Raw genomic sequence first — 1148257 nt, 5'->3', positions numbered from 1 at the left:
ACACCACACTACTATAATCAATAACAGGCAATATCACACTTTTATACAACATCTTCAGCACTGTAGTATCAGCCCCCCCACCTTGTACCAGATAAAACGCGCAGTAGATTTAATGATTTCCGACAACGCGAAATAATGTACTGAATATGGCTCTGCCATCGTAACTTGGCATCGAATATCATCCCTAAGAATTTAATTTCAGGAACAACACCAATACGGATACTTTGTAAATACAAAGAGGGATTTTCTTGATGCCGATATCGTCTAGAGAATAGAACACACTTTGTTTTTTGCACAGATACCTTATAACCAATCGATATAGTGTTCTCTAATATAGTGTTGATGGCAGGCTGAAGTGAATTATTAAGTTGATCCTTTCAAATATATACAAAGGTCATCCATGTATAAAGATCTTCCTATTTCTGGGTTAAGATTGGATATTACACCATTCATAGCAATGAGAAAAAGGGCCACGCTTAAAGTAGAACCCTGAGGAACGCCATTTTCCAACAAATGCTCCGATGAGATCCCATTCCTCACTCTGACACAAAAGGAACGGTCCGAAAGAAATGATTGAATAAACATAGGCAAAATGCCACGTAAACCGCAGCTGTGCAATTGAACCATTATTCCATGGCGCCATGTCAGGTGTCAAAAAACACCGCTACCAAAACCTGTTTTTGTAGAAAGGCTTCCTGAATAGCATTCTCAAGCAAAACAATACGATAGATGCTATAATCCCTCAGGAAAAATCAAGCAGAATTCAGCAAGCATGAAAATTCGCAAAGTACGTAGCCCTAGCTGTCTCATATCCAGCTATTGTTCTAACGCGTCTGATAGTAAAAATCGTAACAGATAGAGATCTTTGAAGATACTCAACATGACAGTTCTAGTTCAGATTTGACATCACGGAAATCCCTAGGAAATTTATTAGTTCTTTCTCCCGTCCCTCAGGTTTTGCCGTTATTATTATTATTATTGCTGCCGGGCTGAGGAGGGCGGCCCCTCTCGTTACCGCAACCTATAAGATCTATTGTAACTTTAGCCCTCCAACGGTTTAGGGCAAATGTAGGTCCTTAATGAACCTTAGTATTGTCCTGAGGTCTTGAACCTTTATGTCGGTAGGTAACAGGGGAGTTTTACCGAAGACGTTGTGCCTTAGACGGCCTCTGGCGACGCAATTGCACAGTATATGTTCAGCAGTTTCTGACTCGTCGTTGCATAGTCGATAAGTTTGATCCTCAGCTTGTCCAATGTGGAAGAGGTGGTATTTTAGGAGCACATGGCCGGTTAGGTAGCCTGAGAGCGTTCTTAGATTCCCTTTATTGAGGCATAAAACCTCTTTGGTTTTGTTTTGCGACGGAGTTATCATACTCTTCGCTTGTCTGTGACCTGGAAGTTCTTTCCAGCGTAAGGCTATCTTTGAAGCCTCCCAGTTGTTGATTATTTGTTTTAGGTGGCTTTTTTGTAGTCCACATCCAGGTTGGGGTCCAATGAAGGGCGTGTTTGCTGCCTCTTTGGCCAGCTTGTCGGCCTTCTCATTGCCCTCAATGTTGCTGTGACCTGGAACCCACCATAGGGTAACATCATTGCCCCTAGCGAGTTCTCTCAGGTTGTTGGTGCACTCTCTGATCAGTGCGGAGCCACACGTGTAGGCCTGAATTGCCTTTAAGGCGGCCCGACTGTCTGTGAAAATGTTTATGGATGCACCTTTTTGTCCCTTCTGTAGGTTCAAAGCGGTGCAGAAGTTTATAGCAAGAACTTCTGCTTGGAAAATTGTTAAGTCCGAGCTGAGGGGCAATTTGATGTGGCTATTTGGTCCACTGATGCTCATGCCTACTCCAGATCTTACTGTCTTTGAAGCATCGGGGTACCAGGCTAGGGCTCCTCTTTTTAGTTGAGGCCCTCCTTTCGCCCAATCATCCCTGCTACTAAATATGACCTTATAGGTTGGTTGAAATTGTATTCCGTCGGTATAAGGTCCGTTTTAATTTCAATCAGGTGATTTAGACATGGGTCTTTGCGGATCTCGAGGTGTCCTCTGAGGTTACCCTGCATCAACTTGAGTGAAGAATTTTTTTGTATATATATGTGAAGCGGTGTGAGACCGAGTAGGGCTTCCAAAGCAGCCGTAGGACAGGATCTCATTGCACCCGTTATGTTAAGACATGCTAACCGCTGGATTTGTGCCAGCTGTTGTTGGGCTGTCTTATGTTTTGTTTTTGGCCACCAAACCAAGATTTTGCTGTTAGGAGAAGTTTTTGCGTTTTGTCACCATTTAGCTTTAGGCTATTAGCTCCAAGCCATTCCACAGCTTCAACCATAATAAGTGAACCTCTGATAAGAATAATTGAAAAAAAAGATATTATTGTTATTAAAACTTAAAGTTAATATGGATTTAAATAAATAAACTATTTAATTAAACATCTAATTGAGAAGTGGTATGGAGGCGTGGTATGTAGTTCGGAAACGGATTCGTAAACTATTCAAATTCCCCCACAAAACGAAACGTTTGCATATGGGCCACTTCAGGGGAAAGCAACGACGGCAAATTCGCTTAAAATACGGATTAGAGCGTAAATTTAGCGGGGCCTGGCTTAGTGGATCGCCGCAGCCGCAGTTTCACCCGTTCCAGACACGGAATTATTCACATTTTCCGGCGTAAATACACTCGCTCAAAAGTTAGCCAATTCCTCGTTAATGTACGCAGGGGCGACTCAACACCCACCGTGCCGAAAGCAAAGCAAATGTTTGCCATGATCTTTAAGTTGAACCTTTCAAACTTTTTAATTACAACAATAAAATTAAATTAAAAAAATCGATTATTTATTTTAATAATATATAGGCAATAAATTTTCTATTTTAGGTCAACATTCCTATTTTATGAATGGATCGCTCGGCTTATATAATAAAAATTCCTCGGCGAATAATGAGTTCTGGCACCTAATCAAAAGTATTAAAGTGAAATATAGCTGATATTCGAGTTCAACTTTGCGGTAGAGGCGCCTAAAAAAGACAGACGCTCTCTTTTTTATAGTAGTTTGTTACCTTCAATTCCTTCGATGCGCTAAAAAGTTTTAGCGAGGGTAAGAAACAAAGTTTCAAAGTTAAAATTGCGCCAACGACGGAGCTTTATAATAAAATTTTCCATATTCTGATCGTTAACTTATATACAATATTCGACAAAATGTCAGCAACACCCTGTTTTGAATACTTTGATAAGGATTGTAAACTTTAAGCTATAATTTAACATACATGTCATATCATGATCCTTAAAAATACAGTCAGTATGATTTTTTGAAAACTTGAATTAATATAAAACACTAGCCTACATATAGGCTAGTTTTTTTCTATCTCTTTTAGTAGGTGCAATAGAATCAAACAGAACAGTTGTCTGTTCTGTCTTGTTCAGAATACTTCCAAACATTTTCTGCCAATTTAAAATGTTGGATGGACCTTGATAATACCAAAACTTTGTGAATCCTAATACATAGCATATTGTGTGTAAATAAAACAACCTCGGCCGACTTCGAAGATGTCGGCCGCCCCAAATATCACGATCATCAAGACCACGAGGAACCGGGTGTACTTACAAAAGTCAAAAAGGACTTTTAAAGGACTTTCTTGTGGTCTTCTTGTAGTCTTGATGATGGTGATACTCAACCAGTGCAATAATCTACTTGGCAAGTGTAATTTCAGACTACTTCTTGGAGTTTTGAGGTTGGTCAGTATACTTCCAAACATTTTCTGCCAATTTAGAATGTTGGACAGACCTCGATAATACCAAAACTTTGTGAATCCTAATACATAGCATATTGTGTGTAAATAAAACAACCTCGGCCGACTTCGAAGACGTCGGCCGCCCCAAATATCACGATCATCAAGACCACGAGGAACCGGGTGTACTTACAAAAGTCAAAAAGGACTTTTAAAGGACTTTATTGTGGTCTTCTTGTAGTCTTGATGATGGTGATACTCAACCAGTGCAATAATCTACTTGGCAAGTGTAATTTCAGACTACTTCTTGGAGTTTTGAGGTTGGTCAGTATACTTCCAAACATTTTCTGCCAATTTAGAATGTTGGACAGACCTCGATAATACCAAAACTTTGTGAATCCTAATACATAGCATATTGTGTGTAAATAAAACAACCTCGGCCGACTTCGAAGACGTCGGCCGCCCCAAATATCACGATCATCAAGACCACGAGGAACCGGGTGTACTTACAAAAGTCAAAAAGGACTTTTAAAGGACTTTATTGTGGTCTTCTTGTAGTCTTGATGATGGTGATACTCAACCAGTGCAATAATCTACTTGGCAAGTGTAATTTCAGACTACTTCTTGGAGTTTTGAGGTTGGTCAGTATACTTCCAAACATTTTCTGCCAATTTAGAATGTTGGACAGACCTCGATAATACCAAAACTTTGTGAATCCTAATACATAGCATATTGTGTGTAAATAAAACAACCTCGGCCGACTTCGAAGACGTCGGCCGCCCCAAATATCACGATCATCAAGACCACGAGGAACCGGGTGTACTTACAAAAGTCAAAAAGGACTTTTAAAGGACTTTCTTGTGGTCTTCTTGTAGTCTTGATGATGGTGATACTTGGAGGCGGCCGACGTCTTCGAAGTCGGCCGAGGTCGTATGTGAAAATGAAACGAGAGATTAGCTATCACAAACAACCAGTGCAATAATATACTTGGCCAATGTAATTTCAGACTACTTCTTGGAGTTTTGAGGTTGGCCAGAATACTTCCAAACATTTTCTGCCAATTTAGAATGTTGGATAGACCTCGATAATACCAAAACTTTTGGCAGATACTGTATATATTGTAGTTGGTGACGAGCAAAAGAGAAACAGAGAGAAATTGATCCCAAAAACATATCAGGGAAGCTTAAAAGCTTCATAATAAGGCGCTACCTGAGCTTAGGGAATTAAGAAGAAGGGTTCGGTATAATACTGTATTTAAAATAAGGATCCCGGCTACTTAAGGGATGTTGAAATGAGAAATACATCAGGAAATAAAAGAGAGATAACTACATATTTTAAATTAAAATTTGAATATCATTGTTTACTAAAGAATTAAAACTGTTAAATACTTCAGTAGATATGGAGTGAAGGAAGAAATTCTGGGAGGATTCCATAAAATTATTTAATATATTACTGGGATTAATGAAATATTATTAAAAAAATATTTTAAAATCGAGATTTACTTAAAAATCGGATAATATATTAAAATCGTGTCAACACAACTGCCATTTTCAATTAATTCCTTAAGAAAAATCGTTTAAGACTCGCGTGGTTCTTGCGCGGTTTTCTAATGGCAAAGGAAAAAAAACCTTTAAGAGTAAATTGAGTAGGGAACCGCGGGTTCGGAATAAAATCAAATATCGCTTAATCAAACCTTCAAGTCCCGGAAAATTATATTCAATGGGCCGGCTCCTTTCCGATCCGTTCCTAGCAAAAGATTTATGGGGGCTTAAATCTGAGCGGAACCTGTTTTTTTCCTGCATCTGTCAGCGGCCGCGGTCCATTTCGCCTTATTAGGGTTAAATCTTAAAATTCACAGGGTGTCAGGCCGTGAAATATGTAATCTCCCTATAACCGGAATTAACTTCTCCCTGACTAAATAACTTTTTTACCTAAAGCAAAAAAGCGGAACCAGAAAAAACGTAGAAGGAAAAGAAACACTGAAAAATCACGTAACGTACAGAGGTAGATAATTTAACAGTAAGGCACCCCTGAGTATAGAATGAGGAGAAATTCGTGTCGAGACAGACGCTACTGGGGCCACCAACCGAGCGCGTTATTACATCTGTAGTCTCCGGTGGAAAGGGTAAGAATTATATCAACTTGGAGATTAAGTATTTCCTTTGTCTCTGACGATGATTACGACACCGACCTGTTTACTGAAAGAAAGACGAGATCCAAATATCTAAGAACCCCGAATTGTACTTTGTGCAAAATTTTCGACTTTTTAAAAAGAAAATTACTCTCCGTGATTTCATCATCTTGTTCTCCTCGAAGGAGAAGATTAAAACCCTTCAAATATGAGGTAAATTTGTTGAGAAATGAGAAACTTGCATCTTACCTTATGATTACAACTTTCTAATAAACCAATTTAATCATAACTGCACATTAAAGGCTTTCAATCATTCATCTCGTTAAAATTAATAACGCACCATCAAAGTAATAAGCTGCTAATGGAATGTCTATCGGTAATCGTAAAGCTGTTGCTTTTAAATCGACTCGCCTTGGGGGGTGCATTCTTTTCCGTTAGCGCCAAGTAGCGTTCCCCGGTTGCTTGTATTACCCAGTGTTGCATAACAAATTCAAAGCACGAGTCAAGACAGGCGCTTCGGGATCTCGGACATTTCTCCCGTACATATTGAGAGAGTTTACACGTTCAAGTTGCCATCTATGGTGTAGGTGAAGCCCCCACATCCCGACAAATGTTGCCCTGCCCCTTCGAAAAGCATCTTCGTCTACACCTGAAAGGGGTACTACACGAGAACCTAACAATTACAACTACAGACTCGACATGCTCTGAGGGGTGTTTAGTTACAAAACGAGACGAGGAGAGCAAGCGTATCTTACTTGCGTAGTCTCGAGTACTAGAAGTCGAGATGCACTTATTCTTTTGAGTAACTCTAGGAACAATGGAAATTGTTAATTTTATTCAAGTGAGAATTAAATGTATATTTATTTTCCTGGTTGTTAGTTATTCTGTTATATGTGATAACATAATAACATCTTTTGCAGTTTCCGGAAGGAAATTTATTATTGAACCGTATACCGGTGTTTGCTCAACTTGTTGGACGATTCCGACGAAGAATACAAAATGAAATGGAGTGTCGGGTAAGCGGTACGTGTGAAAAGGGCGAATCGCAAGTTCAGTTTTCACCTACGCTGGGTGGCGGCGTATGCAAATTTCGAGATGATTGTACATTAGAAATGTATGGCGAGATTTGCATACAGACGTGGATCCGACCGGGCGCTCACTGAATCATTTTATTCGCGATTTACATTTTTATTTTTGGTAGCCCTGCGACGCCGGCTCCGGCTAAAGTGGTCGAGACGTCACCGCTATTTACGCAGTCTTGTTTGCCAACTGAAAATTTGTGTCGTGTAAGATTGCGATTCAATTCTTTCCAAACGATTTCATCATTTAGAAAATGATTCTTGAAACTTCTTGACAATACTTATGTATACTATACAGATAAGAATGTTGATGTAAAGTTTAGGACAATTTCTTTTATTTAATGACTTGTATCTTATTTATTATTTATTACATACCTCTACTATATCTACTATGCGGGGTTTCCCAAAAGTAACGGATACATTCGTTAAAACAATTAAGAACAATTTATGGAAAAATCGCAAAGATTTGAATTTTTTACAATTGTTTGGTATAGATTTTAAATTTTTTTCGCCATTTTTAAACGAGGACTTTTTTCTGAATCTAATACAGTCAATATTAATATTAGTTACATAAGAAAATTTTCGAGAAAAATTATTTTAAAGTTTCGTGATTTTCCATTCATTTGAGATGGAAAAATAGCAGTAGCTATGCGTAACCATGGCAACCAACTGTATCAGATATCAAAAATTAATCATTGTCTTAATAAAACATCTAAAACAACTGGTTGCCATGGTTATGCTAATACAGTCAATATTAATATTGGTGACATAAGAAAACTTTCGAGAAAAATTATCTTAAAGTTTTATGATTTTCCATTCATTTAAAATAGAAAAATAGCAGTAGCCATGCGTAACCATGGCAACCAACTGTATGAGGTAAAAAATTAATCATTGTCTTAATAAAATATCTAAAACAACTGGTTGCCATGGTTATGCTAATACAGTCAATATTAATATTGGTGACATAAGAAAACTTTTGAGAAAAGTTATCTTAAAGTTTTATGATTTTCCAATCATTTCAAATAGAAAAATAGTATTAGCTATGCGTAACCATGGCAACCAACTGTATGAGATATCAAAAATTAATCATTGTCTTAATAAAATATCTAAAACAACTGGTTGCCATGGTTATGCTAATACAGTCAATATTAATATTGGTGACATAAGAAAACTTTCGAAAAAAATTATCTTAAAGTTTTATGATTTTCCATTCATTTCAGATAGAAAAATAGCAGTAGCTATGCGTAACCATGGCAACCAACTGTATCAGATATCAAAAATTAATCATTGTCTTAATGAAATATCTAAAACAACTGGTTGCCATGGTTATGCTAATACAGTCAATATTAATATTGGTGACATAAGAAAACTTTCGAAAAAAATTATCTTAAAGTTTTATGATTTTCCATTCATTTCAGATAGAAAAATAGCAGTAGCTATGCGTAACCATGGCAACCAACTGTATCAGATATCAAAAATTAATCATTGTCTTAATGAAATATCTAAAACAACTGGTTGCCATGGTTATGCTAATACAGTCAATATTAATATTGGTGACATAAGAAAACTTTTGAGAAAAGTTATCTTAAAGTTTTGTGATTTTCCAATCATTTCAAATAGAAAAATAGTATTAGCTATGCGTAACCATGGCAACCAACTGTATGAGATATCAAAAATTAATCATTGTCTTAATAAAATATCTAAAACAACTGGTTGCCATGGTTATGCTAATACAGTCAATATTAATATTGGTGACATAAGAAAACTTTCGAGAAAAATTATCTTAAAGTTTTATGATTTTCCATTCATTTAAGATAGAAAAATAGCAGTAGCCATGCGTAACCATGGCAACCAATTGTATCAGATATCAAAGATTAATCATTGTCTTAATGAAATATCTAAAACAACTGGTTGCCATGGTTATGCTAATACAGTCAATATTAATATTGGTGACATAAGAAAACTTTCGAGAAAAATTATCTTAAAGTTTTATGATTTTCCATTCATTTAAAATAGAAAAATAGCAGTAGCCATGCGTAACCATGGCAACCAACTGTATGAGGTAAAAAATTAATCATTGTCTTAATAAAATATCTAAAACAACTGGTTGCCATGGTTATGCTAATACAGTCAATATTAATATTGGTGACATAAGAAAACTTTTGAGAAAAGTTATCTTAAAGTTTTATGATTTTCCAATCATTTCAAATAGAAAAATAGTATTAGCTATGCGTAACCATGGCAACCAACTGTATGAGATATCAAAAATTAATCATTGTCTTAATAAAATATCTAAAACAACTGGTTGCCATGGTTATGCTAATACAGTCAATATTAATATTGGTGACATAAGAAAACTTTCGAGAAAAATTATCTTAAAGTTTTATGATTTTCCATTCATTTAAAATAGAAAAATAGCAGTAGCCATGCGTAACCATGGCAACCAACTGTATGAGGTAAAAAATTAATCATTGTCTTAATAAAATATCTAAAACAACTGGTTGCCATGGTTATGCTAATACAGTCAATATTAATATTGGTGACATAAGAAAACTTTTGAGAAAAGTTATCTTAAAGTTTTATGATTTTCCAATCATTTCAAATAGAAAAATAGTATTAGCTATGCGTAACCATGGCAACCAACTGTATGAGATATCAAAAATTAATCATTGTCTTAATAAAATATCTAAAACAACTGGTTGCCATGGTTATGCTAATACAGTCAATATTAATATTGGTGACATAAGAAAACTTTCGAAAAAAATTATCTTAAAGTTTTATGATTTTCCATTCATTTCAGATAGAAAAATAGCAGTAGCTATGCGTAACCATGGCAACCAACTGTATCAGATATCAAAAATTAATCATTGTCTTAATGAAATATCTAAAACAACTGGTTGCCATGGTTATGCTAATACAGTCAATATTAATATTGGTGACATAAGAAAACTTTCGAAAAAAATTATCTTAAAGTTTTATGATTTTCCATTCATTTCAGATAGAAAAATAGCAGTAGCTATGCGTAACCATGGCAACCAACTGTATCAGATATCAAAAATTAATCATTGTCTTAATGAAATATCTAAAACAACTGGTTGCCATGGTTATGCTAATACAGTCAATATTAATATTGGTGACATAAGAAAACTTTTGAGAAAAGTTATCTTAAAGTTTTGTGATTTTCCAATCATTTCAAATAGAAAAATAGTATTAGCTATGCGTAACCATGGCAACCAACTGTATGAGATATCAAAAATTAATCATTGTCTTAATAAAATATCTAAAACAACTGGTTGCCATGGTTATGCTAATACAGTCAATATTAATATTGGTGACATAAGAAAATTTTTGAGAAAAATTATTTTAAAGTTTTGTGATTTTCCATTAATTTCAGATAGAAAAATAGCAGTAGCTATGCGTAACCATGGCAACCAACTGTATCAGATATCAAAGATTAATCATTGTCTTAATAAAACATCTAAAACAACTGGTTGCCATGGTTATGCTAATACAGTCAATATTAATATTGGTGACATAAGAAAACTTTCGAGAAAAATTATCTTAAAGTTTTATGATTTTCCATTCATTTAAGATAGAAGAATAGCAGTAGCTATGCGTAACCATGGCAACCAACTGTATCAGATATCAAAAATTAATCATTGTCTTAATAAAATATCTAAAACAACTGGTTGCCATGGTTATGTTAATACAGTCAATATTAATATTGGTGACATAAAAAAACTTTCGAGAAAAATTACCTTAAAGCTTTATGATTTTCCATTCATTTTAGATAGAAAAATAGCAGTAGCCATGCGTAACCATGGCAACCAACTGTATGAGATATCAAAAATTAATCATTGTCTTAATAAAATATCTAAAACAACTGGTTGCCATGGTTACGCATGGCTACTGCTATTTTTCTACTTCATAGAATGGATAATCATGAAACTTTAAGGCAATTTTTCTCCAAAATTTTCTTATGTAACTAATGTTAATTTTACCAAATTCAGAAAATGGGGGATTGCTATTTGAAAAAAATAGCGATGATGTCATAACTAGTTTAAAAATGGCGGAAAAAATTTTAAATCTATACCAAAAAATTTAAATCCTTAGACCCATCTCAGCGATTTTTCTATAAACCGTTTTTAATTGTTTTAACGAATTTATCCCTTACTTTTGGGAAGCACTGTATACTATATCTACAGTACCGATATAACTTATATAAATCTTTTAAGACAGAATTTTTTTTCACCCTTTGTGAAGCGAAAATTTTATTTATTTAGCCGAGGTCGCTTGCGGCCAAGGGGCTACATTGTTGTGTTTATTTGATATTAACTGTAGCGCCTCGGCCGCAAGCGACCTTGGTTTGATTGAATCGCCTTGATCGCTTGTAGCTGTTTCTTCGACACATACTGCTCTTTATTGTTGAAGGAAAACAAATAAGAGTTTAAAAGTTTAATTTTTGTTATAATATTACCTTTCTTTCTGTTTTGGATAATTGTTTAATTTGTTAGTTTTGCTAGTTGTTTGATTCCGTACGCAATTTATCGTATCCGGTTTTAGTTTTTTCTTTTTTGATTTTTTTAATAGCTCGGACACAATTCGATTAAGCTACTTCGGTCGGTGCGCGGTTAATTTTTGTTTTTTGTTGTTTTGTGCTGTTTTTTTTTTGTATTGGCAGTGGGGGAGGGGTCATTTGGTTTCATTGTTGCGATATAGTTAATTGAATTTTTTTTTGTATGTGAATTTCTAATTAATTCTCTTTCAACACATCTTAAATTTAGTTATTGTTTTTTTACGTTGCTTGCTATTGTAGCAAGCGGCCTCAACCATATATAATTCATTCTTCATTATTAACTTATTGTAAGTCGAGGTCGACCGAGGCAAACACTGTAGTATGTATATGTTAAACACTTTTAGATGGATATGGATTAATTGTAATACTTTAGCCGCAAGCGACCTCTGATTAATTCAACAATGTTGTAGATTCTCCGCCCTAAGTTAGACACGGTCGCTTGTGCCTCAAGCACAATATGTGTTGAACCAACCATGTTGAAAATTTATAAAATTATTATCCCCATAATTTATCAGAATATTTATCTTAATAAATTTCGAGTGTTTTGTCACGATGTGTTAGGTGTTGGCTGATTTATTCCAATTGCAATTTTGTAAACTATGGTTACAACTTACAATGAGGAAGTAAATCAATACTAATAATAAAAGCCTTTCTAGATTTCATTTCAAATTTTGTTAGGAAATATGACACTGAAAGTTGGTGAAATATATCAAAGATGAACGCAACAAATTTAATGCATCCTCTCCAGGCGCTGATGTCGTGAGTACTTTGTAGAAGTTTCCGTACTTGCGGCAAGTTTGTTGATGTATAATCATCCTATCTCTTCCGAACCGAGTCCCAGTAAAACAGTTCGTCTAGTTTGAATCTTTCTTTTTCGATTTGATGGATTTTAAGTGACATCCTTAGGTTTTCAAATAAACTTCTCCATCTATTAATAAAAGTAGAGATAACATAATTTATTTGATTTATTATATTAAGTATTTTACTTAAATATTTTTAGAGATAAAGATCAATGCGTCCTCCCCTATTTTGCACTTTTCCTAGTCAGCATTCAACGCGATAAGTAACTAGGCGCAGGACGCAACTCGTTGAAAGCTCGACTCCAAAGCTGCTGTGACCAGACCAGTACACCCCCGGTTCTTGTACGCGTTGGATCGGTTCGAACACGATTCATGTCTCGCAGTTCTCGTCTCGCATCGTCTTGATACGCGCAGCTTTTAAAAGATAAAAAAATAGTTACGAACTTTTACAACCTTCGTGTTCGTTTAGTGTTCGTGTGTTTTATCGTGAGTTAAAAGATTACAAACGCGTTAACGTTAATGTTGTGTAATAGAGAATAAGGAAACTGTTTTAATTTTATTCGTTTGAATATAATTGGGTTTTTATTTATTTGGTAAGTAATTAATTAATAGTTAATAGTCTTTTTGGCAGATGCGCCGGCATAATTTACATACGGTTTCGAAATGGAAGCTAATTAGTGAACAAGTATGGACGAGAACTTTGACTAAGCTACGTCGGCATTATCAATAGTTAATTACACTATTAGCGTAATCATCCGGTTATAACTTCGTTGACGGTGAATGTTGATTATCACAAAACCGGATCAGTTTGTTTATGCCGCAGTCAGTCCTCTAATACTCCTTTCGCTGTTGAATTCGTTATCTATGGGTTCACATGCAGGTACAACTCTCGAAACTCGTTGGTATGTTTGGTACAGATTACGAGCTAATTTACTACATACAAATTCTAGGCAATACAGGTGGATATTAGCACGCTGCTGATATTGCTTTGTGTATTATGGTAACAATTTATTTTATAACGTTAATGAGAAATTTCACCTCGATGGTAATCCATCTTAATGACGCTGCAATAGCTTTTCAGCTAAATTCAATTTATCGGCGACGTAATTTGTTAGATATCTATGGGGACCCCAACTATGAGTGGCATTAATCTACAGATTGTCATTTCTTGTTGTGATTAATGTTCTCGTTAAAATTAAAATAATTAGCGGTGTAAGTTAGCAAAGGTGATGTCAATAGGCGAAAGTATTCGAAGATATTACGATTTTGAATTATGAACCTTGTTGGAACATGAACCCAAATTAATATATCGCTTATGAAATTGAATACGGATGCATTTAGACGATAAAAACATTAAAATTGTATACCAAAAAAAAAATCTATCTATGTATAAAGATAGAATTATTAAATTTATTAAATATAATACAAGTTGTTAGCTTTATTAACTTTAAAATCTATCAAATTAGGATTTTTGGAAAAATTACGTATTGGTGAAATGTTGAAACAAAGGATTTAAAAGGTAAAAAGGATTACATACATAGTGATGTCAAAAAAACGAACTAGAATTGGAGATTTTAAAATTTTCGGTTGGATACTACAGAGATTTGAAAAATTTTGTTCCAATAAATGCGCTTGTAATTTCACGATGCAAAAAATTTTATTTTTTATAAACAACCTATTTGCACTGTTTTATCCGAAAATAATATTTATAACTGTTACGAAGTGTTTAACCCTTTATGTCCCAAGAAGTCAAACATTTTGAAACTTTGTAATGCACTCAGTAAAGGCCTTTGGAATAAAATTTTAGCAAAATATGCAATCCCCCTATTTTCGCATAATCTAAGTGTCAAAAAAGAAACTTTATTGAAATTAAGAAATAAAACTTATTTTAAATTAAAGCTTAAAGCTTTCTGTTTAAATCGATGTATAACAATCGATGGGTTGAATTAGAAAAATATTGAGAAAAAGAGTATTGAGTTAAAACTAACATTTTCGTATAACCTAAAAGTGTCAAAAAAGATGCTAATTTAAAAATTCCTGGAAGCCGTATTTATTGAAATTAAAAAAGGAGACTTATTCTAAATTAAAGCTCAAAGCTTTCTTTTTAAAATGATGTATAATAATTGTTGGGTTGGACTGGAAAAATATTGACAAAAAACATGTTGAAACAAAACTTACATTTTCGTATAACCTAAGAGTGCCAAAAAAGATGCTAATTTAAAAATTCCTGTAAGCCGTATTTATTAAAATTAAGGAATGAAACTTATTTTAAATTTAAGCTCAAAGCTTTCTCTTTAAAATGATGTATAATAATTGTTGGGTTGGATTGGAAAAATATAGAGAAAAAAAAGTTGAAATAAAATTAACATTTTCGTATAACCTAAAAGTGTCAAAAAGATGCTAATTTAAAAATTCCTGGAAGCCGTATTTATTGAAATTAAGGAATGAAACTTATTTTAAATTAAAGCTCAAAGCTTTCTTTTTAAAATGATGTATAATAATTGTTGGGTTGATTGGAAAAATATTGACAAAAAACATGTTGAAACAAAACTTACATTTTCGTATAACCTAAGAGTGCCAAAAAAGATGCTAATTTAAAAATTCCTGGAAGCCGTATTTATTGAAATTAAGGAATGAGACTTATTCCATATTAAAGCTCAAAGCTTTCTCTTTAAAATGATTTATAATAATTGTTGGGCTGGAAAAATATTAAAAAAAAACACTTGGAAACAAAACTAACATTTTCGTATAACCTAAAAGTGTCAAAAAGATGCTAATTTAAAAATTCCTGTAAGCCGTATTTATTAAAATTAAGGAATGAAACTTATTTTAAATTTAAGCTCAAAGCTTTCTCTTTAAAATGATGTATAATAATTGTTGGGTTGGATTGGAAAAATATAGAGAAAAAAAAGTTGAAATAAAATTTACATTTTCGTATAACCTAAAAGTGTCAAAAAGATGCTAATTTAAAAATTCCTGGAAGCCGTATTTATTGAAATTAAGGAATGAAACTTATTTTAAATTAAAGCTCAAAGCTTTCTTTTTAAAATGATGTATAATAATTGTTGGGTTGATTGGAAAAATATTGACAAAAAACATGTTGAAACAAAACTTACATTTTCGTATAACCTAAGAGTGCCAAAAAAGATGCTAATTTAAAAATTCCTGGAAGCCGTATTTATTGAAATTAAGGAATGAGACTTATTCCATATTAAAGCTCAAAGCTTTCTCTTTAAAATGATGTATAATAATTGTTGGGCTGAAAAAATATTAAAAAAAAACACGTGGAAACAAAACTAACATTTTCGTATAACCTAAAAGTGTCAAAAAGATGCTAATTTAAAAATTCCTGTAAGCCGTATTTATTGAAATTAAGGAATGAAACTTATTTTAAATTTAAGCTCAAAGCTTTCTCTTTAAAATGATGTATAATAATTGTTGGGTTGGATTGGAAAAATATAGAGAAAAAAAAAGTTGAAATAAAATTTACATTTTCGTATAACCTAAAAGTGTCAAAAAGATGCTAATTTAAAAATTCCTGGAAGCCGTATTTATTGAAATTAAGGAATGAAACTTATTTTAAATTAAAGCTCAAAGCTTTCTCTTTAAAATGATGTATAATAATTGTTGGTTTGGATTGGAAAAAAATTAAGAAAAAAAATGTTGAAATAAAACTTACATTTTCGTATAACCTAAAAATATCAAAAAATATGTTAATTTAAAAATTCCTAGAAGTTGTATTTATTGAAATTAAGGAATGAAACTTATTTTAAATTAAAGCTCAAAGCTTTCTCTTTAAAATGATGTATAATAATTGTTGGGTTGGATTGGAAAAATATAGAGAAAAAAAAAGTTGAAATAAAATTTACATTTTCGTATAACCTAAAAGTGTCAAAAAGATGCTAATTTAAAAATTCCTGGAAGCCGTATTTATTGAAATTAAGGAATGAAACTTATTTTAAATTAAAGCTCAAAGCTTTCTTTTTAAAATGATGTATAATAATTGTTGGGTTGATTGGAAAAATATTGACAAAAAACATGTTGAAACAAAACTTACATTTTCGTATAACCTAAGAGTGCCAAAAAAGATGCTAATTTAAAAATTCCTGGAAGCCGTATTTATTGAAATTAAGGAATGAGACTTATTCCATATTAAAGCTCAAAGCTTTCTCTTTAAAATGATTTATAATAATTGTTGGGCTGGAAAAATATTAAAAAAAAACACTTGGAAACAAAACTAACATTTTCGTATAACCTAAAAGTGTCAAAAAGATGCTAATTTAAAAATTCCTGTAAGCCGTATTTATTAAAATTAAGGAATGAAACTTATTTTAAATTTAAGCTCAAAGCTTTCTCTTTAAAATGATGTATAATAATTGTTGGGTTGGATTGGAAAAATATAGAGAAAAAAAAGTTGAAATAAAATTTACATTTTCGTATAACCTAAAAGTGTCAAAAAGATGCTAATTTAAAAATTCCTGGAAGCCGTATTTATTGAAATTAAGGAATGAAACTTATTTTAAATTAAAGCTCAAAGCTTTCTTTTTAAAATGATGTATAATAATTGTTGGGTTGATTGGAAAAATATTGACAAAAAACATGTTGAAACAAAACTTACATTTTCGTATAACCTAAGAGTGCCAAAAAAGATGCTAATTTAAAAATTCCTGGAAGCCGTATTTATTGAAATTAAGGAATGAGACTTATTCCATATTAAAGCTCAAAGCTTTCTCTTTAAAATGATGTATAATAATTGTTGGGCTGAAAAAATATTAAAAAAAAACACGTGGAAACAAAACTAACATTTTCGTATAACCTAAAAGTGTCAAAAAGATGCTAATTTAAAAATTCCTGTAAGCCGTATTTATTGAAATTAAGGAATGAAACTTATTTTAAATTTAAGCTCAAAGCTTTCTCTTTAAAATGATGTATAATAATTGTTGGGTTGGATTGGAAAAATATAGAGAAAAAAAAAGTTGAAATAAAATTTACATTTTCGTATAACCTAAAAGTGTCAAAAAGATGCTAATTTAAAAATTCCTGGAAGCCGTATTTATTGAAATTAAGGAATGAAACTTATTTTAAATTAAAGCTCAAAGCTTTCTTTTTAAAATGATGTATAATAATTGTTGGGTTGATTGGAAAAATATTGACAAAAAACATGTTGAAACAAAACTTACATTTTCGTATAACCTAAGAGTGCCAAAAAAGATGCTAATTTAAAAATTCCTGGAAGCCGTATTTATTGAAATTAAGGAATGAGACTTATTCCATATTAAAGCTCAAAGCTTTCTCTTTAAAATGATGTATAATAATTGTTGGGCTGGAAAAATATTAAAAAAAAACACGTGGAAACAAAACTAACATTTTCGTATAACCTAAAAGTGTCAAAAAGATGCTAATTTAAAAATTCCTGTAAGCCGTATTTATTGAAATTAAGGAATGAAACTTATTTTAAATTTAAGCTCAAAGCTTTCTCTTTAAAATGATGTATAATAATTGTTGGGTTGGATTGGAAAAATACAGAGAAAAAAAAAGTTGAAATAAAATTTACATTTTCGTATAACCTAAAAGTGTCAAAAAGATGCTAATTTAAAAATTCCTGGAAGCCGTATTTATTAAAATTAAGGAATGAAACTTATTTTAAATTAAAGCTCAAAGCTTTCTTTTTAAAATGATGTATAATAATTGTTGGGTTGATTGGAAAAATATTGACAAAAAACATGTTGAAACAAAACTTACATTTTCGTATAACCTAAGAGTGCCAAAAAAGATGCTAATTTAAAAATTCCTGGAAGTCGTATTTATTAAAATTAAGGAATGAGACTTATTCTATATTAAAGCTCAAAGCTTTCTCTTTAAAATGACCTAAAAATCTTACAGTGCGGATTGCGACGTTTTTTATACAGATTCTTTCTTGTATGCACTTGTATAGTAGAAAGTACCGACAGCTGTAAATGCGCCGAATAGATAACTACAGTTTAAAATGAGTGTTTAAAATTACCGGTACTTTAAAGTACCGTCGGGACACAAAGGGTTAAGGAATACTCTTAGTGTTAAGGAATGTTACAAATTTGTATTTTTGTAATTTCGTTTATATTTTTTAAAGAAATTCTCGTGGTCAATTATAAAGTGGTCTTTTTATTATTGGAACGTTCGAGATACACCATTGCATAAGTGGAGTTTAATATCGTATCTCCTGAAATCTCATTGAAACCTCGTCCGAAAGTTTTCGCTATTCGCAGAATACCTGCAAGGAAACAGAAGAAATTCGTCAGGACACAGCGAGAGTACTTAAAACAGCAAAACCACTAAAATCACCCAAAAAGTTGGTTATGGACAGAAATGAATACGACGACAAGATTACGAGCCTTTTGGACCCAACCATCTATAAGAAGATATTAAGGAAGATGAAAGAACTGGTTAAATCCACAGGAATCCTAGCAGAACAACAGTATTGCGTATTCGTACAGGTCCCAGTTGCCCTAAGGATATATGGATTAACTAAAATCCATAAACCAAAGGTTCCACTATTGGTCGTGACATAAATTCTCCCACCTATCAGCTAGCAAAGCACCTTGCCAAGATTCTGTCTCCTCTTACAGGTAAAACAGAGCCATGGGGGGCGAACCATACCGGCGTCCTGGGTTCGATTCCCAGTGAATACACGCCGAGTCGCCTCCTCGTCCTTCGGAGGGGACGTTAAGCCGTCGGTCCTGGCAACCAGTCTAACATCTCTGGTTGTCGTCAGATACATGTGTAGTTGGAGGTTGTGAACGTAAAAACGGGTTGAAAGCGCGTCTGCGCTCTTTGAGCGGTACTCAGCCATGCACCCAAGTTTTCTGGGCGTTGGAGTACCAGCCCGGCTGAAGGCGAGGCGAGAAGCGGTATCAGCCTGATCGGATGCCATCTTCGAACATCTTTCACTCCTCCAAATAGACCTACACATGGCCGAAGTAAACCGTGAGGATGTACAAAGGGACCGTTGAGGCCTAACCACAGGTGGTATAACCAACCTCACATGAAACCTACATACATACAAACAGAGCCATATGTTAGAGATTCCAGATATTGTATAGAATCAATTAGGAGTATTTTTATAATCGTGGTAAGTTTCGACGTGGAATCTCTGTTCACCACAGTACCAGTCAAAGATGCCGTGGATGGTCTTCGGCAGCAACGCATCCTGGAGAATTTTTCAAAGTATATCCCAGGACTAGTGAACTGCCTATCGTCGACATATTCTAGCTAGAATAACCTCTGTCACCTGTGATCGCCAAATTTTACATGGAGATGATTGAAGAGGAAACGTCGATGACACTTTCGTGATCTGGCAACTTAGAAAAGACCAACTCCAAGAATTCTTAGACCACCTCAATTTACAGCACCCCATGATAAAATTTACCATGGAAACAGAAACTGCAAAATAATTGCCATTCCTGGATGTGTTGGTCACTAGGACGACAGATGGGCGCATGGAACTGGGAGCATATCGAAAGAAGACGCATACGAATAGGTACCTGCAGGCTTCATCCCACCACCACCCACAACAGAAGAAGAGGTCTGTGATTGAAGCCTTATTTTAGCGAGCAGAGAGGATATGTTATAAAGAGAATCTGAGAAAAGCTGAAAGATCTAATGATATCGTGGTACGATACGGTACGGTCAGCAAAATACAAAACACTCTTTCGATAGCCAAAGACAAACCAACCCCATTAAAGGAAGCAGAAGTCTATAAAGTTGTCCAAACTGGACGTAACATCGAATGTCGCATCAAAGAACACGAGAGGAATGTCCGACTGAGTAAAATCCAACAATAAGCAGAGCATTGTCACAAAGTGCTAGCAAGAAACGGACCTTACTTGCAAAAATTGACGAGAGAGGCGATAAAGATTCATCGACATGGGAATAACATGAATAAGGAAGACGGTTGGGAACTCATCCGCACATGGAAGAGGCTACTGAAGTGCAAACAACTTAGACACTAATTAGTGATTAATTATCTTTTCATGTATTTATTATCAATATTGATTTTTGAAAAAGGTTGCAACAGGGTATCGGAAATATCAAACATTTTTTTAAAATACGCACGACTTAACCCGGATTTAAATTAATGATTAAAATTAAATTAATTTGAATAACTTTAAAATATATTTTGACAACAAACTTTCACATTAAACCTAACTACGGCTCTTTATTTTGCCTACAAAATCGATATAGCTCCTCTCGGACAACGCCCCCAGCTCGCTAATGCAAGAATTAAAAGTTTCGTAAGTAGGACGAGTTCGAAAAAGAAATTCTATCTTACCCGAAAAACTCTAGATGAGAAATAAAGTCTTCAACGAAGCGTTGATTAATAATAAATGATAAATAGTCTGTTTATCAGGAAAACTTTTAAACGGTCATTAAACGGTAATGTACTTAAATGTATTTGAAATGTAATAGACGCTAAATAGTCAATCGATAGTTACCGGATTTTCGAATATGACTTTTCGTGTATAGCGTGTTACGTGGTCCACCCATTGCTTTGAACCGCCCTCACAAAATCTGCACATAATCCTATTCAATTCCCTAAACAAATGGGCGAGTATTTCCAGCGATGGTTATAAATGCGTTCTCTTAATAAAATCGGGTAAAAAGGCCGTATGATGTAACAAATGGACGAGTTTTAAATTTGACGCAGCCGCTAGGTGAAGTACGTTGGCAACGTCTGTCCGCTTTGCTTTGGGTACTTTACTATCGCTTCAGAAATTGAATGAAAACTTTCCGGTGAATTGCGGTGAACCTAAAATATGAAATAGCTACGATTCGGCCCCGACTTTGGTTTATTTTAACTTGTTTTCATAGCGTCGTATCTGAAATTAAATCGGTGAGCCGGTATTTTATGTCTTCGTCGCAAAGAATGAACTTAACACACCGGTGCACACCCATTTTCAAAGTTTTATAATATTTGTGGTTATAACGAACTAAATTTTTGATATTAAATCGATTCGGTTTATTCAAACCACAATGCTTTTTGTTATAATAGAAGTTACATTTATCTTTTTATCCTGATACATTTAAGATTAAACGTAAAGAAGGAAAAATTGCGGTTCGTTGTATTACGAACCAGTATTGGCCTGAAATTTTTATCATTACTCGAAACTCCTGCAGCTTGTATTTTCAAGTCTTCGGCCAAGTCCCCGGAAACGTTTGCGCTAGTTTCGTTAAATGAGATTTACCTCGAGCGGGAACTGACAGCGAATGCCTTCTCAGGTGATGTCAAAAGTTGTGTATTGCTTTTCCAATTTATTTTTTAGTCAACATAACGAAAATATCATCACACACTTTAAAATATTAGTATAGTTTTATTTTTGAGTTGGAATCTTTGATTATATATAATATGGATTGAGCTAACTGAATATATCTACTAACAAAAATGTTGCTCAAGGTGAATAGACGCAGATGGAAAGCGATAATGTGAAAGTGTAACAAAGATAGATATATTATATGTCAGTACGCTTCTATATCTATCTCACTTCTATCAGTACACCCATTATATGGCAGTACGCTTCTATGTCTATCTCGGTTCGATCACCTTGCGCAAGCTATCTCTCTCGTTGGCTCAATCCATATTATATATAATCAAAGGTTGGAATCAATTTTTAATAAAGTTTTATTTTTTGGTTACTTTAAGTTGATTAGGTTGGTAGTATTACTAATTAGAATAAAAAATGATTAATTAAGGGCCGGTTTATCAATGTCGAGTTAAATCTGTCAGATACGCAACTCATGGATAAACTTGTCTAACAGATAACCTCAGTGACGCGTTTATCCAGCAACTTTCTACCCGACAGGCAGCAAACAACAAGATAGAAAACAGTTGGTACCCCTGAGTGTTAAGATTAAAAACGGAAATAAAACATGATTGGTCAAATTTGAATAATTGACTTTAGTTTGTGAAGTTGGTTTGTGAGTTGTCATTCCTCCAATAAATACTCATGTAATTCTTACATGAGTATTTATTAGAAAGCGATGAAGATGAGGATATTGTCCAACTACGTATGCCTACTGGTGATCAAATAGAGAAATCACAAGAACAATTTTATGGAAAAGCTAGATTTCCACGGGTGATAGGCAGTATCGATTGTAATCATATTAGCATTATTTCGCCAGGTAAGCAATCTCTTTTAATCGAAACATATGAATTAATATTAATGAGTGGATAATAATTATAGGTGGACCACGTGCAGAGACATTCCGGAATCGAAAGGGCTTTTTTTCATTGAATGTTGCTTGTTGGCCAGGATCGGCCCATGATTAACACATTTTTGATAATTCATTATTAAAGCAAAGGTTTGAAAATAATGAGTATGGTAATGCTTTGCTAGTGGGTGACAGCGGATATCGTAATACCAAATATTTGGTAACACCTTTGCTGAATACCCGAAATAGAGTAGAAGAACTATATAATGAATTAAAGTAATTTATTGGGATACACGACCAACACGACAAAGGCTAGATAATTGAAAAGAGGCTTCCTTTTATCTTTACCGAGCTTTCGGAAATTTTATTTTTCCTTCTTCAGAGGTAACTACAATATTGAGAAAACAAAAGTTACAATAGTTAACAAGCAAGTAATTGAACAACTTACAAAAATGGATTGCATAAAGGAACTGAACCAAAGCTAAACATGAGGTCGCAAACTTTGAGCACTAGACATATCTTATAAAAACTATACTTCTAATAATTCACCAAAGGTGAGTAATCAAAAATCAAACGATACTAAAAATCATTACAAAGTTAATTTTGAAACTATTAAAATAAGTATTACTTACAATGAGAACCCGTTAAAATTTTTCGTTAAAAGTTAAGACGCAATACGTCACGTAAGTTTTTTATACCACAAAAACTGGAATGAAACAAGGCTGGCCAACCGTCGTCACGGCAAAACACCAAAAACACTAAAAGTAACCACTAGGTGGCGTTGAGAAGGGGAATAAAATTGAAAATATGAAAAAGGAAACAAAAACAGAAAAAGAACTAGAAAACCAAAGAATCACCCTCAATCGATGTTTGATCCCTTCTACCCCAGTCCTTCATAACAAGGTAACTGTAAATAGAACTAAGGTTCTGGGTGTCAGTTCTGAAGTTTAAGGAATTAACCTCTTTATTGATGTAAAACATCTCTAGGAACAATCTCTTTGAATAAATTGATTCCTTATCAACAATCTGAGAATTCTCAAAATTAAAATGGTGACCACTGAGAACATGGTGATGAACCAACGCACTCTTGTTTTCATCTCTAGATTGACAATCACGTTTATGTTGTTTCATCCTAGCATCAAAATACTGACTGGTAGTGCCATGTAGGTTTTTTCGCAATTATTGCAAGGAACCCTATAAATAACATTAGATTGTAAACCTTTAGGAACCAGATCCTTAGTCCTTGAAAAACAGGTGGATAGAGGCAAAGAATTGCATTTAGCAAACTTAACCGAGTCAAACCTCAGAACTGAAACAAGTTTATCAGTCAGCCTGGGGACGAAGGGAATCTTAACAAAGTGGGTCTGGGGGCCAGGGAGGCTAGATATGTCGTGTTGGTCGTCACCCTCAGAAGGTTGACTAATATTACGATGGTAAGTACCATTATGATAAAGAATTCTATTAACTAGACCTATCGGATACCCGTTGTTGACGAATATATCCCGGAGCTTTTTTAGGTCAAGAAAGCGGACATCAGAGATGGATCTGACACGGTTAACCATAGCAACCACCGTGTTCAGTTTCTGATTGAGAGGATGGTTTGAATGAAAATTGATATATCTCCCCGAATATGTTGGCTTAGTATACCAATTTAAACTAATAGTTTGATCTAAATTTCTTATAACAATAGTATCGAGAAAAGGAACACTAGAGTTGGATTCAGTTTCAACCGTGAACTGTAAATGACTATCAAAGTTGTTGAACACATCCATAACATCGTCCTATTTCCTAACAGTAACGACCGTTACTACTCCTAAATTATATAATGAATCTTTAATAAGAACTAGAAATCCAGTGGAACGGCAATATGGCGTGTGGAAGAGAAGATTTCCTGTACTTGCACTCAAGCTCCGATTGAAACTAGAAACTGCAATGACAGTAATTGTTGCTACAGCAGTGCTACATAACATAGCAATAAATGCAAAGGAAGAAATACCTCCATATGATCCTGGAATAAATGTAAATACTGTCGAGGTAGATAACCTTGATATAGAAGATGGTGAATTACTAGGAAATGCTAGAAATCAACTTTTGGCGAATTTATAACATAATAATCAATTTTATTTAGATATTATTTCAATTCGTATATTCGTATAATTTAAAGAATTCGTATAAATGTGGATTGTTGTTTATTAACAAATACGTTGTCTATAAATAGTTGAATTTAAATAAAAAATACTATACTCAAATATCACTTATAAGTTATAACAATATAACAAATTATAAAAAAAATCCAATGGCGATCTAATCCCCAGATTGATATTGTGGAAATTTCAATTTTGCTATTTCCAATTTCATTTGAAGTGTACGTAATTTTACGGCTTCTTGTTCTTTTTGTATGTTAAGTATTGCCAGCTTTATTTTATGCTCTTCTTCTGCCCAAATATTTTGCGTACTGAACTGTTCTGTGAGTGCTCCTTTCGTTCTACCAACTTTTCAAATTGCGTTGATATAGATTTGTTACAACTTTTTTTAATAACAGGTCTCCTACGGCTCGACCATTCTATAAAAGTAAGTATAATAAGCATCAAGTAACACCGTAGTGCATAACTCTGCATAATCAGACTTACTTCTCAACTCATTTTCATTTTGACATTGTTTTTGCGTAATAACTTCCGAAGGAATTACTTCTATGATTGGGGTAATCTCTACTTCTGATATAGTGTTTGGAGGAATATTTTGTGTTTCCAAAGAAGAAGAAGTATTATCCTGGAAATTACTTTGAAGTTGTAATGCCGGATGTTTTTCGGTTTGTAGCATTGCAACTTCAAATTCATTCCAGTGGCACATAACGTCTTCTTCTGTGACGTCCTTTGTTACATTTGTCTGTAAGTTCTTTTTCACTTTCGGTGGATGGAACTGGTTCTTTCATTGGCTTTCCACCACCCGTGCCTTTTAAGTAATTTTTGTGCGCAGAATAATTTTTATTTTCTTTTTTATCCCATCATATTTCATTCGCAGTTGTTTTGTAGTTCTTGGCTAAAGCCATGAATTCAGATTATTTTATATTTGTTTTATTTCAACGTTTTTACTTACTATTCCAATACTACAACAATTAAATTTTGCAGTAATTTTACCCCAACATTCATCTTTTTGTTTCCATGTTACAGCGTCCGTTCTCTTATTTTCTATTATATTTTTATATTTGTTTGCCAAATCAATTAGCAAGTTTTTTTCTGCTTTAGTAAATCCTCCTGCTTATCCATCACCACAATAGCTTAATTTATTTTTGACATTGACCTGTGAATTATGTTATATTTTGATTTTGATGTCATTTCCTTTCACCAAGCAACTAAACTTGCGCGCATATCTTTTTGACAATATCTAATAGGTAAACCCTTAACCAGCACTTCAATCTGGTGGGTATCCAAATGTCATATTTATTTAAAAGATAACCCTAAACTACGGGTGGATAAACGATTCGTCGACGTTATCTATTAGATACAATTTTAACCGACAGATAAATCGACTTAAGTAGATATTGATAAACCGGCCCTAAATTTATTATTTGGATCAATAATAAACTTTTTCTCTATAAAAAGACTTTTCTACATCTTATTATTTTTGAGTTGGAATCAATTTCAATATTACAATATGAAAATGTCACATTTTTGTTTTTTTGAGATGGTTGAGTTGGTAACATTGATAGTTGGAACCTTTTTTTGTAATAAAATATTTGTAATTCGCTACGGTAATGAAAGCTATAACAGTACTCAAAGGGGTGCTGTAATGAGACTCATTACAGCATCCGATGCTGTAATGAGATTTTAGTAACATTTTATAGAACCAGTTCAAGTTGGTGACATTGGGTCATTAATTTTTCTAGTTGTCAATGTGACAATTTTTGTCTATGGATGTTTAAACACGTTCTTAGCATCGAATACAAGGTCCACAATGATGAGGACATTGACTCTGAGAAATTTTTCGTATTTTGGGAGGTGTACATCAAACGTTTTCTTTCAGATGAATATATTTTGTGTTTTGACAGTTTCTAATTGTCAATTCAAAGTTTCTATTTTCAAGTGTTCCTGTGTTACATACCTATTTCCCTACATTGCCAAAATTTACGTTTTCACTATTAATTTACTCGTTTTTCAACTTGAATTCGTGCATTTCAAGTGTGTCTTACGAAACTTATTTTTTAATATACTATTATATGCTATATTACTAGTCATTCAATATTCATTACAACGATGGAATTACGCCAAAATTGTCAGCCATCTACGCTTCGAAAGTCAATATGTTCTGTTCGAGATGTAACAAAGGTAATATAGGATCTCTATTTGAAGTTGTCCGCTATACATCAAAGGATATTCAGAAATTATTTCCCGTTAATTGACTTCAGTCCTTTTTGAAAATAATTAAACATTCGTTTAACATGATTGACACATGAAGCTATTATATGGCTAGTTAGGCTCGTTTCATATCGCATCGGTATAAATTTAGAGTGTATACTACACACAAATTAATTGATAGTCGTTTAGGAATTTACACATCAGCAATTGGCACATTTTTAGAGCTAAGAACAAAAACGGTGATGAATGAAATTAATTAACGATCGCAATTAACACGGAAATACAATTAGCATAAAAATTTATGCGAGGATTTTAGTTGTCGGTTAAAATCTTGAAACTTGAGGAAAATTAAGGCGTCAAAGAAGTTTCTTTCGAGAATGCACTTCGAGGAGCCAAGTTAGCGTTGCACTTAATTAATTAATTACTGGCCGGGTAGCGCGCTGTGGCTTGTTTAATCACGCGGACTAGCCTTTGCACGTTTACTAATTAACTATTTGAGATAGACCAACCATCGTTTGAAGAGATTTAATCAATTTTTGCCAAAAAAAAGTTTACGGTCGAGATATATCAGATAACCGTCCTCGCATACACGTCACGTTTGATCGCAATTTCCATATATTTCCTCCTAATTAGTGCGTGATATTGTCAAACCAATTTTATGTATAATTAGTCGGGCAGATATCGAGTGTCACTTCGTTAAAATATGCACCAAATTTGCTCCGAAACGAATTTATGGACGTACTTAAACACTTTCTATGTCATCCATGAGCTAAATCTCGCATAAAAATCGTCGCCTTTTTTATAACCCATCCACCGCGTTAGAGTTAGCGGGAATAAAAGCGTTGAGCATGGGGACTCCGGAAAGCACAAAGGCCACAGACGTTCCAAGATAAGGGTACGGATGACGATGGGGAGGATTATTACTACGAAAGAAGGTCATTGCCTGAGAAGGTTTCCGTGACAGCTCGACGTGATTCCCAAAGGATTCCCTTTCGAGGATTGGAATTAATTCTGGTTGTTTCAGATGGTGGCCGAACAAAAGCACCGTTTGCTTATTATACCGAATTTCTGCACGGATCAGAATCAAATGACGCTGACGTCTATTTTACCGTCGACTTGGAGGGCCAAATTGAAAATCTATGCGGTTATACAGCAGTAGTTGAACTGCGCTTTGTTATTTGCATGCTTTCAGTGTTTGTTTCATCTGACGCTGAATTGTAGTGACATATAGCATGTTCATTTTTAAAAATCAAATTGAACTGTTATTCCATTATTTGAGACTTTAATTTTATTACTCGCTTTATATACAGCCTGATTCAGAGTAAGCGCCTTATTTTTTTTTAGCCACACTGTGGGTACTACTTTCAAAATATTTGGCAGTAATATGTTTTAGGACACTCTCTACACGATGGTGATATCATATTTTCAATTGGACGAAGAGATCTTAAAAGCATTCTCTTTATGACAGTATTTTGTTTTTCTTAAAAATTCATTTCTTTCCCCATCCAAAAGGAACCTAATATTTTAATCTATACTCTGTTTTTAAACCACGAGGAGTATTTTAAATTTGTCACCAGATTGACCTTGCACGTGATTGGTTGAATGCGAGGAAGGTTCACACACAGGCAATTTTGAAGTTTGATTTTGAATTTGAAGGTTAGGTTATTGATAATTCGACAGATTCGTGTCATTATTGTATATTTTGTGTTCTTAAACCCTTTTTTTATTATATTTTGAAATAAATATACTCATAACTTCAATGTTAATTTGTATGTATAGCGTTGACGATAACAAACGAAAATAAATACAATAATAAGTAAATAAATAAATAATAATTATTAATTTAAATTTACCGCCAAAATATCTAGTGATTTTTTCCAGTGTAAATCTGACTTTCGCGTGTACTCCTCCTGGTTTGAAAACAGAGTATAGTTCTAGTGCAAGTGTTAGTTCTAGTTTTAATTGTTATTCAGCGCTAAGTTGTATATTTTTAAGTTTCGGGTTTAGCCCTGTGTCTTCAGACGCTGAATGTTAGGTAAGGTTAGTTTTGTTTACAAACATTAATTATACCATGAAGTATTCTTTGGCAATTTGTAATGGCAATTATTACATTACATAGAATACATATCGGGTAGGCAGACCAACCAACCTTGCACCGTGACCCTAAGGATCTATTGTACCCCGATAGATATCGTTATCAAATTTCACCGTGCAGTCCAATGTTCTTAACGAACATTAATACCTTGCTCGGCGAAAGGTCATCAAAAATCGAGAATCTGATACGGTTAACGGCAGGGCAGTGGCATAAAACATGCTCAACCGTCTCTGCTTCCTCCGCACATAGTCGGCATTCAACATCGTCGGCTAAACCCAACAAGTTGAGGTGCGCTTTTAATCGGCAGTGCCCAGTAAAACACCCATTAGCACTTTTATGCTACTACGGGCAAGTCCTAAAATATTCCCGGGTTTGACAGTGGCGATGTTAATAAACACCTTAGCATGTCTCATTCCAGGAGAACTGGTCCACAGTAGGCGAAGTCTCTCTTCAGCCCACAGTCCAATCCTATATTTGGCCATCGCAAATGATACACCAATTGCTGGTTCCGGTCCCACAAACGCTTCAGCGCTGCCATCTCGTGCTAGCTTATCTGCCGCTTCATTGCCAGCAACCCCAGAGTGACCCGGGACCCAGATCAGAGAGACTCTGTTATCACAACTCAGTGTGTTTAATGTTCTCTTACAATCATTAACCAGAGCCGACACCGTTTTCACGGCTTGCAGCGCCTGGAGAGCGGCTTGACTGTCTGAGAAAATTCGTACTGTCATGTTCTTCACCCCTCTTTCAAGAAGGATTTTAGCACCCATGTCAATAGCAAGTACTTCCGCCTGGAATACAGTACAGTACGTACCCAGGCTGTAGGCTTGCTTAAGTCGAGGTGTCTGGCAGTATACTCCTGCTCCTACCCCTTCAGGCGTTTTTGATCTATCTGTGTACAAGCAACTGTCTGCCCGAACCAGACAATTTTCATTTTCGATCCAGGACTGCCGCTCAGGCAGTACAATCTGGTATCGAGCATTAATCACTGATAGTGATACCGCCAAATCTGACGTCATTGATAGCACAGTATCAGTGCTTATAATGTCTTCCGCAGCCCATAGGTAGGACATGTCGGAACAGTTTTGAGCATATTGCTTAAATCTGTAAATGGTTGTTCTAGCCACTTTCTCTATATGCAAATGCAGAGGAGATAGGCCAAGCAGAACCTCCATTGCTAGAGTTGGCGTTGTGCCTATCGCACCAGAGATTGCCAATCTAGCTACTCGTTGAATTCGTGAAAGTTTACTGATAACTGAAGTCTGTCGGACTTTCCTATACCAGGCTGCTGCTCCGTATGTGATCATAGGTCTAACCACAGTCACATAGGTGAATATTAATAAAACTCTGGGTTAACGATGAAAATGGTTTATTTTATTTTAATTCGGTGCTACATGTTTCGGAATTATCTTATTCCTTCATCGGGCACGACGTCAATGTTGAGGAGTTAAAATTAATTGTTTCGTTAAATGAATCAAGGACATATCAACAGCATAAAGTTTCAAGAAAACTTTTCTTTAAAGAATATCTCTCTCCAAAAAAGTATCGATCTACACGTGTTTTATAGTTAAGAAAATACTTTTCTAACAAAATTAACATAACACACTATTCCATTTAAAAAAAAAAAAAAAAAATTATTAAAATTAAACTCAGTCAGAGTCCATGTGTTGAGCACAAGTGGAAAAATTGAACTCTCAGTCACATAGACCCAGTACAGTCTTTCAGGGGTAAGACCCCAATTTTTTCCACACAGACTGCGACAAGTCCACAATGATAGTCTAGCTTTGTGCAAAACTCCCTGCAAATGTCCATTCCGTGACAGGGTTTTGTCTAGGATTACTCCTAGATATTTGACTTCCTTTGAGAAAGGAATTTCTTCACCTTGGATAGTTGGGCGGATTAGTCCATCCAACTTTCGCTTCCTGGTGAAGGGCACAACAATTGTCTTTTGCGGGTTTATTGAGAGGTTAATGGCAATTATAGCGTGAAGTTTTCTTTTGTAATGTCAATTATAGCGTGAAGGAATGTGAGGTAAGGTTAGTTTTGTTTACAAACATTAATTATACCATGAAGTTTTCTTTGGCAATTAGTAATGGCAATTATAGCGTGAAGTTTTCTTTTGTAATGTCAATTATAGCTTGAAGGAATGTTAGGTAAGGTTAGTTTTGTTTACAAACATTAATTATACCATGAAGTTTTCTTTGGCAATTAGTAATGGCAATTATAGTGTGAAGTTTTCTTTTGTAATGTCAATTATAGCGTGAAGGAATGTTCGGTAAGGTTAGTTTTGTTTACAAACATTAATTATACCATGAAGTTTTCTTTGGCAATTAGTAATGGCAATTAGAGCGTGAAGTTTTCTTTTGTAATGTCAATTATAGCGTGAAGGAATGTTAGGTAAGGTTAGTTTTGTTTACAAACATTAATTATACCATGAAGTTTTCTTTGGCAATTAGTAATGGCAATTATAGCGTGAAGTTTTCTTTTGTAATGTCAATTATAGCGTGAAGGAATGTGAGGTAAGGTTAGTTTTGTTTACAAACATTAATTATACCTTGAAGTTTTCTTTGGCAATTATACTCTGTTTTTAAACCAGGAGGAGTATTTTAAATTTGTCACCAGATTGACCTTGCACGTGATTGGTTGAATGCGAGGAAGGTTCACACACAGGCAATTTTGAATTTGAAGGTTAGGTTATTGACAATTCGACAGTTTCGTGTCATTATTCTTTATTATATTTTGAAATAAATACACTCATAACTTCAATGTTAATTTGTATGTTTAGTGTTGACGATAACAAACGAAAATAAATACAATAATAACAATTATTAATTTAAATTTACCGCCAAAATATCTAGTGATATTTTCTGGTGATTTTTCCTAGTGTAAATCTGACTTTCGCGTTTACTCCTCCTGGTTTAAAAACAGAGTATAGTAGCGCATGAATGTTTTACACTCGATGTTATTTTTGTCAAAATAAATAAATAAGTAGATGTTTATTACAAAATAAAGTTTAATTGTTTCTTTTGTGTCTAGCGCTACTTGATATTTGGACAAAAATAACATCGAGTGTAAAACATTCATGCGCTACTAGATTAAAATGTGTGCTTTTTGATGGGGAAAGAAATGAATTTTTAAGAAAAACAAAATACTATCGTATAAAGAATGTTTTTAAGACCTCAATAATAAAAAAAAAATTTTGGCATTCCATTTAAAAAAAAAAAGTTGACTGTCCCCATTTTGAAATAATTCTTCCAATTGAAAATGTGGCATCACCATCGTGTAGAGAATGACCCAAAACATATTACTGCCAAATATTTTGAAAGTAGTACCCCATAGTGTGGCTAAAAAAAAATAAGGCGCTTACCCTGAATCAGGCTGTATATCAATATAGTTTTTAAAAAGTTCATTTATAATTCACCAATTAATTTGTCCAATGTTATGACCCAGGTTTCTTGAATCGATTTTGTTTGTAATTTATATGGAAATATCAATGTGTATTATTAATCATCAAAGTTTCAGTATTTAATCAAAAAACATGCATCACTCGACACTACCAACATTTACATAAGAATGGCTTGTTCGTTCTTACAAAGGCGAGGTGGTTATATTTTATTTTTTAATTTTGCTTTTCATATAAAATACGCAAATTTTCGTTCTAAATTCGAAATGAGCTAAAAACGCCCATGAAATTGCATCTTCTTTGTGAATGATGGTTGTTGTATTGCGTACGTTATTCCGTACTGTTAGTTAGGTTTTGTGAAATTGCACTTTGACGGCTCTTCTTACCAGTCTCTTCGCCCCCTTTTTATATCGAATGGCAAGGCAATACTTTGATCAAAACCAATTTCGGGCGCAAACGTAAAAAGGAAGGTTGGAAAATTGGTCCGTTACCGAAGCCCTGGAAGTTATTGGTACCCTTGATTTGCATCTATTATCCCTATGGCCATCGTTCATCGATGGACTAGGAGGCGCATACATAAATCGTTGCTTTACAATTCAAGGATTACATTAGAACGAATGGGGCCGGCCGCATTTGCCTAACAAATAGAGTAATTAATGGAGCAACCTCTTGATCCGTCAGGATCGGTGGACGGACAATGGTTACGCAGTTTCCCATCTCGCTCGAGACAATGAACGGTGTCCCGGTCGGGCGTGTTGCAACAAGCTCCCATCTCTCAATCAAGTCACGTCTGTTTGCACCTATGCTAGACTTATCGCGTGCTAATATACGGCCTTGCATCAAACAGGAAGGGTATTCGGTTACGTGCTTTGAGAACGAAGACACTAAATTTATGTACGAGTAACTCAATAAATTAAAGCTCACATCCGATTACTCATATAAAAAACATTTTACACTAAACGCTTTTTTTATTTTTATTTTTTTTAGTAGATATTGCTAAAAAAAAATGGAACACATTAACGTGTTGCAAAACCAAATGATCAGTAGAGCACGTCAGCAATTTGTGCAAATAAACATTTTATAATGGACCATCCTTTCATAGCGTTTACATCCGCGCAGCGAAATTGAAATAAATTCAGAGTTAAAATGCCATTGCACAACAATCGACGAGAATTAATTAAAATTCGCAAAGGATCGCACCGAAATATTTAAATCGTTGTGTGTTACGAATAAATGCCTTTTTACCGTATCCCATCGCGTGTCCATTCGGGTCATGCCTTTGAATCTCCATAAACTGAGCCGTTAGTAATTCCTGTTAGCTAATTGAAAATGAGAAAATACTTCGCGTATTAAACCATTATTATAGAGTCAATATTGTCCATTTACCTAATTGAGAGTGTAAAACAAGCGTTATTCGAATGTATGGAAAATTTGAATAAAATATGAACGTATTACTAATAAATTTTAATTAAAGAGACTTTCAGACAGAGCTCAACGAAGTTCACTAGATTTAATACTTTTTGGGGAATGCGCAAACTCGAATATAATAATAATAAGCGTTATTGAGAAAGAAAAGAGACAAAAATAACAAAAGATCTCATTACTACTCACCTAGCGTCAAAAAAGAAAATGAAATTCAATGGGTATTGTAAAATTCGTCGAGCGAATAAGGTGCTAAATTACAAAGTAAATATCGCATATTTGTTTTAAATAAGTTTAACCTAGTTATTAATTTGATTTTTACAGGGATGTTATTCCAGATTTTCACACATGAATACAAGGGACCTTTTTTATATAAATTTAACCCATGTTTAGGCAGCATGAAGATATGATTATGTCTAGTAACATATTGGTTTGTCTTAACAAATTGTTGAAAATAGTTTTTATGTTTGAAAATTGTTGTCTACACGATTCATTATATTTAAGATTACATAACACTCTTATCGCTTTTTTCTGAAGTTTAAAGTTGAACATTGCCGAACTATACACGGTGGGCAAATTTGGGTGTTATTATAGGCTATCTCAGAAACTATAAGAGATACGAAAAAAGTAGGTGCCATGTCCCGGTCTCTTTTTTCGAGACTAACCCAATCCCGCAAACACCAAACCTCTATCTTCTTTTGTTTTTTAGTTATAGCCAAAAAGTCAAATTTTCGTGATTTCAAAACTACTACCGAAGATTACATTCATTGATACCCAACTGTTCTAACCTTACAACCAGTAAGTTTAGTTAGTAAATTTAGATGACACAGTCTGTGACTGTTTAGTTCCTGGAGTTGTTGTTCATATTTAATCCATTTATTAATACGTTTCTTGTATTTTTAATAAACAAACATTATCTACTAAATCATTTTTATTGGTGAACAAAGTCAGGGATAAGACACTGAGAAATTTAAATCAACTATTCAAAGTTTTTATTCGTTGGTACAAAACCAACTTTATCCTGCATAAAGCTAGGTGTCCACTTGAGAGAAACTTCTGAGAGTAACTCTCGATATCTACTCTCAACTCTGTGTCCACTTGAGACTGTTTTAGCTTTCCGAGAGCTTCTATAAAACTTCTGAAAGCTTTCTCTCAGACAGTTCTCTCAGGACCGTGTCCACTAGTGAAATGTGTCCGTGCTATGGAAAGTAAAATTTATTTTCTTTCATTGGTGTTTGTAAACTTATAACGTATAAAATTTCAAAAAAAAAAACAAACTGAAAAAAATAAAAAGAAGCTGTTGGGTGCCAAATCATGGATTTGGCGTAGATTAGAGCTGGGTGTCAACAAATATCAACATTCGTTGTCAAATTGTTAGTTATTTGGCATACTGGATTCACAAAAAAGTGAACTCGATTGCTTTAATGGCACTTATAAATGCAAACTATAAGTTTATTGTCGTACACGTGATAGCTTAATAGTGGCTTGGCAGTATTTTGGAAAATTATTAGAAAATATAAACTTAAACGCCTCAATTGCTGAAAGAGACTAGATATTGCTGGCAGAAGACTAAGTACTACTAATGAAAGACTAGATGTTGCAAATGAAGCAGATTCTTCTTACAGAAGACTGCACCCTACTACCAGAAGACGAAATACTGTTGGTAGAAGACTAGATATTGCTGCAAAAGACTAGATATTGCTGGCAAAAGACTAAGTATTGCTAGTGAAAAACTAGATATTGCAAATGAAGCACATCTACACTACTACTAAAAATCAAATACTTTTAGCAAAAGACTTAATTTTACTGTCAGAAGACGAAATTATGTTGTCAGAAGTTACTATTACTAATGGTACAAATCCCGTTTAAATTTCTGTCCAATACTTGTTAAAATTGCATCCTTTGCTTCCCCGATTTCTATGTTCATTAGAGGTGATATTCCAAAGAATTGAATTTTCTTCATACACTTCAATTAATTCAAATATTTCTTCTTGGTACTATTTTCTTTTGGTTGTTATCTTTAAACGTGTTATATTGAAAAAACTAGCAGCTACTCGCAGCAAAATTCGAACCGTGTTCGGTTTTTGACAGTTACTCTCACGATAGATAAATTGTGCGTGTCCATTTGAGTACAAATCTCAACGTGTTTACTCTCCGAAAGTTTGTGCGGACTCTATGATAGTTACTCTCAGATGCGTGTACCAGAAAATATACTCTCGATAGCTTCTCTCGAGAGCATTTCTCGCAAGTGGACACTTAGCTTAATGGTACAAGACCAACTTTCTGTCATATTCGTGCAAAACCATACAGCAATTAGGTAGTAATTACTGTCCGAACCCGCCTACTATAATCAAAATTTTGAACATTACCGCTTACTATTTTGGAATTTAAAATTAACGCTTATTTTACATCATTGGAAAGCTAAAAATATGCTCTTTTCATTAACATCATAATCAAGTATAGTTTGTATTTAAAAAAATACAACTTTGTGTTTTATCTCAAAAATCATCAAATATTTTTAAAATTTTTCAACGGCAGTATATTCTACTTAAAAAAGTGTCTTAAGAACGTATCAACCTCATTTCTCTAATTTCAAAAATAAACGAAATATGAGCATTTTTCGAAATCACGAAAATTTGACTTTTTGGCTATAACTTAAAAACAAAAGAAGATAGAGGTTTGGTGTTTGCGGGATTGGGTTAGTCTCGAAAAAAGAGACCGAGACATGGCACCTACTTTTTTCGTATCTCTTATAGTTTCTGAGATAGCCTATAATAACACCCAAATTTGCCCACCCTGTACAGGATGTCCAAATTTCGATGGGTATCTCAGTTATTATGAAAGATAGGAAGTTGCGGCTTTCACGAACCTGAGCTACTTTTTTGTGAAATTTACAATGGCACAAACCAAATTTTCATAACCCTCTTCGTTTTTGATATACAGGCAGTCTTTCAAAATTTACGATTTTCAGACACCCCTGTATCTCGGTTATCCGGAAACGTAAAAACGGGTTCTAATAGATTTTTTCACGTAGAATCCAATGGTGCACGTAGAATTTTTCTAGTCATCACGGTTTTTGAGTTATAAAGAGTTAAGTATTTTAGAAGTTGAGTATTCAGTGTTTGAGTTGTGTTTATAACTCAAAAACCGTGATGACTAGAAAAATTCTACGTGCACCATTGGATTCCACGTGAAAAAATCTATTAGAACCCGTTTTTACTTTTTTATTAAGTTTCCGGATAGCCGAGATACAGGAGGTGTCTGAAAATCGTAAATTTCAAACACTTCCTGTATATCAAAAACGAAGAGGGTTATGAAAATTTGGTTTGGCCATTGTAAGTTTCCCAAAAATGTAGTTCAGGTTCGCGAATGCCGTAACTTTCTATCTTTCATAATAACTGAGATACCCTGCAAACTCATCTAAATTTGGACACCCTGTACAGATGCTCCTCACGTAATTATTAAATATCTTAAATGTGATTCGATGTTACTAGAATAAAAAATCTTGGCAATCTTTTTGTTAGTTTTATTTTTAATCACTCTAAGACTAAATACAGGGTTTCCCAAAACTCCCGGGACGGAGCTATAAGTTTTGAACGAGTGAAGAAAAATATTTGAAAATTTGGGGACCACTAAAGAGTCATAAAAACATTCTACATTCTTAGATAGTTTAGAACTTCCGTGCAATGTGGAGTTTTTTAGGCGATGACCACTCCTACATTTTTAAATAGCAACCCCTATCGAGTTTTATCTTATTTTAAAGGTAATGGAAAAAGAAACACAACCCCATAAACCAAAACCCTATATCTTAATTCTTTCAAGAATTATGAGGGGTTAGTAGTGTAAAGGTGCATTTAAACCAAACGAACAAAGAGCTAGAGCTAGAACAAGAGCATTCTTTCTTGATCTTTTAGTGTAAACGAAAGCGCGCTTTTGCGTTTACACCAAAATATCAACGAGCAAAAATAAGATTCAAGAATTAGAATTCTTGCACATAGATGTTTAGATCAGCCGAACGAATACTCATTCGGCTAGAACACAAGAACGCTTTGAAGAGACCGCTCCGATGAGCGAGCACGTCCGAACACGCAAGAAGGCTCTAAGCAATTGTTCGCACGCTCTAGTGTCGTTTACATTAAGCGATCGAACATTCTTAGAATATTCCCTAGAATCTTTGAGAACACAGACAGAACAACGAAAGAATGCTCTACATCTGTTTACACTAAAAGAATATGATAGAGTGGGGATAGAATGAGCATTCGCTCGTCTGATGTAAATCGGCCCTAAGAATGCCGGTTCTAGAGCGGAAGTTGCTCCTGCGGTGACGTCACGTCTCTATGTATTAAGTATAGGGAGGGCTACCAACCAAAGTTTGGGGGAAAAAAAATTAGGTTGGTATTAAAAGTAACTAGAGACGTAGGGATTTTTAGAAAATTAATCTGAAAAATATATATATATGTTTCAAATCTATGATTTTATTGTCTCTAAAAATATACACTTATACATAAAAAGAAATTCAAGTAGTAAAAATAACCTGCCATAGAAAACATAGTCATATACATAGTCAAATACATAGTTTTCACTCAAGTTATTAATTTCTAGAACTGGGTACGTAAGGAGTTGTGCACTAGCGTATAAAACATCTTTAAACTTGAAAATGTTAAGCTGTCAAGCTCAATATTATCGCATTTGTAAGATGAGTACTGAGAGTCAAAAGTTCAACCTTCCAATTGAGACTCTGAACTGATGAAAGAAGACTAAATATTTTCTTATGATTTTTTAAAATCCAACTTTATTTTTGATAAACTAATGAAAAGAAAACAAACAAAGACTAAAAACAGTACGAAATTTGAGTATCACAAATTTTATAAACAACGGCGTCAGACTAGATAATTTCAAACTACGACCTAAAACACCATTGTAGTAGCTAATTCAACACCCTCTCGCTAATTGGAACAAAGGGTTTTACCGTTTTCATGGGACAAAACCTTCCGCTGCGATGCTTTTGTTCCATTTTACCCTGAAAACTATTTCAATCAATTAAAATCTCGATCAAACATCCCGTTCTTTTCGAGGGGGTATACTTCTCCCGTTTAATTGACGGTTTGCAGGACCTTTCTGGCGGATCGACCAGATGGGTTTGAATCGAATGCATTTTTAAACGGCTAATATCAAGCTTGGAGCGGATTTCGAATTCCCTTCTCCGATCCGTTACAATAACGGGGAGCATAACGGGGGCAAACGGAACGATAAGAATTCCCAGTTCCTGTTTGACCTCCACCTCCGTTCTCTCTCCGTTTTAGGAAAGCAATTTCAGGTATTGAAATAACAAGGATGCGATTGAGGTGGTTAACATTGTAAGGGATTCTTCAGCACCGTTCTTGTTAAACCGGTCTAAAGAATACATAGGCGACCGCACCGCAAATTAAAAAGTTTCTTTTACAACTCTTCGTATTTTCGATGGTACAGGTAAAAAGCGTGGTATCCCAACACAAAGCCGTGAGGGAAAATCGCCCTACGCTATAGAATTACATTGTTATTGGAGACTTTTCGTTGAAACGTTAGGGAGGAAGCGAGAAACAAATCGATTCGCAACGATGTGGGGCTTAACAAAAACCATGCTCTCACCACGTAATCGCTTCCGTGAAAGCCGCGTTTTAGCTTCTAAAGTGATTTAAATTGAGTTTCTTTTTAAGGGATTCCGTAGATGTTTTTGGCAATTTATTTCTACTGATGAAAAATAGGGGTGTCGTATTTCAATCCTTAAAATCAACCCTTTGTTTACAAAGACAGTTTTCTGGCTTTTTGCAAGCTATTAATTACTCTTTAAGGAGATGGCGTTAAAAGATTTTTGGGGTCTTTGAATTAATTAATAGTAAGTAAAAAATACAAATTTGTAATTATTCGTTTAGATTTAGATTTTGGTTTAACTTTCTGTGTCTCTTCAGCGCACAAGAACCGGGCTTTATGGCTTTATAAATCACTTGCTACTTTATGAAGGAGGAACTTTATGACCGCACTATCTAATTTTGGGTGCACTAAAATGCAACAGAGGGTGATTTCTTATAAATTTCGCCATACCGGAAACTGCGCTTTTAGGAGAACGCGAACTCCTGACGAAATTAGATAATTTTTTTTCGGGGGTGAATTCTTTACTTCCGGAATCCAAGCGAAGCGCAACCCATCTAAAAGCTATTAGTAAAAATTGCGTTTGGAGAAAATGCACTACCCGCTTAAATCGCCATTTTTTTCTCTCAACACGTGTAAATCGTCTACGCCCCAGCAATTAGGAGTTCATTAAGATAAAACGAACTAAAAGAATGCACCGTGTAATTAAATCAAACACCGAGTAAAGGGAGAGAGAATTAAATGGAAATTTAGTGGGAAGTTTATTGCTTAAAAAGTTTTTTTATCAGATCTCAAGTCCATTTCTATTTTATAAACAAACTTCAAAATCATTAGCCTTACGTAATTTGAAAATTCATAACCAAATTGCCTCGGTCACAAGCAGTGTTGTTAAATACCCGGGTATTTATGTTCAAGGAAAAATTCCCTGGATATACAGGGTGATTCATTAGCTCTATGACAAACTTTGGCAGATGAAAGGTGATGCGATTCTAAGGAAAAAATGTTATATGATTATGGGTCCGATTCATTTTGGTTAAAGAGTAACAAGCCTTTGAAAATTTTACACAGTTTAATAGGCAAATGAAAATGTAACATAAAAAATAAGTTTAAAAATTACAAAAATTGTTCGAAATGTCCGCCTTCAGCTTGAATGCACGCCTCACATCGACGAAGTAAAGATTTGCAACAATCGCAACAATAATTATGAAACACAAATACAGAGTTGGCTGTGATAACAAAACTGAGTTCTTTATGTTACCTTTCATCTGCCAAAGTTTGTCATAGAGCTAAGGAATCACCCTGTATACCCGGGGATATTTACCCAAGATGGGTATTTAGAGGTATTTATAAAATTTGATTTAAATTGAGTTGGTGGCAGTTTTGCAAGTAGTTCAAGAATGCAGAGTCCGTCTTATTTATAACATTTACAAGAATGCTACAATGACGGTAAAATTGTATGAAAGTACAGACCAAATACCGATTAGGCGTGGGGTAAGACAAGGCGATATAATGTTCAACCCAAATTGTTCATCACAGACCAAGAGAGTGCATTTAAACAACTGGATTGGACCCAAAAAGATATAAACATTGATGGCAATACCTAAGTAATTTGCGCTACGCGGACGATATAAAGGCTGTCCCAATAAGAGCGCCGGATTTAAATTTGCCGCCATTTTATTAATACGAGTTGTACGGCGTTTTTTGTTTGACAGTTGTCACGTATAGACCGCGCGATTTATGAATATGATGAACTATTCAAACCTTTGATTATATATAATATGGATTGAGCCAACGAGAGAGATAGCTTGCGCAAGGTGATCGAACCGAGATAGACATAGAAGCGTACTGCCATATAATGGGTGTACTGATAGAAGTGAGATAGATATAGAAGCGTACTGACATATAATATATCTATCTTTGTTACACTTTCACATTATCGCTTTCCATCTGCGTCTATTCACCTTGAGTAACATTTTTGTTAGTAGATATATTCAGTTAGCTCAATCCATATTATATATAATCAAAGATTCAAACAAACAATGTCTAACTATTGTAAAAACACATTACAAAAATGGTGAAAGTTTTGCGCAAACTGTTCGCCAATTACGTCAAGTTTTCGGTCGCAATAATGCGTCAAATGAATCAACAGTGAGGCGTTTAATTAGAAAATTTGAGACCAAATTTATGCTGGTGGATCAGAAGATCAATGTTCGTCGTCGTCCTTGTCGGTCACTTGAAAACATAGCTACAGTAAGGGAATCTGTGGTCGATAATCCAGGAACTTCCATTCGGCATCGTGGTCAAGAATTAAACATTTCCAGAACCACTATGCAACGCATTTTGGTAAAAGATCTGCATTTGCACGCGTACAAGGTTCAATTGGTGCAAGATATCAAGCCAAGGGACCATGCGCAGCGCCGTGGATTTGCTGATTGGGTGTTGGAACATCATCAAATTAATGCGGATTTTTCGAAGACAATCATTTTTTCAGATGAGGCACATTTTCAACTCGACGGATACGTAAATAAACAAAACTGTCGAATTTGGGGTGCTGAAAATCCTCGTGTGGTACTCAATCAACCAATACATCCACGAGTAACTGTTTGGTGTGCATTTTGGACTGGCGGAGTGATTGGACCTTATTTCTTTGAAATGCGCAAACTGCTAATGATGTGCGGTATGGGGAAATGTTAACGGAATTTTTGTGGCCCGAATTGGATGTCATTGATGTGGAGGACATGTTTTTCCAACAAGACGGTGCGACCTGCCACACAGCACGTGAAACAATGGCGTTATTACAGACCAAGTTTCCGGGTCGTGTCATTTCTCGATTTGGCGATCAACATTGGCCACCAAGATCGTGCGATCTAACACCGACGGACTTTTTTCTTTGGGGCTATGTAAAGGAAAAGGTGTATGCGAATAAGCCTGAAACAGTTGAAAATATTAAAGAGGAAATACGGCGCGGTATTGGTGAAATACAGCCACACTTATGCGAAAACGTTATTGAAAATTTCAACAAAAGAATAACCCCGTTCCAGAGGTTTCGTGGTGACCATTTGCCTGATGTTGTATTTCATATTTAATCGGAACTATTTTTCTTTATGTTGAAATCAAAATATTTGCTTAATTCAAAAAATAAATGTGTTTTTCTTTAAAATTAAATCCGGCGCCCTTGTTGGGACACTCTTTGTTTTTTAGTTCTTATTTCGGATAGTCTTGGAGAGATGAAACTGATGCTGAACGTATACAGGAGACGTGTGCAAGAGTCGGGCTAAATATCAACAAAATTTAGGGGAAATCTTGTTCCAAACTCATTCAGTTTTTGTGCTTCATTAATTCTTGTTGTTTGATTTTTCATTAGAGCTGGAAATCCAACTTCCTGGTCTCCCGGTATCTCTTTCTAGCTAATCTTTGATCTCTTGCTGTCTTAATCAGCCAGGTTTCTTCCATTCTTTGGAAGTATTCATTAAATTTTTTTATTTTTCCCCTAGCAAATCTCATGATATCTCCGAATCCACGAAATTCTCTCAATTTTGTTCCTAACTCTATCTTTTCTTGTCTTTTCCATTATTGTTCTTAAAGTACTCATCTCAGTTGGTTCGCATCGCAGCCATATATCTTGGCCATGAGGTTCGTGTATCGAGAGATAATAATCAAACAAACGAACTAAACAGAAGGATGATACTTGCATGGGCAGCCTACAAGAAACTTAGAGACATCTTTATATTCCTGTATATTTGAAAAGAAAATCTTTCAATCAATGCGTGCTTCCTTCTTTGGTTATGACATACGGTTCCGAAACTTTAACACTAACGATGGCCATTACCAGGAGGCTCACATACGTGGTGGTCACTCAGGACCACATACGAAATGAAGACCTACGAAGAAAAACTGGCGTAAATGATACGGTCAACATTGTAACAAAGCTCAAGTGGAACTGGTCGGATCATCGTCGCAAGAATGAAGACTGAGCAGTGGTTACCTGATATATATTAAGAGTTTATTGTATACAGTAATTGTTTACAATTCTTTACATTATTCAAATATTACTTTCACTCTCTACCCTCTTCCTCCATTTCCACGCCCTCGGCTCCTCGGCCCAATCATCCCCTCACCCATCCCTTTGTCTCCTCACCCCCATCACCATTCTCATCCATCGTTTCCCCTCTCCCCCCTCTCCTAAGATCTGCCTTCGGTCCAACTCCTCCTCCCTCAACTCACTGCACCCATTCAGCATGTGTTCTAACGTTTCCCATTCCTCCCTGCATAGCCTACACCACCTCTCCTCATCGGCCATCCAGTATCTGTTAGCTCTCTCCTTGTTTCCACAACGGAACCTAGCCACCAACTTTTTCCCTTCCTCATCTCTTTCCAATAACAAGTATCTAGGCAGCCCCTCCGTAATTATGTCCCTGTATCTTTCGTTATACCTTCCCTCTTTTATTTGTGTCCTTCTTTCCTGTCTCTGCACATCTCGGTCCCTGTCTCTCAACTCCCTCCACATCTCCCTACCCACCCTTCGTCTACTATTTATCTCCGTTGCCAAGTAGCCCGGTCGTCTATAATAGTTGACTCTGTGTCCTTTCCAATATCTGACCTTTCCTTCTCTAATTTCCCTCCAACACTCCCCCAGGATCCCGCAGCTTGGCCTCCCTACTATTCTTTCTTCATATTTCACTGCCCTCCTGCCCGCCTCCACCCTGACCTTATCCACCTTTACCTCTTCCCTCACTATATACCCCGGTGTTACTCTCGCCACCCCAAGCACCCATCTCCAGTATCTAGCTTGCACGTCCTCCAGCATTGCCTGCTCTCTCCATCCCCATACATCATCACACTGCTAACCAGACCTTCAAACATAATCTTCCTCGCTGCCACATTCCTTCCAAAGACTCTCTTCCCCCAACCCCATACTTGTCCCATCACCTTATTCGCCTTTTTTGCCATAGCTATCACATGCGACCCCTCCCTGTTGTTCTCCCTGAACACATACCCCAAGTAAGTATACTCCCTAACCTCCTCGATCTCTTTTCCCTCCCATCTCCAGTTCTCTGTTCTTTTTCTCCCCCCCTTACAAAACTTCATCATCCTTGTCTTCCCCACATTCACTTCCAGCCCCTTTCCCCTAAAATATCTTTCCAGTGTCTTTATCATATCTTTCATCTCCGCCGCTTCTCTCGCCATGACCACGATGTCATCCGCGTATGCTAACATATGCACCTTTCTACCTCCCACCACCAATCCTCCCATTTGCCCCTTCCCCAATCTTTCCTCCAGGTCCGCCGTATACAGTGCAAACAGACTTGGGCTCAGCGGACATCCCTGCCTCAGTCCCTTCGTCGTCCAGAACACGTCGCTCAGCTTATCTCCCACTTTTATCCTAGCCATCGTCTCCATGTATATTTCCTTCACTCTCGCAAGTGGTTACCTGATTGTAATACGTTTTTGATAGTTGACAATTCCTCGTCTTCAACGCCCATTTCATCATGTTCCTCTATATTTTTGTCCGAATCTGTTATAGTTTTACTTGTATCATTTTTATATGTACTGTTTAGGTATTTACCCCGGCCCAGGGTAAATACCCATTTTATAAATACCTACCCGCCGGGTATTTACAAGCAACCTCGGCTTAATTGGTCAAAAAATCTACAAGAGTCGTAACAATATTGCCTCGGCCGTAACTTATTTTCCCCTACTTTTTCCACACTTGGCGAAATGCGACAACGTTTATCGAACCGAACGTGTTAAATTTCAACTCACACTCTCTCGTCTTCCCTCGAAGTCAATTTTTTGGCCTCGATACGACGAGACTTCGTGTTACGACTTCTTACACGGAATTAGGATACTCTGAGATGTTTCGACGATATCGAAACGAGTCCTGTTTCAAGTTAAAAAAATTGCACGGGAGAAATAAAAAGCAACCTAAAAACTGTTTTATCAATATGGAGGTAATTTTTTTGTTAAAAATCGAAAGACTTTTATATTGCAAAAGTGATTAAGTTCGAAACCGCATAGAATACACTCCAGAAGATATTTTTAGATAACTTTCTGTATACTCAATAGCAGCGGAGAACTTTTTTGCTTCTGGAGCAAAAAATTCGATTTCCCACGATCGTAATCTATCAAATCCTGTCGACTCGGAACGTCATCGCATGGAAATTGGGTTTATTGTGTGGGCTTTTTTTTCTATTAATCGGATGCCCACCAATTATGCGTCGGTTGCGCGACTTTCGTTGTTTAATTTGAGCCTCGTATATTGTTTTAATCGGCTATTCTATTAGTGAAAAACAATTGGGTCTAAGCCTCGATGGAAAATTGCAATTTCGAACGTGCTTCATGTTCCATATCAAATCGGTTTTTAAATCAATGAATATTCGCTATTTGCGGTGACCCTCTAAAATAAAGTCATTTTCGATCAAATGTTTTAAAGCTTAAGATGTAAGATTTTTTTTAGTTCGCTTTTCATCAATTTCCCGAGTGTTTCTTTATTGACTGAAAATGCTCGTAAATCAGGAATCAAGTCCAAAGCTTAGTAACTACCCTCTCGAAGATGCCGAGAGGTTTTAATGGGCCAAAAGCATCGAAGTCCGAGGACCCATCAACGCATTTCAAAGACGAAAAACGGTTAGACCCTTGAAATGATAAATCGTGCTAAAAGATCTTTTGCATTGCTAATGCGAGATTTTCTCTCGCATCGACTACAGATCGGATACATCCTCAAATATTTAATCGGGGTTTTCGTTTCGCGGTTCGTTCGCATGGTTGAGTTTGCTTATCAACAGAGAGTGGCCGGAAGATCATTTTGGCCTATTTTCTATGTGTATTTACAGAGTGCAGAAGGTCTCGCCGACGGGCATTTCGTAATGACCGAGAATTTATCTGAATGGGGGCGCTTCTCGTTGGTGGTTGCCCGTTTCAAAACCCTTTACACATAGTCATTCTAGAGATAACATACCATGTTATAACCGATACCGCAAAGTAAATATTATTCCATAATCCACATATTGAAACCGAGCCAAGTTATATGTACTTATACGTTTCGATGCAAAGCCATTTCGATTTCAAATAAACACTACTTAACTTAATATATATCAGGGGGGAAATAAAAAATAAAATTCAGAGTAGAATTTATAGAAGTTTTGTATTAATATTAATTAGAAAGTAAATGAACCTCAAATTCGAGCACTGCGTGACAAATGATGTGGGACAATTCAAAAAGGAAGTACTGCTAAAGTACATAACACCTCAGGGAACTAAATGGTGTAAATCCAGTGGAAGTTAATTTGCACAACAGCACTCAGTTGGTGAGAGGCTTTTTCGAAGTCCATCAACATTCATTACCTTTAATGTCGTTTAACACACAAGTCGATTAAACAGGGAAAAAAAGATTTGAAATATTTTGAAGAGCAATAATTTAGTTACAAACTGAATAGTATACATATAAAGTTTTGTATTTATTCTAATATAATGTCAATTTCAGTACGAATTTCCTGAAACTAGTTTTCCGTATACGTACCCAACTTCGTAAAAGAGACAATTCTGGAATTGATTCTTCACATTCTATTCGTTCCGTTCCAACCGAAAATTGAAATAGCTCCACTAAACCTACCTTTTCCACCACATTCTGCAGCCATAAGGATTCTCTAAAGACATTCCTTTAAAAAAAGAGGCCATATCTTGGTATTTGCAGAAAATTGAAAATAGTAGAAATTGAGAGTTGTCATCCCGTGAACTGATGTGACCATTACGCGAATTTCCATAACGAGAAAATGCCACTAGGAGGGTTTCACGAACTGACTTACGACGCCATCATCGCGCCTGCTTTGAAAGCAGAAAGGAGCCGCCGCTGGTTGATGCTGGAAGAAGTAAATGCGGCGTGCGGTTTCGTGGTCGTTACTTTAACAATTGGGACACGTACGGATGCCTCGCATGCAAAATGGCGTTAAGACGTGCCGGTTACGTGAGTCCTTCCTTTAAAAGCCGCTTGTTAGGGCTTTTAAAGGGCCGTCTATTCCCTGTATGTCGTCTCTTACAACCTCTTTCGAAACGAGAATATAAAACGCACCCCATGTGTTATCCATCAGATTACAATTTTTCTACTAAAGATAAACTAATTTAACTAGTTGATTATTATAATTTAAACGTGGAATGCCAATGTTAATATAATAAGTGGTTAAATTATGTTGCATCGAAACCATGATTAAATAGCAATTAAGCATACACAGAAAGAATATCCAAGCGGTTAGGAAAGTACCGGTAACCAGATTTCGATTATGTTAGATTAAATTATTAATATATTAATCGAATTGGATAAACTAAACGGTTCGCGTATTACACCTGGACGTGGCGATCAAAACGCGCCGAATAAGGCTAATTGCATTGAAACGCATATTTAAATATTTATTCGACAAAACTAGTTAATTAAACATTCGCAATTATTCGCTGTTTGTCGTTGTAGTGTGCTTTCTGGGTTGCCTTGCGTTGGACTTTGTGTTGATAATCATCCAGCTCCTGTTATTGAGTTTCGTAACAACAATTCACCGAATATATATAATATATACACTACTCTCCAAAATTATCGCATCACCTAAATTATGCATTAAGTTTAAAGGTATTTTTTTTTTAATGAAAAAGAAAAACCAAAATAAATGGTCAAACTACTCCAATATATTTTCTTTATTAATTAACTCTACCGGTTTCGGTACATGACCATCATCAGGAGTCTACAAATCAACTACATGTAAAACAAAACTATTAAAAACAATACTTATATTACCTTGTCAAGTTAAAGGTGGGGAAACTCGTCTTGAAACATTGTTCATTCAACAAAGAGATTAACAAAATTGTTCGGTATGCCAATACACATGATAGATGATTCAAAATGATATCAAAAAATCAAATTAATTAAAATGAAGTACATATAAAACAAATTTAGGATTAACCTAAAAGATCTACGTCGTAATCGTGATAATTTATAGATCTATATGTCAATATATTCTTGGTTAACGGAATTAAAGAGTCATTAATATCTAAGTTTATGTATTTGTGAGTATATTTGTTAATAAGGTTATTCACAAATTTAGGGGGGTATTTATTATTGTGGGCGATGGTTTCTATTATTTTAATTTCATTTTCCATCTGTTCGTGTGTAAGTGGGGTGTCATATAGCCGGTGTATATAAGCATTAAACGCAGCACATTTATGGGAATAGTGGTGAAAGGAATCAAAAGGAATGACCACACCTGTCTGAGTTGGTTTTCTGTAGATGTCGAATTTTATTTCTCCATTATGTCTCTTTAAGGTGAGGTCTAAATAATTTATTTCTCCATTGTGTTCATTCTCCATAGTAAACTCTATCTTTTCATGAAGAGTATTGACATGTTGTAATAGTTCTGTTAGAGACCTAGGTGAAGATTCATCCCAGATTATGAGAATGTCATCTACATATCTTTTCCAGAACAGAATGTATTTATTGTATTCATTGTCAGGTTGTAGGAACGATGTCTCTAGTTTATCAATGAAAAAGTCTGCTAGGAGACCGCTAAGTGGTGAACCCATAGGGAGGCCATCATTATATTTATAGAGTCCATCTTCAAATTGGCAGAAATATAGTTCAGTATATTTCTAGCTTGAGATTAGGAGTTTCTCATACAACAATATCACGTGCCGTTCAACGATTTCAAGAGACAAATGATCATACAAGACGACCTGGACAAGGAAGAAGGAGAGTCACAACACTACGCCAAGATCGTTTTATTAGACTTCGTGCTTTAAAGGAATGTTTTGTTACAATGAGAAACTTGTGAGAAACGAATTAGTACTAACACTGTACAAAGGCGTCTCGCCGAAGGTGATTTGCATGCAAGGATTCCTGCCAAAGCACCAAATTTAAACGCAAATCATCGTAGAAGGAGATTGCAATTTGCCAGAGAACATCTTGACTGGAATGCTGATGACTGGGAACAAGTACTGCAAGTATGTTGTATAAGTAGTGCAACATACGACCGACAACTTTATTTAATGGAGGATCTGTAATGGTTTGGGGTGGAATTTCGCTTACAGCACGAACAGACCTTGTTTCTTTGCGAAGAGGTTCATTAACAGGTGAAAGGTATATTACAGACATTTTATCGGAACACGTTTTTATTTAATGCATGACAATGCAAGACCTCATGTTGAATATACGGTGCGTGACTATTTGGATGAAGTTGGTATACAAACCATGGACTGGCCACCCTGTAGCCCTAATCTCAATCCAATAGAGAATTTATGGGATAATATTGATCGTCAGTTAAGGGGCCGACATCCACCACCTATCGTTTTGGACGACGTTGAGAGGATGGTAAGAGAGGTTTGGGATGCAATTGATCAAGATCAAATTCGACGCTTGATTTTAAGTATGGCTCGTCGCTGTGAAGAAGTGATACGTAAGAGTATCTCCTTGATAAAAGAGATATCGAGATGATTCTTGAACGGAAATGTAGAGAAGGGTTGCCATTCTAACGTAATGTAAATGCAATGTAGCGGTTCTTTCTGATAAATTCCACAGGGTGTTGCAAAATTAGAAGAAAAAACATAAATTTCTTTTTACACCCCGTATATGGGTAAAACGTTGACAATTGTCAGAAACCATCAACACATTTCTTCCTTAAAAATCAACCTATATCGTGAAGAAAGAATCATCAAAATCCATCCGTTGATTCAAAAAAAAAATACCTTAAACTTAATGCATAATTTAGGTGGTGCGATAATTTTGGAGAGTAGTGTATTTTACCACAATGTATGTTTAGTCAAATTTATTAACTGTTTCTATAGTTATTAGAACGACCTTTAAGAAATAAATGAATATTATGTTTAACCTCTTTGTTGTTGAAAATGCCTACTAATGAAACCGTCAGCTCATAAATTTCCTTTCGTTAACTTGGTGGTGATGAATTGAGTTACAAAATTAACTAAATTTGAAAAACTGGTAATTTTTTAAAGTTATATCAAAAATTATCACATTATATATTCCAACCATTGAGGTCTTATACAGGGTGTATCTGAATGACATGCTCAAACTTCAGGGGGTGATTCTTTAGGCAATTTTAAGGGTACTTTGATGTATAAACCATGGGCGACTTGGGCTCCAAAAATGGCGGAAAATTTTGGTTTAATTTTTTTTTCTCAAAAACCATAAACCTTAGGACAACGAAATTTGGGGAATATGTTTAACTGGTAGTAGGGCACGTTTTCACCCTATTTGTACTTTCAACCTATCCTTCTAAACTACTAAACGTAACCACCCCCTTTACATTTTTGCTAAAATTTTTTTATGCAGAGGGTAAATACATTAAAAAAAATTACATAGGTAGATGAAAGTATCCTAAAACTTTTTTGTCTCTCTAAAATTTTTTCAAAAACGACTAATTTTTGAGAAAAAAAATAATAAAGCAAACACTGCCCGTTCAACAACGGGGTTGTCGATCAAAAGTTGGAATGAATTTTGAATGAAAAAATCTTAGTAGGCTTTGCAATCTGTCAGAAATATTTTTGACGTTTAAATGTCAGTGGTTTTCTAGCTTTTACCATAGAAAAAATTTATATTATTATGTATATAGAAGGTCATCTCCCCACTATTTTTTGGTACAAACGCTCCCAAGGGGATTGTGAGGGAACTAATTAGGTTAAAGCGCGAAATTTAAATATAGGTCTATACCGGTTTATACCATTACTTTATTTTGAAGAGGTCAAGTGCATTTTCCAAATAAATAGGAAAAAATATGCATTTAAAGTTTTTCCAAGATAATATTCAAAATTTTTAACGTATATTGCTGTCATTGGCTAAAAGCGCCAATTTATCTATTAGATAAACTTATCAAGAGGTGGTAAAAGTGGCCCTAACTTATTTAAATACTTAACTAAAGGATATAAAACACTAAGTCAAAAGAACGTAAGGAAGAAAATTTGCTTATACAACAGGGTTATCACCAATTATCACACTAAACGACAAAACAAAAATATGACATTTACTTTCACCTCTGAGTTTGACACAGTTTGACGTTATACATAAATTTTTCTATGGTTACAAGCGCTTTGTTTGTGTAGATAATGCAGATTGCTGCAAATTCAGTTTACAACGTCATCCATTGGATTGTGAGGGTACTAAATCTTGGTCTACATTTTTATAGTAGTAAGATTGCACACCATGGCTTTTACACCGGGCTCATACAAGAGTCTTGGAACGAGCGCTGAGGTTGGTAAAATAATAGGAAGAGAGATAAAATCATACATCGTGGAAAAATGGCCGGATTTCCAATACATACACACAGACGGATCACTGGTGCATACTCCTAACAAAAGCGTATCATGTGGAATATATGCCCCTATCCTGGAGATAGAGGAGTACTATTATCTACCTGAAGAATTAACAATATTTTCTGCTGAGGTATACGCAATACTTACAGCACTAACAATTGTAAAGGAGAAATCTATCAACAAGGCCCTCATTATCACCGATTCTCGTAGCACATTGGAACAAATAAAAAACTGTAATTTCAGAACCAAATTACATCCATACATAACCGAGACTATCAAACTGATGTATGAAATACACCAGTTGGATATGGAGATAACCCTGGTATGGGTTCCGGGACATACCGGTATCAAAGGAAACGAGAAGGCGGATGAATTGGCAAACAAGGGACACCACAAAGAAACCCTCAAAATAAGAATCCACGCAGAAGAGTTATACCATCAAATCAAAACGGAGCTGAACCTCGAATGGGGACAGGAATGGAGCAGATCAACTAGAACCAAACGTATTATATACGCTAGATGTCAGCCGACAGTGCAGAGGGTTCCTTGGTACAGAACGATGCCTTTTGTATCACGATTCTTCTCGACGCTTATTGTCAGGCTGAGACTGGGTCACGCACTTACTCCCTCTTATCTATACAAAATTAAAGTAAAAGAATCCAAATTGTGAATGCGGAGAAGAAGGCGACTTAAATCACATATTCTTTACATGCCACACATTAGATGCACATCGACAAAAGCTGATGTTGGGACTACTGGAAAAACGAGTCAGCCTACCAGTTGACCTAGCCTCTCTATTGGCAACTGGTTCATTCGAAATATATATATTATTGTACAAATACGTTATTTCCTCAGGAATAAGACTGTGATAATAATACCCAAAGCAGGAAAAATGTAATATGAGATGCAAGAAAGCAATAAATAGGATAATTAGATACTTAGAAATATAAAACTGACTGTGATATTAGACCTAGAACCTAGACCTTAAGCAACTCTCATACTTATAATCCCTTTCCAGATCTGGTCCGAGGGTCCTCCCAAGGGTCCTGGAAAAGTCGGGTCACCGGACCCCTGGCCCGCTGAAGAATCATCCTTTCATCAACCTGTTTTAAACTGTTGTCCTGTATATGTAACCATTTGTTATTGTGTGTGTTTCTTATATTCATAAATTGTCTAAACCACGGGACAGTTCGATGGAGCTGAAGAAGAAAGATATCGTGTAATGGGAAGTGAAGCTAATGGAAACCTTGTAACTGGAGAATGATATGAACGGAAGTTCGAACTCCAAAACCCCACCAGTAGAAGAATAATAATAATAATCTCACAATTCTCATAAACATATTGTTATTTTTATTAAAATTAGATTTTTGTTGAAAGTTTTCGAATTCTTTTCGTTTCACACATGGTTTTTATAATTTGGTAGGTTGGACGATTATTTACAGCAGTCCATAAAATGTTTCTGGTTACTTGACTTAGAATTAACAATTAAAGACCTCGGTGTAAGAAGGGGACAACTCCTTGTCTTGATAAATGGAGCTACTCCCTTCTTACACCGAGGTCTTCAATTGACGTTCAAGTAAAGTTTATTAGTAAGGACTGTTCAGTTTTTTTTTAATAATCTAACAATTATTTATAAGCAAAGGTTAACGTGATCAATCAAAATTGCTTTAAATATTTTCTTCTTAGTTTATGTTAATTATAAGGGTTATGGCTAAAAACTATTAAGTTCTTTTAAAATATCATATAATTAATAATTATTTTCTTATCGGTTATTATTTTCTGTCTTTCCAGTTTATAATAATGTAAATTCTTGTATAAGTATATACAGCGTGATTCATTAGCTCTATGACAAACTTTGGTAGATGAAAGGTGATGCGATTCTAAGGAAAAAATGTTATATGAATATGGGTCCCATTCATTTTGGTTAAAGAGTTACAAGCCTTTGAAAATTTTACACAGTTTAATAGGCAAATGAAAATGTAACATAAAAAATAAGTTTAAAAATTACAAAAATTGTTCGAAATATCCGCCTTCAGCTTGAATGCACATAATAAAGTTTGTCATAGAGCTAATGAATCACCCTGTATAACAATTTCGAATTTCCCGCTAAGTTGGTACATCTAACATGGCGACCTTTCTGGCTTCATTTTAGGCGTGGTGGGGACAACAGCATACGCACTCTAGATTATATATAAGACCTCAATGATTCCAACATACTAAAATATCGATTCATATTTTATTACAAATAGACACGTTTGTGGGCTTTACACGTTTTATACCCAATACAGTATTTTCGGTTTGACGACTTTTGTAACTCGGGTGACTCCATAACTTTAAGTAAAGACGAAAACCATACATGAAATTTTACCATACACACTGGGAATCGAGCGAGAGTTTCCTTTCCACTCGGGGAAACGCAATCTTTCCCTCCACTTCACGTCCAATTAATTTACGTTCTTTATAGGGTACATTCGACTTTGAACGGAAACGGAAACGGCGGCGTTATATAGGCGAAATGTGGAGGGGGTTCTAACAACGTTCACATCGAATATCCTCGATGGCCATAATAGCCAGAAAGGGGAGCTCGGATGAAATTTAGGAACGTATGAATAGGGCAGGAAATTGGTTATGTAAAAACAAAAGGGGGTGTAAAGTTATGATTGAATTAAAGTGAGGAAAACGAACGTAAACTCACACAAGTTAAAAGTTGCTCTTTTAATATTTTATGTTCAAATATTTGTGTAACTATTTATGTAATGTATTAGCAACTCACAACAAAAAGGATGAATATTTTTATTTGATGATATAAAAAAAGCTTTGTTATCAAAATAGAGTGGACATTTATATTTATATTTGTGGTTTTCCTTGTTCTAGGTTATTAAACCGTGAATATTATGACAGATTTTATTAAATACGCTTTTTATGATGTGTATTTTATAAGTTCGCAGATACGAGTTATTTGAACATCCATCCACAAACGACTAAATGTAATTTACGTTGTATTGATCGGACAATGTTGACATGACTCCGATTTATTTAGAAAAAATGTAATAATAATGTTTTGTAAAAATGTATAGGTTTTATTCGATTTTTATGTAAAAAGTTTTATTTTCATAAAAACAATAACAATCCGATAAAATTTTATTTCATTTTCCTGTTAATATAAAAAAGTTAAAAGAAAAGTTATTTTGCTACTAAAAAACGTAAAATAACGTTGGTGAAAGGACAGCACGTGCGTCGATAATGTTGGTCCTGTGAGATGCCGTCAGCCAAAGCTCGCTTGTACCGGGAGCTTTGGCAGCAAGCTCGAGCTTAAGGCGTGCAAACGAGTCGAGGATAGTTCTACTATCGCGAGCACGCGAGAATAAAATATCCCAGTTTTGCAAAGTTCTCGAGCACTGCTGCGTATGCCGTCTCCGGAAACATGTGGGAGATCCAGGAAAGTTTTCCAAGACGGGAGGACCAAAGTAAATGGACGAAGGATCCACGGGGACGACGACGGTGGTCCTATTTTTACTTTCGTATCGCGTCGCGGTTCCACCGGATTGAAAATTCTCATCCCGCTATCTAAGGGGAAGGAAGTTTGCGCGAATTCGAATAGTTTACTTAATCTTTGGTTCCGGTAATCGGAACGTTAAAAGTAATGGCGTTTGCAAATCTTTCGCACGCCTGTGGGAATTGCATTCTGGGACAGCTTGTTCGATCCTCGGATCCTGCTGAATTAACTTGACTACTTTAAAGTAAGCTATACCAATCGATTTACTTGGTTGAATTGCCAAAGCATAGCATCAAAAGATATGTTACGTGTTGAAAATTTTCTGATTGTACACCAAAATTATATATTTAACATCGAAATTTCAATTAAATTCGACATTTTCCACTAATTAATCCGCGAGGCTTCAGTAAAATACTATTTTATTTTTGAAATGAATGCACCTCGACCGGATTTAATAATTCTCTTATTATGTTAAGGATTATTGGGTTTCAAAGAATTATATTACCTTTTTGTTTTTAAATTTAATAAATCACATTATTACTCGAATCGTCATTACCATATATTCATATATGTTTTATTGAATTTCAAAGCGTTGCTATAATTCAAACATTACTCCATAATTGTTGTACTTTATCAAATATTAAAAATTTCGATGCTGGAAAAAATGTTAATAAATAGTGCCAGTCATCAAACTTTAGACTCAAAATTACAGTAACATTTTTAGCAATAAATGTATGAGTATGAGGTGTTCTAGGAACAATTCCTTGTAGCTGTAACAACAATAAATACAAAAATAATGAGTATTTGAAATAGTTTAAACGTACGATTCCAAAAGAATCCAATTCTTGAAGCTCATCAACTAAAATTTCTTCGGTTTCATTAACTTTATACACCAAAACTATTCCTTGGTGCAAAAAATACATTGTATCGTTAACATCTCCTTGATGACAAACGTAATTTCCATCAAATAATGTTGTTACTTTTAACAAACTGATTAACATTCGTAAAAAATCTGGGTGGCATTTCATAAATATTTCATTCTAAATTAATTAAAATTAACACAAATATTTTTATTGTATGTGAAGGTTGAATTATTTTGTACTTCATCGATGTTATATGTTTATTTCATTCTCTACATGTTTCGAGGATACGAGTCCTCATCATCAGGAAGAATTTGTTAATCTTATAAATATAAATTTCACCATGTTTTATTTCTGCTTACTTTAACCAAGATAAGCACGCTACAACAACAAGAAAACATCAAGAATTGCAGAAGTAATCAGAAACCATCAGTAAGTACAAATAGCAGAAATAAAACATGGTGAAATTTATATTTATGAGATTAACGAATTCTTCCTGATGATGAGAACTCGTATCCTCGAAACATGTAGAGAATGATTATGTCACACAATCCTCCATTACCAAGATAAGCACGCTACAACAACAAGAAAACATCAAGAACTGCAGAAATAATCAGAAACCATCAGTAATTACAAATAGCAGAAATAAAACATGGTGAAATTTATATTTATGAGATTAACGAATTCTTCCTGATGATGAGGACTCGTATCCTAGAAACATGTAGAGAATGATTGTGTCACACAATCCTCCATTACCAAGATAAGCACGCTACAACAACAAGAAAACATCAAGAATTGCAGAAATAATCAGAAACCATCAGTAATTACAAATAGCATAAATAAAACATGGTGAAATTTATATTTATAAGATTAACGAATTCCTCCTGATGATGAGGACTCGTATCCTCGAAACATGTAGAGAATGAAATAAACATATAACATCGATGAAGTACAAAATAATTCAACCTTCACATACAATATATATACACGATGTTAAGAAAAGAAAACAACAATTACAAATATTTTTGTTTAGAAATTTTTTACCTCATAAATGTGATGTCCGAACGCATCAATTTTGATACTTTCCATTAAGAAACTCGGACAAGCCGTTAAATATTGCGGTATTTGCATCCCTTCACTTTTCTCCCATAATTGAGAAGAATAAGTAAGCACTTTTTGTACTAAAGGAAACGAGGTCCTGCTATGCTTCAAAAATTCTTTCAATTTTTCCATCCCATGATCAAATTCAACTAAAGTTGCGTTCAAATTGTGAACAATAGCAGTCATATATCCAATAAATACGGCTAATGTAAATTTATTAAAAATCATCGCTATAGTGGCATACATAATTTCAATTAATGTTGAAGCACGAGGTGGTGAAAATCCAGTGTAAGTTGCAATCGATGTTGCGGTATACACAGAGCATAAATAAGCGTTTCGACAAAAATTTTTATCATCCTGAACAACCCATGATCCTTTTATGCAACCCGTAGTAAAAGGGCAAGCCAACATGTACCAAATACAACCTTGTACATGAATGAGTAAAGTGAAAGAAATGAATATTGAGGATAATTTGATGACGAGAACGTTTATGTTTAATTGGTCATGTTTTATGTTAAAGTAATTGTAAACATCCACCTACAAAAAATAAGTTTAATTTTGATTACTTAACGTTATTTAAAAGTTACCAGTCTAAGAATCCTGTTCAAACGCAATAAAGTTATTCCATATAATCCAAATTGAGGCATCGCAAAATAAAGGAAATCGGTTGGAAGAGAACCAGCCAAGTCCATAACAAACTTATTGAATCTCAAGTAGCTAAAAATAAAAGCTAGTATTTAAATAAATTCAAAAAAAATTCTTTAACATACTCTTTAATTATTTTTTTCTTAGCAACAATAATTTCTCCCCAATGTTGATCTCTATACGGCGTTATAAACCCCAAATAAATTTTCACAATGTGTACGATATCGAAAAAATAAGCAATCGTAAAAAATGGAATTGAAAAATTTTTAAAAGCCGCTTGATACGTTGTTATTAAAAATGATATAAACGAACACATCATAAATGTTACAGCTAAATAACTCGATGAGAGAATTTTAAGCTTTTTAGGTAAGTTCTTTCTCCCCGCTAAATAATAAATATCAAGTGCTTCGTCATCGTCCCCATCGTAATTACTTTCTATGTAGGACTACAATAAAAAATGTATCATAAAAAGCACAATTAATTAAAATATTTACCAAATTCTCTAATAAGATATGTTTTTTTAATCTATTTACAACAACTTGGTATGTTTTTATCAGTGGATATAAAGCTTGTGTGTCAATAACTAATAAATCAACGATTGTTGCAGCTTTTGCGACTATCATACTTCTTGTTTGCGATACTTCATCAATATTTCCAAAAACTCTAAAAAGAAAAGTTTTTAGTTAATAATTATTTACATTAAAGCCATTGATTATGGTCATCAATCACTTTGATCATAATCAAAGTGATTGATTATGTACTGGTGGATCAGGAAATGTGGGAGAGGATGGAAAGGTTTAAAGTGTGAGAAGCGGTAGAGTCGGATCACCAACCGTTGGAGGTGGAGGTAAAGGGGGTGGACGGCAGAAGGCGAGCGGAAATGGGGAGCACGTTCATCAGGACAGACTGGTTGGAAGAAGGGGTAGGGGAAACCTAGACACTTAGCAACAGAAGATACAAGAGATCAATGGTTTGGAAGAACTTATCCAGGTAGTGCGGGAGGCAACACTGAAAAGGGAGTGTGTACGTAGGGGGGGCAGAGTAGGGAGGAACGACTGGTGTGATGGCGAGTGCAAGAAGGCGAAGAAGGAGGCGAGAAGGAGGTTGAGGCAGTGGAGACGGGGGAAGATAGGGGTAGATAGATATAGGGAGGCCAGGAGAGGATACAGAGAATTATGCAGTAGAAAGAAAACAGAACTGAGGGAGAAGGAAGCTGCAGAGATTAGAGGGATAACAAGGGAAGGGGAGGTCTGGAGGTACCTGAAAAAGAGAAAGAAGGGAAGGGAGAGGATAACCAGCGAAATACACAGGACAGAATGGAAGAGTTACTTTATGGGATTATTGGGAGGGGTTGAAACGAGGCTAACGGGTTTGGGAGGCTATGAGGGAGATGGGGGAGAGGAGATAGCAGAAGAGGAGATGGAAGCAGTGCTTAGGGGATTGAAGAAGGGAAAGGCGCCAGGGGAAGATGGCATCCAGAACGAGGCATGGTTGGAAGCATCAAGGGTGGTGAGAGTGAAGTTGTTGGAGGGGATGAATAGCGTATGGAGAGGGGGGGGATTCCGGAGGGATGGAAAGTGGGGGTAATTTGCCCAGTATATAAAAAGGGTAATAAGGGAAGGGTAGAAAGCTACAGAGGAATTAACCTACTAGACTCGGCATACAAGGTATACACGAAGATACTGCTGGGAAGACTGGAGGAGGAGATGGAGTTGGGGGGAATTTTGCCGGATGGGCAGGCAGACTTTCGGAAGGGAAGGGGAGCAATCGACAACGTATACGTGTTGAAGCATCTGGCAGATAGAGAGCTGGATAAGAAGGGAGGGAAATTGTACGCCCTGTTTATAGATTTGAAGGCGGCTTTTGATAAGGTGGATAGGGGAAAGTTGTGGGAGGAGGGGGATCACGGAACACCTAATTGCGAGAGTGAAGGAAATATACATGGAGACTATGGCTAGGATAAAAGTGGGAGATAAGCTGAGCGACGTGTTTTGGACGACGAAGGGACTGAGGCAGGGATGTCCGCTGAGCTCAAGTCTGTTTGCACTGTATACGGCGGACCTGGAGGATAGATGGGGGAAGGGGCAAATGGGAGGGTTGGTGGTGGGAGGTAGAAAGGTGCATATGTTAGCATACGCGGATGACATCGTGGTCATGGCGAGAGAAGCGGCGGAGATGAAAGATGTGATAAAGAGGAAAGGGGCTGGAAGTGAATGTGGGGAAGACAAGGATGATGAAGTTTTGTAAGGGGGGGAGAAAAAGAACAGAGAACTGGAGATGGGAGGGAAAAGAGATCGAGGAGGTTAGGGAGTATACTTACTTGGGGTATGTGTTCAGGAAGGACAACAGGGAGGGGTCGCATGTGATAGCTATGGCAAAAAAGGCGAATAAGGTGATGGGACAAGTATGGGGTTGGGGGAAGAGAGTCTTTGGAAGGAATGTGGCAGCGAGGAAGATTATGTTTGAAGGTCTGGTTAGCAGTGTGATGATGTATGGAGCAGAGGTATGGGGATGGAGAGAGCAGGCAATGCTGGAGGATGTGCAAGCTAGATACTGGAGATGGGTGCTTGGGGTGGCGAGAGAAACACCGGGGTATATAGTGAGGGAAGAGGTAAAGGTGGATAAAGTCAGAGTGGAGGGGGGCAGGAGAGCAGTGAAATATGAAGAAAGAATAGAAGGGAGGCCAAACTGCGGGATCTTGGGGGAGTTTTGGAGGGAAATTAGAGAGGGAAAGATCAGATATGGGAAAGGAGACAGAGACAAGTATTATAGAGAAGCGGGCTACTCGGTAACTGAGATAAATAGTAGACGAAGGGTGGGTAGGGAGATGGGGACGGAGTTGAGAGATAGGGACCGAGAGGTGCAGAGACAGGAAAGAAGGACACAAATAAAAGAGGGGAGGTATAACGAAAGGTACAGGGACATAATTACGGAGGGGCTGCCTAGATACTTGTTATTGGAAGGAGATGAGGAAGGGAAGAAGTTGGTGGCTAGGTTCCGTTGTGGAAACGAGGAGAGAGCTAACAGATACTGGATGGCCGATGAGGAGAGGTGGTGTAGGCTATGCAGGGAGGAATGGGAAACGTTGGAACATATGTTGAATGGGTGCAGTGAGTTGAGGGAGGAGGAGTTGGACCGAGGGCAGATCTTAGGAGAGGGGGGAGAGGGGAAACGATGGATGACAATGGTTGTGGGGGTGAGGAGACAAAGGGATGGATGAGGGGAGGATTGGGCCGAGGAGCCGAGGGTATGGAAATGGAGGAAGAAGTTCGTGGTAAATTCCTGAAATTGCAGTATTAGGGTATCATAAACGAAAATGAAAAAAATTATGAATATTATATTTACCCTCCTTTTCTTAACATAGCATATCGTGTTCCATCCGGTCCATAAATCATAATTATACCCCTATGAACAATATAAATCTTACTGACGATATCATTCAATCTTATTATTGGATATTCAGCTAAGTAATATTGTTCTTCCAAATTCGTACCGATAACTCGATAAAAAGACGTTACCATATCTCGAAATATTAATACCTCCTTTAAAGTATCTTCGTAAAGGTGTAAAGCACAATCTTTACTTAACGCCAAATGGCATTGTTTAAGAATGCTGCTAGCGTTTAAACCGTGAGTCCGTTGCCAAACGTATTCAAAATGATTAATAGCCTTCTTTTGTAAACTTTTCGCAATCTTCTCGCGTTTCATAAACTTAATAAGTTGTTTCATGTGATTCTGATATAAAGTAAGTGTTATGTTTACTATCGATTTATTATTCGATATAATAACTAACACGTAGGTGAACCATAAGTAACCACATATTATCAGAATTATATTTAATATCACTTCTGATCTAACTCTAACGAACATATCGGCATATCCCATTCCAATAGCTTGCGAGCATACAAAATAGAATGATATTAAGTACATTACGAAGGGGGAAGTCATATCAATAGTAGCTGTTTAATAAAAAATAAGTTAGTTAATTCGTTATGTATACTTTTTGTTATTTACAGTATGTAACGTTTGTAAACCAACCAAATTCTTCCGGAACAATAGCTTCTGTGTATGTAGTCAAGGTAAATGTACTCACCATAAATATTCCACAAAGGAAATTTATTAATGCGCAACTTAAAGTTACTAATTCGAATGAAAGGCTAAAAAAATGTTAAATACTATATTACTACGGATACTGTATATTATTAACTTACGTTAAAGTTCCAATTGATTTCATAATATCCTTTGAGACAAACGAAAATGCATCGGGAACTCTATAAATTTGAAGACTTCTATTAAGTCTTAAAATTGCGCACATTTTCTCGTAAGCAGCTGAACTTGCAAAATTTTTCTTCCAAAAAAACGTTAAGAAATAATCAACAGGCAAACAAGCTACTAAATCAACTATAAAGCTTCCTCCTAAGTAATGCATAGCGGTAGCTCTTGGATGCGTCACCAAAACTCCTTTATCGTTGTAGAAACATACATGTAATCTCAGATATCTAATCCAAATAGTTATCAAAATTTAATGATTTTGTGTTAACATCACTTACATATCAAGATATGCTGTTAGATCCAATATAGCTTGAATGATCCAAAATTCTTTTATATAATAAGCATAAATAAAGCTTGTAGGTAATAATGCAGCAGAAATAGAAGCACAAACGGCTCTAAATATCTCGTAATACATTAAAAACCGTCCACAAGGCATAATGGTATAAGGGATCATAAAATATCTGAAAATATAAAATTTATCACAATCTAAAAAAATAATGTCCGAAGATAAGGTCACAAATACATCTTTTATGGTTTGATTCCAATACAAGCCACGATTATGGATATAAAAAAAAATTGGTGATTTTACGAAATATAAATCGTAGTTATAAGTTTTTGAAGCGACCCAGTTCGAGCGCATTTTCGACGTTAGGAAGCGTTTAACGAGCGAAATATGCTCCGCTTTCTGTTCGATGGAAGTTCGCAAACGTTTTAGAACCTAGTGTAATGTTTGTTAAACTTTTAACTAAAGCGAAAATACTAAGTGGAGAACTAAAGTTCTCGGCGGAAATAATTAATTTAAATCCAGTAACTATTTCCGACTGTTACCGGAGAAGTTAATGATTGAAGTCAAGTAAATAGAAACTAGAGTACTTTACGTGTTGAAGTGAAGTTTTCGTTCGGTATTATTACAAGTTTTGTACCAACATTGTTGTTCTACTATTATTGTTTGTACATTAGATATTAATAAGTCTCAAAGCACACGATATCGCGGAATTATCTAAAACGAAATTCGGTAGATTGAATGGCAGTTTACGAACTCGGTAAATTTGCTCAGATTAGTAGGATTTCGGGTCGCTATTATGTGGACACAAGCGATAATCTGTTTGGCAAATTACAGAGGACTTTGTTTAGGATGTTATTGTATCTATATACGTATGATTAGTACATAATTATAAACAAAAAATTATGTCTCTAATGTAACTAATATGTTTAAGTGTAAGGTAATTAAGTTTAAGGTAATTATAAAAGTTGATGTCTGCTGCAACGCTACAAATATTTTCTTTCTAAAGCTATTATAAATAGAATAAGAAACTAGTAGTTTGTTAGTATTAATTTATAGTTCGTTTTGAAACACTTAGGCCCACTTTTACCACCTCTTGATAAATTTATCCGATAGATAAATCCAGCTCTTAGGCTCGTTACTACCATCTTCTGGTTAAGCTATCTATGGGATTATTACTATGGATACAGCTATTTCACGCGCTCTGATTGTCTAGTAGATGGGTTTATCTATAAGATAAATTTAACTAAAAGATGGTAGTAATGGACCTTAGGCTCGTTACTACCATCTTCTGGTTAAGCTATCTAAGGGATTATTACCGTGGTTACGGCTATTTTATGCGCTCTGATTGGCTAGTAGATGGGTTTATCTATAAGGTAAATTTATCTAAAAGATGGTAGTAATGGACCTTAGCCAATGAGAGCGCTTAAACCGCCGTAACCATGGCAACTATCTTCTAGATAGTTTATCAGGAGGATGGTAAAAGTGGGCCTTAGGTCCATTACTACCATCTTTTAGTTAAATTTATCTTATAGATAAACCCATCTATTAGCCAATCAGAACGCATAAAATAGCCGTAGCCGTAGTAATAATCCCTTAGATAGCTTAGCTAGAAGATGGTAGTAACGAGCCTTAGGGCCGGTTTATCAATGTCGAGTTAAATCTGTTAGATACGCAACTCATGAATAAACTTGCCTAACAGATAACCTCAGTGAACCGTTTATCCAGCAACTTTCTACCCGACAGGCAGCAACCTACGAGATAGAACATATCAGGGGTACCATCTAACCCCTGAGTGTTAACATTAGAAACGGAAATGAAACGTAATTGGTGAAATTTGAATAATTGACTTTAGTTTATGAAGTTGATATAAACAGCTGATCGTGTTTTGGAGGTTATCATTCCTGTGTGCTTTCGGTATTGTGCTTTGTTTTCGAAAACTTCTTTTATAATCGAATTCCTACATGAATATTTATTAGACAGCGATAAAGATGAGGATATTGTCCAACTCTTAAATTATAAACAACGACCATATATTATAAAAGAAAGTCAAAACCACTTTGAGGAGGTGGACGACCACGTCATTTTGTTAGATTTCGGTTAAAAAACGACACAGTTTTGTCAATCTTAGTTAAAATTAAGACGAGATTATACTGTATTAGATTATATTATTATTTTTTTTTTTAAATTACTAGATTATTATTTATTTTGTATAACATTTTTATATTCGTTTGCCAAATCCATCAGCAAGTTCTTTTCTGCTGTACTAACATTTCATGATCTTTTCTTTCTCTTGCGTATCACTCACCACAATTATAAGCTTAATTTATTTTTGACGTTATATTTTGATTTTATTGTCATTTCCTTTCACCAAGCAACCAAACTTGTGCTCACATTTTTTTGACAATATCTAATAGGTAAACCCTTAACCAGCACATCAATCTGGTGGGTAACCAAATGTCATATTTATCTATAAGATTACCCTAAACTACGGGTGGATAAACGACTCGTCGACGTTATCTATCAGCTACAATTTTAATTGACAGATAAATCGTCTTAACTAGATATTGATAAACCGGCCCTAAGTGTAAGATAATTAAATAGAATAAGAAACTAGTAGTTTGTTAGTACTAATTTATAGTTCGTTTTGAAACACTTAGGCCCACTTTTACCACCTCTTGATAAATTTATCCGATAGATAAATCCAGCTCTTAGGTCCATTACTACCATCTTTTAGTTAAATTTATCTTATAGATAAACCGATTCAGTGCCAACCAGAGCGCGTAAAATAGCCGTAACCACGGTAATAATCCCTTAGATAGCTTAACCAGAAGATGGTAGTAACGAACCTTAGGCTCGTTAGTGGTTACGGCTATTTTACGCGCTCTGATTGGCTAGTATATGGGTTTATCTATAAGATAAATTTAACTAAAACATGGTAGTAATGGACCTTAGCCAATGAGAGCGCTTAAAACCGCCGTAACCATGGCAACTATCTTCTAGATAGTTTATCAGGAAGATAGTAAAAGTGGGCCTTAGGCCCGTTACTACCAAACCAATGCTATCTGTTAGTTAAGCTATCTATAAGATACAATTAATCTCGTAGATAATAGGGTCGTGCGTACTACCACCTCCATTTATCTCATAGTTAAGAAATTCTTGAGATAACCAAGGAATCTAGAGATTTTTTGGTCTATTATGTTAAATTGATAGCTCTATGTGATTAAAAGATCTACTATTAAGTATTTTGACCTGTTCTAACCTTAACATTAAAATTTGGAAATGGAGACTGAGAAAAGGCGACGAACCACCAATTTCACCAAAGAAGAATACGAACATCTTCTTGAATTTGTTATCAACTATAAAAACGTAATAGAAAACAAAAAAAGTGATGCAGTTACATGGCAAGGAAAGCAACAAGTATGTGTATCTCGTATTATTGTATGTTAAAATGTGATGGTAAACAATAATGGCACAACTAACATGATAAACGACTGAAAATGCCAATTGTACACTCATTCCTGCAAAATCTGCTATGGATAGCAATATGTTACCTATTGCATAAAACCGAAGAGTCAGCAACAAACGGTTTGAAGGAGGTACAGTCATGTTCACTGGAAATGCGCACTCAAGGTCAAGCGCTGTTGTGAGATCCGACATGCCGCTGCCTAAACGGGCTGAACCGAGCACACGAAGCTCGTGGAGAAGGGACTTGTGGTGGTCCAGGTTAGCCAGCGGCATATCGGATCTCACAACAGCGCTTGACCTTGAGTGCGCATTTCCCGTGAACACGACTGTACAGCATTATTACTAAAATTTTGATGAATTTTACATTAAATAATAGGAATCAACAAATTGCTTACGTCATGGATGGAGGTTTTATTACATCTTCTCTTTGATTCAAAAGGTGATGAAAACTTTTTTTCGAGACACGAAATCTCAACTCTATTTCTTATTATCCTTTCGCTTCTTACAGGAAATAATTCATTGATTTCTTCAAAAATTTGTTCGTCATCATCAATGTCGAAGAAATTATCCATGATGATTTTATCTAATGTTAATTATTAATAGTTTTTTATTCAAGTTTATATTACTTTTCTTATTTTAACTGAAATAGTAAAACGCTCGAATTTTATACGTCAGTATAAATCCTATTTGAGGTTAGGTATCCGCAGTTATCCCTTAGATAGCAACTTATCCGACACCCAATCCACGGGTTATAGATATTTCAAAAGTTATCCCTTGGATAGCGGTATCTATAAGATAAATACAGTGGTAGTAACCAATTTTTAAGCTATCCGATAGATAACGCTATCAGAGACTTTAACTATGAGTGGTAGTAGTGGGCCTTAGGCTCGTTACTACCATCTTCTGGTGAAGCTATCTAAGAAATTATTACCACGGTTACGGCTATTTTACGCACTCTGATTGGCTAGTAGATGGGTTTATCTATAAGATAAATTTAACTAAAAGATGGTAGTAATGGACCTTAAAGAAACATAAATTTAACTCCTAGAAACGATTTCATTTAAGTTTTAAGTTGTTACTTGAATAAAAATGTAACTTTAAAGTTAATTAATTCAGAACAAACCATTTTCACGTCGTCGTGTTCTTATGTTAAATAATATCTACCTGTGCCAGTACACATATTAAGTGTTGCATTAAAATTTTTACTTCGACGAACATTAACGATCGTAAATTAATGCAAGCCACCGAAACTAGTACAGTACTATGTGCCTCATTATTTCGCGTAATAATAAATTTCGAAATACAGCTGAGGAAGGGAGTAACAAAGAGAACACGAGCGTTATAATTACAACCGGCAATAACCCCTTGTACTAAAAAGGTATGGTGGTTCACGTACAGTACCTGCAACAGCGAAATACTTTCCATGAGTTCATGTATTCGACTCGCCTTGGGTCTGCCCGTTTAGGCGGAGCAACCCAAGACCTATCGTCGACCTCGACATCCTTGTGGATCATCCTGGAAGTACTCTCGGTGAATAATCGTTGAACCGTCTAAAAACAATATTTTCTTTTAATTCACAGCGAATATTAATTTAAAACTAAATCTCGTACGAAAGATGTTTTAGTTTCATCAACAAGCGTCTGAAGTATGATCTTTCCTTCGGGGGTGAGAGCATTTTTAATACACGCTAAAGTAATCTTTATTACACTAACGTGAGTTACGGTGCGTACATGGAATACACCTGGTAGTTCTATGGGAGTAATTCAAAAAAATTATTGAAAGAAATTTAAGTATTTATTAATGAAAAGCAGATATAGTAGAAACCACGAGAGCTGGCAGTGACAGATCGCTTAAAAATGGTATGAATCAAGATATGGACGTACGACTTAGATTATTTCACCACATACATTTAAATGTAGGTTATGTTAGTAATGGAGGTTATATGTCAAACATTGTCAAAGATATTATTTAATGATTTTCCTTTCAAAGAAAACATTTTCGGCTTGTGAAAACACTAACAGATTCATGACAACGCTCACAAGACGTTTCGATTTGAGGTTATAATTATAGAGTGACATCCCTTAGAGGAACAGACGTACTTTTTCGACGTGGACATTTGAATTGTACAGGGTGTCCCAATTTCGATGTCCGCATAGGCTATCTCCGAAACTAAAAGAGATACAAAAAAAGTAGCTTACATGTCATGATCTCGTTTTTCGAAAAAATGCTAATGCCGAAAACTCCGAACAGCTATCGTCTTTTGTTTTCGCCCTATCGGCTAAAAGTGAAAATTTTGCGAAAACGACAATTGCGAATATCTCACTTATTATCAACGATGGAGTATTATAAATAAAACATTATATGGGCAACTTTTTACGAAGAATTCAGTGGCGTAGGAAGAATTTTTTTCCTATCTTTTATTTTCGAGATTTTAGACGTAACTTTATTTTTTTAAATAGAAACCATAGTTGGCTATGACCTAAAATAATTTGTTATTTTCTTCTGATAACAAATATATATAGTTTGTGGGGTATATTTCTTATAGTTATTGAATAATTAACAAAAATTCATTTTGTTCTGTCTAAAACTAATGTATGTATTTAAAAGTTAATGTTGCTATGGTGATAACCATTCATACTATGATGGAACATAATGTATCAAATAATTGCCAAAGTTTTTATTTAAAAATTCAATAACAGCTCTATCATTATGAGCTGGTACGATGCACCAGCATGTTAGGTGTCAAAGTATAACAAAACTGAATAAAACATTACAATGAATTTCGAAAATTGTGAAAATGTAACATGATGGAATGTGGAATGCTATATATTATCAGATAAGAATGCGACGTTAGCCGCGGAATTATATTTCACAAGGTATCCGGAAGAAAGGCAACCGCACGTAAGAACCTTCAGCCGGTTAGCAGAAAATTTAATAGATTTTTGGTCCTTCCCCAAACCACGTGCTAAAACACACCAAAATGGCCTGCAAGAGGATGAAGTCAATGTGTTGGCTTCACTTGCGATAAATCCATCAACATCTTGCAGAGAAATTGAACAAGACATCTGACCCAAAAGCTGCTGCTCCCGAATATGAAAGAAAAATATGTATAAACCATACAAAGCGGGGCTAATTCATTATTTACGCACCGGAGATGTCAATCTAAGATTAGAATTTTGTAGATGATATTTAGAAAAATTAAATAATCTGCTGTTTGTTCAAAATGTCATCTGGACCAATGAAGTCTCTGACTGTTCAAAGAAGGTTGGGGTTCAATGTATGGTGTGCCCTTTTAGATAATAAAATGTTGGCATATAGTATCTACCATAAAAACTTAAACTCAGGTAATACCCCAATATGTCAAGGCAGCACATCGTGCCTTTGGTCGACAATTTGCCATTAAATAAGTCTCAAATGATATATTTTCAATATGACGGAGCACCAGCACATAATGCCAGAGTTGTTAGTGAATTTTTAAATACTACTAGGTACAACCTTTGGCAATAATTGGAAACAACGGGCACGTTCAGCCGGTGTCAACTGTTGAGTTGCTATATTAGCAGGCGCGGCTGAACGATATGCTAAGTCAGCGCTGTTACGCAGCAGTTTAGTAAATATCTCAACGTAAGTAATCTGCGCTTAGTTTGTCAGCGGTTGTGAAATTCTAGGTTAGGATTAATATTTTTTGTTTCTCCCCTTTAATTTTGAAAACTGGCAGAACTGTATAAAATGAAATGAGCCTTAAAATCAACATCATCATCCATTATCTCTTGTAATAACACAATATTTTCAAAAATATTATTGTTGGCCATAGTTTTAGGTTATGCTGAACTGCTAATTCTCAATTGCTTGTTCAGCCGATTTCGTTCCGCTGTATTAAAGCTCATACAACTAGCTGACTGATTTAATTCAACTGTTGACACCTGCTGAACGTACCCAATGTTTTCCATCATGGTATGGTTATCACCATAACAACATTAAGTTTTAAATACATACAATAGTTTTAGAAAGAACAAAAAAAATTGATACATTATATTCCATCATAGTATGTATGGTTATCACCATAGCAACATTAACTTTTAAATACATACATTAGTTTTAGATAGAATAAAATGAATTTTTGTTAATTATTCAATAACTATAAGAAATATACCCCACAAACTATATATATTTGTTATCAGAAGAAAATAACAAATTATTTTAGGTCATAGCCAACTATGGTTTCCATTTAAAAAAATAAAGTTACTTCTAAAATCTCGAAAAAAAAATTCTACCTACGCCACTGAATTCTTCGTAAAAAGTTGCCCATATAATGTTTAATTTATAATACTCCATCTTTGATAATAAGTGAGATATTCGCGATTGTCGTTTTCGCAAAATTTTCAGTTTTTGCCGATTCGGAGTTTTCGGCATTAGCGTTTTCTCGAAAAACGAGATCATGACATGTAAGCTACTTTTTTTCTATCTCTTTTAGTTTCGGAGATAGCCTATGCGGACATCGAAATTGGGACACCCTGTACAGCAGACATATTAAACTAGTGCTATCTCTTTCTAACACACATTACTCTCTAGCGGTTTGTGAGCTACGTATGGCATTTGTAAGAGGGGAACACGATGATTTACTGCCAGCTCTCCTGGCGTCTACTATACCAGTATTTTATATATTATGTGATAACATTAATATTATAATGTTATCATTATTTTAATGATCATCTCAAGAACAAAGTTTGTAGGACCGATCAGAAGCTGGAAAGGGAAGAAGAGATTCTGCAAAAATACGTACGTCTGAAAAAATGGTATTATCAGAAAAAAAAAATAGTAGGCAAGGATGTGTAAGGCTGCAATATGGCTGGTAATAGCAAAGGAGACTGGAGAGAGGCTGAAAAGAGAATACAGGAATTCGTAAAAGAAAAAAGATACTGAACAGAAGCTGAAAGGAGAAAAATATACTCGGCTAAAAGGATGGGACTGCAAAGAGACCGGTAAAAGATGAAAGAGGCTCTGTGAAACAGTGAAAGTCTGGAACGAGACTGGAAATAGACAAAAGAGACTGGGCAGAATTTCTCTGTGGGTCTCGGCCTGTTCCTGCATCTTCCGCAATTTCTATCTGTAACAAGATATCCTTCTCTAATTGATGATGCCAAGGGTTTTGGTGTCGTATTCCACCTGGTCCAGGTATCCCTCTATATTTTGTTTTCTGCGTCACTCTCCATTTTCCAACATTCCACTGTATATATAGCGTAGTAATTTCCTCTCCAAAGTACCGAGTAGCATCTCATCCCTCTATGACTGCTACAGTTGGCGCTTTGTAGCTGTTAATATGCAGTCCAATATTAAGTGCTTAATCAGAAAATGATACGTACTATTTGCTAAGTGTATCATTCTTTTAACCTTTGAACTGGTATCATTCTCGGAGGTCATAAAAGATAACAAACAACGGATTGGAAGATTTATAATGTTTCAATTTATTACGTTTTTAAAAACGTATCTGCTTTTCATTTGTGATAATTTCTTAATACAATTTATTAAGCGACTTACCTAAGACCATATCTATAGCTGAAAAAACGGCACCTTCCCCTATTACTTTTTCAATCCTACCTGAAGCTGGGGAAATAACCTAAATAAAACAAATAAAATTTATATAAATAACGAGAAACGAAAATAAATATTTTTTAAAATGATATTTGTGGTTGTATAAATTAGTAAGCTTATGAATTTATTAAAATATAGTCCTAATGGATGGGAATTATTTTTAAAAATAGTTTTTGAAATAATGCAATACCGTTATAATATAGTAGTAAAAATATTTCGGTTAAAATAAAAGTTGTGTTGATGGTATTTTCAGTTATATTGGGCATTAAATTGAAATTCTAGCATACCAATTAAACATTCAATCGCTTTCCTGGAAATCGCACGCTATAATTACTATCTATTTTAAATTAATAGATAAATTGACTACAACGTTTTCAAAATTATATAGTTGCTTTATATTTTTAATTTTCCCATTTCAACGTTTTAATTTATATATATTGATTAAATTGTTTTGATTGATACAACGTTTACCGATTAAAAACCGGAGAGTGTAAACTAAAAGAGAGAAATTCTGACACAGCACCTAAATGGCACGGACAAGTTAAACAGATTAAAAGTTTGCGAAGTATTAATAGCTACACCGCAACCTGCCACCGTGTTTCTGACAAACTTGAAAATGAATTGATTAACATCGAAGCTTTCAACGAAAATTTCTCACCTCACAAAATCCTTTTTCAATTATATACATTTCCTTGATGATTTCTCTTGAATATGTAACAAATTCATTTGGGGGGAAAAATAATGTTTTGGAAGTTGCTGTTAATTTGTTCATTACATCGTCATCCAATTCCTTAAAAAAAATGCATTAAACATTATATCTACGATAGAAACAATCTTACTTGAAACAATGGAACTTTGGCAAATAATGCCGAATATTTAGCCGTTTGATATTCCTCATATAAATACCGAGGAGCGTCCTTCAATAACTCATGAATGGGGATTCCTTTATTGTGTAACCATTGAACTTCCAAGTAATGATCCATTCGTTTCCGAATTCCGTCGGGCATTGATTTCTCGTTCATAAAGTTTCTGATCACTTCCACCATTTGAATGTACACCGATTGCGACATTCCAGCTAAAGTTAATGTTGCCGAATAATCAGAAACTAAGTAGCTGAAGACTAACGTTCCGATTACGCAAAACATCGTGATCAGAAACACTTCGATTAATCTTCTGTACATTATTTTTCCTCCTGTTCCCGATGTTAGTAACATTGCGGTTATAATAGCCGTTTCAAAAATATCGGTTCTTGTTGTTTCGTTGTCTAACCCTAAACCGTAAAGTACAGGCCAAGAATCTGGAGAACATCTAAAAAGACAAAAGATTAATAGTTGAATTAAAACCTAACCTGTTATAGCTTACTGGTTTTGGCAAGCACTTAAATAATAAACAACACCAACGGCGTAAGAGACACATAAAAGATAAACAACGTACTTAATCATTCTGATTAAAGCGACGTTTACTTTAAAACTATTTTCAGTTTTCTTGATGAAAACAACTACGCGATAAATTTGAAATAACCTGTTCAGCATTAAAAAGGTATGCTGCGTGGTAAATTCAAAAGGAATCGCTGAAACGGCAGCAAAAATAAAAGAGTATCTTGAAAAATGTCTTGGTAATAATTCTTGTAAATCCGTGTAAATAGTTCTTTCATCTTCGATAGCGGTAAAGTGTCTTATAATAAAATCAAGTGTATAAATTAAACAGACCAAGCATCTAAACACAAAGTCAGCTTGGGTGATTTCAGATTTGTTCATCAAAGTCCACGGGTAATAAATAATCACCGTTGATACTACGATGGCGAAAAACGATTCCCAGATTAAAATAAATTGAGAGTTGGGTCTTAAAATCCAAGGGAATGTAGTTTTTATAAAGATACCGTCGTGATCGGAAAGCTTTAAACCTTCTTTACTGATTATGTATAAGTTTGGAATGGTATTTTCGTGGAGTGTCGCTTGATTATTGAAAATCGATCTGTCTTCAAACGCTTCCTTTTGCGCAATCAATCTACTTGCTAAACCTAAATTCTGAGCGTATACTGTCAGGATCTCAGAACTTTAATTAAAAATGAATTATTAAAAAAATTAGTTTTCAATTACATCAAGATATTTACCTTTCTTGTGCTTCTAACGTTTTATACGAATGTCGTAGTTTTGCATTTCGCATTTTTCTCTGTAAATATCAAATAGGATTATATACTTTTAAATTTTAAATTGATTTTATCACACTTTAGCAACTATGTGAACGCTATCAGATGGATCAAGTAATTTTAATCGATCAGCTGTTCTCCATAAATCAGCTTTTCTTAAACAAAACATTACTGAATATGATGTAGATACAACCTGTAATAAAACAGAGAGATCCATAGAAGAATTTTTATATCATATCATAAACTAGAATCTCTAAAATACCCTGTATTTGTAATTTAATATAAATGTTTAACCTGAACTTGACTATCCAGCGAATAAATAAGGCTTATATCCCCTAAACATGAACCCATTCGAAGCGTTAATAGTGAACTTTCGGTATCATCGCCGGAAAGAACTTGAACTGATCCCCTGGCGACGAACATGAGAACATTTTTCACCCTGTCCTGGGTGTATATAATATCACCGGTGGTGTATATCTCAGAAAAAAATTGTAAAGCCAAAGCCCTTTTAAACGGCATACTCGTGTTTCGAAGTAAGTTGGACTAGAATTTCAAAAATATAACGTGAGGTATGAAATAAACTCTTTTTATCTTTACTGTTACATACTGCGTTTATAGCGTCCCAGTACTTATCCACAAGTACTCGACTTCGCAAAGCCATTGGTAACATTTCTTCGAAAAGTTGCGATTTATTAATAGCGGCCCTTTTCTTCCAAAAGGTTATATAAAAATCTTTCACCTTTTTCTTTAATTTTTTCGTTATAATCGTGTCGTTCGCTAACGAATTGTAAATTAAGTTCAATTTATATGAAAATATCGAATGCCTTCGATAACTTTCTTGTTGAACCGACGTAAAATCTCCTATAAATAATCCATTTGCTATGTATAAACCTAACAACATTAACGTTATCGTTAATAATTGTTCTAAATCGTTCGCTCTTGATGCACCAAATAAACTAAAAAGTTTTAATTAATTTTTGTTAATTTAATTTTTAATTAAAAAATATATTTACCCAACAGTTGTATATGTGTTAATTGCGAATAACATACTAGAGATGTAATTGAGTAATTTTTGATCCGAACTGTTGTATTCATTGATGTTTTTAAGAGACATGGTCCAAGATGTGGTTGGATTACAATTCTTGTGCCATTCAAAACAGCTAAGGGACATCCAAAAACAAGCGTAGACGTGCCATATTAAAAATGACATCAAACAGTATTTAAACGATAAAAATAATAAAGTGTTGTGCCCAGAACTCCGACTTAAAACGGCTATAATAAAACAAAGAATAAAAAAAGTTGAAAATGTATCAAAAGAATTCTGACCGATTAAATTCAGAACACGATAATTTCTAAAACTCAATATAACGATCTCCAAAATAAACACAACCTGACTCTTGGTACCAATCAGTGTCATGGGTACAGCTACGACCGAAACCAAATCCAGAATCATTATCGCCTTATTTCGATGGGTTACATATTTTTTCTTCGCAGTTTGATTATAATACATAAAACCTAACACCGATATAAACTCCATGAGTATTATAATATCGCAAAAGATTATAACTGTATAAAATAAAGGGTTATCGTGTTCCATAAAAACATACTGTAGAAAAACAATTTAATTAAAAAAATAATTTATAAAAGCATTAATTACCTTGTATAAAACTATCGAAAATAGAATAACACTACTAGAAGTAGACAGGCATAACCACGCGGTAGTATAAGTTAAAAATGTTACGAAATCTTTAACATCTTCATATGAACATAATGGTTCATACGACGCCTAAAAATTCAATTTAGTATTACTTAATTAAATGAATTAAAATAAAAAACGCACTTCGCTTTCATCGGACCGCAAATCATCGCCGAATCCAGCGTCCACTCTATTTATGTGGAAATTAGCATGATCGCTTTTACCAATTTCTAAAGACATGACGTTGATGTATGTATATTGTCACCCAAATATGGTAAAACTTATTTCAAAGGTAACAAGACTTCATTGATGCATTAATTGTGACGACAAAATTAACAGCATTTTAAAGCAAATTTAGCGCAGAATCAAAGTGCCATAAATAATTTTTTTATTTCCATAAACATCGTTGTTACGATTTTTTAAATCCAACCATGCAAGTTTGATTGTTATAAATATCAAATATCTCAAAAACAAATGGAAATAAAAATGCTGTACAAAATGGACACACTTGTTCTATCTTTCTACACTCGGATACGCACGGTACAGAAATACGATATACGCGTTTTTAAAAACATCACTTTTACTGTGATTTACTCACGTATGAAAAATTAATGTTTCGTTATCAATGTTTTACGCTTTATTTCCAGATGGTAATAAGGTTATAACAACCGGGAATTTATTATGTTTTATGAAACTGCTATACATTTGCACTGTTAAGCATAAAATGCAACATAGCTTAGAAGTATAGGCATTGGGTAGCTTTGTAAAGGAAAAGTTTTGCTTGGAAAAGGTGATGTCCTTATGATAACTCTGAGTTTCTGTCTTAAGAAACGACAAAACGCGAATTATTCTAGTTGTTGGTCTAGTCTTAGATCTACTTTTAGTTCAATAAAAATATACAACAATCTAGCGCTGCATAACAATTAAAACTAGAACTAACACTAGACCTAGAACTAGAATCATTCGGATTTAGCCGTCTTTAGAGACGTGCGGCTAAATCCAAATGATTCTAGTTCTAGGTATAGTGTTAATTCTAGTTTTACACTTGCACTGTCACTAGAACTAACATTAGACCTAAAACTAAAAACATTCTGGTTTAGCCGTGCGTCTCATAAGACGGCTAAAGCCGAATGATTCTAGTTGTTTGTCTAGTGTTAGTTCTACTTTTAGTTCAGTAAAAATATACAACAATCTAGCGCTGCACAATAATTAAAACTAGAACTAACACTAGACCTAGAACTAGAAACATTTGGGTTTAGCCGTGCGTCTTCAGACAACCCGAAACTTTCTAGTTTTAGGTCTAGTGTTAGTTCTAGTTTTACACTAGCACTGTTACTGTGTGGAACTAACACTATACCTAGAACTAGCATCATTTGGGTTTAGCCACACGTCTCTAAAGATGGCTAAACCCGAATGATTCTAGTTCTAGGTATAGTGTTAGTTCCATACAGTAACAGTGCTAGTGTAATACTAGAACTAGCATCATTTGGGTTTAGCCACACGTCTCTAAAGATGGCTAATCCCGAATGTTTCTAGTTCTAAGTATAGTGTTAGTTCTAGTATTACACCAGCACTGTTACTGTGTGGAACTAACACTATACCTAGAACTAGCATCATTTGGGTTTAGCCACACGTCTCTAAAGATGGCTAAACCCGAATGATTCTAGTTCTAGGTATAGTGTTAGTTCCATACAGTAACAGTGCTAGTGTAATACTAGAACTAGCATCATTTTGGTTTAGCCACACGTCTCTAAAGATGGCTAATCCCGAATGTTTCTAGTTCTAAGTATAGTGTTAGTTCTAGTATTACACTAGCACTGTTACTGTGTGGAACTAACACTATACCTAGAACTAGCATCATTTGGGTTTAGCCACACGTCTCTAAAGATGGCTAAACCCGAATGATTCTAGTTCTAGGTATAGTGTTAGTTCCATACAGTAACAGTGCTAGTGTAATACTAGAACTAGCATCATTTGGGTTTAGCCACACGTCTCTAAAGATGGCTAATCCCGAATGTTTCTAGTTCTAAGTATAGTGTTAGTTCTAGTATTACACTAGCACTGTTACTGTGTGGAACTAACACTATACCTAGAACTAGCATCATTTGGGTTTAGCCACACGTCTCTAAAGATGGCTAAACCCGAATGATTCTAGTTCTAGGTATAGTGTTAGTTCTAGTATTACACTAGCACTGTTACTGTATGGAACTAACACTATACCTAGAACTAGCATCATTTGGGTTTAGCCACACGTCTCTAAAGATGCCTAATCCCGAATGTTTCTAGTTCTAAGTATAGTGTTAGTTCTAGTATTACACTAGCACTGTTACTGTGTGGAACTAACACTATACCTAGAACTAGCATCATTTGGGTTTAGCCAAACGTCTCTAAAGATGGCTAAACCCGAATGATTCTAGTTCTAGGTATAGTGTTACTTCTAGTATTACACAAACTAGAACATAGATTTCGATTTTACTAGAACATACATAGAGAAACATAAAATTCCCGCTAGATCAGAAAGTTAGACGATGAGCTATATCTTTGACAACATCTATTACTGAAAATATCTTTTAAAAGAGCATAAAATGCTCTTTCAAACAAAACCAAAAATATTCAAATCGGTTGAATGGTCCATGAGATATTAAAATGTAAACATTTGAAAATGCATTGGCGTCCCCCTCCCTTATTATGACAGATATGAGAAATATTGCAAAACAAAAGCGATGCAGTATTATCCAAGCTACTAAATGATGTTGCTAAAGTTATAGCTCATCGTCTAACTTTCTGAGATAGCGGGAATTTTATGTTTCTTTATGGCAGTTACGCCCCCTAGCGGTGGAATTACGAACTTCAAAATAAGCGTCTGAAGACGCACGGATGAACCCGAAATTTTCAAGTACTAGGTATACTGACAATGTGTAATTGTAAACGTATTGTAGGGAGAATATATTAGGACAAAAGTTATATCGCATATTCTAGCATATTCTAATGAAATATACGTCAAAATATATCACAACACCATCACCAATTGATGAAACAAAGTGTTCAAAGGGCGTTAATAAGCCAGTTATCGGTGCGACCCACATTTGGCTTATACGGGACTGTGGAAATTTATAGTCGGTTGAACATTTTCGGCTGTCCTCCGTGTATTTATGTTGCGCACTTGGTAATTCCGCGCGTCGAAAAAAATATAATACCCAACGTGTACGCTCGGATTTCGTACTTGTTAACAGCACCTACACACAAGTTTTGGGCGTGACTGTCCTCTATGGCGGAAGTTGAATTAAATTTAGTCAGCAGATTAAATGTATTAGGAATAATCGATTCATTTTTAATAATATTTCTCAACCGAAGTACCTACTAGCACAATTAATTTCATTTTTTTGACTTTTATTAATGAACTTTTGGATAATACACAAAGCAAAATTGGATTTGCGACATATTGTTTCGTTCTTTTGTGATTCATATTCAACGTTGCTTGTTAAAAGAGAATTGAAATACGAATTTTTTAGAATTATCCAGATCTGTACCAATATCAAGTTAATATAAGGTTAATTATTGAGATGATTAAAATTAAGTACGTAATCCATTTTACCAGTATTATCGTTAAGAAGGTTTGAAATTAAATGTGATACTTCTGTACTTTTAACTGGTCATTTATTAAATTTTATATATCTGACTAGTTTCGGTTTAAAAAAACCATCTTCAGAGATAAACTACAAGAAATGATATAATAATAAAATTCTGAACAATTTACAAAATGTTATAAGTTAATATTAAAATTGAAAACACAAAAAATTTATGAAAAGTACTTACAGTCAAAATTTAAGAAACCAACATTGTAATCAACCTCAACTTCATAATTATTACTTATTAAAATTAATATTAAAGTCGCTATATATACGCTAAACACATTTAACAAGTTAGACAAACGTTCTGTAGGATTAAAAGTCGTGTAATGGCGACATGTAAAACAAGTTTCGAGGCAAGATTTCAACGACGACGTGGAGGAGAATAAAACAAAAAAAAAACCGGTTAAACTCTTGTTAAATTTAGATTCAAATGTTCAAAATTTATTAAGCTAAGATAAAAATAAAAATAATAAAATAGCAATATAAGGGATTTATAGAAATTGGGAATTAAAATGGGATTTGAAATTATTTAAAAAAGGGAAGAAGGTGTTAGGATGGGAAAGGAGTGTGGCCGCAGGGACTCCAAAAAATTATATTTTCTGAAAGTTTGTATAAAATCATTGTTAAAAAAATTTTTTAAATTTATATACCCATTTGCGCTTTTAAAATTCCCGCGTTGATGACGTACAGTATCACCTTTGCGTCCCCTGCTCCCCGCTCAAATGCGAGAAAGAGATGAACGTCATTTAGGTTGTATTGAAAAGAGATAGGGCCGGTTGTACAATATACCGATAAACTTCCCGACAGCGTTATCTGGCAGGTAAGTTAGTTTATACTGTATTACAATGTACGGATTTTTTTGTCGGTGAGATTATCGGCAGGATAACTTATCGGGTACTCAGCGGTGCCGATAAGACACTTATCCGCCAGATATTTATGGTTACCAAGGTTTTTATATAAAAACTTTGTATGATTACTGCATAGGTTAACCTCTAACATTAAACGTTAACCCTATATGTACGATGTGTCAGTTGTCTGTCGTGAAAATTTTTTTAAACAATTTATATTGTCAAAATCATAATTCAAACTTCAAAGAAAGACGTTGGCGTTACCATTCTACGGCATAAATCACTAGATATGGGGAAAAACTACTACCAACAGACTCTTATTTCGTCGATAGCAATCCTACCGACAAAAACAGTTTGCACAACAGCGAATATCTTTATCCTCCTGATAAGTTTATCGGGCGGATAGATATCAGGTAGATTTATCGGTATATTGTACAACCGGCCCATAGAGTGTTTGTAGTATTCTTTGTATCGAAATCGTGATTGTAAATTATCATGTGTCTACCAAAATTAGAGTTTTCATTATGTTTATGCTCATTTATCCTATCTTTTAAAGATTCCGCATTCTAGTTTATAAACACCATTTTAGGCCCACTTTTACCATCCTCCTGATAAACTATCTAGAGGATAGTTGCCATGGTTACGGCGGCTTAATCGAGTAAATTAATTTTATCTTTGGCATTGAAAAGTCTTTTTTGGAGAGTAGTTACATTTTTGAAGGACATATTGATATTATATTTACGGAAGATAGATTGAATATTATAAGATATATTACCTGGGTATTTAATTGATCTATATATTAAATTTTGATTATTACTAGAGTTTTGTATACTTGTTGATAAATTAAATTGTTGTTTGTTGAGGAATTTATTAATTAAGGTATCTATGTAAGTTATGGAAAAACCATTATTGATACCAATAGTTTTTATTAAATTAATTTCGTTTATTCTTTCCTGATTTGATAGACGTGTATTGTAACATTGATATATGTAAGCTCTAAAAGCTGCAGCTTTATGATTATTATGGTGAAATGAATTAAACGGGCTAATAGTATCGGTTTGTGTTGGTTTTCTGTAGATTTGAAACTCTATGAAATTTTGTTTTTTTATTAATGTTAAATCTAAGAAATTTAAAATGTGATCTTTTTCTAGTACAAGTGTGGATTTTATGTTATTGTGTAGATTATTGATGTAATTATAAAAGTTATTTATCTACGACTGCTTGGATAAGTCATCATTACCGCACTCATTTGAGGTGATTTGAGTTACGTAATGAAGTTCATTACCGCACTGGTTTCATTACGTAACGCATTTTTAGCCCAATCAGAACAGACTGAATTTATTGAAACGAGCAACAATACAAAAGGAAAAGTGCTATCTATTAAAAGAGAAACAGTACTATTTATTATAAACATTAATTGTTATGTTTTTACATTTCGCAACACTTATTCCAGATGAGTAAACATGTTATTGAAACTGACATTCATTCAAAATTGTCAACAATCAATTCAAAATATTTTTATAAATGTCAAAATAGACCTTCTTAAAGAAATTGATTTTTAAGTAATTTTTAGCAGTCGTAGATAAAATGTTGTATATCACACGTGGGCTAGAGCATAATTACAGTACTCGTGAGCCCGCTTGTAATATAAATAACTATTATCTACAACTATTGAATTATCTATTCGTTATACATTTGATTTTTGACGGGTAATGACACGCATTACCCATGACTGACAAAGTGTTGAATAATGAAGCCATTATTCCACAGTTCTGACATGGCCTACTAATCAAAAAACAAAATATTTACAGAAATGACAGCTTTCTTATATTGAGGTTATGTCTGAAATGTCTATCAAGTTTATTTTTTTTCCTCTTTTTTTGATTTTTTTTTCAAAATTAAATAGTTGTAGATAAAGTATAGTATTCAACTTGCGTATAATGGATGTTACCCAATCAGATTACAACACTCGCTCGCTTCGCTTGCTCGTGTTGCAACTTCATCTTCGTGGGTAATAGCCGCCATTATACGCTTGTTGAATAATATACTATTATATCATTATGTCCCTCATTATTCCATATAATTAGAATATCATCTACATATCTGCGCCATAATAAAATATTTTTGTTTATGGGATTATTTAATTTTAAAATTCTAATTTCTCTAATTCTAATTTGTTAATGAAAATCTCAAAGAGGAGACCGCTTAAGGGTGAACCCATCGGTAAACCCTTGTTAAACTTATAAAATTTGTTATCGAATTGACAAAAATGTTGTTCAGTGCAAAGTTTTAATAAATCGTATATATATTCTGTATATTCATTAACGTGCTGTACTTTTGTTCATAACAACAAACACAACTGTGGTTGTTGTTCGCTTTAAAATTTGAAAATTTGTTTTTTGCGATAGCTGCGTAGAACGCAACCTTTTACAACTGTCACTTTGGTATGTTTTCCCGGAGTTCGACCTACAGTAGTATATTGTGGCGTATACGAATTACCGTTCAGCCAGTAGTTAGCTGTAATTCAGGCCGAGCTGTCCCATATTTCAAGAGAAGCAATTTATGCCCCGGATCTCCCCCGGGTTCGCATTGATCGGCATTGGGGGAAGTGGAGGACGAACGTCGCGTCGCCACTTAAACTACAATTTAAAAGTGACCCGAACTAATTCAAACTCGCAATTAGACGGCGCATATTTTAATTCTATCTTCCGAATTTAACGGTCCTTGTACTGAAGAACTTGGGGAGGTCGTCACACGTTCACTCCGACTCGCTAGCAGTCCGCCGCGACGCGACGAGACGCTAATAGGATTATTATTCAGATATTTTAATTAAGTTTGAAGAACTTTAGAGATGAAAGCCTGCCCCCGTGTATATTCTTCGGGCACCGTCTCTCCGTTCCTTCTCCCGAAAATAGATTTCGGCTGGAACCGTAATTAATTCCCATTTATGTGGGTTATTATGGCGGCGAAATGCTCTTTAGAACCATTTAGAAGGCGTCATTTCGAAAACTCCTGCTTAATATCTCAAATTGAAATATGTTAATTCGTAAAAAACAAGATAATGACTAAAAAAATATCCAATTTAATCTATTTTCGTCAAGATTGTCTTAGAGATCTCTTTATATCTTCTAGAACACGAGCCGGTGTGACATCCATTTGCGTTAACGCTCAAAAATAAATCAAATTATGCAATTTAATGCCATCATGTCGCCCTCTTTGAAGCGACGAGATATGCCCGCCCCCATTAGGCAAACAAACCCCTTTGCACGGCCTGGCATCCACTTAAAATATACTTTATGCAAATAGGTACGCGGGCATCACGTCGCCTACATGATAAATTAGCAAGGGGACTAGTAGTAGTAGCGTCCGCGCATTCCAAAAGACCTTGTAATACCTTCGCACGTGCCTAATATCAATTTAAATTCGAGCTGACGAGGTCGAGTAAGTAGTTTTATTTTAGACGGTACTCATTAGCTTTGCAAAGTTTTGGAAAGTGTCGCTACACAACCATCGTCGTTATTCTAGTGGTCGCATCTGATATCCTCCTACTAATTACACAGACCTTATGGATTTTGAACAATAAATTCATGCAAATTCTTTTTCTTCAAAACTTAAGAAGTAACTTAACTTGCCTCTTCTTACAACTACCTGCATTTTTATTTGGTCTAATTTTAGCTGAAAGTCACACTTTCCTTTTCTTTATCCAATGTAGTAATATATTCCCAAGAAACGTGATGGAGTCAGTAACAGAAGTGTTCGTTGACAAATAGACGCAAGAATCGAGTAAGTTAACCCTCGTCAGGCGTTCAACGTTTCGGTACAAACGTGATTCTGTCACCAAAATGAATTCTCGCGCTCAATTTCTTGAAATAAGGGTCAAATAGCCTGTCCGTCCCAACGTAGAGTCAAACCCGCGCGTCGGTGTTCTCCGGGATAGGACGATTGTAATATGGTGAAGTACAATAATGGAATATCACTCCTGCTGTCTTCGTAGTCTCTGAACTCTAATAACCGAGCGTTTTCGAACAATTAGTCACAGCTCGAATTGAACGTCTTCGTGGACATAACTCATGCATTCTGTTACGAACGTGGATTCGAACTTTACTGAATTGTTGTAGTTAATTTACCAAGTATCGGTTTACGTAAATACGAAAACGTTCGTGACACAATGAAAGGAAATTGAATGGTTTTTATCTCACTCGAACTCACAATTAGGTGAGCTGAAACGTTTTTCAGAGAAAATTAAACTGGAAACCGGAAGGTAATTGAAAAAGGGACGTTTTTGATTTTCTCGTCCGATTTCAGCCGTATTTTTATCGAGTAAAGTCTTCATTACCTGACGAGCAACTACCTACGTTGCCCAATTGAATAGATTTCCCTTCAGCCGATCAGTCCACAAAGAATGCGTTCCTTTTTTAATTGACCGCAACGTAGAGACCCATCTAATCTAATTTCGGATGCAGAGCTGATGCAAATTACATTGACTCTGCGGGCGTGTGGCCACACTACGAAGTCAGTAGAAAATTACACAGATTGCATATGTATGTAATTCCGGAAAACATTTACTACGATTATTATTGCTCTCGGGTAACGGCTAATAAATCCCGAGCTACGCATTCTCTTAAGTGTTATGAGAGATTTCTGTTTATTTTTCGCGCTATATCGTGCTCACTTGGTCAAAGGGACTATCATTTCCGCCATAAGATATTTTCCCTAGCTTCGGGGTTGTTTGTTCAAGATGAACTTTCATGCCATCCAACCTCGGTATTTCTACGATCTCGCTGCAGTTTCTAAAACGAGAATTTTAATACTACATTACATTACATAGAATACACATCGGGTAGGCGGACCAACCAACCTTGCACCGCGACCCTAAGGATCTATTGTACCCCGATAGATATCGTTATCAAATTTCACCGTGCAGTCCAATGCTCTTAACGAACATTAGTACCTTGCTCGGCGAAAGGTCATTCAGATCTTTTGAGGAGATAAACTGCGACCCAAAAATCGAGAATCTGATACGGTTAACGGCAGGGCAGTGGCATAAAACATGCTCAACCGTCTCTGCTTCCTCCGCACATAGTCGGCTAAACCCAACAAGTTGAGGTGTGCTTTTAATCGGCAGTGCCCATTAGAACTTTTATGCTACTACGGGCAAGTCCTAAAATATTCCCGGGTTTGACAGTGGCGATGTTAATAAACACCTTAGCATGTCTCATTCCAGGAGAACTGGTCCACAGTAGGCGAAGTCTCTCTTCAGCCCACAGTCCAATCCTATATTTGGCCATCGCAAATGATACACCAACTGCTGGTTCCGGTCCCACAAACGCTTCAGCGCTGCCATCTCGTGCTAGCTTATCTGCCGCTTCATTGCCAGCAACCCCAGAGTGACCCGGGACCCAGATCAGAGAGACTCTGTTATCACAACTCAGTGTATTTAATGTTCTCTTACAATCATTAACCAGAGCCGACACCGTTTTCACGGCTTACAGCGCCTGGAGAGCGGCTTGACTGTCTGAGAAAATTCGTACTGTCATGTTCTTCACCCCTCTTTCAAGAAGGATTTTAGCACCCATGTCAATAGCAAATACTTCCGCCTGAAATACAGTACAGTACGTACCCAGGCTGTAGGCTTGCTTAATTCGAGGTGTCTGGCAGTATACTCCTGCTCCTACCCCTTCAGGCGTTTTTGATCCATCTGTGTACAAGCAAATGTCTGCCCGAACCAGAGAATTTTCATTTTCGATCCAGGACTGCCGCTCAGGCAGTACAATCTGGTATCGAGCATTAATCACTGATAGTGATACCGCCAAATCTGACGGCATTGATAGCACAGTATCAGTGCTTATAATGTCTTTCGCAGCCCATTGGTAGGACACGTCGGAACAGTTTTGAGCATATTGCTTAAATCTGTAAATGGTTGTTCTAGCCACTTTCTCTATATGCAAATGCAGAGGAGATAGGCCAAGCAGAACCTCCATTGCTAGAGTTGGCGTTGGGCCTATCGCACCAGAGATTGCCAATCCAGCTACTCGTTGAATTCGTGAAAGTTTACTGATAACTGAAGTCTATCGGACTTTCCTATACCAGGCTGCTGCTCCGTATGTGATCATAGGTCTAACTACAGTCACATAGAGCCAGTACAGTCTTTCAGGGGTAAGACCCCAATTTTTTCCACAAAGACTGCGACAAGTCCACAATGATAGTCTAGCTTTGTGCAAAACTCCCTGCAAATGTCCATTCCATGACAGGGTTTTGTCCAGGATTACTCCTAGATATTTGACTCTTCACCTTGGATAGTTGGGCAGATTAGTCCATCCAACTTTCGCTTCCTGGTAAAGGGCACAATAATTGTCTTTTGCGGGTTTACTGAGAGGTTCTCTCCCTTACACCAAGCGCAAATGGTATCTAGGGTCACCTGGAGGACTTTAGATATCCTCGGCAAACAGATTCCTTTGACCATAACGACAATGTCATCAGCATAAGCTTGTATTTCCACACCAACGGCTTCGACTATCGCAATCAGATCGTCAACTAGGAGGGACCAAAGCAGGGGAGATAACACTCCTCCCTGCGGGCAGCCACCTCCCGGCCTGAAGCGTATCGTATCACCGTGGAGTGAAGTAGAAACTATTCTACTATCTAGCATATTGCGGACCCAACCCGCTATAGTTGCTTCCACTCCCCTGTCAAGAGCAGCTCTTTCAAGATATTGTGGTATTGCGTTGTTGAACGCTCCCTCTATATCCAGAAACGCACAAACCAAGATTTCTTTATCCTGCAGCGTCCTGGAATAATCCTTTTAATACTAATTAACAACGGCTTTATTAATCTTTATTTCCTTAGCTCTTCAGGGTGACACAACTTCAATCTCAATGCATGATATTAACTTTGTTGTATTCAAATTAGTTGATAGATTAATATCACCCTGTAAATTAAAAAAAAAGATAACTTAATATGTGTTAGAAATGGTATTTTTATACAGAGTGTTGATGCAAAAACGGATTTAAAACCGTTGTTACATCCTTTGTTGATTAAAGTTCTATTACTTGCAACGAAAGCATGGGTATTCGAAATATGTGGAACCAAACCAATTAACAACAACAAACATCGACGCTAACTAGCGACACCAATTGAGGCGTACGACTGTTATCATTCGCTCAACCCTTTGTATGAAGTGTGTACGCGACCTAGTTATCGCTATGTGCAAGTGGACAATTCATTTTTGTTTGAGGCACCCCACAAATTATCAGTCGTCAATAAATACTAACGCTCGGGTGTTGTATGTTACACAGACCGTTACAGAGACCACACTCTTGTTTTGGTGTTCTACAAACAACGCTTTGAACTTTGATATAAATTAGGAGTGAATGGACACGCTTCAATGTACACCTACCTAAATTGTGTTACACGTAAATCAGCCGTTGTTTGTAGTTGCTCACGATATGTGTAGCTGTGTTCGGGTGTTAGAAATATCACAATGGAAAATATTTAAATTTTAGATTTACGTTTGTACATGTAAATAAAAAAATATTGATGTCAATGTATAATCCTGTTACCACGTTTCAAATTTATCCCGAGTATATATGCAAACTTCCTCTTGTATCCTCTAGCTGGTTTGATACATGGAGGAAAGTGGGTTAAAACCGGGTTTTGTGTGGAACAAGCCTCACACAACACAATTACGAGACTACTTCGTTGTCTATGAGGTCAGGGGGAGATCTTGAACGTGGGCGAATCTATTCGCGATCTGGGAGCAACCGAATCGATCTGGTTTGATGTAATTCGCGATTTATGCGCAGCAAACGCCTGCGACAACTCTGCGAGTGGAATAATCTGGAACGAGGACTGATTTATTATTATATCGACCGGGACGACGTACGATACTGGTGGAAGAATGCATCACGTTCAATGCCAGTACTATATTTTTGCACTGCCGATGCCGGTACTAAACACGAAAAATTCAACCTCGCTCCTTTACGAACGCGGCATCGATCAAATCGGTATTACAGGCTTTCAACTAGACGATAAAAAGAATTTGAAGTATAGGCTTTCAGCTAATCGAGGATACCACGTGAACTGAAATCAGTATCGAGATGGTAAAAGTTGCCAAAAAATAGGTATAGATCAAAGAATTTAAAAGGACTGGTAAGTCCTTATCCAAAAAATTACGCCAGAACACTATGTTATACCACGTGCAGTATTTGGTAATTTAAAATGTGAAGGCCTATGCTTGGGTACAGATATAGATATGTGTAGAAAGAAATTTTTGATATGAAATATCTTGAGTAATATCAATCTTGGAAACAACACAAGACGAAGAGTTCAATTTAAAATTCTTTTAGGATTTTCTATCGGGATCGACTTCATTTCCCCGAATAACGTAGAGTTGTTTCGTAAAAAATGGCACGCCCCACTGACGTTTCACCTTTTCCACATCCCTTTCGTTGAAAATTCGGCGCCTCTCGCATACCCATTATTTCCTGTTCTTTTCAAGCCGTGACAAAACACGTTTCAAAGAGTCTCCCCCCTCGAAATGCACGGTACGAAGGCCTATTTTTGTAGATATAAAATTGAAAGGGGACCATTTTGGTGATGAATAATTTATTGTCTGTTTTTGGGCTCCGACAAGTATCAACGTAAAAGGGTTATTCAGTAATAATTCTTAGCGTGTAAATATATCTTGGCGAATCTTTCAAAATAAAAGATACTTTAGATTAGATTAGATTTGCAAAGGAAAAGAACCCCTTTACGGAAAAATTCCAACTGCTAAAATTAAATTTTTACCCACAGAGGTCCTTTATTGGTTAGGGTTTTGGCTATAGAATTTAATTTGCTCAAATTGATTCACGAAGAAAGGTAAAAAAAGGAGGTTTACAAAAAAGTATAAAAGGCCTTCCGAAGTTATTTATGTAGTTAGGAGATATAGATAGAGACAACTAGGTTGGGCAAAATACAAGAAACACGATGTTTTGGTCGCTGTGTTGTAATATCGTTAGTGGCTGGAAATGACGGAGCTCTAATTAAATTGCCGTAAATCAAATTATGTAATTTGCGGTGCCTCTACTAATAAAATTGCAACGTTACTTAGGAAACCCTATTTCAGTCCTACATTTATCAGAGTATTTTCAGATCCCAACAAAAAAATGTGCACTAAAATTTCATATTTCTTAGAAAATCCTTCTACTTTACGCTTTTCGACTGAAAATTCAGTATAAATTTGTCCTTAAATCTGTTAGGAATGTAACGGACCGCGTTGGACGTTGTCCAAATCGTTTTCGCACACATATTAAAAAACCTGGTAAATTCAAAGTTCTTGATACCAAGAGCGATGATCCCAATACATTTCGTTTTATTACCGAAATGTGCAGAAACTTTATTTCATCTCAAATCCCCGTTATCTATTGCTACACAAATTACGCGGTCGCCATAAAATAAACTCCAAAACATCATAAATATCAATTATATTACACACACATTACACACGAAATGCCTTAATTTTCAACTGAACCGTTAATCTAGGATACTTAACTGCAACTGTTGTTGAGTAATAATATTCGCGTGTAATTTGGAAGGCAAATTTAATCTCGACGAACACAATATTTTACTCTATTAATACATTTTCATGTTTGTGATTAGTGGTTTATTATAAATTCATAGATAATTGAAATTGATATTGGCGACTATCAAACTCAGCTTAATATTTGATTATTACATTATATTGTGAGTTAATTTAATATATTCTCTATGTATACATATACAGTGAGTTAATTAATTATCGTAGCCGACATCATCATTGCAAGTATGTATTGGTATTGCAATATACGATTTGCGTATTGTAATGAATTTGTTACGATGAAGTATGCAACCAATATTACAGTATATACGATTTGCGTATTGCAATACCAATACTGTGATATTGGTTGCATATTTGCAATGATGACGTCGGGTACGATAATTAATTAACACACTGTATGTTGTACTTTATGTATTGTATTTTACGCTTCTCAACTTTGTATCTTTAGATATATCATGATAAATGGATATATGTATGTCGTCAAATCCAGAATTAAATTCTCATTTGTCATCACATAGTTGTTAAGTTCAAAGGTCAGTATAATACAAAACGTGAATGTAAACCGGGGCGGAGTTGTTGCAAATAAATCGAAATTTAAGAGAGAGACCGTGACAGATAATAAGTCACCGACGCGCCCAACCGTATATCATCGGGAAGCAGATGCCGTCGCGACGCCACCGTCAACAAAAACCGCACTTGGGCCGTTTTCGGAATTTGCATCCGCGATCCCCGAAAATAATCCGTCCCCGGTCGTAAATCAGCGGCCCGAAATTAATTAAAACTATAATTGGCGCCGTTTCGCGTTGCTCCGCGGCGCGGTCTTCCATGACCGACGCCGGTCCTAAATAAACGCGCCGTACCTTCACTCTGTTTACGAACCATAATTGAACGCGAAACAACCCCCCGGGGATAGTTCCGTGTTTTTGTATCGAACCGTTGCCGACGTTGGAAAAAAATTTACCCTTTAAACCGCCGCGGCTATACAATGCGGTACGCCACTGAGTTGATTAACACGTAAGGAAAGTGAGAAACAGAATCGCAGACGGAGATGGATACATGTAAATAATGCATCACCATCTCACATCGTGCCCTTATTTACTACCCTGCGTCCTTTGCCTTTGATAGAAACGGTATGCCTCATTACTGTAATGAGCTCGCTATGACTTATGAATAAATCTTAGTATCATTTCTTGAATTTTTCGTGAACAATTCTTATATAAATACTATATTCATGTAATGATAAAGTATTAATGAGATTTTCCTACTTTGCAGGTATCCAAGTTTCAAATGAACTACAACATAATGGAGGAAATCCTCTAATCCACAATGCACCGCTACCTACTACTTTTGGTCGTGTTACTTCCAATCCAATGGACTTTGGGTAGACCTCGATGTGGGGGAACGTTCACAGCAAACAGGGGAATATTGCAAACCCCAAACTTTCCGAACAAGTTTCCAGTACCAATACACTGCGAATGGGTGATTGAAGCCCAACACGCATCCCCGAATTCTTCAATCGTCGTCTACCTAACGCAATTATTCGTTTTCGAGGGTGTGGTGTTTAAAGAATATCAGATCTACGATAAAACATACCAATTAAACGGCAAAAACATTTATACGGTCACGGAGAACAATGTTTCCAAAGTTAGTTATGTGCAGACGTTTCAGGACTATTTAGTTATCACTTTGAAGCTGGATATTATTGAAAGTACCCATTTAAGGGTACTCGATCATTTACTAGACGTATATGGATTTAATATAACTTACGAGGTAACCGATAAAGGCCCAAGAAAGGATTGGTGTACAATGACGATGTGTGGATTTACCGGAATTTGTTACGATCATTATACGTAAGTAATGAAACGAAAGATTTCATTTCATCAATGTGTTCATCAATATGCGGGTGTCACAAATCCAATTTGCACTGTATAATAGGATCACACGTTCGTCAGTCCGTTATTAGTCTTCATGAAATGTCATTTGAAATTTCTAACTAATCCAAAAATGTTTATTCAAAATATGTATTTTCACTGTATATGAATGTGGTGTTACATATTAATGTGGCTGCGAAATATTAATAGAATCACAGATTGTTAACCGCACTGTTGTTTACAGTTGGTAATAACTAATAACATAAAACAAAACCGCGTTGAATAAACTAATAACGTTGTCTAGAATTACAATTGAATTTAGCGATGAAAATTTTCCTTATTTAGATAGAACTGCAGGTATACTTTTTTTTTAATTCGTTTGTGCATAACGTGTAGTTTGTGCACAACAGTTTATTTACGTATTAAAAATACCACCGAGCCATATCACCAAATTGATATTAATGGATGTTATTATGTATTCATTAGTTTCACTGTTGCGCATTAAATTTTGATTAAACTGGACATAATTATTAATGTAACTAAACATTACCTGTATAGTTTTAAAATTACAGTTTAAAAATTAAATTGATTGAATTGCATTTTATTTAATCGTTAGAATTATTACAACGATAAATTTTTGATTGGCGTCAAACGGTGTGTAAAATCTTTAAGTTACAATTTCATGATCATGATCTTTAAAAATACGTCGATATGATTTTTTGTATTGATTTTGATTTATAAGTTTAATAATTTCTTTTTAAGTTTATATAAAGTATTGGGTTAAAGTACTCGATACTTTCTAGTTCCAGGTCTAGTGTTAGTTATAGTTTTATACTAGCACTATCACTAGAACTAACCCAAGACCTAGAACTAGAATCATTCGGGTTTAGCCGTCTTGAGAGACGTGCGGCTAAATCCGAATGTTTCTAGTTCTAGGTCTAGTGTTAGCTCTAATTTTGCAATAGCACTATTACTGGAATTAGCCAATTAATTAAATGGTAGAAATTAATGAAATCCTACTTTACGGTGATATAAATTTATTCGCTCAACCGGTTTCGATATTTTACAATATCATCATCAGGAGTTCCAAATAAAATTACATTGACATAACCTAAAAAACTTACGTCGGGCATGGTGTTTTAAAACAGATTAAGAATGTTGGTATCATTACAACACCAGCTGTAAACGATCAATTATTCACGTATAATCACACAAGTATGTTGTTAAACCAATCAACAAACCAATGAAAAATTGAAAAATGAAAAACAACTTGTGACCGGTAAATTATAAAAGTAAGCATGTACAAGGTGAAGTGTCACATGAAGTTAGCCAATAATAAAAGGGGAGCGGCAAATTCAAAAAACTAAAACATTACTTTCTGTTATACTCCAAGAATTCTAACAAGCTAAAGAGATTATTCATTCAAAGATAGGTATCATATAATCAAATATCCAGCACAAAACGCCATCACATAAACCCAAGAAAGATAAGCGATGTGGGAAGATCATTTATAAATTTTCTTGGGTTCAACAACAGCCGAATATCTAAAAATTCGTCTTGTAGGTAGATGAAGGGAGACAAGGGATAACATATAATGAGTAGGAGAAAAGTAGGAAAAAAATTAATTAAATAGCTAATTATTTCATCAGTAAATTGTAGCACTTACAGAATTAACAAATTTCTCATAAATTTTTTCAGAAATAAGATACAATTTGTTCCGGAACATACCATAAAAAATAGAAACGAACTAATCCAGACATTACAAACAATTTCACAATTACACTCTTATATCCTTTGATATTACCAACCTTTACGCCAACATTCCTATAGAAGAGACTTTATTAATAACCAAAAACCTACTTATGACGAAAATCGACCAAACTGACACAAACAATATATACCAACTATTGAAGCTGAGCACAGAAATGAATTTTTGCCAATTTAACCAAAAGTTTTACAAATACAAAGACGGGCTCCCGATGGGTTCTCCACTTAGTAGTTTACTATCTAATATCTTCCTCAATTCCCTGGAAAAGAATAGTCTTTTACATTCTTAATGTCTATTAGTACCATGAGACTAAGTCCTCTATGGGTGAGTGATATCTTGCGTCGTTCTTTCACTGCATTCATTATTGACATTATTGCATCCACCGTGCTTTTCCCCTTTCTGTACGCGAACTGTCTATCATTTATCACTCCTTCCCTTTCGAGTTGGTCAATCAGTCTGCCATTTATTAATCTTTCTAATAGCTTTCCCACTGCACTCAACAAACACAATGGGCGGTATGACTGTTGTCTTCCTGGTTTTACAGGCTTCTCTACCAGTACCAACCTCGCTTCTCTCCATATTTTTGGGAAGTATCCGCTTTTAAGACTCTCATTAAACACTCTCAAAAACACTCCCGGCACAGCCTCCACGCATGTTTTGAGGATCTCATTTGTGATATTGTCAATGCCAGGGGCCTTTCTTGGCTTAAGCTGTTTTAGTGCAACCATCAACTCCTCCTCCGTAAACGGACTATCTTCCTCCACCGCTCTCAATGGTACTTCTCTTCTACCAATTTCCTTCTCAACCACCGGAAATAACTTATGAAACTGCTCCTTGATCGTCTTCTCATCTAGCTTCCCTACTGTTCTAGTGCCTAGCACTTCTACATAAAAACAATAACAAAAATAAAAACATCTTATTTTGGAAAAGATACGTAGACGATATAATAGTTGTTTGGAATGGCAATGATACACATGAAATAATGAATTTTCTCAATTACTTGAACGAACTTCATCATAACATCAAATTTACGATGGAAATGGAAAAAGACAATCAATTAAATTATTTAGATTTGACTATCTACAGAAAACCCACACAGACAGATGTTATCATACCATACGATTCCTTTCACCATCCCAACCATAAAGCTTCGGCGATTAGAGCATATTTACAGCGCATGAATACAACCCCAATGCAATCGTTAAATAGAACTAATGAAATTAACATAATTAAAACAATAGCCATAAACAATAAATTCCCAAACAACTTCATACACAAAATTATACACAAAATTAACAACAAGAATCAATTACAACAAACCACTACTTTACAAAATATCCATAACAGGAATGAGAAAATATATAGATCTATAAAATTTTGCGGCCCTGTTTCATACAACATTAAAGAATCTTTAATAAATATAATAAATGCCTTTATTAGAAAATAAGCTTAATTGTACAAAAAAAAACATACAAAAGAAAATAGGCGAGTTCCAGCTTGTACTAGTTAGTACAGCTGCTCTAACTAACCTAAGAAACAAAAAAAGAAAAACATGACTCGGCCAAAAATTACAAAGCAACAGCTAGATACAACAACAAGATTGCAAAACATGCAAAACATATAACATACAGATTTCCTTCAGAAATAGCAATACCACAAAACATATGCTATTTAACGCAAAAAATAAGACAAACAAATTACAAAAAAGTGAAGTATATAAATTAAAATGTAATGACTGTAATGCTTCCTACATAGGTCAAACAGGGAGAACACTAGAAAGGATATTTAAATCGAATTTTGGTAGACATTTGAAAGAAAATAACCATGCTTTTAACCAACAAGAGGATGCAGAACTAATAATTCAATTAAACAAGGGAACAAAGTTGGAACTTCATGAACAGTATGAAATAGATAGATTAAGAAAGACAAAGCAAGACATAATATGTTTGAATGATCAGACACTTTACACCTTCCTCAAATACCCTTTTAAAAAACGCCCATGATGCCGAGGGTTTCTTCATCTAGTCCGTGTGGAGTCTTCGTGGTGTCCCAACGGCTACTCTCCCCCTATCCTACCTAACCCCCCCCTTTCCCCTCCCCCCACCTTTATTTCTCCTTTTCCCCCTTTTTTCCTATATATGTTTTAGTTCCATAAAATAGAATGTTCATTTCCTCTATAGTTCATTTGTTTATAGAATGATAATGACAACTTCTTCAAAATTCATATTTAAACTTAAGAGTTTGACCATCCTCAACACGCATGCGTACCATATAGTTAATACTGCGCAAGACCACTAACGTGTTCCCAAATTTGTTCGCTCTCGAGTAAGACTAAATAATTATTGATAAAATTATTAATCCAAACCATCATTTGTTGATATTTAAAACGATTACTACAGTAAGCCTATTGATTGTACCGCACATGGAGAAAGTTATATTTTATGTTGACATAACCAAAAAGGACGAAGTAAGTTAGACACATGTTTTATAATAATATTTAAGTTTGTTACACTTTGTTTCATTTAATTTATGTTCAGTTTATTAATCTTAATGTTAATTTCAAAAATTCTACTCACATTAGTAATATTTACAATTGTAACAGCACAAAATGATTTCTGTACCTTTATGTTTAATTTTGTAGAGCCTCCGAAGATGGCGTAGATCGCCGAAACGCGTCAGGCAGAGTTTTAAATTATTTATCAATAAAAGCATAAAAACATACATGACTTTTTCATATTTATACATATTGATAACAAGGATCCACAAAATGAATAGAAACATTCCGTTTAGCTGTGAGTCTCTTAAGACGTGTAAATCTGAATGTTTCTACTTGTATCGCTAGGTAGCATAAGATATCACTATGTTGCATATTTTTATTGCACTAGAACTAACACTAAAGTATAGGATTTAGCCGTGTGGAATGGTCTAGTGTTAGTTCTAGTTTTATACTAGCACTATCACTAGAATTAACACAAGGCCTAGAACTAGAATCATTCTGGTTTAGCCGTCTTGAGAGACGTGCGGCTAAATCCAAATGTTTCTAATTTTCGGTCTAGTATTAGTTGTAGTTTTAATCGTTATTTAGCGTTAGATTGTAGTATCTTTTTATTGAACGAAAAGTACTATACCTAGAACCAGAAACATTCGGGTTTAGCCATGCATCTCTCAAGACGGCTGAAAACTCAGGGTTGTCATAAAGACGTTATGCTATGTTGCATTTTATGTGGGACAGTGCAAGTGCATAACTATGGTTACTGCATTAATATATTGCTAGTTACATGTAATTCCCGGAATATAAATTCTTACACTCTGTTCAAAAAGAAATGTAGATATAAATGTTTTTCAGAACTAAAGTTTCAAATGTTCCTAAGAAAGTCTCACGATAGGGGGAAATCAACTGTTTAAACTGCAACAATGAATAACTCTCGAGTCCGGTCGAAGTAGGTCGACGAGATTCGCAGTTTCGGGTGCCCTTTCAGCCACAAGCTGCACTCTGCAATTTATCACTGTCATTTTGAAGGAGACTGACCGCTTCGCATCCCATTATTATCGGGAATACTGTTCGTCAATCAATACTTTTAACAGACTCATCTGGAGAATTGAATAGGAATGATATTAGTTTCCGTGTTGGCTTTTAAATGCTGATGAACTGACGTTGTAGTAAAAAACGAACACGAAAGCGAAAAAGTTATACTTGTTTAAAAGAAACGAACTGGAACTAGTCCAACCGACTGCCAAGATACAGGAAAATATGCAGAAAACTTCCGGTGAAATATCCCGGTACTTTTCAAATGGTTCCAATCCGCCAAATCCAATTTATCTCTCACCAGCGGTACCATTTATGTGGATCGAAAGAATAGTTAGAGAAAAATTGAAACTGCAATAGTCGTTTGTTTGCGCGTTGCAAACGTCATATCTCTCGGGTACTCTATTAGGCAAACGAGAGATTTACGTGTACCCAATATGTATCGACCGATAGAGCGAAATGGATCTGCAATCGGCTCAGATCATGCGAAATAATGTGCACTGATATATGGAGCGCTTTAACGTTATTACATGCGGCTTACTTGCCTTTCTACTATATATTTCACGTTTTCATCTTTGAGAAAACGGATATTTAAACAAGGTTCACATGACCAAAATGATGTGTCAATAATAGATGATTGAATAACGCCAAGTTTTCACGTAAAGAAAAGTTAATACAATACCCGAGGTGATGTATCACGTTGCAGACTAGAAAAGACAATCCACATGATATATGAACACAGACATCACGCTCCTTTTCAGATAAAGCACGGAATAGTTATAGTATACGGAACATTAGGCGCTAAATCGGCAGAAACAGGAAGCCAACTGTGTGTTTCTACAGACGCTTCAGTTTCGAGATGGCTTCTAACTAAGGAAATTTCACAAAGAAACTTGTTTATATCTCAATTTCTATTTGTATCATATTATTTTCTTTTATAAATCGTCACGTCAAGTAGAAAAGTAATTGATGGATGATGATGGATTTCGATGGTCAAAAAATCTACCGAAAAAAAGGAAAAATACAGAGCGCGAAACCTTAAAGTCGGTGAACTTTTCAATTGAATTTGGGTTAGGTCGAGGTCAGGGAGGAGTCCAAAGGGGAGAACGTTGTACGACAGGGACAGGACTAAGATGAATAGGGATAAATTGGTCCTCCAGACCGCGGATATATTTTTCCCGCATGGTCCAAAGCCCTCTTGAAATATACCCGTCGCAGACGATTTATTTAATAATGGCCCGACCACGACTCGATCGCAACGCAGTAGTAACACACTCGAGAGCCCGAGCCCGACTATAAATTTCAGTTTTTTTAGTTCACTCTTGAGCAAAGGTAGGTCCCACTTGAAAATCTCAAGGATCGTTTGGTTACTGAAGACACTGCCAGGTTTTATCCTTGGATTACTAAGGCGTCAAATGGAAATATAGATAGTAATAATTTTTATCAACATATAAAATGGGTTTTTAGTAATCTTATTTCTGATTCTTTTTTTTATGATTTCGTTTATGTTGAAGATATTTGTTATCGCGGATTTTCTGCACTTGTTGCTTCGTTACTTTCGACATCAAGAATTTTCCTTTCTATGAGAAAAGGTTTTCCAAGGGACCGAGCATCTCGTTCGCGGTCAAACAAGTTACTGTAGAGGGCGGTCGAATTTCCTGTATATTACTATTACATCTCAAAGAAACCATTTTGTCGAATGGATGGAGCGTGTGATAAGAAAGGGATTATGAATATACATATAAGCAAAAAAGGGGATTTTATCTTTTGTATATATTTTCCTTCTTGAAAAGATAAACTTGCCAAGTTAAATGGCAAAACTTGCATTGGGAATTTATAAAGATCTATCTGAAAACAACATACTATTCAGATGTTTTAGGGCCATACCCGGAATGCTTAATAAAAACTTCAACTCGACGGTTTGCCGTTGGACTCCAAAGAAGCGGATTTTCAAAATATCTTTTAGTTTTTGAGATATTTTTAAATATACAGGGTGTCTCAGCGAGACTGGTCATTAGACAGAAAATAAACTCGAAAGAACGATGAATAATTAAATTTATTAATGTAAATTCGGTGCTATTGACAATTTCGAACGCCTGGCGTTCCTCATCAGGCACGACTACGAGAAACAACAAATAAAGATTAAATTAAATTCGTACATATGTGGAATTTAAAATTAATTGATCAAAGAATCCTTACAAATCTTAAAATAGTTACAAGCGAAAAATAAAAAATATTTACCGTCAAACGAGGAGCATCAAGTTGAGGGTTTTCAGGAATACATTGAGTCTTTGTAAAATCATTTATGAGATTTTCTCCAATGAAATATGAAAATATTGTTGAAAAATACCAAAAACTTTTTCGTGTATAAATTTATAAACTGATGGGTATGAGTAAGTACAAGAAGTTGTAAAAATTATTTGTGTATAATCGTTAAAACATTAAAGATGTGAATGAATTTAAAAAATATAATAAAGGATGTCAAAACTTATCCCGAACGTTAATAGGAAATGAAATATATTTGATTGAGTCCGTTCAGGCTGGCGTATTGAGGTGGACTGAAGGTCAAGAGTGCAACATGGAAAGGTGAAAGTTGGAGGAGTTGGTGGGAGTAAAGTAAATGTAAATTGTGATGTTAAACATATTTTAAAAAATTTCTGTAATTGTAATTGTTGAAGTCTGTTAAATCATTAAGAAGTATGTCATCTTCATTATATTGATGAATAAACAATTCTTCATAAAGGTCGAGTTCTTTTGACTTCTTAATGTTTTTTAAGAGTTCCAAGTTTTTTAATGTAGTTTTGTGTTTTTGATTGTGTATGTGTTTGTAGACGGCGGATGATTCTTTAGTAAGATGTTCCCTAAATCTGGTGGTGACATTTCTGCCTGTCTGTCCTATATATAATTTATTACAATCACCACATTCTATCTTATATACACCACTTAGTTCACCCTTTTCAAAGTTGTGTTTATTATTTATCAGGATTTGACCAAGCTTATTGTTAGTGGTAAAGGCAGGAATAATGTCAAAATTATCTAGATTTTGTTTAAATTTGTATTGGAGGGAAGGGTTGTAGAGAAGGGAAATAAATCTATATTTTTTCTTAAAGTGAGGATAGATAAGGTTGTTTAAACGTGAAGCGTGTACTTTATTGTATATTCGTTGTAGGTCCCTTATATTAAAATCGTTATTTAGGCCAATTTTTAATATCTTCTTAAGTTCGTTTAAATAATTATCTTCATTGAGAGGTATGGAGCTGAGACGGTTAAAGAAAAATCTGAAACTCGCCTCTTTGTGTTGGTTACAGTTATATGAAGTTATTGAAGAAAATTATTATTTATTCATCGTTCTTTCGAGTTTATTTTCTTCAATACCTTATGATGAACCCGGAATCTACAATTTCTAAATGTGAAGTTATGGTGCTTCCAAATTTCGAAAAGTTAACGTGCCATAGTAAAGTGACCAAACGATCTAGACAGCCGTTCTTGGCACCAAAACATACTCCATCATGTTGTTTAAGCATGTTCTGAATCCTAAATTGATATCTCAAAAATCGAGTGTTCTCTGATTTTTTGAACAAATGTCCGCTGGAACAGATTTTTCTAGAAAAAATCGAATAACTCGAGAACGGCCGAATCAAATTGCAAAAAGTAAAGTTATTTATAAACCTTCAAAACAGACAAATCCAAATATGTAAAAATATACAGGTATTCCATTTAAAAACATAAAGTAAGTGGCGACTTCCGGTATAACCGGAAGTGCTAGAAATCTGAAAATATTTTAGACGAAGAGAACGTAATTGATAATACTTAAGTCTGAATTCTCAATTTTTTATTTTGGCCAGAACCACAGAAACGTCTAATGACCGGTCTCGCTGAGACACCTGTATAACATTTTTTCATTTTTCGAAATAAACAATTATCTTCAATCATTTTCAAAAAATCATAATAAAGCGGGATTTCACTTAATCATTATGAAATTCTCAACATTTGTTGTAAGCTTTTCAATGAGCTTACAACTGGATTTTCAAAATATCTCTTGGTTCTTGAGATATTAATTTTTAAACATAATAGTGCACTTTCTCATTTTCCGATGTAAACAATTATTTTCAATAATTTTCAAAAAATCATAATAAATCGTAATTCTTATGAAATTATGTGCAGTGTAGGCACAGGAAAAAATATAGAGTAAAAATCAACTCTAAAACATGGTTCAGATCGGTCCAATATATTTAGAGTTATTTTTTTGCACTATATAGTGTAGGTGAATAGATTAAAATTTTACACTAAATAGTGAGAAGATGGTGTTTATTTAATAGTGTAAAATCGTTACTCTATAACAGTGTATTATATGTAATCTAACTAGATGTTGTCGTTACTCTAATTAGATACATTTCTAATCTAATCAGTGTAAAATTAGCACTGTAAATTATTAAAGATTCGTTCTAATTTTACTCTATTAATTGACAAAATATCACTAAATAGTGTGTATCTTTCATTTATTAGTGTTAATTTTTAATAGGACGTATAGAGTATTTTTAGGGAAGTTTTAGGTTTGTAATAAAAATCAAAATTATAAAATATTTGTTTTTATTTTTACTTGTAATATATTGTTATAACATAAATTTAAAAAAATTAAATTCTTTTTATATAACCATACTTAATCCATTTTAAAGCTTCCACCGAGTCACCATGAAAACTGCATCTAATAAGTCTTCTATAAATTTTGTGTTGTACATACTTACCAATCTTTGCAAGGAACTCGTACGTAAAATTTTCCGGAAGTTCCATTAATTTCACAACACGAATGCTTGGCAAACATAATTAAAATAAAAATAATCGTTCTTTCTTTTTATATTGCGTAAATTAGGTCTCCAGACGCTGTCGAGTTCTGACTTGTTCAGAAGATGACCGTTAAATTTTAGCTGTATCACACCACATGTTGATCACGTGGTACTGACGAGTAATTCCGAGCAAAATAGTGCGGTGCCTAGGAAGTACTTCACTGACATGAGTAAAAAAGAACTCTCCTTTAGATAACTGTAAAAACTACTCTATTAAGTGAATAATATATGAACTCTATATTAATATTAAATATAGTGTACAGGGTGTCCCAATTTCGATGTCCGCATAGGCTATCTCCGAATCTAAAAGAGATAGAAGAAAAGTAGCTTACATGTTATGATCTCGTTTTTCGAGAAAATGCTAATGCCGAAAACTCCGAACAGCTATCGTCTTTTGTTTTCGCCCTATCGGCAAAAACTGAAAATTTTGCGAAAACGACATTCGCAAATATCTCACTTATTTTCAAAGATGGAGTATTATAAATAAAACATTATATGGGCTACTTTTTACGAAGAATTCAGTGGCGTACGTAGAATTCTTTTCCCATCTTTTATTTTCGAGATTTTAGACGTAACTTTATTTTTTAAATAGAAACCATAGTTGGCTATGACTTAAAATAATTTGTTATTTTCTTCTGATAACAAATATATATAGTTTGTAGGGTATATTTCTTATGGTTATTGAATAATTAACAAAAATTCATTTTGTTCTGTCTAAAACTAATGTATGTATTTAAAAGTTAATGTTGCTATGGTGATAACCATACATACTATGATGGAACATAATGTATCAAATAATTGCCAAAGTTTGTATTTAAAAATTCGATAACAACTCTGGCATTATGTGCTGGTACGATGCACCAGCATGTTAAGTGTCAAAGTATAACAAAACTGAATAAAACTTTACAATGAATTTCGAAAATTATGAAAAATGTAACATGATGGAATGCTATATGTTATCAGATAAGAATGCGACGTTAGCCGCGGAATTTTATTTCACAAGATATCCAGAAAGAAGACAACCGCACGTAAGAACCTTCAGCCGGTTAGCAGAAAATTTAATGGATATTTGGTCCTTCCCCAAACCACATACAAAAACATACCAAAATGACCTGCAAGAGAAATTGCAACAAGACGTCTCACCCAAAAGCCGCTGCTCCCGAATATGAAAGAAAAATAAGTATAAACCATACAAAGCGGGGCTAACTCATTATTTACGTGCCGGAGATGTCAATCTAAGATTAAAATTTTGTAGATGATATTTAGAAAAATTAAATAATCTGCTGTTTGTTCAAAATGTCATCTGGACCGATGAAGTCTCTGAGTGTTCAAAGAAGATTGGGGTTCAATGTATGGTGTGCCCTTTTAGATAATAGAGTTTTGGCATATAGTATCTACCATAAAAACTTAAACTCAGGGAAATACCTCAATATATTAAGGCAGCACATTGAGCCTTTGGTCGACAATTTGCCACTAAATATGTCTCAAATGATATATTTTCAATATGACGGAGCACCAGCGCATAATGCCAGAGTTGTTAGTGAATTTTTAAATACTACTACAAACTCAAGGACAGTAGAATCTAACAGGACTGCTACATCCATTATTGTGACAGCCTACCCACAAACTACGTCACACCATTTTCCACGCCCAGCTGTTGTTATGGTCTATGCGTTTGCTGTGTGTTTTTAGAGATTATATCCTAGACGTATTCATATTAGTTTTGAAGTTTTATGTTTTTAGATGTATTAATGTCTATCATATAACCTCTAAAAACATAGACAGTTACCAGGCGTGGCAAATAGTGTGACGTAGAGTGCGGGCAACCAACCCGTAGTCGACTACAAAAATACAATGGATGTAGCAGTCCTGTTAGATTCTACTGTCCTTGCTACAAACTTTGGCAATAATTGGAAACAATGCTTTCCCTCATGGTATGGTTATCACCATAACAAGATTAAGTTTTAAATACATACAATAGTTTTAGAAAGAACCAAAAAAATTGATACATTATATTCCATCATAGTATGTATGGTTATCACCATAGCAACATTAACTTTTAAATACATACATTAGATTTAGATGGAACAAAATGATTTTTTGTTAATTATTCAATAACTATAAGAAATATACCCCACGAACTATATATATTTGTTATCAGAAGAAAATAACAAATTATTTTAGGTCATAGCCAACTATGGTTTCCATTTAAAAAAATAAAGTTATGTCTCAAATCTCGAAAATAAAAGATTTGAAAAAAATTCTACCTACGCCACTGAATTCTTCGTAAAAAGTTGCCCATAAAATGTTTTATTTATAATACTCCATCGTTGATAATAAGTGAGATATTCGCGATTGTCGTTTTCGCAAAATTTTCAGTTTTTGTCGATAGGGCGAAAACAAAAGACGATAGCTATTCGGAGTTTTCGGCATTAGCATTTTCTCGAAAAACGAGATCATGACATGTAAGCTACTTTTTTTCTATCTCTTTTAGTTTCGGAGATAGCCTATGCGGACATCGAAATTGGGACACCCTGTACATTAGAGTTGTTTTTACATGTGGTATTACAATTTTTACTCTAATTCTTTTTACCAACTACTCTAAAATTGTTACACGACACCATTTTTTCCTGTGTGTAAATTATTAGTTTTTGAATGGTAGAAACGAGTTTTGAAAATATCCTTTAGTTCATCTATAGATGAATAGATCAATCTAATGTTAGATTTTATTGTTTAAAAGTATTTAACAATTATGAAAAGAATCGAAAATAATCAAAATAGTAGTGAGCGCGATGATTGCAGCATTGAAACTCTCATAATCGGTTTCCAGTTGAGCGAGCGTAAAAATTGCGCTTCAAAAAGTCCGTTTCGAGTTAAAAACGTTGGCCAACTTTTCCTAATTACTCAAGACAGTCGGTCGGAAAGGCGATTCGGGCCACTAACTCAAAAATTAATTAAAAGGGTTAATCAATTTTAAGTTAAGGACTGACGCCCCTCCTTCCTCGCAAACGTTCTCGACATTATCCCTCATTATGGTTAGCCCAACTGTGACTTCATTCCCTACAGGAATTTATTCATACCAAAATCCTTTTATATAATTTAAGAATAATGAACAAATTGTTATTTTAATTCATTTCATTTATGTTTCAGAAAATTTGAATGCGCCTGTTTTCCCGGATACACAGGTACAAGTTGTTCGGAAGGAAAAAACTCTTTGTGCACTGTCAGCGGTAAACCACAATGCAAAAATAACGGCTCTTGTCTGTAAGTTAATAAAAATATTTTAGTCGCTTTAGTTAAAAGCTTTTTTTATGATTTTCGAATTGAAAAAACGAATATGTGTCCGACATGTAATCACATCGCGATCACTCAAAAATAATAAACGTAAAATCTAAAAAAAAAACTTCACGTATTATTAATTCCGATGTACCATAAAATGTCAGTAAAACAACAAATGCAATTTTAGAGTTCTCTTGCATGTAAATTCACTTTATTTCATTACACTTGTTTCTTAGTAGATATACATGCATTATTACATACAACCCACAGACACAGCAGCAAGATCTTTTTTAACAACGTCGTAAAACATTTTAACGATAACCTTTCGGAAAAGTGATTAGCTTAAAAACTTTTCGTCCAACCTACAAGAAAACGCATGACACTACCGTGAAATTACGGCCTATAAATCCACAAGTCCCTTATAATGCATGCCGACCGTAAAATATTTTATAGTATACGAAAAACCACTTCCGTATGTCCAAAGAAAGTTTACATCTAAGAAATGCTTGTTTACGCAACGAACCTAGATGGGAAAACAGAAAAGTTCTGACCGGGCAATGTTTAAAACGTTTACCGGAATCGATGAAATATTCATAAAACTACTTTCAGTAAAGCTCTTTACGAATAAATAAATAATAACGATATCGATTATGATAATAAACAGTGGGAATTTATTTTTCAGTTACCGAATATAATTATTTTTTATTATTTTCCATTTGGGGATGGAAAGTAATTATTTTCATTTATTTCAATTAATGAAACATTCTAAAGATTAAATTCAGTGTAGTCGCAAGCAACCTCAGCTTAATTAGAACAATTTATGCCATATTGATACAATATTGGAGGGCCTAATATTGATGCCGTTTCAATGATTCTCTTTGGTGTGTATATTGAATTAAAAAGTACTTCTACAATTTAATTTAATTGATTTTATGATATATTTGGTGGAGCTGCTGTTGTTACAAATTTCCAAAAAATAAAATAATTCGAAAGTCTGTTTTATTTTCATTAAATATCATTGACACGTACATGATGCAATATCAAACGGCCATAAAACAGTTTCATGACATTCTTCCAAACCATTACTTGGTTATATGGAAATGTAGAGGTGGCGCATAAAGGGTCATAGGTCGAATTTAACGACAACTCATAAAATTTCCGGGTTAAACACGCGCATATTATACCTCACGATTCTCCAGTAAAATAATTGAATAAATCCCTTGTTACATACAATTGTATTCGTAATACAAAAATAACGAAGGATTCTTATACCGGGAATTTCATATAACTCGCAATAACCAATGCAGTAACCATAGTTACGAAACTAATATGTATGTACTACTTGTCTAGTGTTAGTTCTACTTTTCGTTCAATAACCTAGAACTAGAAATGTTGAACACAGTGTCGTGGGTTAGCTGCTGACGTCACAGGCAAGCGTGGTGCTCACGCCTCGAATCAAACTGGTTTGATTTTTGTCGTGAGCTTGCTTGCGTATACCCGTTCAAGATGGCAACAAGTAGTGGAATCAAAAGTCGTGTAGTGAAATTACAAGACAATGAGACTCTGCGATTTCTCGAATTATATAGTGTTGAAAAAGTGTTGTATGATGCAACTAGCGAACAATATAGAAACCGCGATATGAGAATGGCAGCAGCTAAAAGAATTTCGGACGAGCTTAATATTCCAGGATTTGAATCAAAAGACGTAATATCAAAATTTAAAAACTTAAGGAGTTCCTATTATCAAGAATTGAAAAAAATAGCCGACAGTGAGCGGTCTGGAGCCGGAACTGACGACATTTACAGGCCAAAAATTATCTGGTTTGAGCTGATGAACTCTTTCATTCGCCTATTCGTTCAGCAACGACCCACACAATCAAATCTGGTAAGTGTAATAAAAAATCATATTCTAGTTCAAAAAACCGCATTTATTTTCCCATTGGTACTTTGATTACATAATAATATATACAGGTGTTTCAAAAGTAGAACACCAAACTTAAACCCCATGTAGAACTTTTGATTTCAAGTCAAAATGAAAGAATAAATTTTTTTACGACCGGCTTGTGTTTTCGGGATAATAAATTGTTTACTCTGAGCTAAAGACAAAAGCCGATTGGAAAAAATGTTATCCTTTATTTCGATTTAAAATCTATTGTCGAAACCTACCAGAAAAGTTAGCTACTTTTTGTTTTTATAAAACTTTATAAAGTTTCAGTTTATGTTGAAAACAACAGCCGACCGAAAAAAAAAGTATTCTCTCATTTTGACTTGAAATCTTGAAGTTCTACATGGGATTTCAGTTTGGTGCTCTACTTTTGAATGATCCTGTATAATACTGATTATACAAAATAGTGTATTGTTTATTGACAAGATCATTTGAATGCAACAATGTTTGGCACACTGTTGATCACATTGACATTGTACTATTAAATGTAATTTGCTATGTATGAACTACCTTATAATTAAGTCAAGGCAATTTAACACAATCAATGTTGAGACTGACGTACTCTACAGTTCTGCATTTGGCATATCATTCAGTAGTTGCCAGTAGTCACAATCACCATCTCAACATCAAAGTTCTGTTGACCATCTCAACGAGAAAGTGTCATCCACACCACAAATCACAGCAGGAACTGAGGCACCCAGAAGAACAGTTAAACGACAAATGCCTTCGACTGTGTCCCAGCCATCATCATCAAACAAAAAAGCTTTGCTCGACCCCCAAATAACTTTCAAGTCTGGTGCCATTGAAAAATTAGAAAATATTTCAAATCGTGCTGCACTAATTACGAAAGAAGATACCTATGATCATTTCGGTAAATATGTTACGTAGTATTGGACCTCCAACCGCCATGAGACTTCAAGAAACAATTACTTCTTTCATAATTAATGCAATGTGCCCACCACCAACTCCATCCAATCAGTCAGCAGACCTAACAAGTGGAACAGAGTCAAACATGAGTGGTTTTTCTGAAGAATTTTTTTTTACAAAGTTATAAGTCGAGCTAAGTAGTCCTAATAAAAATACAAAAAATACTTTATTTGTTAGTTACCTTTACCTACTATAATAAAATACGTAAAATAAGAAAAAATGTGCTTTAATTTACTTACTTGTATAAATTCTCTAAGTGTCTTGTGGATAGCTTCGCAGGTCTCGGGTATGAATTTACTAATTGTGTTTTTTGGAACACGAAATAAAAATTCCAAACTTTTGAAAGAGTCTCCTGTGGCTAAATATCGCAAAGTCACCGTAAGTTTTGTTTTAGCATTTACTGCTTGTCTCATATTTGTATCTGATTTTGAAATCAGTAGTGAAACGTGTTCCAGAAGGTAATCAAAGTCGGCTTCAGACATTCGTAACAAGTTTTTAAAATCCTCAGTGTAATTACTTCTTAGGCTCTCTGTCAACCAAATTATGTGTCCCCGATTTCCTTTGAAGTATCCACTTTCTAACCCACCATCGTCTTTTCTTCCGTTTTTCTTTCGATTTTGCCAACCGATTTATTCTTTGTACTAAGATAGCACCAAAAACCGAACTGACCACAGCACAAGTCTCGATAAGCAGCTCGTTCATAGTCGACTTTCCGCGATCAAGCGAATCACGTTTTCGTTAATACGAAAGTCAGTGTGAACGGTCCACGCTCCACGACTGGTAGGGTCCTTCCAGCACATACACGAAAGCAAGTACGAAAGCGTGATACCAGAATGATTCTGGATTTATTGCTAGTTCTACTTTTCGTTCAATAAAACTAGAATTAATACTAGACCTAGAAACAGAAATGTTAGTTCTAGTTTTACACTAGCACTATTACTAGAACTAATACGAGACCTAGAACTAGAATCATTCGGGTTTATTATTATTCGGTGTATATGGCTCTATTTTTATCGATGTAATTATATTTCTTGACGTTTGATATTTACTTTAACGAGAGGTTGCCCTTTAAGTTATAATTGAAAATGTAAAGGACTTTTCCGAGAGAACAGAGTGCTTAAAATTCAAAGTTGTCGGGCGAACACGTTTGCAACATCTGGTTCCAGGTTTCTGCATTTGTTTATTATGTCCGAAAAGTTTTCATTTTAGGGGATGAGGAATTTATACATTCCACTTGAAAGAATTCCGAATGTAATGATGCTTGAAATTTAATTAATTGACTTGAAAACAATTTTGTTTTTGATTAATAAAACGGACAAAATTTACTTTTACGCTTATCGATTACTCGGATTATGATTCGTTTTTGGAAAAATTTTTATTAACACTCATAAAGAGATCGTATTTACCCGATAATTTTAGCTAAAAATGTGAAACGTAATAATTATATGGTATGGGAATAATTGTGTTTCGCGTTTCGACGGTTTCATCTGTCGTTATAGATCATATTTCGTCTGGGTTATAAACGAGATTAATGAGGGTAATATGTATAGGAGCCTCCACGCCATGAATAGTTATTGTTTCAGTAAATATTTCCGTTAAGTTGAAACACCGTGATGAATGCGAACCGTTATTTTACGTGGAAGAGTTTACATAAAGCATGTGGTTCATTAATAATAGCCATAAAATACATAATTCAAAGAAGCGAAATGCAATAATACTTAATTCGAATCGTGGTAATTCCAATACGAACGACGATGGCAAAAAAATTGACTTTTTCCGGACTATCGCCCCGCGCGCCGCTCTCGGTTCACATTATAATTTCAGTAAGTGTTTCATCGCTGAAAGCTCTCCTGAAAAAAGCTCTCGTGCGCAGCGAAATTGCCCCAGGTGATATATTGCAATTGAACGTGTACCACATACCGAGGCCGCGAATGCATTTTTCAACAACCGACTGAAACTCTGAAATATCTCCAGTTTATTCCCAGATAATTCTAATTAATCTGAGTAATCTAACGCAAGGTTCCATATAAAGGCTAAATTACGTGCGCCCTCGAGCAATGGACTTAATCGAAATCTTAAATCAATCTGACCGAACACAATTTCGAGTGCGATTTAACTCGAATTGAACAAAATTAAAACTTGGATATTATCAATATAATATATAGAGGGGATAATCAATACTCTTCATGCAACTTCATAAGACATTAGAGAAGCACGATCGACAGGAAACGGTGCAAGCTAAATTAATGAATGTAGCGATCCGTCACTGTCATACAATCTTCTATTTGGATAGCGAACAGGTCACATTGTTGCCTGAACTAATAGGGCACAGTTCGAGCTGACATATATTGAGTTGCGAGCAATAGAGATTTAATAAACAGTGAGAAACCCCTGATGGCGACGTCAATCAACAGAAATTCCAAAATAAATTTACATTATGTACATTCCATTTACATTTAAACCAAGTTCGCATAAAGGTATAAAAAACGTATAAAAATCAAATTAGATTTGGTTCTATTAAATTTCCAATACTATGAATTGCATTGTTTGCGTTCTTCCAAAGAGGAGCGTTTACCAGTAAATCGTTCAGTTATCACAGAATGCACCTTGCGGAAATATTATGGCGGTCTCCGTCTAGGAACAGCCGAGTTAGTGTTGAGGTTAATATAAACGACCCCACTTTGCTCGGCATAATTGTGCTGGTACTATAAATGAGGCTGCAAGCCGGGAAATATAAAAACCGTGCCTCTGGCCGAAATAAAACTGCCCAGTTCCTCATTCTCCCAACTAGCTCGGGGAACTTTTTCCCTTTTATTATGCTGCTTTTATCAAGCTGCCTCTGGATAAAAAAGGAAGACGATTGTTTACATAAGTACCTATTTTCATTTCGTCTACGTGTTCTTTCATCTTATTAACCTAATTGAATTGATTCGACTTAAATGTCGTATATAAAATGAAAATAAAATTTTTCGTTCTCATTTCTAAAAAAAAATACCGATGAGGTATTAAGAAGTTTAATGTATCTCCAACAAAAGAAGATTGAATTTTCAAGTAATACTGCTTCGGATTATGTAAAGCTTCCGTTACGCTCTGAATGGTTTCAATGTATCAGACGACGAGAGAATGCTACTTTTATTTTTGTTTATTCGCATTCGTATTTGATAACAAGAAAAAGATTTAAATACGAAAGCTTTCATGACCGGTGTTAATTGAAATAAAAGTAGAACTAATATTAGCAATATCACTAGAACTAACACTAGACCCAGTATTATAATCTATTTTTTAATTCGGAGGAGTGTTTTCAAATTGAAGCTCCCAAAAGTTACACTTCGAAATGTAGCCGTCTAAAAACATTCAGGTTCAGCCGCCCGTCTTTCAAAATGGCTAAACCCGAATGCTTTTAGTTTTAGGTCTAGTGTTAGTTCTAGTTTTACGCTAGCAGTATTACTAGAACTAACAGAAGACTAGTTTTACACTAACACTATCACTAGAATCATTCGGGTTTAGCCGCACGTCTCTCAAGACGGCTGTCTTGTCTATTCAGCAACATAGTACTTGTCATGCAACATAGTCATATCTTATTCTAACTAGCGCTACCTACCACTGCCACTAGAACTAACACTAGACGGAGAACTAGAAACATTCGGGTTTAGCCGCACTTCTCTCAAGACGGTAAAACTTGAATGATTCTAGTTGTAGGTCTTGAGTTAGTTCTAGTGATAGTGCTAGTGTAAAACTAGAACTAACACAAGACCGAGAACTAGAAACATTCGGGTTTAGCCGCACGTTTCTCAATATGGCTAAACCCGAATGCTTTTAGTTTTAGGTCTAGTGTTAGTTCTAGTTTTACGCTAGCAGTATCACTAGAACTACTAACAGAAGACTAGTTTTACACTAACACTATCACTAGAATCATTCGGGTTTAGCCGCACGTCTCTCAAGACGGCTGTCTTGTCTATTCAGCAACATAGTACTTGTCATGCAACATAGTCATATCTTATTCTAACTAGCGCTACCTACCACTGCCACTAGAACTAACACTAAACCGAGAACTAGAAACATTCGGGTTTAGCCGCACGTTTCTCAATATGGCTAAACCCGAATGCTTTTAGTTTTAGGTCTAGTGTTAGTTCTAGTTTTACGCTAGCAGTATCACTAGAACTAACAGAAGACTAGTTTTACACTAACACTATCACTAGAATCATTCGGGTTTAGCCGTCTTGAGAGACGTGCGGCTAAACCCGAATGATTCTAGTTCTATGTCTTGTCTATTCAGCAACATAGTACTTGTCATGCAACATAGTCATATCTTATTCTAACTAGCGCTACCTATCACTGCCACTAGAACTAACACTAGACAGAGAACTAGAAACATTCGGGTTTAGCCGCACTTCTCTCAAGACGGTTAAACTTGAATGATTCTTGTTGTAGGTCTTGAGTTAGTTCTAGTGATAGTGCTAGTGTAAAACTAGAACTAACACTAGACCGAGAACTAGAAACATTCGGGTTTAGCCGCACGTTTCTCAATATGGCTAAACCCGAATGCTTTTAGTTTTAGGTCTAGTGTTAGTTCTAGTTTTACGCTAACAGTATCACTATAACTAACAGAAGACTAGTTTTACACTAACACTATCACTAGAATCATTCGGGTTTAGCCGTCTTGAGAGACGTGCGGCTAAACCCGAATGATTCTAGTTCTATGTCTTGTCTATTCAGCAACACAGTACTTGTCAAGCAACATAGTCATATCTTATTCTAACTAGCGCTACCTACCACTGCCACTAGAACTAACACTAGACCGAGAACTAGAAACATTCGGGTTTAGCCGCACGTTTCTCAATATGGCTAAACCCGAATGCTTTTAGTTTTAGGTCTAGTGTTAGTTCTATTTTTACGCTAGCAGTATTACTAGAACTAACAGAAGACTAGTTTTACACTAACACTATCACTAGAATCATTCGGGTTTAGCCGTCTTGAGAGACGTGCGGCTAAACCCGAATGATTCTAGTTCTATGTCTTGTCTATTCAGCAACATAGTACTTGTCATGCAACATAGTCATATCTTATTCTAACTAGCGCTACCTATCACTGCCACTAGAACTAACACTAGACAGAGAACTAGAAACATTCGGGTTTAGCCGCACTTCTCTCAAGACGGTTAAACTTGAATGATTCTTGTTGTAGGTCTTGAGTTAGTTCTAGTGATAGTGCTAGTGTAAAACTAGAACTAACACTAGACCGAGAACTAGAAACATTCGGGTTTAGCCGCACGTTTCTCAATATGGCTAAACCCGAATGCTTTTAGTTTTAGGTCTAGTGTTAGTTCTAGTTTTACGCTAACAGTATCACTATAACTAACAGAAGACTAGTTTTACACTAACACTATCACTAGAATCATTCGGGTTTAGCCGTCTTGAGAGACGTGCGGCTAAACCCGAATGATTCTAGTTCTATGTCTTGTCTATTCAGCAACACAGTACTTGTCAAGCAACATAGTCATATCTTATTCTAACTAGCGCTACCTACCACTGCCACTAGAACTAACACTAGACCGAGAACTAGAAACATTCGGGTTTAGCCGCACGTTTCTCAATATGGCTAAACCCGAATGCTTTTAGTTTTAGGTCTAGTGTTAGTTCTATTTTTACGCTAGCAGTATTACTAGAACTAACAGAAGACTAGTTTTACACTAACACTATCACTAGAATCATTCGGGTTTAGCCGTCTTGAGAGACGTGCGGCTAAACCCGAATGATTCTAGTTCTATGTCTTGTCTATTCAGCAACATAGTACTTGTCATGCAACATAGTCACATCTTATTCAAACTAGCGCTACCTACCACTGCCACTAGAACTAACACTAGACAGAGAACTAGAAACAATCGGGTTTAGCCGCACTTCTCTCAAGACAGTTAAACTTGAATGATTCTAGTTGTAGGTCTTGAGTTAGTTCTAGTGATAGTGCTAGTGTAAAACTAGAACTAACACTAGACCGAGAACTAGAAACATTCGGGTTTAGCCGCACGTTTCTCAATATGGCTAAACCCGAATGCTTTTAGTTTTAGGTCTAGTGTTAGTTCTAGTTTTACGCTAACAGTATTACTAGAACTAACAGAAGACTAGTTTTACACTAACACTATCACTAGAATCATTCGGGTTTAGCCGTCTTGAGAGACGTGCGGCTAAACCCGAATGATTCTAGTGCTATGTCTTGTCTATTCAGCAACATAGTACTTGTCATGCAACATAGTCATACTTATTCTAACTAGCGCTACCTACCACTGCCACTAGAACTAACACTAGACAGAGAACTAGAAACATTCGGGTTTAGCCGCACTTCTCTCAAGACGGTTAAACTTGAATGATTCTAGTTATAGGTCTTGAGTTAGTTCTAGTGATAGTGCTAGTGTAAAACTAGAACTAGAACGAAATGTTTCTAGTTCTAGGTCTAGTGTTAGTTCTAGTGCTAATATTAGTCTAATTTTAGTGTAATATCGAATTATATTGACATGTTGCATTTTATGTGGGACAAAGTAGGTACGCCCTGGTTTTTATTATGTTTAAACGGATATGTAATTAAATTCGTAACTACAGTTTACTTAAAATCCTCTCTGGTTTTAAAACCACCGCCAAAAAATAGCTTTGAAAAATTACACTGTGTAAACGTGACTATTCATTTTACTCTTCCGAATTAAAAAATAGAGTATAGAAACATTTGGGTTTAGCCGAGCGTTTCTCATAACGGTTAAATCCGAATGTTTTTAGTTCTAGATTTAGTGTTAGTTCTAATTTTAGTTCAACAAAAAGATTTTATTACAATCTTATAATTAAATAAAGTATTTAGGTACAATTCTAGGTTCCGCGTAGTTTTACATTTTACTCACCCTCAAATTGAGAATTAATACGAGTTTATAGCATATTCGAGTTTCTCTCGAGATTGTCAGCTGGGAAATTACCAGCTGACGTGCTACCAACTTTGGTCATATATTACACTTGAAATCTTACGGTAAAAATTTGAGCGTAAAAAATAGCAGCAACTTTTAACACCTTGTATTTGGGTCGGGAGTTTTGATCATCAGCAGATTACCAATACCCTTTATCGAAAGCTGCGGGCGTAACCCTGCCGTATATCAAGCTTGAAACGTTCGATTTCAGACTCGGATTCGCGGACCGTAGGACGGTGTCAGTACGGAAACCGAAACTCCGTAACTTTCCAATTTAAGGTCGGAGGTAAGCCATTGATAGTTGACACTTTAAACCCTCGCCTCTGAGCTCTGTGTTCTGGAATTTATACCGATCCGGAAACCACAAGCTTAAACACCGCCCTCTCAGGCCAATGCCCCCTCTATTTCAACTAGATTGCTTTATGGCTAACCAATAAATTGAGTAACATGTAATATATCAATAGGTTTTAAGTAACTCTCGTTTATTTCTTTCAGACATGTTGGTGACTCTTCCGTGAAATGCATTTGCTCGAAAGGATTTTCAGGAGATTTTTGTACCGAAATGGAAAAATCGTCTCCAATTAAAACAGGTATGGCATTAATAATAAATAAAATTTTTTTTTATTTAATTCATGTCAAACGGAAGTCAGAAATAAAGACACGTTTAAAGACAATTTAAACAAAAACGTTTCTTTCTAATAGTATTAATGTAAATAATTTACATTTATCCTAAAAGGGATTTTGTAATGAATTGTCTTAGTATCGAAGCAAGGGCAATCTTATTAGAGTATCTCTAAGTCGACTACCTTCCCTACAATGACTTCATAATCCAGACGAAGATTTACAAGATAGGGATTTCGCGTAACAGGATTTTCCAATATCGTTTCCCACCTCTAGGGACTATTAAGAAAGAATAATTGCGTTTCTAGGTCGTAGAGGAAATAAAAAGTTATCAAGGGACGAATCTTACGTTGAAAACCCGAGTTGGACAACGAAAGTTACAAAACCTTCTAAAGACTGATGTAATCTCTTTGACAGTTCATTGACGTAACTGTTCATCTTACGATAAACGAAGGAACGGCTTATTTAATAGAGGCAAAAGGGGCTTAGTTACAAATTCCTTAATCCCGTTCACGAATCATTTTGACTTCCGCATTGGCCTTAAACTTTATCTGCCCCACGAGGACGATGAAAACGGCTTTAGACGCCACGGCAAGAAACACTTTAATTAGTTGAGGGGACGCCAAACTTTTCAACGGCCCAACTCGCGAATTTGTCGAGGGGTTAATAGAATTTTCGAACTTTATTAAGTCCGCCAATACTAAGAAAATAACTGCACCCTAATGTAATAACGAAAACAATAGTGAATCGTGAACCAGAGTGCCGTAAGCTTGGTGTTTTCATTTCTAATTGGACGTCTCCGTCAAGTATTAGGAGTCGTTCTCTGTTATCTATCGGGGATAATGTATTCACAGAGAGCGAACAGTTGCTGCTGCAAGGGATACTCAAGCAACTTCTGCACATGTTTAATTAAGTTCTCAGAAGGAAGCTCGGCTACAGCGTTGCCGTCTCGCATTGTTATCGCGCCGTTGCATTAGCGCTCGCCTACGCAGGTACTATCCTGTAACTACATTAAAGTTAATGGCAACCGTCCTGAAATTTTCAACTACATCAGTACCTCTTCTCCCACGTAGACTCCTTTACGTATTAATGTTCTTGAGGAAAACATTAAATCTCCTACTTTGTCTCTTAGTATTTCCAACATAAATCAACGTCATTTCATTTAACACTAATAAAGTTTTGTTGTACGAAGCTTTTATATGTTTATCTAATTGTTTGTCTAATTGTGTTATGTATCTTTCCGGATTTGTATTTAGAGCCACACAGTTTTTAGTACAATAAGGCATTTCGTGAGCTCTCAGGTCATTAGAGGTCATTAGAGTCCTTAAAATTTAAAACGCATATTCGCGTTTTAAATTTTGTTACCTTGTATGTATGTATGTATGTATGTATGTAGGAAAGTGGAGGGTATGCTACGCACACAGCACCTAGGCCCCAACGGGCCCCTTGTACATCCTCCTACACTGTCTCCGGCTACATCAACCAGCCTAAGGAATTTCCGAAGGCTAGGATACAGCTCAGAGGTGTGTTCCTGATGCCATCTGTGGTCGGCCATTCCTCTCCGAAGTCTCTCATTCTGAGGTCTTGCAGAGTGGGGCATTCACACAAGATGTGTCGGACCGTCTCCTCGCTCTCTTTACAGAGGCGACAGAGAGGACTAACAGCAAGCTTAAGGTTATAAAGATGCTTGTTTACCTTACAGTGACCCGTGACGAGTCCCGTTACAGTTCGTAGAGCGTTTCTACCAAGCCTTACGAAAGACAAGGCTGCCTCTGCTGAAGGATAATGTAATACTTCCTTAGACAGATGGCAACCCTTAACCCTATCCCACCAGTTCATGAACTTTTTGTGGGTAAAATCTTTAATTATCTCAATCTGAGTTGATAAGGACGGAGCGATTATCGGTTCAGGCGAACATGGCGCTCGCTTGGCAGCCCTATTGGCAAGCCTATCAGCGTGCTTGTTACCTGAACAAGTCGAGTGTCCTTTTATCCATTGAAGTATGACACAGTTATGCACTGCAGCCTTCTCCAATGTCAGATGACAACCCATAACAAGTCCTGAGGTAATTGTTATTCTACTCAGGGCTAAAATAGCTTGTCTACTGTCAGTATAAATTGTAAAACTCTTACCTACCAAGTTGGATCTGACAATAACGTCAGCGGCAAGTTGTATGGCGATTAACTCCGCCTGTATGACGGTGGTACTTATACCTAAAGGTTCAGATACGTGGAGTCGGAGATCATACGAGAAGACTCCGGCTCCAGCTCCTTCCCGTCTCTTTGAACCATCAGTGTAGATTTTAAGGCTGTTTTTTACCTCTACTTCTGTGGAGCTTGGGTGGGTGAGATATTTCTTCGTAAAAATGTGTTCCATTTCATTCCAGAGATTGGCATTTTTACTATTTCTCTCACCCATTAGAATTCCTGCTGCTCGCAGTCGAGTCATGGTCACCAATGCCACCTCTTGGATGATAACATGATTTCCATGGCTGCAGTGGGGGTAGTCCGCAGCGCACCTGTAACGTACAAACACGCAAGTCTCTGTACTTTATTAAGTGCAGTAGTGGATGTAGACTGTAGGGTCTTGGACCACCATACTACTGCACCATAAGTAAGCATAGGTCGGATTACAGCCGTGTAAATCCAGAGGGCATTTCTGGGTGACAAACCCCATGTCTTACCTATAGCCCTCCGGCATTGACCGAATGCAACGTACGCTTTTTTTACTCTATTATCTAGGTGGGCTCTCCATGTCATTTTATTGTCAAGTGTTGTTACCTTTTTCAATATAATACTGTATTATTTTGTTTTGTTCGATTATTAATTTTTTTATGCAAACCAATTTTTACAAATTAATTAAACAAAACGATAATTCACACAAAAATATGTTATTTGATTCGCAACGAACAAAAATACATTTTTAAATCAAATAGAACATGAATCTCAGGGAATAAAAATAAATCGCAAGTTCATGGAGACATCTATTAACAAAATTTTTAAATTTTCGAACTAAACATAAAAAACTAACCTAAATAAATACGTCTGTGCAAGAAAGAGGTAACTCGTTTAGAAGAGTGTTGTCGCAGACAAAGTTTATACGCGTTAATTTTATGAGTGTCTTTTAAGTTTGATATTTAATCGCGATGGTTATAAAAATTAAAGAGTTCTGAAGAAACGGAATGGTTTAAACGACGAACAAGTATAACGTTTGATTACCGATAAAAGGAAATATGTTCACTTATCTTGTTTCTTTCCGGAGGTGTGACATGTCGGTTAAAAATGGCTGGCTGACCTTGATCTTGAGGGATGCGTATTCTTCGGTATTAGATGTTTAAGAATCTCGGAAAATTTAGTTCTCGGGTCCTTCGGGAACAGGATGGGAAATTGGACTCGAACTCAGGTATGGTTTAGATTTCTTCGAAGATAATTCAGAAACACTTGTTTACTTTTACTTGATAAAGAAAATTGAGTTGTCAAAAAAAAATTCTAGGTTAGGAAATTTAAGGTTAATTTGACGTAGATTCGACAACGCTTGGCTCTAACCAAATTTGAACTATCTTCGGTGTCAATTTGCGCGGCCTTATATACCCTTTCTGGACAAAGGTATCTTGGATATCCAAATTTGACCCTCTCAGTTTGAATCTGAGCTCTCTGATTGGTTGATTAAGTGGCGGGAATTATAAATTACACAGGTTGGCCAAAATAATTAATTTTTTTAAAGAAAATAACTATCAATTTTAAAAATATTCAAAATTATTAATAAACATTAAATTTGATTAAGATTCTGTAATTTTGTAGCTAATTTTACGTTTTTTTAGATAAACGCGCTTCGGGTGTCAATTTCCTTCGAAAAAAGTCGTAATTTTGTAATTGATGTTTGGAAATGAAAAATTGGAATTTAGATATAAAAAATGATACCGAAATGGATGAAATTGCGGCCTATGGGTTAAATCGATACAATCTATCGATCTCGCATGTTTTTAGAATCTAAAATCGTGTGAAAAGTCGCCAAAATCAATAGCTGTCAAAAATGTAAATGACAAGGTCAAATTTGAAGGTCATGGACTTCAATGAATTACCTTTTTCTTGCACATCGCCCTAATTTTTCTTAAATCTAAAGGAAAACATAACAAAACGTAACTACTTAGCCTAATCCATAATACTGTTTCTTCAGAAACAGGGATTTTATTACAATATCATTTATCCCTCATTTATGATCGATTTTAATGTTTGTATTAGGTTAGGTGCTTATTTTTGTGTTCTGTATTTCATTCAGGTTAGTATTTCTCCTGATTTTTTTACACCATAATTTTATAAGCAATTAATCTTACAACAGTACTAAAAATAGCTACAAAAAGACGGAAATAAATTTAATTGCCAAACGTGCAAAGTCAGTAATGACTCTAGAAAAAAAATTCAAGTTCTTGATATGCTCTGGGAAGGGAAAATAGCTACCGAAGTAGGTCGGATCTTTGGTGTCAATGAATCTATGATAAGATCTATAAAGAAACAAGAAGATGGAATCAGAAATAGCATAAAAAGTGGCATACCTTCATCATTAAAGGTATCACAATGTAAATATTGAAAAAATGGAGAAGTCGTTTTAGCTTTGGATTGAAAACCAAGGTCGCAGAAATATATCATTAACTAGGGCTAGATTAATGGATAAAGCCAAAGCACTTTATCAACATTTTTCGGGTGATATGAATTGTGCTGAAGATGACTGTAAATTTAAAGCAAGCAGGGGATGGTTCGAAAGATTCAAATCTCGTTTTAATCTCCATAACATAAAGTTGTGTCGAGAATCAGTTTTAGCTGATCATCAGCAAGCTGCAAAATTTCCTGGTGAAATAATAAAATTAGTAGAAGAAGGTTGTCTTATTAACTGGGCGAAGCACAAAATTTAAAAATGACCTCAATTTTCTTCTTGCTCCTTACAAAGAGCTTCAGAAGGATATGCAACATAAACCGTTGCAACCTACTATCCTTCCATTTTTTAAACCATCATGTTCTAAAGCAGTTATTCTTGATGAGGATATTCTTGAAGCTATCTTAATGACATAAATACCTTTATTTCTGTTAAATTCTTTGGTGTTAGGTATTATGGGCTTAAGTCAAAAATTGTAGTTTTCCACAAAATGAGTTTGAAAGTTCTATAATTATTCGTAAATCGCATTATTTTTTTATAGAAGTAACAACAGCACCAATTCATTACCGAAATGGTAGTTGATAGCTAGGTTACAACATTTAAGAAAAAAAATGAATATTTACCTGAATTTGGCTGACTTAAGTCTTCAAGACCCTCTGATTAATAACTACCTGTATTTATTTTGTTTGACGTAAGGTACATTTTTATTCAATAACAAAATGTTGGAATAATTAAAATAAAGTATATTCACGAAACAAAAAGAATAACGACGCCAACGTCCTTAAGAGCAATCCTTAAATGTCTTCTTCTTCTACTTGTTCTATCAAATCGGGATCATTATCAATGGCAGTCTCAGAAGTTGGTAAATTTTTATAGAATTCGTGGATTACAGGTGGTACAAATCGTAATAATGCACACAAATCGTTTTTCTTATCAACAGAAATTGGAAGTGAACTTCTGTATCTTTGCTGGAGTGAATAATTCTTCAAGTTGTGGAGTTTTCCCCTTCTTAGGAAACTTAGCACTTTAAAATCCTCAGTGTCGCTTAAAGAGTTTTTGTAGTGTACGACACCTGTTTCTTTATATTGAAGCCATTGTACAAGCGGCCACAAGAATGGTTCACCAGATACATTTTTTTTTCGGCATACCAATACAGTTTTTAGTAAATGAGCAAAGTCAAAAAATTCGTTCTGTTCCATCTCATGAACCTTGAACTGGTTCTTTCTCCCTGTTCCCCTGACCAATTGGAACCAATCGTGTGGGTGGAAAATAGGTGTTTCAATTCTTTTTTTCTGTTTCTCTATCATGGAGTGATCGATGTCACATTCCATGTGAGTATGGCCTGGTACTAGGAACTTGTGATTGATTATAAGATAGGGAAATTCACTTTGCACTTTTAAGAACATGGCAGCAACATGACTATTTTTGTTCTGCCCTCCACATTTGTTTGAGTACAATGTGACTTCAGTCACGGAATCAGGTAATTTTTTTAAATAGCTATATAAGCAGGAAGCAATTTGATTGCCTCCCCTGGCAGCTAAAGCCTCGTGCCACATGTAATGCGTTGATTCACCAGTCATGAACGGTCAAATTATATGTCCACAATTGCCTTTTCTAAAACGCTACCGAGGAACCAATAAACGGTGTTGGCAAACATTGATGGAGATCAAAACTATAGCATTTTTTTGCAGAATTGACTTTAGCTTCTTCTTTGTCTGCTTTTTTTGCCTCGTATGCTGCATTCGCTTGTTCTTGGTGTAACTGTAGATCTCGTTGTACACGGAGCTTCTCTTCCACATTGTTCGAGTTAGTAGCAACCTGTACTTGCATATGAAAGGTGTCTCATTTAGAACAAGTATCCACGTTCGGTTTTTTAAATGAGAGTTTCAACTTATGAAATTCTCTCTCATATATTGTCCTACCAACAGGATTGTTTCTTTCTTCCTTATATAAATCGTACATAATTCGCAAGTTTAAATGAGATGGAAGGTACTTTTTGTCATTCGTGCGTCTGGTATAATGACTTTCATATGAAGGAAACGATGTAATGTGTGTTACTACTGCATTTATTTCTTCCTCCGTTTTTTTGTTTGCGGAAGATGTTTTGCCTCTTCCATCATTTGTAGTAATACCAGAAGTATTCTTCGTTTTATTTCTGATAGCTATTCTAATAAATTTCTCTTTTTCATCCAAAGTCCTGCAAAAACAGTCCTTGCATACAGATAACCTCTTGCCATTTCTTGCCACTATAACGTCTGAAAAATACGTTGTATTTTAGAAGAGTAATAATTACCTGAACGTCCTAGAGCTAATTGCACTATATATTTCACTCATTTCTGTACAATAACACTAAATTAATAATAGACTGAATTGCCAAAGCATGTTTGATATGAAAGACCTAAGTCAATTTAAGTCTTTAGGAACGTCTGCATAGTTTTAAATTGGTTGCTCAAAAGGGCTTATGTCAACTTACGATTATACGCGTTCTAACTTATAGCCTATAGACCGGTTTAAAATAGTAGCAGCAGTTGGTGTTAGACTTAAGCCCACAATACCAATCGAAAGGGAAAAACAAACTGACTTAACTCTGTTACTATATTGAAAAGTGCCATTTTGTGACTTAAGCCCTTTATACCTGACACTAGAGAATTGTTAACGTCAATATTTACTTTAAAATAATCCCTCTCCAATTAGTCTGCATTACATTTGTTACCCGTCGTCTATAATAAATCAGAAATTATTTCGCTACTAATATAATTACACCTTTCTGCAAGAACGAAAAGGAACGGATTTAATTAATGAACTTTTTACTCGAAAAGCTTAAAAGTGCTATTAAAATCGCCGTTAATTAATGCAGCGTTGGAAAAAGCAGTATGGAAATACATTGAAAAAAAAGTGATTCTCATGATTATGCACACGCCGACACCGCGACCAAATAGAATGGAAATTGTTCAATGTATAAACGTTTAACAGGTAATAACGTTTTTTCCATGAAATTTAATCTAAATTACAATCGACTAAAAATGCGGGTGTATCGCAATAAACCCTTGCTTTTATCGCATTAAACGTGTATAAAAGCCATCATTTAAATAACGTGTTCAAAGTTAACCGATAGGTACAATATATACAATAGGTTGGTACAATATAAATTTGTGTGAACGAATAATTACAATTTTGTAATCTTAATATTCGGTCAAAATTTGTCTTCAATACAGAGCTTATTCCATAAAGAAGAAGTAAACAGCACGTTAGGGAGCAAAAGCCCTTATCATCACCAAGTTTTCTCTACTGGTAGCGTAGAGGTTGAAGTGTATCAAAAATTTACTGCCACTCGACTCTGTAGGCTGCAGTAGAGAATCCGCCAGGACGAGGGGAACTTTTTAACACATTATAAATTATGTATCTTTGCAGTGAAACTACACCGTACCGCATTAACCGGCTTATCCCGCATGGTCACGAAGTTTCATCCAAACTTTGGTATTTAGATGCCATAAGTTGGCGGTGGAAGGTGAAAGAGTAACGAAACCGCCGCGTAACCACCACCTAAAATAAATCAGTTTCCGTTTTAAACCCGTCCCATTGTTGGTATGCAAAAAGGCTGTCCGGAGGATTACTCCCTTCGTTTGATGTAAAAGGACTTTTTGTTCGCATCGTTTCTCGAAATCTCCTAATGATATTGCTTTGTGAAGTGAATCCATAAAACAAAGAGTTTTGCGTTATTTACGGAACGTTTTTTTGCTCTGATCCTTTTGTTTTAAACAATAGAAATAAAGACGATTCGAATTCAAATGAAAATTGACAACCTCCTTTGTTCAATTTAACATTATAACTTTTCAAACGAATTTCGTTCTGATTACTAACGGTTTCGCTAACTTCCGTTGCATACTAATGCCTTAAAGTTGAAGTAAGGAACGCGGCGGTAACAGCTTAAGAAATACCGTTCTAGACGGAGCGCAAAACAATCCACCAAAAACACCTAATTGTTTTCCATCCAACCCGTCATATATCATGACGATTAACGCTTTGTTATACGCCACCACGCCGGCAACTTGCTCGAGCCGTGGAAACTTAGGAAATTAGGCAGTAACTGGAACAAATAGAAATCGCATTCGGAGTTCCGAAATAAATAAGTGTTTAATTGAAATACTTTGGCGCCCCGTTCCGCTGGGAATTGCTCATCGAGAATCTTAATTAGTTCTCCCGGTTTGGAGAGAGGAGGAAAAACCTCGAGTTGCAGGCAAGCAGCAACCGGTAGGCCTAGATTAATCTTACACCCGGATTGCACGGTCCAATTATCTCTAACAAGTCAAATTAATCGCCCACTTGGAGAATTACGCCAGAAGTTAATCCAATATCTTTTTGTTTCAGATTGCGAGGAATGCGTACAAACATGTGCAGTTGATAATTCGGACACTCCTTGCAAATGCAGTGGAAAATCAAAATTAAATAATGGTAAGTCAATAAAAAATAATTATAAATAAACATAAATAAGTATCTATTACACAGTAACGAATGGTTATGTTGAAAGATAGAAAATAGATATAATTGCTCAATAAGGGTTGGTTTAGTTCTAAATTGATCCAAAACGCGTTATGTTGAGATGACAACGTTGTTAATAAATTCGGTTGGGATAATGAGCGGTGCTTTTGACAGTTGTGAAGTTAGTACCAGTGTCACAAGCTTTGGGGCTTCAAAGTCTTAACACTTAACTGGTTGGGTACACACGAAGGGTAAGTATCTTCATGAATTTAGTGTAGTCACAGTATAGTGAGATATTCTCCACTTATATTCCAAAACTGGTTGAGCCTCTTCAAAGTATTTACACCATACTCGATGTATTCTTATGATTATATACAGGCATAACATGTCTCTCATTTCTTCGTTTGAAAAGTGATTATGTCTCGGCATTTTGATTTATGTTAGGACAAGAATGAATCAGTTTACTTAACAATAAAATGTTTTAAACTATTCATTAAACGTAAAAGCTCATTGACGTTTCATAATTCATATGGCGCATGTGGCGACATCTACGAGTTAACTCAAATCCTCTCACACATTATTGTTTACCCTTACAAAAACTATAAGTCAACTATGAGTCATTATGTAGAAAAGTAGCTGATCTATTAACAAAAATCTATTTTATTTTTTTCGCTTTAACATCCTGTATCTCAGTAAGGAGCAGACTAAGACCCATTATTGTTAATGAAAATATTATTATTTCCTCCTGAACGTACATTTACAATTTGGCCCATTACTTATGAATCACCCTGTATATACAGGGTGCCCATTATGTTTGGAATATAGCATATATCTTGGTAAGTATCAACTTTATAAAAAAACATTTTATACAAAAGTTGTTTAATATTTTATTTGGCATAATAAGACTGCATTCAATTGTTTTTAATTCAGAAAACAAATGAGTAACGAATAATACTTACACTTTTTTAAATGGCAATGTTTTCTTTCGTTAGGCTCATTTGATAAAGATTACTTTTCTCTTTACGATGGCGTAAAATTTTTGTACCCTTACGTCAGAAAATTTTTGAAAAAAATGTTAAAATTGTTTATTAATAAAAATAAATCAATAACATTAATCTAGATACCCGAGATCTCAAATTATTACCGTAAATTAAATTTACGTGCAAAATAAAACAAATAAACGAAAAATTAGTGTACATCTCCAATAATTCGAGGTACTTCGAGGTATTTGACGATCTCGGATATCTAGATTACTGTTATTAGTTAAATTTTCTTAATAAGCAATTTTTACATGTTTTCAAAAATTTTCTGATACAAGGGTACTAAAATTTTACGTCATCGTAAAGAGAAAAGAGCCTAACGAAAGGGTACATTGCCATTTAAAAAACTTCAAGTGTTATTCGTTGCTCATTTGTTTTCTGAAATAAAAACAATTGAATGCTGTCTTATTATGGCAAATAAAATATTAAACAACTTTTGTATAAAATGTTTTTTTATAAAGTTGATACCTATCAAGATATATACTATATTCCATACATAATGGGCACCCTGTATATATATACAGGGTGTCTCAGCGAGACCGTTCATTAGACTTTTCTGGGGTTCTGGCCAAAATAAAAAATTGAGAATTCAGACTTAAGTATTATCAATTACGTTCTCTTCGTCTAAAATATTTTCAGATTTCTAGCACTTCCGGTTATACCGGAAGTCACCATCTACTTTATTTTTTTAAATGGAACACCCTGTATATTTTTACATATTTGAGTTTGTCTGTTTTGAAGGTTTATAAATAACTTTACTTTTTGCAATTTGATTCGGCCGTTCTCGAGTTATTCGAATTTTTCTTGAAAAATCTGCTCCAGCGGACATTTGTTCAAAAAATCATAGAACACTGGTTTTTTGAGATATCAATTTAGGATTCAGAACATGCTTAAACAACATTATGGAGTATGTTTTGGTGCCGAGAACGGCTGTCTAGATCGTTTGTTCACTTTACTATGACACGTTAACTTTTAGAAATGTCGAAGCACCATAACTTCATTTTTTTAAATGGCACCCCCCATATTTTATTACTTAGTCGTCTTCGGCGTCTCATTTTACATCTTTTTTATTCCATATGTCCTATGCCTAACATTAATAGTTTGAGAAATAATTAGGGTTTTTTGAAAAATGCTCACATATATCGATATTAACCTAGTGTGCCATGGAAAACAAATGTTTAATGACTTATTGACAAACGTCAAAGTCTGATTTACGTTGTTTGATGCTTGTGAATCTAAAACCAGTTAAAATGGATATTAATAACCTAAATAATGTTTATACAAATGAAGAAAACCATAATTTATTTTTTGTGCACGAAAAGTGCGACAACGTTCTTAGCAGAACTTGCAGAATGTTTAATGAAAATTATCCACATTTACCTCCGATGACAAAAGGTAAATTTAGAAGAATAGAAGCAAATTTTTTGCATTTTGGACGAATTAACCACGTGTTAAACCGACCAAAAAATGTAGTAGATAATGCAACGGAAGAGGTGAATACCTTGGCTTATTTCGAGCCCAGTCCCAACACCTCAATTCGAGCTGCCAAAGAAGATCTGGGAATCATACTACGTACTTTGTCGCGCTTTTCATGCATAAAGAATAAATTAAGAATTTCTTGATTTGTGTAAATATTACTTTCGTTATTATTATCGGTTTTAACTCTTTTCAGTACTAATATTAAGGGACCTAACAGATAATTATTAGCTCACATGCATCAAGTGACGTAAACAAGTGAGGCTTTGACAAGAACTCATTGAGAAGGCTTGTTTTTCATGGCACACTAGGCTAAATATCCATATATGTGTGCATTTTTCAAAAAACCCTAATTATCTCCCAAACTATTAATGTTAGGTATGGGACATCCGGGATATAAAAGATGTAGAATGAGACACCGAAGACGACTAAGTAATAAAATATGGGGGGTGCCATTTAAAAAAATGAAGTTATGGTACTTCCAAATTTTGAAAAGTTAACGTGCCATAGTAAAGTGACCAAACGTTCTAGACAGCCGTTCTCGGCACCAAAACATACTCCATCATGTTGTTTAAGCATGTTCTGAATCCTAAGTTGATATCCCAAAAATCGAGTGTTCTCTGATTTTTTGAACAAATGTCTGCTGGGGCAGATTTTTCTAGAAAAATTCGAATAACTCGAGAACGGCCGAATCAAATTGCAAAAAGAAAAGTTATTTATAAAACTTGAAAACAGACAAATCCAAATATGTAAAAATATACAAGGTGTTCCATTTAAAAAATAAAGTAGGTGGCGACTTCCGGTATAACCGGAAGTGCAAGAAATCTGAAAATATTTTAGTCGAAGAGATCGTAATTGATAATACTTGAGTCTGAATTCTCAAATTTTTATTTTGGCTAGAACCCCAGAAACGTTTAATGACCGGTCTCGCTGAGACACCTGTATATATGATTATCATAAGGATTAAGTTGATATAAAAATTGAAATAGCGTCTTGAATCTATTTTATGGGCCAATTTAAGAAAGTATAATACATCCAGTCGTTTCAATTACCAGATGAGAAGACCTTCAAAATTTACGATAACCGCCACCGCTACATTTAAGAGATTGAATAAGATTACGTTGGACGCATAGCTTGTTGGAGACTCGGCGGAGTCGTTCAATTTAGTAATTAGTTTACGAAAGGGGGCGGTGGCTTTACAACAAGACGATGGCGCGATAATTCGCCCCCGAACCATCGGCCGAAAAAGAATTCTTTTCGGTCACCGCAGAAACGCAATTAGTCGCCTCCCCTCCGGGTCTCTTCTTTTAAGATAATCTCGTTCCTTCCGTTCTACATCGTTGAACACTGGCGCATTGAAACCTTAAAGACAACACCTTTCAAACAACTTGCTCTAATGTATTATCCATAGAATGTAGACCGGCTAAAAGATGGCCTTTCGTGTATTATTTACGTGACGTTCAACGAAGTACATCACCGTCGGATCAAAAGAGAACGTTTGCGAAGGATGTATTGTAGTGGATGGTGTGGATCGCTCTTTTCCTTCTTCGACTGAGGGATATAAATTTTTAGTACTACCAATACAAACCCTGCCATACACGGAATAGGGATCGAACAATAAAATATTTGAAAGAGGACATTTATGTATTATACATAAGTTTGGTAATGCAATATTTTATGGATTCATCCCAATATTACGTTAAATGGTAGTAAAATTTATGTTAGTTTATGATGAAAATGTAATCGCGAGTATCATGGTATTATTACTTTGTAAGAGAAAAAAACGCAAAATGGGTTCGCAACGAAAAAAGTATAGAAAAAAGCACGACGTCCAATTTCCTACAGTGTGCGCAATTATTCTTTGACGCCACGTTACAATCAACGCGACCACTCTGCCGTGACTAAGCTGAAATTCGCACGTTCTCGAAAGGGAGGATATTTCGAGCACCGTCCATAAAAGTATAATGAATACTGGTATGCCCGGAAGCAACGAATAGTTGTCCTGTCCGTACCATGGGTATTTGCTTTCAATTTGCGCGCATTATTAATCTCCTATTGTCCCTGGCGAAATACAACGACATCCAAAGATAATTGCTTATTTCGAGGGTGAGTTTTCATGGCAACGAGATTTAAAAACAAGACTTTGTCGGTCGATGTCGAAACTGGTAACGTTTTTGTAACGATGTAATTGCATTGACGGTACGCGTCGGTCACAAAGCAATTTGGGTTAAGCGCATTCCGTGACAGGCACCAGCGATCACTTTCGGTTTAGTTGAATTTCCATCGCCCCAAAATGGCTTTCGCCTTCAATTTTCGAAACCGTAGCGTTTTATATCGTGGCTCGTTCATTATGCCTCAATAGCCCTCAATAAATTTACCACTGAACACCAGATCATTGCCGTAACACGCACACTTAAACTATCGCATAAATCAAACGTCCCGTCAATTCCTGTTGTCAACATTATTGTCTAATTATAATTTATGATCTTAACTTTACCGATGACTTAACTTAAGGAACAATATTTCATAGATAATTACCACACAAAATCATTATTATTAAGGATTATTTTATTAGTGTTAAAATTTCGAATATTTAAATACGATTATATAGCCGCTTTTCGCTTTTTCACCGCCTGTTTGTGGTTTTAATTCGTAAGCGACGTTAATGACCAACTGCATTCGACGTCGCTGGTAAATGCACAAAAGAGCGAGACGGCCCTCGAACCAACTCCGAACAGGTATTACTAGGAAAGGTTTCGAGAGCTAATTGAAGAGTTCCGAACGGGGTCCAAAACGTTTTGATGCCCGTAATTACGAACAGGAATTATCAAACAAACGGGACCACATGAGAGGCAGGTGACGCTGAGGGGCGGTTACTTCAGTTTAAATACTGGATGCGGGTGTTAATTTTATTTCCTCTTTCAAACCACAACCCAGTTTCGCAAATTTACTCGAGATTTTAACTCGCAGAATGATTTTCAGTTTGAAAATAATGTTAATAATCAAAGAAAATTTATTAAAGTTTAGTTAGAGGCGGTTACGGTGGTGTAGTCATATTATCAAAAAACGTAATAAAGACAAAATCTAGAGACGATATTGCAATGTTGTCAGTCGAATTAATTTGTGAAATCGCTGCGGTTGAACTTATTGATTATAATATAGTTGTTGTAAGTATATGGGTGATTATACAGAAACTATCATTTTTCACATGGTAATTTGAAAATAGTTTTTTTGTTCCAAATTTTATTTTTTAATACACAAACACGAACTTTTGTTCAAAATGAACCTTGCAAAGTTCAAGATCAAACAGTTCAATTATTTTCTAGCCAGAATTGACTTGTTTTTGTAAAAACGATATGCAGAGGAATGACGAGATAAGCAGAGGAATGATTTTTTTATTTGATACGGCAAAATAATACAATATTAGGCATAATATGCATGTTAAAACCAAAACAGTGAATAGGGAAAACTAAAATACAAACTTGCTTAAAACAAAAGAATATTCAATGCAATAACGAAAAAACGTTAACGTTTTACACTTGAACAAGCAGCTTCTTGATCTTCGTCAGAATAAACGTCTTCAAACTGTAGCTTGTTTTGAACTTTTATGGAACTGATAATCTGCTTAAAGGAGTGTCCTCATCATCACTAGACGTGTCACTAAAGATAGTTCATCATTAAGCCCAATTTTGTTGAATTCAAGGGAACCAATGAAGTATTTTTTATTGCCGTTTATGAAAGTGCTAAGTTCATAAAAGTTTAATCTGATGCTACTTTCATAATCTTCTTTTTTTATTTGATATACTTTCATTGTTCCTCTAATAGTTTGTAGCAAAACATTCTTAAGTTTTTGGGACATTTCATCAATTTTGTCTGCATCAATCTGATAGTAAGTAATGTTCTGAATGTTTTGGCACAGGTTATTCAACATAGCTTTTATTTCGATCATATCTGCTCCTTGACCAACCAATCTATCTAACGTCCTTTTAGTAACTCCTCCTATCCCGCCAGGTGCCCCCTTTCCGTGACCAGCTTCTAAATAGTTCCAAGTAAAATTTTTTACTTTTGGGTGCAATTTTGGCAACTCGATTGCTAGGAAATAAAACATGGTTTTATTACGGTATTGAGTCGACGGTGAGTCACTAATAAAGTGAAGCGTATCAACTGTTGGGTAAGAGTTTGTTATGCACTTTATTATTGGGTCTAAATGCGCCCAAATGGCCGGGACATTATGTAGAAGCGATTCTGATAAAGTGCAAAAGCATTGTTGCTGTACCTTATCTTGTTTGGTATATAAAACAACAGTATGTAGAGATATCTGTTTTCTTGATCCTCCGAAGTGGAATGCTTGTATCTCTTCTGCATAATTTCATAATATTTCGAATAACCGCCTCGGTAATTCGAAGATTCTCTTTAAGTTCTTTGAGTTGTTTGTACTGATGTAAGGATCTGCCTTTGTGCTTCAGAAATGGTATAATACTTTGTTTAAAATCAGCTATAATATCAGAAACTTGGCATTCAACTTTCTTCTTTGATGTCTTTCTAACCTGCTTTTCTTTTTGTGATGTCTTGTCAACATACGTGCATTTTTCTGCCATCCATTTGAAGTAGTAACTGCGTTCCCTGGGGTTGTATTCACGGAATGATATTTGCATAGAAATACATTTATCGCATCTCTAGAACTGGTCATTCCTCTGTGCCTGTCATCAGTCTTCTGGATCTCAGTAATCCAGAGGAATGACGACTTCTTCGTTTATTAGTTTTTAGTTTAGGAAATTGGATGAATCCTAACCTACAAATTGGTCCACGGAAAGGAAACTCATTATTTCGTATTTAAATGAGGGAATGGATGCAACAAAAATATAAATAAAGTAAATACATTTACCAGAGGAATGGTCAATCTGTGTGTGACATTAACAATTTAGGAACAAAATGTTAAAAAGAACACGTATTGTTTTAGTTCGACAACATTTGCTTACTGACACTCTGCAAGAACTAGGTTAGGAAAAGCATATCTGGTTGCGTGCGAAGACATATCGCCATCTACCATCATATTATTTACGTACTTCTTGCGAGCCAGAGGAATGACCGCTAAAGGTGGTAACATAGTTTCTATCATCTTTTTGAGGGGAGTTTTAAAGTGAAACATATTTTTAGATTAGTTTTACTGAAAGTTCAGGTTTGCTTAATCAAAATGTAAAATTACAAATGAAGAAAGTTAATAGATTTTTGTCTAACATAATGTTAGACGTCTCCAGGTATAACATGCCAGAGGAATGATATTTTGACATGATTTCATTAACTCTTTAAGAACTCAATATAGCTGGTCTATGCTTTTCTAGAAATAATACGATATTTGTAGAAAGTAATTTTTTAGTCGAAATTGTTACCGGTAACAGCAAAAATCATAGTTTCTATAGAATTACCGATATGTAGACCCCCACGAGGTGACTTTAATACATTTATTAACAATTTAAACGCGGTTTTGATCCGATTGTGTATGAATGATCGAATAGTTGTTATAAATGACGACTTTAATGTAAAATTCAATATTATTTCTGATAAAGAAAGAATAGAATTGCTAGATCTCCTGTCTAGTTGCGGCCTGGACGGTAAAATTACAGTACCGACTAGAAACCAGAATTGCCTAGATAATATCTTCACAAATGCACAGATCCCTTCCAATGCTTATGCAATTGATTGTCATATGTCTGATCATAAAGCGGTAGTTATTGAGCTTGGGGTAAAATTTTCTGCAACAAAAAAGGATGACCAAAATGCAGTCTATAGACCGGTAACTCGACAGGGATTGGCAACTTTTTACAAGCATGTAGAGGGTCTAGATTGGAACTTTGTATCAGACCCGACGCTTGATGTTGAAACAAAATTTAATAATTTTAGCAAAATTCTGTATGCATTAATAAACTACAATTTCCCCTTAAAACAAAAACCAAAAACACAAAAATGTAAAATAGTACCTGACGTTAATTTAGAATGATGAAATGATGAAAGGATCTTGTTGGCCGATAACAAGTCAAAAGTGTCTTGGGAGATTATAGATGAATATACAAAAAAAGCAGAAGTTGATACGTCTTGTTCTATTTCAGCAAATGATTTTAATAATTATTTTTCAAGTACCGCGCGTGACATCATCAACGCTATACCACATACAAATAAATCCCCCACGGACTATATAAGATACAAAACCTTTACTTTTAGAGATGTAACCTTTATAGAGGTTCGAGATGCAATAGAGGGATTGAACAATAGAAACAGCAAAGACGCGTACAACCTAAACACAAAAATTTTAAAATCAATAATTAATTTAATATATATCCCGCTTACAAAATTATTTAATCTATGTTCATCCTTAAAGGTGTCGCGGGTTGTACCCGTATTCAAAAAAGGAGATAGAAGGGATGTTGGTAATTATAGACCTATTTCTCTCATACCCGTGCTTTCAAAAGTGTTTGAGTCTCTGTTGGCGAAAATGATATATCAACATTTTGAGGACAACAGGATGTTTACAGACAGCCAATTTGATATAGAGCAGGATTATCTACGTCGGCTGCTATACTTGAGTTGTCCAATGCTGCTGCAGACGCCTTTCACTACGGAGCATATGCGGGAGCTTTATTTTGTGATTTTAGTAAAGCGTTTGACTCGGTTTCGTTCGATATCCTAATTGAAAAATTAAAATGTTATCAATTTTCTAGTAAAGCGATAGATTTGATTCATGGCTATCTGAACAATAGAATGCAATATGTTACATGCAACGGGGAGGACTCGAGTGTGGCAAGTCTGAGTTGTGGTGTCCCTCAGGGGTCCTCTTTTGTTTTTGATTTTGAGAATTTAAAGAATTAATTTTAAAGCTTGAATCTTCTCAAACGCTTTTATCTGAATGGTTTTGCACAAATAAATTAAAATTAAATGCAGAAAAGACAGAGAAACTCATATTTACATTGAAACATCTACCAGTATCTGAAAGCATTTATAAAACTGAAGTGAGTTTATCTTGATTCCACATTAGTTTGGGACAAACATATAGAACATATTTCGGGACAATTGTGCAAGACCACTTATCTCCTAAGAAATCTATTTAGTAAAATCAGTACAAAACTGATGTTGCTGATTTATTTTTCTTTATTTCACTCTGTTGCATCGTATGCTATAATATCATGGGGTCATTCTTACCACATGCACAAAATCTTTAAATTGCAACGACGGGCTATACGTATTATCATGGGATTGCAGTATAGAGATGATTCCATGTCTATATATATATAGAACTTTAATATATTTAAAAACTAATCTCTCAAGATACCAAACAGTTCAGAGTGTGCATAATCACACCGTACGATCGCACCAAAATATCAGAACCCCTTTTACAAGAGTGGCTAGAGATCGAAATGCTGTCAACCATTTTGGGCCGTCACTTTATAATAAATTGCCACAAGACGTAAGGGATCTTCCAGTGAAACATTTTAACACTAAAATAAAAGACTACTTGCTTAGACGTGCCTTTTATTCCGTAGAAGACTTTGACTTTACATAACATATTTTAATATACATATCTTACTACATATTTGAATTATTTTATTTATATATTTAATTATTTTAATTTTATTATACATATGTGTATGCTATTATTATATATTTTGTTTGTATTTTATGTGACTTGTGTAATGAATGTAATGTTCTGTGACACCAATAAATCTGAATCTGAAGAAAATTTATTTGAAATTTAGTAAAGGTTTCATCAAGTTTCGCCGATTTAAAACGCCTACAGAAAGTGTAAGCGGCTTGAAATGACTTTGAACGCCTTTAGACGCATTTAAGCTACTTAAAACAAATTTTATTTATGTTTGAATTCAGATTTCGACTCCGATTTTGTTACAGAATTAAACTGAATACTAGAGTTTAGAAGGAATCTCTTTGAGATTTTGGACGTTTGGGGAATACCCGAAATTTCATCTATCTCGCAATACATGAATGTAATAACCATAGATATGAAACTACTATGCACTTACACTGTCCCATATAAAATGCAACATGTTAGTTCTAATTCAGATTTAACAAAAATATACAAGAACCTAACACTGCACTAAAACTAGAACTTAAATAAAGAAACTTAGATAACAAAAAATTGCTTATCTTTTTTTTTAAATAAATTTATTCGATGTGTGCACATACGTCTTGATTATTTTTATTACAATCCATAAAATTTATACGGTAAGGATATAGCCCGTCTTAAAAATCTACAATTTACAACTCGCACTTCCGTATCGGTGCTTTAACTCAGCCAGAAACGACGGAATCGAATCGTTTGAGTTGACATCGACTGCTGCTGTATACGACGTCGACAGAAATTTTTCAGCATGAGAAATATTAAATTTTAAACCCGGGCTGTAACGTTCCGGTAGTGCACGAAATACCGAACAACCCTGGCGACGCTCTGAATAGATAATACCAACCTGGTGGGCGAAACTGTTAAAATGCCGAAGGTGTTAATTAAAAAAATCTTTAATGAGCGAGGTGTTTTTCGAAGGTTTTACGAAGTAGAGATGAAAACAAAAAAGGGCCCCTTTTTTTAGAATCGAAAATTACTTTTCTGCGTCTTAAGTATTTTAAAACGTTAAATTAGGTATATTTTTGTAATCGATTAGGTAATGTTTTTCTGAGTAGCTAATTACTTTTTATTTTTTTTGCAGAATTGATTACTTACTTCGTTTCGATGCAAGTAGATAAACCAACAAACCTTCGCGATGATCAACTGAAAAAATTCAGTGACAATCAGGTAAGTCAAAAGTGATAAAAGCACACCGGTTTTTTATTCAATTTGGCCGGGTTTAATCGGGTATAACCATCGGAAATCCGGCGTTGATATGCGTTACTCATAAAACTTTATAATTTTCCGGGTTCGCGTTGCAGGTTCGGATTTATAACAACCCGGTTAAAACTTTGTACCACGACCGTATCTCTCGGCCGTACGCCGAACCTGATCATCAGTGTTACCAACCGCAAACAAAACGAGCGCTGAAAGCTTTACCCTATGCTGTATGTTGAAGGTAATAAATTTACTCTCACAGGTGTGATTTAAAATGCATATGCGGTCATTTCTGTGAAATTTAAAATAGGTATTTGAAGTTGTTCTAAAAGTAGAAATTGAAATATGCTGAGCTGCCAACAGTTAATGGTTCAATATTTAATTTTCTATTTTTTATTCTTTGTTTAAATTTTGAATACAAATTAGCATTTTTCTAACAAAAATTGAATGAAAACACTATTATTATTTTATATAAAGTAAATATACAAAGTAACACCAATAAGGTTATATTACAATAAGCGCCGTCATTTTGCAATGTGCTCGGCAAATTGGAAAATTATCTCATATTTTGTAAACAGCCTGAAATTTTTTAGGCTTATTACAATAAGCCCACGAACCATCAGTCCAATTGGAAAGTGGACAACTGTTTCTTTAAAAAGCCTGGTTTTATTGAGGCTTTTTGCAATTAGCCTTACAGTCGACGGCGTATTAAGAATAAGCTAGGGTGGGGTTGGGTTGGGTTGTTAATTTTCAAGTTCTTGTTAATTTAATTTTCTTTATATTATTATTGTATTATATGTTCTATTTTAACATTGATCTGAATGATCTGTTTAGTTAATATGTGATAAATGTTTATCAATAAAAACTTGTTCATCAAAAATTGTCGTTTTTCAACTTTCTTGCATAAAATAACCTATAATTAGTTCAAATACTTCAAGAATACTTTAAGGTCAGGTAATTTTCTCGGTATAATTTTAGTGAACTTATATTAGCCTAGGTTTATTGCAATAAGACTAGAAACCACCAGGCTTTTTGATGAAACTGGTGCTCACTTTCTAATTAGCCTAACTGTATGTGCGCTTATTATAATAAGCCTAAGAAATTTTAGGCCGATTAAAAAATGTGAGATAATTTTCCAATTTGCCAGGCACATTGCAAAATGACGGCGCTTATTGTAATAAGCCGGATTTTGTAATTTGCCTACGACATATACATTGATAAAATTAGCAGGGTGCAGGTATTAAAAGTTCAAAAAGGCTATAATCTCTTCACTGAGATACCAGAAACTTTAACATCTACATTTGCAGATGGCACAGCGATCTTGGCTGTTGCAGAAAATGAAGTAGTTGCAGCAAATAAGTTACAATTGACCTTAAATTCAATAGAAAACTGGACCAAACGATGGCTAATAAAATTAAATACAAATAAATCGACATACATAAACATTACTTATAAGAAAGTAAACTATGTCCCAGTACACATAAATGACAATGCAGTCCCTTATGCCGATACTGCAAAATATCTTGGTATGACGCTGGATACCAAACTCAAAGGAAAAGCTCACGTCAAAAAAAAACGTGAGGAACTTGATATCAATGTTAGACACCTATATTGGCTTATTGGCAGAAAATCTACGTTATCAATGAAGGTGGCTACACACGTAACTGCAAACTTGACAAGCATGATCAATCTTTTTGTACAAGCATGTAAAATTTCCCTTCGACACCACACGATATAAGTATGCTTGAAAAAGCGCTGATTAAAATTCAATCCATCATCAAGCGGATTGCACAACGAAAATGTTTGTGCAAAATTATCCTACAAACGCTAAAGCATACTTGTACAAAAAGATTGATCATGCATACTTGTCAAGTACCTTTAGAGACAAGTTGCTAATATACAAGTCTTAAAGTACAAGTACATACAAGTATTAAAACCAAAATTGACATACGGAATCCAACTGTGAGGTTGTACCTACAAGACAAATACAAGTCTGATTCAAAGATTCCAAAATAAAGTACTAAGGTGCATAGTGAATGCACCTTGGAAAAATAGTAATAATGAAAAATGAACCTTACCAAACATTCTTTTCCGGGGTGATTGACAGCCGTAAACAATACTGACCTATCCTAACATTCCTTCATGCTATAATTAGGGTTTCTTCACGCTTTAATTGGTGTTTCAAAATAAAACTGATCTATCCTAACATTCCTTCACGCTATAATTAGAGTTTCTTCACGCTTTAATTGGGGTTTCAAAACAAAGCTACCTGTCTTAACATTCCTTCACGCTATAATTAGAGTTTCTTCACGCTTTAATTGGGGTTTCAAAACAAAGCTACCTGTCTTAACATTCCTTCACGCTATAATTAGAGTTTCTTCACGCTTTAATTAGGATTCAAAAGAAAACTACTTGTCTTAACATTCCTTCACGCTTTAATTGGGGGTTTCAAAAGAAAACTGACCTATTCTAACATTGCCCAATATTTTTGTCAGAGTTGATTGACATTTGTAAACAAAACTAACCTAACTCAACTTTTCTTTTCTGGGAGTCATTGCTCATTTTTCGTTAATCTTACTATGTTAAAACATATTCTTTAATGTGATAGAAAAAATTTCGAATTTTGTTTTACTTTTACTGGTTTATTTACATTTTTGTTGTCTAACTAGTTTCGGCAAAAGCCATCATCAGAGACAAAAGTCATTGTATCTTACAGGAAATTAACATCGAAAATATAAAGCGGGGAACAAATTAAAATTATTACTGTCACAAAATTTACTTAAAATACATGTAAAAATTCTTTTACAAAACTTTAAAGATTTAACTCCGCATGGACATCTTTTGTGGTAGATGTTACAAGATGGTTTGACCATCTTTCAGACCATCTTCTTCTTTTTACTTTTCTTCTTCTTTACTTAAAATACATGTAAAAATTCTTTTACAAAAGTAGTATAGAAACGCCGATTCTAGACCGGAAATTGCACCTCCGCACCTCCGTGACGTCATCAATCCAATGTAAAAGGATAGGGAAGGGTACCAACCTAAGGCGGAGGTGAAAAAAAAAATAGGTTGGTATTGGAAAAGTAACTAGATCTGGTGACTTTTTTGATTTTTTAGTGGTTGGTAGTGGAACTAAACCACTACCAACCAGGAAGACTGTTAATTTTTTTAAAAAATCACCAGGTCTAGTTACCAACCTATTTTTTCCCCCAAGCCTTTGGTTGACACCCCTCCCTATCCTTTTACATTGGGCGGATGACGTCACGGAGGTGCGACAACTTCCTGTCTAGAAACTTTAAAGATTTAACTCCGCATGAACATCTTTTGTGGTAGATGTTACAAGATGGTCTGACCATCTTTTTAATTTTTACATGTATTTTAAGTAAATTTTGTGACAGTAATAATTTTAATTTGTTCACCGGTTTATATTTTCGATGTTAATTTCCTGTAAGATACAATGACTTTTGTCTCTGATGATGGCTTTTGCCGAAACTAGTTAGACAACAAAAATATAAATAAACCAGTAAAAGTATAACAAAATCGAAATTTTTTCTATCACGTTAAACAAACTGGTATAATGGATATTAACTTCAATTTCAACCTAATATTCTTTAATATTTTGCTGGAACTACGTAGGACAGACAATAGTTATACTCGAGGTTATACTCCAATTTTGGTGATAAATGAGATATTCGCGTTTGTCGTTTTCGCAAATTTTTCAGTTTTTGCTGATAGAATAAAAACAATAGACGATAGCTGTTTGGAGTTTTCGGCATTAGCAGTTTCTCGGAAAACGAGATCATAACATGTAAGCTACTTTTTTAATATCTCTTTTAGTTTCGGAGATAGCTTATGCGGATAACGAATTTGGGACACTCTATACGCAAGATTATTTGGTATTATCGTACTGAAAAGAGGAAATTCTGAAAAATATTGAAATGATTCCTAAAAAAAACTCTCTTTTTAATTAATTCTAATTGCAATAGATTTCACAACTGTTTCAGTTTAATAACAAATACAACTAAAATTTTTGTTCGGATTTCCCAATACAAATAGGTCAATGTTTGCAACTACTGCTAGCCATCTTGCACCCGTATAAAGTCGCTAAAAACACACAACAACGAGCGAGTTTGTCGGCGAAAATGAAAAATTGAATAGGCCATAAAAAACATCTGTTCCAACTTCCAACTACGTTTTCTCCAGAGTTCCCGGTTTGTTCCGCAATTTACTCTTTCTTTCCATTCTATTGTTCAATGTAGCAAAAAAAGTACACGGTAAACGGTACCTAACTCCCAAGATATCGTTTAAATATTTTTTTGTACCTATTCGAAAACAGGAAATCCCATTTTTAAGATATAGGGTAATACTTTACTTTCTGACAAAGTCTATTAAACGAAATTGTGTTGACTTGTATTTCCATATTCAACGGGAACCCATTAAATGCTAATCAGTCATTTTCTTAGTATCGTATTTCATTCTCTGTTAATGTCGACGTCGAGGAGTCGATTTATGTCACCGTAGGAGCTCGGTATTAAATGTATTAAATTCGTGTCAGTATCGGTATTCGACCTTCACTTATTCCGATACCAAACCTAAGCAAATATTGATTTAGTGTATTATTAATGGTGAAACCACTTAACTCGTTGGATGCTGGTGGCGTTTGCTAATTAGCAAAGCGATGAGTTAGTCTGTTTCATGTTCACCGGACCTCCGGTTTACGACGGGAATATCTAACGAACGTTAAATATTCAAATTTTCGAGTATTCCTGTAATAAAACATGTTCGAAGCAAACTTAATTTATCGAGTTTTCAATTTACGCGCTGCTAATGTGGTTATAGTTTCTATCTCAAATAATTATCTAGCTATTAAAATGATATGTGTTTATAATAACTTTTCGTTCTTTAATATTTCACTTATAAGAATTTACTTAAGGAATTTTTAATATCGAAAAGGCGGTTTTTATCATTCACCTATTGAATTTTTATACGAAAAATCTTACAAAAATACGACGAAGGAATTAATATCTTCCGTCAAGAAAAGTAAAACGACCGTTTTCTGCCTCTTCGAAAGAGAGAGATTCATCCCGAGTACGTAGCAGATGTCCCGAACCGATAAGGGAACAAACTAAATTCACCGGTATTTGTCATTTTAATACGTCCCATTTTGCGAAATCCGTTCGATCGCAAACAAAAGCCAAGAGCCGCCCGTGGAGTCTCCTCTATTACAGGTTCTTGATTGATTCGAGTCCGTCGGTTTTATCTCAAGCTAATTTCAAATTCCGTACACCCTCTATTCGAATCATTACCGGAAACGGCAACAAACCGATTTATCGCGATTTCCTAATATTTCGTCAAGTGAAAGGGATATGAATGGCATCTAAATGATTAATGATTCATTCAAAACGAAATTGGCCTCTAATACGATGAGCTAAGGCCTACGGGATCTTCGAATGTCGTTAACCAGATAATCTGTTGGGCTATCGACGTCTCATATTTTCATATTCAGAGGGTGGCGTAAATTTTTCGACGACTTTTACGATGTAATAGAAGCCCCTTCTCATATTTATTACCAGATTACGTTCTTCGCACACGCTTCTTATTGCGTTTGAGGTGGAAAAGTGTTAGCAAGCTTCTTACGAGATTAGGTTTTAGTATCTACGTAACTTTTAATCGGTACAAGTTATATCTTATCTCAAATAAGCTTTTCATCGAATAAAATTCTCTGCTTTAGTACATAAAACCGAAAATATGTTATATAGTAGAAACCACGAGAGCTGGCAGTGACTTGACGTTTTAAAATGGTATGAATCAAGATATGGACGTACGACTTAGATTATTTAAGCAGCGAAAAATCGTTGATATTAATTTATAATAAAATTTATGTATTTATTTATTTATCAAATACTTTAAAAGGTTATTTACAGGTCACCCTTTGTGTCCCGACGGTACTTTAAAGTACCGGTAATTTTAAACACTCATTTTAAACTGTAGTCATCTATTCGGCGCATTTAGATCTATCAGTACTTTCTACTATACAAGAAAGAACCTGTATAAAAAATGACGCAATCCACACTGTAGGATTTTTAGGTACACTTTAAACTTATTCATCCAGATGTGAGGTTAGAAGTTTAGTGAAAAGTGGTGCTGTTGAATTTTGTTGTTCAAGAAGGTATTTCTTTGATAAATTTAATGGTTATTAGGTGTGATTATTACAGATCATTTTAAAAAGAAAACATTGAGCTTAAATTTAAAATAAGTCTCATTCCTTAATTTCAATAAACATGGTTTCTAAGAATTTTTAAATTAGCATCTTTTTTGACTCTTTTAAATGTAAGTGTTGTTTCAACATTCTTTTTCTTAATATTTTTCCAATTCAACCCAACAATTATTATACATCATTTTAAAGAGAAAACTTTGAGCTTTAATTTAAAATAAGTTTCATTCCTTAACTTCAATAAATACAGCTTCTAGGAAATTTTAAAATAGCATCTTTTTTGATACTCTTAGGTTATACGAAAATGTAAGTTTTATTTCAACTTTTTTTTTCTCTATATTTTTCCAATCCAACCCAACACTTATTATACATCATTTTAAAGAGAAAGCTTTGAGCTTTAATTTAAAATAAGTTTCATTCCTTAATTTCAATAAATACGGCTTACAGGAATTTTTAAATTAGCATCTTTTTAACATTTTTAGGTTATTCGAAAATGTAAGTTTTGTTTCAAAATTTTTTTTCTCTATATTTTTCCAATCCAATCCAACAATTATTATACATTAAAGAGAAAGCTTTGAGCTTTAATATAGAATAAGTCTCATTCCTAAATTTCAATAAATACGGCTTCCAGAAATTTTTAAATTTGCATCTTTTTTGGCACTCTTAGGTTATACGAAAATGTAAGTTTTGTTTCAACATTTTTTTTCTTAATTTTTTTCCAATCCAACCCAACAATTATTATACATCATTTTAAAGAGAAAGCTTTGAGCTTTAATTTAAAATAAGTTTCATTCCTTAATTTCAATAAATACGGCTTCCAGGAATTTTTAAATTAGCATCTTTTTTGATATTTTTAGGTTATACGAAAATGTAAGTTTTATTTCAACATTTTTTTTCTTAATTTTTTTCCAATCCAACCCATCAATTATTATACATCATTTTAAAGAGAAAGCTTTGAGCTTTAATTTAAAATAAGTTTCATTCCTTAACTTCAATAAATACGGCTTCCAGGAATTTTTAAATTAACATATTTTTTGATATTTTTAGGTTATACGAAAATGTAAGTTTTATTTCAACATTTTTTTCTCTATATTTTTCCAATCCAACCCATCAATTATTATACATCATTTTAAAGAGAAAGCTTTGAGCTTTAATTTAAAATAAGTTTCATTCCTTAATTTCAATAAATACAGCTTCCAGGAATTTTTAAATTAGCATCTTTTTGATACTCTTAGGTTATACGAAAATGTAAGTTTTATTTCAACTTTTTTTTTCTCTATATTTTTCCAATCCAACCCATCAATTATTATACATCATTTTAAAGAGAAAGCTTTGAGCTTTAATTTAAAATAAGTTTCATTCCTTAATTTCAATAAATACGGCTTCCAGGAATTTTTAAATTAACATATTTTTTGATATTTTTAGGTTATACGAAAATGTAAGTTTTATTTCAACATTTTTTTTCTTAATTTTTTTCCAATCCAACCCATTAATTATTATACATCATTTTAAAGAGAAAGCTTTGAGCTTTAATTTAAAATAAGTTTCATTCCTTAATTTCAATAAATACAGCTTCCAGGAATTTTTAAAATAGCATCTTTTTTGATACTCTTAGGTTATACGAAAATGTAAGTTTTATTTCAACATTTTTTTTCTCTATATTTTTCCAATCCAACCCAACAATTATTATACATCATTTTAAAAAGAAAGCTTTGAGCTTTAATTTAAAATAAGTTTCATTCCTTAACTTCAATAAATACAGCTTCCAGGAATTTTTAAAATAGCATCTTTTTTGATACTCTTAGGTTATACGAAAATGTAAGTTTTATTTCAACTTTTTTTTTCTCTATATTTTTCCAATCCAACCCAACAATTATTATACATCATTTTAAAGAGAAAGCTTTGAGCTTTAATTTAAAATAAGTTTCATTCCTTAACTTCAATAAATACAGCTTCCAGGAATTTTTAAAATAGCATCTTTTTTGATACTCTTAGGTTATACGAAAATGTAAGTTTTATTTCAACTTTTTTTTTTCTCTATATTTTTCCAATCCAACCCAACACTTATTATACATCATTTTAAAGAGAAAGCTTTGAGCTTTAATTTAAAATAAGTTTCATTCCTTAATTTCAATAAATACGGCTTACAGGAATTTTTAAATTAGCATCTTTTTAACATTTTTAGGTTATACGAAAATGTAAGTTTCATTTCAACTTTTTTTTCTCTATATTTTTCCAATCCAACCCAACAATTATTATACATCATTTCAAAGAGAAAGCTTTGAGCTTTAATTTAAAATAAGTTTCATTCCTTAATTTCAATAAATACAGCTTCCAGGAATTTTTAAATTACCATCTTTTTTGAAATTTTCAGGTTATACGAAAATGCAAGTTTTATTTCAACATTTTTTTTCTTAATATTTTTCCAACCCAACCCATCAATTATTATACATCATTTTAAAGAGAAAGCTTTGAGCTTTAATTTAAAATAAGTTTCATTCCTTAATTTCAATAAATACGGCTTCCAGGAATTTTTAAATTAACATATTTTTTGATATTTTTAGGTTATACGAAAATGTAAGTTTTATTTCAACATTTTTTTTCTTAATATTTTTCCAACCCAACCCATCAATTATTATACATCATTTTAAAGAGAAAGCTTTGAGCTTTAATTTAAAATAAGTTTCATTCCTTAATTTCAATAAATACGGCTTCCAGGAATTTTTAATTTAACATATTTTTTGATATTTTTAGGTTATACGAAAATGTAAGTTTTATTTCAACATTTTTTTTCTTAATTTTTTTCCAATCCAACCCAACAATTATTATACATCATTTTAAAGAGAAAGCTTTGAGCTTTAATTTAAAATAAGTTTCATTCCTTAATTTCAATAAATACAGCTTCCAGGAATTTTTAAATTAGCATCTTTTTTGAAATTTTTAGGTTATACGATAATGCAAGTTTTATTTCAACATTTTTTTTCTTAATATTTTTCCAACCCAACCCATCAATTATTATACATCATTTTAAAGAGAAAGCTTTGAGCTTTAATTTAAAATAAGTTTCATTCCTTAACTTCAATAAATACAGCGTCCAGGAATTTTTAAAATAGCATCTTTTTTGATACTCTTAGGTTATACGAAAATGTAAGTTTTATTTCAACTTTTTTTTTCTCTACATTTTTCCAATCCAACCCAACAATTATTATACATCATTTTAAAGAGAAAACTTTGAGCTTTAATTTAAAATAAGTTTCATTCCTTAACTTCAATAAATACAGCTTCCAGGAATTTTTAAAATAGCATCTTTTTTGATACTCTTAGGTTATACGAAAATGTAAGTTTTATTTCAACTTTTTTTTTCTCTATATTTTTCCAATCCAACCCAACAATTATTATACATCATTTTAAAGAGAAAGCTTTGAGCTTTAATTTAAAATAAGTTTCATTCCTTAATTTTAATAAATACGGCTTACAGGAATTTTTAAATTAGCATCTTTTTAACATTTTTAGGTTGTTCGAAAATGTAAGTTTTGTTTCAAAATTTTTTTTCTCTATATTTTTCCAATCCAACCCAACAATTATTATACATTAAAGAGAAAGCTTTGAGCTTTAATATAGAATAAGTCTCATTCCTAAATTTCAATAAATACAGCTTCCAGAAATTTTTAAATTTGCATCTTTTTTGGCACTCTTAGGTTATACGAAAATGTAAGTTTTGTTTCAACATGTTTTTTGTCAATATTTCTTCAATCCAACCCAACAATTATTATACATCATTTTAAAAAGAAAGCTTTGAGTTTTAATTTAAAATAAGTTTCATTCCTTAACTTCAATAAATACAGCTTCCAGGAATTTTTAAAATAGCATCTTTTTTGATACTCTTAGGTTATACAAAAATGTAAGTTTTATTTCAACTTTTTTTTTCTCTATATTTTTCCAATCCAACCCAACAATTATTATACATCATTTTAAAGAGAAAGCTTTGAGCTTTAATTTAAAATAAGTTTCATTCCTTAATTTCAATAAATACGGCTTCCAGGAATTTTTATATTAGCATCTTTTTTGATATTTTTAGGTTATACGAAAATGTAAGTTTTATTTCAACATTTTTTTTCTTAATTTTTTTCCAATCCAACCCAACAATTATTATACATCATTTTAAAGAGAAAACTTTGAGCTTTAATTTAAAATAAGTTTCATTCCTTAACTTCAATAAATACAGCTTCCAGGAATTTTTGAATTAGCATCTTTTTTGACACTTAGACTATGCGAAAATAGGGGGATTGCATATTTTGCTAAAATTTTATTCTAAACTCCTTTACTGAGTGTATTTTGATAGCGTTTTAATTCTGTCTGATTCTGTCACAAAGTTTCAAAATGTTTGACTTCTTGGGACTTATTAATTTATTTCATTTTCGGCTTGTGAAAACACCAACAGATTCACAAGACGTTTCGATTTGAGGTTATAATTATGGAGTTACATTCCTTAGAAGAACAGACGTACTTTTTCGACGTAGTTATTTGAATTGTACAGCAGACATATTAAACTAATGCTATCTCTTTCTAACACACATTACTCTCTAGCGGTTTGTGAATTTTAATTTACTACGTATGGCATTTGTAACAGCCGAAAACGATGATCTCTCGTGGCGTCTACTATAGCTAAAACTAATCAATGGTAAATATTCGATAAAAATAAATAAAGTATGGATGATTATCCTTTATGATTTTCTCGTCGACAAATTTTCCCTATTATCCAAAATGTTTAAAACAACCTCAAATTATAATTAATAATGTGGAAATAATGGCTAAACGGGAAAACCCGAAAACCTAAACAACCCATAAACCCCTGATAATAAAACTTTGGTTTTTGCCTTTCGCTCCATAAATACGGATCGTAAATCTGGAAGGCTTATTAAAGATTTTCGCTGCCAACTCTAACTCCAAACAGTAGCAGTAAAATCTGTCGAAACCTTCCCATCCAATAAGTGTTTCCATTCAAGATTATCTTCGGGGGTCGACCACTTAAGGCCAGTTCTCGTTAGTACAAACATTAAATTACCGGAAAGTTTCGTTTCCTCGACATTGTCGATCGCGAGCACGAGCCGAGTTTGAGTAAACAGATTCGAACCCTCGTAAACACGATAATTAGATCCTCTTTCAGACGGCCATAGGCGTCCGGTTTCGGTCCTTAAATTGAATTTTCCGTTTAAGTACAACTCGAAACTGTAAACCAGACGTTGTAATCTTCTTGTTGCGCGGTCTATTTTTTTACTATCACGAAAACCAAGGACAAAGACGTTCTATTATCATGAAGAAACTTTTATAATTACAATTCTGAGACACCCGGTTATGTTCTTTGCGCGAAATTACATCTCTAGTAATATAATAATAAAATTTTACTGTGAGAAGTTTTAATGGGTTGTTTTAAAACTAGATAACTAAGGGTTATTAAATTGTTAACGAGAAAGGTTTTATTCTACATATATACGAATTCATTTTTAATTTGTTATGTTTCGTATTAAAAATTAATGTTAAAGTTGTAGTGAATTTAATTTATACACTCGGACTCTTTCATTATTTACATTTCTTTCCACATAAAGAATTTAACAACGAATTTTACGTCGAAACATTTATTTACTTTTAACTAAAAAGACAGCATTTCGCTTTGAATTAAAATTGATAAAAGATGCGTAAACGAAATGAAAGCAAAGTATGAAAGAAAAATCAAAAGATAACTAATAAAGCAACGCTTTAATAAAGAAAAACAAATCAAAGAATGAAAAGGAAACACGTTTAACCGTGTCATCTTATTCGACGACACTATACGCGAAATCTAGTGGCAATATTTTCACACGAACCTCGACACCTTACGTCTATAGAAGCAGCATAGGGTCAAAGGTCGCCTCTACCGTATAAAATTGTCATCGTAATTCCAATTTCCCGAAGTAGAAAACGCCAAAGGCCTTTGTGGGAGTTAAGGGTTGATAGTATCGAAACGAATTCGCTTTTCCATTGACTACTGCAACCTCATTTTTCTAACTTTGTAGATCACTACATTTTAAACGTTAATATGTTTATAGTATTTTAGACTGCAAAGGACTTATTTATAATAAAATACCTGTTATACAACTAAAATGGTTTCGTCTCTAAAGACGGCTAAACCCGAATGATTCTAGTTCTAAGTCTAGTGTTAGTTCTAGTTTTACACTAGCACTATCACTGGAACTAACACAAGACCTAGAACTAGAAACATTCGGGTTTAGCCGCACGTCTCTAAAGACGGCTAAACCCGAATGATTCTAGTTCTAAGTCTAGTGTTAGTTCTAGTTTTACACTAGCACTATCACTGGAACTAACACAAGACCTAGAACTAGAATCATTTGGGTTTAGCCGCACGTCTCTAAAGACGGCTAAACCCGAATGATTCTAGTTCTAAGTCTAGCGTTAGTTTTAGTATTACACTAGCACTATCACTGGAACTAACACAAGACCTAGAACTAGAAACATTCGGGTTTAGCCGCACGTCTCTAAAGACGGCTAAACCCGAATGATTCTAGTTCTAAGTCTAGTGTTAGTTCTAGTTTTACACTAGCACTATCACTGGAACTAACACAAGACCTAGAACTAGAATCATTTGGGTTTAGCCGCACGTCTCTAAAGACGGCTAAACCCGAATGATTCTAGTTCTAAGTCTAGTGTTAGTTCTAGTTTTACACTAGCACTATCACTGGAACTAACACAGACCTAGAAAATTCCAATTTCCGGAAGTAGAAAACGCCAAAGGCCTTTGTGGGACTTAAGGGTTGGTAGTATCGAAACGAATTCGCTTTTCCATTGACTACTGCAACCTCATTTTTCTAACTTTGTAGGTCACTACATTTTAAACGTTAATATGTTTATAGTATTTTAGACTGCAAAGGACTTATTTATAATAAAATACCTGTTATACAACTAAAATGGTTTCGTCTCTAAAGACGGCTAAACCCGAATGATTCTAGTTCTAAGTCTAGTGTTAGTTCTAGTTTTACACTAGCACTATCACTGGAACTAACACAAGACCTAGAACTAGAATCATTTGGGTTTAGCCGCACGTCTCTAAAGACGGCTAAACCCGAATGATTCTAGTTCTAAGTCTAGTGTTAGTTCTAGTTTTACACTAGCATTATCACTTGAACTAACACAAGACCTAGAACTAGAATCATTTGGGTTTAGCCGCACGTCTCTAAAGACGGCTAAACCCGAATGATTCTAGTTCTAAGTCTAGCGTTAGTTTTAGTATTACACTAGCACTATCACTGGAACTAACACAAGACCTAGAACTAGAAACATTCGGGTTTAGCCGCACGTCTCTAAAGACGGCTAAACCCGAATGATTCTAGTTCTAAGTCTAGTGTTAGTTCTAGTTTTACACTAGCACTATCACTGGAACTAACACAAGACCTAGAAAATTCCAATTTCCGGAAGTAGAAAACGCCAAAGGCCTTTGTGGGACTTAAGGGTTGGTAGTATCGAAACGAATTCGCTTTTCCATTGACTACTGCAACCTCATTTTTCTAACTTTGTAGATCACTACATTTTAAACGTTAATATGTTTATAGTATTTTAGACTGCAAAGGACTTATTTATAATAAAATACCTGTTATACAACTAAAATGGTTTCTGAAAAATTTAAACCTCTTGAATTCGAGGTTTACAAAAATTAAAATTCAAATTACAAATCCGAATAAAACCTGAATTGCACCTCGGGAATTTATTGGAGTGGATTTTTGCCCGGGGACGGTGAACGGCTCGGAAAATTGCCAAACAGGGTTTCCGCCAGATGTCGTCGGGACAAATTCGTCCCTCGCTGCCTAATTAAATATATAAAGCGCTAAGGGGTAACGGGAAATGCCCGAGGACTACTACGGGTGGAGGTGAATATGCAAATGTGGATTTCGACGTCCGCGGACCTCGTCCTTTTTTATCAGTGCCTCAGTCTGTTTGTTTTCCATTTTCGACCCATCGCACGTACCCCCGGGTACACAATGTTTTAGTCAATATTCCACTGTGTGTCGTCAGCTTGTATTCACAACAAATTTTACTCTGGTTTGCCCAACTAACACCGACTATTTTATGAAATAACCCAGATTTATTAAATAATTTTCATTAAACGAATGAACCCGGAGTAAATTTCTAAACAAATTAACCCAAAAGAAATAATCAACCGCGATACACTAAATACCGTGAGACCACTAACAATGTGTCGTCATCAAGCAGAGTAGGGTAAACCTCACACAACCTTTAACCAACAATAAAACGGACGGTCTGGGGAGCTGGTTTAGAGTGTACCGTCGGGGCAGTAGTAATCGGCTCATCGCTTCGTCGCGACCGCCAACTCTCTTTGCCGCACAGGAAAGGCCAAATTATAACTAACCCTCTCAAAGAGGGCTCCTTGTCGCAAAGGGGCCAGAAGCGGCCCGATATTAATGCCATTTTCATGTTTCAGCTATCCCGCGCCCTCAGGGAGTACGTGACGCCATTGCAAGATGCCAAGATAATCCATTACGAGTGAGTCGGGCCGTATAAATACATTATATGCCCTCTAGCTGTATGAATAAGAATTGTTATATGAATACTTGATGATGGTGGCGGCGGCAGCGATAGAACGCGCTGCGTCGCCGCTGCCCCCGTTACGCATCAAAAGCTAGGTTGCTGACAGATGTAGATTAGGCTGTTTCCGATTTGTAGGTATCCAGGGAAATGTACTGGTTATAGTAACCTAGACACATACATTAAAAGTAATGTGTGTGTTTGACACCGATAGCAAATTCAGCTTATTCTCGATTTAATTTAATATAACGATACCTATCAATAGAAAGAAAAATTCGAGTTTAATCGCCTTGAGAGTTCTAGGTCTAGTGTTAGTTCTAGTTTTACACTAACACTATCACTAGAACTAACACAAGACCTAGAACTAGAATCATTCGGGTTTACCCGTCTCTAAAGACGGGTAAACCCGAATGATTCTACTTCTAAGTCTAGTGTTAGTTCTAGTTTTACACTAGCACTATCACTGGAACTAACACAAGACCTAGAACTAGAATCATTTGGGTTTAGCCGCACGTCTCTAAAGACGGCTAAACCCGAATGATTCTAGTTCTAAATCTAGTGTTAGTTCTAGTTTTACACTAGCACTATCACTGGAAGTAACACAAGACCTAGAACTAGAATCATTTGGGTTTAGCCGCACGTCTCTAAAGACGGCTAAACCCGAATGATTCTAGTTCTAAGTCTAGTGTTAGTTCTAGTTTTACACTAGCACTATCACTGGAACTAACACAAGACCTAGAACTAGAATCATTTGGGTTTAGCCGCACGTCTCTAAAGACGGCTAAACCCGAATGATTCTAGTTCTAAGTCTAGTGTTAGTTCTAGTTTTACACTAGCACTATCACTGGAACTAACACAAGACCTAGAACTAGAATCATTTGGGTTTAGCCGCACGTCTCTAAAGACGGCTAAACCCGAATAATTCTAGTTCTAAGTCTAGTGTTAGTTCTAGTTTTACACTAGCACTATCACTGGAACTAACACAAGATCTAGAACTAGAATCATTTGGGTTTAGCCGCACGTCTCTAAAGACGGCTAAACCCGAATGATTCTAGTTCTAAGTCTAGTGTTAGTTCTAGTTTTACGCTAGCACTATCACTAGAACTAACACAAGACCTAGAACTAGAATCATTTGGGTTTAGCCGCACGTCTCTAAAGACGACTAAACCCGAATGAGTTTAGTTTTAGGTATAGTGTTAGTTCTAGTTTTACACTTGCACTGTCACTAGAACTAACATTAGACCAAGAACTAGTATCTTACGAACGTTACCTTTTCCAAGCACAACTTTTCCTTTGCAAAACTACCAAATGCCTGTATAATGCAACATATTAAGCTATGTTGTATTTTATATGGGGCAGTGAAAGTACATAGTAGTTTCGTAACTATGATTACTGCATTCATATATTACGAGTTATGCCCGGTTCACATTATTCCAGTAGCATTCCAGTCCAGCGCTGAAAACCTACTCTGGAATCTATCTATTCTAGTAAGCAATCCACTCCAGTGACTGGATCGACGGTCTACTTTTTTATTCCAGCTCGCCCATTCCAGCGCTACTGGAATAGTGTAGACCGCCAATCCAGTGCTGGATTGCGAATTTTTAACGAATCGATTAAGAATCCACTGGACTGGATTGACTAGCTGGATTACTAGACTGGAATAATGTGAACGATATGATCCAGTCCAGCACTGGATTTGATTGACTCTCTGGAATACTGGACTGGGCATTATATGAAATTCCCGGTATATTTATTTTTATTAATTTTAATTTCACAATTATAATTTGCTAATTACAATCAATAAAATGTTAAAGAAAAGAAAAATATTTTCAATCATTCGTGATTATAATCTTCATCACGTTTTCGCCTGGAGATCTCTATATATTTTTTTTATATTACAGGTCTCTCCAATCAGGCGCAGAGCTAACGTACCGTTTTTCAAGCAGTAGGAGAGACGAGAAAAAGATCAGGGCTAGTGTCGGAAAGTGGAAAGAACACGGTCACGTCGGAGGCATGAATCTAACTCACAAGGATACTGTGTCCTTCTCCACCGATCCCCTCATATCCTTGCAGGTGGGTCACCTTTCATATTTTATTCATAACGTTTTATAGATATTATACGATTTTTACATTTTCCGTTCGTATTTCCAGTATTAATTAATTCGAAACGAGAGAGCTACTTTTTTTCCTTGAATTTTATTTGTGACTGACCGTACCCATCGAGTCGGAGAATTTATCGTAAAAGTGCAGAATCGTATAAACATGCACGTAGCGCGCTCTTGTCCCGATTTATGTTTCATCGATTAGTTTACAATGCAAATTTATGCTTAGCTTCGAATTTCGGCGCTTCGCCCGAAATTCCACTGAAAATGAGCGCCCGCCCGCCCGGCAAAAACAAACTGTTACATCGCGTAATTCGACCTGTTTGACATGACCCTGTCACGTCTAGGGGAATATTTATAGGGCCCATGTAGCGCGTTCGTCCGTTTATCCGGCGATCATCCGGCATGGCCGAGTTATGAATTTAATCAGTGGTCCCGCAAAGGGCAGCTATCGTAAATTTAACTTTTTCACGATGATGCTAAAAGCTTCGGATTACGATCATATCGCCCTAATAAAATTCAATATTTGTCAATGGTTCAAAACAAATACCTAATTTAGTAATGTAATCGAATTAAATTGTAATTTTATGACAATAAGCACGATTCTTTTATTAATTAATGTAAATGACATGGATATTTATTACGAATTGAATTATTAAATGTTAATTGAGTTGTTGACGTGATATACCAACATTAATCAAAATCACAATTTCCTAAAAATGAACTAATTAATTTATGATTTCTCTTTGATTTCTATTACTTTTGATATGTTTACATCCATTTTTATTTTTGGTTTATATTATAGGGTATTAATATCAACCAAGTTGGTCCAATCCGAGAAAACAACGACTTCATCTTATCCTGCGTAGCAAAAGGATCGCCGAATGTAGTTTTCAGATGGTTCAAAGACGGCGTTTTTGTTAACGTCAGCACCTCTTCTAGGCAAGTATAAAAGGATGTCCGCCTTATCCTCAAGGACCTTTTCAGGTCGTCCCTATTTTCCTCTACAATCCCATATTTCGCAACGAGGGAAAACATGTTAACCACATTCCCGTTTCTTTATCTCGCCTCCTTTTAACGGCATAAAAACACCCACGGTTGTCGAGGCGACACGATTACGCTTATATGGTTAGTGTAACAAAGAATACAAAAAAAAAGAGTAAAATCACATCTCTTCGGAGTCGGAGTGCTAAATGATGCATGAGAAAAAGGATATTTTCCATTAACTTATTTTGAAGTTTTAACCCCTTTGAGTCTCAAAGGCTATTGAAAAATCACTGTTGAAAAACCTGAAGCTGCGCCACCGCGCTATCATAAATGAGTACGAAAAGATCCATTCTGCACGATAGTAATCAGACGTAGTACTCGATAGTGATTTAATGTAAATTTAACGGGTAACTTTGGAAACAACGAAAATCAAGAAAAACTCAAGAACTAATACATGAACAGCAACAACATCTACACTACAACACCACAATACCGTATTTTCTTGAATTTAATCCGCACCTTTTTTACAAATTTTACATGCTCTAAAATCAAATGCGGATTACAATCGGGTGCGGATTAGATTCGTCGTATAGTTGCAATTTGGAAAATAGTAAAATAAAATCACATTCCAAAGTATTGGTTATACAAAATTTCTTAAATGATGTTATAATATTGTTTTTGTAATTCGCGACGGTAATGAAAGCTATTACAGTACTCAAACGGGTGCTGTAATGACACTCTTTACAGCATCCGATGCTGTAATGAGATTTTAGTAACATTTTATGGAATCAGTTCAAGTTGGTGACATTGGGTCATTAATTTTTCTAGTTGTCAATGTTACAATTTTTGTCTATGGGTGTTTAAACTCGTTCTTAGCATCGAATACAAAGTCCACAATGATGAGGACATTGAACTCTGAGCAATTTCTCTTATTTTGGAAGGTGTACATGAAACATTTTTATCAGGTGAATACGTTCTGTGTTTTGACAGTTTCTAATTGTCAATTCAAATTTCTATTTTCAAGTGTTACGGTGTTACCAACTGCTGCATACCTATTTCCCTACATTGTCAAAATTTATTTTATTTTTGAGAAAAAAAAGAGGATAAAAACGCGAATTACAAAAAATAGCATAAAAAACACGTTTCATAAGACTTAAAGCACTCATTCATTAAAAAACTCGTGGCTTCGCCACTCGTTTTTCAACTTGAATTCGTGCATTTCAAACGTGTCTTACGAAACTTGTTTTTTAATATACTATTTCAGGGATCGTTTTCCATGTCGCCTACACTCACTGAGCAAGTTCAGAAGCTCGTTTAATTGCTCCCGATTTTGTCAATTCTCGAGTTTGTTAATACAGTAAAGACCGGTTATAACGAGCACCTGCTCTATAACGAGCAAGCTTCCAACTCCCTTGAAAAATCCTATCCTTACAATGTAAAAAATCTCGGTTATAACGCGTGCTCGGTTATAACGAGAGTTCGGTTATAACGAGAGCTCGGTTGTAGTTTTGCGTGTTTTGTACCGTCTATAACGAGCGAATGACGTAAAAATCTGGCGACGTCGTGACGCGCCATTTAGGTACCATGGGTAGTTCAGTTTATCGCTAGATTTACATGAACTTGTATCTATATGTCGTTACAAAAATCCTCATATTAACAACTTAGAATGTATTGAACTTGCGTACTTTCCGCGAAATTCAACTTCCGTCTTACAACCAATGGACCGAGGCATAATTAAATCAATGAAAACGTTTTACCGACAAAAGTTATTGTTCAAGTTAGTAGAAGCTATGGATCTGAACGAAAAATTAAAAATCGATATTTTAGATGCCATAATAATGCTAAACAGCGCATGGATAAATGTTAAAAAAGAAACAATAATGAATTGCTTTCGTCATGCATTCGGCAATCTTGCAGAGAGTTTTAGCGAGGAATATGAAATTCCCTTAGCTCAATTAATTACGTGTATCTCTGTGGAAGAAAATCTTTCTAGTTGGGCAGAGAAAAACGGTTTGGAAATAGACGGTATCGATTTAAATTTATTTGCCACTATCGATGACGATGTTACTGGTTCCATTCTATCTGACACTGAAATAATGTCTAACGTGTTGAATGAAGATAATGAATCTGACGGTGAATCAGATGAAGAGGTAGAACGAAACATATCAAAAAATGAATTTTTAGAAGCATTTTCTAGGGTGACTCGTTACATTGCAACCAACTATGCAGACAATACTGAATGTATGTTCGCATGCGATACAATAAACAAAAATATTTGCCAGGAATTATTACATAAAAGCATAAAACAGAAAAACATGCGAGAATATACTATAGAAGTATTAAAATTTATGTTACATATTACGACAACCTTGGTTATAACGAGGTACCGTCTATAGCGAGCAATTTTTTCGGTCCCTTGACTGCTCGTTATAACCGGTCTTCACTGTATATACATACACAGGTTGTAGTATGGATGTCATTCCACCAGGTATTATTGTTATAACAAGAAGTCTAAACCAAGGACAATCAGTCTATGATTAATTAATATCCTTATTTAATAATCTTCCTGGTCTACGACTCCATACTTATCTTAACCATTCCATCATCAGCTTTTCCATTATCCATCCTTTTTGTTGTGCCCTAACTAAGACGTCATTCGGGAAGTCTTTCGGATATCAGAATGGTTTTTTTCTCAATATTAATAATGACAGCAATTTTTCCCTATCACTTGTTACTACATCAATGTTATGCGCAATTTTTCGCAACCACTCGTTTATAAAGAAATTTCCCACACCTCTTCTTTCCAGTGTGTAATTGGGAGGCATATCCAGATATACTGCCATTTCGTCCGCATTCACAGTTTGAGACAAATTGAAATTTTCTTAAAAATCATTAGGAGCTTTTGGGAAATTGTAGTTCTGCGCCTCAACGATAAATCCACAGTCCAACCTTTGCTGGTATTACAAATTTGTTAGTCCCTCCTTTCGTTTTTCTTGAGAGAACCAGAAAACTGCATCATCAATTTCATGAAATCATCTCTTGTTTGGCTCGGTAAATTTCTTGCACGATGCCTCACAGTCTGCAATAGCTGCTCTGTCTTTCCCCAACAGCCGCAACGTTACTTTCAATAACGGTAAAAATTGTACCAGATTTTAGATTTCCTTCTTTTAACGCTAACTTAATAACATCTCTTTAAACTTCGCTGTACAGGGTGGTCCGTTACTAATGGGACACAGAGCAACAGTGAATTCCTTACATATAATTATTACGATTTAACCCAATTTATCTTAGTCCAATTGTTAATAATAACGAAGATACAGATGGTTAAAGTTAATACTTTATTTTCGTTTTTCTTTAATAATTTCGTTGTCTCTTACATTATGAACATGAAAATTGGTACATTAGTATTTTTTTAGACGATAAATAATAAATTGGTATTAGTTTTGATTTCTTTTTCAGATGGCTCTGTCTACCTTAAAAAACCACCCTTAAAGCAGTCATATCTTTTTCATCGTTAAAATTTTTACAACTCACATAACATAAAACAGTTTCTCAGACATTTTTACATAAATTTGGTATACCTATCAATATTCTCTAAAGTTCTCCGTTCCCGAGATAATCACTGTTTAAGCGCACATTGCAAAATTTCACTATGCTCAATAAACATTAGTTGGCGGTGAAAAAGTCTTTATTTACAATTGGACTAAGATAAATTGGGTTAAATCGTAAAATTATTACGATTTAATTCAATTTATCTTAGTCCAATTGTTAATAATAACGAAGATAGAGTTGGTTAAAGTTAATACTTTAATTTCGTTGTTTTTTTAATAATTTCGCTTTTTCTTAAATTATGAACATTAAAATTTTTATATTATTACTTTTTAAGATGATAAATGATAAATTAGTATAGTTCTGATCTATCTTTCAGATATAATTTAACTATCCACAAACATAAGTTGATGTTACAAAAATATTAACATAATTACTATATTAAAAATCGATTTTAATAACGACTATAATTTATTTAAACATTTTAATAATAATAACATCGAACAATAAGAGGAAACAATAATAACAATTAAAATGAACTGCATTAGAGTAAGTGTTCAAAGTGACCACCGTTAGCTTCAATGCATTTTCCAATCCGTTTAGAAAATGATCTTCTTATGTTAAATAATATTTGTTCATTCCTAATGATATCCACTGCCTTTACAATTTTTTGCCACAGTTCCTCACGAGTTTCAGGATTGTCTTTGTAAACAAGGGATTTTACAAATCCCCATACGCAAAAATCCATAGGATTACAATCGGGACTTCGTGGTGGCCAAGTGTAATGACTACCTCGGCCAATCCATCTTCGTGGAAAATTCATATCGAGATAATCTCGCACTTGCCTGGAAAAATGGGGTGGTGCTCCATCTTGCATAAACCACATGACAGTCCAAATATTTAATGGTAACTCAGCCAACATATCGTCTACTTGGTTTTGCAAAAACTGTAAATAATTGTGGACCCAACACATAATTTCCAATTATTCCACACCAAACATTTATTTTAAATTCATGTTGAAAATGCCGTTGCCGTGTCATGTGTGGGTTTTCAGTTTCCCAAACATGATAATTTTTAAAATTAAAAACCCCACTACGAGTGAATGTCGCCTCGTCAGTAAATAAAATGTTGGCAATAAACGATGGGTCAGAATTTTGCCGATTTTTGATAAAATTAGCAAATTCTAACCGAACTCTTAAATCAGTAGGCAGTAAGGCGTGTACAGGTACAAAATGGTATGGATACAGTCTTTCTTTTTTTAATATTCGTAGAATTGACGACTTGCTTAACCCGGTTGCAGCTGACAAACGTCTAGAGCTAACTTTTGGGTTGTTACTAACTCGTACTAAAACTTCATCTTCTTCATCAACGGAAATCTTTTTTGGACGACCTGTATTTCGTTTAGGACGAAATGAACCGGTCTCACCTAAGCGGTCATACAAATTTTATAGATAACTTGTGATTTGGTTGTCTTCTGTTGGGGTATTTTAATAAATATCTTCTGCACGCTTCCCTTCCATTAAACTTTTCTTGAGCGTATATGCACACCATATCACGCATTTCCGTGTTAGAAAAAAAATTATGCCGGGGCATTATTTCAAAGTAACAAATACATTGATTACAATAATACTGAGCGTAAAATGAAACTGAATGTCAAACTGATTGTCTAGTGTTTGACTAAATAAAAACTTTGTCAACGCCAACTGATGTTACTGAGATATTAAATTTTGCAAAGTGCCCTTAAACAGTGATTATCTCGGGAACGGAGAATTTTAGAGAATATTGATAGGTATACCAAATTTATGTAAAAATGTCTGAGAAACTGTTTTATGTTATGTGAGTTGTAAAAATTTTAACGATGAAAAAGATATGACTACTTTAAGGGTGGTTTTTTAAGGTAGACAGCGCCATCTGAAAGATAAATCAAAACTAACACCAAATTATTATTTATTGTATTAAAAAATGATAATGTACCAATTTTCATGTTCATACTATAAGAGACAACGAAATTATTAAAGAAAAACGAAAATAAAGTATTAACTTTAACCATCTGTATCTTCGTTGTTATTAACAATTGGACTAACATAGATTGGGTTAAATCGTAATAATTTAATGTAAGGAATTCACTGTTGCTCTGTGTCCCATTAGTAACAGACCAGCCTGTATAGAAGAACTTCTTCGATTTTTGCTACTTTTTTCCATAATAATACTATTATATGTATAATTAAGCACACACCACGTTCGAGCTGCTACGAGGGCAGTATATGAACTGAATTCGTGCTAGGCAATACTATTTATTTTTAAAATCATATTTATATTCCAATTTTTTCTGGCTTGATAAATTTAAAGTCTAGTCTAATAAAAACTCGTCATAAACAAGGTTTATTTAGGTGCATTAGCGTCAGTCAACGGAAAAAATATATATTTATGGTTAAGAACAAGCATCACATCGCTTTGGTGTTGTCGAATTCCTCAAAGAAAGATGCGGATTACATTCGCAAACTAAATTTTTTTACCACTATGAATTTTTAAAATCGGAGTGCGGATAAGATTCGAGAAAATACGGTAGTTATAAAAGGCAAAGAGAAGAGGAAAAAGGAAGCAACGTGGTTTGATAAAGAATGCAGAAAGACGATAGAAGAACTAAATACACCGTACAAGAGTAGTATAACAGTACTATATAGGAAGAAGAACAAAAAAAAAGCAGAAGCAAGAATAAGAAAGAGAAAGACCTCATTGCAAAAATGGAAGAGGACTTCAAAAATGTTCGTCGATCCAGGTGTTTGTTCTTTTGGCTAATAGAGTTCAAGTTTCTAACCTTGATGTTATGATTCTAGTGAATAGTTTGTAAAGGTTGCAATCTATTTAAGCTAGACAAATCTTTTATAAATTCATTTTAAACTATCTATATCTGATAATATAGCATAGATTTATCAGTATATTTTCAAATAACATGATATTACATATATTAAACCACAAAGTTGATACGTATTTATTTATGATATTATTATCTTGTCGCTATTATTTATTTTTGATTGGAAAATAAAACTATACCGATATTGTAAAGTAAATATCGATTTTACAGCAGATATCGCAAGGTTCGGATTTCATACCACTCTTGGGGATTGTATTTCATCGAACACGTTCGATACGAAAGACCCCACATTGTAGTAAATATAAAATAGGAATTACATAGGCTCAGAAGCCGATATCAATAATTCAACAACTAAATTTTTAACCAAACTTTTCATAAAATTCGATAATTTTTAATTTACCAAACTTATTAAAGCACAAAAACAATTATTTAGTATGTACCCCAAAACCCATTTATTTGCGTTCATTGAAAGATTTACAGTTTATCGAACTTTTGTGCTTACTCAGAAACAATGGCTATTGCCAACTTTAAGATTTATTGCTCGAATGGACGGTAACTGATGTAGAACTACTACATTATATCGAGATGACACAGTAAATATAAATGATTTTGAACAGGAATTTATTAAAACATAAATCTCGTGTATCCCAAACCAAAAAAAAATTTTTTTCACACGTAAATAACAAATCTTTTATAGGCGCACATGTTGACATCAACCTTTTACACCCTAAAAAGGGGAGACTTCCCTAAAACAAAAGAAAGGAAATATTATCGCAGAAATACACGATGACTTGATGCAAAAGGGTTGTACATTTTTTACACCCCTCTGTAAACAGGGTGCTACACCGAGTGGCAAAAAGCAACACACTGTGATTGATATTCGCAGTAAACGTCGGCTGAAGGATCATTTTTTCAGCTTCTGGGCCAAAGAGTTGTTCGAAATATAACCTGAAAATGCGCCGCATGAAAAATGGTTGCGATATTTCACCGCTAACGTAATAAAAACAATAACCGGATGTACCATAAATCTCTTTCCGTCCTGCGGAAGGTCAATTAAGGACCACCGCATTAGGTGCATCGAGATAAACGGTCCGCCTCTACGGTCGAGCTTTAAATCGCTGTTCAACGCCAAAGTTAAACTTTAACCTTTAACTTTAACATTTACGGTAGTTCTTTTTAAAAACTTTCTTTATCCACAAATAAGTTTATTATTAAGTAAGTTAAGGAAATTATTGGAACAATCTGTAATATCCCTATGTAAATAAGGTTACAACACACGGCAAATAGTTTCAGAGGGATCCGAAATCAAACTGTCGTACAACTACTAACTACTATTGAACAGCAATCCAAATCTGTCGTGTACTAATGCGTTTATGTTATCGAGATTACAACCCAATTAATTCTACATTTCGTTTAATATTTTTTTCCCCAATAACAACTACAATTGATTCGCTTTGATTTGGTACCAAGCGATTTCCAATACCTGTGTAATCTCTTGCAGCGGTTACAAATGGTCTCGACTAATAGAGGACCCGAACGTAAAGGACCAATATACCGAGCTGCTCGGGGTCGACAAAGCTTCGGCACTCGATCAAGGCCTATTCACGTGTCAAATAGTGGACCACGGCGTACAACAATGCCTCTCGAAGAGGGTAGAGGTGAGGTCGCCACCTCTCGTTTGGGTTGAGCCGATGAGTCTCACCGTGAGAAAGGTAAAAGCCTCCTTATTACGACGCGATATTGACTTTGTCGGGAACTCCACTTCTGCGAAATCGACTTGGTCACGTCTTCCTATATTCTGTCTGTGTGTTTTCAGGGAGAGAATTTCACGGTGAAATGTTTCAGTGCCTCTAGCGGCAAGCAGAAAATTAAATACACGTACAGCTGGACTAAAAACAGAATTCTCCTACCCATCCAGACGGACAACGAGCATTACGAGGTTCTGTATCCGATGGGTAGCATCTTGCAAGTGAGCAGTATCAATGTGAGTGCAATTTGTTTCTTATTTTGCCTTTATAAAAGGCGATTTGTTACTTTCTATCCCATGGAAAGCAACTTTAAATCAATCTGAACACCCTTCCTGAAAAATCCTACAGATTACACTCTTTAAACTAGTGATTTCTTAAATCATGTTACGTAATCGTAAAATATTAGTAATATAATAATTAATTAAGCAAGGTACCAGTAAAGCAGTTCAATGATGTATTAGGAGGTTCTTAGCATAAATTTAAATGCATATCATTTTGGAAATATTTACGATAAACGATTTTGCGAACAATGACGTTTTTTAACGAATGCGATAATCAAAATGGTGGTATCGTCCAATTTTTTAAAAACGTTTGAATCTACCAAAAAAAGAGAAAAAAAACGCGGTACGAACGTAACGGTCAGGTGGGCCAAAACAGTCGCCACATTTTGGTGAATGCAAATATGTAAATTGTAAAATTGGGGCAGTGTCCAGTCTATCATGTACCCAATCCATCGCATCCTTTACCACGCAAATGGACTTTTATTTAAATACGCCTCTGCGTAACTACAAAATAACTGATTTTATCTCAATTCATTTTTTTTTAAACATACAGGTTTTTTGCAGGATTAATAATTTGATAACAATAATTTATTTCATATAGAAATCGACAACTTTTTCATGTTTGGTACAAGACGAACTGGTGTCCTCGGAGATGAGCATATCAGTGACGGTCGTCTACGGAGAAGATCCAATTCTCACTTGCCCGGGGGAAAGCCACTTGGACGTGCTGTGGCCGGAAACGGCACCGGGAACTGAAAGTTTGCAGGAATGCCCCAGAGAACATTCGGGTGTGGCGAGAAGGTTCTGCGGGATTCGCGACACCGGAAGGCCCATTTGGCAAATGCCCGACTACAGCGACTGCACTCCGATTGCTCTGCGAGAGGTCATCACTCAGGTAAGGTTGTCACTTATTTTTCCAACAGATTGATAAATCTTTTCCGTTCCACTGTTGTATTAAGATATATTACGTACAATTAATTAACACTTTTTATTTTTTATTACCCTTTAATGAACAGTTTAGCTTCAAGCACTAATTACTCACCAAACCACTAATACCTTTACCACACTCCAAATACCTAACGGACTCCTTTCCATAAAATATTGCACCGTTTTACGTATTTATCTCTTAAAGTAATTACTTTTCGGGTTTAATGTTAGTTATGGTAATATGCTCTAAATGAAATTAGTATATTATTATATGAGCATATAATGAGGGCTATTATTCACGAAGGTTAAGTTTATGTCACGAGCGTAGCGAGAATACTATACTTTGTCCACGACTATTGAAATTGATTCCATAAATTTATTTGCTAAATAAATTTTTGAATAAAGCTTAAACGTCAATGTGACACAAATTCAATGTTGCTAACTGTAACCAACTTCACAACAATTTGTCAAAATTAAGTGTCAGTTTTATAAAACGTCGCACAGTGGTCCGAAAACACTCAAAACCCGATCGAAAATCAATTGAAAAAAAAATTTTATAGTGTTGTTTTTTTAAATGTTACATATATTTTAACTATTAATAGACTCTTAGTGAAGCTTATGAAGTCTTTGGTGTTTTATAATAGCTACTGCGCGAAATAAATTGCTATTACAATTACCTTATTTTGAATAAGGAAATTTTTTAGAAAACGACACAACTTTAGAAAACAAAAAAGATTGTATATCACTACTTGAAAATATTGTGTCGTTGGTTTCTTATAAAGTACAGAAAGGTCTTCATTTTACGCCTTTCCAAATTTCAAAAGATGTTTGTTGAAAAAAATTACAACCATTTCTATTGACGTCAATAAATACATATATTTTTTGACCATTCAATCTTTTAAATTAAATATCTTGCGAGCGAACAAAATCGAACAATTGTAGCTAACATTTTTTTATTGCTGAAGGTATGGTGTACATAGCATAAGAAAGAAATCTTGCGCCAACGTGCGCCTTAACCAAAAAATTGGCAGTCAAAGATTACTTAACACATAATTGTGGATCTTATTTATCAAGAAGCAAAAAACAAACAAGTACGCAGATTTAGAGAGTGTCACACAAGAAAATGTGGTAGACTTCAAACAAATGAAGATTTATTTAAAAGACTATTACTGAGCTCCGATCCTTTTATTAGTAACTTTTATAAAAAATGTTCAGAAAGATATAAAAATATGAATGAAGACATGAAAAATTTACTTATACTGGACAAATCTCTAGAAGAAAAGGAAGGTAAAGAAGAAGATGATGATGATGAAGAATGTGAAGAAGAAGATAATAATGATGAAGAAGTAAATATAGAGGAACAAGATTTAGAAAATGAAGAAGACTCACACAAATTGAGATAAATTTTGTTATGTTGGTGAATATAACAAAATATTTTATATTATCTCGAATAATTTGAAATGTATGTGGACTATCTCAGTATCATGGGAAAATTCTACTATAAGTAGGCTGCAAACTTACGTATTATGGTCTCCAATATCACTTCAAATTAAGAGCGATGAGTTTATTCTCGAATAGTTCTTAAAACATTTTTAGTAAAAGCTAAGTAAAATTGAGCTATCTAACCAATTAATTTTGCCACATTTTTATCAAATTCCATTTCTGATAGGGTAAAAAAATATGGGGCGTTCCATTTAAAATTTTCGACTTTCTTACCATTAAAGATGGAGAAACGATAATTCAATTTTTGACCACCCTGTATAAGATACTTTAATACAACAAATGACAATTTGTTTGACAACATCTCAAGAGTAATCGTGCCAATTTAGAGCTTTTTTGAATGAACGTTGGCTGAGATATAAGGTTTTAAAGAGCATAAAGTAATTTGCCAAAGAAAAACTTAAAAACAAAATAACTCGAAAACGAAAAATGGTAGGTACCAATAACTTTTATCAAAGTCAACTTATTTTGTCGAATATAATTAAAAGGTGCATTAAAAACTATAGCATTCCATTTAAAATAACGAAGTTGTGGTCTACATCCGGTAGACCGGAAGTGGCGGCCATCTTGAAAGTATTTTAGATCGAAAGCTTCGAATGAACAATCCATGTTGTCAAAATTTCAAACCGCTACGAATAGTGGTACCTAAAAAAGTTCTAACGAACCAGTTGCGTGAGACATCCGGTATAGGTCCTCTATAAAACAATTTAGATAGGGATTTGCGATCACGTAATTACACAAAAAAATGTGAAGTAATATACGTCTAATGTTTTGCACAAAATTTTATAGTAATATTCTTCTTTAAAGTCCTAATTTATATGAAAAGAAAATGAGTATGAATTTAAATAAAGTACTGCTTGCGTAGTATTACTTCCGGTTGACGAATTTAATTCAAATTTTGACACAACATTACCGTTTTGGTCTTATAATCATATGCCAAGTTTCATAAAGCTAGCTAATTGCTAACACCAAAATAATATTTTCGATCGGGTTTTCTTACCGCTCGGACCACTGTGCGTCGTTTTCTTTACGAAAATTAATTAATTTATGCTTAAATCGAAAAAAGGAATTTGTTTAGGTTTTTTTAATGTCAAACATTTAGAAACTCCTAAAAAATTGAATTAAATTGACGTTTTTTGAACTTTTAACGTTTCAAATATTATTAGTCTGGTCAAGATGGCTACCCGTGAATAATGATCATTATTCACCGCTATTATTCACTCCGTGAAAAATGACTATCATTTTGTTTTAGAAAACTCATTCATAAGGTATATATTATAAGGTAGTCGTGGACAATAGTATATTATTATATGAGCATATAATGAGGGCCATTATTCACGAAGGTTAAGTTTATGTCACGAGCGTAGCGAGTGGTATAATTAACCTGAGTGAATAATAGTATATTATTATATGAGCATATAATGAGGGCTATTATTCACGAAGGTTAAGTTTATGTCACGAGCGTAGCGAGTGGTATAATTAACCTGAGTGAATAATAGCTCATTATATGCGAGTAGAATACTATACTTTGTCCACGACTATTGAAATTGATTCCATAAATTTATTTTGTAAATAAATTTTTGAATAAAGGTTAAACGTCAATGTGACACAAATTCAATGTTGCTAACTGTAACCAACTTCACAACAATTAGTCAAAATTAAGTGTCAGTTTTATAAAACGTCGTTTTCTTTACGAAAATTAATTAATTTATGCTTAAATCGAAAAAAGGAATTTGTTTAGGTTTTTTTAATGTCAAACATTTAGAAACTCCTAAAAAATTGAATTAAATTGACGTTTTTTGAACTTTTAACGTTTCAAATATTATTAGTCTGGTCAAGATGGCTACCCGTGAATAATGATCATTATTCACCGCTATTATTCACTCCGTGAAAAATGACTATCATTTTGTTTTAGAAAACTCATTCATAAGGTATATATTATAAGGTAGTCGTGGACAATAGTATATTATTATATGAGCATATAATGAGGGCCATTATTCACGAAGGTTAAGTTTATGTCACGAGCGTAGCGAGTGGTATAATTAACCTGAGTGAATAATAGTATATTATTATATGAGCATATAATGAGGGCTATTATTCACGAAGGTTAAGTTTATGTCACGAGCGTAGCGAGTGGTATAATTAACCTGAGTGAATAATAGCTCATTATATGCGAGTAGAATACTATACTTTGTCCACGACTATTGAAATTGATTCCATAAATTTATTTTGTAAATAAATTTTTGAATAAAGGTTAAACGTCAATGTGACACAAATTCAATGTTGCTAACTGTAACCAACTTCACAACAATTAGTCAAAATTAAGTGTCAGTTTTATAAAACGTCGTTTTCTTTACGAAAATTAATTAATTTATGCTTAAATCGAAAAAAGGAATTTGTTTAGGTTTTTTTAATGTCAAACATTTAGAAACTCCTAAAAAATTGAATTAAATTGACGTTTTTTGAACTTTTAACGTTTCAAATAATTATTATTAGTCTGGTCAAGATGGCTACCCGTGAATAATGATTATTATTCACTGCTATTATTCACTCCGTGAAAAATGACTACCATTTTGTTTTAGAAAACTCATTCATAAGGTATATATTATAAGGTAGTCGTAGACAATAGTATATTATTATATGAGCATATAATGAGGGCTATTATTCACTGAGTGAGTGGCATAATTAACCTGAGTGAATAATAGCTCATTATATGCGAGTAGAATACTATACTTTGTCCACGACTATTGAAATTGATTCCATAAATTTATTTTCTAAATAAATTTTTGAATAAAGCTTAAACGTCAATGTGACACAAATTCAATGTTACTAACTGTAACCAACTTCACAACAATTTATCAAAATTAAATGTCAGTTTTATAAAACGTCGTTTTCTTTACGAAAATTAATTAATTTATGCTTAAATCGAAAAAAGGAATTTGTTTAGGTTTTTTTAATGTCAAACATTTAGAAACTCCTAAAAAATTGAATTAAATTGACGTTTCTTGAACTTTTAACGTTTCAAAATAATTATTATTAGTCTGGTCAAGATGGCTACCTGTGAATAATGATTATTATTCACTCCGTAAAAAATGACTACCATTTTGTTTTAGAAAACTCATTCATAAGGTATATATTATAAGGTAGTTGTGGACAAAATAAATTATATACTCACAAGATTGTTGTAATCTCTTAACAATTAAATTTGAAAATCTTCTTTTCTGCAACCGAAATCTTAGTGGAACAATGCGGAAATGCTCATAATCCTTAGGCGAGCACGCGGGCACGATAATTAATCCCTTTGTAAGTGTTAATTACCCGCCGACAACTGGGGCGGATGCAAAATGAGAACGGGTTGACGCCCTTCCAGAATCTGACGGACGCCATCGTCACCGCGAAGGTTTCCGCGCCCGTACGGGATTAGAGTTTTGCGGGATTATTGTCAGAGCAGCACGTCTGAGGAACGCAGAGCGTCTGCAGATAGTTTTCCGACAGTTGTTAATCTATTAAGCCTCGGGCTTTACATTGTAGGGTTGGATGTTTTACAATTGCATTACGTTACGGTTCGACTGCAATGAATTAATTGCAGTCGAACACTGCTTGTTAATCAAGGAAGCGGCACCTTCACCAAATGTAACTGCTAAATTATTGAGCTATTGAATAATCCAATTATCGGCTACTAAATTAATTGTATTGTATAGTTAAAAGAGAAACGTGACATTTCAAATTAATTGTAACTGATTCAAAAATTTTATTTTTCAAATTGATCAATAATTTCTATGAATTTCTACTAGTTTTAGTTGTTATTCGGCTAATTTCGATTTCTGTTCCAGTTTCAAAAATTGAAACACGGTTACTCGTCATCCACGCCGTCAGAAATTTTGATAGGATACTTGCAGTACCTCGAAGGCTTGTCGGACATCCTACCGGGAGTAGGAGCGCGAGTGTTGAGTTTAGTCGACGATGTTATTACATTTATCTCGGACACAACGAACGTCAGCGGTTCGGATGCTACCAACGAGACCACGAAGCAATCGAAAGACCTTTCCACAACCATCCTACGTATTGTAGACAAAATTTTACAATGCAAATATTCCCTCACAAACGAATCGGTAAGTAAAGTATTACAATCGTTTTGTTTCGGTATTATCTATCTCAAAATGCTGAAAATGGTTATTTAATATCACACCCTGCTATTCCCGGTATTTTCTTCGGATGGCAGAAAATTGATTGTTTAAAAATTCCACGCCAGATGCAGTGTCTCGAGACGGAAAATATCCCTTCGCAATGCATCAACGCCGAACCCGTGCATCTGACAAGCTTTATATGCGAACCGAATGCGAATCCCGTTGCTACGCCACCGCTTGGAGAGGAACTAAGAGCGTGGAAGGTCCGGTTATGCCCCACATTAATGGTCCTAGAAAATTCTACCATATGTTTCAACATGTGGGGAAACTCACTCATAAATATGTTAATGCAAAATTTCTTAAATGTTTAGTTTCGCAGAAAAATACAATAATATATGTAAAGTAGAATATACCAAAGAAACTAAAATGATATCATAACCTCTTAATTAATTAATAAGCATTTATTGTTTTTAATAATTACAATTTTCCCCTTAATACATCCTAATATAATATATGTCATTAGTATATTATTTTCACCCTCCACCCTCTTCCTCCATTTCCATACCCTCGGCTCCTCGGCCCAATCCTCCCCTCATCCATCCCTTTGTCTCCTCACCCCCACAACCATTCTCATCCATCGTTTCCCCCTCTCCCCCCTCTCCTAAGATCTGCCCTCGGTCCAACTCCTCCTCCCTCAACTCACTGCACCCATTCAACATATGTTCCAACGTTTCCCATTCCTCCCTGCATAGCCTACACCACCTCTCCTCATCGGCCATCCAGTATCTGTTAGCTCTCTCCTCGTTTCCACAACGGAACCTAGCCACCAACTTCTTCCCTTCCTCATCTCCTTCCAATAACAAGTATCTAGGCAGCCCCTCCGTAATTATGTCCCTGTACCTTTCGTTATACCTCCCCTCTTTTATTTGTGTCCTTCTTTCCTGTCTCTGCACATCTCGGTCCCTATCTCTCAACTCTCTCCACATCTCCCTACCCACCCTTCGTCTACTATTTATCTCAGTTACCGAGTAGCCCGCTCGTCTATAATAGTTGTCTCTGTCTCCTTTCCCATATTTGATCTTTCCCTCTCTAATTTCCCTCCAACACTCCCCCAAGATCCCGCAGTTTGGCCTCCCTTCTATTCTTTCTTCATATTTCACTGCTCTCCTGCCCCCCTCCACTCTGACTTTATCCACCTTTACCTCTTCCCTCACTATATACCCCGGTGTTTCTCTCGCCACCCCAAGCACCCATCTCTAGTATCTAGCTTGCACGTCCTCCAGCATTGCCTGCTCTCTCCATCCCCATACCTCTGCTCCATACATCATCACACTGCTAACCAGACCTTCAAACATAATCTTCCTCGCTGCCACATTTCTTCCAAAGACTCTCTTCCCCCAACCCCATACTTGTCCCATCACCTTATTCGCCTTTTTTGCCATAGCTATCACATGCGACCCCTCCCTGTTGTCCTCCCTGAACACATACCCCAAGTAAGTATACTCCCTAACCTCCTCGATCTCTTTTCCCTCCCATCTCCAGTTTTCTGTTCTTTTTCTCCCCCCCTTACAAAACTTCATCATCCTTGTCTTCCCCACATTCACTTCCAGCCCCTTCCCCCTAAAATATCTTTCCAATGTCTTTATCATATCTTTCATCTCCGCCGCTTCTCTCGCCATGACCACGATGTCATCCGCGTATGCTAACATATGCACCTTTCTACCTCCCACCACCAACCCTCCCATTTGCCCCTTCCCCAATCTATCCTCCAGGTCCGCCGTATACAGTGCAAACAGACTTGGGCTCAGCGGACATCCCTGCCTCAGTCCCTTCGTCGTCCAAAACACGTCGCTCAGCTTATCTCCCACTTTTATCTTAGCCATAGTCTCTATGTATATTTCCTTCACTCTCGCAATTAGGTGTTCCGTGATCCCCCTCCTCCCCATCTCCTCCCACAACTTTCCCCTATCCACCTTATCAAAAGCCGCCTTCAAATCTATAAACAGGGCGTACAATTTCCCTCCCTTCTTATCCAGCTCTCTATCTGCCAGATGCTTCAACACGTACACGTTGTCGATTGCTCCCCTTCCCTTCCGAAAGCCTGTCTGCCCATCCGGCAAAATTCCCCCCAACTCCATCTCCTCCTCCAGTCTTCCCAGCAGTATCTTCGTGTATACCTTGTATGCCGAGTCTAGTAGGTTAATTCCTCTGTAGCTTTCTACCCTTCCCTTATTACCCTTTTTATATACTGGGCAAATTACCCCCACTTTCCATCCCTCCGGAATCCCCCCCCCTCTCCATACGCTATTCATCCCCTCCAACAACTTCACTCTCACCACCCTTGATGCTTCCAACCATGCCTCGTTCTGGATGCCATCTTCCCCTGGCGCCTTTCCCTTCTTCAATCCCCTAAGCACTGCTTCCATCTCCTCTTCTGCTATTTCCTCTCCCCTATCTCCCTCATAGTCTCCCAAACCCGTTAGCCTCGTTTCAACCCCTCCCAATAATCCCATAAAGTAACTCTTCCATTCTGTCATGTGTATTTCGCTGGTTATCCTCTCCCTTCCCTTCTTTCTCTTTTTCAGATACCTCCAGACCTCCCCTTCCCTTGTTATCTCTCTAATCTCTGCCGCTTCCTTCTCCCTCAGTTCTGTTTTCTTTCTACTGCATAACTCTCTGTATCCTCTCCTGGCCTCCCTATATCTATCCACCCCTATATCATAACCTCTTAATACTTCTTTTAAAATTCAGAAACTTGCTAACTCACCTATTGCTTTTAACGTATAATTAAATAGTTAAATTTGACTTGTCGAATTTATTCGAAAACTTATACATCTACTTACAAGATAAAGGTTTTACTGGATATGAAAAATGAAACGTGTGAATAAAGCGCACTAAAAGCATTTTCCGTCATTAAAATAAATTTTTAGGGCCAATGCGGCATAACTTCAATTACCATTTTTCACGAAGTCCTCGACGCCAGAACAAAAAAGAGTGCCGGAAAGGTTTATGGTTCGGCTTCGAAAGCGTCGTACAATAACTACTAAATTTATTAACCTCTGATATACAGTTAGTATTTTTCCGTAGCCGGTTGCGTTAACACTTGCACTATGGCATTATTCTGGTGTGGTCCGTATGCGTTGGCCATAAAGTTGATTTAGAGAGACCTAGATGGTGTTATGGGTCGTGCACGTTCAACGGGTTGGCAATTAAAAACTCGAGTTTAACTCGGTCTCGATTGCTTTCCGTCATTAACGCAAGGACAGAGGCGTGAGTTGCACATTAATGCCCAATTTGGTTTTTTAATTGTTTTTGTAACACAAGAAGATAAAATCAAAATGCTTAGGTAAACAATTCGCTTAAAAGGATGTTCAAACCGCTCCCTTTAGTAATTTTCTAATCTCTTTTTCGAGTCCGGCCAACAATAGCGCCTTAAAACTCAAATTTAAGTTTATAAATGCACAACGCCCCGGGAAAGACTTTTCGTGGTCTTTTTGTGCTCTTCCGCATGAAACGGCGTCTCGCGAGGGTTTGAATGTGGGTCAGTGTCCTATCCAAGAGGGGATTTCCATCTCGTTCTTTACGTCGCGTCTTACATTTGAAATATTTTATTCAACTCTTATCCCCAATTAATTTTTTTTGCAGCAAATTGTGTTGATGCAGCAAGTGGTACGTAATCAGGCGTTATTGGCAAAGATCGGACAACATCCGGCGCGTCGATCGTTTGTCACATTAGACGTCACATTGGCACCACCTGATAACGATAACGTTGCGACAACGTTTAGAGTACCTTCACATGAAAATAGGTGAGTAACGTGCCTTCGTTTCTCAATTACTATGCCACTTCACGTTCTCGCTATTTCGGTTTTAGTACCCAACTCGGCCATGTCCCATCGTTAGATTTTATACGATGGCGAGGAGCATTGATTTAAGTAAACACTTTGCTATGTTTTATGTGGATAAGTACCGAAAATAATGCGAGGAAATTGAATGAATTTATTGTGTTTTAATTACAATTGACAATGTTTTAAAATTGTTTTGTTGTGCACGGTCGAGTGTGTTTGAGTCGAGACTAATTAAAATCAACAAACCGAATATTTGAGATCAAAGAAACAAGAACTGGTTCGGTTTGTCGCTGGTGCGCGTTCAATTTTGTAATAGTTTAGTTTCATAAATAAACACTGCAAGCTTTAAAGTCTAAGCGTAAATAGTTTGTTTACTGTTTCCCGCTCGGACCGGCCGCTATCTGAAAATTCCTTAATTGCTTTTCTTTTCAAAGATTAAGCATCGGGTCTGCTCGTCCATTCATCGTTATCTTAAAGAAGCTTTTCTTCTTCCTTTTTCGAAGCACCAACAAAAAAAAAAAGTTCCGACAAGAAATATTGTTCCCTAAAACGTCGTCTCCCGATACCCGTATATATGTGTCTTATACTTGAGCGATGTCGTTCACTAAAAAGAACTAAAAAAGGTACACATTTATTTATGGCGTCGATAAAAGTATTATCGCGTAAAAAAGTTTAAGTTTAATTAACGGATCGATAAAAACTTAAATTAAAAATTCATCAGGATCGGGGACCGTTATCACATCCAAATTGGACGATCATCCGGGCGGAAATAGCGTTACGTTGAAAAATTGGCGGCAATTTGAGCGACGTGACGCCCCGCGTCGTCTTAATAAAGCTCAACAAATTAGATAGCGTCTGCATCGAGCGACCAAGAAAACGTTCGAACCCCGACGGCGTTGCGACGCCATGCGGCGCGATATGGCGCAGCGATGTCGTGACGTTTCATCCTTCATCTTCTGCAACGATTATCAGCTTTTTATATCAGAAAAAGAAGCTAAAAGAAAAAATTCGTTGATAGTACCATTTTTTTTCGTAATATCTAAGATTGTAAGTCATCTTTGTCGTCCAAATATTATTATGCTACAAGAATATTTCATTGATGTCAAATTTGTTTCGAATTCATGATTACTTATTTAACACCTTTACCTCTCATCGCCTTTCCTAATCCCAGATCTTACAGCTGGTCTTACAGCTTTAATCCACATAGTGCTTTGCTAATTGGCACACTTTAGATGTTTCCTGCTTAACGACATCACTTTTACATGTATATTCTCTCACCTAGTTCTAAATTACTGAGAAACGTTGTCGACATTTAGTTATGTCTTAAAATTAAAAAAAGTTTGAAAAAGCTTTCATACAAAGTGATTTATACTGAACCATTGGGTGAAATTTTCATCATTTCATATATTATACAACCAGACGATCGAAAATACTCGATAATACGAGACGTATTGCCTGAAATCTCACGAGACTGAAAGTTGAGTGGTGTTTTTTAAGCCAATACGTCGAGATTTGAGTATTTTCGATTGTCGTGTTGTATATGGCTAGAGTATTTCTTGAATAAAAAATATACATATTTTTTAGTTATTTATTAATAAATTACATTGATTGTTATGGAAGCATTCATGGATGTAAATTAAATAAATGTCAACCTATGCGAAGCGATCCAATTAGATAGGATTTTACATGTATAGCATTTTGATTATAACAAGAGAACCAGTCAACCGATTTCGATAAATAATGTCTCATTCGAAAGCTTAATCTTTGGACAATAAGTCCCGATTCGAAATATTTTAGGTTTAAATTTTTTTTTTATATTGGGGGCTAGACTTTCGGGCGTTCATACGTGTATAAACAACGAGCCGAACACGGTGACATTCTGAGGGCTGTACAAGGTTAACGGGAGATAATTGAATTTGTGATTTCGATAGAAGAAACTGTGACGAATCGAATGACGTACAGATCTTGATCATAGGGTACATCGTTTACGAGTTATCACCACTTAAAAAAGGTAATTTTTGTGATATTTTCGTGTACCTTCGCATTAATTTGGCGTTTTCGCGGAATTCGAAAGAGATTTTAAATCGGGCAATTCCACTTTCATATTGACCAAAGATTAAGCTTTCGAATGAGACATTGTTTATCGAAATCGGTTAACTGGTTCTCTTGTTATAATCAAAATACTATACATGTAAAATCCTATCTAATTGGGGGCTAACTTCGCATAGGTCAAAGATTATATATACAGGGTGATTCATAAGTAATGGGCCAAATTGTAAATGTACGTTCAGGAGGCCAAAATAATAATATTTTCATTAACAATAGTGGGTCTTAGTCTGCTCCTTACTGAGATACAGGATGTTAAAGCGAAAAAAATAAAATAGATTTTTGTTAATAGATCAGCTACTTTTCTACATAATGACTCATAGTTGACTTATAGTTTTTGTAAGGGTAAACAATAATGTGTGAGAGGATTTGAGTTAACTCGTAGATGTCGCCACATGCGCCATATGAATTATGAAACGTCAATGAGCTTTTACGTTTAATGAATAGTTTAAAACATTTTATTGTTAAGTAAACTGATTCATTCTTGTCCTAACATAAATCAAAATGCCGAGACATAATCACTTTTCAAACGAAGAAATGAGAGACATGTTATGCGTTTACGCACAAGAACGTTTTTCTGGGCAAGCAGCATCCAGAAAATATCGTGAAATGTACCCTTACAGAAGGCAGCCAAACCGGAAGATATTTCAAAATATTTATAATCGATTGGGTGAAACAGGTTCATTTCGTCCAAAAAGCAAGAAGATGAAATTTTGGTAAGAATTGCGCAAAATTCTGAAATAAGCACTCGTCGATTGTCTGCAGCAACTGGAATAAGCCAACCATCCGTGACTAGAATTTTACACAAGGAAAATTTATATCCCTATCATTTTATACCTGTGCAAAATTTACTTCCAACAGATTATCGAATCAGAGTTCAATTTTGTCAGTGGCTAAAAGGAAAATTGAATAATAATCCAACATTCTTAAATAACATTCTTTTCACGGATGAAGCAACCTTTACCAGACGCGGAGTTTTTAATTGGCGAAATAGTCATGCCTGGGAAACCGAAAACCCTCGTTTAAAAAAAGATAGACATTTCCAGCACGAGTTTAAAATAAATGTGTGGTGCGGTGTAATAGGCAATACATTACTGGGCCCAGTTGAATTACCTCCTAATTTAAATGGAGAGTCATATTTAATTTTTTTAAATAATGACTTAGTCGACCTCTTGGGAGATCTTCCATTACAACTAAGAAGAAATATGTGGTTCATGCAAGACGGTGCTCCTCCACATTTTTCACGTGCTGTGCGCGAACATCTGAATGAATCATTCCCTCACCGTTGGATTGGACGTGGTAGTGAATTTCAGTGGCCACCTTGCAGTCCCGATTTTAATCCACTTGATTTTTATGTGTGGGGTTACATGAAATCAATGGTCTATGCTGAACCTACTATAAATACACGAGACGAGTTATGGAATAGAATTCAAGATGCAGCCAATTCAATACGAAATAATCCTGCTAGATTTTTTAAAGTCAGACAATCCTTAACCAAACGGTTAAATGCGTGTATAAATGCTGGTGGTGGTCATGTTGAAAACCTTTTGCAGTAGCTCATAATTAAGCTTAAATTTAATTTAACTTCGCACAACATTAACATGTAGGTTTTGATAACAGTTGTCGTAAGTGGTCTTAGTTCAAGTCTGTTCTAATGTTGTATTTCGTTTTATTAACTGGCGTACAATAAATTGTTTTATTACGTAATTTTTTTATGGTTTCAGTTTAATATTGTTATCAATTATAAATTACGGTTAGGTAAATGTCAACATTCCATGCCATGCTTGTGTCTTAACAGATTAATGCTACGTCGACCACCGTGAAATGTAGTGTAGTGAATTAGTAAAATTCAAATATCTCGAAAATCGTTAATATTTTCAAGATCAAAGAAGTATAGCTTTTTTCTACAGAAATGATGGGGCTATCCAAATTAAACAAGTATGTTGTAAAATAATGAGCGATAAAAAATTTGTAGCTGATTTCATCTAATTCATATGGCGCATGTGTCGACATCTACGAGTTAACTCAAATCCTCTCACACATTATTGTTTACCCTTACAAAAACTATAAGTCAACTATGAGTCATTATGTAGAAAAGTAGCTGATCTATTAACAAAAATCTATTTTATTTTTTTCGCTTTAACATCCTGTATCTCAGTAAGGAGCAGACTAATTGTAAGACCCATTATTGTTAATGAAAATATTATTATTTTGGCCTCCTGAACGTACATTTACAATTTGGCCCATTACTTATGAATCACCCTGTATACAGGGTGGTTCAGTTTTTATTCGGGAAACTTTACTAGGATGTAGTACTTGCCAAAATAACACAAATTTTTTATATAAACATAGGGTCGCAATTCTTTTGTTTTCGAGCTATGAGCGATCAAAGTTGAGAAAAAAATTTACATTTTGTTTTGTATTTCGGCTGGAAGTAAACCGTAGAATTTGAAACTTTGTACGTATGTACTACTGGTTAAGAACTTATTTTCAACCATACCTTAAACTTCCCCAGCGCCCTCTTAGGGGATGAAATTCACTACCCCCTTGTTTTTTTTATAACAACTTTTTAACGCTATGGAATATGAACATAAAAAAATATGGGTTGTAAAGCTCACTCTTTAGTGGCACTCTTTTGTCTCTTTAGTATTTTCCTTAAAGTTAATAGTTTCCGTGTAAAAAAATAAAATATCGTGCCATGCACTGCTATGTGCCGCCATGTTTAGCTAAAATTATTCTAAAAGTTGGCTCTGAGAACATGTAAGTTTTATTTACAGTGAATCCTCATAATTATTGCTGGTTATTAATATTTGACGGTTATTAAGCAAGAGCATCAATTTTTTAATATTGTTTAAAACAACGTAATTTGTTCAGACAGGCATTAATCTTATTTATGGTTTTTCTTTTGAAAATCACAATTAATTGGTGTTATTTAGTTAGTACTAGATCCTAGTAAGTGCACAACTTCCATAGCTACCTATAAAGAAAAATTTTTTTTTAATAATAGCAGCGCTTTACAGTCCAATGTAGCATATTTTCTTTTTTTACGCTAAAACTATTATCTTTAAGGAAAAAACTAAAGAGACAAAAACGTACCAATAATGAATAAGCTTTACATCCCATATTTTTTTATGTTAATATTCCATGGCGTTAAGAAGTTGTTATAAAAAAATCAAACACGTTGTGAATTTCATCCCCTTAGAGGGCGCTAGGGAAGTTTAAGGTATGGTTGAAAATAAGATATGAACCAGTAGTACATACATACAAAATTTCAAATTCTGTGGTTTACTCATACCCGAAATAAAAGATAAAATGTAAATTTTTGGCTCAACTTTAACAGCTCATAGCTCGGAAACAAAAGAGTTGTGACCCTATGTGTATATAAAAAACTTGTGTTTTTTGGCAAGTACTACGTCCTAGTAAAGTTTCCCGATTAAAAACTGAACCACCCTGTATATATATATACAGGGTGTCTCACGTAACTGGTTCGTTAGAACTTTTTCAAGTTCCACTATTCGTAGAGATTTGAAATTTGGTAGCATGGGTTGTTCATTCGGAACTTTCGATCTAAAATATTTTCAAGATGGCCGCCACTTTCGGTCTACCGGAAGTAGACCATAACTTCGCTATTTTAAATGGAATGTTTTAGTTTTTATTACACAATTTAATTGTACGTAAAAAAAATAGGTTGACTTTGATAAATATTATTGGTACCTAGCGTTTTTCGTTTTCGAGTTATTTTGGTTTTAAACTTTTTTTGGTAAATTTCAACATAAATAATACACCATATCCGCCATCTCTTCCTTAGAGTAATTAATAGGAGCCATACTTAATAGTTTTATTAAATTAAATAGTAAAATAATAATTTCGTGAAGTATTATTATTTTTTTTTTTGATTAAACAACTTATCGTAATCATAGTAACGACTTAATTATTATAAAAACAAATTTAAATTCATGATGTTAACAATAGGTCAACTTATGAAACTAAAACTTTGAATATCTCGAAATGGTCCATTTTCAGACCTGTGTTTATTAGACTTTTTTTGTCTATTTTCGATCAGAGAATACGCTGATGCAGTCTTGTACAATCGTTGCGGGAAGTATACGTGTGTGTGTATATTCGGTGTCGTTAAGTGGGGGATAAACAAGCGTAGGGGTAATGCACAAATTGAATCGTTCATAGATTGTTGAGAGGCAAAGTTGGCCGCATCGCTTTGCAGTTAACCCTAGCAAAAAAAACTAAGATGTTGTTTACTGTAGCGGAAAAGGTACAGATTATAAAATGGTTTTATGGTGGCAATTCTGTAGCCCAAATAATTAATTTGTTTCCTGTGGCCTATGAAAACAGATCAATTCCTAATCGCCGAACAATTTCAAATATTATTAAAAACTTTGAGCGACATGGATGTGTGTCTCCACAGAAACACAAATTACGAAGGTATGTGCTGATGTTGTCACCAGATCTAGTTACTTTTCCAATACCAACCTATTTTTTTTTTCTCCCCCGCCTTAGGTTGGTACCCTTCCCTATCCTTTTACATTGGGCTGATGACGTCACGGAGGAGCAATTTCCGGTCTAGAATCGGCGTTTCTATACTACTAACGCAATAAAAATCAGTCAAGCAGACAAGTTGCGGAGACGTTTGCTATCAGCCATGTTGCCGTCCTAAAAACATTAAAGAAACACGGGTACAGGTTGTACAAGGTACAAAAAAGTCAGGACGATAATATTACAAGGGCGGAATTTTGCTTTACTATGATGGAAATGGCCAACGGATGAATCTACATTTCCTTTGGATGGTCGGCATAATCCCGGCGTTGCTCGATATTGGAGTCGTGACAATGAACACAAAGTTTATGCGGCTCGTACACAATATCCCCAAAAATTAAATGTTTGGGCTGGCTTAGTAGGTGACCATATTATCGGTCCTTTTTTCATAGAAGGAAATTTAAATGGTCATAACAATTAGACAATGTTCAATTTGGAAGTATCTGGTTCCAAGAAGATGGTTGCCCGGCTCACAACAGCCGGCAAGTTAAAGAGTATCTTAACGCACAATTTCCAAATCGTGTAATATCTATTTGCGGAACGTTAACTTGGCCGCCTAGATCACCAGATTTAGCCCCCAATGATTTTTTTCTATGGGGATATTTAAAATCGAAAATTTATGGTTTTGATGAAGAAAGGACAACCAATCTGGATGACTTACAAACAAAAATTCTCAATTGTATACAGGATATTAGTCCCGATATACTAGCGAATGTAAGGCGAACTTTTTACGATAGATTGGGCTATTGTTTAGCACAGAATGGTGGTTTATTTGAACAGCTAATATAAAAAATATTTTATTTTTATAGTGTTTTACAAAGTTTATTTCAGTTACTTACGAATTGTTTTTATTTTTAGAATTAAGAATTTGCTTTGTCTTATTTGAATTTCATTTATTATATTAGTTATTATTTTTATAATATTTCTTATCATTGAACGATGTCAAACGACTGACTGCTCTCCGATCCACTACTCTTGCGATTCCCCTCCCACAAACATACTCCGCGCGCATATGCACACACACAAGTATACTTATCCGTACGTCCGTGTTGGGTGTATCTCATTGAGGTCTTATGTATAATCTAGAGAGCGTATGTGGTGGTGGTGGGGGTAATCAGAAAGTCAGACATGTTGGATGTACCGACCTGAACTTAGCTATAGTTTCAAGTCTCTATTGTCAAGGTCTATAGAACATAAGGTTACCCAATACCGATTCTCCTCCTCTGAGAGGCAAGGTGGGTCAGTGACGTAGCTGGTTCTATGAACAACACAACACGATGCGAGGTTTAAATATTTTATATAGACTGTACCACAGTATAGGCACGTATAAGCTATCATTTATTCTGACTGTATCGAACCAGTGACGTCAATCTGCGGGGTAATAATCGATACTACAGAGGCATAGGGAATGAGGTAACCTTATGTTCTATAAACCTTGCTCTATTGTACCTACAATTATAACCTCACAATTCTCATAAACATATTGTTATTTTTATTAAAATTTGATTTTTGTTGAAAGTTTTCGAATTCTTTTCGTTTTGATATATGTTTTTTATAATTTGCTAAGTTGCACGATTATTTACAACAGTCCATAAAATGTTTCTGGTTAGTTGACTTGGAATTAACAATTGAAGACCTCAGTATAAGAAGGGGACAACTCCTTCTGCTCCTTCTCTTGATAAATGAAGCTACTCCCTTCTTGCACCGAGGTATTCAATTAAAGTTCAAGTAAAGTTTATTATTAAGGACTGTTCCTTAAATATTTTCTTCTTAGTTTGTTAATTATAAGAGTCATGGCTAAAAATTATTAAGTTCTTTTAAAATATTATATAATTGATAATTATTTATCAATACATATTAATGTTTTGTTTTGGTTATTATTCTGCCTTTCCAGTTTATAATAATGTAAATTCTTGCATAAGTATATATAAGAATTTCGAATTTCCCGCTAAGTTGGTACATCTAACATGGCGACCTTTCTGGCTTCATTTTAGGCGTGGTGGGGACAACAGCATACGCACTCTAGATTATATATAAGACCTCAATGGTGTATCTCCTAAAATTAAAGTTACCAATCGGTATATATAGGTTAAATAACAGTTGAATTACTCGCAATTGTGAAAAACCGCGAATTCTTATTGGTTGTTAACGTTATGAATGAAATAGTCCTATTAATTTCGCTTTATACCAGGTAATGTTTTCATCAGTATATAGTTAATCGCTATTTAACCGATTTAGTACTCAGGTATTAACAGCTTTAGCCCAAATACCTTAATTGCAGGATCATTAGCATATTACCTATATTAAGCGTAGCTACTCAGTTTTCCTAAAATCGAATCAAATTTGAGTAAAGTACATTTCTTTTAATTAATTGTAGTTTAAATTTTTTGATACTCCATAAATTATACAACATTTGACATTATCACTTTGACTTGCATACTTAGCAAAGGCATTCCGTATATGTTTATTTTCAACAATATCATGTGTGCTTTTAATCATTTCGAATTCAGTTTCTGGATGGTTGTGGATGTAATTTAAGCGAACTCGGTGGCAATATACGACCACATTAAGGTACATTCCGTATATGGTAACGGTTACCGAGACGTTGGGGAGGTCGGCGGTGTTGAGAGGGCGTTTGCGCACGTGTTTTCGTCACTTCTTCTCTCGTAATTTAGAAGGGAAACTTGAACGGCGGTTTGCCTTACAGTTTACGGTCCTGTAGCCGGAATTCTAATCCGTGACGGTAAATTATCTAATTTTGCGAAACGTAGTCGGAGTCCGCTCCCTTCTTATTTTCAACCGCTTCCGTATCCGCAGTTGCGATCTAGATTTATGTCACCCCTTGGGTCCGCTTAAGGTTCTGAGCTTTATGTACATATCGACCGAAAGTTTATACGCGCCAGCTTTTTGTTACTTACTCATCAGTATTCCGTCGTTTGCATACGCGGTCGGCTTTTTGGATAGGATTAATAAAAATTGTAACCAAGTTAATGTAATGAAAGTTGTGTTATAATCTTAAATCTTAGTTGAATCTTGTAAAATATCCACAAACAATAACTCCGTTGTACCAGTTTATTGCGTGTATAAATTCCAGGGTAGGTGAAATATATATAGTCTAATTTCTTGTATTGCTTGTGTAGCGGCAACAATCCGCAGTAAGAATGCGAGTGATTTTAAAATTCTAACGAGACCCATATACATTTCGAAACACAATAAAAATTTTAATCGCGCAAACTCGTTCTTCTGCAGCATTCCTATAGTACCTGCACTTAAATTGCCTCTTGAATAATTCCGGATTTCAACCAAAGCTAAACGGATTTGCCAAGGATAATAAACTAAAATTTAATTGGATGCGCTAGATAACTAAATGCGGGTCGATTCCAATTATACATACCAAACAAATATCCACCAAACCACTATTTACTATCCTATTACACTTGCTTAACTTTATAATTTATTTAAATCGAAAATCATTGATTTCATATTTATATAAAAAAATAGTGTACTTAAATTATAAGCTTTCTAACGAAACAAACGGATTTTGATAATATCTTTTAGGTTTTGAGATATCAATTTTGAAATTTTATGAATGAAGCAAGATTTTGATATTAATTGCATCTTATTAAAAAAAATCCTGAAAATGCATTTATTTTTATTCATCTAAATGTGTGTAATTTGAATCAATTTATCTCTCTCGGTTTGCAGCAGTAGTTATCCTCGTTGGTTTTCGTACAAATTGCACCTGAGTCTCGGAGTGTTCTCCGGGAATAAATCCACTGCCAGATTCGCTTTGGCGGTCTACAGAAACTTGTCCGCGCTGTTGCCCCAGCGATCCGTTATCAGGCTCAAGTAAGTATGTTTAAATTAATATCTTAACTTAATACCTTATTATACAGGGTGTTCCGGTGACTCGGGGCATAAAATTAACCTCATATAGTAGAGCAAAAATGATGACGATTCGTGAAAAAAAATTATTATAAAAGTCTTCAAATGGCCAAGATATAAGTTTTCGAAAAAGTCAAGGTTGGCCATGGCAATTAAAAAAAACAACTTGCTGTCAACTTGCTCATGTTGTTTAAACACAAACGATAGTTCTGTACCCCAAGGCGTACAGACCAATTAGCCTAACTTCATTTCTCCTCAAAGGGATGGAAAAGGTAATCGATCAATACCTAAGGAATGGAGTGCTTCTCACAAATCCACTCCACCCTACATGCTTACCAGAAAGCAAAATCAACAATTACCGCTCTCCATGCTTTGACTAGCACCTTAGAGGAGGCAATTGCAACCAAAGAGATAGCCCTTTGTGCTTTCATAGATATAGAGGGTGCGTTTGATAACACCTCATATGAATCCATAGAGAAGGCTTTAAACGTAAAAGACATACATCCGTCGACAATCAAGTGGTGTATAGCCATGTTGAAAAGTCGGCAGATCACAGCCAGTCTGGGAGGCGAGTCGCTGACTATAAAGGCGCTAAGAGGGTGTCCCCAAGGGGGAGTGCTATCACCTCTATTATGGTGCCTGGTAGTTGATGACTTGATGAACACCCTAACTAAAAACGGATTTAAGATACAAGGGTATGCTGATGACCTGGTAATCACAATCCGAGGTAAATATGATTCAATCATAACTCAGCTAATGCAGAAAGCCCTACTACTCACCAGTACTTGGTGCAGAAGCAATGGGCTCAGCATCAATCCCAATAAAATCGAAATAGTCCCTTTCACTCGGAGAAGGAAGCTACAAATAAAAGCACCCTCCATTGAAAGCAGAACTATTAACCTCAAAACAGAAACTAAATACCTAGGGGTAATACTTGACAGTAAACTAAACTGGAACTCACACTTAGATAAGGTGAGGAAAAAGGCCATCATGGCAAACCAGATCTGCCGCAGGCTCCTAGGAAGGAACTGGGGTCTCAAACCACGAATGGCTCATTGGGCCTACGTAGCAATAATCAGACCCATGGTCGCCTACGCCTCATTGGTTTGGTGGCCAAAAACAAAACATAAGACAGCTCAAAACAAAAGCTGGCACAAATCCAGCGGTTAGTATGTCTTAACATAACGGGTGCAATGAGATCCTGTCCGACGGCTGCTTTGGAAGCCCTACTCGGTCTCACACCGCTCCACATATATATATACAAAAGGAGGCAGCCTTAAGTGCCTTATCACTGAAAACAGTTTCTTCACTCAAGTTGATGCAGGGTAATCTCAGAGGACACCTCGAGATCCTCAAAGACCCATGTCTAAATCACCTGATTGAAATTAAAACGGACCTTATACCGACGGAATCCAATTTCAACCAACCGTATAAGGTCATATTTAGTAGCAGGGATGATTGGGCGAAAGGAGAGCCTCAACTAAAAAGAGGAGCCCTAGCCTGGTACACCGATGCTTCAAAGACAGTAAGATCTGGAGTAGGCATGGGCATCAGTGGACCAAATAGCCACATCAAATTGCCCCTCAGCTCGGACTTAACAATTTTCCAAGCAGAAGTTCTTGCTATAAACTTCTGCACCGCTTTGAACCTACAGAAGGGACAAAAAGGTGCATCCATAAACATTTTCACAGACAGTCGGGCCGCCTTAAAGGCAATTCAGGCCTACACGTGTGGCTCCGCACTGATCAGAGAGTGCACCAACAACCTGAGAGAACTCGCTAGGGGCAATGATGTTACCCTATGGTGGGTTCCAGGTCACAGCAACATTGAGGGCAATGAGAAGGCCGACAAGCTGGCCAAAGAGGCAGCAAACACGCCCTTCATTGGACCCCAACCTGGATGTGGACTACAAAAAAGCCACCTAAAACAAATAATCAACAACTGGGAGGCTTCAAAGATAGCCTTACGCTGGAAAGAACTTCCAGGTCACAGACAAGCGAAGAGTATGATAACTCCGTCGCAAAACAAAACCAAAGAGGTTTTATGCCTCAGCAAAGGGGATCTAAGAACGCTCTCAGGCTACCTAACCGGCCATGTGCCCCTAAAATACCACCTCTTCCACATTGGACAAGCTGAGGATCAAACTTGTCGACTATGCAACGACGAGTCAGAAACTGCTGAACATATACTGTGCAATTGCGTCGCTAGAGGACGTCTAAGGCACAACGTCTTCGGTAAAACTCCCCTGTTACCTACCGACATAAAGGTTCAAGACCTCAGGACAATACTAAGGTTCATTAAGGACCTACATTTGCCCTAAACCTTTGGAGGGCTAAAGTTACAATAGATCTTATAGGTCGCGGTAACGAGAGGGGCCGCCCTCCTCAGCCCGGCAGCAATAATAATAATAATAATAACAACGGTAACGTAAGATCAGCCCGAACACCCGAACTAGAAGAAGATATTCTAGACTACGTAGAAGAAAATACTACAGTTAGTACTTTAGATATGGCGAGGCATTTTTTAACTTCAAAAACAACTGTCTGGCGTGTTCTTCACGAGCAACAGCTTTATCCATTTCATTGTTACAAAGTTCAGGAAGTTCGACAGGAATATGCAGTCGCAGTGGGTAATCAGCCAGTCTGCGCATTCGGCATATTGCTAAATAATACAGCACAAAATCCAAATTGATGATCAGTTTTTAGAAAAAGTACTTTTTACAGATGCATTCTAAAGATGGAATCATCAATTTGAGAAATTTACATAGTTGGGCGGACGAAAATCCAAGATTTAAGAAAACTTGGAAATCACAATGGAGATTTTCTCATGACGTTTGGGCTGGCATTGTGGGCAATGTAATTGTTGGACCCGTTTTCTTGCCATCAAGGCTGGATGGACATACATACAGGCGACATTTAGATGAATTAGATGATTTTTTAGATGACGTTCCTTTAAACACAAGGCAAGCAATGTGGTATATGCATGATGGTGCTCCTGCGCATAGCACACAGGCTGAGTAGGTGAACCCATAAGTTGGCCCCCCGATCGCCGGATCTTACACCTGTAGATTTTTATTTATGGGAACGCGTTAAACCACTAGTTTACTGCGTTGAAATAACTTCAGTTGATCAACTGAGGTTGCAAATTGTTGATTCATTTGATCAACTTCGAACTGAGATCAATGTTCTCCGCAGAGTGCGCTTTAATTTAAGACGGCGACATCAGGCAGTGTTTTTGAACATCTGCTTTAGTATTTTTTTCTTCTTTTTTATTTATTAGTATTTGTTTATAATTTTATTGTTCTTGTTAAAATTTTTGTTATGTTCTTGTTTGTTGTTACCGTGAAAATTAAATTTATCGTTTTGGAGATTACATTCTTTTATTCAAGTAAAATAAATTAACACTGGATTTAACTAAATCTGCACTTAGAAATTTATACAATTAATGGTTATTAGCTCAGTTCGTTTTTCAATTGTCATCGCCAACTCGGATCTTGCGGAATATGTTTCTTTTTTTGTTTGTTACGATTGAAATCAAAGCTTAACATTTTCGCGTATAACTCGAAAACCGTCAATATTATCAAAATTTTCAAAGAGTGATAAAAGTTTCTAAAATAGATTTTCTATTAAATAGTACAAAAATAAATGTAGGGTTACGAGCGAACAAAAAAGTTCTGAGCAAACAAATTTTAGGGACAGCCTGTATAGCATGGTTGCCGCAGCCCGATCAAAGTCAAAATTGATTCAATGATTTTGCTTGATATTTGTTTACCCTCTACCAAATTTCAACGCTCTACCATAAATGGTATTGAAAATATTTAGAAAAATGTGTGTTTTTTTTCACGAATCGTCATCATTTTTGCTCTAGTATATGAGGTTAATTTTATGCCCCGAGTCACCGGAACACCCTGTATAGGGTGATTTATTAGCTCACCACCAAACTTTGCCATATGATAGCTAATCCAATAACCAAAAAAATGTTAATGAACATGTGTCCTATTTTAATTATTTACGAAAATGTAACACTTTAAAGTTTTCTGCAACGAATTTATTAATAGTCAGCTAATCTGAGGCTATTTTGAACAATATTTGTAATATATAGTGTTTAAAAAAAAATGTAGCAGTGAATTATGATATAATAATTAAAACTTTAAAGTGTTATAATTTCGTAAATAATTGAAATAGGAGTTCATTAACATTTTTTTTTTGTAATTGGATTAGCTTTCGTATTATGTCAAAGTTTGATGGTGAGCTAATAAATCACCCTGTATATAACTTGTTTTCTCGAGAGAAAATCAAAACAAAAAAAATAATAATAATAAGGGTCGACAAATAAACCTCTAAGGTAAAAAAGGGGACAAAAGCGGAATGAAAATAAAGTACGAGTGGAAACGTAGGCCTTATTTATCACGAGGGAGGGAAACCAGACAGTTATATTAAAAGAGGATGGACGTTGATGGTCCCTTTCTGGTTATAAGTAATATCCAGTTGTTGTAGTTGATGGGAAAACTCTGAGTGATTGTAGTGTCTTATTTGGGTTTCCTTTGTAAGAAATACTCTCGTAAAAATGAAATATTTTTAACCAAATTTGCGTTTATTAGGGATGGTATTGAAATGGAATACGAAATTTTATCAAACATCGCAAGCGTATGGATCCTACCTAATCCCCCACTAACAGAAACAACAGTCACCATGGAATTCCTTCATCTCAAAAACACCACATCCGACGATTGGAACATCAATTGCGCAGTTTCCGATTTCGCCAGTTACGGATATACATGGGATCTTCAGAATTGTCGTACAAGGATTTTGGATGCCTCCGCTTCGCGATGTACGTGCACAAGAACCGGCACGTTTGCCGTTTTGATGACGAAGAGACCTACTATAGTGAGTATTCCATCGGTACTCGTCGTTCGCATCTGTCCTTGATTAAGACCTTATCGGACAATAATTAGTAATTAATTATCGCAGATTAATCAATATTCGAAGCACACAGAAAACCAATTACCACACGGTACCATAATGGGGAACTCATGTTCAGCTCGTCGAGTCACGGACAGAGGACGTCGCTTGTATTCAATATAATTTTCGGATACCCAAAATTGATAACGGCCCAATCGATGTTGTTTGTGCATAAATCACCTTAGTACATATGATTGACACACATTTTATATCTCTATAAATGACATACATAAAGTTAAAAATAATCTTGAGAGGTAATAAGTTGTGGTTAAGTATAGCAGTTAACGCTGTGTCAGTACATAGGTAGTTGGCTTACCCCTTGACTGCAACGATTATTTACCAACCCCTCCAGTTTCCTTGCGGACAATAAGGTACAGACAAGCGTATTAATACCAGTAAACCTGGAACGTAATCGCTCGTAATCCCCGAACCCTTCCCGAACTTTGTATCGAATTATTAATGTTTGCAATTTCCGTTTGTGTTCCAAGCAGAATTAATTCTAAACAAAACTAGGTAACAATTCAAAAAATTAAAAACGATAAAAGTTAATACACATCATATAAATAGTTGATGATGCACTTAATCGAAATTTGTAACTATTCCGGAGTGATTTCATAAAGCTCGGAACCGCAGCGCGTCGAAACTACCAACTTGATAAACACCCATTCGAAATAACGACGGCCCTGCCATAACCGAAGTTTTATGTTCAGGCAAGTCCCGCAGACGACCCCGTCCGTCAACACGTTATCGTCCTGGCCGGGTGTTGTACGTGTTTGATCCTATCCACCGCATCGGCAGCTCTCCTGACTACGCACTGGGCGCTGAGCCGGTCCTGTATCGGCTTCATCAAGCTGCAGTGCTGCTCAACCATAATTGGCGCTATGGTAGTTTTCGTGTACGCCATCTGGAGGGAATTGACCGACGTAAGTTCGCCTGCATGAATATTCTATTCCGGTATAGGTCGAACCCGGTGAGCGCGATGGCTCTCCCTGCAAAACTGTGTATTGAACCTGAGCTGGCGCATCGCCCACGCGATAAGTTTATCGAGATGCGGCGAAGCGCGCTCTGATCGTAAATTTACCATTAGATGTTTCAGGTTTAACCCATCCACTCTCTTTTCTACCAGCTGAGGCTCTGGTTGCGGTTGCAAAATTGCATTTACGCCATAATATACTTTTATATACACCGAAGCAATATTTTAAAAATTTTATACTTGAGACAGATAGATAATTTATTTATTTCAAACAAGTTCAGGGGAGAGCTTTTTAATGTCGACTTGAATATTACTTCATTTTAAGTATAGTAAGTTTGGTTTTAACCGTGATTTTGATTTAACCTCAGTCAACCCAACTGTATAATGTCTCTGAAAAGGAGAGGACTTTAAGCCAAGTGCGTTCATCTCTATAACCTTCTGATCTTGATCAAGCTGAATACTAAATTCGGCCTTCTTCGAAGAAGTCAGGATCAGGGTTAATGTATACAATGGAACTCTTCATGGATCCTCAAGATCGAAGTTATGCAGTGTAATTTTGATCTTGAAATTTGACAAGGTTTGGTTTTGCAAATAAATTCAAATGTAACATGACTTGGGAGATATCACCACTGCTTATTCAACGCCCTTTAAAAGAATTGAAATTTTTATCTGCTTTTTTTAAAAAAAAAGTAACTAAGTTTTCGCACACACTCAGTCAACGTCAATATTGAATGTGTCATTTTAAGGCACCAAGAAACCTTCAAAAATGCTAGAAACCTAAGCTTTGTTCGTTGGGACTGCACTACTTGCACTAAGCAGTTTAGTGCAGATGTTGTGTGTTCGTTGGGGATAGTGCAGTTTAGTGCAGATGTTGTGTGTTCGTTGGGCCATGTGCAGTGCAATTTAGTGCAGCCGGTGCAAGTTAGTGCAGATTTTGTTGCACCTGCTTTCGATAATAGCTTTGTTCGTTGGGACTGCACTACTTGCACTCTGTTGCACTAAGCAGTTTACTGCAGATGTTGTGTGTTCGTTGGGGATAGTGCAGTTTAGTGCAGTTGCACTCATACTGTTCGTTGGGCCATGTGCAGTGCAATTTAGTGCAGCCGGTGCAAGTTAGTGCAGATTTTGTTGCACTTGCTTTCGATAATAACTTTGTTCGTTGGGACTGCACTACTTGCACTCACTTGCACTAAACAGTTTAGTGCAGATGTTGTGTGTTCGTTGGGGATAGTGCAGTTTAGTGCAGTTGCACTTATACTGTTCGTTGGGCCATGTGTAGTGCAATTTAGTGCAGCCGGTGCAAGTTAGTGCAGATTTTGTTGCACCTGCTTTCGATAATAACTTTGTTCGTTGGGACTGCACTACTTGCACTCACTTGCACTAAGCAGTTTAGTGCAGATGTTGTGTGTTCGTTGGGGATAGTGCAGTTTAGTGCAGTTGCACTTATACTATTCGTTGGGCCATGTGCAGTGCAATTTAGTGCAGCCGGTGCAAGTTAGTGCAGATTTTGTTGCACCTGCTTTCGATTAAGTTCAATAAGTGCAGTTTAATGCAGTGTAACTAAAATGGCGGAATATTTGAAAGCGTGTTTTGTAATAATTAATATTTGTTGTATTAGAGAACAGAGTATATGTTCGTCCATTTAAAATATTATACACTTTTTTTTATAAAAATCTGTTCGTTGCGACCTCGGTTTATACATACACTTTTCTGACCTGCACTAAGTTGACATGACATTGCACTGACTTACACTTCATTGCACTATGACGTCATACATGGTGTGTAATCTTACTACTATAAAAATGTAGACCGAGATTTAGTACCCTCACAATCCACTGGATGACGTTGTAGACTGAATTTGCAGCAATCTGCATTATCTACACAAACAAAGTGCTTGTAACCATAGAAAACTTCTTTGTGTAACGTCAAACTCATTGTCAGAGGTGAAAGCAAACGTAACATTTTTGTTTTGTCGTTTAGTGTGATAATTGGTGATAACGCCGTTGTATAAGCAAATTTTCTTCCTTACGTTCTTTTGGCTTAGTGTTTTATATCCTTTAGTTAAGTATTTAAATAAGTTAGAGCCACTTGATAAGTTTATCCGATAGATAAATTGGCGCTCTTAGCCAATGAGCAATATACATTAAAAATTATGAATATTATCTTGGAAAAACTTTAAATTCATATTTTTTCCTATTTATTTGGAAAATGTACTTGACCTCTTCAAAATAAAGGTAAAACCGGTATAGAAATACCTATATTTAAATTTCGCGCTTTAACCTAATTAGTTCCCTCACAATCCTCTTGGGAGCGCTTGTACCAAAAAATAGTGGGGAGATGACCTTCTATACACATAATATATATAAATTTTTCTATGACGTCATACGATACGAGTGCCATGTCGTGCAGAGTAGTGCAGTCCCAACGAACAACGCTCTAATTACAGCAAAACAAGTCACCAACTTTTCAATTCACTTGAAAGACATCGTGAGAGACTTTTTAGAAACCATTTAAGTACCGTTAAATTTATAAACGTCATAATTTGACGTTAATTTATTATTAGTTATCTGACCGAACGAAATTTATTTGTAACCTCGAATGGGTTCAAAAAATCATCGAGAAGGAGTCGATGTTTTAATGAAACATCTCGTTTCAAGAAAGGACGTGATAACACTCAACGTTTATAATGAAGTACAACAGCCAAAACGGCATAAGCGAACATCAAAAATAGCTGCTTCGATAATAAATTGTGGGCCGAATACTAGCTTCGCTCAAGTTTACAAACAACAAAAGGCAATTGCTAAACGGGAAACGTACAAGATGCTGCAACATTACACGGATTTTAAAGAGAAATTTTTAAAGAAAGATAAAAAATCCGAAAGTGAAGATATACCGTTAATTATCGTGGATGAAAGTAAAAGAAATTATTTGTGATTGTTAAGATTTTAATTATTATTTTTTGTAGTTTATTCTGCAAAAGATGTGCCTAAAAAACCTTCAATCGAAACGATTCTTGAAGAAAAATCAACGGTGAACGTTCCCGAAAAATCTGATATAAAAATATCTACCGGAAAAGATCTATTAACGAAACTTCGCCTACTTCAAGGCGAATTTAAATGTGTGGATCTAAAAAAAAAACTTTCCGGTTTTATTCACGAATACGTCGCCGCAAATATGAATGAAAACATGGAACCAAGCGGTACTAACAAAGCTTCACGATCGAAATAAACTAAATATAACAAACAAATAAATTTCTCCGGCCAGAAAAAGTTGCCTTGTTTTATTAATGCTGTTCATTTATTTTAAGGCAGAGTAAAACCTCATAAAAAGAACGATACAAAAACCACCCCTCCGGCAAAACTCTAAATTACCCGCGATTTCTTTCACGTCGGTTTTTTTCACGCCGCTACTCATAAAAATTTCAATTCGACTCTCTCCTTTGTAATTTTTAATTAAAGACGGTCTGAACCGGTACTCTCGGTACATTTAGTTGCCGTTCCTAATATTCATTCTTTCTTTTTTTAGCCATCGTCGTTTCTCTACCTGATGAGCTTTCTGGAAAGTTTCTTACTAACAGCTATGTCGTCACAACTCAGCAAGCTCCTTGTTGTTTATACGGAAATCGTTCAATTACAACGAATGGGTAGTATTAAACAAACCGTTGTTTTGATCATTACAGGTAAGTGCTTCTCTTTTCTATATCTATATACATTGCTTATAAAAATCTACGTTCCGACAAATTTCTAGAGGTATTTTCTTTTTTTTCCTTATTAAATCTTTACACCATTAACACTCTTAGATGATATCGGTTTAATTACAGAACAGTTTCCAAATACATGGTGAATTCGAGCACAAACCTAAGCGCACTGGGCGATTAAGGTCGTATTACACACACATTAAAGTGCAACCGCCGTAGTAATTGTTGTACCATCCGTACCCGCTGTTTAGGCTGTATTGTCCTTACTAAATCCTTGGTTTTGAGACCAGACCAGAACCCCACGTTTTGCACGCCCTTTGCATCGGATTTATCGCGAATATTGTCGCGCTTATACACCACGCGAATTCACCCTTTGTTATAACGATGTTTTCAACACTGTCTCATTGCCTGGTTATTTTCGCCTTTAGTTTCGCCTCTTTGTATCCAAACGCCGTGTTCAAATAATTAATTGAGAGATTATATAGCGACTCATTATTCGCTATTCACTCATTTAAACTGGTCTTCAATACAATCTTTATTTCGTTATTATTTTTGTTTGTAGAAATATTTGGGTCATAATCACGTCTTAACACTCTGCTTCTGCAATCAACTTTTACGGTTACCCTTAGCACATTTTCTGCCCATAAGCGGACAGGAAGCCATAAAATTTAATAACCATTGTTTCGTCTAGCGCTCGCTTCCTCCTTATTCCCGAGATTATCTGAGCCTGGTTGGCACTGATTTCCTTGGAGGTAACTTTCGGGAACCGCCTAGAAAAGTTCCACCTTCGAGGGGGTTAGTCGCTTTTTACGATAACGATTATAGATTTCGTTATAGAAACTTTGTATCGGGAACGGGATAGAATACCGCGTTAGGGACTATTTTGTAACGGGCAAACTCTGTATAAAAATCCTCTTCGAAAAGTAAACACTTTTAAAAACCAATTTAATTCTTTAAGATAATCTTCAATCATTTAAGTTATGAGAATCTATTCTGAATTAACGTAAATAGTTTATGTAAGCTATAAAAATTTATAGGCTTACATCCATTTCCATTCAAATGTACAGGGTGTCCCGTTAAGCGTACGGAGCGGCTGTATCTCTAGAACCGTAAGGCCTAGAGGTTTGGGAAAAAAATCCTTATAAGCAAAGTGACCAAGAGAAATAGCTGGAAATTATTTTGAAGTTCGTAATTCGATCGCTAGGGGGCGTAACTGCCATTGAGAAATATAAAGTTCCCGCTATCTCATGCCCGGTTGCACCGTTTACATAGTTGAGCATAACTTAGTTAAGCAGTTCTTATAGTTAAGAAGAACTTAAATTTTATGTCTATTGCACCGACACAACATATACAATGCTCAACTAAGTAACGTTTAAGTATCGGTTATTTGGCAACAACGCCATAAAATTTACTTATTTTTATAAATTTTAGTAATTTTTTAGGGTTTTTCGTGTTGTCAAGTTATGATATTATTCATCTCCACACGGCCAGCCTCAATTTGAACATTTAAATCTGCTTCATTAATGTCATCTGGAAAAACAGCAACATTTTCTTCGGCCATAACTGTTCTGGTAATATTTTGTAGAACTACCGTTGCTACAATAACCTCCATCACAGTGGAAATTTTCAAACGTAGGCCATATGCAAGGACAGGAAATCGACGTTTCCAATTTCCAAAGAACCGTTCCACTGTATTTCGGGTTCTTATATGAGCTTCATTATACAGTTCTTCTGGTCTTGTTCTACACTCTGCCAATGGAGTTAGAAAATACTCTCGCAGAGGATATCCGCTGTCGCCTAAAAGAACCTTTTCATTAATCATTTGTAATCAAATAGTAATATGTACTATTTTACGTTAAGTATCAGTAACATCATACCTAATAATATGCCATTTTGGAAATCTCCGTTTTCTAACCGTGCTCTAATCCGACTATTATTAAATATAGTTGAATCGTGAACAGATCCTTGCCACAATATCCATGGCTTCCAAATTTGAATTTGCAATAACTTGTACATTAAAAGAAAAGTAGCCTTTTCGGTTCCTGTACACTTCTGCATCTTCGCCACCAGGAGACTGAATTTTTATGTGCGTGCAATCAATGGCACCTATAATCCTGGGAAATGCAGCTATTCCATAAAACTGGTTTTGTACTGCTAGAATTTCTTCGGTATTACTTGGCATTTTTATGTATTGCGGTCTCAGCATAGCAATTGCACGCGATACCCGCGATATAATTCTACTAGCTGTTGAAGTATGCATCCCAGTAAAATCAGCTACAATAGTTAAATGGCTAGCAGAAGCGTAAAATCTAAGGGTTGTTAGCAACTGGTTCATTGGAGACACACAGTTGTTTCTGTACAAAACAAGTAGTATTAAAATAATCTAAATTCAGCCTATAAAAGTATAATTTAAAATAATGTATACTACTTACTTATTAGACGGAAATTCTATAATTTCTTGTATTTGTCGTAGAACATACAAACAACTTTGTTTTGTTAGATGAAATCTTTTAAAAAAATTATATTCGTCCATTTCGTGGAAATAATTGGATCTTGTGTATATTAATTTTGGAAAACCAAAATCAATTATTTCCAAAATGAGCTATAACTTTGACAACATCATTTAATAGTATCTGTGGTTGGCCATTCCTCCCCGAAGGTCCTCATTCTGAGATCGGTCAGAGAGGGGCAATCACACAAGATGTGTTTAACCGTCTCGTCATCCTGTTCACAGGCTCGACAGAGAGGAGAGTCAGCAAGCTTCATGTTTTGAAGGTGTTTATTTACTTTACAGTGTCCCGTGAGGAGATCTGTGGCAGTGCGAAGGGCACTTTTACCGAGCCCTACGAAAAACTGGGCTGTTGCGGCTGAAGGATATTTTAACAATTCCTTAGCGAGATGACAGCCCGGGATACGGTCCCACCCGTTTAAAAATTTTTTGTGGGTAATGTGCTTTATTAACTCGATATGAGTGGCTAAGGAGGGGGTAATTATCGGCTCGGTTCACAGGGCGCTCTACCGGCAGCACGTTTGGCTAGCCTGTCCGCGTGGTTGTTACCCTTGGAGTCGGAATGCCCTTTAATCCACTGGATTCTGACAGAATTGTATTTCGCGGCCTCCTCCAGTGCTTTGTGACAATCCATAACTACTGCAGACGTTATAATAACTCTGCTTAAAGCTAAAAGAGATTGTTTACTGTCTGTAAAAATAGTAAAACACTTACCCCGCTTGTTGGATTCAACAATGCAGTCAGCAGCAAGTTTAATAGCAGTTAGTTCCGCTTGTATGACGGTGGTGCTGGACCCTAAAGGTTCTGAGAGGCGAATCAGGGGATCGTGAGAGAATACCCCCGCGCCTGCACCATTTCGTCCTTTTGAACCATCAGTGTAGATCTTTAAAGTTCTATGTACATCTACAACTGTGGGACTGACGTGGGTGAGGTACTTCCTTGAGAAAACATATTTTGCTGGTCTGTGATCAGTCTTACACTCGAGTAGGGGTGTGTCTAGCACTGCTTCCCTCCAGAGTGTTGAACTGCTGCCAGTGTCCTCATCCTTCATAGTTCCTACTGATTGTAGTCGTTTCATGGTTACCAACGCCACTTCCTGATATGTAGGTTGAGTGGTGGTAAATTTAACATGATTTCCATGGCCGCTGTGGGGGTTGATCGCAGCGCACCTGTAACATACAGACACGCGAGTCTCTGTATTCTATTAAGCGCAGTGGTGGCGGTAGACTTAGAAGTTCAAGTCCACCATACCACCGCACCGTAAGTTAGCATTGGTCGAACAACGGCGGTGTAGATCCACAGGACTATCTTGGGAGACAGACCCCAAGTCCTCCCGACAGCCCTCCGGCACTGGTCGAAGGCGACACAAGCTTTATTAACTCTATTGTCTAGGTGGGATTTCCACGTTAGCTTACTGTCTATTATTAAGCCCAAGTACTTGACTTCTGTAGACAGTTTAAGTGGAATTTTAGCGAGCGTTGGCAGTCTAGGATTGCCAATGTTGCGCTTGCGTGTAAAAAGAACCATCTCTGTCTTTTTGGGATTGACGAAAAGGCATTGTTTATTACACCAGTTCTCAATTAGATTGAGTGCTTCCTGCATCCTGTCGAGGAGTACATTAGCGTACTTGCCTCTAATGAGGATTGTCAGGTCATCTGCGTAGCCAACGGTTTTAAAAGTACTCCCCCTTGCGGACAGCCCCTAGTAACAGCCCCTTGAAGAGTGGCCTGGCCAGCTCTTAATTTAACGACCCTATGTCTTAGAGTGCTCTCAATGCAGCCGCACAGGGCCAGAGGAACGTTATGCTCTAGTAAGGTGTCGTTAATTCCGGAGAAGGTAGTTTCATCAAAAGCTCCTTCCACGTCAATAGAAACCCCGAGGGCGGACTCCTTGTGGTCCAGCGCACCACCGACGAAACTGATCACTGAGTGAAGATCCGTCAGCGTGGACTTTCCCTGGGTGTAAGCATGTTGATTAGAGTCTAGTGGCCTGCTGCGCAGACAAGAGTCTCTAATGTAACGGTCGCAAGGCCTCTCCAACGTTTTCAATAGAAAGGAGGAGAGGCTAATTGGTCTATAGGACTTCGGAAGGAAGTAATCTTGCTTACCCGGTTTAGGTATAAAGTTGACTTCACGCCAACTTCCCGGTACATAGCGAAATGCCAGACATCCCTGGAAAATACTCTTCAGGTGCGGTAGCAGGTCATCCAGTCCCCATTGTAAGAGGGCCGGTGTAATCCCATCCGGTCCTGGAGTTTTGAACGGCGAGAACGTATTCACAGCCCACCGTATTTTCTCCTCGTCGCAGCTGACTTTGGCTAAGAGCCATTCATTTGGTCCAGGAGATATTAAAATGTAAACATTTGAAAACGCATTGGCCTCCCCTCCTGTATTATCCAAGCTACTAAATGATGTTGTCAACGTTATAGCTCATCGTCTAACTTTCTGAGAAAGCGGGAATTTTATGTTTCTCTATGGCAGTTACCCCTAGCGGTCGAATTACAAACTTGAAAATAATTTCCAGCTATTTCTCTTGCCCACTTTGCTTATAAGGATTTTTTCCCAAACATCTAGGCCTTACCGTTGTTGAGATATAGCCGCTCCGTACGCTTAACGGGTAGTATAATTCAATGTTGAGCAACGTGGGATATGATGCTTAAAAACGTATCAAAAAATGCATGATGCAGATGGAGCTTTTTATCATGATGAGAAAGATCCGCCTCGGAACATGGAATGTACGAGGGTTTCTGTAACCGAAAAAACTGCACACAAAAAAGTAGAATATTAGTAACAATTTCATGTTTAATATTAGCAACCCAGTAATAATTCAAGTCGCGTTGGTCCTCACGTACAACATAAATATACAAAGTTTCTCTTCGAGGGTCGAGTTAATTCAGTATAAATTAACCGGTAAACGACCTTTGCGCGACGTAAACTCCGAAAAGCATTTCGTCCTCTTTATAGCGCAAAATATTCAACGTGCCCCCAGCTTTATTACGAAAATTGCGTACGTGACAGTGCATCGGCAATGTTATAACGTGTCCTTGTTTAGCCAGGTGCACAGCTATTAGCATTGCGACGCCGACACAACATAGCTCCGAGTTCCTTTTACTAACAAATTTCGAATTGATTTGTTAAACACAGAGCAGTTACTAGCAGCTACTAGTAATTACTCACTTTGTAATATGTGCAATGTGTTGAATTTGAAATCGTATTAGAATTTGATTTATTTATTTTTGTTTTAATAGGTGCTCCGTTAATAGCAGTATTTGGGAATCATTTGGCTCATAGATCTATGAATACGAAGTTAACGTCGTGGTGGCTACAAATTGGGAGTTTATCTTTTAACATCTTCATTGCGTGCTTTGTTATCCTCATAGGACTTTTTTGTTTGGTTTATAACGTCACTATGAAAAAAATGGGTGCTATTAAAAAGAAGTACGATAAACAATCGCATATTTTGGATTTAAGGATAAAAGTGGTTCATAGATCAGCTTGCGTGTTTTATTCCACCACGTTTATGATCTTTAGCAGTATCGCTTATGTTAATTTCCCCAACATGATGGTTTGCCATTATTTGTTTGCGCTGTTTTCAATGATTTTGGTAAGAATTGTATTTCTAATTTGATAGGTAACTATGTTAATTTTAATTTTTTAGGGTGTGTCGTTGTTGTTGTGTTATGTTTTGTATTCAGAAGTTTCATTAAGAGATATGCTCCGCAGTGGTTTCAGGAATATAAAAGGAAGGAAATCGCTAGAGGGAAGCTCGGATCCACTGAAACGTAAGTAATGAACTCCCCTTATTTACCTCTGCGCAGCCAATCCCCATTCAGTCATCGTATATCAGAATCGCTAGTAGATTGTTCGAAAAAGATCAGAAAAACCCGCATTAATGAAATCACAATATCCCCGCTAGTGGAGAACACCCGGCCACCAGAGAGGCGGGCGAAAGCCTCAACAAGGTTTTGGGACGTGAAGAGATCCAGGAGAAAAAAGGACGGAGCTAATAAAAGCATTGCGCGAACAATATGTGAAGTAATTTAAAAACTTTTCAGCACTGTAGCGCAATCTGGCTTCTAGAACTTCCGTTGGCAAATTTAATATTTGCCCTTCGTTTTTCATTTTTTCCCATTTGCCCCAAACCTCATATTTTCTCCAAAAAATTTCAATTGAACCGAAATTCAATTGAGAAATCATAGCTTCACTCATTTGGGGCCCAATCTACGATATTGGGATAACTGCAAAATGAAATTTTATTGAATTTCTTACTTTTTGTTTCAGTCTACACAAAACAAAAACCAGAAACGGAAAACGACTCCCCAAATTATTACTTTGGTAAAAATGGTAAAGCAGAAACGCACTTCACAGAAGCAATGTGCAAACACAGAGTTTCCGAGATTTCCTCACCTACTTTCAAAACTTATTCAAGCGCAACTTTTCCGGAACATTCGGGAATCGACTGTATTGATTACGCCAACAATCCTCAACAATACATGGCAATCTCATCAATGCAAGCCGAGGTTAAATGCTTCCATTCCCCCGATATTCTTGGTAGTGAAAAATTCGTTGAGTTAGACCTCGTGGCTTCCTCATTCCAAAAAAACCCACCCACCTCGGAAATTAAAGCAGAAATCATTTGCATCCCCACAAAAGTCAAATTACCTCAAAATCCTCCCATCATCACGATTACAACTGAGGACTCGTCCAAAGAAGAAGACGACCAACGCCTCCAACCCGAAGGCCAAGAAAAAGCACAAAACGCAGTCAATGAAACCGTTTCGGGCGATAATAAAATTAGATTTGGTGATAATCTCGATGAGATGATGGACAAAATATCTCACGACTTAGATTATTTGTTAAACGATAACGAATTAGCCGTGCAGAAAACTTTACCATCAATCCAATCGATGAAGAGAGTGTCGAAATCTCAAGTGTGCATATTTGAGCAAATCAAAGAAGAACCTGAGGAGGAAGTTAAAGTTCCCGAATCAATAACCAACGTTTCACGAACTGATTGCTGATAATTCATCAATTAATTACTTTTTTATGTATAAAAATAAAATATTTGTGGGTCAATAAACGAATAAAGAAAATTTTTTAATAACTCATTTGCTTACTTGATACGAAATCATATCATAACTGTATTAAAACTTCACTGCGCCCGCTTTGAAACTGTAAATCAAGCCGGAAAATGAGTGCAACATTGAAAAACACTAACGATTATAAATAATGTCCTGTGATATAAACTCGCGTTGTATATTTGTGCAACTGCCGAACTGTATCGAATTTATTTTGATTAACCGAGGCCCCTTATTTCTACCGAAAAACGTTCGCCCAACGCAACGGCCGACATTAATTTGATGTTCTCGGTGTGTGAATGGATTTTCAATAAATCGATTGCGTATACATAGTCACACGAGTATTATTTATCCTTCCATCGAGAGTACAATTTGTCCCGACGCGATTAAAGCCGATATGTTTAATAGAGTGTCGTTTACACTTATCATTAACACACACAGTGAATTTAACACTTTACAAATACTCAAATACTAGGCCTATAATTAATTTTATTTAATCTTTAACTTAACTCATTTAGATAATTCAAAAGAAATTACAAAGTGGCCCATATCACCAAATGACAACAATGATGTATATATATATATATAAACTGACCGGCAAAAAAAACCGGCCACTACCAAGGACAGTAGAATCTAAGAGGACTGCTACATCCATTGTATTTTTGTAGTCCACTAGGGATTGGTTGCCCGCACTCTACGTCACACTATTTGCCACGCCTGGTAACTGTCTGCGTTTTTAGAGGTTATATGATAGACATTAATACGTCTAAAAACATAAAACTTCAAAAATAATATGAATACGTCTAGAATATAACCTCTAAGAATACACAGCAAACGCATAGACCATAGCAACAGCTGGGCGTGGAAAATGGTGTGACGTAGTTTGCGGGCAGGTTGTCACAACAATGGATGTAGCAGTCCTGTTAGATTCTACTGTCCTTGGGCCACTACAAATTTTCCACAACTTCAAAGCTGGCTTTCTCGCGAACCGCGCATTCGATTTTGATGATTCTTTTTTTGATGGAAAGGTTGATTCTGCTGTAATAATCCTGCGATAGAAATTTTCGTTCAGATTTTAATTTGAGCATATACGGGGTGAGAAAAATGAGAAAAACTTTTATTCTCGAAATTTGTAACACCCTGTGGGATGCAGCTGCCACAGCAGAGGGTATTACCTGGAATCAAACAGTAGCCCAATCTTTTCTGAGCATTTTGTTTTTTTATTCACTCTATTATCTCTGTTACTAACGAAGATGCAGTATTTTAAAGCGATCGCCTGTGAAATCAAGATCAGTGACAATAGTAGCTGATGAGAGAACCATTTGCTGAAAACTTGCTAGAACTGGTCTGGCTGCAAGAAGGCTGCCAAAGGGCCGAGGTTGCTTCCTAGATATCGACGTGCGCGTCTTCAATCTGCGCGCTTACATGTGAATTGGGAGATCGAGCAATGGAGGAATGAGTAGTGCAATGGAGATCCTTTTGACGGATGAGTAGTGGTTTTGTCTACTATCACCCGATAGTCAGGAGCGAATATGAGGACGTTGAAATGAAAGATTTGTGGACTATACAATTATGAAACGCGAAAGTTTCGATGGTGGTTCTGTGATGGTGTGGCCGGGAATTTCCAAAGAAGGCCTATACAGATTTTTAATCATTGTTAAAAGTGGCGCCTTAAATCACTGACCTTGAAAACTAAAACTGGGCACCCGAAACAGTTTTGCAGAAGCACTTACATTTTCTTAGAATTACAGAATTGCGTACGTCCTTCATTATTGTAAACATCTGTTCTCAGTTCTAATATGCGGTAAAAACAAAGACAAATAAACAAGAAAACAAATTTAATTTAATGTAATAATTAATAATAACACGAAAATTAATAGCGTGTGTACGCCCACGAGTCAAAATAACGTCATGTAGTCGACGCGGCATCGAACTGATTAGGTTCGTGTAGTACGTTAGTCAGTTAACTTTAAGATAGATGTCGTGGTGTGTCGATAGAGGGCTCTCGGTCCTTTTTAGAAGATGTGAGAGACAACATGTATAAGATGGAGTGTAAGATATTTTTATAATAATAAAACAACTAAGTACTTTTAAAACAAGTCGTTTAATTCAAGTTGTTACATGGTGTCAGGTGAAACACCTGAGAACTGAAAAAGAAGAAAGAAAAGGAAAAGGAGAAAAAAAAAAAAAAAAAAAAAAAAAAAAAAAAAAAGTTAATAAGAAAATGGCGTGCTTCAAGCCTCCGAATTCTGCTGAAATTCGATGAAAATATTGAAAGAAATTTCAATCAATTCCTTGAAAGCTTATCGTACTTTATGAAAGCATCAGGATATGACAAAAAGGATGACGAAACGAAAGTATCGATTTTTCTGAATATAGCTGGAGAAGAAGCGCAAGTTGTGTTTCGACAGTTGGGATTATCCGAAGAAGAGAAGAAGAAATACACTACAGTAGTAGAAGCTTTTAAACAACACTGTGCTCCAGTAAGAAATGAAACATATGACCGATTTAAGTTTTTTAATCGATTTCAAGGTGAGAGTGAAGACTTCGAACACTTTTTAACTGATATTAGAACATTAGCTCAAGCATGTAACTTTGAACAATTAGAAGAAGGGCTATTGAAGGACAAAATCGTTATAGGAATAAATGACAGAGATTTACAAGAAAGGTTGCTCCGAACACCTAAACTTACCTTGAAAACTGCCATAGAGTATTGCAGAGCTTCGGAAGTGACTAAAAGACAACTAAAAGTATTAACTAAAGAAGAAGGAGAAGGAAATATGGTTAGTTACATCAAGCAAGGAGGAAAGAAAATGGATGGAAAAAACAAGAACAAGAAAGAAAAGGAGTTTAAGTGCAAATACTGCAATCGAAATCACAAGCCAAGACAGTGTCTAGCGTACGGAAAGACTTGTATGGTATGCAAAAAAGAAAATCATTTTGCCGAGGTGTGCAAGTTTAATATGAAACAAACAAATAAGAAGAATGTCCGAGATGTCAAAGAAAGCCATAATGCAGAAGAAGAAAGCACCGAGGAGGATGATAAGTATATTAGATTAGATTCCATAATCAATAATGATAAAAATGTTAAACAATGGACACAGAAAATAGATGTAAATGGAAAAAATATTGTTTTCAAACTAGATACGGGTAGCGAATGTTCAATTCTGCCATTTGATCTGTTACAAAATAATTTAAAAAACAATCTAGTTTTAGAAAAAACAAACACTGTATTAGTAGTTTATAACGGAAATAAAATAAAACCATTAGGGACAGTTAATCTAAAATGTAATATAAATGAAAAAGAAAGTAAGGTTAGGTTTGTAATTATAAAAGAAAGTAGAGCAATACCGATCCTAGGTTTAGAAGATTGTTTAAAATTAGGTTTAATAAAAAGAGTTGATAAAATAAATGTCCAAGTTAGTAAGGATAAAACCCAATTTATAAAAGAAAATTCAAGTGTGTTTGAGGGTTTAGGGAATATAGGCATGTGTAAAATTAAATTAAAAGATGATGCTGAACCAATAATAAAACCGCTAAGGAGAATTCCAGAATCGATTAAACCACAGCTGAAAATAGCTCTAAATAAACTAGAAAGTAATAAAATTATAGAAAAAGTTGAAGGACCAACAGAATGGTGCCATAATCTAGTAGTAGTTCAAAAACCAGATGGAAGTTTACGACTTTGTCTGGATCCAAGATATTTAAATCAGTACATAATAAGAGAAAAATGTCAAATTCCATCTCTGGAAGAAATTTGTAGTAGATTAGCAGGAAAAAAGTTTTTCTCAGTCTTGGATATGAAAGATGGGTTTTTCCAAGTGAAACTAGATAAACAAAGTAGCAAATTATGTTCTTTCGGAACACCGTTTGGAGTATATCGGTTCTTACGAATGCCATTTGGTATATCATCTGCTCCAGAAATAATGCAAAATTTAATGTTTTCAATTTTTAATAACATAGAAGGAGTAGAGACCTATTTTGATGATATAATTATTTCAGGAACTACTTTGGAAAAACATGATAGAGTTTTACAAACAGTTATAGATCGTGCAAAAAGATTTAATGTTAAGTTTAATAAAAATAAGGTCCAATACAGAATAAATCAAGTTAAATTCTTAGGATTAATTTTGTCTGAAAAAGGCATAAGTTGCGACCCTGATAATGTAAACACAATTCTTAAATTAGAACCACCAAAAAACGTGAAAGGGGTACAGAAATTTCTTGGAATGTGTAACTACATAAGCAAATTTATTCCACGGTTTGCTGAAATCACAGCCCCTCTAAGAGAGTTAACTAAAAAAGATAATTCTTGGAATTGGGGGGAAAATGAAAACAAAGCATTTACAATTTTAAAAGAAAAAATAACTCAATCACCTACATTGAGAGTTTTTGATAAAGAAATGCCTATCACTTTACAAACAGACAGCTCAAAAAATGGGGTTGGCGCGTGTTTATTACAAAATGGACAACCCGTTTCTTTTTACTCAAAAAGCTTAACAGAAGCTCAAGTCAGATGGGCACCAATCGAAAAAGAATTATTCGCCATTTGTTGTGGTGTAGAAAAGTATCACCAGTTTGTCTATGGTTACAAGGTAAAGGTTGAAACAGACCACAAACCATTAGTGTCGATAGTTAAAAAAGATATCAATAAGGTCAGTGCCAGATTACAACGTATGCTTTTAAAGTTACTAAAGTATAAGTTGGAGGTAACGTATGTTCCTGGATCAAAGATGTATATAGCAGACTTCCTGTCAAGAAATTACTTAAAAAATACTGGACAAGAAGATAAGAGCTTATTAGATGTAGTACATTGCATGAGTGCTGAATTACCTATATCTGATAGTCGTTTGTTACAACTACAAAAAGAAGGTCGAAAGGACGAAAATCTAAAAACATATATTGAGTGGTACAATGAAGGGTTTCCTAAAAACAATAAGAATGTTGAAGGTAAGGAACTGAAAATACTGTATAAATTGAGAAATGACATTACGGTACAGAATGGAATTTTGTACTGGGGTAAAAAAGTTATAATTCCGAAAACACTTAGGAAAGAAATGCTTAATATAATACACACAGGTCATCTAGGAATTGATAAATGTAAGGCTAGAGCTAGATCGTTATTATACTGGCCTGGAATTACACTGGATATAGAAAATCTTATAAGACAATGCAAAGTATGTGAGAAATACAACTTATCGAATCCAAAAGAAACGTTTATTGGTCATGAGATTCCGGAATTACCCTTTAATAAAGTTGGCATGGACTTGTTTCAGTTCAAAAATCATGACTATTTGCTTGTAATTGACTACTACAGTAAGTGGATTGAGGTTAAAGAGTTGGAAAATAAAACAGCTGGTAACGTAATAAATAGATTAAAACAAATATTCTCTGTTCATGGAATTCCAGAAATTATTATTTCTGATAATATGCCATTTTCTAGTTACAACTTTAAAAAATTTACTGACAGTTGGGGAATAAAAGTAATAACATCTAGTCCAAGATATCCTAAGTCGAATGGTTTAGCGGAAAGGGGAGTAGGTGTAGTAAAAAGATTGTTGAAGAAGTGTTTAGAAAGTGATCAAGATATATATTTGGCATTGTTAACGTATAGGAACACGCCCATTACGGGTATGTCCTATTCACCTGCGCAAATGTTATTTTCTAGAACATTAAGGGATAAATTACCTTGCACTAAAAATAGTTTAAAACCGCAAATGAGTAATAACGTATATGAACAATTGTTGAATAATCAGAAAAAATCAGAAACATGTTATAATAAAACATCAGTTGAACCTAAAAGTTTTAATAAAGATGATAATGTGTTAATTCAAAATTTAGATAATAAAACATGGGCTCCAGGTAAAATAGTGGATGTTTATGATACACCTAGATCATACATTGTACAAAAAGATACAGGTAGGCATATTAGACGCAATAGTGTGCATCTCCGAAAATCGTATAATGATGTAGTAATTAGACCTAAATTAACTGAAATTGACAACATTCCCGATAGTGACATATATGTAAAAAATCGTACTAAGCCTAGTTTAAGTAAGGTTGTTGTTAATAAAGATTGTGAACCGATAGCAAGACCGTCAGATTCATCTGTGCAAACGAGGTCGGGTAGAGTAATAAAGGAACCGTCACATTTGAGGGACTTTGTTGGGTATAGACTTGGGAGGGGGGATGTAGTACGTTAGTCAGTTAACTTTAAGATAGATGTCGTGGTGTGTCGATAGAGGGCTCTCGGTCCTTTTTAGAAGATGTGAGAGACAACATGTATAAGATGGAGTGTAAGATATTTTTATAATAATAAAACAACTAAGTACTTTTAAAACAAGTCGTTTAATTCAAGTTGTTACAGTTCGTAATTGTTTCCTGAGGAATTGCGGTAAACTCTTCTTCAAGAGCAATTCGTAACTCCTGAAGGTTGTCTGGTAGGACAGGACGACGACGAATGCGTCTCTGAAGTTGGTCCCAAAGATGTTCGATAGGTTTAAGGTCCGGGCTGCACGCTGGCCACTCCATCCGTTCAATACCCACCTCATCTCTGGTTGTCGTCAGATACATGTGTAGTTGGAGCACAGAATAACCAGAAAAGACAGCGACGGCGGTCTCTTTGATGTTGAAGGGTTCAAATTTGTGGCCTACTGACCTACTTACGATGCGTCCGCCATCTTACTGGTTGGAATATTAAATGTGCGAATTTTAAAGCACGTTTATTTTTCGTGAAATAATAGGCAAATTGTATATATATTTTCTTTTGGAGTTTTAATAAAGTAGGAAAATTTATTTTGAGCACAATCGGATTCATCGAACATAAGTGAGGTTAAGTTAAAGGGAATTGTAAACAATAACACCAACCTATAAGATGGCGACGCCAGAAAAATCAGTTTAGGCGGGATACCCCCAGTGTCCTTTCTGGTTATTCTGTGGTTGGAGGTTGTGAACGTAAAAACGGGTTGAAAGCGCGTCTGCGCTCTTTGAGCGGTACTCAGCCATGCACCCAAGTTTCTGGGCGTTGGAGTACCAGCCCGGCTTTGGGGTCGTCTTCAAATTGCTGGGCGTTGGAGTATCAGCCCGGCTGAAGGCGAGGCGAGAAGCGGTATCAGCCTGATCTTCGAACATCTTTCACTCCTCCAAATAGACCTACACATGGCCGAAGTAAACCGTGAGGATGTACAAAGGGACCGTTGGGGCCCAAGTGCACATGAAACTACATACATACATACCCACCTCATCAAGATATTCGCAAACCACACGTGCTACGTGCGGTCGCGCATTGTCATGCATTACCATGAATCCGTCACCAATAAAATGGGAATAGGGCACGACAGCTTCTTGCAGAATATCTTGGATATAACGGTGGGCATTTAGCGTGCCATTTTCAACAAAGATGAGCGCTGTATGCGCTTCCGTCGAAATATCCGCCCATATCATGACCTCCATGGAAAGGTACTCTTTCCGAAATTGTGCAGGTCGCAAACCTTTCATTACGACGTCTCCACACTCGTTCTCGACCATCAGGTGACCGGAGACAAAATCGGGGCTCGTCAGTGAAGAGCACCTTACCCCATTCTTCCATTCAAATTGAAGACGTGCTCGCCGATGTATCTGGAGCAGCCGCTGTCTTTTGGCAGGTCTTCTTGCAGATCACTTTCAGCAAGTTTTCGACGAATGGTTCTTTCACTTACGTCAACCCCACGCACCATTTCAAGACGATGCCGAGTTTCTACAGCAGTCGTTCTACGATTCCTCAAAGTGTTTAGCACAATAAATCGATCATCAACTGCTGTTGTCACTCGTCTTCTACCGGAACCTTGCCGCCTAGTAAAATTTCCTGTTTCCATATCGGTTCCAGGCATCCTGAACTGTTGTTCGGGGTATACCCAACGTATGGGCAACATACCGCTGACTTTTGCCATCTTCAATTAAACTAATAATACGCGCAACATCAGTTATTGACAACGGCATCTTTGACAACTGTCAATTTACTGTTCGAAACAAACTGACATACGCTACCTAGCGCGCTACCTTAGATTTTGTATGCTTGTTTGTCTTGTTTTCACAGGCGTTCGCTTTAAAACACTGCATCTTCGTTAGTAACAGAGATAATAGAGTGAATAAAAAAACAAAATGTTCAGAAAAGATTGGGTTACCGTTTGATTCCAGTTAACACCCTCTGCTGTAGCATCTGCCCTCCCCCCAGGGTATTGCAAATTTCGAGAAAAAATGCTTTTCTCATTCTTGCACCCCGTATATGCTCAAATTAATATCCGAATAAAAATTTCTCTCGCAGGATTATTACAGAAGAATCAACCTTTCGATCAAAAAAGGAATCATCAAAATCGAATGAATGGTTCGCGAGAAACCTAGCTTTGAAATTGTGGCAAAATTTTAAAAATAAAAAATAAAAATACATTTTTCTTGTTAAATTAAAGAACATGAATCTCAGGGACAAAAAAAAAGAATAAAACGCAAGTTCATGGAGACAACAATAACAAAATTTTTAAATTTACGAACTAAATATAAAATAGAGCATAAAGAAGTCTGTGCAAGAAAGAGGTAACTCCTTTATAAGAGTGTTGAAATTGACAAAGCTTATACGCGTTAATTTATAAGGGTCTTTTAAGATTGATTTTTTTTTTATTTTAATCGCGAGGGTTATAAAAATTAAAGAGTTCGATAAAAGGAAATTATATTCACTTAACTTGTTTCCGGAGGTGTGACATGTCAGTTAAAAATGGTTGGTTGACCTTGGTCTTGCGGGATGGATGTTCTTCGGTGTTAGAAGTTTAGGATTCTCGGGTCCTTCGGGGACAGGATAGAACATTGGACTCGATCTCAGGTATGGTTTCAATTTCTTCGCAGATAATTTAGAAACACTTGTTTACTTTTACTTGATAAAAAATTCTAAGTTCAAACTTAGGTTAGAAATTTTTAGGTTAAATTGACGTAGGTTCGACAACGCTTCGCTCTAACCAAAATTGAACTCTCCCGCTGTCAAATTTGCGCGGCCTTATATACCCTTTTTGGACAAAGGCTTCTTGGATATCCGAATTTGATCGCCTCAGTTTGAATCTGGGCTCTCTGATTGGTTGATAAAATGGCGGGAATTATAAATTACACAGGTTAGCCAAAATGATTGAATTTTTTAAAGAAAATAACTATCAACTTTGAAAATATTCGAAATTATTTATAAACTTTAAATTTGATTAAGATTTTGTAGCTAATTTTTCGTTCTTTTAGATAATCGCGCTTTCGGGTGTCAAATTCCTTCGAGAAATTCGTAATTTGATGTTAAAGTTTGAAAAGAAAAAAAATGGAATTTAAATATGTAAAATGATTCAGAAACGGGTGAAATTGCGGCCTAAGGGCTAAATCGACACGATCTATCGATCTCGCATGGTTTTAGAATCGAAAATCGCCAAAATCAATACCCGTCAAAATGTAAATGTCAAGGTCAAAATTTGAAGGTTGTTATATATGCAACCAAACATACAAGCGACACAAGCGCCGCTCAGCGAACACCAGAAGAGGAGCATCATTTGACAGTCAGAAGAGTTCAGAAGAACCACGTTTACGTTAACCCATTGCTTACAAAATAACCTTTAGAGTGCTAATTGTTATATTCAATTATTCTAATAAAACTAATAAAAGTTTCTACAAACAAGTTGTTTACATATACAACAAATTGGCGACGAGACGGAGAAGAGGAGAAGAAAAGTACACGAGGAAAAATTACAGGTACAATTACAAATTTCTATACATTTACGCGAATACAAGCGGATAAGGAGTCAAAAATTTATACGTTTACAATAGAAAAATACGCAAAAGAAAATAAAAGAAAAAGAAAAATAAATAATAAAGAAATGTGTGTTTCAAGGGCATCCTAAAACCTGCCTCGATAGCCCTCTAGGCACAATCATTTTCCTATAAATACAAATCCTTTACATTATTTCTTGAAATGGCCGAATTGACGAACGTTTTAGCTCAAATCGCAGACATTTAGAAAAATGTTCAAGCTACGCAAAACCAAATCATTGAAAACAAACAAACAAATTATACGGGAAGAGATAATTTACAACCCTATGATGAAAACAACGAGAATTTCGATTCGTACTTACAGCGTTTAGATAACCACTTACAACTACGCGGCGTAGATAAAAATTCACAAACAAAACTTTGTGTTCAAATTTTAATAGGATGTCTTAGTCCTAAAATTTACCAAATTTTAACTAAACTTACGGCCCCAGATCTTCCTAATACACGATCATACGATGAATTAATCAAGCTTTTACGTGAATATCTAGCACCTCAGGCTAGTGTAACTGCAGAGCAACATAAATTTTACACCCGATTACAAGGAGAAGGAGAATCAATTGTGTGTTCAATTGTACAAAATGTCAAACATCTACCATAGAAACGCATTTACGCGCACAATTTATTAGAGGAGTCCGTGATGCAGAAGTACGAGAACGGCTATTACAACAAAAGAATCCAACTTTCGATGATGTGGTACAAATAGCAAAATTAATGGAAGTATCCAAAAAAGAATCTTCATTAATGCAAGCTCCGGGACAAATAAATGCGATCCAGAAGAAATCAAATCATTTTAATGGCAACAAAAAGAACTATACAAAGAATACAGAAAACATGGTTGGTAAATGCTTTAGATGCGGCAAAACAGGCCATAAAGCTAATAATTGCCAAGCGAAAAACTTAAAATGTTACAAATGCAAGAAAGAAGGACACGTACAATCGGTTTGTATGCAACGAAGTACAAATACAAAAGCAAAAACGCAAAAACAAATCGATACTACAAGTGAAAACGAACAAGAAGAAGAAGTTCATCCAGTCAACGAAATTGTTGCAATTAATTCATTACATACATCTAAAATTCTATTGCCAATTCGAATAAACGAAGGAAAATGTAACATGGAATTGGATACAGGTGCAGCTGTTTCCACGATTTCGATACAACAGTTTAAGAAAATATGCCCCAATACAACCATACATCCTACTAACGTGAAGTTACGAACCTACACAGGAGAAATCATACATCCTACCGGTTCAATGATGGTCAAGATACGCTACAACGATCAAACAGCCGAAGGGAAACTGTATGTTTTACCTTTACAAGTTGATGCCATATTCGGAAGAGATTGATTACAGAAAATAAAAATAAATTGGCCAGAAATCAATAATTTACACATGGATATAGAATTGGAAACGTTTTTAAATTCATACAGAAACGTGTTGTCCAACGAATTGGGAGAAATTCCAAATTACAAGTACAGCCATAAATTCATCGACCCGAATACTAGACCAGTTTTTTGCAAACCAAGACCTGTACCATACGCTTTACAGCCAACGGTGGAGGAAGAATTGGACAGATTGGAAGGGCAAGGAATCATAGAGAAGACAATCCATTCTTCGTGGGGTACACCCATCGTACCAGTTTCAAGAAAAGACGGGAGAATAAGAATATGTGCAGCATACAACATTACCATAAATAAATATTTGCAAGATGACCGTTACCCGATTCCAAGAATAGAAGATATTTTCAATAAAATGAAGGGTGGCAAGTATTTTTGTACACTCGATGTAGGAAACGCTTACCTACATATGAAGATGGACGAAGAATGCTCTATGATCCAGGCGATTTCTACGCACAAAGGGGTCTACAAGGTGAAGAGACTAATGTTCGGAGTTAAAACTGCTCCATCTGCATGGCAACGATTCATGGACAAATTGATGCAAGATTTGGACGGTGTCGTTTGTTTGTTTGGTTGCATATATAACAAAGGTCATAGACTTCAATGAATTACCTTTTTCTTGCACATCGTCCTAATTTTTCTTAAAACTAAACGAAAATCATAACAAAACTAACTACTTATTGTCTAATCCAATATAGTAAATTTCTTAAATTTAATTAGTCTTTTTTCTGTTTCTTCGGAAACAGGGATTTTATTACAATATGTATGCTACAAATGGGTTAATAATTTAAGTAATTAGTTTCTATTCCCACTTAGACCACAACTTCATGATTGTCTACGCAAGGAGAATAAATTTTTCTGGCTCTTTCTTTCATTATCCCGCATAGATAACTTTCTTGGAAAAGTTACAGATTTGTTACAATCTCGTTTTGAATTACTTCCAGTTTATCTACTTTTCAGAAGTTTGTTAACGACATTACACGTCCAAGAAAAAAATATACACCACGGAAATAACCGTTCGTTTTTAACCAACCCCAACCTGCGAAAAAAAACTTATTCTCTCAGAACTAAACACGGAAAGATAACGCTTTAATCTCGTAGAATAGACCAATTCTGGCGAAAAACTGTCCGAAGGATTTTTAGGAAGAGAATGGGGGTGCGCCGAGTGCACACCACAATCTCCATTTAGGGGGTCGCCGCCGAGCGGATATTAGCTAATCCCGGGTAGATAGAGATTTTCCAAGAAGCCGCTGATAGAGAGCCCGGTTCCTTCCTTCGTGGTCGGCGGGAGCCGGAAGCCGTTTTCCCATCCGGCGCCATAGCGTACCATCAATTATGGAGCATAGTAATTAAATAGTGGAAGGAGCTGCCTCCGCACTGTGTCCCAGTCCGGGGTCCAACGCCTCCGAACGTTACATTATTCACACTGTTTTCCGGCGAAGAATGGAGATTATCTAAACTCCGCAGTTTCTTATCTCCATTCTTACGACTACGAAAAGTTCTTACTGTGATGATGTAAGCATTAGTCATTCAAAAATAATTGCTTTTTTTCTGAAATCGATCTCAAAACAGAAGGAACCAAAGTAATTTTTTATCCAGTCTTTTTGTTGTAAGAGAAAAATAACGTTATTGATATTTGAAATGGCTAAATGCACGACTAAATCGAAGACACAAATTTCAAAAACCATGATATTACATGGTTTTAAATATAACATAAATACTAAATACACACACGAAAGCAATACCTATGTTTGAGTGTCTAAACTAACAAGTTTAAAATTGTAGAAATCTACTATTCCAGAAAAATCTGAAAGTGTAATTATTGTTGATTAAATTGACATTTAAATATTGATAAAATATTTATTTTCAGAAAATTCGAAAAATGTTTTCAATAAAACGTTTATTGCAATCTCAGCATAGATCGAAAATGATTTATACACCACGAGCTAACATAATTTCTGGACCACCTTCGTATCGGATGTCTTTCACCAAGAAATTGATGAATTTTGCTGTGATGATGTTATCGTGGAACGCCATACCGGTATTATTCTTTTTAAATTTACGGAAAATTCGAGGAGTTAATTACGACGATTTGCTCGCCGAGACCGAAGCGCCATTCGAAGGTGAAGGCGGAAGCGAATAATAATGTTATTCATTATAATTGTTATTTTTTTTTGTTTTATTCGAAGTTGAAAGAAAGGTTTTTAAAGTGATTCTAATAAATAAGTTGAGATTCCTAAAAAAAGTTCTAAATTTTTGTGAGTTGGCAACATTGCGTACTCACATGTTTTGATGTTGAACTATATAAATAATGAATGAACACAATCAGTCGTCGATCAGTAGTCATACAACAACTATGTTTTGTGGTTTTAGTGCCTTATATTGTGTCTTGTAAGTGATTTTCTTAAATCAATTTATTCGTAATATGATCTAAATCCTGCTCCTACATACACAATATATTTATATACGAAAAAGATAAGGATTATCTTTATTTGCGTATTAAAATCTATATTTCTAACGATAGACATACACGTTATGAGGTGAGTGATTCAAATATTAATTAAATGTGATGTTCCACTTCGTTATTTACATGTGCGTGAAATACCCGGATACATGAATAAACCAGGGGAAGCACACAGATTTCATATTAATAACCGTTACGTAATTCAGTAAAATACTCGGTTCGGCGTCGATTGAATTGGAGTGTTTTGGGAATCCCCTAAATTCAAGCTATTTATAGATTGTAGCATTTTCTCCCCTTATCTCTATACGCTTTAAAGTGTGTCCAAATATAGCATGGCAGCAACATGTTAGTACAAATATAGCGGCTTTAGTTCTTTTAAAGTTTCATATTAAAAATTACTACTTACAACAATTAAAACAATTCAGAACAGCTGTAAGGTTTTTCACTAGAAAAACCTTAAATTTTATTAGTTGTTGTTATATCGGATAGGTTTTGTTGAATCAGTGTACCCAACCTTTAATATAATAATAGTTTTAAATAATTAACAAATATGGAATAATCTGACCATCTAATATAATAAAAATCACCTTTCTCTTTAAAGTTATAATAATAAAACATAAGTTGCGATGTAAAGTGTATTTTATTTTGCAAAACTAAGTAATAAATTAATAAATAAACTAAACTAACAAAAGTAGGTTGGGTTGCCAAAATGTCTAGTTGATTGCTGTGACCATAGTTTTTCTATTTTCAGTTCCATGTCACAAATATATACTTATTATACCTAAGCAATCTGGAACAGCTAATATTTTCACTAGAACAACTCTATAAAGAACACTTTAGTCTTTGAAAATTAAAATTTTTGGAAGTTTCAGTTAGTAATTCTTTCATAAGTAAGTTTCATTAATATCTATTTCAATAAAAAATATATTGTTCAAAATACTTGCGAATTCGACAGTATATTTCATAGTTTACCATTTGCACACAATTCATTTAGAAATCATGTTGAGAATGTTTGCACAGATTGCTTTAGTTTTCTAAAATTATACAGGAATAAGTTATTTTGGAAGTCAGAATATTGCTGGCGTGATAATAGTGAATGCTATTTCAAATATTGCGTTTCTTTGCACACAACTATTTAAAGAAGAATTTAGTTATTGTAGGACTAAAAACTGCAATAATTGTTTAAACGTTACTTTTCATAAAAACATAAGTTTACCAATCGACATTGACATCGTAACAATATTTGGCTATGCACAGCTAAAGCAAGTAATAGAAAACTACATGCAAACTCTAAGCAACAATTGCAAAAAAAATGTGGTCTGTTTATAGAAACAACAAATAGAGAGAACAATAAAATAAAATTGAGTGATTACGCACGCAATTTGTTACTCCACAACAAATTCTATATCCCCGCAGGTATCATCAGTTACGAAGGTACTCAATCTTTGAATGATGTAGGACAGTACCCAGCATTTGTGCCCAACAATGCCAATTGGATATTATTTAATGACTTACGAAAAAAATCCGTACAAGTTGAAGAAGCTACTGAAATAAATGCACAAATGTGCATATATGTTTATAAATGAGGAAAGTGATGTAATCGTATTATTCCATGATATTAATTTATTTATCTACGACTGCTTGAATAAGTCATCATTACCGCACTCATTTGAGGTGATTTGAGTTACGTAATGAAGTTCATTACCGCACTGGTTTCATTACGTAACGCATTTTTAGTCTAATCAGAACAGACTTAATTTATTGAAATCTATCGAAAGTGCTATCTACTTACAGAGAAACAATACTGTTTACTTCACTCGTGTGATTACACGACTCGGTCTACGACCTCGTCGTGCAATTCTCCACACTCGTACAGTAATTATGTTTCTAGCCCACTTGTAATATAAATAACTATTACATAATTTAGTTTATTTAGTTATAGTTTACCTTAGAATAAGTTATTGTACTGATATAGTAATTCTGATCGAATAGTTATTGTCTTATTTGTTAGTTTAGTTTATTTATTAATTTATTACTTAGTTTATACAAAATAAAATACACTTTAAATCGCAACTTATGTTTTACTATTATAAGTTTAAAGAGAAAGGTGAAACTTGTGATTTTTAGAAAATTAGGATGGTCAGATTATTCCATATTTTTTTAGTTTTTTAAAACTATTATTATATTAAAGGTTGGGTTCACTGATTCAACAAAACCTGTCCGATATCACAACAACTCAAATTTAAGGTTTTTCTAGTGAAAATAACAGCTGTTCTGAATTATTTTAATTGTTGTAAGTATTAATTTTTAATATGAAACTTTAAAAGAACTAAAGCCGCAGTGATTAAATAAACATTTTAAGTACCTAGAACAACAAGAACAATTTAGAGCAACAAAAAATATGTGATTTTGCAAAATTAATGTCCATGTTAAACGTAAAACACATCTAGAACAATTTGAATCGGCAAAGTTTCAGTTATTTTAGATTGTTCTATGTTTTTTAATTCTTATTGTGTAATATAAAACCACTGACACAAGAATTACTGACTGAAACTTCCAAAAACTTTAATTTTCAAAGAGTAAAGTGCCCTTTAGAGAGTTGTTCTAGTGAAAATAATAGCTGTTCCAGATTGCGTTAGCTATAATAAGTATATATTTGTAATATGGAATTGATATTAGAAAAACTATGGTCACAGCAATCACCCAGACATTTCGGCGGCCAAACCTATTTTTAGTTATAACTTCGTAATGCTGAATCCCATAATTTTCATTTTCTAGAACAATAACTAGAACAACAAAGAAAATTAGATATTTCCAAAAATGGGGGGCTAGTCACAAAACCTGTTTTTTCGGTTTTCTCGCGGAGTTTTTATTTTTTCGATTTGCCGCTTTGGAACAATGTAGAACAACTCTAGAATAATCTAGAACAACAATAAAAAATTTAAAAATCAAAAAATGGGGGGCTAACTTCCCGTACTCACATCTTTTGCGTTTTGCTGGTGGTCCTGGTTGATCAAGGTTTTGTGCTTGTCTAGGGGGAACTTCAAATCCACAGCGCGCAAGACTTAACTTTAGCAAAGGTTGCAAATTTGGTATACCGGACCTTATCTGAAGTTGCGCTCTCACCAAACCTGCACCTATTTCACGTATAAATAATCGTCTAGAATGTGAAGTATCTCTGAAATAGTCAGGTTTAACATCTCTGAAGATTACTTGACCATTTATTGTGCAAGCATTCAACATAAAATAGAAAATTACCATAGGCCAGCGTCGTGACCCTCTTTGAGTCGTGTACGTGGCACACAATTTATCTAATGTATCTATGCCTCCCTTTGATTTATTATAGAATTCGATTTCTTCAGGCTTGTTTTTAGTTTCAGCTTCCAGTTTGCTTTTATCATCATGCATTGTACTAAAAATGATCACACACTTGCCTTTCTTGGCTTCTGAAAAACCTTCTAACGTAGAATAAACAGCTCGTTGTTTGTTTGCTTGGAACTCTTTGGGAATTTCGACCTTATTTTTTTTCAAAGTACCAACCAGTGTTAATTTTTTTTGCAACAAACTTTTTCCTAAGGGTATAGATGTATACCAGTTATCCGTTGTGATATTTCTTGCAGTATTGTGAATTGGAACGGTGAGATTCATGACTACATCATGCGCTAGGTTTTTTGCGCGTTTTTTATTTTCTTTGCCGGCATAAATTTTTCCAGAATAAAAGTAGAATGTTCGGGCACAATTCATTCCAAAAATTTTTATACCGTACTTTGCAGGTTTATTCGGCAAATATTGCACAAAACAGCAACGTCCGCGAAAAGGACATAATATTTCGTCTATGGTAACGTATTCACTCATAATGTAGTGTTTCTGACAATTAACAACAAATGCTTCCCATAGATCGACTATTGCTGCCAACTTATTACCTTGCTTACGTATGTTTCTGGTTGTAATATCATCAAATCGAAGGTTGCCCAACAAAAATTTGAAACGCCTTTCACTCATGGCTGCATGACAAATAGCTGATGTATTCCATAGATCATGGAGTTGCAGATGAGACGATCTCATAACTCCGCAAATAAAGAGTAAACCGAACACTGCATATATTTCTTCTCGGTTTGTTCTTCTTTCATAGCTATATAAATTTACACGATTTTCTAGAACACTTTCAATTTTTATATTAGTATACTTGACTATCTTATCTACCATGTCACCATCAAAAAACAATGAAAATGTATCTTGAGGCTTCACTACCGATTTAGCAGCTCTCTTTGGACCAGGCAGGTGTAAAACTATATTCTTTGCCCTTGTGCGTGATGTTGGCTTTGGAAAACTATTCCATTTAGGTTTACTTCGTTTTCCAGGTTGTCGTCACCGTCACTTACATCATTTTCAGAGTTAGAATCATGTTCACTAAAAGTTGAGTTTTCCTCGTCACTTTCATCTTCGTCTTCACTAAATTCTTGACAATTAAAATCCGTCGGTGGTTCATCGTCGGATAGCCTTCTGTGACTCATTTTGACTTTTGAAACAACTTCCGTATTGATACGACAAAGTTAGGAACTACCGTACATGTTCGCGTTTTACAACAAACTGATGAACCTCTGTGGCTCTGTGATGAAGCTATACAGTTGAATGTAGCAAAGTAGGAAGGCCGGGGATTCACACAAGTAGTAATGTATAGATAGGTACTTCCCCTTTGTGTAAATAAAAGCTAAAGACGGCTCCAAATTCAAAGTATTTAAAGAAATTTCCTAAGAAAAAAAGGTACAAGAAGTGCACTGTGGGGTCAATATGACCCCAATCAATTTTTTTGTCCTTTAGAAACGCATAAATTTCAAATTCATTACAGATACATATAGAGCATTATAGTCTAGAAGATTATAAAAATTCATTAAATAAAAGATTTAATAGTTTAGAAAATACACATAAAATAATAAGTCGTGGGGTCATATTGACCCCACAGTGCACTCGAAAGGTTAAAGTGTGTGCAAATATAGCATGGCAGCAACATGCGGAGTTCGCAGGATATAATTTTGCCGCGCGCAAGTTTGGACATACCAAAGAATAAGAACTAAAAAGACGACCAAACACCGTGCGGCATATTCAGGCGCTTCGGATATTCAGCGGGGTTTTCTCCAATTCTTTAACGTTTATATTACCATGTATTACACAGGGGAACAAAACAATATTTTTTTTCTGCGGCCTAATTTTATGGAGCCAATTTAAATGCACATCATTATGAAGTTCTTATGCTATAAATTAGATTGTTTGAATTGACTCTAGTTTTCGTGATAAAAGGGCGGTACGTTTTGAGGAGAGGGCTGAAGGGAGGTCTCAATGTAAAATTTTGGGGGAGTGCTGGAAAGAGATTAAGGCAGGGAAAGGGGGTTACGGGCAACGAGGAAGGGAGGAATATTTCAGAAGGGTGGGGTACTCAGTGAAAGCGGTAGATGATAGAAGGAGGGAAGGGATTGAGATGTGGAAAGAGCTGGAGAGCAGGGATAGAGATGTACAGAGGCAAGAAAGAAGGGGGCAGATAAGGGAGAGCAGGTACAACCCTAAGTACGAGGAAATAATAACGGAGGGATTGCCGAAGTACCTGTCGGTGGAGGGGGATGAGGAGGGGAAGAGGATGGTGGCAAGATTCAGATGCGGCAATGAGGAGAGAGCGAATAGGTATTGGATGAGAGATGATGAGAGGGGTTGTAGGCTATGTGGGGGGGAGTGGGAGTCGTTGGAGCACCTACTGAGGGAGTGTGACGAGCTAAGAGAGGAGGTGATCGGCTGGAAGCAGGTGCTGGGGGAGAGGGCAGAGGGAAGAGAATGGATGAGGGAGGTGGTGGCGACAAGGCAGCGTAGGGAGATGCGGGGAGGAGATGGGGAGGGGTGGGATAGGAAATAAAATGTATTGTATTGTAATGTGATATATGTAATTGTAGTATTGTTAAAATTTAATTGTTTGTGGAATGAATGCTGATTTTGTAGCAATAAACTTAATTATTATTAGTTTTCGTGATAAACCGATCTATATAAAATGAAAAGACAGCTTTACATAATTTACCATAAATCGACAATTAGTTGTCTGATTGGGAAAAATATAATATCAAGCTCACCCTAAGATGGCCATTGACGTATAGGACTACAGCCTTCACATTCACTTTCACTATTTTTTTCCTTTTTAATACTATCTAACATTTCATATAATTACAAGTAAACACCTATATTGGTAAATCTTTACTAAGCAACATTGGTGGTATAGCAGAGTGTTACACATCTGGGATCGCATACGTGTTTTTTATTTATTGCTCTTTTCCTCGTCAACTTGTTTTCATTGTATAAATTGTGGAACTGGTATTTTTATTAAAATAACAAAACCCTCGAAATATCAAATAGCCTTAAAATTTTAACATTGTTTTTTTTGATCACTATTCGGTGTAGTTTACTCATTTTTATTGTCATCTTGACGTAGTTGTTGAAAATAAAAAAGTATGAGTGGATCATCACGCAAGTCCTGTGTTAATAATCCCGATCATTTCTGCTATATATGTGGTAAATACTGTCAGGAAAAGCAACGAAGGAATATAAACGATTTCGTGAAACAAGCCTATCAGGCATATTTTGGAAAACACCTTGGACAGCAAGATAAATGTTGGGTTCCGCATAAAGTTTGTAAAACTTGTGTGGAGTCACTCAGATACTGGACACAAGGAGGTCGAAAAGGGCTGCCATTTGGAAAACCGATGACTTGGAGAGAGCCAAGAAACCACTTTGATGACTGCTATTTTTGCGCTGTAAATGTAGAGGGTATGAATCGGTATAAAAAGCGTTCATGGATTTACCCAGATGTACAACAATCAGCTAAGCCACCAACGTTGCATAGTAAAGATTTACCAACACCGCAATTTACTTCTTTACCCGGCGATTGTTATGATGATGTTGAAATGTTAGACGTTAGCAGTAGCAGTGAACACAGCAGTGAAAGTGAATTCGAAGAAAGTAGTCCTACACGAAAAGGGTTTTCTCAGAGTGAGCTAAACGACTTGATTCGAGATTTAAATTTATCGAAGAAATCAGCTGAGCTTCTTGCGTCAAGACTGAAAGAAAAACATTGCCTTCATCCTGGCGTGTCAATAACAAGTTATCGAACTAGAGAGCGCGATATTCTTCCTTATTTCACAAATTTGAATGATATCGTATATTGTAATGACATTTCTGGGCTTTTAAATTTAATGGGCCCTCCAGAATATCAACCATAAGACTGGCGACTATTCATAGATAGTTCTAAAACAAGTTTGAAATGTGTGTTACTGCATAACAGAAACGTGTTAGCATCAATCCCAATAGGTCATTCCACTATACTTAAGGAAGAATATAAAAACATCAAGCTTGTTTTAGAAAAAATTTCATACGATCAACATCAATGGCAAGTGTGTGTAGATTTAAAAATGGTAAACTTTTTATTGGGGCAGCAGAGTGGATACACAAAATATCCTTGCTTTCTATGTCTGTGGGATAGTCGAGCGAAAAATGAACACTGGACCAGGAAAGTCTGGCCATCGAGACTTAACATGGATGTAGGAAAAGCAAACATCATCGAAGAACCATTAATAAGTCGCGAAAAAGTTATCCTGCCTCCCCTCCATATAAAACTTGGACTTATGAAACAATTCGTGAAAGCTTTAGATAAGAACGGCGACTGCTTCAAATATATTTGTGAATTATTTCCTGGTCTCAGTATCGAGAAGTTAAAAGCAGGTATTTTTGACGGTCCCAAAATTCGCTCCCTTATTAAAAACCAAGATTTTAAAAACCATATGAATCAAGTTGAATCGGAAGCATGGTCAAGCTTCGTATTGGTTGTCGAAAATTTTTTAGGAAACCACAAAGCTGAAACACATTATGAATTGGTAGACAACATGCTTAAAAAATTCCAAAAACTGGGCGTTAACATGAGCGTGAAACTGCATTACTTGCACAGCCATTTAGACAAATTTCCAGATAATTTGGGTGACTACAGCGAAGAACAAGGGGAGCGGTTTCACCAAGATATCAAGATTATGGAAGAGAGATATAAAGGGCGGTGGGACCAATATATGATGGCGGATTATTGCTGGAATTTACAGAGAGATTGCCTTAATCAAAAACACAATAGAAAATCACACAGAAAACGATTTTCTATGTATGTTTTTGTTTATTATAGTTAATTTTGTTTTATTTTTTGTTTTAAGCCGAATGGATAAATAATTTTAAAATATAGATTTCAACAATATTCTCTTTTCTCAAAATTTAATTTTCTGTATAAATTAATACTTTATCTCAAAAACTAGAGTCAATTCAACAAATAAATTACTATTTTTATATTCAGTGGACCAAAATGAACCAAAATTGACTAAGATATCTCATGCCGCAGAATCACTGTTGCTCTGTGTTATTAATTCAGTGTATTATTATCTAGGAATTCTGTAATGCTCGAAGAGTTTGCAGTATTCAGAGACTTTGCAGCGAATGGAGAAAAGTTTCTTCATAACACTGCATTAACTTTACAACGTTTCTAGAAACTCTACAGTCCAAAATAGTACGCATTGGACATCGAATCAAAAATAAACTAAAATCTCTCATATGAGGAGATCATATTTGATTGTATCTTGGAAAGACTCAAGCGTAAGAAATCGCACGGTGTCAAATCGGAAGGTTTTGATGGCGCTGCAATTGATCTGTGCTGCAAAATCGTCATTTACTTGAATGATGCCGTCAACCCAATTTCTTCAAATTTATTCATCACTCTATTGATTACCATAGTTTTCCTGATCTGATCAGGATAAGATCTTGGTTCAAAGTGGTTTTAATATAATCTTAATAATAAATGTTGATACATTTTCAAATTTGTCATCCAATTTGAATCAAAATATAGACCATTTTGACAATTCATTTCTATTTGATAAATTAACAGTCACCAATGATTCATTACCTTTAAGATCAAGAATATTGTGCAAAAATTCATTATTTTAATCATCAACAATTTATTCAGTAAAGTTTAATCATAAAAACACAATTAACTACTTAATAATGTAATTACTTTTACCATATTGATGTCATTAAAGTTGTCATGTTTGTTTTTATATTTACAGGTATAATTCCTTGATTTTGTTTTATTATTGCCTTCCTTAATTAATCACGTGTATCTGGATAAAATCAGTAAACAATTTATTGGTTGGTATTATTACAATTTCCGTGAATTTGGACTTCATTGTTTAATATTTTATTTCTTTTTGATTTTAGAAATTACAATGGATAGTGCTGATATCAAAGCGAGCAGATCATTCGCGAATATTCTTCAATCATTCAATTATGATTTTGAAATAACAGATTTATCCACAAAAATTAATAAACTCCACAATAAGGATCACATTTTGTTATTCTATTTACACCACCACGATGATCCTTTCTCTTCGGATTTTTGTGTCTTCTTGCAAAATCGTGAGATCGAAGAAGCTTTTCGAAAAAATCGCTTGGTTCTGTACGCTTGGGATATTTCAAATGCGGATCAAGTAGATGAATTAATATTGAGTTTTGCAAAGTATTTTGATGACCATATGATTGATTATTTTCTTACAAATAAATCCGTTGCATTTGGCATTGTATCCTACGATAGAAAGCCTTTTATATTTAAAGAAGTTTATACTCCTCCAGATCTGGTGTCACTGCGCGAATTATTACTGAAAACTGAGCATGCAAAACCTCCGACTTCATATGATTTTCTAAAATCAATGGAAAAAATTATGAACGTCGATGAGTATACTAGTTACGAACGCGAAGATCATGATGAATTAAAGGCGAATATAAAGTATGCTTTGTATGGTCCACCCATTGATGTAGAGGAAGAAATCAAAAATAAATCATCCAAGGAGGAGAAAAATATAAGAGATAGCATCAAAAAACAAGATGAAGCTGTTGAGGAAATGTTCCGTAAAATTTTGGAAACAAATAGTAAGTTATTTGTACATTAAAAATTTAAGAATTAAGTACGGCCAAATAAACCTTTGAAAATCACGAACTAGGTGGAAGGATCAACGGATAAAATGCCAGAAATTAAGATTAAAACTTTGAAATTGTTTGGTGCCTGTCCATTTTTATCATAGAACATTGATAACACCAGTTTCGTCCCTTGGCCATCTTCAGAGACTCTGCAAATAGATTAACATCTCTCATCTTATCCATTTTACAAACAAGTTTCTTAATATTTCTTTTTGTTTTGTTAAAAAAGATCACGTATCAAAGTCGAAATCGGATTATTAGTTACTAATTTGTTGTAAAATGAAATTAAGGACGAAGTATTACAAGTTTACAGGTTAAAATTTAAGAACGCTCCGTTTTCAGTTATAAAACTTCTATTATATGATAATTAACTTCAGGTTTAAAATGTCAACCTCAATTTTGACATATTTGTAATCTGCATTAAAAATCCTTTAAAATGAGTACAAACACGACATATTTACCTTCAATATTAATGAAGTTATGGTTAACTTCCGGTTAAGAATGTCAACGTCAATTTTGACATATTTGTAATCATCGCGAAAAATCCTTTAAAATGAGTCCAAATATGATACGTTTAATTCCAATGTTACTCGAGATATAAGCAACTTCCGGTTTGAAATGTCAATGTCGTTTTGACATATTCTTAATTTTTATAAAATGTCTTAATATTTGTCACAAAAACAAAAATATAATAAAAAAAAAATAAAAAATTAAGGTCGGTATTAATATTTAAAAATTAAATTGCCATCTTCATTGTTGCTAATTTAGGGTTTAATGTTTTTTATTCTAATTTTTTTGTTTTTTGAGATAAGTGCGTCATCTTTGGACTCATTTTAAAGTTTTTTTAATGAAGATGACAAATATGTCAAAATTGACGTTGACGTTTCAAACCGGAAGTGATTTATTTCCGTTAATATTAAAGTTAAATATGTCGAGTTTGGACTTATTTTAAAGGATTTTTTATGAAGTTGACAAATATGTCAAAATTAAAAGTTGAAAGCTCGAACTTTTTGGTTTTTTGAGATAAATGCGTCAAATTTGGACTCACTTTAAAGGTTATTTTATGGAGATTACGAATATAATAATAAAATTAAAGTTGACATTGACAACTGAAAGTTTTTTGCACGACTAAACTGAATGTTTTTAGTTCTGGTTCTAGTTTTAGTTCAATAAAAATATACAACATAGTAATATGCTATGCTAACTAGCGCTTAACTAGCACTTGAAATCGACGATTTTTTTTTAATCAATGTGAAATGACCTAAAAAACACTTTAAAAATAAAAAGAAAGTGCGGAAAAGTGACTAACACTAGATTAACTTCAGTTATAAAACTTCTATTATATGATAACTAACTTCAAGTTTAAAATGCCAACCTCAATTTTGACATATTTGTAATCTGCATTAAAAATCCTTTAAAATGAGTACAAACACGACATATTTATCTTCAATATTAATGAAGTTATGGTTAACTTCCGGTTAAGAATGTCAACGTCAATTTTGACATATTTGTAATCGTCGTGAAAAATCCTTTAAAATGAGTCCAAACATGATACGTTTAATTCCAATATTACTCGAGATATAAGCAACTTCCGGTTTGAAATGTCAATGTTGTTTTGACATATTCTTAATTTTTATAAAATGTCTTAATACTTGTCACAAAAACAAAAATATAATAAAAAAAAAATAAAAAATTAAGGTTGGTATTAATATTTAAAAATTAAATTGCTATCTTTATTGTTGCTAATTTAGGGTTTAATGTTTTTTATTCTAACTTTTTTGTTTTTTGAAATAAGTGCGTCATCTTTGGACTCATTTTAAAGGTTTTTTAATGAAGATGACAAATATGTCAAAATTGACGTTGACGTTTCAAACCGGAAGTGATTTATTTCCGTTAATATTAAAGTTAAATATGTCGAGTTTGGACTTATTTTAAAGGATTTTTTATGAAGTTGACAAATATGTCAAAATTAAAAGTTGTAAGTTCGAACTTTTTGGTTTTTTGAGATAAATGCGTCAAGTTTGGACTCACTTTAAAGGTTATTTTATGGAGATTACGAATATAATAATAACATTAAAGTTGACATTGACAACTGAAAGTTTTTTGCACGACTAAACTGAATGTTTTCAGTTCTGGTTCTAGTTTTAGTTCAATAAAAATATACAACATAGTAATATGCTATGCTAACTAGCGCTTAACTAGCACTTGAAATCGACGATTTTTTTTTAATCAATGTGAAATGACCTAAAAAACACGTTAAAAATAAAAAGAAAGTGCGGAAAAGTGACTAACACTAGATTAACTTCAGTTATAAAACTTCTATTATATGATAACTAACTTCAAGTTTAAAATGCCAACCTCAATTTTGACATATTTGTAATCTGCATTAAAAATCCTTTAAAATGAGTACAAACACGACATATTTATCTTCAATATTAATGAAGTTATGGTCAACTTCCGGTTAAGGATGTCAATTTTGACATATTTGTAATCCTCGTGAAAAATCCTTTAAAATGAGTCCAAACATGATACGTTTAATTCCAATGTTACTCGAGATATAAGCAACTTCCGGTTTGAAATGTCAATGTCGTTTTGACATATTCTTAATTTTTATAAAATGTCTTAATATTTGTCACAAAAACAAAAATATAATAAAAAAAAAATAAAAAATTAAGGTTGGTATTAATATTTAAAAATTAAATTGCCATCTTCATTGTTGCTAATTTAGGGTTTAATGTTTTTTATTCTAATTTTTTTGTTTTTTGAGATAAGTGCGTCATCTTTGGACTCATTTTAAAGGTTTTTTTTAATGAAGATGATAAATATGTCAAAATTGACGTTGACGTTTCAAACCGGAAGTGATTGTATTTCCATTAATTTTAAAGTTAAATATGTCGAGTTTGGACTCAATTTAAAGGATTTTTTATGAATTTGACAAATATGTCAAAATTAAAAGTGGAAAGTTCGAACTTTTTGTTTTTTTGAGATAAATGCGTCAAGTTTGGACTCATTTTAAAGGTTATTTTATGAGGATTACAAATATAATAATAAAATTAAAGTTGATATTGACAGCTGAAAGTTTTTTTCACGACTAAACCCGAATGTTTCTAGTTCTCGATCTAGTGTTAGTTCTAGTTTTACACTAGCACAATTACTAGGTCTTGCGTTAGTTCTAGTAATTGTGCTAGTGTAAAACTAGAACTAACACTAGATCTAGAACTAGAAACATTCGGGTTTAGCCACACGTCTCTCAAGACGGCTAAACCCGAATGATTCTAGTTCTAGGTCTTGTGTGAGTTCTAGTGATACTGCTAGAGTAAAACTAAACCTTATAATGTGATTGGCGCTTAGTTTTATCCTTTAAAACAAATAGTATTTTAGGTCTTTCGGTATTCTGCGTTTTTTCTAAGATAGGTTACACCTTTACCTACCAGAGAGCTTGAAAATCTCTAAAAACGATAAAATGTCGCTTAGTCAAGTAATGTCAAGTGACACGATCTACAATTTCTATTTAATAAAGTCGAAGCCGCTTGCGCCCGAGGTGCGACAATACAATCAACAGTTTCAGGTTGATATTGTATTAAACACTGAACCTCGGCCGCAAGCGATTTTAGCTTAGTTAGTCAATGATCTACATATAACTTTATCTGATAACACTTAGGCCGTTTGTGGCCGAGGTGCCTCAGTCAAAAAAGGCCCCACAATATTTATATTTTATGTTATTTTAGATAAATATTGCAAATGGAATGGAAGAGTGGTCTTAAAAATGATATATGTTTGTTTAGAAACGCTTCCAAAAGAAAAAGAAAAAAAAGCTAAACGATTCGCTAAAGAAAAAAAAGATTATGATCCTGATTCAGATTATGTACCATATCCGGTATTTATACTGCGAAAATGCAAGCGTAAAACTGACCCTTGTAAAGTAGCTTGTCGAATTATCATTGATACTGAAGGACGAGTGTATGAATCATGGTCCGCTTTTCTTGACAACAATAAATATCCACCTGGCGAAATTATCTATCCAAAAGATGGACGTTACGTTGCTGATGATGATGGTAGATCCACGATTTATTGCTCTAAATTATCACCCGCTTGCAATCCCCTTCAACAAATTGCTGGTGTTACGGATGTTGCTGCTGGAGTTTCAGGTGTTGTGGCTGGGGGCGTGTCTATAGCTGGTACATCAGCAGCTGTTGTCGGCGCTGTACCATTTCTTGCTGCCGCAGCACCCATAGCTTTACCAATAGCAGCTTTTGTAGGAATTGGAAGCGGACTTTATGCAGTTGGAAGAAGTATAAACAATTTGGTAGACAGAAAAAAACATAAACAGGTAAAGATATATATAAAAAAAATAGATAAATTACGTATTTATAACTTAATTATATTTTGTAGGAAATAGATTTGAAGAACGCTGAAAGTCGAGCGGCATTCCTAAATATTGCAGGTGGCGTATTTAGTGTAGGAATGTTTGGAGCCATGAGAACAGTGTCTTTCCTTGCTGGAAGAGGTTTTCAATTAGGAACGGTAATTAAGTTATCATAAATAAAAATCATAAAATAAAACCCATTTATTTTCCAGGGAACCAGATTCGTCTTGTATGGATTAAACGGTGTTAATTTAACAATTGGAGGAATGGGAATAGGAAATGCTATTTATCAAGCAATAAGTTCCAAAACAAAGTCACCACTTGTAATTGTACAATTAGGAGCTTCAATTTTATTTTTTTCACATTCTGTATATACCTTTAAAAATATTGGTACTATTATTGAAGAAAGTCAAAATCAAAGTTTGAGCGAAATAGAGCTTAGTTTGAGAAGTAACAGGCACAGACGAACATTCAATAAGATGTTAAAAGAATCGATCAGAACTCAAGGAGAGTCTCAAGGAAAAGCATCCGTTATTTCATCAATTCGTAATACGAAAAATGTAGACGAAGTAATAGCAGTGTTAACACGCTCTAATAAGATGTTCAATAAGGAAGGAATTCGGTTCAGTGCAGTTGGTGATCAAATACTACTAAATGGCCGACCTGTTGACATGATGAATTTTGGATCTATGGCCAGATCAGATCAAACAACATTTTTAGAAACATTCCCTCCTATACCCGAAAATCTTACACCAAATGTTCGGTCAAGAATCGCAGACGACGTACAAAATTGGGCAGGAGGTTTAAAAAATATCGTCTCAATGGGAGAACTCTTTTTAAATAGAAATATTAACCAAATAGTCGATGAAATCTTAAGTGCCTTTGAAAAAGTTACTCGCGATTATATTTTCAAAATTACAAAACGTCTGTTTAATAAAATAGATCCACGAGTATTGCACCGCTTAGTAGACGGAATAACGAACAGATTTATTAAATTATTAAAATGGGCTTGCAACCAACTCAGGAACAATAAATTGTTCCAAAAAGTTTTTAACAAAGGTACATCAACAGAACATCTAAGTGAATCTGAAATTGATATGATTGTAAATAACTTAGAAAATGATTTGTATTCTTCATACATAAATTACGAATATGACAGTGAAATAAATAACATGAGAAAACAACAACGTAGAAGCGGAAATCCTACGAAAACAAAGGTTATGTGTGATTGCGGAGGATACTATTATAATTAATTAAACTACTTTCAAGTACAATATTGAAATTTTAATTAAATTAATATTTATGTACACTAAAAAAAATTAGAAAGGAACAACGTAGAAGAGGAAATCCAACAAAAAGCTATTCTTGCCAAGGATATTATTATATTTAATTTAATACTACTAAGATCCATGTTCGCAATAGCTCATCCATTAGCACGAAATTAATATAGTAAAGATCACTCTATTAGTTTATCAATAACAAATAAAACGACAGAATATATTGGGAACACATTATAGGATGTACACTGAAGAATACATAAAGTTTGTTATAAACTTTTCACAATTATTGTATTTTTTTTGCAAACTATTATTATTTAGAATTAAACAGAAGAATTTATCAAGAAAATACACAGTTTATATAATACAGTGATTGACATCACACTTAATTACAAATATTTGCCTTTGTAACTTTGTAGGTTTAGACTTGACAAATATTAATAGAAGAAAAATTAATTGATGGGGATTAAGTTAACATAACATATTCAACGAACTACCAACATTGGTAGAGATTAAGTTTTAATCAAGACAAAAGTGCCTAATTTTTAAATTTTAATATACAGGGTGTATCTGATGACGTGCCCAAACTTCAGGGGGTGCTTCTTTAGGCAATTTTAAGGGTACTTTTTCATATAAACTATCAGCGATTTCGACTCCCCTGCGGAGCTACGCCCCTTCAAAAATGGCGAAAAATTTTGGTTTATTTTATTTTTCCCGAAAACCATTAACACCAAGAAAATGAAATTTGGGAAATATGTTTAGCTTATAATAGGGCATGTTTCGAGCCTATTTGTACTTTCAATCTTCCCTTCTAAGTTACTAAACATAACCACCCCCGTTCAATTTTTGTCTAGATCTTTTTTATGACGATGATAAATACATTGGAAATATTTTATTTAGATAGACGAAAATATTCTAAAACTTTTTTGCCTTTCTGATGTTCTTCGAAAAGTTAATAGTTTCTGAGAAAAAAAATAATTAAGCAAACACTAACTGTTAAGCTGTAGTTGTTAATCGAAAGTTGGAATGAATTTTAAAAGAAAAAATCTTAGAAGGCTTAGCAATCTTTGTCAGAAATATTTTTGACGTTTAAATGTCAGTGGTTTTCTTACTATTATTATTGTTTTATTTAAAATTTTGAAACGTCGAGTAAACGAGCGTAAATGCGGTAGAACTTTATTCATAAATTAATTTGAAAAACAATAATAATAGTAAGAAAACCACTGACATTTAAACGTCAAAATATTTCTGACAAAGATTGCAAAGCCTACTAAGATTTTTTCATTAAAAATTCATTCCAACTTTTGATCGACAACCCCGTTGTTGAACGGGCAGTGTTTGCTTTATTTTTTTTCTCAAAAATTAGTCGTTTTTGGAAAAATTTTAGAGAGACAAAAAAGTTTTAGGATACTTTCATCTACCTATGTAATTTTTTCTTTAATGTATTTACCCTTTGCATAAAAAAATTTTAGCAAAAATGTAAAGCGGATGGTTACGTTTAGTTGTTTAGAAGGATAGGTTGAAAGTCCAAATAGGGTGAAAACGTGCCTCACTACCAGTTAAACATATTCCCCAAATTTCGTTGTTCTAGCGTTTATGGTTTTTGAGAAAAAAAAATTATACCAAAATTTTCCGCCATTTTTGGAGAGGTGTAGCTCCTTAGGGGAGCCCAAGTCGCCCATGTTTATATATCAAAGTACCCTTAAAATTGCCTAAAGAATCACCCCCTGAAGTTTGGGCATGTCATTCAGATACACCCTGTAGAATAAAATTATTCGAAAAAAATATTTTTTTAGTTAAATCGATACATATCAGATAATCGCACAACACAGCTCATATACAGGAGTGTGAGACACATTGATGGAGTCTAAGTCTCTACAGTTAATACAGGTGGTCATTTAACGTCATATGAAGGTCACGACCAATTTTTTAAATTGGTTTTAAAAAGTAAAAAAATTATAATACATATTCAAATATTTCTCTCCACCCACTTCAATACATTTATTAACACTTCTACTAAAACTTTCTTCACATCCTAAAAGATTTTCTTGATTACTATTTCTGCATGCGTTTCTTATCCGCTCTTTCATGTTTTCTGGCATAGTCGGTACTTCGCGATAAACATTATTCTTCAGAAAAGGGAATGTATTTCTCCATAATTCTTCGGGAATTTTAGTTAATGAAAAACACAAAAAATGTGTCAAGAATTAGTGTTTATTAATTAATTTGCTTATCTGCGCAACCGGTTTCAAAAAATTACTTTTCGTCTTCAGGCGCAACTAAAAACAGAAAATCGAAATACAATATGACGTCAAGAAACATAACAGTTAAAATTCTTACCGTCTAAAACGAACGATGGACAGAGTTAAAAAACGCTTCATTTATTTTAAGATTATACACACATATACATACGTATATATACAAACACATATCTATCCCAGTATATGTTAACAATTAAGATCAAATAACGATATAAAACACTACACACAATACAAGAGAAACGTGGTCGGGTCGATATGAAAGGTTGCGCAGATAAGCAAATTAATTAATAAACACTAATTCTTCACACATTTTTTGTGTTTTTCATTAACTATTATTCTTCAGGACGCCCCACAAAAAAAATCAAGAAATTGACGTCCAACTGCATTCGTTCTTGTGCCCATTGACAAAATATTAATCGATTTTCAATCATCTCCATAAATATATGTCTTCGATATTGCGGCGTCAATTGCAAGTCGTCGAGTGCTGCTGCCTTGAGAATTTATCTCAACGCTAAGCTAATACCGCAATTTTCTTTTCTTCTGTAGTTACAGTTGCTCGCAGAGTTCTTTTTCTTGATTGCACATTTCCAGAGTTAGTGAAATCATTCACAACTTTGTAAAAGGTACTTCTCGAAGGTGTATTTCAAAGCTATACTATCAGCAACTCTTCTGCCACTTTCTCCATAAATAAAAATCATTTCGACTTTTTCTGCCACACTTAGAGTATCCATGATTTAATGACTTAGTTTAAACACTTTGCCTTACTGTAAAACGATGGAATGAATTGTTGCCAAGCAGTTTTTATGCAAATTTAGTTTTACCTGTTACATTTTAAAACAATTCAACCAATTAAGTCTCTGAAAGCGATATTCTGAAAATGCCGACATATCAGTCCCACGAACTCTTGTTTTTTATGCGTTATTCTATTATCAAATTGACAAAGGCGGGGAAATGTCGGAACCTTTTTTAAAAGGTCTTCTGGATTTTTTTGTTGAGCATTCTTAAATAGTATTCTAAACATTAAGAACTAAAGACAATGCCGTTGTATTGGCAAAACCACACAGTAAATTTTTTTTTATTTTTTAATTATTTTCTTTTATCCACAGATTAAAATTTTACAATAAAATATATAGGGTGCTATTTAAAAAATTCGTCGTGACCTTCATTTAACCTTGAAAATAAGGTCAAGGTCAAAAAGCGTTTCCCCCTGTATATTAATCTGAAACTGATAACCAAGCATAGCTTCCATATGGAACAGATTAAAATAATTATTAAAATGTATGGATGTTTTTCTTCCAAATTAGTTTAAGCAATGGTTAAGTTTACACAGTGCCTCATATTAGGGGTAAATTGTAACAAAAAATATTTGCAAATAAACTTTATAAGAAAATCAAATCAATTATTTAAAGAAATCCTACATTTCCCTTAAAGGGCCCATACACCTGCGAACAAATTGCACAACAGAGGCTGTTGTGCAAAAATTGTATGGTGTATGGTGTTGTTCAACGTGATGCGCAACAAGTTGTAGAAATTCAAAATGTCAATTACCAGGGACTTCTACCATGGACGAGCCCCAAGAGACTGAAAATGAAGGCAGGGTAAGTAATCAAATCAGTTATTATTTAAATGCTGTTATTATTTTGAAATAATTTATTTAAAAAGTAATATATTTTTAAGCACAACTGTGAAAAACTGATAATTTATAGTTAAGATATAATGTTGTCCTGCCACGGAACAGCTCCAACAGTATTAAAGTAATTACAAAACTGTGCTCTTACTTCTTTTGCTGTTGTTGTACTGTTTCTCCCTTGAAGTGGTTGTAGTGTTTGTAACGTAGGATCTGCTCTCCAATCAGCATTTGTAAACTCTCCGGTATTTATATTTTCAACATCTACGCCGCCTTGGAAGTAACACTCTACATTTTTATGTCGTAAAAAGTTGTGCAAATAGCAACATGCTAATGTTATAGTAACAGCTTTTTCTGGACATAGATTAATTTGACTTAACAGAATTCTAAATCGAGAAGCTAGTATCCCAAATGCATTTTCAATAATCCGACGGCTGCGTGACACCCTGTAGTTATAAATTTTTTCTTCCTTGGTGAGGTTTCTCTTGCTGAATGGTTTCATTAAATTCTCCAGAAGTGGGAAAGCGTCATCCCTTACGAAAACATAAGGCACTTTGGTATTAGTTAAAGGCAAATTCCGGTTCAGGAAGGCCCAAGTTCTTTTCTACAAGTTTTTTATAGAAGAAGGTATTTGAAAACACCCCTGCATCAGAAACACGTCCATTAGCGCCCACATCAACCATCAAGAATTCATAGTTTGCATTTACAATTCCCATTAAAACAATACTAAATGAATGCTTATAGTTGAAGTAATAGGAGCCTGTTCCGGGGGGTTTAAATATGTGTATATGTTTACCGTCTATTGCCCCTAAGCAAAGAGGAAAATTCCACTTCGTTTCAAAATCTTTACTTACAGCTCTCCACTCATTTTCACTTTGTGGTAGCTGAAAGAAACATATCGTTAGTGTCATTTATAGAATTGCATCTTGAATCATGCACAATTGAAGAGCCCACTGCAAAAAAGACGAAAGATTATAAACCCATTTTGGCCTTTTATAGGATTCTTCTCGGGACGATGGTAACACAGAAGCAAATGCAGCAGAAGAGGAAAATCCAGATACTTCTCAAGAAATAGAAATGCCGGAAGCTGCCACAGGACGTAGAGCTCCAAAACGAAAAGGGACAACCGAGGAATCTCAGACCCGAAATGAATTATTAAGAATGGCTTGCCAACATCTGCGTGCTTCCAACAATGAGGTAGACATTCTAGCGAAAAGTTGGGCACTGGAGCTAGTGAAAATGTCGCCCGAGCAGCAAATTCACGCGAAAAAGACCATTAGCGACATCTTATATGAAGGGCGTTTTGGAACCCTTCACAGAAATTCTGTAACAATAAACGGGCCAAACTCACGTCTACTTTCATACGGATATTCACCTCATACAAGTAATAGTAGTCTATCTCAAACATACCCTCCATTTCCAGTACAAATCACCACTCTAGAGAACAGACCACAACATTCATCCCAATACGTGTACCCATCACATTCAAATAATACAAAAACTCATTACTCCCCAGCTCCGGTACAGATAGGCAGACCAGAAGACCCATATCCACACCCAGATTTTATTTAAATATATTGTAGTAGGAGAAAGTTGCCCAACAGTCAAATAACTTCAGTTTTTCAGGTTTTATATTACTTTGTTTATTTTTAGTTCATATTATTTGTATTGTTATTTTAATGAACGTTAATAAAGTAATAATTACTTACCTTTATATATTTTTTCAAAACCTTTATGATTGCGTCACAGGTCTCTATAATAATCTTTCCAAGTGTTTGAGCAGCTATTGCTGTTTCGAACTTTAAACCCTCGTAAGTAAGCCCAGAAGTAAGGTATCGTAAAGTTGCAAATAACTTTTGCTTGGGTGATATTGCTTCTCTCATTATAGTATGTTGTTTTTCTATAAGTGGTGTTATCATTACCAATAATTCGCCAAAAGTAGTGGGGTCCATTCGTAAATAATTTTTGTAATCTAGTGGTGAACTCAATTGAAGTTCCTTGAGGAGATTTGCGTGGCTAAAAAGGGATCTTTTCTTCAACCACTCTTTCATCCATACTCTCCTCTTCCTCCTTCTTTTTTTAATACCAACATCCTCGGAGGTTATAGCAATTATTATAGCTAAACAGGCCGCTTCGTCAGATGGCATGTTTCCGTATGAACGCAACACATACAACTGAGGTTTGCATAAAATAGCGCACAGTGTATGGCTAACCATGTTTGTACAACACTTTGTTGCGCAACATCAGGTTGCCCAATATGTATGCAGGTGTATGGGGCCTATTACGCAACGTCATCTACAACAAAATATAAAAGATATGGTTCAAAAAAGAGTAAGAGTAATTTTTTGCAAATACAGGTTTGATGAATTTATGCGCTCTTGATGAAGTTTTTAATAGGGGTGAGAGTGGTTGAGAGGTGTTCATCTATCAAGGCGGCTACTAAGATATTAAGGATGTTTCTGGGATCATTATAAAATAAATAGCCAACTTTTAATGCTACATCTGTTTCGTTTACAACATGTTTAAGCAAAACATATATAGCACCAAAGTTAATCAATAATAAACCTCATTATACAGCCTTTGAGCTTTTATTTTAATCTAAACAATCGTCAATTATTAACATCTGTTAGTGATTTGGTCAGCTGGACCCTGTTTGATTGAAATGAAATAATATGTATGTATATATATTTTCAATTATGATTTTATTTGTATGAAATCAATAAAAATGTTTGTTTTTACGATTTAAAATTAACAATAAAATACACAGTTACAGTTTGTAATTATGGAACAATACTTATATTATGTACGAAGCTAGGAGTAACAAATATTATTTTGTTATGCGTTCAAAGATTAAGTGTACGTTGTAGAAATTCGAAGAGGTTCGATATTATCGTATAAATAGTTGTTTAAAGAGATGTATTGGTCAGTGGTTTATTTTATAAGATTGCTTTTTTTAAAGCATAGGTTAACTTCAGTAAAAATATGTTAAGTTATCAATTTTATACAATATTGCTAAAAGCTATGAAGAATATATGTATGAAAATTCTAAAACATTAATCAACATTATTTTATCATAAGTATTTCTTTTTTGTAACAGTAACAATAGAAATATATATCTTTATTTTTACTGCAGTCAATCCCGTACATATTAAACGGCTACATAAATTAAATTATAAAATTATGCATTATTAATTCAATAATTTTGATAAAAAAAAAACATAACTTTTACTTATATACAATGATTGTTATTTCTTTCAGAACGTAGCTTATTTTTTACACCGCACTTCATCTACAATTATTTTATTAAATGTTTTGGTACCTTATTATTACTACAAAAGGCTACCGTGTGTTTGTTTTGTTACTGTTGTGGAAGAACTGAGCGCCAGAATCTTATTGCGCGATACCCTTTTGGTTCCTAGAAGACGCGAGTGGATAAAGGGGTTATGTAACAATTTTGAGAATTTTAGGATTTTTGGCTTTTTAAGTGTTTTATGCAGTAATTTAAACGTCTAAAGATGTTTTGTAGATTAATTCTTACTTTTTTGCAAAGTACCGGTTGATGTGGAGGAAATGTATTGGCATACCTAAATACACAATGGGAGAAGATACCCCAAATAATTTTTCCTTCAGAAACGATTGCTATGAAAAGGAAGAGGGATCCAAGTAAGTGGAAAAGGGAAACGGCAAGGATTGCAAGAGGTCGAGGAGAAAAATATATTTCTCAAACGGGAAAAGAAATTGCCGCTAAGAGTCCAAATCTAAAAAATGTACTGTGTACGGATCGTTGCAGATTAAATTACGATGAGAAGTTTGAAGTCAACTCAAGAGAAAATATATTTAAAAGTTTCTACAAGTCAAATCAGAATTCCAAAAATATTTTACTTTTCAAAAGTATAAAAATTGGCCCCGTTCAGCGCCATAGATCTTCAGCTAAAAATCCAAAACAGTTTTCATTTAAATATTTTATAACTTATAATGCAACACAAACGCAAGTTTGCAAACGTTGCAACATTGGTAGAAAAAAAGTTGCTGTTATTCAGAGAAAGCTGAAATCAGGTGAGGTAGCTCCAAGTCCAGACAGAAGAGGCTGCCATGATAAAAGGCCCAGCTTGCCAGCTGAAGTTGTTGAATCCATTGTTGACCACATAAAAAGATTTCCTGCCGAACAATCACATTATTCAAGGAATAAAAATATTAATAAGATGTATCTTTCTCCGCTGCTAAATATAGCTAAAATGTACAGGTTGTATGTCGCACCAAAAAATTTCCAGAAGAGTACATAGTAAAATTATGTTCATATAGCAACATTTTTTCTACAAAATTTAATTTATCTTTTGGACAACCTAAGAGCGACACTTGCAGCACTTGCGGCAATGAAGAACATAAAGAGAGGTACAGAAAGGCGTTTGAAGAACAGAAAAAGGATAGCTTAAAAGCTAAAAGCAACAACGAAATTGGTTATCTCACCATGAATCTGCAACAAACCATGCCTTTGCCAAGAATAACCACATCTAAGGCTTTCTATCTGAGACAGATGTGGTTTTACAATTTTGGTATACATTTCATATCAAAAGAAGAACAACCTTATTTTTTTACGTGGACTGAAGACGCTGTTTGTATTACCTGAGATGGTATCAGGTGGATTAGGGTGGAAAAGTTTGGGGTACATGGAATGTCTGGATGAAAATACCGAATTTGAAATTGTCAATTGCTTAAAAAATAAAAAGACTACAGAAATATGACGTATTTATCCAGACAGAGTTTCGGAAAAAAATGGCAATATTTCTAAAGAAAAGTTACTGAATTTGAAACAACAGTTGCAATTTGTACATGATGAATACAAATATTATTACTAAAATATTTTACGCGATAATAAAATACTTTAGATGACATCTTTCATTCTTGTAATTCCTTAACTTATCTTCATTTTGTAAAGTTATTATACTGTAATATATTTTGTTGTTGAAATAAATTGAATATATAATATGAAAAACGAAATAAAAGAAATAAATAGTAAAAAGTTCCAAACAAAAAACTTTAAACGCGAATAACTCAAAATTGTTCCCGTGTTACATAGCACCTTCATCCACTCACGTCTTCCCTTATCAGTCTGTTAGGCGGTTGTTGGTATTTGCGTGTACAATACAGAGCCGCTCTCTATCCAAAATTCACGTTCACTTCCCATTCTGACTCTGTATTGTACACGAGACATTTTTGTTATACACCAATATGCGTAATAACTAATGGCCATAAGTACGCCGAACAAATTCCACAAAATATTCCGGTAATTAAAGCAGCACCACCAAACATTCCAGCTGTTGAAGCGTAGCGTTGTTCAACCGTTCTGTAATAATAATACAGATAAATTATAATATTTCGATATAATTAAAACGTACCCTGGGGCATACATCATCCCAAGTGAACTAAAATATCCGCTTGTTAAACCCATCGTTATCGCAACAAACCAATACAACCAATCGTTTGTTATATAAACTGGTAAAGTTCTTTGAGTCTGTTTTAAATTGTAATTACATAAGAGGTAAAAAGGTATATAAAGAAATCTTAGTGTTACTGGTATCCATAAATATTTTGGTTTGGGCTAAAAACAAAAATAAATCATGTAATAAGCACAGTCTATATTTGCCTAATGTTTCTAGGTCTAGTGTTAGTTGTAGTTACAGTGTACATTACATTACATTACATAGAATACATATCGGGTAGGCGGACCAACCAACCTTGCACCGCGACCCTAAGGATCTATTGTACCCCGATAGATATCGTTATCAAATTTCACCGTGCAGTCCAATGCTCTTAACGAACATTAATACCTTGCTCGGCGAAAGGTCATTCAGATCTTTTGAGGAGATAAACTGCGACCCAAAAATCGAGAATCTGATACGGTTAACGGCAGGGCAGTGGCATAAAACATGCTCAACCGTCTCTGCTTCCTCCGCACATAGTCGGCATTCAACATCGTCGGCTAAACCCAACAAGTTGAGGTGTGCTTTTAATCGGCAGTGCCCAGTAAAAACACCCATTAGAACTTTTATGCTACTACGGGCAAGTCCTAAAATATTCCCGGGTTTGAACATCCAGGAGAACTGGTCCACAGTAGGCGAAGTCTCTCTTCAGCCCACAGTCCAATCCTATATTTGGCCATCGCAAATGATACACCAACTGCTGGTTCCGGTCCCACAAACGCTTCAGCGCTGCCATCTCGTGCTAGCTTATCTGCCGCTTCATTGCCAGCAACCCCAGAGTGACCCGGGACCCAGATCAGAGAGACTCTGTTATCACAACTCAGTGTGTTTAATGTTCTCTTACAATCATTAACCAGAGCCGACACCGTTTTCTTCACTCCTCTTTCAAGAAGGATTTTAGCACCCATGTCAATAGTAAATACTTCCGCCTGGAATACAGTACAGTACGTACCCAGGCTGTAAGCTTGCTTAATTCGAGGTGTCTGGCAGTATACTCCTGCTCCTAACCCCTTCAGGCGTTTTTGATCCATCTGTGTACAAGCAAATGTCTGCCTGAACCAGACAATTTTCATTTTCGATCCAGGACTGCCGCTCAGATTACATAGATTAACTTCATCTTCGTGGGTAACAGCCGCCATTATACGTTTGTTGAATAATATACTATTATCTACAACTATTGAATTATCTATTCGTTATACATTTGATTTTTGACGGGTAATGACACGCATTACTCATGACTGACAAAGTGTTGAATAATGAAGCCATTATTGCACAGTTCTGACACGGCCTACTAATCAAAAAAAAAAAATATAACAGAAATGACAGCTTTCTTATATTGAGGTTATGTCTGAAATGTCTATCAAGTTTATTTTTTCCTTTCTTTGATTTTTTTTTTTCAAAATTAAATAGTTGTAGATAACGTATAGTATTCAACTTGCGTATAATGGATGTTACCCACTCAGATTACACAGATTAACTTCATCTTCGTGGGTAACAACCGCTATTATACGCTTGTTGAATAATATACTATTATCAACGACTGCTTGGATAAGTCATCATTACCGCACGCATTTGAGGTGATTTGAGTTACGTAATGAAGTTCATTACCGCACTGGTTTCATTACGTAACGCATTTTTAGCCTAATCAGAACAGACTTAATTTATTGAAACGAGCAACAATACAAAAGAAAAAGTGCTATCTACTTACAGAGAAACAATACTATTTATTATAAACATTAATTGTTATGTTTTTACATTTCGAAACACTTATTCCAGATGAGTAAACATGTTGTTGATGACTTTTTTAAAGAAATTGATTTTTTAGTAATTTTTAGCACTCGCAGATAAAATGCTGTATATCACACGTGGGCTAGAGCATAATTACAGTACTCTTGTGATTACACGACTCGGTCTACGACCGTCGGCTAAACCCAACAAGTTGAGGTGTGCTTTTAATCGGCAGTGCCCAGTAAAAACACCCATTAGAACTTTTATGCTACTACGGGCAAGTCCTAAAATATTCCCGGGTTTGACAATGGCGATGTTAATAAACACCTTAGCATGTCTCATTCCAGGAGAACTGGTCCACAGTACGCGAAGTCTCTCTTCAGCCCACAGTCCAATCCTATATTTGGCCATCGCAAATGATACACCAACTGCTGGTTCCGGCCCCACAAACGCTTCAGCGCTGCCATCTTGTGCTAGCTTATCTGCCGCTTCATTGCCAGCAACCCCAGAGTGACCCGGGACCCAGATCAGAGAGACTCTGTTATCACAACTCAATGTGTTTAATGTTCTCTTACAATCATTTTTCAAGAAGGATTTTAGCACCCATGTCAATAGTAAATACTTCCGCCTGGAATACAGTACAGTACGTACCCAGGCTGTAGGCTTGCTTAATTCGAGGTGTCTGGCAGTATACTCCTGCTCCTACCCCTTCAGGCGTTTTTGATCCATCTGTGTACAAGCAAATGTCTGCCCGAACCAGAGAATTTTCATTTTCGATCCAGGACTGCCGCTCAGGCAGTACAATCTGGTATCGAGCATTAATCACTGATAGTGATACCGCCAAATCTGACGGCATTGATAGCACAGTATCAGTGCTTATAATGTCTTCCGCAGCCTATTGGTAGGACATGTCGGAACAGTTTTGAGCATATTGCTTAAATCTGTAAATGGTTGTTCTAGCCACTTTCTCTATATGCAAATGCAGAGGAGATAGGCCAAGCAGAACCTCCATTGCTAGAGTTGGCGTTGTGCCTATCGCACCAGAGATTGCCAATCCAGCTACTCGTTGAATTCGTGAAAGTTTACTGATAACTGAAGTCTGTCGGACTTTCCTATACCAGGCTGCTGCTCCGTATGTGATCATAGGTCTAACCACAGTCCCAATTTTTTCCACAAAGACTGCGACAAGTCCACAAGGATAGTCTAGCTTTGTGCAAAACTCCCTGCAAATGTCCATTCCATGACAGGGTTTTGTCTAGGATTACTCCTAGATATTTGACTTCCTTTGAGAAACGAATTTCTTCACCTTGGATAGTTGGGCGGATTAGTCCATCCAACTTTCGCTTCCTGGTGAAGGGCACAACAATTGTCTTTTGCGGGTTTATTGAGAGGTTCTCTCCCTTACACCAAGCGCAAATGGTATCTAGGGTCACCTGGAGGACTTTAGATATCCTCGGCAAACAGGTTCCTTTGACCATAACGACAATGTCATCAGCATAAGCTTGTATTTCTACACCAACGGCTTCGACTATCGCAATCAGATCGTCAACTAGGAGGGACCAAAGCAGGGGAGATAACACCCCTCCCTGCGGGCAGCCACCCGTAGTGACAGTGTAATGGAAGGTTAAAATAATAACTGAAATTTATCAAATTAATTTTTGATTACTTACCCAGGTAAAATACTTCGTAAAAAAACTACCAAGCATAGCACAAATATTAAATGTTAAAAAACAAGTAACATCAGAATATAAATTGTCAGGTACAAAGAAGTTATCATCGCTTTTTAAAATACCTAAACAAAAAAAAATTAAGATTTGTTAAAAAAATCTTAATATTACCTTACGTGCTTGAACTGCGGGAAATAAAGATAACGTTACAAAAAACACCATAAAAATATTTAATAGTTGCGGGTAAGCTTGTTTAAAAACCAACAAATAAGGTGTTTTTTCAGTTTTGGTATCTTTTCCTTTTCGCAATTCGGCGTCCCGTTTCTCTTTCAATTCATGGTGCCTGTAGAATCTCTGAAATATTCATTAAGCAAACGTTTTTGACGAAATTCGAAAATGAAAGGTACGTTTTTACGTTTAAAGGCAGTGCAAAGTACGTATCAAAACAAACTAACAGCACTAATAGAGCCGTTATGAAATAATAGATGGCGGCCATCCTTTGGTTCGATGAAACCAATTTCGAAATGACGGAAACGATGGCAGTGAACGTTCCGCTTATGTTACTACCCAAAATTACAGCCCCTGTATATTTCGGAGGTAGTTTTGCGGCCATACCAAAAATTGTATTTTGATAAACACCGTTCATCACTACAATAAAATAATGATAAAATAAAAATTAAATTAATTTATGTTTAATATTACTGTTGAGTAATACTACAGAACACATTGTTAGCCAAAAAAACGTTCCAGGCCATCCGCTTGTATCCATCATTGCTAAAATAATCGTAAAAAGAAAAATTATGACTTCAACCCATATACTCCAAACAATCCTTGTTGTCAAGTTACCACTAAAATAAATTTAAAAGGATATCTACTTAAAAATTAAATGAGATGAAGCTTTAATTAACTTACCCCAAGACTACAAAAATGTTTAGCCAATTAAAGGCTAAGTTAGGAACTTGCGAGGCGAATCCTAAATTTTGTAAGAATGTGTCGCTATAAGTTGTATTTTGACCGGTGTAATCATAACTTAATTTGTACGTTGTGAAATACTAAAAAAAAAAATTAAATCGTAAAAAAATAATTTGCAACAAGTCGAACATCTCCAATTGATTGCAAAAGACTTCGAGATACACATAGGTTTTGTAGAGACATTTTAGCCAACTACCCAATCACCATAACATGCTAATAGAGCAGCTATGGCAGCGTTTCTCAACCTGTGGGGCGCGCCCCCCTAGGGGGCGTCATAATTCTGCATGGGGGGCGCCAACACATCAAAATGAAAAAAAAGATAATTACTAATAAAAAATTAATGTCATTCTGACATTCAAAAAACTTAAGTAAGTACAGTACACATTTAAACTAATACACTCGTACTACTACCTATGTATTTAATTACTATAAATATGATTGTATCAGTAGGCACTGTCAAATGCCAAATGAAACTAATAATAGACTCATCAGTACTAAATTAAAAGTAGCTGTAATGATTATAATTATTAGTGACTCCCTTGGGCCTGTCTCGCACAGCAAAGTTTTTCAAAAGAAGGTTTTATATTACAAATAGCCACTCTCAGTTCTTTGACCTATATTCAGTCGAGTCCTATATTTTGTCTTTAAAGCAGCCACCGCAGAAAATCCGGCTTCACAAAGGTAGGATGTTGAAAATGGCAATAATATACGAAATGCTCTTGTTTTCAGTGGAGAAAATGCATCATCCACTCCCGCCCAAAATTCAAAGAGAGTTTTATTACTAAATTCTCTCTATTACTAAATTTCGCCCCTTGCAGTAGAGTGTATGAAGATTTCTTCTTCTGCAGTTGAGAGACCTTCGTGAGTAGTTCGAACCCACTCGTAACTTGCTACCAATTTGTCGTCAGCAAGAAAATACTTTTCAAAATTCTATGTCAACATGGCTAAATGACTTGCTATTGTTACAAAAACAACTGTCACATACTGTTCTTCTTCCTTGTATGTTTTGACACACTCATTCACATTTGCGAACATTTCTAGTTTTTTTTGTTTCACATTTCTGCTCCACAGCTCCAAATTTCTACAGAATGCACTAACTTTATCACTGCTATCCAACATATGTGTGTTTGCTCCTTGGAGTTGTAGATTCAGGGTATTTAATTTCTCGAATATATAACCAATTTCATCACAAATAAAGCATCTCGAAACTTTTTGGCTTCCAGGCGGTTTTCCTCTTCTTGAAAATTGGCAATTTCCTCTTTTAACTCATAAACACGTTGTAGAAATTTCCCACGCGATGCTTTTCTGTGGATCATACAATAGGTGCAGTCACATTGCGGAGATTTTTGTTTCACAAGTGCTTGTACGCTTTGAAATCTTCCACACATTGTAGAATCACCATTGGTGCATATTCTTCCACTCTATGTTTGCCTCATTAATAAAATCATTTAAAATATCAAACAAAGCGAGTGCTTTTGCTTTGAGTTCTCTACGTATGCAGAAAAGTAGTTCTTCTACTACCGATATACGATCACAAAATCAGACATAGGCAATTAAATGAGCGTCTTTATTGCTATCTCGTCAAGCTGAATCGAAAACAATTTGTCACACAACTTTTCAAGAAGCTGATGCTGTACATCTTCGGCTATATCACCAATTCGGCAGACAACAGTATAATTTGAAAGAGGTATGAATTGTAATTGTTTGGCAAAATTATCTCTAAACATACTGGCAGAATAAGGTCTTCACCAATGGTGTGAGGCCTTTTATATCTGGCTATTTTATATGATAGTTTGTAAGAGGCAAGTAAAACTTTTTCGTTCACAAACAAAGTTTTTTTGAAGAATGATATTTGCTCTTCATATATATGACTAATTTTAATTCAAAGAATTCTCGGGGCTTGTTAACGTACTCACTATGAAGTGTTTCCAAATGGCGTCTAAGTTTATTAGGTTTCATGCTGGCTGCTGCCAAAATTTTTAAACAAATGACGCAAAAGAAAGGTAGGGGGGCGCCATAAAAATTGTTATTGAAAATTGGGGCCCAAATACTGAAACGTTGAGAAACGCTGAGCTATGGCATTAAAAATGAAAACTGGCCTTTGATTATATATAATATGGATTGAGCTAACTGAATATATCTACTAACAAAAATGTTGCTCAAGGTGAATAGACGCAGATGGAAAGCGATAATGTGAAAGTGTAACAAAGATAGATATATTATATGTCAGTACGCTTCTATATCTATCTCACTTCTATCAGTACACCCATTATATGGCAGTACGCTTCTATGTCTATCTCGGTTCGATCACCTTGCGCAAGCTATCTCTCTCGTTAGCTCAATCCATATTATATATAATCAAAGAAACTGGCGCAATATAAACTGGTTTGATGATACATTTCTCGAGGTATTTAAATTAAAGTTAGAAAATTATCGAAACTTCATTTATTGTAACGGCAAAGTACGCGAAAGATTTATTATCAAAAAATAAACGATGTTGTTTATGTAAACGGACTCGATACACAACAAATCGTTTTTCATATCCTAATCTAAAATTCGTAAGAGTTCAAGGTCTAAAAAAGTCTACCTCAACAAGCTGTTAAAGTTATGGTATATTATCCTTTCTAATCATATTTTACTATATATTATAAATTAGAATTGTTCGACTTTGCATAACTAATAATATATATTGAATAATTCAAACTTACATCGTTTGCTGTAATAAACATGTTCCACGGGGTCAACACACCAATTCCGTGCAACAAAAAGATCCAATAAACCAATTGATACCGATCTTTGGGCGCATTAAGTTGTAAACTAGCCTCATCCATACTCATCTTTTGAAAATTGAGTTCTTCTTCCGGTAAATTAGCTTCCTCCCAAGACGGCTGTAACTTTACCGGTTGTTGTAAAGCCGTTTTTTCACTCGTTTCACCTAATCACAAAATTTTATTCAAAATAAAAATGGTCAGTTAAAAAATCGTTTTAACAATGAAAGACTTGGGTTCTAAAAGAACCAGTTCGCCAACCGAAACGACTAACCGTTTGGTGCAACCGAAGAACGTCTGCTGTTGGTTGGTTGAACGCGTTTCGAATAACCGACTCGTCTATAGCTTTGTCTTTCTTCAAAGATATGCCTACTCGGGCCGGTAGAATCTTCAACAAATTCTTACGCATTATCAACAATTGATTTTACTAACTCAAGTACAGGTTTCTTTGTGTAAAAGTGCTAAGTTGCTTAGAAATAATAACCATGTCATCAATTTGATGACTGTCTATTGTAATAATAAAATTAAATTATTTATTGCTACAATCAACTTTGAAAAAAAAATTGTTCGTATAGGTCAAACAACACGATTTAGAACCAAATAAGACTATTTTAAATCATCTGATCAATTAATAAAGCAATAAACTATTTAAAAGGTTAGCTAGGTCAGAATGGTTCACGGCTTAATTTAAAGCTGACATTGAAACTATTCAAAATAAAACGTGTTAATTGATAACGCATAATGTGTAAAGGTCAACTTACACCATGCAAATATATTTGTCACTGCGACTAATTTAATACAATAAAAAATAGATCTAATTTAATAATTTATGATTATAATTTGTTTTTTATTTAAATCAATTGTCATTGTCAAATTTTTATAAAAAAACGGTCTGTACCACCCTAGATACCATGTTCTATGACCACGCTTTATAATATTTTCCACTAAATAATAAGTAAGGTTGTGTATATTCTAAACGAAGTTGTCACTGATTGTCACTTTAAAGACGAAGCCACTAATCTCTCGTCACTTGGCTAATATCTACGTTTTGAAGTTAAAACTCGTGAGCAATATATTAAGATAACATAATTAAGTGCTATAATTAAAATTTGAATATTGTTTAAAAATCAGAATTACTGGAAGAATCTGAGTCTTCCGCTAGTTGGATGATGACAGGAGGTAAATCAGTTATTAATGAATTTCCCATTAATGTTGTCCAATCTTTTTTAAGTAGTTCTTCACAGTGGCGAACACTATTTGCCCACATCTCCGGAGTGTAATGACCAAGAGCTTTTTGCCAAGTCTCCTTGACACGACAGATCTTTTTCTCCGAGCTGGACTGAACATGTTTATTGTAATAAGTTTTTAAGAACGCCCAACATAGTTCAATGGGATTATATTGGCAATTGTATGGAGGAAGGCGAAGAACAGTATGGCCATGGTCTCTTATTAATTTGTCAATTTCAAAGGATTTTTCAATTTGAGGCTTGTAATAACGGATTATTTCCCATAACGATTTTTTATTTAAGGTTGGTTCAAACTGTATATTATGTTCAGTTAACCATTTTTTCATATCATTTTTTTTTGTGCAGAAACTTGGAGCTTTCTCGATTTGTTTTGAGTGATATGGAGCATTATCCATTACTACCGCACACTTCGATCCCAAATTATTTAATGCTGGAAGTAATTGATTTTTCACCCATTCCATAAAAATAATTGACGTCATATTTTTATGACAATCTCTGTGCTTCGTGTTGTCACTGAGCAAGAGATCGCAATTTGGCAAAAACCCTGACGAAGTGCAAAAAGATTGCAAATCTTTTTCCTTCGCCTTCTGCTCTTTACGGAATACCGAATCTTTCATTTTCATTTACCCATTGATAAACTTGGGTGCCATTTTCGTAAATCCAAGTTTCGTCAAGAAAAACAAAAGTATACTCTCCGGATTCTAGGTATTGCAAGTATGTCTTTAAAAATGTAATTCTTTTTGAAACTATATGTGGTTGCTCAATTAACACTTTCCTATTGCTAATCTTTTTATATCTATATCCCATAGATTTTATAATTTTATGTAATTTTGATCTACCATTAGTAAAATCACATTCATTTCTTGCAAAATTAAGTAAATCATTAAGATTAAAATACTGTTTCTTTTCATGCAATTTTTGTATTTGTCTTCCTAACTCTTCTTTAATAAAATATAAATTATTATCCGTTTTGTAGTTCATTTTACAACGCCCTTGTGTTTTTGGTTTTTTTTACAGTTTGATATTTTTTGTAGGTTTGAATAATTTTAAAAACCGTCGTGCTGTGAACCTAATACAATTATGTTGAATATAAATTTAATTTTAAAACTCAAGTGCAATACACATACATCAAAAATACGTGAAGCTTTATCACATATATATTTTAAATTCGTATTTGGTGTCTCCGTCTGTACTTCTTCACAATACCTAATTATAGAGTTTTTTTCGCGTTTAGACAGTTGACATCCCGTTCCACCCTTTCTTAACATTTTTATGGTAGATTTAGCAGCAAAAAAATTGTATGAAAATTGTTTTTTAATCAATCTTAACAAATTTGATAGACAGTGGTGGCACACAATTAAAGTAAAAGTTACGACATGCGCTTTTACTTTCAATACCAACTTGACGACACTTTGACAATTGATTTAAATAAAAAACAGATAATGTTTATATTTGTTTATGGCAGAGATGCACAGACCGACAGCAAAAATAATATTCTCGTACATTCGAAAAATAATAAATATTAAAGTACTTTGTTTCTTTTGATATTGTGAGCGACGTCCATAAAACTGAGACGGGAGCTTATTGGTCAGCAAGCTATGTTTATAAAACCCATTCAAGGTTCAGAAACAGCTAAAGAAGTTAGTTATGAAATTTCTCGAATGATAGCAAAGCGAAGTCGCCCCTTCAATGATGGGGATTTTGTAAAAGAATGCATAGAAATTGCCGCTAAGAAAATGTGTCCAGAAACAGCAAAAAAGTTTGAGAAAATTCAACTGAATCGTATGACTATCCAAAGACGAATTATGACTTTGTCAGGTAATATTGCGGAACAATTAACTGAAAAAACTAAGATCATTGAATTTTTTTCATTAGCACTCGACGAATCCACTGATATTAGTTCCACAGCTCAACTTCTCATATTCATACGAGTAACACTCAAGATTTTGAAGTCTTAGAAGAGTTATTAGACTAATGACATAGAACCTGAGAATAACGATAAATCTTCATTACAAATCATATTGCCCTTTGAATAATTGGTGAATTCCAGAAGACCCGTGACACGCACATCGAGAAGTTTGAATCGCTGGAACGCCGGATACAAAAGAAGAAAAGTAATAGTTTACCAGTAGAAACAATCGTCATCAACAGATCGAGTGTCCCAGTAACAAAAGATGAAACCACTGTGCTCGCTAAAAGATTGAACTACACAATCGCCCCGAAGAAGGTCCCGAAAGAGGAAATCAAAAGAAGGCACTACGGTCTATTACAGAAAAGTCAGTAATCGTTGTATTACCAGCAGACAAGGGGAATGCCACCGTTGTTATGGACCAGAAAGAATATGAGGACAAAATGATGAACCTACTGGACCCAGCCACCTACAGAAAGATCAAGAAGGACCCCACAGACAGAATCGTAAGGAAAATGAAGGACCTGATAAAATTCACAGGAATTCCAGCAGAACGGCAGAAAGGATTGTTTGTGCAGAATCCGGTACCACCAAGAATTTATGGACTACCGAAGATTCATAAACCAGACGTCCCCCTCCGCCCTATCGTGAGCGCTATCAACTCCCCAACATACCAGTTGGTCAAATATCTCGCAAAGATTCTGTCTCCTTTTACAGGAAACACGGAATCATATGTCAAGGATTCTACACATTTTGTGAAATCGGTAAAGGGTATAAAGCTAGATGCTGAGGATATTTTGGTAAGTTTCGATGTTGAGTCTCTTTTTACCAGGGTACCAGTCAAGGATGCCTCCGCCAGAAGCTCATTCCCGAGGGATTACTGCGAGGGACATCAACCGGGCCACCAAGCAGCAAAAGCAGAAAGAAAGCTGTCTTCCCTGTTTCAGGTGTGACGGAACGAATTGTCGAGCACATCAAGAAAAACGACATCGTGGTGCGATACGGGACGGTGAACAAGATTCGGAACACACTCCCAATAGCCAAGGACAAACTAACTCCATTAGAAGGAGCGGGAGTCTACCGACTATCGTGTAGTTGTGGAAAGGTTTACGTTGGCCAAAGCAAAGGTACTGGCTAGGGACAACAGATATTACCAAAGGCTGACAAGAAAAGCCATAGAAATCTATCGACATAGAAATAACGTCAACAGAGGAGATGGCTGGGAGCTTAGGAAAACATGGAAGATAGTGATGAACACGAAGACCTCCTCCCGCCTCACACCGGATGCGACTCAATTAGTTAATAATTAGCTTGTAATGCTATTGTTACCGTTGAACCAAGGAAGAAATTACAGAATACCTATTATCAATATCTAATTTGATGCCTGCAGTATATAGTCTTGCAAGCAGTATCATATTGTCTGGAGTAAATACACTTCTGCGCTAACTATCTAGTCTTCCATTATTCCCATCTAGTCTTCTGTTAGAAGTGGGAATTATTTAAACTTTCATTAGCAGTATTTAATTTTGTAACAACAGCATACAAGTTTTTCCAAGCAGTATCATGCCATCTAGAGTAACTACACTTCTGCACAAAGTTTTTAGTGCTTCATTATCAATATCAAGTTTTCTGTCAGCAGTGTCTAGCTTTCTGGCAGCAGTATTACGCGTTCTGACGGCAGCATTAAACTTTTGACAGCAGTATCTAGGCTTCTATTAACATTATATAATCTTCCATCAGCAGTATACAATTTTTTGTAATGTCATCTGTAGTAACTACACTTCTATAGTCCCCCATTAACAATATCTAGTCTTCTAGTCAGTATCTGGGCTTGTATTAGCAGTATTTAATCATCTATAGACAGTATCCAGTCTTGTACGAACAGTATACTATATTTTGCAAGCAATATCGTGTAGTCTGGAAAAAGTAGACATCTATAAAAAGTATTTAACTATTACCACCGGCTATTATAGTATATTATTCAACAAGCGTATAATGGCGGCTGTTACCCACGAAGATGAAGTTAATGATGAAGTAATCTGAGTGGGTAACATCCATTATACGCAAGTTGAATACTATACTTTATCTACAACTATTTAATTTTGAAAAAAAAATCAAAAAAAGGAAAAATTTTTTATTAGTAGGCTGTGTCAGAACTGTGGAATAATGGCTTCATTATTCAACACTTTGTCAGTCATGAGTTATTAGGAATGTGTTCATTGAAAGGTCAAACCAAAGGAGTTGATATACTCAATGTACTTTTGGATGAGTGTTCAAAAACTGATTTGGACTTATCAAAATTATCGGGAGTTGCGACTGACGGTGCTCCTTCGATGATTGGTGTCAATTACTTTGCTGAAAAAGCATCTGCAAGAAAAAAACATAAACGCTGAAGATCTCATGCAGTTTCACTGCATTATACACCAAGAAGCCCCCTGTTCTAAAAAAATTGAATTTCAAAATGTCATGAAAGTGGTAGTTTCGACTGTAAATTTCATAAAATCACGAGGACTCAATCACAGGCAATTCAAACAATTCCTTCATGACATCGAAAACGAATATGGAGATTTACTGTATTATACAGAAGTAAGGTGGCTAAGTCGTGGATTGACACTGGAACGATTTCTAAATTTAATAGAAGAAATTGGAATATTTCTGGCGGAAAAGCAAAAGGATGTCCCGGAACTTAACAATCCTGATTGGTTGTGTGATTTGGCTTTTTTAGTTGACATTACAAATCATTTGAATGTCTTGAACACACGGCTCAAGGCAAAAATTAACTGATATCCCAGCTCTACGCTCATGTATCATCCTTTCAAAGCAAGCTGACACTTTTCAGATCGCATTGAATTCTGGAAATTACAATCATTTTCCGAATTATAAGAAAATGGCTAAAAAATTCAACAAAACTGCGATTAATTTCAGTTATGTAGAAAAGCTAGATATTTTGATTCAATCTTTTCAAGACGGATTTTCGGAGTTTAAAAAAGTGAAACCTCTGTTGGACATATTCAGCAATCCTTTCACTATTTCAGTTGAAAATGCGCCAGAGTCAATGCAGTTAGAAATTATCGACATTCAAAACGACCAAGATTTACGCAACAAATTCAACGAAGGAGACTTGCAGAACTTTTACCGCTGCATTGATAAAAATATGTAGAAAGAGTTGCGCATAAACGCTCTGAAATGTGCCAGCTTATTTGGTTCTACCTATACAGGGTGTTCCGGTGACTCGGGGCATAAAATTAACCTCATATAGTAGAGCAAAAATGATGACGATTCGTGAAAAAAAATTATTATAAAAGTCTTCAAATGGCCAAGATATGGGCCATCAAAGTTCAGAAATTTTAACACATTTTTCTAAATATTTTCAATACCATTTATGATAGAGCGTTGAAATTTGGTACAGGGTAAACAAATATCAAGCAAAATCATTAAACTAATTTTCACTTTGATTGGGCGGCGACAACCATGCTATACAGGCTGTCCCTAAAATTTGTTTGCTCAGAACTTTTTTGTTCGCTCGTAACCCTACATTTATTTTTGTACTTTTTAATAGAAAATTTATTTTAGAAACTTTTATCACTCTTTGAAAATTTTGATAACATTGACTGTTTTCGAGTTATACGCGAAAATATTAAGCTTCAATTTCAATGGTAACACTAAAAAACGAAGTCTTCGAAAAAGTCAAGGTTGGCCATGGCAATTAAAAAAAACAACTTGCTGTCAACTTGCTTATGTCGTTTAAACACAAACGATAGTTTTTTGTTAGTTAAGTTTTTATTAATTTTAAGTGTCCAAAATGGAGAGTTACACATTTAGTGAACAAACTGACATGATTTTGACATTAGGGCAATGTCAATGCATATTGCAATCGCAGTGGGCAATTGGCCAGTCTGCGCATTTGGCATATTGCCAAATAATGCAGCACAAAATCCAAATTGATGATCAGTTTTTAGAAAAAGTACTTTTTACAGATGAATTCTAAAGATGGAATCATCAATTTGAGAAATTTACATAGTTGGGCAGACGAAAATCCAAGATTTAAGAAAACTTGGAAATCGCAATGGAGATTTTCTCATAACGTTTGGACTGGCATTGTGGGCGATGTAATTATTGGACCCGTTTTCTTACCATCAAGGCTGGATGGACATACATACAGGCGACATTTAGAGAAATTAGATGATTTTTGAGATGATGTTCTTTTAAACACAAGGCGAGCAATGTGGTATATGCATAATGGTGCTCCTGCGCATAACACACAGGCTGTCCAAGAATTTCTGAGGGAACGTTTTCCGGGACGGTGGATTGAACGAGGAGTAGGTGCACCCATAAGTTGGCCCCCCGATCGCCAGATCTTACACCTGTAGATTTTTATTTATGGGAACGCGTTAAATCGCTAGTTTACTGCGTTGAAATAACTTCACTTGATCAACTGAGGTTGCGAATTGTTGATTCATTTGATCAACTTCGAACTGAGATCAATGTTCTTCGCAGAGTGCGCTTTAATTTAAGACGGCGATATCAGGCAGTGTTTTTGAACATCTGCTTTAGTATTTTTTTCTTCTTTTTTATTTATTATTATTTGTTTATAATTTTATTGTTCTTGTTAATATTTTTGTTATGTTCTTGTTTGTTGTTACTGTGAAAATTAAATTTATCGTTTTGGAAATTACATTCTTTTATTCAACTAAAATAAATTAACGCTGGATTTAACTAAATCTGCACTTAGAAATTTATGCAAATAATGGTTATTAGCTCAGTTCGTTTTTCAATTATCATCGCCAAACCCAGATCTTACGGAATATGTTTCCTTTTTTTGTTTGTTACGATTGAAATCAAAGCTTAACATTTTTGCGTATAACTCGAAAACGGTCAATGTTATCAAAATTTTCAAAGAGTGATAAAAGTTTCTAAAATAAATTTTCTATTAAAAAGTACAAAAATAAATGTAGGGTTACGAGCGAACAAAAAAGGTCTGAGCAAACAAATTTTAGGGACAGCCTGTATAGCATGGTTGTTGCCGCCCAATCAAAGTGAAAATTAGTTTAATGATTTTGCTTGATATTTGTTTACCCTGTACCAAATTTCAACGCTCTATCATAAATGGTACTGAAAATATTTAGAAAAATGTGTTAAAATTTCTGAACTTTGATGGCCCATATCTTGGCCATTTGAAGGCTTTTATAATAATTTTTTTCACGAATCGTCATCATTTTTGCAGGTTAATTTTATGCCCCGAGTCACCGGAACACCCTGTATATGTGAATAAACTTTTTCAATACTAAATAATAAAACAAAAAATCGAAACCGCCTTGCAAATGATAGCTTGGAAGCAGTTTTGCGTGTTGCTACAAGTAAATTTGAGCCAAATATGAAAAAGATTACACTATGCAGTGCCACGCTTCAAATTAATAAATTCTTTTTCAATTTTAATACATTATTATCAATTCTTTATTGTCTTTAATTATCATCAGTTCATGATTTGCCCGACTGGCCCCTAGTCTTAATAAGTCTGTGCATCGCTGGTTTATGGTCAAATATTCTCCTCTACCTCGGCAATATAGCTGCCTCGGACTCTAAACATCAAATTAGTATACTGTTTATTTACTGTTTGTATTTGTAACAGAAAACCCTATCCTGGCTCGGTTGAGTGACAATCTCGGAGTCTAAGTGACATATTTAAGTAGCAGCCTCGGCGTTTAAGTAACACGTTTGCATTTAAAAAAAAAACAGGATTTTTATGGTCAAGGTTAAATACTCTCTTCTGCCTCGGCAGCTCGGCCCTACATGTCAAATTACCATATTGTGGATTATTTTTGAACAATTTTGATTTTATATAATATATGTATAATTTGTAATCGTATCGATATAGTGTATCTAATCTTAGTCAACAGTTTCAATAACTGTTGTTGAATTATTCTCGTACATTGTTTTTTTATGATAACCGATGAGATAAACAAAACACTTAGTATTCGAAAATAACATCGTTTTTAGCATGCATGCAAGAGTGAACCGGTAATTATCTAAACTGATTTAACCTTTCGCTATTTTCGGTATCACGAAAGCGTGCGGGCGATAAAAAGAAAAGAAAAAAAGAAAGTAATCGATAGGACGACGCAACGGTCATAATCCGAGCTTTCAGGTCAAACTCTTTCGCGGGATACTTACCCTTTTGGACGACAACACCATTTTTATCCTCCAGAAGGTAATCCCCGCGAGAAAACATGTTTCTTTGCTATGAAAAATTTCCAACTACGATCGCAACATGCTGTAACAAAACATATATCTCAAAAAAAAAAATTATCTATTAGTACTAATTAATTTAAGATAATTTTTTACACCACGTGGTGTTACTTACCACGCGTACACTTAACCTATATGATGCGCGCGAAATATTCTAATTACCCCCGCCACTCTCAAAAGCAAAAATAAACTGATAAAAGATACTCCTGAACATATAAGATATACACAACGTTCTCTTATGTAAAACGTTAGCTGATGGGACTTTAACGACGAAGTATATTTAGATAGTCAACTACAAGAACATTCTATTAAAAATAACTTACGCATTTAAATTGAATTTTTTAAAATCAGATCCATTACTTTTTAAATGAATCAAATCAAAAGATAATGATAACAATAAATTAAGCTTAAACCTTTTATCTGTTTACAATATTTGAAATCATTTTCAATACTCAATATTACATTTCAGTTCGAGATTAAATCGATTTGAAATCGTTTCGTTCATAAAACTCCGAAAAACCGACGTTATATTTGAAAGTTTCAAGCTTTAAGCCGTGCTAATCTCGAGGCGCACGTTGGAATGATAGCCTAGGTTAAGCAATAAACGATGGTCCCAGAAGTTTATGGAGCGTCCAGGTGAAGATATAAAGTGAAACGAGGGGGTCATAGGCCTTTCCTCTCTCGCAGGATCGATATAAGGATTCATCTGGTGGAGAGCTTTTTTTATTAGAGGAAGAAAGAAAAAAAGCTCGTTCGTATATCGCCCGAGGACACTTTGGTATCATTTTTTTTTTGTAAAGATTCTCAAGTGATTAGGTTTTAATTTAGTTCACGCAACAATAACCTCAATAATATTACCTCAGTAATTTAATCCAGAAATTTAGGTGTATAGATGAAATTCCTGGTGGTATAATAACATCCCAAGAATGTTTGAACACTCCACAAGTAGGTTGGAACATTTCCTTCCAAGCACTGGATTTCATAGATTCCGCATATTATGTGATATTACAAAAGCGGTTCAAATTCTAAATTAAAACTTTACTACTTAAGTAATATAGGTTGCTCGTAGAAGATTTCAACGGTAACAACAAGTCAAAGATAGAAAAGCAGAAAGGAAAGAAAAAGTTGGAATTGTGCCAAAAATAAAGTCGCGTTTGAGAAAACCATGAGTCACCTTTTAAGAATTAAACGTTGCATTTCTGTGAAATATAACATAAACGTCAATTTATTACGTTAATGTAATTTAAATCACTTTACAATCAACAATAAAGGTGATAAAGTAATATTATCATCCGCAGTAACGTCCCAGAACGTAAACAAGGTGAAGGGAAGCCTATATCTCATTAATTACAAGAATTTAAAATAAAACAGCAATTCCTATACAAACGATTAAATTATGAACCCATTGTTATCATTATGCGAAATTTACGTAATAATAAAATGTTTTAATCTACTTTACGCGTTAAAAAGGATTATGACGGCTTTAATATCAATCGATTCTTATTATAGTATTAGAATGTTTTTACACAAAAATTAGTCATAAATCAAATTCCTTGATGACTTGAGAGTATATAAACATGCGTTTTAGATTTACATGTTGTATTCAAGATGCGCAGCAATGTCATAATCAGTTTGGAGTTGATATGATATTAATTAGTGTGGAACGGATAGGGAAATTAATAAGAAATTTGATAAGATATGTCAAATTATTTCGATCCAAGAAAGATCCAAAACGACTTGTTGCATTAAAAAGAGGATACTTTAATTAATAATTGGTGATATTTCCACAAGGATCCTTCAAGAAATTAATTATATAGCGAATTTTGAAAATTATCGATGAAAATTGCAACATCGAAACTTTTATCAAAACTTCAAATATTGTTTTCTCAAAAACTAAAAGTTATTTTTCAAAACGGGTTTGTTCATTGGAAAGAGGACACGTTTATTAAGACTTTGGGAAATTTTCATACTCATTCCAAGAAATGGATATTATACGAATTTTTAAAACTTAATCGGCGAAAATTACAAAATTCGAAAAAATTGTAGATCATTTCAAAAATTTATTTCTCAAAAACTAAAAGCGATTTTTCAAAACGACTTGTTGCATTAAAAAGAGGATACTTTAATTAATAATTGGTAATATTTCCACAAGGATCCTTCAAGAAATTAATTTTATAGCGAATTTTGAAAATTATCAATGAAAATTGCAACATCGAAAATTTTATCAAAATTTCAAATATTGTTTTCTCAAAAACCAAAAGTTATTTTTCAAAACGGGTTGGTTCATTGGAAAGAGGACACTTTTATTAACACTTTGGGGAATTTTCATAGTCATATTCCAAGAAGTGGATTTTATACGAATTTTTAAAACTTAATCGGCGAAAATTGCAAAATTCGAAAAAATTGTCAATCATTTCAAAAATTTATTTCTCAAAAACTAAAAGCGATTTTTCAAAACGACTTGTTGCATTAAAAAGAGGATATTTTAATTAATAATTGGTGATATTTCCACAAGGATCCTTCAAGAAATTAATTTTATAGCGAATTTCGAAAATTATCGGTGAAAATTGCAACATCGAAAATTTTATCAAAACTTCAAATATTGTTTTCTCAAAAACTAAAAGTTATTTTTCAAAACGGGTTGGTTCATTGGAAAGAGGACACTTTTATTAACACTTTGGGAAATTTTCATACTCATATTCCAAGAAGTGGATTTTATACGAATTTTTAAAACTTAATCGGCGAAAATTGCAAAATTCGAAAAAATTATCGATCATTTCAAAAATTTATTTCTCAAAAACTAAAAGCGATTTTTCAAAACGACTTGTTGCATTAAAAAGAGGATATTTTAATTAATAATTGGTGATATTTCCACAAGGATCCTTCAAGAAATTAATTTTATAGCGAATTTTGAAAATTATCGATGAAAATTGCAACATCGAAAATTTTATCAAAACTTCAAATATTGTTTTCTCAAAAACTAAAAGTTATTTTTCAAAACGGGTTGGTTCATTGGAAAGAGGACACTTTTATTAACACTTTGGGAAATTTTCATACTCATATTCCAAGAAGTGGATTTTATACGAATTTTTAAAACTTAATCGGCGAAAATTGCAAAATTGGAAAAAATTGTCGATCATTTCAAAAATTTATTTCTCAAAAACTAAAAGCGATTTTTCAAAACGACTTGTTGCATTAAAAAGAGGATACTTTAATTAATAATTGGTGATATTTCCACAAGGATCCTTCAAGAAATTAATTTTATAGCGAATTTTGAAAATTATCGATGAAAACTGCAACATCGAAAATTTTATCAAAACTTCAAATATTGTTTTCTCAAAAACTAAAAGTTATTTTTCAAAACGGGTTGGTTCATTGGAAAGAGGACACTTTTATTAACACTTTGGGAAATTTTCATACTCATATTCCAAGAAATGGATTTTATACGAATTTTTAAAACTTAATCGGCGAAAATTGCAAAATTCGAAAAAATTGTCGATCATTTCAAAAATTTATTTCTCAAGAACTGAAAGTGATTTTTCAAAACGGCTTTTTGCATTAAAAAGAGGATACTTTAATTAATAATTGGTGATATTTCCACAAGGATCCTTCAAGAAATTAATTTTATAGCGAATTTTGAAAATTATCGATGAAAATTGCAACATCGAAAATTTTATCAAAACTTCAAATATTGTTTTCTCAAAAACTAAAAGTTATTTTTCAAAACGGGTTGGTTCATTGGAAAGAGGACACTTTTATTAACACTTTGGGGAATTTTCATAGTCATATTCCAAGAAGTGGATTTTATACGAATTTTTAAAACTTAATCGGCGAAAATTGCAAAATTCGAAAAAATTGTCGATCATTTCAAAAATTTATTTCTCAAAAACTAAAAGCGATTTTTTAAAACGGCTTGTTGCATTAAAAAGAAGGTACTTTAATTAATAATTGGTGATATTTCCACAAGGATCCTTCAAGAACTTAATTGTATAGCGAATTTTGAAAATTATCGATGAAAATTGCAACATCGAAAATTTTATCAAAACTTCAAATATTGTTTTCTCAAAAACCAAAAGTTATTTTTCAAAACGGGTTGGTTCATTGGAAAGAGGACACTTTTATTAACACTTTGGGAAATTTTCATACTCATATTCCAAAAAGTGGATTTTATACGAATTTTTAAAACTTAATCGGCGAAAATTGCAAAATTTGAAAAAATTGTCGATCATTTCAAAAATTTATTTCTCAAAAACTAAAAGCGATTTTTCAAAACGACTTGTTGCATTATAAAGAGGATATTTTAATTAATAATTGGTAATATTTCCACAAGGATCCTTCAAGAAATTAATTTTATAGCGAATTTTGAAAATTATCAATGAAAATTGCAACATCGAAAATTTTATCAAAACTTCAAATATTGTTTTTTCAAAAACCAAAAGTTATTTTTCAAAACGGGTTTGTTCATTGGAAATAGGACACTTTTATTAACACTTTGGGAAATTTTCATACTCATATTCCAAGAAGTGGATTTTATACGAATTTTTAAAACTTAATCGGCGAAAATTGCAAAATTCGAAAAAATTGTCGATCATTTCAAAATTTTATTTCTCAAAAACTAAAAGTGATTTTTCAAAACTGCTTTTTGCATTAAAAAGAGGGTACTTTAATTAATAATTGGTGATATTTCCACAAGGATCCTTCAAGAAATTAATTTTATAGCGAATTTTGAAAATTATCGATGAAAATTGCAACATCGAAAATTTTATCAAAACTTCAAATATTGTTTTCTCAAAAACCAAAAGTTATTTTTCAAAACGGGTTGGTTCATTGGAAAGAGGACACTTTTATTAACACTTTGGGGAATTTTCATAGTCATATTCCAAGAAATGGATTTTATACGAATTTTTAAAACTTAATCAGCGAAAATTGCAAAATTCGAAAAAATTGTAGATCATTTCAAAAATTTATTTATATTATTTATACGGCATAACACGACGCCATAACTTATTGTAATTTAATTATTGTAATTTTAAGATTGAGAAATGAAAGACGACAGAAAATAACCACTTCCTCATTTAACATAGTTCCACATATTCATCAGTTTCATTCAAGGACAACAACTAATCTCTCCAGTTTCGAATTTACACAGCAAGAATTGAATTTACTTAATAAAGGACATAAATATACATCCACACCCATGTTCTTGAACCTGCCAAGATTGGCCATAGACATCCAAGACATGATTACAGGCACACAATTGTTATAACTCATTGCAACTATGAGCATGTAATCATTATTTTCTGGCTAATGGTCCACATTTTACACCTAATAATCTCTTCAACCTAAAAATATTGTTTGAAATTCAAAATATTAGAATAGAACGAACTTTGAGTAATTCAAATTCATGTTGAAAAGAAAATACTTTGACCAGACAAATTTAAAGCCATCACGTGTTTTTCGTGTCAATGATCTAATTGACCAATTTACCTATAAATTAAATGGTTAAATTAAAGTGTTCATATTGTAAAGTTAAAAGTTCCCCCTCCAAAATAGTTCATTGACACTACAAGGATATATTCGAAACGTTTTAAGACCCACGGTGTCAAATACACACATTTTACATTAAAATAATATTAATACATATTTTTTTATTAATTCAAATTATTATGATTTGAGCATTTATAATAGCTATTGATTATTATGTAAGAATATACAATCAGTATCGACGGAAACAACATTGAAATCGTAAGCGCGAGTCTAAATTTAACCAGCGATGGTCATAAATAACGCAATCGTTTCGAAATAAACGACCGGAAATGAATGACACGTTTCAAAAACTCATTTGCAACTTCATTTAAATTTTACAGTGTTAATCATACGTTATAAAAACAAATCATACCTTTTATCTAAGAAAAATTTTTGCGTACGATTCGTTTCAACAATCTTACCTTAAACTTTTCGAAACACGTTCATAAAAAAAAAACCTCGTCATCACCGCAACTTTAAAAACCAACCGGTTCGGTTGTCGTTCACTTTCCAATGAGAAAAACTGAACTGAAAATTACTTGTCCTGTGACACCGTGTTCACCTCTTTCAACCAGCTGACAGAAAAGGATAACGTAACGCAAGGACTCGTGGTCAGATGGCGCTGATTTGAGGGTTGTAAAAAAGGATTCGAGCTGCTTTTAGACAGCGTGACGGCAACGCGACGATGCTTTCAACCTTCTAATTGCATACTTTTGTTTTTATCCTTTTGTTTTGATAACAGTCATTTTTTTATCAATTGTTTTTAAGCCTACTTTTTAATATAGTAATCTCTTCTGTTTGTAATAGACTGTTTTGTGTTATCGCAATGTTTTCGTAATATTGTTTATTTAATTTTCCGTACAACGTAGTAAATCCTTGAAATAACAAACATGTGTAAGGTTATATTTATATATATATGTATATAATCATAAATATATAGTAGGAGTATTAATATAAACCAACGTGAAGTTAACAACAAATGTTATTGAATATTAAAATTACAGATTAACAACTTTTTTTATTAATTCTAACTGGTTTTACCGTATTATTACAATTTTCTACTCCAATTCAATTAAACTTTATAAATGAAATAGTTACATCTATAGACTAGATAAATAGCCACATTAAATTGCCCTTCAGCTCGGACATAACTATTTTTCAAGCAGAAGTTCTTGCTATACATTTCTGAACTGTTTTGAACCTAGAAAAAAGACAGAAAAGTGCATCCATAAACATTTTCACAGATAGTCGGGCCGCCATCAATGCAATTTAGGCCTACACGAGTGACTTCACACTCTATGATAGATTCCAGGTCACAGAAACATTGAGGGCAATGAAAAGGCGCACAAGCTGGCCAAAGAGGCAGCAAAAACGCCCTTTATTGGACCCCAACCAGATTGTGGACTACAAAAAACCACATAAAACAGGTAATCAATAGTTGGGAAGCCTCAAAGGTAGCCTCACGCTGGAAGGATATGATAACAACGTCGCAAAACAAAGCCAAAGAGGTTTTGTGCCTCAGGAAAGGCCATGCGCCCCCAAAGTACCACCTTTGTCACATATACTCTGTGAATGCGTCGCCTAAGACATAAAATATTCAGTAAAGTACTTCTGACATAATGGAACAAGACCTTGAAGCAATACTCAGGTTTATCAAGGACCTACATTTGCCCTAAACTTTTGGAGAGCTTAAATTACAATAGATCTATCAATAATAATAGACTACATAAGAAATTTTAATTCTTTTCTGGTACTGTCTAGGAGCTTGCTTTAAAAGGAAAGCCTTTCATTAAGGTGATATAACTACGAACTTGTTGAGATGAATACATATTGAAAAATAAATAATATAGTAATCAATATGCTATCCGCATCAATTTAATGTGTTATTGTTTTCGAACGATAAAGTTATTGAAAAAATAACCACAAGATTATTCCTTTAATAAACAGAACGTAGCCTAACTAAAAATATTATTCCTTTCGTATAATTCAAATATTCATTAAATTCTTTAAATATTTCTAATTAACTACATTATTATCATCTTAATATTAATTATTAATAAAAATAAATAAAATATTAAAAATAATTTGATACCATTTTAGAACGTTTCCAATAATTGACGTCTGTCAAAAATATCAAAATAAATATTGTTTGTCTTATCAGCTGTTGTTGTTGTGGTACCTTTTTTTAAGAACTCCATGAAGATTTATTAAGATTATAATAGAATGGGGAATCAATTAGTAGGAATAGCCCCTTCGCAAATTTTCCCTGTAGAACACTATTTAGCTGAACACAGTGATTATAAGTTTGACTCAAGGTAAGTTTAAAAAAATAACAATTTAATACCTATCTAATATAATATTATTTTTGAGATAGTTTGGGAAGCACACGTTTCTTAAAAGTAGCTAGAGCAAAATCACCGGAAGGTTTCGTCGTAGTAAAAGTATTTGCTATTCACGATCCTACATTACCCTTACAACCGTACAGAGAATGTTTAGAACAAATTCGTTCAAAACTAACTACAGCCATAAATTGTTTACCATTTCAAAAAATTGAATTACTTGATAAAGCTGGATTTCTCACTCGAGAGTACGTTAAGTTTAGTTTGTACGATCGAATTAGTACAAGACCGTTTTTAACAAATTTGGAAAAACGTTGGATAACATTTCAAGTTTTATACGCTTTGAATCAATGCCACAAAGTTGGAGTTTGCCATGGTGATATTAAATTGGAGAATATCACGATTACTTCGTGGAATTGGTTAAGATTAGTCGATTTTGCCCCTTTTAAACCAACATTTTTACCTGAAGATAATCCTGCTGATTATACATATTTTTTTGATACTTCTCGAAGAAGAGTTTGTTATATTGCACCAGAAAGATTTAAAAAATTAGTTACTTTAGACTCAACAAGTTTGTTTAATGAAAATATTTGTAGTTCAGATGATTTGAAACCATCTATGGATATATTTTCGGCTGGGTAATTATTTAATTAAGATTTATTTTTAGTTTTTAATACACGCACGTGAACTGTGTGTTTTCAAATTGAAATCCCTAAAAATCATTTCAACTTTATTTTTAGAGATTAAGATGTTATTTTTACATCAAATTAAAGCTAAAAACGTTCTCTTTCGTACAATATATAATAATCGACGAATTTATTAAGAAAAAAATAAAGATTTTTTTTATTTAAACTAACCTCAAAGTGTCAAAAATGAATAAATAACTTAAAACTTATTTTTGATGAAAATATCATTATTAACTATAATATTTTTATAGAATTCATTAAAATAGACGGTTTTAGCTTTGATTTAAGATATAAATCATCAATTAATTCCAACAAATACATATTGTACGATTTATTAAACGTTTCACTAACCTCAAAATGACAGAAAAATCTCGAAAAATCATTTCAACTTTATTTTTAGAGATTAAGGTGTCATTTTTACATCAAATTAAAGCTAAAAACGTCCTCTTTCGTACAATATATAATAATCGACGAATTTATTAAGAAAAAAATAAAGATTTTTTTAATTTAAACTAACCTCAAAGTGTCAAAAATGAAAAATAACTTAAAACTTATTTTTGATGAAAATATCATTATTAATTATAACATTTTTATAGAATTCATTAAAATAGACGGTTTTAGCTTTGATTTAAGATATAAATCATCAATTAATTCCAACAAATACAGATTGTACGATTTATTAAACGTTTCATTAACCTCAAAATGACAGAAAAATCTCTAAAAATCATTTCAGCTTTATTTTTAGAGATTAAGGTGTTATTTTTACATCAAATTAAAGCTAGAAACGTCCTCTTTCGTACAATATATAATAATCGACGAGTTTATTAAGGAAAAGTTGAGATTTTTTTATTTAAACTAACCTCAAAGTGTCAAAAATGAATAAATAACTTAAAACTTATTTTTGATGAAAATATCATTATTAACTATAATATTTTTATGGAATTCATTAAAATAGACGGTTTTAGCTTTGATTTAAGATATAAATCATCAATTAATTCCAACAAATACATATTGTACGATTTATTAAACGTTTCACTAACCTCAAAATGACAGAAAAATCTCGAAAAATCATTTCAACTTTATTTTTAGAGATTAAGGTGTCATTTTTACATCAAATTAAAGCTAAAAACGTTCTCTTTCGTACAATATATAACAATCGACGAGTTTATTAAGAAAAAAATAAAGATTTTTTTAATTTAAACTAACCTCAAAGTGTCAAAAATGAATAAATAACTTAAAACTTATTTTTGATGAAAATATCATTATAAACTATAATATTTTTATGGAATTCATTAAAATAGACGATTTTAGCTTTGATTTAAGATATAAATCATCAATTAATTCCGACAAATACAGATTGTACGATTTATTAAACGTTTCATTAACCTCAAAATGACAGAAAAATCTCTAAAAATCATTTCAGCTTTATTTTTAGAGATTAAGGTGTTATTTTTACATCAAATTAAAGCTAGAAACGTCCTCTTTCGTACAATATATAATAATCGACGAGTTTATTAAGAAAAAAATAGAGATTTTTTTATTTAAACTAACCTCAAAGTGTCAAAAATGAATAGATAACTTAAAACTTATTTTTGATGAAAATATCAATATTAACTATAATATTTTTATGGAATTCATTAAAATAGACGATTTTAGCTTTGATTTAAGATATAAATCATCAATTAATTCCAACAAATACAGATTGTACGATTTATTAAACGTTTCATTAACCTCAAAATGACAGAAAAATCTCTAAAAATCATTTCAGCTTTATTTTTAGAGATTAAGCTGTTATTTTTACATCAAATTAAAGCTAAAAACGTCCTCTTTCGTACAATATATAATAATCGACGAATTTATTAAGAAAAAAATAAAGATTTTTTTATTTAAACTAACCTCAAAGTGTCAAAAATGAATAAATAACTTAAAACTTATTTTTGATGAAAATATCACTATTAACTATAATATTTTTATGGAATTCATTAAAATAGACGATTTTAGCTTTGATTTAAGATATAAATCATCAATTAATTCCCACAAATACAGATTGTACGATTTATTAAACGTTTCATTAACCTCAAAATGACAGTAAAATCTCTAAAAATCATTTCATCTTTATTTTTGGAGATTAAGCTGTTATTTTTACATCAAATTAAAGCTAGAAACGTTCTCTTTCGTACAATATATAACAATCGACGAGTTTATTAAGAAAAAAATAAAGATTTTTTTAATTTAAACTAACCTCAAAGTGTCAAAAATGAATAAATAACTTAAAACTTATTTTTGATGAAAATATCATTATAAACTATAATATTTTTATGGAATTCATTAAAATAGACGATTTTAGCTTTGATTTAAGATATAAATCATCAATTAATTCCGACAAATACAGATTGTACGATTTATTAAACGTTTCATTAACCTCAAAATGACAGAAAAATCTCTAAAAATCATTTCAGCTTTATTTTTAGAGATTAAGGTGTTATTTTTACATCAAATTAAAGCTAGAAACGTCCTCTTTCGTACAATATATAATAATCGACGAATTTATTAAGAAAAAAATAAAGATTTTTTTAATTTAAACTAACCTCAAAGTGTCAAAAATGAAAAAATAACTTAAAACTTATTTTTGATGAAAATATCATTATTAACTATAATATTTTTATGGAATTCATTAAAATAGACGATTTTAGCTTTGATTTAAGATATAAATCATCAATTAATTCCAATAAATACAGATTGTACGATTTATTAAACGTTTCATTAACCTCAAAATGACAGAAATATCTCTAAAAATAATTTCAACTTTATTTTTAGAGATTAAACTGTTATTTTTACATCAAATTAAAGCTAGAAACGTCCCCTTTCGTACAATATATAATAATCGACGAATTTATTAAGAAAAAAATAGAGATTTTTTTATTTAAACTAACCTCAAAGTGTCAAAAATGAATAAATAACTTAAAACTTATTTTTGATGAAAATATCATTATTAACTATAATATTTTTATGGAATTCATTAAAATAGACGATTTTAGCTTTGATTTAAGATATAAATCATCAATTAATTCCGACAAACTCAGATTGTACGATTTATTAAACGTTTCATTAACCTCAAAATGACAGAAAAATCTCTAAAAATCATTTCAACTTTATTTTTAGAGATTAAGGTGTTATTTTTACATCAAATTAAAGCTAAAAACGTCCTCTTTCATACAATATATAATAACCGACTAGTTTATTAAGGAAAAGTTAATATTTTTTATTTAAACTAACCTCAAAGTGTTAAAAATGAACAAATATGTATGTTAACAATTTTTTTTAAGGAAATTTTGTTGTTAACCATAACATTATTATGCATTACCCTAAAATAGGCGATTTTAGCTTCAATTTGGGATATAAATTATCATCAATTAATTGCAGCAAATACAGATTGTGTGATTTTTTAAATAATTCATTAACCTCAAAGTGACAGAAAATCTCTAGATTAGAACTAGAATCCCGAATGATTCTAGTTCTAGGTCTTGTGTTAGTTCTAGTGATAGTGCTAGTGTAAAACTAGAACTAACACTAGACCTAGAAGATTAATATTTGTGTAATAATAAATTTCTATTGGCAATTGCCGACCGAGTTAAATAGTACATTTAACACTGATTCTTTTTTGAAGATGTGCTTTATTGGAATTATGGAATGAAGGGCATAGTCCTTTTGAATATTCTCAACTTTTAGCATATCGAAATAATGAATACTCCCCACAAAGACATCTTGATAAAATTGATGACCCTTATTTAAAATCACTTCTCACCAGTATGATTCAAAAAGATCCTACGCAACGTTTATCTGCTGAAAGTTATTTATCACAAGAACGTGGGCGACTTTTCCCTCATTATTTCTACACATTTTTGCAACCGTATATGTTGGATTTTTCTGCAAGTCCAATTTTATCTTGTGATGAAAAGATGGCACGAATAAAGAAGGAAGTTTCAAGTGTGGTTAATTTGTTCTCTTCGAAACGAAGCGATTGCGATTTAAGTAACGAAATGATTATAGATGTTGATGACCATGCAAATCGTGCCGATGGATTGGTTATTATTATTTCTTTGGTTACTTCTTGCGTGAGGGGTCTTCATGATTGTTCGGCAAAGTTACAATGTTTAGATGTAATGTTGGAATTGGCGAAACATGCAAATGAAGAAACTATTTTAGATCGATTATTACCTTATATGGTAATATTTTTGTACAATTTTAATAAAATTTTAATAATAAAAGTGTTTTAGATGCATTTAACACATGATTCAAACCCAAGAGTGAAAGTGGTTGCAATTCGAACCATAACAACTTGTTTGGATTTTGTTAAAGATGTACCTAGATCCGACGCAAATGTTTTTCCTGATTATATTTTACCGGGTTTAGCTCCATTGGCGACCGATAGGAATGTTTGTGTCCGAACAGAATTTGCTAAACACATCGGGCAATTAGCTCATATTGCGTTACAATATCTTCATCAAACGGTTGTTGATTGTAATGATAAATCAAGCAGAACTAATGCGCCGAAAATTAATTACGATGCTGAGCTACAAGCTTTACACGAAATGATTAAACAAATGGTTGGACCTTTATTATCAGACACATCACCTTTAGTTAAAAGAACGTTAGTTAATCATAATGTGGCCAAATTATGTATGTTTTTTGGACATCAAATGTGTACGTAACATAATTTTTATTAATTCAAAAGTATTAATTAATTAATTAATTTTACAGCTAATGACATATTATTATCGCATATGATTACATTTCTAAACGATAAAGATGACAAAGAACTTCGTGCCACATTTTTCGATGCAATCGTCGGAATTGCTGCTTGTTTAGGTTGGCACAGCACAGCAGTTTTAAAACCTCTATTTGTTCAAGTAAAATAAATTAATTTAACGCAAACATAATATGTATTAACATTTATTTTAATAGGGAATGAGGGATGTTTCCGAATTTGTAATCGTAAAAACATTAAAATGTATGGAACATTTAACAGAAGTGGCCCTATTTCCCAAAGAAATGATGGTTGGTTTAGTTATGGAGTGTTCTTTATTTCTGGTACATCCAAGTTTGTGGATTCGGCAATCTGCAGCTAATTTCATAACGAAACTCACCCAAACAATGAATAATTTAGATGTTGCAGTGAAAATAATGCCTCTTTTAACCGAATCGCAAAAATACGAATTAATTGAAATAACGCAGTAACTTAATTCGTTGAATTAAATCATTAAATTTTTTAAATAATTTTCTTTTAGTCCTCATAGATTATTGGCATCATTAAAAGATCCAATTCCAAGACCTATTTATGATAGCGTTCTTCGTTGCGCTGATTTTGAAAACTTCATTACTACTTTAAATAGGAGAAAGGAAATTAGAGATATGATTAAGCAAGATAAAGTTCCTGGGCATCAAATGTTATCAGAAGCAACAGCAGCTACAAAAACGGTGATTTTTTTAAAATATTATTTAGTCTTAAATTAGTTAAATAAATTTGTTTTTGTAGTTAATAAGGCGATTGGAAGAGTATGGATTAAATGAGTTTATTGAAGATAGATTAATAAAATACAAACAAAAAATTTTGAGATATGGAAAACATAAAAAACATATTGATGATAATCTAATGGAGGGGAAAATTATTATTTTAACGGTTCCTAATGCAGGTCATGTTTTAAATTTGGAGAGTAGAGTGACACAGAAACTTCCATATTCAAGGTTTTTCAAAACAAAATTAATCTAAATTTTTTATTTTGTTCTTGTTTTTATAGTTCTGATAATTCCACAAGACAAAATGATGGTTCTATATCTGCTGTACAAGGAAAATCTAATTCGAGATCATCATCACCAACTCACACCACAGAACCTTCATCAAACTTTAGTGTCCATGAGCGATCATATGTACAATGTAATTTTTAAAAAAATTCTCTATTTAACTTGACCTTAATTTATATTAATTCATAATTTTTTTTGTTATTTAGATAGAACATCAGATTGTAGTACAGAATTACGTCGATTACTTTTAAGGCAACAAGATAAATACAGTGAAGCTTTACGGTAATTTTCTTGTTTCTGTTTATTTATGTTTTAATATAAATCGAAAAATGTTCTTAGATGTAGAGAATGGGCAATAAACACAGCTTGGGAAACTCCGATTCCTCCGCCCGGTTGGAAATTAAAAGGTTCCTTGATAGCTCATCTTCACGAACACAAAGGTGCGGTTAAAAAATTGGTTCACATCCCGGATTCGTCGCTTTTCGCTAGCGCTTCTAAAGACGGATTCGTTCGCGTTTGGGATTGCGCGAAAATCGAAGGGAAAAATATAGCGAATAGATCCAGGCAATGTTATCGATTTCCCGGAAATCCGAAATTAACGGGATTAGCTGTTTGTGGGAATAAAGGAACCATGGCTGCTTCATCAGTTGATGGGTCGGTTTTAGTTTTACAAATCGATAGTGGAAGTAGTAGGTGAGAAAATTAGTTATTTATATATTAACGTGATCATTACACATATATTAAGGGAATTTTCATTCAGATTTCATGGGCCATTAATTCTTAACTAAACTAAATCAAATCTTTTTAAAGTATTTTTATAATTTTTCAAGATTATCTTTAAGCGAAGTGAGACATTTGGATCGGAAACGAGATGTAAAGGCGCTTGAGTTACAATATTGGGATTCAGGTCCACAAAGCGTCCTTGTTTATTCGACGTTATTCGGGTCTTTGGTCGGTTGGGACTTACGATCCCCGAGGGAGGCTTGGAGGCTGGAGAATGGGATTAAAAGAGGTTACCCGACTAGTTTCTGTGTCAATTCCCATCAGAGTTGGGTTACCGTCGCAACGGACTTTGGATATCATATCACTTGGGATCTTCGATTTCAATTACCCGTTTCTACAATCAAACATCCTAGTGGTAAGATAACAATATAAAATGAAAATTAAACAAATAAATAAATTTGTTTTTGTGTTAAAAGGCGCGAGAGTACGTAAAGTTCTTTGTCATCCCAAAAGAGATTCTTGGATCATAGCCAGTTATCAATCAAACAATGAAATTACAATGTGGAACGTTGAGACTGGTGCTAGAGAAAAAGTTTTATGGACTAGTGCAGCACCTCCATTATCAGTTAATAATGTAAGCATTTTTTTTGACCATTAATAAATCTTTTTATAACATACATAACATAAAATAGTACTCAGACCTATTTAACACAAATTGGCACAGTATGGTTATTATTTATGTAAAAATATCATCAATATCATTTATGTAAAAATATATTTATCAAAAATATCATCATAGGTTGATGTCATAATGACAAATTTTTAAATATTAAGAACAGTTTCCCTCAAAATTGTTAATTTGATCAAAAAAAAAAATAATAATACACAGACACTAACAATTAACAAAACTACAAAAACAAATAATAACAACGTTAAGAAAATATTAATAATCATAATAAATGTTGAAATGCCGCCCTTCAGCAGCGACGCACGATTTTACCCCGTTTAATTGTTGACAAATTTTTCTTGTACTGGTTCCAGGAGAGTTCTCAATTAAATTAAGAACTTCTTCTTCTAATGCTACATTACGTACTTCTCGTGAACGTCTGCAATCGACAATTCTTGAAAAATGTCCATCTTCTCGAAGACGAAGAGATTATGTCAAATAGGTTTAAGTATTTTTTTATGGACAAACTAACGATTTTAGGAGGAAATGTTAAAAAACAAGAAAGTTGCGCATGTGGATAAAAAATGTGGACGCATTAAAAAGTTCTGATGCAAGTATTATAGGGGTGGATTTTTTCACACCCTTGTAATTACATTATAGGGTTATAAAAATCGTCAAAAAATGTCACCTTATTAGTAACAATTATCTGCCAAATTTCCAAATTCCTTCATAGTGGACTTATTAAAGAAAAACAATTTCTTTCCCTTAATTTTAGATGGCTGTAACTTGGAGGAAAAGTGGTTTTGACCAAAAAGTTATATGAAAAACCCCCTTAATTTTAATCATAGTTACGAAACTACTATGTACTTGCACTGTCCCATATAAAATGTAACATAGCTTAATAGTACAGGCATTAGGTAGTTTTACAAAGGAAAAGTTTTGTTTGGAAAAAGGCGACGTCCTTATGATAACCCTGAGTATTCGGCCGTCTTAAGCAGCCCATACACGATGACTCTGTATGATGAGTTGTCGCATGCGGCAGAGCTTAACCGCCTACACACGTAGACTCTTGTGGCGTCGTGCCGCACTTCTTTAACCGTTATCGACGGACCTATACTAATGCATACCTGACCAGACAATAGCCAAGAAATTAGGTGCAGCATACCAATACTACTTGCAGAAGACTAAATACTTCCTATAAAGGACCAAAAATTCCTTGCGGAAGACAAATACTACCTATACAATACTAGAAACTGTTTGCAGAAGATAGATATTATCTATGGAAGGCTAGGTACTGCTACTAATACCCAAGGAATTGGTTCCAGAATACTAATACTGCTTGCAGAAGACTAAATACTTCCTATAGAGGACCAAAAATTCCTTGCGGAAGACAAATACTACCTATACAATACTAGAAACTGTTTGCAGAAGATAGATATTATCTATAGAAGGCTAGGTACTGCTACCAATACCCAAGGAATTAGTTCCAGAATACTAATACTGCTTGCAGAAGACTAAATACTTCCTATAGAGGACCAAAAATTCCTTGCGGAAGACAAATACTACCTATACAATACTAGAAACTGTTTGCAGAAGATAGATATTATCTATGGAAGGCTAGGTACTGCTACCAATACCCAAGGAATTGGTTCCAGAATACTAATACTGCTTGCAGAAGACTAAATACTTCCTATAGAGGACCAAAAATTCCTTGCGGAAGACAAATACTACCTATACAATACTAGAAACTGTTTGCAGAAGATAGATATTATCTATGGAAGGCTAGGTACTGCTACCAATACCCAAGGAATTGGTTCCAGAATACTAATACTGCTTGCAGAAGACTAAATACTTCCTATAGAGGACCAAAAATTCCTTGCGAAAGACAAATACTACCTATACAATACTAGAAACTGTTTGCAGAAGATAGATATTGTCTATGGAAGGCTAGGTACTGCTACCAATACCCAAGGAATTGGTTCCAGAATACTAATACTGCTTGCAGAAGACTAAATACTTCCTATAGAGGACCAAAAATTCCTTGCGGAAAACAAATACTACCTATACAATACTAGAAACTGTTTGCAGAAGATAGATATTATCTATGGAAGGCTAGGTACTGCTACCAATACCCAAGGAATTGGTTCCAGAATACTAATACTGCTTGCAGAAGACTAAATACTTCCTATAGAGGACCAAAAATTCCTTGCGGAAGACAAATACTACCTATACAATACTAGAAACTGTTTGCAGAAGATAGATATTACCTATGGAAGGCTAGGTACTGCTACCAGTATCCAAGGAATTGGTTCTAGAATACTAATACTGCTTGCAGAAGACTAAATACTTCCTATACAGGACCAAAAATTCCTTGCGGAAGACAAATACTACCTATACAATACTACAAATTGCTTAAAAAGATAGATATTGTTTATACAAGGCTAGCTACTGCTACCAATATACTACAAATTGGTTGCAGAATACTAATACTGCTTGCAGAAGACTAAATACTTCCTATAGAGGACCAAAAATTCCTTGCGGAAGACAAATACTACCTATACACTACTAGAAACTGTTTGCAGAAGATATATATTATCTATGGAAGGTTAGGTACTGCTACCAATACCCAAGGAATTGGTTCCAGAATACTAATACTGCTTGCAGAAGACTAAACACTTCCAATACAGGACCAAAAATTCCTTGCGGAAGACAAATACTACCTATACAATACTACAAATTGCTTAAAAAGATAGATATTGTTTATACAAGGCTAGCTACTGCTACCAATATACTACAAATTGGTTGCAGAATACTAATACTGCTTGCAGAAGACTAAATACTTCCTATAGAGGACCAAAAATTCCTTGCGGAAGACAAATACTACCTATACACTACTAGAAACTGTTTGCAGAAGATATATATTATCTATGGAAGGTTAGGTACTGCTACCAATACCCAAGGAATTGGTTCCAGAATACTAATACTGCTTGCAGAAGACTAAATACTTCCTATACAGGACCAAAAATTCCTTGCGGAAGACAAATACTACCTATACAATACTACAAATTGCTTAAAAAGATAGATATTGTTTATACAAGGCTAGCTACTGCTACCAATATACTACAAATTGGTTGCAGAATACTAATACTGCTTGCAGAAGACTAAATACTTCCTATAGAGGACCACAAATTCCTTGCGGAAGACAAATACTACCTATACACTACTAGAAACTGTTTGCAGAAGATATATATTATCTATAGAAGGTTAGGTACTGCTACCAATACCCAAGGAATTGGTTCCAGAATACTAATACTGCTTGCAGAAGACTAAACACTTCCAATACAGGACCAAAAATTCCTTGCGGAAGACAAATACTATCCATACAATACTACAAATTGCTTAAAAAGATAGATATTGTTTATACAAGGCTAGCTACTGCTACCAATATACTACAAATTGGTTGCAGAATACTAATACTGCTTGTAGAAGATTAAATATTGCTAGCAGAAAACTAAATACTGGTAGATAATTTTACAAGCTCATTTACGGCGGTAGTTTTTAAGTTTTTGTTGATATAATTTTTTGATTTTGAGTCCCATAAACATGGGTACATTCTATATAAACCTATAAATTTTTCCCAAAAATCTTTTTCGGCGAACGTCGCAATCCCATATATGTTGACTTTTGCAAGGCGCCGGAGACTGCCACGGTCTTGAATCCGTCGCCGCTGTCGATGCCGTCGCATGAGTCCTGACGCTTCCCTATACACGATGCTTCATGTGGCTCGACTTTTGGCGTCGCTGCATGCGACGCCGCAAGAACCGCCATGTATGGTCAGCTTTAAGAAAAGCTCGTGAGGGAGGACTCTGGGACAAAATCGTGTTTTTTAATTTTTATACATAAATATAAAATAATCATATATAACTATATTTGGAACCAGTTAGTATAAACCTTAACATTATTTTAAATTAAATCGTTCAACCTAAACAAATTCACTCAATATTAATTACGCGTCATCGCAATTTACGAAACCAATTTACTTCAACCAACAGTTTTAGAATGAGCGGACGTATTAGGATGTATAAGCCAACATCCTTTATTGCAGACAAGTAGCCTATGACGAGGATAACCGAACGACGTATTCTAGGAGCCGAGACATGCCGATATCTTTGAAAATTAAAGACTAAATTAAAAATTAATAAAAAAATAGAATAGGATATTGACGCAAAAATTTAATAATGGATCTTTTTAATTTTTGTTTGGTTTTTGGATTGTGAAAGTAAAATATTTCTACAAATCTTTTTAAATTGTTCAAAAATAAATGTTTATAGATTCGTTTATATACCTAATTGAAATGTAGACGCTCAAAATGCACTTCTTTGTGCGTGGCACCTCAAAATTTTTTTCGCCACTGACGGCTAAACTAGAATGTTTCTGGATAGAGCGCTAGTTAGTATAAAATATCACTATGTTGGATATTTCTATTACTCTAAAACTAGAACTAATACTAGACCCAGAACTAGAAAGTAGGTATACCCTGATTTCTATGATATATTTTTGTTTATTGCATATTAAGTGAAATTCACTGTAATATCACTATTATCTGTAACAACTAACATTAATAAATATTAAAAGAAAAATTAATAATAATTTTTTTAATTTTAGATGAAAGATGAAGGAATCTGGACAATGTATACAGGTTTAATAGACAGAAATGGATTTTTATTAGCTGGTGGACACGATGGACGCGTTCGTTATTTCGATTTAGAAGACCCTCCAAATTCTAGAATTGCTATTCACAAAGCCATCGATCCATTAATGGGTTGTACCGTGAAATACCATGAACGTTTAATCGACGGTATTCCTGTCGTTGTTGAAACGTTACCTTCAATATTAGACGATAAAAAGAATGCGGGAAAAGCAGACGAAGTTCCTCGAGCTGGTCCAGAACCCCCACCAATGGGCCATATAAATTCAATCACTGATATTACCATTTGTAAAGCTTCACAATGTTTTATGGTCACCGGATCAATAGATGGTGTGATTAAAGTGTGGAAATAAAGTTGATTCATCAAATTGATCAATTATCATTGTTTATTATGTATTTATAGTTGGTTAATAAGCATAAAAGTGATCAACTATTAAGAAGTATTCTATAAACATGGTTACTATTATAATATTTTTTTGTGGATGTATTTAATTAGTTAATCCGATTCGTTTTTAAGTGTAATAAATAAAGTTTTATTTACTTTTGTGTTCTTTTTTTGTTATAGTACATGACTCGTTAACTTATGAACACGCTGTATATACTTATATACAGCACGTATTTATGTTTTCATCTTTTTGTGACCTCATTTAATCAGATGTGATAAACACAAAAGGAATTTATTTCTTCTCCGTTATCTACCCGATAACACATACATCCTAATTATCTATTTTCGGTACGTTTTTTTACCGCGAATGTCATTCATCGAAAAAGAGAAAATGTCATGAATTCTAACCTAAAATAATTTTAATTTAAGTACTAATAAAAAAGTAATTGTTAATTTTTGAGATGGAAGTGGACCCTTTGAGTGTCATCCTGGTGAAGTCTGATAGCAAAGGCGACCGTTTACTCTTCAGATATCCTTTTTATGGCACCGAAAATAATGAAACATCGGATACAAGAAAAAAGAATCTGTATACTTTACCGAACGTTGAGGATTTATTGCAATCACCCCCTCAACCGTCTTCAAACATAGAAAGCGGATTTTTAAAAGGATTTTCCGACGAATTTCTCTCATCTCTGTTTGCGGTTAAGTTGGAATTGTGTGATAGAAAGTTCGAATTGAAAGTGAACGATGTTCGATTTGTGAGTCACCCCACACTTTTACAAAGACGAAACAAATCTCAGGACGAATCAGGGTTGTTATTGATTAATATAGTTTTTGCACTGCAAGCAGTTGCCAGTCATTCTGTAGGTAGATATCTCAGCTACCAAACATTGATGATTTTTCTTATGGAAAACATGGGATTTTTTAGTTAAATGTTATCATGATTTGAGTAAAAGAATTGGTATCATTTTGAAACATGAGGAACAAAGATGTAGTTTTATATCGGATCAAATGCAACTTATGATGGCTGCACATGATGATGGTTGTGCAAATAATAGTTGTTTATCATTCAAAATGATTTTGGAGAAATGTATTTTGGCACAGAATATTAAGAAAATGTATGAAGATCTTTCTAGTTCAGGTAATAATTAGGGAATTTATATTTAATTTTTTTTTTATAACAAGTTTTTTGTACATTTTAGGTTTAGTTAATATAAGAATAAATAAATGGATACCTTTAACGTTTTGTTTACCACAAAAAGTACATCAGTGGCATTTAAGAGGGAAAATTGTTGAACCTGAAGATATTGAAAAGTTAGTTTAGTTCTGCAATTTCATTTAATTTAACAATCTAAACATTTGTTACTTCATAAACGTTTAATTACTTCTTCCTCAACAGTTCTTTTCCACATCTTTTTATCTCAACTGTTCCATGTGACTTCTTTAAGGGGGGGAATCTCTTTTTTTCTATTAAATAAAGTGATATCTTTCGGAATTTTAGGCTGACAAACTAAATCAAACTTTTGCGTAAGTTTAGAACATATATTTATTTATTTAAAAACACATTTGTTTATAAGAAATAACGCCTGCTATGTCCTTCAACAACGTTGTCACTTGAAGTGTCTAAATCGTTGGTTGACACGATATCCACCCTTGAGACGATTTGAAACTGAAAAATCAAATGGCGTTCTCTTCTATATACATGTGATTATCGTCTGAACTAGAATTAAGCAAGAAAAAAAATTATTGCAAAATGGCGCCTAGTTAAATCAAAATAACCGATTTTGCTCTTAAAATCGGTAAGTTTATTGCAAAAAAAAAGCATATGTATATACGGTATCAGTTTCTCTGTAGGTCAAACGATAGAAAGATACTTTCTGAATGTACAGTTAAAATTTCAAGTCAATCGATTAGAAATCATGTCAACCAGTTGTAAAAAGTACGTTTCGAGAAAAACGCATTTAAAGTTTTAAGTACAATTTGTGAATTTATATTCAATACTTATGGCTAATCTGCTATACCAGGGCAGTACACTATTCCTTCTTCTTGCTCGTTGAAATCTTCTTTCTCCTGTTGATGCAATTTTTGTTGAGTATGAGCTTCTTTTGTCGCTTGAAGCCGAGTGCTCCAAACGCTTTTCATCCCGAGAGTTGGCATAAATTTTAGTCTGCTCACCAATTTGAATTCCCATTGTTTTCATAACTTTTAAAATAGCAAAACAGCCTTCATTAAAAATGCTGCTATATAAGCGGATATTTCAACTGTTTTTAAACCACAGTGTAGATGTTTGGGGGCTAAACGCCAAACAGTAGAATTGAAGCTTTCATTATTATTTTGAGTTTCACCACCCAAACATCTTTCTAACAATTCTTTTGATGACAAGTCTTCATATATTGGCTTTATAGCGGTTGCAACATCCGGATGAAGTGTCGATTCGTGGTCGAATTCATCCAGTTTTCCCTTGGCTAAGTAGATGTTTGGGGGCTAAACGCCAAACAGTAGAATTGAAGCTTTCATTATTATTTTGAGTTTCACCACCCAAACATCTTTCTAACAATTCTTTTGATGACAAGCTTCATATATTCGCTTTATAGCGGTTGCAACATCCGGATGAAGTGTCGGTTCGTGGTCAAATTCATCCAGTTTTCCCTTGGCTTCGGCTTTACGCCATTTACACCAACTCTCTGGTCCGATTGGGCAGTACATATGCTGCGGATTTTCATTTGACGATAATTTGTGGTAGTAGGTTGCCCATAGAGCATTATACATATCTTTAACAGAATTTGGATGTCTCCTTATAGCTAACCCATAGTAAATCGTTAATTCTTTTATTAATTTGTCTGTCAACTTATTCTTTCCACCAAGTTTTTTATGTTTTTTCACGTTTCTCAGTCGTGCGCCCATGCGCTTTTCAACGTGACCTATGCATTCTTTTTTTTTTAATGGAAAGTTATCACCATAAGGATTCTTTGAAAGTTGCTGTGTCGCCATCGCCAATATAATTTATATACCTTACTTCATACCACTCCCAAGATCTTTCAAACATCTCTTTTATAGCATCCACCTCCATCTTACCAGCTGATCCTTCATGATTTGCCGAACAATTCTCTTCATGTTCATCCATCCAAGTATTATATTCCTCAGTCCCAGATCTTGATTTCCATAGTTGACAAGCCTGACGATTTTACTATAAGATCGATCACTTTTCCACTATACTTTCCGATAAGAGTTGCCATTCCAAATAATGAATTAAATTCCCTCTTCTTCCACGTTCCATCACCAGACACAGTAATTTCTGTTGCTGAATTGCCGTTTTCAGTGTTTTTGGTTTTTTCCTCTTCTACTACCTTTTTCTTCAATGCATCAAATACTGCTTTTGATCCTATGTACATATTTTCTAAAGCAGCATAGTACAATGTCGAACTCATGACCAACACTAACCTTCTATTTACTTCGTAGGATTTGTTTTCAATCATAGGAAAAGATAGTATACAGGGTGTCTCACGTAACTGGTTCGTTAGAACGTTTTCATCTTCCACTATTCGTAGAGATTTGAAATTTTGGTAGCATGGGTTGTTCATTCGGAACTTTCGATCTAAAATATTTTCAAGATGGCCGCCACTTCCGCTCTACCGAAAGTAGACCATAACTTCGCTATTTTAAATGGAATGCTATAGTATTTATTACACAGTTTAATTGTACGTAAAAAAATAGGTTGACTTTCATAAAAGTTATTGGTACCTAGCGTTTTTTGTTTTCGAGTTATTTTGGTTTTAAACTTTTTTTGGTAAATTTCTTTAAAACTCCATATCTCAGCCAAAGTTCATTCAAAAAGGATCTACTTTGGCACGATTACTCTTCAGATGTTGTCAAATAGATTGCCATTTGTTGTATCGGAGTCTTATACAGAATGGTCAAAAATTGAATTACTGTTTCTCCATATTCAATGGCGAGAAAGTCGAATATTTTAAATGGAACGCCCCATATTTTTTTAGGCTATCAGGAAGAGAATTTAATTCTCTACAAATTACCTATACACATTCCCATACCTATTTATTGTAGTTTGCCTCATATTGCGATATTTATTAAAACATGCATGAAATGCAGGTTTTTTTATTAGAAAGCTATGGAATTTTGACAGTTTTTGGTCCATGTTTGTATTATTGTTGCCATTAGTTAAAAGTTAGGTAAACCAACCCAACCTAACGACCATCACGAGGAAAAATTTCAAAAGTTGATAATGAATCTATTTGTTCTGGATATATCGAGACCAAAAGAAATCGCACATTTCCGGTCACCAGTGATGAAGACAACGAAATAAATAATTTAACGTATTTTATTGCACTTCCAAATTCAATTTAATAACAAATTTATATTTTTATTCAAATCTAATTTTTGTCATTAACTTTTTGTTTTAATAGTTTCATTTATTTGACCTTCTGTTTGTTATTTTTGATAAGTAAAAGCTAGTAACCTAAAAGATTATCAATCGTAGTTAATAGTAGAAATAATAATAGAAATAAATTAAACAAAAAACTGTCAAAATGTTATGGCCTTCTAATAAAAATACAAACGGTTTCCTGCATTTTCTGCATGTTTTGATAAATTTACGAATATGAGAGAAACTACAATAAATAAGTATAGGAATGTTTATAGATAAATTGTAGAGAATTATATTCCCTTTCGTGTAGGCTAATAAAATATAGGGCGTTCCATTTAAAATTTTCGACTTTCTCCCCATTGAATATGGAGAAACGGTAATTCAATTTTTGACCCTGTATAAGATACTCTGATACAATATACAGGTGTCTCAGCGAGACCGGTCATTAGACTTTTCTGGGGTTCTGGCCAAACAAAAAATTTGAGAATGCAGACTTAAGTATTATCAATTACGTTCTCTTCATCTAAAATATTTTCAGATTTCTAGCACTTCCGGTTATACAGGAAGTCGCCACCTACTTTATTTTTTTAAATGGAACACCTGTATATTTTTACATATTTGGATTTGTCTGTTTTGCAGGTTTATAAATAGCTTTACTTTTTGCAATTTGAACCAGCAATTCTCGAATTTTTCTAGAAAAAATTGTTCCAGCGGACATTTGTTCAAAAAATCATAGAACACTCAATTTTTGAGATATCAATTTAGGATTCAGAACATGTTTAAACAACATGATGGAGTATGTTTTGGTGCCGAGAACGGCTGTCTAGATCGTTTGGTCACTTTACTATGATACGTTAACTTTTCGAAATTTAGAAGCACCATAACTTCATTTTTTTAAATGGCACCCCCTATATTTTATTACTTAGTCGTCTTCGGCGTCTCATTTTACACCTTTTATATTCCACATGTCCTATGCCTAACATTAATAGTTTGAGAAATAATTAGGGTTTTTTGAAAAATGCTCACATATCATATGGATATTAACCTAGTGTGCCATGGAAAACAAATGTTTAATGACTTGTTGATAAACGTCAAAGTCTAATTTAGGTTGTTTGATGCTTGTGAGTCTAAAACCAGTTAAAATGGATATTAATAACGTAAATAATGTTTATACAAATGAAGAAATCCATAATTTATTTTTTGTGCACAAAAAGTGCGACAAAGTTCTTAGTAGAACTTGAAGAATGTTTAATGAAAATTATCCACATTTATCTCCGATGTCAAAAGGTAAATTTAGAGGAATAGAAGCAAATTTTTTGCATTTCGGACGAATTAATCACGTGTTAAACTGACCAAAAAATGTAGTAGATAATGCAACGGAAGAGGTGAATGCCTTGGCTTATTTCGAGCCCAGTCCCAACACCTCAATTCGAGCTGCCAAAGAAGATCTGGGAATCATACTACGAACTTTGTCGCGCATTTCATGCAAAAAAAATTAAATTAAGAATTTCTTGATTTGTGTAAATATTACTTTCGTTATTGTTATCGATTTTAACTCGTTTCAGTACTAATATTAAGGGACATAACAGAGAATTATTAGCTCACATGCATCAAGTGACGTAAACAAGTGAGTCTTTGACAAGAACTCATTGAGAAGGCTTGTTTTTCATGGTACACTAGGCTAAATATCCATATGATATGTGTGCATTTTTCAAAAAACCCTAATTATCTCCCAAACTATTAATATTAGGTATGGGCCATATGGGATATAAAAGATGTAGAATGAGACACCGAAGACGACTAAAAAATAAAATATGGGGGGTGCCATTTAAAAAAATGAAGTTATGGTACTTCCAAATTTTGAAAAGTTAACGTGCAGTTCTCGGCACCAAAACATACTCCATCATGTTGCTTAAGCATGTTCTCAATCCTAAATTGATATCCCAAAAATGGAGTGTTTTCTGATTTTTTGAACAAATGTCTGCTGGAGCAGATTTTTCTAGAAAAATTCGAATAACTCGAGAACAACCGAATCAAATTGCAAAAAGTAAAGCTATTTATAAACCTGCAAAACAGACAAATCCAAATATGTAAAAATATACAGGGTGTTCCATTTAAAAAAACAAAGTTGGTGGCGACTTCCGGTATAACCGGAAGTGCAAGAAATCTGAAAATATTTTAGACGAAGAGATCGTAATTGATAATACTTAAGTCTGAATTCTCAAATTTTTATTTTCGCCAGAACCCCAGAAACGTCTAATGACCGGTCTCACTGAGACACCCTGTATGACAATCTATTTGAGAGCATCTAACGGGTAATCGTGCTAATTTAGAGCTTTTTTGAATGAACGTTGGCTGGGATATAGGGTTTTAAAGTGCATGGTGAAATTTGCCAAAAAAACCTTAAAATCAAAATAACTCCAAAACGAATAACTTTTATTAAAGACAACATATTTTTTTACGTACAATTAAAAGGTACAATAAAAACTATAGCATTCCATTTAAAATAACGAAGTTATGGTCTACTTCCGGTAGACCGGAAGTGGCAGCTATCTTGAAAATATTTTAGATCGAAAGTTGCGACTGAACAACCCATACTAGCAAAATTTCAAAACTGTACGAATAGTGGAACCTAAAAAAGTTCTAACGAACCAGTTACGTGAGACACCCTGTATATTGAACACCACATTCACATTCCATCGATATTTTAAATCCTAATCCACGAACACTGGATTCACCAAAACTAATTTAATTTTTACATATTTTGCAGATTACCAGTTCCGAAATTGAAGTAAACACAGATAAAAAAGCAATAATTCGGTAACCATGAGTTAGATTCACTATAATTTCTTCGTCTCTAGTTACCACTAATTTCGCAGCTGACGTACTTGCAAACGTAGTTTCCGTCTCCTGCGTATATTTTGATCTATCTACGTGTTTAGAACTTCCCTTTGAATGTTTTCTATCATTTTTGTCCTCGCTAACACGTCGAAATAATACAGACAAGTTCAATCTTGTTCTTAGAGCAGCCTTTAGTAACCAAATCGAACGAATTGTGACAATTGCGATAGTGTACCACAATTTCAAACAACTTCGGTTTTTATGACAGTCATAAATAAAAGCCGGTCAGGTGAGGACAGGGGCAAAATTAAATTTATTTAAACTTTATTATTTTAAACCTATTATTTCTCTATAATTTGCAAGTACTGTGTGAATCCAGTTTTTTGTCAGTTTTATTACTACAGTAGACAAGGGACGCAATTATAAAAACCCATTTTGATGTGAAAGTCTATAACAACCTACACCGTATTTGTTAAAGGTTTATAACTTCTACAATTTAAATAATTTTAAATTAAAACTTCATAGAGGTATTGTTCAGACCCTAAACTACAAGATTTTACTATAAAAAAAAGACATTCCCCCCTTAATGTGTAACCATTTCCTTTCCATGATTTAAGTACTACAAGTCCTCATTGGGTTTCATTCCAACAAAGGATTAAATTTTCCATTATTTTGACGTTCTAAATTGATGGATAACTCTTAATTAATTAATTTTTTGTTATATTTTTCAGGTGTCTACAATCATTACGTCCATACCACAGCATGTTATTGCTTTGTCCTGTACAACAAATACAAAAATTTCTTTCTCTTGATAGTTCTCCATCGTTAATTAGATTACTATGTCAGTATTCCCCATTAAAAAACTTACAAACATTAGCAGCAGACGCAGATTTAACTTTAAGACATGTAAGAATAATTTCAAAAGCAACATAAAAAACGATTTATTGATTTATTAAATTAGGTATATCAACTTGTTTCCCATTTGGTTTATTGGGCAAAAGCAACTGTAATATACCCCGTTTGTTCAACAAATAAGTATGTAATATCACATGACGCGCCGCTTTCCGTTAATTCCCACCTTGTAAATAAATTCAACGAAACTTTTCCCGGTTACAATTTAATGCAAACCGTTGGTGAGTTTTCGTTGCCGACTTCTTTGGGTCAAAAGTGCAATCCATTGTGCCATCCATCTCAACAGAACCAATTAGTACAAATGATAATTTGGATGTTGCAGCATCACCTTTTATTGCAATTGCACACTTATATCCAATACATTCCTTTAGATTATGGATTTAAAAGAACTAGGTAAAAAAAAATGTTAATATTTACCACTATACATGAATTAAAATTAATTTTGTTAGTAGTAGTTCAGGAAGTACAGTTAATTCTAGAACGGAATCTGAAAGCGGAGCTTCAAATTTATCGGGAACCCCCGAACCGTATTTGGATGAAATAAATCACAAAGAATCTAAGTAAAATTCGATTTTAATGAATCAATTATTTTTTAATTTTTGTTAATTTTAGTTTGGAAAGTTTAAGTTTTACGTCCGCGGATGAAGATAAACAAGAATACCAAGAAGAATTACTGCTAGATTTTCCTGAAGAGGAGAGAAACGCAATTTTTAAAATCCCTTCGTCTAACAGCAGGGAAGATTTAACGTTATTTGCTAGATTATGTCGAAAGAAATATTTTAAAGGGGATCATCACATAGAGGAAATTATGTACCTGGAGAACCTACGTAGGAGTCAATTACTTCAACTATTGGATAAATTCAGAGATGTTCTGATTACTTACGAAACCGTCGACCCGGCCATTGCAATGTTTTCATGCAATTTGTGACCATTTAAATAATAATTTATAAAAAAACAATCAACCAAAAAATACAAATAATAAAAGTAAATTTAAAAAAGTTAAAAGAATTGTTTTGTAATAATTATATACCAAATAAAAATAAATCTTACTTCCTTTTTCCAACTCAGTTTAAGTCATATTATGGCTATTTTTATTTAGCTATGCAAATTATATACAGGTGTCCCGAAACTCAACATCGAGCGAGAAGCCAACCCAAATATTTACATAAATATATACATTCATAACAAATATAGACATCAAGACAAACTGATCAATTTATCGCAAAAATCGCCCAAGAGACCCAACTGCTAACAGTGTATATGTAATTTTAAATAAATAATTATGGCCACCGAAAAAGTAATACTAAATGATGTGCTAATAAAACTGAACGAATCAGCATATTAGAATTATGTAACGGATCGACAGTCAGTTATTACAAGGAAGGAAATAGACACAAAAAAGTGCAGCAAAAGTTAGATGGAAGGCAGACTAGAGAAGAAGACTCTACAGAAGTCAAGTACTTGGGCTTAATAATAGACAGTAAGCTAACGTGGAAATCCCACCTAGACAATAGAGTTATTAAAGCTTGTGTCGCCTTCGGCCAGTGCCGGAGGGCTGTCGGGAGGACTTGGGGGTCTGTCTCCCAAGATAGCCCTGTGGATCTACACCGCCGTTGTTCGACCAATGCTAACTTACGGTGCGGTGGTATGGTGGACTAGAACTTCTAAGTCTACCGCCACCACTGCGCTTAATAGAATACAGAGACTCGCGTGTCTGTATGTTACAGGTGCGCTGCGATCAACCCCCACAGCGGCCATGGAAATCATGTTAAATTTACCACCACTCAACCTACATATCCAGGAAGTGGCGTTGGTAACCATGAAACGACTACAATCAGTAGGAACTATGAAGGATGAGGACGCTGGCAGCAGTTCAACACTCTGGAGGGAAGCAGTGCTAGACACACCCCTACTCGAGTGTAAGACTGATCACAGACCAGCAAAATATGTTTTCTCAAGGAAGTACCTCACCCACGTCAGTCCCACAGTTGTAGATGTACATAGAACCTTAAAGATCTACACTGATGGTTCAAAAGGACGAAATGGTGCAGGCGCGGGGGTATTCTCTCACGATCCCCTGATTCGCCTCTCAGAACCTTTAGGGTCCAGCACCACCGTCATACAAGCGGAACTAACTGCTATTAAACTTGCTGCTGACTGCATTGTTGAATCCAACAAGCGGGGTAAGTGTTTTACTATTTTTACAGACAGCAAACAATCTCTTTTAGCTTTAAGCAGAGTTATTATAACGTCTGCAGTAGTTATGGATTGTCACAAAGCACTGGAGGAGGCCGCGAAATACAATTCTGTCAGAATCCAGTGGATTAAAGGGCATTCCGGCTCCAAGGGTAACAACCACGCGGACAGGCTAGCCAAACGTGCTGCCGGTAGAGCGCCCTGTGCACCCGAGCCGATAATTACCCCCTCCTTAGCCACTCATATCGAGTTAATAAAGCACATTACCCACAAAAAATTTTTAAACGGGTGGGACCGTATCCCGGGCTGTCATCTCGCTAAGGAATTGTTAAAATATCCTTCAGCCGCAACAGCCCAGTTTTTCGTAGGGCTCGGTAAAAGTGCCCTTCGCACTGTCACAGGTCTCCTCACGGGACACTGTAAAGTAAATAAGTACCTTCAAAACATGAAGCTTGCTGACTCTCCTCTCTGTCGAGCCTGTGAACAGGATGACGAGACGGTTAAACACATCTTGTGTGATTGCCCCTCTCTGACCGACCTCAGATTGAGGACCTTCGGGGAGGAATGGCCAACCACAGATGACATCAGGAATGCACCTCTAGGAGCTGTCCTAGCCTTTGGTAAATCCTTAGGCTGGTTGATGTGACCAGAGCGTGTAATGGGAGGATGCACAAGGGGCCCAATGGGCCTAAGTGTGGCGTGCGGTTTTGCATGCACTCCCCAATCCATACATACATAGAGAAGAAGACAAACACGTATAGGTCAAGAAGAAGATAGAAGAGATAGCAGATGGTGCCTCAAGGCATTTTTAAAACTTTTTAAACTAGCTGCATTGCGAACAACGGCAGGCGATTCGTTCCAGAACGCAATCGACTGCACTGCAAAAGATCTGTGGTAAATTTCAGTACTATGGACTGGAAACATGAGTGTAAAGTTCGACATTGATGGAGTGGGCAAGTCAATTGATGCTAAAAAGTGAAAGGCTTCAGACAAATAAGGCCGCCGAATCCATTACCACACCAAGATTTTTGACCGTATTAGAAAACGGAATAACAGTGTCGCCAAGCCTCAGTTGAAGGGTAGTTAAGGAATTAAATTGTGCCAGCAAGGGGCGAGTACCAAATGCAATGGCTTGCGTTTTACCTGGATTCAGGTTAAGTCCATGATGTCTAGACCAGTCAAGTACGCTAGAGAGATCGTTGTTAAGATGCAACAAAGCATCTGGGTTGACGAAATATAACGTTGAAGGTCATCTGCATACAAATGATAGTTACACGAGATACCATACCTAATACTATTTATGAAAATTGAGAAGAGCAAAGGACCCAGCACACTGCCCTGTGGAACTCCACATTTGATGTCAAATGGAGAAGAGAGTACAGATTCCACGCGGACATGTAAAAACCAATTGGAAAGATAGGACTGGAACCAAGATACACAAGAAGAGGTGAAACCAATAGCAGAAAGCCTAGTTAACAGGAGGGTATGGTCCACAAAATCAAAGGCCTTACCAAAATCAAGTAACACTAGCAAGGTAACACAACGCTTATCGCAAGCAGATCTAATATCATCGGTGATCTTAATCAGTGCTGTAGTAGTGCCCTTCATAAAATCCAGACTGGAACTTGTTAATCAGATTAAACTCCTCAAAATATTTCTGAATCTGTAAATAAGCTAAACGTTCAATAGCTTTTGACAACGTAGATAGAATAGAAATGGGTCGAACTCCCCAACATGGGATGGAGATTTAATTTTTGGGATAGGAATAACATGGCTGATTTGCCAGATTGACGGAAATATAGACTGTTCAAGAGAACAGTTGAAAATATGTGTTAGGGGAGTAATAACTATATCCAGAATGGGTAAGAGGAATCTGACTCCAATACCATCTGCTCCGATACTAGTGGACTTGGAGTAGGTTAAAGCATCCCGGACCTCAGCATCTGTAACCAAGCTGAATGAAAAGGAAAGCACGTTGGTAGATGCAAGGATTATATTAATTGTATTCTGCGTAGTTGTGTTACCAACCACCACAGGAGGAGATCCGCAAAATACTCTGCTAGAGCGGCAGCATCAAGAGTGGGTTGATCTGTGGGAGACTCTATAACACCAAGTGATCGCATTGTTTTCCAAAATGTCTTATTAGTGGCTCCAGACAATCTCTGACAGTAGTGCAATCTTTTAACGTTTTTGCATCGATGATTACAACGGTTACCCAGCACACGATAATGTTCCCGATTAGTAGCAGAAGGGCTACGTTTGAACAATAACTTAGCACGATTGCACTCCCGCATGAGAGACCTAATCTCATCATTTAACCAAGGTGCCGGCATGTGTCTAACTCTCCGCCGCCTCTCCGGAGCATGCTTGACATAAAGGTCAAGCACCTTGGAATTAAAGTACTCCACCTTAGTATCTATGTCAGGCAATCAGTAAAGTGGCTGTCAAGTACTTTCGTATGTTATTTGTATTTCCTCCAAAATAATTTAACAACTTTGTTAGAAGATGTGCCAGTCAATATCTACAGAGAAAAAAATGTGGTTTCAACAAAATGGTTGCCCAGCTCATTATGCTTGTCCTGTACGTATTAAATACAGAATATCCCGAAAAATGGATTGGGCGTTTTAACTTAATTAAGAGACATGGAATTTTTTTCTTATTTTTACCAGAACCCATACCTGGGTTGGTCTCTCACCCGGTGTCCGCTTAACGTTGCGTTTCGGGACATCTGTATATAATTATTATTTAAAAAAGATTTAAAATGATTTTTTATTTTTTATATATTTATGATTACAAGTTTATGTTAATAACTAAAATTATTAAGTATATTTTTAACCAGCACAAGGAGTTCCTTTAATCGCTTCATTTACATTCAGCCTAAATATCCTGTAATTAATTTTTGATTGATCCAATTTTCCATAAAGAAATTCAGGCATTCTATCCGAAAGAATATACAAATAAGGTTCATCTCTAGCCAACTAAAAAAAAAACACATTTAACATTAAAATCTATTAAACGATTTCATTTACCTTTATATCATTAGTAAACACTAATCTTTCACCGTCTTCAGCTACCAAAGCAACATTTTCCGGTGCCAAAACTTTTTTTGTATTCCAACAAGCAACACCGTCTTTTTGCAATTGCGTAAAGAATAAAACTTCTGAGTTTGGATCAAAATCGCTTGCTGAAGTTTGCGAATCATCCCCTTTATCACCGAGCACTTTAAAAGCGTAATAATTTCCAGGAGTTGTAGCTGCAGTTTTATTCTTTAAAATGCTCGTACATACTCCAAATTCTTTCGTGCTAGCCAACGAATGGAAAAACGCCGTTCTATGTCCATTTTCTAATTTATTCGATAAGGCAATTCCAAAAACTCCATCCGTCCAATGGAAATTAACTCCACCCACAGTTAAATCACCTTGCAAAGGATCAAAGTGGAAAAAGTTATGTTCGACACGCCAAGAATCATCCGATGCTAATGAGTAAATTACAATTCCGTAACCACCTAAATCCGGAATATATGCGTAAGCATCGTTACAGTTATCTTTGTCAACATCTACAACCTAAAAAGAAATTAATAATTAACAAGTTATTTTTTTAAAGAAATTATTACTATGTTAGCGAAGAACGAAGAATCTTTAGCATCATCCTTTTTCAACTCATATCGTTTAATCAAAGTATCGGTTTTTAAATCAAAAATGACTATAGCGGGACTTGCGACGACGTTATAACTTCCTAAAATATCATCAACTCCGGTATCCATAACCCAAAGTCTGTCGCAAACGTCCGATTTAATTCGAAACGTCGAAATGATATGATCCGGCTTTAAATCCGTTTTATTCGAAGGAATTGTATTTGCCTCCCAACTTGGATACGGTATAAGAAAACTTGATTTATCAATCGGTTGTTTCAATGAAATGTAATTTAACGATGATCCAACACCAGATTTCCATCTAAAAAAAAAATAAAAAAAAGTTACTACAATGACTAACGGAAATTAACGCCTATTTCATAATATCCAGAGAGTATCTTCACAGGAAAATTAGGATGAGGTGAAAAGAAGTGAAAGTTCGTTAGCACGTTTTATTTGGTGAGATTTTAATCCAAGTTGTGTTTGGCGATCGTTAAGATAATGATTGGGTTGATTACTTTATTGCAATTCATTTAATTGCTTTCTATAGATTTCTAGTCTTTTACCATTACATTTATTTTGTTGATAACGCTATTTGGTAGATATTTTTTGCAAAGATGTTCACCATGATGTGATGAATCCATTAAAAGATTTTCATTGTCAAAGGGATGTTTTTATCAATTTTTAATACAAATTAATTATGTTATACTTAGATCACATTAGACCTAGAATTAGAAAGCTATCAAGACCGATAAATCCGAATTTTTCTAGTCCTGTCATCCTAGTGACCAAACCATATACGAAAGGTAGCTGTTTAGTGTTAGAGTTTAGGTGGTGTAACTGGTTCTAGGTTTTGTGTTAGCTTTAGTGATAGTGCTAGTGCAAAACTAGAACTAACACTAGATCTAGAACTAGAAAGTTTCGGCTAAACCCGTGCGTCTAGTTTTAGGTCAATAGCAATATACAACAACCTAGCGCTATCTAATACTAACTTGCTATACTTAGCACTGTCACTACAACTATTATTATTATTATTGCTGCCGGGCTGAGGGGAACGGCCTCTCTCGTTACCGCGACCTATAAGATAACATTAGCCCTCCAAAGGTATAGGGCAAATGTAGGTCCTTGATGAACTTTATGAGGTCTTGAACCTTTATGTCGGTGGAAAGAGATGTGGAAAAATCAGCGAATAACAGAGGTTGCGTCGAACGTAAGGTGGAAGAAAACACTTAAATTTACGGAGGGAGTGGAAACAAGAGTAAACCCTCTTACAAATCGCCTGAACCTGGGGGCGCCAAGACAGTGCAGAGTCCATCATAACTCCAAGATTCTTAATTACATCCGAAAATTTAATGACGGTGTCATCAAGTAGAAGTTGCGAGTTAGCAAAAGTAGCCACCCTGCCCCAATATTATGGCTTGGGTCTTATTAGCATTGAGCTTCAAACCGTATAGTTTAGACCACTCAAGCACTCTCGCAAGATCATTATTAATTCGCTCAATAGCTTGAGGACTGTTGTATCAGTATAGATCTGCAGGTCATCCGCGTAAAGATGAAAATTTGAAGAAATAACCTTGGTGACACTATCAATGAAGATAGAAAACAGCAACGGACCGAGAACACTGCCCTGGGGCACACCACAAGAAAGCTCAAAGCGGTTGGAAAAGGTTGAATTGGCACGGACACACAGTGTGCGATGCGAAAGATATGAATGAAACCATGAAAGACTCGAGGAAGAAAAACCAATAGATGAAAGTATAGAAAGAAGAAGATCGTAATCGACAGAGTCGAAGGCTTTGCTGAAATCAAGTAGAACCAAAATAGTGAGACGACGATTATCACAGGCAAGTCTTATATCATCCGTGATCTTGATCAAGGAAGTAGTAGTACTACGACCCCGTCGGAAACCAGACTGTTTCCGACGAATCGATGCTTCTCAAGAAAATCATAAACCTGGGTATACACAATACGCTCAAGAACCTTTGACAAAAGAGAAAGTATTGAAATAGGCCAAAACTTTAGTTTTCAATTTGGGAATGGGAACAACCTGAGCATATTTCCATATAGATGGAAAAGAGGATGATTCAAAAGAAAAGTTAAAAATATGATTCAGCGGAGGCAGAACAGCATCTAGTATTGGCAAGATCTGTTTTAGACAGGTAAAGTCAGCACCATAGCAAGTAGAGCGGGTTTGAGTGAGAGCCTCACGAACAACCTCCGAGTCAACCATAGTTAATGAAAAACTACGTGCATCATCCACGCTCCCATTCTCTGATGCACAAATGGTTCGAATTAAGGTAGCCTTCTTCAAGCGTTACCGGCGGTTCGGCAAAATAGCTGGCCAACAAGTTAGGATCCGGAGTGGATTGCGTGAGTTTGCTGTCAGTGACGCCAAGAGATCGCAAGGTCTTCCAAAATGTAGTTGGTGTCGACACAGATAATTTCCAATACAAATATTTTTTTTTAGCATTTTTGCATTTGTGGTGCAATCACCTATTACGCAAAGAACGATAGCAGTCTTACGTCTGTACAACGTTTTTGCTCTATTACGTTCGCTCATGAGACCCCTAATATCATTAGTTAACCAAGGGGCAGGAAAATGTTTCACTCTTCTTTGCTTTACCGGAGCATGTTTGTCATACAAACATGTTACTTTATTATTAAAATAGTTAACCTTCGCGTCAATGTCCGTCATAAGATATAACGGTTTCCAGTCTATCCTCAGCGCATCAGAGTTGAGTTGTTGATAGTCAACATGTTTGAAATCACGGTAAGATAGATTACGCTGAGGACAAACAACATTTCGAACTTGGACAGCGTAATAAATACGATCATGGTTGGAAAATTGCAGAGCAGGTAGTTGACCGTGAACAAGAATCTTATCGGTGCAAAACGAGATGATCAAGTCAAGCAGAGAGTCGGACGAAGGAAGGTGATGGATTGGCTGAGAAGGGATGATAGATAGATTTGAGGAAGAAGTGACAAATCGAAGTTTATCAAAACGCAGGTCATCTCTCAATGTACACGTATTGAAATCGCCCATTAATACTATGGTGTCATAGCACATACTATGTCTTTTGAGGAGATCCTCAAATTGCTCAAAGTAATTCATCATTGGGGGACAATAAAAAAACACCCAATAGTAGGTTAGCATTAACACACTTAACCTCAATCAAAAGGAATTCCATTGCTCGCGAAGATCCATCGGACAATTCAATCGAGTCAACCTGTAGTTGATCTTTGACATACGCAGCCACACCCCCACCCCTAGAATACACGCGATCATTTCTCAGAAGACGATAGCCCGGAAGAACAAACATAGGAGAATGTAGAGCCAGGTTTCACTCACTAAGATTATGTCAAAAATACCAGATTCAAATGTGATCAAAAAGTCATTAAAGTGGGCAGTTAGACTCTGGACATTGACATGACACAGAGTGATGCAGTTCGTAAGATTAGAGAAGAGGTTAGACGGGGGAATCCCTATTAATTTATGCGGTTCATCGGCCTCAGTATTCCCACTAGAGTTTGAGAGGGTTAACCGAGGTAAATTCAAAAGCGAGCTTGTAGAAGAAGAAGAGGATGAAGAAGAAGAAGAAGAGGACGAAAAAGGAGAAGAAGAATCAGATGAAGAAGAATAACTAGTATCCATGGAAGAAAAAAGAGAAAATTAGAAGAAGTGTAAGTTAACAATAAAGAAAAATTAGCTTCAAAGAAATAAAAATTTACCGCAGGCGGGGTCGCTTACAAAACACAGCAGAGACAATGAAGACCATAAATAGCCGGCGTGATTTACAGTATATAATAGAGTTATGATCGTTCCCATGAAAACACATCGGTTGATTAATCAGACTTTACAGCCTGACTCCGTGTAGCAATCCTGCGAGGAGTCTGGGTATCTTGGTAATTCCGAAGGTCCGATTCATTCCGTATTACCTTCTTCTTTCCCTTGGATAAGGCAACATAAATGCGACCATCCGAAGTCCAAACATTCCGGACTCCAACGGCCTCCTTGGCTCGTTGATATAAACCAAGGCGGCATACAGATAATGACTCCGAGATGAAAAACTTCTTTTTCTTAAGCTGTCGTTTATTCATCCAAATCAGCCGCCTCACATTATACGACATAAACTTTACGATTATAGGTCTGAATCTGGAAGAGGGATCTTTGGGGCCAAAGGACTGTTTCTTAACCATACCAAGCCGATGACTTCGGTCCAACATTTCAGCCTTGAATTTAAAATTGGTTATTTTGATGTTGTTGTTAAGGAACTCGATTACTAGTGCATCAGTGTCCTCATCAGCCACCTCCGGGACACCGTGGACAAGAAGCCCATTGCTTCTACACCAAGTATTGGTGACTACTACTCACTAGCTGCTTTCTGCATTAGTTGAGTTATGATTGTATCATATTTATCTCGGATTGTGATTACGAGGTCATCAGCATATCTCTGAATCTTGAATCCGTTTTTTGTTAGGGTGTTCATCAAGTCATCAACTACCAGGCACCATAATAGAGGTGATAGCACTCCCCCTTGGGGATATCCTCTTAGCCCCTTTATAGTCAACGATTTTAACATACTAACACTAGACCTAGAATTAGAAACATTCGAGTTTAGCCGTTAAACCCGATTAAAGCTAGAACCAGATTTTCATTGTTAGGTGGTTTAGGAACTCTCTTTTCCATCCACATAACTAAACCATAACTTTGGTTTCCACAGACTTTTTCTAAATGCTATTTCGTCAAATATATTCGGATATAGAGTATTATTTTCTAAGGATTTCTGAATCACAAAAATTATAATTCGTGTGTTGTTTCAAAAAATGAAGTAATTTTAAGACATTCCAATGAAATAGGCACAAAATTGTTAAATTATCGAAACGGTTATCGACGCATGATTGAACAAAATTATTTTTTTAAATTGAAGGTCACCGTACTTTCTGTACATTAACGGATTAAAGTTCAAGTGAAAACTATTTATTAAATGCGAATACCGATTTTAGTCTCTTGAAAGTAATCCTTATTTTTACTTTTGAGCTCAAGGATTACAAGATTTTTTCTTTACTTGTATTCTTAAATTCCATTTCAGGATTGCAGTCTCCAAAAAGATTTCATAACAATTTTAAATGACAAATTAAATTAAGATTTAGGAATGAATTGTTATTACCTGGGTACTGTAACGAAAAGTTTATCATTCCATTTTTCCAAACCTAAGGGCAAATTATTTTCCGGTGCGAAAGTTCCTTTTGAGATTGCGTCTTGTCTTTGTTCCAAACTGGGCCATGTGTAATCGATTTGATTCCACGAGAAGAGTTCTTCGAGAGGTGCTATCGCTGAACTGATCGCGAACGCACCGCAAACGGTTAAAAACGAAACGTAACGACGCATTTTGTGACTTCTTCGGCAGGTTACCACCGACTGCGGTTTCAACTTGGATTTGCAAATTAAAAATGTAGAGAACCACTCCCACCAGAAACTTGCACAGACTCAACTTGTGTAGGAGCTAAACTCGATTTTATATCATTACCTTGAACTTATCTGGAGATTTATTAAGTAATTAGTCTTATTTTTAATTTTTTTAAGTCTATCATCAGGAATGTCCATCGTTTGATGACCAGTTTCTGGTTAATTAATCTCTAGTAAGAGAAAAAGAATTATATATCAAAGAATGCAAATAAACAACTCTAATAACATCTAAGAGCAGGATCTTCTTTTACCTTGAACTTCTGAAATGGAAATTTTATTAAATTTTGTTTATTTTTCTCAATTAATTATAATTAGCCAGTTTGCGTCCGAACTCAGAATTAATCATCAATTAAAGTTTTGTTAAACGTTTTTGGTTGTTTATTAAAAACAAATTTTTCTTTTTATTGAAGGCCGACAGTAACAAAAATGAAACAAACAGCTTCTATTTTCTTCTGAAGTGTTAAATTACAGGAAGTATGCTTTCGAATCCACAAATAGGTATCATCATCAAAAACACAATGGAGTTATTCCTATGTAACGCTTTTTGTTATGAAATGGTAACAATAATTCAGCGCGGAAAAGTAAATCACGTCGGTTATTATGATTTCAAGGAATTTTCAATGAAACGATTATTATTAAATTGAAATAGGCTTTAATAATTTTAATTTAATGAGTAGATTAATTAATTTACATATAGAGTGTTTGGTGAAGTATGCAAGTTTTCTAAAAAGGAAATTTGTTTATAATAACGCTTGTTTGCAATAGCGCCTTTACATAAAAATAACATTATTTTTCGTAAATGCTAACTTGTATTCTAACTCAACGTATTCAAAGTTTCAAACATCCACTGCATTTTTAATGAACATTTCACGTGATATGATTTTTCTGTTAATTTTTAATAATTGAATTTTAAAGAGGATTTTTATTTTAAACCTAGATACATAAAACATACCTGACTTTCTTAAAGTCTTACAAGTATCTCTAAAAGATTCTCTGGAGATACATAAACAAGATTTAGACGGTCATGTTACACAATTATTACGTCAGATGACGGTCGCCTTTTGAAAACGAACGTGACTTCTTCTTGAAAGGTTAAATAAACTGGATCGTGGGCAATCTTGCAATCAACTTTAACTATTCGAAGAATAATTCTTCCATTGTCTATAGTTAATCATGAGATTCCTTCGATATAACGACGGTTACTAATAAGCTAAAATTATTTCTTGATTAAGTAATTTATCTCTCAGAAATTAAATATCTTCAATTTTTTGCAATTCTAACACATCGTGGGATTATTAATCTGAAATGTCGATTAAACGTTGTTAAAAAATATGTTGCAATGACAGATGTAACTCTTATTTGTATTCAGGGCGCCTCTTCTTTCTTATTTAATCAACGTTTTTATGTTGCGCGGTACTCTATTTTCTCATATACGTAATCGTTATATTGAATACAAAGTGTTGTTAAATACACCTGGGGGTACAGAACTGTCCCTGTTATCACTTTCGATTATTAATTAAAGTATCGTCTTTTTAATGCAAGAAGCCGTTTTGAAAAATCACTTTCAGTTCTTGAGAAATAAATTTTTGAAATGATATCGACAATTTTTTCGAATTTTGTAATTTTCGCCGATTAAGTTTTAAAAATTCGTATAAAATCAATTTCTTGGAATATGAGTATGAAAATTTCCCAAAGTGTTAATAAAAGTGTCCTGTTTGCAATGAACCAACCCGTTTTGAAAAATAACTTTTAGTTTTTGAGAAAACAATATTTGAAATTTTGATCAAATTTTCGATGTGGCAATTTTCGTCGATAATTTTCAAAATTCGTTATAAAATTAATTTCTTGAAGGATCCTTGTGGAAATATCACCAATTATTAATTAAAGTATCCTCTTTTTAATGCAACAAGCCGTTTTGAAAAATCACTTTTAGTTCTTGAGAAAAAAATTTTTGAAATGATCAACATTTTTTTCTAATTTTGCAATTCATGCCGATTAAGTTTTAAAAATCGAGGGAGGCGAGAAGGAGGTTGAGGCAGTGGAGACGGGAGAAGATAGGGGTGGATAGATATAGGGAGGCCAGGAGAGGATACAGAGAGTTATGCAGTAGAAAGAAAACAGAACTGAGGGAGAAGGAAGCGGCAGAGATTAGAGGGATAACAAGGGAAGGGGAGGTCTGGAGGTATCTGAAAAAGAGAAAGAAGGGTAGGGAGAGGATAACCAGCGAAATACATATGACAGAATGAAAGAGTTACTTTATGGGATTATTGGGAGGGGTTGAAACGAGGCTAACAGGTTTGGGAGGCTATGAGGGAGATAGGGGAGAGGAGATAGCAGAAGAGGAGATGGAAGCAGTGCTTAGGGGATTGAAGAAGGGAAAGGCGCCAGGGGAAGATGGCATCCAGAACGAGGCATGGTTGGAAGCATCAAGGGTGGTGAGAGTGAAGTTGTTGGAGGGGATGAATAGCGTATGGAGGGGGGGGGTTCCGGAGGGATGGAAAGTGGGGGTAATTTGCCCAGTATATAAAAAGGGTAATAAGGGAAGGGTAGAGAGCTACAGAGGAATTAACCTACTAGACTCGGCATACAAGATATACACGAAGATACTGCTGAGAAGACTGGAGGAGGAGATGGAGTTGGGGGGAATTTTGCCGGATGGGCAGGAAGGGAAGAGGAGCAATCGACAACGTGTACGTGTTGAAGCATCTGGCAGATAGAGAGCTGGATAAGAAGGGAGGGAAATTGTACGCCCTGTTTATAGATTTGAAGGCGGCTTTTGATAAGGTGGATAGGGGAAAGTTGTGGGAGGAGATGGAGAGGAGGGGGATCACGGAACACCTAATTGCGAGAGTGAAGGAAATATACATGGAGACTATGGCTAGGATAAAAGTGGGAGATAAGCTGAGCGACGTGTTTTGGACGAGGTAGAAAGGTGCATATGTTAGCATACGCGGATGACATCGTGGTCATGGCGAGAGAAGCGGCGGAGATGAAAGATATGATAAAGACATTGGAAAGATATTTTAGGGGGAAGGGGCTGGAAGTGAATGTGGGGAAGACAAGGATGATGAAGTTTTGTAAGGGGGGGAGAAAAAGAACAGAAAACTGGAGATGGGAGGGAAAAGAGATCGGGGAGGTTAGGGAGTATACTTACTTGGGGTATGTGTTCAGGGAGGACAACAGGGAGGGGTCGCATGTGATAGCTATGGCAAAAAAGGCGAATAAGGTGATGGGACAAGTATGGGGTTGGGGGAAGAGAGTCTTTGGAAGGAATGTGGTAGCGAGGAAGATTATGTTTGAAGGTCTGGTTAGCAGTGTGATGATGTATGGAGCAGAGGTATGGGGATGGAGAGAGCAGACAATGCTGGAGGACGTGCAAGCTAGATACTGGAGATGGGTGCTTGGGGTGGCGAGAGAAACACCGGGGTATATAGTGAGGGAAGAGGTAAAGGTGGATAAAGTCAGAGTGGAGGGGGGCAGGAGAGCAGTGAAATATGAAAAAAGAATAGAAGGGAGGCCAAACTGCGGGATCTTGGGGGAGTGTTGGAGGGAAATTAGAGAGGGAAAGATCAAATATGGGAAAGGAGACAGAGACAACTATTATAGACGAGCGGGCTACTTGGTAACTGAGATAAATAGTAGACGAAGGGTGGGTAGGGAGATGTGGAGGGAGTTGAGAGATAGGGACCGAGATGTGCAGAGACAGGAAAGAAGGACACAAATAAAAGAGGGGAGGTGTAACGAAAGGGGAGAGGGGAAACGATGAATGAGAATGGTTGTGGGGGTGAGGAGACAAAGGGATGGATGAGGGGAGGATTGGGCCGAGGAGCCGAGGGTATGGAAATGGAGGAAGAGGGTGGAGGGTGAAAATAATATACTAATGACATATATTATATTAGGATGTATTAAAGGGAAAATTGTAATTATCAAAAACAATAAATGCTTATTAATTAATTAAATAAAAGTGTTCTCTTTCCGATGAACCAACCCGTTTTGAAAAATAGTTTTTAGTTTTTGAGAAAACAATATTTGAAGTTTTGATAAAATTTTCGATGTGGCAATTTTCATCGATAATTTTCAAAATTCGCTATAAAATTAATTTCTTGAAGGATCTTTGTGGGAGTATCACCAATTATTAATTAAAGTATCCTCTTTTTAATGCAAAAAGCAGTTTCGAAAAATTACTTTCAGTTTTTGAGAAATAAATTTTTGAAATGATCGACAATTTTTTCAAATTTTCCATTTTCGCCGATTAAGTTTTAAAAATTCGTATAAAATCCAGTTCTTGGAATATGAGTATGAAAATGTCCCAAAATGTTAATAAAAGTGTCCTCTTTCCAACGAACCAATACGTTTTGGAAAATAACTTTTAGTTTTTGAGAAAACAATATTTGAAGTTTTAATAAAATTTTCGATGTGGCAATTTTCATCGATAATTCGCAAAATTCGCTATAAAATTAATTTCTTGAAGGATCCTTGTGGAAATATCACCAATTATTAATTAAAGTATCCTCTTTTTAATGCAACAAGCCGTTTTGAAAAATCGCTTTTAGTTCTTGAGAAATAAATTTGTGAAATAAACGAAAATTTTCTCGAATTTTGTACTTTTCGCCGATTAAGTTTTAAAAATTCATATAAAATCAATTTCTTGGAATATGAGTATGAAAATTTCCCAAAGTGTTAATAAAAGTGTCCTCTTTCCAATGAACCAATACGTTTTGGAAAATAACTTTTAGTTTTTGAGAAAACAATATTTGAAGTTTTGATAAAATTTTCGATGTTTTTCGATAATTTTCAAAATTCGCTATAAAATTCATTTCTTGAAGGATCCTTGTGGAAATATCACCAATTATTAATTAAAGTATCCTCTTTTTAATGCAAAAAGCCGTTTTGAAAAATCACTTTCAGTTCTTGAGAAAAAATTTTTGAAATGATCAAAATTTTTTTCTAATTTTGCAATTTTCGCTGATTAAGTTTTAAAAATTCGTATAAAATCCACTTCTTGGAATATGACTATGAAAATTTCGCAAAGTGTTAATAAAAGTGTCCTCTTTCCAATAAACCAACACGTTTTGAAAAATAACTTTTAGTTTTTGAGAAAACAATATTTGAAGTTTTGATAAAATTTTCGATGTTTTTCGATAATTTTCAAAATTCGCTATAAAATTAATTTCTTGAAGGATCCTTGTGGAAATATCACCCATTATTAATTAAAGTATCCTCTTTTTAATGCAAAAAGCCGTTTTGAAAAATCAATTTCAGTTCTTGAGAAATAAATTTTTGAAATGATCAAAAATTTTTTCCAATTTTTCAATTTTCGCCGATTAAGTTTTAAAAATTCGTATAAAATCCACTTCTTGGAATATGACTATGAAAATTTCCCAAAGTGTTAATAAAAGTATCCTCTTTCCAATGAACCAACCCGTTTTGAAAAATAACTTTTAGTTTTTGAAAAAGCAATATTTGAAATTTCATAATGAATTACAGAAGTGAACATTTATTCTCAACTTTCGTGATACATAAAGTGCCAAAACCATTAATATACTTATTATATAAATGTTTGTTTTTTAAAAATAATCAACTCAAATCCTAATAAAACTAAACTAATAACACAACCAATTGCAAAGATATAAAATGCGAAATAACATTCTGTGAGACCAACATTGGCGAAAGTACTTCCTCCTCCTTGACACTCCGGTTTCTTCAAGTACAATATTTTATACTCGCGATCATGAATACCTGTTTCTTCCACTTTTCTTAAGCTATAAACAATTTTGTTACCATCAAAATGTTCGTTAAATCGTTTCTAATTACCCAATTTTAATTAATTCCCTGTAAGACGAATTTCTTGCAGCCGTTAAATATGGTAAACTAATCGTCCAAACATATAGTTCCCGTAATGAACATTTTTCATTTTCTTGAAACGTTCGTCGAATAATGGTGTAAGCTGCTGATGGTTCCATGTGAAAAGCAAAAAATTCTTCTCGTACTTTTTTAATTCCAGCTTCAGCGTCCATTAGATGTTTAAATTTTCCTTGAGGAGCAATTTTCTTCTCGTAAATAGCTTTTCTAATTGGTTCGGTAAGATTCTAAAAGTAATCCAATTTTAAATTAATTTAATTTTTAAATTAACAATTTTTTACCCGAAAAAATGTAGGCATATATGTAACATTTTCAACGCCCAATTCAATTTTTGAATACAAAAAGGCTTCGATTGAATTAACAGTTTCACTGCTTGATTGGAGCATTGCCACAATAGTACCCGAATATGCCGTGTATAAAAACATTAGAGCAATAAAAGAGATTAACATTGTAAGACGTCCCGAAACGCTCCTTGGTTCTGCTTCGGTTCCTTGTTGACAAACTCCGCCGAAAGTTAAAACTGACACGTCCGAAAAATATGGTAGCAAAATATTCGATGTTGGTTGTAAACTTTCTAAAAATTCTTCATCTTTATATTCCCACTTGATGATTACGTACATTGTTACACATATCATTAGTATTAACCCGCAGCTTGCGGCCCAAACTGAATGTCGGAATGGTAATATAAAAACGTTTGAGACAACCGATAAAGAGGGCGCTCTGTAAATGAAACAAGTTGAGTGCGAAGAAGCAGCTGAAACGTAATCGACCACTCCGATTCTATTCCATAGAATAAAAGCTGAGCTACCACCGATATCTGATCGACCACTTTGCAAATCGCCAATCATACCGGAAAAAAGACCGGTTGTTTCGTTGTAATCTCCCCACGTGGTGGTTACTGTGGTATTTCCGATAGAATTTATTGCAATTAATGCGTTATTCCATTTACGAAATTGAACTTTGAGCTCAGTGTCAATGTGTCTGTTTCTAAACATAAGAAACAATTACAATTAAAAATCACTAACTACTAACACATCAACCACACAGGATTTTCAGTGCCATGAATATTTCTGATTGATGTGATATTGATCATTGAGCTTCGGCCGCAATTATATTAGAAAGCATTATAGCAATTATAAAGCAGAAACCACTCGCGGCCGAGTCGTTACAATATGGAGAGCAATTTCAGGTTCATATAATCTTAATCACTCAATATCAACTGCAACCGACCTCATTCGAGGCGCCATAACATAATTTAGTCGCACGTCTCTCAAGATGGCTAAACCCGAATGATTCTAATTCTAGATCTTATGTTAGTTCTAGTGATACTGCTAATCCAATACTAGAACTAACACAAGACCTAGAATCATTCTGGTTTATCCGTCTTGAGAGACGTGCGGCTAAACCCAAATGATTCTAGTTCTAGATCTAGTGTTAGTTCTAGTGATAATGCTAGTGTAAAACTAAAACTAATACTAGACCTAGAAGTAGACTCATTTGGGTTTAGCAGCACGTCTTTCAAGACGGCTAAATCTAAAGGATTCTAGTTCTACATCCTATGTTAGTTTTAGTGATACTGCTAATCCGATACTAGAACTAACGCAAGACCTAGAACTAGAATCATTTGGGTTTAGCCGCACGTCTCTCAAGACGGCTAAACCCGAATGATTCTGGTTCTAGGTCTTGTGTTAGTTCTAGTGATAATGCTAGTGTAAAACTAAAACTAATACTAGATCTAGAAATAGACAATTTGGGTTTAGCAGCACGTCTCTCAAGACGGCTAAATCTAAAGGATTCTAGTTCTACATCTTATGTTAGTTTTAGTGATACTGCTAATCCGATACTAGAACTAACACAAGACCTAGAACTAGAATCATTTGGGTTTAGCCGCACGTCTCTAAAGACGGCTAAACCCAAATGAGTCTAGTTCTAGGTTTAGTGTTAATTTTAGTTTTACACTACCACTATCACTAGAACTAACACTAGATCTAGAACTAGAATCATTTGGGTTTAGCCGCACGTCTCTCAAGACGGCAAAACCCGAATGATTCTAGTTCTAGGTCTTGTGTTAGTTCTGGTGATAATGCTAGTGTAAAACTAAAATTAATACTAGACCTAGAAGTAGACTCATTTGGGTGTAGCAGCACGTCTTTCAAGACGGCTAAATCTAAATGATTCTAGTTCTACATCCTATGTTAGTTTTAGTGATACTGTTAATCCGATACTAGAACTAACACAAGACCTAGAACTAGAATCATTTGGGTTTAGCCGCACGTCTCTAAAGACGGCTAAACCCAAATGAGTCTAGTTCTAGGTCTAGTGTTAGTTTTAGTTTTACACTACCAATATCACTAGAACTAACACTAGATCTAGAACTAGAATCATTTGGGCTTAGCCGCACGTCTCTAAAGACGGCTAAACCCAAATGAGTCTAGTTCTAGCTCTATTGTTAGTTTTAGTTTTACACTACCACTATCACTAGAACTAACACTAGATCTAGAACTAGAATCATTTGGGTTTAGCCGCACGTCTCTCAAGACGGCTAAACCCGAATGATTCTAGTTCTAGGTCTTGTGTTAGTTCTAGTGATAATGCTAGTGTAAAACTAAAACTAATACTAGACCTAGAAGTAGACTCATTTGGGTTTAGCAGCACGTCTCTCAAGACGGCTAAATCTAAATGATTCTAGTTCTACATCCTATGTTAGTTTTAGTGATACTGCTAATCCGATACTAGAACTAACACAAGACCTAGAACTAGAATCATTTGGGTTTAGCCGCACGTCTCTAAAGACGGCTAAACCCAAATGAGTCTAGTTCTAGGTCTAGTGTTAGTTTTAGTTTTACACTACCAATATCACTAGAACTAACACTAGATCTAGAACTAGAATCATTTGGGCTTAGCCGCACGTCTCTAAAGACGGCTAAACCCAAATGAGTCTAGTTCTAGCTCTATTGTTAGTTTTAGTTTTACACTACCACTATCACTAGAACTAACACTAGACCAAGAACTAGAATCATTTGGGTTTAGCCGCACGTCTCTCAAGACGGCTAAACCCGAATGATTCTAGTTCTAGGTCTTGTGTTAGTTTTAGTGATAATGCTAGTGTAAACCTAAAACTAATACTAGACCTAGAAGTAGACTCATTTGGGTTTAGCAGCACGTCTCTCAAGACGGCTAAATCTAAATGATTCTAGTTCTACATCCTATGTTAGTTTTAGTGATACTGCTAATCCGATACTAGAACTAACACGAGACCTAGAACTAGAATCAATTGGGTTTAGCCGCACGTCTCTAAAGACGGCTAAACCCAAATGAGTCTAGTTCTAGGTCTAGTGCTAGTTTTAGTTTTACACTACCGCTATTACTAGAACTAACACTAGATCTAGAACTAGAATCATTTGAGTTTAGCCGCACGTCTCTCAAGACGGCTAAATCTAAATGATTCTAGTTCTACATCTTATGTCAGTTTTAGTGATACTGCTAATCCGATACTAGAACTAACACAAGACCTAGAACTAGAGTCATTTGGGTTTAGCCGCACGTCTCTAAAGACGGCTAAACCCAAATGAGTCTAGTTCTAGGTCTAGTGCTAGTTTTAGTTTTACACTACCGCTATCACTAGAACTAACACTAGATATAGAACTAGAATCATTTGAGTTTAGCCGCACGTCTCTCAAGACGGCTAAACCCGAATGATTCTAGTTCTAGGTCTTGTGTTAGTTTTAGTTTTACACTACCACTATCACTAGAACTAACACTAGATCTAGAACTAGAATCATTTGGGTTTAGCCATTCGCCTCTCAAGATGGCTAAACCCGAATGATTCTAATTCTAGATCTTATGTTAGTTCTAGTGATACTGCTAATCCAATACTAGAACTAACACAAGACCTGGAACTAGAATCATTTGGGTTTAGCCGCACGTCTCTAAAGACGGCTAAACCCAAATGAGTCTAGTTCTAGGTCTAGTGTTAGTTTTAGTTTCACACTACCACTATCACTAGAACTAACACTAGATCTAGAACTAGAATCATTTGGGTTTAGCCGCACGTCTCTCAAGACGGCTAAATCTAAATGATTCTAGTTCTACATCTTATGTTAGTTTTAGTGATACTGCGAATGCAATACTAGAACTAACACTAGACCGAGAACTAGAAACATTCGGAATTAGCAGCACGTCTTTCAGGACGGCTAAACACGAATGATTCTAGTTTTAGGTCATGTGTTAGTTCTAGTGATAGTGTTAGTGTAAAACTAGAACTAACACTAGACGTAGAAAGTATCGTCTAAAGACGCACGGCCAAACCCTAATGTTTCTAAACGAATTTAATTAATTTGGGTACCTATTATTCCATAACCCCCTCAATAATTGATTATTATCTTCAACATATCTATGTGTCATTAACGAACTGTTCATAACTAATCCATTTAAATTAGATCGATTTTTCGCCCAACTTAATTCGTTATAATACAAAAATCCACTACTCCATTCGCCAACGTCATTTTTGATGAAGTCATCGTCATATTTAGTCCGTTTATACAACGCTTTTAAAATGTAACGACCAGATTTTTCCTCGGCGATGTAAAACCGACTATCTAATAAAATGTTTAAATATTGTGGTATTGTTATTTGATTCCCGATGACTAGCCAACGGTAAGGGGATCTTAAAAAACGGTTATTAACCTAAAAGAATATGTAAAAGAGTACATAATTGGTTGAACTAAACCTAGAACTAGATACATTCTGGTTTAGCCATCTTGAGACGTATGGCTAACTCGAATGTTGCTAGTTTTTGTAAATTTACAATGTGTAGGAGTGATGTGTAGTTGTTACATTTTGTATCTAAAATAAAAAAATAATAATTGTCGCCTCCGTGAGGTAATAACACATCTTTGATGCTTCTAAAAGAAATTTGAAGATTTTTTAGATTGTTGGCCATTTCTATTTTGTAAGCTAAAATAATTAATTTCAATGATTTATTAATTTCGAAAAATATAAAATAAATCTTACAAATTTCCCAACAAACGAACGCAAATACCTTTATTGGTGGTTGTTCAAATTGGAGGAAATCTTTAATAAAATTTATCCGATTTTTATCGTAACATTCCGTCGTGTAAACAAGAGACACAAAAACGAGTACTTTCAACGAATGCATTTTGAAAAAGAGACGAAATGTTAACCTATTTTTATTTAAATAGTCTGTTAGAGAATGGGAAAAAGTTAATGTGGATTTATTTTCTCAATTTCTGATATTGAGAGTTTAGAAAATTGTTTGATTGATATCTAGTTGTAATCGATTTTTTTATTTTAATGCAATTTGCTTTTAAAGTTCGTGTTTATTTATTTTAAATTTGATTCAATTTTTCAATAACATTTTGATTAACGTAATTTTGAACACTTTTCCAAGTAGTAATTAATTCTTGTTGTTTCTTATTAATAACCATCTCGAGAATTAACAACATTAAAGCAGTCCCAATTCCTATTGCAAATATGACGAAAGCATAATAAGAATCCTTTAACCCAACGCTACCAAAACTACTCTCCGACGTATGACAAACTGGTTTTGAAACGTAAAGTTTTCTGATTTCCCGATTTTGAATTCCACTTTCAAACGCTTTCCTAAATCTATTAAAATATAACTTGAATTTTTATTTTTAATTATTTAAGGCCCACTTTTACCACCACCTGATAAATTTATCCGATAGATAAATCCAGTTCTTAGCCAATGAGAGCGCTTAAAACCGCCGTAACCATGGCAACTATCCTCTAGATAGTTTATCAGGAGGATGGTAAAAGTGGGCCTAAGTAAACCTTACCCGTATTTAACAAGCTTCTTATAAGAGGACTTTTTTGCCATAGTAATCCAAGTATCTCCGAAATTTATGTATGGCACACCTCTCAAACTGCATTTTTCATGTTCAAGAAAAGTTTCCGAGACAACTTTATATGCGCGCGAATTTTCAACATAAAAACCATAAAATTCTTCTCGCACTTTCTTCATACCCGCATCAATATCCAAAAAATTTGGGGAAGATCCTTTTGGTTCAATTTTCGTGTCATAAAGTTGTTTTCTTACACCATAACTTAACTAACAATTGATTCAAATCAACTACTTACCGATTAAAATTATTAAAATAATACTTTAAAATAATGATTATAAGGCATTAACTCCATACCCAACTGAATCCTTGAGTTAAGCAAATCATCAATGGTGTTAATACTATCGCTGGTTGATTGTAGTAAAGCAACAATATTAGCGGAATAGGACGTGTATAAAAATAAGAAAATTAATAACGATACCAAAGCGGAAATTCTTCCCGCTACGCTTTTCGGCTCAACTTTGCAGCCTTGCTGACAAATTGCGCCTAAACTAAAAACGAAGGATTCGATAAAACTCGGAAGCAAAACGTCCGATTTTCCCTCGAAAGTGATTTTAAAATCATCTTCGCTCCACTCCCATTTTGAAATTATATACATCACCGTACAAATTAAAATGGACAGAAAAAAACTCGCCATCCAAACTTGTTTGGTAAACGGTAATGTTAAAACATTACTAACAGATGATAATGGTGGGGCTCGAAACATAAAACTTGCTTTTGATTTATATATTGGTGCGATATAGTCTGCGAATTCTATTCTATCAATTGTAGTAAATGCTCCAGTACCTAAAATAAAATTCCAATTAAAGTTACATCTAATTAACATTAAAATGTGTTCCATTTCGGACAGTAGCTCTTTTATTCTCATTCTATAATAACAATTTTATAGGAAAACCGTCAGTGCCAAAAAGAGTGTGATGTATATCTTAAATTAAAGCTAAAAACAATGGGCTTTGTTATAAACCATTTGCAGAAAAGAAAGCTTAAATACAAATCTATCAATTTGGGTAATGTTAAAAAAAATCGAAATTTAAATAAATCATAACGACCTTATTTTAAGGAGTTGGAAAATGATTTATATCTTCATTTAAAGTTAAGAGATTCTATTTTTGTATAATGTATAGAAATAACGAGGTTTGATGTAAAACATTTCCAGAAAAAGATCTTTTAATAAACCCCGTTGTTTCTGCAATGCCAAAGAAAAGTGGAAATTAAAAAAATCGCATTGACCTTATTTTAAGGAGTTAGAATGTGATATATATCTTAAATTAAAGCTAAAACACTGCATTTTATGATAATGTCGATAAATAATGGGGTTTGTTATCAACAATTTGCAGAAAAGAAGGCGTAAATAGAAATCTATCAATTTGGGTAATGTCAAAAAAAAATCTAAATTTAAATAAATCATAACGACCTTATTTTAAGGAGTTGAAAAGTGATTTATATCTTCATTTAAAGTTAAGATATTCTATTTTTGTATAATGTACAGAAATAACGGGGTTTGATGTAAATAATTTCCAGAAAAAGATCTTTTAATAAAACCCGTTGTTTCTGCAATGCCAAATAAAAGTGGAAATTAATAAAATCGCATTTACCTTATTTTAAGGAGTTAGAATGTGATGTATATCTTAAATTAAAGTAAAAACACTGCATTTTATGATAATGTCGATAAATAATGAGGTTTGTAGTCAACAATTTGCAGAAAAGAAGGCGTAAATAGAAATCTACCAATTTGGGTAATGTCAAAAAAAATCGAAATTTAAATAAATCATAACGACCTTATTTTAAGGAGTTGGAAAGTGATTTATATCTTCATTTAAAGTTAAGAGATTCTAATTTTGTATAATGTACAGAAATAACGTGGTTTGATGTAAATAATTTCCAGGAAAAGATTCTTTTAGAAAAACCCGTTGATTCTGCAATGCCAAAGAAAAGTGGAAATTAAAAAAATCGCATTGACCTTATTTTAAGGAATTAGAATGTGATGTATATCTTAAATTAAAGCTAAAACACTGCATTTTATGATAATGTCGATAAATAATGGGGTTTGTTATCAACAATTTGCAGAAAAGAAGGCGTAAATAGAAATCTATCAATTTGGGTAATGTCAAAAAAAATCGAAATTTAAATAAATCATAACGACCTTATTTTAAGGAGTTGGAAAGTGATTTATATCTTCATTTAAAGTTAAGAGATTCTATTTTTGTATAATGTACAGAAATAACGTGGTTTGATGTAAATAATTTCCAGAAAAAGATTCTTTTAGGAAAACCCGTTGTTTCTGCAATGCCAAAGAAAAGTGGAAATTAAAAAAATCGCATTGACCTTATTTTAAGGAGTTAGAATGTGATGTATATCTTAAATTAAAGCTAAAACACTGCATTTTATGATAATGTCGATAAATAATGGGGTTTGTAGTCAACAATTTGCAAAAAAGGACTCTTGAATAGAAATCTATCAATTTGGGTAATGCCAAAAAAATCTAAATTTAAATAAATCATAACGACCTTATTTTAAGGAGTTGGAAAATGATTTATATCTTCATTTAAAGTTAAGAGATTCCATTTTTGGATAATGTACAGAAATAATGGGGTTTGATGTAAACAATTTCCAGAAAAAGATTTTTTTAGGAAAACCCGTTGTTTCTGCAATGCCAAAGAAAAGTGGAAATTAAAAAAATCGCATTGTCTTTATTTTAAGGAGTTAGAATGTGATGTATATCTTAAATTAAAGCTAAAACACAGCATTTTATGATAATGTCGATAAATAATGGGGTTTGTAATCAACAATTTGCAAAAAAGGACTCTTCAATAGAAATCTATCAATTTGGGTAATGCCAAAAAAAGTCTAAATTTAAATAAATCATAACAACCTTATTTTAAGGAGTTGGAAAGTGATTTCTATCTTCATTTAAAGTTAAGAGATTCCATTTTTGTATAATGTATAGAAATAACGAGATTTGATGTAAACAATTTCCAGAGTAAGATTTTTTTAGGAAAATCCGACGTTTCTCCAATGCTAAAAAAATCTTAATTAAAAAAATCGCATTGAACTTACACTGTTGGAAATAATTCACGAGCACACTCTGTATAATCTGAACGCGTGTGTCTAACGCAATAAAATTTGGTATGTAAGTAGTACTAAAGTAGTGTAACTTACTCTTACATGGAGAGCGGCACAACTCTGCTGGGAGGAGAAACATCAATAGCGAGAGTATCCCCCGTGAGCTTCGCGTACCATCGCTACACGACGTGGCATGGAGTCTATAAGTCGCTGTATTGTAGCAAGAGGGATGGCCAACCATGCCACCTCAACTCGCCTCCATAGCTCCTCAACGATAGCCGAGGAAGCCGGATAACGTAGAAGTCTCCGACCAGTCATTTCCCAAACATGTTTGATCGGATTCAGATGCGGAAACCGAGCTAGCCATGGAAGCATTCGTATACGGCGCTCTTCCACAAAGGTCTGTACAACACGCCCGATGTGCTGTTATACGTTGTCGTGCATGTATAGCAGACCTGGGAGCCGCCGAACGTTGGGGAGCACAACGGACCGTAGCACCTCATCTACGTATCGTTGACCCGTCATGGTCTGCTATACACGCAGCAGACGTGTACGTCCACCATGTGTAATAGCACCCCAAACCATAATGCTCGGTTGTCGGCATTCTTGCACGCACTGCTCGAGTAGACGATCACCACGTCTCCGACGAACTAAAATTCGCGCATCACCGGTGCTCAATTCGAATCTTGATTCGTCGGAAAACAAAATGTCCCTCTACTCGGCAACCTACTTATGCCTAGCGTTGACCCACTCGTGACGTATGCTGCGGTGCTCGGATGTTACTGGGATCCGCTGTTTCGCACGACGCACGCGCAGTCCACTATCTACCAAACGCCGCCGTACAGTTCGCGTAGTGAGTGCGCCTTACCCTGCCGGTGGCCAAACAGCTCCAAGTTGCCTTGAGGAGGACTCACACGACGCTAAAGCGCTGAGCACAAGAGTGCGATCCTCGTGTGCTGGGGTCACGCAGGGCCCTCCCGGCCGCGGCTGAAGGCAAGGTTTATATATTAAAGGTTGTCTAAGTTCCTATGCTGCAATACTTTGATTTTAGGTTGTGGGCGAGGGGCAAGAGCAAGAGTGTCGTGACGTAAGCGATCACGGATTGCGCACGCAACCTCATGGCCATGTGGTGCTCCATGCCTTTGTTTAATTTGAATTGCTTGGCGGTATTATTTTCCACATGTGACGTAATGCGCAGTATGGTTGCGTACGAACCTAGGCAACCTCTTATATATAAACCTTGGGCTGAAGGTACCTATGTCCTACCTCAGACCATTCTCGCCATGCCCGTTGCACTGCCGATAACGACCGGTCGAGACGACGCGCAATTTGACGGAACGATACACCCTCAATGTGCAAACCCTCAAACATTCCTCGCTTAAGTAACGCGATCGCCCATCCATTGCGCACAGAGTACGATAACAATGTGGTTCCTCACACCACACTAAAAACGACCGGTATTTTCCATCCACTTCGGTCTCCATAACGACGGAATGTTCCACTTGGAAGAGCGGCTCAGTCAACACTGCCGCGACGGAACAACTCGAAACTCGATGAATAAACTCGTCTACAGTAAACCTTTGTGCTCCGCAAATATCATGGATTTATCTTCACGCGTTCAGATTATATAGGGTGTGCTCGTGAATTATGTCCAACAGTGTATTTTAACCTTCCGGCGGGCGCGCTTGTGTACAAAGTACACACAATTGTGTTTAAGGGGTAGAATGACGTAATTTCCGGAGAAATAAACCTTTCTTTAGCAGGTATTGCTTTAGAGTTAATTTGTCTTTTGAAGGCTACGTTTGAAAATTTTTTGAGAGGCTTTAGAAATTACAAAAAAAATAAATTAGTGAGATTAAGTGAGTTTGTGTACAAAATACACGTACGCGCCTGTTCGTGTTAAGGTAGGTTAATATTTTGAAATCTTTATTTTTAAAACACGAAATTAACGCTGAAAACTTAGGATTTATTTAGTTAATTTTTACCTGAATGATCTCTTTATTTTTATTCAGAATGTCAGGAAATGATAATTTGAGAGATGGCTTGTTAGATTTTTTGGAAGAGGAACCTAAGGAAAGTATCGACGATAGCGATATATCCGATGAAGAAGAAGAAATTGTGCAAAGTGAACATGATAGTGACTCAGAGCAGAGCGCCAATGAAACAGAGGAAGCACACACAAGAAGTGGTGACTTTTTTCTAGGAAGAGGAAAACCGAAAGTAATAAAAAGGACAAGTTCTACCTGGACTAACAACAAAAACACGGAACATTACCGACGAAATAAGTGCATTTCAAGCAATTATTACTCCAAACATAATCAACGATATTGTCCGATATACAAATAAATACATCGCACCCAAACGTAATACGATTTCATATTCGAGGGAACGAGACTGCCAAAATACAACAATTTGCGAAATATTAGCTTTATTTGGAACTCTTTTCTTGATTGGTACGAAGAAAGGATCTCATGTAAACGTGATGGATCTGTGGAATAGTGATGGCACCGGCATTCAAATTCTCCGAGCAGTAATGGGTTCCAAGCGATTTTTATTTCTGTTGAGAAGTCTTCGTTTTGATGATAAATCAACAAGGAATGAAAGGAAGAAAACGGATAAGTTGGCTCCAATCAGATCAATCCTTGATTCCTTTGTCAATAATTGTAAAAACAGTTATAACGTTAGCGAATATGTAACCATTGACGAAATGTTGCACTCGTTTAGAGGTAGATGTAGTTTTGTGCAATATATACCAAGCAAACCTGCTAAATACGGTATAAAAATTTTTGCCATTTATTGTGGGCAACAACCAAATGGAATTTATAAAGTTTCCAATTCACCCATCGACATTGTGAAACGGTTAATAACACCAATTGAAAATTCTGGAAAATTGGTATAGTAGCTTAACCTTAGCTATATATCTTCTAGAAAAAAAAATTACATTCATCGGAACATTACGTAAAAACAAACGTGAAATTCCTCCGGAGTTTTTGCCAAATAAAAATCGTCAACCTCAATCATCTTTATTTGGCTTTCAACAAGATCTGCATTAGTCTCTTATGTCCCAAGAAAAAACAAAGCCGTTATATTATTATCAACGATGCACAACTTACCGAAAGTTGACGAAGAATCTCATAAACCCGAAATAATTTTAAGTTATAATTAAACAAAAAGAGCAGTAGATACGGTTGATAAGATGTGCGCTGCCTACTCTATTTCAAGGGTCACTAGAGTATTTTACAAAACATTCTACGGGAAATCAGTGTCGTCGAAGAATTTTCTTAAGTAATTTAGCAATTACTTTAATGAAAGAGCAACTAATTATGAGAGCTCAAATAATTTCGCTGCCAAAGGATATTCGAGCGTTTTTGCAAATATCCTACATGGGCGCTGAGTGCGGGACGTCGGAAACACAACCAACTCAATCTAAAAAACGAGGGAGGTGTAAATTGTGTACAAATACAAATACTACACAAAAATGTTGTAAATGTAAGCAATTCATATGTAAAAAACACTCAAAAACTATGATAACTTGCTCGACTTGTGAAATGCATTCAGACTCTGACTCATAATTGATTTATTAGTTGTTCATTATGTTATTATGTTATTGTAAACACATAAAATATAACAATAAAGTGTCGTGTATTCTCTGTATTGTTTTTTTTTTGTGAATTAACATGTAAATTTCCCCCAAAAGAAGAAATTTTCCTATGTGTACATTGTACAGGTGTCCCAATTTCGATGTCCGCATAGGCTATCACCGAAACTAAAAGAGATAGAAAAAAAGTAGCTTACATGTCATGATCTCGTTTTTCGAGAAAATGCTAATGCCGAAAACTCCGAACAGCTATCGTCTTTTGTTTTCGCCCTATCGGCAAAAACTGAAAATTTTGCGAATACGACATTCGCAAATATCTCACTTATTATCAAAGATGGAGTATTATAAATAAAACATTATATGGGCTACTTTTTACGAAGAATTCAGTGGCGTAGGTAGAATTTTTTTCCCATCTTTTATTTTCGAGATTTTAGACGTAACTTTATTTTTTTAAATGGAAACCATAGTTGGCTATGACCTAAAATAATTTGTTATTTCCTTCTGATAACAAATATGTATAGTTTGTAGGGTATATTTCTTATGGTTATTGAATAATTAACAAAAATTCATTTTGTTCCATCTAAATCTAATGTATGTATTTAAAAGTTAATGTTGCTATGGTAATAACCATACATACTATGATGGAACATAATGAATCAAATAATTGCCAAAGTTTGTATTTAAAAATTCGATATCAACTCTGGCATTATGTGCTGGCATTATGCACCAGCGTGTTAAGTGTCAAAGTATAACAAAACTGAATAAAACTTTACAATGAATTTCGAAAATTATGAAAAATGTAACATGATGGAATGCTATATGTTATCAGATAAGAATGCGACGTTAGCCGCGGAATTTTATTTCACAAGATATCCAGAAAGAAGACAACCGCACGTAAGAACCTTCAGCCGGTTAGCAGAAAATTTAATGGATATTTGGTCCTTCCCCAAACCACATACAAAAACATACCAAAATGACCTGCAAGAGAAATTGCAACAAGACGTCTCACCCAAAAGCCGCTGCTCCCGAATATGAAAGAAAAATAAGTATAAACCATACAAAGCGGGGCTAACTCATTATTTACCTGCCGGAGATGTCAATCTAAGATTAAAATTTTGTAGATGATATTTAGAAAAATTAAATAATCTGCTGTTTGTTCAAAACGTCATCTGGACCGATGAAGTCTCTGAGTGTTCAAAGATGATTGGGGTTCAATGTATGGTGTGCCTTTTTAGATAATAGAGTTTTGGCATATAGTATCTACCATAAAAACTTAAACTCAGGGAAATACCTCAATATATTAAGGCAGCACATTGAGCCTTTAGTCGACAATTTGCCACTAAATATGTCTCAAATGATATATTTTCAATATAACGGAGCACAAGCACATAATGCCAGAGTTGTTAGTGAATTTTTAAATACTACTACAAACTCAAGGACAATAAAATCTAACAGGACTGCTACATCCATTGTTGTGACAGCCTACCCGCAAACTACGTCACACCATTTTCCACGCCCAGCTGTTGTTATGGTCTATGCGTTTGCTGTGTGTTTTTAGAGGTTATATCCTAGACGTATTCATATTAGTTTTGAAGTTTTATGTTTTTAGAGGTATTAATGTCTATCATATAACCTCTAAAAACATAGACAGTTATCTACTAGGCGTGGCAAATAGTGTGACGTAGAGTGCAGGCAACCAACCCATAGTCGACTACAAAAATACAATGGATGTAGCAGTCCTGTTAGATTCTACTGTCCTTGCTACAAACTTTGCCAATAATTGGAAACAATGCTTTCATGGTATGGTTATCACCATAACAACATTAAGTTTTAAATACATACAATAGTTTTAGAAAGAACAAAAAAAATTGATACATTATATTCCATCATAGTATGTATGGTTATCACCATAGCAACGTTAACTTTTAAATACATACATTAGATTTAGATGGAACAAAATGAATTTTTGTTAATTATTCAATAACTATAAGAAATATACCCCACAAACTATATATATTTGTTATCAGAAGAAAATAGCAAATTATTTTAAGTCATAGCCAACTATGGTTTCCATTTAAAAAAATAAAGTTACGTCTAAAATCTCGAAAATAAAAGATGGGAATAAAATTCTACCTACGCCACTGAATTCTTCGTAAAAAGTTGCCCATATAATGTTTTATTTATAATACACCATCTTTGATAATAAGTGAAATATTCGCGATTGTCGTTTTTGCAAAATTTTCAGTTTTTGCTGATAGGGCGAAAACAAAAGACGATAGCTGTTCGGAGTTTTCGGCATTAGCATTTTCTCGAAAAACGAGATCATGACATATAAGCTACTTTTTTTCTATCTCTTTTAGTTTCGGAGATCGAAATTGGGACACCCTGTACACTACGCGCCTGCTCGTGTAATAAAAATAGGCGCGCCTGCCGAAAGGTTAAGGAATTAAAATGTGATATATATCTTAAATTAAAGCTAAAGCACTCTATTTTCTGTTAATGTGGAGAAATAATGAGGTGTGTTATAAACAATTTGTAGAAAAAGAGTTTTATATGCAAATCTGTCACCATGCATCATATCAGAATAAATCGAAATTTAAATGAAGTAAAAAATGATAACTAAAAATTGACCACTATATTTACTAAACATAAATTTCTTATGTTTATTTATAATATTATTTATTTATTAATTTCTTACCTCCTAATTCCACTTTGTGCCTTTGTACATCACCAACCATACCATCGTATAAACCAGTACTAGCATTTCTAAATCCCCATGAATTTCTCACTAAATAATTTCCTGTAGCATTCATTGAATGAAGAATTGTGTGGCTTAAAATATAACTTATTTTTGATTGAACATCAATATGGTTATTTCTACAACAATAAAATATTAAAAAATTAATTAATAACTTAATGAAATCAAATTATTTTACCGGTAATCCCACATATGTTTCCACGTATCTTTATGTGTTATAACACAAGAAACGTTCACAATTGTTTGATACATGTTATAACGATCTCTGATTAAATTAATATCCTTAAAAAATAAATTATTTTTGTCCCATCTACCTAAATGATTCTCTATATAAGTAGTGCTTGTTTTAGAAACTTTATAAATCGCCTTTACATCAATTACATAATTATTCTTAGCGTCTTCTTGAAATGATTTTGTTATTAAATAAAATCGACTATCAATCAAAATGTTTAAATCAACCGAAATATCGTTTTTATTCCCAATAAAGATCCAACGAAACGGATACGAGAATAGATTTGAAATTTGAGCTTGTTTTAAAACATTTTCAAAACCCAAACAATTCGAATCTAACACAAACGTTTGTTCTTGTCTAGTTTGAAGAATATTAATGGGTGAATTAATCGTTTTAAAAGAGATTAGGTGTTTATTTGATGTTTTTAAGAAATTTTTTCGAAATTCTACAATGTTTATTAAAATATAGCGATAAAAAAAAACATTTAATAATCTTACCAATATCATAACAACCAAAGAAATGAAGTTTTATTGGTACAATTTGTGCATTTAAAAAATCTTTTAAAAAATCGGCATCTAAATGTGATTGCGTTGTGTTTATTAAATTTATAATTATAAAAAGGTAAACATTTTTAAACATGATGTGGCTCTGATTCAACGAAATTTGAACTAATTATCTTTTGAAAGAAAATTCTGCTATTTAAACGTTTTGAAACTATTTAAATTTTAACTATCCTAAAATTACGAGAAGAAAATTTAAAGCTCCTAACTTAGAATTTTCTTTTCACATAAAAGTAAAAAAAATATTTTAAATAATTTATAACGTTCCAATTTCGCCTTTGAAAGACAAAAAGAAATATTCAAATCTGAACTGTCATGGTATAATTGAGTGATGTAGGAGAATAATCGAAGGTCGTCTTCGTATTAAAGCAATAGGCAGAAACCTGTGGTTACATAAATATTGAACGCATGACACAAGGAACAATCTCTTTATTGACTGGTATACGCTTCGTCATTATTTATTATTTACCATTGGATTTACTTTACGAATTCACGTCATGTTACGAGGTCATGGTTTAATAAAATTTTTTCCAGGAACTCAAATTTAATGCCAGACTAGTTCTTGCGTATTATTTCTCTAATTCTATGGTTATGTTGATAACCGTATACAGTGAATTTAACTTAAAATGCAATATATAAAAATATATTTACATAGAAATTTATCCCACATAAAATGTAACATGTAAGATTGTTTCTAGTTCTAGGTCTAGTGTTAGTTCTAGTTTTGAATGTTATTTAGGGTTAGATTGTGGTATATTTTTGTAATTTCGCAACTACGGTTACTGCATACATACAGGGTGCCCATTATGTATGGAATATAGTATATATCTTTGTAGATATCAACTTTATAGCAAAACATTTTATACAAAACTCGTTTAATATTTTATTTAATAAGACTGCATTCAATTATTTTTAATTCAGAAAACAAATGAATAACGAGTAATACTTAAATTTTTTTAAATGGCAATGTATTCTTTCTTTAGGCTCATTTGATAGAGATTACTTTTCTCTTTACGATGGCGTAAAATTTTTGTATCCTTACATCAGAAAATTTTTGAGAAAAATGGAAAAATTGTTTATTAATAAAAATTAATAACATTAATCTAGATATCCGAGATCGTCAAGTACCTCGAATTATTACTGTAAATTAAATTTAAATACAAAATAAAACAAATAAACGAAAAATTAGTGTACATCTCCAATAATTCGAGGTACTTCGAGACGATTTCGGATATCTAGATTAATGTTATTAGGTAAATTTTCTTAATAAACAATTTTTACATTTTTTCAAAAATTTTCTGATATGAGGGTGCTAAAATTTTACGTTATCGTAAAGAGAAAAAAAATCTCTATCAAATGAACTTAACGAAAGGGTACATTGCCATTTAAAAAACTTCAAGTGTTATTCGTTGCTCATTTGTTTTCTGAAATAAAAACAATTGAATGCTGTCTTATTATGGCAAATAAAATATTAAACAACTTTTGTATAAAATGTTTTTTTATAAAGTTGATACCTACCAAGATATATACTATATTCCATACATAATGGGCACCCTGTATATCTATTGCGAGTTATATGAAATTCCCGGTATATAGTCGGACCATTTTTGGAAGAATATAGAACGAAATGACCAATGTATAATCTTAGGAAGATTAGGAATAATTATTTTTTTCTGGTACTTTCAATATCTTATAGTTTTTATATCATAAACTAGAAACGTTAAGGTTCAATTTAACATATACAGGTGTCCCGTTAAGCGTACGGAGCGGCTGTATCTCTAGAACGGTAAGGCCTAGAGGTTTGGGAAAAAAATCTTTATGAGCAAACTGACCAAGAGAAATAGCTGGGGGCGTAATTGCCATTGAGAAACATAAAATTGCCGCTATAACGATGAGCTATAATTTTGACAACATCATTTAATAGCTTTGATAATACCGCATCGCTTTTGTTTTGCGATATTTCTCATATCTGTCATAATAAGGGAGGGGGAGGCCAATGCGTTTTCATATGTTTACATTTTAATATCTCCTGGACCATTCAACCGATTTGAATATTTTTGGTGTTATTTGAAAGAGCATTTTATGCTCTTTGTAAAGATATTTTCAATAAGACCGTTCGCTTTAAAACAAATAAGCTAGAGGGCGTTATCTGCTGCGATTACATATTTTTGTGATTTTTGAAGAAAAATTAAATGGAACGATACTATTTACTTCACAGATTCTTAGTCACCTTAAAATTTGCTAAATTTTAGTGAAAACCGCATCTCGATATCGCCACCCGTTCTCGAATTATAGAAGAAAATGTTAAAAACTCGAGTGCCATCAATCGGATCCAGTTACCTCATCGATAAAAACAAATCACATAACCATGGTAACTGTAAACATGTCATTTACCAACGCAGAAGCGTATGATTGATAGAGCGTATGATGATTTATTTTCAATGTTTCGAATACGACGCAACGCATGGCAAAAATGTGTAATGCAATTACAACAAAGAAAGACATTTTTCTCTAGAAGTGTTTTTAAGATTGATTTAGCGATTACGGAAAACTGGCAACGTGTAGCCCATTCAGACATCTCTATGAATTCGTAAATCACATTGGTGCGCAATGCATAGAGTTCACACATAATCTGGGAACTCCGAAAACAAATTAATAACAAATTATCTCACATTTTGTAAACAGCCTGAAATTTTTTAGGCTTATTACAATAAGCCCACAAAGTGGACAACTGTTTCTTTAAAAAGCCTGGTTTTATTGAGGCTTTTTGCAATTAGCCTTACAGTCGACGGCGTATTAAGAATAAGCTAGGGTGGGGTTGTTGTGATTAACGCATTATACTTGTTGAAACGTGTGCGCCGCAGTAGCATCGCATATTGTTCTTGGTTTTCTTATAGGTTAGTTTAACTATTGTTGCAGTGCAGTCAAGGATAAACAACTAATAAGGTAAACAAAAATAGAAGAGCGTGAAACGTAGGTAGAAATGTAGAAAGTTTATCGATTAAAGGGGTGTCTAGCTGTTAATTTCAAACAAAAATAAGTTACACTAGTTTATTGAAACAAAACGCCGTATTTTATTGGTTTTAACCGTTACACAACTGTTTCCTATGATTTACTAATATATTAGGTAACCAAAAAAGTTAGTGCGGTTAAATTATAAAGATTATAAAATTTAAATTTACAATAGTTTTTAATGTTTTCCCTCCTTATAGCCTTAATGATGTCTGCAATAATTGTAGACGAAAATAACATGAGAATAAACTTTAATGCGCAAATGAAAGATACTGCAATAAGAGTGAAAATGTCGTAAAGAATCCTTGGACAAAAGCAACTTTGGAAGAAGCAATTCGCGAAATTTTGGATGCAAATAACCCTGAAAAAAAGAAGACTAGTAGACAATATGGATTAACCAGAAAATACGGCACAATGGAGATTGGCGAAACAAGAATTTTAATCAAAAAAAGAAGAAGTAATGAGGATCCTGTAGTAGTAATGATTCCGGTTGAAGAATACTTTGACAGACTTCTTCAATGTCACCGTGCACTCCATGCACTGGACATGGAGGAAGAGATAAAATGCTGTTTGAATTAAAAAATAAATTTTACATTCCCAGACCAGCAGTTGAAATGTTTGTATCGCTTTGTAAAATGTATAATACGAAGAAATCTCAACAACAACGTAATATTGTGGTAAGACCAATCACAACAAAAGATTTTAACCTTCGCAGTCAAGTTGATTTGATCGACTTTCAATCAACTCCATGTCGAGGATATAAATGGTTAATGAATTATCAAGATCATGCAACTAAATTTTGTCTTCTGCGACCTTTAACAACAAAGCGTGTTGCTGAAGTTGCAATGGAACTACTGAAGATATTTTTGGATTTCGGCGCACCGCACATTCTGCAAAGCGACAACGGACGTGAATTTACAGCTGATGTGGTTAAAGAACTTTCTGGTATGTGGGCTGATTGTAAACTAGTACATGGAAGACCTCGACATCCGCAATCACAGGGAAGCGTAGAGCGCTGCAACTAGGATGTTGAAAATATGTTACGTTCGTGGATGGATGACAATAAGAATACAGATTGGGTGATAGGATGCCGCTTCGTTCAGTCGTCAAAGCACAGGATCATAGGGCGCAGTCCATATACCGCCCTTTTTGGAACGGAACCAAAGATAGGACTAAATTCAACTAACATTCCACAGGCAATTCTTAAAAAAGTTTTTAGTGAAGAAGATTTGGAAAAGTTAAGAAATGACGAATATAAGGGAAAAGTTGGAGAAAATCAAGATGAAAACCAATTCTCTAATGTTCAAGAGTTGTGTTTTATTTGTTCGGGATATTTGAATGAAACACCTTTTGTTTCATGCTCTTCATGTTCCATGAAGATTCATAAAACTTGTTTCCAAAACGTTTGCTCAATCTCCGATGAAAATGATATGGAGTATCAATGCGATATTTGTAATAGACAAGAAAATATATCTTCACAACGTCAAAAAGCACACGAAGGTCATAAACGAGCGGCAGAAAAAATTATTGAAAATAACGGGAAGAACCTAAAATCGGTCACAGTTGGAAATTTTGTTCTATTAAATGTGCCGAAAGTCGACCGTGGCCCTTTAGACGCACCAAATTTAATTAGAAAAATTCTTAAAATTAATAATGATGTTTATCAGATAGGAACAAAGAGTGGAATTATCAAAACATGGTTTTCTAGAAGTGACTTCCAAATTTCTGGCGCACAATTTGTTGAAGATATCCCCGAAGAATATATATCTATTCGTCAAGCTGTAGCAAATGAGTCAATGTTTGGAGTTTGCCCACTTTGCTTATAAGGATTTTTTTGCCAAACCTCTAGGCCTTACCGTTGTCGAGATACAGCCGCTCCGTACGCTTAACGGGACACCTGTATATATCATGATTCTTAAAAATACAGCGAATATAAAACTTCTAGGTATGAATGTCATTACTCACCACGAGATTTATAATTGATAATAAACAAGATAATTTTATTATGAAATTGAAAATTAACCTCAAGCGTATTTCTTAGATTCTTAAATAAAAACATCTATAAAAAGGAGTGAAATTAATCAATGTAGAAAAACTGTGGTTACATAAATATTTATTGAAAACACAAAGCAACAATCTCTTTATCGATTTAGATTTGCATTGTCACGATATATGAACGGTACAATGTAGAATAAAGTGTTATAATTGTGAGTTTTTGATACATTTTTTGTGAACGACATTTTCAACGATTAATACAATTAAAGCAGTTCCAATACCAATTCCAAATATTAAAAAGGAATAATAACAATCGATTAAACCAACGCTCATAAAATTGCTTTCTGCTCGTTGACAAACTGGTTTTCGAACGTAAACGTTTCTAAATTCCCGATTTTGAACGCCGGTTTCATGCAATTTCCTAAATCTAAAATAAATCCACCAAAAAAAAAAATTGTTCTAGTTAAACATTTCATAATTTTTTCGGTAATCTTACCCAAACTTAAAAAGTTCTTTATAACTGCTATTTTTAGCAACAGCAACCCAAGGATCGATAACTTGGAGAAATTCAATTCCTCTCAAACCGCATTTTTCATTTTCCTGAAATGTTTCAGACACAACTTTATATCCTATGGACGCCTCAACGTGAAAAGCAAAAAATTCCTCTCTCATTTTTTTAATACCAGTGTAAAGATCCATAAAATTCGATGTGGTTCCTTTTGGTGCGATTTTCTGCTGATAAATTGCTTTTCTTACATCATCATTTGCTGTCTAAAAAAAAATAATTCTAATACTGATGCATAATTAATAATTCAAATTTACTTCAAAATAGTATTTGCTGTAAGGTGTTAATTCAACACCTAATTGAATCCTTGAATTAAGTAAATCTTCAACTGTATTAATACTATCGCTTGTGGATTGAAGTAAAGCTACGATATTTGCAGAATAAGATGTGTATAAAAACATGAGAATTAAAAAAACTATAAATGCCGCTATTCTTCCGGCAGCGCTTCTTGGTTCAACTTCACTTCCTTGTTGACAAACGGCACCTAAACTAAGAACGACGCACTCCATAAAATCAGGTTCTAAAACGTTGTGTTTTCCTTCCAAATTTTTTTTAAATTCTTCATCGCTCCACTCCCACCTTGCAATTATGTAAATCAAAATGCAGATTAGCACCACCAATAAAAAACTTGCCAACCATACGATTTTTGAAAATGGTAAAGTTAAAACGTTGTGGACATAAGATAGTGGCGGGGCTTTAAACATAAAAACGGCCCTCGTTGGAGTTGTTGGTGCAATGTATTCCATTACTTCCGTTCTATCGATTGTAAAAAATACTGCGGTACCTAAAAGATGTCTAAATATAAAGTTATATATATCAAAGTTGATATTTTACCTCCCAAATCAGCTCTTTTTGCTTGTAATTCGCCAACCATTCCGGAGTAAATCCCGGTTGTTACATTTTTATACCCCCAAGTATTTGTCATTGAAAAATTTCCTGTTGAATTTAATGTATTAAGAACGGTATGGCTTAAAATAAAATTTAGTTTTGATATGGTATCAATGTGTTTATCTCTAAAAAGAAAAATATTTAATTTATATTAATTAAAGTGAACTGAACAAAAATACAGGGTGTCTCAGCGAGACCGGTCATTAGACGTTTCTGGGGTTCTGTGCAAACAAAAAATTTGAGAATGCAGACTCTGTATGGAACACCCTGTATATTTTTACATATTTGGATTTGTCTGTTTGGAAGGTTTATAAATAACTTTACTTTTTGCAATTTGAACCAGCAATTCTCGAATTTTTCTAGAAAAATTTGCTCCAGCGGACATTTGTTCAAAAAATCATAGAACACTCAATTTTTGAGATATCAATTTAGGATTCAGAACATGTTTAAACAACATGATAGAGTATGTTTTGGTGCCGAGAACGGCTGTCTAGATCGTTTGGTCACTTTACTATGTTACGTTAACTTTTCGAAATTTGGAATCACCATAACTTCATTTTTTTAAATGGCACCCCCCATATTTTATTACTTAGTCGTCTTCGGCGTCTCATTTTACATCTTTTATATTCCATGTGTCCTATGCCTAACATTAATAGTTTGAGAAATAATTAGGGTTTTTTGAAAAATGCTCACATACACTGTTGGAAATAATTCACGAGCACACCCTATATAATCTGAACGCGTGAAGATAAATCCATAATATTTGTGGAGCACAAAGGTTTACTGTAGACGAGTTTATTCAGGGAGTTTCGAGTTGTTTCGTCGCGGCATTGTTGACTGAGCCGCCCTTCCAAGTGGAACATTCCGTCGCTATGGAGACCGAAGTGGATGGAAAATACCCGTTGTTTTTAGTGTGGTGTGAGGGACCACATTGTTATCGTACTCTGTGCGCAATGGATGGGCGACCGCGTTACTTAAGCGAGGAATGTTTGTGGGTGTACACATTGAGGGTGTATCGTTCTGTGAAATTGCCCTTCGTCTCGAGCGGTCGTTATCGGCAGTGCAACGGGCATGGTGAGAATGGTCTGAGGTAGGACATAGGTACCTTCAGCCGCGGCCGGGACGACCCTGCGTGTCCCCAGCACACGAGCATCGCGCTCTTGTGCTCAGCGCTTTAGCGTCGTGTGTGTCCTCGTCAAGGCAACTTGGAGCTGTTTGGCCACCGGCAGGGGAAGGCGCACTCACTACGCGAACAGTACGGCGGCGTTTGGTAGATAGTGGACTGGCGCGCGCGTCGTGCGATACAGCGGATTCCAGTAACACCCGAGCACCGCAGCATACGTCACGAATGGGTCTACGCTAGGCATAAGTAAGTTGCCGAGTAGAGGGACATTTTGTTTTCCGACGAATCAAGATTCGAATTGAGCACCGGTGATGCGCGAATTTTAGTTCATCGGAGCCGTGATGATCGTCTACTCGAGCAGTGTGTGCAAGAACGCCCTATCCACCGACAACCGAGCATTATGGTATGGGGTGCGATTACACATGGTGGACGTACACGTCTGCTGTGTGTATAGCAGACCATGACGGGTCAACGCTACGTAGATGAGGTGCTACGGTCCGTTGTGCTTCCCTACGTTCGGCGGCTTCCAGGTCTGCTATACATGCACGACAACGTACGACAGCACATCAGGCGTGTTAGGCTAAACACATACTGACGCGACGAGCAAAGCGGCGAGCAGAGCGGTGAGGAAAGCGGCGAAAACAAACTATACATATCCAAATGAGTAGAACATAGTGGTGCGGCGCGGCGCCAAGTAGCAGTGTGGTCATAAGAGAGTATAGCGGCGCGTTCAAGCAAGTTTGTTTTCTCCGCTCTCCTCTTTGATACAAAATGGATGTTGAAGCTTTAATACATGAAAACGTTACATGAAAAGTTACAAAAATAAAATAAAATGGTTGAGAAATTGCAAGAGGTAACCACTTTTTATGAGTTCGCGAAAACCAGAAATAAAATGTATAAATGCGCATGTGTTGAAAATAAAATAAAATTACATAGAGGGTGTTCAGATGAAACAAATCCCTTCTGCGAGTATAATTGTCTGCGAGGCAACAACTCTAAAATCTGTTTTTTAAAAATGTATGTAATGTATATAATTTGTATTTTATAGTTAATATTTCCAGGTGTTGAATAGTAAGGTAAGGGAAGGGGATAATAAAATTTGGATTTTTAAATTAATAGAAAAATATAGGATAGGAAATACAAGGATAGGGTGTAGACAGGAGTTGGGTGTTGCCGCAGGGACCCCAAAATCTGCGAACAGTGTGTGCGGCTAAGTACACTGATCCTCGGTATTTTGGGGAAATGGGTTATTGAGGCATTTGTATAAGGGTGGCTTTAAGGGGAGGACCTGCTCATTAAGACACTCAAGTCTTGTATTAGTTTTTATGAATTTGTCTATTTCATAGCTCTCTAAAAGTTCAAGTTTGTGGCCTTTATTTTGTTTATGTATCAGTGTTACATTTTCTTTAATATCAAAAGTGTGGTTGTGCAGAGATAGGTGTTTACCAAAATTAGAGTTGGGTTTTATTAAATGTTCTCTAATTCTTGTTTTTAGGGCTCTCATTGTTTTGCCAATATATGTGGCTCCGCAAATATTACATTCTAAACTGTAAACACCGTTAAGTTCCAACAAGTCTAGCTTATCTTTTGCATTATGCAAAAGTTTTTGTAAGGTGTGATTGTTTTTGTAAGATATGCTGATTCCATATTTATTGAAAATGTTTCTGATATTGTGAGCTATTTTGCCGGGATAAGTAATTGATCTGTATGTATCAAAGTTTTGAGTTATAGGTTGAAGACCTGTAGAGTTGTTAAGGTTTTGTTTAAAAATGAATTTATTAATTATTTTGTCAATTTGGGATAATTGAGTTTAGTTGCTTATGTTTTTCAATTTCTATAGTAAATTTATGATTTTTATGGAGGTTATTAATGTATTTATGGAAATCATCTATCAAATTGAATCCGTCATCATCCCAAATTATCAAAATATCATCAACATACCTCATTGTATTGGTAAAATTTATCATTGAATAATGGCGTAGTTGTTCATACAAATGATGAAATTCGCCATGTATATGTCTACTTTTATTTATTTCATGTACATTACAACTTCTCTTCCTTTTATATTTTAATAAATACCAAAATTTCAGGGAAGAATTTTCTAATAGTAATAAATCCATACCTCCTTATTAGACGCGCCACTATGTGAATGCAACTCTTTTATTACCGCGATTCTCGGTCGCCGCTTTCTTCACCGCTCTCCTCGCCGCTTTGCTCGTCGCTCCAGTATGAGTTTAGCCTTATACAGACCTTTGTGGAAGAGCACCATATACGAATGCTGCCATGGCTAGCTCGGTTTCCGCATCTGAATCCGATCGAACATGTTTGGGACATGACTGGTCGGAGACTTCTACGTTATCCGGCTTCCTCGGCTAACGTTGAGGAGCTATGGAGGCGAGTTGAGGTGGCATGGTTGGCCATCCCTCTCGCTACAATATAGCGACTTTTAGACTCCATGCCACGTCGTGTAGCGATGGTACGCAAAGCTCACGGGGGATACTCTCGCTATTGATATTTCTCCTCCCAGCGGAGTTGTGCCGTTCTCCATGTGAGAGTAAGTTATACTACTTTAGTACTACTTCCATACCCAATTTTATTGCGCTAGACCGGAGCCTACGATATTCCAGGCCGTACTGTGATGGTGAGGGTTCGGGGTATAAACTACGATGACAAAGACGGACTATAGCAGTGTAGCCGTTTTAAGAAGACGTTCATCGTTCTACGTGGAAAGAAAAAATATTTGTTTTTATGTGGCATTAAATTTTCTTACTTTCCTACTATTTTCTGCAAAATTATTATTATTTATGATTTTTGTATAATTATTTAAAAATATATTGCACAGAACCGATGTAACTTTATTTTCTAGACTAAGCTTAACTCTGAGAAAATATTAACTAAAAACACAATCTTCTTTATAAAAAGAGGAAAATCTGATGAAAAACAAAAATGAAAAATTAAATAAGACGCAGAAAACCTACAGAAAAATCCCTGAAAATATCTAACGTTTAAAACTGTGAGGACGCTCCGACCACCTCTCAGCTCGACAGTTAAAACACGACTGAGGTACCCCGAGATAAAGAATCGTACCCTGAGATTCGAGTCTCCCCACCATTACAGTATGGCCTGGAATATCGTAGGCTCCGGCTAGACACACGCGTTCAGATTATACAGGGTGTGCTCGTGAATTATTTCCAACAGTGTATCATATGGATATTAACCTACTATCCGTGCAAAAAGTCAAGGCCCCTCACTTTAGAGATCGATATCTTCGTAACCGCTCGATGGAAAAAATTGCTGTAAAGTTTATTGTAATCAGTGAACATTTCTGCGTATCACATGTTAATTTGGAAATTTTCGGGTCCGCGGTTTTACTTTTATCGCGAGTTAAGTGAAAAAAGTACCCGATTTTTGAGAGTGCCAGCAACTTTGTCTACTTTGCCATTTTTTCTCTCCAAAACTATTTGACGAAAAAATTTCAAATTTGAACTGGTGGTAAACCGATGTGTTCTTAATGTGGGGCATATTTTATTTTTTTGATATTCCATATAGTTTCGCAGAAAATTGCGGTTTAGTAGGATGCTGTTATTTCGAAAACGACCTGGCGAATTTCAACGCGGTTTTTACCAAAATATGTCAAATAACGCGGATTTTCGGATTCCGTTATCAGTTTTTCAAAAATAAGGCTCCCTAATTTTTTAAGAGCGATTTAATTGAATTACAAATTAAAGAGAAACAGAAATCAGCTATGCGGGGAGAGGAAGGTTCCGTCCAATCGGAACAGATGGTGCGTCCCAGACAGTACGTCGCGCCTTTATCTTGCCTATATAAAGAAATAAGGCGCGACGTCCTGTCTGGGACGCACCATCTGTTCCGATTGGCCGGAACCCTCGTCACCCCGCAGAGCTTATTTCTGTTTCTTTTAAATTTTAAATATTATTAACCTTTATGGGGAGGATATCAACAAACAAATCAAGGATTTGAATAACTCACGAATTAGACAACGCAAGCTGTTGAGCAGTTTGGCCTTTCTACGAAGATGCAGAGAGAAGAAAGTAACGCCAACCTTCTTGAAGATGAAGCACCACATCGACTCCGCTGCAGCACGTAGAATTTTGATTAGGACAGAACAAGTACTGCTACGAGCAAGAATCCACAAGACCTTCAATGATCTACAAAAAATAAGTGAGAAGTTACTACGACTCCACCTCTCACTGAAGTGGAAGAAGACTGGGACAAAGTGGACAGACTAACAATGGAGAAGGCTGATCGCGAATTTCAGAAGACCCGTGACACGCACATCAAGAAGTTTGAATCTCTGGAACGCCGGTCGCAGAAGAAAAAAGGTAATAGTTTACCAGTAGAAACAATCGTCATTAACAGATCGAATATCCCACTAACGAAAGACGAAACCTCTGTGCTCGCCAAAGGATTGAACTACACAATCGCCCCGAAGAAGGTCCCAAAACTAGGAAATCATCTGTGAAGTGGAAACAGCTGTTCGAGGGATGCCTACACTGAAAGCCGAAGAGATCCGACAAGAAGTTACGAGAGTACTAAAGTCAGCAAAACCACCAAAATCCAACTTGACGGTTGGTGAAAAGAAGGCACTCCGATCTATAAAAGAAAAGTCAGAAATCGTCTTGTCTGCTGGTAACACGCAGACAAGGGGAATGCCACTGTTGTTATGGACAGGAAAGAATACGACGACAAAATGTTGAACCTACTGCACCCAGCCACCTACAGGAAGATCAAGAACCCACAGACAAAATCGTAAGAAAAATGAAGGAACTGATAAAATCCACAGGAATTCCAGCAGAACAGCAGAAAGGTTTGTTTGTGCAGGCGACGGTACCACCATTAATCTACGGACTACCGAAGATTCACAAACCAGACGTCCCCCTCCGCCCTATCGTCAGCGCCATCAACTCCCCAACATACCAGCTGGCCAAACATCTTGCAAAGATTTTGTCTCCCTTTACAGGTAACACGGAATCGTATGTCAGCGATTCTACACATTTTGTGGAATCGGTAAAAGGTGTAAAGCTGGATGCTGGGGATATGTTGGTAAGTTTCGATGTGGAATCCCTTTTTACTAGGGTACCAGTTAAGGATGCTGTAGAGGGTCTTCGCCGAAAACTCATTCCGGAGGGTTTACCAGGATACGTGCCAGATCTGGTGGAGTATTGCTTATCGTCGACGTATTTTAGCTGGAAAGGAGAATTTTACGAGCAGTTCGAAGGGGCAGCCATGGGGTCTCCACTATCGCCAGTTATAGCTAACACTTCGAACCCTGTTTCTGAGGAAGGTTGCAACATGGCATCCGAAACGTCAAACCTTTTATTAAAAGACGCACGGCAAAACCCGAAAGTTTCTAGTGTCGGTTCTAGTTTTAGTTCTAATTTTAGTTTAATTCACACCGGCCGTGAAAGCCTTCGTACTTACAAGAAAAAATTATTAAAAATTAATTTTTTATAAATATTTTGCAAATTGTAATAAATTAGTATAAAAAATATATTTTATAAATTACTTGTTGTTCCAATGTTTGTATCTTATTTCAATACGAATTTGGGGCGCCAAAAATGAGTTCGTACCCCGGCGATCGTTTACCACGGCGCGCCACTGGGTGCCATTTAAAAAATGAAGTTATGGTACTTCCAAACTTTGAAAAGTTAACGTGCCATAGTAAAGTGATCAAACGTTCTAGACCGCAGTTCTCGGCACCAAAACATACTCCATCATGTTGCTTAAGCATGTTCTCAATCCTAAATTGATATCCCAAAAATTGAGTGTTTTCTGATTTTTTGAATAAATGTCTGCTGGAGCAGATTTTTCTAAAAAAATTCGAATAACTCGAGATCGACCGAATCTAATTGCAAAAAGTAAAGTTATTTATAAACCTTGAAAACAGACAAATCGAAATATGTAAAAATATACAGGGTGTTCCATTTAGAAAAATAAAGTTGGTGGCGACCGGTCTCGCTGAGACACCCCTGTATAAATTTAACCTGTAATCCCATAAATGATTTAATGAATCTGTATTCGTTATAACATATGAGACATTCACAATAGTTCCAAGCAAGTTATATCGATGTTGTATTAAGTTAATATCATCGAAATATATCATTTTTTCGTTCCATTTACCCAAATAAGTTTCTGAAAATGTATCGGCTTTAATTGAAACTTTATAAATCGCTCTTATTTCGATCAAATTTTGGTTTTGAATTGCAATTAAATAAAATCGACTATCTATCAAAACGTTTAATTGAATTGGAACATCTTTTTTATTTCCAAAGAAAAACCAACGGAATCGCGAAGAGAATAAATTCATTTCTTCGGCTTGTTGTAACATATTCTCGTAACCTTTACAATTTGAATCTATTATAAACGATTCTTCATTTGTATTTTGAACATGTTTAATCGTTGAATTAATGTTTTGGAATGATATCGAGTGTTGATTTAATGTTTTAAGCAATTCTTTTTGAATATCTTAAAAAGATTAAAAATATATTAACATTTTTAATGTTTTTAATAATAAACTCACCGTAATTCCAGCAAGTAAAAAAGGTAACTTTAATCGGCGATTTCTGAAGATTTAAAACATCTTTAAGAAAATTAACGATTAAATAAGATTGTGTTGAAGCCATTAAACCCATAAAGACAAAATAAACATGTTTTGATATCATCATTTTCAAGGAGAAATTGACAATAATCTAGTTGCGAGCAAATATTTAAGGATGTGATAATAAGTAAGTATTAAGAGCGTTTCTAATATTAAAGATAACTTTGCCCCAAAATTTCTAATTATATACAATTACATTGAATTTGTGTCATTTGAGACATGAAATCTGTTTACAAGAAATAAACCAAATAAATAATCTATAATTTTTTAATTGTATCTATAAATTAATATTTCAAAAATTAAAATGATGATGGAAATAATAAAACCACCAGCTAAAATAGCTGCTGCTGGGTAACAATCTATAATGCTAACTCCAACAAAAGTACTCCCTCTTGAAGTACACACCGGTTTTTTGGTATACAATAAAGAAACTTCTCTATTTTGAATCCCACTTTCGTATATTTTACGAAATCTGGAATTAAAGGAAATTAATTAAATCGTAATAAAATTTAAACGAAATTAATGCAGACGCAATTTTTAAAATTTCTTTATAAGAAGAATTCTTCTGAATAGCCAACCAAGGATCGGGAACTTGTAAAAATTGGATTTCCTGTAACCCACATTTTTCGCCCTCCAAAAAAGTCTCTCCAACTATTTTATATCCAGCACCGGTTTCCATGTGGAAAGCAAATAAACCTTGTCTCATTCTTCTTACTCCCTCTTCAATTGGAAAATATCTTTCTGGTTGTCCGGGTTGTGCAACTTTTTGTTTATAAATTTCTCTGCGAGTTGGTTCTGAAGCATTCTTAGAAAAAATGATTATTCAAAAAGAATTTAAACAACAATATATGTGTGCGATATGTGTGGGACCAGTTGGATAAAGCAATAAATGAAGAAGATTTTGAAGCTTATCATGATTATTTTGATGTGCGATCGGGAAATAGTAACAAATCAAATGAAGACTATGAAGAGACTGAACAGGATGTTGTCCACGGCCTACTGACAGATTTATTTCATGATCAAGCACCAACATTGGATCCTGCAGATTTTGGTAATCACAACATTCTTATTGTTGAAGAAAATGTTGTAATAGAAATTGAAGCAAATCAAAATGACGAAGATCTCGAAACAGTAGCTTTAGAAGACGTCAATGATAATTTAGGCAGCTATGTCAGTGAAAATCTATCGATTCTAGTTCTAGGTCTTGTGTTAGTTCTAGGTCTAGTGTTAGTGCGCAACCGCTCCATAAAAAAAATTGCAACAAAGTTTGTTGTAATCACTGAACATTTCTACGTAACTTATGTTAATCTGAAAATTTTCGGATCCACGGTTTTCTTTTTACCGCTAGTTAAATGAAAAATGTACCCGAAGAAGAAGAAAAACAAATTTTATTCTTATTGGTGTAATTATTATTTGTTTCCATCATTCGTATCAAAATAAAATAAAGAGTTGCACTTTTTTTTAATGGATAATTGTTATATTTATGTTCTACCGGTTTCGACTCAACATAGAGTCATCTTCAGGAACGCGTCATGATTTGAAAAAAGGGCGGATATGGGCGGATGCGATGAATCCTATCCGAGCGATGATTCATCGCATCCGCCCATAATTACACTTTTATTTTTAATTTTCTTAAGTTTTTAACCACGAACAAATGTTTAATATTGATACCAGGCCTTTTTTCAAATCATGACGCGTTCCTGAAGATGACTCTATGTTGAGTCGAAACCGGTAGAACATAAATATAACAATTATCCATTAAAAAAAAGTGCAACTCTTTATTTTATTTTGAAATTTTATTCTGTACCCACTACATAAAAAAAATAAGAATAACAATAAAAATATCTATATGTATATACAACAAAAATAAAAAAGTTAAGGGGTGAGAATAGGGCTACCGACCAAGGTCTTTCTGCCCGTGATTTTTGTAGTCGGCGGCTTGTTTCAGTCTTCTCTGACGGCCAGGAGTTTTTGGAAGAGAAGAGGTGGGTTGTTGCGAGGGTGGAGTAATCGAGGCGATATAAGCGTGTGTTGCAAGGCGTTGGTAGGAAAATTTAGAATGGATTTATCGGACAAAGATTGAAGACGGGTATGGATAGGGGGTATATCGGTAAGTTGGTATAGCAGATCATTGCAAGGGTTAAAGAGGGTTCCTAATTCGGGTGATGGATCTCAGTGCAGATCTTTCCGCTACTTCCAGGTAGTACTTCGTTCTTCTTGGTGCGTTGCTTAGCAGTATTGATCCATATTCTATAATGGGCCTGCATATGGTCTTGTAGATGTGCGAGGCACATGAGGTAGAGATTCCGCGACCGCTGAACGAGAGAGATTTAAAGTGTTTGGCGCGTGTCTTTACTTTCATCTTCACCTTGGTTGCATGAGTGGAAAACTTAAGCGTTCTGTCAAATATTATGCCAAGGTACTTGCAGGTTGGTGAGACGGAGATTGCCGTTGATTGGATTGTAATTGTGGGAGAGGGAGCGCGGGATGAGAGGAATGGGACAAAAAATTGTGTTTTTGTGGGATTGAGGTACCAATTTTCCGTTTCGTTTATGAGCGTCTGCAGCTTACGGACCGAGGAAGTGATATCCCTACTGTGCGAGACCAATGCTGTGTCGTCGGCGTAAAGAAGTGCGTATGCAGTGAGGTTAAAGGCGTCTGGGTTGTCGTTGTAAAGATCGTGGCAGAATAGAGATAGGCGAACCCTGAGGAAGGCCTTGCTGAGCGGAGAAGCTGTGGGAGAAGTGATTTTTCAACTTCACGATGGAGGAGCGATTCGACAGGAATTGGTTTATCAGGGTTAGAAGGTAGTATGGCGTTTTTAGCTTATCCAGTTTAAATAGCAATCCTTTGTGCCACACGGAGTCAGAGGCCTTTCGAACGTCCAGAAACACTGCTGCAGATTTCAGTTTTACAAAACGTGCCGCAACAAAATAACAAAATAGTTAGTGGCTGGGACGTTGATTTGCCGGATTGGAAGCCAAATTGGTAAGGCGGAATTTTCTTTGATACCGCAGCCAGGAGCTTGTTCTTCAAGTGCGTCTCGAAGAGTTTTCCAATTACGGGGAGCAATGAGATGGGGCGGTAGTTGGCTGGATCAGATAGAGAAGAATCCTTCTTGGGAATACAAGTAATAATTGACGTCTTCCAGTCGCGCGGGAAATGCTGAGTCGTAAGGCAAAAGTTAATTATTTTTCTGATAAAGCCATGGATGTTAAGATCTAGACTTCTAAGCAGTTTCCTCGTGATGTTATCATAACCGGGAGCGGTATCTTTTCCCTGTCCAAGAAGAGTAAAATATTCGTCTTCCAATATGAGAGCATCTTCGGGTGTCTCGAACGGTGTCAAAAATGCGGATTCGTACCAATTATCTATAATGCTTTTATTGTGGGAACAAAACGAAACATCCTCGGTAAAGGTGAATACACCTTCTAGGTAGTCAGCGTGTATGTTGACAATCTCTTCAGGGTTGGAGTGCTGTGGTCGGATCCACGGTTTTCTTTTTACCGCGAGTTAAATGAAAAATGTACCCGATTTTTTACGGAATTGGCAACTTTATCAACTTTGCGATTTTTTTTCTCGAAAACTATCGTACGAAAAAAATTTAATTTTGAACAGGTGGTAGTCTGATGTGTTCTCAATGAGTGGCATATTTTATTTTTTCGTTATTTCATACAGTTTCGCGGAAAATCGCGGTTTAGTAAGACGCCGTTATGTCGAAAACGGTTGGGTGGATTTCCACCAAAATATGTCAAATAATGTTGGTTGTCGGAATCCGTTATCAGTTTTTCAAAATTAAGTCTCCTTATTTTTTTAAGAGCGATTTAATGGAATTACAAATTAAAACGAAACAGAAATAAGCTCTGCGGGGTGACGAGGGTTCCGGCCAATCGGAACAGATGGTGCGTCCTAGACAGGACGTCGCGCCTTATTTCTTTATATAGGCAAGATAAAGGCGCGACGTACTGTCTGGGACGTTGAAATTCGCTAGGTCGTTTTCGAAATAACCGCATCCTACTAAACCGCGATTTTCTGCGAAACTATATGGAATATCGAAAAAATAAAATATGTCCCACATTAAGAACACATCGGTTTACCACCAGTTCAAATTTGAAATTTTTTCGTCAAATAGTTTTGGAGAGAAAAAATCGCAAAGTAGACAAAGTTGCTGGCACTCTCAAAAATCGGGTACTTTTTTCACTTAACTCGCGATAAAAGTAAAACCGCGAACCCGAAAATTTCCAAATCAACATGTGATACGCAGAAATGTTCACTGATTACAATAAACTTTACAGCAATTTTTTCCATCGAGCGGTTACGAAGATATCAATCTCTAAAGTGAGGGGCCTTAACTTTTTGCACGGATAGTAGTGCTACCTACCACTGTCACTAGAACTAACATTACACCTAGAACTAGAAACATTCAGGTTTAGCAGTCTTAAAAGACGCACGTTTATTTAGTTAGACTAAATAAATCCATTTGAAGTGCAAAATTGCTTGACAATATCTACAGGGTGTTTCGGTAACTCAGGGAACAAGTTTAACCACATATACTATAGTAAAAATGATGACGATTCATGTAAAAAAAAATTAGTAAAAGTCTTCAATTTTCAAGGCAATTTATGAGTTGGATCGGTCCGCGGGAACAATGCTATACAGGTGTTCCTAAAGTTTGTTTGCTCAGAACTTTTTTATTCTATCATAACCATACATTTAGTTTTGCAGTTTCTAATAGTAAATTTAGTTTAGAAACTTTTTATTGATAAAAATCTCCGTTTTCGTGTTAAATGCAAAAATGTTGGGTTCAAAAAAGATATTTCCTTGTTTTTCGGCCAATTTTAAAAACTAAAACGGCTAGATCCAAAAACTTAGTTGAAAAATTTCTTTATTTAACCATTTCTGTATCTTTTATGGTTTTTGAGATCCCAATAGTGGAGGTGGAATTTAAATTACCCTGTATATGTATACAGGTGTCTCACGTAACTGGTTCGTTAGAACTTTTTCATCTTCCACTATTCGTAGAGATTTGAAATTTTGGTAACAAGGGTTGTTCATTCGGAACTTTCGATCTAAAATATTTTCAGGATGGCCGCCACTTCCGGTCTATCGGAAGTAGACCATAACTTCGCTATTTTAAATGGAATGCTATAATTTTTATTACACAGTTTAATTGTACGTAAAAAAATAGGTTGCCTTTCATAAAAGTTATTGGTACCTAGCGTTTTTTGTTTTCGAGTTATTTTGGTTTTAAACTTTTTTTGGTAAATTTCAACATGCTCTTTAAAACTCCATATCTCAGCCAAAGTTCATTCAAAAATGATCTACTTTGGCACAGTTACTCTTCAGATGTTGTCAAATAGATTGCCATTTGTTGTATCGGAGTATCTTATACAGGATGGTCAAAAATTGAATTACTGTTTCTCCATATTCAATGGCGAGAAAGTCGAATATTTTAAATGGAACGCCCCATATTTTTTTAGGCTATCAGGAAGAGAATTTAATTCTCTACAAATTACCTATACACATTCCCATACCTATTTATTGTAGTTTGCCTCATATTGCGATATTTATTAAAACATGCATGAAATGCAGGTTTTTTTATTAGAAAAATATGGAATGTTGACAGTTTTTGGTCCATGTTTGTATTATTGTTGCCATTAGTTAAAAGTTAGGTAAACCAACCCAACCCAACCTAACGACCACCATGAGGAAAAATTTCCAAAAATTGATCTATTAGTTCTGGATATATCGAGACCAAAAGAAATCGCACATTTCCGGTCACCAGTGACCACCCTGTATAAGCTACTCTGATACAATATATGACAATCTATTTGAGAGCATCTGACGGGTAATCGTGCTAATTTAGAGCTATTTTGAATGAACGTTGGCTGGGATATAGGGTTTTAAAGTGCATGGTGAAATTTGCCAAAAAACCTTAAAAAAAATCAAAATAACTCCAAAACGAAAAACGGACCAGTTACGTGAGACACCCTGTATATTCACTGATATTTGAGTGTTCTGTGGAACACTCTAAAAAGTGTTGAAAGGACAAAAATGGTATTGAGAAATTAATTTATTACCGGAAAATAAAAATGATTAAAAACTGTGTCATCAACACCAACTTGTAATCTTGAATGTAATAAATCTTCTAAAGTTTGAATGCTAGTTGAAGATGATTGCAACAATGCGACGATATTCGCCGAATACGAAGTATAAAGAAACATTAACGATGTAAATAAAAATAAAGTTATTATTCTTCCAGGAGTTGTATTTGGTAAAACTGACGAACCTTGTTGGCAAATTGCACTAATTGCTAATAGTGAGACGTTTGATAATGAAGGTTCCAAATCATCAGTTGATTCAATCTAAAACCCACATTATTTAATAAATTAAAATAAATTAAATTTAAGCTAAACTAACTTTGATTAATTTCAATTTATGCGATTCCCATATCAGTATAAAATACAACTCTAGCATAATTAGAATAACTAAAAATATAGAAGCGATCCATACTCTGGTTTGAAAAGGTAAAGTAAACACATTTGTGATGTAAGATAGTTTCGGTTGACGAAAAACGAATTTTGATTTAGTTGGTGTTGTCATCGCTATGTAATCGATTATTTCTATCCGATCGGATGTAAAGAATAGGGGTGTTCCTCCGATTTCGGCTTCTTTTCTAGTTAATTCTCCAAGCATCCCACTCCACGCACCAATATCATTTTTGTAACCCCAAGTGGATTGTATTGAATAATTCATCGTTACATTTAACCAATTGGAAAGATGAAGCATAAAGACATAATTTACTTTGGCTATAGAATCAATGTGTCTATCTCTGCAACAAATTAAATATATATATAAAAGAAATTATGTTATTATATGGTAGGTTTTGAAGATGGTCTGTCTGGGACCGAAACTTTCAAGATATCCGAATAGATTGCCAGAATTTGCAAGTCAAAGTTGAGTACTGTTAATTGCTGTTGAAACCATGGGTCGATAAGGCTGTGGTGTATTTGCATGGCAAATTTTCATCTTGAAACCGGTTTCCACAAGTACAATGTTGAGAATTAAATGCAATACGCACAAAGGCCACCGTTTAATCTTGCGAACGGTTAAAGCCGAAAGATTTTATTTCTAAATAGAGTGTTAGTTCTAGTGACAGTGGTTGAGTAACGTTTGTAAGCACTAAATAGTGCTAGATTGTATGTTGTTATTGAACTAAAACTAGAACTAACACTAGACCTAGAACTAGAAACATTCGGGTTTAGCCGTCTTGAGAGACGTGAGGCTAAATCCGAATGTTTCTAGTTCTCGGTCTAGTGTTAGTTCTAGTTTTACACTAGAACCATTACTAGAAGTAACACAAGACCTAGAACTAGAATCATTCGGGTTTAGCCATCTTGAGAGGCGAATGGCTAAACCCGAATGTTTCTAGTTCTAGGTCTAGTGTTAGTTCTAGGTTTACACTAGCACTATTACTAGAACTAATACAAGACCTAGAACTAGAATCATTCGGGTTTAGCCGTCTTGAGAGACGTGCGGCTAAATCCGAATGTTTCTAGTTCTCGGTCTAGTGTTAGTTCTAGTTTTACACTAGCACCATTACTAGAAGTAACACAAGACCTAGAACTAGAATCATTCGGGTTTAGCCATCTTGAGAGGCGAATGGCTAAACCCGAATGTTTCTAGTTCTCGGTCTAGTGTTAGTTCTAGGTTTAGACTAGCACTATTACTAGAACTAATACAAGACCTAGAACTAGAATCATTCGGGTTTAGCCGTCTTGAGAGACGTGCGGCTAAATCCGAATGTTTCTAGTTTTCGGTCTAGTGTTAGTTCTAGGTTTACACCAGCACTATCACTAGAACTAACACAAAACCTAGAACTAGAATCATTCGGGTTTCGCCATCTTGAGAGGCGAATGGCTAAACCCGAATGTTTCTAGTTCTAGGTCTAGTGTTAGTTCTAGGTTTACACTAGCACTATTACTAGAACTAATACAAGACCTAGAACTAGAATCATTCGGGTTTAGCCGTCTTGAGAGATGTGCGGCTAAATCCAAATGTTTCTAGTTCTCGGTCTAGTGTTAGTTCTAGTTTTACACTAGCACCATTACTAGAAGTAACACTAGAACTAGAATCATTCGGGTTTAGCCATCTTGAGAGGCGAATGGCTAAACCCGAATGTTTCTAGTTCTAGGTCTAGTGTTAGTTCTAGGTTTACACTAGCACTATTACTAGAACTAATACAAGACCTAGAACTAGAATCATTCGGGTTTAGCCGTCTTGAGAGATGTGCGGCTAAATCCAAATGTTTCTAGTTCTCGGTCTAGTGTTAGTTCTAGTTTTACACTAGCACCATTACTAGAAGTAACACTAGAACTAGAATCATTCGGGTTTAGCCATCTTGAGAGGCGAATGGCTAAACCCGAATGTTTCTAGTTCTAGGTCTAGTGTTAGTTCTAGGTTTACACTAGCCCTATTACTAGAACTAATACAAGACCTAGAACTAGAATCATTCGGGTTTAGCCGTCTTGAGAGACGTGCGGCTAAATCCGATGTTTCTAGTTCTCGGTCTAGTGTTAGTTCTAGTTTTACACTAGCACCATTACTAGAAGTAACACAAGACCTAGAACTATAATCATTCGGGTTTAGCCATCTTGAGAGGCGAATGGCTAAATCCGAATGTTTCTAGTTCTCGGTCTAGTGTTAGTTCTAGTTTTACACTAGCACCATTACTAGAAGTAACACAAGACCTAGAACTAGAATCATTCGGGTTTAGCCATCTTGAGAGGCGAATGGCTAAACCCGAATGTTTCTAGTTCTAGGTCTAGTGTTAGTTCTAGGTTTACACTAGCACTATTACTGGAACTAATACAAGACCTAGAACTAGAATCATTCGGGTTTAGCCGTCTTGAGAGACGTGCGGCTAAATCCGAATGTTTCTAGTTCTCGGTCTAGTGTTAGTTCTAGTTTTACACTAGCACCATTACTAGAAGTAACACAAGACCTAGAACTAGAATCATTCGGGTTTAGCCATCTTGAGACCCGAATGATTCTAGTTCTAGGTTTTGTGTTAGTTCTAGTAATAGTGCTAGTGTAAACCTAGAACTAACACTAGACCTAGAACTAGAAACATTCAAGTTTAGCCCTCTTGAGAGACGAGCAAAAAATCATTAAAAACTTTTTGAACATTTCTGGACATTCTTAAAAATCTTCTGGTAATCTTTATCACGGTCTAGAAACCATTTAAACACTATTTGATAATTATAGAGACCATTAGAAAGTTTTTGGACACTTTTGGACATCTTTAAGCTGTATATCTTTATTGAACTCGTAATTTTTGCGATAATTTAGCTTTCTAGAGTTAAAGTACCTTTTATCTAAGAGATGATTTAAAGTATCATTATGGGTTATCACTAAACAAGTATTGATTTGAATTCCCATTAAATCTTTTCTTCTTATCGCTGTAATTGAATCTGTTGGGATTATTTTATAATTAGTTTTAGTCCAAACCCCAAAATATTCTGTTATTAATGAAGAATTTAAAGATGGTTTATAAATTTTATTTATTTTGAGGTGTTGCGATGAATCGTTTTTGATTAAAACCATGATTTCACTATCGGGTAAAATAGATTTTGTTGCAAATAATTCTGCTAAATATTTATCGTTATTATTACTCTCTTTTAAAATAATAACCCAACGATTTGGATGAGAGAATAACCTAAAATGTTCGGCCTAAAAACTCAAATTTAGGCAACTTATTATACACATAAAGAAATTTACATTTTCCAAGACGTTTAATGTCAAATTACATTCAACGTCTAAAATATAGATGGCGTATTGATACAAATTAATTTTTTCAAACACTTTTTCATTTCCAATTCGAATTTTAACCCCAGTTTCAGCAAATGTTTTAAAGAGCGCAATAAAATCTATAAAATTTGAATTATTTTTTGTTACAAATTATTCTTCATACAAACCGTTTTTGTTACATAACATTCCAGTAATAGCAGGTGGTTCATTTAAAGTCCCAATAATAGACTTTAAAGCGTCTAAATATAATTGGGCATACGTCGTTTGAATACAAACCCAAATTGGTATGAATAGATAGCATTTCATTTTTTAAAACGTCTCTTCTAAGGAATCGTTGAAGAATGAATCTACGTTTGAAACAAGTTCTAGGATTTATTGAACGTTTCTATTTGCCAGAACAAACAAGAGTAAATGCTTTCTAAATCGGCTCTCAAATACGATTTGTTGATTTTTGTGAACTCGTCTGTTTACGTAAGGAGGTAATGACGCAATCAGAAAGAACAATGCTGCTACTTTTTTTTGAGATTTTGTGAAAACGAAAAGCAAATAGAGCAAATGAACAAAGTCCATTTATTGATTTGAAATGGTAAAACTATTATGCTTCTTTTTCCTTCAATTTGTGACATAATTTTTGTTTATTTAATGTAAGTCTATTATAAATTGTATTTTTTATTTGATAACTTATCAAAAGATAAGTTAATTGAGTTATGATTTTATTTATATTTATTTCAGTTTTTTTTTAATTTACTTATACTATATATTTTCGCATCCCTTTATTTGATTCTAACTTACCTCAAGCACTTTGCATGTTACTAATTCCTGTTATTTAGATATAAACCTGAAATTCGTATCAAGTTATTCCTCCCGAAGTATGTACTGGGTGCATTAAGTAGCTCAGTAACTGCCCTTGCCGGTTTTAACCCCGAGGAATGAGCAGAAAGACTATTTAGAATGTGTACTGGTATATAGAGTATCAAAGATCTGCAGGGAGGATAAAATACGGTGGGCCATCAACAGTTTCTCGCCGTTCAAGACACCAGGACCAGATGGTATTATACCAGCCCTTTTACAATGGGGTCTGGAGGATTTAGTACCTCACCTGGTGAAAATCATCCAGGCATGCCTGGCGCTGCGCTATATACCCAGTCGGTGGCGTGAGGTCACAGTGAACTTCATACCAAAACCGGGTAAGCTTGATATTTCACACCGAAATCGTTTAGACCAATCAGTCTCTCCTCCTTTCTTCTGAAAACTCTCGAGAGACTGTGTGATCGCTATATTAGAGATTTCTGTCTTCCAACTAAACCAGTAAATCCTAATCAACACGCTTACACTCAGGGCAAGTCCACACTAACGGCTCTTCACTCAGTGACCAGCTTTGTTGGTGGGGCGCTGGACCTAAAGGAGTCCGCCCTGGGGGTTTTCGTAGATATAGAGGGAGCTTTTGATAAAACAACTTTCTCTGGTATTAACGATGCCTTGTTAGAGCATAATGTTCCACCGACTCTTTGTGGTTGGATTGAGAACACTCTTAAACATAGGATAGTTAAGCTTAGGGCTGGCGATGTCAGTCTTCAAGGAGGAGTTACTCGAGGCTGTCCACAAGGGGGTGTACTATCCCCACTTTTGTGGAACCTCACCTCTTAGCCTCTTGAACCGCCTCGCCGAAGCCAACTTTATCACAGTTGGTTACGCAGATGATTTAACCATTCTCGTCAAAGGCAAGTATATAAACGTGCTGTTTGACAGGATGCAAGTAGCTCTCAAACTGATAGAGACTTGGTTGTGACGAACAAAGACTCTCTGTGAATCCTAAGAAGACAGAGTTGATTCTTTTCACACGGATGAGGAAGGTTGGCAATCCCAGAATGCCATCCCTTGCTGATACTTCATTGGTATTGTCAAAAGAAGTTAAATATCTGGGCATCACACTTGACAATAAAATGACATGGAGAGCCCACCTAGATAATAGAGTAAAAAAAGCGTACGTTGCATTCGGTCAATGTCGGAGGGCTATAGGTAAGACATGGGGTTTGTCACCCAGAAATGCCCTCTGGATTTACACGGCTGTAATCCGACCTATGCTTACTTATGGTGCAGTAGTATGGTGGTCAAAGACCCTACAGTCTACATCCACTACTGCACTTAATAAAGTACAGAGACTTGCGTGTTTGTACGTTACAGGTGCGCTGCGGACTACCCCCACTGCAGCCATGGAAAACATGTTAAACCTAACGCCACTTCATTTGTTCATCCAAGAGGTGGCATTGGTGACCATGACTCGACTGCGAGCAGCAGGAATTCTAATGGGTGAGAGAAATAGTAAAAATGCCAATCTCTGGAATGAAATGGTGGATTACTCACCAATTCTGGAGTGTGTAACGGACTTTACACCCCTACAACACATTTTTACGAAGAAATATCTCACCCACCCAAGCTCCACAGAAGTAGAGGTAAAAAACAGCCTTAAAATCTACACTGATGGTTCAAAGAGACGGGAAGGAGCTGGAGCCGGAGTCTTCTCGTACGATCTCCGACTCCACGTATCTGAACCTTTAAGTATAAGTACCACCGTCATACAGGCGGAGTTAATCGCCACACAACTTGCCGCTGACGTTATTGCCAGATCTAACTTGGTAGGTAAGACTTTTACAATTTATACTGACAGTAGACAAGCTATTTTAGCCCTGAGTAGAATAACAATTACCTCAGGACTTGTTATGGGTTGTCATCTGACATTGGAGAAGGCTGCAGTGCATAACTGTGTCATACTTCAATGGATAAAAGGACACTCGACTTGTTCAGGTAACAAGCACGCTGATAGGATTGCCAAAAGGGCTGCCAAGCGAGCGCCATGTTCGCCTGAACCGATAATCGCTCCGTCCTTATCAACTCAGATTGAGATAATTAAAGATTTTACCCACAAAAAGTTCATGAACTGGTGGGATAGGGTTAAGGGTTGCCATCTGTCTAAGGAAGTATTACATTATCCTTCAGCAGAGGCAGCCTTGTCTTTCGTAAGGCTTTACGAACTGTAACGGGACTCGTCACGGGTCACTGTAAGGTAAACAAGCATCTTTATAACCTTAAGCTTGCTGTTAGTCCTCTCTGTCGCCTCTGTAAAGAGAGCGAGGAGACGGTCCGACACATCTTGTGTGAATGCCCCACTCTGCAAGACCTCAGAATGAGAAACTTCGGAGAGGAATGGCCGACCACAGATGGCATCAGGAACACACCTCTGAGCTGTATCCTAGCCTTCGGAAATTGCTTAGGCTGGTTGATGTAGCCGGAGACAGTGTAGGAGGATGTACAAGGGGCCCGTTGGGGCCTAGGTGCTGTGTGCGTAGCATACCCTCCGCTTTCCTACATACATACATACATAGAGTATCATAACGAGCGACTAGAGAAAATAGCTCGTCGTAATCTATTCATTCTATCTGCGCGCACCCTTTTACTACAAGTCTAGCTTTCGCTCTCTCTATTGATCCATTTTGTTTTAGTTTCATTCGATATACCCAGCGATTTCGTAGAACTTTTCTTCCTTCTGGTAATTCTTCCATCCGCCATGTACCATTCTCTTCATGAGACTTCATTTCCTCATCCATCGCTTTCTTCCACATGACTTTATCTTCAGAATCTATCGCTTCTTCATACGTTCCTGGAGCACATCCCCCAAGATAGGCAAAGTAAGCGTAATCCTGTAAGGATTTTTCCTTTCCTGGAATTGTTACCTCGTAGTCATTGTATCGACTTGGTAGTTTTTGTTGTCGTTTTGGACGTGTGGGATTTGTTTCTTCTATGTCTTTATTACAATTTTCTGACTTATCTGGGTAATTTTCTTCAAGAATTTCTTCCGTTTCTTCCTTGTTGCTGCCTTCAGATCCCCGAGTTTCAGCGTCATTCTTGAAATTACTCCCCAGGCTGTCCAGTTGGAAGGTCAATTCATTCTCAAATGTAACGTTACAGGATCGCACCAGATCTCTGCGTCCTTCAACGTACACTCTGTATCCATCTGATTCCTCATAACCAACCAAAAGTCCGCATTCGCTCTTGCTTCCAAACTTGTTTTCGATTACGTTCCGGTAGCAAATACCAAATACCGGTCCAAATACTCGAACACTCTCAGTTTGTTGATGTCAAAATGACTGACCCTCCCATACCACAGTTCAATTGGTGATTTTTCATTTACTGGTGTAGGTGCCGTTCGATTGAATATAAAAACCGCCGTATTACACGCTTCAGCCCAAAGTTTTATGGGTAACCCCTTTTGTGTAAGCATGGCACGAGCTGTTTCAATTACAGTACGATTTTCTCTTTCCGCCGCGCCGTTTTGTTGAGGCGTTTCTGTCATTGCAACTCGCAACTTAATACCGCGTTTTGATAGAGTCACACGATAATATTTTAATTCGAACACCTGCAGTATCCGCTTCGTTGAAGAAAGTTTCGATGCACGTCTTTTAAAATTAAGGTATACCTTGACCCACCGATGGACTCACCCGACATAGGTCCAATCAGATCCGCGTTAATCTGTTCACCAGCTTCCTTCGCACGCACCGTTCTCGATCCAAAATGCTTCCGATGCATTTTTCCTTGCACGCAACCGACACAAAATTCATCTTTAATTTCAACACTGATACCATTTCTTTGTAAAAACTTTGCAACATGTCTTTTATTTTGATGTGCGAGTCTTTCGTGCAACACTTCGTACCACGGGATTCACCGGCTTTACTACCGAAATGTCCAAAATCGTCAAACCGTTAGATATTGCCTTTCCGGTTACGAACCATTCGCATGGAAATGGGTTGCGCATCCACTCTTTCTGGCTTGCGCGGTAGAAAATAAATTTCCACGAAATTCTGGCACTACAAGACATTTTTGAATTCACGACTGAGCCATTCATTCTTAACTCTCGCTTGTATGCTCACTTTTCCTATTCCTAGAGCTAGTAGATCCTGAGAACCAATTCCAGTTATAGAAATTGGAACCCTCAGTGGTACATACGTCTTAAAGTTTTTCTTGTTTGACGTCATGTGCTGGGAACATCCAGAATCAGCAATCCATGCATCCACACCGATGGAATTAATATAGCTGGGCAAAGCCATCAACCTTCCACGATCCGTGTTTTTCGAATCATCATCATTCGATTTCTCTGGGCACTGTGCAGCTTTATGTCCCCTTTTGTGACGTTTATAACATTTAAAAAGGAAATTGCTGCTTTTCTTTTTCTTTGTATCCCCATTTCCACTTTTCGTTGATCCTCTGTTATTGTTCTGTTGTGTTGCATGCAGAGCCACCATGTTATTATCCGTACCAACTTTTATTCTTTCTTCATGGTTACGAATACGCTCTGTCAACATATCAAGCGATCTGGAATCGTCTGATTCAGTTTTCCAAACCGTTTTTACAGGTATATATTCAACAGGCAAAATATATAAAACTCGCCCCAGTAAAATGCATTCATCAAGCTCTGCTTTCTTTTTCTGTGCTCTTGTTATATATAGCTGGGCTCTTGCACAATCGGCTTCGTATTCATCGATAGCTTCCAATTGTTCAGTGGTTAATTTTTCTACCCTCTCTGGTACTTTACGTGCACCATCCACGACGTCAAATAAACGAGTCGCACGAAACAACATGCACATGGATTCCTCCCAAACTTCCCAGTTCTCAGCTCCAAGAAGTTCATCGACACACGACAAGAGATCCGTTTTGTACGCCATTGTTATTTTTTTTTTTTTTACTTAAACACTCGTTTTTTTTTAATTTCTACGTTATTTCGTGTTACCTTATTTATTTCGGTTTCGCGCACTCTGGGCCCATAACCTGTTGAGTTGCGGTAATGTTTTTATTAAAACAACGAGCCGTTGATAGAAAATATATTGAAAAAACTATTATTAACCGAACAAAGAACAAGAGTGAAGCGTTCCCTTCGTGCTACCAACATAAAGAAATATTTAAATCTGTAGCTTTCGGACGAACAAGTAGCGACATCTATAGGATAACGTATTGTAATAATACCTAACAAATATTCAACAAAAGTACCAAACTCAGAAGACTCCATTGCAATAACGAATTTTTGTTGGATTTTATGATTTTAGCATCCCAAAAGCATCCTGTCCATTTCATTATTCCATTAGTCATGATTTGCAATCTTGTAATTTCAGGAAGCATCTTTTATGCCTTGCTTGGAACACTTTGTTTTGGAGTTTTTTAATTTCCTGGATATCTGATATAATCGGCGACATCTAGATAATGTTTCCTGGAAGATGGAACTGCAATGGGCTGACCACCGTGATCGCGGGACCTTAATCCTCTTGATTTTTATGTTTCAGGTCACTTAAAAAGCAAAGTGTACGCCACGGAAGTTAATATTGAGTCAATATTGCAAAATCGAACTGCAGAGATAATCCGCCAGCACTAGTGGAAGATTGTAGATTCCTATTAGTTATGAGGAATAAATCCCCAAGTTTATACATATAGATTGAGAATCACCCTGTATATAAATATTTCAATTATTTGCATAAAACAATGATAAACTTTTATAAATCTAAGACTGGGTTATCACCACACATAATAATATAATAAATAGCTTAGTGATTGAAGTAAATCGGTCAAAGATTTCTAAAGACAAAAAAAAAACAATTTAATGAATGAGGTTCAAATTGAATGGTTAAAGATAAACAAATATACGAAGGAGATAAAATAAATTATTTATTGCAAAATAATACATATATAGTAAACATATACACAGCGTTAAACTAAAAGACAGACGACGATATGGATTTATCAACAAGTGTCTCTCGTAACGCACGATAATATATCGCGGTAATAAATTAAATAGTTAACAAACACTAAATTAGAAAAAAAAGGATGTGACATAATGGGAACAATCAGTTTTTACAAAGTTTTTCATTTTTAAGTCCATCCATTACGTGATTTTTTTTTTCAGAACGATTCGTATTACATGATATAAAAAAAGGCTTCCTCATATTAATTCTTTCTGAGTATGTTTCAGCTAAATAGGCCGATCACTAACATTAATAATCAATGTGTATACGTAATTTTTATCACAAATATGGAAGAGGGATTTCTCAAATTACAATATACAAAAAAATATACGAGCGGTAAAAAGTTGTCATGAAGGAAAAAAAACTATACTAAACTATTAATAGTAAATAATAATAATAAATTCACAGCAATCTTTTAAGGGTTACGCTATTTCAAGGACCGGATAAAAATCTCTAATAAAAAAAATATAACACAAAAAATGTACAGTTGGAGTGAAAATAATTTCATTTAAAATATTATCTCGAGTCTCTCGGAATGTGCAGCCGAATATTTTTTGAAAAATATTTTAAAAGCAACAAACATATTTTTTCCATTTAGGCCTTTTCATTTTGAGTTGTCTTTTCAAACCCAATGTGATGGCAACGTCAAAGGCTTCTTTTAGATGCGAACACGTTCTCGCGGACGTTTCGACGTACGGCGCGTTTAATTTTGCCGCCAATCTTCTTGCGTGGGTTGGAGACACGGCGGTTTCGCCGTTCTGTCGCAGTCTTCTGATCACTTCCTGATTTGATAAGAGATCCGATTGTGTTCCAACAAGTACTACCGGCACTTTCAGCGCTTGCACTTCTTGTAACCATCTAGTGTGGATCGAATGGAACGACGTTGGATTTACGATTGAAAAACATAAAATTATCACGTCTGCTCCAGGATAACATAAAGTCCTTAAAGGATTTTCATCCTGTAATTTAAAAAGAAAAAAAGAATTAATATAAATAAATTAATTAATTAATTAATTACACTAAAACTAGAACTAACACTAGCACTGTCACCAGAACTAATACTAGATCTAGAACTAGAAACATTCGGGTTTAACCGTTCGTCTCTTAAGACGGTTAAACCCGAATGATTCTAGTTCTAGCTCTTGTATTAGTTCTAGTAATGGTGCTAGTGTAAAACTAGAACTAACACTAGACCGAGAACTAGAAACATTCGGATTTAGCCGCACGTCTCTCAAGACGGCTAAACCCGAATGATTCTAGTTCTAGCTCTTGTATTAGTTCTAGTAATGGTGCTAGTGTAAAACTAGAACTAACACTAGACCGAGAACTAGAAACATTCGGATTTAGCCGCACGTCTCTCAAGACGGCTAAACCCGAATGATTCTAGTTCTAGGTTTTGTGTTAGTTCTAGTGATAGTGCTAGTGTAAACCTAGAACTAACACTAGACCTAGAACTAGAACCATTCGGGTTTAGCCATTCACCTCTCAAGATGGCTAAACCCGAATTATTCTAGTTCTAGGTTTTGTGTTAGTTCTAGTGATAGTGCTTGAGTATGTGAAGATATACTACAGAAATGATCCTGTGAAGTATGATCTTAGTGATTGATTATGTACTGGTGGATCAGGAAATATGGGAGAGGGTGGAAAGGTTTAAAGTGGGAGAAGCGGTAGAGTCGGATCACCAACCGTTGGAGGTGGAGGTAAAGGGGGTGGGCGGCAGAAGGCGAGCGGACCTGGGGAGCAAGTTCATCAGGACAGACTGGTCGGAAGAAAGGGTAGTATTCTACAGGGGAAACCTCGACACTTGGCAACAGAGGATACAAGAAATCAGTGGTTTGGAAGAACTTATACAGGTAGTGCGGGAGGCAAGTGAGGAAGGGAGGAATGTGGGAAAGACAGAATGTGGTAGGGGTCGCATGTGATAGCTATGGCAAAAAAGGCGAATAAGGTGATGGGACAAGTATGCTGTTGGGGGAAGAGAGTCTTTGGAAGGAATGTGGCAGCGAGGAAGATTATGTTTGAAGGTCTGGTTAGCAGTGTGATGATGTATGGGGCAGAGGTATGGAGATGGACAGAGCAGGGAATGCTGGACGACGTGCAAGCTAGATATTGGAGATGGGTGCTTGGGGTGGTGAGAGAAACACCGGGGTATATAGTGAGGGAAGAGGTAAAGGTGGAGGCGGGCAGGAGGTCAGTGAAATATGAAGAAAGAATATAAGGGAGGCCAAACTGCGGGATCTTGGGAGAGTGTTGGAGGGGAATTAGAGAGGGAAAGATCAGATATGGGAAAGGAGACAGAGACAACTATTATAGACGAGCGGGCTACTAGGTAACTGAGATAAATAGTAGGAGATGTGGAGGGAGTTGAGAGATAGGGACCGAGATGTGAAGAGACGGGAAAGAAGGACACAAATAAAAGAGGGAAGGTATAACGAAAGGTACAGGGACATAATAACGGAGGGGTTGCCTAGATACTTGTCATTGAAAGGAGATGAGGAAGGGAAGAAGTTGGTGGCTAAGTTTCGTTGTGGAAAGGAGGAGAGAGCTAACAGATACTGGATGGCCGATGAGGAGAGGTGGTGTAGGCTATGCAGGGAGGAATGGGAAACGTTGGAACATATGTTGAATGAGTGCAGTGAGTTGAGGGAGGAGGAGTTGGACCGAGGGCAGATCTTAGGAGAGGGGGGGAGAGGGGAAACGATGGATGAGAATGGTGGTGGGGGTGAGGAGACAAAGGAATGGATGAGGGGATGATTGGGCCGAGGAGCCGAGGGTGAGGAAATGGAGGAAGAGGGAAGAGAGTGAAAATAATATAGAATTATAAGAAACCTAGAAACTAGAACTAGAAAAACCTAGAATTAGAAACATTCTGGTTTTGCCGTGCGTCTTTAAACTTCTTAAATACCTTTTAGTTCGAGGTTTAGTTTAATAAAAATCGCAATATAGTTATGTCTAGTACTAACTAGCGCTACGTAGCACTGTCATTAGAACTAACACAAAAGAAAAATACTAAAAGTAACACTAAAAAAAAAATAAAAAGAACCGTCATGAGAGACGTCTTGTGTTAGTTCTAGTAATAGTGCTAGTGGAAAATTAGAACTAAGACTGGACCTAGAACTAGAAACATTCGGATTTAGCCACACGTCTCTCAAGATGGCTAAACCCGAATGATTCTAGTTCTAGGTCTTGTGTTAGTTCTAGTGATAGTGCAAAACTAGAACTAACACTAGACCTAGAACTAGAAACACTCGTGTTTAACCGTCTTAACCCTTTGCACTCGTATATGTCCTTTTGTGAGTACACTGTACTCGGACTATTATTTTATCTACTTATCTGTCTACTCGGAATTTTTTTTATATGGGATTTCTTTAAATTCGCTAATATTGCTTAGTAAATACACTTAGTGTAAAAACAAAATAAAAATTTGGCAAAATTAAAAAAAAAATCGCTTAATGTTAAAAACTATGGGATGTTTTTTAAAAAATATTTTTTTATGCAGATGTTTATTCAAATTAAACACAATAATTTATTACAATTATATCATGAAAAATAACTAAATAAAAAATAATGGCTTATAAAAATAATAAATCTTGAGGATAGAGAAACACAAATAAAACCTAACATTATCATAATCACTACCATTATCATTAAATAAATTTATACACAATATAAAAAAATTACGTTTGATAATGTTGTAGTGTATGGTACCGTTCGAACCAGTCACCAATATGTGGTCCAGGCTTACGAGTGCAAGTGTCACAAATATACCTAGTTTTCCGCCTACCGCCTTGTACTTTACGGTTAGAACATACCGCACAGTCTTTTTTTCTTCCCATCATTTTGGCGTAAAATATGTAATTTACCATTTAGCCGCTGTTTTGTATCTACCATGTATCTACGATGGTCTGCCAGAAGTTTTGAACCCCTGCCGAAAGTTTCCCGAACAAACTTTAGATGTGTCATTGGTTTTTTGTTTTGGCCCCGTTGTGAAATTTTATATAATAAATATGCATTGACACTGGACATTTCGAGTCCCCAGAAAAATAACTTTCGCCACCACTTCAAAGACTTCCTCAGGAAACAGTATGACGCTGAATAAGAGTCTGCGCGGTCGACACCTCCCATAATTGGCTTATTTACAACTTGTAAGTTACCTCCACGTACTCTTCTGTTGATAGGCTGTGTTCCTGAAATATCCCACGAAGTAAGTGTGGTGACGACCCTTTTATCTTTCCATGCCAATAACATCAAATTACCTGATCTGCATGCAAATGTGTTATCTTCGGCAAATGTTGGTTTTTTGATAGAATCAGGTATAAATTTGCGGTTTATTTGTCAAATGAACATTTAGTTTTAACAACTCTTCTACAAGTGGCAAGCTCGTATAGTATCTATCGGAAATGAATAAAATAATATTGAATAAACATACCTGGTGTTAGCATCCGCCTTCGTAGCCTACCTAGCATTCGTAGGCTCGTTAGGGTTGTAAGTTAAAAAACTAATTTTACCCTTTAATCCAACAACAGATTCGTCTACCGATATCTCTCTTGATGGAACAAAATGTTCTTTGAATTGTTTGTCCAAATAATCTAAATAGTGACTGACTTTCTGAGCTCGAGCCCTAAGAGTTTGGTCATTTGGATCGTTTTCATGCAAGTGGAGCATCCAAAAACTTTGTAAAAATCGTTCTCTTCTAAATATACTATTAAAAAAAAGTATTTTGGCATTAAACTGTTGTGACCAATACTCATGGATATTAGATACGGTTATCGGACCCATATTTAGGACAACCCCAATAAATGCGGTAAACTCTTCTACTGTAATCTACCCACGTGTGCCATGTAGAACGTTTTGACAACCTCTTCTGTGCTATTTTATGTCTAGCGTAGTTATTTGTTATTGTTCCACTATTTTTATTATTAGCTCATCGGTAAAAAAGAGCTTGAAAAAATCTATGAGTTTTGTACAAGTATCTGGAATTTGTGGTCCTACCATTTTATCCCCAGAAGTAAATAGAATCCTGTCTGGTACCTGATCGTGGCATGTGACGTCCTGCCATGGACCAAAATTACCACGTTGTGTTATATTCTCGTCTTCTACACTGCTGCTTGAACTTGATGGTAAAGGTATGGTTCTCTGTCTTTTAGTAACTATAATATCACTACCACTACTAGAGTCACTTTCTTCACTAATATTATCACTATCCAAACTATCATTTTCAGGCGCGTTTAACATGGTGTGCCGCTCCTACGGCGACATACGAGTGCAAAGGGTTAAGAGACGAACGGTTAAACCCGAATGTTTCTAGTTCTAGATCTAGTATTAGTTCTAGTGATAGTAATAGTATAATTAAGCCGAGACCACTTGCGGCTCAGTGAATATAATTATATCAAGCTGAACGTAGTCATCATATTATATGTAGCGCCTCGGCAAAGAATCTTGAAGTTATAAATCTTTTGACTAATAAAGCCGAGGTTGCTTGCGGCTAAGACTCACTGATTGAAATTATATCACGATTTTCTTCGTATAACCAGACGTGATAAATTCAAAATAATAATCAATAAAAATCATTTAAGAATAGATTCTTGTGGTATTAAAAAAAGTATTTAATCCATCAGAATTAGCACTAATTTATCAAAATCAAAGGGATTAATAATTTAATGTAAAAGGTCAAATGGAATGGAGAGTTTATTTTGGCCCATTTAAATTAGTTTTAAATTATAATCAATTTTCTAGAATGTCTAAATATACACTTTCGGGTCTATATCTTTCGTTTGGTGCAGTTTCCTTTCATAATATTTGCTCGATTGAAAGTTAAAAGATTCTATTTAAATGAAAAAAAAATCTTAAATTTTTATACAAGATAATCTGGTTTAAACCAGATATAAAAAGTAAGGTATTAATATTTTTTATTAATAACTTATAAAGTACAAAGAACAAGTATTGTAAACCTCAATCTCTTTGAGATTTTGCCAAACTATTCTTAGATCAGAAAAACGATCGATTTTTATGTTACTATGAGTTTGATTTTTTTTAAGTAAACGTTATCTTTTTTTAGTTGTCAACTTGGTTGTTAACTTAGTTCAGCTTTTTTGGAACATTAACCAAACATTAAACTATCTATTTTAATTTTATTAACGATTTGTTAACACACCATAAAATACCTTGAAATGTGGTTAATTTTAAACACCATGAAGTTATTAATAATTCAGTAACGGTCGTATTTTCTAAGGTCTCGTTAATTATTATCAAAGAAACAATGCACGACCCCACCGTTCTTTTTAATATACAGTATCCGGTATAAATTTTCTTCATATTTACATGCAATTAACGGAAACAATTAACTTTATAACAGTTAAAAAAATATTACAATTAATAAACATTTTAATTAAGTGCAATTATGATATTGCATCAGAATTTATTTAAATCTTTCGATAATAATCTTGAAAGATATAGATAAAGAACAAAAGACTTTATTGATAACAAAAAAAATAAGTTGCGAAATATACTTTTTTTAATCCGGTCCTGTATATAGAGGAGAACGTAACGTAACTTCGAATACTTTCTATATAATAATATACAGAACCACTAAAAACGATATCGACGAAACAAATACCACGTCTCCAGATGTTGTTTTACACAGGATGCGGGGCATTTTCTTTCTTTTATTTGATTCAACAATTTACATTTCATTTTTATGCACGGTTTTACATTTATTAAAACCTCCTATCAACTTAAAATATCTCTTGCACGTCGAGGATTTCGAAAATGCGGCTCGCAAATAAAACCGATTAAAGCTGCACCCGCCGCCGCAGCTGCTCTTTTCAATTTTATTTGGACAATCGATAACAAAAAATACAAGTCGGAAAAATCTTACAAAATTCGATGTAGTTAGGGAACTCCAGGTAGAAACGCGGTGGAAACTTGAATTAATAGATGTACATTTTGAGGGTGGCAAGATGTATGAGACACAATCAGGCGAAACCCTCTGTTGTATTGAAACAATTGTAGTACGGAACTACTTGTATAAATCGTGGGAGGAAAAATTGAAGGGATTATTTGTTTTTTTATGTTTCAAAGAAAAATTTGCTCTCTGATACTAACAATCAGAAATGTCCAATGTTAAATTCCAATGAAAGAAACAAAAACTCCAATGTTATTATTATTAGGTTTAGTGTTAGTTATAATGATAAAGCAAGTGTTAATTAAACTAAAACTAGAACTAACACTAGCACTATCACTAGAACTAAGTACTAACGTGCGTTTTTTGAAATAATGTTTGATGTTTCAGATGCCATGTTGCAACCTTCTTCAGAAACAAGTTCGAAGCCACGAAGAAGTTTTAGATAAAGAACAAAATCTGCCGTACTAATACATATTATTATTATTGCTGCCGGGCTGAGGAGGGCGGCCCCTCTCGTTACCGCGACCTATAAGATCTATTGTAACTTTAGCCCTCCAAAGGTTTAGGGCAAATGTAGGTCCTTAATGAACCTTAGTATTGTCCTGAGGTCTTGAACCTTTATGTCGGTAGGTAATAGGGGAGTTTTACCGAAGACGTTGTGCCTTAGACGGCCTCTGGCGACAGTTTCTGACTTGTCGTTGCATAGTCGACAAGTTTGATCCTCAGCTTGTCCAATGTGGAAGAGGTGGTATTTTAGGGGCACATGGCCGGTTAGGTAGCCTGAGAGCGTTCTTAGATCCCCTTTGCTGAGGCATAAAACCTCTTTGGTTTTGTTTTGCGACGGAGTTATCATATTCTTCGCTTGTCTGTGACCTGGAAGTTCTTTCCAGCGTAAGGCTATCTTTGAAGCCTCCCAGTTGTTGATTATTTGTTTTAGGTGGCTTTTTTGTAGTCCACATCCAGGTTGGGGTCCAATGAAGGGCGTGTTTGCTGCCTCTTTGGCCAGCTTGTCGGCCTTCTCATTGCCCTCAATGTTGCTATGACCTGGAACCCACCATAGGGTAACATCATTGCTCCTAGCGAGTTCTCTCAGGTTGTTGGTGCACTCTCTGATCAGTGCGGAGCCACACGTGTAGGCCTGAATTGCCTTTAAGGCGGCCCGACTGTCTGTGAAAATGTTTATGGATGCACCTTTTTGTCCCTTCTGTAGGTTCAAAGCGGTGCAGAAGTTTATAGCAAGAACTTCTGCTTGGAAAATTGTTAAGTCCGAGCTGAGGGGCAATTTGATGTGGCTATTTGGTCCACTGATGCCCATGCCTACTCTAGATCTTACTGTCTTTGAAGCATCGGTGTACCAGCCTAGGGCTCCTCTTTTTAGTTGAGGCCCTCCTTTCGCCCAATCATCCCTGCTACTAAATATGACCTTATACGGTTGGTTGAAATTGTATTCCGTCGGTATAAGGTCCGTTTTAATTTCAATCAGGTGATTTAGACATGGGTCTTTGAGGATCTCGAGGTGTCCTCTGAGGTTACCCTGCATCAACTTGAGTGAAGAAACTGTTTTCAGTGATAAGGCACTTAAGGCTGCCTCCTTTTGTATATATATGTGGACCGGTGTGAGACCGAGTAGGGCTTCCAAAGCAGCCGTCGGACAGGATCTCATTGCACCCGTTATGTTAAGACATGCTAACCGCTGGATTTGTGCCAGCTGTTGTTGAGCTGTCTTATGTTTTGTTTTTGGCCACCAAACCAATGAGGCGTAGGCGACCATGGGTCTGATTATTGCTACGTAGGCCCAATGAGCCATTCGTGGTTTGAGACCCCAGTTCCTTCCTAGGAGCCTGCGGCAGATCTGGTTTGCCATGATGGCCTTTTTCCTCACCTTATCTACGTGCGAGTTCCAGTTTAGTTTACTATCAAGTATTACCCCTAGGTATTTAGTTTCTGTTTTGAGGTTAATAGTTCTGCTTTCAATGGAGGGTGCTTTTATTTGCAGCACTAATACATAAGGATAGTGCTTAAAAATGCAGCTGGGTGGCATATAATAGCCTCTTTTTTGATAGAAATGATAAAGATGAAAGAAGAAAAGTTTACAGTAAAGTATTTATATTTTAGACAAATAGGTGTTTTAGGCCCACTTTTACCATCCTCCTGATAAACTATCTAAAGGATAGTTGCCATGGTTACCACGGTTTTAAGCGCTCTCATTGGCTAAGAACTGGATTTATCTATCGGATAAATTTATCAGGAGGTGGTAAAAGTGGGCCTTAATCAATCCTTCTTAGTATTCATCTTAAGGCTTAGATCTAAAGTTTCGCAAAAGACAATTGTTGTGCCCCTCACAAGGAAGCGAAAGTTGGATGGACTAATCCGCCCAACTATCCAAGGTGAAGAGTCAAATATCTAGGAGTAATCCTAGACAAAACGCTGTCATGGAATAGACATTTGCAGGGAGTTTTGCTCAAAGCTAGACTATCCTTGTGGACTTGTTGCAGTCTTTGTGGAAAAAATTGGGGTCTTACCCCTGAAAGACTGTACTGGCTCTATGTGACTGTAGTTAGACCTATGATCACATACGGAGCAGCAGCCTGGTATAGGAAAGTCCGACAGACTTCAGTTATCAGTAAACTTTCACGAATTCAACGAGTTGGATTGGCAATCTCTAGTGCGATAGGCACAACGCCAACTCTAGCAATGGAGGTTCTGCTTGGCCTATCTCCTCTGCATTTGCATATAGAGAAACTGGCTAGAACAACCATTTACAGATTTAAGCAATATACTCAAAACTGTTCCGACATGTCCTACCAATGGGCTGCGGAAGACATTATAAGCACTGATACTGTGCTATCAAAGCCGTCAGATTTGGCGGTATCACTATCAGTGATTAATGTTCGATACCAGATTGTACTGCCTGAGCGGCAGTCCTGGATCGAAAATGAAAATTCTCTGGTTCAGGCAGACATTTGCTTGTACACAGATGGATCAAAAACGCCTGAAGGGGTAGGAGCAGGAGTATATTGCCAGACACCTCGAATTAAGCAAGCTTACAGCCTGGGTACGTACTGTACTGTATTCCAGGCGGAAGTATTTACCATTGACATGGGTGCTAAAATCCTTCTTGAAAGAGGAGTGAAGAAAACGATGTCGGCTCTAGTTAATGATTGTAAGAGAACATTAAACACACTGAGTTGTGATAACAGAGTCTCTCTGATCTGGGTCCCGGGTCACTCTGGGGTTGCTGGCAATGAAGCGGCAGATAAGCTAGCACGAGATGGCAGCGCTAAAGCGTTTGTGGGGCCGGAACCAGCAGTTGGTGTATCATTTGCGATGGTCAAATATAGGATTGGACTGTGGGCTGAAGAGGGACTTCGCCTACTGTGGACCAGTTCTCCTGAAATGAGACATGCTAAGGTGTTTATTAACATCGCCACTGTCAAACCCGGGAATATTTTAGGACTTGCCCGTAGTAGCATAAAAGTTCTAGATACTGACCCTAGATACCATTTGCGCTTGGTGTAAGGTAGAGAACCTCTCAATAAACCCGCAAAAGACAATTGTTGTGCCCTTCACCAGGAAGCGAAAGTTGGATGGACTAATCCGCCCAACTATCCAAGGTGAAGAAATTCCTTTCTCAAAGGAAGTCAAATATCTAGGAGTAATCCTAGACAAAACGCTGTCATGGAATAGACATTTGCAGGGAGTTTTGCTCAAAGCTAGACTATCCTTGTGGACTTGTCGCAGTCTTTGTGGAAAAAATTGGGGTCTTACCCCTGAAAGACTGTACTGGCTCTATGTGACTGTGGTTAGACCTAGATCACATACGGAGCAGCAGCCTGGTATAAGAAAGTCCGACAGACTTCAGTTATCAGTAAACTTTCACGAATTCAACGAGTAGCTGGATTGGCAATCTCTGGTGCGATAGGCACAACGCCAACTCTAGCAATGGAGGTTCTGCTTGGCCTATCTCCTCTGCATTTGCATATAGAGAAAGTGGCTAGAACAACCATTTACAGATTTAAGCAATATGCTCAAAACTGTTCCGACATGTCCTACCAATGGGCTGCGGAAGACATTATAAGCACTGATACTGTGCTATCAATGCCGTCAGATTTGGCGGTATCACTATCAGTGATTAATGCTCGATACCAGATTGTACTGCCTGAGCGGCAGTCCTGGATCGAAAATGAAAATTCTCTGGTTCAGGCAGAAATTTGCTTGTACACAGATGGATCAAAAACGCCTGAAGGGGTAGGAGCAGGAGTATACTGCCAGACACCTCGAATTAAGCAAGCTTACAGCCTGGGTACGTACTGTACTGTATTCCAGGCGGAAGTATTTACTATTGACATGGGTGCTAAAATCCTTCTTGAAAGAGGGGTGAAGAACATGACAGTACGAATTTTCTCAGACAGTCAAGCCGCTCTCCAGGCGCTGCAAGCCGTGAAAACGGTGTCGGCTCTGGTTAATGATTGTAAGAGAACATTAAACACACTGAGTTGTGATAACAGAGTCTCTCTGATCTGGGTCCCGGGTCACTCTGGGGTTGCTGGCAATGAAGCGGCAGATAAGCTAGCACGAGATGGCAGCGCTGAAGCGTTTGTGTGTTGGTGTATCATTTGCGATGGCCAAATATAGGATTGGACTGTGGGCTGAAGAGAGACTTCGCCTACTGTGGACCAGTTCTCCTGGAATGAGACATGCTAAGGTGTTTATTAACATCGCCACTGTCAAACCCGGAAATATTTTAGGACTTGCCCGAGGTAGCATAAAAGTCCTAATGGGTGGTTTTACTGGGCACTGCCGATTAAAAGCACACCTCAACTTGTTGGGTTTAGCCGACGATGTTGAATGCCGACTATGTGCGGAGGAAGCAGAGACGGTTGAGCATGTTTTATGCCACTGCCCTGCCGTTAACCGTATCAGATTCTCGATTTTTGGGTCGCAGTTTATCTCCTCAAAAGATCTGAATGACCTTTCGCCGAGCAAGGTATTAATGTTCGTTAAGAGCATTAATACCAATAGATCCTTAGGGCCGCGGTGCAAGGTTGGTTGGTCCGCCTACCCGATATGTATTCTATGTAATGTAATGTAATGTAATATGATAAATTTCTATCTCGAAGATTTTCCATTCTTTCAAAGTACCCATTTCTTTTCGCAATTAACGATAACTTTAACTTCCTCCTACAACTTTCTTTCATTTCATTCTCGCTTTCTCTTCTTCAATAATTTTATGTTAAAATCTCCTACAAACATGGCTATACAAAGTTGACTGCAGTATGTAATAAAGATAGAATAAATTAATCGATATCAAAATCGGATCCAAATTGATAAACATAAACTCACAGTAAAGTGTTGTTCTATTATCATGCCAAAGTCAACATCAATATCCAAAGTAAAAAAACCCGACGAACAAACTGTATTGGATAAGGTTGCCAAATTGGAAAAGATAATCGACCGTTTGAGGTTGTTCCATTCTCGAGACCACATTAACCACAAACCGTGATAAAATGATACTATTTTGATATTTATGATGTAGTGAACTTTATAACATATTATTTTATTGATAATGATGTAATAATCATCATTATCAATTAAATCTCCGAATACACTTAATGGAGTCTAATTCGTTATTGTACTCAAATGAGATTAATGATTTTAAATAATAAATCGTACTCATTATTTCAATTGAACCTTTTAATTTAGACGATTTTTAATGGGTGAAAGGTAAATTAGTTTGGAAAATTCAGCGTTATCGTCATTCGTAGAGTTCGCGAACCGTGAAAAAGGTAGAGAAACTATACAAAGTGCACGATAAGGCCGCGTTCCCACTAAACCGCTCGACCAAAACGGAACTGCCCGGATGAAATAAAACAGCAAAAATAAAAAAAAAATATGAGAAGGAAAAGAAGAAAGGCGCAGACGGTCTTTGTCAAGCGAAGTACTAAATTTTACGGTTGATGCTGTAATGTTACCGAGAAAGATCAAAGAATATGGTTAACCGCAACGAAATTAACATGTTACCTACAAAATTAAAATTATTAAGTTCTTTGTCATCCAATGAGTAATAATACTTGAGGGGATTCTAAAAGAAGGAAGCAAGTTGGTGAGTCACGGTGTCACCTGATAACCCAAAAACGTAGTACGTTTAAATAAATAAATCATATTTATTTAGTATTTCCTAAAGATAAACTTTAACAGGTAATTTTCATATGACGATAAATGAGCAATAAACCCACGGAAATTGCAACATGATTAAATTCGTTCCTCCACCCTTTTATACGGCAGAAAATGAATTTAAAACGCCAATTAAGGGACGGTTGAACACCGCTAGACACATATAACCCTTCTCTGAGGAACTAAATTGGACGTAATTAAAACGCATAGGGGTAATTTTCAACGAGAAGTTTCTACCACCTGCTGCCCCTGTTGCTATAAATCAATGTTAAAATTTGAACTAAAATTACAACTAACACTAGTATCTATATGCAAATGTTATTTCTAGCTATTAAAACTAACACTAGCACTATCACTTGAGCTTGCATTTGATGTAGAACTAGAAACATTCGGATTTAGTGTCAATTTATTCCGAGAAACAATTTAATAATAGTTATTTATATTACAAGTGGGTTAGAAACATAATTACTGTATGAGTGTGGAGAATTGCACGACCAGGTCGTAGACCGAGTCGTGTAATGATGCTCTAGCCCACGTGTGGTATACAGCATTTTATCTACGACTGCTAAAAATTACTAAAAAATCAATTTTTTATAAAAAGTCATCAACAACATGTTTACTCATCTGGAATAAGTGTTTCGAAATGTAAAAACATAACAATTAATGTTTATAATAAATAGTATTGTTTCTCTGTAAGTAGATAGCACTTTCGATAGATTTCAATAAATTAAGTCTGTTCTGATTAGGCTAAAAATGCGTTACGTAATGAAACCAGTGCGGTAATGAACTTCATTACATAACTCAAATCACCTCAAATGCGTGCGGTAATGATGACTCCAAGCAGTCGTAGATAATAGTATATTATTCAACAAGCGTATAATAGCGGTTGTTACCCACGAAGATGAAGTTAATCTGTGTAATCTGAGTGGGTAATATCCATTATACGCAAGTTGAATACTATACTTTATCTACAACTATTTAATTTTGAAAAAAAAATCAAAGAAAGAAAATAAACTTGATAGACATTTCAGACATAACCTCAATATAAGTCATTTCTGTTAATATTTTATTTTTTGATTAGTAGGCCCTGTCAGAACTGAGCAATAATGGCTTCATTATTCAACACTTTGTCAGTCATGAGTAATGCGTGTCATTACCCGTCAAAAATCAAATGTATAACGAATAGATAATTCAATAGTTGTAGATAATAGTATATTATTCAACAAACGTATAATAGCGGTTGTTACCCACGAAGATGAAGTTAATCTGTGTAATCTGAGTGGGTAACATCCATTATACGCAAGTTGAATACAATACTTTATCTACAACTATTTAATTTTGAAAAAAAAAATCAAAGAAAGGAAAAAAATAAACTTGATAGACATTTCAGACATAACCTCAATATAAGAAAGCTGTCATTTCTATTAATATTTTATTTTTTGATTACTAGACCGTGTCAGAACTGTGCAATAATGGCTTCATTATTCAACACTTTGTCAGTCATGAGTAATGCGTGTCATTACCCGTCAAAAATCAAATGTATAACGAATAGATAATTCAATAGTTGCAGATAATAATTATTTATATTACAAGTGGGCTAGAAATCTAATTACAGTACGAGTGTGGAGAATTGCACGACGAGGTCGTATACCGAGTTGTGTAATCACAAGAGTACTATAATTATGCTCTAGCCCACGTGTGATATACAGCATTTTATCTACGACTGCTAAAAATTACTAAAAAATCAATTTCTTTAAAAAAGTCTATTTGACATTTATAAAAATATTTTGAAATGATTGTTGACAATTTTGAATTGTCAGTTTCAACAACATGTTTACTCATCTGGAATGAGTGTTTCGAAATGTAAAAACATAACAATTAATGTTTATAATAAATAGTATTGTTTCTGTGTAAGTAGATAGCACTTTTTTTTTGTATTGTTGCTCGTTTCAATAAATTAAGTCTATTCTGATTAGGCTAAAAATGCGTTACGTAATGAAACCAGTGCGGTAATGAACTTCATTACGTAACTCAAATCACCTCAAATGCGTGCGGTAATGATGACTTATCCAAGCAGTCGTAGATAATAGTATATTATTCAACAAGCGTATAATAGCGGTTGTTACCCACGAAGATGAAGTTAATCTGTGTAATCTGAGTGGGTAACATCCATTATACGCAAGTTGAATACTATACTTTATCTACAACTATTTAATTTTGAAAAAAAAAATCAAAGAAAGGAAAAAAATAAACTTGATAGACATTTCAGACATAACCTCACTATAAGAAAGCTATCATTTCTGTTAATATTTTATTTTTTGATTAGTAGGCCGTGTCAGAACGATGCAATAATGGCTTCATTATTCAACACTTTGTCAGTCATGAGTAATGCGTGTCATTACCCGTCAAAAATCAAATGTATAACGAATAGATAATTCAATAGTTGCAGATAATAGCTATTTATATTACAAGTGGGCTAGAAACCTAATTACAGTACGAGTGTGGAGAATTGCACGACCAGGTCGTAAACCGAGTCGTGTAATCACAAGAGTACTGTAATTATGCTCTAGCCCACGTGTGATATACAGCATTTTATCTACGAGTGCTAAAAATTACTAAAAAATCAATTTCTTTAAAAAGTCTATTTGACATTTATAAAAATATTTTTAAATGATTGTTGACAATTTTGAATTGTCAGTTTCAACAACATGTTTACTCATCTGGAATAAGTGTTTCGAAATGTAAAAACATAACAATTAATGTTTATAATAAATAGTATTGTTTCTCTGTAAGTAGATAGCACTTTTCTTTTGTATTGTTGCTCGTTTCAATAAATTAAGTCTGTTCTGATTAGGCTAAAAATGCGTTACGTAATGAAACCAGTGCGGTAATGAACTTCATTACGTAACTCAAATCACCTCAACTGCGTGCGATAATGATGACTTATCCAAGCAGTCGTAGATAATAGTATATTATGCAACAAGCGTATAATAGCGGTTGTTACCCACGAAGATGAAGTTAATCTGTGTAATCTGAGTGGGTAACATCCATTATACGCAAGTTGAATACTATACTTTATCTACAACTATTTAATTTTGAAAAAAAAAATCAAAGAAAGGAAAAAAATAAACTTGATAGACATTTCAGACATAACCTCAATATAAGTCATTTCTGTTAATATTTTATTTTTTGATTAGTAGGCCGTGTCAGAACTATGCAATAATGGCTTCATTATTCAACACTTTGTCAGTCATGAGTAATGCGTGTCATTACCCGTCAAAAATCAAATGTATAACGAATAGATAATTCAATAGTTGTAGATAAAACAATTTATACAACATTTATCGATAATTAAGTACACGCGCCACTTTGGTTTTTTACTCACAATTTATTTTTATCCATCTTATTACGAATATACTTTACGTATTAATTCTAAAAAAATTTTTTGTTAGTTTACTTATAATATCGTTATATCTTAAGTTTGTACAAGAAAATTGAGCGGTAAAAGCCGGTACTGTAACGAAGGTAAATTATATAAACTCACCTCTCCAGCTGTGTCGCATAGTTCAACTCTAACTGGTTCTCCGTCCACCTGTACCACCACTGCAACAGAAGAAAAAGAAACGTCAGAAAGTGACAAAAAAAAAAAGAGAATTATAAAAGAACCAACAACATCCACGTGAGATCCTTACGGTCTGCCGGTCACGGTTTTGAGCCGCGGGGGTCGGCCTACTAATGTGTCATCAGGTTATAAAACCCTCACACACAAAAAAAGACCAAGTTAGAATCTATCCGAACATGTGTGCGAGGAGCAGGTGTTATTTTTGTTTCACGTGAATGAACTCTTTAGTAAAGAAAAGAAAAACTTTAAGTTAAACATTTACAAAGAAAATATACTTTTAATAGTATTGAAAAAGTTTCTGACAGAATTTAAATATATATGTATACAGATTCAAGTATTTTTATTCTTCAACAACTACATTCTAATCACTACGGCCAAAATTCCACAATATGATAATTTTTTATCATATTTCTTTGATGCTTTTCTATCCTTTAAGTAGTTTTAATTCATAACTAACCACCACTGGTTCATTAGCATCTCTTCCATTCCATAAGTCCTTTAGCATAAGTCTTTCCATAACATAATTCCGCAGAACTAAAGCCATAAGATAGATCTTACTCTTTTCCATAGTCATAACTCAAGTTTGCATCATCAAGTTTGCACAAAAAAAATTACTAATTGCACGAATATTTAAAGTTTAAAAGTTTTGAATCAAAATTTTTGAAGTATATTTTTTTAAGATTAACAGTACTCGTTTTTAAACAAGATGCACGTAAAAGATCGAATCGGGTTGTTGAACTTGTACATACACCGTTTCTCTCCCGATCCTTTTTTTTATATTTTTTTATCTTTCCGTTCTTCTTTTACGTTGTGGGCTCAAAGAAATTTATCGTTTGGTCGCGAAATCGGTCTTCCGGTTCCGAACCAGTTCGAACTTGTCGTAAACTCGTGAACGCTCCCGTATCGCACATACACGACAGATGTTTCCAAAGAAAAGTAGAGGGTCACAGAAGGGATTTTGTTTACCTGAACCGGTGGGATTGTATCTGGCAGGTAAATAATGGGCTAGTTTTACTTCTCTTTAAATCCTTAAATCCGAAACGATGCTGAGGATTCAGGATTTTAAACGAAACAAGAGATTTTAGGATATTGATATCCTAAAATCAACGATAAAGCTGTTTCTGAATTGCTAAATTTCATTGAACTTAAAAAAAGTATAGAAATATATTTAGTAATAATATTATAGTACTTTAGATTTGAAAAACACCTGTATATCTACCGAATAAACTTGCTACATTCGAGTAGCAAGTTGTATTCTTTTGGGTTTAGTCATCGAAAAAAAAAGTGTAGGTACGTTGGTGAGGGTCTTTAATAGAGACAAATAGAGAAATGATTTTGGACGGGAGCCAGTATTAGTCATTGGTTAACCACACGCGTTCAACCAAAATAGTAAGGTTCTTCTCAAAGGACAACGTTGACAAAAAAAACCTTTGAAAATTAGCGCCATTGTTGATTTATCGTTTATCCTTCGCAAATAAAGGGTACATCTCGCAGGTAACTAACTCCCAAATAGGACGATGAAATAATACGGAACAAAGAGAAATGATTAAGAAAAACGATGTAGTAGATAAAGAAGAAAATCTTTTCTTCTTATGGATTTTGTAATCTTTTGGTCTCACTAGCGCAGGTAGACGATGAAGTTTTTTCTTCGTTTTTTTCGCTGGAATATGGACGGACAGCTGACGGTAGACTGGTTCCTCGTCTTTCTCTTCTTATTGCCGCCGTGATACGATGAATAAAGGCCAAAGTCAAAGAACTTGATAGAAGAGATTTTTTAACGAGGCGATCTCAAGATTAAAATGATGCACCGGTAATATTTCTTTGTGTAAAGGGCATTAGGTTGTTAGATATGACCTTTTGAGAAATGAATATACACGTCATAAAAGAATTAATCCATCAGAAATAATCGTAAAAAAATCGTTAAATTAAATTTATTCGACTTTTTTATAGCACAAATAGTTTATTTTCGAATTGTTTAAAAGTTTAATCAAGTATATGCGGTACGTACAAGTGCTCACTTCACGCCAAGTGATTTAAAATCTGTCCAAATAAATCTTGTCGTTATTAAAATAGACTCTTTATTTTGACTGGAACGTTATGTTTAATTCATCATAACAAAACAAAATGTAATCTCTTTGTTATTATTTAGATGTAATCTGAAATAATTCTTTAACCTGGTGCTAAATAACAACTAATACTAGAATTAACACTAACACTATCTTATCCGAGCGTCTCTCAAGACGGCTAAAACCTAATGTTTCTATTGTTGTATTCGTTATTTCTTTCCATTTTAAAGCATTAAATAAAATAACAATGTCTTCTGTTTGTACTTTTATTAAAAATGGATTATTTGTTTTTAATTCTACCGGTTTCGGTTCAATAGTAGAACCATCTTCAGGAACCCTCGAATCTCGTCAATTTATTTTTAAATCTCTTGTTATAGTTAACATGTTAAAAAAAACTTGCAAACAAACATTCTAACCTCAAACAAGAATGAAAACGTGCGCACATATTCCTGTCTAACTAACTTTGAACTTAACAGCTAATACCCTACAAGTAAAAAACACAAGTTCTTGTGAATTGAAGAAAAGAATTTTTTAACATGTTAACTATCACAAGAGATTTAAAAATAAATTGACGAGATTCGAGGGTTCCTGAAGATGGTTCTACTATTGAACCGAAACCGGTAGAATTGAAAACAAATAATCCATTTTTAATAAAAGTACAAACAGAAGATATTGTTATTTTATTTAATGTTTCTAGTTCTAGGTTTCATGTTAATTCTAGTGATAGTGCTAGAGTAAAACTAGAACTAACACTAGACCTAGATCTAGAAACATTCGGATTTAGCCGCACGTCTCTCAAGACGGCTAAACCCGAATGATTCTAGTTCTAGGTCTTGTGTTAGTTCTAGTGACAATGGTAGCATTACTTAGCATAAGATATCACTATGTTGCATATTTTAATTGCACTAAAACTAGAACTAACACTAGATCTAGAATTAGAAAAATTCCTACCGCACGTCTCTCAAGACGGCTAAATGCAAATGATTCCAGTTCTAGGTCTAGTGTTAGTTCTAGTTTTACACTAGCACTATCACTAGAACTAACACATGACCTAGAACTGGAATCATTTGGATTAAGCCGTCTTGAGAGACGTGCGGTAGGTGTGTAGGCCTTATATTAATCCTAGTGATAGTGTTAGTGTAAAACTAGAAACGGCTAAACCCGAATGATTCTAGTTCTAGGTCTTGTGTTAGTTCTAGTGACAATGGTAGCGTTAGTTAGCATAAGATAGCACTATGTTGCATATTTTAATTGCACTAAAGCTAGAACTAACACTAGATCTAGAATTAGAAAAATTCCTATCGCACGTCTCTCAAGACTAAATCTCTCTAAGTCTCTCGGCTAAATCCAAATGACTCCAGTTCTAGGTCTTGTGTTAGTTCTAGTGATAGTGCTAGTGTAAAACTAGAACTAACACTAGACCTAGAATTGGAATCATTTGGATTTAGCCGTCTTGAGAGACGTGCTGTAGGTGTGTAGGTCTTATGTTAATTCTAGTGATAGTGCTAGAGTAAAACTAGAACTAACACTAGACCTAGATCTAGAAATATTCGGATTTAGCCGCACGTCTCTCAAGACGGCTAAACCCGAATGATTCTAGTTCTAGGTCTTGTGTTAGTTCTAGTGACAATGGTAGCGTTAGTTAGCAAAAGATATCACTATGTTGCATATTTAAATTGCACTAAATCTAGAACTAACACTAGATCTAGAATTAGAAAAATTTCTACCGGACGTCTCTCAAGACGGCTAAATCCAATGATTCCAGTTCTAGGTCTAGTGTTAGTTCTAGTTTCACATTAGCACTATCACTAGAACTAACACAAGACCTAGAACTGGAATCATTTGGATTTAGTCATCTTGAGAGATGTGCGGTAGGTGTGTAGGTCTTATGTTAATTCTAGTGATAGTGCTAGTGTAAAACTAGAACTAACACTAGACCTAGATCTAGAAACATTCGGATTTAGCCGCACGTCTCTCAAGACGGCTAAACCCGAATGATTCTAGTTATAGGTCTTGTGTTAGCTCTAGTGACAATGGTAGCGTTAGTTAGCATAAGATATCACTATGTTGCATATTTTAATTGCACTAAAACTAGAACTAACACTAGATCTAGAATTAGAAAAATTCCTACCGCACGTCTCTCAAGACGGCTAAATCCAAATGACTCCAGTTCTAGGTCTTGTGTTAGTTCTAGTGATAGTGCTAGTGTAAAACTAGAACTAACACTAGACATAGATCTAGAAACATTCGGATTTAGCTGCACGTCTCTCAAGACGGCTAAACCCGAATGATTCTAGTTCTAGGTCTTGTGTTAGTTCTAGTGACAATGGTAGCGTTAGTTAGCATAAGATATCACTATGTTGCATATTGTAATTGCACTAAAACTAGAACTAACACTAGACCTAGAATTAGAAAAATTCTTCTAGGTCTAGTGTTAGTTCTAGTTTTACACTAGCACTATCACTATTTCTAGTTCTCGGTCTAGAGTTAGTTCTAATATTGCACTAGCACTATCACTAGAACTAACACAAGACCTAGAACTAGAATCATTCGGGTTTAGCCGTCTTAAGAGACGTGCGGCTAAACCCGAATGTTTTTAGTTCTAAGTCTAATGTTAGTTCTAGTGACAGTGGTAGGTAGCGCTAGTTAGCATAAGATATCACTATGTTACATATTTTCATTGCACTAAAACTATCACTAGAACTAAGACAAGACCTAGAACTAGAATCTCTCGAGTTTAGCCGTCTTGAGAGACGTGCGGCTAAACCCGAATGATTCTAGTTCTCTATCTTGTGTTAATTCTAGTTTTACACTAGCACTATCACTAGAACTAATTGTAAGACAAGACCTAGAAGTAGAATCATTTGGATTTAGCCGTCTTGAGAGACGTGCGGCTAAATCAGAATGTTTCTTGTTCTAGGTCTAATGTTAGTTCTAGTGACAGCGTTAGTGAGCATAAGATATCACTATGTTGTGATCATGCCAATGTAAAACTAGAACTAACACTAGATCTAGAACTAGAAAGTTAGTAAAGAGTATTAATTCATCAAGTATTAATTCTAGCTATTAGAACTAATACTAGCACTATCACTAGAATTAAACCTAGAACCAGAAATATTCGGGTTTAGTCGTCTTGAAACACAACACAAGGCTAAACCTGAATTTTTCTATAATAGTTCTAGGTTAATTCTATCGATACTGCTACTATTGTATATATTTTCAATATTTTCTTCCTCACATTTCAATTCTTGTGATGGATGATATGATTCAGATTTTACACCATATTAATGTAAAGTGCTAAAAAGAGAAAAATAAAAATGATATCGTTTTAATTACTAATAAACTTTAAAATAGCTTTTAACGAAATTGATGACTTAAATAAAAGTGTTAAAACATTAGCGATAAAAATGATGTTATTACTTATTTTTATGGGCCATTATATTACTTTAAATCGGTAGTTTACTTAAAGAAAATAGATAAAAAGACAATGAAGCTAGAGAGATGTTACTAATTGCCCCAGTTTTGATCAGAAATATATTAACATTTGCAAACAATCCCCATTGTGTTCGACAACAAGAGTACGTCAGATGTTTATCGGATGAAATGAGGAGTTATAACTTATAACCCACAGGATATGTTATAATTATTTATCGATAACGTAAACCTTGATGTGTCTTGCCCCAATCTTTGTTATCGTTTGTTTTAGCGCTCGGTTATCCAATTAAAGATAAGATCAAAATGAAAAAGGTGAAGGAGGAGAAAAATACAATAAAGGGAAAGTCGCAAAGTGTTCAAATGAGATAAATAGGGTGTGAGGGAAAACACCCTTGTTGTAAATTTGAGCTATGAGTCACTCGATAAACCAAAATATTTTTTAAAAATTTAACATTAAATGAATTTTGCGGCTTAAAATTTCAAGGAAGCAATCTGCTTCGATTAATATAAATATTACCCTGTATCTAGATTGATGTGATTTCCGAAAAAAACTTTTGTATATTTGTACAAGCAGGTATTTGGCAGAGGTGATGTTTCGGGAATTTAACATTTTTTGTGGTTCTTTGGAAGTATGCTTTTGTTCTAAATATATAGCAAAATTTGACCTGGCATTACGTACACCTAAATTGCATTACTCCCTTTTTCTTTTTACATTTTTCCTTTATTTTTCTTGTTTTATACCTGCCGTTGAACGCTTTTATATCTACCCAAAAAGGGACGTCCAGCTGCGTTCGTCGATGATTGCTACGTCTCTTCGGTAAAAGGAACGCCGGTAACTGGTCTTCAACGTTCAGCTCCCGAGGCAGTGGCGGTTTTCGTTAAATATTATTTAAGTCGAAATATAACGTATTTCAACAACAGGTGTTCGGCGTTCTGCCTGTATAAGGGTTTGTTTTGGGACGTGATGAAACCTTCCACTTCCGATTCAAAAGACACCTGAGGTTATTACTTAGGAAAGTGGTATTTGTGCTCAAGATACAGGCTGTTTTGGAAATATGAAAAATAGAAAATTAAAAAAAGAATCATAACTCCGAAATTTGAAGATTGTAGATAATAATAAAGTTTGAAAAATCCATTATACATTGGTATTAGATAAACCCTCTAAAATATGAAGAAATAATATACTTCCCCATCCCTTAACGTCTGAAAATTGATTTATATGCAAATTCATCGGTCGCAAGACGTTTTCGGTCCTCTTCATTTTAATATACACCCCGCAACTCGCGATAAGCGACCGCATATTTTCCCGAACGTAAAATCTATTGCCTCGGAGATCCCCATGAGAAGAATTAACGGCACCATAATAAACTTTGAAACGCATAACGTGTGCCCCGCATTTTGATTCCGTCATTCTCGTATAGAAAGAGGGGAAGAGGTGGATGGTGTTGCACCCCACACATTTCGTATGATTGATCGGTAACCTCCCGTTACTTTTGTTATTGGTCGAGGGCTTAGCAATTTTTAATGTGAGAACCCTTTTATAAGGGAGTCACGGTACTTAGTCATCCGGTTATCACAGCATCCAAAAACTCGACTTATTATGATACTATAGATTCAAGAATTGTGTTTTAAGTGAATTTAACCGCTTTCTAATTTCGAAAATTAGCCCCGCTTATTCACGCGGTCGTTTCTCAAATTCAGTTGGCCAATTAACTCCCGAAATATCACTCTTAGATCCGAGAATAAAGAGGTTCTAATTTCAACGCTCCAAATGCAGATATCAACGTTGATTTATATCCTCCTAAGTGTTATGCAACTTTTGTGACGATTTGTTGATTATATATTTAATAAAGAACAACGCCTTTAGATATTGATTTAAAACTAGAATTAACACTAGGCGTCTCCAGACGCACGGTTTAACCCGAAACTTTCTAGTTCTAGGTCTAGTTTTAGTTCAATAATAATGTACAGGATGGTTCAAATTCGATGTCCGAATAGGCTAACTCGAAAACTATAAGAGTTAGAAGAAAAATAGCTGACGTGTCATGATCTCGTTTTTCGAGAAACTGCTAATGCCGAAAACCTCATAGCGCTATCGTCTTTTGTTTTTCCGCTAGAGGCCAAAATTGAAAATATCGTAAAACCAATAAGTGCAATTATCTTGGTTATTATTATAGGTGGAGTATTATAACTACGACATTATATGGACACTTTTTTACAGAGAATTTCATGACATAGCCAAAAAAAATTTTTCGGTTTTAGATTTTGAGATATCATGACAATTTTCGTTTTTTTAAGTAGAAATAACCACTAATTATTCGCTTATTAAATTCGTTATTTATATGAGGTTTGCGGCACTAGCAGTTTCTCGAAAAACGAGATCATGACATGTAAGCTACTTTTTTTCTAACTCTTATAGTTTCCGAGTTAGCCTATTCGGACTAGCCATGTGTAACTCAGCAAAATTTGCTGCGCTGACACACTGATACTGGCGCACCTAAGTGAGTTAGCGCAATGTATCAACTCAATTGCGCCATAACGCAGTTGCTGATGCATCATATCTATCGGCGATATCATATGCGCCGGCGCAGCTAGCCTGATATCTCGTTCCAAGTACTAGCAAATGCAGGTTTTATACGTGACTAAGGGCTAGAATTTTCTAGTACTAATTAGAGTAGAATCTAGTACTAATTAGCGCTACCTAACACTGTAAGTAGAACTAACACTACATCTAAAACTAGAAACATTCGGGTTTAGTCGTGTGTCTCTTAATACTGCTAAACCCGAACATTTCTAGCTCTAGCTGTAGTGTTAGTTCTAGCGATAGTTCGATAAAATATACAATAACCAGGCGCTAAATAACAAATAAAACTAGAACCATACTAGAACTAACACTAGACCTAGAACTAGAATCATTCGGGTTTAGCAGTCTTGAAAGACGTGCGGCTAAATCCGAATATTGATAGTGGTGGTGTAAAACTAGAAGTAACACTAGACTTAGAACTAGAGAGTTTTGGGTTTAGCCGTGCGTCGGAAAACGCAAAAAAAAAGTTCTAGTGTTAGTTCAATAAAAATATACAACATAAAACTATTTAGTGCTAACTACCGCTACTTTGCACTATCACTAGAACCAACATTAGAACTAGAAGCTTTTGGGTTTAGCCGTGCGTCTCTTAAAACAGCAAAACCCAAATATTTCTAGCTGTAGCTCTAGTTAGTTCTAGCGATAGTTTGCTAAAAATATACAACAGGCGCTGAATAACAACTAAACCTAGAACTAACACTAGACCTAGAACAAGAAAGTCTTAGAAACCCGAATGTTTCTTGTTCTAGGTCTAGTGTTAATTCCAGTGATAGTGTTAGTTCTAGTTGTTATTCAAAGCTAGGTTGTTTATATAGAGGGTGAGTCAGGAAGGATTATGACCTTCCTTGATTACGTTTATTTGCGTATGGAAAATATTAACTTAATAGATAAAGAATCTCACAGCGATTAATAGTTGATTAACTTAGTTGATTCTAGGAGTAATCCTAGACAAAACCCTGTCATGGAATGGACATTTGCAGGGAGTTTTGCACAAAGCTAGACTATCCTTGTGGACTTGTCGCAGTCTTTGTGGAAAAAATTGGAGTCTTACCCCTGAAAGTCTGTACTGGCTCTATGTGACTGTGGTTAGACCTATGATCACATACGGAGCAGCAGCCTGGTATAGGAAAGTCCGACAGATTTCAGTTATCAGTAAACTTTGATGAATTCAACGAGTAGCTGGATTGGCAATCTCTGGTGCGATAGGCACAACGCCAACTCTAGCAATGGAGGTTCTGCTTGGCCTATCTCCTCTGCATTTGCATATAGAGAAAGTGGCTAGAACAACCATTTACAGATTTAAGCAATATGCTCAAAACTGTTCCGACATGTCCTACCAATGGGCTGCGGAAGACATTATAAGCACTGATACTGTGCTATCAATGCCGTCAGAGTGGCGGTATCACTATCAGTGATTAATGCTCGATACCAGATTGTACTGCCTGAGCGGCAGTCCTGGATCGAAAATGAAAATTCTCTGGTTCGGGCAGACATTTGCTTGTACACAGATGGATCAAAAACGCCTGAAGGGGTAGGAGCAGGAGTATACTGCCAGACACCTCGAATTAAGCAAGCCTACAGCCTGGGTACGTACTGTACTGTATTCCAGGCGGAAGTATTTGCTATTGACATGGGTACTAAAATCCTTCTTGAAAGAGGGGTGAAGAACATGGCAGTACGAATTTTCTCAGACAGTCAAGCCGCTCTCCAGGCGCTGCAAGCCGTGAAAACGGTGTCGGCTCTGGTTAATGATTGTAAGAGAACATTAAACACACTGAGTTGTGATAACAGAGTCTCTCTGATCTGGGTCTCGGGTCACTCTGGGGTTGCTGGCAATGAAGCGGCAGATAAGCTAGCACGAGATGGCAGCGCTGAAGCGTTTGTGTGTTGGTGTATCATTTGCGATGGCCAAATATAGGATTGGACTGTGGGCTGAAGAGAGACTTCGCCTACTGTGGACCAGTTCTCCTGGAATGAGACATGCTAAGGTGTTTATTAACATCGCCACTGTCAAACCCGGGAATATTTTAGGACTTGCCCGTAGTAGCATAAAAGTTCTAATGGGTGTTTTTACTGGGCACTGCCGATTAAAAGCACACCTCAACTTGTTGGGTTTAGCCGACGATGTTGAATGCCGATAACGATATTTATCGGGGTACAATAGATCCTTAGGGTCGCGGTGCAAGGTTAGTTGGTCCGCCTACCCGATATGTATTCTATGTAATGTAATGTAGGTAAATTCGATGTTGGGTTAAGCCGTGTGTTTGTTTTAGTTGTAGTTCTATAAAAGTATATAACAAAAGTATATATCACCCTGTATATAATATACAGGGTGAGTCTGATGATTTAACCTAACATCTCTTATATAAATGTCAGTGGTTTTTGAGGTACAGGGTGTTAAAAGTTAAATTCTTATTTCGAAATTTCTTGATAATTTTCACGCTTTTTGTACTATTAAGATAAAATTTGGTAGTTTTATGTTTTCGAGCATGAGAAATATGAACTTGTTTTGTTACTGCGCGTTTGATAAATCAAATCATAAGTTTTTTGAAATCAATGTTACATAAAACAGGTACTCTTATTTAAATTGTCTAAGCCCCACTTTTATCACCTCCTGATAAATTTATCCGATAGATAAATCCAGTTCTTAGCCAATGAGAGCGCTTAAAATCGCCGTAACCATGGCAACTATCCTCTAGATAGTTTATCAGGAGGATGGTAAAAGTAGGCCTAAGTCTATCGGTTTTCGAATTATTTACTATTAAATGTTTAAGCAAAATTGGCTTATTTTTCCGCTCATGTTGCGACAATTGCTTGTTAATTGTCAACATTGTTCTAATTTCGGTGTGCAATAATCATTTTTACCAATTTGAAAATGCCACGACATAATGAGTTTTCTAATAGTGAGGATTTAAATCCACTGGATTTTTGAATATGGTCACAATATTCTATTGTTATTAATTAATTGTTATCGATTATTATCGTTACTAATTGCTATAGTTACTATGTGTTATTGATTTTAAATGTTAACCTTAAAATTACTTTGAAACAATTAAAAGGGATAACTTAGAAACCAGTAGACTTAGACAATGTAAGCAAGACTACCTTTTTTGTGTAGAATTGAAAGCTCCTTCAGATTTCTGCTAACTACAAAATTTTATGTTAAAGCTTCAAAATTATTAAGAATTTAACTTTCAACACTCTGTGCCTTGAAAACCACCGACATTTGTATAAGAGATGTTAGGTTAAATCATCAGACTCACCCTGTATATTATATACAGGGTGATATATACTTTTGTTATATACTTTTATAGAACTACAACTAAAACAAACTCACGGTTTAACCCAACATCGAATTTACCTAAGTTAATCAACAATTAATCGCTTTGAGATTCTTTATCTATTAAGTTAATATTTTCCATACGCAAATAAACGTAATCAAGGAAGGTCATAATCCAGTTTTTGAACAGATAACATCAGCTGATGGCGTTTATTTTGCTATTCTAAACCAAACAGATAAACGAGGTGACAAATGAAAAAGAAAAACGTTCGAGTTTATGAAACATTTATACACAGTTTTAAAAAATGTAAATTCTTCATTCGAGGAGCAACAGGTGGTCATAGAAAAACGTCAACGGATTTCCCAAGTTCCTCAATTAAAATTGCATTCCTTAACGATTATCATTATAATTACGTTTTCGTCATAAAGGTAATTGCAATTTTTTTTTTTTGGTTCAAGGATTTTTCTATTTTTGTCTTATCTTAAAACAACAATCTTAAGTTAACTCGAAAAACACTGTTTTTTTATAATTAAAATTTATATATAGAAGTTTATATAAAAGTATAAAGAACTCAATTTTTATTACAATAACCTTCTAACCTTGAATGTACAGTATTCAATATTTCTTTGAAATATCGTCATTCAATCGTATTGACAAAGCTGATAAAAAACTATGAAGCAACCGAATTGATATCCCGATGTATGTATCACCTGTTCTGTTTACTCAATATTTTGTTCGTTTCGAAACTCCAACAATTGTTATCAGAACTCTCTCGAACGCTTTGTTTCAAGTTGTTTGAAGTAGTACTAATAAAAAATTTGGATTTGGATCGCCTATAATTATTTTTCTTAACAAAACAAAAAGTGATGATTCACTTTTCTTCCAAAAAGTTACTTATCGTTTATCATAAAATTAAATCGATATGAATCTTTAATTCCACAAATTTAAGCTTTATACCAGGTGAAAAAACAATTTGACACGTGCGTTATTGATTAACAACAATTTAGATGAATTAGATGAATTTAGAAATTACTCAAAGACAAATCAGACAGAGCATCACAAAAACGATAATAACATTATTTTCAAACACTCAGGAAGCCGATCAATAATTTCTCTCGAAAAGACTATACGCACTGTTTTTCAACGTTCTTTAGGTTTCATTCGTCGCGTTGAAGCCCACAAGCACAAACAACACAATTGGTTTTCTCTTCTCCCGAGGGGGGCTCTCTTTTGTAGCGCCGGCAACGGTGCTCGTAAAATCCGGGCCCCGTGAAAGTTGTTCGCGTAAGCAAATCGCGAATTAACGCGCGTAATCGGGATCCGGACGCAAAACGGAAGAGGTACAAAGAGCCGTAACGCGATCGCAAACGGTGTTATTGCCCTTTGTCAACTTAAAATATCACATTTCAGGACATAAAATAGTTTTAATTTAATTTAATTAATTAATTAATTAATAAAAGTAATAATAGAAAAATGATTGTTGTCCGATGTAATGAAATGCTTTGTTTTTAGAATGGTTCAAAGTGCGTGGGTATGTTCTTCGTTTATACACACGATCGACGGTTTTATTATCGCGTTCGTTTTTAAACAATGTTTGTTTGAAAACTGTGTGGAGAACACGGTGTAATGCACTCTGGAGTATTATAAAAGTCGATGCACCGATGCAATAATGATGATGCTTCAACGTTTTGTTTTTCTTTTTAAATAATTATTTTATAAATAAGTGTGTACCATTATTCAATGTCAAAAACGATTTAATAACGATTCCTTATAACTTTTAGACTGGTTCAAACGAATTTATTACATTAGACGTTCGATGATAAATTGAATAGGTGAAACGTCATACAAGATTGAATTTGTTGCAAATTGTCTTGTTATTTTAGACTAATATTAGACTTAAAACTAGAAACGTTCGGATTTAGCCATCTTGAGAGATGTATGGCTAAATTCGAATGTTTCTAGTTCTAGGTCTACTATTAGTTCCATAGCGCTGAATAATAACCAAAACTACAATAACAAGTAGAATTAGAACTAATTGTTAAAACATTATCAATAGAGCTAAAGTAAGTTACCGGTTGTATATAATTTAACGGAGCCAAATACTGGAATCATCAACCGTGGGATGAATAAAAACCTCCTTTTCTAGTACCTTAGCTTTCGAACGCTATACAGGTTGTCTCACGTAACTGGTGCATGCTTTGATGAATTTGCCAATATCAGGGAAACTACACTAAATAGGTATAGGAATGTTTATAGATAATTTGTAGAGAATTAAATTCCCTTTCTGATAGGGTAAAGAAATATGGGGTGTTCCATTTAAAATTTTCGACTTTCTCGCAATTGAATATTGAGAAACGATAATTCAATTTTTGACCAGCCTGTATAAGATTCTCTGATACAACAAATGACAATCTATTTGGCAGCATCTGTAGAGTAGTCGTGCCAATGCAGAGCTTTTTTGAATGATCGTTAGCTGAGATATGGGCTTTTAAAGACCATGGTGAAATTTGTCAAAAAACACTTAAAATCAAAATAACTCGAAAACAAAAACCGCTAGGTACCAACAACTTTTATCAAAGTCAACATATTTTTTTACGTATAATTGAAAGGTGTAATAATAACTATAGCATTGTATTTAAAATAACGAAGTTGTGGTCTACTTCCGGTAGACCGGAAGGGGTGGCCATCTTGAAAATATTTTAGATCGAAAGATTAGAATGAACAACCCATGCTACCAAAATTTCAAACCACTATGAATAGTGGAACCTTAAAAAGTTCTAACGAACCAGTTACGTGAGACACCCTGTATATAAACAGAAGTTTGGTACACCTATGGGTAGCCCACTTAGCCCTATCTTGGCAACCATCGTGATGGATTATGTCCTGGATATCTGCATACCAGCTCTCCCATTTGAGTTGCCCTTCCTCTTTAAATATGTCGATGACATCATCTGTGCTTTGCCATCGGACTGCCAGCATGCCACTTTGACTACTTTCAACGGACATAACACCCATATACAGTTTATCCTGGAAAATGAAAGGAATAGGATCCTGGATTCCTTGGTCGAACGTAATACTGATCAATCTATTACACTGGACTGGTATCGCAAACCGACTTATTCGGGGAGATTCATTAATTTCTTCTCCTACCATCCCCTAAATATGAAAATCAACACTTTGAGGGGTATGAAGAACCGAGTCGTCCGCATTTGTGATGAGGCAGTGAGGTTGAAAAACCTAAAGTTATTGGCTGACATCTTTAACAACAATGGTTATCCTGCTCCGCTAGTAAAGAAGATCCTTTTTTCCTGTGACACACCTCAGATCTCCCCTCGGGTGGCTCCTGTCTGTGATCTCCCGTCCTCTGATGTCTCTCTGACTCACCCGCCTGAAGTGGATGAACCACTTGTCAGACGTTTCGTTAAGCTACCGTTTATTCCTGGTTTGACCGATAATGTAGTGAAGGTTTTCAATGACCAAACCTCTAAGCGGCATTTTTACCAATTTGAAAGATCGACCCCCCGATGGTCTGAAATCTAACTTGATCTATAAGATTAACTGTCAAGGTTGTTCCGGCTCCTACGTGGGTATGACCAGTCAATATCTTAAAAGGAGACTCGACCAACACCGTAGAGACTGCAGACTAAAAAAGTCGAATGCCACTTGTGGAACACCCTTGGAGGCCCTTTTGGTACATCATCTTACCACGGGACATACCTTTCATTTCGACAACTCCTCCATAGTATGTTGTGAACCCTCATACTATAAACGTCGTTTTCTTGAGATGTTCCACATCCTAAATGGGCCTAATTCTGTGAATTTTCGCACTGATGTGCAAAATGTTAGCGACATTTATTGCAATCTGGTCAAGTTACATGTTGCTCGTCCCCCGCCTCTCGACGATTCGTCCTTCGGTGAGGTTTGGTTTTGAATTTGTTTGATTTTCAAATTTCCCGCCTTGTGTTTGGGGAATTTGTCTTTTTGCTGTTTTTGTTGGGTTGGTATGGCTCTCGGTTTTAATTGTCATGAATGTCACCTGTTATTCTTGTTGTTTGTGGTTTTATTCTCGAATTGTTTGTTCCTGTGCCATCGTGCTGGATTTTTGGTTTTGCGGCGGTTTTTTGGGCCGTTTACTGTCTGGCCCCCTGTTTGACTTATGGGTTTTTATATTTTTGCGACTTGCAACCTCTATCTGTAAGTTAGGTTAAGTTATTTTATTGTATAATTTGTTTGATTTGTTTCTTTTGATTTCAAATAAAATAGCGTTTCTCTGATGAAGAATTAAAAATAAAATTTTCGAAAGAAAAGGAGGTTTTTATTCACCCCACGGTTGATGATCCCAGTATTTGGCTCCGTATTATCAATAGAACTAACACTAGACCTAGAACTAGAATCATTCGGGTTTAGCTGTCTTGAGAGACGTGTGGCTAAATCCGAATGTTTCTACTTCTTGGTCTAGTGTTAGTTCTAATGACAGTGGTAGCGTTAGTTCTAGTTTTAATTGTTATTTAGCGTTAGATTGTGATATATTTTTATTCAACGAAAAGTAAAACTAACACTAAACCTAAAACCAGAAACATTCGGGTTTAGCCGTACGTTTCTTAAGACGACCGAAGACTCAGAGTTATCATAAGGACGTTATCCTTTTTCAAGCAAAACTTTTCCTTTGCAAATTTACCCAATGACTGTACTATTAAGCTATGTTGCATTTTATATGGGACAGTGCAATATATGAAATTCCCGGCATATGCAAGGAACAATAATATAGAAATAAGCGATTAGGAAAATCACTTACACGTGATTTTGTTACTCTTGTTTTTTTGTAATTTCAGCGTTACGTGTTTAGAAGCACACACAAATTAGTTCTCGTGCAGTTTCGTTCGAACCGAAACACAAAAAACCACTATCAATGATCTAAAATAGTCATTAACGGTCATAATTGCGGCGTCCACGTATCGGGAGTACACGTTTACGTCACGGTTTTTGAGGTACACAAAAAAGTAGAATGGAAAAAATACCGCTTCGGTTGTCGTTAATTACGGACCCGTTTATTTTCCAAAGTCCATTTTGTACGCGTTATTTCCGCATGTAGGATTTTAAAAATGCAACGACCGTAAACATTTTTTTACTAGAGAAAATAAAAAAGGAAAAAATTTGGAGGAGAATGATGAATCACCTAAACTTTCTAATTAATTAATTACTTATTTGGATTTATCATTAAATGATTATTGAAGAATAAATTTAACACTAATAAAGGGAATTTGATTCTGGTATAAAAAAAAATAGTAATTGAGTCTATAGAATTTACAATAGAATTGACCCATAAACTGGATTAGATGAACATGAAAGTTTTAGAAATCTTATTCTCGGAATATTAGGGAGATGTTGCTTTTTAATTGTAACAGAATGACTTTCTATTGGGAATGTTGGTTTAACAATTTAATAATAACAAAAAAATTGTTTCAAAAAACTATGGTATACGTATTTTATTGCATATTCTCAAAGAGCTCACAAAGAGCATAATGGACTCAAGAGACATGGAGGAAAAGACCCTCATCAATAAAAACTTGGAGCATATTACCTTATAGAAGCCTACAGAATTCTACAGAGCATATACACACTGCAGCATTTGTTGCAGGACTGTCCGAATGGGAGGAGAGTGGAGAGGAGATAAGGAGATCAGAAGGAAGAGAGAAAGAAATTATGGACGAAAGCGATATGGATGATTGGAATTGATTGGCGGCAGAAGTTGTATTTGGTCATGACGGTAGTGCTAGTTGTTGGTAAGCGATGGCGGTGGGTGGCCTTAGGGGTGGTTGGGTGGAGAAGAAGAATGAGAAAATTACATGCCTAAAGGTTGGTTGAAGAAATTGTGTAGCAACCAAAGATGAAGTAAGAGAAGTTATAATATTTTAGTATACTTCCAATGTTTTCATCTATGAGTCAACCCAATAAACTCAACACGTTTCATCTTGTTCAATAAATGATACCAATAAGACATATAAGTTCCTTGTGTCAATGAAAGTCCTCAAACCCCATAATAAAGTGCCTTTCTTTGAAGAAGGAAAACTCTTTCTGCTGCTGATAGTGCTGCCCAGAATAGTATTTCGAAAGTAGCAATGCTATGAAAGTTGGTATAATAGATAAGTCGCGCTACAAACGTAGTGCTTATATTTCGTACTCTCCTCACAGTATAAATTGCTGCGTCAAACTTTTTGAAGATGTTCTCTACATGTGCTTGCCAGTTCAGTCTGTTGTCTAAATGTATTCCTAAAAATTTTAGATTGGCATATGTCCCAACATTGTTTTGAAAATGCATGTATTGAGTCTTTTCTTTGTTTAGTTTTAGGCCATTTGTCCCAAACCATTCTTTTGCAGCTACTAATGTTTGATGGGTTTTATTTCGCAGATCATCCAAGTTGTTCGCCATTGATATAAAAGTAATGTCAAAAAAGCAAAAATCGTTGAAATCTCGTTTTTATCAGTGTTTGCTATACAAAACATTTCTTTCGACATGTTTCCTTGATTATATTCTACGGAAGCCAAAAAGGAAGCAAACTGATCTGGCGTTACTTTTAATTCTTGTTTTTTAGTGTACTTTGTTTCTGAATTTGTTATTTCCCATGTTGCCTCTTACTTATTGTCTTCTGCAATTTGAATCATAGATGCATTATATATTTGTTTCTCTTTACGAATTGTGTTTTTAATTCTGTTTTATATTTTTTTATATATATGATTCTTTAAGAGTTCCTGCCATAATGCTTAATATTACCACGACATTTTGTAAGCTTTTTATTCTATCACTGACATTTAATACATGTTTTAATGATACTTTTACTTTACTTCTCTTTTCAGGGCAACATTTATTAATCGTATCCAATAGAAATGAATAGCATTCAAAGAATGGAATCCGAATAACTATATTTTTGATTTAGATTCATCGTTATTGAATAATTCAAACAATTTCATTGAAAAACTTTATAAATTTCAATTTCAAAGATTTCTTAATCATTATTTTCATTTGAACGGTATTAAACATAAATCAAATTAAATATCGTGATGAATCAAGGAAAACACTCATTAACAGATAAAAGGTTTACTTAAAAAAAAATTAAAAAGAAAGCTCATTGATTAGATAAAAAATACGTTCGTCTAAAAAAATTAAATAATGAAATCGAACCAAATATTGTCGATATTATTATTTTAATAAAAATCGACTATTGTAGTAATGGTGTTCCTTGAAATTACGCGGTGTTATTACAGCTTCTTACAATTTATTCTGGTGGCTCTCGTTTTAGAAAGAAGAAAAGAGGCTCGCGGCCCTGAACATCATCATTTTTTTAACAGAAGGTTGCCGGCCAACCTCAGGCATGACCTTAAAAATCTTCAGCTAGAACGGTGAATGCCTCAGTTGCATCGCCACTGTTACATTCTTAGGTTATTGTACAGCAACGGCAACAGGTTTCTTAACCTTCCAACACAAAAACTTTTTAAATAAAAATGAATTCATCACTTACCTTTGTAATTATCATAAGCCGTTGGAACATATTTCGTTGGAAACGTATCGTTACTGTATGAAACTACGAGAGAAGTCTTTCCTACGGCCGTATCACCAAGAATAACGCATTTAACCCTTTCATTTTTTTCTTTAGGTGGTTTCGCTTTTCGCACGTGTATTTGATTCGCCTGTTTTAAAAGGGGTTTTGTGTAGTGAGTGTTTATTTCCGCTTGCGGGGTCATTTTCACGAAGACAACTAAAACACTGATTATTTTCTTTTTTCTTTCACCGCGCAATTTTAAATGTATATCGAGCGTACCAACCGACAGCGAATACCGAGAACAACTGGTTGTTGAAAGTACTTGAACTTGGAGTGCAACACGCGTTTAAAATTATTAGTAGTGGGGGCTATTTAAGTTTATCTATAAAAGTGACATCTATTAACGTCATTGTAAGCTTAATTATAGATTTCTGTTTACTTTTTTTGGGCAAATTTGATACTTTCTTTATTAAACTAATCATTATTTAACAAATCCTTTTATATTAGAAGTAGTTAAAATTAATAACATTATATAGTTTGATAAAAGAATTTAAATTTAGTTAATTGTTGATGCGCCATCTATGGTTGTAATTATGAAATTAATAACAGAATTCTATTTTCTCTTTGTAAATAATAATTATAAAATGATAAGTTAATGATTAATCTTAATCGTACCAAAATAATAAACTGGGTTAACCCATTTACTAATGAACATTAAATGATTTCTAAATTTTCAGTAAATTTCTATTTATTTATTTTTAAAAATAAAATGGTAAATATTGTGACATCTACAGCTTGACAAATCTATCTTGGCCCGGAAATCTTGAGTATACATCGTATACAGTGGCTAACAAAAGTATTTGTATAATTCAAGAATTAAAAAGGCTTTAAAATCTCTTTAAACGTTATATTCGGATCCACCTAATCTACTCCATTTTAGAATTTTATGTAGAAATTCGACCTTGAGTTAGGTTAATTAACATTAAAACTCGTTCGAATTTCCCTAATTGTTACGTTAACATTCAGATCTACGCGAGTAGGTAGATGGCAAATAAAGACATTTCAGTTATTGATTCTTTTTGTATCAATTAACACACAATCTATTAACACAAAGTCTATTGACACACAGTCTATCTAACGACAGGTAGTCAGTCGAAAATATAGGTTGTAATCTCACCTAGTTTAGTGAAAATAACTTGCTGCCTTGAGAGACGTGCGGCTAAATCCGAATGTTTTTAGTTCGCGGTCTAAAGCCGTGTGTCCACTACCAAGTTTTCTTGCGGAAGTTGCTTCCAGAAGTTTTTGTCGTGTAAACACGTATTAGAAGTCGACTTCCAGAAGTCACGACTTGCAGAAGTTACTTGCAGGAATTATGTGGAAACACGTGTTTGTTGCTTGCTGGAAGTAACTTGAACGACTTGTTGTGAACTACAAGTGTTTTGAAGACTTGCAGAAGAAGTCGGGTATACGTGAGTAAACGGTTTGTGGTATTCTCTTCTGTTTTCAGTTTTGTTTTGTGTTTTTTTTTTGAGTTCTTTTCAAAATTTATAAAAATGGACAAAAATAAATTCGTTTGGAGTAGTGAAAAAACACATTTGGTAATTGAAAAACAAGAAAGTTATCCTGAATTATGGGACACGTTTTCAAAAGACTATAAGAATAAAATTAAAAAACAAAATGCTTTAAAGGCAATAGCCAATGATATAAAACGCACCCGAAGAAGAGGTTAAAAGGAAATTGCACAACCTCCGAACGCAGTTTAGTCAAGAAGTAAACAAAGTAAAGAAAAAAAAATGGCCAAAGTGCTGATGATGTAACATATACATCATCAGCACTTTGGCCATTTTTTGCCCAGCACTCGCCCAGCAAGTGAGAGTTTTATAATGACATGAAATACATGACGTCATCTCATGTACCCAAAGAAACAGGATAATTTGGTAAGAATAAGAAAATACACATATATAACCGTTTCAATTTTTATTTCATTATATATTCCATTATATTACATATTCACTTGTACATACTTATTATATATGCCTATATTGCCACTCCACTTCTCCTTTTGGTGAAATAAAGTATTCAGCAAATTCGTTACGAACATTTTTCGGTTCTTGTGCTTGACTGCGTGAATTATGTGGTTCAAGTGGTAACATGTTTCTTTCTGGTATCCCTTCTGTACGGCGCTCTCCTTGATTATCGGATACAGGAGAATTAAATGTCATAGACGACGCATATTGAGAATTGCGACTTAACAGACAGTTATGCAGAGCGCAAAAGGCCTCAACAATTTTTCTTGTTTTTTTTTCTTACCTGTTGCCAAAAATCGAAGAGTAACTAAAAGCCGGTCTTTGGGAGGTATAGCCAATCTCATTTTAGTATCCTGCTTTTGAATACTTGTTTGAATTAAAGATAAAATGTATTCAAAATCATCATTAAGACATTCTCAGGAAATCTTTCAGCTGCATGGAGTCTTCGGTCAGCAATTCTTCAAGTAATGTATTTCTCACCCAAACACTTCTTTTTGTTTTTTTTTAATTTGTTTCTTTTTAATTAAATATGCTGCGATGGCAGCTGCCAATCTTATTTTGCCACAAGACATTTTTATACTGTCATTCGTAAAAAAAGCAAACTACTGCAAGCTGTACTCACATTGTGTGGAAACACGTCTGCAATTTCTTGCAGCAAGTTCGTCGTGATAACTTCTACAAACTACTTCTGGAAGCAGACTTCCGCAAGTTTCGGTTTGAGCAAATACTTGCAGAAGTTCTTCCGCAAGTGACTTGCTAGTGGACACACGGCTTAATGTTAGTTGTAATATTGCACTAGCACTAGTGATACTAACACAACACCTAGAACTAGTATCATTTGGGTATAGCCGTCTTGAGCGACATGGGGCTAAATGAGCTAAATCCGAATGTTTCTAGTTTTTGGTCTAGTGTTAGTTCTAGTTTTGCACTAGAACTAACACAAGACCTAGAACTAGAATCATTCGGGTTTAGCCGTCTTGAGAGACGTGCGGCTAAACTAGAATAGTTTTAGTGCAATAAAATATACAACATAGTGATATCGAGCAACATCATGTTTGAACTCATTTTAATGTTTTTTTTAATAAAGAATACATCATAAGAAAACACCATGAAGTTGTCTATTTGTCTATGATATGATAACTAACTTCAGATTTAAAATATCAACCTCAATTTTGACATATTTGTAATCTTCATTAAAAAATCTTTTAAAATGAGTACAATTTATTATTATTTATCTTCAATATTAATGAAGTTATGATCAACTTTCGGTTACAAATGTCAACGTCAATTTTGACATACAAATATTTTTTTTGATTTAATCCACTTACCTTGCTTATAATTTCATCCATTTACCCATTTTGAATTAAATACAATCTTTAAATCCAATTAATTATGTGTTTTTCTTTAAAAAAACTTAAATTCAACGTCAATTTTAACAAGCAACTGCAATATTTGGATCTTAATCACCATGGTAACCGAGTCAAGTTGGATAACCTAAAAATAATAAAATTTTATTCCGAGTTTTTAATCAATTCTAACCTAATTTTTAATAATTTTAAAACAATTCGTTACGATTATTCGCATTCATAACAAATTCGTTAATTGCAGTTAATTTAAATCGATTCTAATTAAGAGAAATAAATTAAAAATATCTTTTTTTGATTTAATCCACTTACCTTGTTTATAATACCCTAATAAACCAATTTTGAGTTAAATACAGCCTTTTAAACCAATTAAATAAAACGTTTTCCTTAAAAGAACTTAAATTCAATTTCAATTTTGACAAGCACCTGTAATATTTGGATCTTAATCACCATGGTAACCGAGTCAAGTTGGATAACCTTAAAATAATAAAATTTTATTCCGACTTTTTTATAAATTCTAACATAATTTTTAATAATTTTAAAACAATTCGTTACGATTATTCGCATTCATAACAAATTCGTTAATTGTAGTTAATTTAAAACGATTCTAATTAAGAGAAATAAATTAAAAATATCTTTTTTTGATTTAATCCACTTACCTTGTTTATAATACCCTAATAAACCAATTTTGAGTTAAATACAGCCTTTTAAACCAATTAAATAAAACGTTTTCCTTAAAAGAACTTAAATTCAATTTCAATTTTGACAAGCACCTGCAATATTTGGATCTTAATCACCATGGTAACCGAGTCAAGTTGGATAACCTAAAAATAATAAAATTTTATTCCGACTTTTTTATCAATTCTAACCTAATTTTTAATAATTTTAAAACAATTCGTTACGATTATTCGCATTCATAACAAATTCGTTAATTGTAGTTAATTTAAATCGATTCTAATTAAGAGAAATAAATTAAAAATATCTTTTTTTGATTTAATCCACTTACCTTGTTTATGATACCCTAATAAACCAATTTTGAGTTAAATACAGCCTTTTAAACCAATTAAATAAAACGTTTTCCTTAAAAGAACTTAAATTCAATTTCAATTTTGACAAGCACCTGCAATATTTGGATCTTAATCACCATGGTAACCGAGTCAAGTTGGATAACCTTAAAATAATAAAATTTTATTCCGATTTTTTAATCAATTCTAACCTAATTTTTAATAATTTTAACACAATTCGTTACGATTATTCGCATTCATAACAAATTCGTTAATTGCAGTTAATTTAAATCGATTCTAATTAAGAGAAATAAATTAAAAATATTTTTTTTTGATTTAATCCACTTACCTTGTTTATAATACCCTAATAAACCAATTTTGAGTTAAATACAGCCTTTTAAACCAATTAAATAAAACGTTTTCCTTAAAAGAACTTAAATTCAATTTCAATTTTGACAAGCAACTGCAATATTTGGATCTTAATCACCATGGTAACTGAGTCAAGTTGGATAACCTAAAAATAACAAAATTTCACAGCAAGGCCTTTGCGCGGGTCTAGTCATAAGGTGTAGTGTTAGTTTAATTTGGTTGAGTTTGAAATTGGGTTCATTCCTGAGCTATGTGTACGTTGATAAAGTACAAGCGTTGAAATGTAATAAGTCTTTACGTTAAATTGAAATTAATTTTATAAAATTTTGAATAAATCAATAATAACCAACTTCATATGTATTCATATCAACTCATCTCATAACTAATTTCACGCATGCTCTTTTAAGTCAAGTTTTAGTCCCTAGATATTTTTTCATACATGTTACCAGGAAACTATAAATAGTTAAAAATATATCTACTTATTTTAATTAACAAACATAAAATGAAGTGTTATTTTAACTGAAAGAATTAATTTTTAAAAGCAATCAGTTAAAATCCTATTCATAACCTTCAAAACGAAAACAAAGAGAATTAAATTTTGCAGTGAATATCATAAAAAAATAACGCTCACAATGAATTATATTTCGTTTTATATCACAAGAGGCATCTAATATAACCGTGAGTGGACGATTTTTCTTTAAAAAAAACGTTCGAAAAAAATCTAACCTCACTTTTGTTTTCAGATAATGAAGTGGAAAACTAAATTGGTTTTAAATAGAGATAATATGATGTATAAATTAGGCGTTCTTTCTTATAAACGTAAATTTTGCACCTTATTAATATTTGGTTGTTTAGGATTTACAACCTACACCATAGATTTTACCGGTTATATCAAAGAATGGAATGAAAAAATTTCACATTTCCGATCGCCACGTCAAATCCAAGCAGATAAAAAAACTTTTAACAATTTCGAAGACAATAAATACGCCATGGCACAATCAGCTGAACGTCTTTTAGGAATTCCTTTCGTAAACATAGACACTTCAAACCCATATATACCCAAGCAACGAATAGTACATTTAGATTTAAAAGGGGCACCGCCAACGCTTGGGTTTTTAAAGAAATTTTTTTTAATGATTAGGAACATGGGCGCAACTGGGATTTTATTGGAATATGAGGATATGTTTCCCTATTATGGTGTTTTAAAACCGATTAGAGCTAGAAATGCTTATACTTCCAAGGACATTGGGAGTATTTTAAATTATGCTGAAGAATCTAATTTAATGGTAATTCCTTTAATTCAAACTTTTGGACATGTTGAATTTGCTTTAAAACATAAGGAATTTGAAAAATTAAGGGAAGTTCCTGCAAGTCCACAAGCTTTATGTCCTAATAGAAATGGTACTTTAGAGTTTGTTATGGAAATTGTAAAACAGGTACATTTAATATAAAAATAGATTACATATTATTAATTATAATTGAAATCCATTCTACCAGTTGTTAATTTTGAAGTAGGTAAATAATTTAAGGTTTGAATCTATACTTTTATAACATTCTTAAATTTTTATTTGTTAATGATAAACAATTCGTCCTTAAATTTATTTATTTGTAAATTTAGTAATTAATAATATGACCTTCAATTTCGATTTGTGATTTCTTTAATAAGAATAAGAAATAGTCTTTGAAGATGGCCAAGGGCCGAAACTAGTTAGACTTATATTAAATAAAAACCAGTTCAAAAAAGTAAAGATTCAAACTTTAAACTATTTACCTACTTCAAAATTTCAAAAAAAAGTTCAAAAAGACCATTTTTTTTTAATCAATGTGATATGACCCAAAAGACACGTTACAAATAAAAAAAAGCGCGGAAAAGTGTAGAATATACCCAAAAATTACATTAAAGATTCGATGTGACGTCACATTTTGTGACGCAAGGCTAAACCCGAATGTTTCTATACTCTGTTTTTAAATCAGGAGGAGTAAACGCGAAAGTCAGATTTACACGAGGAAAAATCACAAAAATTTACAATAATGACACGAAACTGTCGAATTGTTCTAATTCAAAATTGCCTGTGTGTGAAGTTCACACACAGCTTTGCATACACAATATATGAAGTTTCAATATGCTTAACTTTTAAAGTTAAATTCTTAAATTTAATTAAGTTATTCCTCTGTAGAAACTAGAAACCCGGCATAACAAGTGCTCTCCCCACTGCTTAACTTTTAATAGACAAAAATCGGGGAATTACCGAAACCTTGGATTGTAATTCTCGCGTGTGAATATCGTGTATGGACTCGTTGTTTGTTATTGTAGTGAAGTTGTACTATTTGTTTTATAAAAATTGTTAGCAAAAGTTGATCATGTCGCTGTAACTACTGATATAAAAAGAGGAGCCCTAGCCTGGTACACCGATGCTTCAAAGACAGTAAGATCTGGAGTAGGCACGGGCATCAGTGGACCAAATAGCCACATCAAATTGCCCCTCAGCTCGGACTTAACAATTTTCCAAGCAGAAGTTCTTGCTATAAACTTCTGCACCGCTTTGAACCTACAGAAGGGACAAAAAGGTGCATCCATAAACATTTTCACAGACAGTCGGGCCGCCTTAAAGGCAATTCAGGCCTACACGTGTGGCTCCGCACTGATCAGAGAGTGCACCAACAACCTGAGAGAACTCGCTAGGGGCAATGATGTTACCCTATGGTGGGTTCCAGGTCACAGCAACATTGAGGGCAATGAGAAGGCCGACAAGCTGGCCAAAGAGGCAGCAAACACGCCCTTCATTGGACCCCAACCTGGATGTGGACTACAAAAAAGCCACCTAAAACAAATAATCAACAACTGGGAGGCTTCAAAGATAGCCTTACGCTGGAAAGAACTTCCAGGTCACAGACAAGCGAAGAGTATGATAACTCCGTCGCAAAACAAAACCAAAGAGGTTTTATGCCTCAGCAAAGGGGATCTAAGAACGCTCTCAGGCTACCTAACCGGCCATGTGCCCCTAAAATACCACCTCTTCCACATTGGACAAGCTGAGGATCAAACTTGTCGACTATGCAACGACGAGTCAGAAACTGCTGAACATATACCGTGCAATTGCGTCGCCAGAGGACGTCTAAGGCACAACGTCTTCGGTAAAACTCCCCTGTTACCTACCGACATAAAGGTTCAAGACCTCAGGACAATACTAAGGTTCATTAAGGACCTACATTTGCCCTAAACCTTTGGAGGGCTAAAGTTACAATAGATCTTATAGGTCGCGGTAACGAGAGGGGCCGCCCTCCTCAGCCCGGCAGCAATAATAATAATAATAATAACTACTGATATATGGACTTCGGACAGCAATAAAGCGTATTTGACAGTAACTAGTCACTTTTTTACGACGACTTTATACATAATGCTGTTTTGGCAACTAAAGAAATACCGGAAGCCCATACTGGTGTAAACATTGCGTCTGCTTTATCAGAAATTTTTCATGTTTGGGAAATTGACTATAAAATAATTAGCATTGTTAGTGACAACGGTGCTAATATAAAAAATGCCATAATTGGGCAGTTTCAAAAAGAACACCATCCATGTATTGCGCATACTTTAAATTTATGTGTTACAGATGCTCTAAAGTCAACCGAACCAGTAATGCGATTAATAAAAAAATGTAGAGCATTGGTAGCTCATTTTAAGCATGAAAAATTAAAAAGCATGCAAAAACAAATGCTATACCCTGAATTAAAAGTAAAACAAGATGTATCTACTAGATGGAACTCTACTTTAATTATGGCAGAAAGACTATTAGCGATTAAAGACCCATTATCAGCCGTCATTACATCACTACCAAGAGCTCCAGAATTTATTACAGCAACAGAATGGGATCTGCTGATAGATGTGGTATCCATTTTGAAGCCATTTGAAAAAATAACTATTGAATTATCAGGCGAAAAATATATAACAATGTCTTTAATTATTCCTCTTATAAGATGTCTACAGCATTCGCTAAAAAACCGCATTCCTAAAACGACCAGTGCAGAATCTTTAAAACTTGTTTTACAAGATAATGTTAGAACACGACTTGAGATCTTAGAAACAAATTTACTTTGCTCAAAAGCAACGTTTTTAGATCCTAGATTTAAAAAAGCAGCTTTTAGTGTTGCAGAAAATGGTGACAGTTCAAAAATTAATTATTGAAAAAATATCCTCTATTTTACAAAATAAAGGTGAGACGATTGAAAAACAGACCATAGAAACTACAACTGACAATACTGATGATAAAGAAAACATTTGGTCACACTTTGATCAAGAAATTGTCACTTTAAAAAGTATTTCAACACCATGCACGACTGCAGCATTGATGGTTACACAATATTTAGAGATCTCGCTTGTAGCACGAACTCAAAATCCGTTGAATTTTGGAAGCGCTACAAAAGTGTACTTCCTGAAATATATCAACTGCATAAAAGATATTCATGCATTCCAGCTACCTCAGTTCCTTCAGAACGAGTATTTTCCAAAGCTGGACAAATTATAAATGAACGCCGAAACAGACTCTCTGGGAAAAACCTCGACATGATTATTTTTTTAAATAGTAATATAAATTTGTTTAATTAATATATTTGTCATACATTTTTACTAGAATAGTGTATTTGTTTTATAAATAAATTATTTAACGTGTACTATTTATAAAATTAATTATTACTGAATTATAATGCACGCCAAAATCCTTATTATGTCCATACTGTCCATAGTTTCCTTCACTTGATTCCACTCATTACTTTGAGTCTCAGTCAACTATCAGACGACTGTTCATTGTATGATCAACGATTTTTCTAGAACAGCTGAATGAATAACTTGCATTCGACTAAAATGAAAATAATTATATTTTCATTTTATTTATTCGTTTGCTTGATAATCTGTTTCAGAAATCAACGAATATTAGATAGTTATTCAAACATTCGAATAAATTCTATAACATCGATGTATTCGAATACTTGACAACAATCGAATTATTCTATAGTGTTCATAACTAATCGAATATACGAATAGTTGGTAACAACTATCGAATTATTCGATAGTTTTTATTCAATAGTGCCCATCACTAGTGTGAACTTCCTCGCATTCAACCAATCACGTGCAAGGTCAATCTGGTGACAAATTTAAAATACTCCTCCTGGTTTAAAAACAGAGTATAATTGCCAAAGAAAACTTCAAGGTATAATTAATGTTTGTAAACAAAACTAACCTTACCTAACATTCCTTCACGCTATAATTGACATTACAAAAGAAAACTTCACGCTATAATTGCCATTACTAATTGCCAAAGAAAACTTCATGGTATAATTTATGTTTGTAAACAAAACTAACCTTACCTAACATTCCTTCACGCTATAATTGACATTACAAAAGAAAACTTCACGCTATAATTGCCATTACAAATTGCCAAAGAAAACTTCATGGTATAATTAATGTTTGTAAACAAAACTAACCTTACCTAACATTCCTTCACGCTATAATTGACATTACAAAAGAAAACTTCACGCTATAATTGGCATTACTAATTGCCAAAGAAAACTTCATGGTATAATTAATGTTTGTAAACAAAACTAACCTTACCTAACATTCCTTCACACTATAATTGACATTACAAAAGAAAACTTCACGCTATAATTGCCATTACTAATTGCCAAAGAAAACTTCATGGTATAATTAATGTTTGTAAACAAAACTAACCTTACCGAACATTCCTTCACGCTATAATTGACATTACAAAAGAAAACTTCACGCTATAATTGCCATTACTAATTGCCAAAGAATACTTCATGGTATAATTAATGTTTGTAAACAAAACTAACCTTACCGAACATTCCTTCACGCTATAATTGACATTACTAATTGCCAAAGAATACTTCATGGTATAATTAATGTTTGTAAACAAAACTAACCTTACCTAACATTCAGCGTCTGAAGACACAGGGCTAAACCCGAAACTTAAAAATATACAACTTAGCGCTGAATAACAATTAAAACTAGAACTAACACTTGCACTAGAACTATACTCTGTTTTTAAACCAGGAGGAGTAAACGCGAAAGTCAGATTTACACTGGGAAAAATCACCAGAAAATATCACTAGATATTTTGGCGGTAAATTTAAATTAATAATTATTACTTATTTATTTACTATACATACAAATTAACATTGAAGTTATGAGTGTATTTATTTCAAAATATAATAAAAAAGGGTTTAAGAACACAAAATATACAATAATGACACGAAACTGTCGAATTATCAATTACCTAACCTTCAAATTCAAAATTGCCTGTGTGATTCAACCAATCACGTGCAAGGTCAATCTGGTGGCAAATTTAAAATACTCCTCCTGGTTTAAAAACAAAGTATAGTTGTAAGTCTGGTGTTAGTTCTAGTTTTAATACAATAAAAATAAGCAACATAGTGATATCTAGGGCACGAAACGTTTGTAACAAAACGATTCGATTTCCTCCCCTTAACTTGTTGTGGCCACTAAGTGGCGTCTTTAGAAAACAAGCTCAGAAAACTAGCCACTGAGAGCAAGTGGAGGGGGGAAATCGTATCGTTTTGTTACAAAAGTTCCGTGCCCTAGTGATATCTTATCAAGGTTTATATATAAAAGGTTGTCTAGGTTCGTACGCAATCATACTGCGCATTACGTCACATGTGGAAAATAATACCGCCAAGCAATTCAAATTAAACAAATGCATGGAGTACCACATGGCCATGAGGTTGCGTGCGCAATCCGTGATCGCTTACGTCACGAAACACTCCTGCTATTGCCCCTCGCCCACAAACTAAAATCAAAGTATTGCAGCATAGGAACTTAGACAACCTTTAATATATAAACCTTGATATCTTATGCTAACTAGCGCTACCTACCACTGTCACTAGAACTAACATGAGACCTAGAACTAGAAACAAGCAAGCTTAGCCGTCTTAAGAGACGCACTGCTAAACCGGAATGTTTCTGGTTCTAGGTCTAGTGTTAGTTTTACTTTTCTTTCAATATAAATTCACCACAATCTAACGCTAAACAACATTTAAAACTAGAACTAACACTACACCTGGAACTAGAAACATTCGGGTTTAGCTGCACGTCTCCCAAGACGGCTAAACCCAAATGATTCTAGTTCTAGGTCTTGTGTTAGTTCTAATACAAAACTAATACTAAACCGCAAACTAGAAACATTCGGATGTAGCCCCACATCTCTCAAGACGGCTAAAGCCGAATAATTCCAATTCTAGGTCTTGGGTTAGTTCTAGTATTAGTGCTAGTCTAAAACTGACACTAGAAACTAGAGGTCTAGTGTTAGTTCTAGTTTTAGTTCAATAAAAATACACAACATCTAAATAGAATCATTCGGGTTTAGCCGTCTTGAGATATGTGCAGCTCAATCCGAATGTTTCTAGTTCTAGGTCTTGTGTTAGTTCTAGTGATAGTGTAAAACTAGAACTAACACTAGACCTGAGGACGCACGGCTAAACCTGATACTTTCTAGATCTAGGTCTAGTGTTAGTTCTAGTTTTACACTAACACTATCACTAGAACTAACACAAGACCTAGAACTAGAATCATTCGGGTTTAGCCGTCTTGAGAGACGTGGGGCTAAACCCGAATGTTTCTAGTTCTCGGTCTAGTGTTAGTTCTAGTTTTACACTATCACTAGAACTAACACAAGACCTAGAACAAAATGGAATAGAATAGTGTAAAACTAGAACTAACACTAGACCGAAAACTAGAAACATTCGGGTTTAGCCCCACGTCTCTCAAGACGGCTAAACCAGAATGTTTCTAGTTCTAGGTCTAGTGTTAGTTCTAGTTTTAGTGCAATAAAAAAATGCAACATAGTAATATCTTATGCTAACTAGCGCTACTTACCACTGTCACTAGAACTAACACAGGTTTTTCAAAACAGCTAAACCCAAATGATTCTAGTTCTGGGTCTTGTGTTAGTTCTAGTGATAGTGTAAAACTAGAACTAACACTAGACCTAAAAAGTATCGGGTTTAACTCAACCACAAAAAGTGACGTCACGTCGAATCTTTAAAGTAATTTTTCGGTAAGTTTTACACTTTTCTGCCGTTCTTTTTATTTGTAACGGCTTACTTGAGTGATTTCTTTATTATTTCAAATATAGGTTATGGAACTACATCCAAATTCTGATTATTTACACATCGGTTGTGACGAAGTATTTCAAATGGGTGAATGTGAAATTTGTAGATCACAACTCCACGAAAATCTCTTTTTAAATCACATAAAAAAAATATCGACCTCTATTCACCAAAAATACCCCAACTTACAATTAATAATTTGGGATGATATGTTACGACATTTAAGTCAACAGGCAATGATTGAAATGAAACTAGGCGATTTAATAGAACCGATGGTTTGGGTTTACGCGGAAGATATTTACCACTTTGTAGCGCCGCAAATTTGGGAGAAATACGCGATCGTTTTTAAAACGGCTTGGACCGCCTCAGCTTTTAAAGGTGCTTTCGGTGAAACTTTATACGTTCCGGAAGCGCGAAGACATCTCGAAAACAATTTACGATGGATGGAGGTGATGGCGCAACAAGGTAAATTATTTAAGTTGGGATTTAACGGAATCGTTTTAACCGGGTGGCAAAGGTACGATCATTTCGCCGTTTTATGTGAAATTTTACCCGCTTCTATTCCATCGTTAGCTTTAAATTTGGTCACGGTTACAAACGGATTTTTTAACTTATCGCTTAAAACGAAGTTGTTATCTTCGTTGAGTTGCCCGCAAGGTAATTCTAGAAATATACAATTTATTAATTTAGATTCGGATCCACATTTGTGGGAAAAACTTGGTCGATGTATGTTTCCAGGAAGTCCAGTTTTTCGATTAATGTATCGCGTTCATATGATCGAAACTGAAGTGATTGAATACGTCCAAATTACAACGCGGCAAAAAGGTTGGTTAACCGCTTATAACGTTCGTAGAAATTACAGTTTACCTTTACGGGTGGATGAATTAACGGGGGGATTACCTAGAGTTTATCACTCTATGATTTCCGTAGCTAAATCCGCCGTAGATAGTATGTTAGGAATTTTTGATAATTACACTATAGCCGAATGGATTGAACAAAGATTATATCCGTATATAATTGAATTGGAGAAAATTCAAAACGATTCCGTTACGCTTAAAAGCATACAAAATTGGCCGTCAAGACCTTTGTCAATTATGAAAGATTTGAAACGGTTTGGAATTGTTTTATAATTATTATTTTTTTGCCAAAGACTTTTTTTGTGAGTAATTTTTATATCAAAAGAAACTTTTCTGTGATTGGCTGCTGTACAAATACTCATTTTAATTTCATTTTATTTATAAATCATTTATTTTTATAAATTCTTGGTGAATTTAACGCATTTACTTTTATTACTTTCTTATTTTTGAAAGAAAAAAAAGTGTTATTACTGCTCAATCAAGTATTGGTTTGATAACGTCCTGTGATTAGTCGAAAATCAATCACTTTATTTAGATAAAGTAAGTGTAGATCTTAATGACGTTTTTCTTTTAAAATATTCATTCTTATTAACTTAGTAAATTGATAGCTCGATATTTCACGCAATCATTACTAAATATGTCTTGTATTAGACGTATGAGGTGTTCAAAAAGATGTTAAAACAACATTTAATTAAAACTGTTTATTGTTGTCTTTTTATTTAATTTACAACTTCCTTGTCTTTTTTCGTACTTTTGCAGTTAAATCATCCTCTCAATTGACATTTTAATCGAAGAATAGATTATTTATTACAAAGAAATTTTCAAAATTATTATTTTAACATCTTTTTGAAATATCTATATTAATTTATTGAGCTCAAATTACTAATTTTAAAATCTCCACTGCCCGATAAGCGATTTTTAGTTCTTTCTTAATAGCTCATCCTAATTTTTACACATCTTACATAGTTAACTTAAATAGTTTTTGATGTCCTGTGTACGTGTCAGTGATGTATTTAAAAAGGATACGGAATAAAACTTAATCATTAGTTACCAAAATCTTTATGTCGTCAAAGTTTTAAATAATCGTGTGTTGTAACGATTTTTTTATATATAAAAAATAATAAATTAATTAAAATCTAAACTTAAAATTATTTATTTTTACGTTACATTTTTTATATTTAGTTTATTATATCACAAAAAAAATCACTGGATGAAATACTGAAAAACATTTTAATTTGATTTCGGTTGATGAGTTTTCCTATGAACTGCTAATTGTCCAGATTGCGTGTATCGACTCCCACAAATTTGGCAAACATACGGTTTTTCACCCGTATGAGTTCGCATGTGGCATTTTAAAGTTCTAGAATCACCGAAAGCTTTTTGACATATTGAACAAATATGATCTTTTATTCCTAGATGTGTTTTTTTATGCGCCGCTAAATTGCTGGAGGTGTGATACGATTTTGGACATTTATCACAAACGTATGGTTTCTCGCCGGTGTGAGATCGCATATGAATAGTTAAATCAGCAGCTCTTCCAGTTCGTTTACCACAAATGTAACATTTATATTTCTTTTCGCCGGTGTGAGTAAGGTTATGCGCAACCAACGCGCATTTGCTTACAAAAGCCTAAAACACAACAAATAATGAGGATATAAATTGATTAAATTAAGAAAACTTGGTACTTTGGGACATGATTCACAAACGTACGGCCGTTCTTGAGTGTGAGTTCTGATGTGAATTTTTAAATAAGATGATGTAGCGAATCCCGCGCCGCAAATTGAGCAAATATATGGACGTTCACCTGTATGAGTTCGTTTATGAGCTGTTAATGCAAAGGAATGGGCAAAACGTTTACCTAAAATGTGGTTTTTAAAATCATTTAAATCGTTAGCTTTGTTCTTTGGGTCTTCTTTACTTTGCACGACTTGGCACTATTATGACGTCATAGTGCAATTAAGTGGACCGCGTTATACATCAGTTGATTAAGCGACAAATGAATAATATTGAAAAAAGGGGATTTTCGTTTACAACTCTCTAAAAATATAAGACTTCTCAAAATAGATAGGCTCAAACTATTGAAAATTGTTTGGTGCCTGTCCAAAATAATCTAGAGTTTGATTTTGTACTTTTAAAGTGGTTTTATTTTATATAGAATTTAAGTCTAACCAGTTTCGGCTGTTGGCTATCTTCAGAGACTCTACAAATAGATTAACATCTCTCATCTTATCCATTTTATAAACAAGTTTCTTAATATTTCTTTTTGTTTTGTTAAAAAAGATCACGTATCAAAGTCGAAATCAGATTATTAGTTACTAATTTACAGAATGAGTGTTACAGAGTGTTACAAGTTTACAGGTTAAAGTATAAAACGTTCTTTTTTTCAAAAGAAATATTAAGAAACTTTGGAAAAATTCAAGAAAATCGACGATCAATGTGAAATGACCCAAAAACATGTTAAAAATAAAAAGAATATGCGGAAAAGTAGATTAACTTTAGTTATAAAACTTCTATCATATGATAACTAACTTCAAGTTTAAAATGCCAACCTCAATTTTGACATATTTGTAATCTGCATTAAAAATCCTTTAAAATGAGTACAAACACGACATATTTATCTTCAATATTAATGAAGTTATGGTCAACTTCCGGTTAAGGATGTCAATTTTGACATATTTGTAATCGCCGTGAAAAATCCTTTAAAATGAGTCTAAACAAGATACGTTTAATTCCAATATTACTCGAGATATAAGAACTTCCGGTTTGAAATGTCAATGTCATTTTGACATATTCTTAATTTTTATGAAATGTATTAATATTTGTCACAAAAACAAAAATATAATAATAAAAAATTAAGGTTGGTATTAATATTTAAAAATTAAATTGCTATCTTCATTGCTGCTAAGTTAGGATTTAATGTTTTTTATTCTAACTTTTTTATTTTTTGTGATAAGTGCGTCATCTTTGGACTCATTTTAAAGGTTTTTTAATGAAGATGACAAATATGTCAAAATTGACGTTGACGTTTCAAACCGGAAGTGATTGTATTTCCATTAATATTAAAGTTAAATATGTCGAGTTTGGACTCATTTTAAAGGATTTTTTATGAAATTGACAAATATGTCAAAATTAAAACTTGAAAGTTCGAACTTTTTGGTTTTTTGAGATAAATGCATCAAGTTTGGACTCATTTTAAAGGTTATTTTATGGAGATTACGAATATAATAATAAAATTAAAGTTGACATTAACAACTGAAAGTTTTTTGCACGACTAAACTGAATGTTTCTAGTTCTGGTTCTAGTTCAATAAAAATATACAACATAGTAATATGCTATGCTAACTAGCGCTTAACTAGCACTTGAAATCGACAATTTTTCTTAATCAATGTGAAATGACCCAAAAAACACGTTAAAAATAAAAAGAAAGTGCGGAAAAGTGACTAACACTAGATTAACTTCAGTTATAAAACTTCTATTATATGATAACTAACTTCAAGTTTAAAATGCCAACCTCAATTTTGACATATTTGTAATCTGCATTAAAAATCCTTTAAAATGAGTACAAACACGACATATTTATCTTCAATATTAATGAAGTTATGGTCAACTTCCGGTTAAGGATGTCAATTTTGACATATTTGTAATCGTCGTGAAAAATCCTTTAAAATGAGTCCAAACATAATACGTTTAATTCCAATATTACTCGAGATATAAGCAACTTCCGGTTTGAAATGTCAATGTCATTTTAACATATTCTTAATTTTCATAAAATGTCTTAATATTTGTCACAAAAACAAAAATATAATAAAAAAAAATAAAAAATTAAGGTTGGTATTAATATTTAAAAATTAAATTGCTATCTTCATTGTTGCTAAGTTAGCAATTAATGTTTTTTATTCTAACTTTACTTGTTTTTTGTGATAAGCGCGTCATCTTTGGACTCATTTTAAAGGTTTTTAAATGAAGATGACAAATATATCAAAATTGACGTTGACGTTTCAAACCGGAAGTGATTTATTTCCGTTAATATTAAAGTTAAACATGTCGAGTTTGGACTTATTTTAAAGGATTTTTTATGAAATTGACAAATATGTCAAAATTAAAACTTGAAAGTTCGAACTTTTTGGTTTTTTGAGATAAATGCATCAAGTTTGGACTCATTTTAAAGGTTATTTCATGAAGATTACGAATATAATAATAAAATTAAAGTTGACATTAACAACTGAAAGTTTTTTGCACGACTAAACTGAATGTTTCTAGTTCTGGTTCTAGTTTTAGTTCAATAAAAATATACAACACAGTAATATGCTATGCTAACTAGCGCTTAACTAGCACTTGAAATCGACGATTTTTTTTAATCAATGTGAAATGACCCAAAAAACACGTTAAAAATAAAAAGAAAGTGCGGAAAAGTGACTAACACTAGATTAACTTCAGTTATAAAACTTCTATTATATGATAACTAACTTCAAGTTTAAAATGCCAACCTCAATTTTGACGTATTTGTAATCCGCATTAAAAATCCTTTAAAATGAGTACAAACACGACATATTTATCTTCAATATTAATGAAGTTATGGTCAACTTCCGGTTAAGGATGTCAATTTTGACATATTTGTAATCGTCGTGAAAAATCCTTTAAAATGAGTCCAAACATGATACGTTTAATTCCAATATTACGCGAGATATAAGAACTTCCGGTTTAAAATGTCAATGTCATTTTGACATATTCTTAATTTTTTTAAAATGTCTTAATATTTGTCACAAAAACAGAAATAGAATAAAAAAAAATAAAAATTAAGGTTGGTATTAATATTTAACAATTAAATTGCTATCTTCATTGTTGCTAACTTAAGGTTTAATGTTTTTTATTCTAACTTTTTTGTTTTTTAAGATAATTGCGTCATCTTTGGACTCATTTTAAAGGTTTTTTTTAATGAAGATGACAAATATATCAAAATTGACGTTGACGGTTCAAACCGGAAGTGATTTATTTCCGTTAATATTAAAGTTAAACATGTCGAGTTTGGACTCATTTTAAAGGATTTTTTATGAAATTGACAAATATGTCAAAATGAAAAGTTGAAAGTTCGAACTTTTTGGTTTTTTGAGATAAATGCGTCAAGTTTGGACTCATTTTAAAGGTTATTTCATGAAGATTACGAATATAATAATAAAATTAAAGTTGACATTGACAACTGAAAGTTTTTTGTACGACTAAAGTGAATGTTTCTAGTTCTGGTTCTAGTTCAATAAAAATATACAACATAGTAATATGCTATGCTAACTAGCGCTTAACTAGCACTTGAAATCGACGATTTTTTGTAATCAATGTGAAATGACCCAAAAAACACGTTAAAAATAAAAAGAAAGTGCGGAAAAGTGACTAACACTAGATTAACTTCAGTTATAAAACTTCTATTATATGATAACTAACTTCAAGTTTAAAATGCCAACCTCAATTTTGACATATTTGTAATCTGCATTAAAAATCCTTTAAAATGAGTACAAACACGACATATTTATCTTCAATATTAATGAAGTTATGGTCAACTTCCGGTTAAGGATGTCAATTTTGACATATTTGTAATCGTCGTGAAAAATCCTTTAAAATGAGTCCAAACATGATACGTTTAATTCCAATATTACGCGAGATATAAGAACTTCCGGTTTGAAATGTCAATGTCATTTTGACATATTCTTAATTTTTTTAAAATGTCTTAATATTTGTCACAAAAACAGAAATAGAATAAAAAAAAATAAAAATTAAGGTTAGTATTAATATTTAACAATTAAATTGCTATCTTCATTGTTGCTAATTTAAGGTTTAATGTTTTTTATTCTAACTTTTTTGTTTTTTGAGATAACTGCGTCATCTTTGGACTCATTTTAAAGGTTTTTTTTAATGAAGATGACAAATATGTCAAAATTGACGTTGACGTTTCAAACCGGAAGTGATTGTATTTGCATTAATATTAAAGTTAAATATGTCGAGTTTGGACTCATTTTAAAGGATTTTTTATGAAATTGACAAATATGTCAAAATTAAAACTTGAAAGTTCGAACTTTATGGTTTTTTGAGATAAATGTCAACAAAATCTGCACTAAACTGCTTAGTGCAAGTAGAGCAGTCCCAACAAACAAAGCTATTGTTAAATTAATTTAATTGTTTTACCACAATTATTACATTCGTAATTTTTTTCACCAGTGTGAGTTTTAGTGTGAGCAACTAATCCTCTGGGATCAGCAAACGATTTTCCACAAATATTACAAATGATTGGTTTTTCACCGGAATGAGTTCGCATATGAATCTAAAAATAGAAAATTGTTTTGTATAATAATACATGGTTTTAATAAATAATACTGCTAAATGTCCATGTTCATAAAATCGTTTCCCACATTCCATACAAAGATGTTTTCTTTCACCACCATGAGTTCTCATATGTTTTGAAAGACTTCCTGCTGCATTGAAAGATTTTGAACAAACTGTACAAACATAAGGTTTATATTCAGAGTGACTTTTTAAATGATTGTTTAATTGTTTTACGAAAGAAAAATCTTTTGAACAAACTGGACAGGTTGTCTTTTTAAGCTCGTTTGATTTTAAATCAATTTCATCTTCTGGTATTTTTTCAACTTCATTAATTTCTTCCAGATTATCGACATTTTCCTCAGTATTTAAATTAATGATTAAAATCTTTTTAGATTCATTTCGTTGTATTTCTCTTAAATTTAAATCCGATTTTTCACATTGTATTTTAAACGAATATGCTGAATTCAATTGGACTAAACATTGTTTGCAAATATATGTAGGAAGTCCGTCGTTTTCCGTAGCCTTAAATCATTTTAAATGTAGTTAAGATTGAGTTAATTTAATTCCTAACCTCAATTCCGGTCAAGTTTTTTAACATAACATCCAGAGAGTGTTCAAATAAAGTTTGTGGGTCTTCATCTTTATTTTCTATGAGACAAGTTCTGCATAAACGGTTTATATTTATGATAACTGATTTGTTTTCGTTCATTATACGATAAAATTATCGGAAACGTATTAAAATAAAACTAACCTAAAAAAAATTAAACGCCAAAAATTGACATTAATGTCAATTTTGACGATTAGTTCATAGATGGCGTTTTAAATCGTGAGGAATTTGGATTGAAAAATAGAGATTGGTAAAATTAAAATTGTTTTTATTTCGTCTAAAAAGTAAATAAAGGTTATTTTTTAACTTATTATAAAAATCTAATGGAAGTGTTGACTAGGTTTTACATAAATATATATACATATAAAAATATTATATCATTAAAAATGATAAATTATCACATTTATTAAAACTAGACTTTATAGTTAATATTGTTTGGAATATATTATTTCTTATTGTTTTATTGTGAACTAAGATGTTAAGTAAACATCCAAAACATAAGTACTACCACAACTACTTATTTTATGTTTTTCTTTCACATTTAAGTTATGAATATTTGCAACATCAAATGGTTCATTTTTGTCTTTTCTTCCACGCTATTTAGAAGAAGCAAAATCAATAACATTCATCTATGGACGCAACATAGTCTTTTTGGTTGATATAATTTTTTATTATCTAACAGTGAATACACTTATTATAAATAATTTATTTATTTTTACACCTTTTACATCTTGTTGTGTGTAGTTCACTCTATAATCGTAAAACCTATAAAGTTTTACGTTTTGTTTTTCCAATTTTCAACGGAATCAGTCTTTATCGCAGTCTTTATAAAACTCAACTAAGTTTAATAATCCTAAATAGATATAATATTTCTATAACAAGAGTATTATTTTTTATTTTATTGTCAATTAAAAAAGTGTTATCATGGTTATTTACATTATAAATGTAAGAAAAGCATGACTACAATAACGATTGTTATGAATGTAATGATGAGATCATAGATCTAGTTTATGTGTGATTAACAAAATTTTATTTACGACTGCTCAACGACTATTTTTGGATATATCTCTCAACCCAACCCAACGGGGTTGAAACTTTTATTTGGTGAAGATTTCACATATTCATTTTGCTTTGTTGCTTCCTTGAGAAAGCTCAAAATTGCACCATGACTTTATGGACACACTATAATAACAATGATAATTGATATAAATATGCCTCGATACAAATTTTTTTGATATTTATGTTTAAGATTGTATTTAAGCGGTCGTAAATAAAATTATTATTCAAAATATTTACCTGAACCATCAGTTGTACTGATTCCCTTATACAATTATATTTTTTTCAAAATCATTCCAACGTAAAACTTCACAAGTTTTAATAAACTTCCCTATAAAAATTCTTTTCATACGAAACTCTCCCCTTTTTTTGCATTTAAACAAAGTCTAACATATGAATCCCTGTAGTTTTTTTCAACATCAATTTTAGCGATATCCGAATTAATCTCCGTAACACATATAACATCTTTATTACTATCTTTAACATCTTTAGTATTACTATTATTTTTTGATGAAGATTTACTACCACTGTAACGACTCCAAAACGACTCGGAGGTCGGTTGAGACGATTGTTGGGTAGACGAGGTGGTATTATAAGTATTTTTTCTATCGATTCCACCTTTACTTTTATATTTAACCCCATACTGTCTCATTCCGCATAATCTTAAGAATCCGTTTCTAAATTTCGAACTCATTAAATTGTATAAAATCGGATTAATCGCCGAATTAATGTGAAACATAATCCTACAGAAATACAAAATGTTATAAAACCCTTCTAGTCCTAAATCCATCGTAGATTCAGCTGGTGATAATAAAATCCATAAGGTGAACGCTCTGAACGGTAGCAAACACACGAAGAAAGCGAACACAACCGTTCCCAGCATCAGGATGACTTGTTTTCGATATTTTAGTACGCTTTGTGTTGGTACGGTGTTATTCTTTGTCGGCGCTACGATGTTTGGATGTTCCATGAGGGTTTTTGCGATTAGGGCATAAAGCATTAGAAGGATTCCTAATGGGAGGAAGAAAAAGATGGAAATCGATAGGACAAAATAGAGAAGCGGTAGGGTTTCGTCCCCTTTGCTTAAACACATTGGTACAACTGTTGAATCGAAGACTTCTATAGAATATTGGGTTATTCCAAGAATTGGACTGAAAAAATTATAAACAATATAATAACAATACTATCATAAAATGTAAAGTAACATGCTATACTTATGCACAGTGTGTCTTAAGATTATTTAACTGCATAAACTTGAAATAAATTTTAATGAAGATTACGTTAATTCTAAATATCTATACAGGGTGTCTCAGCGAGACCGGTCATTAGATGTTTCTGGGGTTCTGGCGAAAATAAAAATTTGAGAATTCAGACTTAAGTATTATCAATTACGATTTCTTCGACTAAAATATTTTCAGATTTCTTGCACTTCCGGTTATACCGGAAGTCGCCACCTACTTTATTCTTTTAAATAGAACACCCAGTATATTTTTACATATTTGGATTTGTCCGTTTTCAAGGTTGATAAATAAGTTTACTTTTTGCAGTTTGATGGAGTATGTTTTGGTGCCGAGAACTGCGGTCTAGAACGTTTGATCACTTTACTATGGCACGTTAAATTTTCAAAATTTTGAAGTACCATAACTTCATTTTTTTAAATGGCACCCCCATTTTTATTACTTTCTTAGTCGTCTTCGGTGTCTCATTCTACATCTTTTATGGGTTGATTATACAGAAACTATCATTTTTCACATGGTAATTTGAAAATAGTTTTTTTGTTCCAAATTTTGTTTTTTAATACACAAACACGAACTTTTGTTCAAAATGAACCTTGCAAAGTTCTAGATCAAACAGTTCAATTATTGTCTAGCCAGAATTGACTTGTTTTTGTAAAAACGATATGTAGAGGAATGACGAGATAAGCAGAGGAATGATTTTTTTATTTGATACGGCAAAATAATACAATATTAGGCATAATATGCATGTTAAAACCAAAACAGTGAATAAACTTAAGAGCTTAAAACAAAAGAATATTCAATGCAATAACGAAAAAACGTTAACGTTTTACACTTGAACAAGCAGCTTCTTGATCTTCGTCAGAATAAACATCTTGAAACTGTAGCTTATTTTGAACTTTTATGGAACCGCTGATATATCTGCTTAAAGGAGTGTCCTCATCATCACTAGACGTGTCACTAAAGATAGTTCATCATTAAGCCCAATTTTGTTGAATTTAAGGGAACCAATGAAGTATTTTTTATTGCCGTTTATGAAAGTGCTAAGTTCATAAAAGTTTAATCTGATGCTACTTTCATAATCTTCTTTTTTTATTTGGTGTACTTTCATTGTTCCTCTAAAAGTTTGTAGCAAAACATTCTTAAGTTTTTGGGACATTTCATTAATTTTGTCTGCATCAATCTGATAGTAAGTAATGTTCTGAATGTTTTGGCACAGGTTATTCAACATAGCTTTTATTTCGACCATATCTGCTCCTTGACCAACCAATCTATCTAACGTCCTTTTAGTAACTCCTCCTATCCCGTCAGGTGCCCCCTTTCCGTGACCAGCTTCTAAATAGTCCAAGTAAAATTTTTTACTTTTGGGTGCAATTTTGGCAACTCGATTGCTAGGAAATAAAACATGGTTTTATTACGGTATTGAGTCGACGGTGAGTCACTAATAAAGTGAAGCGTATCAACTGTTGGGTAAGAGTTTGTTATGCACTTTATTATTGGGTCTAAATGCGCCCAAATGGCCGGGACATTATGTAGAAGCGATTCTGATAAAGTGCAAAAGCATTCTTGCTGTATCTCATCTTGTTTGGTATATACAACAACAGTATGTAGAGATATCTGTTTTCTTGATCCTCCGAAGTGGAATGCTTGTATCTCTTCTGCATATTTCATAATATTTCGAATAACCGCCTCGGTAATTCGAAGATTCTCTTTAAGTTCTTTGAGTTGTTTGTACTGATGTAAGGATCTGCCTTTGTACTTCAGAAATTGTATAATACTTTGTTTAAAATCAGCTATAATATCAGAAACCTGGCATTCAACTTTCTTCTTTGATGTCTTTCTAACCTGCTTTTCTTTTTGTGATGTCTTGTCAACATACGTGCATTTTTCTGCCATCCATTTGAAGTAGTAACTGCGTTCCCTAGGGTTGTATTCACGGAATGATATTTGCATAGAAATACATTTATCGCATCTCTAGAACTGGTCATTCCTCTGTGCCTGTCATCAGTCCTCTGGATCTCAGTAATCCAGAGGAATGGTGCCAGAGGAATGACGAGTTCTTCGTTTATTAGTTTTTAGTTTAGGAAATTGAATGAATCCTAACCTACAAATTGGTCCACGGAAAGGAAACTCATTATTTCGTATTTAAATGAGGGAATGGATGCAACAAAAATATAAATAAATTAAATACACTTACCAGAGGAATGGTCAATCTGTGTGTGACATTAACAATTTGGGAACAAAACGTTAAAAAGAAGACGTATTGTTTTAGTTCGACAACATTTGCTTACTGACACTCTGCAAGAACTAGGTTAGGAAAAGCATATCTGGTTGCGTGCGAAGACATATCGCCATCTACCATCATATTATTTACGTACTTCTTGCGAGCCAGAGGAATGACCGCTAAAGGTGGTAACATAGTTTCTATCATCTTTTTGAGGGGAGTTTTAAAGTGGAACATGTTTTTATACTAGCTTTACTGAAAGTTCAGGTTTGCTTAATCAAAATGTAAAATTACAAATGAAGAAAGTTAATAGATTTTTGTCTAATATGTACATAATGTTAGACGTCTCCAGTTATAACATGCCAGACGAATGATATTTTGACATGATTTCATTAACTCTTTAAGAACTCGATATAGCTGGTCTATACTTTTCTAGAAACAATACGATGTTTGTAGAAAGTAATTTTTTAGTCGAAATTGTTACCGGTAACAGCAAAAATGATAGTTTCTATAGAAATACCGTTATATCCCATATGTCTCATACCTAACATTAATAGTTGGGGAGATAATTAGGGTTTTTTGAAAAATGCACACATATCATATGGATATTTAGCCTAATGTGCCATGAAAGTGTCCAAATTTCGAAAAGTTAACGTGTAATAGTAAAGTGACCAAACGATGTAGACAGCTGTTCTCGGCACCAAAACATACTCCATCATGTTGTTTAGGCATGTTCTGTATCCTAAATTGATATCTCAAAAATTGAGTGTTCTATGATTTTTTGAACAAATGTCCGCTGGAGCAGATTTTTCTAGAAAAAATCGAATAACTCGAGAACGGAAGAATCAAATTGCAAAAAGTAAAGTTATTTATAAAGCGTCAAAACAGACAAATTCAAATATGTAAAAATATACAGGGTGTTCCATTTAAAAAAATAAAGTAGGTGGCGACTTCCGGTATAACCGGAAGTGCTAGAAATCTGAAAATATTTTAGATGAAGAGAACGTAATTGATAATACTTAAGTTTGCATTCTCAAATTTTTTGTTTGGCCAGAACCCCAGAAACGTCTAATGACCGGTCTCGCTGAGACACCCTGTATATTGCTAATTTTTGTAATGTTTTTGAACTGCACTGATAGCTATTTATAGTGGATCTGACATCGAAAAAAGTGACGATTTACGAATACTATGAGAGACAGCATCCAAATTAATAGATTTGAATTTTATGAAATGTCACTTTGATAACTATACAGGGTGTTTCGGTGACTCGGGGAACAAAGTTAACCACATATACTAGAGTGAAAATGACGACGATTCATGTAAAAAAAAATTAGTAAAAGTCTTCAAATTTCAAAGATACAGGCCATCAAAGTTAAGAAATTTTAACACATTTTTCCAAATATCTTAAACACTATTTACAGTAAAACGCCGAAATTTGGTACTGTATAAATCAATGTGATGTAAAATCGTTAGGCAATTTATCAGTTAGATCGGTCCCTGGGAACACTGCTATACAGGCTGTTCCTAAAGTTTGTTTGCTCAGAACTTTTTTATACTATTATAACCCTACATTTATTTTTGCAGTTTCTAATAGTAAATTTAGTTCAGAAACTTTTATTACTTTAGTCCTGTTAGTAGTTAATTATTCCTGTTAGTCTTGTCGTTTTTTTGTTGATTTTAAATTTATTGTTTTTGGATTCTTTTATTAAACCAACAAAAATAAATGTTGTTAAAGATTTAGCTAAATCTACACTTGGACATGTTGCATACATAATAGTTATGACTGTTCAGTTCGATTTTCACTTGTCATTGCCAATTCAGATTATTTATTTATTTATTTTTTTTTAGTGTTATTGAATTCGGAGCCTAACATTTTTGCATTTAAAACGAAAACGGTGGTTTTTATCAATATTCTCTAAGAGTGATAAAAGTTTCTAAACTAAATTTACTATTAGAAACTGCAAAAATAATTGTAGGGTTATGATAGAATAAAAAAGTTCTGAGCAAACAATCTTTAGGAACACCTGTATAGCATTGTTCCCGCGTACCAATGCAACTCAAAAATCGCCTAATGATTTTACGTGGTGTTAGTTTACACTGTACCAAATTTCAACACTTTACCATAAATAGTGTTTAAGATATTTAGAAAAATGTGTTACCTGTATCTTTGCAATTTGAGGACTTTTACTAATTTTTTTTTACATGAATTGTCATCATTTTCACTCTAGTACATGTGGTTACATTTGTTCCCCGAGTCACCGAAACACCCTGTAGATTAAAATTGACATTCATAATGACATTTGTGACCTTGAAATCAATAATTAAAACTTTTTTAAGACGCTTTTAAGCTTGAATTGCATCGATGTTTTTAATCTATTATAACGTATAGTGAAATAATCTTGAAACACATTCTGCACGTAAATGTTACATTTTCTGCAAAACACAGAAATATTTACGAAGCAGTATTCTAACAGCAATTTATTTGATTCGTAGATGAATATGAAAACATAAAATAAAGAACGGTTGGAATGGCCCTCGTTTTAATTTAAATTATTCGCAGTTATAATAGATAATTTCAGTTCCTCATTTCCAACAAAACAGGCTAATCAACTTAGCAATTACTCCCTTTAGTTTGTCTCCTTTGTAATAGTAATTTGCCTTATAATTTGAAAACTATTATACCCGGCACACATTTTAATGAGAATTCCGAAAGTTCAGACTGAATCCAACTGTTCCAAATTCTAGATTAACTACTAGACATTAATAATAAAATACTGTAACTACTTACTGTTTTAGAGCAGGCAACGTGTTAAATACATGATGTGTTGAAGATGGTGGTGGATGTGGTTTCGTTATTATGTCGTGTTATTATTGTTGATTTGAGGATGTAAACGAGGTAAAATAAACAGACAAAAACAATGGTGTCTACACAAAAGAAGGTTTATGTTTATTTTTGATGGGATTATCTTTGGTTGTGGACACATATAACAACAGCAATGATGCCTACACTTTACTATAACATAAGCGGTTTTTATTTAAATATTTTTTTTATTTTCCTAAATCTATAAATAAATAATTTCTAATAGGTATAAATTGTGTTAGTGGTAAAACTCGAAATATTGTAATGAGTTTTAACAATAACAAATATAAATGGAATACTGGCCATTTTTAAATACATAATAAATACTTTTAGTGAATTGAAATCATTCTACACAATGTGTGCAGTACGAATATGATCTTGATCTTTAATTTTTTTGTGTAAAATGATCATATCTTCGTGTTTAATCAATCTATCAGTCTGCATTTTCAAGCCGAAGCTGTTCCTATTCGATACCGGAGATTCGTTTGGTTTAAAAGCGATCGTATTGTTTTTAGAATGAAAGCAAACCCGATAACCATCCTGGTGGTTTGTGGAGGAACTGCTTCTGCTCGAATTTATAGTGGTGGTCATCGTGCCGTTTCTAGATCGATTAAAATAACGTCTTTTACGTTTACTGGAACATATTAAAAACCCCGTTCGAAATTTCGAACTCATCAGGTTATATAAAATAGGATTAACAGCCGAGTTTAAATACAACATAATTCTACAAAAATATAAAATGTTAAAGTATTTTTCAACGCCTAATTGATAAAATTTTTCTTCTGGAACGACTATAATCCATAAAGTAAATACTCTAAACGGGATTAAACAGACAAAAAAGCTTAATACAACCGTTCCAAGCATCATTATGACTTGTTTTCTCGCCCTATTTGAGTAACTATCAATGTGTTTATTGAGTACTAAAGTGGCTGCGTTTGTAATTAATGTTTTCGCTATAATAAAATATAATACTAAAAGAATTAGGAGTGGCACAATGAAAAATATGACTATACTACTCAGAAAATAAGCTTGAGGCCAAACTTCTTTGGCCAATGTCCTGCAGTCGGGAGGCGAAGAATTTCCGCTAGTATACGTTGTTATCGCCAGGATTGGGCTGAAAAATTTATTTTTCTTCCATCTACAGGGTGTCTCAGCGAGACCGGTCATTAGACGTTTCTGGGGTTCTGGCCAAACAAAAAATTTGAGAATGCTGACTTAAGTATTATCAATTACGTTCTCTTCATCTAAAATATTTTCAGATTTCTAGCACTTCCGGTTATACCGGAAGTCGCCACCTACTTTATTTTTTTAAATGGAACACCCTGTATATTTTTACATATTTGGATTTGTCTGTTTTGCAGGTTTATAAATAACTTTTGCAATTTGAACCAGCAAGTTATTCGAATTTTTCTAGAAAAAATTGTTCCAGCGGACATTTGTTCAAAAAATCATAGAACACTAAATTTTTGAGATATTAATTTAGGATTCAGAACATGTTTAAACAACATGATGGAGTATGTTTTGGTGCCGAGAACGGCTGTCTAGATCGTTTGGTCACTTTATTTTGATACGTTAACTTTTCGAAATTTAGAAGCACCATAACTTCATTTTTTTAAATGGCACCCCCTATATTTTATTACTTAGTCGTCTTCAGCGTCTCATTTTACACCTTTTATATTCCACATGTCCTATGCCTAACATTAATAGTTTGAGAAATAATTAGGGTTTTTTGAAAAATGCTCACATATCATATGGATATTAACCTAGTGTGCCATGGAAAACAAATGTTTAATGACTTATTGATAAACGTCAAAGTCTAAATTAGGTTGTTTGATGCTTGTGAGTCTAAAACCAGTTAAAATGGATATTAATAACGTAAATAATGTTTATACAAATGAAGAAATCCATAATTTATTTTTTGTGCACGAAAAGTGCGACAAAGTTCTTAGTAGAACTTGAAGAATGTTTAATGAAAATTATCCACATTTATCTCCGATGACAAAAGGTAAATTTAGAGGAATAGAAGCAATTTTTTTGCATTTTGGACGAATTAATCACGTGGTAAACTGACCAAAAAATGTAGTAGATAATGCAACGGAAGAGGTGAATACCTTGGCTTATTTTGAGCCCAGTCCCAACACCTCAATTCGAGCTGCCAAAGAAGATCTGGGAATCATACTACGAACTTTGTCGCGCATTTCATGCAAAAAAAATTAAATTAAGAATTTCTTGATTTGTGTAAATATTACTTTCGTTATTGTTATCGATTTTAACTCGTTTCAGTACTAATATTAAGGGAGAATTATTAGCTCACATGCATCAAGTGACGTAAACAAGTGAGTCTTTGACAAGAACTTTCAAGAACTTCCTTTAATTGAGAAGGCTTGTTTTTCATGGCACACTAGGCTAAATATCCATATGATATGTGTGCATTTTTCAAAAAACCCTAATTATCTCCCAAACTATTAATATTAGGTATGAGCCATATGCGATATAAAGGCCCCTACAGACGGACGTATATGACCGCGTTGATGTATGCGCATTTAAAAACGTACAGGGTGTCCCAATTTCGATGTCCGCATAGACCATCTCCGAAACTAAAAGAGATAGAAAAAAAGTAGCTTACATGTCATGATCTCGTTTTTCGAGAAAATGCTAATGCCGAATACTCCGAACAGCTATCGTCTTTTGTTTTCGCCCTATCGGCAAAAACTGAAAATTTTGCAAAAACGACAATCGCGAATATCTCACTTATTATCAAAGATAGAGTATTATAAATAAAACATTATATGGGCAATTTTTTACGAAGAATTCAGTGGCGTAGGTAGAATTTTTTTCCCATCTTTTATTTTCGAGATTTTAGACGTAACTTTATTTTTTTAAATGGAAACCATAGTTGGCTATGACTTAAAATAATTTGTTATTTTCTTCTGATAACAAATATATATAGTTTGTGGGGTATATTTCTTATAGTTATTGAATAATTAACAAAAATTCATTTTGTTCCATCTAAATCTAATGTATGTATTTAAAAGTTAATGTTGCTATGGTGATAACTAAGGCACGGAACTTTTGTGACAAAAGAATACGATTTCCCCCCTCCACTTGTTCTCAGTGGCTTCCTAGAAAACTAGCCAATGAGAACAAGTGGAGGGGGGAAATCGTATCGTTTTGTTACAAAAGTTTCGTGCCCTAGTGATAACCATACATACTATGATGGAATATAATGTATCAATTTTTTTTGTTCTTTCTAAAACTATTGTATGTATTTAAAACTTAATGTTGTTATGGTGATAACCATACCATGAGGGAAAGCATTGTTTCCAATTATTGTCAAAGTTAGTAGCAAGGAGTTTGTAGTAGTATTTAAAAATTCACTAACAACTCTGGCATTATGTGCTGGTGCTCCGTCGTATTGAAAATATATCATTTGAGACATATTTAGTGCCAAATTGTCGACCAAAGGCTCAAGTGCTGCCTTAATATATTGAGGTATTTCTCTGAGTTTAAGTTTTTATGGTAGATACTATATGGCAAAATTCTATTATCTAAAAGGGCACACCATACATTGAACCCCAAGCTTCTTTGAACACTCAGAAACTTCTTCGGTCCAGATAACATTTTCAACAAACAGCAGACTATTTAATTTTTCTAAATATCATCTACAAAATTCTAATCTTCGATTGACATCTCCGGCACGTAAATAAGGAGTTAGCCCCGCTTTGTATAAATGGTTTATACTTATTTTTCTTTCATATTCGGGAGCAACGGCTTTTGGGTCAGACGTCTTGTTGCAATTTCTCTTGCAGGTCATTTTGGTATGTTTTTGTATGTGGTTTGGGGAAGGACCAAATATCTATTAAATTTCCTGCTAACCGGCTGAAGGTTCTTACGTGCGGTTGTCTTCTTTCTGGATATCTTGTGAAATAAAATTCCGCGGCTAACGTCGCATTCTTATCTGATAACATATAGCATTCCATCATGTTACATTTTTCATAATTTTCGAAATTTATTGTAAAGTTTTATTCAGTTTTGTTATACTTTGACACTTAACATGCTGGTGCATCGTACCAGCACATAATGCCAGAGTTGTTATCGAATTTTTAAATACAAACTTTGGCAATTATTTGATACATTATGTTGCATCATAGTATGCATGGTTATCACCATAGCAACATTAACTTTTAAATACATACATTAGTTTTAGATAGAACAAAATGAATTTTTGTTAATTATTCAATAACTATAAGAAATATACCCCACAAACTATATATATTTGTTATCAGAAGAAAATAACAAATTTTTTTAAGCCATAGCCAACTATGATTTCCATTTAAAAAAATAAAGTTACGTCTAAAATCTCGAAAATAAAAGATGGGAAAAAAATTCTGCCTACGCCACTGAATTCTTCGTAAAAAGTTGCCCATATAATGTTTTATTTATAATACTCCATCTTTGATAATAAGTGAGATATTCGCGAATGTCGTTTTCGCAAAATTTTCAGTTTTTGCCGATAGGGCGAAAACAAAAGACGATAGCTGTTCGGAGTTTTCGGCATTAGCATTTTCTCAAAAAACGAGATCATGACATGTAAGCTACTTTTTTTCTATCTCTTTTAGTTTCGGAGATAGCCTATGCGGACATCGAAATTGGGACACCCTGTACATACAAAAACGTTAATGTGTATGCAGAAGAACGTCACATGTTTGAGTGCACACTCAAAAAGAACGACGCACAATATTTCTGTCGGCTGTCGGGATTCGCTCTCAAGTTTCAACGTGTGGATGTAAATTGTGCGACGTTCATCAGTAGCGTCCAGTGTCAAGATAAGTTTCATGTTTATGAAATTTGATTCGCAAATATCTTGTTTTGTAGAATGTCTGATTGTAGAACACTATCTCGTGATTTCCTGCGTGAATTCCTTGAAATGTACAGGGAACTGCCCTGTCTGTGGCATGTAAAAACCAAAGCATATTTGGATAAAAATAAAAAAAAAACGACGTCTACTACGTCGCTGGTCAAGAAGCTACAGGTTGTTCAGCCAAACGCGACCAAAGCTGCTGTCATTACTATAAAATAAGCAGGCTTCGAGAAGGGTTTCGTATATAGGGGACATAAGAAGGTTCTAGACTCCAAAAGAAGTGGTGCGGGTGCCGATGAAGTTTATGTACCTTCACTGTGGTACTATGACCTTCTTCTGTTTCTTCGAGACCAGGACAAACCTAGAAAGTCGGTTTCGAACATCCCTAGTGATGACGAGGACAACAATGTGGTAGCAGACGAAAGTAATGAACCGCAAGAGGAAGGTGATAGTGTTGCTGAGACTGCGAGAGAGGTAAGAAAAAAAATGAAAAGTAGTCGTTGTTTACTTTATTAATGAACCGTTAATTGTTGAAAATAATTATTTAATGACATACACAGACGAGTGTTGCTGTCACTATATCATTCGCTCTTGCCATGATACAGCTCCTTCTTCATTAAAATACTGCATAAATAATTGTCGCACTTGCTCTGCTTCACTACCAAAGTTTCCACCATGGCTACGTTGCAGGTGAGCAAGGTGACTTTGATTAGCTCTCAGACCTGATTGCAACTTCCTTTTTCGAAATCAGAATCAGAATCAGGTGGTATGTATATGTTAAGGCAGCTTCGTTTTAAAAAATTATGACGCACATAGCAAGCCAGTACCACTTTGTCTATTGATTCTAATCGTAACCGGATAGGAGTGTAAAAGATTTGAAATCGTGCTGATAATATGCCAAATGTATTTTCAATTTTACAATGTGTCCGTGCCAATTGGTAATTAAAAATATTTTTGTCATGATTAAGATCTTTTTGGCCATAGGGCTTTAGGAAATCAGAACGTAATGCAAATGGTTGATTACCAATGAAAACGAATGGCAGTTGTTTTTGACTATTCTGTGGATTTATTGAGTCTGGTAGATGTAATGTTCCGTTTTTCAGTTTTTTATAAAACTTAGTATGTGCAATAACTCCTCCATCGGATATTCGACCATTGATACCAAAATCGCACATTATGAATTCGTAATTTACATCACCTATGGTCATAAGAATAAAACTGTTGTAGCCCTTGTAATTATAATAATACCGAAAGTCATTTGGATGCTCCGCTACCGAAAGTCATTTGGATGCGGATTTGCTTTCACCTCCATCTACAAGTACTAGTGACAGCACCTTCATCAGCATTATCAGTACTACCAAATAAAGCAATGCATCATTCATCGGTCAAAAGGAGATTTAAGAAAAGAAATTCTACCTCAGTTGTAGACAAAGCTGATCAAATTTTGAATGTTGTCAGTGCAAGATTGAATGATCCTGGCGACGACGAGTTTTCGATTATGGGCAAAAATGTTGCTGAAACTTCGGAAATTGCTAGCAGAGACCAAAATTTATACGGAAAAACTAATAAATGACCTATTATTCCAAGGAGAACTTGGAAAAATTTCTGAAAATACGAAAATTATAACAGAAATCATCCAGCCAACAGGACGCAGCAACCCCTTTAACCATCACGATTTGAACCAATTAGCAACAAATAACTTAACTTATCAGTTTCCTTTTGAATCTTCGGCTCTGCAACATACGACTGCAACGTATTTTTCTGGGTATAGTTCCACATGATTTGTATGAACAATTAATATGTTTTTTTTTAATACCAATCATGCTTCTGTTATTTTCTAAAATAAATGTTTTTCTTACCTTCATGTATTCTTTATGCAGCACTTCATATATAGCTTCGCATGTTTCCGGAATTATTGTACATAAGGATTGTGCAGATATTGCAGTGGTAAATTTCAAATCTTGGTAGTTTCGTCCAGTCGCAGAATATCTTAGGGTTGCAGTTAATCGTTCGTGTACACTTATTGCCGGTCTCATGATTGTATTTTGATGTTGTATGAATGGAGTTACCATCTTCAACAGTAGCGAAATAAATATCTTTGTCCATCCTAAGATAATTTCGCCAATCATCCGGTTCTATTGTCAGTTCTGCCAATAGGTTAATGTGAGAAAACCTTTCCCGTTGCAGAAGCCAATTTTTACATCACACGCGACGGGTTTTATATTTTTTATTCTTTACTTTGAGCACATTAGCGCACGCCACTGCTGCCAACGCTAAGTCAACCACTTCCTTGGACATCGTTCAGACACTAAGCAAAACTGCGGATTTTGTACGTGCGTCTGTATGCAGACCTAGTGTACATTTTTGTATGCACGTGTTTGGATGTGCAAACATAAACGCGGACATAAACGTCCGTCTGTAAGGGCCTTAAAAGATGTAGAATGAGACACCGAAGACGACTAAAAAATAAAATATGGGGGGTGCCATTTAAAAAAATGAAGTTATGGTACTTCCAAATTTTGAAAAGTTAACGTGCCATAGTAAGGTGATCAAACGTTCTAGACCGCAGTTCTCGGCACCAAAACATACTCCATCATGTTGCTTAAGCATGTTCTCAATCCTAAATTGATATCCCAAAAATGGAGTGTTTTCTGATTTTTTGAACAAATGTCTGCTGGAGCAGATTTTTCTAGAAAAATTCGAATAACTCGAGAAACCTTGAAAACAGACAAATCCAAATATGTAAAAATATACAGGGTGTTCCATTTAAAAAAACAAAGTTGGTGGCGACTACCGGTATAACCGGAAGTGCAAAAAATCTGAAAATATTTTAGACGAAGGGATCGTAATTGATAATACTTAAGTCTGAATTCTCAAATTTTTATTTTCGCCAGAACCCCAGAAACGTCTAATGACCGGTCTCGCTGAGACACCCTGTATATGCTTCTAATCTAATGTATAGGGTTGGTTAAATAACTTAACAATGATAAATTAAAAGTTCACATTTTATTATAAAAAAGAAAGCTGAAACATTAATCGTTCTCATTTATTACGTCAATTAACATTTTCAACGCCTCAATGGGCTTGCTGTAACTTGATAGGTGTTACTAATGAAGCGACCAAGTTTAAATTTCCGATTGGGTTACCCTAAGGATTTTCGACTAATTGGCAAATAATTGCAAATTACCCGAGTTATTGCTTAAGCATGTCTTTCGAGAGGGTTCGAAGGTCGTTGGACGCGTAAAAATCAGTTAAATCGGGATTTTGTCAACCGTGTTTATTTGTTATGTGCTTTCGAGGGGAAGTATTTAATTGAAATCAAAATAAATGTCCAATTTCTTTCGTTTAGGTTTTAAATAAATTTGAAATACACGTAATTCTGTTTTTACGCGACAGATACGTTCCCAATAAATTCGCGTAAAAGAAAATCGCGTAAAAAAAGATACGGTATTTATGTAAAAATACGGGATAGGTTCCGACATTTGAAGAATCGGTTAAAATGTTATGATTAAGAAAGATAAATTCGGTTACTTTAATGTGCTTTTATTTAATAAAACTTATTTAAAAATAATAAATAATTCATAAGTTGAAATAATAATAAAATAAAAGTAAAGAAAAAATCATTATTTAGTGAAAAAAACGCTTTCCTTCTCAAGCTGTGCTGCCGCGTTAGTGGTTCTAGTCACAAATTCTGTTATCGATCGTTGTGTTCCAGGTTTGATAAGGCTGTTATACAATTCACGATAACTGCCCATTAATAATTTAATGTCTCGTTGAAATTTTGTAGATCTTTCTTCAATAGGATCATGCTTTTGAAAATGATCGCATAATTTAGTAGCGAGTTGTAGTCCTTCTTTGATTACATCTGCGGTAAGGGTAGGAATCTCTTCGTCAATTTCACTGCATTCTTTATCATCGGGAATCTCAAGCGCTAAACTAATGATTTCATCATCAGTAAGTGCTTTATCCTCTAGTAATTCATCGATATCTGCAGACGATATATCAGCAAATCCTTCTCCGCCTATTTCATGAGCTAAGGCTGTGATGTTAGGGTATTGATCCATATTAGAAGGCACATGATCTAATCCAGCATGTTTGATGCAGTCATTTATTGTAAAGTTCTTCCACGCGTCAATGACCGTTACATTTTTATTATTTGTTAATTTATCTAAAATGTATCGAAATGTTTGCTTTACGTAATAGGTCTTAAAGGTTGCAATAATTCCTTGGTCCAACGGCTGTATCAAGGAAGTAGTATTTGGAGGAAGAAAACAAAATTCAACATTCGGGTGCTCTATGTGTGGGTGGCCAGGTGCGTTATCTATAATCAGAAGAACCTTAAATTCAAGACTTTTATCGCTCATATAGCGACGCACTTCTGGGATAAAATGTTTGACAAACCATTCATTAAAAATTTCTCTAGTTACCCAGGCTTTTTTATTAGCTGTACTGATAAGGTATCTAAATTTACACCTTTCATAGACCGTGGTTTTAGAGCTCGATTAACAAGCAAGGGTTTTAACATTCGATCTCCAGACGCATTAGAGCAAAATAAAAAGGTTACGCGATCTTTGGCCGCCTTGAACCCACTGGCAGTTTTCTGGGATTAAGCTACGTATGTTCTATTTGGCATACGCTTCCAGAAAAGGCCTGTTTCGTCCGCATGCCATACCTGATCTGGAGTGTAACCACCTTTTTCAATTATTTTAGCCAGTTTTGCTGGAAATTCCTTAGATGCTACATCATCTGCAGATGCAATTTCACCCTTTATCTTTATATTATGTAACGCGTGTCGTTGTAGAAAACCATTCATCCATCCCGTACTAGCAGAAAATTCAAACTTTCTTCTTTTCTCGCCTGATGTTTGTGGTTCCGCTTCTTTAATCTGGTTGTAAATCTTTAATGCCATTTGCTTGATGTTATTTCCGTCAACGGGTATTCGTTTTTGAGACATATCCTCCATCCATATTACAAGAGCCTTTTCCATTTTTTGCTTCACTCTTGTGTATGATGTTGTATGAGCACTTAATTTTGTCCCAGCAATTACAGATTTTCTAATCGCGTCCTCATTTTTTTTTATAGTTCTTACGGTGGATTCTCTTAAACCGAAACGTTGCCCTACAGTGGTGGCACTATCTCCATTAGCTAAATTATCTAAAATGTTGATTTTAACTTCCAAAGAAATAGCTTTTCTTTTTGTTTGTTTTGTAGCTGACATTGTGATTAGATCGCCTATAAAAATTTTATTTATTTATACGTAATAAGTAAGTAAAGAATAAATGTATCAAAAAATATTTTATTTAATATTGTATTCGATTTTGTGAACATTGAAGCCAAACTGTAAACTCGTAATTATTTTAACCAAAACAGATGTGAGATGATATAAAATTAGGGAAATCCCCTGTAACTATTGATGCGCTCAGTCAGGGGGTATCGATTCTCGCACAATCATATACCTTTCAAGCGCTTTCACATACTTGCACGTACACGAAATTTTAGTTCCAAAATTATTCTAGATTAAAATTTCTTGCATCGCGTTAAATCAAATTAAATCGCGTAAAAAAAGAATAAAATATATTTTATTAATCGCGTTATATCAAATTCGCGTAAAAAAAGTTATCTCTTTTGTATTCAAACATAATTGATGTTAGCTTAAAAATTATTCTGTAGTTGCAAACGTTTAAAGCTTTAAGGGTAATACTAAATAACCTTGTTTTTTATTTTTTAAATTATTAAATATTTATACTTTTCAAGATATTTCTCAATAGTGGGTCATCATCGTGAAACACCTGTATGGATACCAACCCTTCTTTACGGTTTGCATGGTATTGAGGTCGCTCATTCAATAAACGAACGCATACACAACGCTTACCGAGCTTCAATAAAAATTCTCTAAAAATACCCCGACAGTTTTTCTCATCTAGATCTTTATAACTGCACCTCAGTTCGTTCGATTCGAAAGAAAATATTTAGGTTTCATTTTGGACCTATTAAAAGAAACGGTTCGACGTTTTGCACGCGAGAAATCTTTTGACTTGAATGCCATTATTAAAAAAAATCGGCAGCCATTTAAGTGTGGATGTCGATTAAGTTTAAATTAACATCCGGGCAGATGAAAGTTTTGAAATTAAATCGAAATGACCCTCGAAAGTTTCGTAAATTAGGAAATTTGGGAGCCCACGTCTAAAAATGTGACATCTCAAGATTCAAGGGTAAAGTTTATTTTGGACCATCAATTCCGATACCATCGATTGTCGTTATCAAACCGTAATAAACGTTTTACAGTCGAACCAAAGTACTAATAAATTCGATATTTTCCGTAGAATATTTTCATTAAACATCGACCTATTTTTCGAACTTATCGAAAACTGAAGCATTTTTTTTTCTTCGATGTTACTCGATAAAAACGACAAAGTTTTATTGTAACTCGTTATTCTGCAATCTGATGACGGAAGCTTGGAGTTGATTGAGGTTTATTATGTCTGTTTAGCCTTTTTCGTTCGCTTCAGTTTATAAGTGCTTTGAATGTCGGCGTCATTAAGCGCCTAATTAACGCTTGTTTCATTCTTTTCGTTTTATGGTTCTCTATCGTTGGTGAAGTGAGAAAGTTAAAAAAAAGCTTTAAATTTTGAAGGAATTTGCTGCTTATTCACGGCTTGTTTGGTGTCGTCTCGGATCCGGTACTGAATGCACTTCGTTAGAAACGATGAATGGCTCCCAAACTAAATACACTTGTGCAGTTCTTTGCAATTGGATCTTTGCCAGTCTGTACTTCAACGTTTTATTTTTATTTGTGTAAATAAATAAGAATAAAATTTTTTTTACAAAATTTCCTCTCACTTTATCCAGATAAGTAGGTAATAAAACGTTAATTTGAGGTCGTTATTTCATTTTTGAAGATCACATTAACTGGTAGCAAATGAGACAAGTTAAATTCCCTCTTAATTTATTTCAGATAAAAGTTGCATTTAAATTACTTTTGATGGTTTTCTGGTATTAACTACATTTCAAAAATTTATTTCTCAAAAACTAAAAGTTATTTTTCAAAACGTGTTGGTTCATTGGAAAGAGGACACTCTTATTAACACGTTGGGAAATTTTCATACTCATATTCCAAGAAATGGATTTTATACGAATTTTTGAAACTTAATCGGCAAAAATTTCAAAATTCGACAAAATTGTCGATCAGTCTTCTCAAGACATTTGCACGAGTCACGCATGCTCTTGCTTTTCTCGGCTTTAGCGTGTTTAATAGCAGTGGTTTAATTAAATTTTAGTTTACTACCTACGTGAACAATTTTCCTATCTGTGGGGGTGTGATCACAACTATGGAAACGCAAGGTTCGGGGGCTTCGGCCTCGGAATCCGACCAGGACCCGGACGGTGAGTTCGGACTCCCTAACAAAAAACGCGGCCGCCCGAAAAAATACACACACACGGATCGTCCTCACAAAAAACAAAACACTAGCGGCAGTGATTCCGCATTTAAAGTTCCGCATCCACCTAAAAATAAAAATTATCCACCGCAAACACCAACAATTTTTCGAACTCCACGTGCTCCAGCCGCTAACCGGTTCTCTGATCGCCCGCTTAAAGAGCGGCTACACTACGTCAGATCCGCGCCGATCCGCGCCGATTAGATTCGCCCCGAATTTTTGTCAGGTGGCTACACTACTACCCGTCGGCGCCGGAATTTTTTCGGAAGGTTGCGCGTAGCGCACATTTGTAATAACTATATACCTCGGGTTCGCCTAAATGATTACTTAGTTATTGGCAATGGCGGAAACTACTTCGTGTTCAAGCTCCAGCACAGATGAAGAGTTTCTCTTTATTTGCTTGGAAAACGAAAGAAAAAAAAAAAAAAAATGGGTGCATTCAGTAAATAAAAAACGAAATGTAAGAGCATTATGTTTTGTTAAAGTTTTAAAACAAGTAAATATTATAAATGACGTCTATGATTAATTTGTAGGACCTTGGGGAGTTTCACCACTTATTCAATGACCTCATAAAAGATGATGGTAGATTTTATGAATATTTTAGGATGACCTATCCCACTTTTTGTGAGCTACATAGTCTTCTTCACGACAGTATTAAAAAAAAGGACACCCGATTCAGAAGAGCTGTAGGAACTGAAGAAAGATTGGCAGTAACTTTGAGGTATAAATTATATGTATACAGGAGTCCCAATCACGTTCTTAAATAATATATTAACCACAAGTGGTACACGTATAGCCATTATATTATTTAAGTACAAAGGTTTTCACCGTATTATATTATTTTGGTAATAATTTCTTTTTTAACACATGCACGCAATAAATCTTTATTTAATAATATACAAAATAAAAGTATTAAATATTAATTTTCTTTGGAAGAGGTATTCGACGAGTTTGATTGAACGTCTGGGTGCTGTTGGGACGACCATGCAGTCCATGGATTCTGCATAGGATTTTCTACTGGATTTTGTAATGTCTGTTGGTTAATAAATTGGTTAGTGTTATAGGGCCGATACCGTTGGGAATATTCATGTGACTGGAACGTGAATGTATTTGGTTGTGACATCTGTACTGCTTCCGCCTCTAATTGGTGTACAAACGTGCTTATTTTAGTCTTTGCCTGAATTTGTAAATGAACAGGTAATGTTCTAACTGTTTCTTCAATGGAACGGAAAAATTTTGCAATATGGTCATCTTCTTTTTTTGAAGTACTTTTGTTTTGTAAATGTTGGCTTTTACATTGGAAATACTGTTCCATCACATTGCTGTATGATTGCTTTTGTTGCTTCTTTCTTGATTGTTGTTTGGTCGAAGATCCAGAAGTTGACGGCTCCGAAGGTGTTTCAGTACATGGAGAATCTGGTACCGGACTTACAGAAACAGATGTCGTGTCATCGACAGAAATCGTATCAATAGTCTCTTCATCATTATCGGGTAGATTTGAAAGCTGTGGTCGCTGTTGAACAATGTGGACGTCCAGGAAGCTCAACTCCTTCTCAAATTTTACTTTCTTTACTTTACCTCCAGCATCTCCCGTTGTGCATTTCGTGGCCTTCAACTTGGCCTTTCTATAATTTTCCCTTAATTGTTGCCAGCGTTTCTTACAATCTTCACCTAAAAGAAATACATAACGTTATTTTTCAGGTTTTTTGCGACAGGAGACTCATTTCGGACTATCGCCTTTAGTTATCGCTTAGGAAGGAGAACTGTAGCCAATATAGTTTATGACGTGTGTAGAGCGATGTGGAAGATTTTGCAACCTATTGTTATGCAAGAACCTACAATGTCGAAATGGATGGAGATTGCGGAAGAATTCGAACGAAAATGGCAATTTCCCAATTGCATAGGAGCTTTGGATGGGAAACATGTTATTTGTGATAAGCCTGCTGGTAGTGGATCCATGTTCTTTAATTATAAAAAAACATTTAGTTTAGTTCTACTTGCGCTTGTCGATGCGAACTACAAATTTATAGTAATAGATGTCGGAGCCTATGGAAGAAGCAGCGACAGTGGAATTTTTCGTTCTTCTTCGTTAGGAAAAAAGTTTTTTTCAAATAATCTTGATATACCACAAGAAAAAAATCTACCAGGCACCAATGTACCAGCACCTTTTGTTATTGTTGGTGATGCAGCATTTCCATTGCATAAATCTTTATTGAGACCATATCCGGAACAAGCTATTCGTGATAATGATGAAAGAAGGGTTTTCAATTATCGACTCTGTCGGGCGAGACGCGTTTCTGAAAACGCCTTTGGTATTTTAACCAAACGGTTTCGGATTTATCAAAGAAAGCTTCAACTTTCTCCACGGAATATGGACATAGTTGTAATGGCTACATGTGTCCTACACAATTTTCTTCGAATTAAGGTTGACTCGGAATTTGAAAATCGAAACCTCAATTTAGGTAAACAACAAAGTAATTTATCAGAAGCTCTAACAAATGCAAGAGGAACAGGGGGAGCTTGCTCTACAGAAGGCTTACAAAGTAGAGAAAAATATAAAAATTATTTTAATACTGTGACGGGAAGCGTTCAATGGCAGCAAAGCATTATTCGTGCTGGTAGATTACATAACTAATTATATTGTTTTTTATAATACTAATAAAATAATTTTCTAAGGAATTGTTGTTTCTTTTTATTATTTAGCACTACGATGGGCCAACTTTTTAGAGATTATTTTTCATAACTTAGTTATTTTTCTATACAGGTGTCCCGTATCTTTCGGATCAGAGAACATATGAAACGTAGAAAACCTTATTCTGAAACGATAAAATTCTAAATAAAATTTTTTCGAAATGTTTATAATAACGTAGTGAAAATCGTTTAAGGTCGTCCAATGTTTCGAAAAAAATTTATTAGAAAAATCGCTTCAGAATAAGGTTTTCTACGTTTCATATGTGCTCTGATAGGGACCTGTATATATTCCAAGAATATTATGATCACACTTCGTACCACTATTGAAATGTTTGTTTTTGGTGAGAACAGTTAAGTATTTAAGAAATTAAGTATAGTCATAAAGGTAACCTAACATTTTAAAATAAATTTATTTCAACTTACCAGAGGTATTCATTTGTTTTCCAATCTCTTCCCATATGTTTGATCTCCGTACATTATTAGAATATCTTGAATTTGTCGGATCGTACAATTCTTCATATTGTTGCACTAACACAATAAGTATTTCGTCATCCATATTTTTTTTATAAAATAACCAAAAACCATAAGCAATAGTTTAAACGAAGTGCGCAATTAACAGAGACTTCATTATTTGTAAAATACGCGTTCTAAAAAACACCTGTGACAAAACAGTCCTTTAAGGGACGAAGATCGCCATGTGCTACGAAAATCCACGAGGGTATGCGATAACAGCCGATCGACGTCCGAATGTACGGATGGATGCCCTGTCGATGATCTATCCGGCCGGTCGGACGGTCGATTCGACGCGGAGCGGAACAGTGTAGCCGGGTACATTTGAAAACACAGGGAGCATTCCATCGGAATACTTTCTGCGCGGATCTGATCGGCGCGGATCCGGGTAGTGTAGCCGCTCCTTTACGTACCAACAACAGACAAAAATCTACAACTCGGTGTTCTTCATAAAAACAAGTCTTCCGCTAAGCAGGATTCAGTTGTCCGAAATTTGGACGAAACACTCACTTAATCCACGTGACATTATAATAAAAACAAAAGAGGGCTTTATTATTAAATCGGAAAATTCCAAACCACAACAAACCATCAATTTAAATCTACTAAAAAATCAAAACATCATCTCAGAGTTTTCTGAATCAAAAAATTTTACACCATCTATTAAAAAAATTCCATCGGCCTCATACTCTGCAGTTATTGCTTCCGTTGATCTTGAAATTACAGATCAAGAAATTAGCGAACATCTGAACTCGCTTAATATATCACACAGATACTGTAAAAGAATTATCTCTAAAGCCACAGATAAGCCCACCTATAAAATTAGGATAATTTCCGGGTGTGTCGACTCCTATCAAAAGCTTCTGCAAGCAGGAGTATTCTTCAAAAACAACCACTTTCCTGTGTTTGAAAGCCGCGCTCCACCGCCAATGCCGATCCCGTGTAGTAGATGCGACGAATTTTCTCATACCTCAGACAAATGCACTGCCACAGTGCAGTGCTCAAAATGCCTCGGCCCACACAGTACCACTAAATGCACCTCACAGCTACCTGAGAAATGTAAATCCTGCGGCCTGGAGGGACACAGTGCCTGGTCACTAAAATGCAAGAACCGCCCCACAGCTCCCATTCGAGGAGTCCCTAACGTTAGAATAAAATCGGCTAATAAAAAATCTGACCAAATTTCTACAAAAACAAAAGAAACACGCATACATAAACCAATCACCATTCACGACCACATTATTGATACCTACCTCTCAAAAATTAACTCACCCAAACCACGCGATCGTCAAGAGCTTATCAATTCCCTCAAACGGAAATTTGTAGAAAACTACCAAATCGATACGATTGTCGCATTTTCTGGAAGTTACATGTACGTTATCATGATTGATCTTCAGGACACCTCTAAGCCATCTCCTACAGAACCTATCCACGGCTACCAATCCTCGATTCCGCAAGATCAACAATGACCAGCATAAAATTATTGTACGCAAACATTAACAGCTACCACCCGAAATCACACCTGATCGGAAACTACATCATTGACAATCATATCCGTTGCGCAATGTTTGTGGAAACAAAATCGAAGTCTTCCATCACATTTAGAAACTGGACGTCAATCCAAAATCACGGCAATATTATAAATAGAGGAGTCAGAGGAGGAGCGGTGGCTATGGGCCACCCCGCGATACAATTGAGAAAATCCAACCCCCCCGCAATCAACTCTCCATTAAATAATGCACTTCATTTTTGTATCACTATCGGGACAGACTTAATACATGTTTTCTTAATTTATATCCACCCGTTTAGTAAAATTGAAGAATCCATATTTAACATGGCCTCACTGCACGACAAATGTCTCATAATTGGTGACTTCAATCCGAATCCAACCAAAAGGAAACACATAAGACATTTCCTGAATATGTCCAATTTCGTACAAATCACGACTCCTCCCACGTACGTTATGGAAAACAATCCGAACTCTACTCCTGATCTACTATTCTGCACAAGAAACATCCGCAGTTTAATTACACAGGTAGAAGTTGTTCCGGATTTATGCTCCGATCACTTGGGCATTTTAGTTTATGTCAACGTCACAACCAACGTACCTAAACCTGTTCCGACTTTAATTAAAAACTATAAGCTTTGCGACATGGAGACAGTTAACTCAATAATGAAAGACTTCATAGAAGCACATCAGACAATCACAGTTGACACGATCTCAAGGTTTAACAAATGTCTTAAGGAGTCGATAGACAAAGCGAGCCCATCCAGAACCACCAAACACTACAGTTTTCCGCTACCTCCATTTATTATCAGACTCATCAAGGAGAAAAGACGCCTATATCGAGACTTCAGGGTATATGAAGTGCCTGAGTTGAAAAAGAAGTTTAATGAGTTCAACAAAAAGATACAGAAACTAATTCAGCAATACAGAACGGAAAAGTACATGGAAGCCTGTGACAAAATAAAACTGTGTAAAGGAAGAAACTATTGGCACGAAATTCGAAAACTATCAAGATACCAAAAGACACCTGGAACGGAGGAGCTCATTGATCCTACCGATGGCGGTGTGCACTCCAACCCTGAAGAGATTGTCAACATACACGCTGACTACCTAGAAAGTGTATTCACCTTTACCGAGGATGTTTCGTTTTGTCCCCACAATAAAAACATTATAGATAATTGGTACGAATCCGCATTTTTGACACCGTTCGAGACACCCGAAGATGCTCTCATGTTGGAAGACGAATATTTTACTCTTCTTGGACAGGGAAAAGATACCGCTCCCGGTTATGATAACATCACAAGGAAACTGCTTAGAAGTCTAGATCTTAACATCCATGGCTTTATCAGAAAAATAATTAACTTTTGCCTTACGACTCAGCATTTCCCGCGCGATTGGAAGACGTCTATTATAACTTGTATTCCCAAGAAGGATTCTTCTCTATCTGATCCAGCCAACTATCGCCCCATCTCACTGCTCCCCGTAATTGGAAAACTCTTCGAGACGCACTTGAAGAACAAGCTCCTGGCTGCGGTATCAAAGAAAATTCCGCCTTACCAATTTGGCTTCCAATCCGGCAAATCAACATCCCAGCCACTAACTATTCTGGTTTCCAACTTCCAGGCGGCACGTTTTATAAAACTGAAATCTGCAGCAGTTTTTCTGGACGTCCGAAAGGCCTTTGACTCCGTGTGGCACAAAGGATTGCTATTTAAACTGGATAAGCTAAAAACGCCATACTATCTTCTAACCCTGATAAACCAATTCCTGTCGAATCGCTCCTCCATCGTGAAGTTGAAAAATCATTTCTCCCACAGCTTCTCCGCTCAGCAAGGCCTTCCTCAGGGTTCGCCTATCTCTCCCTCTCTATACAATCTTTTCTGCCACGATCTTTACAACGACAACCCAGACGCCTTTAACCTCACTGCATACGCACTACTTTATGCCGACGACACAGCATTGGTCTCGCACAGTAGGGATATCACTTCCTCGGTCCGTAAGCTGCAGACGCTCATAAACGAAACGGAAAATTGGTACCGAAAATGGCGCATCCTACTCAATCCCACAAAAACACAATTTTTTGTCCCATTCCTCTCACCCCGCGCTCCCTCTCCCACAATTACAATCCAATCAACGGCAATCTCCGTCTCATCAACCTGTAAGTATCTGGGCATAATACTTGACAGAACGCTTAAGTTTTCCACTCATGCAATCAAGGTGAAGATGAAAGTAAAGACACGCGCCAAACACTTTAAATCTCTCTCGTTCAGCGGTCGCGGAATCTCTACCTCATGTGCCTCGCACATCTACAAGACCATATGCAGGCCCATCATAGAATATGGATCAATACTGCTAAGCAACGCACCAAGAAGAACGAAGTACCACCTGGAAGTAGCGGAAAGATCTGCACTGAGATCCATCACCCGAATTAGGAACCCCCGTAATCCCCTCTTTAACCCTAGCAATAATCTGCTATACCAACTTACCGATATACCCCCTATCCATACCCGTCTTCAATCTTTGTCCGATAAATCCATTCTAAATTTTCCTACCAACGCCTTGCAACACACGCTTATATCGACTCCATTACTCCACCCTCGCAACAACCCACCTCTTCTCTTCCAAAAACTCCTGGCCGTCAGAGAAGACTGAAGCAAGCCGCCGACTACAAAAATCACGGGCAGAAAGACCTTGGTCGGTAGCCCTATTCTCACCCCTTAACTTTTTTATTTTTGTTTTATACACATATAGATATTTTTATTGTTATTCTTATTTTTTTTATGTAGTGGGTACAGAATAAAATTTGTTTTTCTTCTTCTTGTCGATCATTTCAAAAATTTATTTCTCAAAAACTAAAAGCGATTTTTCAAAACGGCTTGTTGCATTAAAAAGAGGATACTTTAATTAATAATTGGTGATATTTCCACAAGGATCTTTCAAGAAATGAATTTTATAGCGAATTTTGAAACTTATCGATCAAAATTGCAACATCGAAAATTTTATAAAAATTTTAAATATTATTTTCTCAAAAACTAAAAGTTATTTTTCAAAACGTGTTGGTTCATTGGAAAGAGGACACTCTTATTAACACGTTGGGAAATTTTCATACTCATATTCCAAGAAATGGATTTTATACGAATTTTTGAAACTTAATCGACAAAAATTGCAAAATTCGACAAAATTGTCGATCATTTCAAAAATTTATTTCTCAAAAACTAAAAGCGATTTTTCAAAACGGCTTGTTGCATTAAAAAGAGGACACTTTAATTAATAATTGGTGATATTTCCACAAGGATCTTTCAAGAAATGAATTTTATAGCGAATTTTGAAACTTATCGATGAAAATTGCAACATCGAAAATTTTATCAAAATTTCAAATTTTATTTTCTCAAAAACTAAAAGTTATTTTTCAAAACGTGTTGGTTCATTGGAAAGAGGACACTCTTATTAATACTTTAGGAAATTTTCATACTCATATTCCAACAAATGGATTTTATACGAATTTTTAAAACTTAATCGGCAAAAATTGCAAAATTCGACAAAATTATCGATCATTTCAAAAATTTATTTCTCAAAAACTAAAAGTGATTTTTCAAAACGGCTTGTTGCATTAAAAAGAGGATACTTTAATTAATAATTGGTGATATTTCCACAAGGATCTTTCAAGAAATGAATTTTATAGCGAATTTTGAAACTTATCGATGAAAATTGCAACATCGAAAATTTTATCAAAATTTCAAATATTATTTTCTCAAAAACTAAAAGTTACTTTTCAAAACGTGTTGGTTCATTGGAAAGAGGGCACTCTTATTAACACGTTGGGAAATTTTCATACTCATATTCCAAGAAATTGATTTTATACGAATTTTTAAAACTTAATCGGCAAAAATTGCAAAATTCGATAAAATTGTCGATCATTTCAAAAATTTTTTTTTCAAAAACTAGAAGCGATTTTTCAAAACGGCTTGTTGCATTAAAAAGAGGATACTTTAATTAACAATTGGTGATATTTGCACAAGGATCTTTCAAGAAATGAATTTTATAGCGAATTTTGAAACTTATCGATGAAAATTGCAACATCGAAAATTTTATCAAAATTTCAAATATTATTTTCTCAAAAACTAAAAGTTATTTTTCAAAACGGATTTGTTCATTGGAAAGAGGACACTTTTATTAACACGTTGGGAAATTTTCATACTCATATTCCAAGAAATGGATTTTATACGAATTTTTAAAACTTAATCGGCAAAAATTGCAAAATTCGACAAAATTGTCGATCATTTCAAAAATTTATTTCTCAAAAACTAGAAGCGATTTTTCAAAACGGCTTGTTGCGTTAAAAAGAGGATACTTTAATTAATAATTGGTGATATTTCCACAAGGATCTTTCAAGAAATGAATTTTATAGCTAATTTTGAAACTTATCGATCAAAATTGCAACATCGAAAATTTTATCAAAATTTCAAATTTTATTTTCTCAAAAACTAAAAGTTATTTTTCAAAACGTGTTGGTTCATTGGAAAGAGGACACTCTTATTAATACTTTAGGAAATTTTCATACTCATATTCCAACAAATGGATTTTATACGAATTTTTAAAACTTAATCGGCAAAAATTGCAAAATTCGACAAAATTGTGGATCATTTCAAAAAGTTATTTCTCAAATACTAAAAGCGACTTTTCAAAACGGCTTGTTGCATTAAAAAGAGGATACTTTAATTCATAATTGGTGATATTTCCACAAGGATCTTTCAAGAAATGAATTTTATAGCGAATTTTGAAACTTATCGATGAAAATTGCAACATCGAAAATTTTATCAAAATTTCAAATTTTATTTTCTCAAAAACTAAAAGTTATTTTTCAAAACGTGTTGGTTTATTGGTAAGAGGGCACTCTTATTAACACGTTGGGAAATTTTCATACTCATATTCCAAGAAATGGATTTTATACGAATTTTTAAAACTTAATCGGCAAAAATTGCAAAATTCGACAAAATTGTCGATCATTTCAAAAATTTATTTCTCAAGAACTAAAAGTGATTTTTCAAAACGGCTTGTTGCATTAAAAAGAGGATACTTTAATTAATAATTGGTGATATTTCCACAAGGATCTTTCAAGAAATGAATTTTATAGCGAATTTTGAAACTTATCGATCAACATTGCAACATCGAAAATTTTATCAAAACTTCAAATATTATTTTCTCAAAAACTAAAAGTTATTTTTCAAAACGTGTTGGTTCATTGGAAAGAGGGCACTCTTATTAACACGTTGGGAAATTTTCATACTCATATTCCAAGAAATGGATTTTATACGAATTTTTAAAACTTAATCGGCAAAAATTGCAAAATTCGACAAAATTGTCGATCATTTCAAAAATTTATTTCTCAAAAACTAAAAGTGATTTTTCAAAACGGCTTGTTGCATTAAAAAGAGGATACTTTAATTAATAATTGGTGATATTTCCACAAGGATCTTTCAAGAAATGAATTTTATAGCGAATTTTGAAACTTATCGATCAACATTGCAACATCGAAAATTTTATCAAAACTTCAAATATTATTTTCTCAAAAACTAAAAGTTATTTTTCAAAACGTGTTGGTTCATTGGAAAGAGGGCACTCTTATTAACACGTTGGGAAATTTTCATACTCATATTCCAAGAAATGGATTTTATACGAATTTTTAAAACTTAATCGGCAAAAATTGCAAAATTTGACAAAATTGTCGATCACTTCAAAAATTTATTTCTCAAAAACTAAAAGTGATTTTTCAAAACGGCTTGTTGCATTAAAAAGAGGATACTTTAATTAATAATTGGTGATATTTCCACAAGGATCTTTCAAGAAATGAATTTTATAGCGAATTTTGAAACTTATCGATCAAAATTGCAACATCGAAAATTTTATCAAAACTTCAAATATTATTTTCTCAAAAACTAAAAGATATTTTTCAAAACGTGTTGGTTCATTGGAAAGAGGGCACTCTTATTAACACGTTGGGAAATTTTCATACTCATATTCCAAGAAATGGATTTTATACGAATTTTTAAAACTTAATCGGCAAAAATTGCAAAATTCGACAAAATTGTCGATCATTTCAAAAATTTATTTCTCAAAAACTAAAAGTGATTTTTCAAAACGGCTTGTTGCATTAAAAAGAGGATACTTTAATTAATAATTGGTGATATTTCCACAAGGATCTTTCAAGAAATGAATTTTATAGCGAATTTTGAAACTTATCGATCAACATTGCAACATCGAAAATTTTATCAAAACTTCAAATATTATTTTCTCAAAAACTAAAAGTTATTTTTCAAAACGTGTTGGTTCATTGGAAAGAGGGCACTCTTATTAACACGTTGGGAAATTTTCATACTCATATTCCAAGAAATGGATTTTATACGAATTTTTAAAACTTAATCGGCAAAAATTGCAAAATTTGACAAAATTGTCGATCACTTCAAAAATTTATTTCTCAAAAACTAAAAGTGATTTTTCAAAACGGCTTGTTGCATTAAAAAGAGGATACTTTAATTAATAATTGGTGATATTTCCACAAGGATCTTTCAAGAAATGAATTTTATAGCGAATTTTGAAACTTATCGATCAAAATTGCAACATCGAAAATTTTATCAAAACTTCAAATATTGTTTTCTCAAAAACTAAAATTTATTTTTCAAAACGGATTTGTTCATTGGAAAGAGGACACTTTTATTAACACGTTGGGAAATTTTCATACTCATATTCCAAGAAATGGATTTTATACGAATTTTTAAAACTTAATCGGCAAAAATTGCAAAATTCGACAAAATTGTCGATCATTTCAAAAATTTATTTCTCAAAAACTAAAACCGATTTTTCAAAACGGCTTGTTGCATTAAAAAGAGGATACTTTAATTAATAATTGGTGATATTTCCACAAGGATCTTTCAAGAAATGAATATTATAGCGAATTTTGAAACTTATCGATGAAAATTGCAACATCGAAAATTTTATCAAAATTTCAAATATTGTTTTCTCAAAAACTAAAAGTTATTTTTCAAAACGGATTTGTTCATTGGAAAGAGGACACTTTTATTAACACTTTGGTAAATTTTCATATTTATATTTCAAGAACTGGATTTTATACGAATTTTTAAAACTTAATCGGCGAAAATTGCAAAATTCGAAAAAATTGTCGATCATTTCAAAAATTTATTTCTCAAAAACTAGAAGCGATTTTTCAAAACGGCTTTTTGCATTAAAAAGAGGATACTTTAATTAATAATTGGTGATATTTCCACAAGGATCTTTCAAGAAATGAATTTTATAGCGAATTTTGAAACTTATCGATCAAAATTGCAACATCGAAAATTTTATCAAAATTTCAAATTTTATTTTCTCAAAAACTAAAAGTTATTTTTCAAAACGTGTTGGTTCATTGGAAAGAGGGCACTCTTATTAACACGTTGGGAAATTTTCATACTCATATTCCAAGAAATGGATTTTATACGAATTTTTAAAACTTAATTGGCAAAAATTGCAAAATTCGACAAAATTGTGGATCATTTCAAAAATTTATTTCTCAAAAACTAAAAGCGACTTTTCAAAACGGCTTGTTGCATTAAAAAGGGGATACTTTAGTTAATAATTGGTGATATTTCCACAAGGATCTTTCAAGAAATGAATTTTATAGCGAATTTTGAAACTTATCGATCAAAATTGCAACATCGAAAATTTTATCAAAACTTCAAATATTGTTTTCTCAAAAACTAAAAGATATTTTTCAAAACGTGTTCGTTCATTGGAAAGAGGACACTCTTATTAACACGTTGGGAAATTTTCAAACTCATATTCCAAGAAATGGATTTTATACGAATTTTTAAAACTTAATCGGCTAAAATTGCAAAATTCGACAAAATTGTCGATCATTTCAAAAATTTATTTCTCAAAAACTAAAAGCGATTTTTCAAAACGCCTTGTTGCATTAAAAAGAGGATACTTTAATTAATAATTGGTGATATTTCTACAAGGATCTTTCAAGAAATGAATTTTATACCGAATTTTGAAACTTATCGATCAAAATTGCAACATTGAAAATTTTATCAAAATTTCAAATATTATTTTCTCAAAAACTAAAAGTATTTTTCAAAACGTGTTGGTTCATTGGAAAGAGGACACTCTTATTAACACTTTGGGAAATTTTTATACTCATATTCCAAGAAATTGATTTTGTACGAATTTTTAAAACTTAATCGGCGAAAATTGTAGAGAAAATTGTCGATCATTTCCAAAATTTATTTCTCAAAAACTAAAAGCGATTTTTCAAAACGGCTTGTTGCATTAAAAAGAGGATACTTTAATTAATAATCGAAAGTGATAACAGCGACAGTTCTGCTAATAATGAACGAGATGATGAATTACAAGCGAAGAAAAGAAAATTAGACGAAACTGCAACAAGAGATTTTATATATCGTATTGGGATTGTTACAATGAGGTTGCTAATGATAAACCTGATATAAATAAAGTTGTATTTAATGAAAAAAGTCCTATTTGGGTTGAACTTGATTATTAGCTGCAGTGTCCAACATCTAAAAGAGATACTAATTAGGTGGAGTACTAAGTAATAGACCTTAATTTTAGACATTTAAAATTTTTATTATTCTTTGTGGTCGCAATTTCAGTTTTAAACATCCACATTACCCTGGTAGCAAATGAGACACGATAAATACCCCATAATTTATCTGCGATAAAAGTCCCACTTGAATTTAAATTACTTCAGATGGCTCCCTTACCGATGTCAACTTCGTTTTGATTTGAAGAGAAAAAACACAAAACGATTTATACAAAATCTGGTGAAGGCATCTTAATGGATTTATTTTTAAAAGGACGCTTCTGTTTATTTGATTTGTTCGAGAAGGTTAACTTTTTCGCCGTTGCAAATTCACGCAGCGACGAAAGCTTCCGTTTCCGGAATAACAAATATTTGTTTTAACCGATTTATTATGATCGAAAAACAATATGTAAATCTGGCGGGAAGAGTTAGTTGATCGTATCTTTTAAAAAATTGGAAACGTATGTTCGAAAACAAAAGCATTAATCACGGTAAACTGAAGCATTGCAGTTTTACTCTTTGATTGATATCGAATTTTACGAAAGATTTTTTGAAACTTGAACAATAAATTTTTTAACAAAGAAAATAGAGATGTTTCAACTTTCTTTTCTTTAAGGATTAGGATCACTTTTTAGGATCACAATATGGAACAAAAAAGGATTTAAAATTAAATAGCTGTTTGTGTTAGAGTTGTTTTAGGTAGTTGTGAAAAATTGAAGTGTTATTTTCGTGATGATTTATTTATGTTGTAATTTTAATGGAATTTCTATGTCTCTTCAATTATAGGTACATTAATTACTGTTTTTAACAGGGACATTATTTTGGAGACTCATTTATGAAAAAATAAAACGAAATTGGATATCTACGATGCATTCTTTTATGGTGATATACGTGGAGGTGATTGAAAGTCGATGCCCTAGGGATTTTGTTTAGAAACTGTTAGGTTTTTGAGAGGAAATAAAGTTTATTTGTTTTAATTTCCAAAACACTACATATTTATACCTATAATTGAGAAATAAAAAATTTTTCTCTCTCAAAAAGTCCATTAAACTTACAACCCTCAGCATCTCTACACTACAGCATCTAGTTATAACGGCACATTGTACTCTAATCGCGTTCTAACGGTAGCATGCACATACAAGCTTTGGACATGCCAAATTCGAAACGGGTTTAAACTCGCTAACCGAGCTGCCCGATAAGTCCGTTACGATCCGATTTAAACCGGCGCAATAAAAGCAACGAACGTACCTTGTGAAAACTGCCGCTATTACCCAAGCCAAAAGACATATCAACGACGCCCTCGTCTTCGTACAAATGTACCCGGCTTCTAATGGTTTACAAATGGCGTAGTATCTTTCGAAACTTATCGCCAATATTGTTAATACTGATGCGTGGGCTACTGTAAGTTCTACGAATGGTACAGCTTTACCTAAAAGCAAAAATACTATTAATTATATCTACATTAATTTATAATCGTAATTCATAAACTAAGGGTAGGCAGACACGGTTGATTATTCATCGACGAAACAGTTTAGTTGGATTGGTTTGAAATCGCGATGCATTATCAATTTATAACCGACTAAACTGTTTAGTTGTTCATAAATCGTGTTGTATGCACACACATATCGATTTCGAAACAACTTGTATTTATATTGTATTAAATATTGAATAATACCTGGAAATAATTCAAGTTTTTAAAATAATGTAATTGAATTACTTTAATATACAGTGTGGTAATTAATTATCGTACCAGACGTCATCATTGAAAGTATGCAACTATTATCACAATATTGGTATTGCAATACACGATTTGCGTATGATGCGTATTGCACTGTGATATTGGTTGCATACTTGCAATGATGACGTCGGGTACGATAATTAATTAACACACTGTATTTAGTGTAGTATATAATTAACTGCGGTAGCAAAACGGAAAATAATTTAACTTAATTTTTGATATAAATTCACTTATCATAAAATAATTGAGGGAAACTTGATTTATGTTATACTAGAGAAGACACTTCAACTCTCACAATCAGTAAACTTGACCTTGAGGTTGCGCGCCCAACCTAAGTTACTAAAGACCTCAACTAAACTATCGACTGTGTGTGCGCTTCAATATGAAGCTGTGGCATTATTGCAGTTGTACGATAGTTGCACAACTTTTTAATCATAAGTGCACATCGACTCCTTTTGATTAAAAAATCGAGTTGATCTGCAGTTGTGTTGTGTGCGCAGCTACAATAAACTTAATACATTTATGTCCATCGACTAAACTATCGACCGACTAAAAATCGACCGTGTGTGCCTACCCTAATAAGCAGCTAATTTCACCGGCGAGACGATAGCAACAAACCTCCCAGCAACAAACTTTTTCCTTTATATTTCCACCTACTTCTAAGGCCCATGTCTTCGTTATATAGAAAGATAGCGAAAAACTAAGCACACGGTTGGAAAGCTTGGTCTTTTCTCTATCCTAAACCGAAGGATAGAGACCTAAGTCCGCCGATATGTTGATAATGAGAGCAAGAAAAAATAAGAAACGTCCCGCTGCATTCAAATTACCTCAAAATTATCAAACTTCACGGCCTTGTGCAGCCGTTACCAGATGGAAATTTAACAAATGGTTTACATATTCGGAAAGAGCTGACCTTGGACTATCTTATTCCGAGTTTTCGTCCATCAATATTTGTCGACGTCATTACATTAGAGAGAATGTACTTAAAGCGTTTCCTTTGCATTTCAACCAACATGCATATATCAAAGGTAAATCTGTGGATAGCGCCCTACACATGGTAGTGGGGCGCATCGAACAAGCATTTGATTCGAAAGAGTCCATTCTGGGAACTTTCCTTGACATAGAGGGAGCGTTTGACAAAACCACCTTTAGTAGCATTAACCTAGTACTGGAATCTCGAAGAGTGCCATCGGTCATCGCGGGCTGGATTAAAACAATGCTAGCAAGCAGAGTTGTTCAGATTAAGGCGAAAGGACACACAGTACAGAGAGCTGTGGTTAAGGGTTGCCCACAAGGTGGGGTACTCTCACCGCTTCTCTGGTGCTTAATAGTTGATGATCTCATTCGTGAGTTAATAAATATCTCTTCACAGTTGGTTACGCAGACGACGTGGCTATCTTGTTAAGAGGTAAACCTGACAATTTTCTTTGTTACAGAATGCAGCAGGCACTTAAACTCGTTGAACGATGGTGTGAAGAACATACCCTCTCTGTCAATCCTAAAAAGACAGAGACTGTTCTCTTCACTAAACAGAAGAAACTGGGACACTTAACGCCACCCAATTTCTGTAATAATCCATTAACCTTTGCTCCAGAGGTGAAATATCTGGGTGTTATCTTGGACAAAGGACTAACTTGGACATCACACATTAGTTGCAAAATCAAAAAAGCAACGATTGTACTGACCCAGTGCCGAAGGGCTATTGGGAATACTTGGGGATTAAATCCGAAAGTTACAATGTACATCTACACTTCTGTGATAAGACCCATGGTAGCTCACGGAGCCATAGTCTGGTGCTCAGCACTAAAACATGCATATAAAGCTACATTTCTGCATCAATTGCAACGACTGGCCTGCCTGCTAATCACAGGCGCTATGAGATCTACACCTACGATTGCAATGGAGACTATGTTAAACGTGCTGCCCCTAGATATTTTTATCAGGGAGGTGGCCGTGATAGCATTGCTTCGGTTGCGATCAGTAAATGAAAAGCAGGTTGTTAAAATGGGAATAGTCCGGAGCAAGCTCTGGAGTGAGGCTGTGAGTAAACAACCCCTCCTTAAAGCTCGCACAGACTACATTACACCTACTTTCTTAGGCAAGCCACACTTTGGCATTGAAACGATACCCCAGAGCAACTCAAGCTCGGGCAAAACGCTGACCATCTACACTGATGGATCAAAGAAGGCTGGAGGTTCCGGAGCGGGAATCTTCTCGCACGATCTCCAGCTGCACCTTTCCACTTCGTTAGGATCGTATTGCACGACTGCTCAAGCCGAATTAATTGCTATAAATATAGTAGCCGATGCGATTATCGACTCCAAAAAAGTCGGCAGAAACGTTGTAATCTGTACTGATAGCAGACAGGCTATGCTGGCGGTTTTCAGGCATCATACTGCATCATCGTTGGTGAAGTCCTGTCGGCAATCACTCGAAGAGGCAAACGTATACAACAACGTCACGATAAAATGGCGAAAAGGACACATCGGAATTAAAGGACATGATCATGCGGACAGGTTGGCGAAACGGGCGGCTAACAAGTCACCGATCTCCCCTGAACCGTTTGTACCACTAGCTGTTAATACAGCATCAAAACTGATAAACTCCATCTCCCACCGAGCTTTTTGCGATAGATGGGATGGGACAGCAGTAGGCGCCTTTGCTAAGAAAACTCTGCTCTACCCTGACCGGAAGACATTTTCTCAGTTTCTGGGAAAATCGAAAAGTGACTTGAGGCTTCTCACCCACTTCCTGACCGGACACTGCAGGTTACGTAAGCACATGTTTTACATGAAGCTGGCGAATACACCCCTCTGTAGAGGGTGTGAAATGGAAGACGAGACGGTAAGTCATATTGTTTGTGACTGTCCAAACCTCGTGTACTTAAGGGAATCTATTTTCGGAGTACCATGGCTCCAAATTTCGGATATAAGGAACATACCTTTCTGTTCTATATTAACGTTCATGAAAAGATTGGGCTGGTTTTCTGACCCTTGAATGAACAGTAAGCTGTGGGGACGTACAAAGGGTCCGCTGGGGCCTAAGTGCTGTGAGTAACTCACCCCCACGTGAAACTACATACATACATACATTTGTCGGCGTCTGTAAAGAAAACGCTCCTGAAAAGGAGCCTACAGTTGACAACAAACTTTACTTTTGTATTTCCATCTATGCATTTTTCGGACGGATATCTTTGTTATTTATAACGCTAGCGAAGAACTAAGCACACGGTTGGAAAGCTTGGTTGTTTCTCTATCTTAAACCGAGTTTTCGTCCGCCGATATGTTGATAATGAGAGCAAGAAAAAATAAGAAACGTCGCGCTGCCACGAATTTTTTCCGCGGCTAAACCACGCTTGGGTCAATAACTCGCTTATATGACGGGGAGAAAACTCTAGAACTATATTCATCCTATGGGAAATTTTCTGCTCTTTTCAACGGTATATAACACATCTCAATCACACGTTTGCACAATCGTTTTTCAGCCCAGCAACAAACTTTCCCCTTGTATTTCCGTTTACTTTTTGGTCCAATATTTTCGTTATCTAGAAAAATAGCGAAAAACTAATAACACGGTTGGAAAGTTTGGTCTTTTCATTTAAATCACCTCAAAATTGCCCCACTTAAGGCCTTGTGCAAGCGTTATCAGAAGGAAATTCAACAAATGGTTTACATATTCGAAAAGAACTAACCTTGGCCTGTCTTATTTCGAGTTTTCATTTACAGACGCCGTCAATATCTGCCGGTGTCTGTAAAAGAAACGCACCTGAAAGACAACCTACAGGTAGCAGAACGCAATCACTTCTTACACTAACTTTCTCATTTGATGAAGGAAAAATTGGAACAAAGTTTTACCCGAGAGAGAATCCTAACTTCATTTCATGTTGACAGATAATTTTTCATTCACTCTTAATTTATTTAAAACCGTTTAAAAACATATAAGTACGAAGGCTTTCACGGCTGTTGTTAATAAAACTAACACTAGCACTATCACTACAACTAACACTAGACCTAGAACTAGAAACTTTCGGGTTGAGCCGTGCCTTTTTTGAACAAATGTTTGACGTTTCGGGTGCTATGTTGCAACCTTCTTCAGAAAACTAGTTGGAACCCGAAAGTTTCTAGTTCTAGGTCTAGTGTTAGTTCTAGTGATAGTGCTAGTGTTAGTTCTAGTTTTAGTTCTAGTTTTAGAAACAGCAGAAAATTTTCCATAAGATGAATATAGTTCTAGAGTTTTCTCCTCGTCATACAAGAGAGTTATTGACCTAAGCGTGGTTTAGGTAGTTCATAGTCAGAAAAAAGGATTGTGCAAACGTGTGATCACGGTGTGTCACACATCGTTGGAAAGAGCAGGAAATTTCCCATAAGCTGAATATAGTTGTAGAGTTTTTGCCAGTCAAATAGGAAAGTTATTAGTGCAAGAAATATATGCGTGTTTTCATCGATAGGGGCTTTTTCAGGTGCGTTTTCTTACAGACGCTGATAGATATTGGCGGACGAAAACTCGGAATAAGATAGTCCATGGTCAGCTCTTTCCGAACATTTAAACCATTTATTGAATTTCCATCTGGCAACGGCTGCACAATGCCGTGAAGTTTGGTAATTTTGAGGTAAATTGAATGCAGCGCGACGTTTCTTATTTTTCTTGCTCTTATTCTCAATTGCTCTTCTTGCTCGGTTTAAGATAGAGAAAAGACCAAGCTTTCCAACCGTGTGCTTAGTTTTTCGCTATCTTTCTAGATAACGAAGATATGGGCCCTAGAAGTAGGTGGAAATATAAAGGAAAAAGTTTGTTGCTGGGCGGTTTGTTGCTATCGTCTCGCCGGTGTTAATTTCCATGTTTTTTGTCATTATTTGTGAGTTATTTTATCACTCTCGTTGACAAACTTCCTCCTGGATCTTCAAGGGCAAGAGAGAAGTTCCATGATCATCAGTTGGCAAGTATTACTTACTTGGGAATACATTTTTCTATTTGAATCTTATTTATCACATACATACTTTATTATTGATTTTATTAAAATCATATTTTATCTAAGATAAAGATTACCGTTATAACAAAAGATTTTTTAATAACATAAACTTATCTTTTTTTAAAAGTTTTTAACTTCCTTTTAAGAACGTAAAGAGCTACGTCGTAAAAAGTTTCAAAACGTTTTTAGAAAAGCTTTCAAAGCTTTAGTTAATCGTATATTGAAAAGCAGAGTATATTTTTTTTCATTAAAAAAAGCACGGAAATGTATTTCGAAGTCTTTACCATTTAAGGTGTCATAATAGTTAAACGCAGAACATTATCTGCGTACCGAGAAGATATACAAAACAATAAAATTTAGCGCACTCTTTCGGAACGACTAACAGTTTTTCTTCGTAACCCAGGAGTTTTACCCTCATTAAGTTGTCTTCCTCCTCCTAAAAGCATTCACCCATCCTGTACTTTACGCCCACTTTCTATTCTTTTCCTTTTTCTTCTTGTTAGAAACGTTTTATTTTTATCCAGGTAAATTGAAGATAGTTTACACAGCAAAAATAAAATTGACAGAAAATTTTATTTACAACATAAATAACTTTTTGTATTTCTTTGGGGGGTAAACAATATGGGGACAAAACCCAACTTCCAACAAGCAATATATTATCCGACTGAAACTGTTTGAAAGCGAACGCGACTTAGATAAATACGGAAATTATTCTGGAACGACGACCTGAACGAGGTTCGTTCTGAATTTGTTTTGTCGTCGTTCGGTAAAAACACGTGCTGATAGACTCGTGCGTTCTTAGTGAGGACGTTGACAGTTTCAAATTGGGTTTGCTAATGGAACTAACTATTTAGAGTAAAGATAATTATATCATTATACCAGATAATAGGTTGCTTTTATGTTATAATAATTATTAAAAGTTTAAAATAAATTTAAAATAATGATGGTCAAAAAGTTTTCCTTCCTAGTTGGTGACCTGACAATCTCCATAATGTGACCCATATCATGCAAATTACCTCTTACGGTAATGGTCCTTGTTAACTCAATAAGATTTCATAACTAAAGTAATAAATCATTTTATATTTTAGACAAAGAAAATGCTCCGAAAAGAAATCATAATCTAAAATTAGTTTTAAACTAATAAAAATAGTAAAATGCATTAAAATATCTGGGTTATCGCATCAAATTGAATTCAATTGATCTGTAGATCATAAAATTTTAGTACTCGCCTTCAAAGTGGTCAACGACGACGATTTCAAAGTAACTCATCTTAAATGAACCCCAAATATTTTACTGTCGGTGTTTGTGTTTATTCTTTGCTCTGCGGGAAGTAAACTTCTTGGCTAAATAGGTTATAAAAAGAAACAACTCCCGCTCGTTGACTTCCCCTGGTTCACCAAACATCTTAAACAAGCGTTCACCTTTTTTATTTCATATTTTCTAAAATATGATCGATTTGCCATCACTGCGATTTCATCGCCTGCCGCTGACAGCACATTATAAGATTGCGATGTCTTAAAATATACAAAATCAATACATTTGTTTTACCGAAAAACTTTACACAAAAATCAAAGAATAAAATATATCTATAAAGCAGAATTGAACTTAAGTCTGAGTCATCGGATACAGTGAATTTCACTTAAGATGCAATATTTTAGATTTTATTGATAGCAGTAACTTAGATATACTAAATCGAGGCACAGAACCAACCTTTGTAACTGCCAGGGGGTAATCCAGTAACGATATTACTCTAGCCTCCATGGATATCTCAAGATCAGTCCACAATTGGAGAGTTTCCGACAATGTGTCGATGTTTGACCATAGGTGGATTACTTTTGAGCTTGGCAACACCAAGTTCAGAAACAAATTGAAACCCAAGAAGGATGAATGTGGAGAAATTCAGATCCATACTTTCGAGGTTACTGACAAAACTGGGTCGTAAACAACCAGCGAACTGCTGTAAAATGGAGGAATATATATATATATATATATATACCTGGTGGTGCCCCGAATTTGCCATACTTAAACACGAGGCGCGGACTGCCTTTAACAGAACACAGGACTCTAGGATCGATTCTGGCTGGCAGATCTATAAGAGTAAACTGTCAGCTTTTAAGAAAACAATTCATCAAAAGAAACGAGCAGCATAGAGGGACTTCTGTGAGGAAATTACTTCTTCTATCGAAGTCTCCCGCCTGAAGAAGGTGCTCGCTGCGAGCCCTGAACGACGAATTGGGTTAATGAAGAAGGATGATGGTTCCTATGCCAACAACCTTCTAATATCAGGTTCCGACATGTACCAACAGCGGATGATTGGGGCTTGGCCAAAATCATCTGTGAGGAGGAAGAAATACGGTGGGCTGTTCTCGCCGTTCAAAACTCCAGGGCCGGACGGGATTGCACCTGCCCTTCTACAATGAGAACTGGAAGACCTGCTACCGCACCTGAAGAGAATTATTCGGGGTTTCCTGGCACTTCGCTACGTACCAGGAAGTTGGCGTGATGTCACGGTAAACTTCATACCTAAACTGGGTAAGCAAGACAACTTCCTTCCAAAGTCATATAGACCAATTAGTCTCTCCTCCTTTTTACTGAAATCGTTGCGACCGTTACATTAGAGATACTTGCTTGTGCACCAGGCCACTAGGCTCTAATCAACATGCTTACACCCAGGGGAAGTCCACACTAACTCTCCACATGGTGACCAGCTTCGTTGGTGATGCACTTTTGATGAAACCACCTTCTCTGGAATTAACGAGGCCTTGTTAGAGCATAACGTTCCTCTGACCCTATGTGGTTGGATCGAGAGCACTCTAAGGCAAAGAATCGTTAAATTAAGGGCTGTCTAAGCCACCCTACAACTTCTTTTTCCACTTCTGTGGAATCTCACCCTGGATAGCTTGATGAAATGCCTAAAACTAGCTGGTTTTAAAACCGTTGGCTACGCAGACGACCTGGCAATCGTTATTAGAGGGAAGTACGTCAATGTACTCCTTGAGAGGATGCAGGAAGCACTCAATATTGCTGAGATCTGGTATATTCAACAATCACTCTACGTCAATCTCAAGAAGACAGAGATAGTTATTTTTACTATGTTACATGTGTAACATAGGCAATCTCAAACTGCCAATGCTCAATGTGACGAGAGGTTATGTTGGGAGTATGCACTCCCGTTTCCTTACATACATACATACAAAATATATTTCTATAGAAACCAGAGCTTTGTTGCACATAAAATGCAACATGTCAATATAATTTGACATTACAGCAAAACTAACACTAACGCTAGAACTAACACTAGACCTAGAACTAGAAACATTTGGATTTAACCAACCCAACCCAACCCAAAACTTTCTAGTTCTAGGTCTAGTGTTAGTTCTAGTTTTAATTGTTATGCAGCACTAGAGCTAGAACCGGAAACATTCGGAAACGCAGAGTTATCATAAGGACGTCACCTTGTAGCGGTTTTTATTTTCATTTTTCGTAATTTCATTGTTTTCATAATTTAACACCATCTATGGTTGGTTTGACGTAAGATTCGATGCATTTTTAGTGATTTTTATTATGTTATGATTGATTGGGGTGGGGGGATTTATTTCCGTTTAGATATAGGTTTTGTTGGGTATCGCGTTTGCGTTGGGGTTGGTTTTGTGTTTTGGGTTTTTGGCCTTTTGGCTTAGTAGGTAGTTAGTAGGTAGTTGGTAGAACTAGGCTTTGTTAGTTTAGGTCTTCTAGTAGTTTGGACTTAGTGGTCTATTGTAGTAGGTATCTTCTGCCAGTTTAGTGTAAGTTTACGGAGTAAACTTCTTGAACTTGGGGGGGATTGTAGCGGTTTTTATTTTCATTTTTCGTAATTTCATTGTTTTCATAATTTAACACCATCTATGGTTGGTTTGACGTAAGATTCGATGCATTTTTAGTGATTTTTATTATGTTATGATTGATTGGGGTGGGGGGATTTATTTCCGTTTAGATATTGTTTTCGTGGTTACAAGCGGTTTAACCAGTCGTCTTCGAACCGTTGTGTCTTTGGGTTCGATTGAGGAGGCGTTTGATTTTTAAATGGGCTGATACCACGTTTTTGAGATAAGAGTGTCTTAGAAGAGTTTTGCATTGGTGTTTTGGCAAGATGTTCGTTTGCGGATTTTCCGGATTGGCTCTTATACTCATTTATTTTGGCACCTGTTGGAGTGTTTCATCGGATTTATTCGTGGTTTATTTCACCCATCACGTGAAGCCGTTATAGATCGTCAAGCTTTTTATTTTTGCGTCTTATTATAAACTTTTACTAATATATATATATATCGCCTTCGTGGAGGTTTCGACCTCGTGGTTTACATTTCCTGAGAGCAGCCATCTTAATTTCCGTTTTCTACGTCCGGTTCCTTCCGAAGAAAGAGAGAGGGATAGGAAGCTGCGCAAAGGGTCTACGCAAGTAAAACATAACCTTTTGGACGTCGGACGCGTCTTGGCGGTCTTGGCGCAATTCAGGATTAGTAACTATAAGAGAAAGATTTAATTCTTCGTGTTTTTGATTTAATGATTAATTAATTAATTAATACCTTTTTTTGATTAAGAGTCTTCAACTCAATATATATATATACTTTTTGTTATTATCACCGATTTAAAATTTATTAAGGCCCACTTTTACCATCCTCCTGATAAACTATCTAGAGGATAGTTGCCATGGTTACGGCGGTTTTAAGCGCTCTCATTGGCTAAGAGCTGGATTTATCTATCGGATAAATTTATCAAGAGGTGATAAAACTCTTGCGGGCTTGTTTACTTTTTTTTGACACTTATTTTGGGTGTCCCACAATTATATTTACATCAGCTGATGATAATTTATTGTGTACTAATTTTACTTTATTTCAGGATTTTATTATTTGTATTTTATTTTTGGTTTCTCGAGTCAAAAGCGATAAGGTTTTTTTTGGAGATTAATTTCATATCCTTACTTCTCATTATTAAAGAACATTATTGGTATAATACTAGATATATTATTAATATAATTATTTTGATTAACAAAGTTAGTCAATTTTTGAACACATTTCGATATAGTTATTTGAATCTATTATCTCAACATTACTTTTTTTTGTGTATGTTGGTACTTGTTTCTTTTCCTTTGACATTGGATTCGGACTTGCTGGGTCAAAGGTTTGTATTGATAGGTTTCGGTTTAAGTTCGTGGCGCCCTTATTTAGATCAGAACCCTCCCTTCTTCACTGAGTTACCGGAGCCCGATCCTATCAATTTGTGTCTTGTTTGGAATTTTCGGCGCTACAACCTTTTCTAAGCAAAACTTTTCCTTTGCAAAATTACCCAATACCAGTGTTGCATTTTATGTGGTACAGTGCAAGTACATAGTAGTTTCGTAACTATGGTTACTACATTCATATATTGAGACTTATACCATAGAGTATATGAAATTCCCTTAACCCCTTGGTATACAATGACGTCTGAAAGACTTATGAATATCCGAACAGAATACTTCATTTAAAAGACCATCTTAGTTTCCAAAAATAAGCTCTGTACCATTTTATAGAGTTAACAATATTTAGAAATGTATTAAAAAAGGTATAGAGATGCACTTAAATGTTATAAACGTTAACTTCAAAATTGTAATTTTCACTGTCATTATTTATTGTTTAAATTGCGAATGGTTAGATGGCAGACGTCATCTAACCATTCGTAAATAAAAAAAATTTCAGTAAAAAAAAAAATGGATAAAACACCAAGTTTAAACACCATCCCGCCATCAATACTTTATTTAATATTCTCATTTTTAACATATTCAGATGTGAATAAGCTACGAGGAACTTGTAAATTTTTATATACAACATGCGGATCGTATCTTAAAAAAGCTACTGGTAACATACGAAGGAAATTACATCAAAGTATGTACGAAGTAAATTGGAGATTTCTCGATAAAAATCTTCCTTTAGACGAACGCGGAGTTTTATTAAGGGCTTATAACACTTTGGAAATATTAACATTAAGTTTGAATACTTTGGTTGTTTTAAATAGACATATTTTGGAACGAACAGATCTTTGTTTTCCTATAGGAGAAATATTGGATCAATTTCTTTTGGTTATAAATTCAATGAAAAAAAATATGTTTGGTTCTTGGCCAACATCCAGTATGCACCTTCATAATAAAATAAGAAAGTTTGCGGAAAATATGGAAAAATCAAATCCATCATTAAAATTAGTGATACCAATGGGAGTTAGAGCAGTTGATCTTTTAGATATGTTGATGGATACTCGATATGAAATTTGTTGTATTTACGACATTCCAGATAATATGTGTTATATTACTGGAACATATAATTTGGCCGATTCAAGATTTTTATCTTATTTACCTGAAATTTCTTTTATATCGGATTGTAATGATAGAATTTTAACCGAAGCGGAATCAGAAATTATAATGAAATATTTAGTACTTCTTGTAAACGTTCATAATGGTTTATTAACAAAATCCGAACAATATCGACGAGAATTAGAATTTTCTAAGAGATCACTTTTACACGATAACTCCGAACAAGTTTGTTTCGACCATTGGTTTGAATCTTTAAAATGTCCTAAAATGTCAAATTTTCTTCAAAGAAAACCAGCTTATCGATACGTTATAGACCCGAAAGGTGAAATTCTAGAAGTTTATAATAACCCAATCGAAACGAATTCCATCGATGACGGAGTAATCTGTTCGATTCAAATGAAATGTAAAATAGATCAAGCTCCATTACATATCAAAGAAAGTTTTGATTATCTTAAAAACGATATATTCTTAGGAGACAAATCTGTGGAGGAGGTCAACAGTGATATTTTTCAAATAAAACAATCCGAAATTGGGAGGGAATGTTACAGCGCGACCTTGAAGCTTGCGATACGACTTCCTTATAACAATAAGCAGATGATTGATCTAATATTTAGGGACGGAGAGATTCTTATAGGAAAAAACCTGCCATGTATTTGACGATATATAAATTTGAACAAGATAGAATGACGATGATTTTTTTTTGTGTTGTGGGTGTGAAGGTGCTTGTTAAAAGAGGATTCATATTTCTTTTACGAAAATATCGGATTACATTTTTTTTGTTTTCTATATAAAAGGCTCTATCAAACTAAAGTAACTAAAGTAACTAAAGTAGAACAGTAATAAGTATTTAATTGTTTGAATAGTATGAAATTATTAGTTTAAAATTGAGTAGGAAATTTTTATTAATAACTTGATTCGATTAATACTAGAAATAACACTAGCACTATCACTATAACTAACACTAAACTTACAATTAGAACTAGAAACATTCGGGTTTAGCCGTGCGTCTCTCTCATAAACTTAACAATTTGTATTAGACATTTATTAAGCCACATAATACATAGAGATGCATATTTAAAGTTATCTCCCTAATTTCTTCTTTCTGTCTAATTCCACATCATTGATGTTATCCATCTTGCAAACCTGTCTGATGTTCTCACTTCTTTCTTTGTCCATCAATGTTATCTCAGCTGTTCTACGCAGTATTTTCATTTCTATAGTTTCTAGCATTCTTTTTGTTTTGGTTGTTTCTGGTCGAGTCTCTGCATAATATGTTAATATTTTTTTTGTAATTCGCTACGGCAATGTTTCTCAAAAGGTGTGCCGTGAATATCTTAAAGTGTGCCGCGAAATGTTGAAAGTCTTTTAAATTTATTAATTTAAATTAAATTTCTACTGTGCGCCGTACTCTCGTAAAGCCATCTACTGACTAAAGAGGAAGTTTCCGAAAAACCATCGGTAAAGCGTATTAGGTTATTCCCCGAAAATACTGTATATCCTCTCTAGGTTAGGTCCTCTAGGACTGTAAAACGTTTTGGGCTTTTCTTTATGTTATTCAATTGTTATTGTGTTTTCGTGCTATTTATTGAATAATTAGGATTTCTCAGAAAAAATAAGGTAAGATTATTTATTTACTTAATTGTTTATATTAATAACATAAATGCGATCTTAACGAAATTTACATGTTTTATAACTTAGAACTGTTATAGAGTTTGCAGATTTTTGACAAATAATGTAATTATCCAATTTACTTAAAAAATTAATATAGTCTAGGTTTCCTTTATTTATACATTTTATTGTAAAAAAATATATATATTTTATTACGAAAACAGATGAGGGGTATCGGATTTATATCGGCATCTTGTATGTACTAATAGTCAATAAGCAAAAATTTATAATAAAATTTTAAAATTAATGAAATAATAATAATTAGAATTAATAAATTTTAACATATTCTTTTTAGCTTATCAAAAATGGATTTAAGAAAATTTTTAACTGTTAATAGTGCATCCACTACAGCTGCTGACGAGGCTAATTTTAGTAGTGGATGAACCTCCGGCAAAAAAGGCGAAAATTAATTCAAGAAAGTATAGTGAAGATTACCTTAATTATGGTTTTACATGGACAGGAAGCGTAGATACCCCATTGCCTTTATGTGTTGTTTGTGGGAATACAAAAACAAACGGAGCAATGGTTCCTAGCAAACTAAAACGGCATTTGGAAAAAGTTCACCCAAGTTTGGTGTTCAATTGCAAAAATTATTTTGAACGATTAATAACTAATAGTGCCAAACAATCCCAAAAATTCGAAAAAGCAGTAAGGGTGTCAGATAAAGCACAAATTGCGTCTTACGAGGTAGCCCAACTTATTGCACAGAAGATGAAACCTCATTCAATTGGGGAAACGTTAATTGGCCCTGCTTGTCGAATAATGGTGAAATGTATGTTAGGGAAAGAAGCAGAAACTGAAATAAACAAAATCCCTCTCTCCAACGACACCATTAGTCGACGAATTGCTGATATGTCGGAAAACATAGCAAAAAATATTCACCAAAAACTTAACAATAAAATATTTGCCCTACAAATAGATGAATCAACAGACATTAGCGGAAAAGAACAATTAATGGGATTTGTACGCTTAATTAACGGGGATTAAATTATAAATCAATTTTTATTTTGTCAAGAATTGTCGGGGAGGACAACGGGTAAAGAAATATTTGATTGCGTCGACAATTTTTTCAAAAATTCCAATCTCTCCTGGAACTTTTGTACAGGAATTTGTACAGACGGTGCTCCTGCAATGGTCGGTAATGAGAAAGGGATATTATTACTACTCATTGTATTATACATCGAGAAGCTTTAGTAGCCAAAACTCTTCCTACGGAACTAATATCTGTTTTGGAAGATGTGATAAAAATAGTCAATTATATTAAAAGCAGACCATTAAAATCACGGTTATTCAAAGAATTATGTGACAGCATGGAAGCTAATTACAATTGCTTATTATTGCATAGTGAAGTTCGATGGCTTTCTAGAGGACGAGTTTTAGCTCGTGTGTATGAGTTAAGAGAAGAACTTTGTGTATTCTTTAAAGAAGAAACGACTATGGGAGAAAAGGAGAAAAGAAGAATTTTGAAAACACAACAATTTTATGACTGTTTGAGCAATGAATTGTGGTGTGTTACCTAGAACATATCTTTTCACATCTTAACCATTTAAATTCAAGTTTGCAAGGACGACACGAAAATATTTTAACATCAACGGACAAATTAACTGCATTTAGTAATAAGTTATGTTTATGGTCAAAAAAACTCGGCGAGAACAATTTAGAGATGTTTGCCAAAATTCCTGACGCTAAGAGAAATTTACTGGCACCTTTGGTGAAAAGTCATTTAGACACTCTTCAGCAAGCAGCCAAATATTTTCCATCCATCCATATAGAAAAACATGACTGAATTCGAAACCCTTTTACTGGTAATACGTCAGACAGCAATCTTTGTCTTGAAGAGGAGGAAGAACTAATCTCCCTCTCTTCTGACCGAACATTAAAATTAAAATATTCAGAACTTCCACTCGATACATTTTGGATATCAATTCATGATGAATATCCAAAATTATTTAAAAGAGCAAAAAGTATTTTGCTCCAGTTTTCAACATCCTATTTGTGCGAATTAGGATTTTCAACATTAACAACCATAAAAAATAATAAACGATCACAATTGAAAAATGTTGAGGACGAATTGAGAGTTGCTCTCTCAACAATAAAACCAAATATAGAAGAGATAACAAAACATCGTCAATCACATATTTCTCACTAAAATACATGTTTATTACAGGTTTCTTTATTTTGTATTTATACTATTAATTATTACTCATTTTTTATTTTATTCTAGGAAATGTTTCTATATTGTTCTTATATTCATATTATAATAAATCTTTCTTTTAAATTCTTTTCTATTTATTGATTTATAGTTAAAAGTAATTTTTTTAAAGTTGGTGTGCCCTCAATAAAAATTTTTTTCGAAAATGTGCCGCGAGAGAAAAAACTTTGAGAAACACTGCGCTACGGTAATGGAAGCTATAACAGTACTCAAACGGGTGCTGTAATGAGACTCTTTACAGCATCCGATGCTGTAATGAGATTTTAGTAACATTTTATGGAACCAGTTCAAGTTGGTGACATTGGGTCATTAATTTTCCAGTTGTCAATGTGACAATTTTTGTCTATGGATATTTAAACACGTTCTTAGCATCAAATACAAGGTCCACAATGATGAGGACATGGACTCTGAGCAATTTCTCTCATTTTGGGAGGTGTACATCAAAAATTTTTTTCAGGTGAATATATTTTGTGTTTTGACAGTTTCTAATTGTCAATTCAAAGTTTCTATTTTCAAGTGTTCCGGTGTTACCAACTGCTACATATCTGTTTCCCTACATTGCCAAAATTTACTTTATTTTTGTTAAAAAAAAGTATAAAAACGCGAATTACAAAAAATAGCATAAAAAACACGTTTCATAAGACTTAAAGCACTCATTCACTAAAAAAACTCGTGGATTCGCCACTCGTGCACTTCAAATTGAATTCGTGCATTTCAAGCGTGTCTTACGAAACTTGTTTTTTAATATACTATTGTATGCTTTGGGTTCAGTTCTAATTTATTTATTTCGCCATATTGTGTCATTTAAGTACGCCGCTTTAAGGACCACCAGCTTGCATCTAATCGAATTGTATCTTAGCAAGTATCTTTTAAAAATTGAGTTTTTTTTATTTATTAAAACTCTTATGGGAACACATGTAAATATGCTATTAACGCCGATCCTCTTTGACCCAGTTATGAAAAAGCTGCTGGTGTAGGAGAAAATTGGAAAACTCGAGAGCGTTTTTTAATTTAAACTTTCGTGAACGGCTTCTGCGTATGGATAGAATTTCGAGTACCGGAAGTTGTAGCAGTTTCCGCTTCTATTCTCCCCCGTTTTCCTACAATAATTAGATACGGCGAAAACCTCGTTCGAAACTAAAACTTTTCGTCCAAATATAACCTAGTCGTGATTAAAGTTTCGAACTCAACAGTGAAGTTCAAAGTGGCAATAGATTACCGAACGGAGTGACATGACAAAAAAGAAACATTTCGTCGTTAACCGACCTAAATATTGTTGCATGACCGGGTGTTAAATTTCGAAAATAACGTTGTAAAATGAAATAAATACAAAAAGAAGGAAGATAATCGAGGTATTTGTATTCTTACGTTTTGGTTTAAACGAAAAAAAGAAACGCAACAATGAGAATCTTGATCGGAGTTATTCGGTCGACGTTTCGGCGATAAAGAAAAAGAAAAGAAGGTAAAAAAGAAATGGTCAAGTTTGGCCATCGAATTAAGCCATCAGTCAGATTGTTAAACGGAAGGTTCAAACTGTATTTGGGATAAAAAAATCGATTCTTATATTTGAAAGTTAGCTTATTACTTTATAACAATCATTTTAAACCAAGTCCAACAAAACACAAGACTGTTTTTACGAGACATTTTCATAAATCACCTCTAAATCTAAATACCTCGACATTTTTATAGTGTTTTTTTCGTATAGTTTATTCCATTTCTCGTTCGTACAAAATCCACCAGATATTACCATAAGCACACTCGATCTCTTTCATCGTTTAACACACCCCTACTGGGCACTACCATTTCATACACCCTGTGCTCGTACGGATAGAGGATCGCGTCCTTGCAATATTTCCGCCTGAAGGGGACGACGACGGAGAAAAGAGGGACGTTATCCTTGCAGTCCTTTTGGTGATTCCGTGCGGACGCCATCTAAAGGACTTCGCCCTTTTCTAGGAGCTCCCCTAAAGGGGCGAAGGCGACGTTTACGGTAAATCGAGCGACGGATATTAGTTTATAATTTGCCGCTTGACGGCGTTCCTGCATTAGAAAAGAGTTTTGACGATGTGCTTACGGGTGTACATCAATCAACTGATGCGATGCGTTTTCCAAGCAATCGATTCGATATCGCCTCGATTTCAAATAAGAATATTGTAGGGATAAAATGTAATGCACACTATTGTGTGTGACGGGTTTTAGTTTCAATTAAAAAGTTTCATCTTGGTTTTTAGTACTCGTTTCAACTGGAGCGTATACAAACTCTGGTGTGTGAGACACGTTTTGTTAGATTTTCTGTTCCCAGGTGGCTAAACGTTGACCTGAATACACAAGTTACTTTCTTGTGATATGTTTTACTATACTAACACACAATCCTTTTTTATACTAAAATGTATTTCTAATATAGTAGACACCACGAGAGCTGGCAGTAAATCATCGTTTTCCGCTCTTACAAATGCCATACGTAGTTCACAAACCGCTAGCGAGTAATGTGTGTTAGAAAGAGATAGCATTAGTTTAATATGTCTGCTGTACAATTCAAATGGTCGCGTCGAAAAAGTACGTCTGTTCTTCTAAGGGATGTAACTCAAGGTCTATAGAACATAAGGTTACCCAATACCGATTCTCCTCCTCTGAGAGGCAAGGTGGGTCAGTGACGTAGCTGGTCTATGAACAACACAACACGATGCGAGGTTTAAATATTTTATATAGACTGTACCACAGTATAGGCACGTATAGGCTATCTTTTATTCTGACTGTATCGAACCAGTGACGTCAATTTGCGGGGTAATAATCGATACTACAGAGGCATAGGGAATGAGGTAACCTTATGTTCTATAAACCTTGGATGTAACTCTATAACTATAACCTCAAATCCAAACGTCTTGTGAGCGTTGTCATGACTCTGTTAGTGTTTTTACAAGCCGAAAATGTTTTCTTTGAAAGGAAAATCATTAAATAATATCTTTGACATCCATTACTAACATAACCTTCATTTAAATGTATGTGGTGAAATAATCTAAGTCATACGTCCATATCTTGATTCATACCATTTTTAAGCGATCTGTCACTGTCAGCTCTCGTGGTTTCTACTATAACACGTCTTTTTTGTTGTTTTTTAGGTATTTTTACTCATGCCATGAAATCGAGGTTTTGCAAGACAAATTTGACTTGCTCGATGTATACAGGGTGTTCATTTCAAAACTTTCCACCTCAATTTCTGTAAATCCGGAAGTTTAAAAAGAAAATCGTTGAAATAGGTAAAGAATAAAACCAAGGGGGACAACTTTTTATGCACAAATTGACTCACTCACTTCAACCCCCCGCCGCACACAGGCGAATTTTTTAAAAATCTCGGCCAAAATTGGAAAAATTTAAGGAATAAGATTGAAAATGCAATTAGTGCTCTTTGATTAAGTAAACCCCAAGGTGCCTTGAAACACCTTATTTATTATTATTGTAACAATCGCCACCAAAATATTTTAGTTGTCAATTGATTGTTTAATAATAACAATAATAATTTATTTAATCACCTGGCTACAAATAGTAGATGTGACAAGTTCAAACCACATACAATATATAATACACAATATTCAACAAAGAAAGAGAGAAATTAAATTATGAAGTATAACCTATGCTAGTTGACTAGAACTAATACTAAAATTAAATGACAAGTATTCCTGGCGGTCGTAAAACGCCCTTTCTACAAGCATCATTTTTACTTTATGTTTAAATGAGCTAAGCGTATTAGCTTTTTTAATTGCAGATGGCAAATTATTATAGAGCTTTGGGAAATCATACCGTGGATTCTTTTCAAAGAAAGCCGTCTTATGATGACCCAAGCACACCAAACTATCAGATCTAGTTTCGTAATTGTGTTTCATGACAGGGTATCTATCGACATGCTCCCGCACATGAACAACTGATTTATTTATATATATACTTTGAAGAGTAAGAAGCGAATTGCCCTTGAATGTATCTCTACAGGAATCTCTGCAGTTTAGGTCGAAGATTAATCTTATAATGCGCTTCTGTGCTACAAAGGCACGCCGCCACTCCGTCGATCTTCCCCACAATAATATATTGTATGAGAGATGCGAATAACATAATACGCATCTAATAATCCCGATAGCGGGAGGCATCCCTTCAACTTCAGAATTGCATAGAAGGACGAGTTCAATTTCGAAACCAGATGATCAACATGTTTGTCAAAACTTAGCTGCTCGTCTAGATAAACACCCAAAAACTTGCAGCTATTTGATAAAATGATATCATCGGCTTGCGGAAGCCTTCTCCTCTTATGAAAATTTACAAACACGGTCTTTTTTAGATTAAGAACAATACGATTTTGTTTGCACCAAGCATCAAATGATTCAACGGTATGCTTGACTTTAGAAAAAAAGCATATCAGCATCATTCGACGCCAGGGCAATTGACGTGTCATCGGCATACATGACTATGTGGACATCGGAAAGATACTCAGGAAGGTCATTTATATACAACAGAAAAATTAATGGGCCCAAGATTGAGCCCTGGGGAACTCCCAGTCGAACATTTGATTCCGATGACTCCTGACCAGAGAGGACCACTTTTATTTTTCGCTCCTCCAGAAATGATTGAAGCCAATTTAAAATCGTGCCTCGCAAACCCAAAGCATATAATTTCTGCATGATGTACACTAGTGGCAGCGAATCAAACGCACGCGACATGTCGAAGAACAGACCCACAGCAAAATTACCTTTATCCAGGTTATCGTAGATGAACTCAATAAAATTCAATGACGCAGTCTCTGTAGACAGGCCCCGTCTAAAACCATGCTGAGCATTACTAACAACATTGAACCTGTCCAGAAAACTCAAAATTCGCTACGAGACGATGCTTTCAAATATCTTTGAAAAAACGCTAGTTATCGCTATTGGTCTGAAATTGTTGACATTTGTATATCACCTAGGTAAAATATCGGTAAAAATTGTGGTTTTTAATTAATTTTTCCTTTACACTTTTTTTTATATATTTCGAAAATTTATCATAGAACCTATTGCTGGTGGTAAGTAGAATTGTGTAATATATTGAAAGCAACAATTCTGTTATTAGTATTTTTGTAATATTGTTTGATTACATCAGTTGAAATTGAGAAAATAATTTATTTTACGATATTTAGATGGGCAAAAAATAAATTGTTTAACATTGTTCAAAAGTAATATTGTATACGTGTTGTAGTATAAGGCCTACTATTGTAGATTGCACTAGAAATTCTTGCGGTATTTTGCGGTTTTACCTTAAAATAAATTTTTATTATAGTGTGTGTATCTTTATACACACACTATAATACTATTCGGAAAAAAATCATAATTCTGCTATGTGCTGTTTGTTTGGGGAGCGCATTTGCAGTTAGAAAATAAACATAAAGGGACACTTTTTCACTATTAAATTTATTGATAATATAGGGTGTCCACAAAAAAAGTTTCTAACCAAAATTACAATTTATTTTCTGAACCACTAATTAATTTTAGTATGAGATGTTACCGTTCTAAAGTTAATAATTTTTTAGAAAGAAATTAAAAAATTGAATTGACACGCTGAGTTTTCGGTAAAATATTAAAAGTTGTTATTGTGTCAATTCAATTTATTATTTACAAGATTTTTTCCTTGAAAATTATTAATCATACGTCTTATACAGGCTGGTCCGTTACTAATGAAGATACAGATGGGTAAAGTTTATACTTTATTTTCATTTTTCTTTAATAATTTTACTCTTAGCATTAATAAATTTTTTTAATTAATTAGCATTAATACTCTAGTATTAATGCCAATTGACGATGTTAGTCTAGTGTTTGACGAAATAAAATCATTTTCAACGCCAACTAATGTTTACTGAGCATAATTAACTTTTGCAAAGTGCCTTTAAACAGTGATTATCTTGGAAACGGAGAACTTTAGAGAAGGTTGGTAGGTATACCAAATATATGTAAAAATGTCTCAGAAACTGTTTCAAGTTGTGTGAGTTGCAAAAATTTTAACGATTAAAAGGATATGTACCAAATTATTATTTATCGTCTCAAAAAATGATAATGTACCAATTTTCATGTTCATAATTTAAGCAAAAGCGAAAATAAAGTGTTAACTTTAATCATCTGTATTTTCGTTATTATTAACAATTGGACTAACATAAATTGGGTTAAATCGTAATAATTTAATGTAAAGAATTCACTGTTCCTCTGTGTCCCAGTAGTAACGGACCATTCTATATACAGGCTGATTCAAAAAACCGCTGACAGACTTCTAAGGCAGGTAATACATCAAAAATTAAGATGAAAAGTCTTAAAAAGAAGAAGATGAAAAGAAGATGAAAAGAAGATGAAAAGATATAGCGGGTCAAAGTTTCGTTAAAATTAAACATTATATCTGCAATAAAAAGCCTTTTTTTAAAAATAGTGTCTACGCCATTGCTAATTCTGTCAAACGGTGATCAATTATCTATCAATTGGTCTCTTACAAACTTTGATCAAAGCAATAGTTTTTAAGAAAAACACGTTTGTAGAAAATTTGTTAATGGAATCAAAAACTGTAACTTTAATCAAAGTTTTGTAAGAGACCAATTGATAGATAATTGATCACTTTACACGAAAATACTGCCCGTTTGGCAAAATTAGCAGTGGCGTTGAAAATATTTTAAAAAAGGGCTTTTTATTACAGATAATGTTTAATTTTAAAGAAACTTTGACCCGCTATATCTCGTTAAGGAGGCATTTGCGACCCCATGTATATTAAGACTTTTAGAAGTCTGTCAGCGGCTTTTTGAATCACCCTGTATAAAAATATAGGTAGATACAATTAAATAAAATCGCAGTATATCATAAAATACTTCATCCTTGTTAATTGTATAGATATTTCTTAATTTCCGCCAATTTTGAATTTGAAGTAAAAAATTGACAAAAATATCTTTTTGGACAAGATTTTTAACTAATTCGCTTCTGTGCGCCGCCAGAAACTAACCCCTTAAAAATCTTAAATGGAAAGGGATACCTCATTTTAAAGGTCTTTTAAGGTACTACATGTTAGTATTTATTTTTTTTAAATTGATCGATTCGTTTTCGAAATTTCCCGCTTTAATTAATATTAAAAACTTTAATTACCTTCTTAAAAGCAAGAATAAGTAATCTTTTATTATTAATTTATAAAATTAAATTACCATGTTCGTTTTTAAAACGACCATTAAACCTTTATTATTTCTGAGCAATCCGAAATCTTTGATATATAGGTTATTTTGACAATGATATACCTACGTTGGTTAGCTTGCCTGGCGTCTGTCAGAGATATTTGGAAAAAACGATTTCTGTTTCATTTTTCTTTTCTTTTAGGTTTATTTGGTTATTACTTAAACAACTTTTAACTGCTTGAAACGTTCTACTTTATTTTCAGTTATTTAATTATGTACAAAATCTTTTTGCAGAGAAAATCAACTTAATAATTGTTCAAAGTGTATTTTCAAAAACTTCCCTTTGAATTCCACGGCAAGCTGCAGTAATTCTCTGACGAAGTTCTTCTAAATTTTGAGGTTGAGGGGTAAATACAACAGACTTTAAATGACCCCATAAAAAAAGTCTAATGGCGTCAAATCTGGTGATCCATCTATTTGGAAACGTATTATCTAACCACTGTGGTACTGGGAGAACATAGTGAGGAGGAGCTCCGTCTTGTTGAAAATGTAATTCATTCTCATCAAGTAAGGCATTTTCTTCTCTATCCAACTGATTCTCGAGAGCTTTCGTAATTAGTGGATTGATAGTATTTTCTAACATATCCAAGTACACTTCGCCGTTTAAATTTCCATCGATAAACACTTGGTCTCCCAAAATGCCGGCCCATACATTAACTTTTTCAAAATATTGTGTATGCCCTTCTATAGTCAGATGAGGGTTTTCATTACTCCAATATCCGCAGTTATGTTTATTTACAAATCCATTTAAAGAAAAAGTGCATTCATCACTAAAGCAGATATTTTTCACAAAAACGTTGTTATTATTAATAATAGTGGTCACTTCTTCACAAAACTGTATTCTCCTGTCAAAATCGTCTTCAGTTAGCTCTTGATGTATTTTCAATTTATAAGGATGGAATTTGTGAAGTTTTACAACTTTATGAACAGAACCCAAGGATATACCAGTTGCACGAGATACCTGACGCAATGAAGTATTGGGGTTGATACCGAAATGACCCAACACTTCCAGTTAAGCGGTTTCATTCAAAACTCTCGACTCATTATGTTTTATGTTGGCAACGGACCCAGTCTGAGTGAATTTCTTCATGATCTGGATGCCTTTCATTAAAAACTGCGGCAGTTCGTCGAGCACATTCATTTTGGGATCCATACATTAATACAATTTCAATTCTTTCCTGCAAACTGTAAACCATTATTGCTGTTTTATTTAAATAACTTTGTTAAGTGGATAACACAAAGTTGTTTAAGTAATAACCAAATTGCACTTTTATTTTATTCTTTTCTCGCACTGTGAGCCTGCCTATAACTCGTTTATAGAAAGAGAAAAATTTCGTCTCTTTTTTTCCTTTTTTTGGCCATTCGAGTCAAGAGTAATTTTCATACAGGTTTAATGTAAAATACTTTCAATAAAATTTAGTTTAATTCATAATTATACGTGATTAGTTTTCTTAAATATTTCCGATTGTAACACCCTGTATAAGAAGGTGAGAGGGTGAGGTTTCGATTAAATGATTCAAATGAAAAGAAAGAAAACCTAAAAAAGTGATTATTTGTCGAAGAGTAACATAGAGCTTTATAAGAAAAAGTATAACAACAGGATTTAGAAGTGAGATATCTTTTTCCATCCCGGTAGGATCACTTGGGATTTAGTAGAGATGAGGATGAAGATTTCGAGGTCTTTCCCGGACAATTGGGACTCAATTACAAAACACCTCCCGAAAATGAAAACGATTAAAGCTATAAATATCCATTTCTTAGATAAACATTGCGGTTGAGGAGGTCCTTTTGATGTTATAATAAACCGAAAGCTGCGGGATGTTCCACGTCAACAAAGTGTTAAAGTTTATAATTGATGATAATCATGTCTCAATTAATGATATTAAAATATAAATAAAGATTTCTTCGTACAAATTAAAAAATTAAAATTGATGAATAAAACAAGATATTTTAAAATTTCAAGAATTCCATGAAACATTTCTGGGAATCGTGTTTACAAATTTCATTAAGCATAAATCCTACGTTGAGGGTTTAGTTGCATATTTCTGTGTGAGCTCTCCTTTTAGATCTCTAAACCTCTATTTCTGTATAATACAAATTAATTAAGTCTATTTTTAGATTTTCATTTTCATCCATCAATTGGATAAAGTAAATACAAGAAACCATTAGTAAACTCCATTTTAAGCGTGGATATTAATAGTAAACAAGTGTGGGACATCCAGTTTTGGCACGTAGGTATTACTTTGGAACTAATCCAAAACTTCTTCCCTTCCGAAACGAAAAACCGGCTTGTCGGAGGCAACTCCTTTAGGTCAGCGAGAGTTACTTGTTTTGATAATGTCCAACTTTGAAAGAAGTCAATTAGCCAAGTAAATACGACGTTCAAACTTTCCATCTAGTAAAACATCCGTCGCATTCTCACTCGTTAAAAAGAACTTGCACGTTTTGTTCGCAGCTCATCTATTTTTGTTTCAATTAAATGAATTTATCACAAAACTGAATTTGAACTTTACGGCATTATAAAACTGCTTTTTCGATGGAGTGGAGAAAAGGCGTTAATAGAATCCGCCACAACATCGTAAACGTTATTTGTCTGCGAGGGACATAATTAAATGAAAAACTGCATTTTTTCTTATTTCCTTATAATGGCTGTATGCCAAAATTTGAACATGATATAACTGTCATCAGAACATTAAGAATTTGCAAGAAATCGCCACCCTATTAATATGATCGCGTGGATAATAAAATATAAAAGAGTTGACTGTTTTTGAATCGTCGTCTATCGATTTGTGCACACTTCCAGTTGTAGTTATTTCGCAAATTGGATAAAACGCAAGGAAATTAGCGGTAGAGAAAATGGACTTTCGCACTGGGAGATTGAGCACTTTCGCTAAAAGCATTCTGGCCTTATCTAAATGTACTCTTTTTATTGGAGATGTAAAAATAACGCTATATCAATCTAAATAGGCATTTATCAATTTATCAATACAGGGTGTTCCGGTGACTAGGGGAATAAAATTAACCTCATATACTAGAGCAAAAATGATGACGATTAGATCGGGCGGTGGCAACCATGCTATACAGGGAGTCCCTAAAATTTGTTTGCTCAGAACTTTTTTGTTCGATTGTAACCCTACATTTATTTTTGCAGTTTCTAATAGAAAATTTATTTTAGAAGCTTTTATCACTCTTAGATAATATTGATAAAAATCACCGTTTTCGTGTTAAATGTAAAAATGGTAGGCTCCCATTTCAATAACACTAAAAAAAAAGTCTAAGGGCCAAATTCATAAACGTCACTAAAGTGACACTCACCCTAAACTCACACTAAATTGAGGTTAGGCACTAATTTTGTGTTAGATGACTAAGGTTGTAATGAGAAACTTTTCTTTCTATAACGATTTATTCACGTTGACACTTTTACACGTTCGCATAACAACAACAACTAAAAACTGACCTTACAAACTTTACGTCTTAAAGAGAACGTCTTACACAGGACGTGAGATGGTCGGTAAAACAGATTTCTTAAAACAAAATATTTCACATTTTGGTATTCAAGAACAGTTAGGGACTAATTAGTGACTAACTTTTTTCTAACTATAGGTTAAAGATTTAGGGAAAAGTGAGTAAAATTTGAGTGCGCAATCGCGAGCACTAATCTAACCCTAACTGTCATTTTGCTGTTGTCTTAATTCGTTTTTTATAGATTTGCTATCATAAATTCCGAAGAAAGCAGTTGTGATTACTCGCGTTTATTAGATTATCATTGATAGTTGTGTTGTTTTTATAAATTTGATTGTTAGTTATTAGTTACGATTATTATAGTTTTGATTATTACTTATTCTTTCGTTATAAATTCATTCTTTACATCTATCAAAATGGATAATAGAATAGAATTATTATTAGTAGAATTTATTGAACACGCTGAAGATGTTTTTTGCCATGATCGTGCACCAAGGTAAGTAAATAACATAATTTTTGTAATTCGCTACGGTAATGGAAGCTATAACAGTACTCAAACGGGTGCTGTAATGAGACTCCTTACAGCATCCGATGCTGTAATGAGATTTTAGTAACATTTTATGGAACCAGTTCAAGTTGGTAACATTGGGTCATTAATTTTTCTAGTTGTCAATGTGACAATTTTTGTCTATGGATGTTTAAACACGTTCTTAGCTTCGAATACAAGGTCCACAATGATGAGGATATTGACTCTGAGCAATTTCTCTTATTTTGGGAGGTGTACATCAAACATTTTTTTCAGGTGAATATATTTTGTGTTTTGACAGTTTCTAATTGTCAATTCAAAGTTTCTATTTTCAAGTGTTCCTGTGTTACCAACTGCTACATACCTATTTCCCTACATTGCCAAAATTTACTTTATTTTTGTTAAAAAAAAGTATAAAAACGCGAATTACAAAAAATAGCATAAAAAACACGTTTCATAAGACTTAAAGCACTCATTCATTAAAAAACTCGTGACTTCGCCACTCGTTTTTCAACTTGAATTCGTGCATTTCAAGCGTGTCTTACGAAACTTGTTTTTTAATATACTATTATATACACATAAATAGCAAATACACATCATAAATTCGTTATTAGAATAATTTTAAGAGATGGCGGAAATCCTTTGGAGTTCTACCGCCAAAAAGAGTTGATACAACGTTTTCGGTTTGGTCGTGACATAATCCAAAATATATTATTACCATTGGTTTACCTAAGAGACGTTGCTACAACAAATCGTGGCTTGTCACGATTCGGTTTTATGCAAGTGGAAGTTATCAGGTAATTATAAAAGACATCTTTTATAATTATAGTATAAAGGTAGAGGACAAGTTTAGCATATTATTACATCTTGTACTTACAGAGGATATGTGGGGATTTAGCGCACATCAGCCAGACATCCACTTGCCGAATAATAAATGAGGTGTCGGAATTACTGGCAAGAAATATTGGAAAATATGTGAATTTTCCAAGCAATTGGAGGTTTTCCTGGAGTTGTAGGGTGTGTTGACGGGACTCACATAGAAATTAAAAGTCCGGGAGGTGCCAATGCCGAAATATTTAGAAACAGGAAGGGATTTATGTCCTTAAATGTTCAGGTCGTGGCTGGACCAACTTTGAAAATCTTTGATATTGTTATAAGATGGCCTGGGTCTGCACACGATAGCAGAATATTTAATAGCAGCGCTGTGGCTATGAAATTTGAATCGAAGCTATTAACTGGAATATTGTTGGGCAGACACCATCTGAACAACGATATAATATAGCACATGTTCGTACCAAAAACGTTGTAGAAAGAACGTTTGTCGTTTGGAAAGGACGGTTTCGGTGCCTAATTGGGGCCTTACAATGTAACATAAAAAATGTAACAAGGATACAGTGTTGCATAATATTGCGCAGGATATTGGGAAAGAAATCCCCAATAATAATGAAATTCCGAATGAAGAACGTATTGTGTCAGTTCTTCCTGCCGTGGATCGTCGAAGAGGGAATATAATAAGGAACGGCAACCCTAGATCTGTTCGAACTCCTCAATTGGAAGAGTTAATTTTAGAACATGCAGAAGAAAATAGTACCACTAGTACTTCGGACATGGCTAGGCGATTTGGGACGTCAAAAACGACTTTGTGGCGTATTCTTCGAGAGCAGCAGCTTTACCCATTTCACTGCAGGAAGGTTCAGGAAGTACAGCTTACCGATTATCCAATTAGATAGGAATATTGCCAGGAAATGCAACAGAAAATACAAATTGATAACACTGTGCAACAAGAAAAACCATCTCGGTTGGTTCCAATGGTAAATGAAAGTAGACCAACTAACTAACAAAACCCTCACGGAGTTTTACTATATTAGCTCGGGTTTTTTTTTATGACCAACTAAAGTTGGCATGTATTTACAGCAGTTTTTGGCGGTATTTCTTTAAAATTAAATAATAATAAATGAAATAATTTAAGTTATTTTTATTATTTTTATATACTCTGTTTATTTCTTTAAAACATTTTATGAAAAATGACTTAAAACGGACAGTAGACTACAGGACGTACAGGTATACGTCCAGGGAGTTCATTCATCACCCTTCGCTACAACAAAGAAGCAAGAAAATCTTACAGGTAAAAAGACGAACAAGTACACGTACAGGGGGTCCATTCGTCACCCTGCGGTATAAGAATGATACAAGAAAGTCGTCCAGGTAAAAAGATGAATAGGTAGAAGGGTAGAAGTTAGATGTTCAGGCGGGTTAGTACATAAGTCCGTAGCTTTTAGTTCGAGAATATTTCTCAAACAGTGAGCATCTGGCAGAGCATCGTTTATTTGCGACTTGTGTTTGTTTGGTGAATTGTTTGTTGTGTTTACGGTGGGAAAACCAGTATTTGTGGCGCTAAAATGGTTTGCAATATAAACAATTTCTGTTACGTTTGTGGTCATTTCACCCCACAACAGATAAAGCATGGCTAAAGAATTTAAGTTCGCATACGAGAAATACTTCAACCAACCAGTTATTTCCAACGTGACTTGGGTTCCCAATGTGGTTTGCGAGAAATGTTACAATGACCTCTTGAATTGGATGCATAGAAGAATAAAAAGTTTGTCGTTCGGCGTGCCAATGATCTGGACGGATCTGATTAATCACGACCCATTTGTTTGTTACGCGTGTGTGAATTCTGGTAGTGGAATGAACAGAAAGAAAATGAGGAGTAAAGTGTATTTGAGTGTCCCAAGTGGTCAAATACCATAGCCACACACAGAAAACATTCCCGTGCCAAAACCACCGAGCCCGGTCGTGTTATCGGGTATTACTTTTTCAACCCACTTGAGTGATACTTTTTCATTGTATGAACCAGTAGCAACTGTATCAACTGGGCCAATTTTGGTTATTCAACATCAGCTGGACCCCATCGTTGCGAAGTTAGGACTATCGCAACGTAAGTCGGAACAGTTAGCTAAATTTCTAAATTCGAACAACCTGTTGGCACCTGAGACAAAAGTCACAGCATATAGACATCGACAATCCGCACTGCAAAAATGTTTCACTGTGAATGAGGAGCAAACATCTGCATACTGCAAGGATGTCGATGGTCTCATGAGAGAAATGGACATCCTATACAGACCAAATGAGTGGAGATTGACAGCTCCAAAATAAGTTTGAAAGGGGTGTTGCTCCATCATACAAACACGAAACCATCGGTACCAACCGCAGCATACAGTATTGAAACGAAAGAAACCTACGATGCATTAAAAAGAATACTGCAAAATGTTGATTATGACAAACATCAATGGCGGATATGCTGTGACTTGAAGGTTGTTGCAATTCTTTGCGGATTGCAAACCGGATACATTAAATATATGTTTTATCTGCGATTGGGACTGCACATATAAAGGCGACCAATATACAAACCACACATGGCAGAGCAGAGAATCGAGCAAACACGTAAATGCCAATGTAATTCAAGATCCTTTGGTGCCACAAGACAAAGTTATATTACCTCCACTTCACGTGAAACTTGGAATAGTCAAAAGTTTCCTGAAAACTATGGCTAAGAGGCAAGAAGTTTATGCGGTTTTGGCACAAATTTTCCCTCGACTTAGCGAAAGCAAATTGAAAGAAGGTATGAAACCTTAAATATTATTTTTTTCACAACAAAATGAGATATCAGATTGAGTATTAAACCGTAACATTAAAACTTTCTCCTTTTAGGCGTTGTGACTGGCCCAGACATTCGAAAACTGGTGAAAACTGAAGAATTCGACAATGTTTTAATTGACAACGAATTGACTGCTTGGCGTTCCATAAAAGAGGTCATTGAGGGCTTATTAGGGAAACATCGGTCTGAACACTATCAACGTTCTGTGCATACAATGTTGGATGCGTTCTCCAAAATTGGTGTTAATATGTCGCTGAAAATTCACTATTTACATCATCATCTAGATTACTTCGGTCGACTTCCGTTTAAAGAGTTGGGGTTTACATAGTTGGGCTGAAGAAAATCCAAAATTTTTCAAAACTTGGAAATCTCAATGGAGATTGTCTCTCAATGTTTGGGCAGGGATTGTTGGTCCCGTTTTCTTGCCGTCAAGACTTAATGGCCCTACATACCATCAACATTTGGAAGGATTGGACGAGTTCTTAGGTGACGTTCCGTTAAATACCAGAAGGGACATGTGGTATTTACATGATGGTGCCCCTGCGCACAGCACAAATGCAGTGAAGGAATTTCTAGGGAACCCTTTCCCGGGACGGTGGATCGGACAATTTATAAATTGCCCAATGGTTTTACGTGATATTAGTTTATACTGTACCAAATTTCAGCACATTACCATAAATAGTGTTTAAGATATTTAGAAAAATGTGTTAAAATTCCATAATTTTGATGGCCTGTATCTTCGAAATTTGTGGACTTTTACTAATTTTTTTTTACATGAATCGTCATCATTTTCACTCTAATATATGTGGTTAAATTTATTCCCCGAGTCACCGAAACACCCTGTATAATAATTAATCGAAAAAGTTAACAAAAAAGTTATTTTAAAAGATAACCCCAAAAGGAAAACAACCTATTAATTTCTTTTAAAGAAATGACTCACATCTCATACATAAATTGCATAACCATATAGAAACGTATACATTATTGACAATATTTCCTTGTTTACTCGCGGCGGCAAAACGTTTTGCATTCGAGGTGGTGTTCTCCGCAGATTGCGCAAGACATTTCGGGTCAATCGCCCAATTTAGCATCGTAACGGAACCCATTTGGTAATGTTAAATGGCCCCTATCAATCAAACAAAAAAAAGTCGCAAAGAAAAATATTTTGTTTTCGTGTGAGAAGTCGATCTGGTCACTAATCCTGGTAATTGCTGGCTACACCTCGATCGGATTTTAATAAAACAAGGGGAGCTACTGACATGAACGTGACCTTTCGCGGTCAGTTTCCCGAAATAACCAGGAAACGTCGTAAATACGAGAGGGTAAAACGAGAGTGGTATTAAAAGTTGTTTTTGGAGAAAAATACTCCTCTAATAAAACGGGGTGAAAGTGTGTGAAAATAAAAAAAAAAAAAGATACACAGCTTTCAGGATTTAAGAATTTAGGAGGAAAGTAAGCCTCGTTTCAGTTAACTTGTATGTTATTGGAGATACAAGCGGTTGAGAGATGCCAAAGTGGCGAGAAAATTGCTTTACTGCCATGCTAAAACGCAGACTGTCGTAAAAATGGGACTAAAAGAAAACCAAAATCCTTTTTTCTCGCAAAATTTAACCAAGAAATTTTAATACCACACTCAAATAAAGTGTTAAACGAGTCGAGATAATAAGACATTTGATTCTACGTAGTAATTTTTATCTCTTTTATCCATCGCGAAATAATAGAGATAATAAGGACATTCGAGGAGCTGTTTCAATTACAAGAAACTATGAGCTTCTGGACACTTGAGAGCTTTAACAAAGGAAATTTTACTACCTCATAAAAGAAGTAGTGGTGGAAAACCTTCTCCAGCTTTTACAGTTACTAAATCCGGCTTGATGCGATCGAGTTTCGAGTGTGTCCGCCGAAAACCAGTCGATATCATCGCCCTTTTACGCTAAAACAACCACAAGATTTTGTTTCTTGATTAATAAACGATTTAATAGTAAAATACTTATTGGAAATGATTTAATTATCACTACATCGTTTAAGTGAAAAAAGTCATTATGTGATGACCAAATTTAGATTGATATTTCAGGTTATCACTGAAAACATTCTTCCGAAAGAAATAAAATGTTTTCTCACTCCACCTGCATGTCCTCCAACCTCAAAATATGGGCTTATCGCTTCTCAACACATCCTCAAGAGTTCCCAACAACTACAATCGCATATAAACTTCATGAAAGCACGTTTAATGATTTTTTAATGATAGAATGACATTAAATTATTACTACAACATTCTTGTAATTTTGACGGCCTCTTTCAAACAACAACACGTTAATAATGTCATAAAATCACCAATAAAAACATGATGAAAAGCATACAAAATATTTAAAATATGCAAAACACGCAGTTGAGCGCGGGAGTAGGTATATTTTTTAACCTGCTTCTGCCTACGTTGTTGTCGAGAACCCATAGACGGCGAAACGATCGCCTACGAGACCGCATACTCGACTTACTCCTTACTCCTTTACTTTTGCGGTAATTTTACTTTTTTTATTTTGTATCGTACGCGATTTGCCGGATAAGGAAATCCCAAATAAACGAAACAATTAATTCTTCGGTCGCGCCTGCGTGACAACTTTTGAACGTAAATCAACCGCGTACGTCCAAAGATTAACCGAATACGAACGGCGCGACTCGACGTCGTAATGTATGACAATTGGAAAAGCGAATCGATTCCGTTGGGTTGGCCGATGATCGTAAATCGGCTACGAAATCCGTTCGAGATGCGACAAATCGAGCCTTTATTGTGCGAATGAACGGTACAATTATTCATTTCGATAACTTTCTAGATGTAAAGATTGTTACTTTCAACTTTTTCTCAATTAAAACTAACACTAGCATTTCAATAGAACTAATATTAGACACAGAACTAGAAACATTCGGGTTTAGCCGCACGTCTGTCAAGACGGCTAAATCCGAATGATTCTAGTTCTAGGTCTAGTGTTAGTTCTAGTGATAGTGCTAGATAGCACTAATTAGTACTAGAATAACTATGTTGCGTATTTTTATTAAACTAAAACTAGACCTAGAAATGTTAGTTCTAGTTTTATTTGTTATTCAGCTCTAGATTGCTGTATATTTTTCTTGAACTAAAAGGAACACTAACACTAAACCTAGAACTAGAAACATTCGGGTTAAGCTATACGTCTCTTAAGACGGCTAAACCCAAATGATTCTATTTCTAGGTCTAGCATTAGTTCTAGTGATAATGATAGCGTTAGATCACTCGAACTAACACTAATCCTGGAACTAGAAACATTCGGGTTTAGCTGTTTTATAAGACATACGGCTAAACCCGAATGTTTCTAGTTCTAGGTCTAGTGTTAGTTCTAGTGACAGTGCTAGATAGCACTAATTAGTACTAGAATAACTATGTTACGTATTTTTATTGAACTAAAACTAGAACTAACACTAGACCTAGAAATAGAAAGTTTCGAGATACTTTCTAGTTCTAGGTCTAGTGTTAGTTCTAGTTTTATTTGTTATTCAGCGCTAGATTGCTGTATATTCTTCTTGAACTAAAAGGAAAACTAACACTAAACCTAGAACTAGAAACATTCCGGTTAAGCCATAGGTCTCTTAAGACGGCTAAACCCAAATGATTCTATTTCTAGGTCTAGTGTTAGTTCTAGTGATAATGATAGCGTTAAATCACTCGAACCAACACTAATCCTAGAACTAGAAACATTCGGGTTGAGCCGTCTTAAAAGACGTACGGCTAAACCCGAAGGATTCTAGTTCTAGGTCTAGTGTTAGTTCTAGTGACAGTGCTAGATAGCACTAATTAGTACTAGAATAACTATGTTACGTATTTTTATTGAACTAAAACTAGAACTAACACTAGACCTAGAAATAGAAAGTTTTGAGATACTTTCTAGTTCTAGGTCTAGTGTTAGTTCTAGTTTTATTTGTTATTCAGCGCTAGATTGCTGTATATTCTTCTTGAACTAAAAGGAAAACTAACACTAAACCTAGAACTAGAAACATCCCGGTTAAGCCATAGGTCTCTTAAGACGGCTAAACCCAAATGATTCTATTTCTAGGTCTAGTGTTAGTTCTAGTGATAATGATAGCGTTAAATCACTCGAACCAACACTAATCCTAGAACTAGAAACATTCGGGTTGAGCCGTCTTAAAAGACGTACGGCTAAACCCGAATGTTTCTAGTTCTAGGTCTAGTGTTAGTTCTAGTGACAGTACTAGATAGCACTAATTAGTACTAGAATAACTATGTTACGTATTTTTATTGAACTAAAACTAGAACTAACACTAGACCTAGAAATAGAAAGTTTCGAGATACTTTCTAGTTCTAGGTCTAGTGTTAGTTCTAGTTTTATTTGTTATTCAGCGCTAGATTGCTGTATATTTTTCTTGAACTAAAAGGAAAACTAACACTAAACCTAGAAATAGAAACATTCGGGTTAAGCTATACGTCTGTTAAGACGGGTTAACCCGAATGTTTCTAGTTCCAGGATTAGGGTTAGTTCTAGTGATAATGATAGCGTTAAATCACTCGTACATCATTTCTAATGACAAAAGCAAGAATAGGCTGGCCCCCTAGACATTTTGTTTTTTCCGTTTACATAAAATTTTCCTACACTTAATTTTCAACAGATTAATATTTTAAAAATGTTATTTAATTTAAACAATCTAAATTTGTGTGCAGATTGTGAATTTGTATCGCTGGGGTTACGTGAAATTTAGTTATGTTAACTTTTATCATTACTAGAATTTCAGAACCAAAAAAAAGAAAAAACGAAAGCAAAATTTTAACGTGTAACTCGTTCGTCTCAATGATTTTAACTTTTAATTCCAAGTTTTAATTTAATTAAACGTAATAATATCTATGTAATGTGTTCAATAATGTTTTTGGTTTATCCACTTCATAAACAAGTAAGTTTTTCAACTTATTTTGTAAAACTTCTACCATTTTAAGGAAATTTTTTTCTCTTTAACAGCAAATGTAATTCGCTCTGATGAAGGTTGTAATTCGACAACCGAAATATATTAGCAAATTGTAAAAAGTTGTTCCTGTGCTTATTTGACCGTTCACCCCGAATAGATCGTTTTAAATTTGCCTCCCACGGTTATCGGTCGAAGATACTTCTTGCCGATTAAATCACTCGAACCAACACTAATCCTGGAACTAGAAACATTCGGGTTGAGCCGTCTTCAAAGACGTACGGCTAAACCCGAAGGATTCTAGTTCTAGGTCTAGGGTTAGTTCTAGTGATAATGATAGTGTTAGATCACTCGAACCAACCCTAGCCCTAGAACTAGAAACATTCGGATTTAGCCGTATGTCTTATAAGACGTTAGTTCTAGTGACAGTACTAGATAGCACTAATTAGTACTAGAATAACTATGTTACGTATTTTTATTGAACTAAAACTAGACCTAGAAATGTTAGTTCTAGTTTTATTTGTTATTCAGCTCTAGATTGCTGTATATTTTTCTTGAACTAAAAGGAACACTAACACTAAACCTAGAACTAGAAACATTCGGGTTAAGCTATACGTCTCTTAAGACGGCTAAACCCAAATGATTCTATTTCTAGGTCTAGCATTAGTTCTAGTGATAATGATAGCGTTAGATCACTCGAACTAACACTAATCCTGGAACTAGAAACATTCGGGTTTAGCCGTCTTATAAGACATACGGCTAAACCCGAATGTTTCTAGTTCTAGGTCTAGTGTTAGTTCTAGTGACAGTGCTAGATAGCACTAATTAGTACTAGAATAGCTATGTTGCGTATTTTTATTGAACTAAAACTATTTCTAGGTCTAGTGTTAGTTCTAGTGATAATGATACCGTTAGATCACTCGAACCAACACTAATCCTGGAACTAGAAACATTCGGGTTGAGCCGTCTTAAAAGACGTACGGCTAAACCCAAATGATTCTATTTCTAGGTGTAGTGTTAGTTCTAGTGATAATGATAGCGTTAAATCACTCGCATCAACACTAATCCTGGAACTAGAAATATTCGGGTTGAGCCGTCTTAAAAGACGTACGGCTAAACCCGAAGGATTCTAGTTCTAGGTCTAGGGTTAGTTCTAGTAATAATGATAGTGTTAGATCACTCGAACCAACCCTAGCCCTAGAACTAGAAACATTCGGATTTAGCCGCACGTCTCTCAAGACGGCTAAACCTGAATGATTCTAGTTCTAGGTCTAGTGTTAGTTCTAGTGACAGCACTAATTAGTACTAGAATAACTATGTTACGTATTTTTATTGAACTAAAACTAGAACTAACACTAGACCTAGAAGTAGAAAGTTTCGAGATACTTTCGAGATACTTTCTAGTTCTAGGTCTAGTGTTAGTTCTAGTTTTATTTATTATTCAGTGCTAGATTGCTGTATATTTTTCTTGAACTAAAAGGAAAACTAACACTAAACCTAGAACTAGAAACATTCGGGTTAAGCTATACGTCTCTTAAGATGGCTAAACCCAAATGATTCTATTTCTAGGTCTAGTGTTAGTTCTAGTGATAATGATAGCGTTAAATGACTCGAACCAACACTAATCCTGGAACTAGAAACATTCGGGTTGAGCCGTCTTAAAAGACGTACGGCTAAACCCGAAGGATTCTAGTTCTAGGTCTAGGATTAGTTCTAGTGATAATGATAGTGTTAGATCACTCGAGCCATCCCTAGCCCTAGAACTAGAAACATTCGGGTTTAGCCGTCTTATAAGACATACGGCTAAACCCGAATGTTTCTAGTTCTAGGTCTAGTGTTAGTTCTAGTGACAGTGCTAGATACCACTAATTAGTACTAAAATAACTATGTTGCGTATTTTTATTGAACTAAAACTATTTCTAGGTCTAGTTTTAGTTCTAGTGATAATGATACCGTTAGATCACTCGAACCAACACTAATCCTAGAACTAGAAACATTTGGGTTTAGTCGCACTTAAAAAAGCTAAATCACACGTTTAGTGTTAGTTCTAGTGACTGTGCTAGATAGCGCTAGTCAGCACTAGATATAACAATGTTGCGTATTTTTATTGAAATAAAACTAGAACTAACACTAGACCTGGAACTAGAAACATTCAGGTTGAACCGTCTTAAAAGACATGCGGCTAAACCCGAATGACGAAAAATGATATGGAGAATTGAATTAAATCAATTTAGTTTTTAGACAAATAGTCATTTTTGCTAGAAAATTTATTCATTTACCTAACATAATTTAGCTGACGTATGCAATTCTAATTAGTCAAATTTATGGTAGTTAATTTATCTATTTACTGAGGAGATATAACTAATTTTTAAAAAAAGAAACTAGATCGTGGAAACTAGTTGATAAGTCTAGTTGTTGAGTAGTTTAGTTACTTAAAGTATTTGGTAGTGTGTCTATTTTGTTCTAGTCTGAATATCTATCTACATTTAACAATGAAATATTTTACCTAAATGGACAAATGTACTATTATTAAATCGTTTTGTCTACCTGTTTTCATCGTTACATCGATCGTTTATAGAAAATATTTTTTAATACAAAAATTTAGGTACGACGTCTATATTTAGGTAATAAAGCTATCTACTACCATTAATAATAAAAATAATATTAACAGTAAATACATCTATTAATATTATATAATGAAACTAATTTGATTAGGTCTCAGTGTAGTTCTATCACTATCATTATTACTGGCGGTAACCCTAGACCTAAAACTAGAAACATTTGGGTTTAGCCGTCTTAAGAGATATGCGGCTAAACCCGAATGTTTCTAGTTCTAGGTCTAGTGTTAATTCTAATGACAGTGTTAGTATTAATTCTCGTTTTAGTTCAATTAAATTTGGCCGTGAAAATTTTGCTGTAATTTTAAACGTTTAAAAGTTTAATTTTTATATCTAAAATGATCAAATCATCCTAAATTTAATTTAGTTAGTTGAAGTAAATGAAGACATACGAATTTAAAACGAGTCCATTAAAGTTATCAAACTCGAAACCCTTTAAGGAACAGAAAGCACGAAGTCTACGTTGAATTTTGAGTACTTTCTCCTTCTTTTGAATATTTATAGACACTAAAAATGTTAATTAATTCCTGTATATTTTTAGCGAACAATTTAAAAGTTATTAATAACGATGTATTTAGTACTCTATTTTGTCGGTATCATCAAAGATTTAAATATAATTTGCGTTCATGACTGTCAAAAAAATCTGTTTAAAACGGCAAAAAATGTCAGCAAGGTTACAACCTCGTTTATAAACCAGAATTTCTAAAATAAATTCATTTAAGTTCCATAACATTTTTTTTTCAAATGAAGGCACAAAATTGATTATTAGTACCTCATTACGAATAGCATTAAGATAACAAAAACAACAAAGGCCGCGGTGGTATCATTTGGGTCAGGTGTTGCGCCAGCTTATTTAACATATTAATCTCTTGTTGGGTCTTTCGTAATTCCTATATTTGTGGCCTCATTTACGCCCGTTCGCAAATTAATTTCAATTTGATCTCAAGTTCAAGTTCACAGATCTTTTGCAACATTATAAATCACTGTAATCAAGAAGAACGGGAAACCCCAAAAACCCCCGGGGAAATAAATTTGGACACTTTGAAAATATATCACCCGGTTTTTACGGAATCAATCATCGCCAGACAATATAATGTCGCCATAAAAAAATAATCCGATATTATTGATACTTTTATTCGACTTTCAATTTTTATTTTATTATTGGCATACAAATAAATCCATAAATGTGAATTTAAAATGATACATTTTATAGTGGAGACGAATATTACCATTTTTCCATAAAAGGTAAGCAAGAATTTTCTTGGAAATATCGCAGTGGTGTAGCCAGAGACATTTTAAGTCGTTTAGTCGGCCTATATTCGGTATACTAAGTACCCCCGGATAGTATATTCCAGTTCCAATCGTTGTCAATCCTAAGAACGATTATTTAAATACGTGCGGATCAGTCGAACCAATAAATGTACTTTGAGGTGAGGTTCCTTTTATGTTCAACTGGTTTTGTCGTCGATCGTTTTTTATAACTTCGAGGCACGCTCATTGGTCGCTTACCGATTTTGCAATCCGCACAACTTCGACATGTGTTCCAAGCAATTACAATAATTGGGTATCATTATTTAGGCTCCTCTTCTATGTGTGGAATTCAGTTGCTTTTGTTTCTTATTAAAGTTTACATTCCTTTTAAATGAAATTTCATGTAAAAAAGAAACAGTTAAAGATTGTTAAATTAATTAAAATTTCCAACGTTTTTTCGGTTTTATGCACAACTCCTAGAATTACTCAAACTTCATCAAGATATCGAAGTGTTTTTAACCGAATAATTCTTGATTCTAATTAGAAATTAATGAGAATGTGAAAGAATGCAATTTTCCATTTTGTTCTTCAACAACTTCCGTCTTCGTTTACATTCCTCCATTCATTATTTTTTAATCTTTATAATAAAACGATGTTAATCTCTCATCAAATAACATCAATTGCGCTTCATAGAATATTATGAAGTGGGTGATCATTTGTGATATAAAATAGATTATAAAAGCAAGAAAGAGACAGGACAGAATAGAAATGAGCTGATAATAAAAGAAATAGAGTAAAAGTGCAAGAAAGTAGCTGGGCAGAAAAGAAGAAGACTGAAATTGGACTAGTTATAGAAGACAGATACTAACCAGAGCTTGAAATGATAAAAAAACCATTGGGCAGAAAGGTGAAAGACTAAAAATAGACTAAAAAGGCAAGAAGGGTGTTGGGCAGAAAAGAAAATAACTAGAATTCGACTATTTATAGAAGAGAGATACTGAAGAGAGCTCGAAAAGACAAGAAATCTTTTGGTCAGAACGATAGGAGATTGGAAATAGACTGAAAAAGCGGGAAATAGGGAAAAAGATGGGATACCTATTAGGGTAAACTCTCCAAATTTCGGCGTATGACCTAAGGCCGATCTTTTAAGTGACTTAATTGTAGCTTTTTCTTCATGTTCACAAATTTCATCTTTATTGTGTATACAGGGTGTCTATAATAATAATACAGGGTGTCTAATATCAATTTAGGATTCAGAATATGCTTAAACAACATGATGGAGTATGTTTTGATGCCGAGAACGGCTGTCTAGAACGTATGGTCACATTACTATGGCACGTTAACTTTTCAAAATTTGGAAGTACCATAACTTCATTTTTTTAAATGGCACCCCCATATTTTATTACTTAGTCATCTTCAGCGTCTCATTCTACATCTTTTATATCCCATATGTCCCATACCTAACATTAATAGTTTAGGAGATAATTAGGGTTTTTTGAAAAATGCACACATATCATATGGATATTTAGCCTAGTGTGCCATGAAAAACAGCCTTCTCAATGAGTTCTTGTCAAAGACTCACTTGTTTACCTCACTTGATGCATGTGAGCAAATAATTATCTGTTATGTCCCTAATATTAGTACTGAAAAGAGTTAAAATCGATAACAATAACGAAAGTAGTACACAAATCAAGAAATTCTTAATTTATTTTTTATGCATAAAAAGCGCGACAAAGTTCGTAGTATGGTTCCTAGATCTTCTTTGGCAGCTCGGATTGAGGGGTTGGGACTGGGCTCGAAATAAGCCAAGGCATTCACCTCTTCCGTTGCATTATCTAATTTTGGTAAAAATTTTCAGAGCGAGTGTCGCCTGGAAATATATGCCGGCAGAATGGACTAAGGTACGGGTATCTTACATACCCAAAGCGGGCCGTTCGGTCCCTACTTCTAATGCCTTTCGACCCATCAGCCTAACGTCATTTCTGCTGAAAACCCTTGAAAAAGTTCTGGGACGGTATATCCGTACGGTGCCATTGGTATCTGGTCCACTGAGTCGCCACCAGTATGCTTATCAAGCGGGAAAATCAGCAGAATTGGCTCTACACAACTTAGTTGGTAGAGTATCCAGGACGCTGCAGGATAAAGAAATCTTGGTTTGTGCGTTTCTGGATATAGAGGGAGCGTTCAACAACGCAATACCACAATCTCTTGAAAGAGCTGCTCTTGACAGGGGAGTGGAAGCAACTATAGCGGGTTGGGTCCGCAATATGCTAGATAGGAGAATAGTTTCTACTTCACTTCACGGTGATACGATACGCTTCAGGCCGGGAGGTGGCTGCCCTGTTATCTCCCCTGCTTTGGTCCCTCCTAGTTGACGATCTGATTGCGATAGTCGAAGCCGTTGGTGTGGAAATACAAGCTTATGCTGATGACATTGTCGTTATGGTCAAAGGAACCTGTTTGCCGAGGATATCTAAAGTCCTCCAGGTGACCCTAGATACCATTTGCGCTTGGTGTAAGGGAGAGAACCTCTCAATAAACCCGCAAAAGACAATTGTTGTGCCCTTCACCAGGAAGCGAAAGTTGGATGGACTAATCCGCCCAACTATCCAAGGTGAAGAAATTCCTTTCTCAAAGGAAGTCAAATATCTAGGAGTAATCCTAGACAAAACCCTGTCATGGAATGGACATTTGCAGGGAGTTTTGCACAAAGCTAGACAAAAAATTGGGGTCTTACCCCTGAAAGACTGTACTGGCTCTATGTGACTGTGGTTAGACCTATGATCACATACGGAGCAGCAGCCTGGTATAGGAAAGTCCGACAGACTTCAGTTATCAGTAAACTTTCACGAATTCAACGAGTAGCTGGATTGGCAATCTCTGGTGCGATAGGCACAACGCCAACTCTAGCAATGGAGGTTCTGCTTGGCCTATCTCCTCTGCATTTGCATATAGAGAAAGTGGCTAGAACAACCATTTACAGATTTAAGCAATATGCTCAAAACTGTTCCGACATGTCCTACCAATGGGCTGCGGAAGACATTATAAGCACTGATACTGTGCTATCAATGCCGTCAGATTTGGCGGTATCACTATCAGTGATTAACGCTCGATACCAGATTGTACTGCCTGAGCGGCAGTCCTGGATCGAAAATGAAAATTCTCTGGTTCGGGCAGACATTTGCTTGTACACAGATGGATCAAAAACGTCTGAAGGGGTAGGAGCAGGAGTATACTGCCAGACACCTCGACTAAGCAAGCCTACAGCCTGGGTACGTACTGTACTGTATTCCAGGCGGAAGTATTTGCTATTGACATGGGTGCTAAAATCCTTCTTGAAAGAGGGGTGAAGAACATGACAGTACGAATTTTCTCAGACAGTCAAGCCGCTCTCCAGGCGCTGCAAGCCGTGAAAACGGTGTCGGCTCTGGTTAATGATTGTAAGAGAACATTAAACACACTGAGTTGTGATAACAGAGTCTCTCTGATCTGGGTCCCGGGTCACCCTGGGGTTGCTGGCAATGAAGCGGCAGATAAGCTAGCACGAGATGGCAGCGCTGAAGCGTTTGTGGGACCGGAACCAGCAGTTGGTGTATCATTTGCGATGGCCAAATATAGGATTGGACTGTGGGCTGAAGAGAGACGTCGCCTACTGTGGACCAGTTCTCCTGGAATGAGACATGCTAATTGATATCTCAAAAATCGAGTGTTTTATGATTTTTTGAACAAATGTCCGCTGGAGCAGATTTTTCTAGAAAAAATCGAATAACTCGAGAATGGCCGAATCAAATTGCAAAAAGTAAAGTTATTTACATAAACCTTCAAAACAGACAAATCCAAATATGTAAAAATATACAGGTGTTCCATTTAAAAAAATAAAGTAGGTGGCGACTTCCGGTATAACCGGAAATGCTAGAAATCTGAAAATATTTTAGATGAAGAGAACGTAATTGATAATACTTAATTTTTATTTTGGCCAGAACCACAGAAACGTCTAATGACCGGTCTCGCTGAGACACCCTGTAGTTAATAGCAAAACCTGTGCTTCGTGATGATCAATTCTCTAGATAAGTGACGGGTTGTAAACAACTAAAGTCTGAAATTTTACCGTTTTTTATCCCGTATATAGAGATTATTAAAAATCTCTTTTGGCAAAAAATTCATTTTAATGTATAATCTTAAACGGTTTTTATTTAAATCGCGGAAGCATTTTTAGTACAACACGAAACTTTCTTTTACAGAACACGAAACGTCACGTCCATTATTCCTTATCCAGTATTCACCAATTGTTGTCGGCGCAGTAAACCGCAGCAACACGACAATGTCCACATATCTGCCCGGCTTTAGATGACCAACAGATATGCAGATTCGGAAACGGAATATAATAAGAACACGCGTGTTTTCGGAATACAAAAGTTGGAGGTATGTAAATTTTTTTTACTTACACATTTCTTCGCCAAGTACCCATGTTTCTGGTGGTGAATTCACTTCGACCAACACCGTCGGTGTACATACCAAAAGCACCATCAAATCCGCAACACTTAGATTCACTAAGAAAATGTTTGTACTGTTTCGCATGTCTTTCGTTTTGAAGATGACGATCGGTACCATAACGTTTCCGATGACACCCAAACACATGATGACGATACAAAAAACCATCGAGGTAATTCTAATATAGGAAGGTAAAACGGGGTACTCCATTTGAGTTCCATTCTCATAACTCGAATTAGACGAATTCAAGAGATATTCGTAAACGTAACTGGCAGTTGTCGAATTTATGTTAAGCTCTATAATCGAGGATGTTGCATTCGAGAAGATCGATGGCAGTGTTGAAATCATATCATTCTAAATTTGGTTGTGCTAGATTTGGCACTAAATATGTTTTTCTTTTTTTACGTTTATATCGACATGTTTAGTTTCTTTTGATGATAAGTTGAGAGTGGGTGGCCTGAAAGCAAATTAAAAATAAAATAACTGTCTTTAAAATAAAAAGAAGTAATGAAAGATATTTTAATAGTTAGACGACCTTGAAGAGAGGAAATAAAAAAAATTCTTTTCATGCGTAAAAAATAGAATACATCGTTAATCATGACGTTTCTTAGACGTTCAACTAAAAATAATTCTTTACATTTAAAAATTACAGTCACAGTTCATTGGCATTACTTTTCAAATCTAATTTTATACATTGTATACAGGGTGTCCCGCAATGATTGTACAATACTGCATCAGCGTATTCTCTGATCGAAAACAGACAAGAAAAGTCTAATAAACATAGGTCCGAAAATGGACCAATTTCGAGATATTCAAAGTTTTGGTTTCATAAGCTGACTTATTGTAAATATCATTCATTCTAACGATTTAGATGCAGCAATTATATGATTACCATGGTTACGATGGTTAAGATAAAGTTTAATAAATAATAAGATAATATTAAGTTAATTAATACAGTTCATTAATAATTTAACAAAACAAGTAACAAAGATTGTCGAAGAAAATCGTTCAACCAGCATAAAAACAACGAATATTTTATTTTATTTCATTAATTCGATACACCTCACACCTCCGCCTGATGAAATTTATAACTACTACACTTCAAATTTTGTTTGTGGTATGACCGGCGACTTAGCTATGAATTTTTCTGCAGTTGAGGAGAGTGATGTAATGAAGGCTTTACTGACTATTAAAACTAATTCTGTCGGGTCTGACGGTGTAAGCTTACAAATGATTAAACTATGTCTACCTGTTTTACTGCCCTACATCACACACGTGATTAATTCATGTATAATTGACTCGGTATTTCCAGATAAATGGAAAAGTTCGCTGGTTGTACCACTACCCAAAAAATCTGGTCCTCACACTTTAAATGATATTAGACCCGTATCGGTTCTTCCAGTTCTGTCTAAGGTACTAGAAAAGATACTGGCATCACAATTGACGAGTCACCTAAATCAGTTTAAAATCTTGCCCGATTTGCAGTCAGGTTTTAGATCTGGCTACAGTTGTGCCACTGCGCTGGCAAACGTTATGGATGACATTGTTACGGCTAGGGATGCGGGATTAACTACAGTGCTTGTGCTTTTAGATTTTTCAAAGGCTTTTGATATGATCGATCATAGGTTGCTGTTATGTATGCTTCATTATGTTGGGATGAGCCGGTGTGGTGTTCAGTTGATGGACGATTATTTGCGAGATCGTACACAGAGTGTGTTGTTTGGGGGCAGTCGATCCAACATCTTAAATGCGAAATCGGGCGTGCCCCAAGGCTCAGTGCTTGGTCCACTGCTGTACTCGATATATACACTCAATATTCAAAAGTACATTCGTACCTGTCGCTATCATCTCTATGCGGATGATACACAGATATATTACTCCTTTAAGCCATCGGATGTTGCGTTAGTTTCTAGTCAAATCAATCAGGACTTGAGCGGGATTCTTCGCTTTGCGGATGATCACGGTTTGGTGGTGAATTCGGATAAAACTGTTGGTTTGGTCTTTGTGAATGGAAGAAATAAACTGGCTGCGCAGCGGGATTTGGGATTGCTTATTGGAGGGGCTGAGGTGATGTATCAGGATTCAGTCAGGTATTTGGGAGTCTGGATAGATTCAGAATTGAGATTGAGGAAGTTTGTGTCCTGTCTGGTCGGGAGGGCGTTTGCCAGTTTAAAGCTGTTATATTCACACAAAGCGGTTTTGAATGTTAAACTTAGAAAATTGTTATGTGAGTCATTTGTACTATCACATTTTAATTACTGTGATGTAGTTTATCATTCGTTTATAGATCAAGTTAGTGCTGGTAGAATTCAGAGAGTGCAGAATAGTTGCTTACGATTTATTTACGGTATTAAACGTCGTCAGCATGTTTCTCATATGTTAGAGGCCGCCAATTGGCTAAATATGTGGAGGAGAAGGTTTTTACATACCGCTTTGTTTTTTCATGGTGTGGTGACTTGGCGCATGCCTCCTTACCTGTACTGTCGCATAACTTACAGAACTGATATTCACAATCTTGGTACTCGATTCAGGGGTCAGGTCGCAATTCCAAGGCATAGGACTCAACTATTTAAGAAATCATTTTCATACAATATTGCAAAGTATTTCATTGATCTTAATCGTTGCTTTTGCTTTAAGTCGAGATATGAATTTAAAAAGGCCGTCATAAAATATTTGTCTGAGCTGCGGTGAGGGTGGGTTCGTTGGGTGTGGCAATGTTCGATGTGTTTAAACTGGTCAGTTAGTGGTTCTGGTCAAAAGCTGTTTGAGGTATTTAGCTTGATCCATCTATATTGTTATATATCTACAGTTTTTCTTTTTTTTTTCGGGCTGCGTGGAGGAGTGGATCGTGACTATGTTACGAGCCAAACGCAGTCCATTTGGTTGCAACCCCGTTCTATTGTAATATATATTGTTTTTGTAATTTTTTTTTTTTGTTTATTTTCTTTCTGATATTATATATGTAAAGTATGTGGGTTGTGCCAATAAATATTATTATTATTATTATTATATTTAACAAATTGGAAAAGATTCATGTCATAATAAATGTTCAATATGCACACCATTTACTTCTAAACACAAACGGATACGTTTTCTAAATGAACTTCTAATGCGTTCAAAGATACCAGGAATTTGTTTTACTGTGTCAAATGCGTTACTAATTTTATTCTTCAAATCCCGCGCATTTTGAACGTCTTCAGAATAAACAATTTGTTTTAAATGTCCCCAAAACCAAAAATCTAACGGATTTAAATCTGGTGAACGAGGTGGCCCTCTTCGGCCAATCCACTTATTGCCAAATCTGTTATTTAAGTATGCTCGAGTAGCGCGTGCATAATCGTGCATAAAGTAGCAATCTTCTAGAATTTGTTGAGGTAATTCATCAAATGCCTCTCTAAGGTCATTTTGTAAAAAAATGTATGTAGGCATCGGCTGTCAATCTCTTTGGAAGAAAAAATGGACCTAATAACTGATCACCTATAACTCCAGCCCATACATTAACACTGAATCGCCACTGATGATGAGTTTCTAGTATTGCATGGGGATTTTCATCGCTCCAAACGTGCGTATTATGAATATTAAAAATTCCGCTTTGAGTAAATGTTGCTTCATCCGTAAATACAATGTTTATGGGAAAGTCGACGTTTACTACCTCTTCCTGTATGGCCCACCTACAAAAAATCTCTCTTTTTTCGCCATCATTTTCTGTTAGAGCTTGAACGGTGTTGTAATGATAAGGATAAAGCAACTGCTCCCTTAAAATGCGGTGAACGGTTGTTTTGTTAATGTTATCTTGTGCAGAAATTCTTCTAATGCTGGTTGAGGCATTTTCATCGACTCTTCTCAAAACTGCTTCTTCTAATTCCACCGGCCTTGTGTAATGTCTCTCTGTGGAATGGCTGTGGGTTACGCTTCCCGTTTCTTTTAATCTGAGAAATAGTCTGCTAAAGGTGTGACTATTAGGCAATCGTCTGTTCGGGAACCTTTGCGCGTAATGACGAGCTGTTAACGACGCATTTCCGTCAGCTAGTCCGTAACAATACACCATATCCGCCATCTCTTCCATTAATAGGAGCCATACTTAATAGTTTTATTAAATTAAACAGTAAAATAATAATTTCGTGAAGTATTATTATTTTTTTTTGATTAGACAACTTATCGTAATCATAGTAACGACTTAATTATGTTAACAATATCAACTTATGAAACTAAATCTTTGAATATCTCGAAAATGGTCCATTTTCGGACCTATGTTTATTAGGCTTTTTTGTTTATTTTTGATCATAGAATACGCTGATGCAGTTTTGTACAATCGTTGCGGGACAGCCTGTATATCGAATAAGTATTTTAAAGTTATACAGGTGTCCCGTTAAGCGTACGGAGCGGCTGTATCTCTAGAACGGTAAGGCGTAGAGGTTTGGGAAAAAAATCCTTATAAGTAAAGTGACTAAGAGAAATAGCTGGAAATTATTTTGAAGTTCGTAATTCGACCGCTAGGGGCGTAACTGCCATTGAGAAACATAAAGTTGCCGCTATCTCAGAAACTTAGACGATGAGCTATAACTTTGACACCATCATTTAATAGCTTGGATAATACCACATCGCTTTTGTTTTGCGATATTTCTCATATCTGTCATAATAAGGGAGGGGGAGGCCAATGCGTTTTCATATGTTTACATTTTAATATCTCCTAGACCATTCAACCGATTTGAATGTTTTCGGTGTTGTTTGAAAGAGCATTTTATGCTCTTTTTAAAGATATTTTGAGTAAGACCGTCTGCTTTAAAACAAATGAGCTAGAGGACGTTATCTGCAGCGATTACATATTTTTGTGATTTTTGAAGAAAAGTTAAATGGAACGATACTATTTACTTCACAGACCCTTAGTCACCTTAAAATTTGTTAAATTTTAGTGAAAACCGCATCTCGATATCGCCACCCGTTCTCGAGTTATAGAAGAAAATGTTAAAAACTTGAGTGCCATCAATCGGATCCAGTTACCTCATCGAGAAAAACAAATCACATTACCATGGTAACTGTAAACATGTCATTTACTAACGCAGAAGCGTATGATAGAGCGTATGATTATTTATTTTCAATGTTTCGAATACGATCCAACTGCATGGCAAAAATGTGCAATGCAATTACGACAAAGAAAGACATTTTTCTCTAGAAGTGGTTTTAAGATTGACTTAGCGATTACGGAAAACTGGCAACGTGTAGCCCATTCAGACGTCTCTATGAATTCGTAAATCATATTGGTGCGCAATGTGATCCCACATAATCTGGGAACTCCGAAAACAATTGTCCACAAGAGTTGTCAAGAGAATAATATCTCCACCACGTTGTTTTACATCAGGCCTTAACAGATACCGATTATGATAACAGACTGAACTATTACCATTGACTTTTAAATATGATTTGGGCAAATCCAAACCTTTTATCACAAATGCTATGGATGCATGAAGCATCTGTCCACAAGCTGATGTAAACTTGCATAATATGCATTCTTGATTCGAGCAAAACCCACATTGCTTTCACCCTTTATCTATTGGGTAGACTAAGCGACCTGACTTTTCAAGAAAAACCAATAACCAGGGAAAATATGACAAAACACTAAATACCAGTAAAAAGTGTCCAGGGAAGAGACTTAGCAGCGCTTTTTTTTCGTCGAAACTAGATTAAATAAATGCATCGAGGTTTATGTAAGACATTTCGGACATTAGTGAGCTATTTTTGCCAAAAATTTAAGTTATTCTAAGTGTTTCGGTTTATTTTGTTTTATTATCACTGTTGATGTTTCATTGATCCGTTGGCTTTTCAACACGCCTCAAAAGTAGTTTTGAAGCAGTTCTAAGCTTGGATAAAGTGTGAAGGAAGGTTCTAGATAATAAAATTTTTGTTATCTCTTATTTGTTTCCTAAGGTAACTTGATCCGATTAAGATATACGAATTTTTAACATTTTCTTTTATAATTCGAGAATGGATGGAGATATCGAGATGCGGTTTTCACTAATATTTAGCAAATTTTATGGTGATTAACGGTCTGTGAAGTAAATAGTACTGTTCCATTTAACTTTTTTTCAAAAATCACAAAAATATGTAACCGCTGCAGATAACGCCCTCTAGCTTATTTGTTTTAAACCAAGCGGTCTTACTGAAAATATCTCTTAAAAGAGCATGAAATGCTCTTTCAAACAAGACCAAAAATATTCAAATCGGTTGAATGGTCCAGGAGATATTAAAATGTAAACATTTGAAAACGCATTGGCCTCCCCCTCCCTTATTATGACAGATATGAAAAATATTGCAAAACAAAAGCGATGCGGTATTATCCAAGCTACTAAATGATGTTGTCAAAGTTATAGCTCATCGTCTAACTTTCTGAGATAGCGGGAATTTTATGTTTCTCTATGGCAGTTACGCCCCCTAGCGGTCGAATTACGAACTTCAAAATAATTTCCAGCTATTTCTCTTGCCCACTTTGCTTATAAAGATTTTTTTCCCAAACCTCTAGGCCTTACCGTTATTGAGATACAGCCGCTCCGTACGCTTAACGGGACACCCTGTATAAATAGATAATTAAATTTCGATCAATACTTCATCAATAAGAACCAAACCGAGGTCGCTTACAGCTTAATAAAAAAGATGAATGTCTTAAAGAAAGATCATAAGAAATATTTAAGAACTATTGATTTGGCAACCTTAACTAAACACAAAAAAGTTTGCTTCTCTCACGAGGTAACTCAAAGTAGTACTTATATCCCATTGTGACGATGTGTTTTATTTACGTTTCTTAATCTTAATAATAAACTTTCTTGTTTTAAACAACTCCCATTACTACTGTTATGTTGTCCCCGATGTTTATGTTTTGATATATGTGGTTTGGACGACGTTTATTTGTTTGGAATTCGGTCTGTTAATTTTCATGGGTTGGCTTTCAATAAAAATGTCAGAACCTGTGCATGTGACGTTTCTTTTTTGGAGAGTTTCCAAATATCTTTAAAGATCCTTATTGTATATTCTATAAGAATTTGTTAAATTAATATCCTATAAATCATAACTTAATTTGCTATAAAACCAGGAAGATTTCGTTAAAACTAATTTAGAAATTGCGATTTTGTCTAAAAACCGGTGACAACTCAAAAATTTATTACAATGTCCCAAAAACGTTTACAATAATTTATCTCCGTCGGCTTTATTAAAATAACTACTTAAAATTTTACGTTCTGAATTTGGTAAAATTAGATAACACATAAATAATTTTTTTAATTTTATCGTTCTGGTAGGAACGTTCACCATCTCTCAAATGGCAACTTTTATTGCACGTTTTTATTTATTTTCATAAGTTTCCAAGCATACATTTTTATAGCGGAGTTAAAACACAAAAACTCATCTCATAAACACTTTTTTTTTCAGATAAAACTCGAATTCGAATATTAATTAATATATCGACTTTTTTAACAATGAACAAGCCGTTGCATTGTTTGAAAGAAATGCAACTCATTAAAGTTAAGGGCTGATTGAAGAATGATCTTGAGATGTCACCTTTAATTTTATGTTATTCATGGGTGTAACGTTTGGACGTCTCGGTTCGTTTGGATGGGCGGTATTTCGAAAGGGATTGACATGAGAAAAGAAATGTTTATTGTTACACAAGAAAACTTTAACGTCAACTTAGGTACGTACGAAATAGTAACCTGTTTTACAGTTTGATACAAACCTAAATATTCTTTTATAGGCCGGCTACTGTTTATCAACTGACAATCCCAGTTTATTAACGAAGCAAATGCTTGCGCAAACCCAAATTAATTTACTTCCCGTGGATACGTCACGTTTGTTTTCTAGATTATACACTGAAAGATCAAAGATTTTACGAAAATAACTAGATGTTATAATAAAAGATTTTAACTAAAAAACTTTACTTTATTTTCTTTATTATTAAAAATAGCGAAAAACTAAATGCACCATTTGAAAGCTTGATTCTTTCTCTATCTAAAACATAAATCATCCTTAGTATATCGCTCATTTGTACGTTTTGGGCCAAAAACTACTAAATTCACACGTTTTAGCCACTTTTAAACCTTGTTCGGGTTTATAACTTTCTTATATGACTAGGAGAAAACTCTAAAATCATATCTATCTTATCGAAAATTTCCTGCTCTTTCTAATGGTGCATTTATTTTTTCGCTCTCTCTAATAATAAGGAAGATATCAGCTATGAAATTGTGTCAGAAATGATGACAATTATGATCCACAACTTCAATTGATAAAGCCGAAGCCGCAATTTGTTGGAGATGATATTGATCACTGATGAATTAGTCAAAAGATTCATAATTTTGTACTTTATAAAGTTTCAATATGATTAGTATTGAATTATTAGTAAAGATTCTGCAAGCGACCTCGGCTTAATTAATGGATAATAATGAACAACCTCAACTGATAAAGCCTCGGCAATTGTAGGTCCCAGACAAACTAATTAAAATTATATCAATCTGAAATTAGTAATCGTGTTATTTATCTATTATTAATTGTTAATCGTGTGTTTCAGTGAGATTCAATTAGTTTTAATTATTAAAGATATTATTTGAATATTTATGGATACAATGATTTGTAGTTGTGGAATTTGAACGATTTAAAATTAATAACCGTTTTATCTGGTTTCCGCAATACATACATCAACCCAGTTTTAATAACAGCCAAAATTTCGCATGACCAGGCGACAGGTTTTGATTGACGAAGACAGATTAATTACTTTTCCTGGATCGTACATCATTTTGTCATGATAATTACTATTTGAAAGATCCTTTTTGGCGTTTTAACTCAAATTTACTATTAATTGGACCACGTTATGCATCACTTGACTAAGCGACAAATGAATAATGTTGAAAAAAACGGGATTTTCGTTTCCATCACTCTAACTATTGAAAATTGTTTGGTGCCTGTCAATTCTTATCACAGAACACTGATGACAGCTATCACAAGCACAGAAAATAATCTAGAGTTTGATTTTGTACTTTTAAACTGGTTTTTATTTTATATAGAATTTAAGTCTAACCAGTTTCGGCCCTTGGCCATCTTCACAAACTCTACAAATAGATTAACATCTCTTATCTTATCCATTTTACAAACAAGTTTCTTAATATTTCTTTTTGTTTTATTAAAAAAGATCACGTATCAAAGTCGAAATCAGATTATTAGTTACTAATTTACAAAATTAAAGTTTAAAAAGTTTACAGGTTAAAATTTAAGAACGTTCTTTCTTTCAAAAGAAATATTAAGAAAATTGGGAATCATGTGGCTTAAAAATCGACGATTTTTTTAATTAATGTGAAATGACCCAAAAAACAAGTGGGGAAAAGTGACTAATACTAAATTAACTTCAGTTATAAAACTTCTATTATATGATAACTAACTTCAGGTTTAAAATGTCAACCTCAATTTTGACATATTTGTAATCTGCATTAAAAATCCTTTAAAATGAGTACAAACACGACATATTTATCTTCAATATTAATGAAGTTATGATCAACTTCCGGTTAAGAATGTCAACGTCAATTTTGACATATTTGTAATCGTCGTGAAAAATCCTTTAAAATGAATACAAACACGACATATTTATAAGAGATATAAGCAACTTCCGGTTTGAAATGTCAATGTCATCTTGACATATTCTTAATTTTTATAAAATGTCTTAATATTTGTCACAAAAACTTTTAACAAATTAATATTTAAAAATTAAATTGCTATCTTCATTGTTGCTAAGTTAGGATTTAATGTTTTTTATTCTAACTTTTTTGTTTTTTGAGATAAGTGCGTCATCTTTGGACTCATTTTAAAGGTTTTTTAATGAAGATGACAAATATGTCAAAATTGACGTTGACGTTTCAAACCGGAAGTGATTTATTTTCGTTAATATTAAAGTTAAATATGTCGAGTTTGGACTTATTTTAAAGAATTTTTTATGAAGTTGACAAATATGTCAAAATTAAAAGTTGAAAGTTCGAACTTTTTGGTTTTTTGAGATAAATGCGGCAAGTTTGGACTCAATTTAAAGGCTATTTTATAGAGATTACGAATATAATAATAAAATTAAAGTTGACATTGAATGAAAGTTTTTTGCACGACTAAACTGAATGTTTCTAGTTCTGGTTCTAGTTTTAGTTCAATAAAAATATACAACATGGTAATATGCTATGCTAACTAGCGCTTAACTAGCACTTGAAATCGACGATTTTTTTTAATCAATGTGAAATGACCCAAAAAACACTTTAAAAATAAAAAGAAAGTGCGGAAAAGTGACTAACACTAGATTAACTTCAGTTATAAAACTTCTATTATATGATAACTAACTTCAAGTTTAAAATGCCAACCTCAATTTTGACATATTTGTAATCTGCATTAAGAATCCTTTAAAATGAGTACAAACACGACATATTTATCTTCAATATTAATGAAGTTGTGGTCAACTTCCGGTTAAGGATGTCAATTTTGACATATTTGTAATCGTCGTGAAAAATCCTTTAAAATGAGTCTAAACATGATACGTTTAATTCCAATATTACTCGAGATATAAGCAACTTCCGGTTTGAAATGTCAATGTCATTTTCATAAAATGTCTTAATATTTGTCACAAAAACAAAATATAATAAAAAAAAATTAAAAATTAAGGTTGGTATTAATATTTAAAAATTAAATTGCTATCTTCATTGTTGCTAAGTTAGGATTTAATGTTTTTTATTCTAACTTTTTTGTTTTTTGAGATAAGTGCGTCATCTTTGGACTCATTTTAAAGGCTTTTTAATGAAGATGACAAATATGTCAAAATTGACGTTGACGTTTCAAACCGGAAGTGATTTATTCCCGTTAATATTAAAGTTAAATATGTCGAGTTTGGACTTATTTTAAAGGATTTTTTATGAAGTTGACAAATATGTCCAAATTAAAAGTTGAAAGTTCGAACTTTTTGGTTTTTTGAGATAAATGCGTCAAGTTTGGACTCAATTTAAAGGTTATTTTATGGAGATTACGAATATAATAATAAAATTAAAGTTGACATTGAAAGAAAGTTTTTTTCACGACTAAACCCGAATGTTTCTAGTTCTAGGTCTAGTGTTAGTTCTAGTTTTAGTGCAACACAGTGATATCTGATAAGATGAGAGATTAATCTATTTGTAGAGTGTCCGAAGATGGCCAAGGGCCGAAACTAGTTGGACTTAAATTCTATATAAAATAAAAGACATAAATTTTTAATGTTATACTAACATGTAGAAAACGATACCGACCCGAAATTGTAGGCTCATCTATTTTCTCTATTGTAAAATTTCTTGGTGTATCTAAGTGTCGTATCTAAGTCGGTTCTTAGACGTATGTCTATGATGCATTTTTTGTAAGATAAGTTACACCTTTACCTACCAAACAGCATGAAAATCTTTAAAAACGTTAAAATGTCGCTTAGTCAAGTGATGTATAACGCGGTCGAATTGCAAATCACATTTAATTTTTCGATACTTTAAAACATTTCCTCGACACGCGCAATTACGGGGATGTAGCTAATAGGTTGGTCGTAAAACCGAAACGCGAATCCTCTTCAGCAAGGATTCAATTGCATTAACTCCAATCATCCGAACGACCTGGAGGACTGTTTAAAGCCGGCGAAACGATATTTTTTCGACTTTATTTTTGGCCGGTCTTCTCTTCTATTTTCTAATGAATTGGATTCCGCGGAGCTTTTGTGTTGTGCGGCCGAGATTCTTTGAGATGCTCTTTTAGTAGACCACCCACACACATTGTTAGAAGCGTTAGTTCTCCATTTCTTTTTTGTTAACCTTTTCTTATACACGCATCCTCTATCAAAACGATTCTACACCCTGTTATTGCAACGCTTTTATCGAAAGTCAATTGAGAAGATGCGGTTCTTTTTTCGTTTATTGCGATAGAATCGAGGTAGATGTTACTTTTTTGTGTAATAAAAATATGTATAATTTAATTTATGCAGTAACAAAAAAAATTTCGGATTGGTTGAGACAAATCTCTTTAAAAATATTTTGGCATCGAACCGAGACGTGCCGCTATTATATCGGTTGCTCCAAGCAATAAACCACGAAAGTATAAACATTTCTTTCCACAAGACAGAATTTTAAATTTACAACATACCTGCGATAAGCCAATACTTCATCGGCGTTTATTTTTTCTTTTTAAATGTAACATTTTTTTAAATACACCAAAAAACTTCAAATCACCACAAGCAAATACTACTCATTATTTGTTAATTTTTTAATAATAAATTCCCTTTTAAAAAGTAACAATTTAAAATAAATCTTTAAATGCAAAAGAATTTTTGAAGAAAATAAAATGCAAAAGTGATTTTTTTTTAATAAGATTCATCTTTATTTGTTGATTTTTCAATGTCGAAAATTTATCGTTCGAAAATGTTGTGTTTCGAGGGTGGGTTCTTGACCACGCGCGATTTCGCGTAGTACTGAATGTTTTGAGCGTTCCTCTGCCCCCAAGTTTCATTCAACTCGAAAGTTACTACGCAGACGAACGCCTACAACGAACTCTACCTTACGAACGGTCTCCACCAATCCAACGATGAACCGATGAAATTCCTTGTAAAACATTGATGCATCATTGGCGGAATTTCCTCTGATATTGTTTTTATTTTTATTTAAATTTCGCTTGAAACATCCAAGGTTAATTTTTTAGAAATCATGACAGCAAATATTTTTTTTAAGAAACACCGAAAACTTCTTTGAACCCAAAAAACATTAAAATTAAAAGGAAAAGTGAAATGATTAATTTCAGGACACTGAGAAACTTAGAAAGTAGTTGAAAATGTCATGAATGCTGTAACAAGCCACGTAATGGTTTTTTAAAAGATTTATCTTACATGAGAAATGAATTCCAGCATTCATTTTTACCATTTTAGGTCATTGTTATTTTACTGCTTTACGTTAAATGTCTTCAAAACGCCAAACATAACGCAAGAAATGTTTGCAAGTAGAGCTACTATAGTAGAAACCACGAGAGCTGGCAGTGACTTGACGTTTTAAAATGGTATGAATCAAGATATGGACGTACGACTTAGATTATTTCACCACATACATTTAAATGTATATTAGGTTAGTAATGGAGGTTATATGTCAAACATTGCCAAATTTAGGAGAGGTTAAGCAGCGAAAAATCGTTGATATTAATTTATAATAAAATTTATAATAAAAACACTCATTGTAAACTGTAGTTATCTATTCGGCGCATTTAGAGCTGTCTGTACTTTCTACTATACAAGTGTATACAAGAAACACTCTGTATAAAAAACGTCGCAATCCGCACTGTAGGATTTTTAGGTACACTTTAAACTTATTCATCCAGATGTGAGGTTAGAAGTTTAGTGAAAAGTGATGCTGTTGAATTTTGTTGTTCAAGAAGGTATTTCTTTGATAAATGGTTATTAGGTGTGATTATTACAGATCATTTTAAAAAGAAAACATTGAGCTTAAATTTAAAATAAGTCTCATTCCTTAATTTCAATAAACATGGTTTCTAAGAATTTTTAAATTAGCATCTTTTTTGACTCTTTTAAATGTAAGTGTTGTTTCAACATTTTTTTTCTTAATATTTTTCCAATTCAACCCAACAATTATTATACATCATTTTAAAGAGAAAACTTTGAGCTTTAATTTAAAATAAGTTTCATTCCTTAATTTCAATAAATACAGCTTCCAGGAATTTTTAAATTAGCATCTTTTTTGAAATTTTTAGGTTATACGAAAAAGCAAGTTTTATTTCAACATTTTTTTTCTTAATATTTTTCCAACCCAACCCATCAATTATTATACATCATTTTAAAGAGAAAGCTTTGAGCTTTAATTTAAAATAAGTTTCATTCCTTAATTTCAATAAATACAGCTTCCAGGAATTTTTAAAATAGCATCTTTTTTGATACTCTTAGGTTATACGAAAATGTAAGTTTTATTTCAACTTTTTTTTTCTCTATATTTTTCCAATCCAACCCAACAATTATTATACATCATTTTAAAGAGAAAGCGTTGAGCTTTAATTTAAAATAAGTTTCATTCCTTAATTTATATAAATACGGCTTACAGGAATTTTTAAATTAGCATCTTTTTAACATTTTTAGGTTGTTCGAAAATGTAAGTTTTGTTTCAAAATTTTTTTTCTCTATATTTTTCCAATCCAACCCAACAATTATTATACATTAAAGAGAAAGTTTTGAGCTTTAATATAGAATAAGTCTCATTCCTAAATTTCAATAAATACGGCTTCCAGAAATTTTTAAATTTGCATCTTTTTTGGCACTCTTAGGTTATACGAAAATGTAAGTTTTGTTTCAACATTTTTTTTCTCAATATTTTTCCAATCCAACCCAACAATTATTATACATCATTTTAAAGAGAAAACTTTGAACTTTAATTTAAAATAAGTTTCATTCCTAAATTTCAATAAATACGGCTTCCAGAAATTTTTTAATTTGCATCTTTTTTGACACTCTTAGGTTATACGCAAATGTAAGTTTTGTTTCAACATTTTTTTTCTCAATATTTTTCCAATCCAACCCAACAATTATTATACATCATTTTAAAGAGAAAGCTTTGAGCTTTAATATAGAATAAGTCTCATTCCTAAATTTCAATAAATACGGCTTCCAGAAATTTTTAAATTTGCATCTTTTTTGGCACTCTTAGGTTATACGAAAATGTAAGTTTTGTTTCAACATTTTTTTTCTCAATATTTTTCCAATCCAACCCAACAATTATTATACATCATTTTAAAGAGAAAGCTTTGAGCTTTAATTTAAAATAAGTTTCATTCCTTAACTTCAATAAATACAGCTTCCAGGAATTTTTAAAATAGCATCTTTTTTGATACTCTTAGGTTATACGAAAATGTAAGTTTTATTTCAACTTTTTTTCTTTTTATATTTTTCCAATCCAACCCAACAATTATTATACATCATTTTAAAGAGAAAACTTTGAGCTTTAATTTAGAATAAGTTTCATTCCTTAATTTCAATAAATACAGCGTCCAGGAATTTTTAAAATAGCATCTTTTTTGATACTCTTAGGTTATACGAAAATGTAAGTTTTATTTCAACTTTTTTTTTCTCTATATTTTTCCAATCCAACCCAACAATTATTATACATCATTTTAAAGAGAAAGCTTTGAGCTTTAATTTAAAATAAGTTTCATTCCTTAATTTCAATAAATACAGCGTCCAGGAATTTTTAAAATAGTATCTTTTTTGATACTCTTAGGTTATACGAAAATGTAAGTTTTATTTCAACTTTTTTTTTCTCTATATTTTTCCAATCCAACCCAACAATTATTATACATCATTTTAAAGAGAAAGCTTTGAGCTTTAATTTAAAATAAGTTTCATTCCTTAACTTCAATAAATGCAGCTTCCAGGAATTTTTAAAATAGCATCTTTTTTGATACTCTTAGGTTATACGAAAATGTAAGTTTTATTTCAACTTTTTTTTCTCTTTATTTTTCCAATCCAACCCAACAATTATTATACATCATTTTAAAGAGAAAGCTTTGAGCTTTAATTTAAAATAAGTTTCATTCCTTAATTTCAATAAATACAGCGTCCAGGAATTTTTAAAGTAGCATCTTTTTTGATACTCTTAGGTTATACGAAAATGTAAGTTTTATTTCAACTTTTTTTTTCTCTATATTTTTCCAATCCAACCCAACAATTATTATACATCATTTTAAAGAGAAAACTTTGAGCTTTAATTTAAAATAAGTTTAATTCCTTAATTTCAATAAATACGGCTACCAGGAATTTTTAAATTAACATATTTTTTAATATTTTTAGGTTATACGAAAATGTAAGTTTTATTTCAACATTTTTTTTCTTAATTTTTTTCCAATCCAACCCAACAATTATTATACATCATTTTAAAGAGAAAGCTTTGAGCTTTAATTTAAAATAAGTTTCATTCCTTAACTTCAATAAATACAGCTTCCAGGAATTTTTAAAATAGCATCTTTTTTGATACTCTTAGGTTATACGAAAATGTAAGTTTTATTTCAACTTTTTTTTTCTCTATATTTTTCCAATCCAACCCAACAATTATTATACATCATTTTAAAGAGAAAACTTTGAGCTTTAATTTAAAATAAGTTTCATTCCTTAATTTCAATAAATACAGCGTCCAGGAATTTTTAAAATAGCATCTTTTTTGATACTCTTAGGTTATACGAAAATGTAAGTTTTATTTCAACTTTTTTTTTCTCTATATTTTTCCAATCCAACCCAACAATTATTATACATTAAAGAGAAAGCTTCGAGCTTTAATATAGAATAAGTCTCATTCCTAAATTTCAATAAATACAGCGTCCAGGAATTTTTTAAATAGCATCTTTTTTGATACTCTTAGGTTATACGAAAATGTAAGTTTTATTTCAACTTTTTTTTTCTCTTTATTTTTCCAATCCAACCCAACAATTATTATACATCATTTTAAAGAGAAAGCTTTGAGCTTTAATTTAAAATAAGTTTCATTCCTTAACTTCAATAAATACAGCTTCCAGGAATTTTTAAAATAGCATCTTTTTTGATACTCTTAGGTTATACGAAAATGTAAGTTTTATTTCAACTTTTTTTTTCTCTATATTTTTCCAATCCAACCCAACAATTATTATACATCATTTTAAAGAGAAAGCTTTGAGCTTTAATTTAAAATAAGTTTCATTCCTTAACTTCAATAAATACAGCGTCTAGGAATTTTTAAAATAGCATCTTTTTTGATACTCTTAGGTTATACGAAAATGTAAGTTTTATTTCAACTTTTTTTTTCTCTCTATTTTTCCAATCCAACCCAACAATTATTATACATCATTTTAAAGAGAAAGCTTTGAGCTTTAATTTAAAATAAGTTTCATTCCTTAACTTCAATAAATACAGCTTCCAGGAATTTTTAAAATAACATCTTTTTTGATACTCTTAGGTTATACGAAAATGTAAGTTTTATTTCAACTTTTTTTTTCTCTATATTTTTCCAATCCAACCCAACAATTATTATACATCATTTTAAAGAGAAAACTTTGAGCTTTAATTTAAAATAAGTTTCATTCCTTAACTTCAATAAATACGGCTTCCAGGAATTTTTAAAATAGCATCTTTTTTGATACTCTTAGGTTATACGAAAATGTAAGTTTTATTTCAACTTTTTTTTCTCTATATTTTTCCAATCCAACCCAACAATTATTATACATCATTTTAAAGAGAAAGCTTTGAGCTTTAATTTAAAATAAGTTTCATTCCTTAATTTATATAAATACGGCTTACAGGAATTTTTAAATTAGCATCTTTTTAACATTTTTAGGTTATTCGAAAATGTTAGTTTTAACTCAATACTCTTTATTACAATTTATTTAACTATAGCTTAGTTAAGTTTTTCAAGTAAAGATTATGATTTTGCCTAATTATCTCGCAGTTGCTTGCACTGTACAAAGAAATGACGTGAAATTATTGCAACTCCTCGGTTGAAAGCCACAAAGATAAAACATGAAGCAAAGAATGTATGGTTTTGCTTGATTATGCTAAGGTCGCCTCGACATACTGAGCACGTCGGTTGCACACTTCAAAATAAAGAAATCTAAGGGTAAATTTAGAAGAGAGAATTTGTTTGAAGTTGAGATCGCTTCTAATCAAGGCGCTGCAATTAATGCCACATCCTCCCAAATATTGATTACCACATATATGGTATCTTTTCGTGTGTTTACGCCTCGGGTGCATATCTCAAAACAGAGTTTAAACATAGAACAGAAATTATAGAATTATAATATAAAAGTTCCTAGACAAACACTTCATAAACGTCCTTTAATTTTTAAGTATTAACTCAGCAATAATATCTTTGAACCCCAATTAAACAAGTTACAAATTGCTAATAATATAAATATTGAGTGTGTACGAACCGGTGAAGGTTAAAATGTTATTGACTTAGACTTTATTAAAAGCAAATTAACCGAGGTAATAAGGTTAAACGTTCGATCTTTAGATAGCAATATCAATTTTCTATCATTTCAAACGAATTGAAATCTATTATACTATTTAAACCTAACCAATTTTAAGAGGATGTCTAATTTATATAGTAAATATTATTACTTTTTTTATTTCTTTCGTTCACTGGGTCAATGCTGTTACAACTCGGGCAATAGAACAATATTATTTACCGAACAAATTTGTATAAAAGGATAAACATCGTATTTAGATTTGTTAAAACCCTCGTAATCGAATAACATTTTTTACTGAACAAATTCGTATAAGATGATTAACATCACATGGTATTCTGCAATTTCGAATTTGTGGTTAAATAAATTTATCACGGCCGCGTTTAAAACCAACCGCAAAATTAAACGTAAACTCTTTGGTTGGAATATGTTGAAATAAATACGTTGATGTTTTTGCCAAGCAAAATTTTAACGAGTTCCTTTGCAAAATGTGTATGAACGATTTTGTGAGGCCAAAGAAACTAAAATCTACTGTAATAGAAAGCTGTAATAAATTCTAATGATAGATTTCAGACTTTAAGACTAAAAGGAATGTTTCAGTAACTTTTGATGAATGAAATATCGGGACATGGTTATATTACAAAATAAATAGAAGATAAAACTTGTATCTATGTCACAAACAATGTTAAAAAAAAGTAATTGCTATTAAGTAGTAATAATAATGATTGTAATGGAATACACTAGAATTTTAAAAATAAATTTGTTAAATATATATTTTGCGCCATCTATTAGAGAAAGGCTTTACTACTAAGTATTTTTTTATTAAAGCCTGATAGAAAACTATTTCAAATGTTAGATTTCTGTTTCAAACTATGTTAATTTTTACATTATTAGAATATTAACATAACATAATTTGATACTTTAAGGTAATCGACAAAGCCAGAAATTTTATGATATGTCTTATTATAAAGTTTCTGGCATAACTAAAAACTCGCTTTGTAGGATTATCAATTAACTTAATATTGATTTAATGTATTTATTAAACATTACTGTGTATCTTAGGTTCGTCATAAATCAGGTTTGGTTGTCACTTTGTACTTTTTAACTGATTATGGCAGCTGATTGCACTTTTTTTATGTAAATCCATCGTTTATTATGTTCTTATTATGTTTCCCTGCAACTTGGTGTCGATCATCTTTGCTGTGGTTTTTATGGCTTGTGGTAGCAGTATTAACAAAGTTTACAAGCTCTTTTAAAAGATTTATTCACTATACTATATGGGTCAATGGGTTGGTGATGCCCCCGAAAGCAATTTTCTTTAGGGAGGGAAAGATTTACCACTTAAAGGAAATATATACGAAAGGGAGACTTATAATAAGAGTAGGGTCAACCACCCTTTGTGTGTATTCCCTCTAGACTCTAGACAACACGTGCCTTTTTCGCTTTAACAAAACATTCTCTTTTTTTTATAATTATTTATAATAGTTATCGAATGTGCGATCTTCTAGGAAACTTAATAAGTCGTTTCCTTTAATGATATTCCGTGACTAATTACGAAGTTTATACGTGTAAGTGGTAACCATTCGCATTCACTTGCGTAAATTAAGTTAATTGCCCTAGCGGAAAAGACATTGAACTATATACTTATTGTAAAAGACTTAAGCCTGCAGCTACCATAATTATTATACAACAAGAAAAAATATCTACTGCTTATAATTATAAAAATACCCAATCGAAAAAATACCAACTGTTCATTTTTTTAACGTGTTTTTTATTGAATGTTTAATTTTGATTTAAAATTTTAATTTAAATCAACCAATGAAATATTTATAGACCGTACGTCAACGCTTGAGTTTAATGTAACGGAAATTTAACATTGCAAACTATAATATTAACAATTATTAATAAATTATAAATAAATATTATGATAATTAAAAAATTTGTCATTAATATTGATTATTAATAAATCTTAACATATCCGTTTTTAATTAATACTAGACCTAGAATGAGAAAGTAAACATTTAATTTAGCTGCATGTTTCTCAAGACAGCTAAATCCAAATAATTCTAGTTCTAGTGATTGTGTAAAACTAGAATTAGCACTATACCGAGAGCTAAAACATTCGGGTTTAGCCGCAAGTCTCTCAAGACGATTAAACCCGAATGATTCTAGTTCTAGGTCTTGTCTTACAATTAGTTCTAGTGATAGTGCTAGTGTGAAACTAGAACTAACACAAGACCGAGAACTAGAATCATTCGGGTTTAGCCGTACGTCTCTCAAGACGGCTAAACCCGAATGATTCTAGTTCTTGGTCTTGTGTTCATTCTAGTGATAGTGTTAGTGTAAAACTAGAACTAACACTAGACCGAGAACTAGAATCATTCGGGTTTAGCCGCACGTCTCTCAAGACGGCTAAACTCGAATGATTCTAGTTCTAGGTCTTGTCTTAGTTCTAGTAATAGTGTTAGTGTAAAACTAGAACTAACACAAGACCTAGAACTAGAATCATTCGGGTTTAGCCGCACGTCTCTCAAGACGGCTAAACTCGAATAATTCTAGTTCTAGGTTTTGTGTTAGTTCTAGTGATAGTGCTACTGTAAAACTAGAACTAACACAAGACCGAGAACTAGGATCATTCGGGTTTTGCCGCACGTCTCTCAAGACGGCTAAACTCGAATGATTCTAGTTCTAGGTTTTGTGTTAGTTCTAGTGATAGTGCTACTGTAAAACTAGAACTAACACAAGACCGAGAACTAGAATCATTCGGGTTTAGCCGCACGTCTCTCAAGACGGCTAAACTCGAATGATTCTAGTTCTTGGTCTTGTGTTCGTTCTAGTGATAGTGCTAGTGTAAAACTAGAACTAACACAAGACCGAGAACTAGAATCATTCGGGTTTAGCCACACGTCTCTCAAGACGGCTAAACCCGAATGATTCTAGTTCTAGGTTTTGTGTTAGTTCTAGTGATAGTGCTAGTGTAAACCTAGAACTAACACTAGACCTAGAACTAGAAACATTCGGGTTTAGCCATTCGCCTCTCAAGACGGCTAAACCCGAATGATTCTAGTTCTAGGTCTTGTCTTAGTTCTAGTAATAGTGTTAGTGTAAAACTAGAACTAACACTAGACCGAGAACTAGAATCATTCGGGTTTAGCCGCACGTCTCTCAAAACGGCTAAACCCGAATGATTCTAGTTCTTGGTCTTGTGTTCGTTCTAGTGATAGTGCTAGTGTAAAACTAGAACTAACACAAGACCGAGAACTAGAATCATTCGGGTTCAGCCGCACGTCTTTCAAGACGGCTAAACCCGAATGATTCTAATTCTAGGTTTTATCTTAGTTCTAGTAATAGTGTTAGTGTAAAACTAGAACTAACACTAGACCGAGAACTAGAATCATTCGGGTTTAGCCGCACGTCTCTCAAGATGGCTAAACCCGAATGATTCTAGTTCTAGGTGTTGTGTTAGTTCTAGTAATGGTGCTAGTGTAAAACTAGAACTAACACTAGACCTAGAACTAGAAACATTCGGGTTTAGCCGCACGTCTCTTAAGACGGCTAAACCCGAATGATTCTAGTTCTAGGTCTTGTGTTAGTTCTAGTGACAGTGCTAGCGTAAAACTAGAACTAACGCTAGACGGAGAACTAGAAACATTCGGGTTTAGCCGCACGTCTTTCAAGACGGCTAAACCCGAATGATTCTAATTCTAGGTTTTGTGTTAGTTCTAGTGATAGTGCTAGTGTAAACCTAGAACTAACACTAGACCGAGAACTAGAAACATTCGGATTTAGCCGCACGTCTTTCAAGACGGCTAAACCCGAATGATTCTAGTTCTAGGTTTTGTGTTAGTTCTAGTGATAGTGCTAGTGTAAACCTAGAACTAACACTAGACCTAGAACTAGAAACATTCGGGTTTAGCCATTCGCCTCTCAAGACGGCTAAACCCGAATGTTTCTAGTTCTAGGTTTTGTCTTAGTTCTAGTAATAGCTTTAGTGTAAAACTAGAACTAACACTAGACCGAGAACTAGAATCATTCGGGTTTAGCCGCACGTCTCTTAAGACGACTAAACCCGAATGATTCTAGTTCTAGGTCTTGTCTTAGTTCTAGTAATAGTGTTAGTGTAAAACTAGAACTAACACAAGACCGAGAACTAGAATCATTCGGGTTTAGCCGCACGTCTCTCGAGACGGCTAAACCCGAATGATTCTAGTTCTAGGTCTTGTCTTAGTTCTAGTAATAGTGTTAGTGTAAAACTAGAACTAACACTAGACCGAGAACTAGAATCATTCGGGTTTAGCCGCACGTCTCTCAAGACGGCTAAACCCGAATGATTCTGGTTCTAGGTCTTGTCTTACAATTAGTTCTAGTGATAGTGCTAGTGTAAACCTAGAACTAACACTAGACCTAGAACTAGAAACATTCGGGTTTAGCCATTCGCCTCTCAAGACGGCTAAACCCGAATGATTCTAGTTCTAGGTTTTATGTAAGTTCTAGTAATAGTGTTAGTGTAAAACTAGAACTAACACTAGACCTAGAACTAGAAACATTCGGGTTTAGCCATTCGCCTCTCAAGACGGCTAAACCCGAATGATTCTAGTTCTAGGTTTTATGTAAGTTCTAGTAATAGTGTTAGTGTAAAACTAGAACTAACACTAGACCGAGAACTAGAAATATTCGGATTTAGCCGCACGTCTCTCAAGACGGCTAAACCCGAATGATTCTAGTTCTAGGTTTTGTGTTAGTTCTAGTGATAGTGCTAGTGTAAACCTAGAACTAACACTAGACCTAGAACTAGAAACATTCGGGTTTAGTCATTCGCCTCTCAAGACGGCTAAACCCGAATAATTCTAGTTCTAGGTCTTGTCTTAGTTCTAGTAATAGTGTTAGTGTAAAACTAGAACTAACACTAGACCGAGAACTAGAATCATTCGGGTTTAGCCGCACGTCTCTCAAGACGGCTAAACTCGAATGATTCTAGTTCTAGGTCTTGTCTTAGTGCTAATGATAGTGCTACTGTAAAACTAGAACTAACACAAGACCGATAACTAGGATCATTCGGGTTTTGCCGCACGTCTGTCAAGACGGCTAAACCCGAATGATTCTAGTTTTAGGTCTTGTCTTAGTTCTAGTGATAGTGCTACTGTAAAACTAGAACTAACACAAGACTGAGAACTAGAATCATTCGGGTTTAGCCTCACGTCTCTCAAGACGGCTAAACTCGAATGATTCTAGTTCTAGGTCTTGTCTTAGTTCTAGTAATAGTGTTAGTGTAAAACTAGAACGAACACTAGACCGAGAACTAGAATCATTCGGGTTTAGCCGCCCGTCTCTCAAGACGGCTAAACCCGAATGATTCTAGTTCTAGGTTTTGTGTTAGTTCTAGTGATAGTGCTAGTGTAAACCTAGAACTAACACTAGACCTAGAACTAGAAACATTCGGGTTTAGCCATTCGCCTCTCAAGACGGCTAAACCCGAATGATTCTAGTTCTAGGTTTTGTGTTAGTTCTAGTGATAGTGCTAGTGTAAACCTAGAACTAACACTAGACCTAGAACTAGAAACATTCGGGTTTAGCCATTCGCCTCTCAAGACGGCTAAACCCGAATGATTCTAGTTCTAGGTCTTGTCTTAGTTCTAGTAATAGTGTTAGTGTAAAACTAGAACGAACACTAAACCGAGAACTAGAATCATTCGGGTTTAGCCGCCCGTCTCTCAAGACGGCTAAACCCGAATGATTCTAGTTCTAGGTTTTGTGTTAGTTCTAGTGATAGTGCTAGTGTAAACCTAGAACTAACACTAGACCTAGAACTAGAAACATTTGGGTTTAGCCATTCGCCTCTCAAGACGGCTAAACCCGAATGATTCTAGTTCTAGGTTTTGTGTTAGTTCTAGTGATAGTGCTAGTGTAAACCTAGAACTAACACTAGACCTAGAACTAGAAACATTTGGGTTTAGCCATTCGCCTCTCAAGACGGCTAAACCCGAATGATTCTAGTTCTAGGTCTTGTCTTAGTTCTAGTAATAGTGTTAGTGTAAAACTAGAACGAACACTAGACCGAGAACTAGAATCATTCGGGTTTAGCCGCACGTCTCTCAAGACGGCTAAACCCGAATGATTCTAGTTCTAGGTTTTGTGTTAGTTCTAGTGATAGTGCTAGTGTAAACCTAGAACTAACACTAGACCTAGAACTAGAAACATTCGGGTTTAGCCATTCGCCTCTCAAGACGGCTAAACTCGAATGATTCTAGTTCTAGGTCTTGTCTTAGTTCTAGTGATAGTGTTAGTGTAAAACTAACACTATCTAAAGTATCGGGTTTGGCCGTGCGTCTGAAGACGCACGGCTAAACCCAAATGTTTCTAGTTCTAGGTCTAGTGTTAGTTCTAGTTTTAGTGCAATGAAAATATGTAACATAGTGATATCTTATGCTAACTAGCGCTACCTACCACTGTCACTAGAACTAATAATAGTGCTAGTGCAATATCAGAACTAACTCTAGACCGAGAACTAGAAATATTTGCTTAAACGCGAATGATTATACTTCTAGGTCTTGTGTTTGTTCTAATGCAAAACTAGACCAAAATCTAGAAACATTCGGATTTAGCTCATTTAGCCTCACGTCTCTGCTAGTTCTCTGCTGCGTCCCTCAGTGCTAGTGCAAAACTAGAACTAACACTAGACCGAGTACTAGAAACATTCAGATTTAGCTCTCAAAATGGCTAAAGCCGAATATTTATATTTCTAGGTTTAGTGTTAGTTCTAGTAATAGTTCAAAAACACATTAAAATAATCAGAAATCAACAAATAGAATTTAAATTTTATCCTATTCTTTCGATCTTTTAATCTATTTTAATTTTTATTACAAGTTATTTTATATCTAAATTATTCGACGCGTTTCGGTTTAGAAATGAATTCTTTACTTTTAAACAGAAAAGTAGGTGATCGGAACAAAATAAGTTGTATTATTCACCTTGAAGTTAAAATTTTTTCCTTTTTTAGATAACAATGTCTTTTACAACATTTTTTGTTGCAAAAATGATTTTTTTACACACCGCAATTCCTTTTTTTATTGTCGTTACGGCGAATGGAAATTACAAAAGACCTCACCGGTCCGCAATCTTGTAATTATCATTCTAGAATTTGTGTTCTCTTTGCTAAAAAACTGTTGTGGATTAACGAATCGACCTTTCGTAATAATGGCGTAATTAAAATTTTATCCTTAGCCTTACTTATTTATCTCCGTTGTGTCGGCATAATAACTCTGATATTAATAATTATCCACTTGGTCTGTTCGAAACTATAAAAAATTCCAACATTTTTTAACATCATAAATTATTGATTATGATAATTAAAAATGGGATAATTAATTAGACGCGAATGAAAATATTCGAGTGAAAAATATAAAAAAAACCAATCGATTGCGTGGTAAAAATACCTTATATACAAGGAATTACAAGAATTATCATTGTGCAATTGCGGCGTTTATGTTGTATATATTTGCGGGAATTTACGCTAATGTAACATTATTTTGCGTAGAAATCATTTTAATATTTAAATCAAAGTGCGAGTGTCAATGAAATTAATCGATTTCTTGAAATTGCTTCTTGAATTGAAAAAAAAACGTTTATTTGAAATGTTATTATCGATTAAATTAGATGTTTAACCTCATTATATAGTAATGTGAGATAAAATGCATTAATTTTAATTTATAAGTTTAATTTTCTCATAAATATTATACAGTGTCTGTCAAAAAGTTACTAACACCCTATTTCTTCGTTGTATGTTTTATCATATTATGAATACAACTAAATTTGTTTATACAATCGTATATGTTACTATTGTTCTTCCAAAATGTACTTGTTAAAGGATGTTTTTGAAAACAAATACATTATACAGGATGTTTACAATTAAATGGCAGAACAATAAATTCCTTTTTTAATTACTAAATTATTTGAAAGAAATGCAGCAACAAACTATAAACAATTACTAAACGTTGCTCAACAAGTAGGTATTAATTTAATTAATATTAATTTTCTCTAAAGTCGTAAATTATATGGCAGAACAATTACATATTTTATTACTTACATCTTTTTAAATCTCATAAAGTACCAAGTCGCATTAAAATCTAGTATATGGCTATAAAAGGAAGAATAAAAAAAACTAATAAAAATAGACAGAATATAATATTAAGTACAATAACGCATATTTTATTACACACTATTTTTTAAATTCTAAATATCAGGAAAAGTACTAAAGTTAGATATATGACATACTTATCATTAATTAAAGGTAACTTGATGGGCAATTCAACCAGCACATAATATACAGGATGTTCCATTTAAAACACTTATGAAGAAGCCATTTGAAAAACATCAAAAGTAACTAAGCTTTATGAACAACCTGTATAGCATATCTAATATCTTTGGATACTATCACTTACCTGCTGGCTTTGACTATTATCTGACATAGTTGCAAGGCAAAATTGGGAAAAATGTCGTTTTTACATCGTTTTTAAAAAGATCCTGTAACAAGTACATTTTGGAAGAACAATTGAATATCTCAGAAACTATGAACGCTGTGGAATAGTAACATATATGATTGTATAAACAAATTTAACCCTTTGCTATCAGAATACACTACGTAGAGGCCTTTGCAATCAATTTTAGCAAAATATGCAACCTCCCAAGCATTAGAATATATTTTCTAATTTAAAAATTCCTGGAAGCCGTTTATTGAAATTAAGGAATGAAACTTATTCTAAATTATGGCTCAAAGCTTTTTCTTTACAATGATGTATAATAATTGTAGGGTTGGATTAGAAAAATATTGAGAAAAAAAATGTTGAAGCAAAACTTACATTTTCGTATAACCTAAAAGTGTCAAAAAAGATGCTAATTTAAAAATTCCTGGAAGCCGTATTTATTGAAATTAAGGAATGACACTTATTCTAAATTAAAGCTCAAAGCTTTCTCTTTACAACGATGTATAATAATTGTTGGGTTGGATTGTAAAAATATTGAGAAAAAAAATGTTGAAACAAAACTTACATTTTCGTATAACCTAAAAGTGTCAAAAAAGGTGCTATTTTAAAAATTCCTGGAAGCTGTATTTATTGAAGTTAAGGAATGAAACTTATTTTAAATTAAAGCTCAAAGCTTTCTCTTTACAATGATGTATAATAATTGTTGGGTTGGATTGTAAGAATATTGAGAAAAAAAATGTTGAAACAAAACTTACATTTTCGTATAACCTAAAAGTATCAAAAAAGATGCTAATTTAAAAATTCCTGGAAGCCGTATTTATTTAAATGAAGGAATGAGGCTTATTCTAAATTAAAGCTCAAAGCTTTCTCTTTACAACGATGTATAATAATTGTTGGGTTGGATTGTAAAAATATTGAGAAAAAAAATGTTGAAATAAAACTTACATTTAAAAGAGTCAAAAAAGATGCTAATTTAAAAATTCCTGGAAGCCGTATTTCTTGAAATTAAGGAATGCGGCTTTTTCTAAATTAAAGCTCAAAGCTTTCTCTTTACAATGATGTATAATAATTGTTGGGTTGGATTGGAAAAATATTGAGAAAAAAAATGTTGAAACAAAACTTACATTTTCGTATAACCTAAAAATGTCAAAAAAGATGCTAATTTAAAAATTCCTGGAAGCCGTATTTATTGAAATTAAGGAATGAGACTTATTCTAAATTAAAGCTCAAATCTTTGTCTTTACAATGATGTATAATAATTGTTGGGTTGGATTGGGAAAATATTGAGAAAAAAAATGTTGAAACAAAACTTACATTTTCGTATAACCTAAAAGTGTCAAAAAAGATGCTAATTTAAAAATTCCTGGAAGCTGTATTTATTGAAATTAAGGAATGAGACTTATTCTAAATTAAAGCTCAAAGCTTTCTCTTTACAATGATGTATAATAATTGTTAGATTGGATTGGAAAAATATTGAGAAAAAAAGTGTTGAAATAAAACTTACATTTAAAAGAGTCAAAAAAGATGCTAATTTAAAAATTCCTGGAAGCCGTATTTATTTAAATTAAGGAATGAGGCTTATTCTAAATTAAAGCTCAAAGCTTTCTCTTTACAATGATGTATAATAATTGTTAGATTGGATTGGAAAAATATTGAGAAAAAAAGTGTTGAAATAAAACTTACATTTAAAAGAGTCAAAAAAGATGCTAATTTAAAAATTCCTGGAAGCCGTATTTATTTAAATTAAGGAATGAGGCTTATTCTAAATTAAAGCTCAAAGCTTTCTCTTTACAATGATGTATAATAATTGTTGGGTTGGATTGTAAAAATATTGAGAAAAAAAATGTTGAAACAAAACTTACATTTTCGTATAACCTAAAAGTGTCAAAAAAGATGCTAATTTAAAAATTCCTGGAAGCTGTATTTATTGAAATTAAGGAATGAGACTTATTCTAAATTAAAGCTCAAAGCTTTCTCTTTACAATGATGTATAATAATTGTTAGATTGGATTGGAAAAATATTGAGAAAAAAAGTGTTGAAATAAAACTTACATTTAAAAGAGTCAAAAAAGATGCTAATTTAAAAATTCCTGGAAGCCGTATTTATTTAAATTAAGGAATGAGGCTTATTCTAAATTAAAGCTCAAAGCTTTCTCTTTACAATGATGTATAATAATTGTTAGATTGGATTGGAAAAATATTGAGAAAAAAAGTGTTGAAATAAAACTTACATTTAAAAGAGTCAAAAAAGATGCTAATTTAAAAATTCCTGGAAGCCGTATTTATTTAAATTAAGGAATGAGGCTTATTCTAAATTAAAGCTCAAAGCTTTCTCTTTACAATGATGTATAATAATTGTTAGATTGGATTGGAAAAATATTGAGAAAAAAAGTGTTGAAATAAAACTTACATTTAAAAGAGTCAAAAAAGATGCTAATTTAAAAATTCCTGGAAGCCGTATTTATTTAAATTAAGGAATGAGGCTTATTCTAAATTAAAGCTCAAAGCTTTCTCTTTACAATGATGTATAATAATTGTTGGGTTGGATTGTAAAAATATTGAGAAAAAAAATGTTGAAACAAAACTTACATTTTCGTATAACCTAAAAGTGTCAAAAAAGATGCTAATTTAAAAATTCCTGGAAGCCGTATTTATTTAAATTAAGGAATGAGGCTTATTCTAAATTAAAGCTCAAAGCTTTGTCTTTACAATGATGTATAATAATTGTTGGGTTGGATTGGGAAAATATTGAGAAAAAAAATGTTGAAACAAAACTTACATTTTCGTATAACCTAAAAGTGTCAAAAAAGATGCTAATTTAAAAATTCCTGGAAGCTGTATTTATTGAAATTAAGGAATGAGATTTATTCTAAATTAAAGCTCAAAGCTTTCTTTTTAAAATGATCTGTAATAATCACACCTAATAACCATTTATCAAAATGATGTATAATAATTGTTGGGTTGGATTGGAAAAATATTGAGAAAAAAAATGTTGAAACAATACTTACATTTTCGTATAACCTAAGTGTCAAAAAAGATGCTAATTTAAAAATTCCTGGAAGCCGTATTTATTGAAATTAAGGAATGAGACTTATTTTAAATTAAAGCTCAATGCTTTCTTTTTAAAATGATCTGTAATAATCACACCTAATAACCATTTATCAAAGAGATACCTTTGTGAACAACAAAATTCAACAAAGTTTCAATATACCTAAAAGCCCTACAGTGCGGATTGTGTCATTTTTTATACAGATTCTTTCTTGTATAGTAGAAAGTACCGACAGCTCTAAATGCGCCGAATAGATGACTACAGTTTAAAATGAGTGTTTAAAACTACCGGTACTTTAAAGTACCGTCGGGACACATGTTCCATTTAAGTGTAACGGAGAGTACATCAATTTATTTAAATGGAACACCCTGTATATTTCATCATATTATGAATACAACTAAATTTGTTTATACAATCATATATGTTACTATTCCACAGCGTTTATAGTTCCTGAGATATTCAATTGTTCTTTCAAAATGTACCTGTTACAGGATCTTTTTGAAAACGATGTAAAAACGACATTTTTTTCTGATTTTGCCTTGACACTACGTCAGACAATAGTCAAAGTCAGTGGGTAGATGATAATATTCAAAGATATTAGATACACTATACAGGATGTTTATAAAGCTTAGTTACTTTTGATGTGAGGCTTTTTCTTAAGTTTTTTAAACGGAACATCCTGTATATTGTGTGCTAGATGAATTGCTCATCCAGTTCTCTTTAATCAATGATAAGTATGTCATATGTCTAAATTTAATAGTTTTCCTGATATTTAGAATTTAAAGAAAAATGTGTGCTAAAATATCATTATTGTACTTAAAAAAGTGACAGAATGTAATATATTCTGTCTTTTTTGTTTGTCTGTCATTTGTAAATTTGTAATATTATATTAAAATACAATTTAAAAAAAAACTTTAATAAATAAATAATCAAAACGTGATAAAAATACAATTAAATGGCAGAACAATAAATCCATTTTTTAATTACTAAATTATTTGAAGGAGCAGCAACAAACTATAAACAATTACTAAACGTTGCTCAACAAGTAGGTATTAATTTAATTAATATTCAAATGTCTATGACTATGACGAAGTTTTTCATTTACTAATAATTCTTTAAATATTTAGTCCTAATTATTTCCATTGTTATAAATTGTGATATAAAGTGCTTCTAATTATTCTTAATACAGTTCAACGGTCGCTATAAATTAACAACGACGGTGAACGGTATTGGTTTCAAATATGTGATGAATTTCCTTTCTGTCGCACTTCGCTGTCATTGGAAATGCAGGAAATACAAAATAACATAAATACATACAAAGATTAAATCTTAACAGTTTATACGAACGTATTTTATACCTTTTTGCATTTTACCATCCAATTACAGGCAAGACAATTACATTTACCATTAAGTCTAATTATGAATTTGCAAGGTAATTAAGAAAAAAAATCTTGTTAACGTTTTTCTTTTTTTATCTATAACAATAATAAATTTGTGTAATCGTTAACAATATCACACAATTAAAAATATTAACGCAATTCATTTTAATTTCCCTTTCTAATAGGAAATTTCCTATTTAATCTAATTATCAATTCGAATTAATTCACATCAATTTTTCTCTAATTCAATAAGCCGACTTAACATCAACGTTAATTTATGACCCCCCTTTCAAAAGAAGGCCGGCGGGGCGTACAGCCATTAATAATTACACCTTTTTGTCCTGAAAATATTATGTCGCAATAAACTGTGGGAATTACGTCATATAGAGGCGCGAACGCCTTCCGATTACGCTAACTGTATCGATTAATTTAATGAACAAAACTTACAATGAACGCATAAATTATTTATTTATTGCGTCAACGTTTCTATTTTTATTGTTTGTTTTTAACAAAAATTGTAAGTTATTATTAAAAAAACCGCAGAATCGTTTAAAATAGTTTCATAAAAATTTTCGGGGTCAAAATTGTGTTGATAAACATATATATAAAATGGAAAATCCGATTAAATTACAAATTTATTTTTCACTTAACTCTTTTAAAATTCAAGGTCATTCTGGGGCAATTCGTAGGAGGAAGTACAATTGCCCAAATCTTAACGATGGTATTATTGTTCGTGAATATGTCAAGAATTTATTTTACATATGTAAAGGTCAAAACGGGAGGCTCTTTCATCGGTAAATTTGCTGTCAAGGTAGCCAATTTGTTTGTCTGGTTTCGTTAACAATTGGGTATGTTCGTCATGAAAGTCTTTTTTTTCTTAGAAACTAATTGATTCTTGTTTGTAAAAAAACAGATTTTTAATTTGTTTGTTATGCATTATTTCAATTATGTGCATAACACAAGATTAAAAACATTAGATATAACAAAACAAATTATTTAAGTTATGAAATTCTCAGCATTTGTAATAACATATACAGGGTGTTCCCGTGACTCGGGGCATAAAATTAACCTCATATACTAGAGCAAAAATGATGACAATTCGTGAAAAAAAATTATTATAAAAGGCTTCAAATGGCTAAGATATTGGCCATCAAAGTTCAGAAATTTTAACACATTTTTCTAAATATTTTCAATACCATTTATGGTAGAGCGTTGAAATCATTGATCCAATTTTGACTTTGATCGGGCGACGGCAACCATGCTATACAGGCTGTCCCTAAAATTTGTTTGCTCAGAACTTTTTTGTTCGCTCGTAACCCTACATTTATTTTTGTACTTTTTAATAGAAAATTTATTTTAGAAACTATTATCACTCTTTGAAAATTTTGATAACATTTACCGTTTTCGAATTATACGCGAAAATGTTAAGCTTTGATTTCAATCGTAACAAACAAAAAAAGGTAAATCTACAGACGTAAGATCCGGCGATCGGGGGGTCAACTTATCGGTGCACCTACTCCTAGTCCAATCCACCGTCCCGGAAAACGTTCCCTCAGAAATTCTTGGACAGCTTGTGTGCCATGCGCAGGAGCACCATTATGCATATACCACATTGCTTGCCTTGTGTTTAAAGGACCGTCATCTAAAAAAATCATCTAATTTCTCTAAATGCCGCCTGTATGTATGTTCATCCAGCCTTGATGGCAAGAAAACGGGTCCAATAATTACATCGCTCACAATGCCAGCCCAAACGTTAAGAGAAAATCTCCATTGTGATTTCCAAGTTTTCTTAAATCTTGGATTTTCGTCCGCCCAACGATGTAAATTTCTCAAATTGAAGATTCCATCTTTAGAAAAAGTGGATTCATCTGTAAAAAGCACTTTTTCTTAAAACTGATCATCAATTTGGATTTTGTGCTGCATTATTTGGCAATATTGCAGTCGCAGTGGGTAATCAGCCAGTCGAACTTCCTGAACTTTGTAACAATGAAATGGATAAAGCTGTTGCTCGTGAAGAACACTCCAGACAGTTGTTTTTGACGAAAATGTAAGTTTTGTTTCAACATTTTTTTTCTCAATATTTTTACAATCCAACCCAACAATTATTATACATCGTTGTAAAAAGAAAGCTTTGAGCTTTAATTTAGAATAAGTGTCATTCCTTAATTTCAATAAATACGGCTTCCAGGAATTTTTAAATTAGCATCTTTTTTGACACTTTTAGGTTATACGAAATTGTAAGTTTTGTTTCAACATTTTTTTTCTCAATATTTTTCCAATCCAACCCAACAATTATTATACATCATTGTAAAGAGAAAGCTTTGAGCTTTAATTTAGAATAAGCCTCATTCCTTAATTTAAATAAATACGGCTTCCAGGAATTTTTAAATTAGCATCTTTTTTGACACTTTTAGGTTATACGAAAATGTAAGTTTTGTTTCAACATTTTTTTTCTCAATATTTTTACAATCCAACCCAACAATTATTATACATCATTGTAAAGAGAAAGATTTGAGCTTTAATTTAGAATAAGCCGCATTCCTTAATTTCAATAAATACGGCTTCCAGGAATTTTTAAATTAGCATCTTTTTTGATACTTTTAGGTTATACGAAAATGTAAGTTTTGTTTCAACATTTTTTTTCTCAATATTTTCCCAATCCAACCCAACAATTATTATACATCATTGTAAAGACAAAGATTTGAGCTTTAATTTAGAATAAGTCTCATTCCTTAATTTAAATAAATACGGCTTCCAGGAATTTTTAAATTAGCATCTTTTTTGACACTTTTAGGTTATACGAAAATGTAAGTTTTGTTTCAACATTTTTTTTCTCAATATTTTTCCAATCCAACCCAACAATTATTATACATCATTGTAAAGAGAAAGCTTTGAGCTTTAATTTAGAATAAGCCTCATTCCTTAATTTAAATAAATACGGCTTCCAGGAATTTTTAAATTAGCATCTTTTTTGACACTTTTAGGTTATACGAAAATGTAAGTTTTGTTTCAACATTTTTTTTCTCAATATTTTTCCAATCCAACCCAACAATTATTATACATCATTGTAAAGAGAAAGCTTTGAGCTTTAATTTAGAATAAGCCTCATTCCTTAATTTAAATAAATACGGCTTCCAGGAATTTTTAAATTAGCATCTTTTTTGATACTTTTAGGTTATACGAAAATGTAAGTTTTGTTTCAACATTTTTTTTCTCAATATTTTCCCAATCCAACCCAACAATTATTATACATCATTGCAAAGACAAAGATTTGAGCTTTAATTTAGAATAAGTCTCATTCCTTAATTTCAATAAATACGGCTTCCAGGAATTTTTAAATTAGCATCTTTTTTGACACTTTTAGGTTATACGAAAATGTAAGTTTTGTTTCAACATTTTTTTTCTCAATATTTTTACAATCCAACCCAACAATTATTATACATCGTTGTAAAAAGAATGCTTTGAGCTTTAATTTAGAATAAGTGTCATTCCTTAATTTCAATAAATACGGCTTCCAGGAATTTTTAAATTAGCATCTTTTTTGATACTTTTAGGTTATACGAAAATGTAAGTTTTGTTTCAACATTTTTTTTCTCAATATTTTTACAATCCAACCCAACAATTATTATACATCGTTGTAAAAAGAATGCTTTGAGCTTTAATTTAGAATAAGTGTCATTCCTTAATTTCAATAAATACGGCTTCCAGGAATTTTTAAATTAGCATCTTTTTTGACACTTTTAGGTTATACGAAAATGTAAGTTTTGTTTCAACATTTTTTTTCTCAATATTTTTCCAATCCAACCCAACAATTATTATACATCATTGTAAAGAGAAAGCTTTGAGCTTTAATTTAGAATAAGTCTCATTCCTTAATTTCAATAAATACGGCTTCCAGGAATTTTTAAATTAGCATCTTTTTTGACACTTTTAGGTTATACGAAAATGTAAGTTTTGTTTCAACATTTTTTTTCTCAATATTTTTCCAATCCAACCCAACAATTATTATACATCATTGTAAAGAGAAAGCTTTGAGCTTTAATTTAGAATAAGCCTCATTCCTTAATTTAAATAAATACGGCTTCCAGGAATTTTTAAATTAGCATCTTTTTTGATACTTTTAGGTTATACGAAAATGTAAGTTTTGTTTCAACATTTTTTTTCTCAATATTTTTACAATCCAACCCAACAATTATTATACATCATTGTAAAGAGAAAGATTTGAGCTTTAATTTAGAATAAGCCGCATTCCTTAATTTCAATAAATACGGCTTCCAGGAATTTTTAAATTAGCATCTTTTTTGATACTTTTAGGTTATACGAAAATGTAAGTTTTGTTTCAACATTTTTTTTCTCAATATTTTTACAATCCAACCCAACAATTATTATACAACGTTGTAAAAAGAATGCTTTGAGCTTTAATTTAGAATAAGTGTCATTCCTTAATTTCAATAAATACGGCTTCCAGGAATTTTTAAATTAGCATCTTTTTTGACACTTTTAGGTTATACGAAAATGTAAGTTTTGTTTCAACATTTTCTTTCTCAATATTTTTCCAATCCAACCCAACAATTATTATACATCATTGTAAAGAGAAAGCTTTGAGCTTTAATTTAGAATAAGCCTCATTCCTTAATTTAAATAAATACGGCTTCCAGGAATTTTTAAATTAGCATCTTTTTTGATACTTTTAGGTTATACGAAAATGTAAGTTTTGTTTCAACATTTTTTTTCTCAATATTTTTACAATCCAACCCAACAATTATTATACATCGTTGTAAAAAGAAAGCTTTGAGCTTTAATTTAGAATAAGTGTCATTCCTTAATTTCAATAAATACGGCTTCCAGGAATTTTTAAATTAGCATCTTTTTTGACACTTTTAGGTTATACGAAAATGTAAGTTTTGTTTCAACATTTTTTTTCTCAATATTTTCCCAATCCAACCCAACAATTATTATACATCATTGTAAAGACAAAGATTTGAGCTTTAATTTAGAATAAGTCTCGTTCCTTAATTTCAATAAATACGGCTTCCAGGAATTTTTAAATTAGCATCTTTTTTGACACTTTTAGGTTATACGAAAATGTAAGTTTTGTTTCAACATTTTTTTTCTCAATATTTTCCCAATCCAACCCAACAATTATTATACATTATTGTAAAGACAAAGATTTGAGCTTTAATTTAGAATAAGTCTCATTCCTTAATTTCAATAAATACGGCTTCCAGGAATTTTTAAATTAGCATCTTTTTTGACACTTTTAGGTTATACGAAAATGTAAGTTTTGTTTCAACATTTTTTTTCTCAATATTTTCCCAATCCAACCCAACAATTATTATACATTATTGTAAAGACAAAGATTTGAGCTTTAATTTAGAATAAGTCTCATTCCTTAATTTCAATAAATACGGCTTCCAGGAATTTTTAAATTAGCATCTTTTTTGACACTTTTAGGTTATACGAAAATGTAAGTTTTGTTTCAACATTTTTTTTCTCAATATTTTTCCAATCCAACCCAACAATTATTATACATCATTGTAAAGAGAAAGCTTTGAGCTTTAATTTAGAATAAGCCTCATTCCTTAATTTAAATAAATACGGCTTCCAGGAATTTTTAAATTAGCATCTTTTTTGATACTTTTAGGTTATACGAAAATGTAAGTTTTGTTTCAACATTTTTTTTCTCAATATTTTTACAATCCAACCCAACAATTATTATACATCATTGTAAAGAGAAAGATTTGAGCTTTAATTTAGAATAAGCCGCATTCCTTAATTTCAATAAATACGGCTTCCAGGAATTTTTAAATTAGCATCTTTTTTGATACTTTTAGGTTATACGAAAATGTAAGTTTTGTTTCAACATTTTTTTTCTCAATATTTTTACAATCCAACCCAACAATTATTATACATCGTTGTAAAAAGAATGCTTTGAGCTTTAATTTAGAATAAGTGTCATTCCTTAATTTCAATAAATACGGCTTCCAGGAATTTTTAAATTAGCATCTTTTTTGACACTTTTAGGTTATACGAAAATGTAAGTTTTGTTTCAACATTTTCTTTCTCAATATTTTCCCAATCCAACCCAACAATTATTATACATTATTGTAAAGACAAAGATTTGAGCTTTAATTTAGAATAAGTCTCATTCCTTAATTTCAATAAATACGGCTTCCAGGAATTTTTAAATTAGCATCTTTTTTGACACTTTTAGGTTATACGAAAATGTAAGTTTTGTTTCAACATTTTTTTTCTCAATATTTTCCCAATCCAACCCAACAATTATTATACATTATTGTAAAGACAAAGATTTGAGCTTTAATTTAGAATAAGTCTCATTCCTTAATTTCAATAAATACGGCTTCCAGGAATTTTTAAATTAGCATCTTTTTTGACACTTTTAGGTTATACGAAAATGTAAGTTTTGTTTCAACATTTTTTTTCTCAATATTTTTCCAATCCAACCCAACAATTATTATACATCATTGTAAAGAGAAAGCTTTGAGCTTTAATTTAGAATAAGCCTCATTCCTTAATTTAAATAAATACGGCTTCCAGGAATTTTTAAATTAGCATCTTTTTTGACACTTTTAGGTTATACGAAAATGTAAGTTTTGTTTCAACATTTTTTTTCTCAATATTTTCCCAATCCAACCCAACAATTATTATACATCATTGTAAAGACAAAGATTTGAGCTTTAATTTAGAATAAGTCTCATTCCTTAATTTCAATAAATACGGCTTCCAGGAATTTTTAAATTAGCATCTTTTTTGACACTTTTAGGTTATACGAAAATGTAAGTTTTGTTTCACATTTTTTTTCTTAAAATTTTTCCAATCCAACCCAACAATTATTATACATCATTTTAAAGAGAAAGCATTGAGCTTTAATTTAGAATAAGTCTCATTCCTTAATTTCAATAAATGCGGCTTCCAGGAATTTTTAAATTAGCATCTTTTCTGACACTTTTAGGTTATACGAAAATGTAAGTTTTGCTTCAACATTTTTTTTCTCAATATTTTTCCAATCCAACCCTACAATTATTATACATCATTGTAAAGAAAAAGCTTTGAGCTATAATTTAGAATAAGTTTCATTCCTTAATTTCAATAAACGGCTTCCAGGAATTTTTAAATTAGAAAATATATTCTAATGCTTGGGAGGTTGCATATTTTGCTAAAATTGATTGCAAAGGCCTCTACGTAGTGTATTTTGATAGCGTTTTAATTTTATCACAAAGTTTAATCATTTTTGACTGCTTGGGACACAAAGGGTTAAACGACATAAGCAAGTTGACAGCTCAATTTGTTTTTTTTAATTGCCATGGCCAACCGTGACTTTTTCGAAGATTTTTGTTTTTTAGTGTTACCATTGAAATCGAAGCTTAATATTTTCGCGTATAACTTGAAAACGGTCAATGTTATCAAAATTTTCAAAGAGGGATAATAGTTTCTAAAATAAATTTTCTATTAAAAAGTACGAAAATAAATGTAGGGTTACGAGCGAACAAAAAAGTTCTGAAGAAACAAATTTTAGGGACAGCCTGTATAGCATGGTTGCCGCCGCCCGATCAAAGTCAACATTAGTTCAATGATTTTGCTTGATATTTGTTTACCCTGTAGCAAATTTCAACGCTCTACCATAAATGGTATTGAAAATATTATTATTTATATATATATCTTGACCATTTGAAGACTTTTATAATAATTTTTTTTCACGAATCGTCATCATTTTTGCGTTAATTTTATGCCCCGAGTCACCGGAACACCCTGTATTAGCTTTCCAATGGATGAAACGGAATTTCAAAATATCTTTTAGTTTTTGAGATATTTAATAAAAAGCACAAACTAATTGCGATTAATAAAAAACACTACATAAATTCAAAAACACCGTTTATAAAAGAAACCACATCACCAATCTGTTTTTTTTTTTTTTCAATTACCATTATAAACAATTTAAAATTCTCCGAAGTTACTTAAGATTCCAGTTTCCACACCTATGAAAAAACAAGAAGTGAAGAAGTCATTTATTATGAGATAAATGCTTTAAATCAAAAAAACTTGGAAAATCTAACGGATGTGGTTTGCATTTTTATTAGATGCATGCCAAGTAAATTGAGTCATTGTTAGGTGGCATATATGATAATAAAAAATTAATGCAATAAATAAGTATTGCTTTATCGAAGGACAAAATGGAACTCCTTCCCAGACTCGTGGAAAACCGCATTACTGAAAGAATTTTACTCCCGAAGAATCCATTTGGATTCAGGGAGCGTAGAAAAGCTGTAAAAGACATCACACGATAGCGGTGGTATTAGATCAGTTTAGGTCTGCTAGAAAAGATGGTCGAGACTAATTTAATTTATTCTAACATTTTATAAAATTAGTAACCTAACTAGTTTTCGATAAGATCATTTTATATTTTTTTATACATATTCTGAATCACTTTCAAAGACACGAAAAGAACACCTACATTTCTAGAACTCAATTATCCAGTTATCGGAAACTGAAATGAGTAATGAGCTGATGAAATAAACACTCTACTATCACCACAACAGTAGCGAATTCCCAGAAATCGCCTTCTGAATACGCACACCACAACCGTGTTTTCCCCAGGATGAAAAATAATAACAGTAGGAATCCCCATTAAATACTTATCGCATGTTTTGCGGAAGATCGCATGCTTCGAATTTGCACTGTTAGTTCATCCAAACTTTCGTTCAGAGTATGGAGTATCCCCACGAAGAAGCGGTCATTATCAAGTGGGGGGACCCACAGAATTTATGTCGAATTGTTCCATCTCGCTCTTTCAACACTGTAATAATATAATTTCTCTTTCCTTCATATAAAAACGTTTCTCCTTATAACAGCGTCCCCTGCGAAATTGTTAATTTTCCGCATATCCCCACCAAGTTGCTGAAGTACTTCTTCCTATCATTTCGTGATAAATTGAGTGAACCCAGTTCAACCGACCCTGTAACTCGCAGGTAATTCCGTGGCGTTCGCAACTACAAATTTCCTGCGGTGTGTTCGGTATTTTTTTACTACAAAAAGAAGCATAAAGATTTTTACTTATAAAAGTTGTGTTTGCTGAGATTTTAGAGATTCACCAAGTGGTTATTCTTTGTTTACTTTTGCTGCTTATAAGAAAATAGGTAAGTAAATAATAACTATTTCATAAATTTTATTTTATAAACAAGACGGCATATTAAGAAATTCATAAAATCACAAATTCATGAAATAACACACATTTAAAGATCTAAAAATGGTATGGCTAAGTGGAATGAATTGCGAAAAGAAGGTATTTCAATTCGTATGGTTATTACTAAATAAGAGTCTTCGTTGTTTAAGTTGAAAGGATTGAAATTCTTCATTGAAATCCTTTCCTATTAATCTATCTTAAACTTTCTATTGCTAATTTTAATTTCCGCGCTTTTTAAGATTTTATGGAGACTCGTTTCGTGAAGAATTTTTAAAGCCAACCAAACAATTGTATTCACTTGAAAGAAAACAGCAACAATTTTAAATATTTTCCAGGATTTCTTATTAAGTTTTATATTCTTTTATAATTAATGTTATTGAGGAATTTCTTATTGAGGACAGCCTTTTTCTGATCATCACCTATATAGTAATTCTCTTATCGTTTTCATTTTCTTCACACAACTCACCATCCCTCCAAATATGTGATGTTTTTTCTTTCAAATGTTGCTAGTAACAAAACCAGTCGCATTAAATTCTATTAAGATATCTTAATTAGGTCATCAGACCATAGTAAATTTAATATACAAATTGTTCTAAAGTTTACAGATTTTGTTGTTGTATGGCCATGTTTTACAAATGTCTTGTTAATGGGTTTACGTGATTATAAACTTTTAAATTTATGCCAAATGAATCGAAGAAAAAAGTAATCTTAATCACAGACACAATCTCGTTCTGCATTAATTAAATATCAAAATTTACATGTTTTTTTATTACCTCTACATTACAATAACATAACATCATAAAATACACAAATAACATTCTCACAAAACAACAATAAGAATCATAAATATTATTGAAGAAGGTTATAATTTTAATACTTAACGTTTCTTACATTAAACGCGAATTGAAACCAATTAAAAACGCATTAAGTAAGTAATAAAAAGCGAAAAGTACGCGCAGCAGATGAATGTTTTTCGGTTACATTTCGAAATAGTATTGTGTTGTGACTGGATGAAAAGGTGATTTTATTTATTTATTTTTTTTTGGTTTGATTGAGCGACGATGTTATTAAATGAGAATGATTTCGATATTATAAGGAGAGGTCGAATTAAAAACGTAATTGCGGATTGGGCAACGAAACTGTTCCTCAAGGTTTTCCGATTTTTACGCTTTTAGAAGTCGTTACTCGAACAGAACGGAAACTGGAAATACTTTAAGCAGCAACAGCACCAACAGCTGTGATACCCTTCGGAACTCGTCGATCTCTCCGTTTTGCAATCGAATCAGTTTTGCAACTGGACGTTCTATTTTGAATAACAGCAAGTAATCCAATAATTAATGAACCGGTAAACAGGATTTACTACCTTTCATTTATAAATTAAATGTTTTATTATTATTAGGATTAATTCGTATCGTTATACATGTCTTTACATATAAAGGGTGTTCATTTCAAAACTTTCCACCTCAATTTCTGTAAATCTGAAAGTTTAAAAAGAAAATCGCTGAAATAGGTAAAGAATAAAACCAATTTATGCAAAAATTGACTCACTCACTTCAACCCCCCGCCGCCAGAAACCAACCCCTTAAAAATCTTAAATGGAAAGGGATACCTCATTTTAAAGGTCTTTTAAGGTACTACATGTTAGTAATTATTTTTTTTAAATTGATCGATTCGCTTTATTATTTCGGAGCAATCGGAAATATTTAAGAAAACTAAACACGTATAATTATGAATTAAACTAAATTTTATTGAAAGTACACTGTTGGAAATAATTCACGAGCACACCCTGTATAATCTGAACGCGTGTGTCTAGCGCAATAAAGTTTGGTATGGAAATAGTACTACAGTAGTGTAACTTACTCTTACATGGAGAGCGGCACAACTCTGCTGGGAGGAGAAACATCAATAGTGAGAGTATCCCCCGTGAGCTTCGCGTACCATCGGCACACGACGTGGCATGGAGTCAATAAGTCGCTGTATTGTAGCAAGAGGGATGGCCAACCATGCCACCTCAACTCGCCTCCATAGCTCCTCAACGTTAACCGAGGAAGCCGGATAACGTAGAAGTCTGCGACCAGTCATTTCCCAAACATGTTTGATCGGATTCAGATGCGGAAACCGAGCTAGCCATGGAAGCATTCGTATACGTGTACAACACGCCCGATGTGCTGTCGTACGTTGTTGTGCATGTATAGCAGACCTGGGAGCCGCCGAACGTAGGGAAGCACAACGGACCGTAGCACCTCATCTACGTATCGTTGACCCGTCATGGTCTGCTATACACGCAGCAGACGTATACGTCCACCATGTGTAATAGCACCCCAAACCATAATACTCGGTTGTCGGCGGATAGGGCATTCTTGCACGCACTGCTCGAGTAGACGATCACCACGTCTCCGACGAACTAAAATTCGCGCATCACCAATGCTCAATTCGAATCTTGATTCGTCGGAAAACAAAATGTTCCTCTACTCGGCAACCCACTAATGCCTAGCGTTGACCCGTTCGTGACGTATGCTGCGGTGCTCGGATGTTACTGGAATCCGCTGTTTCGCACGACGCACGCGCAGTCCACTATTTACCAAACGCCGCCGTATAGTTCGCGTAGTGAGTGCGCCTTCCTCTGCCGGTGGCCAAATAGCTCCAAGTTGCCTTGAGGAGGACTCACACGACCGGTCGAGACGACGCGCAATTTCACAGAACGATACACCCTCAATGTGCATACCCTCAAACATTCCTCGCTCAAACTCGCTTAAGTAACGCGATCGCCCATCCATTGCGCACAGAGTACGATAACAATGTGGTTCCTCACACCACACTAAAAAGACCGGTATTTTCCATCCACTTTGGTCTCCATAGCGACGAAATGTTCCACTTGGAAGAGCGGCTCAATCAACAATGCCGCGACGGAACAACTCGAAACTCGATAAATAAACTCGTCTACAGTAAACCTTTATGCTCCGCAAATATCATGGATTTGTCTTCACGCGTTCAGAACCTCTGGACGTATTTTGTAGTATTTTGTCACCATACTGAAATTGTTGGCTTTATTTTTTTAGCTTTTGAACATATTTAGCATAACTCAGCTTCTGGGTCAATTTATTTATTTTTGTTATATTCGAAAAACATTTTATTTAATTCTGTCAGCAACTGGAAGTATTTTGTTGCTGCTTCTTCACATATTATTATTTCTGCTTAAAATTACGGTTACATAATGTTCCTTAGATACTACATAATTGACTGTCGTATAAATTTTTATTGCATAGAATAAAGTAATGAATATAATGAAATACTTCGTTAAGTTCAGGAAATCTCTGGAAGCATTTTGCTTAATTCTGACAGCTTCTGGAAGTGCTTCACCCAATTCTGTCAACTTTTGCAAGTATTTTGCTTGACTCTATCTACTTTTGAGAAAATTCCACTTAATCCTGTAAGTTTTGCGTAATTTTTCCGAACTCTGGAAGTATTTTGCCGAATTTTATCAGCTTCTGACACTATTTTACTTAATACTGTCAGTTTGTGGAAATATTCTCTTGATTCTGCCAGGTTATGAATGTTATGGAAATGGTTTTTTAAATTCTGGTAGTCTCTGGAAGTAACATCTGAGATCTTGACTCGAATGGAAAAGGAAAAAAGAGACGAAAATTTTCTCTTTCTATAAACGAGTTATAGGCAGGCTCACAGTGCGAGAAAAGAATAAAATAAAAGTGCAATTTGGTTATTACTTAAACAACTTTGTGTTATCCACTTAACAAAGTTATTTAAATAAAACAGCAATAATGGTTTACAGTTTGCAGGAAAGGATTGAAATTGTATTAATGTACGGATCCCAAAATGAATGTGCTCGACGAACTGCCGCAGTTTTTAATGAAAGGCATCCAGATCATGAAGAAATTCACTCAGACTGGGTCCGTTGCCAACATAAAACATAATGAGTCGAGAGTTTTGAATGAAACCGCTCAACTGGAAGTGTTGGGTCATTTCGGTATCAACCCCAATACTTCATTGCGTCAGGTATCTCGTGCAACTGGTATATCCTTGGGTTCTGTTCATAAAGTTGTAAAACTTCACAAATTCCATCCTTATATGTAAATTGAAAATACATCAAGAGCTAACTGAAGACGATTTTGACAGGAGAATACAGTTTTGTGAAGAAGTGACCACTATTATTCCTTCTACGGCGAGCTTACTCTACATTAAGGTTGCTTTACAACAACAGATACATTTTGAACCAGAATCTTAGAACGCATCTGTGTGATGCCTTGGTGTTGTCCATCTTCAATTACGGTGACGTAATATATCACTCCTGCCTTGACAGCGTTCACACTGCTAAAATTCAAAAGTTACAAAACTCTTGTCTGCGATTTATATATGGTATCCGTAGAAGGGAGCGCATATCACATACGCTGGCATGGGCTGGTTGGTTGAGCATGACACGGCGAAGGACTCTTCACTGCTTATGTCTCTACCACAAAATTATCTTACACAAAAATCCGCCTTACCTCTATGATAAAATTAGATTTCGCACAGATATCCATAATATTAATATTAGGCATAAGCATACGCTAACGATACCTCACCACCGCTTAGAAATTTTCAAACGCAGCTTTACGTATTGTATGCCTAACTTATACAATTGGCTGCCTGATTCCTTCAAGAGTCTTTCTCTGATTTCCTTTAAGGCAAGGGTTAGGGCTTATTTAAGTGAGCGGCAAGTTGACTGAGCACTCTTCTTCTTTGTTTATTTTGAAATGGTTTCATAGCCGGGGGGAGGATTGGGGGCTGACAGAGATTGAGATTTATATATGTATGCTTGTTATATGTAAGTATGCTTCTTATTGGGTATTTTAAGTTTTGAGGCTTGATTTCATTTAAATTTTATTTTTCAATTTTTGTCTTATTATTTTGCTGAGGGTCATTGAAAAACAGTGCGACAAAGGGGCCTTGGTCACTTGGTCGACCTGACATGACCCTCTTTAATCGGAACTGCCTTTTTATAATTTTTTCTATTTGTACATATATTATATCTTATCCGATTAATAAACATTATTATTATTATTATTATTATTATATTATTAATAATAACAACGTTTTTGTGAAAAATATCTGCTTTAGTGATGAATGCACTTTTTCTTTAAATGGATTTGTAAATAAACATAACTGCAGATATTGGAGTAATGAAAACCCTCATCTGACTGTAGAAGGGCATACACAATATCCTGAAAAAGTTAATGTATGGGCCGGCATTTTGGGAGACCAAGTGTTTATCGATGGAAATTTAAACGGCGAAGTGTACTTGGATATGTTAGAAAATACTATCAATCCACTAATTACGGAAGCTCTCGAGAATCAGTTGGATAGAGAAGAAAATGCCTTACTTGATGAGAATGAATTACATTTTCAACAAGACTATGTTCTCCCAGTACGACAGTGGTTAGATAATACGTTTCCAAACAGATGGATCACAAGATTTGACGCCATTAGACTTTTTTTTATGGGGTAATTTAAAGTCTGTTGTATTTACCCCTCAACCTCAAAATTTAGAAGAACTTCGTCAGAGAATTACTGCAGCTTGCCGTGGAATTCAAAGGGAAGTTTTTGAAAATACACTTTGAACAATTATTAAGTTGATTTTCTCTGCAAAAAGTTTTTGTACATAATTAAATAACTGAAAATAAAATAGAACGTTTCAAGCAGTTAAAAATTGTTTAAGTAATAACCAAATAAACCTAAAAGAAAAGAAAAATGAAACAAATCGTTTTTTCTAAATATCTCTGACAGACGCCAGGCAAGCTAGCCAACGTATTTTTTTCTATAATACCTGTCAAATTGTTGTAAAGTTGGTAAAATTAACAGGGGGTTTTGTTTTATCATGTTTTGAAATAGATATGTCACACTGACGTTTGAGCTTTCGTTATTCAAAAAGAAAAGGTGCATAAAAAGTGTTGTGGGGTGTTTATTTGTCATTTATTTACCTAGCAAAGGTATTTTGTTCTATTTAATTACTTTGTAGCACGTTTTTACAATAAATATGTACTTCGTTAAAATCGTATTAGTATTTTAACCTCAACTATTTAGTTACTTATAATTTTAATAAAAATCAGGAAAACAACATAAATTTTATAAGAGTTCTAAATAATACAAACAGAAACCCTAAAAAATTTACATTGACAAGTATTATAGAAAAAAAAAACAAACTATAGGTATATCATTGTCAAAATAACCTAAATATCAAAGATTTCGGATTGCTCCGAAATAATAAAGGTTGTAAAAACGAACATGGTAATTTAATGTTGTAAATTAATAATAAAAGATTAATTATTCTTGCTTTTAAGAAGGCGATTAAACTTTTTAATATTAATTAAAGCGGGAAATTTCGAAAACGAATCGATCAATTCAAAAAAAATAAATACTAACATGTAGTACCTTAAAAGACCTTTAAAATGAGGTATCCCTTTCCATTTAAGATTTTTAAGTTTCTAGCGGCGGGGGGTTGAAGTGAGTGAGTCAATTTTTGCATAAATTGGTTTTATTCTTTACCTATTTCAGCGATTTTCTTTTTAAACTTCCGGATTTACAGAAATTGAGGTGGGAAGTTTTGAAATGAACACCCTGTATATTAAAAAAATGTTGAAGTTTCATAACTTACTTTATAAGGTTTAATAATCAATCTTAATTAACATAATCGAATTGTAAATATGGATATAATGACTTGTTTAAGTGTTAAAAAGTGTAAGATCATTTACATACACTAACATGTTATTGATACCTTTTATTTAATTTCAACACTTTGTATTTAGACCTTCATTTTTATATTGATTGTTTATAGTAATAGTAACAAATTCTTTAAGGTTATATTTTTCTTTTGTAAAATCATTAGGGATTGGCTCGCTTTTTAGGATTTCTAAATACTACTCAACATGTAGCGTCCGGAAGTAACCTTACTCGATTTAACAAAAAAAAACTAACCGACCGTATTTTATAAGAAGGCCAATGGTATTGCATTTAGCCCATTTGGAAACGAGCACGAAAAATTAATTAACTCCCATAAAGGTCACCGGTTTCCTTAATTAGATACATTCAACTTTACTTCTTCGTCTACGAGAACGGATTTTCACTATTTGATATGATGACATTAAACCTTCCTAATGTAAAATGTTTAAACCTCTAAAAGATGATTGCAACTTAGGATCATAAAAAAAAAGCGAAAGTAATAATAACAAACGCGACCTTCGTTGCAAGTCAAAAATATACCTTTCTTTACTTTATTACGCTGTTATGCAACATCCATTCTATGTATATGGCAATTTCATTATTTAACAAACTATAAAAATCGCAGATAGGTCAACGAAATATGTACATAAAAATAAAATCCTCTGTTACATATAATATTTTATTAATCATTATTTTTTTTTGTTTCAGATAATGGGTTCAATACCCAACTTATCCATCATAAGAGGTCCAACAAGACCATTAAAACCAAATTCAATACACCGTTTATTCGAAGCTGTTGCTCAAAAAGTTGATGATACGGCTTTAATTTTTGAAGATCGTAAAACATCCTACAAAGAATTAAACGAAAAATCTAATAAAATCGCAAGAGCAATTATAAGAAGCGTAAAAGCTGAAAATTTGCCATCTAACAATGACGGAGATTATATCGTTGCTGTTAGTATGGTGCCTTCGGATAATTTAGTGGCCGTTTTACTTGGAATATGGAAATCTGGGGCTGCCTATTTACCGATTGATCCAAGTTTTCCCGGCCCTAGAATCGAACACATCTGCAGAGAAGCTAAACCGTTTCTAATTGTTTATGAAAACGATTCCGATTATTTTGTTAACCCGAAAAAGATTTCTTATAACAATTTAATTGAACGAGGAGAAATTTTGTCGGGGGATAATCTTAAATGTCAGGATTGTTTAAGACATGCTAGAGATGATTTGGCTATTGTTTTGTATACATCTGGAAGTACTGGAATTCCTAAAGGTATATGCTAAATGTGTCAATTTCAATTAAGATGCAATTTTTCTAGTTCTAAGTCTAATGTTAGTAACAGTTTTAGTAACTTTTTTTTTAACTTTTAGTAACAGTGGTAGGTAGCGCTATTTAGCATAAGATATCACTATGTTGCATTTTTTATGGCACTAAAACTGGTACTAACACTAGACCTAGAACTAGACTCATTCATAGATACTTTCTAGTAGTGAGGGTTCTGTCCAATCGGAACAGATGGTGCGTCATAGACAGGACGTCGCGCCTTATTTCTTTATGTAGGTAAAATGAAGGCGCGACGTACTGTCTGGGACACACCATCATTCGGGTTTAGCCGTATTGAGAGACGTGCGGTTAAATCCGAATGATTGTGGTTCTAGGTTCTATTACTAGAACTAACACAAGACCTAGAACTAGAATCATTCGGATTTAGCCATCTTTAGAGACGTGCGGCTAAATCCGAATGTTTCTAGTTCTAAGTCTAATGTTAATTTTAGTGAGTGGTAGCGCTAGTTAGCATAAGATATCACTATGTTGCATTTTTTTATGGCACTAAAACTAGAACTAACACTAGACCTAGAACTAGAAACATTCATAGATACTTTCTAGTTGTAAGTCTAGTGTTAGTTCTAGTTTTACACCAACACTACTTTAGAGATCGATATTTTCGCAACCGCTCGATAAAAAAAATTGCGACAAAATTTGCTGTAATCACTGAACATTTCTACGTAACATATGTCAATTTGAAAATTTTTGGATTCACGGTTTTCTTTTTCTCGCGAGTTAAATGAAAAAAGTACCCAATTTTTTAGAGTGCCAGCAACTTTGCGATTTTTTTTCTCGAAAACTATCGTACGAAAAAATTTGAATTTTGAACAGGTGGTAGCCTGATGTGTTCTTAATGAGTGGTATATTTTATTTTTTCGATATTCCATACAGTTTCGCGGAAAATCGCGGTTTAGTAAGACGCCGTTATGTCGAAAACGGCCGGGTGGATTTCCTCGCGGATTTGACCAAAATATGTCAAATAATGTCGATTGTCGGATTCCGTTGCCAGTTTTTCAAAATTAGAGCTCCTTAATTTTTTAAGAGCGATTTAATGTAATTACAAATTAAAGAGAAGCAGAAATAAGCTCTGCGGGGTGACGGGGGTTCTGTCCAATCGGAACAGATGGTGCGTCATAGACAGGACGTCGCGCCTTATTTCTTTATGTAGGTAAAATGAAGGCGCGACGTACTGTCTGGGACACACCATCATTCGGGTTTAGCCGTCTTGAGAGACGTGCGGTTAAATCCGAATGTTTCTCGTTCTCGGTCTGGTGTTAGTTCTAGTTTTGCACTAGCACTATTACTAGAACTAACACAAGACCTAGAACTAGAATCATTCGGATTTAGCCATCTTTAGAGACGTGCGGCTAAATCCGAATGTTTCTCGTTCTCGGTCTAGTGTTAGTTCTAGTTTTAGTTGTTATTCAGCGTTAGACTGTGGTATATTTTCATTGACGTCACCTTTTTCAAGCAAAAGTTGAGCAGTGCAAGTGCATAGTAGTTTCATAACTATGGTTACTGCATTCACATATTAAAAGTTATATGGACCTGAACCTAGTCATCATATTATCGAGCCTCGCCCTCAAGCGAACTCGTCTGTCTCAACTAAAGTTGTAGATCTTTTAACTGATTAAGGGCCGGTTGTACCACCTCCCGATAAACTATCTAACGGATAATTACCATGGATACAGCAGTTTTAAGCGCTCTCATTGGCTAAGGCCCGTTACTACCAAACCAATGCTATCTGTCAGTTAAGCTATCTATAAGATACAATTTATCTCGTAAATAATAGGGTCGTGCGTACTACCACCTCCATTTATCTCATAGTTAATAAATCCTTGAGATAACCAAGGACTCAAAAAATGTCAAAAGGTGGTCAAAAGATCTACTATTAGGTATTTTGACGATATTCTAACCTGTTGTAACCTTAAAATTAAAATTTGGAAATGGAGACTGAGAAAAGGCGACAAACCACCAATTTCATCAAAGAAGAATGCGAACATCTTCTTGAATTTGTTATCAAACATAAAAACGTAATAGAAAACAAAAAAAGTGATGAAGTTACATGGCAAGGAAAGCAAAAAGTATGTATACTCGTATTATTGTATGTTAAAATGTGATGGTATACAATAATGGCACAACTAACATGATGAACGACTGAAGATGCCAATTGTACACTCACTCCTGCAAAATATGCTATGGATCGCAACATGTTACCTATTGTATAAAACCGAAGAGTCAACAACAAACGGTTTGACGGAGGTACAGCATTATTACTAAAATTTTGATGAATTTGATGAAATTCAAATGAATTCTCAATGAATATTTAAATGGTCAACTCTACTCCTTATTATCATTGATTTCTTCAAAAATTTGTTCTTCATCTCCAATATCGAAGAAATTATCCACGATGACTTTATCTAATGTTAATTATTAATAGTTTTTTATTTAAGTTTATATTACTTTTTTTATTTTAACTGAAATAGTAAAACGCTCGAATTTTATACGTCAGTATAAATCCTATTTGAGGTTAGGTATCCGCAGTTATCCCTTAGTTATCAGCACGGATTACAGATATTTCAAATGTTATCTTTTGGATAGCGGTATCTATAAGATAAATACCGTGGTAGTAACCAATTTTTAAGCTATCAGAGACTTTAACTATGAGTGGTAGTAGTGGGCCTAAGTGCGCCAATTTATCTATCGGATAAATTTATCGGGAGTTGGTACAACCGACCCTAAGGCCCACTTTTACCATCCTCCTGATAACCTATCTAGAGGATAGTTGCCATGGTTACGCCGGTTTTAAGCGCTCTCATTGGCTAAGAACTGGATTTATCTATCGGATAAATTTATCAGGAGGTAGTAAAAGTGGGTCTAAACAGAGCTTACTTGTGACCGAGGTTTAACGATTAATTTCATATCTACCTCAATGTGGATGTGAATGTGGTTATCATATTGCAGCACTTTGGCCTCGGCTTTATCATGTGGAGTCTTTTGATTAATTAAGCCGAGGTTGCATCGGTTAATGGCGATGTTAAATAAATGATCTTTTATATTTTTTCAGGTGTTCGTTTACCACATAATATTATTTTAAATCGACTTTATTGGCAATTTAAAACGTTTCCGTACAGCCAGTCAGAAAAAGTGGGAGTTTTTAAGACGGCTTTAACTTTTGTGGATAGCGTCTCTGAAATATGGGGTCCTCTCATAAATGGAATGTCTATTTTGGTGGTCAAAAAAACAATAACACAAGATCCAGAAAAACTGGTTACCCTTCTTGATAAGTACAAGGTGAGTGAAAAAATATTTAAATTTGATCGTGATGAAAAGTATAAAAAAAGGAAAGTATATCGGGATTTCGTTCGGAGATGTAATTTTCCATTCATCTCTCGTGTTCTGTCGTAATTCGCGTTTTCCTGACCACACGCAACAACGACCAACAGGTGAAAGTCAACCTATTTTGCAATTACATACTTACGAATATTACGGTCAGTTTAGCTCGAGCAAAATAATTTAAATATTGATTAGATACTTGTGCCGTGACATAGTTAATTAATATTGATAAATTGCATATTGGTAAAGGTTATCTTAATTTAACTGGACTAAATCTCTTTTTAAAAACTAATTAATATTCATGATTCTAATTAAAAAAAAATTTAATTTACAACTTAATAACACAAAAAATAATAAAAACTCATCTAAACGACGACCTTCAATTTTCAATAATACAATTTTTTTCAATAATGACGCCAATTACAACGTGTAACGTAACAATCTTCACGCCTCCCATTTAACTAACTTCCCGTTTCTCTGTTTACAGATAGAAAGGTTAGTCCTTGTGCCTTCACTTCTGAGGTCTCTATTGATGTACTTAAAATCGCAGGTATAACAAATAATTATAAGTACGAAGGCTTTCACGGCCGGTGTTAATTGAATTAAAACTAAAAGTAACATTAGATATGGAATTAAAAACTTTCGGGTTAAATCACTTGTTAATTCTAGTTTTAGATCATTAAATGATATAAAGATTTAAGAATATATACAGGGTGTCCCGTTAAGCGTACGGAGCGGCTGTATTTCTAGAACGGTAAGGCTTAGAGGTTTGGGAAAAAGATCCTTATAAGCAAAGTGACCAAGAGAAATAGCTGGAAATTATTTTGAAGTTCGTAATTCGACCGCTAGGGGGCGTAACTGCCATTGAGAAACATAAAGTTCCCGCTATCTCAGAAACTTAGACGATGAGCTATAACTTTGACAACATCATTTAATAGCTTGGATAATACCGCATCACTTTTGTTTTGCGATATTTCTCATATCTGTCATAATAAGGGAGGGGGAGGCCAATGCGTTTTCATATGTTTACATTTTAATATCTCCTAGACCATTCAACCGATTTGAATATTTTCGGTGTTGTTTGAAAGAGCATTTTATGCTCTTTTTAAAGATATTTTCAGTAAGACCGTCTGCTTTAAAACAAATGAGCTAGAGGACGTTATCTGCAGCGATTACATATTTTTGTGATTTTTGAAGAAAAGTTAAATGGAACGATACTATTTACTTCAGAGACCCTTAGTCACCTTAAAATTTGCTAAATTTTAGTGAAAACCGCATCTCGATATCGCCACCCGTTCTCGAGTTATAGAAGAAAATGTTAAAAACTCGAGTGCCATCAATCGGATCCAGTTACCTTATCGAGGAAAACAAATCACATAACCATGGTAACTGTAAACATGTCATTTACTAACGCAGAAGCGTATGATAGAGCGTATGATGATTTATTTTCAATGTTTCGAATACGATACAACTGTATGGCAAAAATGTGCAATGCAATTACGACAAAGAAAGACATTTTTCTCTAGAAGTGTTTTTAAGATTGACTTAGCGATTACGGAAAACTGGCAACGTGTAGCCCATTCAGACATCTCTATGAATTCGTAAATCACATTGGTGCACAATGTGATCCCACATAATCTGGGAACTCCGAAAATAATTGTCCACAAGAGTTCTCAAGAGAATAATATCTCCACCACGTTGTTTTACATCAGGCCTTAACAGATACCGATTATGATAACAGACTGAACTATTACCATTGACTTTTAAATATGATTTGGGCAAATCCAAACCTTTTATCACAAATGCTATGGATGCATGAAGCATCTGTCCACAAGCTGATGTAAACTTGCATAATATGCATTCTTGGTTCGAGCAAAACCCACACTGCTTTCACCCCTTTATCTATTGGGTAGACTAAACGACCTGACTTTTCAAGAAAAACCAATTACCAGGGAAAATATGACAAAACACTAAATACCAGTAGAAACGTGTCCAGGGCTGAGACTTAAGCAGCGCTTTTTTTTTCGTCGAAACTAGATTAAATAAATACATCGAGGTTTATGAAAGGCATTTCGCACATTAGTGAGTTATTTTTGCCAAAAATTTAAGTTAATTAATTAAGTTTATTGCTACCATATCAGCAATACATTCCCCAAACAATTAAATTTTAACAATACTACAATTACATATATCACATTACAATACAATACATTTTATTTCCTATCCTACCCCTCCCCATCTCCTCTCCGCATCTCCCTACGCTGCCTTGTCGCCACCACCTCCCTCATCCATTCTCTTCCCTCTGCCCCCTCCCCCAGCACCTGCTTCCAGCCGATCACCTCCTCTCTTAGCTCGTCACACTCCCTCAGTAGGTGCTCCAACGACTCCCACTCCCCCCCCACATAGCCTACAACCCCTCTCATCATCTCTCATCCAATACCTATTCGCTCTTTCCTCATTGCCGCATCTGAATCTTGCCACCATCCTCTTCCCCTCCTCATCCCCCTCCACCGACAGGTACTTCGGCAATCCCTCCGTTATTATTTCCTCGTACTTAGGGTTGTACCTGCTCTCCCTTATCTGCCCCCTTCTTTCTTGCCTCTATACATCTCTATCCCTGCTCTCCAGCTCTTTCCACATCTCAATCCCTTCCCTCCTTCTATCATCTACCGCTTTCACTGAGTACCCCACCCTTCTGAAATATTCCTCCCTCCCTCGTTGCCCATAACCCCCTTTCCCTGCCTTAATCTCTTTCCAGCACTCCCCCAAAATTTTACATTGAGACCTCCCTTCAACCCTCTCCTCAAAACGTACCGCCCTTTTACCCGCCTCCACTCTTAACTTATCAACCTTCACCTCTTCTCTGACTATGTACTCCGGCGTCTCTTTTGCCAACCCCAAAACCCATCTCCAATACCTAGCCTGTACGCCTTCCAACAGCCCTTGCTGTTTCCACCCCCAAAGCTCCGCCCCGTACATCATAACACTTCTAATCAAGCACTCGAATATCATCTTTCTTTTTCCCATATCCCTTCCAAATAATCTCTCTCCCCACCCCCAGACCTGCCCCATCACCTTATTCGCCTTCTTTGCCATTGCCCTCACATGCGCGCCTTCCTTGTTGTCCTCTCTAAAGCTGTACCCCAAATATGTGTACTCCCTCACCTCCTCTATCTCCTTCCCTTCCCAACTCCAGTCTTCGCTCTTCCTTCTACCCCCTTTACAGAACTTCATAACCTTTGTCTTTCCTACATTCACCTCCAGAGCCTTCCCCCTAAAATAACTCTCCAAACTCCGCATCATCGCCTTCATCTCCTTCGCCTCTCTCGCCACTACCACCAAATCGTCCGCGTAAGCCAGTGAATGCACCTTCCTCCTCCCTACAACCTCACCTCCCATCTGCCCACCGGTCAATCTGTCTTCCATGTCTGCGGTATACAAGGCAAACAGAGCGGGACTGAGTGGACATCCCTGCCTCAAACCCCTCGTTGTCCCGAACCTATCCGTCAACTCGTCCCCCACCTTTACCCTAGCTATCGTCTCTGCATATATCTCCCTCACCCTGTTTATTGTCCCACCAGTAATCCCTCTTCTCCTCATCTCCTCCCATAACTTCCCTCTATTCACCTTATCAAACGCTGCCTTTAGATCTATGAATAGGGCGTAAAGCTTCCCTCCCTTCCCTTCCAGCTCTTTATCCACCAAGTGCTTCAATATGTACACGTTATCTATCGCGCCCCTTCCCTTTCTAAATCCTGCCTGTCCGTCCGGTAAGATCCCTTTCTCTTCCATCTCTTCCTCCAACCTCTGTAGCAGCACCTTCGCATATATCTTGTACACCGAGTCCATTAAGCTAATTCCCCTATAACTTTCCACTACTCCCTTCACTCCCTTCTTGTACAAGGGGCTTATTATCGCCGTCCTCCATCCATTCGGAAACCCTTCCCCTTCCCAAACTTTGTTCAGCGCTTCCAACAACTTTCCCCTCACTTCTCCCGTTGCCTCCAGCCATGCCTCATTCTGGACCCCGTCCTCCCCTGGAGCCTTCCCCCTCTTTAGTCCCCCCAACGCCGCCTCCATTTGTTCCCCGGCCATCTCCTCTCCTCTCCGCCCCCCTGTATCTACCTCCTCTACCCGCCTCTCCTCTTCCCCCTCCAGCAGACCCTTGAAGTAATCTCTCCACTCCGTCATTTGTATTTCACTGGTTATTTCCTCTCGTACTTTCCTTATTTTGTTTATATATTTCCAAACTTCACCCTCTTGTCTCACCCCTCTAATCTCTTCCGCCTCCCTCTCCCTCACTTTCCCTCGCCAAAAATTTAAGTTATTCTAAGTGTTTTGGTTTATTTTGTTTTATTATCATTGTTGATATTTCATTGATCCGTTGGCTTTTCAACACGCTTCAAAAGTAGTTTTGAAGCAGTTCTAAGTTTGGATAAAGTGTGAAGGAAGGTTCTAGATAATAAAATGTTTGTTCTCTCTTATTTGTTTCCTAAGGTAACTTGATCCGATTAAGATATACGAATTTTTAACATTTTCTTTTATAATTCGAGAATGAATGGAGATATCGAGATGCGGTTTTCACTAATATTTAGCAAATTTTATGGTGATTAACGGTCTGTGAAGTAAATAGTACCGTTCCATTTAACTTTTTTTCAAAAATCACAAAAATATGTAACCGCTGCAGATAACGCCCTCTAGCTTATTTGTTTTAAACCAAGCGGTCTTACTGAAAATATCTTTTAAAAGAGCATGAAATGCTCTTTCAAACAAGACTAAAAATATTCAAATTGGTTGAATGGTCCAGGAGATATTAAAATGTAAACATTTGAAAACGCATTGGCTTCCCCCTCCCTTATTATGACAGATATGAGAAATATCGCAAAACAAAAGCGATGCGGTATTATCCAAGCTACTAAATGATGTTGTCAACGTTATAGCTCATCGTCCAAATTTCTGAGATAGCAGGAATTTTATGTTTCTCTATGGCAGTTACGTCCCCTAGCGGTCGAATTACGAACTTCAAACTAATTTCCAGCTATTTCTCTTGCCCACTTTACTTATAAGGATTTTTTTCCCAAACCTCTAGGCCTTACCGTTGTTGAGATACAGCCGCTCCGTACGCTTAACGGGACAACCTGTATACATTTTTATTGAAGTAAAATTAGAATCAACTTTCTTCAACCTGTTTTTAAAAAGATTTCAATTTAATTTTAGAAAAAACACGGAGCATTAAAACATTTACGACTTTGGATATGCTCAGGAGAAACTCTTGTGGTTTCTTTAGCTAAAGAATTTTACCACCACTTCCCCGAAAACGAACACAAACTGTTAAACTTTTACGGAAGTACTGAAATAATGGGAGACGTTACTTTTCATATAATCGAAGGATTAAAGCAGCTAGAACATCAAGAAAAAGTTCCAATTGGATTACCTTTAGATAACACCATTATTTACCTTTTGGATTCAAATTATAGGCCTGTTAAAGCTGGGGATGTTGGTGAAATTTTTGTTTCCGGCTTAAATTTGGCGTCAGGTTACGTAAACGGAAGAGATCCCGAAAAGTTTATTGAAAATCCTTTAGCTATCGATCCGACTTTTGCACGACTTTACCGAACCGGGGATTTTGGTAAAATTGAAAAAGGAACGATTTTATACGACGGAAGAACTGATTCTCAAGTCAAAATTCGTGGACACCGCGTGGATCTTGCCGAAGTTGAAAAAGCTGTAAACTCACTTGACGAAATTGAAAAAGGAGTGGTGCTTTGTTATAAACCCGGTGAAATTAATCAAGCACTTCTAGCTTTCGTAACATCAAACGCTTTAGTTAGCGAAAACCAAATTGAAGAAAGTTTAAGAAAAAAGCTCGCTTCTTATATGATCCCCCAAGTAATTATTTTGGATGTAATTCCCTTATTGGTTAATGGAAAAGTTGATAGGCAAGCTTTATTAAAAAGTTATGAAACCGTTAATAACAACGACGATACTTGTTTTCAAGTCGATATTAATTTCGAAGGTGTCCCAACGGATAAAATCGACGAAGCTAAAGCACTCTTTGAAACTGTCGCTAACGTTTTAAATAGATCTGCGAGATCGGCTATTAGTGTTAACGCCAATTTTTACGAAATCGGTGGAAATTCATTAAACTCCATTTTTACTATAACCGCTTTAACTGAAAAAGGATATCACATCAGTAAGATAATTTATTTTTAATTATGTAGCGAATTAATTTTTAATCTTTTAATTTAAGGTATTGGAGATTTTATCGCGGCAATGGATTTTGGGGAAATCCTCGAACGTATGACAAAAACCCATGAAACTTCTGTTAATATCAAACCACCAAATTACACAATGGAAAATTTAAAAGACGAACACAAATCGGCTGTTATTGAGTATGTTTTGTTAGCATAAAGAAATAAATTATTTCAATTTTATTCTATTTACAGTATGATCACAACTAGTTTTTATCAAAAAGCTGATTTGGAACAGTGGTTAATGCCGGATCTTTCAACGATGGATTATACGGAATTAATAAATGCAATGTGGGAACCTTTATTAGAAAAAAATCTTTCATTCGTCGCTAAAAATGAAAATGGGAAGTGCGAAGGTGTCGCTCTCAATTTTGATGCTAGGGATGAACCGGAAGTAAATATTACGTCAAAATTAACCGTTGTTTTTGAATTCTTAGAGTTTATTGAAGGTCCAATAAGGTTAGTAATTAAATAATTTCTGCCTAAGCTTTCTCATCTTGTTCGTGTTAAAGTAGTGATGAAACGGATAGTGATTTTGCAAAAAAAAACGGATATTCGGCATCACCTTCGACCGGATATCCTTTTATCCAGCATTATTTGGATCCAAGATACAAAATAAACTTTTTGATGCTGATTTAACTAACGAAGCAACTCTAAAAAGAGGATTCTTTAATTAATAATTGGCGATATTTCCACAAGCATCCTCCAAAAAATAAATTTTATAGCGAATTTTGCAAGTTATCGATGAAAATTGCAACTTCGAAAATTTTATCAAAACTTCAAATATTGTTTTCTCAAAAACTAAAAGTTATTTTTCAAAACGGATTTGTTCATTGGAAAGAGGGCACCTTTATTAACACTTTGGGACATCTTCATACTCATATTCCAAGAAGTTGATTTTATACGAATTTTTAAAACTTAATCGGCAAAAATTGCAAAATTCTAAAAAATTTTCTATAATTTTTAAAAAATTTATTTCTCAAGAACTAAAAGTAGTTTTTCAAAACGGCTTGTTGCATTAAAAAGAGGATACTGTAATTAATAATTAGTGATATTTCCACAAGGATCCTTCAAGAAATTAATTTTATAGCGAATTTTGAAAATTATCGATGAAAATTGCAACATCGAAAATGTTATCAAAACTTCAAATATTGTTTTCTCAAAAACTAAAAGTTGTTTTTCAAAACGGGTTGGTTCATTGGAAAGAGGATACTTTTATTAACACTTTGGGAAATTTTCATACTCATATTCCAAGAAATCGATTTTATACGAATTTTTAAAACTTAATCGGCGAAAATTGCAAAATTCGAAAAAATTGTCGTTAATTTCAAAAATTTATTTCTCAAAAACTAAAAGTGATTTTCAAAACGGCTTTTTGCATTAAAAAGAGGATACTATAATTAATAATTGGTGATATTTCCACAAGGATTCTCCCATAAATAAATTTTATAGCGAATTTTGAAAGTTATCGATCAAAATTGCAACATCGAAAATTTTTTCAAAACTTCAAATATTGTTTTCTCAAAAACTAACAGTTATTTCTCAAAACGGGTTAGTTCATTGGAAAGAGGACACTTTTATTAACACTTTGGGAAATTTTCATACTCATATTCCAAGAAGTGGATTTTATACGAATTTTTAAAAGTTAATCGGCGAAAATTGCAAAATTCAAAAAAATTATCGATCACTTCAAAAATTTATTTCTCAAAAACTAAAAGCGATTTTTCAAAACGGCTTGTTGCATTAAAAAGAGGATACTTTAATTAATAATTGGCGATATTTCCAGAAGGACCTTCCAAGAAATAAATTTTATAGCGAATTTTGAAAGTTATCGATGAAAATTGCAACCTCGAAAATGTTATCAAAACTTCAAATATTGTTTTCTCAAAAACTAAAAGTTATTTCTCAAAACGGGTTGGTTCATTGGAAAGAGGACACTTTTATTAACACTTTGGGAAATTTTCATACTCATATTCCAAGAAGTTGATTTTATACGAATTTTTAAAACTTAATCAGCAAAAATTGCAAAATTCGAAAAAATTTTTGATAATTTTAAAAAATTTATTTCTCAAGAACTAAAAGTAGTTTTTCAAAACGGCTTTTTGCATTAAAAAGAGGATACTGTAATTAATAATTAGTGATATTTCCACGAGGATTCTTCAAGAAATTAATTTTATAGCGAATTTTGAAAGTTATCGATGAAAATTGCAACATCGAAAATTTGATCAAAACTTCAAATATTGTTTTCTCAAAAACTAAAAATTATTTTTCAAAACGGGTTGGTTCATTGGAAAGAGGACACTTTTATTAACACTTTGGAAAATTTTCATACTCATATACCAAGAACTGGATTTTATACGAATTTTTAAAACTAAATCGGCGAAAATTGCAAAATTCAAAAAAATTGTTAATTTCAAAAATTTTTTTCTCAAGAACTAAAAGTGATTTTTCAAAACGCCTTTTTGCATTAAAAAGAGGATAATTTAATTAATAATTGGTGATATTTCCACAACGATCCTCCAAAAAATAAATTTTATAGCAAATTTTGAAAGTTATCGATGAAAATTGCAACATCGAAAATTTTATCAAAATTTCAAATATTGTTTTCTCAAAAACTAAAAGTTATTTCTCAAAACGGGTTGGTTCATTGGAAAGAGGACATCTTTATTAACACTTTGGGAGATTTTCATACTCATATTCCAAGAAGTGGATTTTATACGAATTTTTAAAACTTAATCGGCGAAAATTACAAAATTCAACAAAATTGTCGATCACTTCAAAAATGTATTTCTCAAAAACTAAAAGCGATTTTTCAAAACGGCTTGTTGCATTAAAAAGAGGATACTTTAATTAATAATTGGTGATATTTGCACAAGAATCCTTCAAGAAATAAATTTTATAGCAAATTTTGAAAGTTATCGATGAAAATTGTAACATCGAAAATTTTATCAAAACTTCAAATATTGTTTTCTCAAAAACTAAAAGTTATTTTTCAAAATGGGTTGGTTCATTGGAAAGAGGACACCTTTATTAACACTTTGGGAAATTTTCATACTCATATTCCAAGAAGTGGATTTTATACGAATTTTTAAAACTTAATCGGCGAAAATTACAAAATTCAAAAAAATTGTCGATCATTTCAAAAATGTATTTCTCAAAAACTAAAAGCGATTTTTCAAAACGGCTTGTTGCATTAAAAAGAGGATAATTTAATTAATAATTGGTGATATTTCCACAAGGATCCTCCAAAAAATTAATTTTATAGCGAATTTTGAAAATTATCGATGAAAATTGCAACATCGAAAATTTTATCCAAACTTCTAATATTGTTTTCTCAAAAACTAAAAGTTATTTTTCAAAACGGGTTTGTTCATTGGAAAGAGGACACTTTTATTAACACGTTGGGAAATTTTCACACTTATATTCCAAGAACTGGATTTTATACGAATTTTTAAAACTTAATCGGCGAAAATTGCAAATTTCGAAAAAATTGTCGAACATTTCAAAAATTTATTTCTCAAAAACTAAAAGCGATTTTTCAAAACGGCTTGTTGCATTAAAAAGAGGATACTATAATTAATAATTGGCGATATTTCCACAAGGATCCTCCAAGAAATAAATTTTATAGCGAATTTTTAAAGTTATCAATCAAAATTGCAACATCGAAAATTTTATCAAAACTTCAAATATTGTTTTCTCAAAAACTGAAAGTTATTTTTCAAAACGGGTTGGTTTATTGGAAAGAGGACACCTTTATTAACACTTTGGGAGATTTTCATACTCATATTCCAAGAAGTTGATTTTATACGAATTTTTAAAACTTAATCGGCGAAAATTGCAAAATTCAAAAAAATTGTCGATCACTTCAAAAATTTATTTCTTAAAAACTAAAAGCGATTTTTCAAAACGGCTTGTTGCATTAAAAAGAGGATACTTTAATTAATAATTGGTGATATTTCCAGAAGGATCCTCCAAAAAATAAATATTATAGCGAATTTTGAAAATTATTGATGAAAATTGCAACCTCGAAATTTTTATCAAACCTTCAAATATTGTTTTCTCAAAAAATAAAAGTTATTTTTCAAAACGGGTTGGTTCATTGGAAAGAGGACACTTTTATTAACACTTTGGAAAATTTTCATACTCATATACCAAGAACTGGATTTTATACGAATTTTTAAAACTTAATCGGCGAAAATTGCAAAATTCCAAAAAATTGTTAATTTCAAAAATGTTTTTCTCAAGAACTAAAAGTGATTTTTCAAAACGCCTTTTTGCATTAAAAAGGGGATAATTTAATTAATAATTGGTGATATTTCCACAACGATCCTCCAAAAAATAAATTTTATAGCAAATTTTGAAAGTTATCGATGAAAATTGCAACATCGAAAATTTTATCAAAATTTCAAATATTGTTTTCTCAAAAACTAAAAGTTATTTTTCAAAACGGATTTGTTCATTGGAAAGAGGACACTTTTATTAACACTTTGGGAAATTTTCATACTCATATTCCAAGAAGTGTATTTTATACGAATTTTTAAAACTTAATCGGCGAAAATTGCAAAATTCAAAAAAATTGTCGATCACTTCAAAAATTTATTTCTCAAAAACTAAAAGCGATTTTTCAAAACGGCTTGTTGTATTAAAAAGAGGATACTTTAATTAATAATTGGTGGTATTTCCACAAAGATTCGCCAAAAAATAAATTTTTAAAGCTCAAAAATTTCAAACATATATGGATACTACTTTGCTTTTTAATTTAATTGCGTTATTTATCAAATTGTTAATAAAATTTAAATTTCTTTATCTTTATAGAGATAATAATCTTCCTCCTGGTAAAGGCAAAATCCTTCATTCGTTTATGATGGGAACTCATTCCAGTTTAACGCCGAAAGAAAATGTTGCAATTATGCATTATATGGAAGAAGAAGTTTTAAAAATGGCAAAAGATCGACATTTCGCTGGTATATTAACATCGAATACGAATCCGTTAACGCAACAATTAGGGAGTGATGTTTATGGGTATCAAACGTTGTTGGATTACCAAGTAAATGATTACGTAGCTGGAGATAACACAAAACCTTTTGGAATGGCACCTGATGACCAACGAGTTAAAGTACAATGGAAACCGATTTAAATAAGAGCTTTCATTAAAAATTAAGTTCCTTTTCTTTTTCTTAAGAAAAAAAATTTGCTGTGAAAAGTATGTTGTTAATTTTTCTATTAATTCTTTTTTTCGATTATATTTTGGTGTTATTTAATAGCGGAGAGATGAAAAATTGTACAAATATCATAAATTCTTGCCCGTTTTAGTTGATATAGTTTAAGGATTTATTACGACTAACTATTTTAGTTCGCACCAAATATAATGAGCATTTATTAGAGTAGAAAACACACAACTATTACATATTTAAAACTCGTAGGGTTAATAATGATTGTAAGATAATAATGTACATTTTAAAAATTGTATTAGATTCATTTTTGAATGTGATTATAGTAATATATAAAATTAATAAAATTAAACATTTATATTTCTTTCTTAATATCAAAGATTGGAAACTTTGCAGACACCCCTTCATGGTGTTGGTATGACTGCATAAGATTTAGAAAATACGTCAAATTATGTCGCCACTGTCATATTTTCTAATTTACATTTTACAAATTATTTCGGTTAAATCTATTGAGCTGTTGATTTTCCATACGAATGATATTAATGGATATTTTGACGAAACGTTCAATTCAATAGGTGAAAAACCTGTTGGTGGTTTTCCAAGAATTGCGTATGTGTTAAATAAAGCTAGAGATGATTATCGGCGCGGTAAAGGACCCGCTGTTCTTTATTTTGATTGTGGAAATGTGTTCATTGGTAGCCCATGGTTTTCAATTCATAGAGATAAAATTGCGACCGCCCTTATGAATTCTTTAACACCCGACGCTGCGGTAAATGCAAAAATATAAATATAATAACACATAAATATATAAATTTTTTTTAGTGTTTAGGCACTTTAGAATTTGCGTATGGACTGAAAGGATTATTACCATATCTTTCAAAGATTAATTTTCCAATCGTTGTATCAAACCTCGGTCTTTCTAAGCAACAAAGTCTCGCAAAATTAGTTAACAAAAAGCTTGTATTTAATATTAAAAATACAAAAATTGGAATTCTTGGATACATAAAAAATCGTAGGCAAGCATTTACTAATTTAATCTACTCCGTGGAAGTTTTGGATGAAATCGAAGTTATAGGTCAACTCGCTGAGTCTCTTCGAAAAGATGGTGTTCACATAATTATAGTATTAAGTCACGGCGGGTTGCAGGCAGATGTCACCTTAAGCAGGTTAATAAGATATGTTGATATTATTCTCGGCGGAAATACCAGGAATTTTTTATGGAATGGTCCACCTCCAGATATGGAACAGCCAACCGATCCGTATCCACTTATTGTTAAGCGTTTAGATGGTGTACAACTTGCGATTGCTCATGGTTACCGCAGAGCTAAATATCTAGGTAAATTACATGTCAGCTATAATACAAGGCGTTTAACAGGACAATATCATGGTCAGCCCATTTTTTTGAATGAAGACATAGGACAAGATAAATACGTTGCAGACTTACTTAACACCTTTCGTCCTGCGGTGACGGAAGCGAACGAAACATTTGTTGGCAAAAGCAGAGTTACATTGGATGGAGAGACTTGTTTTTATAACGAATGTAATTTTGGAAATTTGATAGCAGATTCTTTTGTTCGTTATAACGCTAAGCGGTTTTTAACAAAGTAAGATTAACTTAGTTTTGTGTATTTGCCACAAATTCCTAATGATAAAAACATTTCTAGATATGATAAAATTTCTTATAACATGTGGACGGATGCTGCAATAGGATTAATTAACGTTGGTGCGATACAAGAAAGCATCATCCCCAGAAAAAGAAAGAATAATGTTTATAAAATTAACTTGTTAGAAGCAATACCCTTTAATAATTTACTCTATGTGATTAAATTATCCGGGTCTGATTTACTCTTAGCTTTAGAACACGGTGCGAAAGGTCATGAACACCGAAGATTACCTGAGTTTTTAATTCCGTCAGGATTAAAAGTTGTGTACGACTTTACAAGACCCGAAGGCAAGCGGGTTAAATCGGTTCTTGCGAAATGTTCACTTTGCAGAACACCAAAGTATGAACCTTTACAAAGTACTAGCATCTACGGGGTTGTCACTACGGAGTATTTAGTGAATAGCGGCGATGGACATTTTTCATTAGGCAAAGGAAAATCTAATATGTTATCTTCTAACGATGCTGATCATATCATTAATTGCTTAATGGAATACTTTCAAGCTTTTCAAGTTGTCGCGCCTGAAATTGAAGGTCGAATTATAATTGAGAATCCAATTCCTGCAGGGGTCCCCAATTCAACTGTTTTAGATAAATGTTTGTATATTATATTTATAAGCTTGATTTATTGTTATAAATAAACAGTGTTGTTAAATACCCTAGATGTTGTAATAATATTGGGTTCCACTCATAATTTTATTAATTAATTAATAAACAATAGTTTTGTTATAAGAAATAATTACAATAAAGAGGAAATAATGACATTCCGTAAAATCCTTGTAAATCGAGAGCCTAGAAAGTTTATTAGTACTTCTTCAAATCGTTCAAATTAATATTATAATTAAAATATAAAGAACAACTCACGTATTGATATCAAAGTTGATATATCGAGGATAGTTAAAGCTGATGGTTGAAAAATTTCATAAAAGTTTGTTATAGTTCTCATTGATTTCGTCGTTATTTGTAAAGATGTTTTAATCAATGATAAACCCGTTCGTATTTCCGTCGTAGATTAAGAAATATTCTTGTATTTAGTTAAAAAAAGAGGCCACAAAAAAAAAAACGAAACATAACCTCCAAATCTAAAGTATTCAATTTATGGGTGTTTACAGCCAAAAAACTTCTTGAAATACCTAAAAACATAAAGCTTATAATGAATTACATCAGATTCAAGTGATTTTAATCAGTTTAAAACCGAAATGTTGAAAATTAAAAATGCGAAGATTTTGAAAGAAACGGAATATAAATTTTGGAATTAAAGAAGAATTAATGTGAAAAATTGTGTCAAAGGGGAATGAAATAATTCAGAGTATTCAGGCATTGAAGGATTTCAATAAATATAGTTTATTTAAAAAGTAATTTTTGAAAATTTGGAAGAAAAACCAAATGTCAATAAGAGATGGCGCTCAGAAATACAAATTTTTTACACTTTTTCTTGTGGTATCAAAGAGGGTGATGGACAAAAAAGAGAAGTTTTTGTCCGAAAAAAGGGTGAAAAATGAATAACGACGACGCTAAGATTCGCTTCCGGCATATATTAAGATTAGCTGTCCCTCTTAAAAATCGATGAATTTTTTTTTAATCGGTAGGAAATGACTCAAAAGATGTGTTAATGATAAAAAAAAAGTGCGGAAAAGTGTAGTACTTACCGAAAAATCACATTAAAGTTGCGATTTGACGTTTCTTTTTGGAAGTTAAAAGCAATGTTAAAATTGCATTTTCGTATTAAATTCTAACCAGAAATTGTTTAATTTATACCCACGCACAAAATAAAAAGTTATTTTCACTAAACTTGTTGAGATTACAACATATTTTCGGATGAAAACCTTGTTTCTTAGGCTATCGATGCAGAACGACAATTAAATGGCGTTAGATAGAATTGTTTCTACCAAATGTGTATTAATAGACTTTGTGTTAATGGATTGTGTATCAATTGATCTGTCAAATGACTGAAAGCTCTTTGCAATCTTTATGTTGTAAATATAAATGATAAATAAGTATAGTAGCTTATTTAATAGTAGTTTAGTTAAATTAAAATAGTTATTAAAAAAGACATGGTTACAAAATAAAAATAAATAAATAGCCCGTGTGACGATAGCAACAAACTGTGTATTTAACCAGATGACAATTACAACTGACAACACAAGCAATGTTAACCATGTATTTTCTCGTATTAAATCCTAACCTCAAATTGTTTAATTTATACCCACGCACAAAATAAAAAGTTATTTTCACTAAACTTGTTGAGATTACAACATAATTATTCATAATGACACCTATGTGAAGTTAGTCCCCAATTAAACAGAATTTTACATGTATAGTATTTTAATTATAACATGAGAACCAGTGAACCGATTTCGATAAACAATGTCTCATTCGAAAGCTTAATCCTTGGCCAATACGAAAGTGGAAATGCCCGATTGACGATAGCAACAAACCTTCCAACAACAAACTTTTATCCGCAATTTCCTGTCTATTTTATTAGCTGATATCTTTCGTATTATTAGATATAGCAGAACACTAAATGCACCATATGAAAGCTTGATTCTTTCTTTATGAAATCGTCGGTCCTCGTTTGCCGATATGTTAATATTAAAATCAATAAAAGATGAAGAACACCGCTCTGTACGTAAAATAGCTTAATATTACCAAACTTCAAGCCCTTGTGCAATTGTTATCAAACCGAATTTTAAAAAACTGTGTTCACAATCAGAAAGAACGCTCCTTCAAATATCTTAATCCGGGTTTTTGTTGGTCAATATCAATTAGCATCATGGTTAAATCACCTTTAATATACATCTCTATATATAGAAACGTTTAATTGCTCTACCTCTAAACAACTTTCTTACATATTTGATATGAGGAAAACTATAGAAGTATATCATGAAGTTATAGACTTACACAAGGACGTTTTTGGTCAAAAAATTACCAAATTCACACGTTTTAGTTACTTTTAAACATTGTTGGGATCACTAACTTTCTTATATCACCAGGAAAAAATTCTATAACCAAGCAGCGATAGCCGCGTGTTATACACCATTAGAAAGAGCAGCAAATTGTAGATAAGATAGATCTATACTTCTATAGTTTTCCCAATATCAAATAAGAAACTTGTTTAAAGGAATAGTAATTAAACGTTTTTGCGTGTAGGGATGTATATTAAGGGCGATTTAAGCATGACGCCGATAGACCCATTTACCAACGAAAACTCGGGTTAAGATATAATAAATTTAAAGAGCGCTCTTTCTGAGTGTGATAATAGTTTTTTAAAAATCGGTTTGATAACAATTGCACAAAGGCTTGAAGTTTGGTAATTTTAAGCTATTTAATCTAAGTACAGAGCCAACGCTTTGTAGTTTAAGTACAGATTGATCTTAGTATTAACTTATCGACAGACAAAGACCGGTTTTAGATAGAGAAAGAATCTCTAATTATTATCTCGAATTATCTCTAATAATAAGAAAGATATCAGCTAAGAAAGTAGATAAAAAATTACGGATACAAGTTTGTTGCTATCGGACAAATGTGGAGGAGGCTGAAAACTAGAATTCGTAAACATAAAACTAAAGAAAATTCCAATATTTTTCAGCACCACATAAAGACTGAACATAATATGTGTAATATGTGTAACAAATTATAAAGATAATAATAACTATCTACTTATGAATGAACAAGTTCAACTTTCTCATAAACCCATCTTACGTCATACATCCTACGTTATGAACTTTTGATGTTAAAACTTTGTAACTACGAAAGGGATTTTCATCAATAATATGTGTTATTAAGTTCCAAAATAACGTTAAACTAACTAATAATTATCCTAATTATAATATTTAAGTGGTTTGAAGTATTTTAATAACAAATTTTTATTTAACTCTCATGCTCTCTATTTAAATGCGATAACAGATTATAAACATTTCAAATAGATTTTTAGAATCTATTTGTATCTTATATTCTATTCAATTTCTTTTTTCGAATCTATCTTTGCTCCTATCTGGCGACGCTCTTGTACACAGTTAATAGACACACAGTCTATGTAACGACAGACACTTAGTCATTATGACCTATACGAGGTTAGCTCCAAATTTTCCTAGTCCCCAATTAGATAGGATTTTACATGTATAGTATTTTGATTATAACAAGAAAACCAGTCAACCGATTTTGATAATCAAAATCTCATTCGAAAGCTTAATCTTTGGCCAATACGAAAGTGGAAATGCCCGACTCGAAATCTCTCGCGGGGTCATTTCAATGGCTGTACGCACATAATTAGTAAATTTTGAAATCGGGCATTTCCACCTTCGCATTCATTGCAGATCATTCTTTCGACCGAGATTTTGATGACTAAAATTGGTCAATTAGTTACGGAGATAATTGATGTGTTTAATTAATTCGTTTGTTGTGTTTTAATCAAAATCCTGAAATATTTCGAATCGGGCATTTCGACAACAGCATTCAGCCAGACACAAACTTTCGATTGAGATATAAAACATTAAAATCCGTCAAACTGTTCTCTAATTATAGTCGATTTAGTTTAAATTAAAAATTAATTAATAGCACGAGCGTTCACACGTGCATAAACAACGAGCCGAAGATGGTGTCATTCCGAGGGCTGTATAAACTTAGCGGGAGAGAATTGAAATCAAGCATTTTGTGATTTCGATAGAAGACACTATGACGAATCGAGTGACGTATAGATTTTGATCATCGGGTACATCGTTTACGAGTTATCACCACTTAAAGAAGGTCAATTTTGTGTTATTTTCGTGTATCTTCGCATTATTTTGATGTTTTAGCGAAATTCGAAAGAGTTTTCAAATTTTCACGGGCATTTCCACTTTCGTATTGGCCAAGGATTAAGCTTTCGAATGAGACATTATTTATCGAAATCGGTTCACTGGTTTTCATGTTATAATCAAAATACTATACATGTAAAATGCTATTTAGTCCCCAACTAACTTCACATAGGTGTTATTATGAATAATTATGTTGTAATCTCAACAAGTTTAGTGAAAATAACTTTTTATTTTGTGCGTGGGTATAAATTAAACAATTTGAGGTTAGGATTTAATACGAAACTACATGGTTAACATTGCTTGTGTTGTCAGTTGTAATTGTCATTTGGTTAAATGCACAGTTTGTTGCTATCGTCACACGGGTTATTTATTTATTTTTATTTTGTAACCATGTATACACATGTCTTTTTTAATAACTATTTTAATTTAAGCAAACTATTATTAAATAAGCTACTATACTTATTTATCATTGATATTTACAATTTAAAGATATTTTAGTCGTTTGACAGATCAATTGATACACAATCTATTAACATAAAGTCTATTAGCACACATTTGGTAGAAACAATTCTATCTAACGCCATTTAATTGTCGTTCTGCATCGATAGCCTAAGAAACAAGGTTTTCATCCGAAAATATGTTGTAATCTCAACAAGTTTAGTGAAAATAACTTTTTATTTTGTGCGTGGGTATAAATTAAACAATTTCAGGTTAGAATTTAATACGAAAATGCAATTTTAACATTGCTTTTAACTTCCAAAAAGAAACGTCAAATCGCAACTTTAAAGTGATTTTTCGGTAAGTACTACACTTTTCCGCACTTTTTTTTTATCATTAACACATCTTTTGAGTCATTTCCTACCGATTAAAAAAAAAATCATCGATTTTTAAGTGGGACAGGTATTCTTTAATTATTCCAAAAAACATAACCAAAGAAATTTACAATTGAGGGAGAAGAAAATAAGCTAAAATTAATTAAGAAGAGTACGACAACCAACCTGGGAAAGAAGATATCGGAATAGTTTTTCCGGAAAACCACCAAGGGGGTACCAGCACATTCCACCAAGGCGGAAAAAGGAGCAGTTCAAACCAGGGAGGAATCAAGATTTCAATCAATTCCACCAACATCTGTAAAACCAAAGAAGTTAAGATTTTTTTTTTATTTTCGATATACCATTTCTAAAAAAATAACTCACTTACCTCGTGTGTAATCCAGAACGAATCAAAATCAATTATTTCAGATCACTTTGATTATTTTTATTCATTTTCGAAAGACGAATACACATATTATCACAATATATACCCGGAGGTATTTATCTAAGATGGGTATTTAGAGGTATTTATAAAATTTGATTTAAATTGAGTTGATGGCAGTTTTGTAAGTACTTCAAGAATGCAGAGTCCATTATCGATACAGCAAACTTATTTATTACATTTACAAGAATGCTACAATGACGGTAAAATTGCATGAAAGTACTGACCGAATACTCATTGGGCGTGGGGTAAGACAAGGCAATATAATGTTGAACCCAAATTGTTCATCACAGTTCTGGAGAGTGCATTTAAACAACTGGATTGGACCCAAAAAGGTATAAACATTGATGGCAATACCTAAGTAATTTGCGCTACGCGGACGATATAGTCCTTATTTCGGATAGTCTTGGAGAGATGAAACTGATGCTGAAGTATGCAACTGAGTCGGGCTAAATATCAACAAAATTTAGGACAAATCTTGTTCCAAGCTCTAACATCAATATTGGTGATAATGAATACTTCTATCTTGAATACTTTCGATGGTATGTCATTAATCCCTGATGCCTTTCCATGTTTTGACGCATTGATTGCGTTTTGAACCTCACTAATTGATATAGGTTCCATGACACTATCCTTTCTTTGGTGTGATGGACTGCTGTCTATTTCCAAATCAGTTTCTGATGCTTAACAGGTTTTGGAAATAATTTTTCCAAATGTCATTCATTTCACTATCACATATTATTTTTCCTGTTCCATCTCAGCATAGAGCTACGTGCGATTTGTGCCTTTGTCTTAACTGTCTAACAAATTTCAGACCATTTTCCTTTACGTAATACTCTTCGAAAATATTTAACGATTTCTTTAATGCTTGAAAAATAACTTTGAATGTCCTGAATTGAGTATCAGTCTAATATTAATGACTAAATTCAGTTTTTGTGCTTCATTAATTCTTGTTGTTTGATTCTTTTCCAGTCATATTGCACTTCCATCAAATCCAAGATTCCAAGATCCATGAGATTGTTGATTTCCAATTGAAAATTAAGTAATATTATTATTCTTCTTCTTTTATTCAGGTTGCAACATTTATGGTGATTCATTAGAGCTGGAAATCCAACTTCCTGGTGTCCCGGGATCTCTTTCTAGCTAATCTTTGGTCTCTTGCTGTCTTAATCAGCCAGGTTTCTTCCATTCTTTGGAAGTACTCATTAATTTTTTTTATTTTTCCCCTAGCAAATCTCATGAGATCTCCGAGTCCACACAATTCTTTTACAATTTTGTTCCTTACTCTATCTCTTCTTGTCTTTTCCACTATTGTTCTTAAAGTACTCATCTCTGTTGGTTCGCATCGCAGCCATATATCTTGGCCATGAGGTTCGTGTATCGAAAGATAATAATCAAACAAGCGAACTAAATAGAAGGATGATACTCGCATGGGCAGCCTACAGGAAACTTAGAGACATCTTCATGAGCGATATTCCTGTATATTTGAAAAGAAAGGTTTTCAATCAATGCGTGCTTCCTTTGGTTATGACATACGGTTCCGCAACTTTAACATTAACGGTGGCCATTACCAGGAGGCTCAAAGTAACGCAAAGAAAGATGGAGAGGTCGATGCTGGGTGTAACCCTGAGGGACCACATACGAAATGAAGACCTACGAAGAACTGGCGTAAATGATGCGGTCAACATTGTGGCAAAGCTCAAGTGGTTACCTGATAATAATACGTCTTCGATCGTTGACAATTCCTCGTCTTCAACGCTCATTTCATCATGTTCCTCTACATTTTTGTCCGAATCTGTTATATTTTTACTTGTATCACTTTTATGTGTACTGTTTGGGTATTTACCCTGAATCGGGGTAAATACCCATTTTATAAAAACTGTGATAATTTTAACATTCTCTTAGTTCACCGAGAGAACATAACCTAGAAATTGTGACAGAGAGATTTTTTGTTGGTGAAAATCTTATCTTAAACCGTTTTGTTTGCTTCCAAAAGTATCAATTATTATAGTTCAGCTCCTAAAGCACATTTTTCATCCATCTTTTGAGGTTTTAACGTTAATTTGAGGAAGAAATCCTTGATTTGAATTTGAATTTTTCTAACTTTACTCATTGTTGAAATTTGGCGTGTACTCCAATGTATGTCTGAAAACAAGAAAAGACAACGTTGAATACGAAGTTTTATTACGTTTCATAAAGGAATAAGGGAGAAATCAAGGAAAAAAGAATTTAATTTTGAAGGTTAATTCCGAGAAAAATCAAGAGATGACGCTAGTTTCGAAGCAAGAATTTTGAATTTTGAAAAGGGCGCGAAGCTAAGAGCCAATCAGAAACGAGGAAAAAACAGTTGGAGTGCGGGGGTATATAAGGAGATCGCGAACAGGGAGTGAGAGAGTCGTCGTCTGACTAGCGTCGAATCCGCATCGTCAGATAGAAGACATTTTGAATCTCAAGAGATAACCTCAAAAATTTAAGATAGTTTTTTAAAGTCAAATCAACTTACGATATTAAAATAAAAAGAGAATCATCCTACAACCTATTCCGAGAACTACTGATACTTCTTCGAGATCATCCAAGACCCTATTTCCGAAGAACAAGCAGTTCAATTTCCCGTAAGAAGAATTTCCCTGTAGACAATCAAAATTAGTTAATGCTCCGAACACAAGAGACAATCCATAATCCAGATACCACATTGAACTCCAATCCTTTCTTTTTCGCAGTGAGTCGGATGATAATTTTATTTTCTTATTTAACATAACCTACAAAAAGAAAAATCAAAGAATCAAACTCAAAGAACAACTCACAAGAGTTTCCTATAATTTTGATCAATACTTACTTGTGGGTAAAGATTTATTAGTTTTCTTGAATAACGTTTATTTCTTTAAATCTATTTTTCTTCAACGAGTTTGATGACAACTTAAGACGTCGGCCATTTGTTATTTTCAAATAACGGTTCTAACAAGTTTTATCCCAAGGTTTAGATATTAAAGGTTGTCTAAGTTCCTATGCTGCAATACTTTGATTTTAGTTTGTGGGCGAGGGGCAAGAGCAGGAGTGTTTCGTGACGTAAGCGATCACGGATTGCGCACGCAACCTCATGGCCATGTGGTACTCCATGCATTTGTTTAATTTGAATTGCTTGGCGGTATTATTTTCCACATGGGACGTAATGCGCAGTATGGTTGCGTACGAACCTAGACAACCTCTTATATACAGTGTGTCCCCGGATTGTGTCCCCGTAAGGTATAATTGACGATAAATTTTTGAATTCAAATTCCATCTTTTGCAATTAAAGTCTGGATGTCATAAAACGAAATATAACCAAGTTTTACGTCAAATATCCTCAAAGTACCAAAGTTAACGCAAGAAGTTTGTTAACCGTTGCAGGTAAAGTGGTCTTTCTGAACAATGTACAACAAAAGTTGATTAAAATAAAATGTTTGTTATCTTAAATTATAGCGATATGCCGAATTTTATTAATTTAGCATATAAAAGAAAAAATGAGCTTTTTCTTGAAAATTTTTTTCTAATATTCCGTTTTACAATAAAAACAAATGATCTGAGTGAACTAACGATTATCATTTCATAACTTAGCTTTAGCCTATTGTCAAATATTAATTGATCATGTTTACATTACAACATAAAATATTTATAGTGCAGTGCTATGGATTAGTTACAATGCAGTTTTAAGGCAATTTGAGGAAAAATTTGGATTTTTAGTAGATAAAAAAACAATTAAGAGAGTTGTTAAAAAATTTTCGGAAACGGGTAATGTGGAAAATAAAAGGAAGGAAAAAAAGCTTTTAGATGAACATGATGCGGGGCCGATTGTTGCAGTAACGAATGCAATGGATTATGGTAAGGTGTCGTATTATAAACCAAAATTTAACCACACTATCGAATTATTTGATCGAATTCGAATTCTTAGATATCGAATTCTTGGGTACAAAATTTTGAAAGACAAAACTTTTTTAAAAAACATAAAAACATTGCGGCCCACATTCGACCATTTTAATTAGAAATTATTTAAATACGTTATTTCGAAAAGAATGGATTGGTTAATAGGATCCGCAACCATAATCGCCAAGAAGTCCGGATTTATTTATTATGGATTTTTATTTTTGAGGTTATGTAAAATAAAAAGTGTACACTGAAAATTTTAATAACAATTTAGACCGTTTAATACAAAAAAATTGAAACTGTTATTAGAGAAATTCCGTTGGACCATATTAGAAAAAGTTATAAATAATGTCGGAAAAGGGCTGAATTATGTGTTAGTGTTGGTGGTGGTATCATTGAATAAGCTTTTATGTTAATTTAGTTTAGATCGAAAATGTTTTGTTAATCTTATGATTTAAAAATCTGCATTTTGCTTTTATATCCTACATTAATAAAATTCGGCATATCGCTATAATTTAACATAACAAACATTTTATCTTAATCAACTTTTGTTGTACATTGCTCAGAAAGGCCACTTTACCTGCAACCGTTAATAAACTTCTTGCGTTAACTTTGGTACTTTGAGGACATTTGACGTAAAACTTGGTTATATTTCGTTTTATGTCATCCAGACTTTAATTGCAAAAGATGGAATTTAAATTCCAAAATTTATCGTCAATTATACCTTATGGGGACACAATCCGGGGACACACTGTACAGGGTGATTCACATAAGAACCGACACAGAGCAGGGACATGTAGAGGACAATAAATTAAGATGTTTACGTTAATGCTATTAAAATCATCGAAAATTCAGTAGTCGGCTGTGAAATTGTACGTCAAACTTGACAAATAGGTTATAAAACCTTGTCGTCAAATAACTTTATAACCTATTTGTCAAGTTTGACGTATAATTTCATAGCCGACTACTGAATGTTCGCTTATTTTAAATAAGATTACGAAATAAGTATCTTTAGTTATTTAAGTTTTTTATGAAAACGACAAAGTTTTTTAAAAAATAATAAGAATAAGAAAAGTTTTAGAATTAAATACCACATGAAATGAAGTAGTAATGTATTAAATACGTCAAAAGGTTAAAAAAGATCAATCAAAATTTAGAGTACCATCACCCTTAATCAACCCTTTGAAATGTCTCAATTGAGTTCAATTTGCTACCAATTAATACCCTTGGTAGACTCATAACGTATACGAAATTTGGTTTTTCTAGCTTAATTGATTTCGAAGGTATTGAACTTTTTAAAAATTTAAGAGCCAACTTTGAAGGCCTATAACTCCTCAGGTGTACAACTTAGTATAGAGGTAAGTTACTTTAAATCATCTTAATTTATTGTCCTCTACATGTTCCTGCTCTCTGTGTCGGTTCTTATGTGAATCATCCTGTATAAACCTTGGTTTTATCCTACTCTCTCTCTCTCCAATAATAAACGGGTTCTCTCTAATATCGATATTTCAGTCGATAACCGCAGTTATCTATTTTATTTAAAAGTTATCTCTCGTAAATAAGCATTGTTATTAAAGTAAATTTAGGAAAACAATTTTTTTTTGTTACTCATAAAACGAGTTAATTTGATTTTCTTTTTGAACCTGAACTTGCCCGAAACCCTGAGTTTAATAAGAGTCTCTTAAAATTAAAGAAACCCAAATTTATAGTTTAATAACTTGTGTAAAAACTCACAAGTAAAACACCACAATACCTACCAGCCGGGTATTTACCCAGCGCCCATCACTAAATAAATAACATCTATGTTGTAAAACATATATTATTTAAATACAGATTTCTGTATATTATAAATACTCGATTTTAAAACTTTATTAATAGATGTCACTTGTATCATTTAGCTTGGAAAAAAATTATTTAATACATACTTATTTTTATTTATAAAATTTATCTACAATAACACTCACATAAACATTCTAATGAACTGATGTGAGTTTATAACCTACATTTCAAGTTGTGACGATAAAACTGTTACAAAATAAAATATAATAATTTCACTTAAAAAATAACCAGAAAAATAACTAAAACTACTTACTTTTATTCGCTAATCGCTGTTAGTGATAAATCGTAATGATAAGAAGTTGGTGTCATTACAAAAAAAATAATGAGTGGTAAAAAAATCCAAGTGTATCTAATAAATACGGAATACATAATTGAAGATAATCTCGCAGGAATCTCTCCAGATAAGAGGATACAATAATCATCGGGCTGATAAATCAGCAAAACGGTACGTTAAATATGGGGAAGGGGAGCGACATACGAAGCGATTTTACGCAAACCATTGAGTTCAGTCAGTCCTGCGATGCTCGACACGTCCGCTGGAATCACGCGGTTAAACGCGCGCGAAATTTCGAATATCCAAATGACAACATGACGGGATTCAAGTGATAAATTGCCGGCAATTTTTCAATCGTCCAAACGGTCCATACGCAATGGAGGAGACTAAGTTGCCAGTTAGCGTAGGAATACCACACCAGAAGTTGCTCGTCCACGATCTCCAGTTTAACTCTGGACGGAGCCCGAATCGTGTTCGTTCTGATCGCAATGACATAGAACTAGTGCAATCACCACCACTTAGAAAATCTCCTCTGGAGACTTCGTTTTTGAATAACAACAAGGGAAGTTATGTTAGTGGTCATCATAGATTAAGTGATCATTCAGGACAAGTTTTTCTTGCTGCTCTTTTGGAAGCCATGCGTGAAAAAGATCATAATTTAAAAATTAACATTCCCGTGGAGATGCTTCCGAATCGATCCTCACCTTCATCTGGTTTACGCCAGCAACTCAGTATTGCTGATTTTTCTGGAAATCAACAACTCCTCAATCACCAGTTTCCTTCGAGAACTGGAAGCGATAGTCAAAGTTTAATAACGAAACCATATGATGCCGTATCACTCAAATCCTATACATCCATCGGAATGGGATCTACAGATGGCAAGAAAATGACGGTTAGAAAAATTCCAACATCGCCAGTGGAACTCTTCAATCTGGTTAATCCGCCAATGTAAGTTAAGTTTTTGTCAAATTACATAGCGCTGGGAAATTGCTTTCCTTACGAGATTACACGAAAATGGGTGAAAGGTAATTGAGGACTCAATAATTTTTAATTTCATCCTGCGGATTATTGTTGAAATGCACGCGCGTGTTTTTGTTTGGTCACATGGTTGTTGTAGGTCATCAATATTCGACCAGCCTACTTGGAGAATTTTATTACCGCTTTATCCTTGGCACTAAAATCGCTGATACCAATGGATTAGGCAGTTATTTGGTGCTTAATTATTTTTGTAAATTTTAAATTTTGCAACGCTTGTTCTTAATATTAATGAAAGCAAAAAGTTTTAATCATAATTACATTGTTATGAAATCATAACGTCGAAACTATTCTGAGGAATGATTAAGAATGAAAGTACGAAAAGACTTTCTAATACAAAAAAATCAATAATAATTTCAGTTTCGAACGCGTTTTTAGATCATTTTAAACATTATTTTACATAATTAATTGTATGGCATTTTTTAAATTCTTAAAAGTGATTACACATTATTATTAAGTTTCTTAACTTAAAGGCATTGTTTTAATTATTCTTAATCGCTTGATAATGTTGCTATTCAATGATTCAAAACACCTAACATTCTTTCTTGCTCATTCCAATGATGATATAATGATTAAAAGAATTGTTTGCAAATACACTGAATATACTCTACCACCTCCATTCTGGATGATTCGATTTTACATAAAGATCACCACGTTTTGTATGCCTACTTGGTGAACATTGCTCTATTCCGCAATAAGGGACAATCGGCGATCTTCTCGTGTTGTATGGTCCGAAATCTACTTAATAAGTTTAATATCCAAATTCATTTTTGGAATATCAACTTCTTTAAGGGCTCTTCTATGGTACTACAATCTTTGTTGGGTTCCTCCTTTTCCAGTTTCTCACTTGTATTAGTCTCACTTTTTCCTTGCCGTTTGGTCGTGCATTGACAGAAACAAATCTTGCATAAGGCATCTCATGCTCTTCTAAGATCTCTGCTATGTATCGTCGTGCTGTTACTGCAACACTGTATCTCAAAAGATATTTGATTTGTCTTTGCTATAGAGATAGATTCTTCTGCTACACAAAAATTACAATAAATTTTAAAATAGGAAAACATTTAAAGTAGAAAACTTTTGATTTGATAATTCGATATTCCGGGTTCTTTTGATTTTTATAATTCTTATCAAAATGTTTCGTAATATATTTATTGATTTTAGTTATTGAAAAGATTTCGTATTTTTTATTATAAATAGCTATAATCAGTATACATCATTTTTCGTATAATTTATTTTATGAGATTTTCTGATTGTGAGAAAGATTTGTTTGAAATAAAAAAAAACACCTACACATGCTTTGTACACGTAACGATTAATGCGTTTAAAATACTTGTATGAATCATTTTATATCGATATAATCGCACCTTAACCTCCAGACACATTCACTCCGAAAACGTATTCTTATCCTATTATTTTTTTAATGTTCGATGGCAAAGTAATCCGAATACGACCGTGAAGTAATAAGGATATAACTGTTAATGGTAAATTTAATATGATTACGTCACTATTTCTGAGTAACGTCCATTGAAGGTTGTCCGAAATCAAAGATTAATTAATAATTTATTTTTAATGCTTGCCCAAAATTCAAAAATAATATGTTGGTAATTTTTTTATTACAAATAAAATAAATGGTTTCTGGTTGATATCGTGAAAACCTTGATAACGTAAAAACGTGTTTATATTAAATTTTATGACTTTCGGTTGATATTGTAAAAATCCTATATAAAATTGATAGATAATCATTTAAATGATTTGGCTAAAAGTTAGCGGTTTGATTGAAGTTTTATGGCTCAATAAAATAAAAATAATAATAAAATAAAAAAAATGTAGTGCTTATTAAAGCTTTTCTTTTCACATTTGAATCAAAAATTATTAATGTAGATACATAAATTCGTATTTATGAGGAAAATAGAAAATGAAAATGTTTTTTATCTTATCTTTTAGATAACACAGACGAACAAATGCCAATTTTATTCTGAGCAAATTTTATCTTATTTCAAGTCTGTGACTATGTGTTTAGTAAACATTAATTTGTTTATTACCATATTTTCAGTAGTAAACGATCTCTTTAGAAAAAAATAACGGTTTAAATTTAACTAGTTCTTTATAAGAATGTTATTCAATTTAATTCAACTAAAACTAGAACTACATCTATTCTAGGTCTACTGATAGTTCTAGTGATAGTGTTAGTTTTAATAGCTAGAATTAACACTTTTAATAGACATATATTGAAGTTTTGATAAAATTTTCGACGTTGCAATTTTCATCGATAACTTGCAAAATTCGCTATAAAATTAATTTCTTGAAGAATCCTTGTGGAAATATCACCAATTATTAATAAAAGTATTCTCTTTTTAATGCAAAAAGCTGCTTTGAAAAATCACTTTTAGTTGAGAAATAAACTTTTGAAATGGTCGACAAGAAGAAGAAGAAAAACAAATTTTATTCTGTACCCACTACATAAAAAAAATAAGAATAACAATAAAAATATCTATATGTGTATACAACAAAAATGAAAAAGTTAAGGGGTGAGAATAATAGGGCTACCGACCAAGGTCTTTCTGCCCGTGATTTTTGTAGTCGGCGGCTTGTTTCAGTCTTCTCTGACGGCCAGGAGTTTTTGGAAGAGAAGAGGTGCGAGGGTGGCGTAATCGAGGCGATATAAGCGTGTGTTGCAAGGCGTTGCACACAGGCGAATTTTTTAAAAATCTCGGCCAAAATTGGAAAAATTTAAGGAATAAGATTGAAAATGCAATTAATGCTCTTTGATTAAATAAACCCCAAGGTGCCTTGAAACACCTTATTTATTATTATTGTAACAATCGCCGCCAAAATATTTTAGTTGTCAATTGATTGTTTAGTAAACAGTTATCACCTAGGTAAAATGTCGGTAAAAATTGTGGTTCTTAATTAATTTTTCCTTTACACTTTTTTTTATATATTTCGAAAATTTATCATAGAACCTATTGCTGGTGGTAAGTAGAATTGTGTAATATATTGAAAGCAACAATTCGGTTATTAGTATTTTTGTAATATTGTTTGATTACATCATATGTTGAAATTGAGAAAATAATTTATTTTACGATATTTAGATGGGCAAAAAATAAATTGTTTAACATTGTTCAAAAGTAATATTGTATACGTGTTGTAGTATAAGGCCTACTATTGTAGATTTTACTAGAAATTCTTGCGGTATTTTACGGTTTTACCTTAAAATAAATTTTTATTATAGTGTGTGTATCTTTATAATTCAATTTATTATTTACAAGATTTTTTCCTTGAAAATTATTAATCATACGTCTTATACAGGCTGGTCCGTTACTAATGGGACACAGAGCAACAGTAAATTCCTTACATTAAATTATTACGATTTAACCCAATTTATCTTAGCCCACTTGTAAATAATAATGAAGATACAGATGGGTAAAGTCTCATTTTTCTTTAATAATTTTACTCTTAGCATTAATAAATTTTTTTAATTAATTAGCATTAATACTCTAGTATTAATGCCAATTGACGATGTTAGTCTAGTGTTTGACGAAATAAAATCATTTTCAACGCCAACTAATGTTTATTATTGATTATCTTGGAAACGGAGAACTTTAGAGAAGGTTGGTAGGTATACCAAATATATGTAAAAATGTCTCAGAAACTGTTTCAAGTTGTGTGAGTTGCAAAAATTTTAACGATTAAAAGGATATGTCTACTTTAAAGGAGTTTTTTAAGGCAGGCAGTGCCATAATTCAAAACTTATACCAAATTATTATTTATCGTCTCAAAAAATGATAATGTACAATTTTCATGTTCATAATTTAAGCAAAAGCGAAAATAAAGTGTTAACTTTAATCATCTGTATTTTCGTTATTATTAACAATTGGACTAACATAAATTGGGTTAAATCGTAACAATTTAATGTAAGGAATTCACTGTTCCTCTGTGTCCCAGTAGTAACGGACCATTCTATATACAGGCTCATTCAAAAAACCGCTGACAAACTTCTAAGGCAGGTAATACATCAAAAATTAAGATGAAAAGTCTTAATATACATGGGATCGCAAATGCTTCCTTAATGAGATATAGCGGGTCAAAGTTTCTTTAAAATTAAACATTATATCTGCAATAAAAACCCTTTCTTTTAGAAATATTGTCTACGCCATTGCTAATTCTGTCAAACGGTGATCAATTATCTATCAATTGGTCTCTTACAAACTTTGATCAAAGCAATAGTTTTTAAGAAAAACACGTTTGTAGAAAATTTGTTAATCGAATCAAAAACTGTAACTTTAATCAAAGTTTTGTAAGAGACCAATTGATAGATAATTGATCACTTTACATGAAAATACTGCCCGTTGGCAAAATTAGCAGTGGTGTTGAAAATATTTTAAAAAAAGGGCTTTTTATTACAGATAATGTTTAATTTTAAAGAAACTTTGACCCGCTATATCTCGTTAAGGAGGCATTTGCGACCCCATGTATATTAAGACTTTTCATCTTAATTTTTCATATATTATCCACTCTAGAAGTCTGTCAGCGGCTTTTTGAATCACCCTGTATAAAAATATAGGTAGATACAATTAAATAAAATCGCAGTATATCATAAAATACTTCATCCTTGTTAATTGTATAGATATTTTTTAATTTCCGACAATTTTGAAGTAAAAAATTGACAAAAATATCTTTTTGGCCAAGATTTTTAACTAATTCGCTTCTGTGCGTTGGTAGGAAAATTTAGAATGGATTTATCGGACAAAGATTGAAGACGGGTATGGATAGGGGGTATATCGGTAAGTTGGTATAGCAGATCATTGCTAGGGTTAAAGAGGGGATTACGGGGGTTCCTAATTCGGGTGATGGATCTCAGTGCAGATCTTTCCGCTACTTCCAGGTGGTACTTCGTTCTTCTTGGTGCGTTGCTTAGCAGTATTGATCCATATTCTATGATGGGCCTGCATATGGTCTTGTAGATGTGCGAGGCACATGAGGTAGAGATTCCGCGACCGCTGAACGAGAGAGATTTAAAATGTTTGGCGCGTGTCTTTACTTTCATCTTCACCTTGGTTGCATGAGTGGAAAACTTAAGCGTTCTGTCAAGTATTATGCCAAGGTACTTGCAGGTTGGTGAGACGGAGATTGCCGTTGATTGGATTGTAATTGTGGGAGAGGGAGCGCGGGGTGAGAGGAATGGGACAAAAAATTGTGTTTTTGTGGGATTGAGTAGGATGCGCCATTTTCGGTACCAATTTTCCGTTTCGTTTATGAGCGTCTGCAGCTTACGGACCGAGGAAGTGATATCCCTACTGTGCGAGACCAATGCTGTGTCGTCGGCGTAAAGAAGTGCGTATGCAGTGAGGTTAAAGACGTCTGGGTTGTCGTTGTAAAGATCGTGGCAGAAAAGATTGTATAGAGAGGGAAAGATAGGCGAACCCTGAGGAAGGCCTTGCTGAGCGGAGAAGCTGTGGGAGAAGTGATTTTTCAACTTCACGATGGAGGAGCGATTCGACAGGAATTGGTTTATCAGGGTTAGAAGGTAGTATGGCGTTTTTAGCTTATCCAGTTTAAATAGCAATCCTTTGTGCCACACGGAGTCAAAGGCCTTTCGGACGTCCAGAAACTGCTGCAGATTTCAGTTTTACAAAACGTGCCGCTTAGAAGTTGGAAACCAGAATAGTTAGTGGCTGGGACGTTGATTTGCCGGATTGGAAGCCAAATTGGAAAGGCGGAATTTTCTTTGATACCTCAGCCAGGAGCTTGTTCTTCAAGTGCGTCTCGAAGAGTTTTCCAATTACGGGGAGCAGTGAGATGGGGCGATAGTTGGCTGGATCAGATAGAGAGGAATCCTTCTTGGGAATACAAGTAATAATTGACGTCTTCCAGTCGCGCGGGAAATGCTGAGTCGTAAGGCAAAAGTTGATTATTTTTCTGATAGAGCCATGGATGTTAAGATCTAGACTTCTAAGCAGTTTCCTTGTGATGTTATCATAGCCGGGAGCGGTATCTTTTCCCTGTCCAAGAAGAGTAAAATATTCGTCTTCCAACATGAGAGCATCTTCGGGTGTCTCGAACGGTGTCAAAAATGCGAATTCGTACCAATTATCTATAATGCTTTTATTGTGGGAACAAAACGAAACATCCTCGGTAAAGGTGAATACACCTTCTAGGTAGTCAGCGTGTATGTTGATAATCTCTTCACCGCCATCGGTAGGATCATGGTCGACAATTTTTTCGAAATTTGCAATTTTCGCCGATTAAGTTTTAAAAATTCGTATAAAATCCATTTTTTGGAATATAAGTATGAAAATTTCCCAAAGTGTTAATAAAAGTGTCCTCTTTCCAATGAACATACCCGTTTTGGAAAATAACTTTTAGTTTTTATGAACAATTTTCATCGATAACTTGCAAAATTCGCTATAAAATTAATTTCTTGAAGAATCCTTGTGGAAATATCACCAATTATTAATAAAAATATCCTCTTTTTAATGCAAAAAGCTGCGTTGAAAAATCACTTTTAGTTCTTGAGAAATAAATTTTTGAAATGATCGACAATTTTTTCGAATTTTGCAATTTTCACCGATTAAATTTTAAAAAAGATGCTATACTTTCTATATAGGATAACTTGTATATTATGAGTATTTGAGAAGTGTTGTTTCAATATCCTTTAATTTATATTTTAGATTTATAATTATTCAAACTTACCCACAAACCGTTTCTGTTTGTGGTTGTATTTTAAATAGTCATAGATAACGCAATTTCCGCTGCATTTACTACAAATTTAATTTTTTGACATAAAACAAATATTTAGTAATATTTAAATATAAATAAATTATTTTTAGGTAGAGGGCATTCTCAATACGAAAGTATTTATGTAAATCTTATATTCGAGAGGATATGAATCAGCGATTATGAAACAAGCTAAGCTAGTTGGTATTCGGCTTCAGTTATGTAAGGGAAATAATTCTTCTTTTCGAAGAAGAAATTTGCAAATTTTTCTTGGAATACATTATGATATCATTTTTTTTTTATTTATACTTAACCATCTAAAATCTTATTATCAAGATAATAATAAAACTTTAAATACTACATCACGATCCCACTAATCAGAAATTTATCAATCAATTGCAAACAAAAAATTCAATGTTAGTCATCGATTAATCGCATTTTCCTTAAATATTTTTATAAAAAAATTTCACATACACAATCCCATCACGTGCTAGTTTACATTTTCTTATCACTTGGCATAGCATCACGTTTGTAGTAAATTAACACCTTGTCGGGGTCGATTTATGAACTCGAGTTGTAAGAATTCCTTTATTGTATTCTTATTAAATGAGATGACGTAGAGGCGCCAATTTACGTAAGAGCTTTTCACGCTTGAGTACAGCACAGCAAACAAACAGAGTACTCTCGCCGTCATTATAAAAGTTCCACAGAAGGTCCCTTTCGAATGTTACCCGGTTGATTTACGAATTACCGACGACAATGACACAAATTCACCCAACTACAGACTACTTCGTCGTACGATTGCGATTTTTGTTTGCCACGATCACATAAACACGCAGCTTGAATGGATAATTATAAAAGTGAACGAGATAAAGTTATAAAAATACCTTTCTTTGTTTATTAATTCGATTTTTAATTTTAATAAGCAGTATTGTAATCTAAATCAATTAATTTTTTTTATCGCAAAATCAAAATTAAACTATAATTAAACAAAAAATCTTTAAGTACCGTTTTTGAACGAGGCATATTATAGGTAAATGAGTCTATTGTGTAAATTGATTACATTAATAATTGTTCTATTTATTTGACTCCATTGAATATTAACGTAACAAGATTTTATTAAGCTTGAATAATTCTTAAAATAAATTCTTCGAATAGGTACTTAATTAATCAATTAATCAAAACACAACAATAAAATTAAATCGACACATGTTTATCTCATTTCAATTGCAAAGATTGGGATCTCTTTCATAATTTTTTTTTGGTGCCGCTAATTTTTGCGGCTAAAATCTGTCTGTATTTCGTAGTTGTCATTTTTTAATACGATATCTTCACCCGTTTCAAAAACTTTATTAATTAATCATTCTTGACGTCTCGAAACGGTTGTCACATTGTGTTAAACATTCCCTTCTCAGTCGATTTCATCGATAAATATCTCGACGGAGTACTGTAATAACCTTGTTAATTTTTGCAGTATTATTTATGATTAATTCAGCAGCAAACGTTGCACCTATCTTATTGCCAGTCCAAATGGTTGTTTACTTGATTATTATTAAAACGTAATTGTTAATTCTTGGAAATTATTTATTAGTATTTTATTTTGAATTTCTAATCATTTTTTATAACTGTTGTGAGCTTGCTGTACAAAATTAATATTCGCTGATATAAATTTGAAGGCGTTTAAATTGATACAACACATCTTTTGTGAAATATCTGGTCTCTGCACTGATTACAAAAGTAGTGCCATATGAAGGAACATCATTTAAAACGAGAAAAATGTTGGCAAAAGCGTCAAAAATATCAAATTGGTAAAAAGGCATAAAATAAATTGGTTAAATTTGAATTTGATTCTAAAGGATGTTGTAATACTCTAAATTTGTTTTGCAAAATGTTGTTATAAAATCTTATATACTAGCTTAAAGGAGGTCTCATGGGGGGGGTGCTTTCACCTCTCCTATAGTACCTGGTAGTTGATGACTTGATGAACACCTTAACAAAAAATGGATTCACGGTTCAAGGTAAATATTATACAATCATAACCCAACTAATGTAAAAAGCCAAACGATAAAATCGAAATAGTTCCTTTCACTCAGAAAACGAAGGTACAATTCAAAGCACCCTCCACTGAAGGCAAAACTATTAACCTTAAAACAGAAGTCAAATACCTAAGGGTAATACTAGAACTTAAACTGGAACTCGACAATAGTTAAGGTGAGGAAAAAAGCCATTATGGCTAACCAGATCTGCCGCAGGCTCTAAGAACTGGGGTCTTAAACCACGAATGGCTCAAAGTGGGTTCATGCAAAGTGTTTTAGTTTTAGTCATAGTCATAAGCGTTTGCTTTAGCTGTAGTTATAAGGAAAGGGATTGGTTCATGCAATATTTAAGCACAGCGTGCCAAATTAAAAAAAAAAAGAAATCGTGAAACTGTTTTGTTTATTGTGAATAAAAAGAAAATTGTTGTCGCTGATAGTGTAATGTGCTTGAATGCAGCTCTATTAATCGCACAAAGATTAAGAAAGAAAAGATGAAGAACAATCAATAAAAATAGAGAATTAGAAGGATATTATGCCACTCTGATTAGAAACATGTTGGAAAAACAGGAAGACGATTTACAATGTTTTAAATATGTTCGCATGTCGTTCGAAGAGTTTAAGGAATTGTTAAGACTGGTTGAACCTTTTTTAGCAAAAACACCAAATAAAGGTGCAATTTCACCGGCTCAAAGGTTGATAGTAACCCTACAGTAAGTTTTTGTTTAGTTTTATATTATAAAAAAATTTAAATTATGTAATAAAATTATTGTAGTTATTTGTCAGAAGGAAGTTCTATGCAAGAACTAGCTTGGAATTTTCGAATGGGAAAATCCACTGTACATTATATAAATAATAATAATATATAAATAAGTAAATATAAATAATAATAAATATATAATAAATATAAATAAATAATATATAATTAAAGAGACAACAACTGTTCTGCGGGACGTGCCCAGAGTGTTACCAGAGCTAACAAGATACATATTAGTGTAGTTGAAGACACATTCTACAAACGATGGAAAAATGTCATGTCCAATTGTATCCGGGCTGTTGATGGGGAACACATCCATATGCAAGCACCAAAAGCATCGGGAAGTGAGTTCTTTAATTATAAACATACCTTCAGCATTGTTTTAATGGCAATTAAAAGTTAAGTGTTAGTGGCATGTGTAGATGCGGATTATAATTTCATTATAGCAGATATTGGAGCTAGTGACAGAAATGATGACAGCACTATCTTTAAAGAATCTTCTTTCGGGAGAGCTTTTTTAAATGGAAACATATATATCCCTTTTCCAAACAAATTGCCTAGAGGCAACATTGTACTTCTACATTTTGTTGTGGGTGATGCTGCGTTTCCTCCAAGGGAAAATAGAATGAGACCATATCCCGGACAGCGGACTAAAAAAAACATTTTCAACTATCGTTTATCCAGGGCAAGGAGGACCGTTGAAAATGCCTTTGGTATACTCTGCCAGCGGTGGCGAATTCTACGGAGGCCAATTATAGCTAGGGTAGACGTAGTAGAAAATATTGTAAAAGCCACAGTAGTTTTACATCACTTTCTTCGTATTGAACAATGCGAAAGGTACTGTCCTCCAAGATATGGTGATACTATTCAGTCAGAGTCAGGGGAAATTATGAATGGTCAGTGCCACCAATGCCACTGCAAAATATAGGACGGGCTGGGAGCAACAATGCGGCAAGAAGGTTCCAGAAGAACAGACACTTGTGTGAAAAGAAAAAATAACTTTATTAATTTTGAATCAATTTGGTCCGCATTTGATTCCATCGACATAATTGTCGAAACAATAACGCACAACAACCTTAATACAATAAAATACAAAACCTAACTGACCTAACACCTAACCTCAATTTATAAAATAAAACAAAACACAAATATAATATTACAAGGACACAACAGAGAAAAGTGCGCATGCGTCACGTTACGACCGATTGTTTTAGCTTTAAGAAGTTAAATGTTGGGCAACTCTTGGGACTAGGATAAAAACCATTTTAGTCGTAAGGTGTTGCATGAACAGTACTAATATAACACAATACCTTAACTTTCCACTCTTACGACTATGCCAACAACTACGACTAAAACACGTTGCATGAACCCACCTTCACTGGGCCTACGTAGCAATAATCAGACCCATGGTCGTCTGGTAGCTGGTACTTCACTGTTTTGGTCAAAAACAAATCCTAAAACACCACAACAACAGCTGGCACAAATCCAGCGGTTAGCATGTCTTAATATAACGGGTGCAATGAGATCTTGTGTTTTGAAGCCCTACTCGGTCTCACACCACTTCATTTATACATGCAAAAGAAGGCAGCTTTAAGTGTCTTATCACTGAAAACATGCTCTTCACTCAAGTTGATGCAGGGCAACCTCAGAGGACATCTCGAAATCCTCATTTGATTGAAATTAAAACTGACCTTATAGCGGCAGTATATAAATTCGGCCAGTCGTATAACGTCATATTTAGAAGCAGAGATGATTGGACTGATACACCAATGCTTCAAAGACAGTTAGATCCACAGATTCCGGAGTAGGTATGGGCATTACTGGACCAAATAGCCGCATTAAATTGCACCTCAGCTCGGTCATAAGCATTTTTCAAGCAGAAGTTGTTGCTATAAACTTCTGCACCGTTTTGAATCTAGAAAAGGGACAGAAAGGTGCATCCATAAACATTTTTACTGATCAGAGAGGGTGCCATCAACCTGAGGGACTTCGCTAAGAGCAATGAAGTTACTTTATAGTGGGTTCCAAGTTACAGATACATTGAGGGCAAGACCCATGGTCGTACCTGGTACCTCACTGTTTTGGTCAAAAACAAATAAAACACCATAATCACAGCTGGCACAAATGCAGCGGTTAGCATGTCTTAATATAACGGGTGCAATGAGATCTTGTCCGATGGCTGCTTTTGAAGCTCTACTCGGTCTCACACCACTTCATTTATACATGCAAAAGGAGGCAGCTTTAAGTGCCTTATCACTGAAAACATGCTCTTCACTCAAGTTGATGCAAGGCAACCTCGGAGGACATCTCGAAATCCTCATTTGATTGAAATTAAAACGGACCTTATAGTGGCAATATATAAATTCGGCCAGTCGTATAACGTCATATTTAGAAGTAGAGATGATTGGACTGATACACCAATGCTTCAAAGACAGTTGGATCCACAGATTCCGGAGTAGGTATGGGCATTACTGGACCAAATAGCCGCATTAAATTGCACCTCAGCTCGGTCATAAGCATTTTTCAAGCAGAAGTTGTTGCTATAAACTTCTGCACCGTTTTGAATCTAGAAAAGGGACAGAAAGGTGCATCCATAAACATTTTTACTGATCAGAGAGGGTGCCATCAACCTGAGGGACTTCGCTAAGAGCAATAAAGTTACTTTATAGTGGGTTCCAGGTTACAGATACATTGAGGGCAAAAATACCCCTGAAATACCGTTTCTTCCACGTTGGATAAGCTGACGATCAAACTTGTCGACTTTGTAACGACGATTCAAAGACTGCTGAACATGGTCTGTGTGAATGTGTTGCCTAAGACACAAAATTTTCGGTAAAGTACGCCTGACACCTACCGATATAAAGGGATAAGACCTTGGAGCAATATTACATTTGCCCTAAAGGTTTGGTAGGTTTAAGTTACAATAGATCTTCTAGATCGCGGTGACAAGAGGTGCCGATCCTCTCATCCCGGCAGCAATAATTATAATAATAATACCAGCTTAATTAAAAAATTAAATTGGTTTTTTTTTACATACAAAAAAAGAACAGGACAATACAATACAAAAGATTTACAGTTAACTAAATTACAATAACAAACCACATCCTCTACAGAATATTATTTACAACAAATTAACAAAAGAAGGTTTCATTTATAAAAAATATTAAAAAAATGTATTGTCTCATTATCATTATTAATAAAAAAAGACTTCCCTTGTTTTCGTTCACACTCAAGAACAATATAATTAATTATCCGTTTGAAACAAACAAGGGCACAAGTTCAAATGATCACATCGTTGTTTTACAAAGGGAAGAAGACGTTTAACACATATGCATTTTGAATAAACGTTGGGTCATTATCGCGTTGAATTGAAGAGAACCTCATGATTTAATGACAAGGTCGAATGTCCGTGAATTTCGCTTCAGCACAGGAAACGTAAGGTTAATGGCAAAACGTGTCGATCCCCTCTATTTTTTGTTCGTATTAAAACCTTTCTTTTTAAATGTTGGTGACGAATTCATTTACATAAAAACGTGTGTTTGCATTGATACCTATTTATCCATGAATCACGTGACCAAAGTATCGCAAAGAGAATCTTTTTGCTTAATTTGTTGAAATAAGAATGATCTGTTAAGACATCAGTGGACTTTGTATTGTTGTCTAAAATATGAGTGTATTGTTTTTTTTATTGAACACACCTTCACTACGTAAGAGATTTCGTGAATCACGTGACAACGAAAGGTCAAGAAACAAACCGAAAACATAAACGTAAATTTGTTTGCGATTTTATCCGGTTTAAAAAGAAAACTTCCATTTGTAGCGTTAATAAAAGTTAATAAAAAACATATTTATTAAACATATAAGTTACAGTGTAAACGGGTGTGTGTACAGTTCCAAAATAGGTTTGCTAAATTTAAAATTTTAGCACTATTTACGAGGATTTAATTGTTTGTGTACACGAAAAATTAACACCACTAAAAAATATCTATTCTTCCTTAATATAAAAGGTTAAAATTGAAATTTGAAGGCAGTGTTAAATTAGAAATGGGGCAACGTAGATCGCTGTAAAATTTAGGTTTTTTTTACAAAAAGGTTTAGTTCTCTTACATGCAACAAATGGTTAATTCAACTTTAAATTTGTATCTTAGGAGACGATCTAAAAGTGAACAAAATGTTTTTATCTTTCCAACGTTTAAGTAAGTTACAATTTCTTAACAATACATTTAAAAGTAGTAAATTTAAAAGTTTAAAATCTCACAATTATACTCAAATGAGCGTCTATTATCTTCTAAAAACATGTGCATTAAGTCAGATCAATCCGATAAAATCCATTAATAAAGTTACATAATATGAAGGCTTTCACGGTCGGAGTTAATTCAACTAAAACTGTGAATAACAACTAAAACTAGAATTAACATCAGATCTAGAACTAGAAACATTCGGGTTTAGCAGTTCGAAAGTTTCTAGTCCTAAGTCTAGTGTTAGTTCTAGTGGTAGTGGGCAATTATTAGAAATAACACTAGACCTAGAACTAAAAAAAATCAGAAAGGTCTAATGTTAGTTCTAGTGTTAATTCAACAAAAATATATCAGTTTTTTCTTTTGAAATTATTTTGAGCGTAATTATTAATATCAACAATGGTCACTTAATGTGCAAAGATAAAAAAGATAACGAAAAATTTGTATTTGTCATTAATACACGCTTTTTTAGACGTCAGAGAAACTGCGAAATAACCAAAAAAAATTAGTACTATTCAATAATAAGTACTAATGAATTTATTTCATTACGTAAACCAGTTAATAATCGAGGTGTTAATTAAATATGCTCGGTGAACTGCTAAACGTTTTATCGAATGATTTATTCTGTAAATATTTGCATAATTTATATATTCGATATCGGGTTATGCATCGAATAATCGCGATGGTTATCGCAATTATTTGATACTAATTGTAAATTTATGTTTAATTATTTTATTTACAGGCCACCGGCTGAAAATTCCCCGGATGATTTTACGGAATCAACGGAATCTTTGGACGATAAAAACCCGAGGAGGCAACAATGGGCTAATAAACTCCAATTTGTTTTGGCTTGTGTAGGATATAGTGTTGGATTGGGTTCGGTTTGGCGGTTTCCTTATTTATGTTACAAAAGTGGTGGAGGTAAATTTTTATTTATTTATTTTTAATCTGATATTAAAACACGATTTATGCCAAACAAAAATCTAATCTAAAACGAAATGAAAAAGTTTTATGAAAACCTATTTGTTATCTCGTTTCTAGTACTAGGTCAAATTGCCCTTGGACGTAATTGGAAATGAGATAATTTCCTAACATCCTAATTTACTCGGATCTAGAAAAAGAGCGGAATTAGATAATCAACCTTTTTCAGTCAATTAATAAAAGCCAAACATTTTCTTTTTTTTTTCAAGCCGAGGAATAAAATCAAGTCATTGTTACTTTTAACGGTCTGTAACAATTCGTTTCAAATCAATGTTTAACCTTGAATAAACTAATCTTTAAAAAGAAATCTCATTTTATTTATGAGTGTTTGCATACGATTTTATTAAAATTGAAAATGGGAATTTTAATTTTTAAGTTTATATGAAATCTAATAAGAAAACATTTGGGTTTAGCCGCCTTGAAACACGCACTTTAGTTTAGTATTAGTTCTAGTTTTAATTCACGAAGAAAGGGGGAAAGTGGCTAGAACTACCATTTACATGTACAGGGTGGTTCAAATTCGATGTCCGAATAGGCTAACTCGGAAACTATAAGAGTTAGAAAAAAAGTAGCTTACATCTCATGATCTCGTTTTTCGAGAAACTGCTAATGCCGAAAACCTCATAGCGCTATCGTCTTTTGTTTTTCCCCTAGAGGCCAAAATTGAAAATATCGTAAAACCAATAAGTGCAATTATCTTGGTTATTATTATAGGTGGAGTATTATAACTACGACATTATATGGACACTTTTTTACAGAGAATTTCATGATATAGTCAAAAAAAATTTTTGTTTTAGAATAAAGCTAAAAATAAACTTTTTTTATAAAATTTCCATCTACTTAGTGTCGTCGAGGAAATTAAATTTACAGTTTCCTGTAAGTTACGGGGCGGTAGGTAAAATCTAAAAAGTTAACAATTAAATACGAAGATAAGTTCTGGTATTTAAAAACAAATAATTTTTTAATATGTAACATTCTAACATGTCAAACTTTTCAAAATTTTCGTAATTGATCTTAAAAACAGGATTTTTAAAGTGACACTTCAGAAAATTTTTGAATACAAACAAATGTTGCTATGTTTATTTGAATTAAATAAAAATATATATGAGCGCCATCTATCGATAATTTATTAAGTCATTTAAAAATAATATTAAATCGTAATAAAAAATGTGAAATAATGCAATCTATTCCAACTTTTGTGTAAAACATATATAAATTAAACAGTTCAACAAATATATTTGTTTCAAATATCAGAAATATGTTTTTTTAATTTTTAGTTATAGAACCGTAATTTACAGGAAACTGTAAATTTAATTTCTTCGACGACACTAAAAGAAAAGTTTATTTTTAGTTTTATTCTAAAACAGTAAGAAATAGACCTCTCAAACCCTATATTTTTGTAATCAGAAAAAAATAACGAATTTATGAAGCGAATAATCAGTGGTTGTTTCCATTTAAAAAAACGAAAATTGTGATCATATCTCAAAATCTAAAACCGACAAAATTTTTTTGACTACGTCATCAAATTCTCTGTAAAAAAGTGTCCATATAATGTCTTAGTTATAATACTCCACCTATAATAATAACCAAGATAATTACATTTGCGGGTTTTACGATATTTTCAATTTTGGCCTCTAGCGGAAAAACAAAAGACGATAGCGGTATGAGGTTTTCGGCATTAGGAGTTTCTCGAAAAACGAAATCATGACATGTCAGCTACTTTTCTTCTAATTCTTATAGTTTTCGAGTTATAGCCTATTCGGACATCGAATTTGAACCACCCTGTACTACCAATGGGCTCCTGAACACACTATAAGCACCGATATTGTGCTATCAATGCCGTTAGATTTGACCAGTAATTAATGCTAATGCTAATGATCGAGAACGAAAATAGAAGTATAGGTACTGCCAGACACTTCAGATTAAGCAAGCTTACAGCCTGGGTACGTACTGTACTGTGTGCCAGATGGAAGTATTTGCTATTCACACTGAGCTGTGATAAGAGTTTCTCTGATCTGGGCCCAGGTCACTCTGGGGTTGCTGGCAATGAAGCGGCAGATGAGCTAGCATGAGAGATTTGTGGGGCCAGAGCCAGCAGTTGGTATATCATTTGCGTTGGCCAAACATAGGATTGGACTGTAGGCTGAAGAGAGACTTCGCCTGCTGTGGACCAGTTCTCCTGGATGAGACACTAAGTTGTTTATGTCAAACCCGGGAATATTTTAGGACTTGCTCGTAGCAGCATCAAAGTTGAGCATGTTTTATGTCACTGCCCTGCTGTTAATCGTATCAGATTCTCAAAATTTCTAATGTAATAGATTCTAATGTAATATATGTATAATCTATTTCATTCCTTTTTTCCAGGCGTATTTCTCATCCCATACTTTTTAATAATGACAATTTGCGGAGTTCCAATGCTTTATATGGAACTAGCGGTTGGACAATTTATCGGAAGAGGTCCAATTGCGGCGTTAGGCAGTTTGTGTCCTTTATTTAAAGGAGCAGGACTCGGCAGTGTCGTCGTTTCATTTTTAATGTCAACCTATTATTGCGTTATAATCGCTTACGGTGTTTATTATTTCTTCACATCGTTCAAACCGAAACATCCTTGGATTGATTGTACGAATCGTTGGAATACAGAGGATTGTTGGATTCCAGCTAGATTAAACGATAATAAATCAAGACCATTTCGAAGTCACACACCGGCGGAAGAATTTTATGAGTAATTAATTATTATCAAGATTTTTGAAGGATTACTTTTTAAATATAAATTAATTTCTTTTTAGTGTTAAAGTTCTTCAAATTAGTGATGGCTTGGAAGATTTTGGAACGTTACGATGGGAATTAGTGGCGTGTTTATTATGTGCTTGGGTTTTAGTTTATTTTGGTCTATGGAAAAGCATAAAATCTTCCGCGAAAGTGAGATATTTAACGGCAACTTTACCGTTTATTTTAATTATTGTTTTCCTGGCGAAATCGTTAACTTTGGAAGGAGCCGAATTGGGATTGAGATATTTTTTCAAACCTAAATGGAATCTTCTCAAAGACGCAAAGGTATGTTTTTTACTTAGGAATTAACACCCAACCTTGAAGTTTCAAACTTTTAAAAACTTATCAAACTGAATAATCTTATCAGATGAAGCCATCGCCTTTATTACCCTTCTTATTTATTGTACATACCGTAAATTTCAACATATTAAGTGAGTTTATTTCTTTTTCTTTAAATACATTTTATGATTCGAATTTTATAGTTTTATAAATACTTGTTTTAACCTTTGTTAAAAATAATTTCTGGGAAATGATAAATGTTTTTATTTTTTTTTTTTGCAAAAGAGTTTAATAACGATCAACCTTTTACGTCTGTGACGTGCTAAAGATACATTAACCACCCAAGAAGGTTGCCTTGAAAACTGTTCCTACTTCACTTATATGGAGTTATACATGATTGAAAATGAATAAAACACCACTTTATTTATCCACTGTTATGTAGTAAAGCTGTAATTTCATCCTTTAAAAACCAATCTTATAATGGGATTGAATACGAGTTTTTTATACCATATTTTTTTTAATTTGACTTTTCATAACTGAAATAGAGAGAAGTAAGTAACGTAATTTCCACTTTGCTGATAATACACCATATTAATTAATTTTTATTTCTTTTTTTATTTCTATATACCTGGAAGTTTAAGTTGGTGAATACCAGTAAGCCCAATATATGCTAAGGCAGCTAACAAATATTGCCAATCATAGAGAATTGCAACCAAGATATGATCCAGAATGCCATAAACAATTATTTTTCTTAAATCAAAGAAATCCAGTTTTTCAGAAAATTGAAAACGCCAAAAATGATTATCTTTCCTTTCTTTTAAGTGATGAGGAGTACGATGCAGTTTATATTAATTTTATCAAGAATTCTGCTCAACCCGAAATTTATAAGAAATCCATGAAAATTAGTTTCTCAGAAAAATTTAAATACTTATCTTTCCGTATTTGTTACTCTATACATGATGAAGAATACGATGTGGATCAAATTAAATTAATCACAACTTCTGCTCAATTCTGTATTTATACTTTATATTCAAGGAAACTGACGTTTTATTGAAATATGAAATGACAGTAGATTTTTTTTTCAATTTGCTGCATCCCAAAGAGCCCCCAAACTTGTTTATTAATTGGAAACGTCATAAAATTCGTACTTAAGTAAGAGTTAAGTTTTCACATTGAGAGTCAATTACGCAGCATCTATTTTGGTATAGAAATCTCCCAAATTTAACTCGCTATATATGTAATTATTTAGAGCCATTTCGAATGAAATTCCATTCATTGAAGTGTTCATAAAATCAAATATAACTACTTTCTCTTTCCTTTGATTTCCTTCCCAACGTCCTTAACCTAATTAATAGATTGATTCGATACAAACACCTTTCCTGTTGATTAGAAGAAAGTATTTAAAAATGTATTTAAAATATCGGATTTATAATTTTGTTTTCTAACTCTAACAGGTTTGGATAAATGCTTTAGCACAAACATTCAATTCAATGGGTATAGCATTCGGCTCGATGATTTCATTCGCCAGTTATAACAAATTCGAAAACAACATAATCCAAGATACGTTAGCCGTTTCCTTTGTAAACGCAATAACGAGTCTTTTAGTTGGAATTTTTGCATTTGCTACGCTTGGAAATATCGCCACGGAACAAAATACATCTATAGATAAAGTAATCACCGATGGTAAGTTTTTATTTCTATTATTTCATTGGTGTAACTTAAAACCGCACGTGTCCGATTGTTCCACGTGGGCAGACAAGAACTCTTACCACACGGATGCATTTATTCATTAACTAACAGGGCGTCTCGGTTTCATTACGTAATTAAACAGTCGGCGATAGAATTTTATTTAGTGTAATCTTTTTTTATTCAAACAACACATTATTGTAATTTTACGATTGTGTTAAAAATGCAAACCATAGATAAACAGTTTTAAAGATAAAATTAAAATTAAATTATTGTATTAAAATAATTTGTCAACAAAAAAAAAAAAATGGTCAACGCAAGCATGAATGAACACTTAATGAAAGTATAACTATTTAATAACAGCCTTCATTCAAATTGAAAAATAGGTCTATTGCGAATAATTGGATGTTAAGTACTTGGCATAGTTATCAATCACTGTCCATCATTAAATCAACACTATATATTTATTTTTGTTGAATAAGATAATCTTGTTAAATTTAATTATTTTTTGTTTAATAAAAGATAACGATTATTAATTATATGCTTCTAGTTCTAGTTCTAGTCCACATCGATCAAATTATATATCGTATATTGTATCTATTGCTTGTATAAAGATATTCAAAAACGTGTCTCTCTCAAATGCAGTAGTCTCAATATGCAAATATTGATTTTATAATTGCAAATCGAGCAGACGGATCGAATCGAAATTTCAATATTTATGAAGGCAAAACATTCATTCCGTAAATAATTAAATCTGACACCACAATGGTCATACAAATCAACTAGTTATCATTCAGGAAAATTCTTCATTGTTCATTTCAGTTGGTTAATTGATTAACAATTAGATTATTTATTTATTTATATTTATTTACCATTTATTGCCACAGACAAAAATACAAAATTACATAAGATACACTTAACTTAAACAGTATCAGCAAATGGATCATTTTATCGCACAAGCGATCTCTGCCAAATGACCCAACAGAACAAACAAAAATAAAAATAATATTTGCTGAATATGGCAAGTAGTGATAATTAGATATTATTAACATCACCAAATAAGATTAAGCAAGAAAAGAAAAACAAAGAGAAAAATAAAGAAAAGACACAAAAAGAGAGATAGAGAGCGACTAAAAGAAACTAAAAGAATCTGCCGGATATCAGTTGCCAACAAGTGAGAGCAGTTGAAGAGAGAAAAAAAGAGAAAGAACAAAGAATCAGGAAACATGTCTAAAATTAGTAATTCTAGAAATATTACGAATTTCAGAAGGCAGTCCATTTCACAGCGCAATCGACTGTACTGGAAATGATCTATGATAAATTTCAGTGCTATGAACGGGAAATGTAAGAATATTGTCAGAACGTGAACGAGTAGCAAGCTCATGAGTTGATAATTGCTGGAACCTATCTGATAAGTACTTTGGGGTGCAGTTATGAAGGATTTTAAATAAAATGGTTAATAAACGAAAGGATCTACGTCTCTCACAGGTTAACATCTGAATGTAATTGCGATATGGCGTTACATGCTCTAATCTATTTAGGTCAAATATGAACCGGATACAATTATTTTGTAGCCGCTGCAATTTATTCAGAAGAGTCACCGAGAGATCGGGATAAACCGCGTCCGCATAATCGAAGTGAGGAAATATAAGAGAATAACAAAGATTACGACGCACCGCAGGAGGAAGAGAGCAGCGAAGTCTTTTTAAAGAGTGGAACTTTTCTGCAAACATGTTGAATTTGCGGTTTCCAAGACAGTGGAAGGACTCCAAGATTTTTAACTGTGTTAGAAAACCGTATGACATTACCATCCAGCATCAGATCACTACAGGCAGATGGATTAATCTTACCAAGTAATTGACGAGTTCCAAACACAATAGCTTGCGTTTTAACTGAGTTCAACTTAAGTCCGTATCTCCGAGACCAGTTCAAGACGTTAGATAGATCGTTATTAAGTCGCACAATAGCTGCCGGAAATTCAGCAACAGTTGTAGTAATATATATCTGCAGGTCGTCGGCATACAAATGATAATTACACGAGATATAATTAGTAACACTATTATGAACAAAGAAAACCCAATACACTGCCCTGAGGAACACCACATTTGATTGCACAAGCAAAAGAAATTGAAGAGTTAGCGCGTACGCACAAGGAACGATGGGAAAGGTAGGATTGAAACCAAGAAACACAGGGGGGAGTGAATCCGTAGGCAGAGAGAGACGCTAAAAGAAGGCTGTGGTCGACAGAATCAAAAGCCTTGCTGAAATCGAGCAGTACCAGCACAGTAACACATCTGTTGTCGCAGGCATACCTAATATCATCAGTAACTTTAATGAGGGCAGTAGTTGTACTATGCCCACTGCGAAAATCCGATTGCAACTCATTGTGTAAATTAAACCTCTCTAGAAATCCTTGGACTTGTAAATAAACTAAGCGTTCAAGAGCTTTTGATAGTACGGATAAAATTGAAATCGGACGGAAATCAGTGTTACATGAAGAGGACTTGGATTTGGGTATGGGAACGACATGAGCAACCTTCCAGACAGAGGGAAATAAAGACCGCTCAAAAGAAAAGTTGAAGATATGAGTTAAGGGAGGAAGCACTATATCCAGGATAAGAAGAAGAAGGTTGAGACCGATTATCATAGATTTCATCAGAATATCTTAAAAATGATTAAAACAATTAAAATTTTCCTTTCTTACATCAAACATAAATGATATATGTTTGAATTAACACCACCGTGAAGCGTTCGTGAAATCTTGAATCATAAAAATAACATATTTTTTATAATTAATCGTTAAACTATTAAATTAATGTATATTATTTTTGTTATAGGTCCTGGTTTAATTTTTGTTGTATACCCTCAAGCGTTAGCAAAAATGCCCGCTTCACATTTATGGTCGGTATTATTCTTCTTTATGCTATTATGTCTTGCATTAAACAGCCAAGTAAGCATTAAAAAAAATATTTACGATAATAATTTAACAAAATTAATTATCTAATTTAGTTTGCCATCGTTGAAGTCGTCGTAACATCTATTCAAGACGGTTTTCCGAATTGGATAAAAAAGAATTTAATGTGCCACGAAGTTCTCGTTTTAGTAATATGCGTGGTTTCATTCTTTTGTGGGCTACCAAATGTAACAAACGTAAGTAATTTTAAATATTAACGAAATTGAAATAAACAATAAATACTTTTTTTAGGGTGGAATTTATTTCTTTCAATTGATCGATCATTACGCTGCATCAATCTCGATAATGTACCTGGCATTTTTTGAAATCGTAGCGATAGCATGGTTTTATGGCGTAAAAAGATTATCGAGAGATATCGAAGATATGACAGGACGGCAACCTAGTTTATATTTTAAGTTTTGTTGGTACGTTGCCGCGCCTTTAATGATATTTTCGATTTGGGTCTTTTATATGATTGCATACGAGCAACCCACGTATGGAAATTATGCTTATCCTAAATGGGCGATAGCGATCGGTTGGATTATCACATCCTCCTCAATACTATGCATTCCAATATTTATGATTTACGTCATAACGAAAGCCGAGGGAGATACTTGTTGGAAAAAGCTGAAAAATTCTATTAAACCAGATCTGGAAGAGTGTAGAAATTGCAAAACTTGTATTAGTGATCATCATGAACCTTGTTATGAACAAGAACCTATGATTGGATATCAACCTGGAGTAAAAAGAAATGGTATTATTATTGCTCCAGTTGGATATAGTCCTGTACAAACTAATACTAGCACCGAAAGTAATGCTTCACCAACGTCACCACCTCCTAATGAACGGACGTAACAAGAAGTGTTTTGTTATTTTTTTTTGTTTTTGATTTTAATCCAGTAAATTTGTCCAAATGAACCTAAGTGGTAGCAATAATTATAAGACATACTCGACCAGTTTCCTGTGTAACATTGGACAATATAAATTGACTGGATTATTTAGCAATCTACTCCTTAAATTAATTTATTATATAAATGTTATACTTTTGGGTCGAAAAATACGTATCAACCAGTAGTGAGATATGAAATATAAAAGAGAAAGTACTGTGTGATATTTTGTTATATTTAAGTTTGTTTAGTAAGCAATAATTTGTTGGTTTTTATATTAAAAAAACCTTTAGTGAATGTTTATTGTAAAATAATGTACAAATCCAATGAAATATATTTATATTTCCAATCCAAATAGAAAACGATCTATTTAAAAATTTGTTTTTCTCATTCAAGGCCTTACCTTCCAACAATATTCTGAAAATATTTAATGAAAGTTAATTAGTGCAGGTTCATTTACTTGACCACTGTTAATGTTAGATGTATTATTTATTTCAGCAATATTACCTTGCAAATCTATGATGCGAATGATATTGATAATGCTAAACTTGCTAGATAAAGACTGCTAGCAGAAGACTACAAATTTCTGATAGAAAGCTTTGTGATAATTTTAACATTCTCTTAGTTCACCGAGAGAACATAACCTAGAAATTGTGACAGAGAGATTTTTTGTTGGTGAAAATCTTATCTTAAACCGTTTTGTTTGCTTCCAAAAGTATTAATTATTATAGTTCAGCTCCTAAAGCACATTTTTCATCCATCTTTTGAGGTTTTAACGTTATTTTGAGGAAGAAATCCTTGATTTAAATTTGAATTTTTCTAACTTTACTAATTGTTGAAATTTGGCGTGTACTCCAATGTATGTCTATAAACAAAAAAAGACAACGTTGAATACGAAGTTTTATTACGTTTCATAAAGGAATAAGGGAGAAATCAACGAAAAAAGAATTTAATTTTGAAGGTTGGTTCCGAGAAAAATCAAGAGATGACGCTAGTTTCGAAGCAAGAATTTTGAATTTTGAAAAGGGCGCGAAGCTAAGAGCCAATCAGAAACGAGGAAAAAACAGTTGGAGTGCCGGGGTATATAAGGAGATCGCGAACAGGGAGTGAGACAGTCGTCGTCCGACCAGCGTCGAATCCACGTCGTCAGATAGAAGAAATTTTGAATCTCAAGAGATAACCTCAAAAATTTAAGATAATTTTTTAAAGTCAAATCAACTTACGATGTTAAAATAAAAAGAGAATCTTCCGAAAACTACTGATACTTCTTCGAGATCATTCAAGACCCTATTTCCGAAGAACAAGCAGTTCAATTTCCCGTAAGAAGAATCCTGTAGACAATCCAGAAAATTAGTTAGTGCCCCGAACACAAGAGACAATCCATAATCCAGATACCACATTGAACTCCAATCCTTTCTTTTTCACAGTGAGTCGGATGATAATTTTATTTTCTTATTTAACATAACCTACAAAAAGAAAAATCAAAGAATCAAACTCAAAGAACAACTCACAAGAGTTTCCTATAATTTTGATCAATACTTACTTGTAGGTAAAGATTTATTAGTTTTCTTGAATAACGTTCATTTATTTAAATCTACTTTTCTTCAACGAGTTTGATGACAACTTAAGACGTCGGCCATTTCAGAGACAAGGAAGGATAGAGATGGCCAACTCTACCTTATTAAATTGTACCTTGCGTACAGCGCCATCCGATGTCACCGCAGAGTACTAATCATAGATTAAAACCAACTTCCACTAGGATAATGGTGTAAAACTGGGCTAACCAACAATCTGGCAACATTGTTCGCTGCGCATCGAAGCAAGCGACGTTGCCAGATCGTTGGGATTAACTTTAACCGCCAAATTTAAAAATAACACAATTAATATTGCTTTGAAAAAAGGAAATAAATATATTTTAAATGAAAGATCTAATTTCAACATAATAATTTATTATTCACAAAACTAATAAAATTTGGTAACATAAATAGAATATAAGTACGAAGGCTTTCACGGCCGGTGTTATTAAACTAGAACTAATAGTAGCACTATCGAAGACGACTCGAAATCACTTCGAACATTTCTAGCTAGTGTTAGTTCTAGTGATAGTGCTACTATTAGTTCTAGTTTTAGTTCAATAAATAGAATAATGTTACATTTTGTTTACCCTAACAGTTTTTGTAGCGTCTTCCTGGATGGTAATGAAAAGAAATTTGATAAGAACCGGTATCCTTTACCACTTTGTTTGTAAATGGAAAGAGCCAGCACTTCTTTTTTCTGATTTCGGGGCTGACAGCTAAAGAAATTTCTAGTTTCTTTATTCAAATATTTGAGGTTCACCAATACCTGAGAATTTTTCCTCAATTGTATTAGCTTCTGCTTTATTATTCTGGCATTTTTTTTTACTCCAGTTAGGTTGTAATTGCTGCAGTTCTTTATAAAAGGTAATTTCCTCCGTTTCTTATCTACAAAAATAAAGATAATTTTAAATAAGAATGATTATTCAGTTTTTATGGTATTTACCAATTATTTCTTTTTCATCACTTAGGTGGAACCGTTTCCAATTCATTTCTAATGAAATGGCAGAATTTTCCTCACAAAATGAGGTTGAAGCAATTTCGCAACCTTGTTGTTTACTACATCCAGGATAGACTTGCATAACAGTTGAACTAGTTACACCAGGAAGTTTGTCGGGGCATACATATGTGGGGGTATAAATATAATATATATGGCATGTCGGGGTATAAACATATATAATATGGTATATAATTATGAATTATGAAACTAAATAATTAATTTCATACCATGCAGCATACCTGAAGTATCTTCTGTTGGTTGATCTTGTGGAGACAAAAAGCAATTATTTATAGTTTCTTCTTACAAATCTAAATGATTTAAAAAACATATATAGATTAAAAAACAAACTTTTTATCCAAAATTTCATTTACCTAGTAAGCATAATGTAGGTAGCTTTTTCAATGTCTTCTCAACATATTTACACATTGTTGCAAAATGGTTGGGGCAAACACAATAGTTACTTAGACGCTTATCATTAATTAATTCAAATAATTTTGAATTGTGTATTCCAGACAATAATATCTAGAAATACAGAATGAAAGTAATTATGCTGCATTAATTAATAATTTTTATAATTTACCTTTTAATGTCTATCATCACAAGATGGTACACAGCAAGGATTAATAACCGACATTTTTATCATTTAAAAAATTTTAAATGTTTTTTACACTTAATTACACTCATTATAGATGTATATCTATAAACAAGGCTAGGCATTGTTAATCAGAGAAAACCCTGAAAATATTATACACACACACCTTGGTGCATTCTATAATTTAATTTGTTATTACATATTTCTTTTGAACAAAACTATAAAAACATATGATACACATTTATTTCTAAACTTAGAATTACATTTTTGCTGATAAATATTTTCTGTCAACAATTTCTTCCCACCAACTCGGTTTGGCCATGTTAGCAGGATTACGTAAAAAGCTATTCTTCAAATTCTGATAAACTTGTCCATCAGAGGCTCCAATTGCTGATCGTAAGAACACATCAGGTGGGGCGATCGCGTCAACTAAAGCTACAGCATCAGGTTTGATTACTCTACATAATTGCAAGATGCTTTCTTGAATTAAAGTGATAATTTCTGGACCGGAAGCGTAACCACCTTGGTAAAGTTGCCCTATAAAGTGCTTTTCAATGTTGAATAAACCATAAAGGTTTGCTAATTTTGTTAAAACCGCTGCGATCGCTGGATCTGTCGCTTCAAGAATTTCCTCTCTTACACAGGTCAAAGTGAAATGCTAAAAGATATAAATGTAAAATATGTTTAGTTAATATTATTATTAGAATAGAAAAAAAGTTTTACTTGAATATAGGCAATAGCGAGACTTCTGGCATAATAAACTTGTCCTTCATTTTTTGCTGTAAATTGATCTAACCCGGATTTTTTTAATCTTTCAATTCTTTCATAAGTAGATTTCAATAAATACATAACGATCCATTCATATGTATGGATGATATCTTAAACATTAAATAACCTTATAAGTACGAAGGCTTTCACGGCCGGTGTGAATTAAACTAAGATTAGAACTAAAACTAGAAACTTTCGGGTTTTGCCGTGCGTCTTTTAATAAAAGGTTTGACGTTTCGGATGCCATGTTGCAACCTTCTTCAGAAACTGGTTCGAAGTGACGAGATCAAAAAATCGGTAACTATATATAAGTCGGAAAAACTAATTAATAATCAGTTAACGCTAATTACAAACTAATTAATAACTAATTGCGTCGCGTCCGGTGTGAGGCGGGAAGAGGTCTTCGTGTTCACCACCATCTTCCATGTTCTGCTAAGCTCCCAGCCATCCTCTCTGTTGACGTTATTTTTATGTCGGTGAATCTCTATGGCTTCTCTTGTCAGTCTTTGGTAGTATCTGTTGTCCCTAGCCAGCACCTTTGTTTGTTCGAAGTCTATTCGGTGCCCCTCTGCATGGCAATGTTCCGCAACCGCCGACTGCTGGATCTTCTTCAGCCTGAAAGTGTTGCTCCTTCTTCAAGTTCTCTCCTTCACATAGTCTCGCTGCTCGCTGAAATAATGTACGGATCACGGACCTCTTCTGTTGGGGATACTGGACCCAGCCACCTACAGGAACCCACAGCAAAATCGTTAGAAAAATGAAGAAACTAATAAAATCTACAGGAATTCCAGCAGAAATGTTTGTTTGTGCAGGCGCCGGTACCACCAAGAATCTACGGACTACCGAAGATTCACAAACCAGACGTCCCCCTCCGCCCTATCGTCAGCGCCATCAACTCCCCACCTCCGCCACCAGCTGGCTAAACATCTTGCAAAGATTCTGTCCCCCTTCACAGGTAACACGGAATCGTATGTCAGGGACTCTACACATTTTGTGGAATCGGTAAAAGGTGTAAATCTGGATGCTGGGGATATGTTGGTAAGTTTCGATGTGGAATCCCTTTTTACTAGGGTACCAGTTAAGGATGCTGTAGAGGGTCTTCGCCGAAAACTCATTCCGGAGGGTTTACCAGGATACGTGCCAGATCTGGTGGAGTATTGCTTATCGTCGACGTATTTCAGCTGGAAAGGAGAATTTTACGAGCAGTTCGAAGGGGCATCCATGGGATCTCCACTATCGCCAGTTATAGCTAATTTCTACATGGAATTATTCGAAGAGGACGCTTTGAAGAAGAGCCAGTGGAAACCAAAACTATGGCTCCGATATGTGGATGACACGTTTGTGATATGGCAACATGGTCAAAAACGGCTCCAAGAGTTCTTGGATCACTTGAACTCTCAACATCCTATGATTAAGTTCACCATGGAAACAGAAACTGCCAAAAAACTACCTTTCCTAGATGTGTTGGTCACCAGGACGACAAATGGAGATATAGAACTTGGTGTATACCGAAAGAAGACCCATACCAACAGGTATTTACAGGCATGTTTGTAATAATTCGGAAATTATTTAATGGTTTTGGGAATAAACCATACGAATTGTATATTCCTGGCGTGCAGCCTTTTTCTTCTAAAAACCAAAAATCACGTCTCGCGTTTACGACCGACGTCCGGGATGGTGACCAGACGTCGAAATAAATTTTGAGAAAGATTAATGTACAAGCAAATTTATGGGAAAACGTAGATAACGAAAAAGTCGTTAAAAATACAATAGACGTTAGAAAACGTAAAGGTTTGATGGCTCCCACAGTTTGGGATTTACGTGATGATTTTTGGGATTAGCTAGTGGCGGATGTTATCTTCTGGCCCCGTGGTCAAAAATTGTTCCCTTCCCCAAATTTCCTCATTGGCTCAGAAAATTATTGTAAAATATCCGCCCCGTATTTTGGATTGGCCCAGGTGTCGGGAACATCCAGGCGATAGGAACGCCTCAAGAAGGTTTTTGCACCCCTCCAATACCCGAGGTTACTTAAGGGCTTGTAAGACCTTTTTCAAGAGATTAGAAATTACGAATCAGAATAATAACAACAAACACAAGAGGTTTTTGAGTCGAAACGTCGTCAGCGCTCCGTTAGATAGAAACTTAGAATTCGCTTTAACGCCAATTCTAAGTGTCGTCGTATATCGAGAACTGTGACTTAGTTTCATTTGCGAACATTCTTTGTACTTCGGGCATCCGTGTCGGTAATTGTGTTTCCACTGAGGATTTGGTGCAAGAGTGGTGTTGGAACCTTCCCGGTTAACTTCCGAGAAGCCACCAAAAAGGATCCAGGGTTGCGATCCATCGGCGTACCACCAAATCGGAATACAAGTCCTGAGTAAGTCTGTTTGCCAGTTTTCGTTATCACCTATCTGTCAACGAGTATTAGCTGTCGAGGTTAGATTCGGAAATATCTCTTTTTAAGTAACGTCGGGTCATAGATAATCGTAGGTAGATATTAAGGTTCATTTTTTGTTCATTGTCTATTTTTACTTGTTATTTTGTTAATATAGTTTAAGTGTGGTTAGAACACTTGTTTTTTTTGATTTTTCCCTTTTCCTGGCAGAGCCTTAGTGCAAGAACCCACGGTTCTGAAATAGTGACCGCGCGCTTGTCATTTAGTTTTGATTGATTCGCTAGGATCAATTAGGGGTCCTTCAGACTAAGAATTAGGAAGCGCGAAATACTGTTTCTGGTGGCAGCGGTATTACCAAAGGTCGAGACCGTTCAAAGGCGGCCTCACCACATGTTCACATCATCATCCCCAAGAGAAGAGGTCCGTGATCCGTACATTATTTCAGCGAGCAGCGAGACTATGTGAAGGAGAGAACTTGAAGAAGGAGCAACACTTTCTACGAGGCGTGCTGCAGAAGAATGGATACACTTCGAGGAACATCAACCAGGCCATCAAGCAGCGAAAGCAAAAAGAGGACACGGTAAGTACAAAACCACTTGGATTTATCTGTCTTCCCTATGTTTCAGGTGTAACGGAACGAATTGCTAGGCACCTCAAGAAGAACGATATCGTAGTGCGGTACGGCACGGTCAGCAAAATTCGGAACACACTCCCGATAGCCAAGGACAAACTAACTCCATTAAAAGGAGCGGGAGTCTATCGACTATCGTGTAGTTGTGGGAAGGTTTATGTTGGCCAAACTGGACGCAACGTCGAGTGCCGCATCAAGGAGCATGAGAGGGATGTAAGGCTGAAGAAGATCCAGCAGTCGGCGGTTGCGGAACATTGCCATGCAGAGGGGCACCGAATAGACTTCGAACAAACAAAGGTGCTGGCTAGGGACAACAGATACTACCAAAGACTGACAAGAGAAGCCATAGAGATTCACCGACATAAAAATAACGTCAACAGAGAGGATGGCTGGGAGCTTAGCAGAACATGGAAGATGGTGGTGAACACGAAGACCTCTTCCCGCCTCACACCGGACGCGACGCAATTAGTTATTAATTAGTTTGTGATTAGCGTTAACTGATTATTAATTAGTTTTTCCGACTTATATATAGTTACCGATTTTTTGATCTCGTCACTTCGAACCAGTTTCTGAAGAAGGTTGCAACATGGCATCCAAAACGTCAAACCTTTTATTAAAGGACGCACGGCAAAACCCGAAAGTTTCTAGTTTTAGTTCTAATCTTAATTTAATTAAATAACCTTATTATTAAATATTAATAATCTTACATTCTATATCGAATAGTTGTTGAACTGACGTAGGGGTCCATGTAGTTTGTAAAATATGAAGCCCCTCATTGAAAAAGTCCATCGATCGTAAAGGAGAATTAATTGTTTCTCTTTTAAGTACATCGGGCCAATATTTCAACAGTTGATTTGTTGTTTGTTGGATTAAAACGTGATTTTCACCTTCATAAGTAGAATTTGCGTCATGATCGTTTCTGGCATCGCTTATCCCGGAAGCTTTGAGGTAACCATGCCCGGCGCAAGCTTCGCGGCACTCTTGAATAACATCACGAGTTGTCCACGAAAAAACCGGTTTAGAAGCGGAAGATAAAACATGCAATTCCATTCCTATTAAAGGATCGTGTTTTTTTGAAATTCTAGATAATTTAATTAATTGTTTATACATAAACTCAGATACTATTTTAGCACAATAAGCCGTTGCTAAATATGGAAGTAACCTATGTTGGTGTAATTGATACTCAAGAACTGGTAATTCTTCGCCGTGTTCGGGTCCAAATTGTTTTCTAACAGCCCCATATCTAATTGCGATTGTAATAACTTTCATTAAGTAAACAGCGGAGGAATGAGTTATTGTGATTCTTCCTACTGATAATCCGCCTAATGTATCACCATGTCTTTTATTTTTATCTTTGATTGGTGTTATATATTCCCCAGAGGCTGTTACATCGCCGTTTTTATTTAAAAGATTATCTTTGGGGATACGATATTTGTGGAACATTAAAAAGCCGTTATCAACCGCGTTTAATCCAGCTTTTTCGCCTAAATCTCCAATGGAAATTCCTGGGTAAGGTTCAAAACTTTTTGGATTTCTTAAAGGTACTACAAAGCAATGTAAACCGTGCCTAACACCATCAGGAGTTATTAATTGTGCGAAAACAACCCCATGAGTCGCTGTTTGACCTAATCCGCCAGCCCAACATTTTGCTGCTTCGAAATCGGGGGAATCTAAGATAAATTCTTGTGCCTCAGGGTCATATGTGGCTGTTGTTCGCATACCACGTGCATTTGTACCATGACCAACTTCGGTTAAACAAAAGCAACCAAAAATCTGAATTATATTGAAATTAGAAAATGTGAAATTATTAATTAATTCTTACCTTGCGTTCCATAATTTCATTAACGTAGTTAATATGTTTAGAGGTACCCAAAGAAAGTATAGTGTTGGGAAACATTCCAAAATTAATGTGTAACTTAACCGTTGTTGCATGATCTATGTTATACAAAATATTACTAACCGCAATATTTTTCATGATATTACCAGAAATTTCTTTGATACTATTTAACGTAAACATTTTATGAACACCGATTCTTCTTAATTCGTCTAATTGGGGTGTTGTTATTGGTGATTGAAAAACGGTATGTTGGATAAGTTCATTGTATAATTTATCCTTTAATTATAAAAGTTGCAATTAAATTTATAATTGATACATTGACCTTACCATAAATTCTATAACTTGCATCGAATCCAAAAATATTCTCATATTCTTCCAATTAAAAGAGGCACTTTTTCTATAACGATCCAAAGGACCAGGTGGAAAATCAGCAAGAAGTGAGATTTTGTTTACAACCATTTTTCAATAACTATTTGTGCTAAATCAACCGAAATTTACGCCTCAATACCCAATTAGAGAGTATTTTAGAACGATTAAAGTCGGCTTATTGAACTTTGATTTGATAAAAAATTATTGTTTCTTATCATTTTTTTATTAATATTAAACATAACGAAGTGGAATGTTTTGGAATTTTATCATATTAAAATTAATTATTGACATAATTATTGGCTAAACTCGAATATTTCTAGTTTTAAGTCTAGTAATAGTGCTAGTGATAGTTTTAGTACAGGTCGTAAAAGACTTCGTACTTACATATATTACATTTTTATAATTTTTTTATTTTAAACTAAACGGAGCTAAAATTTAGTTGGTAATTATTGACGTATTACGTTTTATCATTTAATTTATTATTGACTTATTAAAGAAAAAAGCAAAAATTCAAGAATGTGGCTTAAAAATCGATGATTTTTTTTTAATTAATGTGAATTGACCAAAAAAACACGTTAAAAATAAAATAATCACATTAAAGTTTCGATGTGACGTCACATTTTGTGACGCACGGCTAAACCCGAATATTTCTAGTTCTAGGTCTAGTGTTAATTCTAGTTTTACTGCCTCTGTCATTAGAACTAACATTAGACCTAGAACTAGAAACATTCAGCTTACCCGCACGTCTCTCAAGACGGCTGAACCTGAATGATTGTAGTTCTAGGTTTTGTGTTAGTTCTAGTGATAGTGCTACTGCAATATCAGAACTAACTCTAGACCGAGAACTAATTAATAAGCATTTATTGTTTTTGATAATTACAATTTTCCCCTTAATACATCCTAATATAATATATGTCATTAGTATATTATTTTCACCCTCCACCCTCTTCCTCCATTTCCATACCCTCGGCCCAATCCTCCCCTCATCCATCCCTTTGTCTCCTCACCCCCACAACCATTCTCATCCATCGTTTCCCCTCTCCCCCCTCTCCTAAGATCTGCCTTCGGTCCAACTCCTCCTCCCTCAACTCACTGCACCCATTCAACATATGTTCCAACGTTTCCCATTCCTCCCTGCATAGCCTACACCACCTCTCCTCATCGGCCATCCAGTATCTGTTCGCTCTCTCCTCGTTTCCACAACGGAACCTAGCCACCAACTTCTTCCCTTCCTCATCTCCTTCCAATAACAAGTATCTAGGCAGCCCCTCCGTAATTATGTCCCTTTACCTTTCGTTATACCTCCCCTCTTTTATTTGTGTCCTTCTTTCCTGTCTCTGCACATCTCGGTCCCTATCTCTCAACTCCCTCCACATCTCCCTACCCACCCTTCGTCTACTATTTCTCTCAGTTACCGAGTAGCCCGCTCGTCTATAATAGTTGTCTCTGTCTCCTTTCCCATATTTGATCTTTCCCTCTCTAATTTCCCTCCAACACTCCCCCAAGATCCCGCAGTTTGGCCACCCTTCTATTCTTTCTTCATATTTCACTGCTCTCCTGCCCCCCTCCACTCTGACTTTATCCACCTTTACCTCTTCCCTCACTATATACCCCGGTGTTTCTCTCGCCACCCCAAGCACCCATCTCCAGTATCTAGCTTGCACGTCCTCCAGCATTGCCTGCTCTCTCCATCCCCATACCTCTGCTCCATACATCATCACACTGCTAACCAGACCTTCAAACATAATCTTCCTCGCTGCCACATTCCTTCCAAAGACTCTCTTCCCCCAACCCCATACTTGTCCCATCACCTTATTCGCCTTTTTTGCCATAGCTATCACATGCGACCCCTTCCTGTTGTTCGCCCTGAACACATACCCCAAGTAAGTATACTCCCTAACCTCCTCGATCTCTTTTCCCTCCCATCTCCAGTTTTCTGTTCTTTTTCTCCCCCCCTTACAAAACTTCATCATCCTTGTCTTCCCCACATTTACTTCCAGCCGCTTCCCCCTAAAATATCTTTCCAATGTCTTTATCATATCTTTCATCTCCGCCCTTTGATTATATATAATATGGATTGAGCCAACGAGAGAGATAGCTTGCGCAAGGTGATCGAACCGAGATAGACATAGAAGCGTACTGCCATATAATGGGTGTACTGATAGAAGTGAGATAGATATAGAAGCGTACTGACATATAATATATCTATCTTTGTTACACTTTCACATTATCGCTTTCCATCTGCGTCTATTCACCTTGAGCAACATTTTTGTTAGTAGATATATTCAGTTAGCTCAATCCATATTATATATAATCAAAGTCTCCGCCGCTTCTCTCGCCATGACCACGATGTCATCCGCGTATGCTAACATATGCACCTTTCTATCTCCCACCACCAACCCTCCCATTTGCCCCTTCCCCAATCTATCCTCCAGGTCCGCCGTATACAGTGCAAACAGACTTGGGCTCAGCGGACATCCCTGCCTCAGTCCCTTCGTCGTCCAAAACACGTTGCTCAGCTTATCTCCCACTTTTATCCTAGCCATAGTCTCCATGTATATTTCCTTCACTCTCGCAATTAGGTGTTCCGTGATCCCCCTCCTCCCCATCTCCTCCCACAACTTTCCCCTATCCACCTTATCAAAAGCCGCCTTCAAATCTATAAACAGGGCGTACAATTTCCCTCCCTTCTTATCCAGCTCTCTATCTGCCAGATGCTTCAACACGTACACGTTGTCGATTGCTCCCCTTCCCTTCCGAAAGCCTACCTGCCCATCCGGCAAAATTCCCCCCAACTCCATCTCCTCCTCCAGTCTTCCCAGCAGTATCTTCGTGTATACCTTGTATGCCGAGTCTAGTAGGTTAATTCCTCTATAGCTTTCTACCCTTCCCTTATTACCCTTTTTATATACTGGGCAAATTACCCCCACTTTCCATCCCTCCGGAATCCCCCCCCTCTCCATACGCTATTCATCCCCTCCAACAACTACACTCTCACTACCCTTGATGCTTCCAACCATGCCTCGTTCTGGATGCCATCTTCCCCTGGCGCCTTTCCCTTCTTCAATCCCCTAAGCACTGCTTCCATCTCCTCTTCTGCTATCTCCTCTCCCCTATCTCCCTCATAGCCTCCCAAACCGAGAACTAGAAATATTTGCTTAAACGCGAATGATTATACTTCTAGGTCTGGTGTTTGTTCTAGTACAAAATTAAACCAAAAACTAGAAACATTCGGATTTAGCTCATTTAGCCTCACGTCTCTGCTAGTTCTCTGCTGCGTCCCTCAGTGTTAGTGCAAAACTAGAACTAACACTAGACCGAGTACTAGAAACATTCGGATTTAGCTCTCAAGACGGCTAAACCCGAATGTTTGTATTTCTAGGTTTAGTGTTAGTTCTAGTTTTAGTGCAATAAAAATATGCAACATAGTGATATTTTATGCTAACTAGCGCTACCTACCACTGTCACTAGAACATTACACATAAAACTAGAAATATTGTGGTTTAGCCGCACGTCTCTCAAGACGGCTAAACCCGAATTCTAGTTCTAGGTCTTGTTAATTCTAGTGCAAAATTAGAACTAACACTAGACCGAAAACTAGAAACATTCGGATTTAGCCCCACGTCTCTCAAGACGGCTAATCCCGAATGATTCTAGTTTTAGGTCTTGTGTTAGTTTTAGTGATACTGTAAGTGTAAAACTAGAACTAATACTAGATTTAGAAAGTATCAAGTCACAAAAAGTGACGTCACGTCAAAACTTTAAAGTGATTTTTCGGTAAGTTTTACACTTTTCCGCACTTTTTTTATTTGTAACGGCTTACTTGAGCGATTTCGATTAAAAAAAAATTGTCGATTTTTAAGCATGATCATTCTTGAATTATAGCGAAAAAAAAAAGAAGAATAATTATAAAAAATAATTTTATTACATATAAAAACATGTATAACAATAAAAAATATATCAAATTGTATCCACATATGCTTCAAAACTTATTCTTTACCCCAATAACAACTTCCCCAAATCATTAAAAACAAAACCAAATTACATTTTTGGTTTCAAATAGTTCCTATCAACAATTTCTTCCCACCAACTCGGTCTGGCCATATTAGCAGGATTACGCAAGAAACTGTTCTTCAAATTTTGATATACTTGTCCATCTGAGGCTCCAATTACAGACCGTAAGAACATATCAGGTGGCGCTACAGCATCAACTAAAGATACAGCATCAGGTTTGATTTCTCTACATAATTGCAAGATGCCCTCTTGAATTAAAGTGACAACTTCTGGACCAGAAGCGTAACCGCCTTGGTAAAGTTGCCCTATAAAGTGTTTTTCAATGTTGAATAAGCCATAAAGGTTAGCTAGTCTTGTTAAAACGGCGGCGATTGAAGCATCGGTCGCTTGAGCGATTTTATCTCTAATACAAGTTAGAGTGTAATGCTAAAAAATTAAAGATTAATAAAAAGTTAATAAATATAAATAATAGATTTACTTGAATATATGCAATAGCAAGACTTCTGGAATAATAAACTTGTCCTTCATTTTTAGCAGTAAATGGATCCATTCCAGATTTTTCAAACCTTTCCATTCTTTCATATGTTGATTTCAATAAATAAATAACAATCCATTTATATGTATGGATAATATCTTAAAAAAAATGAAAGTTAATTAACAATAAGGAATTCAAAAGAGAAAACAGTTAAAAATAGTCGGGATAATACTTGAGGTCACAATTTTAAATCAATACTAATGATACATACAGGGTGTCTCAGTGAGACTGGTCATTAGACGTTTCTGAGGTTCTGGCCAAAATAAAAATTTAGATTTAAGTATTATTAATTGCGTTCTCTTCGCCTAAAATATTTTCCGATTTCTAACACTTCCGGTTATACCGGAAGTCGCCACCTTCATTTTTTTAAATGGAATATCCTGGATATTTTTACAAGTTTGGATTTGTCTGTTTTCTTCAAGGGTTATGAATAACTTTACTTTTTGCAATTTGATTCGGCCGTTGTCGAGTTATTCGAATTTTTCTAGAAAAATTTGCTCCAGCAGACATTTGTTGAAAAAATCAGAAAACACTCGATTTTTTATCAATTTAAGTTTGCAACATGATGGAGTATGTTTTGGTGCCGAAAACGGCTGTTTAGATCGTTATTATCTTATTTATTTTATACTCCATTATGTTGCTTAAGCATGTTCTGAATCTTAAATTGATATCCCAAAAATCGATGATTTTTTGAACAAATGTCTTCTGTAGCAGATATTTCTAGAAAAATTCGAATAACTCGAGAACGGCCGAATCAAATTGCAAAAAATAAAGTTATTTATAAACCTTGAACACAGACAAATCCAAATATGTAAAAATCAAAGAAATTGTATATATAGAAGTAGTTGTAAACATTAAAACTTGAAGCCAACGCAACACGCGGTTTGTTTACTAACAACCTTTGTCGAAACCAGTTGAAACAATGAACGTGCACAGATCGGACCATCGGCCGATTATCGCCGAACACTTCCGAATATTATTTTAGCCCCTACAATAAGATATACAATAAAATAACGAATCCTATTTGCGAATCAATAAATCTTCTAAGTCGTTCTTCTTTCGATTCGTTTTTCTTCATTTTTATTTATATATATTTATACATTTAATATACCACTACTTTTAGTTAGAAATAGAACTTATCAATCAAAATAGTACATACTTGTATCGTTTACCAAGTATGTATATTGTTTCTAGGTCCTCTGATTAATTTGAAAGATTACAAGATTATATTTATTGTGTTTAATACTTTAAAATCTTATTAAATGAAATTAGGATGCTCTTTGGATACGCCACTGGATAAAGTCTGACCAATTTCATCTAATTCGTACACGCCACTGTCGCAAGGTCTATTTTGTTTGAAAACAAATGCTCTCGCGTTGGCTTCAAACCGGTATACGGGCGAACATAGGCGATACGGCTTCTATACATACAATTTCTTTGGTAAAAATACAGGCCAAAATATTGGCATCTAGCCAAAATAAAAAATTGAAAATTCAGACTTAAATATTATCAATTACGTTCTCTTCGTCTAAAATATTTTCAGATTTCTAGCACTTCCGGTTATACCGGAAGTCGCCACCTACTTTATTTTTTTAAATGGAACACCCTGTATATTTTTACATATTTGGATTTGTCTGTTTTGAAGGTTTATAAATAACTTTACTTTTTGCAATTTGATTCGGCCGTTCTCGAGTTATTCGATTTTTTCTAGAAAAATCTGCTCCAGCGGACATTTGTTCAAAAAATCATAGAACACTCGATTTTTGAGATATCAATTTAGGATTCAGAACATGCTTAAACAACAGGATGGAGTATGTTTTGGTGCCAAGAACGGCTGTCTAGATCGTTTGGTCACTTTACTATGACACGTTAACTTTTCGAAATTTGGAACTACCATAACTTCATTTTTTTAAATGGCACCCCCCATATTTTATTACTTAGTCGTCTTCGGCGTCTCATTTTACATCTTTTATACTCCATATGTCCTATGCCTAACATTAATAGTTTGAGAAATAATTAGGGTTTTTTGAAAAATGCTCACATATCATATCGATATTAACCTAGTGTGCCATGGAAAACAAATGTTTAATGACTTATTGACAAACGTCAAAGTCTGATTTACGTTGTTTGATGCTTGTGAGTCTGAAACCAGATAAAATGGATATTAATAACGTAAATAATGTTTATACAAATAAAGAAATCCATAATTTATTTTTTGTGCACGAAAAGTGCGACAAAGTTCTTACAAGGGAAGTATCAGAACTGTGTATAGTATGGCCAAAAATAAGGTTTACGTATTTTTTTATACGTGCTAATAAAGCCCCTGGGGCGAGTTATAAGGGTTGGAAATCGAGGCGAAATATATATATTCGCTTATAGACTGAAAACGAAAATAGCTATCGAAATGTGGTAAATGTAAACTGATATTCATTTTCAAAGAGCTTTCCATTGATATATCACACATATATGTGAGGGCTTCAGGGGGTAAACTACCCCTAGTTTTCTGGAATATTTTAAAAACTACCCTGTCGATTTTGGCGATATTATGTGTTCTTATAGTACCTTTAAAAATATTAATGACGTGTTTTTTCTTATTTGCCTCTGACCATCCCCTGCAAAGTTACGGGGTATGATAGATAACCCCTTTCCTTAAGAATAATGTGATAAACTGTTACACTTTTGAACAATATTTTGAAGAAAACCATTAATTAGATGTAAATTAAGATTTACGCAGTAAAAGAAACCCTATACGACATTAAGGGGTTAGCTGGGGTTAACTACCCTAACCACCCCAAAAAAATTTTTGTTTTGCGAAAATTGTCGATTTTGGTCCAATTTACCATCATCATTTTTTTATACGTTAGGTAGTACTATTGTAAGAACTTACAAGGGTGAGAAGTTTGGGATAGAACATATATTTTCGCTAATAACTTCCATACTCCTACAGAAAAAGCTTTTTTATCCTTATTCTATTTAAATAACACTAAAGTTAGGATAATTATATAAATATTTATTAATAATGAGTTAAAAAGCAACTGAAAAAAAATGGTTAAGTATCGAAAATTGTATTCTACATTGTTAGAATCCTCTGGTACGTTTGGACCGAGGGTAATAAGTACAATGTTCAAAGCAGATAACATATTCGTTTTGGCATCAAACTCTGGTAAACCGACTTCTGCTCATATGAAAAATTGGCTACAAAATGTCTATTTCCCAAACACCGGACCCAAATCATTACTATTACTGGATACGTGGAGTGGCCACTGCCCTGAAATTGTTAGTGAAGTAACTCCATCGGATGTTAAGTTTAAATATTTGTCTATACCTGCAGGTACAACAGGCCAAATTCAACCCCTGGATGTATTTAGTTTTAGAATATGTAAAAATTTCATTAGAAGATTTTCTAATCAAGTTATTCTCTACCAGTACGATGTCAATTTGCATCAGCGAGATGACATTTTAAAATTGCACTCCTTAACGCATAACCAGTTGTCTCCCCCACGATTTATTAATGTTTTTAAATACGCCTGATTTGCATCTGGATATACAGGGTGCCCATTATCTATGGAATATAGTATATATCTTGATAGGTATCAACTTTATAAAAAAACATTTTATACAAAAGTTGTTTAATATTTTATTTGCCTTTGGATATCCGAGATCGTCTAGTACCTCGAAGTACCTCGAATTATTGGAGATGTACACTAATTTTTCGTTTATTTATTTTATTTTGTACGTACATTTAATTTACAGTAATAATTTGAGATCTCGGGTATCTAGATTAATGTTATTAATTTATTTTTATTATTAAACAATTTTTACATTTTTTACAAAATTTTCTAATGTAAGGGTACAAAAATTTTACGCCATCGTAAAGAGAAAAGTAATCTCTATCAAATGAGCCTAACGAAAGAATACATTGCCATTTAAAAAAATGTAAGTATTATTCGTTACTCATTTGTTTTTTCAATTGAAAACAATTGAATGCAGTCTTATTATGGCAAATAAAATATTAAACAACTTTTGTATAAAATGTTTTTTTATAAAGTTGATACTTATCAAGATATATGCTATATTCCATACATAATGGACATCCTGTATAATTATCCTAACTTTTGTGTTATTTAAATAGAATAAAGATAAAAAAGCTTTTTCTGTAGGAGTATGAAAGTTATTAGCGAAAATATAGTTTTTACCCCAAACTTCTAACCCTTGTAAGTTCTTACAAGAAATACTACAATAGTACTACCTAACGTATAAAAAAATCATCGTGGTAAATTGCACCAAAATCGACAAACAATTTTCGAAAAAAAGAATAATTTTTGGAGTGGTTAGAGTAGTTAACCCCAGCCACCCCTTAATGTCGTATAGGGTTTATTTTACTGCGTAAATCTTAATTTACATCTAATTAATGGTTTTCTTCAAAATATTGTTCAAAAGTGTAACAGTTTATCACATTATCCTTAAGGAAAGGGGTTATCTGTCATACCCCGTAAGTTTGCAGAGGATGGTCAGAGGCAAATAAGAAAAAACACGTCATTAATATTTTTAAACGTACTATAAGGATACATAATATCGCCAAAATCGACAGGGTAGTTTTTCAAATATTCCAAAAAACTAGGGGTAGTTTACCCCCTGAAGCCCTCAGATAAATGTGTGATATATCAATGGAAAGCTTTTTGAAAATGAATATTAGTTTACATTTACCACATTTCGATAGCTATTTTCGTTTTCAGCCTATAAGCGAATATATATATTTCGCCCCGATTTCCAACCCTTATAACTCGCCCCAGGGGCTTTATTAGCACGTATAAAAAAATACGTAAACCTTATTTTTGGCCATACTATCGCTGTATCAAATTTCAATAAAATCGGTGAGGGACAGTTCTGATACTTCCCTTGTTAGTAGAACTTGCAGAATGTTTAATGAAAATTATCCGCATTTACCTCCGATGACAAAAGATAAATTTAGAAGGATAGAAGCAAATTTTTTGCATTTTGGACGAATTAATCACGTGTTAAACTGACCAAAAAATGTAACGGAAGAGGTGAATGCCTTGGCTTATTTCGAGCCTAGTCCCAACACCTCAATTCGAGCTGCCAAAGAAGATCTAGGAATCATACTACGAACTTTGTCGCGCTTTTTATGCATAAAAAATAAATTAAGAATTTCTTGATTTGTGTAAATAGTACTTTCGTTATTGTTATCGATTTTAACTCTTTTCAGTACTAATATTAAGGGACATAACAGATAATTATTTGCTCACATGCATCAAGTGACGTAAACAAGTGAGTCTTTGACAAGAACTCATTGAGAAGGCTTGTTTTTCATGGCACACTAGGCTAAATATCCATATGATATGTGTGCATTTTTCAAAAAACCCTAATTATCTCCTAAACTATTAATGTTAGGTATGGGACATATGGGATATAAAAGATGTAGCATGAGACGCCGAAGACGACTAAGTAATAAAATATGGGGGGTGCCATTTAAAAAAATGAAGTTATGGTACTTCCAAATTTTGAAAAGTTAACGTGCCATAGTAAAGTGACCAAACGTTCTAGACAGCCGTTCTCGGTACCAAAACATACTCCATCATGTTGTTTAAGCATATTCTGAATCCTAAATTGATATCCCAAAAATCGAGTGTTCTCTGATTTTTTGAACAAATGTCTGCTGGAGCAGATTTTTCTAGAAAAATTCGAATAACTCGAGAACGGCCGAATCAAATTGCAAAAAGTAAACTTATTTATAAACCCTGAAAACAGACAAATCCAAATATGTAAAAATATACAGGGTGTTCCATTTAATAAAATAAAGTAGGTGGCGACTTCCGGTATAACCGGAAGTGCAAGAAATCTGAAAATATTTTAGTCGAAGAGATCGTAATTGATAATACTTAAGTCTGAATTCTCAAATTTTTATTTTCGCCAGAACCCCAGAAACGTCTAATGACCGGTCTCGCTGAGACACCCTGTATACAGGCTGTTCCATTTAAAAAAATTAAGTAGGTGGCGCCTTCCCGTTTAACCGAAAGTACTAGAAATCTGAAAATATTTTAGTTAAAGAGAACGCAATTGAAAATACTTAAGTCTAAATTCCCAAATTTTTATTTTAGCTCCAGAAACGTCTAATCACCGATCTCGCGGAGACACCTGTATAGTTTCACCCAAAAATCATGTTTAATAAACTTACATTCTAAATTGAGTAATTGTTGAACAGTTGTAGGTGCCCATTTAGTTTGTAAAATTTGTAATCCATCGACGAAAAAGTCCAAAGAATGTAATGGTGAAGTGAGTTTTTCCCGTTTAAGTACACCAGGCCAAAACTTCAAAAGTTGATTGGTCGTTTGTTGAATTAAAACGTGATTTTCACCTTCATAGGTACAATTAGCATCGTTATCGTTTCTAACTTCACTAATACCGGAAGCTTTAAGATAACCGTGTCCAGCGCAAGCTTCGCGACATTCTTGAATAGCATCGCGAGTTGTCCATGCGAAAACGGGTTTAGAAGCTGAAGATAAAGCGTGTAATTCCAATACTAACATAGGATCGGGTTTTTGACCGGTAAAAGAGCCCATAGTTTGTTCAACCATTTGTACAAATAACAATTCAGACATGATTTTAGCACAATAAGTTGTTGCTAAATAAGGGAGTAATCTGTGTTGGTGTAATTGATATTCAATGACTGGCAATTCTTCGCCGTTTTCAGGTCCAAATTGTTTTCTAACCGCACCATATCTAATCGCAATTGTTAATACCTTCATTAAATATACTGCAGTAATGTGTGTAATTGTGATTCTTCCTGTGGATAACCCACCCAAAGTTCCGCCATGTCTCTTATTTTTATCTTTAATTGGAGTTACATATTTCCCATCATCTGTTACATCCCCATTTTTATTTAAAAGATTATCTTTAGGAATGCGATACTTGTGGAACATCAAAAAGCCATTATCAATGGAATTTAATCCAGCTTTTTCGCCCATATCACCAATTGTAATTCCTGGATACGGTTCAAGACTTCTGGGATTTCTTAATGGAACGATGAAACAATGTAAACCTTGGTTAACACCATCCGGGGTGATTAATTGCGCAAAAACGGTTCCGTGAGTTGCAACTTGGCCCAAACCACCAGCCCAACATTTCGCCGCTTCAAAATCGGGGGAATCTAATACAAATTCTTTCGTTTTTGGATCATAAGTTGCTGTTGTTCTCATTCCACGTGCGTTTGTACCATGGCCAATTTCAGTTAAACAGAAGCAACCAAAAATCTATTGAAAAATAAATAAAAAAAAGTTCGTGTAAAAATTTTTGAAGAAAATAATCTAGAGTTTGATTTTGTACTTTTAAACTGGTTTTTATTTTATATAGAATTTAAGTTTAACCAGTTTCAGCCCTTGGCCATCTTCAGAAACTCTACAAATAGATTAACATCTCTTATCTTAATATTTCTTTTTGTTTTGTTAAAAAAGTTCACATATCAAAGTCGAAATAAGATTATTAGTTACTAATTTACAAAATTAAAGTTAGTGTTACAAGTTTACAGGTTAAAATTTAAGCACACTCTTTTTTAACAATATTAAGAAACTTGGGAAAAATTTAAGAATTATCAAGTGGCTTAAAAATCGACGATTTTTTTTAATCAATGTGAAATGACCCAAAAAACACGTTAAAAATAAAAAGAAAGTGCGGAAAAGTGACTAACACTAGATTAACTTTAGTTATAAAACTTCTATTATATGATAACTAACTTCAAGTTTAAAATGCCAACCTAAATTTTGACATATTTGTAATCTTCATTAAAAATCCTTTGAAATGAGTACAAACACGACATATTTATCTTCAATATTAATGAAGTTATGGTCAACTTCCGGTTAAGGATGTCAATTTTGACATATTTGTAATCGTCGTGAAAAATCCTTTAAAATGAGTCCAAACATGATACGTTTAATTCCAATATTACTCGAGATATAAGCAACTTCCGGTTTGAAATGTCAATGTCATTTTGACATATTCTTAATTTTTATAAAATGTCTTAATATTTGTCACAAAAACAAAATATAATAAAGAAAATCAAAAATTAAGGTTGGTATTAATATTTAAAAATTAAATTGCTATTTTCATTGTTGCTAACTTCGCGTTTAATGTTTTTTATTGTAACTTTTTTGTTTTTTGAGATAAGTGCATCATCTTTAGACTCATTTTAAAGGTTTTTTAATGAAGATGACAAATATGTCAAAATTGACGTTGACGTTTCAAACCGGAAGTGATTGTATTTCCATTAATATTAAAGTTAAATATGTCGAGCTTGGACTCATTTTAAAGGAATTTTTATAAAGTTAACAAATATGCCAAAATTAATAGTTGAAAGATCGAACTTTTTTGTTTTTGAGATAAATGCGTCATGTTTGGACTCACTTTAAAGGTTATTTTATGAAGATTACGAATATAATAATAAAATTAAAGTTGACATTAACAACTGAAAATTTTTTTCACTACTAAACTGAATGTTTCTAGTTCTGGTTCTAGTTTTAGTTCAATAAAAATATACAACATAGTAATATACTATGCTAACTAGCGCTTAACTAGCACTTGAAATCGACGATTTTTTTTAATCAATGTGAAATGACCCAAAAAACACGTTAAAAATAAAAAGAAAGTGCGGAAAAGTGACTAACACTAGATTAACTTCAGTTATAAAACTTCTATTATATGATAACTAACTTCAAGTTTAAAATGCCAACCTCAATTTTGACATATTTGTAATCTTCATTAAAAATCCTTTAAAATGAGTACAAACACGACATATTTATCTTCAATATTAATGAAGTTATGGTCAACTTCCGGTTAAGGATATCAATTTTGGCATATTTGTAATCGTCGTGAAAAATCTTTAAAATGAGTCCAAACATGATACGTTTAATTCCAATATTACTCGAGATATAAGCAACTTCCGGTTTGAAATGTCAATGTCGTTTTGACATATTCTTAATTTTTATAAAATGTCTTAATATTTGTCACAAATACAAAAATATAATAAAAAAAAAATAAAAAATTGAGGTTGGTATTAATATTTAAAAATTAAATTGCTATCTTCATTGTTGTTAACTTCGCGTTTAATGTTTTTTATTGTAACTTTTTTGTTTTTTGAGATAAGTGCGTCATCTTTGGAGTCATTTTAAAGGTTTTTTAATGAAGATGACAAATATGTCAAAATTGACGTTTCAAACAGGAAGTGATTGTATTTCCATTAATTTTAAAGTTAAATATGTCGAGTTTGGACTCAATTTAAAGGATTTTTTATAAAGTTGACAAATATGTCAAAATTAATAGTTGAAAGATCGAACTTTTTGGTTTTTTGAGATAAATGCATCGAGTTTGGACTCACTTTAAAGGTTATTTTATGAAGATTACGAATATAATAATAAAATTAAAGTTGACATTGACAACTGAAAGTTTTTTTCACGACTAAACCCGAATGTTTTTAGTTCCGGTTCTAGTTTTAGTTCAATAAAAATATACAACATAGTAATATGCTATGCTAACTAGCGCTTAACTAGCACTTGACATCGACGATTTTTTTTAATCAATGTGAAATGACCCAAAAACACGTTAAAAATAAAAAGAAAGTGCGGAAAAGTGACTAACACTAGATTAACTTCAGTTATAAAACTTCTATTATATCATAACTAACTTCAAGTTTAAAATGCCAACCTAAATTTTGACATATTTGTAATCTTCATTAAAAATCCTTTAAAATGAGTACAAACACGACATATTTATCTTCAATATTAATGCAGTTATGGTCAACTTCCGGTTAAGGATATCAATTTTGACATATTTGTAATCGTCGTGAAAAATCCTTTAAAATGAGTCCAGACATGATACGTTTAATTCCAATATTACTCGAGATATAAGCAACTTCCGGTTTGAAATGTCAATGTCGTTTTGACATATTCTTAATTTTTATAAAATGTCTTAATATTTGTCACAAATACAAAAATATAATAAAAAAAAATTAAAAATTAAGGTTGGTATTAATATTTAAAAATTAAATTGCTATTTTCATTGTTGCTAACTTCGCGTTTAATGTTTTTTATTGTAACTTTTTTGTTTTTTGAGATAAGTGCATCATCTTTAGACTCATTTTAAAGGGTTTTTAATGAAGATGACAAATATGTCAAAATTGACGTTGACGTTTCAAACCGGAAGTGATTGTATTTCCATTAATATTAAAGTTAAATATGTCGAGTTTGGACTCAATTTAAAGGATTTTTTATAAAGTTGACAAATATGTCAAAATTAATAGTTGAAAGATCGAACTTTTTGGTTTTTTGAGATAAATGCGTCATGTTTGGACTCACTTTAAAGGTTATTTTATGAAGATTACGAATATAATAATAAAATTAAAGTTGACATTGACAACTGAAAGTTTTTTTCACGACTAAACCCGAATGTTTTTAGTTCCGGTTCTAGTTTTAGTTCAATAAAAATATACAACATAGTAATATGCTATGCTAACTAGCGCTTAACTAGCACTTGACATCGACGATTTTTTTTAATCAATGTGAAATGACCCAAAAAACGTTAAAAATAAAAAGAAAGTGCGGAAAAGTGACTAACACTAGATTAACTTCAGTTATAAAACTTCTATTATATGATAACTAACTTCAAGTTTAAAATGCCAACCTCAATTTTGACATGTTTGTAATCTTCATTGAAAATCCTTTAAAATGAGTACAAACACGACATATTTATCTTCAATATTAATGCAGTTATGGTCAACTTCCGGTTAAGGGTGTCAATTTTGACATATTTGTAATCGTCGTGAAAAATCTTTTAAAATGAGTCCAAACATGATACGTTTAATTCCAATATTACTCGAGATATAAGCAACTTCCGGTTTGAAATGTCAATGTCATTTTGACAAATTCTTAATTTTTATAAAATGTCTTAATATTTGTCACAAAAACAAAAATATAATAAAAAAAAAATAAAAAATTAAGGTTGGTATTAACATTTAAAAATTAAATTGCCATCTTCATTGTTGCTAACTTAGGGTTTAATGTTTTTTATTCTAACTTTTTTGTTTTTTTAGATAAGTGCGTCATCTTTGGAGTCATTTTAAAGGTTTTTTAGTGAAGATGACAAATATGTCAAAATTGACGTTGACGTTCCAAAGCGGAAGTGATTGTATTTCCATTAATATTAAAGTTAAATATATCGAGTTTGGACTTATTTTAAAGGATTTTTAATGAAGTTGACAAATATGTCAAAATTAAAAATTGAAAGTTCGAACTTTTTAGTTTTTTGAGATAAATGCGTCAAGTTTGGACTCACTTTAAAGGTTATTTTATGAAGAATACGAATATAATAATAAAATTGAAGTTGACATTGACAACTGAAAGTTTTTTTCACGACTAAACTGAATGTTCCTAGTTCTGGTTCTACTTTTAGTTCAATAAAAATATACAACATAGTAATATGCTATGCTAACTAGCGCTTAACTAGCACTTGAAATCAACGATTTTTTTTTAATCAATGTGAAATGACCCAAAAAACACGTTAAAAATAAAAAGAAAGTGCGGAAAAGTGACTAACACTAGATAAACTTCAGTTATAAAACTTCTATTATATGATAACTAACTTCAAGTTTAAAATGCCAACCTCAATTTTGACATGTTTGTAATCTTCATTAAAAATCCTTTAAAATGAGTACAAACACGACATATTTATCTTCAATATTAATGAAGTAATGGTCAACTTCCGGTTTGAAATGTCAATGTCATTTTGACAAATTCTTAATTTTTATAAAATGTCGTAATATTTGTCACAAAAACTATATAAAAATATAATAAAAAAAAATTAAAAATTAAGGTTGGTATTAATATTTAAAAATTAAATTGCCATCTTCATTGTTGCTAACTTAGGATTTAATGTTTTTTATTCTAACTTTTTTGTTTTTTTAGATAAGTGCGTCATCTTTGGAGTCATTTTAAAGGTTTTTTAATGAAGATGACAAATATGTCAAAATTGACGTTTCAAACCGGAAGTGATTGTATTTCCATTAAAATTCAAGTTAAATATGTCGAGTTTGGACTCATTTTAAAGGATTTTTTATGAAGTTGACAAATATGTCAAAATTAAAAGTTGAAAGTTCGAATTTTTTGGTTTTTTGAGATAAATGCGTCAAGTTTGGACTCACTTTAAAGGTTAATTTATGAAGATTGCGAATATAATAATAAAATTAAAGTTGACATTGACAACTGAAAGTTTTTTGCACGACTAAACTGAATGTTTCTAGTTCTGGTTCTAGTTTTAGTTCAATAAAAATATACAACATAGTAATATGCTATGCTAACTAGCGCTTAACTAGCACTTGAAATCGACGATTTTTTTTAATCAATGTGAAATGACCCAAAAAACACGTTAAAAATATAAAGAAAGTGCGGAAAAGTGACTAACACTTGATTAACTTCAGTTATAAAACTTCTATTATATGATAACTAACTTCAAGTTTAAAATGCCAACCTAAATTTTGACATATTTGTAATCTTCATTAAAAATCCTTTGAAATGAGTACAAACACGACATATTTATCTTCAATATTAATGAAGTTATGGTCAACTTCCGGTTAAGGATGTCAATTTTGACATATTTGTAATCGTCGTGAAAAATCCTTTAAAATGAGTCCAAACATGATACGTTTAATTCCAATATTACTCGAGATATAAGCAACTTCCGGTTTGAAATGTCAATGTCATTTTGACAAATTTTTAATTTTTATAAAATGTCTTAATATTTGTCACAAAAACATAAATATAATAAAAAAAAAATAAAAAATTAAGGTTGGTATTAATATTTAAAAATTAAATTGCCATCTTCATTGTTGCTAACTTAGGGTTTAATGTTTTTTATTCTAACTTTTTTGTTTTTTTAGATAAGTGCGTCATCTTTGGAGTCATTTTAAAGGTTTTTTAATGAAGATGACAAATATGTCAAAATTGACGTTTCAAACCGGAAGTGATTGTATTTCCATTAATTTTAAAGTTAAATATGTCGAGTTTGGACTCAATTTAAAGGATTTTTTATGATGTTGACAAATATGTCAAAATTAAAAGTTGAAAGTTCGAACTTTTTGGTTTTTTGAGATAAATGCGTCATGTTTGGACTCACTTTAAAGGTTATTTTATGAAGATTACGAATATAATAATAAAATTAAAGTTGACATTGACAACTGAAAGTTTTTTTCACGACTAAACCGAATGTTTTTAGTTCTGGTTCTAGTTTTAGTTCAATAAAAATATACAACATAGTAATATGCTATGCTAACTAGCGCTTAACTAGCACTTGAAATCGACGATTTTTTTTAATCAATGTGAAATGACCCAAAAAACGTTAAAAATAAAAAGAAAGTGCGGAAAAGTGACTAACACTAGATTAACTTCAGTTATAAAACTTTTATTATATTTTAACTAACTTCAAGTTTAAAATGCCAACCTCAATTTTGACATGTTTGTAACCTTCATTAAAAATCCTTTAAGATGAGTACAAACACGACATATTTATCTTCAATATTAATGAAGTTATGGTCAACTTCCGGTTAAGGATGTCAATTTTGACATATTTGTAATCGTCGTGAAAAATCCTTTAAAATGAGTCCAAACATGATACGTTTAATTCCAATATTACTCGAGATATAAGCAACTTCCGGTTTGAAATGTCAATGTCATTTTGACAAATTCTTAATTTTTATAAAAAGTCTTAATATTTGTCACAAAAACATAAATATAATAACAAAAAAATTAAGGTTGGTATTAATATTTAAAAATTAAATTGCCATCTTCATTGTTGCTAACTTAAAGTTTAATGTTTTTTATTCTAACTTTTTTGTCTTTTTAGATAAGTGTGTCATCTTTGGAGTCATTTTAAAGGTTTTTTAATGAAGATGACAAATATGTATGTCAAAATTGACGTTGACGTTTCAAACCGGAAGTGATTGTATTTCCATTAATATTAAAGTTAAATATGTCGAGTTTGGACTTATTTTAAAGGATTTTTTAAGAAATTGACAAACATTTCAAAATTAAAAGTTGAAAGTTCGAACTTTTTGGTTTTTTGAGATAAATGCATCAAGTTTAGACTCACTTTAAAGGTTATTTTATGAACATTACGAATATAATAATAAAATTAAAGTTGACATTGACAACTGAAAGTTTTTTTCACGACTAAACTGAATGCTTCTAGTTCTGGTTCTAGTTTTAGTTCAATAAAAATATACAACATAGTAATATGCTATGCTAACTAGCGCTTACCTAGCACTTGAAATCGACGATTTTTTTTAATCAATGTGAAATGACCCAAAAAACACGTTAAAAATAAAAAGAAAGTGCGGAAAAGTGACTAACACTAGATAAACTTCAGTTATAAAACTTCTATTATATGATAACTAACTTCAAGTTTAAAATGCCAACCTCAATTTTGACATGTTTGTAATCTTCATTAAAAATCCTTTAAAATGAGTACAAACACGACATATTTATCTTCAATATTAATGAAGTTATGGTCAACTTCCGGTTAAGGATGTCAATTTTGAGATATTTGTAATCGTCGTGAAAAACCCTTTAAAATGAGTCCAAACATGATACGTTTAATTCCAATATTTCTCGAGATATAAGCAACTTCTGGTTTGAAATGTCAATGTCATTTTGACAAATTCTTAATTTTTATAAAATGTCTTAATATTTGTCACAAAAACAAAAATATAATTAAAAAAAAAATTAAAAGTTAAGGTTGGTATTAATATTTAAAAATTAAATTGCTATCTTCATTGTTGCTAACTTAGGATTTAATGTTTTTTATTCTAACTTTTTTGTGTTTTTAGATAAGTGCGTCATCTTTGGAGTCATTTTAAAGGTTTTTTAATGAAGATGACAAATATGTCAAAATTGACGTTGACGTTTCAAACCGGAAGTGATTGTATTTCCATTAATATTAAAGTTAAATATGTCGAGTTTGGACTTATTTTAAAGGATTTTTTATGAAGTTGACAAATATGTCAAAATTTAAAGTTTAAAGTTCGAACTTGTTGGTTTTTTGAGATAAATGCATCAAATTTGGACTCACTTTAAAGGTTCTTTTATGAAGATTACGAATATAATAATAAAATTAAAGTTGACATTAATAACTGAAAGTTTTTTGCACAATGTTTCTAGTTCTGGTTCTAGTTTTAGTTCAATAAAAATATTCAACATAGTAATATGCTATGCTAACTAGCGCTTAACTAGCACTTGAAATCGACGATTTTTTTTAATCAATGTGAAATGACCCAAAAAACACGTTAAAAATATAAAGAAAGTGCGGAAAAGTGACTAACACTGTATTAACTTCAGTTATAAAACTTCTATTATATGATAAGTAACTTCAAGTTTAAAATGCCAACCTCAATTTTGACATATTTGTAATCTTTATTAAAAATCCTTTAAAATAAGTACAAACACGAGATATTTATCTTCAATATTAATGAAGTTATGGTCAACTTCCGGTTAAGGATGTCAATTTTGACATATTTGTAATCGTCGTGAAAAATCCTTTAAAATGAGTCCAAACATGATACGTTTAATTCCAATATTACTCGAGATATAAGCAACTTCCGGTTTGAAATGTCAATGTCATTTTGACAAATTCTTAATTTTTATAAAAAGTCTTAATATTTGACACAAAAACAAAAATATAATAAAAAAAAATTAAAAATTAAGGTTGGTATTAATATTTAAAAATTAAATTGCCATCTTCATTGTTGCTAACTTAAAGTTTAATGTTTTTTATTCTAACTTTTTTGTCTTTTTAGATAAGTGCGTCATCTTTGGAGTCATTTTAAAGGTTTTTTAATGAAGATGACAAATATGTCAAAATTGACGTTTCAAACCGGAAGTGATTGTATTTCCATTAATATTAAAGTTAAATATGTCGAGCTTGGACTTATTTTAAAGGATTTTTTATGAAGTTGACAAATATGTCAAAATTAAAAGTTGAAAGTTCGAACGAATACAATAATAAAATTAAAGTTGACATATAAAAGTCTACATTACTATCTTGTATAAAAATAGCACTTGAAATCGTATAACGTGATTGGCGCATAGCTTTATCTTTTAACACAAATAGTATTTTAGGTCTTTCAGTATTCTGCATATGTATTTTCTAAGATAAGTTACACCTTTACCTACCACACAGCATGAAAATCTCTAAAATCAATAAAATGTGGCTTAGTCAAGTGATGTATATAACGAGGTCCAATTATTGACATCTATAATTAGCTTTGCCTTGGCAAGATAATAACAACCCAAGATGACATGCACAAATCTTATCTTAAACTTACACAACTTACATCAGAGATAACATTATGTTTTTAAATATCAAAAACAAAAGGATATAAAAGCAATTTTAAAAATGTTATTTCTTTAACTATTTTATAATTACCTTTGTATTCATAACATCAACAACATAATCAATATGTTTGGCTGTACCTAAACCAAGAATCGTGCTGGGAAACAACCCATAATTAATTTGCATTTTCACTGTTGTCCCAGGATCTACATTAAACAAAATGTTCATTACAGCAATATTCTTTAAAATATTGCTATGTCTTTCTGGGATTTTTTCAATGTTATTCAACGTGAACATTCTACGAATTCCAATTCTTCTTACTTCATCTAAATGAGGTGTTGTTGGGGTTGGGTGAAGAATGGGATGTTCAGCGAGTTCGTTATATAATTCATCCTTTAATATTAAATTTGAAAATAATGTTAGAACTTTATAAGAAGTAAATTAGATTAATCTTACCATAAACTCCACAACTTCTTCTGTATCTAAGAAAATTCTCATTTTCTTCCAGTCGAAAGATGCAATTTTCCTGTAACGATCCAAGGGACCGCTTGGAAAATCGCGGAGAAGCGAAATATTACCCACAACCATTTTCAAGTATAGCCTGCGATCAGAGTTGTAGCTTTACTGCGATTGACTGCGATCTGAGAGTGATTTGCAATAAATTTAAAGTGAAATTGTTGAACTTTGTAACAGATAAGAAGTCCCCCATACATTTTATTTTATTGAGTTAAAACATGTATTTAGAACGAAAAATTGTGTTAAACTTCTTCTTTTATCATTATGTGTTTAAATTAATTAATTAGATACTTAAAAAGTGCACATAAATGTTAATAACCAAAAAGAATTTACACTTGAATTAATATACTTCTTTAAATATAGATTAATATTTTGACTTCAACATCAAATATCGTTAGAGAAGGATAACATTAATTATTACGGTTAAAACCAAAAAGAGATAGATATAATCCATATATTTTGTGACATATGAAAGTTGTTGTAGATCAGATAGGGCTTATCCATGAATATGAAATAACAAAACGTCAATAAGTTTATCTCTGACATACGAAAACATTACGCGCATAAAAACGCGGTTATGACCGATTTAATAAGGAAATGATTCAGCGAAATTACATTTTCTTAATTAACACATAAATTATTTTATTTTAACCGTATATTCAAATAATTTTTTCAAATAAAATTTAAACATTTAAATTTCCCGCTTTTTTAACCTTCATTTCTGTTGCAAATGTCAATTATGTCAATTACCTGTTTTAGAGGTTATATGAAATTGAATTTGATACAACTTTTATGGAAAACATCAATTTTATAAAAAACCTTAATTAAGAAACGTTTATTTTCTGTAAAACTAATAAAAATATGTAGTTTTGATGATAAAATTTGAATTATAATTATTATATTTTTATTTTTTAGGCATATTAGAAGGGATCTGTTTTAAAAATTATTATTATTAATTAAAGAAATAGAAAACTTAAAAATGTGCCATAATTAAGGTTATTTACATATTTTTACTTGAAAATAATGTCGTGGTGGTATTGTAATACATCTATCTGGAAGTTTTGAATATTTCTTACAAGTTCTTTACAATTTTCTTTAATTAAACATGTGAGTATTATTGTATGATGTTTTGTAACATATTTTCTTTTTTCGTTCAACATTTCTTCCATTGTTCCACCCCAATTAGATTTAAATAAAATCCTTGGAGAAACAAATTAATATAGGCAACCCAAATTGGTCTTTAGCAAAGTTTGTAGGAATTAATTATGTAATTTTAATTAATTAAAGTTTACGACAATAAAAAACTATAAATTCATCGGCTATATACATTTTGTTAATTAATTAAGTTATATTTATTAATTTTTTTGCTTTAACGTCAACCACCTGTTTGAAGGTTATAATTGTCACTCAATGGGAGTTTTATGTAAAACGTCAAGTTTTATAAAAACTTTATTCAACGAAATTACATTTTCTTAATTAACACATAAATTAATTTATTTTAACCATATATTCAAATAATTTTTTCAAATAAAATTTAAAATTTCATATTTCCCGCTTTTTTTAACCTTCATTTCTGTGGCAAATGTCAATTATGTCAATTACCTGTTTTAGAGGTTATATGAAATTGAATTTGATACAACTTTTATGGAAAACATCAATTTTATAAAAAACCTTAATTAAGAAACGTTTATTTTCTATAAAACTAATAAAAATATGTAGTTTTGATGATAAAATTTGAGTTATAATTATTATATTTTTATTTTTTAGACATATTAGAAGGGATCTGTTTTAAAAATTATTATTATTAATTAAAGAAATAGAAATGTTAAAAATGTGCCATAATTAAGGTTATTTTCATATTTTTACTTGAAAATAATGTCGTGGTGGCATTGTAATACATCTATCTGGAAGTTTTGAATCTTTCTTACAAGCTCTTTACAATTTTCTTTAATTAAACATGTGAGTATTATTGTATGATGTAACATATTTTTTTTTTCGTTCAACATCTCTTCCATTGTTCCACCCCAATTAGATTTAAATAAAATCCTCGGAGAAACAAATTAATATAGGCAACCCAAATTGGTCTGTAGCAAAGTTTGTAGGAATTAATTATGTAATTTTAATTAATTAAAGTTTACGACAATAATAAACTATAAATTCATCGGCTATATACATTTTGTTAATTAATTAAGTTATATTTATTAATTTTTTTGCTTTAACGTCAACCACCTGTTTGAAGGTTATAATTGTCACTCAATGGGAGTTTTATGTAAAACGTCAAGTTTTATAAAAACTTGATTCAGCGAAATTACATTTTCTTAATTAACACTTAAATTATTTTATTTTAGCCGTATATTCAAATAATTTTTTCAAATAAAATTTAAAATTTCATATTTCCCGCTTTTTTTAACCTTCATTTCTGTGGCAAATGTCAATTATGTCAATTACCTGTTTAGAGGTTATATGAAATGGAATTTGATACAACTTTTATGGAAAACATCAATTTTATAAAAAACCTTAATTAAGAAACGTGTATTTTCTATAAAACTAATAAAAATATGCAGTTTTGATGATAAAATTTGAATTATAATTATTATATTTTTATTTTTTAGGCATATTAGAAGGGATCTGTTTTAAAAATTATTATTATTAATTAAAGAAATAGAAATGTTAAAAATGTGCCATAATTAAGGTTATTTTCATATTTTTATTTGAAAATAATGTCGTGGTGGTATTGTAATACATCTATCTGGAAGTTTTGAATATTTCTTACAAGTTCTTTACAATTTTCTTTAATTAAACATGTGAGTATTATTGTATGATGTAACATATTTTTTTTTTCGTTCAACATCTCTTGCATTGTTCCACCCCAATTAGATTTAAATAAAATCCTTGAACAAACAAATTAATATAGGCAACCCAAATTGTTCTGCAGCAAAGTTTGTAGGAATTAATTATGTAATTTTAATTAATTAAAGTTTACGACAACAATAAACTAGAAATTCATCGGCTATATACATTTTGTTAATTAATTAAGTTATATTTAATAATTTTTTTGCTTTAACGTCAACCACCTGTTTGAAGGTTATAATTGTCACTCAATGGGAGTTTTATGTAAAACGTCAAGTTTTATAAAAACTTGATTCAGCGAAATTACATTTTCTTAATTAACACATAAATTATTTTATTTTAACCGTATATTCAAATAATTTTTTCAAATAAAATTTAAAAATTTAAATTTCCCGCTTTTTTAACCTTCATTTCTGTGGCAAATGTCAATTATGTCAATTACCTGTTTAGAGGTTATATGAAATTGAATTTGATACAACATTTATGGAAAACATCAATTTTATAAAAAACCTTAATTAAGAAACGTTTATTTTCTATAAAACTAATAAAAATATGCAGTTTTGATGATAAAATTTGAATTATAATTATTATATTTTTATTTTTTAGGTGGGAGTATTTTTATTTGAAGGGATCTGTTTTAAAAATTATTATTATTAATTAAAGTAATAGAAAACTTAAAAATGTGCCATAATTAAGGTTATTTTACTTGAAAATAATGTCATGGTGGTATTGTAATACATCTATCTGAAAGTTTTGAATATTTCTTACAAGTTCTTTACAATTTTCTTTAATTAAACATGTGAGTATTATTGCATGATGTTTTGTAACATATTTTCTTTTTTCGTTCAACATCTCTTTCATTGTTCCACCCCAATTAGATTTAAATAAAATCCTTGGAGAAACAAATTAATATAGGCAACCCAAATTGGTCTGTAGCAAAGTTTGTAGGAATTAATTATGTAATTTTGATTAATTAAAGTTTACGACAATAATAAACTATAAATTCATCGGCTATATACATTTTGTTAATTAATTAAGTTATATTTATTAATTTTTTTGCTTTAACGTCAACCACCTGTTTGAAGGTTATAATTGTCACTCAATGGGAGTTTTATGTAAAACGTCAAGTTTTATAAAAACTGTAATTAAAAATCGTTTTTTCTCTTTAAAATCTCTAAAAATGTGCAGTTGCGATAATAAAATTGCAAAGCCTGAAATTCGAACTCTTCATTATGTGTTTAAAATTGCTGATAGAAGAAAAACCATGGAATTTTACAAAAATATTTTGGGTATGAAAGTTCTTAGACACGAAGAGTTTGCTGATGGATGCGAAGCATCATGTAACGGGTATTTTTACAATTCAATGCTTATAATTATCTTATTAATTTTTAATTTTAAGCCCTTATGCTAATCGTTGGAGTAAAACAATGGTTGGGTATGGTCCTGAAGATGATCATTTCGTATTCGAACTTACCTATAATTACCCAATACACCATTATGATAAAGGAAATGATTTTATTGGTGTTACAATCAAAAGTCAAGATATTTTAAAAAGAGCAGCCGAAAACTCTTGGCCCATTATAAAAGGAAATGTTTTAGAAGCACCTGGAGGTTATAAATTCTTTATTGATGATGAGCCACAGTCCGATAACCCAATAGATAAAGTTACTTTCTCCTGTTCCAATTTAGAAGAAACCATTAATTATTGGAATTGCATTTTGGGAATGAAAGTTTATTCTAGAGATGATGAAATTAAAACTGCTATTTTGGGATACAGTTTTAAGCAAACTAAACTTGAATTTATTCAAATTAGTAAATACCAATTTTAAATTCACCATTGTCTCATTATTATTGAATCTTGTTTTAGGTGAAAAAATAAATCGTGCTGAAGCGTTTGGAAGAATTGCCTTTTCTTGTCCAGATGAACAACAACTGGTAATTGAAGCTAAAGTAAAACAGATTGAAGGGAAAATTTTGGTACCCTTAACTTCTTTGGACACACCAGGAAAGGCAACTGTTCGAGTTATTATTTTGGCGGATCCTGATGGTCTTGAAATTTGCTTTGTAAATGATGCGCCATTTAGGAAATTATCACAGTACACTCCTGATGATGAAAAGATTTTAATTGTACAAATGCAAAAGGATGATGAAAGAATGTTGGAGGAAAAAAAGATCTAAAAATTGTTATAAAAATAATGTTTATTTCTAGTACTAAATAAAGGTTAAAGGGAATTCTATTAATTTAAGAATAGATCTGAATTGAATAAACTTTAAGGATTTATTGTAAATCCTTTCCAATGTTTGATTTCTTGAAATAGTTTTAGACCGGGACTTTGAGTTGCACTAACAGTTCTTCCACCAAGCAGTTTGTATTTTTGCGCTAATTCTCCTTTTTCAACACCACAACTAATAAGTTTTTTAGCTGCTTCTAATTGTTTTTCATTTGGCAATTTACCTGAAAAATACATCAAAAATTAATAAATGTGTTTGCACAGTTAACTTTAAATTTGTTTTGATAAAAATTGACTTTGTTTACTTGTATAAGTTCCAATGAATGCTAGTCCTAGTGATTTTGAGTTGTATCCATAAGTATGAGCTCCTATTCTGTGCCAGCCAGCACCTTCATATACATTTCCATCACCACCAATTAAAAAGCTAAAATAATAAAGTAAAATTAGTAAATTCTTTATTGTATGTTAATTTTCTTTATTGCTTTATGAAACTTTGAAAATTAAGACATAAGTTTGGGAAATTCGGCTTCTTCCTCAAAACTCCAGCTATGCCTGTTAATCTGAAATGGAAAGTGCGAGCCACGCTCCTGAAAAAAGTGCCAACAGGCTAAGGATTAACTAACGTGCCATGGAGAAGGCGATGGGCAGGACTCATGACGAGATAAGACAGCATGCAGATTGCGTTCATTTGGTATTCAGCCAAGAGTTAATATGCTATATGCAAAAAAACTGATGGACAATTTTTACTACTACCATGTTCCTGAAAAAAAAATGCCAACAGGCTAAGGATTAACTAAACTGCCATGAAGAAGGCAATACTGGGGATTAGTCTCAGAGACAGATTGCTGGTCTATAGTGGCGATGGGCAGGACACCTCGCAAGATAAGACAGCATCTGGTCCACTGAGTCGCCACCAGTATGCTTATCAAGCGGGAAAATCAGCAGAATTGGCTCTACACAACTTAGTTGGTAGAGTATCCAGGACGCTGCAGGATAAAGAAATCTTGATTTGTGCGTTTCTGGATATAGAGGGAGCGTTCAACAACGCAATACCACAATCTCTTGAAAGAGCTGCTCTTGACAGGGGAGTGGAAGCAACTATAGCGGGTTGGATCCGCAATATGCTAGATAGTAGAATAGTTTCTACTTCACTCCACGGTGATACGATACGCTTCAGGCCGGGAGGTGGCTGCCCTGTTATCTCCCCTGCTTTGGTCCCTCCTAGTTGACGATCTGATTGCGATAGTCGAAGCCGTTGGTGTGGAAATACAAGCTTATGCTGATGACATTGTCGTTATGGTCAAAGGAACCTGTTTGCCGAGGATATCTAAAGTCCTCCAGGTGACCCTAGATACCATTTGCGCTTGGTGTAAGGGAGAGGACCTCTCAATAAACCCGCAAAAGACAATTGTTGTGCCCTTCACCAGGAAGCGAAAGTTGGATGGACTAATCCGCCCAACTATCCAAGGTGAAGAAATTCCTTTCTCAAAGGAAGTCAAATATCTAGGAGTAATCCTAGACAAAACCCTGTCATGGAATGGACATTTGCAGGGAGTTTTGCACAAAGCTAGACTATCCTTGTGGACTTGTCGCAGTCTTTGTGGAAAAAGTTGGGGTCTTACCCCTGAAAGACTGTACTGGCTCTATGTGACTGTGGTTAGACCTATGATCACATACGGAGCAGCAGCCTGGTATAGGAAAGTCCGCCAGACTTCAGCTAACAGTAAACTTTCACGAATTCAACGAGTAGCTGGATTGGCAATCTCTGGTGCGATAGGCACAACGCCAACTCTAGCAATGGAGGTTCTGCTTGGCCTATCTCCTCTGCATTTGCATATAGAGAAAGTGGCTAGAACAACCATTTACAGATTTAAGCAATATGCTCAAAACTGTTCCGACATGTCCTACCAATGGGCTGCGGAAGACATTATAAGCACTGATACTGTGCTATCAATGCCGTCAGATTTGGCGGTATCACTATCAGTGATTAATGTTCGATACCAGATTGTACTGCCTGAGCGGCAGTCCTGGATCGAAAATGAAAATTCTCTGGTTAGGGCAGACATTTGCTTGTACACAGATGGATCAAAAACGCCTGAAGGGGTAGGAGCAGGAGTATACTGCCAGACACCTCGAATTAAGCAAGCCTACAGCCTGGGTACGTACTGTACTGTATTCCAGGCGGAAGTATTTGCTATTGACATGGGTGCTAAAATCCTTCTTGAAAGAGGGGTGAAGAACATGACAGTACGAATCTTCTCAGACAGTCAAGCCACTCTCCAGGCGCTGCAAGCCGTGAAAACGGTGTCGGCTCTGGTTAATGATTGTAAGAGAACATTAAACACACTGAGTTGTGATAACAGAGTCTCTCTGATCTGGGTCCCGGGTCACTCTGGTGTTGCTGGCAATGAAGCGGCAGATAAGCTAGCACGAGATGGCAGCGCTGAAGCGTTTGTGGGACCGGAACCAGCAGTTGGTGTATCATTTGCGATGGCCAAATATAGGATTGGACTGTGGGCTGAAGAGAGACTTCGCCTACTGTGGACCAGTTCTCCTGGAATGAGACATGCTAAGGTGTTTATCAATATCGCCACTGTCAAACCCGGGAATATTTTAGGACTTGCCCGTAGTAGCATAAAAGTTCTAATGGGCACTGCCGATTAAAAGCACACCTCAACTTGTTGGGTTTAGCCGACGATGTTGAATGCCGACTATGTGCGGAGGAAGCAGAGACGGTTGAGCATGTTTTATGCCACTACCCTGCCGTTAACCGTATCAGATTCTCGATTTTTGGGTCGCAGTTTATCTCCTCAAAAGATCTGAATGACCTTTCGCCGAGCAAGGTATTAATGTTCGTTAAGAGCATTGGACTGCACGGTGAAATTTGATAACGATATCTATCGGGGTACAATAGATCCTTAGGGTCGCGGTGCAAGGTTGGTTGGTCCGCCTACCCGATATGTATTCTATGTAATGTAATGTAATGTAAAACTCCAGCTATGCCTGTTAACCTGAAATGGAAAGTGCGAATCTTTTGTACTACCGGTAATAACATATGGCCTTGAAACCACTATGTTCCTGAAAAAAAGTGCCAACAGGCTAAGGATTAACTAAAGTGCCATGGAGAAGACACAAGATAAGACAGCATAAAGTTATGATGCAGATTGCGTTCATTTGGTATTCAGCCAAGAGTTAATGTGTTATAGGCAAAAAAACTAATGGGCAATTTTCCTGTAGATTGAAGCTAGAATAAATTTCTCAAAACTAAAAGTCGCGTACAAAAACTATATGAGTTATCTGAAAGTGCAAAACATTTTTTAAGCATATTTTCATTTACGACATTATATTTTGTTAAAATTTGAATTACTTGTAGCCAATATCTATGATACTACCACGTTTCTGAAAAAAAGTATCAACAGGCTGAGGATTGACTAAACTGCCATGAAGAAGGCAATACTGGGGATCAGTCTCAGAGACAGATTGCTGGTCTATAGTGGCGATGGGCAAGAGACTTCGCAAAATAAGACAGCATCAAGTTATGATGCAGATTGCGTTCATTTGGTATTCAGCCAAGAGTTAATGTGCTATATGCAAAAAAACTGATGGACAAATTTGTTGTAGATTGAAGCTAGAATAAATTTCTCAAAACTAAAAGTCGCGTACAAAAACTACTTATATGAGTCATCTGAAAATGCAAAAAATTTTTTAAACGTATTTTCATTTAGGACATTATATTTAGTTAAAATTTGAATTACTTGTAGCCAATATCGTGCCAATTTAATTCATCCATGTGGTAATTTTGAATATTTGTAACAAGATCTGAACAAATTTCTTCCGTTGAACATGACGGTGTCACTGTGTGATGAATAATAACATATTTAACTGGGATTATTGTATGTTCGACTCCTTTAGCGGCTCTTCCACCCCAATCGGCTTTATACAAAATCCTTGGGCAATCTAATAAATGAATTCCCAATCAATTTAAATTTGTTATCTCTATTGAAACTTACCAGGTCTTGACTGATTTGACTCAAAAACTCCGCATAAAACCACCAAAATAATAACGCTTTGAAAATGCATTCTTCTTTAAATCAATGAACTTCACTTCAAGAACTTTTAACGAAGACTAAGTAAGAAAAGATTAAGGAATTAACTTTATTTGTATGTTTAATAACTACAGCGGGATTTCCCAATTAAATAAAGACGTGCAAAAAACCCAAGGTTCTCTTTTTATTTTTGACTGTGACCTCGATATAAATTGTGATAACCCTTGCTCAAATTGCAATTAAAAACAGCAAAGTTCGTAAACAAGAAAATAAAATAAATCTTTATCAGCAGAATTTCAAAAAGAAAACAGAACGAATATTAAAAGTAAAACCGGTTGCCTACGTTGTTGCCAAGTAGTTGGCGTTGCCGATAACGTAAAATCTCAAATTTTTCGTCGGCTATGTGATGATATATACGAATATCTACTGTATAAGTTAATTACATTAAGTGATAATCATTTCTGAGGGATTTAACAACCATGGAAGATCTAGGTAAGTTTTTATTAATCTTTAATGTACGTTTGTTTTGACTGAAAAAAAAACACCTGACTGTTGACATAACCTCAATTATTTCAATTTTAATCATACAACACAATATTTCATTTTAAATCTAGTATTATATCTAATTATTGATAATCTTCTTAATGGCCAAACAATAATAATTATAACATTAACGTTAATTAAAAAAATCAAATAAATCATACAAGCGATAATAGTGTTTTTTGGGATTCTTTTTGTTTTTTCTCGAATTCTTGGGCGAGTCATCAAAAAAAAAATAATAAAAAAGTTACAATAAAATGGATTCTTTAGTGATGATGTCAGTTATATTTATATTGAAAGAGTTCGGCCTTGACCGGTGTCGTATCGCTGTTCAAGACAATGATATGTTCTGGTAATAAATGTGATTTATCTGGTATAAATTAGTGTATGTTTTGAGCTTCTCAAGTTGTTGATAATGATAGACGTAAATAACGTAAATTTAGAATATAATTCAAACGCATCTGGATCTGGTTCTGATGTAAGAGGAAGAAATTATAGTCGTATGTGCAGAGGACGTAAACAAAGTTTAATTTGAAATTAACAGCATGATGAATGGTGTGCAGATGTTGAAAGGCTGCAATAATGTAATAAATTGTTCTTTAAAATTCTTTAAATATTGATTTTTTTTATTATCTCGAGAAATAATTAGACAAAATTGTGAAATTGTTTGAAATAATCACAAACATGTTTATGAATAAAATCGTTGATAAAATAAAATAGATTAATTTGAAAAATATTGTAAAGGATAAGTAATTGAACAAAGTTTGCAACTGTCCTATTTCATCTTTTTATGAATGAGTAGAATCAATAAAAAATTAAATCTGAAACTGGTCATCATATTGTATGACTCGGCTATACTACTATATGATAAAATTGTAGATCTTTTGCTCAATTAAGTCTTGGTTGTTTGAGGCCGAGGCTCAGTGATTAAAATTATATCAAGCTGAAATCGGTTATACAGGGTGGGTCAGAAAGAATAGGAAATCCAAATACCGGAGACACTAGACACCAAAATATGACGATTTAATTCAACATCTCTTATACAGATGTTGGTGGTTTTTGAAATTTCTTGATAATTTCGAAGCTTTTTATACTATTAACATATAATTTGGTAGTTTATGTTTTCGACGATGAGAAATAAGAATTTGAAACGTGTTTTGTTGTTGCTCGTAGAGGGCGCTAAATACACACTGCTCGTTTGATAAATCAAGTCATGAGTATTTTGTCAGTTGAGGTATGGTGAATTAGAACCATAAATTTGAGCTTTCAATTTTACACAAAAAAGATAGTCTTGCTTAAATTGTCTAAGTCTGCTGATTTCCAAGTTATTATATGACCATATTGAAAAATCCAGTGGATTTAAATCTGGACTTTTCGATGATCGTGCATATTTACTTCCACGACCAATCCAACAATAAATAATTAGAGCACAGGAAGACTATAATGTGGTGGAGCACCGTCCTGCATAAACCTTCTTTTAGAGCGTCTGGTAAGTCAGGTAAAAGCTCGTGCAGATGATTTTCAAGAAAACTTAAGTACACACGTCCACGATAAAATTGGATATTACACCACACCAAATATTTACTTTAAGCTCGTGTTGAAAATGTCTTTCCCTCACGTGTGTCTTTCCCTGTACTTCGAAAACCACCGACATTTGTATAAGAGATGTTGGATTAAATCGTCATTCTCATTCTGTATACGTACAGGGTGGGCAAATTTACTGGTGTGAAGTTATCCATAAATCCCAGCAATAAACTTAAAACATTAATAATTCCGTAACCAATACGATTTGGGTAACCAAATTTCACACACAGGTCACTCTTACCCTCAAGAACAGCTAACCACACCCATTTGGTAAAAAAAAATTTTTTCAACCCTCACCCCCGAAAAAGGGATGTTTTCGCCCTGATGGGCACCTTCGAATTAAACGAAATTCTACCACATAATAGAACACACTTCTAAGTATTTTTATCAATTTTCAAAACACCGTAAGCCCTAACGGTTTTCGAGAAAAAAAATCAGTATTATAAACCGGGGATGGGACTTTAGGGGTGAATTTGACCCCGTTGGGCACCTTCAAAATTGATGAAATTTTAGGATGATTTAGAGGATGCCTTTAGCGATTGAAATCAACCATCCAAACACCGTAATGTATTACGGTTTCCGAGAAAAAAAATGTGTTATTAGACACTATAGGTACACAGCGCGGCGCGGACTTTGGGGGTGAATTTGACCCCGTTGGGCACCTCCAAAATTGACGAAATTTTAGGATGATTTAGAGGATGCCTTTAGCGATTGAAATCAACCATCCAAACACCGTAATGTATTACGGTTTCCGAGAAAAAAAATGTGTTATTAGACACTATAGGTACACAGCGCGGCGCGGACTTTGGGGGTGAATTTGACCCCGTTGGGCACCTCCAAAATTGACGAAATTTTAGGATGATTTAGAGGATGCCTTTAGCGATTGAAATCAACCATCCAAACACCGTAATGTATTACGGTTTCCGAGAAAAAAAATGTGTTATTAGACACTATAGGTATACAGCGCGGCGCGGACTTTGGGGGTGAATTTGACCCCGTTGGGCACCTCCAAAATTGACGAAATTTTAGGATGATTTAGAGGATGCCTTTAGCGATTGAAATCAACCATCCAAACACCGTAATGTATTACGGTTTCCGAGAAAAAAAATGTGTTATTAGACACTATAGGTAGACAGCGCGGCGCGGACTTTGGGGGTGAATTTGACCCCGTTGGGCACCTCCAAAATTGACGAAATTTTAGGATGATTTAGAGGATGCCTTTAGCGATTGAAATCAACCATCCAAACACCGTAATGTATTACGGTTTCCGAGAAAAAAAATGTGTTATTAGACACTATAGGTATACAGCGCGGCGCGGGCTTTGGGGGTGAATTAGACCCCGTTGGGCACCTCCAAAATTGACGAAATTTTAGGATGATTTAGAGGATGCCTTTAGCGATTTAAATCGACCATCCAAACACCGACCACGGCTTCAGAGAAACAATTTCGTTATTAAATTGTACACGTATGTAGAGCAGATAGTAGGTGCCTTTAGCGATTTTAATAGATTATGAAAACTGCGAAACTCTTAATATTTCATGGAAAAAATAAATTTTGTTAAGAAAGGCATTTTGTAGTTTTATGGGCTTTTAGTCGTTACTGGCAAAGGGTAAGAACTCCGCCACGTGCAGTTACAAAAGGCGCAGGTATTAAGGAAAAAATATGTCCATATTTTTTGCATTATAAGTGCATTCCGGGAAAATAGTTGCCGACTTATTCGGTGTTGTTTTAGAGCGTCATACACATTTTTTAGATTTTGCCCGAAAGGTGAGGAGTAAACTTATAATATTCTAGTTATCTCTTGTTAAAACCAGTGACCAGTGAAGATGTCGACGAAATTACTGTTTTTGGGCGATAGTAATTTTTGCCGAATGCTACGTACTAGAACTAACTACAAAGTATTTGTTCTAACAGATGTGAAATTAATTCCTACTAATGGTATATATTTTAGGACGACAACCAAAACAGTCAAGCAACGGAAAATATTTCCTCAACTTAGCAGTAGGCGGTCAAACAATACTAAAACTTTTGCGGCGCGCAAAGTGTATTCCAAAAACATGTTACCCTTGGTTTTGTGGAGATATTGTTGAACGTCATATCGTTATAATGATAAGAACTAAAGATATACTCCATAAAACATCACCATCCCAACTGAAGTCCCAATATTCTCACCTCTTCCGCTTCCTTCTTTCCTTAAATCCTAAAGGAATACAAATTTGCACAATTCCTCCCTGCAAAAACTTCGAGTCTGTGAACGTAAGATATTATAACTTCTCTGTCATGCTATAAATAAATACTCTCCATGCCTTTATAGGAAATCAATCATTACATTCGACGGTTTTGTGCTGAAAAGCAAATCAATTGTACCGACATTGAAGCAATTGTTAACAGAACCATGATGGAAGGGTAACAAAACGTAAAAATGTTTCTTTTCTTATGTATTTAATACAAATTTCTACACAGGGATGGCATTTACTTAAATGAACAAGGGTTGGAAACGGTCTGGAACGCGGTAGCAAGTAATTATAATCATATTCTCAATCCATTACACAATTTAATTATAAGTAAAACAGACCATTAATATAATAAATTTCTTTCTCTATCAAAAGTTTTTTTTCTATCAAAAGTCCGCCCTCCAAATCATCCTAAAATTTCATCAATTTTGGAGATGCCCAACGGGGTCAAATTCACCCCCAAAGTCCGCGCCGCGCTGTGTACCTATAGTGTCTAATAACACATTTTTTTTCTCGGAAACCGTAATACATTACGGTGTTTGGATGGTTGATATCAATCGCTAAAGGCATCCTCTAAATCATCCTAAAATTTCGTCAATTTTGGAGGTGCCCAACGGGGTCAAATTCACCCCCAAAGTCCGCGCCGCGCTGTATACCTATAGTGTCTAATAACACATTTTTTTCTCGGAAACCGTAATACATTACGGTGTTTGGATGGTTGATTTCAATCGCTAAAGGCATCCTCTAAATCATCCTAAAATTTCGTCAATTTTGGAGGTGCCCAACGGGGTCAAATTCACCCCCAAAGTCCGCGCCGCGCTGTATACCTATAGTGTCTAATAACACATTTTTTTTCTCGGAAACCGTAATACATTACGGTGTTTGGATGGTTGATTTCAATCGCTAAAGGCATCCTCTAAATCATCCTAAAATTTCGTCAATTTTGGAGGTGCCCAACGGGGTCAAATTCACCCCCAAAGTCCGCGCCGCGATCTGTACCTATAGTGTCTAATAACACATTTTTTTTCTCGGAAACCGTAATACATTACGATGTTTGGATGGTTGATTTCAATCGCTAAAGGCATCCTCTAAATCATCCTAAAATTTCGTCCATTTTGGAGGTGCCCAACGGGGTCAAATTCACCCCCAAAGTCCGCGCCGCGATCTGTACCTATAGTGTCTAATAACACATTTTTTTTCTCGGAAACCGTAATACATTACGATGTTTGGATGGTTGATTTCAATCGCTAAAGGCATCCTCTAAATCATCCTAAAATTTCGTCAATTTTGGAGGTGCCCAACGGGGTCAAATTCACCCCCAAAGTCCGCGCCGCGCTGTATACCTATAGTGTCTAATAACACATTTTTTTTCTCGGAAACCGTAATACATTACGGTGTTTGGATGGTTGATTTCAATCGCTAAAGGCATCCTCTAAATCATCCTAAAATTTCGTCAATTTTGGAGGTGCCCAACGGGGTCAAATTCACCCCCAAAGTCCGCGCCGCGCTGTATACCTATAGTGTCTAATAACACATTTTTTTTCTCGGAAACCGTAATACATTACGGTGTTTGGATGGTTGATTTCAATCGCTAAAGGCATCCTCTAAATCATCCTAAAATTTCGTCCATTTTGGAGGTGCCCAACGGGGTCAAATTCACCCCCAAAGTCCGCGCCGCGATCTGTACCTATAGTGTCTAATAACACATTTTTTTTCTCGGAAACCGTAATACATTACGATGTTTGGATGGTTGATTTCAATCGCTAAAGGCATCCTCTAAATCATCCTAAAATTTCGTCAATTTTGGAGGTGCCCAACGGGGTCAAATTCACCCCCAAAGTCCGCGCCGCGCTGTATACCTATAGTGTCTAATAACACATTTTTTTTCTCGGAAACCGTAATACATTACGGTGTTTGGATGGTTGATTTCAATCGCTAAAGGCATCCTCTAAATCATCCTAAAATTTCGTCAATTTTGGAGGTGCCCAACGGGGTCAAATTCACCCCCAAAGTCCGCGCCGCGATCTGTACCTATAGTGTCTAATAACACATTTTTTTTCTCGGAAACCGTAATACATTACGGTGTTTGGATGGTTGATTTCAATCGCTAAAGGCATCCTCTAAATCATCCTAAAATTTCGTCAATTTTGGAGGTGCCCAACGGGGTCAAATTCACCCCCAAAGTCCGCGCCGCGCTGTATACCTATAGTGTCTAATAACACATTTTTTTTCTCGGAAACCGTAATACATTACGGTGTTTGGATGGTTGATTTCAATCGCTAAAGGCATCCTCTAAATCATCCTAAAATTTCGTCCATTTTGGAGGTGCCCAACGGGGTCAAATTCACCCCCAAAGTCCGCGCCGCGATCTGTACCTATAGTGTCTAATAACACATTTTTTTTCTCGGAAACCGTAATACATTACGATGTTTGGATGGTTGATTTCAATCGCTAAAGGCATCCTCTAAATCATCCTAAAATTTCGTCAATTTTGGAGGTGCCCAACGGGGTCAAATTCACCCCCAAAGTCCGCGCCGCGCTGTATACCTATAGTGTCTAATAACACATTTTTTTTCTCGGAAACCGTAATACATTACGGTGTTTGGATGGTTGATTTCAATCGCTAAAGGCATCCTCTAAATCATCCTAAAATTTCGTCAATTTTGGAGGTGCCCAACGGGGTCAAATTCACCCCCAAAGTCCGCGCCGCGATCTGTACCTATAGTGTCTAATAACACATTTTTTTTCTCGGAAACCGTAATACATTACGGTGTTTGGATGGTTGATTTCAATCGCTAAAGGCATCCTCTAAATCATCCTAAAATTTCGTCAATTTTGGAGGTGCCCAACGGGGTCAAATTCACCCCCAAAGTCCGCGCCGCGCTGTATACCTATAGTGTCTAATAACACATTTTTTTTCTCGGAAACCGTAATACATTACGGTGTTTGGATGGTTGATTTCAATCGCTAAAGGCATCCTCTAAATCATCCTAAAATTTCGTCAATTTTGGAGGTGCCCAACGGGGTCAAATTCACCCCCAAAGTCCGCGCCGCGCTGTATACCTATAGTGTCTAATAACACATTTTTTTTCTCGGAAACCGTAATACATTACGGTGTTTGGATGGTTGATTTCAATCGCTAAAGGCATCCTCTAAATCATCCTAAAATTTCGTCAATTTTGGAGGTGCCCAACGGGGTCAAATTCACCCCCAAAGTCCGCGCCGCGCTGTATACCTATAGTGTCTAATAACACTTTTTTTTTTCTCGGAAACCGTAATACATTACGGTGTTTGGATGGTTGATTTCAATCGCTAAAGGCATCCTCTAAATCATCCTAAAATTTCGTCAATTTTGGAGGTGCCCAACGGGGTCAAATTCACCCCCAAAGTCCGCGCCGCGATCTGTACCTATAGTGTCTAATAACACATTTTTTTTCTCGGAAACCGTAATACATTACGGTGTTTGGATGGTTGATTTCAATCGCTAAAGGCATCCTCTAAATCATCCTAAAATTTCGTCAATTTTGGAGGTGCCCAACGGGGTCAAATTCACCCCCAAAGTCCGCGCCGCGCTGTATACCTATAGTGTCTAATAACACATTTTTTTTCTCGGAAACCGTAATACATTACGGTGTTTGGATGGTTGATTTCAATCGCTAAAGGCATCCTCTAAATCATCCTAAAATTTCGTCAATTTTGGAGGTGCCCAACGGGGTCAAATTCACCCCCAAAGTCCGCGCCGCGCTGTATACCTATAGTGTCTAATAACACTTTTTTTTTTCTCGGAAACCGTAATACATTACGGTGTTTGGATGGTTGATTTCAATCGCTAAAGGCATCCTCTAAATCATCCTAAAATTTCGTCAATTTTGGAGGTGCCCAACGGGGTCAAATTCACCCCCAAAGTCCGCGCCGCGATCTGTACCTATAGTGTCTAATAACACATTTTTTTTCTCGGAAACCGTAATACATTACGGTGTTTGGATGGTTGATTTCAATCGCTAAAGGCATCCTCTAAATCATCCTAAAATTTCATCAATTTTGAAGGTGCCCAACGGGGTCAAATTCACCCCTAAAGTCCCATCCGCGGTTTATAATACTGATTTTTTTTCTCGAAAACCGTTAGGGCTTACGGTGTTTTGAAAATTGATAAAAATACTTAGAAGTGTGTTCTATTATGTGGTAGAATTTCGTTTAATTCGAAGGTGCCCATCAGGGCGAAAACATCCCTTTTTCGGGGGTGAGGGTTGAAAAATTTTTTTTTTACCAAATGGGGGTGGTTAGCTGTTCTTGAGGGTAAGAGTGACCTGTGTGTGAAATTTGGTTACCCAAATCGTATTGGTTACGGAATTATTAATGTTTTAAGTTTATTGCTGGGATTTATGGATAACTTCACACCAGTGGCAAATTTGGGTGTTATTATAGGCTATCTCAGAAACTATAAGAGATACGAAAAAAGTAGGTGCCATGTCCCGGTCTCTTTTTTCGATACTAACCCAATCCTGCAAACACCAAACCTCTATCTTCTTTTGTTTTTAAGTTATAGCCAAAAAGTAAAATTTTCGTGATTTCAAAAATTGCTCATATTTCGTTTATTTTTGTAATTAGAGAAATGGGGTTGATACGTTCTTAAGACACTTTTTTAAGTAGAATATACTGCCGTTGAAAAATTTTAAAAATATTTGATGATTTTTGAGATACAACACAAAGTTGTGTTTTTTTAAATACAAACTATAGTAGATTATGGTGTTACTGAAAAGAGCATATTTGTAGCTTTCCAATGATGGTGTATTTGGGGAAAATAAACGTTATTTTTTAATTCTTAAATATTAAAGATTAATATTCAAAATTTTAATTATATACAGGTGTCTCACGTAACTGGTTCGTTAGAACTTTTTTAGGTTCCACTATTCATAGAGGTTTGAAATTTTGGTAGCATGTGTTGTTCATTCTAAACTTTCAATCTAAAATATTTTCAAGATGGCCACCACTTCCGGTCTACCGGAAGTAGACCACAACTTCGTTATTTTAAATGGAATACTATAGTTTTTATTACACCTTTCAATTATACATAAAAAAATATGTTGACTTTGATAAAAGTTGTTGGTAGCTACCATTTTTTGTTTTCGAGTTATTCTGATTTTAAGCTTTTTTTGGCAAATTTCACCATGCTCTTTAAAAGCCTATATCTCAGTTAACGTTCATTAAAAAAAAACCTCTAAATTTTCACGATTACTCTTCAGATGTTGCCAAATAGATTGTCATTTCTTGTATCAGAGTATCTTATACAGGGTGGTCAAAAATTGAATTACCGTTTCTCCATATTCAATGGCTAAAAAGTCGAAAATTTTAAATGGAACACCCCGTTTTTTTTTACCCTATCAGAAAGGGAATTTAATTCTCTACAAATTATCTATAAACATTCCTATACCTATTTATTGTAGTTTCCCTGATATTGAGACATTAATCAAAGCATGCACGGAATGCGGGAAAACGTTTGATTTTTTTATTAGAAGGCAATGGAATTTTGACAGTTTTTGGTCCATATTTGTGTTATTGTTGTTGTTACTTACTTTTGATCACGACTGAAAGTCATTGTATATCATGGCAAATTATTCCAACGCCGATATTTTAAATTTGTTTTATATTCATGGCAATGGCCTTCACGATCTCCAGATTTAACACCATTGGATTTTTATTTGTGGGGTCACTTAAAAAATCAAGTGTACAATTCACCGATCAACACACGACAAGAGTTGCGTGATAGAGTGATGCGTGCACTACGTACTATTGATGGCGACCAACTTCTACGGGCCACAACCGTAGAAGTCGAAAGAAGTTTTGAAAAATGTTTAATGGTGAATGGTCAGCATATCGAACAGTTTTAATTTTTTTATAATTTTAAGTAAATAACTAATTTCTGTTATTAAATTGTTGTTTTTCATTGTTTCATTTATTCTTTTTGCTGTTGGTTAGTTTTGGTAAATAAAAGCGAGCATGCTAAAGGTTATTCAACCATAGTTAATTGTAGAAATAATACCAATAATAATTTAAATAAATTAAACGATGAACTGTCAAAATGTCTTAGCCTGCTAACAAAAACACAAACGGATTCTATGTCTGATTTTGATTAATTTTCCAATATCAGGGAAACTACAATAAATAGGTATAGAAATGTTTATAGATAATTTGTAGAGAATTAAATTCCCTTTCTGATAGGGTAAAGAAATATGGGGTGTTCCATTTAAAATTTTCGACTTTCTCGCAATTGAATATTGAGAAACGATAATTCAATTTTTGACCAGCCTGTAAAAGATTCTCTGATACAACAAATGACAATCTATTTGGCAGCATCTGTAGAGTATTCGTGCCAATGCAGAGTTTTTTTGAATAATCGTTAGCTGAGATATGAGCTTTTAAAGAGCATGGTGAAATTTGTCAAAAAACACTTAAAATCAAAATAACTCGAAAACAAAAAACGCTAGGTACCAACAACTTTTATCAAAGTCAACATATTTTTTTACGTATAATTGAAAGGTGTAATAAAAATTATAGCATTCCATTTAAAATAACGAAGTTGTGGTCTACTTCCGGTAGACCGGAAGGGGTGGCCATCTTGAAAATATTTTAGATCGAAAGTTTAGAATGAACAACCCATGCTACCAAAATTTCAAACCACTACGAATAGTGGAACCTTAAAAAGTTCTAACGAACCAGTTACGTGAGACACCCTGTATATAATTAAAATTTTGAATATTAATCTTTAATATTTAAGAATTAAAAAATAACGCTTATTTTCCCCAAATACACCATGCGTGCAATACATCATTGGAAAGCTACAAATATGCTCTTTTCAGTAACACCATAATCTACTATAGTTTGTATTTAAAAAAGCACAACTTTGTGTTGTATCTCAAAAATCATCAAATATTTTTAAAATTTTTCAACTTCTGTATATTCTACTTAAAAAAGTGTCTTAAGAACGTATCAACCCCATTTCTCTAATTTCAAAAATAAACGAAATATGAGCATTTTTTGAAATCACGAAAATTTGACTTTTTGGCTATAACTTAAAAACAAAAGAAGATAGAGGTTTGGTGTTTGCAGGATTGGGTTAGTCTCGAAAAAAGAGACCGGGACATGTCACCTACTTTTTTCGTATCTCTTATAGTTTCTGAGATAGCCTATAATAACACCCAAATTTGCCCACCCTGTACATATGATAAATTTGTAAATTTTTTGTCTAATTAAGTCTTGGTCGCTTGAGACCTTTGATTATATATAATATGGATTGAGCTAACTGAATATATCTACTAACAAAAATGTGGCTCAAGGGGAATAGACGCAGATGGAAAGCGATAATGTGAAAGTGTAACAAAGATAGACATAAAACGGTACTAAACAGACGGGCGCATGCGCACAAAAGTATCAAACCTCTTCCATTTGACGTTTATCGTTTTGTTGTGTCACAGCCAGTCACAGCGTTATGTTTAAAAATGTATTGTTTCGTGTGCAAAGTTCGCGATAATACAGTTTCACATCACCTGTAAGTATTATAAATGTTACTTCTAATTGATAGTTTTTTATCTTATAAATTAACGCACGCCCATTATATGTTAGTACGCTTCTATGTCTATCTCGGTTCGATCACCTTGCGCAAGCTATCTCTCTCGTTGGCTCAATCCATATTATACAGCCTGATTCAGAGTAAGCGCCTTATTTTTTTTAGCCACACTATGGGTACTACTTTCAAAATATTTGGCAGTAATATGTTTTAGGACATTCTTTACACGATGGTGATACCACATTTTCAATTGGACGAATTATTTCAAAATGGCGACTGTCAACTTTTTTTTTAAATGGAATGCCAACATTTTTTTTTATTATTGAGATCCTAAAAACATTCTTTATACGATAGTATTTTGTTTTTTTTTTTAATTCATTTCTTTCCCCATCAAAAAACATACATTTTAATCTAGTAGCGCATGAATGTTTTACACTCGATGTTATTTTTGTCCAAATATCAAGTAGCGCTAGACACAAAAGAAACAATTAAGCTTTATTTTGTAATAAACATCTACTTATTTATTTATTTGGACAAAAATAACATCGAGAGTAAAACATTCATGCGCTACTAGATTAAAATGTTAGGTTGCTTTTTGATGGGGAAAGAAATGAATTTTTAAGAAATACAAAATACTATCGTATAAAGAATGTTTTTAGGATCTCGATAATAAAAAAAAAATTTGGCATTCCATTAAAAAAAAAAAATTGACAGTCGCCATTTTGAAACAATTCGTCCAATTGAAAATATGATACACCATCGTGTAGAGAATGTTCTAAAACATATTACTGCCAAATATTTTGAAAGTAGTACCCATAGTGTGGCTAAAAAAAAATAAGGCACTTACTCTGAATCAGGCTGTATATAATCAAAGCTTGAGACCAAGACTCATTGATTAAAGTTATATCAAATAATATATAATAATAATGAAAGGTTTTTTAAAAAAAGACCACTTTTCCTCCGTAATTGTTATAAATTAATCAATCTGAGACGTTTCGGGAACACCTCCCATCTTCAGTCTACAAATAGTCAGTCGTAATATTACCTTGTACAACTGTTCATCAAAACAGTTGTACAAGGTGACGCACATACATGTATGCAAAGTAATTTTAAAATATTGTTTTTTTAAATCATCATATCAAGATTAGAGATAATATTACGAGTGACTATTTGTAGACTGAAGATGGGAGGTGTTCCCGAAACGTCTCAGATTGATTAATTTATAACAATTACGGAGAAAAAGTGGTCTTTTTTTAAAAACCTTTCATATAACAACACCTCTAGTTCAATTTATCGTTTAATAATAATAATATAAATATTAATGATTCAGAGATAAAAATTGTTGAGTAAGCTACTCAATTTTGACCCACCTTTTGTGCATAAATTATAATTCAAAATAGTTTTATTACAAATTTTAATGAAACGTAAATAATTTTATATTTTTAACTTATCTTTATTTCCCTTATGATATCTTATCAAAAACAAATTTTATTTAAATGATTCAATTTTTTTCTTTTTTTGTCAGTTTTTGTGAATTACGTGACCGATTAGTGTTTTAATTAGCGTTATAATTAGCGTTAACCTTCATGTACCCTCATCGTATATCACGTTAACGTCAACAATAAAAAAAAATGTAACATTATCACGGAGAACTCAACTAATACCATATAGGGCACCATACCAGCCTTGACACACTGCCTCCTCTCGCGTTTGGACTCTTTTTTTCGACACAACGCCGGTCGCCAAAACGGCAAAATAGCTTATTTACAATTAAATGTTTCTACAACCGTTCAGTAACTCGTGTGTAATCGTCCAAAACGATACGTTTAAACATATAATTTGAGTAAATTTATGTTTTTTTTATAAATAATACGGTGTGTGTCGAGCGGTCCTGGTACCTATACACAACTACTATTAAATGGACTCTATAAATAATAATAGAACGAAAGTGACGTTTGCAGTTTTCATATTCCCAACGTAAATCGGCTGAACCAAGCCTTCCTCTCTGCATTTCACCGCAGCCGTTTTACTTTTATTTTATTACTATTGTCGGCTCCCGTCTAATTTGGGTTTTCTCGGATCTTCGCTTTCGCCTCAACTCGTTGACGACGTGTTTGTTCGTATTCCGTAGGCGTCACTACGTTTACCCTCTATCATTACGCCGTACTAGTTAAAATTAAAGTCGGTTAAATTTTCGAAAAACGTGACAATGTGCGCGAATTTACTATTACCGAGTAAAACGTGACTCTCTCGCTTGGTTTTGTGCGTTTATTAATATTTACAAACACGCGGTAACGATTTTTGGATTGGTTGGACCATTATCGACGTCATGGATCGTACTATGTACGGGAAAATCGTCCCGGGGACTTTACATCCTTATCAGTGTACATTAAAATGTGGGACTTTACCAGGATGTAAGTTAAAAACAAAATTTTTTTTCGTTCAGAAACGTTTATTTCGATCTGCGTGATAATATTAAAATTCGAACATCTAAGATACAGTGACCCTTGAAGTTGTTTTTATACACACTTCAACGGCTCATTTCGTTTCCGTATTCTATATTTAAAACTCATTGATATTTAAAAAAACTTTGACGCACAAAGATGATTTATGCCTAGTTCCATAATGAATTCGAAAAAAGGTCCACTTTAAAATTGACTTTTTGAAAGAATTTTATTTTTGACGATTTGATGTAATTTTCCATAGTTAGATCCAGTTAACAGTTAATGGTAATTGATGTCCTCACTTGTAGGTTGTGTGTCCAATTAAATTTAGACCGCTATACTTTATGTTGTCAACTTTAATATTACAACCAGAAATGAGGCGTTTACCGGTGTATAATTATAAATGTTTCTACAATACGATTATAATGGGTGTTGAATTGTAGGAATAAATATTATTTGAGAATTTTTTAATATTTAATTTAATTAATATATCCGAGGTTCTTTGCGATCAAGACCCACAATCAGTGATTAATGTTATATTAACTTGAACCTGGCGATGAAACTCGGCTTCAACTTGTAGTGTATGTAGTTTTATGTGGAGATGAATTCCTTCACAGCACTTAGGCCCCTTTCTACATCCCCACAATTTACAGTTCATTCAGGTGCAAGAAAAGGTTAAACCCAAACACTCATTTTAAACTGTAGTTATCTATTCGGCACATTTAGAGCTGTCTGTACTTTCTACTATACAAGTGTATACAAGAAATAATCTGTATAAAAAGCGTCGCAATCCGCACTGTAGGATTTTTAGGTACACTTTAAACTTATTCATCCAGATGTGAGGTTAGAAGTTTAGCGAAAAGCGGTACTGTTGAATTTTGTTGTTTAAGAAGGTATTTCTTTGATAAATGGTTATTAGGTGTGATTATTACAGATCATTTTAAAAAGAAAACATTGAGCTTAAATTTAAAATAAGTCTCATTCCTTAATTTCAATAAACATAGTTTCTAAGAATTTTTAAATTAGCATCTTTTTTAAATGTAAGTGTTGTTTCAACATTTTTTTTCTTAATATTTTTCCAATTCAACCCAACAATTATTATACATCATTTTAAAGAGAAAACTTTGAGCTTTAATTTAAAATAAGTTTCATTCTTAACTTCAATAAATACAGCTTCCAGGAATTTTTAAAATAGCATCTTTTTTGATACTCTTAGGTTATACGAAAATGTAAGTTTTATTTCAACTTTTTTTTCCTCTATATTTTTCCAATCCAACCCAACAATTATTATACATCATTTTAAAGAGAAAACTTTGAGCTTTAATTTAAAATAAGTTTCATTCCTTAACTTCAATAAATACAGCTTCCAGGAATTTTTAAAATAGCATCTTTTTTGATACTCTTAGGTTATACGAAAATGTATGTTTTATTTCAACTTTTTTTTTCTCTATATTTTTCCAATCCAACCCAACAATTATTATACATCATTTTAAAGAGAAAGCTTTGAGCTTTAATTTAAAATAAGTTTCATTCCTTAACTTCACTAAATATAGCTTCCAGGAATTTTTAAAATAGCATCTTTTTTGACACTCTTAGGTTATACGAAAATGTAAGTTTTATTTCAACTTTTTTTTCCTCTATATTTTTCCAATTCAACCCAACAATTATTATACATCATTTTAAAGAGAAAACTTTGAGCTTTAATTTAAAATAAGTTTCATTCCTTAACTTCAATAAATACAGCTTCCAGAAATTTTTAAAATAGCATCTTTTTTGATACTCTTAGGTTATACGAAAATGTAAGTTTTATTTCAACTTTTTTTTCCTCTATATTTTTCCAATTCAACCCAACAATTATTATACATCATTTTAAAGAGAAAACTTTGAGCTTTAATTTAAAATAAGTTTCATTCCATAACTTCAATAAATACGGCTTCCAGGAATTTTTAAAATAGCATCTTTTTTGACACTCTTAGGTTATACGAAAATGTAAGTTTTATTTCAACTTTTTTTTTCTCTATATTTTTCCAATCCAACCCAACAATTATTATACATCATTTTAAAGAGAAAGCTTTGAGCTTTAATTTAAAATAAGTTTCATTCCTTAATTTCAATAAATAGGGCTTACAGGAATTTTTAAATTAACATCTTTTTAACATTTTTAGGTTATTCGAAAATGTAAGTTTAGTTTCAAAATTTTTTTTCTCTACATTTTTCCAATCCAACCCAACAATTATTATACATCATTTTAAAGAGAAAACTTTGAGCTTTAATTTAAAATAAGTTTAATTCCTTAATATCAATAAATACGGCTTCCAGGACTTTTAAATTAGCATCTTTTTTGGCACTCTTAAGTTATACGAAAATGTAAGTTTTGTTTCAACATGTTTTTTGTCAATATTTTTCCAATCCAACCCAACAATTATTATACATCATTTTAAAAAGAAAGCTTTGAGCTTTAATTTAGAATAAGTCTCATTCTTTAATTTCAATAATTACGGCTTCCAGGAATTTTTAAATTAGCATCTTTTTTGACACTTTTAGGTTATACGAAAATGTTAGTTTTAACTCAATACTCTTTTTCTCAATATTTTTTTAATTCAACCCATCGATTGTTATACATCGATTTAAACAGAAAGCTTCAAGCTTCAATTTAAAATAAGTTTTATTTCTTAATTTCAATAAACACGGTTTCCAGGAATTTTTGAATTAGCATCTTTTTTGACACTTAGACTATGCGATTTTATTCCAATGGCCTTTACTGAGTGTATTTTGATAGCGTTTTAATTCTATCTGATTCTGTCACAAAGTTTCAAAATGTTTGACTTCTTGGGACACAAAGGGTTAATGAACGTTAATATACAGTGCGTTTCAAAAGTAACGGATAAATTCGATAAAATCATTACGAACAATTTATGAAAAGATCGCTGAAACGGGTCTAAAGATTTAAATTTTTTGCAATTTTTTGGTGTATATTTTAAAATTTTTCCGCCATTTTTAAACGAGTTATGACGTCATCGAAGTTTTTTTTAAATGGAACACCCCATTTTTTATATCGGACTTTGAAAGAGAATTGTCTTCTGAATTATGTGCAATAAATATTAATATCGGTTACATAAGAAAATTTTCGAGAAAAATTAATTTAAACTTTTATTATTTCTCATTCATTTGATATAGAAAATAGCAGTAGCAGTGCGTAACCATGGCAACCAATTGTTTTGATTTGACATTTTCAAGTGTCAAAATTCAATTTGAATTTCAAAAAATTGCAAAAAATTTAAATCCTTAGACCCGTTTCAGCGATTTTTTCAAAAATTGTTTATAATAATTTTATCCGTTACCGTTTCCTATCTACTTTCTTAGCTGATATCTTCCTTATAATTAGGGATAGCGAAAAACTAAATGCACCACATGAAAGCTTGAATCTTTCTCTATCTAAAACCGGGTTTTCGTCTGCCGATAAGTTGATATTAAGATCAATAAAAAATGAAGAACACCGCGCTGTACTTAAAATAGCTCAAAATTACCAAACTTCAAGGACTTGTGCAATTGTTACGAAACCGAATTTTAAAAAACTGTTATCACAGTCAGAAAGGGCGCTCCTTCAGATATCTTAATCCGGGTTTTCGTCGGTCAATATCTATCGGCGTCATGCTTAAATCACCCTTAATGTCCATCCCTACACTCAGAAACGCTTAAATACTCTTCCTCTAAACAACTTTCTTATTTGATAAGGAGAAAACTATAGAAACATATCTATCTTATCTAACTATCTATCTTATCTAAGATAGATAAGGTTCTAGAGTTTTGTCCTGCTCATATAAGAAAGCTATCGACCCGAACAAGGTTTAAGAATGGCTAAAATGTGTGAATTTAGCAGTTTGGCCAAAAATGTACGTGTGCAAGCGCGTGATCGCCACGTGTTATACACCACTAGAAAGAGCAGAAAATTTTCGATAAGGTAGATATGGTTCTAGAATTTTCTCCTGCTCATATAAGAAAGTTATCGACCCGAACAAGGTTTAAGAATGGCTAAAATGTGTGAATTTAGCAGTTTGGCCAAAAATGTACGTGTGCAAGCGCGTGATAGCCACGTGTTATACACCACTAAAAAGAGCAGGAAATTTCCGATAAGGTAGATAAGGTTCTAGAGTTTTCTCCTGCTCATATAAGAAAGTTATCGACCCGAACAAGATTTAAGAATGTCTAAAATGTGTGAATTTAGCAGTTTGGCCAAAAATGTACGTGTGCAAGCGCGTGATCGCCACGTGTTATATACCACTAGAAAGAGCAGGAAATTTCCGATAAGATAGATAGGGTTCTAGAGTTTTCTCCTGCTCATATAAGAAAGTTATCGACCCGAACAAGGTTTAAGAATGGCTAAAATGTGTGAATTTAGCAGTTTGGCCAAAAATGTACGTGTGCAAGCGCGTGATCGCCACGTGTTATACACCACTAGAAAGAGCAGAAAATTTTCGATAAGGTAGATATGGTTCTAGAATTTTCTCCTGCTCATATAAGAAAGTTATCGACCCGAACAAGGTTTAAGAATGGCTAAAATGTGTGAATTTAGCAGTTTGGCCAAAAATGTACGTGTGCAAGCGCGTGATAGCCACGTGTTATACACCACTAAAAAGAGCAGGAAATTTCCGATAAGGTAGATAAGGTTCTAGAGTTTTCTCCTGCTCATATAAGAAAGTTATCGACCCGAACAAGATTTAAGAATGTCTAAAATGTGTGAATTTAGCAGTTTGGCCAAAAATGTACGTGTGCAAGCGCGTGATCGCCACGTGTTATATACCACTAGAAAGAGCAGGAAATTTCCGATAAGATAGATAGGGTTCTAGAGTTTTCTCCTGCTCATATAAGAAAGTTATCGACCCGAACAAGGTTTAAGAATGGCTAAAATGTGTGAATTTAGCAGTTTGGCCAAAAATGTACGTGTGCAAGCGCGTGATCGCCACGTGTTATACACCACTAGAAAGAGCAGAAAATTTTCGATAAGGTAGATATGGTTCTAGAATTTTCTCCTGCTCATATAAGAAAGTTATCGACCCGAACAAGGTTTAAGAATGGCTAAAATGTGTGAATTTAGCAGTTTGGCCAAAAATGTACGTGTGCAAGCGCGTGATAGCCACGTGTTATACACCACTAAAAAGAGCAGGAAATTTCCGATAAGGTAGATAAGGTTCTAGAGTTTTCTCCTGCTCATATAAGAAAGTTATCGACCCGAACAAGATTTAAGAATGTCTAAAATGTGTGAATTTAGCAGTTTGGCCAAAAATGTACGTGTGCAAGCGCGTGATCGCCACGTGTTATATACCACTAGAAAGAGCAGGAAATTTCCGATAAGATAGATAGGGTTCTAGAGTTTTCTCCTGCTCATATAAGAAAGTTATCGACCCGAACAAGGTTTAAGAATGGCTAAAATGTGTGAATTTAGCAGTTTGGCCAAAAATGTACGTGTGCAAGCGCGTGATCGCCACGTGTTATACACCACTAGAAAGAGCAGAAAATTTTCGATAAGGTAGATATGGTTCTAGAATTTTCTCCTGCTCATATAAGAAAGTTATCGACCCGAACAAGGTTTAAGAATGGCTAAAATGTGTGAATTTAGCAGTTTGGCCAAAAATGTACGTGTGCAAGCGCGTGATAGCCACGTGTTATACACCACTAAAAAGAGCAGGAAATTTCCGATAAGGTAGATAAGGTTCTAGAGTTTTCTCCTGCTCATATAAGAAAGTTATCGACCCGAACAAGATTTAAGAATGTCTAAAATGTGTGAATTTAGTAGTTTGGCCAAAAATGTACGTGTGCAAGCGCGTGATCGCCACGTGTTATATACCACTAGAAAGAGCAGGAAATTTCCGATAAGATAGATAAGGTTCTAGAGTTTTCTCCTGCTCATATAAGAAAGTTATCGACCCGAACATGGTTTAAGAATGGCTAAAATGTGCGAATTTAGCAGTTTGGCCAAAAATGTACGTGTGCAAGCGCGTGATCGCCACGTGTTATACACCACTAGAAAGAGCAGGAAATTTTCGATAAGATAGATATGGTTCTAGAGTTTTCTCCTGCTCATATAAGAAAGTTATCGACCCGAACATGGTTTAAGAATGGCTAAAATGTGTGAATTTAGCAGTTTGGCCAAAAATGTATGTGTGCAAGCGCGTGATCGCCACGTGTTATACACCACTAGAAAGAGCAGGAAATTTTCGATAAGATACATAAGGTTCTAGAGTTTTCTCCTGCTCATATAAGAAAGTTGTTTAGAGGAAGAGTATTTAAGCGTTTCTGAGTGTAGGGATGGACATTAAGGGTGATTTAAGCATGACGCCGATAGATATTGACCGACGAAAACCCGGATGAAGATAACTGAAGGAGCGCCCTTTCTGACTGTGATAACAGTTTTTTAAAATTCGGTTTCGTAACAATTGCACAAGTCCTTGAAGTTTGGTAATTTTGAGCTATTTTAAGTACAGCGCGGTGTTCTTAATTTTTTATTGATCTTAATATCAACTTATCGGTTATCAACCCGGTTTTAGATAGAGAAAGATTCAAGCTTTCAAGTGGTGCATTTAGTTTTTCGCTATCCCTAATTATAAGGAAGATATGTCCGAAATTTGGAGCCATGTTACGCTAAAGATTAATTCCCTTAAGTATGCGAGGTTGAGACAGTCACAAACAATACGACTTACCGTCTCGTCTTCCATTTCACACCCTCTACAAAGAGGTGTTCGCCAGCTTCATATAGAACATATGCTTACGTAACCAGTAGTATCCGGTCAGGAAGTGGGTGAGGAGCCTTAACTTTTTGATTTTCCCAGGAACTGAGTTGATCTCTTCCAGTCAGGGGTTTTCTTTGCAAAGACTAGTAGGTGTCTTTGCAGTTTGATCCCATCTATCGCAAAAAAACTTGATGGGAAATCGAGTTAATCAGCGATATTTAAATGAATTTCTGTAAACTTTAATCGTAGCGGATTTAAACATTCTAAGGGTTGATGTTGCAAATGTTTTTCTTCTGGGAATCATCTAAGCTCGATATTTATGTTTTTTTTCACCAACTCTACACCTGTAACTCATGAATTCCTCTACGTTAACGATGTTTCTGTTTAACTGAAAGCCTTAAAATAAGATTGGGTCGAGTAAGGTAAAATTAGAAATAAACCTCCCCAACTAAACGATTTCTAATTTTAACATTTTTTTTCATTTTTGTGGTAGCCCTACGAAATGTTTCGAATTAAAAAAAATTTAGTCGTGATAAATTTAATATTAATTTTTTAAAAATAAACACACGTGTTGCAATTTATCTGCACGTTGTTTTAACTTCCATTTTCGTCAAGTAAAATGTAAATGTGTTTCGTGATAGATCGAACGATTAAATTAGAATATGTCACCTTTCTCAATGATACCAATTCAATGTTGTTATACTTTATAAATAACAAAAAAAAAGTGTTTGTTTTTGTTGTGTTGTTTTCAAATTTGTGTTTGAACAAAAAAATTTTCCTCAACAGGTACGATGGAAAAATTGAAGAAATATCCAAAGATTCCAATATACATCGTCGAGTATCACAACGATGTTTTACCGTTTATTTACCGTGCAATCGGTTCGAAACATTTTCCTTTAGAAAATTCGACGTTGGTACACTTTGATTCACATCCCGATATGTTAATATCAAGAACAATGAAAGCTGACGTTGTTTTTAATAAGGAGCTTTTATTCGAGGAATTAAGTATTGAAAATTGGATTATGCCCGCCGTTTATGGCGGTCATTTTAAAGATTTGATTTGGATAAAACCACCTTGGGCTTTACAAATGAGCGAGGGAAAAAAATGTTTTAAAATTGGCGCCGAAAAAAATTCGGGATTACTTAAAGTCGATTCGATGGAAAATTATTTTTTAACAGACTGTTTATACGCCCCCGAAGAAGATTTATTAGACGCTAAAAATGTTAATTTAGACGTGATTACGTTGGGAAAAGAAATCGATGATTTTGATGATATCTCAAAAATATTACAAAATACTTTAAAAACTAATTATATTTTAGATATTGATTTAGATTTTTTTAGTACTAGCAATCCATTTAAAGCCTTATACAAAGAAGTTGATATGTATGAGAAATTAAAAGAAATATATAAATTTGTTTGGCCTGAAATTAAAACTCCCGCTAAAATTGTAGAAGCCACAAAACGAAGAGAAACCCAACTAAAAGAGTTAGAAAATTATTTCCAATCGTTACAAAAAACCAACGAACTACCCGAAACTAATAATCCCTCCGATATTTATTTAAAAGTACAGAAACTCAGCGAAGAATTAAAAGAAACATTCGGTAACGACAAAGTTGATTTTGATATCGTTCACGACGCTGGTTGTACTTGTGATGACACTGAATTACCGCATCATGTATCCGACAAAGATGACCTTGAAACAATGATTGGGGCTTTTGAAAAATTTTTAAATCTTTTATCTTTCCCACCTACGCTAATAACTATGTCGAGATCAAGTATCGATGATTATACCCCGGAAGAAGACGTTGAATTTATACAGGAGCGAATTTTGAAGATTTTAAATGAAAAGTTTCAGTGTGATCAACCTGTATTGAAATATTTAGAGGATTGTGAAGATCAATAAATGGTTTGTCCAAAAAATAGTATTGTTTTATTTAATACGAATCGATTATACACTTAACTTTAGTTTACTTACTTACTTTGTCTCACATAAAATGCAACATGTCAATATAATTTGACAGCTGAATAAAAATACAGTGATACAATAAAGTTTACATACACCCAAGAAAATGATAATATCTCATCTCTTGAAATGTAATTCAATGAATTTTTTAAACGAAGGATATTAGAAGTCTATATTATTTTAATACAAAATCGAAACAGTTCGACTTGTGCTACGAAGTGAAGGCTACAGCAGTAGACTTAGTCGCTTTTAGTCTCTCAAGACGGCTAAACCCGAATTATTCTAGTTCTAGGTCTTGTGTTAGTTAACACTAGTCCTAGAACTAGCTAAAGTTAGTTCAATAAAAATATACAACATTTAACTAGCGCTACTAAACACTGTCTCTAGAACTAAGATTAGACCTAGAACTGTGTTAGCTCTAGTGATAGTGCTAGTGCAAAACTAGTTGAACTTGGACTTGCTATAAACTAGTCCCTATTCATTTAGACAAGTTTTTAATGACTATCAACTAGTCTTTAGTCATTTTGAGCAACATGGATTGTCTAAAACTAGTTGTTAATCATTTAGACAAGTATAAAATTATGCTCAACCTATAATCAATTATTTTGAATAACATGAGATGGCTATGAACCTATTTCGAAACATTTTGAACAATTTTGATACCTTATAGACCAATTTTGGACAATATTAGTGCAGTTTTCAGTCGTTGTGAGCAATCTGGACTTGCTATAAACTAGTCGTTATACATTTAGACAAGTTTTTAATGACTATCAACTAATCTTTAGTCATTTTGAGCAACATGGATTGTCTAAAACTAGTTGTTAATCATTTAGACAAGTATAAAATTACGCTCAACCTATAATCAATTATTTTGAATAACATGAGATGACTATGAACCTATTTCGAAACATTTTGAACAATTTTGATACCTTATAGACCAATTTTGGACAATATTAGTGCAGTTTTCAGTCGTTGTGAGCAATCTGGACTTGCTATAAACTAGTCGTTATACATTTAGACAAGTTTTTAATGACTATCAACTAATTTTTAGTCATTTTGAGCAACATGGATTGTCTAAAACTAGTTGTTAATCATTTAGACAAGTATAAAATTATGCTCAACCTATAATCAATTATTTTGAATAACATGAGATGGCTATGAGCTTATTTCGAAACATTTTGAACAATTTTGATACCGTATAGACCAATTTTGGACAATATTAGTGCAGTTTTCAGTCGTTGTGAGCAATCTGGACTTGCTATAAACTAGTCGTTATACATTTAGACAAGTTTTTAATGACTATCAACTAATCTTTAGTCATTTTGAGCAACATGGATTGTCTAAAACTAGTTGTTAATCATTTACACAAGTATAAAATTATGCTCAACCTAGAATCAATTATTTTGAATAACATGAGATGACTATGAACCTATTTCGAAACATTTTGAACAATTTTGATACCTTATAGACCAATTTTGGACAATATTAGTGCAGTTTTCAGTCGTTGTGAGCAATCTGGATTTGCTATAAACTAGTCGTTAGACATTTAGACAAGTTTTTAATGACTATCAACTAATCTTTAGTCATTTTGAGCAACATGGATTGTCTAAAACTAGTTGTTAATCATTTAGACAAGTATAAAATTATGCTCAACCTATAATCAATTATTTTGAATAACATGAGATGGCTATGAACCTATTTCGAAACATTTTGAACAATTTTGATACCTTATAGACCAATTTTGGACAATATTAGTGCAGTTTTCAGTCGTTGTGAGCAATCTGGACTTGCTATAAACTAGTCGTTATACATTTAGACAAATTTTTAATGACTATCAACTAGTTTTCAGTCATTTTGAGCAACATGGATTGTTTAAAAACTAGTTGTTAATCATTTAGACAAATATAAAATTATGCTCAACCAGTTTTCAATGATTTGGAATAACATGAGATGCCTATCAACTTATTTCCAATCATTTTGAATAATTTTGCTACCTTATAAACCAATTTTAGACAATGTTGGTGCAGTTTTCAGTCATTCTGAGCAACCTAAAATTGCTATAAACTAGTCCTTATACATTTAGACAAGTTTTTAATGACTATTAACTAGATAAATAGAAACAATTTTGGACAATGTTGGTGCAGTTTTCAGTCGTTAGTTCTAGTTTTACACTAGCACTGTTACTATGTAGAATTAACACTATACATAGAACTAAAAATATTCAAGGTTAATGTTTTTTATTCCATCTTGTTTATTTTTTGATATAAATGCATCATGTCATTCAAAATGAGCCCAAACATGATACGTTTAATTCCAATATTACTCGAGATATAAGCAACTTCCGGTATTTTTATTGAGCTATAACGGATAGTTTTTTTTTAGGACTGTATGTAGACTTTTTTGAGTTATAGATATGATTATGTTTTGTGTTTCTCTTGATTAATAATAGCTTATATTGTTTTTATGTAAAATATAGACTTCTTACATGTTTTGTTAAAAATTTTCATTGAATTACATTTCGGGAGCTCATATATTATCATTTTCCGGGCTGTATGTAGACTTTATTTTATTTATTTACAATTTTTATCCCCTTAATACTTTCTAATATATATATTATTAGTATATTATTTTCACCCTCTACCCTCTTCCTCCATTTCCATACCCTCGGCTCCTCGGCCCAATCATCCCCTCATCCTTCCCTTTGTCTCCTTACCCCCACAACCATTCTCATCCATCGTTTCCCCTCTCCCCCCTCTCCTAAGATCTGCCCTCGGTTCAACTCCTCCTCCCTCAACTCACTGCACCCATTCAACATTTTCCATTCCTCCCTGCATAGCCTACACCACCTCTCCTCATCGGCCATCCAGTATCTGTTAGCTCCCTCCTCGTTTCCACAACGGAATCTAGCCACCAACTTCTTCCCTTCCTCATCTCCTTCCAATAACAAGTATCTAGGCAGCCCCTCCGTTATTATGTCCTTGTACCTTTCGTTATACCTCCCTTCTTTTATTTGTGTCCTTCTTTCCTGTCTCTGCACATCTCGGTCCCTATCTCTCAACTCCCTCCACATCTCCCTACCCACTCTTCGTCTACTATTTATCTCAGTTACCGAGTAGCCCGCTCGTCTATAATAGTTGTCTCTGTGTCCTTTCCCATATCTGATCTTTCCCTCTTTAATTTCCCTCCAACACTCCCCCAAGATCCCGCAGTTTGGCCTCCCTTCTATTCTTTCTTCATATTTCACTGCTCTCCTGCCCGCCTCCACTCTGACCTTATTCACCTTTACCTCTTCCCTCACTATATACCCCGGTGTTTCTATCGCCACCCCAAGCACCCATCCAGTATCTAGCTTGCACGTCCTCCAACATTGCCTGCTCTCTCCATCCCCATACCTCTGCTCCATACATCATCACACTGCTAACCAGGCCTTCAAACATAATCTTCCTCGCTGCCACATTCCTTCCAAAAACTCTCTTCCCCCAACCCCATACTTGTCCCATCACCTTATTCGCCTTTTTTGCCATAGCTATCACATGCGACCCCTCCCTGTTGTCCTCCCTGAACACATACCCCAAGTAAGTATACTCCCTAACCTCCTCGATCTCTTTTCCCTCCCATCTCCAGTTTTCTGTTCTTTTTCTCCCACCCTTACAAAACTTCATCATCCTTGTCTTCCCCCTAAAATATCTTTCCAATGTCTTTATCATATCTTTCATCTCCGCCGCTTCTCTCGCCATGACCACGATATCATCCGCGTATGCTAACATATGCACCTTTCTACCTCCCACCACCACCCCTCCCATTTGCCCCTTCCCATATCTAGACTTTATTGTATCACTGTATATAACAATCTAGCGCTGAATAACAAATAAAACTAGACTAACACTAGGACTAGAACTAATATTAGACCTAGAAGTAGAAACATAGAAGCAAAAATCATTCGGGTTAGACTTATGATTTAAATCACTGAAAGATTCTTCATTTGGAAAATTAATTCTACTCAAACTCGTTTCTTGGTTAACATTGTAGATATCCCTAGCTCCTTTATCTGTATCTTTTATTCCCACGTATATTGAACTATATTTTTAGATTTTATTAAATACCAGGGAGTAAATTCTTTCGTTATTGTGCTATTTAAAAAGTCATTGGACGTATTGATCAAAATAGAAAACGTGGGCACGGTTCAATTATGTAATTTAAAAACTACGTTGTTCGGAAGTCATTTTGACCTTCCCATTGGCGCACGCCGTAATAAAATTACAATTGTAAACGAACAACAATAGCTCTAAACGCGTACGAGAACATTTTTTCCTCGATAAATTGTAAGAAATCTTAAATAACGAGTACAATTAATGATAACATCTCGCTTTTGAGATACTTAAACTGTGGGTGTTGGCCTTCGACGACCATTGAAGAAAATCAACCTGTCGGTTGCGTTTGGGTGTTAGTTAAGTTAGACGGTCGTCACAAGAGTTTCTTTTTTACTTGTTGTCCATACATTTTGTATTTGTTATTCTATTTTCGTAAGTAAATCTTGGATTATTTATTTTTGGTTTTTGGATCTTGGCAAATCGTACCAGTATATAAGTATCTTTAAATCTTTATCACCGAATTTACGCTGGATTCTGTGTGTACGTTTTTTTATTTGGCATTGATAAACAAAAATTCCACCCACATAACACATTTTGTATTTGTTAAGGAACTACAGTTTCCGGAAATATGTACTACAATTTGGGTGTTATAAATATAGTTAGCAAGTATTCTAATATATCTAATAATGTATCTAAGGAACGAAAAACAGTTTACGGTTTCAAATTCGTATATTCGAGGCTTAGCGATTCCGCAAGTGTTCCTATTTTTAGTTGAAGTCGCACACAGTTTGGCTCCTACACGCGTTTTGCCAAAAACTGTTCTCGAGTCCCGGTTCAACCGAAAAACGTTAGTCATACGGCGTGGATCCTACAAGATCCCCATAGCAGAAAAACACAGTCAATTGCACGGGAAAATTGGCCTATCGTTAATTTCGGGAGTGCCCCAAAAATATATCCGGTACGATTTGCGTGGTTTTCCAGAAGCCAATCGTGCGTTGTTGTGTTCGCCTGTAAAACTGTCGCCTGAATTGTGTGCTTGTTTCCGGGGAACCAAAAGATGTCTGGCACGATGCGCATGCGTACGCCCAGTCCCAAGACGGTCACGTTCGACCCATCACCACCCACATCTTTCACCAAAAACTATCGGTTCGAGAGAAAAATGCATTTTAGAGATTTAAAGGAATGGGAGCAATACTTGAGTAAGTTGACTCCTACTAACTTGAGAAGCTAAAAAATTGAAAATTGATTTCGAAATTGTTTCAAAACATTTTATGTAAATAGACGAATGCTTTGTTAGAAATAAAGTTCAAGTAAAATTCAAGTTTACTTGTAATTCAACAAGGCGATAGAATTACGTACTTTACGTATATGAAATATTATACAAACCACATTCGAATAAGGAAAAACATTTAAAATTCAAGGTTTTCAATCTGTATCTGTTTAGGTACATATTTTGTTTGGTTTTGACATCTTTTTTGACAAATTCAACAAAATGGATTACTTAGGTCCATTCAGTTCGCCATAACTTCATATAGCATGTACAGCTTAGCAAATCTATTTTGGCCGGTCAGTTAAGCAAAAGGAGAAGTACGATTAAAAGCTTGGTACATTAAAGTCTACATACAGCCCGGAAAATGATAATATCTGAGCTCCCGAAATGTAATTCAATGAAATTTTGTAACAAAACATGTAAGAAGTCCATATTATTTCCATATTTTACATAAAAACTGTATAAGCTATTATATCAAGACAAACACAAAACATAATCATATCTATAACTCAAAAAAGTCTACATACAGTTCTAAAAAAAAACAATCCGTTATAGCTCAATAAAAATACCGGAAGTTGCTTATATCTCGAGTAATATTGGAATTAAACGTATCATGTTTGGGCTCATTTTGAATGACATGATGCATTTATATCAAAAAATAAACAAGATGGAATAAAAAACATTAAATTAAATGTAAAACTAGAACTAACGACTGAAAACTGCACCAACATTGTCCAAAATTGTTTCTATTTATCCAGTTGGTAGTCATTATAAACTTGTCTAAATGTATAAGGACTAGTTTATAGCAAGTTTAGGTTGCTCAGAATGACTGAAAACTGCACCAACATTGTCTAAAATTGGTTTATAAGGTAGCAAAATTGTTCAAAACGATTGGAAATAAGTTGATAGGCATCTCATGTTATTCCAAATCATTGAAAACTGGTTGAGCATAATTTTATATTTGTCTAAATGATTAACAACTAGTTTTAGACAATCCATGCTGCTCAAAATGACTAAAGATTAGTTGATAGTCATTAAAAACTTGTTTAAATGTATAACGACTAGTTTATAGCAAGTCCAGATTGCTCACAACGACTGAAAACTGCACTAATATTGTCCAAAATTGGTCTATAAGGTATCAAAATTGTTCAAAATGTTTCGAAATAGGTTCATAGCCATTTCATGTTATTCAAAATAATTGATTATAGGTTGAGCATAATTTTATACTTGTCTAAATAATTAACAACTAGTTTTAGACAATCCATGTTGCTCAAAATGACTAAAAATTAGTTGATAGTCGTTAAAAACTTGTCTAAATGTATAACGACTAGTTTATAGCAAGTCTAGATTGCTCACAACGACTGAAAACTGCACTAATATTGTCCAAAATTGGTCTATAAAGTATCAAAATTGTTCAAAATGTTTCAAAATAGATTCATAGCCATCTCATGTTATTCAAAATAACTGATTATAGGTTGAGCATAATTTTATACTTGTCTAAATGATTAACAACTAGTTTTAGACAATCCATGTTGCTCAAAATGACTAAAGATTAGTTGATAGTCATTAAAAACTTGTCTAAATGTATAACGACTAGTTTATAGCAAGTCCAGATTGCTCACAACGACTGAAAACTGCACTAATATTGTCCAAAATTGGTCTATAAGGTATCAAAATTGTTCAAAATGTTTCGAAATAGGTTCATAGCCATTTCATGTTATTCAAAATAATTGATTATAGGTTGAGCATAATTTTATACTTGTCTAAATGATTAACAACTAGTTTTAGACAATCCATGTTGCTCAAAATGACTAAAAATTAGTTGATAGTCGTTAAAAACTTGTCTAAATGTATAACGACTAGTTTATAGCAAGTCTAGGTTGCTCACAACGACTGAAAACTGCACTAATATTGTCCAAAATTGGTCTATAAAGTATCAAAATTGTTCAAAATGTTTCAAAATAGATTCATAGCCATCTCATGTTATTCAAAATAACTGATTATAGGTTGAGCATAATTTTATACTTGTCTAAACGATTAACAACTAGTTTTAGACAATCCATGTTGCTCAAAATGACTAAAGATTAGTTGATAGTCATTAAAAACTTGTCTAAATGTATAACGACTAGTTTATAGCAAGTCCAGATTGCTCACAACGACTGAAAACTGCACTAATATTGTCCAAAATTGGTCTATAAGGTATCAAAATTGTTCAAAATGTTTCGAAATAGGTTCATAGCCATTTCATGTTATTCAAAATAATTGATTATAGGTTGAGCATAATTTTATACTTGTCTAAATGATTAACAACTAGTTTTAGACAATCCATGTTGCTCAAAATGACTAAAAATTAGTTGATAGTCGTTAAAAACTTGTCTAAATGTATAACGACTAGTTTATAGCAAGTCTAGATTGCTCACAACGACTGAAAACTGCACTAATATTGTCCAAAATTGGTCTATAAAGTATCAAAATTGTTCAAAATGTTTCAAAATAGATTCATAGCCATCTCATGTTATTCAAAATAACTGATTATAGGTTGAGCATAATTTTATACTTGTCTAAATGATTAACAACTAGTTTTAGACAATCCATGTTGCTCAAAATGACTAAAGATTAGTTGATAGTCATTAAAAACTTGTCTAAATGTATAACGACTAGTTTATAGCAAGTCCAGATTGCTCACAACGACTGAAAACTGCACTAATATTGTCCAAAATTGGTCTATAAGGTATCAAAATTGTTCAAAATGTTTCGAAATAGGTTCATAGCCATCTCATGTTATTCAAAATAATTGATTATAGGTTGAGCATAATTTTATACTTGTCTAAATGATTAAAAACTAGTTTTAGACAATCCATGTTGCTCAAAATGACTAAAGATTAGTTGATAGTCATTAAAAACTTGTCTAAATGTATAACGACTAGTTTATAGCAAGTCCAGATTGCTCACAACGACTGAAAACTGCACTAATATTGTCTAAAATTGGTCTATAAGGTGTCAAAATTGTTCAAAATGTTTCGAAATGGGTTCATAGCCATCTCATGTTATTCAAAATAATTGATTATAGGTTGAGCGTAATTTTATACTTGTCTAAATGATTAACAACTAGTTTTCGACAATCCATGTTGCTCAAAATGACTGAAAACTAGTTGATAGTCATTAAAAACTTGTCTAAATGTATAACGACTAGTTTATAGCAAGACCAGATTGCTCACAACGACTGAAAACTGCACTAATATTGTCCAAAATTGGTCTATAAGGTATCAAAATTGTTCAAAATGTTTCGAAATAGGTTCATAGCCATCTCATGTTATTCAAAATAATTGATTATAGGTTGAGCATAATTTTATACTTGTCTAAATGATTAACAACTAGTTTTAGACAATCCATGTTGCTCAAAATGACTAAAGATTAGTTGATAGTCATTAAAAACTTGTCTAAATGTATAACGACTAGTTTATAGCAAGTCCAGATTGCTCACAACGACTGAAAACTGCACTAATATTGTCCAAAATTGGTCTATAAGGTATCTCAATTGTTCAAAATGTTTCGAAATAGGTTCATAGCCATCTCATGTTATTCAAAACAATTGATTATAGGTTGAGCATAATTTTATACTTGTCTAAATGATTAACAACTAGTTTTAGACAATCCATGTTGCTCAAAATGACTAATGATTAGTTGATAGTCATTAAAAACTTGTCTAAATGTATAACGACTAGTTTATAGCAAGTCCAGATTGCTCACAACGACTGAAAACTGCACTAATATTGTCCAAAATTGGTCTATAAGGTATCAAAATTGTTCAAAATGTTTCGAAATAGGTTCATAGCCATCTCATGTTATTCAAAATAATTGATTATAGGTTGAGCATAATTTTATACTTGTCTAAATGATTAACAACTAGTTTTAGACAATCCATGTTGCTCAAAATGACTAAAGATTAGTTGATAGTCATTAAAAACTTGTCTAAATGTATAACGACTAGTTTATAGCAAGTCCAGATTGCTCACAACGACTGAAAACTGCACTAATATTGTCCAAAATTGGTCTATAAGGTATCAAAATTGTTCAAAATGTTTCGAAATAGGTTCATAGCCATCTCATGTTATTCAAAACAATTGATTATAGGTTGAGCATAATTTTATACTTGTCTAAATGATTAACAACTAGTTTTAGACAATCCATGTTGCTCAAAATGACTAAAGATTAGTTGATAGTCATTAAAAACTTGTCTAAATGAATAGGGACTAGTTTATAGCAAGTCCAAGTTCAACTAGTTTTGCACTAGCACTATCACTAGAGCTAACACAGTTCTAGGTCTAATGTTAGTTCTAGAGACAGTGCTAAGTAGCGCTAGTTAAATGTTGTATGTTTTTATTGAACTAACTTTAGCTAGTTCTAGGACTAGTGTTAACTAACACAAGACCTAGAACTAGAATAATTCGGGTTTGGCCGTCTTGAGAGACTAAATGCGACTAAATCTACTGCTGTAGCCTTCACTTCGTAGCACAAGTCGAACTGTTTCGACTTTGTATTAAAATAATATAGACTTCTAATATCCTTCGTTTAAAAAATTCATTGAATTACATTTCAGGAGATGAGATATTATCGTTTTCTTGGGTGTATGTAGACTTTATTGTATCACTGTACATCGTAATATTTATTGCAGCTTCTCTGAAATACATATCGGGCGAATTTGTAGTTTATTCAATTAACACTGTTAAGATGGTGCTAGTGTTAATTCTAATTTTAGTTTAATCATCATTTTTTATTACACAGAAAATCCCGGAATATTTACTTTAGATAAAAAAAAACAAATCATAACTTATTTATAAAAAACTCAATTCTAGAAATTCAACATATTGGGATTACCCACCTTAATTCACACTATTTTAAAACAATGTGATACAATAAAATAAAAAGAATTTAAATTTAATGGAGCGCTTCGTCATCGGAATGCGATCCAAAAATGTTTATTACTCTTACTTAAAACTCAACATCCATAGTCTATTTATAGAGTTAGGGGGCCTTCGGCCATTGTTATGCGTGTCTAGGCCTAGTTCACAACTTCCACTTCCAATAACGGCCCCGTATTTACAACCACTTTTGTCATTCTTCGACATCGTGTCAACAAAATTGATTCATCGATAAGAAACAGACCTTCCTCGAGTCGTCGACTCATACGCATACCACAACTTTTATCACTACCGTGAAAACCTCGCGCGTTCTCGTTCCTTAAAAAGCGACGTTTTTTCATTTTAGTTGTGGTTTCCTCTTCGATCGCGTTTGTTCTTATAAATCCTAAAAAAAAAACGTGTTTTTTTTTTGTTAATCCGCGAAACGTTTTCATTTTTTAAAAGTTTTGATAATGAACGATTTACGAAAACCGGTTAATTATGATGGGTATGAGGAAGAACGACGTGGTTTAGGTGAGAAATATTTATTTTTGAAATTTTTAGCTTTTAAAATTTTATGATCGATTCAATTTAGATTTTGATATAATATTTAATGCGTTTTAATATAATATGTTATAATTCTATGTGGTAATCTTATTTCCTAAGTTTGTGTACTTAAAAGGTTGGTTTGTTAGCGCTTCTCGAGATGAGTCATTGGCTGTGTATGTTTACTGATAAATTTGTGTTCGAAAGAAATTTCGTTATAACTTTGCCGCAAAATTATAGGCAATGTTGGTAAAATCTAAATCAATTTTTTGAAATATAATCTATGATGAACACATCGGTTATATATATATATATATTACAAAATTTTCGTATTACACTTTCCTAGAAAAATACATGTTATCGATGAGTGAAAACTGTGTAACCGACACTGATTAAATTTATATGCGACACGTAATAATATTGAGTGATTACAAAAAAACGCATTTTTTTATTATCGTAATAATAATCCTTAATGTAAGCGATGTTGTCCATTTAAGATATTAATGATTAAGTTCTTGAATTCTGAATTCGCTTATTTTTTCTGTATTCTAAGTTTATTCCTCAATAACTGCTGGTGTCAGCATCTTTCCCTTATTAAATATGAATATCCTCACACTTTGTATCCACTCTTGTGGAATTTGCTTGCAGGTAAGTATCTTGTAGAGAATGTGGAATTGATCAAATAGTATATTTCTTTCTTCATAAAAGACCATTTAGTTTAGTTTTCTTCGTCTATGACTTCTAGCTTTTGATATAGTTGTCAGAAGTGTTTTTCACATTCTTTTACTGATATTGTGGTTGCTTGTACTTGTATGTACTCGTTAACTAGTTTTCCCCATATCTCTCTCTATCTACCATAAAGATTTTACTCTATATCACTGGAGAATGCCTCCCAATAGCACCGTTTAATTATTTAAATGTTTGCATTTACCCTATATATTTTAATATTGATATGGATTCTTCCATTTTTGGAAATCTGTTTCGTTCTTATTGCATCTTCAGCCACTTTCATTATACAGGGTGATTCACATTAGAACCGACACGGAGCAGGAACATGTAGAGGACAATAAATTAAGTCTTAAGTTTAGTAGTCGGCTATGAAATTGTACGTCAAATTTGACAAACAGATTACAAAGTTATTTGACGACAAGGTTTTCTCCATCTTTTCTCCATCACCTTTCATTCTTGAGTTATGATCGATTTTAACACCAAAAGTACCCAATTTTGACATTTTGGGGATTTTCTCTTTATCACATGAAAATCATTACATCTAAACTAAATTTGTTTATGGTTGATGTCTTCTTAGTTGACAATAAACAACTTATTCCTAAAAAACTTTTCTCCATCAGCTTTCATCCTTGAATTATGATCAATTTTAATACCGAAAGTACTCAATTTTGATATTTTGCTGATATTTTCTTTATCACTAGACAATCATTACACTTAAATTAAATTTGTTTATGGATCATGCCTTTTTAGTTCATAATAAACAATTTATTTCAAATAAACTTTTCTCCATCACCTTTAATTTTTGAGTTATGATCTATTTCAATACCAAAAGTACTCAATTTTGACATTTTGGTGATTTTGTCTCTATCACTAGAAAATCATTATAACTAAACCAAATCCGTTTATGGATGATGTCTTTTTAGTTCATAATAAACAATTTATTCTTAAAAAAATTTTCTCCATCACCTTTCATTTTTAAGCTATGATCGATTTTAAAATCAAAAGTACTCAGTTTTAACATTTTGGGGATTTTCTCTTTATCACATGAAAATCATTACATCTAAACTAAATTTGTTTATGGATGATGTCTTCTTAGTTGATAATAAACAACTTATTCCTAAAAAACATTTCTCCATCACCTTTCATCCTTGAGTTATGATCAATTTTAATACCAAAAGTACTCAATTTTGATATTTCGATGATTTTTTCTTTTTATCATTAGAAAATCATTAAAGCTAAACCAAATCTGTTTATGAGTAATATCCTTTTAGTTCATAATAAACAATTTATTTCAAATAAACTTTTCTCCATCACCTTTAATTTTTGAGTTATAATCTATTTCAATACCAAAAGTACTCAATTTTGACATTTTGGTGATTTTTTCTTTATCACTAGAAAATCATTATAACTAAACCAAATCTGTTTATGAGTAATGTCCTTTTAGTTCATAATAAACAATTTATTTCAAATAAACTTTTCTCCATCACCTTTAATTTTTGAGTTATGATCTATTTCAATACCAAAAGTACTCAATTTTGACATTTTGGTGATTTTTCCTTTATCACTAGAAAATCATTATAACTAAACCAAATCTGTTTCTGGATGATGTCTTTCTAGTTCATAATAAACAATTTATTTCAAATAAACTTTTCTCCATCACCTTTAATTTTTGAGTTACGATCTATTTTAATACCAAAAGTACTCAATTTTGACATTTTGGTGATTTTTTCTTTATCACTAGAAAATCATTATAACTAAATCAAATCTGTTTATGGATGATGTCTTTCTAGTTCATAATAAACAATTTATTTCAAATAAACTTTTCTCCATCACCTTTAATTTTTGAGTTATGATCTATTTCAATACCAAAAGTACTCAATTTTGACATTTTGGTGATTTTTTCTTTATCACTAGAAAATCATTATAACTAAACCAAATCTGTTTATGAGTAATGTCCTTTTAGTTCATAATAAACAATTTATTTCAAATAAACTTTTCTCGATCACCTTTAATTTTTGAGTTATGATCTATTTCAATACCAAAAGTACTCAATTTTGACAGTTTGGTGATTTTTTCTTTATCACTAGAAAATCATTATAACTAAACCAAATCTGTTTATGAGTAATGTCCTTTTAGTTCATAATAAACAATTTATTTCAAATAAACTTTTCTCCATCACCTTTAATTTTTGAGTTATGATCTATTTCAATACCAAAAGTACTCAATTTTGACATTTTGGTGATTTTTTCTTTATCACTAGAAAATCATTATAACTAAACCAAATCTGTTTATGAGTAATGTCCTTTTAGTTCATAATAAACAATTTATTTCAAATAAACTTTTCTCCATCACCTTTAATTTTTGAGTTATGATCTATTTCAATACCAAAAGTACTCAATTTTGACATTTTGGTGATTTTTTCTTTATCACTAGAAAATCATTATAACTAAACCAAATCTGTTTATGAGTAATGTCCTTTTAGTTCATAATAAACAATTTATTTCAAATAAACTTTTCTCCATCACCTTTAATTTTTGAGTTACGATCTATTTCAATACCAAAAGTACTCAATTTTGACATTTTGGTGATTTTTTCTTTATCACTAGAAAATCATTATAACTAAACCAAATCTGTTTATGAGTAATGTCCTTTTAGTTCATAATAAACAATTTATTTCAAATAAACTTTTCTCCATCACCTTTAATTTTTGAGTTATAATCTATTTCAATACCAAAAGTACTCAATTTTGACATTTTGGTGATTTTTTCTTTATCACTAGAAAATCATTATAACTAAACCAAATCTGTTTATGAGTAATGTCCTTTTAGTACATAATAAACAATTTATTTCAAATAAACTTTTCTCCATCACCTTTAATTTTTGAGTTATAATCTATTTCAATACCAAAAGTACTCAATTTTGACATTTTGGTGATTTTTTCTTTATCACTAGAAAATCATTATAACTAAACCAAATCTGTTTATGAGTAATGTCCTTTTAGTTCATAATAAACAATTTATTTCAAATAAACTTTTCTCCATCACCTTTAATTTTTGAGTTACGATCTATTTCAATACCAAAAGTACTCAATTTTGACATTTTGGTGATTTTTTCTTTATCACTAGAAAATCATTATAACTAAACCAAATCTGTTTATGAGTAATGTCCTTTTAGTTCATAATAAACAATTTATTTCAAATAAACTTTTCTCCATCACCTTTAATTTTTGAGTTATGATCTATTTCAATACCAAAAGTACTCAATTTTGACATTTTGGTGATTTTTTCTTTATCACTAGAAAATCATTATAACTAAACCAAATCTGTTTATGAGTAATGTCCTTTTAGTTCATAATAAACAATTTATTTCAAATAAACTTTTCTCCATCACCTTTAATTTTTGAGTTATGATCTATTTCAATACCAAAAGTACTCAATTTTGACATTTTGGTGATTTTTTCTTTATCACTAGAAAATCATTATAACTAAACCAAATCTGTTTATGAGTAATGTCCTTTTAGTTCATAATAAACAATTTATTTCAAATAAACTTTTCTCCATCACCTTTAATTTTTGAGTTATGATCTATTTCAATACCAAAAGTACTCAATTTTGACATTTTGGTGATTTTTTCTTTATCACTAGAAAATCATTATAACTAAACCAAATCTGTTTATGGATGATGTCTTTCTAGTTCATAATAAACAATTTATTTCAAATAAACTTTTCTCCATCACCTTTAATTTTTGAGTTATGATCTATTTCAATACCAAAAGTACTCAATTTTGACATTTTAGTGATTTTTTCTTTATCACTAGAAAATCATTATAACTAAACCAAATCTGTTTATGGATGATGTCTTTTTAGTTCATAATAAACAATTTATTTCGAAAAAAAACTTATCTTCATCACAATTAATTTTTGAGTAATGATCGATTTTGATAACAAAAGTATTCAATTTTGACATTATGGGGATTTTCTCTTTATCACTAGAAAATCATTACATCTAAACAAAATCTGTTTATCAATAATATCTTTTTAGTTCATATTAAACAATTTATTCCTAAAAAATTTAAGACCCAACTTTGAAGGTCTATAACTCCTCAGGGGTTTTAGTATAGAGATAAGTTGCGTTAGATTATCTTAATTTATTGTCCTCTACATGTCCCTGCTCTGTGTCGGTTACCCTGTATTTATGTCTACGTCGTCTTCATGGCTTATTGCATTTTTAGGTGTTTTCTGTGCTGAGCTTTGTTGGTAGAGTTGTTTTGTGCTAAAGATGGTGGGTGGTACATGATGTTTATAATTTTTTTCCTACCGCAAGGTAGATTAATTCAGTTCTGAATTTCTGGTTAATATCCATGTTTTCATAAAAATTAAGCAAAAAGGTCATACTTTCATTGTTTCTGGATATTTTTGATAAGTGGGAAGGCATGTAGTAAGCTCTCATATCCCGAATATTTCTAGTGCTAGATCTAGTGTTAGTTCTAATAGCTAGAATTAATATTTGTATAAGTATCTTTTAGTTCAATAAAGATATACAACAATCTGAATAACAAATAAAACTTAGCTTTAACACTAGAAACATTCGGGTTGAGACGCACTGCTAAAGCTAAATGTTAGAAAATATATATTCACCCTCTTTGTTAAAGTTGTTTTTAAAAAATTTATATTTATAAAGAATTTTTTTTATTTTCAGATGCTCTTTTGGCAGATTTACAAAGTACAGTAAACGCAGGTGGAGCTGGAAACGTAGGTGTTGGTAACACAAGTGGAAGTACTCCCGGTTACGGATCCCTAAATAAGGGCACAAGACATTCTCCTGCACGTGAAATACCGATTTCAAGGTCGGAATCTTACACATCTAGATCGGTAAGTCATTTCTTCCCACTTTAAAATCATAAATTTAGCGATACATTAAAATTATAAATTTAGACATTATTGTTTTGAAACACGATTCTATATTTATTATCAAGGAATTAGATCAAATAATCGCAACTCGGCCTCGTTCCGTTTTACTCCATTTTTTTTTATTAAAGCGACATCTCTTAGATTTCATTAAAAGTTTTCGTTTCAAGGAATTTTCGTGAGATGTCGCCGCGCGATTAAAAAGTACAACGCCCACAAGTTTAAAACCAACATTTATTATGCATTTTAAACTTTGCAAGTTTTCTGTCTCCGATGGCAAATGGTTTTGGATGATATAGAATTGTTTTTTTTTTGGGCCGGGCCACGGTCTTCCATCTTTGTCTGTAGTTGCGAAACGTTTAAATATAAAATTTTGAGAAAGCGTTTATGATTTGTATTTATACAGGAAAATGAAATTTTATGATTCTGTTTAGTAAATGTGTGTTTAAGTTGGAAATTCGAAATGTAGCTGTTTTCTACCGTTTAATCTACATTTTTATTATGACGAATTTTCTCTCTTAAATGTTAAATTCTATTTTCATGAATTTTTTGGTAAATTTTTAAACGCGGCTAGTTATTCAGAATCGTTCCGAAACTTAGCCACCTGTTGATTAAAATCCAACAAGTGGTCGCCCGGAATCCAACAAGTGTCAGTTTCGTTTTGACCCAAAAGTCTTTTATAAATAAGAGATTTGTTTAATGTCGTTTGATTTAGTTTTATTAAAAGTTGTGTTTAAAATAGCGGGGCGTTGGTTTTTCGGTCGCCATGGATTGATTTAGTAATATTAGTCAGGCGTCGGGCTGGGGATCCCTTTATGGTGCGAACGCAATGCAGAACACGAACGACGACGACGGGCGTCGGGACGCCACGGATTTTCCACACGGCACCATCCTCTCCGGCCGTAAACAGTTCGCTCTCTTTTTGATTTTGTTCGAGTCGTCTCTGTCTTTTCCGTTTCATTCATTTTCAAAAAAATAGAGGGGTCTTGATCTTGAGGCGATAATAGAGAGCGTCGTTGGATAGTTTTGGCTCAAAAACTGGGAATAAACAGGTGGACTTTAAGCGGTCCCCCTTCCTCCTTTTCACAACGTTGCATTTACTGTTCCCACGTGTTTTTCTAATGGCATTTTGACTTTAATTAGATTAATGTTTTTTGGGATGATTACTCAGTCAGGCGGCAAATTAAATTAAATTTTATGTCGAATTTTCATTTAAATTTAGCTTTAATTTCTTTGATATTAACGGATTTTGGCAGACTTTTTTAATGTTTGTGTTAATGTAACTTTTTTAATGATTACGTCAAATCTCGTCACTATTAAATAAGCAAGAAGTAACACGATAGGGATATCAGATTAGAAAAAACAGAAGAAGTCAGTAGTTACAGAACATCAGAGGCGGCGCTACCAAAAGGGGCTTTTTAATGTTTTCTCCAACAATATCTTATTTTTCTTTTGCAGTATTTAGACCTGTCAGCAGTAGCTAGTCTTCAGAAAGCAGTATTTAGTCTCCACAAAGCAATTTTAGTCTTTAGAAAGCAGTATGTAGTAATAAAAATGGAAAAAGTAAAAACTTTTTGTGAGAAATAATAAAATACTTAATTTATTTCAATAAATAGACATGTTTCGAAACAAATGTTTCATCTTCAGTACTTAAAAATAATTAGAAAATGATGGACAAATTTTTTAAAAAAATGTTGGGAATAGATCTGAAATCTAGTTATTTTTCTAACAAACAAAATACTTCTACAAAATTTTTTACAAAATTAAATTAAATCCTTAAATTACTTGGAAATTAACTTTTTTTATGTTATTTCTCACAAAAAGTTTTTACTTTTTCCATTTTTATTATTTATTCTTGAGAAATATGGAGAATTTCATCCCTTTCAGTATTTAGTGTTCCAGACACTGTATTTAAACCTGTCGGCAGTATCTAGTCTTCAGAAAGCAGTATTTAGTCTTCTAGAAGCAATATCTAGTCTTCTACCAAAGTTATGTATGTTTTCTCCAACAATATCTTATCTTTCTTTTGCAATACTTAGACCTGTCAGCAGTATCTAGTCTTCAGAAAGCAGTATTTAGTCTCCACAAAGCAATTTTAGGTTTTAGAAACCAGTGTTTAGTGTTTCAGACGCTGTATTTAGACCTGTCGGCAGTATCTAGTCTTTAGAAAGCAGTATTTAGTTTTTTAGAAGCAGTATCTAGTCTTCTACCAAGGTTATGTATGTTTTCTCCAACAATATCTTATCTTTCTTTTGCAGTACTTAGACCTGTCAGCAGTATCTAGTCTTCAGAAAGCAGTATTTAGTCTCCACAAAGCAATTTTAGTTTTTAGAAACCAGTATTTAGTGTTTCAGACGCTGTATTTAGACCTGTCGGCAGTATCTAGTCTTTAGAAAGCAGTATTTAGTTTTTTAAAAGCAGTATCTACTCTTCTACCAAGGTTATGTATGTTTTCTCCAACAATATCTTATCTTTCTTTTGCAGTACTTAGACCTGTCAGCAGTATCTAGTCTTCAGAAAGCAGTATTTAGTCTCCACAAAGCAATTTTAGTTTTTAGAAACCAGTATTTAGTGTTTCAGACGCTGTATTTAGACCTGTCGGCAGTATCTAGTCTTTAGAAAGCAGTATTTAGTTTTTTAGAAGCAGTATCTAGTCTTCTACCAAGGTTATGTATGTTTTCTCCAACAATATCTTATCTTTCTTTTGCAGTACTTAGACCTGTCAGCAGTATCTAGTCTTCAGAAAGCAGTATTTAGTCTCCACAAAGCAATTTTAGGTTTTAGAAACCAGTGTTTAGTGTTTCAGACGCTGTATTTAGACCTGTCGGCAGTATCTAGTCTTTAGAAAGCAGTATTTAGTTTTTTAGAAGCAGTATCTAGTCTTCTACCAAGGTTATGTATGTTTTCTCCAACAATATCTTATCTTTCTTTTGCAGTACTTAGACCTGTCAGCAGTATCTAGTCTTCAGAAAGCAGTATTTAGTCTCCACAAAGCAATTTTAGTTTTTAGAAACCAGTATTTAGTGTTCCAGATGCTGTATTTAGACCTGTCGGCAATATCTAGTCTTCAGAAAGCAGTATTTAATCTTCCAGAGCAGTATCTAGTCTTCAGAAAGCAGTATTTAGTTTTTTAGAAGCAGTATCTAGTCTTCTACCAAAGTTATGTATATTTTCTCCAACAATATCTTATCTTTCTTTTGCAGTACTTAGACCTGTCAGCAGTATCTAGTCTTTAGAAAGCAGTATTTAGTTTTTAGAAGCAGTATCTAGTCTTCTGCCAAAGTTATATATGTTTTCTCCAACAATATCTTATCTTTCTTTTGCAGTACTTAGACCTGTCAGCAGTATCTAGTCTTCAGAAAGCAGTATTTAGTCTCCACAAAGCAATTTTAGGTTTTAGAAACCAGTATTTAGTGTTTCAGACGCTGTATTTAGACCTGTCGGCAGTATCTAGTCTTCAGAAAGCAGTATTTAGTTTTTTAGAAGCAGTATCTAGTCTTCAGAAAGCAGTATTTAATCTTCCAGAGCAGTATCTAGTCTTCAAAAAGCAGTATTTAGTTTTTTAGAAGCAGTATCTAGTCTTCTACCAAAGTTATGTATGTTTTCTCCAACAATATCTTATCTTTCTTGTGCAGTACTTAGACCTGTCAGCAGTATCTAGTCTTCAGAAAGCAGTATTTAGTCTCCACAAAGCAATTTTAGTTTTTAGAAACCAGCATTTAGTGTTTCAGACGCTGTATTTAGACCTGTCGGCAGTATCTAGTCTTCAGAAAGCAGTATTTAATCTTCCAGAGCAGTATCTAGTCTTCAGAAAGCAGTATTTAGTTTTTTAGAAGCAGTATCTAGTCTTCTACCAAAGTTGTGTATGTTTTCTCCAACAATATCTTATCTTTCTTTTGCAGTACTTAGACCTGTCGGCAGTATCTAGTCTTCAGAAAGCAGTATTTAATCTTCCAGAGCAGCATCTAGTCTTCAGAAAGCAGTATTTAGTTTTTTAGAAGCAGTATCTAGTCTTCTGCCAAAGTTATGTATGTTTTCTCCAATAATATCTTATCTTTCTTTTGCAGTACTTAGACCTGTCAGCAGTATCTAGTCTTCAGAATGCAATATTTAGTCTCCACAAAGCAATTTTAGTTTTTAGAAACCAGTATTTAGTTTTTTAGAAGCAGTATCTAGTCTTCTACCAAAGTTATGTATGTTTTCTCCAACAATATCTTATCTTTCTTTTGCAGTACTTAGACCTGTCGGCAGTATCTAGTCTTCAGAAAGCAGTATTTAACCTTCCAGAGCAGCATCTAGTCTTCAGAAAGCAGTATTTAGTTTTTTAGAAGCAGTATCTAGTCTTCTACCAAAGTTATGTATGTTTTCTCCAATAATATCTTATCTTTCTTTTGCAGTACTTAGACCTGTCAGCAGTATCTAGTCTTCAGAAAGCAGTATTTAGTCTCCACAAAGCAATTTTAGTTTTTAGAAACCAGTATTTAGTGTTCCAGAGCAGTATCTAGTCTTCAGAAAGCAGTATTTAGTTTTTTAGAAGCAGTATCTAGTCTTCTCCCAACGTTATGTATGTTTTGTTCTTGATACTGAAGCTACTTCTTTCTGGGGGGATAGACCATCATCTTTTTGGGAGCCTCTTATTACCTATACAGATCTTGTACCGCCCGGTACCTCATTTCTGCAGGTGTTACTTTGCTTTTGTGCTTATCCTGCATTGGCAAAGTTTCCGTATTGGTGATTTCCTGTCCTGTGCAATAACAAGACAACTCCATTGGTTTCTTGTTCACGTTCTTCGTATTCTTTTATTGAACACATAAGTATTGCCATGAAAAATCATGTTTGGTTTATAATCGATTTTTTGTTTTCTCTGAACAGTAATTTCAGACTTCATGTGGACTTTGAACAATGTAATTCCTGTTTTTTGCTGAAGTCTAGTTTATAACTATTGCAATTTTAGACGTTTTCTTGCAAATTAACCTTCTGACCAGAGTATTCCCGACTATTCCGTTAAGTTTGGTTTTTCACCAGTATAATTTTTAAATTTTTCCTGAACTATGGATTATGATTATTCCAGTCTTTTTTAAGTTTATTTATATTTCTTTGATTATATATATTTTTTACGGAATGGTACCATAAAATACAGCGTGTCCATAAAGTCACTTTTAACCAGTCAGTAATTTCATACCTAATTTCTAAGAATCCCTAAGAAATTCGATGTGGTCTCTGTTTGCTACCCTATACATGGTTAAGGACGTCTGGTGTAAGATCCGTGATTATGTCTCCAGGTCCTCCAATAATTGCGATTGTTGCAATCTTAAGAAAACATGTATACATGTATATGTACTTAAAAATTGAATCTAGATTTCCAAACGAATTTAATATTTTTAACACATTTATAGATGAGGTTATTCACTTGAGTTGAAACGTTCGCACAATATAACTTTCAACTGGTAATTAATGAGATAAATTTGTACAGGACCATGCTCGACTAACCCAATTATTAAAATCGACAATAATTCTTACCGGGAAATGGTTTATGCGATGCCAAGTCGTCAAGGAGACTTTATATTATGTCTGTAACGACCGATGTCATCTTAACATTTTCAGATTAACATTACACGATAGTTCTTGGTGAAAGATTAATGTCATACTTTTTGTTTTAAAAAAATATTTTTAATTTTGCAGGGTACTTTTGGTAAAAGTTCTGAAACTCGTAGTCCTGGTTATGGTCAACCGACTCAACCAAGTAGCGGGTATGGAACTGCTGAAAGAAGACCTTTTAATAACAACCTATCCGAACTGGATACACTCCTTCAAGATCTCAGTAACTCGCCGGAGTTGCACCAGAATAGATACGCCAACGTAGGCATAGGTGATTAAACACAAATTTACAATCAAATTTATTTTATTAATTAATTATATTTAGAAAATGGTGCTAATGGAAGTTATAATGGGACTTATAGCGGATCAGGAGGACGAAGTCCAGCGAATTATTCTTCGAGACCTTCGAGTGCCCAAAACACATTGGGTCGACCACCTGTTGATAGTTTACTCGATCAGTTAAACGCCGGGTGAGTTTATCTTTTAATGTAACGTGATTTAACGCATTTAAAATTATATTATTTTGACCCTGTTCTAAATTCGGGATCCTTTTAACTTTAATGTAAATATGCCGTATTCTTCCATTAGGAACGATAAAAGCTGTTGTACCAATGAACTTGAACTAATTTCATTTCGATCAAAAACATAATCTCGATCGAAACAAGAATATAAAATTAAATAAAAACTTAGGTATTTTTGAGCGTGAACGCGACGTGTCAATTTGAAAGTTCGACGCATTTGGCAACAATAAGTCGGTTATCAGTTTCATGCTACGTTCTTTTTGGCAAACACCAACTACATGCATTAACCGCTGTCGCTCACTTAATATTACTGTATTGGCTAGTGTTATACCTGTATTTCAAACATAGTAGCATTAATACAGGTTTATATGTGGGTATGATTTATTATACTACTATTTTTGAATTTGTTTATATTTAAATAAGAATGTCATTTAACTATACATGTTATTTAAAGCGAGTTGAAAGAGAAATTGCAGCCGTATTTTCTATCCAAATTCACCCATTATGGGCAAAAATAAACGTCAAATAAATTAGTTATCGAATGTTTATTGTATGTATAAATAAACATTTCAGATTTGAAGACCGTAAAGTTATAAACATTTCAAATTTATGTGGGATTTATTAATCCGGTATTGACCTTCTCTTTCCCAATTGAACCATCAAAACAAGTTGTTCTAAATCAATTCAAAGCCTGAGAAGTTAAGGTCTCCCCGACGATTGGTATTATGAGGATCAATTAATGTATAGATTGGCTATTAAGATGAGTTAAAAATAACACTAGACCTAGAAACATTCTGGGTTTAGTGTTAGTTCTAGTGATAGTGTTAGTGCAAAGCTAGAAGTTTTAGTGCAATAAAAATATGCAACATAGTGATATGTTATGCTAACTGTGTGAGTTCCAATAGCTGGAATTTTATTAATACTAATACTATCACTAGAACTGGTCCCAGGTCACTCTTGGGTTTTGTTGGGCAATGAACCGACAGATGACTTAGCACGAGAAATTGAGAGCCAGCAATTGATATATCATTCGTTCTCCTAAATCCTCCTGTAGTCTAAAATAGTCCAGATTAGACCCGATCCTTGTGAATAGTTTATTATCGTCGGTATAGAGTAAAAACTTAGAAAATTTAAAATAAGAAGAAATATCGTTTATGTACAGGGTGTCCCAATTTCGATGTCCGCATAGGCCATCTCCGAAACTAAAAGAGATAGATAAAAAGTAGCTTACATGTCATGATCTCGTTTTTCGAGAAAATGCATTTTGTTCCATCTAAATCTAAGGCACGCAACTTTTGTAACAAAAGGATACAATTTCCCCCCTCCACTTGTTCTCAGTGGCTTCCCAGAAAACAAACCCAGAAAACTAGCCAATGAGAACAAGTGGAGGGGGGAAATCGTATCGTTTTGTTACAAAAGTTTCGTGCCCTAGTGATAACCATACATACTATGATGGAATACAATGTATCATTTTTTTTTGTTCTTTCTAAAACTATTGTATGTATTTAAAACTTAATGTTGTTATGGTGATAACCATACTATGAGGGAAAGCATTGTTTCCAATTATTGGCAAAGTTTGTAGCAAGGACAGTAGAATCTAACAGGACTGCTACATCCAGTGTAGTCGACTACGGGTTGGTTGCCCGCACTCTACGTCACATTATTTGCCACGCCTGGTAGATAACTGTCTATGTTTTTAGAGGTTATATGATAGACATTAATACGTCTAAAAACATAAAACTTCAAAACTAATATGAATACGTCTAGGATATAACCTCTAAAAACACACAGCAAACGCATAGACCATAACAACAGCTGGGCGTGGAAAATGGTGTGACTTAGTTTGCGGGTAGGCTGTCACAACAATGGATGTAGCAGTCCTGTTAGATTCTATTGTCCTTGAGTTTGTGGTAGTATTTAAAAATTCACTAATAACTCTGGCATTATGTGCTGGTGCTCCGTCATATTGAAAATATATCATTTGAGACATATGTAGTGGCAAATTGTCGACCAGAGGCTCAATGTGCTGCCTTAATATATTGAGGTATTTCCCTGAGTTTAAGTTTTTATGGTAGATACTATATGCCAAAATTCTATTGTCTAAAAGGGCACACCATACATTGAACCCCAATCTTCTTTGAACACTCAGAGACTTCATCGGTCCAGATAACATTTTGAACAAACAGCAGATTATTTAATTTTTTTAAATATCATCTACAAAATTCTAATCTTCGATTGTAACGGCTTTGTAACGGAAACGCTCGGCAAGCAGCAAGAGAATACCTTCGTAGGTTTCCAAATAGACATCAACCTGCCTGCCCATACAGTATTTAGTGCATCATTTCGCAGACTGAGAGAAACAGATAACCCTGGTCCACTACATTCCGTTCGTCCCCATGATGTGAATGTACAAAATGAAGAACGTGTTATTGATTTAGTACTTGACGACCCTTCAATTAGTACTCGGCATATAGCGAGCATGTTACTAATATCCCAAAGTTTTGTATGGCGTGTATTGAATCGAGAAATGTTACATCCGTTTCATCGCCAAAATGTTCAAGCATTATATCCTGGAGATACTGAGCAACGCTTAGCATTTTGCCACTGGATAATTCAGCAACATGCTCAAAATAATAACTTCATTTCCCAAGTTCCCAAGGTAAGTATAACTCACGTACTGGGATTAAAATAACCAAATTCTCAAATTTGACGTTTTTATCTAAAGCATAGATTATAATTCGAGAAGTGGGAATGATGGAGAAAATTGTTGTGGACTAAAAATATAGTAAAGTGTCTTAGGAATCATAATCCATAAGAATTTTAATCTTATAACTCACGTCCTGGGATTAAAATCACCAAATTCTCAAATTTGACGTTTTTATCTAAAGCACAGGTTATAATTCGAGATGTGGGAATGATGGAAAAAATTGTTATGGACTAAAAATGTTGTAAAGTGTCTTAGGAATCATGATCCATAAGAATTTTAATCTTATAACTCACGTGCTGGGATTAAAATCACCAAATTCTCAAATTTGACGTTTTTATCTAAAGCATAGGTTATAATTCGAGATGTGGGAATGATGGAAAAAATTGTTATGGACTAAAAATGTTGTAAAGTGTCTTAGGAATCATGATCCATAAGAATTTTAATCTTACAACTCACGTGCTGGGATTAAAATCACCAAATTCTCAAATTTGACGTTTTTATCTAAAGCATAGGTTATAATTCGAGATGTAGGAATGATGGAGAAAATTGTTGTGGACTAAAAATATAGTAAAGTGTCTTAGGAATCATAATCCATAAGAATTTTAATCTTATAACTCACGTCCTGAGATTAAAATCACCAAATTCTCAAATTTGACGTTTTTATCTAAAGCATAGGTTATAATTCGAGATGTGGGAATGATGGAAAAAATTGTTATGGACTAAAAACATTGTAAAGTGTCTTAGGAATCATGATCCTTAAGAATTTTAATTTTAAACTCACGTAATGGGATTAAAATCACCAAATTCTCAAATTTGACGTTTTTATCTGAAGCGTAGGTTATAATTCGAGATGTGGGAATGATGGAAAAAATTGTTATGGACTAAAAATGTTGTAGAGTGTCTTAGGAATCATGATCCATAAGAATTTTAATGTTATAACTCATGTACTGGGATTAGAATCTTGGGACCAAGTTCTGTGGTCTGATGAAGCGTGCTTCACTAGGGACGGCATAAATAATTATCATAACGAACATGTGTGGTCCTTGCAAAATCCACATGCAATTAGACCAGGAAGATTTCAGCAACGGTTTAGTGTAAACGTTTGGGGTGGTGTTTTTAACAATTCTTTGCTACTTGTATGGGTGATAAATGAACGCTTAAATGCAAATATGTACAGAAATTTCTTGGGACATAACCTTTTCGATTATCGACGACGTACCACTTAACATCGTTCAAAATATGTGGTATCAGCACGATGGTGCACCACCACATCGAGGAAGAGAAGTCATCGCTTGGTTACATGAACATTTTCCAAACAAATGGATTGGCAATGGAGGGCCAGTAGTCTGGCCACCACGATCCCCAGATCTAAATCCGCTGGATTATTATTTCTGGGGACACATGAAGCAGCTTGTGTACCATGTAGAAATTACTACCCGTCAGCAACTATTGGACAGAATTCAAGATGCAGCTAATAGCATACGGAATGATCCAAATATCATACGTCGTGTGATAGAATCTTTACTTCGTCGATGTGAGGCGTGCATTCGATTCGCGATTGTCGTTTTTGCAAAATTTTCAGTTTTTGCCGATATGGCGAAAACAAAAGACGATAGCTGTTCGGAGTTTTCGGCATTAGCATTTTCTCGAAAAACGAGATCATGACATGTAAGCCACTTTTTTGCTATCTCTTTTAGTTTCGGAGATAGCCTATGTGGACATCGAAATTGGGACACCCTGTACATTACAAGTAGTAAGGGTTCATGGTGACTGCGGATGTGATGAGTTTGTAACTAGATACAAAGTTACCAATCCTGACTTCTATTAGATAAATACTACATAATCCAGTGAACAAGACCATGACACCTAGAAACATTCTGATTGCGCTATGCGTCTTTAAACACGTCTTCAATCATAAAATTTTGTACCAAGTTTAAATGAGTAAATAAATTCTTTTAAATATTTATTTTTTCTGACATAACAATTTATTTTCAGAGAAGTAATCTACACTGGCCCGAAAAAAGTAACAATAACAGTGAAAGAAACGAAAACCGAAACGGGATTTCCAGGTGAGACCGAATTAATATCGAGGGACGTAACCAGAGTACACACTTCTTCGGCAACTAGAGAATTGGACGACCTAATGGCCTCACTATCCGACTTCAAGGTAAGTTTTTTAGGCCCAGACTTTAACGCGGTACTAAATCGCCTTTAAATATTTACTTAAGAACACTTAACCGCGGCATTTATTTTGGCACATCTTGCCAAACATGCGATCGGAATCTCGCATCCAAAAAGTCAGTTCGATTGACTCATTTCTTTGAAATTCGATCTATTCTTTATAGTGTACTTCTAAATAACAAATGATTTATGATAATATTGTTTATGGCTTTTAGAAATTTGTTAATGTTAAAATTTTCTTCTTATTGACGCACGAAAAACGGATAATATTAAATTTTTGTGTACGAATAGCAATGGGAAATTCTATTTTTAAGTTTATGGCTCTCCTCGGTTGGTATTAATAAATTACCGGGGATTTATACAAATATACAAAAAAAAAGAAGTTTAAAGGTAAGAAAGATGAAGTCAACAATTTATTTAATTTGGTGTTTTAAGAACTTTCTTTTACTTAATAAAATTGTTTCCATGAGTGTTGACACGACGTTAAAATTGTGATTCACGAACCGTTAATGGTTTGGTCGTATTTATAAACAGTGGGGTTTAGTTTTGGATATTTTCGCTTTTGAAGTTGGTAAATGTGCGAAAATGCGTTCATAATAGAGTTATAAAGTATACAAAAACTCGCACAAAATACTTTATTATTATTTATTGAAACATTTAAAAAAAATAAACAAATTTATTATACAAAGGGATCAAAGAAAATTCTCTTTATTATAGTAATTGATATAATACACATAGATGTTCAGAATATTGTTTAGAAAACCTGTAGCAGAATCAGAGACAAGAAACTTAAATGAAATTTTTACCCAACCCAACCCATCTCTTTTATGGCGCTACAATCTGCTGGCTATCTAAGGAGAGCTTATTTTTTTGCGGGTTTGGAATCGACGATGATAGTTATTGAGGTACTCAATCCATCCAGCGAAGCTTCCGGTAGCCATTCTCCCTGATGTTTGCCAATGACATTGTTTGCTAAACATTATCGAGCCACCTCCAAAACCAACTTGAGGTGACCAAGTATATACAGCATAACGTTCGCCAGCTCTTCTTTATACCTAATTGTAACCATCAGTACCTTCTTCTTCCAGTAGTAAAATTAATCTGTTCTCGCACGAAATCTTTGTGAGCTGCATTTTTCCTTAACCTTTGTCAAAAAGTGGAAACGCCAACTGGGTCATTCTCAGAAAGGGTGGAAAAAAGGTTTATAAGAAAAAAAATCGTGTAATTAGTTTTCTAGGTTATATATTTATCGAAGAAAACATATTAGTATAACAAAAGTTTTGTACTATGAGAATATAATTAAATAATGAAAATAATGTTAAGTTTAGAGGTAACGGAGTTGACAGATAATAATTTAATTCCAAGTTTTGTTCCTAACATCTCAACTTATTGCATACTAAACTCAATGGCATATCATCATCCAATGATGATGAATCTGTATATACAACGCTATAACGTAGAGCTGTTCTATACTCCTTAGATCCAAGTTATAGTGTGAGCAAAGCTGGCCGGGTTCACAACACAGACATGTCAGTTCTCTGAAAGTAAGTCTATTCCTTAGTTTATTGATCCAGGCTACTTTCATCGTACCTTTAAACGTAGGAATATTTTCTGGGATCAGTTCGTCGATCATAGGGATTAGTTTTTCATCGATACGAAAGATCTTGATCCCTTTTATTGAGTTTTGTAAGACTTTTACTAAAGTATTGTAATCTGGTGTGGATACTTTTAATATACAACTAAGGTATGAAAAGTGTAGTAAGGTTGCTTGACAGACTTTACCACGCCGCAGTTATATCTAAGATATCTGATGCTTTAAAGAGCCAAAGTGTGCAGATTGTACTTTTTCAGTATATTTACAGAAGTAATTTTTAGAAAAATCCATATGGATCAAGATTTTATCAACAGACAAATTCTTTTTCACTACATTTATACACCGATACTGATGGGATATATTCCTGAGGTGCAACATATATGTCGGTATTTCTATAGAAACTATCATTTTTGGTAACAATTTCGACTAAAAAATTACTTTCTACAAATATCGTATTGTTTCTAGAAAAGTATAGACCAGCTATATTGAGTTCTTAAAGAGTTAATGAAATCATACTTATTATTATTAAATTATAGTAAAAAATCATGTCAAAATATCATTCCTCTGGCATGTTATAACTGGAGACGTCTAACATTATGTACATATTAGACAAAAATCTATTAACTTTCTTCATTTGTAATTTTACATTTTGATTAAGCAAACCTGAACTTTCAGTAAAGCAAAACATGTTCCACTTTAAAACTCCCCTCAAAAAGATGATAGAAACTATGTTACCACCTTTAGCGGTCATTCCTCTGACTCGCAAGAAGTACGTAAATAATATGATGGTAGATGGCGATATGTCTTTGCACGCAACCAGATATGCTTTTCCCAACCTAGTTCTTGCAGAGTGTCACTAAGCAAATGTTGTCGAACTAAAACAATACGTCTTCTTTTTAACGTTTTGTTCCCAAATTGTTAATGTCACACACAGATTGACCATTCCTCTGGTAAGTGTATTTAATTTATTTATATTTTTGTTGCATCCATTCCCTCATTTAAATACGAAATAATGAGTTTCCTTTCTGTGGACCAATTTGTAAGTTAGGATTCATTCAATTTCCTAAACTAAAAACTAATAAACGAAGAAGTCGTCATTCCTCTGGATTACTGAGATCCAGAGGACTGATGACAGGCACAGAGGAATGACCAGTTCTAGAGATGCGATAAATGTATTTCTATGCAAATATCATTCCGTGAATACAACCCTAGGGAACGCAGTTACTACTTCAAATGGATGGCAGAAAAATGCACGTATGTTGACAAGACATCACAAAAGGAAAAGCAGGTTAGAAAGACATCAAAGAAGAAAGTTGAATGCCAGGTTTCTGATATTATAGCTGATTTTAAACAAAGTATTATACAATTTCTGAAGTACAAAGGCAGATCCTTACATCAGTACAAACAACTCAAAGAACTTAAAGAGAATCTTCTTGCGGTTATTCACATGGATTTTAGTGATAACTACAACATGAAATATGCAGAAGAGATACAAGCATTCCACTTCGGAGGATCAAGAAACCAGATATCTCTATATACTGTTGTTTTATATACCAAACAAGATGAGGTACAGCAAGAATGCTTTTGCACTTTATCAGAATCGCTTCTACATAATATCTCGGCCATTTAGACCCAATAATAAAGTGCATAACAAACTCTTACCCAACAGTTGATACGCTTCACTTTCTTAGTGACTCACCGTCGACTCAATACCGTAATAAAACCATGTTTTATTTCCTAGCAATCGAGTTGCCAAAATTGCACCCAAAAGTAAAAAATTTTACTTGGAACTATTTAGAAGCTGGTCACGGAAAGGGGGCACCTGACGGGATAGGAGGAGTTACTAAAAGGACGTTAGATAGATTGGTTGGTCAAGGAGCAGATATGGTCGAAATAAAAGCTATGTTGAATAACCTGTGCCAAAACATTACTTACTATCAGATTGATGCAGACAAAATTAATGAAATGTCCCAAAAACTTAAGAATGTTTTGCTACAAACTTTTAGAGGAACAATGAAAGTACACCAAATAAAAAAAGAAGATTATGAAAGTAGCATCAGATTAAACTTTTATGAACTTAGCACTTTCATAAACGGCAATAAAAAATACTTTATTGGTTCCCTTAAATTCAACAAAATTGGGCTTAATGATGAACTATCTTTAGTGACACGTCTAGTGATGATGAGGACACTCCTTTAAGCAGATATATCAGCGGTTCCATAAAAGTTCAAAATAAGCTACAGTTTGAAGATGTTTATTCTGACGAAGATCAAGAAGCTGCTTGTTCAAGTGTAAAACGTTAACGTTTTTTCGTTATTGCATTGAATATTCTTTTGTTTTAAGCTCTTAAGTTTATTCACTGTTTTGGTTTTAACATGCATATTATGCCTAATATTGTATTATTTTGCCGTATCAAATAAAAAAATCATTCCTCTGCTTATCTCGTCATTCCTCTGCATATCGTTTTTACAAAAACAAGTCAATTCTGGCTAGACAATAATTGAACTGTTTGATCTTGAACTTTGCAAGGTTCATTTTGAACTAAAGTTCGTGTTTGTGTTTGGACCAAAAAAACTATTTTCAAATTACCATGTGAAAAATGATAGTTTCTGTATAATCACCCATGTATCACGGAATAGATTGTATCAATTCTGTAACTACTTGGTGTTTTTCTACCTGCCTTTTTTGCTTGGTAAGTTTTTTACTATGTTCCCTCTATTCTTCCCTTTTACGTCTTTTATCTGGATCTGTTAACATTGATATCTCTTTTATTTTATCGTAATTAACTCTGCGATGATACCGCTCTCTTTCCTTCAATTTAGCAATTTCATAAGCCTCAGGATCATTTTTTCGTTGCGCTCTCAGTTTTCTCAAAGCATCCGTCTTCTTTTAATTGCATATTTTCTTTTACTTTGATGTTGTAACCGCAACCTCACTTAAGACCTTACCTCTACTTTTCACATTTTGGAACAAAAGAATAATAAAACGTAAAATCGAAATTATACTCAAAATTAGATCTCGTCTAAAGCAAGAGAAACATGGTGCATATAAATTTGGAAATTATCACATTTGAGCACTTTTTCTTTAACTTTTAACTAAATGTTGGATACATTGAAAATAAAATATTTACAGTACATAATGCGTTGTAACTATTAAATGTGGCTGTAAATACTACTGCCTAACATTAGTAACGGAGTTGAAATTCACGGAGTTGAGAAAACGCGCTTTCAAAAATATTCAAAATTAAACTAAATTAGATTTTATGCTGATAGTTGCATACCGTGTTCGTATATTTTTTAGTAATTTACTTAATGTAATTACAGTAAGAAATCACTTAAACTTTACCTTTCACGACAGATAACGGAGTTGAGAAACCGAATAGCCAGAAAATATTTGTAGAAATCAATCAAAATCTTGAATATATTCAGCGTGTCAATTTTATATTTTTTAACAGTTATAGTGTCATACTAATATTAACTTCCCTATGCAGTGTTAACAATGAGCCGGGTAACCATGGCGACACGAATATTTATATTAGAAGATGTGGTAACGGAGTTGAGATTAAAACGAGGGACACAACATTTTCGAGATTAATTTAAAACCAAAATGTATAAGAAATTGCAAACCATCTTCAAATCGATTTGTTAATTACCCCATATAAAAAAGACAGTAATAAAATGATATAATACTATTTTATTTCCGATTTAGAAATAGTTTTAGTTGCAATTTTACCAGAGGGACACCTGAATATTTAATGAAGTGCGAACCAACTTCTAAATATTTTTGAATTTTGTGTACATAAAATATTTGTTACTTTAATGTAACTTAATGAAGTAATATTAATGAGTCTCACCCTTTGATTATATATAATATGGATTGAGCCAACGAGAGAGATAGCTTGCGCAAGGTGATCGAACCGAGATAGACATAGAAGCGTACTGCCATATAATGGGTGTACTGATAGAAGTGAGATAGATATAGAAGCGTACTGACATATAATATATCTATCTTTGTTACACTTTCACATTATCGCTTTCCATCTGCGTCTATTCACCTTGAGCAACATTTTTGTTAGTAGATATATTCAGTTAGCTCAATCCATATTATATATAATCAAAGGTCTCACCATATAGCTTTTTGCTCGAATGAATGTACTTATCTCAGTATATAAGATTTGATATTAGAGGGACACTTTTTTAGCCCTTCTGAGAACGACCCATCTGCTGTTCCAAGACCTTACCGAAGGCTGCTTTGACTACTTTCGATCTGTCAATGCAGAAATCATAACGAAGCTATCTTTTCTGGGTGTTGTTTTCTTTTAACACCTGTGCCGGGTTGTCGATGATAAGAGAGAGTTGCAAGAAACCGTTCTCATTGTAGAGAACCATTATGAAAGTTAACTTTTTCATTTCGAGTTCTATTCCAATTTTGAAATCGAAAGTGATTTATGTTTTTGGTTAGATCGCAAAGTATTAAAAAAAATATATATTAAAAATAGATTTTTAATTGGTTTAAAATCGAGCCAAATGTTAAAATAATAAATAGTACGATTATTTAAAAGTGTTTAAATAAATCGTATGGATTAAAAAAAATTATCGATGAAGTAATAAAATGATTTTATTTTTCAAAATAAATTTGGAAATAAAACGGAATGATTTGTGGATTTTCGTACACTTGTACAATTCCACTGGGCGCGTATGGTCGCGGGGCCCCGTGATATAATCGTTTTTTTGGCCACGACGCCACAAATAGAAATTACACGTAGAGTACGACGTGCGTTCTCGCTGATTTTCGGCATCGCGAGAAAGACGGAATATTTGGGGCACGCTTTAAGAAAATTCAAAAATGTCCCGCACAACTGGTGGGGGCATCAGTCTACTTTGCGGCGAAATAGGTTACCCAGGAGTAGTTTTAACCGAGGCATCACCCGGTAAAGATCAACACTCAACACCTTTTGGTACCATCTCAAAATTATTAAATAATTTAACCGAAATGTTTTTTTTTTAATTTGATTCGCAGGTATCTCCAGGTAGTCCTCAACACCAAACGGTTACAGATCAACAGGAATACGCACGGCCTATTAAAGCAACTCAACAGAGCACAGCTCCACCTAAACAAAATTTGGATTCTATGCTTGGTAATCTTCAAGCAGACATGAGTCGTCAAGGAGTTAATACAAGTCAAAAAGGTTGTTGCAACGCTTGCGAAAAACCAATTGTTGGACAAGTTATTACTGCGCTGGGGAAAACATGGCATCCAGAACATTTTACATGTGCCCATTGTTCTCAAGAATTAGGAACGAGAAATTTCTTTGAACGAGATGGAAAACCTTATTGCGAACCAGATTATCATAACCTTTTTAGCCCAAGATGTGCTTATTGCAACGGCCCAATTTTGGATGTAAATCTTGGAAAGGATTTTAAATAATTTGTGATTAATATTTTCTTTTTTTTTGGGTAGAAATGTGTAACGGCATTAGAAAAAACCTGGCATATGGAACATTTCTTTTGCGCCCAATGTGGTAAACAATTTGGCGAAGAAGGTTTTCACGAACGCGAAGGGAAACCTTATTGCAGGGACGATTACTTTGACATGTTCGCCCCGAAATGCGGATCTTGCAATCGTGCTATTATGGAAAATTATATTTCCGCGCTTAACGCGCAATGGCATCCAGATTGTTTTGTTTGCAGGGTAATTAACACCTAAATTCTCCTTTAATCCTTGTTTTTCCCATCAAAATAAATCTTTGATTGAATCAAATTAAAATAAAAAAATTTAGGATTGCAAGTTACCGGTTCAAGGAAAAAGTTTTTATGCTGTCGAAGGAAAACCAGTTTGCCCGAAATGTATTGGAGCTGAGGATGAAGAGGAGGAAGAGGATTAATTTTTTTTTCGATTAACACATGACACCTAAACACTATTTACATACACACAGAGAAACACACATTATAGTCTTTTAATTTTCTTCTTAATTGCTAAAATAAAATATCCCCCAAAAAAATTTAAAAAAAATAAAAATAATAACATGAACCAAAGAAGGAATCCAAGAATTTTTTAATTTTTTTCTTATAATATAAATTGTGTAGATTATTAAATAATCAAAGAGTTTGTACTATAATTATGTATATAATTAAAATAAATGAGATTAAAAGTATCAAAAAATAAAAACGAGCAAAAAAAAAGATTAAAATAAATGAAAACAATAAATGCATAAACACACACGTGCATTAATAACATTTAATGCCGTGTATGTATGTGCAATTTGTTATTGTATAAGTATTACCTTGGAATTTCGTTTTTTAACTTTTCGCCAGGGTACCATAATAGAAACCGCCTATTTTGTTTCTATTTTTACTTTATCGTCGTGTTATAAATAGAATGCGCACGCTGCCGAAATTTTATTATTAAGTGGATCGTAATTTCCACCACTTTTAAATTGTCACCTGCCTCAACTCGTCTTTCTCCCGCTTTTTTTACATTCATTTCTAGTATTTTCATCTTTTTTATGCTCGTTACAATAAACATTTTATATAAAAAAATAATTAATAATATTTATAAGAAAAAAAGGTAAAAATTGAACGAAATACAAAAATAAAAATAGATTCTTTGAACTAAATTTAATATTAACGATGTGATAAAATGTATTTTTGACGACAAAATATGTATTTATTTTTATAATTGAAACTTTATGATAAACATGATCATTTTTTGAATTTATCTTTGAATTCTTGTTATTATTTTTATTTAATTTGAAAGAAAATACCATGCTTACTAACATTCTCCAAGAAAGCCATGCGAAGGCACCGGAATAAAGCTGGCAAGGGCAGATCCTTAACCCATACATCTTTGGTGTCAGAGACATGTCAGGATTGATTGAGGATCGTCACCTGTGGAACTCGGACACCTTTATCTGGCAAACCAGAGTCATGCTACTGATTGCAGTAAATTCACTACCCCAAGAAGAGCTATTAAGAGTTACTTTTAGGCGTTAAACGCACGTATTGGGAATGAAGTAGTACCGGGCGCCAAAAATCTATGATAGATTTCGTAGTCACCCACAGAAATATACACCCAACACAAATAACAGATGTTAGAACATTTAATTCGGCAGATATAAATTTAGGATCAAAATAATACCTAGAAAAAACCCACAACGAACGACCACGAAAAAACTAAATATGGAATCATTATGGAATGAGTCAACTAAGAGATTAAATAGAAACTAATTAAAGGAGAAGACTAAATTACAATATATAGTAAATTTCACTAAAGATGCAATATACAAAAATATATTTCCCACATAAAATGCAACATGTCAATATAATTTGACATTACAGTAAAACCTCGATATAACGGATAAATACTGGGAACGCAGTGTCCGTTATAGATCAATAAAAATATAGATCAATAAAAATATTCCGTTTAGCTGTGCGTCTCTTAAGACGGCTAAACCTGAATGTTTCTACTTCTGGGTCTAATTTTACTTCTAGTGACAGTAGTAGGTAGCGCTAGTTGGCATAATATATCACTATATTCCATATTTTTATTGCACTAAAACTAGAACTAACACTAGACCTAGAGCTAGAAATATATGTAGTTCTAGGTCTAGTGTTAGTTCTAGTTTTACACTAGCATTATCACTAGAACTAACACAAGACCTATAACTAGAATCATTCGAATTTAGCCGTCTTGAGAGACGTGCGGCTAAATCCGAATGTTTCTAGTTCTAGGTGTAGTGTTAATTCTAGTTTTACACTAGCACTATCACTAGAACTAACACAAGACCTAGAACTAGAAGCATTCGAGATTAGCCATATTGAGAGACGTGCGGCTAAATCCGAATGTTTCTAGTTCTACGTCTAGTGTTAGTTCTAATTTTTCACTAGCACTATCACTAGAACTAACACAAGACCTAGAACTAGAATCATTCGGATTTAGCCGTCTTGAGAGACGTGCGGCTAAATCCGAATGTTTCTAGTTCTAGGTCTAGTGTTAGTTCTAATTTTTCACTAGCACTATCACTAGAACTAACACAAGACCTAGAACTAGAATCATTCGGGTTTAGCCATCTTGAGAGACGTGCGGCAAAATCCGAATGTTTCTAGTTCTAGGTGTAGTGTTAATTCTAGTTTTACACTAGCACTATCACTAGAACTAACACAAAACCTATAACTAGAATCATTCGGGTTTAGCCGTCTTGAGAAACGAGCGGCTAAATCCGAATGTTTCTAGTTCTACGTCTAGTGTTAGTTCTAGTTTTTCACTAGCACTATCACTAGAAATAACACAAAACCTATAACTAGAATCATTCGGGTTTAGCCGTTTTGAGAGACGTGCGGCTAAAGCCGAATGTTTCTAGTTCTACGTCTAGTGTTAGTTCTAGTTTTACACTAGCATTATCACTAGAACTAACACAAGACCTAGAACTAGAATCATTCGGGTTTAGCCGTCTTGAAAGACGTGCGGCTAAATTCGAATGTTTCTAGTTCTAGGTCTAGTGTTAATTCTAGTTTTACACTAGCACTATCACTAGAACTAACACAAGACCTATAACTAGAATCATTCGGGTTTAGCCGTCTTGAGAAACGAGCGGCTAAATCCGAATGTTTCTAGTTCTACGTCTAGTGTTAGTTCTAGTTTTACACTAGCACTATCACTAGAACTAACACAAGACCTATAACTAGAATCATTCGGGTTTAGCCGTCTTGAAAGACGTGCGGCTAAATCCGAATGTTTCTAGTTCTAGGGTTCGTTCCAGTATTCCAGTTTTGCACTAGCGCTATCACTAGAACTAACACAAGACCTAGAACTAGAATCATTCGGGTTTAGCCGTCTTGAGAGACGTGCGGCTAAATCCGAATGTTTCTAGTTCTACGTCTAGTGTTAGTTCTAGTTTTACACTAGCACTATCACTAGAACTAACACAAGACCTAGAACTAGAATCATTCGGGTTTAGCCGTCTTGAAAGACGTGCGGCTAAATCCGAATGTTTCTAGTTCTAGGTCTAGTGTTAATGCTAGTTTTACACTAGCACTATCACTAGAACTAACACAAGACCTAGAACTAGAAGCATTCGAGTTTAGCCGTCTTGAGAGACGTGGGGCTAAATCCGAATGTTTCTAGTTCTAGGTGTAGTGTTAGTTCTAGGTTTTCACTAGCACTATCACTAGAACTAACACAAGACCTATAACTTGAATCATTCGAATTTAGCCGTCTTGAGAGACGTGCGGCTAAATCCGAATGTTTCTAGTTCTAGGTGTAGTGTTAATTCTAGTTTTACACTAGCACTATCACTAGAACTAACACAAGACCTAGAACTAGAAGCATTCGAGTTTAGCCATCTTGAGAGACGTGCGGCTAAATCCGAATGTTTCTAGTTCTACGTCTAGTGTTAGTTCTAGTTTTTCACTAGCACTATCACTAGAACTAACACAAGACCTAGAACTAGAATCATTCGGGTTTAGCCGTCTTAAGAGACGTGCGGCTAAATCCGAATGTTTCTAGTTCTAGGGTTCGTTCCAGTATTCCAGTTTTGCACTAGCGCTATCACTACAACTAACACTAGACCTGGAAACATTCCGTCTAGCTGTGTATCTGTTAAAACGCCCGAAAGCTCAGAGTTATCATAAGGAGGTTACCTTTGTCCAAGCAAAACTTTTCCTTTGCGAAACTACCTAATGCCTGTTTAAGCTATTTTGATTATTATGTGGGATAGTGCAAGTGCATAGTAGTTTCGTAACTATGGTTACTGCTTTTCATATATTGCGAGTTATATGAAACTTGCTGTATATACAGGGTGATTCACATAAGAACCGACACAGAGCAGGGACATTTACACATTACATTTTTTGTAATTCGCGACGGTAATGACCAGAGCCGCGACGTTGTCGGGCAACTCATTGGCGGCTTGTCGCCTTACGGTAGAGACTGGGGCCACATGGACCACATCACGCCACATATAATATATCACGCCACTAGTTGAGTTTTAGTCAGACCATCGGCCAAACACGTATTGAACGCTGCACCGCAGAGAACCCCCCAAATTTGACATGGGCCAGCATAAACCAGTATCGATACGTTGCGGCACAACGATGTGCTCGATAGAAGCATACTACTACGCTATAACCCGTTCGCTGCTCTATACAGATGGTGACATTAACAGCCCGAAACGTCGTGGGTAATGAGAAACGGGTACTGTAATGAGACTCCATACAGCATCCGATGCTGTAATGAGATTTTAGTAACATTTTATGGAACCAGTTCAAGTTGGTGACATTGGGTTTTTGTCTATGGATGTTTAAACACGTTCTTAGCATCGAATACAAGGTCCATAATGATGAGGACATTGAACTCTGAGCAATTTCTCTTATTTTGGGAGGTGTACATGAAACATTGTTGTCAGGGAATACATTTTGTGTTTTGACAGTTTCTAATTGTCAATTCAAATTTCTATTTTCAAGTGTTACGGTGTTACCAACTGCTACATACCTATTTCCCTACATTGTCAAAATTTATTTTATTTTTGAGAAAAAAAAGGATAAAAACGCGAATTACAAAAAATAGCATAAAAACACGTTTCATAAGACTTAAAGCACTCATTCAGTAAGTTAAGTTGGGTCTTAAATTTTTAAAACATTGAATATCTTCGTAATACATTAAGCTAGAAAAACCAAATTTGGTATACGTTATGAGTGTACCGAGGGTATTAATTGGTAGCAAGTTGAGACCAATTGAGGCATTTCAAAGGGTTGATTAAGGGTGATGGTCCCCTAAATTTTGACAGATTTTTTTAACCTTTTGGTTGATTTAATACATTATTATCTCATTTCATGTGGAATTTAATTCTAAAACTTTTATTACTGTTATTATTTTTTAAAAAACTTTGTCATTTTCATAAAAAACTTAAATAACTATTTCGTAATGTTACTTAAAATAGCGAAAATTTAGTAGTCGGCTATGAAATTGTACGTCAAATTTGACAAATAGGTTATAAAATTATTTGACAAGGTTTTATGTCAAAATTTAATTAATCAACCTTTTGAAATGCCTCAATTGAGTTTAATTTGCTAATATTTGGTTTTTCTAGCTTAATTTATTAGGAAGAACTTTTTAAAAATTTAAGAGCCAACTTTGAAGGCCTATAACTCCTCAGGTGTACAACTTAGTATAGAGGTAAGTTACTTTAAATCATCTTCAAATGTATCAAAATAATCATAGAAATATTTGCAAATTTTTTTCAAATCTTATCAAAGATTTATAATCCTTTTCTTCTGATCCCAAATTGACTAATAACATTATTCTATTTAATTACATTATTTTAATACCAACTTTTTAAATGTTTTTTAGGATTGCAGACAACCATTTGTTGGCGGATCATTTTTTGATCATGAAGGACACCCATATTGCGAAACTCATTACCACTCAAAGAGAGGATCGTTATGCGCGGGATGCCATAAACCTATAACTGGTCGCTGCATAACAGCAATGTTTAAAAAATTCCATCCAGAGCATTTCGTTTGCGCATTTTGCCTCAAACAATTAAATAAAGGCACCTTTAAGGAGCAAAATGATAAACCGTATTGTCACAATTGCTTTGATAAATTATTCGGTTGAAATTCAATAATATCTAATTAATTAACTAATTAATTAATGGTTGCACTACTTGGATGGAAGAGTGCAATTTCTTTTACTTCCACTCTTTCGCAAATATAAATCGATATTCGCTACAAACAAAACTTATTTGTACTCTTCCTGCTTTCGTTGCTTTAAACATTTTTTAAATAATCATGTGAAATACAGGGGTATGGGTATATTTCTTTTAATTTTTTTTTTTTACTCAAAGTTGTGAATGTATCTATAGAATTTCTTAGATCGATTTGGCACTTGTTACATAGCAAGTAGTTACAACATACTTTTATTAATTGTTAATGGTTTTATTTTCTTTATTTTTTTCTTAATATTAAGAATGATGCCAAACTAAAATGTGGTTGAGAATTATGTGTGTAAAACTTTATTAAAGATTAATTAAAAATTTACAACAACTAAAACAATTTCTTTTTCAACAAATTATCCTTTAATCACTATCAAATTCCTCAATACATTCTTCCCCTTGAATATTTAATTCAAAATCCAAGTTAATTGATTGACTGTTAATTTTATCTTGAGCATCACTTTTCAAAGTTTGTTTTTGATTTAACACCACCTCCGTAGTTTCATCATTTTTGTCATAACCTACAATTTTTGCATTTTCCTTTTCAACTAAGCTACACAACTGCAACCATTCCACAGAACATTCACTAATTTGTTTCTGAGTAACATCAATACCCTTTTCTAATTGTTTACTTAACGAATTTAATTGTTTTAAATTATTAACACCTCCTTGAGCCATTTTAGGTTATGTTTATGATTCATAAATAAACGTGAAGTTAGCTTATATAAAATTAACACCTTATTTTGCAAATTTTACATCAAAAGAACTTTCTTTCTTTATAAACAGCTTAAATGTATAATTAATTTAGTTAAAATCCTTTTTTTATCATTTTCTACATTTATGAGATTTATAAATAATTACAACTTTTGACATTGACAGTTGACAACCTAACCTAAAAGCCAGTTAATTCGTTTTTAATCATACAACAACAAAAACAATTTCTTTTTCAACAAATTATCCTTAATCACTATCAAATTCCTCAATACATTCTTCCCCTTGAATATTTAATTCAAAATCCAAGTTAATTGATTGACTGTTAATTTTATCTTGAGCATCACTTTTCAAAGTTTGTTCTTGATTTAACACCACCTCCGTAGTTTCATCATTTTTGTCATAACCTACAATTTTTGCATTTTCCTTTTCAACTAAGCTACATAACTGCAACCATTCCACAGAACATTCACTAATTTGTTTCTGAGTAACATCAATACCCTTTTCTAATTGTTTACTTAACGAATTTAATTGTTTTAAATTATTAACACCTCCTTGAGCCATTTTAGGTTATGTTTATGATTCATAAATAAACGTGAAGTTAGCTTATATAAAATTAACACTTTATTTTACAAATTTTACATCAAAAGAACTTTCTTTCTTTATAAACAGCTTAAATGTATAATTAATTTAATTAAAATCCTTTTTTTATCATTTTCTACATTTATCAGATTTATAAATAATTACAACTTTTGACATTGACAGTTGAACCTAACCTAAAAGCCGGTTAATTCGTTTTTAATCGTACAACTAAAACAATTTCTTTTTCAACAAATTATCCTTTAATCACTATCAAATTCCTCAATACATTCTTCCCCTTGAATATTTAATTCAAAATCCAAGTTAATTGATTGACTGTTAATTTTATCTTGAGCATCACTTTTCAAAGTTTGTTCTTGATTTAACACCACCTCCGTAGTTTCATCATTTTTGTCATAACCTACAATTTTTGCATTTTCCTTTTCAACTAAGCTACATAACTGCAACCATTCTACAGAACATTCACTAATTTGTTTCTGAGTAACATCAATACCCTTTTATAATTGTTTACTTAACGAATTTAATTGTTTTAAATTATTAACACCTCCTTGAGCCATTTTAGGTTATGTTTATGATTCATATAAATAAACGTGAAGTTAGCTTATATAAAATTAACACTTTATTTTACAAATTTTACTTCAAAAGAACTTTCTTTGTTTATAAACACCTTAAATGTATAATTAATTTAATTAAAATCCTATTTTTATCATTTTCTACATTTTTATCAGATTTATAAATAATTACAACTTTTGACATTGACAGTTGAACCTAACCTAAAAGCCGGTTAATTCGTTTTTAATCGTACAACAACTAAAACAATTTCTTTTTCAACAAATTATCCTTTAATCACTATCAAATTCCTCAATACATTCTTCCCCTTGAATATTTAATTCAAAATCCAAGTTAATTGATTGACTGTTAATTTTATCTTGAGCATCACTTTTCAAAGTTTGTTCTTGATTTAACACCACCTCCGTAGTTTCATCATTTTTGTCATAACCTACAATTTTTGCATTTTCCTTTTCAACTAAGCTACACAACTGCAACCATTCTACAGAACATTCACTAATTTGTTTCTGAGTAACATCAATACCCTTTTCTAATTGTTTATTTAACGAATTTAATTGTTTTAAATTATTAACACCTCCTTGAGCCATTTTAGGTTATGTTTATGAATCATAAATAAACGTGAAGTTAGCTTATATAAAATTAACACCTTATTTTGCAAATTTTACATCAAAAGAACTTTCTTTCTTTATAAACAGCTTAAATGTATAATTAATTTAATTAAAATCCTTTTTTTTATCATTTTCTACATTTATCAGATTTATAAATAATTACAACTTTTGACATTGACAGTTGAACCTAACCTAAAAGCCGGTTAATTCGTTTTTAATCGTACAACAACTAAAACAATTTCTTTTTCAACAAATTATCCTTTAATCACTATCAAATTCCTCAATAGATTCTTCCCCTTGAATATTTAATTCAAAATCCAAGTTAATTGATTGACTGTTAATTTTATCTTGAGCATCACTTTTCAAAGTTTGTTCTTGATTTAACACCACCTCCGTAGTTTCATCATTTTTGTCATAACCTACAATTTTTGCATTTTCCTTTTCAACTAAGCTACACAACTGCAACCATTCCACAGAACATTCACTAATTTGTTTCTGAGTAACATCAATACCCTTTTCTAATTGTTTACTTAACGAATTTAATTGTTTTAAATTATTAACACCTCCTTGAGCCATTTTAGGTTATGTTTATGATTCATAAATAAACGTGAAGTTAGCTTATATAAAATTAACACTTTATTTTACAAATTTTACATCAAAAGAACTTTCTTTGTTTATAAACAGCTTAAATGCATAATTAATTTAATTAAAATCCTTTTTTTATCATTTTTTAAATTTATCAGATTTATAAATAATTACAACTTTTGACATTGACAGTTGAACCTAACCTAAAAGCCGGTTAATTCGTTTTTAATCGTTCTTGGTGGTTAATATAATTTATAACTGAGTAATCCTGTGATAATCGTTTAATATATAAGCGAAAATGGTCGTCCGGAAATATGAAGAGGAATTAAAATACTTGGAGAAAATTAATCCGAATTGTTGGAGAATTAAAAAAGGGTTTCAGCCGAATATGAACGTCGAAGGAGTTTTTTACGTAAATAAAACCCTAGAAAAGCTTATGCTTGATGAATTACGGAATGCGTGTAGGCCGGGAATGGTTGGTGGCTTTTTACCAGGTGTTAAACAAATTGCAAATGTAGCGGCGTTGCCTGGTATTGTTGGAAAATCTGTTGGTTTACCAGATATTCATTCAGGTTATGGATTTGCCATTGGAAATATGGCAGCGTTTGATATGGATGATCCAAATTCGGTTGTATCACCAGGTATATTAATTACACTCCCCTCAATAATATTCTTAATAATTATATTACTTAATTTAGGTGGTGTAGGTTTTGATATTAATTGTGGTGTTCGTTTATTAAGAACTAATTTATTTGAAGATGATGTATTACCACTAAAAGAACACTTAGCTCAAAGTTTATTCGATCATATTCCAGTTGGTGTTGGTTCAAAAGGTAAAATAAAAATAACAAATTTCAAAAGTATTCACAACTTTTATTTTTAGGAATAATTCCTATGAATGCAAAAGATTTAGAAGAAGCTTTAGAAATGGGAATGGATTGGTCATTAAGAGAAGGTTATGTTTGGGCTGAAGATAAAGAACATTGTGAAGAATATGGAAGGATGCTCAACGCTGATCCTTCAAAAGTAAGTTTAAGAGCGAAAAAACGAGGTTTACCTCAACTTGGCACATTGGGCGCTGGAAATCATTACGCAGAAATACAAGTTGTGGATGAAATTTATGATAAATGGGCCGCTTGTAAAATGGGAATAGAAGAAAAGGGTCAAATTTGTGTAATGATTCATTCGGGTAGTCGTGGTTTTGGTCATCAAGTCGCGACCGATGCTTTAGTTCAAATGGAAAAAGCCATGAAAAGAGATAATATAGAAACGAATGATAGGCAATTAGCTTGTGCTAGAATTAATTCAACTGAAGGACAAGATTATTTAAAAGCGATGGCTGCAGCTGCTAATTTCGCTTGGGTTAATCGAAGTTCAATGACGTTTTTAACACGACAAGCGTTTGCTAAACAATTTAATACAACCCCGGATGATTTAGATATGCATGTAATCTATGATGTTTCACATAATATTGCTAAAATGGAGGAACATATCGTTGATGGGAAGCGAAAAACGCTTTTGGTGCATCGAAAAGGGTCAACTAGGGCATTTCCACCTCATCATCCATTAATTCCCGTTGATTATCAATTAACCGGACAACCTGTACTTATTGGAGGAACTATGGGGACTTGTAGTTATGTACTTACTGGTACTCAACAAGGAATGTTGGAAACTTTTGGGTCTACATGCCATGGAGCGGTAATATTTTTTTATTAAAATAATCTTGTAAAATGATGCAATAATTATGTTTGTCCACAACTACTTTATAAATGAGTTTTTTAAAACTAAAAGGTAGTTATTACCTTTGATAGACTAATAATTATTGTTTGAAACGTCAAAATTTCAAAAAACGGTTTTCTAAAGGTTTGACATTAAAAAAACGTAAACAAATTCCTTTTTTCGTATGATTTAAGCATAAATTAATTTTCGTAAAAAAAACATGACGTTTTATGAAATTGACATTTAATTTTGACAAATTGTTGTGAAGTTGGTTACAGTTGGTAACATTGAATATGTGTCACAATGACGTTTAAAATTTATTTAAAAAATAAATTTATGGAATCAATTTTAATAGTAGTTGTGGACAAAGTATAGTATTCTACTCACATATAATGAGGTATTATCATTCAGGTTAAATGTACAAATTGTTCTACTCGCTACGCTTGTGACATAAACTTAACCTTAGCGAATGATAGCCCTCATTATAGAGGTGTCTCAGCGAAAGCTGTCATTAGACGTTTCTGGGGTTCTGGTCAAAATAAAAATTTGAGAATTCAGACTTAAGTATTATCAACTGTGTTCTCTTCGACTAAAACATCTTCAAATTTCTAGCACTTCCGGTTGTACCGGAAATCGCCACTTACATTATTTTTTTAAATAAAACACCTGTATATTTTTACATATTTGGATTTGTGTGCCATAACTTCATTTTTTTAATTGACACCCCCTATATTTTATTACTTAGTCGTCTTCGGTGTCTCATTCCACATCTTTTATATCCCATAAGTCCCATACCTAACATTAATAGTTTGGGAGATAATTAGGGTTTTTTGAGAAAGGCACACATCTTCTTGAACAAATGTCTGCTGGAGCAGATTTTTCTAGAAAAATTCGAATAACACGAGAAGAGCCGAATCAAATTGCGAAAAGTAAACTTATTCATAAGCCTTGAAAACAGACGCACGACTAAGCCCTATATTTTCTAGTTCTCGGTCTAGTTTTACACTAGCACTTAGTTGATAGTCGTTAAAAACTTGTCTAAATGTATAACGACTAGTTTATAGCAAGTCCAGATTGCTCACAACGACTGAAAACTGCACTAATATTGTCCAAAATTGGTCTATAAGGTATCAAAATTGTTCAAAATGTTTCGAAATAGGTTCATAGCCATCTCATGTTATTCAAAATAATTGATTATAGGTTGAGCATAATTTTATACTTGTCTAAATGATTAACAACTAGTTTTAGACAATCCATGTTGCTCAAAATGACTAAAAATTAGTTGATAGTCGTTAAAAACTTGTCTAAATGTATAACGACTAGTTTATAGCAAGTCCAGATTGCTCACAACGACTGAAAACTGCACTAATATTATCCAAAATTGGTCTATAAGGTATCAAAATTGTTCAAAATGTTTCGAAATAGGTTCATAGCCATCTCATGTTATTCAAAATAATTGATTATAGGTTGAGCATAATTTTATACTTGTCTAAATGATTAACAACTAGTTTTAGACAATCCATGTTGCTCAAAATGACTAAAAATTAGTTGATAGTCGTTAAAAACTTGTCTAAATGTATAACGACTAGTTTATAGCAAGTCCAGATTGCCCACAACGACTGAAAACTGCACTAATATTGTCCAAAATTGGTCTATAAGGTATCAAAATTGTTCAGAATGTTTCGAAATAGGTTCATAGCCATCTCATGTTATTCAAAATAATTGATTATAGGTTGAGCATAATTTTATACTTGTCTAAATGATTAACAACTAGTTTTAGACAATCCATGTTGCTCAAAATGACTAAAGATTAGTTGATAATCATTAAAAACTTGTCTAAATGTATAACGACTAGTTTATAGCAAGTCCAGATTGCCCACAACGACTGAAAACTGCACTAATATTGTCCAAAATTGGTCTATAAGGTATCAAAATTGTTCAAAATGTTTCGAAATAGGTTCATAGCCATCTCATGTTATTCAAAATAATTGATTATAGGTTGAGCATAATTTTATACTTGTCTAAATGATTAACAACTAGTTTTAGACAATCCATGTTGCTCAAAATGACTAAGGATTAGTTGATAGTCATTAAAAACTTGTCTAAATGTATAACGACTAGTTTATAGCAAGTCCAGATTGCCCATAACGACTGAAAACTGCACTAATATTGTCCAAAATTGGTCTATAAGGTATCAAAATTGTTCAAAATGTTTCGAAATAGGTTCATAGCCATCTCATGTTATTCAAAATAATTGATTATAGGTTGAGCATAATTTTATACTTGTCTAAATGATTAACAACTAGTTTTAGACAATCCATGTTGCTGAAAATGACTAAAGATTAGTTGATAGTCATTAAAAACTTGTCTAAATGTATAACGACTAGTTTATAGCAAGTCCAGATTGCTCACAACGACTGAAAACTGCACTAATATTGTCCAAAATTGGTCTATAAGGTATCAAAATTGTTCAAAATGTTTCGAAATAGGTTCATAGCCATCTCATCTTATTCAAAACAATTGATTATAGGTTGAGCATAATTTTATACTTGTCTAAATGATTAACAACTAGTTTTAGACAATCCATGTTGCTCAAAATGACTAAAAATTAGTTGATAGTCGTTAAAAACTTGTCTAAATGTATAACGACTAGTTTATAGCAAGTCCAGATTGCTCACAACGACTGAAAACTGCACTAATATTGTCCAAAATTGGTCTATAAGGTATCAAAATTGTTCAGAATGTTTCGAAATAGGTTCATAGCCATCTCATGTTATTCAAAATAATTGATTATAGGTTGAGCATAATTTTATACTTGTCTAAATGATTAACAACTAGTTTTAGACAATCCATGTTGCTCAAAATGACTAAAAATTAGTTGATAGTCGTTAAAAACTTGTCTAAATGTATAACGACTAGTTTATAGCAAGTCCAGATTGCTCACAACGACTGAAAACTGCACTAATATTGTCCAAAATTGGTCTATAAGGTATCAAAATTGTTCAGAATGTTTCGAAATAGGTTCATAGCCATCTCATGTTATTCAAAATAATTGATTATAGGTTGAGCATAATTTTATACTTGTCTAAATGATTAACAACTAGTTTTAGACAATCCATGTTGCTCAAAATGACTAAGGATTAGTTGATAGTCATTAAAAACTTGTCTAAATGTATAACGACTAGTTTATAGCAAGTCCAGATTGCCCATAACGACTGAAAACTGCACTAATATTGTCCAAAATTGGTCTATAAGGTATCAAAATTGTTCAAAATGTTTCGAAATAGGTTCATAGCCATCTCATGTTATTCAAAATAATTGATTATAGGTTGAGCATAATTTTATACTTGTCTAAATGATTAACAACTAGTTTTAGACAATCCATGTTGCTCAAAATGACTAAGGATTAGTTGATAGTAATTAAAAACTTGTCTAAATGTATAACGACTAGTTTATAGCAAGTCCAGATTGCCCACAACGACTGAAAACTGCACTAATATTGTCCAAAATTGGTCTATAAGGTATCAAAATTGTTCAAAATGTTTCGAAATAGGTTCATAGCCATCTCATGTTATTCAAAATAATTGATTATAGGTTGAGCATAATTTTATACTTGTCTAAATGATTAACAACTAGTTTTAGACAATCCATGTTGCTCAAAATGACTAAAGATTAGTTGATAATCATTAAAAACTTGTCTAAATGTATAACGACTAGTTTATAGCAAGTCCAGATTGCCCACAACGACTGAAAACTGCACTAATATTGTCCAAAATTGGTCTATAAGGTATCAAAATTGTTCAAAATGTTTCGAAATAGGTTCATAGCCATCTCATGTTATTCAAAATAATTGATTATAGGTTGAGCATAATTTTATACTTGTCTAAATGATTAACAACTAGTTTTAGACAATCCATGTTGCTCAAAATGACTAAGGATTAGTTGATAGTCATTAAAAACTTGTCTAAATGTATAACGACTAGTTTATAGCAAGTCCAGATTGCCCATAACGACTGAAAACTGCACTAATATTGTCCAAAATTGGTCTATAAGGTATCAAAATTGTTCAAAATGTTTCGAAATAGGTTCATAGCCATCTCATGTTATTCAAAATAATTGATTATAGGTTGAGCATAATTTTATACTTGTCTAAATGATTAACAACTAGTTTTAGACAATCCATGTTGCTGAAAATGACTAAAGATTAGTTGATAGTCATTAAAAACTTGTCTAAATGTATAACGACTAGTTTATAGCAAGTCCAGATTGCTCACAACGACTGAAAACTGCACTAATATTGTCCAAAATTGGTCTATAAGGTATCAAAATTGTTCAAAATGTTTCGAAATAGGTTCATAGCCATCTCATCTTATTCAAAACAATTGATTATAGGTTGAGCATAATTTTATACTTGTCTAAATGATTAACAACTAGTTTTAGACAATCCATGTTGCTCAAAATGACTAAAAATTAGTTGATAGTCGTTAAAAACTTGTCTAAATGTATAACGACTAGTTTATAGCAAGTCCAGATTGCTCACAACGACTGAAAACTGCACTAATATTGTCCAAAATTGGTCTATAAGGTATCAAAATTGTTCAGAATGTTTCGAAATAGGTTCATAGCCATCTCATGTTATTCAAAATAATTGATTATAGGTTGAGCATAATTTTATACTTGTCTAAATGATTAACAACTAGTTTTAGACAATCCATGTTGCTCAAAATGACTAAAAATTAGTTGATAGTCGTTAAAAACTTGTCTAAATGTATAACGACTAGTTTATAGCAAGTCCAGATTGCTCACAACGACTGAAAACTGCACTAATATTGTCCAAAATTGGTCTATAAGGTATCAAAATTGTTCAGAATGTTTCGAAATAGGTTCATAGCCATCTCATGTTATTCAAAATAATTGATTATAGGTTGAGCATAATTTTATACTTGTCTAAATGATTAACAACTAGTTTTAGACAATCCATGTTGCTCAAAATGACTAAGGATTAGTTGATAGTCATTAAAAACTTGTCTAAATGTATAACGACTAGTTTATAGCAAGTCCAGATTGCCCATAACGACTGAAAACTGCACTAATATTGTCCAAAATTGGTCTATAAGGTATCAAAATTGTTCAAAATGTTTCGAAATAGGTTCATAGCCATCTCATGTTATTCAAAATAATTGATTATAGGTTGAGCATAATTTTATACTTGTCTAAATGATTAACAACTAGTTTTAGACAATCCATGTTGCTCAAAATGACTAAGGATTAGTTGATAGTAATTAAAAACTTGTCTAAATGTATAACGACTAGTTTATAGCAAGTCCAGATTGCCCACAACGACTGAAAACTGCACTAATATTGTCCAAAATTGGTCTATAAGGTATCAAAATTGTTCAAAATGTTTCGAAATAGGTTCATAGCCATCTCATGTTATTCAAAATAATTGATTATAGGTTGAGCATAATTTTATACTTGTCTAAATGATTAACAACTAGTTTTAGACAATCCATGTTGCTGAAAATGACTAAAGATTAGTTGATAGTCATTAAAAACTTGTCTAAATGTATAACGACTAGTTTATAGCAAGTCCAGATTGCTCACAACGACTGAAAACTGCACTAATATTGTCCAAAATTGGTCTATAAGGTATCAAAATTGTTCAAAATGTTTCGAAATAGGTTCATAGCCATCTCATCTTATTCAAAACAATTGATTATAGGTTGAGCATAATTTTATACTTGTCTAAATGATTAACAACTAGTTTTAGACAATCCATGTTGCTCAAAATGACTAAAAATTAGTTGATAGTCGTTAAAAACTTGTCTAAATGTATAACGACTAGTTTATAGCAAGTCCAGATTGCTCACAACGACTGAAAACTGCACTAATATTGTCCAAAATTGGTCTATAAGGTATCAAAATTGTTCAGAATGTTTCGAAATAGGTTCATAGCCATCTCATGTTATTCAAAATAATTGATTATAGGTTGAGCATAATTTTATACTTGTCTAAATGATTAACAACTAGTTTTAGACAATCCATGTTGCTCAAAATGACTAAAAATTAGTTGATAGTCGTTAAAAACTTGTCTAAATGTATAACGACTAGTTTATAGCAAGTCCAGATTGCTCACAACGACTGAAAACTGCACTAATATTGTCCAAAATTGGTCTATAAGGTATCAAAATTGTTCAGAATGTTTCGAAATAGGTTCATAGCCATCTCATGTTATTCAAAATAATTGATTATAGGTTGAGCATAATTTTATACTTGTCTAAATGATTAACAACTAGTTTTAGACAATCCATGTTGCTCAAAATGACTAAGGATTAGTTGATAGTCATTAAAAACTTGTCTAAATGTATAACGACTAGTTTATAGCAAGTCCAGATTGCCCATAACGACTGAAAACTGCACTAATATTGTCCAAAATTGGTCTATAAGGTATCAAAATTGTTCAAAATGTTTCGAAATAGGTTCATAGCCATCTCATGTTATTCAAAATAATTGATTATAGGTTGAGCATAATTTTATACTTGTCTAAATGATTAACAACTAGTTTTAGACAATCCATGTTGCTCAAAATGACTAAGGATTAGTTGATAGTAATTAAAAACTTGTCTAAATGTATAACGACTAGTTTATAGCAAGTCCAGATTGCCCACAACGACTGAAAACTGCACTAATATTGTCCAAAATTGGTCTATAAGGTATCAAAATTGTTCAAAATGTTTCGAAATAGGTTCATAGCCATCTCATGTTATTCAAAATAATTGATTATAGGTTGAGCATAATTTTATACTTGTCTAAATGATTAACAACTAGTTTTAAACAATCCATGTTGCTCAAAATGACTAAAGATTAGTTGATAGTAATTAAAAACTTGTCTAAATGTATAACGACTAGTTTATAGCAAGTCCAGATTGCTCACAACGACTGAAAACTGCACTAATATTGTCTAAAATTGGTCTATAAGGTATCAAAATTGTTCAAAATGTTTCGAAATAGGTTCATAGCCATCTCATCTTATTCAAAACAATTGATTATAGGTTGAGCATAATTTTATACTTGTCTAAATGATTAACAACTAGTTTTAGACAATCCATGTTGCTCAAAACGACTAAAAATTAGTTGATAGTCGTTAAAAACTTGTCTAAATGTATAACGACTAGTTTATAGCAAGTCCAGATTGCTCACAACGACTGAAAACTGCACTAATATTGTCCAAAATTGGTCTATAAGGTATCAAAATTGTTCAAAATGTTTCGAAATAGGTTCATAGCCATCTCATGTTATTCAAAATAATTGATTATAGGTTGAGCATAATTTTATACTTGTCTAAATGATTAACAACTAGTTTTAGACAATCCATGTTGCTCAAAATGACTAAAGATTAGTTGATAATCATTAAAAACTTGTCTAAATGTATAACGACTAGTTTATAGCAAGTCCAGATTGCTCACAACGACTGAAAACTGCACTAATATTGTCCAAAATTGGTCTATAAGGTATCAAAATTGTTCAAAATGTTTCGAAATAGGTTCATAGCCATCTCATGTTATTCAAAACAATTGATTACAGGTTGAGCATAATTTTATACTTGTCTAAATGATTAACAACTAGTTTTAGACAATCCATGTTGCTCAAAATGACTAAAAATTAGTTGATAGTCGTTAAAAACTTGTCTAAATGTATAACGACTAGTTTATAGCAAGTCTAGATTGCTCACAACGACTGAAAACTGCACTAATATTGTCCAAAATTGGTCTATAAGGTATCAAAATTGTTCAAAATGTTTCGAAATAGGTTCATAGCCATCTCATGTTATTCAAAATAATTGATTATAGGTTGAGCATAATTTTATACTTGTCTAAATGATTAACAACTAGTTTTAGACAATCCATGTTGCTCAAAATGACTAAAGATTAGTTGATAGTAATTAAAAACTTGTCTAAATGCATAACGACTAGTTTATAGCAAGTCCAGATTGCTCACAACGACTGAAAACTGCACTAATATTGTCCAAAATTGGTCTATAAGGTATCAAAATTGTTCAAAATGTTTCGAAATAGGTTCATAGCCATCTCATGTTATTCAAAACAATTGATTATAGGTTGAGCATAATTTTATACTTATCTAAATGATTAACAACTAGTTTTAGACAATCCATGTTGCTCAAAATGACTAAAGATTAGTTGATAGTCATTAAAAACTTGTCTAAATGAATAGGGACTAGTTTATAGCAAGTCCAAGTTCAACTAGTTTTGCACTAGCACTATCACTAGAGCTAACACAGTTCTAGGTCTAATGTTAGTTCTAGAGACAGTGCTAAGTAGCGCTAGTTAAATGTTGTATATTTTTATTGAACTAACTTTAGCTAGTTTTAGGACTAGTGTTAGTTCCAGTTTTACATTAGCACTATCACTAGAACTAACACAAGACCTAGAACTAGAATAATTCGAGTTTACCCGGCTTGAGAGACATGGGGCTAAGTCCGAATGTTTCTAGTTCTAGGTTTAGTGTTAGTTTTATACTAGCACTATCACTAGAAATAACACAAAACCTAGAACTAGAATCATTAGAGTGTAGCCGCCTTGAGAAACGTGCGGCTAAAGATGAATGTTTCTAGTTCTAATGTTAGTTCTAGTGACAGTGGTAGGTAGCGCTATACTCTGTTTTTAAACCAGGAGGAGTAAACGCGAAAGTCAGATTTACACTAGGAAAAATCACCAGAAAATATCACTAGATATTTTGGCGGTAAATTTAAATTAATAATAATTATTATTTATTTATTTACTTATTATTGTATTTATTTTCGTTTGTTATCGTCAACACTAAACATACAATTTAACATTGAAGTTATGAGTGTATATATTTCAAAATATAATAAAGAAGGGTTTAAGAACACAAAATTTAGAATAATGACACGTAACTGCGAATTGTCAATAACCTAACCTTCAAATTCAAAATTGCCTGTGTGTCAACCTTCCTCGCATTCAACCAATCACGTGCAAGGTCAATCTGGTGACAAATTTAAAATACTCCTCCTGGTTTAAAAACAGAGTATAGTTAGCATCAGATATTAAAGTCCCTAGATTTACAATGTACCGCGGTCAGCCCCAGGGATCTTACAATTAGATAGGGGATTTCGACATACAATCAGTCCCACTGATTGTATGTCGAAATCCCACCGTAAGATGGCATTAGCGTCTATACTGAAATAATTTAATTAAACTCAAAATTTTATTATTAATAGTGGAAATGCTGAGAGACAACAATAACAATTATTACCAGTATCATTCTTTTAATTTAAAAAGTATAGATTCCAATTCGTGTTATATTTTTAAATTTGTCGCTAACTTCAGCTTTTAAAAAGTTGAAACACAGATGACAGATGAAAACGTCATTTTAAAGTGATTTTTTGGTAAGAGTATAATAAAGTAATAATGGTATGATTAAATAATTAGATTATAATTGACATTATAGCTTTGTTTCAGCTAACGTTATAGCTGGTTGGAAGCTCGCCAGATGCAATCTCACATGTCATATGACGCCGTGATATTCAAATGTGGCGGCATTATTTGACAGGTGTAATTGCCATGGTAATTGCATCTGAGGAATTCCCAACCAGTCGGAACGTTAATTTTATCACTTTCCAAACAGTTATTCTGTGGTTGGAGCTTTTATATATAAACCCAATCCACCTGTATTCTAGTGGTTCGGTTCTTAGCTGAATAATTCCAAAATATCCCCAACAGATGGCGCCACACGCGTTCAATTTTTAGTACGAAGTTTTTGTTTAAAGAGTTGCATTTTTACGAATCGTGGTACTCTGAAGAGTCGAAAATCCTTCTTACTGCCATTTTTGCAACTCCAACGGCAACAAGACGGCAATATTTTTCTAAATAAGTGGTGAGATGCAGTGACAAGCTGTCAAACCGCCATTTTGGCTCGAAAACAGGCTTCATGAACCGCGGTACTTTGTAAATCTAGGGACTTTATCAGATATCACTATGATGCATATTTTTAGTGTATTATAACTAGAACTAACACCAGATCTAAAACTAGAAAAATTCGGGTTTAGCCGTCTTGAGAGATGTGCGGCTAAATCCGAATGTTTCTAGTTCTAAGGTTCGTTCTAATTTTGCACTAGAACTAACACTAGACCTAGAAAGAAGGTTAATATGGCTAAACCTGAATGTTTCTCCTTCTAGATCGAGAACGGCTGAATCAAATTGCAAAAAGTAAAGTTATTCATAAGCCAAATCCAAACTAGTAAAAATATACAGTGTGTTCCATTTAAAAAAATAAAGGAGGTGGCGACTTCCGGTATAACGGGAAGTGTTAGAAATTTGAAAATATTTTAGTTGAATTGATAATACTTAAATCTAAATTCTCAAATTTTTATTTTGCTCAGAACCCCAGAAACCAGTCTTGCTGAAACACCTTGTATGCTCCTATAATATTAATAATGTGCTATTTTATGTAGGGTCGTGCTTTATCTCGAGCAAAATCTCGCAGGAATCTCGATTACACAGATGTGTTACAAAAACTAGAAGGTCAAGGTATATCCATTCGTGTAGCATCACCAAAATTAGTCATGGAAGAGGCTCCTGAGTCTTACAAAAACGTTACTGATGTAGTTGATACTTGTCATGCAGCTGGAATAAGCAAGAAATGTATTAAATTGAGACCAATTGCTGTTATAAAAGGATAATCCTATTATTATAAGATATTGTATTTTTTTATTTTGGGAATCTTTTCACTTTTTATTAATCAATTAATTGTTTTGCTTTTTACAGCTCTTTTAAATATCTTGCTATATTGTTTAAAACTTTATTGTCGTCTCTTTTTTGATTTATATTTAATTAATTGAAATAAAAATGATTCATATATTGTGTAATATTTTATTTATATATTAAATAAAGTGGATCACATTGATTTAACTATCCTAAAAAGGGCTAAGTTATACATAGTATTAGGTACTATAGGGTACTGAAAAGTTTATTTTTTCTGACATTAATTACTTAATAAGATAAGTTTTTGGCATTACTTAGAGGCTATAGAATTAGGAATGAATAGGCGTTTTTAAGCATAATAGAAAGCTTAAGAAAAAATTATAAAAAAATCTTAAATAAGTACTTTTTTATCTACAAATAAATTAATTATTTCACATTTTTATCCATTAAACTAAGGGCACTTTTGTGACATCTTTAAAATCTTATAAATGTATGTTTTAAAATTCATTTTAATATGCTGTCCTAGGATTAACACTTATCATTTCAGTTGTGCTAAAAATATAAAAGAAAATTATGAATTTATCTCATTCTAATAACTTTCAACATACGTTTTTCCACATTTAATATGTATAAATAATAACGCAATACCCAATAATAAACAAATACATCCAACAACAATATAAGCAATTCCAAGGAATGGATTTTTGCCACCCAATAAAGAAGTTGTACTTAAAATCATACGTTTTGTTCCATCAAAAGAACTAACATCATAGCCTACAAATAAAAAGTACAAATTAAGTTTTAATTATCAATTAAAAAAATGTACATCTTACTATATTCAATTTGTAAATGATATTCTCCAGCTGGTAAACCATTAACATACCCTTTCTCAGTATGATTAATCCTTCGATATAATTTTCTAAATGTAGGTAAAGCGGCTGTTCTCATCCAAACAATAAGATCCTCGTTTTGAAATCCGTTATTATTATCATCTTTTAGATCTAACTCATAAACCGGTTTTCTCCAAGCCTTTGGTTTGCTAAAATTTTTGAAAGCTTGAGCTAAATCACCTGGTGGATTTCGAAATTTTATGTTTCTATCTGATTCCCAAGCAATTCCTGTTCTTAATAGTGGAATTTCTTTGAGTCGATTTGATACGACATGGAATAACTTCATTTCATCTATAAAAAGGTTATTATTCATTTGAACCAAAATTATAATTTACAAAACTCACCACTAAACAATGAATTTGCAATAGCCCCACAAGGTGCAATAGGTCTATTATAACCAGTACTGTTATCTTCAGAAAATGGAATACAATCAGTTGATAATGAATCCAAGTTCCCCAAAAGTTGATTATCATCCCTAGATTTTACATATCTTCGATGGTTTTGATAATAATTCGTTAAACCATAATACATGTACACTTTACCCTAATTTTTTTAAATATTTAAATAGTTATTTAGAAAATTAAATGTATCTCACCAGAAAATCGACGTCTAAATTAAAACGAATAACACAGGTACAATCCATCGAACGATTTTTACTAATTATATCAGAACATTTTTCATTGGTTTCATCAAAAGTTCCATCCGAATAAAGTGTAGTTTTATTACAAAGCGTGTAATCAATAATTTTTTCTTTCACATCATCAGAAAAATATAATAAAGCAATTCCAACCGGAATAAACGCAATCCCAATTACAAAAAACGTTGGCAAAACGGTACCAGCAGTTAAAATCGGCTGCCAAGCTGGTAGTCTCTGTTGTTTAAAAGCACTATCTATAATTAATTTAAAGTTAAATCAATAAATTTCATTAATCATAAACGAAATATCCAGTAAGATCAATATCTAGGCGAGGTAAATAGGATGGGTTTTTTAGGTTAATCTAATCTACATATAAAATCTTACCTGAAGGTCGTTTTGTTTTTAGTTGAATATCGGCAGGTTCCGAAGTCATTTTGCAAAATAATTGTAAAATAGAAGTTTTATTTTTCACATAAAACACATCTGATTGATACAGAACTTTATCTTCTAAAACGTCAGATTGACATTTGACGTAAAGGTTAATTAAAGTTGGTAATACAGATTTCTATTTTTAGTTTGATTTTTTTTACTTCATTCGATTTAGTTAATATTTGAATATAATATAATTTGTTAGTTAATTAACACGACTTCCTTATTTTATTTGTTGTTAAAGTCGGAAAAAAGCAATTGTAATACATGTTACGAAATTTAATGGTAACACCTCGTTTCCAAATTGTAATTATTTCAAATGTAGTGTAACGGTTCTAGTCGGAAGTGAAAGAAAGCAAGTATTGTGCAACTTAAACAAGTTTGAATTGGCGTGGAATGTGTGTACTCATCTATTAACCTTTCAAGTTAAAGCTGCAACCCAACCCAAGAATTGTACTCTACACTTTAAGATTTCTCGATTGAATCTTTACTAAGAAGTTACTTGGAGAAAGTTACAAGCTTACTTTAAGTATTGTACGAATATTTTTATTGAAGCGATTTTCAAATTAATTTGTAAAAGGAATTTCTATTAACCCAGATTAAATTAATGAAGGTTTTTGTTCCAGAATTACAATGAACAATAGCCAATAAATAATTGTGTTATTTTTAATTATTATAGTTTCCTAGAAGAGGAGAGAATACAATTGAGCGTAATGTTATTATTATTGTTGCCGGGCTGAGGAGAGAAGATAAGACTTATTGTAACTTAAGCCTTCCAAAAGTTTAGGGCAAATAACCAGAAGTAACAGTAGCAGTATCTCGCCAAATCTAACGCCATATTATAGCGAGTTACCAAGATATGTTGCTATTGGTGGTAAAGATTTGGCGGGATACTGCTAGTGTCATTTCTGGTTCATGTCTCTTAAGACAACTAAACCCAAATAATTCTAGTTCTACTATATAATTTAATATATGTACTTTTCTAATAGGTACATTTAACTTTTCAACTACTTCAATAAAAATATACAACAATCTAGCGCTTAATAACAATTAAAACTAGAATTAACACTAGACCTAGAACTAGAATCATTTGGGTTTAGCCACACGTTTACAAAGACGACTAAACCTGAATGATTCTAGTTCTAAGTATAGTGTTAGTTCTAGTTTTACACTAGTACTATCACTAAAAGTAACACTATACCTAGAACTAGAATCATTTGGGTTTAGCCATACGTCTCTAAAGACGGCTAAACCTGAATGATTCTAGTTCTAAGTATAGTGTTAGTTCTACTTTTACACTAGTACTATCACTAAAAGTAACACTATATCTAGAACTAGAATCATTTGGGTTTAGCCACACGTCTGTAAAGACGGCTAAACCCGAATGATTCTAGTTCTAAGTATAGTGTTAGTTCTAGTTTTACACTAGTACTATCACTAAAAGTAACACTATACCTAGAACTAGAATCATTTGGGTTTAGCCACACGTCTTTAAAGACGGCTAAACCCGAATGATTCTAGTTCTAAGTATAGTGTTAGTTTTAGTTTTACACTAGTACTATCACTAAAAGTAACACTATACCTAGAACTAGAATCATTTGGGTTTAGCCGCACGTCTCTAAAGACGGCTAAACCCGAATGATTCTAGTTCTAAGTATAGTGTTAGTTTTAGTTTTACACTAGTACTATCACTAAAAGTAACACTATATCTAGAACTAGAATCATTTGGGTTTAGCCACACGTCTCTAAAGACGGCTAAACCCGAATGATTCTAGTTCTAAGTATAGTGTTAGTTCTAGTTTTACACTAGTACTGTCACTAAAAATAACACTATATCTAGAACTAGAATCATTTGGGTTTAGCCACACGTCTCTAAAGACGGCTAAACCCGAATGATTCTAGTTCTAAGTATAGTGTTAGTTCTAGTTTTACACTAATACTATCACTAAAAGTAACACTATATCTAGAACTAGAATCATTTGGGTTTAGCCACACGTCTCTAAAGACGGCTAAACCCGAATGATTCTAGTTCTAAGTATAGTGTTAGTTCTAGTTTTACACTAGTACTATCACTAAAAGTAACACTATGTCTAGAACTAGAATCATTTGGGTTTAGCCACACCTCTCTAAAGACGGCTAAACCCGAATGATTCTAGTTCTAGGTCTAGCACTGCATAACAATGCATAACACTAGCACTGTTACTATGTGGAATTAACACTATACCTAGAACTAGAATCATTTGGGTTTAGCCACACGTCTCTAAAGACGGCTAAACCCGAATGATTCTAGTTCTAAGTATAGTGTTAGTTCTAGTTTTACACTAGTACTATCACTAAAAGTAACACTATGTCTAGAACTAGAATCATTTGGGTTTAGCCACACCTCTCTAAAGACGGCTAAACCCGAATGATTCTAGTTCTAGGTCTAGCACTGCATAACAATGCATAACACTAGCACTGTTACTATGTGGAATTAACACTATACCTAGAACTAGAATCATTTGGGTTTAGCCACACGTCTCTAAAGACGGCTAAACCCGAATGATTCTAGTTCTAAGTATAGTGTTAGTTCTAGTTTTACACTAGTACTATCACTAAAAGCAACACTATATCTAGAACTAGAATCATTTGGGTTTAGCCACACGTCTCTAAAGACGGCTAAACCCGAATGATTCTAGTTCTAGGTCTAGCACTGCATAACAATGCATAACACCAGCACTGTTACTATGTGGAATTAACACTATACCTAGAACTAGAATCATTTGGGTTTAGCCACACGTCTCTAAAGACGGCTAAATCTGAATGATTCTAGCTCTAAGTATAGTGTTAGTTCTAGTTTTACACTAGTACTATCACTAAAAGCAACACTATATCTAGAACTAGAATCATTTGGGTTTAGCCACACGTCTCTAAAGACGGCTAAACCCGAATGATTCTAGTTCTAGGTATAATGTTAGTTCTAGTTTTACACTTGTAGTGTCAATAGAACTAACATTAGACCTAGAACTAGAAACATTTGGGTTTAGCCGTACGTCTTTTAAGACGGCTAAACCCGAATGATTCTAGTTCTAGGTCTAGCACTGCATAACAATGCATAACACCAGCACTGTTACTATGTGGAATTAACACTATACCTAGAACTAGAATCATTTGGGTTTAGCCACACGTCTCTAAAGACGGCTAAACCCGAATGATTCTAGTTCTAAGTATAGTGTTAGTTCTAGTTTTACACTAGTACTATCACTAAAAGCAACACTATATCTAGAACTAGAATCATTTGGGTTTAGCCACACGTCTTTAAAGACGGCTAAACCCGAATGATTCTAGTTCTAGGTATAATGTTAGTTCTAGTTTTACACTTGTAGTGTCAGTAGAACTAACATTAGACCTAGAACTAGAAACATTTGGGTTTAGCCGTACGTCTTTTAAGACGGCTAAACCCGAATGATTCTAGTTCTAGGTCTAGCACTGCATAACAATGCATAACACCAGCACTGTTACTATGTAGAATTAACACTATACCTAGAACTAGAATCATTTGGGTTTAGCCACACCTCTCTAAAGACGGCTAAACCCGAATGATTCTAGTTCTAGGTCTAGCACTGCATAACAATGCATAACACCAGCACTGTTACTATGTGGAATTAACACTATACCTAGAACTAGAATCATTTGGGTTTAGCCACACGTCTCTAAAGACGGCTAAACCCGAATGATTCTAGTTCTAAGTATAGTGTTAGTTCTAGTTTTACACTAGTACTATCACTAAAAGCAACACTATATCTAGAACTAGAATCATTTGGGTTTAGCCACACGTCTCTAAAGACGGCTAAACCCGAATGATTCTAGTTCTAGGTCTAGCACTGCATAACAATGCATAACACCAGCACTGTTACTATGTGGAATTAACACTATACCTAGAACTAGAATCATTTGGGTTTAGCCACACGTCTCTAAAGACGGCTAAACCCGAATGATTCTAGTTCTAAGTATAGTGTTAGTTCTAGTTTTACACTAGTACTATCACTAAAAGCAACACTATATCTAGAACTAGAATCATTTGGGTTTAGCCACACGTCTCTAAAGACGGCTAAACTCGAATGATTCTAGTTCTAGGTCTAGCACTGCATAACAATGCATAACACCAGCACTGTTACTATGTGGAATTAACACTATACCTAGAACTAGAATCATTTGGGTTTAGCCACACGTCTCTAAAGACGGCTAAACCCGAATGATTCTAGTTCTAAGTATAGTGTTAGTTCTAGTTTTACACTAGTACTATCACTAAAAGCAACACTATATCTAGAACTAGAATCATTTGGGTTTAGCCACACGTCTCTAAAGACGGCTAAACCCGAATGATTCTAGTTCTAGGTCTAGCACTGCATAACAATGCATAACACCAGCACTGTTACTATGTGGAATTAACACTATACCTAGAACTAGAATCATTTGGGTTTAGCCACACGTCTCTAAAGACGGCTAAATCTGAATGATTCTAGCTCTAAGTATAGTGTTAGTTCTAGTTTTACACTAGTACTATCACTAAAAGCAACACTATATCTAGAACTAGAATCATTTGGGTTTAGCCACACGTCTCTAAAGACGGCTAAACCCGAATGATTCTAGTTCTAGGTATAATGTTAGTTCTAGTTTTACACTTGTAGTGTCAATAGAACTAACATTAGACCTAGAACTAGAAACATTTGGGTTTAGCCGTACGTCTTTTAAGACGGCTAAACCCGAATGATTCTAGTTCTAGGTCTAGCACTGCATAACAATGCATAACACTAGCACTGTTACTATGTGGAATTAACACTATACCTAGAACTAGAATCATTTGGGTTTAGCCACACGTCTCTAAAGACGGCTAAACCCGAATGATTCTAGTTCTAAGTATAGTGTTAGTTCTAGTTTTACACTAGTACTATCACTAAAAGCAACACTATATCTAGAACTAGAATCATTTGGGTTTAGCCACACGTCTTTAAAGACGGCTAAACCCGAATGATTCTAGTTCTAGGTATAATGTTAGTTCTAGTTTTACACTTGTAGTGTCAGTAGAACTAACATTAGACCTAGAACTAGAAACATTTGGGTTTAGCCGTACGTCTTTTAAGACGGCTAAACCCGAATGATTCTAGTTCTAGGTCTAGCACTGCATAACAATGCATAACACCAGCACTGTTACTATGTGGAATTAACACTATACCTAGAACTAGAATCATTTGGGTTTAGCCACACCTCTCTAAAGACGGCTAAACCCGAATGATTCTAGTTCTAGGTCTAGCACTGCATAACAATGCATAACACCAGCACTGTTACTATGTGGAATTAACACTATACCTAGAAATAGAATCATTTGGGTTTAGCCACACGTCTCTAAAGACGGCTAAACCCGAATGATTCTAGTTCTAAGTATAGTGTTAGTTCTAGTTTTACACTAGTACTATCACTAAAAGCAACACTATATCTAGAACTAGAATCATTTGGGTTTAGCCACACGTCTCTAAAGACGGCTAAACCCGAATGATTCTAGTTCTAGGTATAATGTTAGTTCTAGTTTTACACTTGTAGTGTCAATAGAACTAACATTAGACCTAGAACTAGAAACATTTGGGTTTAGCCGTACGTCTTTTAAGACGGCTAAACCCGAATGATTCTAGTTCTAGGTCTAGCACTGCATAACAATGCATAACACTAGCACTGTTACTATGTGGAATTAACACTATACCTAGAACTAGAATCATTTGGGTTTAGCCACACGTCTCTAAAGACGGCTAAACCCGAATGATTCTAGTTCTAAGTATAGTGTTAGTTCTAGTTTTACACTAGTACTATCACTAAAAGTAACACTATATCTAAAACTAGAATCATTTGGGTTTAGCCACACGTCTCTAAAGACGGCTAAACCCGAATGATTCTAGTTCTACGTCTAGCACTGCATAACAATTAAAAAGAGTACTAACACTAGACCTAGAACTAGAAAGTTTCGAGTTTAGCCACACGTCTCTAAAGACGGCTAAACCCGAATGATTCTAGTTCTAAGTATAGTGTTAGTTCTAGTTTTACACTAGTACTATCACTAAAAATAACACTATACCTAGAACTAGAATCGCACGTTTCTAAAAATTTTACTTTTACAGTATATTTACTCAACGGAGCTTGATTCTGTGCTTTTAGTAACTCGTGATAAGATGGCGGATTTTAAATCAAGGTCACAAAACGAGGTGCCGCCAACCTTAAACGAATCGACGTCAGTGTTTCTTTATGTCGGTAGGTGTCAGGCATACTTTACCGAAAATTTTGGGTTTTAGGCGGCCTCTGATGACGCATTCACACAGTATATTTTCAGCAGTCTCTGACTCGTCGTTACAAAGTCGACAAGTTTGATCCTTAGCTTGTCCAATGTGGAAAAGATGGCATTTTATTGATGCATGGCCGATCAGGAAGTCTGAGCGTAACTTAGATCCCCTTTGCTGAGGCATGAAACCTCTATGGTCTTGTTTCTTTCCAGCGTAAGGCTACCTTTGAGGCCTCCCTGTGACCTGGAACTCACCATAGAGTAACATCATTGCCCCTATCGAGTTCTCTGAGGTTGCTGTTTATAAAATAATAATAAATGTATATAAAATGTTTATGGATGTACCTTTCTGTCCTTTTTCTAGGTTCATAACGGTGCAGAAGAGAGCTGGGGGTAATTTAATGCTGCTATTTGGTCCACTAATGCCCATACCTACTCTAGATCCAACTGTCTTTGAAGCATCACCCTTTGGCCAAATCAAAATTATATACTGTTGGTATAAGGTCAGTTTTAATTTCAATCAAGTCGTTTAGACATGTGTACTTGAGGATTTCAAGATGTCCTCTTAGGTTACGTTACATCACCTGGAGTGATGAGCAAAATTGAACGTAAATGCCATACTTGACATATTGTTTTTGACTCACCCTATATATTTTTAGGTTTATTTTTTTACCATGTTCAATACAATAGTGTAACGATGTAAATGGTAATTTTAAAGTGCATATACATATATTTGTATATAAAAGCTTTATTTGTGTTTCTGACGGTATAAATTACAAATAAAAGTGTTACCCATATCCTTGACATCAAAAATTATAAGAAATTAACATATTTGTTTAATCTTATATAATTTTTTTTGAATTATCTTTATTAATATTTCAGAATATAGTTATGTCTTAACGTTACATCATTTATTACTTTTTGTTTTCGAACCTCGAGATACTGTGTTTACCTCCAAATGAATTAACAGAGTTCTGATTACATAATTTGGCGCCAAGTCTCTCGCATTACCCTCAATTCGTTTCTACATCTCCGTTTTGGTCGGGTTTCCGCATTCTTAAATGAATTCAACTTTTATAACGTTTAAAAGAACATTAGTGGGAATATTAAAGCTTTTTCAAGAAACTTGAGTATTCTTTAGATTTCTAAGATTGTTGAGATGAAAACCTCATCAAATAAATCATTAAATTAACATCTTTGCACTTTTCTTTTGATTTATGATCACTTCCTGAATTGTAACCATCCTGCTTACCACCTTTATTGTAGATATAGAAAGTCTCGCGTGTACCGTACGAGGTTGAGTTGCGAAGACGAAACGCAAATCTCCACGTTGCAATTTCCGACAGTGATTATATCCGTATAAAGCTGCAGATTTTTTTTATTTATGAATGTGGAAATGTGGAGAAAGATCTTTATAAGTGTGTTACGAGGAAACGGGAATTATTAAAAAAAAGTGTTTCAGAAAAGCTTTCTAAAAATTTTTCGCTATAAATGTTAGAAAATCTTTGAAATAGAATAAATTACTTAAAACAGTTTCTATAATAATTTTAAATTACTTTTGATCATTAAAAAAACATGTTTGCGGAGTAAAAGTAATCGATCTAACGCACATCGACAATGAATTTTCTATTAACGGAAAAATCATTAAGCGTAACGCCGACACATCTTCACTTCCTGTTTTCTTCCGGTTTCAATTGTATTTTATTTCCGGCATGTTTAATGTTAGATGTATATTTGGCGCAACATTTTTCTTTCACCGTTGTGTGAACAAATTAATTTATGCAAACGTGATTTTATCATATCTCAAGAGCGAACGGAATATCATCATGAAATAAGAAACATTTTAAAGCAAATTTGATATGCCACAACTAATTTCTTATTTATCATAAACAATTATTAAGATAATACAATTTTTTGTTGAATATCTTTTGTAGTTTTACATTTAGCACTGACATCATTGAATAATATCCATTATACTAACAAGTAATTATTGAAGGTGAAATCATTTTCAATTTTGTTTAATGAAACCATACAAAAATCTTCGTTGAAAAGATGGGAAAGTTGGACGAAGGGAAATTGTGTCACAAGGTCGTTTTGTAGACGATTACGATAGCAACTAACATAAAAACCACCTTCGTTCACATTAGAGAAACCACCAACATGCAATATTGATCCAATCGAAGACACCCGACCTTCGATACAATCCAAACGAATCAGATTTCATAAAACAACTTTCAAAATATCTTATCATATGATATCTATTAACACCAAAACCAACCAGTTCCTTAAAGAAACTTTTGAATCGTTCAAAAGCAAAACCAATTTTGAAATTTCTAATCTTTATTGTATACTTATTACTGTATTTCGTATTGGGTTTAGTTTCGCATGTCTAACGTACGGATTTTATAAAAGAACGACGGTCGTAAATGTGAAAGTAAAGATAAACGAGCCCGGATTGCGAGTGTGTGTGAGTGTGGTATGGTAAAGTGCGGTTTGTTTCGTTTCGAGATCAGGATTTTGCTCGGTATTGCAACTTTTACTTGTCTCTGTTATGGATGTTGTAGACGACGAAATTTAGGCGAATGTTGAGCGGGTCGTGACCAATAACCACAACCGTCAATATTTGTAAACAACTTTCTAGTCAAGGCAAAGGCTGTATTGGTACAACTGAAAGAGAATCAAGGCCTCGAGTCATATTCTCGTGGCTTGATTTTCAATTAATTTATACTTTCTTGGGAAGGTATTTAAAATTCGTTGGGATTAGGAAATAGATTAGTTTATTAAAACATAAATCACTAGGAAGTCATAATTAATCATATTTATTAGTCAGGAATACTTATATAACTTTTTGTACTTATGTATTATCCAATAATAGGAAGATAAACAATGACGTTCTGTTCTATGCCTATAAACAATTATAAGTGGGAAATATTTAGTTAGAGCATATATAAGACCACATTGCTGTTATGGTTGTAGTTTTAATTTTGCACTTACAACTAAAATTTGGTTCTAAGAAATAATAGGTAGGTCATTTCTATAAAATACCTTAAGAAAATCTTATACAGGGTGTTCATTTCAAAACTTTCCACCTCAATTTCTGTAAATCCGGAAGTTTAAAAAGAAAATCGCTGAAATAGGTAAAGAATAAAACCAATTTATGCAAAAATTGACTGACTCACTTCAACCCCCCGCCGCCAGAAACCAACCCCTTAAAAATCTTAAATGGAAAGGGATACCTCATTTTAAAGGTCTTTTAAGGTACTACATGTTAGTATTTATTTTTTTTAAATTGATCGATTCGTTTTCGAAATTTCCCGCTTTAATTAATATTAAAAACTTTAATCACCTAAATATAACCTATCATAAAATTAAATTACCATGTTCGTTTTTACAACGACCATTAAACCTGTATTATTTCGGAGCAATCCGAAATCTTTGATATTTAGGTTATATTGACAATGATATACCTATAGTTCGTTTTTTTTTTCTATAATACTTGTCAATGTAAATTTTTTAGGGTTTCTGTTGGTATTATCTAGAACCCTTATAAAATTTATGTTGTTTTCCTGATTTTTATTAAAATTGTCAGTAACTAAATAGTTGAGGTTAAAATACTAATAAATTTTTAGATAAATACACGTTTATTGTAAAAAAGTGCTACAAAGTAATTAAATAGAACAAAATACCTTTGCTAGGTAAATAAATGACAAATAAACACTCCACAACACTTTTTATGCACCTTTTCTTTTTGAATAACGAAAGCTCAAACGTCAGTGTGACATATCTATTTCAAAACATGATAAAACAAAACCCCCTGTTAATTTTACCAACTTTACAACAATTTGACAGGTATTATAGAAAAAAAATAAACTATACGTTGGCTAGCTTGCCTGGCGTCTGTCAGAGATATTTAGAAAAAACGATTTCTGTTTCATTTTTCTTTTCTTTTAGGTTTATTTGGTTATTACTTAAACAACTTTTAACTGCTTGAAACGTTCTATTTTATTTTCAGTTATTTAATTATGTACAAAAACTTTTTGCAGAGAAAATCAACTTAATAATTGTTCAAAGTGTATTTTCAAAAACTTCTCTTTGAATTCCACGGCAAGCTGCAGTAATTCTCTGACGAAGTTCTTCTAAATTTTGAGGTTGAGGGGTAAATACAACAGACTTTAAATGACCCCATAAAAAAAAGTCTAATGGCGTCAAACCTGGTGATCCATCTGTTTGGAAACGTATTATCTAACCACTGTCGTACTGGGAGAACATAGTCTTGTTGAAAATGTAATTCATTCTCATCAAGTAAGACATTTTCTTCTCTATCCAACTGATTCTCGAGAGCTTCCGTAATTAGTGGATTGATAGTATTTTCTAACATATCCAAGTACACTTCGCCGTTTAAATTTCCATCGATAAACACTGGACCAATCACTTGGTCTCCCAAAATGCCGGCCCATACATTAACTTTTTCAGGATATTGTGTATGCCCTTCTACAGTCAGATGTGGGTTTTCATTACTCCAATAGCAGATATTGGATGGAGTTATGTTTATTTACAAATCCATTTAAAGAAAAAGTGCATTCATCACTAAAGCAGATATTTTTCACAAAAACGTTGTTATTATTAATAATAGCGGTCACTTCTTCACAAAACTGTATTCTCCTGTCAAAATCGTCTTCAGTTAGCTCTTGATGTATTTTCAATTTACATATAAGGATGGAATTTGTGAAGTTTTACAACTTTATGAACAGAACCCAAGGATATACCAGTTGCACGAGATACCTGACGCAATGAAGTATTGGGGTTGATACCGAAATGACCCAACACTTACTCATTAAACACCCTGTATATGTATACAGGGTGTCTCACGTAACTGGTTCGTTAGAACTTTTTAAGGTTCCACTATTCGTAGTGGTTTGAAATTTTGGTAGCATGGGTTGTTCATTCTAAAATATTTTCAAGATGGCCACCACTTCCAGTCTACCGGAAGTAGACCACAACTTCGTTATTTTAAATGGAATGCTATAGTTTTTATTACACCTTTTAATTATACGTAAAAAAATATGTTGACTTTGATAAAAGTTGTTGGTACCTAGCGTTTTTTGTTTTCGAGTTATTTTGATTTTAAGTGTTTTTTGACAAATTTCACCATGGTCTTTAAAAGCCCATATCTCAGCTAACGATTATTCAAAAAAACTCTGCATTGGCACGACTACTCTACACATGCTGCCAAATAGATTGTCATTTGTTGTATCAAAGAATCTTATACAGGCTGGTCAAAAATTGAATTATCGTTTCTCAATATTCAATTGCGAGAAAGTCGAAAATTTTAAATGGAACACCCCATATTTCTTTACCCTATCAGAAAGGGAATTTAATTCTCTACAAATTATCTATAAACATTTCTATACCTATTTATAGTAGTTTCCCTGATATTGGAAAATTAATCAAAATCAGACATAGAATCCCAAAGCCCGTTTGTGTTTTTGTTAGCAGGCTAAGACATTTTGACAGTTCATCGTTTAATTTATTTAAATTATTATTGGTATTATTTCTACAATTAACTATGGTTGAATAACCTTTAGCTTACTCGCTTTGTATGTATGTAGGAAAGCGGAGGGTATGCTACGCACACAGCACCTAGGCCCCAACGGGTCCCTTGTACATCCTCCTACACTGTCTCCGGCTACATCAACCAGCCTAAGGAATTTCCGAAGGCTAGGATACAACTCAGAGGTGTGTTCCTGATGCCATCTGTGGTCGGCCATTCCTCTCCGAAGTCTCTCATTCTGAGGTCTTGCAGAGTGGGGCATTCACACAAGATGTGTCGGACCGTCTCCTCGCTCTCTTTACAGAGGCGACAGAGAGGACTAACAGCAAGTTTAAGGTTATAAAGATGCTTGTTTACCTTACAGTGACCCGTGACGAGTCCCGTTACAGTTCGTAAAGCCTTACGAAAGACAAGGCTGCCTCCGCTGAAGGATAATGTAATACTTCCTTAGACAGATGGCAACCCTTAACCCTATCCCACCAGTTCATGAACTTTTTGTGGGTAAAATCTTTAATTATCTCAATCTGAGTTGATAAGGACGGAGCGATTATCGGTTCAGGCGAACATGACGCTCGTTTGGCAGCCCTTTTGGCAAGCCTATCAGCGTGCTTGTTACCTGAACAAGTCGAGTGTCCTTTTATCCATTGAAGTATGACACAGTTATGCACTGCGGCCTTCTCCATTGTCAGATGACAACCCATAACAAGTCCTGAGGTAATTGTTATTCTACTCAGGGCTAAAATAGCTTGTCTACTGTCAGTATAAATTGTAAAAGTCTTACCTACCAAGTTGGATCTGACAATAACGTCAGCGGCAAGTTGTATGGCGATTAACTCCGCCTGTATGACGGTGGTACTTATACCTAAAGGTTCAGATACGTGGAGTCGGAGATCGTATGAGAAGACTCCGACTCCAGCTCCTTCCCGTCTCTTTGAACCATCAGTGTAGATTTTAAGGCTGTTTTTTACCTCTACTTCTGTGGAGCTTGGGTGGGTGAGATATTTCTTCGTAAAAATGTGTTGTAGGGGTGTAAAGTCCGTTACACACTCCAGAATTGGTGAGTAATCCACCATTTCATTCCAGAGATTGGCATTTTTACTATTTCTCTCACCCATTAGAATTCCTGCTGCTCGCAGTCGAGTCATGGTCACCAATGCCACCTCTTGGATGAACAAAAGGTTTAACATGTTTTCCATGGCTGCAGTGGGGGTAGTCCGTAGCGCACCTGTAACGTACAAACACGCAAGTCTCTGTACTTTATTAAGTGCAGTAGTGGATGTAGACTGTAGGGTCTTTGACCACCATACTACTGCATCATAAGTAAGCATAGGTCGGATTACAGCCGTGTAAATCCAGAGGGCATTTCTGGGTGACAAACCCCATGTCTTACCTATAGCCCTCCGGCATTGACCGAATGCAACGTACGATTTTTTTACTCTATTATCTAGGTGGGCTCTCCATGTCATTTTATTGTCAAGTGTGATGCCCAGATATTTAACTTCTTTTGACAATACCAATGGCGTATCAGCAAGGGATGGCATTCTGGGATTGCCAACCTTCCTCATCCGTGTGAAAAGAATCAACTCTGTCTTCTTAGGATTCACAGAGAGTTTTTGTTCGTCACACCAAGTCTCTATCAGTTTGAGAGCTACTTGCATCCTGTCAAACAGCACGTTTATATACTTGCCTTTGACGAGAATGGTTAAATCATCTGCGTAACCAACTGTGATAAAGTTGGCTTCGGCGAGGCGGTTCAAGAGGCTATCCAGGGTGAGATTCCACAAAAGTGGGGATAGTACTCCCTTGTGGACAGCCTCGAGTAACTCCTCCTTGAAGACTGACATCGCCAGCCCTAAGCTTAACTATCCTATGTTTAAGAGTGTTCTCAATCCAACCACAAAGAGTCAGTGGAACATTATGCTCTAACAAGGCATCGTTAATACCAGAGAAAGTTGTTTTATCAAAAGCTCCCTCTATATCTACGAAAACCCCCTGGGCGGACTCCTTTAGGTCCAGCGCCCCACCAACAAAGCTGGTCACTGAGTGAAGAGCCGTTAGTGTGGACTTGCCCTGAGTGTAAGCGTGTTGATTAGGATTTACTGGTATAGTTGGAAGACAGAAATCTCTAATACTATAAATGAAACAATGAAAAACAACAATTTAATAACAGAAATTAGAATGAATAACATAAAAAAACAAAAACTTAAAATTATAAAAAAATTAAAACTGTTCGATATGCTGACCATTCACCATTAAACATTTTTCAACTCTTCTTTCGACTTCTACGGTTGTGGCCCGTAGAAGTTGGTCGCCATCAATAGTACGTAGTGCACGCATCACTCTATCACGCAACTCTTGTCGTGTGTTGATCGGTGAATTGTACACTTGATTTTTTAAGTGACCCCACAAATAAAAATCCAATGGTGTTAAATCTAGAGATCGTGGAGGCCATTGCCATGAATATAAAACAAATTTAAAATATCGGCGTTGGAATAATTTGCTATGATATACAATGACTTTCACTCGTGATCAAAAGTAAGTAGCAACAACAATAACACAAATATGGACCAAAAACTGTCAAAATTCCATTGCCTTCTAATAAAAAAATCAAACGTTTTCCCTCATTCCGTGCATGCTTTGATTAATATCTCAATATCAGGGAAACTACAATAAATAGGTATAGGAATGTTTATAGATAATTTGTAGAGAATTAAATTCCCTTTCTGATAGGGTAAAAAAATACGGGGTGTTCCATTTAAAATTTTCGACTTTCTAGCCATTGAATATGGAGAAACGGTAATTCAATTTTTGACCACCCTGTATAAGATACTCTGATACAAGAAATGACAATCTATTTGGCAACATCTGAAGAGTAATCGTGAAAATTTAGAGGTTTTTTTTAATGAACGTTAACTGAGATATAGGCTTTTAAAGAGCATGGTGAAATTTGCCAAAAAAAGCTTAAAATCAAAATAATTCGAAAACAAAAAATGGTAGGTACCAACAACTTTTATCAAAGTCAACATATTTTTTTATGTATAATTGAAAGGTGTAATAAAAACTATAGCATTCCATTTAAAATAACGAAGTTGTGGTCTACTTCTGGTAGACCGGAAAAAAAAGTTCTAAAAGTTACGTGAGACACCCTGTATACAGCAATACCAAGAAACAGAACTTGATCTAAATTCATATTTTGAATTATTATTACGATATAAAGGTGTCATATAATTTTGAAACTTTTTTATTTCAATAAAAATCACACCTCAATAGATTTCAGTAGAAGTAAAAAAATGAATTAATCATTCTCGTAATAACTTACTTAAAACAAGATCAAAATAAGGTGGGCGTTTTCTGATCACGTAACCCGTCAGAAATGCAGTCGAACTACGTTTCTTTCGGACCTAAAGTTCCAACAACCTAATTTTCGATGTTACATCACCGATTTTCTGGGTCGGAATTCGTCCGGCGTTGTTGTTTTGATTACGTAAAGGACGAATTTTCACCGTAACAGATCCGAGAAAGAAGTGGAACGAAAAAATACAATTACAAAAGAGTCGATATCTTCGATAAGAAAAAAAAAAACAAGAAAGATCCATTCTTTTGACTTTCTATGATTTTTAATATCACAAATTGTTTATTGTTCTGGTATTTTTTTCTGTTTGGGTTGGGAGAAAGGATTTAGTTGGAAAATACTTTGTGATAAAGTTGTTTGGGATATCGGTGAAAGTAGAAACTGTATTGGTTCAAAAAATAGCGTCTTTTGTGTGATTTATTAACACTTTCAAGTAAAATACAATGATATTATTTATTGTATTTAAAAAAAAATAAAGTTTCAAAAATGATTTTGAAAAAGAATTATTTTTTAGAACCTCTGGCATAGAGAAAGCTTTTCTGGCGAATTTCTTTCTTGCATAACCTACGTCTTGTCAGTTCTGTCTTGTGTAACTTAGAAGCGATCGCTTCCAAGTTGGTTTCGTTTCGAACTCTTGCGTTCGAATGAATCGCCTTCGGTTCTAGAAGTGTTGAGGACGCCGTGGTTGTTCAGATACAGAGTGGAACCGACAAACCGTAACTGTTGAAGTAGGAGGAAGTGTCGAGCTGCAAAATCCATTTACTCAACAATATTTGTTTGCTCACCAATCGCACTGGGTCAGTGTTAGCGAATACAACGGAACCAACGTGTGTACTTTATTTTGAGTTCATTTAAATCAAACAGGATGCGGTGTGTTTATTAAGAAAGTGGTTAAAATTAAAAATCTTTAGGAATTTAGTTGAAAAGAAGTGAGTTCTTTAAAAGGATATTTTAGTTTTACCTATAACGATAAAATAAAAGATATAAACAGGTAAATAGTTTTAGGAATTTTTTTTTGAGTTTACCTGGAAGGAAAAATTTAAAAATAGATTTAAATGCAAATATGTTGTTGTAATGAAGGTTTATTTTTTACAGATGGAATTCTAAGTGATTGGAGTTAAAGTGCATTTATGAGGAGAAACTCTGTTAATGGATGTTTTATCTGTTATAATACAGTGAATCATAATACGAAAGTGTTGAAAAAAAATGTTGGACACAAGATTCTTTTGGAGTGCTGTGCTCTATTTTATTATCACGTTTGGTTCTAAACATTTCGTTACTGCCGGGATTCTCGATTCGATTAGTTGGGCAAGATCTGATAAAATTCCGTGGCCTTTACCGTGTAAGTATAAATTTATTGATTTATAATTTAGAAACTTTTCCTAAAAAAGAAATTACTTTTTATAAGTAAACTTGAACTTGGACTAATTTTATTAATTTAAAATTCGATTTCTAAAAGAATTAATTCTGAACATCAAATTCAGGGTTGACATTTAAACAGAATTTATATACAGGGTGTTCCATCTCAGACGAGCCACCCCGTATATTTCTTATCCCATAGTGATTAGAAAAGTTTCCCCAAACCCGTCGAATGATTTTGTTTGGGGGACATCTTTTGAGCAACCCCCTAAGAAGGGGTGCTTCAACCGCTCAAAATTGAATAGGGGAGAGGGGTTGAGTGATACTTCATTTGAAAGGTCTTGGAAGCCTCTTTAGCCAAAAATCAATTTTTTATCTCAAATGAGCAACCTTGAATATTTTGGTTATAAATAAAAAAATTGAGTTGTTTTATTTATCACAATCAAACAATCAAATCTGCGTTTTGAAATCAAATGTTCAAATTGTCCTCCATTAACTTCCATACAATAATACAATCTTGACTGAAAACCGTCTATAACATGGTTCAACATAATTGGAGTTATATGACGACACTCATTTACAATTCGTTGGCGTAGTTCGTCCAAATTTTCAGGCTGAGTCACAAAAATCTTAGACTTAAGATGTCCCCACAAGAAGAAGTCCAGAGGGTTCAAGTCTATAGGACCTCTTCTTCCAATCCAACGACCGGGGTATTGCAAATTGAGGTATTGGCGAACTGGTGCGGCGTAGTGAGGAGGAGCTCTGTCTTGTTGGAAATGCAATTGTTGTTCAAGTAGTAGAGGACCGTTTTCTAATTTTTCTGTTATTAACGGATCAATCACATTTTCCAGCATTTCAAGATAAATTTCGCCATTTAAATTACCAGGAATAAACAGAGGTCCAATTATGTAGTCTCCCAAAATTCCTACCCAAACGTTTAGCTTTTCCGGATGTTGAGTGTGAGCTTCTCGAAATACATGAGGATTTGTATCGCTCCAAATTCTACAGTTATGCCGGTTAACCTCTCCATTAAGTGAAAAAGTGTGAAAAACGTTGTGCAAGAAATTTGGGTTATTGTTGATACGCTCGGCCATAATTTCGCAAAACTCTTGCCTTCGATCCAAATCATCATCATTTAATTCGCGAATTAATTTAATTTTGTACGGATGGAACTTGTGTTTATGTAAAATTCTGAAAACGTTAGATTGGCTAATACCGGAAGCTGCAGAAAGTTGTCGTACAGATTGCGTGTTTGGCATAAGTTGGACATGTCCCAAGACCGCCACCGCTGCTCCTTCATCATTCACAATTCCAATGGGTGCCCTTTTTTTATCCATTAGTGAACTCGTCTCAACAAATTTTGAAATCAATTCCATTACGTACTTGTATGTATGTAGGAAAGCGGAGGGTATGCTACGCACACAGCACCTAAGCCCTTGTACATCCTCCTACACTGTCTCCGGCTACATCAACCAGCCTAAGGAATTTCCGAAGGCTAGGATACAGCTCAGAGGTGTGTTCCTGATGCCATCTGTGGTCGGCCATTCCTCTCCGAAGTCTCTCATTCTGAGGTCTTGCAGAGTGGGGCATTCACACAAGATGTGTCGGACCGTCTCCTCGCTCTCTTTACAGAGGCGACAGAGAGGACTAACAGCAAGCTTAAGGTTATAAAGATGCTTGTTTACCTTACAGTGACCCGTGACGAGTCCCGTTACAGTTCGTAAAGTCTTACGAAAGACAAGGCTGCCTCTGCTGAAGGATAATGTAATACTTTCTTAGACAGATGGCAACCCTTAACCCTATCCCACCAGTTCATGAACTTTTTGTGGGTAAAATCTTTAATTATCTCAATCTGAGTTGATAAGGACGGAGCGATTATCGGTTCAGGCGAACATGGCGCTCGCTTGGCAGCCCTTTTGGCAAGCCTATCAGCGTGCTTGTTACCTGAACAAGTCGAGTGTCCTTTTATCCATTGAAGTATGACACAGTTATGCACTGCGGCCTTCTCCAATGTCAGATGACAACCCATAACAAGTCCTGAGGTAATTGTTATTCTACTCAGGGCTAAAATAGCTTGTCTACTGTCAGTATAAATTGTAAAAGTCTTACCTACCAAGTTGGATCTGACAATAACGTCAGCGGCAAGTTGTATGGCGATTAACTCCGCCTGTATGACGGTGGTACTTTTACCTAGAGGTTCAGATACGTGGAGTCGGAGATCGTACGAGAAGACTCCGGCTCCAGCTCCTTCCCGTCTCTTTGAACCATCAGTGTAGATTTTAAGGCTGTTTTTTACCTCTACTTCTGTGGAGTTTGGGTGGGTGAGATATTTCTTCGTAAAAATGTGTTGTAGGGGTGTAAAGTCCGTTACACACTCCAGAATTGGTGAGTAATCCACCATTTCAGTCCAGAGATTGGTATTTTTACTATTTCTCTCACCCATTAGAATTCCTGCTGCTCGCAGTCGAGTCATGGTCACCAATGCCACCTCTTGGATGAACAAATGAAGTGGCGTTAGGTTTAACACGTTTTCCAGTGGGGGTAGTCCGCATTACGTACTTATGGCGAACACTACGTTCAGGATAGTTTTGGTTAAATATCCTTGCAGTCGCTCGGGCACAATTTTGATTTTGGTAATAGAGGCTAACCAGCTCAACACGTTCTTGCAATGTGTACACCATAATTATTTTTAGGTTGCTCATTTGAGCTAAAAAATTGATTTTTGGTACATCAAATTTACGTTTTTCATACACTGTTGTAAAGAGGCTTCCAAGACCTTTCAAATGAAGTATCACTCAACCCCTCTCCCCTATTCAATTTTGAAGGGTTGAAGCACCCCTTCTTAGGGGGTTGCTCGTTCAAGCCTCAAATGACGTCAAAAGATGTCCCCCAAACAAAATCATTCGACGGGTTTCGGGAAACTTTTCTAATCACTATGGGATAAGAAATATACAGGGTGTTCCATCTCGTCTGAGATGGAACATCCTGTATGTTAAGATTAAAAATTGTTTAAACTGTTACAAAACTTTGGAAATGGACTAAGACTAATGCTATAGGAATGCGATACTCAACGAGATAGAAGAGTTCTTCAACAAAATAATGCCAACTAAAAGTTTACCAACCTAATGGAAAGAAAGCATAACAATTCTAGTATTCAAAAAAGGAATCAAGAAAGATTCTGAAAACACGGAGTAATATGCAGAGTATCTATAGACATCGGCATAAGACAGTGAGACAGTCTAAGCCTAATAATTGACATACAAAAATTTGGAACGACACATTTAGCTCGGAAAAAAACCTCTATTTCTTGCTTTACAATATTTGAGCCACTACCTCGGCTTTTAATAATATCTAACAGCAAAGTTATAATTTTACAATTTCTGAAATTTTGTTTCGTTATTATTATTTCTAACTTTTCTTCATTTTCGGATTTGAGAAAGTACACAACTTCTAAAAAGAGTTGTCACGGACACACCACTTTTGAATATTAAATGTAATTAGTAAACGGCCATTTCTCACGCAAATCTAAACTACTTAAAGCATTGCTAAAGGTCGCAGCGACGGTTTACTAACATTTTTTTTGAAAGGAAGGTTTATTTGCCAATCAAAAGCTTCCGCATTCTATGATTATTATTTCTTCTTTTTGTTTCGTTAGAGTACACGTTTTACTTTCTACCTGACTTCAAAGTCAATTCAATACATAATAATATACCGCAGTTTGCCTCGTTGTAGCTCATCGAACGAAATTAAAAAATTTACTGCTTCCATCCATCATTTCATTTTCTCTCTCGCTCTATTATTCATTTTGTTTCGAGGCGTCATAGAAGAGAAAGTAGAGATGAGAATTGTTAAAGATGTAAACTAAATTGTGGTTAGTTGTTAATCGAGTAATGCAGTTATTGTAAAGGTATTTTTTAAATTAGTTGCAACTATCATAAATGGTTAGGTTTGGAAATCTTTTGATTTCTATCTTGTATGGTAACTTTAGTGTGTGAGTTGAATAAAATTAGTTCTTGCAAAATTGGGCAAGGTTATTTTAATTGAAACTATTTTAATAACAATATGACCTTAATTCTTTATTATAACTTTAAAATTAAGGAGAAATTGTTGATTTGAAAGGTTTTCAATGTTAACTTCAAGTATGACCTTAACAGGAATCTTACATGTATCTTTTTAAAGCGTTAAATATGCATGGAAAGTGTCATAAATTATTTCTCTAACATCCGCCCAAAGGGATACCAAGCATTTTTAATAAAATTAGAAAGCCCGCGATAAAGACTACTTATTTAATGACCATGAAATTAATTAATAGCCCAAACAAAAAGCTTAATTATTTTTTAAAAGCTTAAAATTTAAAAGATTATTATTTTAATTGCAGATTTGCAATCATTAATTAGAAATAAATTTCATAATTTCCTCCGGGATCTATGTCACCACATATTAAGTAATTTCACTTGATTACTATTAATTGAAATTGACGAGATTTTATTTTTACTAAACCATTTTTAAATGGTATTAAACTATTTAAAATATCGATCCAAACATAACGAAAAAAGCAGCAGGTGAAACGCAAAGTGACGTAACAAAACCAAATGAGTTTTACGCTTCAACATCGTTTTGACGCGATTAAATTACAAATGAATACACTAAGTATATTTATATCTACGAATAATAAACGTTGTTAATTATCAAATAAAATAATTAAAAAAGAAAATAAAGTTTACTAGGAAATGAAAGGAAAATGGGTGAAAAAGGTGTAGGTAAAAACATTGAAGCTTGATTGGTTTATAAAACAACACGATTAGTTATTATTATATATTATCGTGTCGCTATTGACCAAGACCTTTCGTTTGAAAATTATTACGAAGAGTTTCCGGTTGGATTAAAGCGCTGACGGTCGTTTTTAAACACTTTCGTCCATTGCCGACCTAGACCAGTAGAAAAAGAGAAAAAGTTATCGCATTCCTAAGTCTACAAGAAAAATTCACTTTCATCAAATGACGTATAGGAAGAGATATACGTGGGATTCTGAATCAACCATTTTCGTCTTTCTACAGAACGTTTTTGAATTAAACAAGTTGAAATTTAAAGATTTAAATTATATCTTTAGCCACCATAAAATCTATAGCAGTAATACTTCAAAAAAGAAATTTGCGAATCGTTCCAAAAAACTTGTATCCAAGGAACCAAACAAACGATGGATTTATATCACAAAATAGTACAATCAGCTACACTAATCAGTACTGAGTACACACTTTTCTTCCTCAAAAGTCTGCCCCCATGCAGATGCCGACCCTGAAGTAATGGACATAACCCGTCCATCAGGTAGGGTTCGCAGCACAGCTGGGAATATTTTCACACCCAACAGAGTAAGGTGGGCTATCTCGAATTTCAAGCCCCTAAAATCGCCTGGAGGAGATGGAATTCTGCCTATCTCTCTGCAAAAAGGCTTAGAAGACCTCCCAATAATAATATCCCTACATATAGATAGTTACAGCTTTAGCTATATACCCACTCTATGGAGGAAAGTAAAGGTGGTCTTCATACCTAAAGGTGGTAGGCGTTCAAACGCGGACCCCAAGGCGTACAACTTCATTTCTCCTCAAAAGGATGGAAAGGTAATCCATCAATACCTAAGGAATGGAGTGCTTGTCACAAATCCGCTCCACCCTAGCCAACATGCTTACCAGAAAGCAAAATCAACAATTACCGCTCTCCATGCTTTGACTAGCACCTTAGAGGAGGCAATTGCAACCAAAGAGATAGCCCTTTGTGCTTTCATAGATATAGAGGGTGCGTTCCAATCCATAGAGAAGGCTCTAAACGTAAAAGACATACATCCGTCGACAATCAAGTGGTGTATAGCCATGTTGAAAAGTCGGCAGACTATAAAGGCGCTAAGAGGATGTTCCCAAGGGGGAGTACTATCACCTCTATTATGGTGCCTGGTAGTTGATGACTTGATGAACACCCTAACTAAAAACGGATTTAAGATACAAGGGTATGCTGATGACCTGGTAATCACAATCCGAGGTAAATATGATTCAATCATAACTCAGCTAATGCAGAAAGCCCTACTACTCACCAGTACTTGGTGCAGAAGCAATGGGCTCAGCATCAATCCCAATAAAATCGAAATAGTCCCTTTCACTCGGAGAAGGAAGCTACAAATAAAAGCACCCTCCATTGAAAGCAGAACTATTAACCTCAAAACAGAAACTAAATACCTTACTTGACAGTAAACTAAACTGGAACTCACACTTAGATAAGGTGAGGAAAAAGGCCATCATGGCAAACCAGATCTGCCGCAGGCTCCTAGGAAGGAACTGGGGTCTCAAACCACGAATGGCTCATCGGGCCTACGTAGCAATAATCAGACCCATGGTCACCTAAGCCTCATTGGTTTGGTGGCCAAAAACAAAACATAAGACAGCTCAACAACAGCTGGCACAAATCCAGCGGTTAGCATGTCTTAACATAACGGGTGCAATGAGATCCTGTCCGACGGCTGCTTTGGAAGCCCTACTCGGTCTCACACCGCTCCACATATATATACAAAAGGAGGCAGCCTTAAGTGCCTTATCACTGAAAACAGTTTCTTCACTCAAGTTGATGCAGGGTAACCTCAGAGGACACCTCGAGATCCTCAAGGACCCATGTCTAAATCACCTGATTGAAATTAAAACGGACCTCATACCGACGGAATACAATTTCAACCAACCGTATAAGGTCATATTTAGTAGCAGGGATGATTGGGCGAAGGGAGGGCCTCAACTAAAAAGAGGAGCCCTAGCCTGGTACACCGATGCTTCAAAGACAGTAAGATCTTGTTGGAAAAGGTCCATGGTTCTGCCTCTACCAAAGAAAGCGAATGTTAATCACCTCAAAGACCTTCGTCCAATTAGCATTTTACCGATATTGGCAAAAATTACAGAAAAAGTAGTCGAATCTCAATTAAAGGACTATGTTACGGAATACAACATTTTACCGCCTACACAGTCAGGTTTTAGAAAGCATTATAGCTGTAATACAGCTCTATCGAATATTGTGGACGATATCATACGAAGTACAGACGAAGGAAAATTGACTTTGATGTGTCTCTTAGACTATTCAAAGGCTTTTGATACTATCAATCATGACTTGCACAGTCATGATTGATTGACTGATTGAGTTTCTTTCGACAACGTCCGGTGTTCCTCAGGGTTCAATTTTGGGTCCACTGCTATACTCACTTTACACATCGCATTTTAACAGATACATAAAAAGTTGTAATCATCATTTCTACGCGGATGACACCCAGTTATATATATCTTTTCTGCCATCGGATGTCGATGATGCTTGCTTAGGTCTGACTTCGGATATAGAGGCTTTGGAGCTGGTTTCTAGACGTCACTGCCTTTGTCTTAATGCTGCTAAAACAGAGCTGATTTTGTTTGGACCAAGAAAGGTGATAAGTGACAATTCTGTTCGGGATCGGGTCAAGATAGTTGTCAACAATCAAGTATTGCTGCTGAAGGATTGTGTGAAAAACTTAGATGTCTTATTGGACGAAAATTTGAACTTTGATAAACACATCAATAAGTGCACTGCTTCCGCGTATGCTGCTCTTAAGCTGATTTATGGCGGTCGGTCGTTTCTCAATCGTAGAACAAGGGTGCTTTTGTGCGAGGCCTTGGTGTTAGCGCATTTTAATTATTGTGATACATTGTATGATCCGTGTATTTCGTATAGCAATACGAAAAAAATTCAGAAAATTCAAAATTCTTGCTTGCGCTTGATATTTGGGTTACGGGGGCGTCAGCATGTTTCGCACAAATTAAAGGATTTGAGTTGGCTCAACATGAAAAATAGGCGCATTCTTCATTCGGCGGTTTTGTTCTTTAATATAATTACTTTGAAGAAACCTCCATACTTGTTCAATAAAATAAAATTTCGTACCGATGTTCATACCTTGAATATTCGATTCAAGGGCACTCTTACCCCGCCGATACATCATCACCAGCTATTTAAGAAATGCTTTTCATACCAAATAACACATATTCTTAATGATTTGCCATCAACTATAAAATGTAGCACTTCTTCAAGGTTGTTTCGTCACAGAATGAAGGGCCGCTTGTTTCAAATTCAGAATGCATTGTAGGGCGACAGGGATCGGGCAGTTTACGCTTAGTAATTAATTATGATTTCGCCATCGGGTCTTTTTCTTTTCTTATTTCTTTTCGTTTTTCTTTTCTTTTTCTCTCTTATATATTTAGAATTAGTTTTATTAGGTTTGAGTGGAAGAGCAGGTGCTGTTACGGCTGCACCTGAACTCCGCCTAATTTGTCCTGGCTTAATTTGTAATAATTTTATGTATATATACATCTAATGGGACAAATAAAGTCATATTATTATTATTATTATTATCTGGAGTAGGCATAGGCATCAGTGGACCAAATAGCTACATCAAATTGCCCCTCAGCTCGGACTTAACAATTTTCCAAGCAGAAGTTCTTGCTATAAACTTCTGCACCGCTTTGAACCTACAGAAGGGACAAAAAGGTGCATCCATAAACATTTTCACAGACAGTCGGGCCGCCTTAAAGGCAATTCAGGCCTACACGTGTGGCTCCGCACTGATCAGAGAGTGTACCAACAACCTGAGAGAACTCGCTAGGGGCAATGATGTTACCCTATGGTGGGTTCCAGGTCACAGCAACATTGAGGGCAATGAGAAGGCCGACAAGCTGGCCAAAGAGGCAGCAAACACGCCCTTCATTGGACCCTAACCTGGATGTGGACTACAAAAAGCCACCTAAAACAAATAATCAACAACTGGGAGGCTTCAAAGATAGCCTTACGCTGGAAAGAACTTCCAGGTCACAGACAAGCGAAGAGTATGATAACTCCGTCGCAAAACAAAACCAAAAAGGTTTTATGCCTCAGCAAAGGGGATCTAAGAACGCTCTCAGGCTACCTGACCGGCCATGTGCCCCTAAAATACCACCTCTTCCACATTGGACAAGCTGAGGATCAAACTTGTCGACTATGCAATTGCGTCGCCAGAGGTCGTCTAAGGCACAACGTCTTCGGTAAAACTCCCCTGTTACCTACCGACATAAAGGTTCAAGACCTCAGGACAATACTAAGGTTCATTAAGGACATTTGCCCTAAACCTTTAGAGGGCTAAAGTTACAATAGATCTTATAGGTCGCGGTAACGAGAGGGGCCGCTCTCCTCAGTCCGGCAGCAATAATAATAATAATACAGTAATCAGTTTGAAAATGCTGAAGACTCTATTTACAAGAGACTAAGAAGGATACCAGAACCTCAGTGGTACCAAGTTGTGAAAGTGAATACTACAATCATAAAGGTGCAAACAATGTTGTTTTGATGACTGTTCTTGACTCTAACTACAAGTGGTATTTTTCAAAACTCACTTTTAAACAACCTTGAAAATAAAATTCTTCTCGATAGATATTGCTTCATTGCTGATCATGCATGATTTCGGCGAATTTAGGCATTGAATGGTGATTTAGTCGTTATTTCTTTATGGCGAAAATTAATTAACATATAAAGTTTGTATAATTTATGTAAATAAATAAAACGGATTTTGTGTAAACATTTGGGTTGATGAAGGTTATGTCACTCACATTTTTTCCGTTCTCATTTCGCTCGTATCCATTTGAATTGACGCCTGTTTTCTCTCTTGGCTTTAATGTTCAAAAAGTAACAGTGTTATTCTTTAAATTTCTAAATTACACGAAATTTGTTACACTCTTTAAAAATTTGTGTTTCTAAATATTCATTAGATTCAAAAATTGATATGCATCGCTAAAACCTTAACGTTTGCTCAAAAGTTTTCCTGTTTTTTCTTAATTAACGCCTTAATGGTTTATGCTTTTGTGTAATAATTAACACGTCCAATTGGTCGTTATTTTTTTCTGTGAAATAGAAAATGTTTTTCTTCAAACAGCGTTAACAACTCAATTATTAATAATATTTTTTTAAGTTAATTATTTTTAGTGAGAAAATTTTTTGATGATAACATTTCTTATCGAAACTTTCCTTACTTTCTTTTTCATGGTAACCAAAGGACCATTCCAGCTTGGTTGCCGGTTAGATTCTCCTTTCTATCCTTTCCTTATAATATTGGTTACACAAAAAAAAGTAATAACTAATATCGACACTTATTACTTCTCAATCAGAAAAGAAGCATTTAAAATTTCTTTTTCAAAGACACTTTCTATAAAATGTTTAATGTGAAGAGTAATAAAAACGGTTTTTGTTTACGATTAATCAACTTTAATTTACTTACAAGAATTTTTTTGGTTCGTTTTCTTCACCGTTGTTGAGCTTATTTCGGTGAAAGGAGATCGTACTGGAAACGTGATACGCGGAAGAAGAAAGCCACGTTAATTTCACCTTTTACGAACGATTTGACGAAGAGCGTTTTCGGTCTCACTGACGAACGATAATTTACTTCTTTGACGCGTTGTAACAGTAATTGCTTATAAGATATTAAGTAATACATTTTGGTTAGATAGTTGAGAAAGTTTAAAATCTTTAAGTAATCATTAAAACATAATTTTTTTTTTAGTTGAGAACGAATCGAGATGTTACGACGAATTGGGTTGTTTAAATATCACCAGAAGTTGGTATCACCTCATTATAAGACCTTTCAATGTTTTTCCTTTGCCAAGAGAAGTCATCAATACCGGTTTTATACTCTACACACGTCTCAATCCGAATGATGTAAGTTTGAAGATTTCTTTTGCAAATAGATTACTCAACAAATAGAAAAACACAATAATGGTTAGTTTTATTGTTATGCAAATTTATAATATAGTGTAATCGCGAATGATACGCGAATATAATCGCAATAATAGTGAAAAAAGTGTAAAAATCGATATAGTGTGTGGGAATCCTTCATCGAGTCCAATAAATTCTTCCAGTTCTATCTAGAACTAGAAATATTCAGATTTAGCCGAGCGTCTTTAGATGGCTAAATCGGAATGTTTCAAGTACTAGGTCTAATTTAGGTCTAGTGAGCACAAATTGGCACTAATCAGAATCAAAATAACATTAGTCAAAATCATATTGGCAATGTTAATTTCAAATTGGCATTAGTCAATATCAAATTGGCAATAAACAATATCATATTGGCATTAATCAACAAATTTAGCACTAATCAAAAGCAAATCGGCATTAAACAAAATCAAAATGACATTAGTCCATATCATATTGGCAACAAACAATATCAAGATGGCATGAAAAATAAATTATTTATTGGCCTTATTTAAAGAAAAATGCTGCTGCAATTCTGAGGACACAGATTTGCGCTTTGTATAATGTCAATGGTGACTGGCGTAATCTTGCAAACGTACTACAGGTGCCAAAAAGAACCACGTATCGATGGGTTAACAACCAAGAACAACCGGAAAAGCAGCGAGGAGGTAAACGTAGAGCTAAAATAACTGATGAGCACCGTCAATTCATGGAAAGTTTAGTAGAAGAAAATCCTAAAATTACTCTTAAAGGACTGAGTGAAAAAATCCGTGAAGATTTTGCACTCAATGTCTCCAACGAATGCGTTCGACAGCATCTCAATGGATTGATGTTTACTTTGAAGACTGCTCGTAGAGAACCAGAGAACGCGAATAGTATTCAAACGAAAACAAGCAGGAGTATTTATGTAGAAAGTTTATTGGATCTTCAAGCACAAAATATACCTATCATATACATGGACGAGACAAACTTTAATTTGTTCATGTCGCGGATTCAGGGTTGTTCAAAAAAAGGGACTCGCTGCACAACAGTGTCTGCAGGTTGCAGAGGGTCGAATATTCACCTAATAGGATGCATTGAAAACATGGGGCTAATTCATTCCGAACTACGTCGGGACTCTTTCAAGAAGCCGGAAGTAAATGAATTTGTGAGGCAATGCCTAAGAAGAGCGCAAGGCCTTTACCAAACTGGAGTTGCATTAGTTATTGATAATGCTCCATGCCACTCTACTATTGAAGAGGTTTTTGCAGAAAACGAATTTGAACGCCACACACTTTTACGACTAAGTCCGTACAGCCCTATGTTTAATCCTATTGAACAAGCGTGGTCTGCATTAAAAGCAGGAGTAAAAGCAGATATGGCTGTACAGCTAAATAACATCTTGGCTGGTGCTGACCGGGATCATCTGACTCAAACAGAATATCGAATGCAGAAATTAGAGAACACCGTTCATAATAATATGGACAAGATTACTGTTGCCAATTGCGCAATGTTAATTGCCCACATCCAACGATTTATCCCTTCTGCATTGAATATGCAAGATATAAATTTTTAAGAGTGTTATTTAAAACATAACGTTACCTACTTTCTTAAGTAATATAATTACATTACACTGGGCAGTGGCATAAAACATGCTCAACCGTCTCTGCTTCCTCCGCACATAGTCGGCATTCAACAGCATGTCTCATTCCAGGAGAACTGGTCCACAGTAGGCGAAGTCTCTCTTCAGCCCACAGTCCAATCCTATATTTGGCCATCGCAAATGATACACCAACTGCTGGTTCCGGCCCCACAAACGCTTCAGCGCTGCCATCTCATGCTAGCTTATCTGCCGCTTCATTGCCAGCAACCCCAGAGTGACCCGGGACCCAGATCAGAGAGACTCTGTTATCACAACTCAGTGTGTTTAATGTTCTCTTACAATCATTAACCAGAGCCGACACCGTTTTCACGGCTTGCAGCGCCTGGAGAGCGGCTTGACTGTCTGAGAAAATTCGTACTGTCATGTTCTTCACCCCTCTTTCAAGAAGGATTTTAGCACCCATGTCAATAGCAAATACTTCCGCCTGGAATACAGTACAGTACGTACCCAGACTGTAGGCTTGCTTAATTCGAGGTGTCTGTCAGTATACTCCTGCTGCAATCCGACAAACACTTGTGTTAAAACTTTAAAAAAGCATAGAGTAATGGTTGTCCGCGATTTAATTGGCTTATGCATTGACGTTTACAACGAATCTTTGCTTGAAACGCCCACTGCTCGTACTTGGCCAGCTCGTTCATTGGCAGCAATGCGCGCTAAATCAATACAATGCCAGCTGAATGATTCGAATGACTGGGAAATTCAGCTGGATGAGTTTCAGCCCCGTGGTTCTGCACTTCATTACAGGGATGACGTCGTTTATGCTGAAATGCTTCACGTTATTGGAGATACAGAGAAGAAGAAACTTCGTGACGAGTTTAAATCGGCTCTTTGCATATCTCTTCAGATTGATGGAAGTGTAGATTGTGGTAATCAAGACATGAAGTACGTTGTTGCTAAGTATGTTACCAAGGATCAACCTACAGTACTCCGCAGTCGTTTCATGGGGGTTAGTCAGCCAGAATCGAAAGGGGCCAAAAGATTGCTCGAGGCGACGGGCAACACTTGTGAAAAATCTTTTGTTCCAACCGAATTATTAGTTGGCGTCACAACAGATGGAGTAGCTGCCAATAATGGAAGAGAAAGTGGCCTTTGAGAATTGCTAGTGGACTATCTAGCTGTAAACAATAAACTACTAACTGTATGGTGTTACTGTCATCGATCTGACCTAGCAATGGAATCGGCCTTAGAATTGGTTCCTGAACTAAAAAATGTGGATGAGTAATATAACAGGAACTTCGAGGTATTTTCGAACCTCTTCCGCAAAATTGAAGAAAATGCAACAAATGTTTCCCGAATATCTGTCATTCCCACCTTATTTTGAAGTGCGATTTGCAGAACATGTGCATAATCTTATAACTGCAGTGCTGCATAATCTCCCTGAGTGCATTAAGTTTTGGCAAGAATTGATAGCCGACCCGGAACCTTCCATGCGTCGTGAAAAAGTTACTGCAGCAGGAATGCTCAAGACATGAGATAGAGACAATTCTCTCCAACGGAAGCAAACGTGTTTGATGGCAGACATTACTGCAATTTTACAAACCTCGCAGAAAACCTCGCGTTTTTGATCCATCTGTGTACAAGCAAATGTCTGCCCGAACCTCGAAGCCCGAACTGTCGAATTTTTATTTTCGATCCAGGACTGCCGCTCAGGCAGTACAATCTGGTATCGAGCATTAATCACTGATAGTGATACCGCCAAATCTGACGGCATTGATAGCACAGTATCAGTGCTTATAATGTCTTCCGCAGCCCATTGGTAGGACATGTCGGAACAGTTTTGAGCATATTGCTTAAATCTGTAAATGGTTGTTCTAGCCACTTTCTCTATATGCAAATGCAGAGGAGATAGGCCAAGCAGAACCTCCATTGCTAGAGTTGGCGTTGTGCCTATCGCACCAGAGATTGCCAATCCAGCTACTCGTTGAATTCGTGAAAGTTTACTGATAACTGAAGTCTGTCGGACTTTCCTATACCAGGCTGCTGCTCCGTATGTGATCATAGGTCTAACCACAGTCACATAGAGCCAGTACAGTCTTTCAGGGGTAAGACCCCAATTTTTTCCACAAAGACTGCGACAAGTCCACAAGGATAGTCTAGCTTTGTGCAAAACTCCCTGCAAATGTCCATTCCATGACAGGGTTTTGTCTAGGATTACTCCTAGATATTTGACTTCCTTTGAGAAAGGAATTTCTTCACCTTGGATAGTTGGGCGGATTAGTCCATCCAACTTTCGCTTCCTTAAGTAATATAATTGTTATCTACTGTGTTTGTAAGTCAATAAAATGTTTTTGCCCATTTCATTTTATTTAATGCTGATATATAATTTTATTTCCATGTCAATTTAAAATTCATAAGTGCCAATATGACATGGACTAATGTCATTTTGATTTTGTTTAATGCCGATTTGCTTTTGATTAGTGCTAAATTTGTTGATTAATGCCAATATGATATTGTTTATTGCCAATTTGATATTGACTAATGCCATTTTAATTTTGATTATTGTCAATTTAATTTTGACTAATGCCAATTTGAAATTGACATTGCCAATATGATTTTGACTAATGTCATTTTGATTCTGATTAGTGCCAATTTGAGCTTGAAAAGGTATAGAACTAGAATAATCAAAACTGTACTGGTTTTGTTTTGTCATTACGAAGATATCAACAATTAAAAGTTATAAATAATGTGTATTTACGTAAAGTGTTGGTATACGTAACATTAACGCGAGTACGACAAACAAAAATCTCGCTTAAACTTTCCTTTTCGTTCGTTTATGATCTAATAATACTTATTCCATAACAATCTGTTTTCATTTTCCGCACGTTGACCACTACGGTCTGTTATTATAACGTGCGATTTCCGCCTACGGTCGTGATTAATTTATTAATCGAGTTAATTCATACCATGATATTTTAGGGGCTGCTATTACGGACGAAAGATAAAAGTATCGAGATGTCTAAATTTGATGCCAAAAAGAAAACTAAATTTATCATCCACGGATTTATCGATACTCCACTATCAAATTGGGTAAGAAAATAATAAAGTGTTTTTGGAAATAAAGGAATTTGCTTTCTAAACGTGTTTATCATTTAAATGCGCGAAATTTAATCAGATTAAACTCGTCGGTATGTTTACATAACTCTTGTGTTTCCTCAATTCATCAATCTAACAATACACGCTACTTCCGAATTGCCGCATTCCATAAGTTTGTAACAATTAAAACTTTAAAAAGTAAAACTGTTTTATTTTGATTAGGTTGGAGATATGAAAGATGAACTTCTTAAAGGTGAAGATATGAACGTAATCATTGTCGATTGGGCTGGGGGAAGTTTACCTCTTTACACCCAAGCAACGGCTAACACAAGACTTGTTGGATTAGAATTAGGATATTTTATAAATTATTTAGTGGTAAAAAAATTTTAATCGATTTAATCTTAATAATATTCTGGTACAATTTTTAGATTTTATTTCAATTTACAGAAAAATTATGGAGTTAATGCGGCAGACGTTCATATTATTGGACATTCATTGGGGGCTCATACAGCGGGATATGCAGCTTCCATGGTGAAAGGACTCGGAAGAATAACGGGGTTAGATCCAGCGGAACCTTACTTTCAAGTAACGTTAAGCTAAATTTTTTAAATACATCACCTATTTTATTATATATATTAGGGAATGCCAGCTCATGTTCGTTTAGATCCAAGCGATGCAGAATTCGTTGATGTTATCCATACGGATGGAAAAGGAATCTTTTTCCTGGGTAAGTCAATCAGATCTTTCATAGTTCTTTAGTTTTTAAGTCTATTGGCACATGAAGCTTGCACATCTAAACATTCGGTCTTTATTGTCGTCTCTTGGTAAGTTAAGATCTCTTGTTAGCGATGCCGACTACGACATTCTTGGCTTGAGTGAGACATAGTTGAATTCGGCAGTTCATTTAGATGTTTTGAACGTTGATGGGTTTGTGTTGGAGCGGATCGATCGTAATCATCGAAGGGGTGGTGGAGTGGCCCTTTATATTCGAAATAATATAAGGTATAGGATTGTGGGAGTCAGTGATGCTATCAAACAGATCTGGATCTCGGTAATTGTCAATAAGATGCATATGGCTGTTGGAATTGTCTATAGACCTCCAACATTTAACTATTCTTCTTTTATTGATATCATTGAGGATACGTTGTCGGATATTTTGCCAAGATATGATAAGGTTGTTCTGATGGGTGATATTAACATGGACATGCTGACACACTCAGTTGCGGTTAATACGTGCTTTTGTTAATAAGTGCGTTAATACTCGATGCTTTTGCAAGGTTTAAGAGGTACGGAACCAAGGTGGCTTGGCAATACTATAAGGATATGAGAAACGTTACCAATTCAGTGATAGATAAGGAGAAGAAGGCCTTTCTGGAGCATCGGATGCGACACTTGGAAAGCCTTAAGGTCATTAGGTGTACATAATTCTAAATCCACCGTGATACCTGCGAGTCTTTGTCGTCCAAACGAAATCAACAGATTTTTTATAGACTCTGTGTCTGATAATGTGACTTTTCTGGATGATGCGCTTTATCATTTTTATCTAAATAATAGACTTGTTCAGTCAACATTTTCCTTTAGTCCGGTTACGGAGTGTGATGTTATTACTGCAATTTCTTCAGTTAAAAGTAATGCTGCAGATATTAATAATCTAAATATTGCATTAATAAAACTATCATGGCCACACATTATAGATTATTTGATACATATACTTAATACTTGTATAAACCATAGCGTATTCCCAGACGCATGGAAGTGTGAAAAAGGGTGAAAATTAGCAATCCTACTGAGTTTGCTCATTTAAGGCCTATAAGCATTCTTCCAGTTTTGTCTAAGGTGGCTGAAAAAATTCTTATTTTTCAGCTGAGAAAATTTATTTATAAAAATAATATTTTGCCAGAGACACAATCAGGCTTTCGGCCTGGATATAGCTGTACCAGTGCGCTACTTCATATTGTTGATGATATTGTTTCTGGGCTAGACAGGGGAAATGCGACCGTATTATGCTTTTTAGACTTTTCAAAAGCCTTTGATACCATTAATCACGATTTGTTGTTTTCTATTTTGAAGTTTGTTGGTTTGGACGACATGGCAAGCGCGTTGTTACGTGATTACTTAAGAAATCGTCAGCAGAGTGTGTTGTACGCTCCGAGTCTCGAGGTTAACTAACTTTATTCTACAACTCCCGTATTACAGGTTGTCTAACAACCACCCAACATCCCCCTTTCTAAGTATAACATTTAAACTTAAAATCTAATATAGTCTCTTAATCTTTGAGGCACTTTTATTGTACGTTCACTTCGTCTTGGTACTTCTGTTTCATTGTTAGTTTTCTCCGCGACTATTGTATCTTCGTTTGTTATACGTTTGTCATTTTCTGTTTTGGTCTCCTCCACATTTGCATGATCCTTGTCTCTGTCCTGTGTTGGTAGTGGCTGTAAATGTTTTCTGTTTCTCCGAATATCCTCCTTTTCCGTCTCTACTATGTATGATCTTGGTTCTGTTGTCGCCTCCTTCACTATTCCCTCTCTTTGCATGTTCACTATCCACACTCTTTCACCGATTTCCAAATGTGTGTTTGTTCTTACTCTGTGTCTTCGATCATATTGTTCTTTCTGTTTTTCCCTCTCGGCTTCAAATTCCTTCCTCAGTTTATTATGATTTGGTACTTTGGGATCCAATTTTGATTTAAGCGTTGGTACTTTCTCTCTTAACCTCCTGCCAAAAAGCAATTGAGCCGGAGAGAACCTACATTTTAAAGGAGTATTTCTGTAAATTAACAGCGCAAGATGCGTGTCTTTATTCTTGCGAAAAATCTTTTTCAAAATCTTTAGCCTGTCCATTTGCCTGCTGATATTCTGGAGTGCTGGTTATACTTTTAAAACCATAATCTTTGGCGAATTGTTTAAATTCGTAACTGACAAATTGTTTTCCGTTGTCTGATCTTAATTCTATTGGAATTCCATGGTGAGACATTATATCCTTTAGCTGTTCTATGACAGTTTCGCTACGTAAATTATCTAGTTTTCGGATTTCAGGGTATTTAGAATAATAATCCTGTACTATTAAGTAGTTCGTATTTTTGTAAGTAGCTATATCCGTCCCCAATCTTTCCCATGGTCTATGTGGCACTTTGTTCGGAATCATTGGTTCCGTTGGAGGTATCTTGTTCTTCCAGCAAATTTCGCAGGTTTCTATTTTGTCCAATATTTGTTGTCTTATTCCTGGCCACCAAATAGTTTCTTTTGCTCTCGCTAAGCATTTATTTATGCCAAAATGCCCTTCGTGGATAGCTTTAAGGCAATATTTTCTGGACTCTTTGGGAATGACTATTCGATCTCCATATGTAAGTATGCCGTTAATTATTCTAAGATCATTTGCGTATTTTGTGTATTCTTTCGCTGAAACATCTATTTTTTTCTTCATCGGCCATCCGTTCCTTACATACCCCTTCACGTATTTAATTCCGATAAATCCGCACAAATCGGCGCTCGCGACAGCGCATCCGCTACTACTAGTTCTTTTCCCGGCACGTACACTATGTCATAAGAGAATTTTGACAATCGCATTCTGAATCTTTGAAGTCTATTCGATAGTTTATTTAACTCTTTAGTTTTAAGTATCGCGGTTAACGGTTTATGATCCGTTACGATTTGAAATTTAGATCCTAACAAAAATTGTTCTAATCTCTCGCATGCCCACGTTATCGCAAATGCTTCCTTTTCGATCTGCGCATAACACCTTTGAGTATCGTTTAACGTTTTAGAACAGAAATACACCGGTTTCCACATGTCCCTTTCACATTCTTGCTCCAACACGGCACCAACCCCGTATGATGACGCATCTGTAGTTACCCGAGTTCGTTTTCGCGTGTCAAATTTTGTTAATACCGGCGCATTCACTATGATTTGTTTTAATTTCGCGAATTCTTTGTCATGATCGTCACTCCTTCTTCATTGTTTCGCGTAAATTTTTAGTTTTCTCTGCTAAATTAGGTATGAATCGGCCCATATAGTTCACCATACCTAAAAATCTTCTTACTTCTGTCATATCTTCTGGCTGTGGATACCTCATAATGGCTTCTACACTCTTAGGATCGGCGCATATTCCCTTAGCTCCAACAACATAACCTAAATACGTTGTTTCTTCTCTTCTAAATTCACACTTTTCCTTGTTTATTTATGTTCACAGAATTTAATCGCGTTCCCTCGCTTTTCTACTTTTCAGTATAACCCCACGCCTGACACTATGTTGTACGCTCCGAGTCTCGAGGTTAACTAACTTTATTCTACAACTCCCGTATTACAGGTTGTCTAACAACCACCCAACAGAGTGTAATTGTTGAAAATGAATCCTCAGATGCTCTCTATTTGTCATCCGGTGTTCCGCAAGGCTCGATACTTGGACCTCTCCTTTATACTATATATACGAGTCAGTTTGTTACATACATAAAATATTGCAAGTCTCATTTTGATACTCGGTAGTATTATACATTTCGGCCGGACGATGTGCGATTTGCTTGTGAGCGTGTTAATGAGGATCTGCAGAGTGTGGCCGATTGCTCTAGACGTCATAGTCTTCGGATTAATCCTGCGAAAACTGAAATGATTCTCTTTGCACCTCAACGGCAAAGACAAAATATACTTGCTCAACTTAAAATTTCTGTAGATAATACATATGTCCCTCTTAACGAAGTAGTAAAAAGCCTTGGGTTCATTATTGACAGCGGCCTTAAGTTTGCGGAGTTTATTAATAAATGCACACAACGTGCATATTGTAATTTAAAATTAATTTATAATAGCAGACACTTTTTAAATAGAAAAACGGTTGCTTGATTTGAATTGGTTGAATATGTGTAATCGTCGGGCATTGCACTCAGCTTGTCTATATCACAGGATTATCACCTATCAGAAGTCTTCATATTTATATGATAGGATTACATTCCGATCTGACGTGCATACATTGAATATAAGATTTAGAGGCACACTGACTCCCCCGATACATAGCCTTCAGCTCTTTAAGAAATCGTTTACATACCAAATTGCTAAAATATACAATGATATGCCGTTAGATGTAAGATCATCTGCAACCGTATACACATTTAAACGGAAATACTCTAGGTATTTGTCTGGCTTAGCTTGAGGTGTCGTGGTCTATCGCATTCGCATTTTTATCTTGTCGATGACGAGGACGACATGTTATATATTTTTTTTTCTCTTCATTTGTTTATTATTTGGTTAGTGTTCAAGTGTTGATGCTTAATTATATGACTAATTTTCATGCATTATTTTTTATCCATTTAAAAACTTTCCTATTATCTTCTTTGAATAGGATATGGAATGTCTCAACCATGTGGTCATTTAGATTTCTATCCCAATAACGGTAAAGAACAACCGGGATGTGACATAACTCAAAGTCCTTTAGTTCCACTTACATTAATCAGGTAAGGAATAAAAACTAAACCGTTCAATTTCCATTCAATCGTTACAAAAGGAAATTTTCCGCAAATTTTAGAGACGGTCTTGAGGAAGCGTCTAGAGTTCTCGTCGCTTGTAACCATGTCAGAGCGATTAAGTTATTCATTGATAGTATAAACGGACAATGTCCGTATATAGGTGAGAAATTCTTTACTTGGAAAGATTATTTAAATTAATTTATTATTACAGCACATTTATGTAAAAGTTATGAAGATTTCACATCTGGAAAATGTTTCGGTTGTAAACAAGGTTCGGGATCTTGCGCTTTAATGGGATATCATTCCGATACTAGTCCCGGATTGGAAAATGAAGTATCCACCCAACTTCAAGGAAACATTGGAAATAAATTCTTTACAATGACGGGAAGAGAATTTCCGTTTTGCCGTAAATTTTATTATCTGGTCCTCTGCGTAATCTTTAAGTTTTAAATGAATTCTTTTAGATCGTTTGTACAGAATAAGTCTTGAATTAGCAAAACCCGCAATTGCAGAAACTTGGGTGCAAGGTTTTCTAAAAGCATCAATTCACAGTTCAGCCGGTGTTATTGTCTTAGATTTAACTCCAACAGGTGATATGAAACTTGAGCATGGTTCCACTTATTCTATGGTGTTATCGCATCACGCAGATCTTGGTGGAAATATTAAAAAAGTTGAATTAAATTGGGAATATGATATGAATGTATTAGAACCGAGAACTTTATGTTTATTTTGGTGTAATGATCATTTATACGTCCGAACGATTGCTGTTGACGAATTAGGACTTCCAGGAAGAGGGTAAGTTTTTAAATTGATTAATTAATTTAATTTGTATAATTTTTTTTTAATAGAAAAAGGGACGCCCAATTTTCGAGTAAACTTTGTGCAAGAAATAAAAGAGAATACGCTGATATATCAAATAGAGGAAAAGGCGTTTTTATGGATGTTTGCCATTTTAATAATCAAAGTCCAGATAAGTTAAGTTAGCATTGAGACAAACTTAAAGATGGAGGAAGTTCTTTATTTTTTTTTTAATGTTTTTAGCATTTTTATTTATAATGCCAGTGATAAGATTTTTTTTTGTTTTTCGACGATACAACAAAAAAGAAAACTGTGTTAAATAATTTAATGTTATGTTATCGTCCCTTATTTTCCTGTTAGCAACCTTATGTGATATAATGTATATTTTTTTTATTAGGTTATAAGCAAACTTTGTGTAAATAACATAAATTACGAAATAAAAATAATTTTGCCTCATAGATTTCATGTTATATTTATCTTATAAATATTTATTTACAATCACACATTAATATAATGTTTGACAAGACTAATAAAAAGAAAAAAGTATATAAAGATTTTAATCTTAATTAATAAATAAATCCTAAGTGTTCATTTCAATAAGTACTTTACTAATATGTTTACCCTCATCTATAAATTTAATAGCATCATTTATTTTTTCTAAAGGAAACGTACTTGCAATATGAGGAGTAAAAACTCCTTCATGAGCCAATTCTAAAGTATCATTAATTAAAGTTTTGTATAAAGCTGGATCTTGGATTCTTAAAGTTTTCATGCAAATCATTGCCACAAATATGTTTGGTGGGGGAATTGGAATTTCGCTGCAAATTATTGGAGCTGCATGGAAAATTACTCCATTTCTAGCAACACTAAAAATATATATTATTTAACAAAAAATTATTGATGTGTGTGAAAATTTACCATTGACCCAAAATGCTAAACATGTGAGCACCAACCGCATCATAAATAATATCGGCCCCTTTTTGCTTTGTTAATTCCATTATTTGCTTTTTTACACTTGGTGAAAACGTGACAGTTCCAAATGCTCCTTCTTCTCGAACAAAATCATTTCTTTTCTCTGAATCAGTAACAGCAATTACCTAATAATCAAAAATATTTTTTAATTAGAATTTGAAAAAATATAAAGCTTTTACAATTAATAACACAGAATCTCAAATGTATACAGGGTGAGTCAAAAAACCGCTGACAGACTTCTAGAGCAGGTAATACATCAAAAATTAAGATAAAAGGTCTTAATATACATGGGGCCGCTAATGCCTCCTTAACGAGATATTATTAAAATTAAACATTATCTGCAATAAAAAGCCCTTTTTTAAAAATATTGTCTACGCCATTGCTAATTTTGTCAAATGGCCAGTATTTTCGTGTAAAGTGATCAATTATCTATCAATTGGTCTCGTACTTTGATCAAAGCAATAGTTTTTAAGAAAAACACGTTTGTAGAAAATTTGTTTATCGAATCAAAAACTGTTGCTTTAATCAAAGTTTTGTAAGAGACCAACTGATAGATAAAAATTAGCAGTGGCATTGAAAATATTTTTAAAAAAGGGCTTTTTATTGCAGATAATGTTTAATTTTAAAGAAACTTTGACCCGCTATATCTCGTTAAGGAGGCAATAGGCGTTACGACTATTCATCTTAATTTATCATGTATTATCTACTCTAGAAGTCTGTCAGCGGTTTTTTGAATCACCTTGTATAACGCTTTGTTGCGTCTCAGCCGCAAGCGACGTCGGTTTAATCAAAACGTACAAATTATTTAAATAATTTCAGACGTAGATTAAAATATTTTCAAAAAAATGATTCTTTACATTGCCGTGACCAGGATTCGAACCTGGGTTACTACGGCCACAACGTAGGGTCCTAACCACTAGACGATCACGGCTTCTGGAGGTGACGGTAGAAATCGGAAAGAAAACTTGGCTGAAGAAAGTTATTGGTTATGTTCCATTTACTTTAGTACATAGCATAAGCTACAATGCAAATGAGTACAATATGTGAGGATATAAATAAGACGAAGTCATGGAGTGAACAATGAAATGTGTGATTAACATAAGATTCAAATTGTATGAAAATGTTAAAAGATAAATTAAAAAATGTTCAAAAAAAAGCCAACTCCACTGTAACAATGTAGGCTCATTGCCGTGACCAGGATTCGAACCTGGGTTACTACGGCCACAACGTAGGGTCCTAACCACTAGACGATCACGGCTTCTGGAGGTGACGGTAGAAATCGGAAAGAAAACTTTGCTGAAGAAAGTTATTGGTTATGCTCCATTTACTTTAGTACATAACATAAGCTGCAATGTAAATGAGTACAATATGTGAGGATATAAATAAGACGAAGTCATGGAGTGAACAATGAAATGTGTGATTAACATAAGATTCAAATTGTATGAAAATGTTAAAAGATAAATTAAAAAATTTTCAAAAAATAGCCAACTCCACTGTAACAATGTAGGCTGCTCATTGCCGTGACCAGGATTCGAACCTGGGTTACTACGGCCACAACGTAGGGTCCTAACCACTAGACGATCACGGCTTCTGGAGGTGATGGTAGAAATCGGAAAGAAAACTTGGCTGAAGAAAGTTATTGGTTATGCTCCATTTACTTTAGTACATAGCATAAGCTGCAATGTAAATGAGTACAATATGTCAGGATATAAATAAGACGAAGTCATGGAGTGAACAATGAAATGTGTGATTAACATAAGATTCAAATTGTATGAAAATGTTAAAAGATAAATTAAAAAATGTTCAAAAAAAAGCCAACTCCACTGTAACAATGTAGGCTCATTGCCGTGACCAGGATTCGAACCTGGGTTACTACGGCCACAACGTAGGGTCCTAACCACTAGACGATCACGGCTTCTGGAGGTGATGGTAGAAATTGGAAAGAAAACTTGGTTGAAGAAAGTAATTAGTTATGCTCCATTTACTTTAGTACATAGTAGTGATGGAACGAATTGCGGTTATCCGGCATATTTATCCGGCCATTATGGTTATAATTTCTACATTGCCACATTATTGCGATATTTGAATAAAAATAAAATTAATAAGAAAGCTGATAAAATATGTCAACTTATTTGGATCCAAGATACAAAATGAACTTTTTTGATGCAGATTTAACAAACAAAGCAACTGAAAGTGATAACAGCGACAGTTCTGTTAGTAATGAATTGCAAGCGAAGAGAACAAAACTAGACGAAACTGCAACAAGAGATTTTATATTATATCATATTGGGATTGTTACCATGAGGTTGCTAATGACAAATCTGAAATAAATAAAGTTATATTAAATGAAAAAAGTCCTATTGGAGTTGAACTTGATTATTATCTGCAGTGTCCAATACATAAAAAAAATACTAATTCCTGTGAATGGTGAGTACTAAGCTAGTAGATGGGTTTATCTATAAGATAAATTTAACCAAAAGATCGTAGTAATGGACCTAAGTAATAGGTTTTTAATTTAAGTAAACTGCAACAAAGAAACAATTTAGGAGCACCATCCAATCCAACAAAAGTATAGCTAGCCTTCTGGACGATGCTAAGAAAATACACTCGATATTCTTCAATCCATGATTTCGTCTAAATTTATTTATATTTAAATAGTGTACTTATTTGCATTCCCACACAAGTGGTATGTATTAAGGTAAATAGAGCATAACCAATTTTCTTCAACCAAGTTTCCTTTCATGTACCTACCATCACCTCCAGAAGCCGTGATCGTCTAGTGGTTAGGACCCTACGTTGTGGCCGTAGTAACCCAGGTTCGAATCCTGGTCACGGCAATACGCCTACATTGTTATGGTGGAGATGTTTTTTTAAACATTTTAATTTACCCTTTAACATTTACAGACAATTTGAATGTTGTATTAATCACACTTTGTTTTTCAATCCATGATTTTGCCTTAATTTATATTTTTAAATACCGGAAATTTCATATAACTCGCCATATATGAATGCAGTAACCAGTTACGAAGCTACTATGCACTTGCACTGTCCTATATAAAATGCAACATAGCTTAACACGTTAAGCATGGGTGTAGAATTAATTTTTCTTTCACTAAGGACGACAAACTATTTTGATAGTATTTCATTTGGAAAAATTTATAATAAATGTTTTACATAGTTTCAAGCATTTAAATGCAGTTTTATTATTTTTTAGTTACTTAGACGGCGTGGTACGTCGTGATGCCTTATAATTTAAGTAACTAAAAAATAATAATAATTATATTTACTTTTTCTGTCAAAAATAAATAATTATTTTACATTTATTATTTTGAAGTTTTGTCATAAATCCTCATAAAATACATTATAATTATGAAACATGTATAAATATTCGTGACCAGGTAATATAAATTGTTCGTACAGACGGTGGATTTTGAATATCTATTTATTTAACATTGTATTGCCTCATTACAATGTTAAATAAATAGAAAAGTCATGCCGTCTTTTTGAATTTATGAGCTGAGGCATACATTAATGCCATGCCGAACGTGTTAATAGTACAGGCATTGGGTACTTTTGCAAAGGAAAAGTTTTGCTTGTAAAAGGTGATGTCCTTATGATAACTCTGAGTTGTCGTCTTAAGAGACGCACGGCTATTGAATATTTCTGATTCTTGGTCTAGTGTTAGTTCTAATTTTCGTTCAATAAAAATATACCACAATCTAATGATGAATAACAATTAAAACTAGAATTAACACTAGACCTAGAACTAGAAACATTCGGATTTAGGCACACGTCTTTCTAGATGGCTAAACCAAAAAGATTCTAGTTCTAGGTCTTGTTAGTTCTAGTGATAGTGTAAAATTAGAACTAACACTAGACCTAGAAAGTATCGGGTTTAGCCTTGCGTCTTCAGAGTTCAGACCTGAAACTGACTTATAACATTCCTTCATGCTATAATTAGGGATCCAAAACAAAACTGACCTATCCTAACATTCTTTCACGTTCTAATTAGGGTTTCTTCACGCTTTAATTGGACTTTCAAAAGAATGCTACCTGTCTTAACATTCCTTCACGCTTTAATTAGGGTTTCTTCACGCTTTAATTGGACTTTCAAAAGAATGCTACCTGTCTTAACATTCCTTCACGCTATAATAAGGGTTCCAAAACAAAACTGACCTATCCTAACATTCTTTCACGCTTTAATTAGGGTTTCTTCACGCTTTAATTGGACTTTCAAAAGAATGCTACCTGTCTTAACATTCCTTCACGCTATAATAAGGGTTCCAAAACAAAACTGACCTATCCTAACATTCTTTCACGCTTTAATTGGAGTTGCAAAAGGAAACTACCTGTCTTCACATTCCTTCACGCTTTAATTGGGGTACAAAAGAAAACCGACATTCCTTCATGCTATAATTAGGGTTCCAAAACAAAACTGACCTATCCTAACATTCTTTCACGCTTTAATTGGAGTTGCAAAAGGAAACTACCTGTCTTCACATTCCTTCACGCTTTAATTGGGGTACAAAAGAAAACCGACATTCCTTCATGCTATAATTAGGGTTCCAAAACAAAACTGACCTATCCTAACATTCTTTCACGCTTTAAATAGGGTTTCTTCACGCTTTAATTGGGCTTTCAAAAGATTGCTACCTGTCTTAACATTCTTTCACGCTATAATTAGGGTTGAAAACAAAACTGACCTATCCTTCACATTCCTTCACGCTTTAATTGGGGTACAAAAGAAAACCGACATTCCTTCACGCTATAATTATGATTTCAAAACAAAACTAACCTAACCTAACATTCTTTCCCCTGGATGATTAACATTTCAAAAGAAAACAAAATTAATTCAACATTTTATCTGAAACTGGTCATCATATGCCACAGATATTGCAGTGCTTCAGCCTCAAGTGATATTGGCTTTATCAAATAAAACTGCAGATCTGAACTGTTAATCAGGTGTAGTTGTGGATTTTTTGACGAATTATGATGTCATAAGAGGCGACCAGCTAAATCTGAATGTTTCTAATTCTAGATCTATTGTTAGTTATTTACTATTGACAACATTATCATATGTTGGCTTTTGTGGGACAAAGTAAGAAATTCACTATTGTACCTCCAGAAACTGTGATCTAGGACGTCTAGTTATGGTGGAAATGGTTTTTTTTTAACATTTTAATTTATCTTTTAACATTTACAGACAATTTGAAAGTTGTATTAATCACACATTTTATTCTTTAATCCATGATTTTGTCTTAATTTATTGAAATAATTTTATTTCTTAAAAACTAATTTCATATTCCAATTCAAACACAAATTAGAACAGATTGTAATTTTCACCTGACTTGTACATACAGAAATAGATACTTGAATCAAATTGTTTTAGATGGTTTATTTAAAAAAGATAAAAAAATATTATTATATACCTTTGCTTTATACATATGAGTAGCAACATCAATAGCAGCTAATCCAAATCCGGCTGTACCAGCAGAAATTAAGACCATTTCATTTTCTTTCAGTAGTTTTAATTTAGAAAATGCATAAACAGCGGATGAATGCCCACAAAGAAAAATTGGAGCATCTTTAAGATTAACATTAGCTGGTAATCTAAAGCAATCAGATGCATCCACCTAAAAATAATCCACCCTTCAAAAAAAAATTCGTTTTAATTAAAAAAAGGAAAACTTACAATACATTCATCAGCATATCCACCATAATTTTTAAAAGATAATGCAGCTACTTGTTCTCCAACCATGATCTGGTCTTTAGCAACATTTTTTCCAACCTCAACTACTTTACCAGATAACTCATAACCGGGTGTAAACGGCTCTTCTCTAAACTCCGTTCGAAAATTCTCAACATCCGTAGAGTTTAAAGTGCAATATTTTACTTGTATTCTAACCTCACTTTTATCTAATTTACGCTGTCGCGTTTCCTCAATAGTAAATGGATATTTCATCTGTTTTATAACTGCAGATTTAAACGTTGAATTCGATCGAATTTGTTGGTTTCTCACAACTATTGATTTCACGCAAGATTTTAAAAATGTTCTTGCTAAATTCGTCGTCATTTTGGGACCGGTCCTTTTATGTAAACTTTATACTAAAAAGAAACTGTAAAGTATACCAATGTAGATAAAGAGATGTGTAAGTTTATCTAATTACCCATATATTCAAGAAATGAAGTTCACCGCTATTTTTTTACAAAATATTGAAGATCTTTTAATTATACTTAACCTATAAATGTCATTTGTGACAAAAATCTACTATGTAGAGTATGTAGGTCGCGATTTTATCGACATTTTTTAAAATAAAATCTTTTATTTTTAATTAGGCAACCAATTTGTCTGACGTGTAGTTGGCGAACATATCAAATTAAAACTAGAAACATATTTTAACACAACGTTTTTTAATATTAACGCAACCGGTTTTACTGTATAAGGTTATCCAACTCCATATGAACGCTGTTGTTATGAACGTATCCCCCTTGCTGTGACGTCATTGGAAGAATTGACATTTCTATATTTTTATTTATACAGTGTATTTCACTTAAGAAGCAATATACAAAAATATAAAAAAAAAATAAATTAAATTAAAAAAATATTAAAATATAAAGCGAAATACTAACGGTTAAAATTTTATTATTGTTAGGTTATCCATCTTGACTTGACTCGGTTACCATGGTGATTAAGATCCAAATATTGCAGGTGCTTGTCAAAAATGAAACAGATTTAAGTTTTTTTAAGAAAAAAGTCTTATTTAATTGGTTTAAAAGGCTGTATTTAACTCAAAATTGGTTTATCTATGGAATTATAAACAAGGTAAGTGGATTAAATCAAAAAAAAATTCATTTTAGATAACAAAATTAAAGAAAAATACAAAAAAAAAATGTTTTAACTTCATGCACTAATGGGTTAATTAGAATCGATTTAAATTAATTACAATTAACGAATTTGTTATGAATGCGAGATAATCGTAAAGAATTCGCAATGTTTTAAAATTAATAAAAATTAGGTTAGAATTGATAAAAAAATCGGAATAAAATTTTATTATTTTAAGGTTATCCAACTTGACTCGGTTACCATGGTGATTAAGATCCAAATATTACAGTTGCTTGTCAAAATTGATATTGAATTTAAATTTTTTAATGAAAAACACACAATTAATTGGATTTAAAGGTTGTATTTAATTCAAAATGGGTAAATGGATGGAATTATAAGCGAGGTAAGTGATTTAAATCAAAAAAAAAAATTTTTTTAGATCAATTAAAATGTACAAGAATTTAGGGTTAAATAACAATTAAAACTAGAACTAACACTAGACCTAGAACTAGAAAGTTTTAGGTTTAGCCGGGTGTCTTAGACAAGAACTTAGAAAAGTCTTCAAACGCACAGCTAAACCCGAATATTTCTAGTTCTAGATCTAGTGTTACACTATCACTAGAGCTAACACAAGACCTAGAACTAGAAACAGTATTATGGCTAACTAGATCTGCCGCACCCATATTCTAATCTTGTCTGGTACACCGATGCTTCAAAGAGTTAAGTCGTATCTGGAGTAGGGGATTAAATAGCCGCATTAAATTGCCCCTCAGCTCGAACATAACTATTTTTCAAGCAGAAGCTCTTGTTAAAACTTCTGCATCGTTTTGAACCTAGTCCAAGTCACAGAAACATTGAGGGTTATGAAAAGCCGAACAAGCTGGCCAAAGAGGCAGCGAAAACGCCCTATTGAAAAAGGGAAAATTGCCATTTAATTAGATAACAGGTAATCAAAAGTTAGGAGGTCTCAAAGATAGAAATTCCAAGGGCTGAGGTCCCTTGATAACTTAATAGAGTGTCTTTTAGTTGATTAAGTCGAGGTTGCTTGCGGCCGAGGCGCTACAATATATTTTGTGTTGATATAACATTAAATGTAGTGCCTCATCCGCGAGCAACCTCGACTTGATTATGTGACATCGTGCATCTCAGTTGATTTAGCCAAAGTCGCTTGCTGTCGAGGTGGTACAATATCTTTTGATGTGAGTGGAAACAAATCTGATTATAAATGTTATGTAAAATTATTCATTTAATTTTCACGCTTTAGATAATAACTAACAAAAAATGTGAAGAGAAAGTTTTAATGTTAACCAAGATTTATCGCAATTAATCTTTTTTTTTGTTAATTTTATTTTTAATAACATCGAGCATTTTTTGTTATCTATTTTCATTCCTTCAACGTACGAAATGAAATAAGTTTGGTAATCTTTTCGATTCGACGTCGCAATTAGTTAATACGTTTTAAATTGCGCTCGCGTAACCCGATTCCTATATCAATCAAAGCGTGGGGCGCCGCGTGAAGTAACCGAAAGCGAGGACGAAGAAAAAAAAACTCGCACGTTACAATTCTTCAAGAATCTATAGTTGGTCCCGGCAGGTTATGCTCCGAATAACAAAAAGGTCGGGTACAATACCACACGCTATGGTTATATCGCTACCGCGGCAACACAAGTATTTCGTAAAAAAATCTTGATAGGCTGTATACTATACCAGATAGTTGTAATTTCCGATCGATTTCGATCTTGTATCGTGTGGTTTGCACGCGAACGTAAACGCGCGGTCCTACATACAACGAGCTTTAAAAAGTTGAGCAAAACCGTTCACTCAATTCCAGTAAAAGTCAACCGGAGTCGTATTTAGCAATAAGGTTGGTGTGGTTTTTGTGCCTAAATCCAGTTTAAATGCGGCAAGACCGGTCGCTTTTAAGAAATCGATATCGAATGAGACTATATTGTGTAACAAAAGTCTTTGTATTAAATCATATTGAATAATCAATGAAAATTATTTAAGAATATTAAAATGTCGTTCCTCCAAAAAGTGTAAGACAAACCTCTGATTTCCTATTTTTCTTATAAACAATAAAGAAAAAAGTTTGTCGTGATGATAAACTTGATCGAATCTAACATGTGTCAGTGTCGTGATCGTCCCTTGTAAGGCCGAGTTGGTAATTAAGTTTTATTGTATCGCTTTCGTAAAACACGACTCGCATAATAATTCGAATTTACCACTTTAATGTTGTTTCTTGTTTTTGCCGAAATCGATTTAGAAATCAATCTGTGATCGGAATATCCGCATACCAAAGGGAAATTATTGGTGGTATTAATAATGTTCTTGGTTTTCTCTATAATAAGCGCGAACAATCTTGTTATAGTAGACGCCACGAGAGCTGGCAGTAAATCATCGTTTTCCGCTCTTACAAATGCCATACGTAGTTCACAAACCGCTAGAGAGTAATGTGTGTTAGAAAGGAATAGCATTAGTTTAATATGTCTGCTGTACAATTCAAATGGCCACGTCGAAAAAGTACGTCTGTTCTTCTAATGGATGTAACTATATAATTATAACCTCAAATCGAAACGTGTTGTGAGCGTTGTCATGAATCTATAGCTTTGTTCGTTGGGACTGCACTACTTGCACTCACTTGCACTCACTTGCACTATGCAGTTTAGTGCAGATGTTGTGTGTTCGTTGGGGATAGTGCAGTTTAGTTCAGTTGCACTCATACTGTTCGTTGGGCCAGGTGCAGTGCAATTTAGTGCAGCCGGTGCAAGTTAGTGCAGATTTTGTTGCACCTGCTTTCGATTAAGTTCAATAAGTGCAGTGTAACTAAAATGGCGGAATATTTGAAAGCGTGTTTTGTAATAATTAATATTAATATTAAATATTAAGAAATAAAACCTTATAATAATTAATATTTGTTGTATTAGAGAACACAGTATATTCAATCCTAGTAGAGGCAATAGAAAACTACCCCTACTTTTTTGGAATAATTTAAAAACTACCCTGTCGATTTTGGCTTCATTAAATACACTTATAGTACATTTAAAAATATTAATTGTGTTTTTTCTCATTTTGGTGCAATTTAGCATGTGATTTATGTATACGTTAAGTAGACCTTTTGAAAGAACTAATAAGGGTTAGTAGTTTGGGGTAGAAAATATATTTCGCTAATAATTGAAAAAAATAAAAAATAATAATAAAAATACAATAATTGATGAGTCGCTACTAAAAAAACATTCTACAATGATTTCATTTTCCACGAGTATTTCGCTGACAATCTCCTGATCGTCCATTTCAAATATTATACACTTTTTTTATAAAAATCTGTTCGTTGGGACCACGGTTTATGCACTTTTCTGACCTGCACTAAGTTGACATGACATTGCACTGACTTACACTTCATTGCACTATGACGTCATACGAGTGCCATGTCGTGCAGAGTAGTGCAGTCCCAACGAACAAAGCTCATGTTTTCTTTGAAAGGAAAATCATTTAAATAATATCTTTGACAATGTTTGACATATAACCTCCATTACTAACATAACCTACATTTAAATGTATGTGGTGAAATAATCTAAGTCATACGTCCATATCTTGATTCATACTATTTTTAAGCGATCTGTCACTGCCAGCTTTCGTGGTTTCTACTATAGTTATTATACTGTATATAAGAATTATAAATATTTATGTGCAGTTAATACCTATCGGGAAATTCATATATCTCGCAATAATCACGAAACTACTATGCACTTGCACTGTTCCACATAAAATGCAACATGGCTTAATAGTACAGATTCTAGTGTCTGTTCTAGTGATAGTGCTAGTGTAAAACTAGAACTAACACTAGACCTAGAACTAGAAACATTCAGATATGTTACATTTTATGTGGGACAAAGTAAGTAGGTACTCTTTGGTTTCTATGGAAATATATTTTTGTATATTGCATTTTAAGTGAAATTCACTGTATAAATACAGGGTGTTTCATAATGTATGCGCAGGACTTCAGGATGTGATAGCTTGAAAAAGCAGGAAAATTCACGGAGTGTTCCGAATTATGTCGCAACATACAACAATGCGCTCTCTTAATTGGTCAACTTTTTCAACTGGAGTAGCGTAGACTAGGGTTTTCAAATGAATCTAAATAATTAAATTGGGGAGATTGCGGTGGCCAATGTATTGGCGAGCAACCAAACTATAGTGGGCCATAGCTCCATTATGCATAAAGTACATGTTTTGTCTTACTTGAAGTGGTACATCTTCCAGCAGTTCCGGCAGTACTTCTTCTAGAAATGGTCGATAATCTGCATCGTTTAATCTGTTCGGTAAAAAATGTGGACCTATCAAATGATCATCAACGATGGTAGCCCAACCATTTACGGAAAATTGTTGCTGATGATGACAGTTCAAATAGGCGTCTCAAAACCCTACTTTTTTCAGCGCCGTAGAAGTTGGGGAGAAAAACAAATACTACTCGTTCAAAATCTTCACCAATTATAACTTTACGAACATTTTTTCTCGCACAACAAGCAAAGTTTTGCTTATTATGAGTAGATAATAAACGCTGTTTTCTGTACGATAAACGGTTCCGGAGATATTCGCAAAAAACGATTTTTTTATTAAATTCCAACACCCTGTATCTCGAAAATGGTGCATTTTAGAGGGTAAGTTGATAAAAACTTTTTTCCAATTTTTGAACAAGCTATCACATCCTGAAGTCCTGCGCATATTTTATGAAACACCCTGTATAACATAATAAAACTGTGAAATTATTAAATTGTCATCATGCTTTAATACGACTGAAATGATTCGTCACACAATGGTGGGTGTCGTAAAATTAAGTTATCTAAGCAGGAATTGCTTTTTAGCTGTTACGTATTTTACCAAAATGGTTACCGAACAAAACCGAAAATTTAATGGAACTACAATCACGTAATATTATTGGTTATCTTAAAAACAATAAGTTAAAATCAATAAAGAAAAAACACTTAAAACCGTACCAAATGATAGTTGATGAGATAAATGAGTTTTTTTGGTTCAACGAAACTATAAAAACTTAATCCTCAATAACTAAGTTCCATTGCACAACTTTCTTGGTGATCATCGATGCTTCACATCTTGTCATGGTTACAACACCTTGATAATTTTTGGAAAATACTTGCACATCACTTTCCGATGGCCTTTAGGAGTAACCGAATCCTGTCAAAGAAGCATATCATACTTCACTCCATACATCACATCATTGGGTCAATGAGAAATTTTATTGATGACAAATCTATGCGAAGCAGTTAAAGGTAGTATAATTTGGGTGCAGCGGCTGCACGAACTACCTTCAAATGCCAAAGAACTTCCACTTTAACAACAAATAGCCTTTGGCGTAACGATTAAACGGAAATCGCTCTGAGTTTTGTGTACAAATTATAATAAGTACTATATCTTATTAATTATTTTTTTCTATAAACTAACCGTTTTCTTAGTCTATTTTATAATCTATTTGAATAAAATTTCATAAATTTGAATGGAATTTATCGATTAATATTAAAACTTTAAAATACATAACAAGTTAATTAAGGTTATCTTTCACAAATTCCTGTGTTAAAAGTAAAAAAATTAAAACGATAAATATAGAGTAAAGATAAAGATAATGTCTTGAAATTGATTGATAAGTAGTTGACATGTCAAAACCACCTACAGCTTTGTGGATAGTAAACTACCGAGGTTTTCTTATTCTTACGATCGCACGAGACAATCTACGTCATCGTTTCGGGGACCAGAGGCTAAGACACAAGACACAAATCCAGTCGCGGTGCCATTCACCGAGCAGTTGTGCACCTCTTCGCGACTCGCCCGTTTGGTATTTCACTTTCGCTTACCATCGGCTCAACTCCGCAGAACCATCGCGGCAGAGTTACAAGTGTTTTCGAGAAGTAAAGAAACTTGATTAAAAAAAGTTATCGATTTCGCGGCGACATTTAAAAAAGTTCGGGTAGGATAATGGGGTTATTTTAGAAGTTTTTATTTTGGGTGCTGGTTTTGTGTGCTGGTGCGAATGGCAGGAAGAACAGCAGGATACGAATAGTGTCGAGGTTGGAGGGCTGAGCGATGGATATCGTTGAAGAAGATCAAAAGCGACGAGATAAGCAACGGATGCAAACAGGTAAGTTGTTGGATTTTATTTTAAAACTTGAAGACTTTGAAAAGTAAAAGCACCTCGACTCGTTCTCGAAGAAGTGGGACGACTCGGCTGGTTTCTGTTTCGTTTTCTGTTTTCGAACGCGCGATCGAGGAGAGAAGAAACGAATTTACGCGATTTCACCCATCTGGGTTCGATGAGATTTCAATATCATTAATTTATAATAATAATTTTTATATATGTAAAAAAAATTTTATATTCAAGGTTGACATCTTTTAAAGGTGTTATATTTATTTGTATAAATAGTCAATGTGAATAGTTTATTTTATATAAATTTGTTGATTTAAAGTTGATAATTGTAAAATGAGGTTTCCAAAACATTTTTTTCCTCAAAATTTAAACTTTCCAAACTGCATAGTTGTTGAATAAGACATTTTTTCCTCAAATCGTTTTGGAATTTAGTTATTTTTCGGGTTATACATTTATGGTATAAATTTTCAGTTTTTAAAATGAACAGTATATTTAATATTTAAAGTTGAATCTAAGAAATTATAATTTAGACTAAAACATGCTATTAATTGATACGTAAGTGATTGGATTACATGTAGGGATATTCGAGGTTAGAAGGAACACTTTTATAGCTTCACAACTTCTTGTTTACAACCGGTAGTTAAAGTCGACGAATGCCTTGACACTCCCACAAATCGTACGGATTCTGAATAGTACTGACTCGTTCTGCAATTTTATACCAAAACCATCTTATTTGGAATCATTTTTTTAACTTCTTACTTTATCTCTTTGTTTTTCCGTTTTCAACGGTGATTTATCAAGATCGTTAATGTACAAAGTGTAAATTAAAAAGGAACGTGAGAAAAGTGCGTAATTAGAGCTCCTCATTATTCACAGTATGGGAAGTAGATCTCGATATTTCGAATGTTGTGTAGCCTGTGATTTTTGCACATAATGGTTCTTTGGGATGTTTCTGCAACGTGGAACGTTATTCATCGCATCGGTACAGACCTAGGAAGTTCCCATGTTGTTGTCGTTGTTGTTATCTTTCTTTTTTACGTAATTCTTTGTTGGTAATAAAAAGTATAAGAAATTTGGCGTTAACATTAGGAATTTAAAATGTGCTTCATACGCAGGTGATAAATAATCCCACGATCTTTATTATCCTAATAGATTCCTCCTTTTTTTCGCCTACATAATTAATTTTATATACATTAACATTGACACGGAAATATAATCAAAAAATGTATCGCCTAAAATTTAAATCAACCAAACCCAACAAAACAAAAAATAAGATCCCGGTTTTTCCTGCTTTTTTTAACAACCGTTTAACGTTTATAATAATTTCATCCGTCTTTATAGAAAGTGAAAAGCGTCGTTCATTACTAATTGAGACGGTATAATAGCGTCATTTTATTTACGCACGACTTTCGCCTTAAAGTAATTAAACTCGGTTTATATGATATGTGTGTTTCCTATTTTTACACTTTATGAAATTTTTTTTAATTAAAATTTTAAATCTAAATTATAGGGTGAAACATAAATGATGTAACTTAAACACACAAAATCGATTACGACACTTTCTAGTTCTAAATTTAAACGAATGCGCCATAAATTCATCATTAATTCAATATTAATTCTTCGTTAATTCATCATTAATTACGGTAATATTATTGTTTTCTATTTCCTTGGTACATTTTCATCTATAAATTTAATGGTAAGCTAAAATTATAAAGTCACTTTTCCATTACACTTTCTATTTATATTTTTTTTTCTTTATTTTTCTTTTTCGCATTTATTTTCTGGTTCACGTAGCATTGCAATATTAAACGCATAATTAAGCTCTCAAAGGAAATCGTGAGATTAATGGAGATTATCTCTGCAATAGTTTCGTAATAGTGATGGTAATCTGATGATCTGTCTCCCTTTTAGTTTAAACTTCCTTGAATAAGGATACTTTCAACAACTTTGGTGTGTTCTACTAAATCTTTTGGTGTGTTATTATTATTATTATTATTATTGCTGCCGGGGTGAGGAGAGCGGCCCCTCTCGTTACCGCGACCTATAAGATCTATTGTAACTTTAGCCCTCCAAAGGTTTAGGGCAAATGTAGGTCCTTAATGAACCTTAGTATTGTCCTGAGGTCTTGAACCTTTATGTCGGTAGGTAACAGGGGAGTTTTACCGAAGACGGCCTCTGGCGACGCAATTGCACAGTATATGGTCAGCAGTTTCTGACTCGTCGTTGCATAGTCGACAAGTTTGATCCTCAGCTTGTCCAATGTGGAAGAGGTGGTATTTTAGGGGCACATGGCCGGTCAGGTAGCCTGAGAGCGTTCTTAGATCCCCTTTGCTGAGGCATAAAACCTCTTTGATTTTGTTTTGCGACGGAGTTATCATACTCTTCGCTTGTCTGTGACCTGGAAGTTCTTTCCAGCGTAAGGCTATCTTTGAAGCCTCCCCGTTGTTGATTATTTGTTTTAGGTGGCTTTTTTGTAGTCCACATCCAGGTTGGGGTCCAATGAGGGCGTGTTTGCTGCCTCTTTGGCCAGCTTGTCGGCCTTCTCATTGCCCTCAATGTTGCTGTGACCTGGAACCCACCATAGGGTAACATCATTGCCCCTAGCGAGTTCTCTCAGGTTGTTGGTACACTCTCTGATCAGTGCGGAGCCACACGTGTAGGCCTGACTTGCCTTTAAGGCGGCCCGACTGTCTGTGAAAATGTTTATGGATGCACCTTTTTGTCCCTTCTGTAGGTTCAAAGCGGTGCAGAAGTTTATAGCAAGAACTTCTGCTTGGAAAATTGTTAAGTTTGAGCTGAGGGGCAATTTGATGTGGCTATTTGGTCCACTGATGCCCATGCCTACTCCAGATCTTACTGTCTTTGAAGCATCAGTGTACCAGGCTAGGGCTCCTCTTTTTAGTTGAGGCCCTCCCTTCGCCCAATCATCCCTGCTACTAAATATGACCTTATACGGTTGGTTGAAATTGTATTCCGTCGGTATGAGGTCCGTTTTAATTTCAATCAGGTGATTTAGACATGGGTCCTTGAGGATCTCGAGGTGTCCTCTGAGGTTACCCTGCATCAACTTGAGTGAAGAAACTGTTTTCAGTAATAAGGCACTTAAGGCTGCCTCCTTTTGTATATATATGTGGAGCGGTGTGAGACCGAGTAGGGCTTCCAAAGCAGCCGTCGGACAGGATCTCATTGCACCCGTTATGTTAAGACATGCTAACCGCTGGCTTTGTGCCAGCTGTTGTTGAGCTGTCTTATGTTGAGCCATTCGTGGTTTGAGACCCCAGTTCCTTCCTAGGAGCCTGCGGCAGATCTGGTTTGCCATGATGGCCTTTTTCCTCACCTTATCTAAGTGTGAGTTCCAGTTTAGTTTCTGTTTTGAGGTTAATAGTTCTGCTTTCAATATATTTCGATTTTATTGGGATTGATGCTGAGCCCATTGCTTCTGCACCAAGTACTATTGAGTAGTAGGGCTTTCTGCATTAGCTGAGTTGTATGTATGTAGATTCATGTGAGGTTGGTTAAACCACAGGTGGTATAACCAAAGCACTTAGGCCCCAACGGTCCCTTTGTACATCCTCACGGTTTACTTCGGCCATGTGTAGGTCTATTTGGAGGAGTGAAAGATGTTCGAAGATGGCATCCGATCAGGCTGATACCGCTTCTCGCCTCGCCTTCAGCCGGGCTGGTACTCCAACGCCCAGAAACTTGGGTGCATGGCTGAGTACCGCTCAAAGAGCGCAGACGCGGTTTCAACCCGTTTTAACGTTCACAACCTCCAACTACACATGTATTTGACGACAACCAGAGATGTTAGACTGGTTGCCGGGACCGACGGCTTAACGTCCCCTCCGAAGGACGGGGAGGCGACTCGGCGTGTATTCACTGGGAATCGAACCCAGGACGCCGGCGTGGTAGCCCGAGAGCTTACCACGGGGCCATTCGCCCCCCTCCATTAGCTGAGTTATGATTGAATCATATTAACCTCGGATTGTGATTACCAGGTCATCAGCATACCTTTGTATCTTAAATCCGTTTTTAGTTAGGGTGTTCATTAAGTCATCAACTTGGTCAATCAGTTTGGTGTGTTACTCAACTATTTCGTTAGCTACCATAATCAAACAGATTAAAGATTTATGATTGTTTATTTATCTTAATTAGTTAAAAGATCTACAACTTCACTTGATAAAGCTGAAGCCGCTGGCGGCAGAGGCACCACAATATGATGACAAAGCCTCTGTCACAGGCGATTAGTTAGTCAAAATATAAACTGGATAAAGCCGAGATCGCTTTCAGCCAATGCGTAGCAATATGATGATCAATTTCAGGTTGATAGTATATTAATCACTAAGCTTTAGTTGCATGCGGAGGTCTCTTACTAAGATTTGAACAAAAGCTCTTGTATCATTGGTATGCTTTTCGTTTTTGCTCAATCAACTTTTTAACTTCTGGTACAGACCATGATTTTGTTTGGGCAAATGTAGGTCCTTGATGAACCTTAGTATTGCTCCAAGATCTTGTTCCTCTATGCTGGTAGGTGTCAGACTCGTCGTTACAAACTCAACAAGTTTAGTTTGGCCAATGTGGAAGAGATGATATTTTAGGAAACCTCTTTAGGATACTCTTTGCTGAGGCATGAAACCTCTTTGCTTTTGTTTTGCAACGAAGTTATCATACTCTTCGTTTTTCTGTCATCTGGAAGTTCTTTCCAGCGTGAGGCTACCTTCGAGGTCTCCACAACCGGATTGGGGTCCAATAAATAGCGTTTTCGCTACCTCTTTTGTCACCTTGTCCACCTTTTTATTGTCCTCAATGTCTCTGTGACCTAGAACCCACCATAGAGTAACATGATTGCTTTTATTAGCGAGTTCTCTCAAGTTGCTGGTACACTCTCTGATCAGTGTAGAATCACAAGTGTCGACCTGAATTGTCTTTAGGGCGGCCCGACTCTCTGAAAATGTTTATTTTTCTAAAATAAAAATGAAAAATGGTTATGTCCGAGCTGAAGGACAATTTAATGCCCATATCTACTCCGGATCCAACTGTCTTTGAAGCATCTTAAAGCTACCATAATCTAGCAGGATACAAAATTTTTTAGGAAAACTTATTGATGATTTTAAGAAAAAAATTCTGATTAAGTTTGTTTATTAATCTCAACATTTCGATGTATACAGATAACACCAACTGTACACTTTAATCTAAATGCAATAACCTTTCAGGATGACGCAAGTAGAATGAATTAGTGAAGGAGAATGCAATGCTTAGCACCATTGTGTTGTGGCACTACATAGCAATTTAGTATACTTTAACACTAAGAGAATGTGAAGGTACAGATATGGGACAATTCTTATTCTTTTTAATATTTTTTTACACATTTTTTGCTATAAACTATTAGGTTCGAATTTGCATCTTACATATTATTAAGAAAAACCAATAAACAACAAATTCTTTTTAATAATTTCTAAGAATCTTGAAATTCTACTTAAACGATTACCGATTATGTAACCGCAAACGAAACGTATAAGTTGTGTAGTCTGATGCCGTGACCTATGCCATTCCTGTAACTATAATCCGATGCATTTACCGCAGGAAAGAATCGACGTCGTACACGATGGAGCGCACGCCGCGTGTCCATCGCCCTCCAATCGATGATGTTTATCTTACCGGCCGCTACGGTTCCTGTTATTAGTAATTAGAAACCAAAAGAGAAATAGAGATTTTGATGTCCGATTAGAACCGAAACACGGCTCGACGTTTGCAACGTATTCAACGTTATAAACATTAATTGCTATACCATTAAAACGTGAGATTAAACACGTTTGGAAGTTACCGGCAAGTTTACTTTTAAGTTGTTGCACTTAATTAATGATGCGTTAAATGTTCTTTAAATAGAGAACGAATTACGAAGTTGTTCTTAAACGGTTCTTTGAAAAGCTTAAGTGATGAACACAAAAAATGAAATTCCAAATAAGACTTTTTTCTACAAAAAAAATTTTTTTATTATTTCCTATTATTATTCTGGGAAAAAACTAATTTTAGACTGAGATTTCTTATCATATTCTATATAGTATTCGATTGGTAAAACTAATGTGCAACAGTATACCAAGTTATGTTCGAATAGTTACACCGTGTTAATGTTACATATTCTTTTAGAAAAAAGTGTTAAATTTCTGATACAAATATGTGTTTAAGGTAATTCTTAATATTGATTAAGTGCACGCGTGAAGTGAAGTGATGCCCAAATCATAACTATCAAATAGAAAATGTCAAACCCTCTTCACAAACTGATGTATCCAGTATGCCAAAAACGCAAGCCATCTGAAAATCTGCCTCTATTTAAGAGTTTATTGTATACAGTAATTGTTTACAATTCTTTACATTATTCAAATATTACTTTCACTCTCTACCCTCTTCCTCCATTTCCACGCCCTCGGCTCCTCGGCCCAATCATCCCCTCACCCATCCCTTTGTCTCCTCACCCCCATCACCATTCTCATCCATCGTTTCCCCTCTCCTAAGATCTGCCTTCGGTCCATCTCCTCCTCCCTCAACTCACTGCACCTATTCACAACGGAACCTAGCCACCAACTTTTTCCCTTCCTCATCTCTTTCCAATAACAAGTATCTAGGCAGCCCCTCCGTAATTATGTCCCTGTATCTTTCGTTATACCTTCCCTCTTTTATTTGTGTCCTTCTTTCCTGTCTCTCAACTCCCTGCACATCTCCCTACCCACCCTTCGTCTACTATTTATCTCCGTTACCGAGTAGCCCGCTCGTCTATAATAGTTGTCTCTGTGTCCTTTCCCATATCTGACCTTTCCCTCGCCTACCTTGTATGCCGAGTCTAGTAGGTTAATTCCCCTGTAGCTCTCTACACTTCCCTTATTACCCTTTTTATATACTGGGCAAATTACCCCCACTTTCCATTCCTCCGGAATCCCACCGCCTCTCCATACGATATTCATCCCCTCCAACAACTTCACTCGCACCACCCTTGATGCTTCCAACCATGCTTCGTTATGTATCCCATCTTCACCTGGCGCCTTTCCCTTCTTCAATCTCCTAAGCACCGCCTCCATCTCCTCTTCTGCTATCTCCTCTCCCCCATCTCCCTCATATCCTCCCAACCCCGTTAGCCTCGTTTCAACCCCTCCCAATAATCCCATAAAGTAACTCTTCCATTCTGTCATGTGTATTTCGCTAGTTATCTTCTCCCTACCCTTCATTCCTTTTTTCAGATACCTCCAGACCTCCCCTTCCCTTGTTATCCCCCTAATCTCTGCCGCCTCCTTCTCCCTCAATTCTGTTTTCTTTCTACTGCATAACTGTCTGTATTCTCTCCTGGCTTCCCTATATCTATCCACCCCTAATCACCTCTAATCATCACCATTCTAAACCAAGTGATTTTGAGCAAAAGCCAATCTTAAAACTTGGTGCCCATGGTGTAATCCTTCTACTTAATAACCGTTAACGTCATGTAGTCTTTCTCTAACGGTCCGTTCGGTAACACCTCCAACCTTTCAAAGCTGATTTCGAAGCCAAATTGCCAAGTCTACTTCCAAGAAGATTTTGGCAACATATCCAAGTCTCTCCCAGGATATCTCCTTGACTTCTAAACCATGTCTCCTGTTTCTCGTGTTGACATAGTACTTTTATCGTTCAGAAAGAAGTAAGCATTTTATTGTTTTTAATATTTACAATTTTTATCCCCTTAATACATTCTAATATATATTATTAGTATCTACTATTAGCTCCTCGGCTCAATCATCCCCTCATCCTTCTCTTTGTCTCCTTACCCCCACAACCATTCTCATCCATCGTTTCCCCTCTCCCCCCTCTCCTAAGATCTGCCCTCGGTCCAACTCCTCCTCCCTCAACTCACTGCACCCATTCAACATATGTTCCAACGTTTCCCATTCCTCCCTGCATAGCCTACACCACCTCTCCTCATCGGCTATCCAGTATCTGTTAGCTCTCTCCTCGTTTCCACAACGGAACCTAGCCACCAACTTCTTCCCTTCCTCATCTCCTTCCAATAACAAGTATCTAGGCAGCTCCTCCGTAATTATGTCCCTGTACCTTTCGTTATACCTCCCCTCTTTTATTTGTGTCCTTCTTTCCTGTCTCTGCACATCTCGGTCCCTATCTCTCAACTCCCTCCACATCTCCCTACCCACCCTTCGTCTACTATTTATCTCAGTTACCGAGTAACCCGCTCGTCTATAATAGTTGTCTCTGTCTCCTTTCCCATATCTGATCTTTCCCTCTCTAATTTCCCTCCAACACTCCCCCAAGATCCCGCAGTTTGGCCTCCCTTCTATTCTTTCTTCATATTTCACTGCTCTCCTGCCCGCCTCCACTCTGACATTATCAACCTTTACCTCTTCCCTCACTATATACCCCGGTGATTCTCTTGCCACCCCAAGCACCCATCTCTAGTATCTAGCTTGCATGTCCTCCAGCATTGCCTGCTCTCTCCATCCCCATACCTCTGCTCCATACATCATCACACTGCTAATCAGGCCTTCAAACATAATCTTCCTCGCTGCCACATTCCTTCCAAAAATTCTCTTCCCCCAACCCCATACTTGTCCCATCACCTTATTCGCCTTTTTTGCCATAGCTATCACATGCGACCCCTTCCTGTTGTCCTCCCTGAACACATACCCCAAGTAAGTATACTCCCTAACCTCCTCGATCTCTTTTCCCTCCCATCTCCAGTTTTTTGTTCTTTTTCTCCCACCCTTACAAAACTTCATCATCCTTGTCTTCCCCCTAAAATATCTTTCCAATGTCTTTATCATATCTTTCATCTCCGCCGCTTCTCTCGCCATGACCACGATGTCATCCGCGTATGCTAACATATGCACCTTTCTACCTCCCACCACCAACCCTCCCATTTGCCCCTTCCCCAATCTATCCTCCAGGTCCGCCGTATACAGTGCAAACAGACTTGGGCTCAGCTGACATCCCTGCCTCAGTCCCTTCGTCGTCCAGAACACGTCGCTCAGCTTATCTCCCACTTTTATCCTTATCAAAAGCCGCCTTCAAATCTATAAACAGGGCGTACAATTTCCCTCCCTTCTTATCTAGCTCTCTATCTGCCAGATGCTTCAATACGTACACGTTGTCGATTGCTCCCCTTCCCTTCCGAAAGCCTGCCTGCTCATCCGGCAAAATTCCCCAACTCCATCTCCTCCTCCAGTCTTCAGAAAGAAGTATTATGCGTCTAAAAGCAACAAATAAATTTTCAATTTCAAATCGGTCATCTTTAACTATTTTTATTAACCTAGAATAATAGCAGACTCTGTTGAAATTGCAATGAGACCTTTAAAATGTCATTAAAGGTAGTTTTAAATTCTGGACACTATTGATAATATCCGTGACCGAGTTGGTGGCAAATGAAAAAGAAAAAAAATCGCCTAAAGCTATAGGTGATCGATACATAAATGAGACACGTCATAAATGACCTGGTCCTTTAATTAACACCCGCTCGAAATAATATTTAACAATACCCATACACACAATAACCACTACCTATGTAGAACTATTAGATTACGATCTGATGCGTCAAGACATTTTTTTCTATGTCAAGGCTAAAATGAATTAATTAATAAAATACTTTCTCTTGACAGTGTCTATATCTGTGTGTGTGTGTGAAAATAGAAACGCAAATAGAAACGTTTTAGTGCGAGTTGTTGGGTTTAATCATTTCGAACATGCGATAGAATCGTTTAAACAAATTTATTATATTTAAATTAGAACTATGAAAAGGCACTAGCCTAAATAATCCAAAGGAAATTCGTTGTAAATTTAGAAAATTTAACACCATTAAAAGTAGATCAATGAGGAACTCAATCAATCGAATTGAAAGTGTACTTAAATAATTTAGATTTATTTAAGCACCAACAAAAAAAGATAATGATACACACAAAAAATGAAAAGAAAGGTTGCTTCATTTAATATCGATCCAAAAAAAATTTAATCAAACTCAATTATCTCAAATTCAAAGAACGAAAATAACGAACGACTTCCGCACGTCATAAAAAATTATGTGAACTTAATACAATGCGAGAGAAAGTTTCTCATAAACAAACCCGAATAGGGCAGCATCTTGCAATAACCAATTAATTTATTGATTACGATTTATTTGATTTTATTACAACATCTTTTAATAAAATTAAATTAATAACTTCTAACTATATTTAGAAATATACAATGTTTTCTTTAATAAATAAAATAGCAAAAACAACGCTACTTAATTTAGCGTTAACACTTAGCCTTCAGTTACACTTAGCAACATAGATTATATACAGGGTGTGTCGTATAATTGGTTCATCGAAATTGGTAAAAGAAAGGAACGCGAAGGTTGTTTAAACGATAACGTGTAAAGAAATCATTCAAAAGCTTTGTTCACTTTTCAATTAGCAAAATGAGTGCAAGGATTAACTTAAAAAAAAAGTTATTTACAACAAAAATGGGTGTCAAAAATAAACTGCGAAACCACAAAATGACTAAATGAAAGTGTACATTGTATTCTAAACCACAACAAGCGAAAGGATAATTTCAATCAACTTCATTTTCATCATCCTTATTAAAACAACCAAATCAATATTTCAAATTTCATGACTGTTTTAAGCACCTTTCGGATAATTAAATCCATTAAGGTTTCGATTTATAAGGAAGTAATAAATGTAAAGAAGCTATTAACGCCCACTAAGACTATAAAAAACTATGTAAAAATTTACAACATTTCTTTCTGGTCTTAATTGGTGAGATTTCACCATTAAATCAACGAAGACGAACGTGGCGAACCGTGTAAGACACCGTGTTTTTTAGTTGGTTATTCTTGCGCAACTATTCAACACAATAACTGTGGTTCTCTGGCGCGTTAAATTTGCTCCAAAAGACTAAACGGTGTAACCAACTTGTTTTATAGTCAGTTGAACCAATTATTACATGTTTACGTACGCATGTTTGTTAACACAGAAAAATATTGAAACAAATGAAAGTAACGGGTTTAAAACTTTCACACTTAATATAATAAATTTTAATTACTTATTATCAACATGGTGGAACCCCATACAGATATTTATTGTTCCGAACTTTATTACATTTTTATTATGGGGATGTATGTATGTATGTATGTAAGCGTGGAGTGCGTAATTTTTACGCTCGCACTTAGGCCCCAGTGGGCCCCTTGTGCATTCTCCCTTGGAGGCTTGAGGTGGTATGAGAAGGTATCTCGTTAGGTGACGATACCGCTTACTCGTTGCCAATGACGAGTTACCGCCGCCCCAACCCCCCGACCCACACTTCATCTCGGCCGCAGTCTGGCGGAGCGCATGGCTAGCTCAACGACCTGGCGGAGCGCACGGCTAGCTCAACGTCCTGGCGGAGGAGTGCACGGCTAGCTCAACGTCCTGGCGGAGGAGCGGACGGCTCACTCAACGACCTGGCGGAGCGCACGGCTAGCTCAACGTCCTGGCGGAGGAGCGCACGGCTCACTCAACGACCTGGCGGAGCGCACGGGTAGCTCAACGTCCTGGCGGAGCGCACGACTCGCTCAACGTCCTGGCGGAGGAGCGCACGGCTCACTCAACGACCTGGCGGAGCGCACGGGTAGCTCAACGTCCTGGCGGAGCGCACGACTCGCTCAACGTCCTGGCGGAGGAGCGCACGGCTCACTCAACGTCCTGGCGGAGCGCACGGCTAGCTCAACATCCTGGCGGAGGAGCGCACGGCTCACTCAACGATCTGGCGGAGCGCACGGCTAGCTCAACGTCCTGGCGGAGGAGCGCACGGCTCACTCAACGACCTGGCGGAGCGCACGGGTAGCTCAACGTCCTGGCGGAGCGCACGACTCGCTCAACGGCCTGGCGCAGGTCCGATCAGCGTGGGCGTGGGGTCAGAGAGCGCTCACGCGCATTCGTCCCTATAAAGTCAAGCCTCACACACATGCGTGCTGCTAACGACAACCAGAGATTGACGACTGGTTGCATGGGGATGAATGAAGATTGATGTCTACAAGCACAAAATTGATTATTATTGTTATTACTGCCTTCCAAAAGTTTAGGGCAAATGTAGGTCTTTGATGAACCCTATTATTACTCCAAGATCTTGTTTCTTTATGTCGGTAGGTGTCAGGCGAATTTTACTAAGTTTGATCCTCAGCTTGTTCAATATGGAGGAGATGGTGTTTTAGAGGCGCATGGCCTAACCTCTTTGGTTTCGTTTTGCGATGAAGTTATCATATTCTTCGCTTATCTGTACCCTGGAAGTTCTTTCCAGCGTGAGGCTACCTTCAAGGTCTCTCAATTATTGATTAGCTGTTTTAAGTGGCTTTTTTGTAGTCCTCAATCGGGTTGGGGTCCAATAAAGGGAGTTTTGCTGCCTCTTTGGCCAGTTTTCCGTCCGCCTTTTCATTGGCCTCAATAGCACAAAATTGATACTCACGAGGATTTTTTGCGCTTTTATTAGGACGATGAGACATCTTGAATATGCTAGGCTATTGAGAGAATGTTGAAAATATGTAAAAGTCTATTTAACCCAGATATGCCTAATGTACTACATTTAGGACGGTCAATTCTTGTTGAAACTTGCAAGGTCATGAACGCCTGGATATGCGCACGTCACATGAAGTCGTGCATTTTAGATGTAGCAGTGAGAGTGATAATTTGCAGTTTAGGTGTTTTCTTTAGATTTTGTTTTAAGTGCATCCGAAAGTCAAGATAAGTTGGAAATGGAGTATTGCAGGGGGTTTTCGCTTCATGAAGCCCTTGCTATGCTTGAGGACAATGACGACATTGTCAGCCAGGTTGATGGAATAACTATATTTCCTCCTGTAAACGCTGCAGCCGACCTGACAGATTTTCATCTGTCAGGTCGGCTGATCATCTGTCAGTCGTTTGGAGCAGAAAATGGTCTTACAGTGAATAACCTACCGGCATCACAGTTACAAGCGCTGGTGGAAATCGTAATTGAAAGTAGAGAGTAATAAGTACGCACAACAAAAAAATAGAAAAGCGAATATAGAAAAGCAGGAAGTAAACGCTTTTATAGGCGTTTTGATACTTAGTGGATACATATATGCAAGTACCGAGACGGAGGATGTTCTGGGAACGTGAAAAAGATTGCCATAACGTCATGATTACAGAAGCAATTACAAGGGACCGGTTTGAGTATTTGTTTTCTAATCTTCACGTCTGTGATAATCAGCAGTTGGACCAGGGTGCTAAACTAAGGCCGCTTTTCACACTGTTGAATAAAAAATTCATGGAGAATTCCTCGCTTGAAGAAATGCTCTCAGTTGATGAAGCTATGGTTCCGTATTATGGACGTCATAGCTGTAAGCAGTATATTCGAGGAAAACCCATGCGCTATGGATATAAGTTATGGGTATGAAGTACCAGGTTAGGTTACTTGAATTGGTTCGAACCTTATCAAGGAGCCTCTACAAATATAAGTGAAAACTTTTCTGAATTGGGAGTTGGTGCTGGAGTAGTCTTAGAATATGCGCAAGCTTTACGTAAGGAATGGCCAGATAAAAAATTTCATCTCTTTTTTGATAACGTTTTTACGTCAATTTCGTTGATCGAAAAACTAACTGCCTGGAATTTTTATGCTACTGGTACGGTTAGAGAAAACAGGCTAAAAGACATTTCTCTTATAGATTCAAAACTCATAAAGAAGCAGCGCAGAGGAAGTTATGATTATGCAAAAATTATAGAACAGAATATAATTGCAGTAAAGTGGCACGATAATAGTGTAGTTTCTGTTTGTTCCAATTTTTCTGGAGTTGCTCCAATTCACTCGGTCACACGTTATTCGCAAAAAGAAAAGAAGAATATTCAGGTACAGCAGCCGCATCTTATACAGATGTACAATACAAATATGAGAGGTGTCGACCGCTCTGACCAAAATATCAGCTTATATCGAATTTCGATCAGAGGAAAAAAATTGTATTTTCCTTTGATATCTCACTGTATTGACATGGCAATTCAAAACACATGGCATTTGCATCGCAAGTATGGAGGAGAATTAGATCAACTTAGTTTTAGAAGGAGAATTGCTGTAATGCTGTTGGTTCAGAATAAAAAAACATCATCATATCAAAAAGGACCCACGAAATAGATATACGGTTCGAATAGATCATTTAGTTATGCCCCAAGAAAAACAAACTAGGTGTGCTCATTGCCATCAAAAAACTACAACGAGATGCGCAAAATGTGACATTGGTGTACACACGAAGTGTTTTGTTCAGTATCACACTAATAAATAATTTTACGTTTATAGATATTCATGTCCAATTTAAAAAAAAACAAATTGTCATGGTTTGTTTATAAGACTTTGTTTTGCTTCTTTAAATAAGTTTTCAATAAAGTTATTATGATTTGTAAAGTGGTTTTAATTTAGGCATATCTGGGTTAATAACTAACTGTATAAAGAAGGATAAACTTTGTAGTCTGTATTGTTTTTCTTTGTAGTATTGTATTTTTTTGTATTAGTCTGTTATTAAAAAAAATAAAAGTCAGTGAATGCAAATAAGGCATTCATAAGCAAGATTTGTTGTTTGAAAATAAATTGAAAAAACATCAACACGAACATCTTTAATTTACAATGATGGTGTTTCAGTTTAACGTTTCTTTTGTTAACAGTTGTTGTTGAAAAGCAATAAATTTACACAATGAAGATAACAGTAGTAATTAATCTGAAACGTACCTAGTAATGCAAATTCAAGTGGGTAATGCCCAACAACAACGACACGTTTCACGACCAATAAAACAAACCGTATGCAACAATTAATCTCATTCACAACGACACAACGTATAGTAACAACCATGTATTTCTTCTTCTCTTTTCTTCTTTATTGGTTTGAAATAAGAACAGAAAATCATTAATATTTTTGCTTCTACATCGTGTGCGTCCGAAAAGGTCAAATGTAGCTTCTATTTATTGAATCTTTACAAATAGAAATAAGAAAAGGCGCTTATTATAAACCGTTAGTGCCTTCCGTATAATGATGGACAAGAACTGTTGTGGACTTGTCATTAAAATGGCTAGAACGTGCTCTTTAAAATTCTTCTAGCGCTATGTTTCATCGGCTAAATGGCATCTTCGTTATCGGGGAGTTCTTCGATTCTTCAATCCATACACGGTGACCGTAATTAACGGTTATATGCTGCGTTTAGTGCTTGCGACATCTCATGTGAGAGTGTTCTTAATGATTCTTTAAATGTTGTTTATGGATAATTTGTACATAGAGTTACAGTAATTTTAAATCGAACGCCCGCATTCAATTTTCATAGTTACGAAATAACTCAAAATAATCTTAACATTTAGCAGTTAAATTAAGATGAACATAGTGACTTTTTTCACCTTGGAATTAATCTTCGAGAAAAATTCTCACATTCTTCTTTTCTCTACTAAAAAGAAAAATGATTCTTCTTCTTCCACTTGTTATTGTCGCCGTTTTATCTCACTTGTTCACCCGCAGGAGAATTCCGCGATAATTTATTACTAAACCCAAGTACCATTAATCCGCCCGCAGATAACTCTCAAGACATGTCGAGTAAAAGCCAAGTCTAAACCAAGAATGAAAAAAAAGTAAAGAAGAAGAAAAAATAACATTCTCGAGGAGCATATAAACAGATCCAAGATACGGTCGCCCTCGTAAACTCTTCATCGAGAACGACTTGACAATGGATTCAGACGAAGCAGGCGTCTTAAAAGCGGTTGTTGTATAACTTGAACGTCTTCGTGGAATTATTGCACGTGTCGTTCGAATGAATACGCCACTCAGTGGTTGTCACTGCCGCGAAAGATAGAAAGAATGAAAGAATGCGTTCGTTGAGTCTATTTATGGTGTTTTTTTTATTGGAGGTATTTAATGGGTCGATAGCAAATTCTTCTATATTTATCTTCAGGGCTTTCAGCGCAGGTGTGCTAATCTATAAGCAGGTGTATCTATTAATAATGAATATGAATACGATCTTCATTCTCATAAAAATTTGTTTTTTGTTTCAGTGGCGTAGCGATGCCTTGTCATACCAGAATGAAATCCATTTTTCTAAGAGGTGAGTAACAAATAAAACGTTTTTCGATTAGATAATAACATGAATATTCAACTTTCGAGAGTAGATACAGAAACGATATAGTAACCGAAATTAAAAATGAAAAAAAAAAATGTTCGCTTAATAAACGTTTCTCTTAACTGGTTTCGCACAAGATATAATACACGTTCGTTACATAAACGACTGGTCCTTTTACTTTACTGTTTGCGTGAAACGACCGCACTCCTACACGGTTTCTTGAAAACGCAGCAGAAACAGATTCCGAACAAACTGTGAGTAACATTTTTTTTATAAATGTTGCGGTCGGTTTAGAGAGGACAAAGTTTTTTATAAAGGTTACAAATGTATTTATGCGGTTTGGTACGACCTTGCGAAGAATCTGAAACGGCTTTTCATAATAAATCGTTTTTGTATTCGTTCGATTTTACGGTTGAGAGTAAATTGAAATTAAGTAATCAATTTTATGGGGTAAACGTTGGAAGCTATTGAAAGTTATGTTTTATTAAGGAAACGTTTCTTAACCCATTGAGTTGATCTTTGTTCAATTTTTAGCGTTACTTATTTTATTAGCAAGACCTTAAGATTTTAGTAATAACATTTAGTTTAGTTATAATCTAATTAAACATCACATTTTACATTAATTTTGTGATTCTACATCATTTACTTCATAAAACAATTCGAAATTCTAAGAAGTAAGATGTTGCAAAATTGACGCCTACATCATTGATGTGGTCGCAGTTTTATGAATGAAGAAGATGATGTGGCTATATATGGTTGTGAGGATAGCATTTTTTAATGCTAGATGTGGGTGCTCAGATAATGAGATGAAAGAGATTAGATAATCTAATAATGCACACTTTATTAATAGAAACATAATAAGTTAATTTTATGATGAATAGAGTTTAATTATGAGAAATACATGACATTTTCGCAGAACGACACGTGGACTCCGTTAGTTACCGTTTTTATTTATTAATGTAGGTGTGTTGTTGTATTAGTCATCTTAAGCTTTATGACAGTTGAGTTATTTAAATATCATAATAAACGGATTTTTACTTTCGCTAATATCGAGGTTATTTACATCCTAGTAGGATTAAAAATAATTTAATGTTTAATCAACAATCCTCAATGTATCCATCAAAATTCTAAAGTCCTCCAGGTGACCCTAGATACCATTTGCGCTTGGTGTAAGGGAGAGAACCTCTCAATAAACCCGCATAAGACAATTGTTGTGTCAAATATCTAGGAGTAATCCTAGACACAACCCTGTCATGGAATGGACATTTGCAGGGAGTTTTGCACAAAGCTAGACTATCCTTGTGGACTTGTCGCAGTCTTTGTGGAAAAAATTGGGGTCTTACCCCTGAAAGACTGTACTGGCTCTATGTGACTGTGGTTAGACCTATGATCACATACGGAGCAGCAGCCTGGTATAGGAAAGTCCGACAGACTTCAGTTATCAGTAAACTTTCACGAATTCAACGAGTAGCTGGATTGGCAATCTCTGGTGCGATAGGCACAACACCAACTCTAGCAATGGAGGTTCTGCTTGGCCTATCTCCTCTGCATTTGCATATAGAGAAAATGGCTAGAACAACCATTTACAGATTTAAGCAATATGCTCAAAACTGTTCCGACATGTCCTACCAATGGGCTGCGGAAGACATTATAAGCACTGATACTGTGCTATCAATGCCGTCAGATTTGGTGGTATCACTATCAGTGATTAATGTTCGATACCAGATTGTACTACCTGAGCGGCAGTCCTGGATCGAAAATGAAAATTCTCTGGTTCGGGCAGACATTTGCTTGTACGCAGATGGATCAAAAACGCCTGAAGGGGTAGGAACAGGAGTATACTGCCAGACACCTCGAATTAAGCAAGCCTACAGCCTGGGTACGTACTGTACTGTATTCCAGGCGGAAGTATTTGCTATTGACATGGGTACTAAAATCCTTCTTGAAAGAGGGGTGAAGAACATGACAGTACGAATTTTCTCAGACAGTCAAGCCGCTCTCCAGGCGCTGCAAGCCGTGAAAACGGTGTCGGCTCTGGTTAATGATTGTAAGAGAACATTAAACACACTGAGTTGTGATAACAGAGTCTCTCTGATCTGGGTCCCGGGTCACTCTGGGGTTGCTGGCAATGAAGCGGCAGATAAGCTAGCACGAGATGGCAGCGCTGAAGCGTTTGTGTGTTGGTGTATCATTTGCGATGGCCAAATATAGGATTGGACTGTGGGCTGAAGAGAGACTTCGCCTACTGTGGACCAGTTTTCCTGGAATGAGACATGCTAAGGTGTTTATTAACATCGCCACTGTCAAACCCGGGAATATTTTAGGACTTGCCCGTAGTAGCATAAAAGTTCTAATAGGTGTTTTTACTGGGCACTGCCGATTAAAAGCACACCTCAACTTGTTGGGTTTAGCCGACGATGTTGAATGCCGACTATGTGCGGAGGAAGCAGAGACGGTTGAGCATGTTTTATGCCACTGCCCTGCCGTTAACCGTATCAGATTCTCGATTTTTGGGTCGCAGTTTATCTCCTCAAAAGATCTGAATGACCTTTCGCCGAGCAAGGTATTAATGTTCGTTAAGAGCATTGGACTGCACGGTGAAATTTGATAACGATATCTATCGGGGTACAATAGATCCTTAGGGTCGCGGTGCAAGGTTGGTTGGTCCGCCTACCCGATATGGTATTCTATGTAATGTAATGTAATGTAATCCATCAAGATGGAAATTTTTCAACACAAGGTAGTTTTAGCATTGAATTATGAAGTTCTTGTACAACGTAATAATATAACAGAAAATTAGTATTACAGTATGATTAGAGATCGCTACATACTAAAAATTCAACAAATAATACAAAAATTAATAAGACACAGTAGTTTTTAAAACTCCATATTTCGTTGGCTTCTATAACAGAACGCAGGCGTCGTGGCATTGAAGCAACTAACTTTGTTGTCTCTTCTGCTGTTATTTCAGCCCAAGATTCGCAGATCTGCGATTTTGCGTTGCTGGATCTTAACGTTCCAAAAACATGCTCGATTGGATTTCAATCCGGACTCTGAGGAGGTGTATTCAATTTGATACATTGTCTTGCTGGAATATCCAGTGATCCTCGAGGACCAAGCTTTCCACTGATGACTTTAAATTTGTTCTAAAATATTTTTATATTTATACACCAAAAAGTATGTACTTGATTGGCCAATAAACAAATCCCTAGACCAGAAATCCATTCCCTTGCGACATAAGGCGATTCTTTTCTGAAATCAACGATTTTCTTCGGAGAGTCCTGCTGAAAAATGCATTATCGCGTCTGTAGGGTTCTTTTATGTACAGATTTATTAGATACAGTCGCGATGTGGTCAGCTAATTTTGCTAACTCTAAGAGTTTTTAAACTAAAATTAGAACTAACACTAAAAACTTTCGGGTTTTGCCGTGCGTCTTTTAATAAAAGGTTTGACGTTTCGGATGCCATGTTGCAACCTTCTTCAGCAACTTAACGCTAATTACAAACTAATTATTAACTAATTGCGTCGCGTCCGGTGTGAGGCGGGAAGAGGTTTTCGTGTTCACCACCATCTTCCATGTTCTGCTAAGCTCCCAGCCATCCTCTCTGTTGACGTTATTTCTATGTCGGTGGATCTCTATGGCTTCTCTTGTCAGTCTTTGGTAGTATCTGTTGTCCCTAGCCAGCACCTTTGTTTGTTCGAAGTCTATTCGGTGCCCCTCTGCATGGCAATGTTCCGCAACCGCCGACTGCTGGATCTTCTTCAGCCTTACATCCCTCTCATGCTCCTTGATGCGGCACTCGACGTTGCGTCCAGTTTGGCCAACATAAACCTTCCCACAACTACACGATAGTCGGTAGACTCCCGCTCCTTTTAATGGAGTTAGTTTGTCCTTGGCTACGATGTCGTTCTTCTTGAGGTGCCTAGCAATTCGTTCCGTTACACCTGAAACATAGGGAAGATAAATCCAAGTGGTTTTGTGCTTACCGTGTCCTCTTTCTGCTTTCGCTGCTTGATGGCCTGGTTGATGTCCCTCAAAGTGTATCCATTTTTCTGCAACACGCCTCGTAGAAAGTGTTGCTCCTTCTTCAAGTTCTCTCCTTCACATAGTCTCGCTGCTCGCTGAAATAATGTACGGATCACGGACCTCTTCTGTTGGGGATGATGATGTTAATATGCCTGTAAATACCTGTTGGTATGGGTCTTCTTTCGGTATACACCAAGTTCTATATCTCCATTTGTCGTCCTGGTGACCAACACATCTAGGAAAGGTCGTTTTTTGGCAGTTTCTGTTTCCATGGTGAACTTAATCATAGGATGTTGAGAGTTCAAGTGATCCAAGAACTCTTGGAACCGTTTTTGACCATGTTGCCATATCACAAACGTGTCATCCACATATCGGAGCCATAGTTTTGGTTTCCACTGGCTCTTCTTCAAAGCGTCCTCTTCGAATAATTCCATGTAGAAATTAGCTATAACTGGCGATAGTGGAGATCTCATGGCTGCCCCTTCGAACTGCTCGTAAAATTCTCCTTTCCAGCTGAAATACGTCGACGATAAGCAATACTCCACTAAATCTGGCACGTATTCTGGTAAACCCTCCGGAATGAGTTTTCGACGAAGACCCTCTACAGCATCCTTAACGGGTACCCTAGTAAAAAGGGATTCCACATCGAAACTTACCAACATATCCCCAGCTTTACACCTTTTACCGATTCCACAAAATGAGTAGAATCCCTGACATACGATTCCGTGTTACCTGTAAAGGGAGACAGAATCTTTCCAAGATGTTTGGCCAGCTGGTATGTTGGAGAGTTGATGGCGCTGACGATAGGGCGGAGGGGGACGTCTGGTTTGTGAATCTTCGGTAGTCCGTAGATTCTTGGTTTTTAGAGTTTTTGCTCACTTCTTTTAATATGTAAGTAATATCTCTTCTAGAAAGTTTCTTTGGCCGGCCTTTACGGACTTTGCTAGCGAATGAATCAGTCTCATTGTAATTTTGACGATGATCTGGACTGTTGCTCGGCTTAGATTTATAATTTTAGCAATTTCGCCGTAAAATTTCTTTTCTTTTCGATATTTTATCACCAATTTTCTAATTTCAACAGAAGTTTAAAATAAAAATTATGAATGAGATCATAAAGATGAAATCAAGTTTAAAAACGTGAAGATTTTGTAATTTCCATTAATATTTAGTATCGAACCAAATTTGGTTTTGAGTCAGACATGCGCAAGTTAGTTGTCGAGTGAAAGTACATTGATGTGGCGTGTGCCAATGTTAAAACGTCACGATGTCTCTTAATGTTAAGAAATAACGCTTTAATTATACGGAACAGTGATGTGTATTAAAAGAAGGTGGTAATCAATGAATCAGAAACCAATTAAATTGAAATGAAGCAATTTCAAGAAACGAAATCATTAGTTCTTATTTAAGATATCAAATTGTGTGTGATTAATAATGCTCCTAAGTACGTAATAGTGTGGTTGTTATGATTATATCATGTTGTGAACGTAGAAAGTGTACCTAAATGCATAAGTATCGTAACATCTGTCATCGCAGTAAACGACTTCCTAATTGCAATAAATCCTTTTTGATTTTATCAAATTACTATAACAATGTTAAAATCCTTTCTCTATAAAATTTAATTTTCATAGTTAAACACCGACGCAATCAAACTGTCTCTTTGTTAAAGGTCAGTGTTGCGTCCTTCACATTTCTGCCCGTTTCTATCTCACAAAATGAAATTAATTCCAGAGTTATGATAGGATCGGACGAAATCTAATGGCAACCGGACCCTGTGGTGAACGGGCACGGCTTCAGTGCGTTAAATTACAGGAAATGTAGCGTACTGGTCAGGCCATAATGACAACATGTATGCGGATATCGGTTCGTTGGTCGGCGGGTTCTAAATTAAACTCATGCTATACTGAACAACTTTTACCCATTGACACAGGGAAGTTATATAATGTAACGGTTCGCTGATCTGATTTACTAGATCAAGATCTTTGAAAAGGAAATACTTAAAATATTGGTCAATACAAATTGAAAACTGAAAGGGTAGTAAGACATTGTTAGCAAATTTTTATCGTTTAAGTTCGGTGAACTTGAACCAATAGAAAACGAGAAGTTTCATTGTAGGGGCCGTGAATACCTCGAATATCTTCGCCGTAGCGGATCGATCTTCGCTGCTTTCTTTCATAACACGTAACCGAGTACTTTCATCTCCTCTAATAGCGTTTGGTGATTAACGCGCTCTGTGGGAATCTGAAAAACAGCGGCTGTACCGGTACTGTTTTAAATGTCATCGCAAATATCAAACCAATTACATCAACTCTTCTTTTCTTCATTTCTGTGTGACTCAAAACTTTTTGGCTTCTTTGGCAATCAACTTACTCATCACGAAATGAATTCAGTATTCTCAATAACTTCAACTCAATTAAATTTTATGGTACGGTTATGGCTGATTTTAGAATTAAACGAATCAAGTTGGATGGGTGACGAAAAATCATGAAGAACGTGGCTTAACCACTGTTAGAAAGCTTCTAATACATCTAATGAATCTGGCGCAAGAAATACTGAAGTCATTAAATCGCGAAAATCTTTTTTTAATGGTGGATATAAACCCATATTTTCGATTAAGTTACTCCTAATTCCTTTTAAAGTTAAAATTACTCTTGATGATGTCTTAAATTGTTATGTCTTCAAATAATTTCCTCTTACTCCGCTTGTTAGATGGTGTGTGGTAAAATAAGTCGTGGTAAGCGAAGGCGTCTTCCCATAGTAGGAAACATTAATCTGTGAGTCTCGGTAATATTAATTTATGCAATTGCTCTAATCTTAATACCGCCGCGGCTAATTGCGTTTTCCCTTTCGTAACGGCTCCAGAAGCGACCGCGTAATGGGACGCGGGGGCCAATTAAAATATTTCTTTTTTACGCCCTAGTTGTACAGCAAATTATTTGCAAAGTTTCAATACGATTTTTTTTTCTGCGTGCTCAACTGGCGCACTTCCACGTTTACGCAAGTTTTACATTTTACACCGTCCACTAATTTACGTTTCAATTAATACCAATTTATTACTATACATTTACTCCTTACATATAAAATCCAAATGATATTGAGAAATTGTGCTTTAATTACATAGATATTGTATTATTTTGTTTTGTTCGATTATTAATTTTTTTTTATGCAAACCAATTATTACAAATTAATTATACAAAAACGATAATTCACTCAAAAATATTTTATTTGATTCGCAACGAACAAAAATACATTTTTTAAAATAAATCAAAAAGAAGATGAATCTCAGGGAATAAAAATAAGTCGCTAAAGTCCCTAGATTTACAAAGCGGTTTGCCGCCATTTTGGCTCGAAAGTCAAGCGGGAAATTTAAAACTCTGTCGTTCTGTTGATAACATTACGCCAAAACTCCATTATTTTTTCTCGTGGTACTCTTAAGAATCGAAAGCCCTTCTTACTGCTATTTTTGCAACACCAAAGGCAACAAGACGGCAATATTTAAACCGCCATTTTGGCTCGAAAACAGGCGTCATGAACCGCGGTACTTTGTAAATCTAGGGATTTTATAAGTCGCAAGTTCATGGGGACATCTATTAACTAAATTTTTAAATTTTCGAACTAAACATAAATACCGTATTTTCTCGAATGTAATCCGCACCTTTTTTAGTAATATAATTTTAGTAAAATAAAATCACATTATAACAATAAGACTTTATTAAGGGTTTTAGAACGATATTTACATTTTTATGTATCATTTTCTTCCCATATTACGTCATCTTCGGATCAATACAGATCAATTCGGATTATACAAAACTTCTTAAATGATATGAAAAAGTCATGTATGTTTTTATGCTTTTATTGATAGCTAATTTAAAACTCTGCCTGCCGCGTTTCGGCGATCTACGCCATCTTCGGAGGCACTACAAAATTAAACCTAAAGGTACAGAAAATAAGGTACAGAATAGTTTAATTTTGTAGTGCCTCCGAAGATGGCGTAGATCGCCGAAACGCGTCAGGCAGAGTTTTAAATTAGCTATCAATAAAAGCATAAAAACATACATGACTTTTTCATATTTATACATACAGGGTGTCTCGTTAAGCGTACGGAGCGGCTGTATCTCAATAACGATAAGGCCTAGAGGTTTGGGAAAAAAATCCTTATAAGCAAAGTGGGTAAGAGAAATAGCTGGAAATTATTTTGAAGTTCGTAATTCGACCGCTAGGGGGCGTAACTGCCATAGAGAAACATAAAATTCCCGCTATCTCAGAAAGTTAGACGATGAGCTATAACTTTGACAACATCATTTAGTAGCTTGGATAATACCGCATCGCTTTTGTTTTGCAATATTTTTCATATCTGTCATAACAAGGGAAGGGGAGGCCAATGCGTTTTCAAATGTTTACATTTTAATATCTCCTGGACCATTTAACCGATTTGAATATCTTTGGTCTTGTTTGAAAGAGCATTTTATGCTCTTTTAAAAGATATTTTCAGAAAGACCGCTTGGTTTAAAACAAATAAGCTAGCGGGCGTTATCTGCAGCGGTTACATACTTTTGTGATTTTTGAAAAAAAGTTAAATGGAACGGTACTATTTACTTCACAGATCGTTAATCACCATAAAATTTGCTAAATATTAGTGAAAACCGCATCTCGATATCGCCACCCGTTCTCGAGTTATAGAAGAAAATGTTAAAAATTCGTATATCTTAAGCGGATCAAGTTACCTTAAGAAACAAATAAGAGAGAACAATAATTTTATTATCTAGAACCTTCTAGAACACTTTATCCAAGCTTAGAACTGCTTCAAAACTACTTTTGAGGCGTGTTGAAAAGCCAACGGATCAATGAGACATCAACAATGATAATAAAACAAAATAAACCAAAACACTTAGAATAACTTAAATTTTTGGCAAAAATAACTCACTAATGTGCTAAATGCCTTTCATAAACCTCGATGCATTTATTTAATCTAGTTTCGACGAAAAAAAAAGCGCTGCTTAAGTCTCGGCCCTAGATACGTTTCTACTGGTATTTAGTGTTTTGTCATATTTTCCCTGGTTATTGGTTTTTCTTGAAAAGTCAGGTCGTTTAGTCTACCCAATAGATAAAGGGGTGAAAGCAATGTGGGTTTTTCTCGAACCAGGAATGCATATTATGCAAGTTTATATCAGCTTGTGGACAGATGCTTCATGCATCCATAGCATTTGTGATAAAAGGTTTGGATTTGCCCAAATCATATTTAAAAGTCAATGGTAATAGTTCAGTCTGTTATCATAATCGGTATCTGTTAAGGCCTGATGTAAAACAACGTGGTGGAGATATTATTCTCTTGAGAACTCTTGTGGACAATTGTTTTCGGAGTTCCCAGATTATGTAGGATCACATTGCGAACCAATATGATTTACGAATTCATAGAGATGTCTGAATGGGCTACACGTTGCCAGTTTTCCGTAATCGCTAAGTCAATCTTAAAAACACTTCTAGAGAAAAATGTCTTTCTTTGTCGTAATTGCATTGCACATTTTTGCCATGCAGTTGCATCGTATTCGAAACATTGAAAATAAATCATCATACGCTCTATCATACGCTTCTGCGTTAGTAAATGACATGTTTACAGTTACCATGGTAATGTGATTTGCTTTTCTCGATGAGGTAACTGAATCCGATTGATAGCACTCGAGTTTTTAACATTTTCTTCTATAACTCGAGAACGGGTGGCGATATCGAGATGCGGTTTTCACTAAAATTTAGCAAATTTTAAGGTGACTAAGGGTCTGTAAAGTAAATAGTATCGTTCCATTTAACTTTTCTTCAAAAATCACAAAAATATGTAATCGCAGCAGATAACGTCCTCTAGCTCATTTGTTTTAAAGCAGACGGTCTTACTGAAAATATCTTTAAAAAGAGCATAAAATGCTATTTCAAACAACACCGAAAACATTCAAATCGGTTGAATAGTCTAGGAGATATTAAAATGTAAACATATGAAAACGCATTGGCCTCCCCCTCCCTTATTATGACAGATATGAGAAATATCGCAAAACAAAAGCGATGCGGTATTATCCAAGCTATTAAATGATGTTGTCAAAGTTATAGCTCATCGTCTAAGTTTCTGAGATAGCGGCAACTTTATGTTTCTCAATGGTAGTTACGCTCCCTAGCGGTCGAATTACGAACTTCAAAATAATTTCCAGCTATTTCTCTTGGTCACTTTGCTTATAAGGATTTTTTTCCCAAACCTCTTGGCCTTACCGTTCTAGAGATACAGCCGCTCCGTACGCTTAACGGGACACCCTGTATTGATAACAAGGATCCACAAAATGAAATTCTTAAATGATGTTATAATATTGTTTTCAGGGAACGTTTTCCATGTCGCCTACACTCACTGAGCAAGTTCAGAAGCTCCTTTAATTGCTCCTGGTTTTGTTAATTCTCGAGTTTGTTAATATACATATACATACACAGGTTGTAGTATGGATGTTATTCCACCAGGTATTATTATTATGACAGGAAGTCTAAACCAAGGGCAATCAGCCTATGATTAATTAATATCATTATTTAATAATTCTCCTGGTCTAAGACTACATACTTGTTTTAATCATTCCATCATCAGCTTTTCCATTATCCATCCTTTTTGTTGTGCCCTAACTACAACGTCATTCGGGAAGTCTTTCAGATTTCAGAATGTTTTTTTTCTCAATATTAATAATGACAGCAATTTTTCCCTATCACTTGTTACTGCTAGCATCAATGTTATGCGCAATTTTTCGCAACTACTCGTTTATAAAGAAATTTCCCACACACCTCTTCTTTCCAGTGTGTAATTGGGTGGCAATCCAGATATACTCAAACTGTAAATGTCAACGAAATGGTGTTGACATTTACAGTTTGAGACAAATTGAAATTTTCTTGAAAATCATTAGGAGCTTTTGGGAAATTGTAGTTCTGCGCCTCAACGATAACACCATTCGGCGCATAAATCCCACAGTCCAACCTTAAGCTAGTATTAAAAATCTTTTAGTCCCTCCTTTCGTTTTTCTTGAGAGAACTAAAAAACTGCCTCGTCAATTTCATGAAATCATCTCTTCTTTGGCCCGGTAAATTTTTGCACGATGCCTCACAGTCTGCAATAGCTACCTTGTCTTTCCGCAACAGCCGCAACGTTATTCTCATTAACAGCAAAAATTGTACCAGCTTTTCGATTTCCTTAACGCTAACTTAATAACATCTCTTTAAACTTTGCTGTATAGAAGAACCTTAGATTTTTGCTACTTTTTTTTCATAATTACGCTATTATATGATTAATTAAGCACACACTACTACTACGAGGGCAGTATATGAACAGAATTCGTGCTAGGCATTACTGTTTATTTTTAAAATTATATTTATTTTCCAATTTTTTCTGGCTTGGTAAATTTAAAGTCTAGTCTAATAAAAACTCGTCGTAAGCAAGGTTTCTTTAGGTACATCAGCGTCTGTCAACGGACAAAATATATATTTATGGTTAACAACAAGCATCGTATCGTTTTGGTGTTGTCGAATTGCTCAAAGAAAGATGCGGATTACATTCGCAAACTAAATTTTTTTACCACTATGCATTTTTAAAATTGGGGTGCGGATTAGATTCGAGTGCGGATAAGATTCGAGAAAATACGGTACTAGCCTAAATAAATACGTCTGTGCAAGAAAGAGGTAACTCGTTTAGAACTGGTTTAGAAGAGTGTTGTCGTAGACAAAGCTTATACGCGTTTATTTTGTGAGTGCCTTTTAAGTTTGATTTTTAATCGCGATGGTTATAAAAATTAAAGAGTTGTGAAGGAACGGAATGGTTTAAACGAGGAACAGGTATACGATTAAGTTCAAGAAAGTAACGTTTGATTACCGATAAAAGGAAATATGTTTACTTAACTTGTTTCTTTCCGGAGGTCAGTTACAAATGGATGACTGACCTTGATTGATCTTGAGGGATGGGTATTCTTCGGTATTAGTAGTTTTGGAATCTCGGGTAATTCGGGAACAGGATGGAAAATTGGACTCGAACTCAGGTATGGTTTAGATTTCTTCGAAGATCATTCAGAAACACTTGTTAACTTTTACTTCATAAAGAAAACTGAGTTGTCAAAAAAAAATTTTGAGGTTAATTTTACGTAGATCCGACAACGCTTGGCTCTAGCCAAAATTGAACTCTCTTCGGTGTCAATTTGCGCGGGCTTATATACCCTTTTTGGACAAAGGCATCTTGGATGTCCAAATTTTATCCGCTCAGTCTGAATCTAGGCTCTCTGATTGGTTGATTCAGTGGCGGGAATTATAAATTACACAGGTTGGCCAAAATAATTGATTTTTTTAACGAAAATAACTATCAATTTTGAAAATATTCGAAATTATTAATAAACTTTAAATTTGATTAAGATTTTGTAATTTTGTTGCTAATTTTTCGTTTTTTTAGATAAACGCGCTTTCGGGTGTCAATTTCCTTCGAGAAAGTCGTAATTTGATGTTGAAGTTTGGAAATGAAGAATTGGAATTTAGATATAAAAAATGATACTGAAATGGATGAAATTGCGGTTAAATCGATACAATCTATCAATCTCGCATGTTTTTAGAATCTAAAATTGTCTGAAAAGTCGTCAAAATCAATATCTGTCAAAACTGTAAATGACAAGGTCAAATTTGAAGGTCATGGACTTCAATGAATTACCTTTTTGTTGCACATCGCCCTAATTTTTCTTAAATCTAAACGAAAATCATAACAAAACATAACTGCTTAGCCTAATCTATAATTACATTACATTACATAGAATACATATCGGGTAGGCGGACCACCAACCTTGCACCGCGACCCTGAGGATCTATTGTACCCCGATAGATATCGTTATCAAATTTCACCGTGCAGTCCAATGCTCTTAACGAACATTAATACCTTGCTCGGCGAAAGGTCATTCAGATCTTTTGAGGAGATAAACTGCGACCCAAAAATCGAGAATCTGATACGGTTAACGGCAGGGCAGTGGCATAAAACATGCTCAACCGTCTCTGCTTCCTCCGCACATAGTCGGCATTCAACATCGTCGGCTAAACCCAACAAGTTGAGGTGTGGTTTTAATCGGCAGTGCCCAGTAAAAACACCCATTAGAACTTTTATACTACTACGGGCAAGTCCTAAAATATTCCCGGGTCTCATTCCAGGAGAACTGGTCCACAGTAGGCGAAGTCTCTCTTCAGCCCACAGTCCAATCCTATATTTGGCCATCGCAAATGATACACCAACTGCTGGTTCCGGTCCCACAAACGCTTCAGCGCTGCCATCTCGTGCTAGCTTATCTGCCGCTTCATTGCCAGCAACCCCAGAGTGACCCGGGACCCAGATCAGAGAGACTCTGTTATCACAACTCAGTGTGTTTAATGTTCTCTTACAATCATTAACCAGAGCCGACACCGTTTTCACGGCTTACAGCGCCTGGAGAGCGGCTTGACTGTCTGAGAAAATTCGTACTGTCATGTTCTTCACCCCTCTTTCAAGAAGGATTTTAGCACCCATGTCAATAGCAAATACTTCCGCCTGGAATACAGTACAGTACGTACCCAGGCTGTAGGCTTGCTTAATTCGAGGTGTCTGGCAGTATACTCCTGCTCCTACCCCTTCAGGCGTTTTTGATCCATCTGTGTACAAGCAAATGTCTGCCCGAACCAGAGAATTTTCATTTTCGATCCAGGACTGCCGCTCAGGCAGTACAATCTGGTATCGAGCGTTAATCACTGATAGTGATACCGCCAAATCTGACGGCATTGATAGCACAGTATCAGTGCTTATAATGTCTTCCGCAGCCCCTTGGTAGGACATGTCGGAACAGTTTTGAGCATATTGCTTAAATCTGTAAATGGTTGTTCTAGCCACTTTCTCTATATGCAAATGCAGAGGAGATAGGCCAAGCAGAACCTCCATTGCTAGAGTTGGCGTTGTGCCTATCGTACCAGAGATTGCCAATCCAGCTACTCGTTGAATTCGTGAAAGTTTACTGATAACTGAAGTCTGTCGGACTTTCCTATACCAGGCTGCTGCTCCGTATGTGATCATAGGTGTAACCACAGTCACATAGAGCCAGTACAGTCTTTTAGGGGTAAGACACCAATTTTTTCCACAAAGACTGCGACAAGTCCACAAGGATAATCTAGCTTTGTGCAAAACTCCCTGCAAATGTCCATTCCATGACAGGGTTTTGTCTAGGATTACTCCTAGATATTTGACTTCCTTTGAGAAAGGAATTTCTTCACCTTGGATAGTTGGGCGGATTAGTCCATCCAACTTTCGCTTCCTGGTGAAGGGCACAACAATTGTCTTTTGCGGGTTTATTGAGACGTTCTCTCCTTTACACCAAGCGCAAATGGTATCTAGGGTCACCTGGAGGACTTTAGATATCCTCGGCAAACAGGTTCCTTTGACCATAACGACAATGTCATCAGCATAAGCTTGTATTTCCACACCAACGGCTTCGACTATCGCAATCAGATCGTCAACTAGGAGGGACCAAAGCAGGGGAGATAACACCCCTCCCTGCGGGCAGCCACCTCCCGGCCTGAAGCGTATCGTATATCTAGCATATTGCGGATCCAACTCGCTATAGTTGCTTCCACTCCCCTGTCAAGAGCAGCTCTTTCAAGAGATTGTGGTATTGCGTTGTTGAACGCTCCCTCTATATCCAGAAACGCACAAACCAAGATTTCTTTATCCTGCAGCGTCCTGGATACTCTACCAACTAAGTTGTGTAGAGCCAATTCTGCTGATTTTCCCGCTTGATAAGCATACTGGTGGCGACTCAGTGGACCAGATACCAATGGCACCGTACGGATATACCGTTCCAGAACTTTTTCAAGGGTTTTCAGCAGAAATGACGTTAGGCTGATGGGTCGAAAGGCATTAGAAGTAGGGACCGAACGGCCCGCTTTAGCCTAATCTATAATACTAAAGATCTTAAATTTAATTAGTCTTTTTTGTTTCTTCGGAAACACAGATTTTATTACAATATGTAGATTTTCGAGAGACGCGTGTTTCTAGTTCTAGGTTTAGTGTTAGTTCTAGTTTCGGGATTGTGAGCCTCCAATGTAGGTATTAATCTGATTACAAGATAATAAATTACGCTACATCTTGTTATCATATAATACCTGAATTAGAGTTAAATTCAAACCACTTTTACCGCTCATTATAACAAATTGTTTAATGATTTCTTACATAATAGACACGTAGATAAAAAAGAGATAATTCGGTGTAATGCAATTATAATAAATTGTTATGTGTTCGAATCAACACGGTCAATTTAAACAACACACAAATAATAACGTGTAATGTAGGTAACAAGATTTATGTAATTCGAACATAGCTTTGGAATATTACGGGCTATTAATCGGCTGTTAGAACTATTATAACGATTTAGTTCGCGGCACGATCAGTTCCAATTAAGAGACCCAATTAAATTGGCAACCATTTAATAGATGTTGAAATTCGAGCGCGGCCAGAACAGATTATTAGGTTTTGAATTGAAAGATCTGCAAACGACCGTCCTCGTATTTGGAGGTCGGTAAAAGTGAAATGATTACGTCTTCGTGTATGCGGGTGTAACCACATATTTTTCTTCTCCTTTTAAATTTATAAAATTTTGCATTTAATATTAGCTTTCTCTTATAAAAAAGGAGTTAACCACTAAACTTACTAATGAAGAAATGAATTAATTAGTACTGCTACATTCTTTTAAAATTAATTAAGACTACAATAAGTCTATAATTATAAAAGTTATAGAAGAGAACGTGAGAGATTTTTTAAAATATAATCCATAATGTAAATGAATTACCCTTGCAAAATCATAATTTATTATAACCATTTTCAATGCAATTTTGAAACAAGATAAATACTTGGAATTGTCAAATAGCTCGAATAAAATTAATTTTCGTTGCAAAACAAAACTTTCATGGTCACAACTTCTTGGTTACATTCACTTTTCGATTGCAAAAAAAGTATTTAAATAAGTTAACTAAAAATTCGCCGTTTCCTATTTCCAAACGTTTTAAGTCCAGTCCATGACCTATTCCAGAACCAGTACAAAAACGAGCGGAATACAACGACTGTGTTGGTAGATAAGAAAGTGGCCGTTATGTAAATGATATATGGTTATACCGCTATATGTGGCGTTTACGACGGCAACTGTAGCAGGAAGATATGAGGACAATTATTGTAATAAATTTTCTTGTGGGACTTGCACGAAAGTACTCAACGGTTGTTGAGGTTTAACGTAACGGTACTTTGAAGTTAACGTTTAAAAAAAGTTACTTAGCTAAATTCGTTCTAAATTTACTATTTTATTTACTGTTTATGATTCATGAAGAAATCATGAATCACGCAAACTACTTTGAAACGTTCTGATATCAAATTGTCTTTACATATAACATTGGCAAATTATATCATTTAGGACTTGTATATTTGCTGGACAACTTTTGTCAAGTATAATAAGTACTCAATATGGTGTAATCCTGTAGATTTGTATTGTGCCCAAGTTATCCCAAGTGAGGTTATATCTCAAATTAAAGCTGAAACATTCTATTTTATGAATTTAATATAAAACATATAAATTAAGGTTATAGAAATTGAGGTTTGTTTGAATGTGAAACTCATCTTTGAAACTTTTGGATCCCCACGCAAACTGCTTTGAAACGTTCTGATATCCAATAGTCTTTTCTTAAAACATTGGCATAAAATGATGTCATTCAGGATTTGTATATTTCCTGGACAAATTTGGTCAAGTACAATAAGTACTCAATATAATGTAAGATTTGTATCGTGCCCAAGTTATCCCAAGTGAGGTTATACACTGTTGGACATAATTCACGAGCACACCCTATATAATCTGAACGCGTGAAGATAAATCCATGGTATTTGCGGAGCAACAAAGGTTTACTGTAGACGAGTTTATTCATCGAGTTTTGAGTTGTTCCGTCGCGGCATTGTTGACTGAGCCGCTCTTCCAAGTGGAACATTCCGTCGCTATGGAGACCGAAGTGGATGGAAAATACCGGTCGTTTTTAGTGTGGTCTGAGGGACCACATTGTTATCGTACTCTATGCGCAATGGATGGGCGATCGCGTTACTTAAGCGAGGAATGTTTGAGGGTATGCACATTGAGGGTGTATCGTTCCGTGAAATTGCGCGTCGTCTCGAGCGGTCGTTATCGGCAGTGCAACGGGCTTGGCGAGAATGGTTTGAGGTAGGACATAGGTACAGCTCTGTTCAGATTTAATGCGAATCGGCCGCTGTTAGCTCCGACATGCCGCTGGTACTGGAAGAAGACGGAGACATCTTTTGTTTCTATTCAATTCGATTTCTGAGACTAAAGGAAGAGAGTAAAACCCAGGTAAAACCGTCTCAGTTGGAAGTGGGCCGAAGAATGGAGCACCTTTTTTTAAATGTGTTAATTTTATTTTATTTTAAATCTTTTTTGATATTTTTAAGCACAACAAATACACGATTTTTTATATGTTCCTCTAATAAAGTATTTCTATAAATAAAACGTCAGATAAAAGTTATTCATGACCGGGTAGCTGTAAAAAAACCCTAATTACGGAGCAATTGGCTACAACACGGTTACGATTTGCCTGTAAATACCTTGAGTATAATTGGGAACCAGTCATCTTCACAGACGAAAAAATCTTCTGTTCGTCGGACGACCATAAGAAATTACTATGGCGAAGGAATGGAACCCGGTATGATGCTAATCATGTTCAACCCAATACAAGAAGTGGACGTATTTCCTTGGGTTATTGGGGATGGATGAGTATTCATGGACCGGGAGAACTGACCGAAATTAAAGGAAGATTTAATTCGATTGAATACATTCGAGTGGTGGAGGATGTTTTGATACCATCAGTAAGAACCTTGTATCCAGAAGGGATCATCACGATAGTCCAAGACAATTCGCCCGTGCATTCTTCAAGAATTGTTCATGATTGGTTTAACGATCATAATGAGGTTAGGCGAATACCCTGGCCAGCTTGGTCACCGGATCTAAACCCATTCGAAAATCTATGGGCTTTGGTGGAAAAACAGTTTAATAAAAATGCCAACTTTCTGATAATATGCGCCGCAACATTACAGTTGTGTCGGAATTGTTTCGCGGCAAGGATGTATGCGAAAGATTAGTAAATTCGATGTCCACCAGATTGCAATGTTGCATAGAGAATGATGGATATTATACAAAATACTGATATTTGATGGTATAATGGACTGTATGAAATTCTCCCCAATTAGATTATTATAATATTTATTATATTTTATATGTATAATAATACCTTATATAGGAGTATTATATATTATTATATTGATTGTTGATTGTTTGATTTTATTACATTAAAATGGTTTGCGATATATTTCAATATATGTATTGTTTATATATAACTTATTATCAATATATCATTTTCATTTCTTTTGAGGTTCGACTTATCCTTCCACTGTATTACCAAAGTAATACAGTAATTATTAGTAATTATTTTCATTTACTACAGGAATTGTGTAAACTAAATGGATTGCTTATACCTATTTATTTTCTTAAGTTTTCTTTGTGATTCAGTCATCTTGGCCATAAATCACACCACCCCGCTTGCCTGTTCGGAACTTTTACAAGACTACAGAGCAGGTAAAACCGAATTGAATGTCTCGTGAACGTAGGTCGTTTCTAGTACAATTTTATGCCTCTACGAGCGGCTCTTTTCGCATTATATCTGAACAGAACTGTACCTCCAGCCGCGGCCGGGAGGGCCCTGCGTGACCCCAGCACACGAGGATCGCGCTCTTGTGCTCAGCGCTTTAGCGTCGTGTGAGTCCTCCTCAAGGCAACTTGGAGCTGTTTGGCCACCGGCAGGGGAAGGCGCACTCACTACGCGAACTGTACGGCGGCGTTTGGTAGATAGTGGACTGCGCGTGCGATACAGTTGATTCCAGTAACACCCGAGCACCGCAGCATACGTCACGAGTGGGTCGACGATAGGCATTAGTAGGTTGCCGAGTAGAGGGACATTTTGTTTATCGACGAATCAAGATTCGAATTGATGATGCGCGAATTTTAGTTCGTCGGAGCCGTGGTGATCGTCTACTCGAGCAGTGTGTGCAAGAACGCCCTATCCACCGACAACCGAGCATTATGGTATGGGGTGCGATTACACATGGTGTACGTACACGTCTGCTGCGTGTATAGCAGACCATGACGGGTCAACGATACGTAGATGAGGTGCTACGGTCCGTTGTGGCTCCCAGGTCTGCTATACATGCACGACCACGTACGACAGCACATCGGGCTTGTTGTACAGAACTTTGTGGAAGAGCACCGTATACGAATGCTTCCATGGCTAGCTCGGTTTCCGCATCTGAATCCGATCGAACATGTTTGGGACATGACTGGTCGGAGACTTCTACGTTATCCGGCTTCCTCGGCTAACGTTGAGGAGCTATGGAGACGAGTTGAGGTGGCATGGTTACAATACAGTAACTTATAGACTTCATGCCACGTCGTGTAGCGATGGTACGCGAAGCTCACGTGGGATACTCTCGCTATTGATGTTTCTCCTTCCAGCAGAGTTGTACCGTTCTCCATGTGAGTGTAAGTTACACTACTTTAGTACTACTTCCATACCAAATTTTATTGCGCTAGTCACACGCGTTCAAATTATACAGGGTGTGCTCGTGAATTATTTCCAACAGTGTATCTCAAACATTCTATTTTATGAATTTAATATAAAACATATGTTTTATAATAAAAATTTCCTTGTGAAATTGAGGTGTGTTTGATTGCGAAACTCATCTTTGAAACTTTTGGATCCCCACGCAAACTGCTTTGAAATGTTCTGATATCCAATAGTCTTTTGTTAAAACATTGGCATAAAATGATGTCATTTGGGTCTTGTATATTTCCTGGACAAGTTTTGTCAAGTACAATAAGTACTCAATATAGTGTAAGATTTGTATTGCACCGAAGTTATCCCAAGATCTATGAATTTAATATAAAATATATAATTAAGGTTTATAATAAAAATTTCGTTATTACATAATAAAGCAAGCGTTAAAATAATTTGTTATAACGGCGGTAAAAGTTTAACGGAGTCGTTTCGGTTTATTTTTAGTTAACTTGAGTATTGCACAAGAGTGTTTTTGGACATGAATAGAAAGTGAACCGCCTACAATTTTGTTGACATTTTATGTTCATTGTACCATGAAGACGATTACTTATACTTTAATATGCCATTTAAAAAAATCTTATGCAACCTCGTTATAAAACGAATTTGATCTAATTTCTTTTTCTATTTCAGTTGTGTTATGGCTGTATCTACTAGAACTTGGATTCATGTTCGTGTCACCTGAACCCGGTGTAAGTATACAGACTATTTTTTAACTCATCTTTAACTATAAAAAGCCATTCGAAACATTTTGTAATTGTTCACGGCCGAATGAAAGTCGATTTCCAGTACAAACAACAAACACGTGAAAGAAATCGTTAAAGTTTCTTCGCGTAGATTTTCTTTTATGGTAATTTTTCCGAGTTTGAATGCGGTGTTCTTTCTTTAAACAACAAAAAAAATCTGGTAGAAATTGAAACAATCGGTCGGAATTTTTGGTTCGTTTACTCCGTTACGTTTTGCGAGCAAGAAAACTTTAATGAGCGACATTGAAATATCGAAGCCTTGAAAAAGAAAACTTTCAAGAAATTTGATTACATCTCTAAATAAAGCTATTATCTTACAAGAATTCGTCGTCATATAACAATTTATATCGCCCACAAGTAAAATTCCTTCTGCGAACGACCGAAAGATCTGATACCATTGCAGCACGTCTTTTCCATTGTATATACCTGCTTAAAATGTCACGGAATTTAGTGACAGTATCGTTGTGGACAAAATCGGCCTTGAAATTTTGGCCTCTCAAACGACCTTTCGATGACTCCACCGTATCATAAAATTTCACAATAATAAACACATAAAAGTATTTAGTAAAAAATTCTTTAAGAGGATGATTTGATGGTTATGGAACTCGTTGTCCATAAATCGATGGTGTTAATTAATTAATTATCAGAAAATGTTTAAACGCAAGGATTGTTTGAATAGATACGCGTTAATTGTTTGTAATAAATACCAAATCGTTTTCAAGGTATTAATTACCGCCAATGATGTGGTCTTCTCCCTTGAGTAGTTGAGAACATGTGTTAAGTTGGAAGATGTAGAAACTCCTCTTTAAATTCTTGTGTCAACTGTTAGTAATTAGAAAGGAAAGTAGTTTTTGCGTTCAGCTATTTTATTTTACAGCTGTTTCGAAGTAAGTACTGAATTCGATTTCCTCATTAAATGTGAGGAATTTTCGCAATCGTTGAAAGAAAAGAAATTGTTGTGTCCGCCCTCCCGTTCATATTAAACACGTATTATGACTCATTCACAAATGAATGAATGGATGAACGTAGTACGTCGTTATTTCTCTAATTATTTTCAATCCTACTACATCCTTAAAAATGACGCATTACAACGAACGAGCATGATTAGCCTAATTATAATCGTTCCCGACACTTAAAATTAAATAAAAAAAACGTTTTAACGGGTCGTAAGAAAATTTCCATTCGTTTCTCGACCTTCCTAAGAACCCAGACCGTACCGAATCCACGGAGGCAATTAACTTCTAACAATGAATCCCCCAACAACAATCCAACCGTAACTAACTAAACTATTTGGTATCCTCCGATTAAAAACCTCATTCGACATCAATTTCTGTAACAACATCGTCGGTTACCCAACAACACTGAAAACAAGGCCATCAAGGTCGAAGTCTCTTTTGTATGCTGCCTTATTCCTTTCTCGATGACATTACCTTTAAGTTAGATCGGCTATGGTAATTGGATGAATCTTCTAACGACTAATAGGTGCGGGTTCGGGGATTTCTGTTACTATCTGTAAACCCGGATCAGTATTTATAGAATATTTCTTAAATAAAACCTTGAGATTTAGATAACAAAATGTCACGAGAATTTTTTTATTATTTGTGGAATATTAAGAAACAGCTTATATCTCAAATTAAAGCAGAAACATTCTATTTTATGAATTTAATATCGAAACGAGATATGTTTGACTGTATTTTAATTTTAATTTTATTTTTATCTTATAGTATTTGGACTTTGATAATCTCCCTGATACAAATTTTTCATGTGCTTGGAGGATTGTAGGCGGTTATTATGCAGATGTGGAAGCCGCATGCCAAATGTTTCACGTTTGTACGCTCGGACAAAACAACGAGACGATGGATATCCGCTTCCTGTGCTTAAACGGGACTGTATTCGATCAGGTAATGTGTATGAGCCAATTAAAGAAATTCTTCACCCGTAACCATAATAACCTTTCATTTAATCTTTTAAAAGCTTATAACCTGCAGCTCATTATTTCAGTTTAAACACGCACGTTTTTAGCCTGAAAGTTGTTATTAATGTCCGGCACAACTTGCGACCTTTACCTTGACATCGTCAGTTATAGTCTTGTAATAACTGTATATTTATGCATAAATGATTGAATAGGTAATTTGAATCTACAAAGAAGAGTTCATTTTTATCACAGAACATACAGGGTGTTTCTGTAAGTCGTAGGATAAATTTAATCACTAAAACTAGAGAAAAAATGATGATGCGTGTAAAAATTTTTGAACAAAATAATCTAGAGTTTGATTTTGTACTTCTAAACTGGTTTTTATTTTATATAGAATTTAAGTCTAATCAGTTTCGGCCCTTGGCCATCTTCAGAGACTCTACAAATAGATTAACATCTCTCATCTTATCCATTTTACAAACTAATTTACAAAATTAAAGTTTAAAAAGTTGTAAAATGAAATTAAAGACGAAGTGTTACAAGTTTACAGATTAAAATTTAAGCAAACTCTTTTTTAACAATATTAAAAAACTTGAGAAAAATTTAAGAATCATCATGTGGCTTAAAAATCGACGATTTTTTTGAATCAATGTGAAATGACCCAAAAAACACGTTAAAAATAAAAAGAAAGTGCGGAAAAATAGATTAACTTTAGTTATAAAACTTCTATCATATGATAACTAACTTCAAGTTTAAAATGCCAACCTCAATTTTGACATATTTGTAATCTTCATTAAAAATCCTTTAAAATGAGTACAAACACGACATATTTATCTTCAATATTAATGAAGTTATGGTCAACTTCCGGTTAAGAACGTCAACGTCAATTTTGACATATTTGTCATAATCGTCGTGAAAAATCCTTTAAAATGAGTCCAAACATGATACGTTTAATTCCAATATTACTCGAGATATAAGCAACTTCCGGTTTGAAATGTCAATGTCATTTTGACAAATTCTTAATTTTTATAAAATGTCTTAATATTTGTCACAAAAACAAAAATATATTTAAAAAAAAATAAAAAATTAAGGTTGGTATTAATATTTAAAAATTATATTGCTATCTTCATTATTGCTAACTTAGGGTTTAATGTTTTTTATTCTAACTTTTTTGTTTTTTTAGATAAGTGCGTCATCTTTGGAGTCATTTTAAAGGTTTTTTAATGAAGATGACAAATATGTCAAAATTGACGTTTCAAACAAGAAGTGATTGTATTTCCATTAATATTAAAGTTAAATATGTCGAGTTTGGATTTATTTTAAAGGATTTTTTATGAAGTTGATAAATATGTCAAAATTAAGAGAACTTTTTGGTTTTTTGAGATAAACGCATCAAGTTTGGACACAAATATGTCAAAATTGACGTTAACGTTTCAAACCGGAAGTGATTGTATTTCCATTAATATTAAAGTTAAATATGTCGAGTGAAGATGACAAATATGTCAAAATTGACGTTTCAAACCGGAAGTGATTGTATTTCCATTGATATTAAAGTTAAATATGTCGAGTTTGGACTCATTTTAAAGGATTTTTTATGAAGTTGACAAATATGTCAAAATTAAGAGAACTTTTTGGGTTTTTGAGATAAATGCATCAAGTTTGGACACAAATATGTCAAAATTGACGTTAACGTTTCAAACCGGAAGTGATTGTATTTCCATTAATATTAAAGTTAAATATGTCGAGTGAAGATGACAAATATGTCAAAATTGACGTTTCAAACCGGAAGTGATTGTATTTCCATTGATATTAAAGTTAAATATGTCGAGTTTAGACTCATTTTAAAGGATTTTTTATGAAGTTGACAAATATGTCAAAATTAAGAGAACTTTTTGGTTTTTTGAGATAAATGCATCAAGTTTGGACACAAATATGTCAAAATTGACGTTTCAAACCGGAAGTGATTGTATTTCCATTAATATTAAAGTTAAATATGTCGAGTGAAGATGACAAATATGTCAAAATTGACGTTTCAAACCGGAAGTGATTGTATTTCCATTGATATTAAAGTTAAATATGTCGAGTTTGGACTCATTTTAAAGGATTTTTTATGAAGTTGACAAATATGTCAAAATTAAGTTTTAAATTTTTGGTTTTTTGAGATAAATGCATCAAGTTTGGACACAAATATGTCAAAATTGACGTTAACGTTTCAAACCGGAAGTGATTGTATTTCCATTAATATTAAAGTTAAATATGTCGAGTGAAGATGACAAATATGTCAAAATTGACGTTTCAAACCGGAAGTGATTGTATTTCCATTGATAAATATGTCGAGTTTGGACTCATTTTAAAGGATTTTTTATGAAGTTGACAAATATGTCAAAATTAAGAGAACTTTTTGGTTTTTTGAGATAAATGCATCAAGTTTGGACACAAATATGTCAAAATTGACGTTAACGTTTCAAACCGGAAGTGATTGTATTTCCATTAATATTAAAGTTAAATATGTCGAGTGAAGATGACAAATATGTCAAAATTGACGTTTCAAACCGGAAGTGATTGTATTTCCATTGATATTAAAGTTAAATATGTCGAGTTTGGGCTCATTTTAAAGGATTTTTTATGAAGTTGACAAATATGTTAAAATTAAGAGAACTTTTTGGTTTTTTGAGATAAATGCATCAAGTTTGGACACAAATATGTCAAAATTGACGTTAACGTTTCAAACCGGAAGTGATTGTATTTCTATTAATATTAAAGTTAAATATGTCGAGTGAAGATGACAAATATGTCAAAATTGACGTTTCAAACCGGAAGTGATTGTATTTCCATTGATATTAAAGTTAAATATGTCGAGTTTGGACTCATTTTAAAGGATTTTTTATGAAGTTGACAAATATGTCAAAATTAAGAGAACTTTTTGGTTTTTTGAGATAAATGCATCAAGTTTGGACACAAATATGTCAAAATTGACGTTTCAAACCGGAAGTGATTGTATTTCCATTAATATTAAAGTTAAATATGTCGAGTTTGGACTCATTTTAAAGGATTTTTTATGAAGATTACATTTACATTACAGTTTAAAATGCATCTTACTGCACAATGGAAAAGAATTTGGTTTGTGCCTTCTTAGACACCATTCTCTTTCGGGTTGGATTTGAAAAACATGTTATCAGCTGATAATAATTTATTGTGTACTAATAGTATTTTAGGTCTTTCGGTATTTTACATTTTTTCTAAGATAAGTTACACCTTTATCTACAAGTCTCAGTTCTTTACAAACTGAGATGTATTGAATTTTATTTAGGTTAACTTGACTTTGACTTGTACTAGTTTAAATTTTTTAAAAAGTTTTTTTTTTAAGTTTTCTCAGCCTTTCTCTAAATTTATTTGTAAACACACCACGTGGTTATCGAAAGCGAAAGTCTGATTAAAATTCTGCTGCAATTTCCACAAAAAAAAAGAGAAAAATAGGGAAGCAATTTTATTTTAACGATACCACAAAGTATTCACTTTAAAATCCTTTTTTACGGTGTTATCTAATCCATTTCCAACATTCATCTGTTGTTACTACTCCGTAGTTTTAATTGATTAGAAAGGATGAAACGGTGACATTTTAATTTATTTTAAAACCAAACAGTTTCAGAGTTTTAAAATTGACGATTACAACATCGCGTTTCCTCGCGGTTACTTTGTACGTAAGAGAAACCTATGTTAATTTATGTAATAGTAAAAATAAAATTTATGGTAACAAGAGCGTGCAATGGTAACCGACAGTTATAAATCTATTAATATTAATTTACCGTTTGAAAATTTTATGTGGAAACTCGTTGGCGTAACTCACTTTGAGGTTTTACAAATATTTACGTTTAATTAAACTTAAATTAACCAAATCGGAAGCGGAAAGTTTATACTTCCGCGAATTTTAATAGTTTAGTAATAAAGTTATTTTTTTATTTGTTTTGATTGCATCACCTTTAAAGAAAATAATTCGGTTACACGACTAGAAAAACGTGTCTAATGCAAAAAGAAGTCTTTCTAGGTCAGAGAAGACCTTGACTTTTAGATTTCTCAACGATGGTTTGTGCTCACGTTCTTCTGATCGATTGCCATTGCAGACTGATGTTAAGTGGACGTGTAACCTTTTTTAATTTGGTGAATCGCCACCGTGAGATCTTAAATATACAATAACATTAAATAGAATAAATATTTCTTGTATTAATTATTTTTTTATTTAAATTTCAGTCAACGAGGGTCTGTGAAAGAATAGATGAAGTGGATTGTGAAAAATCAGAACAATACTACGATCACAATCGTGAATTATACGGAAATAGCGCACCTTTAGTAATTCCAGGCGATGATTTGGGTCCAGCTCCTCCAACAACAACGACGACAACAACAACGACAACTTCGCGCCCTAAATATTATTCAACACCAACTCCGAGACATGCAAACACCCCTCATTATTATACGACGGCTAAATCGAAACCGACTCATCAAAAACTAGCTCTCCATCATCATCAGTTTTCGTCGGATTCTCCTCCCGATTTTAGATTTAATCCTAAAGAAATTAATTTGAAACTTAATTCGGACGCTTCGTTGGATATTAAGCCGGTTTCGTATCAACAGCAACGATTTAACGATGACAAAAATCAACATACAATTGTAACAACGCATTCTTATAACATTAAAAACGATGAGAAACTTAAAAAAAATGTTGAGTTAAGTTACGATTTTGATTATCAAGATGATAAGAATTATCCGACTGGAACTGGGCTTGAAGAAGAATATGTTGAAGATTATAAACATCAAGAGAGTTCGACCGCAAGAATTATTTCAACATCCCCAATTCATCAAGGTTACCATTTCCAAAGATCCGATCGTCCACCGATAAATCCCCCTTTAATTTATTCTTCTTTAAGTTCCCCCGCACCTTTTGCACACAACACAGGAAATAAACGACATTCCGATCCGAAAATTAAGAAAAGCGTTTCCGTTAGCATTTCAGATCAAAACGGAAAAGAACTCGCAAAATTAAATAACACCCCAATTAGCGCTATATTTTCCGATTCATACTTAGATTACAGCGAGGAAGAAGTTACTTTGTTACCACTCTTTGAAGACGTACCCAAAGTAAAATCGATTAGAACAAAACGTGATATTGATTATGAGCTGTTAAAGAAGCGATCTTATAACATAACCGATAAGGAAGCTGCTGATATTCTTCGGTTCTTATTAAATTGGTATTCGGATTATGAGAAAACTACGGAAAAAGTTACGATACCTTTAAATGGGGAAACTATTACTGAAATTAATAAAGAGTTATCTGCAGTTAAAGAAAATTTTAAGGACGATGTTACCGAGGAATTAATTGCTAAAGCTAGTAATACAGCAGTTGAATTTGAGAAGTATTTAGAGGAGGATTATCAAGATTATCTCAATAATGTCAATAATCAAACGATGAAAGATGTTAATGGAACAACGCCTGAATATGAATATTATTATTATTACGAAGACGATGATAATGTTACTAATATTAGTAATAGTAAGGAAGTTAACTTGAATAATTCAACTCATGAGTTAAAAGTAACCGATTCAAATGAAATAAAACAAATTGACGAAAAAGGAAATGCGGTTGAAATTCAACTTTATGATTACGTTGATGATAATTATGAACCTAAAACGTTTGATAAACAAGATGTTAAACCAAGAAAAATCGATGTGAATGAGTACGTGGATGACAATTATGAGAAAAATAAAAATGAAGTTCCTGCTGAAATGATATTAACAACTCCACCAAGTATTGAAGTTAACACCAAGGAATATTTTGAAGGTACGAAAGAAAATGAAATATTTTCTGTTGAAATAACCACTCAATCAAGTACTACTACTAATCATTTTGACGAAAGCACCGATAAAATGAAAGTTGAAACAACAACTCCTACGGTTATTATCACCGAAACAACGACAGATTTAGGTTTTATGATTCATAATATTGAGAAGCATACAAAAAGTGTTGCAACAAATATTTTAATGCCTTCTCATAATTATTCAACTCCTGTCATTCATGCTAGAGGTGAAGAAAATCATGGAACTAGATTAGAAGGAACTGAAAAATTAGATGTTTTAACAACTACAAAAGCAAATCAAAGCAATCGAGTTAGAGGAAGAGGTAGAAATAGATTTGCAACTTCAACGGAAAAAGAAATACAAAGATCGTCTAGGATTAGAGGAAGAAATCGATATGGTGTGGTCTCAACCACTCCTCAATACGATAAAGAAATTTTAACTTCCCCAATTACACAATCGACCGAAAATATTTTAACTGAGTCAACAACAACAGAAGATTTTGCAGAAATAAATGAATTCCAAAATGCAACGAAATCTATTTTTAAAGAAAATGGTAAAATTGAAGATCAAATAGTTCCCGCAGGAAATAAAGAAGAAATGAGAAATTTGACGAATAGTTCTGAAATAATAGAAAATGTTACGAAATCAATTTTAGACGAAGAGATTAAAGATGGTAAAGTTGAAGATCAAATCGTTCCAACAGGAATTGAAGGTTTGAAAGAAATTGATCAAGATGAAACTTTAAAAGGTGATTCAATGTTTGATTCAAAAAGTCCTAGAATAAGATCTTCAAGAATAAAAAATAATAAAACAGAAATTGATGAAGCAAAGGAATTAAAGAACGATACGGTATTAGAAGATATTGAAGAGAAAGTTGATGAGGAATCGGCAACCATAGAATCTATATCTTCAACTACTAATAGAGTAGATGTAGAATCTTCAACCACAAAAAAAACTAGAACAAGACCATCAAGAATAAGAAACAGATATACTTTAACTACACCTCTCGAAAATTTCGCAGAGGAGATAACAACAACAACAGATATCCCAACAACTACTGCAAAAAATGAAATTTTAACCTCGAATAATCTTGATTTTGAAACTACTTTAAATCATGATGTTAATACTTTTGAATCGATAACAACAGAACCCACATCAAGAAGAATTACCACTTCAACAACACCTATTGAGGAGTTAATCCAAGATGTAATAACAACAACAGAGACGCCGATAATTACAGAAAACACCGAACGTTTTGAAACAACTTTAATTGGTGATACCAATACCCCGGAATCAACAACAGAAGAAATAATAACAACTCAAAAACTTGATGATGAATTTACGATAGAACGAGATATTTTAGAAACGTTTCGTCCAAAAGAACCAACAACACCAACTCCAATTACAAGTGATGTAGTTTCATCGACCCAAGAAATTTTAACAACTTTATTGGAAAATAATGAAGAAGTTACAACGATTTTACCCGAAATGAAAGAATCGAAATCGCTAAGTGATATGTTGGGGTATAGTGTTTATAATAAATTATCAGAAAATGAAGATGATTCACTTAGAGAACTTGGTTATTTTACTTTACCAACAATAACTACAAAAAATCCCAATAAACTAAAACTTGAAGATTTAAGTACTTTTACCACGGATGAAAACTTAAATACTTTCACAACTTCCCCGTATAAAAAACGAAAAAGTAATCATCGTTTTAGTGTAAATATAAATACTGAATTAACTACAATAACAACAACGACAACAACGACAGAATCGACAACTAATGTCCCAAAAACGACTTCTTCGAGGGTTAAAGGAAGACATCGTTTTAGTGTTATCCCTGAAAATTTTACTCAAAAATTAAAGGATAAATCGAAAGACATCGTTACCGATCCTTCTTTAATTCGAAGTGCGAATCCGACTTTGCCTCGGAGTAATTTTAAATCGACTACGCCGATTATGCGTGTCGTCAAAGTGAAAATGAGAAATTCTAATAAATATACGTTTAATTGTTTGGATAAAAAGGTGAATAAATTTTATTCAGATCCAAGAGACTGTAGATTGTTCCATTATTGTTCCCCTGGTTATAATAGTAATCAGGCGGTCGATATGAAATTTGTTTGCGATATGGGAACTTATTACGATGATATTAAAAGGATTTGTACTAAGAAAAAACCGAGTAGGTGTGTTTAATAATAAAATTATGAATGTGATAAAGGAATAAACGAGGGAAGTTTATTGAAACATAAAGGGACGAAATGGACTGTTTAGCGAAAGAGAACATGTGTAATATACTGTACCATTTTAGCAGGTAGATTATGTATTAAGTATTACCAATTTATTGTTACTATTGATTATATTTTTGTATGTATAAATAAAATAATGCGCTTAGGTTAATAATCTAACTTGTAGGTAAATTAAATGAAACTATAAATGAATAAATATGATCATGAAAATTGACTATTAGTTATTTATAAAAAAATCTAAATTAACAATTAAATAACTCCATAACTTGGAATTGATGTAATAGAAAAGAATTTAAGACTCAAAGCAGTAAAACGAGGTGATATTTTTACCACCATAATTTTTTTAAGTTTTTTATAAGAAAATAATCAAATTTAATTTTCTTTTGTAAATTGGCAACTTATTTAGTGATCTGTCAATAATATGACGTGAAGAAATGCATAACTGTCATAACATTGTTTTTTTGCTGTCACCCAAGGACAGTAGAATCTAACAGGACTGCTACATGCATTGTATTTTTGTAGCCCACTACGGTTTGGTTGCCCGCACTCTACGTCACACTATTTGCCACGCCCTGTTAACTTTCATTCAGTCCTACGCGTTTGCTGTGTGTTTTTAGAGATTTAGAGGTTACATGATAGACATTAATACGTCTACAAAAATAAAACTTCAAAAATACGTCTACGATATAACCTCTAAAACCACAGCAAACGCATAGAGCTGGGCGTGGCAAATGGTATGACGTAGTTTGCGGGCAGGTTGTCACAACAATGGATGTAGCAGTCCTGTTAGATTCTACTGTCCTTGGCTGTCACCTGATGAATGTTCAAAAATAGTGTTTTTTCGTACCAAATTTTGTATAACGGTCTATTTTGTAGATCTTCGAGATTTTGAGGTAAGTTTTATTATTTACATGTTATATTGGATTTGTCCTAAGTATTTTGACACATATTTTTACCTTTGGGTATCCTGGTTTTTCAAATAAATTGCTTTTTGTGGTGGGAAGCATATTCCCTCTGCCTGCGAGTGGCTGCTATATTTTTTGCTTTGCTTTGGCAGATGAGTGGCTTAGACAAAGGTTTATCAGAATTCGAAATAGAGCATGCGCTTGAAGAGCTTTTTGGGTTGCCTGATGACCCAGAAATGTCTGACGATAACCTGGAAGCCGAAAAGGAAGAAGCTCCGTACAGCACCGCTCGGCTTCAAAAAATACTGGAAAATCTCGATGATCCGTCAATGTCTCCGCACCTCCTGCATAATACAATCATCAGAAATTATGGTTACTGAAACCATTCCACCAGCTGATTTACAAAGTGAAGACCTGTCCGTGTATGTAAGTCAACAAATTGAAAATAGTAGCTCAATTACTGTAAGGCCGGCTAGGCGGTTGACGCGATCTCGATATTCAACTTCCGAACTCAGTACCTCACCTGACGACACTGATGATTCTGATCTCGAAGAAGAGACATGGAAAAAAACATATTGGACTTCTCGGCCCGTTGCTGAAGATTTTGACAAGATTCCTTTGACTACTAAGCAAAGCTTCAATCCTAAAACTAGGCCCATCCGCTTTTTTGAAAAGTTTTTTACAAATGAAGCTATAGAACTTATTGTGTCGCAAACAAACTTATATGCCGACCAAATGAAAATAAAAGAGTGGACGCCCGTGACTACTGATGAAATAAAAGCCTTTTTAGGCATTCTCATAATAATGGGCTATAAAGTTCTGTCCATGATAGACCTGATTGGTCGTCTGATCCAGGTTTTCGAGAAAATGACATAGCAGAAATAATGCCAGTAAAAAGGTTCAAGAAAATTATGCGCAGCCTACACTTGAATGATAACGCGCGACAACCTGAAAGAAATAGTCCCGAATACGATAGGTTGTTCAAACTGAGGCCATTGCTAAATATTATTAACGAATCCTGTAAAAGTAATGTCAATTTATCTAGTTCACAGAGTATTGATGAGTCAAAGGACGGTCTTTGCTAAAGCAATACCTACCTCTCAAGCCCATCAAACGGGGATACAAAATTTGGTGTAGATGCAACAGTGAGACAGGATATTTGTATGAATTTAGTATTTATACTGGGAAAACGGATGGAGTGGGAGCAAAAGTCGTGAAGAACTTGACGCAACATTTAATTGATAACAATATAAAGAATGTTCACGTTACATTTGACAACTTCTTCACAGATAACAAACTTTTAGAATATTTGTATGAACATAACATATATGCAACTGGCACCGTGCGTAGGCACAGAGAAGGATTACCTCAACTTACAAAAGGTCCAAACGCTAGAAAACTAAAGCTATCTATCGGAACAAAAATTAGAATTCTTTAATGAAACCTTATTAAATCTTATCGATTGCCATGCACCAATGCGTACTGTAAGAATCCGTAAACCAAAGATGCCCTGGTTGACTGACAATATCGTCTTACTACAAATATTGAGAGATGTGGCTAAAACAAGGTACAAAAAATGCAGAACTGCTGGGTCTTGGGATTATTACAAGCAATTACGAAATTTCACAACTAATGCTATCCGACATGAAAAGATAGCATACTTTAATAATTTTGCATACACGCACGGATAAAAAAGAAATGTGGAACACTATTCGTGGATGTCATATAGGGAGTAAAAAGTCGAAAGATATACCGTCTCATCTTTCAAACGTAAATCAGATAAATAATTCATTTGTTGGTGGTACTCCTGACGTCAATATTAATAACATAAAGGATACGATACTATTTTACTCAAATAACAGCTATAGCGATACGAATACACCCTTTGATCTTCACACGGTAGATGAAGATACTGTATTTGGCATTATCAGGTCAATCACCAGTAAGTCTGTTGGCTCTGATGGCATATCTGCACAGATGATTGAATTAATAGTTCCTTATGCCCTTCCATATATCACACATCTCATAAACAGCTGCATAATTGAGTCACATTTTCCCTCGCAGTGGAAGTCTGCTGTGGTCATTCCAATACCGAAAATCGAAAAACCTACTGACTTTAAGCACCTGCGACCGATTTCTATTCTTCCTACCTTGAGCAAAGTACTGGAAAAAGTTATTTCCTACCAATTTAAAAACTTTATTATTTCAAATGATATATTACCAGACTGTCAATCGGGATTTGTGCCTGGACGTAGTTGCACAACTACACTTTTAAATGTCACTGACGATATATTAAAGGCCAAAGACGGTAAAGAGTGCACCGCTTTAGTGTTGTTGGGTTTTAGCAAAGCGTTCGATGTTGTTGACCATGATATTGTGCTGTCGATGCTTCACTATATTGGAGGCGGGGAGGAATTTATAAGGTTGATTAAAACGTATTTAATAGACAGATGCCAATGTGTACAGGTCAATGGCTTAATTTCTGAACCATTGAAGCTGAAGCGTGGAGTACCGCAGGGGTCGGTGTTTATACACATCTATGCTTCCAAAAGCTGTCAGTGAATTTGCAAAGAATCACGCCTTGATATTAAACCCTGATAAAAGTGTAGTTATTCTGTTTGGCAGAAATGTGGAAGTCGAGAAATTGAAAGCTAATCTGATTCTTAGGTTGAACGGTTGCAATATACCTATTGTTGATCAGGCAAGGAATCTTGGGCTAGTTGTTGATAATGCCTTTAGGTACAAACAGCACATTACTAAAACATTAAGTGTTTGTTTTTTGAAGTTAAAATTACTCTATTCTTTCAAAGATATTTTTAAATTAAAAATGAAAAAGGTGCTTTGTGAATGTTTTGTACTGTCTTTGCTTAATTATTGTATTCCTGTCTACTATCCATGTTTGGATTCCATGGATAGATTGAGAGTGCAAAGAGTGCAGAACGCTTGTATGAGATATATATTCAGAATTAGAAAATTTGAAAGAATCTCTCATAAGCTTAAAGAGTTAACTTGGCTGAATATTCACAATCGTTATACTCTACAGGCTTCAGTGCTGTATCACAAGGTTGTCACAACTGGCTCGCCTGATTATTTGAGTAAAAAGATTCAGTTTAGAGGGGATCTACACAGTATAAATATTAGAAATAAAAATGTTGTTAATCCGCCTGCTCATAGTACAGCTCTGTTTTGTCGTGCGTTTAGCTACTGTGCCTATAAGCTGTATAATTCTATCCCCGTCACCATTAGGGCCAAAAGGGAGGGTGCTTTCAGAACGTTATTGTTTAGGCATTTATTTGAGCGACAGTGACTTCTTGTTTGCTTTGTAGTGGATCAATCTAATTTTAATGCAAGTGGAATAATTTGTTTTTGTTTTATTTCATTATATTATTTTTTATTTTATTAGCTCATATATAAGATAGATTATAAGTGAAATGAAGATTATAATGCAGAATCAATGAATAGTTTTAGTTTTTAGGAGTAGACATGTACTACGATTGAATAAAAGTGCAATTATTTTTAAGGTTAAGTGGAAGAGCAGAAGCGGGCCATATTATGGTCGCATTCTGAACTTCGCCTTAGGATTTCCACCTGTTTTGTATTTAAGTTATTTTTCTTTTTAAATATTGTTTTTTTTTTCTTTTTTGATTATCTTTATTTTGCATTATAGTAACTATAGTTACTATTATTATTGTTTGTTCTCTTTACTCTAGAAATAAAGGCAGTTTATTATTATTATTATCTAAGGGTGAATTTAAATGGCGTGTGAAGGACAATGTTGCTTTTATAATTTGGCAGGATAATAAGGAGGTACTACTTTTGAGCAGTGCGTTCTATCCAAAAGTCGGAGTTTGTACTACTTTGAGGACTCAGAAAGACGGCAGTAAAGTGCCAATTCGCTGCCCTTTAGCCATTAAGCAGTATACTAAGCGAATGGGATAAATTCGACCAGATCAAAACCACATACACAGTTGGAAGAAGAAGCAAACGATGGTGGCTTCGCCTTTTTTACTTTCTCCTTGATGCTAGCATCATTAACGCTTTTATTATGAGCAAGATAAGTAAAGTAAATCTGACGCATTTGGAGTTTCGCGTAGCCCTAGCTCGAGGGCTTATTGGTGTATACTCCAGTCGAAAAAGACGATCCCACCTACGTGATCAGAAAAAAGTTGATACAGGCCGACACTCGCCAGGAAGCCATTCATGTGGTTGCTGATGAAGTACGATTCTCGAATGTTGGAGATCATTTACCTTGTCCGTCGGAGACATATAAACGATGCAGACTTTGCAGTACGAAAACAAACGATAAACGCACTAAAATAATGTGCGAAAGATGTGCAGTACCTCTCTGCGTTGTCCCTTGCTTTACTGCATTTCACAGGCAGTAGGTAATTATTATTAATCAATATAATAATCAAGGATAAGCTATGTGTGTAATATATATATATATGCGAAAAAATATGTTTTTTTTGTAAGTACTTTAGTTATTACTATGGAGGTAGTTGTACAGGCAAAGGGAATATAATTTCCACCATAGAAATAATAATAATAATAATAGGAATCTTCCCTATTCTTTTGCTTCTTCTCTACCTCTAAAGCAGTATTCAAGTTAATTATATCTTTTCTGCATTTGGCACTCAATGACTCATTTACTTAATAATAATAAAGTGGTTTAATAATAACCAAAATGTATTTAAACATTTTTATTTCATATTCAGTAATATTTTACAATATAAAACAATACGAAAAAGTGCGTAGCAATAAATAAGAAAATTTCGTTTTGTCTTCCTCGTTTTTATCTTTTTTTTTTTTTACTTATATAACATACTGGCTATGTTTGCAAATCTCAACTACAACTTTATATACACTCATAATTTCACAATTTAAAATTACTCACTAAAATTTCCTTAACAATCAAAATTAAACCAAACCTAAACAACTATTATTATTACTAACTACTGTTTTCCAGTCGACTTCTTAAACTCCGTATCAATATCGTACTCAGTTTCCGCGACCGGATTATTATCGTAATATGCGTAATCATAACTTGCATTCTTCTCCTTTTTAGGATCCCCACCGCTTTGCGACACCACTTTTTGTACCGGCTTCAAATTTTCAGTTACTTTGGGCGCACTTGTAGTTACCGAAAACGGTCTGGGCGAATCGTATTGAGGCTTCGAGGTCGTTTTACTCTTAGCCAATTCGTTCCTACTACTCGCAATGTTTGTGCTGTGAGCCGTTTTCAAAAATTCATCGTTATTATCGTAATTATCATACTTTGAATTATACGATCCATCATCATATTGAGTTTCATCAAAACGATGCGACCTAGATACAGGAGTTGTTGAACTTAATTTCGGTACAGTTGGGGTATATTGAGTGAAAGGAGTCGGTTTTGATGTTGTTAATTGGGTTGTTCTTGTATTTATAGGTTGAGTTTTATAAGTTTGTGTGTTATATTGTGTGTTTTGGGTGTTTTGTGAGTTATATTGAGTATTTTGAGTATTAAATTGGGTGTTTTGTGTGTTGTATTGAGTAGTTTGCGTATTTGTTGAGTATTGATTCGTTTTAGTATTAAATTGTGTGTTAGGTTGTTGAGTTGTAGTATATTGAGTATTATACTGTGTGTTATATTGCGTATTTTGTGTATTTCTTTGTTGAGCTGTAGTTTGAGTATTAAATTGTTGTGTATTTTGTTTTTGTTGTTGTGTTGTTTGTTGACTTATTTGTGTATATCCATTGTTAGTTCTGGGAGAAAATGTAGAAGGAAAGCTTTGCCCGCTGAATGTTTTAGGAGCAAAAGTGGTTGGGTAATCCGTTTGTTTCTTAGTTTCAAAATTTTTAACTTTAGTAACTTCATAATTTGCGTCATAATTTGTGTTTCTTGGTGTTGTTTGTATTTTAGGGAAGTTGGATGGATAATTTTCGGGTTCTTTTGTGAATCCTTTAGCTTGGGTTGATGGATAATTTTCGATTTTTTTCGGGGAATAAGTGGTAGGTTGGTTATTTTGGTTATTAGTTCTAAATGGGGCTGGAGTACTGATCGTGTAAGTAGTACTGGGATAATTGTTATTATTATCGTCATAATTTCTTGTGTTTTGCCTGAAATTATCCGCATTATTGTAATCATATTGTTTTCTAACATTTTGCCTCGTTCTATGTTGTTCGGTTGTAGTAATTGGTTTAGATGTAGTTGAAAAGCTACTTCCAGCGAAGTTATTTATAAATCCCGTTGGTCTGTTATTTCTTTGAGTAGGAGCAATCGTAGTTGTTGTGGTAACATCATTCTTAATTGGCCTTCTACTTTGGTGTCTATTCACTTTCCTTCTTTGTTCGTAATCCCTATCTTGATTATAATTCACGTTTTTGTCGTCCTCCACGTTTTCTTCATCGTATTCTTTACCTCTATTTCTATTATTGAAGAAATTCGAGCTACTCGAACTTTTAAATATTTCATCATTATTATTTTCGTTATTATTTGAACGATATTGATTCTGTGCTTTTGATTTTCTTAAATTAGCGTTTTCAAGTTGTTTTTGTTGATTCACCCTGTAAACTTGTTGGTCCCCACTGATTCTAGCATCTCCAGTTTCTGCTCTTTGTAAAGCGAACACCTCTTCCTCCTCACCATATTTTACAGCTTTTGATTCAAAACCTGAATTAGGAAAAAGAAAATTATTTCTCAAGAACTTTTTAAGAATTTTTTAAGATTAAGAAATTACCTGAACCGATACGATATAAATCAAAATTGTCGCTAGCATAATAAAGAGTACTGTAGTCGCAATCGACATCCTCCCATTCCGCACAAATTTGGTGATCTTGATCGAAAGCAGTACCGTTTGGACAGAGGAAACGGAAGTCCTGCACCTGCGTAACAGAAAAAATTTCACGGTGAATTACAGCAGAGCATCATTTTTTTTGTAACCGTGTCAAGGTTGATTATTATAATTTTTTTCACAATAAAGAACAAAACAAGATAATTTGGCATTTCGTTAGAACAACAACGGATATATTTCGCAACAAGACGTGTTTAGATTGTGAGAAGAAGATCAAGCATATCACGATGGTGACATTTCGATTGTTTAAAGATTAATGGTGTTTGTAGCATGCTGTGCACACGACATGTACAAAACAAAGGAGAACGTTACTATATAAAATTATTAATATTATTATCATTCAAAATAATAAAATCGATTCTGTGAATGTAGTTCATATTATTACTTATTAAAATATTAATTTATATTGTGGACACATATATATATATCCACAATTTAATTCGAACAAATGGTGGCATTAGGAATCTGCCGACCCTCTTCTTCTTCTACAGCGTCGCCTCTTCACATGGTTCCTAAGAAAGATTCCAACGATTGGAGACCATGTGGAGACAACTCAACAACATCACAGTTCCAGATCGTTATCTTCTTCCGCACATTCAAGATTTTAACTTACATTGACACAATTGCAAAATTTTTTCAAAATTAGATCTGGTACGAGCTTATCACCAAATTCCTGTAGAAGAAGACGATATTCCTAAAATGCCTTTCGGTTTACGTAATGCGGCACAAACCTTTCAAAGATTTATAAACGAAGTTCTATCTGGCTTAGATTTCCTATTCGTATATCTAGATGATATTCTAGTAGCCAGTCGCAATGAAGAAGAACATTATCTTCATTTACAACAATTGTTTGAGAGGTTAAGCTGTAATATTAATATACAACCAACAAAATGTGTTTTTGGAGTTACAGATTTAAATTTCCTAAGTCATCAAATTTCTGCTGAAGGCGTTCGCCCTTCGCAATCTAATAACTGAATTTCCAAAACCAACCACACTAAAACAATTACAGCGATTCTTAGGAATGATAAATTTTTATCACAGATTTTTACCAAACATCTCAAACATTTTAGCTCCTTTACATCATTTATCAAAAACACTTTATTCACAAAAACTTAAATCAATCACCTCTTGGACACACCTTCACGACATTTCTTTCACTACAGCCAAAGAACTTTTATCAAAATCCGTCACTCTTGCACACCCATCACCACAAGCAACTCTTTCACTGACGACAGACGCCTCAAATAAAGGTATAGGAGCAGTTTTATCACAGACTATAGACAATAAAACACGATTCTTTTGGCCTCACATGACAAAACACATTCAGTTATGGACAAAAACCTGTTTGCGATGTCAACAAACAAAAGTTCAAAAGTACACAAAATCACCTATTAGTAAAATTCCGATACCAAAATTAAGATTCGATCATATCCACATTGATTTGGTCGGTCCTCTCACTCCGTCCCTTGGCTGCACATATGTGCTCACCGTAATAGATCGTTTCACGCGTTGGCCAGAAGCTTTTCCTCTCAAAGATCTTCTATTGCGGATACTTTGTTTCGGCATTATTTCAGCCGATTTGGCATTCCTAGCACTATAACCCATGATCAGGGACGACAATTCGAATCAAAACTCTTTTCAAAATTTCACACCCTTCTAGGAACACGTCAAATTCATACATCCCCAAAGCAACGGAATTTTAGAAAGGTTTCACCGTTCTTTAAAAACAGCTATAACTGCCAGAGGTAACACTACGAGTAGTGTAAGAATGCCGGTTCTAGAGCGGAAGTTGCTCCTGCTGCTCCTGCGGTGACGTCACGCCTCAATGTATTAGGTATAGGGGGGGATACCAACCAAAGTTTGGGGGAAAAAAAATTAGGTTGGTATTAAAAGTAACTAGAGATCTAGGGATTTTTAGAAAGTTAAATAGAAAAATTTAAATACAATGGCGCCACCTAGATTTGAGTGGTGTAAGTAAATAAAACACAAAATTAATAAATAAAAATTAATATTATATTTATTTTAAAACACAATTTCTTTTCTTCAAATTTTTTTTTACCATCAACCGTAATATATTTAAACATATTAAAGACACTGAACCTCTGATGATCGAAGATGCATCTTTCATCGCTGTGGTTGTTGTAGGTTGATCTTGTTTTGCGGAGGTTCCTCCTCCTTTCTTGGGATTTTTAACTTTAAAACTTACTTTAGGATCTGTCTTCAACCGGAGTAGTTGATAATGAAAATTATTTATTTTTCGAATATCAGCTGATATAGAAAAGAAATTGTGTTTTAAAATAAATATAATATTAATTTTTATTTATTAATTTTGTGTTTTATTTATCCCACTCAAATCTAGGTGGCGCCATTGTATTTAAATTTTTCTATTTAATTTTCTAAAAATCCCTAGATCTCTAGTTACTTTTAATACCAACCTAATTTTTTTTCCCCCAAACTTTGGTTGGTATCCCCCCCTATACCTAATACATTGAGGCGTGACGTCACCGCAGGAGCAACTTCCGCTCTAGGACCGGCATTCTTACACTACTACTACGAGGTGGAACAATGATCTTCCCTTGGTTCTCCTAGGCCGCAGATCATCTCTTAAGGAAGACCTAGGTTGTTCATCTGCCGAACTTGTATACGGTCAACCACTTAGGCTTCCAGGAGAATTTTTTGTTAATATTCAACACCCTTTGGAATCTGATCCATTGCTATCTAGTTTACGAGAAACATTCTCTTGTTTGAAACAGTTTTTCATTCCAACCAAAAACCATTTATTCATAAAGATTTATTCATTTCAAAATTTGTTTTTGTCAAAATTAATGGGATTCAACCCTCTTTAACACCAAGATATGAAGGCCCATTTAAAGTGATAAAAACATTTCCGAAATATTTTGTAATTTTCAAAAATAACAAGGAAGTAGCTGTTAACATCAACAACCTTAAACCAGCATTTCTTTTAACCCTTTGTGTCCCGACGGTACTTTAAAGTACCAGTAGTTTTAAACACTAATTTTAAACTGTAGTTATCTATTCGGCACATTTAGAGCAGTCGGTACTTTCTACTATATTATTATACATCATTTTAAAGAAAAAGCTTTGAGCTTTAATTTAAAATAAGTTTCATTCCTTAATTTCAATAAATACGGCTTCCAGGAATTTTTAAATTAGCATCTTTTTTGACACTTTTAGGTTATTCGAAAATGTTAGTTTTGTTTCAACATTTTTTTTCTCTATATTTTTCCAATCCAACCCAACAATTATTATACATCATTTTAAAGAGAAAGCTTTGAGCTTTAATTTAAAATAAGTTTCATTCCTTAATTTCAATAAATACGGCTTCCAGGAATTTTTAAATTAGCATCTTTTTTGACACTTTTAGGTTATTCGAAAATGTTAGTTTTGTTTCAACATTTTTTTTCTCTGTATTTTTCCAATCCAACCCAACAATTATTATACATCATTTTAAAGAGAAAGCTTTGAACTTTAATTTAAAATAAGTTTCTTTCCTTAATTTCAATAAAAATAGCTTCCAGGAATTTTTAAATTAGCATCTTTTTTGACACTTTTAGGTTATTCGAAAATGTAAGTTTTGTTTCAACATTTTTTTTCCCTATATTTTTCCAATCCAACCCAACAATTATAATACATCATTTTAAAGAGAAAGCTTTGAGCTTTAATTTAAAATAAGTTTCATTCCTTAATTTCAATAAATACGGCTTCCAGGAATTTTTAAATTAGCATCTTTTTTGACACTTTTAGGTTATTCGAAAATGTTAGTTTTGTTTCAACATTTTTTTTCTCTGTATTTTTCCAATCCAACCCAACAATTATTATACATCATTTTAAAGAGAAAGCTTTGAACTTTAATTTAAAATAAGTTTCTTTCCTTAATTTCAATAAAAATAGCTTCCAGGAATTTTTAAATTAGCATCTTTTTTGACACTTTTAGGTTATTCGAAAATGTTAGTTTTGTTTCAACATTTTTTTTCTCTATATTTTTCCAATCCAACCCAACAATTATTATACATCATTTTAAAGAGAAAGCTTTGAACTTTAATTTAAAATAAGTTTCTTTCCTTAATTTCAATAAAAATAGCTTCCAGGAATTTTTAAATTAGCATCTTTTTTGACACTTTTAGGTTATAAGAAATTGTAAGTTTTGTTTCAACATGTTTTTTGTCAATATTTTTCCAATCCAACACAACAATTATTATACATCATTTTAAAGAGAAAGCTTTGAACTTTAATTTAAAATAAGTTTCATTCCTTAATTTCAATAAATACGGCTTTCAGGAATTTTTAAATTAGCATCTTTTTTGACACTTTTAGGTTATTCGAAAATGTAAGTTTTGTTTCAACATTTTTTTTCTCTATATTTTTCCAATCCAACCCAACAATTATTATACATCATTTTAAAGAGAAAGCTTTGAGCTTTAATTTAAAATAAGTTTCATTCCTTAATTTCAATAAATGCGGCTTCCAGGAATTTTTAAATTAGCTTCTTTTTTGACACTTTTAGGTTATACGAAAATGTTAGTTTTAACTCAATACTCTTTTTCTCAATATTTTTCTAATTCAACCCATCGATTATTATACATCGATTTAAACAGAAAGCTTTAAGCTTCAATTTAAAATAAGTTTTATTTCTTAATTTCAATAAACACGGTTTCCAGGAATTTTTGAATTGAATTAAAATTTTATTCCAAAGGCCTTTACTGATTGTGAGTGTATTTTGATAGCGTTTTAATTCTGTCTGATTCTGTCACAAAGTTTCAAAATGTTTGACTTCTTGGGACACAAAGGGTTAAAAGAAAATTCAACATGTCACCACAGCGAGGCAATCAATTCTCATAATATAAAAATTCAAAAAAAAGTTACTTTCAATTTTTAATATGATTTTTGCTTTAACCACCATATTCCTCTTTTTATTAATCTGTATAGGAGGGGAAGTGGCTGTAGCATGCTGTGCACACGACATGTACAAAACAAAGGAGAACGTTACTATATAAAATTATTAATATTATTATCATTCAAAATAATAAAATCGATTCTATCAGTCTTGTGAATGTAGTTCATATTATTACTAAATTTACATTTCGAATGGGAAAGTAAGGAAACAATTAGTACTTACCCCTAAACCGGAAACTCTAACGCAAATATGAAACATTTGACATTGGGTTTCGATATCAGCGTAGTAAGAACCTAGGATTTTATTTCTGCAGGAAAAGTCTGTATCGGGCATTGACTCCAAACTGTATGTAGGAAATGGGCGGTTGTTTAAAAATTGGGAATTAACCCATGTTGTTAAAACACCTAAAAATAAATTTTTATTAAATAACCGGCGCATCCACCACAATAATAATAATTTAATAATAAAGTTAACAAAATCAATTTCTTCGTAAACACTTCAAAGATTATGACATAAATCCGGAAATCACTTTCTAAAAAAAAAAATATTTATCACCCAATATAACACGCGTTTGGTTAAAGAGAAAGTGGTAAAATAACGGAAGAAGGTGAATCTCTCGTGCGTTATTGTCGTTTTCATCGTGAACAGTTCATTAACAAAGGTCAGGACCGATAAACCATGTTCGTCTTTGGAAAGCTGCACGAGAAGGTTTGGCATTAAAGAGCACCGACAAACAACAAGTGAAGCATTAAAATCATCGATAAATGAGAATGGTAAACAGGAGACGACCTAAAGGCGAAGACCTTGACATTTCTTTTAACCATATTTTTTATTGTCGGGATGGAATGTTATAAAGATGAGAATGTAGTCATCTTTTATGGATTATGTAATTCTATTTTTAAATAAAGAAAAGAGTAATCAGAAATGTCAAATGGTCTTCATTATTCCATTTAAACAAATATTAATATGAAGATGATGATTATTTTCTTAAAATGTCTTACTCATCTTCATTAATTAGAAAAATCCTAACTTGGATATGAATCAATTTGAACACAATTACATTCTTCCTTAATAATAGACTCGCACGTATAGAAAATTCTCCCCGACATTCAATCAAAGTTACTTAACTCCTGATTAAATTCGATATCAAATCTCATTAATGATTACTTAACACGTTATACACCCAAGCATTTTCTTTTATGAATAAAAAATCTTTAATCCGGTTGGGTTCAATTTCTTTCTTGAGAAATTTTACATAAAGTGTTTCTTTTCTGTGCGAACTTTTCCTAATTGTTGTATTGTTTTTCTTTGTTTTAATTGTATAACTCAACTAGCTATTTTAAACCGAATTTAATACAAATTATTAATTTTGAATAAATATTTAAGACAAGATAATTATATAAATTAATATAAGTTTTCACTTACCCACACAGTATGCAAGTACATAAAAAGCCCTCATCTTGAATCGATCAGCACACACAAACGACTGAACAAAGTTGAAGACGTTAAGATGAGCTGAACCACCGCCACACATTAGTGAAAGGATGGATCCTCCACCACTGTTACCACCCCCCATTGGGGTCATGAAGAAGATTCAGCGTACGTTGAATTATCGAGTGGGGGAATTCCATGAGATTTCTTCTCGCTCATGAGAACACGTGCACGTACACGTAGGTAACGCGAATGTATTGGGATGGGATGGCGAAGTGTGCGTGTCACGTAACTCTTTAGACGTTCTCCGTACTAGAATCTTCTTGTTGGCGGTTTGGTATTGCAACATAACACGTCGCCGAAGGTTATAGCTTCTTCGACCGTAGACTATGTTTGGAAATGTGGGTTAAAAATAAAATTAGAAGAATATAAGTTTGTGTGATGATGATGATGAGTTATTTATTGTTATTGGCCGTAATTATCGTTAGGATTTATTGGTCGTTGATTTGAGTTTTTATTTTTTTTAAGAAGAAAATGTTATGAAAGAAACTGATGATAAGGAGAATATGTCTATAGACCAGGAGATGTAGATACGCCAGTGATTCAGTTTCATTTTTAAAGAGTACTACAACTATATACACAAATTAGAACCTAAACCGAAAGGAAAATAGATATATTCTAGGTTTAAGGTGGATAATTATACGTTATCGTTGAATGTGTTAACGTAATTGGGATTTAATTTGAATGCAAGGAAAAATAACCTAAATTTGACATTAAAAAATTTTGTATTTTTGTGGACACTCACCTATGTTGCCATGGTTACATGTTTTAGACTCATCACTGGCGCCAGTAATTTCAGAAGGGTGCAGACTTTTCCGATCCATGCATGCATGGTTTCAACTTGCATGCCAGTTGATGTTTACACATGCAATTTAATTTTACTGGCGCGCCAGTTTTTATTGGCGCCACTAAATCCATGCATGTGTAAACTCACTATTACATTACATAGAATACATATCGGGTAGGCGGACCAACCAACCTTGCACCGCGACCCTAAGGATCTATTGTACCCCGATAGATATCGTTATCAAATTTCACCGTGCAGTCCAATGCTACTAAGGGCAAGTCCTAAAATATTCCCGGGTTTGACAGTGGCGATGTTAATAAACACCTTAGCATGTCTCATTCCAGGAGAACTGGTCCACAGTAGGCGAAGTCTCTCTTCAGCCCACAGTCCAATCCTATATTTGGCCATCGCAAATGATACACCAACTGCTGGTTCCGGTCCCACAAACGCTTCAGCGCTGCCATCTCGTGCTAGCTTATCTGCCGCTTCATTGCCAGCAACACCAGAGTGACCCGGGACCCAGATCAGAGAGACTCTGTTATCACAACTCAGTGTGTTTAATGTTCTCTTACAATCATTAACCAGAGCCGACACCGTTTTCACGGCTTGCAGCGCCTGGAGAGCGGCTTGACTGTCTGAGAAAATTCGTACTGTCATGTTCTTTACCCCTCTTTCAAGAAGGATTTTAGCACCCATGTCAATAGCAAATACTTCCGCCTGGAATACAGTACAGTACGTACCCAAGCTGTAGGCTTGCTTAATTCGAGGTGTCTGGCAGTATACTCCTGCTCCTACCCCTTCAGGCGTTTTTGATCCATCTGTGTACAAGCAAATGTCTGCCCGAACCAGAGAATTTTCATTTTCGATCCAGGACTGCCGCTCAGGCAGTACAATCTGGTATCGAGCATTAATCACTGATAGTGATACCGCCAAATCTGACGGCATTGATAGCACAGTATCAGTGCTTATAATGTCTTCCGCAGCCCATTGGTAGGACATGTCGGAACAGTTTTGAGCATATTGCTTAAATCTGTAAATGGTTGTTCTAGCCACTTTCTCTATATGCAAATGCAGAGGAGATAGGCCAAGCAGAACCTCCATTGCTAGAGTTGGCGTTGTGCCTATCGCACCAGAGATTGCCAATCCAGCTACTCGTTGAATTCGTGAAAGTTTACTGATAACTGAAGTCTGTCGGACTTTCCTATACCAGGCTGCTGCTCCGTATGTGATCATAGGTCTAACCACAGTCACATAGAGCCAGTACAGTCTTTCAGGGGTTTTTCCACAAAGACTGCGACAAGTCCACAAGGATAGTCTAGCTTTGTGCAAAACTCCCTGCAAATGTCCATTCCATGACAGGGTTGTGTCTAGGATTACTCCTAGATATTTGACTTCCTTTGAAAAAGGAATTTCTTCACCTTGGATAGTTGGGCGGATTAGTCCATCCAACTTTCGCTTCCTGGTGAAGGGCACAACAATTGTCTTTTGCGGGTTTGTTGAGAGGTTCTCTCCCTTACACCAAGCGCAAATGGTATCTAGGGTCACCTGGAGGACTTTAGATATCCTCGGCAAACAGGTTCCTTTGACCATAACGACAATGTCATCAGCATAAGCTTGTATTTCCACACCAACGGCTTCGACTATCGCAATCAGATCGTCAACTAGGAGGGACCAAAGCAGGGGAGATAACACCCCTCCCTGCGGGCAGCCACCTCCCGGCCTGAAGCGTAATAAGATGTTGTCTACGGCTGAAATAACCTCCCTCCGTAGCAACCCCACTTGTTCTACATTGAACTGCTGGGCGGGATAGTCTGGGTGAATTAATCCAACCCTGATACCGCTCACAGCAGCTTTGTAAGTCAGCTACTTCTCTGAAGCAGCTTTGGTTTCCGTCGGCACGATCTCAGCCTGCTTGGGTTTCTTAGCCACTTGCTCGGGCGTCGACCCATCAGAGCGCGCCCTCTTGGCCAAAGGCTTAGAGGTCTCTGCGCTCTTTTCCGATGGAGTATTGATCTTTTCAATCACCTGCTTGAGGGCGGTCTCATAAGGCACCCCGCTCCCCATAAGCTTGCGCAGGTTCCTTTTAGCGGACCCTGGCAGCCGCAGGCGTTTTTGTTTAAGGGTGAGACTGTCTAGTGCCTTAACAGCCTCCTCCTCATCTTTCTCCCCTTCAGAATGCAGAAGAACCTGCTCCTCTTCCAGAGAGGGAGAACTTGACTTGGGTGCGGACGGTCCGGCTACCACAAGTGTAGATTGTGATGGAGGACCATCCTCCATCTTTTTGGTTTCCTTTTCAGGATCGAGGTTTATCCCCCCCTCGTCTAGGGTTTTACTAATACTGGGCGTCTCCATACTAATCCCACGAGTAGAGCAGAAAGGGTAGTCCATCGAAGCAGTGCTCCCATACCCCGATAAGCCTATTAAAACTGAAAGGCGGCAGGTCTCCAGAGTCCGCTTATTAGCAGCCATCACTTCCCGGATGACTAGACCGTCAGATGACAGCCTAAAGTGCTCTGCATAAGCTGTTCCACATTCACTTTGGGGTTTTTAATGAGGTTGTCTCCTCTTGACCCAGACAATTAAGCCCCCGCATGCCCTGCCCGTGGAACAGGTCCACAAATAATAGGTATGCATGGTATAACGGTTTCGACTATATCAGTCGTCCCCGGCCACGTTTTCTCTCGTGCAAGCCCTAAGCCACGCGACGACAGCCAAGTTTATCGACTGGCTAGTCTAGATCCGACACTTTTGGTATAGTACAGGGGCACCTCGTGAAGGAGCAGTAAAAACTGCAGTGTCGGTCTTGATTCAGGTCATAAGACAAGAACCCTGAGTACGGCAAAACAAGTAGGACAAGCCTACCTAGGATTCACCGCACCCTCACCCCCCTTTTTTTTGGGGGCTAACTTCGCATAGGTTATTTTTTTGTAAAATGTATAAAATTAATCATTGACCAGATTAATATCCCACAAAACGTCAAAATCATTCTAATTGATGTTCTCTTCACTCACGATTCAACTTTAATTCGTATTACTATTATTATTGAGTTAACCTTGGTATTTAGAATAGTTCACGAGCGCATCATCCCGCGTAAGGACAAACCAAAACCAGGATATCGTAAGAATTTGGTATTTCTTATTGCCATTCTCCTTTTTTTTTGTTTCTAAAAGGAAACGAGCGTTCGAAAATGTTTTTGAAACGTTTTACAACGTTTCCTTTTATTGTTTTTCGAATGCCGGACGCGTCCTATTCGTTTTTTAAAAAATTCTAAGCGGGGTTTACGCGCCTGTTGGCAAACTTTCCTTGGTTTATATAAGAAAGGTTTATTGCGAAAACGAAGATGTGGCTAATTGAATGGTAATTAAACGTTTTCTTTAGTACTTTCACACTAAATCAATAATAGACGGGTTGTTACTGTTAATAATAGTTATCGTAAAATTTATTTTTATTTAGAATGATTTGAAGGTAATTTCGTATTAATTGTGGGACCGACAATAAGATCCGATCATGGTTTTACGTAATGTTAAAGTAATTACTAGCGGCAAAGTGAGGTCGCCGCAAGGACGGAACATCCGAACTCGTTTCTGAACTTTTCGTAATATCATCGCAAAATCTGTAGAATTGTTAAAATGCCTTCAATTGAATCCAGAGACTACGAGATTCGTGTGCTTCGTACTTAATGTATAACAGTTCCCACGGAATGTAGCAACTGTTGTATCGTTGTAGTCCTCCGCCATTATTCTCTTAGGTAATGTAGATTCTTTCATAAGTAACGAGATCTCCTGACTATTCGTTAAATAATATTCTCGAAAAGAAGCTAAATACTTTAATTAACTTATAAGATTTACAACACGTAATCTTTTACGTAATCTGTGACGATTGATTTTACGATGTGCTTTGGAAGTTATCCGCCGCATGTGTTCGAAGCTACTTTCTCTAAAGTGACGGCGCCTACATTGAATTCTACGTCGCAAATACAATAGAAGAAGAACCGCAACCTTTAACCCTCTTCTTGAGAAAGCGTCGCGACATTAAACGACTTACATCTCGAGTACATTTCGCGACTACTCCCTATCGATGGGTGATGATGATTACAAGAATGTCGATTGATTTGCGAAATACTTACACCACGAAAAAGAAAGCATTCCCACCATGATGAGTAATACTAAAAGTGGGGGTGAATTTATAATCACAGTCTTTTCGATGGTTCAAGAGGAAGTAAATCTATGATTGTCTCGCGATGAGAAAACCTTCCATCCAATTAACTAACCATTCGAAACTCTTTAATTGCACCCAAGTATCTAATCAACGCGTTCTTATTGAATGTGTGGTGAGTTATTGTGGGAAACTAACCAATGGAGATAGTGAAAACTCATTCTTAATGTAAAATCTACATGTTTGGTTAGTTACGTCATGATATTTAAGAAAGTTTTGTTTAAAATATTGTGGTAAATCTTAATTTTAAATCACGCATCTTATATAGTCAAGCTCTCTTCCTGTACGTTATAAATAGGGCACGGAACTTTTGTAACAAAACGATACGATTTTCCCCCCAAAAAAATTGTTTTAATAAACACTGTTCCTGAAGCAATTCTTAACAAATATTGTTAACAAAATTTTTTGATTTAATTAATAATTAAGGAGATAACCTCAAAATAATAATTTTTGAATTTTTATACATAATTACACTTAGACGCTTAATTAATAGAGATGTAAAATTTTTTTATTAAGATATTTGATTCAAAATCAAAATTGAAACAAATTTTATTTAAAACATTTTTTGATAAAAACAATAATTATTGAGATAATTACTTTTGATAGCATACTATTCAGAGGGAAATTAAAATTTCAAGTAAGCAAAAAATTGTATTAACAAACACTGTTCCTGAAGTAATTCTAAACAAATTTTGTTAACAAAATTTTTTGATTAAATCAACAATAAGGATATAACCTCAATAATATTAATTTTTGTGGCATACTATTCAGAGGGAAATTAAAATTTCAAGTTAAAAAAAAATTGTTTTAATAAACACTGTTCCTGAAGCAATTCTTAACAAATATTGTTAACAAAATTTTTTGATTTAATTAATAATTAAGGAGATAACCTCAAAATAATAATTTTTGAATTTTTATACATAATTACACTTAGACGCTTAATTAATAGAGATGTAAAATTTTTTTATTAAGATAATTGATTCAAAATCGAAATTGAAAGAAATTTTATTTAAAACATTTTTTGATAAAAATAATAATTATTGAGATAATTACTTTTGATAGCATACTATTCAGAGGGAAATTAAAATTTCAAGCTAGCAAAAAAATGTATTAACAAACACTGTTCCTGAAGTAATTCTAAACAAATTTTGTTAACAAAATTTTTTGATCAAATCAACAATAACGATATAACCTCAATAATATTAATTTTTGTAGCATACTATTCAGAGGGAAATTAAAATTTCAAGTTAGAAAAAAATTGTTTTAATAAACACTGTTCCTGAAGCAATTCTTAACAAATATTGTTAACAAAATTTTTTGATTTAATTAATAATTAAGGAGATAACCTCAAAATAATAATTTTTGAATTTTTATACATAATTACACTTAGACGCTTAATTAATAGAGATGTAAAATTTTTTTATTAAGATATTTGATTCAAAATCGAAATTGAAACAAATTTTATTTAAAACATTTTTTGATAAAAATAATAATTATTGAGATAATTAATTTTGATAGCATACTATTCAGAGGGAAATTAAAATTTCAAGCTAGCAAAAAAATGTATTAACAAACACTGTTCCTGAAGTAATTCTAAACAAATTTTGTTAACAAAATTTTTTGATTAAATCAACAATAACGATATAACCTCAATAATATTAATTTTTGTAGCATACTGTTCAGTGGGAAATTAAAATTTCAAGTTAGAAAAAAATTGTTTTAACAAACACTGTTCCTGAAGCAATTCTTAACAAATATTGTTAACAACATTTTTTGATTTAATTAATAATTAAGGAGATAACCTCAAAATAGTAATTTTTGAATTTTTATACATAATTACACTTAGACGCTTAATTAATAGAGATGTAAAATTTTTTTATTAAGATAATTGATTCAAAATCGAAATTGAAACAAATTTTATTTAAAACATTTTTTGATAAAAACAATAATTATTGAGATAATTAATTTTGATGGCATACTATTCAGAGGGAAATTAAAATTTCAAGTTAGCAAAAAAATGTATTAACAAACACTGTTCCTGAAGTAATTCTAAACAAATTTTGTTAACAAAATTTTTTGATCAAATCAACAATAACGATATAACCTCAATAATATTAATTTTTGTAGCATACTATTCAGAGGGAAATTAAAATTTCAAGTTAAAAAAAAATTGTTTTAATAAACACTGTTCCTGAAGCAATTCTTAACAAATATTGTTAACAAATTTTTTTGATTTAATTAATAATTAAGGAGATAACCTCAAAATAATAATTTTTGAATTTTTATACATAATTACACTTAGATGCTTAATTAATAGAGATGTAAAATTTTTTTATTAAGATAATTGATTCAAAATCGAAATTGAAACAAATTTTATTTAAAACATTTTTTGATAAAAACAATAATTATTGAGATAATTAATTTTGATGGCATACTATTCAGAGGGAAATTAAAATTTCAAGTTAGCAAAAAAATGTATTAACAAACACTGTTCCTGAAGTAATTCTAAACAAATTTTGTTAACAAAATTTTTTGATTAAATCAACAATAAGGATATAACCTCAAAAATATTGATTTTTGTAGCATACTATTCAGTGGGAAATTAAAATTTCAAGTTAGAAAAAAATTGTTTTAATAAACACTGTTCCTGAAGCAATTCTTAACAAATATTGTTAACAAAATTTTTTGATTTAATTAATAATTAAGGAGATAACCTCAAAATAATAATTTTTGAATTTTTATACATAATTACACTTAGACGCTTAATTAATAGAGATGTAAATTTTTTTTATTAAGATAATTGATTCAAAATCGAAATTGAAACAAATTTTATTTAAAACATTTTTTGATAAAAACAATAATTATTGAGATAATTACTTTTGATAGCATACTATTCAGAGGGAAATTAAAATTTTAAGTTACCAAAACATTTTATTAACGAACACTGTTCCAGAAGTAATTCTAAACAAATATTGTTAATAAAAATTTTTGATTTGATCAATAATTAAGAACATAACCTCAAAAAAATGTTTATATATATATTTTTATATATTTTTTATTGAAAAAATTGTTTTAGAATTTAATTTAGAACAACTTTTGTATGAAATTTTCTGTCGAGAACGAGTGGAGGGAGGAAATCGTGTCGTTTTGTTACAAAACTTCCGTGCCCTAGTAATAAATGGTGTTAACAATATTATTTCTTTTCCTTAAAGATCAAATGGAGATTCAAACAATGCAGCATCTCGGCAGCAAGCGACTTCATCTTAATCGATCAATTTCAATCGATTTCAATTTAAAATAATATCATTTCAATAAAAAAACTGGTGTCAAATAATGAAACGCCTCGACCGCAAGCAAAATCAGCTTTAATACACGATGCCACACAATCAAGCCGAGTTGCTTTGACCAAATTATGCGTTATGGTCATATTTTGTTAAATAATATGTTAATGATAGTGTTGGTGTAATTAAATTTATTTAGTAGTAACAAGAAAAGTTTTAAAATTTATGTGAAGAACACATAATTATCTTAAATGGGTTTTGCAAATTTCATAAACTATCTAAACACCGAGAACAATGTCGAATAATTTAAACGTGACCCGAATATAAAGCTAAGCGCATATTTTACAAATGAATATAAGCCGCTGACAAATTCTATTAAACCGTTGGTCAATCTAGATAAAAAAGGAATTATGACTATACCTAATAAATTTGGATTAATCATTCTTTGGAATAAACAATAAGCGATTCGTGATTCAATTAAGAATCATCGTGGATTTCTTTTTGTTGTATCTTGTATTGTTTTGGTATTGCGACAGATATGTAAGAAACCGATTCACCCGCAATACCCTTCTTTTCAAGTACCAATTTGAATGAAAGTTTCGCAAAAGAGAGACTGTTTACATCACGTAGATATCTTATATTATTCTCCCACAGTTAATTCTATAGAAAAAAAGGAACTATCATAAAAATAAATTTGCAAATTATTTCGTAATAAAAAAAGCTAAATAAGTAAAATGGTTAAATCGACATTATCCATACAGAGTAATTAATTAATTAACTTTTTGTCTACATATATTTTTTAATTTGTTAAAATTGTATGTTGCAGAAATAAATCGACGTCACCATCGAAATCTATCTGATCTTTCCCAACATATCTTTTTTAACGATTGCTTTTACGTAACCAACGCAACACGTTCATCCGGTTGTCGTCGAAATTGTTTTTAGAAGTAGTAAAAGAAGAAGGGAGATGGAGAAATCTTCTTTTCGTTGGAGTTTAGACGGCGAGTATAGCACCGCGACGAAGAGGTGAACACTGAACTTAATAGTGAAAGTTGCGACAACGTTTTGGAAGGTCGTTTGTTGATCATCTTTGCTGGTTCGTTGGCTACCGACTGGGAACTACGTCAAGAATGATAAACGTTTTGGCCAAGTTCTTGTGGAATAACAACGTCAATTGTCGATTGAATACGATTCCATCGGCCTTGAATAACTAAGTAAAGAAACTGAAAGGATATCTTTTTATTATATCTTTTACTATTAAATTATAAGAGATGATTATTTACAGCCTTTGTGGTGCAAAATAATGGGTTATTTATTTTTATCTGTGTTGTTATTAAATTAATTCTGTAAAAGTCGTATAATATAAACAATTAATGCCTGAAAGTATGTAAAGAAATCGAAACAAACCATATTGGCAAAAAATAAAAAAACTGAGAAAATACAGGAAGATCGGCATGCAGAAATTCGAAAGGAGATGTCTAAGAATTTTGAGAACCTTTATCACTGTACCAACTGTTCAAGCATTAAACATAATTATTTCATTTGATAACGATGATTAACATTTATAATTTTCACAATTTGGCAGCAGTTTTGTATTAACTGTAGTGCCTCGCTCGTAAGCGACCTCAATTTAATAGAGTGGGTTCGCGCATTTCAGTTGCAAGAAATTTAGCCATAACACAAAAGATTAAAATTCTTATTACCTATATAACAAAAACCGGGCCAAGACGTTAGGTGAATGGGAGAAATATAAACAGGCTCTAACGAATTACACCAAAAACATACGTAAGGCAAAAAGAGAGTCTTGGAGGAGGTTCTGTGAGGGAGTGAAAGACAAGTTTCGTTCTAAAAGATGTTGCTTGAGATAGCTTTTGAATACCGTGGATGGCTTTATTTTCAAACTATTAGGTAGATGGTTGAAGACCTTAACACAAAAATGAACAGTACTTTTTTGTATTTTCTACTCCACGTGTAACATAACAGTATACAGTATACTTCCCCGGAACGGAAAAAGACCTTCCCCCGGCCGCTGTGCGAGACATAATTGCCTACAGCCGAAGGAATAACCTGCAAGTTGTTGTTGGATGTGACGCCAATGCCCACCACACAATGTGGGCAAGCACCAACACAAATGAAAGAGATGAGTTACTTTTTGACTACCTATTAGGGGAGGGGCTTACTGTTAATAATGTAGGCGCCAAACCAACCTTTGTTACCAGAAATAGAGCAGAGGTACTTGACATTACGTTCAGCTTAATTATATTAAGCTCTAAGATAACCTCCTGGAGGGTATCCTCTGAACAGTCGTGTTCAGATCATAGACATATTCAATTTAAAATTGATTTAGGGATGAAATCGGACTGTACGTACCGTAATCCCCGTAGCACTAATTGGGATCTGTTTAAAAGTTGCCTTGCAGATAACCTAACTAGTGTTATCGCAACCGTTAGGAACTGTGATCAGGTTGAAATAGCCACGGAGCACATCTCTGTGGCAATTCGCTCTGCATATCACAGTAGCAGTCCACTGAAGGTGAAAAGTAGTAATCGGGGCACACCCTGGTGGAACGAATCTCTTAGCTCCGAAAGACAAGAGGTCCGAAAGCTTTTCAACCGGGCCAAGACATTAGGTGAATGGGAGAAATATAAACAGGCTCTAACGAATTACACCAAAAACATACGTAAGGTAAAAAGAGAGTCTTGGAGGAGGTTCTGTGAGGGAGTGAAAGACACACCCAGCAGTGCAAGAATTCACAAGATTCTCGCTAGAGATCCGGCACTACCCCTGGGCTCACTTAGGCGGCCTGACCGTAGTTTTACGGACTCTAGCAGAGCCTCGTTGGAGCTTCTAATGCAGACTCACTTCCCAGGAAGCCTGATGATGAGGGCCGATAATGCCACAGCGGGCTATTCCTGCAAGGCAAAGCGCCCTCAAATACGGATTGGAGTGTGGCTAGAAAAGTCGTCACTTACACATCCGTGGACCAGGCAATTCAAACGTTTAAGCCGTTCAAATCGCCTGGAGAAGACAATATATTTCCTGCTTTGTTACAGCAGGGGAGGTCTTTGTTGTTGCCAATTTTGGTAAAAATTTTCAGAGCGAGTGTCGCCTGGAAATATGTGCCGGCAGAATGGACTAAGGTACGGGTATCTTACATACCCAAAGCGGGCCGTTCGGTCCCTACTCCTAATGCCTTTCGACCCATCAGCCTAACGTCATTTCTGCTGAAAACCCTTGAAAAAGTTCTGGAACGGTATATCCGTACGGTGCCATTGGTATCTGGTTCACTGAGTCGCCACCAGTATGCTTATCAAGCGGGAAAATCAGCAGAATTGGCTCTACACAACTTAGTTGGTAGAGTATCCAGGACGCTGCAGGATAAAGAAATCTTGGTTTGTGCGTTTCTGGATATAGAGGGAGCGTTCACCAACGCAATACCACAATCTCTTGAAAGAGCTGCTCTTGACAGGGGAGTGGAAGCAACTATAGCGGGTTGGATCCGCAATATGCTAGATAGTAGAATAGTTTCTACTTCACTCCACGGTGATACGAGGGGTGTTATCTCCCCTGCTTTGGTCCCTCCTAGTTGACGATCTGATTGCGATAGTCGAAGCCGTTGGTGTGGAAATACAAGCTTATGCTGATGACATTGTCGTTATGGTCAAAGGAACTTGTTTGCCGAGGATATCTAAAGTCCTCCAGGTGACCCTAGATACCATTTGCGCTTGGTGTAAGGGAGAGAACCTCTCAATAAACCCGCAAAAGACAATTGTTGTGCCCTTCACCAGGAAGCGAAAGTTGGATGGACTAATCCGCCCAACTATCCAAGGTGAAGAAATTCCTTTCTCAAAGGAAGTCAAATATCTAGGAGTAATCCTAGACAAAACCCTGTCATGGAATGGACATTTGCAGGGAGTTTTGCACAAAGCTAGACTATCCTTGTGGACTTGTCGCAGTCTTTGTGGAAAAAATTGGGGTCTTACCTCTGAAAGACTGTACTAGCTCTATGTGACTGTGGTTAGACCTATGATCACATACGGAGCAGCAGCCTGGTATAGGAAAGTTCGACAGACTTCAGTTATCAGTAAACTTTCACGAATTCAACGAGTAGCTGGATTGGCAATCTCTGGTGCGATAGGCACAACGCCAACTCTAGCAATGGAGGTTCTGCTTGGCCTATCTCCTTTGCATTTGCATATAGAGAAAGTGGCTAGAACAACCATTTACAGATTTAAGCAATATGCTCAAAACTGTTCCGACATGTCCTACCAATGGACTGCGGAAGACATTATAAGCACTGATACTGTGCTATCAATGCCGTCAGATTTGGCGGTATCACCATCCGTGATTAATGCTCGATACCAGATTGTACTGCCTGAGCGGCAGTCCTGGATCGAAAATGAAAATTCTCTGGTTCGGGCAGACATTTGCTTGTACACAGATGGATCAAAAACGCCTGAAGGGGTAGGAGCAGGAGTATACTGCCAGACACCTCGAATTAAGCAAGCCTACAGCCTAGGTACGTACTGTACTGTATTTCAGGCGGAAGTATTTGCTATTAAGGACGAGGCGATTGTTCCAGGATAGGATCGTGATAAAAAATTTACGCAATTATTTTTTCAATGCCAATATTTCGCAAACTATTGTTGCTTCATCAGGGCTTGAGCATTTACTACAAACAAAACCAAAAGTAACAGTAAGTAATTACAAAAACAATAAAACTTACAATTGCCAGGAAAAAGGCGAAAAACAGAGAAATCAAACGTAAAACTCGGCATCGAAAAACACGTGTGAGAGAGTCGTTAAAAACAACCTATGGCATAAGCGCCTGCGTACAAACGTTACAAGTTAAATCGACAACTTCACGTGAGGCGGGAAGCGCGAAAATTTAAAATTTAAAAAAAGTAAAAAATTTTTAAGTTGATTTGTACATTTCGAAAACCAGCGAATAAATACTACTCAAAGCGTCTATATCTGTCCTAAAATTAATCGTGTATGTTGGGTAGATATGTGGAACATTTCCAAAAATAATCTGTTGTGATAATTAGATTCTCTGTCCAAAATTTTAACTTCATCAAAGTTGAAAGGGTGGTCATTGTCAAGGCAATGTTGTGCCAAAGCACAACCACGCTTCGAAACTCTAATATCGCTTTTGTGTTTACTAAGACGTTTTTTAAGCCATTGACATGTATGTCCCACATATCTACCCCCGCACAAGGAGCACGGTACAACATAGATAACATTTGACTGGTACTCCAACGGAGTCTGGTCCGTAAGTTTGGAAAACACCGTAGACAGTTTTGACGGATAATGTTCGATATATTTAATATCATTATTGGGGATATTACTTTTAAACATAGTGATCAGCTTTTGTGTAAGTTCAGGTATATAAGTAATTTTCTTATAAGTAAACGGATTGTTGTCTGTGTTTGACTGAAGGTCCAAATTTTGGTTTGATGGTGAAGAACTAAAGAGCAATTTGTTTAAAAGTTTGGAAGGGTAATTATTGACCCACTGCGGTTCACAGATCTTCGTAATTCTATATTTCATGGCCATGACCGTATTAATTTTGTGTTTAATTTTGTGGAAGGATGAGAAATGGATATACCTCCCCGAGTACGTCGGTTTGGTACACCAGTCAAAAGAAATCTGGTTGCTGTCATTTCTTATAACTTTAGTGTCCAAAAATGGTACATACTTATTGGTTTCTAGTTCTATAGTGAATTGAATGTGTTTGTTGAAACTATTAAAAAGGGACAAAACCCTATCCTGGGAACCTTCGGGTATAGCTAAAATGATATCGTCTACATATTTCTTAATAAACGGCAAATGAAAATCCAATTGAGGTATAATCATATCTAGTGTATAGTCCATTACTATTTGCCCTAAGATAGGGGAGATTGGAGATCCCATTCGCCTTTTTCCTGGCAATTGTAAGTTTTATTGTTTTTGTAATTACTTACTATTACTTTTGGTTTTGTTTGTAGTAAATGCTCAAGCCCTGATGAAGCAACAATAGTTTGCGAAATATTGGCATTGAAAAAATAATTGCGTAAATTTTTTATCACGATCCTATCCTGGAACAATCGCCTCGTCCTTGTTGCTAACGGGATTGAACAACAATCTCCTTGTTTCTGTATTTGCTATTGACATGGGTGCTAAAATCCTTCTTGAAAGAGGGGTGAAGAACATGACAGTACGAATTTTTTCAGACAGTCAAGCCGCTCTCCAGGCGCTGCAAGCCGTGAAAACGGTGTCGGCTCTGGTTAATGATTGTAAGAGAACATTAAACACACTGAGTTGTGATAACAGAGTCTCTCTGATCTGGGTCCCGGGTCACTCTGGTGTTGCTGGCAATGAAGCGGCAGATAAGCTAGCACGAGATGGCAGCGCTGAAGCGTTTGTAGGACCGAAACCAGCAGTTGGTGTATCATTTGCGATGGCCAAATATAGGATTGGACTGTGGGCTGAAGAGAGACTTCGCCTACTGTGGACCAGTTCTCCTGGAATGAGACATGCTAAGGTGTTTATTAACATCGCCACTGTCAAACCCGGGAATATTTTAGGACTTGCCCGTAGTAGCATAAAAGTTCTAATGGGCACTGCCGATTAAAAGCACACCTCAACTTGTTGGGTTTAGCCGACTATGTGCGGAGGAAGCAGACACGGTTGAGCATGTTTTATGCCACTGCCCTGCCGTTAACCGTATCAGATTCTCGATTTTTGGGCCGCAGTTTATCTCCTCAAAAGATCTGAATAACCTTTCGCCGAGCAAGGTGTTAATGTTCGTTAAGAGCATTGGACTGCACGGTGAAATTTGATAACGATATCTATCGGGGTACAATAGATCCTTAGGGTCGCGGTGCAAGGTTGATTGGTCCGCCTACCCGATATGTATTCTATGTAATGTAATATAACAAAAAATATTAATCCCATATACGTGCAAAACATATTACATAAAACTTTTCCATTCAAAATTCATTGCCTTTTAAAGCATTTATCTACGTAGTGGACAATCATAAATTTCAACTCAATGTACACAATCTTTTATAACCAATTAAACCAAATTAGAAAGTCTTGGTAAATTTAAAAATTGTTTAAATAAACATGTCTACTGAATATATTACAGTAAATACTATAATTTGTTGTTAAATTTCGATTCCCGCCGACTGTTATTCCATTTCCTGAAACGCTCTGAAAGCTAACGGTGTGTTGTACTACGACAAAACTTCCTGGTGTAGTCTTCTCGTCGCAATGAGGAAATATCTCACGAACCTCGTACATAATTACGTAATTCTCACGGCAATTCGGATCCAGATGAGAATTGTGAAGACCAAACCGAGTTAAATTCGAAATAGAAAGAACTAGACTTAATGATACTTTAATGTGGAACGAAATTAAATAAAATTTCAACTAGGTTGGCTGTAAATTCATTTTATTTGACATTTATATAATTTTAGTGTGTGTTGAAATTGAGCATTGAAGTATTCTTTCACGGAGGTGTTCATTTTAATTTAACATTAATGAAATGCAAAATTTTAATCGATCAGATCCTATGTTTGCATATAAAGATGTTTTATTAGGAAATGTTTTAAAGGACGCTTTCAAATGTATTAAATTTACATAGATAAAAAAATTATCAAGATAAACTGCAATAATAGTAATAAATAATTTAATTTAAAATTTTTGTTACGTCATTTAGTTCATAGATGTCACCACGATACAACTCAGTTTTTTTCTAGTAAGTTGATAAAATAGTTTTCTTTTTTCGGCCGGAATGTACTTCATGTGACAGAAATCGATTGTAAAAGATTATTGAATTAAAATTTTTTTATAAACCATTTTTGTATGGTTTTTCCACTGTGTATTTAAATAGAATTTATCATACTTATCGCTCGGCTTTGTATTAATCCCAAACGGTTTGTATGTTCATTTTATTTTTGTTATGTAAGTGACCTAACCTAACTTTTTTTGACTAGATTTTAAACTATAATGGGAAACGCTGTATCCGCAGCTGAGGTGGCAGCGACACAGCTTATCCAACCTGCGACTATTGATGTGGAGCCCAAAATTCAATCAAAACATGATCACTCTCAATATGTGCATGGAAATTATAAACCTGGAGAAATTCCTTTAGATATGAAGGGCAAAGTTGATCATTCTCAATATGCACATGGCAATTTTAAAGCTGGGGATATCCCAGAGGAATGTCCTATGCATAAAAAATTACAACCCACAGCTTCTGAATGTCCTGTAAAGGGTGATGATATAAACCCTTTAAATATGGTACTTTTTATTAGATAAATTTTGTTATAAATAATTAAATTTGTGGTTGTTTAGATGCCAGCAGCTAATCAACAACCTTCGCCAGGTCAACCATTTTCTTTACCAACAAATCGCCAAGTTTCTACAATTCCAAAAGCAATAATTAAAGAAGGTGAAGGTCCATATTGGGTGTATCCAAGTGAACAGGTGATTATAAAATAATATTTATGATAAGTTTAAATTAACATTTTTATTTAGATGTTTTGGAATGCAATGCTTAGAAAAGGTTGGAGATGGCGTGATGAAGACATTGAACAACAAGATATGGCAAATATAATTAAGATTCATAATGCAAACAATGAGCAGGCTTGGAAAGAAGTGCTTAAATGGGAGGCGTTACACGCCAGGGAATGCCAATGTCCTAAATTAAAGAGTTTTGGTGGCAAAGCTACTGATTATAGTCCAAGGGCTAGAATTCGTCAACTAATGGGGTATGAATTACCATTTGATAGACACGACTGGATTATTGATAGGTGTGGGAAAGAAGTGAGATATATTATTGATTATTATGATGGGGGGAAAATTGACAATAAGTATCAGTTTGCTTTGTTAGATGTGCGACCAGCTATGGATAGGTAAGTTCTGATTTTAATTGAAAATAAATAAATTTCATTTTGGGGAATTGTAGTTTTGAAAATATATGGGACAGAATGAAAGTTACTTGGTGGAGATGGATGTACAGTGATGAATAGGCTCCATAAAAGAAAAGATACTATTCTTTTTATTGTTTATTTAGAAAAACTTAGATTTGTTTAGGTTTGTTAATTATTTAATAAAGAAGATATCTCATATAAAATTATATTTAATACCTAAGAATTTAAAAAAGAAAGTATTAATAGTTATCTATTTGAACATCTATTTTCTAGGATAGATCATCAATATTTAAAGTTATGATTTGATGATGATTAAATTCCTCAGTCAGATAACAGCAAAGTTAAAGATTCAAACTGCCCAAAGAGTACTGAAGAGGAAATAAATTCAAATAGAAATGTATAATTTTAGATTTCCAAAAAAAAAGTTACATTTTTTAACTTTAAAGAAGCAACCTTTTCCTGCTAGCATGAACAGGTAAATAAAAAATTATTTTGATAAGAAAGTTGATATTAAGATATTTCCTATAATACTTTTAGATAACATTTTTCAATCCTTTTCTATTTGTAGTTACACTCCCTTTTAAATTAACCTTTAATTAGGTAAGTTCAAATGAGCCAAACGTGGTTAGCTCTGCAGAATATCAAAAATTGATTTATTTATTTCAACAAAATTAGTGCCAGTCAAGTATTCCATACAATACACTTATTTTCTGCTAATATTGTGGTTGTAATTCTAAACCACGCAGGATTTTCCGTATACCAGTGCTATGTAAACATGATTTCGACGTCATGATATCGTTATTACTTACTATATCCTTAAATGATTTCTTAGTTTCCACGCATCCTTAGAAGCAAAAAAATTAACAAGGCAGTATCCTTTCATACACACTTGTTTAATATTTACATGAGTGACATATATGCGGATGATACTGCTTTATTTGCTCAAAACTCAGAATTTGTAGATGCACAAAAGCACTACAACCGTATGAACATAGCAGAAAGAAGATCCATAGGCAAATAAAAATTTTCCGGCGCATCCACCATTTATTAATAAAAATTATTTATTTCCGCAACGTTTATTCAACTAAAAATCTTATCAAATAATCGTGTAAACAAAATCAACACGATTGTAAGGAGTTAATCTATATTACCAATCGTCATGCAAACATTTTCCTAAACACGCATATTCATCCACGATTTATATCCTCAGCGAAGCTCCCAACCTGCCGAATCATCCCCTATTTTAATGTAAAACGATCTATTTTACCGACGGTGTAAAAGCACGCATTTCTGACAGATACTTTTTCAGCGGACCAACTTTAACCCTTCTTATTTTTTTACAATCACATACTATAACCGGACCAAAAAATAAAGAACCGTTTTGTTTCGTTATCGAAAGCTGCGTTTATCTTTGCCGGCTTTTACTTGAAACGCGAACGAACTCGCCGGCAGAGACTATCGATTCTATGGAGCAGGCCTTGTAAGGGAAATAAAGCGAGACGGTGTGTACGTTTATGACAGGCGGCCATATTGGTAAACCACTTGTTAGACACCCTGTTTTGTTATTGTTGTCGTTGAGGGTAAACCGACCGTTGTCACGCAGTCGGATCAAGAAATTTCGGCGAATATTTTGAACGGTAGGTTGTCGTCGCCCCACTTCGGTTCAACAACGAGGTGTCGCCACGCCATCCCCAGAGAATGATCGGGTGAGTGTGTTTTTTTTTGTAATTTTCGTTTATAAAAAACGCCGGCGTTCAAAGTGTTGTTTAGAATACTCAATAACGCGTGTGCAGTTGCATTATTGATTGAAGAGACAACGTTCAAATTATTTTTGTTTTCATTTAACAATTGTTTTAAAACAAAAGACCTATTTTTACATGGTTTGGTATTATAGATTTTATTTATTATTCGTTTAAAAATTTAAAACGTAGATTTTAATTTAAAAAATGGTGGCAGTTGTTGTGTTTATTTTTATTTAGGTACGTTGTTTGTTTGTTCTTTTCATTTTCCAATGACTTATCAACTAATTTGCAACTCCAGGACCATTACATTACATTACATTACATAGAATACATATCGGGTAGGCGGACCAACCAACCTTGCACCGCGACCCTAAGGATCTATTGTACCCCGATAGATATCGTTATCAAATTTCACCGTGCAGTCCAATGCTCTTAACGAACATTAACACCTTGCTCGGCGAAAGGTTATTCAGATCTTTTGAGGAGATAAACTGCGGCCCAAAAATCGAGAATCTGATACGGTTAACGGCAGGGCAGTGGCATAAAACATGCTCAACCGTCTCTGCTTCCTCCGCACATAGTCGGCTAACCCAACAAGTTGAGGTGTGCTTTTAATCGGCAGTGCCCAGTAAAAACACCCATTAGAACTTTTATGTTACTACGGGCAAGTCCTAAAATATTCCCGGGTCTCATTCCAGGAGAACTGGTCCACAGTAGGCGAAGTCTCTCTTCAGCCCATAGTCCAATCCTATATTTGGCCATCGCAAATGATACACCAACTGCTGGTTCCGGTCCCACAAACGCTTCAGCGCTGCCATCTCGTGCTAGCTTATCTGCCGCTTCATTGCCAGCAACCCCAGAGTGACCCGGGACCCAGATCAGAGAGACTCTGTTATCACAACTCAGTGTGTTTAATGTTCTCTTACAATCATTAACCAGAGCCGACACCGTTTTCACGGCTTGCAGCGCCTGGACAGCGGCTTGACTGTCTGAGAAAATTCGTACTGTCATGTTCTTCACCCCTCTTTCAAGAAGGATTTTAGCACCCATGTCAATAGCAAATACTTCCGCCCGGAATACAGTACAGTACGTACCCAGGCTGTAGGCTTGCTTAATTCGAGGTGTCTGGCAGTATACTCCTGCTCCTACCCCTTCAGGCGTTTTTGATCCATCTGTGTACAAGCAAATGTCTGCCCGAACCAGAGAATTTTCATTTTCGATCCAGGACTGCCGCTCAGGTAGTACAATCTGGTATCGAGCATTAATCACTGATAGTGATACCGCCAAATCTGACGGCATTGATAGCACAGTATCAGTGCTTATAATGTCTTCCGCAGCCCATTGGTAGGACATGTCGGAACAGTTTTGAGCATATTGCTTAAATCTGTAAATGGTTGTTCTAGCCACTTTCTCTATATGCAAATGCAGAGGAGATAGGCCAAGCAGAACCTCCATTGCTAGAGTTGGCGTTGTGCCTATCGCACCAGAGATTGCCAATCCAGCTACTCGTTGAATTCGTGAAAGTTTACTGATAACTGAAGTCTGTCGGACTTTCCTATACCAGGCTGCTGCTCCGTATGTGATCATAGGTCTAACCACAGTCACATAGAGCCAGTACAGTCTTTCAGGGGTAAGACCCCAATTTTTTCCACAAAGACTGCGACAAGTCCACAAGGATAGTCTAGCTTTGTGCAAAACTCCCTGCAAATGTCCATTCCATGACAGGGTTTTGTCTAGTATTACTCCTAGATATTTGACTTCCTTTGAGAAAGGAATTTCTTCACCTTGGATAGTTGGGCGGATTAGTCCATCCAACTTTCGCTTCCTGGTGAAGGGCACATCAATTGTCTTTTGCGGGTTTATTGAGAGGTTCTCTCCCTTACACCAAGCGCAAATGGTATCTAGGGTCACCTGGAGGACTTTAGATATCCTCGGCAAACAGGTTCCTTTGACCATAACGACAATGTCATCAGCATAAGCTTGTATTTCCACACCAACGGCTTCGACTATCGCAATCAGATCGTCAACTAGGAGGGACCAAAGCAGGGGAGATAACACCCCTCCCTGCGGGCAGCCACCTCCCGGCCTGAAGCGTATCGTATATCTAGCATATTGCGGATCCAACTCGCTATAGTTGCTTCCACTCCCCTGTCAAGAGCAGCTCTTTCAAGAGATTGTGGTAACGTGGTTGCGTTGTTGAACGCTCCCTCTATATCCACAAACCAAGATTTCTTGGTCTCTCTCTACCAACTAGGACCATACAATAAAGCTTATGTTTTTTCATAAAATCTTTTCATCACTTACATTTTTTCCGTGCTGTCTTTTAAGCTGTTTTGGACTAATATTAGTTGCGTCGCTTCTGTAGTTAATTTAACATTTCTGAAATAGCATAATGTTCTAACCTCAATATATGCAGAAATTTCTGCTCTTTTCAAGCCGTAGTGTAGGTGCTTTGGGCTCGTTAGCATTTTGGATATCTGATTAGTCAGTTTTCTTCAGATAGATAGAAATTGCCAACATTATTTTGGCGTTTCAGATGACATGTTGCAACCTTTTTCAGAAACAAGTTCGATGTGAACACTTGTTGATTCTAGTTTTAGTTGAATAAAAAATATAAAGGCTTACAAAAATTGATAAATTTTTGTTGAACTAAAAGTAGAACTAACACTACACCCAAGACTATAAACATTCAGGTTTAGTCGAGTATTAAGACGTACGGCTAAACCTGAAACCTTCTAGTTCTAGGGGTAGTATTAGTTCTAGTGATGGTACTAGTGTTAGTTCTACTTTTAGTGCAATGAAAATGTACAACAACTAAAATTAGAAGTCGCACGGCTAAACCTAAATGTTTCTAATTCTAGGTCTAGTGTTAGTTCTAGTTTTACAGTGGCACCATCACTAGAACTAACACAAGACCTAGAACTAGAAATCAGCCATCTTGAAAGACGTACGGCTAAATCCGAATGTTTCTAGATCTAGGTCTAGTATTATTGGTATTCCTGACTTATTAAAAATAGCTAATGCAATTCCAATTTTTAAAGGCGGAGATAAGAATAACAATGCTAATTCGTCCTATAAGTATCCTGCTCACCTTTTCCAAAATATTTGAAAGGGCCCTTTTCAATAGAATGATCACACACTTGGACCAAAATAATTTACTGCACCCTCATTAGTTTGGCTTTCGAAGGGGTAGGTGCACCTCTGACGCGGTAGTTAAATATGTGAATATCTGTCTTGACAGCTTTGAAAAGCGTGAATACTGTATGTCATTGTTTTTGGACTTATCTCGCGCTTTCGATACAGTTTCTCATCCAATTCTTATTGATAAACTTCGCAATGTTTTTAATTTTGACGACAAAAGTGTTGCTCTAATCCAATCTTATCTATCCGGCAGAACGCAACAGGTGACTTGTGGTCAAGTGACATCGGAGAGAGTCACTTTGACTATATAGGGGTGTTCCACAGGGTTCTATCCTTGGACCTCTTTTATTTTTGATGTTTTTCAATGACTTTCCGTATTATTTTAGGGACATTGACTGTTTATTATATGCTGACGATGCCACTTTGATTATCCGAAGCAATGAAGCTGGATAGATAGAGCACGTAAATGGTGCATGAGTTGTGTTTGAATGATGGGAAAACAGTCAGAATGACATTAAGTCAGAGAAATTTTAATTTTACTAATTTTGGTAACCCGTCGTTTGGTAAATTCTTGGGAGTTTGCATAACCACTCCAATATTGAAGTTCGATCATCATGTTGACGCTATAAGTAAGAAAATTTCAAAAAACATCTTTTTGCTACGAAACTTTATTGTCAAGGTGGAACTAGAAGTAGTGAAAACCGCTTACTTCGCGCTTATACAAAGCCATATTTCTTAAGCCATTATAACTTACAGCGTAGGGTTCTAAGAGTTGTAGGAGGCCTGGGATACAGTGAAGACTGTCGATACATCTTCGTGCGTTTAGGCGTTCTAACCCTGCCATCTATTTACGTACTAAATTCTATATTGTATGCTCTGAACAATTTTGACGAGCTTTTAAATGTTCACAAATACGTAACTCGTAATCATTGTAATGTGTATGTTGATATGTGTAGATTGAGTATGATGCAGCGGGGTTCAACATACATGTGTCAAATGCTATTTAATAAGTTGCCGTTGAATGTCAGAAGTCGTAAACTGACACATTTCTTGGCTTCGAATGCGTTTTATTTCGTCGATGAATTTTTAAAATGTAATATTGATATTTCAAATGTAAATTGAACTGACGAGTGTAAGAGAACTATCTTATAGCACAATAATATAATAATAATAATAATAAATGTCTTTATTGCACATACCATTGTCTACAACAAAAGAAAAAATATATATAATAATAACAAAAATTGTATCTATAGTGTAGATATATTCTAAACTAGAATGTTTAAACAACAAGAGACCAAAAAACTTAGTACCTAACACTACAAAAAAAGAAAAGAAAAAAAATGGCATTGTGCAATAGGCGGGTTCCAGATAAAATCTGTTCAACCAACCTTACCACATACATAAACTTAATATTATAACTATGACAAGGCTGCACATTGCTCCAAAAATGTATCTTTATATAGTGTTTTTTTGAAATTAATGATATTTAGTTTTTTGATCATAGGCGGTCCATATGACTTATATATGTGATACGTAAAAGACCTGTGAAACAAAGAGGTTCTATATTTTGGTGGATATATGCCATATTTTAATCTCGTTTGTAGAGCATTGTTAGCCCTTTTAAAAGTAATCCTCTCATACAAGTATGTCGGTATATGTGTTGTGACGATTTTATGAAACAAAACCAAACTGTGCAACTCCCGGCGGATATCCATTCTGTGCCACCCAACATCTTTCAGTTTGTGTGAGATTCTGTCATACTTCCGGATTCCAAAAATGAACCTAAGGCAACTATTTTGAACCTTTTGTATGCGATTCGATGTAAGCACATCTATAGCGGGATGATACGCAGGCGCCATAAAGTTAAAGTGAGACAGCACAAGAGAAGCACATAACTGTTTTTTTAATTTTATCGAAAGAACGGATCGGTGAGGATAATGTAAATATTAATTTGAGCTTTATATCTGAAGGTGTTATCTATTGTTAATCCCAGGCATTTTGCTTCCTTAACAACATTGATTCTTGAACCATTTATATGAATATCAAGATCCAAGTTCAGCCCTGTGACCCCTCTCCCTCTCCCGAAACATACACACGCAGACTTATCAGGATTAATCTTTAGTTTAAGAAACGTCGCAATATTAAATATAGTAGACAGGTCCTCATTAATACGTATCTGTGCTAGATTCTTATCATTTTCATGTATTCACTGTATATCATCAGCATACATATTGACTTTACAATATTGTACCCGACTACTAAACCGCGAAGTGTACAAAGAGAACAAGAGAGGCCCCAACACCGAACCCTGTGGTACACCATTCAAAACTCTAATTGTGTGAGATAAATCATCACCGATCCTTACCCTTTGAGACCTATCGCAGAGGTAGTCACCCAACAAAGATACCGCCTCTGAACTCAGCCCCAAATCATACAGAATCTCACCCAAAATTGCATGATTAACGGTATCAAACGCTTTAGAAAAATCCAGAAAGACTACAGCAGTGTACAATCCATTGTCCGTGTTCGTAAGAATATCATCAGTTAGGCGCAACATTGCAGTTGTACAACTATAGCCACTTCGAAAGCCAGATTGCTCCTGAGGCAGCAAGCAATTACTCTCCAACTGCTGCTTCATAATTTTTTCAAGCACCTTAGATAACGTTGGAAGAATACTTATTGGTCTCAGATCTTTCAGTTGCTTGGGTTCATCAACCTTTGCCAAAGGAATAATAATAAAGATTATAATAATGAAGATTATGATTATGATTAGTTCTACTTTTAATTATGTAAATAAAAAACTTTGCTTTTCAGAAGGGTATTTTTTATTTTCGGCTCTACCGGTTTCGACTAATTCTTTTTAGTCATCTTCAGGAGCAATAGCCACGTCTGTTATACTTTTAATTTGTTATACGTAACAGATGTGGCTATTGCTCCTGAAGATGACTAAAAAGAATTAGTCGAAACCGGTAGAGCCGAAAATAAAAAATACCCTTCTGAAAAGCAAAGTTTTTTATTTACATAATCTAACAAGATGGGAAGTAATAATATTAATAACTACTTTTAAGTGTTATTCAGCGTTAAATTGTGGTATATTTTTATTGAACGAAAAGTAGAACTAACACTAGACCTAGACCTAGAAAGTTTCTAGAACGTTTAGTCGCGCATCTTTAGAACGGGCACGTATTGAAAGGTTAACAAACTTAATCACAGTCTCGAGAACCCCTTCACTAATGATTGGACTGAGTAGGATGCTTTTGCTGAAACTTTTGTATCTGATACTCGTGATGCCTTGACTTACTCTAAGTGCTTGGAAGCGTCGGGTAATTTTGGATTAATCGATAACCGTTAAAAATTTGAAAGAATTAGTAGCTGTTGATTGACAGTTTTTCATTTGCTCTTTATTTATGCAATATAACTGACGTCTCTCATGCGCCCGTTTTAATCTCAATGGCTTTGTTTTCTGTATCTTTTCCTAATTAATGTAGTAGCATTGTTCTTCGGTACAATGACGATCCTACAGTTGTATATAGGGAAGTATAGCTTCGACCTATTTTCTATTTATGACTGAATATTATTTTGTATCTGTTTTATATATCTTTTAATTTACTTGCAATCAGGCGTAGTTTTGAAAAGGTAACAAAATGAACAAATCTCTGTTTAATCTTAAATAACTTATGTTGAAAATTTGAGAACAAGTCTCATTTAAAATTTTTGTCCTCTTATTCCCATTATTCGTAGGCCGTAATTTAGTCAGAGAGAGAAAACAACCCCAAAACTACCCCATTAAAACAGAACGGATTAAGGACGCGGGCGAGGACGATTAAGCCGCTAACCGTAAAAAATTTGCCGCGTTCCACGAAAAGGAATTTTTAATTCGCCACCCTAATACCATTAGTCCGGTCACGGCTTTCATTTTTATCTAGTTAGCCGCGTTTCGCGTGGCCGCCCTCCGGACTCGCGTTCCGCTTTCCGGAAACAATCCAATTTTTGCGTATTCCCTTTTCGGTCGTCACGTTTCTTCATTCTCGCGTCCGTCCGGTCGCCGACGGACGTCCCTCTATAATCCGAAATGTCCGTAATTGCGTTACGTTGTCGTTATCACGATGACATCCATACGTCCCGTCGGCCAACGGTGGGATGGAAACGAGATTTCACGGTGAGACCTAAAAGGTTCATGGTTTCCAAACGTAAATCTTCGCTGCGTATTGACGCCGAGGGGGCTTCGTTTTGACTTTGAGATCAAAGCGATCCCGGATTTATGAATTTCTGATGCGATGCAGTCGAATAAACAATGACGTTTTCGAAATGCATGAAATCCTTACGGATAATTTTTGCTTTGATCGGATTTTATATTTTCACATCATTTATAATAATATTTTTTTATCTACGACTGCTTGGATAAGTCATCATTACCGCACTCATTTGAGTTACGTAATGAAGTTCATTACCGCACTGGTTTCATTACGTAACGCATTTTTAGCCTAATCAGAACAGACTTAATTTATTGAAACGAGCAACAATACAAAAGAAAAAGTGTTATCTACTTACATAGAAACAATACTATTTATTATAAACATTAATTGTTATGTTTTTACATTTCAAAACATTTATTCCAGATGAGTAAACATTACCCATGACTGACAAAGTGTTGAATAATGAAGCCATTATTCCACAGTTCTGACACGGCCTACTAATCAAAAAATAAAATATTAACAGAAATGACAGCTTTCTTATATTGAGGTTATGTCTGAAATGTCTATCAAGTTTATTTTTTTTCCTTTTTTTTTGATTTTTTTTTCAAAATTAAATAGTTGTAGATAAAGTATAGTATTCAACTTGCGTATAATGGATGTTACCCACTCTTGTTGAATAATATACTATTATAAATGTCAAATAGACTTTTCTAAATAAATTTATTTTTTAGTAATTTTTATCAGTCGTAGATAAAATGCTGTATATCACACGTGGGCTAGAACATAATTACAGTACTCGTGTGATTACACTACTCGGTGTACGACCTCGTCGTGCAATTCTCCACACTCGTACTGTAATTATGTTTCTAGCCCACTTGTAATATAAATAACTATTATATCAATTTATAATTAAAGAAACAACTAGGTTGTGGTAAATAGTGTTTTCAATAGTTTCAAGTTTCAATATCGAGTTGGAATGTATTTTGTGTGTTAACAATCAGGAATTGTTGAAATAATTTAGCTGTCAACGAGATTACAGAGTACATAACATAATAATACTAGTAATTAGAACCAGTTTCTTCAGCGGTTTTCATTCGATATCGCATTGGAATTTAATTAACAACGCGTGTACCTCAGAGTTAATATTACCAAATAAACGAACAAAAATATTCGAAATTCGATTATAACCAATATTATTAGTGATATCGTAGAAAATTCTTTACACGTTGTCGTAAATATTTGAAAGCGTAGGGTTCGATAGCATTCCGAAGTCTATCTCTTAACACTTTAATACCGGGTGGATATACCGTCCAGAAAGGCAAGTTGCTATAGCCATTGTCCCTTCTCGGGATAGGGTCGCTATCAAATTTCATCGAGACCCAGGAAGCGTTAAGACCACGCTCCTGACCAACCGTCCATAAAACAATCTTCTTCGGCTGGAAAGCAGTTTTATAACAATATATTACAGCTGCAATATTGATGGCAACCCCTGGAGATTTTCTAGCACATACAATTTATTTATCGGTTTCACGCCGCAAGAAGTAATTTATTAATAACTGAAAAAAAATACGTATTAGAAGTAAACTTTTCCTGATAATTTCGATACAAGATATTCAAAAAATATCCTTTTAACATAGAACAACATTACAACGAGTCCGGTATACACCCTCGTCAACCGATAATATAAAATTCAAATTCCGCCTCATCCTTATTTATTTGCCCATCAATTTTCCAGCAATTTTTCGCAGTTTAGAGTCGCTATAAGACGTGAATCCCGACTTCGATATTGGATGCATCCAAGCGTCGAACCGTGTACTCACACGTGTGTGCAACTTGACGCGACTCCATCAGATCGTTGCGCTACCGTACGTGGTCTACGTTTAAAATGTAAATTCGAGGAATTTGAATTTTTATTAACCGGATTTCACTTGGAGCCCTGGACTTGGTTTCTTCTATATATCCTTGGGCCACCATTTTTTTAATCCCTCTTCGTTACTAAATTGAGTTTTAAAAGCTTTTGCTTAAAAAATATAGTCTTAATCCAATTTTTTGGTATATTTAGCGAATCGACATTGTCTCGGAAAAGTTTTCACAAAATTGGTATTAGTATTCGCTATGATGTAGTACATTGTCAGGAAAACGTAGGATTGAGTTACTGCACTCTTGTACAGGGTGGTTCAAATTCGATGTCCGAATAGGCTAACTCGAAAACTATAAGAGTTAGAAAGAAAGTAGCTTACATGTCATGATCTCGTTTTTCGAGAAACTGCTGATGCCGAAAACCTCGTAGCGCTATCGTCTTTTGTTTTTCCCCTAGAGGCCAAAATTGAAAATATCCTAAAACCCGCAAATGTAATTATTTTGGTTATTATTATAGATGGAGTATTATAATTAAGACATTATATGGATACTTTTTTACAGAGAATTTGATGACGTAGTTATAAAAATTTGTCGGTTTTACATTTTGAGATATCATGAGAATTTTCGTTTTTTTGAATGGAAACAACCACTGATTATTCGCTTATTAAATTCGTTATTTTTTTCTGAACACAAAAATATAGGGTTCCACAGGTCTATTTCTTATTGTTTTAGAATAAAGCTAAAAATAAACTTTTTTTATAAAATTTCCATCTACAGTGTGTCCCCGGATTGTGTCCCCGTAAGGTATAATTGACGATACATTTTTGAATTCAAATTCCATCTTTTGCAATTAAAGTCTGGATGTCATAAAACGAAATATAACCAAGTTTTACGTCAAATGTCCTCAAAGTACCAAAGTTAACGCAAGAAGTTTGTTAACCGGTGCAGGTAAAGTGGTCTTTGTGAGCAATGTACAACAAAAGTTGATTAAGATAAAATGTTTGTTATGTTAAATTATAGCGATATGCCGAATTTTATTAATTTAGCATATAAAAGAAAAAATGAAGAACTAACAATTACCATGTGTACATGAGTAGCATTGATCATGTTTACATTACAACATAAAATATTTATAGTGCAGTGCTATGGATTGGGGAACATTAGTTTCAATGCAATTTTAAGGCAATTTAAGGAAAAATTTGGATTTTTAGTAGATAAAAAAACAATTAAGAGAGTTGTTAAAAAATTTTCGGAAACGGGCAATGTGGTAAATAAACGGAAGGAATAAAAGCTTTTAGATGAACATGATGCAGGGTCGATTCTTGCAGTAACGAACGCAATGGATTACGGTAAGGTGTCGTTAAGAAAAAGGGCAGTTCAAGTCGGTATAAGTAAATCCCATTTACAAAGAATTTATCGAGAAAATAAAATATTGCCGTATAATCCAAAATTTAACCACAATATCGAATTAGGTTATGAAGCAAAACGTTTAGATTATTGTTTGTAGCTTAGGTACAAAATTTTGAAAGACAGAACTTTTTTAAAAAGCATAATATTTTCGGACGAAGCATCGTTCACCACTAATGGAGTGGTTACATCACAAAATTGTCGATTCTGGTCAAAGACTAATCCACATTATCGGATAGCTTATAAACACCAGTATTCCCAGAAAGTAAATGTGTGGTGTGCTGTTTTGTGATATTTGGAAATACTTGAAAATTGTTTATTTAATTATCTTCACGGCGTGGATTTAGAAAAACGCAATAAATTATATTCCCAACAAGATGGTTGCGGCCCACATTCCACCATTTTAATTAGAAATTATTTAAATACGTTATTTGGTAGAAAAAAATTGATTTTTTGGGTTATGTAAAACAAAAAGTGTACACTGAAAATTTTAATAACAATTTAGACCGTTTAAAACAAAAATTGAAACAGTTATTAGAGAAATTCTGTTGGACTATATTAGAAAAAGTTATAAACAATGTCGGAAAAGGGCTGAATTATGTGTTAGTGTTGGTGGTGGTATCATTGAATAAGCTTTTATGTTAATTTAGTTTAGATCGAAAATGTTTTGTTAATCTTATGATTTAAAAATCTGCATTTTGCTTTTATATTCTAAATTAATAAAATTCGGCATGTCGCTATAATTTAACATAACAAACATTTTATCTTAATCAACTTTTGTTGTACATTACTCAGAAAGACCACTTTACCTGCAACGGTTAACAAACTTCTTGCGTTAACTTTGGTACTTTGAGGACATTTGACGTAAAACTTGGCTATATTTCGTGTTATGACATCCAGACTTTAATTGTAAAAGATGTAATTTGAATTCAAAAATTTATCGTCAATTATACCTTATGGGGACACAATCCGGGGACACACTGTATACTCTGTTTTTAAACCAGGAGGAGTATTTTAAATTTGTCACCAGATTGACCTTGCACGTGATTGGTTGAATGCGAGGAAGGTTCACACACAGGCAATTGATAATTCGACAGTTTCGTGTCATTAGCTTTGTTTGGTATCTTGCACTAACGTACACCAGTGCACACTTTTTCTTAAAAATAGTGTTTGGTAGACTGGTGCAAACAAGTGTAGATAGTGCCACCGCGTTTGGTAAGCGATTGAGTTTTAAAAGTGCAGACACTTTTCACACCGACTCGCCGGCAAGTGTAGGAAGTGTAGTGTAAGTCGACATAACCTTTAAGACGTACTTAGTTTTTTGAAAGTGTCAAAGTTAGATTTATTTAAACAAAAATAAAATATTGTAAGCTAGTAAAAACAATAAATAACAGTTTGATTTGTAGAAAACGTTCTATTCAATTAAAATTAAAAACCCAATAGGAAGTTCTCCGGTTAAATATAATGGCTAAAATTGAAAGACAGTTAAATGTAAAAATAATTTATGATGAAGGGGGAAAATATGTAAAAAGTGATTATTATTCATCTTGATTCTTTGATCAATAATAAATTATTCAACTTCCTACAGAAATAATAAAGATTACATAACCTATAACTGTCATAATAATCCGTTTTACCAAACACCTAAAATTGTTACACTTATGCACTTTGAAAATGTGTTGAAAACTGAGAGTTGTCAACTGCACTACACTTGCTACACTAGGAGTATTTATAGCAAGTGTACCAAACACAGCTAATATTGTATATTTTGTGTTCTTAAACCCTTTTTTATTATATTTTGAAATAAATACATTCATAACTTCAATGTTAACTTGTATGTATAGTGTTGACGATAACAAACGAAAATAAATACAGTAATAAGTAAATAAATAAATAATAATTATTAATTTAAATTTACCGCCAAAATATCTAGTGATATTTTCTGGTGATTTTTCCTAGTGTAAATCTGACTTTCGCGTTTACTCCTCCTGGTTTAAAAACAGAGTATAGTTCTAGTGCAAGTGTTAGTTCTAGTTTTAATTGTTATTCAGCGCTAAGTTGTATATTTTTAAGTTTCGGGTTTAGCCCTGTGTCTTCAGACGCTGAATGTTAGGTAAGGTTAGTTTTGTTTACAAACATTAATTATACCTTGAAGTTTTCTTTGGCAATTAGTAATGGCAATTATAGCGTGAAGTTTTCTTTTGTAATGTCAATTATAGCGTGAAGGAATGTGAGGTAAGGTTAGTTTTGTTTACAAACATTAATTATACCATGAAGTATTCTTTGGCAATTAGTAATGGCACTTATAGCGTGAAGTTTTCTTTTGTAATGTCAATTATAGCGTGAAGGAATGTTAGGTAAGGTTAGTTTTGTTTACAAACATTTATTATACCATGAAGTATTCTTTGGCAATTAGTAATGGCAATTATAGCGTGAAGTTTTCTTTTGTAATGTCAATTATAGCGTGAAGGAATGTTAGGTAAGGTTAGTTTTGTTTACAAACATTAATTATACCTTGAAGTTTTCTTTGGCAATTATACTCTGTTTTTAAACCAGGAGGAGTATTTTAAATTTGTCACCAGATTGACCTTGCACGTGATTGGTTGAATGCGAGGAAGGTTCACACACAGGCAATTAAGGTTAGGTTATTGATAATTTGACAGTTTCGTGTCATTGTTGTAAATTTTGTTTAAACTCAAGTTGGTGGGGTGAGGTGGGAAACGTGACGTCATTGGAGGAAAAATATAACATAATATGATATAATATAAATTTAATATAACATAATAATAATATTTATGTTAATAATTATTTAAAAATTAAACAAGTGTTATTAAACTCAAGAAATAAAGAGTTTATGTTGGTTTACGTATATAAATGGAAACAGAAATGACAATTCTTCCAATGACGTCACAACAAGGCCTTTGCGGAGGGGATACGTTCATAACAACAGTGTTCATAGGGAGTTGGATAACCTTATACAGTATATTTACTCAAGGGACCTTGGTTTAAACCCTTTTGTGTCTTCAATTTAATTGAGGGAAATCAGTTCTTTTTAGAACATGGTATGGATCGTGACCCTAATAGTCGTTCACAACAAATTTCACAATAATAAGTAAATAAATAAATAAATAATAATAATTATTAATTTAAATTTGCCGCCAAAATATCTAGTGATATTTTCTGGTGATTTTTCCTAGTGTAAATCTGACTTTCGCGTTTACTCCTCCTGGTTTAAAAACAGAGTATCACAGACTACTACCAGACGGCCAACTCCATTGTGAAAGCGAGATCCAATATATACCGGTCTCTCTCACTCATCATGTAACACTTATGTAGATGGCAGTGAGAAGCAAAAATGCAATTGGCGCCAAATTCAAATCTTTTATTTAATTGAAAATTTGAATACAGAAATATTTTTGATCTAATGTGCTTTTTGTGGATCTATTTAGCTTGCGTAAGCCAAAATAATTACAGCTTAATAGACCAATAAAAAGCACCTCAAATCAAAAAGTTATAATTTTATAATTTCAATGCAAAATAAAGAGAAATCCATTGGCGATTTAAAATTTTATATTTAAATTACAATATAATTACACTAAAAAACCCCTGTCCTCCTCTTCTCCGGGATGACCCTCACAGGTTGGGTTGGGTTGGCCGTTTTTGTCTGTGGTTTTCAATTGATAAAGTACATATAACAAAAAAGCATTATAACAAATAAATGTTGGTTATCAACCACCAACTGCTTCTTACCCTAAGTGACACGGTGTTATCAAAAATTTGAATACTTAATTTGAATACATTGAAATTAAAAATTGATATAATTAAAATACTAACCTATCCTTATTCTTGGGAAAACAAAATAATTTTCCAACTTCATCTTCGCTACATCCACACACAATGCAAAACATTTTTACAATAATTATTCGTACAAAATACAACGCAAAAATAGATAATAAGCACAAATAAGACAATAAGCGCAAAAGGACTGTGTGACATGTGACATACATAAAATGTCAAAACAGCTTAAACAAAGTCAACAGCTTTCTGTAATATTACTAACGACATGTACGCCATCTACTAAGGATTTCTATCAAGATGACAAAGAGAAAATATCGGTATTATGATGTGATAATAAGAGATAGAGAATGGCCTATCATTTTCCCGGTGAGCTAACTCTCTGCCGTACTCTGTGCAGAGTATAGTGTCGTCGAGAAAATTAAATTTACAGTTTCCTGTAAGTTACGGGGCGGTAGGTAAAATCTAAAAAGTTAACAATTAAATACGAAGATTTAATTCTGGTATTTAAAAACAAATAATTTTTTAATATGTAACATTCTAACATGTCAAAATTTTCGTAATTGATCTTAAAAACAGGATTTTTAAAGTGACACCTCAGAAAATTTTTGAATACAAACAAATGTTGCTATGTTTATTTGAATTAAAAAAAAACATATGAGCGCCATCTATCGATAATTTATTAAGTCATTTAAAAATAATATTAAATCGTAATAAAAAATGTGAAATAATGCAATCTATTCCAACTTTTGTGTAAAACATATATAAATTAAACAGTTCAACAAATATATTTGTTTCAAATATCAGAAATATGTTTTTTTAATTTTTAGTTATAGAACCGTAATTTACAGGAAACTGTAAATTTAATTTCTTCGACGCCACTAAAAGAAAAGTTTATTTTTAGTTTTATTCTAAAACAATAAGAAATAGACCTGTCAAACCCTATATTTTTGTAATCAGAAAAAAATAACGAATTTATTAAGCGAATAATCAGTGCTTGTTTCCATTTAAAAAAAACGAAAATTGTGATAATATCTCAAAATCTAAAACCGACAAAATTTTTTTAACTACGTCATCAAATTCTCTGTAAAAAAGTGTCCATATAATGTCTTAGTTATAATACCCCACCTATAATAATAACCAAGCTAAATACATTTGCGGGTTTTACGATATTTTCAATTTTGGGACATCGAATTTGAACCACCCTGTACTATGTGGACAATAGTCTCTAATACAGCGATCGTATTGCCTTTCCAATGATATCCATAGGGAAGAGACTAATTGATTTGAAAGGCTTCGGGGGAAAGACTTCCATTATTATGGTCAGCAAGTATTCTAAAAATCCCGGAAAGTATCTGCCGGCGGTCAGTCCAAATCGGGTTTATCCAAGAACTCTATTACAGCTTATCATATGCTGCGCTTCATTCTCTTCTTCAGCCTTTTCGCCCCTTTAAACGCGCAATTTGATTTGTTATCACGAGCTTTTAGTGTATAAAAACACATTATTTGCAATAAAGACTTTATCATTGCTAACTAAGCTAACTAGAGATATGTATCGAAAAAACTACATTAATCAGAGAGTATTATATAGAACATATTTAAAATTTGCAAGTTCAACAACAATTTTTTAGTAGTTTTATCTTATTGGTTTATGGCTCATTAATTATGATTTTACCCTTATTAGAGAATATATACTAGAATATAATAAGATGGTATGAAAGCACTGCATATACCGCGAGTTTACCGTTAATGGGAATCGTATAATAATTATTTTACCGCCTCCATATTTCGGTTATCGTTATAGTGCGGCTGTTCCGTTGTTATTCAATGGCGCTTTTCCGTTTTCGGGTCGTTAATTGAACGGCACAGCTCCCACTTACCGGCCTATTATGCTTCTATATATATTTACGTTCCATTAGCCACACAGGCCCCGAATCGGGTACATATACCTTCTATGAACTTCGTTTATAATAATACCAAGTGCACAAAACCTTTGTACATAACCAAATTAGCTAGACAAGGTTTGTACCATGTTAAATAACTAACTAATACTTAATAATTACATAATACTTCTTTATATATGTATGTAAATATTTGTTTCAGTAACTTAGATGGACATGTACGATGAGATAATCTTCGTTTTGTAAGTTTTAGTGTAACAAAATCCTTGTAACATGATCTTCAACTTGTTTAACCTTGATCAACTTATTACATTTTTCAAAAAACTCTTTAAAATAGCAAGCACGATAGGAACTTCTTCATGCATTTTTGTGTAACCACCTTCTTTCAAATTTACTATTTTAATCCTTTTCAATATGTGTCTTTTATAACAAAATTTGATATCGAATTTTTCATAAAATGTTTTGCCTGTCTTTTTCTACCTATCAAAAAAATATATGTATGTACTTGTACTTCTTTTTCCACTACTTTTTTCTTAATTATGTGTACATGATGTGTCTAAACTTTAAGTTAACTTTATGTCTTTTCTTCTCTTATAGGAGTTTGAATTTGCTTAGGAGACTTAAGGTGAGTCTGTCTAAACACGCTATTACGACTTTTGCTTATGCACGACTTTCTTTTGCATGTATCTTTCGTTAAAATAATACTACAATAATGTGGTTTGTATCAAATACAGTGTGGTATGATTAATATTCAACTTAATTGCATAGCAGGGGGTTATTTGCACGTGCGTAAATCGCAAGGTGTGTGTTTGATCACGCGAGAGTACATCAAACGCAACGGTACGCATACGTGTAGTTAAACAAACGTGTAAATAAACACGGATGACCTGCTTTACTCCAATATTACGATCAATTTACTCGTGCAAATAACATAAACGTTCTCGACCCTTTGAGATGTAAAAACAATTTTGTATTAATTATTATCATCATTTTACTAAAACTAGAACTAACACTACCACTACAACTAACACTACACCTAGAACTAGAAAAAAAAGTTTCTAGAAGTTATAGGTAAAATTTTACTTTAATCAATCCTTGCAATCAATTATTATAATCCTTTGTATTAAACGGATCCTTTTATATTTGCGATGAATTGAGTTGCTGCGATGAATGTATCATTACCAACGAAGCATTAACCATTTAGAAAGAGTTGTCTTCTCTCAAACCGTTGGAATTGAAGCGAATTACGCTGTCAAGTGCGGCGGTCGAAATACGCCGACGGTTAGTTTTGGTTTCATTACAGTAATGGAGCGGTTCGTTTGCAGAAGCGGTTAAACAAGGCACAATAGTTAATTTCGCGTTGTTTTGTAAACATTTCAACGCTGCGACATGTCCCAACGAGCCAACCTCCGACGTTATGTCCTTTACATCCCTATCCAAAGGGAACAATAAAATCATAAAGTAGTACCGTGCAGTAGAGGAAAATCTTTTCACATAGCTATGTTAGCTACTTAATTTGCGTATAGAAATGTTTGTCTCAAAAAGCATTATTACTTTAAATTTTAGCTATCCGGTAGTATAAACGGAGGTGGATTAGATGGGAAAAGACAACTAATTAGTAAAGGAGCTTCAATTAAGAGAAGATCCACGGGCAAAGAGATTGTTAAATCAGGTTTACCAAATTAATGAAGGCGGATTAGAAGGGAAAGGGGTTGACAGGGAACGGTCTTCTTTGATGTCTTTCTCCAGCGGCGGCGCGTCCGCGTATCATCGGATAAGCGTTTGAGAATCCTTGTCTTGGATCTTCATTATTCGCCCTTGGAAGGTGAAAATTTTTACGTTATGAAGTCTACCCCTGAAGGCATTCCAAATAATTTATTACACTTTTGTTTACTTCAATAAGTGTTGTTTGTAAAAGCTAAAAGGTGTCGCCGATGATCTATGACCATTTTAAGTAAATAAAAATTGTGTTATTTCTGGATAAACTAAAAATGTATCTTCTTAGAAATTCTTTCAGTAAAGCTGTAAACAGAACAAAGTGTGCCGTTCCAATTAACATCGATCGTCGCGGATTATTCGAAAGCCGCTTCTCTGTTCGAGACCAACACGTTCCTCGTTCTCTTTGAATAAATAAACAAAGAACTTGCTAATTGCGCGTTGGCAAGCGCGATGTTTAATTCTGGGGAAAACGGGCTGCTATGCCATTTCAGGCCGCAGCAAAGCGATTCTGCGGCTTAATCGAATTAAGCCCGACTTCGAAGCGAACTAAGACTCGAAACCAAATTGGCGTTGACAACGGACCGTTACGCATTACAAATTTACGTAGAAAAATATCGTTGTACGCGTTGCGTCGTTACAAATTAAGGAATAATCATTTAGGGATTAAATTGTAAGTAGCAAATGATTTTACAACAAAGACGACAACTTGCATTGGAAAACCTAACATTAATTGATCAAGAATTTGATTCTTAAGCTATATCTTAGAAATACATCAGACTGTCCAACAACTATGCTAAATAGTGTCCTTAGCGTATTTCAAAGTGATCAACAGAGTAATATACCATGTGTAAGAATGAAAGAACTGTATTATGAAATACAAAAACTAAATTTACCTAATTAATGGAAAAACATTGAAGCATCTACCAAAACGGGCGATTACAAAACTATTACACATAATTAATGCTGCTTATAAACAGAAATACTTCCCAAGCATATGGAAAGTTGCTGAAATAATAATGATACCAAAACCTGGTAAACCCCCCACAGATGTTACATCATATAGGCCAATCTCATTATTACCTTTACTATCAAAACTGCTTGAAAAATCACTATTAAAAAGACTAAAACCTGTCATAGAAGAAAAAACCCTAATACCAACACATCAATTTGGGTTTCGGAATAAACATGCAACAATAGACCAAGTGCATAGAATAACGAATACTATCGAAATAGCAATGGAAGAAAATAAAGTCTGCTCTGCCGTATTTTTGGATGTTGCACAAGCTTTCGACAAAGTCTGGTTAGATGGTTTAAGTTACAAACTAGACCAAATACTACCATCAACGTATTACATTACATTACATAGAATACATATCGGGTAGGCGGACCAACCAAGAGTTTTGAGGAGATAAACTGCGACCCAAAAATCGAGAATCTGATACGGTTAACGGCAGGGCAGTGGCCTAAAACATGCTCAACCGTCTCTGCTTCCTCCGCACATAGTCGGCATTCAACATCGTCGGCTAAACCCAACAAGTTGAGGTGTGCTTTTAATCGGCAGTGCCCAGTAAAAACACCCATTAGAACTTTTATGCTACTACGGGCAAGTCCTAAAATATTCCCGGGTCTCATTCCAGAAGAACTGGTCCACAGTAGGCGAAGTCTCTCTTCAGCCCACAGTCCAATCCTATATTTGGCCATCGCAAATGATACACCAACTGCTGGTTCCGGCCCCACAAACGCTTCAGCGCTGCCATCTCGTGCTAGCTTATCTGCCGCTTCATTGCCAGCAACCCCAGAGTGACCCGGGACCCAGATCAGAGAGACTCTGTTATCACAACTCAGTGTGTTTAATGTTCTCTTACAATCATTAACCAGAGCCCACACCGTTTTCACGGCTTGCAGCGCCTGGAGAGCGGCTTGACTGTCTGAGAAAATTCGTACTGTCATGTTCTTCACCCCTCTTTCAAGAAGGATTTTAGCACCCATGTCAATAGCAAATACTTCCGCCTGGAATACAGTACAGTACGTACCCAGGCTGTAGGCTTGCTTAATTCGAGGTGTCTGGCAGTATACTCCTGCTCCTACCCCTTCAGACGTTTTTAATCCATCTGTGTACAAGCAAATGTCTGCTCGAACCAGAGAATTTTCATTTTCGATCCAGGACTGCCGCTCAGGCAGTACAATCTGGTATCGAGCATTAATCACTGATAGTGATACCGCCAAATCTGACGGCATTGATAGCACAGTATCAGTGCTTATAATGTCTTCCGCAGCCCATTGGTAGGACATGTCGGAACAGTTTTGAGCATATTGCTTAAATCCCAACATCGAGGCCATCCAGCTTCTCGACAACGAGGATGTCCTGCGTCGCCTTCAGAGGATGAAGCCGTTCGATTTAGTGACCTAGTGCCCTAGTCGATTCAAACGCGAGCAATAGTGCGGAATTATAACAAAAACAATAATACCCAATACGTGTGTTCCGCGTATCGCAGTGTGCGCGTTTTTGTGTTTTGGTCTTAAAACGGTAAAAATATGACAATATTTATCTATATTATGGGAAAAGCAGACTGGACCACTGGGAAAAGCTGCAAAACATTATCTAGTTTAATTTAGTGTTAAAAATAAGTAACTAATACAATTGTGCTATGCATAATATAGAAAAAAAAAAATCTTAGAAAGTAAAAGTATTTTTTCAAAACGGCAATTTGTATTGGGATGATTGCCGATCTTCAGATCGAGTTAGGTTGGGATCTGCATAAAATTAGTGAACCATATCTTACTCCCATCGTTAATGTCTCCTCGTTCAGTGTCTCTAGTTATGCCTCTGTGGTTCTTAAGTCAAAGTTAAAATCAGATTCAACTTAGGGCTGCACCTCTACAAAATCCAACTGGACCAGGAGCTTTCTGGGCCACAGAGATGCTTTGGCGTCCTTTTCTCCTGCTGTTTATACCTAGGCAACATTGTTGACATGTCGCAAGTACCAAAACCTCGCATGCCGCCGATGTCCCCAATAGGCTATAATTATCTGGGAGAAAGAAGTGGTAGTGGGAAAGACGTTCAGTACTTATTATACAGGGTGCGGCAAAACTCCCTCCCTAATTTGAAGGTTGAATAAAAAATAGATGGTACAAATTAACGAAACTGTATTAACACGAATGGTATCTACAGAATGGGAAGTTATGTTATTATGTTTTACAAGTTTCTTTTTTTGAAGAGTATATCGCTCAAGTGTTTTCCTTCATTATCAATGCATTGCCGAATTCGGAAGTTACTGTTATTGGAGTGCACAAAACACTTGGGAACTCCATGAAAAACTTCTGGATCAGTATCTCTGATCGATACATTCAAAATGCTTCAAACTTTTATGGCAAAACGATTCAATGCAATACAGATTCAACAGGATGTGTGATCCAGAACTGAGGCAGCTATTCCCAGAACGCTTGATGTCTTGGCGCGGAGACATTCACTGACCAGTACGATCTCCAGATCTTACTCAATGTGTTTTTTTTGTATGGGGGTTTCTTAAGGCTGAAGTTTATAAACATCGTCCGAGGACTGTGTCAGCCCTACGACAAACTATTCAAGCAGAGATTGCTCGTATTCTTCAAGAAATGTTGATTAGAGTAATGGCAATGCATTGATAACGAAGGAAAGAGTTTGAGTTCAAAAAGAGAAACTTGTAGAACATAATAACTAAGAATATAACCAAAGAATTTATAAGGCAGCACAGAGATGTCTGCTCCTGTATCAATCAGAAAATTTAAATTGGATTGGTTATCGTAAACATAAAGACGAGAACTGATTTGATTAATTATTGGGTGCGTTCGTCGTTCATTGAATTGTTTTGAATCAAGTTTTGAATTTATTGAATTGTTGTTCTCTAGCGAAACTTGTTTCAGTTTTTTTGGTTCTGTGAAGATGATGAAAGATTTGTGTCTTTAAAGGAATTATAAAACATACATGGAAATACTTGGAATGATAATAACAGATATGGTTTTGACGTTGCCTGGAAGAACTTCTTGGACGAGGTGATCGATACCTTAACATCTTACAATTATAGCAAAGATTTGTTGCTAAATGCTCGTCTGGATATTTGATTGCCATTGATGAAGTTGTTGTGAGTTTTTATCAATAGAAACTGAAAGGTTATTTATGGCTTGTAACAATTGAGAAGTTGTATGCACATTGGAAGAGGACTCGTCGTTAATTTTGTTGACTTCAATTTTAGGAAAACGAGTCGTTGAAAAAGATAATGAATCCCAGATTTTATCGGCTATGTTAAGCAAATCATTGATGTCATCTTTACCTGAAGAGAATAACGCTACCGAGATAGTTTGGGGCAATCTTCTCTGCCAAAGTTTTAGCAATAAATTTGGACTTACGACTTGCGATCCACCGACTGTTGATAACATACTCCTATAGAAATCAGATGGTTTTTGATCTCCCATCTGAGAGCCGGAAAGGAGATCATCAAGACGTTTCTCTTCACTTAGAGAAAGCCTATTGATCAAAGTGTTTTTTAAATATAAGTATGAATCGATATCCGGTGGAGCATCTACGACGTCGTAAACAATCGAAACTATCTCGGTAGGCAAATGCGTAATTACCAAATTATATTTTGTTTTATCATTAGTTATTCTTGACAGGTTGAAGTGCGCTTCAATTTGGTGGAACCATGCAGCAGGATTTGCATTCCAGAAGGGAGGCAATCTAATATTGGTGACAATGTCAACGCTTTGATCACCAGAAGTATTCATGATTGTGGTAGGATACTTATTTAGGTTCAAATAATTATATTGCTGATCAACACTTATTAACCCTTACCAGAAATCGAAATACCTGCAATGTAGGTTTCGTCTCTAAAAATCCGGATGTAGACTCGTGGATGGTCGCTGGATAGGTATCACCAAGTCGTTGTGGTTGTGGAAAAATAGCAGGCTCGGTCACTGGTGCGAGGTTGGGGAGAATTGGATGAAGAAAACGACGAAGACAGTTCTAATTTACATCAAATCTTTCACTTCTTTCTCCAAAACGTCGGGTTCTTATTGGTTCTTATAACTTAACGTTGGGTTACTTCTTTTTCGATGTCGGGTTAGTTCTTGTTCGGGGTCACCAATTTGTGGGACAATTTCAAGGACAGTAGAATCTATCAGGACTGCTACATCCATTGTTGTGACAACCTGCCCGCAAACTACGTCACACCATTTTCCACGCCCAGCTGTTGTTATGGTCTATGCGTTTGCTGTGTATTTTTAGAGGTTATATCCTAGACGTATTCATATTATTTTTGAAGTTTTATGTTTTTAGACGTATTAATGTCTATCATATAACCTCTAAAAACGCAGACAGTTACCAGGCGTGGCAAATAGTGTGACGTAGAGTGCGGGCAACCAATCCCTAGTGGACTACAAAAATACAATGGATGTAGCAGTCCTGTTAGATTCTACTGTCCTTGGGACAATTTAAAAAGAGAGTAAAACCAATTTGCGTTACAACGTGACTTGACTTTTTATTTTGTAATAATAATAATAAACAACCCTTTTTGTATCTCTATGGATTTACAATTTTTGTTAAAAAAGAACTTATTACTATGATTTATATTTTGATGAATTCATTTATGATTTAATTTATAATTGTGGTGGTTGCCACATTCCCATTCTGCAGATTCCATCCATGTTAATACAGTTTCGTTAATTTGTACCATCTGTTTTTTTATTCAATGAGTCTTGAAACTGGAGCTCGAAGAGCCTGTAACAAAGATGGTAATGAATTAGTAAATTTGTATGTAATTGAGTTATGAAAATACGTATCGTTTGTGGTAGAGAGCATGTGGTAACTGAGTGAGTAATTTTTTTTTTCTGTCGTTGGTCCGCATTGAGTTTGGAGTGTTGAGGGCAATAGTTTCTGGTGGATGGTAAATTCCTTCCCAAGGAGAGAAGGCTAAGGGGGAGAGTGCAAATTTTGTAGACCTATTTTTTAATAAAACAAGTATTCTCCCAGTTGTGACAAACAGAAAGTTAGAAAGATGATGAACTGCGAAAATTAGTCCTTAAATTATTTGCATGGTGTTATGATAAATATTGTCCTACATATTCGGTAAATACGTTTATGTATTTGGTGTAGGTGCCCATTTACTTAAATGTCGGGTTTCAACTTCAGTTTTGACGTTGTTTTCTAGATGGCGCTTAATAATAATACCTTTTAAATCTTTCGTTAATTATTTGGTCTAGTTCTAAAGACTACAACTTTAAAATCTCATTTAGGGTAGGCACACACGGTCGATTATTAATCGACGAAACAGTTTAGTTGGATTGGTTTGAAATCGCGATGCATTATCAATTTATAACCGACTAAACTGTTTAGTTGTTCATAAATCGTGTTGTATGCACACACATATCGATTTCGAAACAACTTGTATTTATATTGTATTAAATATTGAATAATACCTGGAAATAATTCAAGTTTTTAAAATAATGTAATTGAATTACTTTAATATACAGTGTGGTAATTAATTATCGTACCCGACGTCATCATTGAAAGTATGCAACCATTATCACAATATTGGTATTGCAATACACGATTTGCGTATGATGCGTATTGCACTGTGATATTGGTTGCATACTTGCAATGATGACGTCGGGTACGATAATTAATTAACACACTGTATTTAGTGTAGTATATAATTAACTGCGGTAGCAAAACGGAAAATAATTTAACTTAATTTTTGATATAAATTCACTTATCATAAAATAATTGAGGGAAACTTGATGTATGTTATACTAGAGAAGACACTTCAACTCTCAGTAAACTTGACCTTGAGGTTGCGCGCGCAACCTAAGTTACTAAAGACCTCAACTAAACTATCGACTGTGTGTGCGCTTCAATATGAAGCTGTGGCATTATTGCAGTTGTACGATAGTTGCACAACTTTTTAATCATAAGTGCACATCGACTCCTTTTGATTAAAAAATCGAGTTTATCTGCAGTTGTGTTGTGTGCGCAGCTACATTAAACTTAATACATTTATGTCCATCGACTAAACTATCGGCCGACTAAAAATCGACCGTGTGTGCCTACCCTTATGTAAAAATTTACGATGATATCTTTGTCCATTTTGATTTTAGTGTGAGGGTATTAAATGTAAAATTTAATACGCAAAATTTATCGAGGTCGCGAAATCGTACCTCTTGGTAATTAAGCGGATATTAAAGGTCGATGGTTGGGACGACCTATGTCCCGATGGTGCCGCCACGGTTTCGCCCATAATTCAATATTTTGGTAGCAGCATGCGGAAGTGCGCGTTCGTCATACGATATCATCGGGAACGGTTATTGTTTCCCGTACCGGACGAAGGGCTCGTTCTAATTAGATTCCATTTCGCCAACTATTACCTAACCTTGGATGTTAATTAATATTGATATTAATTCATCCACCTCTCCAAGTTCACCACCGCATATTGTCGAAATTAAGGGAAGATAGAAACTTAATCCTTCTAATTTTCCATTAAATACTAATTACTGAAGTGTTTATTGTTATTATTTATTATCTAATAATAATGTTGTTTAATTTGTATTCAAATTTCAATTAAACTCATTCCAGGTTATTCTCTTTAAAGAAAAGCAAATATTTACTGAAAATTTTCGATGGTTAGGGTTGGTCATTTGAAATAAGCCCGAAGGGTAGTCATCTAGAATTTCGCACGTGTTTCTAAGCTTAGCGGACCAAAACCCAGCCGTAGGCACGCATTACTCCATGAATATTCAGTTGTTTTCATATATATATATCTCTACGAACCTATTCGCACCACCATCCAATTGATGACCCTTGGTGCTCTTGTGGGAATTCAACACGTGGTGTAACATTGCAAATTTTACGATCACTACAACTCGGACGTTTATAGCCCGAACCGTCCAAAAATTGCACTGAAAATTTTAAGTAAATATACTCTGAGGTTTTATGTGAAATACAAAAAGAAATATGGTCCCTTGTCAAGCGTTCTTTCTCGGCAAAACTGAGTGCAATAGAAGAGAGCACACCGAGCGGAGAGTGGCAAAGTAATTGCGGGAAGACAGTTATTACACGGTTAATAAATTTCTTGGCTCTGATTCACGAAGACAGATGCGGTTATATCCTCCCTAGTTCTTAACATCTAAAGAGCACTTTAAAAAATATTAGTTTATTAAAATGGTTTTTAATAATTGAACTAAAAATATAACCGAGATTAGACCTAAAACTAGAAACATTCGGATTTCGATAAACAATGTCTCATTCGAAAGCTCAATCCTTGGCCAATACGAAAGTGGAAATGCCCAATTCGAAATCTCTCTCGAATTCTGCTAAAACGCCAAAATAATGAGAAGGTACACGAAAATAACACAAAAATGACCTTTTTTAAGTGGTGATAACTCGTAAACGATGTACCCGATGATCAAGATCTATACGTCATTCGATTCGTCATAGTTTCTTCTATCGAAATCACAAAATGCCCGATTTCAATTCTTTCCCGTTAACCTTGTACAGCCCACGGAATGACACCGTGTTCGGCTCGTTGTTTACGCACTTATAAACGACCGTTAAAGTCTAGCCCCCAATATAAAAAAATTAATTTAAACTAAATCGACTATAATAAGAGAACGGTTTGATGGATTTTAATATTTTATATGTCAATCGATAGCTTTCGCCTGGCTGAATGCAGTTGTCGAAATGCCCGATTCGAAGTATTTAAGAATTTTGATTAAAACACAAAAAACGAATTAATCAAACACATCAATTATCTCCTTAACTAATTGACCAATTTTAGTCATCAACATCTCGATCGAAAGTATGATCTACAATGAATGCGAAGGTGGAAATGCCCGATTTCAAAATTTACTAATTACCTGCGTACAGCCATTGAAATGACCCCGCGAATCTGCCGACTAGAAGTCTAGCCCCCAATAAGAAAAAATTAATTTTGATTACATTCGCTATAACTAAAGAACGGTTTGACGGATTTTAATGGTTTATATCTCAAATGAAAGCTTACGTCTGGCTGAATGCATATGTCAAAATGCCCGATTCGAAATATTTAAGAATTTTGAATAAAACGCAAAAAAAATTAATTAATCAAATAAGTCAATTATCTCCTTTATTATTTGACCAATTTTAGTCGTCAATATCTCCATCGAAAGTATGATCCATGGTGAATGCGAAAATGGAAATGCCCGATCTCTAAATTTGCTAATTAAGTACGTACGATTGTTTAAACGACTCCAGTGACTTTACTGCCTGGAAGTCTTACTTACATAAACAATAATTTTTTGTAAACGGATTATTACTAGAGAACAACTTAATGTGAAAATGTTTGAAATATTCTACTAATCATAATAAAGTATGTAAGCAAACGAACAAAGTAAGAGACTGATTTAAAATGTATTTGTACTAAAACAGAAAATCTTTTTTCATTTTTGGTTTTAGTATTTCTACCTTTAGTATAACTTATTGTTGTTCTTACTAGTTTTCTACTCTTCTTTTTCAAATTTTATATTTTTAGCTGTATATAGTTTCACACAAAAAGCGTCCCAACCCATAACTCTGTTGTTTATATTGAAATATAAATAAAGTTTTCAGGGGCAAGGTGCTAATTTACATTTCTTTCAATTTTTACAATTCTTTTAAAATTTTCTATTACATCCAATTTTTCTTAAACTTTTCCAACTTTTCCTTCAAATTGTATAATATATTTTTCTCTTCATTGCAAAAGTTAAAATGTTTTCTGAATATTCCATAAAAAATAATGTATAAGTGACAATAAAAATAAAAATGTTGAAGAATGTGATAGACAAAATCAGTCCACTCACTGAGTCGTTTAAACAACCGTACGCATTTAATCAGCGAATTTTGAGATCGGGCATTTACATCATTGCATTCACCGTGAATCGTACTTTCGATCGAGATGATGTAGACTAAAATTGGTCAATTAATAAATGAGATAATTAGGCCTTTACAGACGGACGTTTATGCCCGCGTTGATGTTTGCACATCCAAAAACGTGCATACAAAAACGTATGCTAGGTCACCGTACAGACGCACGTACAAAATCCGCAGTTTTGCTTAGTGGCTGAACGATGTCCAAGGAAGTGGTTGACTTAGCGTTGGCAGCAGTGGCGTGCGCTAATGTGCTCAAAATCAAGAATAAAAAAAATAAAATTCGCCGCGTGTGGTGTAAAAATTGGCTTCTGCAACGGCAAAGGTTTTCTCACATTAACCTATTGGCAGAATTGACAATAGAACCGGATGATTGGCGTAATTATCTTAGAATGGACGAAGATACTTATTCGCTACTGTTGAAGATGGTAACTCCATTGATACAACGTCAAAATACAATCATGAGACCGGCAATAAGTGTACACGAACGATTAACTGCAACCCTAAGATATTTAGTGACTGGACGAAACTACCAAGATTTCAAATTTACCACTGCAATATCTGCACAATCCTTATGTACAATAATTCCGGAAACATGTGAACCTATATATGAAGTGCTGCATAAAGAATACATGAAGGTAAGAAAAACATTTATTTTAGAAAGTAACAGAAGCATGATTGGGTATTAAAAAAAATATATATTAATTGTTCATACAAATCATGTGGGACTATACCCAGAAAAATACGTTGAAGTCGTATTTTGCTCAGCCGAAAATTCAAAAGGAAACTGATAAGTTAAGTTATTTGTTGCTAATTGGTTCAAATCGTGATGGTTAAAGGTGTTACTGCGTCCTGTTGGCTGGATTATTTCTGTTATAATTTTCGTATTTTCGGAAATTTTTCCAAGTTCTGCTTGGAATAATAGGTCATTTATTAGTTTTCCGTATAAATCTTGGTCTCTGCTGACAATTTCCGAAGTTTCGCAGCAACATTTTTCCCTATAATCGAAAACTCGTCACGCCAGGATCATTCAATCTTGCACTAACAACATTCAAAATTTGATCAGCTTTGTCTACAAGTGAGGTAGAATTTCTTTTCTTAAATCTCCTTTTAGCCGATGTATGATGCATTGCTTTATTTGGTAGTACTAATAAACATGGAACTTACCTGGGCACTGGACGCTACTGATGAACGTCGCACAATTTACATCCACACATTGAGACTTGAGAGCGAATCCCGACAGCCGACAGAAGTTTTGTGCTTCGTTCTTTTTGAGTGTGCACTCAAACAGGTGACGTTCTTCTGCATACACATTAACGTTTTTGTATGTACGTTTTTGAATGTGCATACATCAACGCGGACATAAACGTCCGTCTGTAGAGGCCTATTGACTTATTTGATTAATTAATTTTTTGTGTTTTATTCAAAATTCTTAAATATTTCAAATCGGACATTTCGACATAATTATTCAGCCAGACGCAGGCTTTCATTTGAGATATAAAACATTAAAATCTGTCAAACCGTTCTCTAATTATAGTCGATTTAGTTTAAATTATTTTTTTTATAATGGGGGCTAGACTTCGAGTCGTTAGATTCGCGGGGTCATTTCAATAGCCGTACGCAGGTACTCAGTAAATTTTGAAATCGGGCATTTCCACCTTCGCATTCATTGTAGATCATACTTTCGATTGAGATGTTGATGACTAAAATTGGTCAATTAGTTAAGGAGATAATTGATGTGTTTGATTAATTAGTTTTTTGTGTTTTAGTCAAAATTCTTAAATACTTCGAATCGGGCATTTCGACAACTGCATTCAGCCAGGCGAAAGCTATCGATTGGCATATAAAACATTAAAATCCGTCAAACCGTTCTCTTATTATAGTCGATTTAGTTTAAATTAATTTTTTTATATTGGGGGCTAGACTTTAACGGTCGTTCATAAGTGCGTAAACAACGAGCCGAACACGGTGTCATTCCGTGGGCTGTACAAGGTTAACGGGAGAGAATTGAAATCGGGCATTTTGTGATTTCGATAGAAGAAACTATGACGAATCGAATGACGTATAGATCTTGATCATCGGGTACATCGTTTACGCGTTATCACCACTTAAAAAAGGTCATTTTTGTGTTATTTTCGTGTACCTTCGCATTATTTTGGCCTTTTTGCGGAATTCTTAAAGGCGCGTTCTCACGAGTCAAGTTTAGTTGATCGATTTTAGGTGATCAACAAAAGTTGAATAAAAACTGTAGTGAGAACCTTTCTTTCAATAGAGTTGATCAACTTTCTAGTAGATCAAGAAAAGTTTGATCCAGTCAAACTTTCGTCACACAAGTGAGGAGTCATCACGAATTGCTTTCAAGTTGAAACTTGTCTTGAAACGTGTGAACTAGGCAGTCGTCTTTTGTCGACTGCGTAGTACGCTTGCACTGGCCGCGTCACACGTGCTTGTGTTATTTTTGATATAAGATATTATTTAAAATTACCAATAATAAAATAGTTTAAAAGAATGAGTCTCAGAAAGTGTTATGATGAAATTTTTGGAACTATATCATAAGCATGATTGTCTTTGAAACCACCGAACGGATAAATATAAAAATAAAGATGCACGACAAAATGCTTTGGGTTCTATTGTCAAGGAAATGGAAATTTCTGGTCTTACTATTGCTGATCTGAAGAACAAAATCAAGACTATTAGAACGATGTATAAAAAAGAACATTCATTGGTTTGCAAATCAATAAAAAGTGGAATGGGAACAGAGGAACTGTACTTGCCAAAATTATTTTTGTATAAAAGAGCAGATATATTTCTAAACGGTGTTACAAATACAAGAGTCATTTCATCAAATTTAGTAAGTATACTTTTCATTCTTTATTTTTTTTACATTAACTATTAATTATTCATCGTCGGGTATCATATTCAGTTGCCAGGGCACAGCACCATGTCCGGAAAAATATTCGGCATATTCATCACGCACATGAGACGCTAATGTTGTGTAGTTGCGACTTCCTAAATTAACTTGCAAATCAACTAAACCATTGGCTTCAGTACTTTGTGTTCTCCAAGAACCTAGTATAATTTGCCTGGTGTTCAGATCCTCATTATCATAAGAGCCTGTTGGTGTATATTTTTTACCAGAACTCATTTTTAGCCAATTATGTAATGCTAAAACTGCTTTAATAATTGCGTCCACTTACTTTAATAAAATCTTGCAAAGCATCGTATATTGCCGTACAAACTTCTCCCAAAAAATTTGAAATGGTATTTTTAGGTACTCGGTATACAGAAGCAAGCGTGGAAAATGAATCCCCCGTAGCTAAATATCTTAAAGTGACTTGCAGCTTTAATTTTGGTGGGATTGCTTGTCGCATCACTGTGTCTTGTTTTTTTATGCAATCATGAACTTTCGACAACAGTTCGTCAAATTTTTCTTCAGACATTCTTAAATAATTTCTATATTCGTCTTTGTCCTCTAATGCTAGCTCCTTCAGCAAGGTTTCCGATGCTCCCAAATTATTTCTCCTTAAAATCCACTGCCTCACCCAAAAACGACGTTTCTTACGACTTTTGTTCATATTACATAAAATTATTTTCAGTTCTTCTATTAACAAAACTGCAGTCATCTGTACACATTCACGCACAACTACATTCGATGCCATTTAAAAACTGAAACGGTCGATCAGTTTCTATTGAAGTGTGTGAACAAAATTTTATTCAAGTTCTCTTGTTATAATCAAAATACTATACATGTAAAATCCTATCTAATTGGGGGCTAACTTCGCATAGGTCAAGTATGTGTATGTATGTAGGAAAGCGGAGGGTATGCTACGCACACAGCACCTAGGCCCCAACGGGCCCCTTGTACATCCTCCTACACTGTCTCCGGCTACATCAACCAGCCTAAGGAATTTCCGAAGGCTAGGATACAGCTCAGAGGTGTGTTCCTGATGCCATCTGTGGTCGGCCATTCCTCTCCGAAGTCTCTCATTCTGAGGTCTTGCAGAGTGGGGCATTCACACAAGATGTGTCGGACCGTCTCCTCGCTCTCTTTACAGAGGCGACAGAGAGGACTAATAGCAAGCTTAAGGTTATAAAGATGCTTGTTTACCTTACAGTGACCCGTTACAGTTCGTAAAGCCTTACGAAAGACAAGGCTGCCTCTGCTGAAGGATAATGTAATACTTCCTTAGACAGATGGCAACCCTTAACCCTATCCCACCAGTTCATGAACTTTTTGTGGGTAAAATCTTTAATTATCTCAATCTGAGTTGATAAGGACGGAGCGATTATCGGTTCAGGCGAACATGGCGCTCGCTTGGCAGCCCTTTTGGCAAGCCTATCAGCGTGCTTGTTACCTGAACAAGTCGAGTGTCCTTTTATCCATTGAAGTATGACACAGTTATGCACTGCGGCCTTCTCCAATGTCAGATGACAACCCATAACAAGTCCTGAGGTAATTGTTATTCTACTCAGGGCTAAAATAGCTTGTCTACTGTCAGTATAAATTGTAAAAGTCTTACCTACCAAGTTGGATCTGACAATAACGTCAGCGGCAAGTTGTATGGCGATTAACTCCGCCTGTATGACGGTGGTACTTATACCTAAAGGTTCAGATACGTGGAGTCGGAGATCGTACGAGAAGACTCCGGCTCCAGCTCCTTCCCGTCTCTTTGAACCATCAGTGTAGATTTTAAGGCTGTTTTTTACCTCTACTTCTGTGGAGCTTGGGTGGGTGAGATATTTCTTCGTAAAAATGTGTTGTAGGGGTGTAAAGTCCGTTACACACTCCAGAATTGGTGAGTAATCCACCATTTCATTCCAGAGATTGGCATTTTTACTATTTCTCTCACCCATTAGAATTCCTGCTGCTCGCAGTCGAGTCATGGTCACCAATGCCACCTCTTGGATGAACAAATGAAGTGGCGTTAGGTTTAACATGTTTTCCATGGCTGCAGTGGGGGTAGTCCGCAGCGCACCTGTAACATACAAACACGCAAGTCTCTGTACTTTATTAAGTGCAGTAGTGGATGTAGACTGTAGGGTCTTTGACCACCATACTACTGCACCATAAGTAAGCATAGGTCGGATTACAGCCGTGTAAATCCAGAGGGCATTTCTGGGTGACAAACCCCATGTCTTACCTATAGCCCTCCGGCATTGACCGAATGCAACGTACGCTTTTTTTACTCTATTATCTAGGTGGGCTCTCCATGTCATTTTATTGTCAAGTGTGATGCCCAGATATTTAACTTCTTTTGACAATACCAATGGAGTATCAGCAAGGGATGGCATTCTGGGATTGCCAACCTTCCTCATCCGTGTGAAAAGAATCAACTCTGTCTTCTTAGGATTCGCAGAGAGTCTTTGTTCGTCACACCAAGTCTCTATCAGTTTGAGAGCTACTTGCATCCTGTCAAACAGCACGTTTATATACTTGCCTTTGACGAGAATGGTTAAATCATCTGCGTAACCAACTGTGATAAAGTTGGCTTCGGCGAGGCGGTTCAAGAGGCTATCCAGGGTGAGGTTCCACAAAAGTGGGGATAGTACACCCCCTTGTGGACAGCCTCGAGTAACTCCTCCTTGAAGACTGACATCGCCAGCCCTAAGCTTAACTATCCTATGTTTAAGAGTGTTCTCAATCCAACCACAAAGAGTCGGTTTGAACATTATGCTCTAACAAGGCATCGTTAATACCAGAGAAAGGTGTTTTATCAAAAGCTCCCTCTATATCTACGAAAACCCCCAGGGCGGACTCCTTTAGGTCCAGCGCCCCACCAACAAAGCTGGTCACTGAGTGAAGAGCCGTTAGTGTGGACTTGCCCTGAGTGTAAGCGTGTTGATTAGGATTTACTGGTTTAGTTGGAAGACAGAAATCTCTAATATAGCGATCACACAGTCTCTCCAGAGTTTTCAAAAGAAAGGAGGAGAGACTGATTGGTCTAAACGATTTCGGTGTGAAATAATCAAGCTTACCCGGTTTTGGTATGAAGTTCACTGTGACCTCACGCCATCGACTGGGTATATAGCGCAGCGCCAGGCATGCTTGGAAGATTTCCACCAGGTGAGGTACTAAATCCTCCAGACCCCATTGTAAAAGGGCTGGTATAATACCATCTGGTCCTGGTGTCTTGAACGGCGAGAAACTGTTGATGGCCCACCGTATTTTATCCTCCCTGCAGATCTCTTCGGCTGAAATCCAATCATCTGCAGTAGGTTCATGGTTGGTGTCATTTTTCGCATAGGTCAAATTTTCTTATTGTAGAAATGTTTAATACTAGCGATTATTTTTTCACTTCTTGAGATTTTAGTTCAAATGGACGGGGAAGAGTTCGGTCAATTAGATATAATAGAAAGCACTTTTTTGTTGACATTTTGTTTTGTGTTACATTGAGATAGATGCAATTTGAATATGTGCCACTTTCCATAAAAATTCCTGTATTGTTGGTAACGATTTTAAAATTGACGTTCTTCAAATCGTTCAAATTGTCTAATAGTAATAAATTCGGAATGCGTGTGAGGGCACCATTGTGAGCATTCGAACAACTGACCCGACTACGTTTTTTTTCTATTTCGAGCACATCTCGACTCGTTCATCCCATCACGTTTTCCCCCATTTATTTACTAGTTCGGCGCTTTGTATTTGCCGCCACTGACTCCACCTGGGTTCGCCAAAATCCCAATGGTGTCGGTATTACCGAGTCTCCACTTCCGATTATTATCGAACTATTATGGACGGAATGATTGCGTTCCATTGTGGTGCACGCACTCGCAGCCACGAGCGAGTCGTCGCGTCGGCGGACTCTCCGGGGATCGGCCCACTGGGTCGACGAGCTGGGAGCGCCCGAAAGACCCCCGGAAACTAATCAGTTGCCATTCAGGGACCCCAAAGCGACGAACAATCGCCCAGAAATACAATATGCGCTCGCGGTGATGCAAAAATCAGTCACTGTGAAATTACTATTAATGACCTTCTATTTCAGGAACATTTTTTTATTTACATTTTACACATAACTACAACTATTAAATGGGACATAATAATGATTTTATAATCCCATTGTGTATTCTTACGACCATATAATAATGAAATTATAATGGATATAATAATAACTTAGCACCATATATCATATTATTATGCAAAAATGAAGAGGTTTAATTACTTAAAACAACAAAAATGAGGGCAACCTAAAAAAACCGGGTAAGAGAGAAACTTTAAAAGCCGGCGACCCTAAAGCCGATTGGATTATGACAAAGTGCCCATCGTCTGATTGTCGTAACGCAGAAAGCTGTTAAATTCCCCAAACGGGCACTTAAGGTTTGAAAAATGCACTCGTTAAAAGGGAACACCAGGAAGGAAGATATTAGCGTAAAAGTAAGATTGTAGCGAAACATCCGGAAATGGTTTGTTGGATTGTTTTACGATTCCGCAAGGTGTCGTTTAGATCTTTTTTATAATGGCATAAGTTTGGGGTTAAGCACAGCCCGATTGGTAATACTGTTTAAGAGATATACATTGATTTTTTATGCTTACAGCATCAGGAATTACTAAAAATTTCCATTATAAAAACAATGGAAAAAATCCAGGTCCTCGGGGCGTTCGCGGTCGTTTTATCATTTTTATTGTCTCGGGCAGCAAGAACCGGGAGCGTAAGAAGCACGAGATAATAAATACGGCGGGCACGAAAGTATATATTCAATTTAACTTTGCCTATAAAGCTCTTTACGTTTGCTCCGTCGCGCCATAAAACTTTTACCTCGTCGTGTAGGATTCCTTTTATGAAAATTGCGCGATTTACCATCTCGACGGTCCGCGCCGGACTCACCCTATCTGTTTCATTTATTATATAAGTAAAAACGTTTTGTCGTCGGAAATACTGAAATGGCCTGCTGAGGAATAATGGAAATTGAGTTTACATTTTTAATATCATTTTACAGTTCTTCTCCGTGGTTTCTTGCATAAACTAATAACTTCCAAGGAATTCATTTAAATTAAATAAAGCCTGATATGTGTCTGTTGATAAAAGAGAAATGTAGTGGAATACTAAAAAGACATAGAAGTGAAGTAAAAGGAGGAGGAAGGGAACGTTTCCGTTCTTTAATATTTCGTGTATGACCTAACTGCACGGCATAGGAAAGAGCGGAAGCGTTGGTCAGTACGTTAGAGCGTAGGCGTCTCCCATAACGTACTAACCGACTCACCGGTTGCTTGCATATTGTATACGCGCCTTGAATAATTCATGAGCAGTTCTGTTTGCTCGTCCGGAGGGAGTACGGGGCAAAGGGCTCCAAGCGACCAAACGGCCGGACCCTTGGGGGCACCGCGACGCCGACGCTCACCATTGTTTACCGCCGTCACCTTCGGCGTGCCACGAAATTAATGAGTCGTCGAATCGGAATTATCGATTATCCGGGTTAATGAGGTTGGATTTTGGTTTAAATTAAATCCATTAGAACTTGATCGATTTTTAGAAAGAAATAGCTGATTTGCTACTTTGTTTAGGGTTTTGGGAAGGTTTATTAAGGTTGAAGGTGTCACTCACGATCACTTAGGGTCGTTATTTAATATCTATTAAACGCTGGGCTTACGGGGTTTCACGAAGCTAGTTAATTAACCTAGGATTCGGTTTGATATCCAAAACGTGCCTGCAGCAATGGAAGGCTATTTCCCATGTGGTCACTGTCTTACATCTTACATTGACCTCGCTTGGATTTGCTTAACTTCTCACTGCTTAGTAGATCCAAAAGCTCTTTAATAATAGCATTCTGTCAGATTTGAAATACAAAATTGTCACTTCAGTGTAGTCACAAAGAGGTGCTCATAAACTGCGTTTTCCTTTACCTTTATGTACAGGGTGGTTCAAATTCAATGTCCGAATAGGCTAACTCGAAAACTATAAGAGTTAGAAGAAAAGTAGCTGACATGTCATGATCTCGTTTTTCGAGAAACTACTAATGCCGAAAACCTCATACCGCTATCGTCTTTTGTTTTTCCGCTAGAGGCCAAAATTGAAAATATCGTAAAACCCGCAAATGTAATTATCTTGGTTATTATTATAGGTGGAGTATTATAACTAAGACATTATATGGAGACTTTTTTACAGGGAATTTGATGACGTAGTCAAAAAAATTTTGTCGGTTTTAGATTTTGAGATATTATCACAATTTTGGTTTTTTTAAATGGAAACAAGCACTGATTATTCGCTTAGTAAATTCGTTATTTTTTTCTGATTACAAAAATATAGGGTTTGACAGGTCTATTTCTTATTGTTTTAGAATAAAACTAAAAATAAACTTTTCTGTTAGTGTCGTCGAAGAAATTAAATTTACAGTTTCCTGTAAATTACAGTTCTATAACTAAAAATTAAAAAAACATATTTCTGATATTTGAAACAAATATATTTGTTGAACTGTTTAATTTATCTATATTTTACACAAAAATTGGAATAGATTGCATTATTTCACATTTTTTATTACGATTTAATATTATTTTTAAATGACTTAATAAATTATCGATAGATGGCGCTTATGTTTTTTTTTTAATTCAAATAAACAGCAACATTTGTTTGTATTCGAAAATTTTCTGAAGTGTCACTTTAAAAATCCTGTTTTTAAGATCAATTACGAAAATTTTGAAAAGTTTGACTTGTTAGAATGTTACATATTAAAAAATTATTTGTTTTTAAATACCAGAAGTTATCTTCGTATATAATTGTTAACTTTTTAGATTTTACCTACCGCCCCGTAACTTACAGGAAACTGTAAATTTAATTTCCTCGACGACATTAGATGGAAATTTTATAAAAAAAGTTTATTTTTAGCTTTATTCTAAAACAATAAGAAATAGACCTGTCGAACCCTATATTTTTGTAATCAGAAAAAAATAACGAATTTAATAAGCGAATAATCAGTGGTTGTTTCCATTTAAAAAAACCAAAATTCTCATTACATCTCAAAATCTAAAACCGAAATTTTTTTTTTGACTATGTCATGAAATTCTCTGTAAAAAAGTGTTCATATAACGTCGTAGTTATAACACTCCACCTATAATAATAACCAAGATAATTGCACTTATTGGTTTTACGATATTTTCAATTTTGGCCTCTAGGGGAAAAACAAAAGACGATAGCGCTATGAGGTTTTCGACATTAGCAGTTTCTCGAAAAACGAGATCATGACATGTAAGCTACTTTTCTTCTAACTCTTATAGTTTTCGAGTTAGCCTATTCGGACATCGAATTTGAACCATCCTGTACACGTCTATTGTGTATGTCGAGTTCAAGCTCATACACTTCAACAACTCGTTGTAATGGAATGTGCCGTCTTTATATTTTCTTAGTAATACGTTTAATATCATACGAGTAAAAAACAAGAAAAATTTAATATCTGCCATGTCGATTATAATAGGTACCCATTCCATTTAATATCCCCTTAGAATGTGTTATATATAGAAACGCCATTGTTAGTGTTCGGAGTAGCAGCTGCATCTTATTTTACGGTGATTACACACCCCATCTCGCAAGTTCAGCGTTGATTTCTAATTTGGAAAGCTTCATTCTACATTTCGTATGGAGTACGTAAAATCGGCCTCAACTCTCAACCAGATTACTAATTCACCAGATTGATTTACGTTATATGACAAGCATAAATGAAATGTTGAAGAAACTGTCAAACCAGTTATGCCAACAACAGACTTGTTGATATAAGGTTATAGTTACAATTAAGCTAACATGTCACTCAAAATTGTATAAAATTATTGTTTAATATGTTAAAATTTAGCCTGTTTCTTTGGTATTTATGCTTCCATATAAAAAATGTGACCACATCTCCTTTTGATTATCCTATCGAGTCCCTTGTTCGGGTTGGTTTACCACAACCTTATCCAGATTCATGGATGGAATGTACTGGATCAATATTAAATTCTGCATACATATTAACTCATGCGAATTGTTCGAGGAGACATAATTCGGATAGAATAAATGTAAGCATTTCGTTTGTAAATTCTCCCATGAACGAAGATTTTAAAAGTAGAATTACCACAGTTCGTTTACACGTACATAATTTACGTAGAAGCAATCCTAACGTGTATGACATGATGTTACTGGAGTTGATGATGGGCACGTTTATAAGATACGACCCGTACGTCCATCCAGCTGCAATGTATGTAGGGGATACCTTCCGAGTCTCTCAAGGACATGTTTTTGAAGAATGTGCCATTATGGGATGGTCAGCAAATAGATCTTACATTAATTTTGGATATTATGTTCATAATCTTGCCAGTAGCAATGTATCTATACTGTCTAATTCTGAGTGCATAGCTCTATTTCCCAACATAGGAAATGTGTTATGTGTCAAGTCAGACAGTGGTGGATGTAGTTATGATTTAGGATCCCCTCTGGTATGTGGAAGTCAATTAAAATGGGTGTTTATGGGATATTATACTGGTTACGAAAAATGTGGACCAACAAGTAACATCATCGTTTTTAGGAAGTTAAATTTTGTTACGAAATGGATGAATAAAACTGCCAATGGGATGTATTTATTACACACCGACATAGTACAACCAAGAATTATGTTAGCGCACGATGGTAAAGAGAAAATTATTATATTTGTGTGGCTTATTATTTTTAATGTTCTTATCAATTTATGTGTTGTATAAATCATGATATAAAAACATCAATATTTTTGTTGTAAGAATTATAATTCCTACTGGATTTAGTTGCCTCTAACTTCCCCCAAACTGAATTACACGTAATATTAGCCTCTGTGTTTTCGTACAGCATAGTTTTCTATCTGGGTATCGTATTCCAGCCGTTGCCGTTGAGCAAACACATTTGCCGGCGAATGCGTAAGATAAACAGCATTATTATTAGCGATTACTAATCCGCCGAGCTGTAACGCGTAGATATAGTGTTACGCTAAGAAAATAAAGCGTGAATCAACTAATACGTAATTTAATGTTAAATACATACTGAATATTATATTAGTATCTCAGATTTGAATGTAAATTTACAAATCTAGGTGATACACATCGGTTTTTTAACATCATTAAGGTAATTATTACCACTCTGAAGTAGAACATGGTTCGAATCTTATAATCAAAGGAAAAGAGAAACTAATTCCATCCCACCAAAATTAGTAACATTAAAGTTAAACATAATTAATGTGATGGGGTGTAGTTGATATTTCCTGTTTCGAGTATTTCCCGTCTTACTCGCGCGCTTATTCGATCGTTTCCTTTCGGTTGCAACGATCTTCTTCCGAAGCGGCTGCAAGTAATTTCATTTGAAAACAGCGCGCCACCTCTGTTTACACAGGTTTCGGTGCACGCGGAACGTTCTCCGAAGGAAACAAGAAAATCTCGCGGATTGCTTGCTGCTCGGGCTTTAGTTGCAGATAAGGTCTGGGAGAGGTTTTGCCCCTCCAAACCTGTCTGTTTGGAAAATGGATACGTAAGACGTTCTTTGAGCAAACACGCGAGTTGCGGGGACCACCTGAGGCGACAGGCTTCTGTGCTATTCGTATAGGAAACTTTCGTTACCTTTAGATCCTCTAGTTTATACGGAGACGAATACATCTTTTATCGTAAAGATAATTAAAGGAAAACATAATCAATTATTAAAAACTCGAATGAAAGGCGATTTTGGAATTTCCTTTTAAAAATTAAATTTATGAAATCTAATTTTTCACCACAAAATGATGTAGTAATACAATAAAGACAGAGTTTACGATTTCGTTCTTCTCTATTTTTTAATTCGGAGGAGTAATATGAAAAGTCACGTTTACACAGTGTAATTTTTCAAAGCTATTTTTTGGCGGGAGTTTTAAAACCGGAGTGGATTTTAAGTAAACTGTGGTAAAACCTTAACCTTAAGTAAAACCAGGGCGTACCTACTTTCTTTGTCCCATATAAAATATAACATGTCAATATAATTTGATATTACACTGTGTCCGTTATAGCTCAATAACAATATACAATAATCTGCCGCTGAATATCAAATAAAACAAAAAAATACTAGCACTAGACCTAGAAATATTCCGTTTAGCTGTACCTCTCTTAAGACGGCTGGTAGGTAGCGCTAGTTAGCATAAAATATCACTATGTTGCATATTTTTATTGAACTAAAACTAATAAATAAACTAATAGTACAAGTGTAAAACTAGAACTAACACAAGACCTAGAACTAGAATCATTCGGGTTTAGCCGTTTTGAGAGACTTGCGGCTAAATCCGAATGTTTCTAGTTCTCGGTCTAGTGTTAGTTCTAGTTTTACACTAGCACTATCACTAGAACTAACACAAGACCTAGAACTAGAATCATTCGGGTTTAGCCGTCTTGAGAGACGTGGGGCTAAATCCGAATGTTTCTAGTTCTCGGTCTAGTGTTAGTTTTAGTTTTACACTAGCACTATCACTAGAACTAACACAAGACCTAGAACTAGAATCATTCGGGTTTAGCCGTTTTGAGAGATTTGCGGCTAAATACGAATGTTTCTAGTTCTCGCTCTAGTGTTAGTTCTAGTTTTACACTAGCACTATCACTAGAACTAACACAAGACCTAGAACTAGAATCATTCGGGTTTAGCCGTTTTGAGAGTCTTGCGGCTAAATCCGAATGTTTCTAGTTTTCGGTCTAGTGTTAGTTCTAGTTTTACACTAACACTATCATTAGAACTAACACAAGACCTAGAACTAGAAGCATTCGGGTTTAGCCGTCTTGAGAGACGTGCGGCTAAATCCGAATGTTTCTAGTTCTCGCTCTAGTGTTAGTTCTAGTTTTACACTAACACTATCACTAGAACTAACACAAGACCTAGAACTAGAAGCATTCGGGTTTAGCCGTCTTGAGAGACGTGCGGCTAAATCCGAATGTTTCTAGTTCTCGGTCTAGTGTTAGTTCTAGTTTTACACTAGCACTATCACTAGAACTAACACAAGACCTAGAACTAAAATCATTCGGGTTTAGCCGTCTTGAGAGACGTGCGGCTAAATCCGAATGTTTCTAGTTCTCGGTCTAGTATTAGTTCTAGTTTTACATTAGCACTATCACTAGAACAAACACAAGACCAAGAACTAAAATCATTCGGGTTTAGCCGTTTTGAGAGATTTGCGGCTAAATGCGAATGTTTCTAGTTCTCGCTGTAGTGTTAGTTCTAGTTTTACACCAGCATTATCACTAGAACTAACACAAGACCTAGAACTAAAATCATTCGGGTTTAGCCGTCTTGAGAGACGTGCGGCTAAATCCGAATGTTTCTAGTTTTCGGTCTAGTGTTAGTTCTAGTTTTACACTAACACTATCACTAGAACTAACACAAGACCTAGAACTAGAAGCATTCGGGTTTAGCCGTTTTGAGAGACTTGCGGCTAAATCCGAATGTTTCTAGTTTTCGGTCTAGTGTTAGTTCTAGTTTTACACTAACACTATCACTAGAACTAACACAAGACCTAGAACTAGAAGTATTCGGGTTTAGCCGTCTTGAGAGACGTGCGGCTAAATCCGAATGTTTCTAGTTCTCGCTCTAGTGTTAGTTCTAGTTTTACACTAACACTATCACTAGAACTAACACAAGACCTAGAACTAGAAGCATTCGGGTTTAGCCGTCTTGAGAGACGTGCGGCTAAATCCGAATGTTTCTAGTTCTCGGTCTAGTGTTAGTTCTAGTTTTACACTAGCACTATCACTAGAACTAATACAAGACCTAGAACTAGAATCATTCGGGTTTAGCCGTTTTGAGAGACTTGCGGCTAAATCCGAATGTTTCTAGTTTTCGGTCTAGTGTTAGTTCTAGTTTTACACTAACACTATCACTAGAACTAACACAAGACCTAGAACTAGAAGCATTCGGGTTTAGCCGTTTTGAGAGATTTGCGGCTAAATGCGAATGTTTCTAGTTCTCGCTCTAGTGTTAGTTCTAGTTTTACACTAGCACTATCACTAGAACTAACACAAGACCTAGAACTAAAATCATTCGGGTTTAGCCGTCTTGAGAGACGTGCGGCTAAATCCGAATGTTTCTAGTTCTCGGTCTAGTGTTAGTTCTAGTTTTACACTAGCACTATCACTAGAACTAATACAAGACCTAGAACTAGAATCATTCGGGTTTAGCCGTTTTGAGAGATTTGCGGCTAAATGCGAATGTTTCTAGTTCTCGCTCTAGTGTTAGTTCTAGTTTTACACTAACACTATCACTAGAACTAACACAAGACCTAGAACTAGAAGCATTCGGGTTTAGCCGTCTTGAGAGACGTGCGGCTAAATCCGAATGTTTCTAGTTCTCGGTCTAGTGTTAGTTCTAGTTTTACACCAGCACTATCACTAGAACTAACACAAGACCTAGAACTAGAATCATTCGGGTTTAGCCGTTTTGAGAGATTTGCGGCTAAATGCGAATGTTTCTAGTTCTCGCTCTAGTGTTAGTTCTAGTTTTACACTAGCACTATCACTAGAACTAACACAAGACCTAGAACTAAAATCATTCGGGTTTAGCCGTCTTGAGAGACGTGCGGCTAAATCCGAATGTTTCTAGTTCTCGGTCTAGTATTAATTCTAGTTTTACACTAGCACTATCACTAGAACAAACACAAGACCAAGAACTAAAATCATTCGGGTTTAGCCATACTGAGAGACGTGCGGCTAAACCCGAATGTTTCTAGTCGGCCGGCAACATTTCGAATTTTCCTAGTGTAATTTTTGCTTAACACTGACCAATAGCAACCCTTCTTTTTGGCGCTTCAATTTGAAAACACTCCTCCAAATTAAAAAATAGAATATTCGAAAGAAATATTTTATTAAAACTCAACAAAACTCTCTCATTTTTTATTAAAACGTAATAATAGTTTTTGAGACACACATTTAGCTATATCACGTTTTACTTCCAAAGGGCTCCAATGTCCTCGGACTTTAATGGAATGACGCCGAGGTCGCTAGTTTTATAGCATTTTACTTTTAAATGTCTCAATTGTAGCGCCTCGCTCGTAAACGGCCTCGACGAAGTGAAGATAAATGATTTGTTATTCAAGTGTTGTACGTTTGGCTTACTTTCCAAGACATCATATGAATGATGTTAAATACCTGGTTTTATCGCATTTTATCTTTAAAGGTAAATTGTATTAATTTTTAAAACAATAATTTTTTAATTTTTACTCTGCTTGTTTTAAAGTGGTTCAGCAGACTTTGTAATTCATGTTTGTACTCAAGCGGAGCTCACAGTGTCAATATAGAATTTGTACCCAGTTTATATGCCGAATTTTGAACGCCCTTCGCCTGGGCGTCGCCGTTCTAACCTTGTGCATATTTCACCTGGGCGCAAATGTGGTTTCGACCTACATCCTCCATACCCCCATTACCCATGCATCTCAAAGAGGTTTGAATACGGAAATAAGCCTGTAGTTACTGTGCGGAGGTTGGGTCATTTCTGAAACTCTCGCTTTGACTCTTCCACTTCTATCCGAAAAGTGTCGCGACACAAGTCAAAGAGAGTTGTACGACCACGAAACACACACATCCATAAACGTTGGGTCCGCTAAAAATTTTAAAAGTCCTCTTGACCTGTCTTTAGTGGCGGTGTAAAATGTTAAAACGATCAGAAAATTGTTATTCATGTCTTGAAAAATTATAAAGTACGACACCACTTGCATTTTAAAACTTTAATATTTCCTAACGATTTAAGTCGTTTCCGGTCATTGTTTGAATTTTAATGATAAAAAAGAACAACTAAAAGATTTTATAAAATTTAATATCTTTCCTATAAGAAAGCTTTCTTTGAAGTTAAACTAAAAAATGTCGGTTTAATCATTCTATTTAATTAACCTTCTCGTTTCAACAAGGGAACAAGCCAAGCAAACAAGGATAAGTTTGGCTGGGTTCCGGTTGCTGCGGATTTCAGCGGGCGGCCAGTTCCGTACTGCTCCTTCTTAATAATTCACGGCGCTAATAATGTCGGTATGAATAATAGCGAAAGGGCGGCGGCCGCAGCCTCTGGAGCACCTCATCTATAATAGATCGCTCCCGCGTTTAATTATTTCGGCACGAGCAACAACCGCGTTTTCTTGCAAAAAAGGACTTTAACTAGCTTTATATACCTAATGTGCCGCTACAATATGTGTTAAATATTCACGTTGAAGAGCTTTTACCCTCGACCAAATTCGAGCGAGATAATACAAAGAGGATTGATGTTTTGTGTAACTTTTCAAACTTTTTTTTATTAATTTAATAAAGTAATTAAAAACCATCACTTCAGATACACGGACCTATGCGAAGTTAGCCCCCAATTAGATAGGATTTTACATGTATAGTATTTTGATTATAACAAGAGAACCAGTCAACCGATTTCTATAAACAATGTCTCATTTGAAAGCTCAATCCTTGGCCAATATGAAAGTGGAAATGCCCGATTCGAAATCTCTCTCGAATTCCGCTAAAACGCCAAAATAATGCGAAGGTACACGAAAATAACACAAAAATGACCTTTTTTAAGTGGTGATAACTCGTAAACGATGTACCCGATGATCAAGATCTATACGTCATTCGATTCGTCATAGTTTCTTCTATCGAAATCACAAAATGCCCGATTTCAATTCTCTCCCGTTAACCTTGTACAGCCCACGGAATGACACCGTGTTCGGCTCGTTGTTTACGCACTTATGAAGGCCCGAAAGTCTAGCCCTCAATCGTAAAATCCTATCTAATTGGAGGCTAACTTCGCATAGGTGAAAATTTGTTCTTAGATACGACTTTTTTATATTTACATAATTAAATGGAAACAATCAATTATAAAAAACAATATTTGAAAGCAGATTTTAGAACAACTTTTGCAAATTATATCCACAAAATCTCTTTCACATAATGAAGTTTCCTGTTGCTCTTGTTGTAGAACGTTGCGCACACAAAAGCGTAACTAGGCCACAGAAGAATAGGGAGAATAGGATCATCCTCGATTCGAGAGTACCTGGAGACCTTTCTGGAGCCGCGAAGCCATGTTAAACAGATAAAGAAGCCAAATTGGAAACGTCATAGGGGGAATTTACTTGGGGGATGACGCGCGGACTCGAGAAACGTTTCACCGCGTTTGCGGGAAGTAATGACCGAATTTTATGCCGCCAGCTCCTGTTTTAGGACTCCCGTTAGGGTTGAGGACGTGTCCGTCACGTCATTGAATAAATATTTGATTTTCGAAGGAGCTTTTCTTACAGGTGGAAACGTCTGACAGTTCACGATCTTCCCGTTTTATTTTGACATCTAAAATTCTTTCTTTTTTAAATTTTAACTTTAATAACATTTAATACTGTTATTTATTTGGAGCGTTCCACATTCACAATACAAAATGGTTATCAGATGGCTTTCGAATGCTAATTTAGAAGATTAAAAATTACTCCAATTTACTTGAATGAGCCGAATGTAGGATCTCTAGGGGTGAAAGGGGCGCACATTCGCACACTAGACATATATCATGCATTTCAATTTTCTTGGAATACGTAATCCGTGTCGACGGGGACCAGGACCGAAGCTGGAGGGTGAGCGACCCTAGCGCGGTGTTTGTGTTAAATTCAATATGCCGAGATTTCCGCCACGGCACATAATGTCAATGCAATCTACATATATAATTAAGCGGGAAATCGGGCGACCTTCCCGCCGAGGAGGCCGTGTTTGCAGTCGGCGCCCTCTGGCGGAGCGGCACTAGATTACTTCTCACATTTTTACGCCCTTTCTGTTATATTGCATGCTTGAAAGACTTCAATCGTCATTGGAAACTCTCGGTAAGTATTCGTCTTCTCTTTTCGTCTCTCTTCTTTACTTATCGCCTTCCTTCTCCCGAAATAAATTATTTTCATAGCCGATTTGATGGAAAATTCTAACGGACAATGGAGTTTTATAACGACGTCGAGCATTATTTGAGAACGGGAATTGGAATTATGATGACGTCCGATGAAAGGTGCTGATTGTTTTAAAACGTTCCTTTGTGTATTCAAGTGATAACTTTTTTTAACTCATTTGCCTCATTCAGAAGAAATAACAAAGTGGCCCATGTCGCTAAACTTTTTTTTGTATACAGGTGTATCATAATAAGCGTTTATTGGTTTTTTCTCCCTCATAAATCTCCTGCCATCATCCTCTCCTAAAATCTGCCTCCAGTCCATCGCCTCCTCCCTCATCTCACTACACCCTCTCAGCATGTGTTCTCCCAATCCTTTCCACGCAGTCTACACCACCTCTCTATATCGTCCGCCCAGTACCTGTTCCTTCTCTCCTCATTGCCACAGCGGTATCTGGCCACTAATCTCTTCCCTTCGTCATCTCCTTCCATCAAGAGATGCTTTGGCAGTGTTTCTGACACTATCTCCCCATACTTTACATTATATCTCCGTTCCCATATATGTGACCTTAACTCCTGCCTCTGTATATTCCTGTTCCTATCCTTCAGTTCTCTACATATTTCACCTCTTTCCATTCTTCTGTTGTCGATCCCAGTTAGTGAATATCCCACTCTTCTATAATATCCTGCCCATAAACTCTTGGGGTCCTCTCCCAGGGTCCTGCAATGTGGTCTTTCTTCTATCCTTTCCTCATACTTCACTACTCTTCTCCCAGCCTCCACCTTTACTGCATCCATCTTAACCTCCTCCCTCACTACGTACCCAGGAGTTTCCCTAGTGTCCATCTCCAATACCTTGTTTGTACATCCTACAGCAATCCTTGTTCTCTCCATCCCCATAGTTCTGCACCGTACATCATTGCGCTCCTCATCAATATACAAGTGTATAAATTATTGTCATAATACATTCGCAGGCGATCAGAGAAAAAATAGATATCATCGTTCTACCTAAAATCTATAAACCAGAGTTAATTCTAACCAACCTAACATTATTATCATATTTTCCAGTATGATTGACATTTGTAAACAAAACTAACCTTGCCCAACAGTCTTTGACGGGATGATTGACATTTCAATAGAAAAGTAACCGTACTCAACATTCCTTCACGGTATAATTGGCATTACAAAAGAAAAGTGACCTTACTCAACACTCCTTCTGGGTTAGAAGTAAACAGTAGGTGCAGCCGGTGTTGTCCAATATTGAATCAATGTTTTAACTAATTGTAGCGCCTCGGCTACAAACGACCTTGGATTAATTCGAAACTTTTGGAGGGCTAAAGATATAATAAATCTTATAGGTCGTGGTAGCGAATGAGGCCGCTCCCCTCATCCCGGTAGCTCTAGGGTATGTTGTACAATTTAGGATCGGTTTGGAGTTTTTTTGTACCGCCTCGGTCGCAAGCCCCATTTTTCCCGGACTGATTGATATCTAACATTCCTTCACGGTATAGTTCATTACAAAAGAAAATTAACCTTACTCAACGTTCTTTCACGGGATGATTGACATTTATAAGAAGACCCGAAACTTTCAAGTTCTAAATCTAGTGTTAGTTCTAGTGATAGCGGTAAGTTAATTTTAGTTTTAGTTGTTTCTGATGAAGATTATAGTGCTAGTGTTAGTTCTAGTTTTAGTTCAATATAATACATAATCTCACGCATATCTGAACTTATGATGCAAATGGGTTAAGAAATATTCGATATTCAATTTTATGTATTTTTCACGTATACATTTAACTAATTTCAACGCTGCCACTTTCAGTTACAGCAACATTTCAATTGAATCGTACCGCGGTGATGAAGGGGAGAGAAAGCACGTGCCGTCAGTCCGAGCTTTTGCCCATTTTAAGCTTTAATTAGGGGAACAAAGGTGAACCGAACAGCGGCCACATGTTGAACTAACGCCATTAAATAATAATTAATTTAATCAGTACCCGTTGCTGCGTCGAAGGGGGCGTTCAGGGGCGCGGTCTGCGGGCCTTTCCCTAATTAAACAATACAAGCTGCGAACGGGGCGAACACGCCACCGTCCCGGAGTTTTCCGGTGTTTTCCGCGTATTAATAAACGGGGCGCCCGGCGGACCTAATTACGGAACGGTGCTAGTCAAACGCGTCTGGGAGCACTCCACTGCTATATTCCATGGAAATTGGAAATAAACGACCATGGCACAATAGGCACCGCGATCGATTATTTCCGATTCCGTCAACGAGCGGACCTGTCCGCTTTGCTTTATTGTTTGTGGTAGCGAAACCGAGATTAAACGCTATTTTCGCATGAATACTGTATCAGAAATGCATTAACTTTTTTGTTCCACCATATAAACCTTTGGAGTATGCTTAAATGAATTCACTTTACTCGCTAAAACACAATATGTGTAATGGTGATTTTTTGATAGGCGTGAAAGTTTTCAAGTGGTCCTAATTGACTACTTCTCTAGCTCAGGTTCTAATTCCAGTAGAATTCCCAAAGCACGCTTTTGGAACGGTCCCTAAAAAAAAGACTAAGTGCATTCTGGGTAATTACTGCCACGGTCTAGACTGAAGTTAATGGATGGCCGTTACTCCTTGTTACGTACCGCGGGAATCTATTGCTCTGCGGCAAATCCACCACCTGTTCGAGGGGCTAAGTGATTGAACCGTCACCCTACCGACAATAACTCATGCTAAACGTTTGTTGCTCACCGGTTATTGATGTTCCCTTTCTTAAGACTAATGGCGATTGCCAACGTTATATTAAAACATCGAGTACGCGCGTATAGAGATGCTTGGATGTCATTAGTTAAATTGCAAGAGCGTAAAACAGCAAGCTTCTGTTCTTGCGACAAAGCTAGTTAATTCTCTATGAAATCGCTTTGTAGAATGTACCAGTTCCTCTGGGTACTGTACATAAACAGTGTACATTGATGATAAATGCATCTCAACTCTATTCACTTCGCTTTAGAATTCGCAAATTTGGGACAGTAGTATGCCCCATGGCAGAAGAATATATGCGTAACCTTTCATACCCGACGGGAATGCAGTATGCGCATTATGCAAACGTTATTCAGTTTTATACTTTATACCTACCGGAGATGGAAATTGTTGGAGATTGGAGCGAATAAACAATTACTTTAATTATAATTACAGATAATTAATGAATTATAATTATTTCGCGGGTCAGATGCTGTAATAAACGCTTCTATGTATGTCAGAAAATGACAGATCTCTGCTTTTTAAACTTAATTCATTTCCAATATGTTTAAAGATTACTATTTACAACGAGGCTGTAGCTATTAGAGAGGTTTTGAAATAAGTGTTATTGGAGACATCACACTAATAGAGAAGGTATCAATGTTCGCCTACCTGAGGATCGTGATTAATGAGGATTAGTGTCATCTTAGGTGATATCAAAATTAGACTCCATAGGTGCCACATTTTCTTGGTGCTTTTCTGTAGAGTGATATCGTGGAGACTAAACGAGGCAATACAAGAAAGCAGGGGGATAACGGAACACCTAATTGCGAGAGTGAAGGAAATATACATGGAGACGATGGCTAGGATAAAAGTGGGAGATAAGCTGAGCGACGTGTTCTGGACGACGAAGGGACTGAGGCAGGGATGTCCGCTGAGCCCAAGTCTGTTTGCACTGTATACGGCGGACCTGGAGGATAGATTGGGGAAGGGGCAGATGGGAGGATTGGTGGTGGGAGGTAGAAAGGTGCATATGTTAGCATACGCGGATGACATCGTGGTCATTGCGAGAGAAGCGGTGGAGATGAAGGAGATGATAAAGACATTGGAAAGATATTTTAGGGGGAAGGGGCTGGAAGTGAATGTGGGGAAGACAAGGATGATGAAGTTTTGTAAGTGTGGGAGAAAAAGAACAGAAAACTGGAGATGGGAGGGAAAGGAGATCGAGGAGGTTAGGGAGTATACTTACTTGGGGTATGTGTTTAGGGAGGATAACAGGGAGGGGTCGCATGTGATAGCTATGGCAAAAAAGGCGAATAAAGTGATGGGACAAGTATGGGGTTGGGGGAAGAGAGTCTTTGGAAGGAATGTGGCAGCGAGGAAGATTATGTTTGAAGGTCTGGTTAGCAGTGTGATGATGTATGGGGCAGAGGTATGGGGATGGAGGGAGCAGGGACCGCTGGAGGACGTGCAGGCTAGATATTGGAGATGGGAGCTTGGGGTGGTGAGAGAAACACCGGGGTATATAGTGAGGGAAGAGGTAAAGGTGGATAAGGTCAGGGTGGAGGCGGGCAGGAGGGCAGTGAAATATGAAGAAAGAATAGAAGGGAGGCCAAGCTGCGGGATCCTGGGAGAGTGTTGGAGGGAAATTAGAGAGGGAAAGGTCAGATATGGGAAAGGACACAGAGACAACTATTATAGACGAGCGGGCTACTCAGTAACGGAGATAAATAGTAGACGAAGGGTGGGTAGGGAGATGTGGAGGGAGTTGAGAGACAGGAAAGAAGGACACAAATAAAAGAGGGAAGGTATAACGAAAGATACAGGGACATAATTACGGAGGGGCTGCCTAGATACTTGTTATTGGAAAGAGATGAGGAAGGGAAAAAGTTGGTGGCTAGGTTCCGTTGTGGAAACTAGGAGAGAGCCAACAAATACTGGATGGCCGATGAGGAGAGGTGGTGTAGGCTGTGCAGGGAGGAATGGGAAACGTTAGAACATATGCTGAATGGGTGCAGTGAGTTGAGGGAGGAGGAGATGGACCGAAGGCAGATCTTGGTAGAGGGGGGAGAGGGGAAACGATGGATGAGAATGGTGATGGGGGTGAGGAGACAAAGGGATGGGTGAGGGGATGAAAGAACAAAGAAGAAGAATGAAGTTATTTAAATAATAAATATGTCATAGATTATGTTGTTTTCATTTGATTATAACTTATAACAAAAATTATAAGATTTATCATGTCAACCTTCCTTTTTGTTTTATATAAAAGTATAAGACACCTGTTATACACTAAGTGTGTTATGTAATTACGTAAAGTTTCTCTGTAATATTACCCAATAAAATATTGCAGAACTACGCAACTGCTATTGACTCGTCGTATTTTTTTTATAAAGAACGGCACGTTTTGGTCTTGACTCACTGACATTCACCTCAAACAATCTCCGTTTAAAGGCGTTTTTTTAAAAGGCGTCTCTTCAATACCTCATAGTTGCGAATTGAGTATAAAACGTGAACCGCATATAGTATGTACATAAAAGCTGGTAACTCCTTTTTTCTTTACGATCGTTTGGAATTTAAGGACGTACAGGGGAAAGGAATGCCGCGTACCGTACGCCGAAGAACTATGTCAATAGGTAACAGCAATTGTTAACATCAGATTGCGAAAGATGAGTTTCGCAACGGATCGCTAAGGTATCTTGAAGAAAGAAGGACTTGTAAGTGTTAAACGGTCGAATTATAATTAGTAGTAATTTTATTATCAAATTATTTTGAGGGATTAATATGGTACATAAATAATATTAGTTAATATATATTTGTAACAAGCTCATTAATTTTATTTAATATTTCATCAGGTTTTGAATTAATACATTGAAATTCGTAAATGTTTAATAAATTTATTTTATCTAATAATCAAATTCTTAAAATATCATTTTTAAATGTTTAGTTTTAACAGAAATCAATACACTTAATTAAAGTTTATTACTAAAATAATAGAATAAAATTAATATGAGATTAATAATAAATAATTTCACTAACAATAAAAGGTTTTATTTGAAACCTAATATAACCCTATTGTATTCCCCATATACCTCATATTATCGAATGCAGAGGTTTGATCTACTGTCCAATATTTGATATTACATTTTGTCCTATCGAAATATCACCCGTATATCGGTGGCACGATATAATTAATTTCTGACTCGTATGCATTCATGTTTGTTCACATACATACACTGCTTCCTACCTTTTTAATTGATTTATCGTATTGGATTGTGTCCAATTGTTTGGCAACGATATAAAAGCCATAATCTCGTCGAAGCACCTGCACTACTTTATAATTTAAGTTAATTTCGAATATTAAGAAAATTTCTAAAAATAAATAAGGCATTTTTTAATATTGCACCACTAATTAATTTTTTTTTTCACTAAAAATCTTTCGATGAAATTATTTATTTTATCCTCTCTGGAGGTTATGAAACCAATTTCCCAACTTTCCCACTTTTCCGTTGGGAATAACTAAAATTGATTAATTTTAACTCTCCGACTCCCACTACCTTTTTAATTATTCTCTATACACACCGATGAAGAAGAATATTTTATTTTATTAACTCCCGGATATGAACAATAAAAAGATTTATTTTAGTGGAACTTTTCGATGACCTTCCTATCTCTTTTCGAGACGATCGTTTAGCATATTTAAGTTATTTTTACGTGTGACGACATGATACTCGACGCGACTGACAGTCTTAACGAATGCTAAGTGATTCTCTGCGTATAGATGATTACCTGAGGCGATAACTTATTTCCCAATAGAGAAAGAAAAAAGATAACAAAATCATTTGCAAATTCAACTCATCGCGCTGTCAAAGACAAAATCTCTAATTATAGCAAAAGCAAGAAGCCTATAGAGCAGGTGATGAGTTTTAAATGTGTCGGTGTCAATATTACGAACAAGAAGAAGTTATAGGGCAAACAACGAAACGAACTTTGATCACCAAGTTATTTACTACCATAAAAAGAATACTCAGAACAGCGGAGATGAAGACGATAAGGTCACATTGCGGAACCATAAAAGAAGTGAGAAGCAAAGAGATTGCGACATCTAGGACTTTGTGAAATTTACAAAAGAAGACGTGAATGAAGAGATCATGTTGAACGTATGGAAGAGAGTTTTAAAAGAGACCTTTACTTATTGTTTTGTATTACTTGAATTACTGCCATGGCAGTACAGCTGCCTCAAGTTTTAATATGCACTGCTTTGGCAGCTACGCTATCTCGTCTTTTGATAATACAGACGGCTGGTAGGTAGTACTAGTTTGCATAAGATATCACTATGTTGCATATTTTTATTGAACTAACCTAGAATGTTTCTAGTTCTAGGTCTAGTGTTAGTTCTAGTGACAGTGCAAGTGTAAAACTAGAACTAACACTATACCTAGAACTACGGTTAGCATGTCTTAACATAACGAGTGCAATGAGATCCTGTCCGACGGCTGCTTTGGAAGCCCTACTCGGTCTCACACCGCTCCACATATATATACAAAAGGAGGCAGCCTCAAGTGCCTTATCACTGAAAACAGTTTCTTCACTCAAGTTGATGCAGGGTAACCTCAGAGGACACCTCGAGATCCTGAAGGACCCATGCCTAAATCACCTGATTGAAATTAAAACGGACCTCATACCGACGGAATACAATTTCAACCAACCGTATAAGGTCATATTTAGTAGCAGGGATGATTGGGCCTCAACTAAAAAGAGGAGCCCTAGCCTGGTACACCGATGCTTCAAAGACAGTAAGATCTGGAGTAGGCATGGGCATCAGTGGACCAAATAGCCACATCAAATTGCCCCTCAGCTCGGACTTAACAATTTTCCAAGCAGAAGTTCTTGCTATAAACTTCTGCACCGCTTTGAACCTACAGAAAGGACAAAAAGGTGCATCCATAAACATTTTCACAGACAGTCGGGCCGCCTTAAAGGCAATTCAGGCCTACACGTGTGGCTCCGCACTGATCAGAGAGTGTACCAACAACCTGAGAGAACTCGCTAGGGGCAATGATGTTACCCTATGGTGGGTTCCAGGTCACAACAACATTGAGGGCAATGAGAAGGCCGACAAGCTGTCCAAAGAGGCAGCAAACACGCCCTTCATTGGACCCCAACCTGGATGTGGACTACAAAAAAGCCACCTAAAACTGGAAAGAACTTCCAGGTCACAGACAAGCGAAGAGTATGATAACTCCGTCGCAAAACAAAACCAAAGAGGTTTTATGCCTCAGCAAAGGGGATCTAAGAACGCTCTGACCGGCCATGTGCCCATAAGATACCACCTCTTCCACATTGGACAAGCTGAGGATCAAACTTGTCGACTATGCAACGACGAGTCAGAAACTGCTGAACATATACTGTGCAATTGCGTCGCCAGAGGCCGTCTAAGGCACAACGTCTTCGGTAAAACTCCCTTGTTACCTACCGACATAAAGGTTCAAGACCTCAGGACAATACTAAGGTTCATTAAGGACCTACATTTGCCCTAAACCTTTGGAGTGCTAAAGTTACAATAGATCTTATAGGTCGCGGTAACGAGAGGGGCCGCTCTCCTCAGCCCTTCAGCAATAATAATAAATAATAATAATAATACCTAGAACTAGAATTATTCGGATTGGGTTGGGTTGGATCTAGCCGTCTTTAAAGATGTGCGGCTAAACCACGAAGTAGTATAAGGAGATAAAACGAGCGTACAAAAGTGGTGGGGGATTTGCTCCAAAATAGGGCGAACTTAATTCAGAGTTATACCTTGTGGCTCTGACGACAGCGCCCCTTGTGTTAAAACTGCAAACTAAAATTAAATATACTTTTTAGGTTATAGTTGACAGATTTTTAGATCTAACAGATCAGCTGACTTTAGCTGGACCAATTCTATATTATAGGAGTAATAAAAATTATAATAATATTGATTAATATTATTATAATTAATTATTATCTAATATTGAGTTGTAAAAATGATGTGTAATAATGATTAATGGTCCGCAAAAGAAAAAATAACCGACCTAACCTAAACAGATTAATTGTTGTTAGTTTACAGTTTTGCCATCGGGGCGCTGTCGTCAGAGCCACAAGGTAAATCTCTAAATTAGATTCGCCCTATTCTGGAACACAGTCGCCTATTGCCGTTTTATCTCCTTATACTACTTCGTGGGCTAAACCCAAATGATTCTAGTTCTAAGTATAGTGTTAGTTCTACATAGTTATAGTGCTAGTGTAAAACTAAAACTAGCACTAGACCGAGAACTAGAAACATTCGGGTTTAGCCGCACGTCTCTCAAGACGGCTAAACCCGAATGATTCTTGTTCTAGGTCTAGTGTTAGTAGTACTTTCAATAATATGTTGGTTCTAAAAAGAAACCTCGGCAGCACAGCAATAATATATTGATACAGAAAAAAAAACTTTGTAATTCTTGAGTGCATATAATTTCTTTTTGATATAAAAATCATAAATAAATTATCGCTACAACTTAATTACGCTCCATAAAAATGTTAATTATTAATGAAACAAATGCTTCTCTTTTTCGTTTCGATTCATATTTCTAAATTACCGGTATATTCTGTGTTTGCATATTCCATTAATCAGTCGCTGGTAATGAATTTTTCAGAAAGCAAGAGGTGCTGGAGTTGCTTTTATGTAAATTTAAATTTTAACGGCTTGTTGTGTCAACAGTTCATTCGCGATCACGTCTCTTTACTTTACCTTGACTTTTTTAATATTTATCATTATTCCAGAATATTTTCACTAAATTGTGATACACTGAACACGTAGAAATGGTTTTAATATATTTAAAATTATTAATCTATCCTAATTGATGCACCTATTTGACCTTTTGAATGGTCGTGGCAATATAGCCAATTGAGAGTCAGAGGGCATCCGAGTGATGAGTAACCTCAGCCTTTCTAAATTGGTCTAATAATCAGTCCAATTCGTCGTGTCATTCCACGCCCATCGTCCAGTATTTGTATTATTGAAATAATTGCAATATTGTTTGAAGATTGATCGTGTCTATTTTCGATTTCTTTGTTTCTCACGTCTTGTGAAATTTCTGATTGTTATCTATTATACAAAAATTACCATTTTTGATTGAATCATCGTGAGTTGAAACGAGATGAACGTTTCTGAGAAAATTCTAATGTGTAAATCAAATAATTCTGGGAAAATTCATGATATTCATCCGATTAGAAATTAGATATTTTTAGAAACCATAAAAAATTTTCTGTTTATAACTTATCGTTAAGATTGAATCAAAACATGTAATCCATACTGGTTTTTATTTCATTTAGTATTACATTCCCGTTAATTCCATGTTATTTGGTTTAACGGTACGAAATTAATATCAAACTGTTCGCGATTACATTCTTGGAATTTATACAATAGTATATCCATACACCCTATAGTTTTATCCAGATAACGTTTCGATGTTTGCGAAAAGCTTGCAGATTCGCTCGGTTATTGTTTATTATTACAATGGTAACGGAAATGTTTGAGTTTCAGAGATCATTTTCAGTGTGGTAAATTTATCACAAGTTCCAACAATTTCCATTTACAATAACTAAGGTATAACATTGAATAATGTTGGCATAATAACTGTATAGCCTTAGGATGCAAAATATTATTGATGTAATACCTAATAAATGTGTGGATTTCCTCAAATTTTTTAAAAATTAAGTTTTGTACCACTCCCTTATCACTGTAATAGGATAAACGTTTGATTCTGCTCCAACAGGATGCATTATGAGATTCGTATATGTACCAACCTATGCGGTCGCGTACCATGCGCTTTACGAGTTCACCAGTCGCACAAACAAACGTGTGTATGTGCGTTTGGGGCAAATAAAAACGATCGATACCGACCCCGATGTCATGAAATATTAAAGTGCCCGCATTGTGTGCTCCCATGTGCACGCGGAGGCGAGCAGATATAAAGGGGAAAGGAAATATACACACGTACACAACAACTGGTTCTCTGTATAGCGATAGATGTGATGTTTTCATTTTTTTTTTTGTTTTAAGCCGAATTTAAAAGATTAAAAACTTTAATTATCTTTATTAATGAATTTGAATAATTTAAGATAATGTTTGGATCGAACGCGTGCGTAGTTGTTAGCGTATTCAGTTTCAAATTGAAAATATTATTAAATATTGAATACGCGTTCGGAATTGCTTTGTTCCATCTTGTTATGTTTCGATTTTAGTTTTGATTGGAAATGGTATTTTTTTATTATTATTGCTTTTATTGTTATACATAGACAAAACGATTTTTTGATTGTTTATGAACAAAGTTATTCTTTTTTGTAATAATAAAGTATTTTTCTATAAATATCAGCTGCGCTTATAAATATAAACATACTGGGAACAGCAATAAAATAAATGTCTCGAAACAAAGCGGAAATATCTATTTGTTTATAAAAAAAAGATTTTTATAAAGTGTGCAGCAAAATAGCGAAATGACCCGATAGACCCGTGTGAAGTTACTCATAAATTCAATCCATAATAAAAACATTTTTGTTTGTATATCGATTTTAATGATTAATAACTCATTAGAAAGATCTCATAGAGTAGAGCCTGGCGGTGTAGATTTTGGTCGGGAACACCTTAAATTCCACGAAACCATTAAAATATATAACAAAAATTCTCTAACTTTAGAGTCCCAAAAATTGAAAACTAATTAACATATCAGTTATGATTACCAAATCATAATACTGTCTTCTACACAAAAGTGAATTTTGGTCGTCACTAAATTATATGGGTAATTAGAAAAGTGCAACAAAACACGAACCTGCTTCCAGACTAATTTTTTATTTTTCAAACTGGGCTTTAGTTTTTTCAAAAAAAAAAAAAAACTTTGGAGTCGTCACCGTCGTTTCGCACGCTTAGGTTGAAATAAAAATCAATAAAAGGTGCATGAGCGAGATGCCACGAGAATCTTATGCGCTAGAAGAAGAAATCCGAACGATGCACGTTTGTGTCTTCTTGATCTTACGTGAAAATACTTCGTAAACGTCACCAAAGCTTTTATACAGTATGTCCCAGGATCGAGTTACAAAGAGGAAAAAAAATTTTGTTACTGATTTTTCAAGCCTATCTCAGCATAAATAATGCGTCGGATATGTTTAAACTACTAAATCGCATGAATTTTATACTCTAACTATAAAAGTTAACTAATTATTCCAATTTTTATGTAAAAATTTCAAGTTCAATTTATGACATGTAACCATAAAAGTTACAACTTATGTTGGTGAGATTAAGTCTGTTCATGCGATGTTAACCGTGAAAGAGAGAATTTATCTCACAAAAATATCTCATGTTGGGGCTCGCAAACTGATGATAAAATTTTTGGAAACGGGTTCTGTATTATCCATAAAGAGGCAGACAAAGAGACTAAACGAGGAAGACGCTGCTTTTCAGATAGCTTTTCAACAAATGACATTGTTTCTTCCCAGCATTGTCGTTATTGGAGCGATGTAAATCCAATTACCCTTAAATTTTATACGGTCAATGTACTTTCAGCGAGACAGTTGCCCAGCTTACCATTCACACATTGTGTCAAATAGTTAAATTTACAATTTCGTAAAAAAAGGATTGAACGAAATGGTCCTAATGGTAAAAGTATAATTTTTACATAAAAATTGGAATAATAATTAGTTAACGTCTATTTTTTTCCTCTTTGTAACTCGATACGGGGACATACTGTAGAGGGGATTTTGAATTTTAATATTAAAGGATTTGAAAATGATACCAATCCTTCTATTTTTACATAGTTTATCGAATTTTTGATAGACGGTCTTTCAAAAAAAGTGTGCCATGAATTTTTATACAGGGTGTCGCGCAACGATTGTACAATACTTCACCAGCGTATTCTCTGATCGAAAATAGACAAAAAAGTTTAATAAATATAGGTCCGAAACTATTTGTTTTAAATGTCCCCAAAACCAAAGATCTAACGGATTTAAATCTGGTGAACGAGGTGGCCCTCCTCGGCCAATCCACTTATTGCCAAATCTGTTATTTAAGTATGCTTGCGTAGCGCGTGCATAATGTGCAGGTGCTCCATCGTGTATAAAGTAGCAATCTTCTAGAATTTGTTGAGGTAATTCATCAAATGCCTTTGTAAGCTCATTTTGCAAAAAATGAATGTAAGCATCGGCTGTCAATCTCTTTGGAAGAAAGAATGGACCTAATAACTGATCACCTATAACTCCGGCCCATACATTAACACTGAATCGCCACTGATGATGAATTTCTAGTATTGCCTGAGGATTTTCATCACTCCAAGTGCGCATTATAAGTATTAAAAATTCTGCTTTGAGAAAGTGTTGCTTCATAACTAAATAGGATAGTTAAAACTTATAAGATAGTTTCCACGAAATTATTATAAAGATCATAAAATTGAACAAAACCTTTATGTTGGGTCTAAAATTAAAATAGATTATAATCATAAAGATTTAATTACCTATATTACTTAGAAATTACTGAAAATTATCTGGATTTAGTAAATCTCGCAAATATTTGTTAGAATAAAATGTTTATGGGAAAGTCGACGTTTACTACCTCTTCCTGTATGGCCCACCTACAAAAAATCTCTCTTTTTTTGGCATTATTTTCTGTTAGAGCTTGAACGGACCTATGTTTATTAGGCTTTTTTTATTTATTTTCGATCAGAGAATACGCTGATGCAGTATTGTACAATCGTTGCGGGACACCCTGTATACAATTTAATGTAGCAACTAAATGTAACTACAATTAAATTAGATTTTAATAGTTTAGCAGTTTGCTTTTCAAAGAACCGCCTGGCGCCACGTCCGTCTGGAAACAGGTTCATGTTAATTAGTTTTCAATGTTTGGGAGAACTCTTTTATATATTTTACTGTTTTTCGCGGAATTTAAATTATTCATTAAAATCGATACACAAATAAAAAAGTTTTTTTATGGATGGAATTTATTGTTAACTTCACACTTGTTCCCGATAGTCATTTGTTTTTAAGTTATGACTTCATCAAAAAATTAATTTTGCCGCACACTGTATATTCATATCGATATTATCCACACTATTCCACACAATAGGTACCTTTTGAGAATATATCGCCACCGCTTACCTTAAAAATGCATGTCTAAACATCCATTTGGCTTTAAAGTTTAAGGCATTTCGAGGGTATATCGCGTATCCTCTCAGCGAGCATTACGACGACGTGAAAAAATTACCCGTTTACCGCGTCGGAGAAGTACATTTTTCTTTTTTTGTTGTATCTTACTTGGCTTTTTTGGTTCTATCCAACAAAACCGGGTACCTCTATGGGTATAATTTCGCTGACGATTAATTGCGAAATACCATTCTGTTATCGGCTCGCTAACCTAATATATGCTAATTATGTATTTTTTTTTATGTGAAAAACACGAGGTAAACGACATTTCGTTTTTTGTGTTTGAACATTTTACAGGATCTATGGTATAATAAGCAGTCGCAGGTGAACGACTTTGGGATCGTCAAATTGAAATGAAAATATGCGGCGTAGTTGATGCCTAACAGCAAAAATAAAAAAAAATTAAAAATGATATTATTTTTGAAAGGTCCATTAGCGAATAGTTCGCTCGCGAATGTTCAAATAAAAACCAAACGCTAACAATGGAGATTCTGCATCGTGGCATCGCAATGCAAAGCGTTAGGGAAACAATTAAAAAATTATGCCGTTACACCAACCAATGTTTGTTTTCAATTTTACCTACAGTACTCGTGCATCGTGATTGGCAGTCACTACTCGGCATATTTTATTATGTACCAAAAAAAAAAACGCGCCTTGCAAAATTTTACCACGATTTATGTAGTTATGCCTATGATACATATGATTCATATTTCAATAAGGAAATTATGAGAAACGACGACCATTTCAAGAGATAGTATATAAGATAGAGATAATATTTTAGAAACATAATAATTACGTAACGAAATTTCTACATTCTCTCGAATTTCAAACTTATCAAGATGACTACATCTGCGGTGATCTATAATTTGCGGTTTAAACCTAATTATTAATGGTTAATTTTTCTAGTCCCCAATTAGATAGGATTTTACATGTATAGTATTTTGATTATAACAAGAGAACCAGTCAACCGATTTCGATAAACAATGTCTCATTCGAAAGCTCAATCCTTGGCCAATACGAAAGTGGAAATGCCCGATTCGAAATCTCTCTCGAATTCCGCTAAAACGCCAAAATAATGCGAAGGTACACGAAAATAACACAAAAATGACCTTTTTTAAGTGGTGATAACTCGTAAACGATGTACCCGATGATCAAGATCTATACGTCATTCGATTCGTCATAGTTTCTTCTATCGAAATCACAAAATGCCCGATTTCAATTCTTTCCCGTTAACCTTGTACAGCCCACGGAATGACACCGTGTTCGGCTCGTTGTTTACGCACTTATAAACGACCGTTAAAGTCTAGCCCCCAATATAAAAAAAATTAATTTAAACTAAATCGACTATAATAAGAGAACGGTTTGACGGATTTTAATATTTTATATCTCAATCGATAGCTTTCGCCTGGCTGAATGCAGTTGTCGAAATGCACGATTCGAAGTATTTAAGAATTTTGATTAAAACACAAAAAACGAATTATCAAACACATCAATTATCTCCTTAACTAATTGACCAATTTTAGACATCAACATCTCGATCGAAAGTATGATCTACAATGAATGCGAAGGTGGAAATGCCCGATTTCAAAATTTACTAATTACCTGCGTACGGCTATTGAAATGACCCCGCGAATCTAACGACTAGAAGTCTAGCCCCCAATATGAAAAAATTAATTTAAACTAAATCGACTACAATTAGAGAACGGTTTGACGGATTTTAATGTTTTATATCTCAAATGAAAGCCTGCGCCTGGCTGAATAATTATGTCGAAATGTCCGATTTGAAATATTTAAGAATTTTGAATAAAACACAAAAAATTAATTAATCAAATAAGTAAATTATCTCATTTATTAATTGACCAATTTTAGTCAACATCATCTCGATCGAAAGTACGATTCACGGTGAATGCAATGATGTAAATACCCGATCTCAAAATTCGCTGATTAAATGCGTACGGTTGTTTAAACAACTCAGTGAGTGGTCTGATTTTGTCTATCACATTCTTCAACATTTTTATTTTTATTGTCACTTATACATTATTTTTTATGGAATATTCAGAAAACATTTTAACTTTTGTAATGAAGAGAAAAATATATTATACAATTTGAAGGAAAAGTTGGAAAAGTTTAAGAAAAATTGGATATAATAGAAAATTTTAAAAGAATTGTAAAAATTGAAAGAAATGTAAATTAGCACCTTGCCCCTGAAAACTTTATTTATATTTCAATATAAACAACAGAGTTAAGGGTTGGGGCGCTTTTTGTGTGAAACTATATACAGCTAAAAATATAAAATTTGAAAAAGAAGAGTAGAAAACTAGTAAGAACAAGAATAAGTTATACTAAAGGTAAAAATACTAAAAGCAAAAATGAAAAAAATATTTTCTGTTTTAGTACAAATACATTTTAAATCAGTCTATTACTTTGTTAGTTTGTTTACATACTTTGTTATGATTAGTAGAATATTTCAAACATATTCACATTTAGTTGTTCTCTAGTAATAATCCGTTTACAAAAAATTATTTTTTATGTAAGACTTCCAGGCAGTAAAGTCACTGGAGTCGTTTAAACAATCGTACGTACTTAATTAGCAAATTTAGAGATCGGGCATTTCCATTTTCGCATTCACCATGGATCATACTTTCGATGGAGATGTTGACGACTAAAATTGATCAAATAATAAACGAGATAATTGACTTATTTGATTAATTAATTTTTTGTGTTTTATTCAAAATTCTTAAATATTTCGAATCGGGCATTTTGACATATACATTCAGCCAGACGTAAGCTTTCATTTGAGATATAAAACATTAAAATCCGTCAAACCGTTCTTTAGTTATAGCGAATGTAATCAAAATTATTTTTTTCTTATTGGAGGCTAGACTTCCAGTCGGCAGATTCGCGGGGTCATTTCAATGGCTGTACGCAGGTAATTAGTAAATTTTTGAAATCGGGCATTTCCACCTTCGCATTCATTGTAGATCATACTTTTGATCGAGATGTTGATATCTAAAATTGGTCAATTAGTTAAGGAGATAATTGATGTGTTTGATTAATTCGTTTTTTGTGTTTTAATCAAAATTCTTAAATACTTCGAATCGGGCATTTCGACAACTGCATTTACCCAGGCGAAAGCTATCGATTGAGATATAAAACATTAAAATCCGTCAAACCGTTTTCTTATTATAGTCAATTTAGTTTAAATTATTTTTTTTATATTGGGGGCTAGACTTTAACGGTCGTTTATAAGTGCGTAAGGTTAACGGGAGAGAATTGAAATCGGGCATTTTGTGATTTCGATAGAAGAAACTATGACGAATCGAATGACGTATAGATCTTGATCATCGGGTACATCGTTTACGAGTTATCACCACTTAAAAAAGGTCATTTTTGTGTTATTTTCGTGTATCTTCGCATTATTTTGGCGTTTTAGCGGAATTCGAGAGAGATTTCGAATCGGGCATTTCCACTTTCGTATTGGCCAAGGATTGAGCTTTCGAATGAGACATTGTTTATCGAAATCGGTTGACTGGTTCACTTGTTATAATCAAAATACTATACAAGTAAAATCCTATCTAATTGGAGGCTAACTTCGCATAGGTTTCACTCAACTCTTTCTTTGAAATTCCAATTTCATTTTTCTTATATTAATTACGAAAAAAAAAACGGACTGAGTCCAACTCTGTTATTGAGCAGCATAACAAGTGGGGTAGCAACAGCCGGACCTCAGAAATAATCGCTCGCTGGAAGGCATTTTGAATACCTGTCTACCTGTGGAACCGTCGTCGTCGAAATATTGCTTTAACCGTCTGGTCTAAATGAAAGGGACGTAGGGATCATTTTTGAGAAGGATTCGTTCTGAGGTCACCCGGTCAGACTACGTAATAATAATGCGGCTGGAAGATTCCTGGGCAGATGGACGGCTACAAGGTTAAAAAAGTTTGTGTAGGTCAAAAGAATTTAGAGTTTCAAAAATTTTAAAACGCAAAAAATTAGAAATATGATACCATAATTAGCATCATAACATTATTCCCCTCAGAATCTAAATGCTGTGTAAAGCACCAAATTATAACATAATTGCTGTGGATACTGTATAAATACTGTATAGATACTGTAATTTCCTTGTATACAGGGTGTTCCGGTGACTCGGGGCATAAAATTAACTTCATATACTGGAGCAAAAAAGATGACGATTCGTGAAAAAAAATTATTATAAAAGTCTTCAAATGGCCAAAATATGGGCCATCAAAGTTCAGAAATTTTAACACATTTTTCTAAATATTTTCAATACCATTTATGGTAGAGCGTTGAAATTTGGTACATGGTAAACAAATATCAAGCAAAATCATTGAATCAATTTTTATCGGGCTGCGGCAACCATGCTATACAGGCAGAACTTTTTTGTTCGGTTGAAACCCTACATTTATTTTTGGAATTTTTTATTTTACTTGAATAAAAGAATGTAATCTCCAAAACGATAAATTTAATTTTCACGGTAACAACAAACAAAACATAACAAAAATTTTAACAAGAACAATAAAATTATAAACAAATAGTAATAAATAAAAAAGAAGAAAAAAATACTAAAGCAGATGTTCAAAAACACTGCCTGATATCGCCATCTTAAATTAAAGCGCACTCTGCGGAGAACATTGATCTCAGTTCGAAGTTGATCAAATGAATCAACAATTTGCAACCTCAGTTGATTAACTGAAGTTATTTCAACGCAGTAAACTAGTGGTTTAACGCGTTCCCATAAATAAAAATCTACAGGTGTAAGATCCGGCGATCGGGGGGCCAACTTATGGGTGCACCTACTCCTCGTCCAAACCACCGTCCCGGAAAACGTTCCATCAGAAATTCTTGGACAGCCTGTGTGCTATGCGCAGCAGCACCATCATGCATATACCACATTGCTTGCCTTGTGTTTAAAGGAACGTCATCTAAAAAATCATCTAATTCTTCTAAATTTCGCCTGTATGTATGTCCATCCAGCCTTGATGGCAAGAAAACGGGTCCAATAATTACATCGCCCACAATGCCAGCCCAAACGTTATGAGAAAATCTCCATTGTGATTTCCAAGTTTTCATAAATCTTGGATTTTCGTCCGCCCAACTATGTAAATTTCTCAAATTGAAGATTCCATCTTTAGAAAAAGTGGATTCATCTGTAAAAAGCACTTTTTCTTAAAACTGATCATCAATTTGGATTTTGTGCTGCATTATTTGACAATATGCAGACTGCATATGGCATATTGCAGTCGCAATGAGTAATCAGCCAGTCGAACTTCCTGAACTTTGTAACAATGAAATGGATAAAGCTGTTGCTCGTGAAGAACACGCCAGACAGTCGTTTTTGAAGTTAAAAAATGCTTCGCCATATCTAAAGTACTAGCTGTTGTATTTTTTTCTACGTAGTCTAGAATATCTTCTTGTAGTTCGGGTGTTCGGGCTGATCTTACGTCACTAAGCAAGTTGTTTTTTTAATTGCCATGGCCAACCTTGACTTTTTCGAAGACTTTGTTTTTTAGTGTTACCATTGAAATCGAAGCTTAATATTTTCGCGTATAACTCGAAAACGGTCAATGTTATCAAAATTTTCAAAGAGTGATAAAAGTTTCTAAAATAAATTTCCTATTAAAAAGTACAAAAATAAATGTAGGGTTACCAGTGAACAAAAAAGTTCTGAGCAAACAAATTTTAGGGACAGCCTGTATAGCATGGTTGCCGCAGCCCGATCAAAGTCAAAATTGATTCAATGATTTGATGGTATTGAAAATATTTAGAAAAATGTGTTAATATTTCTGAACTTTGATGGCCCATATCTTGGCCAATTGAAGACTTTTATAATAATTTTTTTTCACGAATCGTCATCATTTTTGCTCTACTATATGAGGTTAATTTTATGCTCCGAGTCACGGGAACACCCTGTATACTCAAATCTTCTTCGTCTTGGGTCACTATCATCTGATCACCTGCGAAATGATCTGATAAAATGATCATCTGCACTTCGAACTTGTTTCTGAAGAAAGTTGCAACATATCATCTGAAAGTTTTTAGTTCTCATCTCATTTTCAGTCTTTATTTTTTTTTCCTTTTTAAATTTTATCCACCTTTTGACCTTAAAAATTGACGTCACCGCAATTCCATCCTATTGAATAATAGCCGGCAGTTAGTCATAAACTTAATGAGTACACGCAATGCTAAATACGACCGCAATGTGTTAGTTATGCATTCTCTGTTTGCTTATTACGAGATAACGCATACTTATCAGATGGGGATAAATTCAAAAAATTCAAATTAGGACCTCGATCCGGATCTGTTTACAAACAGGTACAATGAGCCGGGTTCTTTTATTGCCTATTTTTTTTATTTTATGGTAGCCCGTGCGTCGTTCTTTTTCGGCATTTTTCGATTGGTCTCGTCGACCTCCTCTCCGATGTGTTGTGTTGGGTGCTGAGTCGTGTTGGCGCGCATAAACCGCTCAGCAGTAAACGTCTGTCATGCGTTAGTATTGGTTCGTTCAATTATTGGTGAACGTGCGATTTGCGTTTTTTTTTAAACTAATAAATAATAAACCTTTTTTTGTGCGTTAATAATCCATCCTTTATTAGAAGAAACCTTAATACGTTTTTAGTGGTTAATCTGTTTTTTTTGTGGTGTTTGTTTCTGTGCGTTTATAGTTTTTTTATGTATTTTATTGTTTTTAACTCTTTAAAATTAACGAATTAACGAGACTATCGCAACATCTCCGTCTTCTATCAACCACAACCACACCTTACCTGTTTTGTATTATTCTACTACTTCCTCTGTTTCGGACTACTACTTCTTTAGGATCTATCTAGAAACCTTCTCCATTCTTCTAACAGGTAATACTTACAATTTCTACTTTTTATTTTTATTCTTTTCCAAGACTTTTATCGATTTAATTTGTTAATATTTCATCCCGACCTTTTTAAACACCGCTTTATTACAAGAATCGAGTATTAAATTAAAAATGCCTAAAAATAGCAACCAATCAACAGGTGTCTTAACACTTTTAACAGTGGGGATAGCACGTCTTTAGTGATTATCCAATAAAAATTTTTAGAATCATCGTTAAAATGCTTCTCTCTTTTATGTATGAACGAAAATTGTTTCTTTGTGTATGTATAATGTTTAGTCTACCTAGTATCTTTCCACACCTGCCCCTCTTTAAAAAACTACACCCAGTTCACCCTAACCATCCCTTTCGTATTAAGAGACGCAAGGCCAAAACCGAATGTTTCTACTTTTACGTCTAGTGTTACTTCTAGTTTTAATTTATCTACAGGGCAGATTTTTTTAACCTTTTGGCGGATTTAATACATTACTACTTCATTTCATGTGGAATTTAATTCTAAAACTTTTCTTACTCGTATTATTTTTTAAAAAACTTTGTCGTTTTCATAAAAAAACTTAAATAACTAAAGACACGTATTTCGTAATGTTACTTAAAATAAGAGAAAATTTAGTAGTCGGCTATGAAATTGTACGTCAAACCTTTCCTTTTTGTCCTTTTAATTCATAATAAACAATTTATTTCAAATAAACTTTTCTCCATCACCTTTAATTTTTGAGTTATGATCTATTTTAATACCAAAAGTACTCAATTTTGACATTTTGGTGATTTTTTCTTTATCACTAGAAAATCATTATAACTAAACCAAATCTGTTTATGGATGATGTCTTTCTAGTTCATAATAAACAATTTATTTCAAATAAACTTTTCTCCATCACCTTTAATTTTTGAGTTATGATCTATTTTAATACCAAAAGTACTCAATTTTGACATTTTGGTGATTTTTTCTTTATCACTACAAAGTAATTATAACTAAACCAAATCTGTTTATGGATGATGTCTTTCTAGTTCATAATAAACAATTTAATTCAAAAAAACTTATCTCCATCACAATTAATTTTTGAGTAATGATCGATTTTGATAAGAAAAGTACTCAATTTTGACATTATGGGGATTTTCTCTTTATCACTAGAAAATCATTACATCTAAACAAAATCTGTTGATCAATAATATCTTTTTAGTTCATAATAAACAATTTATTTCAAATAAACTTTTCTCCATCACCTTTAATTTTTGAGTTATGATCTATTTTAATACCAAAAGTACTCAATTTTGACATTTTGGTGATTTTTTCTTTATCACTAGAAAATCATTATAACTAAACCAAATCTGTTTATGGATGATGTCTTTCTAGTTCATAATAAACAATTTATTTCAAATAAACTTTTCTCCATCACCTTTAATTTTTGAGTTATGATCTATTTTAATACCAAAAGTACTCAATTTTGACATTTTGGTGATTTTTTCTTTATCACTAGAAAATCATTATAACTAAACCAAATCTGTTTATGGATGATGTCTTTCTAGTTCATAATAAACAATTTATTTCAAATAAACTTTTCTCCATCACCTTTAATTTTTGAGTTATGATCTATTTTAATACCAAAAGTACTCAATTTTGACATTTTGGTGATTTTTTCTTTATCACTAGAAAATCATTATAACTAAACCAAATCTGTTTATGGATGATGTCTTTCTAGTTCATAATAAACAATTTAATTCAAAAAAACTTATCTCCATCACAATTAATTTTTGAGTAATGATCGATTTTGATAAAAAAAGTACTCAATTTTGACATTATGGGGATTTTCTCTTTATCACTAGAAAATCATTACATCTAAACAAAATCTGTTTATCAATAATATCTTTTTAGTTCATAATAAACAATTTATTCCTAAAAAACTTTTCGTCATCACCTTTCATTTTTGAGTTACGATCTATTTTAATACCAAAAGTACTCAATTTTGACATTTTGGTGATTTTTTCTTTATCACTAGAAAATCATTATAACTAAACCAAATCTGTTTATGGATGATGTCTTTCTAGTTCATAATAAACAATTTATTTCAAATAAACTTTTCTCCATCACCTTTAATTTTTGAGTTATGATTTATTTTAATACCAAAATTACTCAATTTTGACATTTTGGTGATTTTTTCTTTATCACTAGAAAATCATTATAACTAAACCAAATCTGTTTATGGATGATGTCTTTCTAGTTCATAATAAACAATTTATTTCAAATAAACTTTTCTCCATCACCTTTAATTTTTGAGTTACGATCTATTTTAATACCAAAAGTACTCAATTTTGACATTTTGGTGATTTTTTCTTTATCACTAGAAAATCATTATAACTAAACCAAATCTGTTTATGGATGATGTCTTTCTAGTTCATAATAAACAATTTATTCCTAAAAAACTTTTCGTCATCACCTTTCATTCTTGAGTTATGATCGATTTTAAAATCAAAAGTACTTAATTTTGACATTTTGGGGATTTTCTCTTTATCACTAGAAAATTATTATGCCTAAACTGAATTTGTTTATGGATGATGTCTTTCTAGTTCATAATAAACAATTTAATTCAAAAAAACTTATCTCCATCACAATTAATTTTTGAGTAATGATCGATTTTGATAAGAAAAGTACTCAATTTTGACATTATGGGGATTTTCTCTTTATCACTAGAAAATCATTACATCTAAACAAAATCTGTTTATCAATAATATCTTTTTAGTTCATAATAAACAATTTATTCCTAAAAAACTTTTCGTCATCACCTTTCATTCTTGAGTTATGATCGATTTTAAAATCAAAAGTACTTAATTTTGACATTTTGGGGATTTTCTCTTTATCACTAGAAAATTACTATGCCTAAACTGAATTTGTTTATGGATGATGTCTTTCTAGTTCATAATAAACAATTTAATTCAAAAAAACTTATCTCCATCACAATTAATTTTTGAGTAATGATCGATTTTGATAAGAAAAGCACTCAATTTTGACATTATGGGGATTTTCTCTTTATCACTAGAAAATCATTACATCTAAACAAAATCTGTTTATCAATAATATCTTTTTAGTTCATAATAAACAATTTATTCCTAAAAAACTTTTCGTCATCACCTTTCATTCTTGAGTTATGATCGATTTTAAAATCAAAAGTACTTAATTTTGACATTTTGGGGATTTTCTCTTTATCACTAGAAAATTATTATGCCTAAACTGAATTTGTTTATGGATGATGTCTTTCTAGTTCATAATAAACAATTTAATTCAAAAAAACTTATCTCCATCACAATTAATTTTTGAGTAATGATCGATTTTGATAAGAAAAGTACTCAATTTTGACATTATGGGGATTTTCTCTTTATCACTAGAAAATCATTACATCTAAACAAAATCTGTTGATCAATAATATCTTTTTAGTTCATAATAAACAATTTATTTCAAATAAACTTTTCTCCATCACCTTTAATTTTTGAGTTATGATCTATTTTAATACCAAAAGTACTCAATTTTGACATTATGGGGATTTTCTCTTTATCACTAGAAAATCATTACATCTAAACAAAATCTGTTGATCAATAATATCTTTTTAGTTCATAATAAACAATTTATTTCAAATAAACTTTTCTCCATCACCTTTAATTTTTGAGTTATGATCTATTTTAATACCAAAAGTACTCAATTTTGACATTTTGGTGATTTTTTCTTTATCACTAGAAAATCATTATAACTAAACCAAATCTGTTTATGGATGATGTCTTTCTAGTTCATAATAAACAATTTATTTCAAATAAACTTTTCTCCATCACCTTTAATTTTTGAGTTATGATCTATTTTAATACCAAAAGTACTCAATTTTGACATTTTGGTGATTTTTTCTTTATCACTAGAAAATCATTATAACTAAACCAAATCTGTTTATGGATGATGTCTTTCTAGTTCATAATAAACAATTTATTTCAAATAAACTTTTCTCCATCACCTTTAATTTTTGAGTTATGATCTATTTTAATACCAAAAGTACTCAATTTTGACATTTTGGTGATTTTTTCTTTATCACTAGAAAATCATTATAACTAAACCAAATCTGTTTATGGATGATGTCTTTCTAGTTCATAATAAACAATTTAATTCAAAAAAACTTATCTCCATCACAATTAATTTTTGAGTAATGATCGATTTTGATAAAAAAAGTACTCAATTTTGACATTATGGGGATTTTCTCTTTATCACTAGAAAATCATTACATCTAAACAAAATCTGTTTATCAATAATATCTTTTTAGTTCATAATAAACAATTTATTCCTAAAAAACTTTTCGTCATCACCTTTCATTTTTGAGTTACGATCTATTTTAATACCAAAAGTACTCAATTTTGACATTTTGGTGATTTTTTCTTTATCACTAGAAAATCATTATAACTAAACCAAATCTGTTTATGGATGATGTCTTTCTAGTTCATAATAAACAATTTATTTCAAATAAACTTTTCTCCATCACCTTTAATTTTTGAGTTATGATTTATTTTAATACCAAAATTACTCAATTTTGACATTTTGGGGATTTTCTCTTTATCACTAGAAAATCATTATAACTAAACCAAATCTGTTTATGGATGATGTCTTTCTAGTTCATAATAAACAATTTATTTCAAATAAACTTTTCTCCATCACCTTTAATTTTTGAGTTATGATCTATTTTAATACCAAAAGTACTCAATTTTGACATTTTGGTGATTTTTTCTTTATCACGAGAAAATCATTATAACTAAACCAAATCTGTTTATGGATGATGTCTTTCTAGTTCATAATAAACAATTTATTTCAAATAAACTTTTCTCCATCACCTTTAATTTTTGAGTTATGATCTATTTTAATACCAAAAGTACTCAATTTTGACATTTTGGTGATTTTTTCTTTATCACTAGAAAATCATTACAACTAAACCAAATCTGTTTATGGATGATGTCTTTCTAGTTCATAATAAACAATTTATTTCAAATAAACTTTTCTCCATCACCTTTAATTTTTGAGTTATGATCTATTTTAATACCAAAAGTACTCAATTTTGACATTTTGGTGATTTTTTCTTTATCACTAGAAAATCATTATAACTAAACCAAATCTGTTTATCAATAATATCTTGTTAGTTCATAATAAACAATTTATTCCTAAAAAACGTTTCGTCATCACCTTTCATTCTCGAGTTATGATCGATTTTAAAATCAAAAGTACTTAATTTTGACATTTTGGGGATTTTCTCTTTATCACTAGAAAATTACTATGCCTAAACTGAATTTGTTTATGGATGATGTCTTTCTAGTTCATAATAAACAATTTAATTCAAAAAAACTTATCTCCATCACAATTAATTTTTGAGTAATGATCGATTTTGATAAGAAAAGTACTCAATTTTGACATTATGGGGATTTTCTCTTTATCACTAGAAAATCATTACATCTAAACAAAATCTGTTTATCAATAATATCTTTTTAGTTCATAATAAACAATTTATTCCTAAAAAACTTTTCGTCATCACCTTTCATTCTCGAGTTATGATCGATTTTAAAATCAAAAGTACTTAATTTTGACATTTTGGGGATTTTCTCTTTATCACTAGAAAATTATTATGCCTAAACTGAATTTGTTTATGGATGATGTCTTTCTAGTTCATAATAAACAATTTAATTCAAAAAAACTTATCTCCATCACAATTAATTTTTGAGTAATGATCGATTTTGATAAGAAAAGTACTCAATTTTGACATTATGGGGATTTTCTCTTTATCACTAGAAAATCATTACATCTAAACAAAATCTGTTTATCAATAATATCTTTTTAGTTCACAATAAACAATTTATTCCTAAAAAACTTTTATTTAATTAATGTTTTTCTCAAAATTTTTTTCTATAACATTTTTAAATATTATACATGTTTCGACACAAGGCATCTTCAGCTTTAATTTAAGACATAAATAGGTTTTTTATTTTCATAAATATATAAGTTGCGATTTAATGAAAATTAACACCGTTAATACTAAATCTTTCATCACAAAAAGTAGTTTCTTTCTCCGTTTTTTTGTCCATAATCATCAAACATGCTTATTTAAAAATGTTATGATTATTCAACATTTATTCACCAGGATTAGCAATTATTCATTTAATAATAAAACAAATCTCAGCACTCTTTATTATTTTTAAAGAGTTTTATATACACGATAGAAATGCAAACACGACAGAAATGGACGGATTTACGAGTGGCGATTAAAACCTTTCAAATAAACCGCGCCGTGGAATCAATCTAGAAGTTACGATTATGGTATGGAAATAATTCGGTTATTGTATAAACATCGTGATTGGTGTAGAATCGACGTCGGGGGGTTGATTACAAGAGCGAATAATGGCATCCAGATGATATCGCTACAACGCTTCTAAGGTTTTTGTTCCTCGACAGTTTTCGCAGCAAATTAACTTTTATGAACAAAGGAATATTACCGTCCAGATTATTCCAGTCGATGGCCTACTTACAGTCTTTTGTCTAACACCTTTTATACAAAAATCATTCGGGGATTTTAATCGTAATTCATCAAATTTACAAGTTAGAATTAATTATGGTTACTTAAAGAAAAGAAAAGTTGTGTTAAACAAAAATTGATTTTATATCGTTAAATGTTTTCTCATGTTTTTAATCGTTCGATATATTTGAGATTAATCGATTGGATTAACTGGTACCGATAAGGTATTGATTGTCCTCTCTTTATTGTACTCAACCGGGCCGTTTTATCGCTCAGTCTAAACAATACGTCTTGTTTAGAAACTGATTGCGGTTGTGTGGCATTGTTCTTAGCGGGATGAAGCTGCGTTCTGTGACACTTTAAATTTACCATAAAAGCATATGAAGTCAATAAAGAGATGAATTGAAACTTCTAATTTAGAATTAATCTTACATGTTAGAATTCCACCCGGGGGATTATTAAAACGTATTTCCCCTGTTCCATCCCTCGCCATAATTATAAAATTTAATCGGGCACGGGGGTGCGGGTTTATTGAATGTTCAATTTACGTCCAATTACCGGTTATTTGGCATTCCCACATCGAATTCCTCCTCATCCATCGACCCGCAGTTTGAACGTTGTGTGACAATATTCGCCCGTTTGATCTCGGTTCATTTTGTTTTAATTAAAATCGTAATACCATCATTTCCGCACGTAGAATCAATATAATTCGTTCCGTTTACAAGTAAAACCACAGTTATTCAATTTGGGATAATTGTAAATGTGAAATTCTAGCTATTTCAATAAGTAACAATATCAGATAAAAAAAGTTGTATAAATCCTTCCGTGTCCAACATTTGGCTAAATATATCGTGGATTAAAAAAAGAACTGTTTGGGATGAGTGTTGCTCGAAAGTATATTATTATGTGTGGGTGGCGACGTTGATCTCCGTATAAATAGCTAAGCCCAGAAAATATATCTATGGATAGCTGAAGAAATATTTCTGCTATGTCTTGATACAAAGTTTAATTCTATAATAAAAATTAGTTTAATTAATTTGTTGTTCAGTATCTAAACCAAAAAATAAGCTGATCGGATCATGAGAATAGATAAACGTTATCAAAAACTCAGGGAAACATCACCATATGCTGTACAATATGGAAACTTCTTTTATTAATATTCGTATTACCTACGTGTTTACAAGCGATATCTTATGTCAATACTCTTGGTTGGGTTCATTTTCTGTGAAAGATTCATTTAGAAAGACCCGTGCGACGATAGCAACAAACTTTTATCCGTAGTTTCCTATCTACTTTCTTAGCTGATATCTTCCTTATAATTAGGGATAGCGAAAAACTAAATGCAACACTTGAAAGCTTGAATTTTTCTCTATCTAAAACCGGTTTTCGTCTGCCGATTGATATTAAGATCAATAAAAAATGAAGAACACCGCGCTGTACTTAAAATAGCTCAAAATTACCAAACTTCAAGGACTTGTGCAATTGTTACGAAACCGAATTTTAAAAAACTGTTATCACAGTCAGAAAGGGCGCTCCATCAGCTATCTTAATCCATCAATATCTATCGGCGTCATGCTTAAATCACCCTTAATGTCCATCCCTACACTCAGAAACGCTTAAATACTCTTCCTCTAAACAACTTTCTTATTTGATAGGGAGAAAACTCTAGAACCATATCTATCTTATCGGAAATTTCCTGCTCTTTCTAGTGATGTATAACACGCGGCGATCACGCGCTTGCACACATACATTTTTGGCCAAACTGCTAAATTCACACATTTTAGCCATTCTTAAACCTTGTTCTGGTCGATAACTTTCTTATATGAGCAGGAGAAAACTCTAGAACCATATCTACCTTATCGAAAATTTCCTGCTCTTTCTAGTGGTGTATAACACGACGATCACGCGCTTGCACAAACACGTTTTGCGTCAAAAACTACTAACGTTGCGGATTTTTCTGTTTCTAGTTAACTCCCATTTGTGACAGAGTTTTATTTGTTATTCAGCGCTAGATTGTTGTATATATTTATTGAGCTATAACGGACACTGCGTTTTGTCAAATTATATTGACATGTTGCATTTTATGTGGGACAAAGTATGGAAATATATTTTTGTATATTGCATCTTAAGTGAAATTCACTGTAGTAAAAGTATGTGATGAAATTATGAATCATCTTTAAATAATTATTGTGCTTGATCATCGAATAAAAATTAATTCCACTTATTGTTGATGGTTGACGGCGCATCACATCCGTTACTTTAGTAATTGATGGAATAATGACCGCGTTTGGGCGTTTCGCTATCTTAACACTGTGAAAAACGTGATTTTCTAGCATTTTAGCAAACCGACAATTAGCTTGGGCGCTTTCTTTCCGCGGAATTGGAGTGACAATATTAGAAAGCGTTACGAAGGAATCGGATCTATTTTGATTCAATCTAAGAATACGTTTTCCTGATTGCAGGTAGCCTCTTCGCGTATCGTTTCATCATAGCTATTTTTGCCATGAAAATCACGTATTTCTATTTAACCGTTTTGTTTATTATTCACTACTTTTTGTATTCTTTTTAGTATTGTAGAATAATACAAGCAAAATTAAGTAATCGGCCATAAAAGAAATTTATTTCGCCTTCTCTAAATGTTAAATAAAGGTTATTCGCGGTGACATCATATTGAGTACATTCTTGTACGTACTGATTGCAATTTCTACTTTAAAAGGCGACAGTTACGACGTAATCGGCCCTATGCGGTTCGCAAACAGCTAACTAACAGTAAAACACCGCTTTAACGGTATTTCGACGCCCGCAGAAGCGGATCTTTGAGGGCGTTACTTCTCAAATTGCCTTTTTATGTTGCAATCTTGTTCTAATCGAACACATCCGTGTACTACATTAACTCTATAACTTCATAACATCAATGTTATTTTTTAATTTGGATTGCTTGAACTGTTAGATTTTGACGATGTAAAACTACGCTGGAATGTTAAAAATATACTCAATATTTTTCAATCAGAATGTTATTTTTCTCTATTATTCATCGTTTAATAAAGAATCCAGTCGTTTGTAACATTTTCTTGAATAATTATTACATCCTTGAAAAATTCTACTACCTTCTTGAATGTTTACGTTAAACGAAAGACTTCTTTCTAAAACCCGTGCGACGATAGCAACAAACCTCCCAGCAACAAACTTTTACCCGTAATTTCCTATCTACTTTCTTAGCTGATATCTTCCTTATAATTAGGGAAGGATCATTCGGGTTTAGCCGTCTTGAGAGACGTGCGGCTAAACCCGAATGTTTCTAGTTCTTGGTCTAGTGTTGGTTCTAGTTTTAGTACAATAAAAATATGCAACATAGTGATATCTTATACTAACTAGCGCTACTTACCACTGTTACTAGAATAACAATAGACCTAGAACTAGAATCATTCGGGTTTAGCCGTCTTGAGAGACGTGCGGCTAAATCCGAATGTTTCTAGTTCTAGGTCTAGTGTTAGTTCTAGTGCTAGTGTTAGTCCAGTTTTATTTGTTATTCAGCGCTAGATTGTTATATATAGAGACCAAGAACTAGAAACATTCGGGTTTAGCCGCACGTCTCTCAAGACGGCTAAACCCAAATGATTCTAGTTCTAGGTCTAGTGTTAGTTTTAGTGCAATAAAAATATGCAACATAGTGATATCTTATGCTAACTAGCGCTACTTACCACTGTTACTAGAATAACAGTAGACCTAGAACTAGAATCATTCGGGTTTAGCCGTCTTGAGACACATGCTGCTAAATCAGAATGTTTCTAGTTCTAGATCTAGTGTTAGTCCAGTTTTATTTGTTATTCAGCGCTAGATTGTTATATATATAGACCAAGAACTAGAAACATTCGGGTTTAGCCGCACGTCTCTCAAGACGGCTAAACCCGAATGATTCTAGTTCTAAGTCTAGTGTTAGTTCTAGTTTTAGTGCAATAAAAATATGCAACATAGTGATATCTTATACTAACTAGCGCTACTTACCACTGCTACTAGAATAACAGTAGACCTAGAACTAGAATCATTCGGGTTTAGCCGTCTTGAGAGACGTGCGGCTAAATCCGAATGTTTCTAGTTGTAGATCTAGTGTTAGTTCTAGTGCTAGTGTTAGTCCAGTTTTATTTGTTATTCAGCGCTAGATTGTTGTATATATAGACCAAGAACTAGAAACATTCGGGTTTAGCCGCACGTCTTTCAAGATGGCTAAACCCGAATGATTCTAGTTCTAGGTCTAGTGTTAGTTCTAGTGTTAGTGCAATAAAAATATGCAACATAGTGATATCTTATACTAACTAGCGCTACTTACCACTGTTACTAGAATAACTATAGACCTAGAACTAGAATCATTCGGGTTTAGCCGTCTTGAGAGACGTGCGGCTAAATCCGAATGTTTCTAGTTCTAGGTCTAGTGTTAGTTCTAATGCTAGTGTTAGTCCAGTTTTATTTGTTATTCAGTGCTAGATTGTTATATATATAGACCAAGAACTAAAAACATTCGGGTTTAGCCGCACGTCTCTCAAGATGGCTAAACCCGAATGATTCTAGTTCTAGATCTAGTGTTAGTTCTAGTTTTAGTGCAATAAAAATATGCAACATAGTGATATCTTATGCTAACTAGCGCTACCTACCACTGTTACTAGAATAACATTAGACCTAGAACTAGAATCATTCGGGTTTAGCCGTCTTAAGAGACGTGCGGCTAAATCCGCATATTTTTATTGCACTAAAACTAGAACTAACACTAGATCTAGAACTAGAATCATTCGGGTTTAGCCGTCTTGAGAGACGTGCGGCTAAATCCGAATATTTCTAGTTCTTGGTCTAGTGTTAGTTCTAGTTTTAATTGTTATTTAGCGTTAGATTGTGGTATATTTTTATTGAATGAAAAGTAGAACTAACACTAGACGGCTCTCTTAAGACGGCCGAAAACTCTGGGTTATCACAACGTTTTTCCAAGCAAAACTTTTCCTTTGCAAAACTACTAAATGCCTGTATTATTAAGCTACGTTGCATTTTATGTGGGACAATGCAAGTGCATAGTATTGCGAATTATATGAAATTCTCGGTATATCTTTTTAACATGTATTTTATCGTTTAATAATATCTCGATTTTGTTGAAAATTGATTATGAATTGAGTTTATTTAAGTATGAACATGGTGTAAACATCGAAACAATACATCTGATTATGGTTATGTTTGATTGTTTACGTATTCGCTATTGTGTGTATGATTTAATCGTGATATTAACTTTTGCTTTGAAAGTATTAAATAAATCCTACAACTCAGAGTATACAAGCACAGATTAAATTACAAAGAACCTCCTTTAATTTTTAGAGCAATTAGTTAGATTGCAAATATATTTTCAGCTTATTGCTTCAGGACATATTTCATAATGTATTGTAGTTAAATTAAAATTAAATTTTATTGACATTATCTTGGCACGAAAAATATTATATATCATAACCGCGTATCTAATTGTACACCGAGCTCTGGTTAATAATACATAAATTATAATGGCAGTTAACGCCTCCACGAAGCTTATTAACTGCATATAAAATAAATAGGTTCGACGCCAAATATTTCATTGTATTTCTGGGTACTATAAATACATCGCCGGTTGGTTTCTGGTTAGGAAACAGTCTAAAAGAACTTTAGGCCAGACTTCTTTCAGGAGGGGGAGATTTTCGACAATGGGTTCCATTGTAAACCCAGTATTTGTTAGTGCACCTAATCTCAAGTTCTCCCCGAGGCCGACGCGTTTGCACAAGGTGAATTTTTAACACATCTGCCTGCGCGCCACTTCCTCAAACAATGGTGTTCCGGTGAAGTGTGGTAGAGAGAGGGGAACCTAACGGAAGATTGGTGGAGCCAATTTGAATTTAAAATTCGGTTCTCTAAAAAGTTTTCAATGCTGTATTTCAAATAAAAAAATCATGTTTTCTAAAAACACATTTTATATATGTGTTAAGCTACTTTCTTAAAATTTAAATCTGTCAATGTGTTATAAAATAATAATACTAAAATTTAAGGTCCCTTTTCTGTTGTGATTTATATAAACGTAAAGTATTTGAATCACAATATCATGTGTCTGGTTTTGATTATTTTATACTTATCGTCTTGAAACGATATGATGATAAGGTTGTGGGAAATCTGCGAGAGAATAAGTTTCTTTGAGCGATAGCTTGTGGAGATGGACTCGATCTCTGTGAAATTTATCGCAAAACATAGTTATCGAGTTCATAAGGATGCAGTTTTTTATTCATCGAAGTACACGTAAAGGCCACTGTAGACTTAGGCTCACTTTTACCACCTCTTGATAAATTTAACCAATAGATAAATTGGCACTTAAAACTGCTGTAACCATGGTAATTATCTATCGGTTAAATTTATCAAGAGGTGGTAAAAGTGGGCCTTAGGTCCATTACTACCATCTGTTAGTTAAATTTATCTTATAGATAAACACATATACTAGCTAATCAGAGCGCGTGAAATAGCCGTAACCATAGTAATAATCCCTTAGATAGCTTAACCAGAAGATGGTAGTAACGAGCCTTAGTGTTCTAAATTGATTTAGGGCCGGTTGTACCAACTCCCGATAAACTATCTAACGGATAATTACCATGGATACAGCGGTTTTAAGCGCTCTCATTGGCTAAGGCTCGTTACTACCATCTTTTAGTTAAATTTATCTAATAGATAAACCCATCTACTAGCCAATGAGAGCGCGTAAAATAGCCGTAACTATGGTAAAAATCCCTTAGATAGCTTAACCAGAAGATGGTAAACCAATGCTATCTATCAGTTAAGCTATCTATAAGATACAATTTATCTCGTAGATAACAGGGTCATCCGTACTACCACCTCCATTTATCTCATAGTTAAGAAATCCTTGAGATAATCAAGAAATCTAGGGATTTTTTGGTCTATTATATTAAATTGACAGCTGTATGTGGTCAAAAGACCTACTATTAGGTTTATTCATCGATATTATTCATCGGGAAAATGTGTGAAAAGGCAGTTATTTTTATTTTTACAGGAAATTCAAAAAATGTCTATTGTTATTGGTATCAACGAAATCGTTCATAAGTATGTTCTTTCTGTTATTAATGTTAATGTGTAACTCTTCATAAAGGTCCATCTCTCTCGATTTTTTAAGGTTCTTCAGCAGTTTTATGTTTTCTGCAGGAATGTTGGTATGGATAGCAACATGTTACTTGTTGCATAAAATCGAAGAGTCAGCAACAAACGGTTTGAAGGAGGTACAGCATTATTACTAAAATATTGATGAATTTTACATTAAATAATAACAATTTCTATTTGATTCAAAAGGCGATGAAAACTTTTTTATCTTTTCGCTTCTTCTTATAGGAAATAATTCATTGATTTCTGCAAAAATTTGTTCTTCATCTCCAATGTCGAAGAAATCATCCATGATGATTTTATCTAACGTTAATTATTAATAGTTTTTTATTTACGTTTATACTACTTTTCTTATTTTAACAGAAATAGTAAAACGCTCGAATTTTATACATCAGTATAAATTCTATTTGAGGTTAGGTATCCGCAGTTATCCCTTAGATAGCAACTTATCCGACACCCAATCCACGGGTTACAGATATTTCAAAAGTTATCCCTTGGATAGCGGTTTCTATAAGATAAATGCAGTGGTAGTAACCAATTTTTAAGCTATCCGATAGATAACGCTATCAGCGACTTTATCTATGAGTGGTAGTAGTGGGTCTCAGTGCGCCAATTTATCTATTGGAGTTGGTACAACCGGCCCTAAGAATTGTAGATGTTATTAAAAACATGAATACAATTACAATTTATGTATAATAAAATAGTTAAAAACCTTTAAAATCACTTATAATTGTGTCAATGTGATTAAATTACAAAAATAACTTTCAATCCTTTTCTTTATTTTAAAATATTGGTTTATCGACATTCACGTGACCGAAGAGTGTTAAGTAAAGGTTTGTTTAAATTTTTCTCACGTGCCGGCCGTCCATCTCTCTATATTTGTACAGGCGGCCGCCATCGAACCGGCGATTAACCGCACTGACGCAATTATGAAAGTCTCATATTTGTTTTTTTCTTTACGCTACCAAGTTTCTTAATGAGATGGATGATCGCTTTCAAATTCGAAGGAACCATGTCTTTATTCTCTTCTATTATACGATTCAAATAAATAATATTTTCACAACTCTTCAAAAACTAAACTTTTAATTCGATTTGATAAATTGAAAGTAAACGGTGCATAGAAAGTAAACCATCTATCCATTTACCGTAATCACCATCTCAAGAAATTTACAGTCCCTATCACTTTTCTATACTTTTTAAGACTTCACCAATTTATAACATTTACTTACGGCAATAGAGATAGTTTAAGTACATAAATCATAGTTTACTTCACATTCATGAATATATATCTGAACTAAAGTAACCACGAGAACAAATCTCATATTTTAGAAAATATTTTATCGTTTGCATCTCGAGCGTTGGATAAATCGCCGAATCTTCTGCAGGAAAATAAAGACTAATGCTCCGGAAATAGAAAAATACGCAAAGCGCATACATCAGCGAGTTTTGTAGGAAGCACGGCCCTTAAATAATAAACCGCCACCTATATGCGAGATTAAAATTTACTTCGTCCTATGAGGACTAAGGTTTTGAATCCCTCGAAAGATGTATGAAAAACGACCAACCTGCGATCTGTTGCGCAAACTACGTGATCGGCATTGTTGCCGAGGGGAAAATAGGAGGGCGGAAGTTGTGGTTTGAATCAACAGTTTGCCCTTTTATCGACGAAAACCACACAATGCTATTATTTTGGGTTTTTTGATTACGATTTATCTTTGACAGATTCAATTGCAGCGTCTCGGCTTCACAGGTCCTTGGTTATAAACTTTTTCGATCATTACCAAAACTTCGCAGCTTTAATATATAAATAATTAATTCGAGAATAATTCATTCTTCTTCTGTTGTGACTCATACGGTGTGTTTATATTAAGTTTTTCTATACACACCCTCATCAGTAGTAACGTGATTTAAACGAACAATTTGGCACCGAACAACACACTCAAAATAGCAGCAATAAAGTACACAAGGAATTTTCATTTGCTGCGGACCTCTATAAACTGGGCGTAACTAAAAATACCACAAAGATAATCCACTTGTATTATCTAACAATGATTATAAGAAATCGAGGTAATCATTTTTTAATTCACCATTACCTAACAGACAAGAAGCATTGTGTACTTTAGAACAATGCAACAATTGATTTTTATGCAATCAAAAAATAAAACAATTCAAGCTTTTGATGAGTAGGTATATTTTTGTTTTAATTTGATTTTTTTAGCCACATAAAATTGAACTTTTCATCAATGTGGCGTTACAAAGAGTCGTTCAGTCAGTTCATTCATTCTCAATACCAATAATAATCTGAAATCCGGAAATCTCGGGGTGTTTTATGGGAAAGCAACGTACCCCATCTGCTCCACTACACTCCAGTGAATACGGAGCGTAATTTCGAAAGTCGTTCTTATAGCCCTCTCGTCTCCCTTTTGTGTTGGCCCGTTGCTATAGCCCTTTCATTGCCGAATTTACTACGGAGAGGAAGCGCACGTGGACCATAAAGGCGCCCACCTTATCTGGTTGGTAGGCCATCGATAATGGGAGACGAGGAACAGAGAAAAATTTTTACCGAGAAAACACCCCATGTAAAGTAAATTTACCACGATATACTTTCGCTTTTATGGTGCAAATTGATGTGTCCGCTTGGGGAAGTGTAAATGATGACATACGAGATGGTTTGATAGGTGAGAAAGCAGTTTTCTGTTGAGCTATATTTTTTTTTATAACCCATTTTTATTTAAATCTGTGTCAGAAATTTGAAGAAATATCTCGTTATAACCAGATTAAAAATTATTGATAGTGTTAATTCTAGTTTTAGTTTTTATTCAGTATCAGGTTGTTGTATACCTCGTGTTTCAGCGAGACCGGTCATTAGACGTTTCTGGGGTTCTGGGCAAAATAAAAATTTGAGAATTCAGATTTAAGTATTATCAATTGCGTTCTCTTCGACTAAAATATTTTCAGATTTCTAACACTTCCGGTTATACCGGAAGTCACCACATACTTTATTTTTTTAAATAGAATCTCCAGTATATTTTTACATATTTGGATTTGTCTGCTTTTAAAGTTTATAAATAAGTTAAGGGTTTTCGTTTATTCATATTTCGGATTTTAATTTTTGTTTTACCTTTAGGCCTTTTATTGTTACGTCTTATTATAAATTTTTCTAATATACAATGCGTTTCAAAAGTAACGGATAAATTCGATAAAATCATTACGAACAATTTATAAAAAAATCGCTGAAACGGGTCTAAAGATTTAAATTTTTTGCAATTTTTTGGTGTATATTTTAAATTTTTTCCGCCATTTTCAACGAGTTATGACGTCATCGAAGTTTTTTTTAAATGGAACACCCCATTTTTTATATCGGAATTTGAAAGAGAATTTTTTTCTGAATTATGTGCAATAAATATTAATATCGGTTACATAAGAAAATTTTCGGAAGAAACAGGTTACATAAGAAACATCGGAGAATAGAATGTTTTTAATAAATTCCGTCATTGTTTGGCAGAATTGCACGCGTCGATCAAAATCGTCATCGGAAAGCTCATGCACCAAGTGTACTTTGTAGGGGTGATATTTTCTTTTCTTAAGAAATCTTGATATTGTGCTTCTAGATGTATTTAAATTTGCAGCAATATTGGAGATGTTTGAATGCGGATTTTCCTCTACACTTAACAGTCTTCATTTAAGGCCAATGGACGTCCGGTCTTAGGTTTATCTCGTACATGACCAAGTTCGCGAAATTTACTCTCAATTCGACTTATTGTCGATAGTGATATTGGAGTACGGTTTGGATGTTTTTCGTTAAACATCCAAACGCACGGACTTCGTTATACGTTCGGACTCTATTTCCTATAAGAATCTAGATTCTTTCAGTTTCAGTAAGCGTCATTATTAATTTCTTACTTATTGAACAGTCAATAAATAAAAAATAACCAATAATAGATAAACAATAAGATCAAATAACAGCAAAAAAGTAACAACGAATAGCGATGAATAGCAACAAATAACAACGAATAACAATGAATAACAACAATTAACACAAGAAACTCCACAATACTACTCAAAATAATCTTATTAACGCACAATACACTGTTTCAAATCAAATTTTGACACTTGGAAATTTTAAATCAAAACATTTGGTTGCCATGGTTACGCACGGCTACTACTATTTTTTATATCAAATGAAACTAAGGGAAATAATGAAACTTTAAATTAATTTTTCTCGAAAATTTGCTTATGTAACCGATATTAATATTTATTGTACATAATTCAGACAAAAATTCTCTTTCAAATTCCGATATAAAAAATGGGGTGTTCCATTTAAAAAAAACTTCGATGACGTCATAACTCGTTTAAAAATGGCGAAAAAAATTTAAAATATACACCAAAAAATTGCAAAAAATTTAAATCTTTAGACCCGTTTCAGCGATTTTTTCATATTTGAAATTCATTGTTTCATTTTTGAAACACACTGTATATATATATTTATATATATACAGGTGTCCTATATCTTCCGCATCAGAGTATTATACGGTTGTAGGATACATTATTCTGAAGCTAATAAAAGCTCTAATAAAATTTTTTCGAAATGTTTATAATAACCGCACGGGTATTGTTTAAATAAACTGTTTTTCGTCCAATCAAAATTCATCAAAAGCTTTGAGAAACGCCTTCAGAGATCGGTCCTACCCCCGACCGGTCCGCCGCGCGGTTGTAAAACTAGTTTCGGGACACAACCTGTATATCTTCGAGCAAGAGGTTTTTATCCTTCATCTTAACGCAATTCAGGATTAGTAACTACAAGAAAGAGTTTATTTCTTCGAGATTTTGATTAACGATTAATTAATTCATAATTTTGATTAAGAGTCTTCAACTCAATACATATATGTTTTTTTTTGTTGTTATTGATATAAATTTATTAAGATATCTACCTTTTTTTTTTGAAGTTTTATTAGCAGGTTATTATTATTTGTATTTTATTTTTGGTTTATTGAGTCAAAAGCGATAAGGTTTATAGAAATTGATTTCATAACTTTACTATTCATTATTGAAGATCATCATTGGTATAATATTAGTTATATTATTATTACTATTATTCTGATTAACAAAGTTAATCAACTTTTGAGAACTTTTCAATATAGTTGTTTGAATTTATTATCTCAACATTACTTTTCTTTTGTGTATGTTAGTACTTGTTTCTTTTCCTTTGACATTGGATTCGGACTTGCAGGGTCATAGGTTTGTATTGATAGGTTTCGGTTCTTCACTGAGTTACCGGAGCCTGATCCTATCAATCTGGCCAAAAAATGTAGTAGATAATGCAGCGGAAGAGGTTGCCTTATTTTGAGCCCAGTCCCAACGCCTCAATTCGAGCTGCCAAAGAAGATCTGGGAATCATACTACGAACTTTGTCGCGCTTTTCATGCATAAAAAATAAATTAAGAATTTCTTGATTTGTGTAAATATTATTTCCGTTATTGTTATCGATTTTAACTTTTTTTAGTACTAATATTAAGGGACCTATCAGATAATTACTAGCTACATGCATCAAGTGACGTAACCAAGGCTCTTTGACAAGAATTCATTGAGAAGGCTTGTTTTCCATGGCACACTAGGCTAAATATACTTATGATATGTATGCATTTTCAAAAAACCTTAATTATCTCCCAAACTATTAATGTTAGGTATGGGATATAAAAGATGTAGAATGGGACACCGAAGACGACTAAGTAATAAAATATCGGGGGGTGCCATTAAGTGTGTTCTGAATCCTAAATTGATATCCCAAAAATCGGGTGTTCTCTGGTTTTTTGAACAAATGTCTGCTGAAGCAGATTTTTCTAGAAAAATTCGAATAACTCGAGAACGGCCGAATCAAATAGCAAAACGTAAAGTTATTTATAAACATTGAAAGCAGACAAGTCCAAATATGTAGAAATCTGAAAATATTTTAGTCAAAGAGAACACAATTGTCGAGAACTAAAAACGTGTCTCTTAAGACGGCTAAACGCGAAAGTTTCTAGTTTTAATTTTCGTTCAATGCACTAAAAATCATTCTTATTTTGTTATTTACTTGCGCGAATTTAAAGTTTAGAGTAACGTGTCGAATTAATTCAGTGCGTTCCCCTAACTTCCTTTAGTATAGTCACTTCCTGTTGCACATGGTTTAGACGGATGTTATTTTCTATTACGTATTTAGTTTATTGTTGTAAGCTTTAAACATAAATCTTATGTAATTATAAGAGAAATAATAACGTGAGAATATTTCCTTTAAGAGAACGTTTCAAATAATTTCATCTGGATTTTTAACTTTATTAATTTGATATATGAGGTGATTTCTTAACGAGTTAGTTGTGTCTATTTCTAAGAATAGCAAAGACATTACCTCCGATCATTAGATAAACATCGTCCCCGTAGGATTGCGCCCCAAATTGCCTTGATGGTCCAATTACGTGGAACGGCCGTTTTTCAAACGGGTCGTCCCCTTTAAAGGGTTCCGTCCGCCCGAACGCCCGTTCCCTAACTACTAACTAGATCACGTCCCTTATGGAATTGGCACGACGTGTCCGATTTTCAAGGGGCCACGGAGACGACGACGACGGAGCCGCCGAAGCGTATGGCCTCCGGAGGCCCTTATTTTTATTGGTGACTCCCCGTTCAACTCGTTCCCGATGAAGATGGGCACTTGTTGAATCCGCCGCATTAAGGGATGAACAGCTGGCGTATGCCCTTCGTTCTGGCAGGATTTGCTTTTGTTCTTGCTTGGAGAAAACGTTATTGGATCTTACAAACCAATTGACCGTGCAAAAACGGGCTGCCGACAACGAGATTAGCTTCTCGACTTTATTTACGGTGTTAAATGAGAAATTAGGGTTTCGGAATATTTTAAATAATAAAATAAAATTTAATTAAAATAAAATGAAAATATCAACTTTCATTCAACGTATTTTATGTAATGGGATAATGAAAAGCGCTGTATAAATCTAAATGGTGGTATCAGGTGCATTTATTTATTTTGTATTTTTTTATTTCGTGTATTGAACGTAGCCATGGGGAAAATGGGTACGAAATAATTTCCCTCTACGGACAAATTAAATGTTAAATGATTTGTGCTTGTCGCGGGATCAATCGGGCCCGTTTTTTCGACCACCAGTATTTCCTGCGGCTCGAATTTTATACGCTTGCTACACGAACAAATTAGCTCGCCTCTGTGAAAAAAAAAGCGGATACACTCCCATTTCCGGCGGGCCACGGACTTGTCTCGTTGCTTGTTTATACTCTAGCTATTGGCCCTTTTGTGGCATGCGAAATATTTGTTTTCGATTCTATTTGAACCCACATCGGTTGAAAATCGTAATAGTACTGCATTTTTTCTCTTGTTTTACAGGTAAATTTCAAAGAACATGAAATGGACCATTATTACGTCACTCCTCTACTATCAAAAGTGATGTGGCACAACCTCAAAGGTTACTTCGTGAGTAAACTTTTATATGCGATTAATTTAAAAAATACCAATTTAAGGATTTACTAAGCAATAACTCTTTCGCGAATGCTCTAAATCTCAAGTTTCCTGAGCGACAAATCCATTTTCGTTTAAGCCCCGTTTTCATGGGGGTTTTCTTGAAAGACACAATCACGCCTCTCGTCAACAAAATAAGAATAAGAAAAGAATCATTTGCGCTGCGGGTTACAACCATTTTGCATAAACCCGAAAGTTCACTTTGTATAGTTCTGCGTAGGTTACCGCCAACCCCACCAGTAACTCAACACTAGAACCACCTACGGCGCTTCATCCAGTTACGTTAATGCAAACACGTGTAATGGATTTTTGAATAACATTTCACCCCATACGTCCGTTTCATATGAACTTACACGAGCGCGGAGCGTCGCGACGCCGATATATAGTGCATGCAAATTCGTTGCGTTCGCCTAATGGATTCTAAAAAAAGAAAATCAACGGTAGGGTGGCTTATTTATTTACTTAGTAATTAGGTTTACATAATAATGTAGAAATATGAATATGAAATAATTTTTGTAAGAAGCTTTTCAAAATTAAACTTCTTTCCAAGGCAACATATTTGAGAAGCTTGTTTCCAAAACGTACCAAATCCACGAAATAGAAAATTTGGTAAATTAACTTTTTTCATAATAAAATAAAATAAAGAATTGCACTTTTTTTAATGGATAATTGTTATATTTATGTTCTACCGGTTTCGACTCAACATAGAGTCATCTTCAGAAACGCGTCACAATTTGAACTAAAGCCCTGGTATTACTATTAAGCATTTGTTCGTGATTAAAAAACATTAAGGAAATCAAAAATTTAATAAATGCGCAATTATGGGCGGATGCGATGAGTGATCAATCGTCTGACTTCTTTAGTTAAATTGTGACGCGTTCCTGAAGATGACTCTATGTTGAGTCGAAACCGGTAGAACATAAATATAACAATTATCCATTAAAAAAAGTGCAATTCTTTATTTTATTTTAATACGAATAATGGAAACAAATAATAATTACACCAAAATTTTTTCATAATGTTTGTTTTTGATAATTTAAAATGGGTTTTTGTTTTTTTTTATACATAAAGGGTACCTAAAACAATCTTTTTTTCCAATTCTACAAATCATAGATGAATATTTTCAATTATACACACAAAAACTATTTGGATTTGGTACATTTTGCTAAAAAATGAGGATGTAGTACGATATGGAATAAAAAAACACTGACTACCATTTAGTAAATTTGGATACATTTACTAAAAAAAGAACAAGAAATAATAACTTCATCGTTATCGTTATCTTGAGTGCTGCGTAAAACATTTTGATAATATACAGGGTGTCTCACGTAACTGGTTCGTTATTTGAAAGTTTGGTAGCATGGGTTGTTTATTCGGAACTTTCGATCTAAAATATTTTCAAGATGGGCGCCACTTCCGATCTACCGGAAGTAAACCACAACTTCGTTATTTTAAATGGAATGCTATAGTTTTTATTACACCTTTCAATTATACATAAAAAAATATGTTGACTTTGATAAAAGTTGTTGGTACCTAGCGTTTTTCGTTTTCGAGTTATTTTGATTTTAAGGTTTTTTTGGCAAATTTCACCATGCACTTTAAAACTCTATATCCCAGCCAACGTTCATTCAAAAAAGCTCTAAATTGGCACGATTACTCGTCAGATGCTCTCAAATAGATTGTCACATATTGTATCAGAGTATCCTATATCCTCTCCATATTTAATGGGGAGAAAGTCGAAAATTTTAAATGGAACGCCCTATATTTTATTAGCCTACACGAAAGGAAATTTAATTCATTTTAAAATACCTTTAATTTTGACATTTTGGAAACTTCCGCTTCCTCCTTCTAGAATGATTATGGTTAGGTTTAGACCGTTTATGGATTACGGCTTGTAAGTTCATTACGAACTATTTTCGTTCATAATGTTTCTCTCTATCAACTTTATTTCTTGACTTATGACGAATATTCCAGAAGACAACCATTAATTTTGACATTTTGGAGATTTCCGCTTCCTCCTTCTAGAATGATTATGGTTAGGTTTAGACCGTTTATGGATTACGGCTTGTAAGTTCATTACGAACTATTTTCGTTCATAATGTTTCTCTCTATCAATTTTATTTCTTGACTTAGGACGAATATTCCAAAAGAATACCTTTAATTTTGACATTTTGGAAACTTCCGCTTCCTCCTTCTAGAATGATTATGGTTAGGTTTAGACCGTTTATGGATTACGGCTTGTAAGTTCATTACGAACTATTTTCGTTCATAATGTTTCTCTCTATCAATTTTATTTCTTGACTTATGACGAATATTCCAGAAGACAACCATTAATTTTGACATTTTGGAGATTTCCGCTTCCTCCTTCTAGAATGATTATGGTTAGGTTTAGACCGTTTATGGATTACGGCTTGTAAGTTCATTACGAACTATTTTCGTTCATAATGTTTCTCTCTATCAATTTTATTTCTTGACTTATGACGAATATTCCAGAAGACAACTATTAATTTTGACATTTTGGAGATTTCCGCTTCCTCCTTCTAGAATGATTATGGTTAGGTCTAGACTGTTTATGGATTATGGCTTGTAAGTTCATTATGAACCATTTTCGTTCATAAAGTTTCTCTCTATCAATTTTATTTCTTGACTTATGACGAATATTCCAGAAGACAACCATTAATTTTGACATTTTGGAGATTTCCGCTTCCTCCTTCTAGAATGATTATGGTTAGGTCTAGACTGTTTATGGATTATGGCTTGTAAGTTCATTATGAACCATTTTCACATTTTCACAACTGTCAACATTCCATAGCTTTCTAATAAAAAAACCTGTATTTCGTGCATGTTTTAATAAATTTCGCAATATTAGGCAAACTACAATAAATAGGTATGGGAATGTTTATAGATAATTTGTAGAGAATTAAATTCTCTTCCTGATAGGCTAAAAAAATATGGGGCGTTCCATTTAAAATTTTCGACTTTCTCGCCATTGAATATGGAGAGGATATAGGATACTCTGATACAATATGTGACAATCTATTTGAGAGCATCTGACGAGTAATCGTACCAATTTAGAGCTTTTTTGAATGAACGTTGGCTGGGATATAGGGTTTTAAAGTGCATGGTGAAATTTGCCAAAAAAATCTTAAAATCAAAATAACTCGAAAACGAAAAACGCTAGGTACCAACAACTTTTATCAAAGTCAACATATTTTTGTATGTATAATTGAAAGGTGTAATAAAAACTATAGCATTCCATTTAAAATAACGAAGTTGTGGTCTACTTCCGGTAGACCGGAAGTGGTGGCCATCTTGAAAATATTTTAGATTGAAAGTTTAGAATGCACAACCCATACTGCCAAAATTTCAAAACTGTACGAATACTGGAACCTAAAATTTCTAACGAACCAGTTACGTGAGACACCTGTATAACATTTTCTATATCATATCCCATTTTGTTGAGAAGAAAAACTACGTCAGCCTTTTTTTCGTTTTTGATATGATTCTGTATGTTCACACTTAGGAGCTAGGCTATAAGAAAGAGCAAGACCAATTTTTGGAGTTGAATAGTTGATCAATAAGCGCCTGGCCTTAGTTATTTTAAATGTTTTACCAGATGTTACCACGCTTTTATTAAGATCTCGCCAACTCATCCATTTAAAATCTTGTGAAACAGTATATAAAGTTCCAACTGATTTTACGATATCATCGTATTCGTGAGGAAATATGATACTCTCTTTTTTACCACGCTTTTTACCACGCTCTGGAAAAAACCATTCAACGTTGAGTTTATATTTCCAGGCCAAAACCAGCAAACTCAAAAGTAGTGTGTAATTTTTATTTTGGGAGGAGCAACTATCTGAAAATAATCGAATGTTTTTTATATTCCTACTGATAATATTAGTTTTAAAAAAATGCCATAAGCAAGATGTAATTTCTGTGCAGCCTCTTCCTCCATCTGATTCTAACCACCGATAAAAAAATACATTTTCTTGGTTTAGTTAAGAAGATAATACCAAATCTGTCTTTTATAGTAAGCTGCACCTATCTGTGTTTTTGTCAACGGCTGATTCTGCATCATATCAAAGTTTATTGTGATAGAATTCTTTGGCTTTAAATTCAACTGCTGAAAAAATGCTTTCGATCTTCTTATGTGAAGCATTTGCTCAACAACCATTGTACGTTTGACGACGTCGTCGTTTATGACTTTGAGTTTATTATCTATCCATTTTAACCGAAGAAAATCCCAAATTAAATTTCTTAGTAAAAACCTAAAAGAAACAATATTTTGACTGTTAAAAATAAAGAATTATTATTTCTCAAAAATCTCACTATACCTTATAATATAAAGAGTATGTGGATACTTTATTATTGTCATCCAACGAATTTTCATTGCAGAATAATTCCCACCTTTTTTTTATGCTTAGTCAGAGGGCAAATACTTTCTATTTGGAGCACCTGCTCTACCCCAGTGTTTTGGTCGGCACTTGAATGATTTGATGTGTTCCTCTATTTTATTTTGTAACAATACTATATTTTCTGACAATCTAGCACCACCTCTGTTTTCTTTAGTAATAGGTTCGTTTTAAAATTTTTTGTTTGCAACATAGTCTACTGCTCTTCGACTAATTTGCAAAATTGATAAAAATGTTTTCTTACATACTGGTACTTGATGTGCACCAGACTGAATCGAATATTTCACACTTATAGATTTTGCATGACCTTTAGACTTGCCTTTAGACTTACTTTATCGTTATGTGAGCAGGATACACGTGGTTCTTTTTTTGACTTAAGCTCATATCTGTTTTTCTTAAGAACATTCTTTTTCCACTTGCTTTTATCACTTTTCCGCTTTCTAGCATTTGTTGTCGATTGAATGTCTTCAAAAAACTCTTCTGTCTCAACATACTCATTTTGTAAACTATTAAATACTAACAGACGAACAATCTTGTTGATAGCAGAAAGTTACACGGTTACATTATTTTAGGTTAGTCACGTTACTTTAAGAACGTCTCGGATTGGTTGAAATGGATTTGGTACGTTTTGACACTAAACAGCGACTGGATGTAGTACACTTTGAAACCAAAACTGTTATTTAGAGGCTATTTTCAACGGGATGTGGAACACTTTGACAAGAAATTACTATTCAAGTATACAGAGAAAGCAAATCTTAAATAGACAAAATACAGCGATTCCAAATTTTGTGGATTTGGTACGTTTTGGAAACAAGCTTCTCATTTGTGGACAGAACGGTTCAGAAACTAAGGGCCGGTTGTACCAACTCCCGATAAATTTATCCGATAGATAAATTGGCGCACTTAGGGCCGGTTGTACAATATAGCGATAAACTTCCCGACAGTGTTATCTGGCAGATAAGTTAGTTTTTTTTCCGATATTTTTGTCGGTGAGATTATCGGCAGGATAACTTATCGGGTACTCAGCGGTGCCGATAAGACATTTATCCGGCAGATATTTATGGTTACCAAGGTTTTTATATAAAAGCTTTGTATGATTACTGCATAGGTTAACCTCTAACATTAAACGTTAACCTTATATGTACGATGTGTCAGTGAAAATTTTTTTAAACAATTTATATTGTCAAAATCATAATTCAAACTTCAAAGAAAGACGTTGGTGTTACCATTCTACGACATAAATTACTAGATATGGGGAAAAACTACTACCAACCGACTCTTATTTCGTCGATAGCAATCCTACCGACAAAAACAGTTTGTACAACAGCGAATATCTTTATCCTCCTGATAAGTTTATCGGGCGGATAGATATCAGGTAGATTTATCGGGAGGTGGTACAACCGGCCCTAAATTATTGAATAATTTACAAATACGTTTACCACCACAAAGTAAGCTTCCTGAGCTTATTTTATATTACAATTCACTCTCAAGATTGAGAATGAATCAATTTGATTTGCCTTTAATACTTTGAAACAATAATTTAGAATAATGGATGGAATCAAGTTCATCATACTTTACGATTTTGCTCACGCAAGTACACATAAATTGGTTAATTTCCATTTTTTAATTACCACAGTTTTAAATTATCCACTCACATAAAAATAAAGCTAAAGAATTTAATTACACGTATTAACATCTTAACAAGATAATTTACCTTCTTTTAATTTAAAATAATGTATTCACACAAAAAACAATTTTATTCGCAAAAACTTCTCGTATACATGAACATAATTTGATTAAATTAACATAAAGTAAATTTGAGTCCATCAAGTGAGAACGAACAGTACAAAAAAATAAAAATAATTGTCAAATTGTATTCATTGCTATCATAGATTCCCATTTCCACTATGAACTCTTCTTTATAACTCATTTTTCATCAGTTTACAACCATTTAACGTGGTTCGCCATAATGATTCACCGATTTAGAAGAGCAGAATTGCTAAATACATTAATTAGTTCAGAATGAAGTTGACCATGAAAAAATTAAATTCAAAATCTTAATAAATTCGTTACTTTTAGTATTTGCCATCGATATTAAATTATGTTCTAAATTATTTTAGTGAAGCAATTCTGGTTAATTTAATATCATTAAAACACTTTATATATTTTAATAATCAGTATAATTACGCGTATTGAATCGGTTTTAGAATTAAGAGCTGCTTTACTTTTCGGATGTTTATAATAGTTGTTAATAAACAATACGCAGTACGCTATACTTATTCTCCTTCTCCTTCTTCCTCTTCGTCGACTTCCCCTTCTTCTTCGGCGCTCGCGTCTTGATATTGTTGATATTCAGATACTAAGTCGTTCATGTTTGATTCTGCTTCTGTAAATTCCATTTCGTCCATTCCTTCGCCTGTGTACCAATGGAGGAAAGCCTTTCTTCTAAACATTGCCGTAAATTGTTCGGAAACGCGTTTGAAAAGTTCTTGAATGCACGTTGAGTTTCCAATAAATGTTGACGACATTTTTAATCCTCGCGGTGGGATATCACAAACCGCCGTTTTAACATTGTTAGGTATCCATTCGACGAAATAACTGCTATTTTTATTTTGGATGTTAAGCATCTGTTCATCAACCTCCTTCGTGGACATACGTCCGCGGAAAATTGCGGCAACAGTGAGATATCTTCCGTGACGAGGATCGCAAGCTGTCATCATGTTTTTAGCATCAAACATTTGTAGAACTAACTCAGGAACGGTTAACGCACGATATTGTTGACTCCCTCTTGATGTTAATGGGGCGAATCCTGGCATGAAAAAGTGAAGACGGGGAAACGGTATCATATTAACAGCTAGTTTTCTTAAATCAGAGTTTAGTTGACCCGGAAATCGCAAGCACGTGGTGATTCCGGACAACGTTGCAGACACTAAATGATTCAAATCTCCATACGTGGGCGTTGTTAACTTTAAAGTGCGGAAACAAATATCATACAAGGCTTCATTATCTATACAATAAGTCTCATCTGTATTTTCAACCAATTGATGCACCGATAACGTAGCATTATAAGGTTCAACCACAACATCCGACACCTTCGGGGATGGAACAATCGAAAAAGTATTCATAATCCTGTCGGGGTACTCTTCGCGTATTTTCGAAATTAATAACGTTCCTAATCCCGAACCGGTTCCACCCCCTAAAGAATGCGTCAATTGAAAACCTTGCATGCAATCACACCCTTCAGCTTCTTTTCGAACAACATCCAAAACTGAATCAACCAATTCTGCTCCTTCGGTGTAATGTCCTTTTGCCCAGTTATTCCCAGCACCGCTTTGTCCAAAAACAAAATTATCTGGCCTAAAAATTTGTCCGAAAGGGCCTGAACGTACGGAATCCATAGTTCCGGGTTCTAAATCGACCAAAACTGCGCGGGGAACATATTTGCCACCGGTCGCTTCATTAAAATACACGTTAATACGTTCTAATTGTAGATCTGAATCACCATGATATGTTCCGGTGGGATCAATGCCGTGTTCATCAGATATTACTTCCCAAAACTAGAACAAATGTAAAAATGAATCTATATGATTTTATAAAATCTTTTCGTTACCTTAGCACCAATGTTATTTCCGCATTGACCAGCTTGTATGTGCACGATTTCCCTCATTGTTATATAATGAAAATATTACAAAACATAAATGGAGAAAAATAAACTAACATAAAATAAATTGTCGAAAAATCTAAATAATCATAAATAACGTAAATAACTATTGTTTTTGATGCCACATTAGCCAACTTTATAGTTTGGTATATTTGTCAAAATCTGTCATAGAATTATTTAATTTGTCAGTGTCATTTCTAACAACAGATTTTTTAAATGTTATTGATACGAAGTTTGAATAATAATAATATATTTATTGGTGAAACCAAAAAAAAAAAGAGTACAATTTACAATTACAAAAGAAAATATCAGGCATAGAAAAATTTATATATATTATGTATATAGAAGGTCATCTCCCCACTATTTTTTGGTACAAGCGTTCCCAAGGGGATTGTGAGGGAACTAATTAGGTTAAAGCGCGAAATTTAAATATAGGTATTTTTATACTGATTTATACCATTACTTTATTTTGAAGAGGTCAAGCGCATTTTCCAAATAAATAGGAATAATAATTTATTCTTATAATTAATAAATATTCATAATTTTTAAAGTATATTGCTCTCATTGGCTGAGAGCGCCAATTTATCTATCGGATAAACTTATCAAGAGGTGGTAAAAATGGCCCTAACTTATTTAAATACTTAACTAAAGGATATAAAACACTAAGCCAAAAGAACGTAAGGAAGAAAATTTGCTAATACAACGGGGTTATCACACTAAACGACAAAACAAAAATGTGACGTTTGCTTTCACCTCTGAGTTTGACGTTACACATAAATTTTTCTATGGTTTCAAGCGCTTTGTTTGTGTAGATAATGCAGATTGCTGCAAATTCAGTCTACAACCTCATCCAGTGGATTGTGAGGGTACTAAATCTCGGTTTACATTTTTATAGTAGTAAGATTGCACACCATGATATCAGGTAAAAAAAAAAAATGAATTATACTATATAACAAAAAATTAAGTACTAAATCATAAATAATAAGCGGTTTACCAAAGGAAACCGAGTCAATGCACCTGATGGACTCAGGTGTTATTGTTTTTCATCGGTACCTTGATCAATATAGAAAATATATATAAACAGAATCCGATCATGCAGTAACACAATAAGGTAAGAAAGAAGTAAAAGTAAAAGAAGAATAAAGGAAGGAGCCGAAAAAGAAATAGAGAAGAGAAAAAAAAAGAAATAGAAAAAGAAAAAAAAGAAAAATAAATAGAAGAGGAAGGATAAGAAAGAAGGGATAGTTTTATACATACTATATATATATCCCGTCAAACAAAAGCTTGTTTATCTTAAATCACCCTGTTGCCGAAGAAGATATGCTTTGTAAAAAATTTTAAAACTACTCTTAGTTTTATTGTTAATATCAGTAAGAATGCTATTGATCAAATTATATATATGAAAAACATCGTTCAAAAATTTGCAATCTTTGTTGGGGTATAGACAAGGAAGAACGACGACGGATGTTGATGTTATGCACGTCAGAGCGGTATCTCAATTTATTTAACAAGTAGGGAGGCTTTTGATTGAAAATAATTCTTCGATAAAAACAAGCAGAGTGCAATTTACGACGCCGAGACATATTTAACCACCCAACCCACTTTAAGGTATGGGATATTTTTTCTCGCTTTCGAATGCCAAATATAAAGCGTAAGCATGCATTTTGCACACGTTGAACACGCAACGACTCGGCAACATCTAAACAGGAGCCATATAGAACATCCCCATAATTAAAAATGCTTAACACCAGTGCATCACAAAGCTGCGCTCTCAGACGCTGATTAGCCATATAGTAGCTTCAACGTGGCATAAGCACGCTGGAGAAGATAAGCGACATGTTTACGAAATCTAAGAGTAGAATCAATAGTGATTCCCAGATTTCGCGACTCATCAGTAATATTTAGCTTAACGCCATTCAATTTTAGATCCAGAGATGCCTTGACCTCCCCAAAGACCATAACCGACGATTTATCCGGGTTTAATTGAAGGCAAAGTTTTGAAGATTCCTCAACCAATCTTGTCAAATCAGAATTTATAGAATTTTGTGCATCAGCAAGGTCATTGATGTTAAAAGAATAGTAAAGTTGCGTATCGTCAGCATACATGTGAGCCTTACAACTTCTCAGTACATTATGTAAATTGCAAGTGTAAATTAAATAGAGAATTGGACCAAGAACTGATCCCTGAGGAACTCCACACGATACAGCACATTCAGTAGAGAAGTTGCCATTTAGAGCTACCATTTGCTTACGACCAGTTAAATAGTTACAGAAAAACAAAATGGAATCATCAGAAAGTCCAATGTAATGAAGCCTTTGAATAATCCAGTAAAATTAAAATAGTGACATTTTTCTGATCAATCTCACGAACAATGTCGTCGGTCACATCCAATAGGGCAGCAGTACAGCTGTATCCTTTACGAAAGCCAGATTGCCGCATAGGTATAATATTGAACTTATCTAAGTGCTCTCGCAACCTGTCAGCAATAATTTTTTCCAGAATTTTAGATATAACCGGCAAAATACTAATCGGTCTCAAATCTTTTAATTGGCTGGGATTGCTAGATTTTGGAATTGGCGTAATCAGAGCAGTTTTCCAACAGTCAGGAAACACAGAGCCCTGAATGCAATAGTTAATTATATGACAAATATAAGGCAAAATCAACGGGCAACAACATCTTTATACCAATACCATCAGTACCAATAGCATTTGATTTGAGATTGAGTAGTACGTCATAAATCTCTTCTTTAGTTGCATGCGTTAATGTCAGCTTCTCAGTAACACTAGGTACTATGTTTAAGTTATAATAATTAATAGTGTCCATATCACCCGTAGCAAGTATTTGAGAAGTTTGGAAGTAGTCGTTAATAGCATCAACACTCGCTAAAAAGTCCGGAATAGAACGCTGTTTACTATTAACACTAAAACCGGTCCAAAGTTCCCGACATCCCCTAGTGCTCAGCATATGCTCAAGATACGCTTTTTTTCCCCTCCGAATAGATAAATTAGTAAAGTTCCGAAGTTCTTTATAAGAAGTAAAATCAACAGGACTTTTTGTTTTTTTAAATTTAGCAAACGCATTATCACGAAGCGTCATAAGCAGCTTCACATTGTCATTAAAACTGTTTTTATCAAATTGTTTAAAGTCCCTGTAGCTTATAAGACGAGGTTGGGACTTCGGAGTGTCAAATAATTTTAATGTTACAAAAATTAGAGAGTGATCAGCTATGGGACAACGCCCTTTTGTTGGATAGTTGCATCCTGATTAGTTATAATATGATCAATTACAGTGGCTGAAGTAGAAGTAATACGAGTGGCATTATCAATAATCTGACAGAGATTGAAATTTTCAAGAATAGGCAAATAACTATACCCGTACACCCCGGATATGTCATGAGCATCAATATTAAAGTCACCCAAACACACTAACTCCTCCGAGCGAGGCAGCATTACAGAGAGCGATACCTCAAAATTCTTTAAAAAATTTGAAATACTTACTTGAGGTCTATACACAACTCCAAGGGTCAACGATCCTTTTTTAAAACGCACCTCTATCCACAGTTGTTCAACGTACGGAAGAATTTCGTCAAGGATTATTTGATAACTATATGTATCCCTTACATACACACCAACACCGCCGCCCGCTCGTCCGTCTCGACCATTGAGGTCTTATATATCATCTAGAGTGCGTATGCTGTTACCCCCACCACGCCTAAAATGAAGCCAGAAAGGTCGCCATGTTAGATGTACCAACTCAGCGGGAAATTCGAAATTCTTATATATACTTACGCAAGAATTTACATTATTATAAACTGGAAAGACAGAAAATAATAACCAAAACAAAACATTAATTTTTTATTGATAAATAATTATTAATTATATGATATTTTAAAAGAACTTAATAATTTTTAGCCATAACCCTTATACTTAACATAAACTAAGAAGAAAATATAAATAATTGTTAGTTTATTTTAAAAAAACTGAACAGTCCTTAATAATAAACATTACTTGAACTTCAATTGAAGACCTCGGTGCAAGAAGGGAGTAGCTCCATTTATCAAGAGAAGGAGTTGTCCCCTTCTTATACCGAAGTCTTCAATTGTTAATTCCAAGTCAAGTAACCAGAAACATTTTATGGACGGTTGTAAATAATCGTCCAACTTATCAAATTATAAAAAACATATGTGAAACGAAAAGAATTCGAAAACTTTCAGCAAAAATCAAATTTTAATAAAAATAACAATATGTTTATTAGGTTATAATTGTAGGTACAATAGAGACTTGAAACTATAGCTAAGTTCAGGTCGGTACATCCAACATGTCTGACTTTCTGATTACCCCCACCACCATCACATACGCTCTCTAGATTATATATAAGACCTCAATGCTCTCGACCCACAAAACTGTGACAGTAGTTATCTATAGAAAAGAGTGAATGGTTAGAATTAGAATAAATCCCTGTTTCAGTGATAACTAAATATGTCATAAGAACCATTAACTATGATATCCTTCAAAGCAGCAAAGTGAGCAGGCAGTGATCGCACAATCGATTTTTATTTCGCTACTCCTTTTATTTCGTTCCGAATAGAACCAACCCATCAGCGAAAAATTATTTTCCGCCATACATAAAACATTCCGGCAGAAACTTGGCGCGTAAACATTTACTCAGACACTAGAACTTGCAAAGTTGCGGCTTTTCGACTCAGTCCCCTCCCGCCTACCTGTTCGTTGAGAATAAATTACGCCGTCTGAAAATGGAAAACGCCTGTCGCGGTAAAGTCGCACTGTTGCTTTTCTCTTATGTGCTACGCGGTTCAGAATTCGCTTTTTTACTTTCTTTCTTTTTTTGTTGAAATAGCAGCGAAAGGTACACTTTAACCACTTATCGCAGGCACGAAGGGTTTCATTGGCGTAACATATCAAGTGGAATCGTCTAATTATCATTGTAGCCGTTGTCGAGATCTAGTTGTAGGTCGCTGGCATGTGAAGAGCAACTCTGCGCGTAATCTGGTTGTTATCATAAGCTACTGGAATTTCTGTGTTCAATCAAATTTACTCCTACACAACAACGATCCAGCAATAACACCGAAAAGATTTACATTATCGGCGAGTATGAAGGAGATCTAAATTTCTTGAATGTTAAATCTTAGTAAAAAAATATTTTGAAAATGCACTTATTTTTGCTCATCTAATTGAATAAGCTATAACTTCTAACAATACAAATTTGAGGTTAATGCCCTAGATAAACGGATACAGCGTTATCTGAAGAGCAATTATTGAAAATGGTATCTGCGAGGCAATATTTGCACTTATGTGTTTTACCTTTGAGAATAAACAGCTTCTATTTTTAACTCGAGCGTTTCACCCAGATGTTGATTCTTCTTCCGATTTACGCGAGGTGCATATACGAGATAAAAATAGTAAACGAAAAGGAGGAGAAAATCTATTATTCACCGTATGAATAAGGAATTATTACGCTTATAGTTTTATATTAATATGATTATTAAACAAATCCTTGTTAGGTCTTACAGAAAAGCAAAAATAATTACCTCCTTCACCAGCCAAATCCATTGTTCACCGCCGATCTCTGTGTTTCCAAACAACGCCAAGAGGATATTTTAATTACCCATGACCCGAGTTTCAAAAAAGGGCGGCCTGGCATCACAGAAGGGCGGCACAATAGCGCCTTTCGACTCATTAAACAACGCAGGAACTGTAATCGTTCCCAGCAGCAGGATGAAGTTGAAAAAGAATTCTGGACGTCGAAAAATGTGAGCTCAAGAGCCGACGGTTCGATGAAAAAGCGTCTAGAAGTGCCGAGGGCTGCGGAGTGGATAATAAAGGGTGCCCGAGGTACTACATGGAAACGTCGAAGAAAAAATGGTTCGTTAAGCAAAGATTCATGTTCGAACCGACAAATGAAAGATCACAAAATTAGACAAAAAGAAATAATAAAGACTTTTCTCTTACGTTTACACATCTTACATCATCTTCGATGAGGTCATCTCCGAATTAAGAAGTCACAAAATTAGGTTAAGATTCATTATAGAAGATTATCAGAATTTATTTTTTTAAATTTTTTTTGTAGGCACTTTTATTATAGCTTAGTATAGCATAATATTCATGCTGACCGTAACGTTCGGCTGGCCTTGGCAGCTTGTTGACTACCCGTTGGGGGAATGAGGGGACGACGTCACATCTTCACTATACAAATGCTAATTGATGCTGTAAACTCCACCGTTACGCTGACAGACCTTTGATATTTTTAGAATGACACTTGTATACAGTGAAAACGTTTTATCTCTAAAGACTACCAACATTTTTGGTTGAGTTTGAAAATTTTATTAACCATAACCTAAATATATACAGGGTGCCCATTATGTATGGAATATAGTATATATCTTGGTAGGTATCAACTTTATAAAAAAACATTTTATACAAAAGTTGTTTAATATTTTATTTGCCATAATAAGACTGCATTTAATTGTTTTTAATTCAGAAAACAAATGAGTAACGAATAATAATTAAATTTTTTTAAATGGCAATCTATTCTTTCTTTAGGCTCATTTGAGAGAGATTACTTTTCTCTTTACGATGGCGTAAAATTTTTGTATCCTTACATCAGAAAATTCTTGAGAAAAATGGAAAAATTGTTTATTAATAAAAATAATCAATAATGTTAATCTAGATATCCGAGATCGTCAAGTACCTCGAATTATTACTGTAAAATAAATTTACATACAAAATAAAACAAACAAACGAAAAATTAGTGTACATCTCCAATAATTCGAAGTTCTTCGAGGTACTTGACGATCTCGGATATCTAGATAAATATCTAGATTAATGTTATTAGTTGTAGCGCATCACGCACTCTTCTTATTTTTATATAGAAACATCATGTTATATCACCATTGGTTGTTATATCAACATAATGTATTTTCCCATGGCGATTTTGTTATAGTCATAAAATAATAAATAAACTGATAGACACACATAAAACAGTCTATCAAATACTCCATTTTAATTTTTAATATTTTATTATATGATTAATTAATATAGAGTTACAAATAAATATACTCTATATTAGTAAAATTTTCTCAATAAACAATTTTTCAAAAATTTTCTGTATAAGGATATTAAAATTTTACGTCATCGTAAAGAGAAAAAAAATCTCTGTCAAATGAGCCTAACAAAAGGGTACATTGCCATTTAAAAAACTTCAAGTGTATTCGTTGCTCATTTGTTTTCTGAAATAAGAACAATTGAATGCTGTCTTATTATGGCAAACAAAATATTAAACAACTTTTGTATAAAATGTTTTTTATAAAATTGATACCTACCAAGATATATACTATATTCCATACATAATGGGCACCCTGTATATTACTTTTTACTAATTCTAAGTGTTTTATTGGCTTTCATTAACAAATTTTAGAAAGTCTTTCAAGGCTGGACGTATGTTTAAAAGTTGTTTGTTTTTAAATTGTGCGGAATATGACCATAAATTTCAATTTAAAACGCTATACAGGGTGTCTCAGCGAGACCGGTCATTAGACGTTTCTGGGGTTCTAGTCAAACAAAAAATTTGAGAATGCAGACTTAAGTATTATCAATTACGTTCTCTTCATCTAAAATATTTTCAGATTTCTAACACTTCCGGTTATACCGGAAGTCGCCACCTACTTTATTTTTTAAATGGAACACCCTGTATATTTTTACATATTTGGATTTGTCTGTTTTCAAGGTTTATAAATAACTTTACTTTTTGCAATTTGAACCAGCAATTCTCGAATTATTCGAATTATTCTAAAAAAATTTGCACCAGCGGACATTTGTTCAAAAAATCATAGAACACTCAATTTTTGAGATATCAATTTAGGATTCAGAACATACTTAAACAACATGATGGAGTATGTTTTGGTGCCGAGAACGGCTGCCTAGATCGTTTGGTCACTTTACTATGATACGTTAACTTTTCGAAATTTGGAAGCACCATAACTTCATTTTTTTAAATAGCACCCCCCATATTTTATTACTTAGTCGTCTTCCGCGTCTCATTTTACATCTTTTATATTCCATATGTCCTATGCCTAACATTAATAGTTTGAGAAATAATTAGGGTTTTTTGAAAAATGCTCACATATCATATGGATATTAACGTAGTGTGCCATGGAAAACAAATGTTTAATGACTTATTGATAAACGTCAAAGTCTAATTTAGGTTGTTTGATGCTTGTGAGTCTAAAACCAGTTAAAATGGATATTAATAACGTAAATAATGTTTATACAAATGAAGAAATCCATAATTTATTTTTTGTGCACGAAAAGTGCGACAAACTTCTTAGTAGAACTTGCAGAATGTTTAATGAAAATTATCCACATTTATCTCCGATGACAAAAGGTAAATTTAGAGGAATAGAAGCAAATTTTTTGCATTTTGGACGAATTAATCACGTGTTAAACTGAGCAAAAAATGTTGTAGATAATGCAACGGAAGAGGTGAATACCTTGGCTTATTTCGAGCCCAGTCCCAACACCTCAATTCGAGCTGCCAAGGAAGTTCTGGGAATCATACTACGAACTTTGTCGCGCTTTTCATGCAAAAAAAATAAATTAAGAATTTCTTGATTTGTGTAAATATTACTTTCGTTATTGTTATCGATTTTAACTCGTTTCAGTACTAATATTAAGGGACATAACAGATAATTATTAGCTCACATGCATCAAGTGACGTAAACAAGTGACTCTTTGACAAGAACTCATTGAAAGGCTTGTTTTTCGTGGCACACTAGGCTAAATATCCATATGATATGTGTGCATTTTTCAAAAAACCCTAATTATCTCCCAAACTATTAATATTAGGTATGGGCCATATGAGATATAAAAGATGTAGAATGAGACAACGAAGACGGCTAAAAAACAAAATATGGGGGGTGCCATTTAAAAAAATGAAGTTATGGTACTTCCAAATTTTGAAAAGTTAACGTGCCATAGTAAAGTGATCAAACGTTCTAGACCGCAGTTCTCGGCACCAAAACATACTCCATCACGTTGCTTAAGCATGTTCTCAATCCTAAATTGATATCTCAAAAATTGAGTGTTTTCTGATTTTTTGAACAAATGTCTGCTGGAGCAGATTTTTCTAGAAAAATTCGAATAACTCGAGAACGACCGAATCAAATTGCAAAAAGTAAAGTTATTTATAAACCTTGAAAACAGACAAATGCAAATATGTAAAAATATACAGGGTGTTCCATTTAAAAAAATAAAGTTGGTGGCGACTTCCGGTGTAACTTCCGGTCTAATGACCGGTCTCGCTGAGACACCCTGTATATTGTGTAGTGGGAAATATCTTATTATGTTAAAAAAATTATATCTGAAGAACTAAAAGATATTTTGAAGGTCTGTTTCATTCACTGGAAAGCTTATAATTTGTGTAACAAATGTTGATAATTTCATGATGATTTATTGAAGGTCCAATTTATTATGATTTTTTGAAAATGAGTGAATTCTCTCTCTGAACTTCTTTAGACAGATACTAGTTGCATCATTTCTCTACATTAATCCGATGGTGATCTATTTTTTCTACGATCTATTAAACCTTCATAAATTGCTAATACATATTTTTGTACATCTGGATGGAGTGGTAGATGATACTTCACTAAACGATCTAATCAAATTCTTAAAATGTTTAACAACATTTTTATGAAGAAAATTTGTTTGATTTTGAATGTTTGATGAATTTACTACCCACTTACTAAAATATACATAAGTATCACGTGTTTGATCGATTATGGTCGATATTTGAAATATACATTATATTTTACTGGAGGATCGCAATGCAGATGTTCTGAATTAAAGATAGCTTTCCACCTGTATGGTACACATGACCCTATTAGAATTACCTATTTACTAAATTATTTATTATTGCCCAAGGATATTGAACGCACTTTTTCAAATTGTAGATAATTTCTTAATGTCAATTAAAAATAAAAATACTTAAAATTACTACCTACTTTAAATAAAGTTAATAATGCAATAATTTGATTCAAAATATATAATTATTTTCAATAAAACAATCCTTGAAGGATCCGGAGGAATCTTTCTTTCTCTATTTTAAGGATTTTTCGAGATTATCCTAAATGCAACAGGTGTATCTCGTCGAGATCTGATGGTATGCAGTGTTTGGGAGGAAGCGACAAATTCTTGCTAGTTGCGTTGGAATTTCCAAATCGGATCTTGTTCATTATGGAAATGATGTCGTGTTTTAACTGCTGGATTAATCAGGTATCGCGATTTTTACCAGAAAGGCTGAAAATACTGCTTGCTGAGAAAGTGCTATACCCCAAGTGTTGTACTTATGTGATTAAAATCCCTACACAAGGGAATAATATTCTTAACCCTCCCTTTAGGTAAATTATTCCACGATCCATTCTCCAAGACTAATCTGGGACAAAATTTTAAATGTTTCGTTCCTGATAGGGATATATGGGATAGAGCGCTCAGAATCTCCCATAATCGTAGATCAGCATTAGAAAAGGTCGGACGACCGCCTCAAGTTCTACAGCGGGAGCGTCTCCGTTTCGCATTATCGTAAATAATTTATGTCGCGACCGGAGATGGCTAAATAGCGGAACTAACGGTCGTATTACGTCGATTTAACGGCCGACCGTCGAGTATTAATATCATCCCGGCTGATAGTGTTCAAATTGCTGTGAAAACGGCCCTTTTCCGTGAAAAGATTTCTGAATGAATAGATCTTTCAAAGTCGTTATCGTTTTGTTAAAATGTAACCGTTTGATGTCAAAGTTCTTTGCCATCAAAGGAGAAGGTATTAGCCATATACAGGAAAATTATTTTACGACGAGACGCTGTCTTATCTTTATCTCCAACTTCTTACTTAATAAATAAGGACATATTTACGAAGTACACGAATACGTCGTTTAAAAAGAAACTAATGCCGAGGTACAATTTATACCAACCTAATTGAATTCCAACCAAAAGACTTGATGTTTCGCTCTGAAAGTACCCAGCTTTCCCAAAGACAGATCCTTTCAGATCGATCTCTTCAAGGTAGGAAGACTTTCCGACGTCGGAGCACACGTTCAGATGCTAATGCGAGACATTATCCTGCGAGAATAGCTCTTGCAGCGACCGAAGCTGCGGAGCAAAGAGAGGTCCTCCCAACGCCCCTACCGGATGATGGATGGAAACGGCTTACGTCGCTCTATATACACAGGAAAGATAAGGGGATGTTAAAGTAAGCCGGGGCCGTTACTGGAACACCTCGCGAAACGAACAGAAAAAGATGAAAGGGGTCGAGGTGTATGCGCAAGTTTAAGAAATCCCAGATGGATAAAATAGATGGATGGTTGCGAAGTGTAACAAAAATAACTACTTACAATACTTCTTTTATTTTTGTCAATAAATTGACTATAACTGTCTTCTATCAATTTCTTCTTGTGGTGGTAATTCCACATCTCCATAGTCACTGTCCGCTTTTACCACCTCTTGATAAATTTATCCCATAGATAAATCCAACTCTTAGCCAATGAGAACGCTTAAAACCACCGTAACCATGGCAACTATCCTCTAGATAGTTTATCAGGAGGATGGCAAAAGTGGGCCTAAGTCGGTAAAATTTTATGGTTTCATAATGAATTGGTATTTTATATGGGTTGCTTTATTATTTCCTCTAGTAAGTGTTTGGAAAAAGAAGTTGCTAGATGACCTTTCATTTTTCTATTCCAAAAATCATCATCTTTGTCAATTTCTTCTATGTGCGGCGGTCCTATTGGGCTCCATACTATAAAATAACATTTCTTCTTTTCTGTGACATGCAATTGCCCTTGTATTTGGTAGTAATACTTATGTAGCGTTTTTAATTTCAATTGACCATCTACTAATCCAAAATTAGAAGCTGTTATTCTAAATAATCTATGTTGTTTCCAATTTGGATTAGTATGCTGGCCTCTGGTTTCTTCCTCAATTATCTTGGCTTCATCCCTTGTTTTGTTTAACAATCTAAATACCACCTCTCGTCTTCTAATTAATTCTTCTTGTGATATTTCTTCAACATTTCCGTAAATCTATAGTACAATTGAATGATGCTACATGTTTTATTTCTTTAATTTGATTCCAAAATGATGTAATATCTACAATTCTCTTTCCGCTAATGTTATGATTGTTATTAACATTGTCATCGCAATTGGGTTGGTCTATTTCTAAATTTGGTAAAGTGACTGTATCTAGTTCGCTGCAAAATAATATATCATGATATTATAAATATTATTTATATTATTATATCTAATAATTATACAGGTGTCCCAGAATATGCAGCATTTAAGAGTAATCTAGTTAGGTATGTAAAAATAAACAGAAAATAAATTATTTTTTATACCAGAAGTATTTTTTGATGATATCTTTGTTATTATTCAAAATAGTTTGATGCAATTTTGTAAATTGCAACAGTAAATTAAGAATAGTTAATAATTTAATTTATCTGTATTAATACATCATTAGATCTCGGTATCAATCGTATCAAAAAAGTGTTGTATATTATATATGATGTTATTTTTACATAATGTTTCTGTTATCAAAAGGATGCCCATATGTTATAGGACACCTGTGTTAAAGATTTTCTAAAAAATAATTACCAATCAAAATTGTTAACATTACTATCATCCTCAGTGCGAGAAGCGCGGTTCGTCCACCGCAACTTACCAAGACTACAAGTAAAAAAAAACTTATCTAATTGATTCAAGGGATATCGGCATAAAAAGTTTTCAAATTAATTACCGTTTACGTAACGTAGTAATCGAACAAGAATACCGTCTATTTCGGCCCATTTTATCCACAAATAACTCACAAGCACAAAACACTAAGAGTTTATAAGAGCAGTAGTCACTCAGTTACTATAACTAAAGTATACCATGCGTGCCCACTAGAGTACTGTTTCCTGATTTCAAAGCAGAAAAAATCATGCATTTTGCTCTAATATTAACCGTTTGTGTCCCAAGAAGTCAAACATTTTGAAACTTTGTGACAGAATCAGACAGAATTAAAACGCTATCAAAATACACTCACAATCAGTAAAGGCCTTTGGAATAAAATTTTAATTCAATTCAAAAATTCCTGGAAACCGTGTTTATTGAAATTAAGAAATAAAACTTATTTTAAATTGAAGCTTAAAGCTTTCTGTTTAAATCGATGTATAATAATCGATGGGTTGAATTAGAAAAATATTGAGAAAAAGAGTATTGAGTTAAAACTAACATTTTCGTATAACCTAAAAGTGTCAAAAAAGAAGCTAATTTAAAAATTCCTGGAAGCCGCATTTATTGAAATTAAGGAATGAAACTTATTTTAAATTAAAGCTCAAAGCTTTCTCTTTAAAATGATGTATAATAATTGTTGGGTTGGATTGGAAAAATATAGAGAAAAAAAATGTTGAAACAAAACTTACAATTTCTTATAACCTAAAAGTGTCAAAAAAGATGCTAATTTAAAAATTCCTGGAAGCTATTTTTATTGAAATTAAGGAATGAAACTTATTTTAAATTAAAGCTCAAAGCTTTCTCTTTAAAATGATGTATTATAATTGTTGGGTTGGATTGGAAAAATATAGGGAAAAAAAATGTTGAAACAAAACTTACATTTTCGAATAACCTAAAAGTGTCAAAAAAGATGCTAATTTAAAAATTCCTGGAAGCTATTTTTATTGAAATTAAGAAATGAAACTTATTTTAAATTAAAGCTCAAAGCTTTCTCTTTAAAATGATGTATTATAATTGTTGGATTGGATTGGAAAAATATAGGGAAAAAAAATGTTGAAACAAAACTTACATTTTGAAATAACCTAAAAGTGTCAAAAAAGATGCTAATTTAAAAATTCCTGGAAGCCGTATTTATTGAAATTAAGGAATGAAACTTATTTTAAATTAAAGCTCAAAGCTTTCTCTTTAAAATGATGTATAATAATTGTTGGGTTGGATTGGAAAAATATAGAGAAAAAAAATGTTGAAACAAAACTTACATTTTCGAATAACCTAAAAGTGTCAAAAAAGATGCTAATTTAAAAATTCCTGGAAGCTATTTTTATTGAAATTAAGGAATGAAACTTATTTTAAATTAAAGCTCAAAGCTTTCTCTTTAAAATGATGTATAATAATTGTTGTGTTGGATTGGAAAAATATTGACAAAAAACATGTTGAAACAAAACTTACAATTTCTTATAACCTAAAAGTGTCAAAAAAGATGCTAATTTAAAAATTCCTGGAAGCTATTTTTATTGAAATTAAGGAAAGAAACTTATTTTAAATTAAAGTTCAAAGCTTTCTCTTTAAAATGATGTATAATAATTGTTGGGTTGGATTGGAAAAATACAGAGAAAAAAAATGTTGAAACAAAACTAACATTTTCGAATAACCTAAAAGTGTCAAAAAAGATGCTAATTTAAAAATTCCTGGAAGCCGTATTTATTGAAATTAAGGAATGAAACTTATTTTAAATTAAAGCTCAAAGCTTTCTCTTTAAAATGATGTATTATAATTGTTGGGTTGGATTGGAAAAATATAGGGAAAAAAAATGTTGAAACAAAACTTACATTTTCGAATAACCTAAAAGTGTCAAAAAAGATGCTAATTTAAAAATTCCTGAAAGCCGTATTTATTGAAATTAAGGAATGAAACTTATTTTAAATTAAAGTTCAAAGCTTTCTCTTTAAAATGATGTATAATAATTGTTGTGTTGGATTGGAAAAATATTGACAAAAAACATGTTGAAACAAAACTTACAATTTCTTATAACTTAAAAGTGCCAAAAAAGATGCTAATTTAAAAATTCCTGGAAGCTATTTTTATTGAAATTAAGGAAAGAAACTTATTTTAAATTAAAGCTCAAAGCTTTCTCTTTAAAATGATGTATTATAATTGTTGGGTTGGATTGGAAAAATATAGGGAAAAAAAATGTTGAAACAAAACTTACATTTTCGAATAACCTAAAAGTGTCAAAAAAGATGCTAATTTAAAAATTCCTGAAAGCCGTATTTATTGAAATTAAGGAATGAAACTTATTTTAAATTAAAGTTCAAAGCTTTCTCTTTAAAATGATGTATAATAATTGTTGTGTTGGATTGGAAAAATATTGACAAAAAACATGTTGAAACAAAACTTACAATTTCTTATAACCTAAAAGTGTCAAAAAAGATGCTAATTTAAAAATTCCTGGAAGCTATTTTTATTGAAATTAAGGAAAGAAACTTATTTTAAATTAAAGTTCAAAGCTTTCTCTTTAAAATGATGTATTATAATTGTTGGGTTGGATTGGAAAAATATAGGGAAAAAAAATGTTGAAACAAAACTTACATTTTCGAATAACCTAAAAGTGTCAAAAAAGATGCTAATTTAAAAATTCCTGAAAGCCGTATTTATTGAAATTAAGGAATGAAACTTATTTTAAATTAAAGTTCAAAGCTTTCTCTTTAAAATGATGTATAATAATTGTTGTGTTGGATTGGAAAAATATTGACAAAAAACATGTTGAAACAAAACTTACAATTTCTTATAACCTAAAAGTGTCAAAAAAGATGCTAATTTAAAAATTCCTGGAAGCTATTTTTATTGAAATTAAGGAAAGAAACTTATTTTAAATTAAAGTTCAAAGCTTTCTCTTTAAAATGATGTATTATAATTGTTGGGTTGGATTGGAAAAATATAGGGAAAAAAAATGTTGAAACAAAACTTACATTTTCGAATAACCTAAAAGTGTCAAAAAAGATGCTAATTTAAAAATTCCTGAAAGCCGTATTTATTGAAATTAAGGAATGAAACTTATTTTAAATTAAAGTTCAAAGCTTTCTCTTTAAAATGATGTATAATAATTGTTGTGTTGGATTGGAAAAATATTGACAAAAAACATGTTGAAACAAAACTTACAATTTCTTATAACCTAAAAGTGTCAAAAAAGATGCTAATTTAAAAATTCCTGGAAGCTATTTTTATTGAAATTAAGGAATGAAACTTATTTTAAATTAAAGCTCAAAGCTTTCTCTTTAGAATGATGTATTATAATTGTTGGGTTGGATTGGAAAAATATAGGGAAAAAAAATGTTGAAACAAAACTTACATTTTGGAATAACCTAAAAGTGTCAAAAAAGATGCTAATTTAAAAATTCCTGGAAGCTATTTTTATTGAAATAAAGGAATGAAACTTATTTTAAATTAAAGTTCAAAGCTTTCTCTTTAAAATGATGTATAATAATTGTTGTGTTGGATTGGAAAAATATTGACAAAAAACATGTTGAAACAAAACTTACAATTTCTTATAACCTAAAAGTGTCAAAAAAGATGCTAATTTAAAAATTCCTGGAAGCCGTATTTATTGAAATTAAGGAATGAAACTTATTTTAAATTAAAGCTCAAAGCTTTTTCTTTAAAATGATGTATAATAATATAGTAGAAAGTACCGACTGCTCTAAATGTGCCGAATAGATAACTACAGTTTAAAATTAGTGTTTAAAACTACTGGTACTTTAAAGTACCGTCGGGACACAAAGGGTTAACCGAGATATATTGTTTGGAAGATTACATATAAAAATTCTTAGCGGTTGAACAGCCTTAAAAAGTAAATCGGATTTATCACAAAATCATTTATTTATTGAAATATATGAAAATCCCCAGCACACGTGCTAATCGCCGAAGCTTCAGCTATTAGTCCAGTGCATAACCGCGGTGCTGTTCATTATATAAACCGATTGATTCCGTGCTATGCCCTGAACCGCTTTGAAGCCTCGGGCGAGCTACATCATTGCACGAGAGGACCCACAGGGCAGTGCGAACGAGAATTATTCCGGCAATTTGCAATTTCAATGGGGGAGATACGGCGACCCTGGAGCTCTTTCAAAACGGAACGTACCACCCCCCCATACACGTATACAGATCAGTGGCGTCCCCGTACCCATTGCACCAAATCGGCATTCTCTACACGTGCTTTAACCCATGGTATTAAATCTATGAATGTCGAATGAAAATCGAACTTAATGCGTTTTCGCTTTGACTAAAACCGCACTGAACTTTACAATTTTTGTTTGTAATGGAATTTAAAGCAATTAACTTGTTAAAAAAAATTTTATTAGCTACTTATGAACTCATCACCTAACAGTAGTTGAACTAAATTGCCTAATGATGCATTGCCGTTTCCGGACTCACTTTGGATCAGCGCCAAAATGCGACGACACCGTGGTACGTGAGTAATTTGTAACGACAAATCAGCACGACTATCCAACATCCCACCTGCGACTGAGTCTCATTAGTGCCGACATATCAAAAACTTTCGGTTTTCCTGAAAAACTTGGACAAGTTTTTATTCTGTTTTCATTTGGATCAAAAAATCGTACATTTTCAATAGAGTCGAAATGAAAAAGCGTTCGAAACTGTCATTAAATTCACTATTTTAATTATGGATAACCATTTCGGGTCTGCGAATGGGAGTGCGGGTGCGTTCAAATTGAGTTATTTGGTTGGCGGCGTGTCGACTGGGGGTCCATTATTTACTTTTAATAGGAATTCGGGACCCTTTATTAGCCGAATAAATCCGTGGAGGTGGCGTCGGTGCGCGGCGGTCGCAAAATATCGACGTCCGGATTAGCGTCCGGTATGATTGATCGGCCCGATTTCGAAAGGTTCTGGCATCTCTGTGCAGACCCAAACATGCATAAACAACGGTCTGTGCCGCAATTGCTGTTCGGACGATATCGGTTTATGCGTTAACCGCAAACAAGAACAGATTTCCCAAAAAAACAAAGTACAAAGAAATCTGAACGAAAAAGAACGGTGAACAATAGATAAAATGAACCTAAAATTTTATTTATACGTGCAATATTCTTTTGGGTGTATTGTATTTGTGTAAAGGGAATTCATTAAATAGTTATCACTAAATGAAATTCTAATTCCATGAATGTAGGGTAAAATGATTGTTTTGGGAATGAAACGATCCGCTTTGTGAAAAACGATTCAAAACATTCCATTTGAATGTTTATAAAGGAAAAAAGGGGTTGTTTATTGACGTACCTGTTATTTAATTTTTGTGTTTTGAGATTTACTACCAAAATTAAATGAATTATTTCAAAATATATTATATAACTTGATATAGCTTTATCGCCTTTTTTGCATTAATTAGATCCATAAAGATGTTAACTATGTAATTACGTTAGTGATTTCAGAATAGTGCTAATCGTGGTCTTTCGATTGATTTGGTGGTTGCGAAATATCCCTTGAAACACGGTGTACAGGGTGGGCAAATTTGGGTGTTATTATAGGCTATCTCAGAAACTATAAGAGATACGAAAAAAGTAGGTGCCATGTCCCGGTGTCTTTTTTCGAGACTAACCCAATCCCGCAAACACCAAACCTCTATCTTCTTTTGTTTTTAAGTTATAGCCAAAAAGTCAAATTTTCGTGATTTCAAAAAATGCTCATATTTCGTTTATTTTTGAAATTAGAGAAATGAGGTTCATACGTTCTTAAGACACTTTTTTAAGTAGAATATACTGCCGTTGAAAAATTTTAAAAATATTTGATAATTTTTGAGATACAACACAAAGTTGTATTTTTTTAAATACAAACTATACTTGATTATGATGTTAATGAAAAGAGCATATTTTTAGCTTTCCAATGATGTATCGCATGTATGGTGTATTTGCGGAAAATAAGCGTTAATTTTCAATTCCAAAATAGTAAGCGCTAAAGTTCAAAATTTTGATTATAGTAGGCGGGTTCGGACAGTAATTACTACCTAATTGCTGTATGGTTTTGCACGAATATGACAGAAAGTTGGTCTTGTACCATTAAGCTAAGTGTCCACTTGCGAGAAATGCTCTCCAGAGAAGCTATCGAGAGTATATTTTCTGGTGGACACGCATCTGTGAGTAACTATCAGAGAGTCCCCACAAACTTTCGGAGAGTAAACACGTTGAGATTTGTACTCAAGCGGACACGCACAATTTATCTATCGTGAGAGTAACTGTCAAAAACCAAACAAGGTTCGAATTTTGCTGCGAGTAGCTGCGAGTTTTCTCAATATAACACGTTTAAAGATAACACATAAAAGAAAATAGTCCCAAAAAGAAATATTTGAATTAATTGAAGTGTATGAAGAAAATTCAATTCTTTGGAATATCACATCTAATGAACACAGAAATCGGGAAGCGAAGGATGCAATTTTAACAAGTATTGGACAGAAATTTAAACGGGATTTGTACCATTAGTAATAGTAACTTCTGACAACATAATTTGGTGTTCTGACAGTAAAATTAAGTCTTCTGCTAAAAGTATTTGATTTTTAGTAGTAGTGTGTAGTCTTCTGTAAGAAGGATGTGCTTCATTTGCAATATCTAGTTTTTCACTAGCAATACTTAGTACTTTGCCAGCAATATCTAATCTTTTTCAGCAATATCTAGTCTTCTACCAACAGTATTTCGTCTTCTGGTAGTAGTGTGCAGTCTTCTGTAAGAAGAATCTGCTTCATTTGCAACATCTAGTCTTTCATTAGTAGTACTTAGTCTTCTGCCAGCAATATCTAGTCTCTTACAACAATTGAGGCGTTTAAATTTATATTTTCTAATAATTTTCCAAAATACTGCCAAGCCACTATTAAGCTATCACGTGTACGACAATAAACTTATAGTTTGCATTTATAAGTGCCATTAAAGCAATCGAGTTCACTTTTTTGTGAATCCAGTATGCCAAATAACTAACAATTTGACAACGAATGTAGATATTTGTTGACACCCAGCTCTAATCTACGCCAAATCCATGATTTCACCCAACAGCTTCTTTTTATTTTTTTCAGTTTGTTTTTTTTTTTTTGAAATTTTGTACAACACTGTTGCACTTGCAATTTTGTTTACATCCATGTTTACAAACACCAAGCACTGAAAGAAAATAAATTTTACTTTCCACAGCACGGACACATTTCACTAGTGGACACGGTCCTGAGAGAACTGTCTGAGAGGAAGCTCTCGGAAGTTTTATAGATGCTCTCGGAAAGCTAAAACAGTCTCAAGTGGACACAGAGTTGAGAGTAGATATCGAGAGTTACTCTCAGAAGTTTCTCTCAAGTGGACACCTAGCTTTATGCAGGATAAAGTTGGTTTTGTACCAACGAATAAAAACTTTGAATAGTTGATTTAAATTTCGCAGTGTCTTATCCCTGACTTTGTTCACCAATAAAAATGATTTAGTAGATAAAGTTTGTTTATTAAAAACATATAAGAAACGTATTAATTAATGAATAATTAAATATGAACAACAACTTCAGGAAGTAAACAGTCACAGACTATGTGATCTTCTTCTACTAAACTTACTGGTTGTAAGGTTAGAACAGTTGGGTATCAATGAATGAAATCTTCGGTAGTATCTTACCAGTTTTCCCCAACCATGCGATTTAGAAGTTTTTTCATATTAGCAACCTTTTCTTTTGAAATTGGGTGAGATAGAGGAAGATTAGGGATCATAAACTGAGCAGTGGACTTTCCATTGAAACGATGTTTATATGGGATATGGAGCCTTATCTATCATTTTCAAAGAATCATTTTTTAATTTTATCGCTTTATGTATTTAAAAATAATGAGGAATTTTTAAGCCGGAAACTCGTTTCGAAAAATTCATGAATGAAATGATCAGTAAACTCACGTTACTATAGTAACTAAGTGGCATTTAACGTTTTCCTCGCCTACTATAATTAAAATTTTGAATATTAATCTTTAATATTTTAGAATTAAAAAATAACGCTTATTTTCCTCAAATACACCATGCGTGCAATACATCATTGGAAAGCTAAAAATATGCTCTTTTCAGTAACACCATAATCTACTATAGTTTGTATTTAAAAAAATACAACTTTGTGTTGTATCTCAAAAATCATCAAATATTTTTAAAATTTTTCAACGGCAGTATATTCTACTTAAAAAAGTGTCTTAAGAACGTATCAACCTCATTCCTCTAATTTTAAAAATAAACGAAATATGAGCAATTTTTTGAAATCACGAAAATTTGACTTTTTGGCTATAACTTAAAAACAAAAGAAGATAGAGGTTTGGTGTTTGCGGGATTGGGTTAGTCTCGAAAAAAGAAACCGGGACATGGCACCTACTTTTTTCGTATCTCTTATAGTTTCTGAGATAGCCTATAATAACACCCAAATTTGCCCACCCTGTACATGACTGTGGAAGCGAAATGGTGTTTTAATTATTGGGGAGCTTTACTCGTAGCATTCATCGGAGCATTTGTTGGAAAATGGCGTTCCTCAGGGTTCTACTTTAAGCGGGGCCTTTTTTCTGATTGCTATGAATGTTGTTGTATATATTTGAAAGTATCCACAGTACAAGATTAATAAGATTAGTAAACTGCTCATAAATAACAAACAAAAACCTAAACATGAAGAACTCATCAAATCAACTGTTCAGACTGCCCAAAAATATACATAGGGCAAACCGGTAGGAACATCTTAACCCGTTTCAAAGAACACTCCTCTAAAGAAAACTCAGCTGTCTTTAAACATAAAAAAGAAATGTCACATAACATTCCTGCAGAAAACATAAAACTGCTGAAGAACCTTAAAACACATTAACATTAATAACAAAAAGAACATACTAATGAACGATTTCGTTGATACCAATAACAATAGACATTTTTTGAATTTCCTGTAAAAATAAAAATAACTGCCTTTTCACACATTTTCCCGATGAATAATATCAATTTAAAAACCTGCACATGCTTAATTGCACTCCACTTTTCTTATTCTATCGTGTTTTAACCTTCGATGTGATATCTGTTTTCTTCGTAAGATTGTCACGTTGTGATTTTATTAAGAATTAAATGTTTTACAAACGGTTTTGAATGTTCGATTCCATCAGACAACCTAATTTTTGACGGTAAATTACCTTTATTATATATTTTATAATTTTAACTCCAAATCTTTATGTAATACTTATATGTCATTTCCTGTTGTTTTTTCTTAAATTTTAGTCGTGCCAAAGAAGAAGAATCATTAGATTCGAAACATATGTAGCACTTCCGGTCCCTCGGAAGTAGACCACAACTTCGTTATTTTAAATCGAATGCTATAGTTTTTATTGCACCTTTCAATTATATGCGAAAAAATAAGTAGACTGATAAAAGTTATTCGAGTTATTTTGATTTAAAATTTTTCTTGGCAATTATCAGCAAACGTTCATTCAAAAAAGCTCTAAATTGGTACGATTACTCTTCAAATGCTGCCAAATAGATTGTCGTTTGCTGTATCATAGTATCTTATACATAAAACACACTGAGTTGTGATAACAGAGTTTCTCTGATCTGGGTTCCGGGTCATTCTGGGGTTGTTGGCAATGAAGCAGCAGATGAGCTAGCACGAGAAGGTAGCGCTAAAGCGTTTGTGGGGCCGAAATCAGCAGTTGGTGTATCATTTGCGATAGCCAAACATAGGATTGGACAGTGGGCTGAAGAGCGACTTTGGTGTTTATTAACATCGCCACTGCCAAACTGCATGCCCGTAACAGCATACAAGTTCTAATGGGTGTCTTTACTGGGCAATGCCGATTAAAAGCACACCTCAACTTGTTGGATTTAATCGATGATGTTGAATGTCGACTATGTGCGGAGGTCGCGGTGCAAGGTTAGTTGGTCCATCTACCCGATATATAGTCTATGTATTGTAATGTAATGTAAAAGGTTTCAAGATTCGCAAACTGTATACATAGAAAACTAGAACTAACACTAGACTTAGAACTAGAAACTTTCGAGTTTAGCCAGGTCATGTAATAAGAATGATACAATACATCATCCTCAACGTCTGATGTTAATTACATTGCACAATATAATATGGTTTACCTAATAATTGCAATTATTAAATTTGTCATGTTTCGAAAGCATAGTAACGAAAACCACAGTAATGACCGCAAAAATGAATATCATACTGAATATAATCGCGTACTAATTTCCACGTGCGGTAAACCGCATATACAATTGTACCGAAAGAAATCACACAATGTAAACTAAATAAACGTCCGCGAATTGGACAAATATAACAGAGATGCGTTGCCAGAATTACCGTTATTGTTACTGTTATCGTTATTAATTGTCGTGCGCGTAAAGTTTTCCGTTTTATTGTGCGCTAATCGCGTTCGAAGCGCGTTAATCGCCAGTTTCCCGAAATCCGGGTCCCGGACTCCGTCTCGTATACATTAATTACCGACAACAATAATTATTAATTCGAATCGTTTATATAGGACGACCAATTTTATCGAGTTATGTTCCCAAATTCGGTGGGGGGAATATCGTACGGTCGGGCGAGGCAGAGCCTGGTTAAAATGCGCCAAAAATTAATGCAGCTATTGACTAAACCCGGATTAACTGATGGCCGTTTAAACTGTATTTGTGTGCGATGGTCCGCTGTCCCTCTGATTACATTCAACAAGATTTATGGTCGTGTATCGATTATCACGGGTTATTTCAAAACGAGCCGATGTTTTTAAAATGTTATGTACATTCAGTTATAAACGTTTCGAAAATAAATGAAATCAAGTATTACAATTACTTTAGTTAACTTGTTGATCTTCTACAACTTTAAAAGGATAAACAGCTTCATTTTGGCACTTTCATTTCAATTTAACCTTCAGCTTTAAAACAAATTTATTGCCCCATGGATGACCATGAATCAGTCACGTTTCAAATTCTACTATAATTATAAATTTAATAATTTTTCACTCACTTGTCAAGACAAATTATGAGTTTTCTAATTCAATTAATCAAATTTTAAGATTATTTGTGACACTGCAAATAAACATGTGCTACGAGTATTATTATTATTATTGATATTAGAAGCGCTTCGATAACAAAGATTTTTAGCGCTCATCGTACTTATAATTGATGGAACAAATCATTAGACTTAAAAAATTCAACCAAATTAACAGGATTCGCGTATGCATCATCCAGACATGAGATATTATGTAATTGTCTCTCGTTGGCATATAATTCACAGTCTAGGATATGCATTACCGTGAGATGAACTTCGCAGCCCAAACATACAGGTCTTGGTTCTCGTTTTAACAAATAATGTAATCTCGCTAGTTTCACCTATTCTGATCTATTGAAGATAATGGGCTGATTCTAAGGTTTTATTAAGGGTTTGATACAGCGTAGAAAACTTTCATTGTGTTGCTAGTCATTTTTAAGTTGCCTTATGACATCCTTATGACGACATACCCGTGTCCTGCTGCTTTATCTGCCCTTTTATTACCCTCAATGCCGATATGACCTGGTACCCATACAAATACGATCTGTTATCCAAAAAGCAAGATAACATGTAACAATTCTCTAACCATCCGTACCATCGCTTCGTTTAGAAAGATGGGTATGAACCTTCTATATGAACTAAATTTCAGAAACGTATAATCCATTTTTTTTCTATAATACCTGCCAAATTGATGTAAAGTTGGCAAAATTAACAGAGAGTTTTGTTTTATCATGTTTTGAAATAAATATGTCACACTGATGTTTGAGCTTTCGTTATTCAAAAAGAAAAGGTGCATAAAATATGTTGTGCGGTGTTTATTTGCCATTTATTTACCTAGAAAAGGTGTTTTGTTCTATTTAATTACTTTGTAGCACGTTTTTACAACAAATATGTACTTCGTTAAAATTGTATTTATTTAAAAATTGATTAGTATTTTAACCTCGACTATTTAGTTACTGAAAATGTTACTAAAAATCAGGAAAACAACATAAATTTTATAAGGGTCCTAGATAATACCAACACAAACCCTAAAAAATGTACATTGACAAGTATTATAGAAAAAAAACGAACTATAGATACATTGGAACAGAAATGAAACGAGTGTTGCTTACTTTTTGGTGGACACTGTATATTTTTGATCAGCTGCTTCACCTCGGAATCTCAATTTTCAATTTTTCATCAATTTTCATTTTTTCGATCAATTTTTTTGTTAATCGGACTCGGATTGCTCGATTTTGAGATAATATTGTGATAAAAATAACCATTTCATAGTTCATCGAGAAAAACATAACCATAAAATTTTGACAAAGAAATTTTTGTTGGTAGAAATCTTATTTAAAACCGTTTAGTTTGCTTCCAGAGGTATCAATTAAATTAGTTCAGCTCCTAAAGCACATTTTTCATCCATCCTTTGATGTTTTAACGTTATTTTGAAGAAGAAATCGTTGATTTAAAATTGAATTTTTCTAACTTTACTCATTGATGGAATTTGGCGTGTACTCCAATGTATATCTGAAAACAAGAAAAGACAACGATGAATACGAAGTTTTATTACGATTCATAAAGGAATAAAGGAGAAATTAACGGAAAAAGAATTTAATTTTGAAGGTTAGTTCCAAGAAAATCCGAGAGATGACGCTAATTTCGATGCAAACATTTTAAATTTTTGAAAAAGGCGCGAACCTAAGAACCAATCAGAAACGAGGAAGGAACAGGAGGGGGGCCGAGTATAAAAGGAAATCGCAATCAAACAGGAGAGAGTCGTCATCTGACCAGCAACGAATTCACGTCGATTGACAGTAAAAGAAAAAGATAACCTCAAAATTATAAAATAATTGAACTAACCTCAAACCTATACGAGAACTCCTGAAACATCTTCGAAGTTATCCAAATCTGAAGGACAAGCAGTCCACTCATCCGTCAGAATAAACCGAAAAAGAGACCTGAAATGACGAGGAATCCATTATCCTGTTATCACATTGAATCCAAACCCTTTTTCTTCGCAGTGAGTCGGTTGATAATTTATTTTTTTTATTTAACATAACCTATAAAAAGACCCCACTAAAACCTTTCATAAAGAAACAAAAAATACCATTAAAAAATGTGAAGAAACACTTTATAAAATAACAGGTAACAAAAGAACGTTGAACATAATGAATCCTCAAATCCCAAAATTATATTCACTCATAAAATTACACAAAGAAGATCACTCAATTCCAGCACATATAACTTATCAAAAATATTAGTTAATTTTTTGAGAAACTACATAAACTTTCAACCCAAACATACAATCATCAACCGAAATCAACTTATCTCCCTAATTACTAACCTACGATTACCCAATAAATACAAAATTTTATCATTTGACATTAAAAACTTATATACAAATATACCAGTTAAAGAAACCTTAGAAACAATTAAAGAAATTATTCAAGATACCTTTACAAAAGAAGACGACATCAAAAATATTTTAACCTTATTTAGACAGTGTACAAAACAAAATTTTTGCCAATTCAACAACCAGATCTATAAATACAATGATGGACTTCCAATGGGTTCACCTCTAAGCAGCATTCTCGCAGATGTCTTTCTTAATAAAATTGAAACAGAAAAGATTATCAATGAAAACAACCCCTACAATAAACACATTCTTTTATGGACCAGGTATGTGGATGATATTTTGGTTGTCATTGATGATGAAACAAAAATAAGTGATCTGCACAACTATATAAATACTCTGCACAATAAATTACAATTTACGGTTGAAATTGAAAATGAAAACAAGATAAACTTTATGGACCTCACGCTTTCCAGAAATAATAACACAATAGAATTCTCCATTTATCGCAAACCTACGCAAACCGACTGTATCATACCCTACGAATCTCATCATCACGAAAACCAGAAATATGCTTCTTTCAGAGCATATATTTGGCGAGCCTTAAATTCCCACCTTACCCAACAAGAATTTGAAAAAGAAATTAATATTATACAACAAATAGCCCAAAACAATAATTATCCACAATATAACATACACAAACTGATTGATAAAATACAACAAAAGACCACTTTACTCAATATAACTTCTATGAGGAACGATAACAATACAAATAATAATATTATTTATCGTGCCATCACCTACCCAGGAAAAATTTCCCATAAAATTCAAAAAATATATAGATCTGTTTATCCTTCAGATCTAGCAACACCACCAAGAATAAAATAGTTAATAACAAAGACAAAACAGACTTTTTACAAAAAAGTGGTATATACCAACTAGAATGTGACACTTGTGGAGCCATATACATAGGAGAGACTGGTAGAAGCCTTATCCAGAGAATCAAAGAACACAAAACTAGAGAAAGCTCAAATTTTGGAAGACATCTTATGTATAATAATCACAACTTTGATGAAAGGAAAAATAGCAAAATAATACATCAAATGAACAAGAGCCTTCACATGGAACTACTAGAACTCTACGAAATTAATAAGTTTAAACATAACAACGCAAACATTGAAATAGATTTTACCACAAAAAACACCACTATATTGCTGTTTAAAAAACCCATTCCCAAAATAATGCACTTTTCTCATCAAAAGAGAGAATCGAGTTTGGTGGCGACTCGATTACTGCATTGATGAGAACCCATGCCCCAAATCCCCTTAATCTTGAATTTACTTCGAATGTACCTCCCATGTTAATTTTGTTTCATTTTGAAGATTTATGCTTTTTATAGTTTTATATAAAGAAAAGATAGAATTATTTATTCCAGTTTTGTGATGTTTGGATTTGTTGTGGATATACAGATTTTTATCGTTTTAACTTTGAATATTGATTGCGAAAACAATAGTATAATTTAATTTGTTTTTATCTCAAATTTTATAAATTAAATACAGATTCCTATTTTTTCAATTGTTCATAACCTAGAAATAACTCATTTGCCCAACTTGTCACACATATAATAATTGGCGAGTTTATTTATTAATATTAGTTTTTGTGATAGATAATTGTAGTTTAGTGCATGAATAGATATAATGATAAGCAAACATTCATTTCCCAACGTTTATAGAAACTAGTTTCTCTTTTGTTAACCTATAAAAAAATATAATTATGAATAATTTTTATACTTACCTTTGTAGAGGTCTCTGAAGACGGTAATGTAACCGAAACTAGTAAGACAAATATATAAATAATCACCATAGTATATAATTTTAATTAATATTTACCTTAATTCTACAACGGTGATATGGATAAACAAATACATAGAATAACCTATAAAAGAAAAATTAACGAATTAAACTCAAAAGACAACTCACAAGAGTCTCCTTTATAATTCATTAGTTTTTCACAGTTTTTCTTGTGTAACGTTCACTTTCTTTAAACACTATTTTTTCAACGAGTTTGATTTCAATTTAAAACGTTAGCCATTTTTATTTCAAGGACGGATATAACGAGTTTTCTACCCTGTTCTCTCTCTCAAAAAGATAAAAAATAAACGTGTTCTCTCAGATCGATTTTTCAGTCGATAATTTTATTGTAGTTTTCTGTTTTTATTAAAGTTTTACCTCTCGTCGATAGAAATTTAATTTAAATTCAAAAGAAATTTATTTTTTTTGAACTGATCTTACCCAAAACCCTGAGTTTAATTAGAGTTAGAGAAATTAAAGAAAACCCTATTTTCTTTTGAAAAACCGAACATTGTAGTTTTACTTCAATTAATCAAAGTCACCACACACACAAGTGGGACACATACAGTAAAACATTACAATATGTTAGAATTGTGAGAGTGATTCGAGATTAGCCCAAGATTGTCGTCGATATTAAGTCTAGTATCTCATCGAAATGTAGCTTGTAACATTTATTTTAATGTTATAAACTTGTTAATTAATAGCTGATTAATTAATCGGTTAATTAACTTTTGCGATATAGTTTAAATGCATAGAGGCTTTATATCATAACGACATTTACATTGCATTTTCGATGGTGCGCGAACAAAGCTTCCGGAAGTAGATGATAATGATGATGAGCCGCTCATCTGCTCGTCGCTATTCCTAATTAAAATTAATACAGCCTGCCCGGTGGGGCGTGTGCACCCCCCAACCCGAAGAGCTGACGCGTCGAAACGTGGCAACGGTGATATTAATCTTAATACGAGACGAGTGGTTAAACTTGAAGCACACTGTTTTATAAATGAATTGCAACTTTTTGCTTTGCTTCAAAGTCTATGTATTTTAAACTATTTTTTCTCTTTTTCTGTTACAGGTACGGATGAAATACGGGTCACATTTAATTCAAAACGAAGATTGTAGTAGTAAGTACTGTTGAATTAAAAAAAGGAAATTTTATTTCATTCATAAACCTTAACAAATACCTGGTCGGTTAAGATCGTGACTTGGCCAGAGTTGGGTCAGAATTGGGCCACGACCGGTCCAAGCGGGTCACTAGTAACGAAACTGAATTCCTACCGTGACACTCTCGATTTTGAGGACATTGCCCTCTTCGGTTTTACTCGGTTGTAAACCAGGCTTTTACTGCTCCTTTACTCTTCTTGTTCTGCCTAGCAAACCGAGTAGGTGCTCTTTTAGTAGGAACTGGTTCCACTACATCCTCTTGTGGACTCTTTAACCCACCGAGGAGCAATAATGGTAAAGTAACGCTGTAAGAACGAACAGCCAGAGCTGATCTAAAGCAATATTAGTTTTTACGTTAAGGTGGTGTTTTTATTCTTTTTTCCGGAACTTAATTAAAACTGTGAATACGCTTTTCATTCTAGGTAGGAAACTACCCCTCAAAATGCGTGAGTAATCATTTTTCTCTATTTAAAGTTTATCATTAATACGGATGATTTTATATTCAAACATTAATTTCCCCGGAACTTAGGCATGACTTAGTTGCACCTAATCTAACTTCCTACTTAGCAAGATGCGATCATAACTCCATCGAACGTGTTTTGCTTTCAAAGTCGTTTATATTATTTTTGACTTTCTTTGTGTTAAGTAGAAATACGCGTTTTAGATTCGTGGCGATATTATTATGGGCCGTATATCATAGCGTAAGCGGAATATGTTGAGAAAAAAATCGACTCGTAAAGTTCTATTTTGACAAACATCGGGATCGGTGCCAACAGAACAACGGGTTACAAGCCGCGGGTGTTAAAGGCATCTAACACGGATGGAGTAAAAAGCCACGTTGTCGGGTTGGATTTATAAATAATCTCGGTGACAGCGGATCGGTTTTAACACGTCATCGCAATGTACAACGGATTGTAATGATTTAGAACGAAATTATCTCAATAATTATTATTCACGTCTTTAAATAGGGGTGTTATCGGTAAACAAAGGTTGTGTTTGGTTTATTACATTGACGTTAAAATTAGTAACACCTTAATTTAAGTACTTACAAGATTATTTCCGTAAACGCCGACCTTCGGGCGACAACATCCTTATCGATTGTTGACCAAAACGGAGATGGGAGCGGACATCACACGGGAATTACAGTTCGACCCCCTCATTCAGGTCAATATGAAGGGGGCATAATTATACACTTGATTAGTTGTAAATCAATTAATACGGTAACGATGGTAGTAATAGATTTAGTACACCCTCCAAAATTGCATACTAAGCGATGAATTACATCAGGATCCCATAATAACGGGATGTTTCGTAATCTTTATTGATTTTTTATGTCAAGGTTATGCTATTTTAACAATCAAAGTTAGAACGTTTTGCAAGACATGCATTAACGTGTCATTAAGATTCTAAGCTATGTAATTATCTTTAGTATTAAGCTTGAAGGAGGTTAACAATCTTGTTAAATTATTTTTTGATTAGGTCTATCATCATTTTAACTTGAAAACTATAATGTATCAATTTAAAGTACAACTTCTAAGTTTGTAAATTGCTTTTTAAGTTTTTCTAGTGTTGAAAATACGAAAAGGTATTGTGGTTATTCATTAATTGAGAACTAAATTAACCTAAATAAAACTGGAATATTTGTTATTGTTAATAACTGGTACACTCTATTTTTTAATTCGTTTACACAGTGTAATTTTTCAAAGCTGTTTTTTGGCGGTAGTTTTAAAACCAGAGAGGATTTTAAGTTAACTGTAGTTACGAATTTAATTACTTATTTGTTTAAACATCATAAAAACCAGGGCGTACCTACTTTGTTCCACATAAAATGCAACATGTCTAATAAAACTACACTAATATTAGTACTAAAACTAATACTAGAACTCGAACTGCACTCCGTTTAGCTGTACCTCTCTTAAGATGGCTGGTAGGTGGTAGGTAGCGCTAGTTAGCATAAAATATCACTATGTTGCATATTTTTATTGAACTAACACTAGACCTAGAACTAGAATCATTCGGGTTAAGCCGTCTTAAGAGACGTGCGGCTAAATCCGAATGTTTAGCCGTCTTGAGAGACATGCGGCTAAATCCGAATATTTCTAGGTCTAGATCTAGTGTTAGTTCTAGTTTTACACTAGAACTAAGACAAGACCTAGAACTAGAATCATTCGGGTTTAGCCGTCTTGAGAGACGTGCGGCTAAACCTGAATGTTTCTAGTTCTAGGTCTAGTGTTAGTTCTAGATTTACACTAGTACTATCACTAGAACTAACACTAGACCTAGAACTAGAATCATTTGGGTTTAGCCGTCTTGAGAGACGTGCGGCTAAATCCGAATGTTTTTAGTTCTAGGTCTCGTGTTAGTTCTAGTTTTACACTAGTACTATCACTAGAACTAACACTAGACCTAGAACTAGAATCATTCGGGTTTAGCCGTCTTGAGAGACGTAAGGCTAAATCCGAATGTTTCTAGTTCTAGGTCTAGTGTTAGTTCTAGTTTTACATTAGTACTATTACTAGAACTAACACTAGAACTAGAATCATTCGGGTTTAGCCGTCTTGAGAGACGTGCGGCTAAATCCGAATGTTTCTAGTTCTAGGTCTAGTGTTAGTTCTAGTTTCACACTAGTACTATCACTAGAACTAACACTAGACCTAGAACTAGAATCATTCGGGTTTAGCCGTCTTGAGAGACGTAAGGCTAAATCCGAATGTTTCTAGTTCTAGGTCTAGTGTTAGTTCTAGTTTTACATTAGTACTATTACTAGAACTAACACTAGAACTAGAATCATTCGGGTTTAGCCGTCTTGAGAGACGTGCGGCTAAATCCGAATGTTTCTAGTTCTAGGTCTAGTGTTAGTTCTAGTTTCACACTAGTACTATCACTAGAACTAACACTAGACCTAGAACTAGAATCATTCGGGTTTAGCCGTCTTGAGAGACGTAAGGCTAAATCCGAATGTTTCTAGTTCTAGGTCTAGTGTTAGTTCTAGTTTTACATTAGTACTATCACTAGAACTAACACAAGACCTAGAACTAGAATCATTCGGGTTTAGCCGTCTTGAGAGACGTGCGGCTAAATCCGAATGTTTCTAGTTCTAGGTCTAGTGTTAGTTCTACTTTTACACTAGTACTATCACTAGAACTAACACAAGACCTAGAACTAGAAACATTCGGGTTTAGTCGTCTTGAGAGACGTGCGGCTAAACCTGAATGTTTCTAGTTCTAGGTCTAGTGTTAGTTATAGTTTTACACTAGTACTATCACTAGAACTAACACTAGAACTAGAATCATTCGGGTTTAGCCGTCTTGAGAGACGTGCGGCTAAATCCGAATGTTTCTAGTTCTCGGTGTAGTGTTAGTTCTAGTTTTACACTAGCTTTATCACTAGAAGTAACACAAGACCGAGATCTAGAATCATTCGGGTTTAGCCATACTGAGAGACGTGCGGCTAAACCCGAATGTTTCTAGGCTTAAAATTGACCAATCATCTTTTCGGCGCTTCAATTTGAAAACACTCCTCCAAATTAAAAAATAGAGTATAGTCACCACATGTCATTACCAAAGCATTTACACTACTGCATTTGAATGAGTACGGTGGGAGAAAATGGGTTAATGATTCCAACATGTTATACAGGGTGTATCTAAATTGATGCGAAAGATTTTAACTTTTTGGTCAAAACCACGTTCCTCCAATTTTTAATAAATCCACTATGAAGGAATTTAGAAGAATGAAATATAGCACATCACTGTTGCTAATAAAATAACACTTTTTGACCATTTTTATAACCGGAAAATGTTATTACAAGAGCATCAGAACTTTTAATATGTTTACGTTTTTCTCTTTAAAAACTTGATTTAAATAGAGGGATTCAACACGCAACTTTTTTGTCACTTGTCATTTTCTCTTAAAATGGTTAGTTTGATCACCCAAAAATAAAATAATACACGAGCTCAGGTAAATTAATTCAGCGATTGGTTATTAGTAGTCAAAAAAATCAAGTTATGTCAAATTGATCTCAGCATTATTTTATTTCTTGTGATCAAACTAACAATTTGTTAATTGTAAAATGTCAAGAGATAAGAAAGTTGCAAATTTTTTCCCTTAACTTTAGAAGGCTATAACTTCGAGGAGAAGTGGTTAATATTCGCTGAAAAATCACCCCTTAAAATCTTTCGAATCAATTTAGATACACCCTGTATATCTGATGCTCCATTATAATATGTGGTTGGCAAACAACATTTATAATTTTTCTTTAAATCTACTTTCGAAGATATTTAAACGAATTTTCAATGATTTTTTCAGTATCAAGTTAGATTCAGGGTAAGTAATGTTTGGATAAAGAATCAAAATAACCATCGAGGTAGCTCAAGTTCGGTTACTGATAAGTTGAAAGTAAACGTTAGCGCCAGAATCGAGTATCCCTTTAACTAAATTAATTAAAACCTGGTGGTGGCCGTTCGCATGCAACAGGCGGCAGCCTGTTAGCGTCGGGACGGTGTCGGCAGCCTAGCAAAGGCAACGTGAAAAAGTCCTGGCAACGGCGCGGGCAAAAAGAGAGCAATTGGCAACGCGCCGAAAGAAGCTCGTACTAATAACGTTAATAATTGTGCGACTAATTAAGCGGAAAACAGCCGACCACGTCCGCGCTCGAAGTTCGCCAGATTTTATTAGTATTATTTTTCCGCCTGCTTTAATTAACGGACGCGATGGTTAGGCGAAAGAGTAGAAAGCATCGACCCCGCTGCTTCAACAACCTCCTGTTACTCGTTTTAATTTTTGGCTTCGTTAGGAAGTAGTATTATGCAAACAAACTACTTGAATGCAAAAAGTAAAATAAAAAGTATATACGCTATTAAGCAAAAAATTTTCAATCAAATTATATTCAAAAACCTCTTCCCGATATCTCAATACTATTCAACGAAGAAATAGATCCCAAACCAAATCATTGCGCTTTCGTCAAGCAAAGAATACACGTCTGCCACTCGAGCGGATTTAATATTCCGCGATCGTATTGTGTGGGAAATCGGTCGGGTAATCGTTGAGATGAGAAGGGATCTCCAAGTACCATTGGACTCGCCGGCAAAGTAAATTTACTCCCCAGACGGCAAAAGCATCACGATTTTCCACAGGTATTGTTAAACGGATAACGAATCGCGACGTCGTCGTGTTTTTCAAAATCGTTCTTACGATGCGTGGAATAAACCGACTTTTTTTGTTGGACCTGAAAACTTTAGATGGCTCTCCGTACAGGTTCCCGTGGGTTTCGGGGCGCAGCACCGTAGCGCTCTCGCTCTGTGCAGTGTTCCGTTCAACCGTGACGGAAACGGTTCAAATGTCGCGCTGGATGGGTCCCTTCCGGAATCGGCGGACCGTCAACGCGCCCCTAAAGGGGGCCTACACCCCTCATTCACCGACGGATTTCGAAGGGTACACCGGAAATAGTCCGCTTCGGCAACCGGCGACTTGTTGCTGCCAGTAAATGAGCTTCAACAATTTTCGATATCAACGAATCAATATGGACATTGATTGATATTGATTCAAAAGTAGACTTTTTTTTTGCTAATTTCAAAATATTTCTTAATGTCTAAATTCGATGCGTACGTCTGATATTTTTAAAGATAAAAACTGAAGGACATTTTTTTGATTGATGAAGTGATCCGGTTCGAAACCATCTATCACCGATTTGTGAATAAATGAGTGATGTTTCGTTAATATTGACAATGTACAAAAAAGGGGATATAATTACAAGTTATAAATTAAAAAAATCATTAATGAGACAGCGAAAAACGCCCTGACTTTAGTTATGGAGATAAAGAAATAATATTTAACTTAAAGCTTGATGACCAACCTAATTTTTTTCCCCTAAACTTTGGTTGGTACCCCTTCCTATACTTAATACATTGAGATGTGACGTCACCGTAGAGTAGTGTAAGAATGCCGGTTCTAGAGCGGAAGTTAATCCTGCCAATCCTGCGGTGACGTCACGCCTCAATGTATTAGGTATAGGGGGGGATACCAACCAAAGTTTGGGGGAAAAAATTAGGTTGGTATTAAAAGTAACTAGAGATCTAGGGATTTTTAGAAAATTAAATAGAAAAATTTAAATACAATTATTATCTTTATTTTAAAACACAATTTCTTTTCTTCAAATTTTTTTTTACCATCGACCCTAATATATTTAAACATATTAAAGACACTGAACCTCTGATGATCGAAGATGCATCTTTCATCGCTGTGGTTGTTGTAGGTCGATCTTGTTTTGTGGAAGTTCCTCCTCCTAGTAATCTCTAAGGTTTCAGCTGAAGGTGATGCAGTAACTGCTACGGTTGTTTCTCCTTCTTCTTCTTCCCCGCTATCGCACAATGTTGTCGTAATAAAAAGAAAGAAGAGGAAGACCGTTGTACTTGAAATTGTACTAAACATTTTCTTTTATATCGTGATTTACGAACTAGAGGAATCAGCAGCGGTTAAAAACGAACTGAATCGGGTCTTTCGACTGAAATTTTTCTATTTAATTTTCTAAAAATCCCTAGATCTCTAGTTACTTTTAATACCAACCTAATTTTTTTTCCCCCAAACTTTGGTTGGTATCCCCCCCTATACCTAATACATTGAGGCGTGACGTCACCGCAGGATTAACTTCCGCTCTAGAACCGGCATTCTTACACTACTCCGTAGGATTAACTTCCGGTGTCGAATCGGCATTCTTACACTACTAATGATGTATAAGGATTGACATGTTGATTATGAAAAAAAAAACTTAAACCGTCAACACCAGATCATTGTCCACGCAGAATTCTACCAGAATTCTGGCTATTTTGCTAAATTGCTATTTAAGGTGTCTTTTTCAAACATTCTTATTGTCAGTTTTTTTAATTATCCTTATTTGTAAGGAAACATGTTTTTAAGTTTTAATAATGCGTTTTCATAACCTCTTGCATATCAAAAAAAAATCAAATGGAGCTCGTTCGCTTTTATATTAATTCTTGACCAAAAAAGAAAAATTGGGAATGCGTCGGAACCGGCGTAGTTTATTCGGAAGTTTTCTCATTAAAAAGACCATGTCTGTACTTTTTCAACAACGTACATTACCCTCCATGTGCCGTATTAACTTTAAAACAGAGAGCATTTTAAATTATCTCGTGAATGTGTTCGCGTACGACTTTGCAAAACGTTTGCGACTGAAATTAAAATTTTATTTTTGTATGCTTTTAATAATAATTTAAAATACATTTTGGTGGGATATTGTTGAAATCTTTTGAATACGATCGCGCTCCATTATTTATAGAGTCACTATTATATTTTTTGGTTGAGTTAAATAGTTATGAGAAACTGCAATAAATTTTTCGTTAAGTTAATGTCAGTGTGAAATCGGGCAAACATCCAAAAAAAATGAGGTGGTGTAGTAACAAACAAAGTATTTAAAATGCAGACTGGTTTGTATATAAATTGGCTGCCAATGTTGGGACATAAAAGAAACAATAAAAGCCTACACACCATATTTCCCCCTGAATTCCATTTTAAATTAAATAAGCTTGGGACAAAAATAAATTTTATTTCATTTAATTTTCCATCAAAACATATCAAATTCCCTCTTTCAATTTTATTTTTCAATTTGCTTTATTTAATTTATTTGCCGCAAAAACATGCAATCTTTAGATTATGAAAATCTTGAATTTGCACAAAAACTTATTTCAAAATAAAATAAATCTTACGAAAGGAGTAGGTACTTTCGTTAATTAGACCTAGAAGTGGAAGTCCGGCTTGTGGAACACAAGAACGGACTCGTTAATTTAATTACGTGGCGTAATGAATTGAATCCGACAGCCAGATATCGTGATTCCCAGATGACCGTGCCGAAAAACATCCTAACTCAATTACACAATGAATTTTCATCCTCCTCTAGCACAGCATTGAATTAATTTTAGCAAATCTCAATGATATATCATATTTCACATCTTTGGTAGGTGGAAACTATGTTTAATACTTTTAGATATTATTGACAAACTAATAATTTTTAAACTCGTTTAAAATATGATAAATCCATTTCCATACATTAATTTGAAACAGCCATATCAATTAACATTATTTGAAATCGTTTAAAATTCTGCCTGTGCGGCATAATGATTGACCCAATTTCGAATGCGACTAAAAGCGGTGCTAAAAGCGTTGCTGCTATATTTCTAAAGCTTTTTGTTTCAAAAATTTTTTGTTTCCAAGATTTTGTTCTGGGATATCTCAACCTGGTCATGGGATATCTCTGCTCATGTGGATTTTTGTTTTATCTTTGTCTAAATTTGTGTTTAGTTTTTGCCAATGTTAGTCTTATAGTATTAGTTTTGTTATCTTTAAATCTCGATTTATGGCAGTTATTAGCCTTATCAAGAGATTATGGTTCATAGGTTCATGGGCAAAATTGTTTGAGTGCTATTAAGTTTAGATGCAATACACATGGTAGAATTACTGCAGAAGGCAAAAATAATAGCCGGAAGAAGATCGATTCGATTAACTGCTAAAGGTGTAATAAATGTTGCATTTTATTATTATAAACAACAAACCTTTTTATCAAAAATTAATTAATCATTAATGAACCTTAGTATTGTCCTGAGGTCTTGAACCTTTATGTCGGTAGGTAACAGGGGAGTTTTACCGAAGACGTTGTGCCTTAGACGGCCTCTGGCGACGCAATTGCACAGTATATATTCAGCAGTTTCTGACTCGTCGTTGCATAGTCGACAAGTTTGATCCTCAGCTTGTCCAATGTGGAAGAGGTGGTAGTTTAGGGGCACATGGCCGGTCAGGTAGCCTGAGAGTGTTCTTAGATCCCCTTTGCTGAGGCATAAAACCTCTTTGGTTTTGTTTTGCGACGGAGTTATCATACTCTTCGCTTGTCTGTGACCTGGAAGTTCTTTCCAGCGTAAGGCTATCTTTGAAGCCTCCCAGTTGTTGATTATTTGTTTTAGGTGGCTTTTTTGTAGTCCACATCCAGGTTGGGGTCCAATGAAGGGCGTGTTTGCTGCCTCTTTGGCCAGCTTGTCGGCCTTCTCATTGCCCTCAATGTTGCTGTGACCTGGAACCCACCATAGGGTAACATCATTGCCCCTAGCGAGTTCTCTCAGGTTGTTGGTGCACTCTCTGATCAGTGCGGAGCCACACGTGTAGGCCTGAATTGCCTTTAAGGCGGCCCGACTGCCTATGAAAATATTTATGGATGCACCTTCTTGTCCCTTCTGTAGGTTCAAAGCGGTGCAGAAGTTTATAGCAAGAACTTCTGCTTGGAAAATTGTTAAGTGGCGAGCTGAGGGGCAATTTGATGTGGCTATTTGGTCCACTGATGCCCATGCCTACTCCAGATCTTACTGTCTTTGAAGCATCGGTGTACCAGGCTAGGGCTCCTCTTTTTAGTTGAGGCCCTCCTTTCGCCCAGTCATCCCTGCTACTAAATATGACCTTATACGGTTGGTTGAAATTGTATTCCGTCGGTATAAGGTCCGTTTTAATTTCAATCAAGTGATTTAGACATGGGTCTTTGAGGATCTCGAGGTGTCCTCTGAGGTTACCCTGCATCAACTTGAGTGAAGAAACTGTTTTCAGTGATAAGGCACTTAAGGCTGCCTCCTTTTGTATATATTTGTGGAGCGGTGTGAGACCGAGTAGGGCTTCCAAAGCAGCCGTCGGACAGGATCTCATTGCACCCGTTATGTTAAGACATGCTAACCGCTGGATTTGTGCCAGCTGTTGTTGTGCTGTCTTATGTTTTGTTTTTGGCCACCAAACCAATGAGGCGTAGGCGACCATGGGTCTGATTATTGCTACGTAGGCCCAATGAGCCATTCGTGGTTTGAGACTCCAGTTCCTTCCTAGGAGCCTGCGGCAGATCTGGTTTGCCCTGATGGCCTTTTTTCTCACCTTATCTAAGTGTGAGTTCCAGTTTAGTTTACTGTCAAGTATTACCCCTAGGTATTTAGTTTCTGTTTTGAGGTTAATAGTTCTGCTTTCAATGGAGGGTGCTTTTATTTGTAGCTTCCTTCTCCGAGTGAAAGGGACTATTTCGATTTTATTGGGATTGATGCTGAGCCCATTGCTTCTGCACCAAGTACTGGTGAGTAGTAGGGCTTTCTGCATTAGCTGAGTTATGATTGAATCATATTTACCTCGGATTGTGATTACCAGGTCATCAGCATACCCTTGTATCTTAAATCCGTTTTTAGTTAGGGTGTTCATCAAGTCATCAACTACCAGGCACCATAATAGAGGTGATAGCACTCCCCCTTGGGAACATCCTCTTAGCGCCTTTATAGTCTGCCGACTTTTCAACATGGCTATACACCACTTGATTGTCGACGGATGTATGTCTTTTACGTTTAAAGCCTTCTCTATGGATTCATATGAGGTGTTATCAAACGCACCCTCTATATCTATGAAAGCACAAAGGGCTCTAACATAGAGTAGCGACGGGTAAGAGTCCGCATGGGGCAAGATTCCTATTCAGTTTTATTCTCTAGGCGGTATGTGTGATGGCAACACTTTAATGGTGTTTAATACCTACCTTCAGACTACATCTGTCAACGTTCGTTCCGGTGTTACTATCAAACAGTCTTGGAAATATGAGGTATTTTTATTTTTCGTTGCTTTGCATGTAATATTTGGGTAGCGTGTGGGAAGGTGTAGTTTCTTACTGTTACCAATCGCGCCAACAAGTAATTTTCCACTAATTTCTATGTACATTTATCCGTCATTTATATGTGGTTTAGGTTTCTCATTTCATTGTCAGATGGCTATACCGGGTTGTTGTTGAAAATATGACCATTTGGGGCAAGTGTCCTATTCTGCTGTGGGGTAAAAGTCCGCGCGGACTCTTGCCCCAAATCCTTGCATTTTCACGAATGTTACTCTAATAAATTTGGTTCCACGTTTTTTTTTTGTTAATTTTTAGGAATTACAAGCGTAAAACCGAAAGAAAAAACTGTACTGAAGAAATTTTGGAGCTAGCTAGAAATAAATTACGTCAGGGAAATTCTATTCGAAGCGCTGCAAAGGATTTGGGAGTAAATGAATCTAAAGGGTTTTCTAATAAGAGGTGTTATTTTGAATAGCCCGTTATTTCGGTAGATGTCACTTTTGAAGCTGTCATTTTTTGACATTTGACAAGTAGAAAGTACGCCATTAATAAAAATGGAACGATACACGCTTCAACAATGCATTGAAATTTGTAAAATTCACTATAAAAATGGTGAAATTTTGGCAGAGACGGTTCGTAAAACTCGAACATTTTTGGGTCGTCGTGAAGCACCTTGTCGGACCGCAATACAGAAATTGGTGGAAAAATTCCAGCTGTTGGGACAAGTTAGTGATGTGAAGAATAAAACCCGTGCACGTCGCTCAAGAACAGCCGAGAATATTGCTGCTGTAGCCGAAAATGTTGAAGAAAACCCAGGTTTGTCCATTCCTCGTCGTTCTTTGGAATTAGGCATTCCACAAACGTCATTACACCATATTTTGCATAAAGATAAAGAACTTAAGCCGTCCGATCATCAACAACGTCGTGTCTTTGCTGATTGGGTCGTTGAAATGCATGAAAATGATCCGGAATTCCATCGAAAAATCATCTTGAGTGATGAGGCCCATTTCCACCTCGGTGGCTTCGTCAACAAGCAAAATTGTCGCATCTGGGGCTCGGAAAACCCAAGAGTTAATGTTGAAAAGCCTCTCTATCCTCAACGTGTGACTGTTTGGTGCGGTTTATGGTCCGGCGGAGTCATTGGACCTTACTTTTTCGAAAATGAGGCTGGAGCAATAGTTACGGTGAATGGATTGCGCTATCGAGAGATGATTAATGATTTTTTATGGCCGGAATTGGATGATATTGATGTGGACAACGTTTACTTTCAACAAGACGGTGCTACGTGCCACACAAGCAACGAAACCATTGATCTTTTACGGGAAAAGTTTCCGGACCGTGTTATCTCTCGAAGAGGTGATCACAATTGGCCACCGAGATCTTGTGATTTAACACCTTGCGACTTCTTCCTTTGGGGCCGCGTGAAAGAGAAGGTGTACGCCAACAGCCCAGCGTCGATTCAAGACCTCAAAGATGGAATTCGTGAGGCTATTGAAGACATAGGACAGCCACTTTGCAATTTGGTTATGGAAAATTTCATGGAAAGGATATTGTCCTGTAAGCGTGGTCGTGGTGGTCATTTGCCTAATGTTATTTTCCACTAATAACGGCATACCTTCTTCTTTATAATGAAATAAACATCCGATCATTTATACTAAAAAATGGCATTTTTCTTTGAATATCAAAATAACACCTCAAGTCAGGGAGGGGTGCAACTTCCCTTGGACGATTCCAGAATGTTTATTTTTATCACTGAAGGGATGGAAAACGAATTAGCTGAACACTGCAAAAATTTAGATAACCGGTTCTATGGTCTCTCATTTAAGATGTTTAGAAAGGTTGCGTATGATTACGCAGAAATGAACAATGTAAGCAATCCTTTCTCTAAAGTGTTAAAATTGGCAGCGAGAGACTGGGCATACAGATTTATTTCTAAACACAATCTCTCCTTAAGAACGCCAAACCCTACTAGTCTAGCGAGAATTATGGGTTTTAATCAAGTGCAAATCAATGGTTTTTTCGATAACTTATCCAGCCTGTATCAAAAATATCAGTTCACACCGAGCACAGTATTTAACATGGATGAAAGCGGAATTTCTACGGTCTACCACCGGCCTTGATTTTTCCGAGAAAGAGATTGAAAAATGAGCTAATGGATGGTGCTCCTCGCGAATCTATTGCTATGTGTTCCGATTCTGGTTATATGAAGAGCAACCTCTTTGTAGTCTGGCTCAAACATTTTCGGTCAAAAACTAGACCAGATGAAGAACATCCGGTCCTGTTAATACTAGATAACCACTCCTCGCATGTCACTTGAGGCTGTGATGTTCTGTAGGGAAAACAACATCCACATGTTGACAATTCCTCCACACAGCAGCCACAGGATTCAGCCTCTTGACCGCTGTAACTTCAAATCGCTTAAAACATTTTATTCAGAGGAATGTGACAAATGGCTTCTGCACAATCCAGGACGATGCATAACTCATTTTCAAATCGCCAAAATTCTCGGAAAAGCTTACGAACGTTGTTCCACTATGGAGAAGGGTGTGAAGGCATTTGACGTCTGTGGAATTTACCCAATTAATAGAAATGTATTTTCCGAGGAAGAAGTGAATACGAACACATCCAAAGAGCAACAAAAACGCTACGATATCGAAGTGGACTCCAGTTCTGACGACGATCCTGAAAGCACAGTTCCTCTTAGTGTTTTACGGAATCAGTTAAGCAACCAATTCCTGACCCCTAACAAGCTTAACACAAGTAAAGTTGTTAAGCAATACGAAGCGTCCGAGCAGACTGTTGAAGATCTCTACCACATGCCCTCAACTTTTCGTAACGATTCAAGCTCTGGTCCCATTCCATCAACTTCACATGCAATCGTAGAGAAGCACTCTGTCACTCCAAAAGATAGTGTTCCTCTTCCTAAAAGAAGAGAGGAGCAAAAAAGGAGAAGATTAGGAAAGAAGTCAGAAATATTATCCAGCATATCGTTCAAGAAAAAACTGGAAGCAGACAGAGATGAGAAGGCTAGAAAGGAGGCAGAAAAGAAATGCAAAGTGTTTCTTTACAATAAGCATGCTCAGACCAAGAAAAGAAGACCGCTGTTGAAAAATTTAGACAAGAGACAGCTAAAAGCCACAAAGTTTTTACTAAAAAAAGGAGTAAATTGTCTAGTCGCCAGGAGAAATATGTTTGCCCGCGTTGCAAACGAGAATATCAAGAGCCACCCGAAAAGGATTGGATCGAATGCTGCCATTGCAAGAAGTGGTGGCATGAGATATGCACTTCTTATAAAAATATAGGCCCATTTGTATGCGACAAATGTGTTTGAAGTGTTTATATACGATGGGACTCTTGCCCCCATATTATTTGGACTCTTGCCCCACTGTTGGGGCAAAATGCCGATTATGAATTTCTAAGAATGTTATTTTATGTTTGATGTTTTACGTGTGTTTAAATAACATTTTGAAATGCATAATGATCTAATCATTACCTCATCGGGATAGGTCATCGCTTAAAGACGCGGGAAAAGTAAAAGTCGTCAACGTTGCAAAGAGAGACTCAAGAATTGGTTGTGGTCGACCCGACCACGGGTTCTGAAGTTCTGAGTACGGATGGTGGGGCAATGGAATCCAGTCGAAGTTGTCACGTGACGTGGTTCGCAGAGTTCAGGTGCAAGCCTTGAACCTGAAGAACGACTAAGAACTGTTTACACAGCACAAAATCATTGAAACCACAGCGGTAAATTAAATGTTTAAAGATACATGTATAATCATAAATTTTATTAATAAAATAAGTTTGGGACTGTATCAGCAATTTCAACGTACCTTGAATTAAACGACAATGTTTACCTATATTCCAATCGATGTAATCTTAACAGGTATCATTAATTAACATCGACAATTGTGCTAATAGCCTCTTGTAATCCATATACATTATCGTCGATCTCCAAACATAATTACAGTTCGAATTAATATCGTATTCTTGAAAAAAATTATTTAAAACATTTTTAGTGTCAACGCTCTAACGTTAATCCATCTTTCCCCTTCTTCTTGTTCTCCTTCAATAGAGGCCATCGGCCTTCATCGTGTCGCGGAAGTGATACCGACCGGAATGCCAATTGCGACTTTATCGTATATAAATTATGGGTGTTCAACTTGGCGTAATTTGAACGATTTGATTTTTTTCTCTTCGCAATCTTTTAATTGGTCGTCATTAATCTTTATTCGGTGGGAATGACGCGATGATGGCGGACAATTGAGTTAAAAGATGAAAGACGGTGGCTGTGTTCCATACGAAAAGGGAGCGGCTTAATAATGTGGTTTACCCAGCCCGTAAAAGAACATTTAACGTCCCGCGTAATGAAAGTCCATTCTGGGATTTATGCCAGATCGCCCTTTAAAGGATTATAAATGCTTTGATGGTATGGTAAAATTAGATTTTACTCTTCTTTTTTTTTTGAGTAATCTAACACTTTTTGTGAATTTTAGACTTTATAGTTTCCCCTAAAGTTTAAAGGATAATTTCCATGATGTGGAAAAATGATTGACCCTATTTTTAACGATATAAAGATAAACGAATAAATCTTACGATTACGATTCAATGATGCGTTAAATCTTTTTACATCATCTTCGTCTATTCGTAGTGTCTTTTATTGATATAATTTCCGTTGAGTGGATTATCGTGTCATACCTCTATGAGTTAGTTCCTGAGTACGTTCTTTGCTGTAAGTATCGCTTCATTTCCTGGTTCACACCGTTAATAATAGGGAATTTTCTCTTATAATAAGCAACCATGAACATTCAATTAAACAATTTAATTTGTTCGAGGCGTTACTAAAAACGGATCCCTGACACAATGAAGGTCAATTTACAAAGAATCATTCGTCGTTAATTTCGGTGGGATTATCTTCTGAATCTTTTTTACTTGTTTGATGATGTAGAGTACCAACTATGTTAACAGAATGATGAAGATAAACTTTAGAAAATGTTTTATGTCGTTGCCCTACTGTTAAATTAATCAGACTTTGGATACTTCGAATGCAAATAATAATAATAATAATACACTCTTAGAAAATAGACTTATTTTCTGGACGAAGTTCAGTTTAGTTATTAACCAACTGCTCTTCCACTTAATCCAGAATATATAGAAAATATATACAGGGTGTCCCGTTAAGCGTAAGCCAACCGCTGCAGATAACGCCCTCTAGCTTATTTGTTTTAAACCAAGCGGTCTTACTGAAAATATCTTTTAAAAGAGCATGAAATGCTCTTTCAAACAAGACTAAAAATATTCAAATCGGTTGAATGGTCCAGGAGATATTCAAATGTAAACATTTGAAAACGCATTGGCCTCCCCCTCCCTTATTATGACAGATATGAGAAATATCGCAAAACAAAAGCGATGCGGTATTATCCAAGCTACTAAATGATGTTGTCAAAGTTATAGCTCATCGTCTAACTTTCTGAGATAGAGGGAATTTTATGTTTCTCTATGGCAGTTACGCCCCCTAGCGGCCGAATTACGAACTTCAACATAATTTCCAGCTATTTCTCTTGCCCACTTTGCTTATAAGGATTTTTTTCCCAAACCTCTAGGCCTTACCGTTCTAGAGATACAACCGCTCCGTACGCTTAACACCCTGTATATAAAGCAAAAATGAGAATGTTTTTAACAATACTAATAAACAAAATGAAAAAAAACAAAATACGACGACATGCCAGTATAAAGCGATACATTAGTAACTCAGAATATAATAAAAAAAAATCATGATGACTCAAGCAGAAGGGATGATTTTAATTTACTCTTGAACGAAATACAGTTCAATCCTATAAGGTTCATCGGTAGATCATTGTACGTTTTAGTTATCTGGTAGGAAAAGGATCGGTGCGAGGCGATCTTTCCTCCTTATATTAATGTTATGGACATCGCTTCTGAAAGATAGGCGTTGCAGCAAGCAAGGAGGCCGCTGAGTTTTAATAATTTTATAATAAACGCAAGTTGCATGCAGTTTACGTCTGTTCTTCATGTTCAACCACCCAGTCTCTGCCAACTTATGACTAATATGGTCATATTTACGAATTCCGTAAATAAAGCTCAGACAACCGTTCTGGAGGTTCTGGATACGACGCCCACTCGCCTCCATTAAATTTGGACCATAAACAACGTTGCAGTAATTTAATTTGCTTAGAACCAAGCTATCACACAGCATAATTTTTAATTTTTTACTTAAGACATCCCTATGGGCATACAAGAGACGCAGGGCGCCATACCCACCCCTCAAGCACCTGGCCACATGCTCCTCAAACCTCAACTGATGATCCAATGTGACTCCTAAAATTTTTATATCATCAGAAACAGTAAGAGGTTCGCCATCCACCACCAATTGACCGGATATCAAAGGCTTAATCGCTCTCCTTGTGACACTACCGCAAAACAGAAGAACAGAAGACTTGAATGGATTTAGCACAAGTTCATGGCGTTTCGCAACATCAGAAAATAATGCTATATCTGAGTTAAATTTTATGCAGGCATCAACCCAATTATTTGGATTAAAATTCAGCAGAAGTTGTGTATCGTCTGCATACAACCAAGAACCTGGTCAAAATCAGATGTATAAATAGAGAACAATAGTGGCCCCAAAATGGACCCCTGAGGGACTCCACGAGTAACTTGACACTTGACTATTAATCTTCACAACCTGAGACCTGTCCGACAAAAATGACTTTATCAAAATTGCACCTTGATTTCCAAGACCAAAATGATTAAGTTTAGATGCAAGTATATTATGATTTATTGTATCAAATGCTTTGGTGAAGTCCAACGATAACAAAAGTGCGGCTTGCCCGGCTCTCTAGAAGGAAATACATCATCAGTAAGGTTCAATAAAGCTGTTGCGCAGCTGAAATCCGAACGAAACCCAGATTGTTGATCTGGCAGTATACTATACCTTTCGCAGTGTGCTCTAAGTTGCTTTTCCAAGACTCTCTCTAAAATTTTTGACATTACTGGTAGGATACTGATCGGTCTAAAATCCCTTAGGGCAGAAGGGGAAGATACTTTAGGTAACGCAATTACATCAGCCATCTTCCAGGCATCCGGAAAAACTGATTGATGAATAGCAGCGTTAATAAGAAATGAGAAAAGGGGTATACAAGTCAATCATCCAGATTGAGATACCATCAGAACCCACCGCTGCAGTTTTAATGTTATTAATTATTATAGATACTTCATGTTCATCAACAGGCATAAAAGCTTACATTATCTGCACTCTAGGGTTTACATTATTTTGATAAAATATGGGTAATTCGGGATCAGTCTGGATATAAAGTGATTAGGCACTTTCTTATCGATTTCTTTATTTATATTTAGAAGTTTAATCTTTCTCCAAAGAGCCTTTGGATCTTTACTACGTAAGGCGTAATCATAGTATGCCTTCTTTTCAGCCCGCAACGTTGATGTTACCAGATTGCGATGCAACTTGTATGAAACCCAGTCTTGAGTTAGCTTTTTGAATTTTTTAAGCGCATCATCTCGAATAGACATTAGTAGTTTAGTATTATCTGTTAGCCAGGGACTGGGAGGCTTTGTAAACCGTCTAGTTTTTAAAGGTGCATGCAAATCCATCAGAGTAAGTAAACAATTATTGAAAAAAGTTATTTTATCATTCACATTTTCTTGATCATTTCTCCACGGAATTGAGGTTTTAGGCGAGCTCTTAGTATTTGTTGAGATGAAGGGCTGAAATTTGATATATTATCAAGATATATGTATAGTGAATTGATTAGGTACCTTTATAAAAGCAGATATAGGTAAGCCCGTGTTCTAAACTTAATTTGTGTTAAGCACCTTAAGGACTCGGAGCAATTATAGTAGTAGTATACTATATTTGTTCTGACAAAAGGAGCAATAAGCCATTATCGACCGTACTCAACCCCACCGGAAAGAGAACAGCAGACGACTTATTGTAAACTTCCTAGACGCAAAATCCACGAGCAGTTTCCGATTGTTACATTTCCTTCTCCGATGGTAATCGGCGAGCGAAGAAGAAATAGATTTTCGAAGGCGCCACAACCGTGTCGGTCTTTTATTTGGTGCTCGATCGCCTGTCCCAAGCGTTATTTATGGACCCCTCGCGGCCCTGCAAACGACTTCCCTTGCGGTTTCTTCGCGCTTCGTTCACCCCGAGACGTTCGCGTCCGTTTTGGGTCAACGGGGCGCGTCGACATCAATTGATAGGTCGGGCTTCACTCTAATTAACCCCCTCAAATCCCCCCTACACCGACAGTTCCAACCTGTCCGGATGAACTATTTCCGTTATGTTATCTAAAGAAAAGTTGGGAGGACAAAAAAATAAATAACGGTAGACGCTTTTATCCTGGAAGCTTCCATCTGCTTTCATAATGGAAGGATTAACATCTACTATTAAGTTTATTTTAAAGTTTAAATCTTTAATCAACGTCAACTATTTATGTATTTATAAAAAAATATGAATGGTAATTTAGTTTATACATGCGTTTTTGTTTAACCGTTATGAATAAATAAACAGAATTCGCACGAAAACAAATTTCAAAATAAAACTTTTCTACAATATTTTAATACAAAAATGGCTGTTTTAGGTATTTTATAACTAATAAACTTTTTAAATTACAAGTGTGAAGATCGACAAGATATTTCCTGTAATTGACAATTTATAGTCGTCAGAAATAGACTTATCGACTGGTTGATTTTACGATGTGCAGATCAAAAGCGCTTTACTGCCGCCAGATGTCGCAGACCGACCTCTTTGGTGGGTTAGACCACCGAGACAGCCCTACTTCGAGCCGGTGGTAAATGTCGTAAAATTGTTTACGATGGAAATCTTACGTCAGTGCAATCAATTTTATAATAAAATGTTGCAATAATATTTAGATATTCAGAAGATAATCGTGTAGCTTAAACGGGGTTTTGTTTTAGAAGGAGGGCTATATGAGTTAAGGCGCCATCGTCTTAGAACCTTCGTTGTTCGGCGAGACAATGGCGAAGATTAATTTTTCACGTGCTCAGATGTCGTCGGGCGGCAATGGGATCTCATTTGCCAGCGGACAAAGGGGCCCTTTCCGATCTCTTTCCCTTCGGAGGAACTTTCCCCCCACGGTTTCCGCCTCCTGATCATTAGTGCAGACCGCCCGCTAATTTATCTTCCCACCGCAAAACGTTCAGGTGTTGGTCGACGTGTCGCTTGTTTCTGACACCATCGGTTCCGGTGATTTTCCTAAAGGAAGAACAATTTAAAGAGAAAGAGAACATCTGCAGTTGACTAATTGGTCGTTTCAAGTATCCTCCTAAGAAAAAGTTGCAAGAGAAACAATGTACTTTTAAAGGTTAACTCCAATTTCCAACCCTATCGTTTTCAAAGCTCCCTGTGGTGATGCACAGTTTTTTGTAAAGCATACATTTTTTTTTCATTCTATTCGGTGTAATAGCATCATACGACGTCAGATCGGGTGTGTTATGGACAGCCCTTTGCGTCCTTTCGAAGTATAGTAATTCAGTTCGGACTGGCGTGTACATGACAAAGTTCAAACTAAACGGGAGCAGTCGCGCGAAGCCCTGAGCGATAGGGGCTCGTTACCCGAAGGCGGTTTTCCTACGTTCTGTTCGCAGGTAGAGGGGTTTCACGCGCCAGGGTCGATTGTAGTCCGCTTAACTTGGATGTGTAATTAATTAAAACTTAACAGCATCGGTTGCACGGAGGCGTTTACTCGCGAAATTGCCCGGATCATTGTTGCTGTTTATTTCCTGCACGTTCCAGTAATGCACTCTATGCCCAACAATGTTGATGACAACCCTCAATGAAAAAACCAATTTATTTTTTACCTACATTACGGCTGTAAACTTTATAAATACAAAATAATACCTAAGTTTTAGAACGTGTATGTTATACGATTCAAAGGATTAAAAACATAACTTAGTATGCTTATATCATTAATTTGATTTAAAACAAAAATAGAAACGTGTGTCTTGAAACGCACAGCTAAACCCGAATGTTTCTAGTTCTAGGTATAGTGTTAGTTCTAGTGTTAGTACAAAATATCACCAATAAATTGTTCATCAAATTTGTTGTCTTAATTCTTGCATGTGAGATATTACGCAATTTTTGAATTTGAAAATGCTGAAACTCACTTGGGTAAATGATTATACAGGGTGTCACACAAAAAACGCCCCAACCTGTAACTCTGTCATTTACAGTCCGATTTTCATGAGTGAGTTAACATATGAACTACATATGAATGGCCGTGGTAAAAATAAATTGTATATGTACCTAGGTAAACTTATCTTAAATATATCCAGCGCTTCTCGAAATCTACATCCTAATTTAATTAATATCGATTGTTCTGATCAGAATTTTTGCTACCTAAATCCAATTGTAACAGTAAACTAGCTTATGGCGTATATGATAATGACAATTAAGACAATTCAAATTTTACACTATAATATACAGGGTCTTAGTGGCAAAAGCTTGCAGCTTGAAATTTTTGCCAAAGATAATAATTTTGATATTCTGTGTTTAAATGAACATTGGTTGTCAGATGATGAGATAAATTCTTTGAAAATAGATGGGTTTGCAAATACATCAAACTTTTGTCGCCATGTTCATAAGAATGGGGGTGTGGCCATTTACAGTAATTATACAACTATATCCCCTAAACAATTTCGTTTGATTTAATGTATTTTTCCAAGGAAATTGACTTTGAAGCTGCAGGCTTGCTTGTTAACGGTGTTCAGCTCGTGACAGTCTATCGCTCTCCTAACGGAGATTTTCATGTTTATTTATCAAAATTATCAGAACTTTTAGAGAGGTTATCATTTGATAGAGGTGTTGTGGTGTCTGGGGACTTTAATGTTCATTTTGAATCAAAGTCTTGGCTATTGCGGGATCTTTTTTCATCATTCGGATTGAGCATAGCTACGAAAGAAGCTACTAGATTAAACGCTTGCCTTAGCCTTAACCTTGATACCAATCTTTGGAATGTAAAGGTGGTGAACACATGTTTGTCGGATCACTCGGCGATCTCTTTCTCGTGTAACATTGCTAATTGCTACCCTAAATCTAAATCTAAAATTAGTTATCGACCAATTACTCGCTACGGCCTTCTAAAATTTTATAATTTTGTTGAGAAAATTGATTTTTCCTTTATTAATCAATCGAATATTGACGTAAATACTAAATTCAAAGTATTTGTTGAATTATTATCTGATGCTCTAAATTCTTGCTTTCAATTAAAAACTAAAATTGTCGATAGTAAAGATATCGACACTAATCATGTATCCTGGTTTAATAACGAAGTTAAACTAGCTAGAGATCTGCTCAATTTGGTTTCTGATCTTAACAAATCCTTTCCAGAGTTTATTCCTTGGGACTGTGTAAAGACTTGTAGAAGGCACTATCGTAGAATTATACTTAAAAATAAAAAAGTAACAAATAGTAGATACATTTCTAATTCTAAAAATACCCAGAGGGCTGTGTGGAATGTTATCAAAAACAACAACCCCAGACTTCTGCAATATTGCGGAAGAACTACTTTCTGATATTCCACTACATCAAAGTAAAGGTTCGGATAATGTTAATTTTTTTTCGGGACAGTTTAATTTTCATGAAATATCGTTTAACGACATGAGAAATGTCATTTCTACGCTTAAGAATACTTCCAGTAAAAATATTTATGGTTTGAATCCGAACATCATAAACGTTATTCAAAACTTAATTATTATTCCCTTAGCTAAGCTGATTAATCAATGTATTGCTGTTCATATTTTCCCTGATTGCTTAAAAATAAGTAAAGTGGTACCTGTTTTCAAAAGGGGGTCAATTAATGACGTCTCAAATTACAGACCAATCTCAATTACACCTGTTTTGGGTAAAATTTTCGAAATAGTTTTATATAAACAGTTAATTGCGTATCTTGAATCCAATAACCTCCTAAACGACTCACAGTTTGGTTTTAAGAAAAATAAATCAACTACGTCAGCAATTTGCAAATTAGTTTCATATGTTAACGAATGTTTTGAAAACAAACATTATGTTAAGCTAGTTAAAGCTTATTTATCAAATCGATTGCAACAAGTAATTTATAAAAATAGACTATCTTCAAAATTATCTATTAAGTATGGAGTACCTCAAGGGTCTGTGCTGGGCCCCATACTTTTTTTATTATTTATTAATGACTTAGCTGATAACGTTCCTGAGTCAAGTAACATTATATTATTTGCTGATGACACAACCACTGTGAATATAAGTGATAATTTGCCGGATCATTTTAGTGAGGTGGTTGGATCTCAGGGTTGCATTTTTGACTGATTTTCTGCTAGTCAGCTTAGCGTAAATGAATCTAAGACTCAGCGGTTACTCTTCTCTTTGCGCGCACTAGGTGATAATGTTGATAACCCTACTGTCAAATATCTAGGAGTTCATTTAGATCGTAAACTTACATGGGAAGAGCATGCAATACGAACAACTAGTAAATTAAACAAAATTATTTACTGTATTAGAAATTTAATTAATATCGTTCCAGTAAATACAGTAATGACAGCATACTATGGTTATTTTCATGCTCACTTATCATATGCCATTCTCGCTTGGGGTCATTCTGCACATGCTGCTCGGGTGTTTAGCGCTCAGAGACGATGTATCCTAGTGATTTCGAATTTAAAATTCTCTGAGTGTTGTAGAGCTAAATTTGTAAAGTTAAAAATCTTAACTCTACCTTGTATTTATATATTTAACTGTCTCCTTTACATTAAAAAAAATCTTCAGAATTTCAAAAGACATGATGAGGTCCATCATTATGGAACCAGACACCATGATAACCTCATGATTGATTATACTCGCACTGAAAGAGCTCGGGATGGCACTAATTATTATGGAATTAAATTTTTTAATTTGTTGCCTAATCCCATTAAATTACTTGATATTAATAATTTTAAATCAAAGATCAGAAATTACTTGTTAGCGAGAGCATTCTACAGTGTGGATGAGTACTGTCTGAGCACTTTTGATGACCTAGTCTATACTAGGCCTATGCCTTATCTCGCATGCCTTACTCGTCCGGATTGTGTTCTTAATGTTGTTAATTGACTAGCGTGAAAAAAAACGTTTATTTGTAGCATGAATCATAGTATTCATCAAATCTTTTCATTTGATATTTCGCTCATAAAAATCGGAATTTAAATGACAGAGTTACAGCTTGTGGCATTCTTGTGTGACAACCTGTATATACAGGTGTCTCTTTTCTGCTAAAACTACATTTAAAATGGATGTATTATACATCAATGGATTCAGAAAGACAATCTCTATCCAATGACGTGAAGAAAAATATACGCAGCAATTTGAAAAACAAAAGTTAGTAATTACTTGAAATTGAAGATGACGTTGGAAACAATTTATTTGTAGCATGAATCATAGTATTTATAAAACCATTTTATTTGATACCTGGGTCATGAAAATCGGAATGTAACTAACAGAGTTACAGGTTGGGGCGTTTTTTGTGTGACACCCTGTATATGATATTTATGTTCTGCTTCAAAAGCACTCAGTTTGATCTCATCCATAACAATAAAATTCGTTTTCCTGATTCTGAATAAGTAATGCAATCTTATTTCATATCGTATTTTGTAACTGTAAATCAAAAAAAAAGTAACCTATTTGTTGAATTATCTTAAACTATTTTTATAATATTTTTAGATTTAAATTATAAGTTTTCTGTCAAATTACCATCCCTACTTCGAAACTGCATACCTTAACTTAATACATACTTAACTTCGATGTTTACACGGCAACCTCATGAGGTCAGAAAGTTCTGGAACAAGACCGGAAGACAACGGAGTGTCGAAGACCGAAGTCCGGTTCAATAACATTACGGGAACTTAGCCGTAAGAAAAACGCGACTCCATCGAATCCCGGATCTTGACGGTTCGGAGTAATGCAGAAGTTGCCGGTGCTGAGTGGACTAGACTTAGCTTTCGGGACGAAGTTGCTATTTCGATGCGTCTCTCCCCCTTAATGGAAACGATAGGGAAGGATATAGATGGTTTTGGGGAGGGTGAGAAGTAAGGGGTTAAAACTTGCCAGACCTGAACGACCTACGTCACGGTTGGTACCTACTTGTCACGGTTTTGCGGTTCTACGGATTCTAGAAGGACACTTTAGGTTACTTCTGGATGACCAACTTTACACTTTCATGTTAATCGGGAACATTTAACACTTATAGTGGGTTTGATGGGTTTTATGCACAAATCTGTTTTGCATTATATTCTTTAAGAACGTTATTTTTACCATAAAACAATTTCAGTTAAAATGCGAGGGCACGACCCATCTAATTTAAACCCTCCCAGGGAAAAAAAATCAGTATAAAAAAAGGAAGATTAAAATAATAATAGACGGGTGAGCTGAAAAGAGGGTAGATACGTGGCTGTCCGGGCGCAATAATACCTGCCGGCGCAAGTTCATAAACTGAACGCCAGGGGAGTAGGTTCTTCGACGGGGCATCTTAATTAAATCAAAACAATACGCCGCAAAATTAATTTAGGGATCATCTAGACGTTGCGGACTCCTCTACCCGCCCTTCTCCATCTTTAAGGTTATCCTTTTCAGAATTTTACCTTCCTCCCACGATCCCCTAAAATCAATTCCAACCGAGATGTCTCATTCCCGGTGATGAATTCACTTCCACCTGCGAACCGAAGCTTGGTGTAAATTCTGGTTAACTGATCTTGCCGTCCGATCTATCCGGATATCTTCTCCCTCTAACCAATTGCTTATCAGATTCAAAAGTAAGATGTAAACCTTAGTTAGTTTCAAGTCAGGTTTTGGGAATCGAAAATTGATTTGGAAGAGTGCCACCGAAAATATAAACGATGAAATTAATTAAAAATAAATTATTTAAACTTGTCGATTAGTACAGCTACCGGTTTGTTTCACCGGATATTGGAAATGACATGTCGGTCGGAATTGAACCGAACGCAAGCTACTTTATCGTTTTTTTTTTCTGTCCTGTTGAATTAACTGCGTGTTCGATGGGGCGCTTTATAAATATTAAATTGCCCTTTTTTGACCGCTATAGGGTAAACATCCGACTGCACGTTTATTCTTTTTTTCGCCTCACCAAATATAATATTTATTGGATGGACGTTATATGTATTAAAAAAAATTAACAATAAATGTCCTTTATTTTTTATTAATTTCAAATATTTAAATTTATTTTAAACTGATTTTAATTAGTTTAATTACCTAAATTCTATATATACAAATAAAAGTACATAAATACAAATATAAATAAAATATAAATGCCAAAATAAAATTTAACTAAAAGATGATTCAATATATTTGATAAAGCTATTCATTTAATTCCAATTGAATAAATTTAATTTTTAAGCCTCCATCATGAGGCTTAAAAATAAACTAAATGCCTCAGTCCTTCATATCATGCATAGTTTTCGGCTTCTAAGTAAAATTAAGGGGTTGCTTTCTTATATAATTCCTCCTTATTTAAGGCTTTAATTAAAGCTTGTTGTAAAAATGTATGATCTTCTTTTGGTCTACGATACATTTCTTGTCAACCTAAGACTGTTCGTCACATTGCTGTGCCTCGGCTGAAAGCGGCATTGGTTTTAATTAAAAATGGCAATGTATGATGTTATCCGATTAATCCAAGGTCGCTTACGGCCGAGGCTCTACATTCAATATCATATGAATCCGAAATTCATCATCTCATCTGCCTCAGGTTGCAGACTTTATGTGAAAGTTCGATTGTAGTTATGAAATTAAATTCATAACTACAGTTTACTTAAAATCCTCTCTGGTTTTCAAAACTCCCGCCAAAAAGAAGCTTCGAAAAATTACACTATAGCTTTGTTCGTTGGGACTGCACTACTTGCACTAAGCAGTTTAGTGCAGATGTTGTGTGTTCGTTGGAGATAGTGCAGTTTAGTGCAGCTGCACTCATACTGTTCGTTGGGCCATGCGTAGTGTAACTTCGTGCAGATTTTGTTGCACCTGCTTTCGATTAAGTTCAATAAGTGCAGTGTAACGAAAATGGCGGAATATTGGAAAGCGTGTTTTGTAATAATTAATATTCATATTAAATATTAAGAAATAAAACTTTATAATTAATATTTGTTGTATTAGAAAACACAGTACAGGGTCAGCCAAACTCGACGCCCCAACTTTTCTATGGGAAGCAGGTAAAATTTTCGAAAAAAAAATGTATACCATTTTAAATAGTATCTTCTCAGCTTTAAGAAACATCAGGCGTTACAAATTTTGGACGACGACGCTAGGCGTCGCGACGTACCCAAATTGATTTTTTCAACGAACACATTTTTTTCGGTTTAGGAATAGGATGCCTATATAATTCTATGCAATGTTGGATAAGAATGTTTTTTTATATCTCTAATAGTTTTTAATATATAGCGGGATATGTAAATTAATATTGACGAGCATCATTATAGTAATTCTTCCATCATAGGTAGCCATGGACTAAAAATTTACTAATATAAAATAATAATATAATAGATCAGGAAGTTGGTTTACATAACATTTTAATAAACTGAATAGTAACAAAATAACAACGAAATAAAAGTATAGAACAATTTGTTGAGACAATCATCAAATTTTTTTAAAACTTAAAACAATAAATTTTGATTTTAATAAATTAAAACAACAGAAACATAATATGTTGCACCTACAAAGTGTGCTCAAGCTGACCGCCATTCGCCGCCAAACAGTGCTGAAACCGGCTTCTCACTTCATTATGAGTAACTTTTCTAAGAGTATCACGACTTATCGTATTACAAGCATCACGAATTTTTTGTTTAAGATGTTCAACGTTGTTTGTGAGAGTACTGTATACAATGTTCTTGATTGTGCCCCATAGAAAGAAGTCCAGGCAGCTTAAGTCTGGTGACTTAGCTGGCCAACGCACTGGACCAGATCTTCCTATCCATCTCTCAGGATATACACGGTTCATATATTGCGTAACAATTGCAGAATTGTGATAGGGTGCTCCATCCATTTGAAACCATACATTTTCCTGCATGAGAGGTATATCTTGCAATAAATCGGGCACTTCATTTTCTAAGAAATGGAGAAAGATTGGTCCATTAATATTATAATCGAAAAAATATGGACCCACTAAATATCGATCGATTATGCCGCACCATACATTAATTCCAAAGTGGCCTTGATTTTCGACTTCATTAATCACATTAGGATTTTCAGTGGCCCAGTATCTTTCATTCTGCCTATTTGGAAGCCCATTACTTACAAATCGACTCTCATCAGTCCATAAAATGTTCTTATATATCCTTCTATTGTAGTCTTCCAATATGGCCATATCCGCTAAAAAATCTATGCGTTTATTACGGTTATCTTCATTTAAAAGCTGCAAGTTCTTCAATTTGTATGCAAAATATCCGTTCTTCTTAAGTATTCGACGTATGGAGGAATAGGAAATATTTAATTGTTGACTTGCCATATTAACAGATGCTCTAGGATTATCTTCAAAAAACTGACAAACTTCAGCTACGACGCCATCATTGCATACGGTTTTTTTAATAGGAACATGTTTCCTACAGGAAAACGCGTCTGTATTTTTTCTTAAATTTTGTTCCAATCGGGTAAAAAACTTGTGGTCCGGAACAGCGCGGTCTGGATACATTTCGCGATAAAGTCGGACAGCTGCCCTTGAATTACGGCGAGCTTCACCGTAAGTTAAAAGTATGTCAACCTTTTCCTGGTGATTTGCCATGTCTAAAAAACAAATGCAAGACTATTTGACACTGAGTCAAATTAAGAAATGTTCAGACATTTTCAATCCATGGCTACCTGTGATGGAAGAATTGCTAGAATAATGCTCGTCAATATTAATTTACGTATCCCGCTATATATAAAAAACTATTACAGATACAAAAAAACTTTTTTATTCAATATTGCTAAAAATTATATGGGCATCCTATTTCTATACAGAAAAAAATGTGATCGTTGAAAAAATAAATTTGTAAGCGTCGCGACGCATAGCGTCGCCGTCCAAAATTTGTAACGTCTGATGTTTTTTAAAGCTGAGAAGATACTATTTAAAATGGTATAAATTTTTTTTTCGAAAATTTTACCTGTTTCCCATAAAAGAGGTGGGGCGTCGAGTTTGGTTGACCCTGTACATTAAACCCCAGTAGAGGCAGTAGAAAATGGACAAGATAGTAGATAGTAAATGGACAACACACTATAAATAAGATATTAATTTGTTTCTTTTTTTAGGGTTATTATAAATTATTAGGCAAAGGAAGAATTCCAAATCAGCCCGTCATCGTTAAAACCAAATTCTTCTCGAACTCTGCAGAAGATAAAATTAAAGCTGTTGGTGAAGTTGTAACAAAATTATTACTATAAAGTTATATTTTTTTGACATTAACATAACCTTAACATATTATATACTTTTTTTTGATAAAAATCTGTTCGTTGCGACCACGGTTTATACACTTTTCTGACCTGCACTAAGTTGACATGACATTGCACTTACTTACACTTCATTGCACTATGATGTCATACGAGTGCCATGTCGTGCAGAGTAGTGCAGTCCCAACGAACAAAGCTAATCTGTTCGTTGCGACCACGGTTTATACACTTTTCTGATCTGCACTAAGTTGACATGACATTGCACTTACTTACACTTCATTGCACTATGACGTCATACGAGTTCCATGTCGTGCAGAGTAGTGCAGTCCCAACGAACAAAGCTAATCTGTTCGTTGCGACCACGGTTTATACACTTTTGTGACCTGCACTAAGTTGACATGATATTGCACTTACTTACATTTCATTGCACTATGACGTCATACGAGTGCGATGTCGTGCAGAGTAGTGCAGTCCCAACGAACAAAGCTAATATGTTCGTTGCGACCACGGTTTATACACTTTTCTGACCTGCACTAAGTTGACATGACATTGCACTGACTTACACTTCATTGCACTATGACGTCATACGAGTGCCATGTCGTGCAGATTAGTGCAGTCTCAACGAACAAAGCTAATCTGTTTATTGCGACCACGGTTTATACACTTTTTTGACCTGCACTAAGTTGACATGACATTGCACTAACTTACACTTCATTGCACTATGACGTCATACGAGTGCCATGTCGTGCAGAGTAGTGCAGTCCCAACGAACAAAGCTAATCTGTTCGTTGCAACCACGGTTTATACACTTTTCTGCCCTGCACTAAGTTGACATGACATTGCACTTACTTACACTTCATTACACTATGACGTCATACGAGTGCCATGTCGTAGTGAAGTCCCAACGAACAAAGCTAATGTAAACGTGACTTTTCATATTACTCCTCCGAATTAAAAAATAGAGTATAATAGACTCTGTTCCGGGACCATCCACTGAATTCATTCACTGAATTCTGTGTCATCTTGAAGTTGCAAGTCTTTTTGAACAAAAAACGCTATTCAAAAATTCGCGTCTATCTGTAATATCAATAAAATTCAAATGAATGTTAGAGATGGGTTGGTTTTGCAAGTCGACCATTAATAAGAACGAATCCGTGAAACTCCTCAAGTGGTTTCGGCGTCGTTCCGTGTAAATAACCAGGACGTAACGGCGTCGCGAGCACGCCACTCGTCCGTAATTAGACTCTATCACGAGATTCCCGGCGCCTCCACCATAACGGCCCCGTTAGCTCCGTGGTCTAACAGGTTGGAACCGAGACCGTTTTCATTCCGCTTACGTTCCGCGCAATTTTCTACGATACTAAACGGTATGTATGCAAATGACTCTCCCGACAGTACCTATTTTTAAAATCTAAATATTATCTAAAAAATGAGAATAGTTCATAAAACGTTTATTACGTTGTATTTGATGTTAGTTGTTCAAAATGCGCCACTAAATTTTTAATATGACTACGTTAATCATATAGAGATCAATCAAAGAGAGTGATACATGTTTCTGGTAAACATGATTCAGATGATATAAGCTATGAGAATTGAGTATTAATCCGGGAAAATGCCAGAAACGTTTGCGGTTTGGTAGCCGTCATGGTAGCCGCCGAATACAGTCCTGCAGCTACCCTAGTTTCACCCCAGGTAAAGCAACATCTGTCGACTGAGTTAATCCGCGCGCCTGGGGATTAAACTGAATTTCGATAATTAGTCGTGTCCGACGTTACATCCGGTGTTTACGGTCGCGGCGCGATATAAAGTCAGTGAGGGAAATAGTACAACCGGTAGTTGACGGCTTCCCTCCACGGAAGCGAAGCGGCCGACCACAAAAACGACCTTTGTTCGAAAATCAAACGGATTGCGAAATGAATGGAATCGCCGCCATTCCCGAATCAGCAGGAATCAACCGCTGATCCTGCGGACGTGTTCGCAATTAGTAACGGAATAGTTGGCCGCGAGTTCTCAAATCCGACGGATTATGGTTTCAAAGAGATGACGTATAAACTGAACATTGAAACGTTTAATAATTGAACTATTCGGATTACGATTACAATCAACTTCCAATAACATTTTTTTATAAGTAACGAAACGAAAACAGCATTTTTTTCGAATTTATTCAGAACTCATTCAAACAGTAAATTACTTAAATAGAAGTCGCCTCGGGAAAGTACAAGAACGATTTTCGAATAGGCAAAGAAAAGAAAACGGGGAACGGCGTAAAACAATAAAGCAGTTAATTTTTATTTGCAAACTTCGTTGTCGGAAATTAGTGTCCGCCTTGACATTCTCCGCCCGATAAAAAGGTTTATCTTTGGCGCCGTCGAACGAATTAAAACTTTTCAATCAAATGTTTTCCGATTTAAATTAAAGAAAAAGCTGAGGAACGGAAAAGCGAGAAAAAATACAATGCCCCATCCCCATTAAATTTTAATTACACGCCTCAAAGAGTTTTCCTTTTTTTAATCATTTATATCAAGTAGAAGTACCGATTCTCAGGATCTAATATTTTATTAAATTTTTCAATTATTGCAACTTTCTTTTCTACAGATGTTGTTATTACATTCCATATTTGATCGAATACCTGCTTGTTTTTGTATCTAATCGTTACAATTTTATGCTTCTCATTCTTCTTTTCAAATCGAGTTATTCTGACTTATTTATTTATATATTATTGTAGATAATAATTATGTATTATTGTAGTTATTGTATTGCTCCAAGGTCTTGTCCCTTTATGTAGGTGTTAGGCGTACTTTAGAGAAAATTTTGTGTCTTAGCGGCCTCTGGCGACGCATTCACACAGTATATGACAGCAAGTCGTTGCAAAGTCGATAAGTTTGATCCTCAGCTTGTCCAATGTCTAAGAGATGGTATTTTAGGGGAGCAAGTCCGATCAGAAAACCTGAGAGCGACCTTAGAGCCCCTTTGTTGAGGCATAAAACCTCTTTGGTCTTGTTTTGCGACGGAGTTATCATACTCTTCGCCTAGGCTATCTTTGAGGCCGCTCAACTAGAGAACTTTTGACCTCTTTGGTCAACTTGTCCGCCATTCCATTTTTCCCACAACGTCTCTGTGGCCTGGAATCCACCACAAAGTAACATCATTGCCCCTAGCGAGTTCTCTCAGGTTACTGGTACACTCTCTGATCAGTGCAGAGTCACACGTGTAAACCTGAATTGCCTACACGTGTGCACAAGTTTATAGCAAAAACTTTTGCTTGAAAAATGGTTATGTCCGAGCTGAGGAGAAATTTAATGCGGCTATTTGGTCCACTAATGTCCATCCCTACTCCGGATCCAACTGTCTTTGAAGTATCGGTGTACAAATACAAATATCTTTATTTACCATAACAACAAATTTACAATAAAATGCCATTCACTGCCTCCCTAATAAATTCCTCAAAAGTGTAATATGCACTTTCAATTAGGTGTTTTTTTATAATTATATTGAATTTACTTCTTGACATTGCCGCAATGGAGGGTGGAACTATGTTGAAAAATTTTGGACCCCAATAGTCCATCGATTGTTGTGTTCTTGAGAGTCGGTGATATGGTGTAGCAAGTTGATAGCAAGATCTAGTTGCATAACTATTATTATTATTATTATTATTATTATTGCTGCCGGGCTGAGGAGGGCGGCCCCTCTCGTCACCGCGACCTATAAGATCTATTGTAACTTTAGCCCTCCAAAGGTTTACGGCAAATGTAGGTCCTTAATGAACCTTAGTATTGTCCTGAGGTCTTGAACCTTTATGTCGGTAGGTAACAGGGGAGTTTTACCGAAGACGTTGTGCCTTAGACGGCCTCTGGCGACGCAATTGCACAGTATATGTTCAGCAGTTTCTGACTCGTCGTTGCATAGTCGACAAGTTTGATCCTCAGCTTGTCCAATGTGGAAGAGGAGGTATTTTAGGGGCACATGGCCGGTCAGGTAGCCTGAGAGCGTTCTTAGATCCCCTTTGCTGAGGCATAAAACCTCTTTGGTTTTGTTTTGCGACGGAGTTATCATACTTTTCGCTTGTCTGTGACCTGGAAGTTCTTTCCAGCGTAAGGCTATCTTTGAAGCCTCCCAGTTGTTGATTATTTGTTTTAGGTGGCTTTTTTGTAGTCCACATCCAGGTTGGGGTCCAATGAAGGGCGTGTTTGCTGCCTCTTTGGCCAGCTTGTCGGCCTTCTCATTGCCCTCAATGTTGCTGTGACCTGGAACCCACCATAGGGTAACATCATTGTCCCTAGCGAGTTCTCTCAGGTTGTTGGTGCACTCTCTGATCAGTGCGGAGCCACACGTGTAGGCCTGAATTGCCTTTAAGGCGGCCCGACTGTCTGTGAAAATGTTTATGGATGCACCTTTTTGTCCCTTCTGTAGGTTCAAAGCGGTGCAGAAGTTTATAGCAAGAACTTCTGCTTGGAAAATTGTTAAGTCCGAGTTGAGGGGCAATTTGATGTGGCTATTTGGTCCACTGATGCCCATGCCTACTCCAGATCTTACTGTCTTTGAAGCATCGGTGTACCAGGCTAGGGCTCCTCTTTTTAGTTGAGGTCCTCCTTTCGCCCAGTCATCTCTGCTACTAAATATGACCTTATACGGTTGGTTGAAATTGTATTCCGTCGGTATAAGGTCCGTTTTAATTTCAATCAGGTGATTTAGACATGGGTCTTTGAGGATCTCGAGGTGTCCTCTGAGGTTACCCTGCATCAACTTGAGTGAAGAAACTGTTTTCAGTGATAAGGCACTTAAGGCTGCCTCCTTTTGTATATATATGTGGAGCGGTGTGAGACCGAGTAGGGCTTCCAAAGCAGCCGTCGGACAGGATCTCATTGCACCCGTTATGTTAAGACATGCTAACCGCTGGATTTGTGCCAGCTGTTGTTGAGTTGTCTTATGTTTTGTTTTTGGCCACCAAACCAATGAGGCGTAGGCGACCATGGGTCTGATTATTGCTACGTAGGCCCAATGAGCCATTCGTGGTTTGAGACCCCAGTTCCTTCCTAGGAGCCTGCGGCAGATCTGGTTTGCCATGATGGCCTTTTTCCTCACCTTATCTAAGTGTGAGTTCCAGTTTAGTTTACTGTCAAGTATTACCCCTAGGTATTTAGTTTCTGTTTTGAGGTTAATAGTTCTGCTTTCAATGGAGGGTGCTTTTATTTGTAGCTTCCTTCTCCGAGTGAAAGGGACTATTTCGATTTTATTGGGATTGATGCTGAGCCCATTGCTTCTGCACCAAGTACTGGTGAGTAGTAGGGCTTTCTGCATTAGCTGAGTTATGATTGAATCATATTTACCTCGGATTGTGATTACCAGGTCATCAGCATACCCTTGTATCTTAAATCCGTTTTTAGTTAGGGTGTTCATCAAGTCATCAACTACCAGGCACCATAATAGTTGCATAACTATGTGATTCGCCGAGTGTTTGGAAAGTATTCCTATTATCGTACACGTACATTAACACCGTATGTATGTATATACTTGGTAGGGTAAGTACTTCTTCTTTAATGAAATACTCCTTACAGCTATCACGCCGTCGCAGATTACAGAGAGCCCTAATTGCTGACTTTTGTATTTTAAATATTCTATGGAACTCAGTTGATTGTCCCCAGAATAGAATTCCGTATGATGCCACGGACTGGAAGAGGTTGAAATACGACATTTTGGCGGCTTGGTGTGTAGCTATGCTTTTCAAACGTCTATGGTGAAAACCGCTGTTGATAACTTCTTTGATAGGGCCTCAATATGATGATGCCAATCCAGCCGTCCATTGAGATGTAACCCGAGGAACCGCGCCTTACCGACACGATTTTCTGCTTTTGTGCTGAATATTATGCTTTCTGTTTTATTGTGTTGCAGATTATTACTTTCAAACCATAACTGCGCTTCTTACATTGCATTGATAGACTTCTGTTTTAGTTCACGCTTGTCTTTACTTGTTACGATGATTGATGTATCGTCCTCATATAAGCCAATTTCTTCATTGACCGTGGCAGGCAAATCATTAACATATATAATGAATAGTAAGGGCCCTAAAATTGATCCTTGGGGCACACCTTGTTTTATGTTTAATAACTTGGAATTTTTATCTTTCCATTGAACGTATTGTTGGCGTTCGGAGAGGTATGAGTTTAGGAGTTCTAGTTGTACTCCTCTTAAGCTTGTCTAAAAGTATGTTGTGGCTTACAGTATCAAACGCCTTGGTAAGATCTAATAAGTAGATTTCCACTAGTTCTTTGTTATCAAGTGCTTCTGTAATAAAATTTATGACATTCATCATCGCTGTTGTTACCGATTTTTTCCGTCTGTATCCATGTTGGCAAGTTGTTAATAGGTTAAATTTTTCTAGGTAGTCAATCAAACGATTTGCTATAATTTGCTCAAATATTTTTGAGAAAGCTGGTAATATAGATATCGGTCTGAAATTGTCACATTGATTGCTATCACCTTTTTTGTGTACTGGTAGAATTTTTGCAATTTTTCACGCATTTGTTTAAAACCTTGGATAGAGGTGACGCTATCACATCGACAACTTGTTTTAGGAGGTTGGTACTAAAGTGGTAGGTGTCTTTAGTGTTTTTGTTTTTTAGGGATTGCACAATATCTATGATTTCAATTGGCGTTATTTCTTTAAAGTAGAATGATCTTTTATTATCTATCTTATGGGTTTGAAGTAAAGTACCGTATAGATGTGTATTATGGTGATCATTTTTTGCTTTGTTACTCAAATTTATAGAAAATGCGTTCATCTCCTCTGCTGATAGTGTTGACTCCTCTCCGCCTGCCAATTTCTTACCAACGCGTTCACTATTGATGACATTCCAGATTGCTTTCGATTTATTTGATGAATTTGATATAAAGTTTTCTTTTTCTGTTGTCACAGTTTTTATGTAAGTATATTTTAATTTCCTATATATATTGTATGCTTCTGGACTACCTCCTGCCTTTGCTACGATATACATGGCATCAAGAGTATTTTTCAATGCGTTTAACTCAGGTGTGTTTATTGTATATTTTTTATCTTTGCGTTGTAATATGTATTTTTCAGGGAAACACTCGTCAAATTTCGCCATGAGTAAGGTATAAAATATGGAAAAGAGACTTTGCGCGGTCTCTGTTATGTGATTGTCAACAAGTATACTCATTTCTCTTAATTTTTCTCTGAAACGATTAATATTTGAAGGAGCTAAGTTTCTTTGTTTTATAAGTACGAAGGCTTTCACGGCCGGTGTGAATTAAACTAAGATAGAACTAAAACTAACACTAGAAACTTTCAGGTTTTGCCGTGCGTCTTTTAATAAAACGTTTGACGTTTCGGATGCCATGTTGCAACCTTCTTCAGAAACTGGTTCGAAGTGACGAGATCAAAAAATCGGTAACTATATATAAGTCGGAAAAACTAATTAATAATCAGTTAACGCTAATTACAAACTAATTAATAACTAATTGCGTCGCGTCAGGTGTGAGGCGGGAAGAGGTCTTCGTGTTCACCACCATCTTCCATGTTCTGCTAAGCTCCCAGCCATCCTCTCTGTTGACGTTATTTTTATGTCGGTGAATCTCTATGGCTTCTCTTGTCAGTCTTTGGTAGTATCTGTTGTCCCTAGCCAACACCTTTGTTTGTTCGAAGTCTATTCGGTGCCCCTCTGCATGGCAATGTTCCGCAACCGCCGACTGCTGGATCTCATGCTCCTTGATGCGGCACTCGACGTTGCGTCCAGTTTGGCCAACATAAACCTTCCCACAACTACACGATAGTCGATAGACTCCCGCTCCTTTTAATGGAGTTAGTTTGTCCTTGGCTATCGGGAGTGTGTTCCGAATTTTGCTGACCGTGCCGTACCGCACTACGATGTCGTTCTTCTTGAGGTGCCTAGCAATTCGTTCCGTTACACCTGAAACATAGGGAAGACAGATAAATCCAAGTGGTTTTGTACTTACCGTGTCCTCTTTCTGCTTTCGCTGCTTGATGGCCTGGTTGATGTCCCTCGAAGTGTATCCATTCTTCTGCAGCACGCTTCGTAGAAAGTGTTGCTCCTTCTTCAAGTTCTCTCCTTCACATAGTCTCGCTGCTCGCTGAAATAATGTACGGATCACGGACCTCTTCTGTTGGGGATGATGATGTGAACATGCCTGTAAATAGGAAAGGTAGTTTTTTGGCAGTTTCTGTTTCCATGGTGAACTTAATCATAGGATGTTGAGAGTTCAAGTGATCCAAGAACTCTTGGAGCCGTTTTTGACCATGTTGCCATATCACAAACGTGTCATCCACATATCGGAGCCATAGTTTTGGTTTCCACTGGCTCTTCTTCAAGGCGTCCTCTTCGAATAATTCCATGTAGAAATTAGCTATAACTGGCGATAGTGGAGATCCCATGGCTGCCCCTTCGAACTGCTCGTAAAATTCTCCTTTTCAGCTGAAATACGTCGACGATAAGCAATACTCCACCAGATCTGGCACGTATCCTGGTAAACCCTCCGGAATGAGTTTTCGGCGAAGACCCTCTAGGTACCGTAGTAAAAAGGGATTCCACATCGAAACTTACCAACATATCCCCAGCATCCAGCTTTACACCTTTTACCGATTCCACAAAATGTGTAGAATCCCTGACATACGATTCCGTGTTACCTGTAAAGGGGGACAGAATCTTTGCAAGATGTTTAGCCAGCTGGTATGTTGGGGAGTTGATGGCGCTGACGATAGGGCGGAGGGGGACGTCTGGTTTGTGAATCTTCGGTAGTCCGTAGATTCTTGGTGGTATCGGCGCCTGCACAAACAAACCTTTCTGCTGTTCTGCTGGAATTCCTGTGGATTTTATCAGTTCCTTCATTTTTCTAACGATTTTGTCTGTTTGGTCCTTCTTGATCTTCCTGTAGGTGGCTGGGTCCAGTAAGAATAAACTTCGAACAAACAAAGGTGCTGGCTAGGGACAACAGATACTACCAAAGACTGACAATAGAAGCCATAGAGATTCACCGACATAAAAATGACGTCAACAGAGAGGATGGCTGGGAGCTTAGCAGAACATGGAAGATGGTGGTGAACACGAAGACCTCTTCCCGCCTCACACCGGACGCGACGCAATTAGTTATTAATTAGTTTGTAATTAGCGTTAATTGATTATTAATTAGTTTTTCCGACTTATATTAGTTTCTTTGTTTTGTTTTGTTTTTTCCAGGGTGTTTTAGCTCTATTATGGTGAACTCGAGCATTTGCGCAAGATGGTCCGACATATGGAGATTGATAGTATTTACAACGTACTGAGATAGTTTCGTATTTATGAATATATTATCGACGCACCTGACACTGTTGAGTCTGGATGGTTCGTTAAAAAGTGGATGAAAGTTAAAAGAAGCTAATATGTCCCTAGTGATTTCTGCATTTTTATCTGTTCCATTACGTGAAAAATCTATATTAAAATCTCCCATTATAAATATGGTTTTGTTCTGTTCATCCTGCAAATTTTCCATTAGATCCTGTAATTTTTCAGTAAAAATGTATTAGTAGGTAGTGTTTTGTTTTCTACTATTTCAGCCACTTCGATGTTGACTTCCGATGATATAGGTATTAAATCTGTGTACCAGGCGAGGGCTCCTCTTTTAAGTTGAGACTCACCCTTCATCCAATCAATAATCTGACTTAATCTAGACTTCTTTTGACAGTATTTTTGGATCTAATTGAAGAAGTAGAAATAGAAAGATTTTAATTTGTTTTAATATCTAGCTTGGTCAATAAAATTTTCTTCGTCAACTTCTAAGATTATTCAACTTCAATTTTATGTTTAGAGTCTCACTGTTAAAGTACAAACGTCAACAAATGAAAGTGCCACCTTTCATTACGATTTGCAGTCCCCCCAATTGGATTTTCCCATGACACCTTCGCCGTGCACCGACAACCACCCCTTACTTAAACGGCATCGCCGAGTTGCGCGACGCGAAGTCGTCAAACTTTAAATCGGACGGTCCAGAATTAAAACGGGAACGTTCATTTTACGATCTCGTCCTGTTTATGTTTCATCTGGATTTCGACTTTATACGAGTTTTATGGTCCGGTCATTCCACCGACTAACGCGATAGTTTTTTTAAAACCTTAGGCTATTCGATCATCTGTGCCGTGATCTATTCCCATCAACTTTTATATTTTTGTTCGTAAGTTGTTTGTTGAAGGTTCTTTTAGGTCGTATTAAATTTTAAATTTCCAAAAAAAAAGGAACATGTCGATTTGGACGATCGGTGCGGGAGTTCTTTCAGGTCAATTTTAGGGAAGGATATCGTCTCATATCCGGCATCTGAACGTGTCTTTCCTCTTCGCCCCTCTCTCTGTACTGTTTATTTTTCATTACAGACACGAGGTTCGTACCCAGGTGACTTCTCTCCCTGACCTCTTCTTTCACCCTGCTCGGTTTCGAACTAAACCGTTCTCCCGTGAAATAGCGGCCACCGTTTTATGGCGTTTTTACCATAGACGGTTTGCGCCAAGATAAATATTTAAGTAGATTTAGGGAGGCCTTTGCGAGAAACGAAGAAAATGAAACAGGATCCCGAGGGGAGTTTTCACTTTTCATTCATTATACGCGAAGAGAACTTATTATTTTACGTGCATTTTTATTTTACGTTATTTTTAATTTTACTTAATAAATTTTTTTGAAATTAGTGATTAAAATATGAGTCAAACTATGTTTAATTATCAGGATATGAGTGTTAACGGAATTTTAGTGGGGACTTAAATAATTTTTACATTTTAAACGGTTAATTTAGTTAGTTCAATAGTTCTTACATTGATGTCACTTACTTCAGAACAAACCGTATTGCCAACACATCAGGTACTGTTATTAATCGCTTTTAACAAACATAAAAAGGAGCACAAGATGTTTGACTAATTAAGCCAAAAATTTATCTTAAAATTAAGATTTTAAGGTGGGTTCTTTTGTGTTCCTAAAATATTAATTTAACGAACGAGTCAACTTTAATAACCACGACTTGTCAATGGAAACGTGACGTTTTTCCATTTAATTAACTCATTACTTCCAGCAGGACATCTTTTGCGCCAATCGAAAGTTTACGCACGAAATCTCAGGAAATTTGATTAATCCCCTAAAGTTTTTGTAACTTTATTCGACATTATCGGGGTGGCGAACATCTGTCGCAGACGATAAGGCAAACTCCTTAAACGCCGGATAACCGACAAAGACACCTGCCGAAGACACAAAATGGTCGGCCTCCCCCATTAATCGACATAATCGCGAAATACCGAACGCAATTTATTTACGGTATCTCTATGTACTATCCGTTCGGAATGGGCGGGTTATTAAGCAATTAATTAACAGTTACGGGTAATTGGACGCGTAATTGCTTCATTGTCCACTTTGATGTTTATTGAATAATGGTTTTTGAATGAAATTGACCCTCCGTGTGGGTGCAAAAACCTGCCATCTCGCTTCGGGCTTAAAATTAATTCTCGAAAAGCGTTAACTTCAAAGTTTTAGGTTAATATCAATTTTCGTTCGGCAAGACGTGCGAGGTAAACGTCCGCCGAGATTGCGTTTCTCCTCAACAGGTGTTGTTTGAATTGTATCTCGCGCGAACTGTACTACAGTTGGCACGTTCGTGCACAGGACGTGTTACTTATTGCGTTGCACTGCCACGTTCACTCTCTGAAACTGTTCTTCGTAAATCAAATAAATTCGTTTTATACTGAACAATTTCCCGAAATCAACGTCTCGTTTAATTTTGATGAATAATTTTAAAGGAACCTCACGTAGAGTCGCTATATTTTAACTTGTTACATTAAAATGATTTGTTTCTTTCAGTAAATATCATAAATGACCTCATTTTGGGACATGTTTCATTATACGATTTATAAAAGAAATAGAAACTAAATTCTCACTCCACTTTTATCGATAATCCATTACATTTCCATAAAAATATTCCAAGGATTTACTTTTTACTTTAATCAGTACAAATTTGCACCTCAGCACCTCCGATGACGTCACAGCTCAATGTAAAAGTATAGGGAAAGTGACCAACCTAAATTTAGTAATTTTAGGAGGTAACTAGATTTAGGTTGGTACTAAATGAAATTCGAAAATTTAAAAATTCACGTTAAGACGCTAAGATATTAGAGATTTGATTAAATCCATCACAAATTTATCCTTCTACTTTCGCTACACACCACGAATTTAAAATTTTCGCGCGTTATGACGTCACTTCCTTTTAGTGCCAACTTAAATCTAGTTACCTCCTAAAATCACTAAGTTTAGGTTGGTCACTTTCCCTATACTTTTACATTAAGCTGTGACGTTTTCTTCAGACGCACGGCTAAACCTAATTTTTTTTAGTTCTAGGTTCTGTTAGAGTTTTCTTTTAGTTAGTTTAGTTCTGGTTTTAATTGTTATTAAACGCTTAATTGTTACTGAAATCTCAATTAAGTTATATAACTGATATACTGATAACAATTTCTTTTTAAATCCAACCCGAAATCAAAATTCCAATCAAATCAAATTCTTTTCCTTAATGTGGTAGTGGTTTTGTTGCCCTAGATATAAGATTGATTTTGGATTTTCATTTTACATTACAAAAATCGGACAATCTCTTTTTAAAGACCAGCAGTAATTTGCCATCATGTGACAATCTCATCGACCCTGCTACCATTCCTCCATCACTTTTAGATCCTGGTGGAACCGCTCTTCCTCATTATAATTTCCTAAATTATCCGGAAATTTATTCAGATGATTGCGGAGATAGTGTAACTTAATACTCATATTTGCTCTGACAGTTTGTCAGCATATTTTGTACAATTTCTTCATAATTTGGTGCTTTATGGTTACCTAGGAAGTTTTCGACTACCAATACAAATCTTTTCCAAGCTTTACTTTCCGGAACAGTCATAACTTTAATAAAATCTGTGTCTTTCATCAATTGCCGTATTTGAGGACTATTAAATATTCCACCTTTCAACTTTTCGCTTCGGAAATTTTCTACAAATGTAATTAAAACAATCTCCTTCCTTGTCCAACGCTTTTACAAATTGCTATCATTCCTAACTTAATATGTAATGGTGGAAATATGATTTTGTCTCCCTTATTACATTGGCTTTACCGACAGTTAAAGAATTTCTTACAGGCCAAATATCTTGTTCCCAACGAAGTTGCTTTGCTCTACTGTCCCACATACAAATGAAGCAAGGGTATTTCATGTATCCATTTTGTTGACCAAGTAAAAAATTAACAATTTTCAAATCCACACAGATCGGCCATTGATGCTCCTAGTAATTAATTTTTTCTAAAACTAATTTAACATTTTCATATTCTTCTTTCAGTTTTGTTGAATAGACAATTGGAATTGATGCAAATTTATTTCCATTGTGCAGTAAGACGCATTTTAAACTACTTTTACAACTGTCAATAAAAAGGCGCCAGTCAGTAAGTTTAACAAACTACTATATTTACACTTTCTTCGTGACGAACTCATGTTTTAAAAGACAAGACAAATACCAGATTCACGTGTAAGTACTTCAACATTGTCAAATAACTGAGATCTCAGCTGTTCTGCGGAGTAAGGGGTCTGAGAGTAGGGATCACGTGATGTTTGTATGCGCGAAAAAGTTGCGCAGAAGCCTAATCATGACTGGGAAAATAAATTTTATTACTAACAAGCCGATAATTGTTCAAAATATAAGATATGTAAAAATCATAATAAATAAGAGCACATTCAGTACTTTCATGAATATATTTGTAATCTGAGCACTTGAAAACATAAAAATTTGCAAAAAAATTTTTTTGATGTAGAGCTGTGTAGTATATAGTACACGCCAAGAGAGCTGGCAGTAAATCTTCGTTTTCTGCTCTTACAAATACCATACGTACTTCACAAATCGCTAGAGAGTTATGTGTGTTAGAAAGAGATAGCATTAGTTTAATATGTCTGCTGTACAATTCAAATGGCCACGTCGAAAAAGTACGTCTGTTCTTCTAAGGGATGTAACTCTATAATTATAGCCTCAAATCGAAACGTCTTGTGAGCTTTGTCATGAATCTGCTGGTGTTTTCACAAGCCGAAAATGTTTTCTATGAAAGGAAAATCATTAAATAATATCTTTGACAATGTTTGACATATAACCTCCATTACTAATACAATGCGATCAAGAAAGCTGGTCCGCTAAAAACTACTTTCCCAAGCGCTTGATACCAATACTTACTGCCCTCGTCACAGAGGTCACACCCTCCTTCTACTTGATTTAATAGTGGTGGGGAAATGGGAGGAAACTTTTAGTTTAGTAAACATAACCTTAAAAACTGACACGCACAAAATTAAAAATGTTACTCTCGTTAAAGAAAATTCGAAATAAATTCTCTCTGGAGTAAGATTGGTAATCTTGACCATTCTTTTCTAAACATAAAGTGATTCTTCTTTTCATATTATCGAAGACCTGTACAAGTTGCTCTGCAGTTATTTGTTGAACATTGTGTCGTATTGCATCTTCCAATTCTTCTTTGGTCTGTAAACGGTTTTTGTAGACAGAATTTTTGAAATGACCGAATAAAAAGAAATCTAGTGGAGTTAGATCGGGTGAGCGAGGTGGCCAACATCCTCTATTGATTACTCAATCATCATGAAATTCATGAAGGAATCTTTTGTTTGTTCGTGCAGTTGCATTGTCATGTTGAAAAAACCCTTCTTTCAATTCATCATCATGTAATTATTCAATGAATTCTTGTAACAAAGCACTTTGACAACTTTCCTAATGTCATGACTCATGACATAAGGTAATTCACTATATTTTCCAGACATGTCTCCCTAAATTCTTCTACACAAAGACTTGTTGAATATTTTCATACCCCATTTTGATCTTTTACTCTATTTCGAAGATAAGATTGGAGAAGAAACTTTGAAACTTGTCTTCTTCTAAGGTGAACGGTATGATTTAACCTAAAAATAAATCAACGAAATTTATACCAAACTGATTTAAAATAAAATAATTATTTACCTTAGAGAAAAATCACAATCGAATTTTTGTCTTAATAAAGACAGATAATATTAAATAAAACCGCAATAAATTCATAATGAAATATTGAAAACACCAAACGCCAAAACCAAGAACACGACTCAGCTCAGCTGATCGAAACCATTGAAACTAAAAATCGATATCACCTCGTCGACCAATAAGAACGTTGAAAATTAAAAACGAGTAGAAATGGGAGGAGGCTGTGACGAGGAAAGTAAGTATTGGTATCAAGCGCTTGGGAAAGTAGTTTTTAGCGGACCGGCTTTTTTGATCTCTCGGTATAACCTACATTTAAATGTATGTGGTGAAATAATCTAAGTCATACGTCCATATCTTGATTCATACCATTTTTATGTGATCTGTCACTGCCAGCTCTCGTGGTTTCTACTATATCTGATATCAATTTATATTTGATATCAATGTTTTTCATCACCAGACTTTCTGGGAGAAATGTTAAGTTGCCTAATTTCTAAATGTTAAGTTGCAGTGCGTCTCTTAAGACGGCGAAAATCTCAGGGTTATCATAAGGACGTCACCTTTTTCCAAACAAAAGTTTTGCAAAACTACCCAATGCCTGCTGTATTATTAAGCTACGTTGCATTTTATGTGGGACAGTGCAAGTACATAGTAGTTTCGTAATTATGGTTACTGCATTCATGTATTGCCAGTTATATGAAATTGCCGGTACTCCACACAGTTGGTCAAACAATTGATTTATTGAAAAGAAATTTTGCTGACCGTGTAACCTCGAGAAATGTTCATGCAATTCAATTGATTTATTACATATTTATTGTTTATTAAATAATGAATAAAAAATACATAAAAAGCAATAATTTTTGGTGAAACAATCATAAATAAAATTCGAGTGAATAGTCGGTGTATTTTATTTAAATAATTATTTTGTTGGTGGTAACGTGCCAATTAGCGCTTCGGTTAATGGAAATACGTTTTCAATTAGGTCCGAATGTTTCTGTTTATTCCCAGTACGCGCGGGCGGCGACCCTTTGTCCCCTTACCCGGTCGCCGCCACCCTCTCGACCATTTCCCCAAACAGAGAACGCTAAACGCAATGGTGGCAGACTCTGCTAAAATCGCGTAATTGCTTCCTTAATTAAATGTTGCCTTTTTTCGTTACTGGGAGAATGGATTTTTTATTAGATTTAATTTAGTTTGCGGACGGCATTTGCTTTCCTCGCGGCTTTAATGATGTAGTTGCCCCCACCGTGTTTACGTTTAATTACTAGATTTGAACCCTTTTGTATTTTTTGGGGGTATATTCGCATGTCGAACATGCTTTTTCAGTATTAATTTTTTCGCACACATTGTTTTTATTTAATTTAAAAATAAATTACAGCAAAATCATCTTGGTAAAAAGGTCTTAATAGTCGCATAAAAATTTAACGAGATCATTAACGATGGGGCGCGGAAAACGCATCGAGCAGAGCGTAATTTCCGGGGACCCTAAAATATTTAGGGCTTTACGTTCGACCGCGTTCGCATTATGCGAACATTATCCTCATCAATTTTTGATGACATCCGCCCGACTACAGAACTGCGATCCACGAAAATTAGCTACGTTTAAACTAATTTAAACAATCGTACTTTGCAAATCATTTTTTTTTCCTCTAAACTCGAACGATAATCGATATGGAAATAAGTTGTAAGCTGTATGTATGTACCAATTGTGTTTAGCGAACAACAGTTATTTGTACTATTAATTAATCCGGCTGTATAATTGACAATGCAATATGCGCGAACTCGCAAATTTTAGTTTTTGAACCGGATGATATTGAAATGAATCCGATTTATTCCTATTGTAACATGAATGCTTTTAACACCAATCCAATTCGATATTGCATTTTAAATTAATTAATTTATTTATTATTTTTAGGTTGACAATATGATGTCCTGCCCGTTACCCATCGTTCCGGTTTTACAGCCGTTGCCATCGATAAATACCACAGCTCCGGATTTTCCAATTCACATAGGAATAAAGGTAAGTGGTTGAAAACTCTTTGCCGTTAAAAGAGAAGCTTTAAAAGCAATCGCCAATAAAGAAAAAAATTCAAGATCCGTTACCGATCTTTTTAAGTCGCTTCTTAAGCACAGAGATTTTAATTAAAAAGTTTTTTAATCTTAAAATATGTTCCTTCCGGAGCGGGTTTCTCTTCTCTATCAATCTGCCGTCTTTCGTTCTCAAATAGCGCTTTTAATCTTAACCTGGACTTTGGCAAAAGCTAAAACCGTCCTAAAGACGAATCCAAAGTATTTATTAATAATTAGGCATCCCACAAAATTTTATCTTTAAATATAAAGTAGAAGAAACAATAATAATTTAATATTGATTTAAGCGTATGTTGGGGAATGGTGACAATCAGGGGGGCTCCCTGCCGGTGACAGATAGTCGCCAAGGGCCATTCGGGTGACCCCTTTCGCCGTACCCTCCAATAGCAATCTTGCTAATTGATAGATCTGCCTGGCAAGGGTTGTTCTACAAACTATCGTTGTTTCACCCGGGAGACGATCTCATTAACCAATGTAAATGATGTAGATGAGATACAAACGTCCCACCCAGATCTTCCTGGTTCGCTCTTTCAATTACCGGCGAGACGATAGCAACAAACTTTTTCCTTTATATTTCTACCTACTTCTAGGGCCCATATCTTCGTTATCTAGAAAGATAGCGAAAAACTAAGCACACGGTTGGAAAGCTTGGTTATTTTTCTTAAACCGAGTTTATGCCGATATGTTGATAATATGAGCAAGAAAAAATAAGAAACGTCGCGCTGCATTCAATTTACCTCAAAATTACCAAATTTCGCGGCCTTGTGCAGCCGTTACCAGACGGAAATTCAATAAATGGTTTACATATTCGGAAAGACCTGACCTTGGGCTATCTTATTCCGAGTTTTCGTCCGCCAATATCTATCAGTGTCTGTAAGAAAAAAGCACCTGAAAAAGCCCCTACCGATAAAAACACGCATACAGGGTGTCCCGTTAAGCGTACGGAGCGGCTGTATCTCTAGAACGGTAAGGCCTAGAGGTTTGGGAAAAAAATCTTTATAAGCAAAGTGGGCAAGAGAAATAGCTGGAAATTATTTTGAAGTTCGTAATTCGACCGCTAGGGGGTGTAACTGCCATAGAGAAACATAAAATTCCCGCTATCTGAGAAAGTTAGACGATGAGCTATAACTTTGACAACATCATTTAGTAGCTTGGATAATACCGCATCGCTTTTGTTTTGCAATATTTTTCATATCTGTCATAATAAGGGAGGGGGAGGCCAATGCGTTTTCAAATGTTTACATTTTAATATCTCCTGGACCATTCAACCGATTTGAATATTTTTGGTCTTGTTTGAAAGAGCATTTCATGCTCTTTTAAAAGATATTTTCAGTAAGACCGCTTGGTTTAAAACATATAAGCTAGAGGGCGTTATCTGCAGCGGTTACATATTTTTGTGATTTTTGAAAAAAAGTTAAATGGAACGGTACTATTTACTTCACAGACCGTTAATCACCATAAAATTTGCTAAATATTAGTGAAAACCGCATCTCGATATCTCCATCCATTCTCGAATTATAAAAGAAAATGTTAAAAATTCGTATATCTTAATCGGATCAAGTTACCTTAGGAAACAAATAAGAGATAACAAAAATTTTATTATCTAGAACCTTCCTTCACACTTTATCCAAGCTTAGAACTGCTTCAAAACTAGCCTTTTTAGGCGTGTTGAAAAGCCAACGGATCAATGAAACATCAACAATGATAATAAAACAAAATAAACCAAAACACTTAGAATAACTTAAATTTTTGGCAAAAATAGCTCACTAATGTTCGAAATGTCTTCCATAAACCTCGATGCATTTATTTAATCTAGTTTCGACGAAAAAAAAAAAGCGCTGCTAAGTCTCTTCCCTGGACACTTTTTACTGGTATTTAGTGTTTTGTCATATTTTCCCTGGTTATTGGTTTTTCTTGAAAAGTCAGGTCGTTTAGTCTACCCAATAGATAAAGGGGTGAAAGCAATGTGGGTTTTGCTCGAACCAAGAATGCATATTATGCAAGTTTACATCAGCTTGTGGACAGATGCTTCATGCATCCATAACATTTGTGATAAAAGGTTTGGATTTGTCCAAATCATATTTAAAAGTCAATGGTAATAGTTCAGTCTGTTATTATAATCGGTATCTGTTAAGGCCTGATGTAAAACAACGTGGTGGAGATATTATTCTCTTGAGAACTCTTGTGGACAATTGTTTTCGGAGTTCCCAGATTATGTGGGATCACATTGCGCACCAATATGATTTACGAATTCATAGAGATGTCGGAATGGGCTACACGTTGCCAGTTTTCCGTAATCGCTAAGTCAATCTTAAAAACACTTCTAGAGAAAAATGTCTTTCTTTGTCGTAATTGCATTGCACATTTTTGCCATGCAGTTGGATCGTATTCGAAACATTGAAAATAAATCATCATACGCTCTATCATACGCTTCTGCGTTAGTAAATGACATGTTTACAGTTACCATGGTAATGTGATTTGTTTTTCTCGATGAGGTAACTGGATCCGATTGATGGCACTCGAGTTTTTAACATTTTCTTCTACAACTCGAGAACGGGTGGCGATATCGAGATGCGGTTTTCACTAAAATTTAGCAAATTTTAAGGTGACTAAGGGTCTGTGAAGTAAATAGTATCGTTCCATTTAACTTTTCTTCAAAAATCACAAAAATATGTAATAGCTGCAGATAACGTCCTCTAGCTCATTTGTTTTAAAGCAGACGGTCTTACTGAAAATATCTTTAAAAAGAGCATAAAATGCTCTTTCAAACAACACCGAAAACATTCAAATCGGTTGAATGGTCTAGGAGATATTAAAATGTAAACATATGAAAACGCATTGGCCTCCCCCTCCCTTATTATGACAGATATGAGAAATATCGCAAAACAAAAGCGATGCGGTATTATCCATGCTATTAAATGATGTGGTCAAAGTTATAGCTCATTGTCTAAGTTTTTGAGATAGAGGCAACTTTATGTTTCTCAATGGCAGTTACGCCCCCTAGCGGTCGAATTACGAACTTCAAAATAATTTCCAGCTATTTCTCTTGGTCACACTGCTTATAAGGATTTTTTTCCCAAACCTCTTGGCCTTACCGTTCTAGAGATACAGCCGCTCCGTACGCTTAACAGGACACCCTGTATGTTTTTAAACGGTTTTAAATAAAAGCTCGGGTAAAACTTTGTTCCAGTTTTTCCTTCATCAAATAAGAAAGTTAGGGTAAGAAGTGATTGCGTTCTGCTACCTGTAGGTTGTCTTTCAGGTGCTTTTCTTTTACAGACGCTGGCAGATATTGGCAGATATATTATTATTGACGACGGCATCTGTAAATGAAAACTCGAAATAAGACAGGCCAAGATTAGCTCTTTTCGAATATGTAAACCATTTTTTGAATTTCCTTCTGATAACGGCTGCACAAGGCCTTAAAGTGGGGCAATTTTGAGGTGATTTAAATGAAAAGACCAAACTTTCCAACCGAGTTATTAGTTTTTCGCTATTTTTCTAGATAACGAAAATATTGGACCAAAAAGTAGACGGAAATACAAGGGAAAGTTTGTTGGTAGGCTGAAAAACGATTGTGCAAACGTGTGATTGAGATGTGTTATATACCGATGAAAAGAGCAGAAAATTTCCCATAAATGAATATAGTTCTGGGGTTTTCTCCCCGTCATATAAGAGAGTTATTGACCCAAGCGTAGGCAGCGCGACGAAAACTCGGTTTAAGATAGAGAAACAACCAAGCTTTCCAACCGTGTGCTTAGTTTTTCGCTAGCGTTGTAAATAACAAAGATATCCGTCCGAAAAGGTCATAAATGGAAATACAAAAGTAAAGTTTGTTGTCAACTGTAGACTTCTTTTCAGGAGCGTTTTCTTTACAGACGTCGACAGATATTGACGGACGAAAACTCGGAATAAGATAGTCTAAGGTCAGCTCTTTCCGAATATGTAAACCATTTGTTAAATTTCCATCTGGTAACGGCTGCACAAGGTCGTGAAGTTTGATAATTTTAAGGTAATTTGAATGCAGCGGGACGTTTCTTATTTTTACTTGCTCTCATTATCAACATAACGGCGGACGAAAACTCGGTTTAGGATAGAGAAAAGATCAAGCTTTCCAACCGTGTGCTTAGTTTTTCGCTATCTTTCTATATAAAGAAGATATGGGCCTTAGAAGTAGGTAGAAATATAAAGGAAAAAGTTTGTTGCTGGGCGGTTTGTTGCTATCGTCTCGCCGGTCTTTCAATTACCAATAACGAAATCAACAACGATTTTTTAAATAAGGGTAGCCTCAACGCGAGGATTTCAACGAATAAAAAAGTTAAACATTTAATTTTCTTTTGTATTTCTTTGCTACACAAGTTTTATCAGAAAGTATATGGGGAGCACTTGCGAAAGTTACCCTTTAACGCTATGATATATTGCGCGATCCGTTTTGAACGGCTTAAATCGAATAGGGAACGGTAAATTCTCCGAATCACATCAGACCTGGAAATGCTAAAGCTGTTGGTGATTGATGGTGTATTTGCAAACTTGAATGTCTATTCAACTAAAATTAAAACTAAAACTAGAATTAATAGTACCCAACTAACACTAAACCTACAAGTAGAAATATTCGTGTTTATTTGTGAATCTCTAAATCCGATTGTTTCTAATTCTAAGTCTAGTGTTAGTTCTAGCTTTAGCTCCATCTCAATCATTATGAGTTCATTTTCCCAAACCATTGTTATAAAATCGCTTTTCAAAAATCATTTAGTCAAAAATTTGTCAATAAAATAGTAAACGTATAAAGATATGATGAAATTATAACTCGTGAATATTCCGTGGGAATTGGGCATAATTACGAAATGTTTTCGAGCGATTCTCGTCTGCCTCGATTATGCATGAATCAAGGCATGTGTAGTTAATACCGTTATAGACGTACAATTTCCCATCGAATTGTCGCATAGACTGATCGCTACAGATTTTCTGGTATTATCTCACATTGCTTTAATACAAACCACCGCGCTTCGGATGACACAATTGTTTTGTGGGTAGATTTATATCTGTCTATATTACGAAGGGGTAATGTGAGAAAAGTGTTAAACAAAACAAGTTTTTGGAAGTTTGGTTATTAAAAGAGACTACAAGATTTTCTTTTATCCGATATATTCCGACGGGTTTGGAATAGTAAATCTGTTTTTTCAACATTTTTTTCCTACCTGGTAATGCATCACTTCAAACACGTGCCGCTAATACCACGACAGGTCGGTAGAGTGGCCGCATTAAGCGCATATATCGTGCCTCAGTGACGGCTTATTTCATATAGAAAGGCACCGGGTGTAGAAACACCGCGAACTTTTTTATGGCGCCATTCCCTAATATCCGGTGTCATCTTTCGCCGTTTACGGTCTCCTCCACCTTAATGTGATGGTGAACGCCCCCCCTGGCGTTTTATTTATAGGTTTCTTATTAGTTTCGTCGTCGTTATCTCGCGACCAACAGATTTCGATTTATATTTCTTTCCCTTTACTACAGTTTAGTTAGTTTAGTATAGGTTAGTTTATAGTGTAGATAAATAACTACGAAAGACATTCACGGCCGGTGTTAATTGAATTAAAACTAGACTAACACTATAACTAGTTTCAGTTTATTTTTTATATAACAACCTGGCTCTGAATAAAACTAAAACTAGAATAAATTAACACTAGACCATTAAGGTCTTATATATAATGTAGAGAGCGTATGTGGTGGTGGTGGGGGTAATCAGAAAGTCAGACATGTTGGATGTACCGACCTGAACTTAGCTATAGTTTCAAGTCTCTATTGTACCTACAGTTATAACCTCATAATTCTCATAAACATATTGTTATTTTTATTTAAATTTGATTTTTGTTGAAAGTTTTCGAATTCTTTTCGTTTCACATAAGTTTTTTATAATTTGCTAAGTTGGACGATTATTTACAACAGTCCATAAAATGTTTCTGGTTAGTTGACTTGTAATTAACAGTTGAAGACCTCGGTATAAGAAGGCTCCTTCTCTTGATAAATGAAGCTACTCCCTTCTTGCACCGAGGTCTTCAATTGAAGTTCAAGTAAAGTTTATTATTAAGGACTGTTCCTTAAATATTTTCTTTTTAGTTTGTTAATTATAAGAGTCATGGCTAAAAATTATTAAGTTCTTTTAAAATACCATATAATTACTAATTATTTATCAATAAATATTAATGTTTTGTCTTTCCAGTATATAATAATGTAAATTCTTGCATAAATATATATAAGAATTTCGAATTTCCCGCTAAGTTGGTACATCTAACATGGCGACCTTTCTGGCTTCATTTTAGGCGTGGTGGGGACAACAGCATACGCACTCTAGATTATATATAAGACCTCAATGCACTAGACCTAGAACTAGAGAGTGTACAGGGCTGGTTCAAATTCGATGTCCGAATAGGCTAACTGACATGTCATGATCTCGTTTTTCGAGAAATTGCTAATGCCGAAAACCTCATACCGCTATCGTCTTTTGTTTTTCTCCTAGAGGCCAAAATTGAAAATATCGTATAACCAATAAGTGCAATTATCTTGGTTATTATTATAGGTGGAGTATTATAACTAAGACATTATATGGACACTTTTTTACAGAGACGATGACGTAGTCAAAAACATTTTGTCGGTTTTAGATTTTGAGATATTATCACAATTTTCGTTTTTTTAAATGGAAACAACCACTCATTATTCGCTTTATAAATTCGTTATTTTTTTCTGATTACAAAAATATAGGGTTCGACCGGTCTATTTCTTATTGTTTTAGAATAAAGCTAAAAATAAACTTTTCTTTTAGTGTCGCCGAAGAAAATAAATTTACAGTTTCCTGTAAATTACGGTTCTATAACTAAAAATTAAAAAAAAAACTTATTTCTGATATTTGAAATAAATATATTTGTTGAACTGTTTAATTTATATATGTTTTACACAAAAGTTGGAATAGATTGCATTATTTCACATTTTTTATTACGATTTAATATTATTTTTAAATGACTTAATAAATTATCGATAGATGACGCTCATATGTTTTTTTTTTAATTCAAATAAACATAGCAACATTTGTTTGTATTCAAAAATTTTCTGGAGTGTCACTTTAAAAATCCTGTTTTTAAGAACAATTACGAAAATTTTGAAAATTTTGACCTGTTAGAATGTTACATATTGAAAAATTATTTGTTTTTAAATACCAGAAGATATCTTCGTATATAATTGTTAACTTTTTAGATTTTACCTACCCCCCGTAACTTACAGAAAACTGTAAATTTAATTTCCTCGACGACACTAGATGGAAATTTTATAAAAAAAGTTTATTTTTAGCTTTATTCTAAAACAATAAGAAATAGACCGGTTGAACCCTATATTTTTGTAATCAGAAAAAAATAACAAATTTAACAAGCGAATAATCAGTGGTTGTTTCCATTTAAAAAAACGAAAATTCTCATGATTTCTCAAAATCTAAAACCGAAAAATTTTTTTTGACTATGTCATGAAATTCTCTGTAAAAAATGACCATATAATGTCGTAGTTATAATACTCCACCTATAATAATAACCAAGATAATTGCACTTATTGGTTTTACGATATTTTCAATTTTGGCCTCTAGGGGAAAAACAAAAGACGATAGCGCTATGAAGTTTTCGGCATTAGCAGTTTCTCGAAAAACGAGATCATGACATGTCAGCTACTTTTTTTCTAACTCTTATAGTTTTCGAGTTAGCCTATTCGAACATCGAATTTGAACCACTGTACAGGGTGTCCAAATTTCGATGGGTTTGCAGGGTATCTCAGTTATTATGAAAGATAGAAAGTAGCGGCTTTCGCGAACCTGAGCTACTTTTTTGTGAAACTTACTATGGCGCAAACCAAATTTTCATAGTCCTCTTCGTTTTTGATATAAAGGGAGTGTTTGAAATTTGCGATTTTCAGACACCTCCTGTATCTCGGCTATCCGGAAACTTAGTAAGAAAATAAAAACGGGTTCTAATAGACTATTTCACGTAGAATCCAATGGTGCACGTAGAATTTTTCTAGTCACCACGGTGTTTGAGTTATAAACACAACTCAAATACTGAATACTCAACTTCTAAAATACTTAAATCTTTATAACTCAAAAACCGTGATGACTAGAAAAATTCTACGTGCACCATTCGATTCTACGTGAAAAAATCTATTAGAACCTGTTTTTACATTTCCGGGTAGCCGAGATACAGGGATTTCTGAAAATCGTAAATTTTGAAACACACAAACTCTGTAAGTTTCAAAAAAAAGTAGCTCATGTTTACGAAAGCCGCAACTTTCTATCCTTCATAATAACTGAGATACTCTGCAAACCCATCGAAATTTGGACACCCTGTACTCTTCTTTAGTGATATAAATTTTTTTATCTTAGGGGGTTTCTCTTGGCAATAATTTAGTAATCCGAAACAGAAAAAATTTTATTTAATGTTGGAAACCTCGTTGATTTGTTGGGCTGTTTCGACATAACATCACTCCGTCAAAACCACGACTTTTGTAGGAAAGTATCATGGATACATCAAATCAAATTACCAAATTTAAAATTTTTTTGTACAACGATTTTCAAAAAAAGAATTAAAAATCGGATAGTTGTTTCGTTTAACCACAATTTTATTTATCGATCGATTACCGAAAAAGCGTTTTCGAAAATGTTTCTGATATAACAATTGTTTCCCTCTTTTATATAGATCAATAGAACATAGGTTCATGTTATGCCGCTGCGTTTACTTAACACAACGCGTTACTATTTACTTTCAAACAAAAACGGTTGCGTGACTTCAAAGTACAGCCCTTTGTACCGTACTAAAGCAACCAAATATGCGTAATCGACTTATCAGTTTATGCGAGAACAAGTTTGTATAATAAACGAGAGAATTCGATGCGCAATCCGATCTACAGTCAAAGTGTACGTAGGAATCTAAACCTATTGTGAACTGCGACTATTCAACTAATAGTTACTGGTCATCGTAATGTCGTATTGCCTCAGGTTTCCCTTAGAACGAGGTACCTATATTATCACCTATACTGTCCATTTTCTATACAATCTCTACCTGAACTGAGCAACTCTCCGAAATTATAAGACCATTTATACTAAATAGTTAACATTAATTATTACGGGTTACTGCACATATTATCGTCTTTATTATAAAAAAAATTCGAATTTAATAAAGCAATCCGTCCGACAAAGCGTAGGAATTTAAAAACTGGCCCCTTTCCAATCTTCCTTTATGCCCGTACAAGATTTTCATAATTAAATCTCGCCCTACGTTATTTTTTGCCATTTTCTTTTGTCCGCTAGGTCCCGGCTGTTTTTCTCGCTTTCGCGAATTGAAAGGAGCGCGCCAGCAATAATCGCGACTGCAACGGCTCCGCGACGGCTCCGTGGCACGAAACAATGGAAAACAAATGACGCGCGAACGAGATACGACAGTGGCGCCGGTGAAAAATGGCTGGAATCTCGTCCTAATGAATTCGCACCATTGCTCGTTTTCATTTTCTGCATGAAACCAATTCGAAGTATGTGAAATAACCATCTGGTATGGTTGAAAGTCAAGTGTTAACCTGTAAAAAAGGAATACATTAAAAAATAAAATGCTATACAGGGTGATTCATTAGCTCTATGACAAACTGTGGCAGATGAAAGGTGATGCGATTCTAAGGAAAAAATGTTATATGAATATGGGTCCGATTCATTTTGGTTAAAGAGTTACAAGCGTTTGAAAATTTTACACAGTTTAATAGGCAAATGGAAATGTAAAAAAAAAATAAGTTTAAAAATTACAAAAATTGTTCGAAATGTCCGCCTTCAGCTTGAATGCACGCTTCACATCGACGAAGTAAAGATTTGCAACAATCGCAATCTTCCATGTTCTACTAAGCTCCCAGCCATCCTCTCTGTTGACGTTATTTTTATGTCGGTGGATCTCTATGGCTTCTCTTGTCAGTCTTTGGTAGTATCTGTTGTCCCTAGCCAGCACCTTTGTTTGTTCGAAGTCTATTCGGTGCCCCTCTGCATGGCAATGTTCCGCAACCGCCGACTGCTGGATCTTCTTCAGCATTACATCCCTCTCATGCTCCTTGATGCGGCACTCGACGTTGCGTCCAGTTTGGCCAACATAAACCTTCCCACAACTACACGATAGTCGATAGACTCCCGCTCCTTTTAATGGAGTTAGTTTGTCCTTGGCTATCGGGAGTGTGTTCCGAATTTTGCTGACCGTGCCGTACCGCACTACGATGTCGTTCTTCTTGAGGTGCCTAGCAATTCGTTCCGTTACACCTGAAACATAGCGAAGATAAATCCATTGTGATTACCGTGTCCTCTTTCTGCTTTCGCTGCTTGATGGCCTGGTTGATGTCCCTCGAAGTGTATCCATTCTTCTGCAGCACGCCTCGTAGAAAGTGTTGCTCCTTCTTCAAGTTCTCATCTTCACATAGTCTCGCTGCTCGCTGAAATAATGTACGGATCACGGATCTCTTCTGTTGGGGATGATGATGTGAACATGCCTGTAAATACCTGTTGGTATGGGTCTTCCTTCGGTATACACCAAGTTCTATATCTCCATTTGTCGTCCTGGTGACCAACACATCTAGGAAAGGTAGTTTTTTGGCAGTTTCTGTTTCCATGGTGAACTGAATCATAGGATGTTGAGAGAAAGTTTCTAGTGTTAGTTCTAGTTTTAGTTCTAATCTTAGTTTAATTCACACCGGCCGTGAAAGCCTTCGTACTTATAATCGCAACAATAATTATGAAACACAAATACAGAGTTGGCTGTGATAACAAAACTGAGTTCTTTATGTCAAACATTTCAATTTACTCTATTCTGTGTATTTCAAAGTTTATAATTGTCAGAGTTTTGATCGAAAACGAAAATGCATATATTTACGACTGAAGAATATGCAGATATTATTTTTGTATACGGGCTTTGTAACGGAAACGCTCGGCAAGCAGCAAGAGAATACCTTCGCAGGTTTCCAAATAGACATCAACTTGCCCATACAGTGTTTAGTGCATCATTTCGCAGACTGAGAGAAACACGTAACCCCACTCCACTACATTCCGTTCGTCCCCAAAATGAAGAACGTGTTATTGATTTAGTACTTGACGACCCTTCAATTAGTACTCGGCGTATAGCGAGTATGTTACAAATATCCCAAAGTTTTGTATGGCATGTATTGAATCGAGAAATGTTTCATCCGTTTCATTGCCAAAATGTTCAAGCATTACATCCTGGAGATACTGAGCAACGCTTAGCATTTTGCCACTGGATTATTCAGCAACATGCTCAAAATAATAACATCATTTCCCAAGTTCTGTGGTCTGATGAAGCGTGTTTCACTAGGGACGGCATAAATAATTATCATAACGAACACGTGTGGTCCTTGCAAAATCCACATGCAATTAGACCAGGAAGATTTCAGCAACGGTTTAGTGTAAACGTTTGGGGTGGCATTTTGAACAATTCTTTGCTACCTGTATGGGTGATAAATGAACGCTTAAATGCAAATATGTACAGAAATTTCTTGGGACATAACCTTTTCGATTTTATCGACGACGTACCACTTAACATCATTCAAAATATGTGGTATCAGCACGATGGTGCACCACCACATCGAGGAAGAGAAGTCATCGCTTGGTTGCATGAACATTTTCCAAACAAGTGGATTGGCAATGGAGGTCCAGTAGTCTGGCCACCACGATCACATGAAGCAGCTTGTGTACCATGTAGAAATTACCATGTAGCTTGTGTACCATTAGCATAAGGAATGATCCAAATATCATACGTCGTGTGATAGAATCTTTACTTCGTCGATGTGAGGCGTGCATTCAAGCTGAAAGCGGACATTTCGAACAATTTTTGTAATTTTTAAAATTATTTTTTATGTTACATTTTCATTTGCCTATTAAACTGCGTAAAATTTTCAAAGGCTTGTAACTCTTTAACCAAAATGAATCGGACCCATATTCATATAACATTTTTTCCTTAGAATCGCATCACCTTTCATCTGCCAAAGTTTATCATAGAGCTAATGAATCACCCTGTATATAAAATAGGGAGTTAAGTTTTCCACAAGAAAGTTTGCAATTTCGTATTAAAGTTCTTCGTTGGTGAACCACCCCTTAAGTATACACGTTAAATTTCGGTTTTAGCCTCAACTTGTTTCATTAAGAAGGACCACCCATCCGTGCGTTATTGCCTTGAGAAAGGATTAAAAATGTAACGAGCGATCGAAAGAAACTCCGAAAATGGGGGATGGATATTGAGGGGGTATACGAAACGTGCAGCGGGAAAGTGGAAGTCGGCAGTTGTAAATCAAAGTTCCGGGTTGAGTTTGCTCGTTTCCTTTTCGCGAAGGATACCTGGCACCCTCCCAATAGGGAGCAGTGAACTATGGTTCTCGTAGGACGCATAACGTCCAGCCACCAGTAAATCGTCTATAATTTTCGAAGGTTCTACCAGTTTATTTGGTTTCACATCGTACCGAATTTACAATTTTCCTTGGTAAGAATAAAATATAAAACGGAACACCTTAAATACAACTTGGAATGTTTTATTAACATATAAATCTTATGAAAACTAAAAAATAAAGCAACAGAAAACCGAAAATCCAATTTAGTCGTCGTTTTCAAAGTGAAGTCACACCTCCGGGATGAGGACCGTAAACAAACTACTCGTTTTATTCAATTTAATCTTCCGGTAGATAACGCGAACCCAAATCGATATAAAATCTCATTACCGACGACAATTTTCGTCGATTCCGGTCGCCCCCTTATTCATAACATCCCGGCGCCTCCACCAGTTTCCCATCTCCAGGCAGTTTACCACGTTTTCCCTCATACCACCCGATTTTACAGGATCGACTCGAATCCGGGATTCGAAATTGTGAACCGAACTTCGTATCCGTCGATAATAATCGTAATTCGTACTAGTCGTGAAATTATATGCGCCTCGAATAGTTATATATAATCGGTCAGATTTAACAGAACTAGTTTATGCACTACATTAAATTTCTCCGAATTCGTTTAATTTTAGACGATTTAAAAGTACAACTTCACCAATGTCCGAACTTTCACCGTAGGAGGGCGCAACAGGAAAGCTCTTGGAACACGCGAGCTTTTGGGACGAACCCAGACTAAACCAAACAACGTAAATCTCGTGTAAGCTCGAAATCGAATGTGCCCCTACGGCGAGGCACCCTCTAAGCTCTATCCGGTCTTATCCACAGGGCCCCACGCCCAGCCAGCAAGAAACCGGAGGCACCTTAAAGCGGAATCTAATCTCCCGAGGGAGATGTACGCTATTTTTTCCCGGATTTACCCCTTTTACGTTCGTGAAGGCGAACATTTATTAAATAGTTTCTTGTAGGCGGTATTGTATCTTCTAAATGTTTACTGCTATGTGTATTATGTGATAGCCGATACCCACCAATTATCTATAGAATGAACAATCGGGTCGTATCCCATCAGAAGCTAAACAATAGTATAATTACATTATTATTGGGATTGTTCGGGATAGAGATAGGTGACCAAAGAAAGGGAATGAGTATAGAGAATCCTATGAGCTGATAGGTGGCAATCGAATGAATTTAAAATCATTTAAATCAAAAAGTGACAAAAAACAATTTGTACAGAATCTAAATCGTGTAAATCGCCAATAAACCAAACCACCACGCGGTCGTTTGTCTCCATTAGACGAGGAGCAGTTAAGGTAAAAGCACCTTTTGCATTTGGCGATAATTGGAAAATCGTTTTTCTTACTCGCCCGTCTTTGAATTCGCTTATTCCTTACCGACAACCAAGCTACAAACGACTACAAATAACCTTGACTGCAAAATCCTTGGTCAGTGTCCAGGTAACGACTCAGAACGTCTCGGAGCGTATCTACCACATGTTGATGGATCTCTAAGAACGTGAACGACAGCGAAAAAGAAAAAAGAATGATAGAGAAACCAACTTTTAACTTCGTAATGCTTGTGTAAACGATTGCGTATTATTATTAGGTGTTTCACCTTGATTATGAATGACTTACATCATTTTTTGTGTTGATCTTATTTTGTTTATTATCATGTACAGGGTGTCCCAATTTCGATGTCCGCATAGGCTATCTCCGAAACTAAAAAAGATAGAAAAAAAGTAGCTTACATGTCATGATCTCGTTTTTCGAGAAAATGCTAATTCCGAAAACTCCGAACAGCTATCGTCTTTTGTTTTCGCCCTATCGGCAAAAACTGAATAACTATATATATCACTTATATAACTATATATAAGTCGGAAAAACTAATTACTAATCAGTTAACGCTAATTACAAACTAATTAATAACTAATTGCATCGCGTTCGGTGTGAGGCGGGAAGAGGTCTTCGTGTTCACCACCATCTTCCATGTTCTGCTAAGCTCCCAGCCATCCTCTCTGTTGACGTTATTTTTATGTCGGTGAATCTCTATGGCTTCTCTTGTCAGTCTTTGGTAGTATCTGTTGTCCCTAGCCAGCACCTTTGTTTGTTCGAAGTCTATTCGGTGCCTCTCTGCATGGCAATGTTCCGCAACCGCCGACTGCTGGATCTTCTTCAGCGTTACATCCCTCTCATGCTCCTTGATGCGGCACTCGACGTTGCGTCCAGTTTGGCCAACATAAACCTTCCCACAACTACACGATAGTCGATAGACTCCCGCTCCTTTTAATGGAGTTAGTTTGTCCTTGGCTATCGGGAGTGTGTTCCGAATTTTGCTGACCGTGCCGTACCGCACTACGATGTCGTTCTTTTTTCGTTCCGTTACACCTGAAACATAGGGAAGACAGATAAGTCCAAGTGGTTTTGTACTTACCGTGTCCTCTTTCTGCTTTCGCTGCTTGATGGCCTGGTTTATGTCCCTCGAAGTGTATCCATTCTTCTGCAGCACGCCTCGTAGAAAGTGTTGCTCTTTCTTCAAGTTCTCTCCTTCACATAGTCTCGGTGCTGGCTGAAATAATGTACGGATCACGGACCTCTTCTGTTGGGGATGATGATGTGAACATGCCTGTAAATACCTGTTGGTATGGGTCTTCTTTCGGTATACACCAAGTTCTATATCTCCATTTGTCGTCCTGGTGACCAACACATCTAGGAAAGGTAGTTTTTTGGCAGTTTCTGTTTCCATGGTGAACTTAATCATAGGATGTTGAGAGTTCAAGTGATCCAAGAACTCTTGGAGCCGTTTTTGACCATGTTGCCATATCACAAACGTGTCATCCACATATCGGAGCCATAGTTTTGGTTTCCACTGGCTCTTCTTCAAAGCGTCCTCTTCGAATAATTCCATGTAGAAATTAGCTATAACTGGCGATAGTGGAGATCCCATGGCTGCCCCTTCGAACTGCTCGTAAAATTCTCCTTTCCAGCTGAAATACGTCGACGATAAGCAATACTCCACCAGATCTGGCACGTATCCTGGTAAACCCTCCGGAATGAGTTTTCGGCGAAGACCCTCTACAGCATCCTTAACTGGTACCCTAGTAAAAAGGGATTCCACATCGAAACTTACCAACATATCCCCAGCATCCAGCTTTACACCTTTTACCGATTCCACAAAATGTGTAGAATCCCTGACATACGATTCCGTGTTACCTGTAAAGAGGGACAGAATCTTTGCAAGATCTTTAGCCAGCTGGTATGTTGGGTTGGTTTGTGAATCTTCGGTAGTCCGTAGATTCTTGGTGGTACCGGCGCCTGCACAAACAAACCTTTCTGCTGTTCTGCTGGAATTCCTGTGGATTTTATCAGTTCCTTCATTTTTCTTACGATTTTGTCTGTGGGGTCCTTCTTGATCTTCCTGTAGGTGGCTGGGTCCAGTAGGTTCATCATTTTGTCGTCGTATTCTTTCCTGTCTATAACAACGGTGGCATTCCCCTTGTCTGCTGGTAACACGACGATTTCTGATTTTTCTTTTATAGATCGGAGTGCCTTCTTTTCACCAACCGTCAAGTTGGATTTTGGTGGTTTTGCTGACTTCAATACTCTCGCAACTTCTTGTCGGATCTCTTCGGCTTTCAGTGCAGGCATCCCTCGAACAGCTGCTTCCACTTCGCAGATGATTTCCTCCTTTGGGACCTTCTTCGGGGCGATTGCGTAGTTCAATCCTTTGGCGCCTTTCGACCGGCGTTCCAGAGATTAAAACTTCTTGATGTGTGTGTCACGGGTCTTCTGAAATTCGCGATTAGCCTTCTCCATTGTTAGTCTGTCCACTTTGTCCCAGTCTTCTCCGGATATACAATTGGAAAGTGAGAGGTGGAGTCGTAGTAACTTCTCACTTATTTTTTGTAGATCATTGAAGGTCTTGTGGATTCTTTCTCGTAGCAGTGCTTGTTCTGTCCTAATCAAAATTCTACGTGCTGCAGCGGAGTCGATGTGGTGTTTCACCTTCAAGAAGGTTGGCGTTACTTTCTTCTCTCTGCATCTTCGTAGAAAGGCCAAACTGCTCAACAGCTTGCGTTGTCTAATTCGTGAGTTATCCAAATCCTTGATTTGTTTGTTGATATCCTCCCCATAAAGGTTAATAATATAAGTACGAAAAAAAAAGAGAAAATATCAAATTATTTTAAGTCATAGCCAACTATGGTTTCCATTTAAAAAAATAAAGTTACGTCTAAAATCTCGAAAATAAATGATTGGAAAAAAATTCTACCTACGCCACTGAATTCTTCGTAAAAAGTTGCCCATATAATGTTTTATTTATAATACTCCATCTTTGATAATAAGTAAGATATTCGCGATTGTCGTTTTTGTAAAATTTTCAGTTTTTGCCGATAGGGCGAAAACAAAAGACGATAGCTGTTCGGAGTTTTCGGCATTAGCATTTTCTCGAAAAACGAGATTATGACATGTCAGCTACTTTTTTTTCTATCTCTTTTAGTTTCGGAGATAGCCTATGCGGACATCGAAATTGGGAGATAACGATTTATAACACAAAAATATTGTAATATTAACTCCCACTTTTACCACCTCTAGATAAATTTAACCGATAGATAATTACCATGGTTACAGCGGTTTTAAGCGCTCTCATTGGCTAAGGCCCACTTTTACCATCCTCCTGATAAACTATCTAGAGGATAGTTGCCATGGTTACGGCGGTTTTAAGCACTCTCATTGGCTAAGAGCTGTATTTACCTGTCGGATAAATTTATCAAGAGGTGGTAAAAGTGGGCCTTAGAGCACCAATTTATCTATCGGTTAAATTTATCAAGAGGTGGTAAAAGTGGGCCTTAGTATGATAGATACGTAAGTAACTTTAATGATGAGGAATGGCCGCGCATATGTGAGCTTATGATGCAAATGGGTTAATAGCGGACGTGTTGATGTTATGGTAAGATTTTGACATCGCATCATTTGCCTTCGGTTTAATTGCCCAAACACAGAGTAATTATCTCGCATAATGTTCGAAATAATATTGTAACTATTAATTAGTTGGATAATGTAAACTAACTAACTGAAAATCAACGTTTTGGATGGATAAATGCAATTTAATAATACAATTTGATTGAAGGTTATTTTTAAGCAAACAAATTAAATTAAAAAAATTTCAAACCCATTTATTATTATGACTTTCAAGCTGAAAATATAATATATCTATATTTACAATATTTCTCATTTTACAGTTAGCTGAATTTTCGCTTTCGCAATGAATATCGAACCGTGCAACCGCAACGAAATTCCGCAACCGAAATAATGCCCGAACTGTAATGAATACAGTATTATTATTAATTTAAATATGTGCGTAAAAACGTCAACAACGTCCGCCGGTCGATCGCGATGCGTAATGAAACGAAAACACACCGGCCAATTATTTTCGCAACTGCGAGAATTCATTAAATTGTTCGTCGGCGAAACCACAACTCGACCACGACATTGACGTCATTCGACATATTCTGCCATTAGCAATCAATTATTTGAGTGCAAAAATTTATTATCAACCAAAACAAAAAAAGAAAAGTTATTAATATTTATTATAAAGTGTAATCATTGCTTATAACGAGAAAAATATGACATCAATAAAACGATCGAGAGGAAAACTTTTTCCCCTATTTTCTCGCCAACATTTTCACTGAACACTTTGGTAATCCCCAAACTTCGGACGACGTAATTCAAACACCAACAAACAATCTCGAGAGTAATTCGAACGGTAGTCGAGGCAAAAGCTTTTGCCCAAACAAGTCTCGACGTCAACGAAAAACCACCACCTACAATAAGCAAATTCAACTTGGAACAACTAAAAGGATTATATGGCTCGCTTCTAAATAGTGAAGCTCCACGCCGAAGAACACTTATAATATATAAGTAAGGATCTTGAGGATTATTGCAAGTTTTGCCGCTAATTCTCGGATAGCGGTTCCGTCGACCGCCTCCTACAAACTTTAACTTGTATAAGTTAATACATCATTAAAACTTAGAGAGACGTTACCGGTTCCAAAATTAACAATATTGAATTTAAATTCAAAATGTGTAAATCTTTGCTTTATCCTCTTACAAACTTACAACATTAAGGTTTCGTGTTATATGTGCGCATAAAATAAGGAAAATATAAGACCCTAATGACTTATACATATTTATAATTGCGATTTGTACTATTTTAATTGTAAAAATAAAACAAAATATGTGAATTAAACTAAGATTAGAACTAAAACTAGAACTAACACTAGAAACTTTCGGGTTTTGCCGTGCGTCTTCTGAAATCATCTGCGAAGTAGAAGCAGCTGTTCGGATGCCTGCACTGAAAGCCGAAGAGATCCGACAAGAAGTTGCGAGAGTATTGAAGTCAGCAAAACCACCAAAATCCAACTTGACGGTTGGTGAAAAGAAGGCACTCCGATCTATAAAAGAAAAATCAGAAATCGTCGTGTTACCAGCAGACAAGGGGAATGCCACCGTTGTTATGGACAGGAAAGAATACGACGACAAAATGATAAACTTACTGGACCCGGCCACCTACAGGAAGATCAAGAAGGACCGCACAGACAAAATCGTTAGAAAAATGAAGGAACTGATAAAATCCACAGGAATTCCAGCAGAACAGCAGAAAGGTTTGTTTGTGCAGGCGCCGGTACCACCAAGAATCTACGGACTACCGAAGATTCACAAACCATCAGCGCCATCAACTCCCCAACATACCAGCTGGCTAAACATCTTGCAAAGATTCTGTCCCCCTTTACAGGTAACACGGAATCGTATGTCAGGGATTCTACACATTTTGTGGAATCGGTAAAAGGTGTAAAGCTGGATGCTGGGGATATGTTGGTAAGTTTCGATGTGGAATCCCTTTTTACTAGGGTACCAGTTAAGGATGCTGTAGAGGGTCTTCGCCGAAAACTCATTCTGGAGGATTTACCAGGATACGTGCCAGATCTGGTGGAGTATTGCTTATCGTCGACGTATTTCAGCTGGAAAGGAGAATTTTACGAGCAGTTCGAAGGGGCAGCCATGGGATCTCCACTATCGCCAGTTATAGCTAATTTCTACATGGAATTATTCGAAGAGGACGCTTTGAAGAAGAGCCAGTGGAAACCAAAACTATGGCTCCGATATGTGGATGACACGTTTGTGATATGGCAACATGGTCAAAAACGGCTCCAAGAGTTTTTGGATCACTTGAACTCTCAACATACTATGATTAAGTTTACCATGGAAACAGAAACTGCCAAAAAACTACCTTTCCTAGATGTGTTGGTGACCAGGACGACAAATGGAGATATAGAACTTGGTGTATACCGAAAGAAGACCCATACCAACAGGTATCTACAGGCATGTTCACATCATCATCCCCAACAGAAGAGGTCCGTGATCCGTACATTATTTCAGCGAGCAGCGAGACTATGTGAAGGAGAGAACTTGAAGAAGGAGCAACACTTTCTACGAGGCGTGCTGCAGAAGAATGGATACACTTCGAGGGACATCAACCAGGCCATCAAGCAGCGAAAGCAGAAAGAGGACACGGTAAGTACAAAACCACTTGGATTTATCTGTCTTCCCTATGTTTCAGGTGTAACGGAACGAATTGCTAGGCACCTCAAGAAGAACGACATCCTAGTGCGGTACGGCACGGTCAGCAAAATTCGGAACACACTCCCGATAGCCAAGGACAAACTAACTCCATTAAAAGGAGCGGGAGTCTATCGACTATCGTGTAGTTGTGGGAAGGTTTATGTTGGCCAAACTGGACGCAACGTCGAGTGCCGCATCAAGGAGCATGAGAGGGATGTAAGGCTGAAGAAGATCCAGCAGTCGGCGGTTGCGGAACATTGCCATGCAGAGGAGCACCGAATAGACTTCGAACAAACAAAGGTGCTGGCTAGGGACAACAGATACTACCAAAGACTGACAAGAGAAGCCATAGAGATCCACCGACATAAAAATAACGTCAACAGAGAGGATGGCTGGGAGCTTAGCAGAACATGGAAGATGGTGGTGAACACGAAGACCTCTTCCCGCCTCACACCGGACGCGACGCAATTAGTTATTAATTAGTTTGTAATTAGCGTTAACTGATTAGTAATTAGTTTTTCCGACTTATATATAGTTACCGATTTTTTGATCTCGTCACTTCGAACCAGTTTCTGAAGAAGGTTGCAACATGGCATCCGAAACGTCAAACCTTTTATTAAAAGACGCACGGCAAAACCCGGAAGTTTCTAGTGTTAGTCCTAGTTTTAGTTCTAATCTTAGTTTAATTCACATCGGCCGTGAAAGCCTTCGTATTTAAAATATGTGAACTTGCAGAAAAATTTTAATCAGGACCGGTTTCGAAGTTTACAACTCCATCTTCAGCCGAAAATGTCAATAAGTGAAGCTAACAGATGTAATCATTTGAAAAAACATTTTGAAATGTTGAAAAAATTTTTTGAAAAAGTGAACAATTTAAATCTTATATAATATCCAGAAAAACATCGTTAAATTTTTCATGAAAACGAAACAAAATGATTACATCTGTTAGCTTCACTCATTGGCATTTTCGGCTGAGGATGGAGTTGTAAACTTCAAAACCGGTCCCGATTAAAATATTTCTGCAAGTGCGAAGTTCACATATTTTGTTTTATTTTTATATTCAAATTTTACTTGCAACATGGATATTTATCATAACTCCAATATTTTAATTGTGGTTAGCTTTGAAAACCAAAATAGTTAAGTTTTCGTCATTACTATTATCGTTACAGGTATTAAATTGGAAATGAGCCAGCAAGAGAGCGATTAAGCAAAACATCAACAGCTCATGCATCACCGAACCTAAACGTTGTTAATATTCGCGTTGTCACGACTTCAATCGAATTCAATTGAATGCATGTTTATAAACAATGTCAATGGCGTCGGGGGAGGTGTTATTTACAACTACACCTATTACGTGTTGCCATTTCGATAATGCGTTTGTTGGCAATGGTGTAATGTGACGATATGTAAATTGAAATTTTTATATGTTTGTATCAATTTATTCCACAACAATTTACAGTTTTATTCCGCACAATTTGTAACTATCACAACCGATTATATGATAATTATATGAGACTCTTATATACTTAATCATTATCGACAATAACGAAGCGTAGTGCGCCCGTCATATTATCATCGTGTGCCAACGCGTTTAATTATCGTAATAATTTCGCAGAACCGCCGCCATCCTGCGGGAACTAGTTCGTCGGCGTCCAGCCGCGTCCGGTATCAGATTAATGTTCGTCGTTGATTACTGCATTGTTACCGTCGATAATGTAGTCACTCCCGACGATATAATTGCCGATAATTTCCGTATATTATTCGATTACAATGTCTATTAAGGAACCTATATTGAAGACATCTAAAAAAAATCGACTTTAATATGTTATTATTATAACAAAAGAAAAAACATTGGAAGAACACAATTCACAAAACACAAATAATTTTAAATTTAAACTAAGATTGTTGATAAGTCAAGTTGGGTCAATTTGGTTTCTATTCTATGCGGTTATAGAACCATGCAAATCATGAATATTAATGGTAGAACGACCGTTTTTCGATTAGGCACATAAACAACGTGGCAAACCGCCTCGCAAAGTAATAATCGATAATTTTCCCTCCCCTGAGAGCAACGCCGAGCCGGTAACTTAAAGCGTTAAGTGCTAACTGAATGCCGGCGTTATTTACGCGTCGAAACTGGCTACGAACACCTGAGTTCGTTAAATCTACCCTTCGTTTATAGGCGACTCGTTCTAACTTCCACCAAATACTCATTACAAAGATAAAATTTTAAAAAAGAAGAACCTATTAATGAGTACAGGGTGGTTCAAATTCGATGTCCGAATAGGCTAACTCGAAAACTATAAGAGTTAGAAGAAAAGTAGCTTACATGTCATGATCTTGTTTTTCGAGAAACTGCTAATGCCGAAAACCTCATATTATTTAAAACCTCATATTATTTATTTAAATGGAAACAGCCACACATTCGCTTAATAAATTCGTTATTTTTTTCTGATTACAAAAATATAGGGTTTGACTTTTCTTTTAATGTGGTCGAAGAAATTAAATTTACAGTTTCCTGTAAGTTACGGTTCTATAACTAAAACTTAAAAAAACATATTTCTGATATTTGAAACAAATATATTTGTTGAACTATTTAATTTATATATGTTTTACACAAAAGTTGGAATAGATTGCATTATTTCACATTTTTTATTACGATTTAATATTATTTTTAAATGACTTAATAAATTATCGATAGATGGCGCTCATATATATTTTTTTTTTATTAAACTAAAATTAGAACCAAAACTAGAACTAACACTAGAAACTTTCGGGTTTTGCCGTGCGTCTTTTAATAAAAGGTTTGACGTTTCGGATGCCATGTTGCAACCTTCTTCAGAAACTGGTTCGAAGTGACAAGATCAAAAATCGGTAACTATATATAAGTCGGAAAAACTAATTAATAATCAGTTAACGCTAATTACAAGCTAATTAATAACTAATTGCATCGCGTCCGGTGTGAGGCGGGAAGAGGTCTTCGTGTTCACCACCATCTTCCATGTTCTGCTAAGCTCCCAGCCATCCTCTCTGTTAACGTTATTTTTATGTCGGTGGATCTCTATGGCTTCTCTTGTCAGTCTTTGGTAGTATCTGTTGTCCCTAGCCAGCACCTTTGTTTGTTCGAAGTCTATTCGGTGCCCCTCTGCATGGCAATGTTCCGCAACCGCCGACTGCTGGATCTTCTTCAGCCTTATATCCCTCTCATGCTCCTTGATGCGGCACTCGACGTTGCGTCCAGTTTGGCCAACATAAACCTTCCCACAACTACACGATAGTCGATAGACTCCCGCTCCTTTTAATGGAGTTAGTTTGTCCTTGGCTATCGGGAGTGTGTTCCGAATTTTGCTGACCGTGCCGTACCGCACTACGATGTCGTTCTTCTTGAGGTGCCTAGCAATTCGTTCCGTTACACCTGAAATATAGGGAAGACAGATAAATCCAAGTGGTTTTGTACTTACCGTGTCCTCTTTCTGCTTTCGCTGCTTGATGGCCTGGTTGATGTCCCTCGAAGTGTATCCATTCTTCTGCAGCACGCCTCGTAGAAAGTGTTGCTCCTTCTTCAAGTTCTCTCCTTCACATAGTCTCGCTGCTCGCTGAAATAATGTACGGATCACGGACCTCTTCTGTTGGGGATGATGATGTGAACATGCCTGTAAATACCTGTTGGTATGGGTCTTCTTTCGGTATACACCAAGTTCTATATCTCCATTTGTCGTCCTGGTGACCAATACATCTAGGAAAGGTAGTTTTTTGGCAGTTTCTGTATCCATGGTGAACTTAATCATAGGATGTTGAGAGTTCAAGTGATCCAAGAACTCTTGGAGCCGTTTTTGACCATGTTGCCATATCACAAACGTGTCATCCACATATCGTAGCCATAGTCTTGGTTTCCACTGGCTCTTCTTCAAAGCGTCCTCTTCGAATAATTCCATGTAGAAATTAGCTATAACTGGCGATAGTGGAGATCCCATTTCTGCCCCTTCGAACTGCTCGTAAAATTCTCCTTTCCAGCTGAAATACGTCGACGATAAGCAATACTCCACCAGATCTGGCACGTATCCTGGTAAACCCTCCGGAATGAGTTTTCGGCGAAGACCCTCTACACCATCCTTAACCGGTACCCTAGTAAAAAGGGATTCCACATCGAAACTTACCAACATATCCCCAGCCTCCAGCTTTACACCTTTTACCGATTCCACAAAATGTGTAGAATCCCTGACATACGATTCCGTGTTACCTGTAAAGGGAGACAGAATCTTTGCAAGATGTTTGGCCAGCTGGTATGTTGGGGAGTTGATGGCGCTGACGATAGGGCGGAGGGGGACGTCTGGTTTGTGAATCTTCGGTAGTCCGTAGATTCTTGGTGGTACCGGCGCCTGCACAAACAAACCTTTCTGCTGTTCTGCTGGAATTCCTGTGGTTTTTATCAGTTCCTTCATTTTTCTTACGATTTTGTCTGTGGGGTCCTTCTTGATCTTCCTGTTGGTGGCTGGGTCCAGTAGGTTCATCATTTTGTCGTCGTATTCTTTCCTGTCTATAACAACGGTGGCATTCCCCTTGTCTGCTGGTAACACGACGATTTCTGACTTTTCTTTTATAGAACCGTCAAGTTGGATTTTGGTGGTTTTGCTGACTTCAATACTCTCGCAACTTCTTGTCGGATCTCTTCGGCTTTCAGTGCAGGCATCCCTCGAACAGCTGCTTCCACTTCGCAGATGATTTCCTCCTTTGGGACCTTCTTCGGGGTGATTGCGTAGTTCAATCCTTTGGCGAGCACAGAGGTTTCGACTTTCGTTAGTGGGACATTCGATCTGTTAATGACGATTGTTTCTACTGGTAAACTATTACTTTTCTTCTTTTGCGACCGGCGTTCCAGAGATTCAAACTTCTTGATGTGTGTTAGAGTTAGCCTATTCGGATATCGAATTTGAACCACCCTGTACTTTTAAATATTTCTAACAATTAACAATTTATAAACAAAAATAAGGGGAGAGTTAGGAATTTTGCTAAGTTTAGAACTGTTTTGAAATCGCCTTGGGCATACTTTGAAACTACGTTTATGTGTGCAACTGGGCGAATACGCTAAAGGAATAAGGACATCTGTATATGACAGTTCAGAACTACTTAATTCGTTATTTTTAAGTTATTTTTAAAACCGGCGCCTCCACCAAAGTTATGTATCAATTTTAGAGCTAAAATTCATTAGAACACTACACTTGAGTCACTTCGAACTTGTTTCTGAAGTAGGTTGCAACGTGACCTCCGAAACATTTTTTAAAAAAATGCAAAGCTTAACCCGAAAGTTTCTATTTCTAAGTATAGTGTTTGTTCTAGTTTTAGTTTAATTAACACCGACAGTGAAAGCCTTCGTACTTATTAAAAATTTACCTGCGCATCCACCAAAAAGTAAACCAGAAAGTATATAAAATTTAGTAAAAAAAAACTGAAGTAATTTACGAGAGGTGAAAAATCGTAACAGCGCTTTGAATAATCTATACGTAGCGGAGGAATCTATCTCAATAAGGGTCGTAAATCTAAGGGCGGGGGTACCCTATGGGGTTCACCAGCCGGATGAAATGGGTGCGGACGTATATCTCTTTCACCGGACAGAGGCCAGCGCCCTTTTCCATTCGTGCAGGGGCGACAACAACGCAAATCCAGTAACTAGATCTTTAGGCCCAGCGGGGTCGTAAAATATCAATTTATATCTATCTGTTCGACAGGGACCACTCCGAAAAAAAAATACGACCGCGGACAAAAAAAAGGTAAATCCCGACGTGAATTTATCACACACCGACACGATATTTATCAATACATTGATGCAATATATTGATAAATGATGTTGTTGAGTTCAAAGGTTTTTAAATATTCATCAATATGTAATAAAATCTAACTTGAGGCTCATAGAAGAACTAACACTAGACCTAGAAGACGATTAATACCTGCAACATGGATTCTATCAAAAATATAGTGAAATTCACTGTATAAGTAGAAACATACGGGTTTAGCCCAAAGTCTCTGAAGACTCTGAACTGTTAGTGATAGTCCTAACGTTAGTTGTAGTTTTAGTTAAAAAAATCTAACTTGTTTCGTGTCCAGACATATTTTATTGATACAATTCATTTTAAGAATAAAAAGGACAACTCGCGACTGTCATCTCATCTGTTGAAATAAATCGGTGAGCTGAGATAGCCGAGGGACTCGTGCAGGATCTGATTTTAAATTAAATTGGTCGAAAGGGTTGCGTCAACCCCCACCCACCCTTTATCCGCTCTCATACACATGTATAGGTACGGCTTCAACGTTTCTGTGTGCGTTCTACATACCTATTTGGAAGACATTTACTTGCCCGCAAAGCTGCGCGATGTCCTGCTGGATATAAATCAAATTAGGGTCGCGCTGATGTGAAATTAAATGCGTCAAAGGATGGTATCGTTTAACAAACATCGTTTAAAAATGTTGTCCCATAAACTGAATAGATGTAATTTTTGAATTAGTTAAAAACAGGTGAACAAGGACCTTTGGCAGGATATTATTCGCACATAGGGTAAAGTTACGTCATTTGGGCGCTATCCGGAACCCGGAGGAGTCGCTCTCCAACTAGAACTTCAGTCGGCTTCCGCTTAATTTACACCTTTGACAAGCCCTAATAAGACTAACCCGCAGCGAACGCTGCTACTGAATATACATCACCGGGTTCGCCATTAAACCTTCCGAGTCGAGATGCGGCCTAAAAACTATTTTCCATATTTCCGTATGCGTGTAAATTTAATATTTTCAAATATTTTAATCTTGTTTTGATACCGTAAACCTAAAACCTTTCAGCTAACATTATTTTTGTAACAACTTCTATACATTTATGTCGATAAATTTGATACCTCGACCGAGCTTTTCGCAAAATGTATTTTAAATTAGTAATGTATGTTTAAAAAAAAAACGGTTTGCTATTACAAAATATTTTTGTTTTGTGAAATTGAGATAATGCAACGTAAAACAAGTTCATTTTAGAAATATCGAACTTAATTGTGGAACGAATAACGTTATTAAACGGAAGCTTTAGAAATGGGACATTAAAACTACGATCATCCCATTAAATTGAATAGATACCTTGTATCAATCGCGCAACAACCGTTATTTTCCTATTAACTTTTGATTGAGTATTGTGAAATAAATAATTTCTTCAATCACTTTTTAGATACCTGCAGATGTTCACTTTGAGTATAGCTTACAGGTGTTTCAATTATGTTTTAAAATGTTCTAACTTAATATGACTCAAGGAGAACTCTCTTCTGAACACGATCTTAATGTTTATTTTGAAATCTCAAATGGTTAACTCGGTAAATCACCACTTTATAAACACACACTGTATAAAGAGTATAGAAGGTTGCAATTGCAGTGGCACGATCAGTTGCAGATAAAATTTAGACACCGTGTATTACAAGTAATATTATTTCCTGTTATTATGATTTTACTTATAACATCAAAAAAAACCTTATATGTAAGTACTTAAAATTTTTAATCGGCGTTTTGAATCAACATCACAATCCATGCATTAAAAGTGTTTTGTAATTATTATAAAATTGTGTTACGAGACGACAAAAGACATTTAGTTTGGTAATTAGACCCAAAAATGACCCGGTTTACGAAGTAATTTTGGTTAATTGCCATAGCAATGCCCCACGGGTAATTAAAAATGCAAACTTCCACGGTGGGAATGAGGCAAATTAAAATACAGAAGAAAATAATGTTTACGTTTTCTAAAATATCATATTGGTTAATTATTTTTTGAGGGGTTCCGCGAATTAATCGGAAATCATTGAATTATAAATGGTGCAGAGAATATTTTAAGGGGGAACCCCTCGATTTTATAGCCTCACCGAGGCAATCCTCTAAAACGTCGTCGCTATATATATATAATTCATATCTCATTTTCCGTATTACACCGTCATTGTTTTTCTTTTCTTAAAGTACAGCGTCTGTTCTAGTGAAATTTCCATGAAACTCGTAAAATTAGCAAATAAATTAGTTTTGTCACCATCATGGACTGTACAGGGTGGTTCAAATTCGATGTCCGAATAGGCTAACTCGAAAACTATAAGAGTTAGAAAAAAAGTAGCTTACATGTCATTATCTCGTTTTTCGAGAAACTGCTAATGCCGAAAACCTCATAGTGCTATCATCTTTTGTTTTTCCCCTAGAGACCAAAATTGAAAATATCGTAAAACCAATAAGTGCAATTATCTTGGTTATTGTTATAGGTGGAGTATTATAACTACTAACTAATGTTGATGACATATTAATTATTTGGAATAATGAGAATGATATTTCTATTAACGAGTTTCATAATTACATCAATAATTTACATAGTAATATTAAATTCACTTTGGAATTAGAAAGCGACAACCAACTAAATTTTTGAGATTTAACTCTCATTAATAAAGGAGAATCAATTGAATTTAAAATTTATAGAAAACCCACACAAACTGACACTGTAATTCCTAGTTTTTCTTTCCATCATAATTCTCATAAAGCTGCAGCTTTCAGAGCTTATATACACAGATGTCTCAATACACCACTATCTGAACAAGATGTGAATGAATTTAATATCATTAGATCTATAGCAATTAATAATGGTTTCTCAATACCACAGATAAATTCTTTAATCAAAAAACTTCATATAAAACATCAACTTAAAAATTCAACCACTTTACAACCACTCACACAAAATAATAATTTAATATATAGATCAATTAATTTCCCTGGTAATGTTGCTTATAATATACAAAAAAATTTCCATAAATACGATATTAATATTTCCTATAAAAACATAAACACTTTACAGAAAAAACTATTCAACGCCAAAGATAAAATCAATTTGTTAAATCAAAATGGTGTTTATAAATTGGAATGGTAGACCTGAAATTTGGTAGACATATGTTAACGTTTAGACATGATCTTGACATACAAGAGGGTGTTACGTTGCTACATAAACAGAACAAGGGTTTTAAACTTAGTTTATTAGAACAATATGAAATAGATAAATTTAAATATAACAACACAGAATTAGAATGCCTTAATGATCAGGTACTTTCTTTAAAAATCCCACTTTACAAATATTTAACCTTTCCTTTCCCCCAAAATGCAGAGGACTAATGCATCTGGTCCGCGTGCATTTTTCGCACTTTTTGGGGTCCCAGCGGCCAATCCCCCATTTTCTTTCTCGAACCCTAATCCTTATACACCTCTTCCTATTTACATAATTTAAAGTTCCCACTTTAAATTCCAACATCCTTATTATCCCACTATAATATTTCAAAAATGTTTGAAATATTATATAAAATTATAAAATGTTTTAAAAATAAAAAACATTTTAATTACATTTAATTATATTGAACCTCGATGATTTACTTTGTATGAGTTTTCAAAATACTTTCCAGTTTAAATTTAGAATTGAAATACGTCACCAAATATTTTGTACATGCGCATTATTTATTGTTCTCTTACGAAGAAGAAAAACCTGAATTCAGACCATCTTGTAACATCTACCACAAAAGATGTCCATGCGGAGTTAAATCTTTAAAGTTTTATAATGGAATTTCTACATGTATTTTAAGTAAATTTTGTGACAGTAATAATTTTAATTCGTTCACCGCTTTATATTTTCGATGTTAATTTCCTGTAAGATACAATGACCAGTAAGTATTTTAAAAAAACTTTTTATAAAAAACTTATTGTTAATTCACATATTTAAATTTCACTTATTGATTAAAATTGTTAATTCTTGTAGTTGTCTCTGATGATGGCTTTTGCCGAAACTAGTTAGACAACAAAAATATAAATAAACCAGTAAAAGTATAACAAAATTCGAAATTTTCGTTTTTTTAAATGGAAACAACCACTTTCTGATTACAAAAATATAGGATTCGGCAGATCTATTTCTTATTGTTCTAGAATAAAGCTAAAAATAAACTTTTTTTATAAAATTTCCATCTAGTGTCGTCGAGGAAATTAAATTTACAGTTTCCTGTAAGTTATGGGGCGGTAGGTAAAATCTAAAAAATTAACAATTAAATACGAAGATAACTTCTAGTATTTAAAAACAAATAATTTTTTAATATATAACATTCTAACATGTCAAACTTTTCAAAATTTTCGTAATTGATCTTAAAAACAGGATTTTTAAAGTGACACTTCAGAAAATTTTTGAATACAAACAAATGTTGCTGTTTATTTGAATTAAAAAAAAATATGAGCGCCATCTATCGATAATTTATTAAGTCATTTAAAAATAATATTAAATCGTAATAAAAAATGTGAAATAATGCAATCTATTCCAACTTTTGTGTAAAACATATATAAATTAAACAGTTCAACAAATATATTTGTTTCAAATATCAGAAATATGTTTTTTTAATTTTTAGTTATAGAACCGTAATTTACAGGAAACTGTAAATTTAATTTCTTCCACCACATTAAAAGAAAAGTTTATTTTTAGTTTTATTCTAAAACAATAAGAAATAGACCTGTCAAACCCTATATTTTTGTAATCAGAAAAAAATAACGAATTTATTAAGCGAATAACCAATGGTTGTTTCCATTTAAAAAAACGAAAATTGTGATAATATCTCAAAATCTAAAACCGACTACGTCATCAAATTCTCTGTAAAAAAGTGTCCATATAATGTCGTAGTTATAACACTCCACCTATAATAATAACCAAGATAATTACATTTGCGGGTTTTACGATATTTTCAATTTTGGCCTCTAGCGGAAAAACAAAAGACGATAGCGGTACGAGGTTTTCGGCATTAGCAGTTTCTCGAAAAACGATATCATGACATGTTTCTTTTCTTCTAACTCTTATAGTTTTCGAGTTAGCCTATTCGGACATCGAATTTGAACCACCCTGTACTTAGTTGTATAACCTTTGAAAGTTACCTTAACTTAAAACACCCGTTGACCCACATTTTATTTGTCTCACGTCGTTTAACTTCAAAAGATATATCCGATTTTTATACATTTTGAAAGAGGTAAATTAGATTAAATTATTTGAAGAAAATTTCCATTTGATCCTTTAGAAAATAAGAACACTGTCCATAGTGGTACGAGTAAAAGCTGAGGGCTTAACAGGGACCGACCAGTAAATGCCTTTTCGCTGTTCGTTTTTTGATAGAAGTCGTCGCGCCTCGTCGATTGGCTTACAACGACCTGTTCGGGAAAGACCAGGGAAAGCCGTTTAACTTCTCCCGAAGAAAACAAACCGCGGTCGGCAAAACGACGAAAAACGAAAGAAATCCCCGTGCGACCCAGAAATTACGGGAAACGCTCCCGTTCGTTTCCACCCCGAGGGGCAAAATTTCGAACGGCATCGGAAGCGGTTAAAGACGCCCCTGTGTTTTAATGCCTCACCCTCGAGAACAGCTTTCGTTGTATTTTTATTTTTCTGTAGTATTCGAATAAAGTTTATTCACGTGTAATGATAAGAATCGAACGAATTTATTTTTTGTCTGCTTTCTGATTTCGCTGAGAATGTAATGGATTACTTATGCTGAGTGAAGACGTTTGTACTTTGCTGCTGTTTAACAATAGTGGAACCGTGGGAGAGACGGCGGCGTCGCGACGCGTTAAGCTGCGCGATTTGTGCCACTCCAAAAGTACTCTCATTCATTCTTCGGGCAGCTTACAAGTGCCGATTACCGCTCGCAGTCTCAAACTTAAATTAAATTCCTAGCAAGCTCAAAATTAACTCGTAAATTGTTTTAACTATTAAAACAGCATTGATATAAAATTCTTTTTAAATTTTAAGATATTATTATGTGTTTACGAGATGGAGCTTTAAAAATTCATTTTCTCCTCTTTAAAACTGAAAGCGTTGCTTTCCAGAGAGTATCATCAACGTAAAAGTTCGTCTCGACGAAGCCCGCGGCACCCTTCGGCTTGCTATTTTTCAAACTACAAACTGAATCCTCGTTCTCATTGTCGGGCGCTTACCCAACCCAACCCAACCCAACGACGACGTAATAAACAAATCCTCGTTTCCTCAGCGCGAGCTGCTAAACTTTCCTTGTTATAAACTTGAACGACGTCGTCGCGACGCGTACAACCGCTCATCGGCGCTCTTTCGCCAAGTTGAAAGAAGAAGAATGGTTTCGGTTTGTCGGTGGCGGCGCTACCGCAACAATTAATTGCAAATTGCCGCCAGACGGTAAACCCGGGAACCGTAACAACAATAATAACGCATAAATTAATTGGCTAGGTGCACGCCGGTGCGTAAAAGCCGACCGTGCTCTGCATTATTGCAGCTTTACCGAGGGGTTGGTGCTGCAATCGCTCTTGGTGCTGCTTGTTGCTGGGAACCGTCGGCATCGGCGGAGGTAGTGTGCGAAACGACTGGGAATATTAAGGCGCAGCGCGCGCCCAACGTTATTAGTTTAATGTTGAAACAATGTGTGGCAACTTAGAGTCAATTAACTCAGACTGGGAATTCTCACGGACCCGTACGTTTTAAACCAAGAAAGATTACAGCTATTAATCCTTTGATATACTTACTCTATCAAAGATTTTCATCAAAATATCAAGAAAAAATAAATATCATCATCATTTTCGACTGTTACATAACCATTTCCCAGAGATTAATGTAATTAAGGCAAATGTACCAGAAATTTTGAAACTTGGCAATGATCCAATTGTTGATTCAAGCTTAACTTTATAAGATTGATTTTGTCGCTATTTAACAACGTCAAATGTAGAAAAAATAATGTGAAAGCTTTAAACAATTAATATGAGCAATAATTTGGTTCTAAAATAAACGCTATAAACACCTATTCATACAACCTAACAAACATAATCTCAAATTTGTTTATCCTCTATTTCTCGTTTTGAATCGGCTGTAAAAATTTATCGATTTTAATTGTTCACATCCGCTTTAGCAACGAATTTTCTTTGAGTTTGTAATATGTAAATTCAATTCGTTATTGAAATAAATATAATATTTCTCTCGATGTGTTAATGGGAAGTTGGAAATCTGTGACATCTACATTTCTAGTACCAAGATTTGAAATACCAAAACACCCTAGCACAGTGGTATTCAAACATTTCTGCATGACCCCAAATGGTACACAGAGGCGACATGCCGACCCAAACTTAAAATAATAATTTAATTCTAGTTGTTCCAAAAATTGGGAGAGGTATTATTATATCAAGAAGATGTTAATTTGTTTTTATTTTTTTTGTTTCATACATAGCAAATATATTATGTTAAAACAAGTACCTACAATAAACAGAATATCAACTCTGCAGTTAACAAATATTAGGTTCAAAATCAACATTAACGATTTGTAACTATTAAAATTATAATATGGCGTACACGTAGGAACTTCATCAATAATCAATACAAAAGAAAAATATTTAATGAGATCTGTGAGCCTGTTTCTTATTTACAAGTGTTGATATATCTGGCTCTATTCTGCTCAATTTGAGTCTTAAAGGTGGCTCTCCCAACTCGCACATATAAGATGACGCAAATGGTAATAATACCTTCAGAGCTTCATCAGACAGTTCTGGATATTCATTTCGAACTTTAAGCCAAAAATTGCTCAATTTAAGTTCTTTGAAAATTAATTTTAATTCTCCATCAGATAATAACTCAATTAGTTTTTCACTAAAATGAAATGACACATTTTTGGGTAATTTACATTGAAAGGGATTTCGAATCCAGTCAAAGTTAGAAAAATCTTCCGGAAAATAAGTACTAAATTGACATTTTAAATCTGTCAAGTGAAGATTGACTTTATCATTATCATTTAAAAACACAAACATTTCTTCTTTAAGTTCAAATAGTCTCGTTAGAACCCTACCCCTCAAAAGCCAACGAACCTTTGTATGTAAAAAAAGATGCTGATGCTCACTATCCATTTCTTTGCATATGTGCGCAAAAATCCTTGAGTTCAGAGGACGCGCCTTTATAAAATTTATTATTTTAACTCCAGTATCTAAGACAGACATTAAGTTCGGTGGCATGTTTTTCGATACAAGCGCTTCTCTATGAATCATACAGTGAACCCATGTTACATTGGGTGAAACTTCTTTGATTCGGGCTAGAAGTCCGCTGTGTTTTCCAACCATGGCACGAGCTCCATCACTGCACACACCCACACAATTTTCCCAAGAAATATTGTTTCCCGTGATGTAAGAGTTTACCAATTTAAAAATTTCTTCACCCGTAGTTCTTTGTAGTTCCTTGCAAAAAAGAAAGTCAACTACTTCATTTTTGTATCCATATTTTGCAAAACAAATTAGTTGTGCAGCATTTTGGCAATCCGTAGATTCATCCAATTGAAGACTAAAAAATTTACTTTTTCGAATTCTCATTATAATTTCGTTTTCCACATTTTCTGCCATTTCAAATATTCTGCGGCTAACTGTTGTATCCGAGAGTGGTATTTGAGATATTTGTTGCATTTCCTTTTCGCCAAACATAATGGCTGCTATATCTTGGGCTGCTGGAGCAATTAAGTCTTCAGCAATTGTGTACGGTTTGCCAGATTTTGCTATACGATAGCTCATTATTTCATACACCTTGCGACCCCGAAAAAACTTTTCGCGACCCCATTGTGGGTCGCGACCCATAGTTTGAATAGCACTGCCCTAGCACATCAGATATACTACATATACATCTGTAATATTACAACGGTACTAATATCTCTCTTTGTACATCATCTTTCTCCTAAAACTATTTCCAATTCCATTAAAACTCTGGTAATTTCTGATATCTGTTTACAGGCGCATTTTTAGTATCAAAGCATCCCTAGCATCTTAGTGATACCAGGATAGTTCTAACATTTCTTTCTGTGGTTTATCTTAGACATAAAAGCAACCTCAAGACTGTAGAGGTGCATATACATCTCTGACATCTATACAGGATGTCTCAGCGAGACCGGTCATTAGACGATTCTGTGGTTCTGGCCAAAATAAAAAATTGAGAATTCAGACTTAAGTATTATCAATTACGTTCTCTTCGTCTAAAATATTTTCAGATTTCTAGCACTAGTCGCCACCACTTTATTTTTTTTTAATGGAACACCCTGTATATTTTAACTGGAATACTAGATTTTTGAGATATCAATTTAGGATTCAGAACATGCTTAAACAACATGATGGAGTATGTTTTGGTGCCAAGAACGGCTGTCTAGCTCGTTTGGTCACTTTACTTTTTTTTTTTTTTTTTTTTTAATATCAACAATAACCAGCTCAACATTACAATGTTCTTTCATGGTTTTTATAATATAATAAGGTGGTTTCACAATGATACGTGGGAAACAAATGTCTTCCTGAAACTATTCACTGTTTATTAGAATATCTTCTTCTGCCAGGTTGTCTTGGGGAAGTTTTCTTTTTAGTCGAGTATGGATTCCTAGCTCTCCCAGGTGATGACTGCGTGCACTTGGACACTTTTGCAAATTTTCCAGATATTTCCTCGTTGTTTTGTTAATATGTTCATTGATCGTTTCTATATGCAATTCTTCATGTATTTGCGAATTCCGCACAAACCACGGCGCATCTACAGCTATTCTTAATATTTTGTTTTGCAGAATTTGGATTTTGTTGATGTTTGCTTTAGCTGATGAACTCCAAACTGGGCATGCATATGTTACTATAGGTCTTATTAATGATTTATAAAGTAGCACTGCACATTCAATTTTTAATTTTGATCTTCTATTAATGATAGGGTATAGTTCGTGTAATCTGACGTATGCTTCGTTTAGTTTTCTGTTAATATGGTACTTCCATGTGAGCCTTTGGTCCAAGTAAACACCCAGATATTTAACTGCGCTATCTTTCGGATTCCAATTTAAATGATGATCATCTATTGTTATCATCGTGGGATTTTTGACTTGTCTAAGAGTGAATATCTTGGCCTCACACTTACTGGGATTTAAGTGGAAACACCATGTTGACAGCCACCTATTAATTTCATTAATTGAAATTTGCAGATCTTTGATAGATTGTTCCTGGTTTTCATTTTGCGTTATGATAACCATGTCGTCTGCAAATAATGCTTTTTGCTCATTTTCGTGAATTGGAATATCATGTAAGCAGATATTAAATAGAAGAGGTGAGAGAACGCTGCCCTGTGGAACTTCTGACTTGATGGGTCACTTTACTATGACACGTTAACTTTTCGAAATTTGGAACTACCATAACTTCATTTTTTTAAATGGCACCCCCCATATTTTATTACTTAGTCGTCTTTGAAAACCCTTTCAATACTCCATCATGTTGTTTAAGCATATTCTGAATCCTAAATTGATATCCCAAAAATCGAGTGTTCTCTGATTTTTTGAACAAATGTCTGCTGAAGCAGATTTTTCTAGAAAAATTCGAATAACTCGAGAACGGCCGAATCAAATTGCAAAAAGTAAACTTATTTATAAACCATGAAAACAGACAAATCCAAATATGTAAAAATATACAGGGTGTTCCATTTAAAGAAAATAAAGTAGGTGGCGACTTCCGGTATAACCGGAAGTGCAAGAAATCTGAAAATATTTTAGTCGAAGAGATCGTAATTGATAATACTTAAGTCTGAATTCTCAAATTTTTATTTTCGCCAGAACCCCAGAAACGTCTAATGACCGGTCTCGCTGAGACACCCTGTATATATAACTTATTTCTATATTCTATTTAGTATTGCTAACTTTATGGAAATACCAAGATAGTTGTAACAACTCTTTGTAGTTTATCTTGAACCTAAAAATACGTCAAACTCTATTCTGATATTTCTGAAGATCTGATATCAATCTACAAGAAACATCGCAGTATCATAAAGAGATACAAGAATAGTTTTAACAATTCTTTTTGTAGCTCTTTTTGTAAAATCCCTCTTTGCATATCTAAGCTATTTTTAGTTAACATAGAAATCTCTGGCATTCAACCACTTTCTGTGTTTGAATTAATATGGATTGTGTTGTTTTGAGATGTGATTTTCTGATCAATTTCGACTTCTATCTAATGGTTGCAGTTTAAGGGTGTCACGAAATAAGATCAACAAGTTGTGCAGAAGTTGTTATAATTTCCTTGAAATTGTTGCGAAATGTCTTCTTGTCTGTCTTCTTTAATCCAAACAATTAATTGATGATGAAGCATTCAAGAATTAATAAAAGCTTTTTCCAGATTCTTGGTAGTAGTAAACTTGATCTTCAGGTAAATCATGTAAGATGGATTCTTCGAGTATATTCAAAGTTTTTGATTTGATGTATCAGAATTTTTTGAAACAATTTATGGGATTAATGAAATAAAAGTATTATTGATTATTACATTATCAAACAAAGAATAATTGCTCAGTTTTGTTATAAATCTTTACAGGAGCATTTTTAGTATCAAAGCATCCCTAACATCTTAGTGATACCAGGATAGTTCTAACATTTCTTTCTGTGGTTTATCTTAGACATAAAAGCAACCTCAAGACTGTAGAGGTGCATATACATCTCTGACATCTATATATATATATAACTTATTTCTATATTCTATTTAGTATTACTAACTTTATGGAAATACCAAGATAGTTTTAACAACTCTTTGTAGTTTATCTTGAACCTAAAGATACGTCAAACTCTATTCTGATATTTCTGAAGATCTAATATCTGTTTACAAGAGACATCACAGTATCATAAAGAGATACAAGAATAGTTTTAACAATTCTTTTTGTAACTCTTTTTGTAAAATCTCTCTTTGCATATCTAAGCTATTTTTAGTTAACATAGAAATCTCTGGCATTCAACCACTTTCTGTGTTTGAATTAATATGGATTGTGTTGTTTTGATACGTGATTTTCTGATCAATTTCGACTTCTGTCTAATGGTTGCAGTTTAAGGGTGTCACGAAATAAGATCAACAAGTTGTGCAGAAGTTGTTATAATTGCCTTGAAATTGTTGCGAAATGTCTTCTTGTCTCTCTTCTTTAATCCAAACAATTAATTGATGATGAAGCATTCAAGAATTAATAAAAGCTTTTTCCAGATTCTTGGTAGTAGTAAACTTGATCTTCAGGTAAATCATGTAAGATGGATTCTGCGAGTATATTCAAAGTTTTTGATTTGATGTATCAGAATTTTTTGAAACAATTTATGGGATTAATGAAATAAAAGTATTATTGATTATTACATTATCAAACAAAGAATAATTGCTCAGTTTTGTTATAAATCTTTACAGGAGCATTTTTAGTATCAAAGCATTCCTAACATCTTAGTGATACCAGGATAGTTCTAACATTTCTTTCTGTGGTTATATCTTAGACATAAAAGCAACCTCAAGACTGTAGAGGTGCATATACATCTCTGACATCTATGTATATAACTTATTTCTATATTCTATTTAGTATTGCTAACTTTATGGAAATACCAAGATAGTTGTAACAACTCTTTGTAGTTTATCTTGAACCTAAAAATACCTCAAACTCTATTCTGATATTTCTAAAGATCTGATACTCTACAAGTCTACAAGAGACATCACAGTATCATAAAGAGATACAAGAATAGTTTTAATAATTCTTTTTGTAAAATCTCTCTTTGCATATCTAAGCTATTTTGAAATTGTTGCGAAATGTCTTCTTGTCCGTCTTCTTTAATCCAAACAATCAATTGATGATGAAACATTCAAGAATTAATAAAAGTTTTTCCAGATTCGTGGTAGTAGTAAAGATGATCTTCAGGCAGATGGATTTAAAGTTACCTTCATTTGATGTATCAGAATTTTTTGAAACAATTTATGGGATTAATGAAATAAAAGCATGAATGTAGCCTTACAACTGATATCATAGATAATACATAAAAATAATCATCCTTTAAAATTGAAATGTTGTCTCATTAGGTGCAACAATAACAAATTAACCGTGTTTGATAAAACTGCATCCAGGCGGTATTTAGTAAAAAAAAGGGAAAGGGGGCGTTGGGAATGATGTGGGGGGAATAGGACGAGCGCCCTGCCTCCCTATCCCAACCCCGATCCCTATTTCCGTCCTTATCCAGTAACCTATATATCTCCATATCTACCTTCCTGTGCGCTTCGCACAGGTAAAAGCATCAGGTTGTATCGATGTGCTCCCCCCACTGTAAAACCCCCACCAGTGGGCGCTTTGCTCGCTTTTGATGAAGGTGGGGGGAAAGGCGCATGCCCCCCATGAATACCTAGATATTGTCCTGCCGCGAACTCAACTCGCTCACGTCGCAGTCCGGGCTAAATAGCCATCGAGTGAACGGTTCCGACCAATTCTCCTTATATATCACTATCCTACGCACTGTCTTACAACTATCCGAACAAAACCAAGACATAATCGAAATATAATTAACACCTCTCTCCTGTGAATCTATCGAACTTAACTTAAAAAAAGAAAATATATAATTCCCGGTGATATTTTGAAAGAAATATTAAAAGAAAATAAAATATCCACTCGTGGTCGTAATATATCACAAAACGATTAAAGCATTAATAAAAAAATAAATATAATAAGAATAATCGTACGCAAAGAGAAGAGTTGAGAGACTGGAAGAGATCTTCCTTCATCGGGACTTACTGTCGTCTATTTGTGAACGCTTCGTCGCAGTTTCATCGTTTTCTATCTCTACTCTATTATTTAATAACAAAAAAGGGCCAAATTCGTCGTTGGTTAAAAGAAAAAAAGCAGGTAATCAAATCCTATTGATATTTCACACAACACAATCAAATCAAATCAATATTGGTCAAAAATACACAACAAAACGTACTTAAAGACAAACCAACGACACATTAGTACCGGAAAAACCAAATAATACATAAAAATATTTTCGAAAATTACGAGTACAAACAACATTTATTTTTTGTTTAATTTATCAATCGCGAGAACGGAAGCATGAGATTGTGAGTAGCGTATGAAAAATATAAAAATTACTTCGTGAATCAGTATTATTATTATTATTGCTGCTGTTGTAATTATTGCTATATATTATTTGTTTTGAAAAATCAATTTTGAAGAATTTTGATTTCATTTTGTAGTAGACGACAAAGACGGCGTTCCTATTAAGGACCGATCTCTGTCCAAGAATTTCCAAGACAATCAATCCAATCTACAGAAATACTTTTAAAAGAGTATATTCCGTAGATTTATAGAAAGTAAGTTTCAAAAAAACAACATTAATATATACTATTATAACTTATAAATTAAACGTGTATATTATAACTATTTACTTATAAGTGTTGTTGTGATAAATAAATAAATAAAAGAAAGAGTTAAATATAAAATTATTATCTAGATTATTGCATTTAGGGAAAAATTCGTTTTTAAAAGATCCTCTTGCTCTATCAAGCCTCATAAACAAACAGCATTGTTGTTTTCTTTTTGAAAAACAACATAACCGTCCTTGATAACAAGAAGAAAAGTAAATTTAACCAAAAATTAATTGTAGGTTAATTGATTAATATTAATTAGTTAATATCGGGATCAGTGCAATATTTGTATTTTAGAAACTAAATAACGTTGAAAGAGGCTTATAATAGCAATAAGATTCGATTCAAAATCAAGAACAATCGTTGTTTATTGTCGCAAATTAATTGATAAATATATATTGTTCGTATTAATATTAATAAAACTCGCAACAAGTCAATATTATCAAATAGCAAAAAAAATCTATGTATAGATATTAACTAAATTAAATAAAAAAAAAATAGTATTTTTGTGTGTACCTAATTAAGGTGACAATCAAAAAAATTGCTGTAATATTTGGAAAACTGAACAATCACTTTTCGACCTACAAGAATCAATTTAATCGATCAATTAAAAAATCATACAAGAAGCGGTTGTGCAAGTTCTGTTTTTTACAGTAATAATTCTATTAAATCAAACAAAACAAAAAAACAAGATACATATCTTAAAATATTTGTAAGGAATTAACTATTACATTATCAAACAAAGAATAATTGCTCAGTTTTGTTATAAATCTTCGTTAATTATTTAAATTAAATTGATTTAAAAAAAAAAAAAAACAGGAAATAAATATAAAATCGCATTAGTATTAAGAGAAGAGATCTAGTTGGATAATATATTAAATAAATCTAAAATAATCAAAGACAATCGTGCAATATTTACAAATCAAACCAAAAATTAAGATCAATTATCGCGTGACAATCCAAAAAATATAATAATAAAATTCCAAAAAAAAAAAAGAAGCGAATCGTACAATCAAAGAGACACTTATACAAATTGAGATAAAAATATAAACACATTACGACATATACGACCAAATCAAAAAAAAAAAAGAAAAACAAATCGAGAGGAATTAATTGATTTTAACCGGTGTTCCCCCCAGTAGCAATCACGACGTATTTTCTGAACGCACCCGCTCAAATCCCTTACGTAGTGCCCTTCTGCCCTTTGCCTTGTCCAACTGACCTTGTGCCGCCACCTATTTATCAGGCCGCAACCCCCGCTCCCTGTCCTTGCGTCCAATGCACTTCGCATATTTACAATAGTCACTTGGCCGCCCCAAATACGTTGATCGTCAATAGATTCACCGAAATCAATTACTTCGATCATCAGGTGAACGCTAACGCAACTACACCGGACAAATTGGTCGCTTACGATATGGTAAGTGATATTTATTAATTTATTGTGAACAAAAATATTTTGTTTTCTTGAAAAGTTTATGGAATATTTATGTAGTATAAGTTATCAAATTTAAAATCTTCTTATAATGATGGAAATTACTTAAACATGTATCCACGTGATCAAAAAAAACAGTCAGTTTCAGGTTAATATAATATTAATTACTGAATCTCGACCAAGGCGCTACACTATAATGACCAGTTTCAGGTTGATATAATATTAATTGAGCCTTAGCCGCAAGAGATCTCGGTTCAGTGAAGATCTACAACTTCATTTGATAAAGCAGAGTCGTTTCCGGCCGAAGTGCCATAACATGATGACCAATTTGAGGTTGATATTTTATTAATAATTGAGCCTCGACTCAATGAAGATCTACAACTTCATTTGATAAAGCTGTTATATGATGACCAGTTTCATGTTGATATAATATTAATCACTCGTTTTGTTCCTTTTTTGTTGCTCTGAACATTTTCCAAATATGCTTCAAGCATGCTTGATCTTGCATTGCCATAATCATCACATCATGAAGTGCCATAATATGTTAACCAGTTTCAGGTTGATATAATATTAATTGAGCCTTAGCCGCAAGAGATCTCGGTTCAGTGAAGATCTACAACTTCATTTGATAAAGCAGAGTCGTTTCCGGCCGAAGTGCCATAACATGATGACCAATTTGAGGTTGATATTTTATTAATCATTGAGCCTCGACTCAATGAAGATCTACAACTTCATTTGATAAAGCCATTATATGATGACCAGTTTCATGTTGATATAATATTAATCACTCGTTTTGTTCCTTTTTTGTTGCTCTGAACATTTTCCAAATATGCTTCAAGCATGCTTGATCTTGCATTGCCATAATCATCACATCATGAAGTGCCATAATATGTTAACCAGTTTCAGGTTGATATAATATTAATTGAGCCTTGGCCGCAAGAGATCTCGGTTCAGTGAAGATCTACGACTTCATTTGATAAAGCAGAGTCGTTTGCGGCCGAGGTCCCATAACATGATGACCAATTTGAGGTTGATATTTTATTAATCATTGAGCCTCGACTCAATGAAGATCTACAACTTCATTTGATAAAGCCATTATATGATGACCAGTTTCATGTTGATATAATATTAATCACTCGTTTTGTTCCTTTTTTGTTGCTCTGAACATTTTCCAGATATGCTTCAAGCATGCTTGATCTTGCATTGCCATAATCATCACATCATGAAGTGCCATAATATGTTGATCAGTTTCAGGTTGATACAATATTAATTGAGCCTTGGCCGCAAGAGATCTCGGTTCAGTGAAGATCTACGACTTCATTTGATAAAGCAGAGTCGTTTGCGGCCGAGGTGCCATAACATGATGACCAATTTGAGGTTGATATTTTAGTAATCATTGAGCCTCGACTCAATGAAGATCTACAACTTCATTTGATAAAGTCATAATATGATGACCAGTTTCATGTTGATATAATATTAATCACTCGTTTTGTTACTTTTTTGTTGCTCTGAACATTTTCCAGATATGCTTCAAGCATGCTTGATCTTGCATTGCCATAATCATCACATCATGAAGTGCCATAATATGTTGACCAGTTTCAGGTTGATATAATATTAATTGAGCCTTGGCCGCACGAGACCTCGGTTCAGTGAAGATCTACAACTTCATTTGATTAAGCAGAGTCGTTTGCGGCCGAGATGCCATAACATGATGAGCAATTTGAGGTTGATATTTTATTAATCATTGAGCCTCGACTCAATGAAGATCTACAACTTCATTTGATAAAGCCATTATATGATGACCAGTTTCATGTTGATATAATATTAATCACTCGTTTTGTTCCTTTTTTGTTGCTCTGAACATTTTCCAGATATGCTTCAAGCATACTTGATCTTGCATTGCCATAATCATCACATCATGAAGTGCCATAATATGTTGACCAGTTTCAGGTTGATATAATATTAATTGAGCCTTGGCCGCAAGAGACCTCGGTTCAGTGAAGATCTACAACTTCATTTGATAAAGTAGAATCGTTTGCGGCCGAGATGCCATAACATGATGACCAATTTGAGGTTGATATTTTATTAATCATTGAGCCTCGACTCAATGAAGATCTACAACTTCATTTGATAAAGCCATTATATGATGACCAGTTTCATGTTGATATAATATTAATCACTCGTTTTGTTCCTTTTTTGTTGCTCTGAACATTTTCCAGATTGGTTTTATATGCTTGATCTTGCATTGCCATAATCATCACATCATGAAGTGCCATAATATGTTAACCAGTTTCAGGTTGATATAATATTAATTGAGCCTTGGCCGCAAGAGATCTCGGTTCAGTGAAGATCTACAACTTCATTTGATAAATCAGAGTCGTAGGCGGCCGAGGTGCCATAACATGATGACCAATTTGAGGTTGATATTTTATTAATCATTGAGCCTCGACTCAATGAAGATCTACAACTTCATTTGATAAAGTCATAATATGATGACCAGTTTCATGTTGATATAATATTAATCACTCGTTTTGTTCCTTTTTTGCTGCTTGAACATTTTCCAGATTGGTTTTATATGCTTCAAGCATGCTTGATCTTGCATTGCCATAATCATTATATCATGAAGTGCCATAATATGTTGACCAGTTTCAGGTTGATATAATATTAATTGAGCCTTGGCCACACGAGACCTCGGTTCAGTGAAGATCTACAACTTCATCACTCGTTAATCACTCAACTTAATCAATCAACTTAATCACTCGTTTTGTTCCTTTTTTGTTGCTCTGAACATTTTCCAGATATGCTTCGAGCATGCTTGATCTTGCATTGCCATAATCATCACATCATGAAGTGCCATAATATGTTAACCAGTTTCAGGTTGATATAATATTAATTGAGCCTTGGCCGCAAGAGATCTCGGTTCAGTGAAGATCTACAACTTCATTTGATAAAGCAGAGTCACATGCGGCCGAGGTGCCATAACATGATGACCAATTTGAAGTTGATATTTTATTAATCATTGAGCCTCGACTCAATGAAGATCTACAACTTCATTTGATAAAGCCATTATCTGATGACCAGTTTCATGTTGATATAATATTAATCACTCGTTTTGTTCCTTTTTTGTTGCTCGGAACATTTTCCAGATTGGTTTTATGTGCTTCAAGCACCGATGCTTGATCTTGCATTGCCATAATCATCACATCATGAAGTGCCATAATATGTTGACCAGTTTCAGGTTGATATAATATTAATTGACCCTTGGCCGCAAGAGACCTCGGTTCAGTGAAGATCTACAACTTCATTTGATAAAGCAGAGTCGTTTGCGGCCGAGGTGCCATAACATGATGACCAATTTGAGGTTGATATTTTATTAATCATTGAGCCTCGACTCAATGAAGATCTACAACTTCATTTGATAAAGCCATTATATGATGACCAGTTTCATGTTGATATAATATTAATCACTCGTTTTGTTCCTTTTTTGTTGCTCTGAACATTTTCCAGATATGCTTCAAGCATGCTTGATCTTGCATTGCCATAATCATCACATCATGAAGTGCCATAATATGTTGACCAGTTTCAGGTTGATATAATATTAATTGAGCCTTGGCCGCAAAAGATCTCGGTTCAGTGAAGATCTACAACTTCATTTGATTAAGCAGAGTCGTATGCGGCCGAGGTGCCATAACATGATGACCAATTTGAGGTTGATATTTTATTAATCATTAAGCCTCGACTCAATGAAGATCTACAACTTCATTTGATAAAGTCATAATATGATGACCAGTTTCATGTTGATATAATATTAATCACTCGTTTTGTTCCTTTTTTGTTGCTTGAACATTTTCCAGATTGGTTTTATATGCTTCAAGCATGCTTGATCTTGCATTGCCATAATCATCACATCATGAAGTGCCATAATATGTTGACCAGTTTCATGTTGATATAATGTTAATCACTCGTTTTGTTCCTTTTTTGTTGCTCTGCACATTGTCCAGACTGGTTTTATATGCTCCAAGCATCAATGCTCGATCTTAACCTACTTGATGATACTTAGCTTTATCCATTTGTAAATGTTAGTCATTTATTACCAACCTCAAAAATAAACGAAAAGAAACACATGGCATTGAGTGGTGCAAAGAAAGCTTTTTGAGTTGATTAACAGGGTAACAAAGAGAAGAAGAAGTAGAGAGAAGATAACAGCTAAAATAATAAACAAGATATGTTTTTAAAAAAAATATGTTTAATGACGTGGCTAGCTCCTGAAGATGATTGAATGTAACAATCGAAACCGGTAGAGGCGACAATTAAAAAACCATCCATTTATAAATACACATAGTTTTATTTCAATTATATTAAAATTGAGATGGAAAGAAATAACCAAATAAATATTAATTTATTAAATAGACTTAGCTTCCTATTTAGGATGAAACTCGTTAATTATGTTGATAATAATTGTCATTAAATTCAATTTCGTTAATTAGAACATGAGTATATTCATTTGCATTTTGTAGTATTATGTATTATTTTTAAGCATAGATTGGTTATCTACCGCAAATATTGATCGAAATTGATATCCCATAACGAGATACTTTCGCTATATTTACACATATTCAATATCTTGTCAGCATCAAATCAGCCCGATATCTAATTAACCATAATGTCAATCGACTAAGCCAGATTGGAAATTGGAAATGTCAATTGCAGAGAGGTATTTAGGTTCTAAGCTACTACGATGAGTGAAATCTCCCATGCAAACCACGTATCAGTAACGCCTAAAACTTAATTTTAACACTATTTATTTGTTACTAGATTACATAAAAGTGATTAAAATGATCTGATTGGTTTAAAATGTTTAAAAAGAGAAAACTTTCTTTTCGGGATATTTTAATTAGTTGTTTCAAGGTAAAATGTATCGTCCATATTGTAATTCGACACCAATCGACATTAGCGGCCCCAAGTCCGGACCGGGAGACATTTATTGGCATCACTGAGGGATTATACGACATCGCGAAGACCGTGAGTATCGATTTCGCCGTCACCGCGGGATGTTTCAAACGATATTACCGATGAAAACTCCCGACGTGTTCTCTGACGTCGATGATCACGCTTCCAAGTAATTAAAAGTTTGAAGGTTTAACGCCGAAATCTAAAAAAGTAAAAAACTTTGATGAGAAACACTAAATTTTGATTAATACGATAAGTGACGTTCTAGATTTCTTAATGGGAAGACATTCTTATAATAATTGAAAACTTTATTTCTTTCATAAAAATTGTTATCGATGATGAATGATGATACCATCAGAATATTAAATGTGTCAATATCTATCTGAATCTAATATTTATCGATCGTTTACTTATTATTTTTTTTTTGTGGGAGTTCGTATAAGAATGTTACGATTTACGTGTAGTTGGTTCGCGATGCTAAAGCTAGGTAAATAGAGACTTATGACCTTTAGACTCCTGAGGGGTCATCGTCCTGAGTCATACGTAGCAGTTAGGGAACAGAATTGATGGTGAAATATGCACAAATCGGACGTATTCACGTTTTAGTACCGCGCGTAATGGTGAAACAACCGCGAGCACAGTAGATTCACAGTTATTCCCATTAATAGCGGTTATCGTTATTGGCAATAACCGTTTTTTATTATAATTTGCAATTAGCTAAAATGGTCTTTAATTAAAATTTTCCTTATCTGATAGACGAAACGGAAGATGAATGAAGTTCGTTCTAGGTGTCATTGGTTTCTTAACATTGACCGCAAAATTTAATTGTTATTACCTTTCATTATTATTACCAGTAAAAAGAATGATTACTTTACAAGGGGCTCTAATTGTAAGAAGCATTTCAAATAAAACGAAACGAGCGGCCGAGTAATTAACTGGCGCTAACAAAATAAAGGGCTCCTTTTTACCGACCTTTTAATACGCCGAGTCTATAAACACTAAAGAAAAAACGTATTTCGTACAAAAGACTTTTGTTATCCTGTGTGAGTATTGATCTGGACTGACGTGAGCTAAAGTATCGTTAAGAAACCATTAGGAATGCATTTAGGATAATATCTATACTTGTAATAACAAGAATAAGGTAAGTCATAAAATAGTATGTTTAAAAAATATATATCGATTTCTAAACGTAATATACAACGTAATCGTTATGTACAGTTACGGAATTTATTTCTCTGTTATATTTCACGGAATTTCCAGAATACAGTCATTTTACTGTTGATTGGTGATTTACCAATGTGGAAGAGGTGGTATTTTAGGGGCACATGGCCGGTTAGGTAGCCTGAGAGAGTTCTTAGATCCCCTTTGCTGAGGCATAAAACCTCTTTGGTTTTGTTTTGCGACGGAGTTATCATACTCTTCGCTTGTCTGTGACCTGGAAGTTCTTTCCAGCGTAAGGCTATCTTTGAAGCCTCCCAGTTGTTGATTATTTGTTTTAGGTGGCTTTTTTGTAGTCCACATCCAGGTTGGGGTCCAATGAAGGGCGTGTTTGCTGCCTCTTTCGCCAGATTGTCGGCCTTCTCATTGCCCTCAATGTTGCTGTGACCTAGAACCCACCATAGGGTAACATCATTGCCCCTAGCGAGTTCTCTCAGGTTGTTGGTGCACTCTCTGATCAGTGCGGAGCCACACGTGACTGTCTGTGAAAATGTTTATGGATGCACCTTTTTGTCCCTTCTGTAGGTTCAAAGCGGTACAGAAGTTTATAGCAAGAACTTCTGCTTGGAAAATTGTTAAGTCCGAGCTGAGGGGCAATTTGATGTGGCTATTTGGTCCACTGATGCCCATGCCTACTCCAGATCTTACTGTCTTTGAAGCATCGGTGTACCAGGCTAGGGCTCCTCTTTTTAGTTGAGGCCCTCCTTTCGCCCAATCATCCCTGCTACTAAATATGACCTTATACGGTTGGTTGAAATTGTATTCCGTCGGTATAAGGTCCGTTTTAATTTCAATCAGGTGATTTAGACATGGGTCTTTGAGGATCTCGAGGTGTCCTCTGAGGTTACCCTGCATCAACTTGAGTGAAGAAACTGTTTTCAGTGATAAGGCACTTAAGGCTGCCTCCTTTTGTATATATATGTGGAGCGATGTGAGACCGAGTAGGGCTTCCAAAGCAGCCGTCGGACAGGATCTCATTGCACCCGTTATGTTAAGACATGCTAACCGCTGGATTTGTGCCAGCTGTTGTTAAGCTGTCTTATGTTTTGTTTTTGGCCACCAAACCAATGAGGCGTAGGCGACCATGGGTCTGATTATTGCTACGTAGGCCCAATGAGCCTTTCGTGGTTTGAGACCCCAGTTCCTTCCTAGGAGCCTGCGGCAGATCTGGTTTGCCATGATGGCCTTTTTCCTCACCTTATCTAAGTGTGAGTTCCAGTTTAGTTTACTGTCAAGTATTACCCCTAGGTATTTAGTTTCTGTTTTGAGGTTAATAGTTCTACTTTCAATGGAGGGTGCTTTTATTTGTAGCTTCCTTCTCCGAGTGAAAGGGACTATTTCGATTTTATTGGGATTGATGCTGAGCCCATTGCTTCTGCACCAAGTACTGGTGAGTAGTAGGGCTTTCTGCATTAGCTGAGTTATGATTGAATCATATTTACCTCGGATTGTGATTACTAGGTCATCAGCATACCCTTGTATCTTAAATCCGTTTTTAGTTAGGGTGTTCATCAAGTCATCAACTACCAGGCACCATAATAGAGGTGATAGCACTCCCCCTTGGGGACATCCTCTTAGCGCCTTTATAGTCAGCGACTCGCCTCCCAGACTGGCTGTGATCTGCCGGCTTTTCAACATGGCTATACACCACTTGATTGTCGACGGATGTATGTCTTTTACGTTTAAAGCCTTCTCTATGGATTCATATGAGGTGTTATCAAACGCACCCTCTATATCTATGAAAGCACAAAGGGCTATCTCTTTGGTTGCAATTGCCTCCTCTAAGGTGCTAGTCAAAGCATGGAGAGCGGTAATTGTTGATTTTGCTTTCTGGTAAGCATGTTGGCTAGGGTGGAGTGAATTTGTGAGAAGCACTCCATTCCTTAGGTATTGATCGATTACCTTTTTCATCCTTTTGAGGAGAAATGAAGTTGTACGCCTTGGGGTCCGCGTTTGAACGCCTACCACCTTTAGGTATGAAGACCACCTTTACTTTCCTCCATAGAGTGGGTATATAGCTAAAGCTGTAGCTAGCTATATATAGGGATATTATTATTGGGAGAAGTTCTTCTAAGCCTTTTTGCAGAAAGATAGGCAGAATTCCATCTCCTCCAGGTGATTTTAGGGGCTTGAAATTCGAGATAGCCCACCTTACTCTGTTGGGTGTGAAAATATTGCCAGCTGTGCTGCGAACCCTACCTGATGGACGGGTTATGTCCATTACTTCAGGGTCGGCATCTGTATGGGGGCAGACTTTTGAGGAAGGAAAGTGTGTACTCAGTAGGAGCTCCAACGATTCCTTAGCATCCTCTGTATATTTACCATCTTGTTTGCATAGGTGGCCTAGATCAGTGTTGTGATCTTTTGCCAAGATCTTATACAGACGAGCAACTGTAGGCGTATTGTCTATGCCTTCACAGAAGCTGCGCCAGGTTTTTCTTTTGGATTATTCGCTTAATAAATTCGCTATTTTTTTCTGATTACAAAAATATAAGGTTTGACAGGTCTATTTCTTATTGTTTTAGAATAAAACTAAAAATAAACTTTTCTTTTAGTGTCGTGGAAGAAATTAAATTTACAGTTTCCTGTAAATTACGGTTCTATAACTAAAAATTGAAAAAAACAAATATTTCTGATATTTGAAACAAATATATTTGTTGAACTGTTTAATTTATATATGTTTTACACAAAAGTTGGAATAGATTATATGCATTATTTCATATTTTTTATTACGATTTAATATTATTTTTAAGTGACTTAATAAATTATCGATAGATGGCGCTCATATGTTTTTTTTAAATTCAAATAAACATAGCAACATTTGTTTGCTATGTTTATCAAAATCTAAAACCGAAAAATCTTTTTTTACTGTGTCATGCAATTCTCTGTAAAAAAGTATCCATATAATGTCGTAGTTATAATACTCCACCTATGATAATAACCAAGATAATTGCACTTATTGGTTTTACGATATTTTCAATTTTGGCCTCTAGGGGAAGGTTTTCGGCATTAGCAGTTTCTCGAAAAACGAGATCATGACATGTAAGCTACTTTTTTTCTAACTCTTATAGTTTCCGAGTTAGCCTCTTCGGACATCGAATTTGAACCACCCTGTACAACCAATAAAGAAGTTGCATGAGATCAATATTATTAAAACCATAACATCTAAAAACATTCAAAAATTTTATAATATATTACATTAAATTGTTATATAACCGATATATATTAAACCATTAGTTCTTCGTGGTTATTTGTCATCAACTGGGTTTGAGTAATGAGTTCTAAACTGATCATTAATTCCAAAAGCACCTGTTCGTTCACACAAAAAAGCTATTACCGGAAAACAAATTAATATAAAAATTGCATCTACTTCAACTAGATTTTTCACCATTAATACAAACTATTTAATTAAATATTTACACAAAGAAAATGTGTTTTTTATGTTTGACCACGTTTTATTTCTACATTGTCACTCCAACAAGTTGTTCCTTAAGCTTAGGACTACGTAATTTCGTGGAGAACGCAAACAGTGACTAAGCGAATTGCTAGTGGTAAGCTCAACTCGTTGTATGTATAGGAGTTCAAGGTCAGAAAATGTTACGCTAGATTCAAAGCTTAGGAACGAAGTGTGTACACAGAGAGAGTAGTTGTACTCCGATCTCTTATACGTAAAGGCATCCTGCTCAGAGCTATTAGGAGGAGGTTAGGTTCATTGAGCTCCTCGCATTTATGTTTGGTCACAGACCGTGCTCGCTTCCTGGCCTTGGTCGCTTGCTCACTTTCGCTAAATTATTACACCCAGAACGAAAACGTTGATGATGGCCTTGTCTTTTAGCGAAACAATCAAAACTTTTGTTTTCCATTTATTACATTATTGAATTCAATTATGAACGTTTTCAAGTTCTTTAATATACAATTATGTGTTAATAACTAGATTATTTCCGACCAACTGTGGGGCGGTTTGTTTCCCTCTTCGTCTTTGAGAACAAACTTGGCACGTTAATACCATCTCCCTGGTTTTAAACAGTTTACAACAATTAAGTCCCTTTTCGCAACACGCCGCACCCACACCTAATACTCGCACTGCCTTTAGGCCCATTCAAAAGGAATTATTTATGGTCGCGGTACAAACTCAATTTAAATCATCAATTTGTATATAAGTTTCTTCGAGGTTTGCACTAAATATTTTAGTATAAATTTAATGCGAATGATGCCAACTGTAATAAAAACAACGTTTCGTTTTATTATTAATTGAAGTCGGTTTGTTATGTGAGTGAGGCGTGTAATTTGCATTTGACTTGCGAGTTACAAGTTGTACAGACTCCTGTATTAATCATTCTTGTCATATTAGTTGGCGTGTTACCAGATGACCATCAACGTGCAATGGAAATGTTGTTATCGTGAATTTATGAATATCCGTCTTTTTTAATTGTATTATTGATCCAATTTTTATATCAATTAGTTAATAATATTCTCCAAATAGTTATTGAATCATCAAGCATAAATAAATTGCAATGCAATCAAAACTGATGTCGATGTGACGAGTGCAGCTGCTACTCAAAATATTATTTCAATCGTATACATTCGTTTTTAATTAAAAATTAAACAGTATTTAGAGGATCTCATTAATTAATAGATTAATTTCATTCCGGCACGCCCGCAAGGGATGTGTATCAATATTTGCGAAAATGTCAATATTAAAACATTAAAGCGAAATTTAATATCCTTGTTGTTTTTAATAGTCTTTTATTAACTATTTATTGCGGGGTTAATTGATTATTTTGTTTTAAATTAAACCTTCTGGTAATTTGTATTTATATTTATAACACTCTCAATAATTGAATTATAAACGTAGCTACTCTATTTTATAACATTGTCCATACACCAAACAGGGTCGGGCGTATGGTAATGTGTATAGACCGGTATTTATTGGTCAAACAAACAAAAAACTTCAAACCCCAAACTTCAATAACTAAATCAGCAACAAAATTTTAATGATATACGAGCAGTTTTATCAAATTAATCGATTGGATATACAGGGTGTCTCATGTAACTGGTTCGTTAAAACTTTTTTAGGTTCCAGTATTCGTACAGTTTTGAAATTTTGGGTTGCTCAGTCGGAACATTCGATCTAAAATATTTTCATGATGGCTGCCACTTCCGGTCTATCGGAAGTAGACCATAACTTCGTTATTTTAAATGGAATGCTATAGTTTTTATTACACCTTTTAATTGTACGTAAAAAAATATGTTGACTTTCATAAAAGTTATTGGTACCTAGCGTTTTTCGTTTTCGAGCTATTTTGATTTTAAGATTTTTTTTGGCAAATTTTACCATGCTCTTTAAAACCCTATATCCCAGCCAACGTTCATTCAAAAAAGCTCTAAATTGGCGCGATTACTCTTCAGATGCTTTCAAATAGATTGTCATGTATTGTATCAGAGTATCTTATACAGGATGGTCAAAAATTGAATTACCGTTTCTCCATATTCAATGAGGAGAAAGTCGAAAATGTTAAATGGAACGCCCCATATTTTATTAGCCTACACGAAAGGGAATTTAATTCTCTACAATTTATCTATAAACATTCCTATACCTATTTATTGTAGTTTCTCTCATATTCGTAAGTTTATCAAAACATGCAGGAAATGCAGGAAACCGTTTGTATTTTTATTAGAAGGCCATGACATTTTGACAGTTTTTTGTTTAATTTATTTCTATTATTATTTGTACTATTAACTACGATTGATAATCTTTTAATTTACTAGCTTTTACTTACCAAAAATAACAAACAGAAGATCAAATAAATGAAACTATTAAAACAAAAAGTTAATGATAAAAATTAGATTTCAATAAAAATATAAATTTGTTATAAAATTGAATTTGGAAATGCAATAAAACACGATAAAATATTTATTTCGTTGTCTTCATCACTGGTGATCGGAAATATGCGATTTCTTTTGGTCTCGATATATCCAGAACTAAGAAATTCTTTATCAATTTTTTGAAATTTTTCCTTTTGATGGGCGTTAGGTTTGTTAGGCATCTCTCATTAAGCGTTCGACACGTCCTGTCCAAAAGTTTATTACAGTCGCCATCAATACAAAATAAATTTCAAATATCGGCGTTGGAATAATTTACCACGATGTTCAATGACTTACACCCATAGAAAAATTTATATATATTATGTATATAGAAGGTCATCTCCCCACTATTTTTTGGTACATTGAGCGCTCCCAAGGGGATTGTGAGGGAACTAATTAGGTTAAAGCGCGAAATTTAAATATAGGTATTTCTATACCGGTTTATACCAATACTTTATTTTGAAGAGGTCAAGTACATTTTACAAATAAATGCAAAAAAATATGAATTTATAGTTTTTCCAAGATAAAATTCATAATTTTAAATATAATATATGTATATTGCTCTCATTTAAGAGCGCCAATTTATCTATCGGATAAACTTATGAAGAGGTGGTAAACGTGGCCCTAACTTATTTAAACACTTAACTAAAGGATATAAAACACTAAGCCAAAGGAAAGTAAGAAAGAATATACACTGGGTTATCACCAGTTATCACACCAAACGACAAAACAAAAATGTGACGTTTGCTGTCACCTTTGAGTTTGACGGGTTTGACGTGACATATAAATTTTTCTATGGTTACAAGCGCTTTGTTTGTGTAGATAATGCAGATTGCTACAAATTCAGTCTACAACGACATCCAATGGATTGTGAGGGTACTAAAACCTGGGTCTACATTTTTATAGTAGTGAGATTGCACACCATGCTTACACCCGTCGTCAAATGTAACAAATGACAACAATAATACAAACATGGACCAAAAACTGTCAAAATTCCATAGCTTTCTAATAAAAAAACCTGGATTTCGTACATGTTTTAATAAATTTCGCAATATGAGGCAAACTACAATAAATTTTGTAGAGAATTTGTAGAGAATTAAATTCTCTTCCTAATAGGCTAAAAAAATATGGGGCGTTCCATTTAAAATTTTCGACTTTCTCGCCATTGAATATGGAGAAACAGTAATTCAATTTTTGACCAGCCTGTATAAGATACTTCGATACAACAAATGACAATCTATTTGACAACATCTGAAGAGTAATCGTGCCAACGTAGATCTTTTTTGAATGAACGTTGGCTGAGATATGAAGTTTTAAAGAGCATGTTGAAATTTACCAAAAAAAGCTTAAAACCAAAATAACTCGAAAACGAAAAACGCTAGGTACCAATAACTTTTATCAAAGTCAACCTATTTTTTTACGTACAATTAAACGGTGTAATAAAAACTATAGCATTCCATTTAAAATAGCGAAGTAATGGTCTACTTCCGGTAGACCGAAAGTGGCGGCCATCTTGAAAATATTTTAGATCGAAAGTTCCGAATGAACAACCTATGCTATCAAAATTTCAAATCTCTACGAATAGTGGAACCTGAAAAGTTCTAACGAACCAAGCCCTACTACTCACCAGTACTTGGTGCAAAAGCAATGGGCTCAGCATCAATCCCAATAAAATCGAAATAGTCCCTTTCACTCGGAGAAGGAAGCTACAAATAAAAGCACCCTCCATTGAAAGCAGAACTATTAACCTCAAAACAGAAACTAAATACCTAGAGGTAATACTTGACAGTAAACTAAACTGGAACTCACACTTAGATAAGGTGAGGAAAAAGGCCATCATGGCAAACCAGATCTGCCGCAGGCTCCTAGGAAGGAACTGGGGTCTCAAACCACGAATGGCTCATTGGGCCTACGTAGCAACAATCAGACCCATGGTCGCCTACGCCTCATTGGTTTGGTGGCCAAAAACAAAACATAAGACAGCTCAACAACAGCTGGCACAAATCCAGCGGTTAGCATGTCTTAACATAACGGGTGCAATGAGATCCTGTCCGACGGCTGCTTTGGAAGCCCTACTGGGTCTCACACCGCTCCACATATATATACAAAAGGAGGCAGCCTTAAGTGCCTTATCACTGAAAACAGTTTCTTCACTCAAGTTGATGCAGGGTAACCTCAGAGGACACCTCGAGATCCTCAAAGACCCATGTCTAAATCACCTGATTGAAATTAAAACGGACCTTATACCGACGGAATACAATTTCAACAAACCGTATAAGGTCATATTTAGTAGCAGGGATGATTAGGCCTCAACTAAAAAGAGGAGCCCTAGCCTGGTACACCGATGCTTCAAAGACAGTAAGATCTGGAGTAGGCATGGGCATCAGTGGACCAAATAGCCACATCAAATTGCCCCTCAGCTCGGACTTAACAATTTTCCAAGCAGAAGTTCTTGCTATAAACTTCTGCACCGCTTTGAACCTACAGAAGGGACAAAAAGGTGCATCCATAAACATTTTCACAGACAGTCGGGCCGCCTTAAAGGCAATTCAGGCCTACACGTGTGGCTCCGCATTGATCAGAGAGTGCACCAACAACCTGAGAGAACTCGCTAGGGGCAATGATGTTACCCTATGGTGGGTTCCAGGTCACAGCAACATTGAGGGCAATGAGAAGGCCGACAAGCTGGCCAAAGAGGCCACCTAAAACAAATAATCAACAACTGCGAGGCTTCAAAGATAGCCTTACGCTGGAAAGAACTTCCAGGTCACAGACAAGCGAAGAGTATGATAACTCCGTCGCAAAACAAAACCAAAGAGGTTTTATGCCTCAGCAAAGGGGATCTAAGAACGCTCTCAGGCTACCTGACCGGCCATGTGCCCCTAAAATACCACCTCTTCCACATTGGACAAGCTGAGGATCAAACTTGTCGAGTATGCAACGACGAGTCAGAAACTGCTGAACATACACTGTGCAATTGCGTCGCCAGAGGCCGTCTAAGGCACAACGTCTTCGGTAAAACTCCCCTGTTACTAAGGTTCATTAAGGACCTACATTTGCCCTAAACCTTTGGAGGGCTAAAGTTACAATAGATCTTATAGGTCGCGGTAACGAACCAGTTACGTGAGACACCCTGTAGAAAAAATGTTTCGGACAAAAACTTTATTTCATCTAGCAGTTTTACCAATACAACAGACCCGAATCCGAAAACTATCAAAATCAGCAATTTCAACAAAAAGTTGTTTATATCTCGAAAGTTTTCAATATTCGTCCAATTCCAGTGGAGAATATAAAAATAGAAAATATCTATTTCCGGTGAACATAAACGAAGATGAGTCAATTAAATAGGCACGCAAATTTCTGGCCGTCGTCGTAACGTCGCGGGTATAAGTAAAATAAATTCGGGTAAATTAGGCCGATAATTGCCAACTATAAATTTCGCGAGTTACGAACCCAAAATTAATCCTCACTAACAGCGCTGGCTCGCTTGGATCTCGGCCAAAGAGCGCGATTAATAATCAGTTTTACTTTGCAGTCTGTCTTTCAACCGATTGCGCAAATGGATCTGGAAAGACCAAATAATGGACTAATTGTTAAAAAGCGGTAATGGAATGAACAATAGCGTAATGAATCAAAAAGTTTAACTAACTACTTCAATTAAATAATCTTTACAAAAAAAAAGTTATTTATAATACAATCAAAAAGTGTGTATCATCCGGATCGTTTATTATTGGATACGTTTAAATTAAGGTAAAGCATGAGACGTCCTTCAATATCGGTGAAGGTTGGTGCGTAAAAAGCGGATTCGAATTGGGGAATGGGTCCACGGCCTTGCCGAGTTTCCCCACATTACCCCTCATTTTCTTTGTTCATGTATCTCATGGTCCGTCGTCGTCATTTGAATCCAATCGCACTAATGGTGGTACTACCTTGCTTTCTGTATCTTTGATCTATCCGGCGAGGTAATCCTTATGCACAATGACGCGGTTCGAACGGGTCGCAACGACCCTTCCGGGCATGTAATTAAATGTATTGTAAGGCGTCGCTCGAAATACGATTTTTCTGTTAAAATGTAAATTTAACGAGTCGTTGGTGGCTTTTGTGCACAACTACCGCCCTTATTTAGAATAACCCCAACCAATTTGAATAAAATAATTTATAACGATATTTATGGTCTGTTGATAAATTAAAAAGGAGGCTTATTTTTACTATTATAAAGCCTAGTTATAGCATCCCAAGTCAATCCCAACCAATGTTTAGTGAAAAAAATAAATTACAAATTGCCCTACAAAATCATCTTAAGCCAATCAATAATGCTCATTTAACGTCATGTTAAGCTGTGAATAACTTTATACGGATACAAAAAGGAAGAGTCTTGAATCTTTTACAAAAACCGATTTTCTTCAAGACGAGTTGTAAACCGAGTTAAAGAACGCAAAAAAATGATATAACATGGTACAAAGGCCGATGATGTGAGAGGAGTTGAAAGGGAAACAAAAGGAACAACGATCGATGTCGATACTATGGGAGAGAGGTTTGATCGCTTTGAACCCGAAGAAGTCGAGGAGTTATTTCAACCGCTGTTAGACGGCATCTGTCGAACGCGGTCTTCGGATTCCGGCGGACAAAGAGCAAACTCACTTTCCCGTCGTCGTCGTCGTCGTCTTCGTCGTCCACCGATTGAACTTGAGGCTTATAGCAGCAGCAGCAACGGTGGAAGAAGGCGTTGGCCTTGGAACGGCCACAAAGTGTATACGTTTCAAGCGCAGAAGGCTGCGTACGGGATCATCGACACGAACAGCATCACGGTTGGCCGCTTCCTCGTCTATTACTAAAAGTTGCGATGTTTACGATTCGAGAAGCAAAATTAACTTAAACTGAAAAACCAAAATAAATCCAACTTAATTCTATTGATACTAATAAAGAAGATATTCACCCGTTGGTGAAAAGAACAGCATCTGGGAGACGAGACTGGTCATGGTTCAATTAATACGTGTTGGGATTCGTCGAAGAAGAGAAGTCGAATGAAAAAAGCTTCTACCATAAGAGGAAAGAGCGAGTAGAGTTGACCGGTTAGCTTTTTGAAAAGCGAGCGCTTCTCGTATAGGTCGTCCTATAATAATAATTAGAGAGTGATTTGCCCGGCGAGGCGTCGCGGCAAACTGGGTTACTTGATTAAAATTCAAACCGACGTCCGAGGAAGCGGCCAACCGTGATGGGGAGCGGTGTCGATGATCTCTCGGAGGAAACGACTCAGTCTCAGCATGCGTGAAGAAGTCGCCGAAGGGAAACCAACCCAAAACAACTAAAAACACGCAAACGAGCTTCCACTGAATTAGTTAACGTTAATTTGTTGCATACATAATCAAGGCTTCACAATTTATTAATATAACATGTTAGAAACATTCGGGTTTAGCCTTGGGTTTTTCATAAATGCTAAACCCGAATGTTTCAAGTATGTACAGGGTGTCCAAATTTCGATGGGTTTGCAGGGTATTTCAGTTATTATGAAAGATAGAAAGTTGCGGCTTTCGCGAACATGAGCTACTTTTTTGTGAAACTTACAATGGCGCAAACCAAATTTTCATAGCCCTTTTCGTTTTTGATATACAGGGAGTTTTTGAAATTTACGATTTTCAGACACCTCCTGTATCTCGGCTATCCTGAAACTTAGTAAAAAAGTAAAAACGGGTTCTAATAGATTTTTTCACGTGGAATCCAATGGTGCACGTAGAATTTTTCTAGTCATCACGGTTTTTGAGTTATAAACACAACCCAAATACTAAATACTCAACTTCTAAAACACTTAACTCTTTATAACTCACAAACCGTCATGACTAGAAAAATTCTACGTGCACCATTGGATTCTACGTGAAAAAATCTATTAGAACCCGTGTTTACGTTTTCGGATAGCCGAGATATAGGAGATGTCTGAAAATCGTAAATTTTGAAACACTCCCTGTATATCAAAAACGAAGAGGGCTATGAAAATTTGGTTTGCGCCATTGTAAGTTTCACAAAAAAGTAGCTCAGGTTCGCGAAAGCCGCAACTTTCTATCTTTCATAATAACTGAGATACCCTGCAAACCCATCGAAATTTGGACACCCTGTACAGGGTGGGCAAATTTGATTGTTATTATAGGCTATCTCAGAAACTATAAGAGATACGAAAAAAGTAGGTGCCATGTCCCGGTCTCTTTTTTCGAAACTAACCCAATCCCGCAAACACCAAACCTCTATCTTCTTTTGTTTTTAAGTTATTGCCAAAAAGTCAAATTTTCGGGATTTCTAAAAATGCTCATATTTCGTTTATTTTTGAAATTAGAGAAATGGGGTTGATACGTTCTTAAGACACTTTTTTAAGTAGAATATACTGCCGTTGAAAAATTTTAAAAATATTTGATGATTTTTGAGATACAACCCAAAGTTGTATTTTTTTAAATACAAACTATAGTAAATTATGGTGTTACTGAAAACAGCATATTTTTAGCTTTCCAATGATGTATTGCACGGATGGTGTATTTGGGGAAAATAAGTGTTACTCGATTTTCTAACTTTTAACATTCCACACTTTTTAACGTCGCCATTCCTATTTCATCTTTTATCTTCATTTTGTTTATCCATCAGATAGCAAAATGTTTTACTTTCATTTAATTTCCACTCTACACCTATTATAGCTATTATATTAACTAGTACGACTTTATATAAATAAATGCAAGTTAGAAGTTTTTACATGGTTTTTGTTTGATTATTAATCTTGCAACATGGATAACTCTTTCGATGTGACTGTTTAGTTCCTGAAGTTGTTGTTCATATTTAATTATTCATTAATTAATACATTTCTTGTATTTTTAATAAACAAACATTATCTACAAATCATTTTTTATTGGTGAACAAAGTCACGGATAAGACACTGAGAAATTTAAATCAACTATTCAAAGGTTTTATTCGTTGGTACAACACCAACACTATCCTGCATAATGGTACAAGACCAACTTTCTGTCATATTCGTGCAAAACCATACAGCAATTAGGTAGTAATTACTGTCCGAACCCGCCTACTATAATCAAAATTTTGAACATTAGCCTACTTTTTTCGTATCTCTTATAGTTTCTGAGATAGCCTATAATAACACCCAAATTTGCCCACCCTGTACATTTTTCAAATTCGATGTCCGAATAGGCTAACTCGGAAACTATAAGAGTTAGAAAAAAAGTAGCTTACATGTCATGATCTCGTTTTTCGAGAAACTGCTAATGCCGAAAACCTCGTACCGCTATCGTCTTTTGTTTTTCTGCTAGAGGCCAAAATTGAAAATATCGTAAAACCCGCAAATGTAATTATCTTGGTTGTTATTATAGGTGGATTATAACTAAGACATTATATGGACACTTTTTTATAGAGAATTTGATGACATAGTCAAAAAAATTTTGTCGGTTTTAGATTTTGAGATATTATCACAATTTTCGTTTTTTTAAATGGAAACAAGCACTGATTATTCGCTTAATAAATTCGTTATTTTTTTCTGATTACAAAAATATAGGGTTTGACAGGTCTATTTTTTATTGTTTTAGAATAAAACTAAAAATAAACGTTTCTTTTAGTGTCGTGGAAGAAATAAAATTTACAGTTTCCTGTAAATTACGGTTCTATAACTAAAAATTAAAAAAACATATTTCTGATATTTGAAACAAATATATTTGTTGAACTGTTTAATTTATATATGTTTTACACAAAAGTTGGAATAGATTGCATTATTTCACATTTTTTATTACGATTTAATATTATTTTTAAATGACTTAATAAATTATCGATAGATGGCGCTCATATGGTTTTTTTTAAATTCAAATAAACATAGCAACATTTGTTTGTATTCGAAAATTTACTGAAGTGTCACTTTAAAAATCCTGTTTTTAAGATCAATTATGAAAATTTTGAAAAGTTTGACATGTTAGAATGTTACATATTAAAAAATTATTTGTTTTTAAATACTAGTAGTTATCTTCGTATTTAACTGTTAACTTTTTAGATTTTACCTACCGCCCCGTAACTTACAGGAAACTGTAAATTTAATTTCCTCGACGACACTAGATGGAAATTTTATAAAAAAAGTTTATTTTTAGCTTTATTCTAAAACAATAAGAAATAGACGTGTCGAACCCTATATTTTTGTAATTAGAAAAAAATAACGAATTTAACCCTTTGTGTCCCGACGGTACTTTAAAGTACCAGTAGTTTTAAACACTAATTTTAAACTGTAGTTATCTATTCGGCACATTTAGAGCAGTCGGTATTTTCTACTATATTATTATACATCATTTTAAAGAAAAAGCTTTGAGCTTTAATTTAAAATAAGTTTCATTCCTTAATTTCAATAAATACGGCTTTCAGGAATTTTTAAATTAGCATCTTTTTTGACACTTTTAGGTTATTCGAAAATGTAAGTTTTGTTTCAAAATTTTTTTTCTCTATATTTTTCCAATCCAACCCAACAGTTATTATACATCATTTTAAAGAGAAAGCTTTGAGCTTTAATTTAAAATAAGTTTCATTCCTTAATTTCAATAAATACGGCTTTCAGGAATTTTTAAATTAGCATCTTTTTTGACACTTTTAGGTTATTCGAAAATGTAAGTTTTGTTTCAAAATTTTTTTTCTCTATATTTTTCCAATCCAACCCAACAATTATTATACATCATTTTAAAGAGAAAGCTTTGAGCTTTAATGTAAAATAAGTTTCATTCCTTAATTTCAATAAATACGGCTTCCAGGAATTTTTAAATTAGCATCTTTTTTGACACTTTTAGGTTATTCGAAAATGTAAGTTTTGTTTCAAAATTTTTTTTTTCTATATTTTTCCAATCCAACCCAACAATTATTATACATCATTTTAAAGAGAAAGCTTTGAGCTTTAATTTAAAATAAGTTTAATTCCTTAATTTCAATAAATACGGCTTCCAGGAATTTTTAAATTAGCATCTTTTTTGACACTTTTAGGTTATTCGAAAATGTAAGTTTTGTTTCAAAATTTTTTTTCTCTATATTTTTCCAATCCAACCCAACAATTATTATACATCATTTTAAAGAGAAAGCTTTGAGCTTTAATTTAAAATAAGTTTCATTCCTTAATTTCAATAAATACGGCTTTCAGGAATTTTTAAATTAGCATCTTTTTTGACACTTTTAGGTTATTCGAAAATGTAAGTTTTGTTTCAAAATTTTTTTTCTCTATATTTTTCCAATCCAACCCAACAATTATTATACATCATTTTAAAGACAAAGCTTTGAACTTTAATTTAAAATAAGTTTCATTCCTTAATTTCAATAAATGCGGCTTCCAGGAATTTTTAAATTAGCTTCTTTTTTGACACTTTTAGGTTATACGAAAATGTTAGTTTTAACTCAATACTCTTTTTCTCAATATTTTTCTAATTCAACCCATCGATTATTATACATCGATTTAAACAGAAAGCTTTAAGCTTCAATTTAAAATAAGTTTTATTTCTTAATTTCAATAAACACGGTTTCCAGGAATTTTTGAATTGAATTAAAATTTTATTCCAAAGGCCTTTACTGATTGTGAGTGTATTTTGATAGCGTTTTAATTCTGTCTGATTCTGTCACAAAGTTTCAAAATGTTTGACTTCTTGGGACACAAAGGGTTAATAAGCGAATAATCAGTGGTTGTTTCCATTTAAAAAAACGAAAATTATCATGATATCTCAAAATCTAAAACCGACAAATTTTTTTTGACTATGTCATGAAATTCTCTGTAAAAAAGTAAAACCTATAATAATAACCAAGATAATTGCACTTATTGGTTTTACGATATTTTCAATTTTGGCCTCTAGGGGAAAAACAAAAGACGATAGCGCTTGAGGTTTTCGGCATTAGCAGTTTCTCGAAAAACGAGATCATGACATGTCGGCTACTTTTCTTCTAACTCTTATAGTTTTCGAGTTAGCCTATTCGGACATCGAATTTGAACCACCCTGTACTAGGTCTAGTGATAGTGTTAGTTCTAATAACTAGACTTAATACTTGCACTATAATTAGAACTAACACTAGTTCTAATTATAGTGTTCTTCACCCCAAATTGAGCCTTGAACTCATTCGATTTTTGCGGCCGTTTATCTACAATGCGATCAAGAAAGCCGGTCCGCTAGAAACTACTTTCCTAAGCGCTTGATACCAATACTTACCGCACTCATCAAATTCAAAATGAAATATTGAAAACACCGAACGCCAAAACCAAGAACACGACTCTGACTCTGAGCTCAGCTGATCGAAACCATTAAACTAAAAATCGATATCATCTCGTCGACCAATAAGAACGTTGAAATTTAAAAACAAGTAAAGATGGGAGGAGGCTTTCTTGATCTCTCGGTATCTTTAATACAAGACATATAATTGGTTTATCATAAATATTTTCCGCTGTCGTGTGGTAAGTTGTGGTAATTTTATTGATTTCGAATGAAATGTTATTAAGAATATTTAAAGATGTGGATAATGATCGCTTAAATTACAAATACCGTGACGTACGCAAATTAGTAACAAAGTTACGTTAGAAACAGGTTATTACCAAGACCATAAACCGTCTTATGCACCTTGGGAACTTAACTGCTCTGGCAATTTTGATCTGCACAACTATAAAGCACTATAACGCCTCAAAGTTACCGGAAAATTGCGTGTAAAGATCTAACATAACGACGCAATAAATTAAGCTAGTGCATAAAGCCAGTTCCCATAAAACTTGCCTCTACACTGATGCTATTTGAAAAAATAGTTTTGTGTTCGGTTTATTTTTGTTGTGATTGTTGGTGATGCTTTTTTCTCGTCAAAGAGATTCAAACCTCTGACATTTTCCACCTTATTGTACCATAGGTAGTGTGCGTCATGTATTCAATACAAATCGAATACCCACGCAAATTCCCATCAGCTTTTTTAGGTACGAACGCGTACACAAACGGTTTCGGTATTGAGCGTTGGACGGTATTTATTTCCAATCCTGCACAAGTGGAGCTGCGATTAGCTTTGTTTACGTTCGGCAGCCGAACGCTACTACTAGTAGGCTCTTTGTTATTGGCACCCTACCAACTTTGCGATTATTTTCGAAACGCATGTTAATCGACAACTACGCCTATTTCCAAGGATTTATTTATCCCTTACTTCAAAATTTAAATGGAACATTTATAAAAGGTATTATAAAACATAATCGCTGAAATAAAATGATTTAACATTTTCATTGCAATTTATGATAAATGAATTGAATAATGTTAAATAGATGACATTAAATGAGCCGTCCGTTAAAACTTATAGCCGATAATAAATTAAACAGTCACAACAGAATGTGCGCATAATTTAGAGATTTAGATAATCAAAATTTTTGGCAATTTCATAAAACCGAAGCTTCAAAACGTACCTGTTGCTTATTTTATTACTGGGATGCACGTAAACTTTAATTCTACTTCCGCGCTGCCGCCAACAATTTTTAAACCCAACATCGTAAATTTATAACCGTGATTCCCATAATAAATCGACGATCGAATTAAATTTAATTTCGCGACTGGAAAACAAATTTCCTGGTTTTGTATGTGTGTGTGTGCGAAAACGGGAGTTGGATTTAAAAAGCGAGAATGAGAGTGGAAAAGAGAAAAGCTTTGGCGCTCTGGAAGGGGAATGAATAATCGGTTCTATACGAGAGCAGAATGTTCGCGGACAACACCGTACGTAACCTTTCCTGGGAATCTCACGACTTGCCGTAACTTCAACGATTCCGAGGGCGTGCCCGCGACCCACCGCTCCGTAAATGTCGGAGTTGTCTTGCGGTTTGGTTTCCTTTTATTTTTTTTCTTTCATTTACTTCTTTTCGATTGTATCGTATCACGTCTGCGTTCGCAAACGAGAAAGGAAGCTGTGTTCTTCAACAGCAACCTCAATTGTGTTTTGCAATCTACAGGGTTTTTACAATAACATATGCTTTTTTTTAATGGTTACGCATTCTTAAGACAAATGTAATTATTAATCATCAACATCTGCAGCATTTCATAATGGTTTCATAATTGGTTCTTGAGTGAAGAGGAGATTTATCAGAAACTAAACGAATTTCATATTCAAATTTGTATTAATTATTGATAAAGCACCCCCAACACCTAGAAACCTGTTCAGAAAATATCAAGATGTGATTGTCTTCCTTAAAAGGGGGTTGGCAAAAGATGCACAACAACTGCACTAACATCATTCAGTTTCTATAGTCGTCTACATGCAGTATTAGTTAAACTAAGATTAGAACTAAAACTAGAAACTTTCGGGTTTTGCCGTGCGTCTTTTAATAAAAGGTTTGACGTTTCGGATGCCATGTTGCAACCTTCTTCAGAAACTGGTTCGAAGTGACGAGATCAAAAATCGGTAACTATATATAAGTCGGAAAAACTAATTAATAATCAGTTAACGCTAATTACAAACTAATTAATAACTAATTGCGTCGCGTCCGGTGTGAGGCGGTAAGAGGTCTTCGTGTTCACCACCATCTTCCATGTTCTGCTAAGCTCCCAGCCATCCTCTCTGTTGACGTTATTTTTATGTCGGTGAATCTCTATGGCTTCTCTTGTCAGTCTTTGGTAGTATCTGTTGTCCCTAGCCAGCACCTTTGTTTATTCGAAGTCTATTCGGTGCCCCTCTGCATGGCAATGTTCCGCAACCGCCGACTGCTGGATCTTCTTCAGCCTTACATCCCTCTCATGCTCCTTGATGCGGCACTCGACGTTGCGTCCAGTTTGGCCAACATAAACCTTCCCACAACTACACGATAGTCGATAGACTCCCGCTCCTTTTAATGGAGTTAGTTTGTCCTTGGCTATCGGGAGTGTGTTCCGAATTTTGCTGACCGTGCCGTACCGCACTACGATGTCGTTCTTTTTGAGGTGCCTAGCAATTCGTTCCGTTACACCTAAAACATAGCGAAGATAAATCCATTGTGCTTACCGTGTCCTCTTTCTGCTTTCGCTGCTTGATGGCCTGGTTGATGTCCCTCGAAGTGTATCCATTCTTCTGCAGCACGCCTCGTAGAAAGTGTTGCTCCTTCTTCAAGTTCTCTGCTTCACATAGTCTCGCTGCTCGCTGAAATAATGTACGGATCACGGACCTCTTCTGTTGGGGATGATGATGTGAACATGCCTGTAAATACCTGTTGGTATGGGTCTTCTTTCGGTATACACCAAGTTCTATATCTCCATTTGTCGTCCTGGTGACCAACACATACATCACATACATCACAAACGTGTCATCTACATATCGGAGCCATAGTTTTGGTTTCCACTGGCTCTTCTTCAAAGCGTCCTCTTCGAATAATTCCATGTAGAAATTAGCTATAACTGGCGATAGTGGAGATCCCATGGCTGCCCCTTCGAAATGCTCGTAAAATTCTCGTTTCCAGCTGAAATACGTCGACGATAAGCAATACTCCACCAGATCTGGCACGTATCCTTGTAAACCCTCCGGAATGAGTTTTCGGCGAAGACCCTCTACAGCATCCTTAACTGGTACCGTAGTAAAAAGGGATTCCACATCGAAACTTACCAACATATCCCCAGCATCCGGCTTTACACCTTTTACCGATTCCACAAAATGTGTAGAATCCCTGACATACGATTCCGTGTTACCTGTAAAGGGGGACAGAATCTTTGCAAGATGTTTAGCCAGCTGGTATGTTGGGGAGTTGATGGCGCTGACGATAGGGCGGAGGGGGACGTCTGGTTTGTGAATCTTCGGTAGTCCGTAGATTCTTGGTGGTACCGGCGCCTGCACAAACAAACATTTCTGCTGTTCTGCTGGAATTCCTGTGGATTTTATCAGTTCCTTCATTTTTCTAACGATTTTGTCTGTGGGGTCCTTCTTGATCTTCCTGTAGGTGGCTGGGTCCAGTAAGTTCATCATTTTGTCGTCGTATTCTTTCCTGTCCATAACAACGGTGGCATTCCCCTTGTCTCCTGGTAACACGACGATTTCTGATGTTTCTTTTATAGATCGGAGTGCCTTCTTTTCACCAACCGTCAAGTTGGATTTTGGTGGTTTTGCTGACTTCAATACTCTCGCAACTTCTTGTCGGATCTCTTCGGCTTTCAGTGCAGGCATCCCTCGAACAGCTGCTTCCACTTCGCAGATGATTTTTAGTTTTTTTTAGTTTAATTCACACCGGCCATGAAAGCCTTCGTACTTATGCAGTATTAGTTTTTTACCAATCCAAGCTGTGAGTAGTTTCTGCAAGCAGTATCCAGTCTTCTATTAGAATATCTAGTCTTCACGTTACATTACCCATCTTCTGCCAGTAGAATCTAGTGTTATGCAAGCAATAGGTAGTCTTCTGCATGCTAATTTTATAAAAAAAGTTTATTTTTAGCTTTATTCTAAAACAATAAGAAACAGACCTTTCGAACCCTATATTTTTGTAATTAGAAAAAAATAGCGAATTTAATAAGCGAATAATAGTGGTTGTTTCCATTTAAAAAAACGAACATTGTGACAATATCTCAAATTCTAAAACCGACAACATTTTTTTGACTACGTCATCAAATTCTCTGTAAAAAAGTGTCGGACATTGAATTTGAACCACCCTGTACTGATATCATCAATTCAAGTTAGAATAACCCCATTCTAACTGATTTGCATTGGTTACATTGATTAAGTTGGTATTAACAAAAAATAGCGTGATACACGCACAAGATTTTTGTGATGTAAAAATTAAAGAAAGTCTCGTATCAATAGAATGAATTGTTTTTTATGTAACTATTCTTTTTGGGTAAGTACTTCCGTACTTAAACACAAGACTTCACACACATACGCCTTTCTTGAGCTTTCCTGAAGTATCATCAAAGTCCCAAGATGTTCGTAGTAACTGGTCCGGTCGTAGACTATTTATACAAGCACCGTTAGAGAGCCTACCTCGAGTGGTCGTTACTGCCACCATCTACCACAGAGTCCTAAAGGAACGGGGCATTGCTATAGAAATCGTTGATTTATCTAATCCGATGTTCCTAATAGACCGTCTCCATATATTGCGGCTTCGAGATATAATATCCTAATTATGCTGTTCTTTCATCTTTCATCTCGAAGTTCGAACATCTTAAAGAAATCCTACAACTTCTCGTTTTAATAAAGTATATTTTCTCATTACTACTACTAGTTCTTCGTATCCTTCCCAGCAATGGATGAACGTCGTTAAATAAATCATTTAGACTACCGGATTTTAACGTTATTTTCTTGCTTTTACGGCAATTTCGCTACACGCACCGGACTGTCAGTCCGAATTTTAAGCGCCATCTATTAGTGTTATTTCGAACTTGCCCTGACTATAAATATTTTGATGAATTTCTTTCTTACCGACATTTTGTTATCTGTCAATGTATCGTTAATGTCAAGTGTTGAGTTTGGTTTCTATTTCAAAATCGGTTATTTCGAAAACATGAGTTATAACGAAGAAAGGAACAAAAACTTATTGTTCAATAATGAGGAGGAAGAGGATGAAAACCTATTATTGCACAACAACGTTTCAGAATATGAAAATGAAGAAGATGTAAATGAAGAAGACGATTTGAAGGAGAGAAGCGATATTTCGGACACTGAATTTGTGATGATGAAGATTGCTTCGCTTCTTCAGAAGATTCATCGGAAGAAAATAATCATTTTTTTACTTTTTATGTCCAAATAAAAAAAAAGGAAAGGTTAAAAATGCATTTACCTGGTCCGAAAAGTTCTACAGCGAATTTGAATCAGGTAAGTGATATTTGGAGCTATTTTTTTAATGTCGATATGCTAAACAAGATTGTTATGTACACAAATAAACATATAGATATTGTGTCGCATAATTATTCCCGTGAAAGAGATGCCAATCACACTAATTATATAGAATTGAAAGCTCTATTCGGGTTGATCTACTTGGCAGGAGTACTAAGAGCAAATCGTTTAAATATCAGGGAATTATTTAGTACCCAGGGAACAGGCGGACCTGAAATATTTCGAATGGTTATGTCCATCAACCGATTTTCATTTTTGTTGAAAAACTTGCGATTTGATGATTGTGATGAACGCAGAAAATTTGATAAACTGGCTCCAATTCGGGAAATATTTGACAAATTTGTTGAGAATTGCAAAAACGTGTATACTCCCTCTCAGCAGATGTCAGTAGATGAAAAGTTGGAAGGTTTTCGTGGACGTTGTGGGTACGAGATGTATGAAAGAAACGTCTTTTATATGTACTATTGAAATTGGTGTATGAAACGAAAAATATATTTATAGACAAAGAATAATTTCCATAATTTCGTGGAAAAAGAAAGTTGAGTATAAAATGAAGGAGAATTGCGAAAAAAGGCGTCTAAAAAGAGGGGATAATAGAGGGACAATTAATCGCTTTGTCCCGGCTCATCTATTTTAATACTAAAATGTACCTTACACAATGGTTTTCAGTCACAATGGGGTTTTTCTAAAGGCGAAAAAAAGGCGCGCAGGTGTAGCGAAAAATTGTTCGACGATTATCGAAGCTGAAGCGTCTCAATTTTAAATATTTCACCCAATAACGTGGTAATTAAAATACACATGGTATATTTATAAATACTTTATGAGTTTTCTTTTCAATCCAAACTCTCGTTTAATTTCGCTCAAGCATCTGTACCTACGTCGAAACTGACGTTTATTTATCCCCCCATTTCCGGAATATATATTAATTCCGTCTGCAGTCCTCCGATTTCGTCAAAGCCGAGATTACTCCGCGATTCTGTTGGTTTTGCTTGTATACATATTATTAAATCCTTGCTCCATTTCAGGGATTAACCCAAATATGTCTTAGAAGCATATCATTCGAAATCTACGTAAACTATATTTTAATACTATTTGTAATTGTATTAACAATTTTTTTTATAGTTTTTATAGTGTACCAACAAGTACACTATACTATCCCGAAGGTTTTTCACGATCTAAATCCAAATTTCACCTCAAAAATGCTTCATCACGTAAGGTTTTCAAAATATCTTATCCAAAATATGTTAAAAATATGGTTTCTTGTCGTATTTGTGCTTATAGTTCACCATGACGTGCTTATAGTTCATTCTAAAAGAGACAATTTACATATTATTTTTTATTTAAGCTCTATAGCGTTTTATAAGATGAAAATCACAACCATATTGGATTTAACCGCAGAACCATTAATGAATGGATTAAAAAAAAATTTTTGAATGTTATAACACTTATGAGAAATGTAGGTAAACCATGGGTACCTACATCTATTTGTAATACTTGTAGATTAACTCTGATTAATTGGAACGATATGAAAAAGGAAGTTGTCATTACACCAACCATGTGATATGAGCCTAAGGATCACAATGAAGACTGTTACTTCTGTGCCTGTGATATAACAGGTTATAATAGAAAAAATAAAGGAAACAGCCAAGAAAGGAAAAATAGCGAGATTAGACAAAGTACCACCTAATAAAAATGAATGTCGTTTGGAAGAAATGAGTTCTGTTGAAAGTGAAAAGTGATTATGAGGATTCTGTTAGTGCCAAAGACCCTGAACTTTTTGATCAAGATTCATTAGATGATCTTATTCGCGATCTTATTCTTTCTAAAGATTCAGCTGAATTATTGGCTTCAAGACTTAAAGAGAGGAACGTGTTGTTACCCGGAACAAAAATTACAGCGTACAGAAGAAGAGATGAGGAATTTCTGAAATATTTTTCTAGTGAAAATTCCTTAGTTTATTGTAATGATATAGAAGGACTTATCAATACATATCAAGTAGATGTGTATAAGTCCGATGACTGGCTTCTCTTTATAGATTCTTCTAAAGAACGCCTTAAAGCAGTGTTGCTCCATAACGGCAATAAATACACAGCAATCCCTATTGGTCATTCCACCAGGCGAAAAGAATCATACGAAGACCTACTCGAAAAAATCAACTACAACATCCATAACTGGTTTATATGTGGTGACTACTTTAAAATGATCAATATTTTGGTTGGTTTACAATCAGGAAATACAAAAAATCCTTGCTTTTCTCATTTGGGACAGTCGCGCTCGAGAACAACATTGGATTCAAAAAAATTTGGTCTGAAAGATTTGATTGGAAAGTTGGTTCCAACAATGTTGTTTACAAGAGTCTTGTTGACACAAAGCGTATTTTGTTACCTCCACTCCACATCAAATTAGGCTTGATGAAACAATTCGTAAAAGCCTTAAATACTGATGGAAACTGTTATAAGGTTTGTTCGAGCAGAGAATTAGGTATTAGTTTGTGACAAATTAGTGCATTCATAAATGCGCATGCGCACGTAACGATTAATTGCGAACTAGTACGATATTTGTCACAGCTCGAACAGTAAAAATATGAAAACATTGTATTAAACATTGTATATGGCCATTGTATTACTTCGTCTGATAAGTTGCTTATAAAATACACTGTTCGCTGGATTACAGTTTGTAGGGAACTTATACTAATATTAAATCTATCAGCTATATCTCGGAAAGAAGCCGTCTGATGACCAGCAAACCACAGAAATATTAATATATGTTGTTTTTCTGTTAATTTTCCATTTCCTCCGGCTTGATAATTATAATACTGGCTGGCTTTAAATCGATTTGCTAGATCTTCAGCAACTACTCTACTCAAACGAAAATGTTCCATAAATTCTGAGTCGCTATACTGTTGTACTGTTATTTCGAAGTACTCTTCATTTTTTGGCCTTATTCGCACTGGTGTATCAAGTAATTCACCTTCTAGGTCATCATCACTTGACTCAAAATTTACTAAAGGCACATCTTCACTTGACGACGAAATATCGGACATGATTATTTATACTCTGATTTATACCAGGTACTTAAGAACGTGTTAACAACAATTACAGATTAATAAAGCGGATATTGTGTTTACAAATATAAATCGATTGTGTCGCCCTCTCGACGTGCTACGTTTATTACCAACAAACTCGCAAAGTATCCACTGCGCATGACAGTACACAATCCGTCAACAATTTTTCGAAAGTCAGCAAATTGTAAAAACTATACCCAACCAGTACCCAACTAATCCTAAATTCTGATCGAACACACGACTGGTAGTCGAAAAAGTCAGAATTCGGGATTTATTTACTGCTCGAACACCGTTACCATACTGCGCATGCGTCTCCCAATTTGCAGATTGGTTTTGCCGCTGCTCGAACAAACCTATAAATATCTTAAGTCTGCATTTCCAAATTTAAGTCATGCTAAAGTTAAGGTATCTTCGTGGGGCCTGATATAAGAAACTTAATGAAAGATGACGATTTTATAAGAACAATGACAGATAACGAAAAAAATACTTGGTTAAGTTACGAATAAGTTGTACAAAATTTGTTGGGCAACCATCGGGATCAACAATATAAAAACATTGTATCGACAATGTTATTAAACTTTAAAAAAATTAGGCTGTTTAATGAATTTGAAGCTACATTTCCTATTTTCCCATTTAGATTACTTTCAGGAAAATGTAGGAGCCTTCCATCAGGATTTGAAAGAAGCGACACTATCAAGGTAGATGGGATGAAAGAATGATGGCTGGCTACTGCTGGTCTTTGAAAAGAAACGATAACGCTGCTCAATATAAGTGTAAGAGTGTTAAACGATCGTTCGAATTGATGCGTTCGTTATCATAAGAAACTAAAATAACATCTCAATTGCTATAAATAGGAAAGAAGTTTTAAAAATACAAAATTAAATACAATAAAAAACAAATTAATTTAAAAATATTCGAGACATTTGGTATATAGCTATTAAACCAAAATCGAAAGCTCGTAAACAACTTTTAGACCAAATCAACCAACAGGAAATGGCACTTTACCTGAAGACATACACTTTTGTATACGTCTGTAAAATGAGAAAAAAATACCATATATGGAATGTTATCAAAATCGTATGATCGGATCAGTCATTTGTACTTTTTTGAAAAATTATCTTTTGATGTAAATTCAGCCTTGAATGTGCTGAAAAATGTGTGTTTTTCGCATATTTTAGGTAAAATATCTTGAAAATCTTAGGTGATGAAGCAATTCTGACGTCAGATTCGGATTCAGGGTATCGAAAATTATTTGGAAGGTATAGTCTGGTCTCTGGCTTAAAAATTTGTCGGCCTGTGTAATTTTTCCATAGACATTGAGTTAAATAGGTGTCATTAATCTGTGGGGCCAATCCCTCCGTCTGCAACACCATGTTATTGTTACGATTTATCGGAGGGAAATCTGTGAAATTAGATAGGCATCTTTCGTAATAAACTAAGACAATGAGAATTCCATTAGCGCCGCCGCCGTACGCGAGGGCTTAGAGGAAGTTATCTTCTTGAGTTCTTCTGGTCGAGAAATCGGATAAAAACATTGTTGGTTTTCATTCTATCTGTGCGTTTTTTTCTTTTTCTCTTTTTTATTATTATCTTGATTGTCTCACGCGGTGCTTTTGTGTCGACTGAGAAAGCTAGTAATGAAAATATCTCCTTTCCTTTGACATGGTCCTCCAAGATTACTTTTAGTTATTTTAACTGATTTAAAATAAACTCATCTGAAAATAAATTAATTAAATTATAGTATATTGTAAAAGTTAATGGATTCGACGTAGTCGTCAGATATTTTCGTTGAAAATTTGACCCGGTCGCTTAAATGGGTGTAGTTTTATTCGTTCCTTGTAAAATTTTAATATGCTAATGCAATAGATGTGTCGCTTTAACAAAAACCCTGGGGCATTTTCAGGGAAAAATGACCACTAATGGAAACGCAACTGTTATACTCGGGCTACCACTTAACAACCACAGTCGGTTACCTGAAAATTCAACTAGATTTACGACATTCATGGTCGGTTTTAAATGCAACTTTTTTTTATTTTATCCACTTAATTTCATAATCATATTTTAATTAACATTTAGTATTTAGGTTAACATTTTGTTTAGAAAAATTGTACGTCATGTTAAGTTTTCGTAAAGAGTTTTCCGATTCAACCGAAAAAGGGCTCGGGCCGAAGCGAAATCCAGTTACATGGATTGCAAAGCACGCGACTCACCCTCCAGCAATTTGTTGGCCAAGTTTCGTACTAAAATGCTTTGGAGGGAGGGATCTGCGTTGATTTTCATGCAAACGCGATTTATTTAGACTGTTACCCTGCTTCATTTGAATTCGTCGATTTTTCAACGAAAATAACCAGATCTTGTTGAATAAAAATTTGTCGCTTATGTGGTGGAAAAATGAGTGAAAATGGATATACTTAATCAGTTTTTTTTTATGAAAACTTAAATATCTTGAAGTTTAACCGACCTAGAAAGCTCATCAGTTTCAGTCCAATTAGCTTAGTAAGCTTTGGAGGCCGCCTGCACTATATAGATAACGTGTGAACGATGCACCTTTTCTAGATTTAAACCGTCACACACTTTAACCATCATCTCTCGCGTCCAAACCAAACCAAGGAATTGTCTCTCCTTCTGTGCTTAATTTTACCGAAGAAGAAGCCCCCTCTAGATAAATATGCAAAGGATGTACTGTTTAAAGTAGTATCTGGGATGCAGTAGATAAGAAACGCGTAGCTTTGCCAACAAATTCGCTGAAAAAGCATTTACCAACAACCTCAGTTAAATAGTGTAATCTTCGTTAAAAATTAAACTTTTCAGAAAATACCCGCAGGAAAGAAATATGTGACGCTTTGTTCGGTAAATCATAAAAAAGGTGGTTACAGAGGTTGTAAAATGACACTAAAAGCTATGGGGTGACGTGTTTGATGGAAAAAAAATCCTTCGTGAAAACCGTAAAAAAAGTTTATGGATTCCAAATATCAATTTAAGCGATGTTATACAGGGTTGGGTTGGGTTCTCAGCGAGACCGGTCATTAGACGTTTCTGGGGTTCTGGCGAAAATAAAAATTTGAGAATTCAGACTTAAGTATTATCAATTACGATCTTTTCGTCTAAAATATTTTCAAATTTCTTGCACTTCCAGTTATACCGGAAGTCGCCACCAACTTTATTTTTTTAAATGGAACACCCTGTATATTTTTACAGATTTGTCTGTTTTCAAGGTTTATAAATAACTTTACTTTTTGCAATTTGATTCGGTTGTTCTCGAATTATTCGAATTTTTCTAGAAAAATCTGCTCCTGCAGACATTTGTTCAAAAAATCAGAAAACACTCAATTTTTGGGATATCAATTTAGGATTAAGAACATGCTTAAGCAACATGATGGAGTATGTTTTGGTGCCGAGAACTGCGGTCTAAAACGTTTGATCACTTTACTATGGCACGTTAACTTTTCAAAATTTGGAAGTACCAAAACTTCATTTTTTTAAATGGCACCCCCCATATTTTATTTTTTAGTCGTCTTCAGTGTCTCATTCTACATCTTTTATATCCCATATGGCCCATACCTAATATTAATAGTTTGGGAGATAATTAGGGTTTTTTGAAAAATGCACACATATTATAAAAAACATTTAAAAAACATTTAAAAAAATGAAGTTATGGTGCTTCCAAATTTCGAAAAGGTAACGTATCATAGTAAAGTGACCAAACGATCTAGACAGCCGTTCTCGGCACCAAAGCATACTCTATCATGTTGTTTAAGTATGTTCTGAATCCTAAATTGATATCTCAAAAATTGAGTGTTCTATGATTTTTTAGTAAAGTTATTTATAAACCTTCAAAACAGACAAATTCAAATATGTAAAAATATACAGGGTGTTCCATTTAAAAAAAATAAAGTAGGTGGCGACTTCCGGTATAACCGGAAGTGCTAGAAATCTGAAAATATTTTAGATGAAGAGAACGTAATTGATAATACTTAAGTCTGAATTCTCAATTTTTTATTTTGGCCAGGACAACAAAAACGTCTAATGACCGGTCTCGCTGCGACACCCTGTATAACTTTAAACTCATTAAATAATCCACAATTCATTACATCAAGTGAAAGGAAGAAATATCTTCAATTCAAACAACTTTCAAAACATTTTTATGTTTTTATTTATTTATTAATATCAATTCATTTTCGTTTCCTATTCTAAAAATACATTTTGTAAGAATTATAAACAAGATCACATCGCGTTCAGAAAACGTTCAAACGAAACCAACGCAGAGAGAGAGTAGCACTACGCCATTAGTTGTCTGCGGTTTGTTTATGTAGGGTTGGTATGCAGGGTATTTGTTTATTAATCCACATGTCCCTTTTACAATCGACGGCTCGGTGTTGTGCTGTTGCATTCACACGACGGGGGATTTAAAAATAACTCTCGGGTTCTGCTCGATTTAAAAACGTTCGATATATACGAGACACGGTCAACGTTCCTCTAATAATGAAGAGAGTTTGAAGTGATATAATATGATGTTTGGGCTACGCGCATTTACAATCGCTTCGTTATGGTATAAAATGTTAACGAACCGGAACGGAATGGTACGCGTCGTGGATTCTTGTAGCATCGATCTTGCAAAATTCCCCTTCAAACCGACCGAGGAGGCGGTGATTGTTTTTAATTGGGGCATGAATATTCAGATTTCCTTTTTCGTCCATTGCAGTCGTAATGAATTTTAAGATTCTTTCAGCTTTTTTCTTATTTTTCCGTAATAGAGGAAATTTAATATAAAACTTACAAATAAGGCACTATCTTTAACACAATTCATTGGTAATCGTTTCCTGAAGATGTCGTGTGAAATTAATAAGTTAAAAAGTTTAAAGAACTTTTTAAATATTTAGCTTTCAAAGAAATTTTAAGACTTCACTGAACATTTCTTCTAAGAAACAAGGGTCGAGTCTAAAAATAGGATCGATGTAGCATCGTATATAAACTGTTGGGTGTAATTTGTCCTTCCCGTTTGTTAACCCTCGGTGAGTTGACTTGCAAGAGAAGTTGTCCTTCGAACCAGCATTGTAACTTTATCCTATACGAATTGAATGAAAAAATCTTGAAAAAGTCTATAGCGAATAAATAAGATTGCTTTATCACGATTATAGTAACGGTACAAGAAATTGACAGAAGATTGCGGATAACTATTCTAGAAACTAACTATGTATATCAAGGAATGTGAAATTTAATTTTAATTGAGATACTTTCAAAGACGTGAAATGTTATTACTTATTACTAAATAACTTTTTTATATTATCCAACTTTATTTACAAATGGGGTTGTATATAAACTTACTTAAGAAAGAGAGAAATGCGAGGTTGGGGTTCTCGTAAACGCCGCCAAACTAAATGGGAACGGTTTATGGCGCAGTAAACCGTCGCCCGGAAACAGTTCTTGGCTGCAAAACGCGTAAATAATAACGCAAACAATGTTTTATGTTCCACAGAACCATTATTTTCGGTGTATTTGTAGTTGGGCCTATATCGAGCGCGATTATTGTTAAAAATAAAGACACATCTGCGCGAAAGCTCCACCCCGAGATCTTCCGGTGCTATATGAACCTGTAAAATTCTTTGTTTCATGTAGTTCGTTTATGGAGTGCAAAATTATTTTTTATTGTATCAAAATAAATTTTTTATCCTACCAGCGATGTAAATTCAATTTTCTCTTGTTTACAAAACGTAAATAACTCACTGATCCCATACAAAACGTGTCGTTTAGGTTTTTACGTAGCGGTTTGACGTTTGCGGTGAGACGAAGGTTGTGCGGTTGGCGGCAAGATGAAAAACGGTTATTTTATGCGAACCGGGGTAAATTTGAATACGTCCCGAGTTCGGAAACAATTTCTGAACGCGAGCGGCGGCTCTTTTCGTAAGGTGTCGACGGGATAAAGCCGTACAGGGCAAATACATCCGGCACAAAGACGATTCACAAAGTGCTATCCACGCCGCCACCGGCATCGGCACCAGCGCCGTCGTCTTTTCTACCATATCGAACTGAAATGGATCCCCACCTTGGGTGCCACCGTTCGGGGGAAGCTCGCCGGGAAATCACGGAACCGGAAATTCGGCACATTTTCATCATCTTTTCTTTGCGAGCATCGATTGTTACCGCTTTACCGCACAAACATAGTTCTTGAATCTGTCCTTTTGACTCTTTTACATTTTATTTTATTTAAGATGGCTTTTAAAGAAATTCCATTAGAAAAATGGTATTAATGTTTCACCGTTACATTGTAGAGTAAGTTATACAGGGTGTCTCAGCGAGACCGGTCATTAGACGTTTCTGTGGTTCTGGCCAAAATAAAAAATTGAGAATTCAGACTTAAGTATTATCAATACGTTCTCTTCGTCTAAAATATTTTCAGATTTCTAGCACTTCCGCACTTTATTTTTTTAAAAGTCTGCTCCAGCGGACATTTGTTCAAAAAATCATAGAACACTCGATTTTTGAGATATCAATTTAGGATTCAGAACATGCTTAAACAACATGATGGAGTATGTTTTGGTGCCAAGAACGGCTGTCTAGATCGTTTGGTCACTTTACTATGACACGTTAATTTTTCGAAATTTGGAACTATCATAACTTCATTTTTTTAAATGGCACCCCCCATATTTTATTACTTAGTCGTCTTCGGCGTCTCATTTTACATCTATTATATTCCATATGTCCTATGCCTAACATTAATAGTTTGAGAAAGAATTAGGGTTTTTTGAAAAATGCTCACATATCATATCGATATTAACCTAGTGTGCCATGGAAAACAAATGTTTAATGACTTATTGATAAACGTCAAAGTCTAATTTAGGTTGTTTGATGCTTGTGAGTCTAAAACCAGTTAAAATGGATATTAATAACGTAAATAATGTTTATACAAATGAAGAAATCCATAATTTATTTTTTTTGCACGAAAAGTGCGACAAAGTTCTTAGTAGAACTTGCAGAATGTTTAATGAAAATTATCCACATTTATCTCCGATGACAAAAGGTAAATTTAGAGGAATAGAAGCAAATTTTTTGCATTTTGGACGAATTAATCACGTGTTAAACTGACCAAAAAATGTAGTAGATAATGCAACGGAAGAGGTGAATACCTTGGCTTATTTCGAGCCCAGTCCCAACACCTCAATTCGAGCTGCCAAAGAAGATCTGGGAATCATACTACGAACTTTGTCGCGCTTTTCATGCAAAAAAAATAAATTAAGAATTTCTTGATTTGTGTAAATATTACTTTCGTTATTGTTATCGATTTTAACTAGTTTCAGTACTAATATTAAGGGACCTAACAAATAATTATTAGCTCACATGCATCAAGTGACGTAAACAAGTGAGTCTTTGACAAGAACTCATTAAGAAGGCTTGTTTTTCATGGCACACTAGGCTAAATATCCTATGATATGTGTGCATTTTTCAAAAAACCCTAATTATCTCACAAACTATTAATATTAGGTATGGGCCATATGGGATATAAAAGATGTAGAATGAATTAAACTAAGATTAGAACTAACACTAGAAACTTTCGGGTTTTGCCGTGCGTCTTTTAATAAAAGGTTTGACGTTTCGGATGCCATGTTGCAAACTTCTTCAGAAACTGGTTCGAAGTGACGAGATCAAAAAATCGGTAACTATATATAAGTCGGAAAAACTAATTAATAATCAGTTAACGCTAATTACAAACTAATTAATAACTAATTGCGTCGCGTCCGGTGTGAGGCGGGAAGAGGTCTTCGTGTTCACCACCATCTTCCATGTTCTGCTAAGCTCCCAGCCATCCTCTCTGTTGACGTTATTTTTATGTCGGTGAATCTCTATGGCTTCTCTTGTCAGTCTTTGGTAGTATCTGTTGTCCCTAGCCAGCACCTTTGTTTGTTCGAAGTTTATTCGGTGCCCCTCTGCATGGCAATGTTCCGCAACCGCCGACTGCTGGATCTTCTTCAGCCTTACATTCCTCTCATGCTCCTTGATGCGGCACTCGACGTTGCGTCCAGTTTGGCCAACATAAACCTTCCCACAACTACACGATAGTCGATAGACTCCCGCTCCTTTTAATGGAGTTAGTTTGTCCTTGGCTATCGGGAGTGTGTTCCGAATTTTGCTGACCGTGCCGTACCGCATTACGATGTCGTTCTTCTTGAGGTGCCTAGCAATTCGTTCCGTTACACCTGAAACATAGGGAAGACAGATAAATCCAAGTGGTTTTGTACTTACCGTGTCCTCTTTCTGTTTTCGCTGCTTGATGGCCCGGTTGATGTCCCTCGAAGTGTATCCATTCTTCTGCAGCACTCCTCGTAGAAAGTGTTGCTCCTTCTTCAAGTTCTCTCCTTCACATAGTCTCGCTGCTCGCTGAAATAATGTACGGATTACGGACCTCTTCTGTTGGGGATGATGATGTGAACATGCCTGTAAATACCTGTTGGTATGGGTCTTCTTTCGGTATACACCAAGTTCTATATCTCCATTTGTCGTCCTGGTGACCAACACATCTAGGAAAGGTAGTTTTTTGGCAGTTTCTGTTTCCATGGTGAACTTAATCATAGGATGTTGAGAGTTCAAGTGATCCAAGAACTCTTGAAGCCGTTTTTGACCATGTTGCCATATCACAAACACATAGATGTAGAATGAGACACCGAAGACGACTAAAAAATAAAATATGGGGGGTGCCATTTAAAAAAATGAAGTTATGGTACTTCCAAATTTTGAAAAGTTAACGTGCCATAGTAAAGTGATCAAACGTTCTAGACCGCAGTTCTCGGCACCAAAACATACTCCATCATGTTGCTTAAGCATGTTCTCAATCCTAAATTGATATCCCAAAAATTGAGTGTTTTCTGATTTTTTGAACAAATGTCTGCTGGAGCAGATTTTTCTAGAAAAATTCGAATAATTCGAGAACAACCGAATTAAATTGCAAAAAGTAAAGTTATTTATAAACCTTGAAAGCAGACAAATCCAAATATGTAAAAATATACAGGGTGTTCCATTTAAAAAAATAAAGTTGGTGGCGACTTCCGGTATAACCGGAAGTGCAAGAAATCTAAAAATATTTTAGACGAAGAGATGGGATTTTAAATGAATTCTCAAATTTTCATTTTCGCCAGAACCCCAGAAACGTCTAATGACCGGTCTCGCTGAGACACCCTGTATAGTGAATTTCATGGAAACCATGGAACCTACTTACTTTGTCGTTTAACTAACACTAGACCTAGAACTAGAAAGTTTCGGGTTTAGCCGTGCGTCTTCAGACTAGTGTCTAGTGTTAGTTCTAGCTTTACACTTCATTGTCACTAGAACTAACATTAGACTTAAAACTAGAAACATTTGGGTTTTTTGTTATTTCATTTTAAATTTCAAGCAAAAAAGTTTTTCCCAAACATATGTATAAAAATGAAAACTGATGAGTTTTTTAAGAAGTCATATAATTCAAGTTTTCAAAAACATATGTAGCTCAACTTGAACAAGACCAAAGAATTGTGCGTCTCATTAAAACCGCAAAATGCAATGAAATGGCAGTAAAAGTTTATTATTAGATATTGTGCAGATGTCAAACTGCAATTCCTGGAAAATCAATTCGCGTTCACGGTTAATAATAGAATTTGGAGCAGCTCCAAGATATCGTTTAGTATAAGAGACGTGTTTTCGAATTCGACAAAATTGTTCTTTTTTTCCAATTGTAGAAAAAGTCCGATTTCTAGAGGGTTTAGAAACAAGGCGAAAGCAAACGCCTCGAGTGCACTCGAGCGCCTCTTATTTTCGGCTGGATTTTTCATTAAACTTCGAGCGTGACGTTCCCACCCTTCGAGCGTAACGGCCCTCTTGATCTCTTTACAATAACTTACCCCATTTTCTCCCCTATAAATCGTTGTCGGGGCAGGTACGACGTTCTCACGCTCGCAATCCGTAATGAAAGCAATATGAGGGGTGATGTCGCGAAAGAAAAAAGTTTCAAGTTTTTCTTTGTATAATAAAACAAAAACCTCCACTTTATTGCGGTTTATACTAGATGGTCCAGTGTACTTTTTTCTTTCAATATAGATAACCCATTCACTCCGAACTACAAAAATAATTGATCACTTTGTTTTATCTCGTGTTACATTTAACGAGATACTTAATTTGATACAATGAAATGGTATTCATGTTTTTGGTGGATTTCATTGAAATGAAAATCCATCAATAAATTTTTAGATTTAAAAAATAGGAAAAAATTGTATAATCGTATAAAAGTAGTCCGATACGTAAAAGTTGATCTTTAATCCCTAATTCTTGATACTTAAAAGATTTTACTTTTCCCAAAAACCATTCTGCCTTCCTTTAATTCGCATTTTGACGGGAACACAGGGACCAATTAAGGTCGGTTTTCCGTGTAGAACCGCCGCGACTCCAACCCCAGGAGCATAAAATTTTAACAGTCCTTTTTTGCCCTTTTACACGCCCTGTTCCCGTTTAATGAGAGGTCTGAAATTGTGCAGCTAGCAAAAAAGGGATGTGTAAACGCGTTCGCGTATAAAAATATAATTATAATTGCCTCTGCCTGTGTTTGATTTTCAAATTCTACCATATTTTACGAATTACACGTTATATTTTTTTATTATTAAATATTGTTGCTTCTTTTCATTTGAATTCTTATTGATTTTGTAATAAAAATCATCGACGTGAGTATATAGCACAATCGACATCGCAATCTTTATGAATAATAGAATTTAATGATCTTATCATCGTTTATTATTCACCATTATGAGGTTTTAAGTACCGTTAGAGGATAATCATTCCAATACATATTAATTATTTAAGAATGAAAAAGTTAAACTCAAAGTCGAAAGGATATTTGAATTATAGTTTGCTAGGTATTCTTCGAAACGTCGATATAATTATAAAAAATTTTATATAAGAGACTGCTCATTATTTTCAACGATTCTTTTTTCATGTTTATGTTATTGTCACTATTAAACCTCGGCCACTAAGGAACACGTTTACAGTGATCTATCATTACCTCGGCAATTATTTCTATTGAAGACAGTATTATTGTTTATTTTGATTGAATATTTGAAACCTCGGTGCGAAGCTACACTCTATATCTTTCACCTCTTCAGCAACATAGAATTTGTGTTGTAAAATGTTTGGTTTGAATTTTCAAGTACTTGACCACCGCCTCAGCAGCATAGCTACCTCGGCTAATAAATTTACTACCACTCCAATAACATAGAATTTGTTTCTCTGATCTGGGTTCCAGATCACTCTGAGGTTGCGTTAGCACAAGAGGACACTACTATCCGTGCAAGAAGTCAAGGCCCCTCACTTTAGAGATCGATATCTTCGCAACCGCTCCATAAAAAAAATTGCAACAAAGTTTGTTGTAATCACTGAACATTTCTACGTAACTGATGTTAATCTGAAAATTTTCGGATTCACGGTTTTCTTGTTACCGCGAGTTAAATGAAAAATGTACCCGATTTTTTACGGAATTGGCAACTTTATCAACTTTGCGATTTTTTTTCTCGAAAACTATCGTACGAAAAAATTTTAATTTTGAACAGGTGGTAGTCTGATGTGTTCTCAATGAATGACATGTTTTATTTTTTCGATATTTCATAAAGTTTCGCGGAAAATCGCGGTTTAGTAAGACGCCGTTATGTCGAAAACGGTTGGGTGGATTTCTTCGCGGATTTGACCAAAATATGTCAAATAATGTTGGTTGTCGGATTCCGTTATCAGTTTTTCAATATTAAGGCTCTCTTTTTTTTTAAGAGCGATTTAATGAAATTACAAATTAAAAAGAAACAGAAATAAGCTCTGCGGGGTGACGAGGGTTCCGGCCAATCGGAACAGATGGTGCGTCCCAGACAGGACGTCGCGCCTTATTTCTTTATGTAGGCAAGATAAAGGCGCGACGTACTGTCTGGGACGCACCATCTGTTCCGATTGGACGGAACCTTCCTCTCCCCGCATAGCTGATTTCTGTTTCTCTTTAATTTGTAATTCCATTAAATCGCTCTTAAAAAATTAGGGAGCCTTATTTTTGAAAAACTGATTACGGAATCCGAAAATCCGCGTTATTTGACATATTTTGGTAAAAACCGCGTTGAAATTCGCCAGGTCGTTTTCGAAATAACCGCATCCTACTAAACCGCGATTTTCCACGAAACTATATGGAATATCGAAAAAATAAAATATGCCCCACATTAAGAACACATCGGTTTACCACCAGTTCAAATTTGAACTTTTTTCGTCAAATAGTTTTGGAGAGAAAAAATGGCAAAGTAGACAAAGTTGCTGGCACTCTCAAAAATCGGGTACTTTTTTCACTTAACTCGCGATAAAAATAAAACCGCGGACCCGAAAATTTCCAAATTAACATGTGATACGCAGAAATGTTCACTGATTACAATAAACTTTACAGCAATTTTTTCCATCGAGCGGTTACGAAGATATCGATCTCTAAAGTGAGGGGCCTTGACTTTTTGCACGGATAGTAAATAAATAAATGAATTGTTTATGTCAAACCCGGGAATATTTTAGGACATGCTCGTCTTTACTGAGCACTGCCGATTAAAGGCACACCTCCACTTGTAGGGTCTAGCCGACAATGTTGAATGCCGAGTATGTGCGGAGGATGAGAAGGCGGTTGAGTATGTATCTTTGAATCACAGATCTCCCCAAAGGATCTGAATGATTTTTCACCGAGCAGAGCATTAATTATTCGTTAACAGCATTGGACTGCAAGGTGAAATTTGATAATGTTATCTATCGGGGTAAAATTTGTTGAAAAATGTTTTGTTTGAATTTTCAAGCACTTGAACTACTACCTGAGCAACATAGCTGCCTCGGCTGATAAATAACGTATTTACATCTTCTACCACTCCAATAACATAGAATTTGTTTCTCTGATCTGGGTCCCAGATCACTCTGAGGTTGCGCTAGCACGAGAGGGCACTAAATAAATAAATAAATAAGTTGTTTATGTCAAACCCGGGAATATTTTAGGACATGCTCGTCTTTGCTGAGCACTGCCGATTAAAGGCACACCTCCACTTGTTGGGTCTAGTCGACAATATTGAATGCCGAGTATGTGCGGAGGACGAGGAGGCAGTTGAGTATGTATCTTTGAATCACAGTTAATCTCCCCAAAGGATCTGAATGATTTTTCACCGAGCAGAGCATTAATTGTTCGTTAACAGCATTGGACTGCAAGGTGAAATTTGATAATGTTATCTATCGGGGTACAACTTGTTGAAAAATGTTTTGTTTGAATGTTCAAGTACTTGAACTACTACCTGAGCAACATAGCTGCCTCGGCTGATAAATAACGTATTTACATCTTCTACCACTCTAATAACATAGAATTTGTTTCTCTGATCTGGGTTCCAGATCACTCTGAGGTTGCACTAGCACGAGAGGGCACTAAATAAATAAATGAGTTGTTTATGTCAAACCCGGGAAAATTTTAGGACATGCTCGTCTTTGCTGAGCACTGCCGATTAAAGGCACACCTCCACTTGTTGGGTCTAGCCGACAATGTTGAATGCCGAGTATATGCGGAGGACGAGGAGGCGGTTGAGTATGTGTCTTTGAATCACAGTTTGTCTCCTCAAAGGATCTTAATAATTTTTCACCGAGCAGAGCATTAATTGTTCGTTAACAGTATTGGACTGCACGATGAAATTTGATAATGTTATCTATCGGGGTACAACTTGTTGAAAAATGTTTTGTTTGAATGTTCAAGTACTTGAACTACTACCTGAGCAACATAGCTGCCTCGGCTAATAAATAACGTATTTACATCTTCTACCACTCCAATAACATAGAATTTGTTTCTCTGATCTGGGTCGCAGATCACTCTGAGGTTGCGTTAGCATAAGAGGGCACTAAATAAATAAATGAGTTGTTTATGTCAAACCCGGGAATATTTTAGGACATGCTCGTCTTTGCTGAACACTGCCGATTAAAGGCACACCTCCACTTGTAGGGTCTAGCCGACAATGTTGAATGCCGAGTATGTGCGGAGGACGAGGAGGCGGTTGAGTATGTATCTTTGAATCACAGTTTATCTTCCCAAAGGATCTGAATGATTTTTCACCGAGCAGAGCATTAATTATTCGTTAACAGCATTGGACTGCAAGGTGAAATTTGATAATGTTATCTATCGGGGTACAACTTGCTGAAAAATGTTTTGTTTGAATGTTCAAGTACTTGAACTACTACCTGAGCAACATAGCTGCTTCGGCTGATAAATAACGTATTTACATCTTCTACCACTCCAATAACATAGAATTTGTTTCTCTGATCTGTGTCCCAGATCACTCTGAGGTTGCGCTAGCACGAGAGGGCACTAAATAAATAAATAAATAAGTTGTTTATGTCAAACCCGGGAATATTTTAGGACATGCTCGTCTTTACTGAGCACTGCCGATTAAAGGCACACCTCCACTTGTAGGGTCTAGTCGACAATGTTGAATGCCGAGTATGTGCGGAGAACGAGAAGGCGGTTGAGTATGTATCTTTGAATCACTGTTTATCTCCCCAAAGGATCTGAATGATTTTTCACCGAGCAGAGCATTAATTGTTCGTTAACAGCATTGGACTGCAAGGTGAAATTTGATAATGTTATCTATCGGGGTACAACTTGTTGAAAAATGTTTTGTTTGAATTTTCAAGCACTTGAACTACTACCTGAGCAACATAGCTGCCTCAGCTAATAAATAACGTATTTACATCTTCTACCACTCCAATAACATAGAATTTGTTTCTCTGATCTGGGTCCCAGATCACTCTGAGGTTGCGCTAGCACGAGAGGGCACTAAATAAATAAATGAGTTGTTTATGTCAAACCCGGGAATATTTTAGGAGATGCTCGTCTTTACTGAGCACTGCCGATTAAAGGCACACCTCCACTTGTTGGGTCTAGCCGACAATGTTGAATGCCGAGTATGTGCGGAGGACGAGGAGGCGGTTGAGTGTGTATCTTTGAATCACAGTTAATCTCCCCAAAGGATCTGAATGATTTTTCACCGAGCGGAGCATTAATGTTCGTTAACAGCATTGGACTGCAAGGTGAAATTTGATAATGTTATCTATCGGGGTACAACTTGTTGAAAAATGTTTTGTTTGAATGTTCAAGTACTTGAACTATTACCTGAGCAACATAGCTGCCTCGGCTGATAAATAACGTATTTACATCTTCTACCACTCCAATAACATAGAATTTGTTTCTCTGATCTGGGTCCCAGATCATTCTGAGGTTGCACTAGCACGAGAGGGCACTAAATAAATAAATAAATAAGTTGTTTATGTCAAACCCAGGAATATTTTAGGACATGCTCGTCTTTGCTGAGCACTGCCGATTAAAGGCACACCTCCACTTGTTGGTTCTAGCCGACAATGTTGAATGCCGAGTATGTGCGGAGGACGAGGAGGCGGTTGAGTATGTATCTTTGAATCACACTTAATCTCCCCAAAGGATCTGAATGATTTTTCACCGAGCAGAGCATTAATTGTTCGTTAACAGCATTGGACTGCAAGGTGAAATTTGATAATGTTATCTATCGGGGTACAACTTGTTGAAAAATGTTTTGTTTGAATGTTCAAGTACTTGAACTACTACCTGAGCAACATAGCTGCCTCGGCTGATAAATAACGTATTTACATCTTCTACCACTCCAATAACATAGAATTTGTTTCTCTGATCTGGGTCCCAGATCACTCTGAGGTTGCGTTAGCATAAGAGGGCACTAAATAAATAAATGAGTTGTTTATGTCAAACCCGGGAATATTTTAGGACATGCTCGTCTTTGCTGAGCACTGCCGATTAAAGGCACACCTCCACTTGTTGGTTCTAGCCGACAATGTTGAATGCCGAGTATGTGCGGAGGACGAGGAGGCGGTTGAGTATGTATCTTTGAATCACAATTTATCTCCCCAAAGGATCTGAATGATTTTTCACCGAGCAGAGCATTAATTGTTCGTTAACAGCATTGGACTGCAAGGTGAAATTTGATAATGTTATCTATCGGGGTACAACTTGTTGAAAAATGTTTTGTATGAATGTTCAAGTACTTGAACTACTACCTGAGCAATATAGCTGCCTCGGCTGATAAATAACGTATTTACATCTTCTACCACTCCAATAACATAGAATTTGTTTCTCTGATCTGGGTCGCAGATCACTCTGAGGTTGCACTAGCACGAGAGGGCACTAAATAAATAAATAAATAAGTTGTTTATGTCAAACCCGGTAATATTTTAGGACATGCTCGTCTTTGCTGAGCACTGCCGATTAAAATCACACCTCCACTTGTTGGGTCTAGCCGACAATGTTGAATGCCGAGTATGTGCGGAGGACGAGGAGGCGGTTGAGTATGTATCTTTGAATCACAGTTACTCTCCCCAAAGGATCTGAATGATTTTTCACCGAGCAGAGCATTAATTGTTCGTTAACAGCATTGGACTGCAAGGTGAAATTTGATAATGTTATCTATCGGGGTACAACTTGTTGAAAAATGTTTTGTTTGAATGTTCAAGTACTTGAACTATTACCTGAGCAACATAGCTGCCTCGGCTGATAAATAACGTATTTACATCTTCTACCACTCCAATAACATAGAATTTGTTTCTCTGATCTGGGTTCCAGATCACTCTGAGGTTGCGCTAGCACGAGAGGGCACTAAATAAATAAATAAATAAGTTGTTTATGTCAAACCCGGGAATATTTTAGGACATGCTCGTCTTTACTGAGCACTGCCGATTAAAGGCACATCTCCACTTGTAGGGTCTAGTCGACAATGTTGAATGCCGAGTATGTGCGGAGGACGAGGAGGCGGTTGAGTGTGTATCTTTGAATCACAGTTAATCTCCCCAAAGGATCTGAATGATTTTTCACCGAGCAGAGCATTAATTGTTCGTTAACAATATTGGACTGCAAGGTGAAATTTGATAATGTTATCTATCGGGGTACAACTTGTTGAAAAATGTTTTGTTTGAATTTTCAAGCACTTGAACTACTACCTGAGCAACATAGCTGCCTCGGCTGATAAATAACGTATTTACATCTTCTACCACTCCAATAACATAGAATTTGAAAAATAAATTAATAAATATAAATGAAGCCGAGGTCGTTTAATTTAATATTATATTATAAAAACAAATTAAATAAAAATACAATGGCGTTAATTTTATATCACGAGAAGTTCAATTTATCATCACTAGAGGGTGGTGTGTATTACATAATTATTGTACCTTCTCTTAAACAAATCGTTAGATTTGTGTTGGTTTAAGAATTGAGTGTTTTGAACGTAAAAGATATTTCGTAGCAAAGTGAATGAAAACCGGTTTAAGAAAGAAGTGTTATTAAAAAGAAAATAGTCGTCGCTGATCGTTGTTGTGCGTGAATCATATATCATAGAGAGGTTACGTTTTGTAACGTAACTTGTTCGAGTTTGCAATGTTTACATGTTACTACAACTACTGTTCGTATCCGGACAGGCGACAGCAGAGAAAGGTAATGATCTATTATCCCTTTATGAACACGTGTATTTGCGTCTGGCAAACGAGGATATCACTCGCGGAACACATGCAGTGCCTACATAACCTAAAAATACATTTTATAACCCCCTTTTTTTCGGTTTCCGTTTGAAGAAAGGAGCAACGCAAATGTTTATCCCCGCACATACTGCCTTTTGTTTGTTAAATAATACCATGTTTTAAAATAATAATACTCCGACTTGGTAAACAAAAACTTTTTAATCTTTGTTTTATTTTTTCAATTGTTTATATCTTTCATCTTATTTTTTCGTTTGTTATTTATTTTATGATTTATTTTAATGAGGATATAAAATGAGGAATTTATGCGTATCATTTCGGTTTTAGTTTAAAATAAATATTTTTAATCCTTGGAATTTTCAAGATTACACAATAACATACAGGCTGGTTTAAATGTTCTATGTCTTTAAGGTTTACATATTTTTATTAAATTCTTGAATATTATTTTTATTTTCAGAGAGGAAGCGACGAGCTACTGTCACAGTCAAACGTCTCAGTGATGGCACCATCTGCACCGCACTCAGATAATAATAATCAAGAAAATGCTAAAAAGGTAATAAAATAATAAAATTTATACTTAAGTAGAAATAATTTAATTTTTATTAACTTATTGTATTATATCATTATCCAACTTCTGCCGGTTTTTTTATGACAAACCATCGTCGTCCCTTATTAATCTCCGAAGCGTAAAAATGTCCAACAAAATTAAGTACGTTTATTAATAGTCTTTATTTTTGCCAACCTTGATGATATCCTAAGACCCTAAGACGGCCAATTTATATCCCTTGACGTTTCAACCCCTGACATTAAGGGATAAATTGTTTCTTTAACCTTTCCTTGAGAATTAAATACCTATTCTCTGTACCAAAAAAAAAAAATGAGAGAACAGATTTTTGTACTTAATCAACATTGTATGTAACGTTAATTATTCTTCAATGTCAAAGTCATGGAATAAAGAAATATGGCTTAAATATTTACGACTTTTAACTTATGTTCCTTTATTTATTTCCCATAAATCAAATACTCATTAAACTATTTATACTATACCATCAAGAAAATGATTGCGGAAAAATTTATTTTGCATATCATAAAAAATGGGAAATATAATGGATTTTAAACATTCTCCACGGATACAACTTGGTGTTATATTATCCTCAAAAGTATTCTATATGCAATGAGATAGTCTTAAGAAAGTGGAACTTGAAATTTTTTTTGCAGGGAGGTGTTACATTTTTCAAAACACTCTTTTACAGTAGAGTAAAAGAATTGCTTGAATTTCTCGAGTTATATAATATATAATGCGTCGGTCTCAGTTCACTAGTTATAACTGGTATGACAAAGATATACGCAACAATTTTTTGGTAATTGTGTCTATTATTCATGTATCGAGACTAAATCAGTCTGTATACAATTAATTTCAATTTCAAAATTAGTACACGCAGGTAATCATAATTATATATAAACAAAGATATATTACTATTATTAACCTTTGCAATATTTATCGCAGTATAAGTTTATCTTAAATAGTAATTGAGAATAAAAATTGTTTGATGCTGAAAATAGAATAATAGTTCCAACTAACTAAATTTGATATTACAAATATAACTAACGAACTTTAATTTGTTCCGCTTTCAGGTGAAATTGGAGCAAAATGTGGGTAAACCCTCAAGGGTGATACACATCAGGAACATTCCTAACGAGGTGACGGAGGCCGAGATCATCCACTTAGGCATACCCTTCGGCAGGGTGACGAACGTTCTCGTTCTAAAAGGAAAAAACCAAGCGTTCCTCGAAATGGGCGACGAAACTTCTGCCACGTCTATGGTCAACTACTTTTCAAGTTGTATGCCTCAGCTTCGTGGCAGAGCGGTTTACGTTCAATACTCTAATCATAAAGAACTTAAAACGGACCAGACGCACTCCAACGCTGTAAGTCGTTTCTTTAAGTATCTGTTTTCATAATTAGATTACGATTAGGATTGTAGAAGTCACATAATTTTAGATGTTAAGAAAGAAGGAAAAGAAAATAGAAACGTGAACGTCATAAAACGCGACATAGGTTTCTACAGAAACCAGGATCCCCCTTTATTTATCACGTGGCAAACCGTCCGTGATAATCCGAAAATCCGCGAGTGACGCGTCGTCACGGCAAAGTCGACGCCTCTACCGTCGCTTTTATTATTTTTTTTCGTGTTCCCCCGGGTTCGTCCCTCCTCCTTCATCCCGTCGTAACTCATCCGGTCACCAAGATACATTTCTCCCGAACGGTGGCAGCGGCCCTTTATTTATTTGTACACGCCCGGACGACGTAAGAGACGCGAGCCTCCATTTGTCTTCCGTCGTTATCGTCTCTTAATTGCCCCTCGTTTCAATCTTGCTTATTTTTGAATAACTAACAAAACGGCTGATGTCACAACCTATGTGAAGTTAGCCCCCAATTAGATGAGTGCGGGAAGTTAGCCCCCCATTTTTTGATTTTTAAATTTTTTATTGTTCTAGATTGTTCTAGAGTTGTTCTACATTGTTCCAAAGCGGCAAATCGAAAAAATAAGAACTCCACGAGAAAACCGAAAAAACGGGTTTTTTGGCTAGCCCCCCATTTTTGGAAAAATCAAATTTTCTTTGTTGTTCTGGGTTGTTCTAGTTGTTCTAGTAATTGTTCTAGAAAATCAAAATTATGGGTTACAGCATTACGAAGTTATAACTAAAAATAGGTTTGGCCGCCGAAATGTCTAGTTGATTGCTGTGACTATAGTTTTTCTATTATCAATTCCATATTACAAATATATACTTATTATAGCTAACGCAATGTGGAACAGCTATTATTTTCACTAGAACAACTCTCTAAAGGGCACTTTACTCTTTGAAAATTAAAGTTTTTGGAAGTTTCAATCAGTAATTCTTGTGTCAGCGGTTTTATATTATACAATAAGAATTAAAAAACATAGAACAACCTAAAATAACTCAAACTTTGCCGATTCAAATTGTTCCAGATGTGTTTTACGTTTAACACGGACATTAATTTTGCAAAATCACATATTTTTTGTTGCTCTAAATTGTTCATGATGTTCTAGGTACTTAAAATGTTTATTTAATCACTGCGGCATTAGTTCTTTTAAACTTTCATATTAAAAATTAGTAGTTACAACAATTAAAACAATTCAGAACAGCTGTTATTTTTACTAGAAAAACCTTAAATTTCAGTTGTTGTGATATTAAAAAACTAAAAAAATATGGAATAATCTGACCATCCTAATTTTCTAAAAATCACAAGTTTCACCTTTCTCTTTAAACTTATAATAGTAAAACATAAGATGCGATTTAAAGTATATTTTATTTTGTATAAACTAAGTAATAAATTAATAAATAAACTAAACTAACAAATAAAACAATAACTATTCGATCAGTATTACTATATCAGTACAATAACTTATTCTAAGGTAAACTATAACTAAATAAACTAAATTATGTAAATAAACTAATATCATGGAATAATACGGTTACATCACTTTGCTCATTTATAAACGCACATTTATTATTATATATGCACATTTGTGCATTTATTTCAGTAGCTTTTTCAACTTGTACGGATTTTTTTCGTAAGTCATTAAATAATACAATAATCCAATTGGCATTATTGGGCACAAATGCCGGGTAGTGTCCTACATCATTCAAAGATTTCAAAGATTCAAAGACAAATTGCGTGCGTAATCACTCAATTTTGTTTTATTGTTCTCTCCATTCGTTGTTTCTATAAACAGACCACATTTTTTGCAATTGTTGCTTAGAGTTTGCATGTAGTTTTCTATTACTTGCTTTAGCTGTGCTGGCTATGCAATATTGTTACGATGTCAATGTCAATTGGTAAAATTATGTTTTTATGGAAAGTAACGTTTAAACAATTATTGCAGTTTTTAGTCCTACAATAACTAAATTCTTCTTTAAATAGTTGTGTGCAAAGAAACGCAATATTTGAAATAGCCACAATATTCTGGCTTCCAAAATAATTTATTCCTGTTAATAGTTCAGCTCTTTTTTTATATGTTGCTTTACTAGAACCGGATTTTAAAAATAATTTTAGGAAACTAAAGCAATCTGTGCAAACATTCTCAACATGATTTCTAAATGAATTGTGTGTACGGGCAAATGCTAAACTATGAAATATACTGTCGAATCCGCAAGTATTTTGAACAATATATTTTTTATTTTTTATTGAAATAGATATTAATGAAACTTACTTATGAACTTATGAAACTTCCAAAAATTTTAATTTTTAAAGAGTAAAGTGTTCTTTATAGAGTTGTTCTAGTGAAAATATTAGCTGTTCCAGATTGCTTAGGTATAATATATATACAGGGTGATTCATAAGTAATGGGCCAAATTGTAAATGTACGTTCAGGAGGCCAAAATAATAATATTTTCATTAACAATAATGGGTCTTAGTCTGCTCCTTACTGAGATACAGGATGTTAAAGCGAAAAAAATAAAATAGATTTTTGTTAATAGATCAGCTACTTTTCTACATAATGACTCATAGTTGACTTATAGTTTTTGTAAGGGTAAACAATAATGTGTGAGAGGATTTGAGTTAACTCGTAGATGTCGCCACATGCGCCATATGAATTATGAAACGTCAATGAGCTTTTACGTTTAATGAATAGTTTAAAACATTTTATTGTTAAGTAAACTGATTCATTCTTGTCCTAACATAAATCAAAATGCCGAGACATAATCACTTTTCAAACGAAGAAATGAGAGACATGTTATGCGTTTACGCACAAGAACGTTTTTCTGGGCAAGCAGCATCCAGAAAATATCGTGAAATGTACCCTTACAGAAGGCAGCCAAACCGGAAGATATTTCAAAATATTTATAATCGATTGGGTGAAACAGGTTCATTTCGTCCAAAATATCATACAGGACGTCCTAAGATTATCACTCCGCAGCAAGAAGATGAAATTTTGGTAAGAATTGCGCAAAATTCTGAAATAAGCACTCGTCGATTGTCTGCAGCAACTGGAATAAGCCAACCATCCGTGACTAGAATTTTACACAAGGAAAATTTATATCCCTATCATTTTATACCTGTGCAAAATTTACTTCCAACAGATTATCGAATCAGAGTTCAATTTTGTCAGTGGCTAAAAGGAAAATTGAATAATAATCCAACATTCCTAAATAACATTCTTTTCACGGATGAAGCAACCTTTACCAGACGCGGAGTTTTTAATTGGCGAAATAGTCATGCCTGGGAAACCGAAAACCCTCGTTTAAAAAAAGATAGACATTTCCAGCACGAGTTTAAAATAAATGTGTGGTGCGGTGTAATAGGCAATACATTACTGGGCCCACTTGAATTACCTCCTAATTTAAATGGAGAGTCATATTTAATTTTTTTAAATAATGACTTAGTCGACCTCTTGGGAGATCTTCCATTACAACTAAGAAGAAATATGTGGTTCATGCAAGACGGTGCTCCTCCACATTTTTCACGTGCTGTGCGCGAACATCTGAATGAAACATTCCCTCACCGTTGGATTGGACGTGGTAGTGAATTTCAGTGGCCACCATGTGTGGGGTTACATGAAATCAATGGTCTATGCTGAACCTACTATAAATACACGAGACGAGTTATGGAATAGAATTCAAGATGCAGCCAATTCAATACGAAATAATCCTGCTACATTTTTTAAAGTCAGACAATCCTTAACCAAACGGTTAAATGCGTGTATAAATGCTGGTGGTGGTCATGTTGAAAACCTTTTGCAGTAGCTCATAATTAAGCTTAAATTTAATTTAACTTCGCACAACATTAACATGTAGGTTTTGATAACAGTTGTCGTAAGTGGTCTTAGTTCAAGTCTGTTCTAATGTTGTATTTCGTTTTATTAACTGGCGTACAATAAATTCAGTTTAATATTGTTATCAATTATCAATTACGGTTAGGTAAATGTCAACATTCCATGCCATGCTTGTGTCTTAACAGATTAATGCTACGTCGACCACCGTGAAATGTAGTGTAGTGAATTAGTAAAATTCAAATATCTCGAAAATCGTTAATATTTTCAAGATCAAAGAAGTATAGCTTTTTTCTACAGAAATGATGGGGCTATCCAAATTAAACAAGTATGTTGTAAAATAATGAGCGATAAAAAATTTGTAGCTGATTTCATCTAATTCATATGGCGCATGTGGCGACATCTACGAGTTAACTCAAATCCTCTCACACATTATTGTTTACCCTTACAAAAACTATAAGTCAACTATGAGTCATTATGTAGAAAAGTAGCTGATCTATTAACAAAAATCTATTTTATTTTTTTCGCTTTAACATCCTGTATCTCAGTAAGGAGCAGACTAAGACCCATTATTGTTAATGAAAATATTATTATTTTGGCCTCCTGAACGTACATTTACAATTTGGCCCATTACTTATGAATCACCCTGTATATATATATATATTTGTGATATGGAACTGAAAATAGAAAAACTATGGTCACAGCAATCAACTAGACATTTTAGCAGCCCAACCTACTTTTGTTAGTTTGGTTTATTTATTAATTTATTACTTTGTTTTACAAAATAAAATACACTAAAATACACAAATCGCAACTTATGTTTTATTATTATAAGTTTAAAGAGAAAGCTGATTTTTAGGAAATTATATGGTCAGATTATTCCATATTTTTTAATTTTTTAAAACTATTATTTTATTAAAGGTTATTATTATTAAGGTTAAAACCTGTCCGATATCACAACAACTCATATTTAAGGTTTTTCCAGTGAAAATAACAGCTGTTCTGAATTGTTTTAATTGTTGTAAGTACTAATTTTTAATATGAAACTTTAAAAGAACTAAAGCCGCAGTGATTAAATAAACATTTTAAGTACCTAGAACAACAAGAACAATTTAGAGCAACAAAAAATATGTGATTTTGCAAAATTAATGTCCGTGTTAAACGTAAAACACATCTAGAACAATTTGAATCGGCAAAGTTTGAGTTATTTTAGATTGGCCTATGTTTTTTAATTCTTATTGTGTAATATAAAACCGCTGACACAAGAATTACTGACTGAAACTTCTAAAAACTTTAATTTTCAAAGAGTAAAGTGCCCTTTAGAGAGTTGTTCTAGTAAAAATAATAGCTGTTCCAGATTGCGTTAGCTATAATAAGTATATATTTGTAATATGGAATTGATAATAGAAAAGCTATGGTCACAGCAATCAACTAGACATTTCGGCGGCCAAACCTATTTTTAGTTATAACTTCGTAATGTTGTATCCCATAATTTTGATTTTCTAGAACAATAACTAGAACAACTAGAACAACCCAGAACAACAAAGAAAATTTGATTTTTCCAAAAATGGGGGGCTAGCCAAAAAACCCGTTTTTTCGGTTTTCTCGCGGAGCTTTTATTTTTTCGATTTTCCGCTTTGGAACAATGTAGAACAACTCTAGAACAATCTAGAACAACAATAAAAAATTTTAAAATCAAAAAATGGGGGGCTAACTTCCCGCACTCCAATTAGATAGGATTTTACATGTATAGTATTTTGATTATAACAAGAGAACTAGTTAACCGATTTCGATAAACAATATCTCATTCGAAAGCTCAATCCTTGGCCAATACGAAAGTGGAAATGCCCGATTCGAAATCTCTCTCGAATTCCGCTAAAACGCCAAAATAATGCAAAGGTACACGAAAATAACACAAAAATGACCTTTTTTAAGTGGTGATAACTCGTAAACGATGTACCCGATGATAAAGATCTATACGTCATTCGATTCGTCATAGTTTCTTCTATCGAAATCACAAAATGCCCGATTTCAATTCTTTCCCGTTAACCTTGTACAGCCCACGGAATGACACCGTGTTCGGCTCGTTGTTTACGCACTTATAAACGACCGTTAAAGTCTAGCCCCCAATGTAAAAAAATTAATTTAAACTAAATCGACTATAATAAGAGAACGGTTTGACGGATTTTAATGTTTTATATCTCAATCGATAGCTTTCGCTTGGCTGAATGCAGTTGTCGAAATGCCCGATTCGAAGTATTTAAGAATTTTGATTAAAACACAAAAAACGAATTAATCAAACACATCAATTATCTCCTTAACTACTAATACTTAACTACTAACTTACTAATTACCTACGTACGGTTATTTAAATGACTCCACATATCTACCGATTAGAAGTCTAGCCGCCCCCAATAAAAAAAAATTAATTTGATTAAATTCGCTATAACTAAAGAACGGTTTGACCAATTTTAATGTTTTATATCTCAAACGAAAGCATGCGTCTGGCTGAATAATTATGTCGAAATGTCCGATTCGAAATATTTAAGGATTTTGAATAAAACACAAAAAATTAATTAATCAAATAAGTAAATTATCTATTTATTAATTGACCAATTTTAGTCAACATCATCTCGATCGAAAGTACGATTCACGGTGAATGCAATGATGTAAATGCCCGATCTCAAAATTCGCTGATTAAATGCGTACGGTTGTTTAAACGACTCAGTGAGTGGACTGATTTTGTCTATCACATTCTTCAACATTTTTATTTTTATTGTCACTTATACATTATTTTTTATGGAATATTCAGAAAACATTTTAACTTTTGCAATGAAGAGAAAAATATATTATACAATTTGAAGGAAAAGTTGGAAAAGTTTAAGAAAAATTGGAAATAATAGAAAATTTTAAAAGAATTGTAAAAATTTAAAGAAGTGTAAATTAGCACCTTGCCCCTGAAAACTTTATTTATATTTCAATATAAACAACAGAGTTATGTGTTGGGGCGCTTTTTATGTGAAACTATATACAGCTAAAAATATAAAATTTGAAAAAGAAGAGTAGAAAACTAGTAAGAACAACAATAAGTTATACTAAAGGTAGAAATACTAAAACCAAAAATGAAAAAAGATTTTCTGTTTTAGTACAAATACATTTTAAATCAGTCTATTACTTTGTTCGTTTGTTTACATATTTTATTATGATTAGTAGAATATTTCAAACATATTCACATTTAGTTGTTCTCTAGTAATAATCCGTTTACAAAAAATTATTTTTTATGTAAGTAATACTTCCAGGCAGTAAAGTCATTGGAGTCGTTTAAACAATCGTACGTACTTAATTAGCAAATTTAGAGATCGGGCATTTCCATTTTCGCATTCACCATGGATCATACTTTCGATGGAGATATTGACGACTAAAATTGGTCAAATAATAAAGGAGATAATTGACTTATTTGATTAATTAATTTTTTGTGTTTTATTCAAAATTCTTAAATATTTCGAATCGGGCATTTTGACATATGCATTCAGCCAGACGTAAGCTTTCATTTGAGATATAAACCATTAAAATCCGTCAAACCGTTCTTTAGTTATAGCGAATGTAATCAAAATTAATTTTTTCTTATTGGTGGCTAGACTTCCAGTCGGCAGATTCGCGGGGTCATTTCAATGGCTGTACGCAGGTAATTAGTAAATTTTGAAATCGGGCATTTCCACCTTCGCATTCATTGTAGATCATACTTTCGATCGAGATGTTGATGTCTAAAATTGGTCAATTAGTTAAGGAGATAATTGATGTGTTTGATTAATTCGTTTTTTGTGTTTTAATCAAAATTCTTAAATACTTCGAATCGGGCATTTCGACAACTGCATTCAGCCAGGCGAAAGCTATCGATTGAGATATAAAACATCAAATCCGTCAAACCGTTCTCTTGTTATAGTCGATTTAGTTTAAATTAATTTTTTTACATTGGGGGCTAGACTTTAACGGTCGTTTATAAGTGCGTAAACAACGAGCCGAACACGGTGTCATTCCGTGGGCTGTACAAGGTTAACGGGGGAGAATTGAAGTCGGGCATTTTGTGATTTCGATAGAAGAAACTATGACGAATCGAATGACGTATAGATCTTGATCATCGGGTACATCGTTTACGAGTTATCACCACTTAAAAAAGGTCATTTTTGTGTTATTTTCGTGTACCTTCGCATTATTTTGGCGTTTTAGCGGAATTCGAGAGAGATTTCGAATCGGGCATTTCCACTTTCGTATTGGCCAAGGATTGAGCTTTCGAATGAGACATTGTTTATCGAAATCGGTTGAGTGGTTCTCTTGTTATAATCTAGAGGGGGCTAGAAAAATTGGGGGCTAACTTCGTATAGGTTTCGAATGCAGTGAATGTGATTTCAGTTGGATTTGATCTTACTGAAACACAAACTGTAGAAATCCAATTTTACCCGGCATTGTTTGTTTTTAATTGGTTTACTAATTTGTCTAAGTCTTGTGATGTACGCGTTAAAAGCACAACATTCCGTCTGCTATTTGCTAAATTTGCTTATACATACATCCGTGAACGATAGATACGCGCGCAGTGTACATCAACCTATAATTACTGCGTCTTCGGTAACGCAATCTGCGAACGTGTTAATAATAGAACAAGCTAATCCAGCGATACGACCGGATGAACCCGCCTTATTGTTAAATAAACTCGATTTTCCTGGTAGGCGAACACGCTTTTCTCCCTGAGCAGGCGTTGCAGCCCGTTACATTGTCCCTCGTGACGTCACATGGTGCGTATGAATTAAGTTAGGCATTATCGATTAATGCATTAACTCCTACATGGAATTTGCCAGAATAGGGGCATTGTTACCAGGACAATGTGCGTAGTTTGCCGGTGATGGAGCTTTATGTATTTCATCACAAAAAATGTTTTATTCGTTTTCGTTATTAATTCTGAGAGTAGAATGTTTCCTCTTTTACTTGTAGATAGTTTACGGAGTTACTGTGTAGTACCATTACTTGGAAAATTTCTCATATGATCAATTGTAGAGAGTACACCATCTAATTTCTTTATTATTGTTGGTTTCTTTGTGAACATCATGACCTACATTTTTTAGTCGATAAAAGCACGTTTTAACAATGCCTAATGAAAAAAAAAAAATGCAATTTATCTGTATTATTTTATGACGCTGGAGGAAAATTGTCCCGGTTTGAAACGGTAATTAATCAGTTCCCGGGCAAGGCAGCTAAAATTTAAAATTTCGGTGACAGGTATACTTTTCATTCGGTCGGGAAAAACGGGAAATTTCTCATTCCCGGAGAATTTTCACCGTTTCTTTCGGTGACGTTAAGTGGAATTTACTCTTTATTAATTTACGGTATCGCTTCGAGACGATGGGCTTTTTTTTAATCACCACTTTCTCTATTCAAAATTCAAATATAAGCGGATTTCCATAAAAAGTAGTTCTTTCTTAGTTAAGTCATTCGTTGTAATTATTTTCTCGGGGCTTTGAAATGTTTGCAACTTTAAGTTGTAACTTTAAAATGATACAGAAAACGGGATAAAACGATGTGAGTGGCAAGAACGCGATCGGATCGACTCAAATCAGCATTGTAAATATTTTCTTTCGCCGCCTACGAAAGAATAAGAACAGTATAAGAATACGTTCGCGCATCGACCTTACCTACATTACGCGGCGCTACGATCGCGCGGGAATTTCGGAAACGTTCTCCGAAAGTTATCCCGCGGGAACGCAAGATAAAATATGGGCGCACTTTCGATTTGCCGAGATCCGCATCCGTTCAGAGAACTTTTCGTGAAAACTGAATAGGGAAAAACCTGCTCCCGGCTCTATTCGAACACCAATGCGATTGAGGCACGATAAGTACAAAAAGCAATGATTGATGGCGACAACTTCATTTTTTTGTTAGAGTTTATAATTATAGAAGGGGGTCGAAAATTTAACGACGGTTAATTAAGTTTGATGCGATTCGATCAACTACAAATCGGCAGATGGCGTTTGCGACAAATAACTCGGATCGTTTGCAGCAGGTTTCGAGGGAGATTTTGGAATAATTTAATATTTACAGAAGCAAATCGACGATTCACCAATGTTTGGACAGTTTCGATCGATCGTTCTCAAATTTTGAAAATTAACATTTAATACCTTCTCTCATTATTCTTGGTTCGTTTACCTATTTGCATCATAAGCTCAGATATGCGCCGACCAATTTCACTTAAATCGCAATATACAAAAATATATTTACATAGAAACTAGGGCGTACCTACTTACTTTGTCCCACATAAAATCTGGTTCTAGTTCTAAAGTTAGTTCTAGTAACAGTGGTAAGTAGCGCTAGTTAACGTAAGATATTACTATGTTGCATACTTTTATTGAACTAAAACTAGAACTAACACTAAACCTAGAACTAGAAACTTTCTTTTAGAATGTAGATCCATGTTGCAAGTGGTTTATATAAAGAATATAACGAAAAAACTTCTAAACTTGCTTTATTTAATTTAATATGCAGTCAGACCGGTTTCGGGGCTAGCCCCATCATCAGTGACAACTAAATATAAACGGAGAAAACAGTTTACAAACACAAAATTGAGACAGGACATAAAATTGATTATGATAGCACATCCTTGATTCACAAATGTCAGAAGGGTTTTAAGTTAGATCTTTTAGAGTTGCTGGAGATTTATAAACTAAATTTAAACAATAATTATATAATTTTAAATGACCAAATTCAAAATCTTTATAAACCTTTATTTACATACTTAAATCTAAAATAATGTTTCTATTCTATTTTTGGGGCTCTTTTTATTTTCTATATTTCTGTTTCACTTTTTCTTTTCAATATGATTTTCAAGTTTGTCCTCAATTTTAGTCTCTTCACGTCTCGATAAGTATCAACGTGTATTTTTGATTTTCTTTAGCAAGGTATATCTTTATTATTTATTGATTATTTACCTATGTTTAATTATTTTTCATTTTATTTTCCTCTGTATCTGTTTTCGCTTGTTTTATAATTTTTGTTTTTTCTTCTCTTTTAGTTTTTCAAAAAAACGTGCCTTTTTTACTTTCGTCATTTTGTTATACAGTTTTATCACCGCTTCATAAAGCCTTCAGCCTTATACAAGCTTTTACATGCTCCCCCTGTTCTTTTGATGATCTTCGTTCTACAATTTTAGTTTGCCACTGACAGTGAGTAGTTTTATAGATTTTTTAGCATGTTTTAATTTGTTTTTTTGCTAATGTTTGTCATATACATTTTTATATATTTTTATAATTATAATTTATGTTTTCTCCGTTTATATTTAGTTGTCACTGATGATGGGGCTAGCCCCGAAACCGGTCTGACTGCATATTAAATTAAATAAAGCAAGTTTAGAAGTTTTTTCGTTATATTCTTTATAGAAACTTTCTGTTTTAGCCGTGCGACTTCAGCAACATACTTTCGATACTTTCTAGTTCTAGGTCTTGTGTTAGTTCTAGTGATAGTGCTAAATCTAGTGTTAGTTCTAATTATTCACTTATACAGGGTGTCTCAGCGAGACCGGTCATTAGACGTTTCTGGGGTTCTGGCCAAACAAAAAATTTGAGTATGCAGACTTAAGTATTATCAATTACGTTCTCTTCACCTAAAATATTTTCAGATTCCGGTTTCCGGTTATACCGGAAGTCGCCACCTACTTTATTTTTTTAAATGGAACACCCTGTATATTTTTACATATTTGGATTTGTCTGTTTTGAAGGTTTACAAATAACTTTACTTTTTGCAATTTGATTCGGCCGTTCTCGAGTTATTCGAATTTTTCTAGAAAAATTTGTTCCAGCGGACATTTGTTCAAAAAATCATAGAACACTCAATTTTTGAGATATCAATTTAGGATTCAGAACATGCTTAAACAACATGATGGAGTATGTTTTGGTGCCGAGAACGGCTGTCTAGATCGTTTGGTCAATTTACTATGATACATTAACTTTTCGAAATTTGGAAGCACCATAACTTCATTTTTTTAAATGGCACCCCCCATATTTTATTACTTAGTCGTCTTCCGCGTCTCATTTTACATCTTTTGTATTCCATATGTCCTATGCCTAACATTAATAGTTTGAGAAATAATTAGGGTTTTTTGAAAAATGCTCACATATCATATGGATATTAACCTAGTGTGCCATGGAAAACAAATGTTTAATGACTTATTGATAAACGTCAAAGTCTAATTTAGGTTGTTTGATGCTTGTGAGTCTAAAACTAGTTAAAATGGATATTAATAACGTAAATAATGTTTATACAAATGAAGAAATCCATAATTTATTTTTTGTGCACGAAAAGTGCGACAAAGTTCTTAGTAGAACTTGCAGAATGTTTAATGAAAATTATCCACATTTATCTCCGATGACAAAAGGTAAATTTAGAGGAATAGAAACAATTTTTTTGCATTTTGGACCAATTAATCACGTGTTAAACTGACCAAAAAATGTAGTAGATAATGCAACGGAAGAGGTGAATACCTTGGCTTATTTCGAGCCCCGTCCCAACACCTCAATTCGAGCTGCCAAAGAAGATCTGGGAATCATACTACGAACTTTGTCGCGCTTTTCATGTATTTTTCTACAACCGAATATAAAATCTTTAATTATGGCCACAAATTTTCCTTCCCACAAAAACTTAATAAAATTGAACTCGCGATCTTCCTGGAGTCACAACTCCAATTCAAACCTGAAATTCACAAATTTATGCTTAACAATATTAAAAACATCATTAAAGACAACAACACTCACACGGGCTGTGACCGCAGGGAGATCGCTAACATAAAACAGAAGACACTTGGGGACAAAAACGCCGGTCTAGTTATCCTTAATAAAAATTCTTATCTTCAAAAAACATTCTCTTTCTTTCAACAAAATAATATTACATTAATTAACAAAAACCCAACTCAATCTTACAATAACCTTCTCAAAAAACTTATTAATTCTAGCAAAGATACTCTTGTTAAATTTAACTTTAATACTTACTTACTCATTCAAATGAATCCCCTCCCACCTGTTCTCAAATGTTTAATTAAACTTCACAAAGAAGACCATAGTATTCGACCTATTATTAGTAATGTTAATATTCCTTCAGAGAAGATTGCCAAACAGTTTCAAAAATTCCTATACAACAATTTTAATAGTGATATAAAATATAGTGTTAAAAACTCAAAACAATTAATTGATTCTCTTCAAGATATCCAAATCAATAATAACTCCATCCTCATCTCTTTCGATATTAAAAACTTATATTCTAATATTCACTTCGTCTCCTTGTTGGAATTGGTATGCAAACAGAATTTTTTCATTTTTGATAACAAATTTTACCAGATGAAGGATGGCCTCCCCATGGGTTCACCCATTTCAGGGATAATTGCTGATATTTTTGTTAACCACTTCGAAGGGATTCTGTTCTCGGAGAAATATGAATTTTTTACTAAAAATATTATCTTTTATAAAAGATACGTTGATGATATCCTTCTGATATACAACGGAAAAAGATCCCACATTATAGCTCTTAATAACATTTTTAACAATATTAATAATCTTCAATTTACTTACGAAGTAGAAAAATGTTCATCTATTTGCTTCCTTGATCTTACTATAACAAAGTGCACCTCCGAGAACAGAATCCTATTCGACATATATAGAAAACCTACTACTACCAATACCTTAATCCCAAAAAATTCATTTACATCATTTCAACATAAATACGCATATGTTTTTCGTTTCTTTTTTGATAGAATTTTAAATTACCCACTTTCACGTGCTAGTTTTAACAAGGAAATTAATACTATCATCAAGCTGGGCTTCGATAATGGTTACTCCCTTCAGGAGCTTCAAAATTTATTTTTCCGCATTCATCAAGCTAGAATTAATAATCTCATATATCCCCACTTTTCCAACCCCGGCGTTTTTGTCTCTATACCTTTCCACCCTTTAATCCAAAAACAATTTTCCGATATTTTCAATAAGTTTAATGTCACACCGGTATACCGTGCTAATGCTAAATTGGGCCAATTATTAACTAATAATAAACACATATTCGATGATAAACTTAAAAGTGGGATTTACAAACTTAATTGTAACGATTGCGATTCCTTTTATATAGGACAAACTGGAAGGAATATCAGTACTAGATTCAAGGAACACTTAAATAAAGAAAATTCTACTTTTTATAAACATTTGAAAGAACATAAACATAAAACTGATATATCCAAAATTAAACTTCTAAAACATCTTAATAAATCCAAAAAAATGGACCTATTTGAGGAATACTATATAAAATCATACCACATTAAAAACCCTGAACATATTTTGAATGAAATTATTGATTTTAACAATTATAATAGATATTTTACACCTTTCATATAATTTCAAACTCACCGCTCTTGCATTTGGTTTGTCACATCCTGATACCAATTTTTCATTTTCTTAAGATGTCATATTACTTACTTCCTCTTTTAACTGACCTCAGTCCGTTATAACCAGTCGATATGTGCACACGACTCAAGTTTTTCGATAACACTTAACGTTATAATACGCTTTCAATAATATTAATACCCTTTTCTTTTAGATTTTTAACGATAAATTCCCTTTTTATAACACGCCTTCAGCTTTCACAGTTTCTTTTACGCCTGCCTTCAGCATTTCAAAACTTTATTAACCTATCACCCGACGTTGGAGTTTTTAACCTGACATGGTAAACCCACGCCGTTTTCAAAAATTTCACTTTTTTCTTTTTCTTCACATGATCGGAATAACCGGTATAACCGGAAGTGCAAGAAATCTGAAAATATTTTAGACGAAGAGATCGTAATTGACAATACTTAAGTCTGAATTCTCAAAGCGTCTAATGACAGGTCTCGCTGAGACACCCTGTATACAATAAAAACAAGTTTGTTGATATGTTCCACTTTGTCATTTCTTCTGAATGATACAAATGGGCCAATCAAACCAATTTTATACATAATTCAATAATGATTTACAAAGGAGTTTATCGAGACTATTGTAATTTAATTGTCATTGATGTTGCAATAGAAAAGTGGGGTCTATAAACCATATCATACCATAAAAGGATATGAGTTATGTTCTTACTTTCGTGTTAATATTGAACCAATTTTTCTTTCTTGAATAATAGAGGCCATGAATGCAAATGAATTGCGTTTTTTATAAGTACCTGTAATAATAACCTATTATCTGTATAGTATTATTAAAGTCGCTTTTGTAGGTGACCTTTAAGAAACTTATTTTTTTAATATGTATTCATTTACATTTTATAAACGGCCTCTATACTTCAATTAATTCACATTATTATAAGTTGAATCATAGGTTCTTTAAGAGATGAACATCTAGTTCTGCTTAGCACATAGCACATTTTAAATTAACTTGTTATACAAGTAAATTAATGGATACTAAGAAAATATTTAAATATATAATGGTTGGTTGAATTAATTTAAATTTAAAGAGGTAACAAATTAGCGTAGGTCAGGCATACAGGTTTCGTATACACAATACAACGTTGTCCCGCGGCCGTTATATAACCGAGCACACAACTTTCAGCCGCAATAAATAAATTAAGGCAAGCTCGGTTTTAATTAAAATTTCCCAAAACTTTGCGGGCGACTTGAAACCGGCCGCTCTTCTCTTTACACGACCCGTTGGGAAAACTTTCCTTTTCCTAGTTTTCTTTTAAAAGCCCTGAGCTGATACGGCACGCGGCGCCACCGTTGTTTGCTGCCTGAAATATTTCATCGTAATTAAAACAAGTTTTTTTTCGGATGAAGATAAATTAACGAGGCTAGATTGCTAAGGTCTAGTTACCAACCTGGGACTTTCAAAAGTAGTGTGTTACTATTCAAAGTTTTTAAGAAATATCTTGAATTATTTCCACAAAATTAAAGACAATTAGAGTTTCTATAATAAGATAAAAAGGTAATGGTGAAATTCACGGAAATAATTTTCAAAGCATGAGATACTATGTACTATAATTTTAATTTAAATACTTTATATAAAAGTACTCCATATTTTTTATTGCATAATGTAATCAATTTAAGTAGTCGACTCTTTCAACGACTTGCATTAACTAACTTTTTTAACAAATAAAATAAATGAATAGTATTTTTTAACATCAAAAGAAACAGATACGTAAGAAATTTTTCGTCCCAGTCCACTTTACCTTTACTTACTCACTTTGTAGCCGTGAGCGACGATATCATCCGTTTGAAAAATAAATTGAAAAGCGACGACGCGACGCGTACGACTTGTGGGGGTGGCGCGTGTTCAGGTTTGATATCCGCCCTTAAACGAACGAGAAGGGCAGCACCATCAAAAAGATTTCGCCCGGCTCTCGGCCCGTCCTTTGATCTGTATTCCGGTCGGGAGTGTGCCAGATGTATTTTTAAACTTCCCCGTCTGGAGGATTTGGAAAATCGGCCGGCCGAGTCCGTAGTAAAATCGTAAGATTGGCGAAGGTGCGGGGAAAAGCCTTTTTGCAAAACGCACGGACTTTGGTCAAACATCCCTCGACTAACATACAAAGATTTTCGTTTCCTTTTATTTATGGAAATGAAAGACAAGGCTTTCAAAACGAAAACGATTTAAAACTATATTTCCCATCGTTCTTTATTATTTATTTATCATTTATTGCCACAGACAAAAAATACAAAATTACATAAGATACACTTAACTTAAACAGTATCAGCAAATGGATCATTTTATCGCACAAGCGATCTCTGCCAAATGACCCAACAGAACAAACAAAAATAAAAATAGTATTTGCTGAATATGGCAAGTAGTGATACTTAGATATTATTAACATCACCAAATAAGATTAAGCAAGAAAAGAAAAACAAAGAGAAAAATAAAGAAAAGACACAAAAAGAGAGATAGAGAGCGACTAAAAGAAACTAAAAGAATCTGCCGGATATCAGTTGCCAACAAGTGAGAGCAGTTGAAGAGAGGAAAAAAAAAGAGAAAGACAAAGAACAAAGAATTAGGAAACAGCCAGTTGAAGGGCAAGCAAGTGGCTCTTTAAAACATGTCTAAAATTAGTAATTCTAGAAATATTACGAATTTCAGAAGGCAGTACTGTAAATGATCTATGATAAATTTCAGTGCTATGAACGGGAAATGTAAGAATAGTGTCAGAACGTGAACGAGTAGCAAGCTCATGAGTTGATAATTGCTAGAACCTATCTGATAAGTACTTTGGGGTGCAGTTATGAAGGATTTTAAATAAAATGGTTAATAAACGAAAGGATCTACGTCTCTCACAGGTTAACATCTGAATGTAATTGCGATACGGCGTTACATGCTCAAATCTATTTAGGTCAAATATGAACCGGATACAATTATTTTGTAGCCGCTGCAATTTACTCAGAAGAGTCACCGAGAGATCGGGATAAACCGCGTCCGCATAGTCAAAGTGAGGAAATATAAGAGAGTAACAAAGATTACGACGCACCACAGGAGGAAGAGAGCAGCGAAGTCTTTTTAAAGAGTGGAACTTTTCTGCAAACATGTTGAATTTGCGGTTTCCAAGACAGTGGAAGGACTCCAAGATTTTTAACTGTGTTAGAAAACCGTATGACATTACCATCCAGCATCAGATCACTGCAGGCAGATGGATTAATCTTACCAAGTAATTGACGAGTTCCAAACACAATAGCTTGCGTTTTAACTGAGTTCAACTTAAGTCCGTATCTCCGAGACCAGTTCAAGACGTTAGATAGATCGTTATTAAGTTGCACAATAGCTGCCGGAAATTCAGCAACAGTAGTAGTAGTATATATCTGCAGGTCGTCGGCATACAAATGATAATTACACGAGATATAAGTAGTAGCACTATTAACGAACAAAGAAAAAAGTAACGGACCCAATACACTGCCCTGAGGAACACCACATTTGATTGCACAAGCAGAAGAAATTGAAGTGTTAGCGCGTACGCACAAGGAGCGATGGGAAAGGTAGGATTGAAACCAAGAAACACAGGGGGGAGTGAATCCGTAGGCAGAAAGAGACGCTAAAAAAAGCCTTGCTGAAATCGAGCAGTACCAACACAGTAACACATCTGTTGTCGCAGGCATACCTAATATCATCAGTAACTTTAATGAGAGCAGTAGTTGTACTATGCCCACTGCGAAAGCCCGATTGCAACTCATTGTGTAAATTAAACCTCTCTAGAAATCCTTGGACTTGTAAATAAACTAAGCGTTCAAGAGCTTTTGATAGTACGGATAAAATTGAAATCGGACGGAAATCAGTGTTACATGAAGAGGACTTGGATTTGGGTATGGGAACGACATGAGCAACCTTCCAGACAGAGGGAAATAAAGACCGCTCAAAAGAAAAGTTGAAGATATGAGTTAAGGGAGGAAGCACTATATCCAGGATAGGAAGAAGAAGGTTGAGACCGATACCATCAGAACTCACGCAAGGGGACTTCGAATAAGTCAAAGCATCGCCTACTTCGATCGCGGTCACAAGCGTAAGAGAGAAGGAGCAAGATTTAAGAGAAGTAAGAATTTCATTAATTGTAGCCGCCTTAGTTACGTCATCGATGATCAGGGGAGGCTCTGCAAAAAAGTTTGCCATCGACTCACAATCAAGATCCATCTGGACAGACGGAGAATCAATCACTCCGAGAGACCTCATAGTCCTCCAAAATGTTCTGGGCGCGACTCCAGACAGCCTCTGGTAGAAATAAGATCTCTTAGCATACTTGCATTTATGATTACAGCGGTTGCGTAAAATTCGATAATTTTCCCGATTAGCACTAGAGGGTGTACGTTTAACTACGGTCTTTGCACGGTTACGCAGTCGCATAAGAGATCTTATCTCATCACTCAGCCAAGGTGCAGGCGGGTGCCTCATCCTGCGTTGCCTAAGTGGGGCATGTTTATCATAGAGATTAATGATTTTGGAATTAAAGTAGTCCACTTTAGCATCAATATCTATTAAACGATACAGTGGAAGCCAATCAATCATCAGTGCATCCGACAAGAGCAAATTAGTTTCAACTCGCCCTAGATCACGGTAAGTCACAACACGCCGAGAACGACTCAGATGCTGCACCCGCAGAGCACAATAGATTAAATCATGGTTGGAGAATTGGAAGGCAGGTAGCTGACCATGTGTAAGTATTCCGTCTGGACAGGATGTAATAATAAGATCAAGAAGAGAATGTGAGGTAGGAAGATGATGAGTAGGCAGAGAGGGTAAGATAGATAAGTTTGAGGAAGAAGTAACGAACTGAAGTTTCTCACTACGAGTATCATTTTTCAACAGACAGGTATTAAAATCCCCCATTAACAGAATAGTCCCATAGATAAGTGAGTGCCTTTCCAAAATCTCTTCCAACTGATCAAAATAGTTCATAGAAGGAGGGCAGTAAAAAACACCGAGTAATAATTTATTATAATCAGTTTTCAGCTGTACAAGCAAAAACTCCGCATTCGGCAACGTTCCGTCGGAGGTTTCTACGATGGTAGCATGCTACCATCGTAGAAACGCATGTATATATATACGTATATATATACGCCTGCATATATATATATATATATATATATATATATAGCTATATAGCTTTATATTAAATGCAAAAAGAAAATTTCCTTATTAATAATAAATATCAATATTCAACAATTTAAATTTTCAAGCTTTTTTATATATAATAGGGTACCAATTGAAATCCGACCCTAGTTGTATAATAAAAGGGGGGTAAATGAGTTAGGAATCGTCGCCGGCCCACCTGGGCCCACAAAGAAAAGATTGAAAGAGAGGAAAAAAAGTAGGGGAAAAAGGGCAGACAGATTTCCCGCGGGCATTTCCAACCCGGCACCGACTACCACCACCGAGGTTGGAGGAAGTAGAAATATTTCGCGTTTTGGGCGGAAACCGTCTCACTTTGGCGGTTTAACGCCGCATTTCTCTTTTTGACTAAACGATTTCGACGGTGTATCACATATGGGAATCTTTCCTCATATTTTTCACGTTTTACATTTTTTTTTTTATAGAGATGAACAAGAATCTCTTAAAGGTTTTGAGATGAAAACTAATCGCGAAGGTGTTTCTTGTTTTTTTCCATTTTATTGTTGGTGGCAAAATAATTGAATTCTAAATGGAACACGGTGTCTCCGGATTTACGTGCGGCCCAGGCGTGGAGGGCCCGTTCATTTATTCATGTGGCGCTACGACCCCCCGAAAATGGAGGTGGTGGTCTGCTATGGGCCCTGAGGGACACGCGGGGTGGAACAACACCGGAGATTCCATTAATATAAATCCGTACGCGCGGTTTTGCCAGGAGATGGTATATGGCTGTAGAGCAGAAAGGCTTTCCTGCGGTATCTATCATGTCGAAGAGGTCAGAGGCCCCTACTCTTAGTGGTTGCGTGAAATTCACTAAAAGCTACTTCGTGACTACCACGTTTATAATATATGTAATAAACATAACAACATACTTTTATGTTGTACAATTTCTTCAAAATCCACTTTGTGTATTACAACTATAACAATTTATTTAGTTATTTATGAAAGAGTAGAATTTTAGTTATGCTACGTGTAGCATAAAGCTCACGCTCGCATTGGTTTTATTTACCTTTCTTGTAATTAGGGGCACCCAATTAAATAGCCCATCAGAGTGTAACATGGTAGATATACTATACGTACGTAGTGAGCTCCAAATGAATTAACCACGAATAAAACGAAACTGTATTCAAATTCATTTCTACTAGATTAACAAGAAAAAAAATTATTTAAAAAAAATTATTTTCAGGGAATTAAACGACAATAATGTCTGTTTATTAGCCATCATACTAAAACTTTAGCTTTGAGTCACCATTGTAACGCCTAGGTACATAAAACGCTATTCATAAGCCGAGGTCGTTTGCGGCCGAGCCGCTACCTGGATAATTCTTTGTCTTTAGTAGTCACCACTGTAACAACATGGTTGCCGCGAAGATATAAGCCGATGCGTTAATTCAAATATCATTTTGGCAATAAAACTTACCATTGTAGCACCTTGTCCTCAATGCCAATTTTGGTAAAAAATTTCAGAGCGAGTGTCGCCTGGAAATATGTGCCGGCAGAATGGACTAAGGTACGGGTATCTACTAGACTCTAGGTTCGGTCCCTACTTCTAATGCCTTTCGACCCATCAGCCTAACGTCATTTCTGCTGAAAACCGTTGAAAAAGTTCTGGAACGGTATATCCGTACGGTGCCATTGGTATCTGGTCCACTGAGTCGCCACCAGTATGCTTATCAAGCGGGAAAATCAGCAGAATTGGCTCTATACAACTTAGTTGGTAGAGTATACAGGACGCTGCAGGATAAAGAAATCTTGGTTTGTGCGTTTCTGGATATAGAGGGAGCGTTCAACAACGCAATACCACAATCTCTTGAAAGAGCTGCTCTTGACAGGGGAGTGGAAGCAACTATAGCGAGTTGGATCCGCAATATGCTAGATATACGATACGCTTCAGGCCGGGAGGTGGCTGCCGGCAGGGAGGGGTGTTATCTCCCCTGCTTTGGTCCCTCATAGTTGACGATCTGATTGCGATAGTCGAAGCCGTTGATGTGGAAATACAAGCTTATGCTGATGACATTGTCGTTATGGTCAAAGGAACCTATTTGCCGAGGATATCTAAAGTCCTCCAGGTGACCCTAGATACCATTTGCGCTTGGTGTAAGGGAGAGAACTTCTCAATAAACCCGCAAAAGACAATTGTTGTGCCCTTCACCAGGAAGCTAACGTTGGATGGACTAATCCGCCCAACTATCCAAGGTGAAGAAATTCCTTTCTCAAAGGAAGTCAAATATCTAGGAGTAATCCTAGACAAAACCCTGTCATGGAATGGACATTTGCAGGGAGTTTTGCACAAAGCTAGACTATCCTTGTGGACTTGTCGCAGTCTTTGTGGAAAAAATTGGGGTCTTACCCCTGAAAGACTGTACTGGCTCTATGTGACTGTGGTTAGACCTATGATCACATACGGAGCAGCAGCCTGGTATAGGAAAGTCCGACAGACTTCAGTTATCAGTAAACTTTCACGAATTCAACGAGTAGCTGGATTGGCAATCTCTGGTGCGATAGGCACAACGCCAACTCTAGCAATGGAGGTTCTGCTTGGCCTATCTCCTCTGCATTTGCATATAGAGAAAGTGACTAGAACAACCATTTACAGATTTAAGCAATATGCTCTAAACTGTTCTGACATGCCCTACCAATGGGCTGCGGAAGACATTATAAGCACTGATGCTGTGCTATCAATGCCGTCAGATTTGGCGGTATCACTATCAGTGATTAATGCTCGATACCAGATTGTACTGCCTGAGCGGCAGTCCTGGATCGAAAATGAAAATTCTCTGGTTCGGGCAGACATTTGCTTGTACACAGATGGATCAAAAACGCCTGAAGGGGTAGGAGCAGGAGTATACTGCCAGACACCTCGAATTAAGCAAGCCTACAGCCTGGGTACGTACTGTACTGTATTCCAGGCGGAAGTATTTGCTATTGACATGGGTGCTAAAATCCTTCTTGAAAGAGGGGTGAAGAACATGACAGTACGAATTTTCTCAGACAGTCAAGCCGCTCTCCAGGCGCTGCAAGCCGTGAAAACAGTGTTGGCTCTGGTTAATGATTGTAAGAGAACATTAAACACACTGAGTTGTGATAACAGAGTCTCTCTGATCTGGGTCCCGGGTCACTCTGGGGTTGCTGGCAATGAAGCGGAGTAGTGTAAGAATGCCGGTTCTAGACCGAAAGTTAATCCTGCCAATCCTGCGGTGACGTCACGCCTCAATGTATTAGGTATAGGGCGGGATACCAACCAAAGTTTGGGGGAAAAAAATTAGGTTGGTATTAAAAGTAACTAGAGATCTAGGGATTTTTAGAAAATTAAATAGAAAAATTTAAATACAATGGCGCCACCTATGATTGAGTGGTGTAAGTACTAGATTTAGGAATTTTTTATAAAATTAAACAGAAAAATTTAAATATAATGACGCTAGCTATGATTGAGAATTGAACTGTAAATTAGCGTAACTTGAGCTGAAAAATTAAATGGTGGTGGTGGTGGGAATATGGGATTAAAAATAAAAAAAAATCATTACATTTCAAATTAACAATAAATTATATTAGCATAATATATAAAAAAACCAATATATAATATAATCTGTGATTAACTTGAAATGACTACATTTAAGAAATAGATGCCGATGAAATTTCATCATTTGAGATAAACTAGCACGAGATGGCAGCGCTGAAGCGTTTGTGGGGCCGGAACCAGCAGTTGGTGTATCATTTTGCGATGGCTAAATATAGGATTGGACTGTGGGCTGAAGAGAGATTTCGCCTACTGTGGACCAGTTCTCCTGGAATGAGACATGCTAAGGTGTTTATTAACATCGCCACTGTCAAACCCGGGAATATTTTAGGACTTGCCCGTAGTAGCATAAAAGTTCTAATGGGCACTGCCGATTAAAAGCACACCTCAACTTGTTGGGTTTAGCCGACGATGTTGAATGCCGACTATGTGCGGAGGAAGCAGAGACGGTTGAGCATGTTTTATGCCACTGCCCTGCCGTTAATCGTATCACATTCTCGATTTTTGGGTCGCAGTTTTTCTCCTCAAAAGATCTGAATGACCTTTCGCCGAGCAAGGTATTAATGTTCGTTGTCCTTAGGGTCGCGGTGCAAGGTTGGTTGGTCCGCCTACCCGATATGTATTCTATGTAATGTAATGTAATGTAACCTTGTCCTCAAGCGACCTCATCTGACACTTTTATTATGAAATACGTTTTGCTATCAGTGTAGCAACCTAAAGTACGTGGTAACCCCTTTGATTATATATAATATGGATTGAGCCAACGAGAGAGATAGCTTGCGCAAGGTGATCGAACCGAGATAGACATAGAAGCGTACTGCCATATAATGGGTGTACTGATAGAAGTGAGATAGATATAGAAGCGTACTGACATATAATATATCTATCTTTGTTACACTTTCACATTATCGCTTTCCATCTGCGTCTATTCACCTTGAGCAACATTTTTGTTAGTAGATATATTCAGTTAGCTCAATCCATATTATATATAATCAAAGGGTAACCCTTAAAGATTGATTTTCGGGTGACATCAACAACGTCTAAAAAAAGAAATTGTTTAAAATTATATTGAAATGAAAGTGTTTTCAGATTCCAAAATAAATTTATGGTGGAGGCGCCGGTAAATGTAGCATTATGCTATGAAATTTTTCCGTTATTAAATGTAGTTATGTTCTTTTCCCATTCATCAACTCGTACTTGGTTTACAACAACTTTATAGCAGTGCTATATCACTATGGGCCATTACGCTCTCTGCAACTAGTTGCACAACTGGCTCGCACGCATTGTCGTTACGTTCTAAATACTCGCATCAATCATAGTTATACAAGTTGTCGTACCTTTAAAAGCTTCGTTTGTTGTTCGCTCCGCCAATTATTGCCCACGACAGCTGCGTAATTGATTACATCGCGAACGTAATCAATGAAGTTTTTGATGCCACCGTAATATTCATTTTTAGAATATGATTTTTTTCCAACTTTAACGGTTTACGTTTATTCTAACCGGGTGGTTTTTAATTAACAAAATCAAATTGTTAATTTTGTGGAATTCTAATCGATCATTAAAATTCCCTCATAATTATAGAGTTTAATTTTTTGCAACTATTTCCGTTAGTTCCAACCGCAAAAGTTTATTTTATCGTTCGATAAAATGTCAGTATCATTTCTTTTATCACTAACTCTGTAAACGTTGCCTTTAACGAGTGCAATTACGATCGCAAAGTTTTCTACTTTTCACCCGGAAGATAAATTATAAGTAAACGCAATTGACGGGGTTGTTGACTATGCACGTTTATTGCTTTCCGAGTTGGTGTACGGATATCTTTTTTAAAATTATAAAGTGAAAAAGAATGGAGCGCCCGGTTTCGAAAAGGGAAGTAAATAAGGTTACGGGTGACGTAGTCTTTCGGATAGGCGGGGAGCGAAAAGTTTTAATAACTTTTCGAATTAGCAATCCAATTTTGTTTACATTAAACGGAGACGACTGAGCTTCACGTTTTTTTTTTTTGTTTAATTCCCTCTTGAAATTGATTCGTTTTCTTCTTCGTTATAGAATGCTTCAGCTCAAGCAGCTCTTCAGGCAGCTCAGGCCTTAACGGGGACCAACGCAGCTACACCGGCCTCTACTCCAGCAACCCCTATTACAAACGGACAGGATATTCAAGGTGGACCTAATACTGTTTTAAGGGTTATCATTGAACATATGATTTACCCAATAAGTTTAGATATTTTATATGTGGTAAGAAATTAAATCAATACGTTTCTAATTTTTAAACTTAATTAATTACTTTTAATTTTAGATATTCCAGAGATTTGGAAAAGTGCTAAAGATTGTGACTTTTACAAAAAATAGTAAATCTCAAATTTCCTATACTAAAGTATTTATTTTTAATGTGCGAATCTTTTAGACTCATTCCAAGCTCTTATTCAATACCCGGACACACAATCAGCCCAGGCAGCCAAACAAGCTCTTGATGGACAAAATATCTACAACAGTTGTTGTACACTGAGAATTGATTATTCAAAAATGTCATCTTTAAACGTAAAATACAACAATGATAAATCTAGGGATTATACTAATCCTAATTTACCAACTGGGGATACTAACGATCAATTGGCAACGTTAAGTGGTGGTTTAGCCGGTGGTATTGGAGCTGATCTTTTACTTCTTGCTGCACAACCGAGATTAGCTAGAGAAAGATTAGCGGGTAAGATGTGTTTCGAATATTTCTAATTCTAGATCCAGTGTTAGTTTTAGTGGATAGCCTTCGTACTTGTAACTCTTTTACTATCTCGCAAACACGTATTTATTTATTAAACTAAGATTTGACGTTCCGGGTGCCATGTTGCAACCTTCTTCAGAAACTGGTTCGAAGTGACGAGATCACAAAATCGGTAACTATATATAAGTCGGAAAAACTAATTAATAATCAGTTAACGCTAATCACAAACTAATTAATAACTAATTGCGTCGCGTCCGGTGTGAGGCGGGAAGAGGTCTTCGTGTTCACCACCATCTTCCATGTTCTGCTAAGCTCCCAGCCATCCTCTCTGTTGACGTTATTTTTATGTCGGTGAATCTCTATGGCTTCTCTTGTCAGTCTTTGGTAGTATCTGTTGTCCCTAGCCAGCACCTTTATTTGTTCGAAGTCTATTCGGTGCCCCTCTGCATGGCAATGTTCCGCAACCGCCGACTGCTGGATCTTCTTCAGCCTTACATCCCTCTCATGCTCCTTGATGCGGCACTCGACGTTGCGCCCAGTTTGGCCAACATAAACCTTCCCACAACTACACGATAGTCGATAGACTCCCGCTCCTTTTAATGGAGTTAGTTTGTCCTTGTCGTTCTTCTTGAGATGCCTAGCAATTCGTTCCGTTACACCTGAAACATAGGGAAGACAGATAAATCCAAGTGGTTTTGTACTTACCGTGTCCTCTTTCTGTTTTCGCTGCTTGATGGCCTGGTTGATGTCCCTCGAAGTGTATCCATTCTTCTGCAGCACGCCTCGTAGAAAGTGTTGCTCCTTCTTCAAGTTCTCTCCTTCACATAGTCTCGCTGAAATAATGTACGGACCTCTTCTGTTGGGGATGATGATGTGAACATGCCTGTAAATACCTGTTGGTATGGGTCTTCTTTCGGTATACACCAAGTTCTATATCTCCATTTGTCGTCCTGGTGACCAACACATCTAGGAAAGGTAGTTTTTTGGCAGTTTCTGTTTCCATGGTGAACTTAATCATAGGATGTTGAGAGTTCAAGTGATCCAAGAACTCTTGCAGCCGTTTTTGACCATGTTGCCATATCACAAACGTGTCATCCACATATCGGAGCCATAGTTTTGCTTTCCACTGGCTCTTCTTCAAAGCGTCCTCTTCGAATAATTCCATGTAGAAATTAGCTATAACTGGCGATAGTGGAGATCCCATGGCTGCCCCTTCGAACTGCTCGTAAAATTCTCCTTTCCAGCTGAAATACGTCGATGATAAGCAATACTCCACCAGATCTGGCACGTATCCTGGTAAACCCTCCGGAATGAGTTTTCGGCGAAGACCCTCTAGGTACCCTAGTAAAAAGGGATTCCACATCGAAACTTACCAACATATCCCCAGCATCCAGCTTTACACCTTTTACCGATTCCACAAAATGTGTAGAATCCCTGACATACGATTCCGTGTTACCTGTAAAGGGAGACAGAATCTTTGCAAGATGTTTGGCCAGCTAGGGCGGAGGGAGACGTCTGGTTTGTGAATCTTTGGTAGTCCGTAGATTCTTGGTGGTACCGGCGCACAGTGGTCCGAGCGGTAAGAAAACCCGATCGAAAATATTATTTTGGTGTTAGCAATTAGCTAGCTTTATGAAACTTGGCATATGATTATAAGACCAAAAGGGTAATGTTGTGTCAAAATTTGAATTAAATTCGTCAACCGGAAGTAGTACTACGCAAGCAGTACTTTATTTAAATTCATACTCATTTTCTTTTCATATAAATTAGGACTTTAAACAAGAATATTACTATAAAATTTTGTGCAAAACATTAGACGTATATTACTTCACATTGTTTTGTGTAATTACGTGATCGCAAATTCCTATCGAAATTGTTTTATAGAGGACCTATACCGGATGTCTCACGTAACTGGTTCGTTAGAACTTTTTTAGGTACCACTATTCGTAGCGGTTTGAAATTTTGACAACATGGATTGTTCATTCGAAGCTTTCGATCTAAAATACTTTCAAGATGGCCGCCACTTCCGGTCTACCGGATGTAGACCACAACTTCGTTATTTTAAATGGAATGCTATAGTTTTTAATGCACCTTTTAATTATATTCGACAAAATAAGTTGACTTTGATAAAAGTTATTGGTACCTACCATTTTTCGTTTTCGAGTTATTTTGTTTTTAAGTTTTTCTTTGGCAAATTACTTTATGCTCTTTAAAACCTTATATCTCAGCCAACGTTCATTCAAAAAAGCTCTAAATTGGCACGATTACTCTTGAGATGTTGTCAAACAGATTGTCATTTGTTGTATTAAAGTATCTTATACAGGGTGGTCAAAAATTGAATTATCGTTTCTCCATATTCAATGGTAAGAAAGTCGAAAATTTTAAATGGAACGCCCCATATTTTTTTACCCTATCAGAAATGGAATTTGATAAAAATGTGGCAAAATTAATTGGCAGAATTAGTTGGTTAGATAGCTCAATTTTACTTAGCTTTTACTAAAAATGTTTTAAGAACTATTCGAGAATAAACTCATCGCTCTTAATTTGAAGTGATATTGGAGACCATAATACGTAAGTTTGCAGCCTACTTATAGTAGAATTTTCCCATGATACTGAGATAGTCCACATACATTTCAAATTATTCGAGATAATATAAAATATTTTGTTATATTCACCAACATAACAAAATGTATCTCAATTCGTGTGAGTCTTCTTCATTTTCTAAATCTTGTTCCTCTATATTTACTTCTTCATCATTATTGTCTTCTTCTTCACTTTCTTCATCATCATCATCTTCTTCTTTACCTTCCTTTTCTTCTAGAGATTTGTCCAGTATAAGTAAATTTTTCATGTCTTCATTCATCTTTTTATATCTTTCTGAACATTTTTTATAAAACTTACTAATAAATGGATCGGAGCTCAGTAATAGTCTTTTAAATAAATCTTCATTTGTTTGAAGTCTACCACATTTTTTTGTGTGACACTCTCTAAATCTGCGTACTTGTTTGTTTTTTGCTTCTTGATAAATAAAATCCACAATTATGTGTTAAGTAATCTTTGACTGCCAATTTTTTGGTTAAGGCGCACGTTGGCGCAAGATTTCTTTCTTATGCTATGTACACCATACCTTCAACAATAAAAAAATGTTAGCTACAATTGTTCGATTTTGTTCGCTCGCAAGATATTTAATTTAAAAGATTGGATGGTCAAAAAATATAAGTATTTATTGACGTCAATAGAAATGGTTGTAATTTTTTTCAACAAACATCTTTTGAAATTTGGAAAGGCGTAAAATGAAGACCTTTCTTTACTTTATAAGAAACCAACGACACAATATTTTCAAGTAGTGATATACCATCTTTTTTGTTTTCTAAAGTTGTGTCGTTTTCTAAAAAATTTCCTTATACAAAATAAGGTAATTGTAATAGCAATTTATTTCGCGCAGTAGCTATTAGGGTTTTGAGTGTTTTCGGACCACTGTGCGGCGCCTGCACAAACAAACCTTTCTGCTGTTCTGCTGGAATTCCTGTGGATTTTATCAGTTCCTTCATTTTTCTAACGATTTTGTCTGTGGGGTCCTTCTTGATCTTCCTGTAGGTGGCTGGGTCCAGTAAGTTCATCCAGATGGTGGTGAACACGAAGACCTCTTCCCGCCTCACACCGGACGCGACGCAATTAGTTATTAATTAGTTTGTAATGAGCGTTAACTGATTATTAATTAGTTTTTCCGACTTATATATAGTTACCGATTTTTTAATCTCGTCACTTCGAACCAGTTTCTGAAGAAGGTTGCAACATGGCATCCGAAACGTCAAACCTTTTATTAAAAGACGCACGGCAAAACCCGAAAGTTTCTAGTTTTAGTTCTAATCTTCGTACTTATACGTATTTATTTACTTATTTTTTAGATTCAATTCTTGCTGGTGCACCGGGTGTATTAAGCAACCCGTTTATGCATAGCTTGGCATCTCCGCTAGCAGCTCCATATGCTGGTGGAGTCGCTGGAACTCTACCGGGACTAGGAGGGTTTGCTTTAGGACAAACCGCTCCAGGCCTTAGAGGTCTTACGACTCCTGGACTTCCTCTGGCAACAGTGCTTCTAGTTAGCAATCTAAACGAGGAGGTAAGTTTCGTAAAAAAAACGGCATAAATTATTTTGAGTTATAAGTTATAAGTCAAAATTCGAAAATTATACAGAATGTTTCAGCATAATTTGTATTCAATGTGCTTTAAGGAATTCTTTTTGAATTACTTAAATCCAAATGAAGTTTATTATAATTTAATCATTCTGTTTAATAACTGTACAGTTCACACTGAAAAATATTAAAGTATCAGATTTCTTTTTATTTAAATTAATTTTAGAAACGTAAGCCTTACGATTAACCATTTCTCTCGTCGATTTATTTATTTTATTATTTTTCTTTTAATGTTCTAGTGATCGTTTTTCGTTTCGTTTTATATTTTTACTTCGTTAAACACTTTAACCCGCCTTGTGAACTGTATTTTTTAACAAATTAATAACCGTTTCTAAGTTATCCAAACACTTATAAACGGATTATTAACAAATTTCTTATAGTCTTAAGATTGGAACAATTTAAGTATATAATTTTGTAAATAAATCTATATGCAGGGTATTAGGTAAATATTTTTTTTAATAACTCAACAAAAAGCATTTTTTGAGTTCAATACGTGTTCAAGGTTCTACCAAAAAACGCGATCTTTATGCTGAACATCGATTACAGAAGCTTTTTCTATCTTAATCGATGGATGATGTAACAGGACATCACTTCAGAATACTTAATCCATTCTCAAAACATTTTTTTTTAAAAACAATGCATGATAATCACGTAAACAATCTTCTAGAACCAAAATCTTAATACTTTACGGCGGTGTCCGTGCGCTTCTCTTAAATATAATTATCTAATTGTTATGAAAATTAGATAACAAAAAATGTTTACCTAACACCCTGTAGATATAATAATTTATCTAAAAATTGTTTCTTTCCACTTTTTACTCGAACACTTAAATTGTTTCCTACATATGATTTTTTTTATAATATATTTTTGAGCTGCCAAAAATACTAAATAAAAAAATAAAAATAATAAACTGGGCAGCGAAATAACCAAAAACAATCTCCCTCTGTTGTGTGCTACGTTTATTACATTACTACTGTCATCTTTCTCTTTCCGTAGATGGTCACGCCTGACGCTCTCTTTACCCTATTTGGTACGTCTGCACAGCTACTTAAAAAATAAACTAAGTATTAAATCATCTTAGTTAATATCGGGAAAAACTCTGTTCTTTTCAATTTTAATTTATTAATCTAAATTTTTGTAAGAAATACATAATAATAACAGCCTTAAAATGATTTTCAAGGAAATGATTTTTTTTAACATTATACTAATAAAACATTAATAATACTCTATTTTTCTATTATCTTTAGTTTCTTGCATTTTTTTGTATATAGAAGGAAATAACAGAGTTTATCGCCGTCGTTTGTGGTTTAAAATCTAGATATGTGTGTGTTTTTAGCCTTTCCCTGTCATCGTCGTAGCAATAGATCTGACCTAGATTTTAAACTACTATTTGTCATGTATTCGTTTTAATTTAGCGACAGATTTTATCTATGTATACAAGCTTTCTGCTTAGAAACCTTTTGTCATGTTTTTTTTTTATATTATACATCTCGTGCGTTAATTTACATTTTTTCCAACAAAATTACAACTTTATTTTAATATAATTTTCACGAGTATCATTATTTTAATTGCATGTTCATTGTCATTATTTTTCCAAAGTTTTCATTTTATCTATTTTTATTTCGAATGCTTTGTGATTTATTGTTGTATTTTTTTTTTTTCAATTCTTTACGTTTTATACAAATATACATGTTCCTTATTTTTTTAAAAATATATCGATGTTGTAATTCATTTACAAAAAAAGAACAAAATTTATAATTAAATGGTATAATTTTGTTTTTTTTTTCTTATTTTTATGCTTCATTTCGACTAATTTCGTTATGGTTTAATTTTTCTTTTATAAAGGGGTCTATGGTGATGTGCAAAGAGTAAAAATTTTGTACAACAAAAAGGATTCCGCTTTGGTTCAGCTAGCAGAACCACATCAAGCACATTTAGGTTTGTATTAAATTATTTAATGTAAAATTGGCGATTTAGAAGAAATTATTTTTTACAGCTATTACTCATATGGATAAATTACGAGTGTTTGGGAAAAACATTCGTGTGATGCTCAGTAAACATCAATCGGTTCAGATGCCTAAAGAAGGTCAACCGGATGCTGGCCTAACAAAGGATTACAGCCAGAGTCCTTTGCATCGATTCAAAAAACCGGGATCGAAAAATTATCAAAATATTTATCCACCATCCTCGACGTTGCACCTCAGCAACATTCCTGCTACTATCAACGAGGAAGACATCAAGGAAGCCTTTACTAAAAATGGATTTGTTGTTAAAGCCTTTAAGTTCTTTCCGTAAGTACATTTTGTAATTACTTCATTTCATAATTATAACGTTATAAATATTTGAAAAGTAAAAGAAAATTAAAGGAAGGTTGTGTTTACGTTTAATTAAGCCGAGGTCGCTTACAGCTGAGGCAGTGTAACATATGAGGCCCATTTTTATAATAATGTGAGATTAATTGTAGCGCTTCGGCCGCATGCGACCTCGACTGAGTCTATATGTATGTGGCAAACTACTATGATGACTTATATCAAATTGTATTAAAATTTATGGGGATTCAAAAAATTCAATAAAAATTAGTACATTCCATTTAAAATAACGAAGTTGGGGTCCATTTCCGGTATAACCGGAAGTTGGTGAAAACTGAAAATATTTTAGCTGAAATGAGCACCTCGGATAAACGCTATATGCAAATTTTCAGAAAAATAGTGCCAGTAGTTTGCAACATCCATATAGACTCAGCTCGTCGTGACAGACCCTGTACAGGGTGGTTCAAATTCAATGTCCGAATAGGCTAACTCGGAAACTATAAGAGTTAGAAAAAAAGTAGCTTACATGTCATGATCTCGTTTTTCGAGAAACTGCTAATGTCGAAAACCTCATAGCGCTATCGTCTTTTGTTTTTCCCCTAGAGACCAAAATTGAAAATATCGTAAAACCAATAAGTGCAATTATCTTGGTTATTATTATAGGTGGAGTATTATAACTAAGACATTATATGGACACTTTTTTACAGAGAATTTGATGACGTAGTCAAAAAAATTTTGTCGGTTTTAGATTTTGAGATATTATCACAATTTTCGTTTTTTTAAATGGAAACAACCATTGATTATTTGCTTAATAAATTCGTTATTTTTTTCTGATTCCAAAAATATAGGGTTTGACAGGTCTATTTCTTATTCTTTTAGAATAAAACTAAAAATAAACTTTTCTTTTAGTGTCGTCGAAGAAATTAAATTTACAGTTTCCTGTAAATTACGGTTCTATAACTAAAAATTAAAAAAACATATTTCTGATATTTGAAACAAATATATTTGTTGAACTGTTTAATTTATATATATTTTACACAAAAGTTGGAATAGATTGCATTATTTCACATTTTTTATTACGATTTAATATTATTTTTAAATGACCTAATAAATTATCGATAGATGGCGCTCATTTTTTTTTTTAATTCAAATAAATAGCAACATTTGTTTGTATTAAAAAATTTTCTGAAGTGTCACTTTAAAAATCCTGTTTTTAAGATCAATTACGAAAATTTTGAAAAGTTTGACATGTTAGAATGTTACATATTAAAAAATTATTTGTTTTTAAATACCAGAAGTTATCTTCGTATTTAATTGTTAACTTTTTAGATTTTACCTACCGCCCCGTAACTTACAGGAAACTGTAAATTTAATTTGCTCGACGATACTAGATGGAAATTTTATAAAAAAAAGTTTATTTTTAGCTTTATTCTAAAACAATAAGAAATAGACCTGTCGAACCTTATATTTTTGTAATCAGAAAAAAATAACGAATTTAACCCTTTGTGTCTCGACGGTACTTTAAAGTACCAGTAGTTTTAAACACTAATTTTAAACTGTAGTTATCTATTCGGCACATTTAGAGCAGTCGGTACTTTCTACTATATTATTATACATCATTTTAAAGAAAAAGCTTTGAGCTTTAATTTAAAATAAGGTTCATTCCTTAATTTCAATAAATACGGCTTCCAGGAATTTTTAAATTAGCATCTTTTTTGACACTTTTAGGTTATTCGAAAATGTAAGTTTTGTTTCAACATTTTTTTTCTCTATATTTTTCCAATCCAACCCAACAATTATTATACATCATTTTAAAGAGAAAGCTTTGAGCTTTAATTTAAAATAAGTTTCATTCCTTAATTTCAATAAATACGGCTTCCAGGAATTTTTAAATTAGCATCTTTTTTGACACTTTTAGGTTATTCGAAAATGTAAGTTTTGTTTCAACATTTTTTTCCCTATATTTTTCCAATCCAACCCAACAATTATTATACATCATTTTAAAGAGAAAGCTTTGAGCTTTAATTTAAAATAAGTTTCATTCCTTAATTTCAATAAATACGGCTTCCAGGAATTTTTAAATTAGCATCTTTTTTGACACTTTTAGGTTATTCGAAAATGTAAGTTTTGTTTCAACATTTTTTTCCCTATATTTTTCCAATCCAACCCAACAATTATTATACATCATTTTAAAGAGAAAGCTTTGAACTTTAATTTAAAATAAGTTTCATTCCTTAATTTCAATAAATACGGCTTCCAGGAATTTTTAAATTAGCATCTTTTTTGACACTTTTAGGTTATTCGAAAATGTAAGTTTTGTTTCAACATTTTTTTTCTCTATATTTTTCCAATCCAACCCAACAATTATTATACATCATTTTAAAGAGAAAGCTTTGAGCTTTAATTTAAAATAAGTTTCATTCCTTAATTTCAATAAATACGGCTTTCAGGAATTTTTAAATTAGCATCTTTTTTGACACTTTTAGGTTATTCGAAAATGTAAGTTTTGTTTCAACATTTTTTTTCTCTATATTTTTCCAATCCAACCCAACAATTATTATACATCATTTTAAAGAGAAAGCTTTGAGCTTTAATTTAAAATAAGTTTCATTCCTTAATTTCAATAAATACGGCTTCCAGGAATTTTTAAATTAGCATCTTTTTTGACACTTTTAGGTTATTCGAAAATGTAAGTTTTGTTTCAACATTTTTTTTCCCTATATTTTTCCAATCCAACCCAACAATTATAATACATCATTTTAAAGAGAAAGCTTTGAGCTTTAATTTAAAATAAGTTTCATTCCTTAATTTCAATAAAAATAGCTTTCAGGAATTTTTAAATTAGCATCTTTTTTGACACTTTTAGGTTATAAGAAATTGTAAGTTTTGTTTCAACATGTTTTTTGTCAATATTTTTCCAATCCAACACAACAATTATTATACATCATTTTAAAGAGAAAGCTTTGAACTTTAATTTAAAATAAGTTTCATTCCTTAATTTCAATAAATACGGCTTCCAGGAATTTTTAAATTAGCATCTTTTTTGACACTTTTAGGTTATTCGAAAATGTAAGTTTTGTTTCAACATTTTTTTTCTCTATATTTTTCCAATCCAACCCAACAATTATAATACATCATTTTAAAGAGAAAACTTTGAGCTTTAATTTAAAATAAGTTTCATTCCTTAATTTCAATAAAAATAGCTTCCAGGAATTTTTAAATTAGCATCTTTTTTGACACTTTTAGGTTATAAGAAATTGTAAGTTTTGTTTTAACATGTTTTTTGTCAATATTTTTCCAATCCAACACAACAATTATACATCATTTTAAAGAGAAAGCTTTGAACTTTAATTTAAAATAAGTTTCATTCCTTAATTTCAATAAATACGGCTTCCAGGAATTTTTAAATTAGCATCTTTTTTGACACTTTTAGGTTATTCGAAAATGTAAGTTTTGTTTCAACATTTTTTTTCTCTATATTTTTCCAATCCAACCCAACAATTATTATACATCATTTTAAAGAGAAAGCTTTGAGCTTTAATTTAAAATAAGTTTCATTCCTTAATTTCAATAAATACGACTTCCAGGAATTTTTAAATTAGCATCTTTTTTGACACTTTTAGGTTATTCGAAAATGTAAGTTTTGTTTCAACATTTTTTTTCCCTATATTTTTCCAATCCAACCCAACAATTATAATACATCATTTTAAAGAGAAAGCTTTGAGCTTTGATTTAAAATAAGTTTCATTCCTTAATTTCAATAAATACGGCTTTCAGGAATTTTTAAATTAGCATCTTTTTTGACACTTTTAGGTTATTCGAAAATGTAAGTTTTGTTTCAACATTTTTTTTCTCTATATTTTTCCAATCCAACCCAACAATTATTATACATCATTTTAAAGAGAAAGCTTTGAGCTTTAATTTAAAATAAGTTTCATTCCTTAATTTCAATAAAAATAGCTTCCAGGAATTTTTAAATTAGCATCTTTTTTGACACTTTTAGGTTATAAGAAATTGTAAGTTTTGTTTTAACATGTTTTTTGTCAATATTTTTCCAATCCAACACAACAATTATAATACATCATTTTAAAGAGAAAGCTTTGAACTTTAATTTAAAATAAGTTTCATTCCTTAATTTCAATAAATACGGCTTCCAGGAATTTTTAAATTAGCATCTTTTTTGACACTTTTAGGTTATTCGAAAATGTAAGTTTTGTTTCAACATTTTTTTTCTCTATATTTTTCCAATCCAACCCAACAATTATTATACATCATTTTAAAGAGAAAGCTTTGAGCTTTAATTTAAAATAAGTTTCATTCCTTAATTTCAATAAATACGACTTCCAGGAATTTTTAAATTAGCATCTTTTTTGACACTTTTAGGTTATTCGAAAATGTAAGTTTTGTTTCAACATTTTTTTTCCCTATATTTTTCCAATCCAACCCAACAATTATAATACATCATTTTAAAGAGAAAGCTTTGAGCTTTGATTTAAAATAAGTTTCATTCCTTAATTTCAATAAATACGGCTTTCAGGAATTTTTAAATTAGCATCTTTTTTGACACTTTTAGGTTATTCGAAAATGTAAGTTTTGTTTCAACATTTTTTTTCTCTATATTTTTCCAATCCAACCCAACAATTATTATACATCATTTTAAAGAGAAAGCTTTGAGCTTTAATTTAAAATAAGTTTCATTCCTTAATTTCAATAAATGCGGCTTCCAGGAATTTTTAAATTAGCTTCTTTTTTGACACTTTTAGGTTATACGAAAATGTTAGTTTTAACTCAATACTCTTTTTCTCAATATTTTTCTAATTCAACCCATCGATTATTATACATCGATTTAAACAGAAAGCTTTAAGCTTCAATTTAAAATAAGTTTTATTTCTTAATTTCAATAAACACGGTTTCCAGGAATTTTTGAATTGAATTAAAATTTTATTCCAAAGGCCTTTACTGATTGTGAGTGTATTTTGATAGCGTTTTAATTCTGTCTGATTCTGTCACAACCAAGATAATTGCTCTTATTGATTCTACGATATTTTTAATTTTGACCTCTAGGGGAAAAACAAAAGACGATAGCGCTTAGGACATCGAATTTGAACCATCCTGTACATAAGACTGAGCCGGTTTCGAAGCCGAAATCGTTTGTGGTCGTAATTCATTAATAAATTTTTGTTTTTAATATTTTAGAAAAGACAGAAAAATGGCATTGATTCAACTTCCAAGCATGGACGAAGCGGTGATAGCACTGATAAAAATGCACAATTACCAACTATCAGAGTCCAACCACCTAAGGGTTTCCTTCTCGAAATCGAGCATATAATAACGGGGCAGCGCCGAGGCCCCTCAATGAAGATCGCCTGACGTGTGACCTGTAATATACAAAAAAAAAATTATTAACTCAGTATTCATTCCAGCGGGCCGCAAAACGGCGAGCGGCTAGTTGACGCTTATTTATTGTTAACGAAGAGTTTTTTCGAAAAAAATAATACATAAAAAACAGTACTCGCAAAAAATAACGTGGACAAGAACAAAAAATAACTTTAAAAACAAACTGACATACACGCATATTTTAAGAGGTTTACTACAAGACACAATCAGTATATATATATAGATATAAATATGTTATGATAAAATTATATATACATGGAAACAAAAAAAAAAAAAACGGAGTTGAAAAAATTAAATACTGCTTAATTGTTTTTTTATTTAGACGTAATTTTTTAATGTTCCGTTCGTTCTAATTATTAGTTTAATTATTAGGTTTAAGTTTACACAGTTTCATCGTTAATAATAATTTGATACAATATTCCGATTATTTAATTTGTAAACGAAGCGATGAAATTGCGTTACAGTATTTCGAAAAGCTTTAATATTTCCGTAAAGCTAATTCATAAAATGTGAACAAAACAAGAAAGCAGAATGGAACTGTTTATTTTTTTTTTAATTATTATTAAATATGATTTATAAAGTTATAAAGTAATTATATCAACCTAGTTATCACTTTTATTATTTTTAATTTTTTTTTGATAGTATTAAATATAAATCGGGACTGTTCATTATGATTATTAATATATAGTTTTTTTTTAAACAATTCACAAATTGTTCCCTGTCCATGTCGACAGTCAGAGTAAATTAAAAGAATAAAAAACCTAAGCTAAGTTTAGAATGTTAGTGTTATACATGAATTTAGCCAGTGTAGAAAAGTACTACAATCTTAGGGTATTATCTTTACAGGGTCTTAGACGTACCCTAGACATAATGATTATTTAAATTATTATTATAAAAGAAGTAAAAATATTTAAAAGAAAAATTTAGATTGGGAAGAGCATAGATCTGAGAGCGATCGTTTATTACACAGGTTTACAAAAGATTGAACAAAACTTTGGATATTTAAAGAGTGTTTTTTTAAGTATTTTTATACATTAATCAATCTCGTTTTAATGAAAAATGTTGAACAAATAAAATGCACTTAAATACATTTATCTTTCCAATTTTAATTAAAAAGTATTGGACATTCATAATCAGCATGAAAAATGACCTTAAAAACACATTCTTGTGTCCAAAATTGGGTAAACTTGTGTTATTATTAAATCAATTAAAATGTATTATCGTTGAAAGATTTTTTTAATATTATTAAAGAAGACGCGAATTATTTCACTTCTTCTGAATCTATATTTCAGCATCTTTAACAAATCTTGGTAGCTCGAAATGTGTGCTTTTAAAAATGAAGGTTTCTAAGAAAAAAGAAACTTTTAAATTAGAAGCCTTCATAGCGCACTTATTTGATATTATTATTATTATATACTATAACTTCTCTATATATCTATATACTATACACTTTGACAATCATAAGAAACAAGCATGGGATCGTTTTTGAGCATTTCTGTAATATATAAATTGTAAAAGTGGGAATAATAATGATTTAAATAATGATTTTATTCATTCTTTTACAATTTATTGCATTGCGGTATTTAATATGTGGGTGATCGTTTTTTAAAAAGAAAAAATATAAACAATGGATATCTTAAATAATAAGAAAAGTAAAATCTAAAGCGCGTTTGTTTTTTGAAAAGATTCTACGACGTCATGAAAGAAGATAAATCAACAACCACGAAAAATAATACATATTGATTATTATTAATAATTGTTATTATTGTTCGGTACATATCGCAAGGTTGCGTGTCTATATTTGCCAAAATTCTCAGAGTCAATATCTACAACATGAATTTAACAAATAAAATGTGTGGAGAAAATAATTACAAATGAAGATGAAAAAAGATATATTTTTTAATTGTTGTCTTTTCATATCTATGTATGTTAGACCTAAGTTTCTTCGGCTTCTCGAAATACCTACATATTATTATTATTATTATTATTGTTGATATCATTGTTTCATTTATCATTTTTCTTTCCGTTTAACTTTAATTATTTTTTCATTGCTTCTCAGGATTAGCGTACTATTATTAAAAAAAAAAACTATTCTAAGGTTTTATTTTTTTTCTCTATTTACTTATAATAGTTTATTATATTTTTTCGACATTTACGTTATGAATTTTTGCCTTATTTGTCTGTATTAAATATTTTCTTATTATTTCTTTTCGTTTTATTTATACAATTTTTTTTATTTATTAATAGGTAAAATATAATAATAATTTAAATTTAATTCCAAGATATAAACACCAGATGTCAGGGTATATTTGACAAGTTTAGTATTAATTTTTATGAAAAAAAAAGATTTTAATATACAGGGTGTACAAAAAGTATGGAATAATGGTTCTACAGCCTAAACTTCAAGTTATATCAAAAAAAGTTTCAAATAAAAGTTACTTGACACTATTTTCCGCAAATCTCGGCGTAGAAATAAAATAAAAATGATGACGACAGTCTGAGTTACGATATGGTGGGTGTGTTTTTTAAATGGAACGCCTGTATATTTTAAGGTTTTTGGATTCCTTTTGACAAGGTGTTGCAAAATGCCATAAGGTTTTAATGCTTTAAACTGCATAGTTTTCGAGATATTGAAACTTTTAGGAATAGACAACCTAAGTCTTGACGTCACAGGGATGGGCGGAGCTTATACCGACTCCAAATATCTTCGTTGCTAACTGTGTTGCTAACGGTAAATCACCATATGCGATTTTTCATTAGTGTTAAAATAAAATAAACTAAGTGATGACATTTCAAATGACATTTTTTGGGGATTTATCGTTAATCGAAATTGTTTGGAGTCACTATAAGCTCCGCCCATTCCTGTGACGTCAACGCTTAGGTTGTCTATTATATAGACATAATAGACTGCCTAAGTCTATCGCTACGTCAAATCTTTTTAAATAAAAGTTTCAATATCTCGAAAACTATGTAGTTTAAAGCATTAACCCTTTGTGTCCCGACGGTACTAATTTTAAACTGTAGTTATCTATTCGGCACATTTAGAGCAGTCGGTACTTTCTACTATATTATTATACATCATTTTAAAGAAAAAGCTTTGAGCTTTAATTTAAAATAAGTTTCATTCCTTAATTTCAATAAATACGGCTTCCAGGAATTTTTAAATTAGCATCTTTTTTGACACTTTTAGGTTATTCCAAAATGTAAGGTTTGTTTCAACATGTTTTTTGTCAATATTTTTCCAATCCAACACAACAATTATTATACATCATTTTAAAGAGAAAGCTTTGAACTTTAATTTAAAATAAGTTTCATTCCTTAATTTCAATAAATACGGCTTTCAGGAATTTTTAAATTAGCATTTTTTTTGACACTTTTAGGTTATTCCAAAATGTAAGTTTTGTTTCAACATTTTTTTTCTCTATATTTTTCCAATCCAACCCAACAATTATTATACATCATTTTAAAGAGAAAGCTTTGAGCTTTAATTTAAAATAAGTTTCATTCCTTAATTTCAATAAAAATAGCTTCCAGGAATTTTTAAATTAGCATCTTTTTAGACACTTTACATTACACGAAAATGTAAGTGTTGTTTCAACATTTTTTTTCTTAATATTTTTCCAATCCAACCCAACAATTATTATACATCATTTTAAAGAGAAAGCTTTGAACTTTAATTTAAAATAAGTTTCATTCCTTAATTTCAATAAAAATAGCTTCCAGGAATTTTTAAATTAGCATCTTTTTTGACACTTTTAGGCTATAAGAAATTGTAAGTTTTGTTTCAACATGTTTTTTGTCAATATTTTTCCAATCCAACACAACAATTATTATACATCATTTTAAAGAGAAAGCTTTGAACTTTAATTTAAAATAAGTTTCATTCCTTAATTTCAATAAATACGGCTTTCAGGAATTTTTAAATTAGCATCTTTTTTGACACGTTTAGGTTATTCCAAAATGTAAGTTTTATTTCAACATTTTTTTTCTCTATATTTTTCCAATCCAACCCAACAATTATTATACATCATTTTAAAGAGAAAGCTTTGAGCTTTAATTTAAAATAAGTTTCATTCCTTAATTTCAATAAATACGGCTTCCAGGAATTTTTAAATTAGCATCTTTTTTGACACTTTTAGGTTATACGAAAATGTTAGTTTTAACTCAATACTCTTTTTCTCAATATTTTTCTAATTCAACCCATCGATTATTATACATCGATTTAAACAGAAAGCTTTAAGCTTCAATTTAAAATAAGTTTTATTTCTTAATTTCAATAAACACGGTTTCCAGGAATTTTTGAATTGAATTAAAAACTGATTGTGAGTGTATTTTGATAGCGTTTTAATTCTGTCTGATTCTGTCACAAAGTTTCAAAATGTTTGACTTCTTGGGACACAAAGGGTTAAAACCTTATAACATTTTGCAACACCTTGTCAAAAGGAATCCAAAAACCTTAAAATATACAGGGTGGTCTATTTAAAAAACATACTCACCATGTCGTAACTCAGACTGCCGTTTTCATTTTTATTTTATTTCTACGCCAAGATATGCGGAAAATAGTTTCAAGTAACTTTTTTTAATATAAGTTGAAGTTTAGGCTGTAGAACCATTATCTTTTCTAATTTTTGCATTATAGGTGCTAAAGATTTCATTTATACAGAAAGCACACCAAATATTACATATTTTTTATTCTAAATTAAGCCGACAAAAAAAATGATAACAATTTTATAAGATAATTAATAATAATCATTGTATTTACTGAAGTCCAATCAGTAAATGTAAACGACATAGTTGTAAAAGAATATGAATAACTTTGAAACGACCAAAATCAATCTGAGTAGTCCAACTAACGGCAATAAAATTTCATGAAAACAGATAATTCAAGATACGCACAGCAATTAACACAAATACTCTTTATCTCGTTTTGGTTTTGGTCTGTTTCTAGACTTATACTAATATTTAAAAGACTCATTGTTTGTTATATCATGTTTCAAATTACTTTTACTCTGCCATCTGGTTTTTATATTTATCCTCTACGTTATGTTTCACACTTTTTTCTTTCTACTTAATTTACTGACATTTATAAACGTTAACAAGGTACACTTAAAGTTATTTTCCATCAAATCATATCAAACTGAAAAATAAACCACTATAATCTTCTTCATCGAAAATTTTCTTCAGAAAAATGTAGGAATTTCGAAATTCTTGATTAAGAAATTTATTAAAATTATTTACAATACAATAACCCTGCGTAAGCAGTATATCAAGTGATAAATTGTACATAAAACGATTAAAACAAAAACAACTTTAAACTATTACTAATAACAATAATATTAGAAAAAAAAAAACTTTTCACATATCTCAATTAATCAGAAATCACCTTAAAAAAATGATTTAATTTTCTTTTTGAATTTCAAGAAGGCCTAATTTCTTACTAGCCTAAATGACACACATAAGAGAATAAAATCACATAATACACAGGGTTACGAAAGTAAATTGGCTGTGATTTTAAGCGAACAAAGCTTTTTAAAACATTGTTAAATTGTTACCACTGTTTATGTTTGTAGTTTTATTGAATAGTTTAAAAAATTGAAAGAGGTGAACCAAAATTCATCAAATAATGGTATAATTTTATTGTTGTTTCTCAAATCGATTTGCAGCAACGATAATAAAAAGAACTCTTTACCTTGCAAACAAAAATGAGAGGAAATTAACGACCGACGACGGCCTAAAAAGATCGAATAAAAAAATGACAATTAATTAATTAGTGCTTTTAATTTAATGTACGAGGCAGGATGATTAAAAAATTATATAGACTGTATCTAAATGGTTAATAAGTTAACAATTAATACTTAATTGGTATTATTTAGATACAATCTATACTATTTAAAATTCTCCTCAGAAAACGCACTAAAATGAAGTAGGACTAATAAACATTTTACTGAAGGAAATAATAACAATCTTTAAATGTGAAAATGTCTTTTAGTGTATCTTGTTTAGTGATTTGATGGCGTGAATTGGCGCACGCATCTATTAAAGAAAATAAATTAAATAAAATAAAAGTTATTTAAAGCAAACGCTATGGCCTCCGTGCCTAACCGTGGGATCAACTATTGAAACAAATCATGAAAGAAATAAATAAATATAATCTATTTAAATAAATTAAAGAAAAATGAAGATGAAAAAAATACAATATTAAAGGCATATATTCGAACATAGACTCTACAATATTAATTATTATAAATTATCTTATCGCATATACTCTAATAACGACTATTTACATAAACTAATTTAGGTACTAAAATAAAAATAAAAAATTCTTATTAGCAGTAATGGTGAGGAAAACGAGGTTAAGAAGATAAATAAAGAAAACTTAGCGTAAATCTAGCTTAAACTATGGGCACAAACGAGAGAAGAATCATGTTTAAAGAAAAAAAGATGTTAAAAACTTTCTTCACTGTTTTTATTCTTAAATACGCCAATCTTTAATAAACTCTTCCTTCAATCTTGTAATGTTATCGTAACTGATATCGTTTTTGTAATAATTACTTTTTATTGCTATTGTTGTCTTTAACATAATGAGGGTGCCAAGACCAGTATTAATTAATAAATGGAAAAAAATCAAGCATAAAGCGTTGGATTTTAACCGATAAATTTATAATGTTGATTTGTTTTAATTGATTTATTGGTAATCGTTTAAGATTTTTTTTAAATAAAAATTATTAATCGGCATCTGTGTCATGCTCTCGATTATAATATAATATATTGTATAGCTATATCAATCGTATATATTATTAATTCAGATGAATTTTAGATTTATTCTTTGTCATTTTACAATGAGAAAATAAAAATTACAAAATATCTAAATCAATGTTTTATTTTATTATACCTTAATTAATCAAAAGATTATTTTGATGAAGCCGATATCGCTTGCTACAGAGGCGCTTAATCGAAATATGCATTCCTCGACCTCAATCAATTTCCCTCTTAGAGATCGCACGTTCCATGTTCCTGCATGCACAGTGTTGTTAAATACCTGCGTATTTATTTTCAAGGGAAAGTTCCCTGGATATACAGAGAGAAACATAAAGTTGCCGCTATCTCAGAAACTTAGACGATGAGCTATAACTTTGACAACATCATTTAATAGCTTGGATAATACCGCATCGCTTTTGTTTTGCGATGTTTCTCATATCTGTCATAATAAGGGAGGGGGAGGCCAATGCGTTTTCATATGTTTACATTTTAATATCTCCTAGACCATTCAACCGATTTGAATGTTTTCGGTGTTGTTTGAAAGAGCATTTTATGCTCTTTTTAAAGATATTTTCAGTAAGACCGTCTGCTTTAAAACAAATGAGCTAGAGGATGTTATCTGCAGCGATTACATATTTTTGTGATTTTTGAAGAAAAGTTAAATGGAACGATACTATTTACTTCACAGACCCATACATACATTAAGTTTATTGCTACAAAATCAGCATTCAATCCACAGACAATTAAATTTTAACAATACTACAATTACATATATCACATTACAATACAATACATTTTATTTCCTATCCCACCCCTCCCCATCTCCTCCCCGCATCTCCCTACGCTGCCTTGTCGCCACCACCTCCCTCATCCATTCGAGCCGATCACCTCCTCTCTTAGCTCGTCACACTCCCTCAGTAGGTGCTCCAACGACTCCCACTCCCCCCCACATAGCCTACAACCCCTCTCATCATCTCTCATCCAATACCTATTCGCTCTCTCCTCATTGCCGCATCTGAATCTTGCCACCATCCTCTTCCCCTCCTCATCCCCCTCCACCGACAGGTACTTAGGCAATCCCTCCGTTATTATTTCCTCGTACTTAGGGTTGTACCTGCTCTTCCTTATCTGCCCCCTTCTTTCTTGCCTCTGTACATCTCTATCCCTGCTCTCCAGCTCTTTCCACATCTCAATCCCTTCCCTCTTTCTATCATCTACCGCTTTCACTGAGTACCCCACCCTTCTGAAATATTCCTCCCTTCCTCGTTGCCCGTAACCCCCTTTCCCTGCCTTAATCTCTTTCCAGCACTCCCCCAAAATTTTACATTGAGACCTCCCTTCAACCCTCTCCTCAAAACGTACCGCCCTTTTACCCGCCTCCACTCTTAACTTATCAACCTTCACCTCTTCTCTGACTATGTACTCCGGCGTCTCTTTTGCCAACCCCAAAACCCATCTCCAATACCTAGCCTGTACGCCTTCCAACAGCCCTTGCTCTTTCCACCCCCAAAGCTCCGCCCCGTACATCATAACACTTCTAATCAAGCACTCGAATATCATCTTCCTTTTTCCTATATCCCTTCCAAGTAATCTCTCTCTCCACCCCCAGACCTGCCCCATCACCTTATTCGCCTTCTTGGCCATTGCCCTCACATGCGCGCCTTCCTTGTTGTCCTCTCTAAATCTGTACCCCAAATATGTGTACTCCCTCACCTCCTCTATCTCCTTCCCTTCCCACCTCCAATCTTCGCTCTTCCTTCTACCCCCTTTACAGAACTTCATAACCTTTGTCTTTCCTACATTCACCTCCAGAGCCTTCCCCCTAAAGTAACTCTCCAAACTCCGCATCATCGCCTTCATCTCCTTCGCCTCTCTTGCCACTACCACCAAATCGTCCGCGTAAGCCAGTGAATGCACCTTCCTCCTCCCTACAACCACACCTCCCATCTGCCCACCGGTCAATCTGTCTTCCATGTCTGCGGTATACAAGGCAAACAGAGCGGGACTAAGTGGACATCCCTGCCTCAAACCCCTCGTTGTCCAGAACCTATCCGTTAACTCGTCCCCCACCTTTACCCTAGCTATCGTCTCTGCGTATATCTCCCTCACCCTGTTTATTGTCCCACCAGTAATCCCTCTCCTCCTCATCTCCTCCCATAACTTCCCTCTATTCACCTTATCAAAAGCTGCCTTTAGATCTATGAATAGGGCGTAAAGCTTCCCTCCCTTCCCTTCCAGAGCTTCCCTCCCTTCCCTTCCAGAACTTCACAGACCCTTAGTCACCTTAAAATTTGCTAAATTTTAGTGAAAACCGCATCTCGATATCGTCACCCGTTCTCGAGTTATAGAAGAAAATGTTAAAAACTCGAGTGCCATCAATCGGATTCAGTTACCTCATCGAGAAAAGCAAATCACATTACCATGGTAACTGTAAACATGTCATTTACTAACGCAGAAGCGTATGATAGAGCGTATGATGATTTATTTTCAATGTTTCGAATACGATGCAACTGCATGGCAAAAATGTGCAATGCAATTACGACAAAGAAAGACATTTTTCTCTAGAAGTGTTTTTAAGATTGACTTAGCGATTACGGAAAACTGGCAACGTGTAGCCCATTCAGACATCTCTATGAATTCGTAAATCATATTGGTGCGCAATGTGATCCCACATAATCTGGGAACTCCGAAAACAATTGTCCACAAGAGTTCTGAAGAGAATAATATCTCCACCACGTTGTTTTACATCAGGCCTTAACAGATACCGATTATGATAACAGACTGAACTATGACCATTGACTTTTAAATATGATTTGGGCAAATCCAAACCTTTTATCACAAATGCTATGGATGCATGAAGCATCTGTCCACAAGCTGATGTAAATTTGCATAATATGCATTCCTGGTTCGAGAAAAACCCACATTGCTTTCACCCCTTTATCTATTGGGTAGACTAAACGACCTGACTTACTTCGACTTATAATTCGAGAATGGATGGAGATATCGAGATGCGGTTTTCACTAATATTTAGCAAATTTTATGGTGATTAACGATCTGTGAAGTAAATAGTACCGTTCCATTTAACTTTTTTTCAAAAATCACAAAAATATGTAACCGCTGCAGATAACGCCCTCTAGCTTATTTGTTTTAAACCAAGCGGTCTTTCTGAAA

At 34.5% G+C, this 1148257-nt stretch overlaps 39 protein-coding genes, 15 long non-coding RNA genes and 6 other non-coding genes across 92 annotated transcripts; 29 read left to right on the top strand and 31 right to left on the bottom strand.

Annotated features, from left to right (window-relative positions):
- The first annotated feature begins 12658 nt into the window (after nucleotides 1-12658).
- Nucleotides 12659-200345, top strand: LOC111422364 (uncharacterized). Of its 5 annotated transcripts, none has more exons than XM_071201606.1 (21): nucleotides 12659-12896; nucleotides 90582-91159; nucleotides 104469-104582; nucleotides 114907-115001; nucleotides 124051-124134; nucleotides 135389-135474; nucleotides 150210-150271; nucleotides 152215-152386; nucleotides 153221-153357; nucleotides 161328-161538; nucleotides 161643-161810; nucleotides 162457-162750; nucleotides 168116-168394; nucleotides 172055-172215; nucleotides 182620-182760; nucleotides 187397-187682; nucleotides 188468-188680; nucleotides 192256-192409; nucleotides 198184-198539; nucleotides 198594-198717; nucleotides 199217-200345. In XM_071201606.1, exons 2-21 carry the CDS (start codon nucleotides 90636-90638, stop codon nucleotides 199954-199956), a joined length of 4401 nt encoding a protein of 1466 aa, XP_071057707.1. In that variant the 5' UTR covers nucleotides 12659-12896; nucleotides 90582-90635; the 3' UTR covers nucleotides 199957-200345. The 5 variants fall into 5 exon arrangements, with proteins under 5 accessions (XP_071057707.1, XP_071057706.1, XP_071057708.1 ...); XM_071201605.1 differs by having other exon boundaries at nucleotides 182617-182760; XM_071201607.1 differs by lacking the exons at nucleotides 12659-12896; nucleotides 90582-91159; nucleotides 104469-104582; nucleotides 114907-115001 and adding exons at nucleotides 118109-118233; nucleotides 118294-118434 and having other exon boundaries at nucleotides 182617-182760.
- On the bottom strand, nucleotides 24646-25757 carry LOC139429148 (uncharacterized). Its single transcript, XR_011639842.1, has 3 exons — nucleotides 25585-25757; nucleotides 25119-25527; nucleotides 24646-25051 (listed from the first exon to the last, which is right to left on the bottom strand). It is a non-coding gene; the product is annotated as an uncharacterized lncRNA (long non-coding RNA).
- LOC139432782 (uncharacterized) lies at nucleotides 47782-48949 on the bottom strand. The gene is made up of 2 exons (XR_011642454.1): nucleotides 48171-48949; nucleotides 47782-48117 (listed from the first exon to the last, which is right to left on the bottom strand). It is a non-coding gene; the product is annotated as an uncharacterized lncRNA (long non-coding RNA).
- LOC111418332 (uncharacterized) lies at nucleotides 54821-76206 on the bottom strand. Of its 2 annotated transcripts, XM_023050846.2 has the most exons (24): nucleotides 75397-76206; nucleotides 75214-75342; nucleotides 74883-75162; nucleotides 74570-74828; nucleotides 74164-74512; nucleotides 73851-74099; nucleotides 73636-73749; nucleotides 73521-73579; nucleotides 72770-73462; nucleotides 72247-72715; nucleotides 72066-72197; nucleotides 71354-71432; nucleotides 67426-67565; nucleotides 67217-67365; nucleotides 62343-62525; nucleotides 62004-62291; nucleotides 61807-61949; nucleotides 61139-61751; nucleotides 58288-58456; nucleotides 57919-58238; nucleotides 57736-57865; nucleotides 57092-57685; nucleotides 56012-56227; nucleotides 54821-55957 (listed from the first exon to the last, which is right to left on the bottom strand). In XM_023050846.2, the coding sequence occupies exons 1-24, from the start codon at nucleotides 75490-75492 to the stop codon at nucleotides 55790-55792; spliced, it is 6021 nt and encodes a 2006-aa protein (XP_022906614.1). In that variant the 5' UTR covers nucleotides 75493-76206; the 3' UTR covers nucleotides 54821-55789. The 2 variants fall into 2 exon arrangements, with proteins under 2 accessions (XP_022906614.1, XP_022906613.1); XM_023050845.2 differs by having other exon boundaries at nucleotides 74570-75162.
- On the bottom strand, nucleotides 130053-131899 carry LOC111423615 (uncharacterized). Its single transcript, XR_011642465.1, has 2 exons — nucleotides 131563-131899; nucleotides 130053-131469 (listed from the first exon to the last, which is right to left on the bottom strand). It is a non-coding gene; the product is annotated as an uncharacterized lncRNA (long non-coding RNA).
- LOC111418573 (uncharacterized) lies at nucleotides 191130-191973 on the top strand. The gene is made up of 2 exons (XM_023051110.2): nucleotides 191130-191644; nucleotides 191696-191973. Exons 1-2 carry the CDS (start codon nucleotides 191329-191331, stop codon nucleotides 191956-191958), a joined length of 579 nt encoding a protein of 192 aa, XP_022906878.2. The 5' UTR covers nucleotides 191130-191328; the 3' UTR covers nucleotides 191959-191973.
- An 8269-nt stretch (nucleotides 200346-208614) lies between the features above and the next one.
- LOC111418045 (uncharacterized) lies at nucleotides 208615-232495 on the top strand. 4 transcript variants are annotated; one of them, XM_071201586.1, is made up of 8 exons: nucleotides 208615-208864; nucleotides 208961-209147; nucleotides 209266-209763; nucleotides 222828-222909; nucleotides 222979-223686; nucleotides 227463-228064; nucleotides 228127-228258; nucleotides 228313-232495. In XM_071201586.1, exons 5-8 carry the CDS (start codon nucleotides 222987-222989, stop codon nucleotides 229351-229353), a joined length of 2475 nt encoding a protein of 824 aa, XP_071057687.1. In that variant the 5' UTR covers nucleotides 208615-208864; nucleotides 208961-209147; nucleotides 209266-209763; nucleotides 222828-222909; nucleotides 222979-222986; the 3' UTR covers nucleotides 229354-232495. The 4 variants fall into 4 exon arrangements, with proteins under 4 accessions (XP_071057687.1, XP_071057686.1, XP_071057689.1 ...); XM_071201585.1 differs by lacking the exon at nucleotides 208615-208864 and having other exon boundaries at nucleotides 208939-209147; XM_071201588.1 differs by lacking the exons at nucleotides 208615-208864; nucleotides 208961-209147; nucleotides 209266-209763 and adding an exon at nucleotides 213062-213626.
- Nucleotides 210673-211185, top strand: LOC139429149 (uncharacterized). Its single transcript, XM_071194639.1, has one exon. The coding sequence runs from the start codon at nucleotides 210673-210675 to the stop codon at nucleotides 211183-211185; it is 513 nt and encodes a 170-aa protein (XP_071050740.1).
- A 3332-nt stretch (nucleotides 232496-235827) lies between the features above and the next one.
- On the bottom strand, nucleotides 235828-261516 carry LOC111418038 (Equilibrative nucleoside transporter 2). Of its 2 annotated transcripts, none has more exons than XM_071201589.1 (10): nucleotides 261231-261516; nucleotides 255208-255307; nucleotides 245821-246047; nucleotides 243053-243192; nucleotides 242843-242988; nucleotides 242556-242788; nucleotides 242317-242494; nucleotides 242144-242265; nucleotides 238662-238864; nucleotides 235828-238609 (listed from the first exon to the last, which is right to left on the bottom strand). In XM_071201589.1, exons 2-10 carry the CDS (start codon nucleotides 255263-255265, stop codon nucleotides 238483-238485), a joined length of 1434 nt encoding a protein of 477 aa, XP_071057690.1. In that variant the 5' UTR covers nucleotides 255266-255307; nucleotides 261231-261516; the 3' UTR covers nucleotides 235828-238482. The 2 variants fall into 2 exon arrangements, with proteins under 2 accessions (XP_071057690.1, XP_071057691.1); XM_071201590.1 differs by lacking the exon at nucleotides 261231-261516 and adding an exon at nucleotides 256141-256276.
- Nucleotides 246732-248417, top strand: LOC139432781 (uncharacterized). Its single transcript, XR_011642453.1, has 3 exons — nucleotides 246732-247059; nucleotides 247115-247409; nucleotides 247473-248417. It is a non-coding gene; the product is annotated as an uncharacterized lncRNA (long non-coding RNA).
- Nucleotides 261517-262929: 1413 nt separating the features above from the next.
- On the top strand, nucleotides 262930-276275 carry LOC111423996 (vacuolar protein sorting 15). 2 transcript variants are annotated; one of them, XM_023057382.2, is made up of 14 exons: nucleotides 262930-263123; nucleotides 263183-263785; nucleotides 267501-268059; nucleotides 268111-268537; nucleotides 268595-268743; nucleotides 268799-269067; nucleotides 269122-269311; nucleotides 269370-269578; nucleotides 269632-269768; nucleotides 269842-269917; nucleotides 269975-270328; nucleotides 270478-270773; nucleotides 270835-270992; nucleotides 275691-276275. In XM_023057382.2, the coding sequence occupies exons 1-14, from the start codon at nucleotides 263032-263034 to the stop codon at nucleotides 276084-276086; spliced, it is 3915 nt and encodes a 1304-aa protein (XP_022913150.2). In that variant the 5' UTR covers nucleotides 262930-263031; the 3' UTR covers nucleotides 276087-276275. The 2 variants fall into 2 exon arrangements, with proteins under 2 accessions (XP_022913150.2, XP_022913149.2); XM_023057381.2 differs by having other exon boundaries at nucleotides 270466-270773.
- Nucleotides 276276-276327: 52 nt separating this feature from the next.
- LOC111423997 (GATOR complex protein Nprl3) lies at nucleotides 276328-285315 on the top strand. Of its 2 annotated transcripts, none has more exons than XM_023057384.2 (8): nucleotides 276328-276466; nucleotides 276580-276985; nucleotides 277047-277259; nucleotides 277321-277432; nucleotides 284072-284246; nucleotides 284302-284645; nucleotides 284705-284812; nucleotides 284865-285315. In XM_023057384.2, the coding sequence occupies exons 2-8, from the start codon at nucleotides 276580-276582 to the stop codon at nucleotides 285178-285180; spliced, it is 1674 nt and encodes a 557-aa protein (XP_022913152.2). In that variant the 5' UTR covers nucleotides 276328-276466; the 3' UTR covers nucleotides 285181-285315. The 2 variants fall into 2 exon arrangements, with proteins under 2 accessions (XP_022913152.2, XP_022913151.2); XM_023057383.2 differs by having other exon boundaries at nucleotides 284702-284812.
- Nucleotides 285316-289201: 3886 nt separating this feature from the next.
- Nucleotides 289202-295554, bottom strand: LOC111423994 (L-dopachrome tautomerase yellow-c). The gene is made up of 4 exons (XM_023057380.2): nucleotides 295248-295554; nucleotides 290062-290401; nucleotides 289478-290011; nucleotides 289202-289426 (listed from the first exon to the last, which is right to left on the bottom strand). Exons 1-4 carry the CDS (start codon nucleotides 295466-295468, stop codon nucleotides 289280-289282), a joined length of 1242 nt encoding a protein of 413 aa, XP_022913148.2. The 5' UTR covers nucleotides 295469-295554; the 3' UTR covers nucleotides 289202-289279.
- Nucleotides 295555-301041: 5487 nt separating this feature from the next.
- Nucleotides 301042-302710, bottom strand: LOC139429147 (ionotropic receptor 75a-like). Its single transcript, XM_071194638.1, has 3 exons — nucleotides 301690-302710; nucleotides 301361-301635; nucleotides 301042-301308 (listed from the first exon to the last, which is right to left on the bottom strand). Exons 1-3 carry the CDS (start codon nucleotides 302401-302403, stop codon nucleotides 301095-301097), a joined length of 1203 nt encoding a protein of 400 aa, XP_071050739.1. The 5' UTR covers nucleotides 302404-302710; the 3' UTR covers nucleotides 301042-301094.
- A 4036-nt stretch (nucleotides 302711-306746) lies between these two features.
- Nucleotides 306747-317375, bottom strand: LOC111423999 (ionotropic receptor 75a-like). Its single transcript, XM_071201604.1, has 5 exons — nucleotides 316888-317375; nucleotides 316650-316828; nucleotides 307553-308076; nucleotides 307228-307499; nucleotides 306747-307036 (listed from the first exon to the last, which is right to left on the bottom strand). Exons 1-5 carry the CDS (start codon nucleotides 316959-316961, stop codon nucleotides 306757-306759), a joined length of 1329 nt encoding a protein of 442 aa, XP_071057705.1. The 5' UTR covers nucleotides 316962-317375; the 3' UTR covers nucleotides 306747-306756.
- LOC139432794 (uncharacterized) lies at nucleotides 308937-310102 on the top strand. The gene is made up of 4 exons (XR_011642464.1): nucleotides 308937-309026; nucleotides 309080-309391; nucleotides 309445-309756; nucleotides 309809-310102. It is a non-coding gene; the product is annotated as an uncharacterized lncRNA (long non-coding RNA).
- Nucleotides 317376-321148: 3773 nt separating the features above from the next.
- Nucleotides 321149-321538, top strand: LOC139429146 (KRAB-A domain-containing protein 2-like). Its single transcript, XM_071194636.1, has one exon. The coding sequence runs from the start codon at nucleotides 321149-321151 to the stop codon at nucleotides 321536-321538; it is 390 nt and encodes a 129-aa protein (XP_071050737.1).
- Nucleotides 321539-321550: 12 nt separating this feature from the next.
- Nucleotides 321551-322339, top strand: LOC139429145 (uncharacterized). The gene has a single exon (XM_071194635.1). It carries the CDS (start codon nucleotides 321551-321553, stop codon nucleotides 322337-322339), a length of 789 nt encoding a protein of 262 aa, XP_071050736.1.
- A 265-nt stretch (nucleotides 322340-322604) lies between these two features.
- On the bottom strand, nucleotides 322605-338529 carry LOC111423414 (ionotropic receptor 75a-like). Its single transcript, XM_071194634.1, is given in 10 exon segments — nucleotides 322605-322935; nucleotides 323005-323279; nucleotides 323331-323857; nucleotides 323908-324086; nucleotides 331090-331570; nucleotides 331626-331685; nucleotides 331949-332175; nucleotides 332234-332508; nucleotides 337784-338068; nucleotides 338124-338529. Coding segments are annotated over 10 exon segments (2901 nt in total). The 5' UTR covers nucleotides 338493-338529; the 3' UTR covers nucleotides 322605-322712.
- Nucleotides 338530-348720: 10191 nt separating this feature from the next.
- LOC111423500 (rho-related GTP-binding protein RhoU-like) lies at nucleotides 348721-384207 on the bottom strand. The gene is made up of 3 exons (XM_023056745.2): nucleotides 383882-384207; nucleotides 364921-364979; nucleotides 348721-349257 (listed from the first exon to the last, which is right to left on the bottom strand). The coding sequence occupies exons 1-3, from the start codon at nucleotides 384102-384104 to the stop codon at nucleotides 348865-348867; spliced, it is 675 nt and encodes a 224-aa protein (XP_022912513.1). The 5' UTR covers nucleotides 384105-384207; the 3' UTR covers nucleotides 348721-348864.
- Nucleotides 349758-349895, bottom strand: LOC111423502 (small nucleolar RNA U3). The gene has a single exon (XR_002707487.2). It is a non-coding gene; the product is annotated as a small nucleolar RNA U3 (small nucleolar RNA).
- A 3007-nt stretch (nucleotides 384208-387214) lies between the features above and the next one.
- Nucleotides 387215-389015, bottom strand: LOC139432792 (uncharacterized). Its single transcript, XR_011642462.1, has 5 exons — nucleotides 388647-389015; nucleotides 388300-388464; nucleotides 387953-388117; nucleotides 387606-387770; nucleotides 387215-387423 (listed from the first exon to the last, which is right to left on the bottom strand). It is a non-coding gene; the product is annotated as an uncharacterized lncRNA (long non-coding RNA).
- A 38-nt stretch (nucleotides 389016-389053) lies between these two features.
- On the top strand, nucleotides 389054-398800 carry LOC111423498 (hexosaminidase D-like). Its single transcript, XM_023056742.2, has 3 exons — nucleotides 389054-389344; nucleotides 389410-390102; nucleotides 396829-398800. The coding sequence occupies exons 2-3, from the start codon at nucleotides 389413-389415 to the stop codon at nucleotides 397930-397932; spliced, it is 1794 nt and encodes a 597-aa protein (XP_022912510.2). The 5' UTR covers nucleotides 389054-389344; nucleotides 389410-389412; the 3' UTR covers nucleotides 397933-398800.
- On the bottom strand, nucleotides 398789-404737 carry LOC111423501 (zinc finger protein 180-like). Of its 2 annotated transcripts, none has more exons than XM_023056746.2 (5): nucleotides 404543-404737; nucleotides 404023-404493; nucleotides 403834-403969; nucleotides 399345-399517; nucleotides 398789-399288 (listed from the first exon to the last, which is right to left on the bottom strand). In XM_023056746.2, the coding sequence occupies exons 1-5, from the start codon at nucleotides 404678-404680 to the stop codon at nucleotides 398890-398892; spliced, it is 1317 nt and encodes a 438-aa protein (XP_022912514.1). In that variant the 5' UTR covers nucleotides 404681-404737; the 3' UTR covers nucleotides 398789-398889. The 2 variants fall into 2 exon arrangements, with proteins under 2 accessions (XP_022912514.1, XP_022912515.1); XM_023056747.2 differs by having other exon boundaries at nucleotides 403846-403969.
- Nucleotides 404738-404829: 92 nt separating this feature from the next.
- LOC111423499 (ecdysis triggering hormone receptor) lies at nucleotides 404830-495783 on the bottom strand. Of its 3 annotated transcripts, XM_071201600.1 has the most exons (5): nucleotides 495513-495783; nucleotides 494777-495231; nucleotides 482575-483077; nucleotides 438797-438977; nucleotides 404830-406785 (listed from the first exon to the last, which is right to left on the bottom strand). In XM_071201600.1, the coding sequence occupies exons 3-5, from the start codon at nucleotides 482966-482968 to the stop codon at nucleotides 405981-405983; spliced, it is 1380 nt and encodes a 459-aa protein (XP_071057701.1). In that variant the 5' UTR covers nucleotides 482969-483077; nucleotides 494777-495231; nucleotides 495513-495783; the 3' UTR covers nucleotides 404830-405980. The 3 variants fall into 3 exon arrangements, with proteins under 3 accessions (XP_071057701.1, XP_022912511.2, XP_022912512.1); XM_023056743.2 differs by having other exon boundaries at nucleotides 494777-495783; XM_023056744.2 differs by lacking the exon at nucleotides 404830-406785 and adding an exon at nucleotides 412018-413067 and having other exon boundaries at nucleotides 494777-495779.
- LOC139432791 (uncharacterized) lies at nucleotides 407554-409656 on the bottom strand. The gene is made up of 2 exons (XR_011642461.1): nucleotides 409067-409656; nucleotides 407554-408973 (listed from the first exon to the last, which is right to left on the bottom strand). It is a non-coding gene; the product is annotated as an uncharacterized lncRNA (long non-coding RNA).
- On the top strand, nucleotides 417048-491214 carry LOC139432793 (uncharacterized). Its single transcript, XR_011642463.1, has 4 exons — nucleotides 417048-417288; nucleotides 482371-482551; nucleotides 490040-490301; nucleotides 490362-491214. It is a non-coding gene; the product is annotated as an uncharacterized lncRNA (long non-coding RNA).
- Nucleotides 424402-426929, top strand: LOC139432790 (uncharacterized). The gene is made up of 3 exons (XM_071201603.1): nucleotides 424402-424710; nucleotides 424784-424971; nucleotides 425952-426929. The coding sequence occupies exons 1-3, from the start codon at nucleotides 424591-424593 to the stop codon at nucleotides 426883-426885; spliced, it is 1242 nt and encodes a 413-aa protein (XP_071057704.1). The 5' UTR covers nucleotides 424402-424590; the 3' UTR covers nucleotides 426886-426929.
- LOC139432789 (uncharacterized) lies at nucleotides 449883-451258 on the top strand. The gene has a single exon (XM_071201602.1). The coding sequence runs from the start codon at nucleotides 449978-449980 to the stop codon at nucleotides 451229-451231; it is 1254 nt and encodes a 417-aa protein (XP_071057703.1). The 5' UTR covers nucleotides 449883-449977; the 3' UTR covers nucleotides 451232-451258.
- Nucleotides 495784-522472: 26689 nt separating the features above from the next.
- Nucleotides 522473-545869, top strand: LOC111422609 (nonribosomal peptide synthetase ebony). The gene is made up of 8 exons (XM_023055814.2): nucleotides 522473-522671; nucleotides 530141-530705; nucleotides 533827-534053; nucleotides 534583-534645; nucleotides 539313-540288; nucleotides 540346-540487; nucleotides 540542-540805; nucleotides 545162-545869. The coding sequence occupies exons 2-8, from the start codon at nucleotides 530144-530146 to the stop codon at nucleotides 545481-545483; spliced, it is 2556 nt and encodes an 851-aa protein (XP_022911582.1). The 5' UTR covers nucleotides 522473-522671; nucleotides 530141-530143; the 3' UTR covers nucleotides 545484-545869.
- A 33-nt stretch (nucleotides 545870-545902) lies between these two features.
- On the top strand, nucleotides 545903-547834 carry LOC111422610 (protein 5NUC-like). Its single transcript, XM_071201583.1, has 3 exons — nucleotides 545903-546286; nucleotides 546340-547121; nucleotides 547182-547834. Exons 1-3 carry the CDS (start codon nucleotides 545969-545971, stop codon nucleotides 547816-547818), a joined length of 1737 nt encoding a protein of 578 aa, XP_071057684.1. The 5' UTR covers nucleotides 545903-545968; the 3' UTR covers nucleotides 547819-547834.
- Nucleotides 547835-547854: 20 nt separating this feature from the next.
- Nucleotides 547855-556629, bottom strand: LOC139432779 (uncharacterized). 2 transcript variants are annotated; one of them, XR_011642450.1, is made up of 7 exons: nucleotides 556064-556629; nucleotides 555731-555986; nucleotides 554939-555372; nucleotides 553174-554880; nucleotides 552972-553101; nucleotides 548042-548310; nucleotides 547855-547969 (listed from the first exon to the last, which is right to left on the bottom strand). It is a non-coding gene; the product is annotated as an uncharacterized lncRNA (long non-coding RNA). The 2 variants fall into 2 exon arrangements; XR_011642449.1 differs by having other exon boundaries at nucleotides 547855-548310.
- A 2553-nt stretch (nucleotides 556630-559182) lies between these two features.
- On the top strand, nucleotides 559183-583952 carry LOC111420575 (solute carrier family 6 member inebriated). Of its 2 annotated transcripts, none has more exons than XM_023053592.2 (8): nucleotides 559183-560188; nucleotides 574763-574941; nucleotides 577366-577723; nucleotides 577788-578055; nucleotides 579504-579732; nucleotides 582573-582685; nucleotides 582745-582885; nucleotides 582941-583952. In XM_023053592.2, the coding sequence occupies exons 1-8, from the start codon at nucleotides 559617-559619 to the stop codon at nucleotides 583541-583543; spliced, it is 2463 nt and encodes an 820-aa protein (XP_022909360.2). In that variant the 5' UTR covers nucleotides 559183-559616; the 3' UTR covers nucleotides 583544-583952. The 2 variants fall into 2 exon arrangements, with proteins under 2 accessions (XP_022909360.2, XP_022909361.2); XM_023053593.2 differs by lacking the exon at nucleotides 559183-560188 and adding an exon at nucleotides 573815-573978.
- LOC111420578 (uncharacterized) lies at nucleotides 578054-585356 on the bottom strand. Its single transcript, XR_011642451.1, has 5 exons — nucleotides 585119-585356; nucleotides 584799-585041; nucleotides 584083-584440; nucleotides 578678-583992; nucleotides 578054-578585 (listed from the first exon to the last, which is right to left on the bottom strand). It is a non-coding gene; the product is annotated as an uncharacterized lncRNA (long non-coding RNA).
- Nucleotides 585357-585507: 151 nt separating this feature from the next.
- On the bottom strand, nucleotides 585508-586498 carry LOC139432780 (uncharacterized). The gene is made up of 2 exons (XR_011642452.1): nucleotides 586096-586498; nucleotides 585508-586037 (listed from the first exon to the last, which is right to left on the bottom strand). It is a non-coding gene; the product is annotated as an uncharacterized lncRNA (long non-coding RNA).
- A 393-nt stretch (nucleotides 586499-586891) lies between these two features.
- On the bottom strand, nucleotides 586892-592922 carry LOC111420577 (peroxisomal acyl-coenzyme A oxidase 3-like). Its single transcript, XM_023053594.2, has 5 exons — nucleotides 592700-592922; nucleotides 592358-592648; nucleotides 591243-592308; nucleotides 587465-587619; nucleotides 586892-587399 (listed from the first exon to the last, which is right to left on the bottom strand). The coding sequence occupies exons 1-5, from the start codon at nucleotides 592829-592831 to the stop codon at nucleotides 587001-587003; spliced, it is 2043 nt and encodes a 680-aa protein (XP_022909362.2). The 5' UTR covers nucleotides 592832-592922; the 3' UTR covers nucleotides 586892-587000.
- A 3722-nt stretch (nucleotides 592923-596644) lies between these two features.
- Nucleotides 596645-614572, bottom strand: LOC111423527 (peroxisomal acyl-coenzyme A oxidase 3-like). The gene is made up of 5 exons (XM_071201582.1): nucleotides 614133-614572; nucleotides 613770-614069; nucleotides 603487-604561; nucleotides 597234-597388; nucleotides 596645-597181 (listed from the first exon to the last, which is right to left on the bottom strand). The coding sequence occupies exons 1-5, from the start codon at nucleotides 614262-614264 to the stop codon at nucleotides 596783-596785; spliced, it is 2061 nt and encodes a 686-aa protein (XP_071057683.1). The 5' UTR covers nucleotides 614265-614572; the 3' UTR covers nucleotides 596645-596782.
- Nucleotides 614573-618128: 3556 nt separating this feature from the next.
- Nucleotides 618129-619541, top strand: LOC111423525 (glyoxalase domain-containing protein 4). Its single transcript, XM_023056765.2, has 3 exons — nucleotides 618129-618389; nucleotides 618442-618854; nucleotides 618910-619541. The coding sequence occupies exons 1-3, from the start codon at nucleotides 618145-618147 to the stop codon at nucleotides 619218-619220; spliced, it is 969 nt and encodes a 322-aa protein (XP_022912533.2). The 5' UTR covers nucleotides 618129-618144; the 3' UTR covers nucleotides 619221-619541.
- LOC111423526 (Peptidoglycan recognition protein SA) lies at nucleotides 619224-623585 on the bottom strand. Its single transcript, XM_023056766.2, has 4 exons — nucleotides 623284-623585; nucleotides 623029-623230; nucleotides 619579-619697; nucleotides 619224-619497 (listed from the first exon to the last, which is right to left on the bottom strand). Exons 1-4 carry the CDS (start codon nucleotides 623351-623353, stop codon nucleotides 619313-619315), a joined length of 576 nt encoding a protein of 191 aa, XP_022912534.2. The 5' UTR covers nucleotides 623354-623585; the 3' UTR covers nucleotides 619224-619312.
- Nucleotides 623586-623718: 133 nt separating this feature from the next.
- LOC111424062 (paxillin) lies at nucleotides 623719-687150 on the top strand. Of its 5 annotated transcripts, none has more exons than XM_071201577.1 (9): nucleotides 650818-650900; nucleotides 651526-651667; nucleotides 662613-662785; nucleotides 668504-668690; nucleotides 668745-668889; nucleotides 673643-673814; nucleotides 680442-680822; nucleotides 680883-681113; nucleotides 686769-687150. In XM_071201577.1, exons 2-9 carry the CDS (start codon nucleotides 651526-651528, stop codon nucleotides 687033-687035), a joined length of 1698 nt encoding a protein of 565 aa, XP_071057678.1. In that variant the 5' UTR covers nucleotides 650818-650900; the 3' UTR covers nucleotides 687036-687150. The 5 variants fall into 5 exon arrangements, with proteins under 5 accessions (XP_071057681.1, XP_071057678.1, XP_071057682.1 ...); XM_071201581.1 differs by lacking the exon at nucleotides 686769-687150 and adding an exon at nucleotides 681202-681440 and having other exon boundaries at nucleotides 650821-650900; XM_071201580.1 differs by lacking the exons at nucleotides 650818-650900; nucleotides 651526-651667 and adding an exon at nucleotides 623719-623811.
- Nucleotides 623722-646348, top strand: LOC111423524 (misexpression suppressor of ras 6). 2 transcript variants are annotated; one of them, XM_023056763.2, is made up of 2 exons: nucleotides 623722-623811; nucleotides 645200-646348. In XM_023056763.2, exons 1-2 carry the CDS (start codon nucleotides 623799-623801, stop codon nucleotides 646315-646317), a joined length of 1131 nt encoding a protein of 376 aa, XP_022912531.2. In that variant the 5' UTR covers nucleotides 623722-623798; the 3' UTR covers nucleotides 646318-646348. The 2 variants fall into 2 exon arrangements, with proteins under 2 accessions (XP_022912531.2, XP_022912530.2); XM_023056762.2 differs by lacking the exon at nucleotides 623722-623811 and adding an exon at nucleotides 637319-637655 and having other exon boundaries at nucleotides 645200-646347.
- On the top strand, nucleotides 627238-628051 carry LOC139432778 (uncharacterized). Of its 2 annotated transcripts, XR_011642447.1 has the most exons (3): nucleotides 627238-627341; nucleotides 627395-627849; nucleotides 627907-628051. It is a non-coding gene; the product is annotated as an uncharacterized lncRNA (long non-coding RNA). The 2 variants fall into 2 exon arrangements; XR_011642446.1 differs by having other exon boundaries at nucleotides 627238-627849.
- A 3230-nt stretch (nucleotides 687151-690380) lies between the features above and the next one.
- On the top strand, nucleotides 690381-702831 carry LOC111424060 (RtcB RNA ligase). The gene is made up of 4 exons (XM_023057471.2): nucleotides 690381-690847; nucleotides 690905-691039; nucleotides 691090-691904; nucleotides 702418-702831. The coding sequence occupies exons 1-4, from the start codon at nucleotides 690505-690507 to the stop codon at nucleotides 702643-702645; spliced, it is 1521 nt and encodes a 506-aa protein (XP_022913239.1). The 5' UTR covers nucleotides 690381-690504; the 3' UTR covers nucleotides 702646-702831.
- A 222-nt stretch (nucleotides 702832-703053) lies between these two features.
- LOC111424061 (cell cycle control protein 50A) lies at nucleotides 703054-704722 on the bottom strand. The gene is made up of 6 exons (XM_023057472.2): nucleotides 704579-704722; nucleotides 704153-704448; nucleotides 703902-704100; nucleotides 703501-703848; nucleotides 703276-703441; nucleotides 703054-703219 (listed from the first exon to the last, which is right to left on the bottom strand). The coding sequence occupies exons 1-6, from the start codon at nucleotides 704625-704627 to the stop codon at nucleotides 703177-703179; spliced, it is 1101 nt and encodes a 366-aa protein (XP_022913240.1). The 5' UTR covers nucleotides 704628-704722; the 3' UTR covers nucleotides 703054-703176.
- Nucleotides 704723-710629: 5907 nt separating this feature from the next.
- LOC139429144 (uncharacterized) lies at nucleotides 710630-712122 on the top strand. Its single transcript, XR_011639841.1, has 2 exons — nucleotides 710630-711223; nucleotides 711295-712122. It is a non-coding gene; the product is annotated as an uncharacterized lncRNA (long non-coding RNA).
- Nucleotides 712123-720512: 8390 nt separating this feature from the next.
- Nucleotides 720513-743152, top strand: LOC111421785 (pancreatic triacylglycerol lipase-like). 3 transcript variants are annotated; one of them, XM_071201576.1, is made up of 12 exons: nucleotides 720513-720824; nucleotides 720929-721175; nucleotides 731772-731926; nucleotides 736518-736628; nucleotides 736857-737009; nucleotides 737082-737219; nucleotides 737274-737361; nucleotides 741966-742077; nucleotides 742149-742249; nucleotides 742301-742495; nucleotides 742554-742884; nucleotides 742938-743152. In XM_071201576.1, the coding sequence occupies exons 2-12, from the start codon at nucleotides 721040-721042 to the stop codon at nucleotides 743071-743073; spliced, it is 1656 nt and encodes a 551-aa protein (XP_071057677.1). In that variant the 5' UTR covers nucleotides 720513-720824; nucleotides 720929-721039; the 3' UTR covers nucleotides 743074-743152. The 3 variants fall into 3 exon arrangements, with proteins under 3 accessions (XP_071057677.1, XP_071057675.1, XP_071057676.1); XM_071201574.1 differs by having other exon boundaries at nucleotides 742128-742249; XM_071201575.1 differs by having other exon boundaries at nucleotides 720680-720762; nucleotides 742128-742249.
- Nucleotides 743153-743362: 210 nt separating this feature from the next.
- Nucleotides 743363-750296, bottom strand: LOC111421783 (quinone oxidoreductase-like protein 2). Of its 2 annotated transcripts, none has more exons than XM_023054971.2 (5): nucleotides 750027-750296; nucleotides 749552-749964; nucleotides 749289-749492; nucleotides 743806-743984; nucleotides 743363-743753 (listed from the first exon to the last, which is right to left on the bottom strand). In XM_023054971.2, the coding sequence occupies exons 2-5, from the start codon at nucleotides 749930-749932 to the stop codon at nucleotides 743468-743470; spliced, it is 1050 nt and encodes a 349-aa protein (XP_022910739.2). In that variant the 5' UTR covers nucleotides 749933-749964; nucleotides 750027-750296; the 3' UTR covers nucleotides 743363-743467. The 2 variants fall into 2 exon arrangements, with proteins under 2 accessions (XP_022910739.2, XP_022910740.2); XM_023054972.2 differs by having other exon boundaries at nucleotides 749552-749975; nucleotides 750027-750137.
- Nucleotides 744719-744790, bottom strand: TRNAH-GUG (transfer RNA histidin (anticodon GUG)). The gene has a single exon. It is a non-coding gene; the product is annotated as a tRNA-His (tRNA).
- TRNAH-GUG (transfer RNA histidin (anticodon GUG)) lies at nucleotides 745046-745117 on the bottom strand. The gene has a single exon. It is a non-coding gene; the product is annotated as a tRNA-His (tRNA).
- On the bottom strand, nucleotides 745376-745447 carry TRNAH-GUG (transfer RNA histidin (anticodon GUG)). The gene has a single exon. It is a non-coding gene; the product is annotated as a tRNA-His (tRNA).
- Nucleotides 745703-745774, bottom strand: TRNAH-GUG (transfer RNA histidin (anticodon GUG)). Its single transcript has one exon. It is a non-coding gene; the product is annotated as a tRNA-His (tRNA).
- TRNAH-GUG (transfer RNA histidin (anticodon GUG)) lies at nucleotides 746625-746696 on the top strand. Its single transcript has one exon. It is a non-coding gene; the product is annotated as a tRNA-His (tRNA).
- A 6189-nt stretch (nucleotides 750297-756485) lies between the features above and the next one.
- Nucleotides 756486-803637, top strand: LOC111421786 (enolase-phosphatase E1-like). The gene is made up of 5 exons (XM_023054974.2): nucleotides 756486-756833; nucleotides 772860-772909; nucleotides 793294-793352; nucleotides 795131-795307; nucleotides 799570-803637. The coding sequence occupies exons 2-5, from the start codon at nucleotides 772870-772872 to the stop codon at nucleotides 803368-803370; spliced, it is 4077 nt and encodes a 1358-aa protein (XP_022910742.2). The 5' UTR covers nucleotides 756486-756833; nucleotides 772860-772869; the 3' UTR covers nucleotides 803371-803637.
- A 5376-nt stretch (nucleotides 803638-809013) lies between these two features.
- On the bottom strand, nucleotides 809014-817677 carry LOC111421787 (GATA zinc finger domain-containing protein 14). The gene is made up of 4 exons (XM_023054975.2): nucleotides 817502-817677; nucleotides 816299-816480; nucleotides 811048-811192; nucleotides 809014-810980 (listed from the first exon to the last, which is right to left on the bottom strand). Exons 1-4 carry the CDS (start codon nucleotides 817659-817661, stop codon nucleotides 809281-809283), a joined length of 2187 nt encoding a protein of 728 aa, XP_022910743.2. The 5' UTR covers nucleotides 817662-817677; the 3' UTR covers nucleotides 809014-809280.
- Nucleotides 817678-833613: 15936 nt separating this feature from the next.
- Nucleotides 833614-834971, top strand: LOC111421789 (Cytochrome c heme lyase). 2 transcript variants are annotated; one of them, XM_023054978.2, is made up of 5 exons: nucleotides 833614-833769; nucleotides 833830-834136; nucleotides 834191-834322; nucleotides 834374-834750; nucleotides 834804-834971. In XM_023054978.2, exons 2-5 carry the CDS (start codon nucleotides 833843-833845, stop codon nucleotides 834865-834867), a joined length of 867 nt encoding a protein of 288 aa, XP_022910746.1. In that variant the 5' UTR covers nucleotides 833614-833769; nucleotides 833830-833842; the 3' UTR covers nucleotides 834868-834971. The 2 variants fall into 2 exon arrangements, with proteins under 2 accessions (XP_022910746.1, XP_022910745.1); XM_023054977.2 differs by having other exon boundaries at nucleotides 833614-833773.
- A 1480-nt stretch (nucleotides 834972-836451) lies between these two features.
- Nucleotides 836452-1140530, top strand: LOC111421673 (polypyrimidine tract-binding protein 1 heph). Of its 7 annotated transcripts, XM_071201571.1 has the most exons (14): nucleotides 903637-904040; nucleotides 925124-925210; nucleotides 962389-962437; nucleotides 1008457-1008561; nucleotides 1099220-1099315; nucleotides 1100398-1100691; nucleotides 1125756-1125941; nucleotides 1126003-1126054; nucleotides 1126111-1126410; nucleotides 1130334-1130548; nucleotides 1131618-1131651; nucleotides 1132467-1132559; nucleotides 1132618-1132912; nucleotides 1138127-1140530. In XM_071201571.1, the coding sequence occupies exons 4-14, from the start codon at nucleotides 1008466-1008468 to the stop codon at nucleotides 1138257-1138259; spliced, it is 1794 nt and encodes a 597-aa protein (XP_071057672.1). In that variant the 5' UTR covers nucleotides 903637-904040; nucleotides 925124-925210; nucleotides 962389-962437; nucleotides 1008457-1008465; the 3' UTR covers nucleotides 1138260-1140530. The 7 variants fall into 7 exon arrangements, with proteins under 7 accessions (XP_071057669.1, XP_071057668.1, XP_071057672.1 ...); XM_071201568.1 differs by lacking the exons at nucleotides 903637-904040; nucleotides 925124-925210; nucleotides 962389-962437 and adding exons at nucleotides 836452-836474; nucleotides 853411-853438; XM_071201567.1 differs by lacking the exons at nucleotides 903637-904040; nucleotides 925124-925210; nucleotides 962389-962437 and adding exons at nucleotides 853016-853055; nucleotides 853411-853438.
- Nucleotides 860026-862589, bottom strand: LOC139432776 (uncharacterized). Its single transcript, XR_011642444.1, has 2 exons — nucleotides 862331-862589; nucleotides 860026-860284 (listed from the first exon to the last, which is right to left on the bottom strand). It is a non-coding gene; the product is annotated as an uncharacterized lncRNA (long non-coding RNA).
- LOC111420985 (tubulin beta chain-like) lies at nucleotides 931409-933446 on the bottom strand. Its single transcript, XM_023054089.2, has 2 exons — nucleotides 933281-933446; nucleotides 931409-933227 (listed from the first exon to the last, which is right to left on the bottom strand). Exons 1-2 carry the CDS (start codon nucleotides 933335-933337, stop codon nucleotides 931947-931949), a joined length of 1338 nt encoding a protein of 445 aa, XP_022909857.1. The 5' UTR covers nucleotides 933338-933446; the 3' UTR covers nucleotides 931409-931946.
- On the top strand, nucleotides 1111383-1111961 carry LOC139432777 (uncharacterized). Its single transcript, XR_011642445.1, has 2 exons — nucleotides 1111383-1111768; nucleotides 1111886-1111961. It is a non-coding gene; the product is annotated as an uncharacterized lncRNA (long non-coding RNA).
- Nucleotides 1140531-1145953: 5423 nt separating the features above from the next.
- LOC139429143 (uncharacterized) lies at nucleotides 1145954-1147234 on the bottom strand. The gene has a single exon (XM_071194633.1). The coding sequence runs from the start codon at nucleotides 1147232-1147234 to the stop codon at nucleotides 1145954-1145956; it is 1281 nt and encodes a 426-aa protein (XP_071050734.1).
- Between the last annotated feature and the right edge of the window lie 1023 nt (nucleotides 1147235-1148257).

The sequence above is a fragment of the Onthophagus taurus genome, chromosome 2, assembly GCF_036711975.1.
Source record: "Onthophagus taurus isolate NC chromosome 2, IU_Otau_3.0, whole genome shotgun sequence".
NCBI classification, from domain to species: domain Eukaryota; kingdom Metazoa; phylum Arthropoda; class Insecta; order Coleoptera; family Scarabaeidae; genus Onthophagus; species Onthophagus taurus.
The sequence above is the reverse complement of the archived record's forward strand: the minus strand, read 5'-3'. Positions and strand labels throughout refer to the sequence as shown.

Coding starts and splice junctions, on each gene's coding strand:
- LOC111418332 (XM_023050845.2), bottom strand. CDS start 75,492: ATGTCTTTAGAAATTGGTAAAAGCGATCATGCTAATTTCCACATAAAT. Junction 75,343..75,396: donor TGCGGTCCGATGAAAGCGAA/GTGCGTTTTTTA, acceptor TTGAATTTTTAG/GCGTCGTATGAACCATTATG. Junction 73,463..73,520: donor ACGTTAGAAGCACAAGAAAG/GTAAATATCTTG, acceptor TTTTAATTAAAG/TTCTGAGATCCTGACAGTAT.
- LOC111422364 (XM_071201605.1), top strand. CDS start 90,636: ATGCACCGCTACCTACTACTTTTGGTCGTGTTACTTCCAATCCAATGG. Junction 104,583..114,906: donor AAAAATAACGGCTCTTGTCT/GTAAGTTAATAA, acceptor TATTTCTTTCAG/ACATGTTGGTGACTCTTCCG. Junction 198,540..198,593: donor CGCTGTTTTCAATGATTTTG/GTAAGAATTGTA, acceptor TTAATTTTTTAG/GGTGTGTCGTTGTTGTTGTG.
- LOC111418573 (XM_023051110.2), top strand. CDS start 191,329: ATGGGTTCAAAAAATCATCGAGAAGGAGTCGATGTTTTAATGAAACAT. Junction 191,645..191,695: donor GTTAATTATCGTGGATGAAA/GTAAAAGAAATT, acceptor TATTTTTTGTAG/TTTATTCTGCAAAAGATGTG.
- LOC139429149 (XM_071194639.1), top strand. CDS start 210,673: ATGGTTGGTAAATGCTTTAGATGCGGCAAAACAGGCCATAAAGCTAAT.
- LOC111418045 (XM_071201586.1), top strand. CDS start 222,987: ATGGATAGTGCTGATATCAAAGCGAGCAGATCATTCGCGAATATTCTT. Junction 223,687..227,462: donor TAAAATTTTGGAAACAAATA/GTAAGTTATTTG, acceptor ATGTTATTTTAG/ATAAATATTGCAAATGGAAT. Junction 228,065..228,126: donor ACAGAAAAAAACATAAACAG/GTAAAGATATAT, acceptor TATATTTTGTAG/GAAATAGATTTGAAGAACGC.
- LOC111418038 (XM_071201589.1), bottom strand. CDS start 255,265: ATGTTTTCTCGCGGGGATTACCTTCTGGAGGATAAAAATGGTGTTGTC. Junction 243,193..245,820: donor TGTTTATTACAGCAAACGAT/GTAAGTTTGAAT, acceptor TTTTTTTTTTAG/TATTTCACAACGTACAAATT. Junction 242,989..243,052: donor AACATTTTTGTAGTCTTGGG/GTAAGTTAATTA, acceptor AATTTATTTTAG/TGGTAACTTGACAACAAGGA.
- LOC111423996 (XM_023057381.2), top strand. CDS start 263,032: ATGGGGAATCAATTAGTAGGAATAGCCCCTTCGCAAATTTTCCCTGTA. Junction 263,786..267,500: donor ATGGATATATTTTCGGCTGG/GTAATTATTTAA, acceptor TCTTTTTTGAAG/ATGTGCTTTATTGGAATTAT. Junction 270,993..275,690: donor CTCCATTATCAGTTAATAAT/GTAAGCATTTTT, acceptor TTTTAATTTTAG/ATGAAAGATGAAGGAATCTG.
- LOC111423997 (XM_023057383.2), top strand. CDS start 276,580: ATGGAAGTGGACCCTTTGAGTGTCATCCTGGTGAAGTCTGATAGCAAA. Junction 277,260..277,320: donor TGAAGATCTTTCTAGTTCAG/GTAATAATTAGG, acceptor TGTACATTTTAG/GTTTAGTTAATATAAGAATA. Junction 277,433..284,071: donor GAACCTGAAGATATTGAAAA/GTTAGTTTAGTT, acceptor TATATTTTTCAG/GTGTCTACAATCATTACGTC.
- LOC111423994 (XM_023057380.2), bottom strand. CDS start 295,468: ATGCGTCGTTACGTTTCGTTTTTAACCGTTTGCGGTGCGTTCGCGATC. Junction 290,402..295,247: donor CTTTTCGTTACAGTACCCAG/GTAATAACAATT, acceptor TTTTTTTTTTAG/ATGGAAATCTGGTGTTGGAT. Junction 289,427..289,477: donor TGTTTACTAATGATATAAAG/GTAAATGAAATC, acceptor TTTTTTTTTTAG/TTGGCTAGAGATGAACCTTA.
- LOC139429147 (XM_071194638.1), bottom strand. CDS start 302,403: ATGTTTAGAAACAGACACATTGACACTGAGCTCAAAGTTCAATTTCGT. Junction 301,636..301,689: donor ATATGCCTACATTTTTTCGG/GTAAAAAATTGT, acceptor GATTACTTTTAG/AATCTTACCGAACCAATTAG. Junction 301,309..301,360: donor AGGGAATTAATTAAAATTGG/GTAATTAGAAAC, acceptor AATTGTTTATAG/CTTAAGAAAAGTGGAAGAAA.
- LOC111423999 (XM_071201604.1), bottom strand. CDS start 316,961: ATGTATCAAACAATTGTGAACGTTTCTTGTGTTATAACACATAAAGAT. Junction 308,077..316,649: donor GCACAAAGTGGAATTAGGAG/GTAAGAAATTAA, acceptor ATTTTATTTTAG/GTACTGGAGCATTTACTACA. Junction 307,037..307,227: donor AAGAAGCTTGTTAAATACGG/GTAAGGTTTACT, acceptor ATATTTTAATAG/ATTTAGGAAAGCGTTTGAAA.
- LOC139429146 (XM_071194636.1), top strand. CDS start 321,149: ATGTATAATACGAAGAAATCTCAACAACAACGTAATATTGTGGTAAGA.
- LOC139429145 (XM_071194635.1), top strand. CDS start 321,551: ATGTTACGTTCGTGGATGGATGACAATAAGAATACAGATTGGGTGATA.
- LOC111423500 (XM_023056745.2), bottom strand. CDS start 384,104: ATGACCCCGCAAGCGGAAATAAACACTCACTACACAAAACCCCTTTTA. Junction 364,980..383,881: donor GGCTTATGATAATTACAAAG/GTAAGTGATGAA, acceptor CTTCTGTTGCAG/TGGTGGTACAGGTGGACGGA. Junction 349,258..364,920: donor TATGCGACACAGCTGGAGAG/GTGAGTTTATAT, acceptor TTTAAATTACAG/GATGAAAATCCTTTAAGGAC.
- LOC111423498 (XM_023056742.2), top strand. CDS start 389,413: ATGAAGTGGAAAACTAAATTGGTTTTAAATAGAGATAATATGATGTAT. Junction 390,103..396,828: donor TTATGGAAATTGTAAAACAG/GTACATTTAATA, acceptor TTTCAAATATAG/GTTATGGAACTACATCCAAA.
- LOC111423501 (XM_023056746.2), bottom strand. CDS start 404,680: ATGAACGAAAACAAATCAGTTATCATAAATATAAACCGTTTATGCAGA. Junction 399,518..403,833: donor TTACGAATGTAATAATTGTG/GTAAAACAATTA, acceptor ACCACATTTTAG/GTAAACGTTTTGCCCATTCC. Junction 399,289..399,344: donor TTTGTGAATCATGTCCCAAA/GTACCAAGTTTT, acceptor GTTGTGTTTTAG/GCTTTTGTAAGCAAATGCGC.
- LOC139432790 (XM_071201603.1), top strand. CDS start 424,591: ATGGCGGAAACTACTTCGTGTTCAAGCTCCAGCACAGATGAAGAGTTT. Junction 424,711..424,783: donor CAGTAAATAAAAAACGAAAT/GTAAGAGCATTA, acceptor ATTAATTTGTAG/GACCTTGGGGAGTTTCACCA. Junction 424,972..425,951: donor AGATTGGCAGTAACTTTGAG/GTATAAATTATA, acceptor GTTATTTTTCAG/GTTTTTTGCGACAGGAGACT.
- LOC139432789 (XM_071201602.1), top strand. CDS start 449,978: ATGGATAAAACACCAAGTTTAAACACCATCCCGCCATCAATACTTTAT.
- LOC111423499 (XM_023056743.2), bottom strand. CDS start 482,968: ATGATTTCAACACTGCCATCGATCTTCTCGAATGCAACATCCTCGATT. Junction 438,978..482,574: donor GGTACTTGGCGAAGAAATGT/GTAAGTAAAAAA, acceptor TTTTGCTTTTAG/GTAAAGCTGTACCATTCGTA. Junction 406,786..438,796: donor ATAGCGGCAGTTTTCACAAG/GTACGTTCGTTG, acceptor TAATTTTTTCAG/TCCAATTCTTGGAATAACCC.
- LOC111422609 (XM_023055814.2), top strand. CDS start 530,144: ATGGGTTCAATACCCAACTTATCCATCATAAGAGGTCCAACAAGACCA. Junction 534,646..539,312: donor TGATGTACTTAAAATCGCAG/GTATAACAAATA, acceptor ATTTAATTTTAG/AAAAAACACGGAGCATTAAA. Junction 540,488..540,541: donor CACAAATCGGCTGTTATTGA/GTATGTTTTGTT, acceptor TTCTATTTACAG/TATGATCACAACTAGTTTTT.
- LOC111422610 (XM_071201583.1), top strand. CDS start 545,969: ATGTCGCCACTGTCATATTTTCTAATTTACATTTTACAAATTATTTCG. Junction 546,287..546,339: donor CTTTAACACCCGACGCTGCG/GTAAATGCAAAA, acceptor AATTTTTTTTAG/TGTTTAGGCACTTTAGAATT. Junction 547,122..547,181: donor GCTAAGCGGTTTTTAACAAA/GTAAGATTAACT, acceptor AAACATTTCTAG/ATATGATAAAATTTCTTATA.
- LOC111420575 (XM_023053592.2), top strand. CDS start 559,617: ATGGAGGAGACTAAGTTGCCAGTTAGCGTAGGAATACCACACCAGAAG. Junction 577,724..577,787: donor CCGGCGGAAGAATTTTATGA/GTAATTAATTAT, acceptor ATTTCTTTTTAG/TGTTAAAGTTCTTCAAATTA. Junction 582,686..582,744: donor GTCTTGCATTAAACAGCCAA/GTAAGCATTAAA, acceptor TATCTAATTTAG/TTTGCCATCGTTGAAGTCGT.
- LOC111420577 (XM_023053594.2), bottom strand. CDS start 592,831: ATGGTTGTAAACAAAATCTCACTTCTTGCTGATTTTCCACCTGGTCCT. Junction 592,309..592,357: donor ATGAAATTATGGAACGCAAG/GTAAGAATTAAT, acceptor AATATAATTCAG/ATTTTTGGTTGCTTTTGTTT. Junction 587,400..587,464: donor TCGCTATTGCCTATATTCAA/GTAAAACTTTTT, acceptor TATATCTTTTAG/CATTTCACTTTGACCTGTGT.
- LOC111423527 (XM_071201582.1), bottom strand. CDS start 614,264: ATGGTTGTGGGTAATATTTCGCTTCTCCGCGATTTTCCAAGCGGTCCC. Junction 614,070..614,132: donor AAGAAGTTGTGGAGTTTATG/GTAAGATTAATC, acceptor TTAATATTAAAG/GATGAATTATATAACGAACT. Junction 597,389..603,486: donor ACAATTACTCAATTTAGAAT/GTAAGTTTATTA, acceptor ATTTTTTTTAAG/ATATTATCCATACATATAAA.
- LOC111423525 (XM_023056765.2), top strand. CDS start 618,145: ATGGGAGTTTTATGTAAAACGTCAAGTTTTATAAAAACTGTAATTAAA. Junction 618,390..618,441: donor TGCGAAGCATCATGTAACGG/GTATTTTTACAA, acceptor TTTAATTTTAAG/CCCTTATGCTAATCGTTGGA. Junction 618,855..618,909: donor ACTTGAATTTATTCAAATTA/GTAAATACCAAT, acceptor ATCTTGTTTTAG/GTGAAAAAATAAATCGTGCT.
- LOC111423526 (XM_023056766.2), bottom strand. CDS start 623,353: ATGCATTTTCAAAGCGTTATTATTTTGGTGGTTTTATGCGGAGTTTTT. Junction 623,231..623,283: donor GTCAAATCAGTCAAGACCTG/GTAAGTTTCAAT, acceptor TTCATTTATTAG/ATTGCCCAAGGATTTTGTAT. Junction 619,498..619,578: donor ATTCATTGGAACTTATACAA/GTAAACAAAGTC, acceptor TGTATTTTTCAG/GTAAATTGCCAAATGAAAAA.
- LOC111423524 (XM_023056762.2), top strand. CDS start 637,571: ATGGATCGTACTATGTACGGGAAAATCGTCCCGGGGACTTTACATCCT. Junction 637,656..645,199: donor ATGTGGGACTTTACCAGGAT/GTAAGTTAAAAA, acceptor TTTCCTCAACAG/GTACGATGGAAAAATTGAAG.
- LOC111424062 (XM_071201577.1), top strand. CDS start 651,526: ATGTCTGGCACGATGCGCATGCGTACGCCCAGTCCCAAGACGGTCACG. Junction 668,890..673,642: donor CTCGATCAGTTAAACGCCGG/GTGAGTTTATCT, acceptor ATTTATTTTCAG/AGAAGTAATCTACACTGGCC. Junction 673,815..680,441: donor CCTCACTATCCGACTTCAAG/GTAAGTTTTTTA, acceptor TTTGATTCGCAG/GTATCTCCAGGTAGTCCTCA.
- LOC111424060 (XM_023057471.2), top strand. CDS start 690,505: ATGGTCGTCCGGAAATATGAAGAGGAATTAAAATACTTGGAGAAAATT. Junction 690,848..690,904: donor AAATTCGGTTGTATCACCAG/GTATATTAATTA, acceptor TACTTAATTTAG/GTGGTGTAGGTTTTGATATT. Junction 691,905..702,417: donor GGTCTACATGCCATGGAGCG/GTAATATTTTTT, acceptor TATTTTATGTAG/GGTCGTGCTTTATCTCGAGC.
- LOC111424061 (XM_023057472.2), bottom strand. CDS start 704,627: ATGACTTCGGAACCTGCCGATATTCAACTAAAAACAAAACGACCTTCA. Junction 704,101..704,152: donor ATTTAGACGTCGATTTTCTG/GTGAGATACATT, acceptor TAAAAAAATTAG/GGTAAAGTGTACATGTATTA. Junction 703,220..703,275: donor CATATTAAATGTGGAAAAAC/GTATGTTGAAAG, acceptor TTATATTTTTAG/CACAACTGAAATGATAAGTG.
- LOC111421785 (XM_071201574.1), top strand. CDS start 721,040: ATGTTGGACACAAGATTCTTTTGGAGTGCTGTGCTCTATTTTATTATC. Junction 721,176..731,771: donor AATTCCGTGGCCTTTACCGT/GTAAGTATAAAT, acceptor TTTTTTTTTTAG/TTGAGAACGAATCGAGATGT. Junction 737,010..737,081: donor ATTTTATAAATTATTTAGTG/GTAAAAAAATTT, acceptor TTCAATTTACAG/AAAAATTATGGAGTTAATGC.
- LOC111421783 (XM_023054971.2), bottom strand. CDS start 749,932: ATGACGACGAATTTAGCAAGAACATTTTTAAAATCTTGCGTGAAATCA. Junction 749,493..749,551: donor GATATGCTGATGAATGTATT/GTAAGTTTTCCT, acceptor GATTATTTTTAG/GTGGATGCATCTGATTGCTT. Junction 743,985..749,288: donor CTCATATGTATAAAGCAAAG/GTATATAATAAT, acceptor TTTGATTATTAG/GTAATTGCTGTTACTGATTC.
- LOC111421786 (XM_023054974.2), top strand. CDS start 772,870: ATGCCTTGTCATACCAGAATGAAATCCATTTTTCTAAGAG. Junction 772,910..793,293: donor GAAATCCATTTTTCTAAGAG/GTGAGTAACAAA, acceptor TTTCTATTTCAG/TTGTGTTATGGCTGTATCTA. Junction 793,353..795,130: donor TCGTGTCACCTGAACCCGGT/GTAAGTATACAG, acceptor TTTATCTTATAG/TATTTGGACTTTGATAATCT.
- LOC111421787 (XM_023054975.2), bottom strand. CDS start 817,661: ATGACCCCAATGGGGGGTGGTAACAGTGGTGGAGGATCCATCCTTTCA. Junction 816,481..817,501: donor TGTACTTGCATACTGTGTGG/GTAAGTGAAAAC, acceptor ATTTATTTTTAG/GTGTTTTAACAACATGGGTT. Junction 810,981..811,047: donor TTTATATCGTATCGGTTCAG/GTAATTTCTTAA, acceptor TTCCTAATTCAG/GTTTTGAATCAAAAGCTGTA.
- LOC111421789 (XM_023054978.2), top strand. CDS start 833,843: ATGGGAAACGCTGTATCCGCAGCTGAGGTGGCAGCGACACAGCTTATC. Junction 834,137..834,190: donor ATATAAACCCTTTAAATATG/GTACTTTTTATT, acceptor GTGGTTGTTTAG/ATGCCAGCAGCTAATCAACA. Junction 834,323..834,373: donor GGGTGTATCCAAGTGAACAG/GTGATTATAAAA, acceptor ATTTTTATTTAG/ATGTTTTGGAATGCAATGCT.
- LOC111421673 (XM_071201567.1), top strand. CDS start 853,024: ATGGACATGTACGATGAGATAATCTTCGTTTT. Junction 1,008,562..1,099,219: donor CAATTCACATAGGAATAAAG/GTAAGTGGTTGA, acceptor TTTTATTTTCAG/AGAGGAAGCGACGAGCTACT. Junction 1,130,549..1,131,617: donor TTAGCAATCTAAACGAGGAG/GTAAGTTTCGTA, acceptor CTCTTTCCGTAG/ATGGTCACGCCTGACGCTCT.
- LOC111420985 (XM_023054089.2), bottom strand. CDS start 933,337: ATGAGGGAAATCGTGCACATACAAGCTGGTCAATGCGGAAATAACATT. Junction 933,228..933,280: donor GAAATAACATTGGTGCTAAG/GTAACGAAAAGA, acceptor CATTTGTTCTAG/TTTTGGGAAGTAATATCTGA.
- LOC139429143 (XM_071194633.1), bottom strand. CDS start 1,147,234: ATGAGGAGGAGAGGGATTACTGGTGGGACAATAAACAGGGTGAGGGAG.